The 932,500-nt window shown below is 35.9% G+C and overlaps 8 protein-coding genes and 3 long non-coding RNA genes across 27 annotated transcripts in view; 4 read left to right on the top strand and 7 right to left on the bottom strand.

Annotated features, from left to right (window-relative positions):
* Positions 1–17,086, bottom strand: part of LOC115418587 (L-selectin-like) — a 20,209-nt gene extending 3,123 nt beyond the window's left edge. The window contains exons 1-3 of one of the 3 annotated variants that reach the window (XM_030133095.1): positions 17,040–17,086; positions 15,593–15,650; positions 15,109–15,510 (exon numbers count right to left, since the gene is read on the bottom strand). In XM_030133095.1, coding sequence (XP_029988955.1) covers positions 15,109–15,510; positions 15,593–15,650; positions 17,040–17,042 — 463 coding nt within the window. In that variant the 5' untranslated portion in view covers positions 17,043–17,086. Of the gene's footprint in view, positions 1–15,108; positions 15,511–15,592; positions 15,651–17,027 lie in introns of all 3 variants that reach the window. The other 2 variants (XM_030133096.1, XM_030133097.1) reach the window with 2 other exon arrangements.
* A 9,279-nt stretch (positions 17,087–26,365) lies between these two features.
* On the bottom strand, positions 26,366–42,394 carry LOC115418590 (uncharacterized). Its single transcript, XR_003935334.1, has 3 exons — positions 42,351–42,394; positions 34,543–34,547; positions 26,366–26,516 (listed from the first exon to the last, which is right to left on the bottom strand). It is a non-coding gene; the product is annotated as an uncharacterized LOC115418590 (long non-coding RNA).
* On the top strand, positions 27,687–32,878 carry LOC115418588 (cornifelin-like). The gene is made up of 4 exons (XM_030133098.1): positions 27,687–27,764; positions 29,712–29,796; positions 32,200–32,387; positions 32,462–32,878. The coding sequence occupies exons 2-4, from the start codon at positions 29,715–29,717 to the stop codon at positions 32,672–32,674; spliced, it is 483 nt and encodes a 160-aa protein (XP_029988958.1). The 5' UTR covers positions 27,687–27,764; positions 29,712–29,714; the 3' UTR covers positions 32,675–32,878.
* A 2,603-nt stretch (positions 42,395–44,997) lies between the features above and the next one.
* On the bottom strand, positions 44,998–60,418 carry ttc4 (tetratricopeptide repeat domain 4). Its single transcript, XM_030131324.1, has 10 exons — positions 60,198–60,418; positions 59,910–60,027; positions 57,026–57,187; positions 56,687–56,764; positions 53,782–53,906; positions 53,599–53,685; positions 50,417–50,658; positions 50,159–50,243; positions 45,898–45,980; positions 44,998–45,375 (listed from the first exon to the last, which is right to left on the bottom strand). The coding sequence occupies exons 1-10, from the start codon at positions 60,291–60,293 to the stop codon at positions 45,276–45,278; spliced, it is 1,176 nt and encodes a 391-aa protein (XP_029987184.1). The 5' UTR covers positions 60,294–60,418; the 3' UTR covers positions 44,998–45,275.
* Positions 60,419–61,963: 1,545 nt separating this feature from the next.
* pars2 (prolyl-tRNA synthetase 2, mitochondrial) lies at positions 61,964–66,309 on the bottom strand. Of its 2 annotated transcripts, none has more exons than XM_030133204.1 (4): positions 66,145–66,309; positions 64,194–64,536; positions 63,073–63,318; positions 61,964–62,986 (listed from the first exon to the last, which is right to left on the bottom strand). In XM_030133204.1, the coding sequence occupies exons 2-4, from the start codon at positions 64,515–64,517 to the stop codon at positions 62,105–62,107; spliced, it is 1,452 nt and encodes a 483-aa protein (XP_029989064.1). In that variant the 5' UTR covers positions 64,518–64,536; positions 66,145–66,309; the 3' UTR covers positions 61,964–62,104. The 2 variants fall into 2 exon arrangements, with proteins under 2 accessions (XP_029989064.1, XP_029989065.1); XM_030133205.1 differs by having other exon boundaries at positions 64,194–64,533.
* Positions 66,310–79,406: 13,097 nt separating this feature from the next.
* On the top strand, positions 79,407–95,102 carry insl5a (insulin-like 5a). The gene is made up of 2 exons (XM_030132761.1): positions 79,407–79,639; positions 94,551–95,102. The coding sequence occupies exons 1-2, from the start codon at positions 79,468–79,470 to the stop codon at positions 94,697–94,699; spliced, it is 321 nt and encodes a 106-aa protein (XP_029988621.1). The 5' UTR covers positions 79,407–79,467; the 3' UTR covers positions 94,700–95,102.
* A 3,587-nt stretch (positions 95,103–98,689) lies between these two features.
* Positions 98,690–172,130, bottom strand: sgip1a (SH3GL interacting endocytic adaptor 1a). Of its 12 annotated transcripts, XM_030131474.1 has the most exons (27): positions 171,936–172,130; positions 171,125–171,169; positions 142,295–142,358; positions 141,513–141,537; positions 141,352–141,372; positions 139,946–140,008; positions 139,305–139,368; positions 138,512–138,690; positions 136,313–136,321; positions 133,714–133,725; positions 130,594–130,615; positions 130,396–130,480; positions 128,596–128,678; positions 127,475–127,555; positions 125,134–125,208; positions 124,130–124,936; positions 123,396–123,517; positions 121,600–121,753; positions 120,458–120,517; positions 116,067–116,126; positions 115,007–115,118; positions 112,871–113,026; positions 110,616–110,751; positions 109,301–109,503; positions 109,026–109,090; positions 103,656–103,820; positions 98,690–101,554 (listed from the first exon to the last, which is right to left on the bottom strand). In XM_030131474.1, the coding sequence occupies exons 2-27, from the start codon at positions 171,132–171,134 to the stop codon at positions 101,532–101,534; spliced, it is 2,856 nt and encodes a 951-aa protein (XP_029987334.1). In that variant the 5' UTR covers positions 171,135–171,169; positions 171,936–172,130; the 3' UTR covers positions 98,690–101,531. The 12 variants fall into 12 exon arrangements, with proteins under 12 accessions (XP_029987334.1, XP_029987331.1, XP_029987332.1 ...); XM_030131471.1 differs by lacking the exons at positions 171,125–171,169; positions 171,936–172,130 and adding an exon at positions 144,312–144,391; XM_030131472.1 differs by lacking the exons at positions 171,125–171,169; positions 171,936–172,130 and adding an exon at positions 144,312–144,391 and having other exon boundaries at positions 120,458–120,514.
* Positions 172,131–219,647: 47,517 nt separating this feature from the next.
* On the bottom strand, positions 219,648–806,538 carry pde4ba (phosphodiesterase 4B, cAMP-specific a). Of its 3 annotated transcripts, XM_030131421.1 has the most exons (16): positions 806,311–806,538; positions 714,892–714,986; positions 649,834–650,072; positions 406,624–406,818; positions 402,497–402,533; positions 398,522–398,592; positions 388,467–388,519; positions 267,682–267,794; positions 231,473–231,566; positions 227,202–227,488; positions 226,926–227,090; positions 225,799–225,898; positions 225,557–225,711; positions 225,330–225,452; positions 223,937–224,119; positions 219,648–223,340 (listed from the first exon to the last, which is right to left on the bottom strand). In XM_030131421.1, the coding sequence occupies exons 2-16, from the start codon at positions 714,931–714,933 to the stop codon at positions 222,897–222,899; spliced, it is 2,301 nt and encodes a 766-aa protein (XP_029987281.1). In that variant the 5' UTR covers positions 714,934–714,986; positions 806,311–806,538; the 3' UTR covers positions 219,648–222,896. The 3 variants fall into 3 exon arrangements, with proteins under 3 accessions (XP_029987281.1, XP_029987282.1, XP_029987283.1); XM_030131422.1 differs by lacking the exons at positions 649,834–650,072; positions 714,892–714,986; positions 806,311–806,538 and adding an exon at positions 610,207–611,141; XM_030131423.1 differs by lacking the exons at positions 649,834–650,072; positions 714,892–714,986; positions 806,311–806,538 and adding an exon at positions 440,690–441,095.
* Positions 746,722–770,690, top strand: LOC115417482 (uncharacterized). Its single transcript, XR_003935170.1, has 3 exons — positions 746,722–746,733; positions 751,111–751,116; positions 770,471–770,690. It is a non-coding gene; the product is annotated as an uncharacterized LOC115417482 (long non-coding RNA).
* On the top strand, positions 781,787–802,535 carry LOC115417481 (uncharacterized). The gene is made up of 3 exons (XR_003935169.1): positions 781,787–781,797; positions 790,158–790,163; positions 802,455–802,535. It is a non-coding gene; the product is annotated as an uncharacterized LOC115417481 (long non-coding RNA).
* Positions 806,539–922,297: 115,759 nt separating the features above from the next.
* LOC115417697 (DET1- and DDB1-associated protein 1) lies at positions 922,298–931,388 on the bottom strand. Its single transcript, XM_030131723.1, has 5 exons — positions 931,036–931,388; positions 928,472–928,552; positions 927,439–927,490; positions 927,180–927,241; positions 922,298–924,202 (listed from the first exon to the last, which is right to left on the bottom strand). The coding sequence occupies exons 1-5, from the start codon at positions 931,042–931,044 to the stop codon at positions 924,098–924,100; spliced, it is 309 nt and encodes a 102-aa protein (XP_029987583.1). The 5' UTR covers positions 931,045–931,388; the 3' UTR covers positions 922,298–924,097.
* Between the last annotated feature and the right edge of the window lie 1,112 nt (positions 931,389–932,500).

The following is a 932,500-nucleotide window of genomic DNA, read 5'->3' as shown; positions in this document are numbered from 1 at the left end:
ATCAATCATACATACATACATAGATGCATGCATACATACATACATACATACACACAAACATACATACACAGATACATGCATACATACATACATACATACACACACATACATACATACATACATACATGCATACATACATACATACATAAGTACACACACACACACACACACACATACATACATACACACATACATACATACATGCATACATACATACATACATACATACATACATACATACATACGCACATACATACATATAAATACTGTATATACATACACACATACATAAATACACACATACATAGATACATGCATACATACACATACATACATGCATACACATACATACATACAGTACATACAGTACATAAATACATACTTACATACACACATATACATACATACATACATACACACAAACATACACATATACAGTACAGGCCAAAAGTGTGGACACACCTTCTCATTCTTTGCATTTTCTTTATTTTCATGACTATTTTCATTGTAGATTCTCACTGAAGGCATCAAAACTATGAATGAACACATGTGGAATTATGTACTTAAAAAAAAAGTGTGAAATAACTGAAAACATCTCTTATATTCTAGTTTCTTCAAAGTAGCCACCCTTAGCTCTGATGACTGTTTTGCACACTCTTGGCATTCTCTTGATGAGCTTCAAGAGGTAGTCACCTGAAATGGTTTCCTAACAGTCTTGAAGAAGTTCCCAGAGATGCTTAGCACTTGTTGGCCCTTTTGCCTTCACTCTGCGGTCCAGCTCACCCCAAACCATCTCGATTGGGTTCAGGTCCGGTGACTGTGGAGGCCAGGTCATCTGGCGCAGCACTCCATCACTCTCCTTCTTGGTCAAATATCCCTCACACAGCCTGGAGGTGTGTTTGGGGTCATTGTCCTGTTGAAACATAAATGATGGTCCAACTAAACGCAAATGGAATGGCATGTCACTTTAGGATGCTGTGGTAGCCATGCTGGTTCAGGTTGCCTTCAGTCTTGAATAAATCCCCAACAGTGTCACCAGCAAAGCACCCCCACACCATCACACCTCCCCCTCCATGCTTCACGGTGGGAACCAGGCATGTAGCATCCATCCGTTCACCTTTTCTGCGTCGCACAAAGACACGGCGGTTGGATCCAAAGATCTCAAATTTGGACTCATCAGACCAAAGCACAGATTTCCACTGGTCTAATGTCCATTCCTTGTGTTTCTTGTCCCAAATAAATCTCTTCTGTTTGTTGCCTCTCCTGAGCAGTGGTTTCCTAGCAGCTATTTGACCATGAAGGCCTGATTCACGCAGTCTCCTCTTAACAGTTGTTGTAGAGATGTGTCTGCTGCTAGAGCTCTGTGTGGTATTCATCTGGTCTCTAATCTGAGCTGCTGTTAATTTGCGATTTCTGAGGCTGGTGACTCAGATGAACTTATCTTCAGCATCAGAGGTGACTCTTGGTCTTCCTTTCCTGGGGTGGTCCTCATGTGAGCCAGTTTCATTGGAGCGCTTGATGGTTTTTGCGACTGCACTTGGGGACACATTCAAAGTTTTTGAAATCTTCTAGACTGACTGACCTTCATTTCTTAAAGTAATGATGGCCACTCGTTTGTCTTTACTTAGCTGATTGGTTCTCGCCATAATATGCATTCTAACAGTTGTCCAATAGGGCTGTCAGCTGTGCATCAACCTGACTTCTGCACAACACAACTGATGGTCCCAACCCCATCAATAATGCAAGAAATTCCACGAAGTAACCCTGACAAGGCACAGCTATGAAGTGGAAACCATTTCAGGTGACTACCTCTTGATGCTCATCAAGAGAATGCCAAGGGTGTGCAAGGCAGTCATCAGAGCTAAGGGTGGCTACTTTGAAGAAACTAGAATATAAGAGATGTTTTCAGTTATTTCACACTTTTTTGTTAAGTACATAATTCCACATGTGTTCATTCATAGTTTTGATGCCTTCAGTGAGAATTTACAATGTAAATAGTCATGAAAATAAAGAAAATGCGAAGAATGAGAAGGTGTGTCCAAACTTTTGGCCTGTACTGTACATATATACATACATACATAAACACATTTACATACATACATACATACATACATACATACACACATACATACATACATACATACATACACACACACATACATACATACATACACATACATACATAATTACATACAAACACACACACACACACAAACACATACATACATGCATGCATGCATGCATGCATACATACATACATACATATGCACATACATACATATTCATACTGTACATACATACACACATACATAAATACACACATACATAGATACATGCATACATACACATACATACATGCATACACATACATACATACACTACATACAGTACATAAATACATACTTACATACACACATATACATACATACATACATACATACATACATACATATGTACATACATACATGCATACATACACATATACATATATGCATACATACATACATACATACATACATACACACAAATACATACATACATACATACATACATACATACATACATAAACATATACATGCATACATACATACATACATACACACACACACACATACACGCATACATACATAAATACATACATACATGCATGCATACATAGACACATACATACATACATACATACATACATACATACATACATACACACACACATAAACACATACATACAAACAAACATACATACATACATACATACATACATACATACATACACCCACACACATTCTGTACATACATACATAAATACACATTCATACATACACACATGCATACATACACATACATACATGCATACACATACATGAATACATACATACATACATACATACATACGCACATACATACATACATACATACATATACGTACTGTACATACATACACACATACATAAATACACACATACATACATGCACGCATATATACACATACAGTACATACATACATACATACTTAGATACACACATACATTCATACATATACATATTGTACATACATACACACATACATAAATACACACATACATAAACTCATACATACACATACATACATAAAGTACATACATACATACTTACATACACACATATACATACATACATGTGCTAGAAAACTGGTAATTTTGGACCATCTTCAAATTTGGTAAAAACATGCTCTAGATAATTCTGGACATTCATCTACATGTTTCCTGAAGAGTTTCAAGGTCTTTCGAGCCTTTATTTAAATCTTCATCTGCGCCCCATGGTGGTCAAATGCTAAGGCTATAGTATGTGCTCCAAAAAGGGTATTTTTGGACCTTCTTCAAATCTGGGTAAAAGTGTTCTGGATCATTATTGATAACCATCTAGATGTTTCCAGAGGTGTTTAAAGGTGTTTCAAGGTGTTTTGGGCCTTTATTTCAACAGTCATCGGTGTCCCCTGGTGGTCAAATGGTAAGGCTATAGTATGTGCTCCAAAAAGGTTAATTTTGGACAATGTTCAAATCTAGTTTAAAAATGTCCTAGATCGTAATTGATGCCCATCTAGATGTTTCCAGAGGTATTTCAAGGCGTTTTGAAACTTTTTTAAATTTCATCTTCGCTCCCTGGTGGTCAAATGGTAATGCTATAGTATGTGCTCCAAAAAGGGTATTTTTGGACCATCTTCAAATCTAGCTTAAAAATGCTCCAGATCATTACTGATACCCATCTAGATGTTTCCAGAGGTGTTTCAAAGTGTTTCAAGGTGTTTTGAGCCTTTATTTCAACATTCATCGGTGCCCCCTGGTGGTTAAATGGTCAGGCTATAGAATGTGCTCCAAAAAGAGTAATTTTGGACCATGTTCAAATCTGGGAAAAAAGTTTTCTAGATCATTATTGATGCCCATCTAGATGTTTCCACAGGTATTTAAAGGCATTTTGAAACTTTATTTCAACATTCGTCTGCGCCCCCTGGTGGTCAAATGGTAAGGCTATAGTAGGTGCTCCAAAAAGGGTATTTTTGGACCACCTTCAAATCTGGGTAAAAAGTGTTCTAGATCATTATTGATACCCATCTAGATGTTTCCAAAGGTGTTTCAAGGTGTTTCAGGGTGTTTTGAGCCTTTATTTTAACATTTATCGGTGCCCCCTGGTGGTCAGTTGGGAATGCTATAGTATGTGCTCCAAAAAGGGTAATTTTCGACCATCTTCAAATCTAGCTTAAAAATGCTCCAGATCATTATTGATACCCATCTAGATGTTTCCAGAGGTGTTTCAAGGTGTTTTAATTTTGTTAAATATATTAATCGCCGCCGCCTGGTGGTCAAATGGAAAGGCTATAGTATGCGCTCCAAAAAGGGTAATTTTAGACCATGCTCAAATCTGGGTAAAAAAATTTCTAGATCATTATTGATACCCATCTAAGTGTTTCCAAAGGTGTTTCAAGGTGTTTCAAGGTGTTTTGAGCCTTTATTTCAACATTCATCGGTGCCCCCTGGTGGTCAAATGGTAAGGCTATAGTATGTGCTCCAAAAAGGGTAATTTTGGACCATGTTCAAATCTGGGTAAAAAGTGTTCTAGATCATTATTGATGCCCATCTAGATGTTTCAAGAGGTGTTTTAACGGTGTTTCAAGGTGTTTTGAGCCTTTATTTAAATCTTCATCTGCGCCCCCTGGTGTTCAAATGGTAAGGCTATAGTATGTGCACCAAGAAGGGTAATTTTGGACCATGTTAAATTCTAGTTTAAAAATGCTCCAGGTCGTCATTGATGCCCATCTAGATGTTTCCAGAGGTGTTTTAAGGTGTTTTAATTTTTTAAAAATATATTCATCGCCGCCGCCTGGTGTTCAACTGGTAAGGCTATAGTATGTGCTAGAAAACTGGTAATTTTGGACCATCTTCAAATTTGGTAAAAACATGCTCTAGATCATTTTGGACACCCATCTACATGTTTCCTGAAGAGTTTCAAGGTGTTTCGAGCCTTTATTTAAATCTTCATCTGCGCCCCCTGGTGTTCAAATGGTAAGGCTACAGTATGTGCACCAAAAAGGGTAATTTTGGACCATGTTCAAATCTAGTTTAAAAATGCTCCAGATCGTTATTGATACCCATCTAGATTTTTCCAGAGGTATTTCAAGGCGTTTTGAAACTTTTTTAAATTTCATCTTCGCTCCCTGGTGGTCAAATGGTAAGGCTATAGTATGTGCTCCAAAAAGGGTATTTTTGGACCATCTTCAAATCTAGCTTAAAAATGCTCCAGATCATTACTGATACCCATCTAGATGTTTCCAGATGTGTTTCAAAGTGTTTCAAGGTGTTTTGAGCCTTTATTTCAACATTCATCGGTGCCCCCTGGTGGTCAAATGGTCAGGCTATAGAATGTGCTCCAAAAAGAGTAATTTTGGACCATGTTCAAATCTGGGTAAAAAGTTTTCTAGATCATTATTGATGCCCATCTAGATGTTTCCACAGGTATTTAAAGGCATTTTGAAACTTTATTTCAACATTCGTCTGCGCCCCCTGGTGGTCAAATGGTAAGGCTATAGTAGGTGCTCCAAAAAGGGTATTTTTGGACCACCTTCAAATCTGGGTAAAAAGTGTTCTAGATCATTTTGGACACCCATCTACATGTTTCCTGAAGAGTTTCAAGGTGTTTCGAGCCTTTATTTAAATCTTCATCGGTTCCCCCTGGTGTTCAAATTGTAGTGCTATAGTATGCGCTCAAAAAAGGGTAATTTTGGACCATGTTCAAATCTGGGTAAAAAATTTTCTAGATAATTATTGATACCCAGCTAGGTGTTTCCAGAGGTGTTTCAAGGTGTTTCAAGGTGTTTTGAGCCTTTATTTCAACATTCATCGGTGCCCCCTGATGGTCAAACGGTAAGGCTATAGTATGTGCTACAAAAAGGGTAATTTTGGACCATGTTCAAATCTGGGTAAAAAGTGTTCCAGATCATTATTCATGCCCATCTAGATGTTTCAAGAGGTGTTTTAATGGTGTTTCAAGGTGTTTTGAGCCTTTATTTAAATCTTCATCTGCGCCCCCTGGTGATCAAATGGTAGTATGTTCTTCAAAAAGGGTAATTTTGGACCATGTTCAAATCTAGTTTTAAAATGCTCCAGATCGTTATTGATGCCCATCTAGATGTTTCCAGAGGTGTTTTAAGGCGTTTTAATTTTTTAAAAATATATTCATCGCCGCCGCCTGGTGTTCAAATGGTAAGGCTATAGTATGTGCTAGAAAACTGGTAATTTTGGACCATCTTCAAATTTGGTAAAAACATGCTCTAGATCATTTTGGACACCCATCTACATGTTTCCTGAAGAGTTTCAAGGTGTTTCAAGCCTTTATTTAAATCTTCATCTGCGCCCCCTGGTGTTCAAATGGTAACGCTACAGTATGTGCACCAAAAAGGGTAATTTTGGACCATGTTCAAATCTAGTTAAAAAATGCTCTAGATCGTTATTGATACCCATCTAGATGTTTCCAGAGGGGTTTCAAGGTGTTTCAAGGTTTTTTGAGCCTTTATTTAAATATTCATCTGTGCCCCCTGGTGTTCAACTGGTAAGGCTATAGTATGTGCTCCAAAGAGGGTAATTTTGGACCATGTTCAAATCTGGGTAAAAAGTGTTCTAGATCATTATTGATGCCCATCTAGATGTTTCAAGAGGTGTTTTAACGGTGTTTTAAGGTGTTTTGAGCCTTTATTTCAACATTCATCGGTGCCCCCTGGTTGTCAAATGGTAAGGCTATAGTATGTGCTTCAAAAAGGGTAATTTTGGACCATGTTCAAATCTAGTTTAAAAATGCTCCAGATCATTACTGATACCCATCTAGATGTTTCCAGAGGTGTTTCAAGGTGTTTCAAGGTGTTTTGAGCCTTTATTTCAACATTCATCGGTGCCCCCTGGTGGTCAAATGGTGAGGTTATAGTATGTGCTCCAAAAAGAGTAATTTTGGACCATGTTCACATCTGGGAAAAAAGTGTTCTAGATCATTATTGATACCCATCTAGATGTTTCCAGAGGTGTTTCAAGGTGTTTCAAGGTGTTAAAAGCCTTTATTTAAATATTCATCTTCGCCCCCTGGTGGTCAAATGGTAAGGCTATAGTATGTGCTCCAAAAAGGGTAATTTTGGACCGTCTTCAAATCTGGGTGAAAAGTGTTCGAGATCATTATTGATGCCCATCTAGATGTTTACGGAGGTATTTCAAGGCGTTTTGAAACTTTATTTAAATATTCATCTTCGCCCCCTGTTGTTCAGATGGTAAGGCTAAAGTATGCGCTCCAAAAGGGTAATTTTTGACCATGTACAAATCTGGGTAAAAAGTTTTCTAGATCATTAATGATACCCATCTAGGTGTTTCCAGAGGTGTTTCAAGGTGTTTCAAGGTGTTTTGAGCCTTTATTTCAACATTCATCGGTTCCCCCTGGTGGTCAAATGGTAAGGCTATAGTAAGTGCTCCAAAAGAAGGTGTTTTTGGACCATCTTCAAATCTAGTTTAAAAATGCTCTAGATGAAATACTGATACCAATCGAGATGTTTCCAGAGGTATTTCAAGGCGTTTTGAAACTTTATTTAAATATTCATCGACACCCCCTGGTGTTCAAATGGTAAGGCTATAGTATGTGCTCCAAAAAGGGTAATTTTGGACCATGTTCAAATCTAGTTTAAAATTGCTCCAGATCGTTATTGATACCCATCTAGATGTTTCCAGAGGTGTTTCAAGGTGTTTTAATTTTTTAAAATATATTCATCACAGCCGCCTGGTGGTCAAATGGTAAGGCTATAGTATGTGCTAGAAAACTGGTAATTTTGGACCATCTTCAAATTTGGTAAAAAAAATGCTCTAGATAATTTTGGACATTTATCTACATGTTTCCTGAAGAGTTTAGAGGTGTTTCGAGCCTTTAATTAAATCTTCATCTGCGCCCCCTGGTGGTCAAATGGTAAGGCTATAGTATGTGTTCCAAAAAGGGTATTTTTGGACCATCTTCAAATCTGGCTAAAAAGTGTTCTAGATCATTATTGATACCCATCTAGATGTTTCCAGAGGTGTTTCAAGGTGTTTAAAGGTGTTTTGAGCCTTTATTTCAACATTCATCTTCGCCCCCTTGTGTTCAAATGGTAAGGCTATATAGTATGTGCTCCAAAAAGGGTAATTTTGGACCATGTTCAAATCTAGTTGAAAAATGCTCCAGATCATTATTGATACCCATCTAGAGGTTTGCAGAGGTGTTTCAAGGTGTTTTTAGCTTTTATTTCAACATTCATCGTCCCCCCCTTGTGTTCAAATGGTAAGGCTATAGTATGTGCTCCAAAAAGAGTAATTTTGGACCATGTTCAAATCTCGTTGAAAAATGCTCTAGATCGTTATTGATACCCATCTGGATTTTTCAAGAGGTGTTTCAAGGTGTTTCAAGGCGTTTTGAGACTTTATTTCACCATCATCGGTGCCCCCATTTCTTCAGATGGTGAGGCTATAGTATGTTTTCCAAAAAGGGTAATTTTGGACCATGTTCAAATCTGGGTAAAAAATTTTCTGGATCATTTTTGATACCCATCTAGATTTTTCCAGAGGTGTTTCAAGGTGTTTTGAGCCTTTATTTCAACATTCGTCTGCGCCCCCTGGTGGTCAAATGGTAAGGCTATATAGTATGTGCTCCAAAAAGTGTAATTTTGGACCATCTTCAAATCCGGGTAAAAAGTGTTCTAGATCATTATTGATGCCAATCTAGATGTTTCCAGAGGTATTTCAAGGTTTTTTGAAACTTTATTTAAATATTATTCTGCGCCTCCTATCTTTCAGATCGTAAGGCTTTAGTAAGTGCTCCAAAAAGGGTGTTTTTGGACCATCTTCAAATCCAGCTTAAAAATGCTCTAGATCATTATTGATACCCATCTAGATGTTTCCAGAGGTGTTTCAAAGTGTTTCAAGCCTTTATTTAAATATTCATCGGTGCCCCCTGGTGGTCAAATGGTGAGGCTATAGTATGCGCTCCAAAATGGGTAATTTTGTACCATGTTCAAATCTGGGTAAAAATTTTCTAGATCATTATTGATACCCATCTAGGTGTTTCCAGAGGTGTTTCAAGGTGTTTCAAGGTGTTTTGAGCCTTTATTTAAATCATCATCTGCGCCCCCTGGTGTTCAAATGGTAAGGCTATAGTATGCGCTCCAAAAAGGGTAATTTTGGACCATGTTTAAATCTGGGTAAAAATTTTCTAGATCATTATTTATACCCATCTAGGTGTTTCCAGAGGTGTTTCAAGGTTTTTTGAGCCTTTATTTCAACATTCATCGGTCCCCCCTGGTGGTCAGATGGTAAGGATATAGTATGTGCTCCAAAAAGGGTAATTTTGGACCGTGTTCAAATCTGGGTAAAAAGTGTTCTAGATCATTATTGATGCCCATCTAGATGTTTCCAGAGGTTTTTTAACTGTGTTTCAAGGTGTTTTGAGCCTTTATTTAAATATTCATCTGCGCCCCCTGGTGTTCAAATGGTAAGGCTATAGTATGTGCTCCAAAAAGGGTAATTTTGGACCATGTTCAAATCTAGTTTAAAAATGCTCCAGATCATTTTTGATACCCATCTAGATGTTTCCAGAGGTGTTTCAAGGTGTTTCAAGGTGTTTTGAGCCTTTATTTCAACATTCATCGGTGCCCCCTGGTGGTCAAATGGTAAGGCTATAGTATGTACTCCAAAAAGGGTAATTTTGGACCGTGTTCAAATCTGGGAAAAAAGTGTTCTAGATCATTATTGATGCCCATCTAGATGTTTCCACAGGTATTTAAAGGCGTTTTGAAAGTTTATTTCAACACTCGTCTGCGCCCCCTGGTGGTCAAATGGTAAGGCTATAGTATGTACTCCAAAAAGAGTAATTTTAGACCATGTTCAAATCTAGTTCAAAAATGCTCTAGATCATTATTGATACCCATCTAGATGTTTCCAGAGGTGTTTCAATGTTTTTCAGGGTGTTATGAAAGTTTATTTCAACATTCATCGGTGCCCCCTGGTGTTCAAATGGTAAGGCTACAGTATGGGCTCCAAAAAGGGTAATTTTGGACCATGTTCAAATCTAGTTTAAAAATGCTCTAGATCGTTATTGATACCCATCTAGATGTTTCCAGAGGTGTTTCAAAGTGTTTCAAGGTGTTTTGAGACTTTATTTCAACATTCATCGGTGCCCCCATTTCTTCAGATGGTAAGGCTATAGTATGTTTTCCAAAAAGGGTAATTTTTGACCATGTTCAAATCTAGTTTAAAAATGTTCTAGATCATTATTGATGCCCATCTAGATGTTTCCACAGGTATTTAAAGGCGTTTTGAAAGTTTATTTCAACACTCGTCTGTGCCCCCTGGTGGTCAAATGGTAAGGCTATAGTATGTGCTCCAAAAAGGGTAATTTTGGACCGTGTTCAAATCTGGGTAAAAAGTGTTCTAGATCATTATTGATGCCCATCTAGATGTTTCCAGAGGTTTTTTAACTGTGTTTCAAGGTGTTTTGAGCCTTTATTTAAATATTCATCTGCACCCCCTGGTGTTCAAATGGTAAGGCTATAGTATGTGCTCCAAAAAGGGTAATTTTGGACCATGTTCAAATCTAGTTTAAAAATGCTCCAGATCATTTTTGATACCCATCTAGATTTTTCCAGAGGTGTTTCAAGGTGTTTCAAGTTATTTTGAGCCTTTATTTCAACATTCATCGGTGCCCCCTTTTGGTCAAATGGTAAGGCTATAGTAAGTGCTCCCAAAAGGGTAATTTTTACCATGTTCAAATCTAGTTGAAAAATTCTACAAATCGTTATTAATACCCATCTAGATATTTCCAGAGGTGTTTCAAGGTGTTTCAAGGTGTTTTGAACCTTTATTTCAACATTCATCGGTGCTCCCTGGTGTTCAAATTGTAAGGCTATAAGTGCTCCAAAAAGGGTAATTTTGGACCATGTTCAAATCTAGTCTAAAAATGCTCCAGATCGTCATTGATACCCATCTAGATGGTTCCAGAGGTGTTTCAAGGTGTTTTAGTTTTTTAAAATATATTCATCGCCGCCGACTGGTGTTCAAATGGTAAGGCTATAGTATTTGCTAGAAAACTGGTAATCTTCAAATTTGGTAAAAACATGCTCTAAATCATTTTTGACAGCCATCTACATGTTTCCTGAAGAGTTTCAAGATGTTTCGAGCCTTTATTTAAATCTTCATCTGCACCCCCTGGTGTTCAAATGGTGAGGCTACAGTATGGGCTCCAAAAAGGGTAATTTTGGACCATGTTCAAATCTAGTTTAAAAATGCTCTAGATCGTTATTGATACCCATCTAGATGTTTCCAGAGGTGTTTCAAAGTGTTTCAAGGTGTTTTGAGACTTTATTTCAACATTCATCGGTGCCCCCTGGTGGTCAAATGGTAAGGCTATAGTATGTACTCAAAAAAGGGTAATTTTGGACCATGTTTAAAACTGGGTAAAAAGTGTTCTAGATCATTATTGATGCCCATCTAGATTTTTCCAGAGGTGTTTCAAGGTGTTTTGAAACTTTATTTAAATATTCATCGACACCCCCTGGTGGTCAAATGGTAAGGCTATAGTATGTTCTCCAAAAAGGGTAATTTTGGACCATGTTCAAATCTTGTTTAAAAATGCTCCAGATCGTTATTGATACCCATCTAGATATTTCCAGAGGTGTTTCAAGGTGTTTCAAGGTGTTTTGAGCCTTTATTTCAACATTCATCGGTGCCCCCTGGTGGCCAAATAGTAAGGCTATAGTATGTGCTCCAAAAAGAGTAATTTTGGACCATGTTCAAATCTGGGTAAAAAGTGTTCTAGATCATTATTAATGCGCATCGAGATTTTTCCCGAGGTGTTTCAAGGTGTTTTGAGCCTTTATTTAAATCTTCATCTGCGTCCCCTGGTGTTCAAATGGTAAGGCTACAGTATGTGCTCCAAAAAGGGTAATTTTGGACCATGTTCAAATCTAGTTTAAAAATGCTCCAGATCGTTATTGATACCCATCTAGATGTTTCCAGATGTTTTTCAAGGTGTTTCAAGGGTTTTTGAGCCTTTATTTCAACATTCATCTGTGCCCCCTGGTGGCCAAATAGTAAGGCTATAGTATGCGCTCCAAAAAAGGTAATTTTGGACCGTGTTCAAATCTGGGAAAAAAGTGTTCTAGATCATTATTGATGCCCATCTAGATGTTTCCACAGGTATTTAAAGGCGTTTTGAAAGTTTATTTCAACACTCGTCTGCGCCCCCTGGTGGTCAAATGGTAAGACTATAGTATGTGCTCCAAAAAGGATAATTTTGGACCATGTTCAAATCTAGTTTAAAAATGCTCTAGATCATTATTGATACCCATCTAGATGTTTCAAGAGGTGTTTCAATGTTTTTTCAGGGTGTTATGAAACTTTATTTCAACATTCATCGGTGCCCCCTGGTGGTCAAATGGTAAGGCTATAGTATGTGCTCCAAAAAGGATAATTTTGGACCATGTTCAAATCTAGTTGAAAAATGCTCTAGATCATTATTGATACCCATCTAGATGTTTCAAGAGGTGTTTCAAGGTGTTTCAAGGTGTTTTTAGCCTTTATTTCAACATTCATCGGTGCCCCCTGGTGGTGAAATAGTAAGGCATTAGTAAGTGCTCCAAAAAGGGTAATTTTTGACCATTTTCAAATCTAGTTGAAAAATGCTCCAAATCATTATTGATACCCATCTAGATGTTTCCAGAGGTTTTTCAAGGTGTTTTAATTTGTTAAAATATATTCATCGCCGCCGCCTGGTGTTCAAATGGTAAGGCTATAGTATGTGCTAGAAAACTGGTAATTTTGGACCATCTTCAAATTTGGTAAAAACATGCTCCAGATCATTTTGGACACCCATCTACATGTTTCCTGAAGAGTTTCAAGGTGTTTCGAGCCTTTATTTAAATCTTCATCTGCGCCCCCTGGTGTTCAAATGGTAAGGCTACAGTATTTGCTCCAAAAAGGGTAATTTTGGACCATGTTCAAATCTAGTTTAAAAATGCTCTAAATCATTATTGATACCCATCTAGATGTTTCCAGAGGTTTTTCAAGGTGTTTCAAGGTGTTTTGAGACTTTATTTCAACATTCATCGGTGCCCCCATTTCTTCAGTACGTACCAAGGTTATAATAGTTTTGGATTTTTAATTATAGTTTAGTTTTAATTAGTTTTGACTTTTTTTTTCTCTTATTCAGTTAGTTTTAATTAGTTTTTAGAGCAGGTTTGTTAGTTTTTATTAGTTATCGTTTTTTTCTGAATGCTTAGTTTTAGTTTAGTTTAGTTTAGTTTTAGTATTAGTTTTAGTTATTTCATATATTTTATCTTCCTCATCATCCTATTCAAAGAAGTTAGTGAGGCGCGGATATGGGTTACCCTGGACACTGTATTTGGGGGTCGGGTTAGGGCGGCTCATGGACTGAGCAGAGACACAATGTACCGTACAATGTATAAATTCCCTATAGCAGGTTGAGGTGGGGTGCAATCCATACACAACGTCACTTACGTGAAACAATGCGAAGATGTGCAAAGCATGAGAGGAGATGCACAAAGCAGCCAGCAGTTAAAGCAGATAGAAACATATATAAACCAGCTAACCAGCAGTTAAAGCAGATAGAAACATATATTAACCAGCTAACCAGCAGTTAAAGCAGATAGAAACATATATAAACCAGCTAACCAGCAGTTAAAGCAGATAGAAACATATATAAACCACTTATAAACATATATAACCCAGTTCCTCATCAGTAAACCACACCTTAGCAGATCTCTCATCTCTTAATCATCTCCAGTTCCATTATTAGCCAACTTTGCTTCAGTTCAGTTCAGCTAGCTGTAGCTAGTACCATCAAACGTTTTTTACCATTCTAACAGGTTCCATACCTCTGTAATTGGATTAGTTTTCATCCTCCTCTTTTCTCCTCTTCTAAACTGTGCAGTTCAGGGCTTGGAAGGCCTTTTCATGGTGATAAACTCTCCAGTTTTAACCTGGATGCTAGTCCTGTTTGACTCTGTCCTTTAGCTCTGCTCTGTCTCTGTCACTCACGCGCACACACACGGTACGCCAAAAAAAAAAAAAAAAAAAAAACTTGACCCATGTATCACTACAGTAAACCCCAGACAGGACTGTGCTGCTTTGTCCCAGCTTTAGTCTGTATGTTCCAGGTAGAGTGGGGACCAGAAGACCACTGGAAACCACCAGTGACCAGACATGACAGACTGTGAAGTGTCCTATGGTGTCACCAGCTCAAACTGCTGGAGCCAAATAAATTAATTTCATATCAATCCGACATTGACAAAGACGAAAACGAAGGGAATTGTATCCATAATTTTTATACGTTTAAGTTAGTTTTGTAAGCTCACAATACAGTTTCAGTTAGTTATCGTTTTTTTTCTTTTAATTAGAGTTTTTATTTATTTCAGTTAACGAAAATGTTATTTCAATTTTAGTTTTCGTCATTTCGTTCGTTTTCGTTAACGATAATAACCTTGGTACGTACGTACATACATACATACATACATACATACATACATACACACACACATACATACATACATACATACATACATACATACATACATACATACATACACACACACACATACATACATACATACATACATACATACACACACACATACATACATACATACATACATACATACACACTGTACATACATACATACATACATACATACATACATACATCCACACACATACATACATGCATACACACACATACATACATACATACATACATACATACATACATACACACATACATAGATGTATGCATTCAGACAGACAGACAGACAGACAGATAGTGATGATGACATCAGGACATACTGGTATTTCAAAGTAATATTAACCAAAATATAGAATCAATACAACAGGTATAAACTACAAAACCATGGGTTCAGACAGTCTGATGGGACAACACCCACATGCACTTTAACTTGTAGTTTTGCATACTGGCTATTTCACCCCTCTGCCTGTAGATGATTCTGTACAGTGGATGCTGTGGGATGTCCCAGAATGCTCAGTGTATCATCATCATGTATCACTTACTCACCTGTATAACACAGAGCGGTCTTCCTCTTCCCACATCTCTCATCGTTCCACCTCCCAGCCTGAACCTGCCTCTTAACGTACATCTCCACACAGTCCTCTTCCTCCGACGTCCGTCTACTGATTCCATTATTTGGCTCACCGATAGCCCAGTTGGTCTCTACTCCTGTCAGAGTCTTGTTGGTCCCAACCCAGGTCCAGACATGGTGGATCTTCCGAAGACCGATCCAGTAGTAGGTGGGTTTCCGTGGCAACCAGCTGTCCAAATGTGCAATCTCCTCCTGGTTCTGGATGGCCACCATGTCAGTGTGATGCTCCTGGCACCAGGCTCTAGCTTGACTCCAGTTCATGGTGTTTTCAGAGTAGTGGTAAGTCCAGCAGTCAACGCTCATCCTCATGCACACCACTGAGGATGGAGAAGGACACAGGCTGGATTTAGAATACATGAAAAAATCAACTATAAGATGCAACAGTTGAGATGTACATACTTGAGCAGAGAGCAGTCAAACTGATCCATGAGGCAGAGGTCTGAGATCCAAAGCACAACTGTAATAAAAGTCAAATGTTGTTAAATGTTGTTAAATTGTCCCCCTGGCTATCAGATCAGATTGTACAACTCATCATTAGGTGGTCGGGGGGGGTCTCGGTCTGAGTCAGGATCACATTAGGACTGGTCCAATGTGACTGTAGAATATCCAAGCACCTTATATAGTTTTACTACAATAATTTTTCTAAGAACCTGTCAAATCATTTTAAATCACTGTACCTTGAAATATGTAAATACTGTACATTGATTTAATACATTTAGAATTTTACAGATTTTTAAATTAGAAGTGTTTTGTTTATAGTACTGTACAGCAAGTTTTAGAGTATATCTTAATCTTAATGTTAATGTTAATCTGTATTGATTCTATAATTACACTGGGTTACAAAAAAATGTTTTTTGCAAGTTGTCTAGGTTTTTTCAACTGAATTAGGACCATTTTGCACCGCTAAATCCAAAAATGACATCTGGTTTTCTCAATCAGGTCAGGTTTTTTTGCTAATTTGATTTTGAAAAATTTGATCTTCTCACAAAATTGATTACATTTTTGTGACTTTATCAGTTGATTTTTTATATAGTTCTCACCCAAAATAGGTTTTAAGAGAAAAAAAATCCTTTTCTAACAGGATTCCTGTTAGGTACAATGGTGTATTCACCGCAGATGTAGCAGAATACGTCAGGCTTATTTTTGCAAGATCTTCTAGTCGAAGCCATTTCATTCACCTGTAATATTAAAAAAAACCATGAATCAGAAATTGGCAAAAGTAAAATCTTCAGAACTTGTTTATTGCAAGAAATATGAAAGAATTTTGTATCATATGATGTGAAAATGCCCATAAATGTAAGCAAAAATGTTAAAAAGCCAATATGTAGCATAGTTCAGAAAGTTGACCTGATTGAGCAAAATTAATGTGATTTTTGGATTCAGCACACCAAAATGATCCGAAATCAGCTCAAAAAACTTAAACAATAAATTTGTTGTTGACCAGTGTTTTCAATTTTGTATCATATTTGATACATCAGGTCTCAGTGCTCAAATATTATTTTTGAACAAACAAAACAAAATCTATCTATCTATCTATCTATCTATCTATCTATCTATCTATCTATCTATCTATCTATCTATCTATCTATCTATCTATCTATCTATCTGTCTGTCTGTCTGTCTGTCTATCTATCTATCTATCTATCTATCTATCTATCTATCTATCTATCTATCTATCTATCTATCTATCTATCTATCTATCTATCTATCTATCTATCTATCTATCTGTCTATCTGTCTGTCTATCTATCTATCTATCTATCTATCTATCTATCTATCTATCTATCTATCTATCTATCTATCTATCTATCTATCTATCTGTCTGTCTGTAATACCTCCACACTCACCATTCTCTCCACATCAACAGGCTTCTCAGTCGTCTTCTAACTGTTCACCAATCCTGGATTCCATCTGTGGCGTGGTCTGCTTTTATAACCCACCCTTCAGCGTCCTGGTTCTAACTGGTTTCTGGGAACTGCCTTCATTATTCTGTGGAAATCCCAAAATCCCTGTACCAGGGCCAGAGTCCTGCTCCATCCCACTGTGGGTCTTGGAGATATTCCCTTTTCTTTTTTATTTTCTCAGTGAAACAGAAAACAATGGATAATTTAAGCCAGATTGCTTGTTTTTATTGTTGCCTCAGTATTTTGTGCTCTTAAAACTATTGTGGTGGAAACGTACACAAACACCTCATGTATCTCAGATTCCTATTTCTGCTTCTTTTCAAAAGGCTGCAACAAACAACAAACTGAAGAAGCTGTCTGGGTTCAAGCAGATGTATTATGTACAGTCATATCATGTTCAACCATTATTATTATTGGATTTGTGTACAAAAACAGAGATAAAAATAATAAACAGTATGTTCCTTTACCAAAGAAAAATTGGTAAAGAAACTATTAGTTATAAGAAAAGTTACTTTTTACGTGAATGTTGCTTAATTGAAAATTACTTGAGTGCTGTCTCTAAACTTTGTAATTATAAATCATATCATACTGAGACACAGCAAAGCATTTTTGTCCAGTGTAGAGGACAAGAGTTTCACAGCTTTACTGAACCCATAAAGACCCAAACATCCACTGGTGACCAAAACCACCTACTGATCTAAAATATATATACCTGTTGATCCACTAAACCTATCAATACATGTAAATAAATGGTGTAAAATACAGTTTGTCATCTTTTCATGGTCATCAGATATGACCCATTTGGACGTTCAGAGGCTCCATAGTTACCGTGGAAACACCATCATCTTCAACATTGATTCAACATTGATTTACCAGTAAAACCCATGGAGTTGGATCAATGACAGTAGATGGACACACTTATTTCATGTTCAATTAGTGATATATTTTGTTGAAAAAGTAATATTTTCTTCAGAGTTCTCTGTTTCTGATATAATAAAACACAACTTTAACCCTTTCATGCACAAATTATGAGAACCTTAATCAAATTTTTTTCCTGAGTGTTTTTATTCCTCTTAAGGCATGAAAAAAAAACATGCGACTGAAAATTTTCTTCTGGACAAAAAAAAAAAAAACATAAAAAAAAAATAATAATAATAATGAAAAAAATTCTTATGAGTGTATTTTTCATGAAGTTGCAAAAATGTCTACCCAGCTGGACACCACACGTTTAATTTTTGACGCACAGAAACATGTATTTACTGAGAAATTGTGTGAAAACTATGGGGAGGGCTTGTGATTCTGGGGGTTTATGCTCAGAAGAGATATACATAATGTTACCAATTCATGCCAGAAAAGATATGTAGTGTCTTAAAACTTTAATAAAGATATGTGTAAAAAAAAAAAAAAAAAGAACAACAAAATCCATGAATATACAAGAGAACAGCTGTAGAATAGCTGTCCACTGGAGTGACCTCTATGCATGAAAGGGTTAATCTGAGTTTTTATGGACATCTACATGATCAGTTAATTAAATATGGGAAAATGCATGATTTACACTGAAAAAACACAAAATAGAGAGGATAATATTATAATAAATGGTGATAAATCACTAAAGAAGGTTTAAATAGATAGAAAAATCCATTTGGGAGTTGTCACAGAAGCAGCACTGGGTCTTTATGGGTTAAAAATAAAATAAAATAAAATAAAAACAGTCCCCTGCAAAGGATATTTCATAACTTTTGTTTTAAATGTATCTGAAAAAACTGTTGCATCATACTGTTTCCAATCAAGGCAATTATTTAACCCTTTCATGCATGAATTATGAGAACATTAATCAAGATTTTTTTCCCCTGAGTGTTTTTATCCCACTTTAGGCATAAAAATAACAATTCTATTGATTTTTTTAGCCTATTTTTTATGGAGTTACAAAAATACCCACTCAGCTGGACACCATACGTTTAGTTTTAGAACCAAAGAAACTTGTATTTACTGATATACTGTGTGAATACTATGAAATGCAAACATTCTTAATGCTGCTAATCTGATATTTTCTCACATTTCAACATACCTGCATGGAGATAATATGCAAAAAAACAAAAAAAACACACAAAAAAAAACCAACTGTTTATTACAGTCTAATAACAATAAGCAGTTTTTTACTCTCAAACATCTTACTGCAGATCGGGTTTATTTAGAACAGCAAAGTTACAGTAATGGTATGAATTGCAGTGTATGGGATGATGCATTAGCATCCACTGTGTTGGCTGATATGGAACTAAAACCACAAAATCCATGAATATATGAGAGAACACTTTTGTACAGCTGTCCACTGTAGTGACCAGTGTGCATGAAAGGGTTAATGTACAAAAGCCAAAACGTTCTTTTCTGGGTCTTAGGGGAATATTGCAAAACCTTGATTTTTTTCTTTTTCAGTAAATCACATTAACATCACAATAACATCACAATAACATTGTGTGGTCTACAGAGTTAAACCGTCCTCCCTCCATCGCTGTGTTAAACAGTTGGTTCGAGGTGTTTGGGCTGAAATGCTGTGTTTGTTTTTTACTAAATGTGATTCTGTTCATTATGGCCAAACATCTCCACTTTGGTTTGATATCACACAGCACACAAACACTCATAAATTTGTGAATAAGGAGAGAAATTATTGAAAAGGAAACTGTGAAACCCTGAAAACGGACAAGATTCCTCATGTGAAAGCGTTTCAGAATGCCAAAGCTACTCCCGCTGTTTGCTCTCATTTTGATTGGAGCCTGTAGATATAAGCAAATAACTGAATGAAAGTGTGATCTCTGGCAGCGTGAGCACAAGGATGTGATCATTAAAAGACAAAAGAAAAAGAGTAGTGCAACAAGAAGAAAACACACTTCACTAGAATTTGTTTTGAATCTTTATCCAGATACAGAAGTGTGTGTGAGGAGCGCTGGTGCCTGTTGACTGCCGGTGTTTCTCAAAGTGACGGTTCACATCCTTCCTTTGTGGCAGCTTTAACATTTACCTCTTCTCCTGGAACAAACGATTTGATTTGATTTGATTGATTGATTTATTTCGAACATGCAAAAAACAAAACAAAATAAAACATTCAAATGGACAGAATCTATCTCCAAGCACATACAAGTCTGAATTTAATTCTTATTTAATCCTACCCTATCATATTGTGCGGAGGTTTGGGGAAACATCTACAAAAGCACTCTACAGCCCATATGCAGACTACAGAAAAGAGCAATAAGGATGATAAACAAAGCAGGATACAGAGAACACACAAACCCATTATTTATAAAATCACACACATTGAAATTCATGGATTTGGTTACATTTAAAACAGCGCAGATAATGTACAGAGCAAGAAATTATTTACTGCCAAAAAATATTCGGGGAATGTTCACTGAAAGAGAAGGAGGCTACAATCTAAGGGGGGAGCTGAATTTTAAAAAGCATAAAGTAAGAACAACAATGAAAAGTATGTGCATAACAAGCTGTGGAGTGACTTTGTGGAACAATCTAGAGCAGGAGATAAAGGAAAGTACAAACATAAATATATTTAAAAAGAGGAAGAAAGAACTGATTCTAAATAGGTATGGGGAACGTGAAGGATGAAAATAGTATTGTTGCAAAGTTCAGGTGTGGTTTCTTGGAATTAAGAGCGAGTAATTCAAATTTCAGAGATTCTGATATGTGTGAGTGGATTAGAGTGGGGGCAGATGTGAAGTCTACAGGGTGGGGAAGCAAAATTTACAATATTTTGAGGCAGGGATTGAAAGACAGTGTATGACCAATTAGTTTATTGAAAGTCATGAGAATTTATTTGCCACAAGAAAACTGACATAATAGAAAATGTTTTTATTCTGTGTGTCCTCCTTCTTTCTCAATAACTGCCTTCACACGCTTCCTGAAACTTGCGCAAGTGTTCGGGTGACAACTTCTCCCATTCTTCTTTAATAGTATCTTCCAGACTTTCTCGTAATAGTTCTGCTCATAGTCATTCTCTTCTTTCCATTATAAACAGTCTTTATGGACACTCCAATTATTTTTGAAATCTCCTTTGGTGTGACGAGCGCATTCAGCAAATCACACACTCTTTGACGTTTGCTTTCCTGATTACTCATATGGGCAAAAGTTTGTGAAAAGGTATGGATAATAGTGTTAGGTATGATTATGACATCAATATATGTTTGGTTTCAAAACAATTGACGTAGTGCCTGCTGAGAAAAAACAACTAAATGTTCATTGTAAATTTTGCTTCCCCACCCTGTAGATCAGGGGTGTCAAACTCATTTTAGTTCAGGGGCCAGATGCAGCTAAGTTTGATCTGCAGGGGCCGGACCAGTAAAATACATAATAATATATAAATGATGTCAACTCCAAACTTTTCTCTGTGTTTTAGAGCAAAAAAAGTTAATTTACATTATGAAAAGGTTAACATCTACAAACTATCCTTTTAAAATATGTGAATAACATGAACAAACTGAAAAAATAAGTGTAATTTTAACAATATTCTGCCTCAGTTTATCATTTATACATGTACAGTACAGGCCAAAAGTTTGGACACACCTTCTCATTCTTCGCATTTTCTTTATTTTCATGACTATTTACATTGTAGATTCTCACTGAAGGCATCAAAACTATGAATGAACACATGTGGAATTATGTACTTAACAAAAAAGTGTGAAATAACTGAAAACATCTCTTATATTCTAGTTTCTTCAAAGTAGCCACCCTTAGCTCTGATGACTGCCTTGCACACCCTTGGCATTCTCTTGATGAGCATCAAGAGGTAGTCACCTGAAATGGTTTCCACTTCATAGCTGTGCCTTGTAAGGGTTACTTAGTGGAATTTCTTGCCTTATTGATGGGGTTGGGACCATCAGTTGTGTTGTGCAGAAGTCAGGTTGATGCACAGCTGACAGCCCTATTGGACAACTGTTAGAATGCATATTATGGCGAGAACCAATCAGCTAAGTAAAGACAAACGAGTGGCCATCATTACTTTAAGAAATGAAGGTCAGTCAGTCTAGAAGATTTCAAAAACTTTGAATGTGTCCCCAAGTGCAGTCGCAAAAACCATCAAGCGCTCCAATGAAACTGGCTCACATGAGGACCACCCCAGGAAAGGAAGACCAAAAGTCACCTCTGATGCTGAAGATAAGTTCATCTGAGTCACCAGCCTCAGAAATCGCAAATTAACAGCAGCTCAGATTAGAGACCAGATGAATACCACACAGAGCTCTAGCAGCAGACACATCTCTACAACAACTGTTAAGAGGAGACTGCGTGAATCAGGCCTTCATGGTCAAATAGCTGCTAGGAAACCACTGCTCAGGAGAGGCAACAAACAGAAGAGATTTATTTGGGACAAGAAACCCAAGGAATGGACCTTAGACCAGTGGAAATCTGTGCTTTGGTCTGATGAGTCCAAATTTGAGATCTTTGGATCCAACCGCCGTGTCTTTGTGCGACGCAGAAAAGGTGAACGGATGGATGCTACATGCCTGGTTCCCACCGTGAAGCATGGAGGAGGAGGTGTGATGGTGTGGGGATGCTTTGCTGGTGACGCTATTGGGGATTTATTCAAGACTGAAGGCAACCTGAACCAGCATGGCTACCACAGCATCCTGAAGTGACATGCCATTCCATCCGGTTTGCGTTTAGTTGGACCATCATTTATGTTTCAACAGGACAATGACCCCAAACACACCTCCAGGCTGTGTGAGGGATATCTGACCAAGAAGGAGAGTGATGGAGTGCTGCGCCAGATGACCTGGCCTCCACAGTCACCGGACCTGAACCCAATCGAGATGGTTTGGGGTGAGCTGGACCGCAGAGTGAAGGCAAAAGGACCAACAAGTGCTAAGCATCTCTGGGAACTTCTTCAAGACTGTTAGGAAACCATTTCAGGTGACTAACTCTTGAAGCTCATCAAGAGAATGCCAAGAGTGTGCAAAACAGTCATCAGAGCTAAGGGTGGATACTTTGAAGAAACTAGAATATAAGAGATGTTTTCAGTTATTTCACACTTTTTTGTTAAGTACATAATTCCACATGTGTTCATTCATAGTTTTAATGCCTTCAGTGAGAATCTACAATGAAAATAGTCATGAAAATAAAGAAAATGCAAAGAATGAGAAGGTGTGTCCAAACTTTTGGCCTGTACTGTACATTATAACTTACAGATCACAGTGGATCTACAAATACACAAAACATTTAGTAACAGGCAGAATATTGTTAAAATTGTACTTACTTCTCCTGAGACATTTCAGGTTATTCACATTTTTTTGCAAAATTATACTTTGCTTTAGTGTAAATACATGAAAATATTTATATTTCCAAAGAGAAACATTTGAAGTTGTCATTATTTCTATGTTATTATGATAGTATTTTACTGGTCCTGCCCACCTGGGATTGAATTGGTCTGAATGTGGAACCTGAACTAAAAGGATTGTTAATACCTTAGTGTAATTTTTGCATTTCACAAATTCATCCCAGGGGCCAGACTGGACCCTTTGGCGGGCCGGATTTGGCCCCCGGGCCGCATGTTTGACACCTGTGCTGTAGATGAATGGGGATTGTGGGTGTGAAATTATGGAATGGACCTTATGATGCATTTAAGTTATTCACTCCTTTGGCGAAGTTTAAAAAAAAAAAAAAGTACTTTAAGTTTAAATTATTCAGAAATATTGAATTGAGATGGTAGATGTGTTTTTGTTGTTGACTTTTTAGTTTTTTATTTGTTATTATAATGGTGTAAATGCTCGATGCTGTACACATTTAAGTTGACGTAAGCAGTGTATTAGTTGAAAAGGATAGGCAAAAAATAAGCTTTTGCTTCTAGCCTATTCCTTTTTTGGTTTTTATGTTTATTACAATTGATGTACTGAGTACAATGACTGATGTATAACCAAAAATAAATTTATTCATTCATTAATTCATTCCCCTCAGTGCTTTTACACCTTTATCGCTAACTTGATACAAGAGTCAAACAATAATATTTTCCTAATTTTAACATCAAACCACAACAAATACATAATGCAGTAACTGAATTACACCCAACAATATGATCATGGCAGTCCAGTCGTACAAGCAGACTCAACAATTCAACCATTTTCTTCAATAATTACAGCAGATTTATCAGTACAACATCATCCATAAACAACAGTCCTTATTGTCATTATTAAATACTGTACCTCTAAAAAATCTTTTTTTTTTAATATCTTTTTTAAACTGAATTATGTTTGATATTTGTTTTATCTCCACACACAATTTGTTCCACAATTTTACTCCATAGATGGTGATACAGAAACTTTTTAACCTAGTGCGTACTTTATGAATCTTTAAATTTAACTTTCCCCTTAAATCATAGCCTCCCTCTCTTTCACAAAACATTTCTTGAATATTTCCTGGCAGTAAGTTATTCTTTGCTTTATACATTATTTGAATAGTTTCAACTCACTAATTAACTCATGTCCTCTCACCAGGGGGACACGCTGGTTTTAGACTGCCTATAAACATCCTAAACAAATGGTCCATTTTAGTTCTAAACCTGTGCTCTAATCACAATGAGCTGGTTCAGGACTTCAGAGCAACTTTATTAAAGGTAGATTAATCAGCTCGTTGTCGTCATCAGGGTCTTTCTGGGAATTAACCTGTGCAAAAAACAGGGATAGGAAGGATGTTTTGGAGGACTGTTATGTATCTTCTTGTCATTTTGGATGGTTCTTTAACTGTGTGTCTTTAACCCTTTCATGCATAGTGGTCATTACAGTGGACAGTTATTCTACAGCTATTCTCTTGTATATTTATGGATTTTGTTGTTTTACTTGCATATCAACCTACACAGTGGACACTTACGCACCATCCCATAATAATACACTGCAATTCATAGCATTACTGTAGCTTTCCTGTTCTTGATAAACCTGATCTGCACTAACATATTTGAGCATAAATCAGCTGCTAATTATTATTAGACTGCAATTAACATTTTTTGAAAAGAAAAATATGTTGTTTTTATTGCACATTATCTGAGTGTGTAGTAGCTAATATTATATTATGTTAAAATATGAGAAAACGTCAGATTAGCAGTATTGAAAATGTTTTATTTCATAATTTTCACACAGTATGTCCCTTCAAAATTGAAACGCATGGTGTCCGGCTGAGAGGACATTTTTGTAATTTCTTGGAAAAATAGGTTCATAAAAAAATTAAATCACATTGTTTTTTTTTGTTTTCTTTTTTTTGCTTTTTTTGCCTAAAGAGGAATAAAGAGACTCAGAAAAAAAAATCTTCAGTAAGGTTTTCATAATTCATGCATGAAAGGGTTAAAGGAGCTATATGTAGCATTTCTGTTTTCAAATTATAAGAAAATTACCTGAAATTGTCATTAGTATTTAGAGTAAAGACCTTTGAAGTTCTGCTAAAGATGTTAATGTATTGGACTGCAGCGATATGAAGGTATAAAGTTATTATTTGATGTTATCTTTGCTAAGTTGCCGTTTGTTGATCCCTGGTTCAGATTAAACTGTATCAGTTCTGAACTGTTTGTTTGGTTCCAAACAGATCTTTAGTTCAGCTTTTAACAACACAAACCGTACGGAAAACAGAGGGGATTTTTGGTTTTACTGTGGCTGTTTTCAGTCTAAAAACAGAGCTAAGCTAACAGAGCTAAGGTAACAGAGCTAAGCTAACGGAGCAAAGCTAACAGAGCTAAGCTAGCAGAGCTAAGCTAATGGAGCTAAGCTAACAGAGCTAAGCTAACAGAGCAAAGCTAACAGAGCTAAGCTAGCAGAGCTAAGCTAATAGAGCTAAGGTAACAGAGCTATGCTAACAGAGCTAAGCTAACAGAGCAAAGCTAACAGAGCTAAGCTAGCAGAGCTAAGCTAATGGAGCTAAGGTAACAGAGCTAAGCTAACAGAGCAAAGCTAACAGAGCTAAGCTAGCAGAGCTAAACTAACAGAGCCAAGCTAACAGAGCTAAACTAACAGAGCCAAGCTAACAGAGATAAAGTAACAGAGCTAAGCTAACAGAGCCAAGCTAACAGAGCTAAACTAATAGAGCCAAGCTAACAGAGATAAAGTAACAGAGCTAAGCTAACAGAGCCAAGCTAACAGAGCTAAGCTAACAGAGATAAACTAACAGAGCCAAGCCAACAGAGCTAAACTAAGAGAGCTAAACTAACAGAGCCAAGCTAAAAGAGATAAAGTAACAGAGCCAAGCTAACAGAGCTAAAGTAACAGAGCTAAGCTAACAGAGCCAAGCTAACAGAGCTAAGCTAACAGAGCCAAGCTAACAGAGCTAAACTAACAGAGCCAAACTAACAGAGCCAAGCTAACAGAGCTAAGCTAACAGAGCCAAGCTAACAGAGCTAAGTGAACACAGCTACACTAACAGAGCCAAGCTAACAGAGCCAAACTAACAGAGCTAAACTAACAGAGCTAATTTAACATAGCCAAGCTAACAGAGCTAAACTAACAGAGCAAAGCTAACAGAGCTAAGCTAACAGAGCTAAGGTAACAGAGCCAAGCTAACAGAGCTAAACTAACAGAGCTAATTTAACAGAGCCAAGCTAACAGAGCTAAGCTAACATAGCCAAGCTAACAGAGCTAAACTAACAGAGCTAAGCTAACAGAGCCAAGCTAACAGAGCTATAATGTAAACTATCTGCTGATTCATGTTGGACTTTGTTTCCTTCCTTACTGAGATATTAGTCACTTTTCCATTGAATATATGCGAAAAACTTTACAGATATTTACTAAATGTTGAAAAAAAAAAGTGCGTACCACTTTTCTGATTAGTTTTGAAGCATTTAATCTCTAAAAACAACCACATTCTTTTCTTCTATGAAATAAACTTGTGTTGAAAACTGAAAAAAATGGACTATTATAAACTATCTTGTACAAAAAAAGGGAAAGTTACCGTTTTTAACAAACCAGCTCTTATTTGATGTTTATTTTAACTACATATTTCACATTTCTCGGTTTGAACGCATGTGGTTTATATTAAATTCTTCGCCTAGTATGCTGTCATGGAAACAGACATGCTATGGCTGTCACTATCATTTCCTCCTCCATCGTCTTTCATACAAACTCTGGGTTTCAAAATTTGATGACTGTGATGAAAACCACAAGCTGAGACGTGTTGATCCAGCTTTAATAAAGTTGTACCATAATATAAATTCTGCTTCAGTTCTTAACGTGCATTTAGTAAATAATAAATAAACCACTTTTCTGATTAGTTTTGAAGCATTTAATCTCTAAAAACAACCACATTCTTTTCTTCTATGAAATAAACTTGCCTTGAAAACTGAAATGATGGACTATAATGAACTATCTTGTACAAAAAAAGGGAAAGTTTCCATTTTTAACAAACCAGCTCTTATTTCACTTTTATTTTTACCACATATTTCACATTTCTCAGTTTGAACACATGTGGTTTGTATTAAATTCTTCGCCTCGTATGCAGTCATAGAAACAGACATGCTATGGCTTTCACTATCATTTCCTCCTCCATCGTCTTTCAGGTTTGGCAGCATTATTACGTTTCGCTTTGCATGACTCTGAATGCATGACTTCCCCGCTCGAGGACGTGTCCTGTCATACCTTCAAAGCCTCAGAGGTGAACAGGTGATCAGCTCAGTCTGCAGCATCTTTAACTTCACTGGTAAGAAAACGGTTAAAAACAACAGTTCATTAAAAATGCAATCTTTTAATGTTAAAAGTTAGTAGTAGACATGTAGATGCTTATAAGAAATACTGATTATTTCCACTTCATTTATTTCATGCTAAAGATAAATTTTTTTCGTAATTTTTTTTTAATCTTGATTTTTATTTCTTTCTAGTATTTCTTGACAAGGATCTTTATCAGTTTATGACTTAACCTGTAGGATGGTGTTAAAAGTATTTTACCTTTTAACTATTTTATGTGTAAGAGACATTGGAATATAAAGGTGTTAAACTGCAAAAATGAAAGATAGGATTGTTACTCTCAGATGTTCAGTAAAATACAAGAAACTTTAATATGTCTAGGATTCAAATAATTGAATCTACATATCCACCTGAGACCCAGGAAAATGAAACTTACTGCTTTCTTTTTTTTTTTTTTCTTCCTTGAAAACAACATAACTTAGCAATTGTTAGATATATTTTTTTGATTCCTGATTTTTTTTTTTTTAATTTAATAAAGCTACAAATGTATAAATAAATAAATAAATAAATAAATAAATAAATAAATAAATAAATATACAGTGCACATAACTCATGGTATTTATTATTCTCACTTAAAAAGTATATGTAGTTTGTGGTTTTTATAGTGCATACACTGTAGACCTTGTAGGATTGGCTGATAAATAACTTAAATAGTCCTACTTTTCTACAGGGATGTCAAGTTTCCTGTTGCTATAGTTACACACTTGATAAAATCACTGTCGCAATTTTACAGAAATTGTCTCATTTCTTATTTCAAGATTTATGTAAAGTTAACACATAAGTACTGCAATATTAAAATAAATTATAATTGGTTCATAAGATGTATTAAATAACAGTAATAACTAACTTCCTGCATGCAACTTAAAATAATTAATTATTATTAATTATTATATAACATTCTGCATTTACTGGGATTAAAAACACAAACTTGTTTCTGTGTGAACTGAGAAATAGAGCTCAGATCATCCCCTTCACTAAAAGCATTAATATAATGTAAAAAAAAAAAAAAAATACTCCTCTGCAAGTTAAAATCACATTTTTAACATAAAATATTAAGTACACTGTAAAAAAAATCAAAAACTGGCAGCTGTGGTTACCAGCACAATACTGTAAAAAAACGCATCAAACCATAAACATATTTACGGAGTCACATGTAGATTTAACATTTTAAACGTATATATTTAACATTGGATTTCAGTGGGATTTATGTTTAAAACGTTAAAAATACTTTTTTTTAAATCACTCTTTTATTTTTTTTTGAAGTATGAGAATAGGCTGTTATTTCAACATTAGGGTGTTGCAATTTAAACGGCACCGCATTGTTTTTCAATTCACAGTTTCATTTTCTTGAAACAATGCAAATATATAATCTGATTTTGTTAACACACTCTTCCTGTAAAAGCTACAGCTATATTTGATTTATCCGTTAACACAAAAATCTTTTCAAATAAATAACTTTGATGTGTACTTTTAAGTTGCAGTTTTACAACTTTTTGGTGTTAATTCTACAGGTTTTTTTTTTTTTTTTTTTTTTTTTTTTTACAGTGTTTTATCAAAATCCATTGTGCAGTAAATTCGTCCCTGTTGGTGTTTTACTGTTACACATATTTTGTATTTATTTTACTGCTACAGTCATGTTTTAAACTACATTATATCCTGTGATTTGTGCAGATTTGAGTCGCATATGAGTGAAAAGGTCAGAATTGTGGCACTTTGGTCTAAAGTGTGAACATGTAAACTTAGACAATGAGTTGGAAAAACCCCACAGTAACGATGCCAACAGACCCTCAATTCTTACAAATCTGTAAATTAGTCTTCGACCTTTGGTAATTGGAAAAAGGCGCCAACATCATTTGTAATAAGGTGCTTAAACTGGGCGGATATTTCTTTCTGTGTTTTGCAGATCATGCCTCAAATTGCATCAGAAACCGAACCCTTCACAGAGTGGACGACTCATCTGTGTGACTGCTTCGAGGACGTAAGCACATGTAAGAAGCGAAACTTTACTATTAACAGGATTTATCTATGTTATCAGTGTAGTTTTTTTGGTTTTGTTTTGTTTTAGAATAGAATGGATCTTTACTGTCATTGTTACAGGATCAATAATAATAAATAATAAAAATAATAAAAAAGACTATAAAATTGTCCCACAAAATACTGAAAAATATTGGCAATAAACAAAAACTACAGAGATAAAGTATTAAATATACACGTACTATTAAACACAACTAAAATATACAAAAGCTAACTCTATACTACAGATAAGAAATATGTACAACATATAAGGATATATACAGGTAATAAAGGATATATACAAGGTAAAATTAAAAACAAGGTGCATGGGTGTGAGGTAGGGTGAGTATTAACGCGTATTAAAATTATTTATAAAAAAAACTCTACTTTACTTCATACATTACAGTTTGTTGCACCTTACTGTTGATTGTCCAGATTTTTCTTTTTTATTCTTTCTAATTTATTAAGTCCTAGCGCGTTGACCTGTGAGGATCCACTGGTTCTAGATGTGGTAGTTTTTATGCTGTTGTGTATTCGTGCATGCTGTACCGCATTTGTCCACCAGTCACCGCCAAAGCCTTCTGGCCTTAGCAACGTGATTGTAAGGTTACTGTATTACAAAATTAGTAATATCTCCAAAAATACTAGTCCTATCAACTTTTCGTTTTCGCTACTGTGTTCCTTGACCAAAAAAAGAGAAGTATGCCAAACTGCAGCAGTCAGCTCTGTACGGCTTTTCTGTGAATCCCTGGACACACACACACACACACACACACACACACACACACACACACACACACAGAGGCCACTTGGCTTTTATAATATAGATAAGTGTGTTTCTTTTGTATTGTATTGTATTGTATTTCTATCTATCTATCTATCTATCTATCTATCTATCCATCCATCCACCTACCCGTCCGTCCATCCGTCCACCCAGCCATCCGTTCGTCCATCTATATGTCCGTCCATCCATCCATCCATCCATCCATGTATATATCCGTCCGTCCATCCGTCTGTCCATCCATAATAGATCTATCTATCTATCTATGTCCGTCAGTCCACCCATCCATCCATCCATCCATCCATCCATATATCAGTCCGTCCATCCACCCACCCACCCATCCATCCATCCATCCATCCATCTATCTATCTATCTATCTATCTATCTATCTATCTATCTATCTATCTATCTATCTATCTATCTATCTATCTATCTATCTATCCATCCATCCATCCATCCATCCATCCATCTATCCATCCATCCATCCATCCATCCATCTACCCGTCTGTCCGTTCGTCCACCCAGCCATCCGTTCGTCCATCTATATGTCCGTCCATCCATCCATCCATCCATCCATGTATATATCCGTCCGTCCATCCGTCTGTCCATCCATAATAGATCTATCTATCTATCTATGTCCGTCAGTCCACCCATCCATCCATCCATCCATCCATATATCAGTCCGTCCATCCACCCACCTATCTATCTATCTATCTATCTATCTATCTATCTATCTATCTATCTATCTATCTATCTATCTATCTATCTATCTATCTATCTATCTATCTATCCATCCATCCATCCATCCATCCATCCATCCATCCATCCATCCATCTATCCATCCATCCATCCATCCATCCATCCATCCATCCGTCTGTCCGTTCGTCCACCCAGCCATCCGTCCGTCCATCTATGTGTCCGTCCATCCATCCATGTATATATCCGTCCGTCCGTCCGTCCGTCCATCCATAATCTATCTATCTATCTATCTATCTATCTATCTATCTATCTATCTATCTATCTATCTATCCATCCATCCATCCATCCATCCATCCATCTACCCGTCTGTCCGTTCGTCCACCCAGCCATCCGTCCATCCATCTATATGTCCGTCCATCCATCCATGTATATATCCGTCCGTCCGTCCGTCCATCCATAATCAATCAATCAATCAATCTATCTATCTATCTATCTATCTATCTATCTATCTATCTATCTATCTATCTATCTATCTATCTATCTATCTATCTATCTATCTATCTATCTATCTATCTATCTATCTATCTATCTATCTATCTATCCATCCATCCATCCATCCATCCATCCATCCATCCATCCACCCGTCTGTCCGTTCGTCCACCCAGCCATCCGTCCGTCCATCTATATGTCCGTCCATCCATCCATGTATATATCCGTCCGTCCATCCATAATAGATCGATCTATCTATCTATCTATCTATCTATCTATCTATCTATCTATCTATCTATCTATCTATCTATCTATCTATCTATCTATCTATCTATCTATCTATCTATCTATCTATCTATCTATCTATCTATCTATCTATCACATTGAACGTCTCATCCCTTCTTCTCAGGTTGCTATGGCTTCTGGTGCTGTCCTTGCCTCGCCTGCACCGTCTCAGGCAGATTTGGGGAAAACTACTGCCTCCCCATATGTGACATCTTAACTCCTTCTGTGATGGCGGCCTGTGGCATTCCCGTGTTTGTGCCTCCTGCCGTCTACGGGATGAGGGCCTCCATACGAAACAGATACAAGATTAAGGTTGAGATGAGACTGAAAGCTAATTCCAACGGATGTCTTCGAACGTGTCTTCATTTCTTTGCTCTTCTTCACAGGGTTCCCTCTGTAAGGACATCGGCGTTTCCTGTTTCTGCGTGTGGTGCGCCTGGTGCCAGATGCATCGCGAGTTGAAACATCGCAATAAAGCCCCAGCTGTCGTCAACATGCAGAATCAAACTGTCATCAACATGCAGCCTCAAATGATGATGCCTGTGTATCCAAACTCAGGGGGTATGGTGAACCAGGCGGTCGTCGTGAATACACACTGAGCTTTGAAGGATCGAATGTGTCTGAATTTTAAGATAATTATATTGAATGTATCACTTTACTGGATCATCTATTTTGTGATAATGTAATTGGGTGCTTCTATAAAACCGGTCCCTAAAAACAGGACATGGGGGCTAAAAACTGAAAAAAAATTAAAGCAAGTCTGGAACCACTTTGGGTCTATTTTAAAAAGAAATACTGAAATAAAAGAGAAACTATTTTTCAGATAAAACACCTTTTTTTTTTACATTATATTTAATACAAAAATCTGTATGTAACACGGCCAAAAGGACACGAAAATTACGCGCTACTATTTTTTTTTTTAAATATCTCTTTATTCTCTCACAGGTACATTTTGGGAATTAAATTGATTATGCAAGGCAGAGTGTTTCATAAAAATGACTGCTGTTGCAAAATCATTCGCGATTTAAATGCATTTAAATGGGCAGGTTCTGCATGTAACACAAGTGGACACGATGGGTTACATACAAAACCTGGAATGAGACTGAGATTCATGAAAAACCCACGTCTGGATTAGAAAAACCACTAGGATCATCGAATTTAACACAGTGTTTTTATTTATAGCACTATATAAGACCATTTACAGCCATGTTTTCAGATCAAATGCACTGACACCTAGGTAGGTTTTCATGTTCTATTTTTGGCCCCAATATTTGCAAAAAAATTCATTAATTTTGGGATGGCTCAGCGCAAGAGTATATATATTTTTTGCATTTATTTGAGGTCATCATTGGGTACATCCTGGGGGGAAATATGTCTAAATTTCTATTTTATTATTGGGTCTAAAAAGCTGGAAAAGTGCCAGATACCAAAATGAACCCAGTTTCATAGAAATACCCAACTGTCCTAAACACAACATTTAACTGTAATCTAATGATTTTTTTTTTTGTTTGTTTGTTTTTTTTGATAAAGTCAGTTGATGTGAATTTTGATCTGAAATAAAAGTTGATGTGCATTCAGAAAAAACAGTGTGTCCATTAATGTTCCCAGTACATCATCATAAAGATTTAAGGAACAGGATCTGATTGTACTATTTTTTACTTGATACCAATGCGGTTCACAAAGATGATGTTCAACTGCAACTAAATGGCAAATTCAGTTATGTTTTAACCCTTTCATGCACGAATTATGAGAACGTTAATCAAATTTTTTTCCTGAGTGTTTTTATTCCTCTTTAGGCATGAAAAAAACAATGCGATTGAAAATTATCTTCTGAAAAATAAATGTAAAAAAATAAATCAAATAAAAATAATTTTTAAAAAATGAAAAAATAATAGATAAAAAAATAATAATGAAAAAAAAAAAATCTTATGAACCTATTTTTCATGAAGTTTCAAAAATGTCCACTCAGCTGAACACCACGTTTAATTTTTGATGCACAGAAACATGTATTTACTGATAAATTGTGTGAAAACTATGGGGAGGGGTTGTGATTCTGGGGGTTAATGCTCAGGAGAGAGCTACATAATGTTACCAATTCAAGTTAGAAAAGATATGTAGTGTCTTAAAACTTTAATAAAGATATGTGTAAAAAATTTTTTTAAAAATCCATGAATAAACAAGAGAACAGCTGTAGAATAGCTGTCCACTGTAGTGACCAGTATGCATGAAAGGGTTAAAGTAAACTTAATGCCGTCAGCACTGTTTTTCAGCAAAGTGTTAATTTTATGTGAGAAAACACAATTTCTCACTATTCTAGCATCTGCAAATTGTTTTTCCCTTTACCTCAAGAATCATGGGGTGAATGTTGGAGAAACCATATTCAGGACGAACCACCAGAGACTTCACATAGAAAAGTCCTCTGGTTGGTGCTGGACAAAGATCAGGGTTTGGTTTAACCCTCAGAGACTTAACCTGTTAAACTCTGACCATATTTTCAGGGGAAAAACGCCTAAACAGACATACCCAAAGTAAATGAAGAATTACTTCACAATAATAAGGTTCATATGGATGTTCTTGGTGTCTATGGACATTTACAGACCTCACAGAATCTATTCCCATTGTCTAAAATATTGTATCTATTACTATGCCTGAGTAAACTGTAACAAACTAAAAGAGAAATTAGAATTTTTTATCCTCGCCTGTTTTTTTTCGGCTGGGTTGGCGATGATATGCATAAATTAATTGTTCGTGTCGGAGATTTTTAATAGTGTATATTTCACCCCACAAAGATTAAAAATCATGTTTGAACATTAAAGTTTGCACTAAAATACACTTTTGGTGTACTTTTATTAACATTAGGGTCTAAACTTTAAGCAAAAGTTGAAAAAAAACATCCATTGTCCTGATTTATTATGTTTTTTATAGTAGATGAATATTAATAGCATTTTTTAGGTCCGCGGGTAGGCCGATAGGACTAAAGGACAGCCACAGGGGACTGAAAGCATCCACTTATCTAAGTGTTTATCCACTAATTCTATCAATACAATTAAATAATTCAGATAAAATGCATTTAAAAACATTTCAGCAGCATCAGATGTGTCTTGAATTGATTCACCAATAAAACCAACGTAGTTTCAGAAACGGCAAAGGTTTTAGACGCCCGTTTATGGCCAAATCCCAGTTCACCCCTTACCCCTCCCCCTCCATTTTGCACGTTCATGTGAAGTGGTAGGGGTGTCCCAATTCTCTATGAGACGGAGGGGAAGGGCTAAGGGGGAGGGCTGTTTGGCTCTCGAAATGGAGATTTTTCAGGACCACACAACAAACGGAGGGGTATGAGAAATCTCCCATAATTCTGTTCGAATCATTGGAAAGATGGAGGTAAATACAGTAAAAAAAGTGCAGCAGTGGGATGAAAGAAACACACTAATGTATGTATTTTCTTGGTAAACAACGAAATAATTTGATTGACTGTTTAACTCTTTCGGTGCCAGACAGTTAAGGGGCTAATAAGCCTTAAAAGTGCCACAGAATTTGGCCGTTTTTCAGTATTTCGCGTCGTTTTTATAATCGAAGTCTGAATCGTCATCGGAACTCATTTTCTAGCAGATGGGACTGTTTTGACAGATCGCTGTGTTTACGATATTACTACAAAATGGCCATCTAATTTGCATATGATTTCATTCATAAATTCATTCATAAAATTTCCCAAGCAGAAAACGAAACGCGAGCTCTTCCTTGGTCAAAAACCGCTCGGTAACATCCGACCGATTGCTACTTAGATTCAAAACGCACCGGACACAGCCGATTCATCATTGGTCGTAATTTGCAAGAAGATTTGAAAGAACGTCATCGAAATGTGAGAAAGAAATGGGGGTGGATGGTTTGTTTGTACACAAATATGGCGTGTTCTCCAAAGCCGATCTGATCGGCCTGTGGCACTTTAAAGGTTGTATTCGTAAAGCCGATTTAATCGGCCCATGGCATTGAAAGAGTTAATGTCATTTCAGTGTGTTATAGTAATGGTTGATAGCCACAAAATCATGCCCAAAGCCCATGCAATAGAGACGGTTACAGCTACTGTATGGTGAATGTGAATTATGTCAGAAACAAAGTGGTATCGATGACTGCTGATGACGTAACAGGTCTCGAAGGGTTGTCTCATTTCGTAGGATATTTCAACCCCTATCGTTTGTAACTCCGTTTCAAGGGGTAGGGGCTAGGTGCCAATAAGTGGGGGCGAACATGACAAATTCATGGTGCCCAGTATCTGTGGGGGGCCATAGAGCAGTGGAGGGGGCTCAATGGATAGAGGAAGTTGTGAAACTGTCGTGTAAGATCTGCTGTATAAGAGAGGTGTAGAAGTCGGGAGGTGATTGTTGAAAGCATGCCAGGTTTCGTTTTCGTTTTCACGGTATCATAAGTGACATTGTTTATGGACCACACCCCCACATACACACCCCCAATTTCTGTAGGGTCCAGAATGATTAAGCTTTCATGGGGCCCATAATTGGTAGCAGTGCCCCTGGGTAGGGGTAAGGGGTGAATTGGTATTGAGCCTATATGTTCAGTTAATCATATATTTGGCTGGAAAAAAGCACTTCTGCTTAAGTTGTTTCTGTTTTGATAGAATAAAGTTTGGATTTTCTCTGAGCTTTAATGAACAGCTACAATAAATTAAATATATATACATAAAATATATAAAAATAATGGATTTTCACTCAAAAATGCTAAATATGTTGAGGATAAAATTATAATAAACGCTGACAAATCACTAAAGAAAGGTTAAATATAGAGAAAAAAAATCATTTGGAAGTCATCACAAAAATATTTCTGGGTCTTTAAAGGGTTAAATATGAGTAAATGCCATGACCTATTTTTTTCTTTTCTTTTTTAAATGATGATTGCAAACTTCTTCTGCAATAAACTAAGTCATGTTATCTTTCCTTAAGTGTAAATGATCTAAACCTTACTATGAGACATCCCTCCGGCCTCACAAAATGGAAAAGGAGTTCTTGTTACGTTAGTTTCATCATTTAACCCTTTTCAAACCAGATATTTCAGGAAATGGCACCTTGAATCAGTCAACATACGTATATAGAAAACAAAACTTTGCAACTGAAGTGGTTTATTACCTCTGCCAGGAGGTATTGTGATCACTTTGCTTTGTGTGGTTGCGTGTTTGTTTGTTTGTTAGCAGGATAACTCACAAAGTTATGGATGGATTTTCAGGAAATTTTCAGGAAATGTTGATATTGGCACAAGAAAGAAATGATTAAATTTTGGTGGTGATGGTGGGGGGGGGCAGATCTGTCTTGGCGGAGGTCTGCGCTCTCCGACTGCTTTTCTTGTTTAATCCTTTTTTCCTCAACAGTTATACAGGGTGTTTCAAAAAAAAGTATACACTCAGAAAAATGCCTAAAAAATGAAAATTTCATAAGTTTCAGAAAATATCTATATGGTTATTGATAGACCAAGGTCTCATGCTTTCATTACCACAATGGCAGGTATAAGCCGTTCCACGTGAGTGAGCATGGTCCTTGCACTTTATTGGGATAGAAAATGGCTTGCGCACAGATATGAGAGGGTTAAAACAAGATCAGACACCACAATTGGAAAGCTTAGGCAGGTGCTTTAATGCTGTGTAATTTACAAGAAAATTCAGTTAACCCTTTGTCTTCCAGAAGCCTCCAAACTTTGCACCCAGGTTGAGCCATCCAGGCATGACTACGTAAATTTCTCGGAAGCTACGAAGCACTGTTTACATTTGTCAGACCACAGTCCATTTTAGGCCTGTGGAGAGCTAAGGGCAGATTGAAATGGACTGTGGCTGTGTCTTCTTTGACAAATCAATGAACCATGGCCTTAAAAATTTGCACTTCCTGGCCTTCAAAATTACTGAGCTGAATTGCTGTTTGAGTGAAGGAAGGCACAGCCTGGGTGCAAAGTTGGGAGGCTTCTGGAAGACAAAGGGTTAACTGAATTTTCTTGTAAATTACACAGCATTAAAGCACCTGCCTAAGCTTTCCAATTGTGGTGTCTGATCTTGTTTTAACCCTCTCATATCTGTGCGCAAGCCATTTTCTATCCCAATTAAGTACAAGGACCATGCTCACTCACGTGGTATGGCTGATACCTGCCATTGTGGTAATGAAAGCATGAGACCTTGGTCTATCAATAACCGTATAGATATTTTCTGAAACTTATGGAACTTTCATTTTTTAGGCATTTTTCTGAGTGTATACTTTTTTTTTAAACACCCTGTAGAGATTTAAACTTGATAAATGCAGAAAGTAGTGGGTTTACTACAGAATATCAGTTTTCCAGTTAGCGTTAGGGTTATCAGTCCCATTCAGGAAAAGCACATTTGGTCAGTTCTCATTCTCTGTTAAAGCAACACAAAACTGGAACTCACTTCCCACCCCTTTAGCCCTATTGGTCTGCCCGCAGGCCTAAAAAATTATATTAATATTCATCTACAATAAAAATATAATAAATCAGGACAATCAATGTTTTTTTTCAACTTTTGCTCAAAGTTTAGACCCTAATGTTAATAAAAGTACATCAAAAGTGTATTTTAGTGCAAACTTTAATGTTCAAACATGATTTTTAATCTTTGTGGGGTGAAATATATACGCTATTAAAAATCTCCGACACGAACAATTAATTTATGCATATCATCGTCAATCCAGCCGAAAAAAAAACAAAACAAAACAGGCGAGGATAAAAAATTCTAATTTCTCTTTTAGTTTGTTACAGTTTACTCAGGCATAGTAATAGATACAATATTTTAGACAATGGGAATAGATTCTGTGAGGTCTCTAAATGTCCATAGACACCAAGAACATCCATATGAACCTTATTATTGTGAAGTAATTCTTCATTTACTTTGGGTATGTCTGTTTAGGTGTTTTCCCCTGAAAATATGGTCAGGGTTAAACAGGTTAAAGATACACATACAGGGTGGGGAAGCAAAATTTACAATATTTTGAGGCAGGGATTGAAAGACAGTGTATGACCAATTAGTTTATTGAAAGTCATGAGAATTTATTTGCCACGAGAAAATGTACATAATAGAAAATGTTTTTATTCTATGTGTCCTCCTTCTTTCTCAATAACTGCCTTCACACGCTTCCTGAAACTTGCGCAAGTGTTCCTCAAATATTGGGGTGACAACTTCTCCCATTCTTCTTTAATAGTATCTTCCAGACTTTCTCGTAATAGTTTTGCTCATAGTCATTCTTTTTTGAAATCTCCTTTGGTGTGACGAGTGCATTCAGCAAATCACACACTCTTTAATGTTTGCTTTCCTGATTACTCATATGGGCAAAAGTTTCTGAAAAGGTATGGATAATAGTGTTAGGTATGATTATGACATCAATATATGTTTGGTTTCAAAACAATTGACGTAGTGCCTACTGAGAAAAAACAACTAAATGTTCATTGTAAATTTTGCTTCCCCACCCTGTACATATACACATACAGCCAAATTAAAGACATGGTTTTCAGACAACTCCACCTGTACACACTAACATATGGCTCTGTGTTATTTGTGTCATGATCATGGATGCTGTCTGTCCATATGTGATGTCTGTTTACATCCGTCTGTGATTCTGTGCTGATGTATTTATATGTGCTGCTTTTGTTTGTTTGGATTATATGTGCTGTCTCTGTATGATTGTACTGATGTTTCACTGTTCTCTTTTTTATCTTTATTGATTTATCTTGTCTCTTTGCTGTCTTAACTCTCTCTTTTTAATTATTGTGCTGTAATATATTGTTTTTTTTTAGGATGCCTATTGTCATCAGGCCAGGGACTACAGCAGGATACTAGCCATGTACAGTTAATTAATTGGGATTGTCTATAATACAATAAACTAATAAATGAAATGAAAAAATGAAAATGCTTGTCTTTACTTCGGAGAGTGAAGAGCATAGAAGGAAAGGTCATCTCTGAAGCAGATGTGCTTAAACTCTGGAATTCTCTTTATAATGAGCTGAAGGACTGTAAAAACATATTCCAACTGAAAAAAAAGTGTTTAAAAACAGAAAAATGAGATTATATGAAGAGTTATAAGTTTTGACATTTTGCTTCGTGTTGGTTTTGCATCTTGTGACACTTATTTACTTACTGTGATTTGGTATCGTACTTGATTTGCATCATTTCGTCAGGTATATATTTACCTATGTTTTGTTTGTTCTAATGGGAAAAAAAAGTGTATAAAAACAACACTGAGATTATACGAACAGTTTTAAGTTTTGACATTTTGCTTCCTATTGGTTTTGCACGTTGTGACATATTTATTTACTTATTGTGGTTTGGTATCGTACTTGATTTGCATCATTTCATCAGGTACATATTTGCCTATGTTTTGTACGTCCTAGATATGTAGTTTTACACTTAGTTTTGTATTCATTTTCTAATATCTTTGGATGTATTTTGTTTGGTTTGTCTGACTTTATTACTAGTTGTGTGTAGCTAACCATTAAGGCTATTATTATTTAGAAGGGGACAGGAAATATAAGATTTTCTTCATCCTGCTCCTTTTTGAACGTGGGTGTGAACGAAATAAATGAAATACCAAACTGTATGTGCAGGTAGTATTACAGGTTATCCTACTGACAAACCTACTTTTGCATATGACTTAATTGTACTTCCCCGAACTGTTCATTGGGATGTAAATGTTTCGTTCGCCATTACATAAAAACACGCCGATCAAACCGGACAAGCTGGTTTATACACGCCATGATCATTATCTGAACATAACACCATTGTTCATTCAAACACTTCATTATAAGAATTGGACTCTGACATGGATCAAACTTTTAATCAGTCTCTAGAACAACGACGACCAGATGGGAGTCACTAAAGTTACTTCAAACACTATGTGCTGCTTTTCCTTTTTATTCCTTTGTAGAGTTGCAACCGGTTAATTCGGGAGCAAATATGAAACAAATATTAGAAACTGTGGAAAAGGAATTGATCAAGTTAAAAAAATAGTTTGACGTAAATAAGTTATCAATTAATGAAGATAAAACAAAATGTATGGTTTTTGGTGGTGCTAGGGGAAATTATGATATAAAACTGAAAATTAATGGAACTGAAATTGAAAGAGTGTATGAAACAAAATTTTTGGGAGTGATTATTGACCATAAACTCGATTGGAAACTACAAATAGAATATATTAAACATAAAATGTCCAAGACTGTTGCGATTCTTTATAAACTCGAGATTTATTAAACAAAAAATGTTTGCATATATTGTATTGTTCACTTGTAATGCCATATATGTCATACTGTGTGGAAATATGGGGCAATGTGTATAAAACTAATATAGACCTGATAATTAAACTCCAAAAAAAAGCTATTAGAGTCATAAACAAAGCTGGTTATCTTCAATCAAGTAATACACTTTTTGTAGAATCTGGTTTACTAAAATTTTTTGATATTGTATATTTAAAAACAATGGAATTTATGTTTTGTGCTAAAAGTAAAAATCTTCGTGTTTGTATGCAGAAAATTTTTAAGTTAAGAGAATTATAATTTAAGAGGGAGGTTTGTGTTTGAAACGTGTAAAGTAAGAACAAATGTTAAATATCACTGTTTCTGTTATTGGTGTCAAATTATGGAACAAATTGAAGGATGAAGTGAAATTGTGTAGCTCGCTGTCGAGTTTCAAAAAAGCTTTAATTTGTCACATTCTCAAGGGCTATGAAAATAATATGATTTCAAAGTGACTTAAGAAACCGAATGTAGAATAATTTGTGTTAATGTTTAATCTGCTGCAACTTCAGGTGTGGAGTTGGAGAAAGGATGGGAATAGGAGAAGCAGAAATAATTGTGTTAATTTTCTGTTTGTTTGTTTTTTTAATATGTATGTGTTTTGTATATACCTGAAATAAAAACATTCATTCATTCATTCAATCGATTAGGTGCTTGAAGCCAATGCAAAAATTCACGATTCAATTAATCGACTTAAATTGATTGAAGGGAAATATTCTATTGTAGTTTTCTGAACTGAGGCTTCTTTGTGCATCACAATAAGTGTCCGTGTGAAACACAACAGTGGAACCAATGTTTAACAGCAGAGAAATGAAGGAAACAAAGCTTTGATTAAGGAGTATAGTGGTTGAATGATTTTTTTTTTTTTTGATCACTTTAATTAATCGGTTGCAGCTCTGTTCCTTTGTTCTCCACAGAAAATAACAAATTAAGAAAGTTAGTTGATGGATCAAAAATGTACTGTTTTCTGTCTAAAAACCTAGCTAAGCTGACAGAGCTAAGCTAACAGAGCTATAATGTAAACTATCAACTGATGCATGAGAAGATGACTGACTGAACTGATCTCCTTGAATGCTTTTAAATCTAAACTCAAAGGGCTACAGACTAACTCAGTGACTTCCACTTGTTTTTCATAGTTTGACTTGTCCTGTACATTCTTGTATGTTGTAACTGTTGTATTTCATGCTGCCTCGTGGCCAGGACTCCCATGAAAAAGAGGTTCTTAATCTCAATGGGATCTTTTTTCCTGGTTAAATAAAAAAATTTAAAAAAAGATTATAACACAGTGTTATTTTGAGTGACTATCAAAATAGGCATTAATAAGTTTTAGTTTGAAGAAGAAAACTTGATGACACCAAAATAAAGATGTGTGTAAACAATGAGCTTTATACTTGATTATGATTCTTATGAAGGTATAAAGTTATTATGTGATGTTACTATTTTTGCTAAGTTTGTTCAACCATGGTTCAGACTAAACTGTGACAGTTCTGACCTTGTTTGGACAATTCTAAACAGATCTACAGTTCAGCTACCGGCAACACAAACTGTACAGAAAACAGAGGTGATTTGTGGTTTTACTGCGGCTGTTTTCTGTCTAAAAACAGAGCTAAGCTAACAGAGCTACAGTCACAGAAAAAAATGATTAGCCCATCAAAAGTCATCAAAAACAATGATTATGCAATCCAGTAACTCCTGTGTGTATCATGTGACTAAAACAGACCGAAAAGAAAACATGGAATGCCTAAAAGCACTGTTTTTGTCAGTACAATGCCATAGATACTGATGTAAGAACCGAAGTGATTTTGGTTATTATCAAGAAAACATGGAAAATGGATAGATATCAGCTCTGAAATGAAACTCTTATGAGCTATTTTTGTTGTTATCATTATATTTGTCCAAACAAATGTAACTTTAGTTGTACCAGGCATTAAAACAAATAAGAAATTGAAGAAAACAAGGGGTGGTCTAATAATTTTTTCCGTGACTGTATAATGTAAACTATCAGCTGATGCAGCACATGAAGGCTATAAGACACAATGTTATTTGAACTACTGTCAAAATAAGTGTTTACGAGTCTTAGTTTGAAGAAGAAAACGTGGTGATGCCATAATACAGATGTGTGTAAATGAGTTTTCTTTATTCGTTGAATGATACAGTCTGTGGATACACAGCATTAATTTGTTGGTTGTTTCGGTAATAATTGTGTTCTGGTATGAGTCTTCCTCTTGCTGTTGAATTTGGAACATCAATACTACATAGAACCCCTTTAAATTAAACATATAGATGCAAATTACAAGACAGGCACCAGAGGTTTATCCATATTATTTTTACCAATGATTGGAGATAAATAAAGGGGAGATAAGGGGTATTGTTTTTGGTTCGGTTTGTTTGTTAACACTTTAGCAGCAAAACTATTGGTTGAATTCATATCAAATTGGGTTTATAGACTGCCAGTAACCCAGAATAGATGTCATTACATTTTGGGAAAAGTAGGTCAAAGTTCAAATTTTTTATGATGTTTTAAAACAGGGGTCTCAAACATGCGGCCCATGGGATGAATTTGCCAAGTGTAAAAATTCCACAGTCAAGGCTGTTGAACTCATTTTAGTTCAGGTTCCACATACAGACCAATATGATCTACAGTCAAATAATAACAGCAGAAGAACCTACAAAAAAGAATGACTCCAGATTTTCTTCTCGGTTTGATGTGAAAATAATATTACATTATGCCTATAAAAAATGACAACTTCAAATTTTTGTCTTCGTTTTAGTGCAAAAAAACCCCTCCCATTAAATTATGAAAACATTTCCATTTACAAACTACACTGGTCTACAAGGAAAATGCTTCCAGAATTAAAGTAATGAAATTTTACCACATGAGAGTCACTGATAAAGAAAAATCAAGTCAAAAATGCTGGTTGGCTGAACTTTCCAAGATACAGCCTTGGGTCAAAATGTGAAACTCCAGAATTAACGACAGAATGGGTTTGACTCGAAAGGAATATTTGTCTCAGAGCTACAAGATCTACTTCAAAACACTGTCTGCACATTAGAATACATTCACTTTACAGGTTCTATTTAGTGGAAGATTTATAAAACTATTATATAAATGTACATAAATCAATATATATGTGTAATAACACCTAATTATATACCTTGAAAACATCAGCAAACCGGCACTTTTGTCATTTATTTTCCAGTTAATCTTATTAAAATACGTAACATTTAGCACATTTAATGTCTGAAGCAAATCATTTCTAAAAAATTGTAGACCAGTGCTATCCTTTAACATGAAATAAAATGTGAATAACCTGAACAAATATGAACAACCTGAAATATCTAAAGAAAATTAAGCACATTTTTAACCATTTTCTGCCTGTTACTAAGTGTTTAGTGTCTTTGTAGATCCGATCCATAGTGCACACGTAGAAATGATAAGTTAAAACTGCAAATATTTTTCTTAGAAATATCAGTTTTTTCAGGTTATTCCCATCTTTTTTGTTTGGATAGTTTATAAAAGTAAGTATTTTCAGAATTTAATTGGGTTTTTTGCACTAAAACACAGACAAAAATTTGAAGTTGTCATTATTTATAGGTTATTCTGTTATTATTTTACTGGTCCAGTCCACTGGAGATCAAATCAGGCTGAATGTGGTCCCATGAAAAGAAAATGAGTTTGAGAGCCCTGTTTTAAAAGCTTCCCATTTACTTATAATGGACAAACTATGTGCGAGGGGCAGGGTTTGTTGTGACTGACACCACTTGTTAATTTAATGTCGACTTTGATCTCGTCCATTATCATAAATCTATCTTGTAACTGACTCCTGGTCTTCGGCGTCCTTTCACAAACATAACCAGTCCTTTAGGATTGAAAACACACGTACATATTAAAAGTCCATACGTTGAAGGGTAGTGTTTCTACAACCCTTGAATTCTCTTTCCTGTCAAAAACTGCTTGCTGAATGATGAGCCTTTCACCAGAACGATGAAGCTGGGAGTGCCGGCCTTGACGAAAAACCTGCAAACGAAACAGAACGTTGGCACAAGGAAGCTTTAAAATCACATTCCTCTGAGCTTTACCTCCTACGGCATTGAGGAAAAAGCACAGGATAAATCTGTTTATCATGACCGTGATGTCGTGTGAAATGTAAAATGCAGTTTACTCTTTCCGGTTTCTCCTGTTTGCCTGCTTAACGGGTAAACACCGAATGGGTGAAAGCAGGAAGGATGTTTCAAAGGGAGTGTAAAACAAAACCAAAACTGGGCCGGATCAAGCGAAAGTGAACATCAGCGTCAAACGTTTAAGTTTCTTTTCTTTGTAAATTAACCCTTTCGTGCATAGTGGTCACTCCAGTGGACAGCTGTTCTCTTGTATATTCATGGGTTTTGTTGTGTAAGTTGCATATCAGCCATCACAGCGGACACTTACGCATCATCCCAAACACTGCAATTCATACTGCTGCTGTAACTATGTAAAATGCAGAAACCAAATGCCCCCATGGGGATATAAAATGCGTCAGAAATGAATCGGTGCGTTTACCTTTTATGCTGCAACGTTTTCAGAAGTGACGTCTCTAGGTCGACGTGGTAAAGACTTTCCTTTTGTTCATCTTCAAAGAACAGCTATAATGGAAGGAAGAGTCATTAATGAGTAAAAAAAAAAAAAAAACGCGTCAATATATTTTCATTTATTTCACTTTTATCACTGCAGAGAGTAATTTAGATTAAACAAATAAAACTAATGCAACAGACTGTATTAACTGGTTTATGACTGGAGTTTATCACTATGTTCCCACAGCTTATTGAAGTGATACTAAACACTATTTGAGCTTTAAATTATAAACAGAGTTATCGGAATTAATCTCCAAAGACCCAAACAGCTGACAGTGACCAAAAGCATCACTGGTATAAAATGTTCAATAACTTTTCAATCACTAATCCTATCAATACATGTAAATAATTGGTGTAAAATGCAGTTTGTCATCTTTTCATGGTCATCAGATATGACCCATTTGGACGTTCAGAGGCTTCGTAGTTACCATGGAAACACCGTCATCTTCTATAACACTGATTCACCAGTGAAACCCATGCACTTTGAAAAATGACACTGGTTTTATACGCTTGTTTTTTTAGGGTAATGTTATGATAAATGTTAATGTTTCACTTGGGAAAGGTTAAATGTAGAAAATTAATACAATTATTTAATAAAATTTATTTGGAAGTCTACACGAAAATACTTCTACACTTTTAACTGAGACACATAATCTTTTATAAATGAAAATGAATCAGTGCACTTCCTGTTTTAGAATTATTTTGAGGCATCATGTTAGTACAGCGAGAAATATGCGAGTTCATTCTACATTAAATTAAAAATAAATAAATTATATTACGTGTGTGTGTCTGTGCGCAGCAGATTAAAAGACCTGTTTTCCTAGTTCAGTTCAGTGTGTATATAAATATGTATACACACTGAACTGAACGAGGAAAACAGGTCTTTTAATCAGCTGCTTCCTCACCATGGAGTGCTCTTGTATAACAGATTTTTCTTCTCAAACAGTCCTTGCTGGTCAAATAAAGGCTAATAGTAGAAGCAGTAGTGTCTAACAGGCATTAAACAGGTAAAAAAGCCCAGTGTGAACCAGTCAGGCTGCTGGAGCTGTTTCTATATTTTGACGTTTGACTGTATTGTAAGTGTAATGCTTGGTTTCAACAGTAGGTGGTGGTAGAGGGACATGAAAAGGGCCAAAAGGTGTAAATTAAGAGAATAGCCAGTCAGAATGAGATACGTTAGTCCAGCGGTTTCTAACCTTTTTTGGCTCATGACCCCATTTTAACATCACAAATTTCTGGCGACCCCAGACATTCAAAACAGAGACTTTTGTTTTTGGTAAAATTAATTTGTTTTTGATCATGTAATACTTTCCTATACTAGGTTACAAATAAACATTAATTTTAGATGACATTTAGTCTATATACTGTATAATATTATAGACAGAGGCAGAAAAGCCAGGTGTAGATTACTGCACAAAGTGAGAATTTGATTTTCCTTGGTCAGGATATGTACAGTCAGTCCAGCTTGGATTTACAACGGCTGACAATTAATACTGAACAAAGAACTCAAACTATGAATAACACTGGTCAACAACAAATTTATTGTTTAAGTTTTTTGAGCTGATTTAGGATAATTTTGGTGTGCTGAATCCAAAAATCACATTCATTTTGCTCAATCAGGTCAACTTTCTGAACTATGCTACATATTGGCTTTTTAACATTTTTGCTTACATTTATGGGCATTTTCACATCATATGATACAAAATTCTTTCCTATTTCTTGCAATAAACGACTTCTGAAGATTTTACTTTTACCAATTTATGATTGTTTTTTTTAATATTACAGGTGAATGAAACGGCTTCGACTAGAAGATCTTGCAAAAATAAGCCTGACGTATTCTGCTACATCTGCGGTGAATACACCATTGTACCTAACAGGAATCCTGTTAGAAAATGATTTTTTTTCTCTTAAAACCTATTTTGGGTGAGAACTATATAAAAAAATCAACTGATAAAGTCACAAAAATGTAATCAATTTTGTGAGAAGATCAAATTTTTCAAAATCAAATTAGCAAAAAAACCTGACCTGATTGAGGAAAACAGATGTCATTTTTGGATTTGGCGGTGCAAAATGGTCCTAATTCAGTTGAAAAAACCTAGACAACTTGCAAAAAACATTTTTTTGTAACCCAGTGTTATGAAAGAGCTGCAGCATCCGAAACTGACCACAATGAACATTTGACAGATGAACAGAACCACAGTGCTTCAGTTTCAGCTTCACAGTTTGTCATGTCTTTTATGGATTGTTATTGTCTCTCTCAACTCACCATATATTTTTTATTAGTAAGTTTTCATTCTGTTTTTTTTATCAATTACTAGAAATTTCAGGTGGCCCCATTTGAATTCCAGGTGACCCCACGTGGGGTCCCGACACCTAGGTTGAAAAACACTGGAATAGCCGGTCAGAATGAGGTATCCGTTAGGCCTAGAGGCACTAAAAAGTTTTGGACGTAGTTTTTATGCTATTTATTTACTGTATATCTGAATCAGAATCGGAATCTCTTTATTGTCATTGTACAAATACAACGAAATTGAGGTAGAGCGCTCCAACTTGGTGCAGAAATTACAAGGCACAACAAAAGACATTAGAAGGCACACTATTTACAACAGGAAAAATAAAGTAAAATAATATAAAATATTTTGACAGTAGTGCAAATGGAATTGGAAAAGTGCAAATGACATGGAATTTAAATACTGTGTGATAAACAGAGTGAAATGATAAAATAATTTAGAAGGCTGATATACTTAGAAGTTAATTATTTGTATTTTGTTGTGCCAAAAAGGACTCAACGTATCAATAAACGTACCCTTCAGTATATTCTACATGTTGGCTTTTTTATTGGTTTGTACAGACCTGCTGCATCAGCTGCGTCAGTGGCTTGTTTTTTTGTTCGCAATAGAAAGTCAAATCACACAGACCATAATTTGGTTCTGCATCAGTGAGCCCATTTACATGCGCACCAATACTCTGATAATTACCCAGTTTCTGGAGTTATCAGATTATTCAAATGATCATGTAAACACGATCATGTGACAGCCTTTGTCCAATAACAGCAGTAATCTGATTATGAGAAATCAGATTAACACACCTGGATTTCCCCCCAATACTCCGATGTCTTCCTGCATGTACACAGGTTTATCTGATCTATTTCGTTCTTTTACGTCTGCGCATGTGTAAACACAATTAAAATCGTACAGAACGAAAGTGACGTAGTCAAATGTGAGCAGAAGACAATAACGGGAAGTTTAAGCTTACCATCATGACGTACTTATGTACTCCGAAAGAAATCTGATAATAAACTGGAGCGTCTAAACCAGGGTTTTTCAGTTATCACATTTCTTAAGTGCATATAAATGCGTTAAATCTGATTATTACAATTATCCCATTATCCCCAGATATTGGACTTTTATGGTCATGTAAACAGGCTCAGTGTCTCGTGATTCTCTGTCCTAGAACTACACCATCACACATTCGGCTCCGTCTTTTTCTGACTTTGTGTCACGTTTCAAAGTCATTTATGGATTCAGAACAGGAGCGTGTTTACTTATTCATGATGGTGAAGTGAATTATTTCTGGTATTTGTTGTGTGAAAATGAGTGTGAGTGCTCAATAGGGGTGTGTATTGGCGAGAATCTGGCAATACGATACAAATCACAATACTAGGATCACAATACGATATATTACGATATATCACTCTACTGCTAAAAAGGCAATTTTTTGTTGTTTCTTTTTTTAAAATGATTATTTCCTTGAAGAATTGAATTACACCAAAAATATGCATGAATGCTAAACACGTTTTTATTTGATCACAACAGGATCTAATGCTATATCACAAAATGTTCCTGTGTTCAAACTTAACATTATGTTTTACGACATTACAGTTTAAGATCCTGTTCAAATGTTCATATTCTATTAGTTCAGAACTAACATCAGAACAGTATTTTTGCGCACTCCCAACAAAGGAACTACCATTATTTAATAAAAGAGCGTTAAATAATAATAAATAAAAGAAAAACAAAAAAAGAAAAATGAACCTCCACAATATTTGACAACATTTGAATAAATACCTAAAAATATCCATACAGTACTTTTTAATATCGATACAGTACTGTGAAATGAAATGTCGTGATATATTGCAGAACCGATATTTTCGTACACCCCTAGTGCTCAATGTCCTTGAAAATACAAACCTGCAGATTTTGTGGCTGGTATTTTCTGTCTGTGTCCCAAGGTGGAAGTTCTTCTCCAAACATGACCACCAGGTGATCTATGAAGCTGACACGGGAGCAGAAAAATGAAAAACAGAGATAATGATGTTAATGGGGGAACTATGGGTGCATCTCCACTGTTTCCTGCAAAATTACAAAAAATAAAAGTCACTCTCAGCTGCGATGAAAGAGCACAGCAGTGTCACTATTCAAATGACATGAAAAACAGCAGCTGTTTACCAGTTGTTTTCACAGAAGGCGGAGATGAAGTCGCTCTGTTGGTGTTCGGGGTAGAGGAACAACACAGGCCAGTGCAGGGAACCCTGTTCATCCAGGAACACCTGAGCCCCCGTGGCGTCTTTAGAACTGAGGCCGTCGAGGTTCAACTGAGCCAACGCCGACGACGAGCCTTCATCCTCGTCGTCACTGTCTGAACTGTGTCGACGAGGTTTTGAAGACTGGACGAGTTTGACACCTCGACCCTGTGAAAAAGGACGGCGATGAATCAGTGAATTATTACCTCCGCCAAGGAGGTTATGTTTTTGCCAGGGTTTGTTTGTTTGTTTGTCTGTCCGTTAGTGTGCAACAAAACTCAAAAAGTTATGGACAGATTTGGATGAAATTTTCAGGGTTTGTTGGAAATGGGATGAGGAAGAAATTATTAAATTTTGGTGGTGATTGGGGGTGGGGGCACTGATCAGCCTTGGCGGAGGTCTGCGCTCTCCGAGTGCTTCTAGTTTGTTTGTTTGTTTGTCTGTCCGTTAGTGTGCAACAAAACTCAAAAAGTTATGGACAGATTTGGATGAAATTTTCAGGGTTTGTTGGAAATGGGATAAGGAAGAAATGATTAAATTTTGGTGGTGATTGGGGGTGGGGGGGCCCACGGGGGGGGCGCAGACCACAAAATTTCATCAAAATCTGTCCATAACTTTTTGAGTTATGTTGCACACTAACGGACAGACAAACAGACAGATAGACAGACAGACAAACAAACAAACCCTGGCTAAAACATAACCTCCTTGGCGTGGGGGGGGCCCACGGGGGGGGGGGCACTGATCAGCCTTGGCGGAGGTCTGCGCTCTCCGAGTGCTTCTAGTTACACATGAAACAGACTGAAACAGACTGTGGAGGACGTGGAAACGAACAGGGATGGAAACACCTCATGAGTTCAACTATGGGAAAGCAGAACTCATGAAGCACAACAGTCTGTCAGTGTTTTACTATAACACAGGATGTTCTTAGACTCATATTACTGTTACATTTAATCTGATCTGATGTTGGTGTTTGAGGCTGAGCTTTGAACCACTTTATTAGCTGTATAACATCATCATATGTTGGTGGTTTATCTGTAGAGGTAGACCGATATATTGATTTTTTTAATATCAGCCTTAATTTGTTTTTGAAAGCCAATATTTGATCAGTAGTAAAAATGTTATAAGATATTTGATCAGGCACATGTGTGGGCAGCACTTGAAGAACAATAAATGTTTAACGAGTACTATGTGTATGTGTATTAATAATTTCATTTATAGAGCTGCATAAAAATCTTAATTATCTGAGTGTTTCCATTGTATTTTATGGTCAATGTGCTTTAAAAAAAAAAGAAATTGGCCTTAAATATCGGCCTCAAATATTGGCTGTACATATCGGCCATCGGCTGAACATAATTTTTAAAAATCAGCACTGGCCTTAGAAAGATTCAAGCACTTTTAAGGATTATTTTAAAATTTTTGCAGCACAGCCCCTTATCGCTGGGGTCAAATGCATACCTGCAGGAATACATATACTCAGGATTATTTTTTTGCACTTTTTTATCACAATGATGTACATTGTACTATGCTATAAACATCTAAAATTATGTTTCATCAAATTTAGAATTAAGAGGAACACAAAGTTTTATCTAAAAAAAAAAGGGAAGCCGCTTGGCGTTCTTCAGACACACTCACACTGAGCCAAAGATTAAGATAAAAATTAACCTGGAGTCGACCTGAGAGCACTCGCTAATCTTCTTTTCTGACAGATTTTTACTTTTTAAAATGTATCACCTCTCTGTGAGTAGCTTTGGTTATAATTACAAGCACTTAAATTAAAATTCACACACTTTTCAGACCTTTAAAACACAACACTGAAATCCAAGCATTTTCAAGGATTTCAAGCACCCGTATGAACCCTCTCATAAAAACAGTTTTGTGACAATCCAAGAAGATTTATTTAACCTGTTTCCAGGCTGAATCATTTCAACATTACATAAACCGATGGATGAGCCGATAGCAGAAGCTTCATTCATTAAAAAAAACAAGTTAGGATCAAAAAACAGTAACTTTAAGACAAAACTCGTAATCATTTCCTTGTAATGTGACCTTTATTTTTGCACTTCCTCAAGTTCAATAATCCTACTGTTGGATCTGCTTAGTATTAGCTTAGTGCTGCAAAAGTTTGTCTCAATGGTCTGTTGTTTTATGAAATTATTCATGACATATGCTGGTCTCAGGCTGTTAGCTCGGTTTAGAAGTTTGTCATTTAAGTTGTGTTTTCTGACAACTGGTTTTGTTGAGCTTTCAGCTGATGTTTTTCTAGTAACGTGGATGCAAATCTTGTTTATACAGGGTGACAAAAAAAAACAGGAACTTTTTAACAATCCAATAAAACCAAGAGTGATGGAAGAAAAATATTTTATTCATAGTAATTGAAACCTTAAAACATGCCATTTAAGAAACAATGATGGATATTTCATTTTTTAAAAATTCCTTCCTGTAGATGGCGTCCTCTTGTACGAATGCATTCTTGAAATTTCCTCATTGACCGCTGCAACATCTCAGCTGGGATACAGTGAATTTCATCCTGAATTCTCTGTTTTAACTCATCCAGAGTTCTTGGTCGAGTCGTGTACACTTTACTCTTGAGATAGCCCCACAAGAAAAAATCACAAACGGACAAATCTGGCGATCTAGGGGGCCAGGGAACGTTACTGAATCTTGAGATCACACGGTTACCGAACAATTCTTGCACAGCCGCCAATGGTTACTAAACTGGGGGTGTGTTTACTTGCTCAAGGTCACTGTCTTGCAGTGCTGCCACTTGCTCATATCTGCCAATACGCACTTCAAAAATTCCCGTTTTTTTGGGTCACCCTGTATTATGACAAGTGTCACAAAGCATTACAGATGGGACTGCTGGTTTAAGAAGGAGAACTTCATCAGCCCTAAAGGAACTCTTTAAGGACAGTCAGACAACTGTAGTGGAGTAAAAAGTACAATATTTGCCTCTAATGTACTGGCTGAAATGGAATATTGAAGTAAATTGTAAGTATGTAACTAATATGTCTTATTACTGATATGTGGTTCAATTCGTGAGAAACAAACACTTTTGTAACATATAAAGCAAAGACCCATAAATTAGAGAAAATAACCCTTGATTCCCACCTTTATAGCAGCCAGAAGAGCTTCTTTCTCTCCGAGCACCTTCTTTTCTTTGGCTTTGGCCTTCCGAGCATCTCTATCTGCTGCTCTCTATGACACATGAACCATAGAACCACAGAAGACAGTTTTATTTACAGCTTCCATCTCAAACCTGCAGCTCGAATCAGCCAAACTTAATGTCTGTACCTTGTGTTTATCTGCTGTTGTTCTGAGCTCCAGGAGCTTTTTGTCGGCGGGATAGACCTTAAGGCCCTCGTCGCACCACTGGACGGCATCGGCGAAGCTCCGCAGCTCAATACAACACTGAGCACCTGCAGAAGGAGGCGCACAACTAACAATCAAGCTGAAATTTATGACTTATTGACACTGAGGACCAAAAATAGAGCTTTGGGTAAATGTTTGCTGAGTAATAAATTAATAAAGACAAATCAAGATCGTTTAAGGTCATGTAATAACTGTAATTATCATCAAATAAAAGGGAATTTCACAGCCAGTTTCATGTAATGGATCGACTGTGAGTCTCAGAACTAGGGCTGAAAGATATATCGTTATCGTATCGATATCAAGACATGAACATTCAAGATATTAATATCGAAAAAGCAACGATATAAACGATATAGATTTCCCCCGTGCTCACCCTGCATGTACAGCTGTGGAAGTCACAACAAATTTAATTTATTTGTACTTTATGTTAATGTTGATGACTGGCAGTGAGTTCTTAGAAATAAAACTGCACTTTCCACATTCTTTTGTATTATAATGTTAGTATTTTTCTGAAAAATGCTTGGTTTTCATCGAACCCGTAGTCATATCGTATCGTATTGATATCGAGATATCTGGCACAAATATCGAGATATGAAATTTTGTCCATATCGTTCAGCCCTGCTCAGAACCCGTCCTGGAGATGACGCAGGTAGATGTGAGAATTCTGGACAGAAAATGGAACACACTGACTGCTCTGAAGTCAGTCTCGAGCGCTGACAATCTGTCTTGAACGTCTGTTTTGACTTGATATTGTGCTGTGATGAGCTGCAGCTATCTGTCATCGCATTGGTTCGCATGACCGCTGATGATTAGTAAGAGTTTACACCAGCGCTCACTGGGTATAACTCACAAATAACAACATGCTGAATTCATCCGGACTTTTTAAACATGAGTCGATTTAGTACCAGCTGAGTACAGGTCAATCTGCTGTAAAAGAAAAAAACAAAAAAGCCATTTAAGCCACAATGTCGAAGATGATCTGGCAAAAGAACAAATAGTGTCTGGTCGATGTGTCAAGATCTAAGCAAAGATTTTACATTTCACACATATGAACATCATTGAATTCATTAACCCTTTAATGCATGAATTATGAAAAAAGTAACTAGATTTTTTTTTAATTGGTTTTATTTCTCAAAATTAGGCTAAAGTTGAAATGCATTTTGATTTTTTTTTTTTTTTTGAATATGGTTTTCTTAAGAAGATATTGAACCTACTGAGACCCAGGAAAGTACACGTCGTGGCTTTTTTAATTAAATAATGGCCTATATTGAAAAAATCATGATGCAACAGTTTTTTCAGATTCATTTTTTTTTATTTTTATTTTATGGAATGTCCTTTGCGGTGGGCTTTTTTTTTTTTGTTTTGTTTTTATAAAGTTGTGAAACTCTTGTCCACAAACAGAAATCCCATAAAGCTGGATCTTAGGACGTTAACTTTATGTGATTACAGAGCAGTCCAAATTCTACAACTAAGACAATACTTTATTTCATTGTATTGCTTCGAGTCTATAGCAGACCTGGGCCTGGGGGCCACATGCAGCCCGACAGCTGACCCTAACTGGCCCACATGAGGTCATTGGCAAATTACAAGTCAATACAAACATATATCATCATAATAGACGTAACCAATACGCCACTGCTTTTATTTTGAAGGATCGGCTAATTTACCTTGTTTTTTTTTTTTTACATATACTTTCTGTACATGCATAAGGCTTATGCACTGATTGCCTTGTTGGTCAGTGTCAGCCCGTGAAGATGTCAGCTAATAGCAAAAAATGAACGATTGATTCCGAATGCAGAGTTTTTAACAAGACATGGACTTGAAAGTATTTCTTTACTGAAGTCAGAGGTAAAGAAAAAGAAAAGGAACTGTGATATGCAACAAACAAAGCTGGATGCATTTATAGTTTTTCATGTATAGTTAATGTGGAGCTGGTTTTGCACATTTTCGAAAGTCTTTTTGTGAATATTCATTAAATAGTTCTATTCTGTGCTCCACATTTTCATTTTAATATTGTATAGTTGCATTTACTGTATTTGTATTATAGTAAAGTATATATATAGAGAGAAATATATATCAAGGAGAGCTGCAAGTGTATTGATCCAGCCCTTAACAACTGTCAAAGTTTCTCATGTGGCCCTATAGGAAACTTAATTGCCCATCCCTGGTCTATAGAGACCACCCCCATGTGGTTTGGAAAATGTTGCCTTTATAACCCTTTGGAACGTGAGCTTAAACTACAGTCGTGGAAAAAATTATTAGACCATCAAAAACAATGGTTATGCAATCAAGTACTAACTCCTGTGTGTATCGTGACTAAAACAGAAAAGAAAACATGGAATGCCTAAAAGCACTGTTTTTGTCAGTACAATGCCATAGATATTGATGGAAGAACTGAAGTGATTTTGGTTATTATCAAGAAAACATGGAAACTGGATAGATATCAGCTCTGAAATTAAACTCTTATGAGCTTGTTTTGTTGTTATCATCATATTTGTCCAAACAAATGTACCTTTAATTGTACCAGGCATTAAAATGAACAAGAAATTGAAGAAAACAAGGGGTGGTCTAATAATTTTTTCCGCGACTGTATGTGTCATGCATGAAAGGTTTAACTTACTTTTTCAAGATTGTGTCTTTTCTTATATTTTTCATCAAATAATTTCTACTGCACTTTTTGAGAATTTTAAGCACATTATTTTATACTGGAATTATAATTAAGGGTAATTACTGGCATATACTGAACGACCACTGTTTAAAAAAAGTACAAGGTAGATATGATTAAAGATGAGAAGCCTGTTCTGCATGTATTACATATATTACACACCTCTGATCAAAGCTTTGAGATGGTCTGGTTTCCTCTTCTTTACAGCTGTGGCATCGTTCAGAGCAGAACGCATATTACCTACAAGAGATAAAACCATAAGAGCAGATGTCAGTGTATGAACCTACATGGATAAAAAATGCATGTATCTACACTGGCTTTACCATGTTTCTACAGATTTACATAAAACTAATATACGTTAATCAATTACTTTCAGCAGCATTGAAAGACATCAAGAAATTACAAAGCACATATAACACATAGATATAAATACAAGGGTTTAGGTCACATGTTTTTCCTCAAAATGCACTAAAACACAATCTGACAACGAAATAACTTTACCTAAATAAAAATGTGCAGCGGCCCGGTTCGTTTGAAGAACAATGTTGAGCTCTTCATCGGCACATTTAAGATGCAACCCTGCTGAGTATGCGATTACAGCCTTTTTGTAGTTCTTCTCTTTAAAGTACGCATTCCCCTCATCTTTCAGGCTCTGGGCTTTTTCTGGAGAAAGAACAACATAAATAAAATGCATCAAAATCTGTTTGTCTTTAACAGCATGAAAGCTTAAGGATGTGATTCAAAACGTGAAGGGCTACTTTATAGTACCACTTCATGTATGATGTACCTGGACTTGTACTTTATGATGTACTTTCAAGAAAGTATACATGCAGTCAGTGGAGGAAATGCGATGCAGATCCTTTATTTAATGTGCAACACTAAGGAAACACTTCACTAGAAGTACATGTTCTGCAATGTCGAGTAAAAGAATGTAAGTGTTATGTGTAAAATGCAAAAAATTCCGTTTTCGTATTCATATTACAGCTGCTTCAATGTTGTGTATGCTGTAATTTACTGCTGGAAACATTAAAAAAGAGGAGGTGTTGACCCAATCCGTCAGTCACACAAATGTAGTGGAGTAAAACACTGCAATATTTTACTGAGCTGAAGTGTAATAGAAGTATAAAGTTCTTCAAAATGTAAATAATCAAGTAAAATACAGAAATTTTATTTTTTTTGTAATACGACATGACACTAAAATTAAAGCTCTGCTGTTGAGGACACTTTTGAGTTAGTGCTTCTTATTTATGGACGGCCCACAGTCAGCAGGGTCCTGTTCCAGACTCAAGCATGATTGCTCTCTGGGGTCTTTACACAACCCTCATCTGCAGGGACACCAAGTGGTTGGAACTCTGATTCATACCAAAGCAGAAAATCCCTATGGACCTTACAAATCTGTGCTTTTTTATGTCGGAATCATTTCTGGAATCAACTGTTTCCTCAGCTTTGTTTATGATTCCACGATGAGCAGTTTGGTCCACATTCGGGATGTAACGATTACCGGTATAGTGATAAACTGCGGTAAAATTTCCAATGGTTAGTATTACCATTTAAATTCTAATTATCATGATAACCGTGTTCGATTACCGTACTTTGAAAATCACAGTAATGCTCATTTTCTGGAGAAGCAGCAATCCAATGACTGACCTCCAGAGGAACTGGCCCATATGCCACTGTTGTGGTTTGTCTGTCATTCACCAGGAGTGTCACCACTGACCAGTCTGGATCAGATCACCCTAATATGTTTTAAATTCCTCATTCTTTCAGAATATTCACATTTGTTCATTAAACAGTTCAGGAAAATATGATTGTGTTTCACTTTCTGTTTGTGTGTACAATAGTGGATATGTGTGACACTGTGAATGATTAGATCTGGAAAATGGTCAAACCAGCTCCACTATGACCTGTCCAACTACTTTTTCCCCCACTCAAAAAACCACTCAGGAAGCAATAGGAGAATTGATACGGAATTGGATTGGTAAGCAGAATGCAAAATGGCACTGATATTGATCATTCATTCATTTTCTGAACCCGCTTTATCCTCACTAGGGTCACGGGGGTCACTTGGAGCCTGTCCCAGCTACATAGGGGCGAAGGCGGGGTACACCCTGGACAAGTCACCAGTTCACCGCAGGGCTGAACATATAGAGACAAACAATCACTCTCATATTCACACCTATGGGCAATTTAGATTAACTAATTAACCTATTAGTGCATGTCTTTGGATGGTGGGAGGAAGCCGGAGTACCCAGAGAGAACCCACGCAGACACGGGGAGAACATGCAAACTCCACACAGAAAGGTCCCACCCCCCGTCGACTGGTGTTGGAATCGAATCCAGGACCTTCTTGCTGTGAGGCACAAGTGCTAACCACTGCACCACCGCCCTGATATTGATCAAATCCTATTAATTAACGGGATATTGATCAAATCCTATTAATTCCCACCCCTGGTGCAGATATCTCTAATGGCCATAAGGTGCCGTCTTTAAAACACATTTGTATGTTTGATGCTGACATGTTAATATTTTAATATTTCTGTCAACAGAAAGTACATTGTGTGTGTTATTTTATTTATTTATTTATTTATTTTCAAAATACAACTCGGTTACATTATTTCAGTGTGTGTATATGTAGTTTTTGAACATTTTGAACACATTACAACAATACCACGATAATAATGATAACCGTGATAATTTTGGTCACAATTACCATGATATGAAATTTTCACATCATAAGGCGCCATCTTTAATATACATTTGTATGTTTGATGCTGATATGTTGATATTTTAATACTTCTGCCAACAGAAAGTACATTGTGTGTGTTATTATATTTGTTTTGTTTTGGTTTTTTTTTTCAAAATACAACTTGGTTACATTATTTCAGTGTGTGTATAAGTAGTTTTTGAACATTTTGAACACATTACAACAATACCACGGTAATAATGATAACCGTGATAATTTTGGTCACAATAACCATGAAATGAAATTTTGATATCGTTACAGCCCTAGTCCACATTAGTAGCTGACAGCACCGAAACAAGCTGTGTCTGTTTTCTCCACTGTATCTGTCAAGGAGTTCAGTTTCTTCTCAAGCTGAATGTTTTTGACATCTGTTTTTCACTGCAGCTTCTGGACACTTTGAGTAAATATTGACTTAGACAGCTCATAACACAAGTAATTCATAAGTGTTTGAGAAAAAAGTTACATTACACTGCAAGGGTTGACAGTTGGTCCAATTTAGACTTATATTTTGGATTTTAGAAGTGCATTCAGAACCCTGGAGTGTGCTGTTAATGGGTCTTTTTAGTTTTTAAAGGCTGCTTGTTTAGTTTATAAATAAAAGTGATGCTCAGGTGTGTAAAGATGCAGAATCTTCCCACCTACCTTCTGGAGACCTGTCTTCATCGTGGACTAAAGCCTGAATACAAGCCAAATCTGGGTATTCTTTTGGATCAAAGTTTTCAGGCGCTTTTTTCATAAACATGGGTATTTTGTCAAACTCCTGAGGAAAAGACAAACAGAGAATTCACTGTGAATACTTGACCGGAAATGTACCAACAAGTTAGCTAAACACCTAGCAACAACGGCTAACTGATTATGGTTTCTATATAAACAACAGTTCATTAATATAACTTAATTTCAAACGTGTCTATTTATACATGTTAGCTTTACCTCTTCCCAGTTGTTTTCATCGAAAGCATTTTTATATCTTTCGGTTTTAAATTTGTCTATGAACGCGTCCATGCCGTCGTCGCTGTCTTCTGCCATTTTGTTATTAACTGTGTTTCAATATAAATGTCTAGTTATTGTTTATATCTACCGTTTAAAAACAACGATACAGTTTATAAATTGCTCAGAGGTAATTTGGCTTCTCTGTTTACACATGTGCTGATGTGGTCCTACGCTCTTAACAATCCGTGTGAAAATACAGTAAGAACATTAGTTCCGCTGTCGACGAGTAAATAAAAAAACAAAAAAAGGACTTTTCCCTCCATATGTTTATTTATTTATTTATTTAATTTTTATTTTTTTAACAACTTTATTAACAACATTTGAGTATACAGTACAAAATTTTAAACAAAAATCAAGATGTCAAAAGAGAAAGAGCATTTGAACATATAAGTTTAAGAAAATAATGCATAGACTTAAAAATACAAGGCATAAAATACAAATAATAATAATAATAATAATAATAATAATAATAATAATAATAATACAAGTAAATAAATAAATAAATAAGTAATAAATCTGACAAATATAAATAAATAAATGCAACAGAGAGTTCAGTTAGTATTGAAAAATTGTTTATAAATAGCCAATGTGTTAGTGCTTTTTTTTATTATTATAAATGAATTCTAAAGATTCAATATCATTTTCAAATTCTAATAGGAAGATTTTAAAATTTGGGTGTGTTTTATTATATTTGTTTTTATGTATATAAAATTTTCCAAATAATATGAATAAATTTACAATAAATTCTAGACTGTTAGTATCATGTTTAAAATAAGTAATTACATTTTACTTTTCCCTCCATATGTGGAGAAAACGTTGATATATGGAGTTATGTTGTATTTCACATGGAGAAATTTAATAAGGAAATATAGCTCTGTACCATTATTTAACCCATAAAGACCCAGTGCTACTTTTGTGGTAGTTCCAAATGAATTTTTCTCTATTTTTAACATTTCTTACAACATTTACTGTAATATTATCTGTATGTTGCATTTTTAAGTGAAAAATCATGTAATTTGCTCTATTTAATTCACTGATCATGTAGATGTTCATTGAAGCTCAGATTAAGGTTGGGGGTTATATCAAATACAGAGGAAAAACTAAGAAAAAGTGACTTTTTGTGCAAAAATACATCATTAACTGAACGTAAATCAAGCGTGTCCATCCACTATCATTGATCCAACTCCATGGGTTTTACTGGTGAATAAACGTTGCAGTAGAGGACAATGTTTCCACATTCACAACAGAGCCTCTGAACGTCCAAATGGGTCATATCTGATGACCATGAAAGACGACAAACTGCATTTTGCACCAATTATTTACATGTATTGATAGGATTAAAGGATCAACAATTAACATTTTATCAGTAAATGATTTTGATCACTAGTTGATGTTTGGGTCTTTATGGGTTAAAAGAGGTGAAATTTTAAATACTTATATTGCACTATTGTCACAAAACGAGTTTACTTAGTCCTGAAAATACAAAATATGAGTCAATAGTATTTTTCAGCTAGTTAATATATTAAAATATGTTTTGCTAAACGGCAGCATTAATAGCGATTATGACAGCTGCAGGGCAGAGCTGTTATTATTATTATATTCACTTCCGTGTACTTGTGTTTTCTTTGGCACTGATACTGCTAAGATAAACCATTAACCATTACATCATAATGGTTATTATAACACAAACCAAGTGCAGCCTGAAGAACTTTCATTCCTTTTAATGACAGAAAAACAAAACATGTAAAACATACCAGACCTTTATTTTTCCATCACCAATTGCATAACACATTCTTCTTAGACACAGTAGCCAAGCAATTTAAAATACTTATTTGTACATTTATCGTTCATATAGTTTCCACCCTTCCCAGAAGATCATAAAGTCCATCCTCGCTGAGAAACATTGTCTCACCTGTCTGCTGACAGATGACTTCGTACCTGGGCATTTCCTCTAAAGCAGCCTGTCCCACCACGATAACATACGGGTAACCCAGTCTTTTGGCGTCCTTCAGCCTCTTACCGATGGTCATCTGGGTTCGGTCGTCAAGAACAACTTCTCCTCTCAGACGGGGAAGCCTCTCTGCCAACATGTGAACCAGTTCCTCAGCTAAACCTGACGCTTCATCCACTTTACTGCCCTTCTTTGGAGGAAGGACACACACTTGGTACGGTGCGAGGAGGTCCGGCCAGCGGATTCCCTCTTCCGTTGACAAAACCTCTATGGCAGCGGCAAGAATCCGAGTGACCCCGAGACCGTAGCAGCCCATCTCTGCGACGCTTAGCTTGTTTTGGGCATTGCTGAATGTTGCCTGGAATACCTGAGAGTACTTTTTACCCAGATAAAATGTGTGGCCAACCTCTATTCCCTTTGACTCCATCAGTGTGCCAGTTTTGCACTGGGGGCAGTCCATTCTGTCTGATGTCATGGTCTCTACATTCGCAGAGAAGGAACAGGTCCCACAAACCAGGAGCCTGTCTTCACCGATCTGTGCTGGCAGCTGGAACTCATGGGACAGTTTGCCGCCAATGTTGCCTGTATCTGCTTGTACCTGAACATAATGCAGGCCCAGACGGGCAAAGAGCCTGCTGTAAGCCTGGCACACTGATTCATAAGTCTGATAAGCCGCTTCTTCACTCACATCAAATGAGTACATGTCTTTCATGTAGAACTCCCTCCCTCGAAGCAGCCCGAACTTCGGCTTTGGCTCATCTCTGAATTTACGGGTAATCTGTTTCAACAAGACAAGAAAAATCTGAAGTGGTGCTTACGGTTTCACAACAAATTCACTCATTACAGGGTCAGTCTTTAATGTACCTGGTAAAGAAGTAGAGGGAGTTGTCTGTAGGAGAGCGTGGCCTGGTGGGCGACCAGTGTTGTAACCGCCTCCTCATGTGTGGGGCTCAAGCAGAAGTCGACGTCGTGACGGTCCTTAAGACGGAACAACTCCTTCCCCATCAAGTCCCAGCGCTCACTGGTTTTCCACAGTTCAGCTGAACACAAACTGGGCATGTCCAGTTTCTGTCCACCAATCGCCTGCATCTCCTGGTCAATCACTCTCACCTGTTGATTTAATATAATTATTACATTGTAAGATTGGAACAAGTATGTTTATATGCATGGAAGAGGTGAGAACAAAGTAATAAAAAGGTACATTTGTAGAATAAAATGGTGAAAGTATATTTAAAATGAAGGAAAGGAAAAGGAAAATTATCAAATAATAATGATTCAATCTGATTAAAACAGTCGTGATATGATGGAAACAGAGCTATGTTTTTTATTATTTTCCTTGTCTTACTGTAGATTCATTTATGATTTCAGGAAAATAACCTCTAGGATGTGAGTGCCAAAATATGGAAGTAGGGGCAGCTGTGGCTCAGGAGGTAGAGCAGGTTGTCTAATAACTGGAGGGTTGGTGGTTCGAATCCTTGGGCAAGACACTTTACCCACCACTCACACTGGTGTATGAATGCATATGAATGTTTGGTGGTGGTTAGAGAGACTGTTTGGTGCAGACTGGTAGCCACGTTACCATCAGTCTGCCCCTGGGCAGCTGTGGCTACAGATGCAGCTACAATGTGTGAGTGAATGAATAATGTAAAGTACTTTGACTGCATTGAAAAGCGCTATAGAAAGCCAATCCATTAGTGAATATGCTTATGAATTAGTAATATATTTCAAGAAAAGTATGTGAATGAACAATATTATGACTTAAAAATTATCAAATTATTGGACAGACTTTTATCACTGCAGAAACTTTACTACTTCTATAAAAACTAATAAAAAAAACTACTTGACAGTTTCTCCTGCACTTGCCATCATATAAAAAAAGGATTCCTTGAAGTGTAGTAATAACCTGCCACAGTGTGGTTTCTGATTGTCACAGACACATATTTTAGTGACATGTACTGTTCCTTTGGTATGAGAAACAGTCTCACCAGCTTTTCCATGGAGCGGACGGTGGCAGGGAGGTAGTAGTAACACCCAGGGTTGGAGGGATGGATGAGTCCAGCCTGCAGCATGAGCCTCTGACTTTTACAGGTCATCTCTCCCTGTAACCGAGTGTCCTGTCCAACATCACGCAGATGTGAGGGCTGGTAGAGGCGCGACACAAGGAGAGTTGGTTTGTAGGGTCTGGAGTGAGCAGACGGAGGAGCAGCCACATGTTCAGCACAGCCTGAGTGGTTCCGTCTGAGAGGATTCAGGGTTCTGTGAAAGCGCTGGAAGATCCTCTGCCAAACCTGATGCATTATGGGCTCCATGGCAGATCCAGGTCTACTGCTGAAATAGAAAGCAAACAGGAGTAGTTAGTTCAAAATATAAACATGTAAACCTGTAAAAAGTTAAAATTTGGAGAAGTCAGATTGAGGGCATTTATGCAAAAGGAAAGAAAGAAAGAAAGAAAACACAACAGTGATGTAAACATATTAGTTAAACCTTTACAATTTTCTGCCTTGATGACTGATATCAGCTTTTCTGCAAATAAGATTACATTTCACTGAGAACAGTTGCCAATATTATCTTTTGTTTCTTGATAAATGTGTTTGAATTACTTCAGTTAATTTATGCTCATTTGAAGATAGTTAATTTATGAGTTTACAGTGTTGGAAATAATCCAGTTATTAGTATTTTTTATATAACAGATTTCTTCACTTTTCTGATACAAAATGTGGACTAAATGATAATAACAAAATACACAAAGAGAATCTGAATTGGTTAAAACTCACCACACTGGTATAATAGGAATCAATATTGGCCAATGTAAACAATGTAAACAAAACTAAAAATCAGACACTACTAATGCATCAACACTGGATCATTTGTCTTGAATGATAACACTGGTCAACAACAAATTTATTGTTTAAGTTTGTTGAGCTGATTTAGGATAATTTTGGTGTGTTGAATTCAAAAATCACATTAATTTTGCTCAATCAGGTCAACTTTCTGAACTATGCTACATATTGGCTTTTTAACATTTTTGCTTACATTTATGGGCATTTTCACATCATATGATACAAAATTCTTTCATATTTCTTGCAATAAACGAGTTCTGAAGTTCTCTAATTTTGCCAATTTATGTTTCATGGTTTTTTTAATATTACAGGTGAATGAAATGGCTTCGACTAGAAGATCTTGCAAAAATAAGCCTGACGTATTCTGCTACATCTGCGGTGAATACACCATTGTACCTAACAGGAATCCTGTTAGAAAATGATGTTTTTTTCCCTTAAAACCTATTTTGGGTGAGAACTATATAAAAAATCAACTGATGAAGTCACAAAAATGTAATCAATTTTGTGAGAAGATCAAATTTTTCAAAATCAAATTAGCAAAAAAAAAACCTGACCTGATTGAGAAAAACAGATGTCATTTTTGGATTTAGCGGTGCAAAAAGGTCCTAATTCAGTTGAAAAAACCTAGACAACTTGCAAGAAACATTTTTTTGTAACCCAGTGTAATATTATTACACTACATTTTAAAGATAATTACACTTTTGTAACACTAAAATAATTTTTATACGAATGGTTTTTGTATTATACAGGATTATATGTTGTTGCTTTGTTAACATGTGTAGAATAGCTGAATACCTCTTCTATTATTGAATTAAAGGATTATAATCAAATTATAACTAACATGGAAAAAGCAGGTGAGTTCAAGGTCATGTTAATTCAGTTTTTTCCATTTATTCATCTGGTTAGCCCTTATAATGTACGTCCTACTCATGCATTTGCTGTGTAGTTTGCAGTTTAAGTCTTAAATTGTTCACTTTACTGAAAACTGACCACAGTGTTTCACAGCAGTGACAGGCGCGTTAGCTAGCTGTCGTTAGCTTCTACATTAGCTCACAACAACGTACGTTTAAACGGCAGAACCGGTAAAAACACTCACCCCGGGAACGACAGTAGAAAACCGAGACAGTGTTTGGTTCCTTCTCGTCGACTACTTCAGCAAACAGGCAAAAATGATCATTTGTACAGAGTTGACAAACTGTAAAACACTGAAGATGCTAAACCGGCTAAACCACACTGTCTTCTTCAGCCTGACTGACACACGGTTATATTTGTAGCGCGTATCTTAACATCGCCACCTACAGGTTTGGAGGAGTAACTACAGCATGATATAATGGTGTGGAGCTATACACTGCTGTACAATTAGAAAATATCTGCTTCAGACATGAACCCTTTCATGCATGAATTGTGAGAACCTTAGTCAAGATTTTTTTCTTCTGTGTTTTTATTCCTCCTTAGGCATGAAAAAAACAATGCGATCAAGTTTTTTTTTTCCTATGAATTACAAAAATATCCATGCATTTAATTTTTGAAGTAAAGAAACATATATTTAACCCTTTCATGCACAAATTATGACAACCATAGTCAAGATTTTTTTCTTTCCTCTTGTTTTTATCCCCCCTTAGGCATGAAAAAAAGGCAATTGAGTTTTTTTTTTATGAAGTTACAAAAATGTCCATGCGTTTAATTTTTGAAGTAAAGAAATGTGTTTAAAACCCAACATCAGAAAGTGAGATAAAAACAAATGAAAAGATTTTAGTCCTTCTAATCTGATGTTTTCTCACATTTTAACATATTCTACTGCTAGTTATTACTCACTTCATGGAGGTAATATGCAAAAAAAAAAACAAAAAAACAAAAAAACTTTTTGTCTAACAAATAACAATTGATTTACACTCAAACATGTTAGTGCATATCAGGTTTATCAAGAACAGCAAAGTCACAGTAATGGTCTGAATGTAAGTGTATGGGACAGTGCGTAAGTGTTCACTGTGTTGGCTGATATGAACTAAAACATCAAAACCTATGATGTTTTAGGAGGACAGCTGGAGAAGAACTGTCCACTGGAGTGGCCTATGCATGAAAGGGTTAAATGTACTAAATCTTTTTTTTTTTTTTTTTCATTTAAGTTTTTATTGAAATTTTATAAACACAAAGTCACCAAAAACAAAAACAAAACAAAACAAAACAAACCAAACGACACCACATTCGCATTATTCAGTCCTTCCACCATTCTGAGTTCTGTAATCAATCCATTTATTACATTTTTTGTCCATTTGTGCTTCTTGTAGCCACAGTTTTGTGAGTTATTTTTTCCATTGTATATATTCCTTCAATAATTGTGATCCATTTGTCCTTTGTTGGTGGTTCTGTCTTTCCCCAGTTCCTGGTAATAGTTGTTTTGCAGCCACTAAAAGTACCTTAACCCTTTCATGCACGAATTATGACAACCTTAGTCAAGGTTTTTTTCCTGAGTGGTTTTATTCCTCTTAAGGCATGGAAAAACAATGCAATTAATTTTTTTTAATGAACCTATTTTTCATGTAATAAATACATTTTAATGTATTTATTATTATTATTATCATTATTATTATTATTATTATTATTATTATTATTATTATTATTATTATTGTTATTATTATTATTTATTTTCTTGTCACCTGCTCTTTTTTCTGTTGTCTTTTTTGATATGTTGTTCTTTTATACTGCACTTATTAATGCTGTTTAAACATGGTTGTTAATATTTTTTTTAAATAATTCTCATTCTGTCTTTTCATAATTTTTTTTTCAGTGGTTGTTTGTATCTGTACATACATCTAATAATGGATTAGATTTATATAGTGAAGATGGAGGTTGAGTTCATACAGACCTGCCATGAGTGGAAAAGTATTATTTCTAACAGGCTGCGTGTCAATCTGGATATTAGAGGAATATTCATGTCCACTGACTATGTAATCAGATTATTGGAAAACTGTCTTTTATAGAACTAGGAAGCGTTCACTGCACCAAACATAAGCATCCATATATATATATATATATATATGGATGCAAATGTTTGGTTATTTTTTTTTTATTATTATTATTATTTTTTACATATAAATATAAGTGTTGCGCAGACATATTGTGTGTCTGCCATGAAAATAATATGTCATAAGGATGAATAATTTTGTTGAGAGCGCTATACCTTCATTTATTGAGAAAAATTAAGCATATTATTGCAGTAATAAGCTCAGTATGGTTTCTTCTTTGATAAAATATGAGAGATACTGGTTCAGTACTATTGATGAGTTTTTATTGAATGTATGATCCTCTTCTTTGCCTTTTATTGACGTGATGCAGCTGCTTTATAGTGTTTTATGGAAGTGGGTTTAAACCATTAATGTCTCAGTCAGTCGATGTCAGATCACATGGTAAACACAGCTGAGCTCAAAGCGTCTCTTTCAGGGGACGCTGTAGAGGACACGTCCAACTCCTCATCGACTGAAGTCACACTAAAACGTCAACTATAGGTTTGCGTCTCTTTCATTCATTTATCCGGTGACTGTTGTCGTTAAATTCGGTTTGGCGACTCAGTGTCTCCCTGAGATATCGACAGTTCCCTTCGGTCTGATTTTATCAACAGGTGGAGTTTTACTGATAGAAAGATGTGGTTTCAAGGCGTATGGAAAATGCAGTTAACCCTTTCATGCATAGTGGTCACTCCAGTGGACAGTTATTCTACAGCTGTTCTCTCATATATTCATGAATTTTGTTGTTTTAGTTCCATATCAGCCAACGCAGTGGACGCTTATGCATCATCACATACACTGTAATTCATACCATTACTGTAACTTTGCTGTTCTTGATAAACCTGATCTGTAGTAACATGTTTGAGTGTAAATCAATTGCTAATTTTTAGACTGTAATTAAAATTTTTTTGTTTGTTTGCTTTCTAAACAAAAGCATTTTGTATATTATCTCCATGAAGTCAGTAATACCTAGTTATAAAATAACAGGCCTGTAACGGTACACAAAATTTTCAGTTCGGTACGTTTTCGGTTTTCACAGCCACGTTTTTTTTTTTTTTTTTTTTTTTTTTTTTTCTCGGTTCGGTACGGGAAGAAAGAAAACCCCTCAAAATGTCTTTAATACATTTATGAATTTTTGAACATTTTCTCCCCAATTTTTGGAGACAATAGAATATAGAAAAACAGGAATAATATAATTCTGCTGCTATAAATCAAATAGAGAATAAAATAAATTATTAATATTACTAAATGTATTTTAAACATTAGTATTGCACTTTTCCCTGAAAGGTAGTTTCGAACAAACAAAAAAAATCTAATCACAGTTCTGTCAGTTCACATTCTGCAGAAAAATATCAACAAAAAAATTCTGCATGAAGTGCAACATTAACAGGAAGGTAAACTGGTATTCTGTTTGAACAAACTGAAGAGCAACATTGGCAACAAACTGAACCAAATTATTTATTTAAAGGACAGAGAACAAACTGTTTAGGACACTGTATGCGTGTGTGTGTGTGCGTGCGCGCAAGGTGTGATTTGTCTGGGGGATGGTTTGTTTGTTGTGTTTTTGTTTGTTGTTTTTTTTTTGGTCGGAGCGGGGGGGGGGGGGGGGGGGGGGTCCACTCCAAAGTGATCCCAAACTGGACTGTACTGATGGTGGAGGGTCTTCAGTCTCTTCCTTCCAGGTTCACATCATATTTGTTGTTTTTTTTTAACCTTATATCAGCTGCTATTTCATATTTCGGGTCAATGTGTGTCCTTCAATATGTCCGTGTGAAACTTGCGCGGATTTAAAGTTTCGCATCAAACGACGTCTTTCATTCCTTTTTCTTTTTGTCAACAGCTGTGTACCGAACCGAACAGGTGTGTACCGAAACGGTTCGGTTCGGTACATGTACCATTACAGGCCTATAAAATAGGCTAAAATGTGAAAAAACATCCGATTAGCAGCTTTAAAAATACTCTGCTGGACTCTGCTGCTTTCTCCCAACTTTAGTCTCCATGTTTCCAGGCAGAGTGGGGACCAGAAGACGCCTGGAAACCACAAGTGATGAGAAGTGACGGACCGTTAAATATCATATGGTGCCGCTAGCTAAAATTGCTTGAGCGAAATGTATCAATTTTGTATCAATCTGACATTGACAAAGACGAAAACGAAGGGAATTTTATCCATGATTTTAATTCGTTTTAGTTAGTTTTGTAAACACACAACACAGTTTCAGTTATCGTTTTTTCTTTTAATTATAGTTTTTATTTATTTCAGTTAACGAAAATGTTTTTTCAATTCTAGTTTTCGCCATTTCGTTAGTTTTTGTTAACGATAATAACCTTGCAAGGGAATCATGGGAAATGTAGTCCTAGAAAGATAAAATAATATAAGGATGGAAACCTAAACCACACGGTTCAGACATGACTGTAGCTTCAGCTTCTGTCCAGTGGATGCAGCATTTTTGTCAGAAAAAAAACAAGCTTTTATCTTCAGAAAAATACATCTTCAGTAACACAAGTACCTGCTGGAGTTGAACTCTTTCATGGATGGCTGTAGAAACCTGCGGTCAGGATGATAATGTAAGTGAACAGTGAATCTGGACTAAATGAATCAACCTGTGTCTGCTGATGTGGAGCGATAAACAGACTCATCCTGCAGAAGATCAAACAAGAAATGGACGAAGGAAAAGACGTCTTAACCTCCTAAGACCCAGGACATGTCAGCAAAGTACAAGCTTTTTTGTTTTTTATTAAATAAGTACCTATATCGGAAACATCATGATGCAACAGTTTTTTCAGATGCAGTTTTTAAAATGTTTATGGAATGTCCTTTGTGGTGGACAGTTTTCTTTTCTTTTCTTTTCTTTTCTTTTCTTTTCTTTTCTTTTCTTTTCTTTTCTTTTCTTTTCTTTTTCTTTTCTTTTCTTTTCTTTTCTTTTTGTATAAAGTTGTGAAACTCTTGTCCACAAATATGGACAGTGGGTCTTAGGAGGTTAATGTATACAAATACTCAGTTACAAGTAAAATACCTGCTGTCACCTTCTGTAAAAGACTGAAAAATGACCAAAAATAATATTGTTCTTGATTTACTGTATCCATTTGATTGAATATTATGTTCATTTTTTTTTTTAGTTTTGCTGAATCAATTTTCTTGATTATATTAATTTAGTTTTTTATTTATTGTGCATAGTCTTTCTACAGAAGAGGATTAAGGCGACTGGAAAAAAAGACAAAAAATCAGGGTCCAACATATATATTTTATTATTATTTTGAGAAAAAAGTCAGAATTCTGATTTAGAACAGATACAGGCATTTTTCAGTCAACATGAGACGCAGAAATGATTATCTTTTGTTCAGTGATTATTATTACCGCCAGAAATAATAAAAAATTACAATCAAAGTGTTTGGTCGACAACCCAAACACACATTTGGTCTCATTAGACTTGGTCTTTTTCGCCTCCTGCTGCAGATGATAAAAAGAAAAAGACATTCACTAAGATTTTGATTTGATTTAATTTTGGTTTAACTAATCCTCTGAAAAACTAAAGAAGATTAGGGCTACTGGAAAAAAAATATACAAATTAAGGTCCAATATATATATTTTTTTAAATAAACATTTATTTATTGTTTTTCATTTATACAGAACTTTAAACATCATGAACATGGCAGAGAAATAAATAAATAAATAAATAAATAAATGAATAAATGAAAATAAATATATATAAATAACGCAAAATAAATACATAAAATAAAAATAAATAAAATGAATCTCAAAAAGATGTGACAAACATTAATCTGACAGCATTACATAGAAACAGCTGATTAAATAATGTCATAAATAAAACTTAGGTATAGAGTTGAAATAATACTATACATGTACATTCCCATATCAAACAAAATGTCCCAATTTGTCACTTACTCACTACCCCTTCATTATCGCCACTCTTAATTAAATCCAAAAACATCTTCCAAATTTTATAGAATTCCGAAGTTCTCTTTTTAACCGTATATGTCAGTTTGTCAAGAGCCAAACTTGAGGTTAAATTATTTAAGCAGAAGTCAAAAGAGGGGCGACCAATATTTTTCCAACACAAAGCGATACACCGCTTAGCTTATAATAAACATAAATCAACCATTTTTCTTTCTTTGGCAGATAAAGAGCAGTTTACAGGATAAATGCCCAGTATACATAATTTAGGACACACAGGTATCGGACAAGATGTAATCTGGGAAACACATTTCAATAATTAAAAAAAAAAATTATTATTATTATAAGAAAAAAGTCAGAATTCTGACTTTTTTCCTCAGAATTCAGTTTTTTTTTTCCTGACATTTCAGGGAGTGTATCAGTTTTGCTTTATGGCATGCAGGAGGAGTACAGCAGCCTGACATAATGACGGATTTAGTATGGCGTTGTATTTGATTCTTTAATAAAGACAGCAGAGATACAGGAATTGAAACCACAAAATGCCAATCCTCCTGCATGATAAAAGTAAAAGCATAACTGATACTCTCCCTGAAATGTCAGGGGGAAAAAAAAATCAGAATTCTGAGATAAAAAGTCAGAATTCTGACTTTAATCACAGAATTCTGACTTTTTTTCTCAGAATAATAACAATGATAAAAAAAAAAATATTGGACCTTAATTTTTTTATCTCTTTTTCCAGCGGCTCCAATCCTCTTCTGTGGTCTTTCTGAGGATTAGTTAACCTGTTTAACTCTGACCATATTTTCAGGGTAAAAACGCCTAAACAGACATACCCAAAGTAAATGAAGAATTACTTCACAATAATAAGGTTCATATGGATGTTCTTGGTGTCTATGGACATTTACAGACCTCACAGAATCTATTCCCATTGTCTAAAACATTGTATCTATTACTATGCCTGAGTGAACTGTAACAAACTAAAAGAGAAATTAGAATTTTTTATCCTCGCCTGTTTTTTTTTTTGGCTGGATTGATGATGATATGCATAAATTCATTGTTTGTGTCGGAGATTTTTTATGGCGTATATTTCACCCCACAAAGATTAAAAAACATGTTTGAACATTTAAGTTTGCACTAAAATACATTTTTGATGTACTTTTATTAATATTAGGGTCTAAACTTTGAGCAAAATTTGAAAAAAACATCCATTGTCCTGATTTATTATATTTTTATAGTAGATGAATATTAAACCAAAATCAAATCAAAATCTTAGTGAATGTCTTTTTCTTTTTATCATCTGCAGCAGGAGGAGAAAAAGACCAAATCTGATGAGACCAAATGTGTGTTTGGGTTGTCGACCAAACACTTTGATTATAATTTTTCTCCATTTTTGGCAGTGAAAGTAATCGCTGAACAAAAGATAATTGTTTTTGTGTCACATGTTGATTGAAAAATGCCTTTATTTGTTCTAAATCACACAATATCTTTTGTTCATTTTTGCATCTGAAACAGGAAGTATGTGCTCTCAGATTACATCAGACTGAAGAAATCAAAATAACCCCTATCTGTGTCCTGTTGCCATGGGAACAAGCATTTACCGCATCCAACCAAACATAATATAATTTCATAGACATCCTAAGTGGGACCCTCACCGTTAATGACAGCGAGTGAAATGCAGAGGATCACATCCCACCATCAGCAGCTCCATAATGACCGGCATGATGGACTGTCAACATTGACATTTGTCCCAAACCGCTGTAAAGTGAACGGCAACGAGGCCATCAAGAGCTGTAAACAGAGGAAAACAGCTGTTTGACGACTGCAGGGAATCACTTTGAATGACTTAATTATCCATTCAGTTTAGTGAAGGTCAGCGCAATCACAGCTTTACATCAGGTAATGACGGTGGGTTGAGGAGGATGTCCTCGTCTAATGTGATTGTCAATCAAAGCCTTTAACCTCCAAGACCTAAACAACCACCAGCAACAAAAAGCAACGACTGATCTAAAATGTTAAAGAACTTCAGAAATATTAACCCATAAAGACCCAGAGCTACTTTTGTGGTTGTTCCCAAATTTTTTTTTCTCTCTATTTAACCTTTCTTATGAGATTTATCACTATTGATTGTAATATTATCCTCCTTATTTTGCATTTTTTCACTGTAAATCAGGTATTTTCCTATATTTAATTTACTGATCAAGTAGATGTTAACCCATAAAGACCCAAAGATCCACTGGTGACCAAAACCATCTACTGGTCTAAACTGTTTCATACCTGTTCATCCACTAATCCTATCAATACATGTAAATAATCGGTGTAAAATACAGTTTATCATCTTTTCATGGCCATCAGATATGACCCATTTGGACATTCAGAGACTCCGTAGTTACCATGGAAACACCGTCATCTTCTACAACATGGATTCACCAGTAAAACCAATGGAGTTGGATCAATGGCAGTGGATGGACGCACTTTATGTTTATGTTCAGTTCATGATATATTTGCTGAAAAAGTCACTTTTTCTTTAGTATTCTCTGCTTTTGACATACTAATGTTTGAATTTACTCTGAGCTTTTATAAAAATCTACATGATCAATAAATTAAATATAAAAAAAATAGCTGATTTTCACTGAAACGAAAAATGCAGAGCATAATAATGTAATAAACTGTGATAAGTCATTTCAGAAAGGGTCAGTATATGGAGAAAACACTCAGGAACTGCCATAAAATTAACACTGGGACTTTATGAGATAATAAAAGCTCTGATTAAAGTTGAGGGTTACTATATCAAAAAACAGAGAAAAATTTTTTTGAAAAAGTGACTTTTTAAGCAAATTTATGCTTTGTGTGTCACAAAATCTTGTACCACAAAATGTGAATTTCTTCCTTTTTTATGTATGTAGATGCACAATGAAAATAAATAACAAATTGATAAAAACAAAACAAAAAAAAAATGGTTATGCAATCAAGTCCTAACTCCTGTGTGTATCATGTGACTAAAACAGACGGAAAACAAATCATGGAAAATGGATCGATATCAGCTCTGAAATTAAACAACTATGAGCTATTTTTGTTGTTAAACAAACAAATGTCCTTTCACTTTTGATTAATAACACTGGTCAACAACAAATTTATTGTTTAAGATAGATAGATAGATAGATAGATAGATAGATAGATAGATAGATAGATAGATAGATAGATAGATAGATAGATAGATAGATAGATAGATAGATAGATAGATAGATAGATTTTGTTTGTTTTGTTTGTTCAAAAATAATAATATTTGAGCACTGAGACCCGATGTATCAAATATGATACAAAATTGAAAACACTGGTCAACAACAAATTTATTGTTTAAGTTTTTTGAGCTGATTTAGGATAATTTTGGTGTGCTGAATCCAAAAATCACATTCATTTTGCTCAATCAGGTCAACTTTCTGAACTATGCTACATATTGGCTTTTTAACATTTTTGCTTACATTTATGGGCATTTTCACATCATATGATACAAAATTCTTTCCTATTTCTTGCAATAAACGAGTTCTGAAGATTTTACTTTTACCAATTTATGATTAATGGTTTTTTTAATATTACAGGTGAATGAAATGGCTTCGACTAGAATATCTTGCAAAAATAAGCCTGACGTATTCTGCTACATCTGCGGTGAATACACCATTGTACCTAACAGGAATCAAGTCACAAGTTTCATAAAGTGTGCTTACCAATCTTATTTTGGTATTAATTATGATATTTTGTGAGAAGACCAAATTTTTCAAAATCAAATTAGCCAAAAAACCTGACCTGATTGAGAAAAACAGATGTCATTTTTGGATTTAGCGGTGCAAAATGGTCCTAATTCAGCTGAAAAAACCTAGACAACTTGCAAAAAACATTTTTTTGTAACCCAGTGTAATCACTTTATTAATGGATAGCTTTGCCTGATTTACCAGCATTTTCTTTTTTTTTTTTTTTTTCATTTTGTGTTTTGTTGGAAAAGGTGACAAAATATTTTCAATGTTAATATTCATACATATGTTATCTATTACAGTCCTTTTTGTATTTCATATTTTATACAGTCGCTGAAAAAAATATTAGACCATCAAAAGTCATGAAAAACAATGTTTATGCAATCCAGTACTAACTCCTGTGTGTATCATGTGACTAAAACAGACAGAAAAGAAAACATGGAATGCCTAAAAGCACTGTTTTTGTCAGTACAATGCCATAGATATTGATGGAAGAACTGAAGTGATTTTGGTTTTTATCAAGAAAACATGGAAAATGGATAGATATCAGCTCTGAAATTAAACTACTATGAGCTATTTTTGTTGCTATCATTATATTTGTCCAAACAAATGGACCTTTAGTTGTACCAGGCATTAAAATGAACAAGAAGTATATGTATATGTATATGTATATGTGTGTGTGTGTTGCTGTATTAAAATCCATAAGGTTTCTATGATATTTTTGACGTAAATAGATGAACAATGAATAAAAGTTGCAACAAAGAAACGAAAAAGACATGCATGGATAGGATTAGTGGTTGAAAGGTCATGAAACGTTTTAGATCAGTAGACATTTTTGCTCATCAGTGGTTGTTTAGGTCTTCAAGGGTTTTAACCCTTTCATGCATGAATTATGAGAGCCTTAGTCAAGATTTTTTTCCTGAGTGTTTTTATTCCTCCTTAGGCATAAAAAAAACAATGTGATCGAGTTTTTTTTTTCTATAGAGTTACAAAAATATCCATGCATTTCATTGTTGAAGTAAAGAAACATGTGTTTAAAACCCAATATCAGAAAGTGATATGAAAACAATGAAACAAAAACATTTTTAGTGCTGCTAATCGGATGTCTTCTCACATTTTAACATATTCTAATGCACAGGTGTCAAACATGCGGCCCGGGGGCCAAATCTGGCCCACCAAAGGGTTCAATCTGGCCCGCAGGATGAATCTGTGAAATGCAAAAATTTCACTGAAGATATTAACAATCGATGGTGTCCAAATCATTTTAGTTCAGGTTCCACATACAGACACATACAGTCCAATTAGATTTAAAATGGGTCAGACCAGTAAAATATTATCATAATAACCTATAAATAATGAAAACCCCAAATTCTCTCTTTGTTTTTTTGCTGTAAAAAAGTAATATTACATGAAAATGTTTACATTACCAAACTGTACTTTCGCAAAAAACGTGAATAACCTGAACAAATATGAACAAACGGAAATGTCTGAAGAGATTTAAGTGCAATTTTACCAATATTCTGCCTGTTACTGAATGCTCTGTGCGATTGTAATACACATGTGTAAACGATAAACTGAACATCTTGAATTGTCTTAAGAAAAACAAGTGCAATTTTAACAATATTATGCCTCGGTTTATCAGTTTGTCATTTACACATGCGCATTACAATCGCACAAAACATTTAGTAACAGGCAGAATATTGGTAAAATTGCACTTGTGTTTCTTAAGACAATTCAAGTTGTTCATGTCATCAGATTTTCAACGAAACTTTGTAGATGTAAACCTGATCATTATATAATTTAACTTTTTTCACTGTTATTATTTTACTGGTTCGGCCTACTGGAGATCATATTAGGCTGAAGGTGCCCCCTGAACTAAAATGAGTTTGACACCCCTGTTCTAATGCTAGTAATTACTCACTTCATGGAGATAATATGCAAAAAAAAAAAAACCTCTTGTCTAACAAATAACAATTGATTTACACTAAAACATGTCACTGCAGATCAGGTTTATCAAGAACAGCACAGTTACAGTAATGGGATGAATGTCAGGGTATGAGATGGTGCGTAAGGTTCCACTGTGTTGGCTGATATGCACTCTAAAAAATGATTAATAGGCTCAACGTAAAAAAAATTGAGGTAACAATTTCCATTAATCTTTTTAAGTTGTTTCAACTTGGCAAACTGCTTAAATGCCACAAGACTTCTCTAGTTAAGTAAACTCTATTACTTTAGTACAAACAACATGATTTGCTTTTTACTCTACGAGCTTAATTAAGTCGAACCAACTTAATTTTAATAGTGTAAAAACTACTCCATTTAGTTATATTGACTTATTGTTTTACTTTTATTCTACTCAAAAATGTTCATACAAGTAGTTTCTTTAATTTTTTGAGTTGGTCTGTACATCAGAAGAAATTCCACATGGAAATTCCAGTTATATGACTGACCTGTTTAATTCTCTGCACAACTAACTTACTAAATTTGTCTATATGTTAATATCTCAAATGTACACAGTACTATTGTTCTCATGTTCTTGCAGATATTAATATATATTTGTTAAGCAGTGAGAAGTTACTTTAAGCAATATAACTGAAACTAACAATAAACAGGAAAGGCACTGTTTGGCCTATGGCTCTGACTCATGGTGCAGTTCTATAAAAATAAAAAAAATAAACACAAAAAGGCCAATAAACATTAGCATGCACACATTAACTCAAAATTAACACCAACATCACAACCCTGCTGAACCCCTGCACATAAAAGAACACGTTTTCAACAATATACCCAATACCCACAATGCAATGCAGCAAATACGCAACAATATATACTACAATTTTAAATTAGAAAGGAGCAAAATGTGTATTATTCAGTCCTTGAATAATTAAAACTACTGTTGCAGAAACAAAGCTAAATTCTATCAAGCCTTAAAGTCTGGTAAAGTTCTGTGCAAAATCATGTTTCTCCCTTGTTTTTCTGTGCTTCCCTCCTTTTCTTGTGGTAGGCGTGGTCTGTCAGCAAAACATGTCCAGGCTCGTCAGCTTTGTACTCAGCTTTTAGAGGAAGCTTACAAGATTTTTAAGCTGGACTAACTTAATATATTTCTTTGTTAAGTTAAAGGCAGAAATGTCTGTTCAAAATCAATATGTTATTAAGTTAAGAGTGTTTTCCTTGTTTTTCATTTAGACCAACTTAATAAAATAACTTATCATCTGATTTAAATGTGTACATGTAACAAACTTCATTTTTTTTAAGCAGAGAAAGCTCTTGATTTTAAGCTTAACTTACTAACCCCATGAATCATTTTTTAGAGTGTGGAACTAAAACAACAAAACCCATGAATATACAAGAGAACAGCTGGAGAAGAACTGTCCACTGGAGTGACTTATGCATGAAAGGGTTAAAAACATCTCGTGGAAGTCAACACTCTCTGAGAAGGTTAAAAATGATAATGATGGAGGATGACCGGAAACATAAAATCACTTCAGACGACTGGGGAGTGTGTTGATGTTTGTGTGCAGATGGGATGGGCTGAAGGAGGAGGAGGAAGAGGAGGAAGAGGAGGAAGAGGAGGAAGAGGAGGAAGAGGAGGAGGAGGAGATAGTCAACAGTGACGGTCCAGAAGGTGGATGATATAAAAGCAGGGCAGATGCAGGAGACGACAGCAGAAAGCAGCTGTTGAAGGAACCACAAGGGTCGTCCAGTGTCCAGTTTGTCCAGTTTGTCCAGTTTGTCCAGTGTCCAGGTGGTTCAGGATGCGACCTCTGGCCGTTCTGCCTCTGCTGTTGTGCGCAGCCGTGTGCGTCAACCAGGTGAGGTCGGAGGTCAAGGCGGTGAAACTGTGCGGTCGGGAGTTTCTGAGAGCCGTGGTCTACACCTGTGGAGGCTCACGATGGAGGAGGTTCCAGACCGAGACAGACGGGGACGGTGAGAAGGCTTTTCTACCACTTCTACTGTTTTTATTATTCATGTGTGGATGCTCCGGAAGACATGGTCCTTCATCATCATCTTCATCTTCATCAGTGATTCACCAGTAAAACCCGTATAGTTTGATAAAAGACAGTGGATGCAGATGCATGTTTTTAAGTTCAGTTAGTCATATATTTTACTGAAAAAAGTCACTTATTCTTCAGGGGGTTTTTTGTTCTGATATAATAACCTCTTGAGAAAGTGAACATTTTTAGCTTTTTTGCATTAAACAATTGATTAAAAACTGCATAATGCAACTGTTTTTTCAGATACATTTTTAACCCTTTCATGCATGAATTATGAGAACCTTAATCAAGATTTTTTTTCCTGAGTGTTTTTATTCCTCTTTAGGCATGAAAAAACAACAACAATGTGATTGAAAATTTTTTTTTTAAATCAACCTGTTTTTCATGGAGTTACAAAAATGTCCACTCAGCTACACCATGAATTTTATTCTTGAAGCAAAGAAACATGTATTTAAAACCCAATATCATCAAGTGATATGAAAACAGTGAAATGAAACCATGTCTAATGCAGCTAATCTGATGTTTTCTCGCATTTTAACATATTCTAATACTAGTTATTACTCACTTCATGGAGATAATATGCAAAAAATAAATATTAACAATTGATTTCTACTCAAGAACCAATCAAGAACAGCAAAGTTACAATAATGGTATGAATTGCAGTTTAGGAGATGATGCATAAGTGTCCACTGTGTTGGTTGATATGGAATTAAAACAACAAAACCCATGAATATACAAGAGTAAAGCTGTAGAGTAACTGTCCACTGTAGTGACCACTATGCATGAAAGGGTTAAAATGTAATAAGCCAATAATGTAATATCTGGCCAATAACGTAATAAAAGTACTGAACCGATAACGTAGTAACTTTTGGCCATTAACATTATAACTTATTACATTATTGGCCTGGTAAAAAAAAATTATTTGCAAATGTAATAACTGAGCCAATAACGTAATAAGTTATAACGTTATTGGCCAAAAGCTATTACATTATCGGCTCAGGACTTTTATTACGTTACTGGCTTATTACATTTTAAAAATAGTAAATACATTACCGGCTGTTATTACACTATCAGTTGTTATTACATTTTTGTCTTCTTCAGACCCTCAAAGACCCAAACAACTGCCATTGGCCAAAAGCATCTGCGGACCGAATATGTTTAATAAGTTCTTAACCTCTAAGTCTGTCAATACAGTCCAATATTTAATGTAAAATACAGTTTGTCATCTTTTCATGGTTATCAGATATGACCCATTTGGACATTCAGAGGCTCTGTGGTTACCGTGGAAACACTGTCATCTTCTACAACATTGATTCACAAATAGCTGAAGAGCAAAACTTCCTATTTGGAAAATGCTTTTTTTTTTTTTTTTTTTTTGAGAATATACAAGAGTAAAACTGTGGAGTAACTGTCCACTGTAGTGACCACTATGCATGAAAGGGTTAAACTTATTTTTATTTATTTACTGATTTTTTAATGGAGTGTCCTTTGCAGTGGACAGCATTTTTTTAAGTAAAACTGTCCAACTTTTGTCCCCTACAGAGGACAAAAGTGCATTGCTATGTCTCAGGAGGTTAAGTTACTTTGAGCATGTACATGATCAGTAAATTAACCCTTTCATGCATGTATTATGAGAACCTTAATCAAGATTTTTTTTTCTTGAGTGATTTTATTCCTCTTCAGGCATTAAAAAAAAACAAAACAATGCAATTCTAATTTTTTCTTTTTTTTTTCTGAAGATATTTTTCATGGAGTTGCAAAAATGTCCACTCAGCTGGACACCATGCATTTAATTTTTGAAGCAAAGAAACATGTATTTACTGATATACTGTGTGAAAACTATGATATAAAAACATTTCAGTGCTGCTATTCTGATGTTTTCTCACATTTTAACATACTCTAATACTAGTCATTACTCACTTCATGGAGATAATATGCAAAAAAAACAGCTTTTTTTTTTGTTAATTACAGTCTAATAACAATAACAAGGAATTGATTTACACTCAAACATGTTAGATCAGGTTTATCAAGGACAGCAAATTTACAATAATGGTATGAATGTCAGTGTATGTGATGATGCATAAGCGTCCACTGTGTTGGCTGATATGGAACTAAAACAGCAAAATTAATGAATATACAAGAGAACAGCTGTGGAATAACTGTCCACTATGCATGACAGGGTTAAATAAATGCAAAATGCAGAGGATAATGTTAAAATAAATGGTGATAAATCCCTTAGGAAATGTTAAATGCGAAGGTAAATCTACACAGAATTTTTAACAGCTTAAACTGCACTGTTCTGCTGATTTTGCAAGATGACAATAAAGTTTGATATGATTTGATTTTTGCAGTTTTTCATCTGCTGTAAGTATGTAGTTTTCCATAGAGACGAAAAAGAAAACATGCAGAATAGAACGTAAAAAAAAAAAAAGTCTTTAAGTGTGGGTATTTTGCTTCAAACTCAAGATATAACCTTAATTGATAGTTTTGTTTTGTTTTTTTCTCTTGTTTCTCATGCAACAGATGTCTTGATTCAAGCATTTTTTTCTCTCAGTAATAATAATAATAATAATAATAATAATAATAATAATAATAATAATTAAAAAATGATAATACATTTTATTCATAGGCGCCTTTCAGGACACTCAAGGTCACTGTACAAAGTTGTTAAAATAAACAAAACACAATTAAAATTACACACATACATATATAAAATACAAACTCTTATGCAACTACTATCACTGTAAGTGTGTGAAGGAGAGGTTTCACAGGTCTTTCCTTCCTCCACAACAAAAACTGCTCCAAAAATTCTGTGATATGATCAGCACGTGCACAGCTGTAGATAATATATGTAGCTTTTTTGATTTTGTGTTTATTTTGATTTTGCACTTCTTTTTGGTCTTGTGCGCTTTTGTACTTTGATGCTTAAACCTGGAATTTCCCCTGGTGGAACTAATAAAGGTATATCTTATATTATCTGATTCAGATTCAGATTCAGAAAACTTAATTTATCCCATACAAGAGATTCATTTGCAGCTTACCACAGACATCAGCCCACATCCAAAGTGCAATGTGACAAACATAAATAAATCAGTGTACAAATACAAGATCGTTGAAAGCAACTACAAATAAATGCATTTAAATAATCAACGACAAATAATCAATAAATATCGATGCAGGCTAAAAGACTAAAAGACCCTATTGCAGTTGGTTCCCAATCTTTTTTGGCTTGTGACCCCATTTTAACATCACAAATTTCATCACAAATACATGTTTCTTTGCTTCAAAAATTAAATGCATGGTGTCCAGCTGAGTGAACTTATTTGTGACTCCACGAAAAATAGGTTAAAAAAAAAAAATCATTTGCATTGTTTTTTTTTTTCATGCCTAAAGAGGAATAAAAACACTCAAGAAAAAAATATTGACTGAAGTTCTCATAATTCATGCATGAAAGGGTTAAAAACAGAAACATTTTTTTGCTAAAATTAATTTGTTTTTGATCATGTAATACTTTGCTATACTATGTTGCAAATAAAGGTTAATTTTAGACGACATTTAGTCTATATAATGTATATTATTATGGACGGAGGCAGTAAATCCAGGTGTAGATTACTGCACAAAGTGAGAATTTTGTTTTCCATGGTCAGGATATGTACAGTCAGTCCAGCTTGGATTTCCAAGGCTGACAATTAATACTGAACAAACAAGAACTCAAACTATGAATTATGAAAGAGCTGCAGCATCTGAAACCGACCACAATGAACATTTGACAGATAAACAGAACCACAGTGCTGCAGTTTCACACTCACAGTTTGTCATGTTTTTATGTATTATGATTGTCTCTGTCAACTCAACATATATATTTTTTTATTTTTATTTTTATTTTACCTTTATTTAACCAGGAAAACCTCATTGAGATTAAGAATCTCTTTTTCAAGAGTGTCCTGGCCAAGACGGGCAGCAGTACATTAAATAGTTACAGACACAGACTTCCATACATAAAACAAATACACAAAAAGCACATAGACAAGTCAAACCTTCCAAAGTCAACTCAAAAAGTGTTCATGAAATGTAGACAAAAGTGCGTCAGGTAAAACATCTGTAGCCAGATGTCTCCCTCTCTAAGTCATACAACATCTTCTTAAAAGTGTCCAACCAAACCAGATCCTTCAGTTTCAGGTCTTTTTGTAGTTCATTCCAGGTGAATGGGGCCGCATACCTGAAGGCCTTTTTCTCCTGTTCAGTTCTAACTTTAGGAACAGACAACAAGAAAAGATCCTGAGAACGCAGATTATAAGCATCTGTGGTTCTCCGACTGATGTAAGTCTGAAGGTAGGATGGGAGCAGACCTAGAATAGACTTATAAATTAAAATACGCCAATGATTCAGTCTGTATTAGTAAAGTTTTTTTTGTTTTGTTTTTTATCAATTACTAGAAATTTCAGACGACCCCATTTGAATTCCAGGCGACCTCACATGGGGTCCCGACTCCAAGGTTGAAAAACTCTGCCCTATTGGTTCCGCTAACAAAACAAACAAACAAACAAACAAACAAACAAACAAACAAACAAACAAAAATCTCATATAAAATGACTAAAATGGCTGCTGTCAGAGTTTAAAAGTGTGATAGCTTATCTTATTAACACATTATGACGAAAAAAAAGATTCTGCCCATATTTTACTCCTAAACAGATCACACTAAAACGTTTTCTTTATGTCTGATTAAACCTACAGGGTGGGGAAGCAAAATTTACAATGAACATTTAGTTGTTTTTTCTCAGCAGGCACTACGTCAATTGTTTTGAAACCAAACATATATTGATGTCATAATCATACCTAACACTATTATCCATACCTTTTCACAAACTTTTGCCCATATGAGTAATCAGGAAAGCAAACGTCAAAGAGTGTGTGATTTGCTGAATGCACTCGTCACACCAAAGGAGATTTCAAAAATAGTTGGAGTGTCCATAAAGACTGTTTATAATGGAAAGAAGAGAATGACTATGAGCAAAACTATTACGAGAAAGTCTGGAAGGTACTATTAAAGAAGAATGGGAGAAGTTGTCACCCCAATATTTGAGGAACACTTGCGCAAGTTTCAGGAAGCGTGTGAAGGCAGTTATTGAGAAAGAAGGAGGACACACAGAATAAAAACATTTTCTATTATGTCAGTTTTCTTGTGGCAAATAAATTCTCATGACTTTCACAATAAACTAATTGGTCATACACTGTCTTTCAATCCCTGCCTCAAAATATTGTACATTTTGCTTCCCCACCCTGTAATTTCTCATACACTTTCTATTTTTAGGAAACCGTTGACGACTCATGACTCCAAATGTAAACACATCCCACTGTTTTGCACTTTGTACTCCCGTTTTCTACGATCCACCATCTCATTTCTCTCAGAATTAAACATTAACACGTCAGTCATGGTAATAAAAGGAGCTCTGTGTGTTTTCAGGACGTCCAGAAGGTTTCTTAAATCATGTAAATCTGCAGCGAGTGTCCTTTGGCGTCCAGTGTGGAGTGGTGGTGGGTGTGCAGGCAGACAGGTGCCCTTGTATGGGGGGGAAATGTCATCTGTCCATCTGTCCTATTAGACCAGAGGAGAACACATATCATGATTAAATACTGGATGTGCCTGTTCGTCTGGGCACGTGCTCGCTCTTGTTCTGTCCTTTGTGTACAAATAAACCCAGTTACCCTATCAGCCGCGGTGATTAGAAAGACTAAAGTGACACTGGACAAGACAAATGGCATCGTAATAATCTTTGCAGTCATTCAGAATGTCCGTATTTAATGGGAAGATGCACTGCAGTCACATAAGATGGAAAAATAAAAAGCAGAAGGAATCAGAAAACAGTCATTTAAAGTTAAAAAGAATAACACACATTTCTTTTTCTGTTAAATTAATGGGACGGATATGAGCATAAGAGGAAAATGTGTGGATTCTTTAACCCTTTCATGCGCAGTGGTCACTCCAGTGGACAGTTATTCTACAGCTGTTCTCTTGTATATTCATGGATTTTTGTTGTTCTTTTCGTTGTTGTTGTTTTTTTGTTTGTTTTGGTTTTTTTTTTTTAGACATATCTTTACTAAAGTTTTAAGACACTCCATATCTTTTCTGACATGAATTGGTATCATTATGTAGATCTCTCCTGAGCATAAACCCCCAGAATCACAAATCCTCCCCATAGTTTTCACACAATTTATCAGTAAATACATGTTTCTGTGCATCAAAAATTAAACATGTGGTGTCCAGCTGAGTGGACATTTTTGCAACTTTATGAAAAATAGGTTCATAAGAAATTGTTTTCATTATTATTATTTTTTTTTACATATTTTTTTTTTTACATTTTTAAAATTATTTTTGTTTTATTTATTTATCTTTTTTTTTTTTTCTTTCCAGAAGAAAATGTTCAGTCGCATTGTTTTTTTCAGTCGCATTGTTTTTTTCATGCCTAAAGAGGAATAAAAACACTCAGGAAAAAATTTTGATTAAGGTTCTCATAATTCGTGCATGAAAGGGTTAACCATCACAGACATAAACAGCAGCAGACGACAGCATCGTACAATGACTAATCCATCTAGAACCACTAATCCGATCAAAACAGTGAAATAATTCAGGAAAATGCAGTTTTTCTGTGTCATCACATATCATCCATTTAGACCAGAGGTGTCAAAGTCATTTTAGTTCAGGGGCCACATTAAGCCAAATTTGATCTGAAGTGGGCCGGACCACTGTAATAATAACATAATAATATATAAATAATGTCAACTCCAAACTTTTCTCTATGTGTTAGAGTGAAAAAAGTAAAATTATGTGATCAAAATGTTTACATCTATCAACTATCCTTTAAAATGATGTGAATATCATGAACAAACTGAAATTTCTTAAGAAAACTAAGTGCAATTTTAACGATATTATGCCTCAGTTTATCATTTACACGTGTAAATTACAACTTACAGATCACAGTGGATCAAAAAATACACAAAACATTTAATAACAGGCAGAATATTGGAAAACTTGCACTTCAGACATTTCTAAATGTTCATATTTGTTCAGGTTATTCGCGTTTTAGTGAAATGATAGTTTGTTTAAGTGTAAATGCAGTAAAATGACGTGAAAATTTTTACATTTACAAAGAGAAAAATTTGGAGTTGTGAGTATTTATAGGTTATTCTGTTGGTATTTTACAGATTCGACTCACTTGAAATTAAATTGGGAACCTGAACTAAAATGATTAATATCTTCGGTGTAATTTTTGCATTTAACAAATTCATCCCAGGGGCCGGACTGGACCCTTTGGCGGGCCGGATTTGGCCCCTGGGCCGCATGTTTGACACCTGTGATTTAGATGATCAGAGGCTCCGGAGTGAACGTAGAAACACTGTCATCTTCTGTAAGACTGATTCACCGGTAAAACCCATGGAGTTTGAAAAAGGACAGTGGATGTGGATACTTATTTTTATGTTCAGTTAATTTTATATATACAGAATATCTTTATTTTTTTCTGTTCTGATATAATAACCTTAGAATTTACAATGAGGTTTTATGAAACCACATGATCAGTGAATTAAAAACAAGAAAACACCTGATTTACACTGAAAAAATACAAAAGATACAACAATAATTATAATAATAATAGTTATAATTGAACAATAGTTACATAGAAATATTTATCTGGAAGTCGATACTGAAAGTAATTCTTTAAGATCCTGTAGAAGCCAATAATGTAGTAACAGCCGATAACGTTATAAATTTACCATTTTTAACCCTTTCATGCATGAATTATGAGAACCTTAATCAAGATTTTTTTTTTCTTGAGTGTTTTTATTCCTCTTTAGGCATGAAAAAAAAACAAAAAAAACAATGTGATTGATTTTTTTTTTTTTTTTTTTTTTTTTTTAATCAACCTGTTTTTCATGGAGTTACAAAAATGTCCACTCAGCTACACCATGAATTTTATTCTTGAAGCAAAGAAACATGTATTTAAAACCCAATATCATCAAGTGATATGAAAACAGTGAAATGAAACCATGTCTAATGCAGCTAATCTGATATTTTCTCACATTTTAACATATTCAAATACTAGTTATTACTCACTTCATGGAGATAATATGCAAAAAATAAATATTAACAATTGATTTCCACTCAAGAACCAATCAAGAACAGCACAGTTACAATAATGGTATGAATTGCAGTTTATGAGATGATGCATAAGTGTCCACTGTGTTGGTTGATATGGAATTAAAACAACAAAACCCATGAATATACAAGAGAACAGCTGGAGAAGAAGTGTCCACTGTAGTGACCACTATGCATGAAAGGGTTAAAATGTAATAAGCCAATAATGTAATATCTGGCCAATAATGTAATAAAAGTACTGAACTGATAATGTAGTAACTTTTGGCCATTAACATTATAACTTATTATACTACTGGCCTGGTAAAAAAAAATTATTTGCAAATGTAATAACTGAGCCAATAACGTAATAAATTACAACGTTATTGGCCAAAAGCTATTACATTATCGGCTCAGGACTTTTATTACGTTATTGGCCTATTACATTTTAAAAATAGTAAATTTATTACATTACCGGCTGTTATTACACTATCAGTTGTTATTACATTTTTGTCTTCTTCAGACCCTCAAAGACCCAAACAACTGCCATTGGCCAAAAGCATCTGCGGACCGAATATGTTTAATAAGATCTGAACCTCTAAGTCTGTCAATACAGTCCAATATTTAATGTAAAATACAGTTTGTCATCTTTTCATGGTTATCAGACATGACCCATTTGGACATTCAGAGGCTCCGTAGTTACCGTGGAAACACTGTCATCTTCTACAACATTGATTCACAAACAGCTGAAGAGCAAAACTTCCTATTTGGAAAATGTTTTTTTTTTTTTTTTTTGAGAAAACTAAAGTAGTCTTTCTGATTTCTTGCAAAATGCTATTTGTAAATAGTACTGTAGTACAAACACGGTGCATTATTTATTGGGTGGCATCAACACGTTGCATTCTGCCAGATTTTTTTTTTTTTTGTCTAACAAATGCATTTTTCAAACAGGAGGTTTTACTCTTTGGTCATTGCCGTGTAGTTTGACAAACACCAGCATTAGTAGACACATGTTTTTATGATCAGTTAATGATCCATGGTGCTGAACAGTAGAGGCAGACAGATATATTGGCTGGCTGATATATTGATTTTTTTCAACATCAGCCATCAGCCTTAATTTTCTTTGGAAAGTCCATATTTGATCAATAGTAAAAATGTTATAAGATATTTGATCATTAGCCCATTTTTGATATTTTTTAAAAAATGGCAATTTTTGAAGGATGCAATTGTTAAGCTCTAACAAGTAATAGGTAAATTATTTATTTTTGAGTCTACATTAAATTACCATGAATTTGGTGGTTAAGTTTTCTATTTCTCTGGTTTATTTTCACCTTTTTAGGTTTCGCTTGTTTGTTGGCTTGGATACACTGTTTTTTTGTTTTTTGTCTTTTTCTTTTTCCTATATTGGATGCTGGGTAGCTGAATTTGTTCTGCAGGACAGACATTAATATAAGCATTTTGCTTCTGCCTGTGGCTTTTCAGTCATAACCTGTTGGTAACGTTTGTAATGTTTGAAGTGCTGTTGTTGACACTGGTTATTGTGTGATGACTGAATAAAGAATTTCATCATCATCATCATCATCATCATCATCAGGCGCCTATGTGGGCAACACTTGAAGTTCAATAAATGTTAAGAGCACTATGTGTACATTATTATTATTATTATTATTATTATTATTATTATTATTATTATTATTATTATTATTATTTTAAAAAACTTCACATTATTTTTCACAATTTAAATAAGGTTAGAATTCAAAAGTTGTTCATTTTTGCATGATCTTTACAATTCTGGTGACCAACTAAAATTTGCACATTGTAAACAAAAGAAAATTACAAGACTAGCATCTGTCTCCCAAGTGTGCCTAAAATGCACTATTTCTTCCATTAGAACCACTGTTTTTGATCCATAAGCCATTAAAGCATAAATCCTGCTTTTACTGATATCTGGGCTTCATTTGAGAGGGGAGGGTCTAAATTAATTTATTAACGTTGTTAATGTTGCTGTTAATCATTGACATATGCCAGGCTGCAAAAACCAAATAATATGTAATCCAATTTTTATGTAGTATTTTGAAAAAAAAAACAAAAACAAAAAACAAACATATTTTGTGTTCTTTTGCATCAAAAAAATCTCGTGACATCATGATGAAAAGAGATCGTTTAAAGGGTTAAAAAAATGTAAAATGAATGATTATTTGTTATGTATGATTAGGGCTGACCTTGATTTACAAAAATAAAATCAAATTAGAGCAGAAAAATAAATCAATATATAATATATAACAGTGTGATTTATAGGTGTGCATTTTACGCACAATTGGTGACAGATGCTAGTATTTTTGAACATTTGACCTCACGCCAAAAATAATGCAATTGTTAAGCTCTAACAAGTAATAGGTAAATTATTTATTTTTGAGTCTACATTAAATTACCATGAATTTGGTGGTTAAGTTTTCTATTTCTCTGGTATATTTTCACCTTTTTAGGTTTCGCTTGTTTGTTGGCTTGGATACACTGTTTTTTTGTTTTTTGTCTTTTTCTTTTTCCTATATTGGATGCTGGGTAGCTGAATTTGTTCTGCAGGACAGACATTAATATAAGCATTTTGCTTCTGCCTGTGGCTTTTCAGTCATAACCTGTTGGTAACGTTTGTAATGTTTGAAGTGCTGTTGTTGACACTGGTTATTGTGTGATGACTGAATAAAGAATTTCATCATCATCATCATCATCAGGCGCCTATGTGGGCAACACTTGAAGTGCAATAAATATTAAGAGCACTATGTGTACATTTATTAATAATTTCATTTATATTGCTGCATAAAAATTGTAATTATCTGTGTGTTTCAATTGCATTTTATGGTCAAACTACGTAAAAAAAAAAAAAAAAAAAAAATCGGCCATTAGTTGACCAAATTTTTAAAAATTGGCATTGGTTGACTTCTACTGAAAAATTCCCTTTTTCTTCAGTTAGTTTTGATACGATAACCTCTGAATTCTCTATGAAGGTGATGGCATCATAAATATGTCTAGTAGCTTTTTAACCACTAATCCTACTAATGCAGTTGAATAATGGAGGTAAAATGCAGTTTGTCATCTTTTCACGGTCATCAGATATGACCCATTTGATCATTCAGAGGTATTGATTATGGAAACACCATCATCTTCTACAACATTAATTCAACAGTAAAACCCATGGAGTTGGATCAATGACAGTGGATGGAAACATTTGTTTTTATTTTCAGTTACGGATATAGTTTGTTTAACCTCATCAGACCCAGGAAATGTCAGCAAAGTACCAGCTTTTTTTGTTTTTTATGAAATAAGTGTCTGTAGATAAATAAATCATACTTTTTTCTTTGAGTTATTTATGAGTAATTTTTAGGGGAGGGTGTTGTTATTTTTTTTAATATATATATATATATATATACACAGGGTGGGGAAGCAAAATTTACAATGAACATTTAGTTGTTTTTTCTCAGCAGGCACTACGTCAATTGTTTTGAAACCAAACATATATTGATGTCATAATCATACCTAACACTATTATCCATACCTTTTCACAAACTTTTGCCCATATGAGTAATCAGGAAAGCAAACGTCAAAGAGTGTGTGATTTGCTGAATGCACTCGTCACACCAAAGGAGATTTCAAAAAGAGTTGGAGTGTCCATAAAGACTGTTTATAATGGAAAGAAGAGAATGACTATGAGCAAAACTATTACCAGAAAGTCTGGAAGATACTATTAAAGAAGAATGGGAGAAGTTGTCACCCCAATATTTGAGGAACATTTGCGCAATTTTCAGGAAGCGTGTGAAGGCAGTTACTGAGAAAGAAGGAGGACACATAGAATAAAAACATTTTCTATTATATAAATTTTCTTGTGGCAAATAAATTCTCATGACTTTCAATAAACTAACTGGTCATACACTGTCTTTCAATCCCTGCCTCAAAATATTGTAAATTTTGCTTCCCCACCCTGTATATCAGTATTTTATTATTTTTTATTATTTTATCAGTAACTTATACTATTTTACTAAATGCTGCTGACAGTCAGGGACCTGAGTACAATATTTTGTTTCTGTGTATTTTTATATGCTGAAATGACAAATAAACTTGAATCTGAATCTGATATATTGGAAACATCATGATGCAACAGTTTTTTCAGATGCAGTTTTTAAAATTTTTATGGAATGTCCTTTGTGGTGGACAGTTTTGTTTTCTTTCTTTCTTTTTTTTTTTTTTTTTGTATAAAGTTGTGAAACTCTTGTCCATAAATGTGGACAGAAAACCTATAGGTGGGTCTTTGGAGGTTAAATTTTTTTTTTTTTTTTTAAATCACCTTTTCTTCAGTTTTCTCTCCTGATTCTGTAAAATGACCTTTGAATTTACTGTGAAATTTCATGAACATGTACATAATCAATAAATTAGATACAGGAAAAAAAGATTTCCACAAAAAACAAAACAAAACAAATGATGGGAGGGGAAAGGAGAGGAAAGGAGGGAATGAGAAATTATGTGTAGTCTTTTCCTTTCTTTTCTTATTTCTGTGTACTATACTGCCTTTTTTTTTTTTTTACTTGTACGATTTGAGTTCCTTTATCATTACACTGGTCAACAACAAATTTATTGTTTAAGTTTTTTGAGCTGATTTAAGATCATTTTGGTGTGCTGAATCCAAAAATCACATTAATTTTGCTCAATCAGGTCAACTTTCTGAACTCTGCTACATATTGGCTTTTTAACATTTTTGCTTACATTTATGGGCATTTTCACATCATATGATACAAAATTCTTTCATATTTCTTGCAATAAACGAGTTCTGAAGATTTTACTTTTGCTAATTTATGATTAATGTTTTTTTTAATATTACAGGTGAATGAAATGGCTTTGACTAGAACACAGGTGTCAAACATGCGGCCTGGGGGCCAAATCCGGCCCGCCAAAGGGTCCAGTCCGGCCCTTGGGATGAATTTATGAAATGCAAAAATTACACCGAAGATATTAACAATTCTTTTAGTTCAGGTTCCACATTCAGACCAATTCAATCTCAAGTGGATCAGACCAGTAAACTACTATCATAATAACATATAAATAATGACAACTCCAAATGTTTCTCTTTATAAATGTAAATATTTTCATGTATTTACATCAAAACGAAGTATAATTTTGCAAAAAATGCAAATAACCTGAAATGTCTGAAGTGAAGCAAGTACAATTTTAACAATTAACAATATTCTGTCTGTTATTAAATGTTTTGTGTGTTTGTAGATCCACTGTGATCTGTAAGTTGCTATGTACATGTGTAAATGATAAACTGAGGCAGAATATTGTTAAAATTACAATTATTTTTTCAGTTTGTTCATGTTATTCGCATCTTTTGAAAGGATAGTTTGTAGATGTAAACCTTTTCATCATGTCAATTCACTTTTTTCGCTCTAAAACATAGAGGAAAGTTTGGAGTTGACATTATTTATATATTATTATGTTATTATTTTACTGGTCCGGCCCCTGCAGATCAAATTTAGCTGAATCTGGCCCCTGAACTAAAATGAGTTTGACACCCCTGGACTAGAAGATGTTGCAAAAATAAGCCTGACGTATTCTGTTACATCTGCGGTGAATACACCATTGTACCTAACAGGAATCAAGTCACACGTTTCATAAAGTGTGCTTACCAATCTTATTTTGGTATTCATTATTATATTTTGTGAGAAGATCAAATTTTTCAAAATCAAATTAGCAAAAAAAAACCCTGACCTGATTGAGAAAAACAGATGTCATTTTTGGATTTAGCGGTGCAAAATGGTCCTAATTCAGTTGAAAAAACCTAGACAACTTGCAAAAAACATTTTTTGTAACCCAGTGTTATTTATGGTTTCTGTTTTTGATTTTCTTTTATGTTTTTCCTTATTATTTATTTATTTATTTATTTTGGGCCTGTGGGTTGGGTGGGTGGGAAGGGATGGGTGTTGACGGTCAGATATGTCATTCTTGATTGTGCATTGACTGTTACGAATTGATATAATGTCTGTTGTGTTCATTGAAAATGTTCAATAAGTATACAGGGTGGGGAAGCAAAATTTACAATATTTTGAGGCAGGGATTGAAAGACAGTGTATGACCAATTAGTTTATTGAAAGTCATGAGAATTTATTTGCCACAAGAAAATGTACATAATAGAAAATGTTTTTATTCTATGTGTCCTCCTTCTTTCTCAATAACTGCCTTCACACGCTTCCTGAAACTTGCGCAAGTGTTCCTCAAATATTCGGGTGACAACTTCTCCCATTCTTCTTTAATAGTATCTTCCAGACTTTCTCGTAATAGTTTTGCTCATAGTCATTCTGTTCTTTACATTATAAACAGTCTTTATGGACACTCCAACTCTTTCTGAAATCTCCGTTGGTGTGACGAGTGCATTCAGCAAATCACACACTCTTTGACGTTTCCTTTCCTGATTACTCATATGGGCAAAAGTTTGTGAAAAGGTATGGATAATAGTGTTAGGTATGATTATGACATCAATATATGTTTGGTTTCAAAACAATTGATGTAGTGCCTGCTGAGAAAAAACAACTAAATGTTCATTGTAAATTTTGCTTCCCCACCCTGTAGTTGAAAAAAAACCCAACAACAAATGATGGGCTGATAAATGCTGACAAATCCCTTGTACACAGTGAAAAACGGTGCATTTACTGTGGACCTGTTGTTCCAGATCTGCCCACGGGGGAGTTCAACAGTTTGGAGACCCTGAGCGGCCTCAGCCCCGAGTCCAGACTGACCAGACGAGACCTGAATAACATGCTGACCGCCGTGTGCTGCCAGGTGGGCTGCAGGAAGAGCGACCTGACCTTCCTCTGCTGAGCCCCCCCCCCCCCCCATCCTCCACCCTGTCGCCTTAATAGACCCCAAAACCTGAAATCACAAAGCTAAAACAGTAGCATCTCTGTAGTTTATGCACATCACTGCTATTTTTCTAATTGCTTTTGATATTTTTGTTAGTTTGGAGTTGTGAATATTGACCACCTGAGTGTCTGTGAACATGTTTTTAAACCAGAGATGGAAACTGTGGCCAAATGTGTGTTTTTAATAATAATATTTAGGACTATAAACAGAATATCTAAGCTTGGCGTTGAGTCCTGAATGTAGCGGGTGCAGGTCCATCTCAGTTTTCATGTGTTTAAAGGAAACATGTGCTGTGTTCTTTAGTTCAGCTTGTTTTTGGTCAAATAAATATTCTTGCAAAATTATTCTCTGGAGTGTGAGCTCTTTTTATACCATTCCTCCTTTACACCAGACTCACTGAATGTGAGTCCAGACCCTGCAGAACACAAACAGGTGGTCTCAGTCATTGTCTGTGGATCTGAGGGAAAATACTGATCTGTAACAGGATGTGAAATTCATCAGATTTTTTTGTTACTGTTGTATTATCTACTGTCTGCGTATGCTACTTCGAGTAACAAATACCACAACAAATGACAGAAAATGTGTTCCTCTGATTTGGACAACAGGTTCAGTCATTTTTTGGTGGGGTGCAGTATCCAAGTCAGTGTTCAGCTGCACAATATACATGACATATCACCACTAGGATACGCCAAAGTACCTGCACTACTATTTTAAAATACTCATTTAAATTAAAATACAAATACACAGTACGTTTTCAGTCATGTATTTTATATGTAAATTTCATCCGTCTATCCACCAAACATGCACATTTTTCTATGACTCTATTGTTAAAGTCATAGAAGTAAGAAGGTGCCATGACCTCCTCAGTCATGGCATAAATGAAAATATAAAAAAAAAAAAAAAAAAAAGAATGTGGACCTCCAGTTTCTTTGGCCTTCCGCCTCTATATACGTGCCAAGTTTGAAGTAAATTGAAACAAAATTGATGTTTTAACAGACGTGAAATTTCATCCATTATAAGTAGGATGCACCAAAGTACCTGCACTACTATTTTAAAATACTCAGTTATACACAAATACACAGTACATGTTTTCAGTCGTGTATTTTATATGTAAATTTCATCCATCTATCCTCCAAACATGCACATTTTTCTATGACTCTATTGTTAAAGTCATGTCCCTGATAAGTGTCTTTTCCACTGATAGTATGGACACTGTATTTACACCATCTGTGAAGGTAGAGTGGGTCACATGACTCATAGGGTGGGATTTGAACCGCTAACCCTCTGGTTATTGGATGACCTGCTCTACCTCCTCAGTCATGGCAGAAATGAAAATATATAAAAAAAAAAAAAAAAAGAATGTGGACCTCCAGTTTCTTTGGCCTTCCGCCTCTATATACGTGCCAAGTTTGAAGTAAATTGAAACAAAATTGATGTTTTAACAGACGTGAAATTTCATCCATTATAAGTAGGATACACCAAAGTACCTGCACTACTATTTTAAAATACTCATTTAAATTAAAATACAAATACACAGTACGTTTTCAGTCGTGTATTTTATATGTAAATTTCATCCATCTATCCTCCAAACATGCACATTTTTCTATGACTCTATTGTTAAAGTCATGTCCCTGATAAGTGTCTTTTCCACTGATAGTATGGACACTGTATTTACACCAGCTGTGAAGGTAGAGTGGGTCACATGACTCATAGGGTGGGATTTGAACCGCTAACCCTCTGGTTATTGGATGACCTGCTCTACCTCCTCAGTCATGGCAGAAATGAAAATATAAAAAAAAAAAAAAATTAAAAAAAGTGGACCTCCAGTTTATTTGCCTTCCGCCTCTATGTACGTGCCAAGTTTGAAGTAAATTGAAACAAAATTGATGTTTTTATAGACATGTGAAATTTCATCCATTATAAGTAAATGGGGAAAAAAAAAAGATTTAAAAAATTCATAGAAAATTTGAACTTGGACCTACTTTTCCTAAAATGTAATCCAATACATTCTGGGTCACTGGTAATGTGTAAACCCAATTTGGTATGAATTCAACCAATAGTTTTGCTGCTACAGACATTTGAAATTTTGCTCATTAACCCTCTGGTATCCGGGTGCGCTTTTTAGGCACACTTTGCACTTCGTGTTAAAAAACTTCACCTTATTTTTCACAATTTAAATAAGGTTAGAATTCAAAAGTTGTTCATTTGTGCATGATCTTTAAAATTCTGGCCACCAACTAAAATTTGCACAATTTAAACAAAAGAAATTTACGAGACCAGCATCTGTCTCCCAAGTGTGCCTAAAACGCACTATTTCTTCCATTATAACCACTGTTTTTGATCCATAAGCCATTAAAGCATAAATCCTGCTTTTACTGATATCTGGGCTTCATTTGAGAGGGGAGGGTCTAAATTAATTTATTAGCGTTGTTAATGTTGGCGTTAATCATTGACATATGTCAGGCTGCAAAAATCAAATAATATGTAATCCAATTTTTATGTAGTATTTTAAAAAAAAAAACAAAACAAAAACATATTTTGTGTTCTTTTGCATCAAAAAAATGTCGTGACATCATGATGAAAAGAAATCGTTTAAAGGGTTAAAAAATGTAAAATGCATGATTATTTGATATGTATGACTAGGGCTGACCTTGATTTACAAAAATAAAATCAGAGCTGAAAAATAAATGAATATATAATATTTAATAGTTTGATTTATAGGTGTGCATTTTACGCACACTTGGTGACAGATGCTAGTATTTTTGAACATTTGACCTAGTGCCAAAAATAATAATGCAAATTAACCAATGTTGGAGTTAATCATTGACATATGCCAGGCTGCAAAAATCAAATAATGTGATCCACTTTTTATGTAGTATATTGAACAAAAATAATTTTTTGTGTTTTTTGCATCCAAAAAAATGGTTTGTTTACATTACAAACACGGCATTTAAAGGGTTAAAAAATGTGACAATTATTGAGTATTTGGTATTTTTTATTTACGGCTCAAGTTGATGAAATAGAAAAAAGTGTAAAAGAATTAAAAACAAACTGTATGAAAATTTTTTTGACATTATTCCACAAGTGTGCCAAAAACACACAGTTGGTGTTTAGTAAGGGCCTTGGTGGATGGAATACCGGAGGGTTAAATAGGTAAATGGAGAAAAAAAATTAAATAAAAATTAATAACGTTTTTAGCTTTTACCTACTTCTCCCAAAATGTACAGGATGGGGAAGCAAAATTTACAATATTTTGAGGCAGGGATTGAAAGACAGTGTATGACCAATTAGTTTATTGAAAGTCATGAGAATTTATTTGCCACAAGAAAATGTACATAATAGAAAATGTTTTTATTCTATGTGTCCTCCTTCTTTCTCAATAACTGCCTTCACACGCTTCCTGAAACTTGTGCAAGTGTTCCTCAAATATTCGGGTGACAACTTCTCCCATTCTTCTTTAATAGTATCTTCCAGACTTTCTGGTAATAGTTTTGCTCATAGTCATTCTCTTCTTTCCATTATAAACAGTCTTTATGGACACTCCAACTCTTTTTGAAATCTCCTTTGGTGTGACGAGTGCATTCAGCAAATCACACACTCTTTGACGTTTGCTTTCCTGATTACTCATATGGGCAAAAGTTTCTGAAAAGGTATGGATAATAGTGTTAGGTATGATTATGACATCAATATATGTTTGGTTTCAAAACAATTGATGTAGTGCCTGCTGAGAAAAAACAACTAAATGTTCATTGTAAATTTTGCTTCCCCACCCTGTAAACGGATCTATTCTGGGTTACTGGCAATCTATAAACCAAATATGGTATAAATTCAACCAACAGTTTTGCTGCTAGAGTGTTAAACAAACCGAACCAAAAACAATACCCCTTGCCTCCTCTTCAGAGGTCCGGGTCATAAATCAGAACAGAAAGAGAATTAAGAACAAAGACATACAGTTATAACTTTTATTGGTTTTGGAAAGAAGCAAACTAAGTTTCTCAGTTCATCTTAGCATTGTTATGTACTGTACAAACAGCTTGCACATGTGTTTGAGGTTAACGGTACAGAACCAAAAGCATTCTGGCTTATAGCACACAGAAACACACTCCCTGCTCTTCTCAGCATTAATACACAGAACTAACACACAGCACAACATGTCATTTCAGGACTATCTACCGTCAGAGATGCCCCACCGGTTACTGCACGCCTCGCATGCAATGATGAATTACTGCAGGATGAAATCACCACAGAGATGAAATTAATTAAGTTTTGTTCCTTTTTTTTTTTTTTTGGATGAAAATGACAAAGAAAAGACTGAGAGTGTCTGTATATTTAAAGGCCTTGTAAACCCTGGTGGTGGTGGTGGTGGTGGGCAATGCAGATAATGCTGTAGTGACTGTTGCACCGGTCGATTCATCCAGGAGGTAACAACTTCCTGTCGGACATGTTGATCCGTTTAGTCGTCTAAATGCGGGACGGACATGACTGAGAGAAAGTTTTACCGGTTTACTAATGCGGGAACTAAATGGGACCAATCACCGCCGCCTGATGTCGACAAATGGACGCCAGCCAGCGCTCGCGGAAAATACATCGCGTCGAGAACAAGATTTTAGATTTTACCCCAGTAGCTCAGGTCCGATTCTACTTTGCAGAATAAATACTATAACCGGTTAAAAACTAGCGAGGAGGCTGATTTTCCAGGTTTTGTGATTGGTTGCATTTAGCGGAGGGCTGACACAGGCTTACATACAGTACAGTACAGAGATCTTCGGTTACACTTCACACACACGTTTTGTTCTTCATGTTGAGTGTCAGAGCATTCAGGATGTTGAAAATTATCTGCACAGTGTTTTTTCACATTAAACAATATATTTTTTCATTTTTATCCGTTTTAAAAATATTCAGCTTATTCTCCTTAACAACAGAGGACAGACTGTCCGGGGTACACGCACATGGAATTTAAAAAAAAAAAACAAAACAAAGAAAAGCAAAATTTGGTCAATTTAACCTCGCAGCACAACCTCATTCAACTCATGTCATCTCACAGAGACCATTATGCAAAACAAAGCTATGGATTCATGCGCTGGTTGGATGATCGGGGGAGCGTTTGCGATACTGATCTGAACTTGTTTGCGGTCGGCGGTTTCCGTTACCGCCGACCGCGCTGAGGTGAAACAGGACTGAAGATGCTCAGAAGCTTAAGGTGACACATGACCTAAGACGTGGGTGTGATTGATAAGATCGGTAAAAGAGCATCATCTATTTGTTTTACTCACAATGAGGCTTGAATTTAAAAAAAAAAAAAAAAAAAAAAAGAAAAGAAAAGCTGGTCCGAGTGAACAGATTCTCTTCCAGTGATACCACGGTCACCAAACTTCATCACAGCTGTTGAGAAAAATGGATCTTATGTGTTTAAAGTGTGGACATTGCCCATGATATAGCTAACTCTACATTTAACACTGCTTTCACAAAGCATTAACACAGCATCCAGAAAGATATTTATCTTTTTCTTTAAATTACCCCACCCCACCCATATATAGCTCAAATCTTCTGTTGCACTTGAGTTAAAAAATTATATCTGAAATAAATTCAAAAATTATACCTTATACTGTACACAGGTTACCCAACTACACAGATAACAAAAAAAAAGAAGAGCTCAAATATTTATACCTTTAAGGGTTCTGAGTCGTGATACCATTCAAATTCTATCATATACAGAATCACATGTTTTATACAACAAATCATCATCATCAATAAATAAAAATAGAATGCTGTCATGTACTCTGGAGTCTAACACTGCTGTCCTGGGAACAACAGAAAGGCTATCCGACAATACGAGGAAACACCAAACGCCCTTTAAGATATATATTACTGATTTAAAATGACACTTTGTACATATCTTTTGTTCTTGAGGGAAAACAGATTTTGTTACTCTGTGAGCAGATTTGTCATTGCAGCTGCCTAACTGCTAAAAACCTCTCCGTGTCTGTGCGATCGAGAGAAATAAAAGAAGAGTTTTAACGTGTTTGCATAAAAAAAAAAAAAAACAAAAAAAACAAAAACAAAAAAGGAACATGTGTGATCCAAAGTCAGTGACCCTGTAATACCAGTAGGTGATGCATTTCTCCTATAAGCGCCAACAAGAAACGCCGTCTTGCACCGTTGGGTGTCATATCTGCATCTGTTAATGCATTTACTTGCTGGCAAAGGCCACAGAAATGGACAGAGAGACCCGGACGAGCTCTGGTATGAAGGATTCAGGGGTTTTTATGTGCTAATGAAGGCTGGTAGTTTCTCATCCCGGGTCCTGGTTTTGGCTGTAGTTAATCCAAATTGGGATGCGTCAGAGGTTAAAGTGTGTGTCTGACCAGCAAGATTTACGTTTTCAGGACATAAAGAGCGTGTGATCCAGAGCGCAAATCTGTCTGAACTCTTCCTGTCCAACGGCTTCGGTCAGGCAGCTGCAGTGAGACCTTTAAAAAAAAAAAAAAAAACACCACCACATTTTTAACCAGAGGAGGATGGAGACAGAGGCACAGACTTCAGAGGGAGGAAGAACCCGGGTGTCTGACTGCAGCGGTACAGATGTTATGAAATGAATACAAATACAATAGTTACATGACCAAAAACAGTTCCACGATGCTATACGCAAGTTTTACAATACTGCTGGGTAGGACCTGTGGTGTGGGTTCAGAAAAGGTTCATGGAGAATCTGTGTGGTGTTGGTCTGTCCTCTGTCCTCTGTGTCGACCCCGGTTCCACTGCTCAACAGTGATGTTCTCAGTAGCACGGGTTAGTTGTCTGCCAGGTATTTGCCTGTAAAACATCAACAAAAGGTGTGACGTTTTGCTCCTTTACAGACCCACATGAACCTCAAGTGAAGACTGTTGTTTTGGTGGAACGTTTACAAACGGGGGACGAGACTTTGTATTAAAATATGGTTTCCCGTGACATGTTTTTGGAAAGTCACTGTATCCTGGGGTAAGGGTCATCGGAGAAGAGTGTGATTCATTTAAGGAAAGGAAAGGAAAGGTAAGGTAAGGTAAGGTAAGGTAAGGTAAGGTAAGGTAAGGTAAGGTAAGGTAAGGTAAGGTAAGGTAAGGTAAGGTAAGGTTAGGTAAGGTAAGGTAAGGTAAGGTAAGGTAAGGTAAGGTAAGGTAAGGTAAGGTAAGGTAAGGTAAGGTTAGGTTAGGTTAGGTTAGGTAAGGTAAGGTAAGGTAAGGTAAGGTTAGATTTTCTTTATCCCACTATGGAGAGATTTCACAGTTAACAGCTACAACATACAATAAGCAACTGCAAAAAGAAAGACAGGTAGAAAAAGCTACATGAGTGAAAAGAAAAATATGAAGAGAAAAATAAGACATTTGGTATTTATAATGAGTATTTATTTATAAATAAAGATTAAAGATTTTTAATTAAAAAATGAAATATTATTTACATATTTACATCATCATTTAAAGTGATATAAACAGATTAGATTAGATTAGGTAAAGTAAGGTAAGGTAAGGTAAGGTAAGGTAAGGTTAGATAAGATAAGATAAGATAAGATAAGATAAGATAAGATAAGATAAGATAAGATAAGATAAGATAAGATAAGATAAGATAAGATAAGATAAGATAAGATAAGATAAGACTTTCTTTATCCCACTATGGAGAGATTTCACAGTTAACAGCTGCAACATACAACAAGCAACTGCAAAGAGAAAGACAGGTAGAAAAAGCTACATGAGTGAAAAAGAAAAATATAAAGAGAAAAATAAGACATTTGGTATTTATAATGAATATTTATTTATAAATAAAGATTAAAGACTTTTAATTAAAAATGAAATATTATTTACATATTTACATCATCACTTAAAGTGATATAAACAAACCAAAAAATATGGACTGTTTTTTGTTTTTTTTTCTTTTTTCCTTCCCATGAATCCAGAATAATCGTGGACTGAACCAGATCTACCTCCAGTACTGACACAGTGACGACAAAATGTGCCGAAGTGTGAGACTATGACACTGCAAATCTGCAGTTTATGTACTAGAGAATAACTGAAACGAATTCACTTTTATTTGTCTATTGTTATTTATAATAAATTATTATCTCAGGGCCTTAAATAGACTATATGAGAGGAAACCAACAAATCTTCCGGGAGCAAAACCAAGATAACAGTGAGAGAGAACTAGAGAATAACTTTGTTAAGTCATGTTTAAAAAAAAAAGATTGACAATCAATAAAGAAAAATAATAAGTATAAAGTTTCTGAAAGGTTTAACTGACTAAAACAAATGTATTATGTTTACGTGTATTGACATTGTACAATAATATGTTATGTGACAATAATAGAAAATAAAGTACATATGTTAGAGTTATAATGAAAAATCCAATAACTTCTAATGTTAAAGTAGTTGGACGACAAATGTCTGATAAGTGTACATTATTATAATTTAAAAAAAAACTATTTACTTTAACTTAAATGGCAAAAATGAAGTATTAATTCGAGAAAAAAAAAAAATCTAAATGTGTTACCTTTACAAAACTAACTAAAATTAAATAAAATTGCAGAGAAAATGTCCCTTGTTTGGACTTTAATCTGAGCCTAGTATATTTTTGGGGATGAATATCAAATCTATTCTCTAATTTTTAACTCTGCCATTTAAGCAAATTCATATTTTTTGGGGGGGAAATACTAAGTATCTAAACCCATAACTAAACTAAAAAATTAAAACTTAAACCAAACGAGCCAAAAGAGACTGTTAAAAGCTAATTAAAACTAGACTGAAACTGAACACAAAAAGTCATAATGAAGTTAAAATAAACACAAATGTTAGTATCACTTATCAGAACCTAAACATGACTAAACTGATCCCAAACATTAGGAACATGTTTGTAAACTCTCTTTTATATAATGAACAGCTGAACTGACCTGCAGCAAACCTCTTCTTAACCAGAGAGAAGCGGTATCCTGGTCCGGCCAGTTCGATGTCGCACCCTGACAGCGTGGTGCCTTCACTGGTGAACTGAACGGCCAATGGAGCCGGTTTACTGGGACCCTCCGTTAACTGGAACCGGGCCAACAATGAGCCCACACCTGAGGAAAGAGAGTGGGTTTAGAGAAACATCCTCTGAGGACAGACACCAGGATTAACCATAGATGTACAGGAGACTGAGCAGAGACAGATACCATTTTTAATAAAGACAAATCTAGTAATGTTCAAACCAAGGTTATTACCGTTAACGAAAACTAACGAAATGATGAAAAATAGAATTGAAAAAACATTTTCGGTAGCTGAAATAAATAAAAACTATAATTAGAGAAAAATGATAACTACCTGAAACTGTATTGTGTGCTTACAAAACTAACTAAAACGGATATAAATTATGGCTAAAATTCCCTTCGTTTTCATCTTTGTTAACTGATACGAAATCGATTTATTTTGCTCTAGCAATTTTAGCTAGTGGCACCATATGGTACTTCACAGTCCGTCATTTGTCGTCTAGAGTTGTCTTTTGGTCCCCACTCTACCAGAAACATGGAGAGTAAAGTTGGGAGAAAGCAGCAGAGCCCTGTTTGGATTTATTTGAATATGATGGCAAAGAAGATAAAAAATACGACAAAACTAAAATTAATACTAAAATTAAACTAAAACTAAGCATTTAGAAAAAAATGAAAACTAATAAAAACTAGCAAACCTGCTCTAAAAACTAATTAAAACTAACGGAATTAGAGAAAAAAAAGTCAAAACTAAATAAAACTAAACTATAATGAAAAATCCAAAACTATTATAACCTTGGTTCAAACTGGTTTTACTATAATGTCTGACACTGCAGTTCCACTCTGTAGTAAATATGAATATAGTCAGTAGAGTTTTACTACTTATTACTATTATTATTATTTTACATTTACATTCATGCATTTGGCAGATGCTTTTTTCCAAAGTGACTTACAGGGGAAAAACCAAAATAAAAGAATAAAATACAATAGCTTAAAGACATAAAGCAGCTGTACAATTAAAAACAGTGTTGTACAGAAGAATAAAAAAGCAAAATGATAGACTAAAATAATACAAAAATAGATTAAAAAGACATAAAAACAGCTGCACAACTAAAAACAGTGACATAAAAATACCAATTAAAACAACAGAATACATGTTCATGGTATTTCAATTCTTTAAATTTGCCTCAGAATATAGATGATTAAACATCATTGAGAAAGAGGGGAAAGGAGAGGAAAAGAGGGAATGAGAAATTATGTGTGGTCTTTTCCTTTCTTCTCTTATTTGTGTACTATACTAACTTTTTACTTTTACGATTTGAGTTCCTTTATCATTATTTATGGTTTCCGTTTTTGATTTTCTTTTATGCCTTTCCTTATTTTTTATTTACTGATTGATTGATTTTTTTTTTTGGCCTGTGGGTTGGGTGGGTGGGAAAGGATGGGTGTTGACAGTCAGATATGTCATTCTTGATTGTGCATTGACTGTTACGAATTGATATGTCTGTCGTGTTCATTGAAAATGTTCAATAAATATAGTTGGAAAAAAAACAACAACAGAATAAACACAATAATACATAATATTTTATATTTGTCTTTTACATGATTTTTATGCATACACATTTTTTCTCACTTTATTCTGTTGCTGCTTTGACCACTGAATTTTCCTGCTGTAGGATCAATAAAGTCTAATTTAATCTAAAATCTATAGCACGTAAATACAGGAACAAACAATTACATGCATCCATCAGGCGCAGTGTAGAAGGACACTGAAGAAAAAAAAAAAAAAAGAAAGACTACAACAGACTGTATATGTAATGCATGTCCAAAGAGCAGGAGGGTTAAACTGATCATGTTTGAGCCTGATTCCATTTTCCATCTTAAAAGAATTAAATAATCTACTTGTGCGCTCTTCTCCTGGACGTCAGGTAGAGCCCTCAGCAGTTCTGTCTTGTGTTATGTGAAATAAGTTTATGAGCTGAAACTTCCATGAAATATATCAGTATTTTTAATCCTCTTAAAAAAATGGAAGCTCTGGAAACAAAACAGGGTGAACAGAATGGTATAAATGACCTATTTTGAAGGTGTACAGAGGTAAGTGTAACACCTCATACAAACAGAGGGGGGCATTGTTGTGGCTTTAAGTAGATATGAACAACCATCTCAGGCTTCTTTTCCTTAGAGACCTCACACACATTTCATTTATTCCCATAACCTGCTTAGCTGCATCCCAGACTCCTGGTGCAGTTTTAACTGTTCAGGATGTTACTAGCTACCCCGCCCCCCGAAGGAGAGGGAGGCAAGGGGTATTGTTTTTGGTTCGGTTTGTTTCTTTGTTAATATTTTAGCAGCAAAACTATTGGTTGAATTCATACCAAATTGGGTTTATAGTTTGCCAGTGACCCAGAATAGATGTGATTACATTTTGGGAAAAGTAGGTCAAAGTTCAAAAATTTTTATGACTTTTTAAAATATCTTTTTTCCCCCCATCTACAGTCACGGAAAAAAAATGATTAGACCACCCCTTGTTTTCTTCAATTTCTTGTTAATTTTAATGCCTGGTCCAACTAAAGGTACATTTGTTTGGACAAATAGAATGATAAGAACAAAACTAGCTCATAAGAGTTTAATTTCAGAGCTGATATCTACCCATTTTCCATGTTTTCTTGATAATAACCAAAATCACTTCAGTTCTTTCATCAATATCTATGGCACTGTACTGACAAAAACAGTGCTTTTAGGCATTCCATGTTTTCTTTTCTGTCTGTTTTAGTCACATTATATGCACCAAAGTTAGTATGGGATTGTATAACCATTGTTTTTGATGACTTTTGATGGTCTAATAATACTTTCTGTGACTGTATATCATAATACTAGAAGGTGTCAGAGTGTCTGTGTGTATCTGTACAGTTCTGAGAAATTGAGGCATTTTTAACTGGCCAATTTGGTACTTACGGTTGAAGAATAGTCCCATTTCCACATTAAATATCTCGGCAAGTTGATACAACCAATATTTTGGGACATACTAGTAATTTTGGAATACAATAGCCTTACAATCATGTTCCTATGCCCATGACGGTTGACGGGAAGTGCAGTACCACGGTGCATGAGGGGAAATGAAGTTAAAAACAGGAACAACGCATTTACTAACTTCAGTCCCTAAATATCAGTAATAATATGACCTGTGTTCCCCATGGGTCAACATGCTGGTTTACTTATAATGGCAGAAATTTGTCTATGCTGTCTATGTCTATGTGGACATCAGCACATGCACAGACATGATGACATCAGCTGGATCAATACCACAATAAGCTACAATATGTGTGAGGGGCAGAGTTTGTTGTGCCTGCCACCACTTGTTCTTTATTAATGCAGTTGGACATATTTTTACTTTATGTCCTGTTTACAATCAAATCAGTGGTGGAATGGGTCTAGACACTAGTACTTTACTCCAGTATTTCCATTTAATGCAACTTTATACTTATACTCCACTGCACTATTGAGGCAAATATTACACTCTTTATTCATTACAAGTGACTTCAATTACATACTACTGGCACATTATTAGACACATATAATATAAAAGTCAACTTCATGTACTATAATAGATTTTCATCCTGTAATCAAAAAGATATACTTTATTGATCCCCCAAAGGGAAAATTTAAATGTGCAGCAGCACAAGACAATATGTATGAAATACAATAGAAAAGTAAAAAAAATAAAAAATATAAAAATTTGTTAAAGTGACTAAAAATGACAAAAAAAAAAATAAAAAAAAAAAATTAACAAATCTGCAGTAGGTGACAATGACAGATGCAAAAGTCCATTGCCTGTCAGGATGTAAAATAAGCCTCTCCTTTATCAGATATAATATTAAAGATCAACAAATCGATTCCAGTACAGCATGGTTCCGTTCACTTGAGTAAAAGATAAGAGTGCTATCTACATAACAGTTTATATTCAATAGTAGATCATTTGGGAAAGGAATCAGTGTTAGATATTTCATTTAAATCTCTGTTAGACACGCCAAACAAGAGAAATGTGGTTTAGATGTGCATCAGAGGTTCTATATGGAATTATATTTGTGCCAGTTTCTTGAGCGAGCAATGATAGATTCTGAGCACACAATTAGAGATTTTGAGCACATGAAAATATATTTTGCAAGCACATCAATTATATTTCAACAAGAAATTATGCTTGAGCAAACAAAAATCGATATTGTGCTCCATATAATCATAATAATAATAAATACTGATCGAAGTTTGTGTAGAATCAATTCCTCCTCTTCCGATCCGTGTCTGTCTCATCGAGCGCTTTTTTTTCCGGGTAAACGTAACTAGCAAGCTAATTGGAGAGTGAACAGCCAATCAGAGTGTACTTCCGCAAGCTCTCCGATTGGTTGGTTTTGTGGCACAATTGTAGCGTGTGTCAAGTTGAGCGTGCGGACACAACAACCTGAGCGTGCAGGGAGAGGGAGGTTGAGCGAGAGAGGGAAGGGGAAAGTGAGCGAGCGCAGCGGTCTGTTTGTGCGCCATGGAAAGAATTTGTGAGAGAACATTATGAGTAAAACTAACATGCAAACGCATTTATGGAGCACAATATCGATTTTTGTTTGCTCAAGCATAATTTCTTTTTGAAATATAATTGATGTGCTTGCAAAATATATTTTTATGTGCTCAAAATCTCTAATTGTGTGCTCAGAATCTATCATTGCTCGTTCAAGAAACTGGCACAAATATAATTCCATAGTTCTAGGCCAGATTTGAGTCTGTCATGTCGTTGTTCGACCCTAAAACCACCAGGACAGTAACAGCTCTGGATTCTGTTCTGGAGCTCCAAGTCTCTGAAGCTCATCTCATTATCCTTATTCTCATATTCTCCTTTGAGCTGATGCAACCAGAGACATAAAAGATGTCGAGGCTGACCCTGATGCTGTCTTTTAATAAACAACTTGGATCATTTCTGGTTTTAAAACTGAAAGCAGGACCATTACAATCCTTAAAATAATAAACAACACTGCACATTACCAAGCCTGCGACACATACATTTAAGCACCTCCATCCTACTGGAAAATTACATTTATTTTGCACATTACAGTTTATTACTCTGCCTTACTGCTGAAATTACCCACATTTCTTACCCAGTTCTGTCTTTACTTCCAATTTATCATGAATAGTGTGTTTGCTCTTGTGTTTCTATTTTTTTATTCTGATATTCTATTTTTACTGTGTCACATGCTGTTCCTGCACTGCAATTTCCGAGATTGGAATGAAAAAGTACATCTATCTATCTATACATACCGCCGTTTTCAGATTTCTGTGAGATATCAGGAATCTTCCAAAGGATTCGTTGCTGCTCTGTATTCCTGTCAGAAGGAAAACAGGACAGAGAGGGGATGAAGCAGACTGATGAATGTTTTATTACACGACAAAGGAAAAGCATCTCGAGTTTCAGTTTGGATACTTGGTTTGTCAGTGAGGGGGTTGTTTAGAGCTGCCCCCTGCCCCCAAAAGTGCAGCCTTCAGGAATAATTAAATACTTCAGTCGAAAAGTTACCACTGGGTTTAATCCGTACCATGCAGCAGGAGGTAACACGGCCTGCAGCTTTGAAACCCCACCGTCCACGGGGACGAGGAACTGGACGTTGTTCAGGGCCATCGGCGTCGACATGGCCTCCCCGTTGTATTTGTAGTCTATCCTCAGGTCAGTGCTGGTGGGTTCACACCTCCAACTCACTGCCAGATTCAGAGGAGTGGACTGGAGGCCCTGCACAGACACCTACACACACAGGAAGGGACACACAAAGTTAACCCTTTAAGGAAGGTTGTTGCTCCAACACCATATTTCGCATTCACCGTCATTTAAATTACTGTAACTCCTTAACTGTTGGCGCTATTGAGAAAATTCAAATGGCAACAGGGAGGGGTGAAATCACGCAGAGCAGAAAGTAGTAGACTGGAGCACTTGTTGCCATTAGCGGCATTTTAGCAGTGTTTTTGTAGTGAATTCTTGTAAATAATAGTATATAATAGCGATGGTGGTGTTTTGGAGTGTTCTACCAGTGTGTTTTTGTGGCGTTTAACCATTTTTTTTTCACTGTTTTTCTCTGTTTTTTCCAGTTGTGTAGTTCATTGATAGTTGTATTTTAGCTGTTAAATATTACATAAATGTATGTATATTTATGTAAATGCACATGCAGAGCTAGTCAGGACAGAAAGAGATACAGTGTCTGCAAACGAAGCAGATCATTAATGTTTTTCTCAGTGGAATTGGGGTCAGCTAGACAGAAAGTGAACAGAGACTATCACACAGGCTAAAAATGACAAATAATAAACAAACAGAATGCTCTAGACAAACTAAAATGCTTGAGCAAATGTAAAATAGTTGAAAAACACCAGAGTGTGAATGTGAGAGCGAATGAATAATGGGTTAATAATGTAAAGCGCTTTGGGTGTCTAGAAAGGCGCTATATAAATCCAATCCATTATTATTATTATTAATTTATTTCTGTCATCTCATACAATTTCATTATGAGCAATTACAGTTGTCTGTCATAATAAATATCCCCTCCGTTTTTTTTAATTTATTTTTTGCTATAACACACTGTTTTAAGCATTTATTACATAAAATAATGATAATTAACGGCCACATACTGAAAAGTTCTTCCTGAAAAAAGATGCAAAAGAATTGGCAAAAAAGACATTTTCTGACACATTTATTGCAAAAAACAAAAAAAAAACAAAGAAATCCAGGTGGCCTGTTATAATGGGAGTCCTTATAGGGTTAAGCTGCAGACTAATTTTTTGTCTGATGTTCAGTGATGCTGGTGACCTCTAACCCTGAATGACCTGAGCACGGGGTTTTATCTCGTCCAGTTATGTCGACCTCACCTGGTACTTGAGCATGTCCACGTTGTAGTATGTTGCCTGTGGCTTCTGCTCTGCCACCTTCTTTAAATGTGAGATCAGGTTTGGCATGTTCACCCAGAAGTCCTTGGCATCGGCCTTGGCTTGTGTGGTGGTGTCGCTGACGGAGAAACAAGGAAAAGGACTTTCAGTGATGAGGAGGATTTTAATGAAAATCTAACTGGCTGAGTTTAATGTAAAACTGTAGGATACAGATCTAGGTTTGATAACAGCATCTCAGGATTTGAGAAAATCATACTGAAGTCCACAAGTTGAGATTCACATTCACTGGACAGTTTTAATTTAAAAAAACATAAAAAAAATTTAAAAACCAGCCAAAAGACGTCATGCTTCACATGCTTAAAAACAGCTGTGAAGAAAATTAGTTCAGAAATCCTTTCTTCAACAATACATGTACACACTTCTATTCAACAGTGACTGAATAATTAATCATGATTCAGTAATTCAGAATTAAGAATAAGTATTTTACTTAGTGTTTAATATTATTTTAAGGGTCACAAGTGGGTGGATTATTAGGTACTTTTAAAATATGCAAACATGACTCAGCAAAGTAGAACCAAAATGACACAGCGTTTATCTAAGACCCAGAATGAGCTTTGGATGACTCAGAGTCTGAAATGATCTCAGTGATAGTGACTCATAGACACTAGTGGAAGTCATCGCTCAGCCAAATAGGTCATTCTAAACCCACTCACCTGGACCTCGGAGCTAAAATTCATCATTAGTGTGAGTTTCGTAAGCCTCTCTAATGACTACTCTGTCTACTCAACATCCAAGAAACCCTAAGGAGAATTTCAACAAATGTATATATTCATCTACTGCATGTATTTAAATTAGTTTGACCTAAAAACAGAATCTTTAATTCTCAAAAAATTTAACTTCTAGACGAGTTCACTTTGTTGCAACCAACGGTTCACAGTTGAAAAACCTACACCCTGACTGCATTTTCCCAGTTAAAATGTACTAATGTATTACTTTATTACTCTGTATTTACTAGTGTTAATACAGATAAGTAAACTATATTACTTCGGTATTTAATACAAACACTTTTGTTTTTACAGGCTGTAAAACTATATTCATATGCAGGTAAGTGTACCATGTTCTGTCTGTTGGGCATTTTTTTCATAATGGATTGAAAAAGCAAGTTATAGCTTTTAACAATTTTCTGATGCGACTGCTGATGAGAAACGAGTCCTGAAAAGTCAGATTTGACAAAAACAAGTGTGAAACTGCAAAATAATGCATGTGTGCTGAATTAATGAACAAAGATTCATATTTATAATACCTGGTAATTATGAAGCGAAACCTAATTGTTAGTTGCTGAAAATTAAAGATTAGAGATCTGTTCAGGTATTAAAAAAAATATTCCTATTGATAATTTTATTTGAGCACTAACCATTTAAATGATGCATGTTGATAATTATCTTTAGAGGTTCTTGGACGTCTTGTACAAATTTCAGCCCAATCCAGTGAAAAAATGAGCCACTGGTGGTTAAGAAAACCCATACTGATGAGAAAATACAGTTCCATTGGTCAAATAAAGTGGATTATTATAACAAAAAAAAAAAAAGATCATAAAAGAGTAGAGTAGAAAGATTCTGAAAGAGCCCCTGAACTTAACAGAAGCTTTTACATATTTTATTTTCCCCTTCAGAAAATTCATGACATGAATTTTATGAAAGTTCTAATACCTGGAGTGAGTCGGTAGGAAATAATCCGTCTGAGCTGAATGAGATAAATGTTTTCAGTTTTTTCACATATAGTTTTAGAAATGTATTCCTGATTAAAAAATACATACATACAGACCTTGGATAAAACTGTCGAATTCTCAGTTTAATCAGCCTACAGAAATCATGAGATGGTAATAATCTTTGATTTTGTGATGAAAAAAAGACTCAAGTTTGTCTTACAAGCTCTGGACGTGGAGTTAATATCAATACAAAATATAATGAAAAGTAAGTATATATGTATTAGTTTTAATGTTAAAGTTAAATTTGAATCTGGTGGAATAACAACATTCAGGGGATATTTTAAAAAGACAACACAGCACAGACACTGGAACTAGTTTTGAGAGGATAATGAAGTGAGAGTTATGGTGTAATCTGAGTAAAAAAACACAAAACCCACATTACTTCTTCACTGAAAAAAACAAACAAAAAAAAACTGTGGTCATTGTAAGATAGTCCTGAGTGGTGGTGGGTTCACAGCGGTGTGTTTACCAGCAGAGGAGCTGAGGGTTAGGCAGCACATGCTCCAGTCGGCTGTAGTTGGTTATGCTGAAGGTTAGCACAGCAGGGGACGGGTTATTGGCAAAGTGCCGCGTGATTCCCGCTGGAAACGACAAAACCATCTCACCTATGATCTTTACAACACACCTGGGAGAGAAAGAGCAGCAGAAAGACAGGGTTAAACTAAGGGTTATCAACTAGTTGTTTTTCATTGTTCGTGTCACCTCTAATTTGTTTCATAAAGTGATGCTTATATAAAAACATATTCACCACCAAGTACCTCTCAAGTATTTATGTCAGTTTCATAATTCTCAGCGTTTACAGCATTTTTAATTATATATGTTTTCCTTCTCATCAACTGATCTTAAAGTCCAACTTGTGGTTGTTTCTAAATGACAGATCATTTATTTGTCTTTCATTAATTGCCCGGGGTTCTGTCCGTTTGATTATTTATTGTTTCTATTTGTTTTCTTGCACTTCAAGGCTGACACTGTAAATGAGAAACTATTCTTACTGTGTTGCCAGGAAAAATAAAGGTTACAAATTAAAATGTGAGAAGCACTGCCATGTGCAGTATATTTCCATAAATAGATTAATAATTTACATCAAATATATTATTCCTCTTAGCAGCATAATCCAAAGCAGTATAAATATAGAAACTGAGCATGCTCCGTGATATTGGTCTGGCATGAAGCAACTCCGCAGAGAGAAAATGCAGTCACCAACCAGACATTACCACAATGATGATGATGTTTTACAGGATGATTCTTATGTTTTTCAGTGTACATCTAGCACAAAAAAAATAAAAGATTAAAGTGTGATTCTTTCGCTGTACAGAGAACTGTTTGAAATCATTGTTTTTTGAGGAGGCTCATCGAGCAAAAATAAAGAAACCATTATTCCACCATTATTCTTTGAAGAATATTTCTATTTTCACAAGTGTTCCTTGAAACATCACAAGCACTATTATTACTTCAGCTCAACTTTCATCATTTGAATACATGAATAATTTAGTATTTTTGCACAGAATGGGGACTGTAGATTTTATCTTGCAGCACAATGAAGTTGTGGTAGAAATAGACCAGAGCCAACAGACGGAGGGAATGACTACAGTGATGAAGACTATCCGTGTATATATGCAGGGTATTCCCTATAATTAAAAGGCTTAGGTGCAGAACCCAGGGCCTTTCGAGCACCACCTAAGCCAAGTTAATTTTCTCAGATCTAATGATTAAAAGGTTTTGTTCAGTATTTTCATCTCTTGCAGTTCTTCCAGATTTATGCACACACATCTGGTAACAGAATGGATGAAAATGAGGTGAAATTATAGGGTTTTTTTTTAATGTACCATTTCTTGCCTCACTTCAACAAACACAGGTAAGGGAAATAAGTAGGGAAAATGCTGATTTGGGCTTCTGACACTTAAAGGAGTGATATTTTGCTTTTTTAAATGGAATTATGCATTTTCAAACATTCCCCTGTGGTCTACATAAACTGTAAATGCAATGCTTGGGTCTGAGTTCTTCATTAATTCAACTCCACAGGTCCATCTTCAACCCTATTTCTGAGTAATGACATGAGAAAGGTCATTTTGAGCGCTGGCCCTTTAAATGCACATGAGCCACTTCACCCCCCACCCCCTCCAGGTTCGTGACTTTGCTGCTCTGTCCTGTTCAGCCACTTGTGTTCATTAATACAACTAAGAACTGAAACTTTAGGTATTTTTGTTTGAAGTTTGGACATATTTTCAGTTTTTCCTACAACCACTGCTGCTTATGTGGTACTCTGAGAAATGTTTGTCGGAAGTCTTGACCTTATATGTGCAAATGTCGGGACGTAACTAGTTATAAAACGAAACAAATTAAGCAGGAATTAAAACAGGGTGTAGAAATCCACTCGATTTTTGCTAGAATTAATATCAAGATAGCTTTGCAGCACCTGGAGGGTTCAAATTCAAACTTGATGAACTATTAGGGTCCAAATACACAAATAAATGTACCAAAGACTAATAAAAGTGGGTTTAGCAAAATATGACCTCTTTAAGACAATTAACTAAACCTATCCAGTTGCTGTAACTCAGTTTCTAAAGCTGAAGCACAGATGTGAGTGAGCTATGTGTCAACATACTTGTTAGGGTCAGCTCCTTTAAAGAAGGCGTTGACTGTCTCTGTAAATGCAGCGGCCACAGGAAGTGTGTCCTGGGCCCCCATGGTTAGAGGACTGGGGCCTCTGGAGCAGCCTGGAAATAGGAGACATGTGTGCATGAAGACACAAACATTAAACCAGTGTGAGTGCATTTCAGTGTGTTGGACAAGACACGTAGCAAGTGTGCACATTGTAACAACACACTGAGCTGAACTCCCATTTTAGCTTTTCTGGCCACACACTCTGTTTCACATCAACAATAGTAAGGTTAACACAACATAAAGACACTCAAGATCAACAGAAGAAGAAAGACACTCCAGCATCTAATCCAGGACTCTTTCTTCCTAACCAGTAATGTTTGGATGAAATGAACAAAACATGGTGTGCAAACTATGGCTGAATGAAATGAAAATACTATTTTCTAATGAGTAGAAACAAAAGTGTTAGTAACATCACGTGACAACAGCAAGTTGTTTGTGTGGAAAGATACCCTTTTCTCTCTGCTCTTTGACTCCAAAAACTACGGCAATCGTTTCAAATATATCCCTTACATTTGTGATATATGTTGCGTAGAAATGAATAAGCTATGGGAAAGGAAAGAAAGGAAGCAGACGTTGAGAAAGACAGCGATATGTGCATGCTTCTTCCAGACATGCTGTTAAAGCTGAATTATTCTGACAAGATCAAAGAAGATCAGAGAATCCAAAGATCAAACCAAAAAACGAAAAAAAGTGACCACAGAGATATTAGTGGAGTACACGAAGAACGATGATTCTTCAGGGAATGAAAGGCTGAAGAAATGAGACGAACAATGTCAGGAAGAGAAGGTACGCCACTGCGAAGTTGACGGCATACGAAGGGGCTCAGCCAGGAGTTAGCATGGCATGGGTTAAGGCGATGGAGGGATTGAAAAGGAGGAAGAGGAAAAGGAGAGAGAGGAAAGAGGGGGAAGGGCAGGGAAGGGGGGGCGAAGCTTGCACAAATGAGCCTCCAAAGAGTGTGTGTGCACGCTACAGTTAGCCCTGGTGCAGAGACAACTTACCTTCAAAGGTTAAATAAAACTTCCCTCTGTCAAACCATACAAGGGATGGCTGGTCATTCTCTGTGTGGGGTCAAGGGGGGGGGGTGGAGGGAGGTGGGGGCAGGAGAGGAGGAGGAGGAGGGAGGCAGAAGAGGGATGTCAGGGAGGGAAGGAGTTGAGGAAAGTGGGTGAGGAGAGGGTGAGAGGGGGGAAGGAGAGAAGGACAGTAGCGTGAGTCTCACATGGCAGGTCTATCAGACATCACAGTGAGGTGGAGTGGAACAGAGGGCCACGGCAGGACGACACACCGCCAGGACAGGACGTGACAGCATGGATGTGAAAGGATGCTTTTTGAGGGTGCTTGCGTGGGTGTGGACAGTGTTGAGGCAGGTGGGGGCAGGGGTTTCACTACAGGGGATACTGAGGCTGTAGATTTGAGGGATGGCAGCCATTTTTTTCTCCCTGCATAAACACTGTTTTACCTGAGAGTCATTCCTGATTTTTACTTCTTTCATTTCCTTACACCAGCCAGGGTACTGCAGCTATGTCTGATTCAAACTCAAAAGCACTTTTGAACTTGAACATTTTATATGGCAGGTTTCTTCGACTTCCTTAACCTGTTTAACCCTGACCATATTTTCAGGGGAAAAACGCCTAAAAAGACATACCCAAAGTAAATGAAGAATTACTTCACAATAATAAGGTTCATATGGATGTTCTTGGTGTCTATGGACATTTAGAGACCTCACAGAATATATTCCCATTGTCTAAAATATTGTATCTATTTCTATGCCTGAGTAAACTGTAACAAACTAAAAGAGAAATTAGAATTTTTTTATCCTCGCCGTTTTTTTTTTCCGGCTGGATTGACGATGATATGCATAAATTAATTGTTTGTGTCGGGAGATTTTTAATAGTGTATATTTCACCCCATAAAGATTAAAAATCATGTTTGAACATTAAAGTTTGCACTAAAATACACTTTTGATGTACTTTTATTAACATTAGCGTCTCGACTTTGAGCAAAAGTTGAAAAAAAACATCCATCGTCCTGATTTATTATATTTTATAGTTGATGAATATTAATATAATTTTTTAGCCCTATCGGCCCGCCCGTGGGCTGATAGGGCTAAAGGGGTTAAAAGATCCAGATCTGGATTAGACCAACTTCGTCATTTTTGTCATTTTCTTGGAAATGCTAATGGTCTGAGGGAAAAAAAAAATACTGTAAAACACAGTGGTTCTCAACCTTTTTTGGCTTGTGACCCCATTTTAACATCACAAATTTCTGGCGACCCCAGACATTCAAAACGAAGACATTTCTTTTTTTTTTTTTTGCTAAAATACATTTTTTTTGATCATGTAATAGTTTGCTATACTATGTTGCAAATAAACATTAATTTTAGACAACATTTAGGCTATATAATGTATATTATTACGGATGGAGGCAGAAAAGTCAGGTTGAGATTACTGCACCAAGTGAGAATTTTGTTTTCCTTGGTCAGGATATGTACAGCCAGTCCAGCTTGGATTTACAAGGCTGCAATTACTAGAAATTTTAGGCAACCCCATTTGAATTCCAGGCGACACGTGGGGTCCTGAATCCAAGGTTGAAAAACACTGGTATACCAGCATCTTCTCAAACGATCAATTTCAAGATGATCTGACTGACATTGCAGGACTAAAATCAAATCATTACTTTAAATCCATCATATTATATGCTTCTCTTAGTATATTCCCAAGATAAAGGAATTCATTATTACCATTATTATTATTGCTAGTAATCAGTGACCCAGTTGTGGCAATTTAAGCACCACAATGTCTACCACCAAAAACCCATCTTCCTCTGTGACTGGACGGCAGCTGGCTGATCACATAATGCAGATCTTTCCAGTCCTTTGCTGTAGCGCCCTGAGCCTGTAATATTGCACAGTTGCCTTCACAAACAGATGGAGTCCGGCTGCTATGTATAAAAAAACCCTGCAGGGGGCAACGGTGAGGCTAGAACCAGACAGCAGAAGGAAGAGGTGGCCGTGGTGCACAAAGAAATGATGAATCCCACATTCAGAGGCCTCGACCTTTGAGCAAACCTATAAAGGAAGGTCGTGTACAGGACCTGAGGGACAAGCTGAACTATTTAGCTGAGACCAAAAACTGGTGTATTTAGAGAGATTTTGTTATTGTTGCAGAGAATCACCCTCAAATGGCAAAAGCTGAACAGGTTAAAATTATTTTTCATAGTTGCTGTGATTTATTAACTGTATGCACTTGCTTAGAGTATTATAATTACTTTTTTTCAGATGTAACAGTATGAAAACTATCTCTACATATCAAAAATGGTAAGGTATCAAGGGAAATGAAACAGTTTTGCCTTGATGGATTCACTGAGTAATAACCGAAACTCATAACAGCTGTAGGAAGTGACCATGGTTGAACGGCTCAATACTGAGGCCATATTAAATGTGTGATAAAGACCTACACAAGAATTTACATTTTTACTGGGTCTGCAGTGAGGCATTATGTAAAAACACTGCATTATGTAGAAACTTGACAAAATGAAACAAACAAACTTTTGAAATGAATTGTCACTGATGATAAAATCTGATGATAAGGTTAGAGTCAGCTGAAACATGGGTCTAACATATAGGAACTTTAATATAGCTTGAAAAAAGGTACTGATAAAGACTAGAGAATCATTGCAATATACTATAATAATAATAACTTACAACAAAATGCAAGCAAATTTTATACATGTTAAATTTAAGATATGCAGATTAATATAAAAATGGGTTTTATGATATAATGAAGACAAAATGGGTTTTATTTTGTTGATTTCTTATATAATGCAGAGTTTTATATAATGCACTGTTACAACGTCCCAGGCTAAAAAGGTTGGGAATAAGTTAATTATGGTTAAAGCTGTACTGGATGATGTGGCTCCATGTATTTGGTCAAAGATCTGCATAACTCTGAACAAGTATGCAGCTTTAGTATGAAGAAACAAGAAGAGTATGTAGAACATGATGCTGAAATGTCTCCATTTTAACGAGATGTGTAAGTCATCCTGAGTGTAAGTTATTGTTGCTCTAGTCCGTACAGTTGCACGATGTGGGTCCCACCAGAGAAGGTGCGCTGTTGGGTGAGTGGTAGAGCAGCGGGTGATGGAGCGAATGAGAGCAGAGCAGCGCCTCATGAAGAGAACAAAAGGGCAGGTGGTCAGATGGGAAGGGCGGCTTAGCGTTTGTATTTTTCTATGGCTGGAGAGGGGGTGAGTGACAGGTGTGACAGGTGGGTGTCAGGGGTTGAGTGTGGGAGCAGACTGAAGCTTTACGTTCAGTGGAGACCGGCTGAACTCGGGTTTGTGCTCTGCTACTCCAGCAGCGCGGAGACGGTGGCATGAATACCAAAAAGCTGCCGCCTGCCTAAGTACGACCTAATTCTCATGCCAGACTTCAAACGCCTCAAACGTAAGTGGCGGCTCTGATCTGACAGGATGCATGGAAGTACGTATGTGTGTGTGAGTAAGAGACAGAAAGACAATATGGATCTCGAAGGCCCACAGATAAAGAGCTCTTCAGACATGCTCATTGAACACACGGCACACAAACACTCAAATACTCCTGTGCTGCAGAGTAAAGGTATCTAGGAGTGATTGCACTGCACTCTGCGCACACACAATGTGTTGCAAAGAGAAGAGACAGGGGGTTGCCATGGTGACATGGCGAGACACTCACTGGTGCACAGTCATAAAACAGAGAGAAAAGTCTCAAGTGTGGGCAGGTGGGCAAACGGGGCGACTTTTTTTTTTTTTTTTTTTTTAAGAGGGGGGAACAATTATGAAATAAGTGTGGATTTTTGTGTCACCACAGCTTTAATTTTTTCTCAGATTGTGTCTGTGGTAAAACAAGTGAGAAACCACAAAATGAGTGAAAGAGAGAAAATGAGCGAGAAGATGCAACTTGAGTGAAAAAAGGAGGCGAAAGAAAGGCTATCATGTCTATTACAAGTGTACAGATGTGTGAGGAGCAAAAAATGAATAAAATGGTATATTAAAGTGAAATATGCTGCTGTATTTGAAAAGAAAAGGTGAATGTGTAGTATGTCCCTACATCTTAAATAGATCAGTCAAATAGATACGTATTAGGACAGTGACACAGATATCTCATTATTTAAACCATTTAGACTGAAAAAAAAAACCCAGCAGCTTTTTGCAACCGTCTAAAAATCTGAAATCACTGTCCTATTACCTTCCTATTTGACAACAATCAAGAAAACACAGCAACACTCTGCCTTTACCTTCCAGTATCATGCACACTGTAGGTAAAGACCGTGGGTTTACAGATCACAGATGCACTCTCCCAAACGGTTTCAAACCCCAAACCCTTCGCTCTCTGAGGGAATCTATACTATACCTGCAAACGAATCAAAGTGTCTCTCAAAGGTGGGCAGTTTGTCTACATAAGCATCATCTTCTGACAAGCCGCAAGACAAGTAAAGAGACAAACAAATGGCAAAACAAAGAAACAGAGAACAAATCAAACAAAGGAAAACGTTTTTGTTTTTTTTTTTAAATTGCATGAGTTAAAATGCAATTCAAAGAAAAAATAAATGAGACATGTGACGAACAAATTCTAAATCAAAACAGCAGCGGAACTGGCAGTTTTAATCTGCAGTATATTAAGATGCAAATTTAGAGCTGGTCTAATGTTAAAATCTGAACATAGTGAAGCAGTTTCGGTAATGTGTCAGACTAGGCCGTTTTTATGCAAATGCTGTTCTCGGATATTTATGTTCTTAAATCTACTATGGCTCATGGTTCAATCCATTGAGATTTGCTATTATCCACACACAACTCTGCACTGCAGGGACCTTAAAACTGACTTTTCTAAAGTTAAATCTGTGAGTAAAGAGTTGTTATGTCATTAAGTCATTACAGGACGGGTTTCCAAGACAGTTTAAAAATTAACACCTTGTGTCATATTCTCACTTCCCACTCACACCTTGCATGCTGTGAAAGAATAAATATCAATTTGTCTGTCTGTGTGTGTATCAAAACCAGGGACAATATTTACGAGAAGTTTCATCCACACTGTATCAAAAGGCAATTTATAGACTCATTCATTTTTAATAAAATAAAAAGATGATGTTAAAATATTCTAACTTTTTCACTGTGTCTGACATTACATACTGCTGAATAACATATGCTGATGTTAACAGCTTCATGCATAGTCTTGGAATAGACCAGCAATGAAATGCACAAAGTGACCCTGGCACAAAAGGCCCAAAAATAAATCACATGGACACACTGCCATCATGTCGACAAAAAAATTAAAAATGAATAAATGAATACACAACAGCACGACTCCTTCTGCACGCACAAAATTTCAACAAGGATGAGGTCAGTGCATAAAACCAATATTAAAACTTTTAGCGTTAGTGGCTGTTTTGCAACAATCCCTGAGCAGCTCAGTTGAGCCTCCACTGCTTGTCTGTCTGTAAACGCGTCGGACAGAAAACAGCTGCATGACTCAGTGAACGTCAATGATGCACACACCTGACACAGACACGGCGAGCTCTTTATTGACGGTGGGGGTGGTGGCAGCGCTCAGGGAGTTGGTGGAGGAGATGGAGGAGGTGCTCTCGGCTCGTGCCAACGGGGCAATTGGAGGGGGGCTGGCTGAGTGGATTGGGGGGCTGAAGGGGCGATTCTGAAAAGGAGAGACGAGAGAAATAGAAAGGTGAAACAGTGAAAGAATTAGACATTTAATGGTTCAACACTAGGGTGTGCAACGGAACAGAAAAATTTTGGTTTGGTACGTTTTTGGTACAGGGGTCTTTGGTTCGATACATTTTCAGTGAATGTTCAATGTTCGTTTATGGCAAACCCTGTAATTTACTGAGTGTTTTTGAATGCCTCACAGTATTCCCTGAAGTGCTGTGAACATGACCTCACAGTAACACCACAGCAGAGGCATGGTGAAGGAGAGGAGGAGCAAGTTCACATGATTTTGCCAACTTGAGTTAAAAAAATAAAAACCTTTTTGTTATTAAGGAACCTGTGGAAACCGAAAGTGAAACAACATGCTTCCAACGTCTAACCCGGCTTCTGTGCCTCTGTTATACTCTCTGTCGTCATGTTTTCGGTTTTTCTGCAGCGGTGCTGAGAATTCACCGTTGCTGAATGTATATAGATGAAACCCTGCACATGGGTTCTGTTTGCAGCCAAGCTGCTTTCAGAGTGTTTGTGTTCCTCACATCGGCTACATGTATTTGTTCGGTACACCTCTGCATTGCATCGAATTCCACACAGTAGGCTTGTAAACGTGAATAGCTAGATGTTTACTATGAAAATAATTACTTTTAAAGGCATGTTACATTGCCATAAGCCTGTGTTAATTGTGAATACTGCCTGAATTAACACTAAAGATTTCAAGCAACAGTTGCACGGTGTTTTTCTTTAATTTGCTTATAATAACACTGTACTTATTCTAGTCAGCGCTCTCCCACAGGAGTAAACATTTTGTCTCTAATGGCTGCCTGTTTATATCAATAAATGATGATTTTTTATTTTGGAAAACAGAACAGGGGCAATCATATGGAGAAACAAATATTTTTCATGCTATATTTTTTCTGTACTTAAAGACCTAGAAATTACTCCCCTCATCTTCCATATTTTTCCACACTGCGTAGGGACCCTAGCTGAGTTTTTGGCTGGTGGAAAGTTGCTGTAAAGCTACAGGAGCCACAAATCAGAAGAAAAACAGTTTTATTTTGTTGCTCTCTCCTCAAAAACACTAAATGCAAAGGTAGGCGACTTGACATCGTTTCATGTTGCTTTGAAGTCAAAATAACATGGTTATAGGAGCCGTGGAGGCGTGGTGTTAATTCTCTGAAGAGCCACAGAGTCAAGCAATAGATCAAATTTGACAGAATCTTAATGATTAGCTGTCAATCACATATTTAACCCTCAACACCAGAGTTTAGCCTAAATTTTGACAAAAACCTTCCCGACATAGGGTAGATTTTCAACAGCCCACAAACACAGTAGATGTGAGGTGCAGAAGTGTCATTTGTGAAAGTTAATTATAAAATTTTACGAAAGTATTGCACATTGAAACTTTAAATTGTACACTTAAACTGTAAAAGTGAAGGCTTCTATTATGAAACCATTGTATAAGTCTGTTTTAACATGCGAAAGCTGCGCAGTAGTGTCTGTTTTTTTTTAATAAAATGCTTATTCCTAGTAGCCAAAACATGCTGATTTTGACATTATACTTCAAAAAAGATTGGCCAACACTTACGTTTAAAAGAACAACAATATGACTGAATATAATCAACTGGTGATCTTACCGCATCCCCTACAGTGGGTTTCCCTGGAGGAAGTTTGGGTCGTGAAGGGGGGCGGGGTGGAGGTGGAGGTGGGGTGGGATTGACTGATGAGGGTGTGGCTGGTCGCACTGGAGAGGAGGAGCCTGTAAAGAAAAAACAAAACAAACAAAAAACAATGTCAGAACAATAATAGTGCGGAGAATGAGAGTTACTTTCACAGCACAGAGAGCAGATGGAATCACACACTAACACCTTTAGCAGGCAGCGTCTTAAAAATATCTCTGCGATTAAATTAATGTCTGACTGAAATTTCACATTAGCCACACAATGTTGAGCAAAAGACTGAGACAAGTTGATTAACATTCTCACAGTGTATTAAGATATGCATAGTTATTCTGTGTTTGGATCCCTGGTTAATTACTTTAACCTTAAAGGATTATGCTTCTTAGATAAAACTGGTTTACAACTGAAGATCTTCAACAACTCCACAAACTATTTGTGTGTATAAATAAATACAAATGTTTTATGAAAACCCAACCTTTAACTATGAGTCATTCAGAACAATACCGCAGCTAATAGGACATTATTGTTCAGCAAAATAGTACTGTGCATCCAACTGGGCCAAGACAAAAAATCCACTCCAAGAATAATATTCCCTTTCAACTCACATCAAAACAAACTCTAAATTTAACCTCATTTTTTACTGCATAAATACTGATGACAATATCCTACTAATAGTGAGCCAGTCTACCCACCGCTATTTGTGCCACTGGCTCCAGATGTGGGACCTGGTGATGACACCACTGCCCGGTATGTGGGGGGAGGAGGCGGGGGAGGCGTACTCCTACTCCCCTGGTTAGCTTCTTTGGGTGAAGTGACAGTCTCATTTCCGTCCTCTTTGGGTTGGGTGGCCTCTGTATTTTTGGGCTGCTCCTCTTGAGACAGGGTGAGGGGTGGTGGGAGAGAGCGAGATACGGGTTCTTCTGTAGGCGAATTCACCGCAGGAGGAGTGGTTGCTTTCGGAGGAGAGGGAGCACCGGTCGGTGAGGTGACTGCAGGGACTGAGGTTGGGGGCGAAGAAGAAGGAGGAGGAGATTCAAGATCCTTTGACGCAGGGGGTGGAGATGTGGAAAGTGCAAGAGAACTTCTGTCTTCAGGTGTAGAAGGACCTGAAGGGACAGGAGGTGCAGAAGGCTCCTCTGAAGGAGGTGGGGAGGTTGGTAGAGGGGGCACAGAGTCTTCTTTTGGAGGAGGGGAGGTAGGGAGGGGTGGTGCAGGGTCTTCTGGAGGAGGTGGCGATGTAGGTAAGGGCGGGGCAGGAGATTCAGGTGGAGGCGGAGAGGCTGGTAGTGGAGGTGCTGGTTCCTCTGGAGGAGGTGGGGAGGAGGGGAGAGGAGGCGCGGGGTCCGTTGGTAGAGGAGGCCGGACGGAGGATTCCTCACTGAAGCAGACCCAGGCATCATTTGTTTCCTCTGGAGCTGAGGGAGGCTGCTCTGGTCCAAAAATGTTGTCCAAGTCTGCTATCGATGTCTTCCTGGTGCCATCTGCTTCTGGTGGCGCTTCTGAAACAGATATTAATAATTGACCGATCAAAGACCATGTTTGGAAAGAAGATCAATAAATTTACACAAGCAAATGAAAAAAAAAAAAATAGACAGGAAGTTGGAATGCCAGTAATAAAGAGTAAATTCAGCTCAAATGGAAAATGTTTTATCCTGAGGTGACACAATGGGAAGCAGAAACAGATAAGATTCATTACCAGCGTGTTCTGCAGAGAGAGGACTGGTCGCTGGGGGAGAAGTTGGGACATTCTTGGGTGGAAGTGGAGGCGGAGCTGCAATAAAACCAATGAGACAATGAATGGTTCAATCAATCGTATCAGAGATTAGAGACCAGAGACTGTCGATAGGGTGTTGTCTGCATTAACGTCAAGTGTTATTTATGAAACTTAGGCCTATATGTGTGTGTGTAGATTAGCTAGTGACAATGATTTTAAAAGCTTGAATCCATAATGATATTGTTTTCAGTTGGCAAAACACAGTCACAACACATTGAGGATAGGGATTCATTTCAAGCCCAGTTCAGACCAAAGTTTCATGATGAGACAAAACTATTTCGGGATGCAATCGGAAAAGGCTGCAGCATTGTGAACTGGCCTATCTCATCTCGATTTGGGAGGGATGATGGCACCACATGACTCAGCTTGTCGAGTCGCCTGTTGTCAGGAAGTGGAGTGTTATTATCAGCCATTCCCCTGGTCAAATATGGCTTCATAGTTAATGCTAGTGTTTTCTGTGGTTGAGTGGTTATGAGACAGCCAGGCACTGATTAAGTAATGGGGGACCTCTCAGTTTATTTTTGATGTTAAAGATGTGTTATTAACCAAGGTTTGAGCACATATTCACTCCTTTTTTCCCCCTTTCTGGAAATCATAATATCATTCTAAGAAATCCGTGATAATTTTGACAACATTAAATATAACAAAATCCAGGGAACATGCAATCAATTGCCGAACATTAAAATGAACTAGAATCTGAGGTGAGTATAAACAGTGCATGAATAAAAAAAAAAAAAAAACAACTCATCTTGTACTGCGGTTAGTGCAGTCTGTTACAGAGCAGATGGAACAGTTCATGTTGCTTTCCTAAGGTAGGAATAGTAGGCTTTCTCACATGGACAAAAGCCAATGCTGTACTTGAAGAACAGGTGGCAGCCTGTCATCGTATCAAACTACAACCTGACCCGCCCCGTAGTAGAGGAACAGTTGTGATTAGTCTTGTCTGCATCTGGTTCCCAGAATGGTTATGAAGCGATACCAAATCCTCAAAACAATGGATAAACAGAATTCAATTTTGTTTTTTAGGTTTGTGTTGTTTAATCAATAACAGAATTCCCTATCCTCATTCATAGTCTAAGAGTCTAATATATATGAATTTAACCTTCCTCTTGTGTTAGTTTTCTGTTACCATCTCTTATGTTATCGGGTCGGCTTTGACCCATGTCCTAAATCAGCTCTAAAATACACTAAAAACAATTATCTATCATTAATTTGTTTCTCATCTCTTGGTTACCTTGTTAATCTGTTGTTTGGTACGAGCCTCTGGGCCTTTTTTTGTCAGTATACCCTCGATGTGAACTCTGCAAGTCACCAACTCTACACTGAATTGACCTCACGTCTAGACATGCCCGTCTTTGCTTGTTTTGTTTTGGTGCAGGTATACTGGATAACAAGGCAAAATGAGAATCCTCAAAAGCTCATACGACTGGGAGAGGAGCTGGCTGTCAGTGTGTTGGCTGACAGCGCACTTATGATTTCAGTTTTGGCTTTAATTACTGTTTTATAATCTTATTTTTATAACTCGGTCGAAACCAACCCTAACAACACAAAGGTCATAATTTCAACCAGAGCGTTTCATAATTTAGTGAAATTTTATTTTTGTATTCTTCTGTTGAAATAGAGGTTCCTGAGAAAGTCAAAAAGCCTTGATGCAATAAACAAAGCTTATGTGGTTCTTTTATACATTTAAAACCTAAAATGGGTTGGTGCCGACCCAAACACAAGAGGAAGGTTAACAACAAAATAGCCTAAAAAGCTGGCAGGTTTCAACACAAGTACAGAGCATTGTTGCTATGGAAACAATACACCATCACATCTCGATCTGTTGGTGTAAGCTGACAGATTTTCAGAATGTTTCAGTGTAATGCATTCTAAGTAAAAGTTTTAGACTTGTCTTGTTGCGACTCTTTGGCCTGAACAGAGCATAACAAAGTGCCAGTCATGCAGAACATTACAGTTGATCACCACCATGCCAAATGCAAGGGGGAGGCAGCAAGGGGAGGGTGTGGTGGTGTATGGGAGCCAAGGACTGAACCCCTCCCATGTTATAGAGGACAACCAAAACTGGATCATTTGGTTGTGAAATGGCTCATGAAATGAAACAGCTGTCTGTCGGGTGTTATTGTGACACAGTGGTTGTGTCAGTTGGCGTCTCTGTTAGTCACATGATGAGTGGATTCATGAGGTGAGCTGATGGATCTGTGCAGTCAGTCCAGGGAGATGAGGGAGGGCGGCACAATGAACGGGGCATCACAAAACTTACTTCCTGTGGGGAAGGATCTTGTCAAAGGGGATTCGGGGTTTGTCAGAGGAGCCCCCCACACATCGCACTCAGACAGAACCACTGGGTTCAGGAAGGGACAGAATAGGCCATGTCAAGAGAAATGCCACCAGAACACTATTAATGTTTTCTTATTCTTACATGAATACGTGAAAAAAAGATAGACATTAATAAGACAAAGATAAATCTGCACACTATCAAAATGTGCTGCAACGTCAGAAGGTATCCTCTAGTAATTGTTTTTTACTTCTAGAATTCTTGACATATATCAACACTGTGATATTACAATTACTATACTGAGAAAGGATTAAGTGCATCGCAAACACTAGGTATCATCTCGTATCTGGAAACATTCATCTCTTCATTCTCAGTCTCTTATTTCACATTTTAAAGGCTGTACTATATCTTTTTATTACATATTGTACATGAAAGCAATCTGTGTGTCTTTATTTTATACAGTGTTAATTATCTTGAAAAAGATCAGAAACAAACCCCCCTAAACAACCAGTTTAAATAAAGGATTAAATCAAGTCTACAATTTCCCAGCACCGCACACAGAGCAGCTTCTGAATGAATATATAAAGTGAATTTGTGTCAAGTTGATGTTAGCTATGCTCGACATAGCAGTTGCGTAACAGCTAAGAGCTCTCCTGCAGTCTGCATCTCTAAATCCTACAGGACTGGAATGAGAGTGTGTGACAGAGGAATCTGCATAATAACGAACTTGCTGTGCAAATGAGCACGACCTGTGAGTGCCCATTTCCAACTTTGACCTCAGTAAAGACAGATGCCCATCCACAGCTTTATAGTGTCTAAGGGAAAAACCATGACACTTAAGAAGTGAAAGGGGGAAAGAAGAGAAACAGCAGACTGAAAGAGGAGAAAAAAGAGAGATGTTGCCACCCAGGGCTCTGCTGGCATTTTTAAGACTGTTTTCACAAGTCCTTTTTCAATTAGATTACCATACGACACAATAAAAACAATGTGAGGAGCAAACTGACAACACTATTATTTTTTTAAGAACCATTACTCATATAAAGGAAAACACAGACACACACAAATGGACAAAAACATAGAGCAAAAAAGATACAAGGAAAAGTTACCTTCAGTTTTCTGTTCTCCAAAGGCTGTTTCCAAAGGAGGCCCAAATAAGGCTGTGGTGTCTTCAGGGACTGTTGTTTGTTGACTGCAGCAACAAAGGACAATGTTAGGAGAAACAGCTGCATAAAACAGCAGCTACAACAATAACTACAACACATTATTGCACCATTTTCTAGGACAGACTGCAAGTAGTAGCTGATACATTTTCTTTCATTTTTGGAATTTATCGAGACAAAAACATGGGGCCCTGAGAGAGCAAAGACACACACAAAATTAATAAACCTAGAGATGTGTAGCATTAGCATTATATGCAAGGAGTGACTAGCAGTCTGCAGCTGTGGGGAGGGGGGAATCCAGACCTGATCGGGGTATATCTGGAGTGCAAAAAAGATGCACAGCGACACAACACAAAAACTAGTACGCACCAATAAACAACAAAAGTCACACCTATAGAACTAATTAAGAATTGTGAGACTGAGGCTATGTTGAGACAGAAGGTCTTAATGCACAATTCAGGTTTTTTTGGTGAAGTCCGATTTTTTTTGTGTGCTCGTTCATATTACACATTAAATGCGACTTCTATCAGTTTTGAGTATGAACTGAATGCGACCCTGCGCAAAAGAGGTCCTGACGTAATACATGACCATGCAGGCACGCAATGTAATTACGGAAGTAAGTATGTTTTTCCTGCCACTTCTCCTCCTAGGATGCAGAATTGAGACGTTTATCGCATTTCAATGACATAAAGGTCGGATAAATGCGACCTTTATGGCTGTTCTGACTGAAGTCACATTGCAAACTAGAAGCACTCGGAGAGCGCAGACCTCCGCCAAGGCTGATCAGTGGCCCCCCTCGTGGGCCCCCCCCACGCCAAGGAGGTTATGTTTTTGCCAGGGTTTGTTTGTTTGTCTGTCTGTTTGTCTGTCCGTTAGTGTGCAACATAACTCAAAAAGTTATGGACAGATTTTGATGAAATTTTCAGGGTTTGTTGGAAATGGGCCCCTCCGTGGGCCCCCCCACCCCCGATCACCACCAAAATTTAATCATTTCTTCCTTATCCCATTTCCAACAAACCCTGAAAATTTCATCAAAATCTGTCCATAACTTTTTGAGTTATGTTGCACACTAACGGACAGACAGACAGACAGACAGACAGACAAACAAACAAACCCTGGCAAAAACATAACCTCCTTGGCGGAGGTAAATATCGGATACGTATCAGATTTAGGACCACATATGAAAGTTGCCTGGGTCGGATTTGAAAAAAATCAGATTTGTGCTGTTCAAACGGTCTTTCACAGATCGGATACAGGTCACATATGGGCAAAAAAAAAAAAAAAAAAAAAAAAATCGGACTTGGGCCACATTTGCCTGCTGTCTGAACATTGTCAAAAAGTTTATGTATTCATACTAGTTTAAAAAATGAATTAATTATAGCACACATTACTTTATAAATATCAACTACAGATTCACTGAAATCACTGTGCTCTGAGGCAAAATAAACACATTTTGTAAGATGACATTGCTACATAATGTTGATGAGTGCTCATTCCTTTCCCTTCTTTCCTTGAGGTCATGTTTTAACAGTTACTGCTTTTATCACCACTTTTCTAAGTAACTCCACAATCAAGGCCTTTGCTGAATGAAAGTGTGAATGTACAACATGCTGTATATTTGCGCAGAGCTATTTTCGTAAAACGAGAAAAGGGTTGTGTAATCATACAAAAGCGAATGGATTTATGGTATAAAAGTAGGCAAGGTTACACTTTATAGATCAATAAATATACAAAGTGGATGCTAACCTGGGAGGCTGAGGTGCTGGAGCTGGTGTTGGGGCCACAGTAGGTGCAACGGGGACAACACGTCTCGGTCTGGCAATCTCTTCTCCTGAAAACACACAATAAATCACCTGTCAGCCTTCTCATATTCACCATAATAACACAATAGATGCATAACACAGGTAAGCTTGGTGAATAAGGCTCAACAGGACTGATACTTACTGGAGGTGTTCCTTTTCAAACCCTATAAAAATGAAAAACAAAAGAAACATTTTAGAGTCATAAAAGAACAATGCTGCACCAAGTGTTATTCATCTATGATGCAACTAAAATTGACACTCATCAATGTGAAATACAATAAAATTATTGATGGTCAGTGTCAGGCAGTCAAGGTTTAAACTTTCCTGCAAATAATAAAACTGCTCTGTAGTTTACAGAGGAAAAATAATGTAGGCTAGGCTGTGCAGTCATGAAGGTCAGAAGATAGGCTGCAGCCTGAGGTTGATTTAATGTGATGAGACCAGTAGAACTTCATGACCAGATACAAGCCACACATGACTAACACACACAACCACACCAACACACACAGTGGTTGCACTCTTTTCTAAAGATGAAAAGATAACCTATATGGACAAAAGCATTGGGCACATTGGGGTCTGGGATACAAAACTATAATGACAAATGTTTCAGTATAGTTTGTATTGTGATAAATATCATTGCATTGGCTAGTTTTTTTTTGTTTTTTTTTTAAATTATCTTTGCTTCCAAAATGCCTCAGAGATGGTTTTTACTTAATTTCTCTTAGTATTGATTTTGTTCTGTTTTTAATTGATGTTTACTGTAACTCACTTTTTATTGGGTTTTCTGTCTTTTCACCCATTAAATATTTTACAGTGACATACCAGGCTGAAATTAGAGGAAAATAAATCAATAAAAATATGAAAATCAAGAAAAAAATAAATAAATAAAGAACCCTAAAAAACAAAAAACCCACACACATAAAAATTACAAAAATACAAAAGCAATAGAGTACTATCATTTTTGTTATACAGGATATGTTGTTACACTATTAATTTTTCCACTGAGATAAGGCCTAGGCCAGGACATTAAAACATTTACCATAATACACTGTGGTATCAGAATACCAGTCCCTGAGGTTATTATAGGAATACCCAAGACTGCAGTCGAATCCGCTCAGTTATCTATCCTACATTTCATCTAAAAAGGGTAAACTGATGTTTGTATCTTAAATCAGGATGAACATGACATCTTACAGCTGTAGCCAGGATGTGTCCCAATATTTTTGTCCATATAGTTTATAAACATCAATATTTCCTTAAAGTTTAATGGGAGATTTTTCTTCCTAAGTGAGGAGGGAAAAAAGTCAGAATTCCGAATTGCCTAAACAAAACTAACCAATGCAATGAAACGATATTTATCACAATATTAAACTATATTATATTTGTCATTATTGTTTTGTAGCTCAGACCCCTGTTAGAAAACAAACACCTGAATTCAGTATCTCCTAATACTTCTGTCCGTATAGAGTATTTTGCAGTAGTAAAGCGGGTAATTTTACACCTCAATGATTTTAGATTTTGTTCCTTGCAGCTAAAAGCTACAGAAAAAGACGCTTAACTCTTTAAGTGCCAGACAGTTAAGGGGCTAATAAGCCTTAAAAGTGCCACAGAATTTGGCCGTTTTTCAGTATTTCGCGTCGTTTTTATAATATTTGAAGAATCCTGCAGGAAACCGCTCGGTAACATCCGACCGATTGCTAATTAGATTCAAAACGCACCGGACGCAGCCGATTCATTATTGATCGTAATTTGCATAATTCATAATAATAATAATAATCTTTATTTATATAGCGCTTTTCATACATTAAAAACTGTAGCACAAAGTGCTTTACATATCAGTTTAAAAATCAGTACCACCCCCCACACCCACTCACCCGCACACACACACACACACACACACACACACACACACACACACACACACACACACACACACACACACACACACACACTCACACACATATACATGCAAACCCACAAGCTCACACATACTTAAGAAGACTGACTGAGCACGGGTAGACCAGAACAAAAATGTACAAGTAAAAGTAGAACATCAATTTAGGAGGCGCTGTCTCAGGGAGCCATCCGCACCAGGAGGCAGCCGCCGACCCCGGCGACCAGGCACCAGCAACACAGCCCCGCATCCCAACTAGTGGGAGACGGCCAACTGGGACCCCCACCCACCAGAAAGGAGCGGACCCCAGTGAGAGAAGGCGCCACAGCCCCGGAGTCCACAGCCGCCCCCCGGCATGGAGGGCTCCCTCTGATGAAACACCGGAGAATAAGAAACATTAAAAAGATATAAAAATATTATTCGGTCGCGTAACCTCAAATTCCCGTCTGCTTGGTCTCAAAAGGGGGACACAGAAAGAACGTCATCGAAATGTGAGAAAGAAATGGGGGTGGATGGTTTGTTTGTACACAAATGTGGCGTGTTCTCCAAAGCCGATCTGATCGGCCCGTGGCACTTTACAGGTTGTTTTCGTAAAGCCGATTTAATCGGCCCATGGCACTGAAAGTGTTAAAAAACCCACATTGGCTACAACCTGTGCTATAGGGGAAAAGATCTTCAGATGAATAACTGCACAATTTAATACACAGAAAAAGGACATTTAGAGAACTGTGCTGTGAGCAGTGGTTAAAAGAAAAGCTCTAAGTTCATGCTTGAAATCTGGAAAAGTAACCTTTGGTTGTAGAGAAGAGGACAGACTGATTTCATTGGGGCATAAGCTACTTTGGAGAGGCAGCGTTATAATGTTGCCTCTCCAGCTGTGCTTGTATATATACACCCTGTGAGCATATGCATGAGTTCACAATGAGCAGGACAGAAGTGGCCAGGAAAGGCAGAAGGCAAATAAGGAAGGAGGCAGGGAGGGGAGAAGACAGAAGCAGATGAGAAGACACGAAGGGGAGTGACTGAAGTAAGACATCAAAGGGTCCAGCTGTCAAAAGTGCAAATTTTCCACCACTGCAGAGACTGAGAATGAAGCTGCTCAAGATCAAAAACGACACAAATACATTACTGATCTTGAAAAACCGAAAGCATATTTTCATTTATGCAAATATTTATTCTCCTATATTTAAAAGTGAACATCAGCACAAATTTGCGGCAGCATTGACCTCATTTTCAGCTGCTGAACCCCGATATATGTTTAGTGTCTTACTCGAGCAACTCAAAGGACAATGTGGGAAGCAAAAGGGTACGAGAAGCATGTGACAAATTTAGAGCGACTCCAGGGAGGCAGAAGAAAAGGACACTTACCGGGCTACGTCTCTGTGACCAGCAAAAAGGAAGAGAGAAGAGACACCTGGTCAGAGAGTGACAAATCAGTAAAGCCGACATCATACTCATAAAGAGGATGTGATCTGGGGACAACGATTATAATACGACTTTAGAGATGGTATTCCCTTCAGTATTGTGTGCAGTTTATTTATCATGTATAGTGTATAGACATTACTTTATTTATTTTATTTATGTTGGAAGATGCATTTTCTTTTACTTTTCTTTTTGGGATTGTGTTTATTATATAGTTAGATAGATGGTAGAGGTTTCTATTATTTGTACTAACAGTTACAGTAGTAGTACATCCCCTGTTAATACTTGTATTTGTAGTAGTCGTATTAACAGTTATGGACATTTGTTCTAGCTATTGGTAATTATACTAGCACCAGCTGTTCTACTTTTAACAGTTCAAGCTCAGTTTGTTGTGGATCCATGTGTCTCCCCCGACTTCTCCCCCTCTCCCCCAATCTCTGTCTCTTTTTCTCTTCCTTTACCCTCTCTCTTTAACCCCAACTGGTCAAGGCAGATGTCCATCCTCCAGAAGGCAGGGTCTGCTCCAGGTTTCTGTTGTTAAAAGGAAGTTTTTCCTCACCATTCCATCACTAGTCATAAGTGTTTACTCCTGGAGGATTCTGCTGGTTTCTGTAAATTGACTTGAGAGTCTGGTTTCGACCTGCTCTATATGTAAAGTGTCATGAGATAACTTTTGTTATGATTTGGTGCTATATAAATAAAATTTGATTGACTGATTTACTGATTCATTCATTCAAGCTGTATTAACAACACAGAAACTAAGTCCATAGGATAATAAAAAAAACAAAACATACACAATAAAAAAAAAAAAAATAGCATAGATCCATTTGTTACTTATTCATAAAGGCTCATTCGCCAGCGAGACCACATTTTAGATGTAAACCTTACAGAACTAATGTTGGGACAGAAAAGGGCTTCTACAATTGATTAACAACATTAAATCTATTGTTTTTTTTTAACTATTACACCTTACACTTGCTGCCTAAATATTGACTGATTAGTCATGAGTGCACTTTGAACTGTACAACCTGTATCAACAGGCTATACAAATAAAGTTTATGTGGTTGATAGATATGGAAATATCCTCCACGACCCATGTTGGCCTTTAACTTAATTTTAAGTTTAAACACAAATGTCTTTTCAAGTTTTGTGTGTGCAAACCCATTGGAAACAGATAATGATTTATTCTCACTGATCTGCGTGTCCTGTTTATTTCTATCTTCTGGTTGTGATATATCAACAGAAGATAAATGAGATATCTGTCTACAATATTGCCTGTGAATCCACTATGACTGGACTGCTTCCAAAATGTCCTGTGGAGCTGCATCAGACACTCCCCATCTTTCTTCCCTCTCATCGTCATGTACCACTGTTTCCATCGGCATCAAATTATTTCAACTTTCTGTGTTAAAAGGTGGACTGTCGGCCATCTAATCCCTCTGGGTGTTCTTTCATTCTGCCTTGTAGTGTCCCATCTGCCCACTGGTCTCGTAATTTTCGCTGAAATCTCGCCATCTGCCTGCGTCACGTCCACCTCGCATCAACCATCTCTCCCTCCACCCCTCGCTCTTACGCCCGTTCCAGTTGTGCAGTGAGCCATGACTGATTAAAGTGATGCAACACGGGGTGGGACATGCTGGTGGAAAGAATTCCTTTCATTGGATACAGTTTAGCAGGATGCAGTGTCACTGTCTCCCATCTATCTGTAAACAGGAAGTATTTCAACTGACACGGTGACCTTTTAGCCTCTACTAGCAACTAGCATTAGCCTCTACATGAAAAAGCCCTTTACATGCACGCTGATATTTTCCTCTATATTTGAACTGGATAAGCTAGGTAACAATTTTGTGATATGAAGAATGGATGTGTGAATAGGTCCAAAGAACAGCTTTTTCTTCCAATTTGGAAACTGAATATGCCATTATTGATTTTTTTCTGAAACATTTAGTGAATTTTGATTAATTAATAGTTTAACAGTCAACACAACTCATAATATAAAATATGATGAAATTTATCAGAAAAATCATTGGTGATCAGAGAAAAAGACAACAATGAAATCATATGAAATGTGCAAGTAATGCTTTTTTAATAATATAATTTTTTTTAACATTTCAACACCCTCCTTGACCTTCTCCTCACCTTCTATTCTGCTTATAGCCTTGTTATTTGGCCTGAGAACTCTAGGGTCAAAACTCCAAAACCAATTAAAATCAGATTTAGGACTACTTAGTCAGCGGAAACAACTTCAAATACTGTACTTTTTAACTCTAAGTATGTGGGCCACAAATCAGTGTGTGCTATTAAAAGCAGTCAGTCATATGTGCCTGTTCTGAAATGAGACAACTAAACCCATTCGCCAGAAATGTATTAACATGATACTAGACCTTTGTCCTTACATGCTGAGCAAATACAAACTCTGCAGCTATTAGTGCATGTTATCAAGCGTGTCTTTGGGGAAAATGCATATATATTAGTAACAGTATAAGGAAGGATTACACTATATTTGACATATAAAAACCCAATAGCATGCAAAGCAAAGGCTTACCGGACTCCTCTACAGGTTAGCATCATTAGAGCAGCAAAGGATTTAAAGACAAGAGAGGAAAAAGCAGAGAGTGGAACAATTAGAGGAGGGCAGTAGTATTAATATTGGCAAAGCAAAGCAAAGCATTTATGTTCAAGGTAGGCAGTAAAATGCGTCACCAGCAGTCATTAATAGACAGATAAAGCTGGTATAGTACTATAGCTCATCCCTCCACCCACACATCACTACTCCTCCTAGCAGGAGGTGTATTCTGGCCGAGGTTTTATGTGAAATAAGCTGTCCCTCTCAAACGCTTGTGTACACATGAATAATTCATGAAAAATATGCCAACTACAGCCACACAGTCTGCCAGTGACATGCCTCAAAATCTTAGGTATTTATAATTCTTGTGTGTAGTTCAGGTCTTTCATAGTTAGGATATGAGCTTGTCAAGATTTGCAAAAGCCACTGTCATATTTACAGGCAAAAAAAAACACCTGAGCAGCAAGAGCATAGAAACATAAAGCCCAGAGATTGAAGAAAAGTGCAGTGATGTTTCTGAAAAATCAGTAAGTCCTACATGTTTTAGTGTGGGGATAAAGTTTTACTGGATCAGTTCCAGAAGAAGAACTACAAAAGCATACTGTTTGCTTTTGGAGGTCTGCTAACATTTGGCCCCTCTTCTTTTTTTCAGACCATTTTGTCGTGGGTCCATAGCCAAGGTTGCTTAGCATTGCCAGTCGACTGGGAGTGACTTTGTGAATAGTGTAATTTATGTGTGAGGGAACGCTGGAGCTGCTGTCCACGATCCAGGGAAACAAGATGCTAATTTGGCCTGGTAGAGGTAAGAGTAGCAGTTTCATCACAGCTACAGGCCAAGTAATTCCACCGTCATGATTTTGTTTTGCACACAAGGAACTTGACCTCTTTTTTTCTCCTGGGAGAAGACCATTGAGGCCTGTTCAGAGACGATAAACATCCATAAATCGTGATCATACATAAAGCAAATTTAGACAAAATATAATTTATTGCCATGGTCAGATTCTCAACTGTTAGGGTTTTTTCTTGGTAAACAATTACTTTTAATATGAAATAACTAGTAAAGTAATTCACTGACTTTGAGAGCATAATGGTAAATAATGACATAAGTTAATTTGTATTTCAATAGCTTAGACGTCACTGCTGAAGGACAACATATAGTATATACTCTGTAGTATTTAATACTATGCACTGCACTCATTAATTTGACAGGGCAACCAACATATACTGGGGAAATAGGGATGACTACAGGACATTATAGTAGCCCAAAACCAAAAGGACAGAATCTTTCAGCGTCTCAGTGCATGTGTCTCCTACACACATGTCCATCATTTGCAGCATGAAAAGACCTTCACACCTGATCAGGTTAACAGAGTCAGTGGGTGAACACACTGCAGCTGGACTGAATTATTAAGACCGAAAGCTCAAATGACCACAAGCAATCTCACAGTACGGCAGAGAGACACGAGGTTATTGTGCCCACTTTCCTACCTGAATTATTTACGGTGGACACCCAAGCTAATGAACCTCACTAGAGACTAGAGGACTTCGGGGTGGGAGCTAAAAATGCAGGGGAAGCCAAAGTCTCCAAAGCTTTGTATCACCGCTGCTAATCGTAGGCTGTCTAATGGGGAAAGTGTGCTTGAATTTGGACTTATCGATAGTGCTGCATCACTTCAAACAGGAGCTTCACACCCTGCTATTTGGCAGAGCGTGTTGTCAGATGGTTGTATTGTGGTGGGACATCTGCCTTGTGTTAACAACACTGAACTCAACGGGAGAACACTGAGGCCACTGACAGCACTGACCAAGTATCACAAGCATCTCAGATTAATGATATGGTATTCAATATCACATAATCAGCTGACCATACCCATTACAGGGACATGGATTGCAATTTCAGTGTAGGATTCAAAACAGAGGCATTGTGTATTATTATTATTACTGCTGGCTTTCAAAGCAAACTGGTTGTATTTTGTTAAGAAAAATCGCAAAGTGTGAGGCAGTTACAAAAAGCAAAATTAATTACGATTTCTACTAAGGGTGATAAATCATATTTTTACAATACACATGCACAGACACACCAATGCACATAAATGTTATAGTTTCACAAGTTAAAAAACAGTTTAAGTGAGGGAAGGTGAGATGCAATGAGAGAAGGATGAGGACGGAGCTACTAACCATAGGAGATGGAGACAGAGCTATGTTGCCTATGGAGGCTTTCAGCTCGTCCACTGAGGGTTCAGACACGACGCAATCGGCCGGCAGAGGCTTAATCTTGATTTTAAATTTTTTCCTGTGGTCCTCTTCCTCTTCTGACTCATCAGAGGAGAAGAAGTGGGTCTTCTTGGATCCAGGCAGTACCACAAATGTTAAAGAAAATGTTCTAGTTTTGGTAAAAGTAAACAGTGAAAAAGTACAGATGGGTAACAAAAAAAAAAAAGAAAAATCTAATGGGAGTGGTCTGCTTCTGAATGAAAATGCCTCATCTACGGGGTAAAAAGAGGTCTCTAAATGCTTTGATGAGTATGAAAACAATGTGGATTATATTCTATGGCCTTAACAGTCACCAAATCTCAACCCATCTCAAAACTTAAAGGAGATTTTGTCTGAATCTGTTATCATTATAACACCAAATGACAGGATATGTTTTGGAAGGGATGTTGGTTTATCCGGGTACCTGGTTACAGCTTGTAACCTGTTCACTTTCATGTTGTCCATGTTAATTGGATATGTTTACCCAGATGGAAAAAAAAATGGTTATCAAGATTTAAGTTCTGTTTTCTGTGAACCAGGATATTTTTAATTTGAAGCCCATCTGTTTAGCGAGATGTACAACGGCAATTTGTTTCCAATCAGTTGAACAAATTGAACAAAACCAGTGCAAACAATAAAACAAGCTATTTCTGCCAGCCAAAGAAACTTGGCATGAAAAAATAAGGCAAAATGACAAAGTTAGCATTGTTAAGGATATCTGCCTCTTCTGTCTCATCCTCGGGTCTTATACTGTAGCCCTCATCATCCACCTCAGGAGAGTTCTGAAACACAGAGTCAATAGTTTATCAGTAACATATTACTAAAAAAAAAATAACTGTGGTTGCTATCAAGATTATCACAGCTTCAATCAGTCTTTTTAATATTATTTTATGTAAACTGATACACCAACATGAAGATACTGTTATTATGTTCAATACAATTAAATATTTTATATTACATAACACAATTCCTCCTGTTCAAGGTTGGCTCACATATTGAAAAAATAAATAATACTGATGATCTTAAATAAATGCCAAGGTTCCTCCTTAATAAAAACACACCAAATGCTTATTGACTAAGTCATAATCTGGATTTAAAATGTAAGCATTTCAGTGGCACAAGTTATAACAGATAAGACCATGCACTTGATTTACTAGAGCCTATGTGTCACTTAACATGCTTGGTCCACACCATATTGATTTTAGAATGATACAGATCAATACTATGGATGCTTTTTCATGTGGATGAAAGCAGAGCAGCAGTACTGAGGTCACATAAAAAGAAAGACCTGGAGAACCAGTGCTTACTGAGGTAGATATCAGATCAAAGCGGTATGAAAATAAAAATAGTTTTACTTACATATCTGTCCCAGTCAATATCTCCGTAGAAGCCATTAGGGGCCCCGTTGGTCTTTTTCTGAGACTGAGAAGAGAATGACAATAAAATAAAAACATGACACACTCTAACACATTTACTTTTGTTACATTATTGTCATAATATTGTTTACTCTGTGGACACATCTCATAAGGTGGTTACTCTGTTTAGTAACATTGATGTTTCTACAGATTTACACCACCTAATGTGTAACCACTATATAGCTAATCAGAGTGTTCCCTAGATTATCAGAGGTCTTCAGGAGTCAGTGGGTGTGGAACGTAACATTTTTTGGGCCATTATTATTATTTTACAGTCGGCGAAAAAAATATTAGACCATCAAAAGTCATCAAAAACAATGGTTATGCAATCAAGTACTAACTCCTGTGTGTATCATGTGACTAAAACAGACAGAGAAGAAAACATGGAATGCCTAAAAGCACTGTTTTTGTCAGTACAATGTCATCACTATTGATATAAGAAATGAAGTGATTTTGGTTATTATCAAGAAAACCATGAAAAATGGTTAGATATCAGCCCTGAAATCAAACTTTAATGAGCTATTTTTGTTGTTATCACTATATTTGTCCGAACAAATGTACCTTTAGTTGTACCAGGCATGAAAATGAACAAGAAATTAAAGAAAACAAGGCTGGTCTAATAGTTTTTTCCACGACTGTATGTCTGTGTACTAAAATTTGCACAAAAGCTTGAAAAAATAACCCAAAAGTAGTCCACTAGAAACTACAGCTACAACTACAACCATAAGATCAGAGAAAAGTCATTTAGTTAGTTTAGATGCTCTCCATACTGATTTTAAAATAATTTGGCTCACGTGCTTCCAAAAATTTCTTGGGTGCTCACCTAAGCCTTATAGCGGTAGGGAAAACCCCGCTTACTGAACTAGATGAGATCAAAATAATAAACTGTTGCTTAATTCTGTTCTATAAATGAGCAGATCAATTGTGTATTGACTGGTTACTATGCATGCCATTTGAGATATTCCTCAGGGGCCTCATGGTGGGCAAATTGAGCACTTTATCTGGACCATTAAGTCTGACGCAAACAAAAATAAAGCTCTGTATTACTCATAATCGGCTGCTAATGATGATGAAAACTTCTACTAAAAACTCAAACAGGGCTGTGTAATATTTAGAAGGTTTAAGTTGGTATAGGAAGCCTAGTGGAAAAAGCAAAATGTCCTGTAGTCCTTTTTGTTTTTCCTTCCCAGGGCTCCTCAACAATTCTGCTAACTGAAATCAGTACCTGAAACAACAACACTGAAGAATTACAGGAACTACTATGATGACTATAACCAGTCTAGGTGCTACAAACTACACTATTCTAGAGATTAATCTACTCTAAAGAAGGACTAGAACTGTGTTTAGTACCGATTCAACCTCTTGGGGTTCCTGGTGAGTAAGAAGAACACAGAAAAAAAATATAACTCACAACCATCATGCTTGATTTCCTCCACTAATGAAACAGACTGAAGACTAATTCACAAATTAATTAATTGACGGAAATATGTAGAATATTTTCTGTTACTTACTCCCCCGTCTCTGTCTGGGGACCCCCTGTGAGAAATTAAAGAAGAAAGAAGAGAGGAAAAGATATGTTACTTAACATGTGAGCTCTTCATTTTGAAATCAAGTGCTTTGCTAATTAGTCGAGGGGAAATATTTAAAAGGGGTATTCAATGAAAACCTTTTCACGCTGCTGTACGCTCATACTTATTCACTCGCAAATCACTCACAGACATCGCAGCACAAGCAACAAGACGGCCTAAAATGTCTCAGTCAGTTACAAATTGGTTTAATAAACATAGAAAACTTAAATGCTTCCAAAGAGCAAGTTGACCCAATCTATTTTGGATACCAGATTTATTTTTCACCCTGTTATATTTGCATAATTTCACTTCCCACAAATGACAGACATAAACTTCACTTGCATTCACGCTGCAATTCAAGTACCCATATTATTTTAAAAATCCATTATTACAAGGCAGTTTAATAAATGCATTGTAACTGGCTGCTAAACTCCTGTAGAACAGTCAATGCGGTGCTCCAGAATGCTGTCGAACCTGTTTAATGGAATCTTTTTATACGGAAGTTGTAATTGTTCTTTCTCTAATCATCCTTTTATTCTGTTGTACTGCATATGTACAGCCTGTTGGCAAACCGGTTTTTCCCTCTTAAAATGACTAATACCTTTTCTATTCACTCAGCCAGCTCTCCATATCACTGCGCAGCATTGTGGTAAAACCTTCGGCAGTAGGACGAGTAATACCCTTTGCAGTTTAATCATACACCATGAGGGAGAAACAGGACTTACGTCGAGTCATTGTCCTTTTCTTTCTTCCGTATCCCAAAGGCCTTCCTGGTACGTTTTTTCAATCCTGAGGGAAAAAGAAAAAAGAAAAAAAAAAGGTTATTGCTTGAGCAACACCAAAGACACAAGTAAAAGGTGTTGTGTTTGTGGGTGTTTTAAAGGGTATATGGGATCAACTGTTTGGCATCTATCATCCCGGAGATGAAAGGCAGCGTTTTTATGCATTATTGAAAATCCAGTCGCAGTGATGTTGGGCAAAAACTCTCCTGCTCGACTAAAACCGTGCTCATGGTCAAGGCTGACGGCCTTCTAATCCCCAAGACACCTTTTTGATCGGAAGACCGATTAGCACTGTTAAAAATCAATGCGGGAAGCATTAAATAAAAATAACCAGAGACCGCTATGGAGCATGGAGAAATCTACTGTGGGGATACAGAATGGTCACACATATTATGCTCATTAAATATGTGAGTGAGAAATTCAATTAAGGCTACTCATCTTTCCGTGAATATCTACATGTCACAAAGACTATGAGCAAGGTATTAACTGACTGATATTAATTAATCCAACTGCTATGATGACGTTTCTTGTTAACAAAAGAAAATATCAGTACACTAGTACAAATCAAGCAATGTGTGAATCAAATACTGGGTTTACAGAAACTTCCTGTAAGCTTATGTTGAATACAAACTAGCAGCGTAAATGTACATCCACATCGAAGAATAAGAGATAGCCATGTTCTAAGGTTGATGAACATAATGTAGAACTACATTTCAGAAGCAGAGAAGGCCTATGCTTCTATGCTTCTCAACTTCTATGCTCCACACGTCTGGAACAAACTTCCAGAAAGCCTCAGATCAGCTGAAACACTCAGTTTATTTAAATCCAGGTTAAAAACCCACCTGTTCTCAGCTGCATTTGAACAGAGTTTTTATTCAACAGTTCAGATCTGCACTGTTTCTTTTAAGCTTAAAGTTTTTATCTGCTTTGTCTGGTTATCTGTTTTATCTATTTCTCTGTTTTTTTTCTCACGCCTATACTTTTTATTGCTTCCCTACTGTAATGTTTTTAATGTTTTATGTAAAGCACTTTGAATTGTCTTGTACAAGAAATGTGCTATATAAATAAACCTGCCTTGCCTATGTAGAAGCATTAAACTGTTAGCCGTTACCAACTTAGCAACATGTCACAATGAGCTTAACTGACTGATGTTTAACTGGGTCGGTCCCATTATGACGAGTGGAAAAAACAAGCACAGGAGCTACAAGACAACCTGTTTCTTCCAAATCAACCGAGCAAGAAAACCTGAGATTCAATGACGAATGACAGCAACAGAAAAGTATTCTATTTTGTCATTTTTGTACTTTTCTAACATAAGAGATGCTTTTCAGTCTTGGAGATAATTGTGACCTATTGCCTTTTGGTTCTAATCAGCCCAACATAAAAACAGTTTGTGAGAATATTTGTTTACTTTTTTTTTTTTTTTTGTTTACAGGCTGCACCAACTATCTCAAGGGACTATGAAACACAAAGTAGAACAAGCTGCCCTGCACTACTGTCTGGTCAAAATTAAATGATAACAATCTACCCTTAGGCATTTGAATGGGGTTTTTTTTAGCCGTTGTGATAAATTTGTACTATATCAGGACTTCACTGTGCTGTTACATCTATAATATAAACTATTACATAAGATTAATTATCCTTACATTGTCTCCTGTTAAAACAATCAAACACTGGAACATCTTAAGATCAAGTTTCAGATAAAGTGAAACAGCACAGTTCTGCATGTGCAACTACATTTTACTTGCAGCATTTTCTGATCAGATTGTTCATTTCCCTATTTGATTCCTTTTCATACAGATGCTGAGCAGAGTGCATTTTTGCCTACCAGGCAAACAAAAACCATTTAATCATATCCTGTCCCTGTACCCTGAAAGAAACTCAATAATCTGAAATTCATTACAGCTAGATCAATCATTTTAACAACTCAAAAGTACAGTTATGCAGAACAAAGTCTTACCCACTATGAAAGCCCAGTTGTCCCCATCCATTGCTTTTCTGATAATTCTTTGACTCTCATTCTTTCTCTCCGTCTGTTTGTGAACTCACCACATCATCCCATGACTAAACTATTTCTTCCTCATCCCTCATGCAGGCTCACACCAAGCCTGAGAGGAGGAACCTGATGCTACTTCCCTCTAACACACACACACGAAAACACACATGAAACAGACACAAGGTATCACGATCCTGCTCTTGATCTGTGCCCGCTACTCAAATTCAACACCACTGACTCCATTCATGAATTAAAGACAAATGTCATCATCATAGCAGATATATTAAAAACTATGTCATGTCTGGCTCCATGTCTGCCTCTACACTATTTTTTTTCCTTAGGTCTTGACATAGGATGGTCATTTACTAAACCGACCAAGAAAAATGGCACCCGTTCACTGATTCAGCAAATGCATTTGGCCTTGCACCTAATGAACAGTCACTGTCACAGCTCAAATAAATGTCCTGGAACAGAAGAAAAACACCTGCACAAACACAAATAGATGCCTTTTCTTAAACACACAAACACTGCACACAGTGCAGAGACATGCACATAAGAAACAGACACTGATGAATTTTCACAGACAGCGTTTAGAGAAGGAGACAAATGCTCTGTTGTATATTTCCTCTTTATGAAACTGCTAAAAGTCTGCTGGTTTGGCATCTAGCTTAGATTCAGTAAAACATTGGTTACGTTTATTTTTGATTCAGTTGAGTTGAAAGGTGTTTCAGTTCTTTAAGCAGTGACAAGTAAGTTACAAGTATCTCACCCAAGTGTTCACTATCTCTTACTTTGGTGCCAAAATATGTTAGTATCAGTGTACCTGTGCCCTCCATGATACTGTTAACTGGCCTGGTTTCTCTATTAATCTATTAATTATATCATCTTAAAGTACACTACATTAAGTATTTTAAGCACTATTAAAGTTAAACTTGAGATTCTTCCTGGATTTTTTCTTTTACATGGTGTACAGTTATCAGTGACTCAACTAACTTAGCTAAATTGTTAGTGAAGCTGATGCTAATATTGTCAACAAACACTTTTTTGTATTTCTTTCCTCCCTCGTGGTGTCGCTTCGTGTCTTCCCTGTTTCCTCTTTACTGTAAATCAAGTTTTGGCCCGAAGTTAGAGCTGACAGGTTTACAACTGTGCTAATGAAAGAGGATTTTGTGTATGTGTGAATGTTTGGCCATGTTGGAGTACACATGGCAGCTGCGTTCAGGCTAAAGAAAGACAGCAGAGTCAGCTGTTCATGAGAGACAAGTCTGCACATTATTTAAATTAATTTCTTCCTGTTTACCATGTCATGTCATAAATTTCTTCTGATTTTCTTTGTGATTGTTGTTCAGTGTTTGGATGACTGCAAAATGTATTGATAAATGTAGGTTATTGGTGGAAAAGGTATGTTTAAGGCAGATAGCAGCATAAATTAAAGCAGCAATTTGCCATCTATTATCAGCAATCTATGATATTATGCGTTTCTCAGATTTAGAAAATACAGGAAATTGTGGCACTCTACAAAAATGATAAATGTAGTGCCATTCCTCAGATCATTCCAAGAGTACATCTCTGTGCAAGACCCGTATAAACTACATATTAATCACACTTACAAAGTGTATTCACAAACAATTTCTAAGTAGTAGTGTAAGCAGTGCAAGCAGCGACCAAAAATTTGGTGACAGAACTGAAAGACCATATAAACGTATAAGGAAGCGGTTCATTAACAGAGAGAGAAATAACAGAGTGGATAGTACATGCTGTTAAATGACTTAATGGCTTCCGCTCAGAGGGATGCTAACACAAGTGCTAACGTAATTAGTGGTTTTGTCTCAAGACACAGTAATGTAATTCTAAGAAAAACCAAAGGGCATGAAGCCAACCAGAGCAGGACAATGCCAAACCTAAATAACTACAAGAGGATGTGAAAGCCACAGTGCAATGTCCAGTGTCATTCAAAGTCCGCTCTGGAAAATACCTATAAAAAAACATAGGGTGTGACTCACAGATGTTTGTGTTATATTTTCATACTATATTAGACTTCTGGTTGGTCTATTTCTCAGTGTTTTTTTTTAATCTCTGAAAAGACTTTTGAATTGAGGCTAAAAGTGAATTTGGAGAAGTGGGAACTTAACCTTATATGGGACCCAAGAAGTGAATACAAACTCACAACAGGAAAATAAGCACTCAGAGCTGCTGAGAGTGTGTTATGATTACAGCGCTGTGAGGTCCACCCTTCAATCTAAGGGAGGGGGTTAACACTAACTTTGCTTCAATAAAAACAACCTCCTTGAAAGACTACAATTATAGATTCCTATTATTAAATTGAATGCATGTGTTTCCTACAAGCTCTCGCCCTCATCACAGCCTGGGAGTAAAAACATGCTTGTGCTGCAAATCATGAGCCTCTTACAAAGTTTGGGGTTTTACTGTGTTTTTCGGAGAAATACAGTGTCTGGGTTAAAACACCTTTTTTTTTTTTTTTTTTTATAAAATCGACATCTAAACTTAATTTAGATTAGCATGGCTTTCATCATGAAAATAGTAGAAATGACTTTGATGGTAAACTATTTTCATATCTCAGTTCTTATCCAGTTAAATTTCCTGCAGCATCTTTCCAAGAAATCTGTCTCTTTTTCTATTAGAAGAACTATGCTTTAAAGAGCCACGGATGTGTATTAAACAAAGACAAAGTGTAGTCTTAAACTTAAGTGTTTAAGTCTGTGCACTACACTCTTTCGGGATTTCCTGTGCATGCATATAATGTATGCCTGTTTCCGGTGCTTTAGACTCGTTTAGCTGTCGTTTGTGAAAAGAAATGTACAGCATGTAAACTTGCACGTATTCTACAGCATGCCCACCCAAACACAGTGATCCTCTGGGCAGGGGGAGCAGAGGCTGTTCAACAAGCTGTTCCAAAGGGGAAAGAGAAGAGGCTTCATCCACAAGCTAACAAAACACACACAGGTTTTTCTGCCAGCCAAGGCAGAGCAGGCCAGACTGGGCCACTCCAGCCCCTGAATGGAGGACCTGTGCCGCCGTGCATAGTAAGTAGAGAGTGTGATAAAACACAACTGAGATTAAGACATAGTGTTGGATTTTCTTGGTAGAAAAAAAATGTTGACATCCTTGTCTTTTCAAAGCAAATGTTTTTCTTAAGTTAAATTACCTCCTTCTAATTTGTGGGGGAGCTTTTCAGAATCAGATTTTTTTTCTTTCATTTAAGCATATATTGTTTTCTTTTCATGTATAACCACATAAAATAATATTTTTAAGTCTATGTACATGATCATGCTCTGGTAAAGCATGGGATACAACTTATAACTAAAAGTCTTAACTCTGTGTGTCAGATTGTTGTTGGTTTTGAGTCAAGCTGTTGACTAAGCATGGGAAAATCATGTGGATCTAGTGGCTGGCAGGCAGGTTAGCAAAAAACAGCTAATGAGGGGTGCAGGACATGAACAGAAAAAAAAAAAAACAAGCAGACCGGAAAAAAAAAAAACCTCCAGGCAGACAGGCTTCAAGAAACAGTAAGTAGATAAGGGATAAAGAACAAGAGGTGAGACAGGCAAATAGCACTGACAGATAGAGAAAGTAAGACAGGCATGTTGCAAATAAGGGGTTTGAAAGAGTCTTTGTTTTGTTGGAATGACTCATTCATCCAAGAGGAGGAGGTGAGGAAAGACAGGCTGTTGAAGATAGGCAGATAAACCAACAGTGACCTTGCGATGCTGCAATGATGCTGAGGCAGAAAAATGCTCTAATATGATGAGGACAGACATCCTAATGTGCAGCCAAATTCACATAACAGAAATGCTTCCTGCATCTCAGTCCTTGTGTTTCATCTTACCACTGAGCTGTGCTGTTAATACACAGAGCAGAGCACACTGGAGATAGATGTGATTATTTACTCAGGAAGTGCTTACAAAACCCATATGTTCCTGTTTAGCAATGATGCACAATGAGACGCATTCGTTAAATACAGTATGAAGTATCATGTATTCAGATCTAATTTATTAGAGGCACATAATCTATGCAGACACGCCGGAACTGAATAATTTGGTGTCCATATTCTGATAACATTTATTCAGAATCTCCCACATTTGGCAGCTAACTACCAGGGAAGTGCGTTCACAGCCACCACTTCTGCAACCTCACTTCCTCTTACTAAACATCGAGCTGGAAACCTGACAAAATACAGCATAGAGCAGAGGAGCTGTCTGTAAAAATGTCCTCTCATTCATCTATTGGCAGCACAAACAGAAAGCCAACAGGCCATGGCATTGGAATGGGCAAGAAAACCTCCAGAGCTGACCGCTGACAGCCATCACCTGCAGCCATGCATCTGTGTGTGTTTCAGAGACAGAGCCTGTGTCAGTGTGGCAGAGAAAAGACAAAGAGGCGGTGTCAGTTTGCGTTTGTGCCTTGTGGATGCTAAAATTAGAACTTGACTGTACTGTCCAGGTGGCTGCACTGTGAGCTATCAGCTGTAACACTCACAGCAACCATGTACTCAGCTCATACACAAACATACACATACGCACGCACAATAGGAATCGGGTGCGTGTCTGTTTTTTGCACGGATGCACCCTTTGAAAAAAGGCATGTTTCACCGAGTGACGTCAGCCACCTCCACGAAAACTGGGTCAGGGCCAGAAATCATAATGCAGCACGACGACAGTTGGTGCACAGATGAACAAAAGATGTTAAAGAATGGCAGGACAGTGGTGATGCAGTTATAAACACCGCTTCATCCACAAAGCAATTCATTTATTCATTTATAACATTACCAGATAAACAGAGTGGTCATGATGGCAAACAGAGTAAAGGCAGAAAACCACAAATGAATGGCCTGAGCAGTAAATATTCCACACTTGTGTTTCGAGTGGATATCATAAACATTTTTGTTTCTTTTTATACACTAATTTATCAATCAATATTTGGCAAAAGACTCTTTACAACACTTGTTCATCTCTTCTTCCTTCTCTATTGTTCTGTGTTGTCTCTTCACCCCCCCACTCTTCTCCCAGTAAACAACCTGCACTTATGGTTCCCATCCCCAGGCCGCAAATAGCATCCACCAAGGACTGTGTTGCAAATGACCCTACTACCGAGCCAACAAGATGGCTTTTACTGTCAATACGCAGTACAGAGGCACAGAGAGAAGATGGATTTTTACACACCGGTCTGTCTATCTGTAGCAATGAATCAAAGTGGAAGATGCAGAAATTAAACTCTGCCTCCGCCACTTCCAACCAGTGTAAAAAAAAACAGCGTTGCACAGATCAGTTAACTGGAATTGAGAGTTCTTTTTGAAGTTCGATTGCCCGTGACTAGCTTATTGCTGACTGCAAATATATCTGATACTGTATCAGTAAAATTTACACAAATGAGCTGGATGATGGTTGATGCCATGTGCATGATGACACAAACTGTGAAGACACAGAAACACACACACAATACACACAATACACACACATAAACATGTCAACACAAAGAACAGAATAATTAGCTTAGACATGACTAGCCAAGTGAAATGAACATCATTTGTCTCTGGTGCTGCAAATTAAGCTGTGATTAATTGCTTATCTGCTCCATCTACAGTGTTGACATAGCTATTTATTAATTTATGTGTCAATATGAACCTACAGTTGAATTTCCCCACAAAGAAACATGACATAAATGTTTGTACATCAATTATAGTTCTTAGAATGAAAGAAAATCTGTCCAAGAAGGAAATGGAAGGTCAGACTTGTAAAGTTAAGATTGAAGCATCTCTGGTATCAAACTACAAAAGAATGTTTGTCATTTGCCAGTTTATGCTTTGAAAGTTTCAACTGATGTTCCATTCTACAAAAGTTTAAATATAAATCTTAAAGCAGCAACAAAAACAAATGGGACTTTAAGTTTTACTTCAGAGTAATGTTTTCACTAGCTTAAACCTTTCCAAACAAGCTTTAGGAAAAATGTCCAGGAAAAAATGTATATGTATGTATGTTGCCTATACAGTTGTTAAAACCCTGGTGAGGCCTCTGGCTTTTCCCAGGAGACGAGTCCCCAGCTATTTCAGTCATGTCCTGCTATCAAAACAGATCACCACAGCTGCCACTGAGGAAAAGAACAAAAAGTCGAAATCCTCCCTTCTTCTGGCTTCACCCACATTAATCTGACAGTACCCAGAAATGCCATCTAGAGCCGCCCAGCTCCCAAGGGACGACAAAACAGCAAGGAACAAAAATACCTCCTTTTCCTTTTTATGGAAGCTGTATTTCATTGTCATAGTGACATGGCATGGTGACATAGCTGCAAAGTGATGTGAAAAAAGCAAAAGCACCGCTATCTGCTTGGTAAATGGCCCTGGGGACACTCATTCCTCAAGGTAATGATCCTTTTCTTATGTAAGTTTTCTTAGGGAAATTACAGAGTATAACATTATTTAAAAAGTTAGAAGAGACCCGATTCGTGCATTTTGTTGAACAAATATACATCTTAGTTGAGCTCAAAATACCTGCAACTAACACTAGTTTCTTCTACCATGATTGAGATAATTAGAAAAAATAATGTTTATAAGAAGGTGTGAGACTGAATTTGTTGGTGCCGACTCCAAATTCAGTAAAAAAGAAAAAAAATTCTGCCTCATTCCGAGCCTCAAACCTTGTCTGGTTTACAAGTGTTTCAGTTACAGAAAAAATGAATGTAAAACACCTACACAGTTCAGTGGATCCACAATATTCATCATCCTACCGGCCTCATGATGTCTTCCTCTTTTTTTAAATCCTTTTTAATCATCACATCACTCTAATCAGTTCAGGACCAAATGGTTGAACATGTGAGCCTGGTGAATGATGCACCAAATGCATCTTTCTGCTCAATTTCTGCAAAAGCTACAGTAGTCCTGTCTTTTTTAAAAACATGATACCATCTCTATTATGTTACATTGACTCAAAAATGACTCATAAGAAAATAAACTCTACAAATATCTGTATTAATTCAAACAAGAGAAACAAATTCCAACTCTCGGTGGGTTAAAAAAAATGTTTTCCAAGTTTGTCTGTTCACCAACAACACTACAGCAAATTCAATTACAGTTTCCTGTAGGCTTTTTGTTTTTGACTCAGGACAAAAATAACATTGTTCCACTCACTCAAGTTTTGTGTGATGTGAATTTTTAGTGCTCTAGTCTGGCACAGTTACAGTCACATATTGATCACGGGTCTCCTGAATGCAGTTTTCTAAGGTGAAGAGCATTATATAAATTTATACTGAAGGGAGATGATTGACTTGGCTGAATGGCACACTGGTCCTATATATATGCAACTACAAACTGGTGACTACTTTAATATTTGATGGAATACATTCCTTAATAGTATTTACAGAGATTAATTTTTTTTCAGCTTGGTATTAGAAAGAAATGAATTTGTTTAAAACTAGACAAGTGTAGACTATATGATATAGGAATAGCAATATTTTCCATGCTATCTACTTGTGGCTAGCGTTTGGTTTTGCTGCCTTTTAGGCCCTACTTTAATGTGGAAAAAAGCAGAGCTGACCCATCGATTAACATAATTCTAAGTGTGTTTATTGACAAGTGATCTGTGTTTACTGATCAATGTATCAATCTCATGAGCTTGTTTATGAAGGTCATCTGCAGCGCCACAGACTACTGTGTAAAAAACTGTGCAAAACTGGAATTTATGTATTTCAAGACATATCAAACATTTTACACTACATATTAACACTGCAAAAATCTAATTTTTTTTTTTTTTGCTTGATTCAAGATTTTTTTGCTCATTTCAAGCAAAAAATCTGCCAATGCAACAAGTAAAAATTATCTTAGTAAGATTTCTTGAAATAAGATTTTCAAGATCTATTGTCTAAGAATAAGGCCATATATCTCACTGAAAAGTTACTCTTTAGGTAATTATGTCTTATTTTAAGTGTGGTGAGATATTTTGACTAGAAATGTGAAAAATACACTTGGTAAGACTTTGATTTTTTCCAGGGAAAATCACCCACTGTTGTGTTAAAGGATTATTGGCATTACTGATTTCACAAATTGAATATTCAGCTGAATTCAGAAACATGATTTTAGCTTGACTTCAGGCCAAGCACTTACAGAACACACCTGAACACTACCTGCCCATGGAAAAATAGGTAAGTGCCAACATTAAATGAGATAGAGCTAAGGAAAAACCTTGAATATTCAGGAAAACTGTGATATTTTCCTCAGAAATGGACAAATATTGCCCAACCTTAAACTGCTGCTACAATGGCAAATAAAGACTCAGCTGGGTTGGCCTTGCTGTTAACCAATATGATGCTATGATTAAAAAAAGAAGTATTTCTAGGCTCCTGCTGTCACTTGCATGCAATTATTCTCATCATGCAATCAAAGAGGAGGGGTGTTATGACTCAGACTGCTCTCTAAGCTTGTGGAAGCAGCAAATATGATAAATGCGTTACGTTACTGACTCAACTGTCCAGAGTTCTCGCTATTTTAAATGAAATGCAAGGATTCAAAGTGGTTGAGCCATGAGGCTAAAGACAGTGTGGGTGTACAATAAAGTGTGATTCACAGAAGAGAGGATAATTTTTTTTTCCTAGACTGGGAGATCTGTGTTTGTACTAAGATGGGGAGAAGGAGGTGGTAGAGGAGAAGGGAATGATAGAGGTTTGTGGTGAGAAAAAAAAAAAAAAAAAATCAACATATAAACCAAACACAAACAGAAAGGTCAAGCAGCTGTTAGTTTTGTTAGTGATGTTAGCTTATTTGATTTGAATTTGCTCATTGGAAGCAGATGAGTCGTGTAGTTTACTGGAAAAATATTGAATGGTTGTGCAGTTCTGCTCCATAAATGAGATGATGACAAACAGGATGATGGACAGACAAAACAGTCAGCAGTCAAATATGGAATAATAAACAGTGTGGTGAAAAAATATCAAATGGATTTCCAGTTATACCTCAAAAACATGATGACAGACTTGTGAACGTGCTGATCACTATATCCCTCTGCATTCTCTGTGTTTGTATTGACAAATGGAATCACATCACCACCGTGAGTAGAACTGTATATCCACAAATTTATCCCAATGTAGGCTCGAGTCTAAAGTGACTGTCTATGTTCAATTACAATGAAAGCAGTGTGAAGGTTATTTGCTCACCTTAAATGTGTAGATGGTAAAAATAAGACTTTATGGGTAGAAAAAGGTAAAATTAAGAACCTATTTTACAAGAGTAAAGGTAAAAGTTATGCTATGGACACTGCTCTTGATCAAAATTACATCCAGTGAACCTTTCCTTTATGATCCCCAATGCAGCTGTATATCCACAGTCCATAAAGTATGATAGAGTGTGTGAGTACCAGTGTGTGTTAGTAGATAATCCTGGAAAACGCCCCACTGGGCTTTCTAATGTACGTCTCAATGCCAAATCTCCTTTCTGACAACCACTATACCAATCAGGTAAATGGACTTGATTTCATCCCTTAAACTCTTATATAACAGAGGGATCATCTGATTCAATTCAAAATATTATAAATATACCATTTATATACCACATATAATGACAGAATAGAGTGTTTAAAACCCTTTCAAAAGGAGTAAGAATCAAAAACTAGTTTCAAACTATCCAATCCATAATAAATGTTGCCTCTGATTCATTTTATGACGTCCAACCATTGTGTCTAACTGGGTATTGATATGTACAACATTGTAACCTTGAAGAGTCAATAAAGTGGAACTATCCTTCTGGTTACAAAAAAATACCATAAAAATGGATTCCCGGAACAGTCCTCCTTGTGTTCTCTCTTTTCCAAATCTGATGTCAGCAAATAATTGTAACTTTAAGCTGATGTTCTACTGTACTCGTCCTCTCTGTTGTGCGTCCCTTCATATGTCTTGCTTGTTTGCCAGACATTTTCAGGACCATATTCTGCGACTTTGTGTCTTGAACAAACAAGAGTGAAGACAACTATTTATTGCATTTCTGGTTTATAAAATCCAGTTTAGAAAAGAAAAGTGCTTGGTGCATGTGCGGCTGAAAGGCTGTCAATGGCAAGAGACAAACAATTTTTGGATTCTGAATGAACTGTGCTATCAACTATGTCATCCTTGGTATGTTTTTTTAATGTCATTCTTTAAAAGCGATGCGACAAAGTACTGAAAGGCGTGCAAATCACTACAAGTCTGGTCATGTTGAAGCTGCAGAGACATCTTCACCGACTCTAAACAGATCGCGGAGGAAGACAATGTTACAATGATGTCCCTGCCACAACTTCTGAAACTGTAGTCTTTAATATTTACGTATTTTTACTGTTTGGTATTTCAACAGTTTGCTCAACTGCAAATTTCTTGACTTATAAGTATAATGATATCATAGTTCAAATGATATTAACAACCACCCGTCTCTCTCCATGGACTGTAAAACTTTTTTTTTAAGGTCCAATGGGGCTTCACCTCTCCATAACCTACGTATTTATGTTTACTATTTAAACTCTGTCTAACTCTGCTCTTTTCCACACAGAAAACTGATCTGGAATAAGTAAGGGAATCAATACAAAATCAGATCAGTAAGCATGACCAATGATGGCACTAGTATCAGTGAAATCTCATCACTTCTCATTCTCATCGCAATTTTTTTTTTTTTTTTACCATTTGTCCCTTCTAAAACCCTTTTCATCTGTTATGTTCTTCTATTTGCTTTCTTTTAAGTGTGCCAATACAAGTGACGATGAAGCAGTTTGCAATTAATAATAACCTGCCTTTCTTCCCACATGTTGTATCTGTGTGCTGAACCCATTCATCACACTCTCAGCTCCACATTGGTCACTACTGCCTCAACACTCTGCAACGAGTAGATAGTCTGGGAACTCTTAACTCACAGCACTTCAGAGTCTCCGGGGACTCACTCCACCATGTGTAAGCCGCACTCATTACATTTCGGTTTATCTCATCTCACTCAAAAATATGACACACTTGCTGGTTAACAATTTACATGCTGTCCAGTGTAATCGATTCACAATTCAAAGCTTTTGGCTCAGTGCAGGAGCTTAAGTCAGGATATCTAAGTTGCTTTTGATCATTCTTTGCTCAGTCTCTCTCTTGTGAGTCCTCTTTACAGAAATGTAATATTAAACTTTTGTCAGACAGACGGACAGACATGAGATTATGAGTGAGAGATTGTGCCTCAGATTATTAGTCTGCTCTGAAGAGGAGTCCCTTCATAAGCAATATGCAGCACTGTATACAGTGAGTTACCAGACAGTCGATTTGTATCAGTTTCTCAGATGCTGTTTGGTAATGCCTTCCTTCCATGTGCCTCCAGGGAAACACCGGAAATTACTTTGTAGAAAAAGAACAATTATGAAAATGAGGACAGACAAGGGGGAGGACAGAGGGGGAAGAAAAACAACAACAGAGCAACAAAGGGTGCATCTTCGTTTTTACCCCATTCCTTTTAATTGAGAAAGGATCCTAAAAAGCTGTCCCAAATTCCTGTGGATTACATCTGCCTTATTCCCTCCCAACAATCTAATCTCAGTGGATTCTGGGTAAAGCAGTCCCACCCCTCCCTAGTTCACACCCAGATTATAGGTTCAGGCAGCTTTTGGTTGGCAAAGGAATCTCCTGAGTGTCTATGGGTCATTAAGATGAAGCCCTAATGAAAACCTCTGAATGCATCTTCTCACAGTCACAGTACTCAAATAAAGAACCACTAACATCTTCAAAAGGTCAAGTGTTGTTTGCATCGTACAAGTAGAGGGGGGATCGCAAGGGAAAGTGACACCAAGAGGGTGAGAGGCGGAAAGAGAGAGGAGGTGGAGAAACCACAGTGAACCACAAGATGTGGAACCACTTTGGAGGGAACACACCATCAATTCCTGTGTCACCCTAACTATCAGCAGTCTGAGGTTAGAGAAAATCTTATATAACCACCAATATGAATGTGGCAACATGTACATACGGTACGTAGAGACTCGTCTACAGTAAGTAACAGCCTTAACATTATCTCTGAAGCAGTAAATTATAGTACACTCTACTACAAATGGCTCTGGTTAAACAAAGTCACACAAACAATAGCTTTGCAACCTCTGCAAAGCCAACAGTTTAAGTTGTGTTTTTCCTGCTTTTCCCTCTCCTGCCTTTTGGCACAAAACAAAATTCTATATGAATACCTAAACAAATCCAAAGTCTTCCTTCTTTATTCAAGGGCTATAAACAATGTAATCTCACTTGCGTCTCCACTGGGACAAAGGATTTTATGCTATAGCTCAAGCCAACACTTGTCAGAATGTGGTGCTAACATTATGTACACATGTTGTGTAAGCTGCACCAAGGTGCTGAAAAACAGACATTGTTCTTAGTGACTGCATGTTATGTAACAGACCGGTACTTCTACCACAACAAAAGGGGCTACTGCAGGACAACCTTGGTAGAGTAGTTACTGCAAAATGGAGGCTAGCTTAGTACACGTGAAAGCGCAGACCTGTGTTGCAAACATGAACACAGATGCATGTGCGATGATGCACAGAGACACAGATATGTACATGACTACACCATTTAGAAAGTCACAAATATGCTCTAATGAACCACTGTCTCACCCTCATGTTTTTTATCTGGCCACAGTGTTCTTTTTCTAATGTATTGGTGTCAAATTTGATTATACTGTATTTAACAAAGAAGGTAATGTGTGACCACATACAACTCCAAAATAATAACCAAAGTTCACATAATTTGGCTTCAACAGACCACACACACCAGTGCAACATGTACTTGGACAGATCAGGATATAGGTACGTCTTATCTTATATCTCAAAAAGATGGCCAGTGGAGATCAGAAAAACAAAGAATTTTGAGGCAAAAAAAATAACACGAGGGTATTCTAGTGCATGGTCCTAACAAGAGGATAATAATTACTTTCTGATGCTTTTGAGATTGAGATGTTTTAATTACTATTGAACTGCAAGCTACAACACTTACAGATATGCTGATTTTTCTTTCTAAATTGGGGGACTGCCTGACGAATATGCCAATACTACTGAACAGTGCTGACAGCAGTCTCCAGTTGAATTCCCAAAGGCTAACTCTAAAACTATTTGCAGATAGCCTTATGACTTGCTGGAAGGGGGGGGGGGAAACCCTTGTGATTTGTCCTAAACTTGTGTGGAGAAGAGTGCTTGTCAAACATATTTGAGTTTCTTCACCTTCTCTGCAAATCAGCCTGAAATTACCCTAGAAGATGTAGATTTTTAGGCATAGCTTTAGCAGAGTTGGAGAGCCTAATCTTATTTTAGAAGGAATGAGGAGACAGGAAGTATTTAAATTGGTGCACTGCTTTCACTAATTATAGATAGTGGTTAACATCGAGGTAAAGAGTGGGGAGTGACTTCCTGTTCCTCCATCATTTCTTTTTAAGTTGGACAAATTATGGCCTGGACACATGGGTTCATGTAGATTATTTGTTATTTGCAGGATTTTAAATGAACAAATAGGACTCTTAGTCTCTACTTAAAGGTCAATATAGCCTTGAATCCATGTGAAATGTTTTAAGTTGACAGAAGTATTAAGGCAACATTTCCCTTGTGTGTTCTCTCTGCTCAATGGATGAGGGAGATAGACCAGTGGAGAGAGTGAGCAATGGTTTTGGGGGGAAAAAAAAAAAGGGGAGAAACAGAGTTCTGCTGTGAAAACAATCAGAAAATAACATTTTACGTTCTCCTTTACAGCTACTAAGGAAAATTCACAAAAGGATATGCTTCCTCCTATCTCTTTCTTTTGCTTCCTGCTTTGTGTGTTTGCATCAGGAAGATGGGGGTCTGTATGTGAGCACTTTGCCCAGACTTTTGCCTTTCAGACAGAACGGCAGTTCATCTACAACAGGGGTGTCCAAACCTGATCCTCAAGGGCCAGTAACCTGCATGTTTGAGATATTTCCCTGTTCAATTAATGATCCGCTCATCATCAAGCTCTGCAGAAGCCTGATAATGGTGTAATGGCTTCCAGGAGTGCTGGAAGAGGGAAATATCTAAAACATGTACGATACCGGCCCTCGAGAACCAGAGTTGGACACCCCTGATCTATAACTACTGAAGCTAGGCCAGCAGCAGCGTTTTGACATCATTCTACCCACACAAGCAGCACGATGCTGTTGTTGGCTAGAGATTGAACATGCCAAAAGTCCACGCCCCTAAGAAATATCCCCAAAAAAGCGAAACCAGAGGAAAATAGAAGATACAGGCAGAAGACATGCTGCAAATACACAGCAACACAAAAGTTAGAAGTGAAGATTGAGATGATTATTGGTGCATGAGTCTGTATGTTTTTTTCAGGAAATTGTTACATATGCTGGATAAGTTTGAGATATGAGAAATTTATCAAATTAATATTATATCATTTCCTCTGCCAGGAGGTATTGTGATTGCTTTGCTTTGCGTGTTTGTTTGCATGTTTGTTTGTTAGCAGGATAACTCAAAAAGTTATGGACGGATTTTCATGAAATTTTCAGGAAATGTTGATACTGGCACAAGAAAGAAATGATTACATTTTGGTGGTGATCAGGGGTGAGGGTGGGGCAGATCTGTCTTGGCGGAGGTCTGCACTCTCTGAGTGCTTTTCTTGTTATACTTTATTTGCTTTCTCTTTACCGTAGATTTTTTTCTGTAATCCAGCAAAGAATCAGCAAACTTCATAACTATGGATCCTCGCTTCTTGGATTTTTTTAGTCACTACATGACACAGCAACCCAAGCGAATGAGCATTGCTGTCTATCTGATGTACGAGGCACTTTGATATCAATCAGTCTTTTCTTAAATCCTGTCTAATGCATTTTCTATCCACTCCAGCCTTTATCAGTTTGCGACTCTTCCAATGCTACCTTTACCACCACAGAGGCCGTCTAACACAGTAGGCCTGGAGTCTCATGTGACATCGATACAATGTACTATATGACAAAGAAGAAGCCAAAAATCACTGCATTCAGGCAACACTAGATGACCTCTGCCTCTGAAACGACACTTCAGGTCTGAGGGGAGCTGGTGTCCACCAAGCAGGATTGAGTTTGCCATGTTCCTCATGACAGTTCACTGTGGTCAAGACTGTCACACATGCATTGCTGTGCAAAAAAAGCCTCCATCTTTTTCAACCCCTGGTGAATTTTAACAAATTGCCGAGTGACATCTGCACAAAATGTTCTCGCAGACAAAACAGAATATGAAAAATCCTTTGCAGCCATCTTTCATTACATACACAGACAGTGTGGAGTGTGCAGCCAACAGTGCTGCTCAGTGTCTTACAGAGGGCTACAGATGACAGGTGCTTTGTGCCGTGTGGTTTAGTTTTACTGATGTGCCGTTTCCTCTCGCTTGCAGTTCTCTCTGTACCTCTAACTCCCATGACTCCTTACCTCCTGCTTCTCTCCCTCTTTGTGTCTCTACCCACTGGTATGGTGAAAATCAATGGCTCCTCTATTCTGTGGATGGTCTGATGTCTGCTAATGAAATCCTATCTGCTATGAGTCATCCATCTGATAGCTGCTGGGACAATGACTGGCAGAAGGACTGTTTGACCAGTATTATTTATGATTTTGCACAAAATACAAACATGTATCCAATAGGCTCTTTTAATTCGAGCAAACATAAAGGTGCTTTGAGGTAAATGTAAACACTTTCATCAATATACTAATGATCAATATTCAAACTAGAAAAGCACTCGGACAGCACAGATCTCCGCCAAGGCAGATCCCCCCGATCACCACCAAAATTTAATCATCTGTTCCTTGTGCCAGTATGAACCTTTCCTGAAAATTTCATCAAAATCCTTCCATAACTTTTTGAGTTATTTTGCTAACAGACAGACAAACAAACCCCCCCCACCCCAGCCCATCACCCCCAAAATTAAATATTTTTTTCCTTATGTCAGTATCAACATTTCCTGAAAATTTCATCTAAATTCATCTAACTTTTTGAGTTATCTTGCTAACAAACCAACAAACCCTGATGAAAACATAACCTTTGCAGTTCCTTGGCAGAGGTAATAATCATATTCCAACAATTTGCAAGATGCATACACTCCCACGCATGGGTTGCATTGTTGCATTCCATGGGTAAAGGACTCCAATAAACAGTATTTCTGTTGTGTAAAAATCCAGGAATTTCTTCAATGTAACAAAAGCCAAATGTATAAAATCAGCCATTTTTGTTTGTATTAATTAAAAATCAAACCAAACAGATACACTATGCAATATGTACCATTACTGATTCACTGTTTCATGGTTCATAAGGTTAAAAATTATAAACAGAATATCCTCCCACTCACTTTACTGTACTGCACCTAAAAAAAAAAAAAAAAAAAAACACAACTCAATATTTATATGAAAATATGTAATGTGAAACTGAATCACCAGTGTTGTTTTCTATGCATCTGGGTAGACTCAGGGAAATAAACTCCTCCTACTGTCACATGGAGACCAGCAAACACTACTAATTAATATAAAAGGTTGTGTTTCCAGTTAAGGCTAAGCAATATATTGAAGTAATTCCAGTAATCGAGGCTTTACTTTTGAAAAACTGTGAAAAATACTCGCACTGCAATAAGAAAAACTGAAAATGCAACCAATTCATATCAATATATAAATTGCTAATGTGTTTCTTCAGTTGAAATGACATAGATTTAATGATTAGGAACGAAAAAATATTTTTGGAAACCAGAATACAATCAATTTAAGGTGCAAATTCTCCATAAAAAAAAAAGAAAGATTTCATTTTTTAATGAGTAAAAAACAATCTAGATTTCACTTAAATAATAAATGCATTGTCTTTTTACCGACAAAACAAAGGGTTAAAACTCCAGCATGTAAAGCATAGAAGAAATAACTTGTTCTCTTCAAACAACCCTGAACATTTACCAGGAGCAAATGTAATGTACACAGAGACAAGAATGCACCTACTCCACACACACAGAACTTTCCATTTGAACAGTACAAGCCTGTAAACATGTCACACACAGCTGGCAAGACACTTCTACACATGCTGTGCTTCTCTTTTTAATCACATCCTCAAAGCAGTCTGCTCATCCTCTGTCGTGAATCGCATTTCTCCAGTCCCTGCATTGCTCTCTTCAGCCCTCCAACCCTTCAATCCCTCCCTCATGACTCCATCTCTCGACCCAACCAGTATCAATCTAAACGCTGCTAATCTCTTCCTGTGGCTGTGTCTCTGCGTCACTGTGTTAGTGCATCCTCCTCTGATTGAAGCTGACATCTGTTTGCACTGGTCTAGCTTGTAGCAGTACAGCGCAAACACACATGATGTGCTCGACACATCAGACACATCCACAGATATGACAGATAGGGGGTTTCTCACACAAACAGACAAATATAAGATTTTTTTTTTTTTTTTTAATAAATCCGCAAATGTCAGAAGAGCACTGAAAACCAGAGAGAGGAAGGAAGAGGCATAAAAACTAAAGCCTAAACAGACACAGTTGTCAGTCCATTTTCTATTCTCCATTCAGCCACTCCATAATCACAAATACTGGAATTTATACCAAACAACATTAGGACTAATTTTCAACGAACATAACTGCAGTGAGATTCTATGTTGATTTATTAATTTAGTAAAAGGAGACACAAATTAAGCCAAGTGCTAACAGTCAGCTTGGGAGAAAAATACATAATAAATAGAAACACATTAATATTATATGGCCAAATAAATCCAACCTCCCTGAGGGGTTTCCTGCCACCGCATCCATCTAGAGTCATTTCGATGATATAAAAGACAGTCCAGGACAAAAGGAAAGGAGTACAGAATGGGAAAGAGGCTAAAAGTAAAGGCTATTAGATAGCAAAGAAACACACAAGGCACACAGTGGTGGCATACAGCTAAAACAACTGAATGATCAAAATACATAGCTGTCGTGTTCATTATTCACTTCCGACTGGATGATTTAACAATAATAATATAAGTATTGTGATATGATTTTATATCATATTGCTTGCCATGGAGAACAGTGGCTATGATTACTGTAATATAATTTTCATTCATTCATCTTCAGAACCACTTAATCCCCAAAAAGGGTCATGGGGGTGCTGGAGCCTATCCCAGCTACCTATGGGCGAAGGCGGGGTACACGCTGGACGTGTCACCAGTTCATCGCAGGGCTGACAATATAATTTTCTGTTTGAATAATCGTTACTTTTGTAGTGAAAATCTTCATGTCTCCAGTTTGTTTTACTTAATTTAATAAGAACTCAGATTGTCCTGGTATGATGGCTTTCACAAGAATAACACAGAATAAAGATAATGAAAAAAATAAGAACTAAATCACAAAATCAGGGATTACAGGTGGTTTTGTTGCATTATATCTAGTAAAATCATTTTCATTATATAGCATTTTTGATGAGTAATCTGAAACAGATAAACAAATCTTACTTCTTTAACACTGACTCATGTCCAAAGATGAACCTTAAACTTGACAAAAAACAAAAAAACAAACAAACCTAGCAACAAGAAAGATCTCATATGCATTTTCGATAATATGAACTTTTTTATCGTTCAGCCCCACGTTGTTGCATCATTTTCCACCTTCTCCCTCTGAGTCCATTTTCCTTTCATCTCTATTCAATACTATTTCAGTATATATGATGTACAGGAAATGTTCCATTTGGGTATTCCTTCTATATTGTTTTCAACATCACCCTCAGCGCCACATGAGCTGATCGGATTCCAAAGAAAGCAATGGAGCAAAGGAGGTGACTCAACAAAATACAGGTTTTTCATGATGATCACAGTGTCCTCTTTCTCTGTATCCATTTGTCTTGCCCTCTCCTTCTCTGGGACTCTGACCCTCACTGGTGCTCACTATGCATCTCTTCTGCTCTCATGGGATCCTGCATGGACATTTCAACTCACTTCATCTCCTTTTATATCTTCACCACTTGTGATTTTGTCAAGCCATTTCCTCCTGGCAATGCTTTAACAGCAAACTCCTCTCTCTCCTATTCTCTCAATCTCTGTCAGGTTGTCTCTCTGCATCTCGTCTTTTCTCTTGCAACTGGGTTTCATTCTAAGCTATGCTGATATGAACTCTGTCTAACACACTGACACTGAAACCGTTTTTAAATGTGTGCATCAATTTACTGAAAGATATAATGGAAGCTTTGTAATCCTTGGTCCTAGGCTCCCAGAGGATTTAAGCTATGACCTAAACACATCCTTGAGGTGTGTGCCTGTGTGTGTTCAGACACACATCTGATGAGTCAGTCAAACAGGCAGCACATCCAGTCACTCACAGGACCGAGTGCCGCTAAGATTGATGCCTTGGCTCTCACAACAACATAACAGCTCGACGCTCATCACTGATGCACTGAACTACATTTAATTGGCTCTCACCTGAATTCTAGTTGGTGGTGAATCCACCAGAGACTTTCCCTGCCCCTCTGACATCACAACACATTATAGGACAGCACCTATGGTACCATGTGAAGTTTGATGACATTCATGTTTCAGAAATAACCTTGTACCATCTTCCTGCAACAAATTACTTCATTGAATTATAAGGACACTCAGGGAGCCAATACGTCCAGAGGCCAACCAGTCTACCCCTCTTCTCATTCCTTATAAAACTGTAAATACTAGTTTGCCTTAGTTTAGCCACTTGATGCCACTGGTTAGTGTGACTAAAACCATGGAAACAAAAATCTTAGATTTAATGTGTCAGTCAAACTCCAATCGGTGGTAAATGTCAGTTTTTCAGTTACAATTCTAATATATCAGTGAGCCTGGAACTTTCCAATGGTTAAAGATTAAATGAAAACACAGCCTCTGCTAATATTAATGGATCTGCTTCAAAGTGTAAATGTCCCAAGTTTTCATCATTTTTCATGAGTGTCAGCGCTCTAGTTTTTCAATAATTCTCCTGACTGACAAATGGGACTGATTGGATAACTTCCTTGACAGAAGACAACATATCTGGAACAGAAATCACCTCCTGTTTTGACTACAGGAACCTCTAATCTCTGTGTTTTTTTTCCTGCCTGAAAAACTGCATCCCTAGTCTGTTGGATAATAGCCTTTGCTACTTCCTAAAATACATCCCTAACATATTTTGTTTGAGGCAGACAGTACAGAAAGTAGCTATAAAGATATTACTTAGCCATCTAAAATTAGTAACTAAATTAAGAGTATAATTCAGATTCTTTGTACAGTAATTTTCATTTTTATCCTCTTAAAACTGTCAGACATTCAAAAACAATTGTTTAACTGTCTTTGATACATAAAACCCACGTTTAAAGCTGAATCTCATACAATATGTTATTCAAAGAAACCGGTTTGATTACACTGTTGAAGAACCTTGTCGTTCCCCAGCTGCCATTGGATTACACAAACATGTCAGTTTCTCTGGCACTGAATCTTAGGCATCATTACATAAGCTTGCCTCTCTGTGTCTATGTGTGTCTGTACAAAGAACGAGATGGAATTTGAAAAGGCTGTTGTGAGGATGTTGGGCTGTTGTGTCTATGAATGGATGGATGAATAAATATGGTGTTACACAGAGTGCGAACAAGAACAAGCCGATTCATTTTGACGGCAGTTCCCTTTGCCTCCTCCTCTCTGGAGTTCTTGTCCCTGCATGTCTTTGTTGTGGGAAAGTTCATTTGGGTCTCTGTCAAACTTATTGTCAATAAGAGCCACAAAGGACCCATTCTACTGCGACACATCCGACAATGAGATTTCTCCGCACACATAAACATGCAGTTGACTACACATACAGACATATTTTAATGTCTGCATTCCTCATGTTTGCATGCATCCACACATTTTATGTTATTATTAGGATCAGCCAGTGACTCAGACTTTTCACTTCACTGGAATAAATACTGACGTCAGCAGAAGCCTCGTCTATCAGCTCTCTGTCCCTGAACACACAATATCCATTCCCACATAATATCCATCCATTTAGACTAATACTAGCAGAAACATGAGTGCAAACTAAAGCTCAGAATTGAAAAGCTTTGGCACAAAATCTTAATGCTAATGTTGTTTATTCAGGATAGGGAATGGCAGTGAGATACTGTATAATCTTACAGTTTATAGTCACACAAGATATGAGGCCAGATCTGCAAAGTAGTGCTGCACCAGAGGAAACACTCTTTTAATGTATAACTGCCTTTGAGATATACTAAAAACAGCATGAAGATGGTGCTGGAAAAGCATGGATAGTTATTCGTGACCATATTGCATATGAAGGAGAATGTCTTAATAGAGCAAAAGTTGTGAAGTAAAGAATTTAAAGCATTTAGAATATCAGAGGTAGACGTTAGGCGAACATTTTGTTTATCATGGAACATTATTAATTAGCTGAAGAGATCAAAAATGACCTGCAACCACCAACTAGAAAGAGTCACGCAATACCCACTGCACCAAAACATCTGCTCTTCTTTTTTTTTTTCTTTCATTGTGCCATGGTTTCTGTAACTCATAATTCATATTTCATATTTTCATCTGATCGTGAAGGCATTAATAGACAGAATGCAATGTTTTAACATCAGATTAAAAAAAAAACAACAACTACTAAATACAGAGTGAGAGTAGGCCATTGATCTAGTTTGACCACAAACTGTAGATTGAGGAAGTCAGAATTCCCCCATAATTATTTTATTTTACCAAAACTGTCACATTTCCCCTATAACACCACTTTGTTCCGCATTTCTATGTCTAATCCGATTTGAAATATATATGTAAAACCAGCACTTCAGTTGTCAGAGTATGAATAAAATGCAAGCTGTTCACCTGTACTCTTAATGAAATATTTGCAGCATCATCAGATGTGTCCATGTGTAACTTGGTGCTGCACTCATTTGCACTGCTCTTACTATGAAATCAACAGGCTGCATCTGTGGTCAAACAACTGTGGACTGTTGGTATGTTGCAGAACTGGCCACTCTCATCAGCAATTCTTTTTCTTTATTCATAATTTCCTCACATTAATTTGCCCTGCTTAGTAAAAAAACATTTTAAAAAATTATAGGTTTATACTTCTAATCAATCAGCACACATCAAATGTGTTTGGACCAATGGCAGTTAAACCATTATTGTACAACATGATTCAAGAAGCTATACTTCTGTAGAAAAGAATGATGGATAATATTGCCAACCATCTTCCACGTCTTTGTGGGTACACTAACACATTAAATATTTATTTATACAGAAATCAAAATAAATTTGGACTTGGGGCATTTGCCAGCTCCTCTGGTCAACTCATTAACAATACAGACATGAGTCAGCCTCATGGTCGTTACCAAGGAAACCATATGGCAGCACAGTCTGTCTGACGGTGAGTTAGAGCAGATGTACTGGTCAAGGGTTGACCAGAGAAATACTATTTTCATCCCTTATTCTACCAAATGATACATTAATATGGTTTTTGGTAATACACTGGTACTAGTTGTGTCTATTAATACAAACAGCAGCATGTTTGTAACCTCTAATATGAATGATATAATATTAACTATAATCCGACACAGTATTATGACCTTAACGTCACTAAACCTAGCAACTTCTCAAGAAAAACTCCTAACAATCTTAACTACACAAACCATGACAACCATTAATAATATAAACTAATGTTTTCAATCAAAGCAAATATCAGCCTTTTATGTTCAAGCACATTTAAAGTACTATTAACAGTAATGGTCTATGTTAGTTGGGTGAGCTGGTACTAGAGCTGAACCTGCAAAACAATGCTGCTTGTAAGCCATAAGCTGATAGGCTGAGGGAATTCGGGACTTAATTTGTTTTCAACCATATCTTAGCAAATGTAATTTAATCACAACAATCTACTTACTCCAAATCACAAAATGAAATGATTATTTACTTATTACCGAACATCAAGTCATATAAAGAAGCCTTAAAGTGAAACAGAACTCGCAGTATGACCTAATATCCTCTTTGACCTCTGCTCTTGGGCATTACAGTCAGGGTTTATCCAACTCCAGGAAACTCTCTACACCGGACTGATCTCTGACAGTCACGACTCCTAGCAGTGCTTGAAAGTGAGATTGCTGAACTATTAGTTTGAAGCCTTACAATTCACAGAGGACTGCAATGGCCATTATACCCCATAATATGAGACCAAGAAACTTCACCTTTTCTCCTTATCCCACCTCAGAGCAGTATTATAAGAAACTTTATAGTCTACAGTCTTTGGCTGAAACATAAGGAAGTATTTTTGCACATGCCAGTTTTAATTGTACATTGATTATGAAAGGACGTTTGACCTGAAGCCCATACAAGAGCAAGGTCAGAGGGTGGCTAAAAGCATTACGACATTTCTAAGATTTAACTGACGGTGACTATAGCCAATGCATTTTGTTTACTCGAAGAGGAGGGTTACCGAGTTACTGTTCATGAATAGTGATTACCACAGACATCCAATAGGGAATTTGAATATAAATCTAAATATTAGCTCTTGTTACAAAGGAGGACTAATCAGTAACACCAACCCTGCATTCAAAATTTCGATCTACAAGCCCATCAAACACTGGATATTTAGAAAGAAGAATGGTTGGCAAAAACATATGTCAACAGTGTTCTTATGCAGTAGTAAACTAAACTAATTAACTGAACTTTGCTGATAATGTCTGTGCCTCCTCCTTACAGCACCTGCCCCTTGAGTCATGAATCCCACGCTACACAGCACAATTACCTCGAGAAGAACTGAGTAAATTACTAGTGAAACAACTCCCCTGCAAGAGAAGGCTCTCAAGACAAAAAAGCAACAGGAGACATTTTACTTGAAGAATACAGTATATCCTCCACTAATGTGTAAATAATTAGCTATTTTTATTTAGTTTTTTCCAAGGGTTGCCTGATGGTTTTTATCATTTGTACATCTGACCTTTTTAAGCACAGTATTCCCTGTCTTTATTTAGAATTTAGGTGGTGCTCTTAATGGTTTAATGTGAGCACAATAATTCCACCAGTGTCTTCAACATCATGTGCACCCCAGGAACAACCATGCTGTCCATGGCATGGAGCTTTAAAAAGCAGTGCTAACAAGGATTAGAATCCAATTTTAACACCTGACTGACTGTAATCCTGCCCTCACACAGTCCATGCTAAGCCTGAGCTAGCCATGCTAATGGAGAAGCTGCTTGCTGACTGTTTTTTTCCTCCCAACTACAGTATTACCTAACAACCTTTCTCGTGACAAATACAGTTGATGACAGGACTGCACGCTTGAAATTGCAGCAGAGGGAGTGCAATAGATAAGCCTAGATAAGCCCATCATTACCAAGACTCGCCTCTGTTCTGCATTACTTAATGGTACTGTTAAGATTTTTAAGCCTTGCATCAGAAAAGCCACAGTCTTATTCAGAGAGCTAGAAATAGTCTTTACCCTCAGTGAACAAACTGCTTAATAATGATTCAACACTAAATCATTATTCTTTGAATGGTAAAGCTGATAACTGGAGATTTTGTTCTATTCTATTATTTTTCTCTTACCACACTGTATTACTTCATCTATCACACATAGTAGCTCAGTCATCACTAGAGCAAAGAGCAGGCTGTGTGCTAAGAAAGCAGTGCTGGCCTAACTGTGACTATAGGAAGTGGTGTAGCCTTGTCTCACGGTCTTCATCTTAATTATGGCCCCCTAAGCAGTCAGTATTTTGTATAATGGCATGTACATGGGAATTGACACAGTTACGGAGATTGTTAATAGACCAGTGGTTCTGAACCTGCCAATGTCTCTCTCACGACCCCCCACAAGATTCTTTTCAGGGGTAGCCAGATGGTTGCAGAAAAACATGATGCAAGAAGAAAGAGGACTACAGATTTTACATTATTACTCCCAGCAACAGCATTTCCCTTTTATAGAGTTTATTTAGTGTGTTGGTGGGCAAGAGGGCCCAAGATTAACCAAGCAGCTACAGATTAACATTTGAGCCAACAGTGTATCAAGAAGGATTTCCTGAAAGTGACTGGAGCACACTGGACAATACCTAGGGGGTAACTGTTACAGCTAACAAAACTAATCAAAAAGAAAACATTAGCTTTGGGCGGGGTTACAAACACCAACATAATTATTATGAGAGCTCATGTCTAAGAGGTTGAGAACCACTACACTAGACAATACCCCTGGCCAGTTTAACTGGTTGAAATGTCATCACCACCATCTAAATTTACTCTATTTTCACCCGGCAGATCATGAATACATCCTCTTATCAAACATTTGGTCAGACATGCTTTATTTCCATTCAAAAATTGTAAGCTAGCATGCTACATTTGCCAACAGTTCATGTATTATATGAGGCACAGCAGTGATCTGTTAGGGTTTCATTTAAGTTTGTTTTTATTTTAAGTATTTTCCTAGTTGGTGTTTTACATTAACTTACATACAAAGTCAATTACAGTACGACAAAGTAGTTTGATTATTCAAAAGCTGACACCTTTAAACACTGCAAAGGAGTTCAAGGTTTAAGAATGTGGTCATTTCAAAAGCAAACATGTTTACTTAATGTAACTCAACTGTAAACAACACTTTTATCCTTTGGTGTGAGGGCAAAATAACAGCCAATACAAACAGAAAGCTGTAATATTGTGTCCAAAAGTCCAAATGCTCACAGAAAGATATAAACACACACATAAGCCTAACCAGACAACCAACTAATGAGATTCCTCCTTAGAAGCAGACGTTCTGGCACAGAGTTGATTTACTGAATGCTCCAGAATAAACAACATCATTTAGCTTTTTCTGAACACAAACAGCAGCAAAACAATAACCACCTTAGTGGAATTTACATCAATGCAGATAAACCATAACGACCAACACATTTTTTAATCCACATTTGCTTGTGTTCACTGCCTCAAAATGATGTCTGGGTACCGTAGATTCACAGGAATGATTACATAATTCAAGGTTGTTTCAGTAACTCCACATAGATGTGTAACATACATGACACTTTAGTCCTCCAAATGCCTATGAGTGGCTAAAACCAAATGAAACACATACAAGGAACAACATAATACTTAATGGAAGGAATGAGGATTTTGTGTGCCAGCTGCAGAGCTGTAGGGATTCATCCTTCCACCACTGGCCTTCCCACTGCTGATGTCATCAATTAAAGGGACATGAAACTAAAACACTCATCAATCCTCTTTTTCCTCATCACAATCAACCAAGCAGAGGTGTATCGGTCCAACCATGGGTGGCTACAAACCCACGCCGACACCCACCCGCACAGACATGTAAATCCATGTATGAGTACTGGGTAAAATGGCAATGTAGTGGAGTTGATTCACAGCAATGTCAAACAGCACTGTCTGTACACGCATGTGGATACATGTGTTTAGGAGTGCACCATACAAAGAGAATTTATACAAGAGAGCCAGCTGGGCACATAAGCCCTCCTGCACAATAAATCCAAATAATCCTTTGGGAAGCGGGAAATGGGAGTGTGTGTGTGTGTGTGTGTGTGTGTGTGGGGGGGGGGGGGTACTACAGCCATACACCCACATTCACAAAGGTACACACGGTTCAATTAGCCTCGCCATTGTGCCTCTATGATAGACATTTGGTGGCTGTGCCCTTTTCCTATAACACGCAAGTCACCAGAATGTGTGCACTCAAAATAGCAGGGCAGCTTATGACATTTGAACCTCCCTAACACATACATACAAGCTTGCCAGCGGATGAAGCACAGTACGACAAGGACAAAAAGAGGGATTACCCTGAATTACCACAAAAAAAGACAAACAAATTAATCAAGCACTTCATCTTACCTTCCATCATGGTTGCAGATTTGCATTCCTCTATCTCCAAGGAGCCTGAAATAAAAGCAGGATGTAGGGAGGGGGAGAAGAGAAGAAGCCCCCGGTTACCAGAGAGATACAGTAAAACGGATGGGCAGCAGAACAGCCGTGTGCGTTTGGCTAACGCCCTGGCTAACTGTGAGTCTCTGACACCCCCAGACGTCGCCTGTCAAATAGCCCAGGAGGGAGAGAGAGATCCAGTGAGAGATAGAAAGAGAGAGAGAGAAGAGAGAGGAGGGGTAGGGGCCTGGCCAGGCTAGCTGCCGATCCAAGCTGGGGCTTAAGCCATGGATGCTGCTACTGCTACTGGTCTTCTGCTGCTGCTGCTGCTGCTGCTGCAGCTCTAACCTCCACACTCAGCCGAGGATGCTGAGAGGTGGGGGAAAGCTAAAAGAAGAAAAAAAAATAAATAAATAAAAAAGAGGCAGGGAGGTGGAGAGAATCAGAGAGGGAGGGAGGGGAGGGAGGTTTATGTGTGTATGTGTGTCTGAGAGGGAAGGGGGTGGAGGCTGCTTGCTGAGGTCACTGGTAGGCTCAGCCAATCCCTGCAGTTCTTTGTAGAGTCACATGGCTTATAGCTTGAATCTCCTGACACCACGGCCTGAGAGAATGCTACACTGGTAACCTCACTTGCTTGACAAATAACAGTGCACATACAGTGAATACACACAGTTACACATACCCAAACAGAGGCACAGAAAATGCAAACAGACATACAATGAACAAACACACAAATGCACACACTCACATGCATAACACACTCCTCTCCCCTTCAGCCTACCTTATGGCAGTACAGTGTGCAGAGTCTGCCCAGCGGTGAGTGACATTAATTATTTGCTGGTGAAAAATATAAAATGCAGTTGTAAGCAAAGAGACAAGCCATACTGAGAACACACACAGACTCTACAATCACACACAACTGCACAAAAACATTTGCGGTGCTCTCTCTTTCACTGGGACTATTCCTGTAGCGGCTGCTTGTGTGAGCCTGCCTCCTTGTCCCGCCCTCCCTGGAATATCAGTGTGGTTTCACTCTGCCCTCTCTTTCTCTCTCCTCCTCTTCCCATTCCCTCCCACCTTCCCTCCTCTCTCTGCCAGTCTGTTCTACTCTGCTGCCTTTTTCTGTCTCTGTGCTTTCCCACTGCACCGAGCTGAGAATCGATCACCGTGACGTCATGGCAACGAAGGCTACAGCTGCAACCAACGTGCAGGAGAAGGGCCGATGACAGACCGGCCCCCGGAGAGGGGTGTGCGCTTGTTTGTGTGTGTGCATGCTGATTAATTTTCTATGAGAGGGTGGAGAGAGGAAGAGAGGGAGAGATGGGGTGAATTTTTATGTGGACGAACAAGGACAGAGGAGACTACCAATTAGGCAAACCAACAAAATAACAAAAAATTAACAATGTAAAAAAACAATATTTAAACCTCATATGAAACAGCAACCAAAAGATAATGACAGTTAAGACAGTGTTATAAGAAAACTCAGCAAAATAAAAGGCATACTTACATTGCCAACAGTGCACTGCTTGTCAACACATTAGTTAAATCTTTGCTTCAAACAAAACTTGTGTTGAGAAATCTTGTCCTGAAAATGGTCAGGAAGTGCATGTTCAGCAACTTATATAAATCAATGTATGTAATCACATGAGAATGGTAAATATAGTAAGGTTTATTAGCGTCACAACCTCCCCTCAAATCCACTGCAACTGCTGTTGACATAACAAAAACTCATTTTTCAGCTTAAAATAAAAACTCTATGACAAGTAAATCATGAAATTATTATACAGTGTAAAGTTAAGACAAGCTGCACATTCTGCCAGTACTACCATAAAACTACATAATGGGCTTCCGACTACAGAAGACATGAAACTATTTGTTTAATGTATGGTCTGATCGTTACTTCTTCATTGATACTTGTTTATTTTGTTAATGACTAAAATTAATTTAGAAACCATCTTCTTTGCCTTCTTTAAAATTCTTGATATTCCACATTGAGGTTGATTTAATAACACCCAAATTTTATTCCTTCCAGTTTGTCTTACTCAACCATTCCAAAGAAAAGTCTGAACTGATCTTTGACTCAAAAATTAAGTTGATCACTGATCCAGAGATTTGGAGACCCAGTATACACCATCTGAACACCCTGTAGTGTATGACAGCGCATATTCTTCATAGGGACAGAACACTACCTCTTTGTCTTTTTGCAGTCATGCTTTAACCTGAGCCAGCCGTCTGTTTTTCTGTGCCTAATTAATCCTCTAAAGTCAAGCTGAAGCCCATCAGATGGCAACTCCCCCTGTTAATGTTTTCTTCATTTATCACTTCTTGCCTTTTCTTCGACTTATTGGCCCTTTGCTTGGTTTTCACCCTGTTATTTTTGTCAAGCTGCCTCCAAGCGGCTGCTTCTGTCAGTGGCCTCCTCCCTCCTTTCACCCTTCTGTCTTCCCTTCTCTGTCTTAACACTCAGCAGATGCTCCTAAAGAGGGGGTCTCCACCTCATAACCCCCACCCCCACCCTAAGCTCAGACTCCCTTCCCCCTTGTCCTAAGCTGTGTTCTGTGACTTTCCTGGCCTATTGGCTTTTTGATTTTTTCTGCTTCCACCCCTTCTTTTATATTTTTATCTACCTCATCTATTATGGTCAATACACATATCTATTTCCCATCGCTTTCTCTCCCGTTTTGATCTACATCCTTCCCCTTGTCTAACTTCTGTTAACCTCCCTTGACTGCTGAACAACCAGCATCTTTTCCTGCACTGCCCTCTAGTGTTGTCTTAGGGGAGACATTTTTATCATCGTACTGAAGATGCACAAATGTTGTAAAGGTAGTAGGCCTTCATAGACCAATTAATAAACAATATTCTCAACAAAGCACATCTGAGGCAACTGTGCTGATATCTGGTAGTTACCTTATGCAAACAAGACATGTGGTGATCGTGCAGCTGACTAATGCTGCCAAGCGCTCTAGAGTAGGAGTGTCGACTAAGGGAGGAGGAAGGGAGGGGGATTTGCTAAATAAAGCCTAATGCTCTCTATAAGCTGTGTTTTGGAGCCACAGGAGCAAACAAACACAAATGAAGAGACATTCTGGTGTTTTCTATGGATACTATGCATCCAATATTGTTAAAATACAATGCTGCTTCTTAGAAATACTAACAAAATACACTTTATGGGCAAAAATACTGACACACATTCAGTTCAGGAGTTTCATTGCTAAGGTGGCTATCCTGCAAAACAATACTCTGTAATTGCTGTTTTTATGTTATCTATAGTGTTAATTTTGTTTACAATGTCACCTACACATACAATATGCTGCTAAGTTTATTTTAATCATTATAATTGCTATAAATATACTACTTCTAGATTTCTGATATTGTCAACATCTGGCCAAAAATAATCATTTGAAACCACAAGTAACCATTCTGGTTTCTTCAGATTCCACTAAGGAAGAAAAATCAGTATTTAAAGTTGAAAGAAATATTGTTTTGATATTTATCATGACAACTGACCTGAAATTTGTTTAATCGTAATAATATTTCAAGGAGAATGGGAAGTTCTGCAAGCAGTTGGTGTGATGCGTGTGATATTTCTCTATATAAGCTGTAATTTCATTGGAAAAATATCTGACTTTGTCTCCATTATTATGTGAAAGCACCTTGAGGACTGAAAACACCTATGTATAGGAATTTGACAATGACCTTATTGATGTACACACAGTAGTTAAAATTACATCTACCTGTTGTAGCTGCAGTTAACACACTGCTTGCTGATTGTTCAGTATAAAAAAATGAGGTTCAAAGGGGTCAAACCAATACTATTTTCAGTTTTATTTAAAATGGGGTATTTTCCTTGAGAACTCAAACTGTTGCTGAGATCAACATTACTCATATACTGCTGAATATTATGTCACAAGTCAAAACTTTCTTGAAAAGTCTAAATTTAGAAAAAGGCTTACGCTGTCAGGGGCCGACAGCAAGGGTATCCCCGAAATCCCCCCAATCTATCCACGATAATTGTTGGACAAACGATACGAACTCAATTTGAGCTACATCGACCTGACAGGGGCAGAATAATGGCTGGAGAACCAATTTTTTCCACAAAACTCCACTGAGTGAATGAAAATGACACCATATGAACTCTGAATGGTAGCAAGAAAATGGACATTCATACAACAATCAATATGAACCAAATTTGACCTCAATCGTCCTATTATTGCTTGATCTATGTCCAAAAAAACTGATTTTCAACTAAAGTGCCCCCATTTGGATGACTTACAGTACTCATAGAGAAGCTGAAATCGATAGGGTTCTTCCAATAGGGGTCCACTATGTTGGTTATCAAGGGAGAAGAAATTCAACCAAATCTGTCCTAGTTATCACGTTCACACAAAGGATATCCAGCTGGCGGCAGAGTTCAAGATGAAACCATTATACTGAAACTTGATTTCGGGGATATAATAAAAAAAATTCCTGAACTTGAAGAAATTACTTAAACAAATAGATGAAGATAACAGTGTAAGTTAACATCATGCTTGCTTGAAATGCTTGTAGGCCAGTGGATCTGAGATGGAGTCGATGTAACTGTGAGAGAACAGATGGAAATAAAAGAATGTGTACAAACAAGAGAGAAGACAAGGGAAGCATCTAAGGGATGTGAAAGGAATATGAATGCTTCAGTGCCCTCTTTTCCTTTTTCTCCTACTGTATTGATCGCAGTTTTTCAGTGACAGAGACTTGACTGTCTCCTGTTCACAGTCTTTTGCACAGAGTATGCACAATAAAGCACGAGCGTAAAACACCGAACCACACATTAATGGCATTAACATCATCATAGTCGACCAAAACAACAAATACAAAACAAAAATATGCTATTGAATGCCACAGGAAAATATTCATCTTTTCCTGTTTCTCCATCGAGATTCGTCACTGTCCTCCAGTGACAATGTCTGAATGTTCCCTGTTCACAAACTCTTAAGTGTACATGCAGACACAAAGCATGGACAATGAAACACGTGAGTAAACAACAGCCACATCTACACAATCTCAAATGTCAACAAAAAGAGAGAAGTCAAATGGCTAGATACAGTACATTACATCTGGATACAAGCGATAACATTGTCAGGAAAGACACTCATGAATACACACTCATGACCCATTTCACTAAAAGAATCAGTTAATGTAGTGTAAAAGCCTCGAGGATTTAAAAAGCAAAGACAAAAAAAAGGAAAGAAAAATGAGTTTTATCTCCTATTTTCAGTCTGCATGTTCGCTGCTGCTGACCAAGTACTGTACTGTCATCAATTAAGAGGTTAAACTACTGTACCTGCAACAATGCGAAACCAGCCGGTACACAGCTCCTCAGCCATTTACAGCTCGGCCCATGGACCCTCCCTTCACCACAGCAAGATTTTGGGATGAGGAGATGGAAGAACAAAAGGAGGACAACGACGGTCGGCTGGAAGAAGAAAAAGGATGATAGGATGAGGAGCAAGGACTGAGTGTCTGAGTGAGCTGTTCAGAGGACAGACAGGCATACGTGCCGAATCGACACCAATGCATACATTAAAAACAGTACTTGGAGGGCATTCACACATAACCTGTAGAGAATAGTAATATGGCACATTAGGCAATGAATCCAGACTACTCAGGCTACGAAGGTCAACATGTCCTTTGGTGCAGCAGAGGCTGGAAAGCACACCTACATCTTAAAGCTTTAAAAACATGATAATTCTGCAGTGCTGAAGAAAGATAAATACATAGCTGTGTGTACTAGGCTAAATACAGATTTACAATGCTCAATCTTGACCCTGCAGTTATGGTTTTTCAAGATAATAAAAACATTTAAAGAAGTATCTATATTAATGGGGTAAAAGTGTATATCTCTACACTACTTTTTCTGATTTTATAGACTTGATTTTATAGAATTTCCTATAGGCCAACCCACACTTAGCAGGTTCTAGTTTGAGCTATAGCAATTTTTCTTCACACAGCTCCATTTAGCCCCAGTACAAGTATAAATATTTGCAAAATAAACTTAGTTTTTACTCTTTTGTGATGGATAATTAGTACTACACCTGAATCAGTATTGCTCAAGTTTTTACCTCCTATGTATTTTCAATTCTGAGCCTAATTATTTGACCGAGATGAAACAGGATAGCATGCGGTGGTTATAGTATACTGGAACCAAACTAAAACCAAATGCTTCATTGTATTTTGAAGTTTTCAAAATTGCTAACAACCATTTATTACATTGTTATTTGCACAGTGAGAAGTTGGTGAGAAACATCATTTCAGCCGGTGTATTTTTGTAAAATGCAAAAAAAAAAACTTGCATCTTGAATTAAATCATGCTTGCTGAATGAAAGGTAATATACTGATATTGAGGGAGCTAAGCTGGCATTTGGCTGTCAGAATCACAATTAACCTGAACCAAAAGGAGATGAAGGGGAATTTAAGTGAACTGGAAAAAAAAAAAAAAACATGTTCTTGGCGCCATCTACTGTTCATTTTAACAAAGTGCTACTGCCACTAACCCAATTCCGATGCATTTTAAAAAGCAGAGAAACTGCATTGCATACATTTAGCAAAAGACATGACCAACATACACACTTTAATTTGGCAGCAGAGATGAGGCAAGGCAAAAACCATGATAGATATGTTTGATTACTGATGCAGCTTATGTATAGCCACAACCTGACTTGAGTATGGCAATTACCTATAGTGATGGGTGGTACATTTAAAAGCTTGATATCTGCAGTGACTGTACTAACACTTCAGTGACATATTCACACCCTGTGCTTTTCCTCAACACGGTAAAACACACCATCCTGAAAGTGGAGCCGTCACTTTGGTATTTATACAAAAAGACACCATTTCTCCAGAACAGTCCATGCTCAGGGATGGTCTTTCTTTCTGGCATATTTTTCTTATATTTGTAAATGGTAGAAACTCATGCAAAGTGAGCCTGTTCTTTCAGGAAGCAGCAAAAGACAAAGCAGCTTTTCTTTTCTATGCATATCTGATCTACATCTCTTTTCACCCCTCTCTAGTTTACGTCAGTCTAAATCTCCTGCCACCCATGCACTCACCATCGAACCACCTCCACCTCCCTCACAATGACCTACTTTTTCTACACCTTTGTCAATGTTTTTTCGCCTGTGGGGGGCAGCCTTGTTCTTATCTGGCTCTTTTTTAGCCAAGCCTTCCAGTAACTGTTTTTAGAGATCCAAAACTGTTCATACCCCCTGCACCAGGCGTGAGACAAATTAAAGTGGGTCATCATCCCGTTACTGTATACAGTTAAGCAGAAGAAAGCTGCATTTAGCAGCAAGGTGCTATTATTGTGACCTGGCAAGAAAAGAACCACTGGGAGTGGAGAATGAGATATGATGATGCTGCTTTTGGTCCCTGAATTACTGATCATTTATCAAAAGTGTTCTAGATACATCCCAACTTCCTCCATACAACAAAAATAGTAATCCCACACATATGTGTTCTTTCCTTTGCACCACAGGTCTCTTGTGGTCTAACATTTATCTATTAACTGTTAAGACATCAGGGTGAATTGAGGTAAGTACTTACTACATTCAAAAATAAAAATACTACCTCTGGGGTACAATTCTTAAATGCTTTTTTGTTTCTAATACGATAAATGACAGCTTTTATATGTGTGTAGGAATGCACTACTCCAATACCAATGTCAGATATCAGGTAAAGTGTGACAAAGACTCCAATCTCTACAGGTCAATCTATTTCATAACATTTTCCCATGTACTGGTACATGATCTTTATTTCATTAAAAAAAAAAAAAAAAGTGTTCTCGCCCATCTGGGTGGTATAGTCTCTCCTTGAGGCTCTGGTCCTCTACCAGAGGCCTGGGAGCCTGACCAGGATCTTAGCTGTTCCTTGGACTGTACGGTTGTGGACAGATCTCAGAAGTTGTTCCTGGTATCTGCTGAAGTCATCTACCCAGCTTGGGGGTTACTGCCCCCAGTACCCTGATCACTAGTGGCACCACTGTTGCCTGCAGACCCCAAATTTTCAGTAGCTCCTCTTTCAGTTTTTGGTATTTCTCGAGCTTCTTGTGTTCCTTCTTCCTCATGTTGCTATCACTCAGAATTGCTACATCTATCACTACCGCTGTCTTCTGATATTTATTGACCACCACTGTGGCAGACTGATTGGCTGTCACCATCTTATCTGTCTGGATAAGATGATCCCACAGGATCGTGGCACATTTGTTCTCAATCACCGTCACAGTCCCTCCCATCTTGACCCAGGAACATCTAGTCCATACACAGTACAGATGCTCCTGTACACTAAACCCACCACCTGGCTCCTCCTCCTCCTTACTGGGATTTTTGTTGCAGGTACATACAATGGCAACATTTTATTCTGGTAACCAAGTTCCTCAAACCACACCAGACTAACCAGCAAGACAGTTGACAAAAGTAAGAACAGTAATAAGATATGACTTTATTAATATTGATCCCCTTTGGGGAAATTGCATTGTTTAATAATGTCTGAAAACAGATCAGTGTCATTTTTTAAATGAAAAACATGTCTGTATATTCCTGTACATTCATACTTTGACAATAAAAAAAAAAAAAATCAATTCATTCAAGTCCTTCCCCTGGGACAGTTACAGAGATAAGCAGGATGATAACCCTAATTCAGTGCTAGAGGAGCAGGGCAGTCAAAAGCAGGGAAAGCCCAGTGGCACACTACCATTCAAAATTGTGAGCCAAACCAATAGGAAGCGAGATGAGGCTTTTTTCCTACTATTAAAATCACTAGGTTCACTCACATCCAAAATGCTGACATGTCAGCAAGAAACAATCCTGTATTCACAAATTCTTTCTTTTACATCTGTAGTCCTTTCACATGCACTGTAAGTATAAATTGCTATATCAACCAATTTAACAACATACTTTGACTGCTGCTGGAAGGGTTTTCGTATATTAGGTCACACTTTTCTCACTTTTTACATTGGAGTACTAAAATTAAATGTGATAACACAGTGCAGGGCTTGTGCACATGAATCTTTTATGTAAATGTCATCTCTATAACGAGACTCCTTTGGACTCATGTTGCAACTGTTCTGCACGTTCCTACAGCAAAATCCCAAAACTTCACCCACTCCATCTTTCTCCACACCCAAAGTGCCTGATGAGGGATGATGATTAGGCAGCAGTCATTAAATGTACACCGACAAACACCCACCCACCGATTAGGCAGCAGTGAGTGCAGTCAAACCAAAACAACATTCCACTCAGCGGCTGGGGAAGGCATGCGGGGCGATAAGGCGTGGCAATGGCAGGTTGCCAGGTCAAGTGCCTACGTGCCATCCAGCTAGTCATGATGCTTTCTGTCTGTTAGCACTGGCAGCCAGACATAGTGTATTCTGTCATTACCCCACTTGCTGCCCAGCCCAGGAGGTCAGACACACATACATACCCACGATCAAGGAGCTAGGCTTTCTGTATAATTAGCACCCACTTCCTAATTACTTGATGATGTTGAAGAGGCTGACTGCCTGCTCATAGGTGGGTTTGGCATGTTTAGTCTGATTCTTCTGGGGATATTTTGATATTCTGACTCATTGCCTCATGCTGTATAGTACTATACGGTACTGCAGGTAGCTAAAAAGTACTTGTATCAAAGTATATTTATCAGCGCACTCAAATAATGAGGACTGTTTGTTTATATCTTGCAATGTCATATGACTCAGACTTTCTCTACCGATACCTCAAAGTGTTGATATTGGTCTTTCGGTTGTAATCTGAGATGTACCTGTCAGTGTAAATACAGGTATTTTTCCAACAGCTTTACGCTCTGCTGGAAACTTAGGACTGGAAACCTGCAGTGTAATCGCAATCGTAGAAAAAACTGCGCATATGAACAAACATTAACAGCAGGCCTCTCTTATGTAACATTTCTACTGAGTTCATGTGCTGCTCATTAACCTTTGCTCCTTACAAAAAGAGCATCAGTAGATTAATTCATACCTTTATTTAGTTGTGTTGATCTGTGGTCAGTCTGTAGACCTGTGTCTATCTGTGGGTAGGTCCTTGCCTTAGTTATTCTGAAAGTTTGTGTAGAGGGATTCTTTCTGCACTTAAGTGTTCCCTTCAATCAGCACAGTCTGTGTAACATGTTGTTTCACTACTAATGAAAAATGAGAACAGAATTACTGTAAGTCTGCGAGTCTCTAGTCCAGCTTCTAAACACTGATGTGCAGACAGTCTGATTCACACTGCTTCAGAGGTACATTACAATGTAAACACATTTCTGGATCATTACAAATCTCTGGCCAGACAAATTATGCTGACATGGTCTAGGTAACTAATGAATTCATATGAAACACTGCAGCTGTCACAGATGTATGGCTCCAGGAAATGTGGACTAATGTTTATATCATCAGCCAATGTTAAAATTTTGCAATAATATGGTCCAGTGCTTCAAGAATTTCTCATCAGATTACAACAAAAACAACCTTACACAGCCTAAACCAACAGAAACCTGAAAAATACTTATTGTAGTTTGGTTACAATTCACCATCATTTAGTGGAAGTGAGAAAAGTATTTTTTTTTTATTGTGAAATTGTTAAAATCGTCATATGATCTTTTGGCTACTCAACAGCTCCATCGGTGGGATATGTAGAACACTTTCACATTATGCTTTATTGTTCATCTTAGCAAGATTATGTCCTCTTTTGTGCAAATAATTTGCTTTCTTCTGTACACCACGGATGGAGAGGAACAAGACACAGAATGGTGTAACTCTGAACAGGAAAAAGACTCTGACCAGCCAAGACAAAGCTCATACCTAACAGAGGTCCCATCACATGAACCTTGGGTATGAAAAGTATGAAGAGCACCAGAACACCACACTTTGAAAATTATGTCAAGAAGTGTAACAAACACTACAACAACATTTAGAGAGTGCAGAACTCCACCAAACCCAGCAGTCCACTCTTATACCACCATAAATTTACACAAACAAATCACAAATTACAACCACTGTTTTTCTGTTCTCACTGTTGTACTTGTGTTATTTTAAATTATTTTATGCAGGGTTTCATGTAAACTGATGCAATAGTTTTTGCGTGATCCTACTGATGCACAGATAGACAAAATAGAATGATCATGTGAATATGTCATGTAAGGCACCAGCTAAACCAAATTTAATTGAAATCTATGTAAAAAGTGTCAAAAATAAATGAATGACTATCACAGATTTAATGGCTGCAGTTTGTCCCCAATGGAATTCTGTTTTTTGGATGCTTTGGGTGTATATACAGTACATTGTTTTTACACATAAGATGGTTCAAAATGATGTTATTGAAAAATGTACGATTTTCCTGTGGATCTCCAGACACTATAACATTGTACTTAGGTCGGAAAGAAAAAACAACTTATGAAAACCTAGAACCTAAAAAGCACCTAAATCCTTCTGAGAATCAGAGGAAGACCATGTATAGGCTATAATTTAAAATATTCTACAATTAGGGCAAACTATTTAAGTATCAAATTTACCCAATATGACCTATTTTTTTATAGATTAGAAACAACCTATGACGAGATTTAAGAGTGTGTCCATAAGCATAGGACAATGCTAGTGATAGAGAAAAGTCAGTCACATCAACCGATAAGATTTTGAGCAAACTCATAAGCAGATAGCCTGGCCAGCCATCCATCTTTCTGAATTAGAAATTTGTCTGGAAATGCGGGGCTTGAATCCAAATATGAAGGCGGGACTAACAGGCACCAAGTAAACCAATGACAGGTAAGATGGATGTGACGCCTTTGTCAGCGCAATTTAAGAATACAGGGTGTAATGTGTAATTCAATCCTTATTTTTGAATCAAGTAAACAACCGACAACAATTCTAAAGAGATTTGTGGACTCGGAACTGACTTTGACTGGCATCAAAAAGAAGTTGGTGCATATGACACATTGCAAAACACCCGCCCCCAGACTTGTGATAGGTCAGTATAGGCTAGATTGTGCATATTTTACAGCGATGAGCCCAATTCTAGAGTGATTTCTCAGTACTGAATACACCGAGAAAACCAGATGGCTGGCCAGGCTAATAAGCAGATACCACAAACACATAGAGTTAAGTGATCAGTTATGTAGAAAACAAAATCAACGTGGGGAGACATGAAAAACTAAATTATGGACTTGTTTCCTTGTGTGTTCTAGTGGACCATTTCATAAACAAATAGTATCAGTACTGACCCCCCCGACGCAATCCAGAGCCACCCCCATTACAAGCCCCAGTTTAAACCTCAGTCGTCCCCTCCAGTCTCTGAATAAGGGATGGAAAAGATGAGCTCATCCCTCTGATACTGTGTTGGTCTGGTCTGTGGTCTCCTTAATTTTCTCCAGGATGTCAACACCAGTCCAATACGTCCCTCTTACTCACACCAATTACCATTTCCACACAGGGCCCAAGCCTAAATAAACAGAACCCAAACTTGCTATACAATCAGCTTATATCTATAAACAGAGAAGTGGTTTAAATTAGGCCACTCCCAGGAGTACCGGTCTTTGCATGGACAGCCGGGCTAGATGACAGAATGGAGCCAGATGAACCCACTGCAGGGAGTTTCAAAGGAGCATTTTAAAGACAACAGAAATAGCACAGGCATGAGCTCTATTCTATTTCCTATCATAATGTTCACAAAAAAATATAATGATTATTAATTAAACCAAATCAGATTAGTAAACAAGTATTAATTTTATTTAACCCTCGATTGGCCTTGATTTGAGCAAGGTCAAAATGACAATCCTGCTACATAATCACTCTGTTGCACTGAGCTAATTTGGGAATACAAATGTCTCAACAGGCAACTCACAGAAACCCCCAAAGCTGACTTGGTTATGGGAAAAATCCAGAAAGAAAAACTTGCCTACACTTCTACGCTTGCTCACTCTACTTCGGCTGGACACCCACGAGAATGTTGCTAATATAGGTTATGTGTGTGTGTACTGTGACGCGCTGGTAGGAGCCTGGATAGATCTCCCAGTGACGCATTTAATGCTGGACCCATAATTCATGAGAAATCTTAAAATAGGAGAGTAGTTTTTTCATAATCGGCTCTTTCTGACACTACTTTAGAGTAGTCAGAAAATGAACCTGCTGAAGATACACTACAGGGGGTCATAACGTACTACTCGAACTCACGATATAGGAAGTAAAGCTAACCCAATGTAATGTGTGATGATGCACTAATGTGTGTTCATTGAGGTATTCCAGGTCTCCCACTCACTCTTTACGGGCCCTTTAAACGTAGGCTGTGAACCTAAATAGGACTTAGACATAGATTCGCCACACTTTTGAGTCAGGGAAAAGAGAGGATCACTTACATAGCAGGAGCCTTCTAAGGTGGAGTATATGCATCCCTGTCTGTGTTTTGCCGGTTTGTAATATGTGGAAGCGAATCAGAATTTCTGGCAAGAGTCACTTATGGATTGAGCTCGTCTCAACTTGTATTTTATCTCTAATTGTATTCACTCGTGGAGTCATGTGAGTGGACTTGATTCATTCAGATAGTACCATTATTCCTCTAATAACCAGTAGGCACCTTGTGATCTAGTTCTAAACTCTACATTTCACAAAGAGAAGGGCCTATGTGGTGGTCATGGATAATATATTTTTTTTTTAACTTGTGCTTTTTTGTGTTGAGTCTCTACTCTTATTGCAAAAATAAAATTACCATCGCTATTAAACTTCACGATTTTAGGTTATGTTGGCCAGATATTTAAATTTTAGTAAACAGAATTGCTATAAAATAAATGTTAAAATACACAAAACATAAACTGCATTAGATCTATATTGCACTTTTTTCTGCAAAGTAACATCATCACATCATCAAGTCAATGGTAACTTGTTTCACACCAACTCTCAAATGTCAAATAATAAAGCATAAGTTCGCCTCTTTTTCTCATAGAAAGCCTCAGCTCACCCACGCAGACACAGCTCATCCAAATCCCTCACACCCGCTTCCGGTAAGCTCCGTGCCTTAAAATGAGCACAGAGCAAACACTACTGCAGCATCCGTGAAGCTCACAAAAGCAGCACTGAGCTACACCACATTATTAATGTAGGAACAAAATGAATTCTTTAAAAATCAAACTTACCTCAAAATGGAAAATGCAGCCTGATAGGGGCTGATTTAGGAAGGAACACCACCAACGCCAAGATGCCCTCACGGCTTTCTTTTTACTGCAAGAGGCAGCTTTCTGGAGGAGTTGGTTATCTACAATAAAAAAAAATTAAAAAAAAACACAAATCACCCATGAAAAGAATGAAAGACTGGAAACTGAAAAAAAAAATCACTACTTAAGCAAAATTAATTCTTATAATCATTTAGAACACTCATTATATTTCACGGCCCACTTGGATTGGTGATTTGCCATATAGCTGATGATTTGGTGGGTTGACTGTTGGGTGTTTTACGTAACATGCAGACAAACTCTGAGGAAATACTCTTCTCCTCCACACAAGCTCATAAGGCTTCCCCCATGAACAGTCTATGCATGAATGACTCACTCTTTTTCCAGCAATAACAACACTTTCAGTATTGGACCATGCAAGCCTGCATAGGGTAATTTTTAGCTCTGTGTCCATTCCTTTTCCTGTAAAATTGTAAAAAATTGTAAAAAAAAATATTGTTCATTTATTTAGAACTGTTGCGACATTTTTCTTCAAAGTCTCACATAAAGTACAATGTGATATATTGACCCCATACTGTCTTCGTAACATGTTGTTTTTAAAGTGCTATATATAAATAAATAAAGCTTTATGGTCAGAGTCTGTTAAATTTCTTTTTCACATACATTTCCACTGCTCAACACCGGAAACAGAGATCTAAAATCTTCCCAGGCTAAATTCCCAAGCAGTCCACCCAAAACCTCATTCATTCATCATGTTTAACTCTGGCAAACCCTTCTCCCCCCTTTCAGCTTTTCCCACGTACGTAGCCTCTATTTGAACTCTCTCCATGTCAACTCTAACATATAGTGAATTCAAAATGCTACCTCTAATCCCAGAGTTGCGTCAAATTGCATTTTTGTTGAAAACCACCTGTATGCCTCAGCCAAAGTTTAAACTTCTCATACGTAAAGCTATGTTAACAATCTTAATCATCTTCCTAGACTAGATTAGAGTACTTAGAACAGCAATTATAATTTTAATCCCTTTTTTATTATGTTACAGTGCTGGCTTTGAAACAACTGTAGTGTGCATGTGCTAAAAAGGAGTCACATTGCAGTAATCAACCTGTGGCTGGTCTATGGCAGGAGTGCTACAGATACAAGATTGATGTATTGGAAAGGGAGTTGAGTGGACTCACATGCACGCCCATGTGAATCATCACATGGAATAGCACCTGCTCAATCGGAAGGCCTTAAAACAAAAATCATTTTTCAATTGACTGTAGACAAATGTGTTCATATGCTGCAACTCTTATGCAATCTACAGTGTAATAAATCAAACAGATTTCCCAAACAGTGTTTATTCAGCTTTTGCAAGATAGATCTGATTTAATTGACTGGAGTATAATGGTGAAAGAACATAATCAGCCAGCCATTTCAGATTCCTGGAAGTAGCACTACAGGTTACAGGTAATATGTATAATAAATATTAAACTAGCTGCAAGACTATCTTCATTATTCTCTTTTCAGTATTACAAGCTTCCAAAGTGTTCAAACTCCAGGATGTCATAACCCACCTGACTCAAGGCTACAGCAGCTTGTATCCTCAAGTATAACTGTATTCTGCCAAGTTACATACAAAAATCATAAGTTTAGGATTTGGAATTAATGTTAGCTGCTTTTTAAATATAATATAATGTAATATAATATAATACAATATTATATTATATAATATGTATCTTCTAAATATACTTTAACCCTTTCATGCATAGTGGTCACTCCAGTGGACAGCTATTCCACAGCTGTTCTCTTGTATATTCATGGATTTAGTTGTTTTAGTTCCATGTCAACCAACACAGTGGACGCTTATGCATCATCTCATAAACTGCAATTCATATAATTACTGTAACTTTGCTGTTCTTGATTGGTTCTTGAGTGGAAATCAACTCTTAATTTTTTTTTTTTTTTTTTGCATATTATCTCCATGAAGTGAGTAATAACTAGTATTAGAATATGTTCAAATGTGAGAAAACATCAGATTAGCTGCATTAAGCATGGTTTCATTTCACTGTTTTCATATCACTTTATGATATTGGGTTTTAAATACATGTTTCTTTGCTTCAAAAATAAAATTCATGGTGTAGCTGAGTGGACATTTTTGTAGATCTATGGAAAAAAAAAAAAAAAAAAAAAAAAACAATCTTGTTTTTTTCATGCCTAAGGAGGAATAAAAACACTCAAAAAAAAACCAACAACAAACAAACAAACAAACAAAAAAAAAAAAAAAACCTCAACTAGAAGCACTCGGAGAGCGCAGACCTCCGCCAAGGCTGATCAGTGCCCCCCCCCACCAAAATTTAATCATTTCTTCCTTATCTCATTTCCAACAAACCCTGAAAATTTCATCCAAATCTGTCCATAACTTTTTGAGTTATGTTGCCCACTAACGGACAGACAGACAAACAAACAAACAGACAAACAAACAAACCCTGGCAAAAAACATAACCTCCTTGGCGGAGGTAACTAAGGTTCTCATAATTCATGCATGAAAGGGTTAATTTGCAAAACAAACCAAAAGATATCAGAAGGTTTTTTTAATCACAGAAAATAAACTGCTGACAAAAAAAAAAAAATCTGGTTTCTTTTTTTGTTTTTTGTCCTTTAACCATTTCTGCATTTCTTGGTTTTTATTACAAAGAGCAGTTTGTGAACTTTTTTGGAGGGAGATCACAAGAACATTATTTCCAACTAACCTATTTCTGTAGAACAGAACTTTAGTCCTGCCCAAAATTATAGCGTAAAAGTCATGATTGGCTCTACCAGAGAACAGGGGTTTATCAACTGTGTGACTCCCAGTGCTCAATACTGTTTATTGGGGATGTAATCTATATATTAATAGCTTTTCTTGTCCTTGGAAATGTACATTTTTAACTCACACATGCGACTTAAGGTAGCGTTAAAACACATCAAATGTAAGCTGGGAAACGAAAGCTAATTATTTTCTTCAGTCTGTTAAATCGTTAGCTAATGCTAGCTTGTTGCAGCACTGATTTTTATTTTTAGCTAACTGTTTACATAGTTAACCATTGAACTGTTCAGCTGTTGTCACTGAACAGCGAAGTTACGAGCCAAATCTCGAGTCTTTACACAACACTTACCTCTATTTCGGACAGCTTTACAAATTTCTCCGTTCCTGAAGCGTCTTCAACTCGGGTGAAACAAACCGCATTTTGCCTTCTGTGCAATGTCAGTCATTTCTGAGTTGGTTTCACTAATGCAAACAAAGATGGCGACCGGAAGTGACATTTCATGTTGTTGATTAAGCATGATGAAAGTTTTTTTTTTTTTTTTTTTTTTACAACAAAAACTAATAAACCTTTCAGAAATGATGAAGCTTTTCCCCTCAAACCTGAGACTTATTAATATATATTATTTAATTTATATATATTGCATATTATATACAATAGTTGAGCAAACACTTTAGCAAATAAATAAGCAAAGTTAGGAAATAGGAGTGGGAGTAAATGTATGGATCTGCTGGGAGGAATACCTGTTTACTTTTGCTGATAATGAAAAACAAAATAAATAAATGATTGAAATTATTTGTTTAAAAAAAAAAAAGAAAAAAATGGTGTTTCAAAGTTTTTTCTTTGGGTAGATTACACTCAACCTTCAATCTTATCTGTAATTGTAAAAGATAATCTTTTTATTTCTTTAAATTCTTCTATGGCTGAACTGAACTCAGCGTTGGTGAGTGTAGCAGTCCATTTCAATTCAAGTCAAATCAGTTCATTCTAGTTTTACATGAATTACCCAACATCAGGTTTCACAGATTTGCCTCAAAGGTTTTTACAATCCATACTACATACAGCAGCCTTTGGCCCAAAACCCTTGGTTCAAGTGATTAAAAACTCCCTCAAAACAGGATGAAATGATAGAAACCTTGGGGAGAACCACTAAGGAAGGATTCTCTTCAAAGGCAGACTACAGTAGGTTTAATATTATGTACATGCATTTGGATCCTAATCATTTCATGGCTGTCACTTGTGTCACATTGCCATACATGATGATTAAATTTTTCCTAATCCACAAATATATACAAAATATTTTCAGGTTTCAGAGGTTCTCTTTAATCAAAATGGTATGTCAGAACTTCTACATGTTTTTTTAAATAATTCTTACACTTGACCAGCAACTGATGATGCATCACAAGCTCAAAAATTTTAATGTGCTGCTTAATAATTTTGTGTAGCATGGAATACACTCTGCTCAGCTACATTTTATTTCTTCTTTTCCTTTAATGTACTATGGTATTATGATATTTATGAACTGGTATGTAGTAGATCACATCCCATTGTTGCCCTTGATACAGTGCTAATATTTAGCATGGTCAACCGACTGTAATATTTTACAAGTGTCATATCATCTGTTTCTGTTTCTCAACTGTAATCAATATGTGATAGTTGACACAGAGCATCATGAGTATTTCTATGTGTTTTTATCTGTGTCGACACCTGCTGTATGAGGCATTGCCTGCATGTGAGTGTTAAGATGTTATCACAGACAAATGTCTGGAGACTGTGTCCCAACTCTGACACAGTTGCCAGGCAACCTGATCGATGAAGAGGACTGGGTTGTCCCTGTGATACGATGTGAGAGAAAAACCCTGTTAAAATCCCAATTCACTGCGTCTCCTGTCTGCCTGGCTGTGTTTCCTCTTCCGTGTACTCTCTTTCTGCATGTGTGGACCTTCACTCACACACAATTGCACACACTAATCTTTTTTGTTAAAAGGAAACAGTTTATTTAAGTGCATTAGGGTAGCTCTAAATTCTTACTCAGAAGAACAGGTACATTCTGTTCAGCAAGATCCAAGTTGGTAGATTTGTATTATGATGAAGGCTTTGGTTCTATATGGACTTATTGATGGATCTTATTGCTTTGAAAAAAATACTGACAGTCCAGGGGTATGTTTCACTCGGTTGAATTTTCCGAACTGTGTTCATAGTGACCCTACTCCACTGAAAAATATACGGTACAATGTACTTCTTGATGTCACTGTTTGCATGGATACATTAATATTGTGTTTTTCTATTTATTGTGTTTGCAGTTGTGTCATCTCAGTTCAAGAAAACCCGGCCCTACTCTTCTCCTTTTAATGTAAAAGTGAGATGATACAATATTGTACATCTAAACTGGTCAAACTTATTGGGTAAAGTAAGAAGTACAATATTTGATAATACAATAAAAAAAACTAACAGGAGTTTTCTGCTGTAATCCTTCAGGCAATAGTAGTTTTTACATACACATTTCAAACATTCCGAGTCAGAGACAAAATCTTTAACTCCATGACCCCTCTTCGAGTCCTGTTGCTGACCTCGCTGTCATCAAGTATAAATGTTCTGAAACAAAAGATTACTGGAAAGAATGGCATTATGGGACAACAATGAACGGCATACACATACGTATGTCATCAGAAAATCTTGTGTAAGCCAAAGAATTATTCCCATGTGTTACAGATCTCTGTGTTTTGGGAATGGTGCGTGTGAGGAATAGATTCATTTTTAAAGTTTGAGTAAAATATCCAAAGGGCTCAGTGACACAGCTGTGGAAAAACCGGAGAAAATGAAACCAAACAGACTCCTAACCTGGTCACGGTGATGAAAAAACTGCACATTTCTTATTTTCACATTGAATGACTAAGATGGTTATACCATATTTGTGTTTGTCGATGCTGATGTTTGACAGGAAGAGTCTTCAATAGATGTTGATTTGTTATTTAGTTGATGATAAACAGGGTCAGATGTGACTTGAGCTGCTTATTCACTTTTTTTTTTAAATCAATTTATCAGCATGGAACAGCAAAGATGGAGGAAATGTTGGCATTAAAAAGGCCCTCTTTACTGTTACTCATTAAATTTAGTTTACTTGTCATTATGCTGCATGTCCCGTGTAAACAGTTTATATGTCTTGCGGCCCTGGTTACAGATGTCCAAAGGAAACCTGTTTCATGCAAATCTGTTTCATGAACTGGGAATGTGGATTTGGACAGACATGGGAATTTATCAGCAGGAAGGGTTTAATGAAATGTGGGAAATAGACTATATGATCCAGGATTTTTTGGACAGCATTTATATTTAATCCTTTTAAAAGACACACATCTTGGAGAACTTGTTTCCCTTTACTGTATATTCTGAGCTATGTTTATAATCACACCTGTACACTAAGCACATCCAGTATAATGTACTCATGCAGTAGTTCTCAAACTTTTTACAGAGGAGTATCCCCTGAAATATATTATTTTTAGCCAAGTACCCTCAACTCTTGCTTCAGCAATTTTGATTGATAAAATGAAGCAAAATATGTTCCTGTGCCAAAGGTGTCTATTTTTATTTTCAAAACTTTGTAAACAAACAACATACTGTATATTTAACTTTATCATATTAAAAACAGCAAATCTTCATGAGCAAACTTTGTGCAAAATATAAACTGAAAAGTACCCTCTTTCATTGCTAAGAAAAATGAATGAATAAATGAACCTTTCATCGACAAAAAATAATTACTTAATCACTCAAATAAACTCACCTTGAATAATATAAAGTAGAAATGTTCTTAAAATATTACCAAAACTTAAACAAGATGACTGACAATAATAATAATAATATAAAAAATAAAAATATTAACATGAAATAAGGTCAGGAGTGTCAATTTTATTATACAAATGTATTTATTGTGTTTTATATTTCAGCACTAATTCTCATTATTTATTTTGTATTCAGTACACAATGACTTATTTAATGTATTTTTCCCAAAAAATTTCAAGTACTCCCTGGAGTTCTTCCAAGTACCCCTGGGGGTACGCGTACCCCACTTTGGGAACCCCTGTACTAACGCAATGGGGTTCAATAAAAAAAAGATCCAGTATACTCTTATGTTCACAGTTACCTTTTATACTTGAACATCCTAATACTAAATGTACATGAATGAATGAATGAATGAATGAATGAATGAATGGTTATTTCAGTTAAATACAAAATACAAAACACATACATATAAAAAAAAAAAACAACAAAACAAAACACCTACATATTAAAAAACAAACAAACATAAAATTAACACATTTTGTAACTGAAAAAGGAAGAAGCTGAAGCCGGAGGTTTATTTCTGCTTCTCCTATTCACATCCTTAGTCCAAGTCCACACCTTAAGTTGCAGCAGATAAATACTTAAACATAAATTATACTACATTCAGTGTAATAAGTCATTTTGTAATCATATTACTTTCATAGCCCTTCATAATTTGACAAATTAAATTCTTTTTGAAACTCAACAGTGAGCTACACAATTTCACTTCATCCTTCAGTTCGTTCCATAGCTTGACACCAATAACTGAAACACTGTGATATTTAACATTTGTTCTTACTTTACATTTTTCAAACACAAACCTCCCTCTTAAATTATAATGCCCTTCTCTTAACTTAAAAATTTTCTGAATACAAAAAGGAAGGTTTTTACTTTTAACACGAAACATAAATTCCATTGTTTTTAAATTTACAATATCAAAAAATTTTAGTAAACCAGATTCTACAAAAAGTGGATTACTTGATTGGAGATAACCAGCTTTGTTTATGACTCTAATAGCTTTTTTTTTGGAGTTTAATTATCAGGTCTATATTAGTTTTATACACATTGCCCCATATTTCCACACAGTATGACATTTATGGCATTACAAGTGAACAATACAACATATGCAAACATTTTTTGCTTAACAAGTCTCGAGTTTTATAAAGAATCGCAACAGCCTTGGACATTTTGCGTTTGATACAAGGGCCGTTCAATAAGTTCATGGCCTCACCCAGAACAGAACAACACAGACTGATAATTTATATTTTATTTTTCAGTATAATCTCCATTTACAGCAATGCACTTGGTCCATCGATGTTCAAGCATCACTATCCCATCACGAAAGAATGTAACATCCTGTATTATAACAACCAGTATTTCTGGGTGAGGCCATGAACTTATTGAACAGCCCTCGTATATTCTATTTGTGGTTTCCAACAGAGTTTATGGTCAATAATCACTCCCAAAAATTTTGTTTCATACACCCTTTCAATTTCAATTTCATTAATTTTCAGTTTTATATCATAATTTCCCCTAGCACCACCAAAAACCATACATTTTGTTTTATCTTCATTAAGTGATAACTTATTTACGTCAAACCATTTTTTTTAACTCGATCAATTCCTTTTCCTCACTTTCTAATATTTGTTTCATATTTGCTCCCGAATAAAGCAAATTAGTATCATCTGCAAATATTGTAAATTTTAACTACATGTGCACTGTTAGGCTCCTTCTTTGTTTTTTTTTTTTGTTTGTTTGTTTTTTTTTCCTTTTTTTCCTTTGCACTATGATTATAAATACTACTTTGTGTGTATACATATCTATTTGTGCATAATTTTCTTTCTCTCATTTCCTAAAAGTGTGATTAGCTATGCGTACAAACTTGTCAATATCATTTTTTTAATCCATTTATTTACTTATTTACTTTATTTTTTCAACTTTTTTCCTGCTTTCTTTTTCTTCCTTTCAGTGAGCACTATTGATACACTTTTTTCCAAAAAAAAAAAGAAGAACAGTGTACTTTGTACTATTCATGTCCTGTATAATGTCTTATGAGACTGTTCTGAATAAAAATTTGAATTAAAAAAAAAAAAAAAGAAGTCCAACATATTTGGAGTTTCACACATGCCCGAGACTGAAAATCACAGTACTGCAGCACTGGAATGTAACATAAATCACTTGTACTTCCAACTTGTCACGTTGAAAGGCAATATTGTTATTCTTTTTGCAAAATTAATATTGGAATCATTTTTAAATGTGGTGTTTCCATCATTTTCCGACAGTCTATTGTAGAGAAAGCATGATTGCACAGACAGACTGTAAGAAAATAAAAAATAGAGATATCAGATGTCTAAAATGTGACTGCGCATATGAATCTTTATGGTAATAGTCCATGTGCTGCACAGATTAGTGATTATTTACTGCCTTTTGGCTCCTCCTGCAGTGGTGGTATTTCACTGCTCTTGCCTTAGATGTGTTACGGCATGTTTAAAATGTATAAATATTACTGGATAGTCATCGCCAGTGCACAGGCTGCAACTTGAATTGACCATAAGCGTATGGTTTATACCTCCAAAATGCCAGCTGCATCCACCTGTTCCTTCATCACTGTAGCGTGAACATGGAGTCCAGTGGAGACAATCTGTGGTGTTGCACTACACCCCCAACCACTTCATCATCACTCTTCTAATTGGCTCGGGGGACATAAATAGCTACACGTATCCATCACAAGACTGATTTACTTGCCTCACTTACAAGGTTAATGCAGCCTCAGGGGACCCAGGGGGTATCATGATGTCTTTTCTCCCCAGCAGCACTGTAGCTTCACTGAAAACCGACAAGTGACGTACTGATTTTTCCATGTATCGATATGGGTGCTTCTATGAAACTGGTCCCTAAAAACAGGACATGGGGCTTAAAATTCAAACCAGATGTAGATTAATGTTATGAAGCAAGTTTGGAAGCACTTTGGATCTATTTTAAAAATAAATACTGAGATTAACCCTTTCATGCATAGTGGTCACTACAGTGGACAGCTATTCTACAGCTGCTCTCTTGTATATTCATGAATTTTGTTGTTCTTTTCGTTGTTGTTGTTGTTGTTTTTTTTTTTACACATATCTTTATTAAAGTTTCAAGACACTACATGTCTTTTCTGACATGAATTGGTAACATTATGTAGATCTCTCCTGAGCATAAACCCCCAGAATTACAAGCCCTCCCCATAGTTTTCACACAATTTATCAGTAAATACATGTTTCTGTGGATCAAAAATTAAAACGTGTGGTGGACATTTTTGCAACTTCATGAAAAATAGGTTCATAAGAATTTTTTTTTGTCATTATTTTTTTAAATGTATTTTTAAATTTTTTTCAATTATGTTTATTTTATTTATTTATTTATTTTTATTTATTTTTCAGAAGAAAATTTTCAGTCGCATTGTTTTTTTTCATGCCTAAAGAGGAATAAAAACACACAGGAAAAAATTTTGATGAAGGTTCTCATAATTTGTGCATGAAAGGGTTAATGAGAAGCTATTTTTCAGATAAAACACATTTTTATATTATTTCACATTATATTTAATGCAAAAATCTGCATGTAACATGGTCAAAAGGACATGAAAATTATGCGCTACTATTTTTTAAATATCTCTTTATCCTCTCACAGGTACATTTTGGGGATTGAACTAATTATGCAAGGCAGAGTGTTTCATAAAAATGACCGCTGTTGCAAAATCACTCATGATTTATATGTGGTTTTTGTTTGTCTTTATTTATCATTTTTCTATAACAACATTGAAATCGTTGAGGCATTTCTTACAAAATGTATGAACTTGCCCCCCCATCCATGTGGCATCCCCACAAATACATCCACATAAACACACACGTATCAAATGGGCAAACAGAACACCAAAACAAAAAAATTAGAAATATACACAAGTACAAAAAAAATACTCTGAAGAATCTGTGTTGATCATACCACCAACTCTCTGGACCTCTGGCATAAGAAAAACAAAAAAGTCCAAGCAGTTAGAGTATAGGCACTGAGAAGACTAGGATGGCAGTCAAAGAGTGAGAAAGAAAGAAAAATAAATACATTAAATAAAAACAAGAAGTCAGGCAAAAGGCCGGCTCTTGGGATTTATGTGTTTAAATGGGCAGGTTCTGCATGTAACGCAAGTGGACACGATGGGTTATGTGCAAAACCTGAAATGAGACTGAGATTCATGAAAGACCCACATGTCTGTGTTAGAAAAACCCCTAAAATCATCAAATATAACACAGTATCTTTATTTCTAGTGGTATATAAGATCATTTACAGCAGGGGTCTCAAACATGCGGCCCAGGGGCCAAATGCGGCCCGCCAAAGGTTCCAATGCGGCCCCTCGGATGGATTTGCAAAGCATAAAAATTCCACAGTCAAGGTTGTGGAAATCATTTTAGTTCAGGTTCCACATACAGACCGATATGATCTACAGTAAAATAATAACATAATAACCTACAAAAAATAATCACTCCATATTTTCTTCTTGGTTTGATGTGAAAAAAATATTACACTACACCTATAAATAATGACAATTTCAAATTTTTGTCTTTGTTTTAGTGCAAAAAATAACATTAAAATATGAAAATATTAACATTTACAAACTATCCTGTAACAATAAAATGTGAATAACCTAAACAAATATGAACAACCTGAAATGTCTAAAGAAAATTAAGCACAATTTTAACAATTTTCTGCCTGTTACTCAGTGTTTAGTCTTTGTAGATCCAATCCATACTGCACATGTAGAAATGATAAATTGAGGCATAATATTGTTAAAATTGCACTTATTTTTCTCAAGAAATTTCAGCTTTTTCAGGTTATTCATATTTGTTTTGTTTGGACAGTTCATAAAAGTAAGTATTTTCATAATTTAATGGGGGTTTTTTGCACTAAAACAAAAACAAAAATTTGGAGTTGTCATTATTTATAGGTTATTATGTTATTATTTTACTGGTGCATCCCACTGGAGATCAAACCAGGCTGAATGTGGCCCCTGAAAGAAAATGAGTTTGAGACCCTTGATTTACAGCCTTGTGGTCCAGGTAAAATCCACTGACACCCAGGTAGCTTTTCCTGTCCCAATTTTGCTCCTATTTTTGGCCCCAGTATTTGATTAAAAACTCATTAATTTTGGGATGGATCAGAGCAAGTGTATAGTTTTTTTTTTTTTGCATTTATCTGAGGTCATCATTAGGTACATCCTGGGGGGAAATATGTCTAAATTTCTCTTGTATTATTGGGTTGAAAAAGCTGATGAAGTGTCAGATACCAAAATGTACCCAGTTTCATAGAAGCACCTACATTTTGCGTTTCAGTCACAATGCATCAAAACTCAGTGACCTAATAACAGAATACAGGAAAATGGTCATATCATAAAAAAAATGCCCCTTTTCTTAAACAAATGTATGATTTTGTGTAAGGCTCAATACCTCTAAATGCAAAATAAAATCAATTGCCAAGCTTGTCATTTTAACAGTGTATTCCTCTGAGAGTAGCAGCAGCAATATTTGACCCAGCTAGCCTTACAGCCAGCTATAAAACCACAATGACGCAAAAGCAGGGCCCACAGAATTTGCATTAAAGGAGATGATTTAACCCTTTGTGGTCATACTAACGGAACTGCAATAGTGAGAAGAGCAGGGCCTTAATGTATGTGAGTAATGTTTGTATGATCTCTAGCCTGCATCGCGTCTTTTAATCAAGCAATTACGTAAAAATGTCTAAAATTTGTGCCGCTTATTGAAAACAGTCGTGTACGGAGACAGTATCAGATGAACTGATGAATGACTTTGATAATAACTGCACCTCTGTCACTCCTCTCTCTGCTCGTCTGTTATGTCATACAAGGTGTCATTCTCCAGACATCACCATCACCATCTGGGAAAAATTAAAACCTCTTACAACTGACGCACATCGAGTTATGTAATGATTTTTTTCGTCGACATCCCTTGTTTGCATCTGATTCCAGTAATTGGGGTGAAAATGAAGTTTCAAAAAAGCAGACAAGCGCAGGACTACTGCAGGATTATAAAAGGCTAAGGTATATCTCTTAGGGGGCTATAAAAATGTTCGACTCAATTCTACGAAGGTTAAGAGAAAGAAAACTCCACATCTGTCACCGCACAATTGTGAAATAACAAGGCGTGGGCTCAGCAACCTTAAATTAAATTACCCGACATCTCAATAAGGCTTTGGTCTATTCAGCCTAAAGGAGTTACATCAGCTCCTCTGCCTCCCTCTCTCACTCTTTGTCTCTGCTCTTATGAAACGGCAACTTTATATATCAGTGTTTCATTTGTTACGGAAATGTAGAAACAGAATGAAAGGTATTTGTGCTTTGTGCTTTTTGTTAAAGCATTTTTTTTTAATCAATCTTTCAACATCGATTTGCATATTTTGTTAGAAGAGTTGGATTTTCTTTACAGGTTATACAATCGTTTTCTTTTACTTTTATTTTTGTTTTTCTCCATCACACTAAATGTTAATACTGTTAATACTTGTACTTGTAGTAGTAGTACATCCACTGTTAATACTTGTATTTGTAGTAGTAGTACATCCACTGTTAATACTTGTACTTGTAGTAGTAGTACATCCACTGTTAATACTTGTATTTGGAGTAGTAGTATCCACTGTTAATACTTGTATTTGGAGGAGTAGTAAGTCCACTGTTAATACTTGTACTTGTAGTAGTAGTACATCCACTGTTAATACTTGTATTTGGAGGAGTAGTACATCCACTGTTAATACTTGTATTTGTAGTAGTAGTACATCCACTGTTAATACTTCTATTTGTAGTAGCAGTACATCCACTGTTAATACTTGTACTTGTAGAAGTAGTACGTCCACTGTTAATACTTGTATTTGTAGTAGTAGTACATCCACTGTTAATACTTCTATTTGTAGTAGCAGTACATCCACTGTTAATACTTGTACTTGTAGTAGTAGTACATCCACTGTTAATACTAGTATTTGTAGTAGTAGTACATCCACTGTTAATACTTGTATTTGTAGTAATAGTACATCCACTGTTAATACTTGTATTTGTAGTAGTAGTACATCCACTGTTAATACTTGTATTTGTAGTAGTAGTAGTACATCCACTGTTAATACGTGTATTTGTAGTAGTAGTACGTCCACTGTTAATACTTGTATTTGTAGTAGTACTACGTCCACTGTTAATACTAGTAGTAGTACATCCACTGTTAATACTTGTATTTGCAGTAGAAGTACATCCACTGTTAATACTTGTACTTGTAGTAGTAGTACATCCACTGTTAATACTTGTACTTGTAGTAGTAGTACATCCACTGTTAATACTTGTATTTGTAGTAGTAGTACATCCACTGTTAATACTTGTACTTGTAGTAGTAGTACATCCACTGTTAATACTTGTACTTGTAGTAGTAGTACATCCACTGTTAATACTTGTATTTGTAGTAGTAGTACATCCACTGTTAATACTTGTATTTGGAGTAGTAGTATCCACTGTTAATACTTGTATTTGGAGGAGTAGTACGTCCACTGTTAATACTTGTACTTGTAGTAGTAGTACATCCACTGTTAATACTTGTATTTGGAGGAGTAGTACATCCACTATTAATACTTGTACTTGTAGTAGTAGTACGTCCACTGTTAATACTTGTATTTGTAGTAGTAGTACATCCACTGTTAATACTTCTATTTGTAGTAGCAGTACATCCACTGTTAATACTTGTACTTGTAGTAGTAGTACATCCACTGTTAATACTTGTACTTGTAGTAGTAGTAGTAGTACATCCACTGTTAATACTAGTATTTGTAGTAGTAGTACATCCACTGTTAATACTTGTATTTGTAGTAATAGTACATCCACTGTTAATACTTGTATTTGTAGTAGTAGTACATCCACTGTTAATACTTGTATTTGTAGTAGTAGTAGTACATCCACTGTTAATACGTGTATTTGTAGTAGTAGTACGTCCACTGTTAATACTTGTATTTGTAGTAGTACTACGTCCACTGTTAATACTAGTAGTAGTACATCCACTGTTAATACTTGTATTTGCAGTAGAAGTACATCCACTGTTAATACTTGTACTTGTAGTAGTAGTACATCCACTGTTAATACTTGTATGTGTAGTAGTAGTACGTCCACTGTTAATACTTGTACTTGTAGTAGTAGTACGTCCACTGTTAATACTTGTATTTGTAGTAGTAGTACGTCCACTGTTAATACTTGTACTTGTAGTAGTAGTACATCCACTGTTAATACTTGTATGTGTAGTAGTAGTACGTCCACTGTTAATACTTGTACTTGTAGTAGTAGTACGTCCACTGTTAATACTTGTATTTGTAGTAGTAGTACGTCCACTGTTAATACTTGTACTTGTAGTAGTAGTACATCCACTGTTAATACTTGTACTTGTAGTAGTAGTACATCCACTGTTAATACTTGTACTTGTAGTAGTAGTACATCCACTGTTAATACTTGTATGTGTAGTAGTAGTACGTCCACTGTTAATACTTGTACTTGTAGTAGTAGTACGTCCACTGTTAATACTTGTATTTGTAGTAATAGTACATCCACTGTTAATACTTGTATGTGTAGTAGTACTACGTCCACTGTTAATACTAGTAGTAGTACATCCACTGTTAATACTTGTACTTGTAGTAGTAGTACATCCACTGTTAATACTAGTATTTGGAGTAGTAGTACATCCACTGTTAATACTAGTATTTGTAGTAGTACATCCACTGTTAATACTTGTATTTGTAGTAGTAGTACATCCACTGTTAATACTTGTACTTATAGTAGTAGTACATCCACTGTTAATACTTGCACTTGTAGTAGTAGTAGTACATCCACTGTTAATACTAGTATTTGTAGTAGTAGTACATCCACTGTTAATACTTGTATTTGTAGTAGTAGTACATCCATTGTTAATACTAGTATTTGTAGTAGTAGTACATCCCCTGTAATACTTGTATTTGCAGTAGTAGTATATCCACTGCTAATACTTGTATTTGTAGTAGTAGTATAGCCACTGTTAATACTAGTAGTAGTACATCCACTGTTAATACTTGTACTTGTAGTAGTAGTACATCCACTGTTAATACTAGTATTTGGAGTAGTAGTACATCCACTGTTAATACTTGTATTTGTAGTAGTAGTACATCCACTGTTATTACTTGTACTTATAGTAGTAGTACATCCACTGTTAATACTTGTACTTGTAGTAGTAGTATATCCACTGTTAATACTAGTATTTGGAGTAGTAGTACATCCACTGTTAATACTTGTATTTGTAGTAGTAGTACATCCACTGTTAATACTTGTACTTGTAGTAGTAGTACATCCACTGTTAATACTAGTATTTGGAGTAGTAGTACATCCACTGTTAATACTTGTATTTGTAGTAGTAGTACATCCACTGTTAATACTTGTACTTATAGTAGTAGTACATCCACTGTTAATACTTGTACTTGTAGTAGTAGTAGTACATCCACTGTTAATACTAGTATTTGTAGTAGTAGTACATCCACTGTTAATACTTGTATTTGTAGTAGTAGTACGTCCACTGTTAATACTTGTATTTGTAGTAGTAGTACATCCACTGTTAATACTTGTATTTGTAGTAGTAGTACGTCCACTGTTAATACTTGTATTTGTAGTAGTAGTACGTCCACTGTTAATACTTGTATTTGTAGTAGTAGTACATCCACTGTTAATACTTGTATTTGTAGTAGTAGTACATCCACTGTTAATACTTGTATTTGTAGTAGTAGTACGTCCACTGTTAATACTTGTATTTGTAGTAGTAGTACATCCACTGTTAATACTTGTATTTGTAGTAGTAGTACATCCACTGTTAATACTTGTACTTATAGTAGTAGTACATCCACTGTTAATACTTGTACTTGTAGTAGTAGTAGTACATCCACTGTTAATACTAGTATTTGTAGTAGTAGTACATCCACTGTTAATACTTGTATTTGTAGTAGTAGTACATCAACTGTTAATAATTATACTTGTAGTAGTAGTACATCCACTGTTAATAATTGTACTTGTAGTAGTAGTAGTAGTACATCCACTGTTAATACTAGTATTTGTAGTAGTAGTACATCCCCTGTAATACTTGTATTTGCAGTAGTAGTATATTCACTGCTAATACTTGTATTTGTAGTAGTAGTACATCCACTGTTTATACTTGTATTTGTAGTAGTAGTACATCCACTGTTAATACTTGTATTTGTAGTAGTAGTACATCCACTGTTAATACTTGTATTTGTAGTAGTAGTACATCCACTGTTAATACTAGTATTTGTAGTAGTACATCCACTGTTAATACTTGTATTTGTAGTAGTAGTACGTCCACTGTTAATACTTGTATTTGTAGTAGTAGTACATCCACTGTTAATACTTGTATTTGTAGTAGTAGTACATCCACTGTTAATACTTGTATTTGTAGTAGTAGTACATCCACTGTTAATACTTGTATTTGTAGTAGTAGTACGTCCACTGTTAATACTTGTATTTGTAGTAGTAGTACATCCACTGTTAATACTTGTATTTGTAGTAGTAGTACATCCACTGTTAATACTTGTATTTGTAGTAGTAGTATATCCACTGCTAATACTTGTATTTGTAGTAGTAGTAGTACATCCACTGTTAATACTAGTATTTGTAGTAGTAGTACATCCACTGTTAATACTAGTATTTGTAGTAGTACATCCACTGTTAATACTTGTATTTGTAGTAGTAGTACGTCCACTGTTAATACTTGTATTTGTAGTAGTAGTATATCCACTGCTAATACTTGTATTTGTAGTAGTACATCCACTGTTAATACTTGTATTTATAGTAGTAGTACATCCACTGTTAATACTTCTACTTGTAGTAGTAGTACATCCACTGTTAATACTTGTATTTGTAGTAGTAGTACATCCACTGTTAATACTAGTATTTGTAGTAGTACATCCACTGTTAATACTTGTATTTGTAGTAGTAGTACATCCACTGTTAATACTAGTATTTGTAGTAGTACATCCACTGTTAATACTTGTATTTGTAGTAGTAGTACATCCACTGTTAATACTTGTATTTGTAGTAGTAGTACATCCACTGTTAATACTTGTATTTGTAGTAGTAGTACATCCACTGTTAATACTTGTATTTGTAGTAGTAGTACGTCCACTGTTAATACTTGTATTTGTAGTAGTAGTACGTCCACTGTTAATACTTGTATTTGTAGTAGTAGTACGTCCACTGTTAATACTTGTATTTGTAGTAGTAGTACATCCACTGTTAATACTTGTATTTGTAGTAGTAGTACGTCCACTGTTAATACTTGTATTTGTAGTAGTAGTACATCCACTGTTAATACTTGTATTTGTAGTAGTAGTACATCCACTGTTAATACTAGTATTTGTAGTAGTACATCCACTGTTAATACTTGTATTTGTAGTAGTAGTACATCCACTGTTAATACTAGTATTTGTAGTAGTACATCCACTGTTAATACTTGTATTTGTAGTAGTAGTACATCCACTGTTAATACTTGTATTTGTAGTAGTAGTACATCCACTGTTAATACTTGTATTTGTAGTAGTAGTACATCCACTGTTAATACTTGTATTTGTAGTAGTAGTACGTCCACTGTTAATACTTGTATTTGTAGTAGTAGTACGTCCACTGTTAATACTTGTATTTGTAGTAGTAGTACGTCCACTGTTAATACTTGTATTTGTAGTAGTAGTACATCCACTGTTAATACTTGTATTTGTAGTAGTAGTACATCCACTGTTAATACTTGTATTTATAGTAGTAGTACATCCACTGTTAATACTTCTACTTGTAGTAGTAGTACATCCACTGTTAATACTTGTATTTGTAGTAGTAGTACATCCACTGTTAATACTAGTATTTGTAGTAGTACATCCACTGTTAATACTTGTATTTGTAGTAGTAGTACGTCCACTGTTAATACTTGTATTTGTAGTAGTAGTACATCCACTGTTAATACTTGTATTTGTAGTAGTAGTACATCCACTGTTAATACTTGTATTTGTAGTAGTAGTACGTCCACTGTTAATACTTGTATTTGTAGTAGTAGTACATCCACTGTTAATACTTGTATTTGTAGTAGTAGTACATCCACTGTTAATACTTGTATTTGTAGTAGTAGTACATCCACTGTTAATACTTGTATTTGTAGTAGTAGTACATCCACTGTTAATACTTGTATTTGTAGTAGTAGTACGTCCACTGTTAATACTTGTATTTGTAGTAGTAGTACGTCCACTGTTAATACTTGTATTTGTAGTAGTAGTACGTCCACTGTTAATACTTGTATTTGTAGTAGTAGTACATCCACTGTTAATACTTGTATTTGTAGTAGTAGTACGTCCACTGTTAATACTTGTATTTGTAGTAGTAGTACATCCACTGTTAATACTTGTGCTTGTAACATTAACAGTTATGGACATTTGTTCCGGTTGTTGGTAATTATACTAACACCAGCTGTTCTACTTTTTGACTGTTCTAGTTCAGTTATCTGTGCATCAATTGCATCCATGTGTTTCCCCCTACGTCCCACCTACACCCCCAGTCTCTCTCTCTCTCTTTTTCTTTACCCTCTTTAACCCTAACTGGTCTAGGCAGACGTCCATCCTCCAGGAGCCAGTATCTGCCCCAGGTTTCTGCCTGTTCAAAGGAAGTTTTTTCTTCTGCTGTCACCAGTCATAAGTGTTTACTCCTGGAGGATTCTGTTGGTTTCTATAAATTGGCTTCAGAGTCTGGTTTCGACGGGCTCTATATGTAAAGTGTCATGAGATAACTTCTGTTAAGATTTGGGGCTGTTATGACTGGGCTCGGAGGCCACAACAAAGAAGAGGAACACACCATAAATGAAGTTTAATACAAAGATGCTTTATGAAGTCAAATGAAGCCAAATTAAACCAAATAAGGCCAAATTAGGAAAAGAAACTAAAGCAGTAGTTCCCAACCTTTTTTGGCTCATGACCCCATTTTAACGCCACAAATTTCTGGCGACACCAGACATTCAAAACAGAGATTTTTTTTTTTTTGCTAAATTAATTTGTTTTTGATCATGTAATAGTTTGCTATACTATGTTACAAATAAACGTCAATTTTAGATGACATTTAGTCGATATAATATGTATTATTCTAGACAGAGGCAGAAAATCCAGGTGTAGATTACTGCACAAAGTGAGAATTTTATTTTCCTTGGTCAAGATATGTACAGTGCCCTGCGATGAACTGGCGACTTGTCCAGGGTGTACCCCGCCTTCGCCCCTGTGTAGCTGGGATAGGCTCCAAGCAACCCCCGTGACCCTGGTGAGGATAAAGCGGGTTCAGAAAATGAATGAATGAATGAAGATATGTACAGTCAGTCCAGCTTGGATTTACAAGGCTGACAATTAATACTGAGCAAACAAGAACTCAAACTATGAATTATGAAAGAGCTGCAGCATCTGAAACCGACCACAATGAACATTTGACAAATAAACAGAACCACAGTGCTGCAGTTTCAGACTCACAGTTTGTCATGTCTTTTATGTTTTGTGATTGTTTCTCTCAGCTCACCATATATTTTTTAATAGTAAATTGGTTTTTTTTTTAATCTACTGCTAGAAATTTCAGGTGACTCTACGTGGGGACCCGACCCTAAGGTTGAAAAACACTGAACTAAAGTATATTACAGAATGTAGAGTCATCAGTAAACTCAGTAGTGTAGGTGTGCATAAGTGAACATGTGTTGATGTGAGTGTTGAAAAGTGCAGAACAGAACAAAACATGAAAGCAACAGAACCAAACCAAGGGCTGAAGAACCGAGGACCGGTGAGGACAGCAAGTAGAGAGAGAGTGAGTACTGCAGGAAGATGATTTAAGGACAGGAACTCCTGGGCGCCACAGGTGTTCCTGATTTCCCCATCAGAGTTGATATAATATAGCACCCCCAAGAGGACCCCAGGGACTGTAACAGCGCTATATAAATAAAATTTGACTTGATTGATTGATCAAATCACCCTCACCAAAAGATATACTCAGTGCCAATGAAAACGCAACACTTGAATGTGTTTTATTGTTCCTGAGCTGCATCAAATATGTTTAAGTTTCACCTGTATAAGATAATCCCAGACAATTTCTTAACAACCTGGGACGGGTTGAGCTATTGTCACGCTTGAATGAACTTGTCTGCATTTATAAGACTTGTTTTTCTCATTGCTCAGCAATGAACTGCTCAACTTAAAGAATTGTTGTCAATTAAGGAGTGGTCATGTTCTGTATATAAAGACAAGCTGAAAAGCACCAAAATCATTTGCAATAACTCAGCGATGCCTAGACTGACACGTGACCACAGATGCCATGCTATGGGGCTCCTGGAGGCCGGGATCTCTGCTCGGCAGGTGGTGCGCCGTTTTGGATGCAATGTGTCCACCATAGTCAGGATGCAACAGAGGCATGAAGAGACTGGCTCAACTGCAGACAGACCTGGACCTGGACGAGCACGTGTGACCACGCCACAGCAGGACGCTACACTGAGCTGCAGCACCTCTGGGACCGCTGTGTGACTTTTGGTTTTGGGGGTCCTTGAGTTTCTTTCTTTATCCTTATTTTTTTGTCAACAAATTTGGATGTGATTTGTTATTTTTACTGTATAGAAATGACCTATGATTAATTCCAAAGAGCTTATGGAATAAAAACCCATATCGATTTAAAAAAATACAAGAATCTTCAAGTGTTGCGTTTTCATTGGCGCTGAGTATATAATCAGGACGTTTCCAGCCTCGATATTCCAAACTGATTTTTTATTTTTTATTTTTATTTCTGCTTAAATCCTTCATCTTTTTCTTTGTCGCACACAGGGAACAAATTAGGTAGTGTCAGTTACCTCAACCACTGGGAAATGGTTTGCTCTGATTTTAGCGTGATTAGATAACTCCATCGTCCCAGCAGACGTCTGTTCCGTTATGAAACGGTGACAAGGGAGATTTTGTGTCCTTCATGTATCCCTGCTCACGTCTGGCTATAGCTTTCGTCATTAGATGAAAACAGCTTAATCAAATCTGGAACTTTTACTAGGTTATGTCAGGGACGAGATCAGCGAGACTTGCATAGTGTGAAAATGGAGATCAGGACAGTGAGGTGAAGGATATGAGAACGGAGCCTCAGACGAGAAGAAAGGAGGCGTCAATGTGGAAACTGAAGAATAGGAGCAAAAAGATGAAAACTGCAAATGAGAGGAGAGCAAAGAGATGGAAAAAGATGGAAGACCCTGTTGATAATATTCACTCATGGTTCTTATTTGAGTTAGACTGAAGTGGATACAAGGCCAGACAATCTCAGAGCTCTTACAGCGGGTCACTATGAAATTAGATATGAAGGGTCATGGACAGAAATTATGCAACCCTCTTACCTGTGTTATTTCAGTCTAGGTTAGAATAAAAAATCCTCTTAGACCCAAAGGGATTATATGTAACAGCCTTTTACTGTCAAATAATTTCAGAAAAGTAACCTAACATAGTTGTTGCTTCCTTATACAAGCTTTGGAAAAGTTATAGCATATAAAATATGAAATTGTGTTTTGGGTGTTTTTTATGTTTTCATTGGTGTTTGTCTGTTAGCAAGATAACTTAAAAAGTTATGATGGATTTGGATGAAATTTTCAGGAAATGTTGATACTGGCACAAGGAACAAATGATTAAATTTTGGTGGTGATCGGGGGGGGCTGATTTACCTTGGTGGAGGTCTGCGCTCTCCGAGTGCTTTTCTCGTTTTTTTTTTTATCTTCATCTACACAGGTTTTGCAGATGTGCCTCTTACCACATTGTGAAATAAGTTGTGAGTAAGCGTGTAAACTGGTAACACCTGTGATCACTTTGCATAACTGGTTTTATTATGTTTTTCGTGGGGGAAGTTGTTGCAGTAAATACAGTAAAATGCCAATTAATGGTGGCATGTTTGTGCCAAAGTTTCCTGGGGGGTTTCCGTAGGTCTACGAGTCTATAAAACCCCCTAGTCGGATGGTTTGCGGAAAACTGAAAGAACATTCCTGAAAAATTGCTTCATCAAGCATTTTTGCCTTTCACCCTGGCTATGTAGTGTCCCACATGTTACATAAAACAAGTTAATAAAGTGGCAATAAAAGCTTAACTGCATAGCATCTGCATCCCCTCCAGTTAATGCTAGTGGGGGATCTCTATGGGGTGGGTTATGTCAGTGGAAGACTGCATTCAGAAAGTGAAAATTTCCACCTACGCTCCACAACCCCTGAGTCCAGTCATCTGTTCCACTACTAATAATTTTCAGTATTTACTTTGTCTGTTCATCACTATGCACCCTGTGTCCCTTTTCTCTACTGTTTCAGATGTGGATGCTTTAGGACCAATGATGACAGGATCTGAGGTGACCCCTCTGTGCCCTGTCCTGACCTGTGACCCCAGACCTCCTACCCTACCCTCACCTATCTGGATGGACCCCCTCAGCTGTCTGCATGTACCGCCACCCTACTGCATCCTTACAGACTGGAATTACATCAGATAGATGTGGGTGCTTCTATGAAACCGGTCCCTAAAAACAGGACATGGGGCTAAAAATTCCAACCAGCTCTAGACTAAAGTTATGAAGCAATATGGGAAGCACTTTGGGTCTATGTTAAAAATAAATACTTACAGAGATAAAAGAGAAGCCATTTTTCAGACAAAACACATTTTTGTATTATTTTACATTAAATTTAAAACAAAAATCTGCATGTAACACGGTCAAAAGGACACAAAAATTACACAATGCTATTTTTTTTAACTAGAAGCACTCGGAGAGCGCAGACCTCCGCCAAGGCTGATCAGTGGCCCCCCCCCCCCGTGGGCCCCCCCACCCCCGATCACCACCAAAATGTAATCGTTTCCTCCTTATCCCATTTCCAACAAACCCTGAAAATTTCATCAAAATCTGTCCATAACTTTTTGAGTTATGTTGCACACTAACGGACAGACAAACAGACAGACAGACAAACAAACCCTGGCAAAAACATAACCTCCTTGGCGGAGGTAAATATCTATTCTCACAGGTGCATTTTGGGAATTGAACTAATTATGCAAGGCAGAGGGTTTCACAAAAATGACCGTTGTTACGAAATCATTCACAATTTATATGTGTTTAACTGGGCAGGTTCTGCATGTAACACTAGTAGACACGATGGGTTACATACAAAACCCGGAATGAGACTGAGATTCATGAAAAATCCACATGTCTGGATTAGAAAAAAACACTACGATCATCAAATTTAACCCAGTGCCTTTATTTATAGCGCTATAGAAGACCATTTACAGCCATGTTTTCCAGATCAAATACACTGACACCTAGGTAGTTTTTCATGTCCCAGTTTTGGTCCTATTTGACCAATATTTTGTTAAAAATTCATTAATTTTGGGATGGCTCAGAACAAGAGTACAATTTTTTTTGCATTTATCTGAGGTCATCATTAGGTACATCCTAGGGGGAAATATGTCTAAATATCTCTTATTATTGGATCTAAAAAGCTGGCTAAGTGCCAGGTACCAAAATGCACCTAGTTTCAGAGAAGCACCCATGTCCATCAGTCCTGGTCTCATCTACAGCCTGTCCATCCATGGGAGTGGATCTCTCCTTCATTGTGGTTCTCTGTTTCCCTTTCTTCCCTCTGGGTTTTTTGGAGTTTTTCCTCATCGAGAAGGAAGGTCTAAGGACATGGGATGCCCAGGACATTGATCACTGCTTCACCGTCTGTTTACTAACTGATCACTTGACTGTTTGTAACTGATATAGTTCGGGCCTAGTTGCAGGACCAAAGACCAGGTACTCGAATTGGAATAGTCTTTATTAACTCCAAGAAACACAGGAATAACTAGGAGTACTAACAGTCTAAAGCAGTGGTTCCCAACCTTTTTTTGGCTCGTGACCCCATTTTAACGTCACAAATTTCTGGCAACCCCAGATATTCAAAACAGAGACTTTTTTTTTGCTAAAATTAATTTGTTTTTGATCATGTAATAGTTTGCTATACTATGTTGCAAATAAACGTTAGTTTTAGACAACATTTAGTCTTTATAATGTATATTATTATGGACAGAGGCAGAAAAGCCAGGTGTAGATTACTGCACAAAGTGAGAATTTGATTTTCCTTGGTCAGGATATGTACAGTCAGTCCAGCTGTGATGTACAAGGCTGACAATTAATACTGAACAAACAATAACTCAAACTATGAATTATGAAAGAGCTGCAGCATCTGAAACCGACCACAATGAACATTTGACAGATAAACAGAACCACAGTGCTGCAGTTTCAGCTTCAGAGTTTGTCATGTCTTTTATGGATTAGGATTGTCTCTGTCAACTCACCATATATTTTTTATTAGTAAGTTTTGTTTTGTTTTGTTTTTTTTTTAAAATAAATTACTAGAAATTTCAAGTGACTATTTGAATTCCAGGCGACCCCATGGTTGAAAAACACTGGTCTAAACAATAGTTCGTGTCTGGTAGCCTCAGTGGAGCTGGGGCCAGGTAGCTCACCGGGGTGGAGGCGAACACGGAGTAACGCCGTATTCAGGAATACGGCCACAGCAGACAAGCAGCCGATGAGGAGCATGCAACAGGTGAGTCGCGGACAGGTGAGGGGTCCAAAACCAGGAGAGCCTGACGAAACCAGAGGAGGCAGAAGGAGACGGAAGGCAAGTGGGTGAGCAAGGAGGCAGACTGAGAGACATGGTCAGGAGCAAAGGCAGGTAGGTTACTGGGAGACTGGCAGGCAGACGTGGTCAGGCAAACAGGAGGGTCAGGATCAGGGTCAGGGTCAGGGTCAGGGTCAGGGTCAGGGTCAGGATCAGGGTCAGGATCAGGAATAAACACTAGAATGTCTCACACAAAGCAGAAGAACAATCTGGCAACAAACAGAATGCAGAGAGGTGAATATATACACCCCACCTGATGAGCCACAGCTGCGCTCACAGGTGAGTGAAATCAGCTGATGAGGAGGTGTGTCTGAGTTAAAGGGCCAGAGAGAGAAGAAGAGCAGCAGAACAGACAGAGATGTGACACTGTTTGCTTATTACTTTCGCTAAGGAGGTTATGTTTTTGTCGGCGTTAGTTTGTTTGTCTGTCTGTGTGCAAGATAACTCAAAAAGTTATGGACGGATTTGGATGAAAAATTCCTAAGATGTTGATACTGGCACAAGGAACAAATGATTAAATTTTGGTGGTGATCGGGGGTGGGGGGGCCACGGGGGCCCACTGATCTGCTTTGGCGGAGGTCTGCGCTCTCCGAGTGCTTTTCTAGTTTTCATTGTGTTTTTTTAATCAGTTCAACAATTTCTGTAAAGTCCTGTGAGGCAACTTTGTTGTGATATTGGGTTCTATAAATAAAACTGAATTGAACTGAACCCCCCTGAATTTGAACTGAAAGTATATGAAGCTCAGTACTGATAGATGCATCTGTTAATTTAATTGGTTTTTCAAACTTCTGTAAGATATTAGTAACCAAACTCCTCTGCTTGATCAACAAAAATAGAGACAAACAAAAATAAGAATCCAATGGAGGTGGTCTCTTCCACGATGACAGGGTACAAGGGCTTACTTAATGTAGTCGCATACATCCATCTATCTCCATAGATTTATATAATTCAGATAAAATGCAGTTTTTCTGCATTTCACCTGCATTTGATATGACCCATTTGGACATTCAGAGACTCCATCATGAACAAAGAAACACTGTCATCTTCTGTAGCATCGATTCATCAATAAAACCCATGTGGTTTGACAAATGACAATGGTTGGAGATGTTTTATGTTCAGTTAATGATCTATTTTGTTGAAAAAGTCCCTTTTATCTCAGTTTTCATGTGATAACTTTTTAATTTATTTGACTTTTTTTTTTAACATCTACATTATCAGTACGTGTTTTTCACTGAAAAATGCATAATACACAGAATAATTAATAGTGCTAAATCACTTAGGAAATGATAAATGTAGAGAAAAATTTGTAGGAGTTACCATTTTTTAAGGGTTAATGAAGTGGTGGTAATAGGTCTCCTCCAATTCATCTATATCATAAAAGCCAAGTGGCCTCTGTGTGTGTGTGTGTGTGTGTGTGTCTGTCTGGGGATTCACACAAAATCCAGAAAGACTTGACTGCTGTAGTTTGTCAAATTTAAGTATTTTTGGTCTAGCGAAAATGGCAAGTTGCTAGGACCAATATTTTAGGAGATATTAGTAATTTTGGAATACAACGGCCTTACAATCATGTTGTTATGGCCAGAATGCTTTGGCGGTGACTGCTGGACAAATGAGGTACAGCATGCACAGATACATAACAACATAAAAACGACCACATCTAGAACCAGTGGATCCCCACAGGTCATCACATTAGTTTTGTATATGGTTTGATGATGACTCGTGTTGTGGTCATTACAGTGAACACCTGTGGGAGAATTCAATCACTACATCACACGGCGCTCTCCTTTGCCGTCGTCAAAACATCAAATGAGGGATTCTCTATTGGAAGAATGATGTTCTTCCTTCCGGTAGAGTTCACAGATGTAGAATCAATGCCAAGATGCATTGAAGCTGTTCTGGCAGCACGTGGTGGATCAGCGCCTTATTAAGACACTTTATTTTGGGTTTTCTCTTTCATTTGTCACCTGTCTGAAGCACATAAATAGCATGCATTCGATTTTAGCACACTGATGCTTTGCTATGAACCAAAAAATACAGGAATAAAACAATTTTGTTCCTACATGTTATATTTCAGGAGTTTTCAATGTGAGATGCTTTATAAATCACAGGCTGCAGCACAGATTTAACAGTTATTCATAGCTCATTGGCACCAAAAATCTTCTATTTCCATGAAAAAAACAAACTTTAGCACTTTCACTTGGATCTTTTTTTCATTATTATGTTGACTTACAAAAATGGAAAAGAAGAATATTAACTAGAAGCACTCGGAGAGCACAGACCTCCGCCAAGGCAGATCAGTGCCCCCCCACCCCCGATCACTACCAAAATTAAATCATTTGTTCCTTGTGCCAGTATCAACATTTACTGAAATTGTCATCCAAATCCGTCCATAACTTTTTGAGTTATCTTGCACATGGACAGACAAACAAACAGACAGACAAACCAACGCCGACAAAAACATAATCTCCTTGGCGGAGGTAATAAAATCATTCCTATTTCAAAGTGGAGCTGTAGTTGACTGATATGCCTATAACACTGGTCAACAACAAATTTATTGTTTAAGTTTTTTGAGCTGATTTAGGATAATTTTGGTGTGCAGAATCCAAAAATCACATTCATTTTGCTCAATCAGGTCAACTTTCTGAACTATGCTACATATTGGCTTTTTAACATTTTTGCTTACATTTACGGGCATTTTCACATCATATGATACAAAATTCTTTCATATTTCTTGCAATAAACGAGTTCTGAAGATTTTACTTTTGCCAATTTATGATTCATGTATTTTTTTTAATATTACAGGTGAATGAAATGGCTTCGACTAGAAGATCTTGCAGAAATAAGCCTGACGTATTCTGCTACATCTGCGGTGAATACACCATTGTAACTAACAGGAATCAAGTCACAAGTTTCATAAAGTGTGCTTACCAATCTTATTTTGGTATTAATTATTATATTTTGTGAGAAGATCAAATTTTTCAAAATCCAATTAGCAAAAAAACCTGACCTGATTGAGAAAAACAGATGTCATTTTTGGATTTAGCGGTGCAAAATGGTCCTAATTCATTTGAAAAAACCTAGACAACTTGCAAAAAACATTTTTTTGTAACCCAGTGTAATTATTCTTCACTTTTTTGGTACAAGAGCTAAAACTCATTTCATTTGTTGTTAAAACCCAATCTGTTTCATGAAAGATGTGACATGATAATTGACGGAAAATGTGAGGAACTATGTCAAAGCATCTGTAGCATGATAGTGTGTACGTAGACTTAATGAGCAGTATGTTTGTGTGTTGTTATGTGTGCGGCCTCATGTCACATCAGGACAGTCCTGTCAGATTGTGCGTGTGGGCTGTGGTGCTGAGTCTGTGTCACACTGTGTTCCTGTCTCAGCACATTAGAGCCAAACCTCTGATGATGCAGCGAACACAGTGACATCAAAGAGAATGAGGGGTAACAGAGCAACAGATACATGGAAATGTCCAGTGTCCAGGTAAGGTCTGAGGTGACACTGGACACACTGGACCGGGGCTGGTCTGATGGGAGTGTACCTATGTTCCTCAGTCCTAATGTAGGGGTACAAAGGGAAACTTGGTGTCAGAAGTGGGAAGGCTCCTGGGTCCGTGGAATTCCTCATGGAGACTTACCCCAACCCCTAAACCAGTGTTTTTCAACTTTGGGGTCGGGACCCCACGTAGGGTCACCTGGAAGTCAAGTGGGGTCACTTGAAATTTCAAGTAATTGATAAAAAAATAAAAAAAAATTACTAATAAAAAATATAAGGTGAGTTGACAGAAACAATCACAATCCATAAAAGACATGACAAACTGTGAAGCTAAACCTGAAGCACTGTGGTTTGGTTTATCTGTCAGATGTTCACTGTGATCGGTTTCAGATGCTGCAGCTCTTTCATAATTCATTATTATCAAATAATGTTATTGTTTGTTCAGTATTAATTGTCAGCCTTGTAAATCACAGCTGGACTGACTGTACATATCCTGAGCAAGGAAAATCAAATTCTCACTTTGTGCAGTAATCTACACCTGGCTTTTCTGCCTCTGTCCATAATAATATACATTATATAGACTAAATGTTGTCTAAAACTAACATTTATTTGCAACATACTATAGAAAATTATTACATGATCAAAAGCAAATTCATTTTACCACAAAAAAAAAAAAAAAGACTCTGTTTTTAACGTCTGGGATTGCCAGAAATTTGTGATGTTAAAACGCGGTCATGAGCCAAAAAAGGTTGGGAACCACATACTGCCCTAAGCCTAACCCTAACCCTTGATACCTGGGAACATAGGGGTGACTCTGGTCTAATGAACTTTAGTGGTTGGTTTTTTTTGTTTGTTTTTTTGTAATTTACATTTACATTTATGCATTTGGCAGACGCTTTTTTCCCAAAGTGACTTACAGGGGAAAACCAATCAAATCACTCAATCAATCAAATTTTATTTATATAGCGCCAGATCACAACAAAAAAGTTATCTCATGACACTTTATACATAGAGTTGGTCAAAAACCAGACTCTAAGCCAATTTACAGAAACCCAACAGAATCTTCCAGGAGCAAACACTGGTGACTGGTGACAATGGCGAGGAAAAACTTCCCTTTAACAGCAGAAACCTCGAGCAGACCCAGACTCCTCATCTACATTGTGATTTATTATCTGTAGGAGCTTAAATTAACTTTAGAAAGTAAAAAAAAAAACCCATTTGATTAGGGACTGTCTGTTGGGGCCTGAGCCTGAAATAATTTATTGTTGGACCCTAAAAGTAACACAAGCTGGGTTTCCATTACAGTTTTCCGCAAAATAAAAGCAATATTTCTACAATTTCAACAAAGTACAATTGCTACTTGCTGGTGTTTCCATTGAAGAGTGTTTGGCTTCTGATGCGTGATTCTAGTAAAGTCCCATGAAGTCTAGTAAAGATGCTCATTTAAGGAGAATGGACGCACTGAGTGTCATGCAAAACCTCCACGGTGTTGGCGCTGTAGTGTCGGTTGCATCTACTGGGAATGTATAATCGTCCAAAGGTTAAGTCATTATTTATGGCTGCGGCCACGCAGAATGGATTTCTGGGAGAGAATTGTACATCAGGAACTCCCAACGAGTTGTGGATCCTAAATTTCCGAATGACCCGGGCAACGTTTAATGAACTATGTGATGTTATTGAACCTCTCATGACACCAGACTTGTCCTGCCCTCAGGAAGCATTTCCTATAAAAGCCAGTGTCTATTGCCCTGTACAAACTAGAATCACATGTTCTGAGTCCAGGATCACAGGGGAGACGTTTGGCCTGAGCAAAACCACAGTGTACAGATGTGTAAAAGTGCGCAAAATGTGTTTCTATTACACTTTTGCGCTATACTTCCATATCGAAATGTCTCAAAAACCACCTCATGAGAGTGTAAAAACTTTTTTGTGATCTTACATAGTTTTTGCAGCATTTCAGTGTTTCTATTACCAGTTTTCTATTGTGCAATTTACATTTTATGCATTTCTGAGGGTAATGGAAACTCAGCTAGTGATGGTATGACAGGGTGAAGATCCAAAAACGAGTGTCTGGAGAACTCAAAAGCAAGGAGTCACTCCGTGCGTTTCCATGACAACTTTTATTCCTGGTTTAATCTGAATAAACGTTAGATCCTATTTCAGATGCCCATGTAAACACCTTATTCCAGTTGAAAAAGAATAGTTTGGAATAAATTTAAATCCGAATAAAGTCACTGGTTTAATCCCCTTCTAATTCCGAACTAAATTATTCCTCGGAACCCTTTATTCCGTTTGGACTTTATTCCTTCCATTCTGCGCATGCTTGTTGTCTTGTCCTGTCGTGATGACGCACACATTCTGCGCTAGCGGAAGAATATGCAATGCAGTCTAGTCAACCCAAACTGTTCCAGTGGGCTATTCTGATGGGATCTACCAGCCTGGAAAACCCTGAAGGAAGAGTTCAACACTTGTTTTTTATTAATTCATTTGCCATACACTAATGAGTTCGATAAGTGGGCAAATCAGTTTGTACTGCAGTGCACCGACTGCCTTGTTCTCACAGCCCTTCCGTTAGCTTAGCCTAGTTTGGCATAATTGCTTCATTCCTATGGTCAGACGTAGCCAGGCTTTTATAGGTGATCTGTAGTATTTTATGAATGATTTTGTGAAATTCAGTTCTCCCTAATCATTCCTTTAGTCCGCTGGGGTAAATATGATCACAAACTGAGGCTCAAATCATGGCCATGTGACTTCCTGCACTAATAAAATCTTGGGAAATAAAAACTAATGCAAAGCTAAAACGGTAAAGCAAAGCTAATTTAGCGCATGCATGCCTTCCAACAAAAAGATTTTCCAACTTCCGTCAACACAACAGTCCCAAGATTGTATGAGTGCAGTAAGTCGCAGACGTAAAGAAATAATTAGGGAGAATCGGATTTCACAAAATCGCTGACAAAAGACAACAAATCACCTTTAAAAAACTGGCTACATGTGACCATGGAAATGCAGTGACTATGCTAAGCTAAGCTAACAGAAGGGCTGCCAGAACCGAATAAACGTTTCTCATGTAAACCTTTTTTCGGGTTTAACATTTCCATGTAAACAGAAGAGAAAATACTTTAGTTCCGAATTAATTTCTTCTGGAAAAATAAACCGGATTTAAAAAACGTCATGTAACCGTACTCACTATGAACTGCCCACAGTGGAATCATCAACCAGGCCTATATGCAGGGAAGATGACAATTGAATACAGGTGTTACCGGTCGGCAGCAGGTAGAGTCTGGTCACGCCTCCTCACACACCTGAAGGGAATAGACAGCAGAAAGGGGAGGGGGGAGGGAAACAAAACCAGAAACCGAACAGAACCACCACACTGTCTCTGACTAGAGTTTCAATAGATTCTAATAAAGATGGTTGTTTTGGTGGAGAAGGAGAGTGGGATGGTATGGAGCTGAAAGTCTAGATCTGAACTGAGCCCAGGTTGGTGTGGTGTATGAGGCTAGATCAGGGGTGGCCAACCCTGGTCCTGGAGAGCCACTATCCTGTATGTTTTAGATCACAGGTGTCAAACCCCGGTCCTCGAGGGCCGCTATCCTGCAGGTTTTAGATCAGGGGTCACCAATCCTGGTCCTTGAGGGCTACTATCCTGCATGTTTTAGATGTTTCCCTCTTCCAGCACACCTGATGGTCGTTATCAGGCTTCTGTAGAGCTTGATGATAGGCTTATCATTTGAATGAGGTGTGTTGGAAGAGGGATACATCTAAAACATGCAGGATAGTAGCCCTCGAGGACCAGGGTCGGTGACCCCTGTTATAGATATTTCCCTCTACCAGCACACCTGGTTCAATTAATGATCAGCTCATCATCATGCTCTGCAGAAGTCTGATAATGATGTAATGGCTTTCAGGTGTGATGGAAGAGGGAAATATTTAAAACGTTTAGGATACCGGCCCTCGAGGACTGGAGTTTGACACCTCTGTTTTAGATGTATCCCTCTTCCAACACGCCTGATTCAAATAATAAGCCTATCATCAAGCTCTGCAGAAACCTGATAATGACCATCAGGTTTACTGGAAGAAGGAAACATCTAAAACATGCAGGATAGTGGCTCTCCAGGACCAGGGTGGGCCACCCCTGGGCTAGATACTCTCCAAACCGTATGAAGGTGTCCCACTTTTGAACACTTTTTTATTCAAATTTATATGACTGCTTGTTTTATGTGTATGTTTATGTGTATGTTTGCTGCTGACAACACTGTGAATTTCCCCATTGTGGGATCAATAAAGGAATATCTTATCTTATCTTATCTTATCTTATCTTATCTTACTTCCACTGTAGACATAACGGCTCATTCTAAGGTAATGAACATAACGTACCCACACTTGAAAACCCTCAGCCTTCATTCCACGCCAAAGTTTTTGCACATACGAACAGATGGATGGACGGACGTACAACGAACTGATAACAATAACCTGTGGTGAGGGCCGAGGGTAAAAACAACAATTCTAATTTTTATAATCACGAATTAATCAAAACAAACACTACATTTCTTCATTTTCCTCACTGGAAAAAATCTAAATCTTACCAAGTGTATTTTTCTCATTTCTAGTCAAAATATCTCATCACACTTAAAATAAGACATAATCACCTAAAAAGTAACTTTTCAATGAGATAAAAGAACTGATTTTTAGACAGTAGATCTTGAAAATCTTATTTCAGGAAATCTTACCAAGATCATTTGCACTTGTTCCACTGGCACATTTTTTTTTTTTTTTTTTTTGCTTAATTCAAGATTTTTTTTTGCTTAATTCAAGAAAAAAAAATCTGCCAATGGAACAAGTGAAAATTATCTTAAAATAAGTTCTTATATCTCACTTACAAGTTACTCTTTAGGTGATTATGTCTTATTTTAAGTGTGATGAGATATTTTGACAAGAAATCAGAAAAATACACTTGGTAAGATTTTGATTTTTGCAGTGCTCCTAAATCCCTGCTAAATCTTATACATTGTAAAGTAGTTTTATTGTACATGTACAAAATTGAGCTTATTGACAACATTTTTACTGAAAATATCTACAAACGGACACCTTCTCTGTAGTGTGTTTGCATTGGTTACTTATAGTCTAATTTATTGTGTTTTTGAATTTGTATTTCAACCAGTCAACCAATTCCCATTTCAACTGGATGTTTTGAACAGCAGAAGCCTCTCAGTGCCACTGGGAGGGATTTTAGCCTTCATTATTGCTACTGGTTTAGATGCAATGAGCTCTTTTTCTGCATAGGCCCAGGTGCTCAGTAAATACAGTTTTGCATAAGGACGCAGCTTAATGTAACATGACAAACATGTTGGAACCCCCCAGAAGCGTTACTGTGACCCAGTTTGTTGTTAACACCCACAGTGACCAAAACTTTGGCTACGAGGGGGAAAGAAGAGGCAGAAACAAGTGGAATATATTCATGCTTTGCTTTTAATCACTTCATAGAAAAAGTATTTCAGATTTATTTTTGAACACAATATACAATATAATACCATACATTGTGTGAAACATTTAATAACCCACCTGCAACAACTGGTGGACTTGAACATATTATTGACAATAAAAAAAAAAAACCCATCTCTCATGCAGATAGTGCTAAATCTGGCTAACCATTTGGACACAACTAGGACCAAAAAAAGCTTGAACATAGATAAACAATGTTAATACTGACAAATTTGAATTTCAAAACTGCTAACAAGTTTGGTCAGAGAGTTCACACATTAGCACAATCAGTTACATAAGATCATGTTTTGTTGTTTATTCACGTCGGTGCCGGGCGTATTGTAGCATGCTACCAATACTGCCCCTGTGTTATCTACTTTTACATGAAGTGCGTTAAGTGTAAAAGGAGACAATCGCTTCGTGTTTATCAGTCTCAGTCGAACTGTATCTGGCCTCATATATCAGCAATCTGCAATCAAAATGTTGGATGGAGAAGCTTAGGTTGTGACAAGCCGCTGAGAGAAAAAAAGCTATTTGTGTACTTTGATAACAAGCATCGATAAGCTTCTGTGCTCCTTAGCTAGCTTGCATGTATCCTATATCCAAGCCTACGCAGTTTAACATGTCCTCTATGTCGCCTCTGGGTTACCAAGTTGCTGCTGTCAGATGAAAACTTTGCACCTTCAAAAACTGATTGGTCCTTCAGAAAAATCTTCTAAGACACTAAATGAGAACACTCATAGTCCTCTGCAAAGTTTGGCAATTACTTTGTAAATGCAACATAATTCTGAGCAAAACCAAAAAAAAAAAAAAGCAATTTATATGTCAGTGATGCAATAACTGCAAGATTTTTGGTTCAAATATTTACGCATAAGTTTAGTATGAAGTCCATTTTAATATGATAACACATTGTACAAGAGAATTTTACCTTGAATAAAAAGCTATTTTGTAGTTACAAAGTTCTTATGTGACAACAACAACATGTCTTTTTAGCTGCTGCTCTGCTGGGCACTCAAAACATTGTGCGAATATATACTTAGATATAATTATATATTTATATATATATAAAAACAATTTATAATACATATATAAAAAGACTCTAATTAAGAGTCTTCTACACATTAGACACCACCACTTCCAGGTAATGCAAGTGCATATAAATTAAAATAGATTTTACACTGAACCAGTATTTCTTATTTACAAGCTTAAAGTATAGAATAAATACACACTGTTATAAACAGCAAAAAGGACCAACTTGAGCTCCTAGCGACAAACAGTAGAGACAAAGGTGTGGACTGATGGGGGTAAGGCTTGCCAACAGAGTCACGCACACATACAGAAACTCACGCACACAAACCCTTTCATACATACAGCATATGAAAGATTGCCACTAAAGCATGCCTAAGTGAAATCAGATGAAGTACCTTTGAGTTTATCAGTAAACCAACATGAATAACAACAGAGTCAGTCGTGGAAGCCACAGGTCTGCAAACCATTTTCAAACAATCTGCCCTTCCGTCGTGTAAGAAAAGAAAAATGCTCATTTGATCTGAGTTTTACTTCATGTAGTTGCGGGACACCTAATTACTTCTCGCGCTACAGTCTACTCTGCTGAATCCAGCATTTTCATCTGTGTCAAATCCTAATAACCTAACTGTCCTGGAAACCCGATACAGATGAGGGGGAGGGGAAATTCAATTGACGTCAATGAGCAGAAGCAGCACTTGAGGGATTTTTTTTTTTTTTTTTATTTGGAGGAAGAAATAGCTGGCCTGATTGTCTCGGGGTCGTGTCCGTGGAGCCTGGAGGGGTTTGTAAACCATGTGAATGTTGCTGCTGATGAGGGTCTCAGCACTTTTCAGACAGGCAGCTGTAAGAGCACCTTTAATCATGTGGTCTGGGCATGATTGCAGAGGGGCAGGAGGCGTTACATCAGATGGATCTGGGGTCAAAACGTATTCCGTCTAACAGGATTATTAAGACTGCAGCATACCTGTGGGCTTAAAATAGACTCACGGCTGTGGTGCATTTTGTCCAAGCCAGACCTCCTTTCTGATTTAGTTTTTGTAGTATAGATCATCTAAGCAGCTTGTTGTCACGTCCCCTTTGCTTTTTAGACCAGCTTTTTCCCCCTCTCATTCATTGTGGGGGTTTGGTTATAGGTCGTTAAGGTTTGAACTAGGAAAACCTCCATTTCACACCAAAATGAAACAGAAAAGACATTCCAGAATATTTTTTTTATCACTAAAAAATTTAGACCAGAAATACATTAAGTTGCAGTTACAAGTATTGTTTTTTATTACTTTGAGTATTTTGCATCAAAAATCAAGTTTTGGTGTGAAAAGGTTGGAAGCCCTAATGGTCTGCAGACCACCGAAATGATACAGAGAACACTTATCTAGATGAAATATGAAAATAGAGGTGAATGTATTTCAGGGTGACAATCATAGACTGACATGAATGCATATGAAACTTTACCTCTAAAGAAAATCATTGTGCTCGGATTGAAAAGATAAAGACAAAAAAACACGTGCATGCTTATGTTTCCCTATTTAGATGAGTTTGTCCGAGAGTTTGTCGACATTTGTTTGGATTTCTCTATTGCCCAATACATGGAAGACTGCTTTTTAACATACAAAAAAGATTTTGCTCTTTCAGATAAGAAAAAGAAAACATTTCACAGACATACTAGAGTGTTCAATAAATAAAAAACTATTATAAAGACAATAGTAAAAAAGGCACACAAAAGTCCTTTGACAAATGGTACAGGAAAAAAGTAAACACTTTCTCTTGCTATACAAACATATCTCCATCAGTAGATCTTACTATATGCTACTTCTAGATCATATCATGTCTGTAAAAAAGTCTTAAGGTACAAAACTTCTCTCAGTAGTGTCATTGTCCATTTAATGCCAGTCCAGAAAAGAAAAATAACCACTTCCAAAACTGGCCAAAATCCTTCAAGTTCCACCCACAGTCTCATCTGTCCATCAAGACTAAAATGTTCGCAGTAATTATTTCCTGAGAACTCTGAAGCCATTTCACTAAAACTGTCCATCCGCGTCTGGCTTCAAACACCCAAGTGCAAGACGACCCTGTGCGGGCTAAAACCAAGCCCTTGCCTTTGTGGGCTTATTAAAAAGCACAGCTGCAAGAGGATCTCCCCTCTTTTTTCCAAAAAAACTTTCAAATCACCACGTGAGCCAGACGATGGAAGCCCTATGTGTCTGTGGGTGACGCCTCTTGTGTGACGATCTCTATTGCCATCGTGGGCTCCATCATGCCGCCCTCCTCGTGGTCCTGACCGTCCAAATAGTCCAGGGGAGGAGAACGAGACTCGCCCAGGCTATCCTCCTCCTCTTCGAGTTCCTCTTCTTCTTCCTCCTCCTCCTCCTCGTCCCCGTCTTTCTCTATTCCGTCCAAGTCCTCCTCCTCTAGGGTCAGCTCAAACTGAAATTTCTCCCCGCCTCCCTGCCCTCCGGTGTTTCCGCTGTGTCCGTGCGTACCCTGGTCGTAGAAGGGCGGCGAAGGACTCTGGGGGATCATGCTTTGGTACCAGTTCCTGTTGTCCTCCAGCGTGTCCAGAATGTCTTGGGCGTCGGGATGGACCAGATCGGCCCAAGTCTCCCACAGTGGATGCACGATGTAGTCGATGAAACCCACCTTGAATAGAGAAAGGAGATGGATGAGAATGCATGCAGAGTAAAAAGCTAAAGTAAAAGTAGGTAACTTCTGCCACTAGGGGTCTCTCAATCAGAACGATAATAAAAGAAAGAGGATGAAGGAGGATAGACACCACTGGCAATCAAAACAATCAACTGCATTATTTATGCATTATTTATTAGTAGGTTTTACTGTTATTATTTTAACATAGGACAAATTTTTGTAGGATTTTTTATGATGCACACTGCTGGTCCTGAGTACTGATTTCTTCTATGCTTTTGGCAGACGCTTTTTTCCAAAGCCACTTAGAGGGGAAAACCAATCAAATCAATCAATCAATCAATCAAATTTTATTTCTATAGCGCCAGATCACAACAGAAGTTATCTCATGACACTTTTATATATAGAGTTGGTCAAAACCAGACTCCAAGCCAATTTACAGAAACCCAACAGAATCTTGAAACCTTGATTTCATTTCATGCATATACATGTAATGACAATAAATTGAACCTTGAACCTTGAAATGGTCCATTTCATTAAATAAGTTGATTTTGAATATTTTAATGCATAGGTCTTGGTTAAATAAAGGTGCGTACCTGGCTTTTCTCCACTGACGCTGTATGTTTATCACACATGGGGCTGATCTCCATCCCTCTTTCCCGCTCTCTGTCTCCCTGGTGGAAGAACTCCTCCATTATCCGATCGGTCCACTGACGGTAAAGCTCCAGCGACTTAGTGGGGTTGCTCAGGTCGGCACAGTGCACCATGTTACGCAGCACCTAAAATGATAACCAAGATTAATTTGCATCTGCAGCCAAAGCTCTAGGATCATTGTTACTTTCTCTGTCAAAACCCCTTGAAATTCAGCATCAAAGTGTTCAAAACTGAAGAATTCTTGGGTCAAAAACCACAAAATGTAAATGTGTATAAAGGAATCGGAGGGAAATGAAAGGCAAAAAGGGACTTTTGCACAAAAATCAATAACACTGGTCAACAACAAATTTATTGTTTAAGTTTTTTGAGCTGATTTAGGATCATTTTGGTGTGCTGAATCCAAAAATCACATTCATTTTGCACAATCAGGTCAACTTTCTGAACTATGCTACATATTGGCTTTTTAACATTTTTGCTTACATTTATGGGCATTTTCACATCATATGACACACAATTCTTTCATATTTCTTGCAATAAACAAGTTCTGAAGATTTTACTTTTGCCAATTTATGATTCATGTTTTTTTTAATATTACAGGTGAATGAAATGGCTTCGACTAGAAGATCTTGCAGAAATAAGCCTGACGTATTCTGCTACATCTGCGGTGAATACACCATTGTACCTAACAGGAATCAAGTCACAAGTTTCATAAAGTGTGCTTACCAATCTTATTTTGGTATTAATTATTATATTTTGTGAGAAGATCAAATTTTTCAAAATCCAATTAGCAAAAAAGACCTGACCTGATTGAGAAAAACAGATGTCATTTTTGGATTTAGCGGTGCAAAATGGTCCTAATTCAGTTGAAAAAACCTAGACAACTTGCAAAAAACATTTTTTTGTAACCCAGTGTAATCAATCGCCCTGATGATGACTCCAAGACTCTTTTACTGTATTATTTTCTTCTCTTTTTATTTCTCCACCTCACAAGCCTTTGTAAATAACTTTGCAAGATCTAGATTCAGGACAAATAAAACATTTAGGGCCAGGTTTCGACTTATTAAACGAGGCGGTTTACACAACAATCTAATAAAGAAGAAATCCCAGAAAGACCATCAGTAATAAATGGGGGAGGGAGCACAGAAAAGGTAAAAAGAAGATGGATGGTGTGACAAAAGAGTGACAGTGGGAGCAGTGGTCAGCTATGTAGGAGGCTGGCTAATGACCTTTGGCTGAGACCCAGGTTATTGATTAGAGCTATTAAAAGACAGCTTTGCACTCAATGCATGTTCGCGCATGTGTCATGTTCTTTCAGTGTTATGTATAAACCCCTACCTGTATCCTGTCGGTGTAATTGTCCAGCAGCAGAACTCCAGAACTCGTCACCTTTTTAGTCTCTACCATCGTCTTCAGATCAGCCAGCAGACTCATGTGTTTGGACATGTCAGTGGCCAAAACCTGGATGCAGAAAATCAGATCAATATGGTCAATAATGCAACAGATGATCCCAAACGATCAAGATCACCACAGAGGGAAGATGCCTGAATATTTCGGTATCTTACCATGTCTATGACCATTTTGCGTAGAGACTGTCGCTGCTTCTTTGTGAGGTTCTGGAAGATGTCGCAGTTGTCTTCCTGTAGTAGCTTGAATCCTACGGCCAAGTGATGGTTCTCCAGCACAGATTCATCATTGTACATCAGTGCCAGCTCAGAGTCTGGACAGAACGGAAAATATATATTAAACTATCAATAACAGATATCATTTGGGGTTTTTCTTCTTCTTCTTGTGGGATGTTACTTACTGGTATTGATTAGGAATTGGTTTGATACTCCAGGATGGTCAACATCATGGATAGCTGCAGCGTAGATGGCTGCGAGGATCTCAAGATCTGTAAAGACCGCCTGTGAAATAAACAGAGAGAGGAGAGAAAATTAAACCTTTGCCAAAGATAAAATAAATAAAAAAACACTGGAAAGAACAGAACAGTTAATCCATGCCCAGTAACTATCGATTCCCAGAGTGTGCAAGACAGATAACAGACACAGTTCGAAATGAGCACTAGACTAGCTCTGACTAGTTTGGAGTTGATATAAAAGATTCGACTGTGCAAGTTTCTGTCAGGTTTAGTCTTTAGAAATATTATTCTCCTTCTTATTATTTTTATTTTATATAGCAAGCAAGATTTCCGCCCTTGTGCAAGCGTATATAATAAAACAGTGTCTGCTGGATGTGACGGAATAAAAGATGGGGACACCTTGACCTGACTTCACTGACTAAAGTGACTGAAAACCAAAAAGGAGTGCAATGAAAACATGCACATGCATACATCCAGAAACTAGCTCCTGCTCCAAGAAGGAAAGAAGGGGTATTTCCTCAGAGAAAACCATAAAGGCAGAAAAGAGGAAAAGATGATTCAATGGAAGCATGGTGAGCTCTTCAAAGACAGTTTGGCGATCCAGGAAAGTGGCACATGGAATGATGTAACAACTCTAATTACTGTTTTTTCCCCTTTATTTTCTATGGATGCACATAAATGAGAACTGGGGGGAATCATTGCCGTCAAGTTGAAGTAAAAAAAGAACTGATATTGCAGCTAGAAAACTGTTAAAGCGACAATATTGTAGACAGGGGTGCCGCTACCAATTGTGGGCCCCAGGAAAAGTAAAATTCATAAAATTCAGTATCTTGTGGATCTGTCGGAGCGGAGGGGGAGGGGTCCATACATAATGTCACTTACACTAGCATGAAAACCAAACTGAAACTTAACATGCTTTCAATGTCCGACTCCCAACAACTTCTATCCTGTATCCACTGGACCCCCTCCACTGCCCTATGGGACCCCCACAAATGCCGGGCCCCATGAATTTGTCATGTTTACCCTCCTTATCGGCACCCCAGATTGTAGGTGTGATTGTTCCCTTTACTTACATCCAGAGCTGGAGTCGAGAGGAGGATATGTGTGGACTGGGCTACATCTGCAGCATGTAGGCTGTTATGGTAGGCCACGTCTGAATGGTAGTGATCTTCTAATGTCATCATGTAGGCCACGAAAGTGTCCACTGGGATCTTAAACGTCTTCAACAGGTCTCGCTCCTAGTGGGACAACGACATTAAACCGTAGTTAAGGTTCAAATATAGACATGAGCTCTACAGAAAACAGACCACTTTGACTCTGATGTAATAACCCAGCTGCAAAACACGTACCTGGAAGATGGCGTACATGATGCATGTAAGAGGTCTGTTGTTGGAGTACTCTGAAACTGTGAAGATGTTCAGCCCCCACTTATTGAGATCCTCCAGCTCCTTGGACAGCAGCTCCTCCTTGTCGGTTTTGACTCCGAACCGCGAGATGCTGCTGCTGGAGAGCGAAGGCCCGTGGGAAACCTTCTTAACCCCGCTGATCTGTGTCATCAACTGCTGCTTCTGTTGCTGCTTCTTCTTCTCTCTTGTCTTGGATGTCGGCGACGGGATCTCCACCTCATTCTGTTTGTCTGAAATAGGGGGGAAGAGTAAGATTTGGGCGCCTTAGTAACAAGACAGAGACAACGTTTGTGTGTAAGTGTTCGTCTGCTTCTAAATAAGGACCGGGGATAATGCGGTGGCTGTCTAGGACTACAGGTGCAGCACAAACACACCTGCAGCAGGTTACTTCCTCTGGGATTTAGCAACTTGTTCATTCATTCATCATCTGTTCTTCCATTCGTTGGTTCATTCATGCTCCTTGTGCTAAATCTGCCTGTTTATATGTCTCAGTCCCTCTCATTTCCTTTCAATACTTTTTCTGGATTCTCTCAGCAGGTGGCTCGAATCTCATCTGCGGTCCTTTCAGTCGGTGCGACGACAGAATACAATCTGGGGCATCAAAAGTGTTGAGGCACATTCAAACTCCTTATCAAATCACTTATGCAAAGAGGCATTTCGTACATTCGGACGATAGTGGTGCATTTGGTTTGGCCGTAGATGAATGGAAATTGGCTCAAAGTAGATAGAAAACATGCCACACTTTATAATAATAGTGGATTAGATTTATATGCCGTTTTTCTATTAACGCATACTCAAAACACGTACAATGGATCCATTATTCATTCACACTCTGGTGGTGGGCCCTTGGGTAGGCCAACGGAAGCGAGGCTACTAATCGGCGTCAACGACCCCTCCAACCACCACCAAACATTCATACGCATTCATACACCAGTGTGAATAGCAGCACTGGAGGTAAGGTAAGGACACAATGGCATATGACTAGGACAGAGTGGGATTTGAACCGCCAACGCTTCGGTTATTGGATGACCTGCTCTACCGCGCATTTTACTTTCAGGTAATATTCATCGGCTAAAACTGGATTCTAAAAATACACCACTACTCACACCTCACTAGGGCTGTGTATCGGCAAGAATCTGGCAATACGATACAAATCACAAAGCTAGGATCACGATACAATATTTCACAATATATCACAATACTGTTAAAAAGGCAATTTTTTGTTTGTTTCTTTTTTATAAAATGATTATTTCCTTGAATAATTGCATTACACCAGAAATATGCACAAATATTAAACACATTTTTATTTGATCCCAACAGGATCTAATGCTATATCACACAATATTCCTGAGTTCAAACTTAAATTATGTTTTACAGACATTACAGTTTAAGATCCTGTTCAAATGTTCATATTAGTTCAGAACTAACATCAGAACATTATTTTTGTGCAATCCCAACAAAAGAACTAACATTATTTAGTAAAAGAGTGTTAAATAATAATAAATAAAAAAATAAACAAAGAAAAACAAAAAAGAACCTCCACAATATCTGCATTTGAATAAATACCTAAAAATATCGATACAGTACTTTTTAATATCGACGCAGTATTGTGAAATGAAATATCGTGATATATTGCAGAACTGATATTTTTTTACACCCCTACACCTCACCCAGAAATAAACACTGAAAACATGCCAGATTTTAAGCAACACTTCAAGAAAAATAAAAATGCAATCACGCCCTTGTTTAGTGCAATCGCATACGAAGTGAATGAAATCCTGCGGGGACTGGCTATCGGCATGTACGTGAGCTCTGCACTCATCTATCACGCCAGGGCTTGGCTCATTGCTGGCCTATCAGCCTTCCCCTGTGGAGGGTTATTCAATTACCAGCTGTAATTCAAATAATCACTTTCACTCTCATGCTTTTCGCCTCTCCCTCTCTCTCTCTTGCACTGTTTCCTCTGTGGTTCTCTGTGTCTCTCTGCCTCCTCAGCCCTCCAGTGGTAATTGAGAATGGGCAATTAAGCACTCTCAGACATGTGCTGCGTGGGAAACAAGGGGAAGAGCAATATATTCCCCACTAATTTATTACAAGCCATCATTATCACACTACTACGGAGTGTTTGTGTGTGGCCTGTATATACTGTATGTGCACATGCATGTGTGTTAGATCAGATTGCGAGGCAGATAAGCCAACAGTGTCATTCTTACGTCGCTGTCATTGAGGAACGAGGAGCAACACGGTTAGAATCTGCTGATCTTATGAATGCTGCTCCCACTGACATCCTGATCCGGGACCTCGTATTTTATCCGCTTAAATCTCTCCAGCCCCTTTTTTCTCTTTCTTTGCTCACTTGGACTTAAGAAAAGGAAGTAAATATCTGTTATATTTCCTTTCCTTTCCTCCCTTCCCATTCCCTCTGCTGTGTCACCTCCCACGTTTCTTTCAGCTTCATCTGATTCCTTTTCATCCTCCTCCATATGCTCTCTTGTGAGGAACCCAGTTGCAATAGGGAAGGGGGGCCTTTTTTTTTGGGGGGGGGGGGGTTGTTTTCCCCCGCAGTATGTTCCCTAGGTGTATTCTGCTGCTAGCCAATCAAAGGGAATTATGACAGAATTATGCTGCCCTGACAGCTGTGATATGGAAAAAGGCCCATGTGAACGGCCAGCATGCTGTCAACACTCAACGGAAATTCAGAAATCCCGGTCTGAAATCTGACTCCACTGGATTTTTCAGTTAAGGAACACTGATGGTGAAAAAAAAAACCCAAAAAAATAACAACAACAACAACAACACAGATTTGCACTTAAGTGCCCTGTATTTGAGAATGACAGAATCAGGCATATGGCAGCAAAATGTCATGTCTCAGCTTGAATGGATGCCCCCCCCATAAAACAATATAAAGCAGAAATAAGTGCATTATTGATATGACATTAATCTTAATAGATGTTAGGATTAAACATTCCGGCTGGTCAGATGAGGCCAAACCAGTCCAGCTGCGCCGCTTCAGCCTTTTCTGTGCCGTCTATATTAGCGTTGACCTGTCCTGCTGTTCTATCACTAACGGGGTAATCCTGGTTTCTTATCGAAGCGATAGGCATCTCTGCGTGGATTCTCGGGGGCAGCCGGAGAGGGAGGGAAAGACGGAGGGACAACAAGGTGTCCCTGCTGACAAAGATGCATTAAGACAGGGATGAGTCACCCAATCTGCTGAGCTCATCTCACTGCCAGCAAAGGGGGTTCCTCTGTACCTCGGTTTCCTCCTTTCGCTGCAGTCGACTCCCTCCCCTTCCTCACTTCCTCATTTGCTTCATCTCCCCTCACCCCTCCTCTCGGTCTCTACGATCCGACAATGAGGGATCCGCCAACAACCCTACACCGGATCAGGATGGCAATCGATCTGAGGTTCAATGTCTATAAATAGTCTAAACTACCTCTATGTGAATCCTATATGGCTGCTATTACCCCGTGTTATCCGCCTTTAAATCATTCACACATCTGCTGTTACCCCTCAGAACATGCCTCACATATATTTAACGTCAACTCTTTAGATCTTCAACTTGTAGATTGTTCTGCTAATGCCCTTTTCCTCTAAAATGACCATTATCCAGTTTAGAACAAAAGTCACCAAATGTTAATGTCTGTGACCAAAAGCACAACAACAACATGTTTCTACAGACAAATGAAATACAAATATATTTAGAAACCATGGTTTATTCTGAGGTCTCAAATGACCAGCCCACACTGACAGCATCCAGTTCCAATCCACTCACTCAGATTCTGGCTAACAACCTTCCTTGTCAATCAACTGCACCTTTTCACAAAGTAGTCAACTTCCTTTGTACCCTTTTCCTGGAATACTTCGTCAAAATCGACATTTTTTTGTCCATTTTTCACCGACATTTTGAAGCAGAACCCATAAACCTCTAGACAAAGCTTGATGGCGCAGTGTTTTATGGTACGCCCCCACAGAAGCCAGAACAACTTGCACAGCTTAACATCATGCGAAAAAGCTGAACCCCATCACAAAAATTGCGGTATTGCATCAAATCTGTGCGAGCCACTAAATATTTGTGAGTGATTGTGTGTATTTTTGGCAAAAATACAATCCATTATGTTAATTTATATTGACCAAAGGGAGATTTTAAAGGTCAAATCTTTGCATTTATGATTGTGACTTGGAGTGTGTTTTACATGAGACTCTCATTTACCTAGAAAGGTGTTGGAGATGAATTCGGAGACCTGATTTCCCGACCGACTCATCTCAGATAGGTGCGTCAACTCCCGATTCAACATTCTCTTGAACTGCAAGACAGAAAGAGAAAGAGGAGGGGGAGAAAAGAAAAAAAAATGTCATCAGTTTCCATAGAGGGAAAACCTGGGAGAGATTATGGTACAAGATTTCATGGAAAATACATCAGTGCCCAGTCTTATTCCACCACCTCAAGAATATTTTTAAATTATGGTGGTGGTGGTGGTGGTGGTGGGGTGCATTATTTCCCCACCATTATTGTCCATAAAATTAATTAGGGTGCAGATAATTATTTGTGTTAACATTAGGGAGGCCGTGACTTTTTAATACCATGCAATTCACCCCCTGCAAGCAATTTACAGTTTTATTACAAAGAACCACATATTTTGGCCTGTTTAGCTGTTGCGTCAGAGTACAAAAATTTCCAGTGATCTCAAGAGGAAAAATCTGTACACAGCTCATTATGTACTCTTTCCTCCGTCACTGGGGTGGTTTTCATTTGCTTTTAATATAATGAACAAGAAATAAAATAGTTGGAGCAGACAGTTGCGTTTGACAGTACACGGAGATCCAGGCACTGCAGTAGCAGCTGTTTATGACAGTCTGATGCATGCGCGTGCACACACACACACACACACACACACACATACAGACACACACACGCTAACACACTACCAAACACACAACTCTGCAGAGGGCTCAAGATGGAGCCTGAGCTACAAAACACCATTCTGCCAGACCCCATCACTATCATGAAATGAATTTTGGTGTAAATTCACAAAGCGTTACAATCCAAAAAGCTCATATTAGAAAAAAAATGCAACATTGGTTTAGAACGACTACATAAAGCGCAGAGAGAGACTGCACAATGACATGAGTGTGGTATCCCGAAAAGCTACGTAGTTAAACGCAACACACCTTAATGTAACCCCAAGACACCGACAGCAGGTAATTGGCTTCAGGCATTTTGGACCCCGTTTTCTCTGTCCTACACAAAGCCAGAACTGTAATCCAATCGAGGAAAAAAGAAAAAATAATAGAGGCAGATGAACAGGATTCTTCCAGCGCCAAAAAAACACCCCGACACAAAATCCCCTCTTCTTTCCTCTTCTCAGCGGCAAAGAGAGCAGCTCGATGATGGCTCGCTCTCCCTCTCAGCAGCAGAAAAGGGGCAGTTCTGCGTCTCCATGATCGGAGATGGAGGGATAGATGGACCGAGGGATGCGTGAGGGGGGAAAGAAAAGTGGGTTCTGTGGCCGGGTTAGCCGAGGAGTGAGTGAGTGAGCGGAGGGGGGGAGGGAGGAGGAGATCCAGCAGGGCTCGGTGGATCGGCTGGAGCAGCAGCAGCTGGAGCTGTGAGCCGGGGACTCTCAGCGCACTGATGAATAATGGAGAAGCGAGGAAGGGAGGAGGGAAAAAAACAGTGATGGAGACGGGAGGAGGAGGAGACGAAGGAGGAGGGAGTGAGGCAGCGATGTTTATCTGACTGGAGGGGGGGTTCCTCCACTGGATTTGTCTTGCTTCGCTGCTCTCTCTGCTGTATAGCGCTCGCCACCCCTCCTATCCTGTTTTCTCGCTCTCTCTCCACATTTCTCCCTTTTTTTTTTCTATCCCTCCCTTTCTATTCTGTCTCTTTTCCCCCCTCCTGCTGTAGTCTGCCAGCCCCAGCAACACGCTCCATTAAGAACGCATGATTTGACAGAAAACGGGGAAAAAGGAGGGAACTCTAATTACAGTTTGACATTGGTGCATATGCAAGTATCTGAGGGGGTCTTGGAGTGATTAACACCCGGACATATAATCCCCCAGATATGGATTCTAGATATAACTTTTCTTTTTTTTTTCAGCTGTTCTGCAGATAATTCCCATCCTTTTCAATTCCCAACCCCTCTAATTCCCTTTTACAACCACATTTTCTGAAATCAGCCATTGTGAAGGAATGTCATGGAGCCGTTCAGATATCCCTCCCCCTCTGAAGTAAAACAATAAGGGCTGTGGAAAAGGGAACGGGGTACGTTTAGATGAACGTGCATGCACAGAATCTGTATTTTTATCTCCATTATCTCTATCATCATCCTCCCCTCTCCCTCTTTTTGACTTTTCCATTGTCTGCTGACATCTCCAAGTGCCGCGGCCATTGTGAAGCACTCATAAGCCTGTTCATTATCCGGCTCCCACAATGATATTAGATGCTGTCAGGGTGTCTGTGGAAGGCTATTTTTAACAGCCTATGCACCAAGAGCCATTGAGCGAGTGGGGAAGACGGTCAAAGATGAGAAAGCGGGGTGGGGGGTGGGTGGAGGAAAGATGGGAGATAATTGCATCCTTTTCCAATTTAAGTGACACGGAGGCATGTTTTTTTTCTCTCTACCTGTAAGTAACTGTGTATACGCCAATTACCAGAACACCCCAACGCCATGGCAACAGCATCACTGTGCTGCGTAAGGTTTTTTCCGAGGCGAGAGGAGAGGGAAGGCGATGAGACGAGAGGAAAGGCTTCCCCTTCTCTTTTCCCAGGCAGACATGTGGTGTAGCTGCTGAGCTGTCACGAGGACACACCACACACATCGCCTCTGCTCACATCTACCCATGCACAGGCTGAAAAACTCACTCCCAGTCTCCCTCCTCTCGGCTTCCATCTCTCTCCACCACTTACATGTCAATTTCTCTCTCCGCTGCTACTTGCCAACACAGTCATCAATCTCTCCGTCCCGTCTGCTTTTGCTGGCAGAATCGATGGGCTGTCCTTGGAGCAGGTGTTTACCACTGAAGTTTACAAGGCGAGGGCCACCTGACTAGGAACATACTGTTACATCAGCACCACTGGCCAATTTTTAGAGCCATGCTTTTGTGCTGTTTATCCATTTTTGTCAAGACTCCAGTTGGTGAAATATTTTAATTTAGTTGAATTCTTAAGTTCAATCACATATTAGTCAGTATTAGTTAGGATTCGTTTGTGTCACGGGTAGGGGTGTTAGAAAATATCGGTTCTGAAATATATTGCGATATTTCTATATATAGTAATTATTTGTTTTAATCTGTTTATTTCTTTGTATTTTATGGATTGTTTGTTTTATCTTGTTGTACAGTGTCCTTGGGTGTCTTGAAAGGCACTTATAAATAAAATGTATTATTATGATTATTATGATTATTATGATTATTATGATTTCATTTCACAATACTATATTGTTATTAAAAAGTACTGTATCGATATTTTTAGGTATTTATTCAAATGCAGATATGGTGGATTTTCATTTTTGTTTTTCTTTATTGTTTCTATTTTATTTATTATTATTTAACCCTGTTTTATTAAATAATGGTTATGTGAAGCATCCTAAAAGCACTTTTTACTGTTTTTACTGAGAGTGGCAGATGTTAGTTCCTTTGGAAACTAGGAGAATTAGAAAAATTTTGTTGTGTTTTTTTTTTTTTTTTTTTTGGAGTTTTGTTTGTTTTGTTTTTCTCTCTCTCTTCTGCCCAGTTTACTCAGTTCTGGTTGTAGTTATTGTTACCATTATAATTGTCTCCATGGTTGTTGCTGTTTGTATTGTTGATACTTTCTTGTGAGGGTCTTCTCCACCTTCTTCTCTCTTGTTCTCTCCCCTTCTTCTACCCCCCCACCCCCCATGTCAGGTCCGGCATCGAAATGTGGTTCAACAAAATTCATAATAAACACAGTAGAATATCAAAGGGCGCTTCATATACTTTATGAAGTCACCATTGGCAAAGCAAATTTGTTCAGCACCAGGAGGAACCAGACAACCATTCTGCTGTTAGGACGCTGGACAAGACAAGTAGGGAAAAAAAAAAAAAAAAAAAAGTAGTGTGGGATACTCCCTGGTAACATGTCCAAATAAAAGAGGATACACAAGCAAAGGTGTCAGAAAAATGGGCAATGATGACTGGGAGTACAGTTGGTGTTGGCTGCTGCCTTATCGGTACAGACAGCTGCCTGTCAGCCAGCTGAGCCCATAAAAAGAAAAGAAAAAAGAAAAAAAAAAAAAAAGAAAAATTTTGTGATACAGCATTAGATCCTGTTCTGATCAAATAAAAATATGTTCAATATTTGTGCATATTTCTGGTGTAATTCTGTTATTCCAGGAAATAATCTTTAAAAAAAAAAAAAGAAAAAAAAATTACATTTTTAGCAGTGTCATGATATATCGTATCGTGATTCTAGTATTGTGATTTCTATTGTAGATACAAATCAGATTGTTGCCAACACACAGCCCTAGTCACTGGTTAGTGGTAAAGTTCGTAGGATAGGTCAGATCTTGGTCTACATAATAAACTGACAGATTTATGAACACAGGACTTAGGTTTTACCTTAGGCACACTTTTAAATACACATGCCCACATACGATCGTAAATAACAGGGATAAGAGGTAAACACACTGTCAATATGGGGTTTTACATCGAGTTGAAGTATCACATCTGCTTGACTTCAGAATCAGATGACACCAGTCCATTTTCTGTGATCCAACCTATCTAGCACAAGGGGGTCGGCCCAGAGTTTGAAGATCAGTTTACAAGGATTTTAAAAGTGATGCGCATTGGAATGTCAGGATCCATTTCCATGCTTGGGGTGTGGATCCTCAGCTGAGTTATATTTTGTTTGTGATCAGATCAAGTCAAAAATAAATTTATAAAAATGAGACCTAAAAGAATCCGGACTAATTCTTGGAGCTTCCAGCAAGGTGAAACCCTCCAGGGCGGCTGCAAGGGAAACCAGTCTGCTAATGAACAAATATCAATTGTACTGTCAGAGCCAATCCATAGGAAACTGCAAACTTCCCAGAGAACCTTCCAGTCCGATATTTTTGTGTGAGTTCGGAAAGATGAAGGGGGAGATCAAAGCTTCCCCGAGAGGATTCCGGATTATCCTCCCACTGAAGGAAAAACCAGAAGCTGGAGTTAGGATGCAAGAAGAATCAGGAAAAAAAAAACAAAAAGAGAAATAGAGGCGGGAGCTCTTTATATAATAGCTTACTGCATAATATATAAAGAAACCAAAAATAACAGCGGGGGATGTCTCTGCAATGTGTTGAAGAGCAGTGCTTCCCCAGAGGCTGAAAGAAATGCCTCAGCATGCACTTACACTTATATCAGCAGCTGGGAAACACCGTTATCTGCAGCTAAGCACAGTTGACATGTCATATGCATGTTCTGCACATTCCTGTTCATGTTTCTGTAAGTGCTGCTGCCAATATGTATTTCATTTTACTCTCCCTCCAGGGCAGAAGTAAAGTATCATTGCCGTCCTACTGACATCATGACACCGGATTGAGATAAGCGTCTTTGAGCTCTTGCAGATATCTATCTTTCATACTCATGACTATACAGTTGTGGAAAAATTGGTCTAATTTTTAGCCCCAATATTTGATTAAAAATTCAATAATTTTGGGATGGCTCAGAGCAAGAGTTGAATTTTTTTTTTTTTTTTTTTTACATTCGTCTGAGGTCATCATTAGGTACATCCTGGGGGAAAATATGTCTAAATTTCTCTTTTATTATTGGGTCTAAAAAAGCTGGCAAAGTGCCAGATACCAAAATAAACCCAGTTTCATGAAAAGACTCATTTTGTTTCTGTTCTGTTTTATTTTATTTTATTTTATTTTATTTTATTTCTGTCACAGAAAAGATTATCAAACCATCAAAAGTCATCAAAAACAATGGTTATGCAATTAAGTATTAACTCCTGTGTGTGTCATGTGACTAAAACAGATGAAAGAAAACATGGAATGCCTAAAAGCACTGTTTTTGTCAGTACAATGGCATAGATAATGATGGAAGAACTGTAGTGATTTTGGTTATTATCAAGAAAACATGGAAAATGGATAGATATCAGCTCTGAAATGAAACTATTATGAGCTATTTTTGTTGTTATAATTATATTTTGTCCAAACAAATATACCTTTAGTTGTACCAGGCATTAAAATGAACAAGAAATTGAAGAAAACAAGGGGTGGTCTAATAATTTTTTCCACGACTGTATAATTCATATATTCTGCTGACAGGAAGCTAATGGATAGACTGTTGTGTGGAGAAGGGGTGGGATTAAATAAGTTATACTTCCTCCAACTCTTTTTCAAATGTGCAAATTAAATCATATATATGTTAAAGCTTTGTTTTTGGGTTTTTTGTTAGTTTTTTTTTTTTCTATGACTTCTTACTACCTGTTTTATTTCTAAGGACTAAGTATGATTACTTTGTCTTGTTGCATGTTCTTTTTCGTTTTGTCTTTCTTTTCACCCATTAAACATTTTACAGTGACATATCAGGATATAGTTATAAGAAAACATACACTACCAGGCAAAAGTTTGGACTCACCTTCTTATTTAAATGACATGAGATGGACCACAGATGGCCAACAAGAGCTCAGGATCATTTGGAACTCCCTCCAGACTTTTGGAAAACATTTCAGGTGACTACCTCATGAAGCTCATCAAGAGAATGCCAAGAATGCACAAAGCAGTAATAAAAGTAAAACTTGGCTATTTTGAAGAATCTAAAATATAAAACATGCTTTGAGTTTTGTCACACCTTTTTAAACTACATAATTCCATATGTGTTTATTCATAGTTTTGATGCATTCAGTGAGAATCTACAATGAAAATAGTCATAAAAATAAAGAAAAACCAGGTGAGTCCAAACTTTTGCCTGGTAGTGTATCAATAACAAGAAAAGCACTTGGAGAGCACAGACCTCCACCAAGACAGATCTGCCCCCCCCCCCCGATCACCACCAAAATGTAATCATTTGTTCCTTGTGCCAGTATCAACATTTCCATAACTTTTTGAGTTATCTTGCTAACAAACAAACAAACAAACAAACAAACAAACAAACAAACAAACAAAGCAAAGTGATCACAATACCTCCTGGCAGAGGTAAAAAAAAAAAATACAAAAATCAAATGTAAAAAAAACTAACTAGAAAAAAACAGCAACCAACAAAAAAACAAAAAACACTAAAAACAGCAAAAAAAAAGACAAACAAACAAACTAACAAAAAAAAAAAGAATTGCAAAAACCATAGAGTACTGTCAGTTTTGTTATACAGGATATATTGTTTGGGTCTTGTTGCATATTCGAAATAAACTAAAACTAACTAACTAACTAACTAACTAACTAACTAACTTTAATTTCATAACTTGGCACAGTCATGGATTTTTCTCTTAGTGTTTTTTGTTTCTTTTATCCATCTGTCCTCTCTTTCCTTTTTCCTTCTTTTCTTCTCCACATCCCTCCTCACCTCCCCTACTTCCCATTACTTGTGTCTCTGCTGTGCCATTTTCTCTCTCATTTAGCTCTGTGTCTGCCTCTACTAACCTTTTACTCCCACATTACCCATCCCATACCCCCCCCCACACACAACCCCCACCCCCCACCGCTCTGTTTGCAGGGGGTAGGGTTGATTCAGTAGAGAGCTGCTGTGACAGAAGCAGAGAAGGTGAATGGAGCCTGTGGCATTTCATTGTGATCGCGTGGAGAAAAAAAAAAAACCCTGAATGCTGAGCTCCTCCATTCAGACGTGATGCTTTCGGACAGCACGCTGCGGAGGGCAGCCAGGCGGACAGGTAGGCAGCACGGCCCATGTCTTCCCCCCCGAGCTTCAACTATCAGCAACATGATTCTATTATCAGACCCGGAGCTTCACATCAGCGCCACATCTACAGTCATTTTAAGGACTTTGAGTTCCTATTATAAGAAAATGAGGCCTGAACAACCCATTAAACTTCAAATCACAGGTTGTTCTAAAGCAGGGGTGTCAAACTCATTTTAGTTCAGGGGTCACATTCAGCCTAATATGATATAAAGTGGGCCGGACCAGTAAAATAATAAATAAATAAATAAATAAATAAATAAATAAATAAATAAAATAATAATAATAATACATTTTATTTGTATAGTGCTTTTCATAGAACTCAAAGACACTTTACATGCAGCAGATAAAAACAGAAACCAAATACATGAAAAAACAGATAAAAAGCAGGTGCAAAAGGCAGGTATACGAATATAAAACAGTTAAACATGAAAAATAATCTTTAAATAATGACAACTCCAAATTTTTGTCTTTGTTTTAGTGAAAAAAAAAAAAAAAAACACAAAACACAAAACTATGGAAATGCTTACTTTTACAAACTATCCAAACAAAAAAGATGTGAATAATCTGAAAAAACTGAAATTTCTTTAGAAAAATAAATGCAGTTTTAACAATATTCTGCCTCAGCTTATCATTTCTACATGTGTATTGTGGATCGGATCTACAAAGACACTAAACACTGAGTAACAGGCAGAAAATAGTTAAAAATGTGCATAATTTTCTTTAGTCATTTCAGGTTGTTCATATTTGTTCAGGTTATTCACATTTTCTTGTTACAGGATAGTTTGTAAATGTTAATATTTTCATCATTTAATGTTATTTTTCGCACTAAAACAAAGACAAATATTTGAAGTTGTCATTATTCATAGGCATAATGTAATATTATTTTTTTCACATCAAACTGAGAAGAAAATATGGAGTTATTATTTTTTGTAGGTTCTTCTGCTGTTATTATTTGACTGTAGATCATATTGGTCTGTATGTGGAACCTGAACTAAAATGAGTTCAACAGCCTTGACTGTGGAATTTTTGCACTTTGCAAATTCATCCCATGGGCCAGATTGGAACCTTTGGCGGGACGCATTTGGCCCTCGGCCCACATGTTTGAGACCCTGTTCTAAAGTATGGTGGTGCAAAAAAGTGACGTCTTTGAGCCACTAGTGGGCGTTATATGCTCAGTGTGTTGAACTGCAGCTTCCTCAGTCATTAGTTCTGACCCCTTAACCCTGTTCAGACAGAACTTACTTTGGTTTAACCCTTTCATGCATGAATTATAAGAACCTTAGTCAAGATTTTTTTTCTTTAGTGTTTTTATTCCTCCTTAGGCATGAAAAAACAATGCCATCAAGTTGTTTTTTTAAAATTTTTTTATGGAGTTACAAAAATGTCCACGCATTTCATTTTTGAAGTAAAGAAACGTGTTTAGAACCCAATATCAGAAAGTGATATTAAAACAATGAAATAATAACATTTTTAATGCTGCTAATTTGATGTTTTCTCACATTTTAACATATTCTAATGCTAGTTATTACTCACTTCATGGAGATAATATGCAAAAAAAAAAACCAAAAACCTGATTTTGTCTAAGAAATGACAATTGATTTACACTCAAACATGTTTCTGCAGATCAGGTTGATCAAAAACAGCAAAGTTTCAGTAATGGTCTGAATGTTAGTGTATGGGATGATGTATAAGCGTCCACTGTGTTGGCTGATATGGAACTAAAACAACAAAACCCATGAATATACAATAGAACAGCTGTAAAATAACTGTCCACTGTAGTGACCACCATGCATGAAAGGGTTAAAAAAAAAAAAAGTAACCACATTTGAAGGAATATTTCAACTAACAATGGTGTGGAAAAATCTATAGAGAAGTGATTTAGTATCTCAGCCACACTTCTACAACATCATTTATTTTGTTTAACATCCCCTGGAAGTTTCTCCTAAACCACATTTCCATTTAATGATATCTATCGCTTCTTCATTTTATTGATTTTTTTCCGATCATAATTGTGCCACATTTACTGTACATTAACGTGATTGGCAGTGACTTCTTCAGCAGCAAACCTGTAGTGTTTGTGGTTTATATCTCTCCTTTGCTGCTAATGACGCAATCTAGCATCGAGTCTATGGCAAAGACTCATCGTGACATAACTCGGTTGAGCTCAGGAAACTTACCTACGCATGATTTGTGCGTATGTCGGGGTGAAGGTACAGTAACTGTTGGAGACGACTTCTGAGTACGTCTCACTTCCTCTGACTCACTTCTTGTGTTTCTTAACCTATGCTTTGAGCTGAAGTGAAAAGAGCAGCCGGCTATTGAACAGGGGCTACAAAAACAAGTGAACACATAAAAAGGTAAGTAAGCAATTTCTCAGCTGAGTGATTCATTTCCATCACTCCCCGGCTGCTCGAGTCAGCGTCAGATGTGGTCTGCAACGCATTTTTTGGCCGGAGGAGGACCGTTAACAGACTGCACAACTGTACACACTCAAGCTCTGGTTGCTTCCAAAGCAGAAAGCACCCAATGTAAAAAAAAAAAAAAAATACCACAAGCAGTTTTACATCACAAAATGATTCTAAAAGCTCAAAGACTGGGCTTGTTTTTCCTCAAATGACACTCAAATAATAATAAAAAAAAAACTCAAATCACTACAGTGTCATGCCTTCTCTTCAATTTCAGAAAAAACTCCAAACATTTTCTTTAGACTCTCTATTCCAAACACTGAATTGGACTTAACTATTTCTGTTACATCTGTCCTTCTCAGATAACCTAATATTAAGTCATAGGCAGAAAAAAAAAAGACCCTCACCAGCTCACCAGGCTATACTCTGCTTACAAACAGCACACATCACCTACTTGGCTCTCAGCTGACTTAAATCTACGCTCATTTTACTACTTATTTAGTTAAATCACTCCCTCAGTCTATTTATTCATCTGTACATCGAAGAAAAACAGCAACATCTACTTATTAATGTAAATATCACATGAAAAAAATAGACAACCGTCCCCAAAAAGCAAATGCATGGATCACTGATTCCACTGGTTTACAAGGAAAATGCTTCCAGAATAAAAGTAATGAAATTTTACCACATGAGAGTCACTGGTAAAGAAAAATCAAGTCAAAAATGCTGGTTGGTTGAACTTTCCAAGATACAGCCTTGGGTCAAAATGTGAAATTCAAGAATTAACGAGAGAATGGGTTTGACTCAAAAGGAATATTTGTCTCAGAGCTACAAGATCTACTTCAAAACACTGTCTGCACATTAGAATACATTCACTTGACAGGTTCTATTTAGTGGAAGATTTATAAAACTATTATATAAATGTACATAAACCAATATAACACTTAATCATATATCTTGAAAATGTGAGCAAACCGGCACTTTTGTCATTTATTTTCCAATTAATCTGATTAAAATACGTAACATTTAGCACATTTAATCTCTAATCTAAAATGTAGACCAGTGTTCTCTGTGCATAAGAAGAAGAAGAAGCATGTAAGTGTAAATTAAAAAAAAACAAAAAAACATAAAACAGCACTTTGCTATAAAAACTACGAGACAGGGTAATGAACAGCACGTGGTGTAAAAGCAAGGAAACAGTCCAGCGCACACAGCAATAAAAAAAAAAGTATTCTTAAACGATCACTTAACGCCCAAAGAAACTTATAGTATCTACTTCAACTTTTTCTATAGTCAAGCCACACATTTCAGCTTTAAAACTGACACAAGGCAGAAAATGTGACATTATCAACATCCAGTAAAAAAAACAAACAAACAAAAAAAAAACAAAAAAAACAAATCTATTTAAATCTAATTAAAAACTCACCTTCCTCCAACCATTTAGCTTCCCCAATTTCCTCTCTTTCTTGTCAAAGCAGCAGGCTCCCATGTTGCCGTGTGAGTGCAGAGCAGAGCAGGGCTGCTGTCTGTTAAAGCGTCTGTCTCGGTCTGATTACAGCATGAGTAAAAGGACCAAGCCTTGGCTCTGTGACGCTGGGAAACGCCACAGCTCTAGTGACTCACTTCAGTTCTGCGAGGTCTGACTGGGCTTTACCTCACGCCCTGTGCATGTGGAACAGTGACTGCATGTGTGTGAGACCTCGGCCTCTTACACACTCCCTCATGGGGGTAGTCCCGCCTCTACCCGGCCCGCCGCTGTTGTTGCTTACTGTTCACCGTTCACGTCCTCTGCAGCTGACAGCCACAACACCACCGTTTACACTATCAATATCTCCACCATGGTTCGGATTGGTTTCAACACTTCCTGTTTAGATGAAGCTGATTTTCTTGAACTTACACTGTGGAAGGTAGCCAAGAAGTTTGTTTTCGCTTTGTTTCCTTGTAGTTAAAATCTATTCAGGTGAAAGTTAAGGCGGGAGATAAGCCAAAGATATTGTCAAAACAATGTTGTTGTTTTTTTTTGAGCTACTACATATTACTTCACTTACAATAAAACTTTATATCACAATAATCATCATTTCTTAGCATTTTTTTTAGTGTAACTTTGTTTACACTGTCAGATAAAACAACACATTTCCACATTTTGTTGTTTTCCTTTATTTTACTGTAATATATTCCCCCCAGGCCGCATGTTTGACACCTGTGCTGTAGATGTTCTTAAAAGCTCAGATTAAAGGTATGGGTTATTAAATTATAAACTGAAAAAAGTGAAGAAAAAGTGACTTTTTCAACCAAATCTCTCATTTAACTGAGCATAAACCAAGTGTGTCTATCCACTGTCATTGATCCAACTCCATGGGTTTTACTAGAACTGTTTTTGTGGCAACATCCAAACGAATTTTCCTGTATATTTCACTTTTACTTAGTGATTTATATTTATTATAATATTATCCTCTGCATTTTGCTTTTTTGTGAAAATTTCTTATTTTACTGTATTTAATGTACTAACCATATCGATGTTCATAAAAGCTCAGAGTAAATTCTGAGGTTGTTTTATCAAAATGGAGAAAACCGAAGAAAAACTGACCTTTTTAAGGTAAAAATATCATTAACCCTTAAAGACCCAGTGCTACTTTTGCGGTCATTCCCGAATGAATTTTTCTCCCGGTTAAACTTTTCCTAAGTGATTTGTCACCATTCATTATACTATTATTACCAACTCGATATGTAAAGCGTCATGAGCGTTATCTCATGAGATAACTTTTGTTATGATTTTGTGCTGTATAAATAAAACTTGATTGATTGATTGCTTGATTGATTGATGATATCATCCTCTGTATTTTGCATTTTCCAATGTAAATCAGGTATTTTTCCCAATATTTAATTTACTGATCATGTAGATGTTCATCAAAGCTCAGATTAAAGTTAAGGGTTATTATACCAAAACTGAGAAAACTTAAGAAAAAGTTACTTTTCCGTAAAATATATCAATAACGAAACATAAAACAAGTGTGTCCATCCACTGTCACTGATCCAACTCCATGGGTTTTACTAGTGAATCAATGTTGTAGAAGATGAGGGTGTTTCCATGGTAACTACAAAGCCTCTGAACGTCCAAATGGGTCATATCTGATGACCATGAAAAGATGACAAACTGTACTTTACACCAATTATTTACTCCCTCATGGGGGTAGTCCCGCCTCTACCCGGCCCGCCGCTGTTGTTGCTTACTGTTCACCGTTCACGTCCTCTGCAGCTGACAGCCACAACACCACCGTTTACACTATCAATATCTCCGCCATGGTTCGGATTGGTTTCAACACTTCCTGTTTAGATGAAGCTGATTTTCTTGAACTTACACTCTGGAAAGTAGCCAAGAAGTTTGTTTTCACTTTGTTTCCTAGTAGTTAAAATCTATTCAGGTGAAAGTTAAGGTGGGAGATAAGCCAAAGCAAAGTTGTCAAAACAATGTTTTTTTGTTTTTTTTTTGACTACTATATATTACTTCCTTACTTCACATTTTGCTGTTTTTCTTTAATTTACTGCAGTTTTGATTGTTTTTCTATAGATTTGCAAAGACTGTAACCCATCAAGACCCAGTGCTACTGATGTGGCAGTTCCAAAATAGTTTTTTTCTTCTATATTTAACTTTTCTTCAGTGATTTATCACCATTTATCATAATAATATCCTTTGTATTTTGTGTTTTTACAGTAAAAATCTGGTATTTGCCTATATTTTATTCACTGATCATGTAGATGTTCATAAAAGCTCAGGATAAAGTTCAGGGTTATTAAATTTTAAACTGAAAAAACTGAAGAAAAAGTGACTTTTTCAGGAAAATATATCACTAACGTAATAATAAACCAAGTGAATCCATCCACTGTCATTGATCCAACTCCATGGGTTTTACTGGTGAATCAATGATGTAGAAGATGACAGTGTTTCCACGGTAACTATAGATCCTCTGAACATCCAAATGGGTCATATCTGATGACCATGAAAAGGTGACAAACTGTACTTTAAACTGCCCTGCGATGAACTGGCGAAATGTCCAGTGTGTTCAAATTCAAACTTATTGAACTATTAGGGTCCAAATACACAAATAAATGAACCAAAGACTAATAAAAGTGGGTTTAGCAAAATAGGACCCTTTTAAAGATTAATTTTTTGCATCGTTTTCATCTTGTTAAATTTATTTCATCTTTTGACATCTGTCAGCTGCTTTCTTTTCTTGTTTTCGTCTCTTTTGTTGATAATTTCATTGTTTGGCTTCTTCAACAGCCTTCAAATAATTTATTTATTGTAATAATTACACTGGTCAACAACAAATTTATTGTTTAAGTTTTTTGAGCTGATTTAGGATAATTTTGGTGTGCTGAATCCAAAAATCACATTCATTTTGCTCAATCAGGTCAACTTTCTAAACTATGCTACATATTGGCTTTTTTAACATTTTTGCTTACATTTATGGGCATTTTCACATCACATGATATGAAATTCTTTCATATTTCTTGCAATAAACAAGTTCTGAAGATTTTACTTTTGCCAATTTCTGATTAATGTTTTTTTAATATTACAGGTGAATGAAATGGCTTCGACTAGAAGATCTTGCAAAAATAAGCCTGACGTATTCTGCTACATCTGCAGTGAATACACCATTGTACCTAACAGGAATCAAGTCACAAGTTTCATAAAGTGTGCTTACCAATCTTATTTTGGTATTAAACTTGGTGACCAAGATAAAGTTTGGGCGCAGATTGTGAGAAGATCAAATTTTTCAAAATCAAATTAGCATAAAAACCTGACCTGATTGAGAAAAACAGATGTCATTTTTGGATTTAGCGGTGCAAAATGGTCCTAATTCAGTTGAAAAAACCTAGACAACTTGCAAAAAACATTTTTTTGTAACCCAGTGTTATAGATAATGACTAATCTGAACATTTTCAACCGTATCTTCCAGCGTTATATGCACCCATCCGTACAGCTAAGGTCTCCACTCTCCTGCTCAGCACTGAAACACAACCTATTCTCATTACACAAGCAGTTGACTCTCCAGCCCAGAGTTAATAATATCTAACAGCCGTTGTTTCAAAGACACACACACATAAATGAACCAGTAGGGACGCGACTCTCTAACCTGTGGGATTTAGACAATACCCTGCAGCATCTGTGCTACATTAACTGGTAACTCAGAAACAATTTCATTGCCGTGTAAGCTGTCAGTTTCAATTAATTTGTCACTAAAATAAACATCACTCTCCTCCAGAACCTCCTGCTTAGTATGTGCAGTAAAGACAAAAACAGAGAAAACACAATAAATGCCAAGTGAATTTTACTTAAAATTTGCTGCATCATTAGACTTAATATCATCAGTTCATTGGACTGATTTCCGAGTTGATTTAAATTAAAATCTTTTGCAGTATAGTGATGTGACGTTCACGAACGAATCGAATCTTTTGAATGGCTCTTTGAAATGAACCGAATCTTTGTAAAGAGCCGTTCATTTATTTATCTATTTATTTATTTTAAGGAGGGAGTGTCCCATTGCATGCCAATTTAGCGTCACCGGGGAGGCACTGGGCAGGAGGAGAATGTTCGAGCAGAAAAAAAAGAGTGCTTGTGCATGTCTCATGGCAAGAAGTTAGCAAAAAAACAACAGTTTGAAGCATGAGGTGAGCATACTGGAGGAGGCGGAGCTAGAAGACTGGTCAAAACCAGAGAAAAGTTTAAGAAAGAAAAGAAAAATGTTATTTCATAAGAAAATGTTTTATTTTCTTCTTCCTTTTTAGGCTACAGACTAGTCCACATAATGTACCCTGATGTTTTTGGTCCAGTTCCATCATTTGCCTAATGTCACCTCTCATGTCATGTATTTAGCCCTGACATTTGAACTAACTATTCTTTTTTACGGTAAGATAATATTTACTGCCGCGCCAATTAAACACCTTTAAAATGTAATGTCTATCATCACATGTAGCCTATTTAGTCATTAAAGCACTGGTGTTTCAAAATAATGCAAAAATCGTAAAAGAGTCAGTCTTTTGAACGGCTCTTTTCAGTGAACGGCTCCTGATTGAACGGCTCCCTTCAAAGAGCCAAAAGTCCCATCACTACTAAATGCCAAGTTAATTTTACTTAAAATTTGCTGCATCATTAGATTTAATATCATCAGTTCAGTGGACTGATTTCCGAGTTGATTTAAACTAAAATCTTTTGCAATATAAATTGCTTTGTACAATTATTCAACTTAATATATTGAAGTGCGGATGGAAGTTAAGTACAAAGATAGCTCGATGTAATTTGTCAATACGGGAAGTGCTTTTAATTTGGTAAGGCATAAAGATTCACATTGATCAAACACAATCATAGATGAACAGTAAAGCCACAGTTCTTCCTCTGGCTCTGACTCATGGTGCAGCTCTACAAAAATACAAAAACAAACACAAAAAGGCCAATAAACACTGGCATACACACATTAAATCCAAATTAACACTAACACCACAACCCCACTGAACCCCTGCACAGAAAAAGAACACATTTTCAACAACATGCCCAATACCCACAATGCAATGCAGAGGTAAAAAGGCGTGGTCATGACTAAAGGTGTATTCACACCTGAAAAGTTCTTTGGTCCGCTTATTTGATTCGGATCAAATGCGGACTTTTTTTTTTTCATTCGTGTCGTATCGCATTCACATTGCACTTTTTGCTAGTGGACCAAAATGCATGAACAGAAGCACGCATATGACGAACTGCGCTAGCATTGGACAGAAAAGTCAGGGGCGGGGTGAACCAGAGACGGCCGGTGTTGATGAAAATAAACGTGGTGCTCCTACATACAGTTATCATTTTCGGAATATAAATTGTTTTTTTACAGACACAAATTTCCGAAAATAATGTTAACACTCATGAAAAGCTCAGTCGGAGCCAGTTTCGTAATACGAACATCTGACCAAATGTCAGTGACACATTCAGTTTCCTCATTGCTCCACATCTGTCCACAGCTCATGTCTGCTACTATTAGCTCTGACCACCCGTAAACCTCGGCTACTTCCAGCGGCTATGGTGGCTCGTCAAGCACAAAAAGGCTCAAGATTCCTTGGTTTGGTTCGTTTTGAGGTCGGTTATATTCACACCAGAAGTGAACCGGCCCCGAGTCCATTCGGAAGCGGACCGAGACCACCTCTTCTAGGCGTTTGGTTCGAATCAGAGTTTGCATGTTTGTATTCACACCTAAAAAAAGTCCGGACTTTCTGGGGAAACGAACTCTGGTCCGGACCAAACGTGGTAGGTGTGAATACACCCTAAAACTTAGTGATTTAAATCCATTCAACTTTAACTTTTTTCGTACTTTTGACGATGCCTACAAATTACCGTACTTTCCGGACTATAAGCTGCACCCACCCCGTCTCCAACTTCCCACCATCAATTCGTTGATGCCAAGCTTACGTGCAGCAGCTCTATTTCCTTCTTCGACAGCCGAATTGATCATTAGCCCGGAAAATATAAATTAGCCGCGTCATTTTTGAGCCATGGGTTCACAGTGTTTGGAAAAAAGTAGCGGTTTATAGACCAGAAAGTATGGTAGTAGAAAATACTTAACATTTTATAGTAATCAGTGGCGGCTGCTCGTCTTTCAGACAGGGGAAGCTCATTGTCGGCTTACATAAAAAAAAATAAAAAAAATAAAAATTGTCAAGTTATTTAAACATACATTCGGCCCTCCGTTCCTTTTTAAGAAAATGGTCAGTGACCTTATCGTACCAAGTAGACGTCTTTTCCAAGGACTGGACCAGTGTCCTCTCTGCTCAGATTGCCTTGGCCCAGTGTGTTGTGGGTGTAAGACTTCAGCCTTTTTAAACTACAGATGCTCCTTTCACTCCGACCTAGCCGACAGTATGACTGATTTAACTATCTACAAAACGATATTAAACTCGAACAAGAAATGATTAAATTATGGAACTGAAACAAGAAAATGCTGAAATTATGTTAAATTGAAACAAGGAAGTACAATGAGTGTGTTTTATTTACAGCGCAAGAAATGAACAAGCAATTTCGTAGTGGTTTCTCTCTTGATTTCACATCAGAATGTGCGACGGTATTAAACTGAACTGTGTCAGTGAAGGAGTAGATCTCAAACTAGCTGTCAATCAAACGGGATTCAGCCTTTCAACTGATCCTCCAATCAGCACATGGGATTCAGGTGTCCAGCCCGGCCGAGCTCCGCCCACAGCTCCATTCACCCCCAGAGACGCCCGGCGTCCGGGGGCGGGACAACATCGTGGCATTTATCCAATTAGCGTCCAGTTTTGAGGCAATGAAAAAACTGTTCCACTCAGTCCCATTGAAGCCCAGAGACGCCCGACGTCTACGAGCAAATGCACTGAGCAGAGATCGAATGAGAAAACAGCGCAACGGGAATGTACGAGAAGTGAACAACATCGCATCCGTTGATTTGTGATAAAGCTGATTCTGAACGAACTCGTCTTTGAGATGAACGTGTTCTAACGCATTTGTAGTCAACTAGAAGCACTCGGAGAGCGCAGACCTCCGCCAAGGCTGATCAGTGGCCCCCCCTGTGGGCCCCCCCCACGCCAAGGAGGTTATGTTTTTGCCAGGGTTTGTTTGTTTGTTTGTCTGTCCGTTAGTGTGCAACATAACTCAAAAAGTTATGGACAGATTTTGATGAAATTTTCAGGGTTTGTTGGAAATGGGCCCCCCCGTGGGCCCCCCCACCCCCGATCACCACCAAAATTTAATCATTTCTTCCTTATCCCATTTCCAACAAACCCTGAAAATTTCATCAAAATCTGTCCATAACTTTTTGAGTTATGTTGCACACTAACGGACAGACAAACAAACAAACAAACAAACAGACAGACAAACAAACCCTGGCAAAAACACAACCTCCTTGGCGGAGGTAATAAAATGTCAACACAACCGTACAGATTTAACCATTTAATTTTCATAATTTTAGGGGAAGCTGGGCTCCCCTTTGCAGTCTATGAGAAATCACCACTGATAGTAATGTAATAAAACTTCTGTCATTTAAGTACATTGTAATTAAAGCATTTTAGTAAATACAGAGTCTGGGCTTACACTGTATAGACTTTTTTGCTTAATCTGATTGAACTGTCATTTCAGCCCTGGTTTAGTCTTGACACAGAAAAAGAAAAACCTCCAGTATTCGACAGTCCTTGACCTGTGCACATCAGATACATGACATGAGGGACAGTCACGTAGTGTAAACCCTCAGCAGTATCAGCCCCTGCACTTCACCTTGGAAGTACAGAAACAGCAGCCTCTCGTCTTTCACCTCCCCGGCGCTCGTGTTTCATACTCCGCCGCGGCTTGAATAACAGTTTTTCCATCCTAAATCCAACAGGTAGTCAGCGGGCGCATTAGCCGATTGGCACGCTATCAAAAGCAGGTCAGGTGGAGCGGCACACTTGACAGATGGGCAGCAGTTGTGTAATGTTGTAGTTTATGGTCAAAACAAAACTACGGGTAAGACGGACGGCTTAGATGGCGGTGGGATTTGTCCCATTGTTAGTGTAGACACACTCGCTGTCATGTACACACAAATACGTGCTGAGGGGACAGTCCTGATCGTATGTTGTCCACAGATGGTAAAGTGTCAGAACGTCCACCCACTGAAGTCACACCGATGTGAAGGTGTCACCATACACTGGAAATACGGGGAGTTATCTGATAGGAGACGATGTCATATAATCAATACTAGTCTTATCTTCATTGATTAAAAAACTAACATTTCTGAATATGTATAATTCTTACTAAAAGATATCTGACTCATTTTAACCCATAAAGACCCACTGTTACTAAATAGTTTTTTTCTTTATATTCAGCCTTTCTTGAGCTATTTATCACCATTTATTATAATACTATGCTCTATATTTTTACAATTTTTCAGTGGAAATCATGCATTTTCCAATATTTGGTAACACTTTATAATAAGTACACACTATGAAGCATTAGTTAAGCATTAACAAATACTTAATTCATTATTTATAAAGCATACTTCTGACATGAATACTCATTAGTATCAAGGTTAAAATAGTTTTGGATTTTTCATTATAGTTTAGTTTTATTTAGTTTTGACTTTTTTTTCTCTAATTCAGTTAGTTTTAGTTAGTTTTTAGAGCAGGTTTGCTAGTTTTTATTAGTTTTCGTTTTCTAAATGCTTAGTTTTAGTTTTTTCGTATCTTTTATCTTTTATTCACATAAATCCCAGACAGGACTCTGCTGTTTTCTCCCAACTTTAGTCTCCATGTTTCCAGGTAGAGTGGGGACCAGAAGACGACTAAACGACAAGTGACGACAAGTGACGGACCATGAAGTGTCATATGGTGCCGCTAGCTAAAATTGCTCGAGGGAAATAAATCCATTTCGTATCAATCGGACACTGACAAAGATGAAAACAAAGGGAATTTTATCCATAATTTTTATAAGTTTTAGTTAGTTTTGTAAACACACAATACAGTTTCAGTTAGTTATCACTTTTTCTTTTAATTATAGTTTTTATTTATTTCAGTTAACGAAAATGTTTTTACAATTTAGTTTCTGTCATTTCGTTAGTTTTCGTTAACGATAATAACCTTGATTAGTATATGGTTTATAAGCACAGTTATAAATGTTTTACTAATCATTCATAATCATAATCATTCATCATTCAATCATGCAGTTCGTTTGATAATCCCATGTGCTGTGTCTTTCCTTTGTTAGAATAACTGAGACTTTTGTGAGTCTTTTAGGCATTTCCAACCTTTAAATCTCATTTGTAAATGCTTCAGATGGCATAGATAGTCCAGACTTTAGATGAGCTCACACCATAGACTTAATTAATGAGTAGTAAGTGCTTTATAACTACCTGAAATAATGAATTCCTGAATTAATAACTGTTTATAGGACATCTATTGGAAAATAAATGTGTGAGTTAGTATAAAATACACACTAACATATTCACTAACCATTAGTACATGTCTGAATAGTGTATGTGTGAGCCTAAATGCACATCATAACTGGTTTGTAAGTGATGCAATACTACATTTTTAAATGCTGAATCCATAATTTATAAAGTATGAAAATACAATCATTAAGCACGTTGTAGATGAGCTTATAAATGATGAGTAAAACCATTATAACTGTGCTTAAAAAAACATATATTAATGAGTATTCATGTGAGAAATATGCTTTATAAATGATGAATTTAGTATTTGTTAATGCTTAAATAATGCTTCATAGTGTGTACTTATTATAAAGTGTTACCCAATATTTAATTCACTTAAATATTAAAAATTAAAATTCATATCAAGTAAGAAAGCATTAAAAAAAACAAAAAAAAAAACACGTAAAGTCACTGTTCAGGCTTGAGAGTTACTAGTCTTTTTATGTTACCATTTTAGGGAATTTTTTTTTTTTCTCTCTCTCTTTTCTTTTCTTCCTCCCCTTTCTTTTTACTGTAACTGGATCTTTGTATTGTGATTTTGCATCCTGAACCTTTTTATTTATTTATTTATTGTTTTTTTTAGAGGACTCCAGGAAGACTAGCCTGGCATTTGTGCGTTGGCTAATGGGGATCCTCAATAAAGAATAAACAAGAATAAACTGATCATGTAGGTGTTCATAAAAGCTCAGATAAAAGTTGAAGGTTATTCTGTCTGAAATAGAGAAAACTGAAGAAAACGTAACCTTTTCAGTGAAGATATCAATAATTGAATGTAAAAACAAGCATTTCCGTCCACTGTCATTGATCCAACTCCATGGGTTTTACTGGTGAATCAATGTTGTAGAAGATGATGGTGTTTCCATGGTAACTACGGAGCCTCTGAACGTCCAAATGGGTCATATCTGATGACCATGAAAAGATGACAAACTGCATTTTACACCAATTATTTACACGCATTGATAGGATTAGTGGTACAGAAGTTATTAAATATTTTAGATCAGTAGATACTTGTTGTTACCGGTTGGTGTTTGGGTCTTTATGGGTTAAAAAAAAAAAAAAAAAAATGTAACCTTCAAAGAAAATAGTGATAAGAATCAATGAAAATCATACAATTTTGCATTTGTCTGCACTAAAAACAATTTAAAAAACCCTCAAAGATGTTGATCTAAAATGATTAATAACTTTTTAACCAATAATCCTATCAATAAATTGAAATATTTCAGGTAAAATGCATTTTTTCAGCTTTTAAGCCACATCAGATGTCTCAGTTTTTGGATGTTCAGAGAATGTGGAAACAACGATTCAATAAAACCCATGTAGTCTGAAAAAATGACAGTTGTAGACACTTATTGTTATGCTCATTTAATGTTCAGTTTTGTGTTTTGTATGTACTCTCCTATAGAATTTACTCTCAGCTTTATAGGAAAATGCCTGATTTTAACTGAAAAATGGAAAATGAAGAAGATAATATGACAATAAGTGGTGATAAATCACTTCAGAAAGGTTAAATGTAGAGAAATATTCATTTGGAAGTTACCACAAAAATAGTTGGAGGTCATTAATGGTTAGTCCAGTGGTTCTCAACCTTTTTTGGCTAATGACCCCATTTTAACACCACAAATTTCTGGTGACCCCAGATATTCAAAACAAAGACTTTTTTTTGTTGCTAAAATTAATTTGTTTTTGATCATGTAATAGTTTGCTATACTATGTTGCAAATAAACGTTAATTTTAGTCGACATTTAGTCTACATAATGCATATTATTATGGACAGAGCCAGTAAATCCAGGTGTAGATTACTGTACAAAGTGAGAATTTTATTTTCCTTGGTCAGGATATGTACAGTCAGTCCAGCTTGGATTTATGATGATGATGATGATGAAATTCTTTACTCAGTCATCAAATACAACCAGTGTCAACACTCCAAACATTACCAACAGGTTAGTGACTGAAAAGGCCCAGGCAGAAGCAGAATGCTTCTATTAATGCCTGTCCTACACAACAAATTCAGTTCATTCAAAACAGGAAAAGGAAAAAAACACAATGCACACAACCAAACAAACAAGCAAAAACATAAAAAAAGTGAAACTAAACCAGAAAAATAGAACACTGAACCACCCAAATTAATGGTAATTTAATGTAGAGTCGAATATAAATTATTTACTTATTACTTACTGTAAGCCCGGAATTTGTATTTACTAAAATGCTTTAATTACAATCCACTTAAATGATTTAAGTTTTATGATGTTACAATAAAATGTTCAGTATATTCTACTAATTTGTAGACATAGTTGAAAGTACGAAAAAGTTTAAGTTGAATGGATTTAAATCACTCAGTTTTAGTCATGACCACACCTTTTTATCTTCACATTGCATTGTGGGTATTGGGCATGTTGTTGAAAATGTGTTATTTTTCTGTGCAGGGGTTCAGCGGGGTTGTGGTGTTAGTGTTAATTTGGATTTAATGTGTGTATGGCAGTGTTTATTGGGCTTTTTGTGTTTGTTTTTGTATTTTTGTAGAGCTGCACCATGAGTCAGAGCCAGAGGAAGAACAATGGCTTTACTGTTCATCTAAAAGTATTATTGTACAATGAAAGTCTTAATATTTTGTAAAATTGAAAGCACATCCTGTACTGGCAAATGACATAAAGCTAATTTCCATTCATGCTACAATATATCAAGTTGAATAACTATTATGGTCAGGAATAGGATTTTGAGTTTGATTAACTTAAAAAAAGTTGTTTAATCAATGATAAATTAATCTGGCTGTAATTGAGAAAATTAGTCAGTGTAACCTAAAATGCTGAGTTGAATGGTTGGATAGGGGGGTTGATTTTACAACAGATTTAAAGCACAAATAACTTGTCTTTTAGTGTTTTCTACTTAATTGTTTAAGTTCAATACTTTTAGCATTAAAGTTGAACCTACTTAAACCAATTGATTAGTCGATCATTACTCAAATCATTTAAGTGCGATCACTTGCCTCAGATTTTTTGACTAAACTCTACTTATCTGGGCTTACAGTGTAGCTCTTAACAATTGTATCCTTCAAAAATTGCCCTTTGTACCATTTTTTTTTAAGTATCAAAAATGAGCTACACATTCTTAAATCCATGCTGGCCATTTATAAGGCTGACAATTAATACTGAACAAACAATAAATCAAATTATGAATTATGAAAGAGCTGCAGCATCTGAAACCGACCACAGTGAACATTTGACAGATAAACAGAACCACAGTGCTGCAGTTTCAGACTCACAGTTTGTCATGTCTTTTATGTATTGGGATTGTCTCTGTCAACTCACCATATATATATATTTTGTAGTAAAGTTTTTTTCTTTTTTTTTTTTTAATCAATTACTAGAAATTTCAAGTGACCCCATTTGAATTCCAGGCGACCCCATGTGGGGTCCCGACCCCAAGCTTGAAAACCACTGGGTTAATATGTGCTACTGTATCTGGCCATGCTGTCTACTACAGTAAAACCTAACTTGCATGGCTGTTGCATTGTGTTACTATCTCATCTCCCTAACAGCAGGATCTGGAAAATACAGTATTTTCTGGGAAATAACTGAAACTATTACTTTTACTTTTACTTTCTGTATTAAAATATTTTGGAATTTCTTAACGTGGATTCTCACAACCTGCACATATGACATCATCTAAGTTTTCCACAATTACAAAAGTGGTCAAATTCCTGCCCATATCATATATGTGTGTGTTTATGTGGATGTATTGGGCAGGCCACCTGAATGGGGGGGGCAAGTTCACAAATTTTCAAAGAAATGCCTTAATGATATCAATGTTGTTGTGGAAAAATGATAAATAAAGTTGAAAGGTAAGGTCAGGTTATCTGGATCAACAACTTGTTTTGGCCCATAAATCTATTAATGAGGCTCAGTAGAAACTAGCAGCAGTAGGATTATCACAAGACATGACATTTGGAAATAAAAACCAAATGAATAACACACTGACATACTGATACACTGTGCACACGTAAAAGGGCTGGATACTTTTGTTGCAACATTTCCACATCCGAATGTCTGTTTGTTTAAATGGTTAATCAGTATTTGCTCCGTCACTCAGTGCTTCTCATGTGTCTTTAGTGAAACCAGTCCTGACTCTCTGCTGGATGGGTGTCGCGGATGACGACAGCAATGGGATAAATAACACGAACATTAACCGAGAAGGAGGAAAAATGGGATGTCTATTGTCGTCTGGGGAGGGAGACGGCGAGTGAGGGAGAGCGAGCGAGTGAGCGGTGGATCAGGAAGGAGACAGGAAGTGAGAGTCACTCTGCCCAGGGGGCGGCGTGGACCACCACCGCCACCCCCTCCACTCCCCCCCGTCCCCCTCCTCCCCCAACACACACACAAATGTTCGCTCTCTTCCTCCTTAGTTTATTGTGTTTGACCTGGTGCGGGATCCCTCACATCCTGTTGTCCAGTTTTATGAGAAATAACACGCTTTTCCTCTTGGCTCGCTGATTTCAGGCTCCATTAGCACACGGCAGTAGCAGAGCACGCAAATGGAGCTAATACAACAACTTTCTCCTGCCCTTTACACATTTTAAAACAGCGGTTTTCGACCTTTTTTGGCTCGTGACCCCATTTTAACATCACAAATTTCTGGCGACCCCCAACAGTCAAAACTGAGACTTTTTTTTTTTTCTAAAATTAATTCGTTTTGATCATGTAATAGTTTGCTGTACTATGTTGCAAATAAACGTTAATTTTAGGTGACATTTAGTCTATATTATGTATATTATCATGGACGGAGGCAGTAAATCCAGGTGTAGATTACTGCACAAAATGAGAATTTTATTTTCCTTGGTCAGGATATGTACAGTCAGTCCAGCTTGGATTTACAAGGCTGACAATTAATACTGAACAAACAAACTATGAATTTTGAAAGAGCTGCAGCATCTGAAACCGACCACAATGAACATTTGACAGATAAACAGAACCACAGTGCTTCAGTTTCAGCTTCACAGTTTGTCATGTCTCTTATGGAATGGGATTGTCTCTGTCAATTCACCATATATTTTTTATTAGCAAGTTGTTTTTTTTTTTTTTTTTTTTTTTTTTTAATTTTGATCAATTACTAGAAATTTCAGGTGACCCCATTTGAATTCCAGGCGAACCCATGTGGGGTCCCGACCCCAAGGTTGAAAAGCACTGCTTTAAAGTATGCTGTTACCTGCTAGAAAATGTATTTCAGGACAAGAGTCAACAAAGATCCATCTATACTCAGTGCCAATGAAAACGCAACACTTGAAGATTCTTATATTTTTTTAAATCGATGAGGATTTTTATTCCGTAAACTCTTTGGAATTAATCATAGGCCATTTCTATACAGTAAAAATAAAAAATCACGTCCAAATTTGTTGACAAAAAATAAGGATAAAGAACGAAACTCAAGGACCCCCAAAACCAAAAGTCACAAAGCGGTCCCAGAGGTGCTGCAGCTCAGTGTAGCATCCTGCTGTGGCGTGGTCACACGTGTTCGTCCAGTTTGAGGTCTGTCTGCAGCTGAGCCAGTTTCTTCATGCCTCTGTTGCATCCTGACTATGGTGGACACATTGCATCCAAAACGGCACACCACCTGCCGAGCAGAGATTCCGGCCTCCAGGAGCCCCATAGCATGGCATCTGTGGTCACGTGTCAGTCTGGGCATCGCTGAGTTATTGCAAATGATTTTGGTGCTTTTCAGCTTGTCTTTATATACAGAACATGACCACTCCTTAACTGACCACAATTCCTTAAGTTGAGCAGTTCATTGCTGAGCGATGAGAAAAACAAGTCTTATGAATGCAAACAAGTTCATTCAAGTGTGACAATAGCTCAACCCGTCTCAGGTTGTTAAGAAATTGTCTGGAATTATCTTATACAGGTGAAACTTAAACATATTGATGCAGCTCTGGAACAATAGAACACATTCAAGTGTTGCGTTTTCATTGGCACTGAGTATATTTGCTTTCGCTCTACATTATCATAATGGACAAATCATCCTACCGTCATCATTTACATGTGCTAAGTCTATCCTTCACACTGATTGGTTTGTACAACGGCGTGTATGTGATGTCATCCTGTTGTTAATTTGGCTCATTTTTAACTTCTTCTGTTAGTTTTTCTACAACAGCAGCCGTGCATAATTACCAGTGATTGTTCGAAAAGATCAAACTGTGAAAAAAGTGTTATTGCGCAACCAGACCACATCGAACTACATCTTTTATTTGGACCAAAGACTTGTTGAATGGTCTGCGACGTGGTCCAGGGCACTGTGGATTCAATTAGAGTCAAACTAAAGTGGGTTACACACTTAAAGAGAATTGGGCTTTTTTTGTCCCAATTTTCTCCCTCCCCACTGAGGACAACAAATGCCAGATTATCTTATTTTATCTTAGTTAGATAGTTAGATAGTTAGAATATCTTAGATTTATCAGATTATCCTGTGTTCTGAGGTGTGTTAAGAGTGAATTTGTCCCGTTAATCGGCTCCGAAACGGTCGGGGCCGACAGTCGTAAATATTAAAATTGTTTAATATTTACACCAAAAAATCTTCATATGTGGGGAAAGCCGTCGACTCCCGAGCAGATTTTATTTTATTCTTAGTTCATTCTTTAGTTTATATGGGCGTGGTGTTTTATACACCTTTTTAGCTTCTACCTCTCTCATGCACATGTTTTTTGATGTTATTATTCATATGTTGTTATAATACTTTTGTCCTAATATGTATTTTGGTAGGTTTTTTTTTTGTTTCTTTTATATTCTAAATCAACATTGTTTTAATCTGTTGTGCTAAAAAAAAAAGAAAGAAAGAAAACTGAAGAAAACATGACTTTTTCTGTAACTGAACATAAAAACAAGCATCTACAACCACTGCGATTTATCAACCTACATGGGTTTTATTGTTGAATTAATGTTTCTGTGTTCAGTACAGAGATTCCGAATGTCCAAAAAAGACACATCTAATGTCACTAGTGGCTTTTCCATTGACCCTCAAATTGCGGAAATATAACTTGCGCATAAAAAATTTAGCTCATGGAAAAATGACAATTTTGCCAAAAGTCTCAGTTTTCGATTAAAAGTTTTTGCGCTGGCAAGAGGTGGTTTTTTGAGTGTAGCACAAATGGTATATCACACAAAACTGCAATGGAAAGACGTTTTTTCGCAACTAGAGTCAGGTGAATTAAAAAAACGGATGTTGACGTATGTTACAAACGAAGAAGAAGAAGAAGAAACATGGCGCAGTATGTGTGGACACACCAGGAAACTGAATCATTTTTTAATTTAGTACGCGATAGAGGGGTAATATATAATAATAATGAATATATCTGTAAATCAACACCATATTTACGTTTGTCGCCATGTTTATAGAAAGACTTCTCGTGTCATCTCGCGATAATAAATAAACAAATTATCGCGTTTGTGATTTAATGGAAAAACCGACATTATGCTCTTCTGTTTTTTTTCAACATTCAGTAAATATGGGTAAAGTTTTGCGCAGATGTCCAATGGAAAAGCAACTACTAAAAAGATGAGAAGCTGTATTTTAAATAAATTGTTTCAATGAATTGAATGTATATGAGTCAGGAAGCTAGCACTTAGCTTTAGCTCAACTCTGATCCCCTTGGGCTCTTGTTGTAATGCCCCTTTTGTCCAAATATGATCACTTCTGGGTCCAAAAAGCCAACATGACAAACCACAAAATACTAGCTTCAAAAGTGCAGTCCAGAAACCAATCATAGTTTCTCCATCCATTGATTACATACAGTCTACGATTCACACATTTCACACCAACCTTGTTTAGTGCGAAAACGTCATAAAATAAATGGAAGACTACAACAAAGATGACCCTGAGATGCACCGACATCACAAATGACAGGTTACGAAACTCAAACTGATGTTGTGCACAACTCAAGTAACTGCTAAAATCTTACGAAACTCACTACTGAAGGTCATTTTAATGGTAGAGCGGGGATTTCCCAAGAAATTACTGCACTTTCCCAAGTTTTAAACATAAATACAGGATGTTTCGTCTTGTACACAAGAAGTAGAAAAAAGGAAGTAGTTGGGGTTATTTTTAAGTCCAGTAAATCCAAAGATACAGCTGAAAAATTACCTGCACCACGCTCTGTTAGCTTTCTGGTTCTTTTAGGTAAGAACCAGGAACTGAACCTTAGTGCACATCAAAAACACCCAGTGACACAGAAGAAATAGAATAACCAGTGGACAGTGAAGATGAAAAGAGGATTATGAAACCAAGGAAAAAAACTGTAAATATTTATGTTAAATCGCAGAAACCTAGGTAGATACAGCTGATCACAGAGAACTGACTTTGCCTAAGTTAAAAGCATGTGAAATTAGGTAAATAAAAAGCATCTGCTGCTAAATTAGTCACAATATTGAATCAAATTTCAAAGTTTCTGATGGCTTCTCTGATGCTTTTCCATTACAGTGAATGAGCCTGGTTGTCTTCTCAGTAACAGGAGGAAAATCTATCAGTTACAATAATGAAAGCCTTCTATGCCTTTAGGCCAGGGGTCTCAAACATGCAGGTTTCGAGGTTAGCAAGGTTCCAATCTGGCCCCTTGGATGAATTTTGAAAGTGCAAAAGTTCCACAGCCTTGACTTTGACATTTTAGTTCAGGTTCCACATACAGACCAATACGATCTACAGTCAAATAATAACAGCAGAATAACCACCAAAAAATAAGGACTATACATTTAAAGTAAAAAAAAAAGAGTACTTTAACCCTTTCATGCATGAATTATGAGAATCTTAGTTGAGGTTTTGTTTTTTTTTTGTTTTTTTGAGTGTTTTTATTCCTCCTTAGGCATGAAAAAAACAATGAGATTGAGGTTTTTTTTTTTTGGTTTTTTTAAATAGATTTACAAAAATGTCCACTCAGCTACACCATGAATTTTATTCTTGAAGCAAAGAAACATGTATTTAAAACCCAATATCATAAAGTGATATGGAAACAGTGAAATAAAATCATGTTTAATGCAGCTAATCTGATGTTTTCTCACATTTTTAACATATTCTAATACTAGTTATTACTCAGTTCATGGAGATAATATGCAAAAAATAACCATTAACAATTGATTTCCACTCAAGAACCAATCAAGAACAGCAAAGTTACAATAATGGTATGAATTGCAATTTATGAGATGATGCATAAGTGTCCACTGTGTTGGTTAATATGGAACTAAAACAACTAAATCCATGAATATACAAGAGAACAGCTGGAGAAGAACTGTCCACTGTAGTGACCACTATGCATGAAAGGGTTAAGTTTAAATTATTTAGAAATATTGAATTGAGATGGTAGATGTGTTTTCGTTGTTGACTTTTTTTTTTTTTTAATGTTATTATTATGGTGTAAATGCTCGATGCTGTACACATTTAAGTTGACGTAAGCAGTGTATTAGTTGAAAAGGATAGGCAAAAAAATAAGCTTTTGCTTCTAGCCTATGCCCTTTTTTGGTTTTTATGTTTATTACAATTGATGTACTGAGTACAATGACTGATGTAAAACCAAAAATAAATTTATTCATTCATTCATTCCTATTTTCTTCTCATTTGATGTGATAATAACGACAACTTCAAATTTTTGTCATTGTTTTAGTGCAAAAAATAACATTAAATTATGAAAATATTTACGTATACAAACTCTCCTGTAACAATAAAATGTGAATAATCTAAACAAATATGAACAACCTGAAATGTTTAAAGAAAATTAAGCACAATTTTAACAATTTCCTGAGCTTAGTGTCTTTGTAGATCCGATCCATAATGCACATGTATGAATGATAAGTTGAGGCGTAATATTGTTAAAACTGCACTTAATTTTCTTGAGAAATTTCATTTTTTTCAGAATATTATTTGGATAGTTTATAAAAGTAAGTATTTTCATAATTTAACCCTTTCATGCACGAATTATGAGAACCTTAATCCAAATTTTTTCCTGAGTGTTTTTATTCCTCTTTAGGCATGAAAAAAACAATGTGATTGAAAATTTTCTTCTGAAAAATAAATAAAAATAAATAAATAAAATAAAAATAATCAAAAAAGTTAAAAAATACGCAAAAAAACAATAATGAAAAAAAAAAAAAAAAATCTTATGAACCTATTTTTAATGAAGTTGCAAAAATGTCCACTCAATTGGACACCATGTGTTTAATTTTTGATGCACAGAAACATGTATTTACTGATAAATTGTGTGAAAACTATGGGGAGGGCTTGTGATTGTGGGGGTTTATGCTCAGGGGAGATCGATATAATCTTATCAATTCATGTCAGAAAAGATATGTAGTGTCTTAAAATTTTAACAAAGATATGTGTAAAAAAAAAACAAACAAACAAAAAAAACAAACAAAAAAAACGAAAAGAACAACAAAATCCATAAATATACAAGAGAACAGCCGTAGAATAGCTGTCCACTGTAGTGACCAGTATGCATGAAAGGGTTAATGTTTTTTGTTTTTGTTTTTTTTGCAGTAAAACAAAGACAAACATTCTGAGTTGTCATTATTTATAGGTTATTATGCGATTATTTTACTGGAGATCAAATGTGGCCCCTGAAAGAAAATGAGTTTGAGACCCCTGCTTTAGGCCCAGTCACAGAAAACTAATGTTACTACTACTACAGCGACCGCTAATGTTATAAATAATAAAGGTTACAATGATAAGAACAAGATAAGAAAGTCACACAACAGAGAGTGTTATCTGAGCATGAACGCAACTGATTAATCCTTGGATTCACGTTACATTTTCCAGCACAAAGACAGAATCTACCAAGCGAAAAGTTCAGGGTAATAAGTTACAAACCAGAGAGGACACAACCGAAAGCTTCTCAGCATTATTACGGTCTGTCAGTGAGTAATATGGTTAAGGAGTTACTTATATAAACAACCAGGAACTGAACTTTGGTGCACCTCACACACCATCAATGACGCAGAAAAAACAGAATAACCAGCGGACGGTGAAAAGTTGTTTGACAAGTGAAGATAAAAAAGAGTGAGAAGAACAGTGTATTTTACTTAGAACGTTTTTGCACAAAGAAGGAAATGAGTCAAACTACTGCAGCTTTAGGTTGTCAGACGTTGTAAGTGGATCTGATGAGTAACACGCAGCCATAATGGTCCTGTGCAGTGTACAGGGCGGCCCCTATAACCTGACAGTTCTCATGCCAACACCGCTGCAGCCCCTCAGGCAACCCAACCTCCCACTTCTCACTAACGTTTAACGCAGCTGACTTTGTTAAGGTCACGCTGAGTTCATGTATGATTATAGCAACAGTATGTCTGGATGTCTGTGGGTCATGTTTTATGCTGAACGGTTGGTTTTTGATGCTTTAAAAACATTTCCAATAAGTTTGCAGTATTTCACTTCATAATATATATATATATATATTTTTTTTTTTTTTTTTTTTTGCAACAAGAAGAAAGTATGACAGCGTATTCAGGCCACATAAGAAAATAAAAACGCTTGTCACTACGAGAATGAAGTCGTTATATTTTGAGAATAAAGTCATATACAGGGTGGGGAAGCAAAATTTACAATATTTTGAGGCAGGGATTGAAAGACAGTGTATGACCAATTAGTTTATTGAAAGTCATGAGAATGTATTTGCCACAAGAAAATGTCCATAATAGAAAATGTTTTTATTCTATGTGTCCTCCTTCTTTCTCAATAACTGCCTTCACACGCTTCCTGAAACTTGCGCAAGTGTTCCTCAAATATTGGGGTGACAACTTCTCCCATTCTTCTTTAATAGTATCTTCCAGACTTTCTCGTAATAGTTTTGCTCATAGTCATTCTCTTCTTTCCATTCAAAACAGTCTTTATGGACACTCCAACTGTTTTTGAAATCTCCTTTGGTGTGACGAGTGCATTCAGCAAATCACACACTCTTTGACGTTTGCTTTCCTAATTACTTATATGGGCAAAAGTTTCTGAAAAGGTATGGATAATAGTGTTAGGTATGATTATGACATCAATATATGTTTGGTTTCAAAACAATTGACGTAGTGCCTGCTGAGAAAAAACAACTAAATGTTCATTGTAAATTTTGCTTCCCCACCCTGTAAGGGTCAAAACGCAGTAATGTCCCATCAGAGAGCGAACTTTAATTGATTGCCATTCCAACATTTATTTCAATATAAAGTAGCTCCTTATCCGACAGAGTGGAAGTGCTGCTGGGTCTTCTTCGTGGTGATTATCCACAGGTGCTCTTTGGAAACTTGTGGTGTGTCTGGCTATTTAGAGTAAAAAATAAAAAACATTCAAAAAAATATTCCAAGGCACACTGTAGGATTTGTGTAAAATAAAATGCCTTTATTACTTTATGGCAATCTTTTAAAAGATGCCTTGGAACATTTTTTGAAATCTAGCAGGCTTATGCTGATTTTTTTTGACTCTATAAAGTAGCTCCTTGTTTTGGATAATCCCTTATGGTCCAACTAAAGCAAAACTCAATTTAAAAGTAAAAATGTGGTCATTTAGCAACATTAACCTGTCAAACTGTCTGTAAAATGTCCTGTCAGAGAGATTTCCAATACTGTGATTAGATCCATAATGAGAATAAAGTCGTAGTTTTATTATATAAAATCATATTTGAGTTCATGTATGATTATAGCAACAGTATGTCTGGATGTCTGTGGGTCATGTTTTATGCTGAACGGTTGGTTTTTGATGCTTTAAAAACATTTCCAATGAGTTTGCAGTATTTCACTTCATAATATATTTTTTTTTTTTTTGCAACAAGAAGAAAGTATGACAGCGTATTCAGGCCACATAAGAAAATAAAAATGCTTGTCACTACGAGAATGAAGTCATTATATTTTGAGAATAAAGTCATATAAAGGTCGAAACGCAGTAATGTCCCGTCAGCGAGCAAACTTTAATTGATTGCCATTCCAACATTTATTTCAATATAAAGTAGCTCCTTATCCGACAGAGTGGAAGTGCTGCTGGGTCTTCTTCGTGGTGATTATCCACAGGTGTTCTTTGGAAACTTGTGGTGTGTCTGGCTATTTAGAGTAAAAAATAAAAAATATTCAAAAAAGTATTCCAAGGCACACTGTAGGATTTGTGTAGAAATAAAATGCCTTCATTACTTCATGGCAATCTTTTAAAAGATGCCTTGGAATATTTTTTGAAATCTAGCAGGCTTATGCTGATTTTTTTTGACTCTATAAAGTAGCTCCTTGTTTTGGATAATCCCTTATGGTCCAACTAAAGCAAAACTCAATTTAAAAGTGAAAATGTGGGTCATTTAGCAACACTAATCTGTCAAACTGTCTCTAAAATGTCCTGTCAGAGAGATTTCCAATACCGTGTTTTGACCCATTATGAGAATAAAGTCATAGTTTTATTATATAAAATCATATTTCATTATATAATGACTTTATTCTTGAACTATTGCAACTTTATTCTTGTTAAATAATGAGTTTTTTTAAAACCACAACTTTCTTCTCATTATATAATGACTTTATTCTCGAAATATTTCAACTTTATTCTCATAGTGACAAGGGTTTTTATTTTCTTATGTGGCCCTAATACGCTGTCATAAGTATGGAAGTAAATCTGTCTAATCAGATTTTGAATTATAAAAGCCACTGAATTTCTAGCACTGAATTTTTTTGCACTGAAATTAAGTATCTGAATTTTTTTGTCTTTAAATTTAACTATGTTCATCAATTTAGAATTAAAAAAAAAGCCAGAAGCAAAGAATTCAGATGCAAAAAATTCGGACGCCAAAAGTTGTCAGATAAACAGAACCACAGTGCTGCAGTCTCAGACTCACAGTTTGTCATGTCTTTTATGGATTGGGATTGTCTCTCTCAACTCACTATATATTTTTTATTAGTAAGTTTTTATTTATTTTTTTTTATCAATTACTTGAAATTTCAGGTTGACCCCATTTGAATTCCTGGTGACCCCACATGGGGTCCCGACCCCAAGGTTGAAAAACACTGGTTTAGCCTTTCATCAGGCCCAGCCAGCATGTCCATGTGGGCCCTAGAAGGGTTCCATTTGGGCTGCGTATAAGGGTCCCAAGTGTGTTTGTCTGCAGTTACCATGGTGGCCCCACATGTGTTTGCTCATATCAGAATCAGAGATCTGAATATCTCATATTACTTATTTTTCACGCTATTTATCCCACAATATTTATCTTTCATACCATTTGTACTACTTCTCATGTTATTTGCACTACTTAAATTCTATGTTTTACAAATATCTTAGTTTGCAAGACTTTTTATTTTTTAATGCAAATATCTATGCCTTTTACTGATATTTGTTGTCTTGTTGTCTGATTGAAAAAAAAAAAAAAACTTTTAATAATAATGGATTAGATTTATATAGCGCTTTTCTATGAGCGTATACTCAAAGTGCACACAGTGGATCCATTATTCATTCACTCTCACATCATCCCTCTGGTGATGGTAAACTACATATGTATCCACTAGGGCTGAAAGATATATCGTTATCGTATTGATATCGAGATATGAACATTCAAGATATTAATATTGAAAAAGCAACGATATATGCTCGCCCTGCATGTACACCTCTGGAAGTCACAACAAATTTAATTGATTTGTACTTTATGTTAATGTTGATGACTGGCAGTGAGTTCTTATAAATAAAACTGCACTTTCCACATTCTTTCGTATTATGATGTTAGTATTTTTCTGAAAAATGCTTGGTTTTCACTGAACCCGTAGTCATATCGTATCGTATCGATATCGAGCTATCTGGCATGAATATCGAGATATGAAGTTTTGTCCATATCGCTCAGCCCTAGTATCCACAGCTTCCCTGGGGCAGACTGACGGAAGCGTCGCCGAGCAATCTGCGCCTACGGCCCCTCCCACCACCACCGAACATTCACACACATTCATACACCAGGGTGAGTAGCAGCACTGGAGGCAAGGGGGGTGAAGTGTCTTGCCCAGGGACACAACAGCACATGGACAGAGCGGGATTCGAACCGCCAACCCTTCGGTTATTGGATGACCCGCTCTACTATCTGAGCCATGGCCGCCCCCAATTTTAATCAATTACTATAAATTTCAGGCGACCCCAAGGTTGAAAAAACACTGGGTTAATACAATATATCATAAATGCATGGGGTGAACCAAAACGTACACAAAAGCAGTCGAAGTTGCAGCCTCTCTTACCTTATTGGAGGCCATGTCACTGACAGAGCGGTAGGTCTGGATGGTCTCCAGCTGATCCAGACACCAGTCCAACTCCTCCATCGTCTCCATGGCCAGTTTCTGGTACGCCTCATCTGTCAACACGCAGCCGGCACACAGAGACATACAGTCAGAACAGATGGGACACATGGAGGCTGAGCGCTGCCCTGACACTCCCAAACAACATCCAACCACAGGTCCTGCCATGGGAGCCTGCTGCTGCTGCTGCTGCTGCTGCTGCTGGTGAGGGTGGGGGGCAGCTACAGAGGGCACCCGGCTGCAACGCTCCTTCATCATGAGGAGGAGGTGAATCTGTGGCGAGCTCGTCGGACTCGCAGCTGTCAGCGGAGGGGAGCAGAGGGAGGCTACGTACGTCCTATACACTCGCTCTGTCGCCTGCTCTGTGCATATGCACCCCATTCCCCCCCCGCTGAGACCCTCAGAGCATTTACATGAAGTCAGCCCCCAAGAGCAGGAAACCAGACACCACCCTCCACCCCCAACCACCACCACCAACCCGCATACCCCCCCTCAACAGACACACACTTTATCCCACATTACAGGAAGCACACAAACACTTCTAAACTTGCACAAATATTTAGATATACCAGCTCTGACACTTTCTGTGTGGTTTGTCTTTGTCTGACACAAACAGAACTGAAGTGAAAGTACTAACATTACACTTCAGAGTCAGTAAAATGGTCCCTGTCAGTGTTTTATTATTATATACGATGTCTCTTACTCATTTTACGGCTCCACTCATATATATATACGGTGCATTTTATTGCTGTAGATGTTGAAGGTTAAGCTCATTTTACTACTTCACGCACCGTTGGGTGGTTTCTCTACAGCAGTGCGTCACATTCTTAAAGATCAACATATGTGTTTTAGTGTCTCTGTCTGGTGAGGAGAGCCGTATATCTCAATAAAGTCGGCTTCTCATTAAACACGTCTGGTTCCAGCTTCGCGACGATGCATTTTCCAGGGATTCCAAGATAGGTTTAAGAGAGGAGGAGGATTTTGTGAACTCACAGAGGAGAAGTTCATTTGTCATCTTATCACAAACATACAAAATCAACACAACTTGGAGGAGAAGGGGGTGAACATCTGTAACGTGAAAAGGAACTAAAGCTGTCAGAGAAAATGCAATGGAATAAAAAAAAAAAAAAAAGTACAATATTTGCCTCTTCTGTAATGCTATGTATATGTAGCATAAAATAAATATTAAAAGTATTCGGTTACATTCCATCACTGGTGGAAGTGATGAGATTAAATTTCCACAGTCTGACTTATGCTGACCGGTGTTATGCAATGAGCGTAATAAGAACTAAATATTGACAAAAGACACGTAAGAGCCATCGACAGACAGCGATACTGCGCAGTTCAAACAGAGGGTGAGACTCAGAACCCGGTAATGGTTCTATGTGTCTCTAGAGGTCTTCGCGTATAAGACATGGGATATTTTAATGAGTCCACCGAGAGTTCAAAACATTGTTCATATTGGTCTGGTGTAAAAAAAAAAGGTAACAGCTGCTGTGAAGGCACGTGTGAGCTTTGTTTTGCAGCGAGCGTGAGCTGAGCTAAAGGCCCGACCACATTAGAGAAGAATGAAGCTTGCAGGAAAAAAAAATACAGGAAATGGCATATACTGTATATTAATTTTACTAGAAGTGAACCTGGTTTCCGCAATGTTTAGCAACAAGCAGTGTGTGTGTGTGTGTGTGTGTGTGTGTGTGTGTGTGTGTGTGTGCTGTTGTGCACATTCTTCATGCTTTAGCCTTTATTATAACTTATCATTTTGCTTCTTTTCTTTGCACAAGAAAACTCTCCTGTGTAGCCACTGCTTAGTTTTATTGAATGCACTGTTTTATTCACTTCTGCCAGCAACCAGAGGCATCTATTGATATGAAATTATTAATAACTTTTGCACCACTAATCCTATTAATACATTTTTTAATCATTTTTATTTTTACTTACAAAATCCCAACAACAAGAAACTACAAGTTACCAGAAATAAAAAAAAAAGAAAAAAAAAAAGCAAAAAGCAAAACAAACAAAAATAAAGACCATAGCTACGAGGGAAAAACAAACAAACAAACAAAAAAAAAAAACAGATGACAAAAATAGGACCAATGGCCCTGTAGCTTACCGGCCAAATTAAAAGCTTTGGGAAATGTATCCAGATGCCATTTATTATCACCCAGTTCTGTGTATTTATTCTATTACAGAAATAGCCCATGTTTTGCTCATATTCCAATCAGATCTGTAAAAAATTCAAATTCCAACTTGATAACATTGATACTGATTTATTGGATCAATCCACTTCCTATCTGTTATAATGGGAAAATTTGTCAAAGTCGCACCAAATCCAGAATCAGATCCGGATCAAAATAATTTCAATACCTTACGTTGACTTCATCATAAAGAAGCTGTATACCGGAAACAAAGACTGAAACAAGTGTACACTATGGAAAGAATGACCGCATCATTACAAATGAAAATGGATCTTTTTAAGCAGAGATGGCACATGGTCAAAGACTATTTGTATAATTAAACTTTTTGGGTTGTTGACGAGAATTGCTCTTATAAGCCCTGACATGAGGTGTTTTGTATTTATATAGATGTGCACATATGTATACAAATATATTAATATTTCGATATTTGGCAATGTATCTATAGATGTAGTATAATATTTGTAACAATAATAATACTATGTGGTGTAATTTTTTTTTTTATTTATGTCTTGTCTCAGATGTTTTGTTTTGTTCTGTTTTATATTGTGCAAAAATCTAAATAAAAAGTTCAAAAAAAAAAAAAAAAAAGCTGTATACCAAGTTTGAAGTCAATCAGAACTGTAGTTTCAGAGAAGAAGACGATTGAAATGTTTTCCCCATTAGAGCCCATGTTAAATTTTCCGTCAGTTCCCGGATACAGAAGAAGATCCTGATCAGCATGTGGACATTATGTTTTGGTCATCTCCCCATCAGGGCTGGACTGGAGAAATTTACACTGGATATCATTTATATTTACTGAGTTATTGCATCCATCCACTTCCTATCTTTTATAATGGGGAAATTTTTCAAAGTGGCACCAAATCCAGAATCAGATCCAGATCCAAATAATTTCACTAACTTTTGTTGACATCATCATAAAGAAACTGTATACCAAGTTTGAAGTCAATCGGAATTGTAGTTTTGGAGAAGAAGACGATGGAAATTTTTGTAACGGACGACAGACGACAACAACAGACGACGATAGTTTACGGCCTGTGAGGTAAGCTAAAAAACCCAAAACAAAACAAAACAAAACAAAAAAAAGAAAAGAAAAAAACAGCACATCCCAACAGGGTCCATCTTCCACCTCCTCCCTCCAAGAATCAGTCTCGGCAATCAATTCATTTTAATAATACACGTAAAATGTGTTTTCTAAGGTTTTCATGGTCATCAGATATGACCCATTTGGATGTTCAGAGGCTCCGTAGTTACCATGGAAACACCGTCATCTTCTACAACATTGATTCACCAGTAAAATCAATGGAGTTGGATCAATGACAGTGGATGGAGACACTGGTTTTATGTTCAGTTATTGATATATTTTACTGAAAAAGTCACTTTTTCCTTCAGTTTTCTCTGTTTTGATATAATAACCCTCAACTTTAATCTGAGCTTTTATGAACATCTACATGATCAGTAAATTAAATATTGGGAAAAATACCTGATTTACATTGGAAAATGCAAAATACGGAGGATAATAATGGATGGTGACAAATCAATTAAGAAACGTTAAACAGGGAGAAAAATTCATTTGGTAACGGTCACAAAAGTAGCACTGGGTCTTTATGGGTTAATGATATTTTTAGGTCTGTTTTTTTCAGTTTTCTCCATTTTGATAAAACAACCTCAGAATTTACTCTGAACTTTTATGAACATCTACATGGTTAGTAAATTAAATACAGTAAAAAAAAAAAAGAAATAATTTTAACAAAAAAGCAAAATGCAGGGGATAATATTATAATAAATAGTGATAAATCACTAAATAAAAGTGAAATATACAGAAAAATTAATTTGGATGTTGCCCCAAAAATAGTTCTAGGTCTTCCAGGGTCAAATAAAGTGAATAAAATGTAACAAATGTAAAACAGAATGCAGTCAAATTAAACCATAGCCTTATAAAATTGATGTATAAGGAGAAAAAGAATTCGGGTCAAGCCAAGCCAAAGAAAAGAAGGGAAAATATTTCAAGGGGGAAAAACATGATCTAATAATAGAGCAGGGTAAACAAACACAAAGTCGAGCTGTGTAATGTTTGTAGGCTAAATGTTCCACATGTGTATTTTTCTATCATGTGACTCCTGAGGATTTCAATGAGTGTGATTAGAGACGAGATCTAATGAATTATTAACACTTACACGCTTGTTTTTGCCACGAAACAGAAAAACAAGAGCAGCGGAGTGAGGTCACGCGGCTGAAATCGTCTGGCATGAACGAAGAGTCAGTACTGGAGGCCCCGTTCCTGCGGTTAAACCCTGTTTTTCACACAACTCCCAACTGTTTGTCGAGGTTTGTCTAGAGTCCATGTTGGAGAGAAGAAGGGGAGTGTGATGAGGCGGCTGCTGCATGGGCTTAGACTGACATACACACTTGTCTGCCGCCCCTGCATTGTGTATATTGTGTATACTTTGGGTCTCCTAGCTGCAGAGCACAACATGGCAGCCGGGTGTGCACTGTGGCGACCTTAGCGTGGCCACGTAGAATGTGTCCCCTGCTCTGATCTCCTCGCCATCAAAGACACCAGCCTGTTTGCTCTCCCAAACATGAGAGGCACCTGGCGCTCTGCCCGAAGCCTTTCCTCGCCCCGATGACGGGAGCCGGAGAAAGAGAGGGAGTGTGTTTCGCTTAAACCCAACAGCCTCTGATATTAAAGCGGCTTATGCTCAGTCGAGGCGTTTCTTCCCAGGATTCCTGACACTTTTTGAGGTGGTTTGTGTTTTCGGAGAGCATACAGAGATGTCTTTGCCTGAAACCGCTTTTTCATCTGAACTTTTAAACTCTGCTCACACAGCAAATAACACACTGGCCTTCCCATACGGAGTGCCATCCTCTGCACAAACTGACGATAAATAACCTGTGCTTCATCTTTTTAATGAGATTCACACAAAATTCGGGGTAAAAAGAAGGAGCTGTGCAACCGAGTGACTGTGTCAGGCATCAAACCCTCTATAAACAGCTTCTTTAGCCTGTAAAGACCACAACTAGTTTTTTGTGGTGACGTCCAAATTAACCCTTTCATGCATACAGGTCACTCCAGTGGACAGTTATTCTACAGCTGTTCCCTTGTATATTCATGGATTTTGTTGTTCTTTTCGTTGTTTTTTTGTTTTTTTTACACATATCTTTATTAACCCTTTCATGCACGAATTCTAAGAACTTTAGTCAATATTTTTGTCTTGAGTGTTTTTATTCCTCTTTAGGCATGAAAACAACAATGCAATTGATTTTTTTTAATGAACCTATTTTTCATGGAGTTACAAAAATGTCCACTCAGCTGGACAGTATGCATTTAATTTTTGAAGCAAAGAAACATTTATTTAAAAAAAAATCATCATCAGAAAGTGATATACTGTGTGAAAACTATGAAATAAAAACATTTTTAATGCTGCTAATTGCTAAATTGCTACTGTTTTCTCACATTTCATCATACTCTAATATTAGTTATTACTCATTTCATGGAGATAATATCCTCCTGAGACCCATGAAATTGACAGTTTTTCGCTTTTTTACACTAAAAAATTGTCTTGATTGGAAACTGCATAATGCAACAGTTTTTTCAGATACATTTTTGAAATTATTTTTATTTATTTAATGATTTTTCAATGAAATGTCCTTTGCAAAGCACAGCATTTTTAAAGTAAAACTGTCCAACTTTTGTCCCCTACAGAAGACAAAATGCATTGCTGGGTTTCAGGAGAATATGCAAAAAAAACAAAAAAAACAAAAAAAAAAACACTATTTTTTCCAGAGAACTGTTAAACAGTCTAATAACAATTAGCAATTTATTTACACTAAAACATGCTACTGCAGATCAGGTTTATCAAGAACAGCAAAGTTACAGTAATGGTATAAATTGCAGTGTTTGGGATGATGCATAAGTGTCCACTGTGTTGGCTGATATGGAGCTAAAACAACAAAACCCATGAATATACAAGAGAACAGCTGTAAAATAACTGTCCACTGGAGTGACCACTACGCATGAAAGGGTTAAAGTTTTAAGACGCTACATATCTTTTCTGACATGAATTGGTAACATTATGTAGATCTCTCCTGAGCATAAACCCCAGAATCACAAGCCCTCCCCATAGTTTTCACACAGTTTATCAGTAAATACAAGTTTCTGTGCGTCAAAAATTAAACACATGGTGTCCAACTGAGTGAACATTTTTGCAACTTCATTAAAAATAGGTTCATAAGAATTTTTTTTTTTCATTATTGTTTTTTATGTATTTTTAAATTTTTTTGATTATTTTTATTTTATTTATTTATTTTTTATTTATTTTTCAGAAGAAAATTTTCAATCACATTGTTTTTTTTCATACCTAAAGAGGAATAAAAACACTCGGGAAAAAATTTGGATATTTTATGAAAATTAACAAAGTGAATCTGTATTAATAAATGTTAGATTCAGCCTCCCTACTACTGTTGCATATACTGTAAACAATGTGATTTTCAATCAATAGGTATTTGTGACATTGTATAGCAAACTATTACATGATCAAAAACAAATTAATTGTAGCAAAAAAAAAAAAAAAAAGTCTCCGTCTGGGGTCAGCAAAAATTTGTGATGTTAAAATGGGGTCACGAGCCAAAAATTTTTGGAAACCACTGCATTAACCGAACATAAAAAAACATCTATAGCCACTATCATCTGTGAAACCACATGGGATTTAATGATGAATCAATGTTGCAGAAGATGACAGTGTTTCCATGTTCACTGCAGAGACTACTGCTGCATCCGAAAAAGACATGTGATGCTGCTAAAAACATGACAAACTGCACTTTATCCAAATTATTTCACTGTATTGATACGATCAGTGCTTAAACAGTTGGATCAGTAGGTGCTTTGGGGCCTTTAAGGGCTGATGAGTCACTAAATGACAGTGAAACACACACAAATGCTATAATATGTTAAAGGAAACACATACACAGTACAGTGCAGACGTCCTAGTCAAACATTCGGTTTGTTAGTTTAGGAAAGTTATGTGACCGCACATACTGTCTGTCTGTGGAAGTTCAAGTTCAAAGTTCAACAGGACTGGTTTTTGTTCTTGAAAATGTTTTGTCTCTCATCCAAGATGTGGACCTCTCTCCTTTTTTGTAAAGTGTAATTTCATGAGGGATATTTGGTTATGTGGGTTCGGTAATGAGTTAGCATGAAAACATGAATTAAACAAGATTTTAAAGTGTATTTTATTTGAGCATGTGGGACCTAACTTTAGAAGTGTGATTTTTTAAATGTTTATTTTATTTATTTATTTTATTTTATTTATTTATTATTTTTCTAATTTTTTATTTACTTTTTAAAAATTTAATTTATTATTATTATTATTATTATTATTATTATTATTATTATTATTATTATTACTTTTTTAATTTTTTTATTTATTTATTTTCCCTCACACCTCCCTCTTTCAGTTCATTAAAGTGATTGTATGAAGGTGTGTAAGTCACTGGTGAAAAAAGCCCCGATGAAGGCCAGAGGTCGCAACGCGTTGGCTGTATTTTAAAAGATTGCCATGGAGTAATAAAGGCATTTTATTTTTACACAAATCCTAGTGTGCCTTGGAATATTTTTTGAAATCTTGCATGCTTATGCGGATTTTTTTTTAAAACTCTAAATACTTAATCAATTCTAATTTGTCCCGAATAATGACCCGCAATTTCTCAACGACCCTGAAACTCAGACATTTTTTTGCTTGAATTAGGCAAACAAATCTTGAATTAAGCAAAAAAAAAAAAAAAAAAAAAAATCTGCCAATGGGACAAATGAAAATTATCTTGGTAAGATTTCTTGAAATAAGATTTTCCAGATATATTGTCTAAAAATAAGTTCTTATATCTCACTGAGAAGTTACTCTTTCGGTGATTATATCTTATTTTAACTGTGATGAGATATTTTGACTAGAAATGAGAAAAATACATTTGGTAAGATTTGGATTTTTGCAGTGTAATGAGACTTTGTGGCGTGGTGAGACTAACCTGGATAAATAAGAAACTAATATATAAATAAATAAAAGCTTCCATCATTTCATGCACAAACAAAATATCTGGATGGCCTTGAAAGTTGATTATTAAATTCATTATTATTCATTATTATTATATTCATTATTTAAATTAAAGTTACTCTTTCTGTGATTATGTCTTATTTTAAGTGTGATGAGATATTTTGACTAGAAATAAGAAAAATACTCTTGTTAAGATTTGGATTTTTGCAGTGTAATGAGACTTTGTGGCATGGTGAGACTAACCTAGATAAATACAAAAACTAAGAAATAAATAAAAACTTTCATAATTTCATGCACAAACAAACAACAACATATCTGGATCGCCTTGAAAGTTGGTTATTAACCCTTCCATGCACGAATTATGAGAACTTTGGTCAATATTTTTTCTTGAGTGATTTTATTCCTCTTCTGGCATTAAAAAAAACAACAAAAAAAAACAATGCAATTGAAAATTTTTCATGAACCTATTTTTCATGGAGTTACAAACCCAGCTGGACACCATACATTTAATTTTTGAAGCAAAGAAACATGTATTTAAAACCCAACATCAGAAAGTGATATACTGTGTGAAAACTATGAAATAAAAACATTTTTAAATGCTGCTAATGCCATTTTCTCACATTTGAACATACTCTATTATTAGTTGTTACTCAATTCATGGAGATAATAGGCAAAAAACAATACCTTTTCATGCAAAAAAAAAAAAAAAACCCTGTTAATTACAGTCTAATAATAATTAGCAATTGATTTACACTAAAACATGTTAGTGCAGATCAGGTTTATCAAAAACAGCAAAGGTACAGTACAGGTATGAGTTGCAGTGCTTGTGTCTACTGTGTTGGCTGATATGGAACTAAAACAACAAAACCCATGAATATACAGGGTGGGGAAGCAAAATTTACAATATTTTGAGGCAGGGATTGAAAGACAGTGTATGACCAATTAGTTTATTGAAAGTCATGAGAATGTATTTGCCACAAGAAAATTGTCATAATAGAAAATGTTTTTATTCTATGTGTCCTCCTTCTTTCTCAATAACTGCCTTCACACGCTTCCTGAAACTTGCGCAAGTGTTCCTCAAATATTGGGGTGACAACTTCTCCCATTCTTCTTCAATAGTATCTTCCAGACTTTCTGGTAATAGTTTTGCTCATAGTCATTCTCTTCTTTCCATTATAAACAGTCTTTATGGACACTCCAACTATTTTTGAAATCTCCTTTGGTGTGACGAGTGCATTCAGCAAATCACACACTCTTTGACGTTTGCTTTCCTGATTACTCATATGGGCAAAAGTTTCTGAAAAGGTATGGATAATAGTGTTAGGTATGATTATGACATCAATATATGTTTGGTTTCAAAACAATTGACGTAGTGCCTGCTGAGAAAAAACAACTAAATGTTCATTGTAAATTTTGCTTCCCCACCCTGTACAAGAGAACAGCTGGAGAAGAACTGTCCACTGGAGTGACCACTGTGCATGAAAGGGTTAAATTCATGATCATGACTCAGTTTGTACTTGAAAAACAGATTTTTGATGAACGGTGATGAATGAAAGGTCAAAAGTCAATAAGCTCTGAGAAGTTTTTCGGAAGGAACAGATTGATCCGAAGCGATTACCGACGCTAAAACCCGGATAAAACATGAACGGATTAAGCCGAACGAATGAGCAACAATTGACAAAAGTAAAGCGTTTCGTATCCCCTGCTGCTCTGATCGGCTCCACGGCGGCAGCTGCTGAGGTTTGTGGGTACTAAGCCTGTAGTCAGTCAAACCTACATACAGAACATAGCTTCGGTGAAATGAAACTGGGTTGATGGATGACTTCTACAGTCCAGGGCAGTGGGTCTTTTCATGCGATCGACAGATGTAAACAGAGGTCTGTGCATGTGTGCGGTGGCGAAGGCTGCGTCGAGGGAGAACCAGGACTGTTGGATTGATGGTTTGAGCCTTTAACCGCTTTCATGACTTGAGTTTCAAAACACACAAAAAAATGAGTACAAAGCCTTAAAAATCTGGTTTAATGAGCCTGGACCTGAAAGCAGTCACGAGGCAAACATCTTGTGGGTCTCCGCATACTAAATCCGCTCATAACTATAATGCTTGTGTAACAGTTTTACTCTGATCCGTGCCCCAGTGGACGTTTCCAGTCATGACTCCGTTGATCCACTTCACCACCAGTCGAGCACTTACTTAAATTTATGCACTAATTAAAGAGCAACCGACTCTGTGATTTCTCAATGTCATCTGGATATTTATAGCAACAATTTACTGTAATGTCACGCTACTTTTTCTTCTACCTCAAAGGAAAATGGGATCATTATGTCTTGAAATAATAGAAACCCAGCCCTTGTTGTTAGTCACACAAATGGTTTGGCTCGAAGGAACTCAACGCTGGTTCATCGTTCCAAAACTGAAGACGTATGCCGTGAAATTTTGTCGACATTTATAGTTTTTACACGATTAATCGAAATAATAGCAGCAGTACTAGTAGTTTTATTTCGAGCACATAGAATCATCCGATAACAAAGAATCATACAACATGGTAAAAAAAATAAAGAAATTAAATTTTTCTGCACTTGAAAAGGAGGGGAAGAAGTATAACTTGACTCCCACCCCCTTTTTACAAACTAATAATCAAACTAGATCCGCTTCCTTTGCTTTGTTAACACACATTTTCCTCTGTTTATTTTTACAATAACACAAAACATCCATACAAACTATCCATATACACTTTTTTAGTCACCTCACACACAATCAGATTTGCATAATCAACCGTTTTTAACCCTTTCATGCACAGTGGTCACTCCAGTGGACAGTTCTTCTCCAGCTGTTCTTTTGTATATTCATGGATTTTGTTGTTTTAGTTCCATATCAGCCAACACAGTGGACGCTTATGCATCATCCCATACACTGACATTCCTGTAACTTTCCTGTTCTTTTATCTAAATCAATTACTAATTGTTATTAGACTGTAATTAACAGTTTTTGTTTTTTTTAACAAAAAAGTTTTTTTTTTTTTGCATATTATCTGAGTGAGTAATAACTAGTATTATAGTTTGTTAAAATGTGAGAAAACATCAGATTAGCAGCATTAACCACCGAAGACCTAGGAAAATGACAATTTTAGCTTTTATCCATTAAACAATTGTCTTGATTGAAAACTGTATAAAGCAACAGGGTTTTGTGTTTGTTTGTTTTTTTCCGGATACATTTTTTTTTTTGGAATTATTTTTATTTATTTATTTATTTCTTATGGAACGTTCTTTGCAATGGACAGCAAGTAAAACTGTCAAACTTTTGTCCCCTACAGAGGACAAAAATGCATTGCTGGATCTCAGGAGGTTCAAAATGTTTTTATTTCATAGTTTTCACACAGTATATCAGTAAATGTATGTTTCTGAGCTTCAAAAATTAAACACACGGTGTTCAGCTGAGTGGACATTTTTGTTACTCCATGAAAAATAGGTCCATTAACAAAAAAAAAAAAAAAACAATCACAGAGTTTTTTTCATGCCTAAAGAGGAATCAAAACACTCAGGAAAAAAATCTTGATTAAGATTCTCATAATTCATGCATGAAAGGGTTAATATAAACTATAATATTTATATGCACCAAGGTTATTATCGTTAACGAAAACGGACGAAATGACGAAAACTAAAATTGAAAAAAACAATTTCGTTAACTGAAATAAATAAAAACTATAATTACAAGAAAAAAAAAAACCGATAACTAACTGAAACTGTATTGTGTGCTTACAAAACTAAAATGCATAAAAATTATGTATAAAATTCCCTTAGTTTTCATCTTTGTCAATGTGCATATAGACAGAACATGTGAAAATTTCATCTAAGATCAGCGGTATAAGACAGGTATAGATGTCGGGAAGCCAACGGTGAAAGTATGGAAAGTTTCAGTTTCGTTTTCACGTAAGTGACGTTGTGTATAGATCGCACCACAACCTACATTACCCCCTCCAACCTGCTATAGGGAATTTATACATCATACTGTATAGAATCATCAGATAACAAAGAATTATACAACATGGTCAAAAAAATAAAGAAATTAAATTTTTCTGCGCTCAAAAAGGAGTGGGAAGAAGTATAACTTATTGACTCCCACCCCCTTTTTACAAACTAATAATCAAACTAGATCCGCTTCCTTTGCTTTGTTAACACACATTTTCCTCTGTATATTTTTACAATAACACAAAACATCCATACAAACCATCCATATACACTTTTTTAGTCATCTCACACACAATCAGATTTGCATAATCAACCGTTTTTAATACAAACTATAATATTTATATGCACCAAGGTTATTATGGTTAACGAAAACGAACAAAATGACAAAAACTAAAACTGAAAAAACATTTTCGTTCACTGAAATAAATAAAAACTATAATTAAAAGAAAAAAAACGATAACTAACTGAAACTGTATTGTGAGCTTACAAAACTAAAACGCATAAAAATTATGTATAAAATTCCCTTAGTTTTCATCTTTGTCAATGTGCATATAGGACAGAACATGTGAAAATTTCATCTAAGATCAGCGGTATAAGACAGGTATAGATGTCGGGAAGCCAATGGTGAAAGTATGGAAAGTTTCAGTTTCGTTTTCACGTAAGTGACGTTGTGTATGGATCGCACCTCCACCTACATTACCCCCTCCAACCTGCTATAGGGAATTTATACATCATACTGTACACACTGTAAACCCGGATAAGTAGAGTTTACTCAAAAAATTTGAGTCAAGTGATCGCACTTAAATGATTTGAGTAATGATCGACTAATCATTTGGTTTAAGTAGGTTCAACTTTAATGCTAAAAGTATTGAACTTAAACTATTAAGTAGAAAAGACTAAAAGATAAGTTATTTGTATTTCAAATCTGTTGTAAAATCAACCCCACTATCCAACCATTCAACTCAATTTTAGGTTACACTGACTAATTTTCTCAATTGCAGCCAGATTAAATTATCATTGATTAAACAACTTTTTTAAGTTAATCAAACTCAAAATCCTATTCCTGACCAAAATAGTTACAAAATTATTCAACTTAATATACCTTAGCATGAATGGAAGTTATCTTAAAATCATTTGCCAGTACAAGAAGTGCTCTTAATTTGACAAGAAATTAAGAATTTCATTGTACAAAAACAGTTTTAGATGAACAGTACAGTCATTGTTCTTCCTCTGGCTCTGACTCATGGTGCAGCTCTACAAAAATACAAAAACAAACACAAAAAGGCCAATAAACACTGCCATACACACATTAAATCCAAATGAACACTAACACCACAACCCCGCTGAACCCCTGCACAGAAAAATAACACATTTTCAACAACATGCCCAATACCCACAATGCAATGTGAAGATAAAAAGGTGTGGTCAGGACTAAAACTTGGTGATTTAATTCCATTCAACTTAAACTTTTTCGTACTTTCAACTATGTCTACAAATTAGTAGAATATACTGAACATTTTATAGTAACATCATAAAACTTAAATCATTTAAGTGCATTGTAATTAAAGCATTTTAATAAATCCAAATTCCAGGCTTACAGTGCACATGTTTGTGTCTGTGCTCAGTCAGAACCGCCCTAACCCGACCCCCAAATAAAGTGTCCAGAGTAACCTCACTAATTTCTTTGAATAGGATGGCGAGGAAGATAAAATATATGAAAAAACTGAAATTAATACTAAAACGAAACTAAAACTAAGCATTCAGAAAAAACGACAACTAATAAAAACTAGCAAACCTGCTCTAAAAACTAATTCAAACTAACTGAATTAGAGAAAAAAAAAAGTCAAATCTAAATAAAACTAAACTATAGTGAAAAATCCAAAACTATTATAACCTTGATATGCATTTTGAATATTTACTCCAAATACAATGATCAATAAATGTGATTATATCTTTTTATCATGATAACCAATTAACTACAATAATATCTTATTTTAAGCGTACTTCTATAATGTTCTATATTTTGTTGTTACAGTGGATTCATGCATTCTTTTAAATGCACAAATTGAAGAAGACATTTTTCAGTTTTGCTCCAGATTAAATTATTGTTGTTTATACCTCCATTTTTCCTAAACAGCAGCAATTTGCTATAAAAAAAATGCATTCTGTGTCAACATTTGTAGCCACGTACATGTAGTATTTTAATCACTCGCAGTGTTTTTTAACCATGTCCCTCAAAAATTACACTCATATGTGACTAGGGATTTATTTTTATGGTTAGATTTAGGTGCAGCCAGTTCTTGGTTATGGCCAGAGCTAAATTTAATATCGTAAATATCCTCAAAAATTTAATAAAAAGGACTCCCTGTATATTTAAATCCAGACAAGATAATTTCCTAACCCTGACCAAAGCATTTTTATAGGCTGTAAAATGACACACAATCTATAAACCCAACCTAACCAAAGTGATTTTAAGGCCTAAAACTAAATCTTAAAGAAAATCATGATCTCTGGAAGCAAAGTTCTGGATTTTGTACGATCCAGTAACAGTAAATCTATGACAAACTATAAATCTGTGGTGTGACAAAAAGCAAAATGGCAATTTTTCTCTACAGCGGTAATTATTACACAATATGTTTTGAAGATTATCTTGATCTCTGGCATCAATATTCAAGTCCCCCTCTGGAAAAACTGTAGTAACATTACCCATACTTTCACTTTCATCCTTAAATCACTTTCAGCACTCATCATTAAAACATTATTTGTCCAGTAATTATACTATGATCAAACACTACTATGATAATAAACTTTAAATCTATGGCACCTTTCAAAACCAGAGTTATAAGGTGCAATATCATATAAAAATAGCAAATTGGAAGCAATTAAAATAAAACAAAATGCACTAAAACAGCAAAGTTTAAACAAAAAGAAAAAAAATCTGCAAAACGAACATAACCTCCTGAGAGAGAGAAGATTTTTTTTTTTTTTTTTTTTTTTTTTAACATTAAATAATTATTTGGATTGGGAACCCCATTATGCAACAGCTCTTTGAGATATGTTTTTTTTTGTTTGTTTTTTATCCATGTTTTTATGGAATGCCATTTGTAGTGGACAGTATTAATTTATTTTAAATAAAGCTGTGAAGTTCTTGTCCTCTACAGAAGACAAAAATGCATAGCTTGGACTCAGGAGGTTAATAAAATAATTATGCCAATGCGGAACTGTAAAAAAACATACAGGTATTGAATTTTTGTTAGTGAAAAAAGGTCTCCAGAGGAACATATCACACCATGTACATGTGCAACCACAATGTAAATAATATATATGAATGAATATGAAAATATCACTTAAATTTTAAGAATGTTTAATTCTAAATTTTAATATATATTGTATATTATTATGGACGGAGGCAGTAAATCCAGGTGTAGATTACTGCACAAAGTGAGAATTTTATTTTCCTTGGTCAGGTACAGTATGTACAGTCAGTCCAGCTTGGATTTCCAAGGCTGACAATTAATACTGAACAAACAAGAACTCAAACTATGAATTATGAAAGAGCTGCAGCGTCTGAAACCGACCACAATGAACATCTGACAGATAAACAGAACCACAGTGCTGCAGTTTCAGACTCACAGTTTGTCATGTCCTTTATGTATTGTGATTGTCTGTCTCAACACACTTTTTTTTTTTTATTAGTAAGGTTTTTTTTTTGTTTGTTTGTTTTTTCCATCAATTACTAGAAATTTCAGGCAACCCCATTTGAATTCCAGGTGACCCCACGTGGGGTCCTGACCCCAAGGTTGAAAAACACTGACATAGGAGAAGGCTCAAAGACACAACTTGGACTTCGGTTCAGACCTTTTACTTGGAGGAAATGTTAATAACTGGACCTCAGTGATTTTTAATTGAATACCCCTGATTTATATGTTTCTGTTGGGTTTCTGTAAATTGACTTAGAGTCTGGTTTTGACCAACTCTATATATAAAATGTCAAGAGATAACTTTTTTTGTGATCTGGCGCTATATAAATAAAATTTGATTGACTGAGTGATTTAATTGGTTTTCCCCTGTAAGTCGCTTTGGAAAAAAGCGTCTGTCAAATGCGTAAACATAACATAAACATAAACATGTTATTATGATAGTATTTCAACTCAAATGTGTCTGTACAGGGGTTGGACAAAATAATGGAAACACCTTAAAAAATCAACAAAATATAATTTAATATGGTGTAGGTCCGCCTTTTGCGGCAATTACAGTCTCAATTCTCCGAGGTATTGATTCATACAACTTGTGAATGGTTTCCAAAGGAATTTTAAGCCATTCTTCAGTTAGAATACCCTCCAACTCTTTTAGAGACGATGGCGGTGGAAATCGACGTCTTACTTGAATCTCTAAAACTGACCATAAATGCTCAATAATGTTGAGGTCTGGGGACTGTGCCGGCCATACGAGATGCTCAACTTCATTAGAATGTTCCTCATGCCATTCTTTAACAATTCTAGCTGTATGGATTGGGGCATTATCATCTTGAGGTGAAGGTGTTTCCATTATTTTGTCCAACCCCTGTATGTGGCCCCTGAACTAAAATGACTTTCATACCCTTGATTGTTAATATCTTCAGTGTAATTTTTGGATTTCACAAATTCATCCTAGGGGATGGATTGGACCCTTTGGCGGGGGGCTGGTTTTGGCCCCCATAGAGTCCATATGTTTGACATCCCTGCTCTAACCACACCCACATGGGGGACAGGATGTGTACCATTTAACCCTTTTAGCCCTATCAGCCCGCCTGCAGGCCGAAAAAATTATATTAATATTCATCTACTATAAAAATATAATAAATCAGGACAATGGATGTTTTTTTTCAACTTTTGCTCAAAGTTTAGACCCTAATGTTAATAAAAGTACATCAAAAGTGTATTTTAGTGCAAACTTTAATGTTCAAACATGATTTTTAATCTTTGTGGGGTGAAATATACGCTATTATTGAATTGATAAAGCACTTTGTGACTCTGTCTGTGAAAAGTGCTCTATAAATAAAATTTACTTTACTTTACTTTACTTTACTATTAAAAATCTCCGACACGAACAATTAATTTATGCATATCATGGTCAATCCAGCCGAAAAAAAACAGGCGAGGATAAAAAATTCTAATTTCTCTTTTAGTTTGTTACAGTTTACTCAGGCATAGTAATAGATACAATATTTTAGACAATGGGAATAGATTCTGTGAGGTCTGTAAATGTCCATAGACACCAAGAACATCCATATGAACCTTATTATTGTGAAGGAATTCTTCATTTACTTTGGCTACTTTGTCTGTTTAGGCGTTTTTCCCCTGAAAATATGGTCAGGGTTAAACAGGTTAACACCACTGGCAGCGTGTGCAGTGTGTCATCATTACATCAAGGATTTTAGCTGCTAATTAGTAAACATTAACATGCTAATCAGCTACACACTGATCAGACTGATCATATGTCACCATTTACTTCAGTTACAGCAGTTGGTGGTGTGCGTTTTCTTGGCTTCAGATGGACAGAGGGAAAAAGAACGCACGAGCCAAATGTTTAGTAACACACATATGCACACACATGCATACGCTAACACCACGATGTAAGAGGGGATTTCCACCGCCTCCACCCCCACCACACAAGGACCTTTCTGATCAGCGCTCAGACCAGCAGTGTCTGTTCCACACTAAAAAGACTGAAAAACTCATACAGATACATAACCCAGTTAGACCCACTCATCAGTGTACGCTACATCGACGTAATCTGAAAGGTCTAATTTACTCCATGCGCACAAACAAGCATATACTTTCCAAATGAGTGAAGCTGAACTGCAGAGGCACTGAGGGTTTGGAGGGATATGAGGTCAACTCAAAGCTCATAAACTCAATATTTAACACATTCATGAACACAGACACAATTAACAACAATTACATTTACAGCAAACCTACTGAATATTATGTAAAAACACACCGACAGCATAGAATCAAATGAAAATCTACAAATGTGACTTTATCAGCGGACGCAAAAAAATCAATGAAGGCAGATAAAAGGCAGAAGGGAACAGAATAACAGGAACATCTTAAAATATGCGTGCGTAATAATTGTAAAAAAAAAAAAAAAAAAAAACAGAACAGACTGTTATAGAAAGAACTGTAAGAACGGTAGTGTGCGATGTTCCCTAAACTGTGCCCATCAACAAGGTCGTTGACTGTTTTGACGACACCGTCACACAGATGAAGGGTGACATTTAGTGTTTTATCTGAACAGAACTGTGTGTAACGTTTGTTTTACAATTTTGTTTTAATTTTTTTAGCCTTACACCTTCTGTTTAAATCAATACAAAGCAAGGAAATGTGTGCGCTTTATATAAATAATAAGAACATCCAGAAGGAAATAAATACATTAAAAATATATAATTAGAGAGAGTACAGGGTACATAAAACCACAATAGAAAAGAATAAAATAATAACAATAAAAACTGATTAAAAGACTAGTACTCCAGATTCACATAGCAATAAGAATCAATTAAGACCTTAAAGTGAGACAATAAAAGAATGTCAGTTATATATGAGAATGAAAAGAGAAATGTTTCCAACCTGGTTTTAAGGGAGTGATGTTTAGCGTTCTTTTAAATGTAATTATGCATTTTCAAACATTTTCCTTCAATTCTTCATCAATTCAACTCCACAGTAGGGCTGTAAGAAAATATTGGTTCTGCAATATATCGCAATATTTCATTTCACAATACTGTATCGATATTAAAAAGTACTGTATCGATATTTTTAGGTATTTATTCAAATGCAGATATTGTGGAGGTTCATTTTAGTTTTTTGTTTTTCTTATTGGTTTATATTTAATTTATCATTATTTAACGCTCTTTTATTAAATAATGTTAGTTCCTTTGTTGGGATTACACAAAAATAATGTTCTGATGTTAGTTCTGAACTAATAGAATACGAACATTTGAACAGGATCTTAAACTGTAATGTTTGTAAAATATAATTTAAGTTTGAACACATGAACGTTTTGTGATATAGCATTAGATCCTAAAATGTGTTTAGTATTTGTGCATATTTCTGGTGTAATTAAATTCTTCAAGGAAATAATCATTTAAAAAAAGAAACAAACAAGAAATTGCCTTTTTAACAGTGTCATGATATATCGTCATATAGCGTATCGTGATCCTAGTATTGTGATTTGTATCGTATCGCCAAATTCTTGCCGATACACACCCCTACTCCACAGGTCCATCTTCAACCCTATTTCTGAGTAATGACACCAGAAAGGTCATTTTGAGCGCTGGCCCTTTAAATGCAAATGAGCCACATCAGGCCCCGCCCCCTCCAAGTTGTTGACTGTGCTGCTCTGTCCCGTTCAACCAACAACTGAACATTTTAGGTAATCGGCTCGAAGTTTGGACACATTTTCAGTTTTTACTACAGCCGCTGCTGCTGACAAACAATTATGTCGTACTCGGAGAAATGTTTGTCGGAAGTCTTGACCTTATATGTGCAAATGTCGTGTCGTAACTACTTATAAAATGTAACAAATTAAGCAGGAACTGAAATGAGTTGTAGAAATCCACTTGATTTTTGCCAAAATGAATATAAAAATAGCTTTGCAGCAGCTGGAGGGTTCAAATTCAAACATTATGAACTATTATGGTCCAAATACACAAATAAATGAACCACAACTAATAAAAGTGGATTTAGCTAAATATAACCCCTTTAGCTATCTCTACATTTGTGGTAATACCTTTATGTAACCCACCGTGTCCACTCGCGTTACATGCGGAACCTGCCCATTTAAACACAAAGTGACTTTGCAACAGCAGCCATTTTTGTGAAACACTCTGCCTTGCATAATTAGTTGATTCCCAAACTGTACCTGTGAGAGAATAAGGAAATATTCAAAAAACAGTAGCGTGTAATTTTCGTGTCCTTTTTTATTCCTTGTTACATGCAGATTTTTGTGTGCATGCATCAAATAAAAATGTACTTTATCTGAAAAATAGTTTCTCTTTTATCTCAGTAAATATTTCTTTTTAAAACAGACTTGCTTCATAACATTAGTCTACATTTGGTTTGAATTATTAGCCCCCATGTCCTGCTTTTAGGGGTCCAGTTTTGTACAAGCACCCAAATACAAACTAAACTGAACTCTGCAAAACAAACCCACAAGAGTAGAACTGCTAAGTTAAAAAAAATCACTGTAATTTAAGAGTCTTCACTTCTTGTAAAACATGAATCACTGCAGTTCATGGTGAACATGTATAACTCGGCTTTGCATAATTTAAGACTTATTCAGCAGTGGTTTTGTAAATCATATTTGACGTCATGAATCCTTCCAAAGCCTTTTTCATAGTATCTGAAACATGAAACCTAAGACTAATAAAACTAAATTAGCAACAGTCAGTTCCTCAGGATATTGATTAACTGATTCATTACTTATTTAAAGCTTGTGGAAATAGAAAAAAAAAAAAAAACAACAAAAAAAGAAAGAGCACAATGTATGTATTCATTTTGTACATTATCCAATCCAAATTTACAGGGGTTGGACAAAATAATGGAAACACCTTCACCTCAAGATGATAATGCCCCAATCCATACAGCTAGAATTGTTAAAGAATGGCATGAGGAACATTCTAATGAAGTTGAGCATCTCGTATGGCCGGCACAGTCCCCAGACCTCAACATTATTGAGCATTTATGGTCAGTTTTAGAGATTCAAGTAAGACGTCGATTTCCACCGCCATCGTCTCTAAAAGAGTTGGAGGGTATTCTAACTGAAGAATGGCTGAAAATTCCTTTGGAAACAATTCACAACTTGTATGAATCAATACCTCGGAGAATTGAGGCTGTAATTGCCGCAAAAGGCGGACCTACACCATATTAAATTATATTTTGTTGATTTTTTAAGGTGTTTCCATTATTTTGTCCAATCCCTGTATGTGTAAAGCACTTCAAAACAATCACAGTGGACCAAAGTGCTGTACAGAAAAATAAACAAAAACCAAAATAACAGAGGAAAATACAAGAATAGATTAAAAGACATAGAACTGTAAAAAATAAAATGATATATATATTTAAAAAAAAAGATAAAAATACAGAAGAATAGATAAAACCTAAATATGTGCTTAAAAAGGAGTGGGAAGAAATTATTAAGCCCAACCCCCCATTCATTTATTCAGCTGCTTCCTGTCAATCATCTATTAATTATTTCATATATTTAAAAAAAATGCATACATACAAATATTTTAAAAAAATAATAATAATTTTTTTTATTATTTTTGGAAAAAAAAAACAACAACTTTGAAGCAGATGTATCAGTGGTTGGTGTTAAACTCTGGAATTCTCTTTATAATGAGTTGCAGGACTGTAAAAACATATTCCAACTGAAAAAAAAGTGTATAAAGAAAGAACAATGAGATTATATGAACAGTTATAAGTTTTACATTTGGCTTCGTATTTGTTTTGTATTTTGTTTTTGCATCATTTCATCAGGTTTATATTTACCTATGTTTTGTACTTTCTGGACATGTAGTTTTGTATTCATTTGGTACTATCTTTGGATGTATTTAGTTGGTTTGTCTGACTTTATACTGTATGATTTTATAGCTAGTTGTGTATGGCTAACCATTAAGGTTATTATTATTTAGAAGGGGGCAGGAAATATAAGATTTTCTTCACCCTGCTCCTTTTCGAGCATGGGTGTGTACATGTTTGTTTACTTGATGATTATTGAATGTTTACTGATGAAATGCACAACCATGAACGAAATAAATAAATAAATAAAATAAAATAAAATAAAATAATAACTTATTATAATATTTTGGCACTATAATGTATCATTGTTTTGCACTTGTAAAACAAACTCAAGTCAAACTAAAAGACTTAATAAAGCTAAAAACTTACAGCAATGAAAACTATAACTCTCTCTATACTGGAAAAGATCAGTAATAGTCACTTGTAGGTTCATTTTCTAAGAGGAAATAAACACAGGAGTCTAAATTCCTCTAAAATCACTTAAATTATCACATATTGAAAGGTTTTTATGGATTATTGCCTTAAAAATACAGCCTATACATGACATTTAAAGTCTGTTACTGTTGCTGTTTGGTTTTTCTTGCTGCTTTTGCTCTTTAAATCTTAATTTATTGAGCTCAGGCTCATTTGCAGCAGGTGAACGCACACATGCGACACATGGTTCACGGGTTCATCTGAGGCCAACATCGGAGCTGAAGGTATGTGTTTGAACATGGGTTTGTGTGCGACAGCTGCATCTGTCATCCTCTCATGGGGACAGAGTCAGTTTCCTGTCTGTCATGTGACTTTAGATGCAGCGTAACACCAAGGCGAGCAGGGCTGATACACCTTCATCATCATCATTAGAGACAACCAATGGAATTCAACATAAAAACAAATGCAAACGTCACAATTGTAGAAGATCAGAATCAGAATCAGCTTTATTGACCAAGTATGTGAACACATACAAGAAATTTAACTTTGGTTTTTACATTGCTCACGACATACAGCTCTGACCAAGGTTATTATCGTTAATGAAAACTAACGAAATGACGAAAACTAGAAGTGTAAAAACATTTTCGTTAACTGAAATAAATAAAAGCTATAATTAAAAGAAAAAAAAAACTAACAAACTGTGTTGTGTGCTTACAAAACGAACTAAAACATATAAAAATTATGGATAAAAATCCCTTTGTTTTCGTCTTTGTCAATGTCAGATTTGTATGAAATCAATTTATTTCCTTCAAGCAATTTTAGCTGCTGGCACCATATGATATTAACAGTCCGTCACTTCTTTTCACTTGTGGTTTAGAGTCGGCTTTTCGTCCCCACTCTACCTGGAAACATGGAGACTAAAGCTGGGAGAAAACAGCATAGTCCTGTCTGGGATTTATTTGAATTTGACAGCGAAGAAGAGAAAAGATATATTAAAAAAAAACTAAAACTGAACTAAAACTAGGCATTTAGAAAATAACAAAAACTAATAAAAACTAGCAAACCTGCTCTAAAAACAAATTAAAACTAACTGAATTAGAGAAAAAAAAGTCAAAACTAAATAAAACTAAACTATAAAGAAAAATCCAAAACTATTATAACCTTGGTTTCGACATGAACCCAGACAACAAGTGGATCGAGACATATAATATAGACAAACGTTCCACTGGAGACAAAGACCAACAATGGGCTGAGAGTTACAGTGGATTTATAATGTAATATGTACAGAGTGCAAATTGGAGTTTTTATACAATAAGTGGATCCAGACTATTAAAACTATATGTTTATGTATATATTATTTACAGTGGGTTTTTCATCTTAATATGTACAGAAAGTGCAAATTGAGGTATTTATACAGTGAGTTGATATGTACAGGAATACAATCTGTAAAAATATACGTTTACGTATATATTATTGTAGTACAAATAGAGTTTTTTCCATAGAAGATAAAGTCATTAGAGCCTTTTCCTCTCTGAAGGTTATTAACCAAACTTTCATCGTGTAAACATCTTTGTTTTGAGCGACGATGTGTCATTTTTCCACCGAACTGGCGTAAACAGACCGCACACACACAAAACACGTAAAGAGCCCTAAACCCAACAGGAAGTCGGCCATATTGGGTGGAAGTGTGGACCTATAAAATCCCACCCCTCATACTTTCATCATCTCCTCCTTGGGTTTACATCCAATTTGGACCGAACTTAGTGTAAATCACCTAAACACGTGATCAAAAGTTAGCATTTACATTTTTGATTAAATGTTGGGCGTGGCTGTGGTGACCTCACAACGAAGCGGCCATTTTCAGAAGTATAAAAGTGTGTATATCTCGCACAAATAGTGTCAGATTGAGTTGGACCCAATGTAACATTTGTTCGGAATGACAACCTGAACACGATGATATGTAACTCGTATAGTTGGATCGTAAAATGGCTCTCTGATTTTTTTAAACGGGACAATTTTTTTAAATGTATATATTATTTACAGTGGGTTTTTCTTTGTAATATGTACAGAAAGTGCAAATTGAAGTTTTTATACAGTGAGTGGATATGTACAGGAATACAATGTGTAAAAATATGTTTATGTATATATTATTGCAGTGTAAATAGTCAGAGTTTTTTACATAGTGCAAATTAATCAGTTTTATACAGAGTGCAAAATATAAGTTTGTGAGTTGGTGAATTGAAGTCAGGGGGGTACTGACACTGGTAAAGTGTGAGGTCACTCATTGAAATATTCTGAAATTCAAAATTTCAACTTTAGTGTGTAATTTTAGGACCTAACAAGACTTTATTACATTTGTGAAATTTTTCAAAATTTTTTGTTATTTAGAAAATCAAAGTCAGTGAAGTTACCATATTTGGTTCGTTACTTGTAAGTGACAAAAAAATAAGTAAATAAATAAATAAAAAATACAAGACGTAAATAAAACAAAACAAAACAAAAAAAAACACATGTAAGGTGGAAGGAACATGCATTTTAGAACACTAGAACATCCTTTTTAGAACATTACAACATAAGTGCTGATCCAGACCCCTATCCACATCTACATTACCCCTTTGAACCAAGGTTATAATAGTTTTGGATTTTTCATTATAGTTTAGTTTTATTGTATTATTGTACTGCAAATAGTCCGAGTTTTTTACATAGAAGATAAAGTCAGTACAGCCTTTTCCTCTCTGACAGTTATTAACTAAGCTTTCTTTCATGGCGTAAACATCTTTGTTTTGAACGACGATGTGTCATTTTTCTACCGAACTGGCGTAAAACAGACCACGTAAAGAGAAGCTGAACTTTGACGTGGGCTGGTTGGCAGTCGACGCCTGGCTCCTGAATTGACAGAGAGGGAGTCGTTCTTTAGTGGCATCTCCTGTTTTACAAGAAACAGAGAACAACTTGATGCGAAACCCTGCGTGCGGTTACACAACACTTCCTAACAAAGACCAGAGACGGTACGGTGAGGTAGTGGGCTGGTGTAACTCTGCTCTTCCCCTTCTTTTCAAGTCGAATTACGACTCCACAAACGCGACGTTGCGACATCACTTGCTGACAAACGTTGAAAAAAAAAAAAAAAAAAAAAAAAGAAGAGGAGGAGGCTGGTGGAGTTTGTGGTTTAGGAGCATGTTATGTGGCTCCATGACACTCGGTGATTGATACATTTCTGTTCGCTGGGTTCTAAGAAACGACAAAGTGACCTCATCTTTACGAGTCTGTGTTTCGTTACATTTCATTTGTCTAATTTCTAAGAATGCACGCGACAAACACTCAATATGCAGAAGATCAATAGATATTGTTGATGTGCGGTTGCAAATTATTAACAGCATGGGAATGATATTGTTTTGTAATTCTGGATTTGCACATCACTTATGCATTATGAGTCATATTATTCAAATTAATCACCATGGGATGTATTATTATTATTTTATTATTACTATTATAATAAACCATACTAGTGCCTTTGTTGTGTGATGATGCTCTAAGAAACAGTGGAATACGTAGGAGGCTGATGTGTACTTGTATGATTAACAGGATAAAGGCGTCTCCACAGTTTCATAGATACATTTTGGTATACTTTCTGACTAGGCCTGCGCGATATCGGAAAAAACTGACATTTCTTTTTAACCCTGCAATGTGAAAAAATACTCAGGAAAATATACAGTCGCGGAAAAAATTATTAGAACATTTTCAGCCGCTACAGAGACAAGTTATCACATCATATGCTAAATACATTCCTCCGTCCTCCTCATTCTTTGGAAGTGTTCTTTTTTATAGTTGTAACTCGCATTTACCCAAATTGTTTCTATGTTTATTCCTCAGACATCTGATGTGCAGTCTATGGCTATAATTTATCTATGAAAAATAATGATGACAAATATATCATAGAATAATGCAAAAACACCCACAGATTACAGTCAGTGTTTTTCAACCTTGGGGTCGGGGCCCATGTGGGGTTGCCTGAAATTTCTAGTAACTGATAAAAAAACAAAAAAACAAAAAAATACCAATAAAAAATAGAATTGCGGGAAAAAAATATTAGACCACCCCTTGTTTTCTTCAATTTCTTGTTCATTTTAACCCTTTCATGCATAGTGGTCACTACAGTGGACAGTTGTTCTCCAGCTGTTCTCTTGTATATTCATGGGTTTAGTTGTTTTAGTTGGATATCAGCCAACACAGTGGACGCTTATGCATCATCCTAAACAATGGAATACATAGTTACTGTTCTTACTGTTTGTTGTTCTTGATCAACCTGATCTGCACAAACATATTTTAGTGTAAATTAATTGCTAATTGTTATTGGACTGTAATTAACAGTTTCCTGAAACAAAAAGGTTTTTTTTTTTTTTTTTTTTTGCATATCATCTCCATGAATTGAGTAATAACTAGTATTAGAGTATATTAAAATGTGAGCATTAGTAGCATTAAAAATGTTTATATTTCATAGTTTTCACATAGTTTATCACTTTCTGATGATGGGTTTTAAATGCAGGTTTCTTTGCTTCAAAAATTAAATGCATGGTGTCCAGTTGAGTGGATGTTTGGATGTTTTTGTAACTCCATGACAAATAGGGTCATAAATAATTTCAATTGCATTGTTTGTTTGTTTTTCATGCCTAAAGAGGAATAAAATCCCTCAAGACAAAAATATTGACTAAGGTTCTCATAATTCATGCATGAAAGGGTTAATACCTGGTACAACTAAAGGTACATTTGTTTGGACAAATATAATGATAACAAAAATAGCTCATAGTAGTTTAATTTCAGAGCTGATATCTATCCATTTTCTGTGTTTTCTTGATAAAAACCAAAATCACTTCAGTTCTTACATCAATATCTATGGCACTGTACTGACAAAAACAGTGCTTTTAGGCATTCCATGTTTTCTTTTCTGTCTGTTTTAGTCACATGATACACACAGGAGTTAGTACTTGATTGCATAACCACTGTTTTTGATGACTTTTGATGGTCTAATAATTTTTTCCGCGACTGTAATAGCTGTGTGGTGCCGACATAAATGTCCAAACAAGCTCCTTGGAATCATCTGCAGAAGGAAATCAATCTTTCACTTGTTTCACTTTCTTGGATTTCCTTCCAATCCCAAAGAAACTTAGTCTGGTTTAATTCAACCCCTACTCTCATGGGACTAGTATTACCTGTGGACATCTGGTGATTTGTAATAACTGCAGAAATTGTCTGTGATCTTAATCCCAGAATCTGCCATTTCAACAAAAATTCCATCACAAATGAACTACAGGGTCAAGTCACGCGCCTGTTGACTTTGAATCAAAAAATTAGAATTGAGATAATGATTTCAAACTTTTTATAGTTCAATAGTGGAACATCTTAAGTTTCTAAATCCATTAAAATTTTTGCCCAAAAAAAGGATTTTCGAGAAAATTACGGAACTTTTTATACAAACTAAATTCAGTCCCTTGGAAAGTTCTCTAAGAATGAATAATAACATAACTTATCACTGCTATAATTTGAAATCTCAATCATATATTTCTGTTTTCAGTCTAGTTTTATGACCTTTTACACACCCTTTTATCATTATAAAAATCATTTTGTCTGAAAAATTGGTGTGAATTGCTTTTTTAAGCATTTTAATATCAGATGGTGCCGGTTATGTAGGGAATTTCACTTTTTTCAAAAAACATGTCTTTATTTTTTATTACTCATTAATCAAATGAGCTAAACCAATGGAAATTTCTGAAAGAAAGCATTTAACCCTCTGCTTAAGCATGGGTTCATTGGAATTTAAGATTATTTTGTCACTAATCTAAAAAAAAAAAGATTTATTTTTTTTCCCTACATCACCAAAAATAGGTCTCGACATGAAATAGCTGCTTGTGAAGGATTTTTTTCTTTCACTTTCTATAGATTTAACTTTTCAAGTCAATAATTATGATATTCTGTCATACTGTTTTAATATTAATAATATATGCAACATTTTTGGTTTCCTCTGCTCATTTATTCAGCCTATATCCTGTTCGAGGATGAAAAAGGCTGTGCTGGTGATTATAAATGAAAGTTTTCAAGTGTTTTAGGTCGAAATCCAGGAGACCGAAGCAAGGATATTCACTGCAACAGCCGCAAACTTGAATCCTTCAAAACAGCGACATCTCAGAGCATGTGTGGATGGCATGTTTGACAGTTACAGTAAGGAACATTTTTTCTGTCTTTCAACACTTAAAGATAAGTGTTGAACTTCCCCTTGGCAACAGAACGTCACTAAAAAAACAAACAGCGCTCATCCCATGTGAATGCGCTGTCAGAAACACAGATATGCAAATCATCAGAGTTCCACAGGTTATACTCGTCCTGTATGAGTAGAGTTTAAGACTAAGAAACTGACTCACTGTTTTTGCATTTATTATAGTCTTTAACCTTATCTAATCTCTTCTCCCTGATTCTATTTATTTTGTCAATTTGTACACATGTTCTGTCTCCCAATATGTATAAACTTACTAAAATTTATAAAATATGTGCATGGCAGTGGGTCCAAAACTGCTCCTGATATTATACATGTTATGCTCTGCAATATAAACTGCTATTCCAAAAACAACAACAAAAAAAAGACTAAGAAGTTGAATCTGACTTTGTTTTCCTCCAGAGAGTGATATGTTTAAGCAGATGTGAACACAATAACAGCGCAAAAAAGTACTATTTGGAAGAATTTGTGATGCGGTTTATCTGACTGCAATCAAACCCAGCTCCAGTATGTTTTAAAGGAGTGATTTTTTGCTTTTTTGAAATGGAATTATGCATTTTAAAACATTTCCCTGTGGTCAACATAAACTGTAAATGCTCTTTTTGGGTCTGAATTCTTCATTAATTCAACTCCACAGGTCCATCTTCAACCCTATTTCTGGGTAACGACACCGGAAAGGTCATTTTGAGTGCTGGCCCTTTAAATGCAAATGAGCCACTTCAAGCCCCGCCCCTCCAGGTTGTTGACTGTGCTTTCTGTTCTGCTCAACCACTTGTGTTTGTTAATACAACCAACAACTGAACATTTTAGGTAATCGGCTCGAACTATCATAATAACCTATAAATAATGACAACTCAAAATTTTCCTCTTGTTTTAAGGTGAAAAGACTAAAATTACACTATAAAAATTTTTACATTTACAAACTATACTTTCACAATAAAATGGGAATAACCTAAACAAATATGAACAACCTGAAATGTTTAAAAGGAGTGATATTTTGCTTTTAAAAAAAAAAAAAAAAAAAAAAAAAAGAATTCTGCATTTTCAAACATTTCCCTGTGGTCTACATAAACTGTAAATGCTCTGCTTGGGTATGAATTCTTCATTAATTCAACTCCACAGGTCCATCTTCAACCCTATTTCTGAGTAATGACACCAGAAAGGTCATTTTGAGCGCTGGCCCTTGAAATGCAAATGAACCACATCAGGCCCCGCCCACTCCAGGTTGTTGACTGTGCTGCTCTGTTGTGTTCAACCAACAACTGAACATTTTAAATAATCGACTTGAAGTTTGGACATATTTTCAGTTTTTACTACAACCGCTGCTGCTGATAAACAATTATGTCGTACTTACAGAAATGTTCGTCTCAAGTCTTGACCTTATATGTGCACATGTTGTGATGTAACTAGTTATAAAACGTAACAAATTAAGCAGGAATTCAAACAGGCTGTAGAAATCCATTCGATTTTAACCTAAATGAATACAAAGATAGTTTTGCAGCACCTGGAGGGTTCAAATTCAAACTTTATGAATTATTAGGGTCCAAATACACAAATAAATGAACCAAAGACTAATAAAAGTGGGTTTAGCAAAATATGACCCCTTTAACTATCTCTACATTTATGGTAAATCTAATCTCTACTGGCAATTCATTCCTGTTGTTTATAGCATTAGCAGCTAATCGTCACTTCTCTGTGTTTAGTCTGAACTCTGGCCTCGACTGGACCTTTATTTTCCTTAAACATATCTTTAACTCTGAACTCTGGGCCTAAACTATTCAGTGATTTATAGACAAGTAGCTGCTCATTAAATCTATTCTGTAATTGGCTGTGCTGCTCTGTCCCGTTCAACCAACAACTGAACATTTTAAGTAACTGACTTGAAGTTTGGACATATTTTCAGTTTTTACTACAACCGCTGCTGCTGATAAACAATTATGTCGTACTTAGAGAAATGTTCGTCTCAAGTCTTGACCTTATATGTGCACATGTCGTGATGTAACTAGTTACAAAACGTAACAAATTAAGCAGGAATTCAAACAGGTTGTAGAAATCCACTCGATTTTTACCTAAATGAAAATAAAGATAGCGTTGCAGCACAAATTCAAACTTCTGGAACTATTATCGTCCCCAAATACACAAATAAATGTACTAAAGACGAATAAAATATGACCCCTTTAACACAGTTCCTTTGCAGAGAAGGAAGAGAAAAGTGCTAGAACTCAGAGGAACAAATTAATGCCTGTCTTCTTTATATGGAGCAAATTTGAGCAGATAGGACTTTTTTTTTTCTGTGTTTACTCTTTTGCTCCCACAGTAAAACCCACTAACAGAGGGTAAATGAAAAAAGATGCTTTTTTTTTTTTTATGGACATGGCCTTGAAGTTTTATCTGAGCCTTTTTCAGATTCTATGAACTCGACCTGTTAAACATTTCTGTTGTTCCCACTGGCAAACATTGGGTAAGTATGTGCATTCACAGTCTTGTGGCTTTTCTGTTTGTGTTTATAGTGTTATAAAGTCAGTCGAAGCCACACAAAAGCCGCTTTGAGTGGTTCACATCCAATAACCACGTGAGTGTGTGCGCTTGTATGTTTTTAGCATGTTAGACCCACACTTATGCTACTCTCTTTCTCTTCATCCCCTCCTTGCTTGGACACAGTGTTCCCTGTCCTCCCCATAATGTACACATGTACACATTCCTGTCTGATTTACTATAGAAGTCAGTGGGAAAGCAACGGGGAAAGTCGTAAATCCACGCAGCATGAAAGACCTCGCAGTGGGTGGACAGTGATACCAGATACCTCGCAGAATCCACGAAATAACGATGAGAAAGGTTGTGCTGCGTTAATCAAACTGTCCACATCCAGGTGTAATGACAACACTAACAGTTCTGAGCTCATTTTATTTTTAGTGGCATCAGATATTCAGGAGAATTGCAGATGTGTCCCTTAGGCCCCATCCAGACCAGATTTATTTGTCTAAAAGAGGTTTGGTGAGCTCACATGTCTACTGCACATACTCACACCTGGAGTATATGTTTATTTCTACGTCCCTTTCTCAGTATTAACATCTGTCTCTGACTACTTGTTCGTTCTTTAAACCTAACCTTAAAGTTCGCAGCCCTGATCTCACCAGAATCTGGTGGTTCTTCTGTTTATAGGTTTACAAGATTTAGTGCTTTCCCTCTTTTATTGGTGGGTTTTTATGATGTGTTTTATATATATTTAGTTGCTTTCTATGGGAAACACTTGTAATTTCGTCTTTGATTAGCGATGAATAAGACTATGATGATTTTATTACAACGGCTAAAACTCACATGACCATTTTTGAGGTAAATTCACTATCTACGATCTAAGGGTGGATTCACACCTACTTCGTTTGGTCCATTTAAAATGGACCAGAGTGCGTTTTCCCGGAAAGTCCAGACTTTTTTTTAGGTGTGAATGCAAACATGCGAACTCTGATTCGAATCAAACAAGTGCTTCCAAATGCACTCTGGGCCGCTTCACTTCTGGTGTGAATATAACCAGCCTCGAGCCGAAACAAACCAAGGAATCAAACAAAGGAATCTTGCGCCTTTTTGTGCTTGACGAGCCACCGTAGCCACTGGAAGTAGCTGAGGTCAGAGCTGACAGCAGCAGCCATGATTGAATGTCTTATTGACATATTACGAAACTGGCTCCAAATGAGCTGTTCTTGACAGTTAACATTATTTTTGAAAATTTGTCTGTAAAAATAGAAGACATATTCCCGAAAATGATAACTGTATGTAGGACCTCCACATCCGTTTTCGTCAACACCGGCCGTCTCCGATTCACCCCGCCCCCGACTTTTCTGTCCAATGCCAGCGCAGCTCGTCACATGTGCTTCTGTTGACACATTTTGGTCCACTAGCAAAAAGTGTAGTGAGAATGCGATCCGACCCAAATGAAACAAATAAAGTCCGCATTCGATCCGAGTCAAATAAGCAAACCAAAAGACTTTTCAGGTGTGAATACACCCTAAATTGTAATTTTATGGATTCCTATTAAATACTGCCAAGTTACAACCAAGTTCTCTTCTAGTTTACTCTTGTTTCTTAAGTTATAGGCTGCATGTGATGGCTTTTTTTTATTGTTATTGGACATTATCTGCATTTTTGCATCATCTAAGACTGAAATTATTACAGTATTTGTGTATTACTTACATTATGGTGGCATATTTTGAGTTATATAATGAATTAAAAGTATTTTCACATGAGCATAACTGTAAAGTATCTGTATAAAGTAATATAAATTCAGAAGTCAGATGTGGATTTACAGTAATTCTTCCTCATTATTTCTTCTCCAGCAGCAAAATAACAAGTTACATAAATTCTACAAGTTAATGAAACCAAACCCTATTGTGCTGCAGACACTTACGCATAGATATAAACAGACATAAGCTCACTAGTCTAGCAGCCTGTGTTAGTAATACTACAAACCCGTCGGGATCTTTACCACAGGATAACAGAGTAGGAAGGTTTCGATGCCACTATTATTACTTCTTCTTTCATGGCACGATCTGGACAGTCCCTCTGAATTAGATCATTGTCAGTGACGTCTTCTACCAAGATGCATCACAGAGCATCACAGGAAATCATTCCTGCCTGTAGCTATTAAACTATATAATGTTTTCCTCAGAATGTCACATATTTTGAGTCAATAGACTGACCATGACCACATCCTATTACATTATGTCATTGTGCAATTAGCCCTGATACTGTGCAATGCTTCTGAAATCTGTATATATTTAGCACTCGCTCACTCAAAATAATATAGTTTACACACACACACACACACACACACACACACACACACACACACACACACACACACACTCCTTTTCGAGTGTAAATGAATGACTTTGGAATTTTTGAACTTGCATGTTTTCTGTAAATGTTCAAAATAAAAAAAAAAAAAAGAAAGAATAAATGAATATATATATATATATATATATATATATATATATATATATATATATATATATATATATATATATATATATATTTAGGATGTGTATTCTTACTGTATGTTTCTGAATACTATATTATTTATTTATTTATTTATATCTACTGTTCTGGGAATATCTGCAATGTTACAAATTAACCTCTGGGATTAATAACATATTCTGATTCTAATATGTCAAATTAAAATCAGTCTTAATCTTATGAAGGTGATAACGGCAATGATGATTCTTCTTCATATTTTAATTGTATTTTAATTGCATTTTATTGTGTTTTAATGGTATTTTAATTTTATTTTATGTGTAATGTTTATTTGTACTTTGCACTGTGTAAAGCACTTTGTGACTGTCTGTGAAAAGTGCTCTATAATAGTTTATAGTTTAGTTTATTTGAAAGGGGACAATGCAGTTTCATAAAACACATGGTTACACATGGTTTAAAAAAAGCCAGAATTAGCCAGAAGGCTAGTTTTCATCTGTAGTCCCCTGGCCAAGTTTTGAAAAGGCAGTAAAAAAAAAAAAAAAAAAAAAAAAAAACATTTACAGGAGAAAGACATGGTTAGACACTTGATAGGGCACTAATGAAACAAAAAACATATACATAACAGACTGTTAAGGGAGCACAAAACACACAATACCTGTACAATATAATACAAGATACATATTTGAACACTTACTATACATAAATAAAATTTACTTACTCACTCACTTACTTCTTCTTATTTTTCCTGGAGCAGATGATAAAGGAATTGAATGTTTTATGATGAAAATGCTAACTTTAATACATTTTTTGCAGACTTTAAATCCTGTAAGAAACTCTGCAAATAGCACAAAGTGGAATGTGACTCCAAAAACACACAAATTTCCTGATGTTTGTGCTGAAATAAGAGACCTAACTCTATCAGAAACAGTAACAGTAACCATGATCCTCCTGGAATATTAAGTCTTGACCCTCAAAAGCCACTATGACCTACTCTTGTTAAAACTGTCTTAGCTACAAAATCAAACAAACCTTTTCTCCAAGCCTTTCACATTAGACTCCCCACGATTCACACATGTGCAGCCTATTCGCACGGGGCTACAGAGCGAGGTACGGAGTGATTTACTTGTGTAGGAGGTGAATGTGAGGAGTGAACTGAACTCAGGAACTCGCTGACATCACGCCGCCCGAGGCTTCGCTGCTTCGTCTCCGCTCGGCCTCATGTTCGGCCTTTTCTGCTATTGTAGCCATCGTCATATTCCTGATTGTTTTAGCTCTGCATCTCCCGTCGCTGTTTGTGATAAAACAGACAAACGTCATTGAGATTGTGGCTGTGCCGTATCTTGGAAGGACTCAAATACCGCCTCGTCCTTGAAGTTGGCTCTCCATCTGTTATGACTCCTGCTTTCATAAACTCTCACACAGTGTTTTTTCTGCCTTTTCATCCTCTCTGACCACGGTGTCAGATGTCTTCTCCCGCCGTTACCCTCCTCGCACACACACTTTTACAGAACATGTATAAACACGCACACACACAAACAGACCGGCCTTTGTCTGTGTTACCTGAGTTGAACTTCCAACAGAACCGACCGGGCTCAATGGGCCTTATTGTCACCGTGACTGGCATTTGCCCCTTGGGTTGATTACCACGGATCAGAGGAGACACCGACCCCCTGCTTCGCCAAACTTCTGTCACTGCCAATGCTTTGTGTTCTCAAGTTTTCAAAGCAGCCTTCAGAATTACAATGACTGAGATTGACTGTTAGTGTAAAGGCCGGATGTTTTGGAGAATCATCAAGGAAATTGGCGCGATCACAGAAGCTGAGCTGCAGCCAAAGCCAGCACGACTAGTACGAATGACGTCGCGGAAAAATGTCAGATCTTTTGCATTTGTTATTTCTGTGTATTTCTTTTATATGTGTTGATCTACTCTCAAGCAGCCTTATGCAATCTTTCTCAAAAACAGAACATAATTTAAGTGAAAATACACTGAACAAAAATATAAACGCACCACTTTTGTTTTTGCTCCCATTTTTCATGAGCTGAACTCAAAGATCTAAAACTTTTTCTATGTACACAAAAGGCCTATTTCTCTAAAATATTGTTCATAAATTTGTCTAAATCTGTGTTAGTGAGCACTTCTCCTTTGTCCTTTGCTGAGATAATCCATCCACCTCACAGGTGTGGCATATCAAGATGCTGATTAGACAGCAGGATTATTGCACAGGTGTGACTTAGGCTGGCCACAATAAAAGGCCACTCTAAAATGTGCACTTTTACTGTATTGGGTGGTCCAGGGGGGTCAGAAAACCAGTCAGTATTTGGTGTGACCACCATTTTCCTCGCACAGTCTTCTTCATGAATTCTCTGAAACAGCTTTGGAGATGGTTTATGGTAGAGAAATAAACATTCAATTCACAGGCAAAAGCTCTGGTGGAGATTCCTGAAGTCAGCATGACTACTGCATATTCCCTCAAAACTTGTGACATCTGTGGTATTGTGCTGTGTGATAAAACTGCACATTTTGGAGTGGCCTTTTATTGTGGCCAGCCTAAGGCACACCTGTGCAAAAATCCTGCTGTCTAATCAGCATCTTGATATGCCACACCTGTGAGGTGGATGGATTATCTCAGCAAAGAAGAAGTGTTCACTAACACAAATTTAGACAGAATTGTGAACAATATTTGAGAGAAATAAACCTTGTGTGTGCACAGAAAAAGTTTTAGATCTTTGAGTTCAGCTCATGAAAAATGGGAGCAAAAACAAAAGTGGTGGGTTTATATTTTTGTTCAGTGTATAACTTGGAGATGAGTGTCTGTAAACCTGAGCAAAGCATAATTGTAAATACTGATGGAGGAATGGAGAAGAAGTGCTTAATATTTTTTGGAATATCTGATACCAAATCTGATGATAGTGAAACCAAAGAAGCAGCCGATGACAACGCAAAGCAGAAACACTGAGAGGGAATTACCATCAAAAAGGAGGGGTGAGGTGTAACGTAATAGGATGTGATTCTGTTGTGATATGGTGACTTCATACACTTAGATCTCATCTTAGCCAAGAAAATAAGCTGGCCCTGTTGTATCTGTAGTGTAGCTGTGTGCAGTGGAGTACCAGATTGCAACACCGAACATGTTACCTCATGTGTTTCCATGAGACAGAGGACTGAACTCATTGTACTGATTTAGTCTTTCACAAGAGACAACCCTGTCCCTCATCAATTGTGCTCATTTGCTCTCTCCTTTTCGAATATGTATTATACAGGGGTTGGACAAAATAATGGAAACACCTTCACCTCAAGATGATAATGCCCCAATCCATACAGCTAGAATTGTTAAAGAATGGCATGAGGAACATTCTAATGAAGTTGAGCATCTGGTATGGCCGGCACAGTCCCCAGACCTCAACATTATTGAGCATTTATGGTCAGTTTTAGAGATTCAAGTAAGACGTCGATTTCCACCGCCATTGTCTCTAAAAGAGTTGGAGGGTATTCTAACTGAAGAATGGCTTAAAATTCCTTTGGAAACAATTCACAAGTTGTATGAATCAATACCTCGGAGAATTGAGGCTGTAGTTGCCGCAAAAGGCGGACCTACACCATATTAAATTATATTTTGTTGATGTTTTAAGGTGTTTCCATTATTTTGTCCAACCCCTGTATGTCTTATGTTTAAAGGTGCGGGAGACTTTTGTGACCAATTTTTCATTAAATCTGTCAAACCTCAGTCATATCCTCATTATCACAAATCTGTAAGTCTTTCTGTCATTATTCACCTGAATCTCTTGCATCACAGTGAACAGTTTCTTAGTGCCATCCACCAGAAACAAACCATGTGTTTACATTCTGAGCCGAGAGGGAACTCGGGCATCTTCGGAATTTTGTCGCGACGTGCATTGTGGAAAACGGAGGTTCGTACAGCCATCTGCAGCTACAGCGTGACCATATGATATATGGATGAAACAAACATGATGCAAAATCATCTGAAATGCGGAAACAGTTAGAGGAATATGCATAGAGGGAAGGGAGCTCCTGCTGTTTCCATGTCATGTCTGTAGCAGTTGCTGCTGTCAGGTGGCTGCGCGAACCTCTGTTTCCCACAATGCACGTTGCGACAAAATTCCGAAGATGACAGCGTTACCTCCCAGCTCTGTTTGTAAACACATGGTTTGTTTATGGTGGATGGCACTAAGAAATTGTTCACCGTAATGCAAGAAATTCAGGTGAGTAATCACAGAAAGACTTACAGATTCATGACACTGAGGATATGACTGAGGTTTGACAGATTAGATGAAAAATTGGTCATGAAAGTCTCCCGCACCTGTAAATGTTTTGTTTATTTATTTTCTTCTGTTTTGACATTCATATTCGAAATTAAGACATCAGTCATCAATATGTAACTACAATGTAACTGCAAATATGTTTTTTGTAAAATTAACACGGACAAAATCACACTTAATAAATTGCTCAGAGACTAATTATTTTATTGACTAAAAGAATTGCCCGCTTGCATTCACTTTCAATCAACTTTTCAAGGTGACATTTATAAATTGGCATCACTTGATTATGGTTCAGGATAGATAAAAGAGTTAAAAACTAAGCAACAATGTTTTTCAAGCAAATAGTGAATATGTCATCCTTGCGCTCCGGCTTTACTTTGTAAACATGTGGAAAATATGTTTTTTTTTTTTTTAAATGTCTTTATCAAATTTAATATCTCCCACTGTGTTATTAGTGTAAACAATCTGGCTGCTTAATTAATAGCACCTGCGGAGAAAAGGTATTTGCACTCTATGTATTTCCTAATTTCTAGGAAATTCATAAAATGCAGCTGTTTCAATTTGCTTCACACTCCAGGACGCAGATCGCTTTTACAGGTTTTATTTCAAATAATGAGGAAGTAAACAACCCAGTGGGCTCATATGGAACTAGACTTCTTCTGTGTCTTGGCTTTAACATCCTAATAACATTTTATTGAAGCCAAGTAAGAAATCATTTTGGTCCCAACACTTCTCCAGCTGTTGTTGAACTGCTGTCAAGAAAAACATGACTGTCTTATTAACATTATCATGACCGTATTTAGTGCGCAGACCTTAAAACCCAGCCAAGCCAGGTTGGTCCACGTCGGGACGGTGCAGACTTGATGAGTGGGGCGAGGAAAGGCACCAGGCGTGCTATGACGAAGGGGTTTGCGTGCAACGGAGGATCAGTGTCTCCAGTAACATATGAAGACCAGCTGAGACAAACCTCAGATGACCTCAAAAAGCATGCCTGCTCCTGACGGGTAAGCATGCAGAGGGGGAGTCGAAGTCAGCGGGTCTGTGTACATGTATGTGTGTGTTTATGTGTGCAATCGCAGACCACAAAAGGGCTCCAGAAAATCTAATTGAGCCAATAAAGACTATTGGCATTAGTGAGCATGCAGAAGAAGATTGATTGTGTTTGTCCATACTGGCTAAATGAAGCTTCCTGATTAAATCAAGATTAAATAGAAGTTTCCCTCAAGTTACAACTAAACAGACATGTGGTGTTCAAGGCCTAACAGATATCTGGATTCTACCTCTGCCAAAGAAAAACCAACCATGTTGCCGCAGATTAATGATAACCAAACTATGATGTGGCTTTGTCCCTTCTTTGCAGATAACAATCAGAGGGACTTTAATTGAATTAGAGAGTTTTATTTGATCAGTAAAGACAGGTTTATTTTTTTTGTCCCATAAAAAGATGGAGTAGTGGTGGTGATAAAGGTGGCTTTTTTGTATTTAGGGTATAGGGGGGGTGGGGGGTCTGCCAGATTTGCCAATTTTCTGTTTCCTGACAATATTAATTGAACAAAAAAAGTGTGTTTTAGTGTCCTATTTTGTTTGGATACAGTAAATCTGTATTAATAAATGTTAGATTCAGTCTCCATACTCCTATTGCACATATAAAAAAACATGATTTTCAATCAGTAGGTGAATTCACCTATTTAAAGTCTGCAGTATATGAGTACTATGAACATCTCACATGCGCTGAAGCTTTAAAAGCACATTATTTAGTGGAATGAAATTGTACCATCAGAGTGACTTTAATTGAAGTAGAGAGTTTTATTTGATCAGTAAAGACAGGTTTATTTTTCGTCCCATAAAAAAGATGAAGTAGTAGTGGTGATAAAGGTGGCTTTTTTGTATTTAGGGTTGGGGAGGTGGGTGGGTAGGGGTCCGAATGCTTCCTAAATACCCCAACAAAAGGGCCCGTCTATGAAGCAGAGAGCGCTTGAATCCAAATATGATTTGGCGGTTTTCTTTTTCCTGACAATATTAATTTAACAAAAAAATGTGTTTTAGAGTCTTACTTTGTTTGGATACAATACATCTGTGTTAATAAATGTTAGATTCTGTCTCCATACTCCTATTGCACATATAAATAATGTGATTTTCAATCAGTAGGTGAATTCACCTATTTAAAGTCTGCAGTATATGAGTACAATGGACATCTCACATGCGCTGAAGCTTTATAAATGCATTATTTAGAATGAAATTAAATAATCAGTGACTTTAATTGAAGTAGAGAGTTCATTTGATCAGTAAAGACAGGTTTATTTTTTGTCCCATAAAAAAGATAGAGTACTGGTGGTGATAAAGGTGGCTTTTTTGCATTTAGGGTGTAAGGGGGGTAGGGGGGGTCTGCCAGATTTGCCAATTTTCTGTTTCCTAACAATATTAATTTAACAAAAATGTGTTTTAGTGTCCTATTTTGTTTGGATACAGTAAATCTGTGTTAATAAATGTTAGATTCAGTCTCCATTACTCCTATTGCACATATAAATAATGTGATTTTCAATCAGTAGGTGAATTCACCTATTTAAAGTCTGCAGTATATGAGTACTATGAACATCTCATATGCGCTGAAGCTTTGAAAATGCATTATTTAGAATGAAATTAAACAATCAGAGTGATTTTAATTGAAGTAGAGCACTAATTTGATTAGTAAAGACAGGTTTATTTTTTGTCACATTAAAAGATGGAGTAGTGGTGGTGATAAAGGTGGCTTTTTTGTATTTAGGGTATAGGGGGGTGGGGGGTCTGCCAGATTTGCCAATTTTCTGTTTCCTGACAACATTAATGAACAAAAACGTGTTTTAGTGTCCTATTTTGTTTGGATACAGCAAATGTTAGATTCAGTCTCCCTACTCCTATTACACATATAAATAATGTGATTTTCAATCAGTAGGTGAATTCACCTATTTAAAGTCTGCAGTATATGAGTATTATGAACATCTCACATGTGCTGAAGCTGTAAAAATGCTTTATTTAGAATGAAATGAAACAATCAGAGTGACTTTAACTGAAGTAGAGAGTTCATTTGATCAGTAAAGCCAGGTTTATTTTTTTGTCCCATAAAAAAGATGAAGTAGTAGTGGTGATAAAGGTGGCTTTTTTGTATTTAGGGTTGGGGAGGTGGGTGGGTAGGGGTCTGAATGCTTCCTAAATACCCCAACAAAAGGGCCTGTCTGTGAAGCAGAGAGCGCTTGAATCCATCTGCGCTGAGCTGAACAGGCCTGCTGGCAAGGGAATACTTCAGGGGAAGGGCAGCCGTCTACTTTATGACTGTGCTGACGTCAATGGCATAATTCACATACTTGCAGAGTGCATGCTTCCAGCTTTCTGAACCTGCTGTCTCTCTCTGTGGCGGGCAGCCACTAAAACCCGACGCGGAACCGGAGTCGGGTGAAGCAACAAACCAAAACAACAACTGGAGCGGAGTCTCGTCAAAGCTGAAACAGCACAAATGCACATGGTACTCATCTGCTGGCCCTTCCTTTTCCATCAAAACAAGTGACAGTTTGACACTTGTGTGGAAATCTGCTGTTTTAAGATTGCAGGCAGTGAAATAAAGCTTTGATACGGACGCTTGAAACTCGACTGTTTAAAGGGAAAAGAAGTTCCTCAAACGAGAGAAATATATTAGTTTCAGAATTGAAAAAGGAAGACAAAAAGCAAAGTGAAATTGAACAAATCCCCTTTTTATGAAGAGCTATTCACATTTATGTAAAGAGGGAAGTGACACTGGTCATGTATGTGATGACGTGTCAACGCTTGTTATTTATAAAGCTAATAAGTAGTCATTTTACAGCCAGAATAAAAACAAATATGAAGATTTGCCAATTTTCTGTTTCCTGACAATATTAATTTAATTAAAAAATGTGTTTTAGTTTCCAATGATCTTTGGATATTTTATGAAAATTAACAACGTAACGTAACTACTACTATTGCATATACTGTAAGCAATGTGATTTTCAGTCAGTAGGTAAATTCACCTATTTAAAGTCTGCAGTATATGAGGACTATGGATTCAAGGATTTTTATTGTCATACCAGCACACATTTACATATGACATGGCATGAAATTTGGTAGTCGAGGTCCCAGATTTATCCCAGTAAAATCTATATATAAACGGTATGTACATTAAAAAATATATATTTTTATATAATAATAAAAATAAAGATAAAGAAAAAAAAAGACCATATGTGGACATCATGAGATGGCACAAAATTTGGTACTTGAGTTCCCAGATTTAGCCCAATAAAATCTATATATAAACAATATGTACATTAAAAAAAAAAGTTTTGATTAGTAAAAAAAAAATAAAGATAAAGAAAGAAAAAAGACTATATGTGGACATTTCACTTGTGCTGACGCTTAAAAAATGCTTATTTAGCAAAATGAAATTAAACAATGCAAATAATGTTGTATGTTTGCACTATAATATAATACTAAAAACACTACTTGCCTTTAGATTTTCCTCTTTTTTTCTCATCTTTTCTCATCATTTGGTAGAACAATTAAATTAAGAAAACAAGTGACATTAATAAGGACCAAGTAAAATGAAGCAAAACACTAAATCTTCTGCTTCGGTACTTGAAGTCCCAGATTTACCCAATAAAGTCTATATATAAACAATATGTACAGTTAAAAAAAAACAAAAAAAAACAAAACTTTTGTATAACAGCAAAACTAAAGATTAAAAAAAGAGAGACCATATGTGGACATCTCACTTGCACTGAAGCTTAAAAAATGCATAATTATTCAAATGAAATTAAACAAAGCAAATAATTTTGAATTTTTGCACAATAATAAAAGCACTACTTGGCTTTAGATTTTTGTCTTTTTTTCTCATCTTTTCTCATCGTTTTGTAGAACAATTAAATAAAGAAAACAAGTAACAATAAACAATATGTACATAAAAAAACTTTTGTTATAATAATAAAAATAAAGATAAAAAAGACCATATGTGGACATCTGACTTGCGCTGAAGTTTAAAAAATGCATTATTTAGTTGAATGAAATTAAACAATGCAAATAATTTAGCATTTTTGCACAATAATTAAAAAACTATTTGGCTTTAGATTTTTGTCATTTTTTTCCTCATCTTTTCTCATCATTTGGTAGAACAATTAAATTAAGAAAACAAGTAACATTAATAAGGACCAAGTAAAATGAAGCAAAACACTAAATCTTCTACTTTGGTACTTGAGGTCCCAGATTTAGCCCAATAAAGTCTATATATAAACAATATGTACATTAAAAAAAAAAAAAAAAAAAAACATTTGTATAATAATAAAACTAAAGATAAAAAAAAGACCATATGTGGACATCTCACATGCGCTGAAGCTTAAAAATTGCATTATTTAGTTGAATGAAATTAAACAATGTAAATAATTTAGCATTTTTGCACAATAATTAAAAAACTATTGGGCTTTAGATTTTTGTCTTTGTTTTCTCATCTTTGTCATCATTTGGTAGAACAATTAAATAAAGAAAACAAGTGACATTAATAAGGACAAAGTAAAATGAAGTGAAACACTAAATCTTGGCCTAATGAACCAGTAGTTAATGGAAACCAGCAGCAGAACCCCAGACTGGTCCCTTCTGTCTGGACCCAGACCGTTTACCGCTGAGACCAGATGTAAAGGATTGTTTTCATATTGTTTGGAGTCTGAATGACATCACCCGTCACATTGTGGGATAAGTGAGGATGACATAATTTCATGGAACTGACTGCAGACGGACTGACAACAGGCCAGAGTCTGCTTCACTTTCACAGCGATGAGAGAAGCGATGTTGGAAGCATTTTATACGCAAAGTGATGCGCAAAGTGATGCAATGTATCCAAAAAGTGCAAACCGAATTAAGAATCTGCAGCAATTTTTAGAATCAAGACCCTGATATCTCATCATAATGACTGACTGAGTGAAACCGTACCCTTTTATTTATTTTTTTACTCTGTATGGAAACCTCCAACCCTCTTTAACCCGGATGTCATGGAGACGTCAAATGTGACCCATTGCTTGAGGAGTTATTCATCATCTCCATCTCATCTGAAATGACATGGGTGTTGATATATAAATACAACACTGCTGAATCAGCTGCAGTAGGTTTCAGTCTGCGGGGCTTCACTTTGGGGAAGTACACTGGAAAAAATCTAAATCTCGTTTCTAGTCCAAATATCTCATCACACTTAAAATAAGACATAATCACCTAAGAGTAACTTTTCAGTGAGATATAAGAATGTATTTTTAGACAATGGGTCTTGAAAATCTTATTTCAAGAAATCTTACCAAGATTATTTTATTTTATTTTTTTATTTATTCACACATCATAAATAGTAAGGAGAAAAAAAACAAAACAAAAAACATTCAAACAAGTAACATCATTGTGCAGGAGAGGATAGAAGCCAAAAAAGGCTTATGTGAAGACCTCCCCTGAAATAAACAATACATAGAAAGAAAGAAAGAAAGAAAGAAAGAAAGAAAGAAAATAAATAAATAAATAAATAAATAAATAAAATGATATAACTATAACTTTCTTATTTTAAGTGTGATGAGATATTTGGACTAGAAATGAGAAAAATACACTTGGTAAGATTTGGATTTTTTTTCCAGTCCATTCAGTTAAAATCACTCACAAACGCTGGATTTTTTTTTGGTACACTGCAAAAATCTAAATCTTTCCAAGTGTATTTTTCTCATTTCTAGTCCAAATATCTCATCACATTTAAAATAAGACATAATTACCTAAAGAGGAACTTTTCAATGAGATATAAGAACTGATTTTTAGACAATAGGTCTTGAAAATCTTATTTCAAGAAATCTTACAAAGATCATTTTATTTATTTTTTTTTAATTTATTCCCACATCATAAATAGCAAGGAAAAAAACAAAACAAAACGAAACAAAAAAACATTCAAACAAGTAACATAATTGTGCAGGAGAGGATAGAAGCCAAAAAAGGCTTATGTGAAGACCTCCCCTGAAATAAACAATGCATAGGAAGAACATAAATAAATAAATAAATAAATAATATAACTATTACTTTTCACTTGTTCCATTAGCAGATTTTTTTTTTGCTTAATTCAAGATTTTTTTTTTGCTTAATTCAAGTAACAAAATCTGTCAATGGAAAAAGTGAAAATTATCTTGGTAAGATTTCTTGAAATAAGATTTTCAAGATCTATTGTCTACAAAGAAGTTCTTATATCTTACTGAAAAGTTACTCTTTAGGTGATTATGTCTTATTTTAAGTGTGATGAGATATTTGGACTAGAAATGAGAAAAATACACTTGGTAAAATTTGGATTTTTTTTCCAGTCCATTCAGTTAAAATCACTCACAAACGCTGGATTCTTTTGGTACACTGCAAAAATCTAAATCTTTCCAAGTGTATTTTTCTCATTTCTAGTCCAAATATCTAATCACACTTAAAATAAGACATAATCACCTAAAGAGTAACTTTTCAGTGAGATATAAGAACTGATTTTTAGACAATAGGTCTTGAAAATCTTATTTCAAGAAATCTTACAAAGATCATTTTATTTATTTTTTTTTATTTATTCGCACATCATAAATAGCAAGGAAAAAAAAAAAACAAAAAACAAAAAAAAAACCAACATTCAAACAAGTAACATCATTGTGCAGGAGAGGATAGAAGCCAAAAAAGGCTTATGTGAAGACCTCCCCAGAAATAAATACATAGAAAGAAAGAAAGAAAGAAAGAAAGAAAGAAAGAAAGAAAGAAAGAAAATCAATAAATCAATACAATTATAACTTTTCACTTGTTCCATTGGCAGATTTTTTTTTTTTTTTTTTGCTTAATTCAAGATTTTTTTTGCTTCATTCAAGTAACAAAACCTGCCAATAGAACAAGTGAAAATTATCTTGGTAAGATTTCTTGAAATAAGATTTTCCAGATCTATTATCTAAAAATAAGTTCTTATATCTCACTGCAAAGTTCCTCTTTAAGTGATTATGTCTTATTTTAAGTGTGATGAGATATTTGGATTAGAAATGACAAAAATACACTTGGTAAGATTTAGATTTTTTCCAGTGTGTACAGTAGTAACATGTTCTAATGCAGACAAAGCCAAGCACACAATGGTATTTTAGCACATTAGCAAATCACCATCAATTTAAGACAAGATACGATACAAGTTCATTATTATTGTTTAACCCTCACAGACCTAAACCACCACTGTCCACCAAAAGCATCTACTGATCTATAGTGTTTAATAACTTTTCGACCACTAATTCCATCAGTAAATAACTTATATAAAATGCAGTTCTTAAGCTTTTCATCATCATCAGATATGACCCGTTTGGACGTTCAGAGGCTCCGTAGTTACCGCGGAAACACCGTCATCTTCTACAACATTGATTCACCAGTAAAACCCATAGAGTTTGACAAATGGCAGTGGTTGTAGCTGCTTGTTTATCTTTAATTAATAATATATTTTGCTGAGAAAGTCACTTTTTTCTTCAGTTTACTCAGTTCTGACGTGTTAACCTTTGAATTTATTCGGAGCTTTTATGACCATCTACATAGTCAGCGAATTAAATACAGGAAAATGCCTTATTTTCACTGAAAAAAGCTAAATTCAGAGGACCGTATTATAATAAATGGTGATGAGTAAGTTAGTAAAGGTTAAATGTGGGGGGAAAAGGGCATGTGGAAGTCACTACTGAAAAACGTCGATGTCTTAAAAACATTGTTAAAAGTAACAAGATGATGTTCAGCAACTCTGGTATGTTTACGTCCAGGCTGAAAACGGCTCTGTTCAACTGTGCATAGAACAACTGAAAGGGTTCTATCTGCACTCTGACCTTTTACTTTATTCTAACTGATTACACTGGGTTACAAAAACATGTTTTTTGCAAGTTGTCTAGGTTTTTTCAACTGAATTAGGACCATTTTGCACCGCTAAATCCAAAAATGACATCTGTTTTCCTCAGTCAGGTCAGGTTTTTTTTTGCTAATTTGATTTTGAAAAATTTGATCTTCTCACAAAATTGATTACATTTTTGTGACTTTATCAGTTGATTTTTTATATAGTTCTCACCCAAAATAGGTTTTAAGAGAAATAAAATCACTTTCTAACAGGATTCCTGTTAGGTACAATGGTGTATTCACCGCAGATGTAGCAGAATACATCAGGCTTATTTTTGCAAGATCTTCTAGTCGAAGCCATTTCATTCACCTGTAATATTAAAAAAAACATTAATCATAAATTGGCAAAAGTCAAATCTTCAGAACTCGTTTATTGCAAGAAATATGAAATAATTTTGTATCATATGATGTGAAAATGCCCATAAATGTAAGCAAAAATGTTCAAAAGCCAATATGTAGCATAGTTCAGAAAGTTGACCTGATTGAGCAAAATGAATGTGATTTTTGGATTCAGCACACCAAAATTATCCTAAATCAGCTCAAAAAACTTAAACAATAAATTTGTTGTTGACCAGTGTAATTATTTATGTTTTATTGATTATGTTTTAATTGTAATTGTGTGTTTTTATCTTGTCTCTTTTCCATTTTTGTAAAGCACTGTGAATCGCCCTGTGTATGAATTGTGCTAGACAAATAAATTTGGCTTGCCTTGGTATGACAGCAAACATAAAAATGCAAAAAGAATAATTAAAAAGTAAACTAACAATAAAACACAGCATTATAAAAAAGGCTTCAAATACAGTAGTGATATTCAGTTGGATGTAAAGTGCACGGGTAAGAAAATGCGCTCTGTATGCACTATATTTACTTTGCCATCATAAAACCTTATTATTTATTATTTATACTGATTCATTCTTATTGTGTATAATATTCACAAGTCCTCTGAATTCATTATTTATCTCATTATCTACAGCTGTTTTGTCACTATTGTTTATCTGAATGTTTTCTGAGGATAAAAGGGGTTGAGGCTAGTCTCTGATTTGTGATTGGATTTATAGAATATATTTTTATCGTCATTGTACATTGTACAACGAAATAAAAAAAAAGTGCAATCCTTAAAAATATACATTCATCCGACATAAAAACATTATAAAAATAAACACAAACCACATAATCCGTGATCGTGAAGCATGAGGTTATGGGAACATTACCATAAGTAGAGATGTGTATCGACAAGAATCTGGCGATACAATACAAATCACAATACTAGGATCACGATACGATATATCACGATATATCATGATACTGTTAAAAAGGCAATTTTTTTGTTTGTTTCTTTTTTTAAATGATTATTTCCTTGAAGAATTGAGTTACACCAAAAATATGCACAAATACTAAAAACAAATTTTTATTTGATCACAACAGGATCTAATGCTATATCACAAAATGTTCCTGTGTTCAAACTTAAATTCTGTTTTGCAGACATTACAGTTTAAGATCCTGTTCAAATGCTCATATTCTATTAGTTCAGAACTGACATCAGAACATTATTTTTGTGTAATCCCAACAAAGGAACTAACATTATTTAATAAAAGAGAGTTAAATAATAATAAATAAAATATAAACCAAAAAGAAAAACTAAAATGAACCTCCACAATATGTGCATTTGAATAAATACCTAAAAATGTCGATACAGTACTTTTTAATATTGATACAGTATTGTGAAATGAAATATCGTGATATATTGCAGAAAAGATATTTTCTTACACCCCTATGGATAAGTGCCCCAATGCCTTGCAAAGTGTATTCTAATGCAGGTAAACAGTGTTGGTAAGAGTTAAATAAGGCTGTCTGATGCTAGCAAGGAAAGCCATGATGGTCAGATGGGTTGGAGAAGACCCTCCTTCCATTCCGATGTGGAAATCCCTGATCTCAGAAGTTGTGATTCTGGTAAAACTACAACACTATTTTAATAAAAGGACTCATATTTTCCTGCAGAAATGGAGGAAGCCACTGGAACTATTGGCAGTGCAGAATAATTTGGACTTAAATACAAAACATGATGGATATCTGTCACTTTTTGTTTTGCTTTCTTTGATTGTCTTCCTTTTCACTTTGATTGTAGAGAAATAACGTTCTTGATTCACATACTTATGTGTTTTATTTTACTATACGATATGAGCTATTGGGCTAATATTATGTACTACAACAGTGTGCTAGTGATGTTGCACAAGCATATATTACATAAACCAGTCCTGTAGCATCACTAGTCGCTTTTCCATTGACCCTCAAATTGCGCAAATATAACTTGAGCATAAAAATTTACCCAATGGAAAAACGACAATTTCACCAAAAGTCTCATTTTTCAATTAAAAGTTTTTGTGCTGGCAAGAGGCAGTTTGTCAGATGTAGCGCAAATGGTATATCACGCAAAACTGCAATGGAAAGACCTTTTTCCCCAACAAGAATCAGGTGAATTAAAAAAACAGATGTTGACAGACATTACAACAAGCGAAGAAGAAGAAGAAACATGTCACAGTATGTGTGGACACACCAGGAAACCCAATCATTTTTTAATTTAGTACGAGATAGAGGGGTAATATATAATAATAATGAATATATCTCTAAATCATCACCATATTTACGTTCGTCGCCATGTTTATGGAATGACTTCTCATGTCATCTTGCGATAATAAATAAAAAAATCTTCGCATTTGTGATTTAATGGAAAAACCGACCTTATGCACTTCTGTTTTTTCGACATTTAGTAAATATCGTAAAGTTTTGCGCGTATGTCCAGTAGAAAAATTTTTTTACTGACTTTTTTTTATGTTTGTTTATTGTTCGTAAAGTTGTCATAAAACTTGAATAAATACAAGTTTAAAATAAATAAATGAAAAATAAGGCTGTTTGATGGCAAGTAAAGCCATGAAAATGCTCTAATAATAGCATGCACTTAAGCTCCTATTGCTCTGATGCTTTTTTCGCGTCCACCCCTGTCCACGGCAGTACATTACTTGACTCGTGCGCTGGTACTCCATGTTCTTCTCCAAAACGAGGCCATTCTGACGGTAATCTGCTGAAGGTCACTGACCACCTTAGTACTGCATACAACCCCAGTTCAATAAGGAAGCAGGTCAAGTACACCTAATCCGCAATAATTCTAGATTAGACTCAGGTCAATCTGATAGGAAGTGTTCAGTCACAATGCTTTGCACACTTTTCGACATGGTTTACATACTTCAATTACAGCAGTTTCATAAGGTTTTATAAATTGGCAAGCAGTAAATTTTCAAGTAATGCAGGAAATTGGGGTTCTTTTCTAACTATGAACAATAGTTCTAGTCTTTATCCGATATTTACATAACTGAACTGGAATTTGTGGTTTCTTATTGGCCTTGATTTATTCACCAATCACACAAAAATACCCCTTAAAGTCTCCTCATAAGCCAGGAAATCCAACAAACATGAGGCTTAATTTAATTTCCATGTCTGTCCTGTCATTTATTATCTGAACAAAAACAGCATTTTTTAAAAATCTGAATATAAAAAAAAAAAAAAAAAAATCGCAGTGACTCGTCCATCTCATCCATCAGTTATGTATACAGTGTATGCACACAAACACCCACCCACCCACCCAGCCGAGTGGGTCTTTTCCCAAAACTCAGCTCTGGATCTCCCTTGGCTGGCAGCCGGAGGAGTCTGTGCCAGCGGCCATGAGAGCTTTGAGTAGGGTAAATACTTGGCGCTGGCGGTTGTTTATGACACCGGAGGCTTGTAAAGCAGAGGCTGGGCAAGTTATTTCTGGCAAACTTTCAATGCAGGAATTATTTTCAATTAAAGCATGAACTCACCGTTAAAACGACATGTCTGACCTTGACGATGATAAAGAGCCATAAATCACATGCACAGTAATAAAATAATTAATACAGTAGTTCCCAGACTTTTTTGGCTTGTGACTCCATTTTAATGTGACAAATTTCTGGCGATCCCAGACATTCAAACCGGAGACTTTTTTTTTTTGTTAAATGAATTTGTTTTCGATCATGTAATAGTTTACTATACTATGTTGCAAATAAATGTTAATTTTAGATGACATTTAGTCTATATAATGTAAATTATTATGGACGGAGGCAGAAAAGCCAGGTGTAGATTACTGCAAAAAGCGAGAATTTTATTTCCTTGGTCAGGATATGTACAGTCAGTCCAGCTTGGATTTACAAGGCTGACATTTAATACTGAACAAACAATATTTCAAATTATGAATTATGAAAGAGCTGCAGCATCTGAAACCGACCACAATGAACATTTGACAGATAAACAGTACAACAGTGCTTCAGTTTCAGCTTCAGTTTGTCATGTCTTTTATGTATTGGGACTGTCTCTCTCAACTCACCACATATTTTTTATTAGTAAGTTTTCTTTTTTTTATTTTTATCAATTACTAGACATTTCAGGGGACCCCATTTGAATTCCACGCGACCCCATGTGGAGTCCCGACCCCGAGATTGAAAAACACTGAATTAGTAATAATAATAATAATAATAATAATAATAATAATAATAATAATAATAATAATATATTTTATTTATAGCTGCCTTTCAGGACACTCAAGGTCACTGTACAAAGTTGTTAAAATAAATAAAACACAAAATAAATCATGAAATAAAATAAATCAGTTAAGTGGTTTTGATCCTACCAGCTTTTCTGAAACCCTTCAAATGTCATTCGCTGTATATAGAAACCTCCAACCCTCTTTAACCCTCTTAAGACACCTGACTGACACCCGCATGTCAAGGAGACGTGAAATGTGACCTATTGCTGGAGGAGCTATGCATCAGCTGGCCCTTTTCTAGAACTTATCTGAAATGACATAGGTGTTGAGGTGTTGTTGCTTGTAGCAACATGCGTAACCTACAGTCAGCACATATAATATAATAGGCCACAAAAACACCAGGGCTGGGTACAAAATCTAATCAATCTTCATTCCTACAAAATAAAACCATGCATGGATTTACTTTTCAATGGGCAGAAGTGGACACATACTCAACATCAGTACCATTTATATAGGAAAAAATACACATACCATCATTTCTGGACTATAAACTGCTACTTTTTACACCTGCTTTGAACCCTGCGGCTTAAATAATAATGTGGGCAGATTTTTTTTGCTTGAATTGAGCAAAAAAAATCTTGAATTAAGCAAAAAAAATCTTGAATTAAGCCAAAAAAAAATCTGCCAATGGAACAAGTGAAAAATATCTTGGTAAGATTTCTTGAAATAAGATTTTCAAGATCTATTGTCTAAAAATAAGTTCTTATATCTCACTGAAAAGTTACTCTTTAGGTGATTATGCCTTATTTTAAGTGTGATGAGATATTTTGACTAGAAGTGAGAAAAATACACTTGGTAAGATTTAGATTTTTTCCAGTATGTACAGTAGTAATATGTTCTAATGTAGACAAAACAAAGTACAAAATGACATTTTAGCACGTTAGCAAATCAATATCAGTTTAAGACAAGGTACGATAGAAGTTTATTATCATTGTTTAACCCTCACAGACTTAAACAACCACTGTCGACCAAAATCATCTACTGCTCTATAATGTTTAATAACTTTTCAACCACTAATCCCATCAATATATGTAAATAATTTAGATTTGTTCAGTGCAACAGTACTCAGTAGGACTCAAACTAGTGGATTTCAGACTTAGCTGATTCTATGTTTTGCAAACATCAAAAAGTATGTCATTGTGCAGGTTTGTTACTGGGTTAGAAATTAAGGGGTGGTTTTGTCTTGATAAATGTTCTAGATATAAAGCCAAAGTTTGCTGCAATTTGTAACTTGGCAAGATTGAGCATGGTGCATTCCAGAGAACTGTACCGGTTTAGTTGTAATCAGTCACTGGGGATGAGCCAGTGTCTGGATGGTACATCTACAGGACCGACTGAACAGTGCGACTCCTGCAGCATCACCTTCAGAGGCCCAGAGGGTCAAAGGTCCAGGTCTGGGTAAGACACCAGACTGGTCCCCGGTGGTGTTGTCAGCATGAACATTGGACAGAGTGTCAGTGGAACTATATCCTGTTCTTTGAAAGCTGATTTAGTGTTAGTGTACTTTCATTCATTACTGATTAATACGCTGCGTTGTCTCTGTAATTGTTGTTTTTTTAAAGAAAGATTATTCATTCATTCATTCATTTTCTGAACCCGCTTTCTCCTCTCTAGGGTCACGGGGGTCGCTTGGAGCCTATCTCGGCTACTTATGGGCGAAGGCGGGGTACACCCTGGACATGTCACCAGTTCATCGCAGGGCCGACATATAGAGACTATGGGCAATTTAGATTAACCGATTAACCTATCAGTGCATGTCTTTGGATGGTGGGAGGAAGCCAGAGTACCCAGAGAGAACCCACGCAGACACAGAAAGGTCCCAACCCCATCGACGGGGGCATGAGTGCTATCCACTGCCCAAAGAAAGATTACACTGGTCTACAAGCAAAATGCTTCCAGAACAAAAGTAGTGAAATTTTTCTTGGTTTAGGTCCCTAATAAAGAAAAAGTAAGTCAGAAGTGCAGATTGGCTATAGTTTCCAACATACAGTATTGGGTCAAAATAGGAAATTTATGCAAAATAAGGCAAAAACGGTATTTTATCAGAAGGTACAGTGTGTCTACAGCAACCAGTTCTATCTGAAAGCCTGTCTGCACATTCCAATACGTTCATTTTAATTTGTCTAGAGTTTTGACATAAAATGTTTTGTTTTTATTTGCAGAAATCTCTCTCTTGGAAGTGGCCAAAATGCATGCATGTAGAGAAATTTCATGAACGGTAGCAGAAATTGACTTTTGCATCGCAAGTCGCATGTAACAGCTTCTAAGATCACATTTGTCAGATATCTCCAGTGAACTGTATCATTTTTTGATTTCAGGTAAGAGAGATGCCTCGAATTTGTGTGAACAACCCAGATAACTTCTGTTACGTTTGTGGTGAAGTGACGCATGCATCACAAAAGCGCAGCATAACTGCAGTGGTTAAAAAGGCATACCACCATTTCTTTGGTTGCAAAGTTGGAGATCAGGACAAAAGTTGGGCTCCACACTATCGTTGTAACACATGTGCAACTAATCTTCGCCAGTGGCTCAACAAGAAAAGAAAATCTATGCCCTTTGCAATCCAAATGGTTTGGCGAGAACCAACAGATCACAGTAGCAACTGTTACTTTTGTATGATTCCCCCAGTTGCAAAAGGAATGTCAAGAAAGAAGAAATGGACAGTGGAGTATCCAAATATTCCATCAGCTCTGCGCCCTGTACCTCATGGAGAAGAACTGCCAATTCCTGTGCCACCAGAATCCTACACTCTGGACTCAGATGATGATCATGATGATGACCAGGATTCAGCTGGCCCTGAGCCATCAATGTCAGCTGACCCTGACTTTGAGCTACCGCATTCCTCTCCTGAACCACACCTCATGTCACAGAGTGAACTAAATGACCTGGTCAGAGATTTGGAGCTGCCTAAGAGTAAAGCAGAGCTGTTGGGTCGTTCAGATACTGAATAAAGGGAACTTTGTTGTTTTAAGTGATACTTTAGCTTGTTTTTCATAAGATATTCAATCATCTGATGTCTTAAGATATTTCTTATTTCTTGACAGATAAAGAAGTGCAACTTAAATATTTTCAAAATATAAATATTATTTTTAAGTAAAAATGCCTAAATCTATTGTATAAACAGATGCAATTTTGATGTAAAACAATATCATTAAATACCTTGAATACATTAGCTAACCAGCACAGTTATCGATTGATTTTCAGTTCATCTTATCAAAATAAATTAGATTTAGCCACTTTTATCTCGGAAGCAGATCGAGTCCAAAAATTTGTAGACCAGTGTTATGTTTCGTTTTTTTTAAGTAAAACATTTCACAGGCATGTCATTTACTGTGAGTGTATACAGTAGTGGAAAAGACCTTTAAAATGTTACACAATCTCAAACATTATAAGATAAGATAACATATACCTTTATTAGTCCCACAAGGGGAAATATCATGAAATATTTGCTGAAAAGTGTTTTTTATGTTTCAAAAAACATGAAGAAATGCCAAAAAAGACCCTGTTTTGTTTGTTTCTTAGCAACAAGAAAAAATAACAAAACGAAATTCTTGACAGTTTCAACATGTCATGTCCAGGATGTGTTTCATTATGTTGCTGAGACGACCAGTTTTGACCTCGATGGAACTGAGCATGTGCAGAAGGGAACATGTGGCTTTGGACAATGGAACAATACTTGGCATTCAAGTCCAGACCTACTACTCTGAGTTCAATGACTTAAGAATGATCCTTTATGCAATAAATCACAAATGCATGGCATGTCCAAAAACGTTTTTCCACCACTGTATGTGCATGTGAAATTACTTTATAGATGGATGGATGGATGGATGGATGGATGGATGGATGGATGGATGGATGGATGGATGGATGGATGGATGGATGGATGGATGGATGGATGGATAGATAGATAGATAGATAGATAGATAGATAGATAGATAGATAGATAGATAGATAGATAGATAGATAGATAGATAGATAGATAGATAGATAGATAGATTTATATTTATGAAGTGCAATAAAATACGAGCTACAATTAATCTTATGTGACAAAAATAATAAACAGATGTTTTTTATCAAGCGAGGTGACAACAAACAGCTTAAACAACCATAAAACTTAGAGTACAGAGTACATCTAATACTGTCAACCCACTGATAAAAACTTAATCAAATATTATCTTGCACAACTCTTAAAACAAACTAGAAAAACAACACAAACGAAGCCCCAAACCACTAAAAAGACTGACATTAACAAAGAGGTTGAAAGGACAAGGAAAGTCTAAGGCTCTGACATGGAAGCGCGTCTTTCCATCACAATGTGGTAATGAACTCAGCTCTTATGTAACACACATTTCCAGTGAGCACAGCGGCATGCACAGCCCTCCCTCCCTCCCTTTCTCCCCCTCTGCCTATCTCCCCCTTCTATCTGCCTACTGAGGATCCAAGTACTGCAGCAGAAACTCATCAATCATCACCGTACAAAGAAAAAGCAAAGTGGCTAAATTCCTGGAAAAGAGCAAAGGACAGAAAAGTGCATGATTTTAAGGACACTTGTGTAATCATCTTTAAGTCAGTAAAAAAAAAAAAAAAAAAAGATAAATGAATAAGTGTGGAGGATTTTTACCTTGAATGAATATGAATGCGCCTAAATATATTATCCAGCAATGACAAAATGCATTCAGAGGTTTATTTATCTAAATACAGCAGAGTTTCTTTTCACAGACATACTTTTGTTGCCTTTTTCAAGTCTTCGTTTCCTGTGTTTTTTCTTCCAAGAAACAAATAAACTTGTTAAAATGTTAGATGCTATCAGCTTCAGATGGGTCTACCACTTCCCTTTCACTACTTTTGTATCCTGGACTAAACTACTCACATTACACAGACATTCATGGAGAATGTATTGATTTTGTGAAGTACTGCTCTAATAGCTGTTGCACTGAAGTAAGTAGCAACAACATTTGTAACCATATGTTATCTGGATGAATAATTTTAGAAGTTGGAAATGTCATTTAATCATGAAAAAGTAGAACAATTTCCTTTTTATATCATTTTTCGTCATTATACCAACTGAAAAATGTAATCAAGCGCAACTGACCTTCAATAAAATACAAACAAAAATGCATTAAATGTGTACTTAAATTAATCCAGAAGATACATTTACAAGAAAACCACATATTATGTTTCTTTTTTTTCAAGTCTTTTTTTTTTTTTTTTTTTTTTAATTAGAACAATGACAATATAAAAAAGTCATATACAGTATCCAATATATGTGATGTAAGAACAAGAACACTACACCTGCACTCACATCTACATACACATACACACATAAAAATAAAAAAATAAATTAATTAAAAAAAAAAAAAGGGGGGGGGGGGGGGGTTTGCTTACTTACTTAATATTACAGTAATCTATAAAGGGCTTCCAAATTGAATAAAATAACTTTACATTATCTTTTAGTGAAAATTAGATTTTCTCCAAATGTAAATGTTGTGTAACGTCTCTCAACAGAGCCTGAGGAGTTGGAGGATTTTTGTTCTTCCAGTTTAACAGAATAAGGCGTCTGACCAGTAGTGTCACAAACCTCAAAACAACACTCTGTTTAGTACTAAGGTCCACTCCTGTTGGTTCCACACCAAACATTATTAACATATTTTGTTTTTTATGGTTTATTAAGTTTAATTTAAAGTCTCTGACAAACAAATCAAGCAAACATTTAATATTTTTATGTCATTTATTTATTAGGATGAAGCTCTCCCATGTACCATCTTGTTTTAATTTTGTCAGAAGAGTGACTAAATGTCCCGACAGACAACAGCAAATATACATTAAGTACTGAAAATATTGACACATATCCCCAACGTGGCCAAATACAAAGCAGTAATTTTCATGCATAAATGATGACGGTGCATTTCGTTAACATGCACGCCACAGTTACTCTAAGTATCACGTCTTTGTGTTGCGCAGATAGACACGACGTGTTTATAGTACCCCAGATAAAGCCTTTTCCCAGTTTTGAGAAACTTAGATATTGTAGTTGGAGTCCTCTGATAGTGTATGGGATACTGTTACTAATACAAATCTCATCTCATTTTTTGGTGGTTGCAGATTAGAACGCAGGTGCTAAATGATGTAACAGAAATACAAACATGACGGTGACAGATATGTATTATTTTGTCTTTTAGTTGTGGAAAAAAAATGAATGTACTCGGCAGAATAGATAAGAAAGCATCTGGATGTTAACCTGTTCGAGTCTGCAGTCAAACGACCTACTGGACATCGAACAATGAAACAAGTCAGATTATGGTTTAAGTCAATACATAAACTTTACTACATTAAATGAACATTAAAAACAGTCATTGAACTCATCATGTTGACCCTCTGTCATCAGTCACAGATTTTTCAGCTACAGATTTTCATCCTCCTCCTTGTCCTACATAGTGTCAGTTACATAATAACAGCTGGAGGGTATGTGTACCTGTTACTGACAGTAGATGAACACCGATAAACAAGTCCACATATCAGCATAAACCATGGTGGCCTTGTTTTCTACAGCTACAATAACTTTAAAGTGTGCTATGTGCTAATGCTAGGTGCTAATACTGATAAAAAAAAAGACTAAAGGTTAAAGGTTAACTTGCTTTATTATCCCTGTAGGGAAACATGGTCTCTGCATTTTAACTATTCTAATACATACACAGCACATGGCATTAGCATTTAGCATTAGCACATATCACATTAAAGGCTCACTTTATTATCCCATAAGGAAATTCTATCTCTGCAATTTCCCCTTATAATACACACACAGCTAATGCTAATGCTAACTAACATTAGCATTACACAGTTGACCCTCTGTCATCAGTCACAGCTGCAGATTTTCATCCTCTTCCTTGCCCTACAAAGTGTCAGTTACATAATAACAGCTGGAGGGTATGTGTATCTGTTGCTAACAGTGGATGAACATCGGTAAAACAAGTCAACAAATACACATACACCATGGCGGCCTTGTTTCTACAGCTACAATAACTTTAAAGTGTGCTATGTGCTAATGCTAAGTGTTAATACTGATAGCATTAGCACTTAGCACATTAAAGGCTGACTTTATTATCCCATAAGGAAATTCTATCTCTGCAATTCCCCCATCATAATACACATGCAGCTAATGCTAATGCTAACTAACATTAGCATTACACAGGAGAATCATGTTGACCCTCTGTCATCAGTCACAGCTGCAGATTTTCATCCTCCTCCTTGTCCTACATAGTGTCAGTTACATAATAACAGCTGGAGGGTATGTGTACCTGTTGCTAACAGTGGATGAACACCGGTAAAACAAGTCCACAAATACGCATAAACCGCGACAGCCTTGTTTCTACAGCTACAATAACTTTAAAGTGTGCTATGTGCTAATGCTAAGTGTTAATACTGATAAAAAAGACTAAAGGTTAAAGGTTAACTTGCTTTATTATCCCTATAGGGAAATACGGTCTCTGCATTTTAACTATTCTAATACACACTCACAGTACATGGCATTAGCATTTAGCATTAGCACATAGCACATTAAAGGCTCACTTTATCATCCCATAAGGAAATTCTATCTCTGCAATTTCCCCTTCAAAATACACACACAGCTAATGCTAATGGTAACTAACATTAGCATTACACAGGAGAATCATGTTGACCCTCTGTCATCAGTCACATCTGCTGATCTTCATCCTCCTCCTTGTCCTACATAGTGTCAGTTACATAATAACAGCTGGAGGGTATGTGTACCTGTTGCTAACAGTGGATGAACACCGGTAAAACAAGTCCACAAATACGCATAAACCACAGCCGCCTTGTTTCTACAGCTACAATAACTTTAAAGTGTGCTATGTGCTATGTGCTAATGCTAGGTGTTAATACTAATAAAAAAGACTAAAGGTTAAAAGTTAACTTGCTTTATTATCCCTATAGGGAAATACGGTCTGTGCATTTTAACTATTCTAATACACACACAGTACATGGCATTAGCACTTAGCATTAGCACATAAAAGGCTCACTTTATTATCCCATAAGGAAATTCTATCTCTGCAATTTCCCCATCATAATACACACACAGCTAATGCTAATGCTAACTAACATTAGCATTACACAGGAGAATCATGTTGACCCTCTGTCAGCAGTCACAGCTGCAGATTTTCATCCTCCTCCTTGTCCTACATAGTGTCAGTTACATAATAACAGCTGGAGGGTATGTGTACCTGTTGCTGACAGTGGATGAACACCGGTAAAACAAGTCGGCAAATACGCATAAACCACAGCCGCCTTGTTTTTCGACAGCTACAATAACTTTAAAGTTGTCAGCAGCAGTAAAGACTTATCAGGACGCACTACTATTTAAAGTTAACTCCCTTTATTATCCCGGTAGGGAAATTTGGCTTCTGCATTTTAGTACACACATAGTACCAAATATTAAAATCAGGTCCACACTATATAAGTTAATTCTCCTGTTGGTGGCCTTGACCATGGTGTTGATGGAGATCTGAAGTTGGTCCCTGAACGCCTCCACAGGTAGCTCATTGCTCCTAATGAGTGAATTGTGCTAATGCTAGGTCAGGGGTGTCCAAACTTTTTTTAAAGAGGGCCAGATCTGATAATGTGGACATTGCCAGGGGCCAGTGGTCCCTTCGGACGTTTTTTAAACAGTAAAAATTACATATAAAAGCGCTGTTCTACAACAATTTTATTTTCATTGTCACAATATCATTTTTTTAAATGGCAATGTAACCAAATCTACGCCACTCAGGTGTGAACAAATTAAAAAAAAAAAAAAAAAAAACATTTCTGCCTTCCTTTCACATCTGGAGTCAGATAACATAGAACAAACTGTGTGGAGTATCTGAAACGTCCAAGAAGTTGATAAAAATCTTAACCCCACATTAATTTTAAACATGACTTATATGAGTAATCATTACTCATATATTACTCAGTAATGCAAAGTCTGTTAACATTTCAGATGAAAACATATGACTCTTACTCTTGTCTTCCACAAAATCATTCAGAAAGTAATATTTTGTGTCACATCTACAAGTACATCACACCAGCAGTTAGAGGCAACTAACCTGGCAACTTGGTAGCCTGTCCTGGTGGTGAATTCATTGAACTCAGGTTCACATGAAGAGTCACTGTTGTGAGTTTAAAGCAGCTGGAATTTGCTCCAATTTTTCGGAGCGCTCACTCCCTGCTAGCTTGTCGTATGCGTTAGCATGTTCTGTCTGCTAGTGTCTCTTTACATTGAATTCCTTAAACAAGGCAACAGTCTGTTGACAAATTAGGCAAACACAATCACTTCGATTTTCAGTGCAAAAAAATTGTAATTCCCATCTCTCCTGGAAGCGGCGGCCCTCACTGTCAACTTTCATTTTTTTATTTAGAGGCGCCATGGTTAGAAATTAGCGAAAAGGGTTCACGGCAAAGTCACAGAGCCAGATAGAGTTAGAGTGGTGCTGCCACCATGAGGTGAAAGGAGGAACTGTATTTTGAACCTTTTATGATTCATGTAGTCTGTTCAACAGTCCATGCGGGCCATAAATAATACATTATAAAACCCAAGCTGTGGGCCGTAGAAAATCTGACCGCGGGCCGTGATTGGCCCCCGGGCCGGACTTTGGGCATGCCTGTGCTAGGTGCTAATACTGATAATAAAAAAAAAGACAAAAGTTTAAAAAGTTAACTTGCTTTATTATCACTGTAGTGACATTTGTTCTCTGCATTTTATCTATTCTAATACACACAGTACATGGTATTAGCATTTAGTATTAGCAGTTAGCATTAGCACTTAGCACACTATCTCTGCAATTCCCCTATCATAATACACACACAGTTAATGCTAATGTTACATAACATTAGCATTACACAAGAAATCATGTTGACCTGGGCCAGACCAGTAAAATGATACAAATAATAGGATAAGAACTTTTGAGTGAAAAAAGTAAAATTCCGAAATGAAAATGTTTACATGTTCAAACTGTACTCAAACATAACATGAACAAAGACACTACAAACAAAAAGTTAAGGATATTTCATTTTATTGGGTCATTTTTTTTTGTCATTTTTGCCATTTGTAAATCAAATTATGGTCATTTAAAAAAATGTGTTTCAATTCACACACAAAAAAAGTAAGAAGCGCTGTGCAAGAATCCCAACTGAAAAAAATAGCCCCAAAAGTAAAAATACCCTTAACTTTTTTTTTGTAGTTTATGAACAACCTGAAAATTCCAACCAAAAATAAGTGCAATGTTAACAATATTATGTCTTAGTTTATCATTTCTACATGTGAATCACAACTTAGAAATCACAGTGGATCTACAAATACATAAAATATTTAATAACGGGGAGAGTATGATTAAAATTCCACATACTTCTCTTAAGACATTTCAGATATTCACATTTTATAAAAGGCTAGTCTATAAATGTAAATATTCTTGTGTAATGTAACTTTTTTTTACACTAAAACAAAAAGAAAAATTTGCAGTTTTCATAAAGTATAGGTTATTATCATAGTATTTTACAGGTCTGATTATTTTTAGATTGAAATGACCTAAAACGATTCTAACATCCTTGATTGTTCATATCTGCAGTGTAATTTTTGCATTTCACAAATTCATCCCAGGGGCCGGATTGGACCCTTTGGCGGGCCGGATTTGGCCCCCGGGCCACATGTTTGACACCTGTGTCCTACATAGTGTCAGTTACATAATAACAGCTGGAGGGTATGTGTACCTGTTGCTGACAGTAGATGAACACATGTCGACAAATACACCTAAACCACAGCAGCCTTGTTTCCGACAGCTATAATAACTTTAAAGTTGTCAGCAGCAGTGATGACTTATCAGGACACACTATTATTTAAAGTTAACTCCCTTTATTATCCCTGTAGGGAAATTCAGTCCCTTCATTTTACACATCCTAGTACATATATAGTTCCTAGTATTAAAAAAAGTTATATACTGTATACGTTAATTCTCCTGTCATTGTAAAGGGCTTCCATATGCCTTCAAATGTTTATTCTTTACCCTTTAATCTATTGCTAATCTTCTCCAATGACAGCTTTGACAACATGTGTTTGATCAATGAGTAAGTAATACATGGTCTAGGAAAATTTTCCCCCTAAAATAATGCTATACAGTTTTTGTCAGTGAGCAGAGTGAAGTCTATATATGTTTATGTTTATGCATTTGGCAGACGCTTTTTTCCAAAGTGACTTACAGGGGAAAACCAATCAAATGACTCAATCAATCAGATTTTATTTATATAGTGCCAGATCACAACAAAAACAGTTATCTCATGACACTTTATATATAGAGTTGGTCAAAACCAGACTCTAAGCCAATTTACAGAAACCCAACAGAATCCTAAAAAAATAAAAAAAAATCCTAAAAATCCTAAGAATCCTAAAAAAAAATAAAAAATAAACACTCATTCCCTTTTGTTATAATTAAATTGTATTATTTGTGTGCAGATTTCACCGTTTCATGTAAACGCCGTGCTAAGAATATGGTCAAAACCAGGGAAGCCGCTACTAATCACAGGCCCCATGAAAGCATAATCGTTGTGGACCCTACATAAATTGACGTTTCCCATCTTCTCCATCTGTTGGAGCGAGGGAGGGAGGGTGCAGTCTAGTGTGAAAACGAAAACGAATCCTTTCACCGTTCACCTCCCGACTTCTACACCTCTCTTCTACATCAGACCTTACATGAAATTTTAACAACTTATATATACACTGGGCCCCCCACAAACACACAAACACTGGGCCCTGTGAATTTGTCATGTTTGCACCCCCCCCCCCCCCCCCCCCCCCCCCCCCCCCCCCCCCCCTTATCGGCTCCCCAGGTCAAAACCAGTGTAATCTTCAGAAACAGGAAAGCAATGTTCATATAAACACAGCCTTTGGGTATCTTTATGGTACTGTGTATGAGCACTTGTATTTCCCTTGGGATTAATAAAGTATCTATCTATCTATCTATCTATCTATCTATCTATCTATCTATCTATCTATCTATCTATCTGTCTGTCTGTCTGTCTGTCTGTCTGTCTGTCTGTCTGTCTGTCTGTCTTGTAATACTTCTAATCTATAAAATAGGCAGAGAAAGAAATTAAAAGACAAACAGAAGAATAATTAATTGTCGCTCGCATTGTATTGCACTTCATAAATATAAAACATCTTTCTATCTATGAGCATGGATTTAAGAATGTGTAGCTCATTTTTGATATTTAAAAAAAAATGGTATGTAGGGCAATTTTTGAAGGATATAATTGTTAACATCTAATAAGTAATAAGTAAATAATTTATTTTTGACTCTACATTAAATAACCATTTATGCGGTTGTTTATGTTTTCTATTTTTCTGGTTTAATTTCACTTTTTTTTATGTTTTTGCTTGTTTGTTTGGTTGTATGCATTGTTGTTTTTTTCTTTTTCCTATATTGAATGCTGGGTAAGTGAATTTGTTATGTAGCACAGGCATTAATGTAAGCATTCTGCTTCTGCCTGGGCCTTTTCAGTCACTAACCTTTTGGTAATGTTTGTAGTGTTGACACTGGTTGTATTATGCGATGACTGAATAAAGAATTTCATCTATCTATCTATCTATCTGTCTATCTATCTATCTATCTATCTATCTATCTATCTATCTATCTATCTATCTATCTATCTATCTATCTATCTATCTATCTATCTATCTATCTATCTATCTATCTATCTAGTAATTCTTCTAATCTATAAAATAGGCAGAGAATAAAATTAAAAGACAAACACTGAACAATTGCATAACTAAAAATCCTTTTAGCACCTTTTCCACTTCTTCTTATCTCCTAACAGCCAACAACACCCTGGTCTCCAAATGGGTGTGAAAAGCTGCCTCCCAACAGCAAGAAAACAAGCCTCAGCTATTCACACAGAAAGCAGACCGCTACGACAAACCAAGAGTTCTTTTTTTTTTTTTTTTTTTTTTTACATTTGCAGCCAGATATATTACACAAAACTTCATGGTTTGCTCAAATGAAAAGACTGTAAATGGACAGAGGTTGTAAATTGAGACAACTGTTTGTAATTAAATGCATGTGGGAACTATTGTGACACGGTTTAGAGCCAGAACCACAGCCACTCGGCCCGCTTGATCTTTGCGTGGAAATCGAATGTTCGCTAAAGCCTGGTCTCCACAACAAAAACGAAAAAAAAAACCAAAAAAAAAAAAAAACAAGCTGTTTTCACATTTTCCCTGACAGATTGGTGATATAGCCTCAGCGATGAGTAAGTCGACCGACGCTGATGTGACCTCGTATGTTAATCCCTGCTGCATTTACTGTAACCTGGATGATAAAGAAGCTGGGGTAGAAAATATTATTGATGACATCAGCTGGTCTCCAAGAGTCGGATCATATAAACAACGGTGAGATCTGAGTGGAGCGGTTTGGAGGACGGCCGTGGTATTCCTCACCTCCTCTCTCAGAGCAAACGTACATCTACCCACATCTGTCACACAGTGTATACACACACACACACACACACACACACACACAGTGATGGCAGGTTCTGGCTGTTGAACACGTACACAGGTAGACTCACAACTTCACCTGATGATGCAAAGCGCCCTTTAGACAAACACCGCTTCTCTGAATACACACACTGACTCAATTGGTCACACCGTGGGACATGCATCTGTCAAAGTAAGCAGAGTTGTATACACGATACATATTGAAGTAGCGAGTCAGTGTTATTGGCAACAGGAAAGCGACAGCACGGAGCGTGACAGAGGACAGCTTCATGAGTTGTGGTTTAATACTAGGCCGCAGTTCCCGTTCTTCTTCTGAGATCTGATCATGATTCAACTGTATTTCTTTGTGTGTGACACATAAAGGAGATGATGATAATAATGTTTGGACAGGCAGTGAGGCTGCCCGGAAGGATTACGATAGATGGAAATAGAGAGAAAGCAGCCAACGCTCTCATCATCTCTTTGTCTTTCTAGCTGGGCGCCGCAGTCCGCTGCCTTTCAATGTGATGCATGAAACACTTGGCAAATAATGTAAACATGCATAAACCAAGAATTAGCCTCAGTCATGAACTAGAAACTACTAGAAAACTAGAAAAGCACTCTGAGAGCGCAGACCTCCACCAAGGCAGATCAGTGCCAGATTTTTTTTGGGATCACTGAGTCGATTAATCGTTGCAGCTCTACCTAATATAGCTAATATAGACAAGCTCTGGCTTTGGCTTCGTTACCTGAACAAGTGCTCTAAACCTCTGAGAACGCACAATTCATGCACAAAGAGGGGTATGTACAGAGGGGGGAGGGACAAATGGCAGCTGAGTTTGATAGACATATCACCGTTCAATCATTTCAGTTGGGCCCTTAAAATGATTGGATGGTGGGGGTTTTTTCCCTCCCGTCCATTCCAAAGGTGACTAAATTTTTTTTATTTCGTGTAAGAGCATTTAATTAATTGGTTGCAATCAGGGTGTGAAGGGGATTTTAAGCAATATAGTAAAAAAAAAATGCTCCAGGAAAATATCTCACACCCCACCTTTAAGTCACAGGGCTTTGGACCAAATAAAGTGACAGGATGGGATGAGAAGCGCTTAGAAACGACTTTCAGAGTCAAAGAAAGTGGCAAAGTGATAAAATCTAGAAGCACTGTTGTTGTTTCCTCCACTGGACACAGCTCTAAATGAAAAGGATGGAGTTTTATGATGAAATGGCAGCATTTCTTCTACATGGGTGAGTTTAATTATGAGGATTATGACAGTTTAAAGGTATTATGTAATGTTATTATCTTTGCTAAGTTACCATATGTTGATCCACAGTTCATAATAAAACTATGATTGACTATTCCAAACAGATCTTTAGTGCAGCTACTGACAACACAAAAAGAACGGAAGTGATTTGTGGTTTTACTGTGGCTGTTTTCTGTCTATAAACAGAGCTATAATGTAAACAATTAACTGAAGCGGCATGCGTAGATTTTAAGACACAGTGTTATTTTGACAAACTGTCAAACTAAATGGCTATGAGTTTTAGTTTGAAAAGGAAAACTTGATGATACCATAATACAGACATGTGTAAACAATGAGCTTTATACTTTATTCAGTGAGTGATACAGTCTGCTGATACATAAGAGTTGATTCATTTGAGGTTTTGGTCCCAAGTTTGTTCTGGTACATGACTTCCGAATCAGAAAAAGCTTTATTTATCACCGAGGAGCAGTTAGGAGGGCAAAGAGTGGCATATTGAAAAAGCAAGAGAAGAAAAAAGAAAATATACACAAAGGTGGGTGGGCAAAAGGAGCAGATAATGTGCAATAGGTAAAAGGAGCTAATAAGGCAGAAGTGTCCATATAAGTGGCAAGATGGATAGTAATATATATGATAAATATAAAAAAATGTAAAATAGCACATTATGTACAGCAATAAATAATGAATAGCACAGATGAAAATAAAAGCAAGCAATTTAAAGCAAATATATTAAAAGCAGCAATTAAAAAACAGCAGGATGTGCAGCAAATCTGTTGACATTTTAATATTGCACGAGGACATTGTGTTATTGCACATGAGACAATATTGCACAAAGCTTGAATTTTCTCTGTGCTATTGAGAGTTTGCAATATCAACACTGCATAAACCAGGGTGCGATTTGTTGGGGGGGGGGGGTAGGAGGATCAAGCCCCCCTCTGGTTTTTACACCCTTACTTCTGCTCAACGATTTTCATCCTCGGGGGGGACAACCAACCAATGTAAATAACAGGCAGGTTGTGACAGTTTTCTAATGCCTATGTGCTGCATTACTGGCACTAACATTCACCTGAGCCAAGGTTATTATCGTTAACGAAAACTAACGAAATGATGAAAACTAGAACTGAAAAAACATTTTTGTTAACTGACATAAATAAAAACTGTAATTAAAAGAAAAAACGATTACTAACTGAAACTGTATTGTGTTTTTACAAAGCTAACTAAAATGTATGAAATTTATAAATAAAATTACCTTCTTTTTTCATTTTGGCAATGTTGGATTGATATGAAATTGATTTATTTTTAATTTATTTTGCTCAAGCAATTTTAGGTGGCGGCACCATACGACACTTAATGGTCCGTCACTTCTCGTCACTTGTGGTTTGGAGTCGTCTGCTCCTCCCCACTCTACCTGGAAATATGGAGACTAAAGTTGAGAAAGCAGCAGAGTTCTGTCTGGGATTTATTTGAATACGACGGCGAGGAAGATAAAAGATATGAAAAAACTAAAACTTAACACTTTCAGTGCCATGGGCCGATTAAATCGGCTTTGGAGAACACGCCACATTTGTGTACAAACAAACCATCCACCCCCATTTCTTTCTCACATTTCGACGACGTTCTTTCTGTGTCCGCCTTTTGAGACCAAGCAGACGGGAATTTGAGGTCACGCGACCGAATAATATTTTTATATCTTTTTAATGTTTCTTATTCTCTGGTGTTTCATCAGAGGGAGCCCTCCATGCCGGGGGGCGGCTGTGGACTCCGGGGGCTGTGGCGCCTTCTCTCACTGGAGTCCGCTCCTTTCTGGTGGGTGGGGGTCCCAGTTGGCCCTCTCGCACTAGTTGGGATGCGGGGCTGTGTTGCTGGTGCCTGGTCGCCGGGGTCGGCGGCTGCATCCTGGTGCGGATGGCTCCCTGAGACAGCGCCTCCTAAATTGATGTTTTACTTTTACTTGTACATTTTTGTTCTGGTCTACCCGTGCTCAGTCAGTCTTCTTAAGTATGTGTGAGCTTGTGGGTTTGCATGTATAGGTGTGTGTGTGTGTGTGTGTGTGTGTGTGCGGGTGGGTGGGTGTGGGTGGGGGGCGGTACTGATTTTTAAACTGATATGTAAAGCACTTTGTGCTACAGTTTTTAATGTATGAAAAATGCTATATAAATAAAGATTATTATTATTATTATTATTATTATTATTATTATTATCATTATTATAATAAATCATGCAAATTACAATCAATAATGAATCGGCTGCGCCCGGTGTGTTTTGAATCTAATCAGCAATCGGTCGGATGTTACCGAGCGGTTTCCTGCAGGATTCTTCAAATATTATAAAAACGACGCGAAATACTGAAAAACGGCCAAAATCTGTGGCACTTTTAAGGCTTATTAGCCCCTTAACTGTCTGGCACTTAAAGAGTTAACTAAAACTGAGCATTTAGAGAAGAATGGAAACTAATAACAACTGGCAAACCTGCTCTAAAAACTCTAAAACTAACTGAATTAGAGAAAAAAAAAAGTGAAAACTACATAAAACTAAACTATAATGAAAAATCCAAAACTATTATAACCTTGACCTGAACCGAACTGTGGGCAGTCTCAGATTTTGCGAACGTCCCCATGCACTGGGGCGCCATAAAGGGGAGATAAATGTGACAAATTCATGGGGCCCAGCATTTGTGGGGGGCCCATAGAGCAGTGGAGGGGGTCCAGTGGATACAGGTTAGAAGTTGTGAAAATTTCGTGTAAGATCCGCTGTATAATAGAGGAATAGAACCAGGAGTTGGACCTTGAAATTATGTTAAGTTTCATTATCGTTTGAAGCCAGTGTTAGTTATCGACCACACCCCCACATACTTAAGTGATGCCCTTACTCCACAACCCCCCAACCCACCCAAAAAAAAAAAAAAAAAAAAAACACGGCTCCCCCTCTGTTTTTTTGACAAATTTCACCCTGGCAATAAATAATGCATTGCATAGATCAAAGTAAAAGCAAGCAATTTCCAGCAAATATATTAGTTAAAAGCAGCAATTAAAAAACTGCAGAATAAGCAGCAAATCTGATGACATTTTAAAGTTGCACGAGGACATTGTGTTATTGCACGAGACAATATTGTTACAAAGCTTGAATTTTCTCTGTGCTATTGAGAGTTTGTGATATCAACGCTGCAAACAACCCTTTTAAAACTAAAAAACTGTTTATATGGCAGCACTTGTAGATAATATTGCATTGTATTTCTACCGTTCCGAGCATTCTGAGCATATCATAATAAAACACGCAAGGATAAAACAAACTGCAATGGGTTAAATTTATTGACTTTCTAAAATACGTAAGGAATAATGTGTAAAGAAGGATGTGAGCCATATTAAATTGTGTACTCACGGCTCGTACAGTCACAAAATGTACTGTTACTTAACGTTTGTACTGTGCACACAAAGCGCAGCTCAATTTGCTGCAGCCCCATTAGTCCTGCTCTCTGGAGCACCACAGCCCAGAGTTATCTGAGGACACAATTATGAGTGGATCATTGTGTTGAATAGATCTGTAATCTGTGAGGGGAACCCACAGCACAGCACAAAGAGTCTATGAAGTATAAACACCCATTTTAGCGAGGGTGTGAGAATGACAGATGAGCACTCAATAGAGAGTTGAAGAGCATAATAAATGACCCCGGGTCAAGCACCTCCGATACAGTCCTTATAATGAGCGTCACGCTGTTCTCTTTGTAAATCACAAACAGCCGCAGAAATGGGGAAAAAATTATATCTAAACTTGACAACAATAAGCTGAACACAAAACGGATTCAGAGGAGAGGCGTAACGCTGCCTCTTCAGATTCATATGTTGTATTTTAAATATTAACTGATGAACTATTTGGTTTTTGCTTTTTTCACTTATGAACTTACACATATGAACACATTTCTTGGACAATTCCAGATTTTTATATTATACTGCATGAATAATAAAAAAAATTGACTTGACAACCCTTTTTGGGATCATCAGAAATAATCAACAGCAAATACTTGAAGCTTAGTCCTCTGTATTTAACCTTTTATGTACTGTATATAAGGAGCAGTGGGCTGTTGCATTATGGCAAATTTCATCAGCCATTCAGTTAAAACCCTTTTAGCCCTATCAGCCCACCCGTGAGTCAAAAAAATTATATTAATATTCAGCTCCTATAAAAATATAATAAATCAGGACATTGGATGTTGTTTTCAACTTTTGCTCAAAGTTTAGACCCTAATGTTAATCAAAGTACATCAAAAGTGTATTTTAGTGCAAATTTTAATGTTCAAACATGATTTTTAATCTTTGTGGGGTGAAATATACGCTATTAAAAATCTCCGACACGAACAATTAATTTATGCATATCATGGTCAATCCAGCCGAAAAAAAACAGGCGAGGATAAAAAATTCTAATTTCTCTTTCAGTTTGTTACAGTTTTCTCAGGCATAGTAATAGATACAATATTTTAAACAATGGGAATAGATTCTGTGAGGTCTCTAAATGTCCATAGACACCAAGAACATCCATATGAACCTTATTATTATAAGTATTATGAGTAATTCTTCATTTACTTTGGGTATGTTTTTTTAGGTGTTTTCCCCTGAAAATATGGTCAGGGTTAAACGGGTTATTTTAAATTTATGATGTTTTACAACCTGAATCAGTTAAGAGAAAAACAGAAACAAATAAAGCATTTCTGTATTTCCTTATGGTTATGATGAAAAATCACTCAGAAATAAGCAATGTATTTAAAGCTGTTAAATTAGGGGGAAAAGGACAAGAATTTGATGAAAAAAAAAAATACACCTTCGTTTTGCATTTCTCTCCACTCAGTGCAAATTGAAGACCACATATTAATATAGTTGATTTTACTCATATCCTTATATTTGACCTTTCTACCTGTCTGGGAAACACCTACGAACAGCCCAAACCTCCCATGACTTCAGGACCGATTTTAAAGTGCTTTTATTGGTTTTTAAAACTCTTAATGGTCTTAGCCCTATTTATTTATCTGATTTGCTTTTAACATATGAGCCCTCTCGGACCCTCAGGTCCTCAGGTAGTAATCTCTTAACTGTTCCTAGAGTCCACACTAAAACTCATGGTGAGGTCTCATTCAGCTTTTATGGCCCCAAACTATGGAACAGCCTACCTGAGGACCTGAGGTCTGCTGCAAGTGTTCATATTTTTAAAAGTAAACTCAAAACTTATCTTTTTAGTCTAGCTTTTAATTAAACTCTTACTGTAAACTTTACTTTGTTGCTTGTATTTTTATTTGCAACTGCAGGACAGTGGGGGGTTTGTTGTGAAGCATTTTGTGCTACATGTACCATGTATGAAGAGTGCTATAGAAATAAAGTTTGATTGATTGAGTTTGATGACTTGGTAGCATTGCCTACAGCCGAAATCATCCTACAGTTTAGTGCAGAAGTCCTGTTTCTTGTTTCAAAACCAAGTCATTTTTTGTTAAAATTAATTTGTTTTTGATCATGTAATAGTTTGCTATACTATGTTGCAACTAAATGTTAATTAGACCATCCAAAGTTATCAAAAACAATGGTTATGCAATCAAGTACTAACTCTTGTGTGTATCATGTGACTAAAACAGACAGAAAAGGAAACATGGAATGCCTAAAAGCACTGTTTTTGTCAGTACAATGCCATAGATATTGATGTAAGAACTTAAGTGATTTTGGTTATTATCAAGAAAACATGGAAAATGACTAGATATAAAAATTAAAATTAAACTCTTATGACCTATTTGTGTTGTTATCATTATATTTGTCCAAACAAATGTACCTTTAGTTGTACCAGGCATTAAAATCAACAAAAAATTAAAGAAAACAAGGGTGGTCTAATAATTTTTCCACGATTGTATTTTTTATTAGTAAGTTGTTTTTTGTTTGTTTTTTTTTAATTTTCATCAATTACTAGAAATTTCAGGTGACCCCACAGTTAAAAAGCACTGCTGTAATCTGAGAGTGTATTTGCATTACTCTATGATACATTTGTCATAATTATTTTTCATATTATTCAAATTATAGCCATAGACTGCACATCAAAGTAATATCATCTGAGTAATAAATATAGAAACATTCTGGGTAAATGCGTGTTACATCTGTAGAAAAGAGCACTTCCACAGAATGAGAGGGACAGGGGAATGGATTAGCGTATGACGTGACAACTCGTCTCTGTAGCGGCTGAAAATGTCCTGGAAAAGTCCTGGAGAGTAATTTCAGGGAAAGAGTGGGAACCCTGGCACTACATGAATCACAGATGTGAGGAGTTTATTTCCATTTAACTGAGGGTTTATAGGTTATACTGGTCCTGTGTGAATATGGATGAAGTAGAGTACAATAGTGGAAGTTCAGCGTGAAATGAGGCCAGTTTTAGCGATAATCTAATTCACGTTTGCCACAACATTCACTCCAACATACTTTGAACTCAACTTTTAAATCTGTTACCTCAATCCTATCATCCATCCCAGTGCATCTTCCCTACGGAAAAGTTAGATTAATGTAACTTGTCACTCCCTGTGCTCAGTTGAATGTTTCCTTAGGGGGAAATATTGCTCATTTATTGTAGATAGTAATCTATTCTACATGAGTTGGCTGATTAATTAAAGCTGTGGTTCATTTTCTACTAAAACAAAGGCAAAGCACTGCAAAGGGCCTCATTATAAAATCAGTATCGGTAGTCATTTTTCCATTGGACATCGGCACAAAACTTTACCAATATTTACTAAATGTCGAAAAAACACAAGTGCGTAATGTCGGTTTTTCCATTAAATCACAAATGAGATGATTTGTCTATTTATTATCGCGAGATGACACGGAAGTCATTCCATAAACATGGCGACGAATGTAAATATGCTGTTGATTTACAGATATATTCATTACACTGGGTTACAAAAAAATGTTTTTCGCAAGTTGTCTAGGTTTTTTTCAACTGAATTAGGACCATTTTGCACCGCTAAATCCAAAAATGACATCTGTTTTTCTCAGTCAGGTCAGGTTTTTTTTGCTAATTTGATTTTGAAAAATTAGATCTTCTCACAAAATTGATTACATTTAATTACATTAATACCTAAATAAGATTGGTAAGCACACTTTATGAAACTTGTGACTTGATTCCTGTTAGGTACAATGGTGTATTCACCGCAGATGTAGCAGAATACGTCAGGCTTATTTTTGCAAGATCTTCTAGTCCAAGCCATTTCATTCACCTGTAATATTAAAAAAAACATGAATCATAAATTAGCAAAAGTAAAATCTTCAGAACTCATTTATTGCAAGAAATATGAAAGAATTTTGTATCACAGGATGTGAAAATGCCCATAAATGTAAGCAAAAATGTTAAAAAGCCAATATGTAGCATAGTTCAGAAAGCTGACCTGATTGAGCAAAATTAATGTGATTTTTGGATTCAGCATACCAAAATGATCCTAAATCAGCTCAAAAAACTTAAACAATAAATTTGTTGTTGACCAGTGTTATTATTATATATCACCCCTCTATCTTGTACTAAATTAAAAAATGACGTGGTTTCCTGGTGTATCCACACATACCGCAACATGTTTCTTCTTCTTTGCTTGTTGTAACATCCGTCAACATCCGTTTTTTAAATTCACCTGACTCTAGTTGCGAAAAAAGGTCTTTCCATTGCCGTTTTGCCTGATATACCATTTGCGCTACGCACAAAAAACCACCTCTTGCCAACGCAAAAACTTTTAATCGAAAAATGAGACTTTTGGCGAAATTGACGTGTGTGCCATTAGGTAAATTTTTATGCGCAAGTTATATTTGTGCAATTTGAGGGTCAGTGGAAAAGCGACTACTGAGCCATATAGGTCATCACATAAAGGAGGAACAGCAGCTTTGAGTTCAGCCTGTTAAGGGGAGGCATTAGACTGTTAATAATGAACATCTACAGCACAGGTGTCAAACATGTGGCCCGGGGGCCAAATCTGGCCCACCAAAGGGTCCATTCCGGCCTGGGGGATGAAAGTGCAAAAATAAACCTGAACAGTCCAGGTCGTCCAAATCATTTTGGTTCAGGCTCCACATACAGACCAATGTGATCTCCAGTAAAAATAACAACACAATAACCCATAAATAATGACAACTACAAGTTTTCTTTGTGAAAAATTATGTGGAAAAAATTGAAGTGAAAAAAACAAAAACAAAAACATTACACTGTGAAAATATTTACATTTACAAAACTATTCTTTCACAATAAAATGCAAATAAATACATAAATAAAAACAAATAAAAACAACCCAAAATGTGCAATTTTAACAATATTCTGCCTGTTACTAAATGTTTCGTGCATTTAAGGACCCACTGTGATCTGTAGTTGTGTTAATAATAAGAGATGTAATATTGTAAAAATTGTTCAAATTTTAGTTCCAAACTCCAAAATTTTAACAATATTCTGCCTGTTACCAAATGTTTATGTAACATTGTGTGTAATGTACATGTATAAATAATAAGTCGAGGCATAATATTGTTAAAATTGCACTATTTTTTCTAATGAAATTTCTGTTTTTTCAGGTTATTCACATCTTTTTTGTAAAATGTAAATATTTTCATAATTTAATTGGTAAAAATTATATGTAACTTAAAAGAAAAACTTGGATTTGTCATTATTTATAGGTTATTAAGTCATTATTTTACTGGTCTGGCCCGCTTGAGATCAAATTGGGCTAAATTTGGCCCCTGAACCAAAATGAGTTTGACAGCCCTGATCTACAGGGACACGTGCTACACACTGTACACACAAACACACTTTAAGAGCTGGTTCATGGGCACAAATGAACATTCCAGTGTAGAGCAAACACTGAAGGTCTGTCCTTTTCTCAGAGACGGACGGTAAACAGTCTTATCTGTGACAGACAAGAACAGACTCTTCTCCCTACACTGATTTCTGTCTCGATATATTGTACCAAAGCAGTTTCTATGTGACCGGTACAATACCTTACGCAATCACGCTCCACATATGCCACTTAGCACTTCAGCTGTTTAAACTGTGACTCGGCAGTGTTTACACAACTAGGAAAAGTGGCTGGTAATGTGTGCTAGGTAAACATAAGCCACATTTTGTGTTTATATTTCATGGGCCTATTTGTATGACATCTACTGACAATGATTCAGCAAAGTCAGACTTGATGGCATAAGTAAACTACACTGTTCCTGTCATCATCTGCTCAATTAATAGTTAATCAGACACTGGAGCGTCAACACTGACTGTAGTGATCTATTAAAAGCAACATCTGTTAAAAAGCTACATGTTTTCTGTTATGTATTGAAAGTGAAATAGGGCCATGTCTGAAATGATGACGTACAACGAAAGACCATTTACTGAAAATAGGCACAAATGTGAAAAAAAAAAAAAAAAAAAAAGTCTTAAATTGGTATTAAGCTAAATTGAATTGAATTGAAAAATCTTTAATGTTCCTGAAGGGCAATTTGATTTGCAACATAAGTGTACATAGCTCACATATCACCAAAACAATACAATAAATACAGTAAAAAGTCATCATAGTTAATGAAGTGTGAATGTGAGAGCGAATGAATAATGGGTCAATAATGTAAAGCACTTTGGGTGTCTAGAAAGGCGCTATATAAATCCAATCCATTATTATTATTATTATTATTATTATTATTATTATTATTATTATTAATGGTGCATTGTTCCCAACAAGCTCACCTACAGGCTATTTAAAAACTGAACGGCAGATGGGATGGTAGAAGCTAAGATGTGACACATAAAGTCAGAGTTAAAATAAACTGTATTGTCTCTGGAATTACACTATTATTCGCAATAAAAAATACAGCTAGATTTATGTTATTGTCTAATGTCTTCTAAATTCCATATTACCACCTGAGTCACAGTAGCATATATTTGAATAGTATTTTAAAATATTATTTTACTCCAATAAGTGAAACAATATGTAGTAGCAGAGTGGAGAAACAATAACCATATATCTGCTGATTTTAATAAGTGTGTTTCAATCATTATCTATTTTTATGCACATTTTTCAAGTATTTTCCAAAGTTTTACCTCAACACTATCCTTTTTTGGGGAAAAATAAAAAAAAATACATACATACATACATACATACATACATGCAGGGGTTGGACAAAATAATGGAAACACCTTAAAAAATCAACAAAATATAATTTAATATGGTGTAGGTCCGCCTTTTGCGGCAATTACAGCCTCAATTCTCCGAGGTATTGATTCATACAACTTGTGAATTGTTTCCAAAGGAATTTTAAGCCGTTCTTCAGTTAGAATACCCTCCAACTCTTTTAGAGACGATGGCGGTGGAAATCGACGTCTTACTTGAATCTCTAAAACTGACCATAAATGCTCAATAATGTTGAGGTCTGGGGACTGTGCCGGCCATACGAGATGCTCAACTTCATTAGAATGTTCCTCATGCCATTCTTTAACAATTCTAGCTGTATGGACTGGGGCATTATCATCTTGAGGTGAAGGTGTTTCCATTATTTTGTCCAACCCCTGTACATACATAACCTTAATGGGGGAAGAAAGAAGTTTTTCTAAATATGTTCTGATTTTTTAAAAATTGCAGCAGAGAAAAAGTAGAACAAGAAGAAATCACAATCATATTTGATTTAAAGGAGCAAAAACAGTTTCTACTGATTTTAGAGCCATTAATAATGTAGCCTAAACATTGTGATGACACTCCTCAGTCTGGTTTTCATAAATGTACCTTATTTACACCTTTTCCCTTTTTGCACCATTTCAGTTTGTGTCAAATTCCCTTGACAATATCTATGAAAATATTACGTTTTCATTGGCACTGAGTATACTAGACTAGAAATGAGAAAAATACTCTTGGTAAGATTTTGATTTTTGCAGTGTACACTTTCCATCTGCAGGTGTTTTTTCTAAGTCCAAATAAAAAGACTCATTATTAAGACACTTTTCCAAACATTAATGTCAAACCACAGAGCAGAGAAGTCAAGTCACATCTAATTCTAATCCATATAGTTGTTAATCACATTTAACCCCCTAGCGGTCTGCGTCATAGGGTATATTTTCTAACGCATGAAAACTGAGTCCACAGAAGGAGGTCGGAGTCGTGTTTCATCTCAGACCTCTTGAATTGCAACATATTGAATTGAATTATGGAAATTTAGTTCAAAACTGCCAAAAACCCATCTAGTTCAGCTGCTTAAACTAAAGTAAATCCACTCACTTGGGGTAAATTTCTAGAAAACAGATGTTTCGAGCCAGGTGTGAGTCTGAAACAATCCAGCAGGGTCATGGATGAGTTGTGAATGGAGTAATGACAGTGTTGTCGTGTTGCAGTTTGTGACGCAGGTCAAGCCCCGTCTGCTCTTTGTCTCCCTGTCACGGCAAAGGAACTCATTTATCCTCACAGAAAGATGGATGGATTGTTGTAGAAAAGAAGCCTGCAGGGGGGCATCTAAACACCTGGGAGAGAGTGTGTGCGCATGTAAAATGTGTGTTTAGGTCTCTGTGTGTGTGTGTGTGTGTAAGGAAGTCACCGCCGTCCCGCTGGCCTGTTTCCTCATTAGTGTCACAATCCTGCTCGGCGTGGAGTGGACTTCCTTCCATGGACAGCGAGGTGTCTGTGTGACAAACATCCACGCTTGATTCAAACGCATTCGGCTAAATCGTGCTATTTCACGACACCTGCTATTACAAGTTACGCTTAACCATCTGCACACATCTGCCACCTCTGACGCATGTGCGGACACAAATCTGTCCTCTTTGAGACCAACTTCTCATCCTGCCTCACGTCATTCTGTTGTTTTATAGATGATGAACGGCCTGGGTAAGTCAGCACTCGTACTGACAGAGGACTGAGAACTGGAGGAGGGTTTAGATCACAGGAAAACATTCGGCCCATGGGCCAAAACCGGCCCGCCACAGGGTCCAATCCGGCCCAAGGGGTGAATCTGTGAAATGTACGAATCACATTGAAGATGTTAATCATTGTAGTTCAGGTTCCACATTCAGACCAATAGGATCTCAAGTGGGTCAGACCAGTAAAATATACTGACAGTCAATAGAAACTTTGAGGTAGAAATGTATGCATTTTTTTTTTTTTTTTTTTTTGTAGTTTTGTTTGTTTTGTTTTGTTTTGTTTTGTTTTCTCTCTCTTCTGCCCAGTTTACGCAGTTCTGGTTGTAGTTATTGTCACCATTATAATTGTCTCCATGGTTGTTGCTGTTTGTATTGTTGATACTTTCTTGTGAGGGTCTTCTCCACCTTCTTCTCTCTTGTTCCCTCCCCTTCTTCTACACCCCCACCCCCCATGTCAGGTCCGGCATCGAAATGTGGTTCAACAAAACTCATAATAAACACAGTAGAATATCTAAGGGCGCTTCATATACTTTATGAAGTTACCCTTGGCAAAGCAAATTTGTTCAGCACCAAAAGGAACCAGACTACCATTCTACTGTTAGAACGCTGGACAAGACAAGTAGGAAAAAAAAAAAGTAGTGTGAGATACTCCCTGGTAAAATGTCCAAATAAAAGAGGATACACAAGCAAAGGAGTTAGAAAAATGGGCAATGATGACTGGGAGTACAGTTGGTGTCGGCTGCTGCCTTATTGGTACAGGCAGCTGCCTGTCAGCCAGCTGAGCCCAAGAAGAAAAGAAAAAAAAAAAAAAAAAGAAAAAGAGAAAGAAGAAAAAAAAAGAGAAAGAAAAAAAAAAAAAAAAAAAAAAAAATAAATAAATAAATAAATAAATGTATGCATATTTCTACTTGTAGGGGGGTTGTAATTATTCATTAGGCCTGTTACGGTAAACGTACCGAACCGAACCGAACCGTTTCGGTACACACCTGTTCAGTTCGGTAGACAGCTGTACCGAAACGGCACAGTATGTTGAGAAAAAGAAAAAGGAACGAAAGACGTTGTTTGATGTGGAACTTTGACCCTTTCATGCACTGTCCACTCCGGTGGACAGTTCTTCTCCAGCTGTTCTCTTGTAATCACTTCTTAAAACACATTTTTATAGAATTGCTTTTATGTGATGTCTGCCGCCTTTTTAACCTTAATTTTTAGTTTTAATTTTAAATTTGATCTTGTTTGATAATTAACTTGTTCATACATCTCTCTAATTGTGTTGCTTCTGTTTTAGTGTTTTTCTTTTCTTCGTGTATCCTGCTGTTGTGCCCTCTGTCAAAGCACTTTGTAAACTTTGTTTTTAAAGGTGCTATACAAATAAAGTTATTAAAGTTATTATCATTGTATATTAATGGGTTTTGTTGTTTTAGTTCCATATCAGCCAACACAGTGGACGCTTATGCACCATCCCATACACTGTAATTCAGACCATTACTGTAACTTTGCTGTTCTCGATAAACCTGATCTGCAGTCACATGTTTGGGTGTAAATCAATTGTTATTTGTTAGACAAGAAGGTTTTTTTTTTTTGCATATTATCTCCATGAAGTGAGTAATTACTGGTATTAGAATATGTTAAAATGTGAGAAGACATCAGATTAGCGGCATTAAAAATGTTTTTATTTCATTGTTTTCATATCACTTTCTGATATTGGGTTTTAAACATGTTTCTTTACTTCAAAAATTAAATGCATGGATATTTTTGTAATTCCATAAAAAAAAAAAAAAAAAACTCGATCGCATTGTTTTTTTCATGGCTAAACACTGAAGAAAAAAATCTTGACTAAGGTTCTCATAATTCGTGCATGAAAGGGTTAAATCCGCGCAAGTTTCACACGGACATATTGAAGGACACACACATTGACCCAATATACGAAATAGCAGCTGATATAAGGTTAAAAAATATGATGTGAACCTGGAAGGAAGAGACTGAAGACCCTCCACCATCATTACAGTCCAGTTTGGATCACTTCAGGTCCTGGTGAAAGACAACAACGAGGAAAGAGATGGTGATAAGACGGACGTTGTTTGGCCCCTAGGAACTACGGTAGTTCTAAAACACACTATCTCTGTCTGTGTCTGTCTCTCATGCACGCTGTATAACAGAGGAATAGAACTCGGAGTTGAACGTTGAAAGTATATAAAAATAATGTTTCACTTTCATTTCACGCCAGCGTTAGTTACGTTAGTTATGGACCGCACCGGCTCCGACCAGTGTTGCTCTTCAGTTTGTTAAAACAGAATACCAGTTTATCCTCCTGTTAATGTTGCACTTCATGCAGAATTTTTTTGTTGATATTTTTATGAAGAATGTGAACTGACAGAACTGTGATTAGATTTTTCTTGTTTGTTCAAAAGAACCTTTCAGGGAAAAGTGCAATACTAATGTTTAAAATACATTTAGTAATATTAATAATTTATTTTATTTTCTATTTGATTTATAGCAGCAGAATTATATTATTCTTGTTTTTCTATATTCTATTGTGTCCAAAATTGGGGGAAAAATGTTCAAAAATTCATAAATGTATTAAAGACATTTTGGGGGGTTTTCTTTCTTCCCATACTGAACCGAAAAAAAAAAAAAACGAACCGTGGCTTTCAAAACCGAAAACGTACCGAACCGAAAATTTTGTGTACCGTTACAGGCCTAATATTCATTGTGGATTTTTTAATGACTTAGTCCTCGGGTAGTTGAGATATACAGTATACAGTAGGCCTTATTTATCTGTGGTTACAAAAAAAAAAAAAAAAAAAAAAAAAAAAAGACAACATTAGATAAAAAAGATGAAAAAGGCATCGATAAAGGACTAGAGGTTGGAGAGGGCTGTGTAAAATAGGACAAATATCCCAGACTCTGAGATTGCTGTACTATTTTAATGTTATTAGCTTTTTTCTGACTGATACTGGATCATTTTCACATGATGGAATCCAGATTGTCCAACAGGAAACAGACGTGACAAAAATGGAAAAAAATAGGACGAGTCATTTTATTTCCCCGTTTAGATCAATCAACTGATTTAAGACTTCCTCTTTTGACACTTTTCCCAGAGTAATCAGTAAAATGGCAGTTTAATAAGGTACAGAGACTCAGATTACAAACTAATTACTTTCATCCAACTATTAGACAAAATGTTAAACTGCACGTCGTCCCCTTTGAGAAATTGGAAATAATTAATAAGAAAGCAGATGGAACATGCACACTCGTGGAAATGTGCCACCACTGCCAGGAACATACGTAAAAAGTGCCAAGAGAGATACCATCCAAGTTCCTGTTCCATAAATGAGCCGATATGGTTCTGATAACAAACACAATAGTGCGCAAACTCACAACTGTTGATGCTGGGTAGTGATAGAAGCCGTTCTGTCCCATATTTTGCATCCAGAGAATGCAGCGAAAACAGCAGTGATGCCACGTAACAACAACAACTCTTGAAATGCCTCCACTTCCTTTCTATCTGATAACACACAACCTTTCTACTGTTATGACTCTGTAATCATCTGGGTCTTTACATAAAACTGGGTTTATTTTGGTACCTGGCACTTTTCCAGTTTTTTAGACCCAATAATAAAAGAGAAATTCAGACATATTTCCCCCCAGGATGTACCTAATGATGACCTCAGATACATGTAAAAAAAAAAAAAAAAAGATACTCTTGCTCTGAGCCATCCCAAATTTAATACATTTTTAATAAAATATTGGGGCCGAAAATAGGACAAAAATTGGGACAGGAAAAGCTACCTAGGTGTCAGTGGATTTGATCTGGAAAACATGGCTGTAAATGGTCTTATATACCACTATAAATATAGAAACTGTTAAATTTGAGGATCCTAGTGTTTTTTCTAATCCAGACATGCAGGTTTTTCATGAATCTCAGTCTCATTCCAGGTTTCGTGTGTAACCCATTGTGTCCACTTGCGTTACGTGCGAAACCTATCCATTTAAACACAAACTAGAAAAGCACTCAGAGAGCAGAGACCTCTGCCAAGGCAGATCAGTCATCGTCCCCCCAATCACCACCAAAATTTAATCATTTCTTCCTTGTGCCAGTATCAACATTTCCTGGAACTTTCATGAAAATCCATCCATAACTTTTTCAGTTCTCTTGCCAACAGACAAACAAACCCCAATGAAAACATAACCTCTGCCGTTCCTTGGCGGAGGTAATAAATTGTGAGTGATTTTGCAACAGCGATCATTTTTGTGAAACACTCTGCCTTGCATATTCATTTCAATTCCCAAAATTTACCTGTGAGAAAATAAAAAGATATTTGAAACTACAAAAGCACTCAGAGAGTCACGCCCCCCCCCCCCCCGCGATCACCACTAAAATGTAATCATTTGTTCCTTGTGCCAGGCTCTGTTGACGATAGACCGCATCCACGGTGAGAGAGAGTGACAACTCCCGACCAGGACTGCTACTGTTGTGACTTTGTGTTTGGCAGGTGCCATTTTCTTTTGTAAAGTTTTTTGTTTTGAAATTATTCTTGAAACTTTAGATTTTTGTTTCTGTATGCCAATATCCTAAACAAATGATTCATATGAAAAAATTCCAGTTTAGGGTTTCAAAATAAAAATTATGTCAACAAATATGGTCTCAAAGTTTTCATTGACTGTGAGTGTAAATCAATCTGTTTTTGTTGTTTTTTTTTGTTTTTTTTTATCACAGCCTTTCCTGTCAGTTGCATGAACACTTCCCACCAGAGAAACCCAAGCCTTCTCCTAAATGTGGCCTCGGATTAGACAACTCTGCCTGGATACCTGGACTAGTTTAGGTGAAGAAAGGCTTTTGACGTGCTTATAGTCTCCACTGATTTGATAGTAATTTGATCAAATCCAATACAATTGCCGCTGATGTAATTATGAGGTAAAAATGGTGTCAAATGTTTATACGTGACGCAGAAGGATTTGGCTTCTTTACCCTGTTGTAAAAAGGAATATTTTGAGGTCAGCGCAGTAGCTGGACCCCGGAGCCCCTCAGAGGTCAACAAAGTAACAAGGAGCGGGAAGTAGTAAAGAGGGCAGGTAACACAAGACACCACGGACAGAAATACTGAGGCACATGAGCTATCAACACAGACGCAAACCGGGCCAAGAATACTGGGTTCTTAGTAGCCTACTTAACTGTAAGACCGAATGAGTTGAGTTTACTTAAAAAAAACTGAGGTAACTGGTTGCCTTAAAAAATTTAAGTAATGAGTAATGAAAACTTGAGTGTATTAAACTTAAATGCTTGATTTGAATGGAATTGCTATTTTAAGTACAACACACTACATGCCAAGTTAATTTAACTTAAAATTTGCTGCAGTGTCAATTGCTTTGTAGAATCATTGGACTTAATATAATCAGTTAATTTTACTCAATTCCAAGATGATTTAAATTAAATTTTTTTGCAATATAAATGGCTTTGTAGAATTATTCAACTTTATATATTGTAGCATGGATGGAAGTTAAATAGGAAGTTAGCTCAACATAATTTCGCAGTACATGAAGTGCTTTATCCCTTTCACGCATGAACTGTGACAACCTTAATTGAGTTTTGTTTTTTTTTCCTGAGTGTTTTTAATTCCTCTTTAGAAATGAAAAAAAAAAAAAAAATGTGATTGAAATAGTTTTTTATGAACCTGTTTTTCATGGAGTTGCAAAAATGTCTACTCAGCTAGACACTATGTGTTTAATTTGTGAAACAAAGAAATATGTTTTTACCGAGACACTGTGTGAAAACTATGAAATAATTTTTAAAATGTTGTTAATCTGATGTTTTTTCACATTTTAACACACTCACTTTATGGGGATTATATGCCAAAAAAAAAAAATGTTAATGACAGTCTAACAACAATGACAAGCACCTGGTTTACACTCAAACATGTTAGTGCAGATCAGTTTTATCTAGAACAGCAAAGTTACATTACTAGCATGAATTGCAGTGTATGGGATGATGCTTCAGTGTCCACTGTGTTGGTTGATATGGAACTAAAATAATATGGAATTATATTTGTGCCAGTTTCTTGAGCGAGCAACGATAGATTCTGAGCACACAATTAGAGATTTTGAGCACATAAAAATATATTTTGCGAGCACATCAATTATATTTCAAGAAGAAATTACGCTTGAGCAAACAAAAATCGATATTGTGCTCCATAAATGCGTTTGCATGTTAGTTTTACTCATAATGTTCTCTCACAAATTCTTTCCATGGCGCACAAACAGACCGCTGCGCTCGCTCGCTTTCCCCTTCCCTCTCTCGCTCAACCTCCCTCTCCCTGTGCGCTCAGGTTGTCGTGTCCGCACGCTCAACTTGACACACACGCTACAATTGTGCCACAAAACCAACCAATCGGAGAGCTTGCGGAAGTACACTCTGATTGGCTGTTCACTCTCCAATTAGCTCGCGAGTTACATTTACCTGAAAAAAAAGCGCTCAATGAGACAGACACGGACCGGAAGAGGAGGAATTGATTCTACACAAACTTATACAAATAAATAGATATAATGTAAACCCAGACAATGCAGTCCTAACGTTACGGCACTATAGTACAAAAACTCAACAAAGTAGTGGTATGACATGAGACAATAATCATAATAATAATAAATACGGACTGAAGTTTGTGTAGAATCAATTCCTCCTCTTCCGGTCCGTGTGTGTCTCATCGAGCGCTGTTTTTTTCGTGTAAATGTAACTAGCGAGCTAATTGGAGAGTGAACAGCCAATTAGAGTGTACTTCTGCAAGCTCTCTGATTGGTTGGTTTTGTGGCACAATTGTAGCGTGTGTGTCAAGTTGAGCGTGCGGACACGACAACCTGAGCGCGCAGGGAGAGGGAGGTTGAGCGAGAGAGGGAAGGGGAAAGCGAGCGAGCGCAGCAGTCTGTTTGTGCGCCATGGAAAGAATTTGTGAGAGAACGTTATGAGTAAAACTAACATGCAAACGCATTTATGGAGCACAATATCGATTTTTGTTTGCTCAAGCGTAATTTCTTTTTGAAATATAATTGATGTGCTCGCAAAATATATTTTCATGTGCTCAAAATCTCTAATTGTGTGCTCAGAATCTATCGTTGCTCGCTCAAGAAACTGGCACAAATATAATTCTATAAAATAATAAAATCCTTGAAAATACGATAAGAGATCTGCTGTAGAATAGCTGTCCACTGTAGTGACCACTATGCATGAAAGGGTTAAAGTTGGCAAGGCATAAAGATTTACTTAAGGAAATATGAACTATAGATGAACAGTAAAGAAATTGTTCTTCCTCTGGCTCTGACTCATGGTGCAGCTCTACAAAAATACAAAAACAAACACAAAAAGGCCAATAAACACTGCCATTCACACATTAAGTCCAAATTAACACTAACACCACAACCCCGCTGAACCCCTGCACAGAAAAAGAACACATTTTCATCAACATGCCCAATACCCACAATGCAATGAAGAGATAAAGAGGTGTGCTCATGACTAAAACTTAGTGATTTAACCCTTTCATGCATGAATTATGAGAACCTTAATTACAATTTTTCCTCCCTGTTTTTAGTCCTCTTTAGGCATGAAAAACCCCCCAATGTGATTAACATTTTTATATGAACCTATTTTTCATGGAGTTGCTAAAATGTCCACTCAGATGGATACGATACGTTTAATTTTTGAAACCAAGAAACATGTATTTACTGATCTACTGTGTGAAAACTATGAAATAAAAACACTTTTAATGCTACTAATCTGATGTTTTCTCATATTTAAACATACTCTAATACTAGTTATTACTCACTTCATGGAGATAATATAGAAAAAAATAATATTTTGTCAAAGAAAAAATGATAATTACAGTCTATTAACAATCAGCAATTGATTTACATTCAAACATCTCACTGCATATCAGGTTTATCAAGAAAAGCAAAGTTACATGATGCATAAGTGTCCATTGTATTGACTGATATGGAACTAAAACAACAAAACCCATGAATATATAAGACAGGGGTGTCAAACTCATTTTAGTTCAGGGGCCACATTCAGCTATATTGGATGTGAAGTGGGCCGGACCAGTAAAATAATAACATAATAATATAGAAATAATGTCAACTCCAAACTTTTCTCTATGTTTTAGAGCGAAAAAAGTTAATTTACATTATGAAAAGGTTTACATCTACAACCTATCCTTTCAAACAATGTGAATAACATGAACAAACTGAAAAAAATAAGTGTAATTTTAACAATATTCTGCCTCGGTTTATCATTTACACATTTACATTATAGTATAAAAATACACCAAACATTTAAAAACAGGCAGAATCTTGTGAAAATTGTACTTAGTTCTCTTAAGACATTTCAGGTCGTTCATATTTGTTCAGGTTATTTGCATTTTTTGCGAAATTATACTTTGTTTTAGTGTAAATACATGAAAATATTTACATTTGCAAAGAGAAAAATTTGGAGTTGTCATTATTTATATGTTATAATGATAGTATTTTACAAGTCCCGCACACTTGAGATTGAATCGGTCTGAATGTGGAACCTGAACTAAAAGGATTGTTAATATCTTAGTGTAATTTTTGCATTTCACAAATTCATCCCAAGGGGCCGAACTGGACTCTTTGGCGGGCCGGATTTGGCCCCCGGGCCGCATGTTTGACACCTGTGATATAAGAGAACAGCAGTAGAATAACTGTCCACTGTAGTGACCACTATGCATGAAAGGGTTAAATTCATTCAACTTAAACTTTTTCATACTTTCGACTATGTCTACAAATTAGTAGAATATACTGAACATTTTATAGTAATGGAATAAAACTTAAATCATTTAAGTACATTGTAATTAAAACATTTTAGTAAATACAAAGTCCAGGCTTACAGTGTTGGACACCGGGGCAGAGGGAAACAGAATCAGAGATGAGGGGAGGGGAGGGGGCTGTGATCAGAATATACTGAAGGTTGGAGGGAAGAGGAGGGAGCTGCTGCCATGGCAACACCTCATGCTGGCATTTTGTGGACGTGCACAGCGAAGTGTGAGGTGAGAGACAGAATGACTGGCTGGCAGATACTGTATCTGTGACATTTAGACATGCTAGCCTTGCCAGAATATCCCTTATTGAACTAATGCCATATCAAGACCACAGACCTGGCGCTGGTTCAGCATTACCTCACCGTCAAACCGATGAGGGTTTGTCGTCCCGCAGAGACCAGACCTGACATTTCCAAACACCAGCAGTAGTAAATTCCACATTACCCCTATTCTCGAAAATTTATTTAGTAAACAGGTCCCGGGTGGTGGATGCATGACTGCATAGTTTTTACTAGAAAGACATTGTTTTATTGTAATATTATGAATTCCAGTAACGTAGCATCATTTGTTGTGTTATTAAATGCTGGAAAATGGGCTCAATTATTCAATAAATAGACAACTCCTGTTAGTGAGAAATGTCTATTATAGGAGTAGCAGGTTAAAGCAAGACATGATAATGAAAAATGGGGATTCAACTATGATTAAAAACTAATATTATGGGATATTGATATTATAGAGTAAATGTGAAAGACTTACTTTAAATACTGTTTTTATCAAGTGCTACTTTACATATTTTTTTGTTTTATTTTTTACTTTTTACTATCTACACCTCTTGCTTACACCTAATATTAACCCTTTCATGCATAGTGTTCACCACATTGGACAGCTATTCTACAGCTGTTCTTTTGTATATTCATTAATTTTGCTGTTTTAGTTCCATATCAGCCAACACAGTGGACACTTATGCGTCATCGTACACACTGCAGTTCATACCGTTTTTGTAAATTTGCTGTTCTTGATAAACCTAATCTGCAGTGACATGTTTAACCCTTTCGTGCACAAATTATGAGAACCTTAATCAAAAATTTTTCCTGAGTGTTTTTATTCCTCTTTAGGCACGAAAAAAACAATGCGATTGAAAAATTTTCTTCTGAAAAATAAATAAATAAATAAAAATAATAAAAATTTTAAAATTTTTAAAAATACCTAAAAAAAATAATGAAAATTTAAAAAAATTTATGAACCTATTTTACATGAAGTTGCAAAAATGTCCACTCAGCTGGACACCACATGTTTAATTTCTGACGCACAGAAACATGTATTTACTGATAAATTGTGTGAAAACTATGGGGAGGGCTTGTGATTCTGGGGCTTTATGCTCAGGAGAGATCTACATAATGTTACCAATTCATGTCAGAAAAGATATGTAGTGACTTAAAACTTTAATAAATATATGTGTAACAAAAAACAAAACAAAACAAAAAAAAAAACGAAAAGAACAACAAAATCCATGAATATACAAGGGAACAGCTGTAGAATACCTGTCCACTCTAGTGACCAGTATGCATGAAAGGGTTAAGTATAAAAAATTGCTTAATATTGTTATTAGACTGTAATTAACAGTGTTTTGTTTTTTTTTTTAACAAAAGGTGTTTTTTTTTTTTTATTATTATCTCCATGAAGTGAGTAATAATTAGTATTAGAGCATGTTAAAATGTGAAAAATCATCGGATTAACAGCATTAAACATGTTTTTATTTCATAGTTTTCACACAGTATATCAGTAAATACATGTTTCTTTGCTTCAAAATTAAACGTATGGTGTCTAGCTGAGTGGACATTTTTGCAACTCCATGAAAAATAGGTTCATAATTTTTTTTCAGTTGCATTGTTTTTTTAATGCCTAAAGAGGAATAAAAACATTCAGGAAAAAAAATCTTAAGGTTCTCATAATTCATGCATGTAAGGGTTAGTAAGTAAGTAAGTAAGTAAGTAAATTTTATTTATAATAATAATAATAATAATAATAATACATCAGTTTTATATAGCGCTTATAGCATTTTAGAGCACTTTTCACAGACAGAGTCACAAAGTGCTTTATCAAATCAAAATCAAATCAAATTTACAGAAAACCCAACAGAATCCTCCAGGAGCAAATACTTGTGATTGGTGACAGTTAATATTAGGGTTAATATCCCTTATGCTGCTGTAACACAGCAAATTTTTGGGATTAATAAAGGATTATCTTATCTTATCTTATCTTATCTTATGTCATATAATCATCCAATCACTATTTTTACCATGGATTTTATTCCAAACTTCCTGCTAAAACATGCTTTTCTCTCATGTTGTCACTGTTTCTGCATACATACTCGCATTGGTAAGATGAACACACTGGACACCCTGGCAGATATTCGTCTCTATTTGGAGTCAGGGGTGGGGGGGGGTGTCTCCGTCAGTGAGAAGCCCCAGACAGGTGCACCGCTGTGGAGGAGTTATAGCTACTGGAGCCTCTGGATTTAGCTGGGCATGTCCCATGACAACCTATTATGAGATCCTGGTAAATAAATGCCTGTATACACATAGCTGATCTGTATAAGGGTGTGTTTGTAATGTCCTGTATAGGTTAAACCACACATGGAAAAGCAGGAGAATAGCAGCAATGTCATATTATCTCCAAAGAGACGTTATGTTTCTACTAACAACAAAAACTACTGGCCAACAGCACGTAGACCCTCAAAAACTCTGAGGTACTATTTGTTTATTTTTTGTAGGTTTACTGGTCCATGAATGTTATGGTCAGTGGAATTCCTTCTAATAAATGGGTATGAAAAGTTAAAAAAATAAATAAAAATTACACAATATGCATGAGACAGGCCTCACAAACAGTTATAGCGTTCAGGATTTACACAGTAGTCAGCAGCAACACATGAATTGTACATGACCACATGGAAATATAAGTCTTATTTTTGTGTGTGTGTGTGGTGATTTTACTGTTTGTTCTACAAAACATAAAATATAACTGTAATTATTGCTATATACAGCATCCATCCATCCACACTTTGATTTTTCTATCAAAAATTAAAAAACAAATAGCACAAAATGCACTTTTTCTTCCATTAACGAAAGAAAATCCAGTAAATTCAGTAAATACATGTTTCTGTGCGTCAAAAATTAAACGTGTGGTGTCCAGCTGAGTGGACATTTTTGCAACTTCATGAAAAATAGGTTCATAAGATTTTTTTTTTTTTTTTCATTATTATGTTTTTTTAATGTATTTTTTAAATTTGTTAAATTATTTTTATTACCTCCGCCAAGGAGGTTATGTTTTTGCCAGGGTTTGTTTGTTTGTTTGTCTGTCTGTCTGTCTGTCTGTCTGTCCGTTAGTGTGCAACATAACTCAAAAAGTTATGGACAGATTTTGATGAAATTTTCAGGGTTTGTTGGAAATGGGATAAGGAAGAAATGATTAAATTTTGGTGGTGATCGGGGGTGGGGGGGCCCACGGGGGGGGCGCAGACCACAAAATTTCATCGAAATCTGTCCATAACTTTTTGAGTTATGTTGCACACTAACGGACAGACAAACAGACAGACAGACAAACAAACAAACAAACCCTGGCAAAAACATAACCTCCTTGGCGTGGGGGGGCCCACGGGGGGGGGCCACTGATCAGCCTTGGCGGAGGTCTGCGCTCTCCGAGTGCTTCTAGTTTTATTTTATTTTCTAAAATTTATTTTTCAGAAGAAAATTTTCAATCGCATTGTTTTTTTCATGCCTGAAGAAGAATAAAAACACTCAGGAAAAAATTTTGATTAAGGTTCTCATAATTCGTGCATGAACGGGTTAATAGTTCTGCTTGTTACTTAATCCGGTTTGAGCAAGTTCACTTGAATTTCATCAAAATGAAACCGGGAGAAGTTGCGGTTCCTAAGAAGGCTGAGTTTTCTGTGGCGTTCTATCTTTTCTGGCACTTTCTGGCTTATTCTCCCTCCCTTCTCCAGTCGACTCTTATCTCTTCGACCTCTCACCTCATCACTCCTCCTCTCCTCCTTTCATCCTCCTCCTATCCTGTCTCATCTCCTCCTCTCTTCGACCTCCTCCGTGCATCTCTGCGCTCATTCATCCACTGTTTTGTGCAGAAGGTGCAGGTTTGTCTAAAGCCTGTGTTAAATAACATCCATGAAGAGACAGATGAGGGACTTTTTATTCACTGCACTTCGCTCTATTCTCTGAAAACCAGCCAGCCAACAGAAGAGCTTAGATGAAACAAATGTTTTACATGTTTCCGTGACTAATGAAATTACGCAACAAAGATTTATCTTGCTCTTAACTAAGGCCCAGAACAAAACACAGAAATGGTAGAATCCTTGTAGCTGATGTTATGCAACGGAGAATCAAACATTCTTATATCTTAAAACTTGAGCCTTGGCCTTGTACAGACAAAATTAATGACATTTTTTATGACAAATTAAGTTGGTTATGTTCCTTTTTCTTTTCTTATCTGACTCTGCTGATCACTAAAAACAAAGCTAAGAAAATTAGTTGACGATTTACTTAGATAAAGTATGCACAATCTGAATACAAACCTTTAGTGTCAACATTTCCTTGGTTGGTTCACTTAACTCTAAATGTTTAATATTTAACCCTTTCATGCATAGGCCACTACAGCGAACAGTTCTTCTCCAGCTGGTCTCTTGTATATTAATGGGTTTTGATGTTTTAGTTCCATATCAGCCAACACAGTGAACACCTACGCACCATCCCATAATACACTGACATTCAGACCGTCACTGTAACTTTGCTGTTCTTGATAAACCTGATCTGCAGTAAAATATTTAAGTGTAAATCAATTGTTATTTGTTAGACAAGAAGTTTTTTTTTTTTTTGCATATTATCTCCATGAAGTGAGTAATTACTGGCATTAGAATATGTTAAAATGCGAGAAGACATCAGATTAGCAGCATTAAAAATGTTTCTATTTCGTTGTTTTCATATCACTTTCTGATATTGGGTTTTAAACACGTTTCTTTACTTCAAAAATTAAATGCATGGATATTTTTGTAACTCCATAGCAAAAAAAAAACCTCAATCGCATTGTTTTTTTTCATTCGTAAGGAGTAATAAAAACACTGAAGAAAAAAATCTTGACTAAGGTTCTCACAATTCATGCATGAAAGAGTTAATATACAGTATTAAATATTAGACGGCACGATTAGGTTAAAAAGCACGGACTGTACTGAAACTCTGACCTGACTTGATTTTCTTAATAGTCAAGGAAAATATACAATTCATGATCATTCTGAAATGTTCCGAAACTCTCATGTTTATATAGGGGGGGTTAACATTATTTTATTCAGCGGCAACATACACTGACCAGTAAAATAATAGCATAAAAACCTAATGACATTCAAAAAATGTCTCTCTTGTTCATGTGTCGAGTCACTAATAAAGAAAATTTAAGTCAAAAATGGTGGTCGGTTGTCGTCTCGAGTCAAAATGTGAAATTGTGAGAATTAATGAGAGAATGGGTTTAACACCAAAGGAATGTTTGTCTCAGAGCTACAGATCTACTTCAAAACATTGTCTGTACATTATAATACATTCACTTTACAGGTTCTTTAACTGAAACATTCATTAATCTATTGTATAAATGTAGACGAACCAATATATATGTGAAACAAGTGGTGCCAGGCACAACAAACCCCGCCCCTCGCACGTATTGTAGCTTATGTTGGCATCGATCCAGCTGATGTCATCATGTTAATTGTCTCTATATATGTGTTGAGTTTGAAGTAAATTGGAACAAAATTGATGTTTTTATAGACATTTGAAATTTTGCCCATTATAAGTACATGGAGAAAAAAAAAGATTTAAAAAATGCATAAAAAATTTGAACTTTGACCTACATTTCCCAAAATGTAATGACATCTATTCTGGGTCACTGGCAATCTATAACAACAGTTTGGTATGAATTCAACCAATAGTTTTGCTGCTAGAGTGTTAACAAACAAACAAACTGAGCCAAAAACAATACTTGCCTCCCCATTGGGGGATGGCGGGGTAATAATGCTTCAGGGTAATAACACTTTATCCTACACTGGAAAAAAATACCCCTCTAAAAACAAGTAATAAAAAATTAATACAAGATATTTTTGCATGAATTAAGCAACTTTGAGCAGATTTTCAAGATCTGTTGTCTAAAAATAAGTTCTTATGTCTCACTGAAAAGTTACTCTTTTGGTGATTATGTCTTATTTTAAGTGTGATGAGAAATTTGGACTAGAAATGACAAAAATACACTTGGTAAGATTTTGATTTTTGCAGTGCGTGTCTAAACTTAATGAATATATTTCAAAATGTCCAAACATGTCAGTTTTGTTTAAAAAAAAAAAAAATAGGATAATTTCATTGACTGTCAGTATGAAACACACTAAATACATGAAAGCAACATTAAAAAAAAGAGGAAAAAAGGCCAATAGAAGAAGATTTTTTTTTTTTTTTCCAGCGTGTATATTGAAAACATCAGCTAACCAGCACTTTTTTTTAATAATTTGTTTTCTAATTCATCTAATTAAATACAATTAATTGTGTGTGGGTGTCTTTTATAATGGGTCAGTGTGTTTTTTGCTTGTACTGTTTGTACTGCTGCTGTAGTAACAAACAATTTCCTGCAAAGGATCAATAAAGTATCTATCTATCTATCTATCTATCTATCTATCTATCTATCTATCTATCTATCTATCTATCTATCTATCTATCTATCTATCTATCTATCTATCTATCTATCTATCTATCTATCTATCTATCCATCCATCCATCCATCCATCCATCCATCCATCCATCCATCCATCCATCCATCCATCCATCCATCCATCCATCCATAGTGAGTAAGATTTAGTACATTTTAATCTGAGGCAGATCTTTAAAAACTCAAAAACAAATCAAAACTGTAAACCAGTGAGTCTGTAAATGTTTTCATCATTTAATTTTAATTTTTTGCACTAGAACAAAGACAAAAATGTGTCATGTTTAAAGGTTTTTATCCTATTATTTCACTGATCGATCAAACTGCAGCTGAATGTTGCCCCTGATCTAAATTATCACCAGACTCTATATTTGAAGTATATTCAATAATTTCAGGTCGGACCATTGCTCCGTGCCCTTTTATCGGACTTTTTGGTGTACCATTAGAAGATCTCCCTCTACAAAGGCCACAATTAAATAGTATCGCCTACTCCTCCCTTTTAGCACCGAGACTCATTCTTTTAAATTGGAAGAATAACAAACCCCCCTCCTTTGGCAGATGGATATGTGATGTCATGTTTTTTCTAAAAATGGAAAAAATTAGATACACATTGAAGGGATCAATAGGGAAGTTTAAGGTGGTATGGCAACCTTTCATTTCTTATGTAGAACAGCTGACAATGCACCTTGACTCCGGTTAATGTGTTTTGTGTACAAACAGTTTGTGATTTCACAGTGGAACCCTTTTTTTAAATTATTTTTTATTTATTTATTTTAATTTTAATTTTTTTTATTTTTTTTTTTCTTCTATGGTGCCTTATTCCTCTGTTATATGTCTCAGTGTTTGTCTTTTTTTTGGGCATGTTTGGAAAACTAAAAATGAATAAAAAATACATTGGCAAAATAAATAAATAAATAAATAAATAATCACCAGACACTCAACAGACATGTAAAGTGCAGCGGTTATATAACTGTACAAGCTGAAATCATGATTAATATTTGATTAACTGTGCAGCCCTACTTAAACAGTAAGCTCTACTAAAACACAAGTAAAAGCTCATGTGAAGTTGAAAACAGTGTCAGTCAGTAAAATTCCCTCAGAAGGCGTCGATTTCTAAATATAGCAGCTGTGATATCTTTATCCAGTTCTGTTTTTAAAACCAGCAGTTATCTAAGACCTGGCTGTTTCCCAATCAGACTGAGACAAAAGGGAAAAATACTGAAAAGACCGATCATAACATTACATTTTGTGCAACACACCGTGTACACAGTGTGCTGTTTTTAACCTGTTGCATAATACTTTCATATTGTCCAAACACCTTTCGCCTATACAGTTAATGCACGCATATTGTTTAGTGTTGACCAAACACCGACTTCAAGCTTTGAAACAACACGTCGCGTTTCATTTCGGGAAAATGTCATGGGGGGCCTCCTCGCCTCGTACGAAAACACCTACACAATAGAAAGGGACACAAAATACAATGGGAGTTAAAAAGCCAACTCGTTGACACCTTTCCACAAAATACACACACACACACACACATATATATACTGAGTAAGTGAAAAAGGTTGAGAAAGTTCAAGAGCCCTTTGCCTGACATGCATCCTGTATGACAGCATTTCACCACAGACAACAACTTGACCAGGAAGGCAGGTCAAAGCTCTGCGAGGTTCTCACAGCGAAATACCCGCGAAACGGGGCAGAATACTTCCCGCTTTCTACTGACATTGTGACACAAAACATCTGATATGGGTCATTGGCTTTCTGTTCTGTGGAACTTTCAACACATGTGCAAGCAGACTTCACCGACCTGTTTGTAAGTGTGAATGATGATGGTTCAGTGACGATAAATAGCTTCATACTTTCATTATTAACCCTTTACTGCAGCAGACAGTTTTTAATGCAGTGGTTCCCAACTTTTTTTTGACTCGAGACCCCATTTTAACATCATAAATTTCTGGCGACCCCAGACATTCAAAACAGAGACTTTTTTTTTGTTTTTTTTTTGCTAAAATTAATTTGTTTTTGATCATGTAACAGTTTTCTATACAATGTTGCAAATAAATGTTAATTTTAGCTGATTTTTAGGTTATAAGCAAAGAAGGTTTTGGATCAGAAGTCACTTCACACTCTATACTGTTCCCTAGTTTCACCATATTTACAGTACTGTGCTTAGATCTGGGGCAACAACTACAAGACCTCACTACAGCCACTAACTATTATTCAAAAAAGAGCAATACGGATCATTCATAACGTTGGCTACCAGGAACACACAAACTCATTATTCTTACAGTCCAAATTACTCAAGTTCACAGACATTGTGGACGATCAAACAGCTCAAATAATGTACAAAGCTAAAAATAATCTTTTACCAACAAATACACAGAAATTATTCAGTATTCATGGGGGGGGGGGGGGGGGGGGGTAAAAATTCCCTTAATACGCACGACTAAGAAGTTTTTTTGTGTTTCTGTCAGCGGGGTGAGACTGTGGAACAGATTTAAAATAGAGTTAAAGCAACGTCCAAGCATGAAAGAATTAAAAAAGAGGTACAAAGACACAATTTTTCAGAGGTACAGGGAGGAGGGAGGGCTTGGGGATCACTGGGTGTGATAAAGATGTACAAGTATGCGGTATGTGTGTGTATATGTGTGTATAGATCTGTGTATGAATATGTATTTACATATATGTGTTATTGTATTATGTGTTTATGTAAATCATATTATATTTGTTCATAATAATATGAAGCCAGAAACCTAATTATTTACTAGTAAGTATCAGTCATATTATGGCATAGTGTATAGATATGATTAGATGAGGAAGGTTATTATTGTTATTAATTATATAAGGAGAAGGGGTGGGAGTTTATAAGTTGTACTTCTTCTCACTCCTTTTCGAATATGTATTATACGTCTTATGTTTAAGTGTTTTGTTTATTTATTTTCTTCTGTTTAACATTCATGTTCGAAATAAATACATCAATACAATACAATACAAATACAATACAGTTATATACACTACACTGTATTGTTACCTCTACCAGGAGATATTGTGATCGCTTTGCTTTGTGTGTTTGCGTGTGTGTGTGTGTGTGTGTGTGTGTACGTGCGTATTTGTTTGTTTGTTAGCAAGATAACTCAAAAAGTTGCGGACGGATTTTCATGAAATTTTCAGGAAATGTTGATACTGGCACAAGGAAGAAATGGTTAAATTTTGGTGGTGATCGAGTGCTTTTCTTGTTGTTATTGTTATTTATTTGTGATGCTTTTATCTTTATTTTTCTATTGTACAGCACTTTGGTCAGTTTTGGTTGTTATAAAGCGTTTTACAAATAAAAATTGATTGACTGATTCATTCATTCATTGACTGATTGATGTTTTTTGTCCTTTTTTCTCAGTGACTGAAGTTTCCCAGATCCTAATCACTGACTCACATTCACCACAGTGGATATGAGTTACATTTGACATTTGAGCAGCGATATCTTCTCTTACCCTTTCATGCACGAATTATAAAAACCTTAGTCGAGATTTTTCTCCTGAGTGTTTTTATTCCTCTTTAGGCATAAAAAAAACAATGCAATTGATTTTTTTTTTTTTTTTTTTTTTTTTTTATGAACCTGTTTTTCATGGAGTTACAAACACGTCCACTCAACTGGACACCATGCATTTAATTTTTGAGGCAAAGAAACATGTATTTAAAACCCATCATCAGAACGTCATATACTGTGTGAAAACTGTTCATTCATTCATTATTTTTGTTTATTTCGAGCATTTACAGAACACATGCAAATTCAAAATTCCAAAATCATTCATCTATACTCGAAAAGGAGTTGGAAGAAGAAAAACTATGAAACAAAAACATTTTTCATGCACACAATCTGGTGTTTTCTCACATTTTAACATATACTAGTTATTACTAACTTCATGGAGATAATATGCAAAAAAAAAAAAAAAAAAAAACCTTTTTGATTACAAAAACTGTTAATTATAGTCTAATAACAATTAGCAACCGATTTAAAGCATGTTACTACAGATCAGGTTTATCAAGAACAGCAAAATTACAGTAACAGTATGAATGTCAGTGTATGGGTAAGTATCCACTGTGTTGTCTGATATGGAACTAAAACAACATAACCTATGAATATACAAGAGAACAGCTGGAGAATAGCTGTCCACTGTAGTGACCACTATGCATGAAAGAGTTAATGGAAAGAGATTTACGTATGTGTTTATGGTAAATGGATTGAACTTATATAGTGCATTTTCTACACTTTCATGGTGCCCAAAGCGCTTTACAGTTCCTCACATTCACCCATTCACACACACACACACACACACACACACACACACTCATACACCAGTGGGCGGCTGCTACTAGGAGCAATTTAGGGTTCAGTGTCTTGCCCAAGGACACAGCCAGGATTCGAACCGCTGACCCTTTGGTCTTTGGACGACCCACTCTACCAACTGAGCCACAGCAGCCCCGTATTTATGCTTAAAAATACCATAACATATTACATACTTAATGCTACTATCACATATTAAACTACTGATGCATGGGATCCACTATAATGAACAGCAGTGTATTATACTGAAGTAATAAGACATCATTCTAAGACCAGGAAAGTAAAAGTTTTGGCTTTTTTACATTAAGTAATTGTGTTGATTGGAAACAGCAAAATGCAACAGTAGAAAAACGTGACTGAAATATCAACCGTTTCTTCAGATACATTTTAATTTATAACTTTTATTACCTCCGCCAAGGAGGTTATGTTTTTGCCAGGGTTTGTTTGTTTGTTTGTCTGTCTGTTTGTTTGTCTGTCCGTTAGTGTGCAACATAACTCAAAAAGTTAAGGACAGATTTGGATGAAATTTTCAGGGTTTGTTGGAAATGGGATAAGGAAGAAATGATTAAATTTTGGTGGTGATCGGGGGTGGGGGGGCCCACGGGGGGGGGGGGGGGGGGGGGCACTGATCGTTAGTGAGCAACATAACTCAAAAAGTTCTGGACAGATTTGGATGAAAGTTTCAGGGTTTGTTGGAAATGGGATAAGGAAGAAATGATTAAATTTTGGTGGTTATCGGGGGTGGGGGGGCCCACGGGGGGGGGGGGGGGGGGGGGGGGCACTGATCAGCCTTGGCGGAGGTCTGCGCTCTCTGAGTGCTTCTAGTTTATTTATTGTTTTTTTTTTTTTTTTTTTTGGAATGTCCATTTCACTGGATAGCATTTTTTTTTTTAAACTCTGAAACTCTTGTCCCCTACAACGGACAAAAAGCATTGCTGGGTCTTAACAGGATATTGAAGAAATCCAACTGGATATGATTTATGTAAAAAATCCCACTCATTTATTAAGAATTCATGCATGAAAGGGTTAAACACAGTAACATGAGTGTGGAAAAATGCAAACATCTACAAGCTAAACTGTCATAGTTTTATACAAGAAGCTTAAGGATTTATTTGCATTCAATGATATTTGCAATGCAATCTACTTATGTGCAAATAACTGAAGTTATTCTTTAATTCGTCTTCGATTATATGCAGAAACGTGTCGTATTAGACCATTAAAGTGCATTTGTTTTAGTCATTTAGATTACTTTGAATGATGTGTCGTGTGTGTTTGAGTATCTGCACCATCTCTGACTTTATCTCGTGAGAAAATAACAAAACATTGAACAGTACTTTTCCTATCATGCATAGAAAAAGGTACAGTGAGCTACGGCACAAAAAAAACATTTGGCGAAACAGGTACAGGACAGTTTGTCCGTTTACACTGCACGCTCAAAAGATCTGAGGGTGAAACAGTAGAACAGGAGGTGCTGGCAAACATTTGATCAAGATCGTGTACCACTCTATATTTCCACTCGCCACTGAATGGTATAAAGTTAAGGGCGGGACCTGATACAGTGATAGAGTTGCCTCTGGTTGCATAACATGCCCTCAATACACACACACTTCAGTGTTTGAGGGTTTTAACTGTACTGTAAATAATTAAGGTGAGTACAGATATTATACTGATACAACAAAAGCAGCTGGAAAGCACGAATGAAGTGTAAATATAACTGAACTAAATGTACAGAACGTTTATGTAGAGGTCATTTGTCACATTTGTACTTGAACTGGAACACACACATAAAACACTTAAATACCACCTTGGTATGGGACGTCTCACAAAGGAGCTAGCATTAACTGTGGTGATCCAGAGGTGCAACAGCCCAAAAAATTATCCACTACAAGAAAAACAAGAGAAAAGCCCAAAAAATTATCTGCTATAAGAAAAAAAGAGAACAGCCCAAAAAATGATCCACTAAGAAAAAAAAAGAGAACAGCCCAAAAATTATCTACTGTAAGTAAAAACGAAAACAGCCCAAAAAATTATGATATAAGAAAAAAAGAGAACAGCCCAAAAAATGATCCACTAGCCCAAAAAATGATCCTGTAGCCCAAAAAATTATCCACTGTAAGAAAAAGAGAACAGCCAAAAAAATGATCCACGATAGGAAAAAAAACAGAGAACAGCCCAAAAAATTATCCACTAGCCCAAAAAATTATCTATTATAAGAAAAAAAGAGAACAGCCCCAAAAATTATCCACTATAAGAAAAAAGAGAACAGCCCAAAAAATTATCCACTATAAGAAAAAAAAGAGAACAGCCCAAAAAATTATCCACTGGCCCAAAAAAATTATCAACTATAAGAAAAAAAGAGAACAGCCCAAAAAATTATCTACTATAAGAAAAAAAGAGAACAGCCTCCAAAAATTATCCACTAGCCCAAAAAATTATCCACTGTAAGAAAAAAAAAAAGAGAACAGCCCAAAAAAAATTATCCACTGTAAGAAAAAAAGAGAAGAGCCCAAAAAATTCTCCACTAGCCCAAAAAAGTATCCACTATAAGAAAAAAAAAAAGAGAACAGCCCAAAAAATTATCCACTAGCCCAAAAAAGTATCCACTATATGAAACAAAAGAGAACAACCCAAAAAATTATCCACTAGCCAAAAAAAACTACCCACTATAAAAAACAGAGAACAGCCCAAAAAATGATCCACTAGCCCAAAAAATTATCCACTGTAAGAAAAAAAGAGAAAAGCCCAAAAAAAATTATCCACTGTAAGAAAAAAAGAGAACAGCCCAAAAAAATTATCCACTAGCCCAAAAAAGTATCCACTATAAGAAAAAAAAGAGAACAGCCCAAAAAAGGATCCACTAGCCCAAAAAATTATCCACTGTAAGAAAAAAAAGAGAACAGCCCAAAAAATTATCTACTATAAGAAAAAAAGAGAACAGCCTAATAAATTATCCACTGTTTGAAACAAAAAAAGCTTTTCGTGTTAGCATTAGCTTAGCAACAAACCTTCACACAGTGCATACAACGGCCATTTACCAATGAAAACTAACCCCAACTACACCCTAACCTTAACCATTTAACACCCAGTCCTAACTTTAACCTTTTTTTTTTCTTATAGTGGATAATTTTTTCTAGAACCTAGACTTCATCGTTGTCAATACCCAGGGTGGGATGTGAAAAGGGGGGGTGTTTTTTTTTTTTTTTTTCATAAAATCACCATCCTGACCTTGAGGGGCAACATCCTGGATATTTGTTGTGCATTCACGCATGCTGTACCGCATTTGTCCATCAGTCACCGCCAAAGCGTTCATGTGATTCTGGGCATAGCAACGTGATAGTAAGGCTATTGTATTCCAAAATTACAAATATCTCCCAAAATATTGGTCCTATCAACTTGCCGTTTTCACTAGTCTCTTCCTTGACCAAAAATACTTAAATATACCAAACTGCAGCAGTCATCTCTTTTCAGATTTTGTGTAATGCCTGAGACACACACACAAACACACACACACACAAACAGAGTCACTTCCCTTTTATAATATAGATGATTTCTTACACAAAAGGCGGCTGTCTATGTTGTACTGATGATTAAGACAAAATCAACTGGAATGCATGGGCTGCAAAATATATACAGTTCTGTGCACAATTCTGAGTCCAAGATTAGGTCTGTGGGTTTAGTACAGTTCTAATGACCACATATAGGCATTTGTCAGTCTCTACATTAAGGACCTGCCTCATAAATAACATCAGAGTGCAAAAATAAATCTGAAACACATGTTATGAAAATATCTGTTTTTAATCTCGCTGTCTCCTTCCATCGACTCGCTGTGGCCTCGGTCCAGGAGACTGTAACTGATTCTTACAATTTAATCCTGTGCTAATATATAACAGGATGGTTCGAGCGGAAATTCTGCACAACCTGGCAAAAAAAAATAAAATTAAAAAAAAATTCCCCACGTGGATTTAACTCAGCAAGTAGTTCAGATTCTTCCACTGGATAATTACAGCAATGATTAACATGTTTCAGCTGGAAAAAGCTTATTTAACCCTAAATGATGCTGTGCAGGGTTCTGGTGGGGTTTTAAAAGGTCTTAAATTTAACTCGTAGAAACCTGTAGGAACCCTGACAGTGAGTAGCTTCTCATATCTGAAACAACCGTCAGAGAGCATAAAGAGGAGACAATACCAGGATTCATCAGGATCCGACTTTACAAAGTGGTCTGACTGACCTCGATCTCTCATCAATACAAGATCTCGATAAAAATAAATGGATGGAAATTAATGCGTTTATTGCAGCGAGGGATGTAACGATATGAACATTTCGGTAACACTTTACTTGAGGGTCTAGTTTATAATGCATTAAGCGCACATTCATAAGACATTATAAGGCATTTATAATGCATTATAAAAGTCATTACAACAGTTTATGATTATGTACAACAACTTATACCAAGGTTAATAAAGTATTATAAGTGTAGGCAGAATGTATTATAAATTCAGCTTTCATGATGTTTTATACATCCATACCAAAGTGACAACAGTGTTTATAGGAAGAATCTCAGGTCCTGGGTTACAGAACACATTATCAATTGTATGATGTAACACAAGTATGATGACTTATGAGCAGCATCTGCTGGCTCTAAGTAAAGTGTAAATCAAAAATTATACATCAAAGTGTTCTTAATAACTCTTTATTTTGCAAAAACAAAACATTAAAAGAACAGAGACAGTAAATAGAAGTGTTACATGTTGCTTTATACATAAATAAAAAATAATGTGGCAGCTCTAAATCTTTGTTAATTCAAACACATACTTTTTTTTTTTAATAAATATGAAATCCCTAAAATAGATGGGTATAGGGACCAGTGACAAAACCTAACAAAAGTTCCCCACCTAAAAAAATAAATTCCTTCACACTGCTTTGGTATGGAGGTATAAAACATTATGAAAGCTGAATTTCTAATACATTATGCCTACACTTATAATACTTTATTAACCTTGGTATAAGTTGTTGTGCATGATCATAAACTGTTGTAATGACTTTTATAATGCATTATACATGCATTATAATGTCTTATGAATGTGCGCTTAATGCATTATAAACTAGACCTTCAAGTAAAGTGTTACCAAAATTTCATATCATGGTTATTGTGACCAAAATTATCACGGTTATCATTATCATCGCAGTATTGTTGAAATTGTGCTCAAAATGTTCAAAAAGTATTAATACACACACTGAAATAACTTAACCAAGTTGTATGTAAAAAATTAAAAATAAATAAATAAAATAAATAAATAAATAAAATAATTGGCACAATGTATTTTCTCTTGGCAGAAACATTCAAATATTAACCCTTAGTGGTCTGAGCCTTTTTTGTGGGTTTTTCAGCACTTTTGATTTTGCCTTTATATACTATTTAAACAAATGTTTACTATGCCCATGTTTGGGATCTGTTTTTTCAGCAAAATTTCATCTATATCATCTGTCTATTATTTTTTTTCAATTTAACCTACTATAAAAACATAAAAGGACAGAAAACACACACAAAAAAAAAAAAAAAAAAAATCCGATTTGAAAAATATATATAATTTACTGCATAAATAACACACAGATGCAGGGCACAAATAGATATAAACAAGACTAAACTATTTAAACAAACACATCTGCACCCTTTTCCAGGCTTTACAAACAAATAATGCTAATTTATATGCATTTGAACTAAACAACCATTTCATCTTGTCATCATCAGTGCTCCAGAACATATCAGGATTCTGGATAAACATCTCATTAATCCAGTGGTTTCCAACCTTTTTTGGCCCGTGACCCCATTTTAACATCGCAAATTTCTGGTGACCCCAGACATTCAGAATGGAGACTTGTTTTTTTTTTGTGCTAAAATTAATTTGTTTTTGATCATGTAATAGTTTGCTATACTATGTTGCAAATAAAGGTTAATTTTAGACGACATTTAGTCTATATAATGTATATTATTCTGGACGAAGGCAGAAAAGCCAGGTGTAGATTACTGCACAAAGTGAGAATTGGATTTTCCTTGGTCAGTCCATCTTGGATTTACAAGGCTGACAATTAATACTGAACAAACAAGAACTCAAACTATGAATTATGAAAGAGCTGCAGCATCTGAAACTGACCACAATGAACATTTGACAGATAAACAGAACCACAGTGCTGCAGTTTCACACTCACAGTTTGTCATGTCTTTTATGTTTTCGGATTGTCTCTGTCATCTCACCATATATTTTGTATTAGTAAGTTTTTATTTTTATTTTTTTTTATCAATTACTAGAAATTTCAGGCGACCCCATTTGAATTCCAGGCGACCCCAAGGTTGAAAAACACTGCGTTAAACAAAGAGGCTCTCAGTTCATCATATAGAGGACAATACAAAAGAAAATGTGATTCATTTTCCACTTCCCCCAAATCACACAGTCCACAAAGTCTGTTTTCTTCTGGGATTTGGATAAATGTCCCAGTTTCAAAAGCCAAGGGAAGGATTCCTGTACGCAACTGAGCAATTAAGGACCTTTGATTCCTGGTCCAGTTTGCGCTGACATAAACTTTTCTATGTGTTTTTCAGTTGAATGTATGTCTGCAGCTTCAGTTTAGGATCCTATTCAGCCATTTTTCATCAAAAGCCGACATTAGGTTATAGCTCTGATCTTGTTAATGCAACATGAAAGGTTGTTGTGGAATATATATTAAAGGTGTGCTTCTGCAAAGACAGCTCTCAAATACTTTATGGTTATTCGATTACACTGGTCAACAACAAATTTATTGTTGAAGTTTTTTGAGCTGATTTAGGATCATTTTGGTGTGCTGAATCCAAAAATCACATTCATTTTGCTCAATCAGGTCAACTTTCTGAACTATGCTACATATTGGCTTTTTAACATTTTTGCTTACATTTATGGGCATTTTCACATCATATGATACAAAATTCTTTCATATTTCTTGCAATAAACAAGTTGTGAAGATTTTACTTTTGCCAATTTATGATTAATGTTTTTTTTAATATTACAGGTGAATGAAATGGCTTGGACTAGAAGATCTTGCAAAAATAAGCCTGATGTATTCTGCTACATCTGCGGTGAATACACCATTGTACCTAACAGGAATCCAGTCACAAGTTTCATAAAGTGTGCTTACCAATCTTATTTTGGTATTAATTATTATATTTTGTGAGAAGATCAAATTTTTCAAAATCCAATTAGCAAAAAAACCTGACCGGATTGAGAAAAACAGATGTCATTTTTGGATTTAGCGGTGCAAAATGGTCCTGATTCAGTTGAAAAAACCTAGACAACTTGCAAAAAACATTTTTTTGTAACCCAGTGTAATCCAGCATATTAATAATTTGATTCTATAATCTGACAATTTCACATTTTCTTTGAATTTAACCAGAAACCCAGTATACGTGTTGCCACTATAAAAAAAAAGCTAAAAATGATCTAGTAAAATATTAAGTGTGGGATTCTTTTCTTTTTTTTTTAGCCAGGTTGAAGTGTGATGACGCATGCTTGACATTGACCAAGTTTTTTTTTTTTTTTTTAAATTTTACCTGCTCTACGTCCCTGTACTTTTAATTCAAATGTGCAGTAACTTGTTGTTACCTCTCAGTACTCTTATCATTATTATTACAGCGGGTTACAAAACAATGTTTTTTGCAAGTTTTCTAGGTTTTTTTAACTGAATTAGGACCATTTTGCACCGCTAAATCCAAAAATGACATCTGTTTTTCTCAATCAGGTCAGGTTTTTTTGCTAATTGGATTTGGAAAAATTTGATCTTCTCACAAAATTGATTACATTTTTGTGACTTTATCAGTTGATTTTTTATATAGTTCTCACCCAAAATAGGTTTTAAGAGAAAAAAAAAACAACATTTGATCACTTCATTCCTGTTAGGTACAATGGTGTATTCACCGCAGATGTAGCAGAATACGTCAGGCTTATTTTTGCAAGATCTTCTAGTCGAAGCCATTTCATTCACCTGTAATATTAAAAAACCCATTAATCATAAATTGGCAAAAGTAAAATCTTCAGAACTCGTTTATTGCAAGAAATATGAAAGAATTTTGTATCATATGATGTGAAAATGCCCATAAATGTAAGCAAAAATGTTAAAAAGCCAATATGTAGCAGAGTTCAGAAAGTTGACCTGATTGAGCAAAATGAATGTGATTTTTGGATTCAGCACACCAAAATGATCCTAAATCAGCTCAAAAAACTTCAACAATAAATTTGTTGTTGACCAGTGTTATTACCTCCGCCAAGGAGGTTATGTTTTTGCCAGGGTTTGTTTGTTTGTTTGTTTGTCTGTCCGTTAGTGTGCAACATAACTCAAAAAGTTATGGACAGATTTGGATGAAATTTTCAGGGTTTGTTGGAAATGGGATAAGGAAGAAAAGATTAAATTTTGGTGGTGATCGGGGGAGGGGGGGCCCACGGGGGGGCCACTGATCAGCCTTGGCGGAGGTCTGCGCTCTCCGAGTGCTTCTAGTTATTATTATTTTTTAATAATACTCTATTTTACAAATGTGTATTTGTGCTCGTCTGTGCAATAAGTGTTTTTTATATGCTTTAGCTGTGTTTATGTTTTGTATCTGTCTTTTTTGTCATATCTTTATCTTTTTCTAACTCTGTGACTCAGGGAAATGCACAATAATTCCAATGTACCTATACTGCTATGTATTTGTGCACATGGCAAATAAAGTCTATTCTATTCTATTCTATTCTATTCTATTCTATTCTATTCTATTCTATTCTATTCTATTCTATTCTCCACTTAATGACCTTACATTTAACAGTGAAATTAACGTTGCAAAAGTGCCCAAAACTAAACAAGCACTTTATACTCTGGCTTCTGTTGCAATATTATGAAATACAATCGTTAAGCACAATAGATATTTACAAGTACAATATTACTCAACAATACGGTGGAAGTGACCATTGTTGGTGCTTCTGAATTACTCTGAGCTGATACATGCACTTGCTTTAATCCAGTGACTAATTTTGAGTCACGACTGGAACTCAAACTATGCAAAATATGCGGTTTGTCGAATTTCCTTTCTACTGTTTATCAGCGTTTGAGAATGAATGTGCACCCGAAAAAAGGTTAAAGCGCCTTCACCTGTGTGCAGTGCAGTGAGTGTGCAGTAAGTGCAGGTATTTGCGTATTATGTCATTGTGTCAGCGTGTGCATGTTTGTGCAGTGTGTGTGGGCACACACAATGGGCCTTTGTCTCTCCGCATCCTATTTTTCTCTGGTGAGCTGACACAGACGCTCGAACACACACCGACACCGACACAATCACACCTCATCTACACAGTTCCTTCTGGCTTCCGTCAAGTTACAACAGTTAGAGACAGCAAAACAGGAACAATCTGATCTTCTCTTCCTGCCTCTCACTTCCTGCCCTCCCCCCCCTCCCATCCCTTCGCTGATGGAGAGAGAGAGAGAGAGAGAGAGAGAGAGAGAGAGAGAGAGACAAACGGCTGAATGAAAGGAGAAAAATAAAGAGAAGGCTGGAACGGCGGAGGAGAAAAAAAAACATGTTGATCTGCAGGGAGGATGTGGCCTGAGATCATGGGAAAACAGGCGGAGGAGTTCAGGGGATATTTTCAGGTGGATGGTGACGGTACAGAAGCGAGGAGGTTGAATGGAAGGCTTCATTTCATTCATTCATTCATTCATATATTTATTTATTTATTTATTTCGAGCAAAAGAATAGAATGTTCTGTGGAACTGATAATGAGTTCGCATGAAAACATGAATTAAACAAGATTTTAAAGTGTACTGTATTTGAGCATGTGCTACTAATAGTGGGACCTAACCTTAGGAGTATGGGATTTTTTTGGATTTTTAATTTGTATTATTATTATTATTTTTAATTTATATGTTTTATTTGAATATATATTTTTATTTGTTTTTAATTTTTTTTTAACCTTTATTGAAGCGACACCAAGTGACAAAGAGATTTATGTACAGTGTTGTACAATATTTACATTACATCATCATAACGTGGCGGGGGGGGGGGCATGTGATATACAAAAGAAACACATGTCAGTCAGTAATACAAATCAATGTCCTGTCCTGGTTGTGTTTTTTTTTTTTTTTTTTTGAACATTATTTTTTATTTATATATTTTAACATTTTTATTTATTTATTTATTTATTTATTTATTTATTTCGAGCAAAAGAATAGAATGTTCTGTGGAACTGATGATGAGTTCGCATGAAAACATGAATTAAACAAGATTTTAAAGTGTACTGTATTTGAGCATGTGCTACTAATAGTGGGACCTAACCTTAGGAGTGTGGGATTTTTTTGGATTTTTAATTTGTATTATTATTATTTTTAATTTATATTTTTTTAATTTATGTGTTTTATTTTAATATATATTTTTATTTATTTATTTATTTATTTATTTTTAACCTTTATTGAAGCGACACCAAGTGACAAAGAGATTTATGTACAGTGTTGTACAATATTTACTTTACATCATCATAACACGGCGGGGGGGGGGGGGGGGGGCATGTAATATACAAAAGAAACACATGTCAGTCAGTAATAAAAATCAATGTCCTGTCTTGGTTGCGTTTTTTTTTTTTGAACATTTTTTTGTGTCATATTTTTATTGATGTGCATACAAGAAAACAAAAGGTACTTGCCAACACCATGGCACACTGATGTCAACATTAACCAGGCTGGTAAACATCATTACTTTCGGATTTGCATTTTTTTTTTTTTTGTAACAAATAACAATGAAGCCAGATGTACAATACAATGAAAAGAAAACTAAGACATCGTCTGGATAAGATAATTAAACTAGTGACATAAACATAAGAAAATAAATGAATAATTATTTTTTAAAAAAAGGGAGGGGGAAGGGAATTACATTGTCTCAAAAAAAATCCATAAACATTTGCCATTTATTATAGAATTTGTTCAAGTTTCCTCGCTTCGAATATCTAATTTTCTCTACTTTTAAAAAAGACATTACCTCATTAATCCATTGTGGACTGGAGGGGGCTATTGTAGATTTCCAAATAAGGAGGAGGTGGCGTTTAGCAATCAGGGAGGTAAAAGCTATTACTTCTAACTCTTTTGCAGAGTATTGGGTATACTCATCCAGGAGATCAAAAATAGCAATGTGTGGTGAAATGTCAATAGTTTTTGAAAATACCTTGGACATGGTGTTGAAATAAATAAATAAATAAATAAATAAATAAATAAATATTTTAACATTAACATTATTTTTTATTTGTATTTTTTTTATTTATATTTTTTATTTTGATTTATTGATTTTTTTTTTTTTGTTGCATTTTTTAAAATCTTTATTTATTCATTTATTTATTTATTTCTGTCTTCCCCCTCACATCTCCCTCATTCAGTTCATTAAAGTGATTGTGTGAAGGTGTGTAACTCATTGGTGAAAAAAGCCCTGATGAAGGACCAGAGGTCACAACACCTTGGCTGTATTTTAAATGATTCCCATGGAGTAATAAAGGCATTTTATTTTTACACAACTCCTACAGTGTGCCTTAGAATATTTTTGGAAATCTTTCAAAAAAATCAAGTACTGTTTGTAGACGTAAACATTTTCATCACGGAATGTGACTTTTTCTACTCAAAGACATAGAGAAAACTTTAGAGTTGACATTATTTAACAGTTCTTATCCTATTATTTATATTATTTTACTGGTCCGGCCCACTTTATATCATATTAGGCTGTATGTGACCCCTGAACTAAAATGAGTGTGACACCCCTGCTCTATATGTTGTTTTATGGTGTTCTGTGCTCTGGAGGCTGGAGAAGGTGGGCGGAGCTACATGTTAGATACATGCAGTAGTGTGCTGTATGACTTCAGTTCTGTGTCAGTTCAGTGTATTCAGTGCTGTGCTCCAAATTCTGCACTCTGAACGTTGTCCCAGTGGCTGATTTATATCATTATGTCAATGTCAGATTTACCTACCGGCACCCCCCACCCCCTGTTTGAAAATCTTTAGAAAAAAAGAAAAAAAAGAAAGATACTCCAACTGGAAATCAAACCTGCATCTTCCACATTACAGTCTGATACATTACCAAGTGATCTACATATCCACTGTGTCTCAGACTGACCTATTTGATATCTGATTGCCTTGGTACTTTTTCAGGATGTAAGTTACCAGTCTGGATGTTACATAACAAGGGGGCTGATGGCCTCTGCGGTGATAGACAAACCCATATTTTGTGCCACAGTACTGTGTCAATAACCATTTTGAATAAAAAATAGACAAATAAAGTAGAATGCACAGCAAAACACCTACAATTAACATGTCATTGCACTATTTAAAGTTCATTTATGCAGTTTAACCCTTTCATGCATGAATTATGAGAACCTTAATCAAGATTTTTTTCCTGAGTGTTTTTATTCCTATTTAGGCATGAAAAAAACAATGCAATTGAATTTTTTTTTTTTATGAATCTATTTATCATGTTTTGAGTTACAAAAATGTCCACTCAGCTGGACACCATGTGTTAAATTTTTGAAGCAAAGACACATATTTAAAACCCATCATCATAAAGTGATATACTGTGTGAAAACTATGAAATAAACACATTTTTAATGCAGCTAATCTGATGTTTTCTCACATTTTAATCATACTCCAATACTAGTTTTTAATCATTTCATGGAGATAATACATTACAAAAAAACAAAAAAAAACAAAAAACTTTTTGTTTGAGAAAATTAGCTGTTAAAGTAATGGTTTGAATGTCAGTGTAGATCATAGGTGTCAAACATGCGGCCCGGGGGCCAGATCCGGCCTGCCAAAGGGTCCAGTCCGGCCTTTGGGATGAATTTGTGAAATGCAAAAATGACAATAAGATATTAACAATCATTTTAGTTTAGGTTCCACATTCAGACCAATTCAGTCTCAGGTGGATCATAGTAACCTATAAATACTCACAACTCCAAATTTTTCTCTTTGTAAATGTAAATGTTTTCATGTATTTACACTAAAACAAAGTATCATTTCGCAAAAATATCTGAATAACCTAAACAAATATGAACAACCTGAAATGTCTTAAGAGAAGTAAGTGCAACTTTAATAATATTCCAGCTGTTACTAAATGTTTTGTGTATCTGTAGATCCACTGTGATTTATAAGTTATAATGTACATGTGTAAATGATAAACTGAGGCATAATGTTGTTAAAATTACACATTTTTTCAGTTTGTTCATATTATTCACATTGTTTGAAAAGATATTTTGTAGATGCAAACATTTTCATAATGTAATTTTACTTTTTTCACTCTAAAACATAGAGAAAAGTTTGGAGTTGACATTATTTACACATTATTATATTATAATTTTATTGGTCCGGCCCACTTCAGATCAAATTTAGCTGAATGTGGCCCCTGAACTAAAATGAGTTTGACACCCCTCGTGTAGATGATGCATGAGTGTCCACTGTGTTGGTTGATATCCTCTTGAGATCCGGTAAAGTGAAAATCTTTAGCTTTTTTAAATTAAACAGTCATCTTGACTGGAAACTGCAAAATGCAAGTTTTTTCAGATACATTTTTAAAATTATTTTCATTTATTTATTTTTTTAATGGAATGTCCTTTGCAATGAACAGCATTTTTTTTTTATTATTATTATTAAAACTGTCAAACTTTAGTCCCCTACAGAGGATAAAAATGCATTGCTGGGTCTCAGGAGGACATGGAACTAAAACAACTAAACCCATGAACATACAAGAGAACAGCTGGAGAATATCTGTCCACTGTAATGACCACTATGCATGAAAGGGTTAATGTTCATTTATGCAGTTTGACATATTCCCTTCTCATACAGAATAGTGAATGCCGTATGTTAAAGTTTGTCGTGTGTTTTTTTTTTTTATTATTTATTTGAGTCTGGAAAGTGACCGACTCACAGCGTTTGTCGTTCCAGTTAGTTTTTCACAGCTGCAGCTGATTTACCGGCTTTTACAAACTGTACAAATCTCTTAGGGAGGTTTAAATGCAGCGGAAACGTCATTCACCAAAATAGCTGTAGGTCCTCAAGGGTTAACGCAGAACCAACGTTGCACATGGAATAAAAAAAAAAAAAAAAAAAAAGGAAAAAAGTTGTGCATAAATATATAAATATATAAATATACAGAGTCTTCATGTCTCAAGGCCCCTGTAGTTTGATGAAGTTGATTTTAACCTCCAGTGTATCTGATAACCTTGTTTGCTCTAACATGTAAAGGTCACTTTTTCACATTATGACGCTGGTTTACCAGATACACACATACATTTCACAAACTCTGTGACACACACTCACACACAAACATACAACTCAGAGCACCTGATGAGCTGTGGCTCTGAAGGAGGAAGTAAAAACTTAGCCCATCTGCTATGACAGGAAGTCAACAGAAGCCACATACAGGCATGCTGACGTCAATCAGAGCCACAGGAACACCTCCCCACCACACACACACACACACACACACACACACACACACACACACACACACACACACACACGCACACACACACACACAAACACAGGCTTACTCACACTGATACATTTACCATCATCCAAGTCACACAACTTATCAGAGCAAAATTACAAAATTAAATAACAACATACTTTAAAAACGCTGATCATTCACAGGCCTTTACCGCAACGTATCTGCACATATTCAGCACAAACACAGATGATACACAACTTATTTCACATTGTTGAAGCGTGAAACCGTGCATTCAGCAATAACACAAGCAGACAAGTACAAAATCGTTCGTGTATATCAAACACAAGAACTTTACAGAATTATCTTCATAGATTTTTTGGGATTATATGTAAAAAATAAATAAAAATAAGAAAATAAATCATTATATTTACAGTCTGTCACTACACACAAGTTCATTTAAGGGACCTTTATTTCCATACATGTAAACAAACTTAATTTATATATATTTTTAGACAGTTTTTGTAGAATTTTTTTTGTGCTTTCTTATCAGTGTAACCTTCAAAGTCATCGGTGGGCAAATCATCTACTGATCCGACATGTTTTTAAACTTTTCAACCATTAATCCTATCAATACATGTAAATAATTCCAGTAAAATGCAGTTTCTCATGTTTTCAGTGTCATCAGATATGACCCATTTGGAAGTGAACGTGGAAACATGTGTAGTTTGATAAATGACAGAGGTTTTAGACACTTATATATTTTGCTGAAAACTCACTTTTACTTTAGTTTTTCTCTGTTTTGATATAATAACCTCACAGAATCATCTTCCTAGATTTTTTGGGATGATTAAAAAAAAAAAAAAAGAAACAGAAAAAAAAATGTTATATTTACAGCCAGTCACTGCACACAAGTTTGTTTAAGGGACTTTTATTTCCATAGATGTACACAAACTTAATTTAGATATATTTTTAGACAGTTTTTGTAGAATTTGTTTGTGTTTTCTTATTAATGTAACCCTCAAAGCCACTGGTGATCAGAAGCATCTACTGATCCAACATGTTTAATAATTTTTCAACCACAATTCCTATCAATACATAAAAATAATTCAAGTAAAAAGCAGTTTTTCATCTTTTCAGTGTCATCAGATATGACCCATTTGGACCTTCAGAGGTTTCGTTGAGAGTAGTTACCGTGGAAACACCGTCATCTTCTACAGAACTGATTCAATAATAAAACCCATGTAGTTTGATAAACGACAGAGGTTTTAGACACTGATATATTTTGCTGAAAACTCAATTTTACTTCAGTTTTTCTCTGTTTTGATATAATAACCTCACAGAATTATCTACCTAGATTTTTTGGGATGATAGATTAAAAAAAAAAAAAAAAAAAACAGAAAAAAATGTTATATTTACAGCCAGTCACTGCACACAAGTTCGTTTAAGGGACCTTTATTTCCATACATGTATACAAACTTAATTTAGATATATTTTTAGACAGTTTTGTTGAATTTCTTCGTGTTTTGTTATTCATGCAACCCTCAAAGCCACCAGAGACCAGAAGCATCTACTGATCCAAAATGTTTTATAACTTTTCAACCACTAATTCTATCAATATATGTAAATAATTCAAATAAAATGCAGTTTTTCATCTTTTCAGTGTCATCAGATATGACCTATTCGGACGTTCAGAGGCTTCGTCATGAACGTGGAAACACCGTCATCTTCTACAAAACTGATTCAATAATAAAACCCATGTAGTTTGATAAATGACAGTGGTTTTAGACACTGATATATGTTACTGAAAAACTCACTTTTACTTTAGTTTTTCTCTATTTTGACATAATAACCTCACAGAATTACCTTCCTAGATTTTTTGGGATACTAGATTTAAAAAGCAGATTTTTTTTTTTTTATATTTACAGTCAGTCCCTGCACACAAGTTCATCTGAAGAACCTTTATTTCCATACACAAAAGAGGAGAAAACCCAGCGTGGGAGTCACTTTTAAAGAAAAGAAGCAAACTCCGTAGGTATTTTAGCAGAAAATGACTAAATATGATGTGAGCGCCGATACAAAAATACAGACTTGTTTTTGTGTTTCACAAAAGCTGTTTGCCAAGTAGCAGAGGTTTCGTTTTTATTGGTTCAACTTTGATGTCAATACATGTTGGTGATGTGATGGTTAACTCAGTTTTTTTCAGTTTCATTATTACTCATGTGTCTCTACTTTTATCGTGTGAGCACATGTTGGCCACTGTGTTTTCTGAGTGTGTGAATGTCAGCCTGTTGTTTTATTTCAATAAATGCGTACATCTGATATACATTAAACTGAGATCTTACTTCTCCATAAGTTATTACATGTAAATAATTGGTGTAAAATACAGTTTGTCATCTGTTCATGGTCATCAGATATGACCCATTTGGATGTTCAGAAGCTCTGTAGTTACCATGGAAACACCGTCATCTTCTACAGCATTGATTCACCAGTAAAACCCATGGAGTTGGATCTATGACAGTGGATTTTACATTCAGTTATTGATATTTTTGCCAAAAAAAAGTAACTTTTTCTTCAGTTTTCTCTGTTTCTAATCAAACAACCTTAGAGTTTACTGTTAGCTTTAACCAACATCTACATGATCAGTAAATTAACTATAGGAAAATACACGATGTTCACTGAAACAAATGTGAATACAGAGGATAATGTTATAACAAATGGTGATAAATCACTTAAGAAAGGGTAAATAAAGGGTAAATAGAGAGAAACATTCAACTGGGAACAGTCACTAAAGTAGCACTGGGTCTTTATGGGTTAAAAACAAATAAATAAATGTTAAAATCAATTCGGAAACGAATTGGGAGCCAGGGAATTGATGCTCAAATTGGGTCGATATGGTCCCATTTCTTTGGCACCAGTTAAAAGTCGAACAGCTGCGTTTTGAACCAGCTGCAATCGAGCGAGTGACGTCTGACTAAGCCCGACATAAAGTGCGTTCCAGTAGTCTGACAGTAATGTGATAAAAGCATGGTTAAAAATCTCAAAATGATACAGAGGAAGAAATGATCCAACTTTATCCAGCTGTCTCAGTTGAAAAAAGCTGGACTTCAACACTGATTTAATCTGTGCATCAGGTTTAACCCATAAAGACCCAAACAGCCCCTGGACACCACAACCGTCTACTGATGTAAACGGTTCAATACCTGCTGATCCACTAATCCTATTAACACAAATAATTGGTGGAAAATACAGTTTGTCATCTTGTATATGTAAGTGTATGTATATGTGTGTATATGTATGTATGTGTATGTATGTATACGTATATGTAAGTGTAAGTGTATGTAAATGATTGTATATATATATATATATATATATATATATATATATATATATATATATGTATATGATTGCATATGAGGATGTGTGTGTGTGTGTGTGTGTGTGTGTGTGTGTATATATATATATATATATATATATATATATATATATATATAGCTGGTTTAGACAAAGGGGTGAGAGCTAATAAGCTATGCTTCTTCTCACTCCTTTGCAAATATGACTCTTTTCTTTTTCTTGTTATTTTTTGCTTCCTTGAATTTTCATTTCTATATTATGTTTTGCAAAGAAGTCAATTACACTGGTCTACAATTTTTTAGACACGATTTGCTTCAGAGATTAAATGTGCTAAATGTTACATATTTTAATAAGATTAATTGGAAAATAAATGACAAAAGTGGCGGTTTGCTGATGTTTTCAAGGTATATGATTAAGTGTTATTACACATATATATTGGTTTATGTACATTTATATAATAGTTTGACAAATCTTCCACTAAATAGAACCTGTAAAGTGAATGTATTCTAATGTGCAGACAGTGTTTTGAAGTAGATCTTGTAGCTCTGACACAAATATTCCTTTTGAGTCAAACCCATTCTCTCGTTAATTCTTGAATTTCACATTTTGACCCAAGGCTGTATCTTGGAAAGTTCAGCCAACCAGCATTTTTGACTTGATTTTTCTTTATCAGTGACTCTCACGTGGTAAAATTTCATTTCTTTTATTCTGGAAACATTATCCTTGTAAACCAGTGTTAGTAGCAATCAGGAAGCTTGTACCATTTCCATAATTGAAATAAATCAGTAAAAAAAAAAAAAAACTTCATTCAGAGGCTCCATAGTTACCGTGGAAACACTATCATCTTCTACAACATGGATTCAACAGTAAAACCCATGGAGTTGGATCAATGACAGTGGATGGAGATACTTGGTTTATGTTCAGTTAATGCTATATTTTGTGGAAAAAATCCTGATATTATGACAATCAACTTTAATCTGAGTTTTTCTGAACATCTACATGATCAGTAAATGAAATATGGGAAAATATCAGATTTTCATTGAAAAAATGCAAAATACAGAGAATAATGTAATAATAAATGCTGATAAATCAATTAAAGGTTAAATATAGAGAAAAATTCATTTGGGAACTGACACAAAAGTAGCACTGGGTCCTTATGGGTTGACATCACTGTCTGGCCTTACATTCAGGTTTACTGGTGTTAGTGTCAAATATTGATGCAAAGGACCCAGATCAGTATCGACTTTGGAGGCATCACTAGTATATGACCTCAGTCTTTTTATCACTCAGGTGTAAGAAATTTAATAACATCCATGCTTTAATTTCTGCAACACACCATAGTAGCTATTTCACAGAGTCTGCATTTTCCTCTATCAGTGTTCCATAAATCTGATTATTGTAAATGAGAACACATGAAGGTCTGTGTTTATTTCACTACATACTGTAGGTCAATAAGTATTTTTTGGTTGTTTTTAGGGTCAGCATGTGTATATTCAGAGATGACCTGTAATTGCTTCTGCGTATATAGTGTTCTTAGAAGGCAGGAGAAGGTTTGAGGTTTGAGCTTAAGAAGAAATTTTTTTTCCCCACATATAGGTCACACACCTGCTTATAAAAGTGACTCATTGAAATTAGATGAGAAATGGAAATGTGTTGTACGTGGTCACAGAAATGTCTTGTCGGGACCTGAATTGCAAACACACTGACGTATTGCAGAATAATGCGGCTTCGGTAACATGTATATATGACTATACTGTAACCTCCTAAACTACATATTTACAGTCAAGGAAAATATTATTAGACCATCAAAAGTCATCAAAAACAATGGTTATGCAATCAAGTACTAACTCCTGTGTGTATCATGTGACTAAAACAGACAGAAAAGAAAACATGGAATGCCTAAAAGCACTGTTTTTGTCAGTACAATGCCATAGATATTGATGGAAGAACTGAAGTGATTTTGGTTATTATCAAAAAAACATGTTAAATGGATAGATATCAGCTCTGAAATTAAACTACTATGAGCTATTTTTGTTGTCATCATTATATTTGTCCAAACAAATGTCCCTTCACTTTTTTTTTATTAAAAATCACTTTATTAATGGTTAGCTTTGTCTGACTTAACAGTATTTTCCTTTGTTTTTGTTCATTTTGTTTTTATTGGAAAAGATGACAAAATATTTTCAATGTTACCATTCATACATATGTTATCTATTAGAGTCCTTTTTGTATTTCTTAGTTTAAACAGTTTCAGAAAAAATTATTAGACCATCAAAAGTCATCAAAAACAAAGGTTATGCAATCCAGTCCTACCTCCTGTGTGTATCATGTGACTAAAACAGACAGAAAAGAAAACATGGAATGCCTAAAAGCACTGTTTTTGTCAGTACAATGCCATAGATATTGATGGAAGAACTGAAGTGATTTTGGTTATTATAAAAAAAAAACATGGAAAATGGATAGATATCAGCTCTGAAATTAAACTACTATGAGCTATTTTTATTGTTATCATTATACAGGGATTGGACAAAATAATGGAAACACCTGACATTGTGGCATCATAGAAGGTGTTTCCATTATTTTGTCCAACCCCTGTATTTGTCCAAATAAATGTACCTTTAGTTGTACCAGGCATTAAAATGAACAAGAAATTGAAGAAAACAAGGGGTGGTCTAATAATTTTTTTCCGTGATTGTATCTTCCCATTTCTAGGTCAGAATTTGCAGCTTATTTTCGGTACAAATGATCTAGAAATGAACTCTAATAATGTGCAACATGAGCAACCAATGCATTGCCACATATGCAACCAATGTTTTTGTTATTATCATTATATTTGTCCAAACTCCTGTGTGTATCATGTGACTAAAACAGACAGAAAAGAAAACATGGAATGCCTAAAAGCACTGTTTTTGTCGGTACAATGCCATAGATATTGATGGAAGAACTGAAGTGATTTTGGTTATTATCAAAAAAAACAAACAAACATGGAAAATGGATAGATATCAGCTCTGAAATTAAACTACTATGAGATATTTTTATTGTTATCATTACACTGGTCAACAACAAATTTATTGTTGAAGTTTTTTGAGCTGATTTAGGATCATTTTGGTGTGCTGAATCCAAAAATCACATTCATTTTGCTCAATCTGGTCAACTTTCTGAACTATGCTACATATTGGCTTTTGAACATTTTTGCTTACATTTATGGGCATTTTCACATCATATGATACAAAATTCTTTCATATTTCTTGCAATAAACGAGTTCTGAAGATTTTACTTTTGCCAATTTATGATTAATGTTTTTTTTAATATTACAGGTGAATGAAATGGCTTCGACTAGAAGATCTTGCAAAAATAAGCCTGACGTATTCTGCTACATCTGCGCTGAATACACCATTGTACCTAACAGGAATCAAGTCAAAAAAACCTGACCTGATTGAGAAAAACAGATGTCATTTTTGGATTTAGCGGTGCAAAATGGTCCTAATTCAGTTGAAAAAACCTAGACAACTTGCAAAAAACATTTTTTTGTAATCCAGTGTTATATTTGTCCAAACAAATGTACTTTTAGTTGTACCAGGCATTAAAATGAACAAGAAATTGCAGAAAACAATGGGTGGTCTAATATTTTTTTCCGCGACTGTGCTTGCTATATAACACAGTTTAACAGGGTTGTATGAGTAGAGCACATTAAATGTAAAAAATATGATCCAAAATACACTTTTAACATACAGCATACTATACTTTAGTAGGAATATTACACTGGGTTACAAAAAATGTTTTTTGCAAGTTGTCTAGGTTTTTTCAACTGAATTAGGACCATTTTGCACCGCTAAATCCAAAAATGACATCTGTTTTCCTCAATCAGGTCAGGTTTTTTTGCTAATTTGATTTTGAAAAATTTGATCTTCTCACAAAATTGATTACATTTTTGTGACTTTATCAGCTGATTTTTTTTATATAGTTCTCACCCAAAATAGGTTTTAAGGGAAAAAAAATCATTTTCTAACAGGATTCCTGTTAGGTACAATGGTGTATTCACCGCAGATGTAGCAGAATACGTCAGGCTTATTTTTGCAAGATCTTCTAGTCGAAGCCATTTCATTCACCTGTAATATTAAAAAAAACATTAATCATAAATCGGCAAAAGTAAAATCTTCAGAACTCGTTTATTGCAAGAAATATGAAAGAATTTTGTATCATATGATGTGAAAATGCCCATAAATGTAAGCAAAAATGTTCAAAAGCCAATATGTAGCATAGTTCAGAAAGTTGACCTGATTGAGCAAAATTAATGTGATTTTTGGATTCAGCACACCAAAATGATCCTAAATCAGCTCAAAAAACTTAAACAATAAATTTGTTGTTGACCAGTGTTATTAATGAAGTGAAAATGTGCAAGAAATTGAAGAAAATAAGTGTAGTCTAATGATTTTTTTCACGACTATGTCTCCGATTCTGAAGAAAATCACAGCAGAGCAAATAAATGACCTTCGCTAAGAAACTGGGCACACACAGCTTCCATTATCCAACTATGCAAACAAATAAAATATCCATCAAGTAAACACATGTTCACATATTGGCCACAGCTCTCACAAACTGTGCCTGCGAACACGTACTCACACACTGCCTCTTACTGGTGTAGACATGTACATGCACACACACACACACACACACATCTAGTAAAACACACAAACAGCTGCTTAAAATCAAATGTGGTGAAAGAAGAAAAGGGAGGTTTGACATCTTCGCTGTTATCTTAGTGTGAGTGGCTTCCACAGACTTGTGTGCGTCTGTGTGTGTTTTTTTCTAAGCTACTTGTTGAATTGTGTTTGCACAGAGTTAATGATCTTGACGACAAAATCGTCTGGATTACAATGTCGGCGCTGGAGACAGATGGCAAAAAAAAGTGAAAGTCATCACGTACGCAAATTCATGTGAAAAGGACGTGACTGAGAGAAGAAAGGGCATGAGGAGGAAAAGAATAATGAGGGCGAGGGAAAATGTTAAGAAAGCACAGTGTTTTCGCCAGATATAAACCAGGTTTTTAGAAGGAACAGGTTCTTCAAGCGGCGTCAGAAAAGTCAGATACGTTAGATACGAGGAGATTCCACTGAGGTTCTTACCTGGGAGACAAACTCTGGTGATCGGAGGTTGAGTTGCAGCTGCTGGGGACCTCCTGCAAAAACAGAAAGAGAAAGAAATGAAAAAATGTTATTAAAAAAAAAAATCAGTCATAGAACTACAGTTAATAGTCATATGGTTACTCATCTCCAAATATGTTGATTATGAATGTTCTTAATAAACTGGAGGGTTAGGAGTTAGAGTGAGAAAATAATAATAATAATAATAATAATAATAATAATAATAATAATAATAATAATAATAATAATAATAATAATAATAATCTCCTAAGACCCAGGAAATGTCAGCAAAGTACAAGTTTTTTTTGGTTTTTTATTAAATAAGTGCCTATATTGGAAACATCATGATGCAACAGTTTTTTCAGATGCAGTTTTTAAAATTTTTATGGAATGTCCTTTGTGGTGGACAGTTTTCTATTCTTTTTTTTTTTTTGTATAAATTTGTGAAACTCTTGTCCACAAATGTGGACAGAAAAGGCATCGCTGGGTCTTAGGAGTTTATTATTATTATTATTATTAATAATAATAATAATAATAATAATAATAATAATAATAATAATAATAATAATTATTATTATTATTATTATTATTATTATTATTATTATTATTATTATTATTATAGTAGTTTATAGTAGTTTATTCAGTCATGATAACACCAAATATTGTACACAGTATTGACATTTCACGCAAAAGAAAGAAAAGAATCACAGAAACACAAAATCAAGAATCATGTGTTGAATAATGTGTTGAATAATGACTGATAAGGTATAGACAGAAGCAAAGTGCTTATCAAAGCCTATCCTATGTTGCAACTTTTTAGGCTACCAACCTCCAAAGAAACAACAACAAAAGATAATTAATCGCATTTATAAGCTTCAAAAATAGCTTTACAAACCATTTTCTTAAAAACCAAAAAAGAATTACATGTTTTTAAATTTATGTTGGCATCATTCCAAAATTTAACTCCAATAATGGACACACATCTCCTTTTCATACCTTTTTTAGCTTTTTGTACAGTAAATTTGCAAACACCTCTGAGATTATATGGAATGTCCTGAATTGAAAAGAACCTCTGTACTGGGTCAGGAACCATTTTTGATTTTGCTCTGAACATAATTTGCATTATTTTATAATAAAAGAGATCATAAAATTTCATCACATAAGAATTTAGAAAAAGTGGCTCCGTGTGAGATTATTATGAGATGAATATTATTATTACTATTATTATTATTATTCAATTTTTTATTTTTTATTTTTTTGCTTAAATCAAGAATTTTTTTTTTGCTTAAATCAAGCAACAACAAAAAATCTGCCAATGGAAAAAGTGAAAATTATCTAGATAAGATTTCTTGAAATAAGACTTTCAAGATCTATTGTCTAAACATCAGTTCTTATATCTCACTGAAAAGTTACTCTTTAGGTGATTATGTCTTATTTTAAGTGCGATGAGATATTTGGACTAGAAATGAGAAAAACACACTTGGTAAGATTTCGATTTTTTCCAGTGTGTGATGATTGACAACATATATAGGTCACTAAGAATAAGAAAAATGACTGAAATGGGGACGTCGTATACGAACAAAGGCTTGTTCAGGGTTATGCTCTGATGCTGCAGCAGTAAGAGACAGTTTATTGATAAATTTCCTTTCAGGCTTTTATTGAACATCTGCGGAGAAATATTTGCAATGTGTGAGTCCATTAAAACACTTGTCTATGCCTGCGAGTGTCTCTTTTCTTCTCTGTAGGTGTCAGAGCTGAATGTAGGTCAGACAGGCTTAAGATACTCAATGCAGCAAAAGGAGTGTTAATATAGCCTGAGGAACAGCGCGGAACACTTAGCATCTTTGGAAAGACACACAAATACCCATATAAACCTTTACAATGAACAACAGAGGGAAAGATGTCCTACATTCATACTTGTAAAGTATCTGCATCTGCATTCTCACCTCTGCTGGAGGGGTGTGATTGTGACAGCTTTGAAGAATAGTGTTGCTTTGATTAGACTGTGATTCTGGACTCTGTTCTTGCAAAAACGCAGACTGTACTGACATGAAATAACCCCGACTCTGGAAACAACTGTGTTTTTTTCACTTTTCTTGCTAATAAAACGAAATAATTGAACAAACTGAGGGTAACAGGGGTCGAAAAAATGTATATATCGACAATGCAACATGATATTTAATAGTTATATAGGTTTTTTTGTGTTGTGAATGTTCAAATGTTAAAAATAAGGAATAATATAAACTTTAACCCTTTCATGCGTAGTGGTCACTACAGTGGACAGCTGTTCAAAGGTGTTCTCTTGTATAATGATGGATTTTGTTGTTTTAGTTCCATATCATCCAACACAGTGGACACTTATGCATCATCCCATATACCAGGGGTGTCAAACTCATTTTCTTTCAGGGGCCATATTCAGCCCAATTTGACCTCCAGTGGGCCGGACCAGTCAAATAATAGCATAATAGCCTATAAATAATGACAGCTCCAAATTTTTTAGAGCAAAAAATAACATTAAATGATCAAACTGTTTCTATCCAAAACAAAAAAGATGTGAATAACTGGAAAAAAACTGAAATTTCTGAAGAAAAATAAGTACAATTTTATCAATATTATGCCTCAACTTATGATTTATACATGTGCATTACAGATCAGATCTACCACGGTGCAAAACAGGCAGATTATTGTTAAAATTGCACTTATTTTTCTTTAGACATTCCAGGTTGTTCATATTTGTTCAGGTTATTGACATTTTATTGTTAAAGAATATCAGAATTTAATGTTCTTTGCAATAAATCAAAGAGAAAAAATTGGTGTTGCCATTATTTAGAGGCATAATATCATATTATTTTTCTCACATTAAACCAAGAAGAACATTTGGAGTCATTATTTGTAGGTTATTATACTATTATTTTTGAGTTTGATGCCCTTGACTGTTAATATCTTCAGGGTAATTTTTGCATTTTGCACTTTGTAAATTCATCCTGCGGGCCAGACTGGAACCTTTGGCGGGCCAGTTTTGGACCCCGGGCCGCATGTTTGACACCTGGGCCATACACTGTAATTCATACCATCACTGTAAATTAAGTGACAAACTACACTTTCATATGTGATATAAATATTAACATAGCTGTAGTATTGGAATAAACTGAGGATTACAGGTACAATAAGAGTACTACTTGCTGTATAACAGTGTGACAGAGTTGTATTTGATGTGCACTATTAGATGTTTTCACAACATAAGCAACAAAGAACAGTTTAATTTATCAGTCAAATATTAAAATAGTAGTAATATTTGAAGATAACAGGAGTGAAAAATATATACGACAGAACTATTTGCTTTATAACATCGTTTAACAGGGTTGTATGAGTAGTGCACATTAAATATCCAAAATTAATATCCGAAATACACTTTTTTATGTAAAACATACAATACTGTAGTAGGAATATTACTAATTATTAATGAAGTGAGGATAACAGGAGTCCAAAATGTATACAACAAAACTTACTTGCTACAGAACAGAGTTGTATGTGTTTGTGTACTTTAATATGTCATCTTTTTTTTTTTCTTTTTTTTTTTGTGTGAATTTGTTTGTATTCTATAAATGCCCGAAATAAACAATGAAAATTGCAAATTGAAATTGATCACAAATGCAGCTACAAACTACACTTTAATATGTGATAGTTATATATAGTTGTTACATTGGAATAAATTGAGGGTAAAAGGAGTGAACAAATATACACAATTGTGCTTCGCTCTCTGTAACATAGTTTAACAGGATTGTATGTGTTGTGTACTTGTATATGTCGATATATCATGAATTGTGTTGGAACATCACAAATCTTTGTGATGCTGATCAATAAAGATATTTGTTTGACATTGCTTTGACACTGCGTCTTTGAATGTAGAAAAAAAAAATATATATATTGCACTTAAATCAAGAAAGATTATTGCTTAAAAAAAAACAAACACTGGTTGCATATGTGGCAAAGTATTAGTTGTTCATGTTGCACATTATTATCATTTGTACTGAAAATAAGCTGCACATTCTGACCTAGAAATGGGAAGATATAGTTATGGAAAAACTTATTTGACCACCTTTGTTTTCTTCAGTTTCTTGTTCATTTTAATGCCTGGTACAACTAAAGGTCCATTTGTTTGGACAAATATAATGATAACAACAAAAATAGCTCATAGTAGTTTAATTTCAGAGCTGATATCTATCCATTTTCCATGTTTTCTTGATAAAAACCAAAATCACTTCAGTTCTTCCATCAATATCTATGGCATTGTACTGACAAAAACAGTGCTTTTATTCATTCCATGTTTTCTTTTCTGTCTGTTTTAGTCACATGATGCACACAGGAGTTAGTACTTGATTGCATAACCATTGTTTTTGATGACTTTTGATGGTCTAATAATATTTTCTGTGACTGTATATGTTCTAAAAACAAGGTTGACATTCTTGCACTGCCAAGATATTTTCTATCAGTGCTTAAAACTAGAAAAAAACAAAAAAAAAAATTAAAATTTCCCAAATTAGTAAATTTCCCTTTCTTGAAAATCCCTTTTTGCAGTTTAGTATGTGATAGTTATATAGTTGTTATATTGGAATAAACTGAGAGTAACAGGAGTGAACAAATGTACACAATTAAAGTGCTTCTCTCTATATAACACAGTTTAACAGGGTTGTAAGTGTTGTGTACTTTTATATGTTGATATACCAAAGTACGTATATAATTTTATTACATTTAATATTTATTTATTTATTTATGTAAAATTCTGGCCTAGGAAAGGGAAGATATATGTTCTAATAAAAACAACGTTGACAGTCTTGCACTACCAAGATATTTTTTCTATCAGCACTTAAAAAAAACAAAATAATATCCCCAAAACAACTAAATTTCTCTTTTTTGAAAATCACTTTTTGCAGTGCACAAATTAAGCTACAAACTACACTTTAATATGTGATAGTTCTATAGTTGTTATATTGGAATAAACTGAGGGTAACAGGAGTGAACAAATGTATACAAATAAAGTGCTTCTCTCTATATAACACAGTTTAACAGGGTTGTATGTGTTGTGCACTTTTATATGTTGATATATCAAACTACATATATTATTTTTATTATATTTAATGTTATTTATTTATTTATTTATTTACATAACATTCTGACCTAGAAAAGGGAAGATATATGTTCTAATAAAAACAATGTTGACATTCTTGTACTACCAAGATATTTTTTCTATCAGCACTTAAAAAAAATAAATAAATAATAATAATAATATCCCCAAAATATCTAAATTTCCCTTTTTTGAAAATCACTTTTTGCAGTGCACAAATTAAGCTAAAAACTACACTTTAATATGCGATATAAATATTAACACAGTAGTTATATTGGAATAAACTGAGGGTAACAGGAGTGAACAAATGTACACAAATAAAGTGGTTCTCACTACATAACAGTTTAACAGGGTTGTATGAGTAGCGCACATTAAATGTCAAAAACTAAGATCGAAAATACGCTTTTTCATGTAAAACATACAATACCATAGTAGGAATATTATTAATTATTATGAATGAATGAATGAATGTTTATTTCAGTTAAATACAAAATACAAAACACATACATATTAAAAAAAAACAACAACAACAACAAAACAAAACACATACATATTTAAAAAACAAACAAACATAAAATTAACACATTTTGTAACTGAAAAAGGAAGAAGCTGAAGCCGGAGGTTTATTTCTGCTTCTCCTATTCACATCCTTAGTCCACACCTGAAGTTGCAGCAGATAAATACTTAAACACAAATTATACTACATTCAGTGTTATAAGTCATTTTGTAATCATATTATTTTCATAGCCCTCCATAATTTGACAAATTAAATTCTTTCTGAAACTCAACAGTGAGCTACACAATTTCACTTCATCCTTCAGTTCGTTCCATAGCTTGACACCAATAACTGAAACACTGTGATATTTAACGTTTGTTCTTACTTTACATTTGTCAAACACAAACATCCCTCTTAAATTATAATGTCCTTCTCTTAACTTAAAAATTTTCTGAATACAAAAGGAAGGTTTTTACTTTTAACGCGAAACATAAATTCCATTGTTTTTTAAATATACAATGTCAAAAATTTTTAGTAAACCAGATTCTACTGAAATGAGGGTAATATGAGTAAGAGATGTATACAATGAAACTGCTAGATGCTGCGTAACAGAGTTGTATGTGTTGTGTACTGTTATATGTCATCACAAATTAAGCTACAAACTACACTTTAATATGTGGTAGTTCTATAGTTGTTATACTGGAATAAACTGAAGGTAACAGGAGTGAACAAATGTAGAAATTAAAGTGCTTCTCTCTCTATAACACAGTTTAACAGGGTTGTATGTGTTGTGTACTTATGCAAAACATTACACTTTAATCTGTAAACCAAAAATGACTATTAGTACGGTAATATTCATATATTGAGTGGATCAGAGGATTTAAGAGGTAAAGTCACAGTTTTTTCTGTGTTTGAGATTCCGCTACAGTGACCTCTGACGTAGTGGACCGTGGACTTTAACCCTTTCATGCGTATTGGTCACTCCAGTGGACAGTTATTCTACAGCTGTTCTCTTGTATATTCCTGGGTTTTGTTGTTTTAGTTCCATATCAGGCAACACAGCGCCATCCCATAATACACAGACATTCATACCATTACTGTAACTTTATGTTCTTGATAAACCTGATCTGCAGTGACATGTTTGAGTGGAAATAAATTGCTAATTGTTTTTAGAATGTAATTAACAGTTTTCTTCAACAATTTTTTTTTATATTATCTCCATGAATTAAGAACTAGTATTAGAATATGTTAAAATGTGAGAAAACATCAGATTAGCTACAAAAAATGTTTTTATTTTTAATTGTTTTCTCACAGTTTATCACTTTCTGATATTGCAATTTAGATTTGTGTTTCTTTGCTTCAAAAATTAAACAAATGTGTCCAGCTTAATGGGCATTTATGTAACTCCCAAAAAAAAAAGGTTCATTAAAAGACATTCAATTGCATTGTTATTTTCATGCCTAAAGAGGAATAAAAACACCCAGATAAAAAATCTTGACAAAGGCTCTCATAATTCATGCATGAAAGGGTTAAATGCAGACCAACAGGTCATCTCATCCATGTGAGGAGCAGTAGGAGTGTGTGTCTATGTTTCACCACAACAAAGAAATTCCTTCTAGAGCTTTGTAATTGACGCAGCGAGGGAAACTATTTTTTAATTTCTCAAGAGGTAAACGACCAATGATGTATTCAGACAACGATTCTATTTTCAGTTGTAACGACGAGCTCCAGCTGTGGAATCCAAACAGCGCCGTCCTTAACGTCACTGCGTTACCTCTGAGCGTTTGTCTGTGTGGACACACTGATGATGTGTTGTGTTTGCAGGGCAGCTTTAGGTTGAACTGCTCAGCTGTGAGGGATGGAAGCAGCTGCAGTGGCCGACGTCACGCTTCATAACATTTGAAGATCAACACCTCCACCTAGTGCTCAACTGTGTGAACTGAATGATAATGCACTGAACAGTAATACTAGCAAATTAGACTGTTAATATTATTATTACTATATATTGTTGTGTTGTTGTTATTATCATTATCATTATTATAATAATTATTATTTTCCCTCTCAACCCCCCTCTCCCTTTCCTGCATTCATTCACTCTACCCCTCCCCCTTTTCCTTATCGCCCCTAATCAACCTATATTGTTTAGTTGCTCTGATGTTGTCACTGTTGTTGGTTTGTTCATTTGCTTGATTTTTATTCTGTTTATTTGTGGTGTTTCTCTCCACTATGTCTTGTTAACTGCATCACTAATAAAAAACAAATAAAAAACAAAAAAAGTGTGATCTGAATGCTTCTGAGGTACAGCGAACACTGGATTTTATTCCTTTATAGAGCACTTACAAGGGTTTTACCTCCTCTTATCACTTCCATTAAAACTAAAATTAATCTTAAAATGAGACAAAATCCTTTTTTTTTTTTTATTTTGCTGTAAATGCCACCTGTTTTATTTAAAATCTAGTTCATTTCCTGTGCACCTGCAACATGGAACGGCAGCTTAATTTTTAAATTTCCCCATATTTTGATCATAATTGTTCTTGTTTTTTCTTGTTTCATATTTTAATTGTTTTTAACTGTTTCAGTGAATGCCTAAAGTTTTTGTTTTTGTGTTTATTACAAAGAAGAGGAAGACAAAAAAGAAGAAGAAGAAAATGATAATGACAATAACTTATAAAACTTCAGATTGAATAAAAACACCTATTTAAACTTATTCTCATTTTCCAATTTGAAGAGATTTCCTGAAATGTAATCAAAGGAGAAACAGAAAGAAAAAATAATAAAGCCGACAGACGTGTAACAAACTGAGATCTCACCTTCGCACCGTCATTAAAAATAAACGTCTGACGTATGGAACAGCTGCATCGTCTACGTGTTATGTCATTACGCTGTACGGGTGAAGAGAATAACGCTGACGTAAACTTATTTTTAACGTTTAATTCAACTGACGAAGTGGCAGAATGAGTCAAGTAGGCGACATAAAGATGCCGTACTTTTATATTTATACAACGCATATACGGCTGATCAGGTATTAGATCACTAGAGCAGTTTTAGCAGTCTCTTATAATGTATAATTTAAGGGGAACGGAAATCTTCAAGAAAATAAAGTGTAGAACAAGCATAAAAAGTCAGTGCATCTCTGTTAGAAGGGTACATCTGTGGAATAATCTGGACCAGAACTTTAAATTGTCTTCTTCAATTTTTTGCATTTAAAAGGATGTTGTTAAGGAGGCAAAAGTAATGTGTTATGTTGTATAAATGTGAGATGGGGGTGGGATTTAATACATTTTCTTCTTCCCACTCCTTTTTGAGCAGTACATATTGGATTTATTTTGTTATTACTAGTGTACACGGCAATTGCTATTTTGTCTTGATCATCTTTATTTATGAATGTATTTGCTCGGATATTAGTTCCTTGTACACAAAAAATGCTTCATTTTTTCTTCTGTTCAAAAGAAATAATTGAATGAATGAATGAAATGAATGAAATGATGTATAAATCCGGTATAATAACAAAATATAGAACAATATCTGAATATGCGAATATCTAGTTAGAATATAAACGAATGCATAAAATAAGATATTATTGTGTATTGCCTATTTGTAATTAACCCTTTCATGCATGAATTATGAGAACCTTAATCAATTTTTTTTTTCCTGAGTGTTTTTATTCCTCTTTAGGCATGAAAAAAAACAACGTGATTGAAAAATTTCTTCTGAAAAATAAATAAAAATAAATAAATAAAACTAGAAGCACTCGGAGAGCGCAGACCTCCGCCAAGGCTGATCAGTGGCCCCCCCCGTGGGCCCCCCCACCCCCGATCACCACCAAAATTTAATCATATCTTCCTTATCCCATTTCCAACAAACCCTGAAAATTTCATCCAAATCTGTCCATAACTTTTTGAGTTATGTTGCACACTAACGGACAGACAAACAAACAAACAAAAAAAACAAACAGACAAACAAACAAACCCTGGCAAAAACATAACCTCCTTGGCGGAGGTAATAAAAACCAATCACATGCCCTCCCCATAGTTTTCACACATGTTTCTGTGTTAACAATTAAACGTGTGGTGTCCAGCTGAGTGGACATTTTTGCAACTTCATGAAAAATAGGTTCGTAAGATTTTTTTTTTTTCATTTTTTTATGTTTTTTTTTTTTTTTTAATTTATTTTTCCTAAGAAAATTTTCAATTGCATTCTTTTTTTCATGCCTAAAGAGGAATAAAAACACTCAGGAAAAAAATTTGAGTAAGGTTCTCATGATTCATGCATGAAAGGGTTAATAGGTTTGTTGGTTTGTTGTATAATTTATTCTTTTTTTTTTTGTATTGTGTCTGTGTGGTTACTTATGTCTAAGTACACATTTATGTAAATGAAAAAAAACAAAAACAAAAAAAAAAAAAACAAAACACTTACTTGCTGGAGGCACACTGGACATTGGTCAGCACTGTGAAGTTGTTCCTTACACTTCGAAGGCTCGCCAGAACCTAAACAGGTAGAAGGATAATCATTAGCATCCTTTGTAGTGTGTTCATTTATGGCTGTTGTTTTCACTGCAGTTTAATGTTTACTTGACATCTCGTCAATATACACAGTGCAAAGAATGCTGAATAACCATAGTTGTACAAATGGAGAGTTATTAAATATTATATTAATGGTTTATTGACATCATTAAAATGAAAACTAAAATGAATCATACACATTAGTGCTGCTGTAAAATAAATGTAAATCATCACATATATATAAAAGTAAAACAGACTATTACTGCACAATGACTACCGTTTTGGAACATACACTAAACCAGGCGTGTCAAACTCATTTTAGTTCAGGGGCCACATTCACCCCAGTATGATCTCAAATGGGCCAGACCAGTAAAATAATAGCAGTGGAAAAAGTAAAATTACATTATGATCATGTTTACATCTGCAGAGTTTCCTTAAAAATCTGAGTAACATGAACAACTTCAAACATCTTAAGAATAACAAGTGCAATTTTAACCAATATTATGCCTCAGTTTAAGTGCATTACAACTTACATTACAATTACAAATGCACAAAACATTTAATAACAGACAGAATATTGGTTATATTGCACTCATTTCTCTTAACACTTTATAGGGCACTCATTGAAATACTCTGAAATTCAAAATTTCAACCTTAGTGTGTTATTAGACTTTGTCATCTATCTCCTCTTGCAATAAAACACCTGAGCAGCACTTGCTAAAATGTAAATATATGCAATAAAACAAATGTTACAAGGTCATAAACTGACAAAAATCACTCATATTCAGTATTTACAGCTTCAAAATGTCTATAAAATCTCTCTGAATCACTGTATAGCGTATCTAAAAACCAACATACTTCTGGACCTCACTGAGGCACAGGATTGGCCCCATATTTAACCCTTTCATGCACGAATTATGAGAACCTTAATCAAGATTTTTTTTCCTGACTGTTTTTATTCCTCTTTAGGCATGAAAAAAACAATGCAATTGAAAATTTTCTTATGATAAATAAGTAAATAAATAAATAAATATTATATAAAAAACAAAAAATAAAGTTAAAAAAAGACATACTACTACTAATAATAATAATAATAAAAATGATCTTATGAACCTATTTTACATGAAGTCGCAAAAATGTCCATTTAGCTGGACACCTTGCATTCAATTTTTGAAACGAAGAAACATGTATTTATAGATAAATTGTGTGAAAACTGAGGGGGGCTTGTAGTTCTGGGGGTGAGAGTATGCTCAGGGGAGATCTACACAATGTTTCCAATTCATGTCAGAAAAGATATGTAGCGTCTTAAAACTTTAATAAAGATATGTGCAAAAACAAACAAACAAAAAAATCCATGAACATATAAGAGAACAGCTGTAGAATAGCTGTCCACTGTAGTGACCAGTATGCATGAAAGGGTTAATGTTTGAGGAAATTACCAAAAACAGTCACTTGCCTGATAAAGGGTTAAGACATTTCAGGTTGTTTGCATTTATTCAGGTTATTCACATTATGTAAAAATGTTCATGATTTTTATTATTTTTAAACTTTTTTTACACTAAAATAAGGAGAAAATTTGCAGTTGTCATTATTTATAGGTTATTTTGATAGTATTTTACTGTCTGACCCACTTGAGATCATATTGGTCTGTATGTGGAACCTGATTTAAAATGATTTTAACATCATTGATTGCTAATATCTTCAGTATAGTTTTTGCATGTCACAAATTCATCCCATGGGCCAGATTGGACCCTTTGGTGGGCCGGTTTTGGCCCACGGGCCGCTTGTTTGACACCTGTTCACTAAGCACTAAAATTACATGTAGCCCACATATAATATTTCTACTTTTAAATATATATATAAAAAAAAAACAACTTTAAATCAACAGACCAAAGCCAGACAGGATGAAAACCACTAAGAAACAAATTTAAGAGTCAAAGAACGAGACATTAGCCTACATTCAGACAGCAGGTCTTAATGCACAATTCAGATTTTTTGGTTAAATTCCTTTTTTTTGTGTGTGTGTGCTCGTTCACATTACACATTAAATGCGACTTCTATCAGTTTTGAGTATGAACTGAATGTGACCCTGAAGTGACCCACATGCACAAAAGAGGTAATGATGAAATACGTGACCACGCAGGCACGCACTGTGTTTACAGAAGTAAATATGGAGGGACGCAGAACTGTGAAATGCAAACGCAAAATATCAGATTTGTATCGGATTTAGGACCACGTATAAAAGTGGCCTGGGTCGGATTTGAAAACATCCGATTTGTGCTGTTCAAACTCACTGCGAAAATTAAAATCTTACCAAGTGTATTTTTCTCATTTCTAGTCAAAATATCTCATCACGCTTAAAATAAGACATAATCACCTAAAGAGTAACTTTTCAGTGAGATGTAAGAACTGATTTTCAGACAAGAGATCTTGAAAAATTTATTTCAAGAAATCTTACCAAGATAATTTTCACTTTTTCCATTGGCAGATTTTTTTTAACTTGAATTAAGCAAAAAAAAAAAAATCTGCCAATGGAACAAGTGAAAATTATCTTGGACGTTCAGAGGCTCTGTAGTTGCCATGGAAACACTGGCATCTTCTACAACACTGATTCACCAGTAAAACCCATGGAGTTTAATAAATGACAGTGGACAGAGACACTTGATTTATGTTCAGTTAATGATAAATTTGAGTGAAAAAGTCACTTTTTCTTCAGTTTTGTCTGTTTCTGATCTAATAACTCAACTTTAACCCTTTCATGCATACTGGTCACTACAGTGGACAGTTACTCTACAGCTTTAATCTTGTATATTCATGGGTTTTGTTGTTTTAGTTCCATATCAACCAACACAGTGGACACTTATGCATCATCTCATAAAGTGCAATTCATACCATTATTTTAACTTTGCTGTTCTTGATTGGTTCTTGAGTGGAAATCAATTGTTAGTATTTATTTTTTGCATATTATCTCCATGAAGTGAGTAATAACTAGTATTAGAATATGTTAAAATGTGAGAAAACATCAGATTAGCTGCATTAAACATGGTTTCATTTCACTGTTTTCATATCACTGTATGATATTGTTTTTTCTTTTTTTTTTGTTTGTTTTTTTTTTTTTCCTTCTTTTTATGGGCTCAGCTGGCTGACAGGCAGCTGTCTGTACCGATAAGGCAGCAGCCGACACCAACTGCATCAGTACAGTTGATAATGGGTTTTAAATACCTGTTTCTTTGCTTCCAGAATAAAATTCATGGTGTAGCTGAGTGGACATTTTTGTAACTCCATGAAAAACAGGTTGATTTAAAAAAAAAAAAAAAAAATTCAATCACATTGTTTTTTTGTTTTTTTTCATGCCTAAAGACGAATAAACACTCAGGAAAAAAAAAATCTTGATTAAGGTTCTCATAATTCATGCATGAAAGGGTTAATCTGAGCTTCTATGAACATCGACATGAAAACAGGTTGATTTAAAAAAAAAAAAAAAAAAAAATTCAATCACATTGTTTTTTTTTTTCATGCCTAAAGACGAATAAAAACACTCAGGAAAAAAAAAAATCTTGATCAAGGTTCTCATAATTCATGCATGAAAGGGTTAATCTGAGCTTCTATGAACATCGACATGATCAGTGAATTAAATGTAGAAAAATACATAATTTACACAAGAAAAAACACCACATACAGAGGATAATGTTATAACAAATCACTTACGAAAAGTCAAATATAGAGGAAAAAACTATTTTGGAAGTAGCACAAAAGAAGCACTGGGTCTTTATGGGTTAAATACACTTTTACATCTAGTAAGGTATTTTCAAAGTGTGGTATTTGTACTAAAGTAATGATCTGAAACTTGACCTGAGAGCATTCTGGATTATAAACAGTCCATATTTACCTGAGCAAATGGCGTTACAATCAGGTCATCACCATGCCTGTAAAGACAAATAAGAAGTATAAGAAACATACACACAGAGGACGAGGTTTTTCCTCTGTATTAAGCTTATATTCTGAGTGCTTTTTGGCAACGTGGCCAATGTCTGAAGGGGAAAATGTTCAAAAATAAGCAGTCAGTGATGAGCCAGACAGCCTCATTAAAATAACAGATAAAGAGAGGAGTTTAGGAGGTCGGTCATGGGTCAGAAACGGGAGTCGAATGCACCGGAGGGATGTAACCTTGTACGGCACTCCAGTCTATTTTTATAAAAACCAAAACCAGGCAAAAACACAGAATTTCCACAAGTTGGTTTTTAATATGACTGTCATGTTATGTAATATCTGGAGTCATCTAATGTTCAGCAGGGAACTCTTAAACACTCCCCCATTAAGGAGAGTATCTGCCATAAAAACCTCCCACTGGGGGCAGATCAGCAGCTCAGAAACCAGCTGGGTTTGAGCTCAGTGATGATAATTAAGAGGCAAACAGCCAGAAATAAGATTAAAAAAAAAAAAAAAAAAAGGCTGTGTTTGTGTGCCGATAACAAGACAGTTACTATGAGCAAAGATCAAATTAAATACTTCTAAGGATTTTTTACACAATTCTCATCAATGGCAGAAAAAAAAAATGTCAAAATTATACTTTTAACATACTTCTTCTTTCACTTTACTGCCAACTCCTGATCCAAACATGCCATGATACGAAATAAACAAAGGTTTGCATAAAAAATATGTTTTTGTCATTGCTGGTTGCAAGTATTAGCAAGTTGTTTTTGTTTTTTTTTTTAATTTGTGATTCAGACTCTGTTACCACCTTCAAATCCTAGTTTTAGACTAATTTATTCAGACAGGCCTATACTCAGGTACATAAAATGGCAGCAGATGAAAGTGAAATTATGGAATTGAGTGTTTTATATAAGTATGTGTGCAATTTTAATTATGTTTTATTTATTTTAACAGCTTTGTACCTTGAGTGTCCTGAACGGCGCCTATAAATAAAATGTATTATTATTATTATTATCATCATCATCATCATCATCATCATCATCATTATTATTATTATTATTATTATTATTATTATTATTATCATCATCATCATCATCATCATCATCATCATCATCATCATCATCATCATTATTATTATTATTATTATTATTATTATTTATTTATTTATTTTTTTTTTTAACTGTTGTGTTCAATCTAAACCAGAAGTGGGCAGCAAAACATAAAGTGAAACTGCAACATATTTAAGTCTGTTCAGTGAATGCATCATCATCATCATCATCATCATCTAGATTAAACTCTTAATAAAGATAAAGAGAGTTCATTTGCACAGGTACATTACAGTGCAAGTACACTGTACTGTAAAGGTACTGTTGCGTTACTCTTGAGTCGAGGAAAATAATAAAATATGCATAGTAAATATATCAGGCAATGTTTTTTTAAAAGTGGACAGATATTTGCAGCCTGCAAGAAAACAATCACAAGAAAATTGTACAAAGCAGATCCACCAACACAGCATGACTGGCAAAAAAATTGTGAGTGAGAAATATTTAATGGAACTGTTGACCCACAAGATAAAATATTTCTTTATTTTTTTTTCTTTATTTTTTTTTGTCTTCCTTCTCTATGCCAGTATCTTACGGAAGAGGATTAGGGCCACTGGAAAAAAAAAAAAAAAAAGAAAAAAAAAGGCCCAATATATTTTTTTATTATTATTATTATGAAAACAAAAAGTCAGAATTTTGAGATTAAATTCTGACTTTTTTCTCAGAATTCTGACTTTTTTTCTCAGAATTCTGACTTTTTTCTCATAATAATAATAATAATAATAATAATAATAATAATAATAATAATAATAATAATATATTGGACCTTTCTTTTTGTTGTTGTTGTTTTCCAGTGGCTCTAATCCTCTTCCGTAGTATCTGCTACATTACAAAAATAAGCATAATAAAGAATAAAGAAATTTGAACTGTGTTAAAACTAATATACTACATTGTCATGCACCTTAAAAACCTAAATACTGTGGATTTGTTCACAGAATAAAGACATTTATCATCCATTTCACACAGTGATGTTGATTGCTGTGTGCAGGGGAATGAGGATGATCATAAATAACCATAGATATGTATGATTTTAATGTTTCTGAACCAAAAATCTGACTCATATCGTACATTTCTAGTACATCAGCACTAGTGTTTTAACCCCTCATGGTCATTTTGGCATGTGCACAGACATAAGCTGCTCACAAACAACATATTTGGTTTGTTTTCCACCAAAAGCTGGATCTATAATATGAGGAAATTGTAATGACAGCAGTATTAAACTATTTAAAGAAGACTGATGTGCACTGGGAAAAACACCAGGACTTAGTTTAATACAGGGAAACTGTCCAACAATGTGAATGTTTATTAATATTTAAACTAAACCAAATGGTCTTCTCTCCGTCTTAACCGAGCACTCTTTCTGCCTAAATGTCAAACTCCTCATGTGCTCAAAAAAGACAAAAAGGTTCTAGAAATAAAGGGTACACACTGCAAAAATCCAAATCTTACCAAGTGTATTTTTCTCATTTCTAGTCCAAATATCTCATCACACTTAAAATAAGACATAATCACCTAAAGAGGAACTTTTCAGTGAGATATAAGAACTGATTTTTAGACAATAGATCTGGAAAATCTTATTAGAAGAAATCTTACCAAGATCATTTTCATTTGTTCTATTGGCAGATTTTTTTTTTTTTTTTTTTTTTTGCTTAATTCTAGATTTTTTGCTTAACTCAAGCAATGCCAATGGAAAAAGTGAAAATTATCTTGGTAAGATTTCTTGAAATAAGATTTTCAAGATCTATTGTCTGAAAATAAGTTCTTATGTCTCACTGAAAAGTTACTCTTTAGGTGATTATGTCTTATTTTAAGTGTGATGAGATATTTTGACTAGAAATGAGAAAAAAACACTTGGTAAGATTTAGATTTTTGCAGTGTGTCTGTGATTTGCAGAAAAATATTCCGTTTTATTCTGGGGTGATGGTACACAACAGCTGTATAATGTGGCAGATGCTGAAGCTTCTTATAAGTAAATAACATTTTTAAAATAGATTTTTATATATAATCTAATTATTTATGACACTGTTTCTACTGAATCTGTGTGTTCTATAACATAGAGCTGTTGCTTTTACAACGTCATAAAGTCAGCAGTGTCATATATCTTACACTAGAAAAGGCCAAAAGTGCATGTAATGGGACACAACAAATAAAATGATGTGACTATTTTAACAATTACATGTAACTTGGATTTTGCTCACTTTTCTAACAAATATTTAGTTTTTATTCTGAGGAAAAAATTCAGCCTCCTCTTCATTCATGTTTAATATATTGGTTCAACCAGTTTGTTTTTGAGCTTCAATAATTATGTGATTAATCATTTTTTGATTATTTTAATCACAGTTTTAGGAATTTTTTGTGAAGTGAAAAAAGTCCAAATTTCTGTGATGTAAGCTTCTTAACTTTGGATTGTGTCCTGGTTTCTTTCCTCTTCTGCAACAATAAACTGAATATATTAGGTTGTAATAATATCTGGGGCTTTGAGAGGCATTTATTATTATTGTCATTATTATTATTATCATTATTATTATTATTATTATTATTATTATTATTATTATTATTAATTGAAAAAAAAGGTCTGAATTTTCTGATTGATCATTTTTTGATTATTTTGATAACAGTTTTAGCAATAAAAAAAAAGTTTAAAAAAAAAAAAGTAAAAATTCTGTTTCAATTCCAGTTTGTTAAATGTGGATTATTTCCTCGTTTTATTTCCTCTTTTGTGATGATAAGATGAATATCTTTGGGCTGTGATGAAGCATTTTTCAGACAAATTTAACCTATTAATTAAAAAAATAACCTGTGGATCAAACAACACCTTATCTATAATAACAGCAGTGGATAAAACCGTGCATGAATTGAATTTATTTGAAAATTATCTGGAGATTTGCTTCAGATTTGCGAGCATTCTGAACGGACACGTAGTGACAGTGACATTCGTGTTCATGTTGTGTGCGTCTGCTTTGCATGCAGTATTACTTACAGTTCAGAGGCAATAGAGGAGTTCCGTGACATGGACTTGGGCGACAGATCGTAGTCACTGTCAGAGCGATAGAGGAAGGACTCCCTGCGCTGATTGTGACCGGGGAAGTTGGTGTGGAGGACCAGACCTGATCCAGGAGAGGCCTGGGGGTCCAGAGGGCTGCAGCTGGCAGACGGGCCATTCTCCACATCGAAACTGAAAACAAACACATGCACAAGTTATACATTTATATATTTAACTCTTTAAGTGCCAGACAGTTAAGGGGCTAATAAGCCTTAAAAGTGCCACAGAATTTGGCCGTTTTTCAGTATTTCGTGTCGTTTTTATAATATTTGAAGAATCCTGCAGAAAACCGCTCGGTAACATCCGACCGACTGCTGATTAGATTCAAAACGCACCGGACGCAGCCGATTCATTATTGATCATAATTTGCATAATTTATAATAATAATAATAATAATAATAATAATAATAATCTTTATTTATATAGCACTTTTCATACATTAAAAACTGTAGCACAAAGTGCTTTACATATCAGTTTAAAAATCAGTACCGCCCCCCACCCACACCCACCCACCCACCCACCCACCCGCACACACACACACACACACACACACACATATACATGCAAACCCACAAGCTCACACATACTTAAGAAGACTGACTGAGCACGGGTAGACCAGAACAAAAATGTACAAGTAAAAGTAGAACATCAGTTTAGGAGGCGCTGTCTCAGGGAGCCATCCGCACCAGGATGCAGCCGCCGACCCCGGCGACCAGGCACCAGCAACACAGCCCCGCATCCCAACTAGTGGGAGAGGGCCAACTGGGACCCCCACCCACCAGAAAGGAGCGGACCCCAGTGAGAGAAGGCGCCACAGCCCCCGGAGTCCACAGCCGCCCCCCGGCATGGAGGGCTCCCTCTGATGAAACACCGGAGAATAAGAAACATTAAAAAGATATAAAAATATTATTCGGTCGCGTGACCTCAAATTCCCGTCTGCTTCGTCTCAAAAGGCGGACACAGAAAGAACGTCATCGAAATGTGAGAAAGAAATGGGGGTGGATGGTTTGTTTGTACACAAATATGGCGTGTTCTCCAAAGCCGATTTAATCGGCCCGTGGCACTTTACAGGTTGTATTCGTAAAGCCGATTTAATCGGCCCATGGCACTGAAAGTGTTAAGAGAGTGCGACAATGTATGCAAGTAACGTACAGTAAGTTCCTTCATTTTCCACATATTTCTGCCTTTTTCCAGTGGAGACTCCCACTATGACGTTTAATACATGTGATTTTGAAGGTCTGTGAAAAATTGAAGGGTGAAGAGCGTTCTCCCACTTCTTAAGCTAAATAAACTAGTCATAGACCTGTTTCTGAGTTCATTTAGAGATACATTTTGGTCCACTCTAGAATCGAGGTTGACATCATAACTATATTTCTAGGAATCTTAATTAACAGTTCAGTTAACTGGTAAATACAATTATACTACTGGGAAAAAAAACAAAAAACTTTATTTTCAAAAGTCAGAGTAGGGAAGATCTTTGTTGGTCATACTTTAAGAATAAAATATATTTAAAAAATTGTTAAAGAAGAAATTATAGCCATAAACAAAAAGAGGTTGGAAGAGCATTGTCAAAAGTGGGAAGTGCTTGGTTGGGACTGATGTCAACCCAGACTGATTTTTGAAGGGAGAAGGTAGAAGATGGAACGTGTGGGGATGTGTTGTTTTTTTTTTTTTTTTTTTTTTTTTTTTTTGTTAACCCTTTGGGGTCTGAGCCTATTTTGGCTGTTTTTTGAGTACTTTTGATTTTGCCTTCATATACTATATAAAGATATGTTTACTATACCCATGTTTGGTACCTTTTTTTTTCAGTGCAACTTCATCTATCTCATCTGTCTATTATTTTTTCACTTTAACCTATTCTATCAACATAAAAGGACATAAAACACATACATTTAAAAAAAAAAAAAATCAATTTAAAAAAATTACATAATTTTGTGCATAAATAACACAAAGATGCTTAACAAACCTTTTCAAAGACTTTAAAGACCAGTTTTTTTTCTGTTTAGAAAAAGGACCAAAAAATGAAGAAGATATGGTGTGTGTGTTCTTTTGCTTGTTTGTTTGTTTGTTTGTTTGATTGTTAGCAAGATAACCCAAAAAGTTATGGATGGATTTTCATGAAATTTTCAGGAAATGTTGATACTGGCACAAAGAAGAAATGATTAAATTTTGGTGGTGATCCCCCCCAGGTGGGTTTCGTGTGTAACCCATTGTGTCCACTTGCGTTACATGCGAAACCTGTCCTTTTAAACACAAACTAGAAAAGCACTTGGAGAGCGGAGACCTCTGCCAAGGCAGATGAGTGAGTCATCGTCCCCCCAATCACCACTAAAATCTAATCATTTCTTCCTTGTGCCAGTATCAACATTTCCTGAAAATTTCATGAAAATCCATCCATAACTTTTTGAGTTATCTTGCTAACAAACAAACAAACAAACAAACAAACAAACATGCACAGGAGGCAGATCTGTCCTGGCGGAGGTCTGCGCTCTCCGAGTGCTTTTCTTGTCATACTTTTATTCATGCTTGTTTGCTCCGAGTTAAAACCGTCATATCTCCGGTTGCATTTGCTCTGCCAACATCAAATAGTGGGAAAAAAAGTGGAAGAGTGTTTCAAGTCTGTACTTTCGAATGCAATTGTCGCCAGTGGTCTACGTGACCGACTTCCGATGCTACAATGTGTTGAAAATGTCATGTGATTCAGCCACGGGACTGTGTTCGTGGACCCCTAAGGGTTACTGTAAAATGATGTGTGGGTATTTTTAGGACTCCGAGGTACTTTTGTTGTTTGGTTTTGTGTTTTTTAATCTGTTTTTTGTCTATTGTACGTTTGTGTATGTGTGTATATACACGTATATGTGTATTTTGTCTATTGTCTTCTGTTTTTTTTTGTTATTTTTTTCTCATGATTTTGTCTATTGTCTTGTTTTTTGTCTATTGTCATCTATTAGTTTTTTGTTGTTTTTTTGTTTTTCCCTTGTGGCTATGGTCTCCTTTTTTTGTATTGGTTTGTATTTTTGTTTGGTTTTTGGTTATTGTTTTTTTTTTTTTTTATTTCTGGTGACTTGTAGCTTCAAAGTAAAAATAAAATTATATTGAAAAAATGCATTATTAGGATTAGTGGTACAAAAGTTATTAATGATTTCAGATTAACAGATGTTTAAAAAGAAAAAGAACAAAAAAAACCCTTAATTGTTCACTTACTTCTGCTTGTTTCAAGCGCACATTCCTACTATGACGTTTAATAAATCATACCCATAACCTTATGTTGTGATAACATTTTACTTCATTATAGAGTGCTCCATGAGCCTGATAAGCCATTAATGAGAAGAGAGAATTCTTCCACATTTACCGTCAACATCCCTTTTCGAGATAAGCTCCACTTGCACATAATTATGTAGACGCACATTGGTTCTGTACATAAGAGGGGCAGGACGGGGCAGAATGACACGCTACGATGCACAGTGTTCAGTCACTGATGAGAATGAGTCAAACAGTAGCTCCATCGTTATTATTACATTGATAAACCAGAGGAATGAGCGGGGGGGGGTCGATGATGGCTGTGTTTCAGATCCCCAGTGTTAACTGTCCAAACAGGTCGTGACTCTGCACTTCCTGTAGTTTTCCAGTGACGTTTTAGTTTCTCTGAGTCGCTTTCATCTCTCGACCGGCACTGTTTCCTCTGTATTGTAAACACCGACCAGGAGGAGGAGACTGGTTACAGAACAAACTACACATAAACTCTCAAAGACTGATGTATTGACCAAAGAAACACTGTCAAATAGAGGCTTCTGTTTGTGGAAAACCTAATTTTCAGGTAGGTTGAGTATTTTTCTTGTGATTTCTGTTTATTCTAATGCAATCTGACATCGGAAAATAAATCAATCTGTCTTGAATGTTGTTATATTTGGAATAGCAACAAGGTCTGTGCTTGGAGCGTCTGCAGCCGGCCGACATTTATTCATAAACGCTGAACTATGACATAATAAGTTGATGACAGATCATAGATGCAGCTTCGTGTTTGGTTTTCAGCACATGCTCCGAAGAGAAGATGAAATAATGCAGAAAAAGATCAGCGGTAAATGAAAGCTGTGTGCTTGTCCCACTGTCTCGTCATATGTCTGTTTGGTCTCGTCCTGTCCCTGTACACTTTTGTCTATGTGAGCCCTCCCTCTATAGTCGCTTTTCCATTGGACATCTGCACAAAACTTTACCGATATTTACTAAATGTCGAAAAAACAGAAGCGCGCAACGTTGGATTTTCCATCAAATCACATATACGATGATGTTTATTTATTATCGTGAGATGACACAAGAAGTCATTCCATAAACATGGCGACGAACGTGAATATGGTGTTGATTTACAGATATATTCATTATTATTATATATTACCCCTCTATTACGTACTAAATTAAAAAATGATTCGGTTTCCTGGTGTGCCGTGACATGTTTCTTTTAAAACTCTTCTTTTTCACTTGTTGTAACATCTATCAACATCTGTTTTTTTTTTTTTTGTTTCTCATCACGTGACTAGTTGCGGAAAAAGGTCTTTCCATTGCAGTTTTATGTGATATACCCTTTGCGCTACACCCAAAAAAACACCTCTTGCTAGCCCAAAAACTTTTAATCCAAAAAAGTTTTGACAAAATTGTCATTTTTTCATTAGGCAAATTTTTACGCGCAAGTTAAATTCACATAATTTGAGGGTCAATGGAAAAGCGACTTATATCAGTGTTTTTCAACCTTGGGGTCGGGACCCCATGTGTGGTCGCCTGGAATTCAAATGGGGTCACCTGAAGTTTCTAATAATTGATAAAAATAAAAAGAAAAGACTAATAAAAAATATATGGTGAGTTGACAGAGACAATCAAAATGACAAACTGTGAAGCTGAAACTAAAGCACTGTGGTTCTGTTTATCTTTCAAATGTTCTTTTTTTTTTTTAATTTATGAGTGATAGTTAACAAGACATTGTGGATAGAAAAACAACAACAACAATAACACATAAACAAAGGAAAAATCTAACAAATAAACAAAGCAAAAACAACAACGACAGAGTAATGACAAACAACAACGACAACATCATATGACAATGAAAAAGATACTAAATGCAAAGAACAACTAAATAATATAGCTTGGTTCAGAGCGATAGGGAAAAGGGGAAGGGGGGGTGTGAGTAAAAGTGAGAAAGAGAGAGGGGGAAGTGAGGAGGAAAATAATAATTGTCATTTTTAACACAAAAATATATAATAATACCAGTAGTCTGATTTGCTAGTATTATTGTGGTAGCAGCAGCCACAATACAAGTATGAGTTGAATAATTTAATATTTGTACTAAAGTACCGTATTTGTATCAATTACAATCCATTTGAGTTTATATGAATTGACTGAAATGAATATGGCTATGGATCAGTCAAATGTTCATTGTGGTCGGTTTCAGATGCTGCAGCTCTTTCATAATTCATAGTTGGAGTTTTTGTTTGTTCAGTATTAATTGTCAGCCTTGGAAATCCAAGCTGGACTGACTGTACATATCCTGACCAAGGAAAATCAAATTCTCACTTTGTGCAGTAATCGACACCTGGCTTTTCTGCCTCCGTCCATAATAATATACATTATATAGACTAAATGTCATTTAAAATTAACGTTTATTTGCAACACAGTATAGAAAACTATTACATGATTAAAAACAAATTAATTTTAGCAAAAAAAAAAGTGTCCCTTTTGAATGTCTGGGGTCACCAGAAATGTGTGATGTTAAAATGGGGTAACGAGCCAAAAAAAAGGTTGGGAACCACTGGACTACAGTTCAGCACTTCATTAGCCTGACAAACGTTACAACAAAAGTTACAATATTCAACTGCCTAACTCAACTTTCTCTCCTGCACTTCCTCTAAAAATATTTGTAAATTCTCAATAAATCACTGAAAAACAGTTTCCTTTGTTTCATCTCAGTTTAGGCACACAAAGTCACAAGACAGGGGGAGGATAAATAATTTTCCAGGATAACTTAAACATTTCAAGGACATTTGACCTTTTTTCTCATTTTCCACATGTTTTCCACAACTGGAAAATTGGTCACTTATCTACCACGAAAGACATGACCCACTCTGAAGCTGAAAATGAAGCACTGTGGTTCTGTTTATCTGTCAAATGTTGATTGTGGTCAGTTTCAGATGTTGCAGCTCTTTCATAATTCATAGTTTGAGTTCTTGTTTGTTCAGTATTAATTGTCAGTCTTGTAAATCCAAACTGGACTGACTGTACATATCCTGACCAAGGAAAATCAAATTCTCACTTCGTGCAGTAATCTACACCTGGCTTTTCTGCCTCCGTCCATAATAATATACATTATATAGACTAAATGTCATCTAAAATTAACATTTATTTGCAACATAGTATAGCAAACTATTACATGATCAAAAACAAATTAATTTTAGCAAAAAAAAAAAGTCTTTGTTTTGAATGTCCACTGCTCTGTGTATATGAATACAAGCAAGGAATGGATGAACATGTGAATATAAAGTTTGAGATTGTTACATAACTACAAGCTGTAATTAAAAATAAAGTTGTCCTCCGAAGAGGGGGTGGTGGTGGTGGGTTAAAAAAAAAAAAAAGAAAGAAAGAAAACTGTGCTTGTTGCATGCATGCCTGCATTATATATCATGGACTGAATGCTTGACTGCTTCAGCCCTCGGGTCATTTGCGTTGTGGCCACGTGCAGAGACGACTAATTCTGGAGTTTGGTCAAGCAGTTGTGGTCCATTACAACACGTGGATTTTCTTTTTTTTTTTTTTTAATCCCATATTCAATGAAATACAGAAATCTTTGCTGTGGCTATGATGAAAGATGAATATTCACAGGAGTCAGGTGTGAAATGGCCTGGAAAATGCTGATAAGTCTTCATATAACCTATAACTTTGTAAATCTATACGTTGGTGATGTCCCTGTACTAGAACGGAGGGTGGATATAAAATTATTAAAGGTGCTTTTAGCAGCCAGCAAGAAATCTATTACAAGAAGGTGGTTAAATCCAACTCCATTAATTACACTGGTCAACAACAAATTTATTGTTTAAGTTTTTTGAGCTGATTGAGGATCATTTTGGTGTGCTGAATCCAAAAATCACATTCATTTTGCTCAATCAGGTCAACTTTCTGAACTCTGCTACATATTGCCTTTTTAACATTTTTGCTTACATTTATGGGCATTTTCACATCATATGATACAAAATTCTTTCATATTTCTTGCAATAAATGAGTTCTGAAGATTTTACTTTTGCCAATTTATGATTAATGTTTTTTTTAATATTACAGGTGAATGAAATGGCTTCGACTAGAAGATCTTGCAAAAATAAACCTGACGTATTCTGCTGCATCTGCGGTGAATACACCATTGTACCTAACAGGAATCAAGTCACAAGTTTCATAAAGTGTGCTTACCAATCTTATTTTGGTATTAATTATTATATTTTGTGAGAAGATCAAATTTTTCAAAATCAAATTAGCAAAAAAACCTGACCTGATTGAGAAAAACAGATGTCATTTTTGGATTTAGCAGTGCAAAATAGTCCTAATTCAGTTGAAAAAACCTAGACAACTTGTAAAAAAAATTTTTTTGTAACCCAGTGTCATAGAAGACTGGTACGAGACCATCCTGCAAATGTTCAAAATGGAAAAATTAAGTTCCAGAGGGATAAATTTGATAATATATGGGACAAATGGATCAAGTTTGTATCCTCTAGCCACCCAGAAAATGTCCTCTTTTTTATAATCTTCCTGTATTTTTTCTTTGTTTAATGTTTTTCTGCATAAACATGTGTAATGTTTAAAAAACCCAGAGGTACTGTAACTAGGGATGTAAACAATTAATCGACTATCAATTGAGTGTTGATAAGAATTTGCTCAATTAAATTTTTAACCCTTTCATGCATGAATTATGAGAACCTTAGTCAATATTTTTTTTCTTGAGGGATTCTATTCCTCTTTAGGCATGAAAAAAAAAACGCAATTGTTTTTTTTTTTTTATGACCCTATTTATCATGGAGTTACAAAAACATCCACTCATCTGGACACCATGCATTTAATTTTTGAAGCAAAGAAACCTGCATTTAAAACCCATCATCAGAAAGTGATAAACTATGTGAAAACTATGAAATATAAACATTTTTAATGCTGCTAATGCTCACATTTTAACATACTCTAATACTAGTTATTAGTCAATTCATGGAGATAATATGCAAAAAAAAAACAAAAAACTTTTTGTTTAAGAAAACTGTTAATTACAGTCTAATAACAATTAGCAATTAATTTACACTAAAATATGTTTGTGCAGATCAGGTTGATCAAGAACAACAAACAGTAAGAACAGTAACTGTATGAATTCCATTGTTTAGGATGATGCATAAGCGTCCACTGTGTTGGCTGATATCCAACTAAAACAACTAAACCCATGAATATACAAGAGAACAGCTGGAGAACAACTGTCCACTGGAGTGACCACTATGCATGAAAGGGTTAATTGTCTGTTAATTGCCCTTTTCAAAGGCGGGATTTGTGGTGCCGACAGTAGGGGGCGCCACTGCCTAAACTAGGCTTCATCGCTGAAATTAAATAACACAGTCATCGAACCGGATCGTGGGGTTGATGAGTTAGAATCTCCGCTGAAATCTGGCTCCATCGTGTCAGTGATGCAAAGTCAGAAAAGCCCATTTCTTCTAAACTGCGCCTCTTCAGATCCATTTATTTTATTGAATTTCTCTGTTGAATTTATTTAGTTCTACTCCATAAATGTCATTGCCTGTACTGTATTTAATCATACACTAAATCAATTATTAAGGAATATGACATACTTTTTTCATGAAGTATATAAACAATATTTAGCTTTTATTCTTATAGACTCTATCGAAAGAAAAATTCAGGTTCTCAGGAAAATTGCCGCTTATCAAATAATCGCTAATCGATCAATGAAGTCAATCAAGTCATCCCTAATTGTAATGCTATGATTGTTTTTAAGTGAGAAATACCGAAACTGTAAACGCCCAGTTCATATGTTCATTCTTTTTTTTTTTTTTTTTACACTTTTGCATGTATAAAATAAGAAATACAAACAGGACTCTAATAGATAACATATGAATGGTAATGTTGAAGATATTTTGTCACCTTTTCCAATAAAAACAAAATGAAAAAAAAAAAAATGCTGATAAGTCAAAAAAAGCTATCCATTAATAAAGTGATTTTTAATAAAAAGTGAATGGAAAGCAGTAGCAGATGAAATGGCACAATAATAATAATAATAATAATAATAATAATAATAATAATAATGCACAACAACCCAAAAGACCAGGTCAGACCAATAAAAACCCACATCCACCTTTATTCACTGACAAACACATGGGTTCACAGAACTGAGTCACAACCTCCTGACAGTCATGACGGTCATGTGAGTCATGGTGGAAGGTAATAGCCGAGGTACAGGTGTTATGATGAGCTTAATGCTGTTACGAGAAGCTGAACAGGAAGAAAGTAAAATGGAAAGCCCCCCCCCCCCTCCACACGGACGTCTGATGGCTACCGTGTTATGTAACCAGCGCACACAATGATAAATCCCAGTATGAGAATGAACACAGCTTAATGCTTGGGTGCTTTTGTCCTGGTATCCTTTTACATAACTAGCTAGAATTACTTTAAATATACTAATATACTAACCAGCAACATGTAAGATAAGATAAGATAAGATAAGATAAGATCCACTGTGGTTGTTTTAAAGTGCTTTACAAATAAAGTTGGACTGAATTGTAAGGTAAGGTAAGGTAAGGTAAGGTAAGGTAAGGTAAGATAAGATAAGATAAGATAAGATAAGATAAGATAAGATAAGATAAGATAAGATAAGATAAGATAAGATAAGATAAGATAAGATAAGATAAGATAAGATAAGATAAGATAAGATAAGATAAGATAAGATAAGACCAGTTTTTAAATCCCTTCTTAAATCCCATCTTTTCTCCTTGGCTTTTGAAACCATGTGAGATGTTTGATTGATGATTTGGTAGTGGTTTATTGTTCTTATTTATTTATCTATTTATTTTATGTATTTATTTTGTTGTTTTTAATTGTATGGCTTTTTATGTTTCTTAATCTGTTCTTGTATTTTATTCTTTTATTTGGGTTTTATTTATTCTTCTGTATAGCACTGTTTTCTTTTTTGCACAGTTTCTGTATCTTTAAATCTATTCTGTATTTTATTCTTTTATTTTGGTTTAGTTATTCTTCTGTACAGCACTTTGGTCCTCTGCGGTTGTTTTAAAGTGCTTTACAAATAAAGTTGGATTGGAAGATAAGATAAGATAAGATAAGATAAGATAAGATAAGATAAGATAAGATAAGATAAGATAAGATAGTTTTATAAACACAAAAATTGACTCTTTGTGTAAACTGAACTTTCAACACATTTTATTTGGCCTATCACACATTGATAAAATAACTCCAGAAAAAAGATATATTATCGACCTTTTGATTATTTTTGCCAAATTTCACATTCATTGTTCCAAATTTGCGCATCAACGTCCAAACATCACTGTTTTCAAAGCCCTTTTTTCCAATTACGTAGACAATTTGAGAAACAGCATAAATTCTAAAGCAAATAAAACTAAAAAAAAATGTCAAATGTTTAATCTTATTCAATTTGTATAATCTCTATTTATTCCTTGAGCAACTTTTTATTTTTATTACATATTTTTATTTATTTATTTTATTATTTTTATTTATTTATTTATTTATTTATTTATTTATTCATTTTTTTCTTTCCTAATGTTTTTACTTACATGTATTTCTCTATATAATGTAAAAGATTTTGTGAATTATGGAACTTTCTACCCTTGTTGTTGTATACTATTATGTATATTTACTGTTCAATGTTAATTGTTCAAATAAAAAAAAAAAATTAAAAAAAGATAAGATCAGATAAGATACGATATGATACAATAATGCTAATGCTATTAGGTTGCATTTGCCGTGTTTCCTTTTCTACCAGTGCATTTAATCTGGAAAACACGGCTGTAAATAGTCTAATACAGTGCTATAAATAAAGAAACTGTGTTAAATTTGATGATCCTAGTGGTTTTTCTAATCCAGACATGTGGGTTTTTCATGAATCCTCAGTCTCATTCCAGGTTTCGCGTGTAACCCATCGTGTCCACTCATGTTAGAACCTGCCCATTTAAACACATATAAATTGCAAGTGATTTTACAACAGCAGTCATTTTTGTAAAACACTCTGTCTTGCATAATTAGTTCAATTCCCAAAATGTACTTGTGGGAGAGTAAAAAGATATCCCAAAAAAAACAGTAGCACGTAATTTTTGTGTCATTTTTACCGTGTTACATGCAGATTTTGCATACAAAAAAATATAAAAATGTGTTTTATCTGAAAAATAGTTCCTCTTTTAGTTTTGTAATTTAAAAACAAAACAGACTCAAAGTGCTTCTAATCTAGCTTTATAATATTCGTCTAAATTTGGTTTGAATTTTTAGCCCCCATGTCCTGTTTTTCAGGACGAGTTTCATAGACGCATGCATAGAGCACAGCAAAATAAGAACCTCTTAAAAATATTGCTTTTAAATGAACTGAACTTGCATTATTTTTACAATGAACTGAATTTTTTCCACAGACACAGACTTATTTTTCCCTTGTGATCGTCTGGATCGCTGATGCCACCATTCGTTTGCTCCCCAGGTAGCACTAAACCCAAACCACCAGACCAGCTCCGCCCCATCAGACCAAGTATAAGATTAATATGTTTAGCTCTTTGACTTGTGCATTCCTTTCTGGTACTTGTGGATAATAAGGTTTTTCCTATTAGAGGAAACAGGTGCAACATCTACTATTAGAGTCATTTCACAGCAGCTAAAGTGAACTACTGTATAGGTAAAAAAGATGAAAACATATTGACCTGAGGAGATGTTAATAAGCTTTTAAAGGTTGGTCTAATTATTTGGACGGCTTGAAGTGTGTGGGGAAGTCAATGGACAGCATTTTTTCACACTTATTTGGGCTGTTTTTTTTAAAATATTGTAGAAAAACAGGTGGGAAATTTTAAGTCTGATGAAATAAAGCAATCAAAACACCTAAGACTGATCATTACTGTGACTAAGATGCATCTTTTTACTTTTATAACACACCCTCTGTATCTATCTATCTATCTATCTATCTATCTATCTATCTATCTATCTATCTATCTATCTATCTATCTATCTATCTATCTATCCATTTTTATTATTTGTATTTTAGTCATGTATCTGTTTGTTTATGGTTATCTATATAAGTATGTACATTTTCATTTTCATCAGTACTTTAAGTAGTGTTTTAATTTGTGACTTCTGAAATGCCCTATGTGTTATTTTCTTCATCTGTTCATTTATATGTTAAAAAAAAAAAAAAAAAGTGTACCGTTTGTATTTATATATTGCATTGCTTTATAAGTATGTAGGAAACTCAATAAAAAAAACATGTGAAACAAAAAAAACAAAAAAAAACAAAAAAACACACCTAAGACCTTCACAAACCTTGGTATAACATATGTGGTCCCCAGACCTTGTACAAGACAATCCAGGCTCTTTTCATGGGTCGTTCCATGTTGGTGGAACGCTCTACCAAGTACTATGAGAACAGAGGCATCCCTCCCTATCTTCAAGAAGCTCCTGAAGACCCAGCTCTTCCAGGAGCACCTCCTGTCCTAGCACTGGCAGACATTCCATTTTAAATATTTTAATAAGGTTTTTCCCAGGCTTATCACAGATTTTCCCAGGATGATCTCTGGACCTGCTGCGGTGGTCCTGCCTCTCTCCTGCCTTCATCATCATCACTCATCCTAAACTGCCTCCATGTGTCTCCCCCTACTCCCCCCTTCTCCCCCTCTCCCCCAGTCTCTATCTCTATCGCTCTCTCTTTCTTTACCCTCTCTTTAACCCCAACTGGTCAAGGCAGACCTCCATCCTCCAGGAGTCTGGGTCTGCTCCAGGTTTCTGCTGTTAAAGGGAAGTTTTTCCTTCCACTGTCACCAGTCACAAGTGTTTGCTCCTGGAGGATTCTGTTGGGTTTCTGTAAATTGGCTTAGAGTCTGGTTTCGACCAGCTCTATATATAAAGTGTATAAAGTGTCATGAGACAACTCTTTTGTTGTGATCTGGCGCTACATAAATAAAATTTGATTGATTGAGTGATTTGATTGGTTTTCCCCTGTAAGTCGCTTTGGAAAAAAGCATCTGCCAAATGCATAAACATAAACATATGTAAGCTATTAATCAAAGCTAAAATGTTTTTGTTTTTGTTTTTTTTGTTTTTTTTTTTACTTTTTGGAGATATAAGAACTTATTTTTAGACAATAGATCTTGAAAATCTTATTTCAAGAAATCTTACCAAGATAATTTTCACTTGTTCCACTGGTAGATTTTGTTGTTTAATTTAAGATTTTTTTTTTTTTTTTTTTTTGCTTAATTCAAGATTTTTTTTTCCTTAATTCAAGCAAATATCTCACTGAAAAGTTACTCTTCAGGTGCTTATGTCTTATTTTAAGTGTGATGAGATATTTGGACAAGAAATGAGAAAAATACACTTGTTAAGATTTAGATTTTATCCAGTGTAGGGTTGAAGATGGACCTGCAGAGTTGAATTAATGAAGAATTCAGACCCAATCAGAGCTTTTACACTTTATGTAAACCACAGGGAAATATTTTCAAATGCATAATTCCTTTTTTTTTTTTTTTTTTTTTTTTTTAAAGCTAAATATCACTCCTTTAAGATTAGATATCAGATAACATGGACATCAGTGTGTGGATTGGTCTAGGTTTTTGTGCGTTCACATGTACAGAAGCCAAAAAATTAAACTCCTATTCACCAGGAATATGTCAAGATGTCAGAGAACTGTTTATCCAACATTTGTGTGAGATCAGGATGACTAAAGGTCAAATGATTTATCACAGGAATTTGGTCATTAGCTTCAAAGGTAGAAGGGGAAATAATCCATCAAAGTAGTGTGAGTTAAGGGAATCCGACAGCGCGTGGATAATAGGAGTTAGAAGGATCAAAGCGTCACTTGGGTTTGATGACGCACTGTTGTGTTTGTATCTTCTGTCTGTCCTTTTTTTCAAACTTCTAAAATATTACAGTGCACATTTTTTGGGAAATCTCTAGCTTATGAACATTTTCCCTCTACTTTTTACGATCATTATGAGAAAGAGTGAGTCAGTAGCAGGATTTTTGGTGTTATTTATATATATTTTTTCTTTCACTAAAGCAATCAGGAAGTGCTCCGTGTCCGACCTCAGAGGGATGTTAGGGTGACACCAAATTCCGTTCCCATGATCCAGCTGAGTGATGAAGCAGCTGAGAGCATGATGGACATGATGACAAATAAGTGGGGTGGAGTTCGCCAAATGTGTTCACACTGATACAGCACGTCCAGCCTCTTTCAGTTCAGTTGCACTTTATATTAAAAATATGGAACAACCTCTGCAATAACCTGTCTATGAAAGGACATCTGTCTCATCAGATTTTCAATTATAAAAGCCATTGAATTTCTAGCACTGAATTTCTGAATTTTTTTGTTGCACCAAAATGAAGTATCTGATTTTTTTTGCACTGAAATTAAGTATCTGAATTTGTTTTGTTTTTTTTTCAACTGAAATTAAGTATCTGAATTTGTTTTTGTTTTTTCAACTGAAATTAAGTATCTGAATTTGTTTTTTGCACTGAAATTACGTATCTGACTTTTTTTTTTTGCACTGAAATTAAGTATCTGAATTTGTTTTTTTTTTTCAACTGAAATTAAGTATCTGAATTTGTCTTTTGCACTGAAATTACGTATCTGACTTTTTTTTGCACTGAAATTAAGTATCTGAATTTGTTGTTTTTTTTCAACTGAAATTAAGTATCTGACTTTTTTTTTGCACTGAAATTAAGTATCTGAATTTTTTTTTGCACTGAAATTAAGTATCTGAATTTGTTTTGTTTTTTTCAACTGAAATTAAGTATCTGAATTTGTTTTTTGCACTGAAATTAAGTATCTGACTTTTTTTGCACTGAAATTAAGTATCTGAATTTGTTTTGTTTTTTTTCAACTGAAATTAAGTATCTGAATTTGTTTTTTGCACTGAAATTAAGTATCTGACTTTTTTTTTGCACTGAAATTAAGTATCTGAATTTTTTTGCACTGAAATTAAGTATCTGACTTTTTTTTTGCACTGAAATTAAGTATCTGAATTTTTTTTGCACTGAAATTAAGTATCTGAATTTGTTGTTTTTTTTCAACTGAAATTAAGTATCTGAATTTGTTTTTGCACTGAAATTAAGTATCTGACTTTTTTTTTTGCACTAAAATTAAGTATCTGAATTTTTTTGCACTGAAATTAAGTATCTGAATTTGTTTTTGCACTGAAATTAAGTATCTGACTTTTTTTTTTTGCACTAAAATTAAGAATCTGAATTTTTTTGTTGCACCGAAATTAAGTATCTGATTTTTTTTCTTTTTTTTTTTGCACTGAAATTAAGTATCTGAATTTGTTTTGCACTGAAATTAAGTATCTGAATTTTAACTAACTTCCTGCCAACTCCCATCCACGCTACAATATATTAAGTAGAGTAATTATAAAAAGCAATTCATATTGCAAAAGATTTTAATTTAAATCAACTTGGAATTGAGTCCAATGAACTGATGATATTAAGTCTAATGATTATACAAAGCAAATGACACTGCAACAAATTTTAAGTTAAATGAACTTGGCATTTAATGTGTTGGACTTAAAATAGCAATTCCATTCAAATCAAGCATTTAAGCTTAATACACTCAAGTTCTCATTACTTATTACTTACATTTTTTAAGGCAACCGGTTACCTCAGATTTTTTAAGTAAACTCAACTTATCCAGTTGCAGTGCACATGCGATATACAGTATCTACAAATACATAAACAAACACTGCATACTGATAGATTGTAAAAATGCTCGAAAATAAAGGTGAGTTTTATTATAACGGGACAACGTGGACCCAAATAATGAAAAAAATCTCACATCCACACATCACACAAATCACACACATAATAACTAATACTTTTAACGTTAATGCAGTGACAAATCTAGGGTCATTATAGAGAATTTAACATTTATTTATTAATTATAACGTGAGATCTAATTGTTTTAAACCATACCTCTGAAGGTCTGAAGTAACTAAAACCTACAAAAAGGCTTTATAAAGTTCCACAACTAAAGTTTAACCTGTAGCTAAAACTAAGGACATGAAGGCAACACGGTTTGGTTTAAAGGGACTCCTGTTATATAAATGACTTAACTGAGTAAAGCAATAAACTGTCTTTGACCTGTTACAGTCAAAACTTGAAGCAGATATTAGAGCTCGGCTTTTTTCTCAGTAACCTTGGTCTGACACCAAACTGGATTTTATTTCCATTTATAACTCAGAGGTATTCGGGACAATGCAGCAGCCGGAGCCATAAAACAGTCGAGAATAACAGAAAGCAGAGACCGAACTGAACACATTCAATAACACACGGCGTAGATAGTAAAGGTGTAAAGGCGGTGGACAAAAGCTTCTATTTTTCTTGGGAAATGACTCCACTTCCCATGTCTGAGATACGTCTGTTGAAAGGTGACAGTGTTTTCTGATCCATCATCTGACTCTCATTTACTGGTAGAGGGACGGAAAACCCAGCATCCTGTGAGCTGATTGTGAAGAAAATGACTGGATGGAGAAGTTGACGCACTGTGGCGGTAACACTCCAGATGGATTCTTGTAAAATGGGAATTAAAAAATGAACATCTTCTATCTTCTCTAAATGTGCATGTGTGCAATTTAGAGGTATATCAATAAAAAAAAAATAAAATAAAAATAAAAAAAAAAACATAGTAATGGGGCTGGATGATAAGAACAATATTTAAAGTTATCATGATATATTTTTATATGGTGATAAATTTATCTTAACCATTAAAACCCAGTGCTAATTTTGTGATTTTTTTTCTCTCCATTTAATCTTTATTAAGTGATTAATCACCATTTATTATAATATTATCCTCTAAATTTGACATTTTCACTGTAAATCTTGTATTTTCCTATATTTAATCCCATATTCTTAATTTAGATGTTCATGAAAACTTACTAACTTCAAAGGTTATTATATTAAAACAGAGAAAATTCAACAAAAAGTGACTTTTTTGGCAAAGTTTTCAATAACCGAATGTCAAAACTAGCATCTACAACTACTGTTACTCGTCAAACTCCATGGGTTTTACTGGTGAATCAATGTTGTAGAAGATGACAGTGTTTCCACGGTAACTACAGAGTCTCTGAATGTCCAAATGGGTCATATCTGAAGACAATAAAAAGATGACAAACTGTATTTTACACCAATTATTTCCATGTATTTATAGGATTAGTGGATCAACAGGTATTAAACAGTTTAGATCAGTAGATGCTTTTGGTCGTTTGTGGATCTTTGGGTCTTTATGGGTTAATATACATTTTTATTTTCATTTGTGTGTCCAGTTCTCTAAACTCTGAGGGGGTTCGTGCCTCTTCAGTTTGCAAATGCAAGAGTGACTGAAATTGGACTTTAACCACAGTGATGTTATAGAAACTTTCTAAGACACAGACCACTCTTACACTTTGCATTAATCTCTTCCTTCCTGTGTGTTATGGTCCGAGGAAACCACTAACCATTTGTCTTTGGCTTGTGTAAACACAGGTGCCATGGTAACACCTCCTGTTTGTCACAGTGTTCGCCAGTGCTTAAATATTATTTCATAACACCCACTTGAGTTAGTTTTTGTTCAGTTACTCAAGTCAGGAATTACATGAATATAAACAATTATGTAGCAAGAAAAGTCATAAAAAGTATCTGCTCCACTACATCATCAGCAGAATTCCAGCAAAAACCTTATTCAAGACTAACATTTCCAGCGTTCTCTGTTGGTTGTTTAGGACGAAGAGGACAGATGCCAGATGCCTGGGCCAGGCGCAAGAACCAAAAAAAGACCGTTCCCTCCAACCAGCTCAGTGAAATGAGCCAGAGCTCTGAAAAATGCCCCAGAAGGATGATGAGCTGATTGAGTGATCCCATCAGACCGAGCAAAAATAGCAGCTGAATTTCATGTTCCAAAGATCACAGAAGGATTTGACTACATGAGTCTTGCGGAGACGATCTCTAAAAATAGATCATCCGAGGTCTACTTATTAGGAGGGCTAGTCTAAACATGCACACGTAGACAGTTCCCAACCCATGTCCTCAGAATACGCTACAGGAGGAAGGGCCGGTCTTAACAGCCCAGGGTTCAGAGGAGAAAAAAAACAAAAACTCTTCTATTGTGTAAAAGCTTCTGATTAATCATCATTTTCAATCATCGATCTGAATTTTATTCTATCTGTGTATTCTTGGTGATTTTTACCAATAAACACCATGTTTTAAGCTCCTCAGTCCTGTCAGATTTTCTTCCAAGATGCAAAATATTCACAATAAAACATGAGGAAATGTACTTTTATCCAAGTTATTCATCCCAGAAGGACTACGACTAAAGATGTTTGTCATAGTTGACTAATCTATCTGCTATTTCCTCAATTAATTTATTGATTGTTTGGTCTATAAAGTGTTACCAAAAAAAATGACAACACCGAATATGATGTCTAGAAATGCCAAAAATGTTCAGTTTGCTTTCAATGAGGAGGAAAGGAAGAAAAATAGACCTTTAAGAACCTGGGATCAGGGAATTTTTCGTTTTTCCTTACAAAATGCTCAAACTGTATCAATTATAATCAGTTGCAGCTCAAATAACTGTATTAATTATTAAATAGCACAAATTCAGGTTTCTGTAGTTGTTTCATAAAAAATCCATTGCTAGAATGAATGTAACACAGTTTATATGTGTAAACACCCATTTATTTGTAGTGTTGTTGTGCTGCGTCAACTGATAGTTTACATTATAGCTCTGTTAGCTTAGCTCTGTTAGCGTAGCTCTGTTTTTAGACAGAAAACAGCCACAGTAAAACCACAAAGTACATTAAAACTCGTTTTCTGTACGGTTTGTTTTGTCAATAGCTGAACTAAAGATCTGTTTGGCAAACTGATCTGACGAAATCACGTTGTATGTCATGCCAGTTCTTATAGCATTTGGCGCGCTATAGGTATGAATTTTCATCCTTTTACGTGTTTGTCAACGTCAATTTACACCAAGATCTCCGGTTTACATATCCGTAACCGCTAACCCTAACCGCTAATTGGTTGGTATTTGACGCAGCATGAACAAACATGGGGAAAACTTAGAATATGTACAGATAACACGCCGATTACAAGTGGTGTGTATGACATATATATTTACGCAATTCAGGATGTCACGTTGTATTTGGAATCGTCCAAACAAGGTCAGAACTGTCACAATTTAATATAAACCCCAGATCAACAAACGACAACTTAGCAAAGATAATAACATCTCATAATAACTTTGCACCTTCATAAGCCTCATAATTAAACTCATCCATGTAGAAGAAACGCTGACATTACAGCATCAAACTCCACTCTTTGCATTTAAAGCTGTGTCCAACAAAGACTGACTGAGTGACTCACTACTCCCTCTAGTGGTCAGATAAATAAATATAATGTAAATAAATTCAGATCAATCCAATACACTGGCACCTTCAGCAGAACTTCAGAGGTCTTCATTCTGTACACTGTAATGATAATTTTAGGTCATTTTTTAAATATTTAAAAATAGAAATACTACATATTGTACTACATACTTAAATGAGTATATATGTAATTATGTGTTCTACTCAGGTGACTCTTGCAAATCAGATCTTGATCTCAATTTATTAAAGGATATAGGGGGAAAAAAAGGAAGAAAGATAAACTTCAAAACAATTCTTTCATTAATAATCTCTTCTTTAAATATATTACACCCTTTTCATCCCTAAACACTGCCTGTGTTATCGTCAAACTATCGCCTCCAGTCTGTTTAGTGTTTTCTTTCTACTGCCCAAAAATGGGAAAATTTATTTTGAGTTGTATCACTGCAACACTTGAGCCTGGATTCTTGTGTGAACAATATGTTCTGTAAACCACACAAATGAAAACATGCACCACCAGAACCATGTCCATAAATCCAAGATGTTATTTACACAAAGGAATTCAATCAAGCTTCACTCATGGTGAGAATCCAAAGTAAAGTCTTCAAGCCTGTTTAAATTTATGAGAAAAAAATAAAAAAATAAATAAAAAAGAAAAGAAAGGATGAGAAAGCTCAGGAATTCAACTGGATACAACACTTATTAATAGAAATTAGGCCACTAACATAATCAGGACTTGCACCGAGTCATTATGCATGCACGTTTAGGCATAAAGTCATCCAGCAGATGCTCTCATTCAGAATCATTTACAGCCTAAATGCACAGCTCTGGAGTCACATGACCGCAGTCGAACACAACAGAACCAGCCAGAGGTGTGATTATGTGGCGCAGAGCTGTGAATGCACAGGGTGACAGAGGCTGAACTGAAAGAGAAAAACTTTACACAAACAGAAGAACACAAGTAAGAACAGACAGCGGTGAAAAACAGGAGGAGACAGAATTCCTGGGCTGGTAAATTGCAGTGTGGCATTTCTCTCCATGACAGTCCCTTCCCTGTACCAAGGTTATAATAGTTTTGGATTTTTCATCATAGTTTAGTTTTATTTCATTTTGACTTTTTTTTTCTCTACTTCAGTTGGTTTTAGTTAGTTCAGTTAGTTTTTAGAGCAGGTTTGCTAGTTTTTATCAGTTTTTGTTTTTTCTAAATGTTTAGTTTTAGTATTAGTTTTCATTTTTTTAAAAATATTTTTTCTCTTCCTCGCCATCATATTCAAAGAAATTCCATACAGGACTCTGCTGCTTTCTCCCAAGGCGCCACCAGCTGAAATTGCTCAAGCAAAAAAAAGTCAATTTCATATCAATACAACATTGATGAAGATGAAATGAAGGGAATTTTATCCATCATTTTTATACATTTTAGTTAGTTTTGTAAGCACACAATACAGTTTCATTTAGTTATATTCTTTCTCTTTTAATTGTAGTTTTTATTTATTTCATTTTAAATGAAAATGCTTCTTCAATTCTAGTTTTCATCATTTTGTTAGTTTTCGTTAATGATAATAACTTTGCCCTGTAGAGTCCAACTGACACTCAACTCAATAGTCGCTTTTCCATCAGACATTTGCGCAAAACTTTACCGATATTTACAAAATGTCAAAAAAAAACCAAAAGTGCGTAACGTCGGTTTTTCAATTAAATCACAAATGCGATGATTTGTTTATTTATTATCACGAGATGACATGAGAAGTCATTCCATAAACATGGCGACAAACGTAAACATGTTGATTTACAGATATATTCATTAGTATTATATATTACCCCTCTATCCCGTTCAAAATTTTAAAAAATGATTGGGTTTCCTGGTGTGTCCACACATACTGCACCATGTTTTAAAACTCTTCTTCGTCGCTTGTTCTGGTTCTTTGTTCTGGTTTGAAGTCTAAGGACAGGAGTGAGTATTTAAAATGTTATTATGTTAAGTTATTTGATGATGAGAATGGGGGTGGGATTAAATAAGCTTTTTTTTCTTCCCACTCCTTTTCGAGTATAGATGAATAATTTTTGTCGGAATTTTGAATTTGCATGTACTCTGCAAAACAAATGAAACGAATGACATGAAATGTTGTAACGTCAGTCAAAATCCTTTTTTTTTTTTTATTCACATGACTCTAGTTGGGGAAAAAGGTTTTTCCATTGCAGTTTTGTGTGATATACCAATTGCACTACGCCTGAAAAACCGCCTTTTGCCAGCGCAAAACCTTTTGAAAAATGAGAGTTTTGGTGAAATTGTCATTTTTACATTTTTTATGTGCAAGTTATATTCACACAATCTGGGGGTCAACAGAAAAGCAACTAGTGATTCTTTAGTGTTCATTTGTTTTCAATTCTTTATTCATTTTAAGAATTAAATGTAGAAATTAATGACGTTAAGCATTTCTGTGGTTTATTTCTATTCATAAAGCCATAATTTCATGCACAAAGCACCCAATTTGTTACCATTTCCCGTAGATTGAAGTTGAACACATAACCACTACAAATATCTATTAAGTAACAAAAAATGTCTCCTTTAAGGGAATCTAAGAAATTCACTTATTTTTTCTAGAATCACCCGAATGGAACAAAGTGCTAAGAAGTAATTATCAACCCACTTTTTACAGATTCATAAAATACACCTGAGTTCCACTATGAAAAATAGGACCAGTGGCCCTGAAGCTTACCGGCCAAATTAAAAGCTTTGGGAAATGTATCCAGATGCCATTTATTATCACCCAGTTCTGTGTATTTATTATATTACAGAAATAGCCCATGTTTTGGTCATATTCCAATCAGATCTGTAAAAAAAATTAAAATTCTAACTTGATATCATTGATACTTAGTGATTTACTGGATCAATCCACTTCCTATCTGTTATAATGGGAAAATTTTTCAAAGTGGCACCAAATCCAGAATCAGATCCGGATTGAAATAATTTCAATACCTTGTGTTGACATCATCATACAGAAGCTGTATACCAAGTTTGAGGTCAATCAGAACTGGAGTTTCAGAGAAAAAGATGATTGAAATTTTTTCCCCATAAGAGCCCATGTTAAATTTTCCGTAAATTCCCGGATCCAGAAGAAGATCCTGATCTGCATGTGGACATTATGTTTTGGTCATCTCCCAATCAGGGCTGGACTGTAGAAATTTACACTGGATATCATTTATATTTACTGAGTTACTGCATCGATCCACTTCCTATCTGTTATAATGGGGAAATTTTTCAAAGTGGCACCAAATCCAGAATCAGATCCGGATCCAAATAATTTCACTAACTTTTTGTTGACATCATCATAAAGAAGCTGTATACCAAGTTTGAAGTCAATCGGAATTGTAGTTTCGGAGAAGAAGACGATTGAAAGTTTTGTAACTGACGACAGACGCCAACGACGCCGACGGACGCCGCATGACGACAATGGCTTACGACCTGTCAGCCGGTAAGCTAAAAATGAGAGGTTTGATGAAATTGTCGTTTTTATGCGCAAGTTATAGTCACGCAATTTGAGGGTCGATGGAAAAGCGACTACTGTATGTGCATGAACGACAACTTGGGATCCATCAAACCTTTTTATTCAGTAACACAAACCTCTACGAAAGCACATACCTGCACTTGCACCATCTTAACCATCGTCATCATCAAATCCATCCATCAAATACCATCAGAAGAGTTTGGCTGATCTTTCACAAGTCCCTTTGAAATCACAAAATCCTATCCACATTACCCCTGCAACCTCACATATCCCTGCCCCATTTTTCTGTGTATTCATCTCCATAACAACATATTACCCCTGTAAGTAAAGTGCACTGCAAATAAAATACTGTCGAACCACAAAATGTACAACAGAGTGCTGCACCCCACCCATGGGCAAGCAAGCACAAAACACTGTTATTAAAATCCTTTGGTGGAAAGAAAAACGGGCCACCAAACTGAAAAGAAATCTGGTTTCAAACACTGACAGCAGCTTAATATGTAAGAAAATATTTGGAAGAGAAAGCTAGAGTTAAGTAGTGCCGTTATGTTGCTAAGGCTTGGATTACCTAAGTGTTGGAATGAACATTTGGGGACATTTAACATGAATTTGCAAATATCTGCACCACTGCCTCCAGTCTACAAGTAAGTACTGTTAAAAGACCAGGATGAAATGCACTGCGCTTAAGTTTGATTTATAGTTACTAATTGTATCTGAATTTATTTAGTTGGTTACAGGACAGTGTGTATTGGTATTAGTTACAAAGAACGAGATGCATGCACCAGATGTAGCAGAGAAGCTAATCTCCATCTGTTGTCCTGGACAAGCGACTAACACAACAAACATCAATTAGATTACAAAGTTATAGTATACTGGAAGAAAACCATTAAATATGACAGATACAGGAAAGTCTGCTCAGATTGAACGACTTATATGTGATATAAAAGATATAAAGAGCAAGAAGGAGAGAATAAGGGAAAGAGAAGAGAAAAAAACAGGAGCAAGAAGAATAACTAAATAAATCGATAAATAAACTAATTGTGCAATTGCAAACCAGACATAGAAAAAAGTACAAGTAAAAACTATTGGGCTAAAAACTTCATTAGAACTAATCAAGACAGTTTATACAATACATGTGTGCGCAGATTAGTACAGTACTCGATTTGATTTGATTTACTGACAGCTAATTTGTTTGTTTGCACACTTTTCCTGAACCAATCATTTCACATTTGCACAAATAAACACAATCACGGCACTACAATCTAACGCATTTTAAATTAATCTGACATTATATTTAATTTTTTATTCTTTTTTTTTTTTTTTTTTATTTAAACTTTATTTACCCAGGCAAGCAGTTAAGAACAGATTCTTATTTACAAATGCAGCCTGATGAAAGAGTCATGGCTTCTTGAGGATCCTTAATCTACAAGGTTAAGTATAAAAATGAAAAAAAAAAAAACAAAAAAAAAAAACGGGGTGCTGAAAACCATTTGTATTGTTAAAATGAGCCGTGACATGTGTTATTGTGCCATAGGAATCCGGGTCACTGTCCAAATATTTGGTTAAGCCCATCTCACTGAGAGATTATGGGTCCTGGCTGAACATGTGACAGAAACTCCCTGGGAAATGCATGGAAAGCCAACTAATTCATGCTTACACACATTCCACAAATGACTGCTGCATGTATGTAAATACATTGGAGGCTATGCACAAACCACAGCACATGCATTCACAAACACACACACACACATAAAACACACCAATGTGAGGAAGCAGTATGGAGTAATTACCCCCCAGTGTTCATCTACTTTACCTGTCTAATGATTCCGACACACAGTACAGACCAGTACAGTACAGTACAGTACACCATCTGTGCACTTCTGCTTTTTTAAGCCCAGTACTTTCCACAGGAAACTCTCCGTCATAGAGGTGGAGCCCACCCAACCAGAGGTGGATCTGACATCTCCAGAGCTCAAACGTCTTCTGTGTTTCCAAAAGAAGGTGAAACTCCATAGGATTTTCACACATTCCAATAATAACTGTCTACGTATCCTCCTGAGACCCAGCAGTGCTTTATGTCCTCTGTAGGGGACATAAGTTTGACAGTTTTACTTACAAAAAATCTATCCATTGCTGGAGAAATTGTGGTAAAACAGGTGACCATACACACGTATTTTGGGACTGCCCGAGCTTGTCTATATACTGGAAAAATATCAAAGAAGAAACTGAAAGAACTGTAAAAAGAGAAGTCCCTTCAAATGTTTTGTTCTATTTACTTGGAGTCATACCGGTCAATGATTTTAAAGCAGAGCAGAGATATATTTTACATATTTTACTATTGATTGCTAAAAAATAGTAACAGTAAATTGGAAGAGTGTCAAATCACCAACGGTAATAGAATGGAAACAAAGACTGAAACAAGTGCACACTATGGAAAGAATGACCGCATCATTACAAATGAAAATGGATCTTTTTAAGCGGAGATGGCACATGGTCGAAGACTATTTGTATAATTAAACTTTTTGGGTTGTTGACGAGAATTGCTCTTATAAGTCCTGACATGAGGTGTTTTGTATTTATATAGATGTGTGCATATGTATACAAATATATGAATATTTCGATATTTGGCAATATATCTATAGATGTAGTATAATATTTGTAACAATAATAATACTATGCGGTGTAATTTATTTTTTTTTTATTCATGTCTTGTCTCAGATGTTTTGTTTTGTTCTGTTTTATATTGTGCAAAAATCTAAATAAAAAGTAAAAAAAAAATATTGCAAAAAACATTCCAAATAAATAAATAAAAATCGTTTAAAAAATGTATCTCAAAAAACTGCTGGTTATGCAGTTTCCAATCAAGACAATTGTTTAATGTAAAAAAAGCTACAGTTTTCACTTTCCTGGGTCTCAGGAGCATATGTATACAACTGAGCACTGGTGTTGTGTTGGTTCTGCTCATTTTTATTCTATAACGTCCCCTAAACTTCACAACACCAGTTTGCGTACCCACAATCCTCCTAAGGTGAGACCCAGCCTAGTTTTGTCTAATCTGCATGTTTATCGTATTGTTTTTCTGCACGATTTTAATTCTCTTACAAAATATTTTACAATTTGACAATAAACCGTATAATCCCAAATAAATCTGGCAACAGTGCAAAAATTTATTCACTTTAGATAAAAATGACCTGTTCTATTAGCTCGAAAAATGATTGTAAGTGCGATATATGAACAGATACATAATGTAAACAATGCAAAAACACAAAATTATACAACATCTAGATCCAGTGAACTTTGATTAGAGCCTGAAAAAACCTGGATTTTCGGTGGAATGGAAGCAAAATGATTTACAGTTTTACAATAAACCTTTGCAACGACATTTTATAGATACATACATAAAAAATGACCTGCCTGAGGAAAGCATCTAGCATATCCTACTTTTATCCAAGCTGCATATTTATTTTATAGTTTTTATGCACTCTTTTAATTCTCTTACAAAATGATTAACAATTTAACAATAAACCGTATAATCTAAAATAAATCTAGCAACAGTGCAAAAACATATTCACTTCAGATAACAATGACCTGCTCCGCCTGCATTGTTTACATAATGTAAACAATGCAAAAACACAAAAGTAAAACAACATCTAGATTCATTGAACTGCAATTAGAGCCTGAAAAAAACTGGATTTTGCAAATATAGTAAATGGAAGCAAAATGTTTTACAGTTTAACAAAAAAAAAAAACCCTCTGCAACAACTTATTTTAAATACATACATTAAAAATTATCTGCCTCAGGAAAGCATCTACTTTAAAAAAGAGCATATCCTGGTTTTATCCAAGCTGCATGTTTATTTTATAGTTTTTATGTACTATTTTATTTACTTTCTGTGTTTTATTATTTTACATTTTATTATTTTCCTTTCTAAACCACTTACTTAGTTTGAAAAGTATGCTATAAAAAATGAGTATGATTATTCTTCTACCTATTATTATTATTATTATTATTATTATTATTATTATTATTATTACCTCCGCCAAGGAGGTTATGTTTTTGCCAGGGTTTGTTTGTTTGTCTGTCTGTCTGTTTGTCTGTCCGTTAGTGTGCAACATAACTCAAAAAGTTATGGACAGATTTTGATGAAATTTTCAGGGTTTGTTGGAAATAGGATAAGGAAGAAATGATTAAATTTTGGTGGTGATCAGGGGTGGGGGGGCCCACGGGGGGGCCCATTTCCAACAAACCCTGAAAATTTCATCAAAATCTGTCCATAACTTTTTGAGTTATGTTGCACACTAACGGACAGACAAACAGACAGACAAACAAACAAACAAACAAACAAACCCTGGCAAAAACATAACCTCCTTGGCATGGGGGGAGCCCACCGGGGGGGGGGCCACTGATCAGCCTTGGCGGAGGTCTGCGCTCTCCGAGTGCTTCTAGTTATTGTTATTATTATCAAGACAAAATAAATATATAATACAATATGAATTAAGAAAACTAGCATCTTTTTCTTGCATTATACTGCATGTTCATATCAGTCAATAGTGGAAAACACATGAAAAATAGTAAAAAGTCCACATTTGTCATACATGCATAAATATGGATATGAACAAATTTGAGACACAGGAAACTCTCCACCAAAGCAGAGGTGGATCTGACATCTGCAGAGCTCACACGTCCTCTGTGTTTCCCATAGAAGGTGACACAGCTGATTTTCACACATTCTAATAATAACTGTCTATATACGTATAAGACTGTGCACTGGTGTTGTGCTGGTGTTGCTCCTTTTCATCGTATAACATCCCCTAAACTTCACAACACCAATCCGAGTCAGCAGCCTGCGTACCCACAATCCTCCTGGGGTGAGACCCAGCCTAGTTTTTCACACTAGTTTATTTCCTCCACTCATTCAAACATTGAAAAACAGCCTGCAAACAGCATGCATCACTGTTGGTCATGTCCTAGTTTCCTTGCAGCTGACTGTTGTTCTCCATCCTTTGAACGTTCGCCTTCCTGTGATGGCGCTGTACGGCGTTCAGAGAAGATAACACCAAAACCCATTCTGTTCACTTTTCTATTTATAGAGGAGTCACGCAGCGAGGGTCAGTTCAGCGATGTTGTGATACTTCTCTGGGAATGTGCGTCCTTTTAAACAACATGAAACATTCAGGTCGACGCTTTCAACATTTTTTAGATCCTCTTCTTGCATCTCATCATTACTGTGGTGTCTGTGTTGGATCTGAAGAATGACAATTACCTTTCATCTATCTGATTTTAATAGATTCTAATAGCTTGACCTGCAGCATTTCCAAAAATATGGGATAAATAAACACAATTTTCTTTCATCAACATGCCCCTCTTGCATTTATTTCTTTCTCACTTCTGTTGGTCCAAAGTTTGAAACCACAGTACTTAGATTAAATCTGGTTGCTTTGGTTTGTAGTAAATACCTAAAAATAAAAGGACTGTCCTTAGCGAGATTTGAAAAGTATTCAAATTTATTTCTCTGACAAATTATATTTTAACTGGTGCTGCCAAACGATTCAAATTTTTAATCAGATTAATCACAGGGTTGCAGTGGATTAATTTTGATTAATCATGATTACATATCATTCATTTTTAATCTGTATTAATCACATTTCATTTTGAGCAAACAGACTCAAGAAAGAAGGGAACACTGCAAAAATCCAAATCTTACCGAGTGTATTTTTGTCATTTCTAGTCAAAATAACTCATCACACTTAAAATAAGACATAACCACCTAAATAGTCACTGAGATATAAGAACTTATTTTTAGACATTAGATCTTGAAAATCTTATTTGAAGAAATCTTACCAAGATAATTTTCACTTGTTCCACTGGCAGTTATTTTTATTATTTTTATTATTATTATTATTTTTTTTTTAATTAAGCAACAAAAAAATGTAATGAAGCAAAAAAAAAAAAAATGCCAATGGAACAAATGAAAATTATTTTGGTAAGATTTCTTGTCTTATCTTATTTCAAGAAATCTTACCAAGATCATTTCCACTTGTTCCACTGGCAGATTTTGGTGCTTAATTTAATTTTTTTTTTTTTTTTTTTGCTTAATTCAAGATTTTTTTTCCTTAATTCAAGCAAATAATCTGCCGATGAATCAAGTGAAAATTATCTTGGTAAGATTTCTTCAAATAAGATTTTCCAGATCTATTGTCTAAAAATAAGTTCTTATATCTCACTGAAAAGTTACTCTTCAGGTGATTATGTCTTATTTTAAGTGTGATGAGATATTTTGAGTAGAAATGAGAAAAATACACTCGGTAAGATTTGGATTTTTGCAGTCAATATATATGCACTTAACGTGTTTATTAAATACCTTCAACAGTTTCAACAAAACAACTTGAAACAACTGTTCCGTCTTGGTTTTTTTGTCATATTTCCATCCAGAGGACCAACGTGCTATTTAGTGTTTTCCACTTTTATGGGTTGGTTCTGCTGCCTGTCACTACCGGATCAGCCGTCCATTTGTTCACGCATGGCAGTAACTCTATTTGGACGAGTCATTGTGTGCTACAGATGGGTTAATTGTGCTAAAATTTTTAATCAGGTTAATTATGATGATGGATTAATCCCTGTTAAAGTGTTAATTTTGACACAAATATTTGTACTTTCTACTCCTTACATTTTCCAGTGTTGTTACTTTAATTTGAATGCATTCAGGAGGAAGGGGATTCTCTTTTTTTTCTTTTTCTCTTCATCACATCACTTCTTCACAACATGTAGGATGGTTTCCACCTTGGCGGATGGGACAATAACACAGTGTAAAGACAACCCCTCTGTGTACTGAGCAGTGGATATTACATGACAGATGCAGTGACGTAAAACATGTAACAAGATGGAGAAGAGTTATCGTCTGTTAAACGTGAGCCAGAGGCCAGGAGGATTGATACTGACATGATGGGATACAGACTGTGCACAGATACAGACTGGAAAATATGGACATACGTTTTACATTTAGTTCTTGGATATACTCAGAGTGTGATTTGTCAAAAAAAAAAACAAGGGGGGGCTGTTTTTTTTTTTGGTCGGAGTGTGTGTGGGGGGGGTGGGGGGTAGAGGTAAGATCGGGCCTAAAAAATCCAGCCCGACCCGACCCAGGCCCGCGGGTATTAAAGCCCGACCCAGCCCGAGCCCGACCAATTAACTTGATTTGCAGGCCCGAGCCCGAAGCAAACCCGAAATTTCATATTTTATTTGTGAGGACTCGGGAGGAGGAGGGGTGATTTATGATAACAAATTAAAGCCTGTCTTTTGTAACGAAATCTAAGTTAAACAAGACTGTATAAACATTTACATCTTTTATATTTCTGTGTCTGCAGAGATTACATTAACCGACAATTTTCCATCATTGATGGATTTTTTTAAGAGTTGACGGGAAAAATTTAAGGCCGTCCGTCATTTTGACGGGTTGAAAATTGGGCCATAAACCACAGCAGCAGTACGTCCTTAAGAATCTAGCGCGGCACTTTAAGAGAGAGAGAGAGGCAGAGAGACAAAGAAGAACAATGAAAAAAAAAAAAGTCAGCAAGAGAGAAGCCCGGCCCGACCCGACCCGAATGTAATGATTGACATTTTAGGCCCGACCCGGCCCGAAATTCGGGTCAGGTCGGGCTCGGGCTTGGGCTTAAGATCTTACCTCTAGTGGGGGGTGCAGTCCATAACTAACGTAACGCTGGTGTGAAACGAAAATTAATCTTTACATACTTTCAACGTCTGGGTTCTATCCCTCTATTAGACACAAAATTTTCACAACTTCTAACCTGTATCCACTGGACCCTCTCCACCGCTACAAATGCTGGGCCCTATGAATTTGTCACGTTTAAGCCCCCTTTAGGGCCCCCCAGTGCATGTGGACGTTCGCGAATTCTGAGACTGCCGACAGTTGGGTTCAGGTGAACATTAGTGCCAGTAATGTAGGATATAGGTGGAGGAAAACTGTCACAACCTGCCTGTTATTTACACTAGCAACATTGTACCCATGGTGCCATTGTACGATAGCATGATAAGTAGAACTTGTCTGCCACCACTATCCATTTGTAAACTACCATTTAATCATGTATTGTGCAGGTAATAATTTGCGCCAACATGTGAGGCATGAAGGGAAGAGCATGTATTTGTTTGGCCTATAAAGCATGATTCCATTCATCCAGCAGTAGTGAACTGCAGCCTTCACACTGTAGCATCGTCTGCTAGCAGTAGAAATTTCATGAACGGCAGCATAACCACTTTTGAAAATGGAGTATGGAGGCAGGGATGAAGAATTCAAAGAAGAGAGAGGCTAAAATCTCCCAGTATACCTCACAACATTTGAATACGGACTTAAATACCTGTCTCTCAGAGAATAGACTTCAAAACTCTCTTACTAGCATATAAAGCACTGAATGGTTTAGGCCCAAAATACATTAGAGACTTTCTAGTCCAGTATGAACCATCCAGACCACTCAGGTCATCTGGTACAGGTCTGCTCTGTGTTCCCAAAGTCAGAACTAAACATGGAGAATCAGCGTTCAGTTTCTATGCTCCGTATATCTGGAACAAACTACCAGAAAATATCAGGTCTGCTGAGAGTCTGAGTTCTTTTAAGTCCAGGTTAAAGACTCACCTGTTCACTGCTGCCTTTGACTAAAAGGCTTTTGACTTTTTAAATTTTATATTCTCTTTGAAACTCTGCACTGCAACTTTTACTTTAATATGTGTGTTTTTATTTTTATTTTATTTTATTCAATTTTTTTTTTTTTTTACTTTATGTGTTGTTTTCTTACTTGCTGTTTTTAATCACCTTTTATATGTTTCTTTTGTAATGTTTTAAATGTGTTTCTTTTTGTTTCTTTTATTTCAATGTCCTGTGTGAAGCACCTTGAATTGCCTTGTTGCTGAAATGTGCTATACAAATAAACTTGCCTTGCCTTGCCTAAAATTGTGCCTAGTAGATAGTCAGGTAATGTTTCTATTCATTTGGCGAGTTTGGCGGTGATCGGGCCTGTGGAGGCTGAGGAAAATCCGTACAAACGCCCTTCTGTGCTGCAACATTGATGGGACACAGAACGTGTATTATATATAGGGATGGGAATTGTTAAGAATTTAACCATTCTGATTCCATTATTGATTTTGCTTATCGATCTGATTCCTTATCGATTCTCTTATCGATTCCCATTGGGTGAGGGAATAAAAGAGTGTGTTTGCATTAACTGTCTTTTATATTTCCATCTCTGCACAGAAAATATAACATATACAGTATGTAGAAATAATAATAACAGATGACGCATGGCCCAGTTCGGGGGGGCGGGGGCAGCAGCATGCAGTGAAAGCGAAACTTAACACGCTTTACTAATTCCTCTATTGCCGCATTTCTACTACGTGGAACCAGTTCGACTCAGCTCGGCTTGTCTCCCGTTGTTGTGCACCTCATTTCCTTTCCTCTACCTTCAGAAACTTGCATTTGGGTACGACGTTCATTGCCCGCACCGGAACCGGAACTGGGCCCGGCGTTCACTCTGCCGCTACATTCACAAACGTTGCTAAGTAGCGAATCAAATACGTGACATTCCTGTGAATGATTCAGATGCTGTGGACAAATGTTTGAGCAGACTGGAGGGATTCCACCCTTTAGAAGAAATGGAAGCTTTGCAAGTGTTCCCAGTAAGTGGACCTGGTGTCGTCTGTTTGGACCTGGTGTCGTCTTTTTAGACCGTTTCTGCCTCAACGCCATGTTGGCTACATTCTGACCAAAACAATGAAGCGTACGCGTGACGTCATCACACATGCCCAACTAAGGCGGAATCAATAAGCAGAATCGTGAAGCAGGAAGGCAAATGATTCCAAGGAATCGAGCTACTGAGAACCAGTTCTCAAAAAGAACCGGTTCTCGATTCCCATCCCTAGTTATATAGTAGGATTGGTTGGTTGACCCCTCCCAAGCATGAAATTAATTGAGTAGAGGTAGGGATTTAAAACCCAGAGGGGTGGTTGATCCCCCAATTCCCCCCAACAAAACCCACCCTGGATGTACTTCAGAGCAAGCGCTTTTACACGAGTACAGAAACTGTACTAGTACTTCTACTTGTACAGAAATAAATGTACTTCTACCTCAGTAGAAGCAGTCAAGCTCAAAACATAAGCTATTATGGTCAGACTTAAAATCCTGCTTGGCAACCAAGTCAAATTTACCAGAGTTGCTAAAAGCTAAGAGGATTTCAGGCTCTTCAATGTCATTATTACTTTTTTTAGATATATCCTTTGGGATGTCTGGTTGTCATGCTGTCATGACGCCCAGGCTATATTCACACTGCTGCTTAAAAAAGGACTGATAACATGCAAATCAGTCTCAGGTCCAGTCTGCTTGATGCTGTTGATCACACAAACACACACCTATTCAAAACAGCAAGAGAGACAGCTTTCAAAAACATCCACACCCCCCAAACCATCAAAATATAGATAGGTTAGATTTTCTCGTGCAAACATGCAGCCGTGAACAAAACCACATTCCTGCTCAGATTATAATGATGAGAAACACATGAGAGGATTGCTTAACGTATGGGAAATAGGAAGTGAGTCGTAGCATACATACGGTGTATACGCACACAGTAAAAGGAGGAGCTGCGACACTCAGAAATACTATGACGCTTCATCAGACTGACGTTAAGACAATATAGGGATGGACCGGTTGAAATTTGACAGATTTTAAAGGCAGAAACAACAATTTAAATGGAAGTAGGGAGCTCAAAACAGACAAAATTTGACTCCAGACCAAGACCAAAAAAAGAAAAGGAGTCACACAAGGTGATAGTATGTGACATGTGTGTGTTATCGCCTGGTTATTCTCATGTCCTGACCTGTTAACATGGCCATGGTTGGCGGCGTGGAGTTTCCTGATGACTTCCTCACTGAAGTCAAAGTGAACTCTTCCTCTGGCACAGGGTGAACGCCGGTACATCTCCCCGTCACACACATGCACACACGCTCATGCACACACTACCTGGCATGTACCGTCCCATGCAAAGTCACAAACATACAACAGAAAGCATATTGACTATAGAACACACCTAGAGGACGGTATCGTAAAGTATGTAAAGGGTGTTAGTGGCAAAACAAAGCTCAAAGCATCACACACACACACACACACACGCCAAGTCAGCACGGCATATTAGCAAACATACACACCCCTCACACATTTATACACAAATCACACAGAGCTCAGGCACCTTCTGTCACACAACACAGCGCTTGAAATAAACAGGAAAACAAGCGTACACACACACACTTATTCACACCCTGGACACTTCAGCATCCAAGTAACTTTTTTTTTTTTTTATAGATCACTCATTCCAGCCTCACAGTCAAACATTTACATAAGTGTCAGTGATAAAAAAATAAAAAAAAGTCACTCAGCAGGTTATCCATCAGCCATCCTCCCTTGGTAGAAATAAAGCAGCGGCACACAGGTATCCAAACAGCGTCTCCACACATTTGATCTCACGTCACACACAACACCAGCAGAAGTCCTACACGTCACACCACACAACTCTCAATGCCCTCGTTCACACTCTCTGACACTCTCCGCTCTCTCTGCGAGCTCCAACTCTTCGCTTCGTCACAGGCTATACTTCCTCCCCGTGGTGTGTGTGTGTGTGACTATGTGTGTGTATGTGTGTGTATGTGTGTGTGTGTGTAGACTGTGCTTGTGTGTATGGAGCTCTGTTCCTTTCAGCGAGGCCCAGCAGAGTAAGAAGGAACAGCCAAGAGATGGACTGGACTCACTGGACTGGAGTCAGAAGTCAACCTGCTCTAGATGCCAAATTAGCTCTAATGAACCACATGGATTGTAAATGTGATACATGAACGGTTACATAATGCACATACTGCGAAAATATGAACGTAAAACAACATCTGGAACCAGTGAACTGCGAATGCGAGTACAAAAACCTCTTCTCTTATTATAAATACGTACATAAAAAATGACCTGCCTCAGGAAAACGTCTACTTTTAAAAAGAGCATATTCTGGTTTCATGTTTATTTTATTATTTTTATGCGTTATTTTATTTCTCTTTTTATTATTCTATATTTTATCACCTTCCTTTACAAAACACTTTATATTTTGCTTGAAAAGTACTCTATAAATAAAGAATATACAACTTATATTAAGAAAACAAGCATATTTGTCTCGCGTTATGCTGTATATGAGTTGATAATGGAAAACACAGTTTTGTTTTTCCACATAAAAAATAGCAAAAAGTGCACATTTGTCCTAAAAGTGTCTTGTAAGGATAGATTTACGCAAAACTGAGACACAAATCTGGCAAAATGCACATTAAATATTTGTTTAGTAAGGATATAAGTTGAGACAAAAACACAATTTTCCTAATAAGTAATTAAGAATTAAGAACATCTGTTTCTCCAATAAAGGTGATCTGAAGGACCATTATTCTGCATTTCTATAGAAAAATCATTTCTAATCAATTATGTTTTCCAAAGTTTTGCATATCAATTCAAATACGTCTATGAAAGGCTGATAATATCGGCTAATGATAAATCAGATAGACGCTAAATGCAATATGTTATAAAAAAAAAATAAAAATAAAAAAAAAATAAAATAAAAATCAAACTCAACTTATTTCTAAAATGTCCACATTTGTCATAAACGTGTAAAGGAGGACATGTGGAAATCTGAGACACAAATCTGGCAAAATGCACATTAAATATTTGTTTTACAAAATTAATAAGGATATAAGTTGAGACAAAAACACAATTTTCTTAATAATAAGCAATCAAGTAATGAATCAAGAACATCTGTTTATCCAATAATTATGTTTTCCAAACTTGTGCACATCAATTCAAATACATCTATGAAAGGCTGATAATACTAGTTAGTGGTAAATCAGATGGACGTTAAATGCAATATGTTATAATAAACATTCAAATAAAATAGATTTCAACTTATGTCTAAAATGTCCACATTTGTCATAAACTTGTGAAGCCGGACATGTGGAAATCTGAGACACAAATCTGACCGAATGCACATGAAATGTTTGATTTAAAAATGAGTGAAGAAATAAATACAGACAAAACATGATTTTCTCAATAACAAGTAACATTAAGAACTAAGAAGATCCGATTTGGAAAACTCATCTACAAACAATGAAATGAATCATCGTTAGATAAATAGGCAAATATTTTAAAATGTTTATTTAGAACATTTGAATTTATTAAAGATCAGAATGTAAATTGTGTCTCTTATCACATGTTTAAGGGCCCCCATTTCTAAGCTGAGGACTGCTTCTGGGGTGTCCAATTACAAAATGTATCTTGTAAACGAATTGTCAATTTTAACTGTTTATTATAATTTTGTAATAAATTGATTGATTGAAACAGTCAATTTAGACGACACATGATCATGATGGAGAAGTGATTTTATTGAGTAAACATTGTAAACTAGTATCACTGTACCAGGTATTAGTTAATTATTTAACTGAAGTTATCGTTGTTAGGCTTGTTTTGATGTGATACTAAACGTTATAGGAGCTAAACAGTCCACTCTTATGTCAGTTTATGTATTATTGATTATCATTAGTAATGAAAACATAATAATGAACATCTTGTTTAGTTTGTTTCTGTGATATTAATTGGTGTATAAATTAAATATTACACCTTTGTTTTTGCATTTATTGTGAGTTATAAGCTTGTTTTTTTAAGTGGACAGACAGTTGATACTAAAGGGAATCAGAAGTATATGAATAAAAATATAAATACTTGAAATTTACAGTACTATTATACTGCATTTCTATGGAAAATGACAGGTGATGTATTTATTATGGTATCAAGTTGTTATGTTATCAAGACCTACTTGTTTACTCTGTTATATGTCTTGATTTGTTTTTACCGTGTTAACGTTTTTAGTTTTTATGTTTTATTGTGATTGATTTTACATCTGTACAGCACTTTGATTGAAAGCGCTTTACAAATAACTAAATTATTATTATTATTATTATTATTATTATTATTATTATTATTATTATTATTATTATTATATAGACAGCTGCACACAAATTCAAATGCATCTATAAAAGGGTGATATTATTAATACTGTTACGTTAACACTAAAATACGGATAAAATGCAAGATATTTCTCTGTTTTGATGAAGAGCCATTGTGACTGTGTGGAGCAGGTCTACTTTAACTGTCGTGGCAGGGGTAGAAGGTGGCATCTGGTCATCTCTCAGGGGGCCACGGCGCCTGGTGACACCGTACAGTAGAAAATACCATACAAACCCTCAGATCACAGTACTGTTACTGTAAAGAGGGATTTCAAAGGGCAGGGAGTGTGATAAATGTGTGGCAGACCTGGAGGAGAATGAAATTAAATACTGTAAATGTCATAAAATGTGTGGAAAAGTCAAATAAATGTCAATACCACTATTTGAATCAACATATATGTGTTTTCTAACATGGTTTTCTCTGCAGGAGTCTGGTTATAACATGTATTTTCTAGAAGCACATGGTGATTTTTACTGTGTTCATTAAAAGCGGTTTTACTTATGCAAGATGGTACTGCGAAAAAAGATATATGTTCACCACAGGAAGGTATATTTCACCACAGGAAACAATATACTGCAGTAGTCTTTGTCTTAATGTGCTAAAAAAAAAACCCTTCCTGGTTCAAAAGGCAGTAGATGCAGTCCTGCATAACAGCAGAAGCACATGCATGACAAGAGGAAATACATTTATGTGTTATTTAGTGAATCATTTTACAATCATTGGACAAACACAGTGACATTTATATATTTAGGATTTTGCATCTATTATATATTGGAAGGATAACTAAAGAAGGAAGATGATAAATGCAAAATATAAGCAATTTGCTAAAAGTTTTTTTTTTTTTTTTAATAAATAATATTTATGTCAATGATGTTTCTTTTCTTTTATTTTAGAGAAGCTCCTGCATATTTATAGAAAGAAGATGAATAGAATGGTGTTCCTTGGAATATTATGATTTGAGTTTATAAGTGTATATTTATATTTCTTTCTACTTCCTTTGAGATGTCTGATGGGATGGACATAGATATTTATTTATATAGAGAGATTTGGAGAACTTGTTGGATATGTTCCTGTTTGTTACTGTTATTTATGTATGTAGGCATGTATGTATGCATGTATGTATGTATGTATGTATGTATGCATGCATGCATGCATGTATGTATGTATTTATTTATTTATTATAATATTCATTCTATTTATATTATATGATTATATTTATTATGTTATTTCTGTTATATTTAATTATTATCAGTTTTAAATAAGCTATTTAAATTGTGTTAATACACTAAATTTTTTTTTTTTTTTTTTCGTTCATGGTTGTGCATTTCATCAGTAACATTCAATAATCATCAAGTAAACAAACATGTACACACCCATGCTCAAAAAGGAGCAGGATGAAGAAAATCTTACATTTCCTGCCCCCCCTTCTAAATAATAACAGCCTTAATGGTTAGCTATACACAACTAGCTATAAAAATCATACTGTATAAAGTCAGACAAACCAACTAAATACATCCAAAGATAGTACCAAATGAATACAAAACCAAGTGCAAAACTACATATCCAGAAAGTACAAAACATAGGTAAATATAAACCTGATGAAATGATGTAAAAACATTTTACCAGTCCAAATCAAGTAAATAAATGTCATAAAATACAAAACAAATACGAAAATAATTCACTTTTATGCAGCATTTGCATTCATTTACATTTTTTTCCATGCTTTCTAATATTTTAAAGGATTTATGCCCTAAAACAGACATTTTTCTACAGGGACACAACCTTTGCCTTATAAAATATCTCTGTCCATCGTTGATAATACTGAACGTAGCCGACGCAGAGGCTTTAATCTGTCATGAAGGTGAAACAGCAACAAGTTCAGTTGCAAACATTAACCTTAAGTGTTGGTTGTGGTTGTTGAAGTGGATTCTTTCCGTATCGGTGCTGACCTGGTTCTACTACAGGTCATACACTGATTATACACCTGGATTTAATGTTTTAGGTGCAGCTTCATTACACAAAACAATAATAGATGTGAACTAAATGGGGTGTGATGCCATCATTTTCTAATCTGTGTGTTTTCCCTGAACACATGGACACACACAAACTAGAGTTTATAAAAATCTCTGTTTTGTGACTTAAAATGTCATTTACATGTAGACAAAATACCCAAATGTGAAGAAAAATATCAATTTAGTAAAATATCTGCACTGGGCATTAGTGTATTATTCCTGCTGTACTGATATCATTAACCCATAAAGAGCCAGTGACATTTTTTTGTCAGATTTTTTCTCTATTTTTAACTTTTCTGAAGTGATTTATCACCATTTATTCTAATATTATGCTCAGTATTTTGCATTCTTAAGTGTAAATCAGGTATTTTCCTATATTGAATTCACTGATCATGTAGATGTTCATTAAAGCTCAGATTAAAGTTGAGAGTTATTACGTCAAAAACAGAGAAAACTGAAGAAAAAGTGTCTTTTTCAGTCCCATCTGTCTTTAACTGAACCTATTAACCCATAAAGACCCAGTGCTACTTTTGTGTCACTTTCCAAATGTATTTTTCTCTCTATTTTAACCTTTCTTAAGCGATTTATCAACATTTACTATAATAATATCCTCTGTATTGTACTTTTTTTCAGTGTAAATCATGTATTTTCCTATATTTAATTCACTGATCATGTAGGTGATCATGTATGCACACGTTATATTTGCACAATTTGAGGGTCAATGGAAAAGCAACTAATGTTGTAGAAGATGACGGTGTTTCCACGGTAACTACGGAGCCCCTGAACGTCCAAATGGGTCATATCTGATGACCATGAAAAGATGACAAACTGCATTTACACTAGTTATTTACATGTATTGACAGGATTAATGGATCAACAGGTATTAAACAGTTTAGATCAGTAGATGCTTGGGTCTTTAACAGTTAATAAAAACATCTTTACAGATCTGAGTGTATTGACAGAAACTTAACTGACTTATATTAACACTCATGAAGTCAATACAATTCTGTGACTTTTAACACATAAGTAAAGTGTGGATGATTTGTTTTTGTTGTGTTTTTTTTCCTGCATGGGTCGTCATAAAAATCTGGAGAAGAAACTTCCTTGAATGAGACCTGGAGGGTTTTATACCGTCAAGACAGGACAAGCTCAGAGTTGAATTTGGACACGATTCAGAGACATGACACATAACACAGGCACTTGAAAAGGCACATAAAAAGGGAGGTGTAGCGTCACTGACATTAAAACTGATTCACTAATAGACCGAGTTCCCACAATTCAGCTGGGCCGCTTCGACGCACACAAAGATGAGAAATGAGAGAAGCGGAAGATTAAGTAGCCACAGGGCTGTATCCGGCGTGACAAAGGCGACGGCGTTCCTCTCTAATGACCTCCTGAGGGTTAACGATAGGATAAAAAACATAAAGCTCCTCCTCACAGAATAATGGAGATGGAACACGGCATCCTGTAAAAACCTCCGAAAACTCAAAACACATAAAGATAGAAGATTTTCATTCAGTGGAAGTGCTTTAACCCACAAAGACCTGGAGCTACTTTGGTGGTGACTTGTCTACATTTAACCTTTCCTACGTGGTTTATCAGCATTTATTATAAAATTATCTCCTACAATGAAAATCAGGTTTTTTTTTACTATATTCAATGTACTGATCATGTACAAATTTAGAGTAAATTCAAAAGTTATTCTGGTCGAGTTTCATGCTGTCTTCCACATACAATTATTGTTGATAGCACTGGGTTACAAAAAAATGTTTTTTGCAAGTTGTCGAGGTTTTTTCAACTGAATTAGAACCATTTTGCACCGCTAAATCCAAAAATGACATCTGTTTTTCTCAATCAGGTCAGGTTTTTTTTTTGCTAATTTGATTTTGAAACATTTGATCTTCTCACAAAATATAATAATTAATACCAAAATAAGATTGGTAAGCACACTTTATGAAACTTGTGACTTGATTCCCGTTAGGTACAATGGTGTATTCACCGCAGATGTAGCAGAATACGTCAGGCTTATTTTTGCAAGATCTTCTAGTCGAAGCCATTTCATTCACCTGTAATATTAAAAAAAACATTAATCATAAATTGGCAAAAGTCAAATCTTCAGAACTCATTTATTGCAAGAAATACGAAAGAATTTTGTATCATATGATGTGAAAATGCCCATAAATGTAAGCAAAAATGTTAAAAAGCCAATATGTAGCATAGTTCCAAAAGTTGACCTGATTGAGCAAAATGAATGTGATTTTTGGATTCAGCACACCAAAATGATCCTAAATCAGCTCAAAAAACTTAAACAATAAATTTGTTGTTGACCAGTGTTATCGACAATAATCAAAAGTTATTATATCAGAACAGAGAAAAATTGAAGAAAACATCAGTTTTTTTAGCAAATATATCATTAACCGAACATAAAATCAAATATCTACCACTATCATTTTTTAAACTACATAGGTTTTTTCTGGCGAATCAATGTCCATGTGACCACTAAGGAGCCTAAGAATATCCAAAAAAAGACATATCTGATACTACAGCGTAGAATTTCATGTTCTGTTTTGGTGATTAGTGCATTCGGTAACTTTTTAATGTTATAAAATCAAATAAAAATGAGGTTTAATTATCCAAATTGTACTAATTTAAACTAAAAGCCTTCTATACTTGAAAATGCTGTCATTATTTTTGATATAAAGTCATTAAAAGTATAAAAAGCAACAAATCACCAGCTCTAAATGTAAAATGTTTTAACTTTGGTTATGATTTGACACTATATAAATAAAATTTGACTGACTGATTGATTGACATTTACATTTATAAGTTACATTAACCCATAAAGATCCAAACAGCCACTGGCGACCAAAAGCATCTACTGATCCAAAATGTTTAATACCCGTTGATCCATTAATCCTATCAATCCATGTAAATAATTAGTGTAAAATACAGTTTGTCATCTTTTCATGGTCATCACCGTGGAAACACCGTCATCTTCTACAACATTGATTCACCAGTAAAATCAATGACAGTGGATGTTTTTATGTTCAGTTATTTATAAATTTAGGTAAAAAAAAAAGTCACTTTTTCTTCAGTTTTCTCGGTTTCTGATATATCAATCAACTTCAATCTTTAATCTTAATCAACATCTACATGATCAGTATTAAGTATGGTAAAACACCTTGATTTCTACTGAAAAATGCAAAATACAGGAGTTAATATAATAATAAATGGTGATAAATCACTTAAGAAAGGTTAAGTAGAGAGAAAAGAATCATTTGGGAACTGTCACAAAAGTAGCACAAGTAGGGTGTTTATGGGTTAAGATAAATTTATCACCACATAAAAATATATCATGATAACTATAAATATTGTCCTTATCATTCCAGCCCCATTACTATGTGTTTTATTACCTCCGCCAAGGAGGTTACGTTTTTGCCAGGGTTTGTTTGTCTGTTTGTCTGTCCGTTAGTGTGCAACATAACTCAAAAAGTTATGGACAGATTTTGATGAAATTTTCAAGGTTTGTTGGAAATGGGATAAGGAAGAAATGACTAAATTTTGGTGGTGATCAGGGGTGGGGGGGCCCACAGGGGGGGGGCACTGATCAGCCTTGGCGGAGGTCTGCGCTCTCCGAGTGCTTCTAGTTCAAAAAGTTATGGACAGATTTTGATGAAATTTTCAGGGTTTGTTGGAAATGGGATAAGGAAGAAATGATTAAGTTTTGGGGGTGATCCAGAAGAAATCCTGGATTCTGGATCACTTTGAAATTTTCATTACCATTGTGGTAAATGGGGCCAAAATTTTCGTTTCCCAATATCTCGCTTAATTATTGACCAAAACTCATGAAATTTAACTCAGGAATTGACAGTGGGGTCCTCTATCACATTTCAAAGGCTGATCCGGATCTGATCCAGAAGGCGGATTTTATTTTAAAAAATAAATGTAGGATTTGTATCACCGATTATGTGGGGAATTTTTGCGCTTGGCAGAGGTCTGCGCTCTCCTAGTGCTTTTCTAGTTTTTTAATGTTTTTATTGTCTTTATGGGTTAAAACTGCACCTTTACTGATATTTACCACACTGTTACGCCTAAACAGTGAAGAAACACCTCATTAAAATCAGTTTGTTCATCTGTAAAATGAACAACGAACACTTTGAGGTGAAGGACTGGTTCTAATTATAGCATATGAAGACATATTTGTTATGGTAGAACCTGTTGTTGGAACTAAACCACAGCCTCCCAGTCAAATTACTCTGACCTGGGTTGGGCATCGACGTGGTTGGGACTGAAACGTGCTTGGTCTGAACTAAATGAGGCAGGAAGTGAATCTGAACAGGAGAGGGCAGCCTTAGGTAACAGAATAAAACTGGATGCAGTAACTGATTACATCCACTAGGTAACAGTATGGAGCAGCCGACCCAGACATGGAGCTCACACTTACAGGATGTGGCAGGCAAGATGTGGTGCCAGATGAGCTGTGCCCGGTGGAAATGACTCTGGGCTGAAATTATGTGGAAAAACTTTTCATCAAATGTTGTTTTATCAGGGGTGAAAATGACAAGGGTAGTGGTTGTAGCGCTGACAGACAGGTTATATAACAAAGCAATGAGAGCCTGGGGTCTAAACATCCAACACAAGAGGGTCTGCTTTTAATAAGAGGTAAACAACATGGGGGTGGGTCTGTAGATGTGTGCAAACCTGTCAACCCACAGGAACATCCTGGTAACTGAGAAGTGGATGCATCTGACTTAAAGATACATGTTTATGCAAGATGCTGTTAACCCTTTCATGCATAGTGGTCACTACAGTGGACCGCTATTCTGCTGCTGTTCTCTTGTATATTCATGGGTTTTATTGTTTTAGTTCCATATCAGCCAACACAGTGGACGCCAATGCATCATCCCATACACTGACATTCATACCATTGCTGTAACTTTGCTGTTCTTGATGAACCCTTTCATGCATACTAGTCACTACAGTGGACAGCTTTTCTACTGCTGTTCTATTGTTTATTCATGGGTTTTGTTCATTTAGTTCCATATCAGGACTCTTATGCATCATCCAAAACACTGCAATACATACAATTACTGTAACTTTGCTGTTCTTCATAAATCTGATATGCAGTAACATGTTTTAGTGTGACTGTAATAAACAAACCTTTTTCTTTTTCTTTTTTTAATTTTTTTTTTTATTTGTATTTTTTGCATATCCTCCTGAGACCCAGCAATGCATTTTGTCCTCTGTAGGCAAGCCTGGATTAACCATATGGGCAACTGGGCAATTGCCCAGGGGCCTGCGACCTCTGAAGGGCCCTGGGTAGCTCGGGCATAACAAAAATATCTGGTTTCTTATTTATTTTTTGTGAAAATGGAGGACACTTCCCTCTCTTTCTATGTAGTGGATCAATTTTAGATTATACTGATGCTAATGTGTTTTGTTTCATATCATCATATGCCAGTGAGTGGCCTTGATAAGAGGCTATAGTGGTGCACTTGTAGTTCTACGAGCATTTACATATTTGTACATCAAAATGCATTTGATGATAGTTAGATATTGAAGTATGGGGTATATTTACATATATTCCTGGAATTTATTCTGTATTTTGCCAGATTATAGGGATCCTGGGGTTGTGATGATGGGGCCCTTGAATATTGTTGCCCAGGGTACAATGAAGTGTTAATCTGGCCCTGTCTGTAGGGGACGAAAGTTTGACAGTTTTACTATAAAAACGCTGTGCATTGCAAAGGACATTCCATTTAAAAAATCAATCGATAAATAAAAAAAAAAAAAATTAAAAATGTATCTGAAAAAACTGCTGCATGATGCAGTTTCCAATCAAGACAAATTGTAAAGTTAAAAAGCTAAAACTGTCCATTTCCTGGGTCTCAGGAGGATATTATCTCCATGAAATGAGTAATAACTAATAAGAGTATGATAAAATGTGAGAAAACAGTGGCGATTTAGCAAGTAGCGGCATTAAAAATGTTTTTATTTCATAGTTTTCACACAGTGTATCACTTTCTGATGATGATTTTTAAATAAATGTTTCTTTGCTTCAAAACTTAAATGAATGGTGTCCAGCTGAGTGGACATTTTTGTAACTCCATGAAAAATACGTTCATAAAAAAAAAAACAAAACATCAATTGCATTGTTTTTTTCATGTGTAAAGCGGAACAAAAACACTCAAGAAAAAAATATTGACTAAGGTTCTCATAATTGGTGCATGAAAGGGTTAATCTGATCTGCACTAACATGTTTGAGTGTGAATCAATTGCTTGTTATTGTTATTAGACTGTAGTTTTTTGTTTGTTTTTTTTGCATATTATCCATGAAGTGAATGTTTTTGCATCATTTCATCAGGTTTATATTTACTTATGTTTTGTACTTTCTGGACATGTAGTTTTGCACTTGGTTTTGTATTCATTTGGTACTATCTTTGGATGTATTTAGTTTGTTTGTCTGACTTTATCCAGTATGATTTTATAGCTAGTTGTGTATGGCTAACCATTAAGGCTATTATTATTGAGAAGGGGGCAAGAAATATAAGATTTTCTTCACCCTGCTCCTTTTCGAGCATAGGTGTGTACGTTTGTTTACTTGATGATTACTGAATGTTTACTGATGAAATGCACAACCATGAACGAAATAAATGAAATTAAAAAAAAAAAAAAGTGAGCAATAACTAATATTGGAGTATGTTAAAATGTGACAAACACCAGATTAACAGCATTAAATATATATACATATCAGTTTCAAGAAGTATATCAGTAAATACATGTTTCTTTGCTTCAAAAATTAAATGCATGATGTCTAGCTGAATGGATATTTTTGCAACTCCATGAAAAATAGGTTCATAAAAATTTTTTCAATCACATTTTTTTTTTAATGCCTAAAGAGGAATAAAAACACTCAGGAAAAATAACTTGATTAGGGTCAAAACACGGTATTCAAAATCTCTCTGACGGGACATTTTAGAGACAATTTGACCCACATTTTTACTTTTAAATTCATTTTTGCTTTAGTTGGACCATAAGGGATCATCCAAAACAAGGAGCTACTTTATAGTGAAATAAATGTTGGAATGGCGATCAATGAAAGTTCGCTCTCTGACAGGACAGTACTGTGTTTTGACCCATTAAAGTTCTCATAACTCATGCATGAAAGGGTTAATAATAATAATAATAATAATAATAATAATAATATATTTTATTTATAGGTGCCTTTCAGGACACTTAAGGTCAAAGTACAAAGTTGTTAAAATAAATAAAACAATTAAAACTACACACATACATATATAAAACATGTTGAGAGTTGAGATCTTTTATTTATTTTAGTACTTTTAACTGTTTGATTTTATTGTTTTTTTGTATTGCATTGTAGTAGTTTTATGTACTTATTTATTGTTTTTCGTGTATTTATTTTAATTTTTTTAAAATATTTTATTGTTTTTATGATGTGTGGCACTTTGGAAATGTTCTTGTTTAAATGTGCGTTATAAATAAAGTAGATTGGATTGAATCTGTAAAGTACTGCTTCATGTCTTATTCTTCCATACTGAATACATACATTGTATTTTTTACTGTATTTTAAGTCATGTCTGTTTTTACTGATGAGTAATTTGTGATTTCTTCATTTCCCTCTAGATTAATAAAGTATTATCTTTTCTTATTGTATTTTATGGTGTCTACGCACTGCAAAAATCTAAATCTTACCAAGTGTATTTTTCTCATTTCTAGTCAAAATATCTCATCACACTTCAAATAAGACATAATCACCTAAAGAGTAACTTTTCAGTGAGATATAAGAACTTATTTTTAGACAATAGATCTGGAAAATCTTATTTCAAGAAATCTTAGCAAGATAATTTTCACTTGTTCCATTGGCAGATTTTTTTTTTTTTTGCTTGAATGAAGCAAAAAAAAAAAAAAAAAAAAAATCTGGCAATAGAGCAAGTGAAAATTATCTTGGTAAGATTTATTTTAGGTGATTATGTCTTATATTAAGTGTGATGAGATATTTTGAGTTGAAATCTTTTTATTTATGTGTCTATATCATAATACTGGAAGGTCTCAGAGTGTCTGTGTCTGCACAGTTCTGAGAAATGGAGTCATTTTTAACTGGCCCATTTGGTACCTACAGTTGAAGAACAGTCCCATCTGCACATTAAACATCTCAGGAAGTTGATAGGACCAATATTTTGGGAGATATTAGTCATTTTGGAATGCAATAGCCTTACAATCACGTTGCGTTGCCCATGACAGTTGACAGGAAGCGCAGTACCACGCTGCATGATGGGAAATGAAGTTAAATTTACACATTTACTAATTTCACTCCCTAGATATTGGTATTAATATGGTTCTGTGGTTCCCCACGGGTCAACGCTCTAGTTATATCATATTGATGCATGTATATGGTTTAGTCCCTGTGATTTTCATGGCTGCTTAATTGTTTTTTAAGTAGGAATTTGGTATGGATGGATTCATATTCCTAATACGATTATTCATATTCAGGATAATTCAGGATAATTCATATTCCTACCCTATGAATTAGGGTAGGAATTTGCACAGAGTTTTTTTTTAAGTGATCATCTTATTATATGTAATGTACATTCATTCATTCATTCATGTTCTGAACCCGCTTTATCCTTACTATAGTCGCGGGGGTGCTGGAGCCTACCCCAGCTACCTACAGGGTGGGGAAGCAAAATTTACAATATTTTGAGGCAGGGATTGAAAGACAGTGTATGACCAACTTGTTTATTGAAAGTCATGAGAATTTATTTGCCACAAGAAAATTTACATAATAGAAAATGTTTTTATTCTATGTGTCCTCCTTCTTTCTCAATAACTGCCTTCACACGCTTCCTGAAATGAGTGTTCCTCAAATATTCGGGTGACAACTTCTCCCATTCTTCTTTAATAGTATCTTCCAGACTTTCTCGTAATAGTTTTGCTCATAGTCATTCTCTTCTTTCCATTATAAACAGTCTTTATGGACACTCCAACTGTTTTTGAAATCTCCTTTGGTGTGACGAGTGCATTCAGCAAATCACACACTCTTTAACGTTTGCTTTCCTGATTACTCATATGGGCAAAAGTTTCTGAAAAGGTATGGATAATAGTGTTAGGTATGATTATGACATCAATATATGTTTGGTTTCAAAACAATTGACGTAGTGCCTGCTGAGAAAAAACAACTAAATGTTCATTGTAAATTTTGCTTCCCCACCCTGTATGGCGAAGATGGGGTGCACCCTGGATGAGTCCCCAGGGCTGACATATAGAGACGAACAACCAATCATGTAATGTACAAATAAATCAAAGTAAACCGACCTATAAATCTATTAATTTATTCTACATATGATCATTTCTGTTTGCCAACCCTTTCTCCATACTGCAGCCACTTAATCATTTTATATAAATAACTATAAATATTATAAAATGTATCCTGACCTATTCTTGTACTTCACTTGTAAATAACACCATCTGTTTATACCTCTAGTTAGATGCTAACTGTATAACTTTGTAAAGTAAATCTATTTTATCACATTCTAGACCTGATCTGCAGAAGAGTTCCACATGGAAGCAGAAGCCCCTGATAAACATCCATCAGACATCTGTGTCAAACTGTCGCCCACAGCCCACTACTCTGATTTGTCTTGGTGAAATGAATTGATCTAAACACTGCGGATGAGACGACTAAAAAAAAAAAACAAAAAAAAAAAACCTTTATCTTTTGTGTCTATGTTCCACAGTATCTCAGATGTATTTGACAAACGCTGACAAGCAGACCACCTTTGACATTAAGGCTGTCTCTCTCATGCACAAATTCAATCATTTTACATTAGGATCACACAACAAGCCCTGAAAGCGAATTAAATACGATCCTAAAAGAGAAGAACATGAAACAACAAGAGGCAGAGCAGCGGGCTTGTTTACCAAGAGGAAAAGGAACGCGTGAGGAGTTATGAAGACATAAAACAGACAAAACAATCACAACTTCAGTCTAACGTTATGATTTGTTTATGTCGTATACAATATCAATAAAAACTGAAAAGACACTTGTCATCTACTCTGATGAAACAGATGTGGTTTTAATTAAGCCAACTTTATTTTTAAGCGAATTTTATCTTCCGTACTGCCGAACTTCAGTCTGTCAGTATTCTCTGAAATATGGTGGACCAAATCTGTGGAATAATCTAAGACCTGAACTTCAATCAACATGTACATTATCACTGTTTAAAAAGCATCTGAAAAGGACTTTAATTCATGAAAAAATGTAAGGCTGTGTATCACTTGATTTGTATTTGAGGATTTGTAATGTGGATTACATTTTTATTGTTTTGACTTTAGTTTATTATTTCAGTTATATTGTATTTTTTTTTTTTTTGTGTGTGTATTGTTCATTTCGGGGAAGGTATTCATATAAACCTTCTTTTTTGGCTTCTAACCTCTCCTGCACAATTTTGTTACTTGTTTGAATGTTATTTTTTCCATTGCTGTGCAAATAAAAATAAATAAATAAATTAATTAATTAAAAAACCTACGAAAAAGGTTAATTGTTTTTGCAACTATATGTTAGTAAAGAGCATGGTCATTATCGTTAACGAAAACTAATGAAATGACAAAAACTAGACTTGAAAAAACATTTTCGTTAACTGAAATAAATAAAAACTATAATTAAAAGAAAAAAATGATTACTCACTGAAACTGTATTGTGTGCTTACAAAACTAACTAAAACGGATAAAAATTATGGATAAAATTCCCTTAGTTTTCGTCTTTGTAAATGTCGGATTGATATGAAATCAATTTATTTCCCTTGAACAATTTTAGTAGCTAGCCCCATATGATGTTTAACTGTCCGTCACTTCTTGTCACTTGACGTTTAGAGTCGTCTTCTGGTCCCCACTCTACCTGGAAGCATGGAGACTAAAGATGGGAGAAAGCAGCAGAGTCCTGTCTGGGATTTATGTGACTACGACGGCAAAGAACAGAAAATATATATATATATAAAAAAAAAAAAACAACCTAAAACTAAGCATTTAGAAAATAACGAAAACTAATAAAAACTATCAAACCTGCTCTAAAAATGAATTAAAACTAACTGAATTAGAGAAAAAAAAGTCAAAACTAAATAAAACTAAACTATAATGAAAAATCCAAAACTATTATAACCTTGGTAAAGAGCATACAAACATGATACTGCTTTATCAAACACCAATTTATAGCATTAATTCAAACTGCAAGAGCTGAAAACAGGAAAAAAATATGATGAAAATTACAAATAAAACCAAAGAAATAAAGAAATGAATAAATACAGATAAACCTGTTGTCATTTCATGCCGCTACAGAGAAATAAAGCTATACTTTCAAATCGTATCCAGGTGACGTCAGCGATTGGTGATTACAGCTGTCAATCACCCATTTAACCCCTCCTACATCATGGAGTAACTTATCTACAGTTTGAAAACACAGATAAGGAGTAAACGCAGGAGACGTCTGTCCTCTCAGACCACTTGAATTACAATGCACTGAAAGGTAATGATGCTGGAGGAGCTGCAGCACTGGTTTAAATATTGATTAGGACTGGAATTCATCTAAGTATCAACAGATTCATAGTATGTCCAAGTGGAATATCCAAACCGCAGATTTGACTGGTGCTCTTTTAATAATAACATGTGGTTGAATCCCCGTCATCTGCAGTTTATCTCTTTGACCGTTTATCTTTGACGTATTATCTTTTATCGGTAATCTCTTGGTATATTTCAGTGATAGGCTTAAGTTCATGTCAAATCAGCTTTGTGCAATTTCTGTTTACAAAGTCTAAAAGGCGAGCATAAATGTATTTTATTACCCTGCCCCCCCGAAGATGGACGCAAAGGGTATTGTTTTTGGTTCGGTTTGTTTGTTTGTTAACACTTAGCAGCAAAACTATTGGTTCACTTCGTACCAAATTTGGATTATAGATTGACAGTGACCCAGAACAGATCTCATTACATTTTAGGAAAGGTAGGTCAAAGTTCTTTTTTTTTTTTTTATGAATTTATTAAAATCTTTTTTTTTTCCCATTTACTTATAATGGGCAAAATTTCAAATCGCTATAAAAACGTAAATTTGAACTCAGTTTACTTAAAACCTTGCAGAGATATAGAGACTAATTTTAAACATCACTCTGCAAAATATCTAAGTGATAGCTTATTTTTGAATTTTTTTGTTAAATTTTTAAATCTTTTTCTTTTCTCTTTTACTTATAATGGGCAAAATTTCAAATCGCTATAAAAATGTCAATTTTAACCCAATTCACTTAAAACCTTGCAGAGATATAGAGACTAATTTTAAACATCACTCTGCAAAATATCTAAATGATAGCTTGTTTTTCTAATTTTTTTGTAAATTTTTTAATCTTTTTCTTTTCCCATTTACTTATAATGGGCAAAATTTCGAAACACTACAAAATCGTCAATTTAAACTCAGTTTAATTAAAAGCTTAGAGAGATATAAAGATTAATTTTAGACATCACTCTGCATAATATCTAAGTGATAGCTTGTTTTTTTTTAAATTTTTTTGGTAAATTTTTAAAATCTTTTTCTTTTCCCATTTACTTATAATGGGTAAAATTTCAAAACGCTATAAAAACGTCAATTTTAACTCAGTTTACTTAAAACCTTGCAGAGATATAAAGATTAATTTTAGACATCACTCTGCATAATATCTAAGTGATAGCTTGTTTTTTAATTTTTTTGTAAATTTTTAAAATCTTTTTCTTTTCCCATTTACTTACAATGGGCAAAATTTCAAAACGCTGTAAAAACGTCAATTTTTACTCAGTTTACTTAAAACCTTGCAGCGATATAGAGATTAATTTTAAACATCACTCTGCAAAATATCTAAGTGATAGCTTATTTTTGAATGTTTTTGTTAAATTTTTAAATCTTTTTCTTTTCTCATTTACTTATAATGGACGAAATTTCAAATCGCTATAAAAACATCAATTTTAATTTAATTTACTTAAAACCTTGCAGAGATATAGAGATTAATTTTGAACATCACTGTACAAAATATCTAAGTGATAGCTTATTTTTGAAATTTTTAGTTAAATTTTTTAATCTTTTTCTTTCCCCATTTACTTATAATAGGCTAAATTTCAAATTGCTATAAAAACATCAATTTTAACTCAATTTACTTAAAACCTTGCCGAAATATAGAGATTAATTGTAAACATCACTCTGCAAAAATATCTAAGAGAAAGTATGTTGTTGTAATTTTTTGTTAAATTTTTAAATCTTTTTCTTTCCCCATTTACTTATAATGAGCGCACTTTCAAATGTCCATAAAAAGAACAGTTTTGTTTCAATGTATTTCAAACTTGGCACATATATAATTTTTATATTTAACAAATATTGAATATGGATAAAAGAGCGGATCAATGCCAAAATATGCTAGAACACATGCAAGAGGCGAGGTTTGTTGTGCCTGGCACCACTTGTTGTATTTTATTTCCATTTTTCCTCATTCTCTTAAATAAAAAGCAACTACGTATTAATTTTCCTGGTAATATTGTCAAATTTTTCCATGAAAAAACACACAGTCATGCCCTCTTCCAAGGGTGTGCCCATATTGTTGCATATAACTGTGTACTACAGTATTGAATTTCCACCTGGAGATTGATAAAGATTCATAAATATATCTGCATCTCTATGTGTATGTGTAGTGTTGTTTGATTTATGCTGCACTAGGGGCAAAAAATGAACAGAAAAACACAATTTAGCAGCATATCACATTATATCCATGACAACTCAAGGTCCATGCTTGTGCACAATCATGAGAAGGTTTATATTTTACATCTATTTTTGCACATCATTTGCACATCATTCCTTGCTGAAATACAGTAGTTTGACAAAACCAGGACTATCCTCTGCATTTGTTAGTGTGACTTCATGTGCAGTGACAGTCAGTAGTGCTACTGAGAATGACCCTGTTTGGGAGAAAAAAAACTCTGTCTGCATGTCACTTTCATACAGTCTACCAGAAGTGATTTTGGTCACTAGTTGACCAGTGAAAACAATGACTCTGATACGTTTGAGTGCATTTGTGTTGATGTATTTAAAAAGGATTTACTGCTAATCTGTGTATCATTTGTTCTTTTCATATTCAATTGAGAATCCACAATAGGAAAATGAAAAAATGACTCGTTATTTCATTATTCATGTACAAACCAACAATAAAAAAAAAAAATAAAAAAAAAAAAAGAGCTGTTTTTTATTCTTTCGATTGTACGCACAAATTAAAAATGGGAAATAAGCAAATGGACCAAATGTCGGGTTTCATGTTGACGTTTTCGATATCCAATTTAGTGTGACCTGGAAGTTACTGACTTCTTTGTGTTGAGCTGGACGATCATGGGTTTGCTAGTATTCTGCCTAATGCATTCTGTAATAACGGAGAATTTTGTGTTATTCAGAGGCAGCAAGATCAGTGTATCTTTTGGTAACTGGATTTGCTTTTCAGAAACAAATGAAAAACTAGTGGTGAATTGATTTTCATTTTAAAACAGAGGAATTAACATTTGTCTTTCTCAGTGTCAAAACAGATAAACCAAATTTTAAAAAACAGATTGATTTTTTGTTTTCTCTTTCTATCAACAAAAGAAGAAATTTACCACTGGAAAACTGGAAAGACGGATCAAAATTTTTTTTCTTTTTTTCTTTTTCATTTTCTGCGACTGGATGTTGTCATTTTCAAGGAAAGAGCACTAACGCCTCAGTCACAAAGATTCATACAAACAATGGGTTCGTACGAATCTCCCAGTTCGTACAAAATCTGGAGTTTGTAGACATTCGTGGAGGAAGCACGTCTACAATGTCCAGATTTTGTATGAACTGGAATATTTATGAGAGCTCTTCCCTTGAAAATGGCAACATCCGGTCTCAGAAAATGAAAAAACCCAGCTGTTTTTGATCAGTTTTTTCCATTTCTTTTTTGTTGTTAGAAAGAGAAAACGAAACTCAGTCTGTTTTTTTAAAATTTGGCCTTGAAATTCAATTTTAATTCCTCTTTTTTAAAACGAAAATCAATTAACCACCTGTTTTTCTTTTGTTTCTGAAAAGAAAATCCAATTACCAAAACATACACTGACCCAGCAAACGCGTTACTCTCAAGGAGGACGACATGACAACTGAAAAAATCTGCAGGATCTTCCAGGTATCATTGTTTTGTTTAATACAGTGCGTCCATGGTAGACAATCGAAGTAGAAGACACTTCACGTAACACACAAAGAAGTCACTAACTTCCGGGTCATACCAAATCGGACATGAAAAATGTCAACATGAAACCCGACATTTGGTCCATTTGCGTATTTCCAGTTTTTAATTTGTGCATACAATTGAAGGAATGAAAAACAACTCGTTTTTTGATGTTTGATTTGTACATGATCACTGATATAACGAGTAATTTTTTCATTTTCCGATTGTGGATTCTCAATTAAATATGAAAACAACGAACGACACACGGATTATTGCTTTTTACTGTATATTCCATAGTCTCAGTATGCATGTAGGTACATTCACCAATTATTGAGTTGCCACGGAAACCTCACCTTGACACAGCCAGCACGGTGATGGAAACACACAAAAACACTGACTGACTTTTGTGTTGGCATCGTTCTGAACACTTCATTCATTCGGTATTTGTTCTTGACATTACTCGGTTTGCAGCGGTCTCCATATATTGAGATGACAAATCTGGAGAGCGGAAATATGACGAAGGAAGTGCTATAGTATTCAGATGTCAGGGAGGAGCGGAGAAAATTGGGTTGGTAGGAAAGCGAAAAGACGGATGAGGTCAGACGACAGATAATAAGTTCTTATCTAACAGCTGCCACCTTGGATTTTCAGATAGCCACAGAATTGAAAATTAAGGCTCGTCTCTCTCTTGTTGGTCTTACCACAACACAGCCTTCCCCCTTTACCCCCCCACCTCATCCCCACCCGCTGCTCTCTATATAATTCCCCTCTCTGAAAAAGAGGGCAGTGCAGTCAGTTTCCCTGTGATTAACCTAATCCCCTGGTTGCAGAGAAGCACTCCATTCAGTGCCAGCGACATACCACATTTGACGTCAGGAGCATTCAAGCTGCGAAAACCAGGGGGCATTCTCCAAAAAATGTGTCAATTTTAGGCAGTGTGGAACATAATACTACTAAACACATACTATCAGAAAAGCAACAGCTCACCAAGCCCGACAGCAAAACAGGTATTTAATTTAACAGCTGATCCTGGTTGTAAACCTTCTATGTGCATATTCAAGCTCATTCATGACTGTCCGTGCGTTTACATGACAACTTTTATTCCTGGTTTAATCTGAATAAACGTTAGATCCTATTTAAGATGCTCATGTAAACACCTTATTCCAGTTGAAAAAGAATAGTTCGGAATAAATTTAAATCCGAATACAGTCACTGGTTTAATCCCCTTTTAATTCCGAACTAAATTATTCCTGGGACATGTAAACCTTTTATTCCGTTCGGACTTTATTCCTTCCATTCAATTTTATACAGTCTACTCTCGTTATACCGCCAACTTCCGTTCAACTTCCGGCCAAATTGGCGGTATTGCGAAAATGGCGTTACAACAGGTTGCGTCCATAATGTGCATGTCTTTACTATATGATGTCTATGCTGCCTCCGTTAACCCGTTCTAATTGCGTTTCTAAATAAATCTTGATTCTGTTATGTTGTAAGGGATCATTTAAAGTGGGGAAACATTTTAAGCATTATTATATCGTGTCGGGAAATGACACCCCATCATCTTGAGGCTTTGGCTTAATCCCACGTCCTCTTCCCGACATCCTGACCTACTGAGTGTTCTGCGATAAATGAACGGTGGCCGTTCCGTAGACCTACTCGTAGCTTGTCGCGATCAGCGTCTGGTGCATTTGTTTCAGTGCATTGTTAAAATTTATGTGTACTCGATGGCAATCACGCTGGCGGTATAACAGTCGGGAAATCAATGGTATAAGTGTTGTTTGTGTATGGAACTGGGCTGGCGGATGGCAATAGGCGGAAATGGCGGTAGCTAATGGAATAATGCATTGGGGATTTTTGTGCAATGGTTTTGGTCGGCGGTGAGCGAAAATGGCGGTATAACGGCGGGCAGTTTAACGAGAGTAGACTGTACCGTCATAAGCCTCAGAATCAAACTCACCCTCACCTATTCTTTTCATTTAGAGCTGTGTCCAGTGGAGAAAACAACAACAGTCCTTCTAGCTTTTATCTCTGTGTCTCTTTCACTGACTCTAAAAGTTGTTTCTTCAGTAGAAATAGTTCTTTAGAAATGATAAACATATACTGTACAAGTCATTTGTCTCGAGTCAGAACAAGTCATTCTAAAGTTTGAAATCCATATAAATATACAACCACATCATATGAAGAAATCAGCCCCTGGTCAGTTTGCAGATTTGTTTGCAATATTGGGTTTAGGAAAACCTAAATGCACTTGTTGTAGGTTAACCCTTTCATGCAATTATGAGAACCTTGGTCACAATATTTGTGTGTTTTTATTGCTCTTTAGGCACGAAAAAAACATGCAATTTATTTATTTATTTATTTATTTATTTTTTAAGGAGTTACAAAACTGTCCACTCAGCCGGACCCCATGCATTTAATTTTCAAGCAAAGAAACATGTATTTAAAACCTAATATCAGAAAGTGATATGGAAAAGTATGCAATAAAAACATTTTTAATGCTGCTAATCACATCTTTTCCCACATTTTAAAATACTCTAATACTACTTATTATTCATTTCATGGAGATAATATGCAAAAAAAAAAAAACTGTTTTGTTTGTTGATTTACACTAAAACATGTCACTGCAGATCAGGTTTATCAAGAACAGCATAGTTAAAGTAACGGTATGAACTGCACTGTATGGAATGATGCATAAGTGTCCACTGTGTTGGCTGATATGGAACTAAAACAATAAAACCCATGAATATACAAGAGAACAGCTGGAGAATAACTGTCCACTGGAGTGACCTCTGTGCATGAAAGGGTTAAAGTTTGTTACATAATTAGATAAAACAGCAGAGATTAAGTTCGCCTGTCACATACTTTGTGGCATCTTGTATGGCTTTGACTTAAAACTGAAATGTCTAAAGGATATACAGGATATCATATATTGAGGTTTTTTTGTCTTTTTTTTTTTTTTTTTTAAATCTTCCTGAGTAGGTAAAGTCCGTCCTGTTGCCATGGGATTGCATTCTATTGTATGATATGTACACTATACCATTTTATATTTCTTGTTTCACTTCTGTTTATACTTAAAGGTTGAGATTAAATTTCGCTTTTCATCTTGGAATAAAAAAATGAAACATAGTGAAGTCTGTGACCAATGCATTAACATTTACCTACTGAACTGCACTGATAACAAATGTCTTTTTTATTCTTGGGATCCATTGATGTCAGTCTCCTTTCCCAGTGACCTTTCTGCTTCGACATACAGCATCTGGTTTTGCTTTGTCAAAATAAAAACGCCATTCACACAAAGGACTTGGCCTCACTTCCTCAATGGTCAACTCAATTATTTAGAGCTACCACGTACGCACTGCAAAGGAAACCAGCACATATGTCACTACTCCATGTAACACACAAAACGCACATTGTTATGCTGTATTATCTGGGGATGCATCTGCGTACACATATTGGGCTACACGTCGTTGCGTTGACAGTGTTTTCTGGAGGGCTACTCAGTGACTCGCATGAGACCGCGTGTCGTGGCTGTAGATATTTAACTCTAACAACATGGGACGTGACTTGTGTTTGGGGTTAGAAGGCTTGATCCTGACATAAGAACGGGGAGTCGGGTAACGGGGGCCATCTGTGCCAAGTTTTCTCTCTTTGCCTTTTCCTTTCCACTTGTAAACGTAGCCAGCTTTTTCAACCGCTCCATCTCCACCTAACGGACTGATAGGTCTGTAGGAGTTAAATCCACAAAGTGGTTCAAAACAATGAATCATTTCAGGTTCACAGATCATGGTGGAGGTGTTCTTCTTGAAAACTGATGCATAAACTAAGCCTGGGGTGCAGTCAGAATATAGTCTGTTCTGTTTAGTAATGGTTCATGTACAAAAAGTTATGCGTCAATCCTGATATTATAAGAGATCAAACAAAATAGCACTGAACAACTATCTTTTCACGGTCTTAACATGGGAAAAGTCATAAGATATGAGCAAAAAATGATGTTTTTTGTCGCTTCATTAGTTAGAAAGTATGTCACTAGTTGCTTTTCTGTTGGACATCTGTGCAAAACTTAACCGATATTTCCTAAATGTAAAAAAAAACCGAAGTGCGTAATGTCGGGTTTTCCATTAAATCACAAATGTGATGATTTGTTTATTTATTTACGCAAGATGACACAAGAAGTTATTCCACAAACATGGTGACGAATGTAAATATGTTGATTTACAGATATTTTCATTATTATTACCTCCGCCAAGGAGGTTATGTTTTTGCCAGGGTTTGTTTGTTTGTCTGTCTGTCTGTTAGTGTGCAACATAACTCAAAAAGTTATGGACAGATTTGGATGAAATTTTCAGGGTTTGTTGGAAATGGGATAAGGAAGAAATGATTAAATTTTGGTGGTGATCGGGGGTGGGGGGGCCCACGGGGGGGGGGGGGGGGCGCAGACCTCCGCCAAGGCTGATCAGTGCCCCCCCCGTCAAGGAGGTTATGTTTTTGCCAGGGTTTGTTTGTTTGTTTGTTTGTCTGTCCGTTAGTGTGCAACCTAACTCAAAAAGTTATGGACAGATTTTGATGAAATTTTCAGGGTTTGTTGGAAATGGGCCCCCCCACCCACGAGCACCACCAAAATTTAATCATTTCTTCCTTATCCCATTTCCAACAAACCCTGAAAATTTCATCCAAATCTGTCCATAACTTTTTGAGTTATGTTGCACACTAACAGACAGACAAACAGACAAACAAACAAACCCTGGCAAAAACATAACCTCCTTGGTGGAGGTAATTAAAAAATGATTCGGTTTCCTGGTGTGTCCACACATTCCACATCATGTTTCTTTTAAAACACTTCTTCTTCACTTGTTTTAACATCAGTCAACATCTGGTTTGTTTATTCATGTGACTCTAGTTGCAGAAAAACGTCTTTCCATTACAGTTTTGCATGATATACCATTTGCGCTACGCCCAAAAAAAACACCTCTTGCCAGCGCAAAAACTTTTAATTGAAAAATGAGAATTTTGGTGAAATTGTCGTTTTTCCACTAGGTAATTTTTTATGCACAGGTTATATTCGCACAATTTGAGGGTCAACGGAAAAGCAACTGATGATTCATTAGTGTTCATTTGTTTTCAATTCTATATTCATTTTAAGAATTAAATGTAGAAATTAATGAATGAAATGAATGAAGTTAAGTATTTCTGTGGTTTAATTCTATTTATAAAGCCATAATTTCATGCACAACCCATCCATTTTGTTCCCATTTGAGGTAGATTCACATTGAACTCATAACCACTGCAAATTTCTATTAAGCAACAAAAAATGCCTCCTTTAAGGTAATCTAAGAAATTCACTTATTTTTTTCAAGAATCACCCGAATGGAATAATGTGCTAAGAAGTAATTATCAACCCACTCAAACCACCTCTTGCCAGCGCAAAAACTTTTAATTGAAAAATGAGAATTTTGGTGAAATTGTCGTTTTTCCATTATTCGCACAATTTGAGGGTCAATGGAAAAGCAACTATTGATTCATTAGTGTTCACTTGTTTTCAATTCTATATTCATTTTAAGAATCAAATGTAGAAATTAATGAATGAAATTAATGAAGTTAAGAATTTCTGTGGTTTATCTCTGTTTATAAAACCATAATTTCATGCACAAGCCATCCATTTTGTTACACTTTGCGGCAGATTCAACACACAACCACTACAAATGTCTATTAAGTAACAAAACATTTCTCCCTTAAGGTAATCTAAGAAATTCACTTTTTTTTTTTTTTTTTCTAGAATCACCTAAATGGAACAAAGTGCTAAGAAGTAATTATCAACCCACTTTTAAAATACACCTGAGTTCAACTATATTTGGCTGATGATACTTTTAATACTTTCATACAACTGCTGTTTTTGTTTTATTGCACCTGAACTAGATTATTGTGTGAATATTATCATGTTGTTACCTTCTGTTGTTATTTGGAAGGACACCAAATACTTCTAAACATCACTACTCTGCAATGACGCTGCTGATCACATGACACTAACAACCTGGAAGACGTGGAGAAAACAAACATTTGGAGCAGGTTTTTGGGCCACACTACAAAAGTAGAAGTAAAGCAGGACACCATGTGTACGCAGCTGATGAATGCTCCACATCCCAGACATTTGGCCAAGTTCTAGAAAACTCACAGCCAATAAATAACGCACAAGTCTTGGTTCAACCTGTGGTAATGCTCTTACCTTGTCCTTATCATGCAAAGCTGTTTCACAAAGTAAATCTGCGTCTGAAAATGACTAAAACAGCAAAGAATAAGGTTACAATTTACGTTTTAATATTTGCACTTAGATTTTGTGTTTTTTATATATTGAAAACTTGTTTTTGTTTTTATGTATGAAAGTTTATGTCTGTAACTATTTAATGTACTGCTGTTCGTCTTGGCTGGGACACTCTTGAAAAAGAGATTTTTAATCTCATTGAGGTTTTCCTGGTTAAATAAAGGAAAATAAATGAATAAATAAACTTAAGTGGAAGTTTAACCCTTTCATGCACAGTGGTCACTACAGTGGACAGCTATTCAAAGGTGTTGTTCTCTTGTATATTTATGGATTTTGTTGGTTTATTTCCATATCAGCCAACACCGTGAACACTTATGCATCATCCCATACACTGTAATTCACACCATTACTGTAAATTTGCTGCTCTAGAGAAACCGGATCTGCAGAAACATGTTTGAGTGTAAAAAAATTTCTAATTATTAGACTGTAATTAACTGTTTTTTTTTTTTGTTTGTTTTTTTGTTTGTTTTTTAACAAAAAGGTTGTTTTTTTTGGCAAATTATCTCCATGCAGGTATGTTAAAATGTGAGACAACATCAGATTAGCAGTATTAATGTTTTTATTTCATAGTTTTTATGCAGTATATCAGTAAATACATGTTTCTTTGCTTCTAAAATTAAACGCATTGTGTCCAGTTGAGTGGATATTTTTGTAACGCCCTGAAAAATAGGTTCGTAAAAAAATTCAATCACATTGTTTGTTTGTTTTGTCATGCCTAAAAAGGAATTTAAAAAACCAAGGAAAAAAAATCTTGATTAAGCTTCTTATAATTAACGCACAAAAGGGTTAAATACACACGTTTACGTTACACATGTAAATACAATTTCACTTTCAACCACTGTGCCCTGAAATGTGTAAAAACTGTACACAGACAATACATTGAGTTTTTCTACAGATTTTTTAATTAGAAGTCTTTGTTTACAGTATTGTACAAGAACGTTTCTACAGTAAGTTCTTTTGCAAGTTTTTTTATGCAAAGCTGCTGAATACTGGGATTAATAAAGTATCTATCTATCTATCTATCTATCTATCTATCTATCTATCTATCTATCTATCTATCTATCTATCTATCTATCTATCTATCTATCTATCTATCTATCTATCTATCTATCTATCTATCTATCTATCTATCTATCTATCTATCCATCTATCTAACCACTGAAAACATTCTTTCATCCCAACCTCAAAAGCACTGCTAAATAAGATACTAGCTTTGTTTAACCGTCACTTTAAGTGGAATTATTTTAACTTATTCTAACTTTTTCAGTAGTCCTTACTTTTATCTTTGTTTTGCATGCTGGTTTTAATTATCTGCGTTTCTATTGTTAATGTATTTATTGACTGTAGTATTCTTATTCTGATTTGTATTCTCATTGCTTTTAATCAGGGACTGATTACATTACACATCTGATTTTAGAACCATTTGTTTTCTTTTATTGTTGCACCTTGACGAACTGAACGAACCGACTATGTGACAGAGTGGTTTTTGTAACGTTATTGATTTGTGACTGCAACATGAAGCACTGTTGTTTAAGATTTCCATGGGGGACTTTCTATTGTATTGTATTGTATTGCTCATATTATTGCATTGTCAGTGTCTGTTGTCTGCACATGCATTAGTTTTGTGTATGATCTGTCTGTCAGCATGTGTTCAGTAAAGGCAGATTGTAGCTTGTCTCTTTCTTATTTAATCTGTGGTTTTATCAACAACATCAGTGATTAGTAGAGGTTGAAATTAACCCATAAAGACCCAAAGAGCCACCGGCGACCAAAAGCATCTACTCATCTAAAATGTTTAATACTCATGGATCCACAAATCCTATCAATACATGTAAATAATTGGTGTAAAATACAGTGTCATCTTTTTATGGTCATCAGATATGACCCATTTGGACGTTCAGAGGCTCTGTAGTTACCATGGAAACACCGTCATCTTCTACATCATTGATTCACCAGTGGAAACCATGGAGTTGGATCAATGACAGAAGCAGTAGATGCTTGTTTTTATGTTCAGTCATTGAAATCCTTGCTGAAAGAGTCACTTTTTTTATAAGTTGTTCTCTGATGTGAATTTACTCTGAGTTTTCATGAACATCTACATGATCAGGAAATTAATATATAAGGAAAAATACCTGATTTATACTGAAAAATGCTAAATACAGAGGATGAGAATAGAATAAATGTGATAAGTCACTTAAGAAAGGTGAAATAGAGCGAACTGCCACAAAAGTAGCACTGGGTCTTTATGGGTTAAAAAAAGTGGCGTTGAGCATCTCATACCGTGTACACATATGTTTGCGCGATTTATTTTAAGACTGTGAAGACTAGAAGCTGCTGTGGTGAAAGTTAATGAGCATCCTAATACATAAACAAATATGCAAATAAACAACACAATCTTTAGGCTATATTACCCTAATTATAAGACGTACTGAATGACCCCGAGATGCATAAAAAATTAGTGGTTGCTACTGAGAGGAAACGTTTCTCTTGTTAATGAAACCTGGCGATATCACATTTCACTCAGACAACCTGAGAAGCAGAAACCCACTTACTGAAGAGTTTAGGGAAGCCAATATGGAGACAAACAAAGCACCCTGAAAATGGAGTTACCCGTTTGCCACTGCAAACACAAGCGTTGACAGAAACTGGGGGTAAGTAACACAGAGGGGGAAATTATGGAGTTTACTGCAGGGTGGATGTGTTGATGAGGGACAGAGAGAAAAGATAAAATAAAGACTGAGGAAAATAAAAAAAAATAAAAAAGATCTTTTCTTTGCATTGAGGTGATTTTCTTTCCCCTATCAAGTGTTATCAGCGATTTCCAGCCGTGATCTATGCACAGTACACCACAGAGTTACCACTACAAAGGACTGAGGCTAATGAGAATGACACACCGCATCCTCACACAGCTATTACTGTGTGTTTACACCAGTGGTTCCCAACCTTTTTTGGCTCATGACCCCATTTTAACATCGCAAATTTCTGGTGACCCCAGACATTCAATACGGAGAAATTTTCTTTTGCTAAAATTAATTGTTTTTGATCATGTAATAGTTTGCTATACTATGTTGCAAACAAACATTAACCCTTTCATGCATACTGGTCACTACAGTGGACAGCTATTCTACAGCTGTTCTCTTCTATATTCATGGGTTTAGTTGTTTTATTTGCATATCAACCAACACAGTGGACGCTTTCCTGTTCTTAATAAACCTGATCTGCAGTAGGGTCAAAACACGGTATTCAAAATCTCTCTGATGGGACATTTTAGAGACAATTTGACAGATTAGTGTTGCTAAATGACTCACATTTTTACGTTTAAATTAATTTTTGCTTTAGTTGGACCATAAGGTATTATCCAAAACAAGGAGCTACTTTACATTGAAATAAATGTTGGAATGGCAATCAATTAAGGTTCGCTTTCTGATGGGACATTACTGTGTTTTGACCCAGTAACATGTTTGAGTGTAAATCAATTACTAATTGTTATTAGACTGTAATTAACAGTTTTCTTACACAAAAAGATTTTTTTTTTTTTTTGCATGTTATTTCCATGAAGTGAGTAATAACTAGTATCAGAGTATGTTAAAACGTGAGAAAACATCAGATTTGCTGCAAGAAAAATGTTTTTATTTCATAGTTTTCACACAGTATATCACTTTCTGATGATGAGTTTTAAATACATGTTTCTTTGCTTCAAAACTTAAAGACATGGTGTCCAAATGAGTGGTAACTCCATGAAAAATGGGTTAATTAAAAAAATGTTGATCGCATTGTTTTTTTCATGCCTAAAGAGGAATAAAAATACTCAGGGAAAAAAAATCTTGACTAAGGTTCTCATAATTCATGCATGAAAGGGTTAATTTTAGATGACATTTAGTCTATATAATGTATATTATTATGGACGGAGGCAGAAAAGCCAGGTGTAGATTACTGCACAAAGTGAGAATTTAATTTTCCTTGGTCAGAATATGTACAGTCAGTCCAGCTTGTATTTACAAGGCTGACAATTAATACTGAACAAACAAGAACTCAAACTTTGAATTATGAAAGAGCTGCAGCATCTGAAACCGACCACAATGAACATTTGACAAATAAACAGAACCACAGTGCTTCAGTTTCAGCTTCACAGTTTGTCATGTCTTTTATCTATTGGGATTGTCTCTGTCAACTCTTCATATACACTATTTTTTTGTTGTTGTTTATTTTTATCAATTACTAGAAATTTCAGGCGACCCCATTTGAATTCCAGGCGACCCCATGTGGGATCCTGATCCCAAGGTTGAAAAACACTGGTTTATACACACACACACACACCCACACACACCAGCATGGGCTAAAGAGTTGAAAGAGCACATTCATATGGAAATAAGTAGACACAGAATTAAACTTGCACAGACCACACCTGCACGATGCAATGGCAACAGAGCACAGCAACAGTAACAAAGCTGATCCCCCCCTTCTTTTGTTTTATCTCCACATACCAAACCCAGGAGTGCCGACGGTTGCAGAAAGGGCTGATGGGAACTTCCAGAGTGGATGACACTGTCGTCATCGTCTTGATTACTCAAAAAAAAAAAAAAAAATTTGTTCCTTGTTTGTGTATTGTTCTCTGCAAGTCTCAACTCAATAACTTACTTGATTTGATTCATTGATGATCAAAGCACCCGACTGGTACTATTGAACCAGTCCTGTAAACCAGTAGCGCACACAGCTGTCACATCCTGGAATCCCACTGTGGAACTTCACAGGGCACGAGTTCAGCAAGATTAATCTCAGCGTCCGTCATTTGATAACTGCTTTTGGTCTCAACAGTGCAACATGTGGTATTTCAAAGCGGGAACTGAAAGTCACTCTCCATGCCCCTCCGATCACCTGTCAGGTAGTTGGAATTCAGCAGTTTTCAGAAAATATGAGACAAAACATGGGTTTATGCCAAGTTGAACAAAGCCTCATACCGGAGAAGGAAACTTGTAGTGCTGCCAAAAGCGTTTTCAGGTTTAAAAAAAAAAAAAAAAAAGGCCAGTTTATGTGAAAAGCTGACAGCAGACTAAACAGTAGAATCAGAAAAATTCCAAAAGGGAAATCTCAAATGTATATTATGCAGGAAAAACTCCATCTAATCCTTGGCCCCAGTGTTGATCACAGCTCCCGTTGCTGTCCGGTCGTCCTCTGAGCGTCCAGAGCCATGTTTCATGTGTCTGCCTGTCCCTGTCCTGCTGAAATTGACGCTGTTCCTGTTTCTAGTCTCTGCCTCGGTTCAAGTGTGCCGGACCACATACAGGTCACATTTCATAGATGATCTTTGATCCCCCAGCCTGGAGTAACCAAGGTGTATATTTGCATGGGCCAAAGCAGTGACTCTAAACAGGCTGGATTTCTTCACAACAGAGACTATTTCATTACACCAGGGGAAGTTTTTTTTTTTTTCTTTTTGGATTAAGCATCAATAAAAGCGTCTACCTTTAAACTCAATTAAACCAGCAAAAAGTTAAGCCTAATACTTAAAGAAAATATATAATTTAGTCTAGATAGATAGATAGATAGACAGACAGACAGACAGTCAGTCAGTCAGTCATGGGAAAAAAAAATATTAATTGGCAGTACAATGCCATAGCTATTGATGTAAGAACTGAAGTGATTTTGGTCATTATCTAGAAAACATGGAAAATGGATAGATATCAGCTCTGAAATTGAACTCTTATGAGCTATTTTTTAATATTATCATTATATTTGTCAAAAAAAATGTACCTTTAGTTGTTCCAGGCATTAAAATGAACAAGAAATTTAAGAAAATAAGGGTGATCTAATCATTTTTTCCACGACTGTTGCTAGCTAGCTAGCTAGCTAGCTAGATACCAAACCAACAATAGAGGTAGCGAAAAACCAATTAAAAGCAGCTGAAACAAAGCTTAAAAAAAAAAAAAAAAAGCAAAAGCTGGTAAGAAAATAAAAACATCTAAAACTGAATAAAAGTGCCTAGACATAAAAACACACACTTAACAATATTAACAACAAAGCATAATAGGAGCTTAATGATGACATATATATATATATATATATATATATATATATATATATATATATATATATATATATAGCACATTAGGAGGGAGGAAGCAGCTAAATATAGTGCAAGTCAAGCCAAGACTATAGACACTTTTTATCTAATCTTGAGCAAGAAAACAGCAACGACAGCAGCTGTTGTAGTGTGTAGTAGTAGTGGTGACAAGCTGCTGTATGGTATTTCTAATCTGTTTCTATCTCCAAGAATGCATCATTAAATTTTTAATGCCTGCAACCTTATAGTCCTTCAACTAAAGTGTCTGTCTCACCTTAGCTCACTGTAAAGTAAACAGACCTCCATCAGGTAAGGCAAGGCGAGGCAAGGCAAATGTATTTGTATAGCACAAGTCATACACAGGGCAATTCACAGTGCTTTACAAAAATAGAAAAGAGACGGGTTAAAAACACACAATTACAATTCAAACATAAAAATTAATCAATTAAAATAAAGTAAAAGAGAAGAGTGCAGATAGAACCCTTTCAGTTGTTCTATGCACATGTGAACAGAGCCGTTTTTTTAAACATTGTCAGAGTACAGGTCTGTCTCACTGTTCCAGAGTTCAGCTGCATAGATCTGAAACGCAGCTTCACCGTGTTCAGTCCTGACTCTGGGCACCAGCAGAAGACCAGTCCAACAACTGCAATATTTGGCATTACATCACATTCTTTTCATTTTAACCAAAAAATCTAAAAATCTAATCACTTCACCACTCTTCTAGCTCATAGATTAATACTACTTAAGTGGAAAGATAAACAACCTCCAACATTTAAATCTTGGTTTCTGGATCTTTTACATCATTTAACATTGGAAAAATGTGATATTCTATAAGACGTCAATTATCATCTTCTTTATGCTGTAACAGGGTGAGAATGTTCATGGGTTTGGGTATCAACACCCCCCCCCCAAAAAAAAAACAAAACAAAAAAAACAGTAGTCGCTTTTCCATTGAACCTCAAATTGCACAAATATAACTTGCGCATTAAAATTTACCTAATGGAAAAACAACAATTTTGCCAAAAGTCTCATTTTTCCATTAAAAGTTTTTGTGCTGGCAAGAGGTGGTGTTTCGGGCGTAGCGCAAATGGTATATCATGCAAAACTGCAATGGAAAGACCTTTTTTTCGCAACTAGAGTCAGGTGAATTAAAAAAAAGGATGTTGATGGACGTTAAAACAAGTGAAGAAGAAGAAGAAACTCATCGCGGTATGTGTGGACACGCCAGGAAATCCAATCATTTTTTAATTTGGTACGGGATAGAGGGGTAATATATGATAATAATGAATATATCTGTTAATCAACACCATATTTACGTTCACCGCCATCTTTATGGAATGACTTCTCGTGTCATTACGCGATAATAAATAAACACTTGTGATTTAATGGAAAAAAAAGAAATTACACACTTCTGTTTTTTCAACATTTAGTAAATATCAATAAAGTTTTGCGCAGATGTCCAAGGTAAAAGTGACTAATGACTGTATTATGCTTTTCTGGATGACTTGATATGTAATAAAAACACTTTGAACAAAAAAAAAAAAGACCAGTCCCTGAGGTTCTCAGGGTCCGAGATGGTTCATGTGGGACCGATATGTCCGAGATGTAGATACCAAACTGGAAGAAAAACTCCATGGCACTCTCTTCAAACATTAAAATGCCTTCATTACCATGGTGTGGTCGTATCTAGACCTACAGTAAAACATACTTCTACGCATTTCAGTTTCAACCTTCATCAGGAAGTCAAACAGGAGCTTGGAAAACTGTAGGTTCCTGATGAAGGCTTGAAGCCGAAATGCGTAGAAGTGTGTTTTAGGTCTAGATATGACCATGCCATGGTAATAAAGGCATTTTAATGTTTAAAGAGTGCCTTGGAGTTTTTCTTCCAGTTTGGAATCTATTTTATGAATCCCTTTTTCCAAAGAGCACCTCGAACAAACCCTTTTTTGGTCCTAGAAGCATTCTTTTACATGAATTTATGTCCAAGATGTACTTTGGTGCTAGACCATGGAGAGACTTATAGACGTGCAAAGCTGTTTTATCAGCTCTGCAGGACGTTAGAACATTTGCAGTGGCTGTTCTACTCATGAAACAGTCCAGCAGTAAGAGTCTGACATGCAAACAGAGCCACATTTCTTCTGGGTTCCCTTCTCATGTCATCTGACTTCACTCATACCACTCCATGTGTCACAACAGCCATGTCAGTCTCACTGTACATGCTAATTGTACCTACACGGGGTCTGATTTCACCGAGCAGCAGCACACAGCATGAAGTGAGTGATAAGAACCACGGCAGCAACTTTAACCCACATTGAGACGCACAATACTCACTTCTCAAAGCAGCACACATCGTGAACTGCACTTTTCAAAAAGCCCAGTATGTGGATGATTTGCAGCTTGACACTTGAGACTGCACGTATCAAGTAGCAGAAACAACTCCAGCTGGATACGAAATATGTTTCTACACCGGTGCCCACTTTGCCGGTCTATTGAAAGAGCCTCTACAGAACAGCATGTGAAACTGCCTAGCAACAGTGGGTTCGAAAGCACTTGACTCCTGACTCTGTGTGGTCGGCCATTGTTTGCTTTGAAACCTGGGGTTTTTTTCAATGCAAATGGTGGGCTCGGGAATTTTTTTTTTTTTTTCCAAGAGGCAGAAACGGAAAGGCTTTTTGCATGACAAACACACAAACGGATCAGAAACAGAAGCTAATACAACACAGAGGGAACTCATAATAAAGCCACTCGCTCTCTTTTATTATTTTCCCCACGTTGACATTAACCCGGTCATTAATAATAGACCAGTCACCTGTCAGTCAAGCACTTGGACTCAGTCTGGTTGTTTTGAGTGAGCAGTGATGTTAAAACCCCTGGACTTTAAATTAATGAGCACAGACGGTTCCAGGTACGCACCGACTTCAAATAGGCAGGTGTCACTGGATCAATGACAGTGGATGGACACACTTGTTTTTACATTCTGTTAGCAATAGCTTTGCTGAAAAGTAATGTTTACTTCATTTTTTTTTTTCTGTTTTAATATAATTACATTTGAATTTACTCTGAGTTTTAATGATCATCTACATGATCTGTGAATTAAATACAGGAAAAAACATGCTTTACACCAAAAATACAAAGCAAAATACAGGGGATGATATTATTTTTTAAAAATGGTGATAAATCAGTTAATAAAGGTAAAAATTGAGTTGGTGGGGGGGGGGTATACTTGGTGTTTTACAAAATCTTGTATCACAAAATGTGAATTTCTTTTTTTCTTTTTTTGTATTGTACTTTTGGAGATGCACAATGAAAATACATAAAAAATTGATAAAAAAAAAAAAAAAAAGAAAAAAAGATTTTTAAGTGTTCCACTGGACAGAACCTGTAAAGTGACTGTATTGTCATGTGCAGACAGTGTTTTGAAGTAGGTCTGGTAGGTCTGAGACAAATATTCCTTTTGAGTAAAACCCATTATAACATATTAACTGTTGTTTAAATTTAAAGAATGATTTACCAAACAATTTTTATGTCAGTACTTATAAAATATAGACTAACATTGTTTCCCAAACGTCAGCTCTCTCCAGCATAAAAACAACCACATCTAGAACCCAGTGGTTCCCCAGGGGTCAGCATGCTAGTGTTAAATATATTTTTTTTAATTTCAGAAACATTTTTGCAGAAATTGAGGTTTAAATAGATCTTATTTTCCACTGCTCTTACTTTTTTCCCCCTTTTTTTTGGTAAAAGGTCACTGGTGCTCTACTACATATTCAGTGGGAATCTGGAGCCAGTGGTCGGTTTGATTCAGCTGCAGATTTACCGAATCCCCTTTGCAGAAAAATGCTATCTAGCAAAGACATTTAACTGTAGGAGCTGAAGACCCAAATGACGTCCTCAAGCCTAAAACCAAAACTCAAACTGAGAGGATGCCAGACTTCCAGATATATTCTCCTGAGACCCAGGAAAGTGAAGATTTTAGCTTTTTTACATTAAACAGTCATCTTGTTTGGAAACAGCATAATGCAACAGTTTTTTCAGACACATTTTTTAAAAGTATTTTTATTTATTAATTCATTTTTTTAATGGAATGTCCTTTGCAGTGGACAGCATTTTTTTTAGTAAAACTGTCAAACTTTTGTCCCCTACAAAGAGACAAAAATACATTGCCGGGTCTCAGGAGGGTATACATCAGATGCAAAGAAGTGCGATTTCAATTTATTGGCTAAAACAAAGTAATGCAGGTAAGATTTTCCAAACTTAATCCAAATTGTATTCATAAAAACACTGCAGAGCAACAGAACATTATTATTATTATTACCTCCGCCAAGGAGGTTATGTTTTTGCCAGGGTTTGTTTGTTTGTCTGTCTGTTTGTTTGTCTGTCCGTTAGTGTGCAACATAACTCAAAAAGTTATGGACAGATTTGGATGAAATTTTCAGGGTTTGTTGGAAATGGGATAAGGAAGAAATGATTAAATTTTGGTGGTGATCGGGGGTGGGGGGGCCCACGGGGGGGGGCCACTGATCAGCCTTGGCGGAGGTCTGCGCTCTCCGAGTGCTTCTAGTTATTATTATTATTACAAATACTCTACTCTAAATCCTTGTTGGGCTAACATAAGAAGTTCTATATGCATACATTTGCAATTCATAGGTTGGAGATGTAATACTTCAAATGACAGGCTTTGCAGAGTTATGCCTTCTGTTTAGTGTCAAAAAAAAAAAGAAAAATCACAGATGGAGTGTGATTCAAAGTTCAGCTAACTCATATATATACACACAGAGTCAAACGCATGCCTAAAGCCAGCTGATGACTCATTTTAAAACAAAGGCCGCCAATGAAAGACGCATTACTCAGCCTGGGTTTTCTACAAATGGAGAGTATACAGACGAAAACACACACCAACTTATAATACCACTCAGGGAAATAGGAAATTCTTGAAACGCACAAACATGAGAAAGAGAGAGAGAGAGAGAGAGAAAAAGGGGGAAAGAACCAGAGACAAAGCACCAAGGTGTGAGGCGTTTCCATGGCAACCAGAGTCGTACTCCTGACTCCGCCAATGAGCTGTGACCTCATAGAGAGCCCGAGGATTCACAATTCACCTGAGGCAGTGACTTTACAGCATCCCACCTCTCTACGCTCTGGTATGGAGGTCCTAACAGTCAGATACAGAGGCTGGAAAATGAGAGCATGTGCTGCAGCTGGAATGTCTATATTCATTTAATTTCATGATGAAATGACAAAAGAAAAAGAACTACTACAGTTGGCAATAAAGGTGAATAATACATTTTGTCCAGCAGCCACTTGCATTTTTTTGTTTATCATATTATAAACGAGATATACAACTCAGATGTGATATTCCTTTCTGTATAAATAGTGGAATAAGGAATTTTCATTTCAATCATTTTTAATGCAATATTAAGTATAAGCATAAGAGTATAAGAGTCTTTTCAAAGGCAGGAGAGGTTCTGAGCAACAAAACAGAACACACTAAAGGGGAAAACAGTAAATATGTTAGTGATCCTTAACAAAAACTTGTAAATGAGGGAAAGTGTCGATGTTGGATGCTTTTATCGAAGTGTTCCACGTTCAGTATTTTCATATTTCATGTTAACACATTCATGTTACATGAATTAACTCTTTCATGCATACTGGTCACTACAGTGGACAGTTCTTCTCCAGCTGTTCTCTTGTATATTCATGGGTTGTTGTTTTAGTTCCATATCAGCCAACACAGTGGACACTTATGCATATGTAACTTTGCTGCTCTTGATAAACCTGATCTGCAGTAACATGTTTGAGTGTAAATCAGTTGTTATTAGACTGTAATTATCATTTTTTCTTCAACAAAATGGGTTTTTTGTAGTGGTGGGCAGCGATTAAAATTTTTAATCGCGATTAATCGCATGGCTTTCTGCGATTAATCGCGATTAATCGCATAGTTGTTGGGGGGGGACGCATCAACAGCATGTATTGCCTTTCAGTGATATTCCAGACTGGAAGTACTCCGGTGATAAATAATTGCACGTTAGTGCTTCCAAACAACTGTGTCCTTCTCAACCCCAACATCTGAAGACATTTAAAATGAAAATGTCCATGTAAAAAACCACTACTTTTACACATGTTTATGTCCCCACCAGTGTATTTACAGTTGTGAGTGATTGACAGGAGTCTTAAGCCCACTAATCAGTACTAATACTAATAAGCCCATTAATATGTGATGTTCAGTTTAAAAAAAATTTATTGGCAGTTTAAAAAAAATTTATTGGCACATCCTCTTATAGAATATCTAATTTTTTTCCAATGTTAAATGATGTAAAAGATCCAGAAACCAAGATTTCAATGTTGGAGGTTGTTTATCTTTCCATTTAATAGTATTAATCTACAAGCTAGAAGAGTGGTGAAGTAATTTTTTATAATAGTTCTTAATAATTAAACAATAATTACTCTTAGGTCTTGTATTCTTTACGAAGTTATGGTTTGAAATGCACTATTTTTTTCAGATTTGAATATGTCTTTTGTCACCAATTTTTTTTTAAAATCAAATCTGTAAAACCCGAGTGATAGTCTAAGTATCACAAATCCGTTAGTCTTTCCGTGATTACACACCTGAATCACTCCCCAGTCCAGTGTACTCCACCAGCAACTGTCTATTTGTTTACATACCAAACCGAAACCTAAACGAAATGGTCACTCGGCTTTTTTCGGAATTCCATGTGTATTTGCACAAAGTATCAGTGCCAGATCGGTATCGGCGATACCAGTCTGAATTTCACTTCGTATTGGTAAGGAAATCCATGGTATCAAACATCACTAACATCTACATCAAGGGTGTCAAACTCATTTTCTTCCGTGGGCCACATTCAGCCCAATTTAATCTGAAGTGGGCCGGACCAGTAGAATAATAGCATGATAGGCAATAAATAATGACAACTCCAAATGGTTTTAGTGCAAAAAATGACATTAAATTATGCCAATATTTATGTTTACAAACTATCCAAACAACAAGGATGTGAATAATTGGAAAAAAATGAAATTTGTAAAGAAATATAAGCACAATTTTATCAGTATTATGCCTTGACTTATCATTTATACATATACGTTACAGATCAGATCTAAAAAGGCACAAAACATTTAGTAACAGGCAGAATATTGTTAAAATTGTACTTAATTTTCTTTAGACATTTCAGGTTGTTCCTATTTGTTCAGGTTATTCTAATTTTATTGTTAAAGGATAGTTTGTTAACGTAAACATTTTCATAATTTAATGTTTTTTGCACTAAATCAAAGAGAAAAAAATGGTGTTGTCATTATTTATAGGTTATTTTGATATTATTTTTGAGTTTGATGCCCTAAGTCGCACTTTGCAAATTCATCCTGCGGGCGGGATTGGAACCTTTAGTGGGCCGGTTTTGGCCCCCAGCCCACATGTTTGACACCTGTGATCAACATGATCAGTAAATTAAACATAGGAAAATACATTGTTCTGTAATGTTCTGTAATGTTCTGTATTGGTGTAATGAGATGTTTTGTGATGGGTTGGGTGGTGTGAGGTGTTCATCTGTCTGTCCAGTTGTCATCTGTTAAGTGTTAAACTGTTGTAGCAGGTTTGAAATAAACATGTGACTGACTGAATGAATGCATGAATGAATGACTGAATGAATGAATGAAGATGATTTTCACTGAAAAATGCAAAATGCAGAGGATGATATTGTAATAAATGGTGATGAATCCATTAACCCTTTCATGCAAAGAGGTCACTACAGTGGACAGCTATTCTCCAGCTGTTCTCTTGTATATTCATGGGTTTTATTGTTTTAGTTCCATATCAGCCAACACAGTGGACACTTATGCATCATCCCATACAGTGCATTTCATACCGTTAATGTAACTATGCTGTTCTTGATAAACCTGATCTGCAGTGACATGTTTCAGTGTAAATCAACAAACAAAACAGTTTTTTTTTGGGTTTTTTTTGCATATTATCTTCATGAAATGAATAATAACTAGTATTAGAGTATGTTAAAATGTGGGAAAACATCTGATTAGCAGCATTAAAAATGTTTTTATTGCATACTTTTCCATATCACTTTCTGATATTAGGTTTTAAAAACATGTTTCTTTGCTTGGAAAATTAAATGCATGGTGTCCGGCTGAGTGGACAGTTTTGTAACTCCTTAAAAAAAAAAAAAAAAAAAAAAAAATACTAAATCGCATGTTTTTTTTTTTTCATGCCTAAAGAGCAATAAAAACATACAAATATTGTGACCAAGGTTCTCATAATTGCATGAAAGGGTTAAGAAAGGTTAAATGTAGAGAAAAATCCATGTGGAAGTCTCCATATAAACAGTTCTGGGTCTACACCGGCAGTAAGTATTAATATGGAAATGAGCTGCTTGGCCGGTTAAGCTGTTATTTATGATGAGACTCATCGTATTAACACAGTCAGGTCAAACACTAGAGGCTAAAAAAATGATGCCGCTCAGTTTGCTGCCGCCGCCACCACTTCTGCTGCTGCCAATGAATGTCACAGCCCACCGCCGCCGCCGCCGCCACCACCACCACCCTGGCATCGACCTGTGGGCTTGCTTTCTTCACGGTTTCTTACAGGGTGTTGCATTGATCTCCCTCTGCTCTCACTGGGAGCAACATGAAGCCTTTAGCCTCCATGTCAAAACAACATCTACATGGGATTCCTTTTCTTAAAATGTTCTGACTAAATAGACCGTTGATTTTAAAGCTATGAATGCAGAGAATATAAAAAATAATGGACAATGCTACTAAATCGCCACCAATCTATTAGTGATGCTGCCTTTCACATTTAAAATAGGGCCAAGGTTATAATAGTTTTGGATTTTTCAGTATAGTTTAGTTTTATTTAGTTTTGACTTTTTTTTCCCTCAAATTCAGTTAGTTTTAATTCGTGTTTAGAGCAGGTTTGCTCATTTTTATTAGTTTTCATTTTTTTCTAAATGCTTAGTTTTAGTTAAGTTTTAGTATTAATTTTAGCTTTGTCGTAACTTTTCTCTTCTTCGCCGTCGTATTCAAATAAATCCCAGACAAGACTCTGCTGCTTTCTCCCAACTTTAGTCTCCATGTTTCCAGGTAGAGTGGGGACCAGAAGACGACTGGAAACCACATGTGACGACAAGTGACGGACCGCGAAGTGTCGTATGGTGCCGCTAGCTAAAATTGCCAGAGCGAAATAAATCACTTTTGTATCAATCTGACATTGACAAAGACGAAAACGAAGGGAATTTTATCTATCATTTTTATATGCTTTAGTTAGTTTTGTAAGCACACAATATACTGTAGTTTCCGTTAGTAATAATTTTTTTTCATTTAATTATAGTTTTTATTTATTTCAGTTAACAAAAATGGTTTTTCAATTCTAGTTTTCGTCATTTCATTAGTTTTCATTAACGATAATAACCTTGTTCAGGGGTGTCAAACTCATTTTATTTCAGGGGCCTCATTCAAATGTGATTTCAAGTGGGTCGCAGCAATAAAATATGTATAATAACCTAAAATGATAACTCCAATTGTGAACCTGAGCCACCAGTGCAATTTCAACAATAAAATTTCTTAGCACTTAATTTACAGATTACAGTGGATGTAGAAATGCACAAAAAATTTAGTAACAGATATGATATTATTAAAATTGTACTTTTTTCTTAAGACATTTCAGGTTCTTCATATTTGCTCATGTCATTCACATTTTATTGTGAAAGGATAATTTGTAAATGTAAATATTCATAATGTAATTGTAGTTTTTTCACATTTAAATAAGAAGAAATTTGGAGTTGTCATTATTTATAGGTTAGTATAGGCTACTGTTATTTCATTTCAGATCATATTGGGCTGTATGTGGTCCCTAAACTAACATGCCTTCAACCCCCCTGACTGTTGATATATTAAGTATACATTTCTAACCTTAAAAAAAAAAAATTATAAATATGACCCTTAATAGATATATTAACTTTAAGTCTTCAGTTTGCCTGCAATATTTAATATTTATTTCAGCATTCATATTGTTTTCATTGTCAGTGTGAATATGTTGTGTTTGTTAAAGTTGAGAACATGCTGTAAGCTGTTATAAAGGGTAGGCAAAATAAGCAGAAAGCTTCAGCCTACTCCTTTTCAGTCTGACTGTATAAATTAATTATTTAATTAGTGAAGTTTGTATTATAAATTTTCGTTTCATGGAGTGATTGTTGGATCTATAGATTGGATGGATCTGTGGACTGTGTTCGCTCTTCAAACTGAAATAAAACAAAACAAACAAGTGTTCAGAGAACGCAAACGTCCGCCAAGCACCCCGAACGGTGTGCATGTGTGGATCGACTATTTCTTTTTAAAATAAAACAGCTTCGAGGTTGTTCCATACAGCAGAAAAATTGCGGTCAAACGTGGTGATTAATTTTTATGGGTTTTAAATTTTCATAGTTATAGTTTGATTGAATTAAAAGATTTTAACTATAGGTCTTCAGTACAGGGGGTCTGTAGTTATTTATTTATTTATTTATTTATGATGAAAAATGTGTTGTAAATGGGATTTTCAATGTTAACTTGAAATGTCCACAGAGTCCACATTCCACAGTGGATGTGGACAATTTTGTGCATATACAAGATATTGTTATAAGCTACGGGTGGATCAAATTGGAGGCTAATCGGAGTTGTTTTGAATTTTTTATGAATTTTCGAAAATTGCTCAATGATATGAGATAGGAACATTTGAGATTATGTGACCTTGCTGTGACCTTGAACTTTGGCTTATTTGGCCCAAAATTGAATGGGTTGGTCCCAGGGTCTAGGCCTATCTGTGGGTACAATTTGGTAAAGATGGTTGGAATAGTTTTCCCGTAAAGATGGTTGGAATAGTTTTCCCGTAAAGATGGTTGGAATAGTTTTCCCGTAAAGATGGTTGGAATAGTTTTCCCGTAAAGATGGTTGGAATTGTTTTCCCGTAAAGATGGTTGGAATAGTTTTCCCGTAAAGATGGTTGGAATAGTTTTCCCGTAAAGATGGTTGGAATTGTTTTCCCGTAAAGATGGTTGGAATAGTTTTCCCGTAAAGATGGTTGGAATAGTTTTCCCGTAAAGATGGTTGGAATAGTTTTCCCGTAAAGATGGTTGGAATAGTTTTCCCGTGAAGTTGCTAACAAACAAACACACAAACAAAAAAACACACAAAGCAAAGTGATCACAATACTTCCTGGCAAAGGAAACAAAAAATTTGCCCTTCGCAAATTCATCCCCTGGGCCAGATTGGACCCTCCGGCAGGCCACTTTTGGGCCCCGGGCCATATTTTGACACCCCTGATTTGAATAATCCTGTGAGGACATTTCAAAGTATCAAGCAAAGAAGGAAAGGTCCTATTTCTATATATATAGTATATTCGAGCACTCATAAATGATAGTCTGACATAGAATTATACAGCGCTCAGCAATTACCCTGATCCATTTATCAAGACACACAAACCACACGTATACAACACACAGCATGAGACAAATGCCACAAAGGTCACTCCTGACATCACCACAAGTCACACAACAATGTGAAATGTAATTATCACATCAGACCCATGTGTAGGTCTGTGCTACTTCACCTCACATATACTATGGCCTGCTGTGTGTGTGTGTGTGTGTGTGTGTGTGTGTGTGTCAGTGGGGGATTGTGTGTGCGTGTCTGCTCAGATGTAGGCATGTGTGTGCGTGCGACAGTGTGACGAACATTGTTACTAGCAAACATCGCTGCCTGGTTGCCATGGCTGACGGTTTCAACAAAGCCCAGCCCTGAGTCTCTTCCTGTATCTCCTTTCCATCTCTCTCTCTCTCTCTCATTCCGTTCTGTTCACCCTTGTTCTTACCGTGTCCTCTTGAAACAGCAATTTTTCATTTGTGTAGGTGATCTTTCCTCTTTGTCAGGTTTTTTTTTTCACTTGATTTTGGCAAACTTCCTTTTTTTTCAGCCCCTTTGACCAAACGTTGTACATCTTCACGTCCTATTCTTAACATTATTAATACCAAGCTACTGGTTTCCTTCTTTATTGAATCTTCCATTATTAAAATTCTAATCCATTCACACATATATTTAATATTCAGACCTGCTCATAACCTGTGTCTATATTTACCTCTCTGAAATCATGTGATGGCGTCCAACCAGGACTCTTCACCTACTTTTTTGTCTCATGTGCAATTGTCTTTTACAAACAACAACTAAATGCGCTGCTTGGGAATTTGTTTCGTCTATTTTATGTCATGAGGTATTAGTATTTTATCTGAAGTACAGAACAAGTCAACACAGACCTTGACCGTTTCAATATCAGCCTCAAGACTCAGTTGTGTCTCTTTCTAATTTGCTCCATGTCTACAAACACTTTATGGACAAAAGTATTGGGACATGTTAAATTCAAGTGTTTCTTTTCTAACAGGGGTCTGGGATACAAAACAATAATGACAAATGCTATAAAATAGTTTTATATTGGGATAAAAATCATTGTATTGGTTAGTTTGGTTTAAATGATCATCTTTGCATCCAAAATGCCTTAGAGATGGTTTTTACTTAATTTCTCTGAACATTAAGGAAATATTGATATTTATAAACAATATGGACAAAAATATTGGGACACATCACGACTACAGCTCATAAGATGCCCTGTTCATACTGATTTGAGATATAATTATCAATATTTAATCAAAATTTAATGGGAGGTTTTTCTTTTTTAGAAATTTAGAGGTAGAACATTTAAAATCATTCTCTCAACATTGATTTTTTTTTTTTTTTTAATATATATATGCATAACTATGATTTTAAATGTTCTACCTCTAAAATTCTAAAATAACATCTCACTTAGGAAGAAAACCTTTCATTAAACTGTAATTAAATATTGATGTTTATATGTCAAATCAGTATGAACTGGACATCTTATGAGGTGTAGTCATGATGTGTCCCAATATTTTTGTCCACATAGTTTATAAATATCAATATTTCTTTAATGTTGAGAGAAATTAAGTACAATAAAAACATCTCTGAGGCAGTTTGGAAGCAAAGACAACAATTGAAAGCAAACTAGCCAATGCAATGATATTTATCCCATTTAAACAACATTTAACATCATTCTCTCAAAATTGATTTTTTTGTTTTGTTTTGTTTTTTGTATCCATGACTGATTTTAAATATTCGACCTCTAAATTTCCTAAATAACATCTCACTTAAGAAGAAAAACCTCCCATTAAACTTCAATTAAATGTTAATGTTTATATGTCAAATCAGTATGAACAGGACATCTTATGAGCTGTAATCATGATGTGTCCCAATATTTTTGTCCATATAGTTTGTAAATATCAATATTTCTTTAATGTTGAGAGAAATTAAGTAAAAAAAAAAACATCTCTGAGGTAGTTTGGAAGCAAAGATAACAATTTAAACCAAAATAGCCAATGCAATGATATTTATCCCATTTAAACAACATTTAACATCATTCTCTTGACATTGATTTTTTTGTTTTGTTTTGTTTTTTGTATCCATGACTGATTTTAAATATTCTACCTCTAAATTTCCTAAATAACATCTCACTTAAGAAGCAAAACCTCCCATTAAACTTTAATTAAATGTTAATGTTTATATGTCAAATCAGTATGAACAGGACATCTTATGAGCTGTAGTCATGATGTGTCCCAATATTTTTGTCCACATAGTTTATAAATATCAATATTTCTTTAATGTTGGGAGAAATTAAGTAAAAAAAAAAAAAAAAAAACATCTCTGAAGTAGTTTGGAAGCAAAGATAACAATTGAAAGCAAACTAGCCAATGCAATGATATTTATCCCATTTAAAAAAAAAAACATTTAAAATCATTCTCTCAACATTGATTTTTTTGTTTTGTTTTGTTTTTTGTATCCATGACTGATTTTAAATGTTCTACCTCTAAATTTCCTAAATAACATCTCACTTAAGAAGAAAAACCTCCCATTAAACTTTAATTAAATGTTAATGTTTATATGTCAAATCAGTATGAACAGGACATCTTATGAGCTGTAATCATGATGTGTCCCAATATTTTTGTCCATATAGTTTGTAAATATCAATATTTCTTTAATGTTGGGAGAAATTAAGTAAAAAAAAAAAAAAACATCTCTGAAGTAGTTTGGAAGCAAAGATAACAATTGAAAGCAAACTAGCCAATGCAATGATATTTATCCCATTTAAAAAAAAACATTTAACATCATTCTCTTGACATTGATTTTTTTGTTTTGTTTTGTTTTTTGTATCCATGACTGATTTTAAATATTCTACCTCTAAATTTCCTAAATAACATCTCACTTAAGAAGCAAAACCTCCCATTAAACTTTAATTAAATATTAATGTTTATATGTCAAATCAGTATGAACAGGACATCTTATGAGCTGTAGTCATGATGTGTCCCAATATTTTTGTCCACATAGTTTATAAATATCAATATTTCTTTAATGTTGAGAGAAATTAAGTAAAAAAAAAACATCTCTGAAGTAGTTTGGAAGCAAAGATAACAATTTAAACCAAACTAGCCAATGCAATGATATTTATCCCATTTAAAAAAAAACATTTAAAATCATTCTCTCAACATTGATTTTTTTGTTTTGTTTTGTTTTTTGTATCCATGACTGATTTTAAATGTTCTACCTCTAAATTTCCTAAATAACATCTCACTTAAGAAGAAAAACCTCCCATTAAACTTCAATTAAATGTTAATGTTTATATGTCAAATCAGTATGAACAGGACATCTTATGAGCTGTAGTCATGATGTGTCCCAATATTTTTGTCCATATAGTTTGTAAATATCAATATTTCTTTAATGTTGGGAGAAATTAAGTAAAAAAAAAAAAAAAAACATCTCTGAGGTAGTTTGGAAGCAAAGATAACAATTGAAAGCAAACTAGCCAATGCAATGATATTTATCCCATTTAAAAAAAAACATTTAACATCATTCTCTTGACATTGATTTTTTTGTTTTGTTTTGTTTTTTGTATCCATGACTGATTTTAAATATTCTACCTCTAAATTTCCTAAATAACATCTCACTTAAGAAGCAAAACCTCCCATTAAACGTTAATTCAATATTAATGTTTATATGTCAAATCAGTATGAACAGGACATCTTATGAGCTGTAGTCATGATGTGTCCCAATATTTTTGTCCACATAGTTTATAAATATCAATATTTCTTTAATGTTGAGAGAAATTAAGTAAAAAAAAACATCTCTGAAGTAGTTTGGAAGCAAAGGTAACAATTTAAACCAAAATAGCCAATGCAATGATATTTATCCCATTTAAACAACATTTAACATCATTCTCTTGACATTGATTTTTTTGTTTTGTTTTGTTTTTTGTATCCACGACTGATTTTAAATATTCTACCTCTAAATTTCCTAAATAACATCTCACTTAAGAAGCAAAACCTCCCATTAAACTTTAATTAAATATTAATGTTTATATGTCAAATCAGTATGAACAGGACATCTTATGAGCTGTAATCATGATGTGTCCCTATATTTTTGTCCATATAGTTTGTAAATATCAATATTTCTTTAATGTTGGGAGAAATTAAGTAAAAAAAAACAAAAAAACATCTCTGAGGTAGTTTGGAAGCAAAGATAACAATTGAAAGCAAACTAGCCAATGCAATGATATTTATCCCATTTAAAAAAAAACATTTAAAATCATTCTCTCAACATTGATTTTTTTGTTTTGTTTTTTGTATCCATGACTGATTTTAAATGTTCTACCTCTAAATTTCCTAAATGACATCTCACTTAAGAAGAAAAACCTCCCATTAAACTTTAATTAAATGTTAATGTTTATATGTCAAATCAGTATGAACAGGACATCTTATGAGCTGTAATCATGATGTGTCCCAATATTTTTGTCCATATAGTTTGTAAATATCAATATTTCTTTAATGTTGAGAGAAATTAAGTAAAAAAAAAAAAACATCTCTGAGGTAGTTTGGAAGCAAAGATAACTATTTAAACCAAACTAGCCAATGCAATGATATTTATCCCATTTAAACAACATTTAACATCATTCTCTCGACATTGATTTTTTTGTTTTGTTTTTTGTATCCATGACTGATTTTAAATGTTCTACCTCTAAATTTCCTAAATAACATCTCACTTAAGAAGCAAAACCTCCCATTAAACTTTAATTAAATATTAATGTTTATATGTCAAATCGGTATGAACAGGACATCTTATGAGCTGTAGTCATGATGTGTCCCAATATTTTTGTCCATACAGGTTATAAATATCAATACGTTGACATATGTTGACAGAAATGATCATTTAAACCAAACTAACCAATGCAATGCAATGATATTTATCTCATTATAAAACTATGGTTTGTCATCAGTCATTATTGTTTTGAATCCCAGACCCCTGTTTGAAAAGAAACACCTGAATTCAACATGTCCCAATACTTTTGTCCATATAGTGCCTATTCAGTTATCCATCGACACAAACAAACGCTCTGGGAAATTTGCAGGTCGCAGTCTTCGACAGAGCTAACACATTCACACCTCCAGGCAGTTTAGAGGTTTGACAATCAGCTGGAGTTTCCTTTTAACACTAGAATGAGTTTTCCCGGGGAGGCTGAGTAGTGTGATGCCCCGATAACTCCAACACATGATGGAGGAGCCATTCTGTTCACACCATCCAGCCCGAGCTGCTATGTTCAAGCCAAGTACACCGCGAAAACCAACTGTCACACATGGTAAAACGACTCAAATTTATTCTTTTTTTAACACAGAAATCTACAGTTTTCGTCTAAAATCCACAGAAGCTGGAAAATGAGTGTGTTGTAGCTATAATGTTTATATTCGTTTAAATCTATGACGACATGACAAAAGAAAAAAGAATATTATATTTTGCTAAGAAAGATTGGGGTTAACATATTTGTGTCAAGGGAAACAAAACTAGAACATTTTCTATTAACTAAACTCTGTATTTATGTGGATAAAGCCCCATGTTTGAGAATATTGGCATTTACTGACGACAATAGAACTCAGGAAAAGGAAATTAAATGAAACGTTATTAGATAGATAGGCAAATATTTAAAAAAAAATGTTTGTAGTTATTTAGAACATTTGAATCTATTAAAGATTATAATGTAAATTGTGTCTTATCACATGTTTAAGGGCCCCCATTTATAAGCTGAGGACTGTTTCTGGGGCGTTTTATTACAAAATGTATCTTATAAATGAATTGTCGATTTTAACTGTTGTAATAATTTTGTGATAAATTGATTGATTGGTTGATGCTTAGGAGATATTTTATATGATAACTGGACTCTGAAAGATAAAAAAAAAAAACTTGTTAATGCTTTTGGCAGCAAGTAAAAAGACAATCACTAGAAAAAAAGGTTAAAACTTGAAGCACCCACAACTGAAGAATGGATCAATATCATACAGGACATTTACATTCTGGAGAAGTCGATGTTTTGTTTTAAGGATCAAAGGGAATCTTTTTTCACTATTTGGACAAAATGGACAAACTATGTAAAACCTGTAATTACTAGCTTTCTCCTCCCGCCTTCTTGTTATATTTGTTCAATATTCTACTAAAAAACTTGGATTAGCAACTCACTTTTTCATTCACATTTGAGGTGTAGACATTGAAGTTTTGTAAGATTTGCTTCTCCAAATAAACAAAGAATGGGGAAAAAAAAAAAAAAAAAAAACTAGAACATTTGTATCATATCACAATCAAGTTATATCATTCAGATTTCATACCACTTTGTGTATAAATAGTGGAATAAGGAATTTGATGGAGGTCCTTTTTAATGTAATAGCAAGTACAACTTCAGTATAAATCAAATACATTTAACCCTCGAAGCCAACAGGGACCAAAAGCATCAACTGATCTAAAATGTTTAATAACTTTTGTACCATTAATCATATCATTACATTCAAATAATTCATGTAAAACACACTCGCTCATCTTCTCAGTAGCTTCAGATGTTCTCATTTGGATGTTCAGAGGCTCCGAAGTGAACATGGTCGTCTTATGCAACATTAATTCACCAATAAAACCAAGCACGGGAACATGTTTTATCTGTTTTTTTCATACAAATGTGTGTTAAAAATATCATATGTTGTTAAGTCCTAAAGCAGTGTTTCTCAACGGGGGTGTTGAGACACCATCGGGGGGCATTTGGAGAGAGAAAGCTGAAAGGGGGGGGGCTGAGACTGAAATGGGAGGTGTGTGTGTGTGTGTGTGTGTGGGGGGGGGGGGTTAGTCTATATAAGTATCAAGCAGCATGTTATGTCAATGGCTGGGGATGGGAATTGAGAACTGGTTCCCGCTAGCTCTATTCCTTGGAATGGTTTGCCTGCCAGCTTATTGATTCTGCCATTATCGCGCATGCGTGATGATGTCACGCGCACTCTGCATTGTTTTGGTCAGAACGTAGACAACATGGCGTTGAGGCAGAAACGCTCCAAAAAGACGACACCAGGTCCACTTGTAACACTTGCAAAGCTTCCACTTCTTCAAACGGGGGAAATCCCTCCAGTACACTCAAACATTTGTCCACAGCATGTGATCCATTTGCAGGAATGTCACGTATTTGATACTCTACTTAACGACGCTTGTGAGTCTAGCGGCAGAGTGAACACCAGGGCGTCACCCAGGCCCGGTTCTGGTGGGGGCAACGAATGTCCTGCCCCCCTCAGATAAAAGTTTCCAAAGGTAGGGAAAAGGAAATGAGGCGCACAACAACAGGAGACAGAGGAATTAGTAAAGTGTCTTAAGTTTCAGTTTCACTGTACGGTGCCCTCCCACCCCCCCACCCGTCCACCCCAAAAGGGCCCGGCGTCATCTGTTATTATTCTTTGTGCATACCATACTGTATATATTTTCTATTCAGAGATGGAAATATAAAAGACAGTTGATGCAAACACACCCGTTTGTACTCATTTATTCCCTCACCTAATGAGAATCGATAAGGAATCGGATCGCTAAGCAAAATCAATAATGGAATCGGAATCATTAAATTCTTATCAATTCCCATCCCTAGTCAGTGGTTGTTATGTCCATCACATTCCCATCCCCGGTTGCAAGGGGGGCACTACCTATACAACGTATATAAGTGTAAACGGTGGTGTCGGACTCTGCGTTATGTTTTTTAACTCTTTCAATGCCATGGGCCGATTAAATCGGCTTTACGAATACAACCTTTAAAGTGCCACGGGCCGATCAGACCGGCTTTGGAGAACACGCCATATTTGTGTACAAACAAACCATCCACCCCCATTTCTTTCTCACATTTCGATGACGTTCTTTCAAATCTTCTTGCAAATTACGATCAATAATGAATCCCGTGCGTTTTGAATCTAAGTAGCAATCGGTCGGATGTTACCGAGCGGTTTTTGACCAAGGAAGAGCTCGCGTTTCGTTTTCTGCTTGGGAAATTTTATGAATGAATTTATGAATGAAATCATATGCAAATTAGATGGCCATTTTGTAGTAATATCGTAAACACAGCGATCTGTCAAAACAGTCCCATCTGCTAGAAAATTAGTTCTGATGACGATTCAGACTTCGATTATAAAAACGACGCGGAATACTGAAAAACGGCCAAATTCTGTGGCACTTTTAAGGCTTAACTGTCTGGCACCGAAAGAGTTAAGGACAAGACCCGCACGTACAACTTTGGAGGCAGTCTCCGTTTATTGTTTTTGCGTTCCGGACAAAAGTGTAATAGACACAGAAACCTCCAGTTAGCGACGCCCATAAAACATGCCCCTCTCCCATAGAGATCCGGAACAAAAGGGCTAATACATTCAATTATTAAAACCAAATACAGCATCCCTGACAAAAGTGGAATAGACACAAAAACCTCCGGTCAACATGCCCCAACACAAACCAGAAATGTGTTTCAACACATCATAAGCACCTCATCCAGTTTGAACTAGCCAGTTCATTTAAAAATTAAATTAGCAGAGGCTAAACCAAAACTTTCCCCCGACTGCACGGTTGCTTACCTCTCCCACAGAGATCTGGAACAAAAGGGAAGGGGTAAAGGCGCGAAAACTGTAGTTATAGTAAACAGTGTCACACTGTACATTACTTGCTGGGGAACAGACTCAAATTAAAAGTTCCACATACTGACATGGAGGCCCATAATGTCAGGTATTAACCAAAAGAAATGAAAATAAAATGAACAGATTTTGTGTAATAATAACAAACAATACACAATGTCATCTGGACACCCACATTGCTGCGAAATAATTGACCCTGTTACATAAACTCCATCAGACTGACCCCCCCAACCCCAAACAACTTTTTTTTTTGGGGGGGGGGGGGGGGGGGCTCATGATGACAAAAATGGGCGTTTGTTCAAAAAAGGTTGAGAACCACTGTCCTAAAGTGTTGTGAAAATGCTCTAATGTCTGTCTCTTGTGTTTGTCATCAGCAGAGCCTCCCCTGAGCCTCCTGATTGCTTCCGTTTCAGACCATGTACCAGATAAAGAAATTCTTTCCACTGCTTGAAAATATCCCATAGCACCACACCGCCCATTTGTTAGTCATGAACTCCCACTGTTTGCTTTCAGTTCTACATAAGCGCCGAGTCCACGCGTCCTGTGGAAATGTGTCTTCTAGTTGGTGGATTCCCTTTTATAACCAAAGCCAAAAAGACTTCCCTTGGCGCAGGTTTCTCAAATTGCCAACATCACGCACCAATAAGCTTCAATCTCCTCTCCTGTCCTCATCCTCAGCAGAGAGTAAACAGAGTCTACTCAGATTTCATGACCTCTCAGGGGAAGCAGGAAAAAGAAATTAAGTGGAAGCTGAAGGTCCCGCGAAATAGATTTGATCTGATCTAACTCATTCTAATATTTAATCAGCGTCGTATATCACAAGGTGCTCCTGAAAACAACAAATTAAGGTTCAGATCAGTCCGTCTCCTCTTGTCAACCCTGGAACTTTAACCCAGCTTTCAGAAATTCTTGTCTTTTTGTGCAACCATTTATTTTAGGGTTCACTTATTGAATCCCATATCTGGTATTTGCATAGTTATAGGTCACGTCTGATAAAAATAGATTTTAAAATGTCCTGTTTTAGTTTTAATGTCGCTGCATCTCTGTAAAATAATCATCTATCAACACTAAAACTGACATTGTGTCGAAATATTAAATAAAACTTCATTTGATTTGACTTAAGGCTTAAAAATTCTGATCTGCTCTCCGAGTGCTTCTAGTGGTTACTGTTACAGTTGCTGTTGTTATTGTTGTTGTGTTGTACATGTTGTTCTTATTGTTGATGTTGTTGCGATAATTGCTGCTGGTATCATATTTACTGTTGTTGTTATTGTTACTGTTATAGTTGCTGTTGGTATTGTTGTTATTGTTGTATTGTGCATGTTGCTCTTATTGTCGTTGTCATTGCTGTGATCATTGCTGTTGGTGTCATTGTTACTGTTGTTATTATTGCTGTTATATTGTTATTGTTATCGTTGCTATTGTTGTTACTGTTATTGTCATTGATGTTATTGCCATCATTGTTATTGTTTCTTTTTTTTGTCCTCATTGTCATTGTTGTATTGTGATTGTTGTTCTTATTGTTGTTGTCGTGGTAATTGCTGTTAGTACCATTGCTACTGTTGTTATTGTTGTTGTTATTACGGCTTGATAACTCAAAAAGTTATGGATGGATTTTCAGGAAATTTTCAGGAAATGCTGATACTGGCACAAGGAAGAAATGATTAAATTTTGCTGGCGATCGGGGGGGACAGATCTGTGTTGGCGGAGGTCTGCGCTCTCCGAGTGCTTTTCTTGTTGCTATTGTTGTTACTGCCATTGTCATTGATGTTATTGTTGTCATTGTTATTGTCTTTTGTGGTCATCCTCATTGTCCCTGTTGTTGTATCCATTTCAGATTTTCCAAAACTTTTATTTCATTACTAATAATTGGTCTTGAAAACAACAACAACAACAACAACAACATTCTAATCCAGACTTATGTTATAAATTTGCTTGCATGACAGAACAGGAGGAACAGTGAAAAGTGTGTGACTTTTGGATTCCCCATGTCACCGTTGTCTATGAACAATAAGAATAATGCACTCCACTCCACCAGAGAATACATTAACCTACAAGAGTCAAGGCCAGAGGATACAATTAGAAGCCGTGGGTGGTGATGGCTGAGCTCCAGGCCAGGCTCCCCGGGAGGTGCCAGGTTATCCTGTGTCACGGACCAGTGACGTCACAGGTGACACCGATGTAAAGGGACCTGGGTGGACTTCCTGTATGTGTGTTGGGGGGGGGGACGACTCATTCTGTAGGAGCATTGTATGGCTTTGGCCTGGAGTCTTAAGAGTATGGAGGTAGATTCACAGTCTCACCCCCCCCCCCCCCCCCCCCACACCCTACCCCGTAGGTGAACACACACACAAACACACACATACGCCACTGTTTGCAACCTGAGTCCAGGAATCAAATTCCCATCTCACACACTCACATACCCAATCTCTTCATCACACACACAAGGGCCTCAGCCTCACAATGGACCTAAGAGGCATTGACAGAGAGCCCTATAATTTATATGACACCAGAACCACATGGGAGAAGGCTAGAAGCAACCTACGTCAGAGCGCTTCCACAAATGACAAAGGGAGGCCGGTGTGTCGGTAGCGTCAGCACATCGGAGAACAGGCCACTTTCTCTTCTTTCAGCCCTCCCCTGTCGCCTTCATCCTTCACCTCCTCGTTTCATTCTCATACTCCATCCGCTCTTCTATCTGTCACTCAATCATCTACTACACCGTCTCGCCTTACCCTCCAGGATTTCTCCTGCTCCATTATTTAATAGGGAAGAGTGCTTGTTGTTTTGCATCTCTTCAGTGACTGTGGAATACAGCTACGACGGCCAACAGAAGGAGCTGAAGCTTAGGGGTGAATGTTAAGTCTCCAAAATGTGATCAGGTTTATCTTCTCCTGCTTTAACTGTGGGAACGATCGATATGATGATATGAACGGTGGAGGTTTGGCAATACCACTTTTACCACCAGAGCTAAACTGTCTGATATATACAGTCAGGGTGGGATTTGTCAAAAAAAGAGGGGTTTTTTTGGGGTTTTTTTGTTTTTTTTTGGAGCGGGGGGGGGGGGGGGGGGGGGGGTGGACGGCAGCAGTTATCCATAACTAATGGTGGGGTGAAACGAATGTGAATCTCTATATACTTACAATATCCGGGTTCTACAGGGTGGGGAAGCAAAATTTACAATGAACATTTAGTTGTTTTTTCTCAGCAGGCACTACGTCAATTGTTTTGAAACCAAACATATATTGATGTCATAATCATACCTAACACTATTATCCATACCTTTTCAGAAACTTTTGCCCATATGAGTAATCAGGAAAGCAAACGTCAAAGAGTGTGTGATTTGCTGAATGCACTCGTCACACCAAAGGAGATTTCAAAAATAGTTGGAGTGCCCATAAAGACTGTTTATAATGGAAAGAAGAGAATGACTATGAGCAAAACTATTACGAGAAAGTCTGGAAGTGGAGGAAGCAACAAAAAACGTACCAAAGCTTTTGTTAAAGCTCTCAAATCCAAAATCCTAAAGGATCCAACCAAATCCATGAGAAAAATGGCAATTGAACTTGAGGTAGACAACAAGACCATTAGAAATGCAGTAAAATATGATTTGAAGTTAGAACACCAAAACACTTGTTGACAACAGCAACAAATCCAACTTGAGCAATTTTTGGGAATCATGTTTATGGCCGCCTTCTAGCCCAGATCTAAACCCTCTGGATTCTGCTATTTGGGGCGTTTTAGAACATGCTACCAATAGAACATCACACAGCAATATCAACTTTCTTAAAGATACTATTAAAGAAGAATGGGAGAAGTTGTCACCCGAATATTTGAGGAACATTTGCGCAAGTTTCAGGAAGTGTGTGAAGGCAGTTATTGAGAAAGAAGGAGGACACATAGAATAAAAACATTTTCTATGATGTCAATTTTCTTGTGGCAAATAAATTCTCATGACTTTCAATAAACTAATTGGTCATACACTGTCTTTCAATCCCTGCCTCAACATATTGTAAATTTTGCTTCCCCACCCTGTATTCCTGTATTATACATGTGGAGTACGGATCGTGTTAAATGGAAGATGAATGTGTGACACTGACTAGCTCTAAAATGTCAGATGAACATCATAAATCATACATCATGAACCAAAACGGAAAAGAAGAAGAGGAAATGTAATGTTATAAGTTGTTTGCTTAATCTTTGCATTAAAGGTTGTTTTGCTTGAAGAATCTTTTATTTTTGCAGATCTAAGCAGTGACAGGTTTGATTCGTGTGTGGTGTGTGGTTAAAGATGAACTCACACCTGTCTGTGTTGAACTTGGAGAAAAGGTCAGACTCTATGTAAAAGATCTAATTTTACATCTTTGGAAAGTAATTGTGGTAAAGAGAGTCGAGCAGAAAAAACAGATTATGAACCTGGGGATTTTTTGTGGCCAAGAAATGCTAGCTTAATTGTGCAGGTGTTAACCCTTTCATGCATACTGGTCACTCCAGTGGACAGCTATTCTCCAGCTGTTCTCTTGTATATTCATGGATTTTGTTGTTCTTTTCGTTGCTTTTTGTTTGTTTTTTAACACATATCTTTATTAAAGTTTTAAGACACTACATATCTTTTCTGACATGAATTGGTAACATTATGTAGATCTCTCCTGAGCATCACAAGCCCTCCCCATAATTTTCACACAATTTATCAGTAAATGCATGTTTCCGTGCATCAAAAATTAAATGTGTGGTGTCCAGCTAAGTGGACATTTTTGCAACTTCATGAAAAAAAGGTTCATAAGAATTTTTTTCATTATTATTTTTTTTTAGTATTTTTTTTTTAGTATTTTTATTTTATTTATTTTGTGAATTCATTTTGCAGAAGAAACTTTTCAATCACATTGTTTTTGTCATGCCTAGAGAGGAATAAAAACACTCAGGAAAAAATTTTGATTAAGGTTCTCATAATTCGTGCATGAAAGGGTTAAGCAAGGACGTACTTTCTGAAACTCTTTCGTGGTTAAGCTATACAGTTGGTTTGATTGACAGGTGTCCAGAGCGCTTGTTAAACTCAAGTGAACTTTCAACATGTGTTTTCTTTGAATTAGTGTGGAGTAACTGACATGTTCTGCCCAGTAACTATCATTAACCAATAACATGTATAATGAATCATGTCACTGAAAAATGGGAGTCTCCACGAGTCACTAAAGACTATAAAAAGGAAATAAAGGAAACTCTTTTTTTTGGGCTTTTTTTTTCTTTTCTCTCTGAGTCGAATAGTGTGTTTGATGCTAGACTAACTGATAACCGACTTCTTTCTTTTTTGTAACTTTTTCTATTTTTGCCTGAAGCAATAAATCAAATTTTTGTTTTAACTTTTTAAAACCTCAATCCCCTCTTTTTGGTGAATTGTTCATTTCTCCTGGTTTGATCCTTCCATCCGAAACATAACTGGTGAGTTAATTTGAAAAATGCCACCCCCCTCTGGGGCAGTCCAGATAATTTGAGCTGGACTCCATTTTATGGAGTATTTGGAGTAAGGTAGAGAAACAGAGGACGTGTATTTCGCAAGAGCAACCAGTTGAAGTCAGGGCAAAGCGAAAACAGTTGCTCAGTGTATAAAGATTTTTCTGACTCAGTAATCCATTAACCAAAATAAATTGTGGTTTTTGTGTTTTACTGTTACTGGCGTGTTTACACATGAAATTTTCACAACTTCTAACCTGTATCCACTGGACACACAAATGCTGGGCCCCATGAATTTGTCGTCCCCCCCCCCCCTTTACAGCACCCCAGTTCATTTGGAGGTTCGTGAATTCTGAGACTGCTGACAGTTTGGTTCAGGTGAACGTTAATGCCAGTGATGTAGGATATAGATGGAAGAAAACTGTCACAACCAGCCTGTTATTTTCATCCTCGGGGGGGGTGGTTCGTGTGTCATCGTCGTCCCCCCCCCCCCCGCCGAGGATGAAATTCATTGAAACCAGAAGCGGGGTTGAGCCCCCCCCCCCAAAAAAAACTGCACCTTGTATATAGTGGCGTAAAAAATTATTAAACCACCCTTGTTTTCTGGAAAAAAAATCTTAATCTTACCAAGTGTATTTTTCCCTTTTCTAGTCAAAATATCCCATCACACTTAAAATAAGACATAATGACCTAAGAACTGATTTTTAGATAATAGATCTTAAAAATCTTATTTCAAGAAATCTTACTGAGATAATTTTCACTTGTTCTATTGGCAGTTTTTTTTTTTTTTTGCTTAATTCAAGATTATTTTTTTGTTTAATTCATCTTATTACATCTTTTACATTGTTATTGTAATTTTTTTTTTTCCTGTTTCATCTTTTTTCACCTTGGTGCATTGTTTTTGTTATGTTGTTTTCATCATCTTATGTCACAACTGACATTTACATCATTTTTATCTTGTAATATTTTTCATGTTTTTTTTTATACATCTTTGTTACATCTTTTATATTATTATTGTTTCATTTTCTTTCTGTTACAGTTTTTATATCATTTTCTTCTCTGTGTGTGGGTTTGTTTTCTTTTTTGGGTGATCTCATTTCTTGGATTTTTTATGTCATTTTCATGTTCATGTCACTATTTATGTCTTTTACATCACTTTCATTTTTGTTTTATTATGTTTTGCTACGTCTTTTATGTTGTTTTGTCTTCTTACATCATTTGGTCTCACATGTAATAATTTATTCATTTCATGCTGTTTTTGTCTTTTTTTTTTTTTTTTTTTTACATCTTTTACTCCATTTTGCGACATGTTTTTGTTATTTTCACCTTGTTACATTATTTATGTTATTTTCATCTTAAATCTTTTAGATTGTTTTTGTCTTGTTTTTCTTTTCTCACATTTTGGTCCATCTTTGTCTTGTTACATCACATTCATCATCATTCATCCCGACCCAAAGCTTGGGAGAGTATACGATTAACAGACACGGAACAGGTGCCTCATATATGTTTACATTGCTTACCCTGTTACATTTACACTGTTTACACTGTTTACTACCCTGTTGCATTTACACTGTTTACACCAGGGCTCTCAAACTCATTTTCTTTCAGGTTCCACATTCAGTCCGATTTGATCTCCAGTGGACCGGACCAGTAAAATAATAGCATAATAACCTATAAATAATGACAACTCCAAATTTTTGTCTTTGTTTTAGTGCAAAAAACCCCAATTAAATTATGAAAATACTTTTATAAACTATCCAAACAAAAAAGAAGTGAATAGCCTGAAAAAACTGAAATTTCTTAAGAAAAATAAGTGCAATTTTAACAATATTATGCCTCAACTTATCATTTCTACATGTGCATTATGGATCGGATCTACAAAGACACTAAACACTCAGTAACAAGCAGAAAATTGTTAAAATTGTGCTTAATTTTCTTTAGACATTTCAGGTTGTTCATATTTCTTCAGGTTATTCACATTTTATTGTTACAGAATAGTTTGTAAATGTTAATATTTTCATAAGGTTATTTTTTGCGCTAAAACAAAGACAAAAATTTGAAGTTGTCATTATTGATAGGCATAGTGTAATTTTATTTGATTTTTTTTTTCCTCACATCAAACCGAGAAGAAAATATGGAGTCATTATTTTTTGTAGGTTTTTATTCTATTACACTGGTCAACAACAAATTTATTGTTAAAGTTTTTTGAGCTGATTTAGGATAATTTTGGTGTGCTGAATCCAAAAATCCCATTCATTTTGCTCAATCAGGTCAACTTTCTGAACTATGCTACATATTGGCTTTTGAACATTTTTGCTTACATTTATGGGCATTTTCACATCATATGATACCAAATTCTTTCATATTTCTTGCAATAAACGAGTTCTGAGGATTTTACTTTTGCCAATTTATGATTAATGTTTTTTTTAATATTACAGGTGAACGAAATGGCTTCGACCAGAAGATCTTGCAAAAATAAGCCTGACGTATTCTGCTACATCTGCGGTGAATACACCATTGTACCTAACAGGAATCAAGTGATCAAATGATTTTTTTTCTCTTTAAAACCTATTTTGGGTGAGAACTATATAAAAAATCAACTGATACAGTCACAAAAATGTAATCAATTTTGTGAGAAGATCAAATTTTTCAAAATCAAATTAGCTAAAAAACCTGACCTGACTGAGAAAAACAGATGTCATTTTTGGATTTAGCGGTGCAAAATGGTCCTAATTCAGTTGAAAAAACCTAGACAACTTGCAAAAAACATTTTTTTGTAACCCAGTGTTATCTGACTGTAGATCATATTGGTCTGTATGTGGAACCTGAACTAAAATGAGCTCCACAGCCTTGAAAGTGGAATTTTTGCACTTTGTAAATTCATCCCAGGGGCCAGATTGGAAGCTTTGGCGGGCCGCATGTTTGAGACCCCTGATTTATACTGTTTACAAGCCTGTTACATTTACACTGTTTCATGTATGTCTACATAGCTTACACTGTTACAGTTGCACATTTTTATACTACTTTTATACTCTTAAATTTACCCTTTCATACGGTATATGTCTAAATTGTACATATTTTAACTACACACTACTTTATATCTTATATTTCTATTATATGTCTGTATCTTATTGTGTTGTTACTTAGATGTAAGTGTACTGCTGCTGGCAGAGACCACCTGCGATTTCATTACACAACTGGTGTAGTGACAATGAAGTCTATTCTATTCTATTCTATTCTATTCTATTCTATTCTATTCTATTCTATTCTATCCTATCCTATTCTATTCTATTTGAGGTGCCGTTTATTTTAACAGTGTTTATTGTAATTTGTAATACTAAAGTTTCTGTTTTGACATGTACTACATTAACCCTTTCATGCATGAATTATGAGAACATTAATCAAGATTTTTTTTCCCCGAGTGGTTTTTATTCCTCTTTAGGCATGAAAAAAAACACACAAAAAAAACATTGTGATTGAATTTTTTTATGAGCCTATTTTTCATGGAGTCACAAAAACGTCCACTCAGCTGGACACCATGCGTGTGATTTCAGAAGCAAAGAAACATGTATTTATTGATATACTGTGTGAAAACTATGAAATTAAAACACGTTTAATGCTGCTAATCTGATGCTTGCTCACATTTTTACATACTCTAATATTAGTTATTACTCACTTCATGGAGATAATATGCCAACAAAAAAAAAGCAACTTTTTGTTTAACCCATAAGGATCCAGTGTGACATTTGTGGCAGTTCCCAAATGAATTTTTTCTCCATATTTAACCATCCTTAAGTGGTTCATCACCAATTATTGTAATATTATTTATTGTATTTTGTGTTTTTGTTGAGGATTACTATTTCAAAAATAGAGAAAAAACTGAGAAAACTGAAGAAAAAGTTACTTTTTCAGCAAAATATATCATTAATTGAACATAAACCCTGTGTCTCTATCCACTGTCATTGATCCAACTCCATGGGTTTTACTGGTGAATCAATGTTGTAGAAGATGTTGGTGTTTCCATGGTAACTACGGACCTTCTGAACGTCCAAATATGGTCATGAAAAGATGAAGAACTGTATTTACACCAATTATTGATATGGATTAGTCGATCATCAGGGATTAAACAGTTTATATCAGTAGATGATTTTGGTAAATGGTGGATGTTTGGGTCTTAATAGGCTAAAAAAGAAAAAGAAACTGTTAATTCCAGTCAAATAACAATCAGCTTTTTTTTTTTTTTTACACTCAAACATGTTAGTGCAGATCAGGTTTATCAAGAACAGCAAAGTTACAGTAGTGGTATGAATGTCAGTGTATGGGATGGTGCATAAGTGTCCACTGTGTCGGCTGATATGGAACTAAAACAACAAAATCCATGAATATACAAGAGAACAGCTGGAGAAGAACTGTCCACTGGAGTGACCACTATGCATGAAAGGATTAATAAGTAAGTAAGTTGTTGCTTTGAACCTTTTCTTAATTGAATTTTCTAACGTGGTATATACCATTACCGTGATATAAAATTACATACCCAAGCCTCTGATAGTAAACTGCAGCCATATCACTTACCCTCACAATCCTGAAACACTAAAACTCTGGTTTCCTGCCTGTGTTACCAGTCTGATCGCAGATGCTCAGTGTGGCACGCTGCAGGTGTCCAAACCATATGGCACATTCACATTCCCACCCAACCATCCTGGTGATAGTGAAGGATGGGAGAGACGACCAATGAGCCCAGAGCCGGAGCTGCTACGTAGGCGTCGGAGGACTGTTTCAATCTTTTGATGCTAGTGATAAGACTGTGTACTTTACAACAACATCCCTTCAGATCTGCAGGACAAAACACAACCTATGTGAGTGGTACATACGGCAAGTGGAGATAAGAGGGGATAAGAGGATGAGGACAAAAGGGGAAAAAAACTGAAAGAAGTGAAGGGGAGAAAAGACAGTAAATGGAAGGGGATGTTCCAGATGAGGCTAAAAGGACCCACAATGGACTGGCTTACAACGGAAGGAAAATAAAATGATCTCATGAAAACAGGAACAACAATGAACAACCATGTACAACCTGACATTTCTTAAGAAAAATGAAGTAAAAAAAGAACAAACATTTAGTAACAGGCAGAACATTGTTAGGATTGTGCTTATTTTTCTTAACCGTTTGAGACCCAACAATACATGTTTGTCCTCTGTAGGGAACAAGAATTTCACAGCATTACTTAAAACCTGTTTAACTCTGACCATATTTTCAGGGGAAAAACGCCTCAAAAGACATACCCAAAGTAAATGAAGAATTACTTCACAATAATAAGGTTCATATGGATGTTCTTGGTGTCTATGGACATTTAGAGACCTCACAGAATCTATTCCCGTTGTCTAAAATATTGTATCTATTACTATGCCTGAGTAAACTGTAACAAACTAGAAGAGAAATTAGAAGTTTTTATCCTCGCCTGTTTTTTTTTTCTGGCTGGATTGACAATGATATGCATAAATTACTTGTTTGTGTCGGAGATTTTTAATAGCGTATATTTCACCCCACAAAGATTAAAAATCATGTTTGAACATTAAAGTTTGCACTAAAATACACTTTTGGTGTACTTTTATTAACATTAGGCTCTAAACTTTGAGCAAAAGTTGAAAAAAACATTCATTGTCCTGATTTATTATATTTTTATAGCAGATGAATATTAATATAATTTTTTGGCCCACGGGCGGGCTGATAGGGCTAAAGGGGTTAAAATAAATAAATAAATAAAAACTAACAAAAGAAAAAAACGTTGTCCACTGCAAATGACATTTTATATTAAAAAAAAAAAAAAACTAAAAACAAACTTGCAATATGTTGTTTCCAATCAAAGCAATTAGTTAATGTAAAAAAAAAAAAAACTAACTTGAGTTTTACTTTCCTGGGTTTCAGGAAGGTAAGACATTTGGAGTTGTTCATATTGAGGTTATACACATTTTATTGTGAAAGGATAGTTTGTAAATGTACATATTTTTTCTAACATAAATTGACTTTTTTTCCACAATAAACGAAGAAGAAAATTTGGAGTTTTCATTATTTATAAGTTACTATTATTATTATTATTATTATTATTATTATCATTATTATTATTATTATTATTATAAAAGCCTCTGTGTAAGTGTGTGTGTCTGGGGATTCACACAAAACCTGTAAAGAGCTGATTGCTGCAGTTTGGCATACTTATGTATTTTTGCTGAAGGAAGACACTAGCGAAAACGGCAAGTTGATACGAACAGTATTTTGTGAGATATTAGTAATTTTGGAATACAATAACCTTACAATCACATTGCTATGGCCACAACGCTTTGGCGGCGACTGCTGGACAAATGTGGTACGGCATGCACAAATACACAACAGCATAAAAACTACCACATCTAGAACCCCTGGATCCCCTTGGGTCAACATGTTAGTTATTCTTCTCATAAAGGCCAACATTGCCTTCCCTGCTCTGGTCCAGCTGAGTCACTGACTGCAGAGCGACTGCAGAGCTGAACCACCTCTGGTCTGTCCTGCATTCATTTCACAGCACAGGCTCTGATAAATGATCAAACAAGCACAGTCACTACAGCAGCTGTGAGGCTAGCAGCCACACCGACGCCCAACAGGCCAAAACTCAGTTGGACACAGCTGTAGGGACATGCAAATGCAACACCGAGGTGGACAGAATATTCATCTGCATTTTAATGTTTACAAATGTATTTAGTAGAATAACAGAGATGTGCATAAAACAAAGTCAGACTGAGATGATGGAGTGGAGTGATGTGACACTACAAACTTTAAAGACAACATACAAAAATAACTGTCCTTAAGCTCCTTGATCGAATGCTCCAAGTAATGCATCTTAAAATATCTTAAAATACCAAATTAGCATAAATATCTGTGGGAGGAGTGAGTCCGACTCCATATCAAAAACACATGGACGACAGTAGACGATTAAAAGAGCCCTTCCACCTCAAATCTATCCAGACGCTAATACATACAAAGCTTTGAAGAGACTTTCCCTCTTTGTTTAATGATGCCACAGACGCTAATTAATTATTAGTTAAAGTCAATTAGCAGCTTTACGCCTCTCATTATCAGACTATCTTGTTACGTCATCTTGCCTCGATGCATCTTTTATGTTTTTGTCTACGTCTTTTATATCATTTTGATTGTGTTACATCTTTTACATCGTATTTGTCATGTTCATCCTGATGCCTCTTTTACTCAGTTTTGCTACATATTTTTTGTTGTTTTCACCTTATAACGTTTTTAAATGTCATTTTTGTCTTTGATGTCGCTATTGTCTTTTACATCACTTTCTTTTTGTTACAGTTTTCCATCTTTTCTTTTAGTTTTGTTATGTCACTTTTATCATGTTATGTCTTTTACGACTGATGACACTTTTCTAATGTCGGAAAAAAGAAAATGAATCCACATATCGTATGACTGCGGTCCACGGGTCCATGATTGATTATGCATCCAGACCCTCAGCTGTGTACAATTCGCAGATATTTACACTGTAGTTTATTTTGACAGTGTTTGCTGAAGTTTGTTTGTTTTTCTGCTGCAAACTTTTAAAGACAATATAGAAAAATAACTGCCCTTAAGCTCCTTGATTGAATGCTCCAAGTAATGCATCTTAACATATCTTAAAATACCAAATTAGCATAAATATCTGTGGGAGGAGTGAGTCCGACTCCATATCAAAAACACATGGACGACAGTAGACGGTTAAAAGAGCCCTTCCACCTCAAATCTATCCAGACGCTAATACATACAAAGCTTTGAAGAGACTTTCCCTCTTTGTTTAATGATGCCACAGACGCTAATTAATTATTAGTTAAAGTCAATTAGCAGCTTTACGCCTCTTATTATCAGACTATCTTGTTACGTTATCTTGTCTCGATGCATCTTTTATGTTTTAGTCTTACATCTTTTATATCATTTTGATTGTTACATCTTTTACATCGTATTTGTCATGTTCATCCTGATACATCTTTTACTCAGTTTTGCTACATATTTTTGTTGTTTTCACCTTATAACGTTTTTAAATGTCATTTTTGTCTTTGATGTCGCTATTGTCTTTTACATCACTTTCTTTTTGGTTACATTTTTCCATCTTTTTTTTTAGTTTTGTTATATCACTTTCATCACGTTATGTCTTTTATGACTAATGACACTTTTCTAATGTCGTAATTAGGGATGTCCGATAATATCGGCCCGATATTGGCATAAAAATGTAATATCAGTGAATATCGGTATGAATTTTTTTTGCCTATCATTAAAACCGATAAAATAATGCTTTGATTTCACTGGCATTGTTTGAATGAAGCATTGTTTGTAGCTATAAGAAATGTGCAGTTTTCAAAATTGTACAGTAGAGTTGCCACACTGTAATAGACTCATGGAGGGAGGGAGAGAAAATAAATAAATATGGCATTTTTTTCCACAACTTAAGTTGAAGTATGTATTCTTTGCACAGACAGTGTTTACATTTTGAAAGCCTTGTTGCATTTGAGAATGCATTCAATGGGACATCACAATAAAATTAGGCATGATGTGTTAATTCCATGACAGGAGATATGTGATGTTTCCTAAAATTAGTTTAATATCCCACATATATCGGCAGCGATATCGGTAGATATCGGAATTGGAAATTAAGCGTGGGACAATATCGACATATCGGTTTTTGGCAAAAAAGCCAATATCGGACATCCCTAGTCATAATAAAGAAAATAAATCCACGTATCATATGACTGCGAAATGGCGACCCAATAAGAACAGGTCTTGATTAATTATGCGTCCTTGGGAAAAAGCAGCTGTATAACAATTGGCAGATATTTACAGTGTAGTTCAATTTGACAGTGTTTGCTCCAGTTTGTTTGTTTTTCCTCTGCAAACTTTTAAAGACAATATAGAAAAATAACTGTTCCTAAGCTTCTTGATCAAATGCTCCAAGTAATGCATCTTAAAATACCAAATTAGCATAAATATCTGTGGGTGGAGTGTGTCTGACACCATATCAAAAACACATGGACGACAGCAGAAGATTAAAAGACCCCTTCCACCTCAAATCTATTTATACAGAATATCCAGACGCTAATACATACAAAGCTTTGAGGCACAAATAACTTGTGACTTTCCCTCTTCATCTAATGATGCCACGAGCTCTAACGAATTATTAGTCACAGAGTCAATTGGCAGCTTTATGGCACCTTCAGCTGCACTTAGTTTAGCACAAAACTAAAACTGAATTCACAGACCTGCTGCGTCTAAAATTCACAGTACAGGGGGGACACTTCCAGCCAGGTGATGGAAATCTATCACATGAAAAAGCATTTAAATGTGTTTTGTGTGTTGTGGTTATTCTGTCGTTTGTGGCCTGTGAGCTTTAATGAGCCACAAAGATAAAGTAGTACCTGATTAACGAGCCAAACACAACACATTAATAGATGTAGAACTGCAGTAGCTCTACCTACAGTCCATAAATACCACAAATGGAGCAGGATTTTGTTCCACTCGGGCGTAAGTAAGAGTCAGTAGGAGAATTATGGAACTAAATATGTCTCATCAGATTTTGAATTATAAGTCATTGAATTTCTAGCATTGATTTTTTTTTTTGCACTGAAATTAAGAATTGGAATTTTTTTGTCTCTGAATTCAACTATGTTCATAAATTTTGAACGAAAAAAATTCAGATGCAAAAAATTCAGATGCAAAAAATTCAGAAGAAAAAAAAAAATTCAGGTCACTCATCCGTGCTGACCGTCTTCCTGCATCGGCGTCACTTGACCAACCTAATGTAACTCAACTGGCTGGCTGTCGGTTCGACTTGAGATAGAATCGATTGCTTATCCTAATGTCCCGGATGTGTGATCTGAATTTTTTGCATCTGAATTTTTTGCATCTGATTTTTTTTTTTATTCTAAATATATGAGCATAGTTAAATTGAGAGACAAAAAATTCAGATATGTAATTTCAGTGCAAAAAAAATTCAGATAATTTCAGTGCAAAAAAAAAAAAAAAATCACTGCTAGAAATTCAATGGCTTTTATAATTCAAAATCTGATGAGACAGATTTAAATCCATAGAGAATGTTTTGTTACTCTAAAGCAGGGGTGTCAAACATACAGCCCACGAGCCAAACACCAGCCCGGTAAAAGGTTCCAATCTGGCTGGTGAGATGAATTTACAAAATGAAAAAAATTACCCAGAAGATATTAACAATTAAGGATGTTGAACTTGTATTAGTTCAGAGGCCACATGCAGACCAAGTAAAATATCATAATAACCTATGTAATAATAATAATAATAATAATAATAATAACTCAAAATTTTAATTTGGTTAAATGTGAAATCATGAAAACTGATTAAGAAAAATAAGTGACATTTCAACAATATTATGTCTCAGCTTTTTATGAACACAACTTACAGATCACAGTGGATCCACAAACAGGCATAATATTGTTAAAATTGTACTTATTTTTCTTAAGATATTTCAGGTACTTCGTATTTGTTCAGGTTACTCACATTTTATTGTGAAAGGATAGTTTGTAAATGTAAATATTTTCATAATGCAGTTTTATTTTATTTTTTTTACATTAAAACAAAAAAAGTTGGGAGTTGTCATTATTATTATTATTTATTTATTTATTTATTTTTAAATACAGGTTATTACGCCATTTTTTTCTTGAGATCACAAAGAAAGAAAATAACTTGGATGATTATTTATACACTAGCGCATTGACCCATGGGAATCCATAGGGTCTAGATGTGCTAGTTTTTATGCTGTTGCACTGCAAAAATCAAAATTTTACCAAGTGTATTTTTCTCATTTCCAGCCAAAATATCTCATCGCACTTAAAATAAGACATAATCTGACATAAACACCTAAAGAGTTTTCACTTGTTCCACTGGCAGATTTTTTTTGCTTGAATTAAGCAAAAAAATAAAATAAAATCTTGAATTAAGCAAAAAAAAATTTGCCAGTGGAACAAATGAAAATTATCTTGGTAAGATTTCTTAAAATCAGATTTTCCAGATCTATTGTCTAAAAATCTGTTCTTATGTCTCACTGAAAAGTTACTCTTTAGGTGATTCTGTCTTATTGTAAGTGTGATGGGATATTTTGATTAGAAATGAGAAAAATACACTTGTTAAGATTTCGATTTTTGCAGTGTGTGTATTCATGCATGCTCTACCGCATTTGTCCAGCAGTCACCGCCAAAGCATTCTGGGCATATCAACGTGATTGTAAGGCTATTGTATCCCAAAATTACTAATATCTCCCATAATATTGGTCCTATCAACATGCTGTTTTCCCTAGTCTGTTCCTTGACCAAAAATACATAAATATGCCGAACTGCAGCAGTCAGCTCTTTCCAGATTTTGTGTGAATCCCCAGACACACACACACAAACAGAGGCCACTCGGCTTTTATAATATCGACGACTATGCCTATTATTTTACTGGTCTGGTTCACTTGATCATATTGGGCTGAATGAGTTTGACACCACTGCTGTAGAACATCTTACATGTTTCCCAAAACTATTGTTACATGATTTACCGCTCTCGGTGTCTATCTTTAAATGTTTAAATATAGAAGAGGATGTGACAAAAGTGCATTTATCAAAGAAAGATGTAACTGGGCTGAACGCTATTTTTCAGTCTGGCAGTGACACTAGCTCTCTTCCTCTCAGCATCTGTCTCCATGACATTAGGAGTAAAGGGAATAAGGACGGTAGATTGAAAATGGCTTCATTGCTTCATCTGCTGAGGGGGTGTTTGATTTGATTAGCTGTGGAGCTCTGAAAGGCTGGCTTTAACCAGACCAAAAAGGAAATGTCCAGCAGCACTCCAATTGGCTTTAACAACAACAAATGAAATAATGGCCGTAATATTAGGTTGAAGGTCTGAAAAGCTGGAGAACGACACACTGTTACCGCGTTAGAAAACATTATCTGGCCTAAAATAAAGCAAATTAAATGTTTACATCAAACTAGTGTCTGTGACATTATGACGTCTGTGTTCCACCGGACAAAAATACTAGAATGAAGTCGTATTGAGCGAGCAGCGGAGGATTATCAAAGAATACATGAAATAGAACCATTAAAAGCATAAGGCATAGGTGTCAAACATGTGGCCCGGGGGCCAAATCCGGCCCGCCAAAGCGTCCAATCCTGTAGGATGATTTTGTGAAACGCAAAAATTACACTGAAGAAATTATCAGTCAGTGGTGTCAAAATCATTTTAATTCAGGTTCCACATACAGAACAATTAGATCGCAATTGGGTCAGACCAGTAAAATATTATATGTTTCAGTGTAAAAAAAGAAAAAAGTAAAATTACATCAAAATGTTTATATTAGCAATGTGAATAACCCGAACAAATATTAACAACCTGAAATGTCTTCAAAGAAATAAATGTAATTTTAGTAATATTTTGCCTGTTATCAAATGTTTTGTGTAACATAAGTTGTAATGCACATGCGCAAATGATACACTGGTAAACAGGCAGAATTTCGTTAAAATTGCACTTGTTTTTCTTAAGACTTTTCAAGTTGTTCATGTTAGTCAGATTTTTAAGGAAACATTGTGGATGTAAACATTATCCTAATGTAATTTTACTTTTTTCACTGTTCACTGTATTAACCTATAAATAATGAAAACTGTAAATTTGTCACTGTTTTAGTGTTAAAAAAAAAAAAAAAGTGAAATTACACAAAAAAAATTTAAATTTAAAGACTAGCCTTTTACAAAAAATGTGAATATCTGAAATGTCTTAACCCTCTGGTATCCTGTCCAGCAAGGCTTACTAAGCACCAAGTGTGCCTTTTTGGCACACTTGTGGAATAATGTAAAAAAAAATGTTCATACAGTTTGTTTTTAATTCTTTTATATTTTTTTCTATTTCATCAACTTAAGCCGTAAATAAAAATACCAAATACTCAATAATTGCCACATTTTTTAACCCTTTAAATGCCATGTTTGTAATGTAAACAAACCTTTTTTTTAAATGCAAAAAACACACAAAAAAATATTTTTTTCAATATACTACATATACACATATTATTTGATTTTTGCAGCCTGGCATATATCAGTGATTAACTCCAACATCGGTTAATTTGCATGATTATTTTTGGCGCCAAGTCAAATGTTCAAAAATACTAGCATCTGTCACCAAGTGTGCGTAAAATGCACACCTATAAATAAAACTATTAAATATTATGTATTGATTTATTTTTCTGCTCTAATTTGATTTTATTTTTGTAAATCAAGGTCAGCCCTAATCATACATATCAAATGGAAGAATTAGTGCATTTCAGGCACACTTGGGAGACAGATGCTAGTCTTGTAATTTTCTTTTGTTGACAATGTGCAAATTTTAGTTGGTGGCCAGAATTTTAAAGATCATGCAAAAATGACCAACTTTTGAATTCTAACCTTATTTAAATTGTGAAAAATAATATGAAGTTTTTTAAAACAAAGTGCAAAGTGTGCCTAAAATGCGCACCCAGATACCGGAGGGTTAAGAGAAGTATGTGAAATTTTAATAATATTCTCCCTGTTATTTAATGTTTTGTGTATTTGTAGATCCGCTGTGATCTCTAAGTTCTGATGCACATGTATAAATGATAAACTAAGGCATAATAACATTAGCATTGCACTTACTTTACTAAAGAATTTTCAGGTTCATATTTGTTCGCGTTATGCTCAAATACAATTTGTCAAAAGTTCTTATTCTATTATTTATATTATTTTACTGGTCCGGCCCACTTCAGATTATATTGGGGTGAATGTGGCCCCTGAAGTAAAAGAAGTTTGACACCCCTGGCATAAGGCATCCTACAGTATTATAACGCAACTCGAGTGTTCAACAGACAATACATATCAGGTTTGACTACGTACAGACTTGGCCTCACACATGCTCATTAAAATGTAACTCTACCTCCAAAAAAGTGGCACAAAGTCAGAAAGGAAGGAGGGGCTGGATGTGCAGGTGCAAAGGAAGTGTGTGACATGAGCTATTCAGGGTCAGAGAATCCAAAGACGCTCATGCAGAACAATATGAGGGTCTGAAAAGGCTCGTTTGGGGTTCTGTACTGCTTCACCACCGAAAATGTCCACATATAACAACAACAATAGCAGGAACATACACGCACAAAAATCAATATCAGCCTTTTCTCACTGGGAGTTGAAGCCTCGTCGACTGTTACGGTAATTCTGTCTGTCAGTATTCTCTAAAATATCGTGGACCAAATCTGCGGTATTATCTACGACCTGAACTTCAATCAACATCTTCTTTATCGTTATTTAAAAAGCATCTGAAAAGGACTTTAATTCATGAAAAAATGTGAGGCTGTATATCATTTGATTTGTAATGTGATTTGCATTTGTATTGTTTGTACTTCAGTTTATTATTTCAGTTATATTGTATTTTTAATTCTTTTTTTCCTGTGTATTGTTCATTTCCAGGGAAGTATTCATATAAGCCTTTTTTTGGCTTCTAACCTCTCCTGCACAATGATGTTACTTGTTTGAATGTTGTTTTTTAAATTTTCTCTTGCTGTTTTATGATGTGCAAATAAATAAATAAATAAATAAACAAATAAACTCTGCATCCGCCTCTATCGCCTACTACTGTATGAGTTTGTTTTTGATTGATTGATTGATTGATATATAAATATGAATGTCAAAAAAGAACAATAAATAAACAAATAAAACTTTTAAACATAAAACGAAGGTGTGAGAAGAAGTATAACTTATAAACTCCCACCCCTTCTCCTTAAATAATTAATAACAATAATAAGCCTCCTAGTCTAAACATATACTCTAATGCTTGATACTTATTGTTAGATAATTTTGTTTCTGGCTTTATATTATTACAAATCAATATAATATAATTTACATAAACACATAATACAATAACACATGTATGTACGTACATATGGGTGCTTCTATGAAACTGGTCCCTAAAAACAGGACATGGGGGCTAAAAATTCAAACGAGATGTAGACTAATGTTATGAAGCAAGTTTGGAAGCACTTTGGGTCTATTTTAAAAATAAATACTTACTGAGATAAAAGAGAAACTATTTTTCAGATAAAACACGTTTTTATATTATTTTACATTATATTTAATACAAAAATCTGCATGTAACATAGTGAAAAGGACACAAAAATTACACTCTTTATTCTACATTTTGGGAATCAAACTAATTAGGCATGGCAGAGTGTTTCACAAAAATGACCACTGTTGCAAAATCATTCATGATTTATATGTGTTTAAATGGGCAGGTTATGTATGTAACGCAAGTGGACACAATGGGTTACACACGAAACCTTGAATGAGACTGAGATTCATGAAAAACCCACACGTCTGGCTTAGAAAAACCACTAGGATCACCAAATTTAACACAGTGTCTTTATTTATAGCGGTATATAAGACCATTTACAGCCATGTTTTCAGATCAAATCCACTGACATGTAGGTAGTTTTTCATGTCCCAATTTCGGTCCTATTTTTGGCCCCGATATTTTATTAAAAATTCATTAATTATGGGATGGCTCAGAGCAAGAGTATAATTTTTTTTTTGCATTTATCTGAGGTTATCATTAGGTACATCTTGGGGGAAAATATGTCTAAATTTCTCTTTTGTTATTGGGTTTAAAAAGCTGGTAAAGTGCCAGATACCAAAATGTACCCGTTTTCACAGAAGCACCCATATACAGGGGTTGGACAAAATAATGGAAACACCTTAAAAAATCAACAAAATATAATTTAATATGGTGTAGGTCCGCCTTTTGCGGCAATTACAGCCTCAATTCTCCGAGGTATTGATTCATACAACTTGTGAATTGTTTCCAAAGGAATTTTAAGCCATTCTTCAGTTAGAATACCCTCCAACTCTTTCAGAGACGATGGCGGTGGAAATCGACGTCTTGCTTGAATCTCTAAAACTGACCATAAATGCTCAATAATGTTGAGGTCTGGGGACTGTGCCGGCCATACGGGATGCTCAACTTCATTAGAATGTTCCTCATGCCATTCTTTAACAATTCTAGCTGTATGGATTGGGGCATTATCATCTTGAGGTGAAGGTGTTTCCATTATTTTGTCCAACCCCTGTACATGTACAAACATATACACAAACCACGTACTTGTACGTCTTTAGAACACCCAATGATACCCAACACCGCCCTCATCCCTTTACCTCTGTGTCTTTGTACCTCCTTTTAAATCGCTTCATGCTTGGACATTGCTTTAACTCTATGTTGAATCTGTTCCACAGTCTCACCCCGCTGACTGAAACACAAAACCCCTTCCTGGTCGTACGCATTAAATGAATATTAAAGTTAATTTTAACATGTTCACTCACATCCAACAACCAAGCCACCTGAAGCGACGGAAAAGCTTGTAAACATGTCTGGTGGTTCCAAATACGGTAAAATAACGACTTCAGTTCCCCGTCGGATACTGAATGAGGTCTGGCAGACTCAGTGTTGAGCAGGTGGGCTGCAAACGCCTCATTCAAGGGTGTTAACGTAATTTGTACAAAAAAAAAAAAAAAAAAAAAATCAGTATCAAGCACACTCATTCCAAAGGGTTCGCTTGACATGAGCATCAAGGTGGGAAGCCTCGTCAAGAAGCATGTGTTGAGGGGATTTCAGAGATAAAATGCTGACAAATTGGCAGATTTATGTGCATTACCACCAGCACTCGTATATTTTATCACAATTAAGTCACATTCAGTTTGTAGCTCAGTTAAAATTTAGCATCTAAATTAAATGCGATCGCAAAAAGTGGGTGGGTACCTACTATAATTGAATCTGTAATTTTACATGGAGTGACAGTAAGTCTTCGTAGGGTGATTTAGTGATTTAGTCATTTATTCCGAACATGCAATGAAATTTAACATATATGCACTTGCAAAACATACATAATAATACAAATATCAAGAATCATAACAATCTTAGTCAGAAGAAAAGCACAATAATTCCATTTACATTTACCCGAAAAGGGGTGGGAAGAAGTATAACTTATTCAATTCCACCCCCTCTCCCTACAATATTATTAATAATATATGTCCCCCTTCCTTTTACATTACTCTTCTATATTTATATATCTATTCACACACACACAAACACAGGGTAACATGGAAGGGCAGAACATGGAAACCCCCCGAAAATATGTTTTTGTTTTTGTTTTGTTTTTATTAGTGATAGTGAACAAGACTTTGTGGACATAAAAACAACAACAACACATAAACAAAGGGAAAATCCAACAAATAAACAAACCAAAAACAACAATGACAGAGTAATGACAAACAACAACGACAACATCATATTATAATAAAAAAAGATTACAAATGTAAAGAGCAACTAAACAATATAGCTTGGTTAGGGGCGATGGGGAAAAGGGGAAGAGGGGAGTGTGAATGAAAGTAGAGCTGAAACCGATTCATCGATTAGGTGCTTGAAGCGAATGTAAAAATTCACGATTCCATTAATCGACTCAAATTGATTGAGGGGAAATATTCTATCGCAATTTTCCTGAATTGAAACTTCTTTGTGTGTCACAATAAGCGTCCGTATGAAACACAACAGTGGAACCAATGTTTAACAGCAGAGAAATGAAGGAAACAAAGCTTTGATTCAGGAGAATTGTGGTTGAATGATTTTTTTTGGGATCACTTTGAGTGGATTAATCGTTTCAGGTCTAAATGCAAGTGAGAAAGAGAGAGGGGGGAGTGAGGGGGAAAATAATAATTGTTGTAATAACACAAAAAATATATATATAATATTAATACCAGTAGCCTAATTTGCTAGTATTATTGTGGCGGCAGTAGTGGCGGAGTCAACAGTGGGTTAAATAATTTAATATTTATAATAATGTATTTGTATCTGTTTTGTGTTTTTAACCTCCTAAGACCCAGGAAATGTCAGCAAAGTACAAGCTTTTTTTGTTTTTTATTAAATATGTGCCTATATTGGAAACATCATGATGCATCAGTTTTTTCAGATGCAGTTTTTAAAATTTTTATGAAATCTCCTTTGTGGTGGACAGTTTTCTTTTCTTTTTTATTTGTATAAAATTGTGAAACTCTTGTCCATAAATGTGGACAGAAAACGCATAATTGGGTTTTTGGAGGATATTAATTAATTTTAATTAACCCTTTCAGGCATGAATTATGAGCACTTTAATCAAGACTTTTTTCCTGAGTGTTTTTATTCTCCTTTAGGCATGAAAAACTACAATTTATTTATTTATTTATTTATTTTTATGAACCTATTTTTCTTGGAGTTACAAAACTGTCCACTCAGCTGGACATCATGCGTTTCATTTCAGAAGCAAAGAAACATATATGTACTGATATACTGTGTGAAAACTATGAAATAAAAACATTTTTAATGCCGCTAAGCTGATGTTTTCTCACATTTTAACATACTCAAATACTAGTTATTACTCACTTCAAGGACATAATATCCAAAAAAAAACAACTTTTTGTAACCCTAACCCAAAAAAACTGTTAAGTAAAGTCTAATAACAATTAACTTTTTTTTATTTTTTTTTACACTCAAACATGCTACTGCAGATCAGGTTTATCAACAACAGCAAAGTTACATGAATGGTATGAATTGCAGTGTTTGGGATGATGCATAAGTGTCCACTGTGTTGGCTGATATGGAACTAAAACAACAAAACCCATGAATATACAAGAGAATACCTTTGAACAGCTGTCCACTGTAGTTACTGCTATGCATGAAAGGGTTAATATGGCTATGGGGGGGGGGGGGGGGGGGGGGGCAGCAGCACACCCCCCTAAATATGTTAATAGACTGAAGAAATCCTCCACAAGAACACTGTACCCTGCCTCAACACACTATCCAAGTGTTAATGCAAACAGGAAAAAGGACCAGTGTTCTGAGAAGGAGTTTGGTTTTACAAGTACATATTTAAGAACACAGCCTTCCCTCTGTCTCCCTGTAGATCTTCAACCTGTCTATGCAGACAGAGTATTTATAGTGGCTGTTGAAAGAAAGAGAAAAAAAAAAAAAATGGGCCCAAGTGCTCAGAGATGAATCTAAACTAAAAGCAGCACCTGCATGATAGCAAAGAGAGCTGTCCTGCAAACTGTTAGCACTCAAATTATGATTGAGGTCAGAAAAAAAAAAAAAATTAGAGGAATCAGATGATGACTGAGGTTTAACTTACAGAACAGCATAAGAAAAAAAAAAAGAATAGTGCGTAAAGTGGTAAATGTTCAATAATCTACCCTTAAGACATTTAGGGCAGCCTCGATCCCTCTTCTATACATTGACATATTCAAGCACAGCATTTGATGTGACACGCTTGTCATATCAAGACATGAATATATCACATGAGTCATTGCCACTGCAGGTGGTTGGCAGCCTGGAACATGGGCACCGGCACAGAGGGTCTCACTGTCTGTCATCTTCACCGTTACACAGATCTGGTTGCATGTTTGTCACTCTTAGTATTTTTCTGCACCAGACCAGACCGAAAAACACGAGCCGCAGGCAAATGGATATATAACTGTCTGCTGCCACCGCTGCTGCCGTACACGCTGCACCCAGCCTGGTTGAGTGGTTTGTAATGACAGATGAAGTCAGAGAGAGAGACACAGAGCGAGGCAGATAACCCCTCTGGGACATATTTAGGTGATAAAAATGACAACAGCAAACAAGTCTGTAATTAAAAGCTCATCTCTTTGCATCTGCCTGGCAGCAGGAAGCGGACTGCTTTCTCTACGAGTCAAAATGATTGACCCAAAGTGCTCAGAAGCCACTAACATTTCAAGCTATTCATAGCAAAGCGAGTGAGAGGAAGTCTTTGTTACTTATTACAGCTGCTGTGCTAAATGTGTCGGCTGCTTCTCTGATCACTTTTTTTTTTTTTTTTCCCTGATGTGCAGAGAGCTGTTTCTTTTCTCTTGACAAGTGATTTTCTGTTGTCTAAACCACAGGTCTCAAAATGCGGCCCGCCAAAGGTTCCAATCCAGCCCCTGGGAAGAATTTGCAAATTTCAAAAATTCCACAGTCAAGGCTGTGGAACTCATTTTAGTTCAGGTTCCACATACACACCAATATGATCTACAGTCAAATAATAATAGAAGAATAACCTACAAAAAAGAATGACTCCATATTTTCTTCTCAGTCTGATTTGAAAAAAATATTACATTATGCCTGTAAATAATGACAACTTCAAAGTGCAAAAAAACCCCATTAAATTATGACAATATATACACTTACAAACTATCCCGTAACAATAAAGTGTGAATAATCTGAACAAATGTGACCAACCTGAAATGTCTAAAGAAAATGAAGCACAATTTTAACAATTTTCTGCCTGTGACTAAGTGTTTAGTGTTTTTGTAAATTTGATCCATAATGCACATGTAGAAATGATAAGCTGAGGCAGAATATTGTTAAAATTTCACTTATTTTTCTTGAAATTTCAGTGTTTCCAGGTTATTCACATCTTTTTTGTTTAGATAGTTTTAAAAAGTAAGTATTTTCATAATTTTATGTTGTTGTTTTTTTTTGCACTGACAAAAATTTGGAGTTGTCGTTATTTATATTTTACTGGTCCGGCCCACTGGGGATCAAATCGGGCTGAATGTGGCCCCTGAAAGAAATCAGTTTGAGAGCCCTGGTCTAAACACTGCTATAGCGGCCTTCATCACAGTCATCATCATCATCATCATCAAAACCCTCTTAAAGGTGGGGTGTAAGATGTTTTCCTGGAGCATTTTTTAGTATGTGTGATACAGTGGAGCAGTGGTTCGCACTCATTCCTCACAGCAAGAAGGTCCTGGGTTTGATTCCAGCACCAGTCGATGGGCGTTTATGTTTTAGCTGCGTTTTTGTTTTGTTTTGTTTTTTATATTCATGTCATTTTCTAACTCTGTGACTCAGGGAAACGCACAAGAATTCCACTGTACCTATACTGCGATGTATCTGCAAATGGCAAATAAAGTCTATTCTATTCTTTCATTCATTTTCTGAACCCGCTTTATCCTCACTAGGGTCACGGGGGTCGCTTTGAGCCTATCCCAGCTACTTACGGGTGAAGGCGGGGTACATCCTGGACATTTCGCCAGTTCATCGCAGGGCTGAACATACAGAGACAAACAATCACTCTCACATTCACACCTATGGGCAATTTAGATTAACCAATTAAAGGTGGGGTCTGAGATCTTGGGAAAACGGTTCGAGATAGCTACATTTTGAAAATACTCAGTTCAAAAGTCCAAACCCCTTTCTTCAGACGTCCCTCTGAAGCCACACCTCCAGAGCAGTGGCACGCGCAATGCTTGTTCCCGAGGGTTCACGAGTGCTGCACAACTACAATTCGCCGGCTCTGCTCTGCTCCATACCCGGGTTGGGCTCCGACGCCGCCTACGGTCCGGTCCGGCCGAACCATCTCCGACACCAGCTGAGGCTCCATTCCCTGCTTCGGTCCCGTACGCCTCGGGCTCCTACTCCGACTACGGCCCCGGCTGAGCGTATCCATGCATAGCTCATTCAGGATCCTCTAACACCTCCGCTCTTCCAGAACAGCCCCAGTTCAGACCTATGTGACTAATGTTACATTTCCTAGAGTTTATGTTGGTGACAAAACAGTTTGCAGGTGAACTTTCCATCCTAATATAACTAATATAGCCAAGCTCGGGCTACGCTTCCTGTACAAGGTTCCAGCCTCTGGGAACGTGAAGAGGGGGGAAGGGGGGAGGGATGAATGGCAGTTGAGTTTGATAGACATATCACCGTTCAATCATTTCGAGTGGGCGCTCAAAATGATTGGATGGTGTTTTTTCAGTCCTGCCCGTTCCACAGGTGACTGATTTTTTAAATTTTTGTGTTAGAGCATTTAATTAATTAGTTGTAATCGGGGTGTGAAGGGGATTTTAACCCTTTCACGCACGAATTATGAGAACCTTAGTCAAAATTTTTTTCTTCAGTGTTTAGCCATGAAAAAAACAATGCGATCGAGTTTTTTTTTTTTTCCTATGGAGTTCCAAAAATATCCATGCATTTAATTTTTGAAATAAAGAAACGTGTTTAAAACCCAATATCAGAGAGCGATATGAAAACAATGATATAAAAGCATTTTTAATGCTGCTAATCTGATGTCTTCTCACATTTTAACATATTCTAAAATGCTAGTAATTACTCACTTCATGGAGATAATATGCAAAAAAAAAACCTTCTTGTCTAACAAATAACAATTGATTTACACTCAAACATGTTAGTGCAGATCAGGTTTATCAAGAACAGCAAAGTTACAGTAATGATCCGAATTACAGTGTATGGGATGGTGCATAAGCGTCCACTGTGTTGGCTGATATGGAACTAAAACAACAAAACCCATTAATATACAAGAGAACAGCTGGAGAAGAACTGTCCACTGGAGTGGACAGTGCATGAAAGGGTTGAGGAATATATTAAAAAAATGCTCCAGAAAAACACCTCAGACCCCACCTTTAACCTATCAGTGCATGTCTTTGGATGGTGGAAGGAAGCCGGAGTACCTGGAGAGAACCCATGCAGACACGGGGAGAACATGTAAACTCGACACAGAAAGGTCCCACCCCCTGTCAACTGGTGTTGGAATCAAACCCAGAACCTTGTTGTTGTGAGGCACAAGTGCTATCCACTGCTCCACCGTGTCTATTCTATTCTATGCTATTCTATTCTATTCATTAATTGTGCGGAGAGTCACTGGCATTTATCATGTGCATCCTCGCCAGTTCTTCATCTTCAACAGGCGCTGCATGTCGATGAGCAAGAGGTGTGAGAAGAGTCAGTGAGATGATGGTGTTAGTGGGGATCGGCATGTGTCAGTGTGTGTGTTGCTGTGATCCAGTGGGGTCTGTTGTTTTTTTGCTGAACACACTCCGCCCGGACTCCACACAAGGAGCCCTGAAAGGACGTTGGCAGATGGCGAGTATTGGCAGGGGCCCGGTCCCTGATGTTAATACACCAGCTGGCAGCAGGCAGAAAGCACCCCGCCACAGGGAGGCTATTTAGGCCACATACACACACACACACACACATACACACACACACATACACACACACACACACACACACACACACATACACACACACACACATACACTCACACACATACAGACACACACACGAAAAAAAGGTGCTGGCAGACAGGTCATCCTTAAACACACTGCAGGGAAGTTGTACATGCATGAAGACGTGCAGTGATTAATACACACAGAGACACCGGTAGCCCAGATCATGAGCTGGCTGAGACTGGCAGCGCTATAATTCATTTTAGACCTGGTGAGACTTTTCTAGGCCAGCGGTTGTAAAAGTGGAGTGTGGGATTCCCAAGGGTGCATGGAGAAGGAGAGGGGCTAATACAAAATAAGTTACTCAACCCTCTATCTGTGAGTTAATTCTTAAAAGGAGTGATATTTGGCTTTTTTTAAATGGAATTATGCATTTTCAAACATTTCCCTGTGGTCTACATAAACTGTAAATGCTATACTTGGGTCTGAATTCTTCATTAATTCAACTCCACAGGTCCATCTTCAACCCTATTTCTGGGTAATGACACCAGAAAGGTGGTTTTGAGCGTTGGCCCTTTAAATGCACATGCCCCGCCCCCTCCAGGTTGTTGACTGCGCTTTTTGTCCCGTTCAGCCACTTGTGTTCGTTAATAAAACCAACAACTGAACATTTTAGGTAATCGGCTCGAAGTTTGGACATATTTTCAGTTTTTACTACAACCGCTGCTGCTGATAAACAATTATGTCGTACTTGGAGAAATGTTCGTCGGAAGTCTTGACCTTCTATGTGCAAATGTCGTGACATAAGTAGTTATAAAACATAAGAAATTGGCTCATTTGCATTTAAAGGGCCAGCACTCAAAACCACCTTTCTGGTGTCATTACTCAGAAATAGGGTTGAAGATGGACCTGTGGAGTTGAATTAATGAAGAATTCAAACCCAAGCAGAGCATTTACAGTTTATGGAGACCACAGGGAAATGTTTGAAAATGCAGAATTCCATTTAAAAAAGCAAAATATCACTCCTTTAACATACACTTGAAAATATAACAAGATGGCATATTTTGCTCTGATGTAAGAGACAAACTTCTATTTGCTCACAGTAAAAGAAAATTACAGCCTGTCTTTTATAGAAAGGTAAAGAATCCATATATCTTGATATTTCATATTTAAAAATTGATCTTTCAGTCACGTCTGTACAGAAATGGGCATCTACTGTAAATGTGAACCTCAGTCTATTTTATAACTTCTTCTCCAAATCACCCATGACCCATTTGATAAATAAATGTACAGGGTGAAAAAATATGTATGTTAACTCTAACTCCCTTTAGTAACCACAGGCACAACTTGGCCTTTATTTACAGATGGTTTTACTGTGCAGATCGCCTCTTTCAATCCCATCATAAGATCTCACTGGCTGCTTGTTGCCAAAAGGAAGGAAAAACATGTCAGTGTCTTCATTGTTCATCTTCAACACATCACTCAGCTGTTGTTTTAAAACCTTGTGAGATGACTGCACTGTGTTTTAGCACCTTAAATTGATGGAGGGCAAACTTGGAAAAAAATATGATCTAAAAGCAGCTGTAAAATACATTAATTTCAATCTTGTGCGGCACTAGTATTAGAGGAATACAACATTAGTTTTGCACAACTGAGAGTCCTATCCAAATATTACTACTATAAACATACAGGACTGTGCAGAAGTCTTAGGCCATCCTTAGCGATTTTGTTTTTACATGGTTATAATGAGAATATTTTTCAGTCACTTTATTGAAAAACAAGTAAATTGAAGGAAACATGACGCACAGTGTTGAAAACTACATGACTTCTACAGGATTTAGTGCAGTCTCTGTTCCTATGATAGAAAGTATCCAAAGCAGTAAGAACATTATTCACTTAAACGCTTAAGCAAAATTAAAGAATGGTTTATAAAATATTAGGGCCAAAAATAGGACCAAAATTGGGACAAGAAAAACTATTAAAGTCTTCTATAGCACTTTTCCTTCATGATACATGTAGCGCAAAGTGCTTCACATCAAAGCATCAAAGCAACAAAGTAAAGTTTACAGTAAAAGTTTAATTAAGAGTTAGACTAAAAAGATAAGTTTGGAGTTTACTTTTAAAAATGTGAACACTCGCAGCGGACCTCAGGCCATAAAAGCTGAATGAGGCCTCACCATGAGTTTTAGTGTGGACTCTAGGAACAGTTCAGAGGTGACTACCTGAGGACCTGAGGGTCTGAGGGCTCATACATTAAAAGCAAATCAGATAAATAAATAGGGCAAAGACCAGTAAGAGTTGTACAAACCAATAAAAGCACTTTAAAATCGATCCTGAAGCTCACAGGGAGCCAGTGCACAGACCTGAGCACTGGTGTCATATGCTCTCTCTCTTTCGGGTCTTCGTCAGCAGTCGGGCTGCAGCTGTGCAATGGTCTTCTTAGGAAGACCAGAAAGGAGAGCGTGACAATAATCAATTTGACTTGTGACAAATGCATGTATCAAAGTCTCTGCACTGGCTCAAGAGAGAAATGGTCGTACTCTGGCAATATTTCTGAAATGATAAAAACCTGTTTTGGTGACAGACCTTATGTGTGGCTCAAAGCTAAGCTCACATTCTAGTAAAACACCCAGACTTTTAACCCTCTCAGACACTGTGTTAAATTTGATGATCCTGGTGGTTTTTCTAATCCAGACGTGGGTTTTTCACGAATCTCAGTTTCATTCCAAGTTTTGTACGTAACCCATCGTGTCCACTTGCGTTACATACAGAACCTGCCCAGTAAAATGCATATAAATTGCAAATGATTTTGCAACAGCAGTCATTTTTGTGAAACACTCTGCCTTGCATAATTAGTTAAATTGCCAAAATGTACCTATGAGAGAATAAAACGATATTCAAAAAATAGTAGCACATGATTTTCGTGTCCTTTTGACTATATTATTATGCAGATTTTTGTATTAAATATGATGTAAAATAATATAAAAATGTGATTTTTTTTTTTTTTTCTGAAAAACAGTATTTATTCTTTAAAACAGACCAAAAGTGCTTCCAAATTTGCTTCAAAACATTAGTCTACATCTGGTTTGAATTTTTAGCCCCTCTGTCCTGCTTTTAGGGACCAGTTTCATAGAAGCACCCATATATATATTTTATATTCTCTTTCTTTTTTAATGAATTCTTAATGTGTATGGAATATGGAAGTCTCATCACTTTTTAAATGTTTATGTATTTATGAGATGGAGGCTTTAAAACAAGTCATTTTAGGCTTTCTGCCTCTCCCTGCACCTTTACTGTTTTATTATGTCTTTGATCCATGCTCTGTAATAAAAGTCAAATAAAAACAAAAAAAAAAAAACAAAAAAAAACAAACATTGGACATATGTTAAATGGAACCTAAAAACACGAGAAGATTAGTTCACCCAATCTCATAACGTTAAAACATGTTAAATACAAAGGAAAGTAACACTAAATACTGAATATTTCAGTCTTTTTTTTCTGAAATTGTTGTTTTTAATACTGTTCTATATTTCAGTTGTATCTTATTACACAGACATGTACATTATAATATACCATTATATTCTTGCTGAAACAACAAACCTACTTGTGGCTTAAAATATTTGCACAATACTGTTTATAGGAGATAAATCCGCTTCTAGCTGCACTTGTAGACAGTAAAATCATTAATATAGTAGTTTGTCCAGTTTTATTTGGGATATGGAGGCAAAAAGGTGAACACTTCTAGAACTAATTTACTCAGATTTGTTTCAGACTTGATTAAAATTGACAGCGTCCACTCCATCTGTTTGTTGCTTTGGAAACCCCCCCTTTGTTTAGACACGAGGATTGCGGGCCAAACTACCAAGAGCCAATTCAATTCCCTTCAATGATCAAAGAGTCAGAAAATTGCTACGGAGGGGAGGCAGGAAATTGTGTTGTGTATGTGTGTGTACATGTGTCTGCACGCAGCTTTGTCAGGAAAATTAATAACTTCACAGGACATGAGTCTGTGTTTGGATTACGTCCAATTAATTTTCAATTAGCCTCATGGATTTGTATCAGCAAGTTGGTAACTGCATTTGCTTGTTGAGTGACAGCGCTGCTGACCGCCATGTTCTCCTGTGGAGTGACATCGCGTGAGACGAACACATCTTGCAAAAACTAAACAACGACGGAGGAAAAATCGTGACAAAGTCTAGTAACACATGCTGATGAAGGATGAGTTCACACAAAGTGAGCACTTGAATCATTAAAACCGAAACCTCACTTCTCACGCTCGGAACCATTTACAAAACAGGAAACTCCGAAATCATTCAGATGACGGAGTGGATTTGGCCTCAGAGAAAACACTGTGGGTTGAACAGTCGAGTGTTTGTCTCGGGAAGAAAGGCTGCACTGTCGAGATTTGTCGGATGCGTTGCTTAAACTCTGAAGCATCCTCACTTTAGTCTCAATCCATTCCTCTATGGAGTGGAGTTCGGGGGGGCAACAAAAGATTAGTGCAAATTTAACCTTTAGAAATATAGCTGAACCTGCAGAGGGCAAGAAGAAAACGGATGAGGGAAGATGAAATACACTGATACTTGAAGGTTCACTGATTTGATATAGTGACAGGGGAAAAAAACACTACTATTGTCATCAACATTAATCCGTGAGTGGCTCTTACCGACGGTTGACCTTGAAGAAAATTGTTCAATCAAGTCCATTTTGACCTAAGGCCTTAGAGTCAAGAGGTGCTTTTAAAGAGGTGTGCACCATATGAGATCCCTGCAATGTTCTGTAACATTGAATATAATATGACAATAAACATCACAGTTAACATCAAACTGACACCAGTTCATCAATACTTCAATCTAATGCTCACATCTATTTTATTTGTTTATTTACAGTACACATTGATGAACATTTCCGTAAATGTGCCAGTATGAGCAAAAAAGCTGTTTTTCAACTGTTGTCCCTACCATACCATACCATACCATACCATAACATACCATAACATTCCGTTCCATTCCATTCCATACCATACCATAACCATAACATTCCGTTCCATTCCATTCCATTCTATACCATACCATACCATAACCATTCCATTCCATTCTATACCATACCATACCATAACCATTCTGTTCCATTCCATTCTATACCATACCATAACCATTCCGTTCCATTCTATACCATACCATACCATACAATACCATACCATACCATACCATAACCATTCCGTTCCATTCTATACCATACCATACCATTCTGTTCCATTCCATTCCATTCCATACCATACCATACCATAACCATTCCATTCCGTTCCATTCTATACCATACCATAACCATAACCATAACCATAACATTCCATTCCATTATATACCATACCCATTCCATTCCATTCTATACCATACCATAACCATTCCGTTCCATACCATTCTATACCATACCATACCCATTCCGTTCCATTCTATACCATACCATAACCATTCCGTTCCATTCTATTCTATTCTATTCTATTCTATTCTATTCTATTCCATACCATACCATACCATACCATACCCATTCCGTTCCATTCTATACCATACCATACCATAACCATACCATAACCATTCCTTTCCATTCCATTCTATTCTATTCTATTCTATTCTATTCTATTCTATTCTATTCTATTCTATTCTATTCCATACCATAACCATTCCGTTCCATTCTATACCATACCATACCATAACCATAACCATTCTGTTCCATTCCATTCTATACCATACCATAACCATTCCGTTCCATTCTATACCATACCATACCATACAATACCATACCATACCATACCATACCATAACCATTCCGTTCCATTCTATACCATACCATACCATTCTGTTCCATTCCATACCATACCATAACCATTCCATTCCGTTCCATTCTATACCATACCATACCATAACCATAACATTCCATTCCATTATATACCATACCATACCCATTCCATTCCATTCTATACCATACCATAACCATTCCGTTCCATACCATTCTATACCATACCCATTCCGTTCCATTCTATACCATACCATACCATAACCATTCCGTTCCATTCTATTCTATTCTATTCTATTCTATTCTATTCTATTCCATACCATACCATACCCATTCCGTTCCATTCTATACCATACCATACCATAACCATACCATAACCATTCCTTTCCATTCCATTCTATTCTATTCTATTCTATACCATACCATACCATACCATACCATACCATAACCATTCCGTTCCATTCTATACCATACCATACCATAACCATAACCATACCATAACCATTCCGTTCCATTCCATTCTATACCATACCATACCATACCATACCATACCATACCATACCAACTTATTTATGAAGCACTTTAAGAACGTCACAGCTGGCCAAAGTGCCGTACACGAATCATAAAACAAGAAAATAAATCAGTAAAAACAGTGATAACACAGGGTGCAAAGTGGGCTAAGAACAACAAAACACAACCATTGTAAAAACAAAGACAAATTAAAATCTGGTAAAAACAGCATAAGGAATATAAAAAACCCCATTTTACTCATTGATTAAAAGCCAATGAGAAAAAGGGCATTTTTAGATGTGATTTAAAGACAGGCAGAGACGGAGCCTGTTGAACATCTAAGGGCAACGGGTTCCACAGCTTTGGGGCAACAAGAAAAAAGGCCAAACGTCGACGCTTAGTGAATTCTGCTTCACAATGACAGGAAGAGCCGACATCGAAGGATCAATAAGCGTCCCTGAGTAAGAAGCAAATGACTGTGAATGTATTCCACATATAAATACAGTTATTTTTGTTATCCACTACATTCCATACTGGTGTCTTGCTGTGTGTTTGCTGTGTACACCATAGCAAACATACTTTATATACTTTCAGACTTTACTTGATTACTTGTGCAGTACTCGGGTAAAAGCAGTGCTATAAATATTAGTTCCACATTCCTCAGAAATAAAACATAAACATCCTGCGACCAAACATAAAAACTAGTCGACTTCTCCTAAAAGATGTCGACTATGCTTACAGTTTTGACTAATTAACTAACTGAATTTTCATGCACATTCCTCATAAATGTCCAGTATATGGGCTCTAAATCGCAGACGGCAATGTGGCCAGAAGACCATATGATGATATAAGGTTAAAGGTTAAACTCACTGTATTATCCCCATGAGATAATCCATTCTCTGCATTTTAGCCAATCCTAATACACGCAGCATGCACAGCACACACCTAGCATTTGTATTAGCTATTAGCATTAACACAATTAGGAGCAATGGGCTGCCACTGAAGACCAAATCTAGACCTTCATCAGTATCCAGGTCTACGGCACTGACAGGTGAATTTACTGAAGTAGAACTGTTTTTTTTTATGGTGGGAGAGACTAGAGAACCCTAAGGAAACCAGTATAGCTCTGAAGCTGTTTTCAGACCGACACAGAACCGTGCCAGTGCCCGTTCCCACACCTAATCTCAAACAGATGATGTGTTCACACCGGAAATCAGAGCGTTCGGTCACCAAAAATTTGGTTCCAGACAGGCACCAAGTAAAATCCTAACTTACTTATTTATTTCTTTATTATTTAATTATCAGAAGGCGAACACGGGTCAATCAGTTGATGTCTACTTATGTCATCATGGTTTTTCCAACCGAACCGTGATGACATGAGTGGACGTCACCTGGTTGATCCATGTTCACCTGCTGAGGTTAAATCTGTGGATTCGGCGTCGCTCCCTTCTCCTCTACAGCAGATGTTGTAGCATGACTTGGTGCAAATAAACAATGATCTGTATTAAGAGCACAAATGCTCACAGGTAGTCGACGATGCGATCCATAGTGCTGTTGTTATTTTCTCTACCGTGAACACATTCGGTTTTGTATGCCCTCCGTCGATAACACGTCAGGGGCTCACATACTGGTATGAACGTGGGCTGTTCATGGGCAAGCGCTTCGGTTCCCAGTGTAACTGGTGCAGGAATCGGCTCCAACACTGGGCTGGCCAGTCTGAAAACAGCTTGAGAGAAGATGATGACAGAACCTTCTGGGTGTGAGGTGGAAGTATTAATCACTATACAAACACTAGTCCATTATATAATAATAATAATAATGATAATAATAATAATACAGTCTACTCTCGTTAAACCGCCCGCCGTTATACCACCATTTTCGCTCACCGCCGACCAAAACCATTGCACAAAAATCCCCAATGCATTATTCCATTAGCTACCGCCATTTCCGCCTATCGCCATCCGCCAGCCCAGTTCCATGCACAAACAACACTTATACCATTGATTTCCCGACCGTTATACCGCCAGCGTGATTGCCATCGAGTACACATAAATTTTAACAATGCACTGAAACAAACGCGCCAGACGCTGATCGCGACAAGCTACAAGTAGGTCTACGGAACGGCCACCGTTCATTTATCACAGAACACTCAGTAGGTCAGGATGTCGGGAAGAGGATGTGGGATTAAGCCAAAGCCTCAAGATGATGGGGTGTCATTTCCCGACACGGTATAATAATGCTTAAAATGTTTCCCCACTTTAAATGATCCCTTACAACATAACAGAATCAAGATTTATTTAGAAACGCAATTAGAACGGGTTAACAGAGGCAGCATAGACATCATATAGTAAAGACATGCACATTATGGACGCAACCCGTTGTAATGGCATTTTCACTATGCCGCCAATTTGGCCGTGAACGGAAGTTGGCGGTATAACAAGAGTAGACTGTAATAATAATAATAATAATAATAATAATAATAATAATAATAATAATAATAATAATGGATTGGATTTTATATAGCGCTTTTCTAGACATCCAAAGCGCTTTACATTATTGATCCATTGTTCATTCACTCTCACATTCTCCCTCTGGTGGTGGTAAACTACACCTGTAGCCACAGTTGCCCTGGGGCAGACTGACAGAAGCGTGGCTGCCAATTCGCACTTCTGACTACCACCGAACATTCATACGCATTCATACACCAGTGTGAGTGGCACTGGAGGCAAGGAGGGTGAAATGTCTTGCCCAAGGACACAACGGACTGACTAGGATAGAGCGGGATTCGAACAGCCAACCCTTCGGTTTTTGGATGACCCGCTCTACCACCTGATCCAAGGCCGTCCCATTGTATGATGACCTTCTGAACTCCATGATCCGATTCAAAATGTTCCTCTTACAAAGTATAGGCAAGTTACAGCTAGACTACAAGATGTTTTCTGTAGTTTTTGGAGGCTTCAGCTAGGTGTAGTGGCATGATGTAGTCGTTATCCAACTAGAACTGTTGGTATAATTTTGAACCCTATTATTGCAATATTTTAACAGCCAGTGAAGTTAAACAGTGGTTCACATTTTTCTAACTGTGCACACATCCATGACAACTGCTGTGTTTCCCATTATTTACTCAGGCTGTGGCCTAATTTGTCTGGCCGAAGATTTATAAAGCACCAAAAATATTTTTTACATTCTAACATAACTCTTAAGCATCTGTGGAAGTTGGACTCGCCGCATGTTGGAGTACAGAATCTGGACCAACAGTTTGGTAATAATTCTTCAACAGGTTTTATGTCATCAGTTAAATTACAGTATCTTCAGAAAAAACAGTGGAGAAAGAAACAAAAGAATTAATATACACAGACTTAGGATTAGCTTAATAATGTTAATAACTAGGGATGCACCGATGCCGATACCAGTATCGGGTATCTGTCCGATACTGAGCACGTGTACTTGCACTCATACTCGTAAAAGTACTCCGATACAAACATACCGATACCACGTTACAGCAGCGTGATGTTCAGAGTTCAGTGCAGCAGGTACACGGCGGAGGAGTAATGTCAGCAGCGTGGAGTTTTCAAAATAAGTGATGGTGACAAAAGTAACGGTTACTGCAAGTTACGTTAAAGACACCGATGGATACAGCTGGGGCGTTCTGTCCGTCCTCTGCGTATATTCTGTACATAATTCTGTCAGTTTTCCGGGTGCTCACAGATGCGTAGCCAAATGGAGAATTCGGAGCAGTACCACCAGGAGCAGATCTGTTCAAAGAGCGGAAAACCACTGACATATTTATGACAACTACCCTCATCAATGTCAACATTAGCATCGATATCAATGTTACCTCCTCTGTTGTCGCCATGTTTGTAATTATCTACTTTCTTCTTCTTCGTCTCAAAAAACTTTACTTTTCTTTGTGGTATTTGTCCAGTATGGTTAATTAAGAGCGGCGCCCCCTGGTGGATTGATTGAGAAATGCTCATTCCAACACATTAAATGTCAGTCGCAGCACTTTGTTCCAGTCAGACTAATGACAACGACAATAAAGCACATTTACAAAATTAACTAAGAACTGTAATGGTATTATTAAGTACTCATATTGGTACTCGGTATGGGCAAATAATCAAATGTAAGTACTTGTACTCGGTCTGGAAAAAAGTGGTATCGGTGGATCCCTATTCATAACAATCGCAGTAAGAGCTTATAGTGTAAATAGAGTGAAATAACACTGAAATGAAGGCAAATTAAAATAAATAGCAGCTGAAAAGGAAAGTTTGGATATCGCTTTTCCAATCTGTGCAATCCCTTCAAAAAGCAGATCATAAAACAAATTAATCTCTCAAGCCCAAGACAGTTTGATTACAGATTATCAGTACCCGCCCTGAAAAACCAATATTGGCTGAACCCTAATTGCGATTTAATCAAGCGGCATCAGTTTCAACATTAAATTTTAAAATCTCGGGCTGCTGGTGAAGAGGGGTTCACAACATGAACCTGAAACCAGGAGACACTGTACCTGACAAGCTGTTATCATGACACATCACCTGCTCACCTCATCTTCTCACACATACAGTTAAACCCCGTGGTTTTTACTCCTTACGTTACCATGGAGACCGAGCCGTAGCCCTCTCCGTGGACAGCATGAAAAAAGAAAAAAAAAAAAAAAGACAGCCCCACCCTTGGAATTTACCACCGAAAAGGCACATATGCATGAAAATACACCGACATCCACAGCTCGGTCAAACATAAAACATTCACTATGAGCATCTGTAACACAAACACAGTGATGCTGAAGACTGATTATTCCCACAGGAGGCTGGAAGGTCACAAGCATGACCGTGAGCAGCTCAAAAAAAAAAAAAAAATCAGTCCCCTCACCTTCACCACATCACCGGTGACTCCTTGGTGATCACACATCAATGCTGGTTCACTTGAATGTCGCCTGTCACAGAGTGATGGACAGAGTGGAGTGTGTTTGTGTGACAGCGACAGAAGATGACAAACAGGTGTGAGAAAATGGTGTCTCTGAAGATACTCTACTGGATGCATTTTTTAAATTTATATCATCATGAGGTTTTTTTTTTTGATACACTGTAAGGCCGGACTTTGTATTTACTAAAATGCTTTAATTACAATGTACTTAAATGATTTAAGTTTTATTCCATTACTCTAAAATGTTCAGTATATTCTACTAATTTGTAGACATAGTCAAAAGTACGAAAAAGTTTAAGTTGAATGGATTTAAATCACTAAGTTTTTGTCATGACAACACCTTTTTATCTCCACATTGCATTGTGGGTATTGGGCATGTTGTTGAAAATGTGTTATTTTTCTGTGCAGGGGTTCAGCGGGGTTGTGGTGTTAGTGTTAATTTGGACTTAATGTGTGTATGGCAGTGTTTATTGGCCTTTTTGTGTTTGTTTTTGTATTTTTGCAGAGCTGCACCATGAGTCAGAGCCATAGGAAGAACAATCGCTTTACTGTTCATCGAGGATAAATTTTGTTTATTAAAATTCTTTATGCCATGCCAAAACAATGGCACTTCCTGTACTGGTAAATTACACTGTTATCTTCCTGCTTAACTTCTATCCGCGCTGCAACATATTAAGATGAATAATTTCATTAAGCAATTAATATTGCAAAAGATTTTAATTTAAATCAGCTCGGAATGAGTCCAATGCACTGATGATATTAAGTTAGTGATTATCCGAAGCAACTGACATTGCAACAAATTTTGAGTTAAATTAACTTGGCATTTAGTGTGTTGCACTTAAAATAGCAATTCCATTCAAATCAAGCATTTAAGTTTAATACACTCAAGTTTTCATTACTCATTACTTTAATTTTTTAAGGTAACCGGTTTACTCAAATTTTTTTAGTAAACTCAACTTATCCGGTCTTACAGTGTATTCCTTCTCAGTATGTGGTAACTCAGCGTGATTGCCATTGAGTACACATAAATTTTAACAATGCACTGAAACAAACGCGCCAGACGCTGATCGCGACAAGCTACGAGTAGGTCTACGGAACGGCCACCGTTCATTTATCGCAGAACACTCAGTAGGTCAGGATGTCGGGAAGAGGACGTGGGATTAAGCCAAAGCCTCAAGATGATGGGGTGTCATTTCCCGACACGGTATAATAATGCTTAAAATGTTTCCCCACTTTAAATGATCCCTTACAACATAACAGAATCAAGATTTATTTAGAAACGCAATTAGAACGGGTTAACGGAGGCAGCATAGACATCATATAGTAAAGACATGCACATTATGGACGCAACCCGTTGTAACGCCATTTTCGCTATACCGCCAATTTGGCCGTGAACGGAAGTTGGCGGTAAAACGAGAGTAGACTGTATATTCAGCTAAAAATAAGAGTTTTAGCATTTAATAAGCCTTAGATTATATTGTCTTATTTTAGGAAACTTACTCTACTGGCAGATAATTTAACTTGAAATTAGACATTTTAACTCGATAATGAGTTTAATTTTCTATTTTTGCACAGGCCGTTTTTGCAGTGAAGGAAAAGAACTATAAAAAACCTCACCATCCTCAACTCTCTACACAGTCTTTTCTTGTTCTTTATTGTGAGATTTGAACATGCAATGTTTACAGCTGCTAATTATCATTTCTGTTGGTGCACTGAAGAGACCTTTGCCTGATATTTAACTGAATGGCCTTGATGTGTGTGAAAGTCAAATCACATTTTCACACACAGGCCTGCATGGCTTTTCTTCTTATTTGTGTTTGTGCAGATAAGAAACATGCCGTTCATTGTGGCTTGATGGTCTGGCTTGATATCTGTTCACAGCAGAGATCTGGAGTTCTGCAGAAAGTAAGGTTATTACCTCCGCCAAGGAGGTTATGTTTTTGCCAGGGTTTGTTTGTTTGTCTGTCTGTCTGTTTGTCTGTCCGTTAGTGTGCAACATAACTCAAAAAGTTATGGACAGATTTGGATGAAATTTTCAGGGTTTGTTGGAAATGGGATGAGGAAGAAATGATAAAATTTTGGTGGTGATCGGGGGTGGGGGGGCCCACGGGGGGGGGCCACTGATCGTTAGTGTGCAACATAACTCAAAAAGTTATGGACAGATTTGGATGAAATTTTCAGGGTTTGTTGGAAATGGGATAAGGAAGAAATGATTACATTTTGGTGGTGATCGGGGGTGGGGGGGCCCACGGGGGGGGCCACTGATCAGCCTTGGCGGAGGTCTGCGCTCTCCGAGTGCTTCTAGTTTGGAATTGTGTTTATTCTACGTGAATTCTTTGATTTTTAGATTTCAACATCCATTATTACTACAGTATTTTTTTGATAAATCATGACTAATTATATCAAATAGTGTGAAGAGTTGGTATATTTATTTTCTAACAGCCCTATTTTTGTTCCCAAGAAACTCTTTATTTTGCGTCATGGTGTCCCGCCTCCACCCCAGGGGGGAAGCACAGTGCTGTTTGGACAGGCTCCACTCATCTATAGGCCCTGTGTGTCACAACCAAGCCTCCATACAAGACCACTCAGAAGCAGCCGTGTTCGATTTCATGCCTCATTACCCTTTCACACACAAATACACGCATGCACAGTGCAAACAATATGTTCTTAGATACATGGGCAAACAGACAGAAACATGCAGCTAGGGAACATACGCCTGCCAGTTTTTAGACATTCTGCACAAAGTAGTGTGGTGATCCTGCAGGTATACGAATGTGTTCTCTCACTTTTTTGTATTCTTAATGCTGTTTGTCCTTTTTATGCTTCCTTTCCTTGGTATTTACTTTGGTTAAATGTCACTATGTCACATCAAGCACAGACAGACTTCCAGTTTTCGCTTATTTAAAACAGTTCACATCTTCAGTCTTAAATGATCAGAGTAACTGTGTCTGTGCATTAATGATGACTTTGGTGGCCTTAGTTCTCAGTTAAGTCCAAATATTTACAATATAAAAGCATTTAGTAGACATAAATACACAATGATATAGTAAATCTATATTATAAAAGCCAAGTGACCCCTGTGTACAGGGGTTGGACAAAATAATGGAAACACCTTCACCTCAAGATGATAATGCCCCAATCCATACAGCTAGAATTGTTAAAGAATGGCATGAGGAACATTCTAATGAAGTTGAGCATCTCGTATGGCCGGCACAGTCCCCAGACCTCAACATTATTGAGCATTTATGGTCAGTTTTAGAGATTCAAGTAAGACGTCGATTTCCACCGCCATCGTCTCTAAAAGAGTTGGAGGGTATTCTAACTGAAGAATGGCTTAAAATTCCTTTGGAAACAATTCACAAGTTGTATGAATCAATACCTCGGAGAACTGAGGCTGTAATTGCCGCAAAAGGCGGACCTACACCATATTAAATTATATTTTGTTGATTTTTTTAAGGTGTTTCCATTATTTTGTCCAACCCCTGTACGTGCGTGTATGTGTATCAGCTTTAACCCTTTCATGCACAGAGGTCACTACAGTGGACAGCTATTCTTCAGCTGTTCTCTTGTATATTCATGGGTTTTATTGTTTTAGTGCCATATCAGCCAACACAGTGGACACTTATGCATCATCCCATACAGTGCATTTCATACCGTTACTGTAACTATGCTGTTCTTGATAAACCTGATCTGCAGTAACATGTTTTATTGTAAATCAACAAACAAAACTTTTTTTTTTTTGCATATTATCTCCATGAAAGGAATAATAACTAGTATTAGAGTATGTTAAAATGTGGGAAAACATGTGATTAGCAGCATTAAAAATGTTTTTATTGCTTAATTTTCCATATCACTTTCTAATATTAGGTTTTAAATACATGTTTCTTTGCTTGAAAAATTAAATGCATGGGGTCCGGCTGAGTGGACAGTTTTGTAACTCCTTAAAAAAAAAAAAAAACTAAATCGCATGTTTTTTTCATGCCTAAAGAGCAATAAAAACACACAAATATTGTGACCAAGGTTCTCATAATTGCATGAAAGGGTTAAAGCTGAAAAACTGGACAGAGCTAGCCTGTGCCTTTTGCAGTATTTATGTATTTTGGGTCAAGGATCAGACAGGTGAAAACTGCATATTGATATGACCAATACTTTTGGAGTTATTAGCATTTAAAATTACAATGGGTTTACAGGCGGCCTGCTGACAAGTCCATTACAGCCATAAACGGGGGGGGGGGGGGGGGGGGGGGGGGGGGTGCTGGATCCAAATCAACGGAAACACCAGGACACCAGAAAACGGGGTCCAACTGTGATTACACACTAACAACGTCGGTCTGGTTCTTGGTCTGGCCCCATTCCTCATGACCCCATTTTAACATCACAAATTTCTGGCGACCTCAGACATTCAAAACTGAGACTTTTTTTTTTTTTTTTTGCTAAATTAATTGGTTTTTGATCATGTAATAGTTTGCAATACTATGTTGCATATAAATGTTAATTTTAGAGGACATTTAGTCTATATAATGTATATTATTATGGACAGAGGCAGAAAAGCCAGGTGTAGATTACTGCACAAAGAGAGACTTTTATTTTCCTTGGTCAGGATATGTACAGTGTCCCTGTCCCTGTTCTACTGTATATCGTTTTCATTTCAAAATTCTGGTGCTAACTTTCCGGGCTCTACATGGCCAGGCCCCTGCATACATTGCTTCCCTGATCCAGCCCTACAGCTCGACTCGTAGTTTGAGGTCTTCAGGACAGCACCTGCTGATGGTTCCACGCACCTGTTTTAGCAAACGCGGTGACAGGTCTTTTAAAGCTGTGGCACCACGTCTATGGAATGACCTGCCTCTACACCTACGGTCCATGGACTCTGTAGAGAGCTTTAAAAAACACCTCAAAACCCTCCTGTTCAAAAAGGCTTTTTAGTCTCCCACCTGACCCAGGGCCACCACAAACTGATTACACTCTGTATTCATCATAAAGTACTCCATGTGTTGATTTCCATTAGGGCTGTGCAATTAATTGAAATTCAATTACAATTTTGATTATTACACGCAACGATTACAAAAATTATATAATCGAGAAAAAACAATTATTAATTTTGAGTCGTTTTAATTCACGCGCACGCAAGCTACCATGAGCTGCTCTGCCCCGCCCCCCTCTAAGCTACTGCTGCCTGCTAGCCGGCAGGTCCACCCCAAGAGGAAAGTTGGACCTAGCGGTCTGGAAAAATGGCAGGAGAATCACAGCAGAAGTGCTTGGTAAACAAAAAAGGCAAGTCAAATTCAATTGTATGGAATCACTTTGGGTTTGATGAAGAAGACGAAGAGCAAAAACACATCACGTGCAAAAAGTGTTTCGTAGTTGTGTCCGCACCGACCGCTAACACAACAAACCTTTTTAACCATCTAAAGTTTAACCACCGTGACCTTTATCATAATCTCATGAAAAACTAAAACACATAAAAACAACTCTGTCTACAACTTTGTCCGCAATGCAATCTTCAGTTTCCGAATCTCTTTACGCTGCAACTCCCGTATTAACCTAACCTGACCTGTATATCCCTAACGTACGTATTCTACATGGCTGATGTATACAGAAGGCCTGAACTGAAACCTCACAGCACGCCACTGAATTTACTATGTTTCATACTACATTGAACATACTTGAATTTATAATTTGCACTTTACGTGAGCTTTTTTTTTTTTTTTTTTTTTTTTTTAATTGCTCCAGTTCTATGGCAAGTCTATAGCAGTTTAATTACAGTGCACTATTTATTTACAAAAGGAAACATACTTGAATTTACAGTACACTTATTTGCATTCAAAGATTTTTTTGTTTCGTACAAAAGTGAACATACTTTGTTTTAGTGGTTAAAAGCTTTATTCATGTTTAAAGAGTGTATTTTACATTGTTTTGCAAGAAAAAAATAAACAACTTTAAGGTTAGCAAATAATCGTTTTTAATAATCGTGATTTCAATTATTGCTAAAACAATCGTGATTTTTTTTTTTTTTTTCTATAATCGAGCAGCCCTAATTTCCATTTTAAATCATTATACAAACTTTACATAACTTAAGACCGACTTCTACAAAAACTCTGCTCCCCATTTTATCAACTCTACTGCTTCTGCGACCCCTGGATTCCCATGGGTCAACACCTAGTGGTATATATTATAGTATATTTCATCATGTTACACCACTTCTGTAGGCTATTAAAGAAATCCATTAACTTAGCCAGCAGTGCTATAACACATTAATATCTAATGATTTCATATAGTCAGTAGTGGAGCACTTACTGATAAATTCCACCCACTTTGCAACACTCCTGACAGATACATCTACCACATAGAAAGTGCTGATGCTCTGTAAATAGCAACTTAATTTTTAGTGCCTTAAAAACGAAATAAACATCCCATCTTAATCATTTTACCGTTAGCAGAGGGATAAGGCGCATAAGCAGACTATTTTGACAAATACATAAATATATTTTGCACTCCTACAGATGAAATTACAGCATATCATTGATAAAGAGACAGCTTATTTATACAAGCTTCTGCCTTATGACAAACACAACTTGCTAATCCTATTAAACGGAACCAAAGCTTATGAAAGATGTGTGCTTACGTGTGTGGGTTTGTAAACAGTAACAGCAAACACAACTCTCCCGCTGGTGTTGCCGTTACCCCACGACTTTACATCTACGAAATCCCGGCAACATCCGGCGTCGCTGCTGACAGAGGATGTAAATTCATTTAATGTTACACATAAAACACAAGCAGAGAGAGTGATGGAGAAAGAACCAGAAACAGGGAGTGTCCTTGGTAACATCTCTAACCTCAAAATACCCGAGATTCATTGGGGAGCTGAAAAAGAACAGGCATCCCAGAGGGGTGGAGGTGGTGGTGGTGGTGGTGGTGGTGGTGGTGGTGGTGGGGGCAGGACATTAGGGACATTATCGCAGATGAAGTGTTAATGTAATCGGTGTCACTGAACATCAGATACAAATTAATGCAGGGAATGTGATGTGAACCGTCATGTAACGCACCCCTTCTAATGTACGATCTGTGACCTGCTTGTATGATTTCAGTTCATTATGTAAACAGAGCTGTCGGTCTGGTCTGCTCATGCTTTTACAATCACACATTTAGATGCACAAAGTCATTTACATAAAGAGCATGCACACACAAGAACTTAACAAGTAACCAAACTGATAATCAATATTAACTCCAGACTGTTCCTAAATAGGGGTGTGTATCGGCAAGAATCTGGCGGTACGATACAAATCACAATACTAGGCTCACGATATGATATACACTACAAACAAAGTGTTAAGGATATTTCTTTTTTTTGTCATTTTTTTGTCATTTGTAAATAAAACTATACTGTCTGGTCATTAAAAAAATGTGTTTCGATTCAATTCACACGCAAAAAAGTAAAGAATTCCAAGTGAAAAAAACAGCCCAAAAATTAAAAATATCCTTAACTGTTTATTGTAGTGTACATTTACATAACATTTTACATTTATGTGTTTGGCAGATGCTTTTTTCCAAAGTGATTTACAGGGGAAAAAAACAAAATAAAAGGATAAAATACAAGAATAGATTAAAGACATAAAACAGCTGTACAATTAAACAGTGTCGTACAGAATAAAAAAGCGAAATGATAGACTAAAATACAAGAATAGATCAAAAACACATAAAAACAGCTGCACAATTAAAAACAGTGAAATAAAAATCCCAATCCAAAAATCTCGATATTTAAAAAAAAAAAATTATTATTATTATTATTATTATTATTATTATTATTATTATTATTATTATTATTTTATTTATTTATTTTTTAATATCATGATATATCGTGATACTGTTAACAAGGTGATATTTTTGGTTTTGTTTCATTTTTTTTTTAAGATTATTTCCTGGAAAAACCTAAAGTGCAGTGTTGGGATAAATAAAATTTTAACATGCGGCTTCACCACTATAAAAATCACACAAATAAATAAATAAATAATGTTTTACAGACATTACAGTTTAAGATTTATTGGTGGTTTTGATAGTCCTAAGTGGGTTCTGGTAACAGACTTTTCAGTTCTGTAAAGAGTTTGGAATATCAATACTAACCCTTTAAACCCTGGCCTTTTTTTTTTTTTTTTTTCAAATTTGGACTATAAAAAGGTTAGAAAATATGTTGTGAGTGAGTTTGTCCATTCTTCCAGAACACTTATATCCCACATTTTTCAAAATCTAGCAGTCATTTACAATTTAGTGCATGTTATAATCCTGCTCAAACAGCTTCTTCTCCAGCTTCTCGTATAGACGTGAGTAAAATCACCTTAATGACCTAATAAAAGCTACAAAGCACCACGTCTCAGGTTTCAGAAACTGTTGGAATTATTCCAATTGCACGAACAGTGAAAGAGCTCCAGCCATCCAAACTGCATATGTGCACGGTGCATCAGCGATGACACGTCAGGTTTTAAAGACTTAAGGGTAAAAATCAAAGATGAACCTTTAAAAATAGTAACAATTAATTTAAAAGTATATCGAAAGGAGTCACCGTGACAGTATTACAAAGGTCAAAGAGTTACACTACATAGATCATTACAGTTGCAGTGATCCATGTATCCAGACCCAGATTTTGACTTCCTCTGGTGTTTTTATAGTTTATCCTGCCCAACCCCCCCAATAGCCATATTAATTTAAATTGATTCATATAAACTGAAAACAGATAGTAACTGATACAAATACATTATTACAAATATTAAATTATTTAACTTGTTGTATTGTGATTGCCTCCACCGTTACCGCTGCCACAATAATACTAGCAAATTAGGCTACTGGTATTATTATTATTATATATTTTTGTATTATTACAACAATTATTATTTCCCCCCTCACTCCTCCCTCTCTCTTTCTCACTTTAATTCACACTCCCCTCTTCCCCTTTTCCATATCACCCCTAACTAAGTTATATTTAGTTGCTTTTTACATTTATGATCTTTTTCATTGTCTCATTTTCTTTTTCATTGTTTCATGTTGTCGTCGTTGTTTGTCAATACTCTGTCATTGTTGTCGTTTTTGGTTTGTTTGTTTATTTGTTTGAGTTTCCCTTTGTGTATGTGTTGTTGTTGTTTTTCTGTTCACATTGTCTTGTTAACTATCACTATTTAAAAAAAAAAAAAAGGGGGGGGGGCAATGACATATAAGGTGTTAAAGACTTGAGGGTAAAAAAATCAAAGATGAACCTTTAAAAATAGCACCAATTAATTTAGTAGTACATCGAAAAGAGTCACCGTGACAGTATTACAAAGGTCAAAGAGTTACACTCCATAGATTATTACAGTTGCATGATCCATGTATCCAGACCCTGATCTCGACTTCCTCTGGTGTTTTTATAGTCCATTCTCTGCTGCTTAGACCTCACAGTACAGCTCTTTTTCAGACTAATGCTGCTATCAACGCTCATAAAAGACTCAGACATAATACGCTAAAGGGGAGCCACTGTCCAAAATGTTAAAAAGGGAAAAACACTCCTATTAACAGTAGAAGGGAATATAGCTATATCTGTCAAAGGGCTTTTAAAAAGGCCCTTCTGTCACGTTAACGAGCACATGAAGGACGACTAAATGTCTCTTGAGCATTTGTTTGAGGCAGATAAGAAAGAACAGACCAATTACGAGGTACACGAAATTTAGCCATTTCACTTTAAAGACATGCTTTTAAGGTGTCTCTATCAGAGCTTATTACACAGAGCTTCTTCGCTGATTTTCCACCTTGAAGAATAAATAAATAAATATCTGTCATCGTCCCTGTCATACCTACCAGACACGGATTATGTACTTTACTTCACAATTGTCAATTGGGTGCCTTCCCGTTATAATCCATAGAAATATTGCCCTTCTACACACACTCACGACACTTCTCGAATGCTAAAGTAAGAACTCAGTCTCTTAGAGCTGTGGCCTAAGAGAGAAATAGTGTTTTTCTTCTGCGCCTGCTTAGTTAGCCATTCAAGCCTGTTATCTCCACTGTGCCCGTCGTCTTCCAGATGCTTCCAGGCCAATGCCACCGTACAAGTCATTAACACCGTCTACAGCGAGGCTCACACTAAATCTAAATGACTCTGCAGTGTCTTATGCTCAGCCTTGCATGTCAGTTTTGTTAAACTGACAGGTTTATTTCTACATTCAGGGTTATTTTGAGAGATTTGAGTTCAACTCAGTGGTGTAGTGGTCCCTGGAGAAGTGGGTATACTCTCAATTTTTGCCCCCTTTTACATGTCACTGTTTCTAAAATGATGTTTTTCTGGAGTACTTGAAAAAAAAAAAGACTGCTCTATTTAGTTTACCCAAAAATCCATCAGTAGTATTTGCTCACTATTATAAAATTATCATAACTTGATCAGGAGCAGTTTGTAGGTTTTACTGGTCACACAAGCAGCTGCTTGAATGGAAATGTATTCAACATGAGGCAAACATAGGATAATATTAGCCTTTCATAACGTTAGCCTTTCATAACGTTAGCCTACACACATAGTTCAACTATTGGCAACAAAATCTCTTCTCTTTAAAACAGTGACTCATTCTTAAACCACCTCCAGGGGTTGGACAAAATAATGGAAACACCTTCACCTCAAGATGATAATGCCCCAATCCATACAGCTAGAATTGTTAAAGAATGGCATGAGGAACATTCTAATGAAGTTGAGCATCTCGTATGGCCGGCACAGTCCCCAGACCTCAACATTATTGAGCATTTATGGTCAGTTTTAGAGATTCAAGTAAGACGTCGATTTCCACCGCCATCGTCTCTAAAAGAGTTGGAGGGTATTCTAACTGAAGAATGGCTTAAAATTCCTTTGGAAACAATTCACAAGTTGTATGAATCAATATCTCGGAGAATTGAGGCTGTAATTGCCGCAAAAGGCGGACCTACACCATATTAAATTATATTTTGTTGATTTTTTAAGGTGTTTCCATTATTTTGTCCAACCCCTGTAAAACTTACCTCAGAATTATGTATTCCATGAAAGTAGGCTCTCTTGATACGTGTCACTCATTTGAAATATGTTTATTCTACCTTTCTTGTTCGCATTTCCAATATTCGCGCATCTTTCAATGAGAGGTGCAGTGACCTGTCAATCAACTGGGGTGGCACTGGCACCTGAGGGGGTGTCCAATCAGGTTCCAGAGGTGGACAGCGCTAAGCAGAGCCCTGGCTCTGATGCTAAATTAGCAATATTTTCCTCAGCATGACCCGCCCAACTCTGCCTCTGATTGGCTCATCAGTACTTATGTCTTAAGATAACCAATCTAATCAGTGAAGGTACTGACTACTAGCCAATTAGAGGCAGAGTAGGGCGGGTCATGGCTTCACCATCCTGGGGGAAAACATGGGCAATTTGGCTCAGATAGGATTAAATGGTGCATATTAGGGGGATTTAGAAGTGGGTATACCTAATGCTGACTGAAAAATAAATAAGTATACTCCGTATACCGCCATATACCATATAACCCTTTACTACAGTTTGATATATCCTTATTTAACCCTTTCATGCACGAATTATGAGAACCTTAATTTTTTTTTCCTGAGTGTTTTTATTCCTCTTTAGGCATGAAAAAAACAATGCGATTGAAAATTTTCTTCTGAAAAATAAATTTAAAAAATAAAATAAATAAATAAAAATAATTTTAAAAAACATTAAAAAATAATAATAATAATGAAACAAATTCTTATGAGCGTATTTGTTGTTGCAAAAATGTCCACTCAGCTGGACACCACACATTTAATTTTTGACACACGGAAACATGTATTTACTGATAAATTGTGTGAAAACTATGGGGAGGGCTTGTGATTCTGGGGGTTTATGCTCAGGAGAGATCTACATAATGTTACCAATTCATGCCAGAAAAGATATGCAGTGTCTTAAAACTTTAATAAAGATATGTGTAAAAAAAAAAAAAAAAAAAAAAAAGAAGAACAGAACAGAGAAAAGAACAACAAAATCCATGAATATACAAGAGAACAGCTGTAGCATAGCTATCCACTGGAGTGACCACTATGCATGAAAGGGTTAACATACTGCAATATCATCTGGACTAGTACATACACAACATCTATCAAACCACTCTATCAACTACAAAAGCATTTTGTCAGAATCGCAGCCAATGCTACTTTTACAGCACATTCAGCAGGTCTGTTACACGACTTAAAAGTTATGACTGTGTATGACATCAACACATTTCAGATTGCCTTATTTGTCCATAAAATTGTTATAACAGTTCACGTTTACCTGATCAATACAAAGGCTTCTTCCGGTTCAACTCAGACATTCATCACCACAATACAAGACAGCAGAATCTACTGAGACCGATTATGACCAAATCCAATCAGAAACAATTTACAATACTACAGGGTGGGGAAGCAAAATTTACAATATTTTGAGGCAGGGATTGAAAGACAGTGTATGACCAATTAGTTTATTGAAAGTCATGAGAATTTATTTGCCACAAGAAAATGTCCATAATAGAAAATGTTTTTATTCTATGTGTCCTCCTTCTTTCTCTTTCTCAATAACTGCCTTCACACGCTTCCTGAAACTTGCGCAAGTGTTCCTCAAATATTCAGGTGACAACTTCTCCCATTCTTCTTTAATAGTATCTTCCAGACTTTCTCGTAATAGTTTTGCTCATAGTCATTCTCTTCTTTCCATTATAAACAGTCTTTATGGACACTCCAACTGTTTTTGAAATCTCCTTTGGTGTGACGAGTGCATTCAGCAAATCACACACTCTTTGACGTTTGCTTTCCTGATTACTCATATGGGCAAAAGTTTCTGAAAAGGTATGGATAATAGTGTTAGGTATGATTATGACATCAATATATGTTTGGTTTCAAAACAACTGACGTAGTGCCTGCTGAGAAAAAACAACTAAATGTTCATTGTAAATTTTGCTTCCCCACCCTGTATATAGGGGCATCATCATATGGAATAATTTAAGCCAGTCACAGCAAACCTGTGTGCTCTTACCCAGATTCAAAAAACTCTTAAAACTGGATTTCATAGAACGCCCAAGCACTACTTACACCTGATCTGTTGTTTTCTTTGATTCAATTACCATTTTTCTTAGATAACTTATTAGTTTCATTCTGAATTTAATTTCATAGTTTTGTCGATTCTTATTTATTTCTACGTGCACTGCTTACGACGTATTTCGTTTCTTTGTTATACTTGTTTTTGACTTATTTCCGTCATTTAGTTAATTTTGTTTACTTATGATTGTATATCATTATTAGACACTGCAAATACTTTTTTATTTCAAGTCTTTGGGGAGGCCCACGATAAACCACTTTGGTTTTTGGCTTCCCCAGCATGTCTTTTACGATTTTATTATTATGTTTTATTGTCTTGTATACATGCGAATGAACAATAAACAATACCGTAGACTACACCACTGGTTCAACTGATCCATTTATTTCTGCATTTACGTCAATACAATTCCCACCGGCTTACAGTGCACCATACTGTACGAGCAAAAAACACTAGGAAAAAGCAGCATTAAAGAGCAAAATGTTAGAATTCAAAGTGCCATGTTTCATATTAGGGAGAGAAGTCTATAAAGAGGCACAAAAGACTTTTCTTTTTGCTAAAGAATGGAAGCAAAAGTCAAGGACAGACGACAAAAGACAATCTTGCACGATGTAAAATATAATGATTCATCAGCGGCATCCGAGCAAATTCTCAATTTTCAAAGCAAATCGTGCAAAAACAATAAAAGGAAGCTGATTCCTGCATTCACAAGCTGGTGTATTGTATATGCACATTATATGCATGCACACTTTCTGGGAGCGAAGCCAATCAGGCACAATTACAACAATTAGCAGAATGAAATAAAAACCGTAGATTACAGCACTTGACATTTAATCAAGTCAAGTTACAAAAAGGCACTTAACATACAGCTGACGTCACACATACAGTTAGAATTAGAACCGCTAGAATCACCAGGTGGCCGGTGCAACTCGGTTTATTCCGTCTGCAAATCCTGTTTCAGTTATTCACAGTGATGCATGCATGGAAAGTATTGGTTTGGAGTTCCTTCCTCCTGGCACTTTCTGTACTTTCAACACAATAGGTGAGTTTTTAGTGGTGCTCGTACAGAACACATCTTGAAAATGTGAAAAAAAAAAAAAAAATCCTCAAAAATAGCAGGTAATATCTGTGTAGCATTAACTCATTGTGGAACAAAGCTGTGCTCTAAACCGTGGGGTTTGATGGTGTCATGGTGCGTCAGATGACTAAGCCACATGCTGTGCACCCACCAATCTGGCATGCAACCTTTGTTATATGCCATCACGCCTCGCTCCCATCTTTCCTGCCTGTCTCTACTGTCAAAGAAACACTGACAGAAAACAAGTGCCAAGTATAAAACTAGGCACGACAGAAGTGATAGAGCAAATGGAATAAACAACATTCTTCATCAATTTCCATAACAATTACTGGTGTTTGTATAATATTAAATGTGAGACTGATGAGCATGAAGGGAACCGTACAGACGAAGGGAAAATACATAAGCTGCCATCGCTCAGTCCCTCCTGGCCATAGTCAATTCTATATTCCTCTATTGATTTCAATTAAGATAACGGTTATTAGGCCGCATGCAAGACATGAAGTCGATGAACTGCTTGTGAGAATGTAGCGCGGTGATGGACTGGGGAGAGGAGCGGCAGAGTGAAGGGAACTCATTGTGGTGGAGAGGGCTGAAGGTGGAAATGGAAGGAAATGGAGTGAGTTTGAATGAGATTACATGAAATATCCTCTTAGCTGTAAAGTACTAGGAGGTAATGTGTTTGAGTGGCAATCAGTCTCCTAAAGTCTCTGGTAGTCTGAAAGCCAAGTGTGTGAGGTGAGTTTCCTCTTAAAGCTGTCTCAAGGAAAAGAATTGTCCGTCTTCTCCGCTCCTTTAGATGTGTATGTTTGGGTTTTTTTTTAATTCAAATTTTTATTCAGAACAGTCTCATAAGATATTACACAGGACATCAATGGTACACAGTCGACTGTTCTCTTTTTTTCTTAAAAAAAAAAAAAAAAAAAAAAGGTATCAATAGGAAGGACGGAAGAAAAAAAGAGAGGAAAAAAAAGAGTAATATTAACCCTTTCATGCATGAATTATGAGAGCTTTAATTAGCCTTATGAGGTTTTTTTCCTAAGTGTTTTTATTCCTCTAGGCATTGAAAAAACAATGCGATTGTCATTTTTTTAACCTATTTTTCATGGAGTTGCAAAAAAGTCCTTTCAGCAAGACACCATGTGTTTAATTTTCAAAATGAAGAAACGTATTTATTGATCTACTATGTGAAAACTATGAAATAAAAACATTTTTAATGCAGCTAATGATGTTTCTGATGTTTTCTCACATTTTAACATACTCTAATACTGGTCATTACTCACTCCATGGAGATATGTTTTTTTGTTTAACCCATAAAAGCCCAGTGCTACTTCTGTCATCATTTTGTTTTAAAAAAAACAAAACAAAACAAACTGTTAATTACAGTCTAATAACAACAACAAGCAACTGATTTACACTCAAACATGTTAGTGCAGATCAAGTTTATGAAGAACAGCAAAGTTACAGTAATTATATGAACTACAATGTATGGGATGATGCATGAGTGTCCACTGTGTTGGCAGTTTTGGAACTAAAATAACAAAATCCATGAATAGAACAGCTGTAAAACAGCTGTCCACTGTAGTGACCACTGTGCATGAAAGGGTTAAGGATGTAAAAAATGGACAATAATAATGATATTAACAAGTTTGTACACATAGCCAACCACACTTATAGGAAATAAGACAAAGAAAATTATGCATAAATACATATATACACTACCAGTCAAAAGTTTGGACTCACCTGGTTTTTCTTCATTTTCATGACTATTTACATTGTAGATTCTCACTGAAGGCATCAAAACTATGCATGAACACATATGGAATTATGTAGTTTACAAAAATGTGACCTAACTCAAAGTATGTTTTATATTTTAGATTCTTCAAAATAGCCACATTTTGCTTTTATTATTGCTTTGCACATTCTTGGCATTCTGTCAATGAGCTTCATGAGGTAGTCACCTGAAATGTTTTCCAACAGTTTTGAAGGAGTTCCCAGTGATGCTGAGGGCTTTTTGGCCATCTGTGGTCCATCTCATGTCATTTAAAGGAGAAGGTGAGGCCAAACTTCTGACTGGTGGTGTATGTATACACACAAAGTAGTATTCAAAATCATAATACAAAGAAGAAAAAAAAGGGGGCCTAACAGTGCACATGTACATTTAGTATTTGGATATTCAAGTATAAAAGGTAACTATGAACATAAGCCGCCCCATAAAGTATGAAAGTATGTCAAGTTTCACTTACGTTTCACGCCATCATTAGTTACGTTAATTATGGGCGGCACCAAGGTTATAATAGTTTTGGATTTTTCATTATAGTTTAGTTTTATTTAGTTTTGACTTTTTTTTTCTTCAATTCATTTAGTTTTAATTCATTTTTAGAGCAGGTTTGCTAGTTTTTATTAGTTTTCACTTTTTTGTAAATGCTTAGTTTTAGCATTAGTTACCTCCGCCAAGGAGGTTATGTTTTGCCAGGGTTTGTTGTTTGTTTGTTTGTCTGTCTGTCCGTTAGTGTGCAACATAACTCAAAAAGTTATGGACAGATTTGGATGAAATTTTCAGGGTTTGTTGGAAATGGGATAAGGAAGAAATGATTAAATTTTGGTGGTGATCGGGGGTGGGGGGGCCCACGGGGGGGCCACTGATCAGGCTTGGCGGAGGTCTGCGCTCTCCGAGTGCTTCTAGTTTTATTTTTGTCGTATCTTTTATCTTCTTCGCCGTTGTATTCAAATAAATCCCAGACAGGACTCTTCTTTCTCTCAACTTAGTCTCCATGTTTCCTGGCAGAGTGGGGACGAAAAGCTGACTCTAAACCACAAATGACAAGAAGTGACGGACCATTAAATATCATATGGTGCCGCTAGCTAAAATTACTTGAGGGAAATAAATCGATTTCATATCAATCTGACATTGACAAAGACGAAAACGAAGGGAATTTATCCATAATTACCTCCGCCAAGGAGGTTATGTTTTTGCCAGGGTTTGTTTGTTTGTTTGTTTGTCTGTCCGTTAGTGTGCAACATAACTCAAAAAGTTATGGACAGATTTGGATGAAATTTTCAGGGTTTGTTGGAATGGGATAAGGAAGAAATGATTAAATTTTGGTGGTGATCGGGGGGGGGGGGGGCCCACGGGGGGGGCCACTGATCAGCCTTGGCGGAGGTCTGCGCTCTCCGAGTGCTTCTAGTTTTATGTTTTAGTTAGTTTTGTAAGCACACAATACAGTTTCAGTTAGTTATTTTTTCTTTTAATTATAGTTTTTATTTATTTATTTCAGTTAACGAAAATGTTTTTACAATTCTAGTTTTCATCATTTCGTTAGTTTTCGTTAACGATAATAACCTTGTCAAGGATACAACGGACAGAGCGGGATTCGAACCGCCATTTTATTGGACGACCCACTCTACCTCCTGAGCCATGACCGCCCCATAAAGTATGAAACTATGTCAAGTTTCATGCCAGCATAGTACGTTAATTATGGACAGCACCAAGGTTCTAATAGTCTTGGATTTTTCATTATAGTTTAGTTTTATTTAGTTCTGACTTTTTTTTTCTTTAATTCAGTTAGTTTTAATTCATTTTTAGAGCAGGTTTGCTAGTTTTTATGAGTTTTCACTTTTTTGTAAATGCTTAGTTTTAGCATTAGTTTTATTTTTGTCGTATCTTTTATCTTCTTCGCCGTTGTATTCAAATAAATCCTAGACAGGACTCTTCTTTGTCTCAATTATAGTCTCCATGTTTCCAGGCAGAGTGGGGACGAAAAGCTGACTCTAAACCACAAGTGACGAGAAATGACGGACCATTAAATATCATATGGTGCCGCTAGCTAAAATTGCTTGAAGGAAATAAATCGATTTTGACGTTGACAAAGACAAAAATGAAAGGAATTTTATCCATAATTTTTATGTTTTAGTTAGTTTTGTAAGCACACAATACAGTTTCAGTTAGTTATCATTTTTTTTTCTTTTATAGTGTTTATTTATTTATTTCACTTAACGAAAATGTTTTTACAACTGTAGTTTTTGTCATTTTGTTAGTTTTCGTTAACGATAATCACCTTGCCAAGGACACAACGGACAGAGCGGGATTCGAACCGCCATTTTATTGGACGACCATGAGCCATGGCCACTCCATAAAGTAACTATGAAAGTATGTGAAGTTTCACGCCAGCGTTAGTTTCGTCAATTAGGGACCGCACCCCACGTATATGACTGCCACCCTTGCCCCATGTATATTACCCCCCACACATACACACAAAATCGCAAATCGCACCCGGCCACTTCCCATGATGCATGCCTACAACGGCGCTATGGGTTGTCAGTGATTAGAGAAAAAAAAGTGAATATGTGTGAGGAAAATCATACATCATGCATCAGGGAGGAAAAGATGAAGGCCTCTGTTTGCTTTGAATAAATGATGACTGCACTCCTCTGCCTGTGACACATGAACAACGGAGAAATAAGAAGGAGTCAACCGCAAGAAAGTGCTGGGTTGAGGAGAAAAGGGAGCAACGTGCATAACATGAACAGACAGCAGCGTAGGAGGAGTGTCGCCAGGAATAAGACGAAGGAGAAAACAGAGGCGCTGTTTAATTATCTGAGGCAGTTGTGACAGAATTAACACACGGGACATGCACTAAAACGACCTGGATCACATCGAGACGAACCTAGTAAAACATTTTCAACCTTGTAGCAAAGTGATTAACCAACCATTTTCACATCACTACTAAATAGAGAGGGGAATTGACTGAGTTTATTGATACCCATGGCAGTTGACTCTGTTATTGATCCATTCCTTAACCTCTGATCAGGGGTGTCAAACTCATTTTGATTCGGGGCCACATTTAGCCCAATTTGATCTCAAGTGGGCCGGAGCAGTAAACAATGACGTACTAACCTACAAGTAAAGATAAAGTTTTTCTCTTTGTTTTAGTGCAAAAAAAAACAAACCCTTTGAATTATGCAAATATTTAAATTTTACAAAAAATATGTGAATAACCTAAAAAAACCCTGAAATGTCAATAGGAAAATGAATGCAGTTTTAACAATATTATGCCTTGACTTATTACACTGGTCAACAACAAATTTATTGTTTAAGTTTTTTGAGCTGATTTAGGATCATTTGGGTGTGCTGAATCCAAAAATCACATTCATTTTGCTCAATCAGGTCAACTTTCTGAACTCTGCTACATATTGGCTTTTTAACATTTTTGCTTACATTTATGGGCATTTTCACATCATATGATACAAAATTCTTTCATATTTCTTGCAATAAACGAGTTCTGAAGATTTTACTTTTGCCAATTTATGATTAATGTTTTTTCTAATATTACAGGTGAATGAAACGGCTTCGACTAGAAGATCTTGCAAAAATAAGCCTGACGTATTCTGCTACATCTGCGGTGAATACACCATTGTACCTAACAGGAATCCTGTTAGAAAATGATTTTTTTTTTCTTCTTAAAACCTATTTTGGGTGAGAACTATATAAAAAAAATCAACTGATAAAGTCACAAAAATGTAATCAATTTTGTGAGAAGATCAAATTTTTCAAAATCAAATTAGCAAAAAAACCTGACCTGTGAGAAAAACAGATGTCATTTTTGGATTTAGCGGTGCAAAATGGTCCTAATTCAGTTGAAAAAACCTAGACAACTTGCAAAAAACATTTTTCTGTAACCCAGTGTTATTTATACATGTACATTACACAAATATTTGGCTAACAGGCATAATATTATTGAAAGTCTGGAGTTTGGAACTAAAATAAAAACAATTTCTTCAATATTTCTACACAATTTACAGATCACAGTGGTCAAATGCACATTTCAGGTTGTTAATAATTGTTTTTTATTTATTGTATTTTATTGTGAAAGGATAGTTTGTAAATGTAAATGTTCTTTTTTTCACTTTCATTTTTTCACATAATTATGTCTTATTTTAAGTGTGATGAGATATTTGGACTAGAAATGAGAAAAATACACTTGGTAAGATTTTGTTGTTTTTTTCCAGTGCTTATACCTCTGCTACATGTCTCAGTGTTCGTCTTACTTTTTTGTATGTTTGAAAGACTTAATAAAAATACATTGATTTAAAAAAAAAAAAAAAAAAGAATGTCAATCCTGCTACTGCGCGACTGAAATAATGACGCTTATTCCAGCAGAAGGCCAGACATCTGCACACAGGCTGCAAGGAGTTATACAAGGACTGAAACCGGATTCAGCAATGTTACAGAATGAATCAGCAAAAGTGTATTCAAATAACAGACCATTTACTGAAGACAAAACTCTAGCTGTGCAAACCTGCTGTGTATGTCTTATTTGTACCCTTCACAGCAGGAAGATCCACAGTCTACCATCAGAACTGTAGCAGTAAACTAACAGGAGGACACGGCAGAGCTGAAGCAGAACATTAACACAAACGGGCAGTTTTTGACATTAGCATCTTTGAATTACGGGTACAGTACGTACACACAAACACCCACGCATCAATCCAGACATGCCGCGACGTCCTTGTGACTGCCACTTTTTTGTGCAAATGAGTTCAGAGGAGAAACTTCAGAACAGTTTGAGGAGCTGGATATTAGAAGGAACAAAAGAGAAAGCGATGGAAGAAGAAAAGTGACATTCCTGCACTTTACTCTAATCTACCTCTAGGACTTCTGCTCTCACTAATCCATCGATCTGTTGTTTCTCACCTTGTCGCAAACCTTGAAACGACACTAAGAGACAGATTTAGGGATTGGGAGCGCTCTGCTTTATGTCTCGCAGCAGAATGCACAATAGGTAAACTGATTAGCCTGGGTATTGTGTGCAGCTGAAATAAGCTGAAACACAAAAAGGAAGAAGATAAAGACAATCTGTCAACATGTAGTTGTGTTGCTGCGTGAATAGAACTTTTTCTGTGGCTCAGTTTACTTTGTCTTTAATTTGAAAAGAGTATAAACGGTTTTCTCTGCTGTTCATTTTCATCAACACTTTCATCAAGGCCATGTTTGTCTCCAAAACAGCTTTCCATTTCTCCAGCCAGTGGATTTTCCAGAGTGTCTGTCTGGTTCCACTGGTCTACAATTTTTTCATAATGATTTGCTTCAGAGATTAAATGTGCTAAATGTTACGCATTTTAATAAGATTAATTGGACAATAAATGACAAAAGTGCCGGTTTGCTGATGTTTTCAAGGTATATGATACAGTGTTATTCCACATATATATTGGTTTATGTACATTTATATAACAGTTTGATAAATCTTCCACTAAATAGAACCTGTAAAGTGAATGTATTCTAATGTGCAGACAGTGTTTTGAAGTAGATCTTGTAGCTCTGAGACAAATATTCCTTTTGAGTCAAACCCATTCTGTCGTTAATTCTTGAATTTCACATTTTGACCCAAGGCTGTATCTTGGAAAGTTCAGCCAACCAGCATTTTGGACTTGATTTTTCTTTATCAGATACTCTCATGTGGTAAAATTTCATTACTTTTATTCTGGAAGCATTTTTCTTGTAGACCAGTGTTTCTAGAGCTGCAAATACTGACAGTATAGGTTATTTCATGAACATACTAATGCAGTGGTTCCCAACTTTGAACATTTGAACGTCACAAATTTCTGGGGACCCTGGCCAATCAAAACAGAGACTTCTTTTTTGCTAAATGTTTTTTTTTGTTTTGTTTTTTGTTTTTATCATGTAATAGTTTGCTATACAATGTTGGAAATAAACATTAATTTTAGATGACATTTAGTCTATACAATGTACAGGGTGGGGAAGCAAAATTTACAAAGAACATTTAGTTGTTTTTTCTCAGCAGGCACTACGTCAATTGTTTTGAAACCAAACATATATTGATGTCATAATCATACCTAACACTATTATCCATACCTTTTCAGAAACTTTTGCCCATATGAGTAATCAGGAAAGCAAACGTCAAAGAGTGTGTGATTTGCTGAATGCACTCGTCACACCAAAGGAGATTTCAAAAATAGTTGGAGTGTCCATAAAGACTGTTTATAATGGAAAGAAGAGAATGACTATGAGCAAAACTATTATGAGAAAGTCTGGAAGATACTATTAAAGAAGAATGGGAGAAGTTGTCACCCCAATATTTGAGGAACACTTGCGCAAGTTTCAGGAAGCGTGTGAAGGCAGTTATTGAGAAAGAAGGAGGACACATAGAATAAAAACATTTTCTATTATGTACATTTTCTTGTGGCAAATAATTTCTCATGACTTTCAATAAACTAATTGGTCATACACTGTCTTTCAATCCCTGTCTCCCTGTCTCAAAATATTGTAAATTTTGCTTCCCCACCCTGTACATTATTATGGACAGAGGCAGAAAAGCCAGGTTCAACTCAACATATATTTTGTCAGTAAGTTTTATTTTTATTTTTATCAATTACTAGAAATTTCAGGCAACCCCATTTGAATTCCAGGCAACCCCACATGGAGTCCCAACCCCAGGGTTGAAAAACACTGTACTAATGACAATGAGCTAAAATGAGTATCTTGATTTTGCCTTCAGTTAAACACATTGGAAAATATCTAAATCTTACCAAGTGTATTTTTCTCATTTCTAGTCAAAATCTCATCACACTTAAAAGTAACTTTTCAGTGAGATATAAGAACTTTTGGAAATTTGATTTCAAGAAATCTTACCAAGATTATTTTCAGTTGTTCCACTGGCAGATTTTTTTGCTTGAATTAAGCAAAAAATCTTGAATTATTGTTTTGACTGTGGTGCTGAGCTGTTTTGTTTTGTTTGAAAAACTGAAAATTTAATAATTATATTCTTTAAAAAAAAAAAAAAAAAACATTAGTGGTTTAATTTACTAAATAATATAGAACATCTACACATGCTCCTGTGCTTGTAATATTAATTATAACAGTATAGGAGTCAGGGCTTTTTGGAGTTGATAATTGCTCGTGAATGGGTGGTGATGAATATGTAGGTACACTACCGGTCAAAAGTTTTAGAACACCCCAAATTTTCCAGTTTTGTATTGAAATTCAAGCCGTTAAAGTCCAATGAACAACTTGAAATGGTACAAAGGTAAGCGGTGAACTGCCAGAGGTTAAAAAAAAAAAAAAAAGATAAGGTAAGGTTAAACAAAACTTAAAATTTGAGTAATTCAGAAACATTGGGACACCTGTAGGAATTGGTAGCACCAACTTTCGAGGCTTGATCAACCTCCATTGCTGCAGAACTGCTTTAAGTCGTTAACATTTCTTGTTCGCCTTTTTGTATAATTCTGAAATGTACATTATTTTTCAGTTTTGGTTAACCTTACCTTTCTTTCTTTTTTTTTTTTACCTTTGTCAGTTCACCGCTTACCTTTGTACCATTTCCAGCTGTTCATTGGACTGGAACTGCTTGAATTTCAATACAAAACTGGAAAAATCGGAGTGTTCTAAAACTTTTGACCGGTAGTGTATGTCATTGGGGGGTGGAGGTTGAGAGGGAATGGGGGTGAGAATATTGTTGGTTGCTTGGGTCCCCTATCTATAAGTACTCGTGCTTCTTTGGGGTTCCCTTTCATGTACATCTGTTGTAAACTGCCCATGTATATATATTTTTCATGAATAAAAAAAATATCTGAATCTGAACCCCAGTGGTCATCTGTGGTATTACACTTTGAAGATACTTCTTCACTGGTTTCCCTTTGGAGTTGAATTCCTTCACCCTTGGAACTAGACATTTTGTGACATTATCGAAGTGCAATTCTTTCCTAACATTAGCGGTGTTGAGGAGCAGAAGACACATTGAAGAACAGGGAATGAGTTTAAGTATTTTCACATAAAAAAAAAAAAAAAAATCCTCTTCAATGTAGAGGTTGTTGTGATAGATCTGGGCAACAGAGAGAGTTGTGAGCTTAGCACTGGAGTTAGCTAACATCAAATCGGCTTACTGCACAAATCAAGCTCCAACTAAAAAAAAAAAAATATGCAAAGCACGTTGGAAAAGGGAAATCTTACCTATTGAACTTTTCAGGGAACATTAGAAGTGTTGCCCTCACTGTCCATGGATGTTATTGTCATACTTTATCCTTTCTCACTGCGAACCATGTCATTGTGTGTTTGTCAAAGTGTTAATTTGTATCGCCCTCTGCTCTGTAGTCGGATCGGCGTTACGTGGTCCTACAGTGTTTCTGCCTGACTGACCTTCAAATGCCAGGCTCATTGGCTCAGAGCTGGGTGCCTCCTGGAATAATCTGAAAGGTTACATATGAGAGAGGAAACAAAGAGTGGGAGGACTCCTGGAGGACTCCGAGTCAATGAGCGAGTGGGTCTGAAAACAAAGCCGAAACGACAGGAGTAAAGAAGAAAATACAAAACAGCTGGGTCTTCTACTGAGTGCAGTGCAATCCATTATCCAACCTTAGCGTCACAAAAAAAAACAAAAAAAAAACAGAATGTATTCGAAAGTGCTAATGACTCAACTAATCAGCAGCTAAACATCAGAAGTAAAATAGAGTGCATTTAATTGTAACATAGCATTCTTTTATACGCTCATGATAATATATTGTGCAAGGTATAATGGTTGATGTCATTGTCTGATTGACATTTAGACAGTTCTGTCTCCACCGACGCTTGAGTAATCATGTTGTCATTCAAGCTGCAATTATATGACTAATGTAAAACCACTGGGAATGTTACTGTGTATGATATTAAGGCTTCAGTTCAACCACTGCAATACATGCCGCTTTAGAAGGTGCTGAGGTGCCTATAACTACTCATAAATACTTTACAGTCTGAAAAAACAGTGGAAAAGTTGAACAAGTGGAACCGCTGGTAAATACAACAGTCGTGACATTTGTTTGTTTATTATTCCGCAACCCGAAGGAGAGGCAAGGGGTGTTGTTTTTGGTTCGATTGTATGATTGTTAATGCTCTAGCAGCAAAACTATTAGTTGAATTCATACCAAATTTAGATTATATATTGCCAATGACCCAGAATAGATCTCATTACATTTTAGGAAAAGTAGGTCAAAGTTAAAATTTTTTAAGAATTAAAAAAAAAAAAAAAAATTTTCCAATTTACTTATAATGGGTGAAATTTCAAATATCTGTAGCAGCAAAACTGTTGATTAAATTCATACCAAATTGGTTTTATAGATTGCCAGTGATCCAGAATAGATCCCATTACATTTTGGGACACATAGGTCAAAGTTTAAAATTTTTTTATGAATTAAAAAATAATAAAAAATTCCCTTATTTTCTTATAACAGGTGAAATTTCAGATGTCTGTAGCAGCAAAACTATTGGGTGAATTCATACTAAATTGGGTTATATATTGCCAGTGACCCAGAAGAGATCTCATTACATTTTGGGAACAGTAGGCCAAAGATCAAATTTTTTAGTAATTTTTGAAATCTTTTTTTCCCCATTTACTTATAATGGGCAAAATTTCAAATGTCTGTAGCAGCAAAACTATTGGTTGAATTCATACCAAATTTAGATTATATATTGCCAATGAGCCAGAATAGATCTCATTACATTTTGGGAAAAGTAGGTCAAAGTTAAAATTTTTTAAGAATTTAATTTTTTTTTTTTCCAATTTACTTATAATGGGCGAAATTTCAAATGTCTGTAGCAGCAAAACTGTTGATTGAATTCATACCAAATTGGTTTTATAGATTGCCAGTGATCCAGAATAGATCTCATTACATTGTGGGAAACGTAGGTCAAAGTTGAAAAATTTTTATGAATTAAAAAAAATAAAAAAAATTCCCCAATTTTCTTATAATAGGTTAATTTTCAAATGTCTGTAGTAGCAAAACTATTGGGTGAATTCACACTAAATTGGGTTTATATATTACCAGTGACCTAGAATAGATCTCATTAGATTTTGGGAACAGTAGGCCAAAGATCAAATTTTTTAATAATTTTTGAAATCTTTTTTTCCCCATTTACTTATAATGGGCAAAATTTCAAATGTCTGTAGCAGCAAAACTGTTGGTTGAATTCATACCAAATTTTGATTATATATTGCCAATGAGCCAGAATAGATCTCATTACATTTTGGGAAAAGTAGGTCAAAGTTAATATTTTTTAAGAATTTTTAAATTTTTTTTTTCCAATTTACTTATAATGGGCAAAATTTCAAATGTCTGTAGCAGCAAAACTGTTGACTGAATTAATTCCAAATTGATTTTATAGATTGCCAGTGATCCAGAATAGATCTCATCACATTGTGGGAACTGTAGGTCAAAGTTAAAAAAATTTTTATGAATTAAAAAAAAAAAAAAAAAATTCCCCAATTTTCTTATAATAGGTTAATTTTCAAATGTCTGTAGCAGCAAAACTATTGGTTGAATTCACACTAAATTGGGTTTATATATTACCAGTGACCTAGAATAGATCTCATTAGATTTTGGGAACAGTAGGCCAAAGATCAAATTTTTTAGTAATTACTGAAATCTTTTCTTTTTTAAACTTATAATGGGCAAAATTTCACATGTCTGTTGCAGCAAAACTATTGGTTGAATTCATGCCAAATTTGGTATATAGATTGCCAATGACCCAGAATATATGTCATTACATTTTGGGAGAAGCAGGTCAAAGTTCAATTTTTTATGAATTTTTAAATTCCTTTTTTTTGCCCCATTTACTTATAATGGGCAAAATTTCACATGTCTATAAAAACATTAATTTTGTTTCAATTTACTTCAAACTTACTTCCCTTCCGTCTTGTCTATATATGTTTGTGTGTCTGTATGTTTTGTGTATGTTGGGTGTATTCTTATAGGTTATGTATGCATTTTTATTTTATGTGTGTGTAATTAACCTTACTTTGTCTTACTTTTCCTTTCTTATCATCACACTATCACTGTGTTCTTTGGTATCTCATGACACATTCTTATGTCTTGGGCTCACTGTTTGTATTCTCGCACTGAGAATCCATTCCAGTAATATTGTATAACCTGAAATACCTCTGCTCAAATTAATTTGTTAAATGAAAATGAAAATAAAAATTGGATCGCAAAAAAAAAAAAACTTACTTCAAACTTGGCACATACAGTCATGGAAAAAATTATTAGACCATCAAAAATCATCAAAAACAATGGTTATTCAATCCAGTCCTAACTCCTGTGTGCATCATGTGACTAAAACAGACAGAAAAGAAAACATGGAATGCCTAAAAGCACTGTTTTTGTCAGTACAATGCCATAGATATTGATGGAAGAACTGAAGTGATTTCGGTTATTATTAAAAGTGAGTTACTGTGTAGACAATGTGTTTAATCACGGGATGGGTTGGGTGTGGGTTTGGAAAAGTGGACCCGTGCAGGACTCTGCTTGGGAGTAGTCGGCTTTCCTCACACACATAAACATTTTTTAAATATTGAACAAGTTTCATATTTACGATTGTCGGCCTCGCCCCATTTCAGAGCCGATTATCGGGACAAATTCACTCTTAACACACCTCAGACCACAGGATAATCTTATAGGATAATCTTATAAGACATAAAATAATCTGGTGTTTGCCGTCCTTGGTCGGGAAGGGGGAAAATTGGGACAAAACAGCCCGATTATCTTTAAATGTGTACCCTGCTTTAGGCAATTCATTCCAAAGTTGAGTGGATCTAAAAAAAAAAAAAGTAAATAAATAAATTGCATCGGGACAATTGACTAAATTGGAGTTACAAGTAAGTCGAGTATTGTATGAGTGAATTTGATAAGAATATTTGAGCTTTTCATAAATGAGCTTGGTTGACCAGTTAAATAATTTTCTTTACAAATATCAATATAGTTATAGTTATACAACATTTTAACATCAATTAAAGGCCATAATAAAGTTAGATCTGTTGTGTCACTGCAGTTTGATTCAGTCCAAAACTGTTGGGACTTTTCACTCTTTGTTTTGTCAATAAATGGACTTACAAGTTCTGTAAGATCTTCTATGACACAAAAAAAAAAAAAAAAAAAAAAACAGTTGAAAGTTGCAGAATGTGCTGCAAAAAGAGCTGAATGGATCCAAAGCAAACAAATCCACACCAGTACAGAATTGGACGTTTAGGGTTCAGATCCTCCTATTTTGGCTTGTTTTAGTTTTGTTTTCCACCTTCTCACACCAACGTGGCTGGGAAACTCCAAATATTTCTGCTAATATTAATATTCTAGGCTTTTTTTTAAAGTGTGTCTGATAACACCTCTGAATTATTTGCAAGTTTACTGTTTCTTTTTCTATTTTGGGCTGATTGTGCCTGGCAACCACTGCTGCTCTCAGCGTTTGCTCTTGCTAAGTAACTTCCCCAGGCACTTCAGCACAGTCGAACAGTCTCCATTTCAACCTTTCGGCACATTTTATTAATATACACGCATCCAAACTAGGGCTGGCGATCTGACAACCTTGGATGGTGATAGAGCGTGATTTGGCAAATGATCTGCTTTTCAGAGGGAACGTACAGATTGTTGCTTGAAAAAAATAAATAAGAACACTCTCCAAACTTACCTACTCGGCTAATATTTGTTTTAAATTGTCTGTTTATCACTGCAATTATAGTATTTTATAGAGCGTTGCACTAACTTATGGGTTTGGAGCATTTATGGCACTAAGAGACGCTGCTAGATAGTGAGACTAGTGAAAGTTTCCATCTTTAATCCATATTAACCTGCAGAGTTTGTGTAATACGTTGTTTTACAGCGGTTCACTTCTGAACTCTGATGTGCATTTAGTCCGATTTAGGAGTTTTAGAGTTTTGTTAGAGTATAAAAGTCTTGGTAATTGAGGCGAACACTGCAGACGAACACCCAACATAAATTAACAAGAACCTCCAGAAATCAGAGAAAACTCACTAAAAACTTACAGGGTGGGGAAGCAAAATTTACAATGAACATTTAGTTGTTTTTTCTCAGCAGGCACTTCGTCAATTGTTTTGAAACCAAACATATATTGATGTCATAATCATACCTAACACTATTATCCATACCTTTTCAGAAACTTTTGCTCATATTAGTAATTAGGAAAGTAAACGTCAAAGAGTGTGTGATTTGCTGAATGCACTCGTCACACCAAAGGAGATTTCAAAAATAGTTGGAGTGTCCATAAAGACTGTTTATAATGGAAAGAAGAGAATGACTATGAGCAAAACTATTACGAGAAAGTCTGGAAGTGGAGGAAGCAACGAAAAACGTACCAAAGCTTTTATTAAAGCTCTCAAATCCAAAATCCTAAAGGATCCAACCAAATCCATGAGAAAAATGGCAATTGAACTTGAGGTAGACAACAAGACCGTTAGAAATGCAGTAAAATATGATTTGAAGTTAAAATCTTACACAAGAACACCAAAACACTTGTTGACAACAGCAACAAATCCAACTTTAGCAATTTTTGGGAATCATGTTTATGGCCGCCTTCTAGCCCAGATCTAAACCCTCTGGATTCTGCTATTTGGGGCGTTTTAGAACATGCACATTAAATCATGATATGATGACTAACATATGGTTATGTACATACTAGCTTAAATCTCCATGGACAAAACTACTCCTCCAGCTGTGGGAACATTTCCTTATGGGAACTTGAATTTGAACTTGACTTTTTTTTTTTTTTCTTGTGCCAGAGGTCCAGAATTTTGGTGAAATGACCAGAATGATCAACACAGATAGGTTTGACTCTTTAATTTTTTTATTATTATTATTATTTGACTTGTGTATTTCTTATTTTTTTCTTTTGGTGTTCTGTTTGCCCATTTGAAACATGTGTTTATATGGATGTATTTGTAGGGATACCACCTGGATGGGGGGAACAAGTTCACAAATTGTTTAAGAAATGCCTTAATGATGTCAATGTTATGGAAAAATCTAAATAAAGTTAAAAAAAAAAAAAAAAAAAAATCTCAATTTCTCAGAACCGCGCAGATACACACACACACACATGCACGCATACACACACTCTGAGACCTTCCAGTATTATAATATAGATTTAATATAATGATTACATAAACTCTCCAATTATTATTTGAAGCATAACTACAATATAAGCTGATGATGGGCATAATTAAATATAATTTAGTCATAATTCATCTTCGTTTTTTGATGGCCCATAAAGAAAGTACTGGTTTCTATGTTATTTAGGGAAAGAGTCTGAAAACTAGTCACAAACTAAACTCGGAAAAAATTTGGGAAAACAAATTATACACATGAAATGTCTTGAATTTTCTGGGCCATATGATGTGAAACATTATTCCAACCGGCAGCCATTTGTCAAGGCAATTAAAATGAAAGTGTGTGAGTGTGTGTTTGCACAAGATACTTCACTGCTCCTCTGGTATGTTTCCCTCATTAACGTCTCTATGAAGTTCTAAATATACTTCCCTAATCTCTATATTTTCCTTCTTAACATCAATCTGTGTAGGCTTGTGGTGTGTATTTGTGGACTAAAGCTCTATATGACTCTGTTTATGCGCTTGTGTTGCTGTGTGTACATTTCCACACAGTTCACCTTTCTCCTGAAATGCTTTCCTATATGACACCTCTCCCACATGCCACAGAGTTATGATGTTTCCATCAGGCGGCCCACGGCGGACAGAAAGACTCCCTTCACAGCATCCACACATCCAGTCAAAGTCATACAAGGGCATTTATTTCATTATCAGCAACAGTTTAGCATCATAAAAACCACAGATAAGGGCACTGATCATCAGAGGAGCGAGTAAGTCACATATACATGGGTGCTTCTATGAAACTGGTCCCTAAAAACAGGACATGGAGGCTAAAAATTCAAACCAGATTAATGTTATGAAGCAAGTTTAGACGCATTTTGGGTCTATTTTAAAAATAAATACTTACTGAGATAAAAGAGAAACTATTTTTCAGATAAAACACACTTTTATATTATTTCACATTATATTTAAAACAAAAATCTGCATGTAACATGGTCAAAAAGACACGAAAATTACACACTACTATTTTTTAAATATCTCTTTATTCTCTCACAGGTACATTTTGGGACTTGAATTAATTATACAGGGTGACCCAAAAAAACGGGAATTTTTCAAGTGCGTATTGGCAGAGATGAGCAAGTGGCAGCACTGCGAGACAGTGACCTTGAGCAAGTAAACACACCCTCATTTTAGTAACCATGGATCAGTGGAACGGGCAACAGCGTGCGTTAGCCATAAAAATGTTTCATAAAAATGGTGATAGTTTGACAGCTGCACAGAGGGAGTTCCGACGTTTTTACAACTTAGGACGTCATGGTACTGTTCCATCAAAACACGTGATAAAATGTTGGATTAATAACTTTGAAGAGACTGGATCTGCCCTAAAGAAGAAACCAACAGGACGACCAAGAAGTGCTCGTACTCCACAGAACATTGATGTTGTACGCCAGTCTGTCTTACGGAGCCCACAGTGTTCAAAAATTCCCGTTTTAATTTTTAAAAAATGAAAATTCCATCATTGTTTCTTAAATGGCATGTTTTAAGGTTTCAATTACTATGAATAAAATATTTTTCTTCCATCACTCTTGGTTTTATCGGATTGTTAAAAAGTTCCCGTTTTTTTGTTTCACCCTGTACAAGACAGTGTTTCACAAAATGACCGCTGTTGCAAAATCATTCACAGTTTATATGCGTTTAACTGGGCAGGATCTGTATGTAACGCGAGTGGACACGATGAGTTACACACAAAACCTGGAATGGGACTGAGATTCATGAAAAGCCTGCATGTCTGGGTTAGAAAAACCACTAGGATCATCAAATTTAGCACAGTGTCTTTATTTATAGCGGTATATAAGACCATTTCAAGCTATGTTTTCCTGATAAAATGCACTGACACCTAGGTAGCTTTTCCTGTCCCAATTTTGGTCCTATTTTTGACCCCAATATTTTATTAAAAATTCATTGATTTTGGGATGGCTCAGAGCAAGAGTATACATTTTTTTGCATTTATCTGAGGTCATAATTAGGTACATCCTGGGGGGAAATATGTTAAATTTCTCTTTTATTATTGGGTCGAAAAAGCTGGAAACGTGCCAGATACCAAAATGTACCCTGTTTCATAGAAGTACCCATATATAAGTAAGTCCTAAGTTTCTGTGGTGAAAATTAAGGAAGTCGAGTGAAGTTCCTGCTAAAACAAACAAGATAAGAATTCAATGATTAGGTCAAACAAGTGTCAACCTCTGGTGATCTGTCCATGAAAAGTTGAGCCATTGATTCCAAAGCTCCCAAATCTAGTTATTGTTTCCACATAAACAACTATACGATAGACCAAACAGTATCCCAAAACCATTAGTTTACTGACCGTGGTAAAATGTAACTAAAAGTTTTGACTTAGGGACCTGGGGACAATTTTACTGCACAATCAACACTTTGACTTCTGATTCATTAAGTACATTTAACTAATTATACCTAGTATATCCCCCTGAGACACAGAAATGCATTTTTGTCCTTTGTATTAGACACGAGTTCCACAGCTTCACTAAAAAAAACAAACAAAAACAAAACATCATCTACTGCAAAGGGTAAAATAAAATGTTATACGTTTTTGAATTTGCATGTATTCTGTAAATGCTCGAAAGAAACAAATTAATGAACTGAATGAATGAATGATATTAAAACACAGACAGTGATGAACAATGTGACTGAATCTTATATTGCGAACAATCTTGCCAACATCTTACTCAACTGTCCAAAAAAAAAAAAATACTTGAATTTTCAGTGTTAATGAAGTATTGTTTGCTCCCACTTACAAATGTATATTTCAATTAAAACAGCCAATCAACTCAGATGTTAATAATTACTTTAATATCAAAATAATGAGCAGAGTTAGGGTAAACTTTAGTGTAATAATACATTTTAAAAACCTGTTAAACCCTGACCATATTTTCAGGGGAAAAACGCCTAAACAGACATACCCAAAGTAAATGAAGAATTCCTTCACAATAATAAGGTTCATATGGATGTTCTTGGTGTCTATGGACATTTACAGACCTCACAGAATCTATTCCCATTGTCTAAAATATTGTATCTATCACTATGCCTGAGTAAACTGTAACAAACTAAAAGAGAAATTAGAATTTTTTTATCCTCGCCTGTTTTTTTTTTTTTCCGGCTGGATTGACGATGACATGCATAAATTAATTGTTCGTGTCGGAGATTTTTTAATAGCGTATATTTCACCCCACAAAGATAAAAAATCATGTTTGAACATTAAAGTTTGCACTAAAATACACTTTTGACGTACTTTTATTAACATTAGGGTCTAAACTTTAAGCAAAAGTTGAAAAAAAACATTCATTGTCCTGATTTATTATATTTTTTATAGTAGGTGAATATTATATTATTATAATTTTTAGGGCGAAAGAGGTTATTAACTTCACAAGTACGAAATCCATTGTTTGTTTCCTGTCACAATTGTGATTTTAAACTTTGTGTTGTTTTTTTATGTGGTCAGACACTGAGTATTACTATTCCTTTTGAGCCAGAGAAGATTGATTTATTTTTTTCCCCCACAAGAATTAAATAGTGCTAACAGTAGTGAATAAAAAAAAAAAAGGCTCAGACAGAGCACACCATTCATCTTTGTGTCCTTCCTGGATGCATTTCTGATTAACCAGTCTTATGAATGTGTGAAATGCTGCCAACTATCCCGCCGCTATTATCAGCTACTCAGGTTTCATCTGCCAGGTTTCCTTTTAGGAACCTAGACTTGTGGCTGATGACTGATAAATATTGGAAAACTGGCTCAGGACAGTCTGAATGTGATCATTGTACTGAAGTCAAATTATTTGCAAACTGCCGACACTGCGATTATATTCTCCAAAAAGTCAATAATGCATGTTGTACTGGCTAAACTTGCAGCTATAGTTAGTGTAATTGGTAAGAGCCCGTAATAGAACAACTGTAAATGGGTGACGGCATAAGTCGTAAGTGTGAAATGAATGGAGTGAATAGAAGTGCGTGCAGTTTTCAAAGCAGAGTCCTACGCATTTGGGCTGCTTTGTGGAAAAAGTCTGCCTTTGTGGCTGGAAAATGTAAAATGACAGTCCTCTGACCAGCACAAAGGTCATTTCCATCAAAGCATTTCAATAATACACACTCTTTGTAGAGAAGATAAATGGATGCATGGCTAAAAATACCATAATTATTCACATGTTCTCAGATGAATGTCTGCTCGGCTGTGACATAACACGTATGTGCAAACAGAAGTGTTTAATTAGCAGATAATGCATGGAGATAAACATGTAGTCACAGAAAATACACAAAAAAAGAAAAAAAAAAACTTTAATGTTAGATACAAAGACCCCTTTTCCATCAGGGGTAAAGGTTGCATTGGATTGTAAATATGCTATATCTGCTATGTTTCACTTCCCTATAGGGATGTAACAATTACAGGGTGGGGAAGCAAAATTTACAATATTTTGAGGCAGGGATTGAAAGACAGTGTATGACCAATTAGTTTATTGAAAGTCATGAGAATTTATTTGCCACAAGAAAATTTACATAATAGAAAATGTTTTTATTCTATGTGTCCTCCTTCTTTCTCAATAACTGCCTTCACACGCTTCCTGAAACTTGCGCAAGTGTTCCTCAAATATTGGGGTGACAACTTCTCCCATTCTTCTTTAATAGTATCTTCCAGACGTTCTCGTAATAGTTTTGCTCATAGTCATTCTCTTCTTTCCATTATAAACAGTCTTTATGGACACTCCAACTCTTTTTGAAATCTCCTTTGGTGTGACGAGTGCATCCAGCAAATCACACACTCTTTGACGTTTGCTTTCCTGATTACTCATATGGGCAAAAGTTTCTGAAAAGGTATGGATAATAGTGTTAGGTATGATTATGACATCAATATATGTTTGGTTTCAAAACAATTGACGTAGTGCCTGCTGAGAAAAAACAACTAAATGTTCATTGTAAATTTTGCTTCCCCACCCTGTACTGGTATAACGATAAACTGCGGTAAAATTCCTGACAGTCAGTATTATTGTTTAACCCTTTCATGCATGAATTATGAGAACCTTAACCAAGATTTTTTTTTCCTGAGTGTTTTTATTCCTCTTTAGGCATGGAAAAAAACACATTGTGATTGAATTTTTTTTTAAATCAACCTGTTTTTCATGGAGTTACAAAAATGTCCACTCAGCTACACCATGAATTTTATTCTTGAAGCAAAGAAACATGTATTTAAAACCCAATATCATAAAGTGATATGAAAACAGTGAAATGAAACCATGTTTAATGCAGCTAATCTGATGTTTTCTCACATTTTAACATATTCTAATACTAGTTATTACTCACTTCATGGAGATAATATGCAAAAAATAAATGATTTCCACTCAAGGACAGCAAAGTTACAATAATGGTATGAATTGGAGTTTATGGGATGATGCATAAGTGTCCACTGTGTTGGTTGATAAGGAACTAAAACAACAAAACCCATGAATATACAAGAGTAAAGCTGGAGAGTAACTGTCCACTGTAGTGACCACTATGCATGAAAGGGTTAAATGTCAGTAGCAGCACTTTGTTCCAGTCAGACTAATGACAACGACAATAAAGCACGTTTACAAAAGGAACTAAGAACTAGAAAGGGATTATTAACCCTTTCATGCACAAATTATGAGAACCTTAGTCAATACTTTTTTCTTGAGTGTTTTTGTTCCGCTTTACGCATGAAAAAAACAATGCAATTGATTTTTGATTTTTTTTTTTTTTTTTAATGAACGTATTTTTCATGGAGTTACAAAAATGTCCACTCAGCTGGACACCATTCATTTAAGTTTTGAAGCAAAGAAACATTTATTTAAAAATCATCATCAGAAAGTGATACACTATGTGAAAACTATGAAATAAAAGCATTTTTAATGCCGCTACCTGCTAATTCGCTACTGTTTTCTCACATTTTATCATACTCTAATATTAGTTATTACTCATTTCATGGAGATAATATCCTCCTGAGACCCAGGAAATGGACAGTTTTAGCTTTTTTACTTTAAAATTTGTCTTGATTGGAAACTTCATCATGCAACAATTTTTTCAGATACATTTTTAATTTTTTTTAAATTTATCGATTGATTTTTTTAATGGAATGTCCTTAGCAATGCACAGCATTCTTATAGTAAAACTGTCAAACTTTTGTCCCCTACAGAGGACAAAATGCATTGCTGGGTCTCAGGAGGATATGCAAATAAATAAATAAATAAATAAATAAATAAATAATTAAAAAAAAAAGGTTTGTTTATTACAGTCACACTAAAACATGTTACTGCATATCAGGTTTATGAAGAACAGCAAAGTTACAGTAATTGTATGTATTGCAGTGTTTTGGATGATGCATAAGAGTCCTGATATGGAACTAAAACAACAAAACCCATGAATAAACAATAGAACAGCAGTAGAATAGCTGTCCACTGTAGTGACCAGTATGCATGAAAGGGTTAAGTACTTGTATCGGTACTCGGTATCAGCAAGTACTTAAATGTAAGTACTTGTACTCATACTCGGTCTGGAAAAAAGTGGTATCGGTGCATCCCTACTTCTAGCCCTTTAGATTCTGTATAGGCCATCAGGGTCATTACAGAAGTCAGACCACTATATGAAAAGACCTCTCATAGTTCGGCTGTGTATAAATCAATGTGACACTAACTAAACAAGCCCGGCTGGAGAGCAGGGCTAATGAACAGGAATAGACTGAAGCCAAGCTGAGCTTTAATCATGAGATGAAGGTGATGGAGGGAGAAGGAAGAGAGAGACGGCAGGTGGAGAAATAAACACTATAAACCCTTACAAAGGACACAAAGAGCACAGTTCAGCTAAAAAAAACAGATTTTTTTCCCCCCTCTCATGTACTTTTCTTGTGTCAAGACAGTTTTAAACAATGTTTTGGGTTTTTTTTTTTTTTTCTTCTTTAAACTTACGTCAACTGCTCCCATGAGCTAAATCTTAATAAACTGGTTTACTTGTTCTCTGAGGAGTCTTTGACCTGTTGGATTTTGATGGGATTAAGGCTGTATATCATTGAAAATTACCCACTTCTACCAAAACTGAAACCTAGGTTTTTAATTTCTCATTTTAAGAAAGAGAAAACTATAATATACAGGGTGACACAAAAAAACGGGAACTTTTTAATAATCCAATAAAACCAAGAGTGATGGAAGAAAAATATTTTATTCATAGTAATTGAAACCTTAAAACATGCCATTTAAGAAACAATGATGGAATTTTCATTTTTTTAAATTACTTCCTGTAGATGGCGTCCTCCTGTACGAATGCATTCTTGAAATCTGCTTTTGAGATTCCTCATTGACCGCTGCAACATCTCAGCTGGGATACTGTGAATTTCATCCTGAATTCTCTGTTTTAACTCATCCAGAGTTCTTGGTTGAGTTGTGCACACTTTACTCTTGAGATAGCCCCACAAGAAAAAATCACAAACGGACAAATCTGGTGATCTAGGGGGCCAGGGAACGTTATCGAATCTTGAGATCACACGGTTACTGAACAATTCTCGCACAGCCGCCAATGGTTACTAAAATGGGGGTGTGTTTACTTGCTGAAGGTCACTGTCTCGCAGTGCTGCCACTTGCTCATGTCTGCCAATACGCACTTCAAAAATTCCCGTTTTTTTTGGGTCACCCTGTATTTATAAATACAAATATTTTTGCTTTATATTTCAGCTCATTTGCATTTTATACACTCTGGGGGGCCGATGGGGGGGGGGGGGGGGGGGGGTATGACAATTTCATGGGGCCCAGCATTAGTGGCCCATAGAGTAGAGGGGTCCAGTCCTGTAACATCCATTGTATAAGTGAGGCATAGAAGTTGGGAATCACGTGTTGAAACCATGTTAAATTTCAGTTTCGTTTTGTATGTATCTCTATTTAGGCGGGACAGTGCACATTAATGATCACATTTTCATGCTATAGCAAGTGACGTTAAGTGTGTGTATATGTGTTTTTTTAAATATAATATAATAATAAATATACTTCTTGGATTAAAAAAAAAAAAAAAAAAAAAATGCCACTTACGGGCAAGGAACCAAATACGGTAACTTCATTGACCTTGATTTTCTACATGACAATAAAACATTTTTGAAAAATGTCACAAAAGTAATAAAGTCTTGTTATGTCCTCCAATACCACACTAAGGTTGAAATATTAATTTTTCAGAGCATTTCTATGGGTGTCCTATTTAGTTAGCATAATACCATTGTTTAAAAAGTGTAAAAAAAAAAAAATGTGTAAGACGGTACACAGATGGAACTGAAATTTGGTATTATATGGTACTAAACAATATAAGGTATTTTTTTCAGTATTTGATAGCTGACAGACACTTGATCTAACCCAGTGCCATTAAAGTACTGTATTTCAATACCCAGGTGTTGTTGAGACACATAAAGCTTCATGTTAGACACACAGTCAGAGGTAGTATTTAATTCAGTGACTGAAACATGAATATTAGACCAAACAAACAGTCTGTACACAGCTGTGGATGAGTCAATAGGAAGTGGAACATTAACAAATCTGAGAGGAGCCTTCAGTGATGTGACTAAATTAGCACACCCATGGTCAGTTCATGACTATTCATGACTGGGTGCAACAGGAAGAAGGAGTCAGAGAGAGGTGAAAACTGACTTTTGGATGCGAACGTGGTGCCAGTATTTCACAGCCAACATCCCAGCTCGCATAAACACTGGCCACATGCCTCGTATGACCCTCAGGTCCTGGTTATTTAACACAAACACACACTGATGTAGGAAAGGAGCCATTAGAAACAAACACAGGTGGCCAATAGATCCACCTTCTAACTGAGGACAGATTAAGAATGCACAGGCCGCTGGGCACAAAACGTCCAAGACACCCCCTCCCTCCATCGCTCCACGTGTGTGCGATCCAAGTTTCCAATCATAGGTTTTTAGCATTGAGTACGAGCTGTAGGAAGTACGATCTTATTCAGGATTAACTCTGACACAGCACTGACTACACTGGTCAACAGCAAATTTATTATTTAAGTTTTTTGAGCTGATTTAGGATCATTTTGGTGTGCTGAATCCAAAAATCACATTCATTTTGCTCAATCAGGTCAACTTTCTGAACTATGCTACATATTGGCTTTTTAACATTTTTGCTTACATTTATGGGCATTTTCACATCATATCATACAAAATTCTTTCATATTTCTTGCAATAAACGAGTTCTGAAGATTTTACTTTTACCAATTTATGATTCATGTTTTTTTTAATATTACAGGTGAATGAAATGGCTTCGACTAGAAGATCTTGCAAAAATAAGCCTGACGTATTCTGCTACATCTGCGGTGAATACACCATTGTACCTAACAGGAATCAAGTCACAAGTTTCATAAAGTGTGCTTACCAATCTTATTTTGGTATTAATTATTATATTTTGTGAGATCTAATTTTTCAAAATCAAATTAGCAAAAAAACCCTGACCTGATTGAGAAAAACAGATGTCATTTTTGGATTTAGCGGTGCAAAATGGTCCTAATTCAGTTGAAAAAACCAAGACAACTTGCAAAAAACATTTTTTGTAACCCAGTGTTATGATCACAGCACACACTGGAAAAAATCTAAATCTTGTTTTAGAACAGAGGCATGTTTTGTTCTCATTTCTGTCTTGTCATGATTTTACAGTCCTATACCACTTCACAACATATTTTAAAACTCAAAACAAGAACTCGGAGAGCGCAGACCTCCGCCAAGACAGATCTGCCCCCTCCCCGATCACCAGCAAAATTTAATAATTTCTTCCTTGTGCCAGTATCAACATTTCCTGGAAATTTCATGACAATCCATCCATAACTTTTTGAGTTATCTTGCTAACAACGTGCACGTACGCACACAAACACACAAAGCAAAGTGATCACAGTACTTCCTGGTGGAGGTAACAAAGGCATCCTTCAAATGAATTCTGCTCCATTTTAACCTTTTTTTAAGTATTTTATGACCATTTATTTTGGTATTATCTTCTGCATTTTGCATTATACTGTGAAAAGCAGGCATTTTACTTTATTTTATTTAACCCATAAAGACCCAGTGCTACTTTTGCATCAGTTCCCAAATTAATTTTCCCTCTACTTAACCTTTTTTAAGCTATTTATCACCATTTATTGTAATACTATCCTCTGTATTTTGTTTTTTTTCAATGAAAATCTGGTATTTTCCCATACACTGGAAAAAATCAAAATTTTACCAAGTGTATTTTTCTCATTTCTAGTCCAAATATCTCATCACACTTGAAAGAAGACATAATCACCTAAAGAGGAACTTTTCAGTGAGATATAAGAACTTATTTTTAGACAATAGATCTGGAAAATTGTATTTCAAAAAATCTTACCATGATAATTTTCATTTGTTCCATTGGCAGATTTTTTTTTTTTTTTTTTTTTTTTTGCTTGAATTAAGCAAAAAAATAAATAAAAATCTGCCAATGGAACAAGTGAAAATTATCTAAATAATCTAGTCTAACTGTCTAAAAATAAGTTTTTATATCTCACTGAAAAGTTACTCTTTAGGTGATTCTGTCTTATTTTAAGTGTGAGGAGATATTTTGACTAGAAATGAGGAAAAATACACTTGGTAAGATTTTGATTTTTTCCTGTGTATTTAATTCACTGATCATGTAGATGTTCATTAAAGCTCAGATTAAAGTTAATCGTCATAATGTTAGAAACTGAGAAAAATGAAAGATCTTTAAAATCTTATCTCAAGAAATCTTACCAAGATAATTTTCACTAACAATAACAATCATGGTGATAATTATAAAGGTAATAATAACTAGAACCAGAACTAAGTAAACTAGGCAGAGGAAAAAAAAAAAAAAAGTAAAATAAAATAAATAAGACCATTAAATGATAAATACAAGAAATGAAAACATGAACAGAACATATATTTTATATGTACCAGACAAACATGCAATACACAGTGACAGGTGGTACCACCCATCAGGGTTTACTTTGACCTTGTCAAAAACAAAGCTGCAAACTAATTACAACTTTGAGTGACTGTTTCATTTTGATGTGCAGTGACAGAACGCCCTGGGGGTTCTGCAGAGTACCAGTGTACGAGCACCAGGGCCTGGTGTCACCCTAAAGTGGAACCTGAGCCTTTGGCAGGTTGTGAGCTATAGCTACATCATGATGGAAAAAAAAAAAAGTGAAAGGAGCCACGTTCACAGCAGCTCTTCTAAAGCAATAATTAATCATTTAATCAAAGATAGAAAAAATGTTGCATTTATTATTTAAAAGAGAGATTAAGATCAGAGTTTCAACCCCTGCTGCTTCTGATTTGTTGAGTTTGCTGAAAGGTCCCGTATTATGCTATTTTTCAGTCATGTCATATAGGTCTCAGAAGCCCAAAAACATAGTATTTAAGTTTGTTCGCCCCAAAATCATCCTTTTTTCGGAGTTTCAGCGGTCGAAAAAGTCTCTCTCACCAGCCCTCCTCAGAACAGGCTGTTTCTGGGCCTGCTTCCGGGTATGCAAATGAACGCATCTGTCCACGCCCACTCCCCCTCCCCTCTCTGGGAGAGGACGCGGCTTGCGCTAGTGGTACTACGCGCTAATGTTGACTGTGAAGCCATCATACACGTCTCAGACAGAACGTGTTTCCAAACACTGGCTTTCTTTGCCTTGAGGCGTGATTGAGCCCCGACGGAAAACGGCGGTGTTGTGTCGGGTTCGTGGACCTGACACGGAAAGACGCCTGCCGCCACTACTGCAGGCAGCTACAAACAAGCTTGATGCTAACTATACTGACGCCAACCACAAAAGGCCCGTGTTCAAAGTAGTTCTGTTGAATGTCTCTTGATATTATCAGCTCTTGCATGTTAACGGGGACGCAAACGTTAGCAGCAGTAACCGAGCTATGTTAGCTGCCATGCTAACGTTAGACGTACACAACAACCACCAGCTTATCCGTAATGTAGGGTTATGCAGTAAAGATACAAAAAATGATCAGAACTTAAATCTCCCACACTTGTACTTGGGTCACGAAGCGTTGGTACTGCGTCCTTCTTGATTCGGAGTCTTTGTGCTAAGCCGCAGCTGTATGGGCCCATGTTCGAAAAACACTCGTCCGTGAAATGGCGGGCACACACATACAAGCGTTTGGGAATGTTGTTTGGTACATGACCATCAAAGATAGAATCCAGCCACTTTTTACGGAGAGGCTCGGAAGTGGGGAGCAAAAATAAACTATCGTGTTGGTGTGTGCAGCCAACAACACCACAACTTGCGTGTCTCGCCTTCGCCATGTTTGTTGTCCAAGAGGTACTTTGCCAGGGCGGAGCTCGCTTTGCCAGGGTGGGGGCACAGTCAGGGGGAGGAGTTAAATCCGCTTATGTCGTCATAAGCGGACCCAACTCAAACTCGGCCGTTTGAGCAGGCATTTTCACAAAATGTGGTGCAGCAAGGCAGGGAGGAAACAGACAGTTTTCAAATTTGAACCTCATAATGAGGCTACTGCAACACACACTACTATAAGAAAACTGTCACAAAGTGAGATTTGCATAATACGGGACCTTTAAAAACTGACTTAAAGGCTCAACCTGTAAGATGCATACACTGGAAGCTGGTGGTTTTTTCACAACAGCGACTAACGTTGGAGAGTTTCGAAGGTGTAGAGGAGCAGAAGGAAAGTGATGAGAACCCAGGAACAAGTATTGGGATTTTTGTGGATGATCCTACACAGAAAAGGTATTACAGCTGTTATCATGGATGGAGGTGACATGGATGTTAGTGTCGCTATGCCAACAAATGAGCAGCTCAGATACAAATTCACATTACTGTACAGGGTGGGGAAGCAAAATTTACAATGAACATTTAGTTGTTGTTCCTCAGCAGGGACTACATCAATTGTTTTGAAACCAAACATATATTGATGTCATAATCATACCTAACACTATTATCCATACCTTTTCAGAAACTTTGGCCCATATGAGTAATCAGGAAAGCAAACGTCAAAGAGTGTGTGATTTGCTGAATGCACTCGTCACACCAAAGGAGATTTCAAAAATAGTTGGAGTGTCCATAAAGACTGTTTATAATGGAAAGAAGAGAATGACTATGAGCAAAACTATTACGAGAAAGTCCGGAAGTGGAGGAAGCAACAAAAAACGTACCAAAGCTTTTATTAAAGCTCTGAAATCCAAAATCCTAAAGGATCCAACCAAATCCATGAGAAAAATGGCAATTGAACTTGAGGTAGACAACAAGACCGTTAGAAATGCAGTAAAATATGATTTGAAGATTTAAATTCTCATGACTTTCAATAAATTATTTGGTCATACATTTGGTCTTTCAATCCCTGCCTCAAAATATTGTAAATTTTGCTTCCCCACCCTGTACAAACATGCAGGAAGCTTCTGTATTGAAAATAGAGTGAAGTTCACATTTACAGTAGATGCCCATTTCTGTGCAGAAGTGACTGAAAGATATATTTTTTTTAATATAAAATACCGAGTTACATGGCTTTTTTACCTTTCTATAATAGACAGGCTGTACTTTTCTTTTACCGTGACCAAATATGTCCCTAACTCACAAGTTTGTCTCTTACATAAGAGCAAATATCATGTTGTTATATTTTCAAGTGTACATTAAAGGAGTGATATTTTGCTTATTTTAAATGGAATTATGCATTTTCAAACATTTCCCTGTGGTCTCCATAAACTGTACAGGGTGGGGAAGCAAAATTTACAATGAAGATTTAGTTGTTTTTTCTCAGCAGGCACTACATCAATTGTTTTGAAACCAAACATATATTGATGTCATAATCATACCTAACACTATTATCCATACCTTTTCAGAAACTTTTGCCCATATGAGTAATCAGTAGTCATATACAAATAGTCTTCGACCATGTGCCATCTCCGCTTAAAAAGATCCATTTTCATTTGTAATGATGCGGTCATTCTTTCCATAGTGTACACTTGTTTCAGTCTTTGTTTCCATTCTATTACCGTTGGTGATTTGACACTCTTCCAATTTACTGTTACTATTTTTTTTAGCAATCAGTAGTAAAATATGTAAAATATATCTCTGCTCTGCATTAAAATCACTGACCAGTATGACTCCAGTAAATAGAACAAAACATTTGAAGGGACTTCTCTTTTTACAATTCTTTCAGTTTCTTCTTTGACATTTTTCCAGTATATAAACAAGCTTGGACAGTCCCAAAATACATGTGTATGGTCACCTGTTTTACCACAATTTCTCCAGCATAAAGCTGTAGATGGATCCTTGAAAAAGCTGTTTTACCAAGTTCAGAGTGGATTCTGGGGACTCTGAGGAGGAGCCCATGTGATGAACGGGAATTGTATCCACTGGTGAATTAAGACAGGAGGTGACAAAGATATGGGGGTAGTTTGAGATACTTATATTAGATAAATGAGCCACATAACTAATTGAAAAAATAATAATAAATTGTAGCTATATCCCAGTTTGCTCAATTTCACCTCAAAAAAAAAAAAAGAAAAAAAAAAAGGATAACACTGGTCAACAACAAATTTGTTGTTTAAGTTTTTTGAGCTGATTTAGGATCATTTTGGTGTGCTGAATCCAAAAACCACATTCATTTTGCTCAATCAGGTCAACTTTCGGAACTATGCTACATATTGGCTTTTTAACATTTTTGCTTACATTTATGGGCATTTTCACATCATATGATACAAAATTCTTTCATATTTCTTGCAATAAACAAGTTCTGAAGATTTTACTTTTGCCAATTTATGATGAATGTATTTTTTTAATATTACAGGTGAATGAAATGGCTTCGACTAGAAGATCTTGCAAAAATAAGCCTGACGTATTCTGCTACATCTGCGGTGAATACACCATTGTACCTAACAGGAATCAAGTCACAAGTTTCATAAAGTGTGCTTACCAATCTTATTTTGGTATTAATTATTATATTTTATGAGAAGATCAAATTTTTCAAAATCAAATTAGCAAAAAAACCTGACCTGATTGAGAAAAACAGATGTCATTTTTGGATTTAGCGGTGCAAAATGGTCCTAATTCAGTTGAAAAAACCTAGACAACTTGCAAAAAACATTTTTTTGTAACCCAGTGTAATAATATGAAAATTTTCCCCCATATAACCTCCCTGGGTTACTGTGTCCCTCTCACACACACTTGGACACAAATACACACAAACAATGCCCACAAATCCTTTTATCCCTGAGCACAAACTAACACTAAACCATTCAGCCGCTCTACAAGTCCAATTTTATTCACATCAACTCCCATGTGCGCACACAGACTTTGCATTTAACACTGCATATCAGAGAGTGTGTGGGTGGTGGTGTCCCCATAGGCCGACGGTGACAGTAAGTCAAGGAGACAAGGGACGAGCGCGCACAAGCGCAGATGGACATATTGTACATGCATCAGGTCCCACACTCTGCTCTTGAAACGTACACACTTTTTAAGGCCGGCGAAGCAGAACGACCGATGACGATAATGACGAGAGAGAGAGAAGGGCGACGGAAAGATGACAGCAACAGCAATCACGATGACAAAAAGGTGACAGTATATTGATGTGTGTGCGCTATGTTGTTTATCAGAAAGCTCCACAGAGGATCTTATTGTGCCATAAGACTGTGATTCAGACTGAGGTTTGGAGTCAGACAGTCGACACTAACCTCATTCGCTGAATCTGAGTGATTAATCTCCCAATTTTGAGCAGCTCTGGGAACTGAGGCGTCATTTTAAACATTTTATTCCATCAATCTAATCATGGTTCATTTTCAGAAGAACAGAAGTTTAGAGTTGATGATTTAAAGGTGCCATTTGTAATATGTATGTACTCTCATAAGCATCTTTGAGGACCTAGAAAAGTGCTATATAAAACCAATGTATTATTATTATTATTATTATTACAGGGTGGGGAAGCAAAATTTACAATGAACATTTAGTTGTTTTTTCTCAGCAGGCACTACATCAATTGTTTTGAAACCAAACATATATTGATGTCATAATCATACCTAACACTATCATCCATACCTTTTCAGAAACTTTTGCCCATATGAGTAATGAGGAAAGCAAACGTCAAAGAGTGTGTGATTTGCTGAATGCACTCGTCACACCAAAGGAGATTTCAAAAATAGTTGGAGTCTCCATAAAGACTGTTTATAATGGAAAGAAGAGAATGACTATGAGCAAAACTATTACGAGAAAGTCTGGAAGATACTATTAAAGAAAAATGGGAGGAGTTGTCACCCGAATATTTGAGGAACACTTGCGCAAGTTTCAGGAAGCGTGTGAAGGCAGTTATTGAGAAAGAAGGAGGACACATAGAATAAAAACATTTTCTATTATGTAAATTTTCTTGTGGCAAATAAATTCTCATGACTTTCAATAAACTAATTGGTCATACACTGTCTTTCAATCCCTGCCTCAAAATATTGTAAATTTTGCTTCCCCACCCTGTATTATCATTATTATTATTATTATTATTATTATTATTATTATTATTATTATTATTATTATTATTATTATTACTACTACACTGGGTTACAAAAAAAGTTTTTTGCAAGTTGTCTAGGTTTTTTCAACTGAATTAGGACCATTTTGCACTGCTAAATCCAAAAATGGCATCTGTTTTTCTCAATCAGGTCAGGTTTTTTTTGCTAATTTGATTTTGAAAAATTTAATCTTCTCACAAAATTGATTACATTTTTGTGACTTTATCAGTTGATTTTTTTATATAGTTCTCACCCAAAATAGGTTTTAAGAGAAAAAAAATCATTTTCTAACAGGATGTATTTATTATTTAATATGTATTCACCGCAGATGTAGCAGAATACGTCAGGCTTATTTTTGCAAGATCTTCTAGTCGAAGCCGTTTCATTCACCTGTAATATTAGAAAAAACATTAATCATAAATTGGCAAAAGTAAAATCTTCAGAACTCGTTTATTGCAAGAAATATGAAAGAATTTTGTATCATATGATGTGAAAATGCCCATAAATGTAAGCAAAAATGTTCAAAAGCCAATATGTAGCATAGTTCAGAAAGTTGACCTGATTGAGCAAAATTAATGTGATTTTTGGATTCAGCACACCAAAATTATCCTAAATCAGCTCAAAAAACCTAAACAATAAATTTGTTGTTGACCAGTGTTATTATTATTATTATTATTATTATTATTATTATTATTATTATGTGTTTACATGATATCTGAGTTGTACTTTGAGTCACTTGATAATGGGCGGTGTCATATAGAATTCTGACCCCATGAAAATCTGCCTCCCAGGTCACTTTTCTATATAGAATTGTGACCCACCCCATAGAATTTTGACCCCTTATATCAGTTTGTACTGTATGTTAATAAAAATGATGTAATATATTCCTATATCATAATAAGCTTAACCCTTTGATGCCTTAATTATGAGAACCATAGTCAAGATTTTTTTCCTGAGTGTTTTTATTCCTCTTTAGGTGTGGGGAAAAAACAATGAGACAGATTTTTTTTTTTTTTTTTTTTGGAAGTTAACCTATTTTTAAAATTGATGTGGGACTGTACATGTATAGTATTATTTCAACTCTATACCTAAGTTTTATTTATTATGTTATTTAATCAGCTGTTTCTATGTAATGCTGTCAGATTAATGTTTGTTGTTTACCACAGCTCAAAACTGAAGTGTACACAGACTTTAGTGATGCATATACAGAAGAGGATTAGGGCCACTGGAAAAAAAATTAAGGTTCAAGATATATTTTTTTATTATTATTCTGAGAAAAAAAGTCTGAGATCTGCGGAAGATGATTAGGGCCACTGGGGGGAAAAAATATAGGTCCAATATATTTTTTAAAATTATTTTTCTAAGAAAAAAGTCCGAAGAGGATTAGGGCCACTGGGGAAAAAAAATTAAGGTCCAATATACATTTTTTTTTATTATTGTTCTGGGAAAAAAGTCAGAATTCTGAGATTTAAGTCAGAATTCTAAGAGAAAAGTCAGAATACCGAGGAAAAAAGAATTCGGACTTTTTTCTCCAGCTCAAAACTGAAGTGTACACAGATTTTAGTGATGCATATATGGAAGAGGATTAGGGCCACTGGGAAAAAAAAGGTTCAATTTGGTTTTGTTATTATTCTGAGAAAAAAGTCTGAATTCTACAGAAGAGGAGTAGGGCCACTGGGGAAAAAATAAGGTCCAAAATATATATATATTTTATTATTGTTAGGAGAAAAAAGTCAGAATTCTGAGATTTAAGTCAGAATTCTAAGAGAAAAGTCAGAATACCAAGGAAAAAAGTCAGAATTCGGACTCTTTTCTCAGAATAATAATAAAAATATACATATTGGACCTTGATTTTTTTCCCCAGTGGCCCTAATCCTCTTCCGTCTGCACAGTATACAAACACTGGCCACCTTTTTGGAAACATCTGCTCAACTTCACTCATAGAGCCTTCACTTGGCAGCACCTCGACCTATTTTGGAATGTACACATGATTAAGATGATCTACTGAAAGTCAAGCTGAGCATCAGAATGGGGAGCAAAGGTGATTTAAGTCACTTTGAATGTGGCATGGCTGTTGGTCGGAGCATCTTAGAAATGGCTCATCTACAGAGAGTTTTACAGACAACCATCTCCAGCGTTTACATAAATATCCAGTGAACAGTAATTCTCTAGGTGAGAGGTTGGAGGAGAATGTCCAGACTGGTTCCAGCTGATAGAAAGGCAAAACTGACTCAAATAACCACCATGCAAACCAACATACTGAACCCTGAGGCTGTAGCCTATACAGTCACTGGCCACTTTATTAGGTATAACCAGTATTTATTGCAGGGGTCTTAAACATGCGGCCCGCCAAAGGTTCCAAATCCGGCCTGTGCGATGAATTGAATTTGCAAATTGCATAAATTCCACAGTCTAAGATGTCGAACTCATTTTAGTTCAGGTTCCACATACAAACCATGACTCCATATTTTCTTCTCGCTTTGATGTGATAAAAATAATATTACACTATGCCTATAAATAATGACAACTTCAAATTTTTGTCTTTGTTTTAGTGCAAAAAATAACAAACTATGAAAATATTTACATTTACAAACTATCCTGAAACAATAAAATGTGAATAATATGAACAACCTGAAGTGTCTAAAGAAAATTAAGCACAATTTTAACAATTTTCTGCCTGTTACTCAGTGCTTAGTGTCTTTGTAGATCTGATCCATAATGCACATGTAGAAATGATAAGTTGAGGCATAATATTGTTAAAATTGCACTAATAATTCTTTAGAAATTTCTTTTTTTTCAGATTATTCACATCTTTCTTCTTTGGATAGTTTATAAAAGTAAGTATTTTCACAATTTAAAGTTTGTTTGTTTTTGTTTTTTTGCACAAAAACAAAGACAAAAATTTGGAGTTGGCATTATTTATAGGTTGTTATGCTTTTATTTTAGTGGTCCGGCCTACTGGAGATCAAATGTGGCCCCTGAAAGAAAATGAGTTTGAGACCCCTGATTTCTAGGGTGTACCTAATAAAGTGGCCATGAGTGAACATGGGAGACACAATTACATCTTAGAAGAACTTGATGTTTTAAGTAAACGTTATTACACGGGGCTGATGCAAGGCTACTCAGACTCGCTTGCCTGAGCTTGCGTCATTTTTTTAGCAGTTCTTTCGGGTAACTGAGTCGATGTAATGACAAATGCTCTGTCTCTGTTAATTCATGCTCACCTAGAACAACTTTAGATTAAACCCAGATACAGTATATTGACTTGTGATGTGGCTAGTCTGCGCTCATTTCTTAAAATAAAACCCAGCGTGCCTTCGCCTCCCGTCTGCGTTGCTACACACGCCGGCTTAAAAAAATGATTGCCGTAACAATTACTTTCAGTCAGTGTGACAGACAGCAATCAAGTAAAGAATAATTGCCATTTCTTTCTCAGAGCAGACATAGGGAGAGGAGGCAGAGAGAGGAAATGCATTGTTGTGTTCAGTTTAGCTTAGCAAATGGTGCTTTAGAGCTCTTGTTATTAATGAACGCTTGTGCTTCTCTAAATGTGCTGGAGAGAATATACAGCTGGTACTTGTACGACACACAGAAAAGCACAGACACACACACACCATCATGAGTAATAGGTTAATGGCACAGCTGTATTCTCACAGAGAATGATGAAAGCATGCATCCAGACCTAGAAGTATGCGCATGTCGTATTCGCACATATGCTCGCTCAATCTCACACTGAGTAATATGTTAATGACTAAATTCACAGTTGTAGATGCCCTAAATGTGCAATAACCTACTCTACCGCCCAGTATTTTAATTTAACGTGCAATAACCGGCTCTAAGTCCCAGTACTTTTAATCCAAATGTGCAATAACTTGTTGTTACCTCTCAGTACTCTTACACTGGTCTACAATTTTTTAGAAATGATTTGCTTCAGAGATTAAATGTGCTAAATGTTACGGATTTTAATAAGATTAATTGGAAAATAAATGACAAAAGTGCCGGTTTGCTCATGTTTTCAAGGCATATGATTAAGTGTTATTATACATATATATTGATTTATGTACATTTACAGGGTGGGGTAGCAAAATTTACAATGTCCATTTAGTTGTTTTTTCTCAGCAGGCACTACGTCAATTGTTTTGAAACCAAACATATACTGATGTCATAATCCTACCTAACACTATTATCCAGACCTTTTCAGAAACTTTTGCCCATATGAGTAATCAGGAAAGCAAACGTCAAAGAGTGTGTGATTTGCTGAATGCACTCGTCACACCAAAGGAGATTTTGCGATAAATCTGTCATTTCTGCGGTTCAGAACAGCATCGACAGTGAAGATCTTTTCATCTGAAAAGATCGTTACAATGGAGGACTTTTTCTTGAACCACGTAATAATTTTCTTGCACCTTTCCAATCTCTTTTCCTTCATAGCTGTTGTCAACAATTGTTTTGGTGTTCTTGTGTAAGATTTTAACTTCAAATCATATTTTACTGCATTTCTAACGGTCTTGTTGTCTACCTCAAGTTCAATTGCCATTTTTCTCATGGATCTGGTTGGATCCTTTAGGATTTTGGATTTGAGGGCTTTAACCCTTTCATGCACAAATTATGAGAAGATTTTTTTCCCTGAGTGTTTTCATTTCTCTTTAATCTTGAAAAAAACAATGTGATTGAAAAATTTCTTATGAAAAATAAATAATTTAAAAAATGTAAAAAAAACAAAAAAAAAAACTAGAAGCACTCGGAGAGCGCAGACCTCCGCCAAGGCTGATCAGTGCCCCCCCCCCCGTGGGCCCCCCCACGCCAAGGAGGTTATGTTTTTGCCAGGGTTTGTTTGTTTGTTTGTTTGTCTGTCTGTTTGTTTGTCTGTCCGTTAGTGTGCAACATAACTCAAAAAGTTATGGACAGATTTTGATGAAATTTTGTGGTGTGGGCCCCCCCATCCCCGATCACCACCAAAATTTAATCATTTCTTCCTTATCCCATTCCCAACAAACCCTGAAAATTTCATCAAAATCTGTCCATAACTTTTTGAGTTATGTTGCACACTAACGGACAGACAAACAAACAAACAAACAAACCCTGGCAAAAACATAACCTCCTTGGTGGAGGTAAAAACATTTAAAAACAAAAAGGTAATAACAATTTTTTTAAAAAATTCTCGAGAATAGTTGTCCACTGTAGTGACCAGTATGCATGAAAGGGTTAATGAAAGCTTTGGTACGTTTTTTGTTGCTTCCTCCACTTCCAGACTTTCTCGTAATAGTTTTGCTCATAGTCATTCTCTTCTTTACATTATAAACAGTCTTTATAGACACTCCAACTATTTTTGAAATCTCCTTTGGTGTGACGAGTGCATTCAGCAAATCACACACTCTTTGACGTTTGCTTTCCTGATTACTCATATGGGCAAAAGTTTCTGAAAAGGTATGGATAATAGTGTTAGGTATGATTATGACATCAATATATGTTTGGCTTCAAAACAATTGATGTAGTGCCTGCTGAGAAAAAACAACTAAATGTTCATTGTAAATTTTGCTTCCCCACCCTGTGTATAATAGTTTGATAAATCTTCCACTAAATAGAACCTGTAAAGTGAATGTATTCTAATGTGCAGACAGTGTTTTGAAGTAGATCTTGTAGCTCTGAGAAAAAATATTCCTTTTGAGTCAAACCCATTCTCTCGATAATTCTTGAATTTCACATTTTGACCCCAGGCTGTATCTTGGAAAGTTCAGCCAACCAACATTTTTGACTTGATTTTTCTTTATCAGTGACTCTCATGTGGTAAAATTTCATTACTTTTATTCTGGAAGCATTTTCCTTGTAGACCAGTGCTATTTTTATTATTATTACTCTTTTTTTATAATACTCTAATTTACAAATGCGTATTTGTGCTTATATGTGCAATAACAGTTTCTTATATGTTTTAGCTGTTTTTATGTTTTGTATCCGTCTTTTTTGTCGCATCTTTATCTTTTTCTAACTCCTTTTCTGACTCAGGGAAACGCACAAGAATTCCAATGTACCTATACTGCTATGTATCTGTGCAAATGGCAAATAAAGTCTATTCTGTTTGTTCTATTCTATTCTATTCTATTCTATTCTATTCTATTCTATTCTATTCTATTCTATTCTATTCTATTCTTCTAAAAAGCAGAGTGACTAGATGCATGGTCCTTCCACCCTCCCATAACCCCCTTTCTTTTACAAACTGAAATGGCATCTGCGGTCTTTTTTTTTCATGGTTTCATTTTCTCCTGCTGCTTTTTCCTCCTGGATACTAGCAGGGAATGTCATGCATCTCTGAAAGGAAAATCGATTCCGGCTCAAATGAACGCTCTAACAAAAGATAAATTAAATGAGCTTGTCAACAATTAAAAGAGGAGGCTGGATTTTAACAGTTTCCACTGGATCAGCATTGAAATAATATCAGACGTGTAAATGGCTGAGAATTTCACTTGTAAATGACACGTTTAAACGACGGCGAAAAAAAAAATAGAGACACGGCCTCTGCAGCATCCAAAATTTCATTCCAAATGCCACGCTATCATTGGAGGCAAGATTGCAAGAGAGATGGGGGGAGGGGTTGTGGAATGAGGAGGCCGATGAGGAGGAGGAAAGGGGATGAGCATGGAATATAATGAAGACAAATGGCTTTTCCGATGTTTCCTGAATGCTGGTGCTAAAGGCCACATGTTTAGCAGAGACCCTAGGACAAACGCCTGCAGCTCTGCAATGAAAAGAAAACGCTGATTCATGAGGCTAAATCATTCCAATACACACTGTATAAACTGGTGTGCAACATTGATTTTCAACATTGATGTATGTATTAGAGTAGAAATTGTGAAAATGGGCTTGATATTGTGCTTGAATACATTTAAGGCTCATTTATGCTCGATTATGGAATGGAATTATTAATATGCCAGATAATCGAATAACCAAAAAAGTATTTGGCTGGAGTAAGACAAGGTCCCTTTGGGTGGCAGAGGTCAGATCTGTCTTTGCAGAAGCACAACTTCAATATGTATTTCACAACAACCTTTAATGTACAGGGTGACACAAAAAAACGGGAACTTTTTAACAATCCAATAAAACCAAGAGCGATGGAAGAAAAATATTTTATTCATAGTAATTGAAACCTTAAAACATGCCATTTAAGAAACAGTGATGGAATTTTCATTTTTTAAAAATTACTTCCTGTAGATGGCGTCCTCCTGTACGAATGCATTCTTGAAATCTGCTGTTGAGATTCCTCATCGACCGCTGCAACATCTCAGCTGGGATACTGTGAATTTCATCCTGAATTCTCTGTTTTAACTCATCCAGAGTTCTTGGTCGAGTCGTGTACACTTTACTCTTGAGATAGCCCCACAAGAAAAAATCACAAACGGACAAATCTGGCGATCTAGGGCGCCAGGAGTACGAGCACTTCTTGGTCGTCCTGTTGGTTTCTTCTTTAGGGCAGATCCAGTCTCTTCAAAGTTATTAATCCAACATTTTATCACGTGTTTTGATGGAACAGTACCATGACATCCTACGTTGTAAAAACGTCGGAACCAACAGGACGATCAAGAAGTGCTCGTACTCCTGGCCCCCTAGATCGCCAGATTTGTCCGTTTGTGATTTTTTCTTGTGGGGCTATCTCAAGAGTAAAGTGTACACGACTCGACCAAGAACTCTGGATGAGTTAAAACAGAGAATTCAGGATGAAATTCACAGTATCCCAGCTGAGATGTTGCAGCGGTCAATGAGGAATCTCAACAGCAGATTTCAAGAATGCATTCGTACAGGAGGACGCCATCTACAGGAAGTAATTTTTAAAAAAGGAAAATTCCATCGTTTCTTAAATGGCATGGTTTAAGGTTTCAATTACTATGAATAAAACATTTTTCTTCCATCACTCTTGATTTTATTGGATTGTTAAAAAGTTCCCGTTTTTTGTGTCACCCTGTATATAAATTAGCATTATTTGTTTGTAAAGCCTGGAAAAAGCAGCTAATGTGTTTGTTTAAATAGGTCAGTATTTTGTTTTGTTCATATCTATTGTGCCTATTGTGTGGTGTTTGATTTTTGGTGTGTATTTTTGGTGTCTTAGAAGCCCATGTAAGGGCTGGGTATGTTTTTTTATGCAAGACACAATAATAAAAAAATTCATTAATTCATTCATTCATATGCTCGCTTTATGTACGTAAATAGGGACGTCTCTAATGTTTTTAACGTTGTCATGTGTCACTGAATTCATACTTCCATGCGTCATGTGGCTCGAGCATCGTCATCGCAATATACATGTGCGCAATAGTCACAGTGCAGGTCCTGTAATGTAGGAGGCAAATGAACTCACCGTGTTTTTATCTAATTTCAACCTGGGTACCTGACACACCCTGCACACAGCCAACCATCAATCGCAATCGCAGACCACGCCCCTGCACATGGAGTGAGTCGCTGGTAATGTTAGAATTAATCAATATTTAATTAACATTTAATCAAAATTTAATCATCTTAAAAGATACTTCATATTATTTTACTTTAGATAGTTAACGTAGAGCATAAATGAGCCCTTATGCTGTTGTCATGACAGATTCCAACTCCAATCATTAAGCTTGTCATTTTTTAATTGTTATGTTGTGGAATGTATTTGTGCAATGGCATGCGTGTGCAATTCTTTGAACAAAAACTATAGTTTAAGCTGAGTCGTATCAAACTCACAATAGGCATAATTATACACAATAATTATTACATCTTTCTTATTTTGTAACGTTAAAATGTTGCCACAGTTCTGCTGATGCCACTGAGATGCAAAAACAAGCCGTAATGCAATGAGTTTAACAAAGCGGTCGTCTGGTGAAGGCTTTTGCACGGCTGCACAAATGAACTCCTCAATGAAATGTTCCTGTTTATATGACAGTTTGTTTGTGTTATGTCGAGTGTGTTTAGAGTTTGGCATTAACAATCTCTGAATTCTTTTACGGAGGAAAAAAATGGAACTTTAAGTTCACTGACAATTGTGGCGTCATCATTAAAAGCTTTTTTTAAAAGGGCAGTTCTTCCTGAGAATTAAAGCAATTTATGACTGTTTGTTGCTGCAGACTCTGTAAATTCTGATGGGCGTCATTACCAAACACTTGAAAGTTAAAGAGCAGAGATGTATGAATTCACAAAGCATCACAATAGAGTTGAGGTTTGCCTTTCTTTCCCCATTTTTCAGTACAGCTGCAAAATGAGAAATAGCAGTCTAACAATTTATGGAGAAACAAGTGGGAAAGGAACGAATATAGCATTTACATTTTATTATTCCCAGTGCACTAGGGGAAAAGCATTAAAATGCACTGCTGCCTTCATATCTACAGCGTAGTTCAAGGAGGCCATGACAAGCAATACACCTCAGTGGTTAAATTGAAACTGACAGCAGTCTAAGTACATAGTGCAGTATGTTCCTTACAGTAGCTTTAAGCATCCACCAGGATTTCCCAGGAGATCGAGGGCTTACTTTGCCCTCAGCCCTTTAGCCCTGCATCCATGTTAAGGCCAAGACTGATGGAGTTAATGAAGTCGTCAAGCTTCTTATGCACCATGCCTCATCATAGAGTTGTTTGTTTTCAATATCTCATCGGCCGGTTAATGTTTACGGTTTCTGTCTTTTGCTTTATTAAGAGGTAATCTCCTCTTTTGCTTGTAGAAAAATCAGCGCAATGATACAATTACCAAACAGTTACTGAATTAATTTGAGCAAGATTTTAATAACCCTTGCGGTAGTCGCTCTGGTGACATGCAAAATGGAGTGAAATATGTCAAGCATGACTTTCCACGGACATTCAGAGCTTGAATCCAGTTCCCAACCAAGATAATCACATACAGACACGTTAACATGCACAAAGGCTTTCACACATAGACAACAATGAGCCATGGTAGTCCTTCAGCCATCCGTAATAGTTAGCTTTCTGCTCAGCTGATTCAGTGCAGGGAGACAGGAGCAGGAGATGGAGGGTGCTCAGCCGAGTCATGCAGATTTGGAGAATGAAGAAGCAGGAGGAGGAGGACGAGGAGGAGAATAAGGAGAGGAATGATAAAATGAGGAGAGGAGGTAGCCTGTATCTAGATTCACAGCAAACATGACTGAGTTTTCCTGTGATTTCACAAGGTCTGGTGTTCTTGTTAATAACCGTTTGCCAAATGGAAAAAAAAAAGAAATTCTCCACAATTCTCACAGCCGCTGTTGGAGAGAAACGTGCAAAAATGATGACGACATTACAGAGCAGTGGAAGAATCTGAGATTATTCCGCCTTTAAATTATCTTTATGTCATTGACTTGATGCTACAGAGGGAGATAAAAATAGAACCAAATGTATTGTATAGGTCTTAAATTCTCTGCTAACATTAAACATAAGCATGAAGATGTTTTCAAAACTGTTTCCTAAAATGGCCAAAGTACTCATTATCAAAACTATTTACCATTTTAACATCCGTAAAAATAGGGTGTGATTTGTCAAAAAAAACAGAGGGGGAGGGTTGTCGGAGTGGGGTGGGGCAGTTCTATAGGTGGGGTTGCTGTCCATAACTAATGTAACAAACGATGGTGTGAAACGAAAGTGAAAATGTATACTGAACAACAAAAGAAACGCAAGTTTTGGTCGTTAATTTAGGCAAGAGTTCAGCTGTCCTGTTGAGTTGTCAACTGAGATACACATTACAATAAGTGAGTTGTAACCATTGGAGCGTGTGTTTGCAGGCAAACACGACCCCGAGTGGTGTTGAGCACGTGTACAAAGTATCGGAGGTGCGGTATGTTTTGAGTGATATGGTAGTGGGAGCAACAAATGGGAGTGGCAATTCCCTTTGTTTATCCGGGGGCTATAAAAAGAAATGGTAAGATTCAAAAGTTACTGCATTACCACGACGCCTCGCCTTAACGATAATCTGAGAGAACGCGCCATTGGTACGCTTGATGCTGGTTTAACGGCTCGCAACGTTGCCAGATGTCTGCAAGTGCACAAGTCCACCATCAGTAGGCTGAGGACACGATTCCGTGACACAGGGACCACTCGGGACAGACCAAGATCCGGAAGACCACGTGTGACCACCCGTAATCAGGATCGCCATATTCGCTTGGCCCGTCTCCGTGACCGTCAACTCAGTGCTACAAGGACAGCAAGAGAGACCCACTGTAAATTTCACAGCTGGATATAAATATCTCATATGAAACCAATATTCATAATCAAACTCCCATATAAACCAATACCGAAACATACTTGCGTTTCTTTTGTTGTTCAGTATACATACTTTCAACATCCAACTCCCGGTTCTTTCGAGTCTTACACAAAATTTTCACAACTTCTAACCTGTATCCACTGGACCCCCTCCACTGCTCTATACCCCCCCACACACACAAATGCTCGGCCCCATGAATTTGCCACGTTTCCCCCCCTTTACGGCGCCCCAGTGCATGGGGACATTTGCGAATTCTGATACTGCCAACAGTTCAGTTCAGGTGAACGTTAGTGCCAGTAATGTAGGATATAAGTGTAAGAAAACTGTCACAACCTGTCTGTTATTTACACTGTTGGTTGTCCCCCCACCCCCGAGGATGAAATTAATTGAGCAGAAGTAGGGATGTAGAAACCAGAGGGGGAGTGGACCCCCCCCCCCCCCCCCAAAAAAAAAAAAATCACACCCTGGCTAAAAACACACTTATTCTTAATCACAACAGTGGAAAGTCCATAAACAGTGTGTAAGAAGTGGAAATTCGTGGGGAAATTCAGTGGATTCTGGAATGATGTTTTAAAGCCAGGAGTTTGTGTTTTGACCATCGGCAGAAGTGATCATATTCAGACAAAAGGGGCTTGGTAATGGCAGGGGGCAAAACAGTAACAGTAACACAAAAATGCTAAACTTCAAACATTTGCGCAACAAAGTCAATTAATGGTCTTGTTAGTGGAATCATATAGAGCTGAGATCTCTGTCAGGAAGAAAACATGTTATTTTTATGTAGGCATTTGAAAGTTCAATTTTAGACATATGTTTTAGTGATTTTAAATTGGCCTTAGTTTTAGTCGTTTTTAGTGTATTCATTTATTTATTAGTTATTTATTTTATTCATATGGCAAATACGGGTCCTCAGAAACCAGTTTCGTTCTCTTCTTTGTGATAGAATGACAAAACTCCTTTGAATCCTTTGAATTCAATAAACAGAAACTCAAAAAATCCTATTCAACAATTGAGTGAATGTTAATTACGTATTTCAATCAAAGCCCAACACAGCAGACATCATACCTTCCCATTTGACCTAAAATCTTATACAATAACAATATTTTACACAGATATGCAAACTTCTTAGACAAATCGGACCAGAGTAATTCCTGGAAAAAACTTGAAAGAAGTTAAATGTATGTCTAAGGCAGCGATGGAACCAACATCTACTGGTATTACACTTAACCCTTTAAAACCATTTGTATCATATTTGCTACACCAGGTTCTGAGACCTTTATCTTATCAACAAGATCAATGCTTTTCTTAAAAACTTGTATATGACCCGATACATTACATACATGAAGTTTTTAAATAGCCTGTAGACGAGCTTGTTGGGAACAATGCACCGTTAACTATGATGACTTATTAACTGTATTTATTGTATTTATTGTATTATGTGAGACTGATTGTTCTAGTGATATGTGAGATATGTACACTTCTGTTGCAAATCAAATTGCCCTTCGTGGACATTAAAACATTTTTTCAATTCAATTCATGTTTTCTGCTTCCCAGTGGATTATTATCCTACTGCAGCCAATGGAAAGGCTTGGTTTTTTTTGCCCTTTTCAATATGGCTGCTATCATAAATCATCAAACACAAGAGGAACATTTATACTGTTATTTGTTTGAAAATTTATGAGAAATATTTAAATTACGTTACTATTTAAGGGAAATAAAAACACTGTAAAAAAAACTTCCGTAAAAAAAACTATCTGCAATGTTGTATATTTTCACATATTACAAGTAAAATTTATTTTTGTACCTAAAGTTAATGTTGTTGTGAGCAAAAAGTTGCCAAAAACACCCAATGTATCGAACGTGACACAAATAATTTATCATAAACAAAAGGATATGGCAAATTTTTTTGTTTGGTTTATGTTAAAAGAGCTAATAAACATTTTAATTGGGGCTAATTTCTAATGGGTCAGGTAGGTTTTATTGGGTTAAAGATACTTCCACATTGACCTCATGGTGCAGCAGTGGTCCAAGCTCCTTCACAGGGTTTTTTTTTTTCTTGTTTGCACACAGTCACAGATCCCCAGGGTATGGATCTAGTAAACAACACCAATATCTTTACCAAACCTTCTTGACTCTCTCTGTTATTTGTCTTGAGCATCTTTAACTCTGCCTGTCTGCTGTTTGTCCAAGAAGTGTTAGTGTTACTTTGGATCTGAAAGTCTCTGACCATATTGTTTGTATGTTCTCTTTTTACTGGATATACTCCAAGGAGAGACTCCTTATCATAAAATGTGACTGTAGACAATATATGACACAGTGTCTAATATTCCCACGGGACACAGGAGTTGCAGGACATTACATAAGCAGGAGTGATAAAAAAAAAAAAAAGAAGAAAAAGTGGTGGGTGGTTGTGAAAGACAAAGGCTCTTGAGGACAAAGAAGAGGGTATTCTTTGTTTGTTTGTTTTTTATTAATAACACTGGGTTACAAAAAAAATGTTTTTTGCAAGTTTTCTAGGTTTTTTCAACTGAATTAGGACCATTTTGCACCGCTAAATCCAAAAATGACATCTGTTTTTCTCAATCAGGTCAGGGTTTTTTTGCTAATTTGATTTTGAAAAATTTGATCTTCTCACAAAATATAATAATTAATACCAAAATAAGATTGGTAAGCACACTTTATGAAACTTGTGACTTGATTCCTGTTAGGTACAATGGTGTATTCACCGCAGATGTAGCAGAATACATCAGGCTTATTTTTGCAAGATCTTCTAGTCAAAGCCATTTCATTCACCTGTAATATTTTAAAAAAAAATCATAAATTGGCAAAAGTAAAATCTTCAGAACTCGTTTATTGCAAGAAATATGAAAGAATTTTGTATCACATGATGTGAAAATGCCCATAAATGTAAGCAAAAACGTTAAAAAGCCAATATGTAGCATAGTTCAGAAAGTTGACCTGATTGAGCAAAATTAATGTAATTTTTGGATTCAGCACACTAAATCAGCTCAAAAAACTTAATAAATTTGTTGTTGACCAATGTTATGTCTTAAGTAGTTTGTGACATTTACCCTGTAATAATAGTATTTTTCTTTTGGCTCTCCTGCTGAAGTGAGCAGTTGGCAATGAGCATGTCAAGCTTTCCTTGATGTTCATGTAAAGTTGATATTTGGGTGAAGGGAGAAAGAAACAAATCAATAACAAAGAGCTGCATGGAATACTGTTTCTAGATGGTTATTTAGGCTGACATTTAAGCTAAGATAAATAACCCTGTGCATGGAGCAACCTCTATTTGTTTTTGCCGTGGTTCACTCCACTGTGGTAAATTGGTTCTGTTTATCTTTCTGCCTCTTTTTTCAAACACATGTGCCTTTCCTGACCTCCATCTTCTTATCTGTCCCTTAACCCCATTCTGTATCTGTTCTTCCCCCTCCGAAATAACTGTGTTTTTTTTTTTTGTTTGTTTAAAGACGAGCATAATCTACAGTGAAAGTGATTGCAAAGTTGGCTATTGTGGCCAAATAAAAAATTAACACATAAGGATCCGGTGTGACTTTTGTGTCAGTTCCAAAATGAATTTTTATTTCTATTTAAACTTTCCTAAGTGATTTATCACAGTTTATTAAAATGGTATCCTCTGAATTTTGCACTTTTCCAATGAAAATCATCTATCTTCCTAAGTTGAATTAACCCTTTCATGCATGAATTATGAGAACCTTAGTCAAGATTTTTTTTTTCTTGAGTGTTTCTATTCCTCTTTAGGCCTTAAAAAAACAATGAGATTGATTTTTTTTTTTTAATTAACTTATTTTCCATAGAGTTACAAAAATGTCCAGTCATTTGGACACCATGTGTTTAATTTTCTAAGCAAAGAAACATGTATTTAAAACCCATCATCAGAAAGTGATATACTGTGTGAAAACTATGAAACAAAAGTATTTTTAATGCAGCTAATCTAATGGTTTTCTCACTTTTTAAGATAATCTAATACTAGTCCTTACTCACTTCATGGCGATAATAAAAAAAAACCAACAACTTTTGTTTAAGAAAACTGCTAATTACAGTCTAATAACAATTAGCAATTGATTTGCACTCAGTCATGTTAGTGCAGATCAGGTTTATTAAGAGCATAAAGTTACAGTAATGGTATGAATGTCAGTGTATGGAATGGTGCATAAGCGTCCACTGTGTCGGCTGATATAGAACTAAAACAACAAAACTCATGAATATACAAGAGAACAGCTGGAGAATAACTGTCCACTGGAGTGACCACTGTGCATGAAAGGGTTAATTTATTTATTTGACAGTGACAATGCAGTCAAATATGGTTCTAAGTTTGCAGCTGATGTGATGCATATAGAGCAGGGGTGTCAAACTCATTTTAGTTCAGGGGCCACATCCAGCCTAATATGATCTAAAGTGGGCCAGACCAGTAAAATAATATAAATAATAAGATAAGAACTTTTGAGTGAAAAAAGTAAATTCCGTAATGAAAATGTTTCCATCGACGAATTGTACTTGAAAAAATATGAACAAACTGAAAATTCTTTAGTAAAATAAGTGCAATGTTTACAATATTACACCTTAGTTTATCATTTATACATGTGAATCACAACTTAGAGATCACAGTGGATGTACGAATACATAAAATATTAAATAACAGGACAAATATTATTAAAATTCCACACACTTCTCTTAAGACATTTCAGATGTTCATATTTTTTGTTAAAGGCTAGTCTGTAAATGTAAATATTTTTGTGTAATTTTACTTTTTTTTTTACACTAAAACAAAGGGACAAATTTACAGTTCTAATTATTGATAGGTTATTATGATAGTATTTTACTGGTCTGATCCACTTTAGACTGAAATGACCTAAAATGATTTTAACATCCTTGATTGTTAATATCTGCAGTGTAATTTTTGCATTTTACAAATTCATCCCAGGGGCCGGATTGAACCCTTTGGTAGGCCGAATTTGGCCCCCAGGCCGCATGTTTGACACCTGTGATATAGAGTTTATAGCTAGTGCTAATTCTCAGCTCCACTCCCTGGTTGGGCTCTTCCATAACATTACAGTGAAATATGAAATATACATCATTTAAAATGATCTTACCATACAATTCAATAATCCAGTGTTGCATTTATATAACTGACTGATCATTAAGATGTTCATAAAAGCTCAGAGTAAAGTCAAAGGTTATTATATCAAAACACAAAAAAAAATTAAGAAAATGGGACGGTAACACTTTACTTGAAGGTCTAGTTTATAATGCATTAAGCGCACATTTGTAAGACAGTATAATGCATTTATAATGCATTATAAAAGTCATTACAACAGTTTATGATCATGTACAGCAACTAATACCAAGATTAATAAAGTATTATAAGTGTAGGCAGAATGTATTATAAATTCAGCTTTCATAATGTTTTATACATCCATACCAAAGTGACAAGTGTTTGTAGGAAGAATCTCAAGTCCTGGGTTACAGAACACATTATCAATTGTATGATATTATTACACAAGTATGATGACTTATGAGCAGCATCTGCTGGCTCTAAGTAAAGTGTAAATCAAAAATTATACATCAAAGTGTTCTTAATAACTCTTTATTTTGCAAAAACAAAACATTAAAAGAACAGAGACAGTAAATAGAAGTGTTACATGTTGCTTTATGCATAAATAAAAAATAATGTGGCAGCTCTAAATCTTTGTTAATTCAAACACATACTTTTTTTTTTTTTTTTTAGTAAATATGAAATCCCTAAAATAGATGGGTAGAGGGACCAGTGAAAAAACCTAACAAAAGTTCTCCACCTAAAAAAATAAATTCCTTCACACTGCTTTGGTATGGAGGTATAAAACATTATGAAAGCTGAATTTCTAATACATTATGCCTACACTTATAATACTTTATTAACCTTGGTATAAGTTGTTGTACATGATCATAAACTGTTGTAATGACTTTTAAAATGCATTATAAATGCATTATAATGTCTTATGAATGTGCGCTTAATGCATTATAAACTAGACCTTCAAGTAAAGTGTTACCAATGGGACTTTTTCAGTAAAATCTCTCATTAACTGAACATAAACCCAGTGTCTCCATCCACTGTCATTGATCCAACTCCATGGGTTTTACCGGTGAATCAATGTTGTAGAAGATGCCGGTGTTTTCGCATTTACTACAGAGCCTCTGAACGTCTAAATGGGTCATATCTGATGATCATGAAAGGACGACAAACTGCATTTTACATCAATTATTTACATGTATTGATAGGGTTAGTGGATCAATGTTAGAGAAATATTATATTAGACTATTCTATGTGAGTTAACTGCCAGCTCAAGTAGCCAATCGGAGAAGAGCCTCACTAGCCAATCAGAGGCAAGAAAGGCGGTACTTTCCCCTACCATCCTATGTTTCAAATTCGCTGCCTGGAATGCTACGAAGTTGTGAGTTCTGGTTTGAAGTCGTGACTTACGGGCTCAAAAACTGGCCTGGAACGTAGCGTATTAGACTTCCTGGTGTTAGTCAACTACTGCATCTTGTTGTATGTACTTGACTCTTTGCTGCAAATAAAGCCTTCTGATTCCAGAATCCAGTGACTCTGTGTTGATTCTTAGATGGTATCTCAGAATTTTTCTATCGATCAATAGTTTAGATCAGTAGGTGCTAGAGCCCGGCCGATTAATTGGCCAGCCGATTAATCGGGCCGATTATAGCGTTTCACCATTTAATCAACATCGGCCAATATGTAGCTGATATATTAACTTTTTTTGCTGTGCGGAGATTCTGTCGCTCGCTGCTCCTGTGTGTGTGTGTGTGTGTGTGTGTGTGAGCGTGTGTGTGTGTGTGCGTGTGAGCGTGTGTGTGTGTGTGACACGGAGAGTCAGACGAACACTACAGGGTGAGTCAGAAAAAACGCTCTTTTCATTTAAAGAAATTGTACCACTGAAATGGAAATGCTTATTTTTCTTTTGATCATACAGTCATATTGATGTGGTCATTGAGCATGTCTGGCGATTGAATCATTGATTTATGGCATAGCATAACAGAGGGAATGTCCATTGTTTATTGTGCACCGAAATATCTGCCAACACAGTTTATGCCACCGTGAATGAAATTGAAATTGTCAACCATTACAGCATGTTTACTCACCATCAAAATGTTTTGTCTCAACGAAGTCGTCCGGCACGACCTTCAACCTGGCTACCGTTCAGATTGATGCAAATCTGTGCTCGTTGTTGCATCTCTAACACAGCTCTTCTCACCATTCGTGTTCGTCGTAGGGCTTGGATTTCAGCCGTGATGCGATTTCGGAGTTCCTGAAGAGTTTGTGGAACAGTCTGATACACACGGTTTTTAAGATACCCCCACAAGAAAAAATCAAGGGGGGTCAAGTCCGGGGATCGGGGAGAATTTTGTCACCATGAAAGCTCTCTGCACATCCATAAACTGTGGTCTTGCCATGATGAAAACTCCCTGGGCACTGTCATGTAGGCCTATGTCCTGAGTGTGAAAGCAAAGCCCCAACTCCTGTAATTGTTGTCAATTTCAAGTTTGTTCACTGTGCCATACATTGTGTTGGCAGGTATTTCAGTGCCCAAAAAACAATGGACCTTCTCTCTCTTATGCAATGCAATAAATCTATGACTACATCACCAGACATGCTCAATAACCACATCAATATGACTGTATGGTCAAAAGAAAAATCAGTGTTTCCGTTTTAGCAGTACAATTTCTTTAAATGGAAAGAGCGTTTTTTCTGACTCACCCTGTAAAGCAAGTTAGTTTCACTTTCACTCCTGCTCGGACAGTGACGCTATCACCCCCCCCACACACAATCACATAATCATGGAACTACTGCTAATCCCCCCCCACCGGCAAAAATCATGGACCGCTACCGCACGCTCTGACGAGGATGGACCGCTAACCCCCTCCTTTTGTCTTATGAAGTATCCACCCCCCCACACACACCCGTGTCCGTGCACTTCCTGTCTACCTCACAGTTTCATTCTGCAGACAGGCCTGGGTGTTAATACTGTAGGGGAGACTGGGGACAGTTGTAACAGGGGTCAGTTGTAACTCTTGCAATTGCTCCAATAAGGAACAACTTAGGACTCACCTAATTCACTCTGCACATGCTCAGTTTAGTCCTTAGTCCACATAAGAAGTTGTAGTGCCGTGAGGCAGACACATCAAAATTTGTGAGTGAAAACATAATTGTGTGGTAACGAATATTTTTTGCTCTAATTATTTTTGTGATCGCATAGTTTGCATTTGAAAGTTGTGTAAATTATATTTGTGAGATAAACACAGATTTATGCAACTGTTTATCCACCTGTCCACAATTATCTAATATAAAATTATTATATCCTGTGTAGATCAGCGTTCTAATTTCATATATCGGCCAATACATCGGTTATCGGCCAATATCAGATATCGGCCGATATATTGGATATCGGCTTTTTTTTACCCCCCAATATCGGTATCGGCCCCAAAAATCCCATATCGGTCAGGCTCTAGTAGGTACTGTTGGTCGACGGTGGAAGTTTAGGTCTTTATGGGTTAATAAATGTATCAGTATGTGTTTAAAAAAAAAAAACTCACATATATATAGGGGTTGGACAAAATAATGGAAACACCTAACATTGTGGCATCATAGAAGGTGTTTCCATTATTTTGTCCAACCCCTGTATAATGTGTGATGCTCTTTAATGGAGAACTTATTCAGCTCGCACACACATATTAACTTATAAGACTAATGGTAATTCAAGATGTAAGTTTTTTTTTTTCCCCACTCCTCTCCTCTATATTTTCCCTACTCTGTCTATTCCCATGGTGTTTTCTTACGTTCCCTCACTCTTCTTAATGTGCTTTTTGTGCAAGTGGAAAACAGAGTGGTCGTACGCCTCGGCTCGGCCATCAAACATTTACATCATGTGGTGCAAAAAGGGACTCAGACAGAAAGGATGGGAGATGTAAAAAAAAAAAAAAAAAAGGGAGGCCAGACAGCGAGGAAGTTACACAAAGACAGAAGCAGACAACAAGAGAGGAACTGGGGAAAAAGACACACAGAGACAGACAAAGACGACGTAAAAAGACAAGAGACGGGCAGAAAGAGACGAGGGCAGCTGAGCGACTCCAACAGAAGATTCATTGTGCGGATGCCAGTAGGTCAGGAGTTCAGCAGCCACCAGCACAGCAAGGCCAACTAATAATGGCACATTGAGGAATAGCAGGGACGTAATTTAAAACTGATAACAGAACGGTTGGGAAAAACCTGTCTAATATCCCGTACGCAGGATTAGGTGCGCACCGTGCACAACATTGAAAATCATTTAAAACTTCAGACTTGAACAGATGGTAACAACGAGATGAAGGAGAAGGAGGGAAGTGTATTGCGAAGACGTCTGGCAACACGGCATGTGACGCAAATTATTTTCTCATCCTCTTAAGTGGGAAAGTTGGAGATGTGAGAGCAGAATCAGGCGACGTATCTGTGAGAATTTATAGGACTCAGATTGTCAAAAGACGTAAACAGACAAAAACAGCTACTGATCTAAAATGTTAAACGACTTTTTTTAATCATTGATCCTATTAATATGGTACAGGTCTGCTCTGTGTTCCCAAAGTCAGGACTAAACATGGAGAATCAGCGTTCAGTTTCTATGCTCCGTATATCTGGAACAAACTACCAGAAAATATCAGGTCTGCTGAGAGTCTGAGTTCTTTTAAGTCAAGGTTAAAGACTCACCTGTTCACTGCTGCCTTTGACTAAAAGGATTTTGACTTTTTAAATTTTATATTCTCTTTGAAACTCTGCACTGCAACTGTTACTTTAATATGTGTGTCCTTTTATTTTTATTTTATTTTATTCTATTTTTTTTTATTTTTTTATTTTATGTGTTGTTTTCTTACCTGCTGTTTTTAATCACCTTTTACATGTTTCTTTTACAATGTTTTAAATGTGTTTCTTTTTGTTTCTTTTATTTCAATGTCCTGTGTGAAGCACCTTGAATTGCCTTGTTGCTGAAATGTGATATACAAATAAACTTGCTTTGCCTTGCCTAAGTATTTCAGGTAAAATGCAGTTTCTCAGCTTCTCATGGTCATCAGATATGACCCATTTGGACATTCAGAGGCTACATAATGAAAAGGGAAACACCGTCGTCTTCTAATAAAACCCATGTAGTTTGAATTTTTATGCACAGTTTATGGAATAGTTCGCTGAGCTTTCATAAACGTCTACATCACAGGTGTCAAACACGCGGCCCGTGTGATGTAGTTGTGATGCACGTGTATAAATGATAAACTAAGGCGCAATATTGTTAAAATTGCAATAATTTTTCTTTAGAATTTTCAGGTTCATAATTGTTCACGTTATGTTCAAGTGCAGTTCGTACATGTAAACCTTTTCATTAAGGAATTTCGCTTTTTTCACTCAAAAACAGAGAAAACATTGGAGTTGACATTATTTATAAGTTCTTATCCTATTATTTATATTACTTTACTGGTCCGGCTCACTTTAGATCCTATTAGGCTGAATGTGGCCCCTGAACTAAAATGAGTTTGACACCCCTGATCGACATGATCAGTGAATTAACCCATAAAAACCGAAACAGCTACGGGCAACCGAAACCATCTACCAATGTAACTGTTTAATACCTGCTGATCCACTAATCCAATCAATCCATGTAAATAATTGGTGTAAAACATAGTTCTTCATCTTTTCATGGTCATCAGATATGACCCATTTGGACGTTCAGAGGCTGCATAATGAAAAGGGAAACACCGTCGTCTTCTAATAAAACCCATGTAGTTTGAATTTTTATGCACAGTTTATGGAATAGTTCGCTGAGCTTTCATAAACGTCTACATCACAGGTGTCAAACACGCGGCCCGTGTGATGTAGTTGTGATGCACGTGTATAAATGATAAACTAAGGCGCAATATTGTTAAAATTGCAATAATTTTTCTTTAGAATTTTCAGGTTCATAATTGTTCATGTTATGTTCAAGTGCAGTTCATACATGTAAACCTTTTCATTAAGGAATTTCGCTTTTTTCACTCAAAAACATAGAGAAAACATTGGAGTTGACATTATTTATAAGTTCTTATCCTATTATTTATATTACTTTACTGGCTCACTTTAGATCCTATCAGGCTGAATGTGGCCCCTGAACTAAAATGAGTTTGACACCCCTGGTCGACATGATCAGTGAATTAACCCATAAAAACCCAAAGAGCCACAGGCGACCAAAACCATCTACCAATGTAACTGTTTAATACCTGCTGATCCACTAATCCAATCAATACATGTAAATAATTGGTGTAAAATGCAGTTCTTCATCTTTTCATGGTCATCAGATATGACCCATTTGGACGTTCAGAGGCTGCATAATGAAAAGGGAAACACCGTCGTCTTCTAATAAAACCCATGTAGTTTGAATTTTTATGCACAGTTTATGGAATAGTTCGCTGAGCTTTCATAAACGTCTACATCACAGGTGTCAAACATGCGGCCAAATCCGGCATGCCAAAGGGTCCAGTCTGGCCCCTGGGATGAATCTGTGAAATGCAAAAATGACACTGAAGATATTAATCATTTTAGTTCAGGTTCCACATACAGACCAATTTAATCTGAAGGGGGTTGGATCAGTAAAATACTATAATAATAGTAGTCCATAAATACTCACAACTCCAAATTTTTCTCTTTGTAAATGTAAAAATTTTCATGTCATTTTATTGTATTTACCCTAAAACAAACTAACATTTCACAAAACACGAATAACCTGAACAAATATAAACATTTTGAAATGTCTGAAGTGTAATTTTAACAATATTCTGCCTATTATTAAATGTTTTGTGTATTTGTTGATCCACTGTGATCTGTAAGTTGTAATTTACACATTTAAATGATAAACAGACATAATACTGTTAAAATTGCATTTAGTTTTCTTAAGAAATTTCAGTTTCTTCATGTTATTCACATTGTTTTAAAGGACAGTTGGTAGATGGAAACATTTTCATTGAATAATTTTACTTTTTTTGCTCTAAAACATAGAAGAAAGTTTAAGAGTTGACCTTATTCATATATTATTATGTTATTATTTCACTGGTAGGGCTCACTTCAGATCAAATTTGGCTTAATGTGGCCCTTGAACGAAAATGAGTTTGACACCCCTGGTCGACATGATCAGTGAATTAACCCATAAAAACCCAAAGAGCCACAGGCGACCAAAACCATCTACTGATCTAAACTGTTTAATACCAGATGATCCACTAATCCAATCAATACATGTAAATAATTGGTGTAAAATACAGTTCTTCATCTTTTCATGGTCATCAGATATGACCCATCTGGACATTCAGAGGCTATGTAGTTACCTTGGAAACACTGTCATCTTCTACAACATTGATTCACCAGTAAAACCCATGGAGTTGGATCAATGACAGTGGATGGACACATTGGGCTTATGTTCAGTTAATGATATATTTTACTGAAAAAGTCACTTTTTCTTCACTTTTCTCTATTTTTGATAAAATTACCTTTGAATCTGCTCTGAAATTTTATGAACATCGACATGATCATACGATTGAAGAAAGAAAAATACCTGACTTTTACTGAAGATGTGCAAAAAAAGAGGATAATATTACAATAAATGGTGATAAATCACTTAACCCTTAGGGGTCATTCATTTTTCTCAGTTTCTAACATTATGACGATTAACTTTAATCTGAGCTTTTATGAACATCAACATGATCAGTGAATTAAATACACTGGAAAAAATCTAAATCTTACCAAGTGTATTTTTCTCATTTCTAGTCAAAATATCTCATCACACTTAAAATAAGACAGAATCACTGAAAAAGTAACTTTTCAGTGAGATATAAGAACTTATTTTTAGACAATTTGACTAGATAATTTAGATAATTTTCACTTGTTCCATTGGCAGATTGTTTTTGCTTAATTCAAGCAAAAAAAAAAAAAATCTGCCAATGGCACAAGTGAAAATTATCTTGGTAAGATTTTTTGAAATATGATTTTCAAGATATATTGTCTAAAAATAAGTTTTTATATCTCACTGAAAATCTACTCTTTAGGTGATTATGTCTTCTTTTAAGTGTGATGAGATATTTGGACTAGAAATCAGAAAAAATACACTTGGTAAGATTTAGATTTTTTCCAGTGTATGGGAAAATACCAGATTTTCACTGAAAAAAAAAAACAAAATACAGAGGATAAATGGTGATAAATCACTTAAGAAAGGTTAAATAAAGGGAAAATATGGGTTAAATTAAAGAGTAAAATACCTGCTTTTTACAGTGTAATGCAAAATACAGAAGATAATACCAAAATAAATGGTGATAAATCACTTAAAAGGGTTAAAATAGAGAAGATATCATTTGAAAGATGCCTTTGTTTGAGGTTTAAAATACATTTTAAAGTGGTATAGGACTGTACAATCATGACAAGACAGAAATGAGAACAAAACATGCCTCTGTTCTGAAACATTCTTTCATTCTAACCCATGCTATCTTGCATGTTTGCCAAGGAGACTGTTTTTTTTTTTTTTTTTTTCCGTTACCGTTTGTTTGTCTGTCAGCAGGATTAGGCACAGACTGATTTTCATTAAACTTGATGGAAAGGTAGAGAATAGAACAAGGATCAAGTTCTTTATAAGATAAAGTAGATTCCATCATTTTGTTTTCACTAAAGTTGGTAAATACCTAAATAAACGCCTGTATTTACTCATTGTGTGCCTGTTTAGTTGTTGCTTTTATTGTGAATAAAACTGCAAATAATATATACATGAACATATATTTTAAATAGACTGGGAAAAAGAGAGAAAAGGCTGTCAGTATTATTGTATTTGGGATTAGTGATTTTGCTGTTTTTTGTTTTTGTTTTTTTTCTCTAAGCTTCTTTCCATACTATTATTTAAAACCCTTTTCTGATTTCTGGCTTCTGTATACCCATATCCTTTAACCCTTTTATTTATTAGACTGGCAATTTTGTTCCCATTCTCTCTTCTGTTTCCACCTGGATGTGCAAAACCCACACAAAAAAAATCAGAAATAATCACACATATACACACACACTCACTGACACGCACACAAACGCACTTGTAAATAGCCATTGGTTTGTGCTCGTTTTTGTTTTATTTAATGTCTATGTCTTATGAATTCTCTTTAGTTTGTTTGTTTGTTTGTTTATTTGTCTTTGTTTTCTGTCACAATATTTTGTCTAGCACTAAAAAAGTTAAAAAAAATATATATATATATATATAAAAATAAAAATACACCGGATCTCTGTACACATCTACTCATGTATTTACATTTATTTTATATTAATCTTCAACCCATTGTTATCCTTGTTTTTAGTCAAATGTTCCTTTATATTAGGTCTGTGTTTAAATGTGTTCGTGTTTATGTTGAAATTGTACGTATGTGTACGTGTGTGTATGTATATGTAGGTGTATATATGGATATGGATATATATGTGTATGAGTGTGTATGTGCACATGTATGTAGGCATGTATATGCATTTTTTGGGGGGGGGGGGGGGGGGCTTGTTTTGGCTGTGTTTTTTGTTTGTTTGTCTCAAGTTGATTTTGTGATTGTTGTTTTTATTTATTTGTACTCATTAAGCGTATATGTCTTGGTTTTGTGGATTGAAAAAGTTTAAATAAAATCATACACAAAAAAAAAAAAAAAAAAAAAAAAAAAAAAAAAGAAAGAAATTGTACGACCTGAGCTAAAAAAACAAAAAAACAAAAACAAAGCTAAATTCCTTGTGTTCACATACTTGGCCAACAAAACTAATTGTGAACCTCTTCACATGTCTCCAAATCACTGCATCTGATCATTAGTGGAGTTTGTGTCAAATAAATAACAAATCAGTGTTCGAGTGGGGTTTCCTAATTCCAACAGGATTCATTCCAGAAGCCATGAAGCAAAAAATTGGAGTTTTAAGCCTAAACGAAGCTAAGCTAAGGGTACTAAAGCATCATACATGTACTGCATCAGTTACTAAAATGTAAACGCATCAGAGAACTTCATAACACCTCAGTCTTAAAAACAGCACCTACTTAAAGCCTCCCTCCTTTATTTGTAGAAGCGTTTCATTAATTTGACAGCAGGCAAAAACAATAAAAACTATTCTTATGCAAAGTGGTTTGAGGAAATATATGAAATTAAAATTACATCATATTTTTCTAATTTTAGTGAAAAGCCAGATTAACACAAGCCACATGACTAATTCATCAACATTTTTTTCTTTTTTTTGGAAGTCTGGCACAGGTGGGGAGACAATTAAGCCCGAAACAATGCAATGTCACTAATACCCTGGATGGTTCCCAGGAAAGGCTGAAAAGATTATTTTGGGACAGTAGCCCAAGCATTTTATTAATGATGACGGATAAAGCAATGATTCATCATGCAACTTGTGATTATTTACAGTTCTGTGCAAAGAGAAGTCCTTGGCCAACATTCTGTTTGTTTTAATATAGTTCTAATGTCCACACACATGCATTTTTCAGTCTCTGTATTAGCATCCAATCTGATATATGGGAAGTATGTACAACGATAAAAACAAAAGTTTCAGGGAAAAAAACAGCTTCTTTAAACCAACGTGGTCGTATTTAGTATGACGTCACTTTGCTTTTAACACGTCTTTAACCCTTTTGTTCAGACAATATGAGATTTATTGCATTTATTTTCTGATTTTTTATAGGAGGTTTCATTCAACACATGTCTGATGTTTCTAATTGTGTGTGTGGTTTGTTGTCATGGGGTCAGAGGTCACAATAAATAGTGACTTTAACCTTGACAACCCATTTAGTTTAGTTTTTTGTCTGTCTTTTAAACCCTTAGGGGTCCACAGTCATGGCCCCGTGACTGAATCGCATGACATTTTCAACACGTCATAGCATTGGAAGTCGATCACATAGACCACTGGGGACGACTGCATTCAAAAGTGCGGACTTGAAACACTCTCCTACTTATTATTTGATGTTGATAGAGCAAATACAACCGGAGATATGACAGTTTGAAACCTCTGCAAACAAATGTGAGTAGAAGTATGAAAATGAGGTGGAGGGGCGTTATATTTCTGACCATATCTTTGTTATTTTTATTTTTTTTGTTCTTTTTCAAAACGGAAAAAAATGGCCAAATCTGCTGATTCTAATCCACAGACTGCATTAGCATTACAGGCAAGGGTGAGAATGACCCCCACCTGAACCGGATGCAGAAACTGGGAGGACTGGGGGGACACGACTATGTAAAGATCTGCTTTTATGTCAAATATTTGAGTATAGTTTTAATTTATTCCAATTTTGATTTTATATACCTAATATTTGGAACCAGTATTCACTTTTTAAGTCTTTGAAAAGGTTCGTTAAGCATCTTTGTGTTATTTATGCAATAAATTATATACATTTTTAAATGGATTTTTTTTTGGGGGGGGGGGGGGGGTTGGCCTTTTTTGTTGGTACAGTAGGTTAAAGTGAAAAAAACATAATAGACAGATGATATAGATGAAGTTGTGCTGGAAAAAAAAAAGATACCAAACATGGGTGTAGTAAACATTTCGTTATATAGTATACAAAAGCAAAACCAAAAGAACTCAAAAACAGCCAAAATAGGCTCAGACCCCTAAGGGTTCTGGTTGTCATATATTTCCTGTATTGTCTTGCTGTATCTGAAGAAAAAAAGAAAGAGAAAAAAACACATCTGCTGATTTCAACCCAGCAAAAACAACAAAGCTGAAGGTGGCTTAAGACTTTTGTGCAATGCTGTATATATTTGAACTATAACATAACCTATACTGGATGTCGGACAAATTTAATTAAAAATGGGCTGAAAACACCTGGTTTGTTGAACAAGAACCGTGATTTTTTTTCATTTTCTCCTTCAGTTCTAATTGTCACGCCTCTCCCTCTCTGGAGACGACTACAGGACTGCCGATTTTCCCTTCAGCTTTCCTCTTCTGTGTTTCCCTATTTTTGAATGTTTCACCCATCACTCCAAGAGAATTATAACAACTGAGAAGGTTGGCCAGACTCCGAGCCTCATTCAAGGACGCCTTATCATGAGTGCGACTGTAAATGGGTCTGACCTGTGGTTAATGGTCTGTTATGGGTGTTGTCATGTTCCTGCTTCAGAACTGTGGACAAACAAGACACAGGACAACACAGACATCCTAATGATCTCCAACTGACACTATTCTTTTTGTTTTTCTTCTTCTATTTTTCGCCCACCCAACCCCCCACATCTCCAGTTGCTCAGAAATAGGCTATACAATGAGAGGGAGAAAGAGATAAACAGCCAATCTGACTGCTGCTGGGGAGGGCGAAAAGGATACAGCTAAAAGAAGGAGAAGAAGAGAGATTAAACGGCCTTTACATTTGCAAATATTTGCATGTGGAAGCATGTGTGCACACATATGGATAGGCGTAGTGTCAATTATTTGCATGCAAACAATGTTGACTGCACAACCTGATATAAGAACGTAGAAAAACATGCAAATGCTTATATATATATATATATATATATATATATATATATATATATATATATACATATATATCTTTTCCATCATACAAACAGTACAGCCTGGAGACACAACATACAGGAGCAGATTCATATCTCCCCTCATTTCCTTTCCTTCCCATCCAAAAACACAAGCTGATTTCACTCACCCACTCCTCACAAGCAGTGGCAACCCCACTTTATCACGTTACCATTCATTCTGTACATATTCCCCTGTTGTTGGGTGTTTGAGACCTATGTATGTATTTGCATGCATCTGTTGACTTCATATTTTGCAGATAATTATTCTCATCTTCTGGAACCTTGTGAAATGAAAGCAAAGGAAAGGAACCACAGCTCACCAAAGCCTAATTTCATCAAAATTGACTCCTGTTTTAATGAGAGACAAGAGTCACCTTGAGCTTTTGTAGTCAAATCACAGCAGCTCTTTTTTTTTTTTTTTTGTCTCTCCACTAATCCATACATTGCATAACAGAGCAAACCCTCCCTTCACATCTACCATAGTGCCTAACTGCTGCAAAATGAGGAGGTAGTCTCAGGGAGTCAGTGGGGGATGGGGGCTCAAAATGATGCAAAGTAGCTACAGAAATTTAGATGAAATATGGGGGTCATCCAAAGCAAATTTATGTGTATTAAAAAAAAAAAAAAAAAAACACATACAAGTTACTTCTTTGCTTTTCTTTGGAATTCAATGTACCATTAGAAGCTATAGTAATGGATTTTGTTGAGCCACGTAAATGATGCAAGAAAATCTGAATGTTTTATGGACTCTGTGATTTTGTGACGCTCGCATTGCGTAATGTAGACTTGCACTTCTTCACTGGGGTTGTGACGAAAAAGGTTAAGAACCACCGGGTTGCGTAATATTCCCCCCCCCCCCCCCACATCACAGCAGCCTCCCAAAATATGAGCTGATGTGTGTGTGAGTCCAAAAAAAACACACAAATACACTTCAACCAGGTACAGGGCAGAGACATATCAAAATGGAGGACAGGGGAGTATGCTAAATGTGATTTTATTGCATTATATAACCCTCTAAAACCAGTGACAAATTGCCACACAGCAGCCTTATCTTGCTCATTTTGACCATCCATCATAAGTTCTTATGGATGGAACATGTTTTTTTTTCTCTCTCTCTCTTTATATCTACCTGTATTTTCTCACCTTTAGAGTGTGAACTCATTTTCCCACATCCCTCTCCTCTCTTCTGTCTTTCGTTGGTTGCCAGTTTAACCCTTCCATCCCTTCATCTTGCTGCTTCTTGCTCATCTCCTCACCTCCACCACCCACTCTTCCTTTGCAATCTCCTTAATCTCCCTCTTGATTCCCTTCCAATTGTACCCCAATTATGTCTGTCTTGTTTTTCTGTCTCCTCCTACATCTTCCCCTCTCATCTCCTTCTCCCTCTCCCCAATCTTCTGCCACATCCCCATACATTTCTCCTCTACATCTGAAGCCTATTTCCCCTCTTTTCTTTAAATTTCGTCCGACCACACCTCACAGACCTTACCAGGTATGCGCTACGGTGAAGCGTCGCCTCTGTCGGATGCTCTTGTTCACCATCAGTTTGCGGAAAAGCCGCGGGGAGCTTCGGGGGGACAGTTTCGGAGACGTGGCGCCCCTCTTCCCTCCCACCACACCTGGTATTTTGGGGGGTTCCAGCTCCAGGTGCATGTGCTCCTTGAACGTACGGATGCAGGAGTCCATCTCCACCACGCTCAGCTCGTTCGATGACATCCCTGCGTCGGATCGAGCCCTGTAGGGCAGACTGTTCTCTTCAAGAAATTCCTGCCTTTACAGCGTGTCCCTCTGTCCGAGTTCAGCAGGTCATGTACAGCGGATATTTCGTCCTCTTGCCAGACACTGAGAAGTTTTCTTGTTGCAGCCGCAGACAGATCGAGGCTGTCTCACACATAAATATGCACCTAAGAAAAGGCCAGCTCACACATACCTTTTCGCTGCTTGCGTGGATTTGCCTCTGAGCTTTCGATCCTTCCCCTTTTTCCCCCCTGTTCTTCACGGGTTTAGGGATTAGCCAGAAACCAGTTGTGCCCTCCACCTCCACCTCGCTTTCCTCTGATTCGTGCTCAGGGTTTTTCCTGCCAGTTCCCAAAAGCCGGGTCACATACACTTTCAGGAAAGAGGTCTCTTCTTTTTTAGCTCTGCCTTTCTCCCATCTCTGTCCTGGTCAAAGCTTCAGTATGTCACCCCCCCCGTCCTTCCTTCCTTCCTTCCTTCCTTCTCGTGTCACTGCCACTGTAGGTGCCGGGGAAATGCACAACTCAGTCCTAACTCTGCCTCTTAGTCTTCCCAGGCTGCTTGATGCTGGAGGATCCCCCTTATTAAAGATTCAGAAGGGCTGAAAACTGCTCTTTGCCTGTCTTGCTCTCTCTCCATCAACCACTGCTTGACTGACCTCCTCTCTCTCTCTCTCTCTCTCTCTTTCTCTCTGCAAACAAACCCCCCCCTCTCCCTCCTCTCCCAAGGCACTCCTGGTGTGGCACAGAGCGAGTCCCACTATGCCGAGCCTCAAGTCAGATTCCCCTTTCCCTCCCACAGTCAGCGCGGCGAGCAGAGCACAGCACAGCACGCAGCCAAATGCTTCACTTGCCGTTTCATTCAGAATATACACAAGGAGCTCAGAGCAGGCACGCAGCGATGGCAAGCCACGCCCCCTCTGTTAATGATTGGCTGGCGGCCGGTATGACGACGAGCACACAGGCACGGTAACAGGTTGTCGGATTTATTATTTATTTTTTCGTTTAGCCAGGATTTGTGGTAATGTTGCTGATGATGTTGTGACCTTTAGTGAGGCAGGCAACTGGTGAGTGCACGCCAAGAAAAAAAAAAAAGGCAATTTGGAAAGGAGATAAAAGCAAACAGCTTAATGGGTATCAGTGGAGAGAAACATACACACAATTCAAAGGTCAACGGATTCATATAAACAATTCAGGGTACGCATTATGCCACTTCATAAAAGTCATAATACAAGAAGAGAGCTGCCATATATTAACTTATAGTGTTTAAAGCTCCACAAATGACCATCTGTGAACCAATCCATGTCTGTTTCCTACCAAATGGAAACAATCCAACCATGACATTACCACAGTATGTGGCGAGAACGAACAAGAGAAAAGATAGACAACTCATTCAAGATACACATCCAGCCTCACAAAGGGCTACTGTGAATGACGGGGGGAAAAAAAGCAGAGAAAAAAGGGGGCAATGCCCTGAAGGTGGAGAGAGAGAGAGAGAGAGAGAGAAGATGAAGGAAAAATCCGAAAGGAACATCAGAAGAGGCAGAATGGCAGCGTGTCGGGTATTAGAAATGTGAGCACTTGCTTGGCTGCTCCGTGGACTGATTTGTTTTGGTTGTGAGTCACTGATGATTCGGAGCCATCAAAGCACGGAGCTCTATCTCACTAAATGCCTGCCAGTTCAGTCACTGCAAATACTATTTCTGAGCCTGTACATAAAGAAGACAACACTTGTAGTAATGTGTGGCATTGTGGGAAAACAGCAGGAAAGATTTTGGATTATTTAGAGGTGGCAAATCAGCTACTGATGTGTGGCATTCCCTGGCTCTTACACCCCTACCACACATCACATACACTGTTCAGCATAGGTGTCAAACATGCGGCCCGGGGACCAAATCCGGCCCGCCAAAGGGTCCAGTCCGGCCCTTGGGATGAATTTGCGAAATGTAAAAATTACACTAAGATATTAACAATCCTTTTAGTTCAGGTTCCACATTCAGACCAATTCAATCTCAAGTGGGCAGGACCAGTAAAATACTACACTGGGTTACAAAAAAATGTTTTTTGCAAGTTGTCTAGGTTTTTTCAACTGAATTAGGACCATGTTGCACCGCTAAATCCAAAAATGACATCTGTTTTTCTCAATCAGGTCAGGGTTTTTTTTTGCTAATTTGATTTTGAAAAATTTGATCTTCTCACAAAATATAATAATTAATATCAAAATAAGATTGGTAAGCACACTTTATGAAACTTGTGACTTGATTCCTGTTAGGTACAATGGTGTATTCACCGCAGATGTAGCAGAATACGTCAGGCTTATTTTTGCAAGATCTTCTAGTCCAAGCCATTTCATTCACCTGTAATATTAAAAAAAAAACATTAATCATAAACTGGCAAAAGTAAAATCTTCAGAACTCGTTTATTGCAAGAAATATGAAAGAATGTTGTATCATATGATGTGAAAATACCCATAAATGTAAGCAAAAATGTTAAAAAGCCAATATGTAGCATAGTTCAGAAAGTTGACCTGATTGAGCAAAATGAATGTGATTTTTGGATTCAGCACACCAAAATGATCCTAAATCAGCTCAAAAAACCTAAACAATAAATTTGTTGTTGACCAGTGTAATATATCAAGCCCTAACATTGGTAGGTAAACTGGTTTTATTGTATGATGCATATCCAATAAAACAATTCTTCCAAGTCCGGCTGTATCACGGTGCCACGTCATAAGCTGTACACACATTTAATGACTGTCAGGCCGATTTGGAATGTGATTTGAAAATGTCAACTGATCGGGTCCAACCTGGTCTGTGTTTACCATCAGCAGATGAAACCATGTAATGTGATGTGCGAGAAGAGTTTGCCTTAAGTCACAGCCAGCTGTTCTTGTTATCATAACTGGCAAAGAAAGAAGCAAAGACTAACAGCAGCTTCTTTCTTTTTAATATAAAGTTAATTGTGTGGCTTATGTGCTTAAAGCATTAGCTGAATGCATTTGCAAAGGGGGGATGACCTCAATGAATGCTAGCCACTGTGTCTTAAGGATAAAATAATACTGTGTTGGCTGTGAGTGTTTTGTAATTAGTGACTCTGTGTTGTGAATTTAAACAGATATAGACAACAGGAAGCCACTGGGAATCTGGATACAGACTCAGACACTAGGTTTGTGTTTCTGACTTAAGGTTTAAATCTAAAGTTTAAAGGGGTCATATTTAGCTAACCCCACTTTTACTTGTCTTTGGTTCATGTATAGAGGGTATGCACATACGTCACTTCCCCCTTGAGCCGTGCCCCCCTAAGTCAGACTGAGTGTCTTAAACCAACCTGCTCAACATGACGGAGTACAGCAGTAAACACAGCCAGACCAGGAAAATGTGAAATATGAAAGTAAATTAAGGACAATTGGACTGGACATGGATCCGTACGAGCAACCAAAGAACAAGTGGTCCATGAACACTGACATGTGGACAGAAATGGAGTATCCTGACATCCAGGGTGGAGGGGATCAGCGCTATTTTTACCTGAAACAAATATACATATTTTCATCATTACTGACAGCGATTAGATCTTTCATGGTTTTGTTGAAACCAAGAGCTTTACTAAGAAGTAACGTTAGCCGAAACAAAACGTAATTTAAGGTATGATTTTACCCAAAAGTACGGTATAAATTAATGTTACCTGACACAAAACTGGAACCACAAATTTAGGTTTGGTTTCCTGGATTTGTGGATCCATCTACTTCTCTTTTCTTTGTCTGTAAAACGATAGCGCCCACTGCTTTTCAAACCTGTTCATACAATCAATCGTACAACAGCTCTTCCCCATTTTTTATTAAATACTGTTGTTAAGTTTAGACAGTATTGAAACCAATGCTACCACTCATCTCCCTCTTTCTGCCACTCAGTGGGTGTAACTGCAGCGACTTCTGCTAGTGGTGACGTCATGTGCATACCCTCTATTTGTGTATTTGGACCCTAATAGTTCATAAAGTCTCAGTTTGAACCCTCCAGGTGCTGCAAAGCTATCTTTATTTTCATTTCGGCAAAAATCTAGTGGGTTTCTACAACGCATCATAATTCCTGCTTAATTTGTTACATCTATAACTAGTTACGTCACGACATTTGCACATATAAGGTCAAGACTTCCGATGAACATTTCTCTGAGTACGACATAATTGCTTGTCAAGCAGCAGTGATTGTAGTAAAAACTGAAAATATGTCCAAACTTTGAGCTGATTACCTAAAATGTTCAGTTGTTGGTTGAATGGGACAGAGCAGCACAGTCAACAACCTGGAGGGGGCGGGGCCTGAAGGGACTCGTGCATTTAAAGGACCAGCGCTCAAAACAACCTTTCTGGTGTCATTACTTAGAAATAGGGTTGAAAATGGACCTGTGGAGTTGAATGAATGAAGAATTCAGACCCAAGCAGAGCATTTACAGTTTTTGTAGACCACAGGGAGATGTTTTAAAATGCATAATTCCAATTAAAAAAAGCAAAATGTCACTCCTTTAAGTTTCTTTGAAAGGAGCTGTATGAAGTATTTCCACTTTTAAATATTTAAAAAGGACCTAAGATTATCATTAGAGTGTATAGAGTAAATAGCTGTGAAGTACTGTCAAAAATACCAATGTATTGGATTATAGAGATAGGAACTGAATTTATTTCCAGAAATGGGCTTTATGTGACCACTAGAGGGAGTAGTGAGTAACTCTACCGGTCTCCAATGGTGAGGAAATATATTAATAAGTGTGTTCTGGTACATGACTTGCCCCTACTGGTGAGCGTTTGGAATATCAATCATTTTCGGAAATTTGTCACGACATGCATTGTGGGAAGTGGAATTCCCCGCAGCTGCAGTAGCAAGAGGCAATGAAGCTGAGTCCATGTTTGTTGCCGCTGTGGCCATAATGCGGCTGTGTGTAGCTTCGCTTCCCACAATGCACGTCGCAACAAATTTCTGAAAATGCCTTAGTGACCTACTGGCTGTGTTTGTAAACAAATGGAGTGTTTATGGTGGAGTACACTTCGAAATTGTTCACCGTGAGGGAAGAGATTCAGGTGTGTAATCACAGAAAGACTTATGGATTCGTGATACTTATGTCGCGTTTCCACTGCATGGTACGGGCTCAACTCAACTTGGCTTGGCCTTTTTGTGTTTCCATTACGAAAAAGGACCTGGAATCTGGTACCCGGTACTAGTTTTTTGGTATCACCTCCGCCGAGGTTCCAAGCGATACTAAACCGTGACGTGTAAACACTGCAGACCACTGATTGGTTGACAGTTTTCTCTGTGACCCGCCGTTATACAAAAAACAGATGCGGACGTGGACAGTAAATATAGCGGTACATTAATCCACATGATAACAGCCCAAAACTACACCATGGTCGGTCAAGGAGATTCAGTCTTTGGTGGCCGACGTAAAAATTCAGACGAGACAACATGCAACGAGTGAGTTTTCAGCAACTCTCTGAGTAGACAACACAGAAATAATGTGCTGCATCGCTATGACGACCAGGTACTATAAAGTCAGTAGTATCCTGTAATGGAAACGGTCTCCAGGAATACCGAGTCGAGCTGGTTCCACGTAGTGGAAACGCAGCATTCGACTATGACTCTGGTTTTACAGATTTGATAAAAAATTGGTGATGAAAGTCATACACAGCTTTAAATGTGTGCCAGTTAGTCATTAACCCTTTCATGCATGAATTGCGAGAACCTTAGTCAAGATTTTTTTCTTCAGTGTTTTTATTCCTCCTTAGGCATGAAAAAAACAATGCGATTGAGTTTTTTTTTGTTGTTGTTGTTGTATGGAATTACAAGAATATCCATGCATTTAATTTTTTGAAGTAAAGATACTTGTTTAAAACTCAATATCAGAAAGTGATATGAAAACAATGAAATAAAAACATTTTTAATGCTGCTAATCTGAAGTCTTCTCACATTTTAACATATTCTAATGATAGTAATTACTCACTTCATGGAGATAACATGCAAAAAAAAAAAAAACTTCTTGTCTAACAAATAACAATTGATTTACACTTAAACATGTTACTGCAGATCAGGTTAATCAAGAACAGCAAAGTTACAGTAATGGTCTGAATGCCAGTGTATGGGATGATGCGCAAGTGTTCACTACAGAGTGGGGAAGCAAAATTTACAATGAACATTTAGTTGTTTTTTCTCAGCAGGCACTACGTCAATTGTTTTGAAACCAAACATATATTGATGTCATAATCATACCTAACACTATTATCCATACCTTTTCAGAAACTTTTGCCCATATGAGTAATCAGGAAAGCAAACGTCAAAGAGTGTGTGATTTGCTGAATGCACTCGTCACACCAAATGAGATTTCAAAAAAGTTGGAGTGTCCATAAAGACTGTTTATAATGTAAAGAAGAGAATGACTATGAGCAAAACTATTACGAGAAAGTCTGGAAGTGGAGGAAGCAACAAAAAACGTACCAAAGCTTTTATTAAAGTTCTCAAATCCAAAATCCTAAAGGATCCAACCAAATCCATGAGAAAAATGGCAATTGAACTTGAGGTAGACAACAAGACCGTTAGAAATGCAGTAAAATATGATTTGAAGATTTAAATTCTCATGACTTTCAATAAACTAATTGGTCATACACTGTCTTTCAATCCCTGCCTCAAAATATTGTAAATTTTGCTTCCCCACCCTGTATGTTGGCTGATATGGAACTAAAACATCAAAACCCATGAATATACAAGAGAACAGCTGTCGAATAGCTGTCTACTGTAGTGACCTATGCATGAAAGGGTTAAATACAGTCCATCAAAAGTCATCAGATCAATGCTTATGCAATCCAGTCCTAACTCCTGTGTGTATCATGTGACTAAAACAGACAGAAAAGAAAACATGGAATGCCTAAAAGCACTGTTTTTGTCAGTACAATGCCATAGATATTGATGTAAGAACTGAAATGATTTTGGTTATTATCAAAAAAACATAGAAAATGGCTAGATATCAGCTCTGAAATCAAACACTTATGACCTCTTTTTGTTATCATTATATTTGTCCAAAAAAATGTACCTTTAGTTGTACCAGGCATAAAAAAAGAGCAAGAAACTGAAGGAAACAAGGGTGGTCTAGTATTTTTTTCCACTACTGTACTACTGTATGTGCCTAAGTTTAGAAGCAAGAACAGACTTCTCATTCAACCTATTACTGAAGCAAAATAAAGATCTATGAAAGAAGCCAAAAGCCAAAAAACCTTACACCTTATTCCTCCTGCACTTTAGTGATATCCCTCCGCTTTAAACTAAAAAGATGAACAGCAAAGTACAAATGAAAAGACCAATGCCATGAAAGTAATTTAAAGCAAGATAAAAGGTTGAAAGAGACTGAATTAGAGTCACTGGGACATTTCATTTCAAGTGAAAGTTGGGTTTTCACAACCTTGAATGAGAGCGCCCCACGCACAGTCACAGAACACAAAGACGTACAATAACCTCTGCAGCCGACGGGAAAAGCGAGCTCAGAGGGTCTTAAAATGTTATGTTCCTCATTCAAGTGCAGCTACATTGGAGTCTGTTGGAGTATGAATTTATTGAATACATTTTTTTTTTATCGGAGCCACTTCTAAAAGATAAAAATCTGAAATGAGCACTGGGATAATACCTCATTCAACTGCCAACATGTTAAATGTCAACAATTTAGACGTCAAATAAACTGCTGATTTTTTTTTTTTTAACCCATAAAACCTCAAACAGTCACTGGTGAATCAAATCATGTAATGATCTAAAATGTTTAATATCTGATGAACCATTAATCCTATCACTACATGTAAATAACTGGTGAAAAATCAGTATGTCATCTTTTCAAGGTCACCAGATATGACCCATTTTGACGAATGGAGGCTCCATAGTTACCGTGGAAACATAGTCAGCTTCTACAACATTAACCCTTTCATGCATACTGGTCACTACAGTTGATAGCTATTCTTTAGCTGTTCTCTTGTATATTCATGGATTTTGTTATTCTTTTCGTTGTTTTTTTTTTTTTTTTTTTTTACACATATCTTTTTTAAAGTTTTAAGACACTACATATCTTTTCTGACATGAATTGGTAACATTATGTAGATCTCTCCTGAGCATAAACCCCCAGAATCACAAGCCCTCCCCATAGTTTTCACACAATTTATCAGTAAATACATGTTTCTGTGCATCAAAAATTAAATGTGTGGTGTCCAGCTGAGTGGATATTTTTGCAACTTAATGAAAAATAGGTTCATAAGAATTTTTGTTTTTCTTTTTTTTTTTTTTTTTAAATGTATTTTTGAATTTTTTGAATTTTTTTTATTTTACTTTTTTTTTTTTTTCTTTCAGAAGAAATTTTTCAATCGCATTGTTTTTTTCATGCGTAAAGAGGAATAAAAACATTCAGGAAAAAAAATTGATTAAGGTTCTCATAATTCGTGTATGAAAGGGTTAATTCACCAGTAAAACCAATGGAGTTGGATCAGTGACAGTGGATGGAGACACTTGTTTTATGTTCAATTAATGATATATTTTACTGAAAAAGTCACCTTTTCTTCATTTTATTCTGTTTTGATACAATAACCTTTGACTTTACTCTGAGCTTTTATGAACATCTTTATGATCAGTCAGTTAAACATAGGAAAACAGATTATTTTCACTGGAAAAGTGTGAAATTCAGAGGATAACATTATTCAACAGTAAAACTCATGTACTTCCATAAAGGACAGTGGATGGAGACACTTGGTTTATATTCACTTAATGAGAAATTTTACTGAAAAAGTCACTTTCTCAAATTTTCTGTTTTTTGATACAATAACCCTCAAATGTAAAACCAGAATGGTGATTAAAGTACATGATCACTAAATTTAATATAGGAAAATACCTGATTTTCACTGAAAAAGTGCAAAATACAGAGGATAATATTGTAATAAATGGAGAGAAATCACTTCAGAAAGGTTAAATCGATAGAAAAATTCATTTGGGAACTGCCACAAAAGTAGCACTGGGTCTTAATGGGCTAACCATCTACTCCTGCTGGTTTTGACCCAGTGGTGTGGTCCAGGGTATACGGCGGTCTACGGAGTATACTACTTATTTTTCAGTCAGCATTGTGTATACCAACTTCTAAATCCCCCTGATGTGCACCATTCAGTCGTATCTGAGCCAAATTGCCCATGTTTTCCCCTTGGATGGTGAAGCACAAATGTACATTAAAGATATGCATTTATGTGTATTTTTGCACATCTTTTGTCTACTTTAGTATGTTTTTAGTGTATTTTTACATATTTTTTGTATACTTTAGTATATTTTTGCATATTTTTCGTATACTTTAGTATATTTTTGCATATTTTTTGTATACTTTAGAGTATTTTTTCTTGTTTTTGGTATACTTTAGTATGTTTTTAGTGTATTTTTGCACATTTTTTGTATACTTTAGTATGCTTTTAGTGTATTTTTGCATATTTTTGGCATATTTTAGAGTATTTTTGCATATTTTTAGTGTACTTTAGTATACTTTTAGTGTATTTTTGCATATTTTTAGTGTACTTTAGTATATTTTTAGTGTATTTTTGCATATTTTTGTATACTTTAGTGTATTTTTAATGTAATGGTGTGAGAAACATTTGTATTTGTCATTATTTCTAGTTTATTCTGTTCTTATTTGACTGATTTTTGATCCACTTTTGCTCATACTGGTCTAAATGTGGAACCTGAACGAACATGAGTCTAAAACAGTGAATGCCACGCCAAACATACAAATGTGCATTAAAGATGGTACCTTATCGCCATTGTTGGACCAGTTTCCATTTCAAGTTTGTGTTGAAAGTGCAGTAATCAAACACGGTTATCATGATAATTAGAGTCAAAACAGTGATACTAACCGTGGGGAATTTTACCGCGGTTTATCATTATACCTGTAATCATTACATCCCTAGTGAGTAGGTTAATGTTATGAAAGGCTAATGTTATGAAAGGCTAATGTTATCCCATGTTTGTCTCATGTTGAATACATTTCCATTCCTGCAGCTGCCTGTGTGACCAGTAAAACCTACAAACTGCTCCTGATCGAGTCATGATAATTTTATAAGTGAGCAAATACTACTGATGGATTTTTGGGTAAAGTAATTAGAGTAGTCTTATATGTCACTGTTTCTAAAACAGGACGTTTTTCTGGACTACTTTAACCCTTTCATGCACGAATTTTGAGAACCTTAATCAAAATTTTTTACTGAGTGTTTTTATTCTTCTTCAGGCATGAAAAAAACAATGCGATTGAAAATTTTCTTCTGAAAAATAAATAAAAAATAAAATAAAATAAAAATAATTTAAAAAAAATACATTAAAAAAATTAATAATGAAAAAAAAATTCTTATGGACCTATTTTTCATGAAGTTGTAAAAATGTCCACTCAACTGGACACCACACATTTAATTTTTGACGCACAGAAACATGTATTTACTGATAAATTGTGTGAAAACTATGGGGAGGGCTTGTGATTCTGGGGGTTTATGCTCAGAAGAGATTTACATAATGTTACCAATTCATGTCAGAAAAGATACGTAGTGTCTTAAAACTTTAATAAAGATATGTGTGGGAAAAAAAAAACAAAACAAAACAACGAAAACAACAAAATCCATGAATATAGATGAGAAAAGCTGTAGAATAGCTGTCCACTGTAGTGACCAGTATTCATGAAAGGGTTAAAAAAAAAAAAAAAAAAAAAAAAAGGGGCAAAAACTGAGAATATGCCCAGTTTTCCAAGGACTACCACATCACTGATTTGACCCATGTGTACGGTATGTTAGAGAATGCAACCAGCCAATGTAATGTTTTATTTGCTCATCTCATTGCCTTATATGGTTCATAATGTTATAAGTCCCTAAAGACCTATCTGTCACTCTGCATAATGTCACAATATGTATGAAATGTGCCTCAGTGCGATCACGCTTTTCATCTGTCACAGTTAAACCCAAAGCATGCATATAATAACAACCTCAAAACCCACTTTAATGTGTTGTAAAGGCAGACGGAAGACGTATCTGTGTGTGTTTATCCTAAGTGTACAGGTCAGACAGAGGTTACAGGGCTCTGCATAATGGCTACAGATGAGAACTCTTAACGTTACGTCTCTAATTACAAAAACACCCTTTCATATTTATTCCTTTATTCACACTTTCTCATGCAGGTGAAAAACAATACTACATTGTGGCCCAGATTACTGCACCTGTATTCATTCACAAAGGACTGAGAGATGCATGCACACACAGAAAGCATAATAAATAGTGAAGGGCCAGGTTCAGGTGGACAGGGTTGAAAAGACACTGTGCATTACACTGGGTTACAAAAAAAGGTTTTTTGCAAGTTGTCTTGGTTTTTTCAACTGAATTAGGACCATTTTGCACCGCTAAATCCAAAAATGACATCTGTTTTTCTCAATCAGGTCAGGTTTTTTTTGCTAATTTGATTTTGAAAAATTTGATCTTCTCACAAAATATAATAATTAATACCAAAATAAGATTGGTAAGCACACTTTATGAAACTTGTGACTTGATTCCTGTTAGGTACAATGGTGTATTCACCGCAGATGTAGTAGAATACGTCAGGCTAGGGCAGGGCAGCTGTGGATACAAATGTAGTTTACCACCACCAGAGTGTGAATGTGAGAGCGAATGAATAATGGGTCAGTAATGTAAAGCGCTTTGGGTGTCTAGAAAAGCGCTATATAAATCCAATCCATTATTATTATTATTACACCGGGTTACAAAAAAAGGTTTTTTGCAAGTTGTCTAGGTTTTTTCAACTGAATTAGGACCATTTTGCACCGCTAAATCCAAAAATGACATCTGTTTTTCTCAATCAGGTCAGGTTTTTTTTGCTAATTTGATTTTGAAAAATTTGATCTTCTCACAAAATTGATTACATTTTTGTGACTTTATCAGCTGATTTTTTATATAGTTCTCACCCAAAATAGGTTTTAAGAGAAAAAAATCATTTCACCATTGTACCGTGTATTCACCGCAGATGTAGCAGAATACGTCAGGCTTATTTTTGCAAGATCTTCTAGTTGAAGCCATTTCATTCACCTGTAATATTAAAAAAACCATGGATCATAAATTGGCAAAAGTAAAATCTTCAGAACTCGTTTATTGCAAGAAATATGAAAGAATTTTGCATCATATGATGTGAAAATGCCCATAAATGTAAGCAAAAATGTTAAAAAGCCAATATGTAGCATAGTTCAGAAAGTTGACCTGATTGAGCAAAATGAATGTGATTTTTGGATTCAGCACACCAAAATTATCCTAAATCAGCTCAAAAAACTTAAACAATAAATTTGTTGTTGACCAGTGTTATTTATACTCTTGATCCATGCAAATATAAACAAGGAAAATAAGGAAGTATATAACAGGCCGAGAATAATAGAGGTGAAACCAAAGGTGAAATATGCTGAAAAGGAACAAAGAGTGTAATATTTCAAAACAACCATTTTTCATTTTCCCACCTGCTGTTTGTTGTACTATATGTCTGTTATGGATTTTACCCGGTGATGTCTGAATATACTACAACTATGTCACTTAGAAAACCATCCACGTCAGCTCACTGCTTAACAGTCAGTCATACTGACACATGACAGGATCACCATGCTAACTCGCAGAGGCATCCAGGAGAGCAGCTGAGATTAAAACGCGCTTTTTTCCCCTCTCGTACTGAACCAAAATTCTCATGAACTGCTTGTCCCCAAGGATTTAACAATAAAGCTGGATGTTATTACCTCCGCCAAGGAGATTATGTTTTTGCCAGGGTTTGTTTGTTTGTTTGTTTGTTTGTCTGTTTGTTTGTTTGTCTGTCCGTTAGTGTGCAACATAACTCAAAAAGTTATGGACAGATTTGGATGAAATTTTCAGGGTTTGTTGGAAATGGGATGAGGAAGAAATTATTAAATTTTGGTGGTGATCGGGGGTGGGGGGCCCACGGGGGGGGGGGGGGCCACTGATCAGCCTTGGCGGAGGTCTGCGCTCTCCGAGTGCTTCTAGTTTAAGGTCATGTCACTAGCTAAGCCATATAATCATGTGTCAATTATGTCAAAATGTTACATGCATGTTAAATGGGCTATATGTAGTATTTGTACTGTCCTAAAACTACCATTATACTGTTTATGAATGAATGAATGAATGAATGCATGAATGTATTTATTATTGGTACATTAATCATTGCACTTACTACAATGATTACCTATTTGTTTGTCTGTTAGCAAGATAACTCAAAAAGTTATGGACGGATTTGGATGAAATTTTGAGGAAATATTGATACTGGCACAAGGAACAAATGAGGAAATTTTGGTGGTGATCGGGTGGGGGTGTGGGGGTGTGGGGGGGGCTGATCTGCCATGGCAGAGGTCTATGCTCTCCGAGTGCTTTTCTAGTTTTTATTGACTTTCTTCTTCTCAATCCTGAGTGACAAAGATGCTGAAGTCCTCATTCACACTTTCGTAACATCTCGTTTGGACTATTGTAATGCTCTTCTTTCAGGATTACCTAAAAAAAAGTTTCCAAGTTCTGCAGATGGTGCAAAATGCTGCAGCTCGGGTTCTGACTGGAGCTGGGAAATATGATCATATTACCCCAGTGTTGGCCTCTCTTCACTGGCTTCCATGTCAGGTTCGTGCTGATTTTAAGGTGCTTTTATTGACTTATAAAATTTTAAATGGAACGGCACCTTCTTACTTAACGGAGCTGGTTAGACTGTATGCACCTTCTCGTGCCCTTCGCTCACAAGGATCTGGCCTCCTGACTGTGCCTAAAGTCAGGAAAAAGACTGTCGGTGCGCGAGCCTTTTCTTTCCGTGCGCCAACACTTTGGAACAGTCTTCCTCTGGACATAAGGCAGGCATGCTCTGTGGATGTTTTTAAAGCAAAGCTCAAGACCCACTTGTTTACTCTGTGTTATATGTCTTGATTTGTTTTTACTGTGTTAATGTTTTTAGTTTTTATGTTTTATTGTGATTGACTTTATATCTGTACAGCAAGGTTATAATAGTTTTGGATTTTTAATTATAGTTTAGTTTTAATTAGTTTTGACTTTTTTTTTCTCTTATTCAGTTAGTTTTAATTAGTTTTTAGAGCAGGTTTGTTAGTTTTTATTAGTTATCGTTTTTTTCTGAATGCTTAGTTTTAGTTTAGTTTAGTTTTAGTATTAGTTTTAGTTATTTCATATATTTTATCTTCCTCATCATCCTATTCAAAGAAATTAGTGAGGCGCGGATATGGGTTACCTTGAACACTTTATTTGGGGGTCGAGTTAGGGCAGCTCATGGACTGAGCAGAGACACAATGTACCGTACAATGTATAAATTCCCTATAGCAGGTTGAGGGGGGGTGCAATCCATACACAACGTCACTTACGTGAAACAATGCAAAGATGTGCAAAGCATGAGAGGAGATGCACAAAGCAGCCAGCAGTTAAAGCAGATAGAAACATATATAACAACTAACCAGCAGTTAAAGCAGATAGAAACATATATAAACCAGCTAACCAGCAGTTAAAGCAGATACGAACATATTATAAACCAGCTAACCAGCAGTTAAAGCAGATAGAAACATATATAACAACTAACCAGCAGTTAAAGCAGATAGAAACATATTATAAACCAGCTAACCAGCAGTTAAAGCAGATAGAAACATATATTAACCAGCTAACCAGCAGTTAAAGCAGATAGAAACATATATAAACCAGCTAACCAGCAGTTAAAGCAGATAGAAACATATATAAACCAGCTAACCAGCAGTTAAAGCAGATAGAAACATATTATAAACCAGCTAACCAGCAGTTAAAGCAGATAGAAACATATATTAACCACGTATAAACATATATAACCCAGTTCCTCATCAGTAAACCACACCTTAGCAGATCTCTCATCTCTTAATCATCTCCAGTTCCATTATTAGCCAACTTTGCTTCAGTTCAGTTCAGCTAGCTGTAGCTAGTACCATCAAACGTTTTTTACCATTCTAACAGGTTCCATACCTCTGTAATTGGATTAGTTTTCATCCTCCTCTTTTCTCCTCTTCTAAACTGTGCAGTTCAGGGCTTGGAAGGCCTTTTCATGGTGATAAACTCTCCAGTTTTAACCTGGACGCTAGTCCTGTTCGACTCTGTCCTTTAGCTCTGCTCTGTCTCTGTCACTCACGCGCACACACACGGTACGCCCAAAAAAAAAAACAAAAAAAAACAAAAAACTTGACCCATGTATCACTACAGTAAACCCCAGACAGGACTGTGCTGCTTTGTCCCAGCTTTAGTCTGTATGTTCCAGGTAGAGTGGGGACCAGAAGACGACTGGAAACCACCAGTGACCAGACATGACAGACTGTGAAGTGTCCTATGGTGTCACCAGCTCAAACTGCTGGAGCCAAATAAATTAATTTCATATCAATCCGACATTGACAAAGACGAAAACGAAGGGAATTGTATCCATAATTTTTATACGTTTTAGTTAGTTTTGTAAGCTCACAATACAGTTTCAGTTAGTTATCGTTTTTTTCTTTTAATTAGAGTTTTTATTAATTTCAGTTAACGAAAATGTTTTTTCAATTTTAGTTTTCGTCATTTCGTTCGTTTTTGTTAACGATAATAACCTTGCTGTACAGCACTTTGATTGAAAGCGCTTTACAAATAAATTATTATTATTATTATTATTATTAAAAAACTTTACTCTTCTTCGTGGTATTCTCCCAGTATGGTAATTAAGAGCTGCGCCCTCTGGTGGATTGATTGAGAAACACTCATTCCAACTTACATGACGCACAAATGATTACAATAGGCCCTTTCCCACCAAAAGGCCCAGGAACTTTATTACCAGGAACTTTTTGGGGTAAAAGAGTTCCTGGTAACTGCGTTTCCACTGCACCTGAAAGTTCAGGGTAATTTATTCAAATCAGGTTGATGATGTATGAGGGAGCAGTAAAAGAACCTGTAGTCCAGTTCATGTCCATTCACAAACTAACCTCTAGTTCAATAAAATGACACAGTACTTAAGTGGACGGGTTGGGTTTAACATTTTACTGGTTGTTGAATCACTTAATCCATCTGGAATACATTTTAAATAAATTTGGTGGTGATCGGGGGGGGGGGGGGGTTGTTTGTTTGTCTGTCTGTTAACAAGATAACTCAAAAAGTTATGGAAGGATTTTGATGAAATTTTCAGGAAATGTTGATACTGGCACAAGGAACATTTAAATACATTTTGGTGGTGACCGTGGGGTGGGGTGGGGCAGTTAAATACATTTTCACAACTTCTACTGGACATCCTCCACTGCTCTATGGCCCCCCACAAATGCTGGGCCCCATGAATTTGTCAGATTTACCCCCCCCCCCCTTTATGGCACCCCAGATTATAATAAACATAAAAACCAAAAAAAGAATAGGCTAGAAGCAAAAGCTTTTTTTTTGTTTCCAAACAGATCTTTAGTGCAGGTGATTTATGGTTTTACTGTGGCTGTTTTGTGTCTAAAAACAGAGCTAAGCTAACAGAGCTATAATGTAAACTATCAGCTGACGCAGCATGTGAAGATTATTATAAGACACTGTGTTATTTTGACTGACTGTCAAATAAGTGTCTATGAGCTATAGTTTGAAGAAGAAAACTTGATGAGACCATAATACAGACGTGTGTAAACAATGAGCTTCAGATTTTATTTGGTGAATATTGAAATTTTGGGTTATTAATACGACCTTTTTATGATTCTTAGCTGCATATTCTTTTCCACAGATGAAAAATCATTACAATAAATATTCAGTATTACAGATCTTTTGAAGTGGTGCGTGAAACTCTAACTCAGTGGTTCCCAACCTTTTTTGGCTCGTGACCCCATTTTAACATCACAAATTTCTGGCGACCCCAGACATTCAAAAAGGAGATTTTTTTTTTTTTTTTTGGTAAAATTAATTTGTTTTTGATCATGTAATAGTTTGTTGCAAATAAACATTAATTTTAGACGATATTTAGTCTATATAATGTATATTATTCTGGACAGAGGCAGTAAATCCAGGTGTAGATTACTGCACAAAGTGAGAATTTGATTTTCCTTGGTCAGGATATGTACAGTCAGTCCAGCTGTGATTTACAAGGCTGACAATTAATACTGAACAAACAAGAACTCAAACTATGAATTATCAAAGAGCTGCAGCATCTGAAACTGACCACAATGAACATTTGACACATAAACAGAACCACAGTGCTGCAGTTTCACACTCACAGTTTGTCATGTCTTTTATGTATTGAGATTGTCTCTCACAACTCAACATATCTTTTTTATTAGTAAGTTTTTATGAAATTTTTATCAGTTACTAGAAATTTCAGGTGACCCCACTTTGGGGTCCCGACCCCAAGATTGAAAAACACAGATTTTTATACAAAAATCTATCCTATTGACAGAAGGAAAACCTAACTGCCTTTTTCCCCACTCCTTCACTCTTTGAATTTTGACATGTTTACTTGTATTAATCTTGCTCCTGGTGTCTCAAACATCTAATTATATGCTGAGAGTCAAAGATGTAAAACAGAAACCTGAAACAGTCCCAGAGAGGTTGAACACACAACTTCTCAAAACAACCGATTGAAAGCAAAAAATGTATTCCTACTGCTTTTGTCTGTCTCTAAAGGTGCTAAAATAAAAAGTGTAAGATCCAATTTCGGCTCTCTGGCTGCGTGGATTATTCCCACCCACACAACAGCCGTCTGGAACACCAGCGGAGAGGGCAGCGATCGACAACACACCATACAAAGAAAGCACACAGAGTGCAGACGAGCTGTAATCTGACTAGTGTCGTCCTGACCCAGACTGAAAAACATGTCCAAATACAGTCTGAAATCAAGTTTTGGAGAGCTGTGTGACATGCAAAAATTCACTCATGCTTGTAAATGATACTATTATATACCATCCTTTTATCCTTTTATCCGTAAGAACTTGGAACAATTTTTTGGGGTGACTTCTAAGTGGTCATTTTCACCACATTTATCCTTTCTTAAATGATTTCTCACTAATTATTATAACATTACCCTCTGCATTTTACATTTCTAAGGTATTTTGAGGTATACTTAATTCATTGATCATGTAGAGCACAGGTGTCAAACATCTGGCCCAGGGGCCAAAATCAGCCCGCCAAAAGGTCCAATCTGGCCCCTGGGATGAATTTGTGAAATACAAAAATTACACTGAAGATATTAATAATCAAGGATGTTGAAGTCATCTTCGATCTAAAGGGGATCAGACTAGTAAAATACTATCAGAATAACCTATAAATAATGAAAACTGCAAATTCTCCTCTTTGTTTTAGTGTAAAAAACATAAAATAAGAAAAAAAAGTTACATTTACAGACCATCCTTTAACAAAAAATATAAATAAAATGAACAACTATGAACGATCTGAAATGTCTTAACAGAAGTATGGGGAATTCGAACAATATTCTACCTGTTCCTAAATCTTCAAGTTGTGATGCACATGTATAAATGATCAACTTAGGTATAATTTTGTTAACATTGCACTTCTTTTTTTAAGAATTTTCAGGTTGTTCATATTTGTTCATGTCATGTTAAAGTACGGTTTGTAGGTGTAAACATTTTCATAATGGAATTTTCCTTTTTTCACTCAAAAACAGAGAAAACTTTGGAGTTGACATTATTTATCAGTTCTTATCCTATTATTTATATCATTTTACTGGTCCGGCCCACTTTAGATCATATTAGGCTGAATGTGGCCCCTCAACTAAAATGAGTTTGACACCCCTGATGTAGAGGTTCATAAAAGCTCCGAGTAAATTTAAAGCTTATTATATCCAAACAGGGAAAACTGAATTAAAAGTCACTTTTCAGAAAAAAATATCATTAACTGAACATAAAAACAAGCATCTCCAACTACTGTCATTCATCAAGCTACATGGGTTTTATTGGTGAACATATGGCGTAGAACAGGGGTGTCAAACTCATTTTGGTTCAGGGGCCATATTTAGCCCAATTTGATCTCAAGCGGGCCAGACCAATAAAATAATTACTTAATAACCTATAAATAATGACAAGTCCAAGTTTTTCTTTTTGTTTTAGTACAAAAAAAAAAATTAAATTCTGAAAATATTTACATTTTACAAAAAAGATGTGAATAACCTGAAAAAACAGAAATTTCATTAGAAAAATGAGTGCAATTTTAACAATATTATGCCTGGACTTATTATTTATACATGTACATTGCACACAGTGTTACATAAACATTTGGTAACAGGCAGAATATTGTTAAAATTTTGGAGTTTGGAACTAAAATTTGAACAATTTCTACAATATTACATCTCTTATTATTAACACAACTACAGATCACAGTGGGTCCATAAATGCACAAAACATTTAGTAACAGGCAGAATATTGTTCAAATTGCACATCTCAAGTTGTTCATCTTTGTTTTTATTTATGTATTTATTTGCATTTTATTGTGAAAGAATAATTTTGTAAATATAAATAGTTTCAGAGTGTAATGTTTTTTTCACTTCAATTTTTTCCACATAATTTTTCACAAAGAAAACTTGTAGTTGTCATTATTTATGGGTTATTGTGTTGTTATTTTTACTGGAGATCACATTGGTCTGTATGTGGAACCTGAACCAAAATGATTTGGACAACCTGGACTGTTCAGGTTCATTTTTGCACTTTCATCCCAAGGGCCAGACTGGACCCTTTGGCGGGCCAGATTTGGCCCCCGGGCCACATGTTTGACACCTGTGGCGTAGAAGATGAAGGTGTTTCCACGTTCACTACAGAGCCTGTGAACGTCCAAACGGGTCACATCTGATGACCATGAAAAGATGAGAAACCACATTTTACCTGAATTATTTATATGTTTTGATAGAAGTAGTGATTCAGTAGTTATTAAACATTTTAGATCAGTAGATGCTTCTGGTCACCGGTGGCTGTTTAGGTCTAGGAGAGTTAAAGCCTCCGTGAAATCTGAAACAAATTCTCAGATACGCTACCTGAAAACTGAAGGAAAACTGACTTTTTCAGAAAAATATATCATACATCACATAAAACAAGCGTCTCCAACCGCTGTCATTTGACAAACTACGTGGGTTTTATTGGTTAACACAAGGTGCAGAAAATGACAGTGATTCCATGTTCAGTATGACATCTCTGAAACAAAGACAAGTTGGATGCTGCTGAAAAGCTGATAAACTCCATTTTACATCAATTCTTTACATGTATTGATAGAATTATCAAGTTATTATGTAAATATTAGTAAATGTTCATCTTTGTTACCAAAATGTGTTTGTTGTTCTAAAAAACGTAACGTTATTGTCATAGTTGTAAGATAGTTGCACATTTCTTATTTTTATTTGGAAAAATATTGTCTCAGGGAGCAGTCTGGTTGAGTTTATTTGTATTGTTCAAGAAAAAAATCTAAGTTATTTTTACATTCAAGAAAAACATTTTTCAAGGAAAAGCACAAATTATTGTTACGATATTGATGTTTCTTTCAATAAAAGTTCGAATTGCACCACTGTTTTAACGTTGATGTGGTTGAGGGGGGCCTGGAGATTATTCATCCTCCAAAGGGGGGCCTGACAGAAAAAGATTGAGAACCCCTGCTCTACCCTCATCTTCCATCAAACCCTGGTCCTTGAGAGCTACTATCCTGCATGTTTTAGATGTTTCCCTCTTCCAAGACACCTGATTCAAATGATAAGCCTATCATAAAGCTCTGCAGAAGTCTGATAATCACCCATCAGGTGTGCTGGAAGAGGGAAACATCTAAAACATGCAGGATCGTAGATCTCAAAGACCAGGGTTAGAGACTCCTGCTCTGCTGTTCAGCCAAACAGAAAGAATAAAGTCCCCAAGAAATAAACAGATAATTCTGAGTACTTCATTAGTATACAAAACATGATCTGCTGCTGTTGGATCAGTGTTTTTGACGTCCACAACACTTGCTGCAGTATTTAAAGACCTTGGTGAGTCATCTGAAAAAGCTTTTGTCCCAGACACCGAGCTGTTTGTCAGCCACCACTTGGACGTCGCAGATGATTATTTAATTGTTGATTATTGTGTTGTTGTCAGCTCAGACCTGCAGCCTTTCAGCCAGTTAAAACTTCAGCAGGCGACATTTGTTTTGGCATCGCTGGGGAGAGTATTCAGAATATTGCATTTCAAGTAGTCTAAGAGGGAACGGTGCTACAGCTCCACTTGTCTGTGTTTTCAGGCTTTAGAAAATCTAGTCCATGATGGAAGGATTTGTCCAAACACAGGTGAGGAAAGATGCTATAAACAGGGATTACCCACATCTGTAATGACCAACCGCTGTCATGTGTCTACTGTTACTCATCGCAAAGGGAACATGCAGCCCCCTGCCCCTGATATACTCAGTGCCAATGAAAACGCAACACTTGAAGATTCTTATATTTTTTTAAATCGATGAGGATTTTTATTCCATAAAGGCGGCCATACACTGTGCGATTTTAGAGACGATTTCTCACTTGTGCGACTTTCTGGGATCGGGCCAGATGTGCCTCTAATCATGTGTCGTGCTTGGTGCAGTGTACATGGGGTAAGGAGAAGCCATTAACACCTCATGACCACCTCACGACCAGCAATCGAGTGTTCGCAAGGAAAACAGAGCTGTTTGAAATCCTGATCGCTCCTCGTGAGGGTATCGCACTGTCAAAGCAGTGCCACGAGCCCATGGGCCTCAAATTCTCACACTGTGCATGCACGAACACAGAAGCGTACAGTAGCGTACAAGCTTACAGTAGCTGGCTATTGGCCTAGTGCAGTTTAGCTTTTTCAGCTGACCTCTAGTTCCGCTGTAGGACTGACAGCCCATACTGTCCACGTCTGGACAACCAATTTCTGCCCCAAACACATCGTCATCTTTTCTTCTTTTTTGATTCCCCGCAGATAATGGCACATATTGCCAAAGCGGCTCGTTGATTTTTGTTTAGCACTACCATTAGTGACTCACGATAATACACAATCGTCTATGCACTTTTACGGATTCCTTGGTATTTTAACGTTGTATTTCCGGATACAACACTCAAACATGCGGTGCATCCTCTGGTGTATGGTCCTACAGTGTGAGCAGTCAGGTCGCATACGAGCATTGGTCCGTACAGTGTGAGAACATGAATCGTGAGCCTGACTTTACCATTGATTCGCACAGTTTGAGATGGAGCTGCGTGCCACGATCAAAATAATCGCACAGTGTATGGCCGCCTTAAGCTCTTTGGAATTAATCATAGGCCATTTCTATACAGTAAAAATAAAAAATCACGTCCAAATTTGTTGACAAAAAATAAGGATAAAGAAAGAAACTCAAGGACCCCCAAAACCAAAAGTCACAAAGCGGTCCCGGAGGTGCTGCAGCTCAATGTAGCGATCCTGCTGTGGCGTGGTCACACGTGCTCGTCCAGTTCGAGGTCTGTCTGCAGTTGAGCCAGTTTCTTCATGCCTCTGTTGCATCCTGACTATGGTGGACACATTGCGTCCAAAACGACGCGCCACCTGCCGAGCAGAGATTCCGGCCTCCAGGAGCCCCATAGCATGGCATCTGTGGTCACGTGTCAGTCTGGGCATCGCTGAGTTATTGCAAATTATTTTGGTGCTTTTCAGCTTGCCTTTATATACAGAACATGACCACCAAAAACAAGTCTTACGAATGCAGACAAGTTCATTCAAGCGTGACAATAGCTCAACCCGTCTCAGGTTGTTAAGAAATTGTCTGGGATTATCTTATACAGGTGAAACTTAAACATATTGATGAAGCTCAGGGACAATAAAACACATTCAAGTGTTGCGTTTTCATTGGCACTGAGTATATTTTAGATATTCTTTTTCTTTTAAGAAAGGACAAACAATGCATTTTAGATACAATGGCGCAATCCCAATTCACCCCTTGGTCCTCCCCCATACCCCTACCCCTTGGCCCTTGCACTTAGCACTACCCCTTGAAACGGAGCTGCAAGGGGTAGGGGTTGAAACATTCTCCTATGAAATGGGACAACCCTTCGTGACCTGTTACGTCATCAGCGGTCGCTATTAAAAGATGCGACAGCTTTGTTTTTGAAAGTATTCCCCATGCCGTCAGCAGCTGTAACCGTCTCTGTTCCATGGGCTTTGGTCGTCTTTTAACGGCCATCAACTATAAACTGCAGAAATGCGATCTATAATACATTGAAACGGCATTACAGGGTCGATCAAATGTGGAAGTTGTTTACGAAGAAAATACGTACATTTGTGTGTTTCTTTCATCACAATGCTGCACTTTTTTTCTGTTTACCTCCATCTTAAAAATGATTTGAACAGAATTATGGGAGATTTCTCCTACCCCTCCATTTGTAGTGTGGTCCTGAAATATCTCTGTTTTGAGGACTATACAGCCTTCTGCCTTAGCCCTTCACTTCCGCCTAATTGAGAATCGGAACAACACTACCCCTTCACGTGCACGCGCAAAACAGAGGGGTAGGGGTAAAGGGGAGGGCCAAGAGGGGAACTGGGATTCAGCCAAAGTCTTGAATTGTTTTTCTTAGTTTAACCAAACAAATCCCTTCCCTCCTACCATTCCCACATATATACACACTGCCACTAAACATGAACCAAAAATTAAAAAAATAAAATAAAAATTAAAAAAAAAAAAAGGGGGGGGGGGGGGGTAGTAATATAAATAATGACATGGATAAATAAATAAGGGAAACTTTCACATATTCTAGATATTGTGTCTTCCCTTTCCCATAGTGACATGCAATAGTGCTACACAATCTGTCTTCATATAAAGTTTGTTATTAAGACAAAGAGCTACTTAAAGCTCCAAAGACAAACTGTTCAGCTTTAAGTCTGGCAATTCCAGTCTGCAAAGTGAAGTAAAGCGTGAATGGCAACTGACAAGTGACATACCGTCGTGAACTTAAATGTACATTCAGACTATAAAGTAAAACCATTCAAACTGATGCATCAAACTTCAAATGCTGACGGTCAGCCTGTTTTCTTACCCTCATGCATTTAAATTGGCTTTTTACAGAATAGCTGTGTTAGCTTAGCTCTGTTTTCAGACAGAAAACAGCCACAGTAAAACCACAAATCACCTCCATTAATGCTACAGACTGTATCACTCACTGAATAAAGTATAAAGCTCATTGTTTACACACGTCTGTATTAGAGCTGCAGAATATATCATTTGAGGATCGTCTTCGCGATTTGCACATATGCAATAGTCACTTTACAGGTCCTGCAATGTAGGAGGCAAATGAACTCGGTGTGTTCTTAACAAATTTCAAAGGTGTGTGACATGTGACACGCAGAGATCCACCAATCACAGTTGTTCTTAACCCTTTCATGCATAGTGGTCATTACAGTGGACAGTTATTCTCCAGCTGTTCTCTTGTATATTCATGGGTTTTGTTGTTTTAGTTCCATATCAGCCGACACAGTGGACGCTCATGCACCATCCCATACACTGCAGTTCATACAATTATTGTAACTTTGCCGCTCATGATAAACCTGATCTGCAGTGACATGGTTTAGTGGAAATCAGTTGCTAATTGTTATTAGACTGTAATTAACAGTTTTCTGGAACAATTGTTTTTTTTTTTTTTTTTTTTTTTTTTTTTTTGCATATCCTCCTTAGACCCAGCAATGCATTTTGTCCTCTATAGGGGACAAAAGTTTGACAATTTAACTTAAATGCTGTCCATTGCAAAGGACATTCCATTAAAAAAAAACAATAAATAAATAAAAATGATTTTTAAAATGTATCTGAAAAAACTTGCATTATGCAGATTCCAATCAAGACAATTTTTTAATGTAAAAAAGCTAAAATTGTCAATTTCCTGGGTCTCAGGAGCATATTATCTTCATGAAATGAGTAATGACTAGTATTAGAGTATGATAAAACGTGTGAAAATTAGTGGGATTAAAAATGTTTTTATTTCATAGTTTTCACACAGTAAATCACTTTCTGATGAGTTTTAAATACAGGAGGTCCTCGGGTTACGCAGTACTCGACCTACGCTGTTTTGACTTTACGACGCCTGAGTCTCGTCCGCCGTTTTTTCTCCAGCCCCATAGTGTAGAGTGTCTGTGTTTGTGCTCTGTAATTTTCTCGGCATCCTTGCCTTTTTCACCCTCCTTTTTCACATCATGGCCCCAAAAAAGAAAGCAGGATCTTCTATCGATGCTAGTCCAGCTGAGAGGAAAGCCATTACGATGGAAACGAAGCTGGATATCATCAAAAGGTCGGAGAAAGGCGAGACGCCGACGAACATCGGTAAAGCCTTGGGCTTCAGTCGGTCGACCATGGCGACCATTATTAAGGACAGGGGGTATTAAAGGGTTCTTTCCAACTTACGCGGAAATTCGGGTTACGTCACCAGCGTAGGAACGCAACTTGTTCGTAACCCGAGGACCTCCTGTACATGTTTCTTTGCTTCAAAAATTAAACACATGGTGTGCAGATGAGTGGACATTTTTGTAACTCCACAAAAAATAGATTCATAAAAAAAAAAAAATTTCAACTGCATTGTTTTTTTCATGCCTAAAGGGGAATAAAAAGACTCAAGAAAAAAATATTGACTAAGGTTCTCATAATTAATGCATGAAAGGGTTAATTAATTTAGAGTGAGTCGTTGGTAACAACACTGAAAAACGAGCAACGAACCAGAGAAAATCCCCGTAAATGAAGACTTGGTGCCAAAAAGAAAAGGAATGTCAGTTATCGGTAAATATTTCGGCTACAAGAAGGATAATATTAAAACGTGTTCTGTGTCGACAGTGTCTTGCACCTGTTGCCACAACAAGAGGTAACACAAGTAATTTGTTTGACCATTTCCGTCAGCACCACACAGCTATTATAGACTCCTAAGTATTTTTTCATATCGCAATATATATTGCAAGGTTAAAAAAATCGCAATGTCAGTTTTTTCAAATATTGTAATAAAATAAAAAAAAAACAATAAAAACAATAAAAAAAAAAAAAGCACACACATCACTGTCACAGTTTAGTCTGAACTGTGGGTCAACAAGTGGAAACTTAGCGAAGATAATAACATCCCATAATAACTTTATACTTTCATAAGCTTCAGAAACGCTGCCATTTCATCATCAAACTCCATTCTATTCATTCACAGCGAAGTCCAGTGGAGAAGACGACAACAGTGCTTCTAGATTTGATCACTGTCACTTTCTTTGACTTTAAAAGTTGTTTCTTATTGGAATTTATCCTCAATGTGTGACACTGGCATTACTTATCAACAACTTGTCAAGACAGTGGATGGACACACTTGGTTTATGTTCAGTAAATAATAGATTTTACTGAAAAAGTCATTTTTTCTTCACTTTTCTCTGTTTCTGATAACATTACCTTTGAATCTATTCTGAGATTTTATGAACATCTATATAATCGGTAGATTAAATATAGAAAAATACCTGATTTTTACTGGAGATGTGCAAAAAAAGAGGATAATATTACAATAAGTGGTGATAAATCACTTAAGAAAGGGTAAATATAGAGAAAAATTCATTTGCAAACTGCCATAAAAGTTGAATCAGGTCTTTATAGGTTAAATAGGTCAGTACATTGTGTTGTTTATGTCTATTGTGCCTGTTGTCTGGTGTTTGGTCTTTGGTTTATATGTTTGGCCTCTTATGAGCCCATGTAAGGGCTGGACATATTCTTGTGCAAGAAAATAATAAAAAATTCATTCATTCATTCACATTTTTAGAAAAAAATTACTAAATGTTTGATGTTTTCTTAAATTTTGCCTGTATAAACATTTCCTCGTGCCAAACACCAAAATATGAATTAAATATGTGTACTGAAATGCACCTAGACCTCTGTTTATCATCGCTAGCTGCCCATAGACAGACTTTTCTCCAGAACACAAGCACAAGAACAGCAACTACACACACTTTGAACAATCCCATCGTGAGGCGCACTAGGCTATCAAGCTATTGTGTACATCAGCAGGAAAAATAATTGAATCCCAAAATAACTTTCTGGTGCCTCTGTGTCCTTCCAAACATTGACAGAAGCACTTAAAAAAGTACAAGGAGACACGAGGGGATGTGGAAGGGGAGCGGGGGGGTGGGGGGGGCGTCTTGGTGGCTGTGTTACGGACAGATACAGTAATGGATCCACACACAAACACTTAACTACCGGCCTAAAGCTTCACTTGGGAAAAATATAATCAGTCCCGAGGTCCTTCAGGAAGCTTCTGCTGACCCTGCGTTTAACATCGACGACGCCTGAAGGGGAGGTATAGTGTGATGGGCCTTAGATTGGACTGCAGGGAGACGGTACACAAGGAAAACAGGGATACCGCACCACTGACGACCAACACACACCTCACCTGTTATAAAGTCTGCGATGGCCTGAGCAGTCACCAATTACATCACTGTTAACAGAGAGAGCAGAAGCCATCATCAGAGCCTAGCAAGAAAAAATAACAGCATGTGTCGCTCTATATGTGTGTGTATAAATAATACAATTCCAACAAAAGCAAAATACTATAGACCTCACTGTGGGTCAAAACATGGTGTTCAAAATCTCCTTGACAGGACATTTTAGAGACAATTTGACAGACTAGTGTTGCTAAATGACCCACATTTTTACTTTTATATTCATTTTTGCTTTATCAAACTGGAAGAAAAATCCAAGGCACTCTCTTTAAATATTAACCCTTTCATGCACGAATTATGAGAACCTTAATCACATTTTTTTTTCCTGAGTGTTTTTATTCCTCTTTAGGCCTGAAAACAAAAAAAAAAAAAAAAAATGCGATTGAAATTTTTTTTAACAAACCTATTTTTCATAGAGTTACAAAAGTGTCCACCTTGTGTTTAATTTTTGAAGCAAAGAAACATGTATTTAAAACGCAATATCAGAAAGTGATATACTGTGTGAAATCAATGAAATAAAAACATTTTTAATGCAGCTAATCTGATGTATTCCCTCATTTTAACCCTTAGGGGTCATACTCTAATACTAGCTATTACTCACTTTATGGAGATTAAAAAAAAAAATATATATATATATATATATATATATATATATATAAATACTCAAACATTTTAGTGCAGATCAGGTTTATCTAGAACAGTAAAGTTACAGTAATAGTATGAATGTCAGTGTATTGGATGATGCATAAGTGTCCACTGTGTTGGCTGATATGCAAGTAAAACAACAAAACCCATGAATATACAAGAGAACAGCTGTAGAATAACTGTCCACTGGAGTGACCAGTATACATGAAAGGGTTAAAATGCCTTTATTAACCCTTTCATGCATTAATTATGAGAACTTTAGTTAAGATTTTTTTTTTCTCCATAGGCATGAATAAAACAATGTGATCAAGTTTTTTTTTTTTTTTTTTTTTTTTTCGTGGAGTTACAAAAATGTCCATGCATTTAATTTTTGAAGTAAAGAAATGTGTTTAAAACCCAATATCAGAAAGTGATATGAAAACAATGAAATAAAATAAAATCTGATGTTTTCTCATATTTTAACATATTCTATTGCTAGTTATTACTCTTTTCATGGAGATAATACAGGGTGGGGAAGCAAAATTTACAATATTTTGAGGCAGGGATTGAAAGACAGTGTATGACCAATTAGTTTATTGAAAGTCATGAGAATTTATTTGCCACAAGAAAATTTACATAATAGAAAATGTTTTTATTCTATGTGTCCTCCTTCTTTCTCAATAACTGCCTTCACACGCTTCCTGAAACTTGCGCAAATGTTCCTCAAATATTCGGGTGACAGCTTCTCCCATTCTTCTTTAATAGTATCTTCCAGACTTCCTCGTAATAGTTTTGCTCATAGTCATTCTCTTCTTTCCATTATAAACAGTCTTTAGAGACACTCCAACTATTTTTGAAATCTCCTTTGGTGTGACGAGTGCATTCAGCAAATCACACACTCTTTGACGTTTGCTTTCCTGATTACTCATATGGGCAAAAGTTTCTGAAAAGGTCTGGATAATAGTGTTAGGTATGATTATGACATCAATATATGTTTGGTTTCAAAACAATTGACGTAGTGCCTGCTGAGAAAAAACAACTAAATGTTCATTGTAAATTTTGCTTCCCCACCCTGTATGCAAAAAAAAACAAAATAAACCCACTTTTTTTTCTAACAGATAACAATTGATTTCCACTCAAACATGTTAGTGCAGATCAGGTTTATCTAGAACAGTACAGTTACAGCAATGGTCTGAATGTCAGTGTATTATTATGGGATGGTGCATAAGTGTCCACTGTGTTGGCTGATATGGAACTAAAACAACAAAACCCATGAATATACAAGAGAACAGCTGGAGAAGAACTGTCCACTGGAGTGACCACTGTGCATGAAAGGGTTAACATGGCATAGTCATATGTAGACCTGGTCTAGATAATTTATTTAGTGAATTACAACAATTTCAGTGTGATTTCTCGGCCTAAGATTTTAGCAGTGACACAACTTGGTTCTTTGTATAAGTGTAATTTGCCAGTAAAATGTTTGAAACCCTAAAAAATTATTCTTCATTGTGCCTAAGAAGCAAACAAACTTGTATGACTGAATGTATACATGAGCCTTTTTCCTGACAACCAATATTCACACTGCCCTCTTCTGGCAAAAATAATTTATAAGTCACAGCTACTTTACAAATACTAAAGGCTTTGACATTAGTATTTTAGGATTAATACATCTTATTAAACGAGCAGTGTTAAGACCTCTGACTAGAACATACTTATAACACACTGTGAAAATGCCACAGATATGAGTAAAAGATTTGCACTTAGATAAAAATCTAAAAAAAAAAAAAAAAGAATTAAAAGAAACCAATATGAAAGTACTTAAATGCTCCATTAAGACACAGAATTATATTATTCTGCATTATGAACAGACCATTTTAATGTAGGTCTTCAATGCAAAACAAACCAAAAAAAAAAAAAATCTGCACACTAGTTCACTCCTATGCAAAAATATATTCCAGCCGAAATATTTTCAGTTTATAAATTAGTAGAACTGTACTGTGATATATGACTTTTTTTTTTTTTTAACCCATAAAGATCTACAGCTACTTTTGTGGCTGTTCCTAAATTAAATCGTCACTCTATTTAACCTTCTCTATGTGATTTACCCCCAATTTATTAAAATATTTTCCCCTGCATTTAGCATTTTTCAGTGAAAATCCTGCATTTTCCTAAATTTAATTATCAACCATGTAGAGTTTCATAAAAGTAAATTCACAGCTTACTGTATAAAAACTGAGAAAATTAAATAAAAGTTATTTTTTAAGCAAAATATATCATTAACTGAACATAAAAACAAGCACCTACATCTCCTGTCATTGATCATGGAGATGTTCATCAAATCTCAGAGTAAATTCAAAGGTTATTATATCAAAACAGAAAAAAAAAATTGAATAAAAAGTGACTTTTTCTGTAAAATCTATCGTTAACTAAACATAAAACAGCTGTCTCCATCCACTGTCATTGATCCAACTCCATGGGTTTTACTGGTGAATTAGTGTTGTAGAAGATGACGGCGTTTCCACGGTAACTACGGAGCCTCTGAAGGTCCAAATGGGTCACATCTGATGACCATGAAAACTAAGAAGCTGCACTTTTACCTGATTTACATGTACTGATAGTAATAGTGGTTCAATAGTTATTAAACGAGTTAGATCAGTAGATGCTTTTGGTTGCCAGTGGCTGTTGGGGTTTTTGAGGGTTAAGTATTAATGTCAAAGAAATGGACCAAAAAAATTGCACCAGTAGTCCCTGAGATGATAAATAACGGTAATATAAACTCAATATTTTATCTACTTGTTTAAATAGTATTTCAATAAATATTTAAGTACAGTATATGCATGTCAGAATAGATCTTAAGTACAAGCCAAAACTGAGCTCAGATAACATCATATCTTTCCAGCATCAGTGTCCTACATCCACAACAACACACACACACACACACACACACACACACACACGCACACACACACACACACACACACACACACACACGCACACACACAGAGCCAATCCAAACTGATTAGCTAAGTAAGCAAAAGCGTACTGTATCTGAATTTGACACGACAGGCCGACGGGCCATGGGCCAACTGTGGGCCACTTGCTGTTTGTGTTATCTGAAACTGTAAACGCTACCTGTAGCTGCGGGTTTGTGCCTGGTGGGTGCATACAGGAGCGAGTCTGAAGGCAAAGTGCGTAAATAATGAAAGATGGCAGTGTCACCTTCATTAGCGCAAACACAACATAGCTGATCGGTCAGTGATGTAGAGAGATATAGGAAAAGATTTCTGCATGCGTTTGACATCGCATAGAGTTCATACAGACTCACAGAGAGACTACAGGAGCTAATATAAAGGGGGTCCACAAAGTCTCTGTAGAATTTTAAAAAATATTACAAAAGCAATTGATGAGATGTGTCAGATTTGTTCTATGTTCTCAGTGCTTATCAAAGTTTTAATCACATTATAGGATCATGTGCAGTCAAATCATTAGTCCATTTTTCTTCAACAAGAGATGAATTACTGTAAATGCTGACCTTTGACCTTTTGACTGAATATGTGTCGTATGTATCATGTATGGAACAAAGATACGGGACATCAACGACCTGAAGTAAAAGATCACTGATGCCACTGACACCATTAATAAGGCTATGATCCAGCCAACATGGAAACAAACCCAGTACCGTCTAGATGTGCTTCTGCCATTATTAGTGTCCATATACAGGGGGACCCAAAAAAACGGGAATTTTTGAAGTGCGTATTGGCAGACATGAGCAAGTGGCCGCACTGCGAGACAGTGACCTTCAGCAAGTAAACACACCCCCATTTTAGTAACCATTGGCGGCTGTGCGAGAATTGTTCGGTAACCGTGTGATCTCAAGATTCGGTAACGTTCCCCGTTCCCTATATTTTAAAAAACACATATACACACACTTAACGTCACTTGCTATAGCATGAAAATGTGATCATTAATGTGCACTGTCCCGCCTAAATAGAGATACATACAAAACGAAACTGAAATTTAACATGGTTTCAACACGTGATTCCCAACTTCTATGCCTCACTTATACAATGGATGTTACAGGACTGGACCCCTCTACTCTATGGGCCACTAATGCTGGGCCCCATGAAATTGTCATATATACCCCCCCCATCGGCCCCCCAGAGTGTATAAAATGCAAATGAGCTGAAATATAAAACAAAAATATTTGTATTTATAAATACAGGGTGACCCCAAAAAACGGGAATTTTTGAAGTGCATATTGGCAGACATGAGCAAGTGGCAGCACTGCGAGACAGTGACCTTCAGCAAGTAAACACACCCCCATTTTAGTAACCATTGGCGGCTGTGCGAGAATTGTTCGGTAACCGTGTGATCTCAAGATTCGATAACGTTCCCTGGCCCCCTAGATCACCAGATTTGTCTGTTTGTGATTTTTTCTTGTGGGGCTATCTCAAGAGTAAAGTGTACACGACTCGACCAAGAACTCTGGATGAGTTAAAGCAGAGAATTCAGGATGAAATTCACAGTATCCCAGCTGAGATGTTGCAGCGGTCAATGAGGAATCTCAACAGCAGATTTCAAGAATGCATTCGTACAGGAGGACGCCATCTACAGGAAGTAATTTTTTAAAAAATGAAAATTCCATCATTGTTTCTTAAATGGCATGTTTTAAGGTTTCAGTTACTATGAATAAAATATTTTTCTTCCATCACTCTTGGTTTTATTGGATTGTTAAAAAGTTCCCGTTTTTTTGTGTCACCCTGTAGAAGTGGATTATTCATGAGGCAGAAAACATCCATATCTACTTTTCATTTTGAAATAATTTCCACACATTTGCTTTTGCAATAAATTTGTTAAATGGTATGGTATGGTATGGTATTAGTATGTATTTATTTGTATTGTAAAAATATACAGAAATAAAGTGTGTTAAAGCAAAGGAAGCAGATTTAATTAGGGACCGAGCCCACGGGGAGAGGCCCTCGCTCATTTTTATATTCTTATTCTCCCGTCATTTTAATCTGGAATTTGACCCCCTAAACATGCTCAAAAACTCACCAAATTTGGCATGTATGTTAGGTCTGGCGAAAAATTTTATAAAATGTAAAAATTAACTCCATAGGTGCCAAAATGAGCTCTCTAGCGCCCCCTAGAAACACAAAAACGGCCCTAGCGGCCCGTAGGAATGTCGTAGGGACATGAAACAAACGCCAAAATTTTCATCTCATCGAGCCCGACAAATAATACACTGATCACCATGACCTAACTCCAACAGGAAGTTCAGAATTTGCCTTTCAAAATAAAATGCTCGCATACCAACTTCTAGTAGGAATGTTGTAGACACACAAAACCAACGCCAAAACCTTCGTTTAATCGAGCCCAACAAATCACGCACTGACACCTATGAGCTAGCTCCAATAGGAAGTTCGCAATATGCCTTTCAAAATAAAATTTCTAAAACTAACTTGTATGACACCGTTTGTCGTATTGTCTTCTAAATAGCACCAGAAGATAGAGTGAACCCTTCTCAAAAAAGTGATCTCGCACTTTTTTTTTTATAACTGTCTTAGTTCTTTTTTTTTTTTTTTTGTAAGCCCTGAAAGTTGCGAAGTCTGTCACTGAAAATTCAGTTTTTTCCCCCACATATTATATACTGAAGCGATCACAAAACACAGCAGAAGACTCCTGTGAACAAAATTTTTGAGATATGATGTACGGTTTTGGATTTACAGCAATTTATGTGAGAAGTGGTGTCTGAGTGAACTGCAGTATTAACTGTATTGACTCACATGTGTCATCTATAGGAGCCATGTGAGATGAACGTGCGCATGCACACACATGCTGACAGCTGATTGGCCAGAGTCCTTCAGAGTGGGGAGATTTTTTTTTTTATCTCAGAAAATCTACAAACAGCTCATCATAACTCTAACACTTCTGGGGTTACAGTAACAAATTCTACATCAAAATGTAGGAAAATCTCTTTTCTTTCCCAGACTGTTGACATTTGAATGTTAAAGTGTTTAGTTTTTGATCTGTGGGCCTCCAAACACAACAACTGCTGCTTTTTCCCTCCTTCCCTCCTGTGTTCCGTTTGTCTCACTCACATGTTTGACTAACTCCACCTTCGTACACTCACTGCTGATTCACTTCTGACTTTGTTTCATCACATTAGAGATTCAAATGTTGGTCCAACCTTCCAGAAGTCTGACATGCAAAAATTTTTCAGATAGGAGCTACTGTTCTGGAGTGACGTCAGTTTGTCTGACAGGTGGTTTTTAGTTCATTTCTCTGAAACTCCTGTCTGCTCTAAAGGTCGTTAGTGATGATCAGGTGCACCTGCCATGTTTATGCTCCCATAGCAACCATGGAGAGTCCATAACAACTGTGTGTGTGTGTGTGTGTGTGTGTGTGTGTGTGTGTGTGTGTGTGTGTGTGTGTGTGAGACTGCTACTACTATTACTGATCCAACCTGCATGAAATAAAAAACTGATTATAACTGATTCTCTCTCTCTCATTCTCACACACACACACACACACACACACACACACACACACACACACACACACACACACAAACACACACTGTAGAGTCCGTAGGAACCATGTGTGTGACACTACTACTACTACTGCTATTTATACTAATACTACTCCTGCTGTTACTAAAACTACTACTTCTATTACTACTAATACTACTACTACTACAACTATTGCTATTATACTTCTGTTACTACTGCTATTACTACTACTACTATTACTGATCCAACTCGCATAATTAAAAAAAATGATTATAACTGATTCTCTCTCTCTCTCTCTCTCTCTCTCTCTCTCTTATACACACACACATACACAGAGTAGGGTTTTTCAATTATTATATATATATATATATATATATATATATATATATACATACACACACACACACATATATATATATATATATATATATATATATATATATATATATATATATATATATATATATATATATATATATACTTATAATATTTAATATTTATAATATTATAATATATTATACTTATTATAAATGGGGGAAAAAAACATAAATCTCCCAAAAAACAAGAATGGCTGGAGGGAGGTGTGACCGGTAATGGGTGGCGGCATGGGAGGGGGAACCCGGCCAGAGCGCAAGGTCCCGACAGATGCTGCTTGCAGCTTTAATTTAATTATTAGTTTGTAAAAAGGGGTGGGAGTCAGTAAGTTATACTTCTTCCCACTCCTTTTTGAGCACAGAAAAAGTTTAACCATCTTGTATGGTTCTGTGTTATCTGATGATTCTATGTGCTCAAAATAAAACTACACACACACACACACACACACACACACACACACACACAGGGACAGAGCGCCAGAATACATTGACATAATGACAGCATTTTGATGTATGTAAATTATGAGACCAATTAATAAGTTAGCACAGAAACAAAGTTACATGTCAATCAAAATCAATCAAATAGTTACTCTAAAATCATTCACACATCCTATCGAACATTCTCCATGCACCCCCCCGTCACACACACAAACACACACACACACACACACACACACAAACACGCACATGCACACAATCATGGGTTCAAGACATAACGTGTTCTTATCAATCGGAGCCTCATTCATTCCTAATGTGTATAATCTTGGTTTGATAGAAGCCATTTCTGTGTCAGGTGTACAAACATTGCAAAGAGACTGATTAAAGAGACTTTACGGACACCCTGGACATCTGCAGGGATAATCCAAGTCTCTGTGTCAAATTTTAGAGCAACTCCAAAACAAAACTTTACACAAGCAACCATATGAAATAAGATTGTGACAGTGAAATCCACAAGAGAACTGAATAGACATAGTCATGCAAAACACATGAAGGCTTGGCAGGAGAGCTTTCCTAAATCCTTTCACTGTCCTCCTTTCACAGAGAACTTGTCTTTGTGTTTCACTGCAGGACAATAAGCCCAGCTGAAGTCAGCAGTTCCACTGCCCTGCTGGGACCAGTTTGGGTCAAGACCTGCCTCCAGTTCCTCAGACCTCTGACCACTGAGGCGAACCAAAAGCCTTTTCCATAACCTGATGCTCACTCATCTGAATCCTGCAGTCACTCACTGTGAAGTCTGAGAAAATGATCTCTGCACAGCAATGCCAAGTCATTCCACTTTCACATTTAAAAAACCAGAACAGAAATAGAATATACCGCATATAGGATAGATACTATATATAGGAGCGATGTTGGTATATATGTTATCTATAAGACAATATGACACACATAAATCTTCTGGACATACACTGGAAAACATATAAATCTTACCAAGTGTATTTTTCTCATTTCTAGTCAAAATATCTCATCACACTTAAAATAAGACATAATCATCTACAGAGTAACTTTTCAGTGGGTAGGTAATTACTTATATTTTCAGGAAAATGGATTTTGAAATGAGAAAAAAAAAGGGTTTTATGAGTGTGAATGTTTGGAAAGTGACAGTTTTGTGCTGTCATTCTGGGTTCATTTTACAAACTCTCATAAATTACCTAAATTTATTCCAAATACATTGATATTTGACTATTATATTATTTGTCACATTATAAACACACTGTTTTTAAAATTAATAAATGCATATATCTATGTACAATACATTTTAATATAATGTTAATACTATTTGTATGTTGTAAATATTGCAAAATAAAAAAAAAGATAGATAGATAGATAGATAGATAGATAGATAGATAGATAGATAGATAGATAGATAGATAGATAGATAGATAGATAGATAGATAGATAGATAGATAGATAGATAGATAGATAGATAGATAGATAGATAGATAGATAGATAGATAGATACTTTATTCATCCCATAGGAAAATTTACAGATATAAGAACTTATTTTTGGACAAATCTTATTTTACTAAATCTTACCAAGAAAATTTTCACTTGTTCTATTGGCAGATTTTTTTGCTTAATTCAAGCAAAATTTGTTTTATCTGCTGCAACTTCAGGTGTGGAGTTGGAGTAAGGATGGGAATAGGAGAAGCAGAAATAAGCCTCTGGCTTCAGCTTCTTCCTTTTTCAGTTAACAATTGTGTTAATTTTATCTTTGTTTGTTTTTTTAATATGTATGTGTTTTGTACATAACAAACAAATATTCATTCATTCATTCATTCAAAATTTTCTATGTTAATTTGCTCTACTTACTTTTTGAACATTGATGATTAATTTTTTGGAACTGTCCTTTGTACTTGTTTTTTATGCACATCTGATTCCTTTATACACATTGAAATGTAGTGTTTTTGACACAGTGAAGCTCCTATGACCATTTGTTTCTGCTTCAGTGTACAAAAACAATGTTCTTCCAAAAAAGATGGGAAGGACAGACCTAAACATGCATATGTTTATGCTCTGGATAAATATGTCAAGAAGTTACATTTTTCTACACTACTGATCATGTGTGCCCCCCCCGCATGCCCTGGGGGGGGCGTCCTGTTCCCTGGGTTGGGCCTGGGCTGGACACAAGCCTCCTGGCTGCGTTTCCACTTTGCGTAATATTTACCAAAGAACATTTGTACAGGCTCGCACAAACGATATCGACATCTTATCCTGTATTTTGGAATCTTCTAATTGGCTTCATTTGTTTTCACTTCATATAGAAATATTTCTCATAAACAGAAATTCAATACGCAATATGTATGAGGATGCTTTCAACACATATTTGGCTAATAGGATAAGAAATGTTACTCTTGATGCATCTTCACTTATCATGTTAATAAATTTGGTGTACTAACAACAAGACATATGAGTAGTGATGGCCGAACGAGGCTTTGTTGGAGCTTCGACACTTTTTACGAAACCTGGTTCATTGCTAAAGGCTCCAGTGACACAGTGCTCGAGGAGGACATCTAGTGGTCATTAAAATGAAGTGCAACCAAGACATGTCGAAGAGTCAAACTTCTTTCCATTCTGCAGCGTACTTATTTAATGCACAGCACATCCCAGTGGTTCATGGATTATTTTGGATTTGATTGTCCATGCACATTCCTGTTTGCCTACACAAGATGATTGTAGGTTTGTATGAACACAATAATAATATTACTAGTAATAATGACAATAATTATTGAAAACCATGATCCTGCTTTGGAATATCTGTATGTAATCCTAAATAAATATCCACTTGTTGTGGTATGGGACATTTAAATGTTGCTGCTACGTTCATGAGATGTGCTCCACAAATACAGACTGATGTCATTTCACATGGGGTTGGTGCAAATACAGATTATATACTAGTCAACATTTGCTAGGGATCAGGATCTCCGGGATCAGGATCTCCGGACCTCAATCCCATTGAACACATTTGGGATATGCTTCAGGTCCGTGTTCGTGCCAGACAGAACCCTCCAACTACGGCACGGGAGCTGGAAAATGCCCTTCTAGAGGAGTGGACCCTTATCCCTCAGCAGCAGATTTCCCGCCTCATCTTTAGCATGCATAGAAGGTGCATGTCTGTTATCGATGCGGATGGTGGCCACACACATTATTGACATCACACCGTATGTGTTTCAGAACATTCTGAGTGGTTTCAGTGAAAACAAAATTGGAAGAGTAATTGTTGTGAACTCTAATTTCTAGGGTTGTATCACCCTTTTGCCTGAAAGTGCAATAAAAATTTATGTTTTTTTACCTTTTGGTCCATTTTTCTTTACATGACTAGCCAAAGTACACACATAATATATGAAGTCACCCAAAATATTATACAACATCAATTATTGTGCAAATATAAAACTGATCCCTAGCAAATGTTGACTAGTATATTATGGATTTGGGCAAAGTATGTTTTAAGGTTCATTGGTAAATGGGTTCATGGGTGTGTTCCAAAGTGATTTCAGGTGATTCGAAGCACTCAGCTGCTTCATACGTCACTCAAGTGTGTCGAACGTCACAAGTCATGTGACCAAACCACATCCCGGCACTGTGCTTTGATACATCTGCTGTATGAGCTACGGCGCAGCAGCCCATCACTACATATAAGGCATTTTATTTAGTAAGACTGCTCCATTACTAATTCCACATTTTTATTAAGTGCATTAAAAGTGTATGAGGATAACTGCTGTAGCAAAACTGGTAGAAAAAAGGGGTTTTCAGTAGTTATAAGTGCATTTGATGTAAATAAGAAACCCAATATGCCAACCAGTCAGAGCCAACACAGACATTGGCCCTACCCACAGATCAGTGTACCGTGTGTGACCCCTCCCCTTGTGTCGACTGTTAATGTTTGATTGGTTCTTGTCGGTTCGCTGGAAACAGAAACCACTAATCCTTCACTCACCATTCAGGATCAACTGGTGTGATGTCTATCCGGGGAGGGGCTCCGAAGGGCAGGGACGTCGGCCTGGTCATCACTTCCTCGTCAGGCGTCCGTGATCTCTCCCCCTGTCGCCATGACAACGGGGGCAGCTGCAGGTTGCCTGAGAAACGGCGTCGGCCCCTGCGCAGGTCAACGCCCAGCGTGCAGGACGGGGATGTGAAGGACTCGCTGAGGCAGCAATCTGGAGGCTCTCCATTGTCCTGAGAAGAGAAAGAAAGAGATGGAAGAAAATATGAACATCACAAGAACCATGTGGAGAAGTAACGGAGCAGAGAAAACTGAGATAAGGCAATAATGAAATATTGTCTGATCACATAGGTAGCTAATTTCCTTTTTTTTTCTCTCTTTTTTTCATTTTTTGTCCTTTTTTTCTTCCTTCTTTTCTTTTTCTTAAAAAAAAAAAAATAGAAAAAAGAAATAGAAAAAAGAAATAGAAAAAGAAAAAAGGTAGCTAATTTGCTCAGGTACTGGACTTAACTTATCTAATTAGAAAACTTTTCCCTCAGCCCTTTCATGCATGAATTTTAAACAAACTTAATCAATTTTATTTTTTTTCCTGAGTGTTTTTATTCCTCTTTAGGCATGAAAAAAAAACAAACAATGCAACTGAAATTTTTTTATGACCCTATTTTTCATGGAGTTACAAAAATGTCCACTCAGCTGAACACCATGCGTTTAGTTTTTGAAGCAAAGAAACATGTATTTAAAACTCATCATCAGAAAGTGATACACTGTGTGAAAACTATAAAATAAAAAATTCATGCAGCTAATCTGATGTTTTCTCACATTTTAACATACTCTAATACTAGTTATTACTCACTTCATGGAGATAATATGCAAAAAAAAACAAACAACCTTTTTATTTAAGAAAACTGCCACAGCCTAACAACAATTAGCAATTGACTTACACTAAAACATGTTCGTGCAGATCAGGTTCATCAAGAACAGCAAAGTTACAGTAATGGTATGAACTGCAGTGTATGAAATGATGCATAAGTGTCCATTGTGTTGGCTGATATGGAACTAAAGCAACAAAACCCATGAATATACAAGCTGTAGAATAGTTGTCCACTGTAGTGACCAGTTTACATGAAAGGGTTAAATTCATCTTAAATCCTGTATTAAATCCTAATAAAGAGCTTTTCCACTGTTTGCCCACTAAGGGGAGCCAGAGGTTTGTTGAGTTGTTCATACAAACTCTATGTAACCTTCACTCATTTTCACTTTGTCTATATTATAAATAATCCAAATCCCTAGATAACATAATCAATACCACAGATCTAAGAATTTTTCATTTTAACCACAGGAGGAATGTAGGTAAGTATTTCTATTCAAATACTGCTTTTAGGTATAAAGTTTTATGAATACATATAAATATATGTACAGTTGTGGGAAAAAAAATGATTAGACCATCAAAAGTCATCAAAAACAATCACAAAAACACACTTCATCCTTGAGTTTATCACAAATTATCAAAGTCTTTTGAAGATGCGTGGTTTTCACCTGGTAGGAGTGAATGCTGCCAGACAAATGTAGGTGTAATATTCTGTCTCTCAAGCAAAAACTGAAATATTTACCTATGATGTAGTGAAGTAGAAGCTGAACCCTTTCATGCATAGGCCACTCCAGTGGACAGTTCTTCTCCAGCTGTTCTCTTGTATATTCATGGGTTTTGTTTTTAGTTCCATATCAGCCAACACAGTGGACACTTCCGCACCATCCCATACACTGTAATTCAGACCATTACTGTAACTTTGCTGTTCTAGATAAACCTGATCTGCACTAACATGTTTAAGTGTAAATCAGTTGTTATTTGTTAGACAAGAAGTTTTTTTTTTTCATATTATCTCCATGAAGTGAGTAATTACTAGCATTAGAATATATTAAAATGTGAGAAGACATCAGATTAGCAGCATTAAAAATGTTTTTATTTCATTGTTGTCATATCACTTTCTGATATTGGGTTTTAAACATATGTTTCTTTACTTCAGAAATTAAATGCATGGATATTTTTGTAACTCCATAGAAAAAAAAAAAAAAAACAAAACTCGATTGCATTGTTTTTTTCATGCCTAAGGAGGAATAAAAACACTGAAGAAAAAAATCTTGACTAAGGTTCTCACAATTCATGCATGAAAGGGTTAAAGTTGCAAAAAATGAGAAAGTGCAAGCTTTTTTTTTTTTTTTTTAAGTAAAGTTGTGAAACTGTTGTCCCCTACAGAGGACAAAAATACATTGCTGGGTCTCAGGAAGATATATACAGTTGTGGAAAAAAATTATTAAACCATCAAAAGTCATCAAAAACAATGGTTATGCAATCCAGTCCTAACTCCTGTGTGTATCATGTGACTAAAACAGACAGAAAAGAAAACACGGAATGCCTAAAAGCTCTGTTTTTGTCAGTACAATGCCATAGATATTGATGGAAGAACTGAAGTGATTTTGGTTATTATCAAGAAAACATGAAAAATGGATAGATATCAGCTCTGAAATTAAACTCTTATGAGCTATTTTTGTTGTTATCATTATATTTGTCCAAACAAATGTACCTTAAGTTGTACCAGGCATTAAAAATAACAAGAAATTGAAGAAAACAAGGGCTGGTCTTATAATTGTTTAATGATAACAACAAAAATAGCTCATAAGAGTTTAATTTCAGAGCTGATATCTATCCATTTTCCATGTTTTCTTGATAATAACCAAAATCACTTCAGTTCTTTCATCAATATCTATGGCATTGCACTGACAGAAACAGTGCTTTTAGGAATTCCATGTTTTCTTTTGTCTGTTTTAGTCACATGATACACACAGGAGTTAGGATTGGATTGCATAACCATTGTTTTTGATGACTTTTGATGGTCTAATATTTTTTTCCTCCACTGTATATATCCTCCTGAGACCCAGCAATGCATTTATGTCCTCTGTAAGGGACAAGAGTTTCACAACTTTACTTAAAAAAAATAATAAATAAAAGCTTGCACTTTATTTATGCACCTTTATGCTTCTACTTCACTACATCATGGGTAAATATTCCAGTTTTTGCTTGCGAGACAGAATATTACGCCTACATTTGTCTGATAGCATTAGCTCCTATCAGGTGAAAACCACGCATCTTCGAAAGACTTTGATTATTTGTGATAAATTCAAGGATGAAATGTTGTTTATATGGGTTGAGAGCAAAATCCTCCCCATTTTCATGCTAATAAACTCTTTCAAAAGCCTCTTGGATTTGATGTAAAATGCATCACAAACTTGAAAACAGGCCTGGTGTTGTGAGCACATAAAAAGTTAACAGATGTGGTTTTCACAGAATAGCAGCATATGACAATTTTGGATATTTAAAGCAACAAAATACAACCCAGACATTAATGCAGCAGTAATACTGATTAGAAAACATAATATAATGAAAGCTTGACAGAGATTGTTTTATTGCACAACCACTACTTTTTTTTTTTATGTCTTTTTCACATATGGGTCATTCCACCTCAATTCAACAAGTGCCTCCTGCTCGACCATCTTAGATTTGCTTGAAATTTTTACCATATAAAGTTCAACACTAAAAAACACCTCAGCCAAAATTTCAGATTGATATACCAAATACATTTGAAGAAAAAAATTCATGAACAGGGTACCCCTCTTGCCGTTTTTGGTGCATTTCGCGATTGTCTTAAAATGTAGCAAATTTTAGAGTGCAATATCTCAGTAAGTTTTCGAGCTAAATGCATGAAATTTTCAGCAAAGAATGACTACCACATATAGATTGCATATGTATATTATCAATAACATTGTCTCCATTGGGACTGTGGTATGACCTTGTGAAATCTGGAAAATAAACTTGAAACTTTTACGAACCCCTATATTTATTGACCAATTAAACACAAACCAAATATGATATACTGCAAATAATTACACATCCTTTTACATAAGTATATAGAGTAATCAGATCAGCATTTATTAATGGGTATGATCCTGTTTTGTTGTTGTTTTTGTCATAATAAAATCGCAAAATAACATTTTTCATTCATTTTCACTTTCAAATACCACAGGTATGACAAGGAGTACCAACCAAAAGAACTTATTTTCTGAAAGACCATCACATATGCTTACAAAATGTAAAATTTCATGATGGTTCTGGGACTCACGAAAAAAAAAAAAATTTCATGATGGTTCTTGGACTCACAGTGGTTCTAGGTTGGAGTCCTAGAACCATCATGAAATTTTACATTTTGTAAGCATATGTGATGGTCTTTCAGAAAATAAGTTCTTTCGGTTGGTACTCCTCGTCATACCTGTGGTATTTGAAAGTGAAAATTAATGAAACATGTTATTTTGCGAATTTATTATGATAAAAACAACAACAAAAACAAGGATAATACCCATTAATAAATGCTGATCTGATTACTTTATATACTTATGTAAAAAGATGTGTAATTATTTGCAGTATATCATATTTGGTTCGGTATTGGTCAATAAATATAGCAGTTCGTAAAAGTTTCAAGTTTATTTTCCAGATTTCACAAGGTCATACCACAGTCCCAATGGAGACAATGTTATTGATAATATACATATGCAATCTATATGTGGTAGTCTTCCTTTACTGAAAATTTCATGCATTTAGCTCGAAAACTTACTGAGATATTGCACTTTAAACTTTGCTGCATTTTAAGACGATCGCGAAATGCACCAAAAACGGTAAGGAGAGGGGGTACCTTCAAGAATTTTTTTCTTTGGATACATTTGACATATCGGTCTGAAATTTTGGCTGGGCTAGTTTTCATGGTTGAACTTCACATGGTAAAAATTTGAAGCAAATCCAAGATGGTCGAGCAGGAATTTTTTTCTAAACCCGTTGAATTGAGGTGGAATGACCCATATTCATGGACATAAAATTTTTAGCTTGATTTTTAAAGTTTATATGGACTATATTTTAATTCTGTGGAATCCGGAAGCCAAGCAACGACATTTCGTTGCCAAATCTCACTGCTGTGTTTTTTTGTGCAATGACAATAAAGGAAGTCTAAGTCTAAGTCTATAAATACAACAAACAGTACAGCAAGGCCAGTTGAGGGTTACAGTATTAAACAAAATACACTCATAAATAATACAATAAAAGGAAAATAAGGGCAATCACATTACCATTTCAGCGCTGATGTCTTGTTTATAAATCCAATCCACTTGTCCCATTTTCTATCAAACTCATATTTCTTTAACCTTAAGGTATAAGTCGTATTTTCCGATACCTATATTTCCTGTACTATATCTAACTATTGTTTGTATCTAGGTGGGTCTGTATCAAAGCCAGTTCCTTGTTATGACCCAACCACTACTTTTACTTACATATATTTACTTAAAGAGTAACTTTACCCCCGTTTTGAGTCTAACTCCACCATTCTGAAAATGCAGACAATGTCAGAAACAAATTGAGATGAAGGTGATCAGTGTGTGAATGTCCAGGTGTGAATGTGACACACGAGTAGTTTCAGGTTCATCCGTATATTAGAGAATCACAAGATACTTATGTAGAAACAAATGAAGCTCCAGGAGGGTTAGTGCAGTGGTTTTTCAACCTTAGGGTCACCTGAAATTTCTAGTAATTGATAAAAATTGTAAAAAAAAAAAAAAAAAAAATTATAAATTATAATAATGTTTTTAATGATTCAGTATATATTTCATTATAATTAAAAACACCACACACTTTTACTAATAAAAATCAAGTTCAAATAAAATGCAGGATATAATATCTGAGAAAGCATAACTTCCAATCCAATCCATTTTTATTTATGAAGAACAAATGTAAACAACACAAAGGTTTCCAAGGTGCTTCAATAATCCAGCATTGCATGTATATATGAGGCATTCATTCACTCACTCACTCTCCCACACAATAAACACAATAAACACAATATTTACTGATGAGAACAGTTGCATTTTTGACTTTAACCAGGTTTTGGTTCTGGTGATGAACATCTTAAACTCTGAGATGGATTTTATTTCTGATGGCAGTGAGTTCCAGAGATTAATTATTATTACATGATCATAAACAAATTAATTTAGCAAAAAACATCTCCGTTTTGAAAGTCTGGAGTAGCCACAAATTCGCAATGTTAAAATGGGGTCATGAGCCAAAAAGTTTGGGAACCACTGGGTTACTTTATGTTTTTGTAGTGATTTAACAACCTGAGAAAAGCCCACACAAAAATCAATATCAGTTCACATGTACAATGTATTTAGAAGATTTTTGTTGCTTTTTCTCAGGGTCATACTGTCTTTTCCTATGGGGAATTGAAGCCCTGAAGTCCTCTTAAAGCTACCAAACCTCCCCAACAAAAAATGTGTACATCTGCAGCCTGTTTAGTTGTGTGACTGCTGTGATTTATTATGTTATTTCCAATTCAAATATACAACCAAATTAACCAATCGGGGAGGCAATTTTACAAGGCGAAATAGCTGCTTTCCTGTGGGTCTAGTGTGTCTGATTGAGTTAAATAACAGCTTCAGATTGACCTGTTGCAAAATGAATGATGTTTGGCAGAATCTGACAGATGGACATGCAGACCCAACAGCCTTGATTATACAGGCAGTAACAGTAAAAAAAAAAAAAAAAAAAAAAAAAAAAAAAGATATAATAATAATAACAATAATAGTGATGTACAATTGTCCTAAAACCACACTAAAATTAAACTCCATCATGAAAGGCTTAAGAGAAGTGGCAAATGCAAAGTTTTACATATTTGAAGTGTATTACACTGGTCAACAACAAATTTATTGTTTAAGTTTTTAGGATAATTTGTGTGTGCTGATCCAAAAATCACATTCATTTTGCTCAATCAGGTCAACTTTCTGAACTATGCTACATATTGGCTTTTTAACATTTTTGCTTACATTTTATGGGCATTTTCACATCATATGATACAAAATTCTTTCATATTTCTTACAATAAACGAGTCTGAAGATTTTACTTTTGCCAATTTATGATTAATGTTTTTTTTAATATTACAGGTGAATGAAATGGCTTCGACTAGAAGATCTTGCAAAAATAAGCCTGATGTATTCTGCTGCATCTGCGCTGAATACCCATTGTACCTAACAGGAATCAAGTCACAAGTTTCATAAAGTGTGCTTACCAATCTTATTTTGGTATTAATTATATATTTTGTGAGAAGATCAATTTTTCAAAATCCAATTAGCAAAAAAACCTGACCGGATTGAGAAAAACAGATGTCATTTTGGATTTAGCGGTGCAAAATGGTCCTAATTCAGTTGAAAAAACCTAGACAACTTGCAAAAAACATTTTTTTGTAACCCAGTGTTATCACTGGAATTGTTGCATTTCATGATTCTGTTTGTACCTTAAAAAACATGCCCTAATGTTTAGTATCGATTTAAGTCATGTTTTTAAAGGGGTCATATTTTGCTAAACCCTACATTTATTAGTCTTTGGTTTTTTTAGTTATGTATTTGGACCCTAATTGTTCATAAAGTTTGAATTTGAACCCTCCAGGTGCTGCACAACTATCTTTATATTCATTCTGGCAAAAATCAAGTGGATTTCTACAACCTGTTTTAATTCCTGCTTAATTTGTTACATTTTATAACTAGTTATGTCACAACATTTGTGGCTCATGTGCATTTACAAGGACCAGCGCTCAAAATGACCATTTCTGGTGTCATTACTCCAGAAATATGTTGAAGATGGACCTGTGGAGTTGAATTAATGAAGAATTACGACCGAAGCAGAGCATTTACAGTTTATGTAGACCACAGGAAATGCTTTAAAATGAAGAATTCATTAAAAAAGCAAAGTATCACTCCTTTAAGTGCAGAACATTTACTTGTCATGAGGTATCAATACTAATTTGGAATATTTTACCCACCTTTTGTCAGATGAGCAAAATACATCCTAACAAAAATATCCAAATATATTGAAATGTGATGCACTGGAAAAAATCAAAATCTTACCAAGCTTATTTTTCTCATTTCTAGTCCAAATATCTCATCACACTTAAAATAAGACATAATCACCTAAAGAGTAACTTTTCAGTGAGATATAAGAACTGATTTTTAAGACAATAGATCTGAGATTTCAAGACATCTTACCAAGATAATTTTTACTTGTTCCATTGGCAGATTTTTTTTATTTTTTTTTTTACTTGAATTGAGCAAAACAATCTTGAATTAAGCAAATAAAATCTGCCAATGGAACAAGTGAAAATTATCTTGGTAAGATTTCTTGAAATAACATTTTCCAGATCTATTGTCAAAAAATAAGTTCTTATATCTCACTGAAAAGTTACTCTTTAGGTGATTATGTCTTATTTTAAGTATGATGAGATATTTTGACTAGAAATGAGAAAAATACACTCGGTAAGGTTTAGATTTTTTCCAGTGTGGTGACTTAAATAAATGCTTCAGTATTAAGACATAAACACCTCTGTGTCCTGTTGCTACATGACTCATTCTATCATTTCTTCACTCTTCCCCCCTGCGTAGTCACTCCTCCTCTTCTTCTTCCGCCTCATTTACTGGCTTAATATGTCTTGTTAGCATGTGCTGTCTGTAGCAAACTGATTACAGGGCATAAATAACCGTGTTTATTCCTCAGCTGAACAGTCTAATTTACATGTGAGCCTGAAGGGCATAATAATCTTGACAAGTGTAAATGAGCAGTACGTACAAAAAAAAAAGGAAGCTGAACATGTGTGCGTGTGTCACTAATGAAAAATAAAGCTGCTCTGTGAGTGAGTGAAAGTCTTATCAATAACCTGACCGTAGGCATCGGCTTAACAGTGACGGTGCGTGTTTTTATTTTTGGCCGTCTTTCTTCTGTCTTTGTTGTCGTATCTATGTGCTTTTACAGTTCTGAAAACCCAGACTGATTGTTAACACAGACACTGATCAGGACTAAAAATACTTGTTCCATAATTGTCAACACAGAGAATACGTTCTGCTCTGTGTGTGGGAGACATCCACGAACTCATCAAACAGAACTGCGTGCTGTCGAAGTACTTATCTAATGTTACTCCGAAACAGGTTAATGGACTTTTTTGTTCAAACAACCTGTCTGCTCACCTCTGGGCGGAGTCAAGGGCGTGACAGATGGACAGCCCACTACTTTCTGATTCATAACTTTTGGACCAGACGAGTTTAATGCTGCGTTCCAGGCAGGTTTTTGAGCCCGTAAGTCACGACTTCAAACCCCGACTCACAACTTTGTAACGTTCCTGGCAAGTCACGCCAAACTGCCTGAGCGCTAGGAATTGTGGTGTCTGCTGGAAACCACCCCTCTCTGTGGTGTCTGCTGGATGGCCGGGCCTTGGGGCCCTCTCGGTCGGTCCCTGATCCCTGGAGGGAGTGCGGTTGCGGTTGCATGTCTGTGTTCTTCACCTCAGTCTGTTTGCCTGGTTCACTTTGTCACAGCAGATGAATGTGAACAAGTGACGTTGTGTGGATTTGTTTCTGGTATTATTTGTATGAATGTGGTATATGACACTTTGTTCATGCTTTCTTATATTCTTCATTTCATAGGTCTTATGTATCTCATTGTTGTGTTTTTTTTTGTTTTGTTTTGTAGTTTTGTTTGTTTTGTTTTGTTGGGGTTTTTTTTCTCTCTCTTCTGCCCAGTTTACTCAGGTTCTGGTTGTAGTTATTGTCACCATTATAATTGTCTCCATGGTTGTTGCTGTTTGTTTTGTTGATACTTTCTTGTGAGGGTCTTCTCCACCTTCTTCTCTCTTGGTTCTCTCCCCTTCTTCTACCCCCCCACCCCCCACCCCCCATGTCAGGTCCAGCATCGAAATGTGGTTCAACAAAACTCATAATAAACACAGTAGAATATCAAAGGGCGCTTCATATACTTATGAAGTTACCCTTGGCAAAGCAAATTTGTTCAGCACCAAAAGGAACCAGACTACCATTCTGCTGTTAGAACGCTGGACAAGACAAGTAGGAAAAAAAAAAGTAGTGTGGGATACTCCCTGGTAAATGTCCAAATAAAAGAGGATACACAAGCAAAGGTGTCAGAAAAAATGGGCAATGATGACTGGGGAGTACAGTTGGTGTCGGCTGCTGCCTTATCGGTACAGACAGCTGCCTGTCAGCCAGCTGAGCCCAATTAAGGAAAAAAAAAGAGAAGAAAAAGAAAAAAAAGAAAGGAAAAAAAGAGAAAAAAAAAAAGAAAAAAAAAAAAGGAATTGTGGTAGCTAGATGTAAACAAACCAACATGGCGGGACCGTACGTTATGCTCATTTACAATCATTTCTATCGCCAAAGTGTTTTGTTCTTTGCTTATTTAAAGGAAACCAGAGGAGTAAAAAATGGTGCATAAAGCAAGAGAAGCTGCTCTACCTTTTTAGTTATGTTATGTTATTTGTATATTTGGAAACGTATTTAGTAGGCCTGTAACGGTACACGTACCGAACTGAACCGTTTCGGTACACACCTGTTCGGTTCGGTACACAGCTGTACCGAAACGGCACAGGATGTTGAGAAAAAGAAAAAGGAACGAAAGGCGTCGTTCAATGCGGAACTTTAAATCCGCGCAAGGTTCACACGGACATATGGAACTAGTGCACAATGACTCAAAATATGAAATAGCTGCTGCCATAAGGTTAAAAAAAAACAAAACAACAAATTTGATGTCAAACCTGGAAGGCAGAGACTGAAGACCCTCCACCATCAGTCCAGTCCAGTTTGGATCAGTTCAGGTTCAGGTGAAAGACAACAATGAGGAAAGAGACGTTAATAAGACGCACGTTGTTTGGCCCATAGGCACTACGGTTAGTTCTAAAACACTGACACTAGCTCTCTCTCTCTCTCTCTCTCACACTCACACACACTCACACACACTCACACACACACACGCTGTATAATAGAGGAATAGAACCCAGGAGTTGAAAGGATGTAAAGTGTCACTTTCGTTTCACGCCAGCGTTAGTTATTACATTAGTTATGGACCGAACCCCCACGTATGACCCCTCACCCCCACCCCACTCCGCCAAAACCACCAAAGCCCCCCCCCCCCCCCCCCCCCCCACTGTGTTTTTGAACAAATCGCACCCTACACACACACACACACACCACATACACACAAGTACACAAAGTGGCCAAAACAGTTTAGCTGTCCTAAATAAATAATTAGGTTAATTTATTTGTCAAGTTGCTCTTCAGTTTGTTTCAACAGAACTCCAGTTTGCTCTCTTGTTAATGTTGACTTCATGTGGAATTTTTTTTTTTTTTTTTTTTGTTATTTAATGCAGAATGTGAACGACAGAACTGTGATTAGATTTTTGTTGTTTGTTCAAAACTCCCTTTCAGGGAAAAGTGCAATACTAACGTTTAAAATACATTTAGTAATATTTTATTTTCTATTTGATTTATAGCAGCAGAATTATATTATTCCTGTTTTTCTTTATTCTATTGTCTCCAAAAATTGGGGGAAGAATGTTCAAAAATTCATAAATGCATTAAAGACATTTTGAGGGGTTTTCTTTCTTCCCGTACCGAACTGAAAAAAAAAAAAGGAACTGTGGCTTTTCAAAACCGAAAACGTACCGAACCAAAAATTTGTGTACTGGTACAGGCCTAGTATTTAGTATTAATTTATTCTTGTCCTCAATGGACTGAAAACTAGCTAACGCTAGAGTAGCTGCAGATAATGCAGAACATTTGCAGATAAATACAATAGAGTAGTACCTTGTTTTAATAAACAATCTGCATAAACACCACATCCATGGGGGCTGCCATTGCTACGTACATCAGAGCTCAGAACTCGGAATAAATCAATCTAGTACGAGTTCAATGGCTTTGACTGCCATTCCAGTGCCTTTCACCGGTAGATGGTTGGAAAACACAAGTTACGGGTGGACTGGGAACGCAGCATAAGACAAATATTACACATAATTGGAAAGGTCTAAAAATGCCATCTGAAACAGACTCAAAAGGCAAAAATTTAGTTTCAAATATTTTTTAAATGAAAAATATCAAAAACTACTGCATCACAGATGGACATAAAAATTGACATCTATTTTTTGCAAGAATGGACTCTATGCACAGCCCCACCACTTCCTGAACTTCAGAATGGATCCTTTATTTACTGTCTTTCATTATTGGACACACTAATTGATCTTGGTGTGCCTAATTAATCAGTATCACAAGAAGTAGTAGGTACACCTGAATTAATTAGTGTGTCCAATAATGAAAGCCAGGAAATAAAGGACCCAAGAAGTTGTGAAGTGTGGGGCTGTGCATAGAGTCCATTACAAAGTTTTTCCAAAGTGAAGTTCCTCTGACATTTCATCCTAAAATTGTATTCAGTGCATACCCTAAACCCTCCTTTTTACAACCTAATAATTGGTTAGAGGAAAAAAAATATTTGATCAAACCTAAATAGCAAGAGTTTGGACATATGGCAGCGTCCACGGATGGACAACAAAAGTAAATATCCAAAATTAAACAGTTTTTATTTTCAATTATCAATATCTATCTATCTATCTACTATCTATCTATCTATCTATCTATCTATCTATCTATTATCTATCTATCTATCTATCTATCTATCTATCTATCTATCTATATCTTTTTCTTTTTTTTTACAATATGTACTACATACAAATATTGACATTATATTCAAATGTATTGTACATACATATATGCATTTACTAATTTTAAAAACTGTGTGTTTATAATATGACATAAATAATAATAGTCAATATCCAACGTATTTGGAATAAATTTAGTTAATTTATGAGAGTTATAAAATGAACCCAGAATGACGGCACAAACATGTCACTTTCCAAACATTCACACTCATAAACTTTTTTTTTTTCTCATTTCAAAATCCATTTTCCTGATAAAATATAAGTAATTACTACCCAAAATTTAAGTTTGGTGGAGATTATTGGAATTAATTTTTTTTTTTTTTTTTGGACCAGATGTTAACCTTCCCTTCTGTCTTTTGCAGCATTGAATTGATCATGAGCCTCAGTGAAATTCTGGGCTATCTACATTTTACAAAGGAAGTGGACTCTGGTGTGTGAGAGAGGTTATTCAACTGAAAAACGCCAGTGGAATTTACCAAGAAAGTAAAGAAAGTATGATACAGTTTATACGGGAGATATTCAGTTTGACGGATGGAGAAATAATGATAAAAAGCTGGTCCAAATTCTCCTGGCTGCAAGCAAAAAAGTTATTACGAGAAACTGGCTCAAACCCTGTCTACCTGCGATAGATTGAATGGATATTATTCATGAAATTTACATGATGGAATGGCTGTCATATCCCTTAGAGTCCAGAAAGAGAAATTTTACAAAATCTGGAGTAAATGGACTGAAGTACGGTCAAACCTATAAGACCAGACTTCTCTGAAATTATTGAAAAAGGGTCAGGAAACAGTGTCTTATTGAGCTAGACATTTTTTTTTTCTCTCTCTCTTTTTGCCTATGACCTTTAACCTGAACCTTTTTTTATTTCATTATACTGCTACACAGGAATTTTGTCTTTGAAAAAACCTTCCAATGTGAAAGCTTCCAGTGTTCTTGTTGAAAATAGTTCTCACCACGTGTTACCTAAAGGTCTAAAAACATCTGAAAGAGCAACATGGAGAAATACGCAGATGATCTGTGACTGTTCATATGTAAATGTTATGGTATAAAAAAAAAAAAAAAAAAAAAAAAAAATATATATATATATATATATATATATATAATATAATATATATATATATGTACACTGAACAAAAACATAAACGCACCACTTTTGTTTTTGCTCCCATTTTTCATGAGCTGAACTCAAAGATCTAAAACTTTTCTATGTACACAAAAGGCCTATTTCTCTCAAATATTGGTCATAAATTTGTCTAAATCTGTGTTAGTGAGCACTTCTCCTTTGTCCTTTGCTGAGATAATCCATCCACCACTCACAGGTGTGGCAGATCAAGATGCTGATTAGACAGCAGGATTATTGCACAGGTGTGACTTAGGCTGGCCACAATAAAAGGCCACTCTAAAATGTGCCACTTTGTCTGTATCGGGTGGTCAAGGGGGGTCAGAAAAACCAGTCAGTATTTGGTGTGACCACCATTTTCCCTCGCACAGTCTTCTTCATGAATTCTCTGAAACAGCTTTGGAGATGGCTTATGGTAGAGAAATGAACATTCAATTCACAGGCAAAAGCTCTGGTGGAGATTCCTGAAGTCAGCATGACTACTGCATATTCCCTCAAAACTTTGTGACATCTGTGGTATTGTGCTGTGTGATAAAAACTGCACATTTTGGAGTGGCTTTTTATTGTGGCCAGCCTAAGGCACACCTGTGCAAAAATCCTGCTGTCTAATCAGCATCTTAATATGCCACACCTGTGAAGTGGATGGATTATCTCAGCAAAGAACAAGTGTTCACTAACACAAATTTAGACAGATTTGTGAACAATATTTGAGAGAATAAACCTTGTGTGTACACAGAAAAAGTTTTAGATCTTTGAGTTCAGCTCATGAAAAATGGGAGCAAAAACAAAAGTGTGGCATTTATATTTTTTGTTCAGTGTATATGTGTGTGTGTGTGTGTGTGTGTGTGTGTGTGTGTGTGGTGAGGAAGAATGTAACAGATTGTGGCATTGTCATTTGTAAGTGCTCTTTATAAATAAAAAAAAAAAAAAAGAAAGTAAAGGAATGAACTGTATCAGAGGATCTAGAACAGACCTGGGCAAAGTAAGGCCCCGGTGGCACATGCAGCCCGATAGCTGACCCTGACAGGCCGCATGAGGTCACTGGCAAATTAAAAGTCAATGAAAATATATATCATGGTAATAGATGCAACCAACACAACGACACATCTTTTATTTTGTAGGATCTGCTAAATTATGTATGTAAATCGTGTGTTTCGCACATACTTTCCGTACTCAGCATGAAGCTTATGGTTCTAATAAAGCTTATTGGTTTGTTGGTCAGTTTCAGCCCATTAAGATGTCAGCTAATGCCAAAAAAACGAAAGAAAAGATTGAGTAAGAATGCAGAGATTTTAACAAGACATGGACTTCTAAGTATTTCTTCACTGAAGTTAGAAAAGAAACTGAGATATGTAAACAAACGAAGCTGCATTTATGGTTTTTTCTGTAAAGTAACAGGGAGCCTTGGTTTTTACACATTTTCGAAATGCTTTTGTGAATGTTCATTAAATAGTTGTATTCTGTGCTCCACATTTTCATTGTATCATTGTATTGTTATTGTTTTTATAGAGATATATATTGAGCAGAGCTGCAAGTGAATTGATCCGGCCCTTAATAACTGTCCAAGTTTCTTCATGTGGCCCCACAGGAAAATTAATTGCCCACCCCTGATCTAGAACCCGTGTTCCCCCACGGGTCTTCACGCTAGTTCTTAATATTTACTTTGCTCTGATGCTCTAGTGTTGGTGCATTTTGTCGACTAAAATATCTGCACCTGGTAACATATAATGATGTACCACCAGCAGAGTTCACCTGCTCCTGCAGCATTTAAAGAGTTCTGTCAGCTTCATGGTAACAACATCAAATGATTCAGAAAATTACACATCGAATTTCTTGTTAATTTAAGGTTCAAGACATTTGGACCAGTTATAAAAGAGTAAAACTACCAATTTTACTATTTTCCAAACTGTATAATTTCCACTTCCACATTTAGAAATGAAAGAGATGCGTCCAATTTTTTCTGTAGTAAATCATACAGTATATTACATGTTACATTGAGCTACTATTTTTATTATTTTCTCCTTTCCTTGTACTATTTCAAGTCTAGTCAGAATTGGCAGAAGTGCAGAGCGACCCAATCATCACTACCACTCTTTCTTTTTTTTTTTTTTTTTTTTTTTTTTTTTGGGAGCTCGTACCTACTGGGTCTTCTGGAGTAAGTTAGATCTTTTCGAGAAAATAAATCCTCCCACTACCGAGTCCCATAACAGCTCTACTTGGCTAGTTCCTCCCACGCCTGCTCGTGGCTGCTGTGTATTAGCAGACACAACTACACACTGCCAATGATCGTGACAGAAGCGTTACAACCTTAAATTAGAGTTAAAGCTCACTCCAAACAGAGTGACTGCGATGAAGTGAAGCCAACTTCAGCAGGTGGAATGTGTTTCCCTTTGGGCTTACCATAGCGATTAAAAACTGATAATAATAATAATAATAATAATAATAATAATATAATAATAAGTATTATATTATCATCATCATCATCATTATTATTATTATTATTATTATTATTATTATTATTATTATTATTATTATTTATTATTATTATACAGAATAGACTGGAAAATCACTTATACGGGTCGCAGCAGATGCTAAATTTAGCTAAAACAGTCATCTTAAGTCAGGGGTGTCCAAACTTTTTTTAAAGAGGGCCAGATCTGATAATGTGGACATTGCCAGGGGCCAGTGGTCCCTTCGGACGTTTTTAAACAGTAAAATTACATAAAAGCGCTATTCTACAACAATTTTATTTCATTGTCGCAATATCATTTTTTTAAATGGCAATGTAACCAAATCTAAGCCACTCAGGTGCGAACAAATAATAAAAAAAAAAAAACATTTCTGCCTTCTTTCACATCTGGAGTCAGATAAATATGAACAAACTGTGTGGAGTATCTGAAACGTCCCAAGCAAGTTGATAAAAATCTTAACCCCACATTCATTTTAAACATGACTTATATTGAGTAATCATTACTCATATTTTACTCAGTAATGCAAGTCTGTTAACCATTTCAGATGAAAAAACCATATGACTCTACTCTTGTCTTTCACAAAATCATTCAGAGAGTAATATTTGTGTCACATCTACAAGTACATCACACAGCAGTTAGAGGGCAAACTAACTGGCAACTGGTAGCCTGTCCTGGTGGTGAATCATTGAACTCAGGTTTACATGAAGAGTCACTGTGTGAGTTTAATAAGCCAGCTGGAATTTGCTTCACTTTTTCGGAGCGCTCACTCCCTGCTAGCTTGTCGTATGCGTTAGCATGTTTTGTCTGCTCGTGTCTCTTTACATTGAATTCCTTAAACAAGGCAACAGTCTCTTGACAAATTAGGCAAACACAATCGCCTCGATTTTCAGTGAAAAAAAAAATTGTAATTCCCAGTCTCTCCTGGAAGTGGCGGGTCCTCACTGTCAACTTCGTTTTTTTTTTTATCTACAGGCGCCATGGTTAGAAATGCGAAAAGGTTCCCAGCAAAGTCACAGAGCCAGATAGATTTAGAGTGGTGCTGCCACCATGAGGTGGAAGGAAGAACTGCATTTGGAACCTTTTATGATTCATGTTTACTCGGTTCAACAGTCAAAGCGGGCCAAACAATACCTCTAAAAACGAAGCTGTGGGCCGTAAAATATGACCGCGGGCCGTGATTGGCCCCCGGGCCGGACTTTGACAATGCTGTCTTAAGTAATTATAATCATAATTGTGTAGAGAATAAAACAAATATCTAACATAATTCAGTTTAAAAAAAAGATATAAAGGGTTGAATTCTTGAGAGGTACAGTATTTAATAATGACAATGAAGCCTTTTTGTTTATGGATAATGTATTGATAAATATGCTGAAATTATTGAAGAAAATTGTTGAATTGTAGAGTCTGTTTGTATGACTGTACTGCCATGAACATGTTTTTATAATTCAATTACTGCATTATGTATTGTTGTAGTTCGATGCTAAAATTAGGAAAATTGTACTGTTTGATAGTTGTATTAAGTTAGTGATAAAGGTGTAAAAACACTCGAGGGGTAGGATTAAATAAGTTTATGCTTCTTCCTACTCCTTTTGCAAAATTCAGACTTGTTTGTGCTTGAAGATTCATTTAAATGTTATTTTGTTTTTGTCTTAATTGCTTTGTTTTGTTTTCATTTCGTTTCTTGCATGTTCTGAATGAATAAATAAATAAATAATAAATAACACTATAATATAATGCATAAAGTTCCTGTGTCTTTCTACGTTTTTACAAAGTCATTGTTGACTTTGTGCTGCTGCATTAACTGGGATTTGGTTCATTTAGTGCAAATTGGAACATAGACTTTGATGATGGTATTAAATGCTAAATATACTCCACGTCTGAGTGTTGCTAATTTACAGTCGTTTAGTCAAAATGTCCTTCGTCAACACTTGCCAGCTGATGCCATCCATGCAGCTTTTTTTTTAGAGTACATTAAGCTGTGCATTTAGCATATTAATATAAAAAGAACCTGTAACAGTAACAATGTTGACTGCCTATAATTATTTTCACTGTTGCTTATGTTATTACACTACACACAAGCACATATATTATTATTAATTTATTTAACCCATATTTGACCAGAAAAGAAGCATTGAGATTCAAAGATAGGAAGCAGATTAGATAAACAGGTTTATATACAGGGGTTGGACAAAATATGGAAAACCTAACATTGTGGCAACACAGAAGGTGTTTCCATTATTTTGTCCAACCCCTGTATATGCTATAAACGTACATGTACAACAGTATTGTCTGTCCATAGGGGGCGCAAGGACACCACCCCACTTAAAATTAACATGTAGAAGAAGAGTGGTTTAACCCTTTCATGCATAGTGGTCACTACAGTGGACAGCTATTCTACAGCTGTTCTCTTGTATATTCATGGATTGTTGTTGTTGTTTTGTGTTTTTTTGTTTTTGTTTTGTCTTACACATATCTTATTAAAGTTTTAAGACACTACATATCTTTTCTGACATGAATTGGTAACATTGTGTAGATCTCTCTTGAGCATAAACCCCCAGAATCACAAGCCTTCCCCACAGTTTTCACACAATTTATCAGTAAATACATGGTTCTGTGCGTCAAAAATTTAGTGTGTGGTGTCCAGCTGAGTGGATATTTTTGCAACTTCATGAAAAATAGATTCATAAGAATTTTTTTGTCATTATTACTTTTTTTAATGTATTTAAATAAATAAATAAAATAATATATATATATATATATATATATATATATAATATATATATATATATATATATATATGTATATGATTTTGTTTTTATTTATTATTTATTTATTTTATTTTTCGGAAGAAAATTTTCTATCACATTTGTTTTTTTGTCATGCTAAAGAGGAATAAAACACTCAGGAAAAAATTTTGATGAAGGTTCTCATAATTCATGCATGAAAGGGTTAAACATATTTTTAAAGCCATTTTTGTGCTTCATAAAAAATTCATATTTACATTTAGATTCAATTTCTTATTGATAATTATGCATATCATATGAATGTTTGAGTACTAATAGCATCAGTCTTGACGTGATTGTGTGATGCAATCCTATTGGCTGTTAAGATTATAAAAACGTAAAGAAAGAGAAGCCGAACCAGAAGCCGAGAGCCCGGAGCATCACAGTCCTTTTAACCCGTCATGTAATTCAACTTAGGAATTCATCTTTTGTTTGAATCAGTTTAAGTGGTTAAGTAAAGACAAGAAACAGAAAAGTTTGGATTCCGACCCTTTGTTTATCGATACATTCGAGTACAGAAGAACTCCCAGGTCCAACGGCTAGTGAGTTAACACGCTGCACTCACAACATTAATATGCAGCAGAAATGTCTCCAAAATAAAGACATATACGTTTGAATTATCATGATGAAATACTCATCCTGTAGTTCATGTCAATGTTTAAGGCATCTGCTCAGGAGATGAGAGCGGGTCGTCCGTAACTGAGGGTTGGTGGTTTGAATCCAGCTCTGTCTTAGTCATGTGCCGTTGTGTCCCTGGGCAAAAACACGTCACCCACCTTGTCTCCAGAGGTGTTTGTTTTTTTTGTTTTTTTTTTCTACTTGTCTTGTCCGCATCCTAACAGCAGAATGGTAGTCTGGTAGCCTTTTGGTGCTCAACAAATTTGCTTGCCAAGGTAACTTCATAAAGTGCAGGGTGGGGAAGCAAAATTTACAATGAACATTTAGTTGTTTTTTCTCAGCAGGCACTACGTCAATTGTTTGAAACCAAACATATATTGATGTCATAATCATACATAACACTATTATCCATACCTTTTCAGAAACTTTGGCCCATATGAGTAATCAGGAAAGCAAACGTCAAAGAGTGTGTGATTTGCTGAATGCACTCGTCACACCAAAGGAGATTTCAAAAATAGTTGGAGTGTCCATAAAGACTGTTTATAATGGAAAGAAGAATGACTATGAGCAAAACTATTACCAGAAAGTCTGGAAGATACTATTAAAGAAGAATGGGAGAAGTTGTCACCCCAATATTTGAGGAACACTTGCGCAAGTTTCAGGAAGCGTGTGAAGGCAGGTTATTGAGAAGAAGGAGGACACACAGAATAAAAACATTTTCTATTATGTAAATTTTCTTGTGGCAAATAAATTCTCATGACTTTCAACAAACTAATTGGTCATACACTGTCTTTCAATCCCTGCCTCAAAATGTTGTAAATTTTGCTTCCCCACCCTGTATATGAAGTGCCACTTGACATTCTACTGCACAGGTGTCAAACATGCGGCCCGGGGGCCAAATCTGGCCCGCCAAAGGGTCCAATCCGGCCCGTAGGATGAATTACACTAAAGATATTAATAATCAATGGTGTAAAAATCATTTTAATTCAGGTTCCACATACAACCAATTAGATCTCAACTGGGTCAGATCAGTAAACTAGCATCATAATAACCAATAAATAATGAAAACTGCAGATTTTATCTGTGTTTTAGTGGAAAAAAAAGTAAATTACAAGAAATGTTTACATTAATAAACTATTCTTTTACAAAAATGGGAAAAAGCTGAACAAATAGGAACAACCTGAAATGTCTTAAGAGAAGTAAAAGTAATTGTACCAATATTCTGCCTGATACTGAATGTTTTGTTTATGTGTAATTGTAATGTAAGTTGTAATGCACATGTGTAAATGACAAACTGATAAACTGAGGCAGAATATTGTTAAAATTGTGCTTGTTTTTCTGAAGAAATTTCAAGTTGTTCATGTCATTCAGATTTTTAAGGAAGCGTTGTAGATGTTAAGATTTTCATAATGTAATTTTACTTTTTTCACTGGTATTATTTTACTGGTCCGGCCCACTTGAGATCATATTGGGGTGAATGTGGCCCCTGAAAGAAAATGAGTTTGACACCCCTGTTCTACTGTGTTTATTATGAGTTTTGACTAATACCAAGAAACTGGACCACACCACACCAGTCCTCCAATCACCACATCGGCTTCCTGTGAGTCAAAGGATAGAGTTCCAAATCTTACTCCTGGTCTAATAAGCATCAAATGGCCTTGGACCTGAATCCATCCTAGACTTGTTAGTTCCCTATGAAGCATCCAGAGCCCTGAGGTCGTTAGGGACAGGTTACTGTGTGTTCCCAAAATCAGAACCAAACAAAGTGAAGCAGCATTCAGTTGTTCTGCTCCTCAGCTGTGGAACAAACTTCCTGAATTCCTGAGGTCTGCTCAGACTGTCAGCTCATTTCAATCAGGCCTGAAAACATGTTTGTTTACTGCAGCTTTCTGTTAAACTCTTAAATAATGTCTTTTAAATGATCTGTAAAATCACATTTTATCGATGATTTTAACCCTTTCATGCATAGGTCACTCCAGTGGACAGTTATTCTCCAGCTGTTCTCTTGTATGTTAATGGGTTTTGTTGTTTTAGTTTCATATCAGCCAACACAGTGGACACTGATGCACCATCTCATACCCTGACATTCAGACCATTACTGTAACTTTGCTGTTCTTGTAAGCCTGATCTGCACTAACATTTTTTAGTGTAAATCAATTGTTATTTGTTAGACAAGGTTTGTTTTTGTTTTTTTTTGCATATTATCTCCATGAAGCAAGTAATTACTAACATTAGAATATGTTAAAATGTCAGAAGACATCAGATTAGCAGCCTTAAAAATGTTTTTATTTCATTGTTTTCAAATCACTTTCTGATATTGGGTTTTAAACACGTTTCTTTACTTCAAAAATTAAATGCATGGATATTTTTGGAGCTCCTTAGAAAAAAAAACTTGATTGCATTGTTTTTTTCATGCCTAAGGAGGAATAAAAACACTGAAGAAAAAAATCTTGGCTAAGGTTCTCACAATTAGTGCATGAAAGGGTTAATGTCTGTTTTAATTTTAATGTTAATGTTTTTTTATTTTAACTTTCCCTCCTTAAATGTATTTTTATGCCTCTCCTGTGATGCTTTGATGTTTTATGTAAAGCACTTTGAATTGTCCTGTACATGAAATGTGCTATACAAAAAAACTTGCTTTGCCTTGAAAAGCACTAAAGAATCTAATCCATTATTATAACTAGAAGCACTCGGAGAGCGCAGACCTCCGCCAAGGCTGATCAGTGGGCCCCCCCGTGGGCCCCCCACCCCCGATCACCACCAAAATTTAATCATTTCTTCCTTATCCCATTTCCAACAAACCCTGAAAATTTCATCCAAATCTGTCCATAACTTTTTGAGTTATGTTGCACACTAACGGACAGAGAAACAGACAGACAAACAAACCCTGACAAAAACATAACCTCCTTGGCGGAGGTAATTATTATTATTACCTCCATCAAGGAGGTTATGTTTTTGCCTGCGTTGGTCTGTCTGTCTGTCTGTCTGTCTGTCTGTCTGTGTGCAAGATAACTCAAAAGTTATGGATGGATTGGATGAAAATTTCAGGAAATGTTGATACTGGCACAAGGAACAAATGATTAGATTTGGTGGTGATCGGTGGGGGGTGGGGGCGAATGATCTGCTTTGGCGGAGGTCTGCGCTCTCCGAGTGCTTTTCTAGTTATTATCATTATTATCATTATTATTATTATTATTATTATTATTATTATTAATGATCATATTGTTGTGTATAATTCAATTACTGCATTATGTATTTGTTGTGGTTGAATGCTAAAATTAGGAAAAATGTATTGTTTGAATATTGTATTAAGTTAGTGATAAAGGTGTAAAAACACTTGAGGGGTAGGATTAAATAAGTTTATATTTCTTCTTACTCCTTTTGCAAAATTCAGACTTGCACGTACTTGAAGATAGATTCTGTTCATTGAAATGTTATTTGTTTTTGTCTTAATCTGCTTCGTTTTGTTTTATTTTGTTAAATAATAACAATAATAATAATGTATTTAGTTAATTTTAGCATAAATATGTTCAGTTCCTGGCGATAAAATGAGCAGGTGACCTGAGGCTATCCTCTCATTTGTGGATTAAAGTTGTGTCCCATAATACAACCTTTGGCGCCCATAGCTGATCATAATGGTTTTGATTTTCTTGTCATTATGCGACTGGATGATTTCCTCTGGGCTGCTGAGTCAGCAGATACAGACGCTTTCATAACTCCAGAGTGAATGTGAAGCAGACGATTAACCTGCTCCAAATGTCAAATCAAAAAATGACTCGTCTCTCGCCAATGACCACCATTAGTTTTCTGAAATAAGGTTCAATCCGAAGAGTAAGGACCCTCTATAGCAGCCGCATGAAACGTGTCCCACTGCACAAATGTAGAAGAAGTTATCCAGGAAAAATGAAAGGTCTGCTATCTGACCTCAGTAAAGCACAGAAAGAAACTCCAGAAAAGGTTAAGTATCCTATCACTTTCGGATTCTGTTGGAGATCTGGGGTAAACAGTAAGTAAGACGAAAAGACAACAATAGTTTCTTCCAACGGCTTAGAGAGGATAAAGTATGGTGCAAAGGCAAGGACAAACTGTGATATGACTGATCAAAACTGTACAGCAGAGCAGAGAGGATAAAGATGGAAGCCCACGTTGGCTGGCTGCCGACACTTGAGCTCCTGTATCTGTTCTGAAGCCTTTGTGACAACAGCTTCATATTATCAAGGCTGGTGTCCAGGATCCATTTGCTTTCCCACTGACTTAATTAGTTCTCATCTTGATCGGCAACACAGCTGCATGTAAATGTGCGTGGCTGCAGATAAACGGGCATTTTATATTACCTTCATTGTACTGCCACATATAGGAGCTAACACATTTAATCCCACTAATACAGATAAATCATAATCCCTAAATCATAATCCCTTTCAGGAGTAATGTGTCTCTAAAGGATACCACGATTGCGCAAAGGTTGAACGAGGTTAATGTTTAATAGATGTGAATTCAGCTTGAGTCACTTCCGCTTATTTTTGCGTCACCTTTTTTTTTTTTTTTTCTTGCTTTTATAAATCTGTGAGGAGGCAGAGCATTTGATGGACTGAGAGAAGAAAGAGGCAGGACTGTTGTGACTCAGACACAAAGCTGTGACTAGGTTTTTAATGATTAAAGAAGTAAAAATGTGAAGGAAACTAGTGTATTTGAGTGCATATTACCCATAGAATAAATACTATACCTACTTCCTGTTCTTCCCCATGTAATCTCTTATTAATAATCCCACCCAGACATGATACAAGGCACATTTTCTACATATAAATTAATTTATGTACTAAAAAGAGGTTCTTAGGAGGTTCTTAGTCCCAAGGTGCAGGAGACAGCGTTATAAAAATAGCTTTGTTCCTGTCGCCATCACTGAGCTCAATAAGAAATAGTGACATTGCACTTTACTAACTTATTTAGTTATTTATTCCATTTCTTTGCTCTATTTACTATTATTGTGACTTCAAATTTTTTAATTTTCAATTTTTTTTTTTTAAATTTTATGTTCTTATCCTGGTTTTTATCCCAGATTGTTTTTATTTTATTTTTTCTGGTTTTCATTGTGTCTTTTATTGCATCTTGTTTTTATTTATTTGATCTTATTTATTTTATTCTTTTACTTATCCATGCTGCTATACCGATGAATGGTGGAACTCTGAGCACTTTTTGTCCTGTCTGTAAGCGTGATCAAGTGCCTGTCTTGCATGTTTAATGTATGTGTTGTTGTAATGCCAAGGCAATCATCTAGACTGCAAAACAAAACTACCTACGGGTATAAATCACCTTTAAAAACACCTTAAAAAAACACCTTAAAAAGTGTTAACTAGTCTTCAACTTTTCACATTATATTCGTAAGTTACTAAATCGGGGCTGGTTCCTAATAATGTGTGAAGCCACAGATCCTGTTCATAGCCACATTTCTTAGAATAAGACTTGAGTTATGCATAAAGAAACTTTCATCCTGATGAAATCTGTGTGACAGTGACAGCCTTGGCACACATCATTCTGCACAATGCAACTCAAACATCACAAAGAAAAAGCATGAAAAAATGTATGAGTGGAGCAGGACTTTTAGCAGCTTTTCAGTTTTCTATTAAAAATATCTTAACCATTGTTTTGTCAGAAGTACATTTATTTATTTATTTATTTATAACATGCAAAGAAACAAGATAAAACAAAATGAAGCAGATTAAGACAAAAACAAATTAACATTTAAATGAAGAGAATCTATCTGTGCAAGTCTGAATTTGGCAAAAGGAGTAGGAAGAAGTAGAAACTTATTTAATCCTACCTCTCAAGTGTTTTTACACCTTTGTCACTAACTTAATACAACAATCAAACCACATATTTTTCCTAATTTTAGCATTCAACCACAACAAATACATAATGCAGTAATTGAATTATACACAACAATATGTTCATGGCAGTACAGTCGTACAAACAGACTCAACAATTCAACAATTTTCTTCAATAATTACAGCATATTTATCAGTACATCATTATCCATCATGAGTGGAGCAGGACTTTTACCAGCTTTTCAGTTTTCTATTAAAAATATCTTAACCATTGTTTTGTCAGAAGTACACTTGTTTATTTATTTATTTATTTATAACATGCAAAGAAACAAGATAAAACAAAATGAAGCAGATTAAGACAAAAACAAAATAACATTTAAATGAAGAGAATCAATCTGTGCAAGTCTGAATTTTGCAAAAGGAGTAGGAAGAAGTAGAAACTTATTTAATCCTGCCTCTCAAGTGTTTTTACACCTTTATCACTAACTTAATACAATATTCAAACAATACATTTTTCCTAATTTTAGCATTCAGCCACAACAAATACATAATGCAGTAATGAATTATACACAACAATATGATCATGGCAGTACAGTCGTACAAACAGACTCAACAATTCAACAATTTTCTTCAATAATTACAGCATATTTATCAGTACATCATTATCCATCAACAAACAGCCCTCATTGTCATGTTTGAAATAAAGATTTCAATCAGTGATCTTGCCTGTTAAAATCTCAGGAAGAATTGGTACAACGCCAATCACTCATTCCTCCCATGTCTGCTACTCGCTATCCTTAAATGACCTTCATCTGCTATGGTGTGCATGCATATGAGGTGTGTGTGTTTCAGGGTGGGGTAAGAACTGAACAGGTCAGATGCAGGAGTCCATTATCTCATAAGCAGTTCTACCCCTGTTGCCCCTTTGCCCTCTGGGACCACCAAGCACTGAGACGCTGACACCGTCATTAGTCTGACACACATACCGTACATATCATACCGATGAGACCCGTGTCCTTTTACCTCCATGAATTCTTAACGCAGACATAAACCGCCCCAGTCGAGAGGTCAGAAAGTGAAATTAATACAGAAAAAAGTGAGTAGGTTTGCAGTCTTGTCAAGACTAAATATATCACATTGTAAAAAAACACATTGGTTACATGCATCTGGGACTATCCTCAACCACTACCTTATGTGACCTTTCACAGTTGGACGGTATGATTAATGACTCACCAGAAAAAAAAAAAAAAAAAAAAAAAGAGTACAGGTTTGTTTATGAGAACAGGTAGGAACGAAGTGTCTTTAAGCCGCTGTAAAAGTCCAAGGTCATGGTAAAAAATGATGATACAAAGCAATTAACTCTGATTAACTGCAAAATGAATCTATTATCTATTAATTTTTGCCGTGACAAAGCCATTTTATGAATCTATTATAAGGACTTTCTTGCAAATAATTATCTTTTTGTCTCTGGGGAGGACATTACTTCCTAAACTCATGTACAACCAAATTAATCATGAAAAATACATATTTACCATAACCGAAACAGGCTATTTGACCTATTTGACCCCCTGCTGCTCTGCTTTACCTGGAAGAGTTTGTAACACAGTACGTTTTGTTGTATTTTTTGTTTGTAAGAATAGAATTTTTCCAACAGTTTCCTTGCATTTTTACTATCTGTACAGTCGAATTTTGTTTGCAGTAGAATGTTTACCAGTGGTTTGTTTTATAATAGTATTCTGCTTCTGTTGTTTAAAAGTACAGTAAGAGCTCATTCTTACCATTAAATTGTGAATTATGAGCTGAAAAAGAATCACAGTTTCCTTTTTTGTCACTTTAGAATGAGCTTATTCAATCCCCTGCAGATTTCACCGTGTTTCTAGTACATCCCAGAAATAAACTTGAGTTGAGGTAGGGTTAGGGTAAGGTAAGGTAAGGTAAGGTAAGGTAAGGTAAGGTAAGGTAAGGTAAGGTAAGGTAAGGTAAGGTAAGGTAAGGTAAGGTAAGGTAAGGTAAGGACGAGATATTCCTTTAGCAGTCCCACAAGGGGAAATTCCAACTTTACAGTAGCAAGAGTGGAGCACAACAAGAGTAAAAAAAATAGGACCAATGGCCCTGTAGCTTACCAACCAAATTAAAAGCTTTGGGAAATGTATCCAGATGCCATTTATTCTCACCCAGTTCTGTGTGTTTATTATATTACAGAATAGCCCCTGTTTTGGTCATATTCCAATCAGATCTGTAAAAAATTCAAATTCCAACTTGATCTCATTGATACTGATTTATTGGATCAATCCACTTCCTATCTGTTATAAAGGGGAAAATTTTTCAAAGTTGCACCAAATCCAGAATCAGATCCAGATCCAAATCATTTCAATACCTTGTGTTGACATCATCATACAGAAGCTGTATACCAGGTTTGAAGTCAATCAGAACTGGAGTTTCAGAGAAAAAGACGATTGAAATGTTTTCCCCATAAGAGCCCATGTTAAATTTTCCGTAAGTTCCCGGATCCAGAAGAAGATCCTGATCAGCATGTGGACCATTATGTTATGGTCATCTCCCCATCAGGGCTGGACTGTAGAAATTTACACTGGATATTATTTATATTTACTGAGTTATTGCATCCATCCACTTCCTATCTCTTATAATGGGGAAATTTTTCAAAGTCGCGCCAAATCCAGAATCAGATCTGGATCCAAATAATTTCACTAAATTTTGTTGACATCACCATAAAGAAGCTGTATACCAAGTTTGAAGTCAGTCAGAATTGTAGTTTCAGAGAAGAAGACGATTGAAAGTTTTGTAACTGACGACAGACGACGGTGACGACAATAGCTTATGGCCTGTCGGACGATAAGCGAAAAAAGAGCCAAATTAAAACAAGCTATAAATACTATTTACATCTGAACACATGCTGAACATGCCACAGGTTGGATAGTGGAGACACTCATAAGTACACCTATATACACATATCTACACACATAATTATATAGGGTGACACAAAAAAACGGGAACTTTTTAACAATCCAATAAAACCAAGAGTGATGGAAGAAAAATATTTTATTCATAGTAATTGAAACCTTAAAACATGCCATTTAAGAAACAATGATGGAATTTTCATTTTTTTAAAATGACTTCCTGTAGATGGCGTCCTCCTGTACGAATGCATTCTTGAAATCTGCTGTTGAGATTCCTCATTGACCGCTGCAACATCTCAGCTGGGATACTGTGAATTTCATCCTGAATTCTCTGTTTTAACTCATCCAGAGTTCTTGGTCGAGTCGTGTACACTTTACTCTTGAGATAGCCCCACAAGAAAAAATCACAAACGGACAAATCTGGCGATCTAGGGGGCCAGGGAACGTTATCGAATCTTGAGATCACACGGTTACCGAACAATTCTCGCACAGCCGCCGATGGTTACTAAAATGGGGGTGTGTTTACTTGCTCAAGGTCACTGTCTCGCAGTGCCGCCACTTGCTCATGTCTGCCAATACGCACTTCAAAAATTCCCGTTTTTTTTGGTCACCCTGTATATATAGACATTGTACAGATTATACATACGAGTACAGTTTATTGCACAGATTATAAACTTCCTCTGCTTCTCTAGTTTTTCTATATTAACCCATAAAGACCCAGTGTGACTTTTGTTTCAGTTCCCAAATAAATCTTTCTCTCTATATAACCTTTCCTAAATGATTTATCACCATTTTACTATAATATCATCCTCTGCATTTTGCATTTTTTCAACAAAAATCACCTATATTCTTGTATTTAATTTACTGACCATGGAGATGTTCATCAAATCTCAGAGTAAATTCAAAGGTTATTATATCAAAACAGAAAAAAACTGAATAAAAAGTGACTTTTTTTGTAAAATCTATCGTTAACTAAACATAAAACAGCTGTCTCCATCCACTGTCATTGATCCAACTCCATGCGTTTTACTGGTGAATCAATGTTGTAGAAGATGATGGTGTTTCCACGTTCACTACGGAGCCTCTGAATGTCCAAATGGGTCATATCTGATGACCATGAAAAGACGACAAACTGTATTTTACACCTTTTTTTTAATTTTTTTTTTACATGGATTGATAGGATTAGTGGATAACAGGTATTAAACAGTTTAGATCAGTAGATGGTTTTGGTCGATAGCGGATGTTTCAAGGTCAAGGTCAAGGTTACTTTATTTATACCCGTAGGTAGATTTGTTTTGCAGTCTAGATGATTGCCTTGGCATTACAACACATATATTAAACATGCAAGACAGGCACTTAATCACACTTACAGACAGAACAAAAAGTGCTCAGTGTTCCACCATTCATCAGTATAGCAGCATGGATAAGTAAAGGAATAAAATAAATAAGATCAAATAAATAAAAACAAGATGCAATATAACACAATAAAAACCAGAAAAGATAAAAAACAATCCGGGATAAAAACCAGGATAAGAACATACAATTAAAAAATTTAAAAAATTTGAAGTCACAATAATAATAAATAAAGCAAACGAAATGGAATAAATAACTAAATAAGTTAGTAAAGTGCAATGTCACTATTTCTTATTGAGCTCAGTGACGACGACAGGAACAAAGCTATTTTTATAACGCTGTGTCCTGCACCTTGGGACTAAGAACCCCCGTCCAGAGGAAAGGAGTTGAAATTCACCTCGTAAAGGATGGGAGTCATTGTTAAGAACTGATGAAGCCAAAAAGTGACTTTTTCTGTAAAATCTATCATTAACTAAACATAAAACAGCCGTCTCCATCCACTGTCATTGATCCAACTCCATGGGTTTTACTGGTGAATCAATGTTGTAGAAGATGACGGTGTTTCCACGTTCACTACGGAGCCTCTGAACGTCCAAATGGGTCATATCTGATGACCATGAAAAGACGACAAACTGTATTTTACACCATTTTTTTTTTTTTTTTACATGGATTGATAGGATTAGTGGATAACAGGTATTAAAAGGTTTAGATCAGTAGATGGTTTTGGTCAACAGTGGATGTTTGGGTCTTTATGGGTTATAATGGGTAGTATCACAAGTTAAGTTGCATGACTGACACCTAGGGCTGTGCAATTAATCGAAATTCAATTACGATTTCGATTATTACACGTAACGATTACAAAAATTATGTAATCGAGAAAAAACAATTATTAATTTTGAGCGTTTTTTAATTCACACGCACGCACGCTACCATGAGCTGCTCTGCCCCGCCCCCCCTCTAAGCTTACTGCTGCCTGCTAGCCGGCAGGTCCACCCCAAGAGGAAAGTTGTACCTAGCGGTCTGGAAAAACGGCAGGAATGTATGGAATCACTTTGGGTTTGATGAAGAAGACAAAGAGCAAAAACACATCACGTGCAAAAAGTGTTTCGTAGTTGTGCCCGCACCGACCGCTAACACAGCAAACCTTTTTAACCATCTAAAGTTTAACCACCGCCACCTTTATCATAATCTCATGAAAACTAAAACACATAAAAAAACTCCGTCTACAACTTCGTCCGCAATGCAATCTTCAGTGTCCGAATTTCTTTACGCTCCCGTATTAACCTAACTAACCCGTATAACCCTAACATATGTATTCTAGATGGCTGATGTATACAGAAGGCCTGAACTGAAACCTCACAGCACGCCACTGAATTTACTGTTTCATACTACATTGAACATAATTGAATTTCTAATTTGCACTTTACGTGAGCCTTTTTTTTTTTTTTTTTAATTGCTACAGTTCTACGGCAAGTCTATAGCAGTTTAATTACAGTGCACTATTTATTACCTCCGCCAAGGAGGTTATGTTTTTTGCCAGGGTTTGTTTGTTTGTCTGTCTGTTTGTTGTTTGTTTGTTTGTCTGTCCGTTAGTGTGCACATAACTCAAAAAGTTATGGACAGATTTGGATGAATTTTCAGGGTTGTTGGAAATGGGATAAGGAAGAAATGATTACATTTTGGTGGTGATCGGGGGTGGGGGGGCCCACGGGGGGGCCACTGATCAGCCTTGGCGGAGGTCTGCGCTCTCCGAGTGCTTCTAGTTTACAAAAGGAAACATACTTGAATTTACAGAACACTTATTTGCATTCAAAGATTTTTTTTTGTTTCATACCAAAAGTGAACATACTTTGTTTTTAGTGGTTTAAAAGCTTTATTTATGTTTAAAGAGTATATTTACATTGTTTTGCAAGAAAAAATAAACAACTTTAAGGTAACAAATAATCATTTTTAATAATCGTGATTTCAATTATGCTTAAAATAATCTGGATTTTTTTTTTTTTTTTTCTATTAATCGAGCAGCCCTACTGACACCTATTATGTACACCACTTCAATAAGGCCTTGTCCACATAGAGACAAAAAAAATAGAAATGTTTTTTGTTTTTAAAAGCTTTCCATAAACACAGCATTGTCTCAAGAAATGCACGGTGTCACACAAAACAACTGTAAAGTAGTGATGGAAAAAAAAAGGACATCCCATTCATTTGTGATATTATTGCATTAAGAAACACTTTGAACTCATTGAACTATTTTCCAACCCACATGCTCCTTCTGCATGTGCTCTCTTCCATCGAGGTGGAAACTGGATGTTTCAGCAGATAATGAAACACATCCAGGACAGGACATGTTGAAACGGTCAACATGTTATTATTTTTCTTGTTACAATAAGCAAAAAAAAAAATTGCATTGTCTGTCTGGTGCAGCCACATCTTTTCAAACAGAAAAAATCTTTTATTCCATAAATATTTCATGATAATATTTGAGATCAAGTAAAGTGAGTAAATTTTAAGGGTGTCCAACTGTGTATCTGAGCTAGTCACTGCTATACATACAGCTGTAAACATTATCACATGACACAATCGTGATTGAAAGGCATCAAAGAAAATCACTTAATATGTAAAAAAACACATTTTTTTAGGTGAAAATCGCCACTTGCTATTGGAAACTCTTCTTCAGTACTATTGTTGAGTATGAGTGCACATCATGAAAACGTTGCTGTTTTTGTACATTTGACAACCTCTCCTCAGACGTGTTCAGCCCACATTTCCTCTGCCAAATACTCACGTTCCAACAGGTCCAACTGGAGTCTTTTTATCGCTCTTTTCCTGAACACCAGACTCACAACCGTTGCCTCCAGCTTTACTATTTGTCAGTTTCAACGTATAAAAAACACTAGAGTACCACAACAACACAGGCTGCAGAACTGCTCTTTTTTCTTTGAACTCTGGTCAGTTTGAGAGGCTGAAAGAAACTGCATGACGGCAAAAAAGGAAAAAAAATACTACTCACACACTTAAAGGAGTAGTGATTTTTAGGGCAGGACCCATCTCAAATACTCAAACGAACACTTTCAGAAGCTCATTTGATTCTATAAAAGTGTCTTGTGATTCTCTATTGTACGGATGTCCCTGAACTACTCCTAGGTCAGAGTCACCTTTAGGCTCATTTATGTTCACTTTTACCTATATAAATAGGTCCATTTGTTTTCCCAACATTGTCATGCGTCACCTGCCTGTGCATTCTGTATGTTGGAACAAGCATTTCTAAATCAATCCACCAGAGAGCGCTGTTCTTAATGAACATACTGGACATATACACGAAAAAGAGTGGAAGTTTTTGAGAAGAAGAAGAAAAAGAAAATCCATAACAAACATGGCGATGACAGAGGAGGTTTTCCAAATGTAGATACTAATGTTGATATTCAGAAGGGTAGTTGTCATAAATATGTTGGTAGCTTTTAGGGATGCACCGATACCACTTTTTTTCCAGACCGAGTACTAGTAGAGTACTTACATTTGAGTACTTGCTGATACCGAGTACCGATACGAGTCCTTAATAATCCCATTCCAGTTGTTAGTTCCTTTTGTAAATGTGCTTTATTGTCGTTGTCATTAGTCTGACTGGAACAAAGTGCTGCTACTGACATTTAATGTGTTGGAATGAGCGTTTCTCAATTAATCCACAGGGGGCACCGCTCTGAATTAACCATACTGGACAAATACCACGAAGAAGGTAAAGTTTTTGGAGAAGAAGAAGAAGAAAGTCAGTAATAACAAACATGGAGACGACAGAGGCAACACTAATGTGATACTAATATTGCAGCGTTTTCTCTGGTAAGGTTTAAAAGTTTAGCTTCAGCAGGAAGAGAAAAGAGAAATGAGTGATGAGTTTCGTTTTCACTTCTGTTGGTGGCGGTCCGCACCGCTCCGTACTCCCGCTGGTATTCTCATTCTGGTTACACATCCGCCAGCACCTGGAAAACAGATGGAATGTACACAGAAGACGGACAGAACGCTGCGTCCGTATCTGTCTGTGTCTGTAACGTTACTTGCAGTCAGCGTTACTTTTATCACCGTCATTTATTTTGAAAAATCTCCACACTCTTCACACTCCACACACATTATTCCTCCTCCTTGTACCTGCTGCACTGAACTGGGAATGTCACACAGGTGTAAGTGGTATCGGTGCATTTGTATCGGATGTCTTTTACGAGTACGAGTACGAGTACACACACTGAGTATCGGAGCCGATGCCAAAACTCGTATCGGTATCGGTGCATCCCTTGTAGTATTTCACTAACTCACACAGTCGCTCTTTGAAAAGTTCTGCTATTTATGGAAATTATTCTCTTCAAATCTCCACACTGCCTCCCCAGTTCCCAGTGGCACTGCTCCGTAGTTTCTATCTGAGTACGCATCTATAAGCTCCCAAAAACAAACAGAATTACATACGTAGTGTACGCAGAGGATGGACAGAACGCTCTGTCCGTATCAGTTTGTGTCTTTAACATAGAGCAGTGTTTTTCAACCTTGGGGTTGGGACCCCACCTGGGGTCGCCTGGAATTCATATGGGGTCACCTGAAATTTCTAGTCACTGATTAAAAAAAATTTAAAAATAATTTTAAAAAAAGTATATGGTGAGTTGAGAGAGACAATTCCAACACATAAAAGACAAAGTCTGAAGCTGAAACTGAAGCACTGTGGTTAGGGATGGGAATCAAGAACTGGTTCTTTTTGAGAACCAGATCCCAGTAGCTCGATTCCTGGAATCGTTTGCCTGCCTGTTTAATGATTCTGCTTATCGATTCTGCTTATCGATTCCACCTTCGTTGCGCATGCACGATGATGTCACACGTACGCTACATTGTTTGGTCAGAACGTAGCCAACATGGCGTTGAGGCAGAAATGGTCTAAACAGACGACACCAGGTCCACTGGAACACTGTCAAAGCTTCCATTTCTTCAAAAGGGGGAATCCCTCCAATCTGCTCAAACATTTGTCCACAGCATGTGATTCATTTGATTCACTACTTAGTGGTGCTTGTGAATCTAGCGGCAGAATGAACACCAGGCTGTCATCCGGGCCCAGGCCCAGTTCCAGTTCCGGTTGCGGTCCAACTAACGTTGTACTCCTCAAATACAAGTTTCCGAAGGTAGGGGAAAGGAAATGAGGTGCACAACAATGGCAGACAGGCAGAGTCGAACCGGTTCCACATCGTAGAAATGTGGCAATAGAGGAATTAGTAAAGCGTCTTTAGTTTCACTTTCACTGTGAACCCCCCCCCCCCCCCCCCCCCCCCCTGCCCAAACTGGGCCCAGTGTCATCTGTTATTATTATTTGTCCATACTGTATAGGTTATATTTTCTGTGCATGGAAAATATATGATGGACAGTTAATGCAAACACTCATGCAAATACTCTTTTATTCCTTCACCCAATGAGAATCGATAGGAGAATCGGATCAATAAACAAAATCAATAATGGAATCGGAATCGTTAATTTCTTATCGATTCACATTCCTAACTGCGGTTCTGTTTATTTGTCAAATGTTCATTGTGGTCAGTTTCAGATGCTGCAGCTCTTTCATAATTCATAGTTTGAGTTCTTGTTTGTTCAGTATTAATTGTCCTCCTTGTAAATCCAAGCTGGACTGACTGCACATATCCTGACCAAGGAAAATCCAATTCTCACTTTGTGCAGTAATCTACACCTGGATTTACTGCCTCCATCCATACTAATATACATTATACAGACTAATATCATTTAAAATTAACGTTTATTTGCAACATAGCATAGCAAACTATTACATGATCAAAAACAAACAAACAAAAAAAGTCTCCGTTTTGAATGTCTGGGGTTGCCAGAAATTTGTGACGTTCAAATGGAAGCCCTTAGTCGTACACTAATCACCATCTTTTCATTCTGTTTCCAACTTTGCCTTCATTTTTAGAATCATGTGGACGGAGACGGAGGAACGGGGGGAAGTTCCAATTTAATTCCAACTTTTAAGTACATTTCAACCACCTTCAGGGGATAGTAATGCATTTCTTATTATCAGGTTTTGACATCAACAAGGGGAAAATATCATTACATTTTATATCATTTAGATTAGATTCAGAAATCACCACCAGTCCTTTTAATTCCCCAAAATACATGAGCAGTCTTGCTATTTTGACTCTAATGCAGCACAGCAATAAGGAGGAAATGAAGAGACAAGCTGGGAAAACAACACCTGCTTCCCATCAGTTAAAGAGGGGGAGGATGGAGAAGTGTGTGGGTACAGAGGGAAAACGACTGACAGACAGGAGAGTACGTCTGAGGATGAGTAGAAGAAAAAGAAGCAAACTGCTGGAGCGAGGCAGGAGATTGAGTATAAACAGCAAAGGGTGAGTGAAAAGAGATTCAGAGGAGAACATAAGCAGGAAGAAGAGGGAGGGGAAAACTCCCAGTGATTGATTACTACAGAATAAAAAAAGACGTTCATGTAGAGCACAGATTCCAGGCAAAGTTTTATATATCCTGCAGAAAAATGCACACAGAAACACTCCACCGTGTCCTCTTATATATAATGTATTCACAGCGTACTCTACTTCCAGATTTGTTATATAATTTTCTACGCTTCCCATTTTTAAAACCTACTTTTACTCCTTTGCTTTTGACCCAGTATGAGACTCTGCTCTTGTTGTAGTGTTTTTATAGTTTTTCTCGCATTTCTCGTTTTTTTATTGTTTACATTATTTGATTTATAGTTCATTTCAGCAGTGGTTGTTCTTTAAGTGCTTTATAAATAAAGTTCAGTTGAGCTGAGAATAGGCCTGTAACGGTACACAAAATTTTCGGTTAGGTACGTTTCCGGTTTTGAAAGCCACGGTTGTTTTTTTCCGGTTTGGTACGGGAAGAAAGAAAACCCCTCAAAATGTTTTTAATACAGTTATGATTTTTTTTTTTTAACATTTTTCCCCCAATTTTTGGACACAATAGAATATAGAAAAGCAGGAATAATATAATTCTGCTGCTATAAATCAAATAGAAAATAAAATAAATTATTAATATTACTAAATGTATTTTAAACATTAGTATTGCGCTTTTCTCTGACAGGTAGTTTTGAACAAACAACAAAAATCAAATCACAGTTCTGTCAGTTCACATTCAGCGTAAAAATACCAAAACAATTCCACATGAAGTGCAACATTAACAAGAGGACAAACTGGTATTCTGTTGAAACAAACTGAAGAACACTGACAACAAAAAATTAACCAAATTATTTATTTTAGGACAGAGAACAAACTGTTTAGGCCACTTTTAGTACGTGCGCACATGCGTGCAGAGTGCGATTTTCTTTTTTTTTTTTTTTTTTTTTTTGGTCGGAGCTGGGGTGGGGGGGTCCATAACTAACATAACTAACGCTAGCGTGAAACGAAAGTGAAACTTTATATACTTTCAACGTCCAACTCCTGGGTTCTATTCCTCTATTATACAGCATACAGGAGAGAGAGAGAGAGACAGACAGAGCTAGTGTAAGTGTTTTAGAACTACCGTAGTTCCTAGGGGCCAAACAAGTCCGTCTTATCACTATCTCTTTCCTCACTGTTGTCTTTCACCTGAACCTGAACTGATCCAAACTGGACTGTACTGATGGTGGAGGGTCTTCAGTCTCTTCCTTCCAGGTTCACATCATATTTGTTGGGGTTTTTTTACCTTATATCAGCTGCTATTTCATATTTCGGGTCAATGTGTGCGTCCTTCAATATGTTCGTGTGGAAATTGTGCGGATTTAAAGTTCCGCATCAAACAACGTCTTTCGTTCCTTTTTCTTTTTCTCATCATACTGTGCCGTTTCGGTACAGCTGTGTACCGAACCGAACAGGTGTGTACCGAAACGGTTCGGTTCGGTATGTGTACCATTACAGGCCTGGTTGAGAATAATAGTTTATAGCTGCAAAAGGAGCCATATGTTTAGATGAGAAACCAATGATTCAAGAAAAAGAAAAGTCTGGATTTAAAGATTTTCATGCATAGAGCAGGGGTGTCAAACATGCAGCCTGTGGGCCAAAACCAGCCCGCCAGAGGTTTGCATCCGGTCCACAGGATGAATTTACAAAGTACAAAAATTACACTGAAGATATCAACAGTTAAGGGAAATAATAGGATGATAACCTATCAATAATGACTCCAACTTTTCTTCTTGGTTTAATGTGAAAAAATATTATATTATGCCTATAAATAATTCCAACTCCAAATTTTTCTGTGTTTTAGTGCAAGGAAATAACATTAAATTATGAAAATGTACATTAAAAAACAATCCTTTAACATTAAAATGTGAATAACCTGAACAAATATGAACAACCTGAAATGTCTAAAGAAAATTAAGTGCAGTTTTAACAAAATTCTACCTGTTACTAAATGTGTTGTGCCTTTGTAGATCCGATCTGTCATGCAAATGTATAAATGATAAGTTGAGGCATAATATTGTTAAAATTGCATTGATTTTTCTTGAGAAATTTCTTTTTTTTTTTGTTTTCAAGTTATTCACATCTTTTTGTTTGGATAGTTTGTAAATGTAAAAATTTTCAGAAATAAATGTTATTTTCTTTGCACTAAAGCAAAGAAAAAATTGGAGTTGTCATTATTTACATATGGGTGCTTCTATGAAACTGGGTTTATTTTGGTATCTGGCACTTTTCAAGCTTTTAAGACCCAAAAATAAAAGAGAAATTTAGACATATTTCCCCCCAGGATGTACCTAATGATAACCTCAGATAAATGCAAAAAAAATTATACTCTTGCTCTGAGCCATCCCAAAATAAATTAATTTTTAATCAAATATTGGGGCCAAAAAAAGGACCAAAATTGGGACATGAAAACCTACCAAGGTGTCAGTGGATTTGATCTGAAAACATGGCTGTAAATGGTCTTATATAGCGCTATACATAAAGACACTGTTAAATTTGATGATCCTAGTGTTTTTTTTTAACCCAGACATGATGGTTTTTCATGATTCTCAGTCTCCTTCCAAGTTTTGTGTGTAACCCATCGTGTCCACTTGCGTTACATGCAGAACCTGCCCAGTTAAACGCATATAAATCGCGAATGATTTTGCAACAGTGGTCATTTTTGTGAAACGTTCTGCCTTGCATAATTAGTTCAATTCCCAAAACGTACCTGTGAGAGAATAAAGGGATATTTTAAAAAATAGTAGCACGTAATTTTCGTGTCCTTTTGACCATGTTACATGTAGATTTTTGTATTAAATATAATGTAAAATAACATAAAATGCGTTTTAAATGAAAAATAGTTTATCTTTTATCTCATTAAGTATTTATTTTTTAAAATAGACCCAAAGGGCTTCGCTTCATAACATTAGTCTACATCTGATTTGAATTTTTAACCCCCATGTCCTGTTTTTAGGGACCAGTTTCATAGAAATACCCATAGCATTATGTAATTATTTTACTGGTCCAGTCCATTTAAGACCTAATTGGGCTGAATGTGGCCCCTGAAAGAAAATGAGTTTGACATCCCTGCAATAGAGGATCACCATCTTTGACTAAAAGGACAATTCAGGACCAACATCAGTCTGTTGGATTTACAGGCTACTTAAACTAAAAAAAAAAAAAAAAAAATAGTCTGAAGGTTGAGGGCGGAACAGGATATTAATAAAATTGTACGTTGAATTATTATCTTTCCTTTCCTCCTTTTATCATCCTTTCTTTATCGCTGTGAAATACTCTGATCCCTGAGTCTCAGACAAAAGATAAAACAAATTGCCTTCTTTTCCCTCACCGTAGCATAAGGCATGATGGGTGATAAATTTAGCTTTGTCTGAGGGATGAGTACAAAACACACTGCCCGAGGCTATTTTCATGAGGTTTCAGCTTCATTTATTTAGTACGGTTGCATAAACTGTTTACTGGAAGACAAACAAAAGATGAGAATCAGTTTGGATACATACTTAATTCGTTCGTTTTGTCCTTTAGAGTTCTCTGCTTTTCAGAGCACAGATGCCTGAACCCAGAAATAGTGTTAAGTCCAAGTTTTCTTCTATTTAACCCTTTCATGCACACTGGTCACTACAGTGGACAGCTGTTCAAAAGTGTCCTCTTGTATATTCATGGATTTTGTTGTTTTAGTTCCATATCAGCCAACACAGTGGACACTTATGCATCATCCCATACACTGCAATTCATACCATTACTGTAACTTTGCTGTTCTAGACAAACCTGATCTGCAGTAAGATGTTTGAGAGTAAAAAAAAAAAACGCTTATTGTTATTAGACTGTAATTGACAGTTTTGTTTTGTTTTTTTTTTTGCATATTATCTCCATGCAGGTATGTTAAAATGTGAGAAAACATCAGATTAGCAGCATTAAAAATGTTTTTATTTCATAGTTTTCACACAATGGAATTATGCATTTTACAACATTTCCCTGTGGTCTACATAAACTATAAATGCTCTGCTTGGGTCTGAATTCTTCATTAATTCAACTCCACAGGTCCATCTTCAACCCTATTTCTGAATAATGACACCAGAAAGGTGGTTTTGAGCGCTGGCCCTTTAACCCTTTCATGCATAATGGTCACTACAGTGGACAGTTATTCTACAGGTGTTTTCTTGTGTATTCGTGAATTTTGTTGTTTTAGTTTCATATCAGCCAACACATTGAATGCTCATGCAGCATCGCAAACACTACAATCGATAGCATTACTGCCATTTTGCTGTTCTTGATAAACCTGATCTAACATGTTAGAGTGTAAATCAGTTGCTCATTATTGTTATTAGACTGGAATTAACAACAAAAAGTTGTGGTTTTTTTGCATATTATGTCCATGAATTGAGTAATGACTAGCATTAGATCACATTAAAATGTGAGAAAACATCAGATTAGCAGCATTAAAAATGTTTTTATTTCATAGTTTTCACACAGTATATCAGTAAATACATGTTTCTTTGGTTCTAAAACTAAATGCATGGTGTCCAGCTGAGTGGACATTTTTGGAACTCCATAAAAATAGGCAAACAAAAATCGATAGAATTATTATTTTTATGCCTTAAGAGGGATAAAAACACCTGGGGGAAAAAAAAATCGTGATTAAGGTTCTCATAATTCATGCATGAAAGGGTTAAACTTATTTCTAGATCAGTAAAAAATAATTCCTACTGATTGAAAATGATATCACTCTTACCTTGCAGCACAAGTTACTGAATCCCAAAGTCAGCCTGTGCTATTGTACATTCACAAAAGGCTGCAGTTTCAATGAGCAGTGAGGAACAGTTTAGAAACAGAGTAGAGAGAAAAATTACACATATCAGAATTATCAGTAGTTTGTGCATTTTATTCAATAATCAAGACAAATGGACTGTCCACAATGACAACAAGTGGTGCCAGGTACAACAACCCCCCCACCCCCACCCCCAGCATGTGTTGCATCTTATTTAGAACAACTGTGGCTCAGCTGGTGGAGCAGGTCGTCCAATGATCAAAGGGTCAGGGGTTCAAATCCTGGCTCCAACTGTCCAAATGTCGAAGTGTCCTTGGGCAACACAGTCCGGTCTGGCAGTGCCTTGCACGGCAGCAGCTGCCTACTAGTGTATGAGTGTGAATGAGTGAATGTGAGGCTTTGTAAAGCAGTTTATGGCACCATGAAGGTGTATACACTAGGGCTGAAAGATATATCGTTATCGTATCGATATCGAGATATGAACATTCAAGATATTAATATTGAAAAAGCGACGATATAAACGATATAGATTTCCCCCGTGCTTGCCCTGCATGTACACCTCTGGAAGTCACAACAAATTTAATTTATTTGTACTTTATGTTAATGTTGATGACTGGCAGTGAGTTCTTATAAATAAAACTGCACTTTCCACATTCTTTTGTATTATAATGTTAGTATTTTTCTGAAAAATGCTTGGTTTTCACCGAACCCGTAGTCATATCATATCGATATCGAGATATCTGGCATGAATATCGAGATATGAAATTTTGTCCATATCGCTCAGCCCTAGTATATACAGTATATTAGAACACTTGTCAAATCTAAAGAAACTGGTGGTTTATTTTTTTCCCAGAGCCTGAATTTCACTTTTTTGCCGTTGTAAAAGGTAAAGGCAAAGGTACTGAGAATATTTCACCTACAAATTTATCAGTCCAGTCCTTTTTTTTTTTACAATTTACTCTAATTTTTAGTGTGGCCACCCTTGGCAACAATCTAAGGAAACTCTAAGGAAACTCTCTGGAATGAGCTTCTGAGAGCATGGAATGACATAATAATAATAATAATAATAATAATAATAATAATAACAACAATGGATTAGATTTATATAGTGCTTTTCTATGAACGCATACTCAAAGCGCACACAGTGGATCCATTATTCATTCGCTCTCACATCCTCCCTCTGGTGGTGGTAAACTACACCTGTATCCACAGCTGCCCTGGGGCAGACTGACGGAAGCGTGGTGCCAATCTGCGCCTACGGCCCCTCCGACCACCACCAAACATTCACACACATTCATACACCAGTGTGAATAGCAGCACTGGAGGCAAGGGGGGTGAAGTGTCTTGTCCAAGGACACAACAGCACATGGACAGAGCGGGATTCGAGCCGCCAACCCTTCGGTTATTGGACCGCTCTACCAACTGAGCCATGGCCGCCCCGCACCAACAATGGTGTTGAAACTCTCAGAAAATACATCGACACAATGTCAGAAAGAAGCGCTGCTGTGATTGTTGCCAAGGGGGGGCACACTAAATATAAGAGTAAAATGTAAAAAAAAAAAAAAAAAGAAGGACTGGACTGAAAAATTTGCAGGTGAAATATTCTCAGTAACTTTGCCTTTACCTTTTGCAATGGCAAAAAAGTGAAATTCAGGCTCTGGGAAAAAAAATAAACCACCAGTTTCTAAAGATTTGACAAGTGTTCTAATGTTTTTGCACACCACTGTATGTGCCAAGTTTGAAGTAAATTGAAACAAAATTGATGCTTTCATAGACATTTGAAATGCCGTCCATTATAAGTAAATGGGAGAAGAAAAAAGATTTTTAAAAATTCATTAAAAAATTTGAACTTGAATTTGAAACCAAGGGTCGATGGTTATTTTGTGCACTAATTCAAAGTCTATTGTTGATTCTGACATTGTTAAAATCATAACTGCTGTAAAATATCATCATTTCATGCCCAGATTTCTTTGTTGTGTGCCATTTCACATAATTACTCTTCATTTATTTACTGTAATCTCATTACTGAACTAAATATGCTACAAAACTGTGTTCAGATTTGTCGGCAAACAAAATCACTAAAGAACAAGGGTCCAAATAAAGATCAAGTGTCACTTTTTGTAAATGTTATTATGAAATCTTGTTACCATGCTCACCGACTGACTTTAACTTGTAACATGAATGAAGCAGACTATGTGTCATTGGCAATAAAATATTTTTCTTAGTCTCCAAATAAACAGACCTTAAAACCCCTTTAGCCCTATCAGCCCGCCCGTGGGCCTAAAAAATTATATTAATATTCATCTACTATAAAAATATAATAAATCAGGACAATGGATTTTTTTTTCAACTTTTGCTCAAAGTTTAGACCCTAATGTTAATACAAGTACATCAAAAGCGTATTTTAGTGCAAACTTTAATGTTCAAACATGATTTTTAATCTTTGTGGGGTGAAATATACGCTATTAAAAATCTCCGACACGAACAATTAATTTCTGCATATCATCGTCAATCCAGCTGAAAAAAAAACAGGCGAGGATAAAAAATTCTAATTTCTCTTTTAGTTTGTTAGAGTTTACTCAGGCATAGTAATAGATGTAATATTTTAGACAACGGGAATAGATTCTGTGAGGTCTGTAAATGTCCATAGACACCAAGAACATCCATATGAACCTTATTATTGTGAAGGAATTCTTCATTTACTTTGGGTATGTCTGTTTAGGCGTTCTTCCCCTGAAAATACACTGTAACAAATTACTGTAAAAAAACAGTAACTTTTGTACAGCATCATGCTGTTATTAGTAAATACAGTATAATGCTGTAAATAATGAGGTCTTTAAGGTGCAAATTTAAAACAGTAAGCTACTGTAAAATTTGACAGTATTCTACAGTATTTTCTTCAATTCCTCCACTGCTGTCCGCCCAGAACTGGTTTGAACAAAGTCATCTGGCATCAAATCCCACCAGCTCATTTAAAAAAGATTCAATCCAACGAATGTTAACTATAGACTTGCTGCATCAAAGGTTAGTGGTTCTTTTTCGAAGCAGAAGGATAAAATAAAATGAGAAAATAACTGAAGATGACTATTTTCACCTGGACTTAACCCCATACAGGCAGGGAACGGAACCACCTGATGCTTCTACCAACACTGCCAGAACTCCATTCTGCTCCAGTTGTTCATTTATCAAGGAAAGTGTGATTTTATCAACGTAACTGTGGCATTTTGGGTTCATTAAACATTAAATTGCCTCCATAAACTGGATGCAATTTGCACAGTATAACACGCGTGATAATACTCTTTATATTTTGGGGTGTTAGCCGTATGTAGCAAACATGCAGCTAATTTAAGCTGAAGCATACTTGCTAGCTGCAAAGTGGACACCGTTAAACTAAACAGCATGTCAATTTATGTGGTGATATGTTATAATGTTACCTCTTGTTTGAGCTTTTTCTAGCAATGTTCATGATTTTGTATTTTAAAACGTAATTTGAAATGTTAAAATCCTAGCTTTTCGGTGTGTTATACTGTAAATATTACATTAAATATGTTTTACAGTAATATACTGTGCCTTGGAATACGGTAGTTACTGCAAAATGCAGCAACTGTAGCTAACAGTATTTTACTGTAAAAGGTACATTAAATACAGCCCAGTACCGTAATACTTTTTACAGTAAGAAACTGTAGTTGTACAGGGTGGGGAAGCAAAATGTACAATATTTTGAGGCAGGGATTGAAAGACAGTGTATGACCAGTTAGTTTATTGAAAGTCAGGAGAATTTATTTGCCACAAGAAAACTGACATAATAGAAAATGTTTTTCATCTATGTGTCCTCCTTCTTTCTCAATAACTGCCTTCACACGCTTCCTGAAACTTGCGCAAGTGTTCCTCAAGTATTGGGGTGACAACTTCTCCCATTCTTCTTTAATAGTATCTTCCAGACTTTCTTGTAATAGTTTTGCTCATAGTCATTCTCTTCTTTCCATTATAAACAGTCTTTATGGACACTCCAACTATTTTTGAAATCTCCTTTGGTGTGACGAGTGCATTCAGCAAATCACACACTCTTTGACGTTTGCTTTCCTGATTACTCATATGGGCAAAAGTTTCTGAAAAGGTATGGATAATAGTGTTAGGTATGATTATGACATCAGTATACGTTGGTTTCAAAACAATTGACGTAGTGCCTGCTGAGAAAAAACAACTAAATGTTCATTGTAAATTTTGCTTCCCCACCCTGTAGATTACAGCAGAGTTACTGTAGAATAACAGTAACATGCTGGCAACTCTAGCTGCCAGTATTTTACTGTTATTTAACGGTAAAATTTGTTACAGTGTACGGTCAGGGTTAAACAGGTTAAAGCGCATCACTGAATAAAACAGAGGAACCCAGGAGGTGTGAGCTCAAAACGCCGCTATCCAATAGAGTTGACAAGGGAAGTGATTGAGGTCAAAGTTCATCTAATCCCGAGGTGTTGCATGAGAAAAGAGTTATTGTTGCCGTGGTAACCACAATCGCTACTCCTGAGCAATTACAACACAGACAGAGAGACGGAGAAAGATTATAGTGTTCCTACAGACTGATACAGAAACAGCGGAGGGAGGTGAGATGGATGTCATTAAAAGGAGAGAAGAGTGAATGAGGACAGAGCAGAGCAGAGCAGAGCGGATGAAAAAACAGGAAGAGAAAGTGTTGCTTTCATTGGCTGCGATACAACTCTCAGTTTCCGCGTTCTCTAATTGGTGGGTGAACAGCTGTTCTGTTTGACCCGCATGCCCCGTGAATGCAAGCCCGACTGCCAAAGGAGAGAGAACGAGAGAGAAACAGGGAACTGTGGAGAAAAGACAGACAGAAGAAAAGATAAGAGCTGAAAAGGTGAAAGAAGCCAACGGAGAGAGCACAAAGACATGACAGGCACAAGAAGGGACATGACTGATAACAACTGCTACTCATCAAACTTAACATCACCAAACTATAAAAACTGGACCAATGGCCCTGAAGTGGCATGTTCTATCAACAATCAATAACAACTTGAATTTGTGAGGTTGTCAGGTTCTGGTCTATGTTAAAGTCCTGTGGTCTGGATGCAGGAGATCAAATCTAACAATAGATGTGGGTGGTACTTTCACTAGAGGAGAACTCAGTTATTTAAATGAAAGTCCATACAAGACTTCCTATCAGTGATCAATAGTAACTATACTGATATTTCTAACCATTTACATGATATATCCTCTCCCTTCCTGTCCTCTGACGTGTTTCTTTGCTGTCCTTGCCTTCCTCTTTTCTCTCCTGCTTTTACCTCTGCGTCTCGTCTGTTTTTGTCTTTGGATCCCTTGCTTGCTGTACTCCCGAACAACAAAATGATGGAACTGATCAACTGGACACTCAGCGCAATTGACAAGATTTTTTCACCCAGGAGCAAAGGCATCGGGAGGAGCCCCCCTGCCCTGACAGAACTTTTGCAGTATGCAATCGACGCTTGGAACAAGTGGAGGTAGTATGGCTGTGGGTTCTGTCGGTGGAGGATATGATAATTACCTGACTGGATTTTTGATAACAGGACACCTTCTAATTGGTCTTGGAGTTGCCCTGGTTTATCACAAAGTTGGACAGACAGCAGCACACATAGAGACCCCGCTGCTGTCAATCGAAATTAAGGAGCACTTCGGAGCGGTTAGTGACAACGTGAAGGTTTTACAGCGGATGGTGGCACAGTCGGAGGATTGCATGAGCTGTGGACTCACACAAAAGTTGGATTATATCTGGACAGACCGTGGATGCGCTCCGGCAAATCGCGGGACTGAGGGTAAAAAGACGAACTGTGCAGGATCTACCTGCTCTGAAGTGAGGAGTAATGCTGAGGCCCGGTTATAACAAAAATTAAGTTATAACTAAATTAAGCATAAATCAAATCATTTTTTTCCCCCATTTAATTCTGTTCCTCCTGGGAGCCGGTAAAGCAGTTGGAGCCACCCTGGTCTAATCTGTTCCTTTGCAGTCCAAACATCCTTCCAAGGTCAAGACTCAGGACTGAATGAACTGATAAAGGACAGAAGTCTGAGTCTCTTATTTTTCAGACACAAACAGACTTTCAAGAACTCACCACATACAAGCATTTAACCCCCCCCCCCCCCCCCCCCCCCATCTCCATCTGCCTCACAACATTCTTCTTCTCTTCCTATCCCCCTCCCACAACCAAATCCATTGAAAAAGTTCCATCACGTGACCACGTGTACTGTGTTTATAATGTCTTATGTCTCATGTATGTGATGTATGTGCTTGCATTATCTCCACTGTAATTCTTTCGAAGGATTTGTGTTGGGCGCATGCCCACGCAGCGACCGGCAGTGAGCAAAAGCTTGATGCAAAACAAATCTACCCACGGGTACAAATAAAGTCACCTTGAACCTTGAACCTTATAAACCACCAAAATATGACCCATTATACTGTAAGTAAAGGCAAATGTTTAATATTTCAAGAATTTGTCCAAAATCAAAATTTCAAAACTGTGAACAAACTTTGTAGATATTGTCCCAAGAAAGATACATATATATATTTTTTTTTTCTTTTTTAAATTAATCTGAACAGTAGTTTTGTTTTACTATTTGGAGTAAAAAAAAAAAAACACTCACTAGTGAAAAAAACCCTGATGAAGACCAGAAGTTGCAACACATTGGCTGTATTTTAAATGATTTCTATGGAGTAATAAAGGCATTTATTTTTACACAAATCCTACAGTGTGCCTTGGAATATTTTTTGAAATCTTGAATGTTAATGCAGATTTTTTTTTTTTTTTTTTTTTGACTCCAAATAGTAAGACACCACAAATTTCCAAAGAGCAACTGTGGATAATCACCAAGAAGACCCAGCAGCACTTAGTTTTGTTTTGTTGAAGAAATTGCTAACAAAGATGAAAATGACAACGACAAAGATGACGAAGATGAAGACGACGACGACGGTGATGATGGACACAGCGCTTTCACAATAGCTCATGGCCTATCGGCTGCTGAGATAAAAATAAAAAGGTTGATAAAGCAGACATAAGCAGCAGATGTATATGATTTTCTGACATGATGCTTCTGCCAACAGGGTAATAATTTGTTATCTTTGGTAACAAAATGATTTAGACGATAATTTTCTGATGCACCAGGTTGTCAGGTTTCATTACATAGTAACCAAGAAATATAAACCATAGAAAACTGACAATAAGCAGCTGAAATAACCTCATGCAGCAGTGATTTGATATGATCAGACTTGTCTGCACAGAAGAGTGATGATAGACCATGAAGAGAAAGCCACAGATTGTTGGGTGGATGTGCTACAGCGGGGGAGTGGAGGGCAAGTACATGATGGTTAGGGAGCCGTCTTATTGTTGATATGCCTGCGGATGATATATAACTGAAATTACAGACCCTGATGTTTTTATGAATTATGAGATGATTACACTGGGTTACAAAAAAATGCTTTTTTGTAAGTTGTCTAGGTTTTTTCAACTGAATCAGGACCATTTTGCACCGCTGAATCCAAAAATGACATCTGTTTTTCTCAATCAGGTCAGGTTTTTTTTGCTAATTTGATTTTGAAAAATTTGATCTTCTCCCAAAATATAATAATTAATACCAAAATAAGATTGGTAAGCACACTTTATGAAACTTGTGACTTGATTCCTGTTAGGTACAATGGTGTATTCAGCGCAGATGTAGCAGAATACGTCAGGCTTATTTTTGCAAGATCTTCTAGTCGAAGCCATTTCATTCACCTGTAATATTAAAAAAACCATTAATCATAAATTGGCAAAAGTAAAATCTTCAGAACTCGTTTATTGAAAGAAATATGAAAGAATTTTATATCATATGATGTGAAAATGATACAAAATTCTTTCATATTTCTTGCAATAAACGAGTTCTGAAGATTTTACTTTTGCCAATTTATGATTAATGTTTTTGGGTTTTTTTAAATATTACAGGTGAATGAAATGGCTTCGACTAGAAGATCTTGCAAAAAAAAATTTTGTATCATAGGATGTGAAAATGGCGACACGGTGGTGCAGTGGATAGCGCTCGTGCCTCACAGCAAGAAGGTCCTGGGTTCGATTCCAACACCAGTCGACAAGGGGTGGGACCTTTCTGTGTGGAGTTTGCATGTTCTCCCCGTGTCTGCGTGGGTTCTCTCCAGGTACTCCGGCTTCCTCCCACCATCCAAAGACATGCACTAATAGGTTAATTGGTTAATCTAAATTGCCCATAGGTGTGAATGTGAGAGTGATTGTTTGTCTCTATATGTTCAGCCCTGCGATGAACTGGCGACTTGTCCAGGGTGAACTCCACCTTCGCCCCTATGTAGCTGGGATAGGCTCCAAGCGACCCCCGTGACCCTAGTGAGGATAAAGCGGGTTCAGAAAATGAATGAATGATGTGAAAATGCCCATAAATGTAAGCAAAAATGTTAAAAAGCCAATATGTACCATAGTTCAGAAAGTTGACCTGATTGAGCAAAATTAATGTGATTTTTGGATTCCGCACACCAAAATTATCCTAAATCAGCTCAAAAAACTTCAACAATAAATGTGTTGTTAACCAGTGTTATTCATATCCAAGACGTGCACATTTACAGAATTTACAAATTTAGTTATTTATTTATCAGGATCCCCATTAGTTGATGCAGTACATCAACTACTCTTCCTGGGGTCCTCCCATTCCAAACAGACATTCAGTATCCATTTCCAAGCATAAAAATAGGACCAATGGCCCTGTAGCTTACCGGCCAAATTAAAAGCTTGGGACATGTATCCAGATGCCATTTATTATCACTCATTTCTGTATATTTATTATATTACAGAAATAGCCCATGTTTTGGTCATATTCCAGTCAGATCTTTAAAAAAATTCAAATTCCAACTTGATATCATTGATACTTAGTGATTTATTGGATCAGTCCACTTCCTATCGAACACCTTCATCTTCTACAACACTGATTCACCAGTCAAACCCACTGAGTTGGATCAATGACAGTGGATGGACACACTGGGTTTATGTTCAGTTAATAAGAGACTGGACAGAAAAAGTCACTATTTCTCGAGTTCCATGATGATCAAAGTACATGATTCATAAAATAGGGATATAAATATTCATTATTAATAATATTTTCTGGAGAGGAGGTGGGATTAAATAAGTTGCACTTCTTCCCACCCCTTTTCGGGCATGTAATTGAAACTATTGTGCTGTTCTTCTGTCTAAGATTGTTATAATTGTTGATATTTGTATTATTATTTATGTTTTGCTTGTTGCATATATGTTAAATTTCATTGCACGCTCGGAATAAAACACTAAATCAAATTCAGGTGCTAAAAGTACCGAAGTCACATTTTTGGACAATTCAAGTTGAGCATATAAACATGATGTAGTTGTTTAGCAAAGTCCACCCTCTAAATATTTTTTAACAGACTTTTCTTTGTGATATCTGTACTTTTAGAACCAGGGTCTTCAAATACAGGAAAGTATCTGATTTTCACAGAAAAAAAATGCAAATCACAGAGGATAAAATCATGATAAATGGTGATAAATCACTTAAGAAAGGTTAAATAGAGGGAACTGAGACAAAAGTAGTATCAGGCGTTTAAGGTGTGCCTGCTTGGGTGCTGTGCCACTCATCCCTGACTGACCCATTTTCAGTTCAGCCCTAGCATCCAGACCTACAAAGATACCAAAATACCTTGTGTTATTTTCTTCTGTTTGCATCAGGATTGGCACTATAACACGTGCTCTTATGTATGAAATTAAATGGTACACTTGTTTTCTGCTCCATAGTTGTGTCATTATTAAACTGCTGTCTTTGCTGTGATCACTCCAGAACTTTCCTTTGCTTTCATTTGCTCTGTATGAAAAGAGAATTTATCATCACTTCACTTATTTCAATCTTAACTATGTCTTGACTAAGTCTTAAATAAGCATTGATATTTACTTGCCTCGGATGCGGTGCTCGAATGGAATGAAAACACCAGTGGCAATTTCTCATAGACTGCAAGGGAAGCCCGGCTTCCCCTAAAAATTACGAAAATTAAATGGTTAAATATGTTCGGTTGTGTTGACATTTTAAAGACTACAAATGTATTAGAACACGTTCATCTCAAAGACGAGTTCGTTCAGAATCAGCTTTATCACAAATCAACGGACGCGACGTTGTTCACTTCTCATCCATTCCCGTTGCGCTGTTTTCTCCTCCATCTCTGCTCAGTGCATTTGTCCGTAGACGTCGGGCGTCTCTGGGCTTCAATGAGACTGAGTGGAACAGTTTTTTCATTGCCTCAAAACTGGACGGTAATTGGATTAATGCCACGATGTTGTCCCGCCCCCGGACGCCGGACGTCTCTGGGGGTGAATGGAGCTGTGGGCGGAGCTCGGCCGGGCTGGACGACAGAATCCCACGTGCTGATTGGAGGATCAGTCGAAAGGCTGAATCCCGTTTGATTGACAGCTATTTTCAGATCTGCTCCTTCACTGACACAGTTCAGTTTAATACCGTCGCACATTCTGCTGTGAAATTGAGAGAGAAACAACTACGAAATTGCTCGTTCATTTCTTGCACTGTAAATAAAACACACTCATTGTACTTCCTTGTTTCAATTTAACATAATTTCAGCGTTTCCTTGTTTCAGCTCCATAATTCAATCATTTCTTCTTTGAGTTTAATATCGTTTTGTAGATAGTTAAATCAATCAAACTGTCGGCTAGGTCGGAGTGAAATGAGCATCTGTAGTTTAAAAAGGCTGAAGTCTTACACCCACAACACAATGGGCCAAGGCAATCTAAGCAGTCTAGCTCTGCTGGACGTTGAGAGGACACTGGTCCAGTCCCTGGAAAAGACGCCTGCTTGGTACGATAAGGTCACTGACCATTTTCTTAAAAAGGAACGGAGGGCCGAATGTATGTTTAAATAACTTGACTTTATTTATTTATTTATTTATTTATTTATCTATTTATTTATTTATTTTTTATTTTTTTGGATTTAAGCCAACAATGAGCTTCCCCTGTCTGAAAGACGAGCAGCCGCCACTGGAAAACACATACACTATTTTCTGAAAGAAAAAATCAATTGTAACATCTTCTGATAAAATCTGAAAAGTAGAAGCATAACGTAATGTCACAATCTTATCTTGGACCAATTCCACCAGAATTTTTAAAGGAAAAGGTGGAACAATTCAGAAATACCACCATATGCCATTAAGCGTAATGATACATTTTTTGGAAAAAAAAAGACGCACCATATAATCATGACTAAGCTACTCATTTGGAAAGGCTATCATGGTTTGATACACATATATTTGTCCTTCAACAAAATGGCACCACAAAGGTTTTGCCCCCTTTGGTGGTACCACTACCTGGCCTGGCCCATGGACTAGAAGTGACGGCCCGTGAAGTGCCGTATGGTGTTGCTAGCTAAAAATCACTAGAGTGAAATAAATCAATTTTGTATCAATCCGACAATGACAAAGATGAAAACGAAGGGAATTTTATCCATCATTTTTATATGTTTTAGTTAGTTTTGTAAGCACACAATACAGTTTCAGTTAGTTATCTTTTTTTCTTTTAATTATAGTTTTTATTTACTTCAGTTAACGAAAATGTTTTTTCAATTCTAGTTTTCGTCATTTCGTTAGTTTTCGTTAACGATAATAACCTTGGTCTGAACGTAGCCTTAAAATCAATTAACAGTGTCAGTTCAATGCCGTTTCATTGCTTTATTCAGTAATATTTCTGCTGTGTCCATCTCATACATGTGTTCCTTCTACTGCAAGTAAAACACTGACAATAGGAAATGGAACTGAATTCTATCTAGTCCTCACTGGTGCTTCAAAAAAGAAAGAAGTCATTATAAATACTGACTGTTTCGGCCGAAAAATGAGTTTTACCACACCACGATGTCAGACTTAACAACCAGACAGTCACACAAAAGCAAAGAACAGTTGTGTTTTTGTTTGGTTATTAAGGCCACCGCCACTGAGTTGCCAGGTTTCCTCTGCTCAGACTGGACTTCCTCTGCTTCATTCTCCCATTCTGTGGTCGGTAGTGTTCTGTTAAAGCGCATTAGCATCTCTTTCTGTGTTAAACTGTTAACATGAGTGACAAAAATTAACACTTCCACCATTATTCCTTCTTATACGCATATGTGTTTCCCCCATTTAAAAGTAGGAGTTTTTTCGTTGTTTTCCACTAGTGGCAGGTGTTCTACTGTGACATCATCTTCCTTCTATCATTCCTTCAAAACACCATCTTGAAAAGGTCGACTTGTCAATATTTTCTTTAACACAAAACCCTCTTTTGTTTTAGGAACAATAGGCTTGTTTTGTCTTCAAAACTGAAATGTGGACATTTCTTTGGCGCATCCATCTCTACTACAGATGACCTTGATTCCAGCTTACTGTGAATTCACAAATGAGAACAATATACCTACAGCTGCTTGATTTCTCAAACCATTAGTGACATGGCAGAACTATTGGTCCGTCTTTAAATCATGCCGTCATTTTTTGCTTCCTTTTACTCATCAAAATATCTACGTAAGGTGCATTAAACATTAACCCTATAACGCCAAACGTATCATATTTGACACATGAGTTTTGAAGCCCTCTACATGAGCAGCGTGATTTTTTTTTTTCTTGAAAAACCTGATGTATACAATTAGATACATGCAATACACAGATAATCCACCAGGGGGAGGAATTCATTCACCAGAGGCCTTTCCAGTGACACTACAAGACTGTCATTAATGAGGAAGGAGGAAGAACTTTGCCAATTTTGAAAAGGAATTACCAATTTGTTAGACATGTTTGTGTTATATTATGTTTTTGTTTGTTCAAAAATAATAATATTTGTGCATTGAGACCGGATGTATCAAATATGATACAAAATTGAAACTCATACATGGAAATTTACATTTAAAAAAATTTTTTTGGTTGTTCAGAAGGACCAATAAAGGCTCCAGTTTTAAAGAACTGGAATTTTCTGTTAATGGTTTAACCCTTTCATGCATACTGGTCACTACAGTGGACAGCTATTCTACAACTGTTCTCTTATATATTCATGAATTTTGTTGTTCTTTTCTGTTTTTTTTTGTTTTTTGTTTTTTTTTTTTGTTACACACATCTTTATTAAAGTTTTAAGACACTACATATCTTCTCTGACATGAATTGGTAACATTATACAGATCCCTCCTGAGGATAAACCCCCAGAATCACAAGCTCTCCCCATAGTTTTCACACAATTTATCAGTAAATACATGTTTCTGTGTGTCAAAAATTAAACGTGTGGTGTCCAGCTGAGTGGACATTTTTGCAACTTCATAAAAAATAGGTTGATAAGAATTTTTTTTTTTTTTAATGCATTTTTAAAAAATGTTAAAATATATTTTTATTTATTTATTTATTTTTCAGAAGAAATTTTTCAATTGCATTCTTTTTTTCATGCCTAAAGAGGAATAAAAACACTCAGGAAAAAATTTTGAGTAAGGTTCTCATAATTTGTGCATGAAAGGGTTAATGGTTCAGGCTTTACAGGGTTAAGTAGCAAACACTTAAATGTTCTCTGATTTATTCATGTAAGTCAGAAACATGAACCAGTCTAAACAAATTGATTTTTACAGGATGTGGATTGATATGATGCACACTTGATGAATGCAACATGTGCACAGACACAGTCCTATGTAAATCCATGGGGGCAGATTTTAATTAGATTAGGAAATGGGTTGCTGAATGCAAAGAGCACCTTAAAGTGTGAACATGAACACGGAGACGCACTCAACCCACATCAATATGCACGGAAACAATCAGATGCATCCAACAGCTCTCACACAGACAAGTATAGTAGCACAAGAACACACACACACACACAGATGGAAAGAGCTGATCAGATCAGAGCTGTTAGCTGTGATGTGCATGGGAATCAGGTCATTAGGTCTGTGGAGTGCAGAGACATTATTTAATCTGTCCACCACTGTCAGGAACAAACAAACAGTAAAAAAAAAAAAAACAAAAAAAAAAAAAACAAAAAAAAAAAAAAACAAAAAAAAAAAAAAAAATATATATATATATATATATATATATATATATATATATATATATATATATATATATATATATATTTATAGTTTATTTACAGTTTATAGTTTATATATTACAGTTTCAGTTAGTTTATTTATATATATATATTTTTTTTTTAACCCTTTCATGCATAGGTCACTACAGTGGACAGTTCTTCTCCATCTGTTCTCTTGTATGTTCATGGGTTTTGTTGTTTTAGTTCCATATCAGCCAACACAGTGGACACTCATGCATCATCCCATACACTGACATTCATACCATTACTGTAACTGTGCTGTTCTTGATAAACCTGATCTGCAGTGACATGTTTGGGTGTAAATCAATTGTTATTTGTTTGACAAAAAGTTTTTTTTTTTTGCATATTATCTCCATGAAATGAGTAATTACTAGCATTAGAATATGTTAAAAAGTGAGAAGACATCAGATTAGCAGCATTAAAAATGGTTTTATTTCATTGTTTTCATCTCACTTTCTGATATTTGGTTTTAAACACATGTTTCTTTACTTCAAAAATTAAATGCATGGATATTTTTGTAACTCCACAGAAAAAACAACTCAATCACATTGTTTTTTTTCATGGCTAAGGAGGAATAAAAACACTCAAAAAATAAATCTTGACTCAGGTTCTCACCATTCATGCATGAAAGGGTTAATAAAAAATAATAATAAAAATAATAATTAGAAATTTAAAAAAAAAAATACAAATAAAAAAAGAAATTAAAAAAAAGGAACAAACAAACAGAAGATATAAGGGTATACAGTGCACATGACTGTATGGGGATCCTCCCGTCATCAGCTGCACACAGACCCCCATCTCATCGCACACAACACGCCGTCATAATCCAATCCTCACGACGGGCCAGATCATTAACACAGACACTCACAGACAAAAGCGTACACACTTAGACCCCTCAAATCTAATCCCTGCTAAGCATCACTAGTTCCACCAAATCCTTTCTGTTTGAGCAGAAATCCAATAACAACGTCCTACCTCTGCAGATTTAACCTCAGTGATTCAGAAAACAGTTTGCACTTTCACTGAAACCCTGTAAAAGCACTGGCTAAATGCACATACCCGTACCAAGACATTACAGGAAAACATGACTATTAGGTTTTAATAATGACGCTACAGACACCAAGAGCAGATACAGACCATAGTGATGGGAAGAACAATTTTTTTGGTTCGTTCATCTGTTGCGAATTGATTCTGAATCAATTTTTTTGATTCACTAATTAAAAAAAAAACATCTAGCAGGGGTTGGTCATGAACCGGTGGTGACAGTGTATGCTTAAAGGTACGGGAGACTTTTGTGACCAATTTTTCATCAAATTTGTCAAACCTCAGTCATATCATCAGTGTCATGAATCTGTAAGTCTTTCTGTGATTACTCACCTGAATCTCTTGCATTACAGTGAACAGTTTCTTAGTGCCATCCACCATAAACAGACCGTGTGTTTACAAACAGACCTGGGAGGTACAGGGGTTGGACAAAATAATGGAAACACCTTCACCTCAAGATGATAATGCCCCAATCCATACAGCTAGAACTGTTAAAGAATGGCATGAGGAACATTCTAATGAAGTTGAGCATCTCGTATGGCCGGCACAGTCCCCAGACCTCAACATTATTAAGCATTTATGGTCAGTTTTAGAGATTCAAGTAAGACGTTGATTTCCACCGCCATCGTCTCTAAAAGAGTTGGAGGGTATTCTAACTGAAGAATGGCTGAAAATTCCTTTGGAAACAATTCACAAGTTGTATGAATCAATACCTGGGAGAATTGAGGCTGTAATTGCCGCAAAAGGCGGACCTACACCATATTAAATTATATTTTGTTGATTTTTTAAGGTGTTTCCATTATTTTGTCCAACCCCTGTAACTCGGGCATCTTCAGAATTTTGTCGCGACGTGCATTGTGGGAAACGGAGGTTCGCACAGCCGCCTACAGCAGCAGCGGCCGCGCAACCATATGATATTATATGGATGAAACAACCATGGCGCGGAAACGGCTGAAATGTGGAAACGGCTGGAGGAATATGCATAGAGCACAGGTGTCAAACATCCGGCCCAGGGGCCAAAACCGGCCCACCAAAGGTTCCAGTCCGGCCCGCGAGATAAATTTGCAAAGTGCAAATTAGGGCATCAAACTCAAAAATAATATCATAATAACCTATAAATAATGACAACACCATTTTTCCCCTTTGATTTAGTGCAAAAAACATTAAATTATGAAAATGTTTACTATCCTTTAACAATAAAATGAGAATAACCTGAACAAAAACGAACAATCTGAAATGTCTAAAGAAATTTTGTTTCAATTTTAACAATATTTTCCCTGTTACTACATGTTTTGTGCCTTTGTAGATCTGCTCTGTAATGCATATGATAAGTCGAGGCATAATATGGATTGATTGATGGATTTACTTTGAATATGAATGTCAAAACAGAAGAAAATAAATAAACAAAACACTTAAACATAAGACATATAATACACATTCGAAAAGGAGTGAGAAGAAGTGCAACTTATAAACTCCCAACCCTTCTCCTTATATAATTAATAACATTAAAGTCAATATTGACAAATTTTTACTTATATTTCTTAACAAATTTCATTTTTTCAGGTTATTAAGTGCAATTTTAACAATATTCTGCCTGTTACTAAATGTTTTGTGCCTTTGTAGATCTGCTTTGTAATGCATATGTATAAATGATAAGTTGAGACATAATATTGATAAAATTGTACTTACATTTCTTAATAAATTTCTTTTTTTTTTCAGGTTATTCACATCTTTTTTGTTTGGATAGTTTGTAAATGTAAATATTGCCATAACTGAATGTTATTTTTAGCACTAAAACAATTTGGAGTTGTCATTATTTATTGGTTATCATGTTATTATTTTACTGGTCCGGCCCACTTCAGATTAAATTGGGCTGAAAATGAGTTTGACACACCTGGCATAGAGGGAAGGGAGTTCCTGCCGTTTCCGCGTTGTGTCTGTAGCAGCTGCTGCTGTTAGGCGGTTGCGCAAACCTCCATTTCACACAATGTATGTCGCGACAAAATTCCGAAGATGCCCGAGTTACCTCCCGGCTCTGGTTGTAAACACATGGTTTGTTTATGGTGGATGACACTTTGAAATTGTTCGTTTTGTAAGCACACAATACAGTTTCTTTTTTTTTTTTTTTTTTTTTTCTATTTTTTTTTTTTCCACACAATACAGTTTCAGTTAGTTATCGTTTTTTCTTTTAATTAGAGTTTTTATTTATTTCAGTTAACGAAAATGTATTTTCAATTCTAGTTTTGTCATTTTGTTAGTTTTCGTTAACGATAACAACCTTGGTTTGAAAACACACTTGTGCATCAGTGTATTTATTTATTTATTTTTTTTAATTTAACCTTTATTTAACCAGGAAGAAAATCCCATTGAGATTAAGAACCTCTTTTCCAAGGGAGTCCTGGCCAAGAGGCAGCACAACACATAGTTACAACATACAGTTACATTATACAGTGAAAACATACAGTAATTTACTGGACCAGTCAACCTATGTAAAACACATGCATGTCTTTACGGATGCATTTATGGTAAATGCTTATGGTAAAAAAAAAAAAAAAAAAAAAGAAAGAAAAAACACCCTGAGGCGCTAGATTCAAAATCAACTCTAGAGTTTTAAGAGAATAACGATTAAAAAGCTGAAAGTACAGGATGTTCAAAGTCACACAAAGAGCAAAAGATGGAGATACTTAGTGATGCACACCCACCTTCAGCTATTCAACTGTTCATTGCAAAACACCCACAACCATTATGAAGTGCACCTGCATGTGCATCCACAACTACAACAGTACGACACAAAGCTGTTATGAAGATGAGCTCCCGGCCCTGCATCCTACAACAAATACAACTAACTCAATAGCAATCAACGTCACCAGGCATCATTTAGCGTCAACGCAGTCATTGTCAAAGTCACACAGATCCAAACGCTTGCCAATTTTGCCACTTCCAACACATCAGCTTCAAGGACTAAATGATCACTTGCTGCAAAATGTGTCCCATCCAGGTGACAGGTGCCACCGCAGCACCATAATCAACACCACTACCACTTCAGCTGTCAGTGGTCAGAACATTATGGCTGATCTGGGAATATCTAACAGCAGCTTTGAGCCAGAGTTCCTGACTGACAGAACCATTGGCTGCTTGTCATTCTGTTACAGTCTTTTCCCACGTCTTCTCCTCTGCTCTTTAACCCTTTCATGCACGAATTATGAGAACCTTAATCAAATTTTTTTCCTGAGAGTTTTTATTCCTCTTTAGGCATGAAAAAAACACAATGTGATTGAAAAATTTCTTCTGAAAAATAAATTTAAAAAATAAATAAATAAATAAAACTTTTTTTTTTTTTAAATTCAAAAATACATTAAAAAAATAATAATGAAAAAAAAAAAATTCTTATGAACCTATTTTTCATTAAGTTGCAAAAATGTCGATTCAGCTGGACACCATGTTTAATTTTTGAACCACAGAAACGTGAATTTTAGTGATAAATTGTGTGAAAACTATGGGGAGGGCTTGTGATTCTGGGGGTTTATGCTCAGGAGAGATCAACACAAGGTTACCAATTGGGGGGGGGCATCCCTCCATCTAAACAGGATTGCTCATCAAGCTAGAAGGGCAGCAAAGGATAAAGTGTGTGTTATTTTTCTGTATGTAGCTTAACTTCACCTTCCATTACACCAAATAGAGCAGTCAAGGGGTTTGGTTCTAACTTGATGTTTAACAGCTGAGAAAGTGTCTGAAAGATTTCAGTCCAATATTTGTTAAGGCTTGAACAGGAGCAGTACATGTGGATGAGAGAAGCTTCTGCATGTTGGCATTTGACACAGTATGGGCTGAGATGTTTAATCTTAATAATGCTTTTTTTTCCCGGTTAAATAAAGGTTTTAAAAAGGTGAACACTAAACCTATAAAGTAAGACAATGGTGAAGGACATGTGACAGAAAAACAACCATGTGCAAACCAGTAGCGGCTGCTTGTCTTTCAGACAGGGGAAGCTCATTGTCGGCTTACATCAAAAAAAAAAATTGTCAAGTTTTTTAAACATACATTCGGCCCTCCGTTCCTTTTGAAGAAAATGCTCAGTGACCTTATCATACCAAGCAGGCGTCTTTTCCAGGGACTGGACCAGTGTCCTCTCAATGTCCAGCAGAGCTGCGCTGCTTAGACAGCCTTGGCCCAGGGTGTTGTGGGTGTAAGACTTCAGCCTTTTTAAACTACAGATGCTCCTGTCACTGCGACCTAGCCGACAGTATGATTGATTTAACTATCTACAAAACTATATTAAACTCGAACAAGAAATGATTAAATTATGTAACTGAAGCAAGAAAACGCTGAAATTATGTTAAATTGAAACAAGGAAGTACAATAAGTGTGTTTTATTTACAGTGCAAGAAATGAACGAGTAATTTCGTAGTGGTTTCTCTCTCAATTTCACAGCAGAATGTGCGACGGTATTAAACTGAACTGTGTCAGTGAAGGAGTAGATCTGAAAACAGCTGTCAATCAAACGGGATTCAGCCTTTCGACTGATCCTCCAATCAGCACGTGGGATTCTGGCGTCCAGCCCGGCCGAGCCCCGCCCACAGCTCCATTCACCCCCAGAGACGCCCAGCGTCCGGGGGCGGGACAACATTGTGGCATTTATCCAATTACCGTCCAGTTTTGAGGCAATGAAAAAAACTGTTCCACTCAGTCCCATTGCAGTGCATGGACGCTGAGCATCTACAGGCAAATGCACTGAGCAGAGATCGAATGAGGAAACAGAGACACGGGAACGGAGGAGAAGTGAACAACATCCAGTCTGTTGGTTTGTGATAAAGCTGATTCTGAACGAACTCATCTTTGAGATGAACGTGCTCTAACACATTTGAAGTCAATAAACTGTCAACACAACCGTACATATTTAACCATTTAATTTTTATAATTTTAGGGGAAGCTGAGCTTCCCTTACAGTCTGTGAGAAATCGCCACTGGTGCAAACACTTAAACATTTGATGTAATAAGATGTTCATCCTAAGTCGGTATAAGACCTATGAGCTGAAATGTAGGAAGAAGAGAGAAATATCACTGGAGAAAAGTAGAGCACAGGTTGGAAAAAGGACTAAACTAAACTTTGTACAAGAGAGGTTTGACTGAGCAGAGTCAGAGCACAAAGAAAAGCTGTCAACGCTCAGGAAGAAAACCCAAGAGAAGAAAGAGCTGCAAACAAAGTGTCCCATCCTGTGTCATCTGTGTGTAGAAGTACTTCCTGTTGTACCTCCCTCTGTACTGTCAAACACAGTCTATATGCACGGGAAAAAACGCGACATGTCAGGCATTTGATTATGCTTGAACACCTACTAATTGTTCAGGATCCTCAGTGTTCCGGTCTCCTGCTGTCAACCCAAAGCTACACGATGCATAACAGTCACATGGCAGGATGTAAGACATTAACTCAAGCAAATTCACTCAAACATGTCACACTGACTTTTTCACTGCTTTATATGAAAAGAAAATATGATTTACCCAATTAAGGTTTTACATTAGACTGTGGTTTTCAGTCTCTGCATGGACAGCAAACCACCGACGACGGCTATTCTTGGGTATTTCATCAAAGAGTCAAAGCAGAGGAAGGAGAAATACATTTGTTTGCAAAAAAAAAAAAAAAAAAAAAGCATTTTCGCTTGTGTGCAATTCTTTCAACAACAGAAAGGATGATTTGCTGTTGTTGCCGTAACATGAGGTAACTAGCAATTTGTTAGAGCCATTTGAGCAAAAACCCATTTCTGATGCCTTTGTGTTCTATCATATGAGAAACGCCCCATATTCATGTGGTCAAAATTACAGTATTTTGTCATACTGACAAATACATCCAGGCAAAAACCACCAGTATTGCGCAGCCTTGTTCTTTAATGTGTAAGGCTGCACATAATGTCTATGTCTGTATTTTTTAACCTGAGAATGTTTAGGGTTTTTTTAACAGAAGAAGGGCCTGTGTGCACATGCAGTGTTGTTTGATATTTCCCTTCAAATCTCTCCTTAAACGGTGTCCTTGGTGCAAAACTGCATCTTTTTTCCCACTGCTGTCCCTTAGCCCTGTAAAGCCTGAACCGTTAAATCACTGAAGAATTATTACTAATCTAGATTTTTATGCACCAACAAACTCTATTTTTACTGAAAATACATGATCTTGTTGACCTTAATACAGTAGTAGTGACGTTCAAGGCACACAATAGTCTTCTCCCTCCTTCCATCCAGGAGATGTTTGAATGTAGGAAAAGTCAGTACAGCCTCAGAGGAACCAGCATTTTTAATAAAGCTAAGGCAAGAGCAAATAAAAGAAGTCGATGTATTTCTGTTCAAGCGGTTAATCTGTGGAATGGCCTGGAAGATCGATTCAAAGAGTATAAAACCTCACAGAATCTATTCCCATTGTCTAAAATATTGTATCTATTACTATGCCTGAGTAAACTGGAACAAACTACAAGAGAAATTAGAATTTTTTTTTTATCCTCGCCTGTTTTTTTTTTCGGCTGGATTGACGATGATATGCATAAATTAATTGTTCGTGTCGGAGATTTTTAATAGCGTATATTTCACCCCACAAAGATTAAAAATCATGTTTGAACATTAAAGTTTGCACTAAAATACACTTTTGATGTACTTTTATTAACATTAGGGTCTAAACTTTGAGCAAAAGTTTAAAAAAAACATCCATTGTCCTGATTTATTATATTTTTATAGTAGATGAATATTAATATAATTTTTTCGACCCGCGGGTGGGCCGATAGGGCTAAAAGGGTTTTAAAACAAGGTCATAACAAAAAAGAGGAATAAAAAAACAAAAATGTATTTTGGCTCTAATAACAACAACAACTACTACTACTACTACTGCTACTACTACTATTGACAGAGGATTCCAGTTCTTTGAAACTGGAGCCTTTATTGGTCCTTCTGAACAACCAAAAAAATGTTTTTCAATATCAATTTCCATGTATGAGTTTCCATTTTGTATCATATTTGATACATCAGGTCTAAATGCTTAAATATTATTATTTTTGAACAAACAGAAACATAATATGACACAAACATGTCTAACAAATTGGTAATTCCTTTTCAAAATTATCAAAGTTCTTCCTCCTTCCTCATTAATGACAGTCTTTTAGTGTCACTGGAAAGGCCTCTGGTGAATGAATCCCTCCCCCTGGTGGATTATCTGTGTATTGCATGTATCTAATTGTATACATCAGTTAGATACATGCAGGTTTTTCAAGAAAAAAAAAATATCATAGCAATCATGTAGAGGGCTTCAGAAATCATGTATCAAATATGATATGTTTGGTGTTATAGGGTTAAGTTGAAAAGAGTTCAACTTTCAGAACAGCAAATGATTGGCTAGCGAATGACGTCACTGGATGAGACATGAGAGCGATTCCTTCATAAGAATCAAACCTGCCCCTTTTTAACACCAGGCAACAGGTTTTTTAAAATTATTTTTAATTAAATCTGTGATAGTCAGGGAGGTGTTGGGTTTGTGTCGCATACAAATGATGGGAGTCTCATTGATGTGACGACTCCACCCACATTGAGATTTTTTTTTACTATTTATTTATCTAGACAGGGACAATGTACAAAATACATAAGCCTTACACAAGAGAGGAGTAGTGTGCCAGGTTGTAGCATTAGTGCTATGCATTAGGGCTGATGTTATCATTAAAAAAGCAGACATTAATAAAGACTAAACCATACAAGGATCAGTATAGGATGCATGAAATGGTATGAAATTGTAATAGAAAATGAACAAAACTGAGTAAAGTTGAGTTGAGCAGAGGTGAATGGTGCTAAAACGGTGTAATGGAAACATGGAAAAAGTCACCTCGATTACACCAACCAATCAAAATCAAGAAGAGGCGGGACTTTCGACATGAACACTGAACAATGATGGAGGACAAACTCAATGGCAACTTGGTTATTTATGATTTAACACTGAAGAATTAACATGAGAGAACTCAACATCTGTTACAATGTGGAAACTCTACTGTATGATCAGGACATTTATAAAAGTCTCAGTTCAGTCACATGACCTTCCTACTACAGGGGTTGGACAAAATAATGGAAACACCTTAAAAAATCAACAAAATATAATTTAATATGGTGTAGGTCCGCCTTTTGCGGCAATTACAGCCTCAATTCTCCGAGGTATTGATTCATACAACTTGTGAATTGTTTCCAAAGGAATTTTAAGCCGTTCTTCAGTTAGAATACCCTCCAACTCTTTTAGAGACGATGGCGGTGGAAATCGACGTCTTACTTGAATCTCTAAAACTGACCATAAATGCTCAATAATGTTGAGGTCTGGGGACTGTGCCGGCCATACGAGATGCTCAACTTCATTAGAATGTTCCTCATGCCATTCTTTAACAATTCTAACTGTATGGACTGGGGCATTATCATCTTGAGGTGAAGGTGTTTCCATTATTTTGTCCAACCCCTGTACATGCTACTGGAAACTACACGAGTATTTCTATAAAAAATTAACTGATGTGCCCAATCTGTCTGGATGCCGTAACATCTTAAAAACATAACGTGTCCAGTTTGAGGCTGTTGTCTGTTTGCATGTTGATATTTGGTGATGCAGACTGACTGACAGCAAATATCTGAAAGTAGACTCCATGTTGAAGAAAATGTAAGTGTATACCACCATGTTCTTAAAAAAAAATCTTTTTTTTAATAATTTACTTCCGTATAACAGCAGCCACTAAAGAACAAAGCTGTAATGTAGAGGTGACTTTGTAACCATAGCAACAACATGTGGTCGTCAGAAGGTTCTCGAAAATCAGGATGTGAACGCTTCCAGTGCAACGGCGACACAGGACCTAAATCGTGCCTTTTTTCAGCTCTTCAAAGTACTGACACTGCATTATTTACAACAGCATCAGACGGGTTCAATACACACAGCTGTGGAAAATGTTAAAGACGGGATGACTTACATTGTTGGGGGACACTGTGAGAACACTCCTGCTCTTCCTCATCTTTCCTGGAGTATCTCCCTCGCTGTCCGACCACGGCACTTTCACATGCAAACCTGAAAAACACACATTCATGAACAGGTTGTACACTTTGTGCTTTTCTTTTGTAACACATTCTACTGAGCACTGTGGGAACAGGAATAAACTATTCCTATTCTTATACTAGTCCCACTATACCACAGGTGTCAAACATGCGGCCCGGGGGCCAAATCCGGCCCGCAGGATGGATTTGTGAAATGCAAAAATTACACTGAAGATATTAACAATCAATGGTGTCAAAATCATTTTACCGGTAATTCAGGTTCCACGTACAAACATATACAGTCCAATTAGATTTCAAGTGGGTCAGACCAGTAAAATATCATATAATAATGACAACCCCAAATGCTTTCTTTGTTTTTTTTGGTGTAAAAAAATAAAATTACATGAAAATGTTTACATTACCAAACTATACTTTTACAAAAAACATGAATAACCTGAACAAATATGAACAAACGGAAATGTCTTAAGAAAAGTTAATGCAATTTTATCAATATTCTGCCTGTTTATAAATGTTTTGTGTGATTGTAACGCACATGTGTAAATGCTAAACTGATAAACCGAGGCAGAATATTGTTAAAATTGCATTTGTTTTTCTTAAGACAATTCAAGTTGTTCATCTTATTCAGATTTTTAAGGAAACTTTGTAAATATAAACCTGATCATTATTTAATGTTACTTTTTTCACTGTTATTATTTTACTGGTTCGGCCCTCTGGAGATCAAACTGGGCTGAATGTGGAACTGAACTAAAATGAGTTTGACACCCCTGCACTATACCCATGTTTGGTGTCTTTTTTTTTTCAGCACAACATCTATCTCATCTGCCTATTATTTTTTCACTTTAACTTACTAAATCTACACAAAAGGCCAAAAAACTCACAAAAAATATAAAATCCGATTTGAAAAATGTATATAATTTATTGCATAAAATAACACAAAGATGCTTAACAAACCTTTTCAAAGACTTTAAAAGTGAATACACTGCTCTACAACTTCTTAGAAAATATCTGCTTCAGACATTAAATGTGCTAAATTTTACATACTTTAATAAGATGAATCAGATAACAAATTACGAAAGTGCTGGTTAGCTCATGTTTTCAATATATATGATGGTGTGTTATTACACATACAGGGTGGGGAAGCAAAATTTACAATCAACATTTAGTTGTTTTTTCTCAGCAGGCACTACGTCAATTGTTTTGAAACCAAACATATATTCTGATGTGATGGTGGGAAAGTAAGTAAGTAAGTAAATTTTATTTATAGAGCACTTTTCACAGACAGAGTCACAAAGTGCTTTATCAATTCAAGTCAGAATCAAATTAAGTTTACAGAGACCCAACAGAATCCTTTTATTTTTATATTGATGTCATAATCATACCTAACACTATTATCCATACCTTTTCAGAAACTTTGGCCCATATGAGTAATCAGGAAAGCAAACGTCAAAGAGTGTGTGATTTGCTGAATGCACTCGTCACACCAAAGGAGATTTCAAAAATAGTTGGAGTGTCCATAAAGACTGTTTATAATGGAAAGAAGAGAATGACTATGAGCAAAACTATTACGAGAAAGTCTGGAAGATACTATTAAAGAAGAATGGGAGAAGTTGTCACCCCAATATTTGAGGAACACTTGCGCAAGTTTCAGGAAGCGTGTGAAGGCAGTTATTGAGAAAGAAGGAGGACACATAGAATAAAAACATTTTCTATTATGTCAATTTTCTTGTAGCAAATAAATTCTCATGACTTTCAATAAACTAACTGGTCATACACTGTCTTTCAATCCCTGCCTCAAAATATTGTACATTTTGCTTCCCCACCCTGTATATGTTGGTTTATGTACGTTTACACAATGGATTTATAAATGTTCTACTACTAGAAAAAAACTAATGTGAATGTATTCCAATGCGCAGACACTGTTTTCAGGTAGATCTGGTAGCTCTGACAAAAACATTCCCTCTGAATAAAACCCATTCTCTCATTAATTCTCAGAATTTCACATTTTGGCCCAAGACTATGTCTTAGAAACTACAGCCAACTAGCACTTCTGACAGAATTTTTCTTTATTAGTGGTTCAAATTTGGTAAAGTTTAACTACTTTTATTCTGGAAGCATTTTACTTGTAGACCAGTGATATTGGTTCAAAATATTAGGTATATAAAATTAGAATTGTAATAAATTAAAACTATACTCAAATATTTGACATAAAAGCGTATCTTTATGTAGGCGTTTTCTCCGGTTTTCTCACCCCCACCCCGTCGTCCTCCCAGCTTCTGCATCCAGTTCAGGTGGGGGTCATTCTCACCCTTACCTGTAATGCTAATGCAGTCTGTGGATTAGAATCTACAGGTTGGGCCAGTTTTTTCTGTTTGTAAAAGGGACAGAAAATGGCGAGGATAAGGTCAGAAATATAACGCTTGCTTTATATTGCTATAATAACGCTATATCACTTGTTTGCGCCAGTTTAAAACATCATATCTCCAGTTGTGTTTGCTCTATCGACATCAAATAAAAAGTGGGAGAGTGTTTCAAATCTGCACTTTTGAATGCAATTGTCCCCAGTGGTCTACGTGACCGACTTCTGATGCTACGACTAGGGGTGTGTATTGGCAAGAATCTGGCAAAACAATACAAATCACAATACTAGGATCATGATATGATATATCACGATATATCATGATACTGTTAAAAAAGACAACTTTTTTGTTTGTTTCTCTTTTTTTAAAGATTTCTTCCTGGAAGAATTGAATTACACCAGAAAGATGCACAAATACTGAACACATTTTTATTTGAGCACAACAGGATCTAATGTTATATCACCAAATGTTCCTGTGTTCAAACTTAAATTGTGTTTTATAGACATTACAGTTTAAGATTCTGCTCAAATGTTCATATTCTATTAGTTCAGAACTAACAGCAGAACATTATTTTGTGCAATCCCAACAAAGGAACTAACATTATTTAACACTTTCATGCATGAATTACAAGAACCTTAATCAAGATTTTTTTTTAATTCCTCTTCAGGCATAAAAATAAACAATTTGATTGATTTTTATGAACATATTTTTCATGGAGTTACAAAAATGTCCACTCAGCTGGACACCATGTGTTTAATTTTAGAAGCAAAGAAATATGTATTTACTGATATACTGTGTGAAAACTATGAAATTAAAATGCTGCTAATCTGATGTTTTCTCAGATTTTAGCATACCTGCATGGAGCTAATATGCAAAAAAAAAAAACAAGTAAAAAAAAAAAAACACTATCTATTACAGTCTAATAACAATTACCAATTTTTTTTTACACTCAAACATGTTACTGCAGATCAGGTTTATCTAGAACAGCACAGTTACAGTAATGGTATGAATTTCAGTGTATGGGATGATGTATAAGCGCCCACTGTGTTGGCTGATATGGAACTAAAACAAAAAAATCCATGATTATTCAAGAGAACCCCTTTGAACAGCTGTCCACTGTAGTGACCACTATGCATGAAAGGGTTAATAAGAGTGTTAAATAAGAATAAATAAAATATAAACAAAAAAGAAAAACAAAAAAAACAAAAATGAACCTCCACAATATCTGCATTTGAATAAATACCTAAAAATATCGAAACAGCAGTTTTTAATATCGATACAGCATCGTGAAATTAAATATTGCGATATGTTGCAGAACTGATATTTTCTTACACCCCTAGCTACAACGTGTTGAAAATGTCATGTGATTCAGTCACAGAGCTGTGACCATGGACCCCTAAGGGTTAAAAATATGACATGCTTTTTTCATGAAGTATATAAACAATATTTAGCTTTTATTCTTATAGACTCTATCGAAAGAGAATTCAACTTCTCAGGAAAATCACCACTTATCAATTAATTGTTAATTGATGGATAAGGTCAAACAACTCATGATTAATGGATTAATCGATAATTTGCATCCCTACTATAAACTGAGCAGGAGTAACTATCACACTGAGTTAGAGCATTGTTTCAGAGACGTATATGACAATGAACTGAGGGAGAAAAACCTCCATTTCGTATCTTCTCTGTGCTTTATTACACTGTGTCGTGAGAGCTGAGAAACGTTAATGTCCTCATATGATCTTCATTTGCCAAATCACCCACCCCTAATCATCCTTCATCTTCTCTTCTTTTATCTTTCTGTCCTTTCTTCTCTTTTTTAAAATCCCAAATATGACAAAAACAAGTATTATTACAGCCTCCATCAATACTGCATTTCAGAAAATGGCTCTTTTAGTCATTTGTGGTTTTCTCCCTATGAAACCAAGAAGAGTTAAGTAGTAAAAGCAAAACAGCTCTACCTTCAATATTGCTCTATTGAGGGGCGTAAGTGATATATCATGATAACACTGCTGTGCAGAACACCAAAATCCCCAATGATGCACTGTTATGTGATAGGATATTCTGTAAGGTCCCATAAAACAACAGGCTGATACAGACGCTGGCAGGCAACGGGCAACGATGGCTCCCATGTTGAAGTCATTTTGGTTTTATCTCCCATTATAATGACACCCTAGTGCCAGCGGAGGATGTTTCTTCCAGAAGAAACACACAAAGTCAGTCATCTGATCATGCTAAAGCTGTTGTGATGGTAGTTTTAGAGCATTTATATGAATAGAAACTAAGAAGTAAAACCAAATATATGTATGTAGTGTTTGTGGACTATCTGTGCTCACTATTATTAAAAAATAATTGATTTATATGCCCATTCTGAGGGTGCTTAGCACTAGATTTGATTTTCATTTACTGGTTACACAAACAAAGTAGCTCCAGGATCCAGGATTTACTGTTACAGGTAATTTTACACTTTTAACAGCAGGTATATACCATTGACATCTAACAGCAGTTGTGGTGTAAGAAACCAGTATTTTAATTAAAAGTATTTCATTTGTATTCAAAAGTATTTAACCTGTATTCATTTGCATGCCAGAAGTTATTCTAAGTGTAATGTGAAGATTGTACCAGAGTAGCTGACTTTTTTTTCCTAGGAGAACCCACTACAAAAAGACACGTGTGCCCGTGGAAAGTTTTCAGATCATGGTGGACAAAAGTACAAGTGAGTGAAAATTTTGGACATTCTGGGCAAAGTTATTATCGTTAATGAAAACTAACAAAATGACGAAAACGAGAATTGTAAAAACATTTTCGTTAACTGAGATAAATAAAAACTATAATTAAAAGAAAAAATGATAACTAACTGAAACTGTATTGTGTGCTTACAAAATGAACTAAGACGTATAAAAATTATGGATAAAATTCCCTTCGTTTTCGTCTTTGTCAATGTCGGATTGATATGAAATTGATTTATTTCCCTTGAGCAATTTTAGCTCGCTGCACCATACGGAACTTCACGATCCATCACTACTGTCACTTGTCGTTTATAGTCATCTTCTCATCCCCACTTTACCTGGAAACATGGAGACTAAAGTTGGGAAAAAGCAGCAGAGTCCTGTCTGGGATTTATTTGAATTTGACAGCGAAGAAGAGAAAAGATATGAAAAAACTACAGCTAATACTAAAACTAAGCATTTACACCAAAACGAAAACTTATAAAAACTAGCAAGCCTGCTCTAAAAACTAATTAAAACTAACTCAATTAGAGAAAAAAAAGTCAAACTAAATAAAACTAAACTATAATGAAAAATCCAAAACTATTAGAACCTTGATTCTGGGAAATAAGTTACATATTCTAGGAAAAAGTTTCATATTTATAGATGATAAATGAATACTGGGAAATAGTTGCATATGTCTATATGCTGTCCAATCTAGATACAGACCAGTAAAAATTTACCCTATCATGGACAAAGCAAAAAAGGTGGGGTCTAACGTGACTAGAATAATGTTCTAAATATGGTAAAAAGGGAAGGTCTATAATTAAAACCCAACCTATTTTTGGTCAAATAAAAGCGGTCTCCCAGTGCAAAAAGTCAGTTGTTTCTGCAGATATCAACTCAGTGTTTATTCTGTGTATGAATAAGCTCCACTACATAGATTAGGGAGGACAGAGAAATAAATTCAACATGCCAGAGTACAGTGTGGAAGAGCGTCAAAGGAACCAAAGATGTCTCCCACCTTCGGATTTTACACAACAGTCTCTATGTAAAGAATCCTGAAGTAGTATTATTATAAAAGTATGTGAGTCTGCCATAGTTAGGGCTTTGAGATATCCCAAATAAAGGTGTTAGAAAATATCGGTTCTGCGATATTTCGCGATATTTCATTTCGCAATACTGTATCGATATTAAAAGGTACTGTATCAATATTTTTCGGTATTTATTCAAATGCCGATATGGTGGAGGTTCATTTTTGTGTTTTGGTTTTCTTTATTGTTTATATCTTATTTATTATTATTTAACACTGTTTTATTAAATAATCATTATTTGAAGCATCCTAAAAGCACTTTTTAGGTATTCATTCAAATGCAGATATGGTGGAGGTTCATTTTTGTTTTAGGTTTTCTTTATTGTTTACATCTTTTTTATTATTATTTAACACTGTTTTATTAAATAATGGTTATTTGAAGCATCCTAAAAGCACTTTTTACTGTCTGAGAGGCAGATGTTAGTTCCTTTGTTGGGATTGTACAAAAATAATGTTATGATGTTAGTTATGAACTAATAGAATATGAACATTTGAGCAGGATTTTAATCTGTAAAGTCTGTAAAACATAATTTAAGTTTAAACACAAGAAAATTTTGTGATATAGCATTAGATCCTGTTGTGATCAAATAAAAATGTGTTTAATATTTGTGCATATTTCTGGTGTAATTATTTTTTTCCAGGAAATAATCATTTTTAAAAAAGAAACAAACAAAAAACTGCCTTTTTAACAGTATCATGATATATCGCATTTTGATCGTAGTATTGTGATTTGTACTGTATCGCCAGATTCTTGCCAATCCACACCCCTAATCATAAATATACTCAGTATATATCTCCAGCATCAACTGTTTTGGCCGTTGGCATCAGTGTTTTGCTTTTGCTTTTCTCTCCTACATGCATTTATAATGAGCCGAGCACCAGTGGATGTTACCGAGAGTATTGCACGTTGCTAAGTTATCAAGTTCATTTATCATACTGGAAGAACTTCAAAATGCAGCACAGAGAAAGAAACCATCCTGGACCAAACGCACTGAAATCAGGCATCAGGTCTATGAGACTGGATGAAGATCTGTCAAATGTTCTGCTTCAGTGTCTCTGAACTCAGCACAAAATACAGTTTTAGGTCTGAACACTCATCATCTACGATAGATAGATAGATAGATAGATAGATAGATAGATAGATAGATAGATAGATAGATAGATAGATAGATAGATAGATAGATAGATAGATAGATAGATAGATAGATAGATAGATAGATAGATAGATAGATAGATAGATAGATAGATAGATAGATAGATAGATAGATAGATAGATAGATAGATAGATAGATAGATAGATAAAAAGAAAGAAAGAGATAGATAGATAAAAAGAAAGAAAGAGATAGATAGATAAAAAGAAAGAAAGAGATAGATAGATAGATAGATAGATAGATAGATAGATAGATAGATAGATAGATAGATAGATAGATAGATAGATAGATAGATAGATAGATAGATAGATAGATAGATAGATAGATAGATAGATAGATAAAAAGAAAGAAAGAGATAGATAGATAAAAAGAAAGAAAGAGATAGATAGATAAAAAGAAAGAAAGAGATAGATAGATAAAAAGAAAGAAAGAGATAGATAGATAGATAGATAGATAGATAGATAGATAGATAGATAGATAGATAGATAGATAGATAGATAGATAGATAGATAGATAGATAGATAGATAGATAGATAGATAGATAGATAGATTTTTTTTGTTATTGTTCATGTCACCCAGCTCTACTGTCAACAGATTATTTACTAGATTAGATTAAATTAAATCAGATTAGATTAGATTTAACTGATCTGTCAGCACCAAAACATGATGGCTAATAAGAATTAATGTTTATAAGTTTATTTGTGTTTAATTTATTTGCAAATTTCTGATTTTCTTTGTTACTACTGAATGCACCTTCACTGTGTATGTGTGCAGTGAGGAAAAAGAGTTTACAGAGCTTACGAGTATATACGTTTTTCTACAATCTGACACGATGTAAATGAACCTTTTTTGCTTTAAAAAATTTGTGGAACGGATTACAGTCTTGTCATTCGCGTCAGAAAACAACTCATATGTGGTTTTTGGAAACAAACAGACTTTGGACAGAGCTTTCAGGAAATTGAGGACAGAAACATATTGTCAGTAGTGGGATTTGAACCCACGCCTCCAGGAAAGACTGCATACATTAATACACCGTTGTATATTAATGTGTGTAAAAACATGACATAACACTGCACTGATTTATTTCTCTCCCTCCCTCCCCCATGTCCTTTTTAATCCTCACATCGTAATTAAAATGTTCAACAGTATGTGTCACATGATGATAGGACATACGGTACATCCATGGACTTATTCAGAGGTTTAGCATTTAATTTCACAAATATATACACATAATACTGTAAATAAACATCACTGCCAGCGCTCATATTTAGCTACAAACAGCTCCTAATTAGACTAATGCTTTTGACCCATTCTAAGACTATAATTCTACACATGTTATGCAATGAGATTACACAACCTTACTTCAAAAGCAGTGCTGCTGTCAGGTTACTTTTTAAGGCTGCAGAAAATATTAAGCATTCGCATGAAAAGCTGCTATAGAGTCGACACTGCCTCTCGTCTCCCTGCAACACAAACGCATTAATCTTCACCCTCATCATGTTGTTTTCAAATAATATTTTCAATCCGGCTAATCTTTATGAGTTTTCTCTCCTGGCTGCCTGGGCAAATCACAATTTTTCTTTTTTGTAATTTTCGTCTCAATAACACATGTTAATGAAACAGCGAGTTAATGAAACCTGAAGCATCCTTAATGGTTCAGCACACTTTAATTCCCCACGTGCTAATCATTCAAAAGCAGCAGAAAAGATTGACTCCACAGCCATTGAGCTTCTCCCTAATGAGCCAACTCAGGCAGCCATTAAAAGCCCCTCAGAACTCATGTGTCCCTTGTATGACCTGGAATGGTCTTTTATTCCTTCAAATAGACACGGAGGAGGAAAGGGAACATCAACAGTGACAGGGATGGGATAATAGGGATGCTAAGAGTCACCAATTAGCATCTGGGCATCAGCATAAACGTTTTTGGATTAAAGAAGTGTGAACTAGATGCAATTTATGATGAAATCTAGATGCATTATATCTAAAGTCCTTGTCCTGGTTTATATAATTATTAGTAGAACCCCCCAAGGCAGGGGTGTCAAACTCATTTTAGTTTAGGGGCCACATTCAGTTAAATTTGATCTGCAGTGGGCCGAACCAGTAAAATAATAACATAATAATACATAAATAATGTCAACTCCAAACTTTTCTCTATGTTTTAGAGTGACAAAAGTAAATTTACATTATGAAAAGGTTTACATCTACAAACTATCATTTCAAAAGATGTGAATAACATGAACAAACTGAAAAAATAGTGTAATTTTACCACTATTCTGACTCAGTTTATCATTTACACATGTACACTATATTGCCAAAAGTATTGGCTCACCCATCCAAATAATCAGAATCAGGTGTTCCAATCCCTTCCATGGCCACAGGTGTAGAAAATCCAGCCCCTAGGCATGCAGACTGCTTTTACAAACATTTGTGACAGAATGGGTCGCTCTCAGGAGCTCAGTGAATTCCAGCGTGGAACTGTGATAGGATGCCACCTGTGCAACAAATCCAGTCATGAAGTTTCCTGGCTCCTAAATATTCCACAGTCCACTGTCAGCTGTATTATAAGAAAGTGGAAGTGTTTGGGAACGACAGCAACTCAGCCATGAAGTGGTAGGCCACGTAAACTGACGGAGCGGGGTCAGCGGATGCTGAGGCGCAGAGTGTGAAGAGGTCGCCAACTTTCTGCAGTCAATGGTACAGACCTCCAAACTTCATGTATCCTTCAGATTAGCTCCAGAACAGTGTGCACAGAGCTTCATGGAATGGGTTTCCGTGGCCGAGCAGCTGCATCCAAGCCCTACATCACCAAGTGCAATGCAAAGCGTCGGGTGCAGTGGTGTAAAGCACGCCGCCACTGGACTGTAGAGCAGTGGAGGAGCCTTCTCTGGAGTGACGAAACGCGCTTCTCCATCTGGCAATCTGATGGACGGGTCTGGGTTTGGCGGTCACCAGGAGAACGATACTTGTGGGACCGCATTGTGCCAAGTGTAAAGTTTGGTGTGTGTGGGGGGGGGGATTATGGTGTGGGGTTGTTTTTCAGGAGCTGGGCTTGGCCCCTTAGTTCCAGTGAAAGGAACTGGGAATGCTTCAGCAGACCAAGACATTTTGGACAATTCCACGCTCCCAACTTTGTGGGAACAGTTTGGAGCCGGCCCCTTCCTCTTCCAACATGACTGTGCACCAGTGCACAAAGCAAGGTCCATTTGGACATGGATGACAGAGTCTGGTGTGGATGAACTGGACTGGCCTGCACACAGTCCTGACCTCAACCCCATAGAACACCTTAGGATGAATTAGAGCGCAGACTGAGAGCCAGGCCTTCTGTCCAACATCAGTGTGTGACCTCACAAATGCACTTCTGGAAGAATGGTCCAAAATTCCCATGAACACACTCCTAAACCTTGTGGACAGCCTTCCCAGAAGAGTTGAAGCTGTTATAGCTGCAAAGGGTGGACCCACGTCAGACTGAACCCATAGACTAGGAATGGGATGGACCTGAAATTCATATGTGAGTCAAGGCAGGTGAGCAAATACTTTTGGTAATATAGTGTACATTATAACTTACAGATCACAGTGCACCTACAAACACACAAAACATTTAGTAACAGGCAGAATCTTGTTAAAACTGTACTTACTTTTTGTCATGTCAGCTTCCAGACTGTGTCTGGATTTGTCTGTCATTTATGTTGTCTGTCATTTCCTGTTTTATTACCTCCACCAAGGAGGTTATGTTTTTGCCAGGGTTTGTTTGTTTGTTTGTCTGTTTGTTTGTTTGTTTGTTTGTTTGTTTGTTTGTCTGTCCGTTAGTGTGCAACATAACTCAAAAAGTTAAGGACAGATTTGGATGAAATTTTCAGGGTTTGTTGGAAATGGGATAAGGAAGAAATTATTAAATTTTGGTGGTGATCGGGGGTGGGGGGGCCCACGGGGGGGGGCCACTGATCAGCCTTGGCAGAGGTCTGCGCTCTCCGAGTGCTTCTAGTTTTGTTAAGTTTCCCTCATGTGTCTTGTCTGGTGTCTTTACTTCCCTTCCCTGATTGTTTCACCTGTGCTGATTACCTGACTCCACCCTGATGTGTTCCACCTGTGTCCAGTTGTCTTCCCACCCTCTTGTGTATTTAAACCCTGTGTCTTCCCCTGTCTCGTTGCCAGTTTGTTTGCTACATTCGTGTGCTCACTTACCAGCATTTTTGGATTCTGTCAGTCTGTCTGCCCGTTGTGACCCGTTTCATCTTTTGACCACCGATTCTGCCCGTTCCTTTTTTGCCTGCTCATCTATGACCTGGTTCGTTTACCCGACTCCGATTCTGCCTACTCCCTTTGGTACCTCAACCTCCACCAATTACCTGTGTTTCGACCCTGCGCCTGGATTACTGACCGTGAGTTTTTGCCTGTCCCTCATGTACCGTTGCCTTTTGATCTGCTCTCCCGTGTATGACCTGGCCTGTTTTTTGACCTCCCTTTGTTTATTCCTAGTCGGGGTTCCGTTGGGTTTTTCCCGGCTCGGCCACGCTGGTCGCCAGCTGATCCTACTCACGGCCCAGACGTCAAGCCCCGGACTCAGCGTCTCCACAGTTTCACTCATTCTGTGTTGTGTCTTTTCCCTTGTTAAAGTGTTCAATAAACACCCTCGAACTCACGTCAGTCTTTTGGTCTAGCAACTGGGTTTAGCCTCTGTACTAGTCCCATCACACTTTTCTTAAGACATTTCAGGTTGTTCATATTTGTTCAGGCTATTCACATTTTTTGCAAAATGATACTTTGTAAAGGTAAATATTTTCATGTATTTACACTAAAAATTTGAAGTTGTCATTATTTATGTTATGATAGTACTTTACTAATCCGACCCACTTTAGATCATATTGGTCTGAATGTGGATTGTTAATATCTTCGTGTAATTTCTGCATTTCACAAATTCATCCCAGGAGCTAGACTGGACCCTTTGGCGGGCCGGATTTGGCATCTGTTTGACATCTGTGCCCTAAGGCTTCATTACAGTCTTTCAAAACCATGAATAACAACTTGTGACCCTTCTTCTTTCCTTGTATTTTATATATTTTTGGCAGCATGGTGGTGCAGTAGTTAAAAATGTCCCCGGTTCGAACCCAGCACAGGCCAGTTGGATGCTTTATGGATGGATGTCTAAGTGGATTCTCTCCACCTACTCCAGCTTCCTTCCCCAGTCCTCATGCATGCACCTTATTGGTTAATTGATTCTACTTTGTCCCCAGGTGATTTTCTATGTCCAATATCTTCCATTTAGGCTTCGACAGAATCCAACAAACATCCAAAGAGCAAACCTTTAGATATTGTACAAATATTCACCACTACAGACACATCAACAACCAGGTACCTATAGGTTAATTCTCCTGTCAGCGCCCCTGATGGAGATTTGGAGTTGGTTCCCGAGTGTCGTCAATGCCAGCCCATTTACCTCAACATTAGAAATGAATACGTACATGGACTGAGCCATCTGTCCATCGTCTTATTTCATTACATTATCACAGAGCTTTCCACCCGAAACCATGGGGGCAGTGTTGAGATCATCAACTTCTCTCACTGGTTAAACCCGTGAAAAATATTCACCATTGACGCTGCCTCCATTTGCGTCTCCTTCTCAATGTCAACATTAGTGATATCTCCTCTGCTGTCACCATGTTTGTCATCATTGACTTTCTTTTTCTTCATCTCTCAAAAAAAAAAACTATGCCTCTTGGTATTTGGCCAGTATTTTAAAGGGGTCATATTTTGCGAAACCCACTTTTATTAGTCTTTGGTTCATTTACTTGTGTATTTAGACCCTAATAGTTCATAAAGTTTGAATATAAACCCTCCAGGTGCTGCAAACCTATCTTTATATTCATTTAGCAAAAATCGAGTGGATTTCTACAACCCATTTTAATTCCTGCTTAATTTGCTATGTTTTATAACTAGTTACATCATGACATTTGCACATATAAGGTCAAGACTTTAGACGAACATTTCTCTGAGTATGCCATAATTATTTATCAGTTGCAGCGGTTGTAGTAAAAACTGAAAATATGTCCAAACTTCGAGCAGATTACGTAAAATGTTCAGATGTTGGTTGTATTAACAAACAGAACAGAGCAGTACAGCCAACAATCTGGAAGGGGACAGGGTCATGTGTATTTAACCCTTTCATGCATGAATTATGAGAATCTTAAGATTTTTTTTCATGAGCGACTTTATTCCTCTTTAGGCATTAAAAAAACAATGCAGTTGAACTTTTTTATGAAGCTACTGAATGTTTCATGGAATTGCAAAAATGTCCACTCAGCTGGACACCATGTGTTTAATTTTTGAAGCAAAGAAACATGTATTTACTGATATACAGTGTGAAAACTCTGAAATAAAAACATTTTAATGCTGCCAATCTGTTTTCTCACATTTTAATGTGATCTAATGCTAGTCATTACTCAATTCATGGACATAATATGCAAAAAAACACAAATTTTTGTTGTTAATTCCAGTCTAATAACAATAACGAGCAATTGATTTACACTCTAACATGTTAGATCAGGTTTATCAAGAACAGCAAAGTGGCAGTAATGCTATCGATTGTAGTGTTTGCGATGATGCATGAGCATTCAATGTGTTGGCTGATATGAAACTAAAATAACAAATTCACGAATACACAAGAAAACACCTGTAGAATAACTGTCCACTGTAGTGACCACTATGCATGAAAGGGTTAAAGGGCCAGCGCTCAAAACCACCTTTCTGGTGTCATTACTCAGAAATAGGGTTGAAGATGGACCTGTGGAGTTGAATTAATGAAGAATTCAGACCCGAGCAAAGCATTTACAGTTTATGTAGACCACAGGGAAAAGTTTGAAAATGCATAATTCCATTTTTAAAAAAAGCAAAATATCCCTCCTTTAACACCAACAAAAATCATGCCATAACTCATTTGCCTCAAACTGGCATGGCTGTGAAGTTCATGCACTGAGGAGCTGACAACAGGGAGCAGGAGGTAGAACACAGAGGATTTCGTCTAATTGTGTTAATTAATTTAGAATTAAAGAAGATAAATGCTGCTGATAAACCATTACGACGTACTCTGAGAAATGTTCGTCAGACGTCTTGACCTCATATGTTCAAATGTCGTGACGTAACTAGTTATAAAACATAACAAATTAAGAAGGAATTGAAACAGGTTGTAGAAATCAACTTGATTTTTGCCAGAATGAATACAAAGATAGCTTTGAGACACCTGGAGGGTTAAAATTCAAACTTTATGAACAATTACCGTCCAAATACACAAATAAATGAACCAAAGACTAATAAAAGTGGGTTTAGCAAAATATGACTCCTTTAAATAGTGGTAGATTTACTCTCCTCCCCAGAACTCCTACAAATACATACAGGGGTTGGACAAAATAATGGAAACACCTTAAAAAATCAACAAAATATAATTTAATATGGTGTAGGTCCACCTTTTGCGGCAATTACAGCCTCAATTCTCCGAGGTATTGATTCATACAACTTGTGAATTGTTTCCAAAGGAATTTTAAGCCATTCTTCAGTTAGAATACCCTCCAACTCTTTTAGAGACGATGGCGGTGGAAATCGACGTCTTACTTGAATCTCTAAAACTGACCATAAATGCTCAATAATGTTGAGGTCTGGGGACTGTGCCGGCCATACGAGATACACAGCTTCATTAGAATGTTCCTCATGCCATTCTTTAACAATTCTAGCTGTATGGATTGGGGCATTATCATCTTGAGGTGAAGGTGTTTCCATTATTTTGCCCAACCCCTGTAAGTAACTGTGTCCATGCCTTTACAGTTCTACTTTTTAGAATCTACTTTTCTCTGTTTTAGAGTTTGCACTGCCACAAAGCATTGTGGCCCTAAATGTGTTTCTAAAGTATGTTTCATTCATTGTGCTGTCATTTAAGTATAAACACTTTAGGTTACTGTTAAGGCGAGTCATTGGAGTTGATTGGTGTACAGCTTTTTTTCCACTACAAATGTCTATTTGTAAAAAGACCAATTGAGAAGTCAGAAATAAACAGCATAAATAAGTTTACGGAGTTTCAGTTGAAGAGAAACAAATATGTAACATAGCAATTAGGGCTGCACGATTTTGGAAAAAACTGACATTGCGATTTTTTTTACACTGTGATATATATATATATATATATATATATATATATTTTTTTTTTTTTTTTTTTTTTTTTTTTTTATTTTACCTTTATTTAACCAGGAAAACCTCATTGAGATTAAGAATCTTTTTTTCAAGAGTGTCCTGGCCAAGACGGGCAGCAGTACATTAAATAGTTACAGACAGACTTCCATACATAAAACGAATACATAAAAAGCACATAGACAAGTCAAACCTTCCAAAGTCAACTCAAAAAGTGCTCATGAAATGTAGACAAAAGTGCATCAGGTAAAACATCTGCAGCCAGATATCTCCCTCTCTAAGTCACATATTGCGATATGAAAAAATACTCAGGAGGATATAATAGCTGTGTGGCACCGATGCAAATGATCCAACAAATCAGTTGTGTTGTTGTGGCAACAGGTGTAAGACACTGTCGACAAAGAACACGTGTTTCAGTATCATCCTAATTGTAGCCGAAATAATTAAAGATAACTCACATTGCTTTTCTTTTTAGCACCGAGTTTTCGTTTACGGTGATTTTCTCTTGTTCGTTGCTCATTTTTCAATGTTGTTACAAGTGACTCACCCCAAACTAATTAAGAACATTTGTGATTAGTGGATCGCTGTGTGCAGTGTGTGTCAGGTACCCTTGAACTTAGATGAGAACATGTTGAGTTCATTTACCTCCTACATTGCAGGACCTGTGATGTGACTACTGCGCACACGTACGTCGCGATGACGATGCTCAAACGATATATTGTGCAGCTCTAGTAGCAATGGTATTTTTTATCGAGCTATATGGATTTTTCTATTTGCTAAAGAACAAAAGAGCATCACTTTGTGCTATACTGAACTGCAAAGTATCACCTTATGCATCATGTCATATTGTGTTAAATTGCATTATGTTGAATTCTACTGCATTATGACACGGATGAATCATATCACACTAGTAGCTGCTCCATATGTACCTTTAAAGCATCTGCTCACACATCTCTACCAATCCCATTCTCATTCCTATGCTGTCAAATGCTGCTGCTTGGTCAAGCTGCAAACCATAACCATGGATGTGTCCAGACATGTGTCAGACTATCCAACAATTCAATAAATAAATTAAAAAAATAATAATAATGCATGCCTCTCGTATCTTGGGATACATCAAAATGTGAAATTCTGACCACGCAGCACTACGTGACCACTTAGGAATGAGAATATGTGGTCATGGTGGATACAGAGGGAGGAGTGGACGGTAAAACAGGATGATGCAGAACTGTGAAGGAACTGATACTTGGTGGAGAGGTAAAATTGAAGGAAGAGGTGAAATAAGAAGGTGTAGGCTGTGATAAAAAAAAAGGAGAGAATGAGTCGGAGGAAATCACAGTTATCCCTTTGAAGTTCTACACAAAAACAGTGTAAGTTGTTGTAGAAACGGCTTATGCATCTGGCGACGGTAAAGGGCAGTTCATGCCCTTGAAGCAGATGGAAATATTCCATTCAGCTTGAAAAAGCAGAGCAACCTTTACAACCAAAGGATACTTGACTTGTAAATAAAAATCACACCACTGAAGCAGAGAGAGGAGGAGGAAAAGGAGAGGAAGGAGGACAAGAAGGAGAAGAAGGAAAAGGGTAACAAGAAGGAGGAAAAAGAAGTGAAGAAGGGGTGGAGGAAGAGGATGACAACAAGGAGAAGGAAAAAGTTATGAAAAAAGGAAGAAACAGAAGTGAAGAAGGAGGGGTGGAGGAGGAGAAGAAGAAGATGGAAAAAGATAAGAACAAGAGCAGCACTCGGAGAGCGCAGACCTCCGCCTAGACAGATCTGCCCCCCCGCCCCCGATCACCACCAAAATTTAATAATTTCTTCCTTGTGTCCTTGTGCCAGTATCAACATTTCCTGAAAATTTCATGAAAATCCGTCCATAACTTTTTGAGTTATCCTGCTAACAAACAAACAAACACACACACAAACACACAAAGCAAAGTGATTACAATACCTCCTGGCAGAGGTAAAAAAGAGGAGGAGGAGGAAGAAGAAGGAGGAGAAGGAGAAGAAGGACAAGAAGAAGAACAAAAACAAGAAGGAGAAGAAAGAGAACACGAAGAAGGAGGAGGCAAAGGAGAGGTAGGAGGACAAGAAAGAAAAGAAGGAAAAAGGTAAGAAAAAAGGAGGAAAAAGAAATGAAGAAGGGGTGGAGGAAGAGGATGACAACAAGAAGGAGAAGGAAAACGTTATGAAAAAAGGAAGAAAAAGAAGTGAAGAAGGAGGGGTGGAGGAGGACAAGAAAAAGATGGAAAATGATAACAAGAGCAGCACTCGGAGAGCGCAGACCTCCGCCTAGACAGATCTGCCCCCCCCCCCCGATCACCACCAAAATTTAATCATTTCTTCCTTGTTCCAGTATCAACATTTCCTGAAAATTTCATGAAAATCCATCCATAGCTTTTTGAGTTATCTTGCTAACAGGCAAACACGCACGCATGCAAACACACAAAGCAAAGTGATCACAATACCTCCTGGCAGAGGTAAAAAAAAAAAGAGGAGGAGGAGGAAGAAGGAGTGAGGAGAAGAATAAGGAGGAGAAGGACAAGAAGAAGAACAAAAACAAGAAGAAGAAGAAAGAGAACATGAAGAAGGAGGAGGCAAAGGAGAGGCAGGAGGACAAGAAGGAAAAGAAGGAAAAAGGTAAGAAAAAAGGAGGAAAAAGAAATGAAGAAGGGGTGGAGGAAGAGGATGACAACAAGGAGAAGGAAAAAGTTATGAAAAAAGGAAGAAAAAGAAGTAAAGAAGGAGGGGTGGAGGAGGAGGAGAAGAAGAAGATGGAAAAAGATAAGAACAAGAACAGCACTTGGAGAGCGCAGACCTCCGCCCAGACAGATCTGCCCCCCCATCACCACCAAAATTTAATCCTTTCTTTCTTGTGCCAGTATCAACATTTCCTGAAAATTTCATGAAAATCCATCCATAACTTTTTGAGTTATCTTGCTAACAGGCAAACACGCAAACACACAAAGCAAAGTGATCAGAATACCTCCTGGCAGAGGTAAAAAAGAGGAGGAGGAAGAAGGAGAGAGAGGAGAAGAATAAGGAGGAGAAGGAGAAGAAGGACAAGAAGAAGAACAAAAATAAGGAGAAGAAGAAAGAGAACATGAAGAAGGAGGAGGCAAAGGAGAGGTAGGAGGACAAGAAGGTAAAAGGTAAGAAAAAAGGATGAAAAAGAAGTGAAGAAGGGGTGGAGGAGGAAGAAAAGAGGGAGAAGATGGAAAAAGTTAAGAAAAGGAGGAAGAAATGAAGAGGACGAGAAAAAGGAAAAAGATAAGAGGGGGAGGAATAATAAGAAGGAAGAGAGAGAGAGGAGGAGGAGAGAGAGACGAAGAATAAGGAGGAGAAGAACAAAAATAAGGAGGAGGAGGAGAAGAAAGAGGACAAGAAGAAGGAAAAAGGTAAGAAAAAAGATGAGGAAATAGAAGTGAAGAAGAAGAGTGGGAGGAGGAGGGGGAGGACGACAAGAAGGTGTAGAAGAAAAAAGGTAAGAAAAAAGAGAAGGAAAAAGAAGTGAAGAAGAGGAGGAGGAGGACAAGAAGGAGAAGAGTGTTATGACGCTGGTTCATACTTTGTTTGTGTTTATATGTGTGTTTTCTGTATAGTGTGTGTTCTCCCTCCAGTCCTGTAGGGGCGCTGTGTCTGTCTTGTGTCTTTTGTTTTTGCCCAGAAAGCTGACTGCTGGAGCATGATTGCCCGTCACCTTTAAATGAACCTGGATCCAGCCGTTCTCTCTCTCCTTGCCTCCTTCCAGCTCCCAACTGTGTTTCCTGTGTGTGGTCGTCAGTCTTCGTGCCTTCGTGTGATAATTCGTACTTATGTATAGTTGTAAATAGAGTTTTGTAATTCGATACTTTTTCTGGTCGGGGAGGTCGACTTTTATTTTCACGTTTTCTCCTGTTTTGTCTGAGGGAGTTTAACCCGTCCAACAAGGCCCTTACTAAGCACCAAGTGTGCATTTTTGGCACACTTGTGAAATAATGTAAGAAAAAAAATGTTCATACAGTTTGTTTTTAATTCTTTTACACTTTTTTTCTATTTCATCAACTTGAGCCGTAAATAAAAATACCAAATACTCAATAATTGTCACATTTTTTAACCCTTTAAATGCCATGTTTGTAATGTAAACAAACCATTTTTTTGGATGCGAAAAACACAAAAAGTAATTTTTTTTCAATATACTACATAAAAACTAGATCACATATTATTTGATTTTTGCAGCCTGGCATATGTCAATGATTAACTCCAACATCTGTTAATTTGCTTTATTATTTTTGGCGCTAGGTCAAATGTTCAAAAATACTAGCATCTGTCACCAAGTGTGCCAAAAATGCACACCTATAAATCAAACTATTAAATATTATATATTGATTTATTTTCCTGCTCTAATTTGATTTTATTTTTGTAAATCAAGGTCAGCCCTAATCATACATATCAATTGGAAGAAATAGTGCGTTTTAGGCACACTTAGGAGACAGATGCTAGTCTTGTCATTTTCTTTTGTTGACAATGTGCAAATTTTAGTTGGTGGCCAGAATTTTAAAGATCATGCAAAAATGTACAACTTTTGAATTCTAACCTTATTTAAATTGTGAAAAATAATATGAAGTTTTTTAACACAAAGTGCAAAGTGTGCCTAAAAGGCGCACCCGGATACCGGAGGGTTAGGTTAGTTTTCTGTATTTTATTTCTTGCATTTATTTTGGATTAGGTAATTAAAGACGGCCATACACTGTGCGATTTTAGAGACGATTTCTCACTTGTGCGACTCTTTCTGGGATCGGACCAGATGTGCCTCTAATGGTGTGTGGTGCTTGGTGCAGTGTAAGGAGAAGCCATTAACACCTCACGACCAGCAATTGTGTGTTTGCAAGGAAAACGGAGCTGTTTGAAATCTTGCTCGCTCCTCGTGAGGGTATCACACTGTCAAAGCAGTGCCACGAGCCCATGGGCCTCAAATTCTCACACTGTGCATGCACGAACACAGAAGCATACAGTAGCGTACAAGCTAACAGCAGCTGGCTATTGTCCTAGTGTAGTTTGGTTTTTGCAGCTGACCTCTAGTTCCCTTCGCTGTAGGATGACAGCCCATACTGTCCACGTCTGGACAACCAATTCCTGCACCGAACACATCGTCGTCTTTTCTTCTTTTTTGATTCCTCACAGATAATGGCACATATTGCCAAAGCGGCTCGTTGGTTTTTGTTTAGCACTACCATTTCATGACCACGCCAATACACAATCATCTGTGTACTTGCGGATTCCTTGGTATTTTAATGTTGTATTTCCGGATACAACACCCGAACGTGTGGTGTGTCCTCTGGCGTATGGTCCTACAGTGTGAGCAGTCAGGTTGCATACCAGCATCGGTCCATATGTGATAGGTTGTAGTAACATTATACGCCTTACATAGGATTGCAGCGATTCAGTTTATTTCAAGTTTAAGATGTAAAAACAGTAAAACAGCTAAAATGTTTGCAATAAATATTAATTCATATTAATTCACATAAGCCTTAAAACAATAGGAATATAGTTAAAATGTTCATGTTACAATTATATCTTTGCCATTTCAGATAAGGTAATCTGATCCACTAGCATGCCTGAAACTATCCGGGGTTGATTAGTTGTGTCTTTATTCACCTCTAGAGGGATCGTGCTGTTTCTCCTCATTGCATTAAAGTGCACACTGAGGAAAACAACAATAAATCACTCGTGTGATTCTATCTCCCCTGTTTTCAGGTAATTGTGGTCAACTGTGATTAAATTGTGAAATGTACTTTGTTGAAGCATAAACCCGTTTGTTTGTTATAGTTTTTGCAATGCTAAGATAAGTTTTATTGTTGTTAACTGTAACTGAACGTTATCATACAATGTGTCGTGAGTGCACTCCGCCATCTTATGTCCGTACACGTTTGTGGCGCTAATATATAAGGCTAAAGCTACACAAGTTTTGATGTTGTATTACGTAACCGTAATTTTTGTTTGTTATATGTCACTTTTGTGACTGCATTAAAGTGCACACGGAGGACAACAATGATAAATCACTTGTGTGATTCTATCTCCCGTTTTCAGGGGTGCAACATGTACAGTGTGAGAACATGAATTGTGAGCCTGACTTTACGATTGATTTGCACAGTTTGAGATGGAGCTGCGTGCAACGATCGAAATAATCACACAGTGTATGGCTGCCTTTAGTTTGAAGTGTGAAGAAGATATTTTGTTTGTTGTTTTAGCCACGCCCTCCCCTAACCCTTCTTTAGTTGTAAAAAATAAATAAATCTCCTAAACTTTAGTTTTTGAATGACGTGTGTGCTTTGGGAGGTGGGAGGGGACAAAAGTGAGCACATTGTGTTCGCCCTGGTAAACCCCTAGGCCCGGGCGTAACGAGAGGAAAAAAGATTTTTAAAAATGAGGAGGAAGAAGAAGGAGGAGGAGGAGAAAGGGAATAAAAGGAAGACAAAGAAGAAGAAGAGGCAGAAGCAACAGCAGAAAGAGCAGGGGAAGGATTATACAAAACCATAATTCCGTCTTCAAATCCTGAACCAGTGTGTTCTCCGCAGACGTTCTGCTCCTCTGCTCCTCCAGCAGGTTACAGATATCCAACGGCCTTTTATTGTGTCATTTGTCTTTGTTCTTACAGCTAAACCCACATGTAACATTAGCGTTTGGCTGCTATCAGGAATCATTTCCACAAGGTAATTTCAAGGATAGCTCCAGGGAAAGTGTTCAAACATTACAAGACATCACAAAGTTGCTGGCAATGGCAACGTAGTAAAAATCTAATTGTTTTGTAATGTGGTTTTCCTAGAATCACTTTTTTTTTTTTTTTTTTTGGAAGTAGAGCTGCAGTTTACCATTCAGTAGATTACACTGGGTTACAAAAAAATGTTTTTTGCAAGTTGTCTAGGTTTTTTCAACTGAATTAGGACCATTTTGCACCGCTAAATCCAAAAATGACATCTGTTTTTCTCAATCAGGTCAGGTTTTTTTTGCTAATTTGATTATGAAAAATTTGATCTTCTCACAAAATTGATTACATTTTTGTGACTTTATCAGTTGATTTTATATATAGTTCTCACCCAAAATAGGTTTTAAGAGAAAAAAAATCATTTTCTAACAGGATTCCTGTTAGGTACAATGGTGTATTCAGCGCAGATGTAGCAGAATACGTCAGGCTTATTTTTGCAAGATCTTCTAGTCGAAGCCATTTCATTCACCTGTAATATTAAAAAAAACAATCATAAATTGGCAAAAGTAAAATCTTCAGAACTCGTTTATTGCAAGAAATATGAAAGAATTTTGTATCATATGATGTGAAAATGCCCATAAATGTAAGCAAAAATGTTAAAAAGCCAATATGTAGCATAGTTCAGAAAGTTGACCTGATTGAGCAAAATGAATGTGATTTTTGGATTCAGCACACCAAAATGATCCTAAATCAGCTCAAAAAACTTAAACAATAAATTTGTTGTTGACCAGTGTTATGTTTATCAATTTATACTGTTCCACAAAAAGTTTCATCCAATCAGTAAATCTGACAGCATCTTTTTGCAGCTATCAGCCGTATCTATGACACATTGAAACAGCATTAAACAGTCGATCAAATGATTAAGTTGTTTACGAAGAAAATACATATATTTGTGTTTCTTTCATCACACTACTGCTGCATTTTTTTACTGTTTACCTCCATCTTTATGGAGAGAATCATGGGGGATATTTCTTACCCCTCTGTTTGTAGTGTGCTCCTGAAAAATCTCCGTTTCGAGGGCCAAACAGCTCTACCCCTTAGCCCTTCCCCTCTGACTCATCAAGAATCGGGACATCCCTACCCCTTCATGTGAAATGGAGGGGGAGGGGCCGAGGGGTGAATTGGGATTGGGCCTAAAACTCATATTGTCTGAACAAAAGGGTTAAAGATATGTAAAAAAAAAAAAAAAAAAAAAAAAAAAAACAAAGGCAGGTCACACTAAATGCAACCACTTTTGGTTTATAGAGGCTGTTTTTGCCCTCAAACTTTTGTTTTTCCTGTTGTACATACTTCACATTTATCAGATTGGATCTAAATACAGACTAAAAATGCATATATGGACATTAGAACTTTACTAAACCAACAAACCTAATGTTGGACTAGTACAGTGTTTTTCAACTTTGGGGTGGGGTCACCTGGAATTCAAATGGGGTCACCTGAAATTTCTAGTAATTGATAAAAAAAAAAAAAAAAAAAACTTACTAATAAAAAATATATGGTGAGTTGAGAGACAATCCCAACACATAAAAGACATGACAAACTGTGAAGCTGAAACTGAAGCACTGTGGTTCTGTTTATCTGTCAAATGTTCATTGTGGTCGGTTTCAGACGCTGCAGCTCTTTCATAATTCATAGTAGGGATGTAACGATTACCGGTATAACGATAAACCGCGGTAAAATTGCCAACAGTTAGTATTATCGTTTAAATTCTAATTATCATGACAACCGTGTTTGATTACCGCAGAAAACACCTGTGTAAAGATCTGCTTTTATGTCAAATATTTGAGTATAGTTTTAATTTACTTCAATTTTAATTTTCTATACCTAATACTTGGAACCAATATTCACTTTTATAGTCTTTGAAAAGGTTCGCTAAGCATCTGTGTGTTATTTATGCAATAAATTATATACATTTTTCAAATCGGATTTTATATATTTTTTTGTGTTTATTGGCCTTTTATGTTGATATAGTAGGTTAAAGTGAAAAAATAATAGATGAGATAGATGAAGTTGTGCTGAAAAAAAAGATACCAAACATGGGTATAGTGAACAGTTCTGTATATAGTATATAAAGGCAAAATCAAAAGTACTGAAAAATGGACAAAATAGGCTCAGACTACTAAGGGTTAATATTTGAATGTTTCTGCCAACAGAAAGTGCATTGTGCCACTTATTTGATTTGGGTTTTTCGGCAGTTTTTTTTTTTTTTTTTTTTCAAAATTCAACTAAGTTAAATTATTTCAGTGTGTGTATTAGTACTTTTTGAACATTCTGAGCACAATTTCAACAATACAACGATAATAATAATAACCGTGATAATTTTGATCACAATAACCATGATATGAAATTTTCATATCATTACATCTGTAATTCATAGTTTGAGTTCTTCTTTGTTTAGTATTAATTGTCAGCCTTGTAAATCCAAGCTGGACTGACTGTACATATCCTGACCAAGGAAAATCAAATTCTCTCTTTGTGCAGTAATCTACACCTGGCTTTACTGCCTCCGTCCACAATAATATACATTATATAGACTAAATGTCGTCTAAAATTAACATTTATTTGAAACATAATAAAAAAAAAAGTAAATTTCCCTATGGGATGAATAAAGTATCTATCTACCTATCTATCCATCTATCTATCTAGTATAGCAAACTATTGCATGATCAAAAACAAATTAATTTTAGCAAAAAAAAAATAAAAAAAAAGTCTCCATTTTGAATATCTGGGGTCACCAGAAATTTGTGATGTTAAAATTGGGTCACGAGCCAAAAAAGGTTGGAAACCACTGGACTAGGACTGTTGAACAGTACTGTACAGTATGTTTCATAGATGACGTCATCACTGACAACATTATCCACTTCTTACCGTTGGCAGATAATTAGTGAGTATCAAGGAAATTAGTGCTTCAGAGATCAAAAAATTGTGCTCCGCAGCACAGATGTAGAAAGCAGTTTATGAAAACAGATTAGCTCTGTAATCTCAGGGGAGGGAGCACAATACTAATGAGGAGAACATGTTCATTTTTCCAGGTGTATATGTGGATGTGTGTGTGTGTGTGGGAGTGTTTCAGGGAATCCTAATTAGCGTTACTTCTGCCTAATTAACAACATTAGGGCAAACAGGTGTGAAGACAAAAGACATGCCCACTCCTGAGCAACAAAACAGAACAAGCACACATGTAGTGAAACAATGCAGCGTTTCAATGACCTGCAAAGTCAGAAAACCTGCAGAGTGGTGCCAAGGTCCATTTGGATGTAGCTAATGGTTTACAGCAGGGGTGTCAAACATGCGGCCCGGGGGCCAAATGTGGACCGCCAAAGGTTCCAATCCGGTCCGCAGGATGAATTTGTGAAACGCAAAAATTACACTTAAGATGATCACAGAAAATATTAGTTCAGGTTCCACATACAGACCAGGAAAAATATTACACTAAAACACACACAGAAAAACGTAAATATCCTGAACAAATATGAAAAACCTAAAATGTCTGAAGAGACGTAAGTGTAATTTTGTTAACCCTTTCATGCATGAATTATGAGAACCTTAATCAAGATTTTTTTTCCTGAGTGTTTTTATTCGTCTTTAGGCATGAAAAAAAAAATGTGATAGATTTTTTTTTTTTTTAAATTAACCTCTTTTTCATGGAGTTACAAAAATGTCCACTCAGCTACACCATGAATTTTATTCTTGAAGCAAAGAAACATGTATTCAAAACCCAATATCATAAAATGATATGAAAACAGTGAAATGAAACCATGTTTAATGCAGCTAATCTGATGTTTTCTCACATTTTAATATATTCTAATACTAGTTATTACTCACTTCATGGAGATGATATGCAAAAAATAAATATTAACAATTGATTTCCACTCAAGAACCAATCAAGAACAGCAAAGTTACAATAATGGTATGAATTGCAGTTTATAAGATGGTGCATAAGTGTCCACTGTGTTGGTTAATATGGAACTAAAACAACAAAACCCATGAATATACAAGAGAACAGCTGTAGAGTAACTGTCCACTGAAGTGACCACTATGCATGAAAGGGTTAATATTCTGCCTGTTACTTAATATTTAGTGCATTTGTAGATCCACTGTGATCTGTAAGCTGTAATGAACATGACATCAATGATAAACTGAGGCAGAATATTGTTAAAATTGCACTTATTTACTTAAGAAATTTTAGGGTGTTCATGTTATTCACATTGTTTTAAAGAACAGTTTATAGATGTAAACTTTTTCATCATGTAAGGGAAGTTTAGAGTTGACATTATTTATATATTATTATGTTATTATTTCACTGGTCTGGCCCACTTCAGACCAAATTTGGCTGAATTTGGCCTGTGAACAAACATGAGTTTGACACCCATGTTTTAAAGGATAGTTGGTAGATGGAAACATTTTCATTGGATAATTTTACTTTTTTTGCTCTAAAACATAGAGGAAAGTTTGGAGTTGACATTATTTATATATTATTATGATATTATTTCGCTGGTCCGGGCCACTTCAGATCAAATTCGGTTTAATGTGGCCCCTGAACTAAAATGAGTTTGATACCCATGTTTTAAAGGTCCCGTATTATGCAAATCTCACTTTGTGACAGTTTTCTTATAGTAGTGTGTGTTGCAGTAGCCTCATTATGAGGTTCAAATTTGAAAACTGTCTGTTTCCTCCCTGCCTTGCTACGCCACATTTTGTGAAAATGCCTGCTCAAACGGCCGAGTTTGAGTTGGGTCCGCTTATGACGACATAAGCGGATTTAACTCCTCCCCCTGACTGTGCCCCCACCCTGGCAAAGCGAGCTCCGCCCTGGCAAAGTACCTCTTGGACAACAAACATGGCGAAGGCGAGACACGCAAGTTGTGGTGTTGTTGGCTGCACACACCAACACGATAGTTTATTTTTGCTCCCCACTTCCGAGCCTCTCCGTAAAAAGTGGCTGGATTATATCTTTGAAGGTCATGTACCAAACAACATTCCCAAACGCTTGTATGTGTGTGCCCGCCATTTCACGGACGAGTGTTTTTTGAACATGGGCCCATACAGCTCCAGCTTAGCACAAAGACTCCGAATCAAGAAGGACGCAGTACCAACGCTTCGTGACCCAAGTACAAGTGTGGGAGATGTAAGTTCTTATCATTTTTTTTGTATCTTTACTGCATAACCCTACATTACGGATAAGCTGGTGGTTGATGTGTATGTCTAAGGTTAGCATGGCAGCTAACATAGCTCGGTTACTGCTGCTAACGTTTGCGTCCCCGTTAACATGCAAGAGCTGATAATATCAAGAGACATTCAACAGAACTACTGTGAACACGGGCCTTTTGTGGTTGGCATCAGTAGAGTTAGCATCAAGCTTGTTAGTAGCTGCCTGCATTAGTGGCGGCAGGCGTCTTTCCGTGTCAGGTCCACGAACCCGACACAACACCGCCGTTTTCCGTCGGGGCTCAATCACGCCTCAAGGCAAAGAAAGCCAGTGTTTGGAAAGACGTTCTGTCTGAGACATGTGTATTGGAGACGAGAGAGCCATGGCTTCACAGTCAACATTAGCGGGAAGTACCGCTAGCGGAAGTTGCGTCCTCTCCCAGAGAGGGGAGGGGGAGTGGGCGTGGACAGATGCGTTCATTTGCATACCCGGAAGCAGGCCCAGAAACAGCCTGTTCTGAGGAGGGCTGGTGAGAGTGACTTTTTCGACCGCTGAAACTCCGAAAAAAGGATGATTTTGGGGCGAACAAACTTAAATACTATGTTTTTGGGCTTCTGAGACCTATATGACGTGACTGAAAAATAGCATAATTCGGGACCTTTAAAGGATAGTTGGTAGATGGAAACATTTTCATTGGATAATTTTACTTTTTTTGCTCTAAAACATAGAGGAAAGTTTGGAGTTGACATTATTTATATATTATTATGATATTATTTCGCTGGTCCGGGCCACTTCAGATCAAATTCGGCTTAATGTGGCCCCTGAACTAAAATGAGTTTGACACACCCGGTTTACAGATACTGCAGTAAACTGGTCATCGCACATCAACCAGCAGCAAGAATGAAGCACAGACCAAGAAAACGGTTTTGGAGTTTTCCTGAGTCATGGCCAGGACGAAACTTCTCAAAGTGACTTTAAAGAGCAAAGACATAAAGTACTGAGTGGACACAGCAGTCGGGTTGTGGAGTGTTCAACCTAATATTGCCTGAAGACCGACCTTAGCTCAGTCTGCAAGGTCGCATCAGTGCAGTTTCCTGAAAATCACACTCATGTGTATAATTACAGGCTTACTTTGCATCTGTTAACTCAAAAACACCCACTGCTAATTCTGTGGCACTTCCCAAATGAATTTTTCTCTCTATTTAACCTTTAAGGGATTTATGCACTGCAAATATCATAACACTGGGTTACAAAAAAATGTTTTTTGCAAGTTGTCTAGGTTTTTTCAACTGAATTAGGACCACTTTGCACCGCTAAATCCAAAAATGACATCTGTTTTTCTCAATCAGGTCAGGTTTTTTTGCTAATTTGATTTGGAAAAATTTGATCTTCTCACAAAATTGATTACATTTAATTACATTAATACCAAAATAAGATTGGTAAGCACACTTTATGAAACTTGTGACTTGATTCCTGTTAGGTACAATGGTGTATTCACCGCAGATGTAGCAGAATACATCAGGCTTATTTTTGCAAGATCTTCTAGTCGAAGCCATTTCATTCACCTGTAATATTAAAAAAAACATTAATCATAAATTGGCAAAAGTAAAATCTTCAGAACTCGTTTATTGCAAGAAATATGAAAGAATTTTGTATCATATGATGTGAAAATGCCCATAAATGTAAGCAAAAATGTTAAAAAGCCAATATGTAGCATAGTTAAGAAAGTTGACCTGATTGAGCAAAATTAATGTGATTTTTGGATTCAGCACACCAAAATGATCCTAAATCAGCTCAAAAAACTTAAACAATAAATTTGTTGTTGACCAGTGTAATCTTATCAAGTGTATTTTTCTCATTTCTAGTCCAAATATCTCATCACACTTAAAATAAGACATAATCACCTAAAGAGTAACTTTTTTTTTTTTTTTTACTTTAGTTTTATCGTTTATTTTCTGTACATTACAAAAGAAAACAAACACTGGGGACATTGGTACCATAATAAACCTTGTGACTAACAATTGTTTTTAGTGATGTGATGTTGAAATGAAAATTGTCCATTTCTTCCATTTATCATGACAGTATTCTTCTTGAATCCTCAGTCTATGGGTCAGAATCTCCATCTCAAATATTCCATTCACACTTTGTATCCAGTCATTAGTTTTAGGTGGTTCTAATCTGTACCTTTTTTTTTTTTTTGGCCTTTTTACAGGCTTCTAATACTATTTTAAACAAATATCTATCATTTTTTTCCTACATTTTTTCTACAAAAAAAATGCATTTCTGTAACTCCATCTAAATAAAATATTCATTCACATCCCACCATTCACTCTTATGTCCCACTGCAGTCCGTCACAAACACTCTGAGCATGTTTACATTATATTACATGATGGCTCCAGGTTTGGTTTGAGAGTAGCTGAGAGTAACTTCAGTCTGAAAAGGCCAAGTCGCATTTATCCGACCTTTATGTCATTGAAATGTGAAAAACATCACAATTCTGCGTCCCAGGAGGGGGAGCGGTGGGAAAAACATACTTCCTTAAACACAGTGCGTGCCTGCGTGGTCACGTGTTACATCAGGACCTCTTTTGCGCATGCGGGTCACTTCAGGGTCACATTCAGTTCATACTCAAAACTGATAGAAGTCGCACTTAATGTGTTATAAGAACAAGCACACACAAAAAAAAATTGGACTTCACCAAAAAAAATCTGAACTGTGCATAAACACCTGGTGTCTGAACATAGTCTAAATGTTGAAGTCCTTAGAGGATTATATATGAACCTAATTTGAGCCAGAAATGCAGCTCTAAAAATCGTGCTGCCGTGACAGTCTATTCATTCCACTCTGGATATGTTTAATTAAAAGGTCACATGAACTCATCATTACTTCCTTAATGTGTATTTTATTGTGAACAGGATGTTGGATGAAGACATTAAACACTGAGGGTTTTATTTGACTTTGGACAGGTGCAAAAATACAGCCCTAGGTGAGATCATGTTTCACTGACAGCCTCTAATGGAGCAGGCTGTCACCAATGAAAAAGCACTACTTTCTAAGAATCTGTCATTTGTGTGGACGTTTACTCACACCTTTTAGCCCGGAGACCCCCAGGGACCAAAGCAGACTGTGAATTTTACCACATTTTTCCTTTGCAACGTGCCAAGCGTTTTCAAGAAGTAGTATTTGGATCATCGTCTACCACCTTGACTGTAGTCTGGCTGACAGGATGTACTGTACTGAGATAATCCTGCCGTTAAGGGTCTATTTCACTTGCATCCTACAGTTTTTAAAGGTCCCTCTTGCTATATGAAAGAATAATAATCATGGCAAGCTTCAAGAACATGCATCTTTTTTTTTTTTTTTTTTTTTTTTTTTTTACTTTTTATTTATTAATTTTCAAAAGAACAAACAATGAAAATGAGATCATCATGGGTGTTACAATTAAACTTAACCCATAAAGACCCAAACATCTACCGCTGACCAAAAGTATCTACTGATCTTAACTGTTGATCCACTAATTCTGTCAATACATGTAAATAATTGGTGCAAAATGCAGTTTGTCATCTTTTCATGGTCATCAGATATGACCCATTTGGATGTTCAGAGGCTCCATAGTGAATGTGGAAACACCATCATCTTCTGCAACATTGATTCACCAGTAAAACCCATGGAGTTGGATCAATGACAGTGAATGGAGACACTCAGTTTACGTTCAGTTAATGAGAGATTGGAGTGAAAAAACTCACCTTTTCTTCAGTTTTTTCAGTTTTGATACAAGACCCTTTGACTTTACTCTGAGCTTTTGTGAACATCTATATGATCAGTCAATTAAACATAAAAAAATAGATGATTTTCACTGGAAAAAATGCAACATTCAGAGGATAATGTTATAATAAATGGTGATGAATCACATAGGAAAGGTTAAATAGAGAGAAAAATTCATTTGGGAACTACCAGAGATGTAACACTGGGTCCTTATGAGTTAAAATGTTTTTTTACATCATGCACACATACATCATTGTACATTTATGGTTGTATTAATCAAGGTGTGCACACAATCCATTTTTCCCAGCCGATAACGTAATAAATTTGCCATTTTTGAAATGTAATAGGCCAATAACGAAATATCTGGCCAATAACAAAATAAAAGTCCTGAACCAATAACGTAATAACTTTTAGCCAATAACGTTATAACTTATTGGCTGGTTATTACGTTTTTGGCCTGGTAAATAAAAATTCTTTGCAAATGTAATAACTGAGCCACTAATGTAATAAGTTAAAACATTAGTGGCCAACAGCTATTATGTTATTGGTTCAGGACTTTTATTACATTATTGGCCAGATATTACGTTACTGGCCTATTACATTTTAAAAATGGCACATGTATTACATTATCGGCCATTTTTACGTTATCGGCTGTTATTTAATTATTGGCTTCGACAGGGATGTAAACAATTAAATGACTATCAATTATTTGTCGATAAGAATTTGCTCGATTAAATTATTAATTGTCAGTTAATTGCCCTTTTCCACGTTCTGTCCGCAGGCTGACGGTTTGTCTGTGCTGGGATAGCCATTATTACATATTACACTAGTCAACAACAAGTTTATCGCTGAAGTTTTTTGAGCTGATTTAGGATAATTTCGGTGTGCTGAATCCAAAAATCACATTCATTTTGCTCAATCAGGTCAATTTTCTGAACTATGCTACATATTGGCTTTTGAACATTTTTGCTTACATTTATGGGCATTTTCACATCATATGATACAAAATTCTTTCATATTTCTTCCAATAAACGAGTTCTGAAGATTTTACTTTCGCCAATTTATGATTAATGTTTTTTTTTTAATATTACAGGTGAATGAAATGGCTTCGACTAGAAGATCTTGCAAAAATAAGCCTGACGTATTCTGCTACATTTGCGGTGAATACACCCTTGTACCTAACAGGAATCAAGTCACAAGTTTCATAAAGTGTGCTTACCAATCTTATTTTGGTATTAATTATTATATTTTGTGAGAAGATCAAATTTTTCAAAATCAAATTAGCAAAAAAACCCTGACCTGATTTGAGAAAAACAGATGTCATTTTTGGATTCAGCGGTGCAAAATGGTCCTAATTCAGTTGAAAAAACCTAGACAACTTGTAAAAAACATTTCTTTGTAACCCAGTGTTATACTTATTACATTATTGGCTTCTACAATCCCTAATAGGACCTGTAATTATCAACGCCGATAGTTATTGTGCATCCCTTATAATATCTAGATGTGGTGCACACATTTATGCAAGATAAACATTTTCTGTGAACCATCAGTCGGTTGGTCACATAGAAATCCCTGAAAACCTCAAGTCTCCAGCCACAGTTTACAGGTGCTTAATTTGAGCTGCGGTGGAGGCAGACCGTGTCATGTGTCAGCCTAACAGAGCAGAGATAACAAGCCGTCTTCCCGCCGTCCTGCTGACTGACTGTCTCGCTGGGACACATGAAACAGACAGGATCTTTACAGCTGGCTGACTACTTCTCCACATGTCTGTTTCCTGACTTACAGTTCCACTCTGAAGCTGTCAAGTCTTTGTATCCGCCTCTGCCTGAATTTTAGTTATGAGAAGAATTTAACTTTCAAGCAACAAAAAAGATCCGAATAGCTCTGTACATTATTAAAAAACACTCTGATGACATTTAATTTAATATGTGTCTCAGAGGAGGAATGGATCAATATCTGAAGAATTCGACAGTCAACTACTTCTTTAAGAACATGAAGGGAACATTGCTGTAAAAATATAATTCGATTTTTCAAAACTCCTAAAATTACAGCTAAATATGTGTCCAGAGTTCAACCTTGTTGGAGAGAATGTGGAGATGTCAGTGTAAATCATGCACATGTGGGAGCAATAGCATCAAATGTTGATAAATTGTACTCTGAATCACATTTGGTCATTTTCAGTTATTTACTTATATATATATATATATATATATATATATATATATATATATATATATACATATTATATTTTATTTTGGTTTTCGAATTTTCATTTTACAAATGGAGAAAGAGAACAATGGAACAAACAAATGTGACAAATACTGCCCCCCTCCCTCCCCTGCTCACTCAAAAGAAAAGAAAAAAAAAAAAAAAAAGGCTCCTGCTCTTACTTTTTGTTCAAAATGACACATGGCATGACACAATAAGACCAGTTAAATTACAATTGCACCTACATAGTCTAAGTAAGGTTGCCAAATTCTGACAAAAGTTTTATATGACTTTCTTAGGCTATATGTTATTTTTTCTAAAGGGACACAACTGTTCATCTCTGTGTACCATTTGGTTAAAGGAATGGGAGAATCAGACTTCCATGTAACAGCAATAATTTTTCTAGCCACTGCCAAGGCTATTTCGAGGAATTTTGTTTGATATTTGTTTAGTGGTTCATTAATCTTCATAAAATTTCCAATTAGACAAATTTCAGGATTCAGGGGTATTGAACTCTTGGTAACATTAGACAAAATATCACACAAGCCCAGCCAAAAATCTCTGACTTTCACACATTTACTTATATATTTTTATTAACCCCCTGTTTTCCTTTTTTTTCTTTTCATCTCTCTCTCTCTCTCTCTCTCTCTCTCTCTCTCTCTCTCTCTCTCTCTCTCCCCTTTTCCTTTCTCCTCATCTCACTCAGCTTCAGCTACCTAATGATTGTATTTGGTCATATCCCTGACTTTTATTTTCTTTTATTTCTTTCCTTTTCTTTATTTGATTTGATTTGACTTAATAATAATAAAATAAAAATCAAATTATCATTATTACTTTTTTTATTTTTTCTTCTTGAGAAGTCAACATCACAACAGTCACATCACATACACATCTTACACACCATGCTACACACAGAACATTTACACAACCAGGACAGGACATTGATCTTTACTACTGACTGATATGTGTTTCTTTTGTATATTACATGCCATATATCTTAACCACCACCACCCCCCCGGCACACACACACACACACACTATGATGATGTAATGTAAATACTGTATAATACTGTACATAATGTCACTTGGTGTTGCTTCAATAAAGGTGAAAAAAAAAAAAAGTAAATCATGCACAAGTCTTTTGGTTTTGTCCTAAACTTGCATCATTCTGGGATAATTTGTATTCAACGACTGTTAAGATATCGGGTTACGCCATTCCTAAAACATGTTTGGTGATGTATTTCAGATGTATTACACTGGGTTACAAAAAAAATGTTTTTTTGCAAGCCGTCTAGGTTTTTTCAACTGAATTAGGACCATTTTGCACCGCTAAATCCAAAAATGACATCTGTTTTTCTCAATCAGGTCAGGTTTTTTTGTTAATTTGATTTGGAAAAATTTGATCTTCTAACAAAATTGGTTACATTTCTGTGACTTTATCAGTTGATTTTATATATAGTTCTCACCCAAAATAGGTTGTAAGAGGGAAAAAAATCATTTTCTAACAGGATTCCTGTTAGGTACAATGGTGTATTCACCGCAGATGTAGCAGAATACATCAGGCTTATTTTTGCAAGATCTTCTAGTCGAAGCCATTTCATTCACCTGTAATATTAAAAAAACAATCATAAATTGGCAAAAGTAAAATCTTCAGAACTCGTTTATTTCAAGAAATATGAAAGAATTTTGTATCATATGATGTGAAAATGCCAATAAATGTAAGCAAAAATGTTAAAAAGCCAATATGTAGCATAGTTCAGAAAGTTGACCTGACTGAGCAAAATTAATGTGATTTTGGATTCAGCACACCAAAATTATCCTAAATCAGCTCAAAAAACTTCAACAATAAATTTGTTGTTGACCAGTTTTATTGGTGATAATGTAAGAAAAAATGATAGATATGTGTTTCAAATACTATTAGCAGCCTGTAAAAAGGCTTATTACCAAAAAATGGTGCCGATTAGAATCATCTACAACTAACGACTGGATACAAACTGTGATTGCAATATTTGAGATGGAGATTTTGACCCATAGATTGAAGACTAAAGAAGAGCAGAGTCGCGATAAATGGAAGAAATGGACAACTTTCATTTCAACGTCATATTCCTAAAAACAATTGTTAGTCACAAGGTTTATTATAGTCAATGTATCCAAATGTCCCCTATTTTTGTCTTGTTTTGTAATGTACAGAAAATAAACAATAAAAATGAAGTATAAAAAAAAGAAAGAAATTTAAATAACAGAAATCAGCTCTTATAATAACATCCACAAACATTAGACACAAGTAACATGTAGCCTGTCAGTGTATTTTTATTAATTCACTCTCATCTATCATGCTGTTGCATCAACCCAGCAGCTGAAAAGCAATAAAAAAAATGCAATATTGAGTGGGCAAATCCAACAGATACCTAAAAAAGCAGAGATATACAAACATGGGCCTGTATCAAATCAGTTTCAGAACCTAATTTATATTTTGATTATATTTTCAATCAACTATTTCTTGCGTATTACAGCTGCACAGTCTGCAACTGTGATCATCCAGTGCTATTTACAGCTGAATATCTACATTCTACACATCTTTCTGCTTCATTTATTTAATCATCAGCGTATGTTTGAGAGGTAGAGAAGCCAAAACAGGTTGTATTCCTAGTGGAAGCAAAACAGTACGAGAAATCAGCCAAACCAGGCTTCACATGTTCCAGTCTGCAATGTAGGTTTTCTGTTAATGAATACTATGACTTTAATAAACACTCACAACAAACTGAACACGTTTGTTAGTGTTAGCAGTGAAAGGTCAGGATTAACAAACAACCGTTGTTATATAAATACAAAATGTACAACCGTTACAGAGTAAACAGCCCTCAGCAAAGTGCACAACTCACATTATTGTTCAAACTGTCCTTGTTTATGTGTAGTTTTCTGAGTCTTGTTTTGTCTTTGTCTTAGTCCAGTCTCCTCTTAGTCCAGTCTGGTCTTAGTCATGTCTTGTCTTAGTCCTGTCTTAGTCTCTTCTTAGTCCTGTCTTGTCTTAGTCCTGTCTTAGTCTCTTCTTAGTCCTGTCTTGTCTTAGTCCTGTCTTAGTCTCTTCTTAGTCCAGTCTCGTCTTATTCCAGCCTCATCTTAGTCTCCTCTTAGTCCTGTCTTGTCTTAGTCCTGTCTTAGTCTCCTCTTAGTCCTGTCTTAGTCTCTTCTTAGTCCTGTCTTGTCTTAGTCCTGTCTTAGTCTCTTCTTAGTCCTGTCTTGTCTTAGTCCTGTCTTAGTCTCTTCTTAGTCCTGTCTTGTCTTAGTCCTGTCTTAGTCTCTTCCTAGTCCAGTCTCGTCTTATTCCAGCCTCATCTTAGTCTCTTCTTAGTCCTGTCTTGTCTTAGTCCTGTCTTAGTCTCCTCTTAGTCCTGTCTTAGTCTCTTCTTAGTCCTGTCTTGTCTTAGTCCTGTCTTAGTCTCTTCTTAGTCCTGTCTTGTCTTAGTCCTGTCTTAGTCTCCTCTTAGTCCTGTCTTAGTCTCTTCTTAGTCCTGTCTTGTCTTAGTCCTGTCTTAGTCTCTTCTTAGTCCAGTCTCATCTTATTCCAGCCTCATCTTAGTCTCCTCTTAGTCCTGTCTTGTTTTATTCCAATTTTGTCTAAGTCTCGTCTTAGTCCTATCTTGTCTTAGTCCAGTCTCATCTTAGTCCTGTCTCATCTTAGTCCTGTCTTGTCTTATTCCAGTCTCGTCGTAGTCTCCTCTTAGTCCCGTCTTGTCTTAGTCCAGTCTCGTCTTATTCCAGCCTCTTCTTAGTCTCCCCTTAGTCCTGTCTTGTTTTATTCCAGTTTTGTCTTAGTCTCCTCTTAGTCCTGTCTTGTTTTAGTCCTATGTTGTCCTAGTCCTGTCTCGTCTTAGTCCTGTCTTGTCTTAGTCCAGTCTCATTTTAGTCCTGTCTCGTCTTAGTCCTTTCTTGTCTTATTCTAGTCTCGTCTTAGTCTCTTCTTATTCTAGTTTTGTCTTAGTCTCTTCTTAGTCCAGTCTTGTCTTAGTCCTGTCTCGTCTTAGTCCTGTCTCGTCTTAGTCCAGTCTTGTCTTAGTCCAGTCTTGTCTTATTCTCTTCTTCGTCCTGTCTTGTCTTAGTCCAGTCTCTTCTTAGTCTTTTCTTATTCCACTCTTGTCTTAGTCTCTTCTTAGTCCTGTCTTGTCTTAGTCCAGTCTTGTCTTATTCCAGTCTCGTCTTAGTCTCTTCTTAGTCCTGTCTTGTCTTATTCCAGTCTTGTCTTAGTCCTATCTTGTCCTAGTCCTGTCTTGTCTTATTCCAGTCTTGTCTTAGTCCTATCTTGTCTTAGTCCAGTCTCTTCTTAGTCCTGTCTTGTCTTATTCCAGTCTTGTCTTAGTCCTATCTTGTCTTAGTCCAGTCTCTTCTTAGTCTTTTCTTATTCCACTCTTGTCTTAGTCTTTTCTGTCTTGTCTCTTTCCATTCTTATCTTATTCCATTCTTGTCTCCGTATAGTCTTGTCTTAGTTTTTTTTTTTCAATCGATAATATTTTTATCCCATAATAGTCCTTTCAGTTTGACAGTCTCCATTCCAGTCTTGTCTTGTCTTAGTTTTATTCCAAACAGTACAAAATGTACAATGTTCTTCTTTGAGATTATTTACATATTTCTGTTCTTATTACAGACCAGGGGGACAGACGGTGGGTAAAGTATCTGAAATGACTACATGTATTAAGTACCTGTCAAAGGGGTAATTATTTCTAATACATTACAGTTGTTTTGACGCTCTACTTGCTTAATAACTGTTGACTCAACGCAGCATTCATTTACTTTAAAGTGGCTGATAACTGCACACATAATTCCCACTTTTACCAAAACAAATAAAAGGTTTTCGTATCTGAAAGTGGGTCATAGGTTGAAATGGACACAGACTTGCACCATTTCATCAACTCAAAATTAATCGTATTTGTTAGATCATAATGTGAGTTACTGATGAGAGACTGATGTGATGATCGACTCCAGGTTGTTTCATCCAACACTTTTTCCAGTTTAAATTCATTGACTTGGATTAATTACTCAGGTTTTTAACCCTTTCATGCATACTGGTCACTCCAGTGGACAGCTATTCTACAGCTGTTCTCTTACATATTCCTGGATTTTGTTGTTCTTTTCGTTTTTCGTTTTTTTTTTTTTGTTACACATATCTTTATTAAAGTTTTAAGACACTACATATCTTTTCTGACATGAATTGGTAACATTATGTAGATCTCTCCTGAGCATAAACCCCCAGAATCACAAGCCCTCCCCATAGTTTTCACACAATTTATCAGTAAATACATGTTTGTGTCAAAAATTAAACGTGTGGTGTCCAGCTGAGAAAAATGAAAAATAGGTTAATCATAATTTTTTTTTAAATGTTTTTATTTATTTATTTATTTATTTATTTATTTATTATTTTTATTTATTTATCTATTTTATTTATTTTTCAGAAGAAAATTTTCAATTGCATTGTTTTTTTCATGCCTAAAGAGGAATAAAAACACTCAGGAAAAAATTTTGATTAAGGTTCTCATAATTCGTGCACGAAAAGGTTAATCTGAGTAAATCACTTTATTTTTTCTTGCGTCTTCTCAGACCCTCCATCAAACTGCACTTTATTTATGAAAAAAAAAACTCTTTTTAAGTGCAAAAATTTAATTTAAGCAAGTTAATTACAGCACTGTTACAGCTCAACAAATTATCAAGTCACTGGCCCTAAAATAACTGAATCTACATGCATTAAAGTCATGACCAGTCAGTAGCTGATATAATTTATCAGAAAATGAAATGAACTTTCACATAAATGGATTTCCAAAGTCTCGACTACATATTTATTCAAACATTTGCATAAAATTACTGGGACATAATGGCTCGAAAGGATCATTCTGATGGCAGATGAAGTGGGTATGAAAAATGACTGAATGCAGAAAAGCCATTTAACTTTATGTATTATTCCTCCTTAACTAAAGAGGAAATAACTGTATTATGAAAAAATATTAGTTGGTTCTTCCTCAGTGTTTCAGGTTCAAGTGCATAGACATCTAGCTAAAGACCATAGATATTAATGCATTATATTCCACCTTTGTAAAGCCTTTGTCAAACCCCTGGGCTACATATACAACCCTAAATAAGCTGGAACTGTGTAGAAAATGCAAATTGCAAAATAAAACAATGATATTAAGACTTATTTTGACTTATAGTTTGCAGAAAGTACAAACACAAGATACGTAATTTTATGTCTGGTCAACTTCATTTCATTTAGAAGCACACATCCATTCATCACATTTAAGGAAAGACAGTAAATAGGGGAAATTAAGATCTAATAATGAGTTAAAATAACCAAATAATTGCATGATTTGGAAACGTCGACTGTTCTGAATTTAGATGGACCTGGGATAGGTCATCACTCAGTGGAAATGTGAATTGTATCAGACAAATCCATCAGCAACTAGAAAAGCACTCAGACAGCGCAGACCACCGCCAAGGCAGATCAGCCCCCCCCTCCATCACCACCAAAATTTTATCATTTGTTCCTTGTGCCAGTATCAACATTTCCTGAAAATTTCATGAAAATCCACCCATAACTTTTTGAGTTTTCTAGACAGACAGACGAACACCGATGAAAACATAACCTCCACCGTTTCACTTGGCGGTGCTAACGAGTCTAGAATCCAGGGTCTGTTATTGGTCTGGGGTCAAAGCTCAGCCCCCCACCTCTGGAATACCCACCCGGAACACATAAAAAACACTGAAAAAACATAAAAAAACTTTTATTTATTTTTAACAACTTTGTACGGTGACCTTGAGTGTCCTGAAAGGCACCTATAAATAAAATGTATTAGTAGTAGTAGTAGTAGTAGTAGTAGTAGTATTATGCACTTTAAATTGACAAGTTTTGTATTAATTTTTCGGTTAGAAAAAATACAGAACTAAAACTGAAAAGCACAGACTAAAGAAGACAAAATTATCTTCAGATAGATAGAGAGATAGAGATAGATAGATAGATAGATAGATAGATAGATAGATAGATAGATAGATAGATAGATAGATAGATAGATAGATAGATAGATAGATAGATAGATAGATAGATAGATAGATAGATAGATAGATAGATAGATAGATAGATAGATAGATAGAGAAAGAAAGAAAGAAAGAAAGAAAGAAAGAAAGAAAGAAAGAAAGAAAGAAAGAAAGAAAGAAAGAAAGAAAAGCAGTCAAAATAAAGTAAGACTAAAAAATACAAAATACACCACCTACGGGGACGCCTGTGCATATTTCAATAAAATAACACAAAACTTTAACCTGCACACATTGCGAGGCTGAGGAAGATGAAGGTCATGGAACTATTCCCCGATACAGAATATATGATAAACCTTGAAACACTGCAAAAATCTAAATCTTACCAAGTGTATTTTTCTCATATGTAGTCCAAATATCTCATCACATTTAAAATAAAATATAATCACCTAAAGAGTAACTTTTCAGTGAGATATAAGAACTGATTTTCAGACAATAGATCTGGAAAATCTGATTTCAAGAAATCTTACCAAGATAATTTTCACTTGTTCCATTGGCAGATTTTTTGCTTGAATTAAGCAAAAAAAAAAATGAATTAAGCAAAAATTATTATTATTATTATTATTTTTAATTAAGCCACAAAAAAATCTGCCAATGGGATACATGAAAATTATCTTGGTAAGATTTCTTGAAATCAGATTTTCCAGATCTATCGTCTAAAAATCAGTTCTTATATCTCACTGAAAAGTTACTCTTTAGGTGATTCTGTCTTATTTTAAGTGTGATGAGATATTTGGACTAGAAATGAGAAAAATACATTTGGTAAGATTTTGATTTTTGCAGTGAGACTAAAGAAGACAGAATTATCTTCAGAAAGAAATAAAGAAAAACTGTGAAATAGAGTAAGACTAAAAAATAGAAAATACTCCATCTACAGGGACGCCTATTCATGTTTCAATAATATAACACAAAACTTTAACGTGCACACATTACGAGACTAGGGAAGATGAAGGTCATGGAACTATTCTATATACATGACAAACCTTGAAACACACAAAGGGACAAAGACCCGGTGCTGTTGGCCTACCTTTGGATATTAGTACAGGACAAATGGGACACAGATACACCTGAGACAGTCCATCACTTTGTGTCCTTCAGTTCATAAAAACCTTTTAAGTGAAGTGAAATGAAAAGGCAAAATTAAACAGTAAATGCTTTACTGGCCCATGTTTTTCTTGAATGTGCTGCAGCCTGAATGTGAGAACTGGATGGATATTAACAAATTAAACGAAGTTCACCAGACAACGCATGGAATACAGTTGCGGAAAAAATTATTAGACCACCCCTTATTTTCTTCAATTTCTTGTTCATTTTAATGCCTGGTCCAACTAAAGGTATATTTGTTTGGACAAATATAATGAAAACAACAAAAATATATCATAGTGGTTTAATTTCAGAGCTGATATCTATCCATTTAACATGTTTTCTTGACAATAACCAAAATCACTTCAGTTCTTCCATCAATATCTATGGCATTGTACTGAGAAAAACAGTGCTTTTAGACACTCCGTGTTTTCTTTTCTGTCTGTTTTAGTCACATGATACACACAGGAGTTAGTATTTGATTGCATAACCATTGTTTTTGATGACTTTTGATGGTCTAATAATTTTTTCCGTGACTGTATGTTGTGGAAAAGTTAATCCACAATGGAACCGGCCCGGCGTTCACTCTGCTGCTACTTTCACAAGCGCCGTTAAGTAGAGTATCAAATACGTGACATTCCTGTAAATGATTCACATGCTGTGGACAAATGTTTGAGCAGATTGGAGGGACTCCACCCTTTAGAAGACATGGAAGCTTTGCAAGTGTTCCAAGTAAGTGGACCTGGTGTGGTCTGTTTGGACCTGGTGTCGTCTTTTTAGACCGTTTCTGCCTCAACGCCATGTTGGCTACGTTCTGACCAAAACGATGCAGCGTTCGTGTGACATCATCCCACATGCACAACGAAGGTGGACTCGATAAGCAGAATCGTTAAGCAGGCAGGCAAACAATTCCAAGGAATCGAGCTACTGGGAACCGGTTCTCAAACAGAACCGGTTCTTGATTCCCATCCCTACTTTTCTGACTCTGCCCCAAAGCTGTGGAACCAGTTGTTCTTAGATGTTCTACAGGCTCCGTCTCTGCCTGTCTTTAAATCATGTCTAAAAATGCACTTTTTCCTCATTGGCTTTTAATCAATGAGTGAGATGTTTCTTTTTACATATATATACATACATATATATACATATATATATATATACACACACACACACACACACATATACATATATATGCATATATATATATATATACACACACACACACACATATATATATATATATATATATATATATATATATATATATATTATTTATTTATTTATTTTTTTTTTATTTCTTTATTTCCTATGTTGTTTTTTATCAGATTTTAATTTGTCTTTGTTTTTATGATGGTTGTATTTTGTTGTTCTTAGCCAGCTTTGTACCCTGTGTTATCACTGTTTTTACTTATTTCCTTGTTTTATGATTCATGTACCGCACTTTGGCCAGCTGTAAAGTTCTTTACCTCCTAAGACCCATGAAATGTCAGCAAAGTACAAGATTTTTTTGGTTTTTTATTAAATAAGTGCCTATATTACAAACATCATGATGCAACAGTTTTTTCAGATGGAGTTTTTAAAATTTTTATGCAGTGTCCTTTGTGGTGGACAGTTTTCTTTTCTTTTTTTTTTTTTTGTATGAAGTTGTGAAAGTCTTGTCCACAAATGTGGACAGAAAACCCATAGCAGGGTCTTGGGAGGTTAAAGTGCTTTATAATAAACCATGAAGACCCAGTTCTACGTTTGTCGCAATTCCCAAATTAATTTTTCTCTCTATTTAACCTTTCTTAAGTGATTTATCTCCATTTATTATAATATTATCCTCTGTATTCTGTATTTTCACGGTAAATCATGTATTTTCCACCATACCATACCATACCAACTTTATTTCTAAAGTTCTTTACCTCCTAAGACCCAGGAAATGTCAACAAAGTACAAGATTTTTTTTGTTTTTTATTAAATAAGTGCCTATATTACAAACATCATGATGCAACAGTTTTTTCAGATGGAGTTTTTAACATTTTTATGGAATGTCCTTTGTGGTGGACAGTTTTCTTTTCTTTCTTTTTTTTTGTATAAAGTTGTGAAAGTCTTGTCCACAAATGTGGACAGAAAACCCATGGCAGGGTCTTGGGAGGTTAAAGTGCTTTATAAATAAAGTTGATATGGTATGGTATGGTATGGTATGGTATGGTATGGTATGGTATGGTATGGTGGAAAATACATGATTTACACTGAAAATACAGAATACAGAGGATAATATTATAATAAATGGAGATAAATCACTAAAGAAGGTTAAATAGAGAGAAAAATTCATTTGGGAATTGCGACAAACGTAGAACTGGGTCTTTATGGTTTAAGACTTACGTTATTACAAAGAATCCTTACTTTGTGGAGTGGATAAAAATACATACAAAGTAATCTCTACCTTTGTGTTTCTTGAACCTCATATCAATGCGATACACACATCAAGAATATCACAATGTGCTACAAAATGGAGATTGATGAATTTACAGTCCGTACATCCAGTGACAAACTACCTCCATTTTTCTGGCTACATTCAGATACATACAGGAAATGTATGTAGTGGACGAATACGTGCATCTTTGAATGTCATCCCATCATTCAACAGCCCACAGCTTCTGAAAGCCTCCCCCATGTGAAAAGAAAAATAAGATTAGGGTTGAGAGGTCAGAACAGTGAAAATAGAGTTTTTGCACCCATATTTTTAAAGTATTTTTCCTCCCAACTACTCTGCAACACATGTCTATACAGCAGGTGCACCACAAAAATATTTTATACTACACTTTCTTCCACATTTTCTTCCAAACATTTATCTTCTCAAGCATGTGAGACAGAAAAACCAGCCCACAGGGACTACCTAACAAATGAAGTCTGTTTTCTCCGTGTTCCTCTTTCAATCACTCGCCTCTACCTTCTCACACCTTTAAGTGAAGGTGTTGTTATTGAATGCAAATGCAGCCGTGTTTCATCCGTCTGCCTGCCTACCCGTCTGACTAACTCGCACAGAAATCAGCTTAAGAAAAGTAAAAGTAAGACCTTTATCTTAACTTCTTGTTGAGACAATTAAAAACTTGACTAGCCTGGCGTTGTGTTTTTTTTTTTTTTTTTTTCTTCAAGCTCCCTTAAGTAATGTCACTGTAATGAAGGGAGAGCAATCAGAGTGAGAGCTGCACTCCTGATGAGCATCTACTGGAGAGTGGAGGAGATGGAGCCTCTCATCAGCTGTGTTTAAGGTAGAGGGGAAAAACACACAGGCAGTGAGAGGGGCTATAGATTTACATTCATTCTGCGCAGTTCCACTAAGACACACTGCATCTGATCAGGCCTGATTTACAGTTACAGCTGCACACGAGGGGAACTATTCCAGTGGCGATCAGAAAACTGACATTTATGAGTTCAAAATGCATCTGAATTATAATTAATAATTGGAGTTTTAGTCCTGTTTCTGTTGTATTTTTTATATGTGCAAAGTGTATTTTAATTTTTTACTTACTTTCACTGGAAAAATCTAAATCTTCCCAAGTGTATTTTTCTCATTTAAAGTCAGACTGCTTTCTTTCTCTTTCTTTCTTTCTTTCTTTCTTTCTTTTTCTCAGTGTTGATATAATAACCTTTGAATTTACCGTGAATTTTTTTGAACATCTAAATTAAGAATAAGAAATTAAATGTAGGAAAAACATGATTTACAGAGGATAATATTATCATAAATGGTCACACTGCAAAAATCAAAATCTTTCTTTCTTTCTTTCATTTTCTTTCTCTGTGAAGATAATTCTGTCTTCTTTAGTCTCACTGCAGAAATCAAAATCTTCCCAAGTGTATTTTTCTCATTTCTAGTCAGTCTTTCTTTCTTTCTTTCTTTCTTTCTTTCGTTTTCTTTCTCTGTGAAGATAATTCTGTCTTCTTTAGTCTCACTGCAAAAATCAAAATCTTCCCAAATGTATTTTTCTCATTTCTAGTCAGACTTCTTTCTTTCTTTCTTTCCTTCTCTGTGAAGATAACTCTGTTTTCTTTAGTCTCACCGCAAAAATCTAAATCTTCCCAAGTGTATTTTTCTCATTCTACTCATCACACTTACTGTAAAATTAGACATAATCATCTGAAGAGTGACTTTTCAGTGTGATATAAGAACTTATTTTGAGACAATGGACCTTGAAAATCTTATCTCAAGAAAACTTGCCAAGATAATTTTCACTTTTTCCTTTGGCAGATTTTTGTTATTTATTTATTTCTATTTTTTTGCTTGAATTAAGCAAAAAAAACAAAAAAAACAAATCTGCCAATGGAGCGAGTGTCAGTATCAACAATAAGAATTAAAAAAAACAAAAAAAAAAACACGTTAATGTTTTGTGTTATTTAACTGAAATATGAAGAGGCAGTACATGGAGTATTTTCTATTTTCTAGTCTTAATTTATTTCACTGCTTTTCTTTCTTTCTTTCTTTCTTTCTTTCTCTGTGAAGATAATTCTGTCTTCTTTAGTCTCACTGCAAAAAATCCAAATCTTACCAAGTGTATTTTTCTCATTCCTAGTCCAAATATCTCATCACACTTAAAATAAGACATCATCACCTAAAGAGTAACTTTTCAATGAGATATAAGAACTGATTTTTAGACAATAGATCTGGAAGATGTTATTTCAAAAAAATCTTACCGAGATAATTTTCATGTGTTCCATTGCCAGATTTTTTTTTTTTGCTTGAATTAAGTAAAAAAATCTTTAATTAAGCAAAAAAAAACATGTAAATGGAACCTCAGGCTGGAGCAGAATATATAAATACAGAATGAATGAGTGAATAATTTTACCTCGGTTGCATACATACACAGAACAAAAGTGATTTCACACACATTTTTCTCACTATCCGTAAATGAAAAAATAAATAAAGATGAAGCCAAAAGCATTTTTTTTTTAAATCCTGTTTCCACCCTTTGAATTACCCGGAATTCAAGAGATTTAAAAGATTCAAAGATTTTTTTGCATAGAATATATGTGGAGTTGAAATACTATTTCTCTTTCACCTCGATATTAAATACTATGCAATTTTTTTTTAAAAAGAAAAAAAAAGAAAAAATAGAATAATAGTGAATAAGTGGTAAGAAAGATAAACTATAATAGAACATAAACATATGAATCAAATCTACTTATAATAGCAGCGGTAGTACAATGTAGTGACATTTATGAGGTGAGAAGGTGCATAATGGAACAAAACAGCAGCAAAAGCAGAATACTCACAATGCATAAGAACTGTTGCATTGTGGGTTTTACATTTGAATCATTTCACATTATAATCCTTGAGTAGTTCACATTCTAGTGGTTTTATGAGACTCAACAGGGAGCTACACAGTTTCAATTCAGTTCCCTCCACAGTTGGACTTCAAAAACATCAAACCGAGCCTCATTCTGGAAAGTGTTTTTGATTCGATAACATCCTGACAGATTAGATTCTTGTCAGTTAATTCTTTATAGAAGTAAACACTTTGTTCCAAGTAGCACAGAGTAGTTAAGTCATATGAGTCAACCAGAGAAGTGTTTCAGTCCAGCTGCTTCAGTGACTTGTAGAACTGTCCTGTTCACACGGTAAAGTTTATAAAATGTAATGATGTAAAGGCCGTTCAGTTCTGTCACTGACTCAAGTTAATCCTTCAGTGTTCGATCATAAATAACCAGGCTGCACTGCAAAAGTCTAAATCTTACCAAGTGTATTTTTTTCATTTCTAGTCCAAATATCTCATCACACTTAAAATAAGACATAATCATCTAAAGAGTAACTTTTCAGTGAGATGTAAGAACTTATTTTTAGACAACAGATCTGGAAAATCTTATTTCAAGAAATCTTACCAAGATAATTTTCACTTGTTCCATTGCCAGATTTTTTTTTTTTCTTTTTTGCTTGAATTAAGCAAAAAAAACAACAACAAAAAACCATGTAAATGGAACCTTAGGCTGGAGCAGAATATACAAATACAGAATGAATGAGTGAATAATTTTTCCTTGGTGGCATACATACACAGAACCAAAGTGATTTCACACACATTTTTCTCCCAATCCCTAAATGGAAAAAACAAATAAACTTAAGCCAAAAGTATTTTTTTAAATCCTGTTTCCACCCTTTGAATTACCCAGAATTCAAGAGATTTAAAAAATTCAAAGATTTTTTTGCAGAGATCATACAGGGAATTGAGAAACTGTTTCTCTTTCACCTTGATATTAAATGCCATGCAATTACAAAAAAAAAAAAAAAAAAAAAAAAAAAAAGGACAAAAATAGAATAATAGTAAATAAAAAGATACTCTTTAGGTGATTGTGTCTTATATTCAGCGTGATGAAATATTTAGACAAGAAATGAGAAAAATACACTTGGTAAGATTTAGATTTTTGCAGTGTGTCATTGAGCTTCTCCAATGAGTGTTTTTTTTTTTTTTTTTTTTTTTTTTTTTTTATTATTCTTTATTCTATTTATTCTTTTATATTTCATTTATGCACCATATCTGAGGGGAAAGAAAGAAACAAACAACAACAAAAAAACTCCAATCCATCAACCTGGAATCATCCCAAAGGTTGCATCCAGGTGTGTTCTTCTAATACTGGATGCAGCTCAGTGTGAAAACTGACATTTCCAGTACATGAGACTATTTGATATTTATTTCTTGGCATGTCAGTGACCTGTAAAACACCTTAAAGCAACATCTCTCCCAGTGTTATATAAAGTACCTGAAAGTCATACTTGAGTAGAAGTAAAAAAAAAAATTAAAAAATAAAAAATATTTTAAAAATTATTCTGGTAAAAGGCACTATCGACACACAACACATGTTTCAGTTTCATCCTTCTTGTAGCTGAAATAATTCTAGATAACTGACATGGCTTTTCTTTTTGGCACCAAGTCTTCATTTTCAGGGATTTTCATTGAGTTCATTGCTAATTTTTCAATGGGTACGGTTACATGATGTTTTTTAAATCCGATTTATTTTCCAGAAGAAATTAATTCAGAACTAAAGTATTTTCTCTTCTGTTTACATGGAAATGTTAAACCCGAATAAAGGTTTACATGAGGTATTAATGAGGTAGATAAGTGAGCAAAAGGGTTTGCGCTGCAGTGCTCACGTTGCCTTGTTCTTACAGCCCTTCTGTTAGCTTAGCTTAGCATAGTCACTGCATTTCCATGGTCACACATAACCAGTTTTTTAAAGGTGATTTGTTGTCTTTTGTAAGTGATTTTGTGAAATCCGATTCTCCCTAATTATTTCTTTAGATCCGTGACTTACTGCACTCATACAATCTTGGGACTGTTGTGTTGATGAAGGTTGGAAAATCTTTTTGTTGGAAGGGATGCATGCGCTAAATTAGCTTTGCTTTACCATTTTAGCTATGCGTTAGTTTTTATTTCCCAAGATTTAATTCCTGCAGTAAGTCACATGGCCATGATTTGAGCCTCAGTTTGTGATCATATTGACCCCAGCGGACTAAAGTAATGATTAGGGAGAACTGAATTTCACAAAATCACTCATAAAATACTACAGATCACCCATGAAAGCCTGGCTACGTCTGACCATAGGAATGAAGCAATTATGCTAAACTAGGCTAAGCTAATGGAAGGGCTGTGAGAACAAGACAATCGGTGCACTGCAGTACAAACTGATTTGCCAACTTATCGAACTCATTAGTGTATGACAAATGAATTAATAAAAAAACAGGTGGTGAACTCTTCCTTCAGGGTTTTCCAGGCTGGTAGATCCCATCAGAATAGCCCACTGGAATGGTTTGGGTTGACTAGACTGCAGTGCATATTCTTCCGCCAGCACAGAATGTGTGCGTCATCACGACAGGACAAGACAACGAGCATTGCAGAATGGAAGGAATAAAGTCCAAACGGAATAAAGGGTTTACATGTCCCAGGAAGAATTTAGTTCGGAATTAAAAGGGGATTAAACCAGTGACGTTATTCGGATTTAAATTTAATCTGAATTTTTCTTTTTCAACTGGAATAAGATGTTTACATGGGCATCTGAAATAGGATCTAACGTTTAATCAGATTAAACCAGGAATAAAAGTTGTCATGGAAACGCACAGAGTGTTGTAACCAGCGACTCACTCCATGTGCAGGGGGCGTGGTCTGCTTCAGCAAAATGATTAAGAACGATTGTGATTGGTGGATGGCTGTGCGCAGTGTGTGTCAGGTACCCAGGCTGAAATTAGATGAGAACACATTGAGTTTATTTGCCTCCTACATCACAGGACCTGCGATGTGACTATTGTGCACACGTGCATTGCCATGACGATGCTCAAATGATTAGGGGTGGGAATCTTTTACTATCTCACAATTCGATTCGATTACAATTTTTGGGGCTACCATTCAATTCAAAATCAATTTTCAATTCAAAACGATTTGATTCATAATGATTTCTGCTTCAGTCTATAAGTGCGCAAAGGATCCTCATGATCTACTCCAGTCTGATTTGAAAGACAGAATGACAAATGCAGATATTCAAATGTCTTTTTTCACATTTATTAAGTTTTAAACATGTATCCATGCTTGGCAGGGAGTTTGGTGATGCACAGCAGTGTGTGTTGGTTTGCTGCTGGTGGCTGACTCTGCATCGTGTCCTTAAACTGTGGGTGATGCAGCTGACAGACTGAGCTCATGAAATCGGATTGTATATGACGGCAGTTTATTGCATTTGGTGTGCTATACATACGCATTTTCATCCTTTCACATGTTATTTAATGCCATTTGATGGCATGTCAATGCACCAGCTGCTAATCCCGCTAGCTGCTAATCGCGCTAACCCCATAGCTAACCCTACCCCCTCCATTAGTTTCCTCTTTGTTGTGGTGCTTGCCGCACATGTGTATGTTCCAGAACCAGCTACGTGATGACGTCAGGTCGTCCCGTGTATAAAACGGAGGCAGACAGCCGGCAGATTTGTTTTATTTTTTTTAATTAATTTTGGGACATTATAAATCGATTCTGAATCGTAGTAAATGAGAATTGTGATTTTTATATGAATCGATTTTTTGGCACACCCCTACAAACGATATATTGTGCAGCTCTTGTATTATGTGTGTATCATGGAGCTCTGAGGTTCATCAGCAATTGTAAATCTCTTACCCATCATTGTCTGCTTTATGATCGTGTAGGATGGTCTTCCTTGTCGGCTCGCAGACTGAATCATTGGCGTATTTTAATTTACAAGTCTATTCTAGGTCTGCTCCCATCCTACCTTCAGACTTACATCAGTCAGAGAACCACAGACGCTTATAATCTGCGTTCTCAGGATCTTTTCTTGTTGTCTGTTCCTAAAGTTAGAACTGAACAGGGGAAAAAGGCCTTCAGGTATGCGGCCCCATTCACCTGGAATGAACGACAAAAAGACCTGAAACTGAAGGATCTGGTTTCGTTGGACACTTTTCAGAGGATGTTGTATGACTTAGAGAGGGAGACATCTGGCTGCAGATGTTTTACCTGATGCACTTTTGTCTGCATTTCATGAGCACTTTTTGCAGAGTTGACTTTAGAAGGTTTGACTTGGCTATGTGCTTTTTATGTATTCGTTTTATGTATGGAAGTCTGTCTGGAACTATTTAATGTACTGCTGCCCGTCTTGGCCAGGACACTCTTGAAAAAGAGATTCTTAATCTCGATGAGGTTTTCCTGGTTAAATAAAGGTAAAATAAAATAAATAAAAATAAATTATTACTTGTGTAGGAGCCATTCTTTATGTTTGTTTGTTTGTTTCGTGTCTAGTTAATTGTGGATTTCCGGTTTGAGTTGGGGGGGGTGAACGGAAATCTATTTAAGGGGTAGATAACTAGGTCACTGGAAGGGACAGGGAGATCATACGGTTTTTACCGCTGTCAGAAGTCAGTATCATTTAGTAGTCATGTTTGTATTTTCATCTTCATGAGACACTGATGTGATCATCTAAGAACGTCCAATAAAAGTGAAAAGCTCACCGAAGGATTCTGTCTGGACATTAATTGTTTGGACATTAATTGTTGGAAGCGTGTCAAAAACGAGGTCTCCACCCGCACCCAGCTGTGACAGGTCAGTCACAATAACTTGGTAACTACAGAACACTGCTCTGTCCCAAGTGGTGCGTTATTTTAGCTTGTATTACATGTCATTTTCACACACATCCCATGTACTTGACATTGGATTACGTAGAAGGCATTAACCCACATTTAACCCAGTCCGACCAGACTGTTGTCCCGAGTTAATCCTTCACTGTCACCATTGATACGAAGACCTCGTAACATCACTGCTCCACCACAAGGACTCTTCTGGGAAACTATTCCAGTCCTCAGTCTCCTCCCTTGTTTCATGACAGATCGATAACCTTAGAGCTGCAACTACAAACTGAACTTCTGAGGAGGAAATGAGTCTTTACAGGGATTCAGACAATTTAATATCACATCTCACTTTCTCAGCAGTAAATGTTCTACCAAAGCTCTCTTTGACCCAATTTTCTGACGCCAATGTCACTGTATCCTGTTCTTAATGACATGTGAGAATGGTTTAGAGAAGTACACACCGGTCAAACAACCATGGAGTGTTTCGTCCTGTTCCAGACTGATATTAGACCGAGTCAAACCCATCTACCGCACTGACAAATTGTGGAGATTATGTCAATGGGAGATTACGTCAGAATTACAACAGAGCTACATAAGGACTGCATACATTAGCCAAGTGCAGTAGAAGTAAATATGGAAGTGCTAAATAATAATCATTTTTCATCCTCAGAATATGGAACCGTGCATATTTATTGTAAATTTAAGATTTTATTTATTTAATTATGCAATATGTAATGACTGTTTTTCTAATTAACAATGCCCAACAATAACATAAATGGAATAATTTATTCATAAACCAGCAAGTATCCGAAAAGAAAACAAAAAAACCCCAAAAAAACCAAGCAAAACATTTCATTATTAACAATAACCAATGATAAATGAACTGACATGATAATGGATTACACTGGGTAACAAAAAAAATGTTTTTTGCAAGTTGTCTAGGTTTTTTCAGCTGAATTAGGACCATTTTGCACCGCTAAATCCAAAAATGACATCTGTTTTTCTCAATCAGGTCAGGTTTTTTTGCTAATTTGATTTTGAAAAATTTGATCTTCTCACAAAACATAATAATTAATACCAAAATAAGATTGGTAAGCACACTTTATGAAACTTGTGACTTGATTCCTGTTAGGTACAATGGTGTATTCATCGCAGATGTAGCAGAATACGTCAGGCTTATTTTTGCAAGATCTTCTAGTCGAAGCCATTTCATTCACCTGTAATATTAAAAAAAAAAAATTAATCATAAATTGGCAAAAGTAAAAATCTTAAGAACTCGTTTATTGCAAGAAATATGAAAGAATTTTGTATCATATGATGTGAAAATGCCCATAAATGTAAGCAAAAATGTTAAAAAGCCAATATGTAGCATAGTTCAGAAAGTTGACCTGATTGAGCAAAATTAATGTGATTTTTGGATTCAGCACACCAAAATGATCCTAAATCAGCTCAAAAAACTTAAACAGTAAATTTGTTGTTGACCAGTGTAATCTAGTTCATACATAATTTAATATCATATCATCACAAGCCTAACAGTATTAAACAAATTATGTCTTATTTTTTCTTTACTCATAGCTTGATTTGTTATTTTGTCATTTTCAGAGTATATGTTAAGAATTGTATATTGTGTGGGTGGTTATAGAGTTGTACTTTGTTGATGATTACACTGGTCAACAATAAATTTATTGTTTAAGTTTTTTGAGCTGATTTAGGATCATTTTGGTGTGCTGAATCCAAAAATCACATTCATTTTGCTCAATCAGGTCAACTTTCTGAACTATGCTACATATTGGCTTTTTAACATTTTTGCTTACATTTATGGGCATTTTCACATCATATGATACAAAATTCTTTCATATTTCTTGCAATAAACGAGTTCTGAAGATTTTACTTTTGCCAATTTATGATTCATGTTTTTTTTTTTTTAATATTACAGGTGAACGAAATGGCTTTGACTAGAAGATCTTGCAAAAATAAGCCTGACGTATTCTGCTACATCTGCGGTGAATACACCATTGTACCTAACAGGAATCAAGTCACAAGTTTCTTAAAGTTTCATAAACCTATTTTGGGTGAGAACTATATAAAAAAAATCAACTGATAAAGTCACAAAAATGTAATAAATTTTGTGAGAAGATCAAATTTTTCAAAATCAAATTAGCAAAAAAACCTGACCTGATTGAGAAAAACAGATGTCATTTTTGGATTTAGCGGTGCAAAATGGTCCTAATTCAGTTGAAAAAACCTAGACAACTTGCAAAAAAACATTTTTTTGTAACCCAGTGTTATGTTCCTTTTTTTATGACTTTGATCTTCTTCACTTGTCATCTTGTCATTTATGTCTGTTTGCATGAGATGATTGAATATAACCTACACAGTTTATTGCATTTTGATCTTTTGTTTTTGTTGCCTTTTTTGGGCAAGTAAACAAATAAACAAAACTGCCATAAGCGGTGCGCTCGCCGGAGGCCTTTGAAAGAGAACTTTGGACTATATTTTCATGTTTTCTAATCTGATACTAGTCATTTTTTTCTATATGCAAAATTGAGGGAGTTACGGTCAAATCTTGGGTATTTTGAAAATCATGACCTTAAGTTTGACCTTTCAAGATCATGGAAGGTCAACAAAATTGGTAACAAATGAAAGGCCATACGTGACTTCTGATTACACTGGTCTACAATTTTTTTTAGAAATGATTTGCTTCAGACATTAAATGTGCTAAATGTTACGTATTTTAATAAGATTAATTGGAAAATAAATGACAAAAGTGCCGGTTTGCTGATGTTTTCAAGGTATATGATTAAGTGTTATTACACATATATATTGGTTTATGTACATTTATATAATAGTTTTATAAATCTTCCACTAGAACCTGTAAAGTGAATGTATTCTAATGTGCAGACAGTGTTTTGAAGTAGATCTTGTAGCTCTGAGACAAATATTCCTTTTGAGTCAAACCCATTCTCTCGTTATTTCTTGAATTTCACATTTTGACCCAAGGCTGTATCTTGGAAAGTTCAGCCAACCAGCATTTTTGACTTGATTTTTCTTTATCAGTGACTCTCATGTGGTAAAATTTCATTACTTTTATTCTGGAAGCATTTTCCTTGTAGACCAGTGTTAGTCGATAATACTTTGTTAGTCGATATCGGTCATCATTTCATAGATAGAAGCCATTTTGTGAACAAGTGATACGCAAACTTTCAACCGTTGTAACTCAGAAACTGGAAGCGACAGAGGAAAAACCAAAAGAACACTATCTACTTTTCCAAGCTGAACATTGTGGTCGAAGTTAAATTCTTCTATATCTTAAACAGTTCAGACGAGAATAGAATAGAATAGAATAGAATAGAATAGAATAGAATAGAATAGAATAGAATAGAATAGAATAAACTTTATTTTCCATTTGCACTGATACATCACCGTATAGGTACATTAGAATTCTTGTGTGTTTCCCTGAGTCACAGAGTCCAAAAAAGACATGAACAAAAGCAGAAACATAACACAAACACAGCTAAAACATATAAAAACAGTTACTGCACAGACAGACTCAAATACACGCTTGTTAAATAGAGTACTGTATCAGAAAAAAATAAAATAAAATAATTAAAGTACTGGGAGATAAAAACAGGTTATTGCACATTTGATTAGAATACTGGGAGGCAGAATGGGTTCCGAAGTTTTAAGTGAATGGAAATTGCAAAAAAAGTGCCAGAAATAGGAAATGACACAGAAAAACAAAAATATCATACAGCATTTCCTACTTTTTCACTCTTTATAACCTGATACTAGTCATTTTCTCTATCTGCAAAACAGTGAGTTATGAGTGAAAATTGAGTATCTCGAAAATCATGACCTTGCGTTTGATCTTTCTAGGTCATCCAAGGTCAACAATGACAGGTCATATGCAACTTCCTATAAGTCAATAATACAAAGTTAGTCGATATCTGTCTTAGTTTTCAACATAGAAGCTGTTTTCTGAATATGCAAATGAGGCGCTTGACCCCAGCTTTGGCTTATATCGCAGCTGTACTTTGGTCCGCTATTGCCAAAAACTAATCAAGTCGACTAGAGACCATGGCAAATCATTTGGTCATGGTTTGATTTCAATAATGCTTGAAATGTGTACTTTTCATATGTATAGCCTAGAAGATATGTGTATGTGCATATGTACAGTATACGTGTGTGCATTCATGTGTGTGTATATGCATACAGTGGTGTGCAAAAATATTAGAACACTTGTCAATTCTGAAGAAACTGGTGCTTTATTTTGTTCCCAAAGCCTGAATTTCACTTGTTTTGCCACTGCAAAAGGTAAAGGCAAAGGTACTGAGAATATTTCACCGTCAAATTTATCAATCGAGTTCTTTGTTTACATTTTACCCTAATATTTAGTGTGCCCCCCCTTGGCAACAATCTAAGAAAACTCTAAGGCAGGGGTCTCAAACATGTGGCCCATCAAACGTTCCAATCCGGCCCGTGGGATGAATTTGCAAAATGTAAAAATTCTACAGTCAAGGCTGTGGAACTCGTTTTAGTTCAGGTTCCACATACAGACCAGTATGATCTACAGCCAAATAAAAGCAGAATAACCTACAAAAAATAATGACTCCATATTTTCTTCTTGGTTTGATGTGAAAAAAAATATTACACTATGCCTATAAATAATGACAACTTCAAATATTTGTCTTTGTTTTAGTGCAAAAAATAAAAATATAACATTTACAAACTCTCCTGAAACAATAAAATGTGAATAACCTGAACAAATATGAACAACCTGAAATGACTAAAGAAAATTCAGCACAATTTGAACTCTTTTCTGCCTGTTACTAAGTGTTTAGTGTCTTTGTAGACCATTTCTACATAATGCACATGTAGAAATGATAAGTTGAGGCAGAATATTGTTAAAAGTGCACTTATTTTTCAAAAGAAATTCAGTTTTTTCAGGTTATTCACATTTCTTTGTTTAGATAGTTCATAAAAGTAAGTATTTTCATAATTTAATGGGGTTTTTGCACTAAAACACAGACAAAAATTTGGAGTTGTCATTATTTATAGGTTATTATGCTATTATTTTACTGGTCCGGCCCACTGGAGATCAAATTAGGCTGAATGTGGAACCTGAAAGAAAATGAGTTTGAGACCCCTGCTCGAAAGAAACTCTCTGGAATGAGCTTCTGAGAGCGTGGAATGACATTGAATGACATCGATGCAGTGCCAGCAAGATGCGCTGCTGTGATTGTTGCCAAGGGGGGCCACACTAAAAAATGTCAAAAAAAAAAAAAAAAGGACTGGACTGATACATTTGTAGGTGAAATATTCTCAGTACCTTTGCCTTTACCTTTTGCAATGGCAAAAAAGTGAAATTCAGGCTCTGGGAACAAATAAACCACCAGTTTCTTAAGATTTGACAAGTGTTCTAATATTTTTGCACACCACTGTATATGTAATTTTATTTATTTATTTTCTGACCACTCCCAGCCTGTGTTTTGTTTTATTATTTTGTTGTGTGTGTGTTTAAAAAAGAAAAAAATTAACATATTTGTTAAAAAAAAAAAAAAAAAAAGGCTTGAAATGTGACCGTTTGAGCACATACAGACAAACAGACACACATACGAACTGACCAGTATTGCCATCCAGCAAGCGATGAATAAATCACATCAAAATGAAAATAAGTATAGTTTGTAGGCCTGTAACGGTACACAAAATTTTCGGTTTTGAAAGCCACGGTTCGTTTTTTTCGGTTCGGTACGGGAAGAAAGAAAACTCCTCAAAATGTTTTTAATACATTTATGAATTTTTGAAAAATGTTCCCCCAGTTTTTTGAAAAAATTTGAATATAGAAAAACAGGAATATAATTCTGCTGCTATAAATCAAATAGAAAATAAAATAAATTATTAATATTACAAATTACTATTTAATTACTATTACTAGTATTGCACTTTTCCCTGACAGGTAGTTTTGAACAAACAACAAAAATCTAATCACAGTTCTGTCAGTTCACATTCTGCATAAAAATACCCAAAAAAATTCCACATGAAGTGCAACATTAACAAGAGGACAAACTGGTATTCTGTTGAAACAAACTGAAGAGCAACAATGACAACAAAAAATTAACCAAATTATTTATTTTAGGAAAGAAAACAAACTGTTTAGGCCACTTTGTGTACGTGCACGCGCGTGTGCAGAGTGCGATTGGTCGGGGGGATTTTTTTGTTTGTTTGTTTTGGTCGGAGCCATGGGGGTCCATAACTAATGTAACAAATGCTGGCGTGAAACAAAAGCGAAACTTTATATACTTTCAACGTCCAACTCATGGGTTCTATTCCTCTGTTATACGGTGTGCGTGAGAGAGAGAGAGACAGACAGACAGAGCTAGTGTAAGTGTTTTAGAACTACCGTAGTTCCTAGGGGCCAAACAACATGCGTCTTATTAACGTCTCTTTCCTCGTTGTTGTCTTTCACTGGGGCCTGAACTGATCCCAAACTGGACTGTAATAATGGTGGAGGGTCTTCAGTCTCTTCCTTCCAGGTTCACATCATATTTGTTGTTGTTTTTTTACCTTATATCAGCTGTTATTTAGTATTTTGGGTCAATGTGTGCATCCTTCAATATGTCCGTGTGGAACTTGTGCAGATTTAAAGTTCCGCATCAAACAAAGTCTTTCTTTCATTTTTCTTTTTCTCATCATACTGTGCCGTTTTGGTACAGCTGTGTACCGAAGCGAACAGGTGCGTACCGAAACAGTTCGGTTCGGTACGTGTACAGTTACAGGCCTAATAGTTGGTACAGTGATGCTAAAAAAAAAAAAAAAAAAATCATTGTAACATCATGATTAAATGCAGCCTAAACTGAATGATGGTGGATGTTTTAAGCTGCTGTTGCTACCAAGTGTTATGGAAATGTTTAACTGATAACCCACACACAAAGAGGAGGAGAGAAAGTTAGAGTTAAAATAAATAAATGCATTTATTGAGAAGTCAATCACAGAGAAACTCTGAAAGTGAAGTCTCATTAAACAAGAGAAAACTAAAGATTATATAGAACCAAATCCAACCCCCTCAAACTATGATGTCATTCCTTACGTACATCGTACCACCCCATACTACTCCTTCTCTGCTCCGTGAAGAGGTCATGATGACCTCTTCACTCTAACCTTGCTTGGATCCTATCTGGAGTGCAGGCGCCATCCTCTATCTACACATTCAGACATTTAGGTGTTTGGGTTTTAACTCAAGGCAAGAACTCCGTTCCTGGGTTGGGGGTGTTACAGAGTGGTAAACATCACACATAATGAATAATGACTCAGCATTAAAAGAAGATATACTAACAGTATAAAATATAAAGAGTATAAAATATAAAAAGTAAATTTTTCCACCACACAAGTTAAATATATTAAGATAAAAGATAACAGATGAAGGTTTTGGCTGCCTTTGAGGAATGATATGTTCCGTCTTCTTATGGGCTTTGTTGAATTATCGAGGAACGTCTTTAACCCTGAAACCAGTGAAATGCAATCCAAGTCCCACTCATCCATCTACTCATCAGTTCTATATAGAAGGTGCTGCTTCTGTTCAACATGAAGACTGAGCTGAATGCTTGGCATGTTAATTACTCTTGATAATCAGGCTAATCTTTTCTCTGTCAGCTCGAGCTTTTTCAGGGTAATACGCCTTCAGCATCACTGAACAAGAAGAGGGAGAGGACGGTCTTTTGTTTATTCACTGATTAAAGTAATTATCCAGATTACTGCTGTTGGTTTATGGTATCAGTGAGAACTCAAGTTTTATTAAGGACGCAGCTCAAAGGGATTCACTGAGCAATAAAATAAATCTGACTCAGGTAAAACAGGGTAAAACAGTCGACAGTTATAAACAAACCAACAGCTCTGTATCACTGAATTAAGCCTGAAGTAATCTACTTTTCTGCCTCTGTCCAGAATAATATACATAATATAGACTAAATGTCGTCTAAAATTGACGTTTATTTGCAACATAGTAGAGCAAACTATTACATGATCAAAAAAAAAAAAAAAAATTAATTTTGGCAAAAAAAAAAAAAAGTCTCTGTTTTGAATGTCTGGGGTCGCCAGAAATTTGTGATGTTAAAATAGGGTCATGAGCCAAAAAAGGTTGGGAACCACAGATCTAGAGACAAAATGAAGCACTTTTCAGATTTAGACATAAAGGCAGTAAATGTAGTTATGGGTCTGGACAGTAAACCCTGAACAATGGACCACCCAGACTTTGTGACCTCAAAGTTGGACAATAATTCCAGACTGTGCAATAAAACATTATAGCTGTGGCTTCTTCAATGGGTCCAAATGTGCTGGTTTTCCATTATTATTCAACAGCCTTTTCTGCACTTTTAGGAGAATCTATATAATGGGGGTTGGGGGGTCATGGGATCTACACTTGCACATCTAAACACATTTCAGTATTTTTGCTTTAGACATTTCAGGTTGATGATGATGATGAATGATGATGATGATGAAATTCTTTATTCAGTCATCACATAATAATACAACCAGTGTCAACAACAGACATTACAAACATTACCAACAGGTTAATGACTGAAAAGGTACAGGCAGAAGCAAAATGCTTCTATTATTGCCTGTCCTACAGAACAAATTCAGCTACCCAGCATCCAATACAGAAAAAAAACAACAACAAAAAAAACAATGCATCCAAGCAAACAAACAAGCAAAACATAAAAAGGTGAAAATAAACCAGAAAAATAGAAAACTTCACCCACCAAATTAATGGTAATTTAATGTAGAATCAAAAATAAATTATTTACCTCTTACTTATTAGAGCTTAACAACTGTATCCTTCAAAAACTGCCTTACGTACCTTTTTTTTTTTTTTTTAAATATCAAAAATGGGCTACACATTCTTAAATCCATGCTGGCCTCATTCCATAGTTTAACTCCAACAACAGATATGCATCTTCTTTTTGTCTCTTTTTTTAGCTTTTTGTACAACAAATTTACAAACATCTCACAAATCATATTTAGACTCATATGTTGAGAAAAACCTTTGTACAGGTTGTTCATATTGTTATTCACATTTAATTATGAAAGGATTGTTACCTCCGCCAAGGAGGTTATGTTTTTGCCAGGGTTTGTTTGTCTGTCTGTTTGTTTGTCTGTCCATTAGTGTGCAACATAACTCAAAAAGCTATGGACAGATTTTGATGAAATTTTCAGGGTTTGTTGGAAATGGGATAAGGAAGAAATGATTAACTTTTGGGGGTGATCCGGAAGAAATCCTGGATTCTGGATCACTTTGAAATTTTCGTTAACATTGTGGTAAATGGGGCCAAAATTTTCGTTTCCCAATATCTCGCTTAATTATTGACCAAAACTCATGAAATTTAACTCAGGAATTGACAGTGGGGTCCTCTATCACATTTCAAAGGCTGATCCGGATCTGATCCAGAAGGCGGATTTTATTTTAAAAAATAAATGTAGGATTTGTATCACTGATTATGTGGGGAATTTTTGCGCTTGGCGGAGGTCTGCACTCTCCTAGTGCTTTTCTAGTTTGTAAATGTTTTCATAATGTAATTTTATTTTCATTTTTTTACATTAAACTAAGAAAATTTGGACTTATTATTTGTAAGTTATTATGCTGTTTAGTTCAGATCACATTAGGCAGTATGTGGACGCTGAATTAAATTGAGTTCAGACTTGACAGTTAATATCTTCAGTGTAATTTTTACACTTCTCAAATTCATCCTTCGGGCTGAATTGGACTCTTTAATGGGACAGTTTTGACCCACAGGTCGTATGTTTGACACCCCTGTTTTATACCAATATCACAGCTATTTCTGATTTTTTGCAAAATCCTCCTCATGCATTTTTATTTATTTATTTATTTAATTTTCACATTGTAAAAAGCATACACATAAATACATGTTTGTTAAAAATGGTGATGGATGGTTACCAAAAACCCTCAAGGGGTTTAACAAGTGGCAACCTCCAGATTTCAAAGATTATTTACAACTGCAATTAAAAATATAGAAAAATAAAAAGCACATTTTCTGCAAATAAAATTCCATGATATGCCAAGCTTAAAAATGTATCCCATGTGGAAAATTACCATCACTCAGAAGCAGAGTTTTCACAGCTTTTTTTTTAAACTGAATTCAATTATTTTTATGTTTTCTAAGTTCATTTGTGCCAAAATCATAAATATAAACTTCCTGGATATCTTGAATATCTCGAAAAACAAGCAAACAAATAAAACCCTATCTTCAGTATTCATCCCTCAGTGTGTTTTGGCTGCTGTAATTATTCTAACAGAACCACTTTACTCTTGGAGCGCATCTCAAACGTCTGCCTCTGTGCTTCCTTCTGACCCGTGGATCCATCATAACAGCCTATATCAGTTCCATTTAGCCTATAGACCATTAGGACATTACTCTGCCACGTCTCCACTGACCAGACAAGTGAAAGCCCCACTTAGAGCTCCACAGTGAAGATGATGCCTTACAGCTAGATGGATCTGGAAAATTATAAATGAACACCACAAGAGGAGGAGGGATAGTGTTTGTAAACTGTAGTAAAAAACAAAGGATCATTACCAACGACTGATAATATGTGAAATTTATATTAATCCCCAGCAAGTTCATTTTGTCATTGATTTGCAGCCTATTTGAACAAAACATCTATTAATTCTAATGCATACACTGTAAAAAAAATCCTGTTGTTTTTACGGGGAAAAACTGGCAGCTGTGGTTACCAGAACAATACTGTAAAAAATACACCCAAATGTAAAAATTTTTACATAGTAACATGTAGATTTAACATTTTAAACGTGTATATTCAACATTGGATTTAAATGGTAAATGGACTGCACTTATTTAGTGCATTTTATACATCCTCATGGTGTACTGTTTACTGTTTTAATTAATGTCTGTTTTTTTAATAACATCAGCCTGCCCAGGGACTACAGGTGGAAATTAGCACTAGTGCTACAACCTGGCACACTACATCTCTCCTTTTTAAGGTTAACCCTTTCATGCACGAATTATGAGAACCTTGGTCAATATTTTTTTCTTGAGTGTTTTTGTTCCGCTTTAGGCATGAAAAAAATAATGCACTTGATTTTTTTTTTTTTTTTTTTTTTTTTTTATGAATGTATTTTTCATGGAGTTACAAAAATGTCCACTCAGCTGTACACCATGCATTTAAGTTTTGAAGCAAAGAAACATTTATTTAAAAATCATCATCAGAAAGTGATATACTGTGTGAAAACTATGAAATAAAAGCATTTTTAATGCCGCTAATTGCTAAATTGCTACCGTTTTCTCACATTTTATCATACTCTAATATTAGTTATTACTCATTTCATGGAGATAATATCCTCCTGAGACCCAGGAAATGGACAGTTTTAGCTTTTTTACTTTAAAATTTGTCTTGATTGGAAACTGCATCATGCAACAGTTTTTTCAGATACATTTTTAAAACAATTTTTATTGATTGATTTTTTAAATGGAATGTCCTTTGTAATGGACAGCATTTTGAAAGTAAAACTGTCAAACTTTTTTCCCCTACAGAGGACAAAATGCATTGCTGGGTCTCAGGAGGATATGCAAAAAAAAAAAAAATAAAATAAATTGTTAATTACAGTCTAATAAGAATTAGCAATTGATTTACACTAAAACATGTTATTGCAGATCAGGTTTATCAAGAAGAGCAAAGTTACTGTAATTGTATGTATTGCAGTGTTTTGGATGATGTATAAGAGTCCTGATATGGAACTAAAACAGCAAAACCCATGAATAAATAATAGAACAGCTGTAGAATATCTGTCTACTGTAGTGACCAGTATGCATGAAAGGGTTAATGTACAGGGGTTGGACAAAATAATGGAAACACCTTCACCTCAAGGTGATAATGCCCCAATCCATACAGCTAGAATTGTTAAAGAATGGCATGAAGAACATTCTAATGAAGTTGAGCATCTCGTATGGCCGGCACAGTCCCCAGACCTCAACATTATTGAGCATTTATGGTCAGTTTTAGAGATTCAAGTAAGACGTCGATTTCCACCGCCATCGTCTCTAAAAGAGTTGGAGGGTATTCTAACTGAAGAATGGTTTAAAATTCCTTTGGAAACAATTCACAAGTTGTATGAATCAATACCTCGGAGAATTGAGGCTATAATTGCCGCAAAAGGCGGACCTACACCATATTAAATTATATTTTGTTGATTTTTTAAGGTGTTTCCATTATTTTGTCCAACCCCTGTATATTGTGCATTGTCCCTGTCTAAATAAATAAATAAAATGAAAATGGTGTCCAAAGCACTTTCCAAATCCACCAGGTCCGACTGGGAACAATTTAGGGTTCAGTGTCTTCCATGTAAACTTTGACCTATGGACAGTCGGAGCCAGGATTCGAACCACCAACCCTTTGGTTATTGGACAAGCTGCTCTACCAGCCCATTGATTTACAAGTTTAAATGTTAAATGTTTACGTTTTTTTATAACTTTTATTTAAAAAAAAAAAAAAAAAAAAAAAAAAAAGCAAATATGCCGTTATTTCAACAGTATGGTCTTGCAGTTTAAACGGCACCACATTGTTTTTCAATTTACAGTTTTATTTTCTAAAAACAATAGAAATGCATAATTTCTACACACAAATCTGCTTTTGCTAACATACTCTTCCTGTAAGAACTACAGCTATATTTGATTTAATCGTTAACACAAAAATCTTTTCAGATAAACAACTTTGCATTGTATTGTCACTTACAGTTTTTTTATGTTGCAATTTTACAACTTTTTGGTGTTAATTTTACAGTCATTTTTTACAGTGTATATACAGACAGACAGCAGTAGCTATGAACACTAAAACATACCAGAACGGTGCATTTGCATTTTTCTCTTAAATTTGCATAAGATGTAATCAGTTCCATTTAAACTCCTACATAAGCCTGCATTCTGCTGATAACAATTACAAACATTTTCAATCCAGACTGCCATAAAAAATGATTTTGCCCATGTTTCTTAATTAAAACTATGTTGCATATTAACCTTTTTGTCATACATATACCCTTATCCAACTATGTTTTTTCTCTTTTCTCAGGACATATGAGGATGGTAAATGCAGTGAAGAGCAGTTTGCTAAATGTAGAACAGTTTTACTTCTATGTAATAAGGATACTTTGGTTAGGGCTAGTTGAAGATATTACTGGATTTACTGTGAGTCACATTTTGTCCCATCTTTGCAGACTTTTTATATATTTAAACCTAGTCCTGGTCTCTGTCCATAATCCAAATCAAGGGCTGTCAGTAAACATAAGCGTGAAAATGATAATATACTTAGAATATCATTACTGAGAGACACACTTGAAAAACACTATGAATTATATTGGAGCGAAGTGGCCAAAAAAAATTAAATATTGATTTCTTTCAGTGTTGAGGATGAACTGCGGTTTTAATCGATTCATTTCTGGCGGCATGAGTGGCAGACAAAACATGATCCCAAAATACACTTTTACTTAAAGACTAAATTTTACATCTGATTGGAGAAACATTCACAATTAATAGATTAAGAGAAGAAAACAGCTGGCCTTTATAATTGTGATTTAGCAAGAAAGGTTTTTTATTCTCAATTTTCACGTTTTTTGGTGATTTTTCACAATTTTCAGGACGCTAAACCTTGCTTCACTAAATTCATTCACTATATTACCATGAGTGGTTATACTATAAAGCCAATATACTGGTATGAAACATATTTTTGACCCAGACACTCAAAGTATACATACCTCTGATTTGTAGAAATGTATAATAGCAACATTTTATTCTGACAACTGGATGGCAATTCACAGTTGCTTAGAGTTTATACATTTATCCTGAGACACAGATACAGTCGCGGAAAAAATTATTAGACCACCCTTGTTTTCTTCAATTTCTTGTTCATTTTAATGCCTGGTCCAACTAAAGGTACATTTGTTTGGACAAATATAATGATAACAACAAAAACAGCTCATAGTAGTTTAATTTCAAAACTGATATCTATCCATTTTCCATGTTTTCTTGATAATAACCAAAATCACTTCAGTTCTTCCATCAATATCTATGGCATTGTACTGACAAAAACAGTGCTTTTAGGCATTCCATGTTTTCTTTTCTGTCTGTTTTAGTCACACGACAACAGAAGTGGGCGATATATGCAGGTATATCTAGGGATGGGAAGTGTTAAGAATTTAACGATTCCAATTCCCCTATGGATATTGCTTATCGATTCGATTCTCTTATCGATTCTCATTGGGTGAGGGAATAAAAGAGTACAAACGGGTGTGTTTGCATTAACTGTCTTTTATATTTCCATCTCTGCATAGAAAATGTAACGTATACAGTATGTACAAATAATAAGAACAGATGACGTTGGGCCCGGTTCGGGGGGGGGGGGGGGGGGGGTGTGTGTGCAGTGAAAGTGAAACTAAAGACTCTTTACTAATTCCTCTATTGTCGCATTTCTACTACGTGGAACCAGTTAGACTCGGCTCGGCTTGTCTCCCGTTGTTGTGCACCTCATTTCCTTTCCCTTCTTACCTTCGGAAACTTGTATTTGAGGAGTTATGACGTTTGTTGCCCACACCGGAACCGGCCCGGCGTTCACTCTGCTGCTACACTCACAAGCGTCGCTGAGTATCAAATACGTGACATTCCTGTAAATGATTCACATGCTGTGGACGAATGTTTGAGGATATTGGAGGGATTCCACCCTTTAGAAGACATGGAAGCTTTGACAGTGTTCCAGTGGACCTGGTGTCGTCTGTTTAGACAGTTTCTGCCTCAACACCATGTTGGCCACGTTCTGACCAAAACAATGCAGCGTACGTGTGACGTCATCGCACATGCACAACGAAGGTGGAATCAATAAGCAGAATCATTAAGCAGGCAGGCAAACGATTCCAAGGAATTGAGCTACTGGGAACCGGTTCTCAAACAAGAACCAGTTCTCGATTCCCATCCCTAGGTATATTGCCTACGATAATATTGTAAATGCTGATTTGATGATGTGCAATTTTACATTATCGAGAATTCATACTGTCTCGAAAAGAAAACAAATGGATGGGTGCACAGACGGTAAAGGAGAGGTGCATGAAAGTCCTCGTTGCCCGAATGCGTGCCTCAGAAGCCAATCAATGGACAGGATTCAGTCTCGTGACTCGGCGGCACCAAAACGCAATATCGTCTCACATGGAGGAAGTGTGCAGGAGTGTCCCGTCTCAGTGAATGATTTCATAGCGAGATGTGGGTCCGCATCAGTAGCCTGGAAATGGTAATAACGTTGTATGCAAGCTGGGGCAACTTATAGGTGGGGGGGGGGGTGACAAATTCATGTGGATGGGGTCTAGAAGTTGTGAAAATTTCATGTAAGATCCGCTGTATAATAGAGGCATAGAGGCCGGGAGTCGGACATTGAAAGCATGTTAGGTTTCAGCCTTGTCCTGGTAAGCCAGTTGAGTTTTACAGCATTTTTTGTGGAAAAAAAAAAAAAAAAAAAGAAAGAAAGAAAGAAAAAAATTTTTTTTTAAAAGATATCGTCAGATTATCATTATCGAAAATTGTTTTAAATTATCGAGATTTTTTTAGTTTTTGCCCACACTGTAAACCCAGACTTTGTATTTACTAAAATGCTTTAATTATAATGTACTTAAATGATTTAAGTTTTATTCCATTACTATAAAATCTTCAGTATATTCTACTAATTTGTAGACATAGTCGAAAGTACAAAAAAGTTTAAGTTGAATCAATTTAAATCACTAAGTTTTAGTCATGACAACACCACTTAGCTCCGCATTGCATTGTGGGTATTGGGCATGTTGTTGAAAATGTGTTCTTTTTCTGTGCAGGGGTTCAGCGGGGTTGTGCTGTTAGTGTTAATTTGGACTGAATGTGTGTATGGCAGTGTTTATTGGCCTTTTTGTGTTTGTTTTTGTATTTTTGTAGAGCTGCACCATGAGTCAGAGCCAGAAGAAGAACAATGGCATTACTGTTCATCGAGGACAGATGTTGATCATTGAAAATCTTTATGCCTCGCCACAATAAAAGTACTTCCTGTACTGTACATTACACTGCTTAACTTCCATACACACAGCAATATATTAAGTTGAACAATTTCATAAAGCAATTTATATTGCAAAGATTTTAATTTAAGTCAACTCAGAATGAGGCCAATGCACTGATGATATTAAGTTAGTGATTATCCGAAGCAATTGACATTGCAACAAATTTTAAGTTAAGTTAACTTGGCATTTAGTGTGTTGTACTTAAAATAGCATTTCCATTCAAATAAAGTATTTAAGTGTAATATACTCAAGTTTTCATTATTCGTTCCTTAAATTTTTTAAGGTAACCGGTTTACTCAAATTTTTTTAAGTAAACTCAACTTAGCGGTATTACAGTGCATATCGCCCACCCCTACATGATACACACAGGAGTTAGTACTTGATTGCATAATCACTGTTTTTGATGGTCTAATAATTTTTTCCATGACTGTATAATATGCCTACTTTACATTTCTCCATTTGTTTTCAGTGCAGGGTTTCATGTTTTTTTGCATGAACTATTTAGCTTTAATGTATAGTTAAGCAAAAAATAGAGCGGTTTTTCTACTAGACTGCACCATAGTAGTAAATTAAAGCTCAGAGATACTTGATCCTGTCTCCAGAGCCAAAATTAAAGCCCAGAAGGTCCTCCACTGAAGGTAACCCCCCCCCCCACAGGCTGGTCAGTGCCCCTCCACAGTCCGACTGACTACACCTCTTCACTGACCTGCTGCTGGTGTACTACTTTCATTTCTCTGGCTCCTGCAGGGCCCTTGTCTGTATTCTTTGTGTCCTCCTATTCAACAGAACCACTACAGTCTCACTTTTCCCTGGCCCAGTTGTTTTTGGCCGTGCTGCTGCTGCTGGTCCAGACCGGTTCTGTCATGTTCCTTCCAACCTCTTTTCCGGGGCTCCAGCTTTGGCTCGTGCTGGCTCTGAAGCCCTTGTTCCTGCTGTGTTTCCTCCACATTTCTTAGCCATGTTAATTCTGGTGCCATTATCCCATGTTGTGATTGTTACTGAACCCTACAATAAACTGTCAGTGCATGCCCAGTTATGATTAGCTCCGTCATATCTGGCTCCAGCACACCTGCTCTGCATTTCCACTCAGCAAGACCTCCTTAAACACAACTGAGTCCCACTGGAATGATGCAGCCTTCGGGTAAAAGCTACAACCGCTACGATGCTTCCCTGCATACATAATCTGTGACCTATTTGGGTTAAGGTTACTTAGACTGACCATACCGCCTACAAAAACAACAGTCAATTAATGTATATTATAGAAATGTAGAAAAACTGGAGTGATGATAACAATAAGAAAAAGGAAGGGGGGGAGGGGGGATAAAGAGAGAAAAGGCTAGCACTATTACTGTATTTGGGATTTTTGATTTTGCTGTTTTGTTTTGTTTTTTTCATTTTTATTCATTTATTTTTATTTATTCATTTATTTATTATTACTAGCGGCATTGTACCCATGGTGCCAATGTACGATTATTTTAATTTTTTTTTTTTTTAATTTTTTTTCTTTGCCCAATAAGCTTCTTTCTATACTATTATTTAAACCCTTTTCTGATTTCTTGCTTCTGTATACCCATATCCTTTAACCCTTTTCCTTATTAGACTGGCAATTTTGTTCTCATTCTCTCTCTTCTGTTTCCACCTGGATATGCAAAACCCGCACAAAAGAACAAAAAAATCATAAATAACCTCACACACACGTATATATGCACTACAAACAAAAAGTTAAGAATATTTCATTTTCTTGTCTTTTTTTTGTCATTTTTGCCATTTGTAAATAAAACTACATCTGATCATTAAAAAAAAGTGTTGCAATTCAATTCACACAAAAAAAGGAAAAAGCGCTGCGCAAGAATCTCAACTGAAAAAAATAGCCCAAAAATTAAAAATACTCTTAACTTTTTGTTTGATATATATGTATACACACACGTACACAAACGCACCTGTGAATAGCCATTTGTTTGCCCTCGTCTTTGTTTTGCTTAATGTCTATGTCTTATGAATTCTCTCTTATTTGTTTGCTTATTTGTCTTTGTTACCCCTGCCACACTATTTTGTCGAGCACTAAATAAGCAGTCCCTCCAGGAATTTGCGATGTTGTGATCGCAACTATTAACACAAATTCAACCAATCACCACAAATTCTGCACAGCGCTGCAATTTCGTCCAATCACCACGAATTTTCTGCAGATTTGACTAATCACCTTAGCCCCTTTTCGCCCACCCCTGTCTACGTGACATGTACGTCATCACGTTCACTTCCTTATTGACAGTTGAGAAGATGAAGACATGTGCAATTCAAAACACTCATATTTACTGACAAATATCACTGCCAAAGTTCGTGCAAGTCAGTTTCCAGATGTGTGACAAAAGCGGAAGTATACTGTTCTGCACTGCCTGCAATATTGTGGTGGAACACCAACGAAAGCGGCCGCTCCACAGACACTTTTCAACCGCAAAACATGCAGGAGAACGGCTGAAACTGGAAGACGAAAGATGAGACAAGTCCCAGTGACAGAGGCTGTTGGATCTAGAACAATAGCAGGAGCTGAAAGGGTCAAGGTTAGCGCAGATATACTCTGTAAGGCAATAGAAGAGAAGAAGAAAAAACCTGTGGACGCATGCTTTCCTTTCTGTGTATTTTGTGTGTGTGTGTGTGTGTGTGTGTGTGTGTGTGTTTGTGTGTATGTGAGGGAGTGCAAGCGCAAGTCTGTGTGTGGAGTTAAAAAACAAGCTCACAAACGAAAATAGTCATTAAACTTGGTGTTAATATTAATGTTTACTCTTATGTGTTAGATAGAAAGCAACACAAGTTTGGCTGACCTGCGTGCCTGTCTCTCTTTGTGTGTATGTGTGTGTCTGTGTGTGCATGTGTGTCTGCGTGCGTGCCTGTCAGCCTCTGTGTGTGCAGGTAACCCATCTAACCCTATGATTTGTATCAGAAAGCTATTGTTTGGTGTAGGAGTACAAATGTATGCATTTATTTTGTTTGTCTCATTTGTATCAGACAGCTATTATTTGGTGAAGGAGTATGAATATATAGTACTTATTTTGTTTGTTTATTTATTTTAATTTCATTGGGCTGTTGTATATGTCCTGTTTGTGTGTGTGTGTGTGTGTGTGTGTGTGTGGGTGTGAATGGTGTAAGATTAATGTAAAAATTTTAAATTGTAATGTAATGTAGAGGAGACCCCAGGAAGAATAGCAACTGAATCATCAGTTGCTAATGGGGATCTTAATAAATGAAATGAAATTAAATGTATTTGCTCTGATATTAGTTCCTTGTACACAAAAAATGTTTGAATTTTTCTTCTGCTCAAAACAAATAAATGAGTGAATGGAAAAAAAGCCTGTTTTGTTTAAAATCATTGCTTCCTGGTGCTTTTTAAGGCTAAAAACTCAGAAAAGACTGTTCTAGGTAATTTACAAACGCCCATGTTCCTGTGAAGCCTCAAATCATTGCAACTTTCACTGCAGTTTTTTGGAAAAGCTGCTGCAAAATCAGGCATTTTAGGCCACAACAATCAAAAAAAAAAATCCCACAAAATCCTGGAGGGACTGAATAAAATCAAATAAAATTAAAAAAAATAAAAAAAAAATTTAAAAATTTAAAAAATAAAAAATCCCATTACAGACTGAAAATCTAAAAAAAAATAAAAAAAAATAATAATAAAAAAATAAAAAAAAAATAAAGGTTATTTAGATTGTAGCTTTGTAATGACTGCAGTGGAACACATGAAGATATTACAATAAATGTTTTTCATACAGTTCCAGCTGCTTCGACACATCAGCATGAATTAACATGATCATTGTAAAATTACAGAGGAAAGTCATTATTGTGTGTCTTTCACAGCTACTGTACTGTTTTAATCAGCTACAGCATTCTGAAGGCCCTCTAGTTCAAGTGTGACATCTTCCCACAGGGTCACAGCTCCTTACCCAGTCATTAATTACACTAGGAATAGCAAATGGATTTACATCTGACTGGAGCCAAATTATATTTGTGGCTCATTTTAGTCATAACCCCAAATGTGATTAATGATTTTTCTAACCAACTGTGTGTTTTAGAGCTTGTTTTGCTTTACTTTTGTGCTCAAGGGAATTAAATGTTAAATGAGTGTTCGTACCGAGGCACCTATTTTGACTCCAATGGACGAATGTTAAAACAAGGTTAAAAAGCAAATAGTTTAATAACACAAGACTTGTTTTCAGATGAATAAACAATAAAGCTGTGCTACGGTCATACTGCCTGATAAGTAACAGTGATAAGATGAGACATGTCTCTGGTTTACTCTGTTAGTATCTGATGTTAGTACTTAATTCCTCCCTTTAGCTGCTGAAATGCATTATTGTATTTTTCAGAGATGGAACGCAGCTCTCAGACACACATATGCATAGCGTTTGTGAAGTGTAACAGTACCTCAAGGCTATTCAGCACAAACTGTGCACTGGCAGAATGAATTAAGTGATAACACGAGGCAGAATGTGTGCAGAGGATATTTAACCTACATTAGATATTTCGTATTTATTCTGCAGAAAAGACATGGAGAGATAGTTTTACTGGAAACTAGGGAAATATAATGAGTGAAGCCATGTGGTGCATGTAGTGTTCACAGATTCATGTTCCTGGAACGGTGTTTGTCAATGTCTCTTCTCCATCAGTTACAATCAAGAAGGGTCACAGATACCCCCCTCACTGTAAGCCCGGAATTTGTATTTACAAAAATGCTTTAATTATAATGCACTTAAACGATTAAAGTTTTATGATGTTACTATAAAATGTTCAGTATATTCTACTAATTTGTAGACATAGTTGAAAATACGAAAAAGTTTAAGTTGAATGGAATTAAATCACTAAGTTTTAGTCATGACCACACCTTTTTATCTTCACATTGCATTGTGGGTATTGGGCATGTCGTTGAAAATGTGTTATTTTTCTGTGCAGGGGTTCAGCGGGGTTGTGGTGTTAGTGTTAATTTGGATTTAATGTGTGTATGGCAGTGTTTATTGGCCTTTTTAGTGTCTTTTTTTTGTTTTTTTTTAGTCTTTTTAGATTTTAGTGTCTTGTCAAAGAAGCAAGAAGTAGCACAATCAATTACAAACATCTGACATGTTGAATGACACCTGGTATAAAAAAAATTAATGCAATAAATTTCATATTGTCTGAACGAAAGGGTTAAAGACATGTTAAATGTAGAGGAAGGTCACACTACATACGGCGACTTTGGTTTAAAGAAGCTGTTTTTTTTTCCCCTTGAAACCTTTGCTTTTATTGCTGTAGGTTCTTCACATATATCCAGATATCCAGCATATGTGCAGCAATTAGAAATTTATTAAACAGATATGTATGTGTGTAATTTTAATTGTGTTTTATTTCATTTAACAACTCTGTACAGTGACCTTGAGTGTCCACAAAGGAACCTATAAATAAAATTATTATTATTATTATTATTATTATTATTATTATTATTATTATTATTATTATTATTATTATCATTATTATTATTATTATTATTAAACCAACAAATCTAATGTTCTACTTGGACTTTTGCACAGTACTGTAGTTTGGGGTTAACACCTCCTAGATTCCTTCTGTTTCGATACCAGGAAAAACCAGGAGGAGATCAGTGAGTATTTCTAACATAAATTATTTAGACGTTAACTTGACAAGTTAAGTATAACACCCAAGACTAGAGAAATGTTGCCTCATCTGTCAGAACGTCTCCTTGCACCGTAACTTGACAAACTAAAACATAAAAAATATCTTCCAAGAAATGGCTGCTCTCACCGAACAATCATGTCGATAACTAGAGACATAATGAGTGACAGTACCTTTATAGGCTCTACCTTTATGAATCTATCACAGATTTGCAGATTAAACTACATTCTCAAAGATTTTATTGAAATGGAACCATGTTCAGAACCAGGCAACAATGAACACTTGAAGTTAAAGTGTGTTATAACAATTGAAGTTGACACAGACCTTGAAGCTGCAGGAAATCACAGAAAAATAACAAAACTTCAAACCAGACCTTCCCTTTAAAGCACAGGTGCCAAACATACGGCCTGTGGGCCAAAACCAGCCCACCAAAGGGTCCAATCCGGCCCGTGGGATAAAAGTGTGAAATGCAAAAGACACATTGAAGATATTTAAAACGATGATCGACTGATACATCAGCTGGTCCATATATATCGAGCCAATATTTGCGTTTTTTTACCTGTATCAGTGGGTGTGTTCGCCAATATAAACTTAGGCCAAAGCATTAAATGACTATAGGTGGGAAATAGTTGGTTACTTTAAAAATTAAGTATCGTACAGTGTGCACTATTAGGGATGTAACGATTACCGGTATAACATTAAACCGCGGTAAAATTGTTGACGGTTAGTATTACTGTTTAAATTCTAATTATCATGATAACCGTGTATGATTACCAAACTTTTCCGGAGAAAACGCCTTATATAAAGATCTGCTTTTATGTCAAATATTTGAGTATAGTTTAAATTTATTACAATTTTAATTTTATATACCTAATATTTGGAACCAATATTGACTTTTACAGTCTTTGCAAAGGTTCGTTAAGCCTCTTTGTGTCATTTATGCACTAAAATATATACTTTTCTCAAATCAGATTTTATATTTTTTTGTGTGTTGTTTGTCCTTTTATGTTTTATAGGTTAGAGTGAAAAAATAATAGGCAGTTGATATAGATGAAGTTGTGCTGAGAAAAAAGATACCAAACATGGGTATAATAAACATTTGTTTATATAGTATATAAAGGCAAAATCAAAAGGACTGAAAAATGGCCTAAATAGGCTCAGAAGGTACATTGTACCTATTATTTTATTTGGCTTTTTGCTGTTGTTTTTTTTGTTGTTTTTTTTTCAAAATACAACTTGGTTAAATTCTTTCAGTGTGTGTATTAGTACTTTTTGAATATTTTGAGCACAATTTCAACAATACCACGATAATAATGATAACCGTGATAATTTTGGTCACAATAACCGTGATATGAATTTTTCATATCGTTACATCCCTATGCACTATATTATGCTGCTTGCTTGCTGCTACTGTGTGCAATACTATAATTTTATTTATGCATAAATATGTATTTTCGAAGAAATTACTTGAAGAACTAAGAGCACTGAACTCTTTTTTTTATTTGAATGTATTTTTGATAAAGTTCAACAAAGATTAAGCTGTTAAATGCTACTGTATAAAACATTACTGGTTCTACCTTTATAGCTCGTTTTACTATTTGTTAAACATCGTTTTAAAATCAATAAATGTTTCTTTTTTTAAAAAATTGAGACTCGTAACATTTGTAATTGTGTCATTTTTATGATGTAACTTGATGGAGCAAAAGCAGTATCAACTAAGGCTGACAAAAATAAATAAATAAATAAATAAATAAATCGGTATTGGCCCTAAAAAAAAATCCATATAATAATAATAATAATAATAATACATTTTATTTATAAGCGCCTTTCAAGACACCCAAGGACACTGTACAACAAGATAAAACAAACAATCCATAAAATACAAAGAAATAAACAGATTAAAACAAATAATTACTATATATAGAAATGAAGTAGTAGAATGGAGATTAGAGCATATCAGTCAATCCCTAATTAAAAGTCAATGTTCTTAAAATCTTTTTAGTTCAGGTTCCACATACAGACCAATATGATCCCAAGTGGGTTGAACCAGTAAAAAAATAACATATTAACCAATAAATAATGACAATTCCAAATTTTTCTGTTTTAATGGAAAAAGTAAAATTCCATAAAAATGTTCACATCTACAAACTATCATTTTGCATTAAATGTGAATAACCTGAACAAATATGAACAACCTGAAATGTCTTAAGAGAAATAAGTACATTTTACCAATATTCTGCCTGTTATTAAATGTTTTGTGTCTTTGTAGATCTGACCTATAATGCATATGTATAAATGATAAGCTGAGGCATAATATTGATAAAATTGTACTTATATTTCTGAACAAATTTCATTTTTTTCAGCTTATATCACATCCTTTTTGTTTGTATAGTTTGTAAATGTAAATATTGGCATAATTGAATGTTATTTTCTGCACTAAAACAATTTGGAGTTGTCATTATTTATTGGCTATCATGCATTTATTTTACTGGTCCGGCCCACTTCAGATTAAATTGGGCTGAATGTGGCCCACAGAAGAAAATGTGTTTGACACCCCTGGTCTATACGAACCCTCCCTCTATATATGTGTATACAAGCAAGGAATGGAAGAACATATGAATATAAAGTTTGAGATAATTACTTAAGCACAAGCTGTAATTAAAAATAAATTTGTCCTCTGAAGAGGGGTGGTGGTGGCAGGTGTAAAAAAAAAAAAAAAATAATAATAATAATTGCACTAACTTTTCTATTGACATTTCAGTTTTTTCAGGTTATTCACATATTTTTTTGTAAAATGTACATATTTTCATCATTCAACGGGTTTTTTTTTGCACTAAAACAAAGAGAAAACCTTCACTGTAGGCCCGGATAAGTAGAGTTTACTCAAAAAATTTGAGGCAAGTGATTGCACTTAAATGATTTGAGTAATGATCGACTAATCAATTGGTTTAAGTAGTTCAACTTTAATGCTAAAAGTATTGAACTTAAACTATTAAGAAGAAAACACTAAAAGACAAGTTATTTGAACTTTAAATATGTTGAAAAATCAACCCCCTATCCAACCATTCAACTCAGCATTTTAGCTTACACTGACTAATTTTCTCAATTGCAGCCAGATTAATTTATCATTGATTAAACTACTTTTTTTAAGATAATCAAACTCAAAATCCTATTCCTGACCATAATAGTTATGAAATTATTCAACTTAACATATTGTAGCATGAATGGAAGTTAGCTCAATGTCATATGCCAATACAGGAGGTGCTTTTAATTTGACAAGACATTGAGATTTCCATTGTACAATATCTGACATAGATGAACAGTAAGCCATTGTTCTTCCTCCGGCTCTGACTCATGGTGCAGCTCTACAAAAATACAAAAACAAACACAAAAAGCCCAATAAACACTGCCATACACACATTAAATCCAAATGAACACTAACACCACAACCCCGCTGAACCCCTGCACAGAAAAATAACACATTTTCAACGACATGCCCAATACCCACAATGCAATGCGAAGATAAAAAGGTGTGGTCATGACTAAAACTGAGTGATTTAATTCCACTCACCTTAAACTTTTTCATACTTTCAGCTATGTCTACAAATTAGTAGAATATACTGAACATTTTACAGTAACATCATAAAACTTAAATCATTTAAGTGCATTGTAATTAAAGCATTTTAGTAAATACAAATTCCAGGCTTACAGTGTTGGAGTTGTCATTACGTGTAGGTTAGTAGGTCATTATTTTACTAGTCCGGCCCACTTGAGATCAAATTGGGCTAAATGTGGCCCCGGACTCAAAATGAGTTTGACACCCCTGATCATCCTGTACAACAGTGACTAACGCCCAACATTTGTGCCTGAGCGCCCCCCTCTCAGTTTTCTCATTCCAAACACCCCTCGAAGATGTCCCAACGAAACACTGGGATGGGGGCAACACTCTCTGTAGAATAATTTCACTGATAAACAGGCCATTTTAAATAAATATCAGCTTAGTAGGAAAGTTGTATGAGTGCTGTAAGTGTTCTGACATCTGTACAATCCTTCTGAAAAGTAGATCATCTGCCAAATTGAGAGCGATTATGACCCAACTCTACTTCTTACTGGTTTTGCTGAGCGTGAATACAACCCAGATACTCATGCACCAAAGAATACTCAGCCCTGCCAAAACACAAACTCACTGGTCGTCTCTATTTTGGGTGTTCAGAACGAGCAGAGGGCATCCGAAAAAGAGAATGCAGTCACTGTACATGACTGCAAGAATGACTGGGATTCAGTTTATGGTGCAGCAAAAAATGTTACAAACCTTAACCCATAAAGACCCAAAAATCCACTGGGGACCAAAATGATTTACTGATATAAAATGTTAAATACTTGTTGATCCATTAATCCTATCAATGCATGTGAATAATTGGTGTAAAATACAGTTTGTCGTCTTTTCATGGTCATCAGATATGACCCATTTGGACGTTCAGAGGCTCCGTAGTGAACGTGGAAACACCATCATCTTCTACAACACTGATTCACCAGTAAAACCCATGGAGTTGGATCAATGACAGTGGATGGACATGCTTGTTTTTATGTTCAGTTAATGATATCTTTGGTGAAAAAGTCACTTTTTCTTGAGTTTTCTCTGTTTTTGATGTAATAACCCTCAACTTTACTCTGTTTTGATGAACATCTTCATGATCAGTGAATTAAATAGAGAAAAATACATGATTTATACTGAAGATTATTCTATCAAAAACACAGAAAACTGAAGAAAAAGTGGATTTTTAAGCAAAGATATCATTAACTGAATGTCAGAACAAGCATGTCCATCCACTGTCATTGATCCAACTCCATAGGTTTTACTGGTGAGTCAATGTTGTAGAAGATGACAGCGTTTCCACGTTCACTGCAGAGCCTCTGAACTCATTTGGGAACTGCCACAAAAGCAGCAGTGGGTCTTTATGGTTGTGGGTGGCCATGGCTCAGATGGTGGAGCGGGTTGTCCAATAACCGAAGGGTTGGCGGTTTGATTCCCGCTCTATCCATGTGCAAGACACTTGGGCAAGACACTTCACCCCCCCTTGCCTCCAGTGCTGCTACTCACACTGGTGTATGAATGTGTGTGAATGTTTGGTGGTGGTGGTGGGAGGGGCTGTAGGCGCAGATTGGCAGTCAGTCCGCCAGTCTGCCCCCCCCAAGGCAGCTGTGGATACAAATGTAGTTTACCACCACCAGAGTGAGAATGTGAGAGTGAATGAATAATGGATCCACTGTATGCGCTTTGAGTATGCATTCATACAAAAGTGCTATATAAATCTAATCCATTATTATTATTGCACTGGGGAACAATTTCAAAAAAAATTTCTGTTGAGTTTGATTTTTATGCTAATTTAAACTAAAATTGGCATGCTGATTCCAAAATTGCAGACAGTTTTTTTTCTAGCACGTCAAGTTTTTTCTCCACAGCTTACCCTCCAGATAAGCAAAATTCCACTGATTAGCTGTAGTAAGACTTGCCAGCTGATTACGATTGGACTCATCTACAGTTATGTGGCAACTTGTTTGTGCAGTCACAATTGAGACTGAGAGGTGAGAGGTGTGTGCAGCTCCCAATAGGTCAGTACTATCAATATCTGCAAACAGAAAGCTAGCATAGTAGGAATTAAGAGGATTTGTGCTGGCTTTTCCCTTAAACTTGTAACCATGGGCATACCATTGTAAGTTCTATTTCATTTTATGCTGTTTTTTTTAGTTTTCAAAGCTTGTAACTATTCCAGGGATTAAAGTTCTCCGTCACCATGACGGATTTCCGTCAAAGGGAAAAATTGAGGGGGGAAAAAAGTCATATTGAAGTAACTTCCCCACGTGTTTTGCGGAGTCCAGTCGGCACCGCGATCCTGTCCTGGGTCTGCTGTCCTGGGTCTGCAGGTGTTTAACACAGGCACGCCACGCACAGGGGGCTAATACGTTTAACAGTGATGAGAATAAGATGACTTCTTTATTTTTATGTCAGGAGGAGAGATTGATGACTATCTTTGGAAGGAAACGCTGCTCATTCTGTGCCTCAGAAACACATGGACAAGTTCAGCTTTACCGAAGTTCAGCCTCCAGACTAACTTTAGTTTAGTGCTAACAAGTAGCTTTCATTTTGAAAGAACCACAGCGAAAAGGGAAGAAGACAGAACTGATCTACATGGACCTTCATGTTTGGGTTCATAGCTTATCTCCTCTTGCCGCTATATGACTAGTGTGTGTGTGTGTGTGTTTGTGTGTATGTGCCCTTCCCGTGCGTGCGGCTGTGCGCGCCGCAGCCTTACGCGGTTACATGCCCGACTGCATAAATGCTTTATTTTGACCCGTTTAGCATCTTATTTCTATCTGTGTGGTACAGTACGAAGATAAAATTGAATGAATGAGTAACACCCTTGGTATTTGCAGTGCCAAAAAGCAGAAAAAATTAAAGATTAGTTGGTTAGGGTTACATTTACACAGACATTTTCCCCAAAATTCATGTACTGTTGGAGTTGGAGTTATGTTTTAGGAGTTCCTAAATTGTTAAATAAAAAGTTTTTCACTCATTTTTTGCAGTAAGGTTTTCTTCTAGTTATTATTTTCACTTGCTTCAAAGGTTTTCATACCCTTTAAAATTAACCGGAGAGCACCAAAATTGACCTGAAGCTTTAAAAATTTTCTGGGGGAGGACCCCCAGACCCCCCACCAATACCACTCATGACATTTTTTCTATCCATGTTACTAATGTTCTACACCTGTACACTCTCCCATTCAGTGTGTTTTACAGTATAGCCAAATTTGACTATATAAACTTGTACACTATAGTAGTATTGTATTGCATCATTTTTAATAGTGGCCAATGATTTTGACCAGAAGAAAATTTTCAGTCTGATGAAAATTTTTTTGCTTTAATCCCTGAACTATTCCATCTTAGTGTTTTATTTCCATAGGTATATATTTCTTCTGTTCCAGATCATGTCTGCTCCTGCTACTTCTCGTTGTAAATGCCTAAACAACCCTGACTCCTTTTACTATATTTGTGGTGGTTTCACCATTCCAGGTCAGAGGGCAAACATCAGTGATTTGTCAAACAAGCATATTTTGCATATTTTAAAGTAAAACTCAGTGATCAAGACAAGCCATGGGCCCCTCACAAAGTGTACAAGCAGTTGGCATTTGGTATCTCCATGGTTTGGCCAGAGCAAAAAGACTGCACAGGCTGTTACTTTTGTTTAGTGAAAACATCAGGATTTACCAAGAAAAATAAAAGTAAAGTAGAATATCCTAATCTACCGTCAGCTATAAGACCAATGCCTCGTTCAGCTGAAATTCCAGTGCCAGTTTTCGAACAACTACCTCCTCTAGAAGATCTGAGTGATGTTGAAGAACACAGTGACAGCAATGATGCAGATTTTGAAATTCACGAGGATTCAGTTCGTAGGGGATTTGATATTTCATTGTATGTCAATATTTGAAATTTTTTATAAAACAAGCACATACCTGTTAAGTACAGTATTTTTCATATATTGTTTTTTTAAGAAAACGGGGATCCTATAGTTCAAAAACTTGACGTGATAGAGAAAAACTGAGATCAGTTTTGGATTCCGCACCCAAAAATTAGTTAAAAACAGCTGTCAGACCTAACTCAACAAAAATTATGTTCCCCAGTGTTATTATTACCTCCGCCAAGGAGGTTATGTTTTTGCCAGGGTTTGTTTGTTTGTTTGTTTGTTTGTTTGTCTGTCTGTTTGTCTGTCCGTTAGTGTGCAACATAACTCAAAAAGTTATGGACAGATTTTGATGAAATTTTCAGGGTTTGTTGGAAATGGGATAAGGAAGAAATTATTAAATTTTGGTGGTGATCGGGGGTGGGGGGGCCCACGGCGGGGTCCATTTCCAACAAACCCTGAAAATTTCATCAAAATCTGTCCATAACTTTTTGAGTTATGTTGCACACTAACGGACAGACAAACAGACAGACAGACAAACCCTGGCGAAAACATAACCTCCTTGGCGTGGGGGGCCCCACGGGGGGGGGCACTGATCAGCCTTGGCGGAGGTCTGCGCTCTCCGAGTGCTTCTAGTTAATCATACTTTTACATAATATTTAAGGCATTTAAGACACCATCTCCAAATCTTGTCCTATTAAATATTTTTTAAAATAGGACCAATGGCCCTGTAGCTTACCGGCCAAATTAACCCTCTCATGCATTAATTGTGAGAACCTTAGTCAATATTTTTTTCTTCAGTGTTTTTATTCCTCCATAGGCATGAAAAAAACAATGCGATCGAGTTTTTTTTTTTCTGTGGAGTTACAAAAATATCCACGCATTTCATTTTTGAAGTAAAGAAACATGTATTTAAAACCCAATATCAGAGAGGGATATGAAAACAATGAAATAAAAACATGTTTAACGCTGCTAATCTGATGTCTTCTCACATTTGAACATATTCTAATGCTATTAATTACTCACTTCATTGAGATAATGTGCAAAAATAAACCTTCTTGTCTAACAAATAACAATTGATTTACACTCAAACATGTTAGCGCAGATCAGGTTTATCAAGAACAGCAAAGTTATCGTAATGGTCTGAATGTTAGGATATGAGATGATGCGTAAGTGTCCACTGTGTTGGCTGATATGGAACTAAAACAACAAAACCCATGAATATACAAGAGAACAGCTGGAGAATAACTGTCCACTGGAGTGACTTATGCATGAAAGCTTTGGGAAATGTATCCAGATGTCATTTATTATCACCCAGTTCTGTGTATTTATTCTATTACAGAAATAGCCCATGTTTTGGTCATATTCCAATCAGATCTGTCAAAAATTCAAATTCCAACTTGATATCATTGAAACTTACTGATTTATTGGATCAATCCACTTCCTATCTGTTATAATGGGAAAATTTATGGGTTCAGGAAAAATCACATATACCAGGATCAGATATTTCTGGTTAAATCTAAGTCAGCTTCTCACCTTGTAAAGCCCCCTAAAATGGCCTAACTGGCTGCAGATACTCTCTACATTTGCCAGTTAAAGGAGTCTTTTTCACTGATTCTGAGTGAAGGATATGTAGCAGATGCCACAGAAATCTGCCAAGCGTAATTAACAGACTTAAAAAAAAACAAAAAAAAACACTGAAATGGTGTTACTGGTATAAAAAAATTTACACACCAGCGTGAATATACTTGTAGACACACACACACACACACACACACATTTGACTGTATTCCTTATTTGTCTGCTATAAAACATAAGCACAACACTGTCATCATCAAGACTGACATTTAATTATATTCTTGCCGTTGAGTTACAGACAAATAATCCATATTGCAATTAAAATGACAGGATACAAGGGGCTGGGGGAAGGGGTTGCACAGAAGTGTATGCTCAGTGAAGAGGCGAGCGGAAAGGTGAAGAATGGACTCGTCTGTGGGGAAATAAGGTTGTTGATAAAGACCAGATGGAGTCAGCAAATCCACTGTGGGTACTACGTCACTGCACTAAAGCCAGGTGTGAAGGTCTGCAGGTGAGAATGTGAATATAGTCCTTCTTAAAGCACAAATCTTCCCAAGTGTATATATAAAATCTTATTGAAATTCATAAAACTCTGCTTCCAAAACCAGAATTAACTCATAAAGACCCAAGCATCCACTGGTGACCAAAATCATTCACTGATCTAAACTGTTTAACCCATTAAGACTAGGGGTGTTAGAAAATATCAGTTCTGCAATATATCGCGATATTTCATTTCACAATACTGTATCGCACAGGTGTCAAGCATATGGCCCGGGGGCCAAATCCGGCCCGCCAAAGGATCCAATCTGGCCCGCAGGATGGATTTGTGAAATACAAAAATTACACTGAAGATACTTACAATCGAAGATGTCAAAATCATTTTAATTCAGATTCCACATACAGACCAATTAGATATCGAGTAGGTCAGACCAGTAAAATACTATCATATTAAACCTATAAATAATGAAAACTGCAAATTCTCTCTTTGTTTTAGTGTAAAAAAGTAAAATTACATGAAAATGTTTATATTAAAAAACTGTTATTTCACAAAAAAATATGAATAACCTGAAACGTCTTAAGATAAGTAAATTCAATTGTACCAATATTCTGCCTGGTCAGAATGTTATCAGAAATATGAGCAATATATGAGAATTAAACATTTTTGAGTTTCAAAACCTGGTGGATTTCTTTTACATTTTAATTTGACACACACTTATTAGGAGCATTTTAAGATGACAAAAGAAAAGTGTAACAATGCCACATCATACAGTATAGCTTTAAAGGAGTTTTGATATAATAATCCTCAACTTTATTCTGAGCTTTTATGATCTATCTACATGATTGGTAAATTAAATACAGGAAAACACCAGATGTTCACTTAAAAATGCAAAACACCGAGCATAATATTAGCATAAATGGTGATAAATCACTCAAGAAAGGTTAAAAATATAGAACTGTCACAAAAGTAGCACTGGGTCTTTATGGGTTAATGAACGTAACACTCATAGCATCAGTGGACTTTGCTTCTAATGAAAAAAAATAAATAAATAGAGTAGTCAGAAATTCATGAATGCAATGTAAATAAAAGAAGTTGTTTTTTTTTTTTTGAGAATCACATCTCAAAACTCAGATTGTTTTGACATATTTTAGTCAGATCCATTCTGATTCTGAGTGGGTGGTTCTCCGGACTGAATCCACAAAAACAACAAAAACTGGAGCTCAAAAGGTATACCGCCTTTGTTTGGATATTTACCGACTACAGCTGTTTACAGAGAATGATTCATGACGTTTGGATTTTGCCAGAGAGTTATAGTTGGAAGAGTAACTGGAGATACTGGAGCAGGAAGGTGAGGAAAGTGGATCTTCAATGAGACGCCACATTTCTGAAGAGTTAAATTTATTTAGTGACTAGCCTTGATAAAATATCCTTTTTGCTGTGTGAATGTACAGTACATTATGTTAAGCTGCAAAACTAATTAGCATGCAAGCAGAGGGAGAAATTACTGAATGTACAATTAACGCGGAATGTATCCAGAAGACTTAATGTGTGCATCGACACACACATTTTTAATGCAATCAACCTGCCCACATCATCGAGGGCTCAATTATGCCATCAACACGGCACTCTGTAACCAATTTCATCATCATAATGACACCAATTAAATATTTGTAAATAGAACAAGCTTGTATTTACAGCCATCATTTGTAATAGTCCATATACGGTGCCTCTCCACTAAAAGCTCAGTCTACAGATCAATGGGTTTCCACATTTAGAAAACAAGAGTGGAAGCCAACAACAGAGCTGAGTTTTGGATACAGCAACTCCCCGAACCAAGAGAAAAGACAAAGAAAGAGGCGAAAAGACATGGAGGCTGGAAGATTTATGATCCGTAAAAGTTGGAGAAGTGAAAGATGTGAAGCACAGCGAAGGAGGATGTGGAATGGGGTAAAAAAAAAAAAAAAAGAAGAAGAAGAAGAAAGGAAAGGAAAGGAGGAAATCCTGCCTGAGTATGAGCCCGTCCTCAGACTGAGTCACAGTTTCCTTCATGAGGCAGGAGACCCCGCTGGTTTGGATCTGTTACTACTGGGAGTCCCCAGACCGCCGCCGTTACCACCCCAGAGGAAACCCCATCTCTGATGTCTGTCTGGAAACACCACTGAGCCTGTTTATATACTGGAATTATTTTTTACCACTGGAGTACTTCCAGTCTGAAATATCACTTAAAAGGCAATACACGCTGTTGATGCCGGCAACCCCTCCCAACATATAACTATGCGATTAATCGTGATTAATTACTGAAATCCACATGATTAATTGCGATTAATAATTTTAATCGCTGCCCAGCACTAGTTATTATTTTACTGGTTCGGCTTACTTCAGATCAAATTTAGCTGAATGTGGCCCCTGAACTAAAATGAGTTTGACACCCTGAGCTACAGGATAGGATTGAAACACATATTCTGTGTCAACAGTGCCTTGCACCTGTTGACATGAGAGGAAACACAACTAATTTGTTTGACCATTTACATCGGCACCACACAGCTATTATATTCTCCTGAGTACTTTTTTCATATCGCAATATATATCGCAGGGCTAAAAAAAAACAAAAACGCAATGTCAGTTTTTTCCAATATCGTGCAGCTTTACTGTGGTTGTTGGTTTTTTTTGTTTTTTTTTTTTACTTAATTTTTATTAGATTTTCTCTTTTTTTCAGTACAGTACAATTATACATTCAAGTACAGTTCAGTTAATTTCTTTTCCCCCTACACAGCTGAAAATGTATTCTCATACACCTCCACAGGCACATAGGATGAAATTTGAGAAAGCAATAACAATTATAGCAAACAATGTTCACTCCAAAACAAACAAACAAAAAAAATAAAAAAAATAAAGAAGGCTGTAGATATAAATCTTTGTCAGAGGTAGAATGACAGCACCTTGATAACATGGAGTATTCTTGCCTCACCAGTAAATATTATTGCAGTAGTAAAGGTAACATAGGTTCCCATCTTTTAGTAAATATGGTTTTCTGAAGCCTGAGCAAATATGTGATCTGCTCCATCTGGTAAATATCCCAAACTTTTTGAATCCATGTATTATATGAGGGAGGTTCTGGTTTCATCCAACTGATGGTTATAGACTTTAAGGCAGTGGTGAATAATATATTCAAAAGGTATTTATCTGCTTTTCTATCCAGACCTTCAGGTATTACTCCCAAAACTGCCACTGTGAAGCTTTGTGGGATGTTCATTTTAAAAAACCCCTTCACGGCATTGAACAGCTCCCTCCAACACACACTTAGCTTAGGACAAACCCAAAATATATGAGTGTGATTAGCTCTGTGGGCTCCGCAGTTCCTCCAGCATGAACTGGGATGTTGGGGATCCATCTTAGACACTATTTCTGGTGTTCTGAAATATCTAGTGATTATTTTCCATTTGAATTCCCTCCATGTATTAGAATTCGTAACCAGATGTGTCTCCGTACATACATGGCACCAATCATCCTCAGATATGTCCACGTTCGCCTCTGCTTCCCATCTCCCTTTTATCTGTGAGGAGTTATTTTGATTCATAAATAAGAAAATATTATACAGTTTAGAAATTATTTTCTTTTCTCCATCACCAGTTTGTAACTCTATCAGATACTTTTCAAGGGGTGTAGGTTTTGTGAATTTATCCCATTCCTTGTGAGTCATCAGAAAAGTTCTAAGTTGCAAATACCTAAAAAAATTTGCACTGGGGAGATCAAAGTCACTGTGGTTGTTTTAAAGTGCTTTACTAATAAAGCTGGACTGGATTGGATCTGATTACTCCCAGTGATCTGACATTTATGGTCATGTAAACAGACTCAGTGACTATAACAATCTGATAACTGGTAGTAAGCATAGACTCAAACTTCCTATTATTGTCTTCCGCTCACATTTGATTACGTAACTTCCGTTCTCTGTGATTTAACTGTTTTTACACATGCGCAGATATAACCGAATGAACATTGGGGGAAAATCCAGGCGTGTTAATCTGATTTCTCATAATCAGATTACTTCTGTGGGTACTCCGGTTCCTCCCACCATCCAAACACATGTACTTAATAAGCTAATTGGTTCATCTAAATTTCCTATAGATGTGAATGTGAGTGATTGGTTGCTCAGCCCTGCGAAGAACTGCCGACCATATCGAGGATAAAGCAGTTTAGAAGATGAAAGTGAAATATTACTCCTGTTATCTGATAAAACATATCAGATTATGCTGTTTACATGATCGGATAAATACAGAAAGGTAATATTGAGCCTGTTTACATGACCATAAAAGTCAGAAAAATGGGAGTAACCACATAATTATAATAATCAGATCTGACGTGTTTACAAGCACTTAAATGCGAGAATCCAAAAAAAAAAACCCTGGTTTCAATGCTCCGGTCTGTTTTCAGATTTCTTTCGGAGTATGTACAGTCGCAGTGATCATGGACTCAAACTTCCTATTATTGTCATCTACTCTTGTTTCACTATGTAACTTCCATTTTCCATGGTTTTTAATAGTTTTTACACATGTGCAGATGTACAAGAATATAATAAATCAGATGAACCTGCATACACATAGGAAGATATCGGAGAAATCCAGGTGTGTTAATCTGATTTCTCATAATCAGATTACAGAAGTTATCTGATAAAGCACATCAGATTATGCCGTTGAATAATCTGATAACTCCACAAAATTTAACAATGACTGCAGTATTGATGTTCATGTAAGTGGGCTCAGTGTCATGTGATATTATCCACTTAAGATGAAAGCAAAGAAAAAATCAGCTGTTTAGTGCAGAGCTAGAAATCAACCCAGTGACTCACAGATGACAAGACCGCACTGGAAACATAGGAAAACCTTCTAGTAATAATTACAGTACAACTCCTGCGCCTTATCGAGATTTAACACTAACACACTGACACATTTACATGCTCCTGATATGAGTTAAAGCATTAAGGGTTCATATTCATGGCTACAGTGTCTCCTTGTGGATCTAATGAGCTCTTTCCTGTAGGTGAAGGTGGGAGTCGTTAATGACATTTGTGGAAATGCTGCTTATAGATACGTGACCCTGACGTCTGGTACTTGTGCTGATGGGAAGGAGTAGTTTTACAGCTTGAAAAGTGGAATTTAAAGCGAGAAACGGGATCTAAATATGCCCAGTGGAAAAAGATTTAAGGGACATTAACCCTTCAAGATCTAAACAGTAAAAGAATCTACTGATCTAAAATGATTAATATCTGTTGAACAACTCATCCTATCAAAACATATAAATAACACTGGGTTACAAAAAAATGTTTTTTGCAAGTTGTCTAGGTTTTTTCAACTGAATTAGGACCATTTTGCACCGCTAAATCCAAAAATGACATCTGTTTTTCTCAATCAGGTCAGGTTTTTTTGCTAATTTGATTTTGAAAAATTTGATCTTCTCGCAAAATTGATTCCATTTTTGTGACTTTATCAGTTGATTTTTTTTATATAGTTCTCACCCAAAACAGGTTTTAAGAGAAAAAAATCATTTTCTAACAGGATTCCTGTTAGGTACAATGGTGTATTCATCGCAGATGTAGCAGAATACATCAGGCTTATTTTTGCAAGATCTTCTAGTCGAAGCCATTTCATTCACCTGTAATATTAAAAAAAACATTAATCATAAATTGGCAAAAGTCAAATCTTCAGAACACGTTTATTGCAAGAAATATGAAATAATTTCGTATCATATGATGTGAAAATGCCCATAAATGTAAGCAAAAATGTTAAAAAGCCAATATGTAGCATAGTTCAGAAAGTTGACCTGATTGAGCAAAATTAATGTGATTTTTGGATTCAGCACACCAAAATTATCCTAAGTCAGCTCAAAAAACTTAAACAATAAATTTGTTGTTGACCAGTCTAATTGGTGTAAAATACAGTTTGTCGTCTTTTCATGGTCATCAGATATGACCCATTTGGACGTTCAGAAGCTCCGTAGTGAACGTGGAAACCCCGTCATCTTCTACAACATTGATTCACCAGTAAAACTCATTGAGTTGGATCAATGACAGTGGATAGAAATGCTTGTTTTTATGTTCAGTTAATGATATACTTTACTGAAAAGTCACTTTTTCTTCAGTTTTGTCTTTTTCTAACCCATAAAGACCCAAACAACCCCCAGCAAGCAAAATCACTCACTGATCTAAAATGTTTAATCCCTGTTGATCCACTAATACTATCAATACAAGTAAATAATTGGTGTAAAATACAGTTTGTCGTCTTTTCATGGTGATCAGATATGACCCATTTGGACGTTCAGAGGCTCCGTAGTGAACATGGAAACACCGTCATCTTCTACAATATCAATTTACTGTAAAACCCATGGAATTGGATCAATGACAGTGGATAAAGACACTTGTTTTTGCATTCAGTTATTGATATCTTTGCTGAAAAAGTCCTTTTTTCTTTAGTGTTTTTCAGTTTCTGATAGAATAACCTTTGAATTTACTCTAAGTTTTCATGAACGTCTATATGATCAGGGAATTAAAAATAAGAAAATACATGATTTACATTGAAAAATGCAAAATACAGACAATAATATTAACATAAATGGTAATAAATTATTTAAAATGGTTAAATATAGAGGAAAAATTCATTTGGGAACTGCCACAAAAGCAGCACTGGGTCTTTATGGTTTTGAATTAAATCTGAGTTTTTATGAACGTCTACATTCTCAGTAAAGTAAATACAGGAAAATACCTGATTTTCACTGGAAAATGGAAAATACAGAAGATAGTGTAATAATAAATGTCGATAGATCACTTAGGTAACTCAAACAGTCACCGTCGACCAAAAGCATTCACTGATCTAAACTGTTTAATACCTGTTCATCCACTAATCCTATCAATACATGTAAATAATTTAGGTAAATATATGACTCATTTGGACGTTCAGAGGCTCCGTAGGGAACATGGAAACACCATCATCTTCTACAACATTGATTCACCAGTAAAATCAATGACAGTGGATGGACACACTGGGTTTTACATTCAGTTATTGATATCTTTGCTGAAAAAGTCCCTTTTTCTTCAGTGTTTGTTTCTGATAGAATGACAATATATCTAAATATGATGTAATTGTAACATGGAAACACCATCATCTTCTACAAACTACAAACCCATGGAGTCGGATCAATGACAGTGGATGGACACACTTGTTTTTACATTCAGTTATTGATATCTGCGGAAAAAGTCACTCTTTCTTCAATGTTTTTCTGTTTCTGATATGACAACCGTTGAATTTACTCCAAGTTTTCATGAACAGGTAAATGATCAGTGAATTAAATATAGGAAAATATATGATTTACATTTAAAAATGCAAAATACAGACAATAATATTACCATAAATGGTGATAAATTACTTAAAAATGGGTAAATATACAGAAAAAAATCATTTGGGAACTGCAACAAAAGTAGCACTGGGTCTTTATGGTTCAATACAATTACCTTTGAATTAAATCTGAGCTTTTATGAACGTCTACAGAAAAATAAATATAGGAAAATACCTGATTTTCACTGGAAAAACGGAAAATACACTAAATGAGTATAAATCATTAAAAAAAATAAATAATAATAATAATAATAATAATAATAATAATAAATGAGTATAAATCACTTAAAAAATGATTAAATATAGAGGAAAAATTCATTTAGGAACTGCCACAAAAGTAGCACTGGGTCTTTATGGTTTAATACAATTACCTTTAGATTAAATCTGAGCTTTTATGAATGTCTACATTCTCAGAAAAATAAATATAGGAAAATACCTGATTTTCACTAGAAAAATGGAAAATACAATAAATGAGTATAAATCACTTAAAAATAATCATACATTTAATAATAATAATAATAATAATAATAATAATAATAATAATAATAAATGAGTACAAATCTCTTAAAAATGGTTAAATATAAAGGAAAAATTCATTTGGGAACTGCTACAAACGTAGCACTGGGTCTTTATGGGTTAAATGTAGAGGAAAAAATCATTTAGAACAGTTGTAGCTCTTTAAGGGTTAAGTACATTTCATCCACAAACGCGCAAAAAGACAATATGTACTTTAGGGCATGCATACATTATGAGCAATGCCATGTTTTTTGTTTTTTTTCTCTAGATGTGAAAATCAGGAGTCTACTTGTGCGTTTGATGCCAGTTCTAATCAAACAAAGTGAGAGCCCCTCAGGTTGAGACGGACTGAACTTGTCTGGTATATTTCACGCAACCTGGAGCCAAACAAAGCGAGCGCACATCCCCAAACCCCCCCCCCCCATCCATCCATCCATCCATCCGTCACCGTGCGCCCCTGTCCCGCATGATAAATATCAAGGATAAACACAACCTGCATCCAAAAAATAAATAAAAAAAGCGCCTTAAATGTGACCAAACAAACCCAGGAGCTGGCTCACCTTGGCTTTTGTCCACGGCTCATCCACACGTGGGGACAAAGGGAATCCCGGCGGCTGTGGTGCGCGTTGTTTTTCGGACGCTGTCACCACATGAACACCCCAGACAGACAAACCCGGTTTTTAATCCGTGCCAGATTTCCTTTTCGCCATCCTCCTTTAGGATATTGTTCACTACTCCACAGATTTGTCCAGTCAACAGTGTGTGTAGAATAATCCAGGCGTATTCTCTGTTGGTTCTACATGATCTGGGGTTTTTAGGTAGTCCACTTTTTTTTTTCTTTTTTTTTTTTTCTTTTTTTCTGTGTGTGTGGACGAGGATGAAATTGGAACAGACGCGGGACGTTGATGAAACTGACTTCTCCTTTTGACCCAAGTTGACAAAAAAAAAAATAAAGACAGAATCAGATCGGATCGTAAAAGGTGCGTCTTGTCTTTTTATCAGAGGGGGACTGTTTCAGCTGGCGCGTATCAAATCCATCTGAAAGTCTGCGCTACCCTCCTCCTCCTCTTCATCCTCCTCCTCCTCCTCCCTCCTGGAGTGTGGACCAATTGAAAGGCAGCAAGAAACAGAGAGAGAGAGAGAGAGAGAGAGAGAAAGAGAGAAAGAGAGAGAGAGAGAGAGAGAGAGAGAGAGCAGAGCATGTGAGTCTGAAGCAGCTGTCAGAGGAAACTGAAACAGGCTGGACATGATGAAGATGCAGGTTTCATCATCACACTAAAGTGGGTGCTTCTATAAAACTGGGTTTGTTTTGGTATCTGGCACTTTACCAGCTTTTTACACCCAATAATAAAAGAGAATTTTAGAAATACTATTTTATATTTTACTTCTTATTATTGATGGTTATATTACATTTTTTTCATGTCTTCAGTGGATGATATTGAACTTCCATTAGAAGTATAAACAATGAAATAATAAACTGAAAATATTCTTAAAGTAGTTCTTATATTATGTATTTAAGATAAGGTGAAACTATTTGTTTACTGGGTGCTTCGATGAAACAGGGTTTATTTTGGTATCTGACACTTTTCCAGCTTTTTACACCCAACAATAAAAGAGAAATTAGACATACTATTTTGTATTTTACTTCTTCTTATTATTGATTGTTTTTATTCACTTTATTTAACTTTTAGATTTTCTAAACATGTTCTGAAACAGAATGTCACAGTTTAGCTCCTAATGTTGACAAATTTCATGCATTGTGTCCAAGAATGCAGATTAGAAAACTCCTATTACTAAACTGAAGGTACAAAGACAATGTGTTCAAACTAGAAATTGGATGGAGGAGCATAAGGTGCTGTGTTAAAAAAAAAAAAAAAAAAAAAAAAAAACTTATACCATAATTTTTCTGTCCCTATGTTTTACTGATTGGTATTTCTGTAAAAGATGCCACACATCGAATGGTTTACATTTTATAGCAAAGCGTTTTTCATCAATTAAAGAGAAATAATAGACATTAGAAATACTATTTTATATTTTACTTCTCGTTATTGATGGTTATATTACATTTTTTCAGTGTCTTCAGTGGATGATACTGAACTTCCATTAGAACTATAAACCATGAAATAATAAACTCAAAATATTCTTAAAGTAGTTCTTATATATACATATATATATATATATATATATATATATATATATATATATATATATATATTTTTTTTTTTTTTTTTTTTTTTTTTTTTTTAATTTAATTAATTAATTAATTAATTAATTAAATTTTTATTATTTTAACAAACAAACAACAAACAGTGCATACATCAGATCCATGCAACCTGCTGACTACAAACACAAATATCATTATGTTTACAAAAAGAAAAAAAAACATTATACAAAATGTAGAAATCTGAGCACGGTGGATATTTGGGTCATTATGGGTTAATGTGACAGGGCATAAGATATAGAAACATGCAGGTTAAGAAGGCATGTAGTTAAAGTGTTTCCCATAAAAAAAAAAACCATCTTAAAATCACTTCTGTACAGAAAAGGGAATGACATTCAGACCCTCCTGCTTTTTGTAACTACACACAGCTTGTGATCTCCCATTTGCTATTCCCAGTTTCTCTTGAATCTGTCTTTTTGTTGTAATATTTGTCATTTCCTGTTAAAGATCACCAGACACTATCAGGTTATAAAAGACGACCATTCAGCCTATTTCAATTCCCTGTTTAACCCTGATTTTTTTGATTAACGTGCACAAAAACACATTTTGCTTGGCTGGTCCTTTTCAGCAGAGTCAAGAGCCCCTCCATGCACGGATTCACTCAAACCATTTAGCTGCAAATCAATAAATGAAAGGTGGTGTTAAATGAGATTCTTTTGTACACCTGTTAAACACCAGGTGTTGCTCTTCATCAGGATATGACAAAATTCAAATTAAAATCAATATTTAAGTAGAAGCGCCGAGAGAAACTGGTGTAGTACTACTCAAGTGTACTGAAGCGAGTGAAAATATGGATTTTTATTTGATGGCACTTGTGATAATACCCTCAAAATCATGCATACTTAATTTTGAGTTGGGTTTTTTTTTTTTCTGCTTTTCTGGAGGATTTGTTTTGCTTTTTCCACAAAAATCATTCACTTGAGAATTTCTTCAACTCCTCTACAGACCCAAAAGTACTCATCCCACCCTACTGTTACCCAGAGGTGTAGTCCAGGGTATACGGCGGTCTACGGACTATACCTACTTAATTTTCAGTCAGCAGTGTGTATACCCTCTTCTGAATCCCACTAATGTGCACCATTCAGTCGTATCTGAGCCAAATTGCTCATTTTTTCCCCTCAGATGGTAAAGCCATGACCCGCCCTACTCTGCCTCTAATTGGCTAGTACTTGGTACCTTCACTGATTAGACTGGTTCACTTTAGGCATGAGGACTGATAAGCCAATCAGAGGCAGAGTAGGACAGGTTATACCACGGAAAATATTGCTAACCAGCGCTGTCCACCTCTGGAGCCTCACTGGCCACCTCAGGTGCCAGTGCCACCCCAGTTGATTGACAGGTCACTGCACGTCTCATTGAAAGATGCGCAAATATTGGAAATGCGAACGACAAAGGCAGAATAAACGTATTTCAAGTGAGTGACACATATCGAGAGAACCTACTTTAATGGAATACATAATTCTGAGGTAAGTTTTCGGTGGTTTCAGAATGAGTCACTGTTAAAGTACTGGTCATATGACTGCACATTTAGAGAAGAGATTTTGTCGCCAGTATTAATATTAACCCTTTCATGCATATTGGTCACTATAGCAGACAGTTATTCAAAGCTGTTTCCTTGTATACTCATGGGTTTTGTTGTTTTAGTTCCATGTCAGCCAATACAGTGGACACTTATGCATCATCTCATACACTGACATTCATACCATTACTGTAACTTTGCTGTTCTTGATAAACCTGATCAACAGTGACATGTTTTAGTGTAAATCAATTATTTGTAAGACAAAAAGAGTTTTTTTTTTTTTGCATATTATTTCAATGAAGTGAGTAATAACTAGCATTAGAATATGTTAAAATGTGAGAAAACATCAGATTAGCAGCATTAAAAATGTTTTTCTGTCATTGTTTTCATATCACTTTCTGATATTGGGTTTTAAACACATTTCTACACTTTTAAAAATTAAATACATGGACATTTTTGTAACTCCATGAAAAAAAAAATCTCGGATCACATTATTTTTTTCATGCCTAAGGAGGAATAAAAACACCCAAGATAAAAAAAATCTAGACTAAGGTTCTCATAATTAATGCATGAAAGGGTTAACCCTTTCATGCATATTGGTCACTCCAGTGGACAGTTATTCTACATCTTTTCTCTTGTATTTTCATGGATTTTGTTGTTTTAGTTTCATATCAGCCAACACAGTGGATACTTATGCACCATCCCATAATAATACACTGGCATTCACACCATTACTATAACTTTGCTGTTCTTGATAAACCTGATCTGCAGAAACATGTTTGAGTGTAAATCAATTGCTAATAAAAACTGGGAATATGATAAAATGTGGAAAACCATCAGATTAGCTGCATTAAAAATGTTTTGATATTGTAAATCACTTTCTGATACTCAAAAATTAACCCTTTCATGGATAGTGGTCACTACAGTGGACAGTTATTCTACAGCTGTTCTCTTATATGTTCATGGGTTTTGTGGTTTTATTTGCATATCAGACAACTTCGCTGTTCTTGATAAACCTGATCTGCAGTCACACGTTTGAGAGTAAATCAACTGCTAGTTGTTATTCGACTGAAATTAACAGTTTTCTGAAACAAAAAGGGTTTTTTTTCACATTATCTCTATGAAGTGAGTAACAACTAGTTTTAAAGTATGCTAAAATGTGAGAAAACATCAGGTTAGCTGCATTAAAAAAATATTTCATCATTTTCACACAGTATATCACTTTCTGATATTGCATTTTAAATACACGTTTCTTTTCTTCAAAAAATAAACACATGGTGTCCAACTGAGTGGACATTTTTGTAACTCCATAAAAAACAGGTTCATAAAGAATTTCCATCACATTGTTTTTTTCATGACTAAAGAGGAATAAAAACACTTAGGACAAAAATATTAATTTAAGGTTCTCATAATTCATGCATGGTGTCCAGTGGAGTGGACATTTTTGGAACTCCACAAAAAATTACGAAGGTAGATTTGTTTCTTTATTGCTTTAACCAAAAAAAATATTTTCATTAAAAAAAAAAAATCAATTAAAAAAAAATTCACTTCAAGGACAAAGAAGTGTTCAAATGCAATTTTTTGGATTGTAATTTTATTTTTTTTTCATTCAAACACTTTTTTTTTTTATTGAATTTTTTTTTTTTTTTTTGTCAAAGTAATAAAGAAACAAATCTACCTGCGTAAAAAACAGGTTCATTAAAATAAATAAATAAATAAATAAATAAATTGACACACTCAGGAAAAAAACCTCGACTAAGGTTCTCAGAATGGGCTTTATGTACAGCCCCACTACTTCCTGAACTTAAGGCAGCTCCTTTATTTCCTGTTTTTCATTATTGGACGCCCTGATAAATCCAGGTGTGTCTGCTACTTCTTGTTGTGACTACTGTGGTCAGACACACCTGCATTAATCAGTGCGTCCAATAATGAAAGACAGGAAATAAAGGAATTGCCTTAAGTTCAGGAAGTAGTGGGGCTGTGCATAGAGTCCATTCATTCATGAAAGGGTTAAGAAGTAATCATGGAGTAGATAGTTTCCCATCTCTCTCAGCCCTGTTGAGGTACTTCTGATTATAAGTAGTGCCACCAGAAAGCCGTTATTAACTTTTCAACAACATGAGTTCAGTGAATTCCCATAACCTGCATTTTACATTTGTTTCCTTTTACAACTTCTGAGAGATTCCCATTGCAGTAAATTATCTGTGCTTTTTGGACTGTACTGTACCAGTCAACAGGAAGAATAATGTGGAAAAAAAAAAAGGCAAAATTGCTCTCTTGTGAGTCTTTATATTACTGTTTTCTGAGCGCTGCTTCTCACGATCTTACAGCGCGTAGCAATAAATTCCTAACTAAACTGTGTGTCTATCTATATGTATTTCACCGGGTCATGTTGTGTGTGATTATATTCTGTATGTGACGTCTGAATCTGCACCTCTTCTTTAACCCTTTCATGCGTAGTGGTCACTGCAGTGGACAGCCGTTCTCTTGCCACATCTTATCATGGGTTTTGTTGTTTTAGTTCCATATCAGCCAATATAGTGGACGCTTATGCATCATCCCAAACAACGCAATTCATACCATTACTCTAACTTTGCTGTTCTAGATGAACCTGATCTGCACGAACATGTTTTAGTGTAAGTCAATTGCTAATTGTTGTTAGGCTGTGGCAGTTTTCTTAAATAAAAAGGTTGTTTGTTTTTTTTTGTATATTATCTCCATGAAGTGAGTAACAACTAGTATTAGAGTATGCTAAAATGTGAGAAAATGGCTTTAACCCTTTCATGCACAGTGGTCACTGCAGTGGACAGCTATTCTACAGCTGTTCTCCTGTATATTCATGAATTTATTTATTTATTTTTTTTTACACATATCTTTATTAAATTTTAAGACACTACATAACGTTTCTGACATGAATTGCTAAGCTTGTGTAGATCTCCCCTGAGTATAAACCCCCAGAATCACAAGCCCCCCCCCCATAGTTTTCACACAATTTGTCAGTAAATACATGTTTCTTTGCTTCAAAAATCAAACTCATGGTGTCCATCTCATTATTATTATTATTATCATTATTATTATTATTATTATTATTATTAAGAGATTACATGGCTAAATTAGTATTTTCGCTACAATCCAGCAAAGGGGAGGCAAGGGGTATTATTATTAGTAATCCCCCAGAATCACAAGCCCCCCCCCCCCCCCCCCCCCCCCCCATTGTTTTCACACAGTTTATCAGTAAATACATGTTTCTTTGCTTCAAAAATTAAACGCATGGCCTCCATCTGATTATTATTATTATTATTATTATTATTATTATTATTATATTTTTATTTTTTATGTTTTTTATTTTTATTTATTTTATCTGTTTTTTTATTTTATTTTTTTTTTAATAAGAATTTTTTCAATCACATTGTTTTTTTTTTCATGTTTAAAGAGAAATGAAAACACTCGGGGAAAAAAATCTTGATTTAGGTTCTCATAATTTGTGCATGAAAGGGTCAAAAATGTTTTTATTTCATAGTTCTCATACAGTATATCACTTTCTAATGATGGGTTTTAAATAAATGTTTCTTTGCTTCAAAAATTAAATGCATGGTGTCCATCTGATCATCATTATTATTATTATTATTATTATTATTATTATTATATTTTAATGTTTTTTTATGTTATTTTATCTGTTTTTTTGTTGTTGTTGTTTTTTTTAATAAGAAAATGTTCAATCACATTGTTTTTTTCATGTTTAAAGAGAAATGAAAACACTCAGGGAAAAAATCTTGATTAAGGTTCTCATAATTTGTGCATGAAAGGGTTAAAAATGTTTTTATTTCATAGTTCTCATACAGTATATCACTTTCTAATGATGGGTTTTAAATAAATGTTTCTTTGCTTCAAAAATTAAATGCATGGTGTCCAGCTGAGTGGACATTTTTGTAACTCCATGAAAAATAGGTTCATTAAAAAAAAAAAATTCAATTGCATTGTTTTTTTCACGCCTAAAGAGGAATAAAATCATTCAAGAAAAAAACAATGACTAAGGTTCTCATAATTCATGCATGAAAGGGTTAAGCTTTATCTTCGAGTCTCCGTTCCCCTTGCACAGATTGTTGACCTACAGAATTAGAGAAAAAGTAGACCATCATTCATCTGTGGCTTAAAAATGATTTTTACAGTAAATACATATAGTTTTGACGTTTGTGACATATAATCCAATCTCATGCCAAGTGACCCATATTTATAAAAGGGATTTAAAGACAGCTTTAACCCTTAAAGACCCAGAGCTACTTTTGTGGCAGTTCTCGAATGAATTTTTCTGTAGATTTAACCTTTTTTAAGGGATTTATTGTCATTTATTATAGTATTATCCTCTGTATTTTGCAGTTTTTCAGTGAAAATCATGTATTTCCCTATATTTAATATTCTAATCATGTACTCAATCATCATTCTGATCAAGGTTATCATAGTTTTGGATTTTTCATTATAGTTTAGTTTTGTTTAGTTTTGACTTTTTTTTCTGTAATTCAGTTAGTTTTAATTTGTTTTTAGAGCAGGTTTGCTAGTTTGTATTAGTTTTCATTTTTTTCTAAATGTTTAGTTTTAGTTTAGTTTTAGTATTAATTTTAGTTTTGTCGTATCTTTTATCTTCTTCGCCGTCATATTCAAATAAATCCCAAACAGGACTTGACTTTCTCCCAACTTTAGTTTCCATATTTCCAGGTAGAGTGAAGACCAGAAGACAACTCTAAACCACAAGTAACGAGAAGTGACGGACCGCGAAGTGTTGTATGGTGTCGCTAGCTAAAATTGCTAGAGCGAAATAAATCGATTTCATATCAATCTAGCATTGACAAAGATGAAAACGAAGGGAATTTTATCCATAATTTTTATCTGTTGTAGTTAGTTTTGTAAGCACACAATACAGTTTAAGTTAGTTATTGTTTTTTTCTTTTAATTATAGTTTTTATTTATTTCATTTAACAAAAATATGTCTTCAATTCTAGTTTTCATCATTTCGTTAGTTAACGATAATAACCTTGATTCTGACATTACATGTGAGGGTTATTTTATCACAAACAGAGAATACTTTAGAAAAAGTGATTTTTCCGGTAAAATAAATCATTACCTGAACATAAAAATAAGCATCAGCTGTCATTTATCGAAGTACATGGGTGTTACTGGTGAATTAATGTTGTAGAAGATGACGGTGTTTCCACGTTGTGTCACCACAGTAAAAGAATTAGCTCTTTCTCCATTTGTCTGACAAATAAGAAAAAGAAATCTTTATAAGGTTTGTGTCACCGGTGGCTTTCTGGGTCTTTAAGGGTTAAAAATTCATTAATTATAGGATGGCTCAGAGCAACAGTATTTTTTTTTTTTTTTTGCATTTATCTGAGGTCATCATTAGGTACATCCTGGGGGGACATATGTCTAGATTTCTCTCTTTTTTTTTTTTTTTTTAAACAATATATTTATTAACACTTTTTTTATATACACACATACACTTGTAAATATAAACACATGTAGACCTGTACCTTACAAACAAAGGCACCTGCAACATTACAAGTGTTACAAGTAAACACACACATACACAAAAAAAAAAAAAAAAAAAACAAGAAAGAAAATTACAAATAAACAATACACATCACAAACTTCTCAGTCATAAACATTTGTACATAATTTAATACCCTGTTACAATTACGGGTATTTGAACTCATTAACCCTGTTTTAAGGTTTACACAGCTGAATATTTATTCCTCCTCATCGTCATTTGCTAAATCAACATTTTTAACAAATATCTTAAAAGGTTCCCATATTTTTTCAAACATATCATGCCTACCTTTTTGTATGTACATCAGTCTCTACAAAGGAAAAGTTGTCAACATTTGCTTCACCCAGTACGTAATACTGCCTGCTGTTCTTTTTCCAAAACATTGCAATGGATCTTTTGACATGTAAAAGACACAGATCTATTAATTAGGGATGTCCGATAATATCGGTGGGCCGATATTATTGGCATAAAAATTTAATATCGGTGAATATCGGTCTTGGTTTTTTTTGCCTATCATTAAAACCGATAAAATAATGCCTTGATCTCACCGGCATTTACCGACGCATAAATGAAGCGTTGTTTGTAGCTAAAAGAAATGTGCAGTTTTCAAAATTGTACAGTAGAGTTGCCACACTGTAATAGACTCATGGAGGGAGGGAGAGAAAAGAAATAAATATGGCATTTTTTCCACAACTTAACTCTTTCTCCGCCAATGATGAGATTTTCCATCACTCCGTGTTTTCACTGTTATACTGTAGTTGAAGCTGTTGCGGATCGTGTGAATTACTTTCCTTAGTCCAGAAACAAACAATTAAGCAGCTTTTTCGGAAAAATGAAGGACCGGGTTGAATGTTATTGCACTGGAGTCTCCGTATCCCATGGCAACACATCCAGCGGCAGTCACTGAAAGAGGAAATGCAGACTGTGCAGGAACCGCACACAGTTTCAAAAGCCTTAAAGATGATTATGGAGACAGAGTCTGACAATTCAATATATGATGGAGCTACAGAAGAACCATTTAGAGACAGGAACGGAGAAATAGAAGGTGAGGGAGACGGACACGGAACACGGGAAACACGGAGCGGCTCAGGTCCGACACGGAGGTGCGGGGGGGGGGGGCACAGAGCGACACGGAGAAAATGACAGACAGGAGGAAGAGAAAAGAGACATTTATAGAGGACATTCAAGGAGAAGACAGACACACAGACATGGAACAAGACAAAGGACAGCTAGTGTTCATCTGTTAGAGTGAGTTCAGATTCAGACTGAGGACACAGAACAGATTCAGCTGTAGAATGTCAGCAGGGACACAGGGAAGACACTGTTGGATTTGGCTTTAGTATGAAATAAATACATAAATTCATACATAGATAAATAACTACATGTCCATATAATTATTTACAGATCAAACACCTAACACAACATTTTCAGTCAGCCTCCAAAGATTAGTGAAAATGACCAAAATGGCTGGCGCTGGCTACCAACTCAGTGGAAAATGCTCTGGCAGGGAAAGAGTTAAGTTGAAGTATGTATTCTTTGCACAGACAGTGTTTACATTTTGAAAACCTTGTTGCATTTGAGAATGCATCCAATGGGGCATCACAGTAAAATTAGGCATGATGTGTTAATTCCCTGACAGGGAACATGACATGTGATGTTACCTAAAATTAGTTTAATATCCCACATATATCGGCAGCGATATCAGTAGATATCGGAATCGGAAATTAAGCGTTGGACAATATCGGCATATCGGTTTTTGGCAAAAAAGCCAATATCGGACATCCCTACTATTAATATTTGTTCACTTTTGTTGTACTAGATTTCTCTTTCATTACTGGGTGTAAAAAGCTGGAAAAGTGCCAGATACCAGACTAAAACCAGCTTCATGGAAAGACCCACTTTGATGATGAAACTGCTTTTCTATATTTACTTCACTGATCATGTAGATGTTTATTAAAGCTCAGAGTAAGTTCAAATATTATTCACCCATAAAGACCCAAACATCTACTGATCTATTATGTTTAATGTCTGTTGATCCACTAATCCAATCAATACATGTAAATAACTGGTGTAAAATACAGTTTGTCGTATTTTCACGGTCATCAGATATGACCCGTTTGGACGTTCAGAGGCTCCGTAGTGAACGTGGAAATGTGGAAGGTTAAAATGCCTTCTTTTTTTTTTGTAATTTAAAAAGCACATTATTTCTTTAAGATATCATTAATGGGTTATTAAGACGTCTGGTTGTTCTCAGGTATTGTTACAGCTTTATATAAATTGGTACAGGGCTAGTATAATTACATTTTTATTTAATTAACCCTTTCATGCATACTGGTCACTCCAGTGGACAGTTCTTCTCCAGCTGTTCTCTGATATATTCATGGGTTTTGTTGTTTTAGTTTCATATCAGCCAACACTGTAGACACTTATGCACCATCCCATAATACACTGACATTCACACTATTAACTTTATGCTCTTGATAAACCTGATCTGCACTAACATGATTGAGTGTAAATCAATTGCTAGTTGTTATTAGACTGAAATTAACAGTTTTCTTACACAAAAAGTTTTTTTTTTAATATGATCTCCATGAAGTGAGTAAGAACGAGTATTAGAGTATGAGATAAGAAAACATCAGATAAGCTACATGAAAAATGCTTTTGTTTCATAGTTTTCACACAGTATATCACTTTGATATTGTGTTTTAAATACATGTTTCTTTGCTTCAAAAATTAAACACATGGTGTCCAATTGAGTGGACATTTTTGTAACTCTGTGAAAAATAGGTTAATTAAGAAAAAGAAAAAAAAAAATCATTCTCATTGGGTTTTTTTTTTTCATGCCTAAAGAGGAATAAAAACACTCAGGAAAAAAAAATCTTGATTAAGGTTTTCATGATTCGTGCATCAAAGGGTTAAAATACAATTTAAAATGCAATTAAAATACAGTTAAAATACAATAAATACATTAAGTGCAATCGGTTTGGAGCAGCCCTGAGTCAGTTTGGATTTATTGCTTCATTTTTGCTTTTTTTTTTTTTTGTTACTTTTATTTAATTGAAGGAGATTTTACAATTACCCATGTTGACAAAAATGAATAAAAAATAAAATATCTGTATACACTCACACATACAAATATACACCAACACATATATTTAGAATAACAAATGCATACGTGCTTAGACTAATATGCTTATATGTCTACATACACACACATACATACACAAACCACATTTTTACCATCACTCTCAGACTTAAAAGCTTAATTTGTTTGAATTGGGTGCTTCTATGAAACTGGTCTCTAAAAACAGGACATGGGGCTAAAAATTCCAATCAGATGTAGACTAATGTTATGAAGCAAGTTTGGAAGCACTTTGGGTCTATTTTAAAAAATAAGTATTTGCAGAGATAAACGAGAAACTGTTTTTCAAATAAAACACATTTTTATATTATTTTACATTATTTTTCAATACAAAAATCTGCATGTAACACGGCCAAAAGGACATGAAAATTACGCACAACTATTTATTTTTAATATCTCTTTATTCTTTCTCAGGTACATCTTGGGAATTTAACTCATTATGCAAGGCAGAGTGTTTCACAAAAATGACCGTTGTTGCAAAGTCATTCGCGATTTATATGTGTTTAAATGGGCAGGTTCTGTATGTAACGCAAGTGGACGCGAAGGGTTACATACAAAACCTGGAATGAGACTGAGATTCATGTTAAACCACTAGGATCATCAAATGTAACACCATGTCTTTATTTATAGCGCTATATAAGACTATTTACAGCCATGTTTTCCAGACCAAATGCACTGACACCTAGGTAGGTTTTCATGTCCCAATTTTGGTCCCATTTTTGGCCCCAAGATTTTATTAAAAATTCATTCATTCTGGGATGGCTCAGAATTACAGCATAATTTTTTTGTATTTATCTGAGGTCATCATTAGGTCCATCCTGAGGGTAAATATGACTACATTTCTCTTTTATTATTGGGTCTAAAAAGCTGGTAAAGTGACAGGTACCAAAATGAACCCAGGTTCATAAAAGCACCCAGTAAACAAATAATTTCACCTTATATCAAATATATAATATAAGAAATACTTAACCCTTTCATGCATACTGGTCACTACAGTGGACAGTTATTCTACAGCTGTTCTCATATATTCATGGATTTTTTTATTTTATTTTATTTTATTTTATTTTTTTTTTACACATATCTTTATTAAAGTTTTAAGACACTACATATCTTTTCTGACATGAATTGGTAACATTATGTAGATCTCTCCTGAGCATAAACCCCCAGAATCATAAGCCCACCCCATAGTTTTTACACAATTTATCAGTAAATACATGTTTCTGTGCGTCAAGAATTAAATGTGTGGTGTCCAGCTGAGTGGACATTTTTGCAGCCTCATGAAAAATAGTTTCATAAGAATTTTTTTGATTTTTTTTTTTTTTTTTCATTATTATTTTTTTATGTATTTTTATTTTTAATTTTTTTTTTTAAATTTATTTTATTTTATTTTTATTTTTCAGAAGAAAATTTTCAATCGCATCGTTTTTTTCATGCCAAAAGAGGAATAAAAACACTCAGAAAAAAATTTTGATTAAGGTTTTCATAATTCGTGCATGAAAGGTGTTAATCCTCCGGTACTACCGTGACTCAGCTCTCCGTTTAAATAGGGTCCTGATCTCACGTCACTTAGGCAAGGGTCTTACCCTAGAACACTAGTCGTTGAGATTACTACTTAAGCTGAACTTAATTTGGAACACTCGCCTGTCTTCTAACTACCTTTAATTCCAACCTCTGCCCCGCTAACTCTGATACCAGAACTGCCAGGAGAAACCCACTCTGTGGTCAGTAATAATACCAGTCCAGTTGGTTTTTGGTAGCTGTTCCACATGGATTAGTGCACTTGTTACATGACAGGAAATAATTTAAAAGCCAGGAAAAATAGGCTTTCGGGACATAAAAATGGTAGGTGGATTAAGGCTAAGAAATTTTCAGGACCTTTGTTGTCATGCACACAATGAACCTAACCTTTTACATTCACCAACATAATGTACCACATTGGGAATAAATCAAGGAGAATTTAGAATGTACTTTTTATAAATTTATTATAGGCAATCTTAGCAAAGCAAAGCATATACATAAATCATCAATCAATTAATCAATAATATAATCATCCACTGAACTTCTAAGTTATAAGTCATCAACCGGATCCTTAAACTTAACTGATTTCTACTCTCCTTACTTCAACCCTGACCCCGTTGTAATCTTTCAACCCACAGTTCAGTTCTTTGAGTCCTTTCGAAATTGTCCCAAATGGTTGCCTTGCTCGAGGTCTTCAAGGGAAGAAAAAGGAAAGACCTCTGTTTCCGAATTTAAGGAAAATCCTAAAAAGTTCAAATCCCGATAAAATCAAAATTAATATAATTTAGAGAAGGAACTCATCAGCTCGGCCAAAACGGATGAATTCGATGCTGGGTAAAAGGAAAAAGAATTAAGAAATATAAAAATCTTCTTCTTTTCCAGTCCGGACCAAACAGGGAAAAAACCGAATAAACTCCGGTGAACAGCTTCCTTGTTGACAATGTCCCCGTGGAGATGGTAAAAGTCTCTTAAAAGACAATTCTTGTCTTTAAAGTCTTTGATCCGTTGTCTCACAGATGAGATAGGTCTTTGTCTTCAAATCTCGACTCTTCGATGCAAAGTTACTCTATCTGGTGAAACCTCCAGCATTATTTGAGAAGTAAGATTAACAACTTAGAAGCCAATCTGCCACACTCTTTTCTGGTCCTAAAAGAGCATAACTCTAAGTCTAATCTCTACGTGGAACACGTAGGGCACCCTTTCCTTCGGAGCGTCTCGTACTTCTGAAAATGCTATAATAATACTTTAGATTTTAACAGAACTTTAGACTTCCCCCGGCTACACCCAGATGACTTCATCGACAGATGAGTCATATCCAGATGTCTCCGTTGGAACTTCCCTTTCTTTCCAGTTTTGACCAGTTTTGGGTGCGACAGATAGCCGATTGTTTCTCTCACTTCTCTGATTGCACAACACTTACTGTGTTCATGAAAACATGTCCTGACATGCCCCTGCTCTGCTCTAACATGTCTCAACACATCCCTTTTGCATTCAATGAATCAACATTATTCCATCTTAATCACACTTATTGATTACAATACTTATATCAGTTTAAATTCAACTTAATAAATCAACTCAAATCATCATGTCAATATTATGTTATATTTAATCACTGTTTTTACCCTGGATCGTACGTTCCCACTTTATGCCCATGTCAACCCGAGGAGCCCTACTCCTCTACCTAACTTGACAAAGGGTTAAATAATAGTTTGACTTTATTGTTTCATGGTTTATAGTTCTAATGGAAGTTCAGTATCATACACTGAAGACATGAAAAGATTTAATATAACCATCAATAATACAAAGTGAAATACAAATTAGTATTTCTAACGTTTATAATTTCACTTTAATTGATGAAAAAAAATTCACTGTATAATTAAAACCAGTCAATGTCTGGCGTCTTTTAGAGAAATACCTTTTTTTAATCTGAGGTCATCATTAGGTCCATCCTGGGAGGAAATATGACTACATTTCTCTTTTATTATTGGGTCTAAAAAGCTGGTAAAGTGACAGGTACCAAAATGAACCTAGGTTCATAAAAGCACCCAGTAAACAAATAATTTCACCTTATATCAAATATATAATATAAGAAATACTTAACCCTTTCATGCATACTGGTCACTACAGTGGACAGTTATTCTACAGCTGTTCTCTTATATATTCATGGAATTTTTTTTATTTTATTTATTTATTTATTTTTACACATATCTTTATTAAAGTTTTAAGACACTACATATCTTTTCTGACATGAATTGGTAACATTATGTAGATCTCTCCTGAGCATAAACCCCCAGAATCATAAGCCCACCCCATAGTTTTTTTCACAATTTATCAGTAAATACATGTTTCTGTGCGTCAAGAATTAAATGTGTGGTGTCCAGCTGAGTGGACATTTTTGCAGCCTCATGAAAAATAGTTTCATAAGAATTTTTTTGATTTTTTTTTTTTTTCATTATTATTTTTTTATGTATTTTTTATTTTTAATTTTTTTTTTTTATTTATTTTATTTTTATTTTTCAGAAGAAAATTTTCAATCGCATCGTTTTTTTCATGCCAAAAGAGGAATAAAAACACTCAGAAAAAAATTTTGATTAAGGTTTTCATAATTCGTGCATGAAAGGGTTAAAGAATAGTTTGACTTTATTGTTTCATGGTTTATAGTTCTAATGGAAGTTCAGTATCATACACTGAAGACATGAAAAGATTTAATATAACCATCAATAATACAAAGTGAAATACAAATTAGTATTTCTAACGTTTATAATTTCACTTTAATTGATGAAAAAAACTTCACTGTATAATTAAAACCATTCAATGTCTGGCGTCTTTTAGAGAAATACCTTTTTTTAATCTGAGGTCATCATTAGGTCCATCCTGGGAGGAAATATGACTACATTTCTCTTTTATTATTGGGTCTAAAAAGCTGGTAAAGTGACAGGTACCAAAATGAACCCAGGTTCATAAAAGCACCCAGTAAACAAATAATTTCACCTTATATCAAATATATAATATAAGAAATACTTAACCCTTTCATGCATACTGGTCACTACAGTGGACAGTTATTCTACAGCTGTTCTCTTATATATTCATGGAATTTTTTTTATTTTATTTATTTATTTATTTTTACACATATCTTTATTAAAGTTTTAAGACACTACATATCTTTTCTGACATGAATTGGTAACATTATGTAGATCTCTCCTGAGCATAAACCCCCAGAATCATAAGCCCACCCCATAGTTTTTACACAATTTATCAGTAAATACATGTTTCTGTGCGTCAAGAATTAAACGTGTGGTGTCAAGCTGAGTGGACATTTTTGCAACCTCATGAAAAATAGTTTCATAAGAATTTTTTTGATTTTTTTTTTTTTTTTTTTTCATTATTATTTTTTTTATGTTTTTTTTTTTTTTTAATTTTTTTAAATTTTATTTATTTTATTTTATTTTTAATTTTCAGAGGAAAATTTTCAATCGCATCTTTTTTTTTCATGCCTAAAGAGGAATAAAAACACTCAGAAAAAAATTTTGATTAAGGTTTTCATAATTCGTGCATGAAAGGGTTAAAGAATAGTTTGACTTTATTGTTTCATGGTTTATAGTTCTAATGGAAGTTCAGTATCATACACTGAAGACATGAAAAGATTTAATATAACCATCAATAATACAAAGTGAAATACAAATTAGTATTTCTAACGTTTATAATTTCACTTTAATTGATGAAAAAAACTTCACTGTATAATTAAAACCATTCAATGTGTGGCGTCTTTTAGAGAAATACCTTTTTTTAATCTGAGGTCATCATTAGGTCCATCCTGGGAGGAAATATGACTACATTTCTCTTTTATTATTGGGTCTAAAAAGCTGGTAAAGTGCCAGGTACCAAAATAAACCTGGTTTCATAGAAGTACCCAAATACTGCCACGTGTGATCCTTTTCTGCTCCACATAAAACAGGCTTGATTTGCAGGTCAGTAGGTTACGAGGGTCAATGATGTGATTGCTGTACAAAAGTATATTTCATTCAAAGACAGTAGGATTCAGGACTGTATTCCAAATTCTCATTTCAACAGAAACATGTGCCGGCACTTGCCTGAGGAGATTAGGTACTATGCTCTGTGGTGGCAGCAAGACAAAGGATTTACATAATAAAGAAACCTCCAAATCTCTGTGAGGGAGGGAAAAGTGCCATAATGAGCACTAATGCATCACTAAAAATGCCATTACACCGTCTGCCAAAAAAAAAGGACTTGAGAGTTAGGAACCAATATTTCATATCTTCTAGTTATAAAGAAGCTTTGTGCTGCTAAAATGTACACTGCCTTGTTGGATTGAAACATCTCTGGTATTAGGATTAAAGTGGAAATTCATTACACGAGTAAAACCTTCAGTCAGAGAAAGAGTTCATGGATATTTTCATTTGTATGGCTTACTTACAGTTTATTTTTGTTTCCCGCACAAGAAAAGAGGATGACGGATGATTGTGATGCCCTTTTCTAGGACAAGAAGGAATAAACTACTGCATATGTTTTAATTATCTAATCCTTCTTGATTATTGTAGCTCTTTTTTTTTTATCTAAATACAGTGTAAATCATGTTGAACGTCTCTTATTTTATGTAAAACCAACATTAACCCATAAAGACCCCAAATCATCTACTGATCTAAACCTGTTGATCCATTAATTCTATCAATCCATGGAAATAATTAGTGTAAAATACAGTTTGTCATCTTTTCATGGTCATCAGATATGACTCATTTGGACGTTCAGAGGCTCTGTAGTTACCGTAGAAACACTGTCATCGTCTACAACATTGATTCACCAGTAAAACCCATGGATTTTTGATAAATGACAGTGGATCACACTTGTTTTTACATTCAGTTATTGTTGTCTTTGCTAAAAAAAATAAATAAATAAATAAATTTCTTCAGTTTTCTCTGTTTCTGATTTAACCCATAAAGATCCAGAACTACTTTTCTGTCAGTTCCCAAATGAATTTTTCTTTCTATTTAATCTTTTTAAGTACTTTCTCACCATATGTTATTATCCTCTGTTTGGCATTTTTTGAGTCAAAATTAGGTATTTTCCATTATTTAATTTATTGATCATGAAAATGTCCAGAAAACCTTAGATTAAACTTGAGGTTTCTTACATCAAATACAGTAAAAAACTGAAGAAAAAGTGACTTTTTCAGTAAAATAAATCATTAGGCCCTTTTCCACCGCAGGAACTTTTGCGGGAACTTTGAACATTACCCTGAACTTTGAAAAACCCCGGTGCGTTTCCATCTAAATTACTCGGGTAAAAATCTTTCCCTCGCCCCCAAACTTTCCCCGAAGAAGTTCCTGGTAGGGAGGTCGTACTTTTCAGATTTCCTGGAATTCTTAGGGGCGGGGCTGTGTGCTGGAGAATGCTGATTGGTGGACTACACTCAAAGCGTTTCCACATTCCGTTCACCCGCCACTATACTGAACATAAATCTAGTGTGTCCATCCACTGTCACTGATCCAACTCCATGGGTTTTACTGCTGAATCAATGTTGTAGAAGATGATGGTGTTTCTGTTGCGCTCTCTGCCCGGACGTTCGAGGGAGATGGCTGCGCTGTATGTGGTGTTGAAATGACAACGAACTCGCTGCGTTTTCCTCAGTCGTCCGTGCTTTATTCAACAGCCGCCATAACAACAACTCACCTCCACAGCGCACATGTGCACAGTAACTTTGTTTCTAGACAGTATAAATCAATCAGGCACGAAACATCGAACAAACTGTGCATTACTTTTTTTTTAAAAACCTTTTTTAAATGCCTTTGATTTTTAAACAAAATATGTAACGATTTTAATTACTACAGTTTTAAATGTAAAATTAAATTTATATGAACCCATATTTTCCTTTATTAACCCTTTCATGCACGAATTATGAGAACCTTAATTAAAAAATTTTCCTGAGTGTTTTTATTCCTCTTTAGGCATGAGAAAAACAATGGGATTGAAAATTTTCTTCTGAAAATAAATAAATAAATAAAAACAATTCTAAAAAATTTAAAAATACATAATAAAAAAATACTAATTAAAAAAAAAATTTCTTATGAACCTATTTTTCATGAAGTTGCAAAAATGTCCACTCAGCTGAACACCACACATTTAATTTTTGACACACAGAAACATGTATTTTCTGATAAATTGTGTGAAAACTATGGGGAGGGCTTTGTGATTCTGGGGGTTTATGCTCAGAAGAGATCTACATAATGTTACCAATTCATGTCAGAAAAGATATGTAGTGTCTTAAAAGTTTAATGAAGATGTGTTAAAAAAAAAAAAAAAGAACAACAAAATCCATGAATATACAAGAGAACAGCTGTAGAATAGCTGTCCACTGTAGTGACCAGTACGCATAAAAGGGTTAAATAATACTGGTTAATTTGTTGGGATTGCACAAAAATAATGTTATGATGTTAGTTATGAACTAATAGAATATGAACATTTGAACAGGATCTTCAACTGTAATGTCTGTAAAACATACATTTCAGTTTGAACACAGGAAAATTGTGTGAAATAGCATTAGATCCTGTTCTGATCAAATGAAAAATGTGTTTAGAATTTGTGCAGATTTCTGGTGTAATTCAATTCTTCCAGGAAATAATTAAAAACAAAAGAAATTAAAAAAAAAAAAAAAAAAAAATCCCTTTTCAACAGTATCATGATATATCGTGATATATCGTATTGTGATCCTAGTATTGTAATTTGCATCGTATCACCAGATTCTTGCCAGTACACACCCCTATGAGCTTCTTCAGTCCTTTCGGTGTTCTACTGCTCATTCTAGGACCATTTTGCCGGTGTATAATGGTGCATCTGTTGTGCATCCTTCCTGCTGCTGCTGCTTTTACCACAGATAATAAAAATTTTTCAATAAGAAGGTAGAGGGAGACAGTCATCGCATTCTTAAAGTGCCACCGAGTGAGCTGAGAAGGTCTGACCTGTCAGCAGTGATACGTCCACACTGCACTGTCCGCTGCTTATTAGTGTGAAATGTCTTCAGGTTAGAATATTTCACTGGGTCCAGATGGGACAGATACACAAACCCAGAATACAAATGAGGCAAGACTCCCTAAACACAAAAGAATAATGTTTCCAAATGGTGTGTAAATGGAACTGTTTTACATGTTTGCAATTATTAAAGATGGTTAAGTCTAATCAAAATGATGACAATTCAAGCTGCGGGGTTTAGTTGATTTTTAACATCACTGAATGTTAAAATTCCATAGTTAGATTTCAGTATATTGTAATTCAAGTTGTCTGCATCTGTTCTTTGCCTAAAATCTACCCAGGGATGCCCAGATTTTATCCATATGTGACTGACAGCTGCTAATCAGAATCAGTTAGACGTGACTTTGACACGAATCTCAAATCAAAACGTGGAAACTTGGACTTCACTTTTCCATAGACGGTATTAATCAGCTGTAAACTCTTGATTTGGACTGAGAGGACGGAGCTGCAGAAGGAAGGTACAGTCGAGGAAAACATTATTAGACCACCCTTGTTTTCTTCAATTTCTTGTTCATTTTAACCCTTTCATGCACTGTCCACTGGAGTGGACAGTTCTTCTCCAGCTGTTCTCTTGTATACTCATGGGTTTTGTTGTTTTAGTTCCATATCAGCCAACACAGTGGACGCTTATGCACCATCCCATACACTGACATTCATACCATTACTGTAACTTTGCTGTTCTTGATAAACCTGATCTGCACGAACATGTTTGAGTGTAAATCAATTGTTATTTGTTAGACAAGAAGGGTTTTTTTTTTGCATATTGTCTCCATGAAGTGAGTAATTACTAGCATTAGAATATGTTCAAATGTGAGAAGACATCAGATTAGCAGCATTAAAAATGTTTTTATTTCATTGTTTTCATATCACTCTCTGATATTGGGTTTTAAACACATTTTTCTTTACTTCAGAAATTAAATGCATGGATATTTTTGTAACTTCATAGAAAAAAAAAAACTCGATCGCATTGTTTTTCATGGCTAAACACTGAAGAAAAAAAATCTTGACTAAGGTTCTCATAATTCGTGCATGAAAGGGTTAATGCTTGGTACAACTAAAGGTATTTGTTTGGATAAATATAATGATAAAAACAAAAATAGCTCATAGTAGCTTAATTTCAGAGCTGATATCTATCCATTTAACATGTTTTCTTGATAATAACCAAAATCATTTCAGTTCTTCCATCAATATCTCTGGCATTGTACTGACAAAAACAGTGCTTTTAGACATTCCATGTTTTCTTTTCTGTCTGTTTTAGTCACATGATACACACAGGAGGTAGTACTTGATTGCATAACCTTTGTTTTTCATGACTTTTGATGGTCTAATAATTTTTTCCGCGACTGTATGTTTTTTTTTTCTCTTTTCTACAGCTTTCAACCAGTATGTCTGCATGCACGTACACACAGCTGTCCATTCATTTTGACAGCAAATGTATACACAGCGGATCATTAATCATACTTTTACATAATATTTAAGGCATTTAAGACACCATCTCCAAATCTTGTCCTATTAAATATTTTTTTAAAAATAGGACCAATGGCCCTGTAGCTTACCGGCCAAATTAACCCTTTCATGCATTAATTGTGAGAACCTTAGTCAATATTTTTTTCTTCAGTGTTTTTATTCCTCCATAGGCATGAAAAAAACAATGCGATCGAGTTTTTTTTTTTTTCTGTGGAGTTACAAAAATATCCACGCATTTAATTTTTGAAGTAAAGAAACATGTATTTAAAACCCAATATCAGAGAGGGATATGAAAACAATGAAATAAAAACATGTTTAACGCTGCTAATCTGATGTCTTCTCACATTTGAACATATTCTAATGCTATTAATTACTCACTTCATTGAGATAATGTGCAAAAATAAACCTTCTTGTCTAACAAATAACAATTGATTTACACTCAAACATGTTAGCGCAGATCAGGTTTATCAAGAACAGCAAAGTTATCGTAATGGTCTGAATGTTAGGATATGAGATGATGCGTAAGTGTCCACTGTGTTGGCTGATATGGAACTAAAACAACAAAACCCATGAATATACAAGAGAACAGCTGGAGAAGAACTGTCCACTGGAGTGACTTATGCATGAAAGCTTTGGGAAATGTATCCAGATGTCATTTATTCTCACCCAGTTCTGTGTATTTATTCTATTACAGAAATAGCCCATGTTTTGGTCATATTCCAATCAGATCTGTCAAAAATTCAAATTCCAACTTGATATCATTGAAACTTACTGATTTATTGGATCAATCCACTTCCTATCTGTTATAATGGGAAAATTTTTCAAAGTTGCACCAAATCCAGAATCAAATCCAGATCGAAATAATTGCAATACCTTGTGTTGACATCATCATACAGAAGCTGTATACCAAGTTTGAAGTCAATCAGAACTGGAGTTTTGGAGAAGAAGACGATTGAAATTTTTTCCCCATTAGAGCCCATGTGAAATTTTTCGTAAGTTTCCGGATCCAGCAGAAGATCCTGATCAGCATGTGGACATTATGTTTTGGTCATCTCCCCATCAGGGCTGGACTGGAGAAATTTACACTGGATATCATTTATATTTACTGAGTTATTGCATCCATCCACTTCCTATCTGTTATAATGGGGAAATTTTTCAAAGTGGCACTAAATCCAGAATCAGATCCAGATCCAAATATATTCACTAACTTTTGTTGACATCATCATAAAGAAGCTGTATACCAAGTTTGAAGTCAATCGGAATTGTAGTTTTCGGAGAAGAAGACGATTGAAATTTTTGTAACGGACGACAGACGACGGTGACGACAATAGCTTATGGCCTGTTGGCCGGTAAGCTAAATACGACTTGGCCTATGTCATCTCTGTCATCTGCATCACGTATTGTACCTTATTTTGGCATCACTCCAGCTGATGTCATCATGTTTACACATGTGGTGATGTCATCATATCAGCTGCTTCTATAGATGTGCCAAGTTTGAAGTAAATTGAAACAAAATTGCTGTTTTCATAAACATGTGAAATGTCACCCATTATAATGGAAAAAGAAAAAAGATTTTTTTAAATTAATTAAAAATTTGAACTTTGACCAACTTTTCACAAAATGCAACGACATCTATTCTGGGTCACTGCCAATCTATAAACCTAATGTTGTATGAATTCAACCAATAGTTTTGCTGCTAAAGTGTTAATAAACGAAGAAACAAACCGAACCAAAAACAATACCCCTTGCCTCCCCTTCGCTGGATTGTAGCGAAAACACTAATTTGGTCATGTAATATGTATATAATAATAATAATAATAATAATAATAACAACAACAACAACAACAAAACCAAGTGGTGCAAGACACAACAAACCCCGCCCCCTCGCACATATTTCACCCATTTTAAGTAAATGGAAACATTTTTAAAAATCTAAAAAAATTTCAACTTTGACCTACTTTTCCCAAAATGTAATCACATCTGGCAATCTATAAACCCAATTTGGCATGAATTCAACCAACAGTCTGCTGCTAAAGTGTTAACAAACAAACAAACCGAACCAAAAACAACACCCCTTGCCTCCCCTTCAGGGGGTGGGGTAATAATAATACTGTATGTGCGCTCTTTCCTGCTGTAGTTCACTGTGTTTTCAGGTGAATTAACTTGCAGCTGAAAAAAAAAAAAAGCCAACATACACTTCTACCTGTTTTCACCTTTGTCTTTGTACAGTTGTTTTGCTCATACAGCATTTATAACATGTATAATCTCTTGCCATGTTCTACACTTTTTAGACAAGTGATTCCACTTCTAACACGTTAAAATAATATACAGAGAAAAAAAAACTTTGTTAAATTTGTATCTATATAAAAGAGATGTTTTTTTTTTTTTTGTTAATGCTGCCCAGTGTGGATTTCATTTTTGTTTTATTGTCTTTTTTAGTATGAGTATACTTATGTGTCAATGGCATACTGGGATGTTTTCTTATGCAAATTACTGACAACCTTTAACACCAGGGTCTTCAACTAAAAAGAGGTCTAAAAAAAAAATAGGACCAACGGCCCTGTAGCTTACCGGCCAAATTAAAAGCTTTGGGAAATGTATCCAGATGCCATTTATTATCACCCAGTTCTGTGTATGTATTCTATTACAGAAATAGCCCATGTTTTGGTCATATTCCAATCAGATCTGTCAAAAATTCAAATTCCAGCTTGATATCATTGATACTGATTTATTGGATCGATCCACTTCCTATCTCTTATAATGGGAAAATTTTTCAAAGTCGCACCAAATCCAGAATCAGATTCGGATCCAAATAATTTCACTAACTTTTGTTGACATCATCATAAAGAAGCTGTATACCAAGTTTGAAGTCAATCAGAATTGTAGTTTCAGAGAAGAAGACGATTGAAATTTTTGTAACAGACGACAGACGACGACGACAACAGGCGCCACATGACAACAATAGCTCACGGCCTGTCAGCTGGTAAGCTAAAAAATGCATCTCATTTTTGGTGTTTATTTTTAATATTCTGGAACATTCTTTCACTCTTAGACAAAGCAAATGACACTTTCACGTGTTTAACTTTTACTGACTGATGCTGATATGTAAAATAAATGAGAAAATAACACATTCAGGTACTTTAGAAACATGTTTTGGGCTTTGAGGGTTTGTGTTTGATTTGTTTTTTAAACTACTGGAAAAATGTTTGATTTGAAGAGAAATTCTTTAAGTTAAACCGAGTAAGGCAAGGCAAGTTTATTTGTATAGCACATTTCAGCAACAAGGCAATTCAAGATGCTTCACACAGGACATTGAAACACAATGACAGGAAAAAAGAAACACATTTAAAACATTATAAAAGAAACATGTAAAAACAGCAAGTAAGAAAAAAGACATAAAATAAAAAATAAATTAATAAATTAATTAATTAAATTAAATTAAGTGAAATGAAATAAAATAAAATCACACATATTAAAGTAAGAATTGCAGCGCAGAGTTTCGAAAGAGAATGTAAAATTTTAAAAAGTCAAAAGCCTTTTATTCAAAGGCAGCAGTGAACAGGTGAGTCTTTAACTTTGACTTAAAAGAACTCAGACTCTCAGCAGACCTGATATTTTCTGGTAGTTTGTTCCAGATATACGGAGCATAGAAACTGAACGCTGATTCTCCATGTTTAGTTCTAACTTTGGGAACACAGAGCAGACCTGCACCAGACGAATAGCAGGTTAAAGGGATCTGTAGACATTTTTTTTTGTTTGTTTTCCAGGTTTAGTGGAACCTACATAGATATTGTGAGACAAAAGTAAGTGAACCAAAGTGAAACATAATCTTAAATCCACAGAGCTTGAGGTGTGTTTGGTCTGTCTAACTCTACTATGGAATTGCGATTTTCTTTTCTTCTGAGCCTCGAGGCATTGGCGTACACACACACACACACACACACATCCCTTTTCCTCATCTTCATGTACAGCTGCACACACAAAGCTATTTAAACCACCTGCTTCCTGCCGGTTCAGGCTTTACAGTCATTGTATAGCCAATCTGAATGTGTCCCATCTAGTTGGCGGTAATCGAGGCGAGGGCAGGCCCCGCCACGAACGTATAGAGATACGATTACCCTTTCCAAAGGCTATAAACACATACATGAGATATACAGCACCACCTCCACTGTCAAGACACTCATCTGTCATACATCTATGAATAAAGTCATATGCGGCATGTTTACGAGATATAAACATTTATCTGCTGGGATGTAGGCTGCACCTCTACATGACAACAGTTTGAGATGAAATGTATTTATTTGGGTCTGGGTGTATTCTGAAGCTGAGCTGCATTCCAGTCGCAATCAAAGAGGGAAGAAAAGGATTACGTTGAATAGAAAAGGGAGCAAAAGCGAAATGATGTTTCTGAATGCAAATCAGTTCAATCCCAGCTCCTGCATCTCAGTGGATTGACACCATCTCACATTTAAGTGTCTCTACATCAGGTCAAGTTAAAGCATCTCTGAATATGTAAAGCAGCCCAGTACAGACTCGACTACCAGGATTAAAAACCACAGCCAACAAAACACCACTTAGACTTTTTCACGAACTACTCTCATTTTATTGGCATAATGTTGCTTTTAAGCTTTAAGACAAATGTGGATTTACTTCTACTGAAGGGAAATGATGCTACTAGCTGGGTTTCTATTACCTTCAGAAAAATGTGCAAAATGTAAATGGAACAGAAAACAATCAATCAATTATGCTGGGTTACAAAAAAATGTTTTTTGCAAGTTGTCTAGTTTTTTTCAACTGAATTAGGACCATTTTGCACCGCTAAATCCAAAAATGACATCTGTTTTTCTCAATCAGGTCAGGTTTTTTTGCTAATTTGATTTTGAAAAATTTGATCTTCTCACAAAATTGATTACATTTTTGTGACTTTATCAGTTGATTTTTTATATAGTTCTCACCCAAAATAGGTTTTAAGAGAAAAAACATCATTTTCTAACAGGATTCCTGTTAGGTACAATGGTGTATTTCACCATTGTACCGTGTATTCACCGCAGATGTAGCAGAATACGTCAGGCTTATTTTTTGCAAGATCTTCTAGTCGAAGCCATTTCATTCACCTGTAATATTAAAAAAAACATTAATCATAAATTGACAAAAGTAAAATCTTCAGAACTCGTTTATTGCAAGAAATATGAAAGAATTTTGTATCATATGATGTGAAAATGCCCATAAATATAAGCAAAAATGTTAAAAAGCCAAAATGAATGTGATTTTTGGATTCAGCACACCAAAATTATCCTAAATCAGCTCAAAAACTTAAACAATAAATTTGTTGTTGACTAGTGTAATCTTCCTAGTCTGAGCACATCTATACTATATTCTATAATATGATTGATACTTATTAAATAATTTGGTTTCTGGCTTTATATTATTATGAACAAATATAATATGATTTACATAAACACATAATACAATAACACAGATATGGCAAATGTATAAAATGCACAATGCATATAAAGTAAACTACATCTGCTTTATGTTTTTATCCTTTCATTCTGTATCTGTTTCAGTTTTGGTACATTTTTAGTCATATTTTTACCATATTATGTATTTAATTTATTTAATGTATGTATCTTTCACCTGTAATATTAAAAAAAACAATCATAAACTGGCAAAAAATAAAATCTTCAGAACTCGTTTATTGCAAGAAATATGAAAGAATTTTGTATCATATGATGTGAAAATGCCCATAAATGTAAGCAAAAATGTTAAAAAGCCAATATGTAGCAGAGTTCAGAAAGTTGACCTGATTGAGCAAAATTAATGTGATTTTTTGATTCAGCACACCAAAATGATCCTAAATCAGCTCAAAAAACTTAAACAATAAATTTGTTGTTGACCAGTGTTATTGGTTATACTGTTGGCAGCCAGTACAAAATCAGTTACGAGGAAATGGTTAAAAGTAGAACCGCCCACCATTGATGAATGGATTGGAACTGTCTGAGATTTATGTTATGGAGAAGATATCGTTTTCCCTCAAAGTTGAAAAAGAAAAATTTGTATAATATCTGGTCTAAATGGACTGAGTACGTTAAACCAACCAGATCAGATTTCATTGGATTATATTCGTGCCTTGTGTTAATCTATCTGCTTTTATGTGAGGTTATGATTGTATGAGGTGGTGCGCTCCCCTGTTCTGTGTTGTTGTATTAATGTTTCAACTAGAATTAAGAGTCCATAAGAAAGAAATTAGAGAAGGGCAATATGGATATAATGATCTAAACTTTCAGTATCCATCCTAGTGTATTTTTTTGAATGATTACACTGGTCAACAACAAATTTATTGTTTAAGTTTTTTGAGCTGATTTAGGATAATTTTGGTGTGCTGAATCCAAAAATCACATTCATTTTGCTCAATCAGCTCAACTTTCTGAACTCTGCTACATATTGGCTTTTTAACATTTTTGCTTACATTTATGGGCATTTTCACATCATATGATACAAAATTCTTTCATATTTCTTGCAATAAATGAGTTCTGAAGATTTGACTTTTGCCAATTTATAATAATAATAATAATAATAATAATAATAATAATAATAATAATAAACTTTATTTGTATAGCACCTTTCGTACAGAAATTGTAGCCCAAAGTGCTTCACATTGATTGAAAAAATACAATATTAAAATACATTAAGATTTGATTATACATCAAGACATAAAATGAAATTTGAGAGAAATACAATAAAATAAAAATAAAAACAGCGCACATTAAAATATTTGATTATGCATAGAATTTTTGAAGTGCAAGAAATAAGATGAAATTTGAAATACAATAAAATAAAAAATAAAAACAGAAATACAATAAAATAAAATAAAAAATAGCGCACATTCCTGGTTCCTGAATTGTGACCCCATTTTTATCTCCTTTCAAAGGCTAATGAGAATAAAAAAAAAAATTTTAATTTGGTTTTAAATATATTCAGTGAACTGGCTTCTCTAATGTCTTTTGGAATTGTATTCCATAACTTTGGTGCATAGTTAGTAAAGGCTGCGTCCCCCATTTTCTTTGTAATATTTCTGGGAGTCGCTAGTAACCCTGCGTTTGATGACCTCAGTGTTCTAGTTTGTACATAATTGATCAGTGAGTTTGCAATGTAACTTGGTCCGGTTCCATTTAGAGCTTTATACGTGAGGAGTAGTATCTTAAAATCAATTCTGTAGGTTACCGGTAGCCAGTGCAGGGAAACCAACACTGGAGTAATGTGCTCTCTCTTCTTGGTTTTGGTTAATAACCTAGCTGCAGAGTTGTGAATCAGCTGAAGTCTGTCTGTGGTGCTTTTTGGGAGACCTGTAAGGAGTGCATTACAGTAGTCCAGTCTGCTGGAGATAAAAGCATGGACCAGTTTTTCAGCATCCTTTCGATTTATAACCGGCATTACTTTGGCTATGTTCCTGAATTTATGATTAATGTTTTTTTTAATATTACAGGTGAATGAAATGGCTTGGACTAGAAGATCTTGCAAAAATAAGCCTGACGTATTCTGCTACATCTGCGGTGAATACACCATTGTACCTAACAGGAATCAAGTCACAAGTTTCATAAAGTGTGCTTACCAATCTTATTTTGGTATTAATTATTTTGTTTTGTGAGAAGATCAAATTTTTCAAAATCAAATTAGCAAAAAAACCTGACCTGATTGAGAAAAACAGATGTCATTTTTGGATTTAGCGGTGCAAAATGGTCCTAATTCAGTTGAAAAAACCTAGACAACTTGCAAAAAACATTTTTTTGTAACCCAGTGTTATACGTTCCCTTCTACTTTAGGTGAAGACAGTCAGTGCAATAGTAGTAGATGAACTGACACTACAGTTCCAACACCGTGGAGGTTTGGAAGGAAACTAAGTGCGTCCGTCTTCCTTAAACAAGCATCTTACGAGAATTACACAGTATTTTATGAGAATTACAACATATTGCGAGACAGGACTTAACTAGAATCACATCAGAAGTCAAACACTCTTCAATGGAAACACCTACGAATTTTATTTTTATTTTGTTTACTTTTGTGGAAAACTGTAATGGAAACCCTGCTAGTGGCATTAAAATTCTCTTTTGCAAGAGTATCAGACCAGCCACACACACAGATATCAGATGAAAATACAAGGAAATTGTAAAATCATATATTTAACCTGTTTAACCCTGACCATATTTTCGGGGGAAAAACATCTAAACAGACATACCCAAAGTAAATGAAGAATTCCTTCACAATAATAAGGTTCATATGGATGTTCTTGGTGTCTATGGACATTTACAGACCTCACAGAATCTATTCCAATTGTCTAAAATATTGTATCTATTACTATGCCTGAGTAAACTGTAACAAACTACAAGAGAAATTAGAATTTTTTATCCTCGCCTGTTTTTTTTTTTTGGCTGGATTGACGATGATATGCATAAATTAATTGTTCATGTCGGAAATTTTTAATAGCGTATATTTCACCCCACAAAGATTAAAAATCATGTTTGAACATTAAAGTTTGCACCAAAATACACTTTTGATGTACTTTTATTAACATTAGGGTCTAAACTTTGAGCAAAAGTTGAAAAAAACATTCATTGTCCTGATTTATTATATTTTTATAGTAGATGAATATTAATATAATTTTTTCGGCCTGCGGGCGGGCTGATAGGGCTAAACAAATTAGGTTAACCCTTTCATGCACGAATTATGAGAACCTTAATCAAAAAATTTTCCTGAGAGTTTTTATTCCTCTTTAGGCATGAAAAAAACAATGCGATTGAAAAACGTCCTTTGAAAAATAAATTTAAAAAAATAATAATAATAGTAAAAATAATTTTTTTAAAAAATTAAAAATACATAAAAAAATAATAATGAAAAAAAAATCTTATGAACCTATTTTTCATTAAGTTGCAAAAATGTCCACTCAGCTGGACACCACACATTTAATTTTTGACACAGAAACACAAATTTAGTGAAACTATGGGGAGGGCTTGTGATTCTGGGGGTTTATGCTCAGAAGACATCTACATAATGTTACCAATTCATGTCAGAAAAGATATGTAGTGTCTCAAAACTTAATAAAGATTTGTGTAAAAAATAAAAAAAAAAAATCGAAAAAACAACAAAATCCATGAATATACAAGAGAACAGCTGTGGAATAGCTGTCCACTGGAGTGACCAGTATGCATGGAAGGGTTAAACATCCGCAAACAGATGTTTCTGTCTCTATGGTAGAAAAACCCCTTTAAAAGAGTTTCAGTGAGAGCAGTTTCTCATCATTTTGTGAATGATTCCGAGCAGAGGAAGCAGCAGATTTAACTGCATTTTCCCAGTTCAGTCAGGACCTTTGGAACAGACACAGGAATGAAACTGAAATCCGAGACCAAAAGCTGTAACCATCTGTAGTTTTTCGACAGATGTAGTTTTGAAGATACAATGGAAGCAGATCTAAGATATATTTATAGATGAGAATGTGTCAGTGTTTCAGTCTATGTGTAGACAAAACAGACCATCTGACACATGCGGCCTACAAACAGGGAAGATTGAGGGCTTTAAAGTCCTTTATAAACCTCAGAGCTCCACAGCAGACAGCTCTGAAAGGATGTATGCATGTATATCACATCTTCAAAGTCCACCACAGACCTAAAAACTGCAGCAGCTACTATCTTTTTTGCCTCAAAAGAAAAACAAGGTTTGACTCTGAAATAAAATCCTAATTTCACTTTTTCTTCCCAGTTGGAGTGTGAAAGAGATACTATCACCAAGTAAAATACCCAGGTATCTGTACTGAGAATAGACCGCTGCCACTTCTGTCATCAATACTGGAAGTAAACAGATACGCCGCCATATCGGAAGACAAGAGTGGAGGCAGGAGAGTGACAGACTGTGTGTTTAGCAGCTGCTTTATCAGTGGTACGATATCTAAAACGGGTTATTAGTGACAGTTTATCGTTTATATATGGTAGACTATTTTCAAACGGTGAACCCTGCTGAAAAGCAACGGTATGCTGAGGAACTGGCTGTGATTGAGGAGTTTAGCCTTACAAAGACATGCACGGCAAAAATCTAAATCTTACTAAGTGTATTTTTCACATTTCTAGTCAAAATATCTCACTTAAAATAAGACATAATCACCTAAAGAGTAACTTGTAAATGAGATATAAGAACTTATTTTTAGACAATAGATCTTGAAATTTTTATTTTATTATATTTTATTTTTTGTTCTCTTTGCTTTACTCTGATGCAGTCATTCTGTCACAGCAGATTAATGTGAACAGCTGATGTTGTGTGGATTTGTTACTGGTATTATTTGGGCGGACGTGGTGTATGATATTCTGTTCATGCTTTCTTTTCTTATACAGGGTGGGGAAGCAAAATTTACAATATTTTGAGGCAGGGATTGAAAGACAGTGTATGACCAATTAGTTTACTGAAAGTCATGAGAATTTATTTGCCACAAGAAAATTGACATAATAGAAAATGTTTTTATTCTATGTGTCCTCCTTCTTTCTCAATAACTGCCTTCACACGCTTCCTGAAAATTGCGCAAGTGTTCCTCAAATATTGGGGTGACAACTTCTCCCATTCTTCTTTAATAGTATCTTCCAGACTTTCTCGTAATAGTTTTGCTCATAGTCATTCTCTTCTTTCCATTCTAAACAGTCTTTATGGACACTCCAACTATTTTTGAAATCTCCTTTGGTGTGACGAGTGCATTCAGCAAATCACACACTCTTTGACGTTTGCTTTCCTGATTACTCATATGGGCAAAAGTTTCTGAAAAGGTATGGATAATAGTGTTAGGTATGATTATGACATCAATATATGTTTGGTTTCAAAACAATTGACGTAGTGCCTGCTGAGAAAAAACAACTAAATGTTCATTGTAAATTTTGCTTCCCCACCCTGTATTCATCATTTAATGCACAGGTGTCAAACATGTGGCCCGGGGGCCAAATCTGGCCCGCTAAAGGGTCCAATCCGGCCCCTGGGATGAATTTGTGAAATGCAAAAATTACACTAAGATATTAATCATTTTAGTTCAGGATCCACATACAGACCAATTTAATCTTCAGTGGGTCAGATCAGTGAAATAGTTTCATAATAACCATAATGCCGATACTCGTATCGGTATCGGTGCATCCCTAATCTTTGTGTAATTTTTTGCATTTCACAAGTTTATCCCAAGGGCTGCACTGGACCCTTTGGCGAGCCGGATTTGTTTGACACCTGTAATGTAGAGGATGAATAGGAGTGGTCCGAGGGTCAAGCCCTGCGGTACCCCTTAGGTTGTAGCGAATGAACCAGATGTAAGACCTTCTACACACACACACATACAGAGTTCTGTACAAAAGTTTGTCCACCTATTTGGAATAGCAGCATTTTGTCAATTCCCTCTCAAACGGTTTCACTGCACAAAAATCCCGAGAAATGAGTTTGTTTGTGTATAATTAATGACATGTGTGATGAGTGTGGATGCTTCAGTGGTTACCACCGTGTGCACGTGTCCAAGCATGTTTGCAATTTTATTATTTGTCCCTGCGCATTCTCGGTTTGGAAGGTGAACAGGGGGATAGACTGCCAAGTGTGTGTATGTTTGTGTGTCTGCTTATGTGTGTTGTTTTTTTTCAACAGGGGGATTTACTACTTAAGTAACACAACCATGATTAGGAGGCATTGCCATCTGCTAGATCGAGAGGGGTGCTGGGACACATGCACATGGGTTTCACGCACACACAAACACATACTGTCATATCTGCATGTAATAAATAATTCAAGCAGACAGAATAAGACTGTCCGTCACTGTTTTTCTATCTGTATCTGTATCATCACCATCTAGCATCACTATCATTTCGTACTATACCTGATTGCTTTTTTTCTTCTACAGCGATTTGTCTCTGCCCACTTCCGATTTCAGTGATTCACTCCGGTTTCTCATGAATATCACACCATGCTCTCTTTTATTTATTCACACACACACACACACACACAAAGCAGATTTTCAGATTTCCTCATTTCCTCTATATTCTGCTTTTATCTTTTCTCCATCGGGAGGAAAATCTGCCATCTGCTAACGAAAGGTGTTAACAAAGGTGAGGATAAAAACCGTAAGGAAAAATGAAATGTTTCTAGGCAACAGGTTAATGATGAATATTTCACAGCAAAACCATAGAGATGGTTCCAGCTCTCTCTTTGTTTCTCGCTTACACTTGTGCATGTGGGCGCAGCAGTTAAGAAGAGTTTGACCTTCAAAATCACTGAGACGAGATGACACATCAAGAAAGTTAAGCAGCTGACACAGGTGAGCACTGCTAGTGTTGATCTGGGTTTGTCATCATGTTCCCCAGAGTGTTCCTACAGATTCACTGTGATAAAAAAACTTCAAGAAGTCGACTGTTGTTGGAAAGTAGTTACACAAGTAAAAGATAGAATAAATCGGAGGCTGATTGGGAAGAAACATTCAAATCTGGACACAAACTAACTAATAGTCCAACATGGAGGGAGTTTGAATGGAAAGTGAAGATGCATTACTTTAACACTCCATTTGTCACTGCAAAATACAGTAAAACATCAGATTTATGTTGGAGGAATTGTGGAATGGTAGGTGACTTCACTCATATTTTGGGATTGCCCACAGATCAAAGATTTTTGGAAGTGTGTGAAAACAGAAATAAAAAGATTTCTTGGTATTGACCTACATCTTGATTTAACCCGGTATATACTTGGAATATTACCAGAAGATCTTATTGACAGAGATTGTAGCTTTTTATTGAAAGTCTTACTCGTAATAGCAAAGAAAATTAAAGCCGCAAGCGGCATCTAAAGGCCCTCGCCAAGGGCACGTCCAGTGGAAGTATGCTCATCGTTCAGCAGGTGGCGCTCTAGCACCAAATTTTGTGTCTTCTGATGAATGGGTGTAGGCCTGGGACATTGACAATTGATTTGAGACAAATCAGTGTTCGTATGTCCGAACTGAACAAAATTTTGTATAAATAAATCTGTAGGTGGCGCTATGAGCCAAAATTCAATTTGTTCCATTGAATGGGTGTAGGCCTGTGAGATGTACCACTGAGTCAAATTTGAGCCAAATCGGTGTTCGTATGTCTGAACTGATGCAATTTTCGTGAAGGTAAATTTGTAGGGGGCGCTACTGAGCGAAGTGGCAATTTGTTTTGATAAATGGGTGTAGGCCTGGGAGATTGACTACTGATTCAAATTTGAGCCAAATTGGTGTTCGCATGTCTAACATGAAGTAATTTTCATAAAGGTAACATTGTAGGGGGCGCTATGGCGCCGAATTTAAACTTTTTCTGATAAATGGATGTAGGCCTGGGATATAGATGTCTGAGTCAAATTTGAGCCAAATTGGTTTTCGTATGTCTGAACTGAAGCAATTTTAATTTAAAAAAATTAAAAAATTTTGTAGGGGGCGCTGTATTGCAAAATTTCAGTTTCTTTTGATAAATAGGTGTAGGCCTTGGAGACAGATGTCTGAGTCAAATTTGAGCCAAATCGGTGTTCGTATGTCCGAACTAATGTCATTTTTTAAATGTAAATTTGTAGGGGGCGCTATAGTGCGAAATTTCAATTTCTTTTAATAAATGGGTGTAGGCCTGGGAGATAGACGTCTGAGTCAAATTTCAGACAAATCGGTGTTCGTATGTCTGAGCTGAAGCAATTTTTGTGATGGTAAATTTTCAAAAAAACTTCGCAAAGTTTGCAACCTCGTCACACAAAAACGGTGACACCGATTCAAAAAATTCGGCTAACTTTTGATGCCCCACTTCTCTAGATACTGTACACTGATTTTGAGCTCATTTGGCCAAACGGCTTAGTAGGAGATAGTTAAAATATAACGTCAGCGAAAACGCTGACTCAGTATTTTGGAAATTTCAATCCAATATGGCCGACTAAGGGTTGGTTTAGGGGCGTGGCCATAATAGTATTTTTTGTTTGTCTCCTCATGTTGAATCTGTGTACTGATTTTCGTCGCTCTACGACAAACTTTATTTTGGACGCGCTCCCATTGGCGCAATGCATTTCCACTTTTCAAGGGGGCACTGCCGCAACATTTCTTTACCGACATCTACGAAACGTATATGTAAATTCAATTTCTCGCACTTCTGAATTTTAGGCAAAATTTGGTGAGTTTTCGTAAATGTTCAGAGGGTCAAAATTGAGCTCAAAGCGCAGGAGAAAGAAAAAAATAATAATAATAATAATAATAATAATAATCTGAGCAAGAACAATATAGCCGTTTCCGTGGCAACCACGTACTTGGCCTTATTTGAAAGCTCTCGAGCTCCCCCACATGTGTGTGGGGTCAGATGTCACGTGTCGTGCACTTACACCCATGTGACTGACCCCGAGTGGGCGTGTCCCATTGACTCCCATTCATTCTGTGCAGGTGTAAATATGCGATTTGTGCACATGTCATATATATCTTCGGAAAGGTCTCAGTGCCGTGAATGTGAATGTGTGTGAGAGTGGCGACAGTGGCGAAAGGCGACCGCATCACTGGCGATTTTGTCCCCATGCGCCCACTGCAGACTCAATAGGCCCTGCGCCGGCTTTACTCGGCTCGGGCCTAATGATCACAATTAACTGGCTGAAACCACACCCCCCCAACATAACGCAATGGATAGACAAAGTAAAAAAGGTTGTTATTATGGAAAAAACTACTGCAAGGTTACAACTGAAACTAGAAAAATTTGAGAGAAGATGGAAACCAATAATTCAAGCGATACAAGAGCTCTAAATACTTCCTTTTGTTTTTAATATTGCTTTTTTTTTTTTTTTTGTAACTCAATTATTTTATTCTATTTCTTTTCCTCAGTAGCACCTGTCTTGGTTTTGCAAATACATTTATTTGTGCTGGTGGAATAATAGAAGTCAGATTTCAAGAATGTTGTTGATATCTGTATAAAATATATATGATCTTGACATGTTTTTGACCTATATGTAAAAGGCGTAGTATAAGTAGTTATGAGTGAAAGTAATGTGATATGGATCGAGTGATTTATAGACTGAGGCTGGTATGATTTTTGTACATCTCCATGTGTTTTATGAGTGGAATAAATAAAAAGTTCAAAAAAAAAAAAAAAAGAAGAAATCTGAGGCTAATCAGATTCATATTCTGATATATACTGAACAACAAAAGAAACGCAAGTATGTTTCGGTATTGGTTTATATGGGAGTTTTATTATGAATATTGGTTTCATACGAGATATTTGTATCCAGCTGTGAAATTTACAGTGGGTCTCTCTTGCTGTCCTTGTAGCACTGAGTTGACGGTCACAGAGACGGGCCAAGCGAATATGGCGATCCTGATTACGGGTGGTCACACGTGGTCTTCCGGATCTTGGTCTGTCCCGAGTGGTCCCTGTGTCATGGAATCGTGTCCTCAGCCTACTGATGGTGGACTTGTGCACTTGCAGACGTCTGGCAACATTGCGAGCCGTTAAACCAGCATCAAGCGTACCAATGGTGCGTTCTCTCAGATTATCGTTAAGGCGAGGCGTCGTGGTAATGCAGTAACTTTTGAATCTTACCATTTCTTTTTATAGCCCCCGGATAAACAAAGGGAATTGCCACTCCCATTTGTTGCTCCCACTACCATATCACTCAAAACGTACCGCACCTCCGATACGTTGTACACGTGCTCAACACCACTCGTGGTCGTGTTTGCCTGCAAACACACGCTCCAATGGTTACAACTTTGTAATGTGTATCTCAGTTGACAACTCAACAGGACAGCTGAACTCTTGCCTAAGTTAACGACCAAAACTTGCGTTTCTTTTGTTGTTCAGTATACTTATTCCAAGCCAAAGTTATAATAGTTTTGGATTTTTCATTATAGTTTAGTTTTATTTAGTTTTGACTTTTTTTTTCCTCTAATTCAGTTAGTTTTAATCTGTTTTTAGAGCAGGTTTGATAGTTTTTATTAGTTTTCTTTTTTTCTAAATGCTTAGTTTTAGTTTAGTTTTAGTATTAACCCTTTCACGCATGAATTATGGGAACCTTAGTTGAGATTTTTGTCCCAAGTATTTTTATTACTCTGTAGACATTAACATTTACATTTATGCATTTGGCAGATGCTTTTTTCCAAAGTGACTTACAGGGAAAAACCAATCAAATCACTCAATCAATCAAATTTTATTTATATAGCACCAGATTACAACAAAAAGTTATCTCATGACACTTTATACACTGAACAAAAATATAAACGCACCACTTTTGTTTTTGCTCCCATTTTTCATGAGCTGAACTCAAAGATCTAAAACTTTTTCTGTATGCACATAAGGTTTATTTCTCTCAAGTATTGTTCACAAATCTGTCTAAATTTGTGTTAGTGAACACTTCTTCTTTGCTGAGATAATCCATCCAACTCACAGGTGTGGCATATTAAGATGCTGATTAGACAGCAGGATTTTTGCACAGGTGTGCCTTAGGCTGGCCACAATAAAAGGCCACTCCAAAATGTGCAGTTTTATCACACAGCACAATACCACAGATGTCACAAGTTTTGAGGGAATATGCACTGGTCATGCTGACTTCAGGAATCTCCACCAGAGCTTTTGCCTGTGAATTGAATGTTCATTTCTCTACCATAAGCCATCTCCAAAGCTGTTTCAGAGAATTCATGAAGAAGACTGTGCGAGGAAAATGGTGGTCACACCAAATACTGACTGGTTTTCTGACCCCCCTGGACCACCCAATACAGTAAAAGTGTACATTTTAGAGTGGCCTTTTATTGTGGCCAGCCTAAGTCACACCTGTGCAATAATCCTGCTGTCTAATCAGCATCTTGATCTGCCACACCTGTGAGGTGGATGGATTATCTCAGCAAAAGACAAAGGAGAAGTGCTCACTAACACAGATTTAGACAAATTTATGAACAATATTTGAGCGAAATAGGCCTTTTGTGTACATAGAAAAAGTTTTAGATCTTTGAGTTCAGCTCATGAAAAATGGGAGCAAAAACAAAAGTGGTGCGTTTATATTTTTGTTCAGTGTATATAGAGTTGGTCAAAACCAGACTCTAAGCCAATTTACAGAAACGCAAAAGAATCCATTAAAACAACAATGCGATTGAAATTTTTTTATGAACCTATTTTTCATGGAGTTACAAAAATGTCCACTCAGCTGGACACCATGCGTTTAATTTTTGAAGCAAAGAAACACGTATTTATAACCCGTCATGAGAAAATGATATACTGTTTGGAAACTATGAAATAAAAACATTTTAATGCAGCTAATCTGATGTTTTCTCACATTTTATCATACTCTAATACTAGTTATTACTCACTTCATGGAGATAATATGCAAAAGGAAACCCATGAATATACAAGAGAACAGCTGTAGAATAGATGTCCACTGTAGTGACCACTATGCATAAAAGGGATAATTTTAGTTTTTTCTTATCTTTAACCTTCTTCACCGTCCTATTCAAATAAATCCCAGACAGGACTCTGCTGCTTTCTATCAACTTAACAGGGTGGGGAAGCAAAATTTACAATGAACATTTAGTTGTTTTTTCTCAGCAGGCACTACGTCAATTGTTTTGAAACCAAACATATACTGATGTCATAATCATACCTAACACTATTATCCATACCTTTTCAGAAACTTTTGCCCATATGAGTAATCAGGAAAGCAAACGTCAAAGAGTGTGTGATTTGCTGAATGCACTCGTCACACCAAAGGAGATTTCAAAAATAGTTGGAGTGTCCATAAAGACTGTTTAGAATGGAAAGAAGAGAATGACTATGAGCAAAACTATTATGAGAAAGTCTGGAAGATACTATTAAAGAAGAATGGGAGAAGTTGTCACCCCAATATTTGAGGAACACTTGCACAAGTTTCAGGAAGCGTGTGAAGGCAGTTACTGAGAAAGAAGGAGGACACAGAATAAAAACATTTTCTATTATGTCAATTTTCTTGTGGCAAATAAATTCTCATGACTTTCAATAAACTAATTGGTCATACACTGTCTTTCAATCCCTGCCTCAAAATATTGTAGATTTTGCTTCCCCACCCTGTAGTTTCCATGTTTCCAGGTAGAGTGGGGGACTAGAAGACAACTCTAAACAACAAGTGACAAGAAGTGACGGACCGTGAAGTGTCATATGGCGCTAGCAAAAATTGCTAGAGCGAAATAAATCACTTTCGTATCAATCAGACATCGACAAAGATGAAAACAAAGGGAATTTTATCCATAATTTTTATACGTTTGTAATTTTAAAAGCACACAACACAGTTTCAGTTAGTTATCATTTTTTTCTTTTAATTATAGTTTTTATTAAATTCAGTTAACGAAAATGTTTTTTCAATTCTAGTTTTCGTCATTTCATTAGTTTTTGTTAATGATAATAACCTTGTTCCAAGCTGGGAAACTGGCTCATTTACAGCTACTGAGAAAAACATGCAATTAAATGGTGGTAACTGATCAAAATGTTGCTGATTATTAAGAGGTTACATTCAGATTGGTGATGTCATGGAGGTTTCCAGCACTGTGGATACAATGTGAAGCAAAAACACAAAAGTCAATGAATTAGGGTTAAAAGCAAATATATTTTTACATATGTAAGAATACTGAGACAACAGACCAAGAACCGTCCAAAGCCTTGTGTCTCTGCTGTCTACCTTAGTGTCGCGCTCTCCACCCAGACGTTCAAGGGAGATGGCTGCATTGTGTCAGTTTTTGAAAAGACCACGAACTAGCTACACGTCCTCACTCATTCGTAGTTTATTCAACGACAGCCATTACAATAATGATCTCAACGACGCACATGCATACAACAACTTCCTCTGAGACTGTATCAATCGATCAGACATGAAACGTTGAAAATTGGGCAGCCATGGCTCAGGAGGTAGAGCGGAGGGTTTGCAGTTTGAATCCCTAGTCAGTCTGTTGTATCCTTGGGCAAGACATTTCACCCACCTTGCCTCCACAGTGGGTACGGTTACATGATGTTTTTTAAATCCGATTTATTTTTCCAGAAGAAATTAATCCAGAACTAAAGTACTTTCTCTTCTGTTTACATGGAAATGTTAAACCCGAATAAAGATTTACATGAGAAACATTTATTCGGTTCTTGCAGCCCTCCTGTTAGCTTAGCTTAGCATAGTCACTGCATTTCCATGGTCACACATAGCCAGTGTTTAGCTTACCGGCCGACAGGCTGTAAGCTATCGTCATGCGGCGTCCGGCGGCGTCGATGCCGTCTGTCATCCATTACAAAAATTTCAATCGTCTTCTTCTCCGAAACTACAATTCCGATTGACTTCAAACTTGGTATACAGCTTCTTTATGATGATGTCAACACAAGGTATTGCAATTATTTCGATCCGGATCTGATTGTGGATTTGGTGTGACTTTGAAAACTTTTCCCATTATAACAGATAGGAAGTGGATTGATCCAATAAATCAGTATCAGTGATATCAAGTTGGAATTTGAATTTTTTACAGATCTGATTGGAATATGACCAAAACATGGGCTTTTTCTGTAATATCATAAATACACAGAACAGGGTGATAATAAATGGCATCTGGATACATTTCCCAAAGCTTTTAATTTGGCCGGTAAGCTACAGGGCCATTGGTCCTACTTTTTAAAGGTGATTTGTTGTCTTTTGTAAGTGATTTTGTGAAATCCGATTCTCCCTAATTATTTCTGTAGATCTGAGACTTACTGCACTCATACAATCTTGGGACTGTTGTGTTGACGGAAGTTGGAAAATCTTTTTGTTGGAAGGGATGCATGCGCTGAATTAGCTTTGCTTTAGCGTTTTAGCTTTGCATTAGTTTTTATTTCCCAAGATTTTATTCTTGCAGGAAGTCACATCGCTATGATTTGAGCCTCAATTTGTGATCATATTGACCCCAGCGGACTATAGGAATGATCAGGGAGAAGTGAATTTCATAAAATCACTCATAAATACTACAAATCACCTATAAAAGCCTGGCTACGTCTGACCATAGGAATGAAGCCATTATGCTAAACTAGGCTAAGCTAAGCTAACGGAAGGGCTGTGAGAACAAGGCAGTCGGTGCACTGCAGTGCAAACTGATTTACCCACTTATGGAACTCATTAGTGCATGACAGATGAATGAATAAAAAACAAGTGTTGAACTCTTCCTTCAGGGTTTTCCAGGCTGGTAGATCCCATCAGAATAGCCCACTTGAACCGTTTGGGTTGACTAGACTGCAGTGCATATTCTTCCGCCAGCGCAGAATGTGTGCGTCATTGCGACAGGACAAGACAACGAGCATGTGCAGAATGGAAGGAATAAAGTCCAAACGGAATAAAGGGTTTACATGTCCGAGGAATAATTTAGACCGGATTCAAAAGTGGATTAAACCAGTGACTTTAGTCAGGTTTAAATTTGATCCGAACTTTTCTTTTTCAACTGGAATAAGGTGTTTACATGGGCATCTTAAATAGGATCTAATCTTTAATCAGTTTAAACCAGGAATAAAAGTTGTCATGGAAACACACAGATTGTCACTCACACACAGATGTATGAACGCGTATGAATGTTTGGTGGTGGTCAGCCATGCTTCCATCAGTCTGCCCGAGGGCAGCTGTGGATACAAATGTAGTTTACCACCACCAGAGGGGGAATGTGAGAGAATAATGGATCAATAATGTACAGCGCTTTGAGTGCCCCAAAAAGCACTATAGAAATCTAATCCATTATTATTATTCAAAGCAGTACATGGCTTGTTTTAAATAAAACCTTTCTAAATGCATTAGCTTTTTAAACAAAATATGTAATGATTTTAATAACAACCATTTTAAATGTAGTATTAAATTTGTATAAACCTGTACTTTCCCTCATTAACTAAATATAAATGTAATTACATTGTACCTGTTACTTCAGTACCAATGCATACACTACAAACAAAAAGTTAAGGATATTTTTTAATTTTGGGCTTTTTTTTTCAGTTGGGATTCTGCACAGAGCTTTTTACTTTTTTGTGTGTGAAATGAATTGAAACATGTTTGTAATGACCAGACATAGTTTTAGTTATTCACAAATGGCAAAAATGACAAAAAAGAAATATCCTTAACTTTTTGTTTGTCGTGTATAAAGCTATAATAATACCTGAGAACAAATAGACTTCTTAATGACCCGTGGACAACATTTCACAAAAATAATGTGCTTTGAACCTACAAAAAAATAAGGCATTTTAACCTGTCACATTAACAGAGAAGTTACAGAGCTTATAAACATTCAGTCATGTCCATGTCAGGTCAACATGGAAGTGGTTACACTCCACCCATGTACACATTTTACCTTAAACAGTGAAGAAAAAACACTTGGACACTGAGGTCAGGGAAATATTCCCTGTAGAGAGGGTAGATGGAAAAGCCCTGACATGTCAGTTTGATCAAGCTTGACATGTTACACAACAGACGGCCTTAGGTTATGCCAGTTTTTTGCAACCTTTTTTGGTTCGTGACCCCATTTAACATCACAAATTTCTAGCGACCCCAGACATTCAAAACACAGACATTTTTTTTTGCTAAAATTAAGTTGTTTTTGATCATGTAATAGTTTGCTATACTATTGCAAATAAATATTAATTTTAGATGACATTTAGTCTATATAATGTATATTATTATGGATGGAGGCAGAAAAGCCAGGTGTAGATTACTGCACAGAGGGAGAATTTGATTTTCCTCGGTCAGGATATGTACAGTCAGTCCAGCTTGGATTTACAAGGCTGACAATTAATACTGAACAAACAAGAACTCAAACTATGAATTATGAAAGAGCTGCAGCATCTTAAACTGACCACAATGAACATTTGACAGATAAACAGAACCACAGAGCTGCAGTTTCAGACTCACAGTTTGAATTTTATGTATTGGGATTGTCTCTGTCAACTCACCATGTATTTTTTATTTGTAATTTTTTTTTTTTTTTTAAATAAATTACTGGAAATTTCAGGCAACCCCACGTGGCGTCCCAACCCCAAGGTTGAAAAACACTGGATTATACAATGTTTAAAAAGAGAATATTGGGCACCACAACATTCCAAAAGTTTAAAATGAAAACCTTAGACATGGCAACATTCTACTTTCTTCGTCAGTGAGATCACTGATAAAATTATTGGGATGTATAACAACAAATATCTTAATTTCTCATATAAAAACCAGCCTTTACCCAAGTGAAACACAGAGTAAATGTGAGGGTAACACTGGTCTACAAGTAAAATGTTTCCAGAGTCCCAGATCTATTCTGGATCACTTGTAATCTATAAACCCAATTTGGTATGAATCCATGCTGCTAAAGTGTTAACAAACAAACGGAAACAAAAACAAGACCCTTTGCCTCCCCTTCGGGGGGCAGGTTAATCATACAACAGAGCACGTTCAAACAGCAGTAGGAAGAAGAATGCACTATATAGGAACATAATAATTCAAGATTTTTTATGCTTAATTCAAGCAAAAAAAAAAAAAATCTGCCACTGGAACAAGTTAAAATTATCACGGTAAGATTTCTTGAAATACATTTTCAAGATCTATTGTCTAAAAATAAGTTCTTATATCTCACTGAAAAATTACTCTTTACGTGATTCTGTCTTATTTTAAGTGTGATGGGATATTTTGACTAGAAATGAGAAAAATACATTTGGTAAGATTTAGATTTTTGCAGTGTACGAACACAAAAACAGAGCACTTAAAAAAACAATAGTAGTAACCAGGAAACTCAAGTGCATGTAGATACACCGAAAGCAACAAAATGATTCCATTAGCATCACACACACTCGTAGATTAGTCATTTAGAAGGCGTCTACTACTCATTTTGCAGCAGCCTACTCTTTGTACAGTGAGCGAGGCGGTGCTGAGAGGTTTTGCCTACACACTGTTGTATCTCACTCTGCTCCTTCCCAGTTTAACCTGTCAGTCCTCACAGCATGAACTACAGACATGAGTCACTGGCAAAACACACAGTTACAGTATATATACAGTATATACACATACACACATACATACACATAAAACAGCTGCAGGCTAATGTACAGTGTGCAGCTATTAAGAGAAAAATCTGAAGGTGCATATTTATACTCATTTCATTAATATTCACAGACACTTGATGTTCCATTAAGGATGAGTGTACAACACACACAAACCAAAGTGTTGAAATATTGTACCTATAAGTTTCGCCCACATATCGCTGACACATGCACACACGAAGAGAAAAAAATAGATATTGAGGTTTGCAGCGTGAGTATATATTGTTTTTTTATACAGTATAACAAACCCCTTCATTACAAACCAACAAGTGTGACATTTAATCAGTTTACAATTAATCAGCGCCAAAAAAAATCATCATATTTTATCACTTACTTGTTTACCATAAAGGAAATACTCTCCATACACTGCAAAAATCGAAATCTTACCAAGTGAATTTTTCTCGTTTCTAGTCAAGATTCAAGAGATTCAAGATTCTAATTTATTTGTCATTTTAGCATACGAAATACACAGAAACAAAACATTGTACTCAGGTCCCCGACTGTCAGCAGCATTTAGTAAATAGTATAAATTACTGATAAAAAAATAATAAAATGATAAAATACTGACATAAAAAAACAATAATAATAACGTGCCCCCCCCCCTAAAAATTACCTATAAATAACTAATATTTTTATTTCTAAAGTGCACAGCAATAAAGTGCCAATTTACAGTGCATTCTGGGTCAAAATCAGTCCAAATATCTCCTCACATTTAAAATAAGACAATCACCTAAAGAGTAACTTTTCAGTGAGATATAAGAACTAAATTTTTGGACAATAGATCTTGAAAATCTTATTTCAAGAAATCTTACCAAGATAATTTTCATTTGTAATGGCAAAATTACTTATATCCATATATATTCATATATATTTTCTTCTATTTCATATATCATATAGGCTTCTAACTCTATTTCAGATATAGTCATGTCACTGTGTATTATAGAGTAGTTTGGACCTCTTCTGTGTTGTGTCCACAGTAGAAGGCCAAACCAACATTTCTCACAGGGGTCTTATCTCTAAGTTCCTGACACTAACCAAAACACTTTTGACACATCATAATTTTCTCATGGGAGACAGAAGACTACAGTGTGATTTGTATTTTTGGGTTCAGACCGTCTCAGTCTTTGGTCTGAGTGATATCTCTTTCTATGGAGCTCCAAATAAAGGGATTTCTTTGACACTAAACACTTGAACTGACCCTTCTTTTTTGAAGACGAATTAGTGGAGTATTATTTTTCCATAACAATTGGTGTCAGAAGTGGGATAGCTGAAGATCCGCCATGTGACAGTCGAAGGCGTCGGACAGGTTAGCCACCAAGAATCCACAATCTACGGGTTCTCCTCTACCTCACTGAAAACCTTCAGAGACCAGAGGGTCTGACGCCTGGAGTGAAACTGGTCCACTTCACGTCTATTCAACAAACTCAATACTCTACTTCCTCGTCTGAAGGGTGAGATATATTTTTACCAATTATTTAATTGAAGTATTTGCTTATTAATTAAATTGGAAAAAGAAAAATTTTAATTAAAGTAAATTAATTGTAGTACCACATATGTCATGTCTATCTACTGGGGCTGACTGTCAGTAGGAGCCTGAGATGAGGAAGTCTGGAATTAAAGTCAGACTTAACGTGGTTAGGTCCACAGGGTTTTTAATCCACTTGTACCTTAGAAACGAAGTGTGATAAGCGCAGGGACGCCTGTGTTAAATATCGTTAAATCAGGAAACGTGGCAGTGCGGCGTCACAGCGTTTCATGGTTAGGCTGATTTAATCGATAAAAGGGAAAAGTGTTTGGAATGCGGTCAACCGGTTGACATAACTACTAACACTTAACCGCGCATTGGAGCACTCACTAGGGCCTTGGTGGGGAGGTTAATTAGTTAAGGCGGCCATACACTGTGCGATTATTTCGATCGTTGCACGCAGCTCCATCTCAAACTGTGCGAATCAGTCGTACAGTCAGACTCACGATTCCTGTTCTCACACTGCACGGACCGACGCTCATATGCGACCTGACTGCTCACACTGTAGGACCATACACCACAGGACGCACGACATGTTTGAGTGTTGTATCCGGAAATACAACGTTAAAATACCAAGGAATCCGTAAAAGTGCATAGACGATTGTGCATTGGCGTGAGTCACGAAATGGTAGTGCTAAACAAAAACCAACGAGCTGCTTTGGTAATATGTGCCATTATCTGTGAGGAATCAAAAAAGAAGAAAAGATGACGATGTGTTTGGTGCAGGCATTGGTTGTCCAGACGTGGACAGTATGGGCTGTCATCCAGGAACTAGAGGTAAACTGCAACAGCTAAAACTGCACTAGGACAATAGCCAGCTACTGTTAGCTTGTACGCTACTGTACCCGTCTGTGTTCGTGCATGCACAGTGTGAGAATTTGAGGCACGTCGGCTCGTGACACTGCTTTGACAGTGTGATACACTCACAAGGAGCGAGCAGGATTTCAAACAGCTCTGTTTTCCTTGCGAACACACGATTGCTGGTCGTGAGGTGCTAATCGCTTCTCTTTACCCCATGTACACTGCACGAAGCACGACACACGATTAGAGGCACATCTGGCCCGATCCCAGAAAGAGTCGCACGAGTGAGAAATCGTCTCTAAACTCGCACAGTGTAAGGCCGCCTTTACTTGTTCAGTGACCTTTGTTTTGTGCCCAACCGCTGTGGCCACGCCAGATAGCATCCGTGGGATCTTCCTACAGAGGGTCAAGGGGACTAGTCAAACCAGGATTTGGCAATGGGCAACGAGCAAAGCAAAGGAGTACAGGTTCCGACAGGGCCTTCAGTGGAGGACATGACTAAAAAATATGGTTCTGAAAGCGTTCAGTGTCTGGCGGTCTGGACAAGCCCATTCGGCTTTCTTAAGGGGGGTTCTTTGAGTTCCATTGGCAGATTTATTTGCTTGAATTAAGCAAAAAAAAATCTGCCAATGAAACAAGTGAACATTTTCTTATAAGATTTCCTGAAATAAGGTTTTCAAGATCTATTGTTCAAAAATAAGTTATTATATCTCACTGAAAAGTTACTCTTTAGGTGATTATGTCTTATTTTAAGTGTGATGAGATATTTGGTATAGAAATGAGAAAAATACACTTGGTAAGATTTAGATTTTTACAGTGTATGGAGAGTATTTCATTTCTGGTAAACAATAAAATAGGATGATTTTTTGGTGCTGATTAATAGTAAACTTTAAAAATGTCACACTTGTTGAGAAACAAATCTTACAAGATAATTTTCATTTGTTCTTATTTTAATGTGTGATGAGATATTTGGACTAGAAATGAGGAAAAATACACTTGGTAAGATTTAGATTTTTTACAGTGCATGGAGAGTATTTCATTTCTGGTAAACAATAAAATAGGATGATTTTTTGGTGCTGATTAATAGTAAACTTTAAAAATGTCACACTTGTTGAGAAAGAAATCTTACAAGATAATTTTAATTTGTTCTTATTTTAAGTGTGATGAGATATTTGGACTAGAAATGAGAAAAATACACTTGGTAACATTTTGATTTTTACAGTGTATGGAGAGTATTTCATTATGGTAAACAATAAAACATTATTTTTTTTGGTGCTGATTAATAGTAAACTTTAAAAATGTCACACTTGTTGAGAAAGAAATCTTACAAGATAATTTTCATTTGTTCTTATTTTAAGTGTGATGAGATATTTGGACTAGAAATGAGAAAAATACACTTGGTAACATTTTGATTTTTGCAGTGTATGCCCTGATCTGTGTAGGTTTCAACAGTACGATGCAAAGACAATTGATATTCATGATATGAAAAAAAGCCCCGACTCTCTGCACAGACTAATTTTCACATAAAATGATTCAAACAGAGTGTGTCAGTCGGTAGTAGCATATGGAAGTTCAGTGTCAGATTCAGTCTTTGCTTTTCCTCTGCATCTCGTTGCCTCCTGGCATCCCGGTCTAAATATAGGAATAAAACCTTTACATATATGCTGTTACTGCAGGCCGTTTATTCGCACACATCCGCCTGCTATCCACCGAACAAACACTCAACAGATACTACAAATATTTATCATGCATTCGTTTAGTCTGTGTAGCCTGAGTCACATTAGAAAGACATGCATGAAGTAAATGCACAGAGACACACCATTTATCTGTGTTTGTTGTGTTTTATGCTTTATCAGAGCCATTTATTTACTGAAATTCAGTGTCGGACCACCAAGACCTTCTATTCTGGTCTAAAGAATCAGAATCTCTGACCTATATTTTACACCGTACACTTTTAGATTTGTCCCTGTAGAACACAGGTGTCAAACATGCAGCCCGGGGACCAAATCCGGCCCACCAAAGGGTCCAGTCCGGCCCTTGGGATGAATTTGTGAAATGCAAAAATTACACTAAGATATTAACAATCCTTTTAGTTCAGGTTCCACATTCAGACCAAATCAATCTCAAGTGGGTCAGACCACTAAAATACTATCATAATAACATAGAAATGATGACAACTACAAATGTTTCTCTTTGTAAATGCAAATATTTTCATGTATTTACACTAAAACAAAGTATAATTTCATAAAAAAATGTGAATAACCTGAACAAATATGAACAACCTGAAATGTCTTAAGAGAAGTAAGCACAATTTTAACAATATTCCGCCTGTTATTAAATGTTCTGTGTGTTTGTAGATCCACTGTGATCTGTAAATTCTAACGCACATGTGTAAATGATCAACTGAGACGGAATATTGTTAAAATTACACTTATTTTTTTAGTTTGTTCATGCTATTCACATTATTTGAAAGGACAGTTTGTAGATGTAAACCTTTTCATAATGTAAATTTACATTTTTTCGCTTTTATATACAGAGAAAAGTTTGGAGTTGACATTATTTATATATAATTATGTTATTATTTTACTGGTTCAGCCCACTTCAGATCAAATTTAGCTGAATGTGGCCCCTGATTTAAAATGAGTTTGACACCCTTGCTGTACTGTAGATGTACTAAAGGGGTCATATTTTGCTGGTATATGTGCTTTTTCCTGAACCCATAAAGACCTCGGTGCTACTTTTGTGGCAGTTTCCAATGATTTCTTTTCATTTTTAACCTTTCTTAAGTGATTTATCACCATTTTTTCTAATATTATCCTCTGTATCCTCTGCATTTCTAAGTGGACGTCAGGTATTTTCCTATGTTTAAATCCAAAGGTTATTATATCAAAACAGAGAAAACTGAAGAAAAAGTATATGTCTGTAAAATCTATCATTAACCCTTTCATGCACGAATTATGAGAACCTTAATCAATTTTTTTTCCTGAGTGTTTTTATTCCTCTTTAGGCATGAAAAAAAACAATGCGATTGAAAATTTTCTTCTGAAAAATAAATAAAAAATAAATAAATACATAATTATTTAAAAAAAATTTAAAAAAATGAAACTAAAAAAATAATAATAATAATGAAAGAAAAAAAAAATCTTATGAACCTATTTTCATGAAGTTGCAAAAATGTCCACTCAGCTGGACACCACACGTTTAATTTTTGACACACAGAAACATGTATTTACTGATAAATTGTGTGAAAACTATGGAGAGGGCTTGTGATTCTGGGGTTTTATGGTCAGGAGAGATCTGCATAATGTTACCAATTCATGTCAGAAAAGATATGTAGTGTCTTAAAACTTTAATAAAGATATGTGTAAAAAAAAAAAAAAAAAAAAACAATGAAAAGAACAACAAAACCCATGAATATACAAAATATACAAGAGAACAGCTGTAGAAGAGCTGTCCACTGGAGTGACCACTGTGCATGAAAGGGTTAAAGGGGTCTTTTACGATCAAGATCTTTTTATTAAAGTTTTCTCAGAATAATACAAGTGCAGTGCTGGATGGTCATTGAAGAAATCTGAAGTAAGCATAGGTGTAAATTAAACGCAACTAGCACCATAGAAAAGCAAAAAAAAAAAAAAAAAAAAAAAAAAAAAAAAAGCGAAGCAGAGCAAACTACAAACTACATAAAATAATCCCTTCTCAGTCATTGCCAGTGCACTAGAAATAATAATAAGGGGTCACTATCATGACAAAAACCTACGCTAGGAGTAAGTATGGAGTAAGCAGCATTATTAAACTGCACTTAAAAGTGAACCCATAAAGACCCTGGTGCTACTTTTGTGGCAGTTTCCAAATGATTTTTTTTTTTTTTTTAACCATTCTTAAGTGATTTATCACCATTTACTCTAATATTATCCACTATATCCTCTGCAATTTCTAAGTGAACATCAGATATTTTCCTATGTTTAAATCCAAAGGTTATTATATCAAAACAGAGAAAACTGAAGAAAAAGTATATGTCTGTAAAATCTATCATTAAAGGGGTCTTTTACGATCTAATCTAAAATCTATCATTAAAGGGGTCTTTTATTAGTCTTCTCTTCATTTATTTGTGTATTTGGCCCTTAATTATGGTGGCCCAGAGGTGCAACAGGCCAAAAAATTATCCACTAGACGAAAAAAATGATCTACTACAAGAAAAAAAAAGAGAACAGCCTAAAAAAATTATCCACTAGATGAAAAAAATTATCTACTACAAGAAAAAAAAGAGAACAGCCTAAAAAAATTATCCACGAGATGAAAAAAATTATCTACTACAAGAAAAAACACAGAGAACAGCCTAAAAAAATTATCCACGAGATGAAAAAAATTATCTACGACAAGAAAAAAAAGAGAAAAACAGCCCAAAAAATTATCCACTATAAGGAAAAAAAAAGAGAGAACAGCCTAAAAAAATTATCCACTAGACAAAAAAATTATCTACTGCAAGAAAAAAAGAGAACAGCCTTTTTTTGGGCTGTTCTCTTTTTTTTTCCTTGTAGTAGATAATTTTTTTCATCTAGTGGATAATTTTTTTAGGCTGTTCTCTTTTTTTTTTTCTTATAGTGGATAATTTTTTTGGCTGGTCTCTTTTTTTTCTTATAGGGGATTTTTTTTTCATCTAGTGGATAATTTATTTTAGGCTGTTCTCTTTTTTTTCTTACAGTGGATAATTTTTTGGGGGCTGTTCTCTTTTTTTTTTCCTGTAGTAGATAATTTTTTTCATCTGGTGGATAATTTTTTTAGGCTGTTCTCTTTTTTTTCTTATAGTGGATAATTTTTTTGGGCTGTTCTCTTTTTTTTTCTTGTAGTAGATAATTTTTTTCATCTAGTGGATAATTTTTTTAGGCTGTTCTCTTTTTTTTTCTTGTAGTAGATAATTTTTTTCATCTAGTGGATAATTTTTTTAGGCTGTTCTCTTTTTTTTCTTATAGTGGATAATTTTTTTAGGCTGTTCTCTTTTTTTTTTCGTGTAGTAGATAATTTTTTTCATCTAGTGGATAATTTTTTTAGGCTGTTCTCTTTTTTTTTCGTGTAGTAGATAATTTTTTTCGTCTAGTGGATAATTTTTTGGCCTGTTGCACCTCTGGGCCACCGTACTTAATTGTTCATAAAGTTTGAATTTGAATGCCCCAGGTGCTGCAAAGCTATCTTTATATTCATTCTGGCAAAAATCGAGTGGATTTCTACAACCTGTTTCAATCCCTTCTTAATTTGTTACGTTTTATAACTAGTTACGTCACAACATTTTTTTTTTTCTTGAATTAAGCAAAAAAAAAAAAAAAGTCTTTAATTTCCAAAAAAAAAAATCTGCCAATGGAAGAAATGAAAATTATTTTGAAAAGATTTCTTGAAGTAAGATTTTCCAGATCTATTGTCTAAAAATAAGTTCTTATATCTAACTGAAAAGTTACTCTTTAGGTGATTATGTCTTATTTTAAGTGTGATGAGATATTTGGACTAGAAATGAGAAAAATACATAAGATTTGGATTTTTGCAGTGCAGGATCATCACAGGTTTTCTATGGATCATCTCTGGACCTGCTGCTGTGGTCCTTCTTCTCTCCTGCCTTCGTCGTCATCACTCACTTATCCATACAGTTGTGATGGTGTTCATTGTATAGTTCCATAGATGGTAGAGGTTTCTAGTATTTGTACTAACTGTTGTAGTAGTAGTACATCCACTGTTAATGTTTGTATTTGGAGTAGTAGTACATCCACTGTTAATACTTGTATTCGTAGTAGTAGTACATCCACTCTTAATACTTGTATTCGTAGTAGTAGTACATCCACTGTTAATACTTGTATTCGTAGTAGTAGTACATCCACTGTTAATACTTGTATTCGTAGTAGTAGTACATCCACTGTTAATACTTGTATTCGTAGTAGTAGTACATCCACTGTTAATACTTGTATTTGTAGTAGTAGTACATCCACTGTTAATACTTGTATTCGTAGTAGTAGTACATCCACTGTTAATACTTGTATTCGTAGTAGTAGTACATCCACTGTTAATACTTGTATTCGTAGTAGTAGTACATCCACTGTTAATACTTGTATTCGTAGTAGTAGTACATCCACTGTTAATACTTGTATTTGTAGTAGTAGTACATCCACTGTTAATACTTGTATTTGTAGTAGTAGTACATCCACTGTTAATACTTGTATTCGTAGTAGTAGTACATCCACTGTTAATACTTGTATTCGTAGTAGTAGTACATCCACTGTTAATACTTGTATTCGTAGTAGTAGTACATCCACTGTTAATACTTGTATTCGTAGTATTAACAGTTCTGGACATTTGTTCTGGTTGTTGGTAATTATATTAACACCAGCTGTTCTACTGTTGACAGTTGTAGTTCAGTTATCTGTGCATCAGCTGCATCCATGTGTCTCCCCCTTCTTTCTCTCTCCCTCTCTCTTTCTTTCTCTCCCTCCCTCTTTCTCTCTCCCTCTTTCTCTCTCTCTCTCTCTCTTTCTCTCTCTCCCTCCTTTCTCTCTCTCTCCCCCCTCTCCTTTCTCTCTCTCCCCCTCCCTCTCTCTCTCTCTCTCCCTCCTCTCTCTCTCCCCCTCCCTCTCCTCTCTCTCTCTCTCTTCCCCTCTCTCCCTCTCTCTCTCTCTCGCTTTCTCTCTCCCCCTCTCCCCTCCCTCTCTCCCCCTCCCTCTCCTCTCTCTCTCCCCCTCTCTCCCCCTCCCTCTCTCTCGCTTTCTCTCTCCTCTCCCCCTCCTTCTCCTCTCTCTCTCTCCCCCTCCCTCTCCTCTCTCTCTCCCCCTCCCTCCCTTTCTCTCTCCCCTCCCTCTCCTCTCTCTCCCCCTCCCTCCCCCTTCTCTCTCCCCCTCCCTCTCCTCTCTCTCCCCCTCCCTCCCCCTTCTCTCTCCCCCTCCCTCTCCTCTCTCTCCCCCTCTCCCCCCTTTCTCTCTCTCTCTTTCTTTCTCCCTCTCTCTTTCTCTCTCCCTCTCCCTCTCTCGCTTTCTCTCTCCCTCCCTCCCTCTCCCTCTCTCGCTCTCCCTCCCCCTCTCCCTCTCTCGCTCTCCCTCCCCCCTCTCTCTCCTCTCTCTCCTCTCTCTCTCCCCTCCCCCCCTCTCCCCCTCCCTCTCCTCTCTCTCTCCCCCTCTCCCCCTTTCTCTCTCCCCCTCCCTCTCCTCTCTCTCTCCCCCTCTCCCCCCTTTCTCTCTCCCCCTCCCTCTCCTCTCTCTCTCCCCCTCTCCCCCCTTTCTCTCTCCCCCTCCCTCTCCTCTCTCTCCCCCTCTACCCCCTTTCTCTCTCCCCCTCCCTCTCCTCTCTCTCTCCCCCTCTCCCCCCTTTCTCTCTCCCCCTCCCTCTCCTCCTCTCCCCCCCTTTTCTCTCTCTTTCTTTCTCCCTCTCTCTTTCCCTCTCCCTCTCTCACTTTCTTTCTCCCTCTCTCCCTCGCTCTCCCTCCCCCTCCTCTTTCTCTCGCTCTCCCTTTCTCTTTCTCTCGCTTTCTCTCTCTCTACCCCTCCCTCCCTCTCCTCTCTCTCTCCCCCTCTCCCCCCCTCTTGCTCTCTCTCTCCCTCCCTCTCCTCTCTCTCTCCCCCCTCCCCCCCTCTTTCTCTCTTTCTTTCTCCCTCTCCCTTTCTCTCTCCCTCTTGCTTTCTCTCTCCCTCTCTCCCCCCCTCTCCCTCTCCCTCTCCCCCCCCCTCTCCCTCTCTCCCTCTCTTCTATAAAACATCTTCAGAGTCTGGTTTCGACCAGCTCTATCTGTAAAGTGTCATGACATAACTTTTGTTATTTGACTCTATATAAATAAAATTGGATCTGATTGATAAAAGCAGATGACCTCCCACTCCACAGAACCAGCTCAACAGCAGAACAAAAGCAGACGCACACAGAGCAGAGGGAGTCGTCGCTGTTTTAAAAACGCTCTTAATGCGTCTTGTCATTCCACTTCTGCCCTCATGTGTCGCCTGATGACTCCATCACCTGCTCCTGCCTCCAGTCTTGCCTCCGGCCATCCCTTTGGATTTCCACTCCTCTGCTTCCCCTGCCTGACTTTGTTCAATCTCGTACATTCGTGTCTTTCCAACATTTATTCCAAGCATCAGCCTTTTGATATTTCAACTCTGGATCTTTTTTGACATTTGATTTCTTACTCTGTCCCTGTGTATGACCTGCCAAACCTTTTTCCTTTTCCTTCTACTTTTAGTCTACTCCTGCACCTGAGACACTGTTGCCACAATTATTCCAGATTTTACCTGCATCAATTTTGTGTCATTCCAGTTTAACAGACCGGCAATCAGAGCGCATCCAGGAGACAGGCCTAGGCTATTATTTCAATCAGCGCACAACTGTTTGACAGGTTCAGGTGCACACAAAGAGGCACAAATAGTTCACTGGAACAACCAGACACCCACACTGCATACATCATCATGTGGATTCATGAATATTTTCTGTATTTTCTGTCTAAAATAACATATTTTCAGTTTTTAATGGTTAAATCAGCAAAGCTCAAACCAACCCATGCAAGTACATACACTGCATTAGCCTGCGGTGCAACCACACAACATGCTTTTACACACACAAACACACACACATTTGTACAAGTCAACTTTCAGGCTGTGTGTGGGATGCATTAGGCTGCTGAATCCAACCCCGGGAAATAAAGTGCTGAAATATTTACAGCACAGAGCCGCTGTATTTATGTCATCATATGTTTAGATCCATAGATGTTTCAGTCCCACTGAGTTTTCTCTGTGGGAGCGTCTTTAAAGTGCAGACACCGAAAAACGTGTGTTGATGTGTTTACTGCCGTCTTTACTTTCATCAGTTGGAGAAAAGTCTTTAAAACAACATGAGAAAGCATGAGGTTAAACTGTTTAAGTCAGGTGGTATGTTCTGGTTAACCGTCCAGAACAGTGTTTTTCAACCTTGAGGTCAGGACCCCATGTGGGGTGTAGTAATTCTTTTCTAGTGATTTCTAAGAAAGTGAAAAAAAGGCTTATTTCTAGAACATTTGTCATATTTCATCTAAAGAGGAAAAAAAAAAACCTTGCCAAGAAATTTTTACATAAGAAAATTTTTTTTTTTTTTTAATTACCTAACTTTTTCTTAAAAGAATAATAAGAAGTTAATATCAAGGTGATTTTATTTCTCTTGCATTTTTGTCTAGTTTTAAAGCACAATATGTTTTTTTTAGTTGATAGACTTTTTTGCTTGTTTTAAGAATTCTTGCCAAGAATTATTTTCTTAACCCATTGGCAGAATTTTTTCTCAACACAAGCCAATTTTACAAGATTTCAGAATATCAGCCTTACTTCTAGCAGGGCATTTTTTGCAGTGTACCAACAGGAGAATTAACCCATGTACATGCTTGTGGTCAGGGGCAGACTGCAAAAAATCTCCGTTTTAAGGACTATTGAGGTTTTGCACAAATGTCACATGATCACGTGGTTTTCTGTTTACGACGCCATATTGGTAGGCAAGCTTTCCTTGAATCGTACGTGTTAAAGGATGGACCTGCTAAACTCATGTGTGCCGTTTATTACTCAGCTTTCACCAGTTATAAAGTTAGGCATGAAGACCGCTGGGTTCCATTAGTGGCAGTGGTGGTTCAAACACTGAAACTCATCTACGGTGCCTTTATCACAAGCAGACATACTCGCAAATAACAAAACACAAGTCCAAAGAAAAACACAATATAAAGCAACAGTTCTGACTTTCTGGATCCGGATAGCGTGCCTACCAATATGGTGGTGTAAACAACAATCACATGACCAGTGACGTCAGCTGCACGTCCTCAGTACCAGAGGTCAGCAACCCTGGTCCTAGAGAGCCACTGTCCTGCATGTTTTAGATGTTTCCTTCTTCCAACACACCTGATGGTCGTTAACAGGCTTCTGCAAAGCTTGATGATAGGCTTATCATTTGAATCAGGTGTGTTGGAAGAGGGATACATCTAAAACATGCAGGACAGTGGCTCTCTAGGACCAGGGTTGCTGACCCCTGGACTATACAGACCTCCAGCTTAGCCCTTCCCCTCCCAATAATTGAGAATCGGGACACTACCCCTTCACATGTACGCGTTAAAATTTAGAAGTAGGGGTAAGGGGGAGGGGCCAAGGGGTGAATTGGGATTCAGCCAAAGTCTTTATGACAATCGGACATGTAAAAGAATATAATAAAGTTAAATAAAAGTATCAGTATTTGGAAGATGTAGTCATTATTTCAGACAGGGAAGACAAACAGATGATACATAGGCCAAAACTGGTGCGTCAAAGGGTCCAGTTCAGCCCGTGGATGAATTTCTGAAATGCAAAAATTATACTTAATTTTATATTAACCCTTTCATGCATAAGTCACTCCAGTGGACAGTTATTCTCCAGCTGTTCTCTTGTATATTAATGGGTTTAGTTGTTTTAGTTCCATATCAGCCAACACCGTGGACACTTACGCATCGTCTCTTATCCTGACATTCATACCATTACTGTAACTTTGCTGTTCTTGATGAACTTGATCTGAACTAACATGTTTGAGTGTACATCAATTGTTATTTGTTAGACAAGAAGAGTTTTTTTGGACATTATCTCGATGAAGTGAGGAATTAATAGCATTAGAATATGTTAAAATGTGAGAAGACATCAGATTAGCAGCATTAAACATGTTTTTATGTCATTGTTTTCATATCCCTCTCTGATATTGGGTTTTAAACACATTTCTTTACTTCAAAAATTAAATGCATGGATATTTTTGCAACTCCACCGAAAAAAAACTGGATCACATTGTTTATTTCATGCCTAAGGAGGAATAAAAACACTGAAGAAAAAAATCTTCACTAAGGTTCTCACAATTAATACATGAAAGGGTTAATTATTAATAATCAAGGATGTCAAAATCATTTTTTGGTCATGGGCCACATGCAGAACAACCCAATCTGAAGTAGAATAATAGCATATGAAAATATTCACATTTCTCTCTTTTTATGATTTCTAGGGTTTTATTCTATTATTTTACAGGTCCAGACCGTTTGGCCTCTGAACTACAATGACTTTGAAACATCTGGCTTGAGTCATGGGTATCACAGATGTACAAAAATATCTTATTTGGTTATTTTGTATAGGTTTGTGCTCGCTCCTCTGGACATCCATCCATCCATCCATCCATCCATCCATCCTGTATGTTCAGAACATTTCAGAGAACAGAGACATTCTCTGATTGATTTCCACATCACAATCAAGGAGGTGAGAAGGTGAAATATAGGGAACTGAGTGAGATGAGTCAGACAAGGTCCAAACCTCCTCCTTTACCATCTCCAGTTTCTCACTTTACCTACACTCACCTCATCATCTGCAATCAGCTGCTTATTTGGACCACTCATCCTCCCTTTGTTCCTTGTACAGTACATCATGTCAGTCCTGGTAAACAGCCTCCACTCATTTTTTCTCTTATGTTTTTCTCTATGTTCCAAAGTATTTTGGTTAGGGCAGGCTGGAATTCTGTTTCTTCAGTTTTCTCATCTGTACATTTTGTTTTCCACATTAAATCAGTCACCTTTCTCATTATAGAGCAGTCACATCTGGAATACAAGGTCAAATGACATTAAATATAACACATTTCAAAACATTCACAGCAGAGAGGTTAAGAACTGGCTGAAAAAAAAAAAAACAAGAATAGCCGGGTTTCCATTACCCTCAGAAATGTGCAAAATGTAAATTGTGCAATAGAAAACTGGTCACGGAAACACTGAAATGTCGCAAAAACTGTCAAATATCGCAAAAAACTTTTTCTGCTCTCATGAGGTGGTTTTTGAAATGTTACAATATAGAAGTATAGCGCAAAAGTGTAACAGAAACACACTGCAAAAATCAAAATCTTACCAAGTGTTTTTTTTTTCTCATTTCTAGTCCAAATATCTCATCACAATTTAAAAAAGACAATCACCTTAAGAGTACATTTTTTTGTTTGAATTCAGCAAAAAATCTGCCAGTGGAACAAGTGAAAATTATCTCGGTAAGACTTCTTGAAATCAGATTTTCAAGATCTGTTGTTTAAAAATAAGTTCTTACATCTCACTGAAAAGTTACTCTTTAGATGATTATGTCTTATTTTAAGTGTGATGAGACATTTTGACCAGAAATTAAAAAAAAAAAAAAAAAAAAACACTTGGTAAGATTTGGATTTTTGCAGTGTAGTAGAGAGTAACTAACTGAAAACCCTTTGACTTACAATGTACTGATCCAGACCTCATCATCTTCTTGGTTTTTATGGCAGTTGTTATGGCAACAACATGCACTGTGTACTGGTGAAATACATGAAATGTAAGCACTTTAGATTTATGATTATGGGCTCTATTGATCGGTGGTTTTGCTCAGGCCAAACGTCTCCCCTATGACCCTGGACTCAGAACAGGTGGTTCTAGTTTGTTCAGGCCGATAGACAGTGGCTTTAGTGGAGGAAGTGCTTCCCCAGGGCAGGACAAGTCTGGTGACACCAGAGGTTCAGTAACATCACACAGTTCAGTAAACGTTACCCGGGTCATCGGGAAATTCTGGATCCACAACTGATGTACAATTCTCTCCCATAAATCCATTCTGTGTGTCTGCTGCCATAAATAAGGAATTTGCCTTGGGCTGATTGTACGTTCCTGTTCTGTCCTCACTAAAAGTGTAACTGCTCTATCCAGCTAGACCGGGGGTCTCAAACATGCGGCCCGGGGGCCAAATGCAGCCCACCAAAGGTTCCAATCCGGCCTGTGGGATGAATTTGCAAAGTGCAAAAATTCCACAATCAAGGCTGTGGAACTCATTTTAGTTCAGGTTCCACATACAGACCAATATGATCTACAGTCAAATAATAACAGCAGAAGAACCGACAATAAATAATGACTCCATATTTTCTTCTCTGATGTGAGAAAAATAATATTACATCATGCCTATAAATAATACAAACTTACTTTTCTTTCCTTTGTTTTAGTGCAAAAAATAACATTAAATTATGAAAATATTTACATTTACACACTATCCTGTAACAATAAAATGTGAATAACCTGAATAAATATGAACAACCAGAAATGTCTAAAGAAAATTAAGCACAAATTTAACAGTTTTCTGCCTGTTACTAAGTGTTCAGTGTCTCTGTAGATCTGATCCATAATGCACATGTAGAAATGATAAGTTGAGGCATAATGTTGTTAAAATTGCACTAAATTTTCTTAAGTTTTTTTCAATTTAAATTTCAGTTTTTTCAGGTTATTCGCTTTTTTTGGATAGTTTCTAAAAGTAAGTAGTTTCATAATTTAATTGGGGTTTTTGCATTAAAACAAAGACATAAATTTGGAGTTGTCATTATTTATAGGTTATTCTGTTATTATTCTACCGGTCCGGCCCACTGGAGATCAAATCGGGCTGAATGTGGAACTTGAAAGAACATGAGTTTGAGAGCCCTGAGCTAGACAGACAGCTAACAGATGAGATGTTTGTTGATGGTTTTAAATGTCCATTTATTAATTTCTTTGTGATTGTAAAGCTGTAACAGACCAGAATAAAAACAGCAATTAAAAATGTACTTAAAATGTCTGACAATGTTTGCTGTCTAAATTAGCATACACCTATGTCATAACTACAACAAATAAAGTACAAACTCATATAATGTCATGTACATAGTTATTGAAATTCACTGTAACATGAATTATTCTTTAAATCGTGTATTCCAAATTAGCAAAATTAGCATAACAAAATCCATTAGCATAAGGCACTAGCATTCGGCGCAAACATGCTAACGTTTACATAATTCGCATTTAACATGTTGTTAACTACATTTACATCTCCAAACATATGAATTTACCAAGAAACGTTCGTATTTTACAAGACATAGTATTTTTTGCCCAACTAGCCGCTTACAGCCTCATGTGGGCCAAGACCTCACACGTGTTGTTCTTCAGCCATGACACTTCCCAGATAGCAAAATCATTATGGCTTAAATCTGGCCCAAAACTGGCATGCCATTTTGGCAAAGTTCTGGGCAGATGTCCAAAATAGGCGAGCCAAAATCAAACCAGAAGGAAGCCAAAATTCACCCAAAACTAATTGCCGACTTCCAAAATATAGCCATAATTGTCCCAGAAAAGCCCCAAATCCCCATAATCCAGCCAAAAAGTAGCCAAAACTGATCCAATGAGAGGCCAAAAGGAGGCCAAAATTCACCCAAAATTTGTATTGATCATGCTTTTAAAATGAAGTGGGGTTTTCTTCTGGGTAGAAATTCCCGCTCTTTGCGCAGTGTTTTGGCTTTACAAAAATATGCCAAAACACTACCAAAAAACATCCATATATGGAATAAGATGTTGGCGCTCTTTAGTCAATCTTCTGGTTTGCCATAAACATGCCATGCCATCCCAATACTTGATCCCGCTCTTTGCCCAGTCTTTTGGTTAACCACACATATGCCAGAACTCAGCCATATATTGCTGGTGCCTCCATATCGATTATGGATAACCTTAATCATACCACAGTTAAGCCTGAAGGTTTTCATAATGCCAAAAGAAAGCCAAAAATGTCAAATGTATGCCATAATACTGCCAAAATATTTGCTATCTGGGTTAACACTGAACTTAATTCAAGGTCAGCTGTCATGCAAGACAAGTATTGGCACAAGGGGACGCTTGAAGGTCAACATAAAACCACATGCAAATCAAACATTACATTACAATCTGAACCAGTGTTTTTCAACCTTGGGGTCACCTGAAATTTCTAGTAATTGATAAAGAAAAAAAAAAAAAAAAAAAAAAGCCTTACTAGTAAAAAGTATATGGCGAGTTGACAGAGACAATCCCAATCCATAAAAGACAAACTCTGAAGCTGAAACTGAAGCACTGTGGTTCTGTTTATCTGTCAAATGTTCATTGTGGTCAGTTTCAGATGCTGCAGCTCTTTCATAATTCATAGTTTGAGTTCTTGTTTGTTCAGTATTAATTGTCAGCCTTGGAAATCACAGCTGGACTGACTGTACATATCCTGACCAAGGAAAATCCAATTCTCACTTTGTGCAGTAATCTACACCTGGCTTTTCTGCCTCCGTCCATAATAATATACATTATATAGACTAAATGTCCTCTAAAATTAACGTTTATTTGAAACATAGTATAGCAAACAATTACATGATCAAAAAACAAATTAATTTGAGCAAAAAAAAAAAGTCTCCATTTTGAATATCTGGGGTCGCCAGAAATTTGTGATGTTAAAATGGGGTCACAAGCCAAAAAAGGTTGGGAACCACTGCTCTGAACCATTACAGTTCCTTTTTTCTTTAGTTGAAGACAGTCAGTGCAATAGCAGTAGATGAACAGACACTACAGTGGTAACACCATGGAGGTTTGGATCAAACTCAGTGCAAATATCTGTCTTAAACCAGCGTCTGACCACAACTACACAGTATTTTACCAAAATGTCGCAGAACGGGACTTTAGTAGAACCACACATCAGAAGCCAAACACTCTTCAATGGAAACACCTACGAGTACTTTGTCAAAATTGTAGAAATATCACTTTTATTTTGCAGAAAACTGCAATGGAAGCCCAGCTAATGTATCTACTTCTAAAGGTGGGACTGTTTTTACTTTCTTTTGTCTTTTCTTTGAGGTTATGAATGTGAATAGGCTTTTATATCATTTGCTTATGCAACTGTTTACACAGTCTTTATCCTCCTAAGACCAAGCTATGGGTTTTCTGTTCACATTTGTGGACAAGAGTTTCAGACCTTTATACAAAAAAAAAGAAAATTTTCCACCACTAAGGACATTCCATATAAATTTTAAAAGCTGCATCTGAAAAAACTGTTGCATCATGATGTTTCCAGTACAGGCACTTATTTAATAAAAAAACAAAAAAAGCTGGTACTTTGCTGACATTTCCTGGGTTTCAGGAGGTTAAATCATTGTAGTTCATATCATTTATACTGTAACTTTATTTCTCTTCCAACCAGGGACGGGATCTGCAAATTATCTCAACATTATATATGGTAGAACATCAGATGTTCTATGTGTCCACAATGTTTCACTGCATTTTCCCAAATAAATAAATAAGACATTCTTAAGTCTGTGTTTGGATGGTCTTTTGTATTTTGTTGTCAGACCCCACAGTTCATGTCCCTGTATTCTGAGTGTTTGAAGAGTAACATGAGTTTGGGCAGAAGTCAGTTATTTCTAAACCTATTTGATAGTTACATAATCAAGCCCAGAGGATAAACTGTACAGGTCAGGTCTTCTTGTATCAAAACACAACAATATCATTATATTTTGGACAGCAAATTCATTTTATAGAACGGAGGCGTAAGCTACAACATAACGAGCAGCAGCTAAACAAGCATTTCACTGATTGTTTTGTTTGTTCCATGAGATTTGTTATAAAATAACACAAGGACACAGTAGCAGTAGCATTATTCTTTGACGCTGAAAATGGCTGCAGGAAAATTGGTTCTATCAAATCAGTCTTTGTCTTCCACCGAGCCATGAAATAAAGGCTCGTGATTTCCCTTTAATCTGAAGGACAAAAGGTCCAAACCCCCCAGCAGCAGCAGCAGCAGCAGAACGGCAGAGTATCGCACAATCAACCAGAGGCTGTTCTGCAACAGCAACAGCAACACAACAGCTGCTTCCTGGTCTTGAAGCACTGTTTGATCATTGCATTGTTTCTCCTGGTTTTGTCTGCCTCCATTCTGATTAACACATCATGAAGCAAAACTTTCTCAGTCTGACAAAAGACGTAAAAACATATAAATCTCAGGCAACTAAACATTGTGTCTAGAGATGCATGTCCCAGAAAATAAGCTGCTAAAATGTCCCTGAGTGAAGTGAAAATGCTGTTGAATCTTTTTTGTAATGTCTGTTTAGACACCAACGGCTACAAATCTAAACACTCTGCAGCTTTTGACAGGGATGTTACAGTTTTTCCCAATTGCTAAAACACAAAAGCCAATTCTCTAAACCAACTGACCAGTCCTATAAACACATTTAATAAAAGTAGCCCACATTTGCCAAAACCATAAACACATTTCACATGAAGACACAATTCACAAAACACATCCTCCTTTTTTCATAAATCTAAACATTTTGTCTTGCTAAAACACAAGTTGTAAAAAAAACTCTGCTCAAATTCTCAAATTAACCCTTTCATGCACGAATTATGACAACCATAGTAAAGATTTTTTTCTTTCTTCTTGTTTTTATCCCCCCTTATACATGAAGAAAAAAGCAATTGAGGTTTTTTTTAATGAAGTTACAAAAATGTCCATGCGTTTAATTTTTGAAGTAAAGAAACGTGTTTAAAACCCAATATCTGAAAGTGAGATAAAAACAAATGAAAAGATTTTAATCCTACTAATCTGATGTTTTCTCACATTTTAACATATTTTACTGCTAGTTATTACTCACTTTATGGAGGTAATATGCAAAAAAAAATATTTTGTCGAACAAATAACAATTGATTTACACTAAAACATGTTAGTGCAGATCAGGTTAATCAAGAACAGCGAAGTGACAGTAATGGGATGAATTGCAGTGAATGGGATGATGTATAAGTGTCCACTGTGTTGGCTGATATGGAACTAAAACAACAAAACCCATGAATATACAAGAGAACAGCTGTAGAATTACTGTCCACTGTAGTGACCACTATGCATGAAAGGGTTAAAGCTCATGTGATGCAAAATACTTGCCACAGTCAGCAAAATTTGAACACAGTGAACACATCTGGCTTCATTCATTAAACACAACGACTCAAAATTGAAGACACTTGTTGCAAATGATGTGATTATGCCTATAAAAGCCAGTTCAGAGTGCACAGTTTACTGAAGGTTCAAACACACACAGTGGACAGAGGCAGAGGAAGAGGAGTGCAATGACGTGATGCCGCATAATATATGTGTGTGGGATAAATACTGTAAATAAACAAGAAAAGCACTCGGGGAGCGCAGACCTCCACCAAGACAGATCCCCCCCCCATGTTTGTTTGTTTGTTTGTTTGTTAGCAAGATAACTCAAAAAGTTATGGATGGATTTTCATGAAAATTTCAGGAAATGTTGATACTGGCACAAGGAAGAAATGATTAAATTTTGGTGGTGATCAGGGGTGGGGAGTGGGGGGTGGGGCCCACTGATCTGCCTTGGCAGAGGTCTGCGCTCTCCGAGTGCTTTTCTAGAAAAGACAGTGCAATACAATAAATGCTGTTAGATATTCAAAAACTATGAAAAATACACACACAATAAAACTCACTAAAATGCAGTTAGATATTCAAAAACTATAAAAAAAAAAATACACAAAAACCCCATTAAAATGCAGTTAGATATTAAAAAGCTATGAATATGCACACAAAAAACACTAAAACACTGATAGATATTCAGAAAGTATGCAAAATACAGATAAAACCCACTAACATGCAGTTAGATATTCAAAAAGTATTCAAAAAAACCCACTAAAACGCTGGTAGATATTCAAAAAGTATGCAAAATACACCAAAAAACCCCCACTAAAACGTAGTTAGATATTCAAAAACTATGCCAAATACAGAAAAAAAAACACACTAAAATGCAGTTAGATATTCAAGAAGTATGCAAAATAATCCAAAACAATCCAAAGACATGCACTGATAGGTTAATTGGTTAATCTAAATTGCCCATAGGTGTGAATGTGAGTGATTGTTTGTCTCTGTATGTTCAACCCTGTGATGAACTGGTGAAGTGTCCAGGGTGTACCCCGCCTTCACCCGTAAGTAGCTGGGATAGGCTCCAAGTGACCCCCGTGACCCTAGTGAGGATAAAGCGGGTTCAGAAAATGAATGAATGAATGAATGAATCAAAGTGTGTATAGGTGCAATACTGTTTTCCGCCATCGGGGGCAGCACTGAGTTACATGTCAGATACACACTCTAGCACACAAACGCCGGTAAATGTACATTGTGGGGTAACCCCTGAACATTTGACAGCTCATTATTTTAACCATCCTTTTACTGATTCTAAGGTTATTTTTGTGGGGACCTCGGTTTTGGTCCATGATACGGTACCCACAACAGGATAAAGACAAGTACACACACACACATGAATGAGTGTGAGTTTATATGCTGTGAAGTTCCCCAACAAAAAGCCAGTTTTGTCAGTTTATCTGTGAGAACTACCTGTTTTAGCTAAAATAAAGGACCACCAGGAGAGCGGACCCCCATGGCCACGGTGACAGGCACAATTAGTGGTGTTTGGAGTTCCCTAAAGGCCATCGTCATGGTGATGAGGAAGGAAGTAGAGGGCTGTATTAAGCACTCCAGGGAGAGGATGAAGACGGTGGTTACAATGTGTGTGTGTGTGTGTGTGTGTGTGTGTGTGTGTGTGTGTGAGCAGCCCACTGGGTTAATGATGAAGCACCATTTAACCCACTCACATCGTCAGTGTCTCGCTTTTAACCTTCCTCTAAAGACTGTTTTTTTCCACACTTACTTGAAGACACGCATTAGCACCATGCCTGTGTTAACAGCGTTTAACACCACTGATAATAAAGTTATAAAATAATAAACTTACATAAAAGCAAGAGAAATGTTGATAGCATTACTTGTGATTTGATCTGATGTAAATATCAAAACGGAAGAAAATAAATAAACAAAACACTTAAACATAAGATAAATAATACATATTCGAAAAGGAGTGAGAAGAAGCATAATCAGTAATCAATCAGTAATAACACTGGGTTACAAAAAAATGTTTTTTGCAAGTTGTCTAGGTTTTTTCAACTGAATTAGGACCATTTTGCACCGCTGAATCCAAAAATGACATCTGTTTTTCTCAATCAGGCCAGGTTTTTTTGCTAATTTGATTTTGAAAAATTTAATCTTCTCACAGTCTGCGCCCAAACTTTATCTTGGTCACCAAGTTTAATACCAAAATAAGATTGGTAAGCACACTTTATGAAACTTGTGACTTGATTCCTGTTAGGTCCAATGGTGTATTCACCGCAGATGTAGCAGAATACGTCAGGCTTCTTTTTGCAAGATCTTCTAGTCGAAGCCATTTCATTCACCTGTAATATTAAAAAAAAACAATCATAAATTGGCAAAAGTAAAATCTTCAGAACTCGTCTATTGCAAGAAATATGAAAGAATTTTGTATCATATAATGTGAAAATGCCCATAAATATAAGCAAAAATGTTAAAAAGCCAAAATTAATGTGATTTTTGGATTCAGCACACCAAAATTATCCTAAATCAGCTCAAAAAACTTAAACAATAAATTTGTTGTTGACCAGTGTAATCTTCCTAGTCTAAGCACATCTATACTATATTCTATAATATGATTGATACTTATTAAATAATTTGGTTTCTGGCTTTATATTATTATGAACAAATATAATATGATTTACATAAACACATAATACAATAACACAGATATGGCAAATGTATAAAATACACAATGCATATAAAGTAAACTACATCTGCTTTATGTTTTTATCCTTTCATTCTGTATCTGTTTCAGTTTTGGTACATTTTTAGTCATATTTTTACCATATTATGTATTTAATTTATTTAATTTATGTATCTTTCTACTGCACTTTGGGCGACTTGTGTTGCTTTAAATGCGCTACATGATTAAACTTGGCCTTAACCTTGACTTTGCTTTTTCAGCTTAATAGCTGCACTTGCATCTGTAGCATCATTCTCTTTTGTAATAGATAAGCCTTTTCAGTGAAATAATTCATAATCAGCAACGAGGCCTTGGATTTCAGATACAGTTTTGTGAGAAAGACCAGCAGAAATCACACTGATTACTGTCTGTTATTATTAAAGGTTAAAAGTTAAAGGTTATCCTCTGTCACTATTGTTATTATTATTATTATTATTATTATTATTATCATCATTATTATTAACTGGCTGATTTTTTAGTATTTATATTTTTTCTTATAATTATACATTTTAAACCAATCAACCGCCTGTAGTAAAAGCAGACACGCCATAATGTGATGACAGAATTTTCCAGGAGGAGGGGGTGATGCAGATTAAGACGTCCATCTGTTGCAGAATGGGTTCAGATCAGCATGTGCAGCTGATGATTCATATGATGCTTATGGTGGAATATTTGGAGAGAGGAACCACATGTCCCCAAAATGGAGACAGATGACTGATTATCAACGTCAACCTAACAGAATCAACACAGTGTGGTGTGGTACGCTAGGGTTTACTGTAACTGAGTCATTCCTGTCTTTTAATAACATTTTTATGTGAAAAAAATCAATTTTTTTCCCCATGTTTCCACCACAGATGATCTTTCAGTGATCAATATTTAGTAAGTGAACAGTCTATAAATAACCGTAACTGTTTGTTATATATAAATGTCAGGTATATTTTACAACTGTGGATAAAATCTCTAAGAAGGGTGGAAACTGTATGACATTTAATAAATGTGAGTGACATTCAAAGGTTTTCATTCTTTTTTTATTTTATTAAGTTATTGCAAATCTTTATTACTTCCTGAAAATGGAACAGAAAAAGAGAAAAGAATCATTGTCTAATGTGGAAGGTGATGAAGTTCTAACAAGAAGAGGAGTTCAAGGACACGCAGTAGGGTGCTTCTATGAAACTGGTCCTAAAAACAGGACCAACGGCCCTGTATCTTACCGGCCAAATTAAAAGCTTTGGGAAATGTATCCAGATGTCATTTATTCTCACCCAGTTCTGTGTATTTATTCTATTACAGAAATAGCCCATGTTTTGCTCATATTCCAATCAGATCTGTAAAAAATTCTAATTCCAACTTGATATCATTGATACTGACTTATTGGATCAATCCACTTCCTATCTGTTATAATGGGAAAATTTTTAAAGTCGCACCAGATCAGATCCGGATCCAAATAATTTCAATACCTTGTGTTGACATCATCATACAGAAGCTGTATACCAAGTTTGAAGTCAATCAGAACTGGAGTTTCAGAGAAAAAGACAATTGAAATTTTTTTCCCCATAAGAGCCCACGTTAAATTTTTCCATAAGTTCCCGGATCCAGAAGAAGATCCTAATCAGCATGTGGCCATTATGTTTTGGTCATCTCCCCATCAGGGCTGGACTGTAGAAATTTCCACTGGATATCATTTATATTTACTGAGTTATTGCATCCATCCACTTCCTATCTCTTTTAATGGGGAAATTTTTCAAAGTCACACCAAATCCAGAATCAGATCTGTATCCAAATAATTTCACTAACTTTTGTTGACATCATCATGAAGAAGCTGTATACCAAGTTTGATGTCAATCGGAATTGTAGTTTCAGAGAAGAAGACGATTGAAATTTTAGTAAACGGACGACAATAGCTTACGCCCTGTCGTCCGGTAAGCTAAAAACAGGACATGGGGCTAAAAATTCAACCCAGATGTAGACTAATGTTATGAAGCAAGTTTGGAAGCACTTTGGGTCTATTTTAAAAAGAAATATTTACTAAGATAAAAGAGAAACTATTTTTTGGAATAAAACACATTTTATTTTACATTATATTTAATACAAATATCTGCATGTAACATGGTCAAAGGACACAAAAAGTACGTACTACTATTTTTTTGAATATCTCTTTATTCTCTCAAAGATACATTTAAGGAATTGGACTAATTATGCAAGGTGGAATGTTTCACACAAAGGACCGCTGTTGCAAAAATCATTTGTGATTTATATGTGTTTTGCAGGGCAGGTTCTGTATGTAACGCTAGTGGACACGGTGGGTTACAAATAAAACCTGGAATGAGACTGAGATTCATGAAAAACCTGCATGTCTGGATGAGAAAAACCACTAGGATCAACAAATTAAGCACAATATCTTTACTTATAGTGCTATATTAGACGATTTACAGCGGTGTTTTCCAGATCAAATACACTGACACCTAGGTAGTTTTTCATGTCTGGATTTTAGTCCTATTTTTGGCCCCAATATTTTATTAAAAAATCATTAATTTGGCTCAGAGCAAGAGTATAGTTTTTTTTTTTGTTTTTTTGTTTTTTTTGCATTTATCTGAAGTCATCATTAAGTACATCCTGGGGGTAAATATGTTTAAATTTCTCTTTTATTATTGGGTTTAAAAAGCTGGAAATGTTCCAGATACCAAGATAAACCCAGTTTCATAGAAGCACCCAGTGAACAAACAGTTTCACCTTATATTAAATATATAATGTAAGAATTACTTTAAGGATATTTACCTCCGCCAAGGAGGTTATGTTTTTGCCAGGGTTTGTTTGTTTGTTTGTTTGTTTGTTTGTTTGTTTGTCTGTCTGTCTGTCCGTTAGTGTGCAACATAACTCAAAAAGTTATGGACAGATTTGGATGAAATTTTCAGGGTTTGTTGGAAATGGGATAAGGAAGAAATGATTAAATTTTGGTGGTGATCGGGGGTGGGGGGGCCCACGGGGGGGGGGGGCACTGATCAGCCTTGGCGGAGGTCTGCGCTCTCCGAGTGCTTCTAGTTTTTCTTTAATTGATGAAAATGTCCTCACTATATAATTTAAACCATTTGATGTGTGGCATCTTTTACAGTAATACCAATCAGTAAAACATAGGGACAGAAAAATGATGGTATAAGCTTGTATTTTTTAATTTTTTAAACAGTGATATTCATCTTCTGCTCCTCCATCCAATTTCCAGTTTGAACACATTGTCTTTGTACTTCCAGTTTAGTCATAGGAGTTTTCTAATTGGCATTCTTGGACATAATGAATGAAATTTGTCAACATTAGGAGCTAAACTGTGACATTCTGAGTACTTTTTCAGAACATATTTAGAAAATCTAAAAGTGAAATAAAGTGAATAAAAACAACTTATAGATAAAAATCATGTGAATGTGTGAAATGTGTTTAAATAAAACAATTAAAAAATTTACGTCTACGTCGTATTTACGTCTACATCTGACACTGATTTACAACCAAAATCACCGTTTGTCGCATTTAATCAGGTAATTCATCCATCTCCTGTTGTGTTTCATCAGAGAAAATGGTTTCAAAGCGCAGCTGCAATGGCTGAGGTTTAGGAAAATGGGAATGATTCTGTCACAGGCTTTTTGATTCATATTTGATGACGGATCATTAGCAGTTTTCATGTAAAATCTTATCATCTATGAAGGAAACCCCTGGGAAACAGTGAAGGACAGCAGGGACTTTACAACTGAACCTAATGCTCCTCAAAATAATGATCAGATCAGAGGTAAAAAAAAAACAAAAAAACAAAAAAAACATGGTATTTTCCACTTCTCCAATGCTTTCACTGACAAACTGAGCAAAGGATGAGAATAACAGATGATAAGGACAACAAAGATAAATAGTAAAATAATCACAGTTCCATAACAGAACAGAAGAAGTAAGACAATTTTCCAGGATGCAGGGGTAATAATAATAATAATAATAATAATAATAATAATAATAATAATAATAATAATAATAATAATAATAATAATAATAATAATAATAATAAAAAATTGCATTTATAAAGCACTTTTCATTCAGCAGAATCTCAAAGTGCTACAGAGAGAAGACAGTCCACTAAAAAATAAAATACTGTATCAGGATAAAAAGACTAAGCTAATAAAACAAAGGGTACACTAGTTCAGGCCAAGAGTAAGTGAATACTACACCTATATTTATGTATGTTTTGTTTAAACAAGTGATATTTAGCTTTTTTTAAATGGAATTATGCATTTTCAAACATTTCCTTGTGGTCTACATAAACAAATGCTCTGCTTGGGTCTGAATTCTTCCCTAATTCAACTCCACAGGTCCATTGCATTTTAGTCTAATGCAAATGTATTAAAGAACCATATATGTGTACTACTGAGCATTAACGTGTTTCATGAGGCAGAAGATATGATGACTAGTTGCCTATAAGTACTGGAATGGTGCAAAAAGTCAGGTGTGATGGATTGCATACAAACCAATAGGGTGTCGGAATGGTATATGTTTATACAGTCACAGAAATAATTATTAGACCATCAAAAGTCATCAAAAACAATAGTTATGCAATCAAGTACTAACTCCTGTGTGTATCATGTGACTAAAACAGACAAAAGAAAACAGGGAATGTCTGAAAGCACTGTTTTTGTCAGTACAATTCCATAGATATTGATGTAAGAACTGAAGTGATTTTGATTCTAAATACTTTACATTTTTGCATTGAAAATAATAGGTTTTTAACCAATGGATAACTGAGTCATCCTTGCCAAGTCCAAGCATGATCCTCTCTCCTGGTACCTATTAAACTGATCATGATGGAATCTTACAGAACAGTATTATCTGTACATTTTATCATCTTGTTCAGTCTTAGATTCTTTCCTATTTTTCCTGAGTGTGTTGAACTCATCATTACATAAATGGGTTAATATTGAAGTAATTCCCAGTAATGCAAAAGTAATTAGTAATTCCTAACGCAATAACAGAACTGAATAACTCCTTAAAAAGACTGCAATGTGTTGGATGGATATGTGTGGTGGGGTGTATGGGGTTGTGAGGATGGGCTCGTGTTATGTCATGTGTTTGAGGTTGATGGGGTTTTTTTGTTGTCGCTGTATGAAAATGTGAAGGCAATTTTCCTGTGAAGGACAAATAAACATATCTACAGTCGCAGAAAAAAATTATTAGACCACCAAAAGTCATCAAAAACAATAGTTATGCAATCGTGTCCTAACTCCTGTGTGTATCATGTGACTAAAACAGACAAAAGAAAACAGGGAATGTCTAAAAGCACTGTTTTTGTCAGTACAATTCCATAGATATTGATGTAAGAACTGAAGTGATTTTGGTTATTATCAAGAAAACATGGAAAATGGATAGATACCAGCTCTGAAATTAAACTATTATGAGCTATTTTTGTTGTTATTATTATTATTATATTTGTCCAAACAAATGTACCTTTAGTTGTACCAGGCATTAAAATGAACAAAAAATTGAAGAAAACAAGGGGTGGTCTAATAATTTTCTCAATTTTTTCTGTGCAATTTATCTGGAGTTTTATATATATATATATATATATATATATATATATATATATATATATATATATATATATATATATATATATATATATATATATATATATGTATACACACACACACACACAGAGTGGGGAAGCAAAATTTACAATGAACATTTAGTTGTTTTTTCTCAGCAGGCACTACGTCAATTGTTTTGAAACCAAACATATATTGATGTCATAATCATACCTAACACTATTATCCATACCTTTTCAGAAACTTTTGCCCATATGAGTAATCAGGAAAGCAAACGTCAAAGAGTGTGTGATTTGCTGAATGCACTCGTCACACCAAAGGAGATTTCAAAAATAGTTGGAGTGTCCATAAAGACTGTTTATAATGGAAAGAAGAGAATGACTATGAGCAAAACTATTACGAGAAAGTCTGGAAGATACTATTGAAGAAGAATGGGAGAAGTTGTCACCCCAATATTTGAGGAACACTTGCGCAAGTTTCAGGAATTGTGTGAAGGCAGTTATTGAGAAAGGAGGAGGACACACAGAATAAAAACATTTTCTATTATGTACATTTTCTTGTGGCAAATAAATTCTCATGACTTTCAATAAACTAATTGGTCATACACTGTCTTTCAATCCCCGCCTCAGAATATTGTAAATTTTGCTTCCCCACCCTGTATATATATATATTTATTTATTTATTTAATTAAATTTTTTTTTTTTTGAACGATGACAAGCTGGAATGAAATAGGAGTAACAAGGCTATTTTTAAAATGTGAGGAGTAGAAAGTACAGATAATTGCATGAAAATGTAAGTAGAGGTAAAAAGTCGGCTGAAAAATAATTACTCCAGTAAAGTATAGATAACCAAAATTTCTGCTTAAGGTAACAAAGTATTTGTACTTAGTTACGTGACACCTCTGCAGCTACTGTATGCATGTCCAGTTTCCAAATCAGGTATTGAGAGATACAAATTTGAATAACATGAACAATTGGAAAAATCTTAAGAAAAACAAGTGCAATTTTAACAATATTATGCCTCACATTATTGGTTTATCCTTTACACATGTGCATTACAACTTACGTTACAGTTACAAATGCATAAAACATTTAATAACAGGCAGAGTATTGGTAAAAATTGCATTTACTTATCTTAAGACATTTCGGGTTTTTCCCTTTTTTTTGTAAAAGAATAGTTTGTTAATTTAAATATTTACATGTAATTTAACTTTTTTACATCAACACAAAGACAAAATTTGCTGTTTTCATTATTTATAGGTTTAATATGATAGTATTTTACTGCTCTGACCCACTTGAGATCTAATTGGTCTGTACGTGGAATCTGAATTAAAATCATTTTAACATCCTTGTTTGTTAATATCTTCAGTGTAATTTTTGTATTTTGTAAATTCATCCTACGGGCCAGATCGGACCCTTTGGTGGGCCGGATTTGGCCCCCGGTCCGCATGTTTGACACCTGTGTCTTCATGTGTGTTAATACTTCCTGCACCAGTGACCTCCTCAGATCCACCAAACCACATCTCCTTATCTCCTAATCCCGACCCTAGAGCTTTCCATATCCATCTGAAAGTTTTCATACGATCCAAACTCCACTTCTGTCTCTTATTCTGAGCCTTATCCTCCCTCTACGTCCTCGCTCACAGTCTCTCAAAGTAAATCCCTCTTTTCAACTTCATCCCAAAGCTGCCCCCGTGATTACCAATGATAATATAAGAGAACTAAATGCACTGTTCCTCGGAGTAATGAACAAAAACTGACTGCACTGGAATTATTATGATTTACTCTCTATGATTTTCTAGCAATTTCAGATTTCTAAAAAAAAAAAAAAAGAGGTGACAAGTCATGGCGTCCTGCTGTGCTGATTCGATGGAACGGATGCCTCCATCTTTGAAAACTCCATTCCTGAATCTTAATGACTGTAAAACACCCACTAAACAGGCAGTCCTTCACCCAAATAAACAGCTACGGATTCCAATCACATAAAAAATAAACCTGATTTTGATGCTCAGAAAAAAAAAAAAAAAATGCTTAGAAATTTGAAGACGCCTTCAGGAATATGGATAAGATTTAGTCTATATTTGGCATTAATACTCTTAACAAGGAAAGAAATGACAGCAGTCCAAGATAGGGGTAATAATGTAATCTCGCTGGATGGTTTTACTTCTAATGACGTCCAAATGTAATACTGTGACTGGTGTCTGTTCCTGAAAAAGACTAAATGAATGTGCAAGACTTATAGGTGATTCTCTTTTTGCATCAACGTTTCATGTCCACATGTTTCACTTACCCTGATTTTTTTCTAAAAGGTGCCAGATATTTAGAACAAAGTCATTTAATTATGTGTTTAAGTGTTTGTGAGACAATGTTTAAGAAAACTACCTGTAATTATTATTTTATTCATCTCTGAGTTGGACCATTATGCATTTCTTTCTTTCTTTCTTTCTTTCTTTCTTTCCCGAATAAACAGTTATGAATTCCAATCAAATAAAAAATAAACCTGATTTTGATCCTCAGAAAAAAAAAAATGCTTAGAAATTTGAAGACGCCTTCAGGAATATGAACAAGATTTAGTCTATATTTGGCATTAATACTCTTAAAAAGGAAAGAAATGACAGAAGTCTATGATCGGGGTAATAATGCAATCTTGCTGGATGGTTTTACTTCTAATGACGCCCAAATTTAATATGTCTATTATCATAAAAGATCATTAAAGTGTGTGAAATTTCCAGCAGTCTTAGAATCTGTACTGAATTCATTCATCTAATTCTAATGTTTATATTAAATCACACATAAATACTTATTCACTAAAGTTTGTGACTGGTGTCTGTTCCTGAAAAAGACTAAATGAATGTTCAGACTTATGAGTGATTCTCTTTTCATGTCCACATGTTTCACTTACCCTGATTTTTTTTGTAAAATGTGCCAAATATTGACAAAAAAAGTCATTTAATTATGTGTTTAAGTGTTTGTGAGACAATGTTTAAGAAAACTACCTATAATTATTATTTTATTCATCTCTGAGTTGGACCATTATGCATTTCTTTCTTTCTTTCTTTCTTTCTTTCCCGAATAAACAGTTATGAATTCCAATCAAATAAAAAATAAACCTGATTTTGATCCTCAGAAAAAAAAAATGCTTAGAAATTTGAAGACGCCTTCAGGAATATGGATAAGATTTAGTCTATATTTGGCATTAATACTCTTAAAAAGGAAAGAAATGACAGAAGTCTATGATCGGGGTAATAATGCAATCTTGCTGGATGGTTTTACTTCTAATGACGCCCAAATTTAATATGTCTATTATCATAAAAGATCATTAAAGTGTGTGAAATTTCCAGCAGTCTTAGAATCTATACTGAATTCATTCATCTAATTCTAATGTTTATATTAAATCACACATAAATACTTATTCACTAAAGTTTGTGACTGGTGTCTGTTCCTGAAAAAGACTAAATGAATGTTCAGACTTATGAGTGATTCTCTTTTCATGTCCACATGTTTCACTTACCCTGATTTTTTTTGTAAAATGTGCCAAATATTGACAAAAAAAGTCATTTAATTATATGTTTAAGTGTTTGTGAGACAATGTTTAAGAAAACTACCTATAATTATTATTTTATTCATCTCTAAGTTCGACCATGATGGATTTTTTTTTTTTTTTACTCAACTAAACAGCTTTGGATTCCGATCAAATAAAAAAGTAAAAAATAAACCTGATTTTGATGCTCAGAAAAGAAAAAAAAATGCTTAGAAATTACAAGAAGCCTTTAGGAATATGGACAAGATTTAGTCTCTAGTGTTTGTGAGACAATGTTTAAGAAAACTACCTGTAATTATTATTTTATTCATCTCTGAGTTGGACCATTATGCATTTCTTTCTTTCTTTCTTTCTTTCTTTCCCGAATAAACAGTTATGAATTCCAATCAAATAAAAAATAAACCTGATTTTGATCCTCAGAAAAAAAAAATGCTTAGAAATTTGAAGACGCCTTCAGGAATATGGATAAGATTTAGTCTATATTTGGCATTAATACTCTTAAAAAGGAAAGAAATGACAGAAGTCTATGATCGGGGTAATAATGCAATCTTGCTGGATGGTTTTACTTCTAATGACGCCCAAATTTAATATGTCTATTATCATAAAAGATCATTAAAGTGTGTGAAATTTCCAGCAGTCTTAGAATCTGTACTGAATTCATTCATCTAATTCTAATGTTTATATTAAATCACACATAAATACTTATTCACTAAAGTTTGTGACTGGTGTCTGTTCCTGAAAAAGACTAAATGAATGTTCAGACTTATGAGTGATTCTCTTTTCATGTCCACATGTTTCACTTACCCTGATTTTTTTTGTAAAATGTGCCAAATATTGACAAAAAAAAGTCATTTAATTATGTGTTTAAGTGTTTGTGAGACAATGTTTAAGAAAACTACCTATAATTATTATTTTATTCATCTCTAAGTTCGACCATGATGGATTTTTTTTTTTTTTTTTTTTTTACTCAACTAAACAGCTTTGGATTCCGATCAAATAAAAAAGTAAAAAATAAACCTGATTTTGATGCTCAGAAAAGAAAAAAAAATGCTTAGAAATTACAAGAAGCCTTTAGGAATATGGACAAGATTTAGTCTCTAGTGTTTGTGAGACAATGTTTAAGAAAACTACCTGTAATTATTATTTTATTCATCTCTGAGTTGGACCATTATGCATTTCTTTCTTTCTTTCTTTCTTTCTTTCTTTCTTTCTTTCTTTCTTTCTTTCTTTCTTTCTTTCTTTCTTTCTTTCTTTCTTTCTTTCTTTCTTTCTTTCTTTCTTTCTTTCTTTCTTTCCCAAATAAACAGTTATGAATTCCAATCAAATAAAAAATAAACCTGATTTTGATTCTCAGAAAAAAAAATGCTTAGAAATTTGAAGACGCCTTCAGGAATATGGATAAGATTTAGTCTATATTTGGCATTAATACTCTTAAAAAGGAAAGAAATGACAGCAGTCCAAGATAGGGGTAATAATGTAATCTCGCTGGATGGTTTTACTTCTAATGACGTCCAAATGTAATACTGTGACTGGTGTCTGTTCCTGAAAAAGACTAAATGAATGTGCAAGACTTATAGGTGATTCTCTTTTTGCATCAACGTTTCATGTCCACATGTTTCACTTACCCTGATTTTTTCCTAAAAGGTGCCAGATATTTAGAACAAAGTCATTTAATTATGTGTTTAAGTGTTTGTGAGACAATGTTTAAGAAAACTACCTGTAATTATTATTTTATTCATCTCTGAGTTGGACCATTATGCATTTCTTTCTTTCTTTCTTTCTTTCTTTCTTTCCCGAATAAACAGTTATGAATTCCAATCAAATAAAAAATAAACCTGATTTTGATCCTCAGAAAAAAAAAATGCTTAGAAATTTGAAGACGCCTTCAGGAATATGAACAAGATTTAGTCTATATTTGGCATTAATACTCTTAAAAAGGAAAGAAATGACAGAAGTCTATGATCGGGGTAATAATGCAATCTTGCTGGATGGTTTTACTTCTAATGACGCCCAAATTTAATATGTCTATTATCATAAAAGATCATTAAAGTGTGTGAAATTTCCAGCAGTCTTAGAATCTGTACTGAATTCATTCATCTAATTCTAATGTTTATATTAAATCACACATAAATACTTATTCACTAAAGTTTGTGACTGGTGTCTGTTCCTGAAAAAGACTAAATGAATGTTCAGACTTATGAGTGATTCTCTTTTCATGTCCACATGTTTCACTTACCCTGATTTTTTTTGTAAAATGTGCCAAATATTGACAAAAAAAGTCATTTAATTATGTGTTTAAGTGTTTGTGAGACAATGTTTAAGAAAACTACCTATAATTATTATTTTATTCATCTCTAAGTTCGACCATGATGGATTTTTTTTATTTTTTTTTTTTTAACTCAACTAAACAGCTTTGGATTCCGATCAAATAAAAAAGTAAAAAATAAACCTGATTTTGATCCTCAGAAAAGAAAACAAAATGCTTAGAAATTACAAGAAGCCTTTAGGAATATGGACAAGATTTAGTCTCTAGTGTTTGTGAGACAATGTTTAAGAAAACTACCTGTAATTATTATTTTATTCATCTCTGAGTTGGACCATTATGCATTTCTTTCTTTCTTTCTTTCTTTCTTTCTTTCCCAAATAAACAGTTATGAATTCCAATCAAATAAAAAATAAACCTGATTTTGATTCTCAGAAAAAAAAATGCTTAGAAATTTGAAGACGCCTTCAGGAATATGGATAAGATTTAGTCTATATTTGGCATTAATACTCTTAACAAGGAAAGAAATGACAGCAGTCCAAGATAGGGGTAATAATGTAATCTCGCTGGATGGTTTTACTTCTAATGACGTCCAAATGTAATACTGTGACTGGTGTCTGTTCCTGAAAAAGACTAAATGAATGTGCAAGACTTATAGGTGATTCTCTTTTTGCATCAACGTTTCATGTCCACATGTTTCACTTACCCTGATTTTTTTCTGAAAGGTGCCAGATATTTAGAACAAAGTCATTTAATTATGTGTTTAAGTGTTTGTGAGACAATGTTTAAGAAAACTACCTGTAATTATTATTTTATTCATCTCTGAGTTGGACCATTATGCATTTCTTTCTTTCTTTCTTTCTTTCTTTCTTTCTTTCTTTCCCGAATAAACAGTTATGAATTCCAATCAAATAAAAAATAAACCTGATTTTGATCCTCAGAAAAAAAAAATGCTTAGAAATTTGAAGACGCCTTCAGGAATATGAACAAGATTTAGTCTATATTTGGCATTAATACTCTTAAAAAGGAAAGAAATGACAGAAGTCTATGATCGGGGTAATAATGCAATCTTGCTGGATGGTTTTACTTCTAATGACGCCCAAATTTAATATGTCTATTATCATAAAAGATCATTAAAGTGTGTGAAATTTCCAGCAGTCTTAGAATCTATACTGAATTCATTCATCTAATTCTAATGTTTATATTAAATCACACATAAATACTTATTCACTAAAGTTTGTGACTGGTGTCTGTTCCTGAAAAAGACTAAATGAATGTTCAGACTTATGAGTGATTCTCTTTTCATGTCCACATGTTTCACTTACCCTGATTTTTTTTTGTAAAATGTGCCAAATATTGACAAAAAAAGTCATTTAATTATGTGTTTAAGTGTTTGTGAGACAATGTTTAAGAAAACTACCTATAATTATTATTTTATTCATCTCTAAGTTCGACCATGATGGATTTTTTTTTTTTTTTTACTCAACTAAACAGCTTTGGATTCCGATCAAATAAAAAAGTAAAAAATAAACCTGATTTTGATGCTCAGAAAAGAAAAAAAAATGCTTAGAAATTACAAGAAGCCTTTAGGAATATGGACAAGATTTAGTCTCTAGTGTTTGTGGGACAATGTTTAAGAAAACTACCTGTAATTATTATTTTATTCATCTCTGAGTTGGACCATTATGCATTTCTTTCTTTCTTTCTTTCTTTCTTTCCCAAATAAACAGTTATGAATTCCAATCAAATAAAAAATAAACCTGATTTTGATTCTCAGAAAAAAAAATGCTTAGAAATTTGAAGACGCCTTCAGGAATATGGATAAGATTTAGTCTATATTTGGCATTAATACTCTTAACAAGGAAAGAAATGACAGCAGTCCAAGATAGGGGTAATAATGTAATCTCGCTGGATGGTTTTACTTCTAATGACGTCCAAATGTAATACTGTGACTGGTGTCTGTTCCTGAAAAAGACTAAATGAATGTTCAGACTTATGAGTGATTCTCTTTTCATGTCTACATGTTTCACTTACCCTGATTTTTTTTGTAAAATGTGCCAAATATTTAGAACAAAGTAATTCAATTATATGTTTAAGTGTTTGTGAGACAATGTTTAAGAAAACTACCTATAATTATTATTTTATCCATCTCTGAGTTGGATTATTATGCATTTCTTTCTTTTTTTTTACCCAAATAAACAGTTATGAATTCCATTCAAACCTGATTTTGATGCTCAGAAAAGAAAAAATAAAATGCTTAGAAATTAGAAGACGCCTTCAGGAATATAGATAAGATTTAGTCTATATTTGGCATTAATACTCTTAAAAAGGAAAGAAATGCCAGAAGTCTATGATCGGGGTAATAACATAATCCCACTGGATGGTTTTACTTCTAATGACGTCCAAATTTAATACTTCTATTATCGTAAAAGATCATTAAAGAGTGTGATAGTTCCAGCAGTTTCTTAATAATCTGGTGATGATTTATACAGTCTTAGAATCTGGACTGAATTCATTCATCTAATTCTAATGTTTATATTAAATCACACATAAATATTTATTCACTAAAGTTTGTGACTGGTGTCTGCTCCTGAAAAAGACTAAATGAACGTTCAAGACTTATGGGTGATTCTCTTTTCATGTCCACATGTTTCACTTACCCTGATTTTTTTTGTAAAATGTGCCAAATATTGACAAAAAAAGTCATTTAATTATGTGTTTAAGTGTTTGTGAGACAATGTTTAAGAAAACTACCTATAATTATTATTTTATTCATCTCTAAGTTTGACCATTATGGATTTTTTTTTTTTTTTTTTTTTTTTTTTAACTCAAATAAACAGCTTTGGATTCCAATCAAATAAAAAAGTAAAAAAAAATAAACCTGATTTTGATCCTCAGAAAAGAAAAAAAAATGCTTCAGGAATATGGGCAAGATTTAGTCTATATTTGGCATTAATACTCTTAAAAAGGAAAGAAATGACTATGTCTATGATGGGGGTAATAACATAATTTCACTGGATGGTTTTACTTCTAATGACGTCCAAATTTAATACTTCTATTATCGTAAAAGATCATTAAAGTGTGTGATAAATCCAGCAGTTTCTTAATAGTTTGGTGATGATTTATACAGTCTTAGAATCTGGACTGAATTCATTCATTTCATTTTAATGTTTATATTAAATCACACATAAATACTTAATCCCAAACATTTGTGACTGGTGTCTGCTCCTGAAAAAGACTAAATGAATGTTCAAGACTTATGGGTGATTCTCTTTTTGCAGCAACATTGTTTCACTTACCCTGATTTTTTCTAAAATGTGCCAAATATTGACAAAAAAGTCATTTAATTATGTGTTTAAGTGTTTGCGAGACAATGTTTAAGAAAACTACCTGTAATTATTATTTTATCCATCTGAGTTGGACCATGATGCCACCATTTCTTCCTTTTTTTTTTTTTTTTAACTTTATTTTTATTGTTTGATTTCTGTACATTACCGAACAAACATAAGGGACATTTGGGATACACTGACCGTAATAAACCTTTGTGACTAACAATTGTTTTTAGAAGTGTGACGCTTAAATGAAAATTGTCCTTTTCTCCCATTTATCATGACTCTGCTCTTCTTTAGTTCTCAGTCTATGGGTCAGAATCTGCATCTCAAATATTCCATTCATTATTTGTATCCAGTCGTTAGTTGTAGGTGGTTCTAATCTGCACCATTTTTTTGGAAATAGCCTTTTTACAGGCTGCTAATAGTAAACAAATAAATAATAAACAAATATCTATCTATCTATCTATCTATCTATCTATCTATCTATCTATCTATCTATCTTAAATTATCACCAATAATACATCTGAAATACATCACCAAACATGCTTTAGGAATTTCATAACCCAGTATTTTAACAATCGTTGAATATAAATTATCCCAAAATGATGCAAGTTTAGGACAAAACCAAAAGACATGCACATGATTTACACTGACATCTGCACATTCTCTCCAACAAGGTTGAACTCTGGACACATATTTAGCTGTAATTTTAGGTGTTATGAAAAATCAAATTATATTTTTCCAGCAATGTTCCCTTCATGTTCTTTAAGAGGTAGTTGACTGTTGAATTCTCCAGATATTGATCCATTCCTCCTCTGTGACACACATTCCTAGTTCATTATGCATTCTTTTTTTTTTTTTTTTAACTTTATTTTTATTGTTTGTTTTCTGTACCTTAATAAACAAGCATAAGGGATATTTGGGATACACTGACCGTAATAAACCTTTGCGACGAACAATTGTTTTTAGAAGTGTGAAGCTGAAATGAAAATTGTCCTTTTCTCCCATTTATCATGACTCTGCTCTTCTTTAGTCTTCAGTCTATGGGTCAGAATCTCCATCTCAAATATTCCATTCATTACACTGGTCAACACCAAACTTACAACTTACTTAAGCTTTTGACACTGTGGATCACCATATTCTTTTACATAGATTATTTAAGTCAGGAATATCGGAGCACGCAGTTGGCTGGTTTAAAAATTACCTGACAGACAGGAAGCAGAGTGTGCAGGTAGACGGCTGTACTTCCAGTTTACTCACCTTGACAAAAGGTGTGCCACAAGGGTCAGTCCTGGGGCCACTTTTATTCATAATTTACATTAATAACATCAATCACAATATATCAAATGCAAAATTTCATTTTTATGCTGACGATACAGTCATGTACACTTCTGCTTCCACTCCTGTCCAAGCCCTTACCTATTTACAACTTACTTTTAATACTGTCCAACAAAATTTTCATGACTTAAGACTGGTTCTAAATGCAGATAAAACAAAAGTCATGCTGTTTTCAAACTCAAGGTCCAAACTGTCAAACCTGCCTTCACTGATCACTACCCAGGGAACACAGATAGAACTCGTCCCGACCTATAAATATTTAGGCATTTTAATTGACAGCTCCCTTTCTTTCTCTGCGCATATTCAGCAGCTTGTTAGAAAACTAAAACTAAAACTTGGCTTCTTCTTTCGCATTAAATCATGTCTGTCTTTCGAATCAAGAAGGAGACTGGTTTCAGCTACATTTTTGTCTGTGTTGGACTATGCTGATGTCTCGTACATGCATGCCTCCACCCTTAGTTTACGGTCACTGGACAGTGTGTATCATGGAGCTCTGAGGTTCATCAGCAATTCTAAATCTCTCACCCATCATTGTCTGCTTTATGATCGTGTAGGATGGTCTTCTTTGTCGGCTCGCAGACTGAGTCACTGGCGTATTTTAATTTACAAGACTATTTTAGGTCTGCTCCCATCCTACCTTCTGACCTACATCAGTCGGAGAACCACAGACTCTTACAATCTGCGTTCTCAGGATCTTTTCTTGTTGTCTGTTCCCAAAGTTAGAACTGAACAGGGGAAAAAGGCCTTCAGGTATGCGGCCCCATTCACCTGGAATGAACTACAAAAAGACCTGAAACTGAAGGATCTGGTTTGGTTGGACACTTTTAAGAAGATGTTGTATGACTTAGAGAGGGAGACATCTGGTTGCAGATGTTTTACCTGATGCACTTTTGTTTACATTTCATGAGCGCTTTTTGAGTTGACTTTGGAAGGTTTGACTTGTCTATGTGCTTTTTATGTATTTGTTTTATGTATGGAAGTCTGTCTGGAACTATTTAATGTACTGCTGCCCGTCTTGGCCAGGACACTCTTGAAAAAGAGATTCTTAATCTCAATGAGGTTTTCCTGGTTAAATAAAGGTAAAATAAAATAAAAAATATATATATTGTTTAAGTTTTTTGAGCTGATTTAGGATAATTTTGGTGTGCTGAATCCAAAAATCACATTAATTTTGCTCAATCAGGTCAACTTTCTGAACTATGCTACATACTGGCTTTTTAACATTTTTGCTTACATTTATGGGCATTTTCACATCATATGATACAAAATTCTTTCATATTTCTTGCAATAAACGAGTTCTGAAGATTTTACTTTTGCCAATTTATGATTAATGTTTTTTTTAATATTACAGGTGAATGAAATGGCTTCGACTAGAAGATCTTGCAAAAATAAGCCTGATGTATTCTGCTACATCTGCGGTGAATACACCATTGTACCTAACAGGAATCAAGTCACAAGTTTCATAAAGTGTGCTTACCAATCTGATTTTGGTATTAAACTTTGTGACCAAGATAAAGTTTGGGCACCACACATGGTATGCAAGTCATGCACCGAGTATCTGCGTCAGTGGACCAAAGGCAGGAAGAGTTCTCTGAAGTTTAATAAATACATCCTGTTAGAAAATGATTTTTTTTCTCTTAAAACCTATTTTGGGTGAGAACTACATAAAAAAATCAACTGATAAAGTCACAAAAATGTAATCAATTTTGTGAGAAGATCAAATTTTTCAAAATCAAATTAGCAAAAAAACCTGACCTGATTGAGAAAAACAGATGTCATTTTTGGATTTAGCGGTGCAAAATGGTCCTAATTCAGTTGAAAAAACCTAGACAACTTGCAAAAAACATTTTTCTGTAACCCAGTGTTATTTGTATCCAGTCGTTAGTTGTAGGTGGTTTTAATCTGCACCATTTTTTTGGTAATAGCCTTTTTTTACAGGCTGCTAATTGTATTTTAAACACATTTTTATCATTTTTTCTCACATTATTACCAATAATACATCCAAAATACATCACTAAATATATTTTAAGAATTGCATAACCCAATATCTTAACAATTGTTGAATATACATTATCCCAAAATTATGCAAGTTTAGGACAAAACCAAAAGACATGTGTATGATTTACACTGACATCTGCACATTCTCTCTAATAAGGTTGAACTCTGAACACATATTTAGCTGTAATTTTAGGAATTATGAAAAACCAAATTATATTTTTCCAGCAATGTTCCCTTCATGTTCTTGACTGTTGAATTCTCCACATATTGATCCATTCCTCCTCTGAGACACACATTCTTAGTTCATTATGCATTTCTTTTATTTCTTTATTTAATGATTTATTTATTATTATTTTATTGTATCATTTCTGTACATTACCAAACAAACATAGGGGATATTTGGGATACACTGACCATAATAAACCTTTGTGACAAACAATTGTTTTTAGAAGTGTGACGCTTAAATGAAAATTGTCCCTTTCTCCTATTTATCATGACTCTGCTCTTCTTTATTCTTCAATCTATGAGTCAGAATCTCCATCTCAAATATTCCATTCATTATTTGTATCCAGTCATTAGTTGTAGGTGGTTTTAATCTGCACCATTTTTTTGGTAATAGCCTTTTTACAGGCTGCTAATTGTATTTTAAACACATTTTTATCATTTTTTCTCACATTATTACCAATAATACATCCAAAATACATCACTAAATATATTTTAGGAATTGCATAACCCAATATCTTAACAATTGTTGAATATACATTATCCCAAAATGATGCAAGTTTAGGACAAAACCAAAAGACATGTGCATGATTTACACTGACATCTGCACATTCTCTCTAACAAGGTTGAACTCTGAACACATATTTAGCTGTAATTTCAGGAGTTTTGAAAAATCAAATTATATTTTTCCAGCAATGTTCCCTCCATGTTCTTGACTGTTGAATTTTCCACATATTGATCCATTCCTCCTCTGAGACACACATTCTTAGTTCATTATGTATTTCTTATAGTTAAACATGTCAGCGTTGAAACAAAATGTTAAAAATATAAAACATAAGTAATTTTTTTTTTCCAAAAGTTATGAAGCCAAAATGTTGCCACAAAAGAGAAACAACCTTATATTTTGATATCAGTTCTATTATATTATATTATAGTAATGCCGGCTGTCAATCAAAGTCCACACAGACACAAGCAGACTCACCTGTCAATCACAACTACCACTGCTTTAATTATGCATAAATGTTAGCCTTAATATTATATAAACAGATGACATATTCACCCCCTATACAGCTGCCATGGAAGGGGAAGTCAACCAGGTTGGAAACAATAGGGATTTACTCACAGTGGTGCAGTGGTTTTCAGAAAACAGAAGGTCCTGGGTTTAATTCCCGTGTGTCTCTGTGGAGTTTCCATGTCTGTGTGGGGCGTCCGTCCAAACACATGCACCTAAATGAGTTAATGGGTCAATCTAAACCACCTGCAGTGGATGGTTGTTCATCTGTGCATGTCAGCCCTGAGATGAGAAGCACACTGGAAAAAATCTAAATCTGACCAAGTGTATTTTTCTCATTTCTAGTCCAAATATCTCATCATACATAAAATAAGACAGAATCACCTAAAGAGGAACTTTTCAGTCAGATAGAAGAACTGATTTTTAGACAAAAGATCTGGAAAATCGAACTTCAAGAAGAAATCTTACCAACCCGAAACCTTTAATTTCAAGGTAAGGTGAAGTAAGGTAAGGTAAAGGTAAGGTAAAGGTAAAGGTAAGGTAAGCTAAGCTAAGCTAAGCTAAGCTAAGCTAAGCTAAGATAAGATAAGATAAGATAAGATAAGATAAGATAAGATAAGATAAGATAAGATAAGGCAAGGCAAAGTAAGATAAGATAAGATAAGATAAGATAAGATAAGATAAGATAAGATAAAGTAAGATAAGGTAAGGTAAGGCAAAATAAGATAAGATAAGATAAGATAAGATAAGATAAGATAAGATAAGATAAGATAAGATAAGGCAAAGTAAGATAAGATAAGATAAGATAAAGTAAGATAAGGTAAGGTAAAATAAGATAAGGTAAGGTAAGATAAGATAAGATAAGATAAGATAAGATAAGATAAGATAAGATAAGATAAGATAAGATAAAGTAAGATAAGGTAAGGTAAGATAAAGTAAGATAAGGTAAGGTAAGGTAAAATAAGATAAGGTAAGGTAAGATAAGATAAGATAAGATAAGATAAGATAAGATAAGATAAGATAAGATAAGATAAAGTAAGATAAGGTAAGGTAAGGTAAAATAAGATAAGATAAGATAAGATAAGATAAGATAAGATAAGATAAGATAAGATAAGATAAGATAAGATAGCAGAACATCACACTGGAAAAAATCTAAATCTTACCAAGTGTATTTTTCTCATTTCTAGTCAGAATATCTCATCACACTTAAGATAAGACATAATCACCTAAAGAGGAACTTTTCAGTCAGATATAAGAACTGATTTTTAGACAACAGATCTTAAAAATTTTATTTCAAGAAATCTTACCAAGATAATTTTCACTTGTTCCATTGAATTAAGCAAAAAAAAAATCTGCCAATTCCACAAAAATCATTCACTTGTGAGTTTCTTCTACACTACAGATCCAACATACATACATATGTATGTATGTATGTATGTGTGTAAGCATTTTTTGTGCATGTGTGTATGTGTGTGTTTATGTATGTATTAATGTATGTATGTATGCATGTGTATATGTATGTAAGTATCTATGTATATATTTGTGTATGTATTAATGTATGTATTTATGTATGTATGTATGTGTGTATTTGTTTATGTGTGCATGTATGTGTGTAAGCATATGTTTGTGCATGTGTGTATGAATGTATTTGTGTATGTATGTAGGTGTGTGTTTATGTATGTATGTATGTATGCGTGTATGTATGTATGTATGTATGTATGTATGTATGTATGTATGCATGTATGTATGTATGTGTGTATGTATGTGTCTATTAATAAATTTGTGTATGTATGTGTAAGGGTAGAGACTGCGATCTGGTAGGATCGGCGATTCTACCAGTAGAAACTCCGATCAGAGTCTCTACTGGTAGAAACTCCGATCCTGCCAGTAGAAGGGTTAGGGTTAGGGTTAGGGTTAGGGTTCGGATCGGAGTTTCTACCAGTAGAGACTCTGATCTGAGTTTCTACTGGTAGAGACTACGATCGGAGTCTCTACTGGTAGAATCGCCGATCCTACCAGATCGCAGTCTCTACCCTGACATATGTATGTATGTATGTATGTATGTATGTATGTATGTATGTATGTATGTATGTATGTATGCGTGTATGTATGTCTGTATGTATGTATGTATGCGTGTATGTATGTATGTATGTATGTATGTATGTATGTATGTATGTATGTACAGTAAATATGTATGTATTCATGTATGTACAGGGTGGGGAAGCAAAATTTACAATATTTTGAGGCAGGGATTGAAAGACAGTGTATGACCAATTAGTTTATTGAAAGTCATGAGAATTTATTTGCCACAAGAAAATTGACATCATAGAAAATGTTTTTATTCTATGTGTCCTCCTTCTTTCTCAATAACTGCCTTCACACGCTTCCTGAAACTTGCGCAAATGTTCCTCAAATATTTGGGTGACAACTTCTCCCATTCTTCTTTAATAGTATCTTTAAGAAAGTCGACATTGCTGTGTGATGTTCTATTGGTAGCATGTTCTAAAATTCCCCAAATAGCAGAATCCACAGGGTTTAGATCTGGGCTTGTTGGATTTGCAGAAATCTTGTATTTTTCTAGCTGTGTGGGCTGGAGCACCATCCTGTGTCCATACATAATTTCCATCTGGGTAGTTTGCTTTAAACCATGGCAATTCCTGGTATCTCAGAGTCTTGTAGTAAGTATTAACATTGATTTTTTTCATCAGCTTTGTAGAATTTTACAGGCATTTTCTTTCCATTGGAAGCCACTACACCAAAAGCCATAACTTGAGCAGGATGTTTTGTTCTGAATGTCCCCTTAACGTCAGCTTTCGATTTTGTGATAAATCTGTCATTTCTGCGGTTCAGAACAGCAACGACAGTGAAGATCTTTTCATTTGAAAATATCATTACAATGGAGGACTTTTTCTTGAACCATGTAATAATTTTCTTGCACCTTTCCAATCTCTTTTCCTTCATAGCTGTTGTCAACAAGTTGTTGTTTTTTTTTAGGATTTTGGATTTGAGAGCTTTGATAAAAGCTTTGGTACGTTTTTTGTTGCTTCCTCCACTTCCAGACTTTCTCGTAATAGTTTTGCTCATAGTTATTCTCTTGACGCAACGCGTCACGCAATGACACATTTACTACACGTCCACAACGCGTCACGTGACGACACATTTATGACATGTTTATAACGCGTCACGTGACGACACGTTTATTACATGTTTGTAACGCGTCACGGGACGACACATTTACTACACGTTTATAACGCGTCACGCGACGACACATTTATGACATGTTTATAACGCGTCATGGGACGATGTGTTTATTACATGTTTTTAACGCATCACGCGACGACGCGTTTATTACGCGTTTGTAACGCGTCACATGATGACACATTTATGACATGTTTATAATGCGTCCCGCGACGATGTGTTTATTACATGTTTTTAACGCGTCACGCGATGACACATTTATGACATGTTTATAACGCGTCACGCGACAACATGTTTGTAACGTGTCACGCGACGACGCGTTTATTACACATTAGTAACGCGTCACGCGACAACGTGTTAATTACACATTAGTAACGCGTCACGTGACGACGCGTTTATTACACGTTTGTAACGCGTCATGCGACAACGCGTTTATTACACGTTTGTAACACGTCACACGCCGACGCGTTTATTACACGTTTATAACGCGTCACGCGACAACGCATTTATGATGTGTTTGTAACGCGTCACGCGACGACACATTTATTACGCGTTTGTAACACGTCACGCGACGACACGTTTATGACACGTTTATAACGCGTCACGCGATGACATGTTTATGACACGTTTATAACGCGTCACGTGACGACACGTTTATGACACGTCTATAACACGTCACGCGACGACACGTTTATGACACGTCTATAACGCGTCACGCGACGACACGTTTATGACACGTTTACAACGCGTCACGCGACAACACGTTTATAACGCATCACGCGACGACACGTTTATGACACGTTGACAACGCGTCACGCGACAACACGTTTATTACACGTTTATAACGCGTCACGCGACGACACGTTTATGACACATTTATAATGCGTCACGTGATCCCACGTTTATTACATGTTCATAACGCGTCACGCGACGACACGTTTATGACACGTCTATAACGTGTCACGCGACGACACGTTTATGACACGTTCATAACGCGTCACGCGACGACACGTTTATTACACGTTCATAACACGTCACGCGACGACACGTTTATTACACGTTCATAACGCGTCACGCGACGACACGTTTATGACACGTTTATAACGCGTCACGCGATCACACGTTTATTACATGTTCATAACGCGTCACGCGACAACACGTTTATAACGCGTCACGCGACGACACGTTTATGACATGTCTATAATGCGTCACGCGACGACACGTTTATGACATGTCTATAACGCGTCACGCGACGACACATTTATGACACGTTTATAACGCGTCCCACGATGACACGTTTATGACACGTTCATTACACATTCATAACGCGTCACGCGACGACATGTTTATGACAAGTTTATAACACGTCACGCGACGACACGTTTATGACACGTGTATAACGCATCACGCAACGACACGTTTGACACGTTTATAACGCGACGACACGTTTATGACACGTTTATAACGCGTCACGCGATGACACGTTTATTACACGTTCATAACGCGTCACGCGACGACACGTTTATGACACGTTTATAACGCGTCACGCGATGACACGTTCATTACACATTCATAACGCGTCACGCGACGACATGTTTATGACAAGTTTATAACACGTCACGCGACGACACGTTTATGACATGTCTATAACGCGTCACGCAACGACACATTTATGACACGTTTATAACGCGTCCCGCGATGACACGTTTATGACACGTTCATTACACATTCATAACGCGTCACGCGACGACATGTTTATGACAAGTTTATAACACGTCACGCGATGACACGTTTATGACACGTGTATAACGCATCACGCAACGACACGTTTATGACACGTTTATAATGCGACGACACGTTTATGACACGTTTATAACGCGTCACGCGATGACACGTTTATTACACGTTCATAACGCGTCACGCGACGACACCTTTATGACACGTTTATAACGCGTCACGTGACGACACGTTTATGACACGTTCATAACGCGTCACGCGACGACACGTTTATTACACGTCCATAACGCGTCACGCAACGACACGTTTATGACACGTCTATAACGCGTCACGCGACGACATGTTTATGACACGTCTATAATGCGTCACGCGATGACACGTTTATGACACATGTATAACGCGTCACGCGACGACACGTTTATGACACGTCTATAACGCGTCACGCGACGACACGTTTATGACACGTTCATAACGCGTCACGCGACGACACGTTTATTACATGTTCATAACGCGTCACGCGACGACGCGTTTATGACACGTCTACAACGCGTCACGCGACGACACGTTTATGACACGTCTATAACGCGTCATGCGACGACACGTTTATGACAAGTCTATAACGTATCACGCGACGACACGTTTATGACACGTGTATAACGCATCACGCGACGACACGTTTATGACACGTGTATAACGCATCACGCGACGACACGTTTATGACACGTCTATAACGCGTCACGCGACGACACGTTTATGACACGTTCATAACACGTCACGCGACGACACATTTATTACATGTTCATAACGCGTCACGCGACGACGCGTTTATTACACGTCTACAACGCGTCACGCGACGACGCGTTTATGACACGTCTACAACGCGTCACGCGACGACGCGTTTATTACACGTCTACAACGCGTCACGCGACGACGCGTTTATGACACGTCTATAACGCGTCACGCGACGACACGTTCATGACACGTCTATAACGCATCACGCAACGACACGTTTATGACACGTGTATAACGCGTCACGCGACGACACGTTTATGACACGTTCATAACGCGTCACGCGACGACACGTTTATGACACGTTCATAACGTGTCACGCGACGACACGTTTATTACATGTTCATAACGCGTCACGCGACGACGCGTTTGTTACACGTCTACAACGCGTCACGAGATAAGATAACATAACATAAGGATTCTGTTGGGTCTCTGTAAACTTAATTTGATTCTGATTTGAATTGATAAAGCACTTTGTGACTGTCTGTGAAAAGTGCTCTATAAATAAAATTTACTTTACTTTACTTACTTTACATAACATAACACTGGAAAAAATCTAAATCTTACCAAGTGTATTTTTCTCATTTCTAGTCAAAATATCTCATGACACTTAAAATAAGACAGGATCACCAAAACACTAACTTTTCAGTGAGATATAAGAATTTATTTTTAGACAATAGATCTGGAAAATCTTATTTCAAGAAATCTTGCCAAGATAATTTTCACTTGTTCCACTGGCAGATTTTTTTGCTTGAATAAGCAAAAAAAAAAAAACAAACAAACCTTGAATTAATGGAGAAATGGTAAGTTGAGGAATAATATTGTTAAAATTGCACTAAATTTTCTTACATTTTTTAATTCAAATTTCAGTTTTTTCAGGTTTTTTTTTTTTTTTTGATAGTTCATAAAAGTAAGTATTTTCATAATTTATTGGGATTTTTTGCACTAAAACAAAGACAAAAACTTGGAGTTGTCATTATTTATAGGTTATTATGTTATTATTTTTGTGGTCCGGCCCACTGCAGATCAAATGTTGCTGAATATGGCCCCTGAACTAAAATGAGTTTGACGCCCCTGTGACAGAGCATATTCCATCCCACATGCCTTCAAACCTTGCACAACTGTCCTAGGTTTGATAATTTTCTTTTTTTTTTACTTCTTTAGAAAAGCATTTGTTATGCCTGCACAGCCTCTGATACGGCTGTTAGGAGGATAAAAATCTGTTTACTCATAGGAGTTGAAAAAAGTCTAACTATATTTTCCCAGGTGAATTTGTTCTACACTCTGGAGCTGGATGATGTTTATTTGTGTTTTCAGTTCCTCTTCTCATTCATATCTAAAACACAGACACAAATGCACTCATCACCAGTGCTTGAATATTATGCTCCTCTTAAGAGTGTCTCTGATGGTCTCCAACGACCTTTACAGACTTCCATTATCAGCATATTAACAGCGCATTAACGTCATCAGTCGCATGCAGCCTGACTTTAGTCTAAACTTTTGCATTATGAGCAAAAGGAGCTTTGTGTGTCTGTTAAGTACAGAAAGCACAAATATATGAACAATGGGATTATTGAAATTGGAGAGCTTTTTCTGACCTTGAAGCGTTATTATTTCCATTCATGCTTAATGTGCATGTGAATGTATAAATATGCAGTGAACTGAAGAAACGCTGAGAGGCACAAGTGGCCTTTGAAGCTTCTACTGGAAGAGAATGTGAACATAAGTAAACCAAACACAATTGGATTAGCACCATTTAAAACAAAGATGCCCATCCCCCCCAGTTATAACACCACAGAGTAACCACATATGACTAACACTAGCCACAAATAGGGATGTCCGATATTGGCTTTTTTGCCAAAAACCGATATGCTGATATTGTCCAACGCTTAATTTCCAATTCCGATATCTACAGATACCGCTGCCGATATATGTGGGATATTAAACTAATTTTAGGAAACATCACATATCTCCTGTCATTGAATTAACACATCATGCCTAATTTTATTGTGATGCCCCATTGGATGCATTCTCAAATGCAACAAGGCTTTCAAAATGTAAACACTGTCTGTGCAAAGAATACATACTACAACTTAAGTTGTGAAAAAAATGACATACAGTCTACTCTCGTTAAACCGCCCGCCGTTATACCGCCATTTTCGCTCACTGCCAACCAAAACCATTGCACAAAAATCCCCAATGCATTATTCCATTAGCTACCGCCATTTCCGCCTATCGCCATCCGCCAGCCCAGTTCCATGCACAAACAACACTTATACCATTGATTTCCCGACCGTTATACCGCCAGCGTGATTGCCATCGAGTACACATAAATTTTAACAATGCACTGAAACAAACGCGCCAGATGCTGATCGCGACAAGCTACGAGTAGGTCTACGGAACGGCCACCGTTCATTTATCGCAGAACACTCAGTAGGTCAGGATGTCGGGAAGAGGACGTGGGATTAAGCCAAAGCCTCAAGATGATGGGGTGTCATTTCCCGACGCGGTATAATAATGCTTAAAATGTTTCCCCACTTTAAATGATCCCTTACAACATAACAGAATCAAGATTTATTTAGAAACGCAATTAGAACGGGTTAACGGAGGCAGCATAGACATCATATAGTAAAGACATGCACATTATGGACGCAACCTGTTGTAACGCCATGTTTGGCCGTGAACGGAAGTTGGCGGTATAACGAGAGTAGACTGTATTTATTTATTTTCTCTCCCTCCCTCCATGAGTCTATCACAGTGTGGCAACTCTACTGTACAGTTTTGAAAACTGCACATTTCTTTCAGCTACAATGTTTCATTTACGCATTGATAAATGCCGGCGAAATCAAGGCATTTTTTAAATCGGTTTTAATGATAGGCAAAAAAAACGATAACGATATTCACCGATATTACATTCTTATGCCAATATCGACATCCCTAGCCACAAACACACTGGTTCCCAACCTTTTTTGGCTCGTGACCCCATTTTAACATCACACATTTCTGGCGACCCTAGACATTCAAAATGGAGACTTTTTTTTTGCGAACATTAATTTGTTTTTGATCATGTAATAGTTTGCTATACTATGTTGCAAATAAACATTAATTTTAGAGGACATTTAGTCTATATAATGTATATTATTACGGATGGAGGCAGTAAATCCAGGTGTAGATTACTGCACAAAATGAGAATTTGATTTTCCTTGGTCAGGATATGTACAGTCAGTCCAGCTTGGATTTGCAAGGCTGACAATTAATACTGAACAAACAAGAACTCAAACTATGAATTATGAAAGAGCTGCAGCATCTGAAACCGACCACAATGAACATTTGACAGATAAACAGAACCACAGTGCTGCAGTTTCACACTCACAGTTTGTCTTTTATGGATTGTGATTGTCTGTCTCAACTCACCATATATTTTTTAATAGTAAGTTTTTGTTTTTAATTATTATCAATTACTAGAAATTTCGGACAACCCCATTTGAATTCCAGGTGACCCCATGTGAGGTTCCGACCCCAAGCTTGAAAAACACTGTATTAACATGCTTTCTTTTCCTTTAACCCTTTCATGCACAGTGGTCACTCCAGTGGACAGTTCTTCTCCAGCTGTTCCCTTTTATATTTGTGGGTTTTGTTGTTTTAGTTCCATATCAGCCGACACAGCGGAAACTTACACATCCTCTCGTACATTTCAGTTCCTTTCATAACTGTAACTTTGCTGTTCTTGATAAACCTGATCTGGAGTAATATGTTTTAGTGTGAATCAATTATTTGTTAGACAAAAAGTTTTGTTTTTGTTTTTATTGCATATTGTCTCCATGATGTGAGTAATAACTAACATTGGAATATGTTAAAATGTGAGAAAACCTAAGATTAGCAGCATTAAAATGTTTTTATTTCATTGTTTTCATCTCACTTTCTGATATTGGGTTTTAAACACATGTTTCTTTACTTCAAAAATTAAATGCATGGACATTTTCGTAACTCCATGAGAAAAAAAAAACTGGATCGCAAATTTTTTTTTTCAGGATTAAAAAGGAAAAAAAAACACTTAATAAAAAAAAATCTTGACTAAGGCTCTCATAATTTATGCATGAAAGGGTTAATTTGTCTCATTTCTGTATTTAATAAAACAAAAACTAAACGACTCCTCCTTATACACTGCAAAAATCAAAATCTTATCAAATGTATTTTTCTCATTTCTAGTCCAAATATCTCATCACACTTAAAATAAGACATAATCACCTAAAGAGTAACTTTTCAGCGAGATATAAGAACTTAGTTTTAGACAACAGATCTGGAAAATCCTATTTCAAGAAATCTTACCAAGAAGATTTTCATTTGTTCCATTGGCAGATTTTTTGGGGTTAATTCAAGATTTTTTTTGCTTAATTCAAGCAAAAAAATCTGCCAATAGAACAAGTGAAAATTATCTTGGTAAGATTTCCTGAAATAGGATTTTCAAGATCTATTGTTAAAAAATAAGTTTGTATATCTCACCGAAATGTTACTCTTTAGGTGATTATGTCTTTTGTTTTTGTTTTTTCCCAATCTTTATTTCGAACATGTTATCAGTGAAATCAAAACAAAAATCAACCAACAACTACAAAATATCAGTACTGGTACATAAAAGGTTAATAAGCAAACAAAAGAAAAAAATAAAATAAAATAAAATAAATTAAACATGCTCGAAATTATTGAAAGTGTGATGAGATATTTGGACATGAAATGACAAAAATACACTTGGTAAGATTTAGATTTTTGCAGTATATTCCTCCTGTTTTCTTAGTGGCACTTTAAAGGTTAACCGCTGTGATATGATGACAGGACTTCAGTGTAGTAGGTGTTTCTGTTTTCCTCTTCCACCAAATCTAATTCAGCTTTCACCGGCAGGTTAAGTGCTGCTAAGCGGTGCTTTATCTCTCTAATGTAGGGAAAGTATAATAGGATGAGCTGGTGAGAGGAAAAAGAGAACTGCTCTCCCTGTGAAAAAGTCTGATCTCATCTCCCAGTTGGACATATGCTCATCTTTTCTTTCACTTATCTCTGTTGGTTTGTATTTTTTTTTTATCCCTCTTGTCTTTCTGATGCCTATCTGTCTGCAGCCCCCAACTTCAACTTTGGCTTTACTGTCCTGGGAGATGTTTGGTTTGCAGCCAGGGCTTAAAATAAGTATGAGCTCAAAAAAAAAAAAAACATCCTACAAAGAGGGCACTGAATCCAAAAATACGGCAGAACTCACATAAATAACAGATCGAGTTCAAAATCCAGTCAGCATCACTATAATAAACAAAAACTATGACACTGACAGATGAGTCACTGTTTGATCTGACTGAATGAAACAGAGAAGAGTTAGACCTACGGGGTAAACAAACTGTCCAAAATATTTGTGTGCATAAAATAGAAATGTGTGCAGATTATTCTATATGTAAACACAGTCAGCAAGTTTCTATCATTTGTATTTACTTTATTTTTGTATGTAAAGAGTTGGATGGAAGTAAATCTGTCTCATCCGATTTTGAATTATAAAAGCCATTGAATTTCTAGCGCTGAATTTTTTTTTACACTGAAATTAAGTATCTGATTTTTTTTTATTTTTTTTTTTCACACTGAAATTAAGCATCTGAATTTTTTGTCCCTCAATTTTACTATGTTCATAAATTTAGAATTAAAAAAAATTCAGACGCAAAAAACTCAGATGCAAGAAATTCAGATGCAAAAAATTCAGATGCAAAAAATTCAGATGCAATAAATTCAGTTGCAAAAATTCAGATGCAAAAAATTCAAATGCAAAACATTCAGTTGCAAAAATTCAGATGCAAAAAATTCAGATGCAATAAATTCAGAAGCAAAAGATTCAGTTGCAAAAAATTCAGATGCAAAAAATTCAAATGCAAAAAATTCAGTTGCAAAAATTCAGATGCAAAAAATTCAGTTGCAAAAATTCAGATGCAAAAAATTCAAATGCAAAAAATTCCGAGGCAAAAAAAAAAAAATGCTACTAATATTGCTGGCAAATAGCGAGGTACCCGGGGCACTGAGGGCAGCTGCCATGGAATCTATGCCAGCGCCTCAATGTGCACCTGCTGTCTCTCCACTCATGCGCAGTCTGTGGAACTGAAAAATCCTCTGCTTGGTAAATGAGTGGTGATGTATTTTTCACAGTATAGTCATGTTGGTGAATTTGTTTTCATAATGGAGAAAGTGCAATTGTAAAGATGCATTCCGTGTTTTTAATTCTTGTTGTTAAAACGTATTCATTCATATTCTGGCAGATAAAATACACACAAAACATTTTATGTACGACTGAACTCATTCCAGAGTTTACAAATATTTATTTTTTGCACAACTATAGAATAATCTGCACGCATTTCTATCTTATGCACAGTTTCTTTACCCCATATAGAGCCAACTCACATTACATTAAACCATTTCCTGTGGTAAAAGGGTCTGTGCCATGCCCTCTATTTGTTTTGGGCACCATGGATCTGTAACCCTTCAATTGTTTCAGCAGAGGTGGACAGAGTAGCCAAAAATTAGACTCAAGTAAAAGTACTGTTACTTTAGAAACATATCACTCAAGTACAAGTAAAAAGTAGTCCTCCAAATAATTACTCAAGTAAAAGTAAAAAAGTACTTAATGAAAAATTTACTCAAGTACTGAGTACTTCCTGAGTAACATCCTATTTATTGTTGTTTTAAATTCAACAACTAATGAATGAAATGTTAAAATAAAATATCGAAAATATATATGGGAACATTACAGCTAGTTACAAATACCTCACAATAATCATTGTTGGTTCCATCACTTTAATATTTCTAGTCTGTTCTAGTGGAGGCAGATACTGTGCATGGTTTTCTATTTATTTTTATAAGTTAGTCTAGATATCTTTAAACATATCTTCCTCTTCTGTCAAATTTCTTTAACTCATGTGAGTCTTGTGAGTTTTTGGCGGAAATCTTTCTAACAAAACAAAGCAAATGGTTCGTGCATTAACAAATGGGCAAAAATAAAAGTAACAAGTAGAATGTGCACCATTGTAATGGAGTAGAAGTAGCATTTCTTCTTCATAAATATACTCGAGTAAAAGTAAAAAGTATGTCGTATTAAAAGTACTCTTAAAAGTACAATTTATGCAATAAGTTACTTAAGTAAATGTAACAGAGTAAATGTAATGCGTTACTACCCACCTCTGCATTTCAGATTCATTTTTCATAAGATACTGTAGGTTCTTCATAGACATCAGTGTATTGAACTGGAAACTATTTTAACATTTACTGTGATTCATTTATGTGACTCACAATAAGGACCTCAAATGCAGTAGTGACCTTTTACAAATCATATTACACAAAAGATAGTACTGATCTAAACCAAGTCACTTCCTTTATATTGAGGTACATATACACTTTTTTTTTCCTCTCATGAAATGATTGTGACAGAGTGATTTATTCTTGATCAATAAAGTGTAACTGGGACTCAGTATGTAATCATTACACCTGGTCATGATGCCTGACCTTCCATCTACCTGTCAGCTGTGGAATCAGGAGCAGATTAGAAGGTTAGAAGGATCATTAGTGCAGGTGTGTTTGAGGTTAGTCACACTAAAAGGACACATACATTTATAAATAGGGATGCACCGATACCGATACGAGTATCGGTATCGGCTCCGATACTCAGTGTGTGTACTCGTATTCGTACTCGTAAAAGTAATCCGATACAAATGCACCGATACCACTTACGCCCCTGTGACATTCACAGTTCAGTTCAGCAGGTACGAGGAGGAGGAATAATGTGTGAAGAGTGTGGAGATTTTTCAAAATAAATGACGGTGAAAAAAGTAACGCTGACTGACAGTAACGTTAAAGACACAGACAGATACGGACGCAGCGTTCTCTCCATCCTCTGCGTACATTCCATCCGTTTTCCAGGTGCTGGTGGATGGATACCCAGAATGAGAATACCAGCGGGAGTACGGAGCGGTGCGGACCGCCGCCAGCGGAAGTGAAAACGACACTTATCGCTCATTTCTCTTTTCTCTTCCTGCTGAAGCTAAACTTTTAAACCTTACCAGTGAAAACGCTGCAACATTAGTATCACATTAGTGTTGCCTCTGTCGTCTCCATGTTTGTTATTACTGACTTTCTTCTTCTTCTTCTCATTAAACTTTCCTCTTCTTCGTGGTATTTGTCCAGTATGGTTAATTCAGAGCGGCGCCCCCTGGTGGATTAATTGACAAACGCTCATTCCAACACATTAAATGTCAGTAGCAGCACTTTGTTCCAGTCAGACTAATGACAACGACAGTAAAGCACATTTACAAAAGGAACTAACAACTGGAATGGGATTATTAAGTACTCGTATCAGTACTTGGTATCGGCAAGTACTCAAATGTAAGTACTTGTACTCGATCTGGAAAAAAGTGGTATCGGTGCATCCCTATTTATAAACATACATTTGCACATGATTGTATGATTTTCTTTTTTTTTTATATTCCCTCCACTGGTTGCCAGACAGTTTTAGAATTCAGTTTAAGATTTTAGTTCTTACCTTTCGAGCCCTTCATGATCCAGCTCCTCTGTACATAGTAGAGCTCCTCAGACCATGTTCTCTGTTGCGCTCATTAAGGTCATCAAACCAGAGCCTTTTGATGGTTCCCCCCACCCAATTCAGAACCAGAGGAGAACGCTCTTTCTAAGCCAGTGCTTAGACGGAGCATCGAGTCCATTGACTCCTTTAAGAAGGAGCTCAAAACGCGTCTTTTTAAACAGGTGTTTAGCCGGGGTTGATGTTTTACGGGCTTGTGTTATTGTCTGTTTCTCTGTACAGGGTGGGGAAGCAAAATGTACAATATTTTGAGGCAGGGATTGAAAGACAGTGTATGACCAATTAGTTTATTGAAAGTCATGAGAATTTATTTGCCACAAGAAAATTTACATAATAGAAAATGTTTTTATTCTATGTGTCCTCCTTCTTTCTCAATAACTGCCTTCACACGCTTCCTGAAACTTGCGCAAGTGTTCCTCAAATATTGGGGTGACAACTTCTCCCATTCTTCTTTAATAGTATCTTCCAGACTTTCTGGTAATAGTTTTGCTCATAGTCATTCTCTTCTTTCCATTATAAACAGTCTTTATGGACACTCCAACTGTTTTTGAAATCTCCTTTGGTGTGACGAGTGCATTCAGCAAATCACACACTCTTTGACGTTTGCTTTCCTGATTACTCATATGGGCAAAAGTTTCTGAAAAGGTATGGATAATAGTGTTAGGTATGATTATGACATCAATATATGTTTGGTTTCAAAACAATTGCCGTAGTGCCTGCTGAGAAAAAACAACTAAATGTTCATTGTAAATTTTGCTTCCCCACCCTGTACTACTGCCTTGTTTTTATCCTGGTGTATGTATGAAATTTTATTAATTTTATTTTAAGCTTTTATTAACATTTTATTCTAAACTGTAAAGCACTTTGTGATTTTATCTGCAAAAAGTGCTATGTAAATAAAATGTACTTATTTTACTTACATACTGTCACCGAACTAGGGATGTCACAGTTATGCAGAGGGATACACCCTTGGTTTCAGCTCATAAAAATTAGAGAAAAAACAAGTGTTGAGTTTATATTATATATAGATATATATTGTTCAGTGTATGATGCTAATAAGCAACTAATGGTTAACCCTTTCATGCATAAGTCACTCCAGTGGACAGTTCTTCTCCAGCTGTTCTCTTGTATATTCATGGGTTTAGTTGTTTTAGTTCCATATCAGCCAACACAGTGGACACTTATGCATCGTCACATACACTGACATTCAGTCCATTACTGTAACTTTGCTGTTCTTGATAAACCTGATCTGCACTAACATGTTTGAGTGTAAATCAGTTGTTATTTATTAGACAAAAAGTTTTGTTTTGTTGGTTTTTTTTTGCATATTATCTCTATGAAGTGAGTAATAACTAGCATTAGAATATGTTAAAATGTGAGAAAACATCAGATTAGCTGCATTAAAAATGTTTTTATTTCATTGTTGTCATCTCAGTTTCTGATATTGGGTTTTAAACACATTTCTTTACTTCAAAATTTAAATGCATGAACATTATGTTACTCCATGAAAAGAAAAAAAAAACCTCAATAACATTGTTTTTTTCATGCCTAAGGAGGAATAAAAACACTCAAGAAAAAAATCTAGATGAAGGTTGTCATAGTTCATGCATGAAAGGGTTAATATCTGTACCTTAATACAAAGGAACTGAATTGTTTTAGAAAAATACTAGTTTTTGTGCAATTTAGTGTTTTTCAAATTACAGTTTGCATGTGTAAACAGTCACTACTACATTTGAGATACTTGATGCGAGTCACATTTATAAATCACAGTAAAAGGTAAATAGTTTATGAAGAACCTACAGCATCATATGGAAAATGAGCATGAAACTGTTTAAAATATACTCGTGTCATCGTCCAAATACTTATGGACTTGAGTATTTGTATCCTCTCAATTTTTTATCCTTTTTTTTTTTTTTTTTTTTTTTTTACAGCTAGTGTGCACCATTTGGTTGTACTAAAATGGAATAACAATTTGATTTGATTTGATTTTTATTTATTTATTTCGAACATTAAATAAATAAATAAACACAAAATAAAACATTCAAATGGACAGAATCTATCTCCAAGCACATACAAGTCTGAATTTTGCATGGTCGAAAAGGAGTAGGAAGAAGTATGAACTTATTTAATCCTACCCCTCAGTGCTTTTACACCTTTATCGCTAACTTGATACAAGAGTCAAACAACAATATTTTCCTAATTTTAACATCAAACCACGACAAATAAAAAATGCAGTAACTGAATTACACCCAACAATATGATCATGGCAGACTCAACAATTCAACCATTTTCTTCAATAATTACAGCAGATTTATCAGTATAACATCATCCATAAACAAACAGTCCTTATTGTCATTATTAAATACTGTACCTCTCAAGAATCATTTTTTTTTAATATCTTTTTTTAAACTGAATTATGTTTGATATTTGTTTTATCTCCACACACAATTTGTTCCACAATTTTACTCCACAGACGGAGATACAGAAACTTTTTAACCTAGTGCGTACTTTATGAATCTTTAAATTTAACTTTCCCCTTAAATCATAGCCTCCCTCTCTTTCACTAAACATTTGTTGAATATTGCCCGGCAGTAAGTTAATCTTTGCTTTATACATTAATTGAATAGTTTTGAATTCCACAAGGTCAATGAGTTTTAAAGTTTTAGAATGGAAAAATAGTGGATTTGTGTGTTCACGAAAACCAACATTGTGAACGATTCTTATTGCTCTTTTTTGCAGTAGAAAAAGTCTTTGTAATGAACTTGTATATGTATTTCCCCATATCTCCAAACAGTAACTTAAATAAGGTAAGATCAATGAATTATACAAAATCTGAAGGGATTTTTGATCTAATATCCCCTTTGCTCTGGCCAGGATTGAGATGCTTCTAGATAGTTTGTTTTGTACATGTTTTATGTGAGGTTTCCAGCAAATTTTATCATCAATTATCACTCCTAGAAACTTGTTTTGATTCACCCTTTCTATGTCTACACCCTCTATCAGTACCTTTACCTCATTACTGGTTTTACATTTACCAAAAATCATGAATTTCGTTTTACACAAATTTATTGACAACTTATTTTTGTCATACCATAACTTAATTTTATTTAGCTCTGAAGTGATTATGTCCAAAAGTTGCTGCAAATCCTCACCAGTTCCCAGAATATTTGTGTCTTAAGCAAATAAGACAAATTTAATTTGTTCAGACACTTTACATATATCATTAATATACACTGAAAACGATTTAGGTCCCAACACTGACCCCTGGGGGACACCACACACAATACCCAAACACTCAGAACGACAGTATCCCATCATCACAAACTGTTTCCTACAATAAAGATTCTATTCTATTCTATTCTATTCTGTTCATTTCTTTTCTGGGAGTGTTGAAAAAAATAGGATGTTTTGGAATGAAGTATAAGGAGAGTTAAATAGTTTCAGGTTGTGAATTAGGTATAAAAATAAAACAGAATAAAAAAAAAAAAAAAGCACAGTGCTGAGTTTAGACACTGCAACATGAGGAATTGTACAACATGAGACCAAACATGATGATGTCGAAAAGGGCAATCACAAGGAAATGCCACAAAGGAGATGAAACAGACTGAAGTGAGCGGAAACCTGAGGAAATGATCTGCATATCAAACCCATCATGGCCTTCTGCAGCATTCACCAGTGCCTGTGCATTTATCACAAACATGGACCCGGTTATGATGATACGCATAATTAGCATAAACCTGGACTTAAAGGTCACCTAATTAACAGGTCAGAGTAATGCTAATCATGACATTAAAATATGGACAGTTGCGCACAGACTTGCATAATGACAACCACAGTTTCCGTAGGAGCAAGCGTTCATGTCTGGTTCTGCTGAAGTGCCCTCAAGCAAAACAATAATCCTTTATCTAGGGCAAACTGACACTGAGGGGTTTCATAGTTGTAGCTCTGGATGGACACCAAAAAAAAAGCAACAGTAGCCTTATATTAATTGACATAGGGCTCCCTCTTCTGGTAACAGGTAGTAAAGCAGGTTCTGGATTCACAATATTCCCAATCAGGGGATTTGTAAAGCGGATTGGATTGGAAAAATATGCAATAAAGTCCACACATGTAAAGAAGGATGATGATATAATAGTATACTGATGTCTGAAGAGGTGTGTGTGGGGGGGGGGGGGGGTCATCATTTTCACCCCTTTTCCTCCATCCTCCACCCTATGGAAAAGGGGTGAAAATGATGTGAACTCCACCTGGACTGAAATGATGCCCCATAATTTGATCCATGTGTGGAAGCAGAAGACTCTTTCAGGCTTTGTGCATTTACTTGTTTGGCGTAGGTGCTGGGAAAACTGCACTGAAATAAAATACTGTTAAGGCTTAAGTTACCTGTGACCTGCATCGTCTACAGTTTGTATTTATTTTTTCACATTAGATTAAATTTGTTGGGTTCTAGACACTGTTTCAATGTCATTTAACTCCACATGGTGCATTAAAGTATATTTTTTACTAGAAAATAGATAAGTTGGATTAAATACACTGGTCTACAATTTTTTAGAAATGATTTGCTTCAGACATTAAATGTGCTAAATGTTAGGTATTTTAATAAGATTAATTGGAAAATAAATGACAAAAGTGCCGGTTTGCTGATGTTTTCAAGGTATATGATACAGTGTTATTACACATATATATTGGTTTATGTACATTTATATAATAGTTTTATAAATCTTCCACTAAATAGAACCTGTAAAGTGAATGTATTCTAATGTGCAGACAGTGTTTTGAAGTAGATCTTGTAGCTCTGAGACAAATATTCCTTTTGAGTCAAACCCATTCTGTCGTTAATTCTTGAATTTCACATTTTGACCCAAGGTTGTATCTTGGAAAGTTCAGCCAACCAGCATTTTTGACTTGATTTTTCTCTATCAGTGACTTTCAAGTGGTAAAATTTCATTACTTTTATTCTGGAAGCATTTTCCTTGTAGACCAGTGATATCAATGAAAAAATTAGGAGATGCATGCTTTAACCCTGTAGACCCTAAACCAGTGGTTCCCAACTTTTTTTGGCTCCTGACCTCATTTTAACATCACAAATTTTTGGCGACCCCAGACATTCGAAACAGAGACTTTTTTTTGTTTTGTTTTTGATCATGTAATAGTTTGCTACACTATGTTGCAAATAAACGTTAATGTTAGAGGACATTTAGTCTATACAGTATAACGTATATTATTACACTGGGTTACAAAAAAATGTTTTTTGCAAGTTGTCTAGGTTTTTTCAACTGAATTAGGACCATTTTGCACCGCTAAATCCAAAAATGACATCTGTTTTTCTCAATCAGGTCAGGTTTTTTTGCTAATTTGATTTTGAAAAATTCGATCTTCTCACAAAATATAATAATCAATACTAAAATAAGATTGGTAAGCACACTTTATGAAACTTGTGACTTGATTCCTGTTAGGTACAATGGTGTATTCACCGCAGATGTAGCAGAATACGTCAGGCTTATTTTTCCAAGATCTTCTAGTCGAAGCCATTTCATTCACCTGTAATATTAAAAAAAAAAACATTAATCATAAATTGGCAAAAGTAAAATCTTCAGAACTCGTTTATTGCAAGAAATATGAAAGAATTTTGTATCATATGATGTGAAAATGCCCATAAATGTAAGCAAAAATGTTCAAAAGCCAATATGTAGCAGAGTTCAGAAAGTTGACCTGATTGAGCTAAATTAATGTGATTTTTGGATTCAGCACACCAAAATTATCCTAAATCAGCTCAAAAAACTTAAACAATAAATTTGTTATGCACTATGCAAGAACTTGTTGCATTTCCCAGTTTCAAGCCAAAGCTAAAATGTGCCATCAGCCTGTGTGCCGTTATGTCAGCAGCGAGCGAGGCTGCCAGGAAGAAAATACGAACAGTACATTCAGATATTCTAGACTCTTCAAAGGATTAGCCTCTTACCGTGCAAATATTTGTAGTCCAAGAGAATGAACCCAACTCACACCTTCAAGTTTGAAGTGAATGGTAGGTCCACTGAACCACACAGCCGAGCTCCATGAATAACAATAGGACCAGTGGCCCTGTATCTTACCGACCAAATTAAAAGCTTTGGGAAATGTATCTAGATGCCATTTATTACCACCCAGTTCTGTGTATTTATTCTATTACAGAAATAGCCCATGTTTTGCTCATATTCCAATCAGATCTGTAAAAAAATTCAAATTCCAACTTGATATCATTGATACTGATTTATTGGATCAATCCACTTCCTATCTGTTATAATGGGAACATTTTTCAAAGTGGCACCAAATCCAGAATCAGATCCGGATCCAAATCATTTCAATACCTTGTGTTGACATCATCATACAGAAGCTGTATACCAAGTTTGAAGTCAATCAGAACTGGAGTTTCAGAGAAGAAGACGATTGAAATGTTTTCCCCATAAGAGCCCATGTTAAATTTTCCATAAGTTCCCGGATCCAGAAGAAGATCCTGATCAGCATGTGGACATTATGTTTTGGTCATCTCCCCATCAGGGCTGGACTGGAGAAATTTCAAGTTGATATCATTTATATTTACTGAGTTATTGCATCCATCCACTTCCTATCTCTTATAATGGGGAAATTTTTCAAAGTGGCACCAAATCCAGAATCAGATCCAGATCCACATAATTTCACTAACTTTTGTTGACATCATCATAAAGAAGCTGTATACCAAGTTTGAAGTCAATCGGAATTGTAGTTTCAGAGAAGAAGACGATTGAAATTTTTGTAACTGACGACAGACGACATTAGCTAACAACCTGTCGTCCGGTAAGCTAACTAACAAACCTGCTCTAAAAATGAATTAAAACTAACTGAATTAGAGGGGAAAAAAATGTCCAAACTAAATAAAACTCACTAACTTTTGACATCATCATAAAGAAGCTGTATACCAAGTTTGAAGTCAATTGGAATTGTAGTTTCAGAGAAGAAGACGATTGAAATTTTTGTAACTGACGACAGACGACATTAGCTAACAACCTGTCGTCCGGTAAGCTAACTAACAAACCTGCTCTAAAAATGAATTAAAACTAACTGAATTAGAGGGGAAAAAAAATGTCCAAACTAAATAAAACTCACTAACTTTTGACATCATCATAAAGAAGCTGTATACCAAGTTTGAAGTCAATTGGAATTGTAGTTTCAGAGAAGAAGACGATTGAAAGTTTTGTAACGGACGACAGATGACAACGACAGATGACGACAATAGCTTATGGCCTGTCAGCTGGTAAACTAATAAAAACAGGCTTTAATGTCAACATGATGCTGTTGTTCAGTCCAGAATAGAATAAACAAATAAAAACAGTCATTTGGGTAAAAATGGCTGTCTGGGAGGTAAGGCCATTCCATTTGGAAGGAAAAGTCTGTCCTGTTGGTCCAGGCCGGTGCAGCGCCTGCCTCCTCAGTCCAAGACAAAGCTCCCGTAAAGGCTTATGTGTTGTGTCGTAATCAAAATGTAGAAACCCAAACACTTGAAGTTGGTGGATTCTGCATTTTCAGAGTCAGTAGGGAGCCACGTCAGTAGTTCTTCGCTGTTTTGAATAAGTAAAACTCTGCTTTGCTACAAACTTATTGAACCCAGTCGTCAGAGGTCGAAAGGGGACGTCCGATCTGCTGTCAGTCAAACAGGCACAAGGGCTTCTGGGATACACATGGCCTGGATACGTTAGCTTATGTAACAGGCTGTCGAGGAAGCGGGCTGTCTGACAGACTTAGACACACTGTCTCATGTAACCGAGCACGTATTCGGAGTGAAGGCGGACGTTATTCAGTCACACAGCTCCTTGTAGATTCTCCTGCGGATTCGAGGCATGTCTTCATGACAGAAGAGCAAAGGCTGCTTCACAGAGAGACACCGGCAGTACAGAGGAAAAACATCAGAAACACAGACAGAATGGGATTATTTTGTGTTAAACCACAGACGTGTACCTATATGTGTACACGTTTAACTAGTACAAGTACACACACACACGCAGCATATGGTGTGTGTTTTCTAAAGCCCTTTCACTGCAAGGAAATCAACAGTTCAACAGTGGATGTGGTGTTTAAACATGACAAACCACAAAAAGTGTATTAGTGTGGGTCAAGGTTCTAATAGTTTTGGATTTTTCATTATAGTTTAGTTTTATTTAGTTATGACTTGTTTTTCTCCAATTCAGTTAGTTTTGATTCGTTTTTGGATCAGGTTTGCTAGTTAGCATACCAGCTGACAGGCCATAAGCTACTGTCGACATGTGGCGTCTGGCGTCGTCTGGCGTCGTCGTCTGGCGTCATCGTCTGTCATCGTCGTTGTCTGTCGTCGTCGTTGTCTGTCGTCGTCATCTGTCGTCGTCATCTGTCATCGTCATCTGTTGTCATCGTCTGTTGTCATCTGTCATCGTCGTCTGTCGTCGTCTGTCGTCGTCGTCTGTCGTCGTCATCTGTCATCGTCTTCTGTCGTCATCATCTGTCGTTGTCTATCGTCATCTGTCATCGTCATCTGTCGTCTTCTGTCGTCATCATCTGTCGTCGTCTGTCGTCATCATCTGTCGTCATCATCTGTCATCATCGTCTGTCGTCGTTAACTGTCATTGTCATCTATCGTCATCGTCTGTTGTCATCTGTCGTCGTCTGTCATCGTCATCTGTCGTCGTCTGTTGTCGTCTGCCATCGTCTGTCGTCGTCGTCTGTCGTCGTCGTCTGTCGTCGTCGTCTGTCGTCGTCTGTCATCCGTTACAAAACTTTCAATCGTCTTCTTCTCTGAAACTACAATTCCAATTGACTTCAAACTTGATATACAGCTTCTTTATTATGATGTCAACAAAAGTTAGTGAAATTATTTGGATCTGGATCTGATTCTAGATTTGGTGCGACTTTGTTGTGTTTGAATGCAAAAAAAATATCTGAGACCCAAAAAATTGCATTTGAACACTTTTTTTCTTTGATTGAAAGGGGTTTTTGTATTGAAGAGGGTTATTTTCAGATTGAAAATAATTTTTTGGATTTAAGTCATTTTTTTTGTACTTGGGCCATATTATGGATAGGATATTTGTGTCTTTATTATTCAATCCCAAAAAAATGTTACTTTGATCAAAAAAATGTTTTCAAAATAAAATCATTGTTTTATTCATGTATTACACTACTTTTGTGAAAGTAAGATTTTGGTAACCCTATATTAAGCACCAGAACTATGAAGTTAGATTTCTTTCTTTATTACTCAATCAATAGAAAAGTTGCCTGAACCAAAAAAACATATTTTCAATTTTCAAATATTTCATATGTCATATATTTCAAATATATCACATTTTCAAATGCCATTTTTTGGGTCTCACATTTTTTTGCATTCAAACACTTTTTGTCTGTTTTTTTTTTTTTTAATTATTATTATTCAAGTGAGGTTTTTTTTTTTATTGAAAAATTTTTTTTTTTTTTGGTTAAGGCAACTTTTCTTTTGATTGAATAATGAAGAAACAAATCTAGCCTTCATAGTTTTAGTCGTCAATATAGGGTTCCCAAAATCTTACCTTCACAAAAGTAGTGTAATACATGAATAAAATAATAGGCAGAGGTGGGTAGTAACGCATTACATTTACTCTGTTACATTTACTGAAGTAACTTTTTACATAAATTGTACTTTTAAAAGTACTTTTATTATGACATACCTTTTACTTTCACTCGAGTATATTTATGAAGAAGAAACGCTACTTCTACTCCATTACAATGGTGCACATTCTACTTGTTACTTTTATTTTTGGTTATTTGTTAATGGATGAAGCATTTGTTTTGTTTTGTTCCAAAGATTTCCACCAAAAACTCACATGACTCACATGAGTTAAAGAAATTCGACAGAAGGGGAAGATATGTCAAGATAAAGATATGTAGGCTAACTCGTAAAAGTAAATAGAAAAACATGCACAGTATCTGCCTCCGTAAGAACAGACTAGAAATATTCAAGTGTTGGAACCAACAAGGTATATTTGTAACTAGCTGTAATGTTCCCATATATATTCTATATATTTTATTTTAACATTTCATTCATTAATTGTTGAATTTAAAAGAACAATAAATATGTTGTTACTCAGGAAGTACTCAGTACTTGAGTAATTTTTTCATTAAGTACTTTTTTTACTTTTACTTGAGTAATTATTTGGATGACTACTTTTTACTTGTACTTGAGTAATATGTTTCTAAAGTAACAGTACTTTTACTTGAGTCTAATTTTTGGCTACTCTACCCACCTCTGATAATAGGTAAGGGTATAAACATGTCTAAAATTTTGTAAGATTGTTTTTGAGCATAAATCTTGTCTTATTTTCACCAAATGTCTCAAATGTGAGATAAATGAGGCTGAATAACGACTTTCTATTACATATCAAGCTTCATTAGATCAGTACAAATGAGAAAGGACCATTATATTATACATTTACTAAGCACTCGATATTAACAGTATTTACATAATGTATATCTTTTTTCTTTTTCTTTTTAATTTGTGCCGTGCAGCAAAACAGTTCCTGAGATTCTCCCATTCACCAAACTATTTGAACCACTTTTCTATGACGTAAAATGACTAAAATATTAATAAAGATATAGTGAAACAGTCTTGAAAATGTGTTAGTGTGTGTGCTGCCCTCAGAGGGTTAATAAAATACTATCTGTCAATCAAAACTCCCTAAAGCAAAATAAAATACAGTCAAACTCATCCATTCAATGGTAATGAAAGGCTCTGTTAAGATTTGGAACTTCACTGGAAAATCATAACAGTAAGATAGTTGAATAATAACGTTTTTTGTATTCTATGTAGTCATTCATTTGCATTTACTTACACGTCATTAAACTAGATTCAGATTTGTAATTAGTAACTGTGTTTCCTTATGCCGGCTGGGCAGATGTTTCCGTCTGCTGCTTCTGCTTCTACGTGTAAAATGTCAAAGTTGGATGTAATGTGATACGAAAGTGCAGCTTTTAGCGATTCTGTCGGACCAAGTGAAGGATGACAAAACGCACTGTTCCGTCTGTGCTGTTACATACTGTTCCTTACTTTTTTAGTCCATCTCTTCACGCCATCATAACCCTTGGCAACCAGCTGCTTGTGGAAAAAAATGTTGAAAAAATTGAACCTGACAGAAGAGAATAATTAACGCAATCAGATAGATCTTTAGTAAAATATAATTAGAACCTAGGATAATTAATAGTCTGTCCATGGATGAAAGTTTAGCCTGTAGACGTATCATTTTCTACCTTCTGCGGGGTAGCATACAGGATGAGTTCTCTGTACATGTTGATAACACTGGGTTACAAAAAAATGTTTTTTGCAAGTTGTCTAGGTTTTTTCAGCTGAATTAGGACCATTTTGCACCGCTAAATCCAAAAATGACATCTGTTTTTCTCAATCAGGTCAGGGTTTTTTTTGCTAATTTGATTTTGAAAAATTTGATCTTCTCACAAAATTGATTACATTTTTGTGACTTTACCAGTTGATTTTTTATATAGTTCTCACCCAAAATAGGTTTTAAGAGAAAAAAAATCATTTTCTAACAGGATGTATTTATTATTTATTATGTATTCACCGCAGATGTAGCATAATACGTCAGGCTTATTTTTGCAAGATCTTCTAGTCGAAGCTTTTTCATTCACCTGTAATATTAAAAAAAACAATCATAAATTGGCAAAAGTAAAATCTTAATCTTAATCTTAAACTGAATTTATTCGAACCTGTTCTTTGTGTCTTTTTCTTTTGTCTCAGATTACACTGGTCAACAACAAATTTATTGTTTAAGTTTTTTGAGCTGATTTAGGATCATTTTGGTGTGCTGAATCCAAAAATCACATTAATTTTGCTCAATCAGGTCAACTTTCTGAACTATGCTACATATTGGCTTTTTAACATTTTTGCTTACATTTATGGGCATTTTCACATCATATGATACAAAATTCTTTCATATTTCTTGCAATAAACGAGTTCTGAAGAATTAACTTTTGCCAATTTATGATTGTTTTTTTTAATATTACAGGTGAATGAAATGGCTTCGACTAGAAGATCTTGCAAAAATAAGCCTGACGTATTCTGCTACATCTGCGGTGAATATATAATAAATAATAAATACATCCTGTCAGAAAATGATTTTTTTTCTCTTAAAACCTATGTTGGGTGAGAACTATATAAAAAAATCAACTGATAAAGTCACAAAAATGTAATCAATTTTGTGAGAAGATCAAATTTTTCAAAATCAAATTAGCAAAAAAACCTGACCTGATTGAGAAAAACAGATGTCATTTTTGGATTTAGCGGTGCAAAATGGTCCTAATTCAGTTGAAAAAACCTAGACAACTTGCAAAAAACATTTTTTTGTAACCCAGTGTAATCAGTGGATGATAGTGAGCCATCACACAAACAGAACATCCTGATACGTGTCTGTGACATAACATCTCCCTCTATTGGTGGTTTAAGGAATTAGGAACAGTTGTGATTATATACATGTATATCTATCTATCTATATAAACTTTTAATGTGTTGTGCTCTTAATTTATTGTTCTTTTATTGTTCTATTTGCATGTTTTTATTGTGATGTTTTGCTACCTGCCTTGGCACGACGAATGTAAATTAACATTTTCTCTATTATCTGACATATTTACAGCTGGTATTGGTCAATACAGATTTTCATTAATCTGCACTCCACCTATCAAATAAATAAATAAATAACATTGAAGCCCTGTGAGCTGACTGAAGTCTGAGGACAGATGTAACTGAGCTCAACGGGTAAGGAGTGATTTATTTTGAGAATTATTGATAGTAAATTTGAATATAAAACGTCCTCAGGTGATTACACTGGGTTACAAAAAAATGTTTTTTGCAAGTTGTCTAGGTTTTTTCAACTGAATTAGGACCATTTTGCACCGCTAAATCCAAAAATGACATCTGTTTTTCTCAATCAGGTCAGGTTTTTTTGCTAATTTGATTTTGAAAAATTTGATCTTCTCACAAAATTGATTACATTTTTGTGACTTTATCAGCTGATTTTTTATATAGTTCTCACTCAAAATAGGTTTTAAGAGAAAAAAAATCATTTTCTAACAGGATTCCTGTTAGGTACAATGGTGTATTCACCGCAGATGTAGCAGAATACGTCAGGCTAATTTTTGCAAGATCTTCTAGTCGAAGCCATTTCATTCACCTGTAATATTAAAAAAAACAATCATAAATTGGTAAAAGTAAAATCTTCAGAACTTGTTTATTGCAAGAAATATGAAAGAATTTTGTATCATATGGTGTGAAAATGCCCATAAATGTAAGCAAAAATGTTAAAAAGCCAATATGTAGCAGAGTTCAGAAAATTGACCTGATTGAGCAAAATTAATGATTTTTGGATTCAGCACACCAAAATTATCCTAAATCAGCTCAAAAAACTTAAACAATAAATTTGTTGTTGACCAGTGTAATCTGAGACAAAAGAAAAAGACACAAAGAACAGGTTCGAATAAATTCAATTTAAGATTAAGATTTTACTTTTGCCAATTTATGATTGTTTTTTTTAATATTACAGGTGAATGAAATGGCTTCGACTAGAAGATCTTGCAAAAATAAGCCTGACGTAAAAAAAAACAAAACTTAAACAATAAATTTGTTGTTGACCAGTGTTATAGCAGAGGAATTATGAACAGGACTGATCTGAGAATTTAGTGATTATTTTGACACGGTATTATTTTATGTAATGACCTACTTATCCAACATCTTATGCTTTTGAAACTTCCATTAGAAGATGAATTAACTGAACTGAAATAGTACCTAAAATATCTGTCTGTGTAATTATATAATCCCATAAGGGTGCAATTTAAAGGCTCAGATTTAAGAGGATTTAAAGAGAAACAGCAAAAATTAAATAAATAAATGACAATAAAACATCATCCATAGGTTGATATTTTTGATTTACTGATACTGATCAGAGCAGTGTCTGAAGTGAGTTAAATGAAAGTAGTTTTTTTTTTATGTAAAAACTAATTTCTGTGCAATACAATGATAGTGTCGGTTCTTCTGAGGAAAAAAATAAGCATAAAAGTTCAAGAATAAGCTTTGAACTTTATAGATGTCATGAGTTCATGCTTATTTTAAGTACTCAAATAAAGACTTTACTAAAAAAATTATACTACTCAACCATTTTTTTTTTTTTTTTTACGAGTTTGGGACAATTGATTGGTGGAAACATATGAGAAACTTTGCTCCTGCGGTCAGGGGAAACAATTCTGAGCGTGGATACGTACCTTGGCAGAACACTGGCATATCCACCTGCACCGTCTCTGGGACCAGTTCCAGACAGTGACGACCACAGCAGCAGAGACCACTGGTACCTACAACAGGTCTGGGCATCTCAGAACCATTAGAAATGATCTGGGTCAGGAAGGACCCAGGGCCTGATACCCTCCACTGGTTTGGTCATCTGTGATATTGATGGAGCTTATGCTGAATAGATTGTTTCTATTAATAATACATCAAATAAAAATGAGTTGGGGACAAATTGTTTCTTATTTTATTAAATCTTAAAATGGTCCTGGAAAATTTCTCAAAATTCTGGTGGCGTGTTTTGTTTTGAAGGCTTCAAGGTCTTCTTTGGAAACGCTTTAACCGAAACTCCATGGATTCCGTATAGTTATTAAAGTACCACACGACAAAAGCCCAGTTTCAGTCGAGTTTTATTTCAGCAAAGCTAAAAGGAATATATCTGTTCTAACACACATGAGATGGGGCAAGGCTTCGGGTGTTGTAAAACAGTCTGAGCAGAAGCATAAACATGGTTTTACGCTCCAGGAACAGACAGGTTATTACACTGTAGGTAGGAAGATGTCCGACCACACTGTCAACCAACATCGCAGCATTGATCGAGAGAAGGACAGGAAGGACGACAGGCTCTGATGAGGCTCCGCGGGGCAGTGATAAGAACATTTAAAAAAGCTTTATTCAGTGTCAAGTGTATGAAACCAATACAAACTGAATCGGAGGAACAAGGCAGGATGGCGTCTGCACGTCGCTGTGCATGCTCATTGTGCATTCTATGGCTGAAAATATAATCGCCCTCTGAACCCCCCTGTGTTCATCTACGCCAGCTCTGCACGGAGAGCCACACAAGCCGTCACATTACAGGATCATCAGTACGACTATCCTGGGCCCTGAGCCGGGGGAGCAAAAGGGTCCGAACCATGATGTCAGGTTATAAGGCCTCTAAGTCTAACACCGTCCACAGTCACACAACAGAAAACCACCACCCCGGGAACACAATACCCAGCTGTGAAACATCGACATGCAAGGCAAGATAACATCCACTGGGCACCGGGGCTTTTCTCTTAACTTCGACAAGGGTTATTGTTGTTGTCTACTGTATCCATGGGCTTTTTTTTTTTCTTTGTTTTTTTTTTTATTTTTTTTACAAAAAGGCAGACACAAAGCTATTTAATCAGATAAACCAATTCTGGTACTGGCAATTATTTACACTTCATGTATTCTTTTTCCCTTTTCCAGATATCATATACATATGTTTCTTCAAAACCCGTGTTATCAAGTTGTGCAACTTAAAACCCCAAGGTCACAATTCACAGATCCATATTTACGCTTGTTCTCATCCTTGGACTTTTACGTAGTTGACGGAACAGCTAAACCTCAGAGCCAGTCCAGGTAATTCGCCAGAAGGTGGTGCTAGATGTAAAAAATACTTCTCAGATTCACCGATACAACATCGATCCTATAAGCACAAGTCCCAGAATAAAATGGAGATATGCATATTCACCATAAATACACATCTAAGGGGATTTCTGGAAGAGTTGCTTCTACTTTGTGCTGTTCTTCACAGTGCATCCTTGGTTCTGTTGATTCGAACAGTGTGGAGAAATGTTGCAATGCCCCTATGTGGTTGCAGAGTGGGCAGTGAAACCGAGAGGGTGGGCACTGTGGCTGGCAGGAAGCTCATTGCCGTACATAAACAATAATAGTTATAATAAAATTAAAACGGTAACAAATGTTATCAAATCGGGACAGACTCTCCGGGTGACAGAAGGCTACAGGAGTCATGTACCAGGATGAGACTCTTTAAGGGTAGTGTCTGACTTCATCTGTCAAGTCCGTCGCTGATCTTACATCTATTCCGCCACTTAATTAAACTATTCATTCACACCCCACACACACAGAACAACACACAGTACACACACTCACAGCTCAGCATGCGTACAAACATATACATATATACCAGCCCACACAGGGAATGGCCAAGACTGAAACAAGAACCACCAGGATGACGTTCCCTCCCTGATTAAACCTGTCAGAAATCGGACATTTATCTGAAATAGACTTTGAAGTCAACGGTTTTTGGACAGGTACAGAATGACCAGATGTTTTTGTTCAGGTGGGGCTATCCTTTCTGCTCTTTGTCTAATTTGGCAACGCCCTATATGCGCAAACACACACACATATCAAACACACACACACTTATGAGTCCTCGTTCATCTCTTGACTATCTGTCCTGGCGATTTTCCTTGGCGGTGCCGGACTGTCGCCCTCACCTTGTTCCTGTTCCCTTTTCTTTGCTGCATTCTGTTAAATGGAAAAGATTAGACTGAAGTCAGTAATATCACAGGAATCAGTTTCACAGACTCAAGGACAGCTTTCACGAATATTAATATTAACACGAGACTAATAAAACCCAGAGTTAATGATAAGTAAAATTAAATTTAGCAGTGAAACAATCTGATTTGTACGGAAGAGGATTAGGGCCACTGGGAAAATAAAAAGGTCCGATATATGTTTTTTATTGTAATTCTGTGAAAAAAGTCAGAATTTGACATTAATCTCAGAATTCTGACTTTTTCCTCAGAATTCTGTTTTAATTTTGTTTTTTTTATTATTGTTCTGAGATTGAAGTCAGAATTCTGAGAAAAAAAAAGCCTGAATTCTGACTTTTTTCTCAGAATTCTGACTTTTTTCCTCAGAATTCTGACTTTTATCCCAGAATTCTGACTTTTTTCCCCACAAAATTCTGACTTTAATCTCAGAATTCTGACTTGAATCTCAGAATTCTGACTTGAATCTCAAAATAATAATATAAAAATATATACTGGACTTTAATTTTATCTTTTTTTTTTCCAGTGGCCCTAATCCTCTTACGTATATTTGCTAACGGAAATACAGTAAAATTAATGAAAAACTTAACAGAAAAGTTCAAATTATGCTAAAGGGTGATAGCGAACAAAATAAGACACAATGTAGGACCACATCATTTGAATCTGATGTAACTGTCTTACATCCTGCTTTTTGCTTCTGTATAAAAACTACAATTCAACAAACATCAAATTTCTAGAAAACATCAATCATTTTCTAAAATATAAAAACTGCGATCTGTAATTTGTTCCTATGCACCGTTCTGTCACTAACAGAAGCCCTTGTGGTTACATTTGCCTCTGGAGCCTGACGGTTTCTCATGCGACGTCGCCTGAAGGCTCACATTCAAAAGTGTTTCTGCCCTCGGCCTTTACACCATGAAATTTACCACAGACCCCCTGAACATTTTCACATGATGCACTGCAGACGATGAAAGCGCTAAATACTTTACATTTTTGCATTGAAAATAATAGGTTTTTAACCAATAGATAACTGACTCATCCTTGCCAAGTCCAAGCATGATCCTCTCTCCTGGTACTTATTAAACTGATCATGATGGAATCTTACAGTGCAGTATTATCTGTATATTTTATCATCTTGTTCAGTCTTAGATTCTTTCCTATTTTTCCTGAGTGTGTTGAACTCATCATTACATAAATCGGTTAATATTGAAGTAATTCCCAGTAATGCAATAGTAATTAGTAATTCCTAATGCAATAACAGAACTGAATAACTCCTTAAAAAGACTGTAAATAAGTCACATTTTAATTTGATGTAAGTGTTGTTGCTTTTCATTGTTGTTGCTGTTGTGGATTTCTATTTTGTTCTATCTCAGATTCTGAAAGAATGTCAAGGTTCTACCATGTTGTATTTTAATGGCTCATGTTGATCTCTCCTGAATATTCTGGTCCCTGTGGCCTTGGACTTGAAACAACCATGGACTACTACCCCCATTAAGACTGAGATGTGTGTGTGTGTGTGTGTGTATATATATATATATATATATATATATATATATATATATATATATATACATACACACACACACACACACACACACACACACACACATATATTTCTGTTAAATAATGATTTGTTACAATGCACTGTATGGCTACACACATGAAATCTAAATAAAAAGAAGTTCAAAAAAACAAAAGACTGTAATGTGTTAGATGGATATGTGTGGTGGGGTGTATGTGGTTGTGAGGATGGGTTTGTGTTATGTCATGTGTTTGGAGTTGATTTTTCTTTTGTTGTCGCTGTATGAAAATGTGAAGGCAATTTCCTGTGAAGGACAAATACACATATCTACAGTTGCGGAAAAAATTATTAGACCACCAAAAGTCATCAAAAGCAATGGTTATGGAATCCAGTCCAAACCCCTGTGTGTGTCGTGACTAAAACAGACAGAAAAGAAAACATGGAATGTCTAAAAGCACTGTTTTTGTCAGTACAGCGCCATAGATATTGACATAAGAACTTAAGTGATTTTGGTTATTATCAAGAAAACATGGAAAATGGATAGATATTAGCTCTGAAATTAAACTACTATGAGCTATTTTTGTTGTTAGTATTATATTTGTCCAAACAAATGTACCTTTTGTTGTACCAGGCATTAAAATGAACAAGAAACTGAAGAAAACAAGGGGTGGTCTAATATTTTTTTCCACGACTAAATCTGTCAGACTACCTAATATTCAACAGAACATTGAAAACAACAGAAACTTCTCTTTGTACTTTTCAGTGAAATTAAGATTCAAGTGACTTAACAAATCACTGATTGTGTTTGTATTGTATTTTAGAAAAAGTCCCGACCATTTCTCGGAATGGAGTTGGTAAAAACTAAATTGAAATGAACCTCAAAAATGAAACGAAACTAAAATGAAACTAAAATTAAAAAAAACAAACTGACAGAAAAGTAATGACAAATTCAAAACTATAACAACTCAGGCAAGAGCTATGAAGTGACTTTACAAACAATTAAGAAATGAAAAGCAATCTCTCTGTAAGTCCTTCTTGTAGAACTTCCTCATTGATGTATCTGTTGTGAGCAATGTGTTGATTTATATACATATGAACGTGTACAGATGGGTGTAAGTATAAACTATGTACACAGACTGTGTAGGTATAGAAATGACAGGAAACTGAGAGCCATACGAGGGGGGAAGAGGGTGGGGGCTGGGATGGGAAAAGTTCATGAAATATTTTTGTTTTGTTTTGATTTTCTTTCTTTCTTTCTCTTCTGATGTTCAAAAATCATCCCTGTGTGGTGTATCTGTAAGTTTATACATTTATGTATGTTCCTATCTCACTGTAACGAACTGTAGAAGTTTGCTAAATACCATAAACATCGTGTAAAAGCTTCTGTAAAACCAAATCTTTACAAAAACAGGGAACTGCTTGTGCTCACCTTTTTGTCCCACTGCTGATGAAGGTAACGCAGGAGGATATTAGTTTTCTCTGTCACAATAACTGCAGCGAAAAGAAACAACCCTCATATTAGTTACCAAGGATATTCACATTTAATGAGTGATAAGGTCCCCCACGACCCTAGTGAGGATTAAGTGGTTTCAGAAGATGAACGAATGAAGATGATGAGTGATGAGGTCCGACTGTGGGTCTTGTTCAGAATAGTGTGTGGTTTAATGTGACTATTTGTCGGTACCTACTCTGTTCAGATGGGTATTCACGTGTCGGAAGGTACACAGAGGGCCTCCGATTCTGTGAAACACAACAGAGCAAGATTCACAATTATAAAATAATGTTTAATGTAATGTTTAATGTTTTAAAGAATTATCAAAACATTTTAGAAATGTCTGCATGATTCATCTTAACTCTTAAAGACCCAGTGCAACTTTTGTGACAGTTCCAAAATGACTGCTGAATCTCTCTATTTAACCTTTCTTAAGCAATTTACCACCATTTATTATAATATTACCCTCTGTATTTTGCATTTTTCAGCATAATAGAAAAGAATAGGATGCCTTTATTGTCATTATAGACATGTAAAATGAAATTTAAAAAGAGGCAATTCTCTTGTGGTGCATAGTGCAAAACAGTTTAAAAGTGCATATTTCAGAATAAAAAACAAACATGTCAACCAAACAAACAAACAGTAGAGATAAATATAGTGCACTTTGATCCTGGCTGAACACTAATGATATATGTTAAATATATATCATTATTTGAGGTATTGTCACTATAAAGCATGTATTTTCCAATTTTTAATTCACAGATCATGTAGCTGTTCATCACAACAGAGTAAATTCAAAGGTTATTATATCAAAACAGAGAATACAGAAGAAAATGTGACTATTTCAGCAACTATATCAATAACTGAATGTAAAATCCAGTGTGTTCATCCACTGTCACTGATCGAACCCCATGGGTTTTACTGGTTAATCAATGTTGCAGAAGATGACGGTGTTTCCATGGTAACTACGGAGCCTTTGAACGTCCACAGGGGTCATATCTGATGACCGTGAAAAGATGACAAACTGTATTTTACACCAATTTTTTAACATGTATAGCTATGATTAGTGGATCAATAATTATTAAACATTTTAGATTAGTAAGTACTTTTGGTTGGTGGTAGCTGTTTGGGTCTTTAAGGGTTAAGAAAGAAGCAAAGGTTTAGCATCTCACACATATAACAGTGGTCTGATTAATGACAATCTGTGGAAATAACATCAGACTACTTACAGATGCTTTACAAACAGAGTCTGCATGAAACCTGCTAAAGTTGCTCTTATTGTAGACGGGAAGTCCTTTCAAGAAATCAGCCTGTGGGAAGAGAGTGAGCGGTTGAGTTTATTTTGCTGCCGTTTGTTTGCCGAGTGTCTTTTCTCTGCAAATATTCTAAATATAAAGAAGAATCAGGCTGCTTTCCCACTACACGACAAACACTAAACAGGGGACAAAAAAAAAAAAAACACTGGTATAATTGAATGACAAAATATATCAAGAGCAGAAAAAAGTGTTCTTACTGTAGGTATTAATTTCATGTACAATAATAAAATACTTGCGCTTTACTTGATATGAGTAGTTTTATTTTAATCAATTTTATATGTCTACTACGCTGCTCTACATCTCAGAGCAGACCTGGGCATTGTACGGCCCAAAAGCTGACCCTGACTGGCCCACATGAGGTCACTGATAAATTAAAAGTCACTGCAAATATATATGATCACAACAGATATAACCAATATAACGGCAATGCTTTTATTTTGAGGATCTGCTAAATTAACGTTTTTTCGCAGGTACTTTCCATACTTGGCATAAGGCTAATGCACTGATTGGTTTGTTTGTCAGTTTCAGCCCATGAAGATGTCAGCTAACTCCAGAAAAAGAAAGACTGATTCAGAATGCAGAGATTTTAACAAGAAATAGACTTCTAAGTATTTCTTCACTGAAGTCAGAGGTAAAGAAAAAAACTAAGTACTGAGATATGCAAACAAACATAGCTGGATGCACTTATTGTTTTTCATGTAAAGTTAACGAGGAGGTGGTTTTACACATTTTCAAAAAGGTTTCTGTGAGTATTCATTAGTTATACTCCGCTCTGTGCTCCACATTTTCATTATTGTATTGTTTCATTTACTGTTTTTATAGACATACATATAGAGCAGAGCTGTGAGTGTATTGATTCGGCCCTCAACAACGGTCAAAGTTTCTCATGTGGCCCCATAAGAAAATTAATTGCCCACCCCCGTCTCAGAGACAAGTATCTCTACTATGTCTGTCTGACAGCGTTCATCTTTCAAACCATTCTGCTCCTGTGAAAACCCATGTACAAGGATGATGAGTTTGACTGTTTGTGATAAACTGAAGGGTAAAGTGTTCCTTTGAGGACTGAGAAATTCTCACTCTTCTTAAGCCAATAAACTCCATTAAAACCCTTGTGGATTTAAAGGAAAATACACAGGTATAAAGCTGAAATCTGGCCTGTTTTTCTGAGCTCATAAAAAGTAGAAACTTGCAGCAGCAAAACAAACTGCTGATGATCTCGTTATGAATGGCTATAGGTTTAATAAACATCATACATCAGGAAATGGGCAGGTAACATCGCTGCGGACCCCTCACACCCCGGTCACAACCTGTTTGAACATCTTCCCTCTGGCAGGTGATACAGAGCACTGTACGCCAAAACAGCTACACACAAGAACAGTTTTTCCCCCAGGCCATCACTCTGATGAACACTTCATGACCCACCCAGTGTCAATACCCCCCTGACTCCAATTCACCAACTCACAAACTTATATTTTGCACTCTTTGTAAAACTGTCTAATTTGCACTATACAAAAAACTGTATTTGCACTACAATAATTTATATATACATATATACACATAAACATACATTTTGACAGACTGTATTCCTGTACATATCCACTCACTGTATAAATACTTCAGCTTGCACTTTCTGTGCATATTACAATGTAAATCCCACTGTAAATAATATACACATATTTTTAATAGACCGGACCCACACACCCACTCACTGTGCAAGAACTCCAATTTGCACTCTGTACAAATCACACAGTAAATCCACTGTAAATCTCAACCCATTTTTGTCTCTGACTCTAGTGGACTGTTTGCCTATATTGTGTGTAGGTCCACATGTTGTCTGGGTTCATGTCAGAACTGTATGTCGTGAGCAACGTAAAACCTGAAGCCAAATTCCTTGAATGTGTTCACATACTTGGCAAATAAAGCTGATTCTGATATATGTGAGGGATCTGTTTAGTGTATGTCTAATTTTACTTTTCATATTATTTGTACCATTTGCTGAATGCATAACTGATTTTCAGTTTGGTATTAGTGATTTTCCTTAAAGATCTGAATACTTCCTCTGATATATTTCTATTACAAGTATTTTAATGGTGAAGTGTGATGACTGCACATATGTATTGGTTCTGTATATGACTGTAGACACATGATAACCGTAGAGTGAGTCAGTACTGGGCGTTCCCTCATCTGAGCAGCTCATTCATGCCGGTCGGCCCGCTGTCCATGTACCGTCCCCAGTGACCTCCCAACCGGAGGCGACGACATAACACTGAATGTGTAGCAAGTGGTAAATTAGCTGAGCGGCTCAAGGGACAAAAACGAAGCCGGTTGGCCTTGGTGAATGAATGCCAACAGGAGCAGGTGTGGCTAACTATCAGCTAACTATGGTCAGCTAACGTTAGCATGCCCTGTTCCCTCGGTGAAACGCACTGCAGCTTAAGATAACGTTAGTAGCTTTATGTCTTCGTGTACATACATACCTTCTCCATGATACTGGTAGAATTCTCCAACGTCGAACCGCCGACTCGTGAGACTTTCGCTTGTTGTCTGTGGAGCCGCTGGTGCTAGCTAGCAGGCAGGCAGGCAGTGGGTTACGATTAGCCGCTAGCTTACGAGCTCGTTAGCAGAGACAGCGGTCTTATTGGGTCCTTTTCCCAACAGAACGAAGCCTTTCACGCACAAGCTGATGTTTCCATTCTAAACCCCACTTTCCATTACAAATACGGGCTACACTCATAAAAAACAAGCCCAAGCTGTCATTGCATGAGTTAGCAGAGCTAGTTGCACAGGACTTCTTCCACTAGCATGATGGCTGGATGGTAGCGACGCTTCCTTGGCCACGCCTTTACCTTGCCGATTGGCTTGAGCGTCCCGTCACGTGGTTAGAGCTTTAGCAGAGAGCCAATCCTGAAGCAGAATATTCAGTCTGATCTCTTAGCCCCTCCCTGAAGCATTGACATGACACCCTCACACTTCCACATGAGTCCCATATAAACACATCCCCAGTCCCATCTGATTCTGTTCTGTTGTACATTTTTTACACCAGACATCAACCACAGTATCTCCCTAATAAACTTAACTGCGTAAAAAGAAATTCACACTATTCTATTCTATTCTATTCTACATCCAACACTATCTTCCAAATTACCTTATTTTTATAAAAGTGCTTTTAAAGAAGTCAAGAATCAACTCTCTGATCATTCTGTATTCTCCAATTCTATTCTATTCTATTCTATTCTGCATCCAACACTAGCTTCCAAATTAACTTCATTTTGTGAAACTGCTTTTAAAGAAGTCAAGAATCAACTTTCTGACCATTCTATTCTATTCTATTCTATTCTATTCTATTCTATTCTATATCTAACACAATCTTCCAAATTAACTTAATTTTATAAAACTGCTTTTAAAGAAGTCAAGAATCAAGTTTCTGGCCATTCTATACTCTCTATTCTATTCTATTCTATTCTATTCTATTCTATTCTATTCTATTCTATTCTATTCGCTTTGTCCTTAACTTGAACTTCAGCTGAACTTTAATCTGTTGTTGCTGGGCTGGTGTCTGTCCTCTCTCACTGGCACCTGCCTTCTTGGACTTCCTAAAAATAGTTACCTAGCAACAAAAGCCATGGCAACTGCAGCAGCCCCATCTCTGTGTGATACTGCAGAATCGGATGCTGATTAGATAGACTTTGCTGTTTTGGTTATGTCAGGAAATTTACATGAAATATAAGTTAAATTAAAATGTAAAATGAAACAGGGAGGGGATTGTTTTTTGCTTTGTGTTTCTCCCTCTATGTTGAATGTTAAAAAGAGCCGTTAAAGATGACCACGATTCAAAAAGTGAATCATGGTCAAATGATGAAAATGGTGTGAGAGAACAGACGTTAAGACAGTTCCTGGCCCTGACAGAAACTTTTCTGCAAAGTAACTGGTTCGTTCAAAACT

This window comes from Sphaeramia orbicularis, chromosome 4 (genome assembly GCF_902148855.1).
Source record: "Sphaeramia orbicularis chromosome 4, fSphaOr1.1, whole genome shotgun sequence".
NCBI classification, from domain to species: Eukaryota; Metazoa; Chordata; class Actinopteri; order Kurtiformes; family Apogonidae; genus Sphaeramia; species Sphaeramia orbicularis.
The sequence above is the reverse complement of the archived record's forward strand: the minus strand, read 5'-3'. Positions and strand labels throughout refer to the sequence as shown.

Coding starts and splice junctions, on each gene's coding strand:
- LOC115418588 (XM_030133098.1), top strand. CDS start 29,715: ATGCCTCAAATTGCATCAGAAACCGAACCCTTCACAGAGTGGACGACT. Junction 29,797..32,199: donor CTTCGAGGACGTAAGCACAT/GTAAGAAGCGAA, acceptor CCTTCTTCTCAG/GTTGCTATGGCTTCTGGTGC. Junction 32,388..32,461: donor GAAACAGATACAAGATTAAG/GTTGAGATGAGA, acceptor TCTTCTTCACAG/GGTTCCCTCTGTAAGGACAT.
- ttc4 (XM_030131324.1), bottom strand. CDS start 60,293: ATGGCAGAAGACAGCGACGACGGCATGGACGCGTTCATAGACAAATTT. Junction 53,686..53,781: donor CAACAGCAGATAAACACAAG/GTACAGACATTA, acceptor CATGTGTCATAG/AGAGCAGCAGATAGAGATGC. Junction 50,244..50,416: donor GCCTTCTGTGAAAACAACTG/GTAAACAGCTGC, acceptor CTCCCGTGTCAG/CTTCATAGATCACCTGGTGG.
- pars2 (XM_030133204.1), bottom strand. CDS start 64,517: ATGGAGCCCATAATGCATCAGGTTTGGCAGAGGATCTTCCAGCGCTTT. Junction 63,319..64,193: donor TCCGCTCCATGGAAAAGCTG/GTGAGACTGTTT, acceptor TTAAATCAACAG/GTGAGAGTGATTGACCAGGA. Junction 62,987..63,072: donor TCCCTCTACTTCTTTACCAG/GTACATTAAAGA, acceptor TTGTTGAAACAG/ATTACCCGTAAATTCAGAGA.
- insl5a (XM_030132761.1), top strand. CDS start 79,468: ATGCGACCTCTGGCCGTTCTGCCTCTGCTGTTGTGCGCAGCCGTGTGC. Junction 79,640..94,550: donor GACCGAGACAGACGGGGACG/GTGAGAAGGCTT, acceptor CTGTTGTTCCAG/ATCTGCCCACGGGGGAGTTC.
- sgip1a (XM_030131471.1), bottom strand. CDS start 144,342: ATGGATGGGGACAACTGGGCTTTCATAGTGG. Junction 140,009..141,351: donor AACCCCAAGAGGTTGAATCG/GTACTAAACACA, acceptor TTCTCTTCTCAG/TCTCAGAAAAAGACCAACGG. Junction 130,481..130,593: donor TTTGAAAAGGAACACCTCCA/GTAAGTATCAGT, acceptor GTGTGTTTTCAG/GAGAAGAGATTGCCAGACCG.
- pde4ba (XM_030131421.1), bottom strand. CDS start 714,933: ATGAGGAAGAGCAGGAGTGTTCTCACAGTGTCCCCCAACAAT. Junction 406,819..649,833: donor ACACCAGTTGATCCTGAATG/GTGAGTGAAGGA, acceptor GTTTGTTTTCAG/TTTCGATGTGGAGAATGGCC. Junction 402,534..406,623: donor TCCTCTATTGCCTCTGAACT/GTAAGTAATACT, acceptor TTGTCTTTACAG/GCATGGTGATGACCTGATTG.
- LOC115417697 (XM_030131723.1), bottom strand. Junction 927,242..927,438: donor TGAATACCCATCTGAACAGA/GTAGGTACCGAC, acceptor TTTTCGCTGCAG/TTATTGTGACAGAGAAAACT. Junction 924,203..927,179: donor ATCAGCAGTGGGACAAAAAG/GTGAGCACAAGC, acceptor TCCATTTAACAG/AATGCAGCAAAGAAAAGGGA.